This window comes from Lissotriton vulgaris, chromosome 5 (assembly GCF_964263255.1).
Source record: "Lissotriton vulgaris chromosome 5, aLisVul1.2, whole genome shotgun sequence".
Lineage (NCBI taxonomy): Eukaryota > Metazoa > Chordata > Amphibia > Caudata > Salamandridae > Lissotriton > Lissotriton vulgaris.
Genome location: NC_141693.1, coordinates 1845708264 through 1846859593, shown reverse-complemented (window position 1 = coordinate 1846859593; position 1151330 = coordinate 1845708264). Strand labels below are relative to the sequence as shown.

The 1151330-nt window shown below is 46.7% G+C and overlaps 2 protein-coding genes, 1 long non-coding RNA gene and 1 other non-coding gene across 8 annotated transcripts; all 4 read right to left on the bottom strand.

The window, feature by feature from the left end:
* Positions 1-81384: 81384 nt before the first annotated feature.
* CISD3 (CDGSH iron sulfur domain 3) lies at positions 81385-137058 on the bottom strand. Its single transcript, XM_086924321.1, has 3 exons — positions 136877-137058; positions 90821-90943; positions 81385-82372 (listed from the first exon to the last, which is right to left on the bottom strand). Exons 1-3 carry the CDS (start codon positions 136982-136984, stop codon positions 82211-82213), a joined length of 393 nt encoding a protein of 130 aa, XP_086780447.1. The 5' UTR covers positions 136985-137058; the 3' UTR covers positions 81385-82210.
* Positions 137059-263629: 126571 nt separating this feature from the next.
* MLLT6 (MLLT6, PHD finger containing) lies at positions 263630-996737 on the bottom strand. 5 transcript variants are annotated; one of them, XM_086924316.1, is made up of 20 exons: positions 996213-996734; positions 889429-889508; positions 853173-853227; positions 851531-851640; positions 841455-841558; positions 750906-750999; positions 749475-749582; positions 511683-511781; positions 503362-503533; positions 477048-477605; positions 411115-411290; positions 394907-395027; positions 378134-378200; positions 377272-377411; positions 376272-376460; positions 369826-369914; positions 336032-336414; positions 290525-290633; positions 267791-268111; positions 263630-266686 (listed from the first exon to the last, which is right to left on the bottom strand). In XM_086924316.1, the coding sequence occupies exons 1-20, from the start codon at positions 996319-996321 to the stop codon at positions 266642-266644; spliced, it is 3129 nt and encodes a 1042-aa protein (XP_086780442.1). In that variant the 5' UTR covers positions 996322-996734; the 3' UTR covers positions 263630-266641. The 5 variants fall into 5 exon arrangements, with proteins under 5 accessions (XP_086780442.1, XP_086780444.1, XP_086780445.1 ...); XM_086924318.1 differs by having other exon boundaries at positions 377272-377399; XM_086924317.1 differs by having other exon boundaries at positions 263978-266686; positions 267791-268105.
* LOC147717509 (small nucleolar RNA SNORD19) lies at positions 560123-560197 on the bottom strand. The gene has a single exon (XR_015296187.1). It is a non-coding gene; the product is annotated as a small nucleolar RNA SNORD19 (small nucleolar RNA).
* On the bottom strand, positions 560537-641072 carry LOC147717508 (uncharacterized). Its single transcript, XR_015296077.1, has 3 exons — positions 641059-641072; positions 561619-561699; positions 560537-560670 (listed from the first exon to the last, which is right to left on the bottom strand). It is a non-coding gene; the product is annotated as an uncharacterized LOC147717508 (long non-coding RNA).
* Positions 996738-1151330: the final 154593 nt, after the last annotated feature.

The window sequence follows — 1151330 nt, the reverse complement described above, 5'->3', positions numbered from 1 at the left end:
CCTATCCAAAGTAAGAAAGATCATCGTAAGATGGAACAGTGGAAGAATGCTCAATGCGCATACATGAAGAAAGTGAAATGTAAAGAAGGATCCTGTGTAAAATGATAGACTACTTGAAATGGTCTTGAATACCTGCATAACAAATGACTTTTTAGTTATTTCCTACACCCACGAATTGGTTACCAATCTGTATCGCGGAGTAATCAAATTGTTAAAGGTCCAGATACGACCTAAAGTGGACATGAGCCAGAAGTACTGCACCTGTAATAGGGCGCCGACATCAAGGATCACCATGAAAAGAAGCGTCTTTTCATGGTGATCCTTGATGCCGGTATTATTGCTGACCATACCGTCGCCTTATTGAAAGCGAGATTTTTTACGGAGGTCTATTAGCTAATTTTTATTCTCTTCAAATCAATTTTTAATATCGTGATAGCTTACATTTGAATTCAAGAAGTTGTTTAGGATCTTATCAAAGAATCCAACTCTTTCGCGGATTGCCTGTACTTGGGCTATACGCAACCTTATCTTACCGTGGAGCCCCTAGCAAACAAGGACGAGGTACCTCTAGGATTTCATTCAAGAATCTTTTAGCCAAGGACGTCCTTAACCAGATCATCCATTTCTGTCGGCTATTTTGATTATCTGCGTTCCTCGAATTTATATTCATGCCCTGACGAAGTTCCCATGGCACAAAGGGAACGAAACGCGTTGGCTGTGCTCTTGCTCACAGAAAAACAATATTCTGAATAAAGAAGAAGACATTCACAAAATATTCTTTGTTCCTTTGACTTCGTTAGAGTGCACCTTCCCTTTGATCTTTTATACTGTTGTAATTTACACATCCCTGAGCAGCGGATGTTGGAAGTGGCAGCACCACCTAATACTGAAAATATATGGAACCATTGTGCTTGACCTTGGTCTGCTGCTTTGTGCTTTTTGGATTCAGGTTCCCAAAGCTACCGAACCAAAAACCACCCCCGATCCGAAAAAAGTGGACCCGAAGACTGTTCCGGTACCGAAACATACTTCGGCTCCAAAGGTAGATGGGTCCAAATGTACCCCGGGAACAAAAGCTTCGGATCCAAAGAGCACGGATCCTAAGAAAAAGTCTTCGGAAGCAAAACCTGCTCCAAAGACAATAGACACTGTAAAAGCTAAGCATTTAGGTCCCAAACCAGATACATCGGCGCCGGAAAAGGATTTTCCAGTAGAAGAGCTTTTTAAACCTGACCCAAAGCAAAAGACTCTTCATATTAATCCAAAGACTGGACATCTCACTTCAGTGCCTACAAAGAGGAAAATGGACTATCCTAAACCTAAACCACCGCCAGTTCCTCTAAAAAAGCATGCTCAAACTTCCCCATAAGGATTCCTTCACCAGAAGTAGAAATACCAATAGATATTTCTCACCATCTAGTACACATAGTCTTATACTACAAGATGAGGATGATGATAGCTACTCACAAGAGGTAGAGAGTGAACATCACATAGACGATATTAATGACCCAGATGATATTCCTGGGCCATCAGGTGACTAGATTATAATGCACCAGATCTGCCACAAGATGATGCATACCTATCTAGGCCATCTCCTCCAGATGACACTATTGGGTTTACGCTGCTCATTCATAGAGCAGCCACTTTCCATGTACTAGACTTGCACATAGATCTAGTGGAAGAAGACTTCCTAATGGACACATTACTGTCATCACATAAGACCACAACCACACTTCCAATACTTAGTGGAGTGGTAAGACATGCACCCAAAATATTTAAAGACCCAGTCAGAGCCAGGGTAATTAACCCCAGACTAGAAAAAAAGTACAAGGCGGCTCCAACTGATCCAGCATACATTAAAGGACAGTTGCCATTGGACTCACTGGTAGTGTTAAATGCCAGAAAAAGAGCTAACTCGCAGACAACGGGATGCTCCACCCCCTGACAAAGAGTCTAAGCTTTTAGATGCTTCGGGAAAACGCACCATCTCACAAGCAGCCAATGTCTGGAGGATTGCTAACACTCAAGCTTTGTTAGCAAGATATGATAGAGCTCATTATGATGAGTTAGAGCAGGTGTCGCCAACCGGTCGATCACGAGCTACCGGTAGCTCGCCAATGCCCCTTAGGTAGCTCGCGCTGATAGCGTCGCAATTTAGTTGCCCATTGACATTGTTGGAACACTTAAGCCTTTTTCCATTGTAGATGTAGACGTCTGCCCTAGCCAAACAAGCAGCTCCGATTGGCTTAACTGAAGAGGGGTGGGCTAAAGAGTATTACGTCGATCCTCCAGTAGCCTCTGCGCTGCCGCCACCTTCCTTTCAAACCCTGGCACCGCACTTTTCATCCTGCGCGTTGAGTGCCAGTACAGAGTGCAGAGCAGCAGGCATGGAGGAGCAGAGCGGCCGGCGCGAGGAAAGCGTGCAGGTGGCGGTACCTTTGCCATCTGCTTTGTTCAGCCTGCCACCAGTTCGACCTGAGCGGCAGGTAAGCTTAAGGAGCCCTGCGCAGGCCTCATCAGCTCCACACCCGTAGCGAGCCCCTAATCTGGCCTGATAGTTAAATAGGTGTGCAGCTCATTGCAGTCCAGGGCACATGAAACCAAACAAAATAAAAACAGATGAGAACGCTGCCATGAAATATATCGTGTTTTTGAGATTCATGATCTCTGGTGTTTCAATTAGACTTCATGTTTGCACACTACAATGAAACGAAAAGTAATTTGTATTTCCGCTTCAAGAGGGTATCAATGTCAAATGCAAACCATTGACTAAAATCATACATATAGAATTCTTAATTTGCAGAGAAACACTTCAATTGCATAAAAGATAATACCTGCTAAAATACCCAGGTTTAGCTGAAATGTTAAAAACAGTGTTTCCAATAGTGTCACTTTCCAAAAACTAAGGCTCACTTGAATAAAACATGATTGGACATGCTTGCTGCCTGTTTGCATTCAGTCTCATGCCAGATCCTTTTTAGGGTGATGCAATGCTTGTCAGAAGTTAAAAAGTGGCCATCATGTGGAGGGAAGTTAACTGTTATATAATGATCCATTATGTCAAGTGTTCTTGATGACGGAGGGTGTTCGCCCCGCATCCATTATGTACCAAGTGTGCGTGCTGCCAGGGTGGTAGCAGAGAAGAGGGAAAGGCTGGGTCCTGTCTCTGACCGGCTTGGACCACTCTTATAAACCAAACAAAAGAAAGTGCCGGACAGTCTGAATGAATACAAACAAATGCACACCTAGTATAATTAATTGCTAGGCGGACAAACCATTTGTGATTGATCACTTGTATTTTTATGAAAAAGTTTTTTGAAACGTTTTTTTGGCATCAAGGGATGCACACCACATTCACAGAAGTACACAAATGCATTGAAACCAAAAACAATACATAAAATTACAATGTACACATATAACAATTGTGATTTACAAAAAACAACTGTGCTATGCCTCAAAATATAACGTTGTGCTGAGGCACCAATCCTGAATACAAAATGAACAAGTGGACAGAAAAATAAAATACTAGCCTACTTGTTTCCACCACCACTAGATACGTATTAATTTTGACATATGGTACAACGGAATAGGAACACACAAAACTAAGCGGAAGTGTAGAATTTGTGCGAATTATGTTCCTATTGTGCCCTGGTGTTTGCAGTATCTGGGTGGAGCAGGACGCCGACGCGTTTCGAACCCATTGAATAAGTTGAGGGTTCTCCTCAGGACAAGGATTGGGGGGTCGTTGTTGCTGTGAATTTAAAAAGATTGGTATCAATAGGATGTTGACTACCACCTCACTGAAACTGAAGCACTGTACATAAACATATGAGTACCTTGTACTTGAAATGTCAGGATACTCCCTGTGGGTATTCCCTGTGGGTAAGATGATATAAACCCTAATTAGTCACTTTGACATATACGACATGTGGGCCTCCAAATGATCAAGGAAAGGTAGGCACGTACCTTGATGTATACAACACTAAGAAGTGTATAGGGTGCCGATGTGCATAAAATCAAAGATTACGAGGATTATGCCTGGGGAGATAAACAACACTATGTATCAGTAACCAAACTCCAAGCGCCCTGGTTTAGTTTCGCACATGTAGCTATCACTGCCACAAAGGTAAAGGAGGCTCCTACCTTGTTGGGTAGACGTTCGTGACTATGCACGAACTCGAGCGGCAGCCGCCGCTGCAGTTCAGAAACTGTGGGGACAAAGGGAAGCGGTGATCAGTAAAGGGCCGGGAAGGCGTTCACTGGCTCTCTATTAGAAACACCGAGATAGAGCGGGACTTACATTTTAGACGATTCAATCGGTCTGCACGTCGGACACACAAGCTGCATGAAACTGGCAACGCGAGTGAGTTGGGGGCGTGTCCCGATCTTTTTAACGCGTAATGCGTTAGCATAGGTCTGATGGGACATGTAGTCCGCTGTAACGCGAGTGAGTAGCGGGCGTGTCCCAATGTTTTAACGCGTAATGCGTTAGTGATGGTCTGGTTGGACTGTGGTCCGCTAAAACCCTAGCACCCACAAGTGCAATTGTGAAACTAAGAAGGACATGATTCGGAAAGAGGGCAGCTGGAGCATTGTATGTGAACTAAAGTGTCACTCCAAGATGTCATGTATTTATGGCAATATTAGGGGAGGCGGGGGTAACGGGTACATCAATACGTTTAGGAGTGAGGATATTTATAGACACATGAGCGACAAGCAGCAAAAGCAGACAACGGCTGCAGGCAGGCTATCTAGAGATTACTCAGTTCATTAAGATCATTCAGTCCCACCATAGCAGTGTTGAACCTCAGGATGAGGTAGGCCTCTTTCTGAGCGAGGCGGACATCGGGGTCCCCTCCAGCTCCCGGAGTATTCTTGATGTTTGCTAGGATTGTCCACTTCAGGTCATTGGATGAGTGTTCTTTTCGCAGAAAGTGGGATACCAGGGGCGCAGTCAAAACTTTATTGTTTATCCTAGATCTGTGCTGGATGATGCGTTGGCGCACCTCCTGGGTTGTTTTGCCAATGTAGACCTTTCCACAGGGGCACGTTATAGCATATACTGCGTACTTGGTCTTGCAGTTCGTGAAATTATTATGGCGCCAGAATTTTTGACCGTCCGTGAAGAGGGTTCCTTCTGTCGTCAGGTTGCACACTGAGCATGTGCCACATTTGCGGTGACCCATGACCGGGCCCATGTTGAAGAGGGTACCTTGTGATTCTTTTTTTGTGACACCTCTTGTGGACGAGATCTGTTGGCCAATGCTTCTGTTTTTTTTTAGAGCAAACAGAGGTTTGCCGATGTGAGGTAGAATTTCTTCAATCAAGTGCCAGTTACTGCGAATTATTTTCTGTACCGGGTTGGTGTGGGGACCAAAGGTAGAGACGCAGACCATTCTCTCAACGGTAGATTTTTCTCTTTTTTGTAGGAGATGTTCCCGTGGGGTCCATCTTGCTCTCTTCATGGACTGTTTTAGAAGTTTTGCTGGATAGCCTCGTGCCCTCAGCTTGTTCGTCAGGGCCTCCCCGTGGGTGGTGAAGTCTTCTGTTCTCGAACAATTCCGTCTTACCCGAAGGTATTGGCCATATGGGAGGTTGTTCTTCAGGCTTTTAGGATGGAAACTTGCGTAGTGTAACGCATTATTCCTGTCTGTTTTCTTCTGAAAGAGTGTGGACTTCAGGCCCTCTGGTGTAGATTTTATTTCCACGTCCAGGAACGGCATGGATCTGCAGTCGTATGCCAGACTGAATTTTATGTCTGGACTGCGGTTGTTCAGCCACTGGTGGAACTCCTCGAGGGACTCAGGTGTGCCGTTCCAGATGCACCACACGTCATCTATGTACCTGAGCCACTGCCCAATGTGTGCTGCATACGGGTTGTTGTTATAGACAAATCTGTCCTCGTATTGTGCCATATACAGTATGGCCATTTCTGGGGCGAAGGGACACCCCATCGCCGATCCCTTTATCTGCAGGAACGAGGCAGGTATGGCACAATACGAGGACAGATTTGTCTATAACAACAACCCGTATGCAGCACACATTGGGCAGTGGCTCAGGTACATAGATGACGTGTGGTGCATCTGGAACGGCACACCTGAGTCCCTCGAGGAGTTCCACCAGTGGCTGAACAACCGCAGTCCAGACATAAAATTCAGTCTGGCATACGACTGCAGATCCATGCCGTTCCTGGACGTGGAAATAAAATCTACATCAGAGGGCCTGAAGTCCACACTCTTTCAGAAGAAAACAGACAGGAATAATGCGTTACACTACGCAAGTTTCCATCCTAAAAGCCTGAAGAACAACCTCCCATATGGCCAATACCTTCGGGTAAGACGGAATTGTTCGAGAACAGAAGACTTCACCACCCACGGGGAGGCCCTGACGAACAAGCTGAGGGCACGAGGCTATCCAGCAAAACTTCTAAAACAGTCCATGAAGAGAGCAAGATGGACCCCACGGGAACATCTCCTACAAAAAAGAGAAAAATCTACCGTTGAGAGAATGGTCTGCGTCTCTACCTTTGGTCCCCACACCAACCCGGTACAGAAAATAATTCGCAGTAACTGGCACTTGATTGAAGAAATTCTACCTCACATCGGCAAACCTCTGTTTGCTCTCAAAAAAAACAGAAGCATTGGCCAACAGATCTCGTCCACAAGAGGTGTCACAAAAAAAGAATCACAAGGTACCCTCTTCAACATGGGCCCGGTCATGGGTCACCGCAAATGTGGCACATGCTCAGTGTGCAACCTGACGACAGAAGGAACCCTCTTCACGGACGGTCAAAAATTCTGGCGCCATAATAATTTCACGAACTGCAAGACCAAGTACGCAGTATATGCTATAACGTGCCCCTGTGGAAAGGTCTACATTGGCAAAACAACCCAGGAGGTGCGCCAACGCATCATCCAGCACAGATCTAGGATAAACAATAAAGTTTTGACTGCGCCCCTGGTATCCCACTTTCTGCGAAAAGAACACTCATCCAATGACCTGAAGTGGACAATCCTAGCAAACATCAAGAATACTCCGGGAGCTGGAGGGGACCCCGATGTCCGCCTCGCTCAGAAAGAGGCCTACCTCATCCTGAGGTTCAACACTGCTATGGTGGGACTGAATGATCTTAATGAACTGAGTAATCTCTAGATAGCCTGCCTGCAGCCGTTGTCTGCTTTTGCTGCTTGTCGCTCATGTGTCTATAAATATCCTCACTCCTAAACGTATTGATGTACCCGTTACCCCCGCCTCCCCTAATATTGCCATAAATACATGACATCTTGGAGTGACACTTTAGTTCACATACAATGCTCCAGCTGCCCTCTTTCCGAATCATGTCCTTCTTAGTTTCACAATTGCACTTGTGGGTGCTAGGGTTTTAGCGGACCACAGTCCAACCAGACCATCACTAACGCATTACGCGTTAAAACATTGGGACACGCCCGCTACTCACTCGCGTTACAGCGGACTACATGTCCCATCAGACCTATGCTAACGCATTACGCGTTAAAAAGATCGGGACACGCCCCCAACTCACTCGCGTTGCCAGTTTCATGCAGCTTGTGTGTCCGACGTGCAGACCGATTGAATCGTCTAAAATGTAAGTCCCGCTCTATCTCGGTGTTTCTAATAGAGAGCCAGTGAACGCCTTCCCGGCCCTTTACTGATCACCGCTTCCCTTTGTCCCCACAGTTTCTGAACTGCAGCGGCGGCTGCCGCTCGAGTTCGTGCATAGTCACGAACGTCTACCCAACAAGGTAGGAGCCTCCTTTACCTTTGTGGCAGTGATAGCTACATGTGCGAAACTAAACCAGGGCGCTTGGAGTTTGGTTACTGATACATAGTGTTGTTTATCTCCCCAGGCATAATCCTCGTAATCTTTGATTTTATGCACATCGGCACCCTATACACTTCTTAGTGTTGTATACATCAAGGTACGTGCCTACCTTTCCTTGATCATTTGGAGGCCCACATGTCGTATATGTCAAAGTGACTAATTAGGGTTTATATCATCTTACCCACAGGGAATACCCACAGGGAGTATCCTGACATTTCAAGTACAAGGTACTCATATGTTTATGTACAGTGCTTCAGTTTCAGTGAGGTGGTAGTCAACATCCTATTGATACCAATCTTTTTAAATTCACAGCAACAACGACCCCCCGATCCTTGTCCTGAGGAGAACCCTCAACTTATTCAATGGGTTCGAAACGCGTCGGCGTCCTGCTCCACCCAGATACTGCAAACACCATGGCACAATAGGAACATAATTCGCACAAATTCTACACTTCCGCTTAGTTTTGTGTGTTCCTATTCCGTTGTACCATATGTCAAAATTAATACGTATCTAGTGGTGGTGGAAACAAGTAGGCTAGTATTTTATTTTTCTGTCCACTTGTTCATTTTGTATTCAGGATTGGTGCCTCAGCACAACGTTATATTTTGAGGCATAGCACAGTTGTTTTTTGTAAATCACAATTGTTATATGTGTACATTGTAATTTTATGTATTGTTTTTGGTTTCAATGCATTTGTGTACTTCTGTGAATGTGGTGTGCATCCCTTGATGCCAAAAAAACGTTTCAAAAAACTTTTTCATAAAAATACAAGTGATCAATCACAAATGGTTTGTCCGCCTAGCAATTAATTATACTAGGTGTGCATTTGTTTGTATTCATTCAGATTGCCAGGGTGGTAGCAGCAGAGGTAGGAGGCCCCAAGGTGCACTCTGTCCCACTATCATATTACACATAAAACATCTTGAATCAGCAGATAAATCGTATTCTCGCTGTCACAGCGCATGACTGTCAAGGTGGGTTACTCGTGGTGGTAGTTCATCCGGTCAAGTTCACAAAAACTCGCCCATTCTCTGCAGTGAGGGTAGCTTTCGAAGTGTGTGAATGCACAAATCACAAAATGCAGTTTTGAAGAGGGATACTATTTAAAAATTCTGGAAGTTTTGAATCAAAAATGTTGTAATTTAAGTTACACACTAACTAATACAAAGGAAGGCTGGAAGAGCAAGGTGTTAATGTGTCTTTATAAAAATATATGTCCATTTTCAATTTCCACGTTGCATTGTGGGCCTTGTGTATGTGCTTTTAGTATTGCAATTTTGGGCTCTAAATGTCGCCATGCAAAATTTAATCTAAAAGTCTGGAGTGGACTGTCTGAAAGTGTTACAACCCATATGAAGTCACTTGGCTTGCCAGGATATTATTAAATTCATTTCAGTAAAAAAATAACCCGCTTGCCCTCATCAATACACTAACTGCACTCAGTGGTTGTGCAGCCAACAGTAGTTCAAACATTGTAGTTCCCTTACAGGTGGGCGTGGGGGGTCTCTCAGAAAAATGCGCGAGTTGCTTGGCCTTTAGTAGCTCACGATGAACTTGACTGACCAGAAGTAGCTCTCGCTACAGAAAAGGTTGGAGACCCCTGAGTTAGTCACTCATGCATCACTTGCCAGAACAATATAAAACCAGGGCTTCTGACCTAATACAGGAAGGCAAGGTTATTACAAATACCTCCATATGCTGTGCACTAGACACGGCAGACACAGCCTCTAGAGCAATAAATACAGGGGTACTGTTGCGTAGACATGCATGGCTACGCATCTCTGGGTTCAAATCAGAAGTACAAGCCTGTATCTTAAACCAGCCATTTGACCAGCAACATCTTTTCGGTCCAACAGTCGATAGTGCACTAGAAAAGATGAAAAAAGATACAGACAAGGCAAAATCCATGGGAGCTTTACAAACACAAGCCCATAGACCTTCCTTTCATCGCTCCTCATGTAGGGGCGCCTCTAAGGGTTTCCAAGCTGACAGTACCTCGCCCAGTAAGGGATATTATAGAGGAGGGTAAAGAAGAAACAACAATAAGGTCAGAGGTAGAGGAAACAATAATCGCAATGCCTCTACTCCTAAACAGTGACTTCCCTTCCACCCCCCCAGACCATTCCACTCCTGTCGGGGGGAGGTTACAACAGTTCCTACCTGTCTGGAACTCCATCACCACAGACAAGTGGGTGAGACAAATAATTCAGTCAGGTTATTGCCTGGAGCTCACTTCAACTATACTACCCAGACAGCGTCCCATGTCACAGGAACACCTCATATTATTAGGACACGAGGTGGAATCTCTAAAGCAAAATAATGCAATAGAACCAGTCTCAAAACACAGGTATTTACTCTCTTTATTTTCTCATACCCAAAAACGACGGGTCCCTCAGACCTATTCTAGATCTAAGACCCTTACATACAATCAGACCACTTTCATATGGTCACACTACAACAGGTTCTACCGTTGCTAAAGAAAGGCGACTTCCTTGCCACATTAGACCTCCTGGATGGCCTACTTCCACATTCCCATTCATCAATCTCACAGAAAGTACATGCGGTTCGTACTAGAGGGTCAACCCTACCAATTCAAGGTACTCCCTTTCGGAGTAACTACAGCACCTCGAGTGTTCACAAAGTGTCTAGCAGTAGTAGCAGCATACTTAAGAAGGGACAACATTAATTTCTTCCCATATCTGGACGACTGGTTAATAAAATCCAAGTCATACAACCAATGTGTACAGCACATGCATCAAACGATATGCCTGCTACACAAACTGGGATTTACAGTAAATCAAAAGAAGTCACAACTCCAACCGTCCCTGTCTCAGTAGTATCTAGGTGCTACAATAGATACCTCCAAGACAATAGTGTACCCCAACCCAACAAGAATACAAAGTATGCAGGATCTTATCAAAAGATTGCAGTGACAACACTCACTACCAGCTCGAGTGTTCATGCAACTAATAGGAATGATGGCATCTTGCATTTTCATAGTACCATACGCAAGACTACAAATGCGCCCCATACAAGAGTGTTTGGCAAGTCAGTGGAATCCGGCTCAGCAACAAATAACAGATCTGGTGGTGGTAGACGACCGGGCATATCGCTCTCTGCAATGGTGGAACACCAAAAACCTTTATAGAACCTGTTCCACAAATGATACTAACCACAGGCGCATCTCTCACAGGATGGGGAGCGCATTTACAAAGACACACAGTACAGGGTACATGGACACTGCAACAAAAACTACTCCACATAAATCATCTGGAGTTACTGGCGATCTTTCTAGCTCTAAAATAGTTTCAGCATTACCTATCGAACAAAGCTGTATTAGTCCGGACAGACAATATGACAGCAATGTACTACATTCAAAAACAAGGAGGAACACACTCCCTACAGCTCTCCCAGCTGGCGCAGAGCATATGGAGGTGGGCCATTCCTCATAACATTTTTCTATTAGCAGAACATCTACTAGGAGTTCACAATCAAGTTGCAGATCTGTTAATTCGTCAGAGACAACAGATAAACGAATGGGAACTTCATCATAAAGTTCTTCAGCCATTTTTTCAAAAGGGGGGTCAACCAGAGATAGATCTGTTTGCTACAAACCACAACTCCAAATGCCCAAGCTTCGCCGCCCGATACCCACACCCATTATCCAAAGGCAATGTGGTATGGATGAACTGGTCAAACAAATTTGCGTACGCTTTTCCACCTCTCCCACTAATTCCATTAGTGGTACGCAAGCTACAGCAACATAATTAAGTTGATTCTCATAGCACCAACGTGGGCAAGACAACCCTGGTACACCACGCTACTAGAGCTCTCAGGAGTACCACATCACAAACTATAACTCTCCCCACATCTACTGACACAGAGCCATGGAGAGATAATGCATCTAGACCCAATGCAGCTCATTCTAGCGATTTGGCTCCTGAGGTCTTAGAATTTGGATATCTAAATTTACCACCTGATTGCATGAATGTCATAAAAGAAGCAAGGCGCCCCACCACTAGAGCATGTTATGCAGCACAGTGGAAAAGGTTTGTTGTATATTGCACAAATAACATCAACCCCTTAGATGTTTCCATAAAAAACATAATATGCTACCTGTTACATCTGCAAAGATCTAACTTGGCGTACTCCTCAATAAGGTTACATCTTGCTGCTATAGCAGCAGATCTTCAAAACAGACAACATTTGTCATTGTTTAGAGTACCTGCAATCAAAGCGTTTATGGAAGGACTCAAAAGAATAATTCCTCCCAGAATACCACCCTCTCCAGTATGGAATTTAAATATTGCTCTCACAAGTCTTATGGGTCCTTCTTTCGAACCATTACATAAGTGTGAATTACAGTTCCTTACATGGAAAGTTGCTTTTTTAGTAGCTGTTACCTCACTTAGAAGAGTAAGTGAGATCCAAGCATTAACAATTCAAGAACCATTTATATAACTTCATCAAAATAAAGTGGTTCTTAAAACAAATCCAAAGTTTCTGCCACCTTCCCACCTCAACCAATCTATTGAGTTGCCAGTATTTTTTCCCCAACTGCAAACAGTTGCAGGAAGAGCTCTACATACATTAGTTGTAAAAAGAGCGCTTCTCTACTACATTGATAGGACGAAACCATTTTGTAAAACTAAACAACTGTTTGTGTCCTTTTCTCCTCCACATAAGGGAAATCCTATTTCAAAATCAGGCATTGCAAGATGGATTGTTAAGTGCATTCAAATTTGTTACCAAAAAGCAAAACACACTCTATCCATTCCCCCTAGGGCTCATTCTACCCGTAAATTAGGGGCATCTATGGCATTCCTAGGAAATATACCATTAGATGACATCTGTAGAGCAGCTACATGGTCTACTCCGCACACATTTAAAAAACACTACTGTGTAGATGTGCAGGCAAAACAACAAGCAAGTGTGGGCCAGGCTGAACTCAAAACATTATTTCAGACTACTGCAACAGATGCGGGTGGTCGCCGCTAAGGGAGAAACTGCTGTGCAATCTATGCAATAGTGTGTGGTCTGTAGCCCATATGCCTCGAACGGAAAATGCTACTTACCAGTATGCATCTGTTCTTGGCATGTAGGGCTGCAGAACCACACACGCCCACCCGCCTACCTGTATCTGTTCCAGTATTATCTTATTTAGATACACAACACATGGTCATCTTTATCTGCACTCATACAACTCCATCATTTGCCCAATGGTGAAAACAATCTGAAGATGGAGTCGATGCCCATGCGCACTACGATCTAAGGGAGGAGTCATCCAACAGACAAAAACTCTTCCAAGACAACAACAAAGTGTAATCATCCGGGCCCACCACCAGATGGTGATCTATTGCAATAGTGTGTGGTTCTGCAGCCCTACATGCCTAGAAAACCACTTTCATGAGTTAGAAAAATCTTTCCATCTCATAAGCCTGTTTTAATGACCCATTCTGAATGTCAAAAAGGAGAGGGTGTGAAAGTGTCATCCCTTTCTCTTTGGAATGTGCAATGTAATGTACCAATGCTTTGCAACCGAAATTGTGATTGCAGACCTGGTTCGCAAACGTAAAGCCTACTGAGGAGCTCAAAGTGCTTGCCGACGAACCTCCAAATGGGCGACTGACGGGCACCAAAATTAAGGAAGAAGAGTGGTACATTTATTGAGCCAAATGCCCAAAGTGTCAATAAATGTGTAACTAAAACTGATCTAATTCAATTTTGTGCACAGAACACCTTATACTGAGGAGTATAGGGAAAATGTACCCGATCTCCAACACCTTATGCGCCCAAGATGCAGACATGAGTAAGTTGATTATCTGATAGAGACTAATCGCTGCAGATTCTTTACCTTAGAATAGTCACCAGGCATCATACTGTATCTGGGAACATTCAAGCAGTACCCCTGCATGCCGGTAGGTGGCATCATTCAGCTCTGTGTTGATCTTATCTGCATCAGGAGTGACGTGCACTGTGCTTATATAGGCACCACCACAGCGTGCTTATGTTGGTTCTTTCTGAACCAGTCATGGCAGAGTTAGATAGAGCAACCCCCAGTCATTTTGTGACTGACTTTTTTTCTCCGTGTTTGTCAAAACTTTTTGGGAGATTGCATCTCCTGGTGTATTAGGGATGTCCCCTAAAAAGCCAAAAGGCTTTAAGCCATGTGATGCCTGTCACAGACAGACATATGTGACAGAGCCTCATCTGGTTTGCCTTTGGTACTTGAAGCGGGACCATGGCTCCCTAGACCTGCAAGGACAGCTGTGCCTTGAATCGCAAGCTGCTGCTTGAGCATTCCCTGGAGCTCCTCTGTGCCCGACGACCCCACAACATTCAAGATATTGATCATGCAAAAGGTACCGGGACCAATCGCAAAGCCGATCCCGACGCTTGTCTTCACGCTCCCAAGTCATCGGGTAAGTCCGGCAAACACAAGAAATCAAAACAGTCTTCGACTTACCCTTGCAGGTCAAAGTCCTCGGAAATGGCGCAGGAACGTTGTTACTTTATGCCCTGTTCCACTATAGAGCTTGCAACAGGGTCCACTCCGCACCGCCCAGACTTTCCCAGACCGACATCCACCCAACGTAAAGAATTTTATGAGGCTATGCACCTCTACTTTTGGCAGCTCAACCCGTCTGGCGTGCCTTCAGGCCCGTGGGTGTGGGGGAATACTGGATTTCCATCGGCAGGTCTGTCAATGGTGCCAGTGGGGCCCCTTGAATCTGGAGCAGCTCTGCCCACAAGACCACAACCTTTCACAGAGCCGGCTCAAGTGGAATGGCTTCCGGTGCTGCCAATGCCCTGCGGTGACACAGGCCCCATCGTCATAACTGACGGACACAGAGCTGGATGGGTGTCGTCTGATGCCGATTCCGGTGCCGACCGTTACCATGGCCTCCAAAACGGAGTGAGTGCCTTTTTCATTTGATACGCCGAAGTTTGGGAGGGGTCCGAGGACCTGTAGGGTTACCATCACCCCCTGGAGGGGTCCGAGGACCTGTATGGTTACCATCACCCCCTTGATGGCCCAGAGGACAACAGTATGAGGAATTGGCAGACACAAGTGGTTTGGACACCTAACCAGACACTAACTAGTCTGATATCCATCCCTACAGCGGCTACAAAGGAGGCTACCTCCTTTGTAGCCGTGGTGCAGAAGATCTTCGAGGTCTTTGACCTTCAGTTGCCCTCAGTGACAGTCAAGACAAACGCCTCAACAGAGGTGCTACAGCTGGGGGTCACCTCCTCAGAACCTCTACTCCCATTTAATGTAGCCCTTACAGATGTCCTGCTTGGGGTCTGGTCCAAGCACTGCACAGGGGCTCCGGTGCACAGCACAATTGCTCCGCTCCTGGTCACCCCAGTGAGCTTGGTGGTCCAAGCCATTTCCTACCACTCCAAGGGATAGTGAATCAGAAACGCTGGAAACCTTTGGTAAGGGGATGTTTTCTTCTGCCAGCCTCGCACTGTGTTTGGTGAACACTGCATGCCTTTTGGGCCGATACAGCCCTACTGTATGTGACTTGGTTGCTCAAGTGCTGCCTATGGTCCCGGAGGAGGCCCGAGCCATACTCTCCCCAAAAATTGATGATAGGCGTTTCACAGAAAAGTGCACCATCAGGTGTGGACTGGGCATGACCAATTCGTTGGGCATAGTGATTGCATCGTCAGTGGTACTACGCAGACACTACGCATGGCCTAGAACCACTGACTTTTCTGGGAATGTCCATGCTTCACTATTGGACATGCCCTTTGATGGCTCTTGGCTTTTGGTAAGAAGGCAAAATCAGAGCGTAAGAGATTTTGAGGGCTACGGCCAGGTCCGGGGGTTCATCATTCCCCCCACCCCACCCAAATCAACCTTTGTCTGCTCCTTCCGTGACTATGGTAGAGGCTTTCAACTGTGTCCTTTTCTGCCTAGCAGGCTACCCATCCTTTTCATGGCTGTGGACACGATTCCCACAGACCACATGGGACCACCAGCCTGAGGTTGGTCCTTTCCTCCACTCACCTTGCAGCCGCAGCCTCCAAGCCCCTTTAGTTTGCCCTTATACCAACACAGGCACCCAGTTGGGGACAGGATTCGCCATCACCTGTCCCACTGGCAGTCAATAACATCAGACAGATGGGTTTCACAAATAATCCAGAGAGGCTACTCCTTCCCCTTCCTGGAACAGCCCCCACCCCTGCCACCCTCTTATGACTTGCCGACAGAAGACTATCAGGAAGTGTTGGCTCTTTTGGCTAAAAGAGCCACTAAGAGTGGGCCTGTATCAGAAGTAGGTTGTGGTTGTTATTTCAGCTACTATCTGGTGCCCAAAAAGGATGAAGGCCTCTGTCCTATTCTAGACCTGGGCCTTTTCCATGCTTTCCTGATGGTGAAAAAATTAAAGATGCTCACGTAGGCTCAGGTCCTGCCTGCCCTGAACTCTGGAGACTGGACAGTGTAATTAGACTAGCAGGTTGCCTATTTCCACTTCCCTGTCCTGCCTGTCAACAGAAATTACCTGCGGTTCACAGGGGCCAACAGCATATTCAGCTCACTGTGTTCCCGTTTGGCCATAGTATCATCCCTCTGATGTTTACCAAGGTGATGGCAGTGGTTGCAGTACATCTTCAGAGGTCAGGGGTTCCAGTCTTCTTCTTCCTTGACGACTAGCTATTGAAGACGGGCTTTCCTGAGGCAGTTGTCTTCCACGTCCAGACTAAGGTGGACCTTTTGCATTCGCTGGGGCTCACTATCAATGTGCCGAAGTCACACCTGTCCCCCTCTCAGGCGCTGCCTTTCATTAATCCTGTTGAGGACACAGTGTGGTTTCAGGCCTATCCTCCCTAGGGGTGGTGAGTCTAGAATATTCAGGCTGTGATTCAGATGTTTCAGCCTCCACCTGGATTTCGTTGAGACTGACTTTGAGAATGTTGGGCCTCATGGCCTCCTGCATCCTGCTAGTGACACATGCTTGTTGGCTTATGCAGACTCTGCTGTGGAACATTAAGTTCCAGTGGGTACAGCATCAGGGGAATCTCTCCGACCTGGTCCAGATCTTGTAGGGAGCTACAAAAGACCTGCAGTGGTGGCTGACTAACCACAATTGGGTCAGCAGCAGGTCCCTCTCCCTTCCCCAACCGAAATCGACAGTAATGACAGGTGTGTTGCTCCTGGGATGGGGCAGCCATATGGGAGGGTTGGAGATCAGAGGACTCTTGTCTCTGGCAGCATCCGGGTTCCACATCAATGTTTTGGAGCTTCAGGTGATCATATTGGCATTAAAAGCATTTTTTCCTTCAATCAAGGGAAGGCTTGTCCAGGTGTTCATGAACACCACCACCCCCACCCTTTGTCAAGAAGCCATGTATCTCTGGACCCGGCTCGAATATCAGGTCATTTACCTGGTGGTTCAAAACCTGGTGGGCTCACTAAAAGCCAGTGCAGACAAACTCAGCCATTGATGCATAGCGGATCACGATCTATTCGGAGGTGGTGCAAGGTCTTTCATGAGTATAGAGAGCCTTGGTTAGAATGTGCAATGTCAGTAGTTCTGTGCGCTGGAGTTTCCAAAGCGCCTTTCCCTCGGAGAGGCTTTTGGTTTTGAGTGGAGCTCCGGCATCCTGTAGCCTTTGTCTATATGACTCTTGCACAGAGTTTTCAAGATCAGAGACAACCAGGCCCAGGTCATTCTTGTCACTCTGGATTGGGCAAGAAGAGTCAAGTATCCTGAACTCCAGAGCGTGAGCATTGATCCTCCAACTCGGCTTCCCCTTTGGAAGGATCTTCTGTCACAGCAGCAGGACAGGGAACATCACCCAAACCTGCGCACACTACGCCTTCATGCTTGGAGATTAAGCAGCAACTGATGACATCCTATGACCTTCCTCCCAAAATCTGTGATGTTATTCTGGCAGTTAGGCATCCCTCCACCAAGACGGTTTATGCCTGCTGTTGGGAAAAATTGTGGTATGGTATGCATTCAAGGATATTGACCCTCTTTCGACACTCTTATCCCAGGTTCTGTTGTTTGTTCTGTCTTTGATCCAGCAGGGTTCGGCTTTGGGTACTGTTAAAGGTTACTTGTGGTTGCCAAACTAGCCTTCTTTGTTTAAATTACCTGTTGTGACTAGGTTCCTCAAAGGCCTATATCATGTTTCCTCACAGGGATCGCATCCTGGTCCTGACCTTGCTTATGTGTGCGCCTTTCAAGCCACTACACAACTGCCCACTTTGTTTTTTACCATCACGGCTTTTCTAGTGGCCATAACGTCAGCCAGGAACATTAGCAAACTGCAGGCACTATCTGTTCACTCTCCTGATAGTACACTTTACCCAGACAAGCTGGTTCTAGGAATCCATGCCTCCTTCGTTTAGAAGGTTTTGACACCTTTTCCTGTAGGCCAAAATATCACCTTGCTGACCTTTTTTGCTCTGCCTTACAATTCTTACAAAGAGGCTCACATAGGTTTTGTACAGGATGGGTACCCTTCCTGTACAAAATACCATGCCTAGACACAAGGGAAAGCTTTTCCCACTTTGCATGCGTGCTGCACAGTCTGAAAAGGAAGGAGAAATGAAAACATTTCTTCTTCGTTGTGCCTAGTTTAAAAGGGCGCAGTTTTCTCACGGTAAACCCAGTCTACTGTATTTAGTAAATTGGGTTTAACGAAAGAAACCTTGGGGTTTTGCATGGGAACGCCCATGCACCACCCTTGGTACACCCCCAGCGCAAAGAAGTTTAGCGTCTGTAAAGTAAATTAGGAAAAAAAGATTTAGCGACGTTTTGCGTAACTTTTGTGATGCAAACACGTGCAAAATCTTAGTAAGTCCCCCCCTTAGAGTCCAAGAGAGATTAGAGCTGATTTGAAGGATTGTGTAACAAGCAACAAATAAACTATACTAACTTGTACTCATACATTAACTGTGTCAGTGAAGCTTCCCCCAAATATCTTTTCTTTTGCTCCTAAAATATGCATAATAATTATACGTTATCTTATAGTTTTGTTTTTATTACTAGGTTTCATTTTCCGACTTTTTTAGCAGGTTCAGTGGTGCTTGATGGGTTCTCATATTGTTAAAGGAGCTGCCAGAAAATGGGGCATTAGGATTGTTGGCCCCAACATGTAACCTGTAAAAATTGCAACTAAACCACATCACACATCCAATAAGAGAGGGTGCTCTTCAGTACTGAAAATATCGACTGTTTTGATGGGTGATGCATCCGAATGCTACTAACAGGGAGATTACACATGTATTTGTACTACAGAATGCTATTACTCTATAAAAACCTATAAAACATGTATTTTTATTTTAAGGGAGCATTCGCAGCCATTCACAGGCTGGTCACAAATTACAATCTGCATGAGTAGTATTCATTAGACAGGTCGTTTTGTGAATCAATATGACTTACTGGTACATAGGTCCCATCGCAAGTTGCATACCCATTAGCAATCTAGTCGGTGTAAATTGGGCATGCTGGTTTTGCATGGATCTCTGTACATCTGCCTTAGAATCCCAGGAGAAAATGGGAGCTTGGCTACGCCTGAGCGTAATGGCCGCCTAAGCCGCTACTCCGCACTCGATCAGCCCGCTTTGTGAATCGGAAGGAGATGACTGGTTTCGCTGGATTAGAAGTAGCCAAGAGCCGGCTTCCGGCAACCAGCGGTGTTGGTCATCTGCGGGTTGCTCAGTGTTGCTGCCACCTGATCAACCCAAGTTGCAGTGGCGGCTCCAATATGGCGAAGGAGAGTCACCCCACTGCTTTTGAGCAGTGTAAAGGAAAAGAAATATATAATATGATAACTATTAGTTATTATCATTTAATGTTTCCTTTGCGGGTGGGCGGGGCTGCTCTGCTCACGGTGCAGGGCATGGGACGAGTGGTTTGCCCACTTCTAAGTGAGCAATCACAGTTTGGTTGGCCCTCTCAGGCTGACCAGTCATGTGCACTTTCCCCGTTCTCCATGCAGGCTGCATTACAGCCTGCGTGGAGAACAAGCCCAGGCCCCCGATCCCTGGGTGAGCATCAAACCAGAACTTTCAAAACCAATCACATTGCAGCGTTGTGATTGTGCAGGGGAGCCTGGCTGTTCTTCCTGGCTTCCTGTCCCATGAGGAGAGCAGAAGCAAGAAGCAGAGACGTGTTACCAGGCGGCATTTTAAGTGCATTATTTCCCCCCATAGCGCAATCCCCCGCACACCCATTACCCCCCCCCATCCACGCCTGCCCCGCCACCTGTAAGTCATGCCGGCTGCCACTGCCAAGTTGGCCACCATAGTCTGAGTTCCGGAGGTGCGTTGCGGTCGTCCTAGCTGCTGCCTTCTATGTCACTCTCATGAACACAAGACACCACCGTGTTCTGCGCATGTGGCAGTTAGATGACTGCTCTCCACATCTTCCTCATGGTCTTGGCTTCGCTCACCTCGGGAGATACTGCAGATGCTGTAACCCTTCTTTGTGTGCGTTGGGAAGGATGTGAGAGAGCAGCCTTTTTCCCCGTGGTCTCCTACTCCCCAGGCAATTTTATTCTCTGCTTTCTGATCTTCCATATCTCAGCATTTGTATGTGGGGCCCTGCACCACCTCAACAATATATGTGTTATCTCCTACAGCCTGTCTGCATTACTCTCAACTCTTGTGCTTACATACAAACTTGATCTACTGTTTTTGAAAAAAAAATTAATATATATTTTTATTGGATTTTTTTCTTTCCATACAACATAAAAACATGTAACATAAATTCAATCAGCGCTTTATCGGTTAATCAAAGATCGCTAACTACATCCCACTCCAGGGCCGGCACTAGGCATGGGCAGCGTGGGCGGCTGCACAGGGCCTCGCACTCAGCCCACCAGCATGGGGCCACGCACTGGTGATGTGTCCTGTTGTTTCCCTGGCGATCTATTAAAAAGAAAGGTGTCGCCTGCAATTAAGGTCCGTTGGAGGGGGCCCCCTCCATGGGCCTCTCATGGATGGTGTCAGGAGGCATAGGGGAGGGAGATGGAGACGCTCCCTCAATTACAAGGAGACCATTCACAGATACTGTGGTGGGCCCATTGTCCAGCATTTTGTTTCCCCCACAGTTTTAACTTTTAGACCACAATCAATTCTCACACCTATGAAGGTGTGAGAAATGCTTGTTAAGTAAAAGTTAAAACTGTGGGGGCGCCAAAATGCTGGAAAATAGGGCCCCCACAGTGTCTGTGAATGGTCTCCTTGAAAGGGGCGACTTATGTAAATTAGAGGGGGCCTCGCACGTTCCCTTTCAGCCCAGGGCCTCGCAAATCCTAGAACCGGCCCTGTCCCACTCCCTAATTCGAATAGGGTACATCACAACCGGCACATCAGTACAAGAATTGCAGAATTCTACTTCACCTCCGGCTGTGACCGGTACACAATAGCTGACTCTAGACAGGATCTCTGACCTGAGTCCTTGCTCTCTGCCCCTGCAGCTCCGCTGTTGTGCTGCTTCGCCTACTCCGCGCCGGTAGGGGTTTGAGCCTGGTGTAGGGTAATATTTTGTTGTCATTGTTTTCTATTGTGACTTATTCTGTTCCTTGTGTTTTTTGTGCCTGTACTCTTCGTTGGTATCATTCCTGTGTGCCTTTTTATTCATTTTCTTTTCGACTGTGCCCTTTGTTAGTATCATACCTGAGATTGTCTATTACTTATGCCTTATTTTTTAGGCCTGTGCCCTTCGTTGGTATCATTCCTGTGGTTGTCTATTACTTGTGCCTTATTTTTTTACTTTTGTGCCTGTGCCCTTCGTTCTGGTCTTCCGTGCCCGTCTTCCACTGCCCTTTTCCCGCCGCTGCTGCCCCAGCGGCCCCTCCCCCCCTGTCGGTCCCACCTCCCAGCTTCGCTTCCCTTACCCCTCCCCTATTTAATGTCTGCCGCTTCAGGAGTATCTGAGCAGGACCTCTGACCTGCTGGCCAGAGTCCTTGCTCTCTGACCCTGTTGCGCCACTTTCGTGCTGCTGCTGCCTACTCCGTGCTGGTAGGAGTTAGAGCCTGGTGTTGGGTATTATTTTTTGTCCTTGTTTTCTATTGTGACTTATTCTGTTACTTGTGTATTGTGTGCCTGTTCCCTTCGTTGGTATCATTCCTGTGATTGTCTATTACTTGTGCCTTATTTTTTGTTTTTTGTGCCTGTGCTCTTCGTTGGTATCATACCTATGGTTGTCTATTACTTGTGCCTTATTTTTCGACCTTTGTGCCATCGTTCTTGTCCTCCATGCCCGTTTTCCACTGCCCTTTTCCCGCTGCTGCTGCCCCAGCAGCCCCTTCCCCCTTCCCCCTTGTCGGTCCCGCCTCCCAGCTCCGCTTCCCTCCCTCCTCCCCTTCCCCCCTGGTCGCAGAGGCGCACCACTGGCGCCCCAAAGGCAAGCCCGTACGCGACCAGGACGCGACCAGCGCAAGGAACCCTGGATCTGTGACCTCCCACTGCTACAACTCCGTTGCCCTCCTCGCACACAACCCCGTAAGGAACATCCACTGCCAGCGGGTGACAGCGAACACCACCCACGGCCAGTTCTCCTTAAGACACTGCCGCCAAACCTTCACCCCCGACCACACCACCACGGCCCCTGCACCGAACACCAGCACCTCCGAAGCCCTGTGGTGCATCCTGCTCAACATGTACTCCCTGCACAGACACACCGTAGATATCTGGGACCTCCTCGACACCCTCTCATCAGATGTTGCCTTCTTTACAGAAACCAGGACTAACGCCTCCTCCGCCCTGACCTCGCGATCCCTCACGGATACTAGATCCAGAGGATGGACCGCCACATCCATCCAGGAGGTGGACTCGCCATTGTACGCAAGAGCTCCCTCCGACTCTCAACCTCCACCACAAATGACTCCTGCTCCACCACCGAACACCTTCACTTCGAGACCAGCCCTAGAACCACACTCTGTGGCACCCTCGCCCACAGACCCCAGGACCCCGCACTTCGTTCGTCACTACTGTCACTGACCTCATCGCACCTCATGCCATCGCCTCATTGAAATACATACTCGTCTGAGACCTGCACTTCCACCTCGACAACCCCAGCGACCCCAATTCTGTAACCTCCTGGACGACCTCGCCAGCATCTGACTGAAACAGCTCGACTCCACACCCACCCTCAAGACAGGACACACCTTCGACCCCATAACAACATCCACTTCAGCCACACCATGCAACCACCATGGACGGACCACCACTGCATACACTTCCACATCGACAAACACACGCCGTCTAAACCTGCACCCGCCCTCCATGAAGGAACTGGAGCAAAGTCACTGAGGAGCAGCTCAACTCCTCCCTCAACTGCAACACCCCCACCACCTCGACGCCGCCAACCTCGCAGCCAAAGAACTCCCCAGATGGACCTCCAACTGCGCAGACAAGCTTGCACCCCTTACCTAACCCAGACAGACAGCGCCCCAGGAATGCCACCTGGTTAACCGCCAACCTCCAAGAATTCAGACGTACCTGCAGACGTCTCGAAAAGAACTGGAGAAACAGCAAAACGTCAGAAGACGCACCACCTGCAAGAACGCCACAACAGAATACCACCAACGCATCAAATCCACAAAAAGGACCTTCATCTAAAACAAGATCCTCGCCAAATCCAGCAACTCTTCAGCGTCATCCAGGAATTCACCAAGCCCCGCCAGCGAAACCACAGACATCACCCCTTCCCAGGACCTCAGCAACAAGCTTGGATCCTACTTCCATCTGAAAATGAAGGGCCTCTACGACAACTTCAACGACCAGGCACCCGACTCCGAAACCACTTCCTTCTCCACCAAAGCCATCCAGACCACCATCTCCTCCTGGACCCCAGTCACCACCGAAGACACCACTTCGACCATGAAAGGCATCCACTCATGAGCCCCCACGGACTCCTGCCCTCCGCACATCTTCCACAGAGCCACCACCGCCATCGTCCCCAAACTACAAAGCACCATCAACACCACCTTCAAGACCGGCATCTTTCCCGATGACTGGAAACGTCAAAAAGTCAGACCCCTGCTCAAGAAGCCCTCAGCAGATCCCATGGACCTCAAGAACTGCAGCAAGCACAGCACCGAGACCGCTCCACTCGCCGCCACAGACGACATCCGCACCTGCCTCGACCAAGGACTTACCGCGGCTCTCATCCTACTTAACCTCGCTGCAGCGTTTAACACCGTCTCCCACTGCACACTCACCAGATTCCATGATGCCGGCATACAAGGAACCGGCCTCGACTGGATTCGCTTGGTCCTCACCGGCAGAACCAAAGAATCAGACTGCCACCCTTCCTCCGAACCCATGGAAATCAACTGTGGAGTACTCCAAGGATCGTCGCTCTACCCCACGCTTTTCAATATCTACATAGCTCCCCTCGCCGCCATCGTCAGACAGCAAGGACTCAGCATAGTATCCTACGCCGACGACACCCAGCTCATCTTCTCCCTCACCAAGGACCCTATCACCACCAGACTCCACTTCCAGGAAGGAATGAAGGACGTTGCATCCTGGATGAGCAGCAGCTGCCTAAAGCTCAACTTGGAGAAGACAAAGGTCCTCGTCTTTGGACCCTCCCCCTCGGCATAGGACAACACCTGCTGGCCCACTGCCCTCGGCAGCCCTCCCACCCCCATGGCCCAGACCCGAAACCTCGGCATCGTACTCGACTCCTCCCTCTCCATGACCCCACAGGTCAACGACGTCGCCTCCAGCTGCTTCAACACCCTCCGCATCTTCCAAAAAACCTTCAAATAGATCCCCCCGAATCAAGGAAGGCTGTCACCCATGCATTCATAACCAGCAGACTAGACTACGGAAACGCCCTCTACAGCGGGATCAACAAGTCTCTGCTCTGCAAGCTTCAGACCATACAAAACATCGTAGCTAGACTCGTCCTCGGCATTCCTCGACACAAACACATCACCCAACACCTGCAGAACCTACGCTGGCTCCCCGCTGAGAAAAGTCACTTTCAAGATACTCACGCCTACAAATGCCTTCGCAACACCGGGACCCAATACCTCAATGAGAGAATCTCATTCCACGTACCCTAGAAAACCCTTCGTATCCGTAGAGCCAGGAAGACGCTCAAGACCTGGCTCTTCGGCTGAACGGAGCTGCATATGCCCCTCGCCCCCCAGCGCCTTGGAAACCTCACGGGTGATTAGCGTGCTTACAATTCCACTGATTCATTGATTGAGAATCAAAGAGGGCAGAGACACCAGAGAGTCTAAAGACACCAAATCCAACTAGCTTTAGGTTACTTGGCCACCATAGGTTGTGGGGGGAGGTGGATTGTCTGACCATAAGGCGCAGACTTTCCGTGTACAATAATGTACCTCATATATCCCTTGACACATCAGTTCTCTGTTTTCAACTTTACCCCTATCCATGTTTTATTAAAACATACAGGGAGATATTCTCAAGAACATGTGATAATCATCGTAAAATTAGCTTAACGCAACTTTGCACATCGCAGTCTATCGCGGGAAAATAACGCTGTGTTAATGTTGTATTCTTAACACAGCGGTACCATGAGATAGTCTCACGCTAACGCGTCAAATGATCGTGATAAAATTACCTTGACGGCAAAAGAACACTAACGCAAAAAAAGTTGCGATGTGGGCAACCGCGATAAAAAAATCAGCGACAGGCCTTTAATTCCCACGCGTCATGCGGGAAAATGCACTATAAAAGCACAGAAGAACAGAAACAAAATAATTTAAACTGCAGAGCACCATGGAGGAAGCCGGAGCAAGTACAGAGGACGACGGAACCCCACAAGCCCCAAGGAGTACAAGCCTGGGACCTCAGGGTCACCGAAGGGCAAGGAGAAGAAGACGAGGGTCATTCCGCAGGAAAACGGGATCATCATCACGGAGGTGATAGAACACCAACTATTCATCACCTCCAACGTGTCATTGGCAAATAAAAATGCAATATGGCAGTCCATCCTGGACAAGGTGAATGCAGTTGGAGTGAGGAGGAGAACAATTGGAGAGGTCAGGAGGCGCTGGAATGATGCGAAGCGCAAAACCAAGAAGAAACTCTATGACAGAGGTCTTCAAACTTTTGTAGGTTGAGCCCCCCAAGCTGAATTTTTTTAGATGTTGGGCCCCCCCGCCACCTGACAGAAATTTCTGGAATCTGGTACACTACATAATTGACCGACGCATACATATCACGGGCCATATCCGGCAGACTCACAATACTAGGCTATGTGCGTCACTACCGATGGTCCTCCTGCTGCTGCCTGCATTTCTTAACTTAAAATGCACAGCTCCTGCTCCTCCTGATCTCGCCGCTCTGACCGCAGATGACCGTGGTATTTCCAACAGTAGCTAATGCCAGCTGCTGCTGATTTTCACCGTTGTCAATGCAGGACACCGTCAATCGTCTGCGGTAAAGATAGCTCATGGATGGTTCCAATGTGGTATCGGATCCCACCTGCACCAGTCATCGAAAGTCAGGGCTAGAGATGCTGGCTGGCTCACGAGTGAGGGTCACCGTGCAGAACCGGGGGAAAGGGTGGGCAGTCGCAGTGAGAGTGGGTGCAGCAAGCTGCTGTGCTCATTGGTTGCAGCATGACTGATGGCACATCGGTGGCGGTAATTTATCAGGCGACTGGGAGGGACCAAGCCTACCGGGCCGCAGCCGGGCTCAGCTACTGTTATAATGGTACAAAGAACGTAAAACACACATTCTGAAAAAATATAAAGAAATATAATTATCAAAATCATAAAGTAAATTAGGTTTTCGATCATTTAACAATATAAAAAACACTTAAAGGTACTTTTGAAGCATATAAAAAGGAAGCTAAAAGGAAGTTTTAATCTGCTTGTGCTTGGCTATTCCTGCTTTCACAATCAAGCTTTGTCATATATCAGACACTCGTTATTCTCACTCTTTGCATTGCCAGTCTAGGCCAGTTTTTCTGGTATTTGTAAAATTTTGAACGTGATTTTCTTTTTTTTGTCATCCCATGGCTGTGTTTTTGTAAAGCTTATGTGTGTTTTTTGCTGAAGGACTCAGAAAAGCTGCACTGTCCGTGATGTACACCAAACTAACTGCCACCCATTGTGCAATATGGATTGCGGTTGTCATCTGTAGTAGCAATGTAGGATAGAATTAACCCCCGTCCCCACCCACCCAAGATAGGGAGTCAAATATAGCAAAATTCGGGCAGCAAAGTGTCCTTTACGCCCAGGGCGCGATGCCACTACTCCTGCTAAACTAAAGGTAGGTAGGTAGCAAGTGGGAGCTGCAGTGTCTCGACAGGGGTTACTATCACCTAGATTAGATTTTTAGCAAACACCACTAAGCCATCCTTATAGTGGGAAAGGGAAACTGCAAGTGCGAGTATGCTTCGTGTTTTGGGATTCAAAATAGCCCTGGTGACAGGGGAGGGGGGCAGTACCCAGATATGCCGCAGATGCCTATAAAAACATCCTGCACACAAATGAGTGTTATTGTCCACGCTGCAGGGATGCCCCCAACCCAAGCTCTGTTTCTCCACTGATCCAACCCAACTATGTTGCATTATCTGCTCATCCTAGTCTTTCCGCCATGTGTGTGATGGGACTTGGACAGATTCCGTTGATGGTAACGTAAAACATGTCCTGCAATAGGAGGGAGTTCACAGAAAAAATAACCTGATGCAATCAGCAATATGACCCAACTCAACTGTAAGTGCTGTAAAATAAAAGTTGAAAAGAAAAATAGCCGATAAGTGGCCTCACACCAACAGGACTTTGCATGATGGGATGTTAAGTCCAACCGCAAAGTAACAAATGAAACTGCAGGTCCTAGAACTACACTTTTTCAAGGTACGATATAGCTGAATGAACGTGTCACACACGGTAGGGGACCACCAAGCAGGCAGGTCTAACTATCCGACGAGAAGCCAGTGCACTGACCACACAGAAAGGAGATCTGGGTACACTGAAATCGAACGCAAAGGAACAGGCCTGTCTATTCCTTTGCTTTCGGTTTCAGCAGAGGAGACACTGCCTCCCACTGCAGCTGAAGCATTTCAGCGCGAATTAACCCCCTCCTGGGACGGTAAACTGTTAGCACTTAGCTGACAAAAGCATGGGTGCGTCGTGCCCAATGATTTCCCCACCCCTCCAACACTCTGTCACCAGGAGTTCTCTAATTAAAGAAATTCCCATTTGAAATTCCCATTTGAAATGGGTGAAGACTTACGCTGCCTAGGACAACAAAGGTAAGATTTTAGGGATGAGTGCGCGCCCCCCCTGGGATGGTGTCGCGCCCCCCTGGGGAGGTGCGCCCCACAGATTGAAGAACTATGCTCTATGACAACCATCAGGCAGTAATGCAGACTGGAGGTGGCTGTCCAGTGGAACACCAGGAGCTGGATGAGATGGAGGAAATGGTGTCTACAGTCATTAGTGGGGAGACGGTGGCAGGAGTTGGGGGTCTTGCTCGACATGACCTGACCCAAACAGCACCAGGGTGAGTACCGAACAGGGACTGGGGGGCAGGGGGAGATGACCACAATGCCACACATGCACAATTAAGTAGAGCACACTGCACACCCACAATGACTCTGGATCATGTCCCTGATCCCCGTGGCACACTGCAGCACACATACAAACAGCAAGTAGGCCCCCATCCACTATGGGCACAAAGGGGTCCCTCCCCACTCTGCACCAATCACACAACCAACCCATGCACACGTGTTAAAACCAGCAAAGCTACGTGTCTGTGAGCCACACTGACAATGCAAGTGACACTGCATGAGAATAGCATGGCTGCAGTCCAATTATCATGACATGACACTGAGGCTGCTGAGTGTGGAACACATCCGGAAAGGAGCAGGTCACACTCTGACACATCCATGTGCACAAACAACCCCTGACGTCAATAACACATCTGCGGATAAACCATACCCAAGAATCCAAAATCCGAACAAGAGCCAAAAATAGCCAAGTCTGCAACATCTCAGCACTGTAGAAGCACAGAAGTCAAAGGCACACCACCTCAAAGGGATAAGGGGCAGCAAAATCACAGCTGCAGGGGCGACTCTCCCACAATGCAGCACACACACATAGCAATAACAGCACATCAACATTGACGACAATGTGGTACAAAGTGCAACACTTTCACTACAGAACAGAGTACACAACTGGTTCTGCATGTGCGTAGAAACTGGCCAATCACATCTGGCATTGCAGGAAACTGTGAGTTGATAATGTACATGTACAACCTCACATCCTTGATGTAGTTCAAATGTCCACTGTCCCGCATCAAATAGTCAGCTCCTCCCAAACAGTCCCAATGTACAGTATCATGCAGTCTAAATGTAAACTTGAACAATGCGTCAATATACATGTCAACACAATGTTAAAATGCATGTCCCCTTCACATTGCAGAGGGACAATCAACACCTCCTGCAGAGCACCAACGCCCTACAACCAAGAGCAGGGCAGCTCAGCTGCATCGAGGAGACCACACCCCCTGCACAGACCACGCAGCAGGAAGCACCCACCACCACCGATGGCTCCCAACATCTCACCGAAGAACACATTGCATTCCAAGACCAGGTGCCCGACATCGCTGGAGTCATGACTCTTAGAGGAGAAAAACTGTCTAGTCAGAGTGGCGTCAGCGATGTCAGCCAAGAGTTGGCACAGATGCCGATGATAATAGAGAACAAGGAATGGATGAATGCGGAAAGAATGGCTGCCACGGATGCACACCAGCGAAAAGTTGTTGGTATGTTCCATGCCCTGCAGATCCTCATCATCGCATTGCTGCCACTAAGGCAGTCGCTGATGAATACTGCTGGTACTTCTACACACATATCCGGCCCCTGATGTGTCAGTGGCATTCAGTGCTGCAGACCAAACATCAGCACACACATGTCAGACATATGACATAGAGGACGAAGATGCGGGTGATTCCACCTTTGTATTAAGAAGGAGCCAGTAGCAATCTTCTTCGCCATATGCCCTGTTTCAGCTTGGTTCTGCCCTCTGCATCATGCCCTGTAACAACACCTCCCACTGTCCCCTGAAATACTCTGCGACACTCACCTTGGACCTCAACATGGATTGCTATATTTTGTTTTGCTTACCAATGACACAGCAATTAGACTGCGGACTGTACTCTTCTTCTTCCGATGTACTTGTTAATCCCTAAATGACTCTGTCCGGCCCGCCACTGGGCTACAATGTAACGTGGGGTTTGCATGGCCATGTACAGCTCCAGCTCCGACACTCCACCGAATGTGAATAAATAATTTTAATTCACACAGATGTGTCGTGTCCATAATCATTCAAGTATGAAATTCTGGATGAATGTAAGGACATTGATTGCCCAAAAAGGTATACCCTGGTAAAGGAAAGCAATGTGCATGTTTGTCTGTGACACACATAGGCAATGAGATGACTGGGAATGTGTGCACTAGCTGTGGCCTCATTGCTCTGGAACAGCAATCACACAATTTCACAACTTTGCCCCATGCAATGTCAGAAATAGGGCTGTGTATGAAATGTAAACGTCGTTGGCAGGCCTAAAGTAGTGTCCCCCATCACATTTGACAACAGAATATCTCTTCGCATACCTACTCACACTCAACTGAGTGGACACAGCCTGTAGTGGTGGATCACATTGATCCACATGACAAGAAGTTGGACACCATACTCACATTGCTAAAGACACGTAAGAGCACAGGTCTATCAGCAACTATCCCAACCACAATGTCTGGCTCACAGAGGTGGAGCTGGCAATAGGGACTCACCCCAAAGTGAAATGTGTCAGACAGTTAGTCCGTCACTGTGTACGGACAATGCTCATTGAGGCTCACGATTTGTCATTCTAATCAATCAGTCATTTGTTAAGCGCACTACATACCCGCAAGGGTCACAAGGCGCTAGGGGGGAAGGTGGGGGCCGCTACTGATCGAACAGTCAGGTCTTCAGTATCCTCCTGAAGGTCAGCAGATCTTGGGTCTGTCATAAGCTTAGTGGGAGGGTGTTCCATGTCTTAGCGGCAAGGTGGGAGAAGGATCTCCCGCCGGTGGTTGTTCTTCGGATGCGCGGGACGGTGACGAGTGAGAGGTCGGCGGAGCGTAGCTGGCGGTTGGGGGTGTAGAAGGAGAGACGCCTGTTTAGGTAGGCTGGGCCGGTCTTGTGGACTGCCTTGTGTGCGTGGATGAGGAGCTTGAAGGATATCCTCTTGTTGACGGGGAGCCAGTGCAGGTTTCTCAGGTGGGGGGTGATGTGGCCGTGTCATGGTACATCGAGGATCAGTCGTGCCGAGGCGTTTTGGATGCGTTGTAGTCGATTGATGAGCTTGGTCGGGGCTCCCATGTAGAGGGTGTTCCATAGTCGAGTCTGCTGCTGACGAGGGCCTGGGTGACTGTCTTTCTTTTATCTGTCTGGATCCATCTGTAGATCTTGTGGAGCATGCAGAGGGTGTTGAAACAGGAGGAGGAGACGGCGTTGACTTGCTTGGTCATTGAGAGCGATGCGTCGAGGATGATTCCCAGGTTGCGTGCGTGGTCGTTGGTGGTCGGGTCTGACCCCAGTGCCGTTGGCCACCAGGAGTCGTCCCAGGCTGACGGGTTGGAGCAGAGGATGAGGACCTCCGTCTTGTCAGAGTTAAGCTTCAGACGGCTGATCTTCATCCAGTCGGCGACAGCTTTCATACCTTCATGGAGGTTGGCTTTGGCGGTGATGGGGTCCTTGGTGAGGGAGAGGATCAGTTGGGTGTCGTCGGCGTAGGAGATTATGTTGAGGTCGTGCTGTCGGGCGACTTATGCGAGCGGGGCCATGTAAATGTTGAACAGTGTCGGGCTGAGGGAGGATCCTTGGGGTACGCCGCAGATGATCTCGGAGGCTTCAGAACGGAACGGGGAAAGGCGGACGCTCTGGGTTCGGCATGAGAGGAAGGAGGTGGTCCATTCCAGTGCCTTGTCTCGGATCCCTGCGGCGTGGAGGCGTGCGCGTAGTGTGCAGTGGCAGACGGCGTCGAAGGCGGCGGAGAGGTCTAGGAGGATGAGTGCTGCAGTCTCCCCGGTGTCTAGCAGGGTCCTGATGTCGTCGGTGGCGGTGATGAGGGCGGTCTCGGTGCTGTGGTTGCTGCGGAACCCTGACTGGGAAGGGTCCAGGATTCTGTTCTCTTCGAGGTATCGGGTTAGCTGTCTGTTAACGGTTTTCTCAATGACCTTGGCTGGGAAGGGGAGCAGAGAGATGGGTCGGAAGTTCTTGAGGTCTCTTGGGTCTGCCTTGGGTTTTTTGAGTAGGGCGTTGATCTCTGCATGTATCCGGCTCTCTGGGAAGGTCGCGGTCTCAAGGGAGAGATTGATGACGTTGCGTAGGTGGGGTGCGATGGAGCTGCTTGCTTTGTTGAAGACGTGGTGCGGGAATGGGTCTGACGGGGAGCCGGAGTGGATTGTGTTCATGGTCTTGATGGTGTCATCGACGCTCACGCTGGTCCAGGCTAGCAAGGGGAAGTAGTTGATGGTGTGCGGAGGGTCTGTTGTGTTGCTGTCTGTTGGGGCTGTCTGGGTGTTGAAGCTGTCGTGGATGTCTGCTATCTTGCGGTGGAAGACGGTGGCGAGGAAGTCGCACAGGGCTTGCGACGGCGGGATGTAGTTGGAGCTGAGGTTGGAGAATTCTTCACGATGTTGAAGAGCTCCTTGCTGTTGTGTGCATTGTTGTCTAGGCGGTCTTTGAAGAAGGTCTTCTTGGCAGCCCTGATGAGGTGATGTGGTTGCGGACAGCGTCCTTGTGTGCTGAGTGGCTGCCGGCCATTTTTTCTCGTGTTTCCGGCATGGTTGCATGGAATCTAGGAGTTCTAGGGTGAACCAGATGGCCCTCTTGCTGGTGTCTCTGTGGGGGGGTTTCTTCAGCGGGGCGAGGGTGTTGGCGCAGTCCTCGATCCAGCGTCTGAGGCTGTGGGCAGCGTCGTCAGTGTTGGAGGGTTCGGTGGGTGGACTGAGAGTGAGGTTTGCGTGTAGTTGGTCTTCGGTGATTTTGCTCCAGCGGCGGCAGTGGATCTATTGGGTGCAGTGGTGTGTGGTGGGTTTCTGGAAGGTGAAGTGGATGCAGCGGTGGTCGATCCAGAGGAGTTAGGTGGTGTGACTGACGGAGACGTGCGGGCTTGAGGAGAAGAGGGGTCGAGCGTGTGGCCGGCGGAGTGGGTGGGCGTTGTGACAATTTGTCTCAGTCCGAGGTTGGTGAGGTTATCCATCAGGGTTGTGGAGTTGTTGTTGTTCTCAAGGTGAAAGTTCAGGTCTCTGAGGAGGATGTAGTCGGTGGAGGTCAGAGCGTGCGTGCTGATGAAGTCGGCGATGGAGTCGCTGAATTGGGGGCGGGGTCCGGGGGGGGTGGGGGGGTGGTAGATGAGGGTGCCTCTGAGGGTGGAGTTGGTGTCTGTGTGGATCTGGAAATGCATGTGTTCGGCGGTGCTGAGCGCGTCATCGGTGCTAGTCGAGATCCTGATGCTGTTCTTGTGGACGATGGCGATTCCTCCTCCGACTCCTTTGGTGAGGTCTCTGCGGGTGATCTTGTAGTCGTCTGGGATGGCTATGGCGATGTCGGGTGCGGAGGGGTTGTTCAACCAGGTCTCTGTCAGGAAGGCGACGTCTGGAGAGGTTGTGTTGAGCAGGTCCCATCACAGTTTAACACTAGTGAAGTTGCGTACACTTAATTAGCATGTGCGTGTCAGTACAGGCAAGACAAGGGCCACAACATGTAGACCAATGCATCAGACACAAACAGGCAGCATTCGGTCACGGTACAGTTCCACGTGACAGGCGTTGTGCATGTATTCCGTATGTTCTGCCATTGCGTTGGTGGCTCTCGTAGAACCTGCATTCTTCTGAGCTGTGGCAGTTATGGGGATGATATACCACAGCTCGGAGCAATGAGTCGTATGTGTGTGAAATGTTTGGACATATGGGTTGTTGTGTACGTAAGTCTCAAGGGCATTCCATGCAAGAGTACCTTGAGCAAGGACATCTGTGTGTGTATACGTTAGTCTTTCATTCACGCTGCATGCTGTGCACTGAGGTAGGGGCACCTTAAGTGCTGAGCGGGTATGCAGCTTGCGATGATGCGCCAGCAGATTTTTGTGAGCCCTGCTGGACCGCAGTGGCACCTAAAGAGCTGAGCGGGTGTGCTGCCTGCTATGATGCTGTGTGCACTGATATGATCTCTGCCAGTGCTAAATCAAGACCCAGAAACACGTGTGTGACCTGGTGGCACACGGTGCGGGGCTGCATGATGTGGAGGCTGCCAAAGTCGCGAGCCCCGGGCTTGGAGCTTGCATCTGCACGTGGTGTACCCTCTTGGAGACACGCTGGTGGTGGAAGGTGAGCAGAGAGGTCTGGGTGCGCTGGGGCGGGCAATCACCACTGGGCGGCGGGAGGGGCTGGGGTGCAGCAGCCTGTTTGCTCAGGGGCGGGCAAGCAATGATGGCGTGTGCAATGATTAAAACTCTGCCATTCATGAATCTGGACTCTGTTTCAGATAAGGGACCTGGTGGACTGCAGCGTATACCGGCACGTGGTTGGAGACACACCGGTGGCAGCAGGTGAGCAGTGAGGCCTGGGTCTGCAGTGTTGGCACTCTCTCTCCCTCTCTTCCTTTCACTGTCTCTCTCTCCCTCTTTTTCCTCTCTTTCTCTCTCCCTCTTTTTCCTCTCTTTCTCTGTCTTCCTTTCACTCACTCTACCTCTCTTCCTTTCACTGTCTCATCCTCTCCATCTCTTTCTCTTTCTTTCTCTCTCTTTCTCTCTCTCCCTCTTTTCCTTTCACACTCTCTCTCTCTCTGTCCTTCACCCTCTTATCTTGAATTTTGTCTTGCAGGCTGTGACTTACAGATTGTCCAGAGAAGATCGGCCATTACTCTTCCAAATAGGTGTTTTGAGTTTAATCTGAATAAAATAATGTTCGAGGCATATGGGCTGCAGACCACACACTATAGCATTAGATCACCATCTGGTAGTGGGCCCGGATGATTACACTTTGTTGTTGTCTTGGAAGAGTCTTTGTCTGTTGGGTGACTCCTCCCTCAGATCGGAGTGCGTATGGGCATCGACTCCATCCTCAGATTGTTTTTTTCCGCCATCGGGGTCGGATCGGTTTGTCATTCGGTCCCGTTACCGATCTCTTTTCGAACCCATAAATCAATCTACATCATCGACATTGTCTTCAACACTGTTTCCGGTTACCCGCGTCGAAGAGAGGATACACTTCTTGATTCCAGCGTTCGTCGGGCCGTCAGGCCCAACTGCACCATTGAGCCTTTCATTCATGGAAAGAACACCCTTCAAGAAGTGCCCTCAGTGTGGACACAAATTTCCCCACACTGACCTTCATGAAGTTTGCAACCTGTGCTTGTCTCCAGAGCACGAGAGTCGAGACTGTGAGGCCTGCGCTTCATTCCGGTCCAAGAAAACCATCAGGGACCGTCGAGTTCGAAGAGCTATGGAGAAGTCATTGTCGTCGACACCAGACATCATCGACGAGGCGCCGATCGAAGTAGACGTCGAAGAACAGCACGAAGACATCGCTTCCGAAGCAGAGGATTCAGCTTCCGGAGACGAGAATCGATCAGAAGATGACAATCTTCTTCCAGCTGGTCACAGGTCGTGAGTAAGAACGTCGACCCTGTTCACCCCCCCTATATCGGGACAGGCTTCGGTTCCACCTCCACCTTTGGGTCCAGGTGCACACCGACCAAAACCTTCCGACGCCCCGCCTTCAGGCTCAGCAGCGAAGAGTAGTAAAAAGCCTCCAGTCGACTCGGGCTTGAGTCAGTCTGTCAGTCCCGAAAAGCAGAAGGTACTAAAGCCAAAGTCAACACCGGCACAGAAACATCCATCTGTACCGAAGGTAGACGAGCCGAAACCAAGTTTGGCGCAGAGAGAAGTTCCCAGAGTTACCCAGTTGAAGACTACTCCGGTTCCTAAAAAAGTGGACCCGAAAACAGTTCAGATATCGAAACATGTTTTGGCTCCAAAAACAGATGAATCGAAACAAACGGGAACAAAGGCTTCGGATCCGAAAAGTACAGATCCAAAGAAAAGACCAGAAAAGCCTTCGGAACTGAAAACAAGACCCGTTCCAAAGACAATAGAGACTGTCAAGTCTAAGACTATTGGCCCCAAAACAGATAAGTCGGCGCCGAAAAAGGATTTACCAGTAGAAGAGCTTTTCCAGCCTGATGTAAGGCAAACAACTCTTAAAATTCATACAAAGACTGGACATATATACACAGTGCCTGAAAAGAGGAAGATGGACTATCCCAAACCACCACCTGTTCCTCTTAAAAAGAATGTTCAGACTTCCCCTATAAGAATTCCTTCTCCAGAAGTAGAAATGACAGTAGACATCTCCCCTGTACATTCTCCAGCCAGTACACATAGTTTCATACCACAACATGAAGACTATGGGGATACCTACTCACAGGAGGTAGAAAGTGAACATCGAATGGATGATATTAACGATCCAGATGATATGGCAGGGACATCAGGTGACCCATAGGAACACTATAATGCACCAGATCTATCACAAGACGAGGCGTACCTGCCTAGGCCATCTCCCCCTGATGACACCATTGGGTTCAAACAGCTCATTCACAGAGCAGTCACTTTTCATGGAGTGGACTTGCATACAGATCCAATAGAAGAAGACTTTCTAATGGACACACTGTTATCTTCACATAAAACCACTACCACTTTGCCAATACTTAACGGAGAGGTAAGACACGCACCAGAAATATTTAAAGATCCTGTTAGAGCCAGAGTAATTAACCCTAGGCTAGAGAAAAAGTATAAGGCGGCTCCAACTGACCCAGCATATATTAAAGGTCAGTTGCCACTAGACTCAATGGAAATATCAAATGGGAGAAAGAGAGCACCCCCGATAAAGAGTCTAAGCTTCTGGATGCTTCAGGAAAACGTATAATTTCACAAGCTGCCAATATATGGAGTATTGCTAATACTCAAGCTATGTTAGCAAGATATGACAGAGCTCATTATGATGAGTTCGAGTCACTCATGCAACACTTGCCAGAACAATATAAAACTAGGGCTTCTGAACTAATACAGGAAGGCAAGATTATAACGAATACCTCCATAAGATGCGCACTAGACACTGCAGACACAGCATCTAGATCAATAAATACAGGGGTATTAATACGCAGACATGCATGGTTATGCATCTCTTGTTTTAAACCAGAAGTACAAGCCAGTATATTAAACCAACCATTTGACCAACAGCATCTTTTCGGCCCAGCAGTGGACACTGCACTAGAAAAGATGAAAAAAGATACGGATACAGCAAAATCAATGGGAGCCTTACAAACGCAAACCCAAAGACCTTCCTTTCATCGCTCCTCATATAGGGGTGCCTATAAAAGTTTCCAAACTGATAACACCTCCTCTTCTTACAAAGCGCCCAACCAAACCTCACCCAATAAAGGATATTATAGAGGAGGGTATAGAGGAAACAACAATAAGCGCAGAGGTAGAGGCAACAACAATCGTGACGCCTCTACCACCAATAAGTGACTTACCTCCCATCCCCCCAGACCATTCCACTCCTGTCGGGGGAGATTACAACAGTTCCTGCCTGTCTGGAACTCCATCACCACAGACAGGGGGGTGAGACAAATAATTCAGTCAGGTTATTGCCTGGAGCTCACTTCCACTCCTCCAACAATGCCACCCAGACAGCGTCCTATGTCACAGGAACACCTCATACTATTAAGAGAGGAGGTGGAATCTCTACTGCAAAAGAATGCAATAGAACCAGTCCCAAAACAGCATCAAAACACAGGGGTTTACTCTTTATTTTTTCATCGCCAAAAAAGACGGGTCTCTCAGACCTATGCTAGACCTAAGACCTCTAAACCTGTACATACAATCAGACCACTTTCATATGGTCACACTACAACAGGTTCTACTGTTGCTAAAGAAAGGAGACTTCCTTGCCACACTAGATCTCAAGGACGCCTACTTCCATATTCCCATTCACCAATCTCACAGAAAGTGCTGACGGTTTGTACTAGAAGTCAAACACTACCAATTCAAAGTACTCCCCTTCGGAGTAACTACTGCACCTCGAGTGTTCACAAAGTGTCTAGCAGTGGTAGCTGCACACTTAAGAAGGGACAACATCCATGTCTTCCCATATCTGGACAACTGGTTAATAAGATCAACATCATACAACCAATGTGTGAGACACACGCATCAGAAAATCTGTCTGCTGCCCAAATTAGGGTTTACAGTAAATCAAAAGAAGTCCCATCTCCAACCGTCCCTCTCTCAACAGTATCCAGGTGCCACAATGGATACTTCCAAAGCAATAGCATATCCCAATTCAACAAGAATTCAAAATATGCACAAGCTCATCAAGAAATTCCAGCCACAACACTAACTACAAGCTTGAGTGTTCATGCAACTAATAGGAATGATGGCATCTTGCATTTTCATAGTACCATATGTAAGACTACAAATGCTCCCCATACAAGAATGCTTAACAAAGCAATGGAATCGGGCTTAACAACAAATAACAGATCTGGTGGTGGTAGACGACGGGACATTTCGCTCTCTGCAATGGTGGAACACCAAAAACCTTTCCAAGGGCCGGCCATTTATAGAGCCTGTTCCACAAATAATACTAAGTACAGACGCATCTCTCACAGGATGGGGAGTGCATTTACAGAAACACACAGTACAAGGTATATGGACAATGAAAAAAAACTACTCCACATAAATCATCTGGAGTTACTAGCGATTTTTCTAGCTCTAAAATCGTTTCAACATTACCTGTCAAACAAGGCTGTACTAGTCCGAACGGACAATATGACAGCAATGTACTACATTCAAAAGCAAGGAGGAACACACTCTCTACAGCTCTCCCAGCTGGCGCAGAGCATATGGAGATGGGCTATTCCTCAAAACATTTTCCTGCTAGCAGAACATCTACCAGGAGTTCACAATCAAGTGGCAGATCTGTTAAGTCGTCAGAGACAACAGATACACGAATGGGAACTTCATCATAAAGTTCTTCAGCCATTTTTTTCAAAAGGGGGGTCAACCAGAGATAGATCTGTTTGCTACAAACCACAACTCCAAATGCCCAAGCTTCGCCGCCAGATACCCACACCCTTTATCCAAAGGAAATGCGGTATGGTTGAACTGGTCGAACAAATTTGCGTACGCTTTTCCACCTCGCCCACTAATTCCATTAGTGGTACGCAAGCTGCAACAACATTCTCTCAGATTGATTCTCATAGCACCAACATGGGCAAGGCAACCGTGGTTCACCACACTGCTAGATGTCTCAGTAGTACCACATCACAACACCATATCTATTAACACAGAACCATGGAGAGATAATGCATCCAGAGCCAATGCAGCTCAATCTAGCGATCTGGCTCCTGAGGTCTTAGAATTCGGATATCTGAATTTACCCACTGATTGCATGCATGTAATTAAAGAAGCAAGACGCCCTACCACTAGAGCATGCTATGCAGCAAAGTGGAACAGGTTTATGGTGTATTGCGCAAATAACAACATCAACCCACTAGATGTTTCCATACAAAACATCATATGCTATCTATTACATCTGCAAAGATCTAATTTAGCATACTCTTCATTCAGGTTACATCTTGCTGCTATAGCAGCAGATCTCCAAAACAGACAACATTTGTCATTGTTTAGAGCACCTGCAATCAAAGCGTTTATGGAAGGACTCAAAAGAATAATTCCTCCCAGAATTCCACCTTCTCCAGTATGGAATTTAAATATTGTTCTCACCAGACTTATGGGTCCACGTTTTTGAACCATTACATAAGTGTGAATTACAGTTCCTTACATGGAAAGTGGCTTTTCTAGTAGCAATTACCTCACTGAGGAGGGTAAGTGAGATTCAGGCATTAACAATTCAAGAACCATTTATACACCTTCATCACAATAAACTGGTTCTTAAGACAAATCCAAAGTTTCTACCAAAGGTCATTTCACCGTTCCACCTCAACCAATCTATTGGGTTGCCAGTGTTTTTTCCCCAACCGCAAACGGTTGCAGTAAGAGCTCTACAAACATTAGATGTAAAGAGAGCACTTTTATACTACATTGATAGCACAAAACCATTTCGTAAAAGTAAACAACTGTTTGTGTCCTTTTCACCTCCACATAAAAGCAATCCTATTTCTAAATCAGGCATTGCAAGATGGATTGTTAAGTGCATACAAATGTGTTACCAAAAGGCAAAACGCACTCTATCCATTCCTCTTAGAGCTCATTCTACCCGAAAATTAGGAGCATCTATGGCATTTCTAGGAAATATACCATTAGATGACATCTGTAAAGCAGCTACATGGTCTACTCCACACACATTTACAAAGCACTACTGTGTAGATGTGCAAGCAAAACAACAAGCAAGTGTGGGCCAATCTGTACTGAAAACATTATTTCAAACTACTGCAACAGATACGGGTGGTCGCCGCTAAGGGAGATACTGCTGTGTAATCTATGCTATAGTGTGTGGTCTGCAGCCCATATGCCTCGAACGGAAAATACTACTTACCAGTATGCATCTGTTCTTGGCATGTAAGGCTGCAGAACCACACACGCCCACCCGCCTCCCCGGCTACCTGTATCTGTTTCCAGTATTATCTTATTTAGATACACAACACATGGACATCTTTACCTGTATTCATACAAACTCCATCATTTGCCCACTGGCGAAAACAATCTGAGGATGGAGTCGATGCCCATGCGCACTACGATGTAAGGGAGGAGTCACCCAACAGACACAGACTCTACCAAGACAACAACAAAGTGTAATCATCCGGGCCCACCACCAGATGGTGATCTAATGCTGTGTGGTTCTGCAGCCCTAAATGCCAAGAACAGATGCATACTGGTAAGTAGCATTTTCCTTTTTGGGAAATTCAAAGATAATTGAATTATTCTCCTTTTTCTGACCACAGATGAATGTTAATTGTTGTAATTGTGCTACATCAAGGGAATTGTTTTGTTCGTGATTTTGTAAAGTGATTGTAAAATATCTTTGTCAGGGGGGTTGCCCGGGGTAAGGCTCCGGGAGGGGGGCGGAGGGGTTGTGTTGTGGCCCTTTTGGGTGTCCGGGCTGCATGATCAGTAGCTCCATGGCATCTGTTGTTTTTCTGGTGTGGCTGTGGGCTGGGCTCCGATTTCTAGTACAGGTTTTCTATTGCATGTTTTATGATCTTATCGCCGATCTGGCTGGTCGTTGAGAATGTTGCGAAGTGGTGTAGTCGCGGCTTTTTGTACGGGAACGCCTACTCTGCATCTCATTAGCATTAGTTTCCTGTGTCATCTGTGGCAATGTTTTTTGCGGCTGCTATCGCAGGAAAATTGGCGATGTCAGCTGTTTGCACCAACCTATGAATAGGGCAATAAATCTATCGCCACTTTGGCTGCGATAAAGTGCTTCTAACTCGGCGATAAGTCCTTGAGAATATACCCCACAGTTTTGTGGTTAGGAGGTAATTTTGGATTGTATACTTTGGTTGACAAAATCTTGGTGTTTGGGTCGACAATCAACTGTCATTGAACTATCATACCCAACGGGTGGCAGGTGCCGGCTTTGGCATCATGCGTAATTTATGGAAAACCTTGGACATTCTGCCCACGGCCTCTAGAAGGATCATAGTACAGGCACTGGTAATTTCGCGTCTAGACTACTGCAATCTCCTATACTTAGGTACTAGCGACAGGTGTATGCGCAGATTGCAGGGTGTCCAGAATGCGGCAGCAAGGCTTGTTCTGATGCGGCCCAGAAGATCATCAGCAACGGCAGCCCTGTCTTGTCTGCACTGGCTCCCTATCAGGGAAAGAGTGAAATTTAAAGCCATGTGCGTGAGCCATCGTATCCTGCGAAAGAAGGGCCCTGTTTACTTGCATGATTTACTATGCATGTATGATCCAATTAGGAAACTTAGATCCAGCGGAAGTGGATTCGTGTGTGTCCCTAGAATCAAGAGGGCCAGGATGGGCGGCTGCTCCTTCCGCTACATGGCGGCTAAATTATGGAACACCCTTCCTCAAAGCCTCCATCTGGAGGAATCCGAATTTCGCTTCCGGAAGGGTCTGAACACCCACTTATTTCCAAGGGCATAATCAGTGCTGTGTTGTCTGCGGACTTAGCTTCTCTGGTTTCTGTTACCTAGCGCGGGGACAAACTGGGTCAGTGTAACCAGGCGCTCTACAAAGTCCCGTAACATAACATAACACATGGATCCCATGTCAACTTAAAAAAAGGGGAGACTGCCTCCTGGTGGACAATATAAGACCAGATGGTGATGCTATTGGCTATTAGTACGTCAATGGCAATCGAAAAGCATACTGTTGACCAAATATAGTTGGTGATGGTCCCAAAGGAATTTCTAATGAGATCCTTTTAAAGATTATTTTTTAGCCTATCCACTTTTAGATAAATGTAGTTATCTTAAAAATCTGGCATGGATACAGCCCTCTAGGACCGACTTTGGAGAACCCTGCTCTTAAGGAAGCCAAATTGTACTGATCATGGAGATTAAATGATCTTCGCCTATCTGTAAGAAAAATGGGTTAATCACATTCACGCAGTCCAGAATTACTGTAGTGTCACACTCCCATGATTGTCAAGGTAGATGGCTTGTAACCAGAGTCAAGAAAAGGGACCAGGAATTTTTCATTGTGAACAACTTCGCCCCTACTTCGGTATAGTTCTGGAGAGATCTTGACAAAACGATGTCTGATCTGCCGGACAACTTGGAGGTGATTTTCAGGGAGTGATTTCAATCTCCCTTTGGATGGGACCCTAGACAAGACAGTCAAAGAGTAAATTCTTCAGTAGTAAATCATTTTTACCAATGAAAATATACTGAGCAAACAATAATCGGATTGATGTTTGGAGATTATACAACTCTACATGTAGCAATTATACATTTTATTAAAACCCACACCATTCCTTCACTATAATTGATTAGAAGTTGAGGCTCCCATCGCAGATTCAGAGCTGTGTGCTACCCGGCCGTGCCCATCTGTCGCCTTGAGCCCTGAATGGGTCAGGCAAAGGTAGGCAAAAGACGGTGAGCAGTATATACACAGTGGCTTTAGACAGATAAAGGGACCATCTACCCGGTTCCTTGGGAACGTGGTTAAGCAATTTCACCACCAGTGTACAGCCTACACCTCCTATGTCACTGCAAACCCCCAATATTGACCTGCAACTTGGGGATGAGGTAGGAATCTGACTCTCAGTGCTCTGAATGTGTGGTCTTATATTTGATCACTTGCAAGCCCCCTTGTTGGACATTTTGGTGGGACATCATGCGTTGAGACTGGGGGCTGCTTGCCCCCTCCCTGACCGCCCCTACTTGTCTGTGTGGTTAAGGAGCAAAGCAGTGGCACTACCCTTTGAGTGAGCCCTGGGATCCTGAGGCACTGACGTGGTGCAATGATATGCTCATGCAAAGTTGCTCTGGTCATCTGCAAACTGCTCAGTGGTTTGGCTTGCCCTGATTGCCCTCCCTATACTCTGCCTGCTATCACCATTGTTTTGCGACTTGTGTGACCAAACGCAAGGGTCTGATATTTCAGCTACCTGCCCTTCCACCTCATGGAGAAGCTCCGTACGGGTAATGTAGGGTGTAGGTATATCATTCCCCATACCTACAACCTCAAGTATGACTCGTGACTTGGGTCATAATGCATTCAACACTGTCATGAACCTGGCCATGAAAAACACTGTTGCTACAGAATTTGGCCTCATACGTGACAATCAACAGAAACTGGCAGAACGAGGCAGGAAAGATGAAACCTCATTACAAGAACTACAACCCCAACCAGCTGACATTCAACGACAAGTGTCTGTCCTCCTGGAGAGGATCCTCTTATGGAAGGTAGGGCGGAGGATTCAGGAGGTGAATGCTCCTGCCACAATAATATCCGTATGACTGTTTTCCCACAGGGGTTTTAGGTAGGGGTGGATGGAATTTTTGTAGTCACGCTACGCAAAGCTCAGCGAAACGGTAAAGCATTTCCACGAGCACGCAGACTTCAGCGAACACGCGGAATTGCTTGTTCCGCTCGTTCGCGATGCTTTTTTCCTGTTCACGAATGCTGCTTGCGTGTTCGGGGGAAATATCTCGCAAACACGCATTTTGAAAGCGCAAACAAGCAAAACATTCCGCGAAGCGGCAGATCGCGTAATTTTGGGCAACTACGCATATTCTGCGGTACAAGAATATACCCCAATTCCGCAAATTTCGTGAGCGGAACGGAATTTACCGCCCAGGCCTATTTTTAGGGCCCCGACCCCACCCAAAGGTGTCCACCAGTTGTCCATCGCAGGCCAATTGTGGCCATTACCCTAAATTTCCATGAAACATCTGATTCTGAAAATGCCACATTAATCAGACCAACCCACCTATGTTGGGACCTGAATCCTCGTAGTCCCAGACTAAACGCTCGCAGTACAGCACAGCCATGCCTCATTCATGGAGGTCAAACAGAGACTACAGGAAGTGGGCATTCAATATTCTTTGTTGTTTAAAGCCAAGTTGAAAATCATTTCCAATCAAACAACATACTTTTTTACTATGCCGGAAGAGGCCTGAGACTGGACAGAACATTGGGGTTCTGATCCTCTGTGCTGCATTGCTGCAGAAAATCACTTCCTGGCAGGCATAGGCCTTCTCCTCTGTCCAACAGCGCAGTACCTCCAGTGAGCCCACCCCAGTCGGGCGCACATCAAGAGACTTTGGGCAATCTCCATGGCCTCCCAACTCCAAGAATCCCTTAATGAATTCTCAGGATACTCCAACTCTACTTTATCAGGCAAAGACTCACGGCGATCCTTGTTGAGGGCAATATCTACGATCTTACCCATCATCACGCCACAAACATCAAGTGATAAATCTATGTACTCATGTACCAGGGTTACTTTTGCAATGTACTACTCTGAGTCTCTACTACTTGTTTCTTATGGCCGCCTAATAATGCCTCAACGCTGGGTATACCACTAAACATTTGAGTTACCCACTGATGAATGTAAACTTCGTGCTGAAAATCTCTCACCGTGTTAGTGCACCGTAGTAATCCAAGTCTCCCCCACCTGCGCAGACTCCTCCACCCTTGCGAGTAATAGCAAGTCTCAAAACACAATACAGATACCCCATGACTGTTTTCCCCCCTAACTAACCTATTTGTTGCTGTAGGGCTTACAGTTGAACAAAATGGTTATGTTTACTATTTTCTTTGGGCAGCGTGACATTACTTTGCAGCCCTTGTGTGGGAAGTTGGTAATAGTTCACAATCAGACCTGGTTATACCTTATTCTACTGATCTGTGATGGACGGCCCTCAGTTGTAGAACTGGGCCGCCTATATCATTGCCCACAAAGTATCATCCAAGCATTACCACCCATACTCCTCCCACACTAGAGAATGGCTAAGCTAACGTTCTTAACGTGGAATGAGCGAGGCATGAGCCCTACCAAGAAACATTGCCACATTTACTCCTTTCTTAAAGGTAGGAGCACACGTATCACCTTCTTTAAAAAAAAAATGCATTTGTTACAACAGGAAGGGGCTAAATTACAGAAGAGGTGGAGAGGGCACTGCTACTACACAGATCAGTCCCTCTTTGCCCTAGGTGCTCTGATATGGATAAAACCCCTTGATCCTTTCAAACCTATTGACACACTCTTTGACAAAGAAGAGGCATATGTTCTCATTGAGGGGTTAATAGATGGTGTACTATACTCTCGAGTAGTGTCTACTCCCCAAATGTTGGTCAATCTTCATTTTTAGCTCGCCTCTCACACCTACTCCTGCAATGGTCTCGCTGACAATGGATCACTGGTGGCGACTTTAACAGTTTCTTAGATATGTCTTACCTTCCATCACACAAGTACTCTATACAACACTGAGCAGTTGGTGCAATGGGCTACAAATTGTGCATTAGTAGATATTTGGGGTACTTTACATACTGCTACATATGAATATTGTTTATGCTCTCCACCGCACGATCTCCGTGTATGCCTTAACCGCTTCCAGTGTCCATACAACTCCTGGCATGCAATGTGGAATACATCGGCAAAACTGTCTCAGACTGTAACCCTTTATTGTTGCAACTACATTGGGGTAGATACAGACCTCAAGTTCTTACCTGGAAGCTCCAACCCTCATTTCTACATGACAACGTCTTTTGTGGAGGGCTGAAAGACACCATCACACATTACTTCAAAGAAAACAGAGACACATCCTCCATGGGTCACATCGAATAGAATGCTTTAAGTCGGTATTAAGAGGTCACTGTGTGCAATCCCTTATTGGAGTTCTTCAAACTTTGACGAAGGAGTTAGACCGCGCTGAAGACCCATTACAATACGTGGAACGTGCTGCCCAGACTGATGTTAATGCCAAATCTAAGCTCCACTCTGCCCCGGAATCGCCAGACTAAAATAATGGAATCACTTCGCTGCATAGACTATAAACAACACATTGCAAGATCCCATGCAGAAGCAGACAAATCTGGCAAGATGTTAGCATGGCTGGTCAAATATGATACAGACGTTTCCCTAGTTATTGTCATTAAAATTCCCCCAGACAAGTTGGCTCACTCGCAAGAAGCTGTACATAAGGTTTTGTAGATTCATTATACAGCCTAGCATCTAACCAAAATGAAATGTCAGCCTTCCTGGAAGGGCTAGCTTTGCCACGTATTCCTGTTGATCAATTAGAGCCGTTAGAATCCCTGATCACTGAACATGAGGTTGATAGCACCATATGCAATTTTGTGAAATGTAAAACCTCCGAGCTTGATAGATGGTCGATGGAATTTTACAGGATCTACTCTGACCTGGTGCCTATGCCAGTGTAGTTACATAACATTGCAGTTGCCAATGGTAGTCTAACTCCTACTATACTTAAGGGTCTTCTGGTTTCCATAACAAAGCCGGTTCGAAACCCACTGGCGGTTTGCGAGAATTTGGCTTCACGTCTACTAGCTCTTCTCTCTATTATGATCCACCCGGATCATACTGGTATCATTCTAGGCAGTTTCACATCGCATTTTATACGCCACCTATATCAAGGTTTTGACTCTGCCTTACCACAAAGCCATAGGCCGCAGGTCTAGTCCTAGATTTGGAAACGGCATTTGACCTGCTGGATTGGGAATACACGTTCAGTGTATTGTGTAGTATGGGCCTAGCCCCACAAATGACCTGGATGATCGGGCTGCTATATACTTATCCAATGGCCAGAGTTAAAATAGGTCATCTTGTCTCTGATCATGTCCTTGTTAGGAGAAGCACCCGACAAGACTGCCCTCTCCCCCTCCTATTTGCTCAGGCAATGGAACCTTTATAAATCCATCTGCATCAGTTGGGAGAAGACTGGGCATTACGCATGATAGGGAGACACATATTGTATCCCTCTATGCTGATGATGTTCTGATGTACAGCAGAGATATCGGTCACAATATGACACAGCAACTGAGCTCATTTAATATAGCCTCAGGGCATGGAGTTAACTGGACCAAGCCTCTTTCCCCTAAGGCCAGATTGTCCCACGCAAGCCGTTGACATAGACAGTCAATGCATCAAACGGTTACCCAGCACTTTTCACTATCTAGGGGTGAACATCAATCTTTTTTCTAAAGATTTTATCAATGGACATTTGATGAGCACAGTATCCTCACTCAGGTCTCAGATCTGATTTTGGAGGACGCGCCACCTGTCGGTGCCAGGCAGAGCAGCCCTTGCTAACATGTTAATGCTACTCAGACTAACTTGCTAGTTCTCTAACTTGCCTGTTTATCTCCTGCAGTGTCTTTTCTGCACATTAGATAGCATACTTGGGAAAATGATATGGACTAATGGCAGACATCGGATCTCCTTAGCAAAATTAGAACTCCCTACTGAACACGTTGTCTACTGTCCCTGGATTTCGACCATTATCTGGCAGTGCAACATCAATGGCCCACCTGTTGGTTGGTTGGTCTGTACCAGACACACATGAGATTAAAAATAAAATACGTGAACTAATCATCCCATGCGTTAGTTTACCTAACCCATCTAATAGACTTGTAGGAATAGCTCACACCAGCTACCGCAGTGTACTGAATTTCTATCCTCAAAGAGTCCCATATGCTCATATGATACTGTTGTTGAGTCTCCGCTCCTTCTGTAAGGACATGTCTGTTGCAGCAGCTGAGGCATAGGAACATTCAGGGGTCACCTGCTTGGTTTTTCAAGATGGGACTCCTAGCCCATTTGTGACCTTTTCAGAGCAATGTGACCCTCCCCCAGGAAAAGTCCTACTTCACAAGTGCCTTACTTTGACACTCGCTCCACCTGGGCCATTACACCCACAGAACCTAACATTATTTACCATAGGCTCAGGACGCAAACTAATATCCTGGTTTCGACTGAAGACCCATTGGCATCCATGCAGCTCAAATGGGACGCAGATATATGCTGTGAATTTACAAAACAAAGGTGGGGGGAAATACTGGCTCACCCCCACAACATTTTGAGAAATGCCAAATTCCAATACATACAACATAACATTCTGTATCGCGCCTGACTCCAGACCAATTGAGCAAAATATATATGAATATTAGTTCAAATTGCCTCGCTGGGCTTCCACTAGACTAGAGCAGACTTGAAACGCATGCTCTGGGACCGCTCGCATGTGACCCCCCTAGTGGAATGACATCTGCAATGTATTAACCTTTACTGGTCGTCAAGGACTCTACAACCAGGAAAGTTGCATAGATGGACTTTAAAGGCTCCAAACTTGCCAAAGCAGCAAACACATTTCTCGACCTTGTCCTCCTATTGGCTCGGCGTTCTATCACAATATTGACTGCAAATCCCCGTCCATATCACCTGCCCCACTGGCAACGCTGATGTGTATTTTTGTAGTGTATTTTGTAAAGCGCACAGCTGCCCCAATGGGGCGTCCCGGCGCTGTATAACGCTGTGGAACCTTTCCTGGCTCTCCCTGTGAGATGCCCCTCCTGGGCACCCCCAAGGTGAAGCCAGGCATCCCAGTGTTGTAGGGGCCGTTGTAGAGATTAAGCAAGCTATTGCCCAGAGTTGCAGCGTGGGACCCATCATTAGAGTAGGCGCCGAGGTTATCGAGTCCGCAGACATTGAGCCCAAGACCCTGCCGCGTCGGGACTTGAACCCTGGTCCCGGGCCTGATCTCTGCTTCAGAGTCTGCCGCTCTAACCAGTGAGCCACACTTCTCCGATATGTATGCAGGACTACAGCAGAATCTACTCCTCTGGGGCATGAGGCTGCTAGAGGTTCATGGAAACGCCCTCTTCCATAATCATGGGAAGACTTACTTTACTCCTTCACAGGCAGTTTCAAGGATGACACCAGACCTCCTTGAAGGTACAATTAGCCCTCATGATTATACCACTCCCATCCATTATAATCCACACATTATATATAAATGCACCGCCAGCTGACAGCTGTCACTTGCTACCCCTTCTGTGCACTTTGGTCCCCTGCCCCCACACTAGCACATTCTCTCCTCTCTCATTATTATTTCAGGCTTTTTGGTTCACTGTTACAATGTTCAGTTCCCTTTTATTGCATAATTTATGGAACAATAAACCCTGCTACGTTTAACCCATGCGACCACTAAAGTGATTTAATTGTTTAATTATATGAACGTATATTGAACATTTATAAAGACATAAAAATAGGATGAATATGAATTCATACAGAGAAGCAATCCTAAGTCAGGAAGGGTGTAGCGCCAATCAATGGCTGTAATGCAGCCTGGCCCATGCTCTGATCTGCAAGGCTTCTGTAAGCATACATGTCAAGCAGTTCTCTTCAGTGAGGGTGAGGCCGGAAGTTTAAGAGGATGATTCACTTAGAGTGAATGAAGGTGGAAACGTTTTTGGAAGGGTGAGGAAGTTCTGTAGGGAATGTGACCTGATACAAATGTATGTTGCTTTTTTAGGAGGGTGTACATAACAGAAAAGAGGGAGACACCCTCCAAATGAGGGTAAGTTGACAGGTATGCATACGCTGGGGCCGCCTTTTGTGCGGTCTTGCAGTAGTAGGCATATTTATTCTGTAGAGTCAGGCATCATTCATCAACCTGCTTAAATTATTGCCTGTTCTGCCTCCTACAAAGATCCGTGTATTGCACTCCGGAGCCAGATGTTGGTGTTGTCCACTCCAACAAATGGAGGATGTAGCCTAGATCCTAGGCCTGTTTTATACCACAGTGTTCAAGTTTAAAGCACACACCTATGACGAATATCACAACTAGTGAAGGACTAGACATCCAATGGTCCAATTACTTACTATCAATTGCAATACTCAAAGTATATTTTCACTTAAATTAATTACTTATTGAGGCCGTTGGGCCTCACAGGGACACACCCGGAACTGAAAATGTTGTGTTCTAAAGCGCATCCAACCCGCAACACTTCCTGTTTTAGTTGACTCAACCCGTCTAATAATAGGGTTCACCTCATCAAAGCAGGGCGGGAGGGAGAGGTTAATTAATCTAGACAAAAATGCATTTGAAGTAATGCAATTACCAGTAAGTAATTGGAACATTACCTCCTCACCAGTTTTCACCGCGATTAATTATACAATTAAATGCAGCAGGCAATGACATAGACTAGGACAACTGAATTCCCATGCTCAGCTCAGTTTTATTTATTTTGAAATCAGACCCCGCTCTATTGGTACATTGACAAAAGTACCTTGACTGCTCTGACACTCGATACAACTTGAACATAGATTGCCTTCAAATCTAAGATCCTGTCCTGTGGGCACAAGAAGATCTGATCTGAGATCGTCAACAATGCTGGGGACCTCATGCTGTTTGTGGAGGTATGATTTGTATTGTTGGTTCCGACAAGAACAGTTTTGTCCTCCATAAAAGTATCAAATGCCAGAAATGCAGCTAAATCGCTTCCAATTCCCTCTAGTTGGAGAACCTCAACTATTGGACCTTTAACCAGTGGCCCTGAACCTGCCGAGACCCCACCCAGGTACCTTATCCTGTTACACTGGCACCAGTCATCAGTATGAGTGGCTGATGTGGTGACAATTGGACTCAACGGATGTTTTGATGAATGTATCCACCGTGAAAGTTACTCTCTTATGTCCGCTGTCATAGAAATTGTTATGGACAAATCCTGAGATGACTGAGACAAATGCCCCAGAATGTGATTTATAATCCTGTTCAGGTGCAATACGGCCATATTACTGGAAAGATGGTCACGGCTAGGTTGCCTTGTGCCCTTTAAGGTCTGGTTGTAAGCCAGCGTCGGGTGGGTTTTCTTCAGGTTCCTCAGAAATCGATGACTTCTGAGTACTGGGAGCACACTTGTAACTTGTGCCTCTGTGGTCTCCAGCGATGATTAAGTTACCAGACAGTTGTCTAGGTAAGGAAGAATGGCAATGGTCTCCAGACAGGTCACCTACCAAAGGTGGCAGGACCTTTGCAAACACTCTGGTTGCCGATTTTTAGCCAAAGGGCAACACCTCCATATGCAGCATCTTCGACCTTCAACCTTCCCTGTCACTTCTCAACCTCCCATCACAGCCGAAGAACAAACCCTAACTTTGCGGCCCACTGTCACCACTGTCAAAATTGCTGCTACCATGCAGACAATACACACGGGGCCCATCCGACCCTTGCCTCCACCACGGCTTCACCAAAGGACTCCTACCCATTAGCAAAGCACTAAAACCTCTTCCCAATTCCTCCATCTACTCAGCCACATTCCCAGATGCCTGTAAACATGCCTCTGCCATTCCACTCCTCAAGAAACCATCTCCTGACCCAGCCATGCTTTCCAACTACAGACCCATTTTCCTCCTACCATACCCGGCAAAGGTCTTGGAGAAAGCATTTAATTCATGCCTCACCTACCACCTCAGCAACATCTGCTCCTTAACACCAAGAAGTCTGGGTTCAAGCCCAACCACAGTACAGACCGCACTCATCGCTGCCACAGATGGCATCCGTATGATCTGTAGGAAACTGGCTTTTTTAAATGTAGTGCACCACTGTAAGGGCATGCAATGCAAAAAGTACATATGATCCTTTTTGGTTTACCAGGCTAGTTTTAATAATCCCAAGAGCTCTATTTGTGGTAGTGTGGTCGAGCAGCTTGGGCTTATCAGAAGGGAGTGTTAAGCATTTGTTGCACACAAATTCAATAAATGCGACCCACACTCAAGAAGAAATCTGAGACCAATTTATAAAAATAACACTGATTTCTATACATTTTAGACACCAAGATCATTAGAATCAGGTAAGTACTTTTGGAGTTATGAACTTTATAAAGAAACTGTAAAATGTTCAAATAACAGTTTTTGAGGTAGGAGCCTCAAACACAGTAATGGTATCCTATGGGGGGAAAGACACATAATGCAGACATATACTTGCAAGCGGTTGTAGAAGATGTACTTTAGGTCTTAAGTGCTTGGCTGCCAAGGTTCAAAGACCCACCAGCAGTCCGGGTTTATCTGCTCTGTGTGTCTGGGGGCAAATGTGCTGGTCGCGATGGTAGCCTTGAGCGCTACACAGTTCAGTCCAAAGTACCTGTGACAAAATGGCTGCAAGTGGGGAGTAGGGGACAAGTCTGGAAGAACCCAAAGGAGGGCTCAACTTGTGAGGGTCTCTGAATATAAGTTTATTGCATGATTAATTAAAATCTGTACAAATCCATCATAATGTGTACAGGATGTGGACAATAAATGCTTTAAAATCCACAGGTTAAAATCACATTATTAAATCGTTAGACTAAAATCAGAGCCATCACTAAAATGTAGAAATTGCAATTTTTTATGCCCCCGACAATCATTCAATGTTTAATGCTGTATATCATTGCCCATAAATCAAACAAACAACATATAGAAGGAGCGGTAAATGATTGCATCAGTACAGGCACTTGCGTGAGGCGATCTCCTAGTACTTGATGCGACATACAGTGCAAATAAATGCAATTGTGTAAGATATAGCTGACATAAAATGGACAGTGAAACTAAAAGAGGCAGAAGCAGGCCCTATGAGTCAAACAAAACAGCGTGTAGAGCAGTGGTCTTAAAATATTTTGATGCTGTGCCACCCACGCGCCATGAAAAAAAAATCATCTGGCCTCCCTCAAGAATTGTTCACAATTATTCTATTAAATTGTCAATGTTTAAATATGTCTACACTTAAATATTCCAGTTAAGTTCTGTTACCGTTTTAAAAATGCAATCAAATACACGATTGCCATATATACTATTCTGGTCAGACAGGCCTTACTAACGTGTAAATGTATCCACAATGTGATTACTATAAATGGGGGTGGGGTTTTTGAACAATATTTGGAGTCCCTTCCCTTTTGAAACTTATGATCTGCTAGGATATAAATGACAAAAGTTGATAGTTATGGCCAGGGCTCGAGTCAGGGTACCACGCGGGTGGACGGCATCCCCCCACTTATTTTACCGGGGGGACGCCATCCCCCCTGCCAAACAGCTGGACTTGAACTCTTTGGCCTGTCTGGGAAGAGGAGCTCGGCACCTTTCGTAACGTCACTTCCTGTTGTGACGTCACTTCCGGTGACAGCGTCCCCCCACTTCTATTTTTCAGGACTTGTGCCCTGGTTATGGCCCATTATAGAGCGGTTTACTGCCACTCATCTTTTTAATGCTTAAAACAAAGCACTCTTATCAGCATAATGCTTCTTTTGGCCAGAGCCTGCCCCCCCCCTCCCCCAGATCACTTGTGGCCCTGTAGGGGGACCACCCCTAGTTGGAGACCCCTGGTGTAGAGGGAGTGGTAAACGATTGAATCAGTATAGTACTGGCCCTGGCATTAAGGGATCTTCTAGTACTGGATGCAGCATGCAGTGCAAGTTTATTCTAAAGTGCGACATATATGTGCAGGCAAGTTTTTCAGAGTAGTAAATTAAATTATGACTAACATGGGAGGGACTTCAAAATTGGATGGGAATTATGCCCTGACATATTTCTCAAAGTGCAAAGTGCTGTCCAGCTACGTCTGGTCGGATGGTTCAAAGAAGCGGTTTAAGATACAGACAACAGAAAAAGGACAGTGAAACCAATATGAATGAATTGAGTTCATGCTAGGTCATAGTTGACGCAGTCTGATGGGCTGTGCTCAAGTGAGCTATAGCAAAAAACCTCCCGATTCGTGAAAACTCTATTGGGACATAGGTATGAAAAAATGTAAGACACTGCCTCTTTGCATGTTTTAATGCCATACTGCAGGAAAAATGTTTTTAAGAAAGATCACTTTTGGGAAAGCAATGCTGGGCAGCAGCATAGGAGGTGCTCTGATGATTCTAAAGTATCCTTGCCTTGGTGGTTTTAATTTCCAGTGAGCCCTATATTCCAATATGGGCAGTATCAGGAGTCTGGTCAGCATAATGTTCCTTATGGCTTGTCTACCCATGGTCGCACTCGGTATGGTTGACAAAGAACGTTGGCATGGGGTTGGGTGATCCCCAAGGAAACCAAAATGTGCCAAATTTTGTTTATATCCTGCTCCTTTGATAAGGGCTTGCCCTGCTACTTAAGGTGTTCCTCAGATTCTACATTGTTACGGCTGGCTAGGTGAGGCATTCTGTGGTCAAGTTTAGAGTAGTTGTAGCGCTGATGAAATACCTTGCCCACTCACTCTTCTCATCCTTAAATATCACTCGTAGGGCTCCTTTCATGAAGTCTGCTTCTGCTCTGGCCACTTTGTGATAGTACTTGACCTTTTTGCACTCAACGTCCATATTCACCAGCCCAAACTCCAGGAGAATCAGTGTGCGTCTTGTTGTTTTGGGGAGCCCGAATATTTTCCTGTAAGCAGCTACATGACTGTGCTCTAATTTCTCTGTAAGCATGCTGGGAAAAGCGAGATGGCCATAGCTTATGGTGGGTAGCAATTTGGCACATATTCCTATTTGGATCCCCTCGGCTGTGTGGCTGTGTAGTCTGTGGTAGAGTTTGGTCAAGGCAAACGATGTTGTGGCTGCTTTTTCTTTAACCCCTTCCATGCTGGTGACGAACCCCAGCCGTCACGCTCTGCGGCGTCGTGTGCTGATGATGGCTGGGGTTCGTCACGGCCCCGCCCTGTTCTTTTGTTTACCGCACAGCGGCGGAAACGGCCCAGCATGGAAGGGGTTAATGGCCTTTACCTGAAGGAAGGGTTTTCCTGTGAAAGACAGCCAGACACCGAGATCATTATATTTGCCAGTCATTATGGTTAAGGGGCCCAGGTGCTATACCAGCTGATGTTTTTTGGTCTTTTGTCCAATATTCAAAACTTTGGTTTTTGTGGCATTGGCGAGTGGGGAGTTGGTGGCGTTATAAGTATGTAACACATCCAGTGTCCTCTTCACGCCAATATGTGTAAGGTCCAGTATCACCAGGTCGTCCGCATATTGTATGATAGGTAATTGTATGAGATGTAGCTTTGGAGGGAAGAGATTTCCTTTCAGCAATTCTGAGTATAGGTCTGCTGCATACAAGTTAAACAAGATAGGGGCAATGACGCATCCCTATTTCAAGCCTCTGTTTCTTTGTATTTTTGAGGTGACATTGGTTTAGGTTATCTTAATTTGGACCCAGGTATCTATGTACCAGGCTGTGATTGGCTACCAAAAGTTGTTTTGGTATTCCACAAGTGGCGAGTTTTGCCTATAGTATATTTCGGTCGATTCCGTCAAACACCGTGCTGTTATCAATTGAACAATTCAGAAAAGGGGGTGGTGATGAACAGAGTGTCTGAATTAAGCAGACCACTCTTACCCAGTCCAAAGATCAGGGCTTGATCCATCACCGTTATTTAGCTCACTGCACCATCCCAGCTCAGAACCTGGCTATATGCAAATTAGTCTGTCCCTGGCCCAGTGCATCATGGGAACAGGGCAGACCAAACTACCAAGCCAATTCTTCACCAGAAAGGAGACAAGCTTCCGGGGACTGGTTTCTGGCATTTCAGCCGTCGTCGGCCCGGCTTGCTTGAATCCTGATGGTGCAGTGAGCAAGGGACTCATGTCTGAGTATACCCTGCCACACCTATAGTGGCCAAAAACGATTCAGAAAAGGGGGTGGTGATGAACAGAGTGTCTGAATTAAGCAGACCACTCTTACCCAGTCCAAAGATCAGGGCTTGATCCATCACCGTTATTTAGCTCACTGCACCATCCCAGCTCAGAACCTGGCTATATGCAAATTAGTCTGTCTCTGGCCCAGTGCATCATGGGAACAGGGCAGACCAAACTACCAAGCCAATTCTTCACCAGAAAGGAGACAAGCTTCCGGGGACCGGTTTCTGGCATTTCAGCCGTCGTCGGCCCGGCTTGCTTGAATCCTGATGGTGCAGTGAGCAAGGGACTCATGTCTGAAGCTTGTTTCCTTCCCAGTGTAAGAATTGGCTTGGTAGTTTGGTTTGCCCTGTTCCCATCATGCACTGGGACAGGAACAGACTAATTTGCATATAGCCAGGTTCTGAACTGGGATGGTGCAGTGAGCTAAAAAACGGTGTTGGATCTAGCCCTGATCTCTTGACTGGGTGAGAGTATTCTGCTTAATTCAGAAACTCTGTCCATCACCACCCCTTGTTGTTATCAATTGAACAGGCATAGAGTGGGCTTGTCGTTTTTAGGTCTCGGCTAGCTTAGGCTGCGCACATGCGCAGTCTCGCTGGCTAGATCTTATGTTTTTGGGTAGCTTTCACTAGCGAGGTTTAAGCCCCGCCCCTCTTTTCCATTGGCTGGCGTCCATTGGAAAAGAGCTTCCAGTGACGTACACTTCTCTGTCGGGCGGAGGTATTGTGGCTGCCTCCCCAAAACACGCCTCCGGGTTCCGAGCAGGCACGAAGGAAGTGCGACTCCTGGCTCGGAGCGAGGCACTGCGGAAAAGAGAAAGCTCACCACTGAGGAGGAGCGCGGAGGGCCAGGCCGGCCAGCAACAAGGTAAACTCCCCTGCACTTTAGGACTTTCTTGTAAAGCGGGCAACAACGCTTTGTTTACACCCTTACAACACCACAGAGAAGAAGCACCATGCTCTGAATCACCACCTTCTCCTGGTGTAGTTGCTAGTAAATTGGAGTTGCTGAAGTGGTTTAAGACATTGGAATGACAATTGATTTTTAGGAGGGGTTAGCCAGGTCAACTCTGGTTTGTTTGAGTCCTTTCAAATACTTAGGAGACCCTTACTTTCAATGAAGTCAGTCGGCCTACAAAGTGTGTGTGCCATTGACAGACCGTCTAGAGTTCTGTCAAGGTTGGCATTACAGTTCACATTTTAGAGCTCTCTCGGCCATATTTTTCTAGAATGCACAGACAAGTAATGATGGTGCAATTTTTGACCAAACATTTTGCCAAACCATGAGTGGTTATGCGGGGAGATAAACACCTCTTTGGTCTGGGCTTGATACACGAACACACATGCAATCGCCCTTTCCGCCAGATCCAGCAAGGGCCACCCCAGCGCCTTGTGCATGGTGCGGCGGCCGGTGGGCGCTAGCACTCTTTGGGTTTTAAGAGTTTCCCCTTCAGAAGCACCAAGCGCTGCCCCGCCTGCTGCAGACCCCCCCCAGTCCTCGTTTGCACCAACAGTACTGCAGCTGGCACCCTAGTACTGAAGTTCCCATCGGTGTGAACAGTACCCCGCAAAAGCATGCAAAAACCATCCCCATTCCCAAGGGGACCAGCCGCAGCAGTGCTCGGGGTAAAGCTCTCACACTAGCATGTACCAGCCGCAGGCACACCCGGCTGCATGTGGGAAGGAAGGGTGGCATCGAAACTAGGGGGGCTGAAGCCAGGGCTACATGCAGGGGAGAAGGCTAGGTGAAGGTGCCAGGGCCGGGGTGCAGGGCAGATGGCTGAGTGAAGTTGCCAGGGCTGCGGTGCACAGCAAAACACACAAGTTGATGGACGGAATGTTGCACAATGGCAAAACATTCACCCCAGTCACAGATCTGGGTTTAATCAATCGTTATTTTGCTCACCAAGCCACCCCAGTTCAGACATGGCCATATGCAAATCAGTCTTGACCCTGTGTCTCATGGGTACAGTCCAGCCCGAACTACCAAGCCATGTCTTCCCTGGACCGGAATCAAGCATCCTTGGACCGGTTCCTGGCTATCAGCCGTCTTCAGCCAGGATCCGTCTTCAGCCAGGATAGCTTGACTCCAGTGGCTTAGTGAGTACGGGACCCATGTCTGGGCATACCCTTCCCACATAGGGTGAACAGCAAAGCACACAAGATGATGGACGGAATGTTGCACAATAGCAAAACATTCACCCCCAGTCACAGATCTGGGTTTAATCCATCGTTATTTTGCTCACCAAGCCACCCCACTTCAGACATGGCCATATGCAAATCAGTCTTGACCCTGTGCCTCATGGGTACAGTCCAGTCCGAACTACCAAGCCATGTCTTCCCTGGACCGGAATCAAGCATCCCAGGACCGGTTTCTGCTATCATCCATCTTCAGCCAGGATAGCTTGACTCCAGTGGCTTAGTGAGCACGGGACCCACGTCTGGGCATACCCTTCCCACATAGGGTGAACAGCACAACACACAAGATGATGGACAGATTGTTGCACAATGGCAAAACATTCACCCCCAGTCACAGATCTGGGCTTAATCCATCGTTATTTTGCTCACCAAGCCACCCCAGTTCAGACATGGCCGTATGCAAATCAGTCTTGACCCTGTGCCTCACGGGTAAAGTCCAGCCCGATCTACCAAGCCATGTCATAGGGCAGCACTGTGCTAGTCCTATGCTTAAAGACTTTGCTGTAGAAATGGCAAAAAAAATTGTCCTTTTCTATCTCGGCATGGATGGCACTTTGCTAATCCTATGCTTAAAGACTTTGATAGAAAAACAGACATTTGAGGTGAGCAGATCTAGAGTGTCGCTGGTGTTGAGCGTGCTCTAACAGGAGCTGTTTCCACCTAAACTTGAGAACTACCCAGAGTTCTCTCCTTTTTTGTATAATTTATGCGTCACTCTATGCCTGAAAGGGTTGTGTTTTGATATATATGTATGTGTATATATATATATATATTTACATACATACATATAAACATATGTATATATACGTCTGCATATCTATATAAATACAAATATGAATGCATGTATACATATACATATATGTTATGTACATGAAAGTTTGAAAAACAATAATAAAAGCAAAGCTAAAAAGCCACCTAATTACAAACAGAATTGGTTTAACTTAAATGAAGACGAGACCTATTGCATTTTAATGCTTGTTTTAACTGCCTTGACACCAAATAGTAAAGGGCTATCACGTTGTCCATTGTTTCAGGTGTTTGGTTGGAATCCCATGTGATAACATGGAGCGGTTTTATTGTCCTTGATTCGATTCTACAAGTCACGCAGCAGCACCTTTGCAAAGGCTTTTCCATCTGCGTCTAAAAGCACGATTAGCCTGTAGTTTTCAGCCAATGTGTTTGCTTATTTTCTGTGGATTTGATGCAGGATGGAGCCTTTCCGTGACTCGGGGATGCAGACAACAGGATGCACTCATTGAAAAGTTTTTTCATGGAGGGTGCACATTGCTCGAAGTCCTCCTTAAAGATGCTACCAGGTAGGCCATTTGGTCCCATGGCTCCATCCTTGCAAATTGACTTCAGAATACTTATTTTCTCTTTTCCAGCAACTACGATTGGGTTTTGCTCTAGAGTAGACCCTCTAGGGCTCCAGGAAGTAATTTCTCCATTGTGGCCCTTGGTTTTGAGTTGTCTGCGTAGAGGTTTGACACGTGGTTAGTCCATTTTCCTGCGGAGGAAGCGCTGGCTTTACTGGTAGATTTGCTTGCCAGGCCATTGAAGTAGCCCCTGAGATCCCGTTGCTTGCTTGGGGCCAGCAGAGTGTGTATGTATATATATATATATATATATATATATATATATATATATTTCCACTCCTCTAAGTATTTGGTTTTAGAGATCGGACTGTCTTTTTGTGTTATATTCTTACTTCTTTTAGCGCACATCCAGAAATTGGTCCCTTCTCTTTTCTGTTAGTTCTGGTAAATAACACTTCCTTTTACTGTCCTTGAATTCTTTATTTGCTGCATATGAAAAGGACCTGCATCTCGTAGGCAAATGAGGTTTGGTTTGGGCCTTGTTGGAAGTTAAAGCTACATGTAACTCTTATAGTAGCCCTACAGTGTTTCTCTGCTAGGTACTTTTTAGGTCTCGCCCTGGCGAAAGCGCACAAAGCGTGTTCTCGCCGCGAGACCTATAGTCGTCAGCTCTGCTTACAACGAGCTAAGACGGACACAAGAGATGGGCACGTGCAGCCTGCCGGAATCGGATCAGGTCGCGCGCGTGAACACGCGCTCCGATTCCGGCATGCTGTTCATACACACACACAGATGTGCGCACACACACACACCGGCACGTACACACACAGACACACACACGCGCGTTTTATATGCTGCTCATCCGCCATTGCCCACTCTTAACAAATCCCCCTTCCATGCAGGTTACTACTGGGGCTGTAGACGCTACCCAATGTATCGCAATTCTCCTCCGACCTCCCCAGTAAATTACCAAGTGCCAACAATAGTGCTTTAAATTGAAAGTGTTTCCGAAGCCGCGTCTCACAAAGCAGACTCAGTTTGTCAAACATCTCTTCTTCCCTTCCCCCAAAATACCTCATCAATTACCAAAGACCTCTCATCCCACTCCCACTCACCGGGCTCTTTACGCTTGTCCCTCTCCGTCTGCAGCGGGTCATCTCGGCAGCAGGCTCCAATTCAGGCTCGGAGCTCGGCGTGTCTTCTTCGCGATCCTCAGCTTGCGCCGGGACAGCCGATGTGCACGCTCACGGCAAAGGCGTATCGTGCGCTCCCACCGCGCTTTTGGTTTCGCGCCCGGCGATCCTCAGCTTGTTCTATGTGTATGCGTTAAAAAGCCAAAGTAAGTAACTTGTACCGCCCCAGAATGTAGCACGTGCACTACCTTTAACCGCATAATATACCATGTCATTTTCGTTTTCTTGTCACAAAATGTACCTTCGGTGTGCCGCAAATATATGTCTTGTACGGCGCAGCCTCTGGTCAAAAACATGCACACAACACAGCTGTAAGCCATCCTGTGAATAAAACACTGGCACGCCGACCAATGCCATGCTCATGCAATTGCCATGTGCACTCCAGGGCTGCAGCCTTCTAGGCGCTATGTGTTAGTCACTGCAAAGGCATATATGGGTCACAGTGCACTCGCCGCACACTACACCGCAGCGTACATCGGACACAACCCTGACACCAACGCATGCACAACACCACTGCAAGCTGCAGGGTTAGATAAGGCCTGAACACCTGAGTGGCACATCTGTTCAACTGAAACAAACACACCTACATCTTCTTAGCAGCACATGTGCTAAACTTGCTGGTGATCTCACCTTTAACCTCCCACACCCACGTGCACACTCGGACAGCATCAGAGTCACATGAGGACAAGGTTTTGAGTTGTCTACGTAGAGGTTTGACACGTGGTTAGTCCATTTTCCTGCGGAGGTAGCGCTGGCTTTACTGGTAGATTTGCTTGCCAGGCCTTTGAAGTAGCCCCTGAAATCCTGTTGTTTGATTGGGGCCAGCAGAGTGTATATACATATATATATATATATATATATATATATATATATATATATATATATGTTTCCACTCCTCTATGTATTTTGCTTTAGAGATCGGACTGTCTTTTTGTGTTATATTCTTACTTCTTTTAGCGCACATCCAGAAATTGGTCCCTTCTCTTTTCTGATGCTTGTTCCACAACCATCTGACGCCAAGTGATGGCGGACGTGTCCTTCAGCACCGCATCCTTTCACATGACCATCCGACTGGCTGCATAAGCGCGTCCAGCTGGCCACCTCCAATGCTATGAATGACTGCGCTGCGTTTTATGAGCCAACCCGCCTGTAGGCCTGCGGTAAGCCTCACAGGATCAACAGACCACTCCGGCTCCTGTCAAACAAAGGACGCCACCTTCCAGAAGCGTTCCTTGGGACCACCCCAATGGTAGGAATGCATAATATTGCAGTTGCATTTTTAATAGCACTTGCTACCCCTGGGAAGGCTTTGACGCGCTTTATGTTGTGCACGCTGCCGTGTTGTGTAATTGTTTTGCCGTATAAATAATTCTTAGCCACGCCCAGAAGGAAATGACGACAATTTAACCTACCTCCTGACACAGACGCTGGCCTTATCAAGCAGCCATTGTAACAACAGAAGCCCAGATGGGGCCAGAATAGAAGTTTATACTGCAAGAGAGGGAAAACTAGCCTCTGGCTCTAGACATGCTGCCCAGCCAATCCAAGGCACGCCCTCCCTCTTGTTTACAGGGAGCAATCAAACCTTGTTTGCAATTTAAGTTGTAAGCAATGGTTAAATGCAAACAAAACTATCTGAAGGACGGCATATATTTCTGGCCAAAATCCTGCACTAGTTGTTCCAAGGGGACATTTTTTCAAGCATGCCCCGAATTCTGATGGTGAGAGAATTCATGCTATTGTGGGACATGCCGCCAATACCCCCACGAGCAAACCCTCCCTGCTGCCCCTCCCCCCCACCCCCAACCCCACCTGCCACAGAAAACGTCTGGGAGGTTGTCTGTCTGAGGAATTCCAATGAATGAATTACTTGTGTTTTTTTACCTGTCGCCTGCCCAAGATCAGGAAGCATGCATACCGAACTGGCACCTCCTCACCACTTCTTGTCAGCCAATAGCAACCCCCATGCCCAGCATACATAGAGAACTAAACTGCTATGGCACAGCACTACCTGCCTTCCTGCCCCTACACTGTTACCCCACGGTGCAGCCACAGGACAGTGGCTACATTGCCCGTGTCTGCCCCGCAACACGTTGTTCCTGCCATGGAGGTTTCCCACAGCCGGGTGCAGTTAATAAGTACAGGGACCCAAAGATATGTGGCATCTCAGAATAAGAATGGATGTGGTACATCTAGGCTTTTTGAAATTTATTTATTAGTTTTCACTTTTATGTAGCGCAAACTTTACCCGCAGGTATCAGAGCGCTTTAAATCAGCAGGCTTATAACAAGCAAGACTAGCACTCTATATTACTGCTAACTAACCATTCACAAACAATGTTTATAAACCAATTGCAAATTAAAAATAAATAAATAATGCAAAACATTGTCATTTACAATGCCAGTAACTCAAACTTTAATGCTGCGAGACCTACTGCATTGTAAATGCTTGTTTATGATTGGGGACGGGCATGTTGCTTTCCATCTTTAGTCTAAGAATTTACTACTTGGGTTCCATTTAATTCTTTTTAAAAATGGACCAACGTTAGTTGGAACCAGTTGGCCAGCCGAGTTGAAGCATCTGTGAATCTTTGAGCTCACATTGACCACGGTTGATAGTGGGATAATGGTCGCTTTCAGTTCTAGTTTGAACTTGGCATGCCTCACACTTGCTCAGCAGATGTTTGCTCAGAAAGATATAGTTCAATATTGAAATGATTCTAAATGTGGGTTTTGATTTATCCTCCAAGGTGCTTATCTGGTCACCCGAGCAGAGGTCAAATTCTCTAATACAGGAATCTAGTATGTTTCGAGATGTATCCGTGTGGTAAACCACCCCCCAGGTTAGCACACGTTACATGTGTTAAAATCACCAGCCACAATGAACTAGTGCCCTGAGTATTCATAAAGGAGAGTTTTTATCTGGTATGTGATAATCATGACAACCTTCCTTTTTTCGTCCGTGCGTGGATTGATGTATACGTTTATCACCATGATGGATGTGGCTTTCCCATTCATTACCAGGCTTTCAAGTTCATATATCGTGGCTAAGATTTCTTAGTTCCTTGACACATAGCTGCAGGTTAAGTTTCATTAAGGTGGAAAGGCCACAGGTGGGTTTACCAAACAGGTTCTTCTTCTGTGTTACTGTAAGGATTGCACGGTACCCTGTAATAGAAGTGGGCCAAGTAGTCCACGATTCTTGGAAGCATACGATGTCTCCTGTTTTTAAGTATTCAAGGATGCCTTTAATCACCATGGTGTTTAAGTCAGACACATTCCAACGTATTATTTTAATAGTTAATCAAGTTGCTTTTTTGGTATTTGCCCTGCTGCTAGAGATTCGTCTGGCCCTTAGTTGTAAGGGTGGCCGGGAGCCATTCCCAGTTAGATTGTATGTTGCAAGGGAGCTAGTGTTGGTGAGTCCAGTGACCATTGCAGGCCTGTCCTTCTTGTTGCTGGTCAGGTGTACTGTAATCCTTTTTTCTTATAAGTGGGTGGTTATTTGCTTTGCTCTTCTCAATAATGCTGTGAGCTACCTTTTGCTTCAGGGGGGAATCTTGCCTCTTTGTTAGGACATGGGGCTATTTTTCCATCACTGGATCACTGATGAGATTGCCCCATTCCTTGAATTGCTTATTCTCTGCTATGGTTTTTTTTAATGTCAGCGATGTCTGTTAATGTGGATTCTCTGCCACTGATCCAAGAATAGGTTTTAAACTTTAGTAGTTTAAGATCCTCCGATGTAAAGTATGATAATGAGTGTATGTTGCTTAGAAGGTGTAGGATATTCGACTTGTTTAGAATATCCCACGTTTGTGTGTAGTTGAATTCCAGGGTGTAAATCAGTGTTGCTACTGTTTATGCCCATAGATTTTCATCCTCTTCTTCGTCAGCATTGAGGAGGGACTTCCACCCTAATTGCAGTTCTTGGTCGTGGGTCGTTCGCCCAATTTGCGGGGGCTGCTTTTTTAGGTCTTCAGATTGGAGCGGGCTCAGTTGCTCAGGGGAGCTGCCTTGGATGTTAATGGCCACCACCTGTGAGAAGGGTATTGGCCGTGCCCCGTGCATACATCGGTTGTGGTTCTTCTTTTCTTGTACCTTTATGCGCAGAGTGCAAGGGCGCTCATGGAGGAGTTTATGCCTTGATCTTCTTGTGGGGGGCTGTTTATGAGTCTTCTTTTGTGCTGTCTTTGAGTGGACGATCGGATAAGTATCCAGTTCCTCCACTCTGTTATAATAGCCCTTCTTGCTCCCATTCATTATATTATTTGTTCTTTGTGGTTGCCTGAGCATTCCATTTTGGCTGTTGGGCATTTGCCTTTTATTCATTTTTGCTTTTTTTAATGGATTTTCGTAGTTTTTTCTTTTCTCTTCGTGCAAGTGCTTTTTGAGTGTTTTCCGCGACTAGGGGACGACTGACATTTGTGGACCTTGTGTTCTCCATTGTGTTATTACTTGTTGATGGCGTGCCTACTATGTTCACTGGAGGACCTGCTCTGTTCTGTTCACACACTTCATATTACAACTGCTTGCCACCCTCAATGTTTATGCAGAGGTGGCCATGAGCTGAAAATGCATACTGTTTTTTCTCGCTAGTGCTCCTTTGCTCATCTTTGCTTTTGGACTCTTTATTTGATGGGCTGCATTGCACACCCAATTCTATGTGGGAATATCTCTCAGAGGAGTCTTTCGCGGAGTCATTGTCTGCATGTTCTGCAGCCTCCTTCTGCGTAGGATTGTCTCAAGGATGGGTATCTCCACCATTTCTAGTGCTGAGCTATGTGGATTTTACATGGTTCACTAGTATGGCAAAGTAGCAAGCTTATCAATTATGACATCATCAACCGGTCCATCTTTTTCTTTGTTTACACAGGTCTATCTTCTGGTTGAGCGTATCCAATTTCTTGTCAATAGTCAGCATACTGCGGGTGAGCATTTGTAGGAGTTCCACTTGGAGATCTAGTTTGTGTGACTGCCAAGTGAGAGCCTTAACCAGCGCTAGTAAAGAGGAATTGATGGTATTTATGATGGAGTCAGGTACATCTTTGCTGCTTGATGTGCGTCGCTGAGAGTAGTCCACAAGGGGTGTAGCCCCGACGCTCCTCTAGGGTCACCTCCCTCTATATTTGCAGAGTTCTCATCACAGAGGAGTCCAGTGCATGTTTTTCCGGGATTCCCAAGTTTGAGAGCGGTGATACCCCCAGGGGACCAACTGAACCCAGCTCGTACGAGTTGTACACAGTTTAACGTGTCCCCTTAGAGTTGTCTAAGGGAGTGGAACCTTCCCGATTATATCTCTCAATATCCATGCACTGTGTGTTGTCCAATTGGTGTTTCATTGATTGGTGGAACTGGGACATTATTCCATGCCCATTCGTGGCCCAGCAGGGATTGCCCTGTTTAAGCCATCTGCTTGATCGATCTGTGTGTGGTCGTGATTGAAGGCTTTTAGGCTTATGTCTTCTGCGGTTATAGTAGAGGATATCTCTATGACCTCCAAAGGGACGCTTGGTTAAGGGAGTTTTTTGTAAACTTGCTCTTCTCTTACGCCATCCTCATTATTTCGGAAGTTTTAAGGGTAGGGTTGGCAATAGCAAAGGGTACTTACTCGGTCTGCTTTGGATGCCAAGTTTTATCCACCGAGGCGTTTGCCAAGCCTGCCCTTTCCTTTGTAAAATACTTGTGAATATTGTTGCTCAAGTGCTTATAATTCTTGATGCCAGTGGGTCTCTTCACTTGGCCAATGCTTGCCGTGGCCCCGCCAGCATCATATGTTGCCTGGGCTACCTGCCTCACTGGTAGCTGTGCTCTCAGTCTTTCCAGGCATACTGACCTGCTCAGGCTGGTCATGGTTTACGATGTAAGCTGGCAGCTGTTTCAAGTCACCTGCTTGGTCTTTCATTGCATTTTGCCTCAGTACTGCTCTCCTCCAGTCTCTTCTTATCTTGTCATTGAGCCGGCGTGACTCAAACGGTCTGTGGGAGGCTTTCAGCTGGTGCAGGACACTAACAACTTCCCTCACTGACGTGTCTTTCAATGCCGGGATTTCATCAGGTGTGCAAGGGACTCCTCTGTTGAGTGTCTTATCGTGGGTGTCATTTAGTCGGGGGTAAGACTGAAGCTACATCAGTCACGTCTTTAGAGGACGTGAGTGGATGTTTAGAGACTTTTTTTTTTTTTTGCCTTATGGCTTTGAAGCCGTTTGATTCAGTTTTCGCTGGAACGCAGTCCCAGCAGTAATCAGTGAGTTCAGGCTTATGCAGCGACCGGCAATGGCGAGCTGGCACGGCTGAGCCTGGGCCGCTTAACGCTGTCGTCTCACCGCAATCCTAGGCCCATCTAGGGTTCATGACTCAAACTGGTGGTGACTCCTTTGGTCTCTCCTATGACTTGCCCCTAGCAGGTTGCAGCTCGACAGCTCACTCGTTCCTCAGTATCAACGTGCAGTGTTTCTCGACCATGAGGGTCTCTGGAGCAAGGGGGGGCAGTGGGTTTTTGTGAACCTGGGCTGTGGAACTTGGGTGCGGAGGTGTTTTGGCCGGCTAGCCACTTGAGTCGGAGGCTCTCATGGTTCCTGAACTCTCTCGTCAGCAGGTCAGCTTTTGTGCTGGTGGTGTCGGGGTTGGACACTCAACAAGCCTTGGTTGGAGAAAATACTCGGGTAGGGTCTAGCATCTTGAAACTCACTGGAGAGACGGAGCTAACCTCTTGGAACCAAGGTGACCTCCTCCTGCCGAGATGCTCCCTCAGTGGGCTCGATGGCCAGCAAAATGAAGTAGAAAGACATATGCTGTTGGTGCTTGCCGATGCAGGGGCGTGGCTCCCCCACCCCAAGGGAGATGATATGTGGTTGTGGAAGCACTGGAAAGTCCTCAAAGGGTTTGGGAGGATGCACAGCTTTTGGACTAGTTGGCTCTTTGCAATTGTATAGGTGCCAGCAGCCAGGCGGGGTTTGGTGCCAAGTTCGGTGTTGGTCCTCTGTTCTTGCGATGATGGCTCTTCTTTGTCATTCTTCAGTTCCCAGGTAGACAAATCTGTCCTTCTGGTGTGAGTCCCGTAAATACTAAGGTGCAGATTTACAAAAAAGTGACATCTGTATAGATGTGTCACTTTCCTTGCGCCACCATGGATGAGCCGTATTTACAATGCGGCGCAGCATGGTGCAAGGATTAACAGATGCGTCTGACATCTGTTGGTGCAAAAGTCACGCATTGCTGGAGTTGTGTCGCAAGCACGACAAAACTCCAGCAATGTATTTTGAGGCCTATACTTACTGTACTGCGTCACTCCTTACGCCTGCTTCAAGCAGGCCTAAGGTTTTGATGCAGTGGCGTCCTAAAAGTGACGCAATTAAATCTTGTAGATTTCACTGCGTCACTTTTACGAGGCCTTCCTGCGTGGGAACGCCCACACTGCATACATTATACCTGGCGCAGGTATAATGTGATGCACAGCTTTACAACGTGACGCATCTCCCTAGAAGCGTCACGTTGTAAATAGGCCGCATTGTTTGCGCCGCCGTCGAGTCAAAAAAAGTGACGCAATCACGGCGCAAGGGGCTTGCATATCAGCCCCTAAGTTTATGGGCATTTAGGGGAGTGTAAGGTAGCAAATGGACTACCTACCCGTCTGGTGTCTACATCCCCTAGATACAAAGAAATTAACAGAGTCATTAGCTATGTTATTTTCTTGTGCATTCTGCAAGTTTGCTTGTTAGATTAATAACCCTGATTTTCTCGTCACTGGTCTTTACTTACTTATTTATTTAATTCGTGTAACTGCTAATCCTCGAATTCCCTTTGGTTTCGAGGAAGCCGCAGTCTAGATGACATCTGTGCATCCCCTATTTCTATACTGAATACTTATATTGCCGCTGATACGTGCAATTTGCTCGATCACTAATTAAGTGACATAGGCCTTTAAAAGTAGGAGGAGCCACGTCCCACTACCTATGGGACATCACTATATATAGACCAATTGTTTTTCACCTTTCACCTTCTTTGCTCGCCACGGACGGAATCGCCGCCATTAACCACGTTGGACTGTATTCTTGAAACAGGTACGCGCGCTATAAATACGATACTCTATGCCAGGAATGGACGTATTAGACAGTCCAATTGAGCCTGCGCCTTATACCTACCTGGGCATTATTATTTATTTCCAGATGGTCGTTAAAATTTTAGCGATGTCGGCTCCTATTTAAATATCATTTTGATGTCAGCCCTGAACAAGCGCAAGAAAGTATATCAGTTGAGGATGAATATATGCGATTTTTACGCTATATTCTTTTTGCAGGCTCCGCTTTTATATTGAAAGTTCGGCTTCGCTGTTCGACTACCCACCCTCAGCTTAACCAACACGCGTACCGCCTCTCAGCGTGATTCGGCAACACGAATGAGCAAGGCTTGTCAGTTTCAAGTACGTACCTTTACAGGCCTAATCGCAACACTTGCTAGCCCCCTCTGCCTACAATTGTCTTTCGAATAACTGCTCTCTTTTCTTCTAACTACCCACAGGAAAAAATACATGATATATTTAAAGGGCCCGTTACGTGTTGTACCATCCGCATTTAAATCTGGATTTTAATCTTTGGATGCAATCTCCACGACTATATTCCAGTGCTTCATCGCTTTAAGGTAGGTTCACGGAACTCTGAAGTGTTCCCTTTACGTACTGTCAAACTCGTAGGCACATGCTATATCTATGGATTATTATCTTGTTTTAACAGGATTGACATTGGGGCTTTGCCCTTTAATACGAGGACGTAATCAACCGAACAACATTATTCTCCGAACTACTGCTTAGCCTTCAGATTTACAGGTAATATTGAAGACAGGAAATAGCTTGATACGTTTTATGCGTAGTCTATCACCTCCAATATGAATAAGATCTGTGCAAATACCCATCATGATATCTTCTTTTTTAGACAGCGACGTAATAAGAATACAGCCCACTACACTGACATATCTGAAACCAGTCCAATTTGAAAATAATGAATTAAAAGCCATGATTGGTATGTTCTCAATTTGAATTTCGTTCTTTTTGAGTTTCATAGTTTGCTTTAATTTAAAAATAAATACAACTGATAAAAAGTTTAAACCACTCTGTCGCATAAAATAGAAGACAATCCTGCTTAGAGGTAGGTAGGATATAAAAACGAATTAGAGACATTTAATATCAATACCTATATAGGCAAAAATCTTGTATAGGACAATCAGGTTACTGTGAATAAATAAGAATGTGTAGCCATACCCGAAAAAGTTCCCGTATAGTTAGCAACAAAATAAACTCTGACTGTGTTATCTGAAATAGAATGCTAACTAAAATAATTTCTCATCTATTTCTGTCCTGCTCTGATTCTAAACTATCTGTATCTCTCCTAAGAAGTTTACAAATGAATTAGTTAGTAATAATTGTTTGTGGAAGATTGAAGTGTCACCTATGTTCTGTCGTTTGTTTGGGAGAAAAGGAGAAAAAAAGAAAACAAGGGGAGGGAGAGAGAAAAAGATATGTACTCCATTAAATGGCTCATGCAAACGTGTTCTATATCTCTAAAGAAACAACAAATAGGGTTGCATTATGTATGTATTAGTCTATGAGCTTCTTTATGTGTCCTTATCTTGCGGTATATTATGTTTTTGTTGTAAGAACTGTCTGGCTTTTATGTTACATTACAATTATCATAGTTTAATGAAAGATATATCCGTATGTACACAAGCAAAAGGATTTTAAATAATATAAATCTTTTGAATTATAGATAAACGCTGATGTTGTCCTGATGAAGACGCATTGTTTGCGTCGAAACGCATTGGCAGAAAAACATCTTTTCTAATCAACTGTGGGGATCATCAAAAGTTTTTTAACTTTTTCCTTCAACATTAGAGATTGCTATAACTGAACACTGTACTCTCTTTCTATTGTTTTTACATAATTTTGTATTTGATTGAACATGTCTATCAATTTTTATCAATGTGATTAAATTTCATGTATAACTAAATCTATTGTTTTAAAAAATCTTTCTTTTACTTGTGTCCATATTTGTTACATTAATTTGTTGCCAGCTATCTACATTGTTTTTGCCTGGATGTTTGATTTTTCTATCAATTGTTTAGCCCTGATCCAGGAATCTGATCTTATTCAGGGGGTCCCTGTTTAACGCCACTACATCCCCTAGATGACCACTTACTGCGAGGAGCGACCATTATCCTGACCCAGAGTTCCAAGTTTACAAACCCAAGATGGTGAAACCTTTCTTCCACTGTCCACTTTGAGTGGCCTACCTTAGACGTATGACACACCTTCTGAATATTTAATTTCCTTCCTGCTCTGGTGCCAAATGGGCCTCAGAGCAGGGGGGAGGTTTGATCATCTTCTGCCGGACAGGCATTGTTCCTGGCCTCAGAGAGCACTGGCTCCCACCTGCTGTGGGTCAGAAACTCATCTGTGGTGGCACGCTGGAAGATAACCGTCAACCAGCCCACTCAGACGTGCCCCATAAAGCCCCAATAGTCACTAAGGTGCCCTCTCAGTGCATGTCATAAGAAAGCCAGTACTGGCATCAGTACGGATTTATTGAGACAAGATGTTTGAGATCAAACATCAGTATTTCAAGTGAAGCCATTTTGTAGCAGGGTAACTCGTAATAACCAGTGCCCAGTACATATCTTAAGATGGTTTAATGATCACTTGCAATGCCTAGCAAGGGCACTGGGAATTACATGGACACATCTGCTCATGCAGAGTTTCCCTCAATGGTAATATAAGGAACCCTGCCTTAGGCTACTAGGCCTGCTGTAGTGGTGACTTACATGGTGTACATGCCGTGTACAGGGGCATGGCGCACAGAGAGTGTGCCATGTCGTGTTTTAAGAATGGGTTGCACCATTTCACACATCCTGCAATGGCAGTTTGTGTGTGGGTCCCTTAGAGTTGCATAATAAATGCTGCCACCCTTAGGGACCCACTTTAGTACCCTTGCCCTAGGCACCAGGTGTACCATTTACTATAGACTTACAGTGGTGCCAAAGTCCATGCCAATTGGGTTACAAATGAACTTTTGTCTGGTTTTAAAGAATTAGTACTGGCACTGGGGCCTGCTTAGCAGCGACCCAGTGCACTACCAATCAACATCATTACCAATGAGCAAAAAGTGGGGACAACCATGTCAAAAAAGTGTCACTTGTCTACATAATCCTTGACAGAGGAGACACTCCAGCCCTCATTCTCCTGGACCTCTCGGCAGCATTTGACACAGTCTCACACTCCTTCTTCATTAGGTGCCTGTATGAGCTTGGCATCCAAGGACCTACTCTAAGCTGAATCTGCTCCTTCTTAATGGATAGATCACAAGCTGTAAGCCTGGCACCTTACTCACCTGGAATCCTGCAAACTCATCTGTGGAGTGCCTCAAGGTTCATCGGTCAGCCTCACCCTCTTCAACACATAGATGATCCCCAAGGCCAACGTCCTCCCCGCACACATCCTCTCCTATGCTGACGACACGCAAGTCATACTCTCGTTCTGAGAAAAGATCCACAACACAAGAAACAAGTTCAACGCCTGCATGACTGAAGTTGCAAACTGGATGGAAGCCAACTGTGTCAAGCTCAACACCAACAAGACAGAAGTAGTGATCTTCAGCAAAAGCACCTCACAATGAGGCTCCAACTGGTGACAGCCGAAAACTCATCCAGCACCCATGCCATAAACCCTGTAATAAACAGCAAACTGGACATGACAGCACTAGTCAACACCATACTGCTTCCACACCCTAAAGAGGCTAAGGAAGATCTTCAAATGACTCCCAAGCAACACTAGAAAAACTGTCACCCATGTCCCAGTCACCAGAAAATGCAACAATAGGAACACCCTCTATGCCAGATTATCAATTTGATCGCTAGAAGACTACAAGCCATCTGCAGTCAGGCTCATCCTCAGTCCCCCAAACAGAACTCACTTCACACCACATCCCACGGAGCTTCACTGAGCTCCGGATAGACAAACACACTCTTTTCAAATTCCTCACACACACACATTTAATGCATACACAACTTTGGCCCCACCTACATAAACAGTTGCAACTCCTTTGAACAGCCACCCAGACTCCTACTCTCACACATCCTATGTATACACAGAACCAGATCAGGATGTTCTCTTAAATTGCTCCTAAAGCATGGAACAGACTACCACTCCCCATTAGAGCCTCCTCTTCTCTTCTTGAATTCCACAGTAGCTGAAGGCCTGGATTTTCAATTAACCCATCTACTATAGACAGGGCTAAACACAAACACTTGCTCAGTGCGAGGATAACCTCGCCGGTGATAAGTGCGCTTTACAAATACACATAACATAACTCCCTGAATTAGAACTGACCGGAACCAACTGCAAAATGCAGGAATGTGTGATGCTACTCGTATACAGGGGCATGGAGATAAGCCTCTTGGATGTCTATTGTGGAAAGATAGTCGTACTCCAACACCAAGGGAATAATTAGTTGCAAGGAAAGCATTTTGAAGTGACTGGCCTGTGTTTTCCAGTGACCTGGTGCACCAGAAAAAATGGAGTAGACTCCCTTCCACCTCTCTGCCAGAGGACCTGCCACAATTTCCCTTTTCTCCAAAAGAGCTCCAAATCCTGACCACAATGCATCTCTTTTTATAGAATCCTTTAGGAGAGATGTGGTGATGCCACCAGAGTCTGGAGGCTTCTTGAAGAATTCTATTACAAATCCTCTCTTGAACAAATGTATTTCTCAGCGATCGCTGATGGACTGTTTCTAAGTTTCTAAGTTTAGTAGTAGCCTTCCTCTTACTGGAACCCCCCCCCCCACATTAAAAAGTGAATCATACTGCTCTTCCCTGTGTGCGGCGACCAGAGACGCCATACCTGCGCCGCGCAGTTATCCCAGGTCACTGAGGGATTTAAATACTTGGGGGTATTTATTTCTCCATGACCCACGACTTCGTGGACACACAACATCATCCCAATTCTCCCTGCGGTTCGGGATAAAATCACAATATGGTCACAACTGCCTCTATCACTGTATGGGCGATCAGATATCTTTAAAATGGTTTCCCTGCCCCGCTTATTATATCGGCTAGAGAAATTTCCATACAGCATCTCCCACTCATGGTTCACCCAATTGAATGCAAATCTTAATAAATTCCTATGGCTGGGTTTGGGGGGGGGGGGAGGAGAGAGATTTAGGTGGCTCTTCATACTTGCACACAGTCGACGTACTGCAGAGGCATTGCGGTGGCAGATATCTATGCATACTACACCGCATCTCATCTCTTAGTTATTAACAAGTGGTGGAATGGCTCTCAGTCGGATCCAACCTATGCTGTAGAGTGGCTGGCAATGGAAGACACCCCCTTGCAGAAACTCCTATACAGTCAGGTGAATATGGATACCCTCCCTCCGGCCAGCAAACCTCTTATACAATTCTGGTGACATACGGTGAAAACCATAGGCTGCATGGGACGTTTGACACAAAAAAAAAACACTTTGGCAGGGCACATATTTAAGCTTCGTCTGTGCTCTAGTGGGCTTTCACAAATGGGATCTCATTGGAATTTCCACATTAGGCGACATTATGCATGGCTGTACCCTTAAATCCTTTCAGCAATTACAAACCGAGTTTCAACGACATAAATCACAGTTTTACAGGTATCTACAATTGCGACATGCTCTAAATCCCCATATCCGCCAACTGAAGCCTTTACCTGAGTTCCACCCCCTTGAAGGCCGTTTATTAATGGGGGCTCTGGAGGTACAAAAGATTAGACAAATGTATCAGACCTGGACTACCTACACATGTAACAATTACATAAGACCATAGCAACCTGGGAGGTTGATGTGCGGACATGACTGATGATGATTGAACTGAGGCCCTAGCTAGTCCTCAGCACGTGACGGTCTCCTTGCGATAACGTGTCATACAATTTAAGTATCTTCATCGTGCATACTATACTTGATCATGGTTGTGGAAAATGGGGCCATCCAGTCCCCCACTGCTGCGTGGATACCAAAGGCACTGTTCCGCATACAGTGTGGAGCTGTGAGGTGATACAACCATTCTGGTGGAAAATTACATCCTGCCTAGTTCGTGTCCTGGCTTGGACCACTCCACAAGATCCCAGACTGCTGTTACTCCAGAGTACGAGAAGATCAGAGGAAACCGCTATAAACAGCGCCTCCTGTTCCTGGGCCTAACTTTGGCCAAAAGGGACATAGCTCAGAGATGTAAGGCGGCCTCTCCGTCGAGTTTAGAGGTTGGAAAAAAGCAATGGGCAGGGGCATGGGTGCCGAGATTGTAGTCTTCCAAGCACGGGGTTGCCCACAGAAGCACAGAAAGATTTGGTCTCGCTGGGCGACATATCGAGGCATTGATCTACCCTTTGCCTCATCCAGACCCTCTATGACCCCCCTAGAAATATGTGCGCCATCAGTACGTCATAGTCAAGTAACTAAATACATGCAGTTGTGGGCAATTAGTGGGGTTTGGTGTAGTTCATTAGTTGATAGGCCTGATGTTTCAGAGGCTAAATTGTTATAGAACACAAATATATGGTACTCCATGTATGTAAGCCACGATAAGTGGCTTAACGCTGCCTTGTAAATAAGGCAAAGCCCCATCGCCCCCACAACGTCACATTTAGTGACGTTGTGGTGGTGATAGCTGGCTTGTAGATATGCCCCATAATGTGTTTGCTCACCTCCCAAGGTTAAGCCATATGTACATTGAAAAGAGAAACACACAATCTCAGTTCTCACTCCCTCTCTTGTTCTAAATCTGGATAGGCCTATATCCCAATGGTTTTAGACGGACTCTCTTCCACTAGTTATCTTAGTGGCATTCTTCATCGAGTCCTAAGCCACGCACTTAGTGTGTTTCTGTGAGCTCGAACTTTAACCTACAAGGGAGCTCTTTCTACAAGGAGGACGCTCATTCTGCGTATCGATGTGCTCTACAAATTCTTCTATCATTCGTATGCTCATATGAAAGTGCACATAGACATTTGTGGTGTCCACTGCCTGGGGACAGTCTTCTGCTACTCGGATGTGGGGGTGGACTCAAGGGGGTTATTGGACTGGCTGCTAGTGGAGGTATTGGTTCTCTGGTCACTGGAATGTCTTGATGCATTTTATGACAAAACTGAGGTTGTGTTGCCCTTCAAGCAAATGTTTAAGAGTGGTGGATGCGCCAGCACTGCTTCCAGCCACTCCCACCTGACTGCAAGACCCATGTCACAGTGAGCTCCCACATCTCAAGGGCTTTACGTGTCAGGGGTGGGGGTTCTCTAAAAAGGACATGGTATAAAAAGTATAATTAGGGATGCTGTTCACGAGGCAAAGCCTATGTAAAGAAGGGTGTGGTTTAAAACCCAAACTAAAATCCTGTACCTCCCAGAACGTGTCACACAACTAATATTTAGGGGCCTGTGTGTGAGCTTTTTGTTATTGCATTCAGAAAGGTCCCACAATACACGAGCTGCGCACCTTGAACGAGCCGGATATTGGATTTGTCAATGCTTATTAGCAGTATCAGATAAAGGAGTAGCAATGATTTTGTTGTAAATAATTGGAATTGAAAAGGTTTCCATTCTGAAAATATGAGACTGTGGATTAAATATTGCTAAAATCTGTGGCAGAGTTAGTGGCCTTTTGAGTGTCTTAATCACTCCCGGTCTTCCCTTTACACCACTTTCCTCTGCAGTCTCTCACTCAGTTACACTTGCACCCTTTTTCTCCCCATCTTTCTGAAGTCCTCCGTCTTCATATCTCACACCTCATCTCTTTCCTCTTCTGCATCCTCGTTTCACTCTCTGCTGCATGTACTGCTTTGCTTCTACTTCACTACTCTGCAGAGAGGCCAAGGTTTAGATGAGCAGGTGTTCCGAATACCTTTATGACCCACTAGGTATTATTTAGTATCTGTTATGTACATGTCGGACACTACCCATTTCATACCTTTAAAAACGAATACAATTTGTTGGGAAAAAACTAAAAGTGAAGCTTACTCAGGAATTGTTCTTGCTGGATCTAGCCTGATTCCCTAAATCCTGAGGTTTTTGCGATTTGTTTTAGGCTGAAATCTTCTCCTTCTCGAAGAATACCCTCTAGAATCCTTCTTTGGAGAGTTCCTAGAGTCTCTCTTCCAGGACTTATAAGTCTTTGAAGGTGACCCCAGGTATGGAAGGGCGTGCATCCTATCCTTGAAACACTTAGTAATGACTGCATCTAATTAATCGCCCACGTTTTTTAAGTTCAAAAGGTGGCCTGAGGAGAGAAGCCTTCTCAGAATAATCTTCCAATCCACATCTATACATTTCGGTGACTGGGAATGGAAGCTCCAGAGGACACCACAGAATATCTTATGACGTCAGATGACGCATCTGCTCCATCAGCAAAAGATCTGAGCAATCCACATTTCTTTTGGATCCCTGAGGAGAGACTCAAATCTTTAACCAAGGATTGCACTGTGAAGTCTCCTTTTACCTGCTATACATTACTCGAAGTGCAGAGTTTTGCAACATTTATAGCAAGAAAAAGCATGTGAACCGTGAACTCTTGAACATTCTGGTGAATCACTGGGGTGCGAAAGGCTGTATAGAATTCAGGAAGGCTGCCTTTTTTCAGAAAGTACATCTTTATCTACAGCGTTATGTATAAGAAATGCCCCAGCTTTCATGTGGAAACGTTTCTGAATTGTTATGGAATATTAGACCGGTATCGCTCCTCCGATTCTGTGCCTCCTTCTTCGGGTCTGTAGGTAGCTCAATCAATCAGGAGATTTGTAGAGCGCTTCTCGTCACCGGTGAGGTTATCCAGGCGCTACATATCCAGTATTTTCCTGTATCTGAGTCGAGGTCTTCTTGGCACCATGCCCTCATATCCAGTATTTTCCTGTATCTGAGTCGAGGTCTTCTTGGCACCATGCCCTCATATCTGTCACGTACTGCCCCAATATGTGTGTCCCTATATAGTGCTGTTCTGTAGAAATCTGAGCGTTTCACACCAATCATAAGGCCGCAAAGTACTCTGATTACCAATGATCAGTTGGTTAGCTAGGGGCCCTTTAGAACTACAAGGTAAGTAGCATGTGTAATTTGGCCTATCGCAAGATATTGGCTGAGGTGCATACCTTTCTGAGACATGCTCCAGTCATGGTGAGTCAAACTAGTATCTGCACAGACACATAAGTGAGCAGACGCTGTTGTACATACGGCTAACTGCCACCTTTTTTTCTAATGGAGTGCTGGTCTATATTATACAAATATGTGAGTGAAAACAGAGAAGTTTCTATCTGTGGTGAATCGAGGTCCACAGTTCTATGTGTTCCATGAAAAAGTCTCTGCGGCTCGAAGTCTTTTCGAAGGAAGGATTTTCGGGAGTTGGGCCAGCTTGAGCAGTAGGTGCAGAGTTTATATTGAAGGAGAGGGCCAGTGCTGTGAACGGCTTGATGGTTGGAGTTGAGAAAGGTAGAACCAATGTTGGAACTGATAGGGGGGCATATAAAAAATAAAAAGGTTAGTTTTATGATGGACAGGTTCTGGTGTATATTTGAAGCCGATTTTAAGAAAACAATGCAGAAGAGAGGACTTACAGGTAAGAATGAAATTAGTGCAGAAACATGAAGACGGTGAAAAATAGAAAATTGCAAAAACCACAGTTGATGGACAGAATGTAGAACAATGTCTTAGATTCACCCCAGTACGAAGATCTGGGCCTAAATCCATCGTTTTTTTGCACTCCACACCACCCTAGGTCAGACAATGGCTATATGCAAATCAGCCTTGACCCTGTGCCTCATGGGAACAGTCCAGCACGAACTACCAAGCCATGTCTTTCCTAGACCGGAATCAAGCATCCAAGGACCGGTTTCTGGCTATCAGCCTTTTTCAGCCTGGATAGCTTGACTCCAGTGATGTGGAGAGCCTGGGACTCACGTCTGAGCATACCCAGCCCACTCGGGGTGAAAAATGCAAAAACCACAGTTGAAAAATTGAAGGCAGTCGAGATACAGTATGGAGGCTAGTGAAGGCACTGGAGAAGAAGTAAGTAATTGAGAAAGTGTGGTGGTGGTAAATGCTAGAGGCGTATAGGTTTCAAAAGGAAAGGTGGCAGGTATATCTGGGAAAAGGCATAACAGGACTGGGAAAGTATGATGGAGATGTTGTTGAAGTAGAGGTGGTAGGCATGGATGGAGAGAAGAATGAAGGTTAGGTAGGAGAGGAAGAGGTGGAATATTAGATGGGAAATGATCTCATCGTATCATAAAAAGTGCTGAGATTTTTTAAAGATGTTTCTGTCTGGAAAATGAGATTGTTCTGGTACTTCTGTGTTACGTAAGGTATGTTCAGTTTATGGTGGTATAGCATTCTGTGGTGTTCAGGTGTATTATAGGAGCAGTAATCTGATCTCACTTTGAGTGCTGTTCAGGAATGTGTTATCAACTTTTGAGTGACAGGAGTTCAGTTTCAAAGATCCACTAGTGTTATTGATTATGGGTCCATCTGGTGGACTTTTATATCACTTGTGAATTGAATATGGTGTCAACTTTGGAGCAACAGGAGATCAGCCTCCAAAACCGCTTGTATTTTTGGTTACGCCCCTACCTGAGGGAACTTCCAATTATTTGTTTTCGTAGTGATGTGTCAATACTGAAGTTGTGGCAGTGTAGTTTTTTGATGTACAATTTTGAATGACAAAGTATTTGTGAAAATTGGTAAGTGTAATAATCATATGGTCGTAACTTATGAACGATGGTGACCTTGAAATGTCAATTATGTTGTTTAGAATTGTGATTAATAATGCAGTACAGTTATGTCACAAACTGTGTAAGACACCATTTAATAAAAATGAATGTAGTTTATGGTATTTTGCTCAACTATTCTGCCCATGTTGTTCCTGTCCATTGTCCCTTGCAATCAGTGACCCATTGCAAGTCGTCTCTTCACACACTTTCCGCAAAGCACAGTGTGTTATGGCATAGATGTCAACTGCCATTAGAAAACGTGTATTGTGCATGAAACTTTCCACCTTGTTCTCTATGCATCATTTTGAAGGACCGCCGCTGGAAGTTCGGATGTAGGCCTGCAGAAGAACATCATTTATAAGTCTTTATTTGAGAAATGTTTCATATTGTATTTTACATCTCCTGAGTACAGTTGCAGAGGATGCAATCATAATATTTCTTTTACCTTTAGAAATGGGTCAGTATTAAGAGTTTTAACTATTAAGGTTTTGCTTTCAATTTTCCCAGTGTGAGCTTACCATTATCATTTCATGCTGAATCTGCAGTTTTGCTACTTGGTGATGCATAAATTGTGTATAAAAACTCATAGTTTTTAAGGTCCCATTTTTTTCAATAAACTGTCCATTTTACTTGAGACTTTCTCTTTTCCCTCAGAATGCAGTAAGTACTCCAGGAGTTTTCCAGTTAGAATCTAGCGATTTAACTGCTTAAATAGGGATAATTGCTCTATTTTCTGATTTTGTGTACTATACCTGAGCCTTCATGGCAATCAATGCATTTTTCTGTATCACTTATACTAAGCATTCTGTAATACTCAGTATTGAGTGGTCCCAGTTTCTATTGAATTATTACTCTACTATTCAGTATGTTTCATGTTCGGTTCGGTTTAGGTAGTCTTACGTTTTAAATAGACTATAATCCTCCAAATCTCGTTGTAAGAGAGGCAGGACCAGAGTCACTGAATGTCACTTGATGAAGATGTGTGTGTTATCAGTATATGCGGATGCCTCGTTGTGTGGAATGGTCACTTTTGGGTCCTTCTAGAGGCAGGGGGCCTCATTGTGAGGTCTGTGTAATTTCAAATTCAGCAGGAATTGAACATGCAGGATTCCCATGGCTCCCCGCCTCAGGACATTTCAAAAGATCAAAGCTGCTATTTCTGATTCCATAAGTAATTCCCCATTTTTAAGGACACCCTCGGAGAACTATGAATATGGTAGTATGCCTGCATCTCCACATTACAGATCCCTAAGATATTTGCAATTGCTACAGCATCACCACCTATGTAGTGTCCTCATGCACCTTGTAATGGAACCCTCAAGTGGCCATACAGGGGCAATAAAATTATTTACACAAAACACTGCACAGTCAACTCTAATGCATCTGGAAAACCACCGGGCCTCTGTTGTCAAAAGTTGAGATGGAATTATTGTCCACGGGAATAGTGTTTGTTTAACTGTTCGGTCTGCAGTAGGCTGGCAAGGAACATGTTGCTTAGAATTGGAATCATACAACCAGTTGTGCAGCTGTTGAATATACCCCTTACATTTAACAATTCAAATTGAGGGTTCTTTCAAAATAACTACAAAAAACACTGCACTTTAACCCTTCACAAATTCTGGGAAAAACACCTTACGCCCTACAAACCACAAAGAAAACTCTGATCAACTCCAGTCATAATGATGAATCCTGAGAATACCGAAAAACACCTTAAATAGTTAGTCCCTAACTGCCAACCACTACCAAGGTATGTAGTGTACAGAAAATCTACAACTTCAAGGAAGAAAAAAAAACAAAACCCCTATTTTTTTTCCAAACCTTTATATACAAGCACTGCTGCTATATGGACACTGAATCACCAGGACAGAGCAACTGGGTTAACTGTGGGTTTTTAGCAAGTACCACATAACTAGATACAGACGCAAAATCATCGTCTCCATGCTTGATATCTTTTTATAAACATTTTATTTCCTGCATTTGTATTTTTCATTGAGGTAAACAGATACAATGCGGAGAGTCAACACCGAAACAGTAATTAACAATCAGCTAGAAAATAAATCCTCAAAAATGAACATTATAACAGTAAACAATCCAAAAGGTAACACCTAATTGATTAACAGCAAGATCAATACATTAAACAGTTAAAAGAGACAAGGAAAATAAACAAGCGAGGTTAGCAAAATAAAGTTGTCAATTGTGAAAGATACTCTAGTTTGGAAAAATTCATAAATTAATATCATAGTTTATTCAGGATTACGGTGAAATCAGAAAAAAACATTAAGATGTCAGCAAGTATACAATGCAGACAATTTATAGAGACATTCACTGATAATCACTCACATTTGATTAAAGTTTCTGAAAAATGACAGGTTTGCCAATTGCAAAATATTTGCAGCAATTCTTTTATTTTTCGATGTAGATGAAATCTAGTGACTGTGCTCATTACACACACTTTACAGCACTGAAATGTGTTAGACAGTAGTCCCAAAGTCACACAAATTAACACAGCATGTTCTGTGCTAGTGGCATTGCCCAGTAATACTGTTCTAGATTTTTTAAGCATTTAGTTTACAGGATCCCACCACCACAGTTCAATCAATGAGACTCTGGAAGCCCCTGAGGATACATTTATATAAAAACCTTTTGCACAAGTTAATTGGATGTATGGTACAACAAACTGTTTCCCGATATTGGCAATTAAAATAAGGTGCGTTTGCCACACTCAATACAGGAATACAGAGGCCTCATGAAGTGGCTTGGATGAATCCGCATTGGGCTAGGACTTCTGAACCATCTCACCTTTGTGAGTTCCATCACAGTAAGGTGGGTTCTTGGTCTGCTTGCACCCACACAGCCAAACTGTCTTGGACTCTTCCACGACAAACCTGAGCGGAGAGAATCTTGGGTTGGCTTTCTTATGAGATCCATCACAGAAAGGCTGTGGAATACAAAGCATACCGAGCTGCATTCTTAGAGATACAATCTAAAGACAAGAGTCATCATTTGAAAAACAACACCCAAACCAGTAAATGTACACCCAATCTTCTACATACTATGAAAACTAAGTATTACCATAGCTACAATGATTTGTCAAGGATAATGGTTCAGTGTAAATATTCTGCTTTAAAATCCCCCATTGCATTTTGTACATTTGTTTTATTTTGACTGCATATTTTACAATTAGAAACACGTTGCATTTAAATTCTCTTGCTTTGTGCAAATATGTTTTTTTAATGTTTCAAGTACGATTTGATAGTTCAGCAATTACTCGCTGTGTGCGGTTGAAATGTTCACATTGTTTAATGCTGATTCGTGCCACTGGTCATATCTGCATTTCTAAAGTCAACAATGTGTTGCAGAGCCATTAGGTAAAAAGTCATGTTGGTTGTTTTTCTCAGTATTATTCAACAAAAGGTAACACGTTGGTTGTTATCTTTAATAACATTGAATAAAAGAAACCTGAAGGTATATAAACTCCATGCAAACAAGACAACGAGAGAATGGAACTTTCAGGGAGCTAAGGATCAACACCTGTCACAGAAGCTGCAACCTTCTTCGAAGACGAGGGCAATGGCTGTCACCTTCAGAAAGTCATACATTCTTACCTACTTTTGCGGAACAGTATGTTGGTTATAGCATTAAGCTACGTTGGTGAGAAACAAGACCACCTAATAGTTCTTGCTGGCTACTTTGGTGCTAAAGCAGTTTAGTTAGATATAGGAAGGCATGGTTTGGAGGACAAATACGGTGACAGGCTGCATTACCGCAATGATATTGCAATTTTTCCTTCTATATTGCTGGATAGCCACTGTTATGGCCATTATCATGTTTGCTCGTAGATACTGCTATGTACATTTTATGCACTAGGATAGGCCTTGGGCTTATTTTAAATTAAAAAATAAAAATTATAAAGACATATCCTACGTGTGTTTTCTCAAGTAGGTCTAATATGATGAAAGAGGGTTTGTAACCTAAATACCAATAAGTACTCCTATGAGTCCCACAGGGTTGATCTTCACCCAGAACACACCCTCTCTATTTAGTGTGCAGGAGGTTTGTGGGGTTATAGCCTCATGATCTGCTGGCCCTCGTGTGGACTTGAAGAAGAGCTTTACGGCAGTGGTTCCCAAACCTTTGACTCCTGAGGACCCCCACTGAATAACTACTGGAAGCCGGGGACCCCCAAGCAATTTGTACAATTTATATTTCTTTTTAAAACGCCTTTTGAAGCAGAGGTAATTTCAAGAGGGAGACAGCCTGAATTGGGTCTATTGACAGGGACATGTATGCATGCAGCAGTGTATTATTTAGTGGTACAAGTCTCCTGCTTTCAGCCATAGTAGCACCTCTACATTCTCATTCCAGAGCCTTGGAGTGGTGACCCTTCCTTACAGCAACAGGTTGAATGATTGTGAATTATTAGCATTTTTACCTATTCACAGTTTAAGAAGGTCTAAAATATTATACAATTATGAAGCATTTTATAATAAAGACATGCCCCAAGGAGCAACGAATATTGTGAAAATTCTAACAAGATAGTGCACAAAGCGATGAGTCCAGTGTACAGAGCAAATTCAAGGTCTATATTAGGAGTTCATCATTGAAGTGCAAGAGATGGCAGGAAGGTATCTGCAAAGCAGGCATATTGTTTCAGCGAGATATGGAACAATGCTATGCCAATTACCATAAACCACTGTTGGACATAATCTTTAGTCACAGACAGCAGAACAACATTTTACCACCAAGGGGTGAGCAGTGCAGTTAAGGCATATTTCAGAGACTTCGCGTGGCACCTGACATGACCCTCTCTTGTTAGGATGCCCACTGCCCCGTTCCTTGCCAACAACAAACTGCAAAGGCTACACAGAATAAGAGCTTGATATGTCTGAATATGAAAGCTTGACAGCACACATAATTCACCCAAGGGCTTGTGGAAAGTGAGCAATAAGACAGCAGCACGAAAATCCTACTGCTGATCCTGGCTGCATCTATTTATACCTGCCTGCCAAGTAACAGTAACCTATACACGTGCCTTTCAAAGCTTTATTGCTTTTATTGTATTGCCTGTATGTTCATTGTTGTGTCTGTGACTGCTGTTGTCGGTCTTCCCCCGCTGCCTGTACGTGGTCCGTGCCCCTTTTTCTTCCCTCTGTTCCCCTCGCTGTCCCCGTGCTCTCTCTGCCCGGTCTTTCCTTCTGTACCCTTCGCTGCCCCGTGACTCTGCCCGGTTTTCCCTTCTGTTCCCCTCACCTCTCTGCCCGTTCTGCCTTCTGTTCTTAGCTGCTCCTACATTTCTGTATTCTGTATTTTGCCTCTGTGCCACTCGTTTTTTGTGCCCGTCTGCCCTCTGTGCCACTCGTTTTTCCCTCGTTTTTGTGCCCCTTTTGCCTTCTGTTCCACACGTTTTTCCCTTGTTTTTTGTGCCTTTCTGCCCAGTTCCCCTCGTTTTTTGTGCCTTTGTGCCCTCTGTTCCACTTGTTTTCCCCTCAATTTTTATGCCTTTCTGCCCTCTGTTCCACTCGTTTTTTGTGCCTTTCTGCCCCTTGTTCTACTTGTTTTCCCTCGTTTTTTGTGACCTTCTGCCCTCTGTTCCACTCAGTTTTCCCCTGTTTTTTGTACCTATCTGTCCTCTGTTCCACTCGTTTTTTCCTCGTTTTTTGTGCCTTTCTGCCCTCTGTTCCACTTGTTTTCCCTCGTTTTTTTGTGCCCTTCTGCCCTCAGTTCCACTCGTTTTTTTTGCCCTTCTGCGCCACTCGTTTTTTCCTTGTTTTTGTGCTCCTTTTGCCTTCTGTTCCACTTGTTTCCCCAGCCGCTGTGCCCCCTGTGGCCCGCCCCCTGACTGCCCACTGCCCATTCGCTGCCCCGCCTCCCGATTGTATTGTTGTGGTCTCGCCGCCCCTGCACCAACATTCACAGCTCTTGTGTGCTGTGAGGACGCAAGGGCGTTTCGTTTTTCACTACGACGACAGGCACTGGAGTCCTGCGGACCCCCTGGGAATGTCTCACGGACCACAGTTTGGGAAACTCTGCTTTAGGGGATAGCTCGAAACAGGGTGACGCAGTACTAGGGACACCATACTCCTAGTTAGGTATTTCCTTAGTATTAACCCCTGATTTTAAAACTTACCAACTAGGAGCAGGAAAAAAATTAGCTCACTAGCTAAGTATTTTTTACCTATTTTTCCCACTCCACATCACTGCACCACTAATATTTTCCTAAAACTAAGTGCTCCTATGTAGTTCACAAGTCGCAGCACGCCTCAATCCGCAGCAGATTGAGAGGACCCCAATGATAAAGCATGCCTCCTAGGGGTAACCCTGGTGCGTGAGGGGACTCTAGAAAATAATTTTTCTTTTGGAAAGAGGGTTTTTCAGACATGTTCAGTGGAATCCCTGCTCTTCCTATGGTTAGTTTTCTAATTCAAGCATTCCTCAGCCATGCAGGCAGCCTTGAGCTGTGATCTCTGTAATGCAACCACCCTCTGTTTCTGCAGTCTGCTATAGCCAATTTGAATAGCTCAAAGCTATAGACCAATAAATGACTTTGGGCCACCTCAAATAAAATGTTTCAAAAACTGAAATACCAGAGTTAAAAACGTATGCTCTTTTATATGCCTGGCCAGACAAACTGGAATCTGTGCCAAAAATATCTAAGGAGTTACAATAGCTTCTAATTACGATCGATTTCACCCCTCGCCAATCGTATGATGCCACATTATACTTCTGAGTTAAAATCGGCTTCACAGCATTCTAGGACAATCCAAAAAGGGGATTTCAAGTTTTCTCTAGGAAAATCTTCTGAGGACCACAGCTCTGCCCCTGGCTGACACCACTGCCTGATCCCTTTCCACCAAAACTTCAAAGGCAAGCTTCTACTATTGTGGCTGCAGAGATATTGGCTCCCTTCTTTTTTTTTTTTTTTTAAATTTTTAAAACCTTTATTTGAAAAAAGTGCACACAGCTATTCTGCCTAACATCCCGGAGGCAAGGCAGCATAACTAAACAGGAGAACAATAGTGCAAGTATCAATGTCACAGTACAATGAAGGTTGATTTTATTATTTTGTCATTTAATAGAGGAACATAAAGAAGGAAAAGAAAAAGGGCGCCAGAAAAGGCGCAAAGAGAGTGACAATGGAGTAGAAGAAACCAGCGAAGCATCGTTTGAGGGGCAGGGGGGGGGAGCATAGGGAACACAAGCATGGAACAGGAGAATAGACCAGGAGGAAGGAGGGGGGAGAGGAAAAAACAGGATAATATTTACAACGTGGTACAGTTGGTGTCACAGGCTATGGCGACAGATGTTCCTCCAATGAGACAGGTTCCGGGGGCACACAAATGTCTCCCCTGTACGCATTCCAGGCCCCCCACAATTTCAGCCACTTTTTGGGCTTACCCCTGGCAACATAGACCGTCTTCTCTCTGAACATGCACCAATCCATGTTGGCTTTCCATTGCACCACCATGGGAGCTACTGAAGCCCCCCATTTCTGAGTGATATCGCGTTTAGCCACCATGTTGCCAAGGGTCACCCACTGCATCTGAGCCACATTGTGGTCCGTCGGTCCCCATATGTTGAGGAGGCACCTCCTAGCCTCCGCATTCACCACTACCCCAGTCACCTCACCCATAATCAGGTGCACACGTCTCCAGTAGGAGGCTATGGCGGGGCATTCCCAGAGAATGTGCATAAAAGTGGCAAGGGCACCACAGCCGCGGCGACAAAGTCCATCGACCGAATAGCCCATATGCACAAGCCGGGGGCCAGTTACGTACACCCTATGCAGGATCTTAAGCTGCACCCGCCTTATACGGGAAGAGATGGCAATCTCCTTAGGAGAGGACACCGCACTCTGCCAGTCCTCATCATCGATTTCCAACCCATCACGCACCCACTGATCCCGTACACCCAGGAGGAGGTCAGTGCGAACATTAATAGGCTTTTTATAGGACAGTGAAATGGCGCTGTCCGGCATGTGGCCGTCCAGCACCCTATCTTCCAACGGGGAGCTTTCCGGGATCGCCCCCTCCTCCGGTTTAGCAGAAAGCAATGCGTGTCGCAACTGGGCATACCGGAAAAATTCCGAGGTACCCAGCTGATATTCATCCGGCTCCCTTCTTTTTTGTAGTTGGACTGGATTGTCCAAGCCCACGTGCATTCAGGTTTTCCCCAACTCCTTCCTTTGCCAGGAACTGAGTAGGTCACTGTTGATTGCCCTTTTGTGCAGGAAGGTCTTTTATCTCTCTGCTAGGGAGCACAGTAATTAACTTGGCCCAGTAGTGGAGATAAAGGCCTGGAACCTAATTATGAGCCAAGCCAGAGAAATATGACAAATCCTGGAGATGTGGATGTGGATGTGTTCTGGCAAACTGCAAATTCAAAATCGGCAAGCACGTTTAACCCCAGTTTGATACCTTGCTGGATCCTGTAGGCCCAAGTGAAGCTAACTCTAATTTAGAGCAGATTTTGCATATATGTATAATGCCATGAAAACACCACTGATTTCCCTAGAAGCCCTACAGACTTACACTACGAATGCCCACTAATAATATAAACTCTACCCGAGGTCAGCAACAATCCTTGCAGTGTCCTTACTCAGACAGGCTATCTGTGCAAAGATAATGGATGCGCAGCAGCATTATCCTAAAAGGCGGGCACTGGTGGTTAACACGCACAGTCCAATTACTTCATTCATTACGTTCCTGTAAAGTTCCTTCTGCCACTCCTGCAAAAGCTTCCACTCTTCTTCAGAGAATTAGCTAGAAGTATCGTGAAATGCAACCTTTACCTCATTTAAATCCTTCAAAGACATTGCTCTCAATTTATCTTTAATTGAGAGCAATGTCTTTGAAGGATTTAAGGAACTTTACGGGAACGTAATGAATGAAATCCACTATGCATTGATTTCGCTAGATTCCCCTGATGAAGTGCCATTGGCACGAAATGCATTGGGATCATGATATATTGAAACTAAAATGCATTTGATGTGATGAACAACATTAAAATGGATCTCATATACGTTTCAAATAAAAAACGTTTAAGGAACTATCATGGAACTGTTCAAGTTCATGAAAAAGGAGTGAAGTATACATTTTTGTGGATTTGGAAAATTTTGCTGTAGCGATTGACACAGCTGAGCCCAGAGGGTCGCCCCTTAAATCTTTAAGGGACGCATTTGTCATTGTTAAAAGAAAAATGAAAAACGAATCCTCATTACAGATGAGTCTCTCCGAGGCTAGGCACTCATCTGTAAGACCCAAAAGCCGAGGGTAACTGAACAAAACCTGAAAATACTTGCACAAAAATGAGTTGAAACTGTGAGCTGCTGACTCATGCCCAAGATGCAGCAAAATACAGGTAGGATTCTGATGGACAACAGGAGGCCCAAGTTCTAAATAAGAAAGCACGGTGACACAATATAGATACTATGGCAATGTATATCAGCAGAATACTACTGATACGAGTCAAATGAGCTTGCAAACACAATCATTAGGTAGAAACAAGCTTGCCATAAAGAAGAGACACTCGGTACCGAGGCACCAGACATAGGGGTGACCAATCCCAGGACAACAAACACACCAATGCATTGCCATCAGGTTATGATAGCTGGCTACCAAAGGAAGTTACTCTTGAAGCCTTTGCCCAGTGTTTTGCCTATATAGTTATTCATATTGCCCTGAATCTCTTGACTTCCAATGTCAGGAAAAGGCTGTGCATGATTTTAGACTGCTTTGTTTTTTAGAATTTCAAATAATGACAACCACCGACCCCCAGAGGTTCAGAGCTTGTTCAACCCTGGTGACAGTGGCAGACGACATGGTTCTCTATCCCGACCCGGGCTTAGTTAAACCCAAAAGCATGGCTCTTCAACAGTGAAACAATTGAGCTATCAATATCTATTGTGACTGCAGAAAATTCTTGCTAAAATGTTTTTAGTAGCAAAATCTACAAACTGAATAGGGGACAATGCTATCATATGAAATTCTACAATGAATGCTACATCTTGCCTAATCAGGTCTTAAATATTTTTATATTTTTGCTTATTCTGCAGCAATCTACTGTTGCTCTTGCAGAAAATCATTTAAAAATTCTTGATAAGTCTAATTCATATTCTTTCTCCAGGACATGGTAGAGCTTCCTCATCCAGCCTAACCTTTGCACAAAGCAGACATCAAATTTATAACATGAAAACAGCTTTTATTTTGCCAATTCAGTCAACAAGACAAGAGAGCAAATATAAGCTCTCTCATCTAATTAACTGTAGTCAAGCAAATCCTAATCTTATCCCTGAAGATTCATCTGTTTGTCCTATGCACGTAGTGCCTCGACAATGACTTCTTGAAGCCATTCCGTATCCTAGCAAAGACTTCATTGGGTGTATGCCATGCGCTTTGGTGTCTTTGATGCAGTTTGGAAGGAACTAAAGACTTCAGGACTCCTTTTCTTTCTGAACAAGGATTCACAAGATCGGTTTCGGCATGCATTTAGTTTCACCATAACAGAGCATACAGAATACAGTCATGCACCCTAGTGAGACAGTACCACCTTCTGTGAGGATGCCTCCAGAATGGCTACATTATGGATATGCCATATTTCTACCAAGCACTTCTGCTTGTACTTGAAAAACTTGGAAGTTATCCTTTGTTGGCCAGGTGCTTCTCCAGAATCATTAAGAAGAGCATCCTACCTCCCTTGTGGGTTTTGGTCATCTACTGCATAGTAGCACAATTCAAAAGTATGCTTATTTATGTGCGATCCAGCACTACGAAAGAAGATGTAACTTACCTATCGCCACAGTTTCCCAGCACTGTTACCTCTATGGATTCATACAGGACACTCCATCATGCTGCTTATGCTTAGTACCATAAAAAACTATATCTGATTGTATCAAACAGTAGGTCTCTGGGGGCACAGCGGAGCCTTTTCCCCTCATTAGCTTCCTTTTAGACACGCACAAAGAGGTATACTGGCTAGAGAGGCTGAAGTATTAAACCTATGTTTTACGCAAGTATGAACAAAGCACATGAACAACCACAATTAAGTAATGTGCACATGGTGAGCAACAGTCAGCGATAAGGGTGATTTAATGAGGTAACTATTACAATTCACTGATGTTAATGTGAACAGACATCTTCTAACCTGCATCTTCTGTCTAAACTTTCACCTACAGAGTCTTTGTGTGCTTTCCAGAGCCATGCTGGCATGCCATTCACTGGGTACCAGCTGGACATTCCTGCAATGCATAAATAACTCTACCATCTGTATTCCCCACAAAGTCTTCTATCTAGGATTTGAAAAGGAGGTGGCGTTCTACTACTGATAGAATAAAAAACAATAGGTAATTTTGGCTTTAAAGGGGCACGTATCACATCATTTTACGAGTTACCTGCTTCTTGCTGTGCCCGCAGGCACACCAGGCATACCGTTTCTCTGCCGTCAGGTCCACCTGGAATGGGTGCTTCGCAGCAATAACAGGAGTTGGGTTAGGTCCATCTGTAAACCATCGAACCTGCACAGAGAGAAAGTCTTCAGAGTTTGCTTCCTACTTGCACAACGCAATCTCTGATCGCTCTGATGCATTCTTGCACATCTAACCGTAAGTTGAGACGTAATGCTGAAAATACTTTGTTGCAAATCATCAGATACCTTTAAGCCATTTATCTGAAACCACTCTGCCTAAAATTTGCGCTTTACGCTCTTCCGCAGATCCCAGTCTCCATGAACGAGGACTTAGCCAGACCTATCTCCAGCAAGGAAGTACAAAGGGCAATAGACTCTCTTAAATTGCAGAAGGGCACCTGGGCCTGATGGCCTAAATGGCCACTTCTATCGTACCTTTGCCCCAGAGCTGATGCCTCGTCTTGTGTCCTTATTTAACGACATGCAGGAAGTGACTCCATCTAGGAGGGAAGCGCTAATATCGGTCATCCCCAAACCTGGTAAGGACTGCACACACTGCACCTCTTACAGGCCTATTGCGCTTTTGAACCTAGATGCCAAATTATACTCTAAAATTCTGGCACGCGCTTAGAGAATGTCATGCCATATCTCATTAAGCCAGATCAAGCAGGGTTCATTAAGGGGAGGCATTTACAAGACAACCTAAGGAGAGTGGTACACCTCATCGAAAAAGTGCAAAAAAGAACATCTCTGCGGCACTTCTCTCGCTTGACGCAGAGAAGGCCTTTGATTGCGTCAATTGGGACTTTCTGTCACGAACAATGAAGAAATTCGGCTTTGCCAAGACCTTCATAGGTACGGTGCGGGCAAACTACTCTGCTCTGGGTTCTAGTAAATGGTGTTGCATCGGAGCCCTTTACGGAACGAATCAGGGATAACCCAGACACAGGGAGTGCCTTTTAGGACAGACTAGCACAAAATCTCCCTCTTCGCGAATGACGTGTTGCTCCCAGTCACGAGACCGATGTCTTCTCTCCTGGCCATACAGAAGGAGCTCGTCCCCTTCGACAAGGTTTCGGGGTTTAAAGTTAATCTTTCAAAATCCTAGCTCCTTAAACCTGACTTTGTCCAGAGATTCTATGAGAGCCTTGGAGTGTCTATCCCCTTACTAAAATACGCACAAAGACATTACGTACCTAGGAGTCAAACTCACCCCCAAGATATCGAACCTCAACTGAGCCAACTATCCTCTCTTGCTTCGACACCTTAAGGCTGACATGACCAGGTGAAGAACCTCCTATACTTCCTGGATAGGACGTATTAATGCAGTTAAAATGAAAGTGCTCCCTAGGGTACTTTACCTCTTTCAGGGCCTTCTGAAACCGGTGGAGAGCACCCTGTTTGTTGACTTGAAGATGGTCACAAAATTCATTTGGCAGCGGCAAAGGGCTCGCTTATTCCTCCGGCTGCTTACCAAGGCAAGAATGGATGGGGGATTGGCACTCCCGGACTTCCTAGGCTACTATAGAGCAGCACAACTTCGGGTGATTACGGACTTGTCACTTCGCGAATCAGAAAAACTCTGGCTTCACATAGTCTGGCAAATTGTGGGTAGCACTATTTGGGACCTCCTTTGGAAGTCAAAACACAATCGACCACTGAATGCATACATTAGCATCCCCACAGCCTCTACCCTGGGGGTGTGGGATGACCTTAACAGATCCGTTCCCCTGACCACTTTCCCTTCCCCCTTCACCCCCATTCACTTTAATCTGGACTTCCCACCGGCTCACCGAGAGTGCCCATTCGAGGCTAAGCGGGAGGGGGTCTGTCTGATGATCTCGGATCTCTAAGAGGGGGAAGTTATTGACCTTTGAGGACTGCGCCAAAACTTTTAAGCTCCAGTCTTATGAAAAATTCCACTACACCCAACTTAAACATTGGGTACAACAACCTCGGTTCAGGCTAGCCGCAACCAGAGATCTACTCCTGATCAAAAAAATTGCACTGTCGGGAGCTTCCTCGAGAGGAGCCATGTCTTTTCTTTACTCTCTCATACGGGCCCGGGGCCCTCGCTCCACCCCTAGACATCAAGGGTTCTGGAATTCTCTTCTCTCTACTCCACTGGGGGATAAACAATGGGGCTCCTTGTATAAAGACATCCAAAAATACAATTGCTCCATGTATCTAAGAGAGGCTCACTATATAATTATGTATGAATGGTACTTGCACCCCCTAAAGTTGAGCAACATAGTCCCCAACACCTCAGATAGATGTTGGAGAGGTTGTGGTCTCCTGGGTGATTTTAAACACATATGGTGGGACTGCCTCTTCCTCCAGCCTTTCTTGAAGGAAATCCTATGCCAAATTAAGAAATTACTGGGCTATCCAATTCCTGCTACAATAGAGCATACTCTCTTGGGGGTCAGGGACCAGAGTTTGAAACGTCAAACACACGGGGACCGCTCTGTGATGTGGTTGTGCTTAGGGGCCGCCAAGATGGCAATAGCTGCAGCATGGAAGAAAATGTCAGGCTTTGGCGATGGGAAGAACGGCAGATATAGTGGAGGAAAAGAAAACCGGATTAGACTATACTTGGGCCCCCCTAGTGGAGTATTTATCTATAGGTCTGCCCCTCTTTGCTTGCGGCCCCAAGTTAAGGGTTCTTAATCTCTTTCAAATCTAACTCTACGGTCGATCGTGACTCTTAAGCAGAGAAACGGGAAGGAGCGGTCTCAGACGCTGCCCTCGTTGCCTCGTCCATACCACTGACCAACTTTGACTTTGTGATACCGTGATACTATTGTTTGTTTTGTCTTGTTTTTAAGTTATAGGGGTAGAATGGTTCTGGGCGGGAGGCACAAAAGTAAATCAGACAACAGGTTCCACACAGGGAATTCCAAAACAAGCTTTTTGTGGGTCCATTTCTCCTACATCCAGATGCGGGATGTAATGTTTGAAGGTATCTCAGATCAAGTCCTAGTACACAACATGAACATGTCAGTTAAGCCTCGGTGCCCTCTTGATCTGTAAGATATGCAGATACCTCTCACCATGGTTTGTTTTGTATGTGCTTTGCAAAACTGAAAATATTAAAAACATTTTGAAATTTGCACTTTACTGAAAGGCAATTTTAATTTGAATGAATATGTGTTAAATTGTTTTTTATTGACTAGAGAAGTGAACAACCCAACCGATGTATATGAATACAAGTTGACTGAAGTCTCAAAGCCACTGGCGCATTGATATACAGGCAAAAGGTCAGGACTGATTTGCATATGGCTGGGTCTAAAACTGGGGTGGCATGGTGAGCAAAAGAACAATGGATTTAACCCAGATCTCATGACTGGGGGTGAATGTATTTTTTATTTTGTCATTTTGCATAGAGAGTCATACAATAGACAGATATCACTGCACAAAAATGTTACCATTATAGGATGAAATATCAAGGAAGAGAAACACAAAAACGTTGTTGGTAAAAATAGAACAACAATTAAACTTGGTCAAAAAAAGTATATAGATAAGGTGGAGTCCAACTTTAACAGCACAGTAAGACATATCACAATCATTGATAATGACAGTAATTATGCAGTCACAGTTTCTGGATTATCTTGCAGAGCACTTGAACGCAAATAAGCTAACAGAGGTTCCCAAATATATTTGGACGGGAGGTCATCGGTAACTCCTCCGCATATAACACCAAGTTGTCTCTAAAATAGATCAGGTCTTTGAGCCATAATGCCACTGTAGTACTCCGTCTACAGCACCACATAATCGCAACTCGCCTCTTAGCAATAAGTAATGCAACTCTAGTTAGTCTACCCGTGACACCTTTTAGAAAGGGGAGCAGACCAAGTAGACACACCTGAGATGAGCAAGTCAATACAACCACTACAATTTGGGATAGCTTTGTAACCACTTTCGACTAAAGGTTCCTCACCTGCCCACAGAACCAAGCTAGGTGTAAGAAGTCCGCACCCAATCTAGGACATGCTTCCGTATCCCTTAGCCCATATTTAAAAAGCAGGTGTGGAGTATAATAGCTCTGGTGAAGGTATTTAAAATGAAAAATACGCAAGTTTCCGTTAGATGTGAGCGTACCGGTCAAAGCGCAGCAATTTTCCCATTCCTCCCGGGTGAGCTGTGGGTCTAGACTCTCATTCCACTTATGTAGGCTTTTGTCAACGGTGAGGACCAAAGTTTTCTGTTGGATGTAGTCAACATCAGCAGATGTCAAAAAAGTGCCACGAGGAAATAGATCCTGCATTTTACCAATTCCCGCCTGAGCCAAGATGCGCATTACCCCCTCCTCATGAGTTACTGAAATGTCGGCATGATAAGCAAGAGGAAGCAGTGGGGAGTATAAAGGTAGCTTCTCAGACAAGCGGCCTAGCGCCTGCCAGGCAGCAATCGTCGAGTTGACCGTGTTGATTGCATCACGGGGCAAAGGTCGACGACTATGCATGAGAATGGAGCTCAGTGGTATGGGGTGTGCATCCCAATGTTCCACCGCTACATGCAGGAGATAATCATGAGGTGCAAACCAGAAATGTGCGTAATGTGCCTGCGCACATAGATGATATAAATAAAAATCGGGTGCATTAAATCCCCCGTGTTTATAGTCAAGGACAAGTGTCTGCCAGCCCACCTAGCCTGCTTTCCCCCCCCAGACTAAACGAAGAAGCAACGTTCGCAATGTCTTAAAAAAATGTTGGGAGAGAGGGATAGGTATGTTATAAAAAAGATATAAAAATTTTGAAAGCACTATCATCTTCATAAGTGCGATGCGATCTGCAAGAGAGAGCGGGAGACAAATCCACCTTTCAATCTGAAGTTCTAGCCATGTTGTAGCAGTGCCATGTTTCTCACGAAGTACTTTGTCAGGATCCCGGTGAATCCAGATCCCCAGATACTTAACCGATTCCGTCGCCCACTCAAGAGGGAATTCTAATTCATGCGGAAGCGTGGATGCGGTCAAGGGTATCACCAAGGATTTAGACGAGTTAATGGATAACTCAGAGAAACAAGCAAACCGGATATATTCCCGCAGAACAGGCGCCAGATAGTCACGTGGATTCCGAATAACAGCAGCATATCATCTGCATATAACAAAATAATGAGAGGACGGTGATGCAAATTGACAGCAGCATGTTTGTGACATTGATGAATTAGACAGGCCAGGGGCACCAAAGTGAGAGCAAACAGCAGTGGTGAGAGGGGGCACCCCTGCCGAGTGCCACGAGTGATGGAAAACGAGTTGGAGGTATGACCTCCGACACGAACCCTCGCTGTAGGGAATGAATAAAGCAATTTGACCCAATTAACAAAAAAGGGAGAGAAGCACATTTACTGGAGTACAAAAAACAAATACTCCCATTCGATGGAGTCAAACGCCTTCGCAGCGTAGAGCATTACTGCTAGAGCAGGCAAGTCAAGAGAGAGGGTGTGGAACAAAGCAAACAGAGTGCGAATATTGTGGGAGGTAGACCGCGTGGGTACAAAACCAGATTGGTCAGGCAGGACCAGATTCTGCATCAGTGGTTGGAGGCGAGTGGCCAATATTTTCGCGAATATTTTGATATCGGTATTAATAAGCGAGAGTGACCTGTATGAGTCACAATATACAGGTGACTTATCCTTTTTTAATAGGGTAATGATTAATGCTTCACAGAGAGATGGGGGAAGGACACCAGAATCGTAAGCTTCTGCATACATTTCCAGCAAAAAGGGGGTGAGCTCCTCAACACAGGCCTTGTAAAATTCCGAAGTGAAGCCGTCCGGGCCAGGGGCCTTTTTGTTAGGGAGAGAGGCTATGGCCATACGGACATCCTCCTCCGTGATGGGTTGACCTAAATAGTCCCTCTGCCCCTCTGACAACTAGGCGACAAGTCACTGGGGGGGGAATGTATGATTTATTCAGCATTCCGTCCATCATTTGTTTGCATACCACTTCTCACAGTAAGTGGGATGGGTATGCCCAGACGTGGGTCCCTTGCTCACTGTGCCACTGGATTCAAGCAAGCCTGACTGATGAAGGGTAATACTCAGAAACCGGTCTCAGGATGCTTGTTTCCGGTCCAAGGAGGACCTAGCTTGGCAGTTCGGTCTGGACTGTTCCCATGAGGCACAGGCTCAAGACTGATTTGCATATGGCTGGGTCTAAACTGGGGTGGCATGGTGAGCAAAAGAACAGTGGATTTAACCCAGAGCTCATGAATGATGTATTCAGCATTCCGCCCATCATTTGTTTGCGTAGCACTATTGATATATCAAGCATCAGCATCGATGTAGGACTAGCGGTGGCAAGCCACTAATTACACGGGGAGGCATGTGTGATGGGTTTGGCCTAAAGTGCTAAAACATGAGTAGACACTGCTGATTTAATAGGTCTACTAGACATCTGTTTCACTTTCTTGTTCTACATTGAATTTAAACTGCAAGTTCTGTGGAAGAAGAAAAATTCACATTCCCATGGCTCAACAGTAGTTCACCCTTCAATGGAGCCACAAAGTGCACCATACCTACATAATTGATACAAAGGGGATTTGTTCCACTCTTGGTTCACCAACCTATATGTATTATAGAGAACTTTTGTATAAATACCTACAGGCAAATGTAAATATTTTTCTGGGTAATTGTTTTTCACAGTGAGTACTGTGGTAAGGATCATGTCTACTGTCGTAAGGATCATGTCTTCAAGCACAAAGATCACTTTTTTTATTTCAGTTTGAAGACGTGTTTTTTTACAATGTAACAAGTGATGAGTTGATATTTCATCAAATGCACAGTACAGTTATGGGCTTTTATTCTGTAAATGTATAATGAATGTCTTATAAGCAAGATCAATCAACAACGTATTCAGTGATAATTTAGTGACTATTTAGCTAGAAATAATTCCAGGAATGTTCCAAATATTATGAATGTTTCCCTCCATAATCCTATTATTTTTTAATCACTTGCTTTAAGGCTTCTTTCTTTTAGTTTTAGGTTCTTAAACAAATACAGGACAGGTTCCATTTTAGTTATAGTCTCCAAAGCTAGCCTGTTCAGCCGGTTTCCCTTTGGCCCCCGAATCCATCCTAGGTGACAAAGGGCACCATCTTAGACCATGAAGGCTACAGTTTTTGACAGTGGGGGCTACCATTTTACATCAAATTATGCAGACTCATCAACATGTCTGCCTTTGACACAGGTGTAATCTGTGCCCATCTCTCCAAGAAATGTGAAAGTGTCAAGTCATTCAGATATAGACATCAACAATACCCCAGTGCAACAACTGTCAGGTGCAAGTGCCTTTTTCTAGGTCATATAACCCAAATAATGTAGTCTATATTGAAGTATTTTTACCTTATTAGTACAGCCACTGATGCATACGATTATGTGAAAACATTCCTAAGGTTACACTGCAAATTCAATCTTAGATGAGTTACAATATACAAGGAGTACCACTTGACCACTTAGGAGAGAAAATTCACTCAGGTCACAGATGCAGATCCAGATGAGCACGCACCTGATTCCATCTCGGCCAAAGTAGCCTCCAGCAAGACTCCTAGAGGCTCTGCGAAGCATGCCATTTTGCCCTTACAAACTGGTGCCAGGATTGTGTTCTCTCAGACATAAGATCCTAGCTCTTGGCCTTGTGCTCAAAGTAGTTGACAGGCTACTCCGTACATACAACAAACCCGGTTGTCCAGGTATGCACACCACCTCTAAAACGAAGGGTTATTATTCATTCATCTGCGAATATTAGCATAGTGCTTAGAGATGGCACAGCGAGGGTGTAAGGTCTACACATAGTGAGGTTATGATTTTTCCTTGTTTGCACGGTCATTGAATAGCTTAGCTGCTTTTTATTATCATCTGTGTGGTTAGCAATATTTTGTGCACTAGGTCTCGGCATTTTAAAATAACTATTTTAAAGTAAATGCGTTAAAAAACATTCCGTTTCTAGTAATCTTCAGTGTGTAAACCATTAAAGAATGATGGTTTGGCTCTCGGTTAATAACTCAAAAGCACTGACACCACCTCATTTATAGATCTGGGTGAGTTCTGCTGGGCTACAATAACCTGTTTTTCACATTCAGCACTGGTGCGCTGGGCAAAGTTCACTCACGTCACCATTGGGTGTGTAAACAAACACTGTAGAGCCGAGCAACAGTAATGCGGGATGGGATACAGGGCACAGAAGCAGGTGGGTAGGTACAAGCAGGCCCGGCTCCAGAAATATTTATTTGGGTGGGCCAAAGGTACATTCGGATGGGCCACTGCTGGCCAGATTTATTGCTTATATATCTAGCCAAGCGATACCAAAGGGGATGATGGAAGGAGCGTTTGTGCAAATCAAACACTCTCCCCCAGTCAACTGATCTGGGTTTAATCCATCACCATTCTTTAGCTCACTCCGTCACTCCAGTTCAGACATGGCCATATGCAATTCAGTCTGACCCTGTGCCTCATGGGAACAGTCCAGCCCGAACTGCCAAGCCATGTCTTCCGTGGATCGGAAACAAGCATCCTGGGACCGGTTTCGGGTCCATAACCCTCATCAGCCAGACTATCTTGAATCCAGTGGCAAAGTGAACAAGGGACTCACGTCTGAGCATACCCTGCCAACTTAGGGCGTACAAAGCGATACAAAAGGAGATGATGGAAGGAGCGTTTGTGCAAATCAAACACTCTCCCCCAGTCAACTGAACTGGGTTTAATCCCTCTCTGTTCTTTAGCTCACTCCACCACCCCAGTTCAGACATGGCCTATGCAAATCAGTCTGACCCTGTGCCTTGTGGGAACAGTCCAGCCTAAACTGCCAAGCCATGTCTACCGTGGACTGGAAACAAGCATACTGGGACTGGTTTCGGGTTCATAACCCTCATCAGCCAGGCTATCTTGAATCCAGAGGCAAAGTGAACAAGGGACTCACGTCTGAGCATACCCTGCCAACTTAGGGCATTTAAAGCGATACAAAAGGGGATGATGGAAGGAGCGTTTGTGCAAATCAAACACTCTCCCCCAGTCAACTGATCTGGGTTTAATCCATCTCCATTCTTTATCTCACTCCACCACCCCAGTTCAGACATGGCCTATGCAAATCAGTCTGACCCTGTGCCTCATGGGAACAGTCCAGCCCGAACTGCCAAGCCATGTCTTCCCTGGACCGGAAACAAGCATCCTGGGACCGGTTTCTGGTTCATAACCCTCATCAGCCAGCCTATCTTGAATCCAGTGGCAAAGTGAGCAAGGGACTCACGTCTGAGCATACCCATATATATAGCGAGGCCTGCTTCTGTGCCCTCCTTTCTCTCCTTAGTCTTACAAGGCACAGTAAAACACACTCCTTTCAAAGTCTCTTTCTAAATGTTATCACTCTCAAAAAGTGTTTTTCTTCCATGCAATGTCCCTTTGATTAAAAAATGAGCTTTCTAAGGTGGGAGAGTATCAAGCAAGTGACACTAAACAGGCTTCCAATGTGCGAGCCTTCCGGGAGAAACCCTTTTCATTACTACCTCCACCTGACCTCTGACTCTGCGGCGCACTCCCTTACAGGCTTGATTATCCACTTTTCTACCACCCCTCTCCACTACACCTTATCTCACAGCTAACCTTGGGCCCCAGCCACATATCAGCCATCATTCAGTTCCACTTTCATTATTCCCAGTAAAAAACAATAATCAAATCACCTTCAAACTTAAAACATTGAATATAGCAGTAAATGTAATTAGCATGCATGTTAAAGTATGCTCCAGAGTTGTCCTAATCGGCCGGCTTTAGTGCTGGTGCAAAAGTTTTTTTGACCTCTTTTTTACCTCTTTCTCTGTAGATAACTGTGGAATTTGACTAAAAAGCTCCCTTTTTCTCTGGTGTCCCATCATGCACCCTATCCACCCTGCCATTGATCAGGCAAGCCGATACTCCTACTTCGAGCACAAATCCCGTTGTACCCCCTCTTGCCTGCTCTCTTTTCGTAAAGCTGGCACATGCCAAGAATAATGTCCAGCTACCATGCAACCTACGGGTTTCCGTCCTGTTCGATATTTTCCCTTAGACAAGAATGGAGTCAGTCGGATGGTTGACTCGGAGAACCCCCCCTTCCCTAACTCTGTCACCGAACGAGCAGCTCTCGCTCGTCAATGATTTCCTAGTTTGCAAGGACAGCCACGGGTTGGGTTAACAAACCAAGGGAAACCTAATCATACGCACGAGACAGCCACGAAGAAGAATAGTTTACTGCAGCCCTTTCTTCTTCTTCCCCGCTGCACACACATACCATTGTGAGACATCACCACCCTTGTGTACGAAGTAAAGAACGCACAATGCCTCGTCCTCTTTACCTTTCTGAGAGCAATGACCCTGTAACAATGCCTCGATTCTCTGTCCTCAGATACCAGCAACTCTGTAACTTGCCACCACAATCGCCCCGATGCAATATGTTTGTTTATATGCTATTCAGGTTATTCTTTAAACGAGAACAAGTATGCTATGATTACATCATGAAATGATTGAATCGAGTCTAAGGGAAACTCCTTCTTTTTGATTGTACTCGTATTGTATAAAAATGCTGATCTGTTTCAAGTAAAGTAGACTACTCCTGAACCCCCTTGGGTTTTATTTACCACATAACTCACCTACCACCTTCCAACAGTCCCCCTCATGCCCTCCTCCTCAGACACCCTAACTACCACACTCCATCTCTCTTTAGTTCCCCTACCCATGACCTCTACCTGAGATTTCCTCACTGGCACCCTCCACCAGTGCCCCTCATCTCTTTGAAGTCCCCCCACCCCATGACCTCCTCCTCTGCTTCCCTCACTGCCACCCTCCACTAGTGCCCCTCATTTCTCCATAGCCCCCCACCCCATGACCTCCCCCTCAGATTTCCTCACTGCCACCCTCCACTGGTGCCCCTCATCTCTCTATATTCCCCCCACGTCATGACATCCTCCTCAGATTTCCTCACTGCCACCCTCCACCAGCGCCCCTCATCTCTCCGTAGTTCCCCCAACCCGTGATCTCCTCCACTGACCCCCTCACTGCCACAGTACACTAGTGCCCGTCATCTCTCTATAGTTCCCTCACCCCATAACCTCCACCTCAGCTTCCCTCACTGCCACCCTCCACTAGTGCCCCTCATCTCTCTGTAGCTCCCCCACCCATGACCTCTTCCTTGGATTTCCTCACTGTCACCCTCCACCAGTGTCCCTCATCTCTTTGAAGGTCCCCCACCCATGACCTCTTCCTCTGCTTCCCTCACTGCCACCCTCCACTATTGCCCCTCATTTCTCCATAGCCCTACCCCATGGCCTCCTCCTCTGATTTCCTCACTGCCACCCTCCACCGGTGCCCCTCATCTCACTGTAGTTCCCCACACCCCATGACCTCCCCCTCAGATTCCCTCACTGCCACCCTCCACCAGCACCCCTCATCTCTCCATAGCTTCCCCCACCCCGTGACCTCCACCTCGGAGTCCCTCACTGCCACCCTCCACCAGTGCCCCTTATCTCTCTGTAGTTCTTGTCCACACTGTGACCTCCTCCTCGACTTCTCTCACTGCCACCCTCCACCAGTGCCCCTTATCTCTCTGTAGTTCTCCTCCACCCCATGTCCTCCTCCTCGGCTTCCCTCACTGCCACCCTGCACAGCACCCCACATCTGTCCGTAGCCCCCACCCTATGGCATCCTCCTTGGAATCCATCACTGCCACCCTCCACCAGTGCCCCTCATCTCTCTGTAGTTCCCCCACCCCATGACCCCCTCATTGGATTCCCTAACTGCCACCCTCCACCAGTGCCCCTCATTTCTCTGTAGCCCCCACCCCATGATCTCCTCCTCAGATTCTCTCACTGCTCCCTCCACCAGCGCCCCTCATCTCTCTGTAGTTCCCCCATCCTATGACCTCCTCCTTGGATTTCCTCACTGCCACCCTCCACCAGCGCCCCTCATCTCTCTGTAGTTCCCCCATCCTATGACCTCCTCCTTGGATTTCCTCACTGCCACCCTCCACCAGTGCCTCTCATCTCTCTGTAGTTCCCCCCCACCCAATGATCTGCTCCTCAGATTTCATCACTGGCACCTCCACCATTGGCCCTTATCTCTCCGAAGTTCCCCCCACCCCATGATCTCCTCCTTGGCTTCCCTCACTGCCACCCTCCACTAGTGCCCCTCTTTTCTCCATAGCCCCCCATGGCCTCCTCCTCAGATTTCCTCACTGCCACCCTCCACCAGTGCCCTTCATCTCTCTGTAGTTCCCCTACTCCATGACCTCCTCCTCAAATTCCCCCACTGCCACCCTCCTCCAGCACCACTCATCTCTCTGTAATTCCCTCTAACCCGTGACCTCCTTCTCAGACTCCCTCACGGCCACCGTCCACTAGTGCCCCTCATCGCTCTGTAGTTCCCATAACCTCCTCCTTGGCTTACCTCACTGCCACCCTCCACTAGTGCCCCTCATTTCTCCATATCCCCCCACCCCATGAACTCCTCCTCAGATTTCCTCACTGCCACCCTCCACCAGTGCCCCTCATTTCTCTGTAGTTCCCCACACCCCATGACCTCGTCCTCAGATTCCCTCACTGCCACCCTCCACCAGCGCCCCTCATCTCTCTGTAGCTCCCTCCACCCCATGAACTCCTCCTCGGATTCCCTCACTGCCACCCTCCACCAGTGCCCATTATCTCTCTGTAGTTCCCCACACCCCATGACCTCGTCCTCAGATTCCCTCACTGCCACCCTCCACCAGCGCCCCTCATCTCTCTGTAGCACCCCCCACCCCATGACCTCCTCCTCGGATTCCCTCACTGCCACACTCCACCAGTGCCCTTTATCTCTCTGCAGTTCTCCTCCACCTGTGACCTCCTCCTTGGCTTCCCTCTCTGCCACCCTCCACCAGTGTCCGTCATCTCTCTGTAGACAACACCCCATGACCTCCTCCTTGGATTCCCTCACTGCCACCCTCCACTAGTGCCCCTCATCTCTCACCGTTGCCCCTCTCTCATATCCACTCCATTTGTTGTATAGCGCTACTCATATGAGTGCAGAGTGTCACAGTACTTTACATAACTGCACACATTATACAGAGACAATAAATCAGTCTACGGGGAATGTCACATAAGCCAATGAGAATTGCAAGGTGTAGAAATCACATCATTCACACTTTCGGAGCAGTCTATTTTACGAGGGTTTGGTCTGGAGAAGCAGAAACTCAGGATTTAAAGAGTACTCCAGTGGTTGGGGAAAGGCTTTACTGATAAAAAGTTATAACTGCCCAAACAAACTCTTTTTAGTAACATTAGAATGTTGAAAGAATGGAGAAGTTCTAACTATTTCACAGCACAAAAAAGCGAAGTTTGTATGCAGCTCTTTGATGACAGTTCATAGGTCACTGTCCTATGTTAGGGTAGTAACTTCTGACCTGCAAGTAACACAAGGATATCTGAGACAGAGGTAGTAACCCACTGAGCAATTCCCATAAAACTCAGTTTATCTGCATTTAAAAACTGCCAAAAGACAAATGGTTGATCTGAAGCAGGATCGTAAATCACCAGTTATCTGAACAGTTTTTATTGTTGTTGTACATCAGTGGCAGATTCACTGCGAGGGCCAAGGCTCATGTTTGGGTGGGCCAGGCTCATGTTTGGGTGGGCCTGGCCCACCCGGCCCACCCTCTAGAACCGGGCCTGGGTACAAGTGCTGTTGTAGAAGGTGAAGATCATCCAGTGCAGGTGGCAAGGATACAAGTCATCTCTGGACAGTTCCGAAAGTATAACATTACAACAAGCGCAACGCCTAAAGGGCACAAAGGGCTTCAGTCCCCGTCGTGTGTGTCAGCCCGGGCTGAGACAGCTTCCCATGCACACACAAACAGTTTTTGAGCTGCTGTAGACTGGCTGGTCTTGCGTCTGTCTTATTGCAGCCACACCCGATCACTTCACAGGTCTTTGAAGGGCCATTTACTGGTTAACGAGGCTTTGTAGCTTTTTGTACCCCTTCTTAGATCTCCGGCATCTCCGCTCTGCCTATTGTAGGAAGAATTAGCCCTCCCCACGAAATTTCAATTCGCCCCCTCACCCCCGAAATGTGGCTCCAGAAGCACCTCTGCAGTACAACCACCCACCCTTCTAAATAAATCTTTCATGTATAATAAGATCAGTTACGAATTAAAGGAGCAACAAAACTATTACAAACCCCTAGTTATAATTACTTGTGCAACACCCCATATAAACCCTCATGACATCACATACCTAATCAAAGCATCAACAGCATTACAGAATCTTCCAATAACTCAATTTTTCATAGCGGTTTAAAGACTGGAAATGAATCCTTTCTTTGGTACGAGATATCTGTAAGGACACCACGATGTTGACAGTGGTGCTGCAGTCTTATAAGACATTTAATGTGTGCGAGGGTTTTCCTTGTTTGTGAGAGTAATTCCAGTAGCTTTTAGGCGCAGTGTGATTTATGTAAGGACATTAAGAGCCTAATTACGAGTGCAGCAGAGCACACCTGGTAACCCTGGGTTCATAATTAATAGGATGGAATACAGTCTACCTATTCTGACTTTTTTGGGAAAAATCTGCGGATTTTGGTGGTTAATGCAGCAAAATCCACATGTCTTGGCAAATACCTACCCTTTTGCCCCACAATAAATTCTGGCAGAATTGACCTTCTAAAATTGATCGGGACCATAGACACCCGGTATCACAATCTAAGAGTCTGATATACTCCACAAACCTCCGATTTCCAAAACACTTGTAATCAAGCCCTGAGTCGCTGACGCCAGTGTTGAATCTTGCATCTGCAAATAACATCTGTAAGAATATCTGTAACACAAGAGTGTAAACAGCGGAAGACTGATTCTCGATAATCTCGGAGGACAACTAGCAAGTACCAGCGTGACTGCAGCACTCATCTTCATGCACTGCCCGGGAGGATATCAATTACATGAGAGGTTAAGTGCTTCATGCTATCTTCTCTAGAAAACTTCTGCGAGAAAATCTAGGTGCTCACTGCAGGTTATAATCTCCATGAAATCTCTACAATCAGCTCATTGACAGGTCAACCTTTTCTTTCTAAATAATTTCTGCAAGGGCATCTAGTTACGGACAGTGGAGTTGTCAAATGAGAGGTAACATGAATCCCCAGTGATGCCATATGTCAGGTCAGATCCGTGCGCGTATAAAGAAGAAGAGTTATGACTGCTTAGCTAAACTTTACTGGGGACTTCCAATAGTTTAAATTCAGAGACTACGTCTATGTGCCTTGCTAGTGATAAACTTGGTTTAACAAAACAAATTATATGGCCGTCTGGACGCAGCGGGCCCCTCCCATTTAGTACCTGTTGGGAGGCGGGATGATTGTTTACACCAGTGCATCGCTTCTGGCGATCGGGCAGTCTCGCCCACGGTGCGCTCTTGCACCGATCCATCCCTTTTGTGGCCCCTATCATTGTGCCTGCAAGGGATGGTCGCTCGACCAGCCAGTGGGTATTAGGAACTATGACAACTCTGTGGATCCGTCGGAAGACATAAGCGTGCCTCAGCTGAGTAAGTGTCGTGCTCATGGTCTGCGAATATTCAATCTCAATACCAGATCTTTGGTGAAACATCACCTGTCTATCATGGACCTTATCACCGACGAGGAGCCAGATCTGTTTATCATCACTGAGACCTGGCTCCAGGACACAGACACAGCCGTAATTAATCTGGCTTGTCCTCCTGGATATTCACTTTTTACGTGGAATCGTCTGTCTAGAGGTGGAGGTATCGCCTTAGCTATAAAATCTACGTTTGCATGCATTTGGACGGGACTACATATCGCTGGGTGCGAAAGCGCCCTGTTTAAGATCACCATCAGCCCCCAGTTCACGCTGTCTGGGATGGTCGTGTACCGCCCCCCAGGCAGTGATGTAGCATTCAGAGGAGCTTTCCCTGAGGCGGTCAGTACGCTAGCAAGTGACTGCGCCAATTTCTGCATCTTAGGTGACCTCAACCTCCATTTTGACAATCTACAGACCTCGACTATCAGTGGTTTCCTGGCGGATTTGGAGGCCCTTCAGCTGACCCAACTTGTCACCCAATCTACACACGTGGCTGGTCATATCTTGGACCCATTTTTCACTAACTTACCTGATGTCCAAGTTCTGGCTCTCTCTCCATTGGGCTGGACCGATCATTTTTTGGTGTCCATCTGGCTTCCTCTCCCCGAAATCCCCATTATTCCATCTCCTAAGTGGATCCCTCGGCGGCACTGGAATAAGCTCAGGCTAGAGGACCTACATCACATCATGGCTGAAGAGCCACTTGGCCCTCTGCTCGATGCCACCTCAGGTTACGACCAATTCTGTAGCTGGATTACCAAGGCGCTCGATAAATTGGTGCCTGTCATCTCAAGTAAATCTAGCGCCAGGTGGTCGAGTCCCTGGTATGACAGTGCCCTCCGTGCCCTAAAGGGCTCATGTAGACGGGCAGAAAGGGAGTGGCGTAAGACGTATGATGCTGCCAAAAAAAACGCGTATTTGGCCTTCTTCAAGCTCTACCATCGAGCTATTTGTAGAGCCCGGGCGGCGTTTTATGCGACGGAATTTCGTAATAGTCACAATCCATCGAAGACCATCTTCAAAGCCCTCAAAGATCTGATGGCTAAGAGAGCGGTTCCGCAAGCAGAGGGTTCTACCTCCCATTGTGAGACTCTGGCCGCTTTCTTCTTGGAGAAAGTTAAGACCATCTATCAGTCGTTCCCCAGCATGACGCTGCCACTTATTTCTTTGAACAGCCTTCACAGCTGCCCGGCCTTATACTCTCTCCCTACTCTTTCTTGGGATGGGTTTGTTAAGTTGGCACAACGAGTCAAGTCTGGCTCTCCTGCGGATCCGCTCAGACCTGCCCTCTTTAGAGATTCTTCCTTTCAGGGGCGTACTGTAGTGTGTTAGCTGATCAATCTTTCCTTGACTTCAGGTACGGTTCCTGCTAAGTGGAAGCAGGCGGTGGTTTCCCCGATCCTGAAAAAACCAACATTGGATCCTTTAAAACCGGAAAACTACCGCCCGATTTCATTGCTTCCCTGGCCGGCCAAAGGCATGGAGGCCCACGTCAACCAGGCTCTATCTGAGCATATGGCCCGGGCCAACGTTCTCGACCTCACGCAGAATGGGTTCCGTGCTGGTCACAGCACGGAGACTGCCCTTCTGGCAATGGTAGAACATCTGCGGAGTGTGTTGGATGCAGGTCAAACGGCAGCGCTTATTTTATTAGACCTCAGCGCTGCCTTTGACACGGTGTCCCATCGCATCCTTCTACACCGTTTGGAGGACATTGGCATCTGTGGCCTTGCTCTGCAGTGGTTCCGCTTCTTCCTTAGCGATCGCTCCTTCTGCGTTGCCACCCCTCCTTTTCAGTCCAAATTCCATCAACTGGACCTGGGGGTCCCTCAGGGCTCCTCGCTGAGTCCCACGCTTTTTAACCTGTACGTGCGGCCGCTGGCTGATGTCGCCAGGCAGTGGGGCCTAACCATGGTCTCATATGCCGACGACACGCAGCTAGCGGTCACGATCAGCGGGGATGCCGAACAGGATGCCCCCAGGTTCCGAGATGGGCTGAGAGAGGTGGCCAGCTGGATGAATAACAACTGTCTCCAGCTGAACGCGAAAAAAACTGAGGTGATGATCGTTGGGAGGGGAGCGGATTGCTGGGGGGACGTCTGGTGGCCTCCGGAGTTAGGGCCGGCCCCTACACCAGTGATGGAACTAAGAAACCTGGGAGTGTGGCTAGATCACACCCTTTGCTTCACTACCCACACCAAGAAAGTGGCGGCTTGCTGTTTCGGTGTCCTGCGTGGGCTAAGGCCGGTGCTCAAATTTTTTGACGCCCCGACGAGGCAGTTGATCATCCAAGCGACGATTATCTCCCGGTTGGACTATGCCAGCTCGCTCCTGCTGGGAGTTAATCAGTCTGAGATCGTCCGCTTACAGCGAGTACAGAACGCGGCCGCGAGAGCAGTGGTGGGTCTGCCGAGGTCCTGTCCTACTTCCAACACCTTGCGGTCCCTGCACTGGTTACCGATTAAAAGTCGGATCCACTTTAAGGCCCTCAGCCTTGCTTTTAAAATTCTAAAAGGATCGGCACCTGAGATCCTCAATAACCTTTTATCCGCCTATGTCCCAACGCGCTCTCTTAGATCACTTGGGCAATCTCTTGCGGTTGTTCCGCGTTTTAGGCTTAGCCGGATGGGCGGTCGTTCCTTTCGTGTGAGAGCTGCGGCTCTCTGGAACTCCCTCCCTTTGGAAATCCGCCTGTTAGAGGATCTATTAGCATTCCGTAGGGCCGTGAAAACTCACTTGTTTTAATTTCCTTCACACTGATCTCTGCACTTCTTTGTTTCCTTTTGCATTGTCTTATGTTCACCTTTTCCATGCGCCAGGACGCTCCTTAGCTGGAGCATCTGTGCGCAAAATAAATGATAATAGCATAACATAACATAACAAATGTACTAATAAACAGAGGTATTGGTCTGAAAATCCAAAATTTTAATGAGGCACAGTTCTCTTCATATGCAGCTTCAAATTCGCCTGCGCTCTCCAACTTCTGGATCTTCTATAGAGCAATGGTCGCATGGGACTCTTTGTATAAAATTCAACTATACAAAAATTGCAGTTTAAACACGTATATATATCATTCAATGGGCGAATCAATTCTAGTTATAATCAATATACCAAGGCCTCGTCTGATAATTTGATCATATATATTCTCTTTGTACACCATTTACTTTCATCTTTACAACACCATAAACGTACCCGTGACAGTAGTGCAGCTGATGCAGGGTGTGACAAAGATGAATAAGTGACTTCTAAGCCTAGTTAAAATCACAACTCTGTAAAAAATGCTGGTACAGATGGCAGTAATTGTGAGCGCCTGTTAATGTTTCACGAATATTCTACAAAAGTCAAAAAGTCCTTATACACTAAGTGATATCATGTTAACTTGTTGACCCCTTTGTTATTTATAGGGTCTCATTAGGACAAGTCATCTAACTAGGATTAAAAGCTCAAGGTATCCTAATCACATAGCTGAACTAACTCCAGTTCATATCCTAACGAACCAGCAAATAAATCTTCTGTTCCATCAACTTGCTCGCTACAAAAACTTTAATAGCACAGGTGATCAAACTCCACCACTTAGTATCTCCTTTCTGAGCCAAGGCGCTCTTCCAACATTCTCCGCTGTGCCTCATTATGTGCTAGTTCGTTAGGATATGGAGTGAGTTCAGCTGTGTACTCAGGATACTTCATGGTGTTCTTTATAGTCAGATGTCCTGTCCTGATGAGACCCTATAAGTAAGACTGGGTTGAAACGTCCACAACATATAACCCTTAGTTAATAAGGGCATTATGGCCTAAGTAGACTACCAAGGAACCATCAATAGGCGCTCACAATTACTACTATATGTGCCAGGAATTTTCTACAGAACTGTGATTTTATATGTATAAATTATTCATGTTTGTCACACAGCGTCACCTGCACTACTGTCACAGATACGTTTATGGAGTTGTAAACCTGGAAGTAAATTGTATACAAACAGCATACATGTGATTAAATTCTACAACAGGATGCCTGGTTTTAATGATTACAACTAGAATTGATTCTCTCATTGCATGACATATACAAGTTTAAATTGCAAATCATTGATTTATATATAATGGTTACCCTTTCAAAAGAATACCATGGGACGACTGTTCTATGGAAATATGTATACCCAAGTTCTGTTGGGCTTAATGTGATAAATGTAGATCTCCAAATTCTGGAGGCATAATTTAGAGAGAACACTAGTTCAGTATCATGCTAGGGGTGTACTCTCCCACTGAGGAAACGTTCTGATTTCAGCTGCAGTGGGAGAAGTAAATCCAAGTCTAAAGTACAAACCTCCAGCGCAAGGCCTATTGTCCTTCAGATCACCTCTAGTACATGCCCAGTTTCCATATCACAGTCTTGGGAACAAGCCTTTCACCTGGCTCCCTGCTGCAGGTGCCTTGTTCATGTCACTTCTCAGCTCACAGTTTGTCACAGAAAGTATTGAGATAGCTCCTAGGCTACAGGTACTGTTTGTCCAATTATGACCTGATAGTTTGCCAATTTTCTCTCTCCGTCTCTAAAACAGTAGAGAGTAGGAGAGAAAATCTGCTGCTCAGTAGCGAATATGCAGAATCTATGTAGGTGCATACAAAGAAGGAATAACTTCACAGAAAAAATCGATCACAATATTTGGTATTTCAGTGACATTTAGTACCTATACACTTTATTGCAGCACTGGTTTGATTTAAGAGTTGGAGTTACATTTTTCAGGGTATTAATATTATTTCCTGTTTTATTTGACTGTAAGACAGATCTGTGTGAGTGCTATTGTGCATAAAACTATGGAATTGGCGCAAGCAGAAGGTCCTGTGATGTCAACAGAATGTTGGCGCTAAGCTGAAGAGTATGTGAGGCAACTGAAGGAATTTGGCGAGATAGGAGTCATGAGTTGAAGCAGAGAAAGGATGCAAGTCAGGATTACACATATTATGTAGTAACCCTGAGAAGGCTCTCTACGGATTTGCACTGGCCTACCTTATGTTTTGAGAGTTCCCTGGGGCTTCCCAAACTTGAAAGATTATATTGAGCTCCAATGTTCCTGAAACCACCCATGTGCTTCAGTGAACCAACCTCCTTGCTCAGAGAGAGTGCTATGGTTGATAGGGAGACAATATAAAGTAATTGTATTTCAAGTGCTGTGCCAAGGTTCCACCGATTTGAGCAGCATGTAACAGTTATTCCCTTGTTTGCCTGTAAAAGATATGGGGACTGCTCATGTTGAACTGAAACTGTTAGCGGTTAAGGGATAGGGGTAACTATCAAACGTCTCCTTTTTAGGTCTCGCCTGTCGATGCGCATGCGCATCGAGCAAGCGAGACTATAGGGGCTCATCCACTCTTTATCTAACTGCAAGGAATCGTGGCGATTCCTTGCAGTGCCCGTGACTTTTAAGGTCAATGCGCATGCGCATTAAGCTTATGCGCATGCGCATTGACCTTAAAAGTCACGGGCGCGTGCACGTCCGTGTTTGTTTACCCTTGCCTACTCTCTCTCTCCCCTCTCCGCCCCCGTTCCGCCCCCTCCCCTTCCCGCCGTGTCGCATTTCTCCTCCCCCCTCCCCTCTCTTCCCTCCGGCTTTTTTTTTTTTTGTTTTATTTTACCCGCCATGTCTCCGATCCTTTCGCTCTCCTCCCCCCTCCTCCTCTCCTCCCCTGCCTGCAGACAGTCACATTGACCAGGACACCAGAAGATTACGATGTGACTGTGGCAAACATTCAAACAGCAGCACAGGCGGTCCGCCAGCAATCTCCTCGTAGGCTGCACCGCATGGTCCACCGGCGTGTGAGTACTCTGTCAGAGACCGAGGATATGCACCCCAGTAGTTTCCGCGCCTCTCTCACGTGGCCACAGTGTTTGCCACTGTATCAACCGTTTGTGCAATTAGAGGCACGCAGCCCCAGACACTCTCACTCTCTCCGTATGCCGACAGAAGCCAGGCTGCAGCAGTACGCCAATCACCTCTAATGGGCCCTCAGGGCATGCAGCCTCTCGGTACTCTGCCTACCGGTGCCCAGGTAAGCGCTTGTTTTCAGCTCCGGTACCGGCGCCGAGGATATCTGCTCCGCTGTTGAATCCACTATACTCACACGATTTTGGTGCACTCGGCTGGATCGTCCGGCACTCTCCCACGCGGGTCACAGACCCTGACCTGCTCGCTGTCTTGTCTCGCCAGATGAGCACAGGCCGCCGTAACGCTCCACGTTGTTTCGCGCAGCCCAGCAATCTACACGGCTATCAGGGGTGTATAGTGGCTACTCTTTAAGACCGCCAAACCGATGCCAGCAGCGTCTACCCCGTATGCGCCGTTACAGCTCTCCGCAGCTTTGCCCTGGGTAATCCTCGGCTGCGCAGCAATCTAGCGCGGGGGTGTTAGGCGTTCCTCAGCGAGCAGGAAGAAATCATCTGGCAGCACGGGCGCGGAGCCTTCACCACAGCAGCGATCGCGGAGTCACCACAATTGCCCCGCTTCAATTCTCACTCCAGAGCCCTGCAGCCATGAGTCACCGCCATCATGTCAAAACTCACCCTTAAAAATCGAAGCTTGGTCCAAACCATGTACAAAACTGGCAGCACTAATGGTGACCAATGACACACTCCGCACCTTTTAAAAAAAGCCACTGACGTCATTTTTTTATTAGACCTAACTGCCATGTTAAACATCATTACCGGCCACCAAATTCTGCTTCCAAGGTCTCCTCCCCCCTCCTCCTCTCCTAGCACCCCCAGCCCGAGGCAGCTTCCCCTGCACAGACCCGCTCCGCCCCCTCCCCTTCCCGCCGTCTCGCATTTCCCCTGTCGCACTTCTCCTCCCCCCTCCCCTCTCTTCCCTCCAGCTTGTTTTTTTTGTTTATTTGACCCGCTCCGCCCCCTCCCCTTCCCGCCGTGTCGCATTTCTCCTCCCCCCTCCCCTCTCTTCCCTCCGGCTTTTTTTTTGTTTATTTTACCCGCCGTGTCTCCGATCCTTTCGCTCTCCTCCCCCCTCCCCTCTCTTCCCTCCGGCTGCTCTCCCCCGGCCAGTCCATGGACGAAGAGCCCTCTCACATGCCTCGTCTCTCCACCCCGGGCACGCCAACCATGATAACCTCCTTGTCCACCTTAACTGCTCCATGGCCTTCAGTGAGAGTCCTCTCCTACAGTCACCACCTCCAAATGCCGCTGCTGACCACTTCATAGATTCTCAAACATGCTCAGTCCCCACGCTGTGGTCCCCCATGTCTCCACCCCATGTAGCACTGGTTTCATAAATGCGACTGCTCAGATCCAGCAGCATCGACATACCCCGGTGAGGACTTCCTCTTATGCCGCTAGGGTTCCAACCTCACTCCATTTCAGCAAGAATCCATGTTCCATCCCTGGTCTTGGCTCTTAAAAACTACACGTATCATTTCAAGGCGTGCAGTGCAATTGGTTGAATATCTAAGTAAACCCAGACTACAACTCCCAGAGTGCAATAGGTTTACAGATAAACCACAGAACTGGACATGAAACAAGGTAGTAACTAAATTATCAAATCCCTCCAGCTAGTGCCAACGATCTTGCTCGAATTCTTCGTCCACTTGGTTAGCTCTCAGCAAATTTTCCTTTAAAAATGATGTCCCACCTACTAGCTTAAAACCACACAAGCAGAAGGGAATATCTTGTGGGATTTCACAAACGGAGGTCCCACTTCCTAATTTAGGAGAAAAAAAAAGCCCTGAAGAACCCCTCACCCTCACTCACCCTCAACCCCTCACCCTCACCCTCACTCAACCTCAACCCCTCACCCTCAATACCTCACCCTCACTCACCCTCACCCAACCCCTCACCCTCAACCCCTCACCCTCACTCACCCTCAACCCCTCACTCACTCACCCTCAACCCCTCACTCACTCACCCTCAACCCCTCACTCACTCACTCACTCTCACTCACCCTCACTCACCCTCAACCCCTCACTCACCCTCACTCACCCTCAACCCCTCACCTCACTCACCCTCACTCACCCGCACTCACCCTCACTCACCCTCAACCCCTCACCTCACTCACCCTCACTCACCCTCACTCACCCACCCTCACTCACCCTCACTCACCCACCCTCACCCACCCTCACTCACCCTCAACCCCTCACCTCACTCACCCTCACTCACCCTCACTCACCTCACTCACCCTCACTCACCCTCACTCACCCTCACTCACCCTCACTCACCCTCACTCACCCTCACTCACCCTCAACCCCTCACCCTCACTCACCCTCACTCACCCTCACCCTCACTCACCCTCAACCCCTCACCTCACTCACCCTCAACCCCTCACCCACCCTCACCCTCACTCACCCTCACTCACCCTCAACCCCTCACCCTCACTCTCACTCACCCTCAACCCCTCACCTCACTCACCCTCAACCCCTCACCCACCCTCAACCCCTCACCCACCCTCAACCCCTCACCCTCACTCACCCTCAACCCCTCACCCTCAACCCCTCACTCACCCTCACTCACCCTCACCACCTCAGCCTCACCCTCACTCACCCTCAACCCCTCACCCTCACTCACCCTCACTCACCCTCAACCCCTCACCCTCACTCACCCTCACTCACCCTCAACCTCATGCTAAAGATTTACAAAAAAACCCATAAACAATTCTAAAAGCACTAACTCTAATGCTGCGAGACCTATTGCATTTCTAATGCTTGTTAGCCTTTTCACCCAGAGAGCCACCAGTCATATGGATGTTATATTTTATTAAAAATAATGCCACTCATTCAGTCTCTTTTCTTAATCTATGTGGTCACTGGCCTCCGACTAGGTTCATCCACCAGCTTATATAATTATGCTTGGTTTTAGAAACACCCTCCATCTCATCTGCCTTTCTAGAAGACACATTCCCACATGCTTAGTCCGTGAATTCCTGTAGCCATGTCTCCATATCCATGTCTGACCCTCTTCACTTACGTAAGTAATGTTCATCTTTTTGTGATCTTGCACATTAAAAGACACATTCAGACTGCCCTAAATATTTTCAGGCAATTTATAATACGGTCAGATATTTTAGGAAACAGTTGTCATGGAGTTACTGGGTCTTCTAACCTACTAATGAAGAATGTACGATGTCCTAGCTATCAAAATGGAAAGTTTTGATTCCATTAAGTAAAGATAGGTAAGGATTATGCATCAACTTTCTCCACTTTTTTCTCAGTAGCTTTTATCAACTTCACGTATCCAACAGTAACAAAAACACATTATCCAAAACCAAATGAAATAGTTAATCACAGAGTAACAAAACAGTCCACCAATCATTTGAAACAATCCACTATAAGCATTTGTGCAGACTCCTACTCTTCCTATCTTAGCGTGAAGCATCGCTATCCAACTGACATATCACTGTTCATTCTTCTCATCTGCGCCTAGGTGAATGCAACTCTGATAACGTTACCCCATTCTTCCAAAATCAAATCTACAATGAGAACCAGTGACTGCGCTGATTTTATTAAACATTGAACAGAACACATTACTCATAACATCAAAGAATAAAAATTGTTTTCTTACACCCAAAGAATTACAGATGTTATGAGGGAATGACCTTCCCCAAATGATCACAGGGTGGGATAATCCTCACTTCGTTGTCCTTAACAGAATCAAAACGTTCCTTCTCAATTGCTGGGAAATTTTACATTTAATATCAGGACCGGATGTAAGGATTATGCATGTTCAAAGGATACTTACCATTGGCAATGCCACCTCTGAGACGGTCTTAAAATAAAATGTTTTGACTGTAAATTCTGAAAAGCAATGTGCCACATTCATTAAAACTTGCAGGCACTCTCATAATTAAAGTGTCTAGGAAGCCATAGCACCCTAGTTGAATGATCTACAAAACATATCACATCGATGCCTTCCTCCTGCATAATCCAGGTTAACCAATTGGCAATGGAAAGTGAGGTTACTCCCTTGAAAGCTTTCTTCAATGCAATCAGCAATTATCTCTCCCACGCCATCTCAAGCTCTGCGGTCATTTTTTCACAGGCACTGATACCCATGACAACAACCAATTTCAGTTTCTTCTCAAACACTGGGGACGAAATTGAACTAGAATTCAATTCGGTCGTTCTGGAAATAGTACATATCACCCCATCTGATGTAAACATTCTGCCGTACATAGAAAGGGTTCTAATGTCAGACATTATTCTGCATGACAAAATACTCCGAACATAATTTCTCTACCTGTAAGAATCAAAGTGTGCTATACATCACAGTTATTCCCTTGTTTGCCTGTAAAAGATATGGGGACTGCTCATGTTGAACTGAAACTGTTAGCAATTCATATTCGAGCTCGCAGGGGCAGAGAATGGTATAAATGATATTCGATGATTGGTAATTGGTCATTTCTTTGGGAAATACTTTGCGGTCATTAATGCAAACCTGGTAATTTACAATGGCGTTGGGGCAGGCATGGCAGTTTCCAAATTTGTGGTGGCCTTGACAGTTTGGTCCCCCGTAATGGACCTTTGAGTGGGGTCGTTTTTGTGAGGTCTTTTGGCCCTCACCAGGATGTTTCTCAAGTTTTTATTTCTTTTAAAGGCAAAGAGAGGCTTCTGTTTGAATTGTGTCTGTTGGCCCAGATTTAAGATATGCCATTGACAGTTGATTATTTGGCCTATCTTGTGATCGAAGTTGGAATGTTTGGTAACACAAACCACACGATCATTCTGTTCCTTGTGTCTGTGTCCAAACATGGCATCGCAATCGCAGTACTTCGCCCTTTTAAGGGCATCTTCAATAAGCGTATTGGGTTATCCTCTCAGAATAAGCTAGTTTTTCAAGGTATCAGCATGTACCATATAGTTTTTTATGGAGGTACAATTTTTGCGCAAGGACAGAAATTGGCTGAACGGTATGTCATCTTTCTGGGACCTAGGATGAAAACTGCTGTAGTGCAGGAGAGTGTTTCTTGCCATGGGATTAGTAAATAAGGAAACCGATAATTGGGAATTAGAGTGTTTGATCCAAACATCATGGAACTCCACTTTATTGTTACTCATGTGTGCAGTGAATTTTAAATTGGGGTCTGCCGCATTGATCCACAAGATGAATTCATCAAGGGTTTTCTGATCACCGTTCCAGACGAAGAAAATGTCTATGAAGCGTGACCAGTTGCACACATTCTCACCAAATGGGGCCAGTTTATTATAGATGTTAAGGTCTTGAAATGTCCTAAATATAGATATGCTGCCCCCTATGCTGACTCCCTTGACCTGTTGGTAAAAGCCTCCATCGAATTCGAAGAAGTTCTCACCAAGGACAATGTCAAGGCATTGGAGAATGAAGTTGGAGTTGTTCTAAATATCTACAGTTTCTAGAAGTTCCTTGATAACCCTAAGGGCTTCAGTTTGCGGGATGTCCGTTTATAAGGACTCTAGGTCCATAGTCGCCAATATCACTCTCTCCTGATCATATGGAAGGCCTTCAATTTTAGATATAAAATGGTCAGTATCTTTTACATATGAGGGCATTTTAGTTACAAGTGGTTGCAGAAATCGGTCCACGTATTTAGAAAGTGGTTCTGTGGCCGCCCCTATGGTAGAGACAATGGGTCTCAAGGGGGGATTTGTTTTGTGTGTCTTGAGTACCCCATAGATGATGGGTATACGTGTGTGAGGTGGTGTGAGACACTCCGCTTCTTTCTGACAAAGGTCGCCTCTCTCAACAGCTGCCTCAACAATTGTAAAAATCCAATGTTTTTAGTTAGGTTCTGGGGTTGACATGATCTTTTTGTAATTACTTTGTGAACTTAGAAGATGGTACAGCTTGTTTCCATAGTCACTGGTATCAAAGAGAACTATGCCGCCCCCTTTACCACAAGGTTTGATGGTTAACTCTTTGTTGTTCTTCAAGGAATGGAGGACGGTATTCTCCTCTCTGGTGGTATTAAAAGAGGGCTTGGGTACATATTTAGTGGCTCTTTGAATCTTTGCCATAGCAGCCTTTTCAAACACTTCCACCTCAGTTCCAACAGTATCCAATCCTGGAGTGAAACGAGAGGGAGGTTTGAGGCCAGATAAGTGGTTATTAGTGTTGATATTGGGGGTCCCCTGGAAGAACTTTTTAAGTTTGATTCTCCGAGAAAAGGAATGGAGATCTTTCAAGAGTTCAAACATATTAAGGCTCATAGATGGAACAAAGGAGAGTCCTTTCGATAGGAGAGTTTTTGAGGGTAGGGTGGTGGGGGTCAATGATGCAGGAAGAGAGATTGAACCCAGAGATCTGAAGCCAGCCAAGTTGCACAGACATCCCTTTATGAAGATTTGTTGTGAAGTAGTGTGGGACGTTTGTGGCAACCTGACAGCCTTTGGTAAGGCCCAAACTTTGAGACCGAAGATCTTTGGAGGGAAGGATTTTGCCGGTGTCCTTCTTCTTGTCCCTCCATACAACAAAGTCCCGAAGAGGGCAAGGCAAAAGGATCAATGGTTGGCAGGACAGAAGACCATTTTGGACTTTCTTCTCTTCAAGAGCCTATGCCAGTGGAAGAAGTGGTTTCTAAGAAATCACCCATGTCACAGGATTTTATTCCTGTAAGGGGTATCCTTTTTCCGTTTCAAGGTTAGAGGGAGTTTTAATACCTTTGGGTATTGGAGACTATTCAGGGAGTTTACATAGCTTTATGTTTCCTGTTTCCGGCTAATACCCTTTGGCACTACTCTACGGCATACCGCCACTCGTTTTCCTGACAACAGGCATTACCCGCCCTGTTCTAAGACGAGCCTGGTACCCTTCGACAAAACCTAATTAATAATCAGGAAATTATTTTGACTGGTCCTCCAAGAAAAGTCTATCCCCAACTTGAGATCTTTCATATATTTCACAAGGTAGGTCTACAACTTGGTAACAATATCTAGTGTCTGGGTAACCTTGCCATTTGAAGTATGGCGAGGACACTCCACCTTCAATCAAGCCAGGACTTCTTTCTCTACAGGATGCCAAACCTTTGCGCCATCTAATTTGCTACCTTAGCTCAAGAAGCCCATTCGGACGACCTCTGATTGTATAATTGCTGGAGCTTAAACATGTCTAAAGGAGTCCATCATTAATTGCCCTCCAGTCGGAGTACGTCCACGTTGTGAGGGTCTGTTGCATCTCTGTTCCTCATTAGACAAATCCTCATCATCCATCCTGTCCTCACCATCGATGGGGTTCCCATAAGGGTGAAGGTGTTTCGGACAACAGAGTTGTCATTTTCCACTGTATTTCCAGCTTCCCAGGGACAGGATACTGCTCTGAGTGTGAACATATTATTACAGAAGGTCTCTCTCAACTTCTGAAACCCTTCCAAGTTCCCGCGTCATGCTTTTTCGGGGTTTTCTTATGCCATGTAGTTCACTGCAAACATTACCTGGGATTTCCTAGTCATGGAACACTAGCTCCCTCCCCATGGGTCAGAGTGCCTAGTAACTAGCCCAAGGAGCTGGTCACAGATGGGCATAATTAACAGCTCTAGAAAGCTCAAATTACCCTGGCAGCGTTAGTTCAGCAGGTGACAAGCACCCCCTCCTACTATCATGATAACAAGAATATAAGTAGTCCCCTAAAGAGGCCATAATGGCAATTATGGTACATATATTTGAATGGGAATGGCAGGATGCCAAACCCTTGTGCCATATAATCTGCTACCTTAGCTCAAGAAGCCCATTTGGACGACCTCCGATTGTATAATTGCTGGAGCTCAAACATGTCTAAAGGAGTCCAGTCATTAATTGCTCTCCAGTCGGAGAAAGTCCAGGTTGTAAGGGTCTGTTGCATCCCTGTTACTCATTAGACGAATCCTCATCATCTATCCTGTCCTACCCATCAATGGGGTCCCCAAAAGGGTATAGGTATTTGGGACAACAGAGTTGTCATTTCCCACTGTATTTCCAGCTTCCCAGGGACAGAATACTGCTAGGAGTGTGAACATATTATTAGAGAAGGTCTCTCTAAACTTCTGAAACCCTTCCAGGTTCCCACGTCATGCTTTTTCGGGGTTTTCTTATACCATGTAGTTCCCTGCCAACATTCCCTGGGATTTCCTAGTCATGGAACACTAGCTCCCTCATCATGGGTTCAGGGTGCCTGGTAACTAGCACAAGGAGCTGGTCACTGATGGGCGTAATTAACAGCTCTAGAGAGCTCAAATTACCCTGGCAGCGTTAGTTCAGCAGGTGACAAGCACCCCCTCCTACTATCATGATAACGAGAATATAAGTGGTCCCCTAAAGAGGCCATAATGGCAATTATAGTACATATATTTGAGTGGGAATGGCACAAATAAATGAAAATATACACTACGTGATAGCCCTCCCAATACAATGGGTCAGTCTACTTCCTTCTGTGGCAAACAATCTGCCCACAGCAAAAAAGTAAACCTTATGCTCATGTGGTATCAATGGGCACAATGGATTATACTGAGAACAGAGTCAGGCAGCCTCAAACAGGAGTGCCCGGTGCCGTGTACCCTAGTAAGGCAAACTGCACTGCTCCAACCAGTAGAACCGCCTTAGTGGTGCCTTCTCACCACGCTGCTTGGCAGTAGTCATCATAAAAGGGGACAGCAAATGCTGATTGCGCAGCACTACCCAGTGATAGGACTGTGCAGAGACCTTAACTAGAAATGTGCTCAGGATTTACCACAGGTGAGTGTTGAATAAAGAGGAGGTGTAGTAGTCTCCACAGAGGCTTAGAGTGGACGGTGACATAGGATTGGTGGACTGTGTTACTTTGTTATTAACTTTTCTCCTTGGTGTTGAAATATTTTGTTTTGTTACAGTTAGATAAGTTTACTTGCTAACAACTGCTGAGAAATAAAGTGAAAAAGATGACAATCTTCACAACCGGTCCTGAAATAGAAGAAGTGTTTTTCCTTTAAGATTGCTATTGCCAAAAGGCTCCCTGGCTCAACACCCCTCATTTCCTGTCCACTTTTTCATAAACCAAACAAATTATAGTTAAAAGGACTGAGGCTGATACACCTGATTATTAGGTGTATAGCCATTGTGGTTCATTACATCTATTCCCAAAGTTTTGTGTCTGTCAGCCTATCTGTGGGATGATGCGTGAATGGAATGGCAAGTGTGGAATGTTGTCTGTGTGAGTTAGTTAGTTGGGGTATTAACGTTGAGCAAAAAAAAAAAGAATCTATGCTTCTGTTGAGATGTCCTACTTATATCATATATAATTCTTTCCTTTTAAGCTTACATGGAATTAAATCTGTTGGGACGGGGAGTCTTCTGAATAGCTCTGGAGAGCATGCCTACCTGCCATATGTTGATCTCCAGGCAAGTCACTTGAAATTACTGTAAGTTTACTTGAACTCTACCTCAATGACCATGACAATCACACATGTCCATTGGGAGTCTTCCTGGTTACATGGATTGAGACTGAAGAACTTGGCTCTGAGATCGAGGATGCATGTATAATAATGCACTCATCCTTTACAGAGAGTGACTACTGCAATCTCTACCCAGGCTGTAGTAGACTGACAGTGTTGGCAGCATTAATCCATACTCAGGGGTACCTGTACCCTTTAGAAAGGGCAGACTACCGGCTGACTCCTGGTAAAGTCTGTGTAGTCTCTCTTACTTGGGTTCTTTTTGCCTCTGTGGTATGTGTTTATTGAAGGCCAGTAAGTTCATTGGGTAAGGATGGCGAGCCCTTGTGTTTCATGCGAGCCAAGCTTGCATCTGTCCTGCTGGACATTCCAACTCCCCATGTCCATCTCTATTCTTGGTGGAAGTTTGGTGAGTTGGGGTGGGATGATTTCTTCCCTTTCATGGGTGAAAATCAGGGCCTACTGGCCTGGAGTTAATTAAAATTCCTCTCTGGGGGATAGGACAGACAGGTACCAAGAGACTGAGAGAGCCCTCTTCACATGGACTGATCAAGTGAACATGCACTAAATTTGCCCAAGTATTGGATGGGCACCCAGGAGGCAAACGTAGTACACCATCTGATTGGATTACCCTGTCACTCAGATAATGATAAAAGTCTGGCATCATCAGCTAGTGGGTTGTTCTCGGCTGTACTCTTTTCTAACCAGGGACCCACAAGGGGTCACCAGTGATGCAAAGATCCAGGACTTGAGTCCAAAGGTTGGATTCTCCTTTCAGACCGGGGATAGGGTTTGAACTGGAGATGGTGTCTCTGTGACAGATTATCGTGAAAGGAATTAGCCAGTCTGATAGAAGGAGCTGTATCTGCAGCTTGTCAAACGGGCATCGAAACACAGAAAAAGTCTGAGGCTTGTGGAGGCTATCTGTCCTATGGAACTCAAGATAAGGAATTTGATGCATATACAAATCAAAAGAGACTGGGGAAGCTCCATGTTTGTATTTGAAAGGGAGACTGCTTTGCCCCTGACCGCTCAGCTGTGCTGTGGGTGCTTCCAGTTACCACCTATAGCTGGGGGGAAAGTGCCCTATTGAAGAACTTACCATTTGAACCCTTGCTCTCTGGTCCAGGACTTGCTTAGTCTCCTGCTTTGTCCTTGCTTGTCCTGCACTGGTAGCAAGTAGCGCAGTCCCCATTGATGCCCTGACATTAGAAAGTCTAGACTGTGACCAGTATTCTCTGTGGTACAGGCCTCCACCTCTTGTGTCATCTAAGGAATCAGGGTGGACTGGCACCCTGGCCAGCAACTACCATCCTACTGCTAGCCCAGTGGCCACTGGACTAGTTGGACTTCAGTAACTGTGCCAAGACACCAAGCACACCTATCCAGACTCCTCACACCACCAAAGTGTGTCATCGCCAAGAAAGGGTGGGCACCTCTGTTTTGGGTGGTGGGACAGTGGGTGGAAAAGGCACATTTGACTTCTTATCAACTGCTAAAAAGCTAAAAGTGTTATTAGCATTGGTATCATTGCTCAAGCTTTGAAGAGTAACCCTGTGCAGTGTGATCTATGTAATGCAATGTTAACTGTATTTACAGTGCTTAGAGTCTAGGTGCTATATTACTGTTTGGGGTCAATACTCTGGCCCAGGGGGTTGTAGAGAATTTGATGGCGTATCTTAGTTTTATATGTAGTATATTTTTCTGTGTAATTATTAAAGTATTTTTCTTTTACAAAGTAAAGCACTGACTGGACCCTGATCTTATCAGTTGGTATAATGGTGTAAATTGTATTCTGAATGTCTAACCCGCTTGATCTCCTTGAGTAAGCCTTGGACTACTCGTTCTCTCTACCGTGAGAGAGAGAAGTGCTGTAGAGAAGTAGTTGATTATACAGTTTGTAGTCCAGCTGCACTGTGGCCCCAGGATGCCAGCAGTGAACAACTCCAATTGATGCAACAGGAGCCCAGTAACCCGACAGCACTGGTGCCCCAGAACACAGTCACCTCAAATGCTATAAAGAAGTATCCTATAGTTCCGTGACTATTCAAGATACAGCTCAATATAGCTCAACCCCAGCACTCCTTTTGGGTGTCTAATCTTGAAATATTACAAGTCACTATTCTCAGTGATTCTTCACTCCATTCTGATGTAACTGTTCAGCACATATGCCACACCACATTTTGCCATCCTTCACTGTACCATCACTCAGAAAGCTGGCGGGCCAGCACTGTAACATGGATGGTGCTCTCATTATTTTAGTATTCCAGTAGCTAAATATTAACCTCCCACATCAGAGTTTAGTCTGGTCTAGCCGTTTCTTCAACTGGATCTTCACTTGCCACACAGTTATATAAATAGTCAAAAGATAAGATTCTCTACACTACAACCCAAGACAGCATTAAAAGACTCAAGAATGTGGAAGACTTGAAATTCATGGTCCATAACAAATCGAAAGTGCTGAGGAATCATATGGTTTCCTATAATGATGGACCTCACCATGAAACAACAGGTCAACTCCGTCTCCGCCGCCTGCTTTCACAGCATGAGAAAGACAGTAACCAGGCTCTAATCTCCAGCCGACTCGACTATGGCAAAGCTCTCTACTCAGGAACCACCAAACAACTCCTCAACCGCCTCCAAACCATGCAGAAGTCGGCAGAAAGACTCGTCCTTGACCTTCTCAGAAGATCCAGGTTCACCCCTCACCTCTGGGCCCTTCATTAGTTCCCAGTTCAGAAAAGATGCCTCTTCAAGCTTTTCACTCGCCTACAAAGACCTCTGCAAAACCAGACCCACCTACATCAACAACCACTGACTTTCCACGGTTTGACCAACGGGGCTCCGATCCTCCTCCTCAGCCCAGGTCCCATGCAACTGTCGGAGCCGAAGCGGGGACTTCTTCTCCTTCCTTGCCACCAAACCTGGAATGACCTCCAACTACGCATTTCCCCCTACCTGAGGGAATCGAGGAAGCAGCTGAAGACTGGGCTTTTCAACCACTACCTCTACGACTGAGGAGACCCTGGAGACCACCCCAGGGTGACATGCCACGCTTTACAAGCCACAATGATTAATTAAACAGCTCCCAGATACCCCTAGAGGTGATAGCATTGCACTATACAAATTTTGATCGATTAGTTAAACAGTACACATCAGATCAGAGTGGGAACCAGCTGGATCCAGTTTTGACAGCTATTTCAGACCTAGAACTGGGATCCGGATTTGAGATTATTGCTTAAATACAACCCACAACTGCCATACTTTCCAACTCTGATAACCGGATGTTCCTATCGTAAATGCACTGGCACACTTGCCAACTGTGTGATTTTAAAAAGAAATGCTGTGTTTGCAGAAATCCAGTCATTGCTGTGTGAACATTTTTGAAGGATGTCTACTCTGTTTCACCAACTCACATAAGCTAACTCCTGTATTTGTTCACTAGAACATTGAAAACTATATACATGTAACCACTTCTAGAACCCTTGACAATGTGTACAACTGTCTGTGCTGCTTTTCACTGAGGAGAATGACTCCTTGGCCAATCCATGAGTACTCACTGCTACATTTTTTTGTGATCACATGTTTTCCTAAATGCATGGCAGACTCAATGCATGTTTTATCCAGGTGTGATTTGAAGAAAACAATATAACACAAACAGCTGTGCCCTACCTCTCTGTCCCTTACAACTCTATCCCTTAATGGTCCAACCTCCAATTTAAGTGTTATCAAACTTCAACAAAAAAAAAATATATCCATAATTTCATTAAATAATTCAAATACAGCTCAGGTAGGGCAGAAAGTGGACTATCAAAGCTTGCCAAGCATGACCCACCTTGACATGCACCAAGCATCCAGTGGAATACTTTAAATTGAACATTTCACATAAATTCAACTCAGCTCAGACATGCATATAGCAGATCATCATGATAACTTCAATAACACTAGCCAACAAAATACACCACACACAAACATCTAACAGAACTCACTCTACTGGCTAACATACACACCCACCACACTCTGATACACCTGCCACTTAGTTTCTTAGGGTGTAGCCTACCAGACAGCCCAGCTGTCTGGTTTTCTAAAGACATCTTGGGTAATTCAGAAAGTTGACCTATTAATGCATTCCGCCCGTTCCTTGCCATTAGCTATGTGGTTTGCTCACATTTTCTGGATTTCTATTTTCTGGCTTTGTTTTATTTGTTTTATCTAGATCAAGTTTGTCCCTGCCGTTGCCCAAACCTTGTTTACTGTATTCTTCCACAAACTCACTTTCTGTAATCAGGCCTTTAAATCTTGTTCTTATCTTGTAACATTTGCTGTGCATTTAAAGACAGAGGTCAAATGTCAGCGCCTGTGCCTTCCACAAAGCTTGATATTTATTTTTCTTCTGACTTCAAAGTGAGAGGATTATGTGAGAATCACACTAGCTAGAGGGGTTCTGCTTGAGGAAAGCTGTACAATGTTATTTTTTTTCTAGCACACAATAAAATGTAAATGGCTGTTAATGAAGTGTGCAGGCGATCAAATCAATAGATTGGGTGATGATATTTCCACACATTGTTTATGCTCTATACTTTTATCAGTAAAATCGTATGCAAGTAGAATGTAATGTTCATTTCAATTGAAGATGTGTTTTCTCTGTAATGGCAGTACTCTATCATACCATGCATATACCACGCTGTAGTGAATGAGCCACTTTTGTGGTTAAGCATCCTATGATGACAGTCAACTACCACCATCTTAAACTGACTTTAGTATGTTATTTTACCATAGCCTTACTGTAGAACGGCTCTGCATATGTCTGCTCAGTGGGAGGCACTACTAAATTGAACAGTACATATATATTATGAGTTCTTACTATTAGCTTTGACACGGCCTCATGTCATCTGGTTCTCTGACAACCTTGCTTCACGGCAGTGCTTACTATTTGCTTTGGCCTCATGTCATCTTGCTATCTAACTCCACCTTGCTCTAAGCTGCTCTATGTGCTTGACAGCGCTTGCATAACGGGCTCCATTTTCTCGACTGTTGCCATTTTCTGTGCTTTGCAAGGTGGGGAGGGCATATTTTGCTCCTCACTTGTTTTTCGCACCTCACTGACCAGAGTGAGATGGATATCAGGGGTCGTGAAATGTACTCGCCTGCTCGCAAATGCGAGTGAATTTCTTGAAGGTCGAGTCAGTTTCAAGGCCTACTTGACCGGCCTGGCGAGTACTATCTGGCACTGCAGTATCAGGCGAAGACTCTAGGGGGCAGCATTACAATGGCAGCAACTACGGCAAAAAAGAATCAAGTGTACGCGGTGAAGGTTCTAGGGGGCAGCATGCATGCACCACCTAACTTAGTGGTGGTGGTGTGGTGCGCTGCCTATTGTTTCTGTGGGTCCCAGGGCCGTCAATCTGGTAGCGCGCGAAAGCTCTACCAATGACGGCCCTGGCCTGCCCTCGCGCGCTATGCTGCTTAAAGTGAAACAGTGACGCAGCACGCCACCACGCGCTCTCTTCGGCGGAGTCGGGACGGACTGAAGGGCGATTTGGAGGTGAGTCGTTTTTTTATATATGGTTTAATGTAGGCCTTCTTAAATCATGACTGCTGGGTGTTGTCTAAAATCACACATCCGTGTTAGGCCTAATGCACAAGGTGTATGAGGAGTAAAAAGGAGATACCATTGGGAGCCTGACGTTCTGCCCTCACCAAATGTTTGCATTCTGCACGGAAACATTAAGGATTGCATTATTTATTATGTTGCGCTAGATTCGATTTTTAATACGAGGGAGTTGGGTCATATCAAAAAGTGGGTCACACAACACAGCTTACTGAGTCCTCCAACCTGAGCAGAGGAGGAAATTAATGAAAAGAGATGCAGGAAAAAAGAAATGTGAGAGAATTCAAACAACGGAAAACACATTGTTGTGAGAAAGTGGCGAAGTAAATGTCGAAAGGAACAACCACAAACACTGCGGATGTTTGTAGTGTCAGGTGCTCTCGAGTTGATCATGCACTTGCTTGGTGTTCAGCTGTGTTAAGATTAAAGGAGGTAAATGAGTAACATACTTGTTCGGAGTGTTATAATTGCTTGGGTTTGCTATGCATCATTTGGAGGAAGTTGGTTTCTGTGATTTTGAAGACGTTGTGATTCAATTGTGATTTTAGAAAACATGAGTTACATTACCTGTGATTGTCCAAAGTGTAGAATAGTTTTCCCATTTCACAGTGATCCCTTTGGAGGTAATCTCGTGGGAGCGTTTCTTCCATTTCATTTGCATGTGACCAACTTTTGCCCACCCCCCCCCCTCACTAATGTTTTTATTGAACCCGCTCTATGACAAGTATCAGACGAATTATGTCTATATCTGGTTCTTAGATACTTGTTGCGGCATCTTGAGGAAGGCTTTGTGAATGAGTATAAAGAGATACTGAAACAGCTTTACTGTTCATAAAATATTGTCGAACCTTTCATGTAAGTGGGTGCACCAGAAAATAGGATGTCAAAATAGGATGTCATGCATGCCACGTGAGTGGGTGAAGGAGAGCAACTGTAATTTTATTTTATTTTGTCTTTATTTCCACAATAATACTGGGTAGATTATGTTTTGCTATGGGATCTTGTGCTGAAACTAGGTTTTGATCTTAAACGTTTCCTAGAAAAACTTTAGGTTCTGTTTAAGTCTTGACCGAGCGTTACTAACTTTTGGCACGAAAACATCCAATTCGTGGATTACATACTAGATAAATATATTCTAATGCCTCCTATAGTGGAAATCCTGCAACGTTTATCACACATTTGTTTTAAAAACTGCATATAAGTGATTGCTCGAGCATTTATTTGTTTTATTTTTGTTTGTGTTTGTAAGGCCTGCATAAGATCTTTCAGTCTCCTTAGTGTGTTGGGATATATGCGCATATATGAAGAGAGTAGTTGTTGCATATTTCAGTGGGCAGTAAACATTATGAATATTATATACAGGTAAAAAGACGTGATACTTACTATAATATCTCGTCGTGATAGTCATGCTCTCTTTTTACCTGTTATGGGGTAGTAACTTCTATCTGCTATGTGTGGGGGTATGAAGTGGAAGTATACTTTGAAGGCATACCTCGATTGATCAGAGTCGGAGTGAAAAATAAATGTTGAAGCAACACAAACATATGTGGAGCACCTCACAAGGGCTTTTACATGTACAGGTGAATAAGCAGGGTGGAAGAGTCCTGCCCTCACACACAGAAACCACTAGACTGGTGGTGTAACGCAAATGAGGGAATGCCACTTCAAAATGTGATGAGAGCACCATATCCTTTCATATCTTACTCATATAAGTGTTGGTACTAAGGTGAGAAATATACTGGGTGGTCCCCTTACAGTCACCAACGTGACTAAACAAAACCAGGGAACCTATTAGTGGTATAACACAAAATTATGGGGTCCCTGCAGAACGTAATGCATGTCCCAGGCCAAAGAGTCCTGTGTCACAGTATTCAAAGGCTTTAGTTTAAATCAGGGACCACCTGTTGCGGTGATGCAACGTACTATAGCCTAGTGTGTTACGGCCAGAGTTTTAAGAGGGATGAATAAACTGGGGATCTCTCAAAGGGGCCTGGTCGATATTATTATTGGCATGGCTTAAAACACCTAAGCTAAAGATCTGTGCTGAGCACTGGTATTTTGCTGCTTCTGTTATTGCATCCTGAAATATAATACAACATGTAACATTACACCCACAATAATATAGGATTATTGGCTTTGTCAATCGTTATTTGCATAAGATAAATAAGCAACACCTTTGGCATAACTATATATAATATTGAAAATACTTCCGTTCCGACATGATGAGACTGTGAAAGTACTACATATAATGCGTTTCTTTGGAGTTACCTCAAAGTCAATGAAGGGTGATAATGCTGCCGAATTCAAATGTGTTTTTCCCCCTGGAGGGTGAGAGCAAAAATGGAGATCCTATCATGATAGGGAACCATCTCAGCACCTGCTTTTTAAAATTGCGGGTTTTAGCACTGGCAGGACCCGGCCCACTTAAAAGCCTGGTTACCCCTCTGTTGCGATCCGGAAGGAAAAGCTCAACTTTTGCAATATTAAAAGCGCGCCTTATGCCCCCATATGACAGAGATATGGTTCAAGACCTAGGAAAATGCATATGCGTTCAGTTTATGGGTCGAGTGCATTGCTGTTAGGTCGAGTAGAAAAGGCTACTCACTCGACCTGCAGGTCAAGTAAGATTTTTTAGATTTGTCGAGCCCTGGATATTATCTGAGGAAATACAGCTCTGTCTTTGAGTCAAAATACGGAACTTGGCCAGCCACGTCTTGGCCTTGACGCAGACTGCTAAGAGCCAGCTTGGTTTTCTCCATTGAGAAAGAGGCGAGGCTTTCTTGAAGCTTCGCTTCACATTAGTAATGGTATTAAAGCTGGGGTCCTTCGTGGGCCAGACGGAAGTTCACCACAGAATAGACGTATTGCTGTGGAAAGGTGACGGAACTTGAATCCTGACTGACCTCCTGCCTGGGCTGTTGAACGGACTTCCCCAGTTTGAGTTGGCGCGGATGTTGCAAAGCCAGTCGATGAGGTGTTCCTAACCAATTTGTTTTCTATTTCTACTCTATTCTTTGCTATTTGTGCATACTGCATTCTATTTTGACCGTTTATTTCAATTATTCATTTGATATTTGGGAGTCTGCCCTGACTGATTTATTTGGCCTGCCTTTTGAAGTATTGTATTGTATTAATAAGCTGATGTGTGTTATATTCCATATATTTAGATTGGTTTTTCTTACCTCGCCTTAAGGGAGTGTTGGGTCTTACCTCAGCTTAAGGGAGTGTTGAGGTTAGGGTGTGTCTTTTGCGAAAAGCACATTCATTACAAACGCTACCCCGCTCGTCTCTACACCACTCCACACTGCGTCACTGCACTATGCATTACTCTATTAAGCACCACTTCACTCTGCGCCACTACACTCTATGCCATCCTACTCTGCAACACTGCACTCTAAGCCCCTTTATTCAAAACCAATGCACTCTATGCCAATCTAGGCTACTATACTCTACGCCACAGCACTATTCTACTCTGTGCCACTGCTCTCTAAACCACTCTACTATAGACCACTGCACTCTACGCCACTCTACGCCACTCCACTGCACTCACTCTACTCTACACCACTACACTCTATGCCAATTCATTCTACTATAAAACAATCTAATCTGCCATTGCAGTCTACGCCACTCTATTGCACTTTGGACCACTCCACTTCACTCAAGACCAATAAACTCTACGCCACTACACTCTATACCAATCTACTCAGCACTATATGCCACTATACTGTACGCCACTACTCTACATCACTTTACTCTGAACCATTGTACTCTATCCCACTGCACTTTAAGCCACTGTACTCTACTGTGCGCCACTGTACTCTACCCCACTGCACTCCACCACTATACTCTACCCTCAATCCCTCCACTTTACTCTGAAATGCTCAACTTAAGCGCTGCACTCTTTGCCACTCTGCACCACTCCACTGTATGCTGTGACACTCTATTCCACTTCACTCTATGCCCCCCTTTACTCTAAACCACTGCACTCTAAGCCAATTCACTCTACACCACTTTTCTCAAAACCAACGCCACTGTACCTGTCACCTACTTTGCACCACTGCACTTTACGCCACTATACGTTACAACATTTTACTATATGCCACTGCAAGCTACGTCTCTACACCAATGAGCTGTATGTTGCAGCACTCTATGTCACTGCATTGTTCTCTGCACCACTGTACTATGTCACTGCACTCTGCACCACTCTACTCTGCATGGCTGCACTCTACATCACTGCACCCCTCTACTCTATGCCAATGCACTCTACACAACTCTACATCACTACACTCTTAGGCCACTCCACTCTAGGCATTCAACAATGCACCACTCCACTCTACGCCACAGCACTCTACCCTGCACCGCTATTCTCTACCCTGCACTGCACCACTTCACTCAAACGGTCGACTTTACGTCACTGTACTCTAAGCCGCACCACTCGGTGCTACTGCACTCTACACTACACCACTCTAAACCACAGCACTCTAAGCCAATTCACTCTACATCACTTTAGTCAAAACAAATGCACCCTACACCACTTTTCCATTGTCAACTACTTTGCAGCACTGCACTTTACACCACTATACTCTACAATATTCTACTATATGCCACCGTAAGTTACGTCACTCTACACCACTGCGCTCTATGTCACTACACTCTACATCACTGTATTGTACCCTGCTCCACTGTACTCTTCGTCAATGCTCTCTGCGCCACTCTACTCTGCATGACTGCACTTTACACCAATGCACTATTGCACTCTACACCACTGCAACCTTCTGCTCTATGCCAATGGAATCTACACAACTCTACTCAGACACTACACTCTTATGCCACTTTACTTTAGCTCACTCTACTCTGCAACACTGCTCTACCCGCCATTCTACTCTGCATTGCTCCACTCTACGACACTCTACTCTACGACACTCTGAAACAATCTGTTCTATGTCGCTGCAGTCTAAATTACTCTATTCCACTCTGCGCCAAACCACTCTACGCCACTCAAATTGGTGTCGCTGCACTCTAGGCCACTGCACACCACAGCTCTTTACATCACTTTACTGAAAACCAATACATTCAACGCCACTGCACTCTAAAACCAATCTTCTCTGCACCACTGCCCACCTCTATACTCTACACCATTGCACTATCACTTTACTCTACACCACTATGCCACTGCACATCACTGCACTCTCTGACACTGAACTCTATGCAACTCTACTCTGCACCATTTTACTCTGTGCCACTGCACTGTACTCTCCACCACTATACGCTAATGCACTTCACACCACTCTAATCTACTGTGCACCACTGCACTCTATTACACTGCACTACTCCAGTCTAGGTCACTTCACACAACTCCACACTGCAACGTTGCACTATACACCAGTGCACTCTATCCCACTACTCTATACCACTCCACTCTACACCACTTTGCTCAACTCTGAAACAATCTACTCTATGCCACTGCATTCTTCACCGCTCTACACCACTATACCCTGCCCTACATCACTCCACTCTACTCTGAAACAATCTACTCTATGCCACGGCAATCTACGCCACTACAATCTACGTTATGCCACTATACTCCAAACCGCTGCACTGACCACCAATGCACTTTACACCACTTAACTCAAAACCAATGCACACTATGCCAACTACTTTGCACCACTGCACCTTACATCACTATACTCTACGCCACTGCACTCTATGCCGCTGCAAGCTACGCCACTCTACACCACTGCTCTCTGCACTACTCTACACCTCCATATGACCCTGCACTCTGGCACTCGAACTATGCATGAATGCACTCTATGCCATTGTATGCTACTCTGCACCACTCCGCTCTACACCACTCTAAAACACTGCACTCTGCCCTGCACCACTCCAATCTGTGCCACTGCAGTCTACAAAGGTCTACTCTATGCCACTGCCCTCTACACTACTCTACGTCACTGCACTCCATCCCAGAGTTCTCCAAAGTCGGTCCAGGAGGACTGGATCCATGCCAGAGTTTTAAGATGACTACATTTATCTAAAAGGCGATATGCTAAAAATCTGTCATTCAGCTGGCCCTCAAGAACAAACTTTGGATAACCCTGCTCTACCCCAATATACTCTGCACCACTTTACTCAAAACGAATACACTCTATGCCAAAATAATCTGCACAAATGTAATTTATGTCACTTCACTCTAGGCCACTCCACTCTATGATGCTCTACTCAATTAAACTCAGCTCCACTGACAGTCTACTCCAGGGGTCTCCAACCTTTTCTGTAGTGAGAGCTAATTCTGCTGAAGGAAAGTCCTGCCGAGCTACCACCATATTTTTCACTGTAAAATGCTGATGATGTGTATTACCATTACACCGTGACCACCTTAAGCACGATTATCAGTAGTAACCACCCAAACATTCCAGGTGAAGTTATCAGCAGAATGCTAGGGAAATGTTTATTAATATTAAATGCTTGTAATCGAGTACAATTCAAATCATCCATGCTGTGTGCCACAAAGGGTATTACCACAGTAGTAAGTCTCTCCAACTCAAATTGAATTATCATTCAGCTAACAACTTTAAATGTGTTTCAGAATTGCAATATTTTGTCTTCATTAGTATATTAGTTTCTGAAAATACACATTTTTCTATCAAAATCACTTTTCACTTTGAGCAATCAAACTCAATTTTCCAGAAGAAAAACCTTTCTGAAAAAAAGAAATCCTTTAAAAATCAAATCAGTTTTCCTTGTCAGGAAATAAACAGTTGCTAAACATCAGCTTTTAGTTTTCATTGAGTACCGCCATGTAAAAATGCCTCTCATGCCCAAATTCTGCTTCAAATACCCAGGTATTGGAATCCCAGGTCATGCTTGCTCACCATAACACTTCGAATGCCTCTGTTATGCTAATAATGCCCATCATTAAACCAGAGTTACCACTGTGCCACAGCTGGATGCCCAACATATATTAGTTATGGCCATTATTATGAGAGAAGGTTTTCCACTCTGTCAGGAAGGGCTAAAAGCAGGCCAGTCAAGCTCTTTATATGTCCGTGATGGCAGCAGGTATGTAATTACTAGACTTGTATGCACAAAATAGTCAAGGATGAACATGTTATGGCTATGGCACAATTATACAATGAACAGGCTCAATTGCATCAGAGATCATACTCTTATGATGGGGACCAGCATACATATTTGGCAGTCCTTGACACTAAATAGCTTTAAGGAACCAACACTGTTTATTAGGGAAGGATACAATGTCACACACCCACACAAAATTGAATGTGAGGCTTCTAACTTTCTCTTCCCTGGATGCATACTCTCTCCTCCTCAGCTCTTTGGTTGATCATGCTCCTAACTAACAAATTTTCACTCTAGTTCTTGCAGTCACACACTTTGGTGGGTCAGCCCTGGTTACTGCTGCTACTATTCTTTGATGTCGCACACAGTGCGACTGATAGAGCAGGGCGTATAACATGGACAATCTACTTCTTAGGTAGATTTAAAAAAGTAGATAAAGATGGTTCATGTGACGGCGTAGCCTCCACATGCTTCAACACCCTCCGCAAAACCTTCAAATGGACCCCCCCTGGTATTCAGGAAGACTGTCACCCACACATTCATCACCAGCAAGCTGGACTATGAGAACGCCCTCTATGCTGGAATCAACAAATCTCTACTCCACAAACTCCAGACCGTCCAGAACACCGCAGCCAGACTCGTCCTCAGCTTCCCATGACAATACCACATCCCCAGCACTTATAGCTCCCGTCGAAAAAAGAGTGAACTTCAAGCTGCTCACACACACCTACAAAGCCCTCCACAACACCGGACCCCAAAACTTCAACAAAAGAATCTCCTTCAATGCCCCCAAAAGAAACCTCCGCTCCGCTGACCAGGCCTTGGCCGAAATCCCCCGCATCCACAGAGCCAGAACAAGAGGCAGATCCTTCTCCTACTTTGCAGCCAAGACCTGGAACAAACTCCCCCTCAGCATCAGATGAAGCCCCACACTGCAAGCATTTCGAATGACCGGAGCTGCCCAAATCCCCCACCCCCACACCCCCAGCACCTTGAGACCCCCACGGGTGAGTAGTGTGCGCTATAAATCCCCGATTGATTGATTGATAGGCCAACACAATGTGTGTTTGTGTTATCAAGAGGCCCTGCCATTGGTTAGGCAGTCTGTAACTCCTACGGGTAATGAAATGCGCAGTGCTGCCTTCTTTATAATATACACAGAATCTCTGAGATCGGCTTGGTTTGGCTTCACCTCTGAGAGCTACTTTGAGGGTGCTGGTGAGCTACCAGTAGCTCCTGAGCTACTGGTTGGAGACCCCTGGTCTACTCTATGCCAATCCACTGTATGCCATTTTAAGACACTACTTCACTCTACGACGTCCTGGGCAACTCCCTCTATGCCACTCTACTCTATTTTATGACACACTACTCCACTTCACTCTATGCCACTCCACTCTATGACAATCTATACCGCTGCACACCACTCTACGCAATATCCTCTACACTACTCCACTCTGCTCTACACCATGACACTCTACTCCCCTCTGACTCTGTTCTCTAATCTACGGCACTCAACTCTACGCTCTTCCACTCCACAATACTCGTACACCACTCCATAACACTCCAATTTACTCCACTTTCCAACACTCCACTCCCCTTTAACTACTAACTTTCAGCCACTCTGGTGTACAACATTATTAAAACATATTGGGAAAGCCAACACCTCTTGCATAGAGGAGATTTATTGACTTAGCCAATGCTTGTTCTCAAAAGCACCCGCTACCAAAATACACCACATAAACACCTGCACTAATCCAAAAATGACAGATTTGAAGGAAAACCCCAAGCTCAAGATAGGTCAGTGCACTAAAATGCTATACTAAAAGGCTCTTAAAAAATATTCCACTGGAGAAGATCGGTAAATCATAGACTAGACACGAGTAGAGAACAAGCACACCTGGGAAAGAGGGGTGTAATGTGGCCGCGGAGAACAGTATAAACATCACGGAAGAGGGGACATGAATCACACTGTGAGATGTGATCCGGTAGAGGGAGAAAGGGGTGAACCGCAGGGTGGGGGGTGGCCAGTACAAGTATTATGTGGGCATGAGAGTTAGTAAAGTAGGGTGGAGGGCGTCGATAGAAGACCACCTAATAAGAAAGCCGTTTTGGGGTGGTAGGCGCTTCGGAGAGTTGGAGTTAGAGTGATGCAAAACCTGAAGCAAAATAAAGTCCTGACCTTTAGCACCGCTGGAGTGCACGTGGAGGGCATGAGGGCAAAGCAGTCAGAAAGGAGATTTAAAATAAAACCGAGGTTAGTGATTTTCTATAGAGAAAGTAACAACTCCCCCGAAGCGAGCGGGCAGCAGCGGAGTGCCGGGACAATCACCAAAGCGTCTGGCTTGTCGTGGACATACTGTGTGCTCGAAGGGACGGCTTTGCGGCCAGCATGAAGGTACTGACCTGGCACCAGGTCAGAGCCAAGGGTGGCCGCCGGACAACACTGAGCGCCAACCGCAGCATCACGCGATCTATCCCTAACAGGATCAGGAAGAAAACTGAACTCTGCATGCTGTGAACATCGAAGAGGGACGAGCACGGACGGAGCTGCGGAAAGAGTAGAAGGACCACTGTCACCTTCCAATACACACAGGAGATCCAAGTCAGAGCTCCGCATTTTATTTATTTATTTTAATTTTATTTATTGCATTTTTATCAGTCAGTCAGTCAGAAAAGCTTTATTATCGGTTAAAAACCATAAAAGCACATGTGTACAATAATTTCTGATAAAAACATCCCATTATACAACACTACTGGACAACAAATTGCAACAACACTTCTTAATTTTAAACTAAAATGATAAAAACATAACATCCTATGCAGATTAAAATAGAATAAAAAAGGAGAGGATATTCAGTTCCTGCGCGTGATAATATTAAGTTACCTTCTGTATTAGAGAGATTGCGCTCGCGCAGTTAGGGTCAATTGGCTATTTTGGATTTTTTGCGCACCACAAAGACAGAAGGTATCTAGAGGTTGCAAACACAGTCAGGGGGTAGGTGTCATATTTCAATATTCTAAATACCTCACTATAGTCCCTGAGGCCCCTGGACTTACATAATTGGCCGATCCATTTAGCTCTGGCCATTGAGTAGGAAGAAGGTAAGGGGATGAGGCATCCTGTTGCCCCAAACCGATTTCACAGCTACACCGTGCCAATTAAATGGCAACTCATCTGTTTTTCACCAATGTAAATCCTTTCTTTTTCATATTTAACCATAATTTTTTTAACTTTTCCTTTTGTTAAACCTTTTCTGAAATCCACACGAAGGATATTGCGCCATTTTCAAATTTCTCTTGTTGAGACTGGGCCCATCCGGACCTCTAGGCAGAACATGACAGATGCAGAAGTTCCTCAAAAAGCAGCGTTTATTTAAAAAAAACAATGCATTTCGAGCAACACGTGCCCTTCGTCAGGGGTCACTATGAATAACAATAAAACAAAAAAAACATTACCATCAGAGCCATAAATCAACATGTTACAACATCACCATAAATTGCTTTAAAATTATACCAATATTACATCTCGATTCATCCATACTTGGTAAAATGAACCCTTTTAATACACAATGTAGATGATCTGATGGCAAACAAACATTCCTTTTAGGCGCTTTCTGAATGACACACAACCCTTCATTTCACCAAACACACATCTACCCTTGACATTTTATCACTTCTCCCTGTGCCCTTATGTTGCATTAACATTCATTACTCATACTCCCCCCCTTCATGTTGCGTCTCCACTCCTCGTGCATATAAATCAAACACTCACTCCGTAACTTCAACCGATCCGCTCTGTCTATTTAATACTCAACTCCCCCATGCTTACTCGTAACTTCCATGCATACACACATTCACAACGCTCGAAACAGAGGCTCCGCTCTCATCCCTCATTTGAAACAAAACTTTCCGATAATTTCACATACCTGCTTCCAACGTTCAAACTATTTTATCACCCTCTCCATTACAATAAATGTCTGCTAGCCCCTAGGTTCCACCCTTCTTAAACTTCAGCCACCCTTGCTCAAACCACCTGATTGGTTGAATAGTACGTTTTTTTTCCGCCATGTAAGCTTGAACAAATGCAGCATCATTTTCACGTTACGTCAGCTACATTGCCCATTATGCAATTTGCTAAAACATTAACGTTAAATTTATCAATTCCTTGTACTACATTATAAGACAACTGGTTTCATTTAATAAATTCAAAAAACATGCTGAATAATGAATATAAATTGTTTTAAAGTTATTTCTCTGTCATATAACACCGCTTCTTTCTCGAGCCCAGGTGTTAGTCCGTCCGTGTGGATAGCTTACATATTTTCGATTGCTTAGTTTCTCGTTGTTAGCCAGGCGGGTGCTCGCCCATGAGGGCTGTGTATATTGAATAATCAATTGAAGGATTGGGTTGCACACCCTTTTCTCTTGTCATTATACACAGCCCTCATGGGGGAGCACACGCCTGGCTAACAACGAGAAATGACTTTAAAACATTTTATATTCAAATTATACGCAACATGAAGAGGGGGAGTATGAGTAATGAATGTTAATGCAACATAAGGGCACAGGGAGAAGTGATAAAATGTCCAGGGTAGATGTGTGTTCGGTGAAATGAAGGGTTGTAAATCATTCGGAAAGCACCTAAAAGGAATGTTTGTTTGCCATGAGACCAGCGGGGGATCATCTACATTGTGTATTAAAAGGGTTCATTTTACCAAGTATGGATGAATCAAGATGTAATATTGGTATAAGTTTAAAGCAATGTATGGTGATGTTGTAACATGTTGATTTATGGCTCTGATGGTAATGGATTTTTTGTTTTATTGTTATTCATAGTGACCCCCTGACGAAGGGCACATGTTGCTCGAAATGCACTGGGTTTTTTAAATAAACGCGGCTTTTTGACGGACTTCTACATCTGTCATGTTTTGACAAGAGGTCCGGATAGGCACAGCCTCAACAAGGGAAATTTGAAAATGGCACAATATCCTTCGTGTGGATTTCAGAAAAGGTTTAACGAAAGGAAAAGTAAAAAAAATTATGGTTAAATATGAAAAAGAAAGGATTTACAATGGTGAAAAACAGATGAATTACCGCTTAATTGGTGCGGTGTAGCTGTGCAATCGGTTTGGAGCAACAGGATGCCTCATCCTCATACCTTCGTCATTATTCCAGGTGCCTTTTGGGCTGGGCACCTGACCGATATGCACGCATACTTAGAATATAACGGACAAGATTGGATTAACAAGAGAAAAAGGTGTGCACCCCAATCCTTCTATTGATTATCCTTGAGTAGGAAGGGCAGAAGAGCAGAACGTGCAGATCTGTCTCTTCAGCACAATCACACCCAGGTCAAGCACTCGATATATAGTGAGCGTTCGAGCCCTTGTTTGTCACAGCCCGCACTGGTAGTGTTCCATGTCTAAATCGGACATATAACTTTTTTGCCAGTGTAGGCTGAATGTCATCCAGAAATTTCTCGAACTGATAAATATCCTTAACCTCCAGAAAAGTATTGGTCAGTCTATCCAAGGATGGATTTGATAGTATAAGGTCCATTCGATATTGTTTAAGAGCAGCAGCCAACGACCTCTTAGAGGTCAAGGAGCAGGTTTCCTCAGGATGGAGCCACAAGTCTCCCCTGCCCAATGCGTGGCAGAGCTGCTTAACGTGTTCCAGCCAGGGGGGTTTTCTCACGCCCCTTGTTGACAGAAAGTCCCTTAGGTCCTCCCTATAGCTTAGGAGCTCTGGAGTAGACCAGCGTCGCCTCCAGTACAGTAAGGGGCGATTAGAGATAACCTCCTGAATGGGGACCAAACCCAGATCTAGCCGTAGAGGAGTCAGAGGTGAGCTCTTGGGAAGACTCAGTAAGCGCCTCATGAAACTATTCTCAGTGGTGTCAGGGAATTGGCACTGATGTGGCCCCATAGTTCTACTCCATAGAGCGCCCCACCTCTTGCCTGTGCTATATAAATTTCCACTGGGGACCCCAAAGATTTAGATGAGCACTCGTTAAAGACCTTGGGTATACCTCCAGAGGATTGGACCAGCTTCAAGTTTGCCTTAGCCATATGGGACCCCCATACTATCCTATTGTTTAGCGTTACCCCTATATACTCAAAGGTGGAGACTCTTTCCAACGCCGAACCCTCCATATGTGGGTGGGGCAATTTGATGTATTTGCATTAAAGACCATGTAGTTGTTTTTGGAAAGGTTTATCTCCAAGTTCCTAGATTTACAAAAGGAACAAAACGCCTCCAATGTTCGTTGTAACCCCATAGGCGATTTTGATAGCAAGAGGGTGTCATCAGCGAACATCAGTGCTGGTATCTTGCGGGCAGCTAGACTTGGAGAGTCTAGGTCCCTCGATCCCTTCAGATGTTCGATCAAACCATTGAGAAACAAGGAAAAGAGCATGGGGGCCAATACACATCCCTGCCTCACACCCTTTTCCACCGGAAAGGGAACCGAAAGCTCCCCATTCCTCCCATACCTCACCCTAGCGAATGTGCCTTGGTGGAGACATTTAAACAATTGGCACAAATAAACCGGAGCTCCCAGCTCTAACAATATCACCCAGAGCTTATCCCTCTGTACCAAGTCAAATGCGGATCGAAGATCCACAAAGATCAAGTAGAGACTTCCCGCCCCCATAGTCACAGTCTTCCAGTACACCAACTGGAGTCTGAACAGTTGATCGATTGTTGAGACCTTGGCGCGAAAGCCCGCTTGGAGGGAGGATAGGATATGATGGTCGTCCATCCAGCTATGCAGCCTCGCTAGTAGGAGGTGGGCAAACAGTTTCTGGAAGACGTCGATGAGGCTAATGGGGCGGTAATTAGATGGGTCGGGTGGGGATGCCTTTTTGTGAATGGGTATGATCTCAGCACCCAGCCAGTTTGGGAGGATCTCCATGCCATGTAAAATGCATTAAAGTATAGCAAAATGTAGGGAGCCCAAACCTTCTGTTTGCTCAAAAATAGATCTCCAGGGATCCTGTCCAAACCAGGAGCCTTCCTGGAGGACAAACTTTTGAGGGCCACCTGGATCTCGAACAGACTGAAGAGTATACAGTCGGTATCATTTGCAGCCACTAACACTGTAGCAAGTGGGCCCTCCACTGGAGTAACTAGATAGGCTAGGGGTGCAGTGTCAGTGTGGGAAAAGAGAGGCTTAAAGTGAGCTATCCAGACCTCTTCGCTCAGGTTGGGAATTATGGCGGGCAACCCCTCTGATGAGCCTGATCTTACTAGGTTCCAGAAGGCCCTGTAATCATGACCATCCAGGGCTTCTTTTATGCTTTCCCATCTCAAAGCCTCCCATTCCGACTTAGACTCCTTGATTATACTTTTATAGGTGAGTCTTGCCCCTCTAATACTCAGCAGAGAGCCAGATTTAACCTCCTTAACTAAGGCATGCTTAGCAGCCCTACAGTTTTTATTAAACCATTGGGCCTGGTTTTTTGCCTGAGCCTTCCTGTTGACTGTGATGTAAAAATAGTCTGCCAGGGTAGAAAAGAGGTTGGTGGGAATATGCTCAAACTCCCGGAAATAGTAAAGGTCATAATTATGAACTGGGAGTTCAAAGGCCTCTACTAGGGCGCTAACAACATGTTGATAAAGCTCTGCTATTTTGTCAGGGGCTACCATAAACTTGGCCCACCTAATACGTCTGCCCCCTGCCACTATGAATAAGTTTGGATCAGCAAGAATCTCCAGTGACCCCAAATCATGTTGTTGTCCTAGGGATGTTTTAGTTCTAGTGACAAAAGATTGTGGTCACTATCTACCCTATGGATTACTGTGAAGGCCCTCGTTTGATTCCAGAATTCCACATTGATCATAATGTAGTCAATAGTGGTGCTTTTCCCCACTCTGTTGTAGGTACTGTTTCCTGGGACATCAGGAGGAATTCTGCCGTTGCAGGCTCTAAGGGAATGGGTTACTAGGAGCTTGTTAATCTGGAGGGCCAAGGGGGTTAGACGCTTTGCCGGGTACATAGCGCACTCCTAGATGTGCCAGGTGGCATCCTCAACCAGGGTGACTGCAGGGATCCCTGCCAGGGGTTCATAGTGGCAATTAAAATCACCCCGATAATTCTATGTGTCGGTGCTGGAAATGTGGAGAGGAGTTTGTCAAGAGCCTCTAAGATAGATTGCGCCAACCGATTAGGAGTAGGGCGCAAATAGATGTTAAAAACCGCCACCGTTGGACCATCCAAATAATTGAGTGCGATACTGAGGATGTCCAGGGAATGGGAGTCTATCACTTTAACTGAGCATCCCAGGTGGGTGGCAACCCAGATACACAAACCCCCGATGGTCTTCCCCTAGGTCCCTCAACTGCCGGTGTATAAAATGTAGCATATCCCACCCTCGAAGGGGCGGTCAACAGCCATGTCTCCTGAAACAGGCACAAGTCATACTTGTCAATCAGCTCACCCCAATCTGGACTAGATAGCTTAGGGGCAAGCCCTGCTACGTTCCAGGAACCAATTAAGGATTTACGAGATTCGGCCTGTACAGGGCTAGCTAAGGTGGATACAGATACTTTATGAGGGGAAAGTCCTGAAAGGATGTCTAGCTCTATTTCCTCGCCTAAAGGGCGAGTGTTTGAATTTAAACTATGTGAGATCGTTAGTGATCGAGAGTTCTTAGTCATAGAAACCACGTAGGGAGGACCCTCATCGGCTTTCTCGCCCTCCACTAGCGTACACCCTGCTGTTTTTGGGACAATATCATTGGGCCCTGGTTGGTAAGATAGTCAGTCCACATTATTTAGGGCACTGAAGCCGTTGGCTACGGGTATGTTATATTCTGCTTTGAGTATACCTTGGTGGAAATAAGTTGATGCCAGCCCACCCGAAGCCAAAGCCCGTGGGTAGAAGTACCCCAAGGGGAGAGGATTGATTGGGCCCGGGCTGAGAGGCCCACGCCACTCAAGAATGTGATTGACCACTCCAGGATCCCTGAAATTGACGATCACGCAGTCCCCTCCGATATCTTTGCGTTTGGTACCCAACCAGCTAACTCTTCTCGCAAACAAAATTTCCCCCTGGCCCGATCCCATTAATGGTCTGTATCTATTCAGCCAGAAGATTATTTTGTTTTTCGAGTCGGGGAATGTTTCACCATTCACGGGGATGCCTCATGCCTCAGGTGGTAACTGGGGGCAGGGCGAAGGATTTTGGGGACCATTTCCGGGGCCTATCCTAGCGGGATTTTGGGGCGCTTGCTCCCTGTCTGGCCGCTGCTTGCTAGTTACTTTTGGTGTAGGAGGGTTGTCTCAGTGAGTCAAACTAGCTGCATTAGGGAGCACTCTAGGTGACACAATAGGTCCGGGAGCAATGATGTCTGGGGTACGTTTGGACGGATTTTTTAAAACCCGTCCCTGTAGCTGGATGTCTAGTAAAGGACCTTTACTTGAAGTGTGGCCTAGGGATACCTGCTTGGTGTTACTTGTTACCGGTGTAGTGTAGTTCCTATATTCCCAAAAGGCTCTGCACATTGGAATAATATAAACAGCAGTGTAGACGTAGGACAGAGGTCAACTAGGTCTCAACTGACTATATCAGACTTAATTAGTTTCGCCAGCTAGCTCAGAGGTCACTAGAAACTTTCTCGAATGTTCAGGAAAGAGTTAACTCTCCGGATTAGACAAGAAGGGATTAGCTTCTGACAACCATACAAACATGACAACTTTGCTCTCTCAGAATAGAGTGTATCTCTAGAGTCGTTTGAAACAATAGGCAGCTATTTCATTCAGTCAATCGTGCATACTTAGTTTCACCAGAGTGCAGAGAAATAGAGAGACAGGCGTTTTTCAATAAAAGGTGTAATTTTATTGAGCAGTCTTCTTTCTCATGCAAGAGAAATTAATTGCCACAATTGCAATACTTATTGTGAAGTAAAGTGCGTACAGTAAAAGTAGTATTATGAAATAATACTGTAAAAGCATAGATATGGTTTCTTAGCCATATGATACTTTAAAATAGATAAAATATATATACATACATAAAACCATTGAGTAACGTACACAACTGGTGCTTCTAACTACGCCTACCCCGATGTACCTGACCTAAGCCTAATACTTGGGAAGGAGTAAGTAAGTAGCAGTTTAAGTTAAGTTGGTTAAGATTGTTTTTTGCCAAGGATCTGAATCAAGAATTCTCTTTAAGGGTTTAGTCAGCTCAGTACCTTGGTAATAGAATGTGGGAGGTCTGGTATCTCTTTCTTCAGGACTCGATCTCCCAGCAACCCGCAAGGGTGACTCGGGAACACCAGAGCTGGATTTTCTCGGCGTGAGAAAAAGTAGCTTCTCCAGCGCGTCAAAGGGGATGGGCGGCTTCCGTGGGCTCTCGCATCAGCTGGGCTCTCGGGCAAGTAGATAGCTGCTCTGCTCCAAACCCCTGTGTATTTGCTTAAGGCAACTGTTGGTATTTTATACCTGAAAGGTGCCGGGTTTGACGTAAGGTTGGACATAAGACATCACTAAGAACTAACAGTTCTTTCTGGACTCCAGGAGTTCAAATTAAAACAAGAGCAGGGGGGAATTTCCCGGCTGCTGGAGGCTTGGTTTGTTTAAAGAACGCGTTGTGCTTTCTAGGAGTCGATGGGAGTAGCCCTGCTGTGCTTTGGACTGCATGGGCTATTACTGAATATGGATATGATTCTTATGCCTTTATAAGGATATTATTAATTATAACCGCACAAGGGCATGAATCGGGAATATCGAATTAGGGTCCTGGATAGAAATACAACACCCACTCCACGGATTAATGTCTATTATTACTAAAAAACTAAGCAATAATAAACATATAACAATGCATGTGTGTTTTCCAACCCACCCCAAAATACATATTTCGCATTTGAAATGGTATATGGTAAATACACGAAAATGAGTATTGGTACTGTATGCTTTTCAGGCAGTGTCATCATTCATTTAAATGCATATATATATATCAGCTGAATGATTTGCGAAATTTACACATGAAATGGCTCTAAATACAAAAAAGAAGGTCGAGACCATTCCATCACATATTTATACAAAATGCTGTATAAGTGCTAGAGGCTGAGGTAAAATATTGTCTCTAGTATCCTAAAAATAGAAGCTCTGTTCTCTTAGAATAGTTCTACTTTAAGCAGAGTATCATTTGCCAAAAAAAGGTAAATATTTTGGAAAGGGAAAAAATAATTTCTCTTTCAGGGGAAAAAATAGTTCCTAATGTTTTCAGTAGCTTGTTTATCAAAACTGAAGGCCGAATTCAGAGTTCAGGGAAGAAGGCCGAATTCAGAGTTCAGGGAACGCTGTGTGATCATTGTTTTTTAAGATTTATTCTCGTTGACTGGAGAGAACATCATATCAGACAGACTCGCAAAAGAGTGGTCTACAACATCAGGTGAAAGTTCGACCAAGTTCGAAAATGCTGCAACTGTGCAGTTTGGAGCGTGATTGCTATAATCGATGTTTGGATCAGCAATGCTCACAGAAGGTTGTACCTGTTTGGTGCTGCTTTCCTCTCGTACCTCACCGCCACCTACTCGTAGTGGTGAAGTCTCAACGAATGCCGTCATCAGAATAGGTAGCCGCTAGGGACAACACGATGCATGAGTCGTTACAGGACCTAGCAAAGTATTGATATCCTTTGGTACTGCTGATGGTAGTGTAAGACAGATGTCCAACACACATTCTTCTCCGCATAGCAGACTTCGAAGCAGAGGTAAGATGCAATCCTGCCAGATTGGTCTGAATGAAAGAAACCAGGTTGTACTTAGATCTCTTAGCCGGGCCAATCCGAGGAGCTTAGTGATACGGTCTCGGTATCGTATTGCTAGGATCGTTTCTTCCATCGTTGCTAGAGTCTTGTCTGTGGATTGGCTTGCCATATCGGAGCAGAAGGAACAAAAATAAAATTCCTGCCACGAGTCCCAAGAATAAGGGTAGGCCGCCAAAGACAGAATGGACAAAATTCGGGAAGATGCCCAGAACTGTTTCAAAGGGTGCTAACAGTCCCGAAAAAACTGTCTTAAATACATGTGCGATGCCATTGGTATCAGACATGTTTAAGATTTGGCTTAACATTTCTACGAAATGCACGGGGCAATTTGTCGATAAAAGAGAATGTATCTCTGCCGATGTCCTTGCAACTTGCAGATTATATGTTTCTTTGGATGACGTTAGAGGCACAGTTGTCTGTAAAAGAATAGACTTCATTCTGCTTAAAGTATCAATTCGAATAGAAGAGATATTCAACGAAGGCCATAACGCAGCCCCCACATCTGGATTGCTGTGTGGATACAATACTTGCATACAGCAAACGACCCTGGAAGTTACGGTCACGAGATAAGCTTTCCCTGGCACCATCCCACAACAGCTGTGGTTACTTATTAAAACGTAACTCCCGTTACTAAGTTGTCTAAAAAATGGCTCTATCTGTTTTGCAGGCGTGCCATGCAGGTGACATGAAAGGTTATTTGAAGACCCTTCGCAGGCTCCATGCAAGTTAATACCTTGACACAGAAGTGTACCGCTTAGTGATTTTTTACATTTGTTACCACTAAAGAATACATCCTTTTTCCCTTCACTATAACATCTGTGTGTATAGGGTAAACCCCATGTTGATTTGATGTATTCTTTACCCAACCTTTCATACTGGCCTGCAGGTATATACTCTTGGCAGTATTTAAACTGGAAAGTTGTTATCGGAATTGAAATTGTTCCGTGTATTATCCATTCAATGACAGGTCTCTCTGACATTGTCAATGGTAATCTTTGAAGTTTTTCAATGCTCAGAATCGTATAATCTGCTCCTTTTTGTGCCAAACCAATTTGTTTATCAGTAAGGTTAAAGATACCGAATAATGACGTTGTATTGATTAAACGCCATGGTACGTAGCCTGAACGCAGATTTTGCAACGTCCAACCAAGCTGTACAATAGAACGTAATTGAGACTGACCATGTTGTAACATTAGTAAGTCCTGCTCTATTATATCAATAGCAGATGATACAATGCTGTCCAATGAATATCTTCTGGAGGACAGAGTCGTTAACCCATTGTCCACCACAGAAAGTGATTTTTCCAAATTAATACGATCAATTTCTCGTATTTTTTCTGCTGTTTCCATTTGCATTACTTTCCAAGCTTCGTTGTACGCAGCGTATATACCGGCCGCTATGAAACGTTTTTGACGCTGTTTGCGTGGTCCCAAAATGAAATCACACAAGTCAGCACCCTCTTTAAGTAAAGTCAAGTGTTGCTTAATTTCAGCCAGTGTGGATTTCTGTAGCCACTCAAGGCATAGTTTCCCTACACTGTATGTTGTAACTATCCCTGGATGTTGTCTCTGGGAGTATCTTGGGTCTGGCCTGGTCATTTTGAACCCCTGTATTTTGTTCAGGAATCTATCTTGACAGTTATTGGTGTCTGTTGGCCAGATCAACCACTTTTTCCAATCAGGATGTGTTCTGTTTTGGTGAAAAATATGGGATATGTCTATCTCCACATCTGTAGTGCTATCACTATCAGTTATGGGTTTCGGAATAGACGGTGTATTTAAGTCTTTTATCTTAGCTAAGCCAAGACAAGTAGTTTGTTGAATTGTGTCATTCAAAAATATCATTTGTTCTGGGATCATGCAGGCCCTAAATAATGCTTCTAGGCCTTGTACTTGCCATTCTTTGGTACCCCAGATCGTTTTTGTTTCAATGTTGTTTTTCCAAAATTCAAAATCAAATGTAGACATTTTGTCATAACATTTTTCAGAATAAATCAATTTAGTATTTGTCAACATTGTTTTCATTCCTGTCCTAGTAAACATTTTAAAATAAAACGTTTTTGGATCACTGTTGTTAAACCCTGAGAAGTACTGGAATTTCTCATAAAATGTTTTCGAGCTGCCTTTTGGCGGCGTTGGACAGTGTTCCCATTGGTTATAAGATAAAACATTTCTAGGCTGTGCAGTTTTATGCAAATAGTGATCACCAAAGTGGTTATAACAGTATAACTCTATATAATTCGATGAACCCTGTAAGTAATCATGTTCAGTAAATTTGGATGACATTACTAGATCTGACATCATATTATTAATGTTTTCAAAGTCCCAATCATCAGAGAAAGTACTTGGAGTCACAAAGTCACTTAATGAAACCTTGAACTGATGTGGATATTTCAAGAGTTCAACCGGGCAAAAATGTCATAATCAGTTCTGTCCCATGCTACCCCACCGGGTATTGGATTGGCTGAGATGTTTACTGATGACAGTTCTCTTTCCTCGATGTGGGAGGATGTGTGAGGCTTTAGGACCAAGTTGATGTTCTGACTTGCTGTGTCCATTGTACTATATTTTCCATCAATGAATTTTCCCAAACATAGAACCATGATGAGCCAAAGCAGGAGAGTAAGTACACCTAACACAATCCAAAATTCAATCCATGGTGAAATCAGATATGTTTCTTTTAGTTGAAAAGAATGATGAATTATTTTGTCTTTGAAAGTTTTTGTTGCCGGCGTATCTTCATGCTCACTTGGATCATCTGAAAAGTCATCGAAGTTGATGAAGTAGCCAGATGCAGCTTTGTCAATTGTTGGAATCATTTCCGGATTTTCATTTGCTTTTGCATTTTTCTTTATTTCATTAGAATAGTCAGAGGCTACATCATTGTAGATTGGTGTTTCTTGACAAACTGTTGCAATTTGGGTTTCAAGAGGCACAAGTTCCATGGCATTATTGCAAAGTCCCTTTTTATTCACTGCAGGTTTATCAAATGTGATTAGTCTCTCAGTATGAGCCTCTTGGATTGTAGCAAATTTCGGTATTCTGCTATTTCTTGAGAGTCCACTGGGCCTACTACTTATTATTGGCCACATGATTGTGGTTTTACCAGGTCGATGGATACAACTCGGTTCTCCTTTTTACCAGCAAGGGGTGGTAGTCCAACTGATCTCGTTCCGCTGATAGCTAAGACAGGTACAGCTTTTCTGTAAGAAGGCCCAAATTCCTTCTTCACCGCGATCTTCTCTCTGACCAGATCCCCAATCTTTGGAATCCAGACAGGTCTTGCTGGGACAGGTGGTTTTTCTTCAGTGGTTGTCGGGTGTTGTTTCAACTTTATGTTACTCAGGCTTTTTCTTGTTTCATTTAAATCCTGTAAAACAGCCAAATGGTCTTTGACATCAAAGGCTTTTTCTTCTACCACTGAAGTGTGACAATCAAGATCCTGAATGTGCATTCTAGTACCGAACAATAGTTCGTATGGAGTGAGACCTTTTAGAGAATTTCTTGGCAGATTATTAAGACTACGTTGGACACTTGTTAAATGTTTGACCCACCCATCACCCGAACCTAATACCCTCGCCGTTATAGATTGCTTTATGTCCCGGTTTTTTCTTTCCACTACCGCATTTCCCTCAGGATGGAAGGGAGAAGAGTACCGCAATGCAATGCCCATGCTGTTCATGGCTTCTTTGTAAGCTCGAGAGCTAAACGCAGGACCCTGATCAGAATGTAGCATGCCAATTGCGTATATGTCGATAAAGACTCGCAAATCTTTTTATAACAGTTCTGGCGTCAGCCGAGTGCTGTTGGTCTACATTTTCAAGTTAATTTGTCTTAATAATTATTGGGACGCATTTCTCTGGTTGGATTTCTGTATTATAGATAGCCTGAAGCTTTCTAACAAAGATGTCCGGGCAATAGTCTGGTCCGGTTCACAGCTGCGATCTCTGTTGCAGTCTGGACAATCCATTGCAAATTTGTAAATTTGCACGCTCATTCCCGGCCACCAGTACTCTGATTGTAATTCTATTAAAGATTTCAAGATCTGTTGGTGCCCTTGACCCAGTCCCATGTGTGCGCTTTCAATCAAGAAAACTCTCTGGTTCGTGTTTGGAATTACTCTATCCCCCACTCCAGGGATTTGAGCAAAAGGAACGGAGTTTGCATCAATTATGTATGTATTACTGAGTGGATAGTTGAGAGGTAATGCTGAATAATTGCCTTTTAATGAGGCTTTTACCGCCAGCATGGTTTCCCCATCTATGTGTTTTCTGAACGCTTTTCAGTGGCTAGGGAAGCCGGTTGAACCGCTTCCGCTGTGGCTGTGTTAGCCAATGAATTCCCTGAAACGTGAATGCCATCACGTTGATGACTCAGTGTGTGTATCACGTGAGTCTTCTGTAGTTCTTTCTTTAAAAGAACTACTTGTTCCCAAAGCTTTTTATGCTTTATTGTGGCACCTGTGTCATCTTTGTAACCGTTTTTACTCCATGTCTGCATGTCACTGTTGTAAGACTTGACACAGAAATGCGAATCACTCACTATTAGTGTCGGGAATTCACGATCGCATTTTCAAGCGCCATCTTTAAAGATCTTATTTCAGCTCGCTGAGCTGAACAGTTTCTGAGTGATTCAGTTTTGGTAATCATTGGTTTGAATTTACCAGAGCGCCAGCGACCTTTAACAATCGCGCACGCTGCATTGTAGGATTTTTCCTCTACATCGTAGTGTTGTGCAAATCTGTCCATGTAGATTACACATGTGTACTGTTCGAGAGGCAGAATTTCGATTGGCAGAGGATATTCTTGTTCGTATTCTAGATCATCTAGTTTTTTCAGTTTCGGGTCAAAATAGTATTTCACGTCTTCTGTAAGAAGGGAAGTTTCCCATTGTACCCATTTTGGATCTAATGCCACTGTATTCAGATTGCGTGGACTTGTTAATGCTTCAAGGGCTGATTCTGCAGTATAAACAGTTATTCTCTTGCCTTGGGCCAGGGCTCTTTCCTTTACTACAGCAGTTTGAACCGCAATCAGAATTTTTTCTGTAGAACTGGATTTCATTTCAGCTTTAGTGTACAAATGTGATTTGTAAGCTATAGGTACCGTTTATCCCTCATTAGAAGTTAGGTATGTGAATCCGCATCTTCCTGGGATTACTTGGATTACAAGATTACGTGTGTTTTCGCGTGTTTGCAATTTTGTTTTGGTTAACATGTCTGTTTGTAGTGATCTTAAAATTTCTGTGTGTTTCTGAGTCCAATTTATTTGTTTGAAATCAGGTCTTATTAATTCATAGAGAGGTTTACCTCTCTCTGCATAATTTAGTATGTATGTTCTTCCGAAATTCAGGAAACCTAGTATTGATTGTAAATTCTTCAGCGTTTTTGGTGCTTGGAGTACAGCACATTTCTCTAAGAAATTGTCAGCTAGGCTCTTGCCTTCACTTGATAATTCATATCCTAAAAACAGGATGGTTAGATGGGCAATTCGTGACTTTTTAAAGTTGAATTTGTAACCCTCTGAAGCGAACCCAAGTATTATGGTGTTCACTCTTTTTAAGTGAGTCTCCAGGTCGTCATCTGTCAGATAGATGTCATCGACATAGGATAATGCCTCATCGTCGTATATTTGTAGTAACTCTGTTACCCTTGCTGAGAATAATCCTGGGCTATTATTGAATCCATGTGGGAGTCGACAGAAGTGTTTTTGTGACCCCATTATTGAGAAAGCGGTCAAATACCAGCTTTCAGGTGCAATGTTTTGACAAAAGAATCCATTAGAGATATCTAATGTTGTTTTATATTTTTTGCGCACAATGTTATTCATTAGTGCTGCACTGTGTGAGTTTTGTACTGCAAATGTTTTACAACAGGAGTTAAGGTGTCTGTAGTCCAAAACTAGACGATATGAATCGTCTGGCTTGGAGACAGGAAACAAAGGATTGTTCATTTGTGAGGTGCATGTTTCAATCACCCCTTGATATTCAAGTTGATCTAAAATCTCCTTGACTTGCTTTTTAGCTTCTTGTTTAACTGGGTACTGCCTTTGTGCAGTGGGTTGATTTTTTTAACTGGATTTTGTGGTGAGGCGAATCCTCATCCGATCCTACATTATTTTTATATAATGCAGGAGCTTGGGCTACTGCCCATTTTCTTGCAAGTGTATTTTTTTTATGAATTGGTATATGATTAGAGAAGGCAGGCATAATTATTTCTTCGCCATGAGGGCACTCCCTGACAAACTCTGGTGGCCAGTCTTTTTCAGCTAACAGGATGTCATAGCCTTTCGAAAGGTTATCCCAAAAGAGACCCCTTAATTTCCTTGTCTTGTCCCCCTCTGTACGTAATGTTATTTCGTATATTTTATAGGGTTTGCTAACCCTGGTATCTGCAGTTTCCACCTGAATGTATTCATTTGTGTCCACTGTCTCCAGATGATTCATCAGGATCTTGCGAGCTATGGTCACTTCTGCTGCGCTGTCTAGCATTGTCTGGGCCCACTCTCCGTTTTTCAGTTGTGTCCTCAGAATCCTCGGCATGTTTAATCTTAATACTTGCTACCTTCTTTCTGGGATATTGTGATTTATTACTTTGATGAGCAGGTTCTTTCTCTTTGGACTTGACGTGATTTCTGTGAGGAAGATCGAGAAAGATTGAGTGAGAGGGATCGAGAGAGACGTGTATCAATATCTTGATATCTATCAGGTTTTCTCAATTTATCCCTTTTCTCTAAGGTTGTATCTTTTTTCAGAGGGCTCCCTTTGGGGAGACTTGTTTCCTCGGTCTGGAGATTTTTCTCTCAGTTGAGGAGACCTTCCTCTGGACTGGAATCGTTTTTCCCTGGGAGTGGACTGTTTTTACCCTCCCAGCTCCTTTTTGGAGTATTCAGATTATTTTTAATAAAGGTTTTTTCAGGATTTTCAGTTAGTTGGGGTTTTACCGGTTTCCCACCCAAACTATCTCTTCCTAGTTCTTCATAGGATTTTTCTATGATTCTGGCAAGTTCAAATGGTTGGTCTGCTATATCTGGCTCCTTCAATTTCTGGCAGATCGCTATATCGTCCCTTGCCAATTGAACTAATTCTCTATATGCCTTTGTTAATTCTTTTAGTTTAACTAAGAGTTCTTCGCTTGACATTGTTTCAATGTCTGGGTGTGTTGCGTAGCTGGCTAAAACCAGCCCCGTTGCTCCTGGTCTACCTAGTGGACCGTGCCTGGTGATGTGATTTTGATGTTTTAGGGTGCCATTAAACCAGAGCAGATGCTCTTGGTAATTTAGTGGGATTTCAACATCCTCGAAAGGAGTGTATTCATCCGGAGGTTCCTCTATTTTGTAATAGTGGAATTCTTTTGTTATAGCGTTTGCTGCTGGAATGTGTATCCATGAATAGAATACCTCTGTCTGCCGATATTCATGGGCCTCTACCACGAATATGACTGTACCACCAGGTGATGGCAGTCCATTTTCTATAAGTTTAAGAGTTATAGTTCTCCTTACGTTGACCGGAATGAGTATAGCACTCGGGTCATTTTCTTGGATGGTTGTATCATCCTCTATGAGTTGAGCTGCTATTCTAGCTCTCTCTGCTTCATCTTCACTTTCTCCCATTTTTACTGACAGAAAGCTCTTTGTTGCAGATCAAGTTTCAAGGAAACAAAGATTAGGTGCACAATATTTTGGAACACTGTATCCTTCAACGTTGACTAAACCAAAAACTAATACATAGGAATCTCTTCCTACTAAGTTCTGGCGGATTTAACCTTTCACCCACTCCAGACGTCTTTTGGAGTTTTTACGGATAAAGGGTTCTGTGTGAAAAAGCACGACTGAGTTACTCTAGTGTCTTGCGTTAGATTATCGCCTAACCAAACGTTGGGCGCCATGTAGTGTACTTCCTATATTCCCAATAGGCTCTGTGCATTGGAATAATATAAACAGCAGTGTAGACGTAGGACTGAGGTCGACTAGGTCTCTACTGACTATATTAGACTTAATTAGTTTCGCCAGCTAGCTCAGAGGTCACTAGAAATTTTCTCGAATGTTCAGGAAAGAGTTAACTCTCCGGATTAGACAAGAAGGGATTAGCTTCTGACAACCATACAAACATGACAACTTTGCTCCCTCAGAATAGAGTGTATCTCTAGAGTCGTGTGAAAACGATAGGCAGCTATTTCACTCAGTCAATCGTGCATACTTAGTTTCACCAGAGTGCAGAGGAATAGAGAGGCGGGCGTTTTTCAATAAAAGGTGTTATTTTACTGAGCAGTCTTCTTTCTCATGCAAGAGAAATGAATTGCCACAATTGCAATACTTATTATGAAGTAAAGTGCGTACAGTAAAAGTAGTATTATGAAATAATACTGTAAAAGCATAGATATGGTTTCTTAGCCATATGATACTTTAAAATAGATAAAATATATATACATACTTAAAACCATTGACTAACGTACTCAACTGGTGCTTCTAACTACGCCTACCCCGATGTACCTGACCTAAGCCTAATACTTGGGAAGGAGTAAGTAAGTAGCAGTTTAAGTTAAGTTGGTTAAGATTGTTTTTTGCCAAGGATCTGAATCAAGAATTCTCTTTAAGGGTTTAGTCAGCTCCGTATCTTGGTAATAGAATGTGATAGGTCTGGTATCTCTTTCTTCAGGACTCGATCTCCCAGCAACCCGCAAGGGTGACTCGGGAACACCGGAGCTGGATTTTCTCGGCGTGAGAAAAAGTAGCTTCTCCAGCGTGTCAAAGGGGAGGGGCGGCTTCCGTGGGCTCTCGCATCCAATGGGCTCTCGGGCAAGTAGATAGCCGCTCTGCTCCAAACCACCGTGTGTTTGCTTAAGGCAACTGTTGGTATTTTATACCTGAAAGGTTCCGGGTTAACGTAAGTTTGGACATAAGACGTCACTAAGAACTAACAGTTCTTTCTGGACTCCAGGAGTTCTTGTTCAAATCAAAACAAAATCAGGGGGGAATTTCCCGGGCTGCTGGAGGCTTGGTTTGTTTAAAGAACGCGTTGTGCTTTCTAGGAGTCAATGGGAGTAGCCGTGCTGTGCTTTGGACTGCATGGGCTATTACTGAATATGGATATGATTCTTATGCCTTTATAATGATATTATTAATTATAACGCACAAGGGCATGAATCGGGAATATCGAATTAGGGTCCTAGATAGAAATACAACACTGGTTTCACAATGTTATTCCCTGTTGAAGAGGGTTGGTGTTCGCCTCCTCCCCTTTTGTTATTTATCAAAGAGATACTTTATCAATTCTACTCATCAAAGCTTTAAAATGGGAATTGATAAGCTGTTCCAATTGGGCTTGGAAATCTATTAATAAATGAGTCGCCCACACAGGGGGTGCTAAAGTAGAGAAGAGGGGGCCTTGCTCGTCCTCTGGGGGGTCTGGGGTAACTATGGTTTTCTTCGTTACTTTTTTGGGTTGTTTCTGCTTCTTGCTTCTAGAGCGTGGCTTTGGTGCCTTTTTGATCACATGGGGAACTAAAGGGGGAGGAAGGTTGATAGGAGAGCTAGCATCTTGCACATTCTGCGCACATGGAAGCTCAGCAAAAGAGGACTCTAACAAAGAGTCAGGTGAGTTAGCAATAGCTAGGGATACGTTCCCGATTGGTAATGGGGTGGGAATAGCAGGTGTAAGTGAGAGACGTATTTCGGTGTTCACTATGGCCGTGGCAACCACCCCTATAGTTTTTTGCAACATTTTGTCTATGGATGTTAAACTTGGCAATGGGGTTGATGAAGCTGATTTTTGCCTTGTGAGAGGACGTGATGTTGGGGGATTATTTTTGCCCATGGTACTTGACGTGGGAACCCGATAAATTTATGATTATAGTTACAAGGGCTCAAATTAGAAGATCCAAATAAAAGGAAAAAGACTAAATAATGGATAAATGTAAGGTGTTCGCTAAAAGATAATACTACCTCAGAGCACAATTTCAATAGTCAATGTGAAATGTCACTTTGGAGCCAGCTTTACTGACAACTGACGTGGCATACCACAGTACGAGGACTCCCGACCCATCAAGTTTGATCAGCCAAGAGGGGTGGCCAGGCCTGGCCCGGCCTCCTTCAGCCCCTGACGGCCACAGACAGCCCGCCCTTAGCGTCGCGGGTGAATAGACAAGGACTTTACCTCCCGGTAGCTTGGGGGAGGGGCGAGCTGTGTCCTGTAGCCCCGCTGTCCTCTGGAGTCTGGAGTCCGTGTGGTTGCAGCAACGAGTGTCTGCCTCTTTATATACTATATAGATCAATTCCCAGCAAACAATGGCAAAAAAAATCCAGTAATATCAGGATAGTGCCAAAAATAGTCCTTCTTTCAACAACTTTTTCCAAAAATAGGGAAAGGCGCTGTTAGACCATAATTTATGCTGTTATACTGTAGCACACAGGTTCATATACACTGGAATCTAACAACAGTGTTGCCGGCAATGTTGCCAAACAGTTCCACATCTGTGATGCCCAGGCTGCAGAGATTGCGTTTAGCAGACAGCACACATGTATTTTAACATTAGCTGCTTACCCCAAGCCTTACAGTATTCTACATACAGGTAAAGCACTCCGCCGGTGCCAGCTCCACATGGACCTGCAATACACTCAAAACAACCCGAAATAGCTGCAGGTGAGTTCAGCCGGCGTTCAGCAACCGCAGGACTGCGCCATGAAAATCTCCGTGGTCCACGTTCTCCAGGGGTCTGCAATTTGTTTTCCTGCGAGGTCGCCAACACCTCCCACACTCAGCTGCCGCCTACCAGGATTCAAAAAGCCGGAATGCGATTGATGGTCTTTGCTGAGACCCCGCTAAGGCACGCCACATTCATCCTCTGGGTGAGCCGAGCATTTTTATATAGCGCAGACTTTACCCAAATGTGTCAGGGCGCTTCACAATAGAACCACGTACATGAGGAGAATAATTTTACATATTTACACGTTACAGATGCAAACGAGAAAGAAGCAAAATTAAAATAAATCAATAGATGACAGTCACACAAAAAAAACAGGTTAGGATGAAGATCATACAGGCATAGATTACAGATTTACAATATTGAAAGAACTTCCTTGAGGGACATGAAAATGCCGGGCCCCGGGGAAAGCAGAGTCGCAGACTAGTCTTTCCCCGGGGTCTTTCGCGCAGGGGATAGTCCAGGCAGGGGAAGGGGAGGAGTTAGGGGGTGGGTACTTAAGCGCGGGGGAGGAAGGGATATTCCTCTTTTCTGCGCCTGGCACCATTGGGAGGGAGCTCGAAAGGAGTTGTAGTTAGTGCGTAGTTGAGGCCTAGTGCTACTTTTGGGATTGTGCTCGGAGCTGTTATACGACAGCTGGGGTTTTTTCTTCCCTTGTGTTCTTGCTTTTGGTTCGGGTAGGATGTCTGGTGTGTCTGCGGAGCAGGTCCGTGAGGCCTTGTTACTGCTTGCTAGGGCCGGCCGCGAGGACCTGATTAGGCCCGGGGTCATGGACCAGGCCTGGGTGGGGGCCACCAGGGGCACGAGGGCTGCCTCGGCCGGGGTGCATGCGGCGGTTTTCGCCTGCTTGGAGGATGACCAGGTTCTGGAGGGTGGGCCTGAGGTCAGGAGGGGGGGGGGTGTTCCCAAGGATACGGCGCGGGCGGGAAACGCAGGACAACCTCCGCGCGCCCCTTCCCCCCGTTGGACTTTTTGCCTGGGGCCTCGGGGGCGGCCGTGAGGGCCGCGCCTGCTGCGCTTCCGCTCCGCGGGCCCCTGTTGGCGCCGGCCGGCGCCCCGCGGGGGGAGGAGCTAGGAGACCCCCAGGCCGGGCCCGCTCCGGGCCTGGAGGGGTCAGTGGGTGGCGGCGGGGCCTCCGGGCCCGTGGCCCGCTTGGAGGAAGCCTCTTTTGGTGGGGAAGGGCCTGGGCTTGAGCTGCGGGAACAGGGGGAGGGGTCTGGGGGGGCTCCTATTGACTTGTCCCGGGGCTCCAGGGCGGGCACCCCGGCAGTAGTGCGGCCGTTGGTGCCTGGGTTTGCGGTGGGCCGGAGCGCTTCCCCCGCTCTGGTTCCTATTGGCGGCCCGGGTTGGGTGCAGGGTTTCCAACAGGTGGGTTTCTTTCCCCATGGGGGCGAATTCTTTGGCCACGGCCCGCCCCTTCCCCCCCTGATTTGGGGTTCCGTTTCCTGGGAGGAGAGGTCCCGGGGGGAGCGTATCCTGGAGCAGATTCAGGAGGTCAGGTGGGCTGAGGAGACGAGGGCCAGAGTGGGTGCAGTTTGGGGCCACGACATCGAGGGTCCTCCCACCCCCACCTCTGAGGAGGAGAGGGAGGCAGAGAGGCAGGAGGAGGAGATTAGGCAGGCGAGGTTGAGGAAGTCAGGCCCGGCCGCCCACCTTCACAAGGGCGCGGCCGGGGTAGGGACGGCCAGCACGGCTTTGAGGCCCGATGGTGCCGGGGCCCTGCCAGGTTCGAGCGACCTGGGGGGCGGGAGGGGATCCAAGTCGGCGGTTGCCGGCAGAGCGAAGGGGGGCCTTGCGGGGCGCAACACGGCTCCGAGACGCAGGCCGGAAGCAGTAGGGCAGTCCGCGGCGGCTGTCCCTCCTCCGCGGGATCGGGCAACGGCTACTGGTGGCGCCACTGGAACACGTGGCCGCGAGTGTGTGCAAAAGGGAGTGAAACGTGCCGTTAAGGATGTCGCATGCGACGGTGTGGATCAGGAACCGGTGCTTGAACTGGATTACAGCGAGGAGAGCGAGGAGTTGGAAGAGGGGGAGGTGCGGGATGACCTGGAAGGCGTAGGCCGCGCGGCGGGGGATGACGACCTTGGTGTGTTGCAGGTCGACCCCGAGACGAGGAAGAAGACTGGAACTGGGAAGGCCCGTGGAAAGGAGTCCAGAGGACGGCCCCGGGAGCGGACGGAGGCACTAACAGGTGAGAGTGCCTGGTGGGCGGTTTGGGATGACGCGCCACGGGGTGGGGAGGGGAGGAAGCGGACCTGTAGGTCGGTGGGTGTGGGGGATGGGTCTGTGAGGGAGGGGGGGGCGCCTTCGGGCGGTCCACCTGTGGATGGTAAGTCGGTGACATTGGGGGTGCAAACTGACAAAAGTGATGGGAAAGATGAAAAGGGGGTGAAGGTCCCAAAGAAAATGCCTTATATGGGACTAGCAATGCCTTTGGGGTCGCATTTGTCGGAGAAAATGAGGGACAAGATTTGGAAACATGAGTTTGTGGATGTGTTTAAGTTGCTGCACCGGGAGGTTCAGGCGAAGGAGGGTTCCAAGGAGGAGGAGTGGGAGCTGACGAGGCGGCCTAGGGTGCCGATCACTATGGAGAATTGGACTTCGGCCTTTTTGATCTATGCTAGCGTGTATTGTCAGAAGTATCTGGACCGGGCGATTGCGCTATTCAAATACATGGATATCATTCGTAAGGCCCAGATGCAGTTTGGTGGGTTTGCATGGCTGAGCTATGATGAGGAGTTTCGGGCCCGGGTCAGCGCCGATCCGGAAAAGAGCTGGGGGGAAGTGGATCAGGAGCTTTGGATGCAGTGGATGGCGTCTTCGCACTCGTCGGCCTCTACACATACGGCCAGCGGTTTACCGGTGTTGTATCGGTCTTTTCCGACGCGTCCCGCCCAGGGCGGGGCGGGGGGCGGAACTGTGCCCAACACCATGGTGTCCGGTCAGCCGCCCAAACCGGGAGGGGCCACTACTGGGGTGTGTTGGAGCTACAGTCGGGGTTTCTGCTCCAGGTACCCTTGCAAGTTCAAACATGAGTGCTCGAAGTGCGGCGGGAAGCACCCCATTACCCAATGCCTCTCGCTCGCCACCCCCTCTGAGCAGTGGAGGAACGCTAGGGGCCGGGGGCAGCCTGGCCCGAAGGGCGTCTACTCCGGTTAAGGTGGAGGCGATGGCCCCGTGGCTCGCGTGCTATCCTGATCGCGAGTCCGCGGCGCGGCTCTTTTGGGGTTTCACCGAAGGCTTTCGGGTGGGTTACCAGGGTCCCAGGGAGCGTCGGTGGGCGGATAATTTGAGGTCGGCGAAGGAACTGCCGGGAGTGGTGGCTGCGAAGTTGGAGAAGGAGGTGGCGGAGGGGAGAGTTGCAGGGCCGTTTGATGACTGGCCGCTGCCGGACCTGATAATTTCTCCGTTGGGGGTGGTGCCGAAGAAGGAGGAGGGGGAGTTCAGGATGATTCACCATTTTTCGTGGCCGGAGGGTCGATCGGTGAATGACTTCATTGCGGAAGCGGACTTGAGGGTGCTGTATGCGTCGGTGGACGATGCGGTTCGGATGGTGCGGTTGTGTGGTCCCGGCGCGGAGCTGGCGAAGTGTGACATTAAGTCGGCTTTCCGGCTCCTGCCTATTCACCCGGCTGATTTTGAGCTCTTGGGCATGCAGTTCGGGGGTGCCATCTATGTCGACAAAGTCCTTCCCATGGGTTGTGCCATCTCCTGTGCGTTGTTTGAGCTTTTTAGCACGTTTCTGCAGTGGGTCATGGTGCGGGTGAGTGGGTGCCGCGAGGTCACTCACTACCTGGACGACTTCCTTTTTCTGGGCCGGGCGGGGTCAGGGGATTGCGGCAGGGCCCTGTCGCGTTTCCAGGCCTTGGCTGTGCATTTTGGGGTGCCTCTAGCGCCTGAGAAGACGGCTGGTCCCAGCTGTTGCCTCACGTTTTTGGGGATTGAATTGGACTCGGTGGAGGGGTTGGCGCGCCTGCCGGCAGCTAAGGTGAAGGAGATTCTGGCGTGTCTGGAGTGGGCTGTGGGGGAACGGCGGATCCCTTTGCGGGCGGTTCAGAAGCTTCTGGGTTTCCTTAACTTTGCATGCAGGGTGGTGCGGGCAGGGCGCACGTTCTGTCGGCGGCTCGGCATGGCCATGTCGGGGGCGGTGCTTCCGCATCACAGGGTGAGGATCTCTCTGGGGGTGAGGACGGATTTGAGGACTTGGATTACTTTCCTGCAGGATTTCAATGGGGTGCCTTTGGAGTTTGATGAGGAGAGGGCAGTGTGGCAATGCCAGATTTTCTCTGACGCGGCTGGGTCAGCGGGGTTTGTGGTCTTTTGAGATGGTCGGTGGTGTGCGGAGAGCTGGCCGGCCTCCTGGATCAAGCAAGGCCGGAGCATTGCGTTCTTGGAGTTCTTCCCTTTGCTGGTGGCCCTGGTGGTGTGGGGGGATGACTTTCGGGACAGGACTGTGCTCTTTCACGTTGATAACATGACGGTGGTGGACCTTGTTAATAACCAAAGGGCGAGGGACCTGCGAGTGCTGCGGCTGTTGCCTAGATTCATGTTGGCGTGCCTGCAGTTGAATGTGGTGTTTCGGGCCAAGCATGTCCCTGGGGCGAATAATGACATTGCGGATGCGTTGTCTCGTTCGCAGTGGCAGCGGTTCCGACACCTGGCGCCGGGAGCGGACGCCTGCAAGACCGAGCTGCCGGCCGGCATCTGGGCCTTGGGGGAGTGAGGATGATTGGTCTGGTGGAGGGTTCGTTGGCTCCGTCCACGAGGAGGACATATCGACTGGCATGGTCTGAATTTAGTTCTTTTATGGGCTGGATGGTGGATGGTGTGGTGAGTGGGGAGTCGGAGGTGCTGGAGGGTTTAAGGGGCTATGTGCTGTCCTGTATGGACCGTGGCCTGACTGCTGCTACGATTTCTGGGAAATTGGCAGGCATTTCCTTTTATTGTGTCCTGTTTTTGGGTTTCCACCCCACCAAGGATGTGGTGCTGGCTCGCATGTTGCGGGGGTGGGGCCGGGAGAGGGGCGCCGGGAGGGGGCGCCTACGGGAGGCAGTGACGTTTGACTTGTTGGTCCGGCTTGTTGGGGTGTTGCCGGGGTGTTGCTATGACAGGGCCGAGGTGGGCCTGTTTCGTCTGTGCATGGTGTGGATGTTCTTTGGGGCGTTTCGGGTGTCTGAATTGCTGGGTACGAGGAGGGGAGCTGGCAGGTTGTTTGAGGATGTGAGGGTTGATGCGGGGCGTTTGGGGATATGGCTGGGCCGCTCGAAGACTGATCAAGTGGGACGTGGTACATGGGTGTGGTTGAATGAGTCTGGTGGGGCGGTCTGCCCAGTGCTGGAGTGGCGCTCGTTCTGCGGGTCGGGGGGGGCCCGGGGGGGGAGATTTTTTGCCATGCCTCTGGTGCGAGAGTGTCGGCTGGCCAGTTGTTGGCGGTGTTGCGTATGGCTTTGGGACGCCTGGGGTTTGATGGAGCTGGTTTCGGTACTCATTCTTTTCGCATCGGGGCTGCGACTGCGGCGGCCCGGCTGGGTTGGTCCTGGGACAGGATTAGGAGGATTGGGCGTTGGAAGTCGCGCTGTTGCGAGCGGTATGTGAGGAAATAGTTGGGGTCCCAGGCAGGTTTGTTGGTGTTGCACTATTTTTTGTTTGCCTGTTCTAACATCTTTTTCTTCGTAGGTTGCGTGGGTGGCCCGGGCGGTAACACGGTGACTTGGATCGTTGGGCACTCGTTTGTGCACTGGGCGTCCAAATACGCTGACCAGCAGGTTTACGGCCGTAACATGGGACTGAAAGGACAATTGCACGAGGTGAAATGGTGGGGAAAGAGCGGAATGCGATGGGGGGCACTACTGCCCTGGCTCGCGAAGATGGTCCCACAGAGGGGATGCCCGGATTTGTTGATCATTCATTTGGGCGAGAACGACCTGGTGCAATTGTCTGGACTGGCTCTGTTGCAACTCATGCAGAGGGACTTGGATGTGTTGAAGTCAAGGATGGCGGGGGCCTGCATTGCCTGGACGGAGCTGGTCCCCCGGAAAGTTTGGAGGGGGGCCTTGAAACACGGGGCCATCGAGAAGGCCCGGAGGAAACTGAATCGGGCTATGCGGCTGTACTGTGTGGACAGGGGTGTAAAGGTCATTTCACATCCTGGGATTTGACTGGAGGAGCCTTTAGCGTTTAGGGAGGACGGTGTGCATCTGTCTCGTCTGGGGAATGCGTGGTATATGATGGAGTTGCGGGATGTGGTGAGCAGGTTGTGGAACGAGTCGATTTGGTGCCGGAGGGAGTGACTTTGCAGTGACGGACGGACGGCCCCGTAGTGGGGGGGTGGGGCAGTGTACCGCCCTACAGGGGGTCCACTGGGTGGCAGGTTTCGAAGGGACAGGGGGTCAAGAGCGGGCATACCCATCCCTTGGGGGGGGACTTGGCACAGGACGGACCGAAGTTTGATTGGAAGTTTGCAATGACTGGGGGCTGGAAGACGGTGATTGACGGACAAGAGAAGGGTGTTTGGAGCCGCTAGGGCTTAGTGATGACGTGGATGAATGAAGCGAATGGGGAGGAAGTGTGAATGGGGGTTTGATGTTACTGTTATTGTTGATTTATTGTTATGCGCAGTTCTGGTCTAATAAAATGGCCTTTTACGCTGACACTGCGTGGTCTGTTTATTGCGCGATGCCGGGCCCCGGGGAAAGCAGAGTCGCAGACTAGTCTTTCCCCGGGGTCTTTCGCGCAGGGGATAGTCCAGGCAGGGGAAGGGGAGGAGTTAGGGGGTGGGTACTTAAGCGCGGGGGAGGAAGGGATCTTCCTCTTTTCTGCGCCTGGCACCATCGGGAGGGAGCTCGAAAGGCCGCCCACCCACCCGGCAACTGGAGGTGGTTCTTGGGCTGGCCTGTTGCGTTGCCAGTTTAGGCCAGAGCTGCGGTAGGCAGGTTTCGAAGGGACAGGGGGTCAAGAGCGGGCATACCCATCCCTTGGGGGGGGACTTGGCACAGGACGGACCGAAGTTTGATTGGAAGTTTGCAATGACTGGGGGCTGGAAGACGGTGATTGACGGACAAGAGAAGGGTGTTTGGAGCCGCTAGGGCTTAGTGATGACGTGGATGAATGAAACGAATGGGGGGGAAGTGTGAATGGGGGTTTGATGTTACTGTTATTGTTGATTTATTGTTATGCGCAGTTCTGGTCTAATAAAATGGCCTTTTACGCTGACACTGCGTGGTCTGTTTATTGCGCGAGGGATGTATTAATTCTGGAAGCGAGCCAGGAAACTACGGACAGAGTTCAGTGGAAAATACAGAAGACAAGAAGACAGGCGCGGACTGGGCTGTTTTGGAGCGGTTATACCTATCCTTTGTGTAGGACTGTGCGTAGCTCTCGATTATTTACCACAGTATTGCACCAGATACTTTAAATTTTAGATCATCGTTACACATAGGGTTTCCACCTTTCCACGTTAAAATACCGACCATTTGTTGTTGTTTTCAGAGTCTGCAAAAGTCTAGACGTGATAATAGGACTTTAAACACAATTTGTATGTATTCATTTGCAACATGACTTTTATGTCGTTTACTTCAATTATCAATTGTGAAGTGTGGAGCGCTGGGGCGCATGAGGCTCAGGGCCGGACTGGGAACCAAAACCGGCCCTGGCAAGGTGCCAGGCCGGACCCCCCTCCCCCCTCCGGAGGATTGGGGATGCCGCCGAGCTGTTTGTCAGGGCCGGTTTTCAGACGATTTTGTTACAGAGCCGATTTTGAAGCTATGCTGCTAAAACGGCCCTATAACAAAATAGGCCCCCCAGGGGCCCAAAACCGGCCCCCACCCTTGCGGCGCACCGGGGGATTGCCCAGTCCGGGCCTGGTGAGGCTTGGTGCGCAGTGCGGGCGCGCTGCAGCAATAAATGGACGCTCACACTTAGCCTTGAGTTAACGGCAGACTGCCTATTGAGGCCCCCCCCTTCTTTATTTAACTAGGGCCGATGTTTCTGGCGAGTGCACCAGCCCTCAGGAGCTGGTTTGCTGACTCATCACATCTCATCTCAACCCAATCCTTGACTGGATCACAAGTGTCTCATAGTTCACTGACTTGACAGGCAAAGTCCTTCAGGCGTGTGCTCAGCTGGGCGTTGCTCCTCAGATCATACCTGCGCTGGCCACGGCTGGACCTGGGTTCCCCTGCTGCGTCGCTGGGTCGGGGTGGTGTCTCTGGGGACCCTTGGGCTGTTTCTGGGGATCTTGGTGAGGAGGCAGGCTCTGGATTGTAGTTTTCTACCTCTTCTGGCTCTGCTTCGGTCTCCCTTGGCTCTCCAGGATCGCTCGGTGCTTCAGCACAGTGTTCGGGATTGGCCACCTGTTTGAACCATGAGATGTTGCAGGTTACAACTTCTCCTTCCTTGTCAACTGCCACCATGGTTCCTTTCACGTCGGTCACAGTCCAGTAGTCATGTTCATAGCGGGTCCGGAACTTCCCTCCCTGCCTCGGTCCCTCATAATGACGGTGTCTCCTCGTTGCAGCTGACGAGACACAGCTCTGGCTGGCAGTGATGTTGCATTGTTGCTTCCTCCTTAGGGCACCTTCTTCATCAAATGGAGGGGGTATCCACCCTGGGGTTTATAAGGAGGCCATTGCGGCGGGTCCCATTGAAGGGTGCCTGACACGTGGAGCTTTGAGGGGTGCTCCGATATCTCCGCAGGAATGTCCTTAGGTGCTGGTCCAGGTCGGCCTGCTCAGCCACGGCAATTCGTAGGTTTTGTTGATTGTCCTCATAAACCGTTCGATCTCACTGTTGGTTTGGGGCATTGCGGGGTGATGCGTCTGTGCCGGATGCCATGACTTTGCATGAACTCCTGGACCTCTTGCCCTTGGAACAGGGGTCCATTGTCACTTCAAAGTTCTTCTGGGCATCCAAACATGGCGAATATCTTTTCCAGTACTGGGCCAATGTGGGAGAAGGCCTTTGAGGGGACTACCTCCACGACTGGGTACTTCGAGTAGCTGTGGATCAGGGCCAGAGTAACTCTGCCATCTGGGAAGCACCCGAAGTCCACGCTTAGCTTTTCCCATGGAGTCCTCCCGTGTTCTTCGGTGTGGATGGGCGCTGGTCTTTCAGGGTCATGAAGTATTCCCAATAAATCCAGTAGAGAATATGATTCATAAAATGAAGTTTAATCCAGGAATAAAAGATCCCATCCACATACATTGACAGCAGACATCAAATGACATCAAATAGAACATTTCTATGACACGTGCATTGACATGACTAGTGATGTACTTGAGGTTCTATTAAAGCTGCAGTGCTAAATATCACACATCCTCCTCCCTCAAAACAAATCAGAATGGAAAAATAAATGAATAAATAAGATATACTAAATACACAATATTAACAAGATGTACATATCATACAAAATCAGTAAGATAACTAGGTCTTTTAGACACACGTGTAGAAGACCTAACGTTACCATTACCAGAAACATTTGCTCCATTTTTCTCCAAATCCTTTTCCTTGGAATCAAAAATCAGTCCATCTTGCAATTTCCTTCTAACAATAACAACTCTACTTAGGTTCCAAATGCGATGATCTTGCGTTTGCACTGCATTGTTGAAAATTTTAATTACTTTGATAGGCTTCATGAACTTTGTTTCAGAAGAACCCACCATGCCAGGTCGTCTCACCATGACCATATCTCCAACACAAACAACAGTTTTTTTGACATTTTTTTTAACATCAAAATACGCTTTTCTACGTTCCGCCTTATCCTTCTCATTTTCAAGAATTTTATCATTGTTGCACACACATTCTTTACCCTTGGACACTTCATACTTATTAACCCAGAAGGGTTCAACCTGCGTGTTCGGAATTCTCCCACGAAACAACAAAAATGGAGTCTTACCAGTTGTGGCATGAGGAGTATAACGGTATTCCTCTATTTTCTCCAAAACACATTTCTTCCAGTCAGTTGACAAGTTTTTGGCTAAACTAATAGTGTCCTTGATTACTTTATTAAATCTCTCAACCATACCGTTGGCCTCGGGGTGGTAAAGAGAACAGGTCTTGTGTGTAATACCCCTAGAAGATAAGTAATGTTCCATTTCTTTGGAAACGAATTGAACACCATTATCTGACAAAATGGTTGCCGGAAGACCTTCTCTACAGAATAACTCACTCAAACATTGAATAATTTTACTCGAATCGATTCCTGACAAAAAAAACACCTCTGGCCATCTTGAGTACATGTCTATAACCACTAGAATGAAAACTTGAGAATCTCTATGTTGTACAGGACCCACAAGATCTAGAGCTATATCCTGCCAAGGACCATTTGGTCTTCTTCTTAAGAACATAGGTTGTGTGTGTGTACTGTAAGACTTGTCACTGACATTACAATGAATGCAATCCCTAATTACCCTCTCAACCATCTTATCCATTCCCGGCCACCAATAAGACATGCGAAGCCTCTCCTTACTTTTGGATAAACCTGAATGAGCAACATGGACCAAATTTATCAAGTCCTTCCTGAGACTAGATGGAGGGATCAACCTCGTCCCACGAAACAGTAGATCATTATCAACGGCGAATTCACTGCGTACCGTCCAAAAAGGCTTAGTCAGAGCAGAACCAACTTTGCAGCTGACCCAACCAGTTCTCAATAAAGATATAACCTCACATAGAGTAACGTCTTTTGCTAACTCTTCAGACCATTTTTTCTCAGATAGAAATTCATAATCCAAAGCACACACCAATTCATCATCTAAATCCAAACAATCGTTTTCCAACTCTCCACTAGGAACCAAACGAGAGAGAACATCAGCTATTCCATTGTCAACACCTGGAATGTATTGAATACCAAAGCTATACTCCTGTAGGCCAATAACCCACTTTGATATTCTCCCAGATACCAGATCCAAACCTTTCTTGCTAAAAATTTCCACCAAGGGTTTATGATCAGTATAAACATCGAAGACCAAACCCCAAAGAAATTTCTTTAGCTTCCTTATTGCCCAAAACACAGCCAATGCTTCCCTCTCTACAACAGAATAACGAGTCTCAGCATCCCTCAGACTCCTAGACAGAAACATTATGGTTTGTATGCCTTCTGGACCATTCTGCTTCAATACCGCACCCAACCCTTTTTCACTCGCATCAGTGACTAAAATAGACTTGAACTTCGGGTTAAAGCTTTTTAACGCAGGGGCACTGTTTAATCTTTGTTTGATTTTGACAAACTCGTTCTCACATTCCTCAGACCACTCAAATTCCACACCTTTCCTCAACAAACCTCTCATGTTTACTGTTAATTCAGCAAAGCCTTTGACAAATTTTGCATAATATTCTATCATGCCTAACAGCTTCATGAGTTCAGATTTATTTTCCGGTGCCACCATTTTGTTTATGGTGTCTACCAATTCGGATTTAGGTTTTACACCATCACGTGAAATATTATGTCCTAAGTAATTAATAGAATCAGACCTAAATCTACATTTATTCGCTTTTACAGTGAGATTGTGTTTGCTGAATCTTTCTAATACCATATTCAATGTTGCATCATGATCAGAAATATTATCTGCAAAGATTAACACATCGTCTTGATATATACAAACACCAGTAACATCTTTTAACACTTTTTCCATAACCCGCTGAAATACAGAAGAAGCAGAGACTAAGCCAAATGGCATCCTTTTGAATCTATAGGTGCCAAAAGGCGTAATGAAAGAAGTAAGATCTCTGCAAGACTCTTCCAATTCAATTTGGTGATAGGCAGAGGTAAGATCTATTGTACTAAAGACTTTAGCATTTCCTAATAAAACTAATAACTCTGCAATATTAGGTAAAGGATATCTATCAACAATTACACATTTGTTTAATTGCCTGAGGTCAATGCATAGACGCAAATCTCCATTCGGTTAATTATCTTAGTAGTTGAATGAGGGTTGACATTAATTCTTGCCAAAAGAATAAAGATGATTCCTCTCCTCATGAAGATTTGTGTTAGGATCTGTTCTTGATGATTCCTGAATGGGTTCCAAGCCGACTACGCCAGTGAAGTATTCCCAATAAATCCAGTAGAGAATATGATTCATAAAATGAAGTTTAATCCAGGAATAAAAGATCCCATCCACATACATTGACAGCAGACATCAACTGACATCAAATAGAACATTTCTATGACACGTGCATTGACATGACTAGTGATGTACTTGAGGTTCTATTAAAGCTGCAGTGCTAAATATCACAGGTCACTTGTCATCTGACAGGAGGGACACCTCCGGACCGTCTCGTCAATTCATACCCGGGAACCAGACTTTCTCCCGCAAGCGGACCTTCATCTCATTTATCCCTTGGTGTCCTTGGGCGAGTCGCTCGCGACTGGAGTGACACTGGGATCATAATCAGAAAGCCTCTCAGCAGGATCCCCTGTTGGGTAACGCTCAGATCATTCCTGACCCTCCACATGTGTATCAGATTCTGCCACGCCCATCTCGTACTGCTGGAGTCCAATGGCCCAGCTTTTGATGCGTGGCGGGGTTGGGGCGCTGATCCTTTAAATAACGATACCAGGGGTTGATGGTCCGTAATGATCTTGAATAGGTGCCCACAAATGTACAGGTGAAAATGCCGGTACGCCCAGCGGATGGCTAGGGCTTCCGTCTCCATCTGGGCATATTGTTTCTCGGTCAGTGAGAGCGCCTTGCTGGCATAGGCTCGGGCAGCCCACCGACCTGGCTCTTGCTCCTGGGTAAGGACAGCTCCTAGGCCAGGACAGCTCCTAGGCCTACAGGGCTGGCGTCTCCTAGTATATTGGTCCGTTTGGCGGGGTATAAATACACCAGCCTGGTGTGGTCGAGGAGAGCACTCTTGACTGCTTGAAAGGCTGCTTCTTCAGCCGGGCCCCATTGCCACATTGCATCGGCTCATGTGAGATTTCGGAGTGGCTCAGCGATGGTGGCTAGGTCCGGGATGAAGCGGCCACAGTATGTGGCCATTCCGAGGAAGCTGCGAACTTCGGCTACTGTGAGGGGTGCTGCTGCATTTTGATGGCCTGGGATTTCCGGGGGTCGACCTGGATTTCCCCTGTGTGAACGTGTAGCCGAAGAATTCTATTCGTTGTTGGAACAGCAGACACTTCTCCCGATGTAAGGTGACCCCATGGGCCTGGAGTCTTACAGCATGGCTCTCAGGTACTGGTAGTGTTCCTCTGCGGTCTGTGAGTGGATGAGGATGTCGTCACTCACGTTTAGTACACCCGCCAACTTGACCAGGATCTCTTTGACTGCATTTTGGAAAATTTTGGCGGCAAAAGTTATGCAGAAATTCAGCTGTTTGTACCTTCGGAGTCCTAGGTGTGTGCTGAATGTGGTTATGTCCCGGGTTTATTTTGCAAGCTCCAGCTGGTGATAGCCTGCATTCAGGTCTAATTTCGAAAACCACCTGGATCCGTTCAGGTCAGCCACAATGTTGTCCATGGTCGGCGTAATGTGGCGTTCACGCTGAATGGCCTTGTTGGGAAGGCGCATGTCAATGAAGAGTATTATTTTCCCTGGTTGGTGATGCTTTTCAGCGATCACCATGGGGACACCCATGGTGTGGGCCAGGAGACCTTCTCTATAACACCTTGATCTTCTAGCTTCTGCAGCTCTTCTTCCACTAGCCGTCTGAGGTGGAAGGGAATCCTCCTGCATCTCAGTGCCGTCTACATGACGGTTGGTTCTATGTGCAGTTTGATTGGAGCCTTTTTTATCCATCCAAGCCCCTCAAACAGACCCTTAAATTGAGTGAGCAGTTCGTTGGTTTGGTCCTATTGTATTCTTCGGGCGAACTTCACTAGCCCTAGGTCTTCTGCTGCGTGGCTGCTCAGCAGTGTGTCTCCCTCTTGGTTGATGACATGGATGTCGACCGTGCTTTCGGTGTCTTCGGACCGCACAGGCATGGTAATTTTGATTCGGAGGGGTAATGGCAAATCAATACCATAGGCAAAGATCTTGGTCTTTGAGGGTCGCAGCTCTGGCTTGGGCTTCAACTAGTTGTATTGGTGGATTCCCATGACGGTGACAGATGCTCCCGTGTCAATCACTGCAGTGACTTCAGCAGCGTGCACCAGGGTTGGGGATGCATCTGTCTTTTCAGGGCTTGGGTGAAAGAGACTAGGTATATCTCTCCTTCCTCATCTGACGAGGTGTCGTCCGCTTGGTAGACTGTTGTGTCCCTCGTCTTTCTTCTTGGCGAGGATGACAGTGAGACACTTGATAGTTGACGGACCAGTCTCCGCATTGGCTTGGGTCGCTTGCCTTCTTTTCGTGGTGCTTTCTTTCTGCACACCGAGGCGCAATGGTTCGCAATCCCGCAGTTGGTGCATGTCTTCCCTTGTGCTGGGCATGACTTCGGGGAATGTTCCTCATAACCTCAGTACCCGCATTGGCCTTTCGGGGTTGGCGGTGGGAGATCTCATGGTTTGTGGGTCTGTGACCTGCATTCTGACGGCATTGGCGCATTCAGTCTTGACGGCGACGCCCTTTTCTGTGTTGCGCATGAGCACCAGGTCCATTTCCTCTGCACGCGCGGCTGAAAGATCATGGGACCATACCAGTATGTCGTTCATCGGCGTGTTCTGCTGTCTTAAGATGAGGCCTGGCAGAACTTTACTGCGGATCCCCAGAATCAGTTGTGCCCTGATTTTTTCTGCGGCTCTGTCCCCTATGAGGGGAGTGCTAGCGAGCTCCCTCAGACTTGTGTGAAAGGTGTCCACTGATTCTCCTTCCCTTTGCCTCACTTGCCTAAACTTCGAATGCTCGAAATCAGGATTCAGTTGCGGGTCAAGGTGTGCGTTTAATGCAGCCACTGCTGCTGTGTAGTCCTCGGGGGTCCGGTGGCGGGTAGCTGTGTAAAGAGTAGATATATTACCTCTCCCGTGTAGTAGAGAAGTAGTGAGCGTTTGACAGCACAATCTGTCTCCCTGGTGGCGACAAAATAAATCTCCAGGCGGCCGAGCCAGACTTGCCACCTCGGCGAGACTGTAGAAGGATCCACCGACTCACTAAACTGAGGCAGAATGCCTGAGGTAGGGTGTTGTGTTGCGGCTCGTACTGGGGGCTGTGACCCTTCTTCCTGATCTACCATGACGCCAGCTACTGAAGTGCTTGTATGTCCCAGCGAGGGTGCAGTGCTCAATGGAGTGGGTCTGATGTATCAGCCAGAAAACCGGGCCTCCTGAGGTCCTGCGCAGTCAGCGCCTGTGAGCGCGGCCTTGTGGCAGTTGGGTACTCTCTGCCGAATGTGGAAAATGCCTGGGCGCCTCCTCTGCGCTTCCTGCGCAACTCACCAGTGTTGGTGTGGGCGTGTCCTGCTATGCCACTGTCCAGTACTGGTGGGCGCAGTCTGCCCGATCATATAGCTGCCTGGTACTTCTGAGGACAGGCGAGAAGCCTTCTGCCTCGAGGTGCCGCTTGTGATAGTCGGCTGGCTGCACAGGTGGTCGTCTGTGGGGTCTGTACACTGTAGGGGGGTGTTGCAACTACCCCTTGCTGGATATCCTGGAGCACGGCCCGTTCCGCTCCTCGTCGCCAGTGTGAAGTGGGGAGCGCTGGGGTGTGTGAGGCTTGGCACACAGTGCTGGCGTGTTGCAGCAATACATGGACGTTCACACTTAGCCTTGAGTTTGCGGTGGACTGCCTAATGCGGTCCTGCCCTCCTTTATTTAACTACGCGGTCCGCCTTCCAGCGTGAGCGTTAGGGCAACATTTCTGGAGCGTGCACCAGCCCTCAGGAGCTGGTGCGCTGACTCATCACATCTATCAGTAACACAGCTCTAGTACACCTTTAAAAGTTTCAGTTTAAACTTTATTTCGGTTTAAGAAAAACCAAAAAAGTTAGACAACACGTAAAATTTGGTAGGTGACAATACCAGCATTATAAAAGAACACATAGACCTGATACGCTTTGAAAACCCTGGTTACAACAATTAATTAACTATTTAAATGCAAAGGCGTCATAATTTTCAAAACCATAAAAACAGTCCATATATAAAATCTTGCTATATATTGGCTGCATAGTTCTTGGAAAGATATAAAAAGATTAGATCACCTAAAAATAAATTCACAGAGTTGATAAAAAATTGCATATCAAAAGAAGATCTGAAGCATGAGTAGTTACATAGATCTCACGTTATTCCATCTTCTCACCCACACCCATCCCAAGAATTTAGCAGTTCCAACCACTATCGGGCCTTCTACAGAAGTTTTCAAAATTCTGAATGCCTCACGGCTGGATCTGGTACCCATATTGGCCCAAAACGGGTTTAAGCCATATACGTCTGGGTGTGGTGTATGCATGACAGACAAAAAAGACATGGGTCACTGTCTCATTACCATCGGGACAAAAGGGACAAACACTAGACTTTACTGTACACCATTTAGAGGTGAAAGAGTGTAGCAGCAGGGAACCTCCCCTAAACTGGTGGAATAATTTCCTGTCCCTGGTAGATGTAATAAGATCCCAGTAACACTCCAGCTTATTTTCGTGTTTTATCTCTAAAAAAGCCTTTGTCAAAGATCCATGTAAACATGATGAGAACCGCTTCATGCTGACTTGGTTCCAATAAGCTGCATTCAGCTCTGTCTTGCTGGGAAAAACACTACCCATTGGAGAAGCCCACAAGTGTTCCAAACCTATTTCCAGTAACAGATGTTTTAGTGCACCAAACCAGAATTTTATGATTAATGTCAAGATCCCTCACCTCTAGGACTGCCTGGGTATAGTGGGCAAGTTCGGGGGTAACCCAGATCCGCCTACAATAGGCTAGAAGCCTATATCTGGCCGCATCCCTGATTGATTGACAACCCAGATCCACAAGCAGAGGAACTGTGGGAGTGGATTGGGGGAGACCAATGAGGGACCTCAGGAATTTGTTCTGGCCCATCACTAGATTTTCCTTGTTGGCATAACCCCACAGCTCAACCCCATATAAAATTGATGCACCAATTTTGATGTTATATAACTGGAGAACTGGGGCTATTGGTTTGGTATATGAGCGTTTGTGTTCCCTAAGCAAAACTCCTGAGAGTTGGGCATGTTTTGCTGTAAGACAATCTAATTGGGCTTTCCAGTTTAGTTTCCTGTCAATAAGGACCCCCAAGTATAAAAATGTCTCAGTTTGTACGAGTGACCCATCTCTCATTTTAACTTATTCGATGACTTTTTTTGTGTTGTGCAGAACCATGTACTTAGTTTTATCAACATTTACAGTTAGATCGTGGTCTGCACAAAATTCTTCGAATCTAGTTAGGGCACGTTGAAGACCTTGCCTGGTTTTCGACAGTATGAGGGTGTCGTCAGCAAACATTAAAAGGGGGGTCCGGTTTCCAGCTAAACATGGAGCATCTGTGGGATAATCTTTATAGTAGTTTACAACCCCATTAATGTAGATGGACAAGAGAGTTGGTGCGAGGACGCATTCCCTGGCGCACTCCCTTCTCCACCGGGAACTTCCAAGTCGTCCGACCTGCCGGGTCTCACCTAACCTGGGCATAGTTACCAGTGTGTAGTTTGACCACGAGAGCCAAAAACTGTAGCGGTAAGCCCTGTTTCAAGAGTGTAGACCACAGCTTTGGGCGCAGAACCAAATCGAACGCTGACTTTAAGTCAACAAAGGCAGCATAAATGGTCCCTTTCCCCAGGGTGACTGTTCGCCAATATATTAAAATAAATTTTAAAACTTGGTCCACAGTACTAATTGATTGCCGGAACCCCGCTTGAAGGTTAGAAAGGATGTTTGAGTCCTCCATCTATTCCTGGATTCTGCCTATACCACCCGGGCAACAACTTTCTGGATACAATCAATCAGGCTTATAGGCCTGTAGTTGCCAGGGTTAGAACGATCTCCTTTTTTAAAGATGGGTATGATAACCGCACCTGCCCAGGTACTAGGCAGGGATGCACCTTGGGCAATAAAATTCAATAACAATTGAATATATTTGGCCCAAGAAGCAACATCTTGTAAAAAAACGTCGGCAGGTATACAATCGAGCCCTGGAGCTCTAACTCTTGGGACCTTTAGGAGAGCGATTTCTACTTCCTGTTTGGTGAATGATATTGCAGGGACAGAGGTAGGCATCTCAAAGATATCTGTCACTGCTGGACTGGCTGCAAACTGGGCACCAAAGTGATCTATCCATAAATCAGGCGCCATGTTATTATTGGGAATAATGCACTGTTCCCCCTCTTAACTAGGTGCCAGAATGCAGTCATGTCTCTATCTGTACAGGATTTTAGCAGGTCCCTCCAATGGGCTTCGTCCCAGTCCCTCTTAGCCTGAGATTGAGCGAGCTTGTAGGCCTTCCTTTTCTCACGTGTCATATTACTGTCCTTATTTTTTATAGCAGAAGCTAATGATTTGTAGGCTAGACAACAAGCAGAGTTGTACCAAACAGCAGCTTTCTGGGCAAATATAGTTGGGGTTAATTTGGTTCTAGCGTTAAAAAAACGTTTAAGACTATTAAAGAAGTTTTCGTGGACCTGTATGACAGTATTCACAGGAGAACTCTGAAGTTTATCATCCTGGAAAATGGCTATGGCTTCAGTTAACAAGTCGCTCACCTGGCTCAACTGGTCTGCCCTAGTTGACACTAAAGACCACTTGAGCCGACGAGTGTCATTTGCTAGTGATACCTCAGGAACATCTACATGTAGTTCCCTTATTAATCCAATATTGCAGTTTTTCACCTGCATAAGAAGGAGTAGTGGATTATGATCACTTTCGGGACGTATAGCACAAGTTACTACTTGTGTAACGATATATCTGTAAGAGACATTAGTTAGTGATAGATTCCTTACCTTAGAATATCCCCAGGCGTCAGACTGGATCCGGAAATTTTTTGCGTAGTAATACCCCTGCGCGTCGGTAGGCGTCGTCTGCGGCTCCACGTCCGTCGTCGGCGTCGTTAGCGCCGGAATGACGTCGTCGGAGTACTTAGACGCCGCCTATGCGCGCTGACGTCAGTTCTGATACACAGCTTTTCCGCGCCAGATACGCAGAGCCATGATAGAACCAACACTGGTGCCATGAAACTAGGGCCCTGAAAGGGGATGACCTTAACCCTAGATATCGGTTCGCAGAACGGGGAGGATGGGTGGGTCGGTAAGGAATCTATCACTAACTAATGTCTCTTACAGATATATCGTTACACAAGTAGTAACTTGTGCATCTGAAAGAGACAAGTTAGTGATAGATTCCTTACCTTAGAATAGATACCCCAACAATACCAACCCCGGTGGTGGGTCTGCGAACCAATATCACACCAGAAAGTCCTGGAGGACGGAACGGCCAAAGAAGCCATCCCTCCGGACTTGACTGTAAAGGCAGTAGTGTCTTGTGAATGTGTGCAGAGAGGCCCACGTCGCTGCTTGGCAAATGTCCTGTAAGGGGACTCCTCGGCCCAGGGCAGTTGTTGTTGCCGTGGCATGAGTGGAATGAGCCCGCAATCCAGCAGGGGGCTCCTTTTTTGCCATGGAGTAACATGCCTGGATACACAAGATGATCCACCGCAAAATGGTCCTCTTGTGTACTGCCTTTCCCTTCTTCGCGCCCATGTAACTAACAAAGAGTTGGTCATCCACCCGGAATTGGCGTGTGCGATCTAGGTAATAGGAGAGCGTACGTTTTGGATCCAGCCGGTGGAGCCTCTCTTCCTCTTTCGAGGGATGCGGAGGCGGAAAGAAGGTGGGCAAAGTAATGGACTGCCCGATGTGGAAGGCCGAGACAACCTTGGGCAGAAAGGAAGGTCGTGTACGCAACACCACCTTGTCTGGATGAACAGATAGGAAAGGTGGAGTAGAAGAAAGAGCCTGGAGCTCACTCACCCTCCTGGCAGAGGTGATGGCGACCAGGAAAGCAGGCTTCAATGTGAGAAGACGGAGAGGACAGTTATGGAGCGGCTCAAAGGGAGCACACATCAGATAAGTGAGAACAAGATTCAAGTCCCACTGGGGCATCACAAAGGGAACAGGAGGGAACATGTGTGTGATGCCCTTCAGAAATCTATTTACAATGGGGGACTTGAATAAAGAAGGCTGATCAGGTAGCCTTAAGAAGGCGGAAAGAGCAGAAAGGTACCCTTTAAGAGTGCCCAGAGCTGAGCCCTGCTGGGCAAGGGAAAGAAGAAAGAGCAGCACTTCCGAAAGGGGTGCAGAGAGAGGATCCACAGCCTTTGCTGTGCACCATGCCACAAATCTGTTCAACCTGCAGGCGTATACCGACTTTGTGGAGGGACGCCTGGCTGCCAGAATGATATCACAGACTTCAGGAGGCAAGTCAAATGGCCTCAACTGTCGCCGCTCAATCTCCAAGCTTGTAGGTGGAGACTGGACAGGTTTGGGTGCAGCACCGTCCCCTGCTGCTGCGACAGAAGGTCCTCCCGAAGAGGCAGACGAATCGGGGGATCGACTGACATGCTGAGTAGCTCGGGATACCAGTATCTTCGTGCCCAGTCCGGAGCCACAAGGATAACCTGGGCCCGGTCACGCCTGATCTTCTTCAGCACTCTGGGCAGAAGTGGTATAGGCGGAAAGGAGTACAATAGACCGCAACTCCACTCGCGACGAAAAGCGTCTCCGAGCGAGTGCCGCCTTGGAAATTCCAACTCGCAGAACTGATGACATTGCGTGTTCTTTTCTGTGGCGAATAGATCTAACCAAGGCTCTCCCCATTTCTGAACGAGACCTTGCGCCACGTCCGAGTTCAGACGCCATTCGTGATCCATCATGCACCGACGGCTGAGTTTGTCTGCCCTGGCATTCAGAGAGCCTGCCAGGTGTTGAACCACCAGGGTCACGCCCTGATGTTCCAGCCATTGCCATAGGCGCAGAGCCTCCTGGCATAGGGTCCACGACCCCACTCCGCCTTGTTTGTTGCAGTATCACATGGCGGTGGTGTTGTCGGTGAACACTTGCACTACACTCCCCCGAACAGAGGGGAGGAATGCTTTCAGTGCTAGACGAATCGCCCGCAGCTCCAACATGCTGATATGGAGCCGGGACTCCGCCGGAGACCAGAGGCCTCTGATCTCCGCCTCTCCCATATGGCCTCCCCAGCCTTGGAGGGACGCGTCCGTCACAACTACATGCTCCGGGTGGGGTAGGGAGAGGGATCTGCCACTGACCCAGTCGCGGTCCGTGAGCCACCATTGCAGTTGTTTCGCAGTGCCCTCCGAGATCAAGACATGATCGGACAGGTTGCCCTGATGCTGGGCCCACTGAAACTTCAGGTCCCACTGCAGAGCCCGCATCCGCCACCTGGCGTGATGCACCAGAAGGATGCAGGAGGCCATCAGCCCCAGAAGCCGCAGCGTCAACCTGACCGAGACTCGGGATAACGGCTGGAAGATGGGAATCAGAGCCTGAATATCCCGAACCCGCTGTTCGGGTGGGTAAACCCGAAACTGCGCCGAGTCGAGAACCGCTCCGATGAAGAGGAGCTTCTGAGAGGGACACAGGTGTGACTTCGGCACATTGATGGAGAACCCCAGCAAGTGCAGGAGGTCGGCCGTAGTCTGGAGGTGGGTGACGACTACCTGGGGCGAGCCCGTCTTCAACAACCAGTCGTCAAGGTAGGGGAAGACTGATACCCCCTGCCTGTGCAGATGAGCTGTGACCACCGCCATCACGTTTGTGAACACCCGTGGGGCGCTGGTAAGGCCGAAGGGGAGCACGGTAAACTGAAAGTGCTCTTGGCCTACCGTGAACCGCAGGTAACGCCGGTGGGCCGGCAGAACGGGGATGTGGAAATAAGCGTCCTGCAGGTCCAACGCTACCATCCATTCTCCCTTTGCAAGTGATCCCCCGACACACTGTGGCATTGCGGTGGCATGGATGGAGGGGATGCCTCGAAGGGGAGGGAGTAGCCCCTTCGGACAATCTGCAGCACCCACCTGTCCGAAATGACTGTGCGCCAGTGGGAGAAGTGATGGCGAACCCTGCCTCCCACAGGCGTCACATGGGCCTGAAAACTCGGACTAGGAAGGTTTTGAGGCAGGTGCTGCTGAGGGAGGTGTGGACTGGCCTCGCCGTGGTCCCCGACCGCCGCCACGGCGGTTTCCACATCCGCCACCGCGCTGTTGGGCATTCTGCGGCGCGTGGCTGGCAGTACGTGGGGGGGCGCCCCTTCCGTGGCCACGAAAGGAGCAAAAGGCATCCGATTGCTGGCGTGGGGCCGTGAGGCCCAAGGACTTGGTCGTAGCCCTGGAGTCCTTGAAACGTTCCAGCGCATGGTCTGCCTTGTCGCCGAAGAGGCGACGGCCATCAAACGGCATGTCCAGGAGTGTGGCCTGGACATCGGCCGAGAAGTTGGCGGACCTCAACCAGGCGTGGCGTCGAACCGCCACTGTCGTTGCCATTGCCATGCCCAGTGAGTATTTGTATCCAGCCCACACCGGATAGAAAAACGTGCTGCATCTCGGCCTTCCGCAAGGGCTTGGCCGAATTTAGCCTGGACCTCCTCCGGGCATTGTGGCAGCACCTCGGCAACCGTGTCCCACAGAGTGCGGGTGTAGCGGCCCAAGAGACAGGCGGTATTCACAGACCGCAGCACTAAGCTAACAGACGAGAAAACCTTCTTCCCGAACTGTTCGTATCTCTTGGATTCCCTGTCGGGCGGGGCCGACGGGAATGCGGTCTGGGAGTTTGAGGCCTGGATGACCAGACTCTCGGGGTGGGGTGGGTGGACAAAAAGCATGGGTCGCCCGGGGCCGGGCGGTAGCGTCTGGCCACGTTCCTATCCACAGGCGGACCTGTGGCGGGCTTGGACCAGGTGCCCACAAGAAAATACACAAGGCCTCATTGAACGGCAGCAGGGGCTCACTGGAGCTTGACTGCGGTTTGAGGACCTCTGTGAGGAGGTTAGTCCTCACGGCCGCGACGGGGAGCTTAAGGTTTAAGGCCTTAGCTGCCTTCGTCAACACTACACTATAGGTAGAGCCCGCCTCCGAAGCCACAGTCGGAGGTGAGCTAAATCTAGTGTCTGGCGAAGTGTCAAGACCAATGGCCTCCCCAGGCTCATATGTCCAGTCCTGTTGAGACTGGCAATCTGGTGCCAGAGGGTCCTCGGACCCCTCCCAATCTTCCTCGTTACCTGTGTCCTGTAAACCAGGATTAGTATACAGGGCCTCCTCGTGGAGATAAAAATCCCCAAAGGCCGACGGAACCTTCCGGTGCCTGAGTCGGACCGCAGGAATTATTGGGGGCGGCAACCACAGTGGGCGCCAGGGGCGACACCCGTTGGGACGGCGCCGGTGAGGTCGTAAGGTCGACCGGCGACGTCCCGAATCCGGAGCCGGATCCGGCGAGGTCCTGCGGCGCCGAGACCGAAGTCGCCGGCGGCGCCGGGGCCGAAGCACCCGACGGCGTCGGGCAGAAGCACCCGACCCGTTAGGACCTCCAGACAGAACCGTTGGGCCCAAAGGCGCCTCGTGAACCGACTGAGGAGGGAGGGCCCTCATGGCCATGAGGTACCTCTCGACCTCCTCCGGCGTCGCGCCGTGGCCAGGGACCCGAAGGTGTGGGGCAGGCGCGACGCTAGCGAGTCCCGCGGAGCCGCGTGGGCGGTGTCGCCCGAGCCCCCGGCCGCATCGTGCGAGCGTCGGGGTGGGTCGGAGGATCGATGACGTCGCTCCGACCTCTCATGCCTCTTACCTGAGGACTTGGAACCTGACGACCGGTGTCCACTTCCGGAGCTTCGATGACTCCGACCTCGCGACCTGTCCCTCGACCTCCCGTGGGACTGGGACCTGGAGCGGCGCGGGGCCGACTGCCTCAGCTGGAGTCGCTTGCGGGACTGCTCCCGCGTAGCCTTCGACGTCAGGGCCCGGCAGTCGGAGCAGGTTCGATCGTCATGGTCGAGGCCTAAGCACTTCAGGCACCGGCGATGGGGGTCCGTGACCGACATCAGTCGATCGCACTTCGAGCAGGGCTTGAACCCGGGCATCCCTACCGGCACCGATGAGGCCAAGACTCAACAAAAAAGAGTGATCAAAAGATCAAAAAGTTCAGTTAAAAATTGACTGGGGGTAGAGCTCGTTCCGGATCTGCGCTAGCTGGTGCGGAGAAAAGAAGAACTGACGTCAGCGCGCATAGGCGGCGTCTAAGTACTCCGACGATGTCAGTCCGGCGCTAACGACGCCGACGACGGACGCGGAGCCGCAGACGATGCCTACCGACGCGCAAGGTTATTGCTACGCAAAAAATTTCCGGATCAAGTCTGACGCCTGGGGATATTCTAAGGTAAGGAATCTATCACTAACGTGTCTCTTTCAGATAGTACCTTCATGTCTATCATGAATGCCCAGAGCTCCTTGGACAAGAGAAAATAGTCTATACGACTTTTGCGCGAATCAGAAACATAAGTGAGCAACCCCTTTTTGTCAGATATGGAACGGCCATTTGCCACTCTCAGCCCGTGTTCCAAACATAAAACTTTGAGTTGGAGAGCAGCGCCGTACCAACTCTTGATTGGCTCAAGGTCAACAGGGGGGATTGACCACTCATCGTCCTCCTCTGCCGTTAAGAACATGTCATGAAAGTCCAGGGGTTCAAAGGTGCAGTTCAGGTCACCGGTCATTAAAATGTGAGTTCCACCTCCGTGGTTGGTTAAAAAATCGTCAAGGGATGCTATAGTGTTAGTGGCTTTCCTACCTTGTAGGCCTCTGGATAAGACATTGATTAGGGGAAAGTCGGGAACATTTCCCTTGCTAACCCTAATAATAAGAATATCCAGGGAATCAATAAATATCTCATCCAACCTGCAATTTAAACTTTGCCTGACCCATGTTGTTAATCCTCCTTTGGGTCGGCCCCGTTCTCCCTGTACTGCTTATTTGTGAAAGTTAATGTAACCAGGGCGTGTAACTTGGTCAACCACCCATGTCTCTTGAAAAGACACAATATCAAACTCTTCGATAAAGGTGGACCATTCGCTTGAAACTGTCTTATTTATCAGTCCCGCAGTGTTCCATGAACCAATCCTTATACCTACTGGTTGTATCAACATTTTAGTGGTACTTTCGCCGGGGCATAGATTACTCCTAAACGGGGCGAGGTCCCCCATGTGTAAGGCATTGCTCTCAATGTGGGACGTACCACATTCTTTTACTTCATATACAATGGGCTTATCTTGTTTTCTACTCTGTGCTGGGCAATCAATACCAATAGTTCGGTATTGGTCATACAAGGGACATATCAATATCGGAGAGCCCTTGGTCACCAAAGCTGCAGATGAAGATATCACACCATTCCCTACTGGTATGCCCAGTCAATCTATGTTGTCCAAGCCAGAGAGTAGACTAAAAGAGTTGTGTGTGGGTACATTATAATCATAGGGACCCGGGCCGGTGGGTAGCCCATTGACCACCCAAAGCCAGGAGCAGTGGAGAATTTTTCCTATAGAAAAAGCCCAGAGGCAGGACACTTATGTCTGTCTTACTAAGGTGCCTAGACCCAGCTCTGTCAAGGATTGACTTCACTATGGGAGGAGAACCAAAGGTCAACACTACACAATCACCTCTGCATGCTTTAGGTGACCTGCCAATCCAAGGTACCCTGCGTACCATTTTAAACTCCCTAAATAAATGACCACCTAACCCAGTTTTGCTGTTGAGATGAAACAGTGTTTTATTTCTCAACAATGCCCAGTGTTCTTCCTTGTCTACTGATAGACGGGGAACATTTGTCAGTATCACAGTGTAGGGTGTGGCTTCAGGCAATAGTTTAAGATAGTCTATTGGAACAGCCATACCCCCCTGGCACTGCCATTAGATGTTTCCACTATTCTCGCTCCTGGGGGGGCTACACTGGGTATAATGAATGGAGGGAGAGAATGCTCTTTAGGAGGGGGTGGCACACTTGGTATTTGGCCAGAGGCAGGAACAGTACCTTGAGAGTTAGTTGCACATGAAACAGTGTTTCTGGAGGCGTTGGGGCCCTTAGTTGGATGTGTAAACGGGGTAGGTTTAGGAGTAAATAGGCCTTGCTCTATTTTATCCAGTCTCTGTTCAATTTTGGACAACTGCATCGGTATCGGAGTGAGTAAAGTTGATAGTTTGTCTTCAATTTGTGCCGATGTGGGAGCTACTATGTCACTTGGCAGCCCACAGGCCTTCCCAGTGTTCACGGGTTCGTTCACTGTGGATGCTCCTGTGTTGCCCTGTGGTTTTCCCCACCCCGCTCCCCTAGTTCTTGCCACCTTGCTGGCCTGGTGGGAAGTATGCGGCAACCCTCCCGCTTTCCTTTTTTTTTTACAAGGGGGTGGGAGCTGGAGCCTTACTCTTTCCTTTTACGTGGGATAGGTGCTGAATGCGAGTACGAATTTTAACAGGGGGAGACAGGGAGGGAGAGGACCCGCTATCTGGAGATGGAAGGATATCTAGCGACTCTGTGGGAGACATGACACTCGGATGTTGCAGGGGTTCTATGGCTGTGTTATTATTTGACAAGGTACCCGCTAGGAGTACTTCAGATGGTAGACGGCGTGGTTCCATAGACAGTCTCCTTTCTACAAGTGTTATTTCTTGATTTATAGCTGTTGTAGCCCTCGTCAGATAAGCGTCTAGTGTACCAACCACACTAAAACCTCCAACCCCCTTGCGGCTGTCTTTACTCATGATTGAAAAAAAACAGGGATAACAACTAATGACTTGACAGTGAAGCAATGAAGCAGTAGTTGTACTGGCACTTTAAAGTCACTAATCGTAGAGGGAGGCAGTGTTCGATGTTAATTCAAAGATTGGTGGCACAGCCCAGCCTCCTCTGAGCTTCGACGGGCGCGGGACGGGCCCGTCCTTGGCCCGGGCTTTGCCCGGGCACGCCTGCGCACGTCCCGCCGTGCGATAGCCCCCTTGCGTTTTTGAGCACCTCCTGGTGGACGTGACCCTGGGTGGACTTTGCGCGCGGGACTCTGCAAAATGTAGTCCCCACGCGCCAGCAACAACAATGGCGGCTCTCGGCGACGCTCACGGGTGGTCTCCAGCATGGCGGCCCCCTCAGGACTTCAGGGTCTCCTCCGGCTGGCAGCAAGTAAGTCCGGGCTGGCGCAATTACCAGGGTTGTGGCAGGTTAGTAACGAGGTATACACATTTATAAGCGTTTACAATTTATATTTGCTGTTTTAACAGATAAAGGCAAAAAAATACCTGCTTCAGGTAATTTTTCTTTTTTTTTGTACCGGCCAGCACATCAAAATACTGGTGATGCCGGTCGGTCAGGTGGCAATTTTAGGTTCACATGACATAAAACACCCAGGGGAGTATTTACAAGCCCCTTGCGCCGCTAGTGCGTCACTTTTTCCCACGTTAAAAGTGACGCACCGGCGGCGCAAGAGGCTTGTAAATAAGCCCCCCAATTTTTAACAGAGTGTGGACAGAAATGGCTTTAGAAATAAAAGATCCGAGTATGGCACATTTATACATCCCACTTACTTCAGTTAATGCAGTCTGATCGCATTAATGAAATGATGTCATATCACCTTAAATCATGCAAGATAAATCTTCCTGGTGCCATCAAACAAACTTGTGTTAAGTCCCCAAAACGTTTATGCAGAATACATGCAGTAAATATGATTGCTGAAGGTTATTCCACATTCATGCGCAGACACATGCCTCTTGATTAAAAAAAATGAGGGTGGACCCATTGAGGTGCAAGGAGACTGAACACTTTTAAGAGGGTGATATTTGTATGAAAAGCAGGTAACCCAATTAAAGAGATTAGAGGCATTTTGTTTGCCAGAAGGGTGAATAGAAGTATAAAGAGGGGGACACCCTCAATTGCGGGTGAGTTGTTAGCTACGAGATTCATACATGTCAACATTTTAAAACTGGAATGTTCGGAGATATTAGAAAAAAAATGGGGGGTATATCATTTTGCCCATGACTTATATTGAAGGAAATTCAGAAAAGGGGGTGGTGATGAACAGAGTGTCTGAATTAAGCAGACCACTCTTACCCAGTCCAAAGATCAGGGCTTGATCCAGGGCTTGAACGCTGCCACACCTATAGTGGCCAAAAACGATTCAGAAAAGGGGGTGGTGATGAACACCATGCATTGGGACAGGAACAGACTAATTTGCATATAGCCAGGTTCTGAGCTGGGATGGTGCAGTGAGCTAAAAAACGGTGTTGGATCTAGCCCTGATCTCTTGACTGGGTGAGAGTATTCTGCTTAATTCAGAAACTCTGTCCATCACCATCCCTTGTTGTTAAATATTTTGTCCACCCTAAGCGTGGAAGGGTATACTCAGATGTGAGTCCCTTGCTCATTTCACCATCAGGATTCAAGCAAGCCGGGCCGACGACGGCTGAAATGCCAGAAACCGGTCCCCAGTAGCTTGTTTCCTTCCCAGTGTAAGAATTGGCTTGGTAGTTTGGTTTGCCCTGTTCCCATCATGCACTGGGACAGGAACAGACTAATTTGCATATAGCCAGGTTCTGAGCTGGGATGGTGCAGTGAACTAAAAAATGGTGTTGGATCTAGCCCTGATCTCTTGACTGGGTGAGAGTATTCTGCTTAATTCAGAAACTCTGTCCATCACCACCCCTTGTTGTTAAATATATTGAAGGAGAGGCAATTTTAGACGTGAGACTGCTAAGGTTTTTACTTAAATAATCGGGAATCTCCTGCCCGAATCAGGTCTGTTGGCATATATGGAGAATAGGGATTACAATGGGTGATATTAATGATCTCCAATTAATTACATTAATTATCATATTGTGGTATTGCAAGCCAGTCACGTTGGCTTGTAGATTAGGTAAATTCTGATTTATAAAATGGTGATCCCAATAAAGTGAATAAAGGATAAACTATTTTAGAAGGGTGATGCAAATTTGCAAAGAGGAAGACGGTATTGACGCCTATCAAAGTTGACAAATATGGTTTCGTGAGGCCTTTTCTTGGAGTCTTTGGTGTGGCGACAAGGAAGGCGGCCAAGGAGGTAACAACATGTTACCTCCATGGCCGCCTTCCTTGTTGCAGTCCTTACCCAATGAGGTCCCTCCCCAGATGCAAACAATGTTTACAATTTCCAATAAGATTTACACCTTGACTGACAGTTCTTAATTTACTCAAAGTGCCCAATCGACCCCCATTCCCTAAAGCAGAAAGAAAAGGAAAACCATTCCTCAAAATGTCCAACTTTTTCTCTCTTATGCTGCGAAAGGTACCTTTTCCCAGTAAGTGATATTCCTTTATACTTTTCTCTCTGCGTAATATTGATTGTTTATGGACCTGTTTAAGTGGTCTATTTATAATTAGTATCTTCTCTCACACTACAGTAGTCGTGCTGTAGAGGTGTCCAATACAGTTCTCATGGCACTATAATTTTGATACCACCCCTAAATCTTGCCTCTCCATTTACATGTAAACAATTTTAATTATTGGGTACTGCTTTAGCTTTCCCATCTACTCACCATGTTTATGTTGGTTACTCACATGTGTAACAGGAGGGCTAATACTGAGTTTAAGAGCATTCATGTGTATTGGATATTGACTTTGTTTCTTTTTTTAATAACATATTATTATCTTAATTTCTTGTGCAGACTGAAGTTTGATTGCTTTAGGAACAGCTCCAAACCAGAAAGTTCTAGCAGAGTGTTTGTTTCCTATTGAGTGCCATTGCAGCAAAGAAGTGCGCTGCTATGCGCAATCACTATGAGGACCAAAGTTGAGGAGCTGGCTGTGGAGCAAACAGAATGGTCAGCTATGAGTTCTGCAGACCGCTCCTTCATTGGGGAAGTTGACTGCTGACTATCAATGTAGTTGCAGTGCACTTCAGGCTAAACAAGACCAACCTGTGTCCAAACTCCTCAGTTGCCAGGCACAACCTGATGGGGTTGATCCTAATGAGGAAAAGGATATGAGGGAAGGTGCTACATCCAGGCGTGTGAGTTAGAGGAAATCCTGGCTTATGTTAGGTCAAACTTAGCTTTTCCTCACTGATAGGTCTTGTTTTTGTGGAATGTGGAGTTGAATGAAGTGATGTAATATGTAGTGGCATGTCATGCAGTTAGGAATGCTTATGTTTAAATGTTCAAGGAGCAGTTGCCGTGATCCTGCTTCCTTACCAGTCGCATACAGATATGTTTAAGTAAAAGTAAATACTTACCTTATCTTGTCCCCGAATGAAGTGATGTGATATGCAGTGGCATGTCATGCAGTTAGGAATGCTTATGTTTAAATGTTCAAGGAGCAGTTGCAATGAACCTGCTTCTATACCAGTCGCATACAGATATGTTTAAGTAAAAGTAAATACTTACCTTATCTTGTCTCCTGGAATTTTTTCATTGGTGATGATTGACTGGCAGTGATGTCTCGAATTCCATGTGCTTCAGCATTAGACCTATTTTTGCAGTCTTCGCATGCGCAATTGCACCATCACGTGGAGAAATCAAACACTTGTCTTTGGCTGTGTTCCTTTGGCACAACTGTCACTGTTCTTCTCATGGCCTCCACCTGTAGGCTGTTCTACATTCCTGGTGGATCTCCCCCCACTGTCACCTGATGGGTAGCAGTAATAATAGGTACACTCCCCTTGGATCTCCGAAGCAAGATTAACGGTTTTCCATGTGACAATGCTCCAGTGACCTCCCTGACCTCATTATCAGGTCACGTCTCTTTTTTTAGTGTTTCCTTATGTAGCTACTACATAATGTCACTCTGCCCCCAGTGACATCATTGAACAGCTGCAACACAGCCCCACCCAGAACAGGAAATCTGCATTGTATTGAACTATTTTACAGTACAGCTAGTGCGTTTCAGCTTTTGGTGATATGCACACCTTACAAATTGTTTATTACTGGTCTGCAGTATGAGTTTATTGTACTTAGTGATGCACACACTTCTTAGTTGGCTCACAATTTAGGTGTCAGAAATCATCTGTTTTGTGTGCATTCAGTTGTGAATGAAAATGTGAACATCTGAATAATGTTTAGCACAAATTGTGTTTTTATTGTTCACCATAATATCCTTCAAACCACATGGTGATATGCACATCTTCCGAGCATAAACACACCAGTACAAAGACAATTCACAAAAGTATGAGCATTTTCTCTTTGCTAATACTTACATTTATGAGCTATACATTCTATTTGTGTTGTGTATCTCTATTGCGTAAATTGGTATTAAGTGATTACAGCAGGATTCACAGCATGTAGCCAATACCAGCATGCAACAAAGCATAGTGCCAGCGTATGGATTTTTGTACCAAGCACTGGTCATGCCAGTGTGGTTTGGAAGCAGCAGAAGGAAGGTTTCAAGGGTTACCTTGATGCCATTCATGGAGAAGCATTCACACACAAAAACAAATATGCCTCACTTACAATACTGTTCAGGTCCAGAGGGCAGAAAATTCTTAAATATGTACCTCGTCATAGAGAGGGAGATGTAGACGATGACTATGTTTCAGTAATAAAAATTTTAGATTTGGGATTCAACCACAGAAACATGTAATAGTGGAAATACATACATTTTATAGACAACATCAACTTCCAGGGGAACCTATAGTGGGTGTTGTGTATGCATTAAGAACGTTGGCTTCCACTTGTGAATTTAAGAATTTTGAAGATTAATTATGGTTGAACACATTAACAATAAGAAGTTTCAATAATATTTTTAACTACACCAAATCTAACATTGAATAAGGCTGTGGAATTAGCTGCAGGCATTGAAAGTGCAGCTTCATAGCATCGTCATCTTGTGAACTTAATTCCAATTCCAAGAAGTAGAAATCTCTTGTTGAAAGGAAATCTAAAGATAATATATGTTATGCATGTGGTATTTGAAAAGAGAGGCCATTTTGCAAAAGTGGGTAAGTCCAATAAGAAACAAAACCAAAGTTAGTGAATGTTATCAGTGAGCAAGATAATGGTCTAACATCTTCTGACTCGAGTAATGAGTGTTGTTTTATGTGGGAAACTGATTGCATGTGAAGACGAGAAATTTGAGGAATATGTTATGCAAATGGATGTCAATTATTTTGAACGAAATATGTGAACAAGATATCATAGAATCCATCAAGGGGTCTCCGTGGCTATCTCCTGTGGTACTAGCACGCAAACCAAATGGAAATTTGATGATTTGTGTAGACTTTAAAGACTTGGGGCCATATGTATGAAGCTATTTTCGAATCGCAAAGGCCGAAATTCGCCGAATTTCGGCCTTTGCGAATCGGAAAAGGCCATTTTTGCACATTTGCAATGTATGAAAAAGTAGCAAAATAAGGAATTGCAAAATTTTGCGATTCCTTATTTTGCCATAGCATTTAAGGAATCACAATTTTGCGATTTCTTAATTGCTATGTAAGAAGCTTTTTTTTCTTGCAAATTTGGTTTAAGGAATCGCAATTTACCACCAACTGAAAGTTGGTGGTAAATTGCAATTCCTTTTCAATAAGCACAAATTGGCATTTTTCATTGTGGCATGTGACGCACATGCATGCCCTTAGGGCATGTATGTGCGCCATATGCGCACACATGTTATTTTCAGGGGTGCAGCAGGGTGTTCTTGAGACACCCCCTGCACACTTGATAATTCGCACAATTTGCGATTAGCAAATTGCGATTAGCAAATTTCCCCTTCATTCCTATGGGCCTCCTGGCCCATAGAAATGAATGGGAAGTATTCCTTATTTGCGAATTCGCAATTTGCGAATTCGCAAATAAGGAATAGTAAGGAATCGCTAAAATTCCTAGATTACCTACATACATACCGTTTTGCAAATTCTAAATAGCGATTCCTTAAGATTCGCTATTTAAAATTCGCAAAACGGAAGTATGATACATATGGCCCCTTAACTCTAGAAATTGAGTAGATAAGCATTAGTTGCCTAACATCACACAAATGCTGACATTGATTAAATTAGTCAAAATATTTACCACTCTTGACACAGTCTCTGCGTACTATCACATTGTCCTACATGAAGATTCTCACCATTTATCTTCCTTTGTCACTCCTGAGGGAGCATTTTGTTTCAAAAGGATGCCTTCTGGTTTGGGCTTAGCAGATGCTATTTTTAGACTTTAATGGATATGCTGTTTAAGAATGTCAAAGGTGTTGAGACTGGCTTCACTGCAGGGCCCGACTGACTTGTCTCTACTCTGCCCGTTGGAAGCTGGACAACAATCCGATGTTACAGATGAGATAGACGAGTCCAGCGACAGCTGGGTGATTTTGGACTGATGGTGATGGGAGACTAATACCTTGCCGGCATGTTTATTAGTCTGCAAGATATTCAGGTTCGTACGAGCGTTACTCCACTCTATGTTTTTCTTTACCATTGCTTGCGCAGTGTCTGTAAAACAATACATAGCTCATTCCCTCAATAATCTGAGAGTTTTCAGGCCCAGGGCTGTGTGCTTGACTCCTCCTTCTCCAAGAGACTGATTAAGATATTATATGCAAATATGGAGCAAGGCAACTTTGGGAAATGTTTTGAATGAGGAGAGGTGGCGGTACTGCTGTGCCTAAACCAACAACCTCTCACCTAACTACCAAATGCAACTCATTCATATTAAATTCTTACAATGGTTATATTGCATTCCCATTGGCTTGCACAGGACAGGACTACTGACTGCGATTTGGCACAGCTGAAGCAGATTTCATACCTTTAGCTTGGGGGGAGGGAGTGTCAATTCGGCAGAGTTCTGGACCTGTCTTTTATTGTATACATACACAACATGCTCTGTGATACAATGTCAATGTTAATTGCAATTTATAAAGCGCTTAATACCAGCAGGTCTCTAAGCGCTGAGAGAGAGTAGTCACAGCCAGCCCCCAAGTGTGAATGTTATTCCCTAATCAGTCTGCGATATGCCCAGGCCTCAGTGAAGAGGGGTCTTCAGGTTTTTCCTAAAAGGGAGAAGGGTTTTTTTGTAACCGGAGGTGGCGCAGAAACTTATTCCAGAGTTGCGGGATGAGGACAGAGAAGGCTCACCCTCCTTTAGTCGTGTCGTTAAACCGTGGGCAGGCTAGTTGGCCTCCCATGGATGACCGGAGGGTGCGGCCGGGGATGCATTTCCCCAGCCGTTCTTAGATATATCTTGTGGCCTGTCCATGCAGACCCTTGAATTTAGCCCTCTGTTTGAGGGGGAGCCAGTGGAGTTTTTGCAGCAGGGGAGTGGCCTGTGCGAGTCTGGGTAGCTTGAAGATCAGCCTGGCTGCATCATTCATTGCAACTTGTAGTTTGCCTAGCAATTTTTCCGGTAGACCAATGTAAAGCGCATTGCCATAATCCAGTCGCAATAAGATCAATGCTGTCACCACCGTCCGCATAGCGGAGAATGACGGAAGGGGTGATAGTTTCGTTAACTGCCTCAGCAAGCCCACGCAGGTCCCGAACACGGTGGTCACTTGGTTGGTCAGTGCAAGTTTGGCACCCAGACGTTTTACAACTGGGACTGGAGAAGTTGTGTCTCCCAGCTCCTGAGGCCAAAAGTGGTCGGTCCACAGGTTGCTGCCAGTAGTGATGGCCAATACCTCAGTTTTATCTGGGTCATCCTCAAGTGAGTTGGCCGTCATCCAGTTGACCACGTATCTGAGTGTATCTCGCACACGTGTGTGGGGTAGTGGGGTGTTGTCAATTCGCAAAATAATTTTCCTATCGTTGGTGTAATTAAACACCTGGCAGTCCTTCCTGGCCAAGTCCCTTACCAGCGGTCTGAGATAGATGTTAAACAGAAGCAGAGACAGTGCTGACCCTTGAGGGACTCCACAGGTTATCAACCCTCTGTTGGACACATAGTCACTTATCGTAATTCTTTGGGTATGGTCTGTCAGGAAGGAGGTGATCCATTGGTGCATCGTCCCACAGATACCAATGTCCCTAATTCTTGTCAGAAGTTGATCGTGGTTGACAGTGTCGAACTCTGCCGAGAGGTCTAAGAGGACCAGAGCACACAGCTTCTTGCTGCCTGCTGTGAGCCTGATTTCGTCCAGTACCGACCGCATCACCAGCTCGTGCTGTGGTGGGCTCTAAAGCCTGCCTTCCTGTCCCCAAGTAGTTGATGTTCTTCTAAAAACCTCAATAAAGTTTTGAGGACATGCTGTTCCATTATTTTAGCCAAAAAAGGGAGTTGGGAAATGGGCATATAGTTTTTCATGTTAGTGGTGACTGCTCCTGCCTTTTTGAGTAGGGGTATTACTCTGGCTTCTTTGAAATTCCTGGGGACCTTCCCTGTTTCCAGCGAAAGATTGATCAAGGTGAGGACTTCTCCCTCAACCGCTGGGAGGGCTAGCTTGAATCCTTGGTGGGCAAGGGTCGGCGGGTGAGCCTGACTTAATTTTGGTCATAATGTGGAGAAGAGACTCATGGTCAAGCCTTGGGAAGGAGGTGATTGGTTCTTCCATGTTACAATGTGGCTCTGTCCTAGCTAAGGCGCGCTGGTTGATGAGGATATTATGAATGTCTGTTAGAATGTCTTTTACTTTGTCTTGGAAGAAGGACAGGAACCTGTTAGTGTTTCTGTCTGGCGGGAACTTCTTGCACCTGCTTTCGGCTAAGCTCCTTCAGGATTCTAAAGGTACCAAGAATGCCACTGGTCACCCTGTTGGACTACGTCAGGGATATCCCTGCAGGAACTCGTAAACTCACAACTTTGATGCTGCTTTTGGCCAAGAGGAGGGTGGTGATTCATTAGGAATAACCTACCTGTCCACCTAAAAGCTGCTGGTTGCGAGATATGTCTTACTGCCAAGAGAAACTGGAAGAGTATTGGGCACTTATGCTAGTTAAATACGGTCTTTGGGACATCTTGAGCCCTCCTACCCCCTACAGTAGCTTTACAAGCTGGGCAGGACCGTGAAATAGCTGAAACTGAGGGGCCGCAACTAGCGTCACAACTGTGTAGACATAAGAGTGCCGCAAGGCAAATGGTATCTATGGCTGCCGCACATGAGATGTTTCTGCTTTTGATCTAGGAGGTTGCAAGTATTCAATTCAGGTTAAATATGTATAAAAGGTGTTTGCACTGAATAATGCCGGGAACTGCACTGTTTTTTTTGCATGTAAAAAACAAAAAAACACAAAAAAAGATGTTTATCAAAGGTGTCACTTGTTTTCATGATGATTTGTGGATTTATGTTGAGTACAAGTCAAGTCATTTTGTAAAATCTTTTTATTGGCATTTCATTAATATACAAGGTCAATACATCGTGATAACATTGATACAGATGTTAGGTACAGCACTACAGGACTGAATGCTCTTGGGTGCAGTTATATTGGGTGGAAACATAAGTCTTAACACAAAAATCTACACTGCGCCTGGAGGCGGCGCGCAAATTCCGCCCGTGTGATCTTGTGCTGTTCCCTGTAAGGTGTGCTGTTGCTCTTGTGTTGACCTACTGTGTTGGTGTAGGGTATCCTCACCTATTGTGCATTCTTTGAATGTAAAATGTAACTCTTCAAGATGGTCTTTTGAACTGGGACTCACTGTGTATAAGTATGCGCGAGCAATTGAGGGCTAGTGGGTCATAGGGACGGTGATAGTTGCTGGGCTTTGTGGTGCAGGGAATCGGATGCGTTGGGCTACATAGGGGGTACTGACTGCCTTCCTTGTGCAGGTTGGTGGTCGCTCCTCTCTGAGCATCCGTTTTCTGGGGGTGTATGCTGTGCACCCTCGCGGCGTGCTTCCTCTGTGGGGGCCTGCGTGGGTTGCTCATCTATTGCTACCTGTTTGAAGGCACGAGGTAACGTGGCCCAGTGCATGGAACTGTGGTGTTTGTGGGTGCCCTGAATCTCTTCCAATCTAAGCACCTCCTCCACCAAGGCCCTGCCTCGCCACGCCCCAATCGATGGCCCACCCGCCACTCTCCAGTGCATGGCTATGCTCTTCTTTGATAAGAGGATGCAGAGGGAAGCAAAAGGTAACTCCACGTTTTGGTGTTTATGGAGCCTGGCTGTGCCCAACGCACAGACCTCCCATGTATTGAGATCACTGAGCACAGTTACCTCGAGCAGAGTGGCACGTATCGTGGTCCAGTATGCGTGGAGTGCCGGGCAAGTCCAGAACATATGGAGGAAAGAAGCACAGGGCTCCGGATATCTGGATCAGGTGAAGTGTGTGTTGGGGTGACAGCGCTGGAGCATTTCTGGCGTCATATATGCACAATGCCGCATGTGATACTGTATGTTTTTAAAACTATAGTTTTGAGACACCTTCTTTGGGAACTCAAAGGCGAGTTTTTATTCTTTATCGTGGAGGGGCCTTTGGAACTCATTTGTTCCGGAGTGGGTTTAAGGTGATCGCGCTGAGCATTCGCTCCATTTTGTACAACCATGTTACTAAGTGTCGGCCGGGGCCCATCTGCAGGATCACATTTAGTACTGGGTGTGTGGGCAGCTCCGGGTCGATTGTGCTCTACATTCTGCGACCCTCTATCAGTAGTTGCCTGTGCATGAGGAATTGCCTGTTTAGAAGGCCCGTGTCGCGACTAGTCTGGCAAAATCCTGCAGTTACCCATTGGTATACAAGGCGCCTGCTTCTGTAATCTGTGTTCAATCCAGATGTGCAGAGTGCGTTCTGTGTAATGAGTTCAGCCTCTCTGAAAGCCCACCAGTGGCTGTATGGGAGAGTAGAAAGGGGTTGAGTGGCTCATTTTGTGTATATGTTTCAGGCATGCTTGTGCTACTGCTATCTGGAGTGGGCAATCTTGTATAGGTTCGGCACCTGGTAGCAGCATGCGATGTATAACTGGGGTGGTAACTGGTCCCGCCATAGTGTGGGTTTCCGTAAATGCATGGCCTGCAGCCCAGCGTGACAACCATTGCAACTGAGCTGCCAGAAAGTACGCCTCGAAGGAGGGAGCACCCAGTCCTCCCTGATCCATAGACAGCTGCAATTTTGCGAGGGCTATCTGTCTACACCCCGATCACCAGATGAGGAAAATCAGGAGGGTATCCAGCTTGTGGAAGACGGAGCAGGGGGAGACCACCGGGAGACTGGTAAAATAGTATAGCAGGCGTGGGACTAGTATCATCTTGGCCACTGCTACTTTCCGTAGGGGCTAGTAGGAGATCTTTCCAGAAGTTCACTGAGGCTCAAACCCCGGCCAGGACCCCGTGGTAATTTCCCTCATACATGTTCTGCGGCGTGTGGTATAGTCTTATACCCAAGTACCTGACTGCCGGGGCCCTCCAAGAAATATGCTGCCTGCACGCTCGCAGCGGTTGGGGCGGGAGGTCACCTAAGAGTGGGTATACCGTGGACTTGGCCCAGTTGACTCAATCCTGCCACCTTCTAAAAGTCACTCAGGGTGTCTAGTATGGGGGCGATGTCTGATGTGATGACACGGATATAGATGAGTAAATCATCGGCGTATAGTGGCACCGCGTGGACTGTGCCCTTGATCGGTATGCCTCATGCCTCTCCCTCCTTGCGGAGGCCGATCGCAAGCAGCTCCATCGCAAAGAGTATGGGGGAGAGCAGGCACCCCTGCCTTGTGCCTCTAAGAATGGGGAATAATGAAAGTACAAGTCAAGTCATGATAGAAAACCTTCATGCGTGCCGACTATACTGAAATAAAAGGGTGTCACCTTGACATCAGAGAAGTGTAAATATGTGTTGTGTGTGGATTATTTAGAGCATAGGTTATCTGCACGTGGCATCTGACCCAAAGAGAATCTCGTGACGGTATGGAGGATGCACCAGTACCAGAAGCAAAGAATCAATTGTGTTCATTTATGGGTTTGATATAATTTTATTCCTTATTTATCACCAAAGTGTGGAGAAAACCCATTCTTTGAGTGCTTTGCTAAAAAAGGATGAAAAATGTGTTTGATATGAAGAATACCTGCAGGAATTCATCCAGATCAAGGAGAGTGTAGCAAAAGTAATTCTGCTCAAACCATTTAACACTAATGATTCAAGTATTGTGGTAACAGATGCATGTCAGCATAGGTTAGTAGCTGTTTTGTTGCATCAATCAATCAGGGAATTGTGAAGCACGCTATTCGCCCATGAGGGTCTTCAGGCCCTAGGGGTGAAGCTCCAGTCGAAGATCCAAGCCTTGAGGGTCTTCCTGAAGATGTGCACGTCTGATGTTGATAGGGAGCTCATTCCCGGTCTTTGCTGTGATGTAGGACAAGGCTTTTCTACCAGTTCTGGCACTGCACAGGGTTTTGGCGAGGGCAAGGTCGGCGGATCGGAGGTTTCTCTTTGGTACGTGGAAGGAGATTCTTTCGTTGAGATATTGAGGTCCGGTATTGTGGAGGCATTTGTAGGTGTGGGTGAGTATCTTGAAGGTTACTCTCTTCTTGACGGGGAGCCAGTAGAGGTCTCGTAGGTGTTGGGTGATGTGTATGTGTCGAGAATGCAGAGGACGAGTGTGGCTGCGTTGTTCTGTATGGTCTGGAGCTTGCAGACTAGCGATTTGTTGATCTTGGCGTAGAGGACGTTTCCGTAGTCTAGTCTGCTGGTTATGAGAGCATGGGCGGCGGTCTTTCTTTATTTGGTGTGGATCCATTTGAAGGTCTTGCGAAGGATGCGGAGGGTGTTGAAGCATTTGGAGGCGACAGATTTGATCTGTCGGGTCATGATGAGGGACGAGTCGAGTATGATGCAGATGTTCCAGGGGTGGTCCGTGAGGGTCGGGGGACTGCCAAGAGTGGTGGGCCAACAGGTGTTGTCCCATGCAGAGGAGGAGGGTACGAAAACAAGTACTTCTGTCTTCTACAAGTTAAGCTTCAGGCAGCTGCTGTTCATTCAGGATGCAACATCCTTCATTCGAGGATGGTTCCCTCAATGGCGGCGTCGTGGAGTCTGGTGGTGAGAGTACGATGGGAGACAGTGCAGAAGGCTGCAGAGAGGTCGAGTAGGATTAGAGCTGTGGTGTGGCATTGGTCAAGAAGGGTGCGGATGTCGTCTGTAGGGATGGCAAAGAAGAAGTAATTGCTTTCACCAGTCACAGTCTCCGAGGAGCACAAGCCTTGTATAGGTTTTGCCATGCTGTGGGGTATTCACTATTTTCACCAGTACTTTTACTTGTGGGGAACTGAGTTTGTAGTGGCTGTTTATCATAATCCATTGGTTGGTTTATTTACCACGAATTAGCAGGTAGAGCTAAGCATACAATTACTAAGTGGAAATTTTGGTTACCCGAGTGTAGTTAAAGGATTGAGTATATTCTTAAGAGTAAAAAATGTAATAGCTGATTGCTTAGCCAGATTACCATTGGGAGTTATTCAAGATGATAGGATCTTTAAAGAAGTCAAAGAAGTTGTTGTTAGCGATTTATCTTGTGCAGTGGCGTAGCTAGGCTTTGGGGCGCCCTTGGCGGCCCCTGCATTTGCCACCCGTGGAGGACTGATTGAAGAGCAGGGAGTGCTGCTGATTCATGCAGCCGCAACAGCTGCATCAACAGTGGGGATAGAGGGGGCTGGCCGCAGTCCCGAGAACGCATGCCGCCGGGGGCGGACCACCCCACCTAGCTATGCCACTGAATCTTGTGACCATGAACACCATTTCTGAGGGTTCACAGACACATCGATGTAAATAATATTGATGTAAAAAATATCGAGTAAAAAATATAGGCAACAAAAATATTGACTCCTATACTTAAACAGGTAAGTACAAAAAGTATTGACAAAAAAATATCAATGTAAAAAATATAGATTTATAAAATATCAACTTTTATATCAATATAAAATAAAATACTTTAAAACAATTATTAAACTATTATTTTTAATGTATGTTAAAAGTTTAAAATAATGTACAAAATAACAATATATATATAAATGATTTCAAATATTATAAAACAAAAATCTATAATAAATTAAAACAAACTATTAAAAAATATTTAAACTTAAATTCCACACTACAATCAGTGCAACAGTAGGCAACGTGTTGGATAGCAAAGGGGTAAAAATAACTATTCCCACTCCACTGAGTGCAAAAGTAGGGTAAGTGTTGGATAGCGGAGGAATAAAATTTACTATTCGAACTCCAGTGAGTGCAACAGTAGGGAAAGTGTTGGATAGCGGTGGGGTAAAAATTACTATTCCCACTCCAGTGAGAGCAACAGTAGGGAAAGTGTTGGATAGCAGAGAGAAAAAAATACAATTCCCACTCCAAAGAGAGCAACAGTAGGGAAAGTGTTGGATAGCGAAGGAGTAAAAATTAAAATACCCACTCCAGTGAGTGTAACAATAGGGAAAGTGTTGGATAGCAAAGCGGTAAAATGTACTATTCCCACTCCAGTGAGAGCAACAGTAGGTAAAGTGTTGGATAGCAGTGGGGAAAAAATTACTATTCCCACTCCAAAGAGTGCAACACTAGAGAAAGTGTCGGATAGCAGAGGCGTAAAAATTCCTACTCCCACTCCACTGAATGCAACGGTAGGATGTGTTGGATAGCAGAGTGGTAAAAATTTGTATTTCTACTCGGGTGAGTACAACAGTAGAGAAAGTGTTGCATAGCGGAGGGGTACAAATTACTATTCCCACTCCGGTGAGTGCAGCAGTAGGGAAAGTGTTGGATAGCGGAGTGGTAAAAATGACTATTCCCACTCCACCTAGTGTAACACAGGAGAGTTAGTGTTGGATAGCATAGGGGTAGAAATTACTATTCCAACTCCAGTGACTGCAACAGTAGGGAAAGTGCTGGATAGCGGAGAGGTAAAATTTAGTATTCACACTCCAGTGAGTGCAACATTAGGGAAAGTGAAGGATAGCGGAGAGACGAAAATTACTATTCACACTCAAACAGTTAACACAAAAATGAAAAATCATAAAAATCAATAAACAATATAAAAAAAATTAAACATAAAATATATTAAATATTTAACACGAAAACATATTATAATAATAAATACATATAACAAAAACCTACAAATAATATACAAAATAAAATAATAAATATATGTCTATAAAATAATTATTTTAAACTAGAAAATATATACAAACAAAAAAAGTATTCATACATAAACATATTTATTTCCTATCCTATAACACCACACCCATAACGAAACACTTCAACATTTCTATTAAATGTTCTTCCATATTAAACATAATTAATATTCAATAAAAAAATATTAGTAAAAAACAAATAAACATTAATTGAATACACACTTTAACACTATAATATCCACAACACACACCTAAATTAAAGTATAAAATAATAATGCACAATTAAAACGTATTTTTTAATGGCACACTATTACGATTATCAACTAATAATAAAGTAATTAAAATGAATTTAATATCCACCCTTTACCCCTTTAAAAGTAAAAACACACACAAAAATAAACAATTACCCAAATTAAATATCAAATAATTAACATTAATTAACAGCTGTATATTAATGAATTAAATACAAATTACTTCCCACCCTTTACTCCTATATACACCACCTGTTCTTCTCCGACGCCGAGAGCGGCGCCCCAGCCGCCGCAGGGCCGCTCGCTCAACCCGATCCCGTTTTCCCGCCGCTTCCTGCCTGCGGCCCGCCCCCTCGCCAGTCCATTGGTGGACGCGACCCCGCCTCCCAGCTGACCCGCCCTCCCGGCTCCCCTCTTCAGGGGACCACGCACGCACCTGGTTAGCGACCACTGCGCCTCTGGCCTGGTTGCCCCCTCGCTCCACCGCGCTCCTGCTCCTGGGCCCCTTGCTGTGCCTGTTCTTCTCCGACGCCGAGAGCGGCGCCCCAGCCGCCGCAGGGCCGCCCGCTCAACCCGATCCCGTTTTCCCGCCGCTTCCTGCCTGCGGCCCCGCCCCTTCGCCAGTCCATTGGTGGACGCGACCCCGCCTCCCAGCTGACCCGCCCTCCCGGCTCCCCTCTTAAGGGGACCACGCACGCACCTGGTTAGCGACCACTGCGCCTCTGGCCTGGTTGCCCCCTCGCTCCTCCGCGCTCCTGCTGCTGGGCCCCTTGCTGTGCCTGTTCTTCTCCGACGCCGAGAGCGGCGCCCCAGCCGCCGCAGGGCCGCCCGCTCAACCCGATCCCGTTTTCCCGCCGATTCCTGCCTGCGGCCCCGCCCCCTCACCAGTCCATTGGTGGACGCGACCCCGCCTCCCAGCTGACCCGCCCTCCCGGCTCCCCTCTTATGTCACCCCCTCAGCGACCGCGCAGCGGACGCGCGCAGCGGGAGCACCGACTGAGCGCCGAAGGTGCGCCAAAGGTAAGCCCGTCTGCGCCCGTCCGCGCCTGGACCGCGCCCAGCGCCAGGACCCCTGGCCCCCGCAGACCCCAGCCAACTCGCCGGACGTACGACGCCGCCACCCTCAACGCACTCAACGCCGGCAGAGTCCCGGGCTGCTACCGAGCCACCCCGAGACGCACCCACGGACCCTTCTGCTGCAACTCCTGCAAGTTCACCTGCCTCCGGACCGGCACTACACCTACACCAACCAAGACGAGCAACAGCAGCAGCCACCTGAAATGCATCCTGCTCAACACCCGCTCCGTCCACAGGCACGCCATCGAGATCTGGAACCTGCTCGACACCACTGCCCCAGACGTCGCCTTCTTCACTGAAACATGGATGAACGCCTCCTCAGCGCCTGACATCGCCATCGCCATCCCAGACGGCTACAAGATCATCCGAAGGGACCGCATCAACCACACCGGAGGAGGCATCGCCATCGTCCACAGGAACACCATCCGCATCACGACCAACCCCGATGACACCCTCGCAATCGCCGAGCACCTGCACTTCCAAGTCCACATCAACCCGAAGACCACCCTCATAGGCACCCTCATCTACAGACCCCCTGGACAACGCACACAATTCAGCGAAGACATCGCCGACTTCATCAGCCCACACGCCCTCTGCTCCGCTGACTACATCCTCCTAGGGGACCTCAACTTCCACCTGGAGAACAACAACGACCGCAACACCACCACCCTGCTGGCCAACCTCGCCAACCTAGGACTCAAGCAACTGGTGACCACCCCCACCCACTACGCCGAACACACACTCGACCCCGTCTTCTCATCCAGCAAGGACATCGCCTTCAGCCACGCCACCGGACTCCACTGGATGGACCACAGCTGCGTCCACTTCAGCTTCGCAAGGACCACAATCCACCACCACCAGCAACAGGCTGCACACAGGAACTGGAACAAGATCACAGCAGACCAGCTCGCGTCCTCCCTGAGCATGAACCCTCCCACCAGCACGACGAACCCTAGCCAGGCGGCCACCAACCTCACGAAGTGGATCAGCGACTGCGCAGACGAGCTCGCCCCCCTGAAGTCCCCGCCCAGCAGACCCGGTAGCAAGAAAGCCCCATGGTTCACCGACGAACTCAAGAGCTCCAAGAAGAACTGCCGAACCCTCGAGAGAACCTGGCGCAGAGACCCAACACGGGACAACATGACTGCCCTCAAGCTCGCCACCCGAAAACACCACCAACTCATCCGCGCCACCAAGAAAACTGCATTCAAGGAACGACTGGATAACAACGCCCACAACAGCAAGGAACTCTTCAACATCGTCAAAGAGCTCTCCAACCCCAACGCCGGAAACAACGACATCACCCCTTCGCAAGACCTCTGCAACTCCCTCGCCTCCTACTTCCACAACAAGATCGCGGACATACACAACAGCTTCAGCACTCAACCGACGATCACCACGACCGAACCACCGCCCCCCACCACCACCCTCCGCGCCTGGACTCCGATCAGCACCGAAGACACCGTCCGCACGATGAACTCCATCCACTCCGGATCTCCGACTGACCACTGCCCTCACCACGTCTTCAACAAGGCCGACGCTATCATCGCACCCCACCTGCGGGACATCATCAACACCTCCTTCGACACTGCTACATTCCCGGAGGGCTGGAAGCACGCCGAACTCAGCGCTCTACTCAAGAAGCCATCGGCTGACCCCACCGACCTCAAAAACTACCGCCCCATCTCGCTGCTCCCGTTTCCTGCAAAAGTCATCGAGAAGACCGTCAACAAGCAGCTGGCCGCCTTCCTCGAGACGAACGGATCCCTCGACCCCTCACAGTCTGGCTTCCGGGCCAACCACAGCACCGAGACCGCCCTGATCGCAGTCACCAATGACATCCGAGCGCTGCTCGACAACGGAGAAACAGCGGCCCTCATCCTCCTCGACCTCTCCGCGGCCTTCGACACTGTCTGCCATCGTACCCTAGTACAACGCCTCAGCAACGTCGGAGTCCAAGAGAAGGCACTGGAGTGGATCATCTCCTTCCTCGCCGGAAGGACACAGAGAGTCCGCCTCCCTCCGTTCAGATCAGAAGCCACCGAAGTCATCTGCGGCGTCCCTCAGGGCTCCTCGCTCAGTCCAACCCTCTTCAACATCTACATGAGCCCCCTCGCAGACATCGCACGCCAGCACAACCTCAACATCATCTCCTACGCCGACGACACCCAGCTGATCCTCTCCCTTACCAACGACCCCGCCACCGCCAGAGCCAACCTTCACGAAGGGATGAAAGAGGTAGCCAAATGGATGAAGAACAGCCGCCTGAAACTGAACTCAGATAAGACGGAAGTCCTCTTCCTGGGATCCTCACCCGCCGCTTGGGACGACTCCTGGTGGCCCCCCGCCCTAGGCAGCGCACCCAAACCAACAGACCACGCACGCAACCTGGGCTTCATCCTGGACTCCTCCCTCTCCATGACCAGACAAGTCAACGCCGCCTCCTCATCGTGCTTCAACATCCTGCGCATGCTTCGTAAGATCTTCCGGTGGATCCCCACCGAGACCAGGAAGACGGTCACCCAGGCCCTCGTCACCAGCCATCTGGACTACGGCAACACCCTCTATGCCGGAACCACCGCCAAACTCCAGAAGAGACTCCAGCGGATCCAGAACGCCTCAGCACGACTCATCCTGGACATCCCCCGTCGCAGCCACATCTCCGGACACCTGAGAGATCTGCACTGGCTCCCGGTCAACAAGAGAATCACCTTCCGTCTCCTCACCCACGCACACAAAGCCCTACACAGCCAAGGCCCAGGATACCTCAACAGCCGCCTCAACTTCTACGCTCCCAAACGCCAGCTTCGATCGACCAGCCTCGCCCTCGCCGCCGTCCCCCGCATCCGTAGAGCCACCACAGGGGGACGGTCCTTCTCCTACCTCGCCGCCAAGACATGGAACTCCCTCCCTACCCACCTCCGCCTGACCCAGGACCACCTCGCCTTCAGGAAGCAACTCAAGACCTGGTTGTTCGAGCAGTAGCAGATCCCCCCCCCCCCCCCCCCCCAGCGCCTTGAGACCCTCTGGGTAAGTAGTGCGCTATATAAATGTGCTGATTGATTGATTGATTGACAACACACACCTACAGTTAATTACACAATTACCATAGTTAATTACCAAATAATTAATTCAAATTAATTAACATCCAATTAATAATTAATCAACTAAAAATAAATTACTTCCCAACCTTTACACCCATAAACACCACAACCCACACCTAAAATTTACACAATTTCCATAATTAATTACTAATTAATTAATGAAAATATATTAACAACCAATTAATTCATAGATTAAAAATAAATTACTTCCCAGCCTTTACACCTACAATTAATTACACAATTACCATAATTAATTACCAATAATTCATTAAAATGAATTAACAACCAATAATTAATTAATAAATTACTTTACACATTTAACACCATAACATCTAAATTAAAGAAATATTAATACATAAAAAATAATCAATACATTTATTATAATAAAATTACTTTACACCCTATTCCCCTATAAACCCACAACCCATTACGGAACTAAAAACATAAAATTAAAATTAAAATTAAAGAATAACGACTAAAAATGTAACACATATATTAAAAATACAAACAATTCTTATACAAAAATACATCACATATATATAAAATATATACTAAAATACATAACACTAATAAAAAACAACATTTTTAACAACTATATTTTTGCAAACAATATTAAACACTTCGATATTTTGAAAATCAATATTACTTAGCTAAAGTCGATTTTCTTGACCACGATATTCTTGCTGTCGATATTTCTGAATCACGATATTAGGCTAGATATTTGTGCAACTCGATATTTTTTACTCAATATTCTGTCTCTGCACCAATTCTGAGGCTGAATGGTTCTTAACCATAGAACAGGAAGTGATTCTGAATGTTGTGAACGATGGCATTAATAAAGGTTAGCCACAAGCAAAGATTTCTGATGCTGCTGTGGCTGCTTACTTGCAGGTGGTGCCTGAATTGTCATTGGCCAAAGTGTTTTTGCAGTTGTTAAGAAAGTGTGAAGGAGAGAAATTAGGTAGGAATCAAAAAGCCTTTCGAGGGAAGGTTCAGGAATTAGCAGTTCTCTACAACAAAAAGAGTAGTTAAAGTGAGTGAACATACCAAGACTTTGGAAAACAGGAAATGCTGGAATAAGGATAGAGTGTCGCTTGTTCACAAAGAGATATCCGAGATGAAGATTTATCTGTAAGTGTGTCTAAAGAGGTTCCTAGGAGAAGTTCTCTGATAAGATTGAAAGATTATGTATTGGATGTATAACATACAATTTCCATTTTTAGTTCAAGTATGTTTGTAGTTAGGTAGGTATCCATTTATGATATAGATATTTTTATTGCTTGTTTATTCTAAAAGGGGAAAGATTTGTTGGGTCTTGTTCTTGTGGAAGGTAGTTATGTAATATGTAATGTCGTGGAATGTAGCCGGAAATGTACAATGAACAGTTGCTGTGATCCTGCTTTCCTGCCAGTCTGTATACCAAGATGCTTAAGTAAAAGTAATTGCTTATCTTATCATGTCTTCTGGCATCTTTTCACTGACCCTGTAACTGAGGATGTTAAAGATGAGTTCTTTCAACAATACCAGGGGAGAGGACCTGGTAACTAAAGATTCTTGGTGTTGTTTGCTAGATGCTAGCCAAAGACTAAAAGGAAGTAGGGAAACCATTCATTCTAAGTTTATTGTCAAAGAGATCCCCTTTGCAAGGGTTCCACGAAGAGTTCCAATCGGTGGTAAAGGTCAACTTTCTAATGGCTTGCTTACCATTTCAAGGGTCCATAATATCAGAAAAAGCCTCTCTCTGAGATATAGTGGATAGAAATGACGAAGTGACTATCAAAACATCTGATGCCGCTTCAAATTTCTCTATTCATTCTAATACATACAGCACTTAGGTAGTACAGTCACTGTTTTACCATAGTGGTTAGCGTATGTCGAGTAGTCACCCTAGCCCTTCTGTTTCTGGGCATAAATGTGGCACTTCTAAGCACCCACTTAAGAAAGCTTTCTTAAACTGCGGAAGATCAGAAGAGAACTGGGCCTGCTGTGTGTGACCTGAGAGGTGCCCTGGAGGACCGGACCTTCTTCCTTTTGTACTTTAGCTGTTAGAAGCTGGCCTGGTATATGATGTCCACTAATTAAAGTGGGCACCTTGCGCCAGTCCAGAAAACCCTTATGGTGATTTAAGACAACCTTAGAAAGCTTATCCAAGTGGTAGATGTGGAAAGCAGCCTTCAGGCTTAGTCCCTAAGGAGTGTAAAGCAGCTCATTTTACCAGAATGCAATCTTACAGTATAGATTTAATGAAAAGAGAACCACACAGTAGTTATAAAAAATATGTATTTATTATATCACACTATCTAGTACGTTCCAGTACCTCCCACATGGAGATAGACACATAGCACCCAGTACTTCAGCACAGAAATGACAGCAAATAGCACTAATACACAACGGGTCCGGGGGGGGGGGGGGGGCGACCAAACCGTGTAAGAACCACAACTCGAGTCAGGACAATGTATAGAGGATGTAGAATTGCTAGAACACAAGAAACCACCCAAGGTGAGTAGATGGGGAACGCACGGAGTGCGTGTGCAGTGTGTGAAATGGATTGCGTGCTCTGTACAAGTCTATGTGTACGTTGCAGTTGGAATTTTAAATATTAAGGACCCTTCCCATATGACTTCGAATAAACCCAGTGGAGGACAGAAGGTTGGAGAGCCACTCCACCTGTGGATCCTAAGTACCCAAGTTATCTATCCCAGGGGAGCCAGGCGCATAGATATGAAGTGGCATCAGAAACCGCAGTTGAACCACATGGAGGACTATGAGAAAGTGCGGTTGCTGGAAGGGGAGAAAGTGTCCGTTGGAATCCAAATGTGTATTCTTGTTGAGGAGTACCTGAAAGCAGAGAGGACAGAGTCTAGGTCACTTGAGAGTGACCAGGGGCTCGGTAGACAAATGCCTACTGATGACAGGTGCTTCAGGATAGTTGACGGTGACCTTGACTCTGCAGCTGCAGGGACCAGGGGATGCTGAGGACAACCAGGAGCTGGGTACGAGCTGTCTCATGAAAGATGTAGAGTACTGAGGGGTTGGTGTCCGGCGGGAGCACCAACAACCCTTGACAAAAATAACCCACACAGAAGGTCAAGAAAGTGTACGGTTTGGACCAGCAAGGTCCAGGAGAATCACCATAACCAGGGGAGTTAGGGCAAGCTTAGAGTAATCAGGGGAGCCCAAAAAAACAGAGAAGGCCCTCAATTGTACCCACAGGTCAGAGGCACAAGAGTCGCGAGAGGACCTCTAGCAGCTTCACAAAACAACAGACCACGGAGCATACAGTGTGAGGTGGTTGAAGATCTTAGTGGGAGAAGTTGCCAGAAGTTGGGCCTACTTGGTGCCCCATGCACTTGTCACAAAATTGCAAACAAGCACATGCATTTGCAAAAGTACGTGGTGCACAGGGGTTTGGGTAATGCAGGCCCCATGAGGGATACTGGCCTCAACTCGCTGAGAGGGCAGCTTGGGCCTCAAGGGACATAGGAACCCACCTCCTGTGTTGTTGAACCCTTTAGAGTCTGTAGGAGCTCATGATCAGCAGACCGGTCAGCAGTGTTGCTGTGCCTGCGAATACAGGGGAGGGACTTCTTCATTCCAAGGGAGATTATCTTCGGGTGTCTGGATACTCCACAGGTCCTGCATCTATCCTGTACGGTACACAGACGATTCAGCAGACAGATAGGGAGATGGAGTCAGGCCCAAACAAAGTCCAGATTGCCCAGACAGTTCAAGTGTAGTGGTTTCAGTTCTCAATCTTGTCCATGACTAATCTAATCTGAGAGGTTGGAAAAAGTGACAGAATATAGATATCTGGGGATGTGCTTCGCAAGCAGCCTCCAATGGTATACCCACCTGGATGCATTAAAAATGAGGGCTTCTGCAGCAGTGAAGGGATTAAAAAAATTTAACAGTGTACACGGCGAAATGTCTGCTAGACCGATGTTAAAGGCCTATCAAGCAATGGTCCCTCCTCAATTTTTGTATGGCGCAGAGGTACTTTATTTAAGTGGCAAAATAGATGGGATAAAGAGGAGGGTAATATACTTAAATGTATGTTCGCGCTGCCTAGATCGGCTATGGTACAGGCGGTAAGATTAGAATTGGGAATCACCGCATGGAGTATCATAGCCTGTATGTCTTTGCTACGTTTCTGGCAGCAGCTGGGTTTGGGTGAGGACCAAAAAATTTCACAGTGGTGCAAAAATGAAATTGCCAACAGTGAACTGACCTGGGCTAAAAGGACTAGAGCTACGATCAAGGAAGCGTATGGTGTGTTAAACCTAAAGTGGGGCCCTCAGTATTGTGAACCTAGGTTAGATAAGAAAGATCTTAAGAATCTGGGTTTAGAAATGTCTCAAACCCTTGATCAAGAATACTTATTACGGAAAAGCTCAGTCTCCCATATGGCTATAGCATGGAAAAATGATTTACATTATCCCTATATCGATAGGTTACCTAGTTTCCATTTAAGGCGCGAAGTGCTACGATTGATTATTGGGATAAACCTGTGTTATATGAATAAAGGAGTAATAAACTTTATGCTAAACAGCGATGGAAAATGGACTTGCACTTTAGGCGCTACTTGTGATATCTTACATATATTGCTGGACTGCTAGAGGACATTAGATATTCGAAGAGAGATTTTAGGCCCGATTTTAAAAAAATATGATATTAAAAATAGGATGCAAGCTGAAAATCTCCTAGTGGGAATGATGAATTTAGATATAGCCTGTGCCATTGGCAAATATCTAAATAAAGTTAAAGAGTTCCTTAAAAGTAAAGAGCACTGAGGAAATAGAGATCTTTTAAGCGATAGGGAGTATGAGGTATTTATGGATAAGAGTATGGTGTAAAACATACTTGAAGGGCGTTGTGACCTGAGAAAGGACAGCTTGTTTTAAAAGTAAAATTTTAAAGATATTTATTTTTTATTCTAAGGATATGTGAACAATAAGTTTAAGAAATGTATCATATATTCTATGGCTCTAATTGCTCATTTTATTGTTTGAGATGCTACTTTGTGTATACTTTTATGGTTGTATAAAAACGAATAAAGTTATTATTGACTTGACTAATCTAATGTCCTGCAGCCAGGTAAGCCCTTAAGTACCGTAAGGTATGGGTTGGGAAGATTCAGGGTCCCTCGTTGGGGGAGGGTCTAGACAGGGTGGTGGTTACATGTCATTTGTCCAGTTTTGCACCAGAGCGGGAGCCAACGGCTCCCAGGACTCCTTTGAACTATACTATGAACAGGGACACCAAATGTGCCCCTTATGCAGACTGTTAGTCGCTGGCAAGCGCACCCACCCAGCCCTAATACACTAAATCCTGTCTGGGTAGTGGTCACACGTCCCTGTGACAGGATGCCTATTGTTCTGCCTTCCCCTGCTCGAGCTTGGCTCAGCAGCAGGAGGGCAGAAATGTGTATCTGGTCGGCAGCAACCATTTTTTGATGTCTGGGACTAGAAGGCCGGTACCAAGAACACCAGTAGCCCCTAAAGGGCGCTTCTGAAGGGTGGAATCCTACCTCTAACAACGGTTACCATGTGGGGGTATGATTTCAACATGTTTGACACCAAACACGACAGGGTTTGTTGCAGCTGTTTTTGAGATGGTCATCACGTGGTTGCGTAATGCCACTCTATATTAGTATATGGCTGCGTCACCGACAACCCTGGAGAATGGACTCTGAAGTTCTGCATGGGTGTCCTACTTATGGAGCGGCACCCTCTCACTTAGAACTAAGCACCCGGCCCTCAGGATTGTAAAGGCCTGCTAGAGGGGTGACTTATAGGTTTAAAGTGCAGTGACCCTTAGATATAGTAAACCTATATCTTTAGTAAGTGGTGCATGCAGCACCTTACACAGGCTGCAATGGCTGGCCTGGAGTTCCTTTTTGAATGGTCTCTCATAGGTGGCATAATGCAGCCCATGGGAGACCTCTGGGGTACCTATGCCATGGGTGCCATATACTAGGGACTGATAAGGGTTCCCCAGTATCCAAGCTGGGATTGTACCTAGGTACAAACATAACAGTTTAGGGAGAAAGCAGATCCTGATTAGCAGGATCCCAGTCAGACTAGTCAAAAACCAGCTTAGAACCAGGCAAACAGTGGGGGTACACATGCAGAAGGATCCTACCATTCCTACAGTAGCTCACTGGATTATCTTGTTTTAGGAATTGTCAGCAGACTGACAAAATGGCTCTGGATCGTCATTGGAAGGCACAGAAAGGCACTGACATCAGAGTGCAAGGGTGGGCCTTTACGGTGGATCTGCTCCATTATTTCCGAGGTGGTACGAAACCAGCACAAAGCCACCCGCTGGCATGCAGAAACATTGGTGAAAAGTTTGTAGATCTAGTCTGACACCTATGGAATATTCTAAAGGTGAAGAATGGGCAGCCAGTTTGATCCATTAGAAGGATGGTTTCATATAACTGTTTCTGTTATCCGAATTCGAACATTCCTCTTCTAGAATGTTTTTTTTTCTGTAGCTCTGTTAGGAAGCATCTAGGTTCACTGCCAAATTGTATCTGTATATACTATGTCTAGACACAGCATTAATTCAGATCCTGAGGCTGATTCTGAAGTGCTTCAGTGTTTCACTGATCCACATTGTCTGCTCTAGGCCACCATACATAGTATTAAGGGGGTGTACAGAAATATGTTGAAAAGCATATGTTCATTTTAAATTCCATTAAAGAACAAGTTACTCACCTTCTGTAACACATTGTTTAATACAGGCTTTATCTAGCCATTGAGTCCTCACCTTTTTTTTTAAATTTATGTTTATTAATTCATTAACAGTGAAATCACAGCACAGTATTATAGAATTTCTCAAGTGTACAGTATCGAACCCCAGTACACAGTTGGCAGTTGGATACAGTTGTTACAGGCATAACAGCATCAGCGCTTGTTCCATTTACATAATCCAGTCCTTTTTTTATGTTCGGCATTACTCTCTTCCATATTATTCGTCTTCTGAGACCTCCCCATCTTGATCACCCGGTGGGTCAAATATATCCCCTTTGAATTTGTTCCATGCCCCCCAGACTTTACTGCACTTCCGGGGACATCCCCTATTGACGAACACCGTTCTTTCAGCAACGTCGTCCATGTCTTTACACCATTGGGCTAGCGTCAGTATTTCCGATGAGCCCCATTTTTGTGCAATATTATGTTTGGCAAACATAATCCCCAATGTGGCCCAATCCTGTGCCTGATGAGTAAGGTCGTTGGGCTCCCAAACATTCAGCAAACAACGTCTGGGTTCCGGTACTAGCGAGACATTCTCTGTTTGAGAAACTGTCCTCATCACTTTCACCCAGAATTCCATAATTTTAGGGTATTGCAATATGGTGTGAAAGAAGGTACCCTCGTCCCCACAGTGACGCAAGCAGTACGGGTGTGATGTTTTTCCTATCTTGTGTAGGGTATATCTGGTGTAGTATGATCGGTGTAGTATTATTAGCTGCACCAGTCTGAGTCGTGACGATATACCAATTAACCGCGGGGAAGCCAACGCGTCAAGGTCGCCCACGTCTTGGGTCCATTTCTCCCTAAGGGGTCCAGTGAGGTCCGGTAGATTATTGACCAATTTACGGTAAGTAAAAGATGTTGCTTTCTTAAACGTACAGTCTGTTAATAATCTGTCCTCCAGAGAAGATGCCACCGGGACATCCGTGCCTGGCGGCAGTGCCTTTGTCAGTGCGTGTTTTATCTGTAGATACCTAAACGTTTCGGATGCCAATTTATAGGTCCGCTGCAGACCCTCAAACAGGATAACATCCCCTTTACTCCACATATCCCCCACTGCAGATATGCCTATAGCATCTCACTTATTAAAGCCCCTACTATTCCTGAGTTTACCCCGTCTCTTTATGTCTCATATAGGTGTCATTTGAGTTAGAACTCCCTGCCATCCAAGTCTGGTCTGCGCTTTATGCCAAATGGAGATTGTGTGCTTCACAGGTCCCACCAGTGCTGTGGACCCCCCCGGTTTGTACAGGGCAGCCGGCATACCATTTATTCCAAGTGCTGTTCTGTCCGCCTTATAGGCCGGGTCTGTCTGCGGGGTGTTGGTCCACTGGTTGATGACTTTCAACTGTGCTGCCCAGTAGTATAACTGTATGTCAGGGAGCGCAATACCACCATCGTACCATCCCCGAATTAACTTGGATTGCGCTATGCGAGCCGGTTTAGTTCCCCACAATAAGCTTGAAACCTGGGCTGCGATCGCCCTAAAATAGCTCACCGGGACTATAAATGGTCTGTTTTCTAGCACGTATAAAAATCTAGGGAGGGCCATCATTTTGTAAAGTGCTGTCTTACCTAATAACGTTAACGATAGGGTTCCCCAGTGTGTTGCCTCTCTTTTCAGGCAGTCCAGTGGGGTTGGAGATTGCGTCTAAAAAATTCAACAGGGTCAGGTGATATCTATATATATACAAGTATTTAAAGACCGTGACAGAGATTTGAAGTGGGCAGTCTGAAGGGAGTTGCGGCGGTGGGCCATGCAAGACATATAGGACATACTTGGACCAATTTATGGTGTATCCTGATGCCCTCCCAAAGATTTCACAGATGTTAAGGAGAACTAGTATAGAGCGTTTAGGGGAGGTGAGATACAATAGGACATCGTCCGCATATAGGGAGATGCGGTCTTCCCACCCTTCGGTCCACCCGAGAACTCTTATCATGGGGTCCCATCTAATCCACGCTGCCAGTGGCTCCAGCACCAGGGCAAAGAGCAGTGGAGACAGGGGGCATCCCTGTCTCATACCACGCGTCAGGGGGAAGTCATCTGATATGTGTCCATTAGCCACAACATGAGCCATCGGCTTAGTGTAGAGGAGACGGACCCAGACACAGAAATTATGCCCAAAACCCAGATGTTGGAGTACAGCGAACAGAAAGGGCCATTCGACCATATCGAAGGCCATCTGGGCGTCAAGAGACAAAATGACTGCAGGTTCTTGCAGGCAGGGGGCGCTGGCTATTATCCTGTGCAGACGTCTCAAATTGAGAGCCGTACTTCTCCCGGGCATCAAACCGGATTGGTCCGGATGGATCAGGGTCGTTAATTGTGGTGTGAGCCTAGTCGCCAGTAGCTTAGCAAGAAGTTTTGCCTCTGCATTAATTAGAGATATACGGCGATGAGTTGATGTCGTCTGCTGGTTTGCCTGGCTTTGGTATTGCCACTATGGTAGCCATACGCTGATCTGGTGGAAGCTCTCCCCTTCGCAGGCTTTCAGAGAACATACACAGCAAATGCGGGGCAGTGGTCCCCGCCATCTTTTTGTAGAGTTCTATAGGTATCCCGTTGGGCCCTACTGCTTTGCCAGATTGCAGTGAACTAACTGCTCCCTGTATTTCTTCCACCGTAAGATCCGTTTCAAGATCAAGCGCCGCCTCGGGGGTAAGCTTGGGCATGTGAATGTCTTTTATGTAACTAAGAGCCTCTGCTTGTGTCATTTTAGAGGTGGACGTATATACCTTTTTGAAGTGGTGAGCTAGCGCGTGCATTATCCTCTGAGGGTCCGCAGTAAGCTCATTCCCCCCGTAGATATCTGCGCTATTGTTCTGACTGACTTTTTCGGCCCTTTCTTGAGGGAAGGTGATTGGAGGTGACTTTAGTCTACTATCATTCTAATAGAAGGATTAGAACCGCAAATAGAGCCTATTCACAAGGCGTTTTGACACCATCCTGTACCCTTTTGCTTAGATCAAGGCTTATAAATCTATGTTAAGGGATAGATTCATTAGTATTAGTGATAATCCGTCCTTTTGTAAGAGTGTTAGTATACTTTCCATGGAGTTATGCTTATTTCGGGCCTTGTAGGCCTCAAACGGGAGAGACTCCATCTTACTTTCTGCCCCGGCAGCTTGAGATGCTTCTAGGTCAAATGTAATGTTTTAGTTACGAGGTGTTGTTCGCTTGGAGAGAACCGGCTCAGGCTGGCCCTTATCGAAACACTGTATTTTTCTCTGTGTCGAAGACATAACATCAGGCCGGCCGGCTGAGAACGTGTCCTTGGTACGGGGAGGTACAAGAATTTGGTGGGCGGTAGGTTACTGGCCGTAACTTTCCATGAAGGGACAAGCTTCCATATTAGCGAAAGCATGAGGTAGTGAATCAGTCAGTCTGTAGGCGGCAGCTAGTCGTTAGCATCAATGCAATTAATTATTCCAAGGCAGACAGTCGCCATTTTGAAATCCGAGAAAGAACGAGATGCTGATACTGTCTTAGAAAGATTGAAGTTATTTTAGTTGGAGCAGCTGGCGAGCTTTGACATTAAGATCAGAGTATACAGAGTGAAGCAGTTAGTTGAGGGAAGGAGTACCAGAGTGGTAGAAACTGAGTTATAAAATCGAAGCTGAGAAGTGAAGACAGTCCGTGATTGAGAGGAGAGAGGAGTAGTGCAGAACAGCCAGAGAGAAAGCAGCTGATGAGAGAAAGGTTCCAGTGACTTGGAGGGAAGCGGAGGAGACAGAGCATAGCGAGGCAGATGTGTATCCGTGACTGCAGAGGTGTGACTCTAAGACGAGCCAAGGCACAGACGAGAAGGGAACCCAGATGACTGCTGAGTCCAGACTTCATATTAATAAGGTGACGTCGACCCTTTCTTATTAGCGTGTACACATTCTAACCTTTCATTTTCCTTTTCAGGCTATATGTTATAGTATAGTATTATATTGTTATTGTTATTGTGATAATAGAGATACCCCAGTTCTTAGTGAACCAGTGTGTATATATCCTGTTCTTATACAGTAAAGTTAACCTTTCTTCTAGTCAGGTGCTATTGTATGAACGGATGCTACCCCCGATCAGGTAAATGGCAACTGAATAATGAGGGAGAGAGGAGCCCTTGAAATAGAGAATAAGTTGTACACCGTGTAATTCGGCTATTCTTGTGTGATCCATAATATTGTAGTATTGTACTTTTAGTGAATAGTGAGAGATTCCCCAATATGAAGAGCTAACGGTATTCATAGGGAAGTGATCGTCGTTGTAAGGCGGCGTTAATGAGAGCACCAGGGGGGATACAGGTGTGTATACCCACAGGATTGTGGCTTGTAGGAAGGTGAGAGCACCAGGGGGGATACTTGTGTGTATACCCACAGGATTGTGGCTTGCGAGAGCACTGGTTGCAGCCAGTGTGTAATGGTAAGTAATCAGAACTGCCCTAGGGTAGATTAGTCTGGGCCCGCGTGGCCGTGAGACTATATTGTATGAGTGTGGTATTGTAGAAGATCCAAGCATGTATATTGCTAATTCCCTATTCTTGGGTAGGAAACATAGATACCTGTTGTAAATAGGTTCTAAGGAGGGAGGTGGTTACGTTTCGGCTGGGTTAGTGGTGCTCTGGTGAGCTGATTCCATCTGGTCCGAAAATCCGGTCGTTACATCTGGCGTCACGAACTGTTTACGAAGCCTGTGTGTGCTGTATTGTTTTTATCTTGTTGGTTTGCACTCGGCTCGTACAAAGTTTCTTTTGTATATTATTTGTTTATAGTTGTATATATCTTTTTGGTTTGTCACAATGTTTTTGAGAAAGTCGAAATCTACTTTCAAATTGCCTATTGAAATTCCCGGCTTGGAATCAACGCCTTACGAGGCTTTGGCCCGTGAGTGGGCCGACTCTACTGGTTTGAGTGAAAACTGGAGTTCTTGTTTGGAGCTGGCGGAGCCGGCTAATGTGATTACTTGTTTACAGAAAGCGCCAGTAGTGAAGGGTGAGGAACTTCCTATTTTGGGACGCAGAGGTTGGATTGTTTTAACTGCGTACAGGATTGTACATGCGAAATTTTTAAAATTGCAGAAACAATATGTGGATATGGAAGAGAAGTTTGTTGAAGTGCAAAATGCTCATTCTCTTTTGCGATGGCAAAATAAATTGCTTGCCGACAAACTTGAAACTTTTCAGACAATAGGCGAAAGGACTGCAGTTCGAATTGCAAAATACAAGTATAAGAATCGTCGTGGTCGTGTTTGTAAACGGAAGGTGCGTCTGGTCGTGGCGAAAGCCGGACTGGACTGGAACCCCGGTGAATGGGACGGTAATATCTGGGACTCGAATGATTCTGGCTCCTCGGCTGAGGAATCTGATAGGCGCGAGTTTTCTCGCTCCGGACGTGACTGTAAATCTACTTCTTGTGATAAACATGATGATTCCGGCGACCGTGGTCGCTCTTCCCATTCTAATGATGTTTCTCATTCTGATTGTTCCTCTAAATCTATGGATCGGGCTTCTTCTGATGCTCGTCCGGAGGTTTCTGCGCATCCGGTTTTTCGACGAAAATTACAAGCTCCTGGTAATCAAAATGGTATTCCTTTGGATAGTTTGGAAGATTTTACACAACAGGAAGTTAGTGACATTTTGCAACGATTTCGTCAACGGCCTGGTGAGGCCTTGCTTACGTGGATGGTGCGTCTTTATGAGTTAGGCGCTGCGGGTATCATGTTAGATGCAGGAGATGCCTTGAAATTTTGCTCTTTGAGTTCCGATTCTACTGTACAAGATCATTTCCGGAATTATAATGCTGTCGGACAGATTAGTCTGCTCCAGTTAGCGACTAATGGTTGTAATCACAAATACCCTACTGAATCTGATTGGCCTGTAAATGACAAGCCGTGGTATACCTTGCGCGATGCGGCGCAATGGCTGAAAGAGGAGGTGATGAAAACTGCAATTTTTCTGAGTACCGCTGACAGATTGTTGGACGGTTTGTTAACATCCTCTGTGCGTAATCGCATTATCCGTTCTTCCCCTGTTGCTTATAAGCAGGTTATGATGACTTTGTCAATCAATCAAACTGGCAATGCTTTGTCTATGGTGCTTGAATCTGTCCGTCAGCTTGGTGAGTTGGGTGACTGGTTTAAACCTGAGAGGCAGTCCAGACCTGAGGGTCGTACTGCTGGAGATTATAAGTTTTCTAGACGTGATATGTTTCTTGCACTGTTGGCTGATGGTGTGAAAAAAGAGGACATTGATGGTGAACCTAATAATCGCTTGTGGGACATGTTTCGCAAGCGCGGTCTGGATCGAAAGGAGGGTGCCCGACGTGTGCGAAAGAATGATTGTGATCGTGAATATTCTGATGACAGTGGTGATGATAAACGTCGTGATGATTCTGATCGTCGTGATGGACGACGGCATGAACGTGATGTGTCCCCTCGACGTGAAAAAGAGAGAGGGCGAGAGGGGGAAAGAGAAAGGGGGAGAGATGACCGTGTTAACAGCAGATATAGAGATGAAAGGGATCAGTCCCCTGAGATGAGGAGAAGAGAGGATCGACACAGACTTTCTGATCGAAATTCACAATACCATGCAGATGACAGGAATACATTTCGTAATGGAGATGGATATGAACATGACATTTTATCGTCCAAGAAATATGAGAGCATTTACCCTGATTTGTCCTGGTTATCAGAACGCAGTAAAAATGACTAGGAAATAGGTCAAGCTCCAGTACGCAGGTGGGCTCACAAAGATAATAGACCCTATGTAGATATTGAAATTTTTTGGAAACATCGTAATATCCAAAGGGCCCGAGCATTGGTAGATACAGGAGCGGAGGCCACTCTTATTCATGGAAAATCAAAGAAATTTAAAGGCCAATTTTTCACAATTACTGGTTTAGGTGGAAAGGAAACCCCCGCAGTGCAAACTACACTTGAAATGAGAATAGGTAGAATTCCCCAAAAAGAATATTCTGTTTTAGTTGTGCCACTTCTGGAATATATAATTGGAATTGATATTTTGAAAGGAATGACATTGCATTTAGATGACGGCTGTTATCAATTTGGAAGTAAAAGTTATATATCATCCAGACCTGTACGAGTTGGCCGCTTAAGAATACCCCCTATAAAAATTCCCCAGGCTACACAGGTTGTTTCCCAAAAGCAATATCGTATCCCAGGTGGCCATGAGGAAATTAGTGCTACAATTCAAGATTTGGTGGATGCAGGAGTTATAACTCCGGTTACTTCTGCTTGGAATAATCCCGTTTGGCCCGTGCGTAAGAGTGATAATTCTTGGCGCCTGACTGTTGAATACCGCGAATTGAATAAACATACACCCCCTTTGACTGTTGCAGTACCAGACATGATTACTTTAATTGAGAGAATTCAGAAGCATCCAGGAACATGGTATGTGTCTATTGATATTGCCAATGCTTTCTTTTCAATCCCGATTGCCCCTGAGTGTCAGGAACAATTCAGTTTTACATGGAATGGACATCAAATGACGTTTAGAAGTCTTCCCCAAGGCTATGTACACAGTCCTACGATTTGTCACCGGCTGGTGGCGGAACATTTATCTGAAGTACCTGTACATCCGCAAATTCAGATGTGTCACTATATTGACGATATTTTGATTCAAGGTGAGACACAAGATCAAGTTCAAACCCAGTTAGATCAAATTATTGATCACTTACGTGAGAAAGGTTGGGAAATCAATCCTGATAAATTGCAAGGTCCATCCCAAAATTTGAAATTTTTAGGCATTAATTGGCATGAAGGTCATAGAGAGGTGATTCCACAGGTAAAACAGAAAATTCTTGATTTTGCAGTTCCGAGAAATAGAAAAGAAGCTCAAAGCTTTATTGGCTTATTTGACTTTTGGCGTCAACATATCCCACATTTGAGTCAGATATTGGCCCCTTTATACAAAGTTACTCGTAAAAAGAATGTGATTGAATGGGGTAAACCACAGCAGGATGCGTTTCATTTGGCGAAAGAAGCGATTCAGTATGCTTTGGACTTGTGGCCTGTGCGTGATGGTGATCTGGATTTGAATGTGTCCGTGCAAGGTCTTTATGCAAATTGGAGTTTGTGGCAAAAACAAGGCAGAAATAAAGTACCACTTGGTTTTTGGACTAAAAAGTTACCTGATGCTGGTGAGCGTTATACACCTTTTGAGAAACAATTACTTGCATGTTATTGGGCTCTGGTGGATACCGAGCAATTGACTTTGGGGCATGATGTGATTTTAAGACCTGAGATTCCTATAATGCAGTGGATTCTGAGTTCGCCGAAAACTCATCGAATTGGACATGCTCAAGAGGCGAGTGTGATTAAGTGGAAATGGTACATACAAGACAGGGCACTTGTGGGACCGAAAGGTGTAGCATCATTACATGAGCAAGTGGCGCAGGCGCCATCGCTTGAGACTGGGAGTGATTGCTCTGTACCTGTAGTACAGGAATCCCCTGTTAAGTGGGGTAAGCCATTTGATGATCTGTCCGCGGAGGACAGAAACCATGTGTGGTTTACGGATGGTTCAGCGAGGTACATAGGAGAGAAAAGACATTGGAAGGCAGTGTCCTATAATCCCAACACATAAAAATTGCTGAGTACAACTGGTGAAGGAAAGAGGAGTCAATTTGCTGAATTATATGCTGTTTACCAAGTTTTAAAACAAGAGTTACCTGGTACATGTCATCTTTTTACTGATTCCTGGTCCACTGCTAATGGACTGGCGGTTTGGCTACCAACTTGGCATTCTCATAATTGGGAATTGCATTCTAAAGAACTGTGGGGAAAAGAATTATGGCAAGAAATTTGTGAAAGGCTCCCACAAAGTACTGTTACAATCTTTCATGTGGATGCTCATACACCAATAGACTCCCGTGACAAATTCTTTCATAACATTGCAGATGAGAAATCTAAAATTGCTGAGGCAGTGGTGGACATGCAGGATTCTGATTTGGCGGGATTGGCGAAATGGGCCCACCAGAAAGCAGGACATTTTGGAGAGAGAGCCACTAGCAGGTGGGCTGCTGATCGAGGAATTTATATTCCTTTAATTTTGATTAAAGACACAATATTGCATTGTCCTATCTGTCAACATTCCAGACAACGAAAAGTACCCCAAATTGTTAAAGGACATTTACATCGAGGAAAATTGCCCGCTCAAATTTGGCAGATTGATTATATTGGTCCACTCCCTATCAGTAAAAATTGCCAATATATTTGCACCATTGTTGATACATACAGTGGCCTTTTAGTGGCCTTTCCCTGTAAGCGAGCTACCCAAGTGAATACCATTAAAACATTGGAATTGATTATGCTCTATTATGGTGTTCCATTTCAAATTCAATCTGATAATGCATCCCATTTCAAGGGAAGATTGGTGCAGGAATTTTGTGTGGAGAATAACATCGAATGGGTGTTTCATATACCATATTATCCACAGGCATCAGGCCTTATTGAGAGAATGAATGGTTTGCTAAAAGATCAATTGCGAAAATTTACTGACAATAAATATAAAAATTGGAGAGATTATTTGTTTCAGGCACTGTTAATCTTGACTAATCGTCCCTTCTTGAATGCTGAATCTCCATTAATGCGTTTATTTCCTCCAGCTATTGATGCGAAGCCAAATACAATTGACAATACTGTAATGTATTGGGAAATTTCCCCTGGAGCATTAGCTCCATGTAGAGCAACCCCAGGTTCCGCAGGCTTGGACCTGCATGCCATGAATGAAATCATAATCAAAAGCAGAGATCGAGTTATCATTGAAACTGGTGTTGGTGTCTGTATACCAACTGGAAATTTTGGACTGATTGCCCCTAGATCGGGCCTGGCCTTAAAAGGCATTCAAGTACTCGGAGGAGTCATTGATAGTGATTATCAGGGAGAGATTAAGGTGCTCCTGCTGAATAGCAGTGAGGTTGATTTGCCAATTCACAAAACTGACCGAATTGCTCAGTTGCTAATCATGCCTGTTTTCAGTGGTGAGATTCAGAAAGGCACTGCCCCAACTTTGTTAACTGTACGAGGACAAAAAGGTTTTGGCTCCACAGATAATCCAGGAGCGAGAGTGTGGGTGCAATCGCCTAAAAATCCCCCTGAACAAGCTGAAGTTATCGCAACCGGTCATGATAATTCAATTCTTGTCATGAGACCAGGGAAAGATAGCTGGGAAGCTGTCCCGGCTGACAAATGTTACTTACGAGTGTGAATAATGCCTGTATTTGACTTTCTTTCAGATCATTCTCTGGACTGCTGTTGCAGGATGTGCCGGCGTTGGACTCCTTTTGGTCTGCTACATCAGGAGAGGAGGGAACCCACAGACTTTGGTTGATTCGATAACCCAAGTACCGCGTTCCTTTGCTGCGTGGGATTAATCATCTAACTTTTGGACTACCCTGGCACGAAGGGTAACGAACTCTCCGCATTTCTGTTTAACACCGATGCGTTCGGTGACTGACATATTAGCGACCTGTCTGGTTGCTGTCCCTGCTTAGTTGGAGACTTTAGCCCATATTTTTAATATATCAAATGCCCGTCCTAATGTTATTCTTGGAGACTTTGCCACGCACGAGTACTGTCCTTTGTGTACTGTGCTTTTAGATCCAACACCCCCGATTCATTCCCAAATAATTACGTATAATATCACACAGGGCGACCTATGCTTTTTCCTTACCTGTGATCCTAATGCAATTACTGAATGTGTGCTTTTAAAATTGAAAGCAGCAACTTCTTTTTCAGCTCATGAACGAACTTTGTGTTCCCGACGATCCCCGAAATCATGTACTTCTGTTAAGAATAATATGACCTGTAAGAGTTTAGTAGTTACCCCTAGTCATTATCGTACAATGCTTTTACCTTCTGGATGGCTTTTCTCTTGTGGTAATACATCCTGGCCCTACATTCCCGCCAATATTTCTGGAGGACCTTGTGCCATCACTAGACTGAGCTTATTGATGTTTTCTTCACATCCTAATACACATTCCCGTGTTGTTCGCGATGCTGTGATGTTACATGATGATTGTGATTCTACACTACATTTATATTCCAAATCGGAATATCTTAGTTTAGCTTTTTCAATTATAGGTGTCCCTGCCTTAGCTGTCTACAATGCGAAGTCCATTGGGAAGATGGCCAGCTGGATCGTTAAATCTATTAATCATACTTCTACAATTTTATCTGACATGTTACTAGACGCCCAGGGTGAACGCAGAGCTATTTTGCAGAACCGGGCTGCCATTGATTATCTTTTGCTCAAACATGGACATGACTGTTCTGACTTTGAGGGCCTTTGTTGCTTCAATCTATTGGATCATACCAGATCCATTCAGGCTCACATTGACAAACTTCATGACTTGACTGAAGAGGTTAGAAAACACATTGACCAGGGCTGGTTTGACTGGCTCTTCAAATGGTTACCTGACTTACATTCTTTACGACAGATATTAGGGGGTATCATGATTACTATTAGCATTTTAGTAGCTATTTGCTGCTTTATTCAGTGCATTCCTTCCTTATTCCAGATTTGTAGATGTGGTACGAGAAATAGATCAGTTAAGTTTGTCTCATATTATTCCTCTACGGATGTTAGTTCCATTTAGCGAATGATTAGTAGCCTAAATTCAAGGGTGAAATGTTCTGACCAACTTTTTCGGCCCTTTCTTGAGGGAAGGTGATTGGAGGTGACTTTAGTCTACTATCATTCTAATAGAAGGATTAGAACCGTAAATATAGCCTATTCACAAGGTGTTTTGACACCATCCTGTACCCTTTTCCTTAGATCAGGGCTTATAAATCTATGTTAAGGGATAGATTCATTAGTATTAGTGATAATCCGTCCTTTTGTAAGATTGTTAGTATACTTTCCATGGAGTTATGCTTATTTCGGGCCTTGTAGGCCTCAAACGGGAGAGACTCCATCTTACTTTCTGCCCCTGCAGCTTGAGATGCTTCTAGGTCAAATGTAATGTTTTAGTTACGAGGTGTTGTTCACTTGGAGAGAACCGGCTCAGGCTGGCCCTTATCGAAAGACTGTATTTTTTTCTGTGTCGAAGACATAATATCAGGCCAGCCGGCTGAGAACGTGTCCTTGGTACGGGGAGGTACAAGAATTTGGTGGGCGGTAGGTTACTGGCCGTAACTTTCCATGAAGGGACAAGCTTCCATATTAGCGAAAGCATGAGGTAGTGAATCAGTCAGTCTGTAGGTGGCAGCTAGTCGTTAGCATCAATGCAATTAATTATTCCAAGGCAGACAGTCGTCATTTTGAAGTCCGAGAAAGACCGAGATGCTGATACTCTCTTAGAAAGATTGAAGTTATTTTAGTTGGAGCAGCTGGCGAGCTTTGACATTAAGATCAGAGTATACAGAGTGAAGCAGTTAGTTGAGGGAACGAGTACCAGAGTTATAAAATCGAAGCTGAGAAGTGAAGACAGTCTCTGATTGAGAGGAGAGAGGAGTAGTGCAGAACAGCCAGAGAGAAAGCAGCTGATGAGAGAAAGGTTCCAGTGACTTGGAGGGAAGCGGAGGAGACAGAGCATAGCGGTGCAGACGTGTATCCGTGACTGCAGAGGTGTGACTCTAAGACGAGCCAAGGCACAGACGAGAAGGGAACCCTGATGACTGCTGAGTCCAGACTTCATATTAATAAGGTGACGTCGACCCTTTCTTATTAGCGTGCATACATTTTAACCTTTCATTTTCCTTTTCAGGCTATATGTTATAGTATAGTATTATATTGTTATTGTTATTGTGATAATAAAGATACCCCAGTTCTTAGTGAACCAGTGTGTATATATCTTGTTCTTATACAGTAAAGTTAACCTTTCTTCTAGTCAGGTGCTATTGTATGAACGGATGCTACCCCCGATCAGGTAAATGGTAACTGAATAATGAGGGAGAGAGGAGCCCTTCAAATAGAGAATAAGTTGTACACCGCGTAATTCGGCCATTCTTGTGTGATCCATAATATTGTAGTATTGTACCTTTAGTGAATAGTGAGAGATTCCCCAATATGAAGAGCTAACGGTATTCATAGGGAAGTGATCGTCGTTGTAAGGTGGCGTTAATGAGAGCACCAGGGGGGATACTGGTGTGTATACCCACAGGATTGTGGCTTGGGCGTTAAAGAGAGCACCAGGGGGGATACAGGTGTGTATACCCACAGGATTGTGGCTTGTAGGAAGGTGAGAGCACCAGGGGGGATACTTGTGTGTATACCCACAGGATTTTGGCTTGCGAGAGCACTGGTTGCAGCCAGTGTGTAATGGTAAGTAATCAGAATTGCCCTAGGGTAGATTAGTCTGGGCCCGCGTGGCCGTGAGACTATATTGTATGAGTGTGGTATTGTAGAAGATCCAAGCATTTATATTGCTAATTCCCTATTCTTGGGTAGGAAACATAGATACCTGTTGTAAATAGGTTCTAAGGAGGGAGGTGGTTACGTTTCGGCTGGGTTAGTGGTGCTCTGGTGAGCTGATTCCATCTGGTCCGAAAATCCGGTCGTTACAGCTATCCATCTAGTACCTCTCTCCCTTTTGTTGAGCCATGCCAGAAGTTTTCCCGCCTTATTGCCTGTCTCGTATATTTTGTGTTTCACTGCCGTTTACCACTGCAGGGCTAAAACCCGGTGATATTCCCTGTACTGTTGCTGCTTCAGGCGCAGGGCTTGGGACGTGGCGGGTGTTGAATTGGCAGTATGCTGTATCTCCACACTGCAATACCAGTTCTAGGTCCTGCAGCTCTCGCTGTTTTTCCCTCCTACGCCCTGTGATAGATGCGATGGCCTGTCCACGCAGTACCGTTTTGTATGCCTCCCATAGCGTACTAGGGGAGTCAACCGATGCAACATTCTCACAGAAATGTTTGGTCGCTCTAGTAAGGGCTTTTTGATTTTGGGGACCTGTAGGTACCCAGGATATATCGGGTATATACGCCTTCGCACTCTGTGGTGGTACCTGTAGTGCAAAAGTATTGGGGAATGATCGGAGATGCCTCTAGGTTTAATCTCTACACTTCCAACATTGCTCAGGCAGTCTACGGAAGCCAAAAAATAATCTATTCGCGTCAGGCTATTGTGTACCCAGGAGTGGAATGTATACTGCCATGCAGTCGGGTGGTGCCAGCACCATACATCTGTCAGTCCAAGTGCCTCCAGAAACACCCCAGGCGAGATGTGCCTGAGTCACCTGCCCTCACAGGGTATTGGTCAATATTCCCTTCTATAGTGGCGTTAAGGTCCCCCCCTATAGGTAATTCACCCACCGGAAGGTCGAGTAGGAACCTACTAAGAGCCAGAAGCGTAATCGAGTGCAATGCAGGTGGAGCATATACTGAGACTATGTTAATAGACCGCCCTTCCCACTGCCCGATCAGGGCTGCGAACCGACCCTGGTCATCTGTTTTCATACTTTGGATTATCAGCGGAGATTGCTTCCTCACCAGGATACCCACCCCCCTAGACCCTGAGAAGAATTCTGAGTGTACCTTCATTGCATAACCCCACCCTGTCAGTGCCCGACAGGTGGTGCCGGTGAGGTGAGTCTCTTGCAACAGCACCACTGCGGCAGAACTCCGTTTAATACACTGTACGGCCAAGCTTCTCTTAATTTGATCTCCCAGAACTCGCACATTCCAAGTGAGCAGGGAAAGAGGGGCCACCTGAGTCACCAAGCTCACTCCCTGTCTGGGGCTAGGCGGAATATGTTGTGCCATGGCTGAAGGAATATATGTGATGCCTTTCCGAATCACTGGGGTCATACCTATTTCTTACACTGCACTTGAGTGATGCACATCTGGATACCGCACTTGAAATCATAACAATCAAAAACCATAAACAAGATAAACTTCCTCTGCCCTCCACCCCCCACCCTGCCTCCCTGCCAGACGGACTCACAACTGCCCGCCACCCCAACTTAGCAGAGCGCTTAAGCCCATTCCCCATTAACAGTACTTGCGTGTAGGGGGAAAGAAGTCCGAAGGAATGTACATCTTCCCCTCCTCAAAGGCACTTTATACTTAAAGGTTCAGTGTCTTCTCCCAGCGGTAGGTAGCTCTATCATACACCACTGCAAAAGTCTTTAATCCGACGTCAAACTGCATTTCAGTCTTTTACTCTCCTGCCTCCTCCTGCTGTTGGCGGATTCCCTCCACATCTTGCTCTCGGTCGCCGTGGCCATCTTCTGTTCTGTGGACCCTCCGGCGTCTGTCAGGCCTTCCGGTTCCCTCCACTCGCCGCCACCCCTCCAACCAGTCATGGGCCTCCTCGGGCGTCTCAAAAAACACAAGTTTTCCCGTCCTCCACCACCCGTAGTTTCGCCGGGAATAGCATGGAATAAGGCAGTTCTCGGGCTCTCAGTTCCTTTTTAACCTCCAAGAAGCTCCTGCGACGCGCCAACACCGCTGCCGTATAGTCCGGAAAGAAGGACACAGTTGAGTTTTGTATTCGTAATGGCGGCGCCACCCGTGCCGTCTGCAATATAACATCCCGGTCCCGAAAGTTGAAGATTCGAGCCAGGATTGGTCTGGGGGGTAGGCGCCGGGTCTAGGCCTGCCTCCCGGCACCCTGTGTGCCCGTTCAACCGAGAAAAAAGTCGAGAGTCCTCTGGGTTGAAGTCTGGTTTTTATTATGTCTTCGACGTACAGATCCATTGCCGGGCCCCCTTCACTCTCCGGAACACCGTGATCCTTACATTGTTGCGACGAGCGTGCGCTTCCTGGTCTTCCAGCTTCGCCGCCATACGTTTGTTATCCATTTCTAGCTGCAACACTCTTTTTAACAATGTAGTAGTGTCCTTTGTCAAAGATTGGGTTACCTGCTCAACCTCTGTGACCCTGGCGGTCATCTTCTGGAAATCGGCCCTCAGGAGACTGACGTCCGTAGAAATAGATCCAACATTTGTTTGAACATTAGTAAATTTTAGTGTCACTTTAGGTGCCCCACCGCTGTCCGGGGCCTTGTCCGCTGAGGCTTTGCGCTGAGACAGTGGAGCGAAGTCTTTATCATATGCGTATTTTTCCAAACTACTCTGGCAGGTTGTACAAGGGCCCTGCCCCCAATCTTGTGCTTGGTAGTACACCCCCAGTCAGCAACTGTCGGCACCTACAACGAGGCCTGTGGGCGCGCTAGGTCCATTGTTAGCTTAACTGTCACACCGTCCGTTTATGGGGGTTACTTAGTTGGTATATGCGAAAGCAAACCGCAGGCTGCAGAATTTCCACCTTCCTATGCAGGCCTGTGCAATGATGGGCGACGGTCTAGAAGGCCATCCGGGCTACAGCCACATCTCAGGCCCACAACCAGAGGTTATCCTACTCAGCGCGCTGTATACAGACCCCCAGGGCTCACTAGCGGCCGCGCCCTTGAGGCGCCAAACAACAGGCAAAGTCTGCTGGCGCTGTCGGGTCCCTCGGGCCCCCACTCAATGCTCTTCCTCACCCCCCGGGTCTCAAGCTGGGATCAGGCCCCGGCGCTCTACACTTCCTGCGCCTTATGTGCAGCAGAGCCTCTTGTCAAATTCCTGGCGTTATTTCCTTAACAGCGCCACCTGCAAGGCACCCCAAAACATCTAGATCAGGGCTCCAGTAATGGCAGTGAGCTGCCCACGTTGTCAGGCCTGGTCTTTATCTCACTGCCAGCCCCGTGTAGCAATGCGGGCCTTCCCCCGCATTCGGCGGGCCGCGTTGCCCCAGGGGGGAGGAGAAGGGGGGCGTCCGAGTCTCACCGAGGGTCCAGGTGTCACAGGCCGTCACCGCCTCTGCAGCCGATGTAGCCCTCCCGGAGACGTCCAGGCCAATGAATGCTGCCGCGCACAGCCCCCTGAAGATAGGCGTGCGCCAAACTTTAGTCCCCGGCTGGAGCCGCCACAGCAGGCCGCGTGCGTCTTCACTCTCCCCACTCCGTCCTGGACCTCAGAGAAGCGCTGGAGTAGTATTATTATTATTATTATTCTGAGTTTTATATAGCGCCTGGTTACCAGAAAGGCATCCCAGCGCTCACCAGGGAATGAAACTACAGAGTAATGCGGGGGTTTAAGCAGAAAACAGAGTAATGCGGGGGTTTAAGCAGAAAACAGAAAAGTATTAAGGGGTTCCGCTAATCTTCCGCCACAAACAGGTGCCTTTGGGACATACTGGGATGACGGATAAGTATGCGGATTTATGGGGCAATATGCCTCTTCCCCGGAGCTCCTTTACGCTGCGGCCATCTCGTTTGGGAGCTAGCCACGCCCCCAGTCCTCACCTTTTTTAATATTACCAAAGTGTCAGACTGAATCTGGAAACTTTTCTGTAGTACCTCTGTGTGCAGGAAGGTGACGTCATCTGGCTCTACAATGATGCCATTCTGCTCCATATAGGAGTAACTCCTGCATGCCAACATCAGCTGCTTTTGAGACCATCCATGCCATCGAATGTGGTGCCTCATAAGCAAGCTGATCATATTCGTAGATTTGGGATCATATTGATGGGTACAGTCCAAACACAGAATGGGGTGGAAGGTAGAGTGGGTGAGGAATCTGCGGCTAGATGGGGTCTTTACCAGGAAGTGCTGTTTAGTGGCTTGAATGGAGTGCACATCAGATAAGTAAGGATGACATTGAAGTCCAACAGGAGCATCACAAAAGGAGAAGGGGGAACATATGCTGTAACCCTTTCAAAAATCACAGCAGGTGAATGAAACAATGAGGGCAGATCAGGCAACCATAAGACCAAAAAGGCAGAAAGATAATCCATACCTATAGGAAGACCTTTGCTGGCAAGAGATAAAACAAATATCAGGACCTCAGACAGTTTTGCCTGGAGGGGGTCAAGCTGGCATGTGCCACACCAAACCAAACATTTGTCCCAACAGGAATATAACGTTTTTGTCAAGGGACACCAGGCTGCCAAGATGACATCAACCAGTCCTGGAGGAAGGTCGAAGGTGTTCGACTGTCGCTGCTCAATCTCCAAACATGATGATGGAGATTGAGATTGCCCAGTGTCCAACCCAAACTGCTCCTGCAGCCTGATTGGAGGACAAATGATCAAGCCCAGGAATTCTGGATGCCATACTCTTCGCACCCAATCCAAAGCCACTAGGATGACTTGAGCTCGGTTGTTTGGATGTTCTTGAGAACTTGAGGCAGGAGTGCTATCGGCAGAAAACCATACAGGAGTCCAAAGTCCCAATCGAGGCAGAATGCCTTTCCGTGGAAGAGATGCCTTAGAAACTTCAATGCGCAGAAAGATCAAACCAAGTTTCTCCCCATTGGCAAAGAGGGCAATGAATGAATGAAGATGCATTTCTATAGCGCATGGCTACTCAAGAGCATCCCAGCGCTTGAAGGGAATAACCATCAGAACATCCAGAGAAAAGTTCAAGGAAAGAGGAAAGTCTTAAGTTGTTTCCTGAATATAACATAATCAGGTTGAGCCCGAAGCTGGAATGGAAGAGTATTCCACAGCTTAGAAGCATTAACCGAGAAGCGTCTGCCCCCAGCGCGAGATCTCTTTACCCTTGGGACTGCCAGCAGCATTTTGTCGGTGGGCCTTAAAATTCTAGTGGTAGTATAGGGTACAATCATAGATTTCGTCAGCAGCGGGCCTGTACCATCGAGAGATCTGAAAACCGTACACAAGGCCTTAAATTGCACTCTCTCTGAGACTGGCAACCAGTGAAGTTGGCTCAGAGCAGTCCTGGCAGACGATCGAGTGGGGAGGTTCAGAAGCAGACGTGCTACACAATTCTGCACCCTTTGCAGAATCTTTAGGCTTCCATGGGGTGCACCCAAGTAGATAGCATTGGAATAATCCAGTCTTGATAGAATAAGGGCCTGAACCATAAGACGTCGAGCCTCAAAGGATAAAAGGGGCAGGATAGGTCTCAGCATGCCGAAACAAATCGCGGCCACCTTGGATGCCTGTACTTTAACGTCCAAGTTAGGGTCTAACGATACTCCCAAACTTTTTATTTGTTTTTTGGGAGCAGGGGGGGACCCAGGCAGCTAGGCCAGAGATGGTCAATCTCCTCAGGGGCAGAGAAACCAAAAATCATAAGCTCAGTTTTTGATGCACTGAGCTTAAGAAAGGATTGCCCCATCCACTCCGAGATTTTCTGTAGACAGAGAGGAAGTGCGGCAGAACTCGATGATTCAGGTTGATTGAGAGAGATCACAAGCTGGGAATCATCAGCATAGGTCACAATGTGAATCCCCCAGGGATCAACCACCTACGCAAGTGGCTGCATATAGACATTGAACAATGTGGGGCTCAATGAAGAGCCCTGAGGGACTCCAAACTGCAATTGCATCTGCCCGAGGAAAATTCATCCTCAAAGACAGAAAAAGATCTGTCATGAAGAAAAGACTGCAGCCAGCAAAGTGCATTCCCTCTTACACCCAGCTCGCTAAGTCTCTGAATCAGAAGGAAGTGGTTGACAGTATCGAAGGCTGCACTGAGATCAAGTAAAATGACAGCAGCACAGCCTCTGCTATCTAGATTGCTCTAATATCCTCCATAACAGCCAATAGGGCGGTTTCTGTTCCATGCTTAGCCCTGAAGCAGGTCTGGGTAGGATGGAGAAGATTATTACCTTCAAGAAAAGCTGCAAGGGCAGTATTGGCATGTTTTTCTGCAAGTTTGCTTATAGCTGGGAGGAGGGATATCGGCCGGTAGTTACCCCAGTCATCGGGATCCAAATTGGGCTTTTTTAAGAGAGCCTTCACTCTCGCTTGTTTCCAGGCCCGCCGGACAACGCCAGTCGTAAAAGATGAATTGATCACTTCCTGAATCACGGGCGATACAATCGGCGAGACCAAATTCAAAACTGAAGGCGGGGCAGGATCGTCCAGAGAGCCGGATTTCAGCTGTTTAAGAAGGGCTTGTGTCAGAGGTAGGGTAAGAGGAGGGAAGGATTCCAAGAATGGCTGTTTTTTAGGTCGAGGACCGAGAAGGCTGCGCTTGCGCAGTCTCCGGGACGAGAATTAATGTCCTTTAGTAGGATGTTTGAACCCGCCTCTCTCTTCCGTCTCTCCTCCATTGGCTGGCTTTCTAAACGAAGGCCAGCCATTGGAGGAGAGAGGCGTCACTCTAATAAAGCCCCGTCTCTTTCGGATTTGGGGGCGTACGTTTTGCTGTTCTTTCGACAGTGCCAGCAAGGGATTTGTTTACTGATCAAAGTTTAACAGTATAGTGAAGTCTATATTATTTAGACTTATCAGCTGAGCAGAACAGCAACTGTTCAACGTATTTATAATCTGTTTCAGAACCCTATAGAAGCTACCACACTAGCCCCATATAAGTCAATTAAATTAAACAGATTCACAACACTTTTTTGTGATTTTGCTCAATTAATGAAATATTGGAAACAAGAACAAAGGTAAAGCAACACGGAAAGGTTTGTTCTTCAAAGAAAATTATTATTTATATTCTTTTAAATGCAGATTGTCAAATTTTCAAGGGTGTACAGTCAATGGTAATTGCATATGTAGCTTAAGTAAATGGAGATGACAAAACAATCCATTAATAAATAAGAAAACAGTCCAGTCTTAACGAAATATATAAAATTGACTTCTTTTAAAAATAATAAATAGAAAGTCAAGTGCAGAAGGTAGACTTGGACTGGTGTGTCGACGTTTCGGTCTCAGAGGTGAAATCCAGAGGCTCCTCTGCGTGGGATCAAAGGTAACCGTTACGTCTGTTACGCCATTTCTCCAAACTTACTTGTATCCTGAGATTGATTACACAAGGATTCTTCACCATAAGGATTTAACACTTATCGGCCTGAATATATGGACACAATCACAATGGAGACTTGACGTTCCCTTAAGGCAATGAACCTTGATTTTGAACTTCAGCTCTGATTACTCATAGCTTGTCCTTAATTTCACCATAAGGGTCATCTTCATTGCATTAATTTCACTGTCCTGATGATGGTCTCTGGATTTCACCTCTGAGACCGAAACGTCGACACACCAGTCCAAGTCTACCTTCTGCACTTGACTTTCTATTTATTATTTTTAAAAGAAGTCAATTTTATATATTTCGTTAAGACTGGACTGTTTTCTTATGTATTAATGGATTGTTGTGTCATCTCCATTTACTTAAGATACATATGCAATTACCATTGACTGTACACCCTTGAAAATTTGACAATGTGCATTTAAAAGAATATAAATAATAATTTTCTTTGAAGAATAAACCTTTCCGTGTTGCTTTACCTTTGTTCTTGTTTCCAATATTTCATTAATTGAGCAAAATCACAAAAAAGTGTTGTGAATCTGTTTAATTTAATTGACTTATATGGGGCTAGTGTGGTAGCTTCTATAGGGTTCTGAAACAGATTATAAATACGTTGAACAGTTGCTGTTCTGCTCAGCTGATAAGTCTAAATAATATAGACTTCACTATACTGTTAAACTTTGATCAGTAAACAAATCCCTTGCTGGCACGTTTATTTTAAACATATTGACTGCCCAAGCCCGCAAGGGTATATTGGGTTACCTACCCCTATAACCAGTTCTTTCGACAATGACATCATCCGTCACTCAGAACAACAAAACACGCCCCCGAATCCGAAAATTTTCGGACTTGCGACGGCCATTTTTATTCCGGTTTTCCTGCCTGCCGGCTGTTCTCTGGGCCCGGTGCGGCCCGTCCTCCTCTAGGCGCAGGCCCAGCTTCCAACTACATGGGCTTGGTGGCTAGGGGGTTCTCCCTGTAGCAGGCCACCATCCGCTCCTCTGTAGTGTGATCTGCCTTGGTGCCGGCGCAGTCTAGCAGGTATTTGGTGTGCCCGAAAGAACTCCCGGTAACAGGCGGCAGGCAGGCGCGGAGGGGAGTTGGAAAGCCCGATTTACCGCACCTGTTCCCCTCACTACCCTGTGGTAATGTGTCTCACCAGGCAGCACTCTACAGTGCACTACTGCGCTCTAATGTCTGTAATGGTCGCCTTTCTCCTCCGCGCCACCACCACACCGTGTCTCAATGTTTACAGTAGCCCCCAGGGGTCCGTCCTGCCTCAGGTCGGACCCCGTTATTCTGCAAGTACAGCGGCCTCATCAATCATCCGCTCAAGTGATCCCAGTGCAGTCTAGCATGCATCGGGTGTGCCTGAAATTGCTATCGGCAGTGTGTGGAGGAGGTGGGGGTTGTTGGGGGGGGGGAGCCCGCCCACGTCTTCCAACCTAGCGGTGCGCCATGTTGCTATTGGGGGGAGCCCGCTCACATCGCCCAGCCAGGCACCACCGTCAAGAGGTATTTCCCTAGTTGTGGTCTGCGCTCCAGATCCGTGCCTACACTCGGCTCCCCCACTGCTCGGCCCTACAGGACGTCAGTAGTCCGCGGCGGCGAGGCAAGAGGCAGAAGGGGCCGCCCGCTTCCAGCCCGATGCTCCGCATATTCGCCTCTCACCGCCCTGTGTTAATGCGTCATCTTTCAGCAGTCCAGGGTCTGCTGCCGATCTCCGGTGCTCGTTCTCTCAGACACCTTTATGCCAGTAAGCTGTAGCCTTCACCTTCCGCAGTTGCGTCCCTCACCAATCTCGACTGATCACAGGCAGCGAGGGCTGCAGTCAGTCCCGAGCTGTGTGGTCTGTGAGAGCTGTGTGGTCTGTGAGAGCTGTGTGGGCTGTGAGAGCTGTGTGAGCTGTGTGGGCTGTGAGAGCTGTATGGGCTGTGATAGCTGTGTGAGAGCTGTGAGGGCTGTGAGAGCTGTGTGGGCTGTGAGAGCTGTGTGAGAGCTGTGTGGGAGCTGGGTGGGCTGTGATCTGTGTGGGCTGTGAGAGCTGTGTGGGCTATGAAATGTGTGAAATGTGTGGGCTGTGAGAGCTGTGTGGGCTGCGAGAGCTGTGTGGGCTGCGAGTGCTGTGAGAGCTGTGTGAGAGCTGTGTGGGCTGTGTGGGCTGTGAGAGCTGAGTGGGCTGTGAGAGCTGTGTGGGCTGTGAGAGCTGTGTGAGAGCTGTGTGGGCTGTGAGAGCTGTGTGGGCTGTGAGAGCTGTGTGGGCTGTCAGATGTGTGGGCTGTGAGAGCTGTGTGGGCTGTGAGCTGTGTGGGCTGTGAGAGCTGTGTGGGCTGTGAGAGCTGTGTGGGCTGTGAGAGCTGTGTGGGCTGTGGGAGCTGTGTGGGCTGTGTGAGAGCTGTGTGGACTGTGAGAGCTGTGTGGGCTTTGTGAGAGCTGTGTGGGCTGTGAGAGCTGTGTGAGAGCTGTGTGGGCTGTGAGAGCTGTGTGGGCCGTGAGAGCTGTGTGGGCTGTGCGAGCTGTGTGGGCTGTGAGAGCTATGTGGGCTGTGAGAGATGTGTGAGAGCTGTGTGGGCGCTGAGAGCTGTGTGGGCTGTGAGAGCTGTGTGGGCTGTGAGAGCTGTGTAAGAGCTGTGTGGGCTGTGAGAGCTGTGTGGGCTGTGAGAGCTGTGTGGGCTGTGAGAGCTGTGTGAGCTGTGAGAGCTGTGTGGGCTGTGAGAGCTGTGTGGGCTGCGAGAGCTGTGTGGGCTGTGAGAGCTGTGTGGGCTGGGAGAGCTGTGTGGGCTGCGAGAGCTGTGTGGGCTGCGAGAGCTGTGTGGGCAGTGAGAGCTGTTGGCAATGTAAATAACAATGCGATTTATTTATAAATAAAAAAAAAAAAGAAATGTCATGAGCAATGCCAATAGCGCTACCTTTAATAATGCCAAGACCATTGCATTGTAAATGCTTGTTTAATATTGTAATGTGGGAGGGTTCGGCATTCTGGGGGAATCTATACTACTATTATAAAGAGAGAACACAAACCTTTTGGCAAGGTAAACTCGGGACCCACAGCGCCAATCCACACAATCAATACATTGTTTTTATCATCATGGTGTGCAGACGGACATAGGCTATAGAAAATAAAAAAAATACGTAAATTTAAAAATATAACTTTAAAAAAAAAGTAGTGCCCTGAAAGTAGCGCCGGCCGCGACGCTGACGGCCACGACGTAGCGCTGGCCGCAACGTACGTGATGACGAGGAGGAGCGGCGGTGAAGTGAGGAGCTCGGGGAGGAGCAGCGGCTCAGATAAGGCTCTGGGACACGGGACGGGAGGGAGCCGGTGTGGGAGGTTGGCCCGGAACAACTGCAGTAAGGCTCAGGGTCCGGGGGCAGCACTTCAGGCTTGCGAGGAGGAGCGGCGGTGAAGTGAGGAGCTCGGGGAGGAGCGGCGGCTCAGGTAAGGCTCTGGGACACGGGACGGGAGGGAGCCGGTGCGGGAGGTTGGGCCGGAACAATTGCAGTAAGGCTCAGGGTCTGGGGGCAGCATTTCAGGCTTGCGTGCACTCCTGCCCAGGCCCTTGCCCAAGGGGCGGCTGGTGACATTTGAAAGTGGTAGGGCGTAAACTAATTTGCATATTGCACCGCAGCGAGCGAAGCGAGCGAGCCTGAACCACCTTGCATCCATCCATACATCATTCATGCATCCACCCACCCACCCATCCTGCATTCATACATCATTCATTCATGCATCCACTCATCCATCATGCATCCATCCATACATCATTCATGCATCCACCCATCCATCCACCCACCCACCCATCCTTTATCCATACATCATTCATTCATGCATCCACCCATCCAACCTGCATCCATCATTCATGCATCCATCCACCCATCATGCCTGCATCCATCCATGCACCCACTCTCCATGTTCAATTTCCTTTGCTAGGGGTTCTTAGAAACTGGCCAATTACGTTTAAGCTGGGTCCCCCAACTCCACCATCTAATATATTCACATTCATTTTACCCTTACTGTAAACATCCGTGGTCTCTTTGGAGGAAAACTGACCTGACAGGAGTCTGCGAGAAACTGGCTATAAGTTTGTGATTTACATCCCCACTGAACTTTTTTCACACTGTCTACGGTTGATTAATAGCCACATTGCACACATCCGTACAGGGTGCACTCTTTACTTAAGACTGCGCGCTTTTCTTCTTTCAGCACTGCAGTGCTGTCGGGCATCTTAAACAAATAAAACACGTCAAAACACTTTTTTCCTCCTTACTTGAGTGTGGTCACTCTTTTGCACAGCTCGTGTCAACAGGCTGCCATGTCTGCACTAATTGTTTCCATATTTCAGACAATCCTGGCGCTGCAGCGGCACATGTTACTCTACGCCCACAGCACGCCCATTAGGAGACCGAAGAGCTCCTAATGGGCATGCGTAAAAAAGCACGAACACAAGTGCGCATGCGTGGGCACGGGTAAAAAATTCACCCTCCGTCCACATGCATGCACACTCGTGTTGCTGCCTGCCTGGTGACAATCATGTCAATCAACATGACGCCTCCCGACGTCATGCTGACTGGCATGCATTGTCAGTTCTCCCTCGGTGTCTCCTGCGGGCGGCTGGGCTACGCCCCCACGCCCCTATGAACGCACCGCGCCTGCCCCGCCCGCCACGACATTGTCTGGGACACAGACAATGTCGTGGCGGGCGGGGGCCGGGGCGGGAGTGCATGCAAGCCTGAAATGCTGCCCCCAGCCCCCTTCTGCCCCAGGCAACGCTGGGGCGGGCTGCTAGTAGCTTATAAATGTTGTCAATTTTATTGGCAAAGAAATTTGCAGTTTCATCACATCTGCGTTGAGCTTCGGATTTATTGATAGGCAGCCTGGGAGGAGTAATGAGTGCCTTAGCTATTTTGAAGATCTCACGAGGAGCATTCGCTGCAGATAGAATTCTGTCATGATAAAAATCTCTTTGAGTAGTTTTTAATTTCTCTTTATACCTTCTCAGAGCCTCTCTATAAGCAATTTTTTGGGCTCTAAATAATTCTTTCTCCATTTTCTCTTCAACTGTTTGCAGGCCTGCTTCATTGTCTTGAGTTTAGATGAGTACCAAGGCTTTTTGGCCGTGCCTGTATGATGGGAAATAGTGGTCTTTGGGAGGACCACGTCCAAAGATAACGACAGGCAGTTATTACAATTTTCATACGCCGTCATAGGATTTTCATTAGAGAGCGGGATGGTACTAGATAGCAGTTCTGCCCACTATTCGGTGGATAATTTGGACCAGATCCGTAGATTTTTGGTCAATGCGCCACCTCCAGGTGCAGCTGCCATTCATGATCATCTAGGCATCAACAGCATAGAGTTCTAAGAGCCTGCCAGGTGGTTCATTACTAGAAACATTCCCTGGTGGTCCTGCCATTTCTATAGGCACAAGGCCTCCCGGCACAGGATTAGTAACCCCACCCTGTTTGTTGCCATATGACATGGCGGTGATGTTGCCCGTAAGCATCTGTACAAGCCTCCCCCTGATGGATGGCAGGAAGGCTTTCAATGTCAATTAGATGGACCTCAGCTCCACACTCTGCCGTTGATCAGATGCTCTATTCCCACCTCTCCCTGGTGGCTGCCGCAGCTCAGAAGTGGCGTATCAGACACCACTGTCAGTTCTGGGTGGGGAAGGTAGAGGGGCCTGACGCTGAGCCAATTGCGGTCCAGTACACACCATTGCAGATCTTTCAGAGTCTCCACCGAAATCTGAACTTGGTCAGAGAGGTCTTCTTGATGTTGGGCCCTTTGCTACTTCAGATCCCATTGTATAGCCTGTATATGCCACCTAGTGTGCTCGATCAGCAGGATACAGGATGATATCAATCCCAGCAGCCTTAGAGTCAACCTCACTGAAATCCAGGATCTAGGCTGAAAATTGGGTTGATAAACTGAATGTCTTGGACTCTCTTTCCCTGGGGCAAATGCATGAAACCGGAATGTGTCCAGATTGGCTCCCGATGAAGGGGTCAGGTGTGACTTCGGCATGTTATAATGCCCCCCAAAGATGACAGAAGGTTCCTCGTAGTCTGGAAGTGGCTGACTACTGACTTGGGCGAGCCTGCCTTCAAAAGACAGTTCTTGAGGTAGGTGAACACTAGTACCCCTGACCTTCAAAGGTGCGCTGCCATCATTTTTGTGAACACTTGAGGTGCGCTGAAGAAACCCAAGGGAAGCACAGCAAACTGAAAATGATCTTTTCCCATCAGGAACCGCAGGCAGCGCTGATGGGCAGGCAGGACGGGAATATGGAAATAGGCGTCCTACAGGTCCAGTGCCACCGTACAGTCTCCAGAGTTGAAAGCAGACAAGACCTGGGGTACGGTGAGCATTTTGAATTTCTCCTTCCGGAGGAAAGCATTGAGAAGGCGTAGATCTTCTTGGGCACCAGAAAGTAGCGAGAATAACAACAACCGGATTTGGTCAGAAAAGTCACCTTTTAACTTTAAACATGTTTTTCATTATGCGATTAAAGAATGGGCATATCTGTTATTAGTGCAAAGACAACAATTGATGGACAGAATGAAGAACAATGTCATACATTCACCCCAGTACAGAGATCTGGGCCTAAATCCATCGTTTTTTTGCACTCCACACCACCCGAGTTCAGACATGGCCATATGCAAATCAGCCTTGACCCTGTGCCTCATGGGAACAGTCCAGCCCGAACTGCCAAGCCATGTCTTTCCTGGACCGGATTCAAGCATCCTAGGACCGGTTTCTGGCTATCAGCCGTCTTCAGCCAGGATAGCTTGACTCCAGTGATGTGGAGAGCATGGGACTCACTTCTGAGCATACCCATCCCACTTGGGGTGACAAATGCAAAAACAACAATTGATGGACAGAATGCAGAACAATGCCATACATTCACCCCAGTACAGAGATCTGGGCCTAAATCCCCAATCCTTTTGGGTTATGCAAGACTCAACATCAAATGACTTCTTTTGCATTAAGGCTCAGTTTATTGGTGGTTTAAAAAATGTTTTCTTTGTTTTGACAGCTCGGCCTGTATTTCTGGCAGCAAGCTTGAAAGAAGACCTGCAAAGGCTTTTCTGTGCCAGCATTTTCTTGGCTTTTGTTTAAAATCAATTATTTTATTATTATCTTTTTACTATCTGTGAAGTAAAGAAGCTCTTCCCTGTTTCTCCTCTTGTGTATGCTACTATTGCAGCTAGGGGTACTCTTAGCGAGGATGAACTTAGTTTTGCCTTCAGTAGGTGCGTGAGATATCTTAGCACCGTTGATTCCCTTGTCATCTTCTTGCGTAGTTTTTTCTTGCTGCACCATTGTGTAAACCTTTTCCATTGTGCCATATAGCACCTTCGTGTGCTAGGTCTCCTTGCCTCTCTTAGTACCCGCAGGGTGCTTTTGGGTAACTTCAGGAGTGCAAACTCTATGTATTCAGGAGCTATGCCGCTACGCTGAGGCTCTCTGGCTCTGGGTGTAGTACTTCTCCGTTTTGCATGGAGAGTAAGTCTTCCCCTTTCCCGAACTTGTGGGGTGCACCCTGTGCCATTTCCATTATCTGTGAGAACCAGGTCTGCCTGACCCACTGCTGTGCCACCAGGATCAGAGTCACGTTGCTGGTTCTGCACTTGTTGAGTACTCTGTGTATCAGAGGTATCGGGGGAAAAGCGTAAGCAAATGTTTTCGACCAGCTTATCCATAGGGCATTCCCCAGGGACCCTTCCCCTGGATGCAAAGTTTTGGCATTTTGCATTCTGGCGTGTTGCAAATAGGTCTATTGTCAGTGTTCCCCACCTTCCGAATAGCCTTTGCGTTTCCTGTGTATTGAGCTCCCACTCGTGGGAGGCCGATGTCTGTCGAGCCAGTCTGCTTCCAGTGTCCTTCCCTGGTAGGTGTATGGCTAGCAGGTCTATTTTTTGTGGAATGGCCCATCTCCATATCTCCTGTGCTAGGTTCGATAGCGGGGCTGATTGTGTTCCTCCCTGCTTGTTTATGTAGAACATCGTTGTTGTGTTGTCTGTCTGGATCAACACTCTCTGGTTGTACAGTTTTGTCTGGAAGGCCTTCAGTTCCAGGTAGTTGATGTGTTTGACTGCTTCTGCTGGAGTACACAGACCCCTCACCCTGAGCTTGCCCATGTGAGCTCCCCATCCCTTCTGGGATGCGTCTGTGGTGATGGTCACCGTTGGGGTCGGTGGTGTCAGAGGCTTCCCTTCCGTTATGTTCTCCTTGTTCCACCACAACATCTCCTCCTGCACTGTGTGTGTTACAACCACTAGATCTTCCCAACTTCCTCTTTAGCTTGTGACCATTTTTCTTGCAGCCGTTCCTGGAATGGTCTCATGTGGAGCCGTACATTTGGGACCAGATGTATGCAGGAGACCATCATGCCCATGATCTTGCTCGCTGTCCTCACTGTCAGAGCTCGCCCCTTCCGGTAGAGGCGCGTCTCCTTCAGCAGGGTCATTGTTCTCTTGTCGCTGGGGAACACCCTGCTCTGTATGGTGGTGATCTCTGCTCCTAGGAAGATTTTTACTTGCTCTGGTTCCATGGAGGATTTCCACCAGTGAATGGAGAATCCTAGGTCCGTCAGTGTACTTGTCACGCGCTGTGCGTGTTCCTTGCATGTCCTGTGTGAACTTGCCTTTATTAGCCAGTCGTCCAGGTAAGGGTATACATGGATCCCTTCCCTCCTTAGGTGCGCTGCCACTGCTGCGAGGCACTTTGTGAAGACCTTTAGTGCGGATTTTAGCCCAAATGCTGGGGCTGTGAACTGGTAGTGATCTTTGTTGATGGTAAATCTCAATAGATGCTTGTGTTGCCTGTTCATTGGGATGTGCAGGTAGGCATCTTTGAGGTCTATGGTGGCAATGAAGTCTCCTTCTGTGATCTGACGAATGACCTCTTGTAGGGATGTCATCTTGAACTTTTGTGTCTTTATGTACTTGTTTAGGAACCTTAGGTCCAGGATGGGTCTCAATGTTTCGTCCACCTTTGGTACCAGGAATTAGGTAGAGTACACTCCCTTGTTCGTTTCTCTGTATGGTACTGGTTCGATGGCATCCTTTTGGAGGTGCTCCTTCGCTTCCTTTTGAAGTAGCTCTAGCTCCTTTCCTGACAGCGCCCTTCTTTTTGGTTTCCTGTTTGGCGGTTTCTTTTCAATTTCTATGCAGTATCCAAACTGTATGATGTTGATCCATTTGTCTGGGGTTATCTTCTTCCACTCCCAGAAGAAATGACTTAGCCTGCCTCCTACTGCTGTTACATGTTCGTTGATGTTCTGGCCGTGAAACCCTGTATTGGTCTTGTTGTGCTCCACCCTGGCAGGAGTTTTGTGGGTGGGCACGTATTGCGTGACGGAGTCACTTAGAGGTGGGTTGTTGTTTATTTTGTCCACGTCCGTTCGCCCTCCCGCGAAAGGACTGGCCCCTTTGCTGGTAGTGCCAGGTTTGTTTTTGATGTCCTTGTTGTGTTTGGCTCTCTCCTTGGTGGGACTGCTGGAAGGTCTGGTGTGACGTTCCTGGCTGGTTTCCCCCCCTTCCGTTCAGTCTCTGCGACGGAGTACCCGTTTTCGTCCCCCTGAATTGTAAGGACCTAGCAGTTTCGTTTTCTTTTTTGAGCTGGGTGAGTTTTTCATCCACCGGTGCCCCAAACAGAGTCTCCCCATTGAACGGGATGTTCAGAATGTTGTGCTGCACCTCTGATTTGAAGGCTGCAATGCCAGAATTCAGTCCTGGGAAGAGGGAAGACATGGCTTTGCAGTTCGGGCTGGACTGTTCCCATGAGGCACAGGGTCAGACTGATTTGCATATGGCCATGTCTGAACTGGGGTGGCGGAGTGAGCTAAAGAACGGTGATGGATTAAACCCAGATCAGTTGACTGGGGGTGAGATGTTTGTATTGTCAACGCTCCGTCCATCACCCCCTTTGGTTTTTCTGTGATCCTGAGCCAGGCCTGCGTTCTCTCTGTGATTCCCAACATCATCAGCCTGCTGGACGTGTCAGCTCCGTCCAGGGCTGTTTTGAGGCAAGAATTTGCCAAATTTTTCCCCTCTTCCACAAGGTGTGAAGCTCTTTGTTGGTACTCGTCTGGGAGGTGCTTGAGCAGCTGTCCGATCTCTTCCAGAATTTAGTACTGGTGTCTGTTCAGCAGTGCGTTAGAGTTTGCCATGCGCCAGTGCATGGATGCATTTCTTTCTATCTTCCTCCCTGTTAGGTCCATCCTCCTGCTTTCCTTGTCTGGTGGTGGCCCTGATGTTGTTGGCACATTTGCCCTCTTCCTGGCGGTCGCCGCAATAATGGAGTCCGCCAAAACTGATCTTCGGATGTAGGGAGGGTCCTTAGAGGAGTGTTTATACTTCTTCTCCTTCCTCGGCGTCACTGACCTGCATGTTGCCGGTTCCTTAAACGCCTCTTTCCCCTGGGCCATGATACTCTCCAGCATGGCGAGGTACTGGCTCCTAGTTTGTGTAGGGAGCAGGGTCTCCAAGAGGAAGTCTGCTTTCGGTTTTTCTTCATCCAGCTTGACTCCAAAAGCTGTTGCCGCGTTCTTGATGACCATATTGTAGGCCCCAATGTCATCTGGCGGCGAAGGCCTCGAAGGGTACGTGTCCACGGCCTCTTCTGGGCTTTCGGTGTCGAGGTCCTGCCACTCCAGGTCCTGTGTCCCCGAGGATATTGAGCCGAGGATCGTCCGCTGATCGTCGTTGCCCTCCTCCTCGTAGTAGAAGGTTTCTTCCTCTGGATTTTCCAGAATCTCAGGGCTTTTTGACGGCGCTTGGGTGTCGAAGTCCTCCTCCTCATCTATTTCGACGACCAGTGCCTTTGGTTTCGACGGAATTGAGAATTTCTTCATTTTCTCGTCAAACTCCTTTTTCCTTTGCAGGATGTTATCCATCGCAGCCTCGAGCTGTCTTTTCTTTCTCTCCATTTCGGCGGCCTGCTCGGCGTCACATGGTTCAGCTGCTCTCTTCGACGTATACGTCGGCGCGAAACCGGCTTCGGGTCCTTTGTCGACTTTGAAGCGACCTTCGGGTCCTTCTCTCTCGAAGCCGAAAGTTCATTTTTGGGGACGTGCTTGGACGATCTTGGCTAGTCGCCGGTCTTCGCCGCCTGGGAGTCCTTCTCGAAAGATCCGCAGGGCTGTTTGTCATTGGATACAGCTGCAGCCGTTGAAATTTTCGGCGCCGGTGCTCCCTTCAAGGACTTAGACTCTGATTTTCGAGAGTCTGGCTCAGACTTTCGAGGGTCTGTCGAGCCTTTAGGGGCCGTCGAGTCTCCTACCTCTTAGAAGTCTTCTTATCGGTCTCTATGACCGTGTAGTCGTAATATTCTCCGGCGACGTTGTCTTCCTCGTCGGTCGAGAGCCCCAGGTCTCGAAGGGATAGCGGTTGGCCCTTGCCCTGCATGTTATAGTTGGGCCTTCTCTGTCGCTCTCTAACCCGGAGAGTCTTCGGTGTGAAGGCGGAGCAGGCGTTGCAGTCCTTGCTCTCGTGGTCGACGGGTAGGCAGAGGTTACAAACCGAGTGCTGGTCCTTCTGCGCGTATTTGTGGTGGCAGTTACGGCAGAATCTAAAGGGTGTCTTGTCCATTTCTTGCGCTCAGGGCCCCCCTCCTTTGTGCGCATTCTCCGTTGGGCGAAGTTCTACTTCTTCTTCGTCGTCCCGCTCGATCGTGTAGTTTCTTGTCATCTTCTCAATCCTTTTCGTGCAAAAATCGACTTTTTGGCGTCTTCTCCAAAACTCTGGAGCCCTTTCGGGAACGATCCAGACCTAACGGCGGAAAAAAGAATCTGAAGATGGCGCCCAAAGGTGGGCGTGCTGACGTAACAGGAAGTACACCAAAGGTGGGACGTGGACGCCCACCTGGGCGACGAAAAAAACAAAACAAAAAAGAAAGAAAACACTACGATTCCGGACCCAACCACTAGACCGCGGAATAATGCACAGCATAGTGAATCCAGAAACATTCACGCTGCAAAACTCTTTCTACTAATGCTCGGTGTCCACAGTGTTCAATTGATGTTAAAAAAAAATTATATTCCTCATCATCTAACTGTATGCATGTGTCCCATACCGATGGCAGAAAATATCATTTCAAAGGAGAGATGGAGGAGCATAATGGCCTTACAGTCAACATGTTTTTTCGGGATCCAAAATATTAGAAAGGTTGGTCAAATAATGCAGAGCATGAATATCCAGAATTAGGTTTATGCTGTAAAATATGCTAAATTATATTTTTATGACGGGTAAATGAAGCCACAGATTGATTCGGTGATGACCCAACACGCCTTCGAGTCAAAACTGGGACCATAGAAATGGGAGTAAAGCAGTTGAAGTGAAGACAGAATCCTTCCTAGAGATTGTGAGATGTGCCAAACAGACAGTGGTTTCAGTGGAAGTGCAAATAGAAAGGTCAGACCGGGGCGAGTACTGACGGAGGGCACCACAATTGGTAACGATTACAGGAGAAGCGTAAAAAAAGTATTTAAAAAATAGAGTGATGCTGGAGGTCTTGGAAAGCCCACGGGAAGGAGGGAGTGGGGCAGGAGTGGTTATCGCTGAACAGCTATGCAAGGAAATTTCTGACCACATTTTGAGTGGAGGGAGGGAAAATGGCAACCCCATTGTTGTTTCCAAGGACTACTGAATTCCTGCAAAGTTGTCCTGGTGTGTTCCGATGAGCTGCCACGGTGTTTTGAGCTGCAATACTGAAACAAGCATTTGCAATGCAATAGTTCTCGCATTCACACGATTTTGAGCTATTGGCTTTTTAAATGACAATGCCTTGTATTTATGTTTTGGGTTTTTAAACATAAATATAAGGCATTGTTATTTCCAATACTAATAGCTTAAAATCGTGTGACTTCAAGACCTATTGCGTTGCACATTGGTTTCACAATTGAGTTCAGCCACTAGATATACATGCTTCACTTCCCCCTCACCCACTTTACACCCCCTCACCTGGCTGGCATCAGTGCGGACTTCGATCACACCAAAGACCAAACTTTGCAGCCCCAGGGAAAATGTTTGTGAGTACCCATGCTCTAGTCGAATGCCAAATTGCATTGCTTTGTATCAGCATCAGAGAAAATGCAGCCCCTTGTTGTGTTGGTTTGGATCAGTTACTCTGTATTGTCACTGCTCTGATGACCTTTTTCATTTGTTGCTCTACCATGTTACCCCGACTGGGTCACAAGGTTGCATGCCTGGCTCTGCTGCACGGTGCAGCTTTTTCGCCTATGATTGTGTCACCAGATGTGTTAATCTTTATCTGGAAGGGTTGTGTGCCATTGGTTTGTAGTAGTATCGGATTTGTTCCTTCTTGTGTCGTCCTTTGGTTCATCAATATAGAGCCTGCTTGCAATAGGTCTGGTTGTTCACCCCATGGCAAGTGCCCCATTAACCCTGCCCTTCATCTACAGTGTCCCAGCTCAAGGGGCAGTATCGATTATAGAAACAAAGGCACTCTTAGACCCTTAAACCTAGGGTCCCGATCTTTCTCACTCAAATATACAGGCCGTTCAGGGATTCTGGAATGCTTAAAAACGCTTGAATAGAGTTTACAATAAAATGTATTTAGAAATGTGGACAATGGTAAATGTACCCCCTCTCCCCATAATGAAAGAGCTTTAATGTCCGTGGGTCTCTGTACTGCTGCCAGTCAGGTCTCAAAAGAGTGGCAGATAAGGGCCTGGAGACGGAGTACCCTGCTTCGTCAGCCATAATACCCCAGACTCGCTGTCGGTTATTTCCCCTCTGGCTGTGTACACGGAGGTTCAGTGCGAAATGAACACTTGCTTCAAACAAATAACTGTTACTGTAAAAAAAAAAAACACACATTATGATTGTGTGTGGATCGAGGAACCCTATTCCCTAAATGTGTCCCTCGCCTTGGCATATAGACAGAGACGTCAAGAAGTGGAAGCGCGGGGATGAGGCCGCAAAAGTGAAAGCGACCACGCGAAGGCCACGCTAATTAGAAACAGATGGCCACTTAAAGATAAAAATTGCTTCGCGACAGCCGTGAAGCAGACGATCCAGTCCGGATGGGCCGGACGAAAAGGAGAAAGGTCGGTAACGAAAAAGCATCCTTTTCAATGGGAATCCAGCGTTTAGAATAAACGCTGATGCGACCCAATGAAAAGGATGGGCGGAGCTTCAAGTCCCCTTCTAAAATCTCCTCATCCACAATATCTCTCGCAGAGCATCCCTGTCCTACATGTTCCTCTTCAGACTTCATCAATAGGTGTGCCAGAGGGAGGCAGGATGTGAAGAGTGCAGGTTTACTGAGCGGTGCAGTTTGGTTCATGAGGGACTTGTGTAAGGTGGTTGGGTGGGTGGCCTCTTATACCTGGGGTAGTTCTCCTGGGAGACAGCCGTGGCCCATGCAGGTGATAGCAGTATGGCTGGGTGGTGGGAGAGGGAGGGGGGGGAGGTACTTTCAACGTATGTCCACAAGGGAAAATTATTTATTAAATTTTCCCTTGTGGTTGTCTGTTTATTCCCCACCAAAAGGCTCTTACCTGCACTGGTCGCAGCAGCCCAGAGTACAACACCACGAGCGGACTCTCTTATGACAGCAGGAGGTTGATGTCCATTTTTTTTGTCACTTCTCCATTCCTTGCTCCTACTCGACCACTCAGTGATGCCCTACTGATATTTAAATTTGAACTGACAAATGTTTTAAAAATTTCTCCTGAACAACTACCTTTGCTATGATATGGCCTATGGCTGAATTAGTTTAGGGTGGGGTGGAGGCACAAGGAGGTGGATGGATGTACTATGGTTTATAGCTTGGATGTTCATATTTTCTGCATTATTCATTACTGTTTAATACTACCCACTTCTATACTTTCTGGGAGAAGTAAATTAGTAACTTACCTGTAACTGTAGTTCTCCAGCATTGGAGAACTACAGTCATGGAGTCACATGCTAGAATCAATCCGTCGTGGAAGTGGGAGTCCCACGGTACCATAGTAAAGCTGTATGTATTAGCATCATAGGCTATAATAGCAATGCAAATTCCATTTCATTGCCTATGTCCTTTTTGAAAAAGGACCAAACTTAAACTATAACCAATCTGACTCCCAACAGAGGCTGAGTCCCTAAGATATTCTAGCACTAGTGGGAATCAATAATATCGATGTATGAGGGGAGCCTCTCTAAGGGGAGGAGGGTGGGTCACATTTGAATCTAAGAAAGATAACAATACTGGAGAACTGCAGTTACAGGTAACTAATTTTCTTCTCCAGTATTGGATCTTTTATGGGTTTACATGCTTGAATCAGAATAGTAAGCAGTTTTTGTAGGTAAATATATAAGCAACAGAAGTACCCTTGAGGATGGTGGGTAACAGTCTAACACATATCTATAAACATATTAATATATAGTTCTATAAAAATGCATACATGCATAACTCAGTATGCCTTCGTTGACGTTAATAGTCTACATACCAGACCAGGGGCCACACTCCCTGCCCCTACACAGGTATACACATCTGCGCAATTACTCTCCTGCTCTGCTGATGTGCCCCTAGCTCACTCCCTCACGCAGCACCTCACTTCCTTAGGTATTTACGCCTCCCATCCTAGCCGGCCCACTTCTTTGAGGCCTACCCCTTCCCTGTCCTCTACCACTACACCTTCACCTTCTCACATTGCCTCTGCCTGCCTTCTCAATACTCGCTCCGCAGGCAAGCACCAATTGCAATTATTCAATCTCCTTACCTCAGATTCCCCTGATTTTCTGTTTTTAACAGAAACCTGGTTCTCAGAGGCCTCACTCCCTGATGTCCTGGCCATCCTCCCCGACTCCTACTATGCCCTCCGGGCTGATCGCCCTGACGGCAGGATCGGAGGATGTGTAGCCATGATTGTTCGGGCCAGTCTCCAATTCCAGCTTCTACCTCAACCTTCTATAGCTGGAGTGGATTTTTTGGTTGCCCGTTCCACTAATCTTCCTGCCCCCCTGACAGTTGTCCTTGTGTACCGCCCCCCCCTGAGCATGCCTTTGTTTGTGGCCTCCCTGCAGGAACTCCTTGCTACTTTAGTAGTTAACAACTCCTCGGTTCTCCTGCTGGGAGACTTCAATTATTGGCCTGGTGACCCCAGGGAGGACTTGGCGTCCAAGGACTTCACGGCTACCCTCCTGTGCCTTAATCTCCGGTCTCATGTTTCTGCTCCCACCCATATTCTTGGCCATACTCTGGACCAAGTCTGGTCATCTCAGGATATTGTTTCTCCCCCTAGCATTCTTCCCTGCACCTGGTCCGATCACTCTCTTATTAATTTCACAATTAATCTCGGTTCCCTTCACAAGCCCTCTCGCCCCAAGAACGTTTCTGCTCGTAGCTGGAACCGCGTGGACCTCCTCTCCCTCTCTCTTGCCCTCGCATCCTCCCCTCCTGATCTTAACGGTCTTCCTCTCGATCTCCAGGCCACCGCAGTCAGCAATTGGCTAGCTTCTGGATGCGATCAAGTTGCCCCTCTGAAAATAGTCAAGTCTATTCGCCCTCACAAGGCCCACAGATGGTTCAACTCTGAACTTAGGGCTTTAAAATTGGAACTCAGACGCTCTGAGCGTCTTTGGCGCCGCAGTTACTGCCCCGATCTTAAGGCCAAATACAAACGTCTCCTCAACAACTATAAAAAAGCCATTCTTGTGTCCAAGACGAAGTACTTCTCTGAGCAGGTAGCATTATCTGCCAATAAATCTAAAGAGATCTTTGCCTTGGTCTCTAATTTGGCTACCTCTGATCGTGCCTGCCCCAAGCTTATTCCCTCCCAGGCCCTCTGCTCTTCTCTAAACGACTTCTTTATCGAGAAGATCGTTAAAATTAAATCCAACATTCCAATCACTCCCTTCTCTCCTCCTCATCCTGCCCCTTTTGTGTCCAATTCCTCCTTTTCTTCCTTCCCACCTATCACCGTGGATTCCTTCTTAGCTTTGCTTATTAAAGTCAAGTCTGGCTCCCATTCCGACTGTGCCCCTGCTCGCGTTCTGAGAACCCTCTTTACCTCTTGCCCTACCACTCCTCTTTCCCTCCTTAATGCTTCTCTTTCAACTGGCTTGGTCCCTTCTTCATTTAAATCTGCAATTGTTTTTCCCATCCTTAAAAAACCTGGTCTTGACTCTTCTCTCCCTTCCAATTTCCGACCTATTTCTCTTCTTCCCTATCTTGCCAAAATTCTTGAAAGTTATGCCACTTCCTGTCTTTCTTCTTACATTGAGCAGAACCATCTCCTTGCTTCCCACCAAGCAGGCTTCCGCTCGGGCCACTCGACCGAGTCAGTGGTGCTTGCGGTTCTCGATGAGTTGAAAGCCAAGGCCGACACTAACTCTCCTCAAGCTTTGGTCCTCCTCGACCTGTCCGCTGCGTTTGACACGGTCGATCATACCATCCTTCTTGACCGTGTCAGCGCAGCGGGCATTCGGGGGCCTGCTCTCTCCTGGATTACGTCCTTTCTCACGGGACGCTCACAAGCTGTTCACCTCCCTGGTTTTTCTGCCCCCCCCCTTCCGGTGTCCTGTGGGGTTCCCCAAGGTTCCTCCCTTTCCCCTCTTCTTTTTAATCTTTATATTCGTCCCCTTATTGTCTCTCTTCTCGATCTGGGGGTCTCTGTGTATAATTACGCAGATGACCTCCAGCTCGTCTTCGATCTTTCCTCTTCTTCTCATTCTTTATCTTTTTTTCGTTCTACTCTGGTTTTTATTTCGGGGTGGATGGGCGCCAATCACCTCAAGCTCAATCCAGACAAGACTGAGCTTGTCTTGACCGGCGGCTCATCCAGCCCTTGGTCCTCTGCTTTCTGGCCCCCTATTTTTGGTCCCCCTCCTACCCCTGTCCCCTCTGTCAAAACGCTGGGCATTAAGGTCAGCCATGACCTGTCTATGCACGGCCAGGTCAGTTCTGTAGTGTCCTCTTGCTTTCTCTCCCTCCGTCTTATTCGAAAAATCTCCCGTTTCTTTTCCCTTGATTCTCTCAAAATTATTATTTCGGCCCTCATCACTTCCCGCCTTGATTATGGAAATAGCTTGTTCGTGGGTATCCCTGCCTACGAAACCCGTCGCCTTCAAGCAATCCAAAATCAGGCTGCCCGACTTATTTTTCACTTTCCCAAAACTCACCATATCACTCCTGTCCTCAAATCCCTCCACTGGCTACCTGTTTTGCAGAGATCCCTGTTTAAACTAGGTTGCCTAGTTTTCCGGGCTGTTGATCGCTCTGCTCCGGCGTTCATCACCTCCCTGATCTCCTCTCACACCCCTGCCCGTACCCTCCGTTCATCTTCCTCTGCCCTCCTCACTGTTCCCCGCTTCCTTAAATCCCGCACTGGTGGAACCAGATTCTCTGTCCTTGCCCCCCGCTTTTGGAATTCCCTCCCTCTCTCCATGCGTTCTATCCCCATTTTTTCACACTTCCGTAAAGCGCTCAAAACATTCTTGTTTGCCCAGGCCTACCCCGCTTAACTTCCTCGGCCCTGTCTGTTCTGTTCAGTAGAGCTCAGCGCCAGGAAGCCGTTTGGCCACCGTGCGCTCTATAAATACCTTATTCATTCATTCATTCATTCATTCACATATGAAGAGACAATTATGCAGTATACAACACTGCAATATACATTAGCAAAGACATATTCACATCATCCATATTTACAGAGGCTCACCTCATTGAAACAAATGACACAAAACGGCCTGTCCTACGGCTGCATCACTTCTCTGCGCAGACTCTAGGCAGTAGTGCTGCGTGAACGTGCGAGTGCTCTTCCAATTTGCAGCACGGCATATCTTCTACAGTGGGACCCCAGCAAACCGAGCCCTGAGGTAGATAGGGCCCTTGTGGAGTGCACCTTCACTCTTGTTGAGTAGTTTGCCAGCCTAGCTGTGACAAAATTGTATGGCGGCAGAACTCCATCTTGCGATGTTGGCTTTTGTGACTGCTGTAACATCACGAGAGAGACCATAAGAGACCAACAGCTGATCAGATTTTCAGAACTGTTTGGTACGAGGTTGGAGATAAAATTTGAGACAACGCTTAATGTCCAACATGTGGCGAGACCTTTCAGCGGAAGATTCCGGAATGGGAAAGAAAGTGCGAAGTATGATAGGTTATGTTGATTTTAAACTGCGATGGAACGTTGGGAATGAACCGTGGGTTTGTTCTGAGAAGCAAATAACTGTCAGTGAAGTGCACAAAAGGTTCCTTATTTGAACTTCACTGACTTCTAGTAGATGTGAGAGCCAATAAGAGTAACATTCCACGTGAGAAGTTTAAAATCTGCCCTGTGAATGGACTCAAGTGGAGGCTTCATTAGCTGCAAAAGAACCACGTTGAGATGCCATTCTGGCAGAGGGGCCCTAGCTGGAGAGAAGGTCCATGAACTGTTTTGACAATCCTAGTTGAACAGAGAGAGGGAGAATGAGAGGAACGTCGGTATCTTGAAATTGCAGTTAAGTGAACTTTTACAGGTGCATGTACCAATCATGATATAGTTAGTAAGAGTAGGAATGGAAGAATCTGGAGGTTATGGAGGATAGATTGCTGACACCATAAGCAAAATCGTTTCCATTTCAGTCTGCATGCTTTGTTAGCTGTTTCGGCCCTCACATTGGCCAGGATGTCTATAGTCCTGGGAAAGATTTACTTCTCAGAATTCGTTGAATTCTGGAGCCATGCATGTAACTGGAGAGAGGCTGGTTCCTGGTGTAGGATGTGGCCGTTGTTCCTAGTCAAGATTGTATTGTATTGTATTGTATTGTATGTTGGATTTATATAGCGCTTATAACCCAGGGGTCTCTAAGCGCTTGCCTTGGGAACTCGTCCTGGCTTTTCCCTGTAAGATAGCCCCTACAGGGCAGCCCCAAGGTGAAAGCCAGGCATCCCGCCGCGGGGGCCGTTGTGGAGATTAAGCAAGCTTAATGCGCAGAGTGTGAACCCATGATTAGGTCAGGCACCGAAGCGAGAATTATCGAGTCCATGGACATTTGAACTCAAGACCCTGCCGCGTCGGGAATTGAACCCTGGTCCCGGGTCTGACCTCTGCTTCAGGGTCTGCCTGCTCTAACCAGTGAGCCACACTTCTCCACTGATCATGTGAAGATGATGTGGACCTTGGGTAGGCTGATAGGATTAGTCTCTGAGAGCAGCAGGAGCACCGTAAACCATGAGCCTGGGCCATTTGGGAGCTATTAGATTGAGGCAATCTCTATCTTTATCATGGGGAGGATGATCAGTATGAGAGGGAAGGGGGAAAAGTGTATGCATAAATTCCGGACCATCTCATTGAAAGGGCATTTTCCCACAACCCTGGGAGAGGGTATCGATTGGCGGAAAACTGGAATTTGGCGGTCTTGTAAGTCGCAAAAAAGATCCAATGTTGGTTTGTCCCAGCATGATAAAATCCTGTTCAACACCAGCTGATTCAACTCCCACTCATGGCAACTATCTCTGGTTCTGCTGAGAGTATCTGCTATGGTGTTGTCTACTCCTGACACATGCTCAGCTTTTAGAACTATTTCCTAGGCTGCTAGCTAATTCCAAAGGTCTTGAGTCTCCTGAGAGACTTGCTTGTTGATGTAATTCATGCTAGTCATTTTATCTGTATGGACCAGTACGGAGGCTCCTGCTATTCGCGGAAGGAAGGCTTTCTAGACAATTGATGTGCATCGACTTCTGGAGTGCGGACCATTTTCCTTGGATTTGCAGGTACTGCAAATGGCCTCCCCAGCCTTCCACTGAGGCATCAGTAGTGATGGAAGTTATCTAGTATTATAGTCAGGAAAGGGAGTCCTTGTGAGAGATGAGACTCTTGAGACCACCATGCTACTGTTTCCCACATCTTTGAGGTAATGCATATCAAATCTTCGAAGGAGACTTCCCATTGTATCCATTGCTTCTGGAGCTCCTCCTGCAGTGGCCTCGTTTTTAGTCTTGCTAGATGGACCAGGTTTATCGCTGAAGAGACTACAGAGAGGGGGCCATTAACAGCAGCAATGAAACTGATTTTCTTTTGGAGATTCTTAGTGTCAGGGATGGCAATCTTTGTTGCCTATCTTTGTTTCTGATTGTATCGAAGTTGGCACCCAAATCTATTCTCGTTAGACTTGGAATGGTAGAGGATTTTGAGTAAATTACTGAGGCTTAGCCTGGGAAACAGTGGGAGGCAGGTCATGGTAGCTTGGTAAGCTTGCTCTGGTGTTGAGGCTTTGAGCAACTGCCGTCTAGGTAAGGAAATACCTGATGACCTTGTTTGCGGAGTGTGGCTGCTACCAGGGCGAGACATTTCATGAAAATTCGAGGAGTGGACTTGAGGCCAAAGGGATGGACCTTGAACTGGTAATGGGTATCGGCTGTGGTGAATAGGAGATACTTGCAATGCTTTGGATGTATGGGAATGTGGAAGTACGCATCTTGGAAATCCCAGGTGGTCATGTAATCTCTGCTGTTCAGCAAGTGAAGAAGTTTCGGAATGAGTAATCATACGGAAAGACTGATTGCGCAGAAATGTGTTTAGTTTCCTGAGGTCTAGGATGGGTCTCCACTCTCCGGATTTCTTTCGTACAAGGAAAAAATGTGAGTAGGATCCCATGCCTTCTTGTGAACAAGGAACTCATTTCTATTGCACCCTTGGCCAGCATTATTAGAGCTTATTTCCTCAGTAAGTTAAGATGAGGGGGGTGCGTCCCTTTTGGAGGATTGTTTGGTGGTCTCTGCATAAAATCTAGGTTATGTCCGTAGCTTACTAAGTCCAACTCCCATTTGTCCAATATTACCTCCTTCCATTAGGGAAGGCAGTTGGAGATATTTGAGTCCACACGGATGAAAGGGGCGGCTGTAGCTGGTACCTTGTCCAGGTCACTGTTTGCAGCCAGTATCACTTGGGAGTAAGGGTTTGGCTTCCAGGGGATACCTTGCTTGTTGTAGGCTGCTTAGGGTAGTTGACAATAGGTCTGTTGGTAGGCAGGCCTATATTGAAGTTGATATTGGTAATGCTGACACCATTGATAGCCCCCTCTGTAAGTAGAAAAACCTCTTCTTCTAGTCCCCCGAAAGGGCAACTTGTTGAACTGGAGAGTACAGAGAGATCTAGCGGTTTCAGTTTCTATAACCAATAAGGCGTCATCGATAGGTTTCCCGAACAGGGATTGGACCTCCGGTCTAAAAGAGGTAGCCTTGAGCTACCCTTGGTGTTTTAAGCGATGCTCCAACCAACTGGCGAAGGCCAGTGGAGGCAATGTTGAGAGTACAGTCTACAATTTCCAAGGAACTTCGTTCACCTTCCTGCCAGATATTTTTTTACTTCGCTTTCCTAACTTCTGGGATCAAATTGAGCAGACTGTTGACATCTGACCTCAACTGGCGGTCATAGTGCCCCATGATCGCTAGCGAGTTGGCTGCTTGAACAGTGATGGCAGACACAAGGGAGAATCTCTTCCCTATGTTGTCCAAGCACCTACCTTCTTTGTCTGGTGGCGCAGAGATGGGGCGGAAGGTTTTTTTGAGCACCATTACGCAACTTGTGAGATAACAGAGTCAAGATGACTGGCAAGGTAAGCAGGGGAATCTGTGGCTTTGCATTTTTTGCCCAGGTGAGGGGGGTACTGGCGCTACCGTAGCCAGATTTGTCATGATTTTTATCCCCTCTTCCCAGATATAGTCTATAATGGGGATGGCTCTGACAGACTATCAGGCTTGCTCTTTAAAGTCATGAAGAAAACAGTCGGACTGTTTGACAGAAGTTGGCAGATGGAATCGTGCTGCAGCTTGGTGCATCAGATTATTAGAACTCCTGATGTCCTCTGAGGGAGAATCGGCTTGAAGAAGCAGGCTGGGGTGACAAAGGTTGCTGCTCCTGTGGAGGTTTCCGGAAATCCCCTTTTATAATCGTGCAGCATGGCCTGTATGTCTTGAACTAGAGAAATGGGCATGTGCATTTAGTCTTGTCTAGGCTGAGGATGTGGATGGCATTCATAGCGTTCATAATGCCGCTAGAATCGCTCTTCGTCCTCATTGTCCGTTTCTTCCTCCTGGTATTTCACCTGGAGCTTTAATTTACTGTATGCAACCCCAAAAGGTTGTCATCATCCGACTTGTAAGTCCAATAATTGACTCGGTAGTAAAGGTGAGACCTTGCTTGGAGAGGTCACTTCAGGAGGTAAGGCAGTCTTAGTTATTTTTGTAATTTTAATCATCGTAGACGGTAAGAATTTCCTCGCCGACGGTGCCGCCGTCAATGATGCGGTCATAAACAGTGCCATTGTCGAAGGTGCTGACGTTTGTGGTGCAGCCGTCGTCGGTGCTACTGTCAATGGCACCACTGTTGACAGTGTTCCTGTCAAAGGTGTCTTTTTCGACTGTGACTTCTTTGACATTGGTGAACTCGAGGTCAACTTTGCCTTCGACAGTGACTTAGTGGAGGAGATCACCTGGGTCGACGGAATGAGAACATTAATAACTGCCATCGTTCTCGTGGTGACGGTCGCCGTTGATACCAGCGTCGACCGTGGGGATGTCGTCAACGGTATTCTGAGAGAATTTTTTGTCCTCAACATCGACAGGTCTGACGAGGGAGAACGCTTTTGCTCCTCTTTCTTCACACATGGAGTTAAAGGTTGGGAGGAGGCCACCCCTGTGGAGGTGATCTTAAGTTTCTCCTTTCTCAGGGGGTCTTTATGATTCATCTTTAAGGCCTTCCTACTTCCCTCAGAAGCCCCATGGTCAGAGGATTGTGACCTTTTGTGGGATCTTGCAGATGAATCCGTCCTCAGAAAAGCTGGATTTTTGGGATTTAGACTGCTGCAGCCAAAGAAGTAGCCTCCCCTCACCATAAAAGTAGCCTCCCCTCCCTGTATCTCAAGGTTTTAGATGAAAAAGAGCAACAAATCTTGCACTCCTTTGCTGGATGTTGAGGGTTGAGACAATCAATCAAATCAATCACAGGTTTGTTAAGCGCGACTACTCACCCGTACGGGTCTCAAGGCGCTGAGGAGGAGGGGAGGTGCAGGTTCCAGTCCATCAAGGAGGGGGTCTGCCAAAGATCCAGGTCTTGAGTTTTCTTGTGAAGATAGTGAGTGATGTCTGCCTGAGGTGGAGCAGTAGGGCATTCCATGCTCTGGCTGCGAGGAAAGAGAAGGAGCGGCCTCCAATTCTGGTCTTTCTGGCGTGGGGAACCACGGCGTAGGAGAGCTGGGCTGATCGTAGAGTTCTTTGGGGTGCCTGGAAGTTGATTCGGCTGTTGAGATATGCTGGTCTTGTGTTGTGGAGGGCTTTGTGTGCGTGGGTGAGGATCTTTAAGGTGATTCTAGCCTCGATGGGGAGCCAGTGGAGTGTGCACATGTGTTGGGAGATGTGGCAGTGTTGTGGTAGGTTGAGGACCAGTCTTGTGGCAGCGTCCTGGATGTTTTTGTAGCTTGCGGGTGAGGTTTTTGTTTATTCCGGCATAGAGTGCGTTGCCGTAGTAGAGTCTGCAGGTGAGGAGGGCGTGGGTGACTGTTTTTCTGTGCTCGAGGGGGATCCATTTGAAGGTCTTATGTAGGAGGCGGAGGATGGGAAAGCAGGAGGATGTGACGGAGTTGATCTGACGGTCCATTTTGAGCTCAGAGTCTAGGATAATTCCAAGGTTGCGGGCGTGGTCCGTGGGGGTGGGTGGCTACCGAGGGCGGGGGGCCACCAGGTGTCCTTCCCGGCATCGGGGTGTGGGCCCATGATGAGTACTTCTGTTTTGTTGGTGTTGAGTTGTAGGCAGCTGCTTTTCATCCATTTGGCGACAGCTTCAATGACTTCTTGGAAGTTGTGTTTGGTTGCTTTGGCTTTGTTGGATAGGGAGAGGATGAATTGGGTGTCGTCTGCGTATGAAACAATGTTGAGTCCGTAGGTTCTGATGATGGGGCGAGAGGAGCCATGTAGACGTTTAAGAGTGTTGGGCTGGGGATGACGCCTGGGGGGCTCCGTAGGTGGTTGAAGCAGGGTCCAGAGAGGAAAGGGGGGGGGGGGGAATCTGACTTGCTGCGTTCTGCTGGAGATGAAAGAGTAGATCCAGTCAAGGGCCTTGTCCCGGATACCTGCGTCGAGGAGTCCGTGTATTAGAGTGCAGTGGGATACCTTGTCGAAGGCCACTGAGAGGTCGATGAGGATGAGGGCTACTGTTTCTCCTTTGTCGAGTAGGGAGCAGATGTTGTCTGTTGCGACGAGGAGGGTGGTTTCTTCTGAAGCCGGATTGTGACGGGTCGAGTATGTTGGGCTCTTCGATGAAGGTGGCTGTTGATGGCTTTCTCAATGACTTTCACTGGGAACGGGAGCAGCAAGATCGGTCTGTAGTTTTTGAGGTCGGTGGGGTCCACAGAGGGCTTCTCCAGGAGGGGGTTGATATCTGGGTGTTTCCAGTCGTCGGGGGAAGGAGGCGTTCGCCAGGGAGCGCTTGATGGTGTAACGAAGCATGGGCGCGATGGTGTCGGCGGCTCTGTTGAAGCTGTGGTGGAGGCAAGGGTCTGTGGGGGCTCCAGAGTGGATTGACTTCATCGCCTTCAGTGTGTCTTCGGTGGTGAGGGCTGTCCAGCTGTCAATTGTTGGCTTCAGGGTGTCGGGGTGGCTGGTGGGGGTTCCGTGCGTTGGTTGTCTTTGTCGTAGATGTTCTTGATTTTGCGGTGGAAGAAGGTGCTGAGTTTATTGCAGAGGTCTTGTGAGGGGGGAATGTAAGTCGACTCGCTGGTGGGTTTTGCGAACTCCTTGATGATGTTGAAAAGTTCTTTGCTGTTGTGTGCATGTGTGGAGATTCTGTCTTCAATTGCAGTTTTCCTCATGTTTCTGATGAGCTGGTGGTGGGCGGTGGCGGTGGCTTTGAAGTTGTGGGCTTCTGTGGATTTGGGTGCGCCTGGACTCTCGGAGTGGAGGGGTAAACCATCCAGCCTTCTTGGCGTGTGCATTGTTATTTTTCTTGAGGGGGGCTATGGTGTTGACGCTGTCGGTGATCCATCTGTGTAGAGTTCGGGCGGCGGTGTTGGGGGCATCATCTTCCGCGGTAGTCGGGGTGGAGTTGCTGATTGAGGAGGTGAGCTGGTCGTCAGTGATTTTGGTCCAGTTTCTTCGTGGGAGCAGGTGCTGGTGTCTGTTGATGGTGGGTGTTCTGAAGGTGAAGTGGATGCATCAATGGTCTGTCCACGGGAGTTCGGTGGTGTGGCTGAAAGTGATGGAGTTTCCTGTCGTGAAGAGGGGGTCGAGGGTGTGTCCTGCTGAGTGCGTGGGTTCGGTCACTGTTGTGGAGGGATGTGGTTTTGGGGCCTAGTTGGTTGTCGAGGTGGAAGTTGAGGTCTCGCAGCAGAGTGTAGCTGGTGGATGCGATGGTATGCAGGAGATGGTGTCCGCAATGAATTCGCCGAATGGTCCGCAGGGTTCAGGATGTCGGTAGATGAGGGTTCTCCAGAGGGTGGTGGTAGGGCTGGCCAGTATTTTTAAGTGCAGGTGTTCCATCAGGTCTGTGGGCTCGTCGGGGAGAGTGCTCAGGCGGAAGGTGGATTTGTGGAAAATGGCGATTCCTACTCCCGGGCGGGTGGGGCAGACCTTCCTGGAGATCTTGTATCCTTGGGGAATGGCGATGGTGATGTCCGGTCCCGAGGCAGTGTTGGTCCAGGTTTCTGTGAAGAATGCTGCGTCTGGGGTGGTGCTGTCGAGGAGGTCCCAGATTTCGGTGGCGTGTTAGTGGAGTGATCTGACGCTGAGGAGGATGCATCGAAGGGTCTTCGGTTCGGGTGTTTTCTTGCAGGCGGGTTGTGCTAGGTTCGTGTTCCTGGTGTGCTGCAGGTGTGATGGCAGCAGTGACAGCTCAAGTTCAAGTTCAAAAATTTGTATAGCGCGCTACTCACCCAGAGGGTCTCAAGGCACTTGAGGGAGGGGGGGTGCTTTACTTATCGAATATCCAAGTTTTTAGTTGCTTTCTGAAGGAGAGGTGGTTCTGTGTAAGGCGGAGGTGAGTGGGGAGAGAGTTCCAGGTTTTGGCCGCTAAGTAGGAGAAGGATCTTCCCCCCATGGTGGATCTATGGATGCACGGAATTGCGGCGAGGGCTTGATTGGACGATCGTAGTTGGCGGGTGGGGGTGTAGAAGGACAGTCGCGTGTTGAGGCATTCGGGTCCTAGGTCGTAGAGGGCTTTGTGTGCGTGGGTGAGGAGATGGAACGTTATTCTCTTGTTGACGGGGAGCCAGTGAAGGTCTTTCAGGTGACCGGAAATGTGAGCTTGACGGGGGATGTCCAGTATGAGTCTGGCTGAGGCGCTTTGGATGCGTTGGAGTTTTTTCTGTCGTTTTGGCTGTGGTTCCGGCGAAAATGGGTGTTTCCGTAATCCAGTCGGCTTGTGACCAGTGCGTGGGTGACCGTCTTTCTTGTTTCGGTGGGGATCCAACGGAAGATTTTTTTGAGCATGCGTAGGATGTTGAAGCATGATGATGAGACGGCGTTGACTTGTCTGGTCATCGAGAGGGAGGAGTCCAGGATGAAGCCTAGGTTACGTGCGTGGTCCATAGGTATGGGTGCGGTTCCCAGGGCCGGTGGCCACCATGAGTCGTCCCAGGCAAAGGGGGATGAACCTAAGATGAGGACTTCCGTTTTGTCCGAGTTTAGTTTTAAACGGCTGTTCTTCATCCACTCGGCTACCTCTTTCATTCCTTCGTGTAAGTTGGTTTTGGCGGTGTTTGGGTCTTTGGTGAGGGAGAGGATCAGCTGGGTGTCGTCTGCGTAGGAGATTATGTTGAGGTTGTGTTGGCGCGCGATGGATGCGAGGGGACTCATGTATACGTTGAAGAGGGTGGAACTGAGTGATGATCCTTGTGGTACGTCGCAGATGACATGGTGGCCTCTGATCTAAAAGGGGGGAGGCGGACTCTCTGGGTTCTTCCGGCGAGGAACGAGATGATCCAGTCAAATGCTTTTCCTTGTATTCCGACGTTGTTGAGACGTTGTATGAGGGTGCTATGACAGACTGTGTCGAAGGCTGCGGAGAGGTCAAGTAGGATGAGGGCGGCTGTTTCTCCGTTGTCCAGTAGAGTTCGAATGTCGTCTGTTGCTGCGATGAGGGCGGTTTCGGTGCTGTCTTTGGCTCGGAAGCCGGACTGTGAGGGGTCGAGGGATTTGTTGGATTCAAGGAAGGCGGCGAGCTGACTGTTGACGGCTTTCTCAGTGACTTTGGCAGGGAATGGGAGGAGCGAGATGGGGCGGTAGTTCTTAAGTTCAGTGTGGTCTGCTGTGGGTTTCTTCAGAAGGGCGCTGAGTTCGGCATGTTTACAGCTTTCCGGGAACGTAGCGGAGTTGAAGGAGAAGTTGATGACGTCGCGGAGATGGGGTGCGATAATGGAGTTGAAAATGTGGTGGGGACATGGGTCGGTTGGCGATCCTGAGTGGATGGAGTTCATCAGGCGGATGGTGTCTTCAGTGGTGATTGGGTTCCAGGCGCAAAGGTTGTTAGAGTGCGGTTTTGGTTCGGAGGTGGGTGGAGTGGACTGGTCTTCGGACTGGTTTTCAAATCTGTTATGTATGTCGGCGATTTTGTTGTGGAAGAATGAGGATAGGGAGTCGCAGAGGTCTTGGGAGGGAGTGATGTCGTTGGTGCCGGCGGTGGGGTTGGTAAATTCTTTGACGATGTTGAATAGTTCCTTGCTGTTTTGTTGTCAAGTCGATCCTTGAATACTGATTTCTTGGTGGATCGGATCAGTTGGTGGTGTTTGCGGGTGGCGTTCTTGAAGGTGGCCAGGTTGTCAGTGGTTGGTTTTTTCTCCAGGCTTTCTCGAGGGTACAACAGAACTTCTTGGATTTCTTAAGGTCATCGTTGAACCAGGGGGCGTTTTTGCTACCTTGCTTGGTTTGATGGTTTTTCAAGGGTGCTAGTTTGTGTGAGGTTGGTGGCTGCTTGGTTTCGGTCCGATGATTTGGCAGGAGGGTTTTGGTGAAGCGATGTAAAGAGCTAGTGGGTGGTAATTTTGTTCCAATTTCTTCGGGGAATAGGTTGTGGGGGGTTGTGGGTCGTGGTCTTTTTGTAGTTGAAGTGAACACAGCTGTGGTCCGTCCAATGGAGAGCTGTGGTGTGATTGAAGGAGATGTGCTTGCTGGAGGTGAAGATTGGGTCGAGCGTGTGTCCGGCATAGTGGGTGGGGGTATTGACAAGTTGTTCGAGTCCGAGGTGTGCCAGTTTGTCCAGAAGGGTGGTGGTGTTGCTGTCGTTTTTCTTATCCAGGTGGAAGTTGAGGCCTCCCAGTAGAATGTAGTTCTCGGAGGGGAGGGCATGTGGGCTGATGAAGTCAGTGATGTCTTCGCTGAATTGTGTGCGGGGTCCTGGTGGTCTGTAGATGAGGGTGCCTCGGAGTGTGGTCTTGGGGTGGGTGTGGATCTGGAAGTGAAGGTGTTCGGCGGTAGCGAGGTTATCGCCGGAACTGGTCGTGATGCAGATGGTGTTCTTATGGACGATGGCGATGCCTCCTCCTGTTTGGTTGGTGCGGTCCTTTCGGATGATCTTGTAGGCGTCCGGGATGGCTATGGCGATGTCGGGTGCTGATGAGGCGTTCATCCAGGTTTCTGTAAGGAAGGCGACATCCGGCGATGTAGTGTCGAGTAGGTTCCAGAGTTCAATGGCGTGTCTGTGGACCGAGCGGGTGTTGAGCAGGATGCACTTTAGGTGGTTAGTGTCGGAGCTCTGTTTGGAGTTTGTGGATTTGGTGTGGGTCCTGATGCAGTCGAACTTGCAGGAGTGGCAGGTGAAGGGTCCATGGGTGTGCCCTGGGGCTGCTTGGTAGCATTTTGGTGGGCGGCCGGGGTTAAGGGCTGAGAGGGTTGCGGTGTCGTATGTTATGCGGGCGGAGTGAAATTTGCGGGGAACAGGGGGTCTGGCGCTGGGCGCGGTCCAGGCGCGGACGGGCGTAGACGGGCTTACCTTTGGCACACCTTCGGCGCGCATAGGGCGCGACCGCTGCGCGTGAACGCTGCGCGCAAATGCATCTGTCATAAGTGGATAGTGGAGGGGGGAGGGGCGAGGGAGGAGCAGCAGGGAGGCGGGAGCGGGGTGGAGAGCCGGGCAGGGAGGCACAACAACAAACAACAAAATGGCAGCAAGCCAAAAGCGAAACAGGATTGGGGCACAACCTTAATAAACAAGATGAAATTGGCAGTGGCACCGGCACAATCAATCAGGCACAAATGAATTAATTAGGCAAAGGCAGCACAGCACAATTGAATGATCGTGAATGCGCACTTTCGCAATATAGCGCTACGATATAAATATCATAAGCAATCAGGCACTAATAATTGTAGGAGCAATGCCAGCTATCAAAGGGCAATCTGGCAGTATAGCGCTACGATACCACAAGCAGCAAGCAGAGCAGGGAGCAGCGTGAGGAGCGACCGCTTCTGAAGAGATCAGGACAGTCACAGCGCTAGTACGGGAGAGTGGAGACTAAACTATCAGTGGGAGGGAGGAGCAGCTGGGAGGGGGGAGCGGGGTGGAGAGCCGGGCAGGGAGGCACAACAACAAACAACAAAATGGCAGCAAGCCAAAAGCGACAGGATTGGGGCACAACCTTAATAAACGCGATGAAATTGGCAGTGGCACCGGCACAATCAATCAGGCACAAATGAATTAATTAGGCAAAGGCAGCACAGCACAATTGAATGATCGTGAATGCGCACTTTTGCAATATAGCGCTACAATATAAATATCATAAGCAATCAGGCACTAATAATTGTAGGAGCAATGCGAGCTATCAAAGGGCAATCTGGCAGTATAGCGCTACGATACCACAAGCAGCAAGCAGAGCAGGGAGCAGCGTGAGGAGCGACCGCTTCTGAAGAGATCAGGACGGTCACAGCGCTAGTACGGGAGAGTGGAGCCTAAACTATCAGTGGGAGGGAGGAGCAGCTGGGAGGCGGGAGCGGGGTGGAGAGCCGGGCAGGGAGGCACAACAACAAACAACAAAATGGCAGCAAGCCAAAAGCGAAACAGGATTGGGGCACAACCTTAATAAACGCGATGAAATTGGCAGTGGCACCGGCACAATCAATCAGGCACAAATGAATTAATTAGGCAAAGGCAGCACAGCACAATTGAATGATCGTGAATGCGCACTTTCGCAATATAGCGCTACGATATAAATATCATAAGCAATCAGGCACTAATAATTGTAGGAGCAATGCGAGCTATCAAAGGGCAATCTGGCAGTATAGCGCTACGATACCACAAGCAGCAAGCAGAGCAGGGAGCAGCGTGAGGAGCGACTGCTTCTGAAGAGATCAGGACAGCTGAAGGGTCCCTGGGTGTCGGCTGGTGATGCAAGCTTGCAGTTGTTGATGCGGCCTAGGTTGAGTGCGTGGAGCACCGCTGGGTCGCCGCATTGGAGGTCCAGGGTTCCTGGTCGTGGAGGGTGGAGACGGGCTTGCCTTTGGTGTCTTCGCTGTGCGAGTCCACCATTAAATAGGGGTCAGGGAGTGCTGGACAGCTGTTAGGTGGGAGCGGGGAGGGGAACTGGATTGGGCCGGTCGCGCTGGGGGGGGGAGGCGGAGGAAATGGGTTGAAAAGGGAAAAGAGAGGAATCAAGGTGAAATAAAGCAGAAAAGTGGAAGAAAAGTGGAAGAAAGAGATAGAAGGAGAGTGAAAGGGAGAGATTGAAATGAGGGTAAATACGAGTGAAACTGAGAGGAAAAGTGGAGCCAGAGAAAGGAGACAGAGGTCCACTGGACCACCAGGGATGAGGCGCAGGTATAACCTGCTTGTGGAGGAGGGCCTCGAACACCAACACTCGAGAGTGCAGGGGTTCGGGGGAGGCCTCACTTAATGCTGGAGCTGCGAGAGTGGGAGAGCAATTTCACTGACAATGAGTCAGTGGTCTTGCTCGCCTGTCCCCGCAGCGGCCTCCATTAAGTAGGGGTCGGGAGGGCTGGATTGGGCCGCTCGAGCTGGGGGTGGGGGGGCCTCGGGGGCAGCAGCAGGGGGGAAAATGGGCGGAAAAGAGAGGAATAAAGGTGAAATAAAGCAGAAAAGTACAAAGAAAGGTGGAGGAAAGAGACAGAAGGAGAGCGACAGGGAGAGACTGAAATGAGGGTAAAACGAGTGAAACAGAGAGGAAAAGCGGAGTGAGAGAAAGGAGACAGAGGTCCACTGGAACACCAGGGATGAGGCGCAGGTATAACCTGCGGGAGGAGGAGGGCCTCGAACTCCAACACTCGAGAGTGCATGGGCTCAGTGGAGGCCTCACTTAATGGTGGAGCTGCGAGGGTGGGAGAGCAATTTCACTGACAATGAGTCAGTGGTCTTTGTGTGGATCATCCACATGTAGCCTTTTCTTCCCACAGGACTTGCAGGATCTGAAGAGGCCTTTCTTAGACCACGCAAACATTGTAATGTAGAAAGGTTGATATCCACAGGAAAAAACTGAGCAAAGCTCATGGAGACTTTATTCACGAGACGTGTAGTAGAAAATCTGAGGGACTCAGCCTCTGTTGGCAGTATTTTAGAGGGTGCTGTCACCGGATTGGTCATAGTTCAAGTTTGGTCCTTTTTGAAAAAGGACATAGGTAGGTTGTTAAACTGACTTTGTATTGCTATTACCGCCTATGATACCATTACATGCTGCTTTACTATGGTATTGTGGGACTTCCACTTCGACGGCGGGAAATATTCAAGCATGTGAATCTATCTAAGATCCAATACTGGTGAAACAACTTTGACCAACTGCCAGCTTTCATTTGTCCTAGGAAGACCAGAGGAAGAAAAGGGACGACTATCAGTCTTCTAGCAATACAAGAGATATAATGGTTCGCATTATACATTCAGGTCTACTGACAGAAATCATTGTTGAGTGGGAAGTTGGAAAAAGACCTGTTTGTAAATTGTACAAAACTGCAAGATAAGCATGAATAACACTGTGAAAGCAATGCCTTATTAATATTTTATAACACATTAGCCTCTAGACTTTCTCCATTGCACTTCCTCCTCCATTATAAACTCTGAGGATGAAGTTAAACAAACCTCTTACAAAATCAAGTTATTAAAAAAGGTACAAACACTTTTTAACAGTCATCAGACAGGTCGTTCCAGTGTTTCTATTAATTCTTCTGCAACTAGAGGTCTGACCAGCGACCCCCAAGTGCCTTTGCTCCCTTTCTTATCTACATCCCTCTTGTGTACAATAGTTAACCCCATCACTTTCCAGCTCCCAGCATGAAATTACAAACCAGGGATTCAAAATAAAAAAAAAAAACAATTACATTTTTACACATATATCTGAGAGGTCAAAGTTACTTGACGATGACATTGTATTTTTTCTTTTTTTATCCTCTTCAGTTAATTTAAAAGTTTACCATATTACAAAATTGTGATGACAATAAATCTAATTAAAAACAGGAGGAACAGTCAATCAAGCAGCAGTGGCAAAAATAGAGAACTATGCTACATTACCTCGATAGCCAAAATATACACATTTTCTTAATTTTTAAACAAAACGATCAAAGTAAAAAGATCACAGCTATCTGCACAACCCGAGAGAGACATCAGCATTGAAGACAGGTAAAGTGAGATTTACCCCAGTGCAAACTTTAACACACGCATGCTTGGGTTTCCATTTATGGGAGCTAAGATTCACACTTATTGTGCAAAGGTCTGTGGGACAATGATCCAGAAACCATGTCATCAATAACCGGGGGGGAGAAAGGAGCCATGAGAAGGAGATAAACAGAGATGGATCATATCATCAGAAGGATAGAGATCTAGGCATAGCGTCTAAAGACAAAATGAGCTCTGAAGTGACAGGCAACTTTAGCAACAGATCAACACAAAGCCACTTAGTCTGCAAGGCAACCCCAGAAAGAATGTTCTGCATTCAAGGACATTCCCCCAGAATTCTGTTTTTTCCATATGACCACAAATCCATTTCAACCCCCCCCCCCCCCACCCCCCCCATTTTCTTTCCTAAGCCCCACCAAGGTCTTTACACATTTACTGAGCTCTCTGCAGGATTAGATACCAAAATGAAATGAAGACCTGGGGTGTCTCCCCTACTCTGAAAGGACTTTGAGTACTGTACTAGAAGTTTATGTGGTTTGTGCTATATAAATAAAAATAAATTTATTTTATTTTAATACCTGTACAAGTAAACAAGGCCTCAGATTTCCACAGCCATGCTCCATGGGAATTTTGAGCATTTTCTTCATACCATCAAATGCATAATTTTAAGGATCAAAGTCTTGCTTGTCCATAGCCCCTACAAGACATGCCTTATGAGATCTTATTCGGTTATCATTAAAACGTGGCATCATCTGTTAGTACACATCACTTGTAATTTATAGATTTCCAGAAAGGATATGCTGTTGTTAGTTCATTTGTTTATAACCACGTGACCAACTACCTTCTTTCCTCCATGACTAGCTTTATGCCTCACAATAGTAAGTAGGGAACAGGATCACCATATGAGATACAACTGTTACATTCCCTTCATCTAGATCAGAGGAAGCTGGCACTGAGACATCTATATAGGATATAGCCTTGTTATTCGTTGCACCAGTCACAACCATAAGCAGGGTCTGGGGTCTCCATTAGGGATGACCCCTCACCGTCACTTTCATGAGCATGGCCTGGCAGCTGGCTTAGGTAACCAACTTTGGGTCTGAGGTCTATAGTTTAATCTCCAATGAAGATATTGGGGTTGGGAATATCCATAAGGAAAACTCCACAAATATGGCTCATCGGCCACGGAATAACCAAAGGAAACCAGGATTGAAACCACTAAGTGGTCTACTCCCTAAATAAAGAAGCCATGTAGCTCTGCCCCATCAATCAGGAAAAATCCCTCAGTATCTGACTTGGGCTACACTTTTGCATCTTTTGTGATGAACAGCCTGTAGTTTACTTAACGAGTGCATATCTCTCGCTCTCTCTCTCTCCACGGCTACAACATTTTGTTCATATTCATTTCCTGAGCTTGGATTTACACTTTTACAAACATCACTGTATCACACCTTGATCCTGATCCCTTTGAGGAATACCCAAACATGGGGTTTGTTTCCCAAAATGAAAGCTATGCTCGCCTTGGCTATCTGATCAATCAGTAAACCCAGGACGTTGAGAACGAGGATTCTGACTAGGACATAGTTCATCTTTAGATTGTGATGTGAATCCAGATCCAGGAAGGACGTGAAAGGCACACATCACTACCACTAAAACAAGCACCCAGTCGGACTTTAAACGAGCCTTACAGCACAGTGCCAGCTGATCCCTTCTTCTGTAAGACATCATGAAGTTTGTCCTTTCCAGTATGACAGATTTGTTTATCTGAAAAACTTTGGATAGTCACAGGTTGTAATAAGTAAATTAAATATTACAGACTATGGGCCGAGTTGGAATCTGAACTACAGTGGCCATCTCACACCACACATGTATTACCATTTCATCACCAAGATCCTAAAGTTCCCTAAATTACTCCCCTTCCAGACCCGACCCATTCCCAAGCTGTTGGATATGAACTGCTTCCTTCATGTCCAGCTCATCGCCTGTATCTTGTGAAGGTTCTAGTCCAAATCTTGAGCAAAAGGGGATGTCTAGCAGGCATTATGCTTGCACCCCAAAGTCGGGTTTTCTTTTCAAGTTCTTGCTTCCAAGTCCGCGGACCTTGAATCTGAAAGCTCCAGTTCTGTCATACAGAAGTGACTTTTGAGGCAGGCGACCTCTCTTCTTAGTGCCCCCCAGGGAGTCAGATTGATCCTTTGCCCCTAACCACACCCCAGCCCTGTCCATATCCACAGGGAAATGATTTTAGCAGTTAGTCACACAGCAGCCTTCTTGTGGTCCTTTTCCCTGAGTGCTACTGATTTCTTCAGGACCAAGAGTGTGGGTGGGACGGCCCTTCGGACAGCAGCTTTCTTGCCAAACACCAGCGCTGACTTCTGGTCAGGAATTAACCCTTGTCTTGGCTTACAAGACCACCCTTCTCGTTCCCTCTCTGAAAAACAAAGGTAAAATAACATTTTATCAGAATGTGGGAGTAAATGGACAAAAGAGGTTGAAAATCCAACACAGAAGATGCATATAATAGTCTTTGAAGGTGGGTTGGAGAGAACGAGAAAGGAGTAGAAACGAAAAGAAGTACTTTGCATGGAGTGAGAAGGGCAGGTCATGCAAGAGGGAAAGAGATACAATTTAACAAATCATCCACAAAGCCCACCACGAGAACGTAGCTACTGTGCCGCCCACACCATTGTGGCAGAAAAACACAATTTGAGGTAGCAGGTTTTGGGGGAGGTACCATTAACCCTGGGCATAGTTCGCGAAGTAGCGCTACGGGTAGCTACGCCTAGCACTACGCGAACTGCATAGTGCCCTGTTCCTGATGATTGCACAGTGCCGGATGCTTGTCCACACTGTGCAATCATTGAAAACGGCATCTTGTACAATGCGAGCTGATTTTTACTCGAGCGGCAGCTTTCTCAACGCGGACTGGTAGTTTCTCATTGCGAGCGATCGCGAGCATACGCGACCACTGGCAGTGAGAAACCTGACCTCCCCGTGTTGAGAATCTTGCCAGGAGGTTTATTTTCCACGCTCGCGATTGGCAACTTGATGTTGCTGATCGCGAACGAGGAAAAAGTCTCGCCGGGATGTCATTTGCTTGGTCGCGGTCGCCAACTTGACGTTGAGGACCGCAAGCAAGCAAAAAATGACCGCTGCACTACGCTACGCTAGTTTGCACTGTGCTACGTGCAATTCGCGTAGTGCGAAGTAGCGCAAACTTCGCGAGCGTAGCATAGTGCTTTGCCCAGGGTTAGGTACCATGAGTAACCCCGAACCCGAAAACATCTTTTCATAGCCAAACACATTTGGATGTTCCAAGCCCAACATTAGATGGCAGTAGAGTACACAGCATATGATTTACTGCAGCACTCACTACAAATGTTGATAATGTAATGGATCTAAATGCAACTCACGTACATGGAGAGTAGTTATCCTGACTATGGACACTCCTGATTTCACAGTGCATAAAGAACTCTACAAAACTCTGCCGTTTATATTCATGGAGAACAACAAAGACCTACTTTATAATACTCACCGCTACCTTCTGGGTACTGTTGTCCCCAGAAAGACTCAAGAATGGGTTGATCTGTGCTGTTAGAGCAGGCGGGCCGGCCGCGACTGATGTCATCAAACTGTTGCCAGTGTGGCCAGGTGATGTCAATAAGCTGCTGCCAGCGATCAGGGTCGGGGCTGTTGTAGATGTCATAAGGCTGCTGGCAGGATGAAGCAGAGGTGTGGTGGTGGAGGTCAAGAGGTTGGCGAGAGGCAGCTGGGCTGCTCCTGCCATATGGAGGCGATGAATCTCCCGGCGCTGCTGAATCTGCTGCATCATCTGATACACCAGGGCCTGCTGCTCCTGGAGAAAACAGAGGCTTCACAGTGAGAACAGGGCAGAAGGAAGATCTTTCATTTTCCTACTGACGGATGCATGATTTGAGCCATAAAGAACTGTGCCTTCCTCCCTTTTAAAACCCATCATACTTACAATATGCCCAAAGGGTGTGTAGCAGTCTCTATCTGAGCCAAAACCTCCCACATTCAAATTTGGCAATATTTGAAAGTGTGGAAGATCAGCAATTGTCTCCTCGTTTTTGACAATACATAAGACTTCATAAGATTCCTGCCACCAGTTTTGCACTAAACCATCAGATGAAACCAGGAAACAAAACCCACATAACGTTGTGAAAAAGAGCTCAGAAGAGGTTGTAACACAGCTGAGGTAATTACATATCTAATACGGCTAAAAGCTCTTTACACTGTGGGGGCTTTTGGTAGTGAGTTTCATGTTCCTTGAACATCATATGGATTGAAGCAGGCAGCGACAAAGGGACTTGAAATGTAATAGTTAAAAAGGATTGGTTTATTACCTGTAATGCTAGTTCACTCTCAAGGGAATCTCTATTGAAATTATAAGCACTAAATAGTCCGGGGATCTCGGAGCAGTTCTTTCAAAGTTGTATCTACTTCACCTTATTTCGGAAAGGCCAGGAAGCATATGTTCACATTTTACAGCCTTAAAAACAGGCTATATTGTCTATCTTTATTGAATTACTTTAATATTTAGAGGGAAAAGGGTCTTACTCTTAAAAATCACTTAATCAAAAAGAAAAGTGATTTTAAAACATCCTTCACAAACGCTTTTTGCTTCTTTTTAGAGTAAGATAAGGAGCATTACATATTAATGTAGCCTGCATTAGCTGCAGCATTGAAATTATGTAAATAGCACACTGCGCCTTTAAGGGCCTTCTGACCTCAAGTGTCCCATCATGCCGGTAGGTGCCAGTTTCCTTTGTTCTTTTTGATGATGAATCAGTAGTATAGTGGTATACATATATAATCTCTTCCGTCGGGGATGGAGGTAGGGTTGCTTATGATTTCGGAGGAAATTCTTCTGACAGAGAACTAGGATTACAGGTAATAAACCATTCCTTCACTCTCAGGGGATCTCCATTGATAATCAAAAGCACTTAATAGATTAGCAATCTTATCCATCAAGGAAGAGAAAAAAAAAAGAGAAAAGTAAAATTAGGCAAAATAATTCTTAAGAGAAGCTTGCCCCACTTGGGCATAAGACTTAGCATCTGAATCAAGACAATAGTGTCTAGTAAAGGTGAGTTCTGAGCTCCAAGTTGCAGCCTTGAAAATCTTAGCAATTAGGATGTTGCTAAGCAAAGCAGCAGTAGCTGATTTACCCCTGGTGGAAGGGGCTCTAGGTTTACCTTATAGATTTTGTCTGCTTTTTGATAGCAAAGGACAATCCATCTAGATAAGGATTGTTTGGAAGTGGCATGTCCTGTCAATAGAGGACTATAGTTGACAACGAGTTGTTCTCATTTTCTTAAAGATTTTATCCTATCTAGATAGAACTGCTAAACCTTCCTGACATCAATAGTGTGGAGAGATCTCTCTGCAGGAGAAGAGCGATTCTGTAAGAATGTAGGTATTGACATGGAAATCTGAGACTACCTTAGGAAGGAAATTAGAATGGGTACTCATCACTACCCTGTTCTATGAAACACTGGGCAAGATTCATGTGAACAGAAAGCCTTTATCTTGCTAACCCTGAGAGCTGAAGTAATGGCCTCCAAGACGGAGACCTCCCAAGAGGTGTTGGAGAGAAGGCTTATGAATGGTTTGAAGGGAGGACAATGTTTAATTGCCATGGAGGAGGTCTCCTGAGGGGAGGGTATATTTTCCAGGAAATCTTTGACGACAGGTATTCTGAAAAACGACTTCTGTGAATGATATTTTCAATAAGCTGTGCTTGCTGCGAGATGCACTCTAATAGAGGAGAAGTTCAATTTCACTTTAGCGAGATGCAGAAGATATGGAACATTAACCTCTTTTGACAAGTAAGAGGTATGACATTGCTTTGAGAATACCAGATGCAGAATCTCTTCCATTTGAAGGAATAGGAAGTTCTAGTAGATGGTCTCTTGGCTTCTCTGCACTCCTAAGGAAGGTTTAGGTGGCATATTGTATGAGTTCATAAGTCATGCAGCCAAGTTCAGAAAGGAAAGATAGGGATGTTGAATCTGGCCTCTGAACCTCCAAAAAAGATCTGGTCTGCACAGCAGCTTCTAGGATGGAAACTCGGAGAGGTGAAGGAGATCCATGTATCACCTCTTTTGAGGCCACTCCGGAGCGATGGAAATCATTATGGTTTTCGAGTGTGAGAACTTGGTTATCACTGTCGGTAGCAGGGGAACTGGAGGGAAGGCGTAAAGAAATATGACTGACCAGCTAAACCATAGGGCATTCCCGGTGAGCCCGGTTGGTAGAACCTCAAAGCAAAGCTTGGGCATTTTTTGTTTTCCTCATCTGTAAAAAGATTTATTTGGGTAAACCCCAATTAGAGAAGATGTCATGAAATACAGTATTTAGAACCCATGAGAGTGTCCGCTTGAGCATTCTGGGTCCCTGGAAGATGGTCCACTATAATCCTAAAATCTCTGGAGATTAGCCACTTCCAGACTGTTTGTGTACTTTAAAACGAAGTAAAACGAGTTTGTAAAAGTTGTATTTAAAATATCACTTTTCATTTTGATACAGTGTTTTTTAGGGCATGACCCTTTTTCATTCTGAAATGTTAAAGTAATTCAATAAAGATTGGCCTTTTTTTAAGGCAGCAAAAACTTAAGATGTCTGTGACATATGTTTCCTGGCCGTTCCGATGTAAGGTGAAGTAAATGTGAATAAAAGAACTGCTCTGGGATCCCTGCACGTGATGGGACAATTCAGTGCTTATGATTATCAATATCAGATCCCCTGATAGAGAAGAACACTTAACTTACCTTCAGTAGCACCTTATCTAGCTGCAGATGCTTTACCTTAGAATAATCCCTAGGTGTCAGACTGGAGCTGGAAGTTTTTTTTTTTAAACAGTACCAGTGCATGCCGGTGGGTGGTGTCTTTTGGCTCCGCATCGGCTGCGCCAAACGTGATGTGCATGGTACCTATATATGGGCCACCCCGGCGCGCTGACGTCAGTTACTTTTGTGACTTTCCACACCAGGAACGCAGACCTGTAATGAGAACTGACAACTGGTATGAAAATACTAAGGCCCTGAGAAGGGTGTCCTTCATAGTGCAATCAGCTCACAGAGCGGGAAGGGTTAATACAGAATCTTCCGCTGGACAGTGTCTACCAGGTAAGGTGTTATTGAAGGCAAGTAACTATTCATCTGCTAAGAGACTTCAAGCCACAGATTCCTTGCCTTATAATAGATATGCAAGCAATGCCTCCCAGGAGGTAGGTCTGCAAAGCAAATTTAAATTCAAAAGTTCCTGTAGGACTGGACAGGTGAAGTGTTGATCATGACGGACCCGATTGTCAAGACAGTAGTGTTTGGTAAATGTGTGCAAAGATGCTCACGTTGCTAGCCTGACAGATGTCAAGGACAGGAACTCCGTGGGCTAACGCAGTGGTCGCAGCTTTAGCTCTGGTAGAATGAGCATGCAAACCCTCATGGGGTTGCTTCTTGGCCAATCTGTAGCGGATCTTGATGCAGAGCACTATTCATCTGGACATGGTCCGTTTCTGCACGGCCATCCCTTTTTTACTCATACACACCCCACGAAAAGTTGGTCATCCACTGGGTACTCTTTTGTGCGGTCAAGGTAGAAGGGCCACTCTCCTTTGGGGTCCAGATGGTGGAGTCTTCTCCTTTTTGGATGGGTGAGGCGGAGCAAAGCAGGTAGTTAGGATAATGTTCTGGCCTACATGGAAGGGTGTCACAACCTTCGGGAGAAAGGAGGTACATGTCCGGTAGACCAGGTTGTCTGGGTAAAAGGTGTGCCTAGAGCGCCTGCAATTTGCTGATCCTCTTGGCTGATGTTATGATCACTAGAAGGCAGTTTTTAAGGTCAAAAGCCTAAAAGGGCAATTGTACAGAGGCTGAAAAGGTGCACACATCAAGAAAGTGAGAACAAAATTCAGATCCCACTTGGACATGCTAAATCGCATGGGAGAAACGTGCTGCAAGCCCTTAAATAACCTAGCCACAACCGGTGTCTTAAGTAAGGAAGGTAGGTCCGGCACTCGCACAAATGCTGAAATGGCGGAAAGAAAAAATTTAACTGTGCAAAGAGCAGAGCCCGAACCTTGGATAAAGATGAAGATGTTGTGGGAATTACAGTATGTCACAAACGTATCCCAATGGTAGATGTATACCCACTTGTCCAGCTCTCAAAACAGCTTACTTTGCTCGTTCCCGATGGTGGCGATCAGATATAACCAAGGCTCTCCCCACCGCTGAAAGAGTCCTTGCACCATCGCCGGATGGAGTTGCCATTTGTGTTCTGCTATGCATTTTTAGCTGAGTTTGCCGCCCAAGCTCGCTCAATGTTGAAGCACCAGGGCAATGCCCTGGCATTACAGCCATGTCCAGAGGTGTAGAGCATCTTATTCTTGACAAAGTGTCCACGACCCCACCCCCCTTGTTTTTGAAGGGCCATATAGTGGTGCTGTTGTCTGTGAACACCTGCAACAGCCTTTACCCTCACTGAAGGAAGAAAGCCTTTCAATGTCAAGCAAATTGCCCGAAGCTCCAACAGGTTGATGTTTTTTTCTTATCTTTCAGAGTTTTATATAGCGCGAACTTGACCCGAAGGTATTGGGTATCAGAGCGCTTTACATGAGCACCAGTTGCATTACACAAGAACACATTCATTTTTGTTAGGCACAGGGAGATTAAGTGATTTGCCCAGAATCACAGGATTTTGAGCATCGTTGCCGAGGCTCAAACCCTGTTCCCCAGATTGGACTCCGCCAGAGGCCAGAGTTCTCTGATCTCCACCTCTCCCACATGGCTGCCCCATTCTAGAAGTGATACATCTGTCAACACAGTCAGCAATGGTTGGGGAAGCAAGTTGATTCTGCCACTGACCTAATCGTGGTTCTCTTCCACCACTCCAGATCTTTCATAGGTCCCTCCGAGATCTGGACAATGCTGTAAAGAGTCCCCTGATGCTGTGCCCAGTGGGAATTTAGGGCCCACTGCAGCCCCGCATATGCCAATGGGCATGAGTAACAAACAGGATGCAGGAATTCATGAGGCCCAACAACCTCAGGGTCAGTCCCACTGAAATCCAAAACAGTGACTGAAACATTGGTATAATAGCCTGAATATCCTGGACTCACCGCTCGGGACGATAGTCCACAATAGCTCCAATGAAAGGGAGCATCTTAGAGGAAGTCAGGTATGACTTCAGCACGTTGATAGTGATCCCAAGTGTGTGCAAAAGGTATGTCATAGTCTGGAGGTGGGAGACAACTGGCTGAGCTTGAAAAGGCAATTGTCGAGGTAGGGAAAGTTGGGGTATCCGACCTTCGCAGATGAGTTCCAACCATTTCCATCAATTTTGTGAACACCTGAGGGGCGCTGAAAGGCTGAAGGGGAGCACAGCAAAATGAAAGGGCTCTTGGCCCACCGTGAACCGGAGGTAATGTCTGTGGGAAGGCAGGATGGGGATGTGGAAATATGCGTCCTGCAAGCCCAGCGCTACTATACAGTCTCCCAGCTCCAGGGCAGACAGAACTTGGGCGAGCATGAGCATCTTGAATTCCTCTTTTTCAGCAAGAGATTGAGAAGGCGCAGGACTAGGCTTTGACGAAGGCAGGAATAGTAACCACAACCTACTTCTGATTTCAGCACCCTCTCTATGGCTCCCTTGATGAAGAGAGCAAGAATCTCTTGACGGAGTAAGTGGGTAGTTTGGCTGGAGGGGTAGTCCCCAAGGGTAGGGAGTAGCTCCTTAGGCCGATTTGCAAAACCCAACTATCCAATGTAGTTGCCTGCCAGTGGGGCAGATGACGGCGTATGCATCCCCCCACTGGATACCCATGATGGTCTGAGGGCAAACTATAGGGGGCACCTATGACAAAATGCTAGCCCTGGCAAAACGAAACTACATTTTGACATATGGTGGCATCCATCTCACATTTTGGAAAAATGCAGTCAACTCCAGAGGTGCGTCAGTGCCTATGGCTTTTTAGAAAATGTATGTGAACATTTTGCTATAACATGCACTATTTGATCACATTCTTTCAAACCTTTTTTCGTCCTGCTTTCTTGCTTTGCTCACTCATTACAATTGAGGGCAAGTATTACGTTCCAGAACTTTGAAATATCAAGTCAGCACCAAAATGTAGTTGGTACCTAAAATACACCTTTGTCTTTGTTGTATTATCATATTAATCACAGAGTTATGGTAGAACGTCATCAATAGCAGCGATTATGATGTCATCATGGTTAAGGACATGTAACATAACTTCCTGGAACAAAATCAGGGTCAAGGGTCAGTTCCTGTGATGAAATTAAGGTCAAAGGGTATGTGATGTTACTTCCGCTACCCCTGGCAATTTGGTGAATTGTTGCCAATGTTGGATTTCCTATCCAGTTAAGTGGTAGGGAAAGCACCAGGGTTGATCCAGAGTTAGAGGCGGAACCACCAAGCACTCTGGAGTGGGGTGCTAGGTAAGGATGTGGGGGCAATGGCAGCTGGCAATCATGCTGTGCACAGTAGCCCCTGTGCAGGGCTTGGATCAGACCCAGAGTAGAACGTCGGTAAGGGCTTAATTTAAATGCAGTAAAGGTTCAGAAGGAGTGACTACCGGCTGAAATATCTATGTCATGATGTTCATCTTGACTTCCAAAAAGGCTTCCTGTTCTATAGCCAAAAAAGGAAGAGAAACAAAGCCAGTGTCAGGTGAGGTGTGCTACCCACTGGTCTCTGCCAGTTCCTCATACCAGATGTTCTTATTCTCATCTAAAGGATGCTGTATCCATATGGGTCCTCTGACCTCTCCTATTCGTCTTACTCTCTAGGGCTGTCAAAAGTAAAAGACACTGGCTCCTTTTTGGAGAGCATAGTCCCAGTTGGCGCCAGAACCAGAATCGGACAATGCCCATCTGGCTCTGTGTCGAAGTCTGGATTAACAATGGGGATGGCACCGCCGTGGGGTGTCGGTGACGCTTGGGACGTCAGCACTGGAGCGGGCACCGAGGAAGGTTTTGGTCTCGCCAGCGGCTCTGCTCTGGATCCAAAAATGGGATCCCAGGGGCTCAACTGGCGTCGAGGGCGAACCCATCATCTAGGATCCATTGGGTGCTTTTCCTGAAACATGGGTCCTGAAGGCGCTCCAGAGAGGCCCGACCACCCAAATATGAGGTGCATGGGCTCATAAAATTCTTAAGGCTGGGCAGGGATCACTCCGGCTCTGAAGAAAATCAGGGTAGCGTGGAGTGGACCCTGGCTCAGGCCCAGCCGAAGCGCTAGGCCTGGAGTGCATATGCTCCTGCGCCTCGCTGGATGACTTCGACAGGTGCAGTAAGTCGAAGACCTTTTCAACTTCTTTGATTTTTTATGCTTGTGGGACTTACCCGACACTTTGAATGTGATGACAATCGACAGTTGCAGCTCTATAAATGATCACAGGACCTTCTAAGCGATCCGGATCTTGAGCGTCATGGTGTCATCGGGCGGCAAGGAACCTGAGGGATCGTTCCTTCTCTGCCTACAGGTGCATGGCGTGGCATCCCACACAGGTCTTGGAGTTGTGGTTATGGTCCAAACACCACAAGAATCTGGCACGTCACTTGTTCCGTGGACCCGATGCAGAGCAGAATGAAGCCACCTACCAGCCACGCAGGAGTACTGCTCAAAAAACATCCAGATCCAGTCTGACATCTTGTAAGGTAAGGAATCTGCAGTTAGAACTTTCAGATGCCCGTTCTAGGTGGTGAGACTGACCAAAGGTAGTGAGATTTTAATAAGGAAAATGTTACTTACCCAGTAGGCATCTGTTCTTGGTATGTAGAACTGTATATTCACATGCTTTGCATATTCCTGCCATCTAATGTTGGGTCTGGATGTTTGCTAGTGGTTTTTCTTCGAAGAAGTCTTTCCAGTCACAAAGTAAGTGGACTCCTTTTTTCGGTGATAGTGCGCATGGGTATCGACTACATTGTTAGATTGTTTTCCCACAGAGAGTGAGAATAGAGTTAGTAAAAGTGTAGAATAAAAATGTCCATGCGTATGTATATGAGTAAGAAACTGCAACAGGTATAGGTACCCGGGGAGACAGGTGGGGGCATGGGATTCTACATGCCAAGAACAGATGCTTACTGGGTAAGTAACATTTTCCGTTCAAGGTATGTGAGCTGTAGATCACATACTATGCGTAGACTATACAGCAGTATTCTCCCAAAGCGGTGGTTAACTTGTAGCTGTTGCAGTTGTCTGAAAGAGTGTGTTAAGTACTGCCTGGCATACATTAGCTTGCTGCCTCGCTAACACATCTACACAATAGTGCTTGGTGAATGTGTGCGGTGTAGACCATGTTGCAGTTTCAAAGATGTCAGCTATGGGAATGTTTCCTAAGAAAGCCATAGAAGCCCCTATTTTGCGAGTTGAATGCTCTCTAGGGGGTATCGGTAAAGTTCTTTTTGCTTTCGCATAAAATGTCTGAATAACTTTGACTCTAGCAATACCGGATTTAGATATTGGATTGCCTTTGTGTGGTTGGAGAAAAAGCAACAAAGAGTTGTTTTGCGAAATGGTTTTGTTCTTTCTATGTAATGTAGTAAAGCTAAGGAGCTTGTTCTACCACTAAATCTGGTTGAGGGAAAAACACAGGTAACTCAACAGATTGATTGATGTGAAAGGCAGATATTAGTATGAAGAACCACTTTGTCTTTCTGGAGCTGGAAAAAAGGTTCTTCTATGGTTAGTGCCTGTAGTTTACCCACTCTCCTCAGTGAAGTGATTGCAAAGACGAAAGCGACTTTCCATGAAAGAAATTGCAGATTACATTTATGCATTGGTTCAACAGGTGGACCCATTAATTGTGTAAGGACCATGTTAAGATTCCACACTGGGGCAGGTGGAAGTCTTGGTGGCATTACCCTTTTTAATCCTTCTGTAAATGCTTTGATAACTGGTACGCTAAACAGAGACAAATGCTGCCTATTTTGTAGGTACGCAGCTACTGCAGCAAAATATAAGAGGATGGATGTGCAGGCTAATCCTGCACATCCAAGGAAGCACCCAAAGTATTGATATTTTTATTATTAGAAAATATAACAAATCGTTTCCATTAAGCTGCATAACAAGCTCTTGTAGTAGGCCTTCTGGCCACTTTTATGATGTTCATACAGTCTGGTGTAAGATTCAGATAACCAAACTCTGACTTCAGGAGCCAGATGGCTAAGTTGAGTTCTTTGGGATCTGGATGTCTTATTTTTCCATGGCTCTGAGTGAGGAGACTGGATGTGAGATGCTGCTTTTGATGTGGGACTACTGATAGCTCCAACAGGGTTGTGAACCAAGGTTGAGGGCCCATGTGGGAGCTACTAGGATTAGTGTGAGGGGTGTTTGCCTGTGCTTACGAACCACTAGTGGAATGAGTGGGAGAGGCGGAAAAGCGTAGGCAAATATCCCTGACCAGTTCATCCAGAGTGCATTGCCTTTGGAGAATAGGTGTGGATACTTGGAGTCGAAGTTTGGGCATTTTGCGCTTTCCTGTGTGGCGAATAGATCTATTTGGGGAAAACCCCAACGTTGAAAGTATGGGAGGAGAACTTGAGGGTGAAGTTCCCACTAGTGGATTTGTTGCTTCTGTCTGCTGAGAAGGTCGGCAAATTGATTGTTTAGTGACAGTTGGAGAGAGTCCCCCCCCCCCGTTTTTGTATATAGTACAGGCTGTCATGTTGTCGATATGGACTAGGAAAGCTTTGCCTACAAGGTGAATTTGAAAGGCTTTAAGCGCTAGAAACACTGCTAGCAGCTTTAGGGGATTTATGTGGAGATGTATATGCTTTTGACTCCACAAGCCTTGAATTGTGTGATCTTGGGAGATGAGTTCCCCAACCAGTGAGCGACCCATCTGCTGTTAGCACTGTCTGTGGAACAGGGTTGATGAAGGGCTGCCCTTTAGATAGATTTTGTGGGTTCCACCACTGCAGAGAGCGATGGGTGTGGCCGTTTACCAATACTAGATCGGTTAATTGACCCTGCAACTGGTTCCACTGACTCGCTAAGCATTGTTGAAGGGGATACATGTAAAGCCTTGCATGAGGAACATGATGCAAGACGCCATTATTCCCAACAGTTGCATGAACACTTGAGCTGGTAATGAGTGGTTGGGCTGAAACTGAGTGATTAGAGCCTGAATATTGCCATTCTGACTGCATTGGTACAAGCTAGAGCTTTTTGAGTATCTAAAGTGGCTCCCAGATAGGGGGATGTAGGAAGGTTGGAGATGAGACAAACACATTTACAGTAAACCCCAGTCAATGCAGTAACTGGAGTGTTATTTGAGTCTGCTGGAGACACTTTGGGTAAGTGCTGGTTTGGATGAGCAAGTCGTCCCAGTACAGGAAGACATGAATGTGTTGTCTTCGTAGGTGAGCAGCGACTACTGCTAGGCATTTGGTGAATACTCTGGGGAGTGAACTGGTAATGCTGCCCCGCGATCACAAATCTGATATTTGTGATGAGCGGGATGTATTGGAATATGGAAATATGCGTCCTTCAAGTCTAGAGTAGGCACAAAGTCGCCTAGTTGTAGAAGTGGGAGCACTTGTTGAAGTGTCACCATAGGAAAATGATCTGATTGCATGTAATGATGTAGGTCTCTGGGTTCTAGTATGGGTCTGAGAGAGTCGTCCTTTTTGGGTATTACAAAATATAGGAAGAACACGCCTGACCCTTAATATTGTAGTGGTACGGGCTCCATGGCTCGCTTTAGTAGGAGAGACTGAACCTCTTTTTTTGAGGAGGTGGAGTTGCTGTGGTGACATTTTGTGTGAACGTGGAGGAATGTTTGGAGGATCGTTGGTAAGCACCAGACAATAACTAGATTGGATAATTCCTAGCACCCATTTGTCTGTAGTTATTGATTGCCAGACCGGGAAGAATTAAGAAAGACATCTCCCAACAGGTGTTGAATGATTGGGGGGAAGCAGAGGCAAGTCAATGTTTGTTAGGTGAGGGGAGGTACATGTTGTGGAACCTTTACCCCTACCCTTACCTTTGTTGCCTCTGTACCCTCCTCTAAAAAAACGTCTTGAAGAGGTGGACTGATTGTTGCCTTTGTATGGTGTAGAGGCAGTGTCTGACGAGATACTTTTTAACCCCCATGATAGAAGGAGCGACAAAATGAACCCCATTGGACGAGGACTTTAGGGCTCCCATAGATTTTACAACTTCTGTGTCCTTTTTCAATTTCTCTAAGGAGGTGTCTACAACGGGACCAAAGAGATGTTGTTTGTTGAGTAGTGTGTTCAGAATTAAACTTTTAAACCGGGATATTCTTAACCAGTCGTGTCTTATTAATAAAACACTGGTATTAATTGCCTGAGCTGCAGTGTCGGCTGCATCTAAAGCACACCTAATTGACGAATTAGAGATGAGCTTCCCTTCTTGTATTAGGTCTTTAGCTTTGGATTTATGTTCATCTGGTAGAAATTGGACCAATTGCTCTATTTCATCTCAGTGCTCTTTATCATTCCTGGCTAGAAGGGCCTGGGTGTTAGCAATACGCCAGTAATGTGCTGCTTGGGCGGCTACTCTTTTCCCGGAGGTGTCTAATAGTTTAGATTCTTTGTCTGGAGGGAGGGGGAGCATCCTCTGACGTTTGCGAGTTTGCCCGTTTACGGGCATTAGAAACCACTAAAGAATCTAATGGTAATTTGCCTTTAATGAAAGCTGGATCTGATGGTGCAGGTTTATATTTCTTATCTATTCTAGGGGTTAGAATGTGTGCACGAACCGGATCTTTAAATATGTCATCTGCATGTCTCAACATACCTTTGAGCATGGGGAGTGTGTAGCTTGATCTTTTTGAAGTACTAAGTATCTCAAAGAGAAAGTCCTCCTCTAGGGATTCCTTATGAAATTGAACCCCATGATATTCAGCAGCCCTATTTAATTTCCACCAAGGGGAATCTGAGGAACGGTTTCGAACCAGAGCGCAGCAATAAACGTCCGAACCCCATGGGCGAAAAAAAACAATCTAACAATGGAGTTGATGCCCATGCGCACTATCACTGAATCGAGGAATCGCCTTACCTCATGACTGGAAAGACTTCTTTGAAGAAAAACAACCTGAAAATATCCGGACCCAACACTAAATGGCAGGAGTATGCAAAGCATGTGATCTACAGCTCACATGCCTCGAACACATGCTTTAATTAAAAGGTGAAATAACATTTCCACTTTGTCCATTTTCACCAGTTCCCTGCCCTCAGTACCTGCAGATTTGAGCTGATGATGGACTCTAAGGCTTGAGTAGATTTGAGAGTGTGCTGCAAAGCCCGTTTTCTTCAGCCATCTTCTCTCAATAATCTCTCTTCTATGGCCCCATATGCACTAGCCGTTCATGTGCATTTATACAGCTGGGCAGTCTCTTTGGTAAATTCTTTGTCTCATAAATGAATGGTTGTGTCTCCCTTCAGATCCATTATTTGCACTCTGTAGTGAGGAAGGACGACATACATCAACCGGTGAGTTGTAAGGAAAATGCTACTTACCAGTATGCATCTGTTCTCGGCATGTAGAGCTGTAGAATCATATGCTTTTGCAATGATCCCCATCTAGTGTTGGGTCCGGATGTTTGCACTTTGTTTTTCTTCGGGGAAGTTTTTCAAGTCACAAGGTAGGTGAATCCTCCCTTAGGTGATAGTGTGCATGGGCATCCACTCCATTGTTAGATTGTTTTCCCGCAGAGGGTGATAATGGAGCCAGTAAGAGTAGTTAGCAGGAGATTCCATGAATGTATGTATCTAATTACGATATAACTGGTATAGGTAGGCGGGTGGGCGCATATGATCCTACAGCTCTACATGCCGAGAACAAATGCATACTGGTAAGTAGCATTTTCCGTTCGAGGCATATGAGCTGTAGATTATATGCTTTTGAATAGACAATACAGCAGTTATCTCCCAAAGTCGTAGTTAATCTGTAGCTGTTGCAGTAGTCTGAAATAGTGTCCTTAAAACTGCCTGGCCCACTCTAGCTTGTTGTGTTGCTAACACATCCACTGAGTAATGTTTTGTGAATATGTGAAGAGTACCCTAGGCAAAGCACTACGCTACGCTCGCGTAGTTTGCGATGTTTGCGCTACTTCGCACTACGCGAACTGCACGTAGCACAGTGCAAACACGCGTAGCGTAGTGCAGCAGTCATTTTTTGCTTGCTCGCGGTCTTCAACGTCAAGTTGGCGACCGCGAGCAAGCAAAATGACATCCCGGAGAGACTTTTTCCTCGTTCGCGATCAGCAACATCAAGTTGCCGATCGCGAGCGTGGAAAATAAACCTACCGGCGAGATTCTTAACGAGGGGTGGTCAGGTATCTCATTGAGAGTGGTCACGTATGCTCGCGACCGCTCGCGATGAGAAACTACCAGTCCACGTTGAGAAAGTTGCCCCTCCAGTAAAAATCTACTCGAGCGGCAGAAAACTACAGTTCGCACTGTGCAAGATGCCGTTTTCAATGATTGCACAGTGCCAGATGCTTGTCCGCACTGTGCAATCAATGAAAATGCATCTTGCACAGTGCGAACAGGGTACTACACAGTTAGCGTAGTGCTACGTGTAGCTGGCGTATTGCGAAGTGCACTTTGCATAGCTTCGCGTAGCGCTACTTCGCAAACTACGCCCAGCCCGAGTTAAGAACAGACCATGTTGCAGCTTTGCATATGTTGTCTATGGGTATATTCCCTAGGAATGCCACAGAAGCCCTCAGTTTATGTGTAGAGTGTGCTCTAGGGGGAAACTGGTAGTAGGTATTTTAGCCTTTGCATAGCATATTTGAATACACTTAACAATCCACCTTGCAATACCTGATTTAGAAATGGCATTGCCCTTGTGTGGTGGAGCAAAGGCTAAAAAAAGTTGATTGGTGTTACAGAAAGGTTTTGTCCTTTAAATGTAATACATCAGTGCTCGTTTGAGATCTAGTGTGTGTAGAGCACTTTCTGACACTGAATCTTGTTGAGGGAAGAAAACAGGTAACTCAGTTGATTGATTAAAGTAAAAGAAATTACGTTGGGAAGGAATTTAGGGTTGGTTCGAAGAACCACTTTGTTTTGGTGCATTTGCATTAAAAGGTTATTCTATGGTTAATGCCTGGATCTCACTGACTCTTCTGAGTGATGCGATAGCAACTAGAAAAGCCACTTTCCATGTGAGAAATTCTAGTTCACATCTGTGCAATGGTTCAAAAGGTGGACCAAGTAGTCTGGTGAGAACAATATTGAGATTCCACAATGGGGCAGGTGGACGTCTTGATGGAATAACTCTTTTGAGTCCCTCCATAAATGCCTTAATGACAGGTACTCGAAAAAGAGACAGATGCCGCCGATTCTGGAGGTATGCAGCTATTGCAGCAAGATGTACGAGGATAGATGTGTATGTTAGGTTGGAAAGTTGTAGATGCATATGTTTTGTACCGAAGCATTAAACAGGTTGATGTGATTGTTGTTAGAGTAAATCACAAACTGCTTCCACTTGGCTGCATAGCAGGCCCTTGTGGTAGGAAGCCTAGCTTCCTTGATGATGTTCATACAGTCTGGCGGTAGATTTAGATAGCCAAACTTCAGGTGCCAAATCGGTAGATTGAGCTGGCTGGGATCTGGGTGTCTTATCTCGCCATGGATCTGGGTGAGGAGACTATGGGCCAGATGTAGGTGCCCATTTACCGACCGGTAACGGCCGATTTTGGCCGTTACCAACCGGTAAATGGTCATTCCTGATGTAGGGGGCCTATTTTACCAATTCGGTAAATTTACCGAATCAGTAAATTTACCGAATCGGTAAAATACCGAATCGGTATTTTTACCGATTCGGTAACTTCCATATGTAGGTGGGACTCTTCTGAGTCCCAAAGGCCAGTCAGATTCGGTATTTTACCACCCAAACCTATTGGGTGGTAAAATACCGAATACAGGAGTGCATGCACATCTGTGCATGCACACCTGTGCAATGTGACACACAGACATGCCCTTAGGGCATGTCTGTGTGCCACATGGCACACAAGTCCGGAATTGGGGTGCTAGAGGGTGTCAAAGTGACACCCTCTGCACCCTTGCAAAATTCGGAAATTACCGAATCGGTAAATACCGATTCGGTATTCCACATTGATTCCTATGGGCTTCAAGGCCCATAGGCATCAATGGGGGATACCGATTCGGTATTTACAGAATCGGTAAATACCGAATCTTACCGATTCGGTATTTACCGATTCTGAATTACCTACATTTCCCCCCCTCTAATTTACCACTTCTTAAATACCGAATCGGTATGATTCGGTATTTTAGAGGTGGTAAATTAGAATTACCTACATCGGGCCCTGGGTGACAGACGCAGTTTTTGATGAGGAACCACTGAGAGTTCCAATAGGGTTGTGAACCATGGTTAACGTGCCCATGTGGGAGGAACCAGGATTAGCGTCAGGGACATTTGCTTGAGTTTCCGAACCACTAATGTAATGAGTGGGAGAGGTGGAAAAGCGTAAGCAAATATCCCTGACCAATTCATCCATAGTGCATTGCCTTTGGACAATGGGTGTGGATACCTGGACGCGAAGTTTGGGCATTTTGCGTTTAGATGCGTGGCGAACAGGTCTATGTTGGGGGAGGAGGACTTGAGGATGTAGTTCCCATTCGTGGATCTGATGTGTCTGTCGACTTAACAGATCTGCCATTTTATTGTCCACTCCTGGGAGGTTTTCTGCCAGGAGCTAGATTTTGTGATGAATGGCCCAGCTCCAAATTTTCTGTGCCAGCAGGGACGGTTGGAGGGAGTATCCCCCCCACCCCCTGTTTTTGAATGTAGACATGGCTGTCATGTTGTTTGTACAATTTAGTACGGTTTTGCGTACTAACCGAACTTGAAACGCTTTGAGAGCCAGAAGATCGCTAGGTGATTGATGTGAAGCTGTTTCTGTTGGGGACTCCACATGCCTTGAATTGTGTGGTTTTGGAGATGTGCTCCCCAACCTGTTAGTGATGCGTCTGTCGTCAGTACTATTTGTGGGATCGGGTCGCTAAAGGGCCGCCCTTTTAACAGGTTTTGTGTGTTCCACAACTGCAGAGAGCAATGGGTGCGGCATTGGCCGTCTACCAACACTAGATCTGATAACTGACCCGGAGTCTGGTTCCACTGACTTGCTAAGCATTCCTGGAGAGGACGCATCTGAAGTCTTGCATAGGGAACTATGAGAATGCAAGACGCCATCATTCCAAGTAGTTGCATGAACACTTGAGCTGGCAGGGAGTGTTGAGGCTGGAACTGAAATAGTACATTCTGAAAGGTCTGGCTGGAGTTAGATATGCTATGGCTTTGTGTGTGTTTATGGTAGCTCCTTGATAGTCTTGAGACACTGAGGGTTGGAGATGGGATTTGGCCTGGTTTGGGTGAACCCTAGTTGGTGAAGGAGTTACATAGTTTTCTCTGTGTGTCGCAGGCAACAGTTGTGTGAACTGGCCTTTATAAGATATGAACCTGTTGTCTTCTCAGGTGGGCTGCGACTACTGCCAAGCATTTTGTCAAAACCCTGGGAGCAGTTGTGACTCTGAAGGGTAGGACCTTGAATTTATAATGTTGGCCTGCTACCACAAACCGAAGGTATTTACGGTGGCCAGGGTGTATTGGTATAATGAAATAAGCATCCTTTAGATCCAGAGTGGATAGAAAGTCGCCTTGTTGAAGGAAAGGAAGCACTTGCTGGAGTGTTACCAAGTGGAAACAGTCCGACTGAAAGTATAGATTGAGTTCTTTGAGTTCCAATATGGGTCTGAGAGAGCCGTCCTTTTTGGGAATCAGGAAGTATAGGGAGTACCCACCTGTTCCTTGATATTGTAAGGGGACTAGTTCTATTGCACCTTTTTGCAGCAATGAAAGAACTTCTTGCTTTAGAAGCGCTAGATGTTCTTATAACATGAGGTGTGACCTTGGAGGAATATTGGGTGGAGTGCTTGTAAGTTCCAGGCAATAACCAGATTGGATAATTTGTAGAACCAATTTGTCGGATGTAATCGTTTTCCAAATGGGTAGAAATTATGAGAGACGTCCCCCAACAGGAGTAGAATGATCGGGGTATGGGAAATAAGTCATTGTTTATTGTTGTTGGCTGGAGAGGTGGCTGCAGAATTACCTTTGCCTCTTCCCCTGCCGTTATTTCCTCTATATCCTCCTTGAAAATAACCTCTTGAAGAGGCCGACTGATTGTTGCCCTTGTAAGAGGAGGAGGCATTGTCTGCAGAGATGTTTTCGAAGCCACCCCTGTAGAATGAGCGACAAAAGGAACCTCTGCCAGAAGGTGCTTGCAAGGGACTTGGCAACCTCTGTGCCTTTTTTTCATCTTTTCTAAAGATGCATCAACAGGTGGGCCTGTGGTAAATAAAGTATTACCCTGTCATAATTTCTATACTTAAACAAAGGGTCATGCATATAATGAGAGGCAGAGTCCGTGGTGTCCGATTCAAAAGGGCTTTATTTCAGTAACTCGAGTTAAGGGAGAATCGGGTTCCATCACCACTAAGGTTCAGGAAGGGTCTTCTAAACTTTATTCACAGAGTACAATATTTATACATTCAATCTCGTACATAGGGAGGAGGAGCGCTCCAGGCAGAGCAAGAGAAAGAAAAAGATAAGAGCATGTGGGCGTGTACGAGGGCGTACATGTGGGCGTTCACTTGAGGAGTCATAGGTGAGTCATAGGTGGGTGGATACATGGAGGGGGTCTGCATGGCCAGCTGAAACCTTTGCCCTACTTGTGTGCGCAACTTGGTCATGACGTGCAATTGACGTGTAACTGGGGGAAGCTGGGGGGAGCTGACTTTCGGTCTAGTAGAGAGGCCTTCAGTGTCAGAACGACCTGCAGTCTGGTATTATCTGATATCTTAGGTCCGGGGATGTATTATCTGAAGCAAAGGTCGCTCATCACCAAGAGCCAGTGTGGGCATATATTTCTTCGTTCATTGCGTGGGGGCTTTGAGCTTTCTATGGATGCGAGCTCTGCAAATCACTTAAACGGAGACAGAAAGGCTAGGCCCTATCTCTGCAGACGGGTTCTGTTTACCTTCTTCACCAGGCAGGAATGTGATTCTATAGAGCAAGCAGATAGCTGTTGTGCAAAATACTGTCTTGGCACCCCGGGCTGGGCCCCTCTCGGCTGAGCCAAAAGTATGCGAGAGGTCAGGGATACGTAGCTGCAGCTTTCAGAGTGTCTGGAGGCATGAAAATTCAATTTCGGGTCCTGGCTCAGGCTGAGCCACAAAATGGGTTCATCTCGATTTTAAACGTGCACAGTGCAAAAACATGGACAACATGGGCCTCAATGCAATATTAACGTTTCTTTCATGGAAGACTTGGTAACTGACATCCTAATGTGGGACTGAAATGCAGAGGCATTATTATTGCAGGCCATAAAGGGAAAATGCATGGGCGACATGCACATACACTAAACGTGGGGTACACGCAGGGGACACATTGGCCATGTAAAATTTCATTTTCCTCAGGCCAAAGAGATGTTGTGCATCAAAAGATTGATTAAGGATAGAGGCTTGTACCTCAGGTTTAAACCCAGAAATCCTCAACCAAGCATGTCTGCAAAGCAGTACGCTAATGCTTATGACCCAAGCCGCATTATCTGCCTGATCTAAGGCACATCTGAAAGGTATTGGTTATCAATTTACCCTCTTGAATAAGGTCGCTGGCTTTGGCTTTATGCTCGTCAGAAAGAACTCAATGAGCTTCTGGAGTTTATCATAATGAGCCCTAACATATCTTGCCAGTAATGCCTGGGCATTGGCATTGCGCCAATTATTAGCCGCTTGTGATGCTATCCATTTACCAGAAGCATCTGATAATTTGGACTCTTTATCCGGAGGCAGGGCGTCCCCTGTGGTTTGGGAGTTGGCCCTTTTACGAGCATTAGAGACGACCAAAGAGTCTAAAGGTAACTGTTTCTTAATGTATACTGGGTCATTAGGTGCAGCCCAGTATTTTTTCTCTACCCTGGGAGTGATGATTCTGTATGTTTAAACAGGGCCTTTAACATTGGTAAGGTTTGTGTAGCCCTTTGAGATGAACTAAGGGTCTCTAAAATAAAATCCTTTTCTAGACTCTCTCTATGGCGCTCTACCCCATGATATTCAGCAGCTCTATTAATGAGCTCAATGTACCCAATATTATCATCTGGAGAGGAAGGTTTAGATGGATACAAATCAGTGTCATTATCAGTTTGAGTGACATTTATCATCATCTGCTGTATCTTGTAGGTCAGGTGATGGTGGTGTAGGGGAATGTGTAGGTATAAGAAGAGGGTCTTCAGAAATGTAAAGAACCACAGTTTTCTTTTTCAAAGGAATGTGGAAGTTCTGTGAGAAGGCCATTTTCCTCTTCTCTGGAGGTTTGGCATGAATGTGTCCAGTTTCCGGGTGGATGGGATTTCTTTTTGTTTCGGATCCGGTGGGATTTCGGTCCAAGACTCTTTAGTCGCTGTACCTTCTTTAGAAGTGGATCTCGGCATCTGAAGCTTTCGGCTCCAAAGGTTTAGCTTTCCGCAATGGTGGAACGGAGACCAGAAGGTGTTCCGGTTTCAACGCTGAACGTTTTGGGTCGGCACCGGTGTGGGAACGGGTCCAGCCCGAACCGGAAGGCTGTTGTGTATGCTTCAGCGTCGAGTCCGCAGGCGGGGTGCTCGAAACATTTTCTCTGTGCCGACCTTGGTCTGGAGGCAGAGGAGGGAACTGAGCCTTTTTCTTGTAAAGAAGATGATAGGGGAACGAAGGCTCTTTACTTACAGTCCGTTGTGCCGGGGTCAAGTCTTCCTGGTATATAGAACAATTGGTTCTGTCGGGTAATACAATTGCTGCGTACACTGTATAATACTACAAAGGAAAAGGAATCTCTCAATTCCTTATTTATACCAAACATAAGAACAATTAGGGAAAGAACACAATAAAAAAAAATTCACAAAGAAAGTTGATTCACTCATATATTTGAAAAAGTACTGAATAATAATGGCTGTCCAAATACAAATAAATCTTAACAAGGCAACAAGTGACTATGGTGAAAAAGTGACATATAGTGAATGACGAAATAAACGGTACACTATATACATATCATATGCAAGTGATAAAGTAGAAGGAATATTTTTAATTCTTGTCCTGTCTCCTAGTTTTTCACATGTAATACAAGACCCAATAACAAATCAATTTATGGTCAAGAAAATTGTGTGGACATATGTAATGAAAAATGTCGAGGTTTCGACCCTGGAAACAGCACAGAATGGTGTACGTCAGAGCGGGTCCTTCCTCAGGTCTGTGAAAGGAGGGGTGGACAGCTACAAAGGCAGAAGCTTCAGTCAATGAAATCAAAAAGGTCAAGATGTGATTTAGATCTAATGATGGGCTCCACTATGTGTTCAAGTGGTGGAGTCCCGTTATAATACAACAATCAGGAGATTTCTTCCTAAATGGAAATGCTGGAATGCGTAGAAGATCTCCCCCAGCCGGTTGGAGTCTTAAGCGTGAGCATACTTGACATTCACCAGTCAGTTGGAGTCTTGTGTTTAGAGCCTTCACTTAATTTACAATGTCGGTTTAAAACCTCCAAAAGCTGACAGATGGATGTGCACTGCTATTTTCAATTAACACAACCATTATTGTCGACAGTGAAAATTAAGGGAAGGCTCTACATACGAAACTTCAACCGGCTGGTGGATGTCAAGTGTGCACCAATCAATAGTAAATAAATGGAAGCCACGATACAATTTTCTCTGTCCTCATCATAACACAGAGTCTTGTCATCTTCACTCCCATCTGATGAGCGTGACAAAAAATCAGCACACCCTTTTTGGTGCCAGGAATATACTCAGTAGAAAAATACATTGTAACAATTTAGTGGAAAGACGTGCCAAGGTGAACCCTTTCGAGCTTTTTCCACTCAAAATGTAAATTAGAGGTTTTTGGTCTGTTTGGATAAATCGTGTTCCCCAAACATAATTCCTAAATTACATGACACCTGATCAGAAATTCCTTCTCAAAATCAGAATATAATTTTTCAGTGTCAGACAACACCTAGGATGCATAACTGAGCGTGTACACTTCAGAGTTCTTTACCTGGCTGAGTACAGCACCCAAACCCATGTTACTTGCATTCACTGTTAATACACAGTGGAGTTCTGGATCATAGTTTCTCAAAATGTTCAGTGAAGATAGCTGCTCTTTCACCCATTCAAGTACATACTGACACTCTTTGCTCTAGTCAAACACCACACTTCTTCTGAACATGGCAGAAAGAGGCAGCAACTTGGTAACATAATCCTTGATGAACCTGGAGTTGGAGTAAAACTTGTAGAATCCGAGAATGGACTTAAGACTAGGTTTGTTTACTGGCGCTTTAGCATTGGTAATTCTCTTCACTAAACTTGGCATAGGTTCAACACCCCATTCAGTGATAAGATGTCCCAGATATTCCACCTTGTTTGTGAGAAACCCACATTTGTCCCGCCTGAGCACCTCACCTTTACACTGGAATCTGCTCAAGACTTCATCAAGGATGAGATAATGGGTACGTCTGTCAGGGGCATGGATCAATACGTCAGCTGGAAAAATTGATACCCCTTTGATACCTTTGAGCATGTTCATCATAACCCTCTGGAACACAATTGCAGCTGACACTAAGCTAAAAGGCATCCTACAATATTAGTATGTGCCAAAAGGAGAAACAAATGCTGTGATGTGTTTGGATTTGACATTCGATTCTATTTGGTGATAGGCAGAGGCTAGGTCAAGCTTAGAGAAGACCTTGGCCTCTGTCACCCATGCCAGAAGTTCAGAGATATTGGGCAATGGGTGTCAGTCCACCCATATCTCTTTATTCAAGCAACCGAGATCAACACATACTCTCAATTCATTGTTTTGCTTACGTGCCACCACCAAAGGTAGACCTCTCTCCAACTGTCACCGTTCTGAGCATGGAAGCACCACACGTATTAGAATTCCATGCCCAGCATGAGGCGGCTTACACAGAGCACCACACACTCCAACCAGTATGCACATTTCTTTATAGATGTAAGTAGGACACTACAATCCATTTTAACAAGGCATAAATAGTTCAGCTGCCTCAAAGTGCATGTTTTTCCCATTCAGTTACTGAAGCCTTCTCTAGAGCTATGTCTATGTCAGACCAGATTAAAAGGGAGTAGTGCAGGCTATGCTTTTTGCAGGTTTTAGCCAAAAACAGTCTATCTTACCGTTGTCAATTGCGGAGACAGCAGTAGCTGCTGCAGCTGCTGAAGCTGCTGCTCATGCTGATGTAAGAGGTGACGTTGCTGCTCTGTCAGGGGGTTGAGGCCAGGCAAGCTGCATGGGAAACAAAGACATTTTTCAACTGCTTAATTTGATCCAGTGGTTTCCGGTGCTGAGCACCACTTAATTGTTAAAACTGGCACTTAGGCAAACAGCACCACCATGTGGTAGACTTCCCTGATTTAGAGATCAGCACAACATCATTTGTTTATTAATTCAATATACATTAAAAATGACCAATACCTGTAGAACAAGCTATTCTTATTGCTTTTGGGAGCCTAGAAGAGTCTGAATTGTCACACTTCTAGGTGTGTGGTAGTTCGTAGGTGTGCTGGTACTGTTAATGGCAGCGCTGGTAGAAGCAATGGGTGGTGAAAGCTGCAGTGGCCTTCAGACGAGAGCCCTGGCACTTATTGCACAAGTTACTACTTGTGTAACGATATATCTGTAAGAGACATTAGTTAGTGATAGATTCCTTACCTTAGAATATCCCCAGGCGTCAGACTGGATCCACAAAGTTTTGCTTAGCAGTACCCCTGCGCATCAGTAGGTGGTGTCCTGCGGTTCCGCGTCCATAACTGGCGTCGTCAGTGCCAAGACGACGTCACGGAGGGTACTTAGGTGCCACCCATGCGCTCGCTGACGTCAGTTCTGTACACGACTTTCCGCTCTGAAACGCAGAGCCATGCAAGATACTGACCATTGGTGCATAAAAATAGGGCCCTAAAAGGGGATGGCCTTAACCCTAGTAATCAGTTCGTAGAATGGAGAGGATGGGTGGGGCGGTAAGTAATCTATCACGAACTAATGTCTCTTACAGATATATCATTACGCAAGTAGTAACTTGTGCCTCTGAAAGAGACACGTTAGTGATGGATTCCTTACCTTAGAATAGATACCCCAGCTATACCAACCCCGCTGGTGGGTCTGCAAACAAAATTACACCAGAAAGTCACGGAGCTCGGAACGGCCAAAGAAGCCGTCTTACCGGACCTGATTGTCAAGGCAATAGTGCTTGGTAAATGTATGTCGCGAGGCCCACGTAGCTGCCTGACAAATGTCCTACAAGTTAACGCCGTGTCCCAAGGCAGTAGTGGCTGCAGTTGCCCTGGTCGAATGGGCATGTAGCCCCACAGGAGGCTCCTTCTTGGCCAAAGAGTAACACGCTTTGATGCACAGAACGACCCATCGGGAGATGGTCCGTTTGTCCACAGCCCAACCTTTTTTGGAGCCCACTTAGCCAACAAAAAGCTGATCATCCACCTGGAACTGCTGTGTACGCTGCAGATAAAATGCGAGCACACGTTTTGGGTCCAGACAGTGGAGCCTCTCCTCTTCCCTTGAAGGATGCGTAGGCGGAAAGAAGGTGGGCAAAGTGATGGTCTGCCTGATGTGGAAGGGCGGGACAACCTTTGGCAGAAAAGAAGGGCGGGTCCTTAAAACCACCTTGTCCATATGAACAGAAAGGAAAGGAGGTTTGGAAGAAAGGGCCTGGAGCTCACTTACTCTTCTGGCAGAGGTGACAGCAACCAGGAAAGCCATCTTTAGAGTGAGAAGACTTAAGGGACAGCTATGAAGGAGCTCAAAGGGAGCGCACATCAGAAAAGTCAAGACAAGATTCAAGTCCCACTAAGGCATTATGAAGGGCACGGGTGGAAACATATGCGTAATGCCTTTAATGAAATGGCTAACAACCGGGGACTTAAAAAGAGAAGGCTGATCTGGAAGCCATAGAAAGGAGGAGATGGCCGAAAGATAACCTTTGATAGTGCCCAGAGCAGAGCCCTGCTGGGCCAAAGAGAGAAGGAACAGAAGAACCTCAGAAAGAGGGTCAGAAAAGGGATCCACGACCTTTGCTGTGCACCATGCCACAAATCTGTTCCACCTGCAGGCGTATACCATTTTGGTGGAGGGATGCCTGGCTGCCAGAATGAAGTCATAGACTTCAGGAGGAAGATCGAAAGGTCTCAACTGTCACCGCTCAATCTCCATGCATGGAGGTGGAGGCTGGACAGATTCGGGTGGACGACTGTCCCCTGCTGCTACGACAGAAGACCCTTCCGAAGAGGCAGACGGATCGGGGAATCAATGCTCACACTGAGTAGCTCGGGATATCATACTCTTCGAGCCCAGTCCGGAGCCACAAGAATGACTTGGGCCCGGTCGTGCCTCATCTTCTTCAGCAATCTGGGCAGAAGTGGTATAGGCGGAAAGGCGTACAATAGACCGCAGCTCCACTCGCGACGAAAAGCATCTCAGAGCGAGTGCCGCCTTGGAAATTCCAACGCGCAGAACTGATGACATTGCGTGCTCTTTTCGGTGGCGAATAGATGTAACCAAGGCTCTCCCCACTGCAGAAAGAGACCGTGCGATACGTCCCAGTTCAGATGCCATTCGTGATCCACCATACACCGGCGGCGGAGTTCGTCCGCCCTGGTGTTCAGAGAACCTGCCAGGTGTTGAACCACCAAGGTAATGCCTTGATGTTCCAGTCATGACCAGAGGCGCAGAGCCTCCTGACATAGGGTCCACGACCTCACCTCGCCCTGTGTGTTGCAATACCACATGGTGGTGGTGTTGTCTGTGAACACCTGCACTACTCTTCCCCGGACAGAGGGAAGGAATGCCTTCAGTGCAAGTCGGATCGCCAGCAGCTCCAGAAGGTTGATATGGAGCCGGGTCTCCGCCGGAGACCAGAGGCCTCTGATCTCCGCTTCTCCCATGTGGCCTCCCAATCTCAGGAGGGACGCATCAGTCACCACTGTGTGCTCTGGTTGGGGAAGGGAGAGCCGGGGAGGCGGGTGGGCGTGTACAACTCTGCAGCTCTACATGCCAAGAGCAGATGTATACTGGTAAGTAGCATTTTCCGTTCTAGGCATATGAGCTGCAGATTGTACACTGTGCATAGATTATATAGCAGTACCCACTCCTAGCGGCGACCACCCCTATCTGTTGCAGTAGTTTGGAATAATGTTTTGAGAACAGCCTGGCCGACATTAGCTTGTTGTTTTGTTTGCACATCTACACAATAGTGTTTTGTGAATGTGTGCGGTGTAGACCATGTAGCTGCTCTGCAGATGTCATCTAGGGGAATGTTCCCTAAAAATGCCATTGAAGCCCCTATCTTTCTGGCAGAGTGGGCTTTAGGAGGAACAGATGACGTACGTTTAGCTTTGTGGTAGCAAATCTGTATGCATTTGACAATCCATCTAGCTAGCCCAGATTTTGAAATGGGATTATCCTTGTGTGGTGGTGAGAAAGACACAAAAAGTTGCTTTGTCTTACGAAAGGGTTGTGTTCTTTCTATGTAGTATAGCAAAGCTCTTTTGACATCTAATGTATGAAGAGCTCTTTCTGCTACTGACTGTGGTTGCGAGAAGAAAACGGGCAGTTCCACAGATTGATTGAGATGGAATGGAGAAATGACTTTAGATAGGAATTTTGGATTAGTACGCAGAACAACCTTATTTTGATGCATTTGCAAAAAGGGTTCTTGAATGGTTAGTGCTTGTAGTTCACTAACTCTGCGCAGAGAAGTAATAGCTACTAGGAACGCAACTTTCCATGTTAAAAATTGTAATTCACATTTGCGAAGGGGTTCGAAGTGAGGCCCCATTAGCCGTGTGAGAACAACGTTTAAATTCCATACAGGTGAAGGTGGTACTCTGGGAGGGATTATTCTTTTAAGGCCTTCCATAAAGGCTTTAATGGCAGGCACTCTGAACAGAGATAGATGTTGTCTGTTTTGCAGATATGCTTCTATTGCAGCAAGATGTAGTCTAATCGATGTATAGGCTAAATTACATCTTTGAAGATGCAGTAAGTAACCTATGATGTGTTGAATAGCCACATCTAAGGGATTAATATCGTTGTTATGACAATATATTACAAATTGTTTCCACTTGGCTGCATAACATGCCCTAGCTTCTTTAATGACATTCATGCAGTCTGGAGGAAGGTTCAAATATCCAAATTCTAGGACTTCAGGAACCAGATCGCAAGGTTGAGCTGAGCTGGGTCCGGATGTCTGATCTCTCCAAGGTTCTGTGTTAAGAGGTGTGGAGATAGGTGCAGACTTTGGTGTGGTACCACAGACAGTTGTAGCAGTGTGGTGTGCCACGGTTGTCTGGACCATGTTGGAGCAACTAGGATGAGGGTCAGAGAATGCTGCTGTAGTTTGCGTACTACTAGTGTCATGAGTGGTAGAGGTGGAAAAGCGTACGCAAATTTGTTTGACCAATGTATCCATATCGCATTGCCTTTGGACAGTGGGTGTGGATATCTGGCGGCGAAGCTTGGGCATTTTGCGTTATCGTGGGTGGCAAATAGGTCTATCTGAGGTTGTACCCACATCTGAAAGAATGGCTGAAGAACTTGCATATGAAGTTCTCACTCGTGGGTCTGTTCTGTTTGACGACTTAACAGATCCGCTATAGTATTTTGTACTCCTGTGACATGTTGGGCTAGAAGGAATATGTTCTGAGGTATGGCCCACCTCCATATATCCTGTGCTAGTTGAGATAGTTGCAGGGAGTGTGTGCCTCCTTGCTTCTGTATGTAATACATTGCTGTCTTGTTTTCTGTGCGGACTAACACAGCTTTGTTTGCTACTTGCTTCTGGAAAGCCTTTAGTGCCAGGAATACTGCTAGTAGCTCCAGATGATTGATGTGGAGTAACTTTTGTTGCGGTGTCCCCCTGCCTTGCATGGTGTGTTGCAGTAGGTGGGTTCCCCAGCCGGAGAGCGATGCGTCCGCAGACAAGATTATCTGAGGAACTGGCTCTAGGAGCGGTCGTCCCTTGGAAAGGTTTTTGGTGTTTCACCACTGCAGAGAGCGATGAGTCAGACCGTCTACCAACACTAGGTCTGTCAAGTGACCTTGAGCCTGGTTCCATTGACGTGATAAGCACTCTTGTAGCGGACACATTTGAAGTCTTGCATGGGGTACTATGAAGATACAAGAGGCCATCATCCCTATGAGTTGCATGAACACTCGTGCTGGGAGGGAGTGTTGTAGCTGAAACTTTGTTAGGAGATTTTGCATGCTGGATATCCTTGCTGGACTGGGATAAGCTAGCGCTGTTGAGGTGTTTTTTGTGGCACCAAGGTAGTGATGTACTTTGGATGGTTATAGAAGGGACTTGGTGTGGTTTATTGTGAACCCCAAGTTGTGGAGCAGCTGAATGGTGGCATGAGTGGGTTTTAGGCATTGATTGTGTGAGCTGGCTTTTATGAGCCAGTCGTCGAGGTACGTGAAGACATGGATTTTCTGTCTTCCTAGATGCGCTGCCACCACTGCTAAGCACTGGGTGAATACCCTTGGTGCTGTTGTGACTCCGAATGGGAGTATTTTGAATTGGTAGTGCTGCCCGTTCATTACAAACCTGAGATACTTCCTGTGAGCCTTGTGAATGGGAATGTGGAAGTATGCGTCCTTGAGGTCTAGAGTAGCCAGGAAGTCGTCTTGTGACAAGAGAGGAAGGACTTGCTGGAGTGTGGCCATGTGAAAGTGGTCTGACTGTATGTATATGTTTAGCGGTCTGAGGTCTAAAATAGGCCTTAGAGAGCCGTCCTTCTTTGGAATTAGAAAGTATAGAGAGTAAACCCTCTTATTTTGCTGGTGCAGAGGAACTAGTTCTATTGCACTTTTTTCTAGCAGAGATGCTACTTCTTGCTTTAACAGTGATAGATGTTCTTGTGTCATTGGACACAGTTTGGGTGGTATGTTTTGGGGGTAGATGTTAGTTCTAGACAGTAACCTGATTGAATAATTTGTTGCACCCACCTGTCTGATGTGATGTTGATCCAGGTAGGCAGGAATTGTTGGAGTCTTCCCCTCACAGGAGTGAAATGTTGGGGGGGGGAGGGGGGGGGGGGAGGGGAGGAAAGTCCTTTGGTAGTGGTAGAGGCAGTGTGGGAGGTGTTGTTTTTGCCTCTGCCTTTGTTGTTGTTACCCCTGTAACCCCCTCTCTGGTAGCCCTTTGTGAATGTGGATTGTCCACGGTTTTTGTAGGAAGAGGAGGGACTTTCTGCGGAGTAGCCTCTTGTGTTGCCTCTGTATGATAAGCGACGAAAAGAAGGTCTGGGAGCTTGCTGCTGCAAGGCTCCCATGGATTTTGCTGTCAGTGTCTTTTTTCATTTTTTCTAAAGACACGTCAACATTTGGGCCAAATAAGTGTGTCTCATCACATGGCTGATTAAGTATGGAGTTTTGTACCTCCGGTTTAAAACCTGAAATACGTAGCCAGGCATGTCTACATAGTAGGGTGCTGGTATTGATTGCCCTTGAGGCAGTATCTGCGGCATCCAGGGCACAAGGACTGGAGATATTGGTGATATTTTTACCTTCTTGTATGAGTTTGCTAGCTCTGTTTTTATATTTATCAGGTAGGTGCTGCATGATGGACTCTAGTTCGTCATAATGTGCCCTGTCATATCTTGTCAGCAACGCTTGGGTGTTGGCAATGCGCCAGATGTTAGCTGCTTGTACCGCAGTTCTTTTTCCAGAGGCGTGAAGGAGCTTAGATTCTTTGTCTGGTGGTGAGGCTTCACCAGTTGTTTGGGAATTAGCACGTTTACGTGCATTGGACACCACAAAAGAATCCAATTGTGCTGGGCCTTTAATATAAACTGGGTCTGCAGGGGCCGCTTTATATTTCTTCTCAATGCAAGGATTGAGGACCCTAGCTCTTACGGGGTCTTAAAAAACCCCTGTTGCGTGCTTGACGCCCTTGAGCATTGGTAAAATGGCAGTAGACCTTTGTGTGTTGTCAAAAGTGTCTAATAGGAAGCCTTCCTCTACTGCATCGGTGTGTAAGTCCACCCCATGATATTGTGCAGCCCTTTGGACTAATAGGTTAAAACCTATGGTGTCTTCTGGTGGGGAAGGTCTGGAAGGGTATACATCATCTTGTGGGACACGTTAGGCACATCAGGAGTGTTGTAATCATCCCATGGATTAGGTGACTGAGGGGGACTATTGGTCTGTGCTTGGTAATATGCACCCCCACCTTCATAATCAGAATCTGTGTGTACATCATCGTCTGGATTATGAGATGGCGTAGGAGAATGATGAGGTGGAGCTGGTGTAGGAGGAGGAACATTATGGGGAGGTGGGAGAGGTTGCATTGTCTCTCTTCTTTGCAGGGGGAGGAGGTGCTGGCGCCTCAAGTGTTCTCTTCTTGGAGCGGAGAGTCTATTGTCTAGTTTTAGGATCCTTTACAAGAGTTTTTTGCTGTGGATCCGGTGTAAAAAGTTCCTGTGAGCAGGGCAAATCCTTTGGCGTCGAAATTTTCGGCTCCGTAGGTTTTTTAGGCACCGAGTCGGTAGCTGGCTTAGGAGTGTGCCCCTTCGAAGTGTCTTTCACAGGAACTTGTTTTTTCGATTCTGAAAGTTTTTTCGGCTTCAATGCATGTGAATCTGGAGCTTTCGTTGATTTTTTACTCGGCCCGAGTGCTGTTTCGGCATCGATGAACCGCTGCCAGTCTTCAGCGCCGTGTGCTTGGGTGTCGAAGCAACGGTCGACGTGGAAGAGGAAGATGGCTTTTTCTTCGGTGTCGGTACTGGGTCGGCACCAGAAGTAGGCTGGCTCAAACCCGAGCGCCTGAAGGCTTAATGGGCTTCTTTGCCGGGACCGAAGGCAGGGTGCTGGAAGCAGTCTCTCGGTGTGCACCCGAGTCTGAAGTTGAGGGTGTGACCGAAGCCTTTTTTGAGGGTGTCGAGGAAGGGGTGGGGTCGACGGTCTTACTTACGACCCGTTGAGCTGGAGTGACTTCCTCGACGTCGGAGTCTTCGGCATCCGAGGATCCGATGCTCTCCTCGGCGTGCTGATGTTCTGGCACGTCGACACCCTCGTCGAAGATGTCATCGGGGATCGAAGCTGACGAGCGAGCCATAGTTCGTTGAGCTCGTCGGTCCCAAATGGTCTTCTTGGAGCAGAATGAGCCACACACCGAACAGTCTTTGGCCTCATGCTCCGGTGAGAGGTAAAGGTTGCATACCTCATGTAGGTCAGTGTGGGGAAACTTCGACTCACATCGAGGACACTTTTTGAATGGCATCCTTTCCATGAGCCAGAAAGTGAGGCCTAGGTAGGCCCAAAGGCCTTTGTCGACGACCGGAATTGAAGACTTCGAAGTGGTAGAGAATCACGTCGATGTAGCGCGATCGAAACAATACCGTTGAACTGGGTGAGGATTGCGCTCCGAAGGAAATTCGGTTCCAAACCAAAGCGCAGGAAACACATCCGAGCCCGCTTGCGGAAAAAAACAATCTGGAGATGGTGCCGATGCCCATGCGCATTGTGGTCCTGAGGAGGAGTCACCAAACTCGTGACTTCCAAAGAACTTTTCAGGACAACAACAAACTGCAAACATCCGGGTCCAACACTAGGTGGCGATGTATGCACAGTGTACAATCTGCAGCTCATATGCCTCGAACAAAGATGTTCCTGAGTTTGCCCAAAGCCAAATCTGCTGAGCTAACTTTGAAAGATGATAAAACTTTATTTATCACAGTTTGCTGATGGTTTTCCAATTTTAGGAAGCTTATGTGCTTGCAGGAATCTGTTCCCACCATTGCCTTCTGACTTTCAGACTGTGAAGATGTGCTCCCCACCTACTCTGGCACAACTGTTGTAATGATTGTGTCTGCGTCTGTTGTCTTGTACAATTTTCTCTTGAATCTGTCTCATGTGAAGTCCTGCATTTGGTATCAAATTAATGTACCATGCAATCATCCTTAACCTCATGCGTGAGAGCGGAATTCCGCTCGTACGCTGAGATTTTTTAAAACGCACTTTACGTGACGAGCTGGGCTCGTCATCAGCGTGCGAGGAGGCTATGCCATGACGAGCCCAGCTCGTCATCAGTGTTGAAGGGGTTAAAAGCTTAATTACTGTTCTCACTGTCAGAGACTGAGAAGTCTAGTATAGGCGAGATTGTTACTATACTGCAAACAGTCTGCTGTAAACAGGATATGCTAATGTCAGTTCTGTATCTGTTGCCACCTTAAGAAAGTTGAGCAGGCGCATTGTATACTGGAATAAGCATCTTTCAGGTCTACGTTTGCTCATTACTGACTCTTTTCCATTTGTTATAAGGCAACTTATAAGGTAGTCATATGAAATCTTTGACTCTTGAAGTACGAGTTACTTACCTTCGGTAATGATGTATCTGGTAGAGACAATTCTAGCTGCAGATTCCTTAACATAGAATTATTCCCAGGCGTGAGACTGGATCCGGCAAACTTTTTTTTTTGCCACAGCATCCCTGCACGCCGGGAGGGCGGCATCGCGCGACTCCGCCCAGGCGTCGTCCACGCACGTGACATTAGCGAGGTGACATAAGTCCCACCCCAGCGCGCCTACGTCAGTTTTGTTCGGAGAACTTTTCCACAACGCAGAGCCACCAGACAAACTGTGGGGAAATGGGAACAGTGTGCGAAATAGCAGAACATTTGGAAAAAGGGATGGTGAGGAACAACACCATAAGGAGCAGTGCCAGACACTGCAGTACCCAAAGGCAGGGAAAAGAATAAAGAATAAAGAACAGAGCCCAGCCCTGAACCGCCACCCTGCCAGAATGTAGACAGTATCCCCCTGAAACAAGACACACCTGCAAAATGTCATGACTAGGAGTATAACCCCAACTAAGAACAACGAAGGGGAACCAGTTCCAACACAAACAACCCTCCAAGGCAACCCTAGCACAGAGTTTGACAATCCCCCAATGAAAGAAAGGGCAAAGCACTGCCAGGTGACCCTAACCCAAAGGGGCGCAGAGGGGCCAGGACCCCAGAAACAAAAAGAGCTCAGTTCGCGCTATATGAAACTTTATAAATAAATGAATAAATAAAGAGGGAGGGCAGCCCCAATCCCGAAGCAACCAGGGGACAGATGTAGGTGGCCATTTACCGGCCGGTAACGGGATGTAGGGGGCTAATTTTACCGAATCGGTAAATTTACCGAATCTGTATTTTTACTGATTCAGTAACTTCTAGATGTAGGTGGGACTCTTCTGAGTCCCAAAGGCCTTTCAGATTCGGTATTTTACCACCCAATCCAATTGGGTGGTAAAATACCGAATCTAGGTGTGCATGCACACCTATGCCATGTGACAGACAGACATGCCCTTAGGGCATGTCTGTGTGCCACATGGCACACATGCCTGTATTTGGGGTGCTAGAGGGTGTCAAAGTGACACCCCCTGCACCCTTGCTGGAATCGGTATTTACCGAATCAGTAAATACCGATTTGGTAATGCCCATTGATTCCTATGGGCTTCAATGCCCATAGGAATCAATGGGCATTACCGAATCGGTATTTACAGAATCGGTAAATACCGAATCTTAACGATTCGGTATTTACCGATTCTGTAATACCTACATCTCCCCCCCTCTATTTTACCACTTCTTAAATACCGAATCGGTAAAATTCGGTATTTAAGAAGTGGTAAAATAAAATGACCTACATCTAGGCCCAGGACATATAGACCCATCCTCTAAATTGCCAAAGAGGAGGAAGGAACAATAAACAAGACAAAAACATCTCGTCAAAGAGCGAAGAATGCACTCACAGAAACATAGCCATCCACCGGAAGGCGAGTGCAGAAGGCCAAGCCAAAAGGGTCCTCGCAGGAAGGGCTGGCCGTGAAGGAATCTGCGGCTAGAATCATCTCTACCAGATACATCGTTACCGAAGGTAAGTAACTCGTACATCTGATAGACCAGTCCAATGGACTGGGCGAGGAGCCCCTCTCCCCTGGCAAGGGGAACCCTACAATCAGAACACCCCCGACTCCTAGAGGGGTATGGGAAGAAGAAAGAGCAGGAGAAGCGCGTTCACACTCAACAGAGGAAAAAGGGCAAGGCCAGGGCAGGCCGAAGCACCCGAACCGCCAGCCAATTCCAGGTAAGGAAGAGAAAGAAGAAGAAAAAGAACCTAGAGGGCTCAAGGAAACGAGGGAAAAGGCGGCAAGCCCACCATAGTCGGAAATCAACAGACCAGACAGAGCGGCGCCAGCATCAATAAGCAGCCGGAAAAGGAAGAATAGCCTGGGGCCCCCAAGAAGACCGGGCAGGCTACGCCTAAAAAGGGAAAAACATGAAACCATCTCAGCCTCCAGGACAGGAGCATGAAGGCGAGGAAATGCCCGGACACACCACCACAAGGGGTCCGCGCACACGACTTAAAGAAGCAGCTGCAACATACATAAACGCCATGGAGAGCAGAGGCCCGAAGGCGATCACAACCCCCTAGCACAGCACAGCACAAGCCATATAACAGCTACCACTACCCCACATAGGGTACGTTAAGTCCCAAGACAAGGGAACCCCCTATGGAAGAAACTTCCGCAGCAGAGGAAAAACTAAAGAGCCGCAGGGAAAAACCCCACCGCAGAAGGCTTGTCAAGCAGCCCAAGAGAAAAACAGAAGGCCTATTGTCAGGGCCAATCTGCGTAGATAACACAAGCAAAAAACACACACAGGCAACAAGGGCCGTCCACCAGCCAACAAGCCACAGTCTCAGCAAGGAGGACTAGAGTGGCCATAAAACACACACAGCACAACAAGGGCGACTCGCCCAAAGGGAGGTCCAAGAACCAGATCAACTCACCAGTCACTGAGGGGGAGGAGGAGGGTCGGGGCGTAAAGGGAGAGCCTCACTGAGCTATAACACCGCCTACACTGAGAGGATTAGAAAAACGCTTGCGACACTGGTGGTGGTGGTGATATCTTCCCGTTCACTCCCCGAGCTTCCCGCGCCACTCACTGAAGGGAGAAACCTTCCTTACCGTTCCTTTTTGTGTGTTCTTTGTTTTTCCGGTCCCTCGCACCCTTGAGCGAACTACCTTCTGGAACCAGCTACTGAAGGGGGAGAACCGACCGCCTTGAAATAAGAATCCGAAAGCGGACTACGCCTCCCACAATCCCTTGTCGGAAGGACAAGATTGACTGTGTTCATTGTCCCCTTTTTGTTCTAATTTGTTGAACTTAACAGTTTCCAGGACGATACAGGCTTCATAATTGTATACAATAAAGCCTTCACTTAGTCACCACTACTCCCTTGTCCGGGTCTGCTTCTCCACCACTCCACAAATCTATACAAAAAAACATGCCAAATAATCACTCCACTGTAAACAAAAAAACATAAGAAAAAACATTATAATTTACAACGCCAATAGCTTTAACTTTCACAAATGAGAGACCTATTGCATTGCAAATGCTTGTTAATATATGAATCCTTCCCTTTGGCAGGCCTAACAAGCCGAAAGCATTTTGCTGTATGTTAAATAGTAGAACCTGTACTTTTTACATATTCCAGCAGTAAAAACTCAAAATTGTCTTTTTTTACTGTGGAAAAGCTCGTAGCCCCATTGGCAAATACAGAGTTACATGCTGGCACCCCTGCCCGCTAACTTTTGAATAGGACTACGAAGGTTAGTACTATTTGGTATTAAACAAATCAGTGCATTGAATCAGATGTAATGCTTAAATCAAATGTATCTTCACTGATGGGCAAAACGCAACTTTAGAAGTTACCACATTAGTTGCTCAAGGTTTGCAGTGCCCATTAACTGATGTACATGGGGCTTGTCCTGGAGACAGCTTTCTGCCCTCCTGTGGAGATGTGCGAACGACTGCCAGGAAAGGGCACAATAGGGGTCTACGGGGGGGGGACACAGTTGTTACCTCCCTCCTGCAGGAAGCCACATGGGTGTTAGTCCTAAAGGTGAGGTGCTTCAAAGCAGAAGCCACCTTTATAGGGCAAATAGGTAACACTTGGAGAGGGGTACTCTATTTTTTAGGCAGACTAGCTGGCACCAATTTTTTCAGGGGCGTTGTAGCCCCCTGGTAGGCAAACTATTGGGGGTGGGCTAGGGAGCTCTAAGTGTCGGGCGAGGGGTCTCACAGTGTTGGGAGTGGGCAGAATGGTGCATCCTAGTGTAGCCAACTGCCACACTTCCCAAGAACTGGTCATCAGGCGGGAGGGTACCTGGTAGCCCATTGGCTACCCACCGCATTCTACCCGGAGGGCATTTTCTGAAGATAAGAACAATTGTTACTTACCTGTAAACAGGTGGTTCTCCAGTATTGGTGTCTTTCATAGATTCACATGCTTGAATATTCCCCGTCGTCGAAGTGGGAGTCCCACGGTAAATAAAATAGCAATAATGCTAATAAATATATATATATATAAATATATAAAGAATCATATAAGTAGTAAAACAGATAAAATATGTACTGAAAAACCTTTACAAAGGTTACTACATAGGAATGCATTAGAGAGAAAAAAACTCATTTGCAACATATCAGTGTCATTATGTTAGTCCAAACTGCAGCCAATCAGGCTCAAGCACCCTCTAGAACCTTCTCCTCAGAAGCTCAAGCCCTCAGATTTTCGTAGCACTAGTAATAATAGCGCATGAGGAGAAAAGAGCCTCTGAGGGGAGGATGGGTGGGTCGCATGTGAATCTATGAAAGACACCAATACTGGAGAACCACCTGTTTACAGGTAAGTAACAATTGTTCTTCTCCAGTATTAGGGGTGTCTTTCATAGATTCACATGCTTGAATAGAATAGATAGCAGTAACCTCCTAGAGCTGAGATTGCAATATTTCCAAACAATTGAAGAACAATATATAGCATAAAAGCAAGGCAATCTCAAGAATGGAGGAGGGAAAGAGGCTCACCTTATTTGAAAAGATGACGAAGCACTGCTTGCCCCACTGCGGTATCCGCTTCGTTGACAGCTTCCAAACAATAATGTCTGGTAAAGGTGTGCCTGCTGGACCATGTCGCTGCACGACAAATCTGGTGTAGAGGCACTCCGGCAAACAATGCGATGGACGACGCCATCGCTCTCGTAGAATGTGCTCTCACTGGAGTAGGTAAAGGCCTGCCAGCCTGCTGATGGCAAAATGATATGGCTGAAGAGAGCCATCGTGTTATTGTCTGTTTAGTCACTGAGTGTCCTTTGCGCAGTAGTCCATATGCTATAAATAGCTGATTGGATTTACGGAAAGGGGCTGTTCTAGAAATGTAGAATTTTAGACAACGTTTGATGTCCAAAGAATGTAGTCGCTGTTCCGCAGGGGATTTAGGATCCGGGGAAAAAAGTCTTTAAGAAAACTGGCTCGTTCAAATGGAAGTCAGTAGGTACTTTTGGAAGAAAAGAAGGATTGGTACGAAGTGACACTCCATCTGGCTTGAACTGCAAATATGGAGGTTTGATGGTGAAAGCGTGCAAGTCACTTACACGACAAGACGAAGTCAAAGCCAAAAGCAAAGCCACTTTCCAGGTTAGAAACTTGAGGTGTGAACGATGAATTGGCTCAAATGGAGGTTTCATAAGTTGTGATAACACCACGTTGAGGTGCCACGCTGGTGGAGGGCGCCTTAACGGAGGGAACTTCCTGAAAAGTCCTTTAAAGAACTGTCGGATGATTCTGGATGAACAGAGAGACGTAGAGCCATCATGACGGTAGCGTGAGATGGCCGCCAAAAAGACTCTCAATGTGGCATGTGAAAGACCCGACTGAGCAAGACTTAAAAAGAACGGTAACAGTTGGTCTGGAGTGGAACTGATAGGGTGTACGTTGGATGCTGCGCACCAATGACAGAAACGTTTCCACTTTAACCTATATGTTGTGATGGTTGATGGAGCTCTAGCTGACGCTAGAATGTCTCTACAGTCTTGAGGTATACTTAAAGAGGCAAATTCAATGAATTCAGGTTCCATGCCCACAATTGAAGCGTCGACGGGTCTGGGTGACAAACTTGTCCGCCGTCCATTGTCAGAAGGTCCGGACGTGGATGGAGACGAATGGGTTTGCATTGGGACATTAGAAGGAGTTCTGAAAACCACGCCTGTCTGGGCCAACGTGGGGCGATTAAAATCAAGCGGCAGGGTTGCCTGCGCATCTTCCACAACGTTCTTGGCACCAATGGGAGTGGTTGAAACGCATAGGCAAATAGGCCGGTCCAATCCATGAGTAGGGCATTGCCGCTGGATTCCGGATGTGGATGCCAACTGGCGAAAGTCTGGCACTTCCGATTCACTGGAGTTGCAAAGAGGTCCATCTTGGGATGACCCCATTGGTGGAACACGAGGTCCAGAGTCGGCTGGTGTAACTCCCATTCGTGAGTGGATGATGCAGACCTGCTTAGGGAATCTGCCAGTATGTTTGACGCTCCCGGCAGATGGACTGCTGTCAAAGAAATGTGGTGACGAAGTGCCCATTCCCAAATCTTTTGGGCAAGACAAGACAGGGGCTGAGATTTTGTGCCTCCCTGTTTGTTCATGTAGTGCATGCTGGTGGTGTTGTCTGTTTGAACCAGCACCGATTCTCCGTGCACCACTGGTAAGAAAGCCTTTAGCGCTAGGAAGATTGCCAGCAATTCTAGCCTGTTGATATGCCAGGTTTTCTGAGTCGCTGTCCACTTTCCTTTGATGGAAAGGTCCAGGAGATGGGCTCCCCATCCGTCCATGGACGCATCCGTGGTCAATGTCAGATCTGGAGGCTGGGTAAGGAAGGAGACCCCTTGGCTCAGATTGGTTCGTTGCTCCCACCAGAGCAGACTGGTCTTCATGCAAGCTGTGACTGTCACTTGGTCGTTGAACGACCCCGACACCTGTCGCCATTGTAGGTCCAATTCCTCCTGAATAGGACGGGTACGTAACCTGCAATTCGGGATCAGTGCGATACAAGATGATGCCATCCCCAGAAATGATTTTAACATTCGCACTGAAACTGACTTTTTTGATCTGATGGTGGAGACCAGATGAACTATCTTCTGTCTCCGCTCGGTGGAGATGAACGCTTTTGACACGTCCGTGTCTATAACAGCCCCGAGGAATGTCCTGCTTCGCAGAGGTGTGAAAAGTGACTTCTTTACATTGATGGTCAACCCTGGAGAATTGAATAGGGTTAGGCACAAACGTGTGTCGTGATGCAGCTGGCTTGCGGATTGGGATTTTAAAAGACAATCGTCCAGGTAAGGAAATATTTGGACTCCCTGAAGACGCAGATAAGCCATGACGGGCCAGAACCTTCGTGAACACACGAGGAGCTGATCTGAGGCCAAAAGGTAGGACTTTGAACTGATAGTGATTGTGTCCCACTTTGAACCTCAAGTACTTCCGATGTTGAGGAATGATTGGTACATGAAAATAGGCGTCTTGCAGGTCTATTGTCGTTAAAAAATCGCCGCTGCAGAGAAGCCGCAAGACTTCTGACAACGTTAACATGCGGAAGGACTGTTGTTTCAGGAAGAGATTGAGATACCTCAAATCCATAATGGGACGCCACTCCCCGTCTTCTTTAGAATGAGGAAGAACCTCGAATAGAAGCCTTTCCCCCGCTGAGATACAGGAACCACTTCGACTGCACCCTTTGTTAATAATAGTAGAACTTGATGTTGCAGTTCTTCTAGATGGGGAGGTGGCGGACCCGAAGGCGGAGATGGAGGAGGAAACTCTGTGAATTCCAAGGCGTGACCCTTGCGCACAATGTCCAACACCCATTGGTCTGATGTTATTTGAGACCACTGAGAGTAGAACTGCGAGATTCGACCTCCAACATCCTGCTGAACTGGCAAGTCATTGTCGTTTGTTGGCGTTGTTGGCACCTCTATAATTGGACTTTCCTCTATAGGGTCTGGATTGTTGTTGACGAGAAGATTGCTGATTTGAGTACCGTTGGTTTCCCTGATTGTACTGGCGGTACTGTGACTGTCCTCCTCGGGAAAAATTGGACGAGGTGCCTCGTCCCCGTGCTGCACGAAAGGGCTGTTTCTTAAATTGTAAGGATCCAAGCGACTTTGCCGTGTCGATATCCTTCTTTATGGTTTCCAAAGAAGCATCGATTTGGGAACCGAACAAAGATTCGCCATCATACGGCATGTCAATTATCATTGACTGGACCTCTTGCCTGAAAGATGTAGATTTTAACCATCCCTGGCGTCGGAGCGCCGCAGCACTGGCAAGGATACGGAATGCAGTATTCGCCACATCCACAGCACAGTCTATAATCTCCTCCGAAGCTCTTTGACCATCCTGAAGGACCTGGAGCGCCTCCGCTTTGGATGACTCTGGAAGCTGCGCAAGTAAGATGGACATGTCTGACCACATTTGTCGGTCGAAACGACCCAAAATTGCGAGAGCATTCGCAGCACGGGCTGAGGTTGAAGCCATGGACGAAAACTTCTTTCCGATTGCATCCAATCGTCGACCCTCTCTATCCGGGGGGGAAGTGACAGGCGCTGCAGGATTGCGTGCACGACGTTGTGCTGCCTGAGTCACCACAGAGTCTGCTTTGGATGAGAGAGCAGACAAGCAGGCGAGCCTGTTGGAGCCTTGTACTTTTTCTCCAATCTAGGTATTTGGGCCGGCAAGGAGTTAGGAGCCTTCATAATCTTTTGCCCTTCCTTCCAAATAAATTCTATAATTGGTATGGTATGCACCTGCTTATAAGGCTGATTTTTAAAATCATACAGAAAACATTCTTCGTCTCGCTGGACCCTTGACAACTTGAAGCGGTCCGCCGCTTTGTCCATAAGCTTATGAAAACTAGCGATGTCCACAGGAGGTGAATCACTTGAAGTGCCCTGTTGTGGCGAGGGTGTTTGAACTCGATAGTTATCGAATTCCGCCATATAAGGATCCTGCTCACCATCTGAATCCTGATAAACCTCTCCTTCCTCTCTCTCTGGCTCTGAGTCAGTGTCCATATGTGGATTAGGAGATAGAGGAGCACTCAAATGTACTGACGGAGCAGACTGTCTAGGAGGTGTTTGTAGAGGTTGATGCGAAACTGCTACATCAGCAGATTCATGAACCGGAGTACCCTGGGGGGTAGGTGGAAAGCGTCTATTGTAATCGTCCAACATGTGTTGGAGGTTAGAGAAAAGCGTCATTGGAATAGACGTCATTGGAATTTGCACGCATTGGTCTTCGTGCTGATCTACCTGCTCATCTTCTTCTTCTTCTTCAGAAGTAGTGTCCTGGCATTTAATTATCAAATCTGATGGACTCCGGGCATCCCCATAAACAGTGTCATCCGGAACTGACTCAGTCTCATGGTCTGACACGAACAACTGAAGTGGCGGTTGTAGAGCAGGGGATTGAAAGTGGAAAGCGGAATCTTCCTCCTTATTGAATGAGGACTGTACAGCAGAAACTGAAGTGTCCAAGGGCACTAAAGGCATGTTGGCGTAGGATGAAGAACTGGAAGTTGCTGTCAACGCAGAACCCTGCGTAGACGATGACGATTTGGAAGCAGTCGCCGTAGACGGTGAGTCTGTAGGCGTCTCCGTAGACCTAGAAGGCTTAGGCACTACTGTCGCTGATGTGCTCATCGACGAGCTCGTCGACGATGTTGTCGTCGACGATGTAGTAGACGTCGACTGGGCCGTCGACGGTGATTGTGTTGTAGGCGGCATCTTAGACATCGACGGCGCCTTCGTCGACGGCGGCTTCGTCGACGGCGCCGACGGAATCCTCGTCGTCGACGGGAGCTTCGTCGTCGGCGGGAGCTTCGTCGTCGACGGGAGCTTAGCCGTCGACGATGTCTTCGTCGACGATGGAAATGACGACGATGGTTTCTTCGTTGACGATGGCTTCTTCGTCGACGATATGATAGGGATCGTCGACGGGATTGAAGAAACAGAGGCTTTCGTCGACGTGAGAGTCGTCGTCGAGACTCTCGTCGACGATGACGACGCCGACGTCGTCGTGACTGTAGTCGTAGACGAAGCCACAGCAGCCAATCTCGTCGTCGGAGTGGTCGTCGACGAGCCCGTCGACGACCGCGCTGTTAAAAGTGTAACCACTTTAATAGAAGCTGGAAAAGACGCCTGAGAGCCAGGTCTCGTGGGCGTAGTTATAACAGGCACAGAAGTAGTAGGTGGCACTGCAGCCACAGTCAAAGCCAGCTTTCTTTTCTTTAGGAAAGGAGATGGTAACTCCTGAACACTGCCACGCTTAGAAGCCACAGAAGAAGGAGCTGACTGAAGGCTTTCTGCGTCAGAAACAACCGTGTCCTTATCTTGAAGGCGCTTAAGCCATAATAGAAGGCGACCCTCCCTGTCCTTAAGGGTTTTTGGATTGAAAGTTCTACAGAACCTACAATCAACCACTTTGTGTTCAGGATACAGGCAGTAAATACATTTGTCATGAGGGTCCTTCTCAAATAAACGCAATTTCCCACAGGAGGAACAAGGTCTAAATAAAGACTTCTTACTTGACATCTTGTGAAAACTGAGAAGAGTAGAAAAGTGAAAAGAACTGAGCAGAGCTCAGGGAGACTCCCTTCACACGACGTGCGGTAGAAAATCTGAGGGCTTGAGCTTCTGAGGAGAAGGTTCTAGAGGGTGCTTGAGCCTGATTGGCTGCAGTTTGGACTAACATAATGACACTGATATGTTGCAAATGAGTTTTTTTCTCTCTAATGCATTCCTATGTAGTAACCTTTGTAAAGGTTTTTCAGTACATATTTTATCTGTTTTACTACTTATATGATACTTTATATATTTATATATATATATATTTATTAGCATTATTGCTATTTTATTTACCGTGGGACTCCCACTTCGACGACGGGGAATATTCAAGCATGTGAATCTATGAAAGACACCCCTAATACTGGAGAAATAGGGCATCCCTGGCACTCATATCTCAGATTCTCGACCGAATGGGAAGCCCTGAAGAAGGACGACCATGCTGCACCGAGGGACCAGCAAAGAGAGGTTGCACTGACGAGGACAGCAACAGGTGGCTGGCGAGGAGAGAGACTGTGCCTGCAGTGTCCTGATCAAGTAGAAGCCGTCTTCAGAGCCCCAGTCAAGCCAAGAGAACTCTGAGAGACACACAGCTGAAGAAGCCTGCTAGGGCAAGTTGGTAGCCCAAAGTCTTCAAGTCGCTACCACCGCCATTGTGCAGGACTAAAACTAGACATACGGGGTTGCCACCGAGTTCGTTGAGCACAGGAGTGCTGTCGGAGAGTTGCTGGGACCCTCAGAAGATGAGTTATTGACACAGGAAGGATTAAGGCTGTCACCGCAACGGGCGACTGGTAGCCCAGTGTCAAATGGACTTATCATAGAGGACTTTATGGGACGTCGATCCAGCAACCAGAATCCCTTCGCCATCTTCGTGGGCCAGAAATCCCTACAGGAAGACCTCTGCCGACCACACTGCATCCACAGCATCCCTAGAACATCGTCAGCATCCCTTGCATCAGGACCCCTCTATACGAATCCATTGCAACGAGGACAAAGTGCCTGGAAATGCTGTAGGACTGCTTCCCCTGTGAAGGTAACTTTTTTTGAGGACCTTGATGGTCCCCCCAACTAGCTTCCTGCCGGAGTTGGATGCCACAAGTAATTGTAACCTACTGCACTGACACTTATCTAAGTGTTCTTTGAAAAGGTTTGTGTCCAATTAGTTGACTTTGCCAGGGCTTGTTAAGAGTTGAGTGAAATTGCTTTGATTTATTATTGCTTGTAAAATCTATGTCTCCAGAACTGTCTGGTGGATCTTTTTCGTTCTAGTGTCTAATTTCTTATAAAATAAAGTCTATATTTATAAATTGGTGTAGGATTTCTTGAATGTTGTATCAATTTCTTCTTTAATTGTTTTGTTGTTTAAATGTTCAACACGTATTCCTATGTGTAAGCCTTGCTGCTCAGTGTTTAGCTACCCAGGGGTGAGCGGAGGGTTTGACATACGAAACCCAAGTCTCCCAAAGTGGTCGGTAAGTGCATTACATAGTGAGGTTGCACAACGAACAAGTTACTTACCTTCAGTAACAATATATCTGTAAGAAACATTAGTTAGTGATAGATTCCTTACCTTAGAATAAGCCCCAGGCGTCAGACTGGATCAGGAAAGCTTTCGTCAGCCTGTGCATCGGTAGGCGTTGTCGTGCAGCTCCGCGTATGTCGTTGGCATAATAGTCGCCGAGATGACATCGGTGGAGCTTCTTAGACATGGCCATGCGCACTGATGTCAGTTCTGTACACGACTTTCAGCGCCTTAACGCAGAGCCATGCAAGATACTGACTACTGGTGCATTGAAACTAGGGCCCTGAAAGGGATGAGCTTAACCCTAGAAATCAGTTTTCAGAACTGGGAGGATGGGTGGGGCGGTAAGGAATATATCACTAACTAATGTTTCTTACAGATATATCGTTACCAAAGGTAAGTAACTTGTTCATCTGACAGAAACACGTTAGTGATAGATTCCTTACCTTAGAATAGATACGCCAGCAATACCAACCCCGGTGGTGGGTCTGCGAACAAAGATCACACCAGAAAGTCAGGGAGAACAGAACGGCCAAAGAAACCGCCTCTCCACACTTGACTGTCAAGGCAATAATGCTTAGTAAAAGTGTGCAGTGAGGCCCACGTGGCTACCTGACAGATGACTTGCAGGGGGACACCACGTCCCAATGCAGTAGTAGCTGCTGTCGCCCTGGTAGAATGGGGGCACAACCCCGTCGGAGGTTCCTTTTTTAGCCAGAGAATAACAGGCCTTGGTACACAAGACGACCCATCAGGAGATAGTCCTCTTATGTACAGCCTGGCCTTTCTTGGGCCCACGTAGCCAAGAAAGAGCTGGTCATCCACCCGGAACTGTTGTGTGCGATTCAGATAAAAGGAGAGCGCACGTTTTGGGTCCAGACGGTGGAGTCTCTCTTCCTCTCTGGAAGGGTACGGAGGTGGAAAGAAAGTTGCCACAGTGATAGTATGCCCGATGTGGTAGGCAGTGACAACCTTTGGCAAGAAGGAAGGACGAGTGTGAAGCACAACCTTGTCCGGATGGACCGACAGAAAAGGAGGGTTACAGGAAAGAGCCTGGAGCTCACTCACGCGCCTAGTGGAGGTGATGGCAACCAGGAAAGAAGTTTTCAAAGTCAATAAACGAAGAGGACAGTTGTGAAGCGGCTCAAAGGGAGTGTACATCAAATAGGTAAGAACCAGATTCAAGTCCCCCTGTGGCATTACAAACGGAATAGGAGGGAAAAGGTGAGTAATGCCTTTGAGAAGGAATATGCTACTTGCCAGTATGCATCTGTTCCTGGCATGTAGGGCTGCTGACATTCATATCTGTGCATAAATCGCCGCCTAGTGTTGGGTCCGGATGATTGCACCTTGTTGTCCTGGAGAGTCTTCGAAGTATCACGAGATAGGTGGCTCCTCCCTTGGACTACAGTGCGCATGGGCATCCTCTCCATCTTCAGATTGTTTTTCGCCATTGTGGCAGAGATGGAATATAGTACAGTAAGAAATGTCCGTGCAAAAGAGAGAATGCTACAGCTGTAACAGGTACCAGCGAGGAGGGTGGGCGGTATGAATGTCAGCACCCCTACATGCCAAGAACAGATGCATACTGGTAAGTAGCATATTCCGTTCGAGGCATGTGGGCTGCTGAATTCATATCTGTGCATAGACTGTATAGCAGTATCTCCTCTAGCGGTGGTCACCTGTGCCAGCTGCAGCAGTTTGAAAAAGAGTTTTAAGAACAGCCTGTCCTACAGCAGCTTGCTGTTTGAAATGTACGTCTACACAATAATGTTTTGTGAAAGTGTGTATGGTAGACCATGTGGCTGCTTTACAGATATCCTCAAGGGGAATATTCCCTAGGAAAGCCATGGATGCCCCCATTTTGCGCGTGGAGTGTGCTCTTGGGGGAACTGTTAAAGTGCGTTTAGCTTTTTGATAGCATATTTGAATGCATTTAACTATCCATCTGGCTATTCCTGGCTTTGATATGGGATTTTCTTTATGTTGTGGTGCGAAAGCAACAAACAACTGTTTTGTTTTTCTGAATGCCTTTGTCCTGTCAACATAATATAGCAGAGCTGTTTTGACATCTAGGGTGCGTAGGGCTCTTTCAGCTACTGACTGTGGATTTTGAAAGAACACTGTCAGTTCTATAGATTGGTTGATGTGGAAATTGGATATGACATTTGGCATAAACTTAGGGTTTGTTCTAAGTACTACCCTGTTTGCGTGTATTTGCATAAAGGGTTCTTGAATAGTTAGTGCTTGTAGCTCGCTAACTCTTCTAAGTGAGGTAATAGCAATAAGGAAAGCCACCTTCCATGTGAGAAATTGTAGTTTACATGAATGTAGGGGTTCAAAAGGAGGCCCCATAAGTCTGGTGAGTACAACGTTTAGATTCCAGACTGGTGAAGGTGAGTTTTTTGGAGGAATTACTCTTTTGAGGCCCTCCATGAACGCTTTTATTGCTGGTACTCTAAACAGTGAAAGGTGTTGTCTGTTTTGGAGTTATGCTGCTATAGCAGCTAAGTGTAGTCTTATACAAGAATAAGCTAGGTTGCACCTATGAAGGTGCAATAGGTAGCATATGATGATTTGTATAGTAGCATCTAATGGATTGATTTGGTTATTGTTACAGTAAATAACAAATCTTTTCCATTTAGCTGCATAACATGCCCTAGTAGTTGGCCTTCTTGCCTCCTTAATGATGTTCATGCAGTCTGGAGGCAAGTTAAGGTATCCAAACTCTATGACTTCAGGAGCCAGATCGCTAGGTTCAACTGATTGGGATCTGGGTGTTTGATTTCTCCATGGCTCTGAGTCAGAAGACTGGGTGTGAGTTTTAGTCTTTGATGAGGCACTACTGAGAGTTCTAGGAATGTTGTGTACCATGGCTGCATTGCCCATGTTGGAGCAACTGAGATCATTGTGACTGACTGTTGCCGGAGTTTGCGTGCCATTAGTGGAATTAGTGGAGCTGGGGGAAAAGCGTACGCAAATCTGCCTGACCAGTTAATCCATATCGCATTGCCCCGTGACAACGGATGTGGGAACCTAGCGGCAAAGTACTGGCATTTTGAGTTTTCTTTTGTGGCAAACAGGTCTATTTCTGGGTGCCCCCATTTTTGAAAGAATGGTTGGAGGACTTGAGGGTGAATCTCCCATTCGTGTAGTTGCTGGCTGTGTCTGCTGAGTAGATCCGCTATCTGATTGTCCTTCCCTGGGAGGTGCTCTGTCAGGAGAAAGATGTTTTTTGGAATTGCCCACTTCCATATGCTTTGCGCTAAGTGAGACAGTTGTAGAGAGTGCGTTCCTCCCTGTTTCTGTATGTTGTACATGGCTGTCATGTTGTCCGTCCGGATCAACACAGTCTTGTTGTACAGGTGTTTCTGGAATGCTTTTAGAGCTAGAAATATTGCTAGCGACTCCAAATGGTTGATATGTATTTTTTTCTGCTGGGTTGACAGGTGTTTCTGGAATGCTTTTAGAGCTAGAAATATTGCTAGCAACTCCAAATGGTTGATATGCATTTTTTTCTGCTGGGTTGTCCAAAGCCCTAGCACTGTGTATTGGAGTACGTGGGCTCCCCAACCTAACAGTGATGCGTCCGCTGTTATCACTATTTGTGGAACCTGCTCTTGGAACAGTCGTCCTTTGGAAAGGTTTTGTGGGTTCCACCACTGCAGAGAGTTGTATCCACGACTGTTTACCAACACTAGGTCCTTTAATAGGCCTTGAGCTTAGTTCAACTGTTTTGATAGGCATTCCTGCAGTGGACGCATGTGAAGTCGGGCATGAGGGACAATGAAAATGCAGGAGGCCATCTTGCCTATGAGCTGCATGAACACTCGAGCTGACAGGGAGTGTTGTGGTTGGAATTTGCGAATGAGTATTTACATACTGGCTATCCTCGCTGCGTTTGGCTATGCCTTTGCCAGCGAGGTGTTTATAGTAGCTCCCAGATATTGCTCTTTGTGGGATGGCTGTAGGTTGTATTTTGGGTAGTTTATGGAAAAGCCTAAGCTGTGTAGCAGCTGAAGTGTTTGAGACATATGGCTCTTGCACTGTTTGTACGATTTTGCTTGTATCAGCCAATCGTCCAGGTATGGATAAACGTGAATGTGTTGTCTCCTTAGATGTGCAGCTACTGTTGCTAGACATTTTGTGAACACTCTCGGTGCTGTGGTCACCCCAAAGGGGAGAACTTTGAATTGATAGTGCTGGTTTTGGATTGTGAACCTGAGATACTTCCTGTGGGAAGGGTGTATAGGTATGTGGAAGTATGCATCCTTGAGGTCTAAGCTTTGTAGGAAGTCTCCTTGCCTTAGCAACGGGAGGACTTGCTATAGAGTGATCATGTGGAAGTGCTCCGAAAGTATATACTGGTTTAGGGTCTGAGGTCCAGTATTGGTCTGAGGGACCCGTCCTTCTTGGGAATGAGGAAGTATAGTTAGTATACTCCTGTTCCTTGGTGCTGGAAAGGGACTGGCTCTATGGCCCCCTTTTCCAGCAAACTTTTCACCTCTTGTTGTAACAGAGCGATGTGTTCCGTGGACATTGGACGGTGTCTGGGTGGTATGTTGGGTGGAGTAGAAGTCAGTTCTAGACAGTAGCCATACTGGATAATTTGTCTTACCCACCTGTCTGTGGTAATGTTGTTCCAGACTGGTAGGAACTGTTGTATTGTTCCTCCGACCGGTGTTATGTGGTCTGGAGGTAGTGTATTGAAGTCACTGTTTTGTGATAGTGGAGGTTCTGTTGTTATTGCCTCCACGTCCTCTCCCCTTATTGCTATTTCCTCTGTATCCACCTCGATTGGGACCTTTATTGAAGGTGGACTGGGTATTGGCTTTATATGCCGAGGCACCTTGTGACGTGTTGGCTCGTGCAGCTCCTCTGTATGATGAGCGCCGAAAGGAGCTTTTATGCTGTTGGAACTGCAGCGCACCAATTGATTTTGCAGTCTCAGTTTCTTTTTTCATTTTATCCAGAATATTATCTACTGCTGGTCCAAAGAGGAAGTCTGGATTGACCGGCTGGTTTAGAATAGTAGATTGCACCTCGCTTTTAAAGCCTGAGATGCGTAGCCATGCGTGTCGTCTTAGCAAGACACTAGTGTTAACGGATCTTGCTGCGGTATCTGCTGCGTCTAATGCACATTTAATGGAAGCATTTGTGATGAGCTTCCCCTCCTGAATAAGAGCATCAGCTTGTTCTTTGAATGGCTCAGGTAGATGTTGCAGTATGCTCTCTAGTCTATCGTAGTGTGCCCTATCGTAGCGAGCTAGTAGAGCCTGCATGTTCGCTATTCTCCATGAATTGGCTACTCTTTTTCCTGAGGCTTCAAGGATTTTTGATTATTTATCGGGAGGTGGTGGTTCTCCAGTTGTTTGGGAGTTAGCCCTTTTACGCGCAGTAGCTACAACTAGTGAATTAAGTGGTAGTTGACCTCTAATGTATGTGGGGTCGGTAGGGGCAGGCCTATATTTTTTTTCAACCCTAGGGTTGATAACACGTGCTCTAGCTGTATCCTTAAAGATATCAGTGGTGTGTTTTAGTACACCCTTTAACATAGGGAGTGTTTTAACTGTTCTCTCTGAAGAGGCAAATGTGTCAAAAAGGAAATCCTCCTCTATGCATATCAACATTGTGGTATAGTGCGGCCCTGTCCACTAGTAGGTTAAACGCTACTGTATCATCTGTGGGTGATGGTTTAACTGGGTAGGAGGAGGTGTCAGGGATGGGATGTGTATCATATGGGTCTTGTTGATTGTCCCATGTGTTATCCTGTGTCTCTTGGTCCTGTGGATAGTTATAATCCTGCTCAGGATCCTCTTCTTCATAATCTACATTATACTCTGACTGTGTTGGAGAGTAAGGGGCATAAGGCGTGGTAGGCATAGTAGGAGAGACAGGTTCGAAAGGTGTAAGTGGAGAAGTGGCAGAGTCTTTCTTTTTCTTCAGAGGAATTGGTGAAGAAGGTTCAGTGTCCACTGGTCTCTTCTTTTTGCGGTAAACTGTTACCTTGCCAGTCTCAGGGTCTATGTACAGTTTTGATTGTTCCTCTTCTATAGGATCAGGGTGAAAGAGTTCTTCTTCCACTGTCCTTGGTTTTGGAGTCGAATCCTTGGGTTTTGTATTTTTTGGTTCGACGTTTGTTTTTGGATCGACAGGTTTTGTTGGTTTGATAGGCTTAGGTGGCTTTTCAGCCTTCTTCGGGTCGAGGCTTGGTTTCGGATCGACAGGACTTGTAGGTCGGACCGTTTTTTTAGGAGTTTAGACCTTCTTTGGTTGTTTGTCCTTTGTCGAATCGATTGGTTTCTTCGGTTCGACTAGGTTCTTCGGAGCAGTTGTGCTCGGCTCGATCTGCTTTGGCGCAACCTTCTTTGGTTGGACTGCTTTCGGTTCGTCGACTTTCGGTTTAGGTTCGACCGGCTTTTTCGGTGCGACGTTCGAGTCGACACCCCTTTTCGGGTAGACGACCTTTGGTTGTAAAGGCTTACGCGTTATGTCGAGTCGGCGGCCTTTGTGTCTGCGACTTTCGGTACGATGACCTTCGGTCCGACAGCCTCGACAACCTTTGCTTTTTTGAGAACGTGATTTGGGCCTGGAGTGTCAAAAGGCTTTTTCTTGGTATTCGTAGCCGAGCATGAATGCGGGGCTATGAATCAGTGTCTTGATCTTGGCTAAGGCCTGTTGGCGATGCCTTTGTTCTCGGTAGAGTGGGTTTCAGGGGCAATGTACTCACGGTTCGCCCCTGCGGGATCTGTTCGTCTTCGAATCGTCCTCGACGGCGACGATCTCTAGATCAGAGTCTTCTACGTCAATGAGCTCTTGGTCGTCGTCGAAAATGTTTACCGGGTCTGGTGCTGGTCTCTGCATCTCTTGCCTAGCGGCCCGTCGATTCCGGATCGTCTTTTTGGAACCAAATTGGGCACAAGCCAGGCAATCTTCTTCTTTATGGTCCGGTGACAAGCACTTGTTGCATACTGGATGTCTGTCAGTATGCGGGTACTTGGAATGGCATTGTGGGCAGAATTTAAATGGACTCCGTTCCATCGCCGATAGGCCCAAGTGGCGTCGAAAGGCCCAACGGGCCGCGTCGACGACCGGAGAGAAGAAGGAAGTTTATCCGAGGTAATAGGCACCGAACGGAAACAATACCGTCGATTCCGAAGGCCTTTAAAAAAGTTTTGTTTCGATTCCGAACTTTGAAATGAAATGAAATGAAATTAGATTTGTAGAGCGCATGGCTGCCCGAAAGCGTCCCAGCGCTTGCTTAGGGAACCCGTCCTGGTATTCCCCTGCGAGACAACCCATTACTGGGCATCCCCAAGGTGAAAGCCAGGCATCTCGCTGCGAGGGGCCGTTGTGGAGATTAAGCAAGCTATTGCCCAGAGTTACAGAGTGGGACTCCATGATTGGAATAGGCACCGAGGCGAGAATTGTCAGGTACGGGGGAAATTTGAGCCCAAGACCCGCCGAGGCGGGGAATTGAACCCTGGTCCGGGCCAGACCTCTGCATCAGGGTCTGCCGCTCCAACCACTTGAGCCACACTTCTCCACTTCTTTGAGTGTAGGAAAAACATCCAAACCCAATGGCGGAAAAAAACAATCTGAAGATGGAGAGGATGTCCATGCGCACTGTAGTCCAAGGGAGGAGCCACCTATCTCGTGATACCTCGAAGACTCTTCCAGGACAACAAGGTGCAATCATCCGGACCCAACACTAGGCGGCGATCTATGCACAGATATGAATTCAGCAGCCCACATGCCTTGAACATCTATGTACAACAGGGGACTTGAAAAGAGAGGGCTGATCAGGGAGCCTGAGAAAGGCCGAAATTGCAGAAAGATAGCCCTTAATAGGGCCCAGAGCAGAGCCCTGCTGGGCCAGAGAAAGAAGGAACAAAAGGACTTCTGAAAGAGGGGCAGAAAGGGGATCCACAGCCTTTGCTGTGCACCATGCCACAAATTTGTTTCACCTGCAGGCGTATCCAATTTAGTGGAGGGACGCCTGGCTGCCAGAATGATATCACAGACTTCAGGAGGAAAGTCAAAAGGAATCAACTGTCGCTGTTCAATCTCCACGCATGTAGGTGGAGGCTGGACAGGTTCGGGTGGGGGAACGGCCCCTGCTGCTGCAACAGAAGATCCTCTTGAAGAGGCAGTCGGATCGGGGAATCCATGCTCATACTGAGTACACTGGGATACCAAACTCTTCGAGCCCAGTCCGGAGCCACAAGAATGACTTAGGCCCGGTCACACCAGATCTTCTTCAGCACTCTGGGTAGAAGTGGTATAGGTAGAAAAGCACACAATAGACGGCAGCGCCACTCGTGACGAAAAGCACTGTCGAGCAAGTGCCGCCTTGGAAATTCCAACGCGGAGAAGTGATGACATTGTGCGTTCTCTTCGGTGGCGTATAGATCTAACCAAGGCTCTCCCCACTGTTAAAAGAGACCTTGAGCCACCTCTGAGTGTAGACGCTATTCGTGATCCAACATGCACCTGCGGCTGAGTTCGTCCGCCATGGCGTTCAAAAAACCTGCCAGGTGTTGAACGTTCCAGCCATGTCCAGAGGCGCAGAGCCTCCTGACATAAGGTCCACGACCCTACCCCGCTTGTTTGTTGCAATACCGCATGGCAGTGGTGTTGTCTGTGAACACCTGCACGCCTTTCCCTTTGACAGAGGGAAGGAATGCTTTCAGTGCAAGTAGAATCGCCCGGAGCTCCAGCAGGTTGATATGGAGCCTGGACTCCGCCGGAGACCAGAGGCCTCTGATCTCCGTCTCTCATTTGGCCGCTCCATCCCAGGAGGGACGCATCGTCACCACTGTGTGCTCTGGTTGCGGAAGAGAGAGGGATCTGCCGCTGACCCAAAGCTGGTTCGTGGGCCACCACTGCAACTGTTGTGCAGTGTCCTCCAAGATCTGGATGTACTCGGACAGGTGCCCTTGATGCTGCACCCACTGGAACTTCGGGTCCCACTGCAGAGCCCGCTTATGTCATCTGGCATGATCGGTCAGCAGGATGCAGGTTACCATGATGTCCAGCAGCCTCAAGGTCATCCTGACCGCAACCCATGATAAGGGCTGAAAGATCGGAATCATTGCCCGAACGTCCTGGACTAGCTGTTTGGGAGGATAAACCCAAAACTGCGCCGTGTCTAGAACCGTCCAGATAAAAAGGAACGTCTGAGAGGGAATCAGGTGCAACTTTGGCATGTTGATGAAGAACCCCAGCAAATGCAGGAGATCGGCCGTAGTCTGGAGGTGGGAGACAACTGCCTTGGGTGAGCCCGACTTTAATAGCCAGTCGTCGAGATAGGGGAAGACAGAAACCCCTGATCTGCGCAGATGAGCTGCGACCACCGCCATCACTTTCATGAACACCTGAGGGGCGCTGGTAAGGCCAAAAGGGAGCATGGTGAACTGTAAGTGCTCATGGCCTACCGTGAATCGCAGGTAACTCCGGTGGGTTGGCAGGACGGGGATATGAAAGGAAGCGTCCCGCAAGTACAATACTACCATCCAGTCTTGCGGGTCTAGGGCAACAAGACCTGAGCAAGTGTGAGCATCTTGAACTTCTCCTTTCAGAGGAAGCGACTGACGTTCCGGAGGTCTAAAATAGGACGCAGGCCCTTGTCCTTTTCCAGAACCAGGAAGTACTGGGAGTAGCAACCACGACCTACTTCTGTCGTCGGAACGCGCTTGAAGGCCCCTTTGGCCAAGAGGGCCGCAACTTCCTGCCGGAGAAGTGCCATCTCGGCAACTACGACGCCAACGACATACAAGGAGCCGTACAATGACGCCTACCAACGCGCAGGGGTACTGCTGACAAAAGCCTTCCGGATCCAGTCTGACGCCTGGGGGTTATTCTAATGCAAGGAATCTATCACTAACATGCTTCTTTCAGATATATAATGCACCCCATTTCCTCACAGTATTGTTTTGACTTTGCGGGGTAGAGGCAGTGTGGTGTCAAGGGCATAGGTATTCAAACTGTGGGGCGCGCCCCCCTGGGGGGCGCAGCATGCCCTCAGGGGGGGCGCGCATCCCACCACTTCACCTTCCATTGTTCTTCCAGGCGCACAATGCCCATCAGGCTGAAAGGGCTTCAGCCCCCGCTGGCGTGTGTCTGAGCCCGGGCTGCGGTGCAGCTCGATCTGCTGTGGACTCGGCTGGGCAGTGTCTGGAGTCTTATCTCCAGCACGCCCGAGTTTTTCACAGCTCTTTAACGACCATGTGCATTTTCACATACCTTTGTAAACTGATAACAGAGGCCGTTTGTTTTCTGGTTCCAGTACCCCCTGGGCCCCGACTCTGCCTATTCATTTCATTTGGATTATACTTTTAACTGCGTTAGTGTTAGAATGCATTTCGTGAAACAGAATATAAAGTAGGGTTACCAAAAAAAAAGTGACAGCTATGTGTTTTTTTAAGAGCCTGCAAAGGCCTTGTCTTTACACTAAATAGGGTTATAAATAAAATAGTCTGTATTCATTTGTAATGTGACTTTTCAAGCAGCCCTAGAACACACTTAAAAATGTTTTTTATTTATTTTTGCTGTTCTACGTATGCACAGATATTGCTGAAAATAGGCTTTAAGGGTCTTCTACTTATTTTTGTACCGTCTGGGACATCAATATAATTAGCTGGCAAACCAAATCACAAGACTGGAAGCTTGCTGCAGGATGAGCACAATATTTATTTCCTCCACCTGTAATACCTGGAACCTGAATAATGCCATAAAAGCAATAGTTTAACTTATATCTGAAACCCTATGTCAGCCCTCAATACCAAGTGTGTATGGGAATGCACCCTGCATTCAGACAACTCACTCCTCCTTCTCGCCCTTCACTTTCATGCTCACCCTGCACTCACAGGGATCACAATGTACTCACACCGATCACCATGCACTCACAGCATCTGCTCACCCTGCACTCACAGTGACCACACTGCACTTATGCCACTCGCCATGAACTCACACCGTTCTCACTCCACTTACCCTGCGGTCACATGAGCACACCGCTCACTCTTCACACAGTGTTCACTTTGCACTCACAATGCTCTTGCGCTGTTCACCCTGTACCTCACCCTGCAGTCACAAAAGCACACTACTCACCCTGCTCATGTGACACTTCAATCACCTGACCCCCTCACTGCTCACTCTGCAAACTCACTCAAACAAGCCCATCACTAACCATAAATTCATTCATCCCACTCTGCACTTACATCCGCACCCAAATTTATAGGATCACCTCACTCACCCTGCACAAACTCCTCTCACCCTACTCTCACACTGTTGCATTGCTCACTGTGCACTCACATGGGCACTCCTGTAACCCACACAGCGGAGAGGGCTAAATGTTTGTGCTTGCATTGCTCACTGTGCACTCACAATGGCACTCCTGTAACCCACACAACGCAAGGGCTAAATGTTCGCGCTCTATAAAACCTCAAATAAATGTACCTGCTACAAAGAACGTGTACCATCCAAATCACAGAACTGAGTGTGAGTAAACTACGGGTAGCCCTATACATTTTTTTTATGTTTGTCAGAAAGGGGCTATAGAGAGATGAAGTGCATTGTTGGCGAGTGGTAGTGAGGGAATTCATGGAGAAGGAGGAAATGGGGAGGGCCGCACAAAATGACTGTTGCACTGTGCGCGACCAGTGTTAGGGCTAGCCCTAGCGGGGAGTCTTAGCCCCCCTTAAGTTCGGGTCTAGTAGTGCCCCTGGTTGCGTCTCACGTCGTTAGTATGATTGCTGCCTTTTTTTCATACCTCCATCTCGAGTTAGGGCTCTCTGATTGGAGTAGTCCTTCAGAACCGCCAATCAGCATGTAGTTCCTGCAGCAGAGCACTGCTTTGACGTCAGCTCTGATGTTCCTCCAATGAACGGGACAGCAGGAAAGATGACCGGGAGTGCCACAAATTTTGTATACATAAAGCTGCAAGATACTTCAACTTTGCTGATGAAACAGCACTTCTTCACTGTTGCCTTTTGCCTCGTGGTTGCTGAATTTAACATCTGGTTGCTGCTGTTCGCCTCGCTCTTGAACCCTTCCCCCTCAAGGTTATCCTTGAGCTGATGATTGGAGATGGGGTACCAGGTTCAATTCTTGGTGCCTGTTCAACATCTTGTGATTCTGGGCAAATCACCTAATCTCCCTGTGCTTACAAAAATGAATGTGTGCTTGTATAATGTAAAAGCTGCTCATGTAAAGCTCTCCAATACCTTTGGGTCAGGTTTGCGCTATATAAAACTGCAACAAATATATTACATAACTTTGTGAGCACTCACATTTCCAGGGACTACTCAAGACTGGAAGGGGAACACAACCTAAGGATGGCTGAAGCAAGAATCCATCCACACTTGACTGTCCCTGTGGAGAAAAACAGGCACGCCCCTGAACTGTGGGTTGGGAGTGTTTTTACTAATCTATCCTAAATTTTGTGTTTTATGTGAAAAATAAAGCACCAATGTAATTTTTTGTGCTAATTGTTTCTTGGAGACTTTTCATTGGCACTTTATAATAAGCACATGCACTACAAAAACATCAGTTTACTAAACACTCTTACTTTATTTAATATTATTTGCCCTATACAACCTGGGCTCTGCCGGAGGGAATGTTATGTTATGTTATGCTATTCGGAATTTGTCAAGCGCACGGTCACCCAGGGGTTTCATGGCGCTAAAGTGAGACAGATGGTAACTGAAGAGACAGATGGTAACAATGCTCTAACCGTGCGCTTGTTTGAATAACCAGGTCTTCAGAGCTCCCCTGAACTCTGCCAGCTTAGTACAGTTCCGAATAGACAAGAGGAAGGAGTTCCAGGTTTTTGGGGCAAGGTAGGCGAAACGGGATCCACCAAGTCGTTTCTTTTTGAACGTAGGCAGCGTGAGGAGGGACAAGTGGGCAGAACGAAGGTCACGGGTCGGTTCGTATTTATTTATAAGTTGATTGACGAACCTGGGACTTTTGCCGTGGAGAGCTTTGAAAATTATGCAGCCTACCTTAAAGGTGATCCGTTGGGCTATAGGGAGCCAGTGAAGGGAGGCTAACAGAGGTTTGGCCGACTTCCTGCGATTGCTCTTGAATATTAATCTGGCCGCTTGATTTTGAACAATCTGCATGCGTTTAGCGAGGGCAAGGGGTAGGCCCAAGTAGATGGAGTTGGAAAAGTCTAGTCGTGAAAGGACCAAGGCGATTACCACCTGGATGAGAGCAGAGTGAGTCAGCAGATGGGCAATTTTCTTGATCTTTCTTAACTGAAAGAAGCAGGAAGAGATCACTGTTCCGACCTGGGTTTTCAGTGAGAGGTCGGAGCAGAGAGTGACCCCGAGGTTCTTCACTGACTGAGAGGGAGATGGAGGGGTGCCCATCGAGGCCGGCCAAAAGTGGGGGCCCCAACTTAATGCGCTGTTACCGGGGAGTACAAGCTCGGTCTTTCCTGGATTGAGCTTAAGATGGTTCTGATCCATCCAGCTCTGAATGTGCAGCATGGTAGTTTGGAATTCCTCAGTAGAGTCCGTGGAGTTGAGGGGAATACCAGCTGCAAGTCGTCCGCATAGTTGTAGATGGTGACTTTCCTGTTTTTCAGAGAATGCAGTAGCGGTTTAAGATATAAGTTAAAAAGGAGGGGAGATAATGAGGAGCCCTGTGGGACACCGCAAGTGGTGGAGAGTTTGGGTGCTATAAAGTTCTCCAGCTTTACTGCCTTTACTGCCCGGGATCTGTCCGTCAGAAAGGACTTAATCCAGTCAAGAGCCGCGCCGCTGAGGCCGGCTTGTTCGACACGGTGTAATAAGATGGTATGATCCACCGTGTCGAACGCGGCCGACAAGTCGAGGAGTACGAGGGCTTGGTGAATTCCATTATCGGCGTGGGTCCTTAGATTATTCTGGACAGCGAGGATCACCGCCTCGGTGGAGTGTGCCTGGCGGAACCCGGCTTGGTTAGACTCCAGGTAGTCGGATGTTTCTATGAAGTTGGATATGCAGCTGGTTACATGGGCTTCGAGCAGCTTGGCGCCATAAGGAAGAAGGGATATGGGGCGGTAATTGGAGAGATTGGAAAGATCGGCACCCGGTTTCTTAATTAGAGGGACTAGAGTGGCATTTTTAAATGAGTTGGGGACTATTCCTCGTAATAGGGAAGTGTTCAAAAGGTGGAGTATGCCTTGAGGGAGTGTAGCGTAAACTTCCTTCAATATATGCGGAGGGCAGGGATCATTGGGGAACCAGATTTTACACGGTTCATCAATTCCAGCAATTTGGGTGGATCGATGGGAGGGATATCCTGGAGTATGTATGGGTTTCTGCTAATGTCCGAGTTGGCTACCATGACATGGTTAGTTTGAATACTATCTTTTATGGTGTCGATCTTCTCCTTATAGAAATCATTGAGCCGTTTACACATCATTTGGGATGGTGGTTGAGAGGGAGAGGTTCTGGAATCGTTACACAGATCGTTTACGACTCTGAAGATTTCCCTCGATTTGTTTTGAGCGTTAGAGATTTTTTCTGAGAAAAAGGCTGCTTTGGCAGATAAGATAGCGCTCTTGTAATTTCTACGAGCTGTCGTATATGATGATCTATCTTTGTCGTGGTAGCCGTGCCTCCATTTCCTCTCTAGTTGGCGGAGTTCTAATTTTTGTTTTTTTAAGTCGGCAGAGAACCACCTGTGGGCGTCCATGCGGCGGGCGCGGGAAAATCTGGTTAAGGGAACATGTTCGTTACATGCAGAAAGAAGCCACTCAGTGTGTGCTTTATCCATCGAGTTGATATCAGGGGCCGGGGTAGGGATGGAGTTAGTCAGGGTGGATAGGAAATCTTGGAAGTTTAAAGATCTCCATTTCCTGGCTAACCCTCCCGAGGGCGCATGATTTTTAGGGTTGCCCTGAGAGGTGATGGAAAATTTCAATAGATGGTGGTCAGACCATATGCATGGTGAGGCCGTGGGGCTGGAGGTAGGAATATTATGAGACCAAATGTGGTCTAAGATATGTCCTTTTTCATGGGTGGGGATCAAGACGTGGGGAATGGCCATCAATGATGCAGAGTACCAGCTTCCAGAACTTTTTCGTCAGGTGGTGGTGGTGGGGGGGCTCAACGTGTAAAAAGGTTTAGACGGGGGGCTCGGCAACCAAAAGTTTGAAGACCTCTGGTCAAGGGGAACAGCGTTTACAACGCAACTTTTACCACGCAGTACCTTTACCACGCAACTTTTACAACGCAAGTCGTTACAACAACTTGTGCTGGGGGGCGCTGTAGGATAGGGAATAGTTAAATTTACTATCCAAAACCTTCCCAACTATCCACGGGGACTGGAGTTGGAATAGTAAATTAAACTATTCACTATCCAGCGCCCCCCAACGCAAGTAGTTGTAATGACTTGCGTTGTAAAACCTGTGTGGTAAAGGCATGTGTTGTAAAAGCATGCGTAGTAAGGAATATGCTACTTACCAGTATGCATCTGTTCTTGGCATAGAGGGCTGCAGAGTGGTACATTATGAATAGATCGACATCTGGTGTTGGGCTCGGATGATTGCACTTGTTTTTCTCTTGGAGAAGTCTTTTGTAGTCACGAGGCAGGTGACTCCTCCCTTGGGTAATAGTGCGCATGGGCATCGACTCCATCCTTAGATTGTTTTGCCATAGTAGGGTTAGATGGAGTTTAATGATAGAATACAGAAAGAGATGCCCATGTAAGTGTATCTAAATAACATAATGTTGGAACAGACACAGGTTTCCGGGGAGGCAGGGAGGGCATGTACCACTCTGCAGCCCTCTATGCCAAGAACAGATGCATACTGGTAAGAAGCGTATTACTTTCGAGGCATATGGGCTGCAGATGGTACATTATGAATAGATTACACAGCAGTTACCTCCCTAGCGGTGGTCACCAGTGTCTGTTGCAACAGTCTGAAATAAAGCTGTTAATACAGCCTGGCCCACATTTGCTTGTTGTCTTGACTGCACGTCAACACAGTAGTGTTTCGTGAAGGTATGCGGTGTAGACCAAGTTGCTGCTTTGCATATGTCATCTAGGGGAATGTTCCCTAAGAATGCCATAGATGCCCCTAGTTTGCGTGTAGAATGAGCTCTAGGGGGAACAGTTAGTGTTCTTTTTGCCTTTATGTAACATATCTGTATACATTTAACAATCCACCTGGCAATACCTGCTTTAGATATAGGGTTGCCTTTATGTGTTGGGGAAAACGCTACAAATAGTGGTTTAGTTTTTCTGAAAGTTTGTGTTCTTTCTATGTAATATAATATTGCCCTTTTGACATCTAGTGTATGTAGGGCCCTCTCTGCTACCGTCTGTGGCTTTGGAAAAAAGACTGGTTGTTCCACTGGCTGATTGATGTGGGATGCTGAAATTACTTTAGGCAAGAACTTTGGGTTTGTTCTAAGAACCACCTTATTCTGGTGTAACTGTAGAAATGGTTCTTGTATTTTTAATGCCTGTAACTCACTCACTCTCCTGAGGGAGGTAATGGCTATAAGGAAGGCTACCTTCCATATAAGAAATTGTATTTCACACCTATGCATAGGTTCAAAAGGTGGCCCCATTAGTCTGGTGAGTACTATGTTGAGGTTCCAGACTGGAGAAGGTGGTAGTCTTGGTGGAATAACTCTTTTGAGACCTGCCATGAAAGCCTTAATTGCGGGTACCCTAAACAGGGATAGATGTTGCCTGTTTTGCAGGTATGCTGCTATAGCTGCAAGATGTACTCTAATGGAGGTGTAAGCAAGGTTACATTGCTGTAAGTGTAGTAAGTAGCAAATAATATTTTGTGTTGATGCGTCCAGAGGGTTGATGTTGTTACTGTTACAGTATACAGCAAACCTTTTCCACTTTGCTGCATAGCAGGCTCTGGTGGTGGGACGTCTTTCCATACAGTTTGGAGGTAAATTTAAGTATCCAAATTCTAAGACCTCAGGAGCCAGATCGCTAGGTTCAGTTGTTTGGGATCTGGGTGCATTATTTCTCCATGGTTCTGTGTAAGGTGCATGGGTGAGATTCTTAATTTTTGGTGTGGCACCTGTGAGAGTTGTAGGAGCGTGGTGAACCACGGATGTCGTGCCCACATGGGTGCTACCAGTATCATGGTCATTGAATGTTGTTGCAGTTTTCGAACCACTAATGGAATTAGTGGGAGAGGGGGAAAAGCGTATGCAAATTTGTTGGACCAATTTATCCATAATGCATTGCCCTGCGACACATGGTGTAGGTACCTGGATGCGAAACTTTGGCATTTTGCGTTCTGATGAGTGGCAAAGAGATCTATCTCCGGTTGTCCCCATCTTTGGAAGAATGGCTGCAGTATTTGGTTGTGCAGTTCCCATTCGTGTATTTGTTCTGATTCTCTGCTTAAGATGTCTGCCATTTGATTTTGAACTCCTGGAAGGTGTTCGGCTAACAGATAGATGTTTTGAGGAATGGCCCATCTCCAAATTTCCTGCGCTAGTCTGGATAGTTGGAGAGAGTGTGTCCCCTCCTGTTTTTGAATATAATACATTGCTGTCATGTTGTCTGTTCTGACCAGGACTGCTTTGTTGAGAATATGCATTTGAAAAGCTTTTAATGCTAGAAACACTGCTAGTGGTTTTAGATGATTTATGTGCAATCGTTTGTGCTGTACACTCCATCTCCCTTGTACAGTCTATCTCTCCATATGAGCTCCCCATCCGGTGAGCGATGCATCCGCTGTTAGTACCACTTGTGGAATTGGTTCTAGGAACGACCGCCCTTTGGAAATGTTTGTTGTATTCCACCACTTCAGAGAGCGATGCGTGCAGGTGTCTACCAACACCAGATCTGTAATCTGACCTTGAGCCTGATTCCACTGTGTTGCTAGACATTCTTGAAGCAGACGCATTTGTAGTCTTGCATATGGGATTAACAGTATGCAAGAGGACATCATCCCTAATAACTGCATGAACACTCGAGCCGCTAATGAGTGTTGCGGTTGAAATCTTTGAATTAGGGTGAGCATTGTCTGAATCCTGACTGGATTGGGGTATACTATGGCTTTTTCTGTATTTATAGTAGCCCCTAGATATTGTTGAACATTGTTTGGTTGCAGGTGGGATTTTGTGTAGTTCACCGTAAACCCTAGCTGGTGCAGCAGTTGAATTGTCTTTTGCGTGTTTTGAAGACATTCTCTTGTGACGTGGCGTTTATTAGCCAGTCGTCCAAGGAAGGGAAGACATGTATTTGCTGTCTTCTTAGGTGTGCTGCAACCACTGCTAGGCATTTTGTGAACACCCTTGGTGCTGTTTTGACTAGAAAACGGAAGGACCTTGAATTGATAATGTCGTCCTTCTATTACAAATCTGAGGTATTTTCTGTGAGCTTTGTGAATTGGGATATGAAAGTAGGCGTCTTTTAGATCCAGTGTAGAAAGAAAGTCCCCTTTCTTCAGTAAAGGAAGTACCTGTTGGAGCGTGATCATGTGGAAATGTTCCAAATTTATGTATGCATTGAGAGGTCTGAGGTCTAGTATAGGCCTTAGAGATCCGTCTTTTTTGGGAATTAGAAAGTATAGAGAGTATACTCCTGTTCCTTGTTGATGTTGTGGAACCTCCTCTATCGCATGCTTTTGTAGCAGCGATAGTACCTCCTGTTTTAATAATGTCAGATGATCTTGACTCATTGGACGCTGTCTGGGGGGGATGTTTGGTGGGGTAGCAGTGAGTTCTAGGCAATAACCATGTTGGATAATTTGTCTCACCCACCTGTCTGATGTGATGTTTTCCCAGACAGGTAGGAACTGTGATAGGCGTCCCCCGACCGGTGTTGCACGGTCTGGGGGGAGCTGCATGAAGTCACTGTTTTGGGGTAGGAGAGTTGTGGTTGTTGTTGTTTCCGCGACCTCTACCCTTGTTGTTGTTACCTCTGTAGCTGCCTCTAGAATTACCTTTAGGTGATGTTGGTGTAAAAGAGGTTAATTGCTGGGTTGTGCCTGTATTTTTTGATCCGCCTCTATAGGTGGACCTACGAAAGGAACCTCTCTGAGATGGCTGTTGCAATGCTCCCATTGACTTAGCCGTTTGTGTCCTTTTTCATTTTCTCTAATGCCTCATCTGTGCTTGAGCCGAAGAGTGCTTTCCCATCAAAAGGCTGGTTCAATAAAGAAGTTTGTACCTCCTGTTTGAACCCTGAGACCCTAAGCCATGCATGTCTTCTTAACATGATACTGGTGTTTATAGATCTTGCTGCAGTGTCTGCTGCGTCTAAGGCGCACTTAATGGAAGTGTTGGTTATTATCTTCCCTTCTTGTATCAGCTGCTCTGCCCTTTTTTGATGTTCCTTAGGGAGATGTGTAATGAGTTTCTCTAACTCATCATAATGAGCTCTATCATAGCGTGCAAGTAGCGCTTGAGTATTTGCTATGCGCCAGCTGTTTGCTGCTTGAGATGCTAGTCTCTTGCCAAAGGCATCTATTAACTTAGACTCCTTGTCAGGAGGAGGAGCTTCTCCTGTTGTTAGTAAGTTCGCCCTCTTACGAGCATTTGAGACTCCTAACGAGTCCAGAGGTATTTGGCCCTTAATAAATACTGGGTCTTTTGGGGCTGCCTAATACTTTTTGTCAATTCTTGGGTTTAACACCCTAGCCCTCACCGGATCTTTAAATATATCTGATGTGTGAGTGAGGAGACCCTTAAGCATTGGTAGGGTCCTGAAGATTTTTGTGCAGCCGGTAGTGTTTCTAAAAGGAAATCTTCTATCTGAGGTTCAGTATGTAAATCTACCTTGTGGTATTTTACTGCCCTATTAATCAATTGTGCAAAACCTGAATTATCATCAGGGGGAGAGAGTTTTGAGGGATACAGGTCAGGGTCATTATCATTATCTGTCACTGCATCATAATCTTCCCATGGGTCTGTGTCTTCTGAGATAGTATTGTTATCATCCCCAGGAAGGTCCCCATTCCCTGTGTCACTTTCTACATCTGTTTGAGGTGTAGATGGGCGTGGTGTAAAAGGTCGAGGGATAGCTGGCAGAGTATGAGGAAGAGGAGAAGAGGGTGTGTCCATAGGCTGTGGAGAAAGCGGAGGACTTGTATTTGTCCCCATTGTTCTCTTCTTAGGAGGAGGAGCTTTCCCCTCCAATGGTTGAGTCTTCTTCTTATTAGGTGATTTTGTCACCAACATGCCAGTTTGTGGATCAATGAACAAAGTCCTTTATTTTGGATCTGTCTCTTGCTCCTGTGTCGGTACCAAAGCCTTTGGATCCGATAGGTGCTTTTACTTCTGAGTCTCGGTGTTATGTGTTTTCGGCACCGAGAGTTTGCTCGAGTCCGATTTTTCGGTGTCGAGGGAGACTTCGGCGTCGTTCCGTTTCGACATGGAATGTTTCGACTTCGAGCTCTCTTTGGTATGGAGCTTCGGTGTCGATGTCGACCGTTTCTCGGATCCGACATAGTGGGTTGTCTGACCGGGCTCGAAGGCGGGGGCGACACCAATCGAGGTCGGTTTTTTAGCAAAGGGACGTCGTCACTCACGGTTTGATGAACGCCGACTTCTTCGACATCAGACTCGTCCGCTTCTGACCCCGACCCATCCTCATCTTCTTCCTCCTCGGAGTGTTCGACCTCGAACAGTTCTGGGATTGCATCTGACTCCATCCTCGACATCTCGTGTCTTCGGGCTCGACGGTTTCTAATCGTCGACTTGGAGGAGAAAATCGCACAGGCTTCACAATCCCTGGATTCGTGGTCAGGTGACAAACAGAGGTTGCACACCTCGTGTAGGTCCTTGTGTGGGAATTTAGCACCACACGTTGGACATTTCTTGAATGGAGTCCTTTCCATGGACTCCGGGCTGGACTACGTTGAAATAGGCCTCTCGGTCCCGTCGACGTAGAGTTATCTTCAGTGTTGACGTCGAAGCGCGTCGAAATGGGAATGAACTCGCGCTCGATAAACAATACCGTCGAATTGGAAAGGGAATATGCGCCGAAATATAACTTTTTCTCGAAGTCGATCCGGAGCGCTTCGATCCTCATCCGAACCCTATGGCGGAAAAAAACAATTTAATTATGGAGCCGATGCCAATGCGCACTATCACCCAAGGGAGGAGTCACCAGCCTCGTGACTACAAAACACTTCTCCAAGGGAAAAACAAGTGCAATCATCCCAGCCCAACACCAGATGGCGATCTATTATACTGTACCATCTGCAGCCCATATGCCTCGAACCGACATACATCCGGTGTCACACTAGTAGCTGTTTTTATTGTGGAGACACAAGAGGTGACTGGATGCAACCCTTTTCTTATTGGGATTCTCCTCAAAGGAAGGGACAGGAAGGCACTTGTTGCCTTTGCTGCCTTCACCCTCTTCTTATACTGTTCTGGGAGGTGTTACCTCAACTTCTCTTTTTGACACAGACCTTCTTGGAATTGGATCCTTTCCCTTGTGCCACTTCTATTTTGTAGGGATCCTCTTTATTGTTGCTTGTGCTTTGACTGTGCTATGGCCTTATCTAACCACCTCTGCTTATCTCTGGTATTCAAGGTCTTGGGCATTAACTCAGCACATCCGTCGCACCGCCCTGAGCCTCAGACCTTGTGACTGTCCTTCTGGGTACTTGTGGTGGCAATTTGGGCATAAGCTGATGGGGGGGGGGGGGGGGGGGGGGTAATCCTGCATTCTCAATACCTCTGGTTCCTCATATACTCATTCTCTGACCACTGTAATCAACGTACTTGCAGACAAAAATGCTGTTTTTCTTGGTGTCTTTCAGCTCCCTTAACACCTATTGCAAATTCTGTGTTTTCCTTCTGGTCTTTGTAGTTCTTTCAAAGTGTTCCCTCAATGCACTTGACTTGTTGCTTCCGGCTCCTGAGTACTCAGAAATTCTTCCAGACCCAATGGAGGTGGTGGGGATGGAGATGGTGACCACAAAAAAGCAGAACAGAAGGTAAGTGTCTTGTTCTTCTGATAAGAGACTTCCAGCCGCAGATTCCTCACCATTTGAACAGATACCAAAGTAGCACCATCCAGGAGGAAGGTCTGTGAACTGGCTAAAACAACAAAGTCCTGAAGGACTGAGTGAGCAAGTAGCTCATCTCAATGGACCTGGCTGTTCAGACAGTAGTGTTTTGTGAATGTATGGAGTGATGCCTACATAGCAACTTGTCAAATATACAGAACAGGAACGCTGCGTGCCAACGCAGTGGCAACAGCTTTGGCTCTGGTGGAATGGGCATGCAATCCTTCCGGATTCTACTTTTTTGCAAGTGAGTAACAGATTTTGATCCAACAAGACACAGTCCTCTATAGTACTGTCTTGCCTTCTTCCACCTGGTGAATCCAATAAAGAGTTGAACGTCCACACGGTTTTCTCTGCATACGATTGATGTGAAAACTGAGGGTGCTTTTTAGATCCAGCCGATGGAGTCTCTATTCCTCCTTAGAAGGATGAAGTGAAACCAAGAACACTGGTAGGGTAATGGTTTGCCTGATAGGAAAAGGAGTCACAACTTAGGAAAGAAAGGAGGCCGGGTTCTCAAAACTAGTTTGACTGGGTAGAACATGGTTTATTGCAGGTTGATGGGGAGAGCTTGCAGCTCGCTCACCCGATGCGCTGATGTTAAGGCGATGAGGAAAGCTGCCTTGAGGGACAGAAGCCTTAGAGGACAGCTATGGATAGGTTCATAGGGAATAAACATACGAAACTTAAGAACTAAATTCAGGTCCCTATATGAATGGAGAAGGAGGAAACATATGTTGTAAACCTTTCAAAAAACACTTCACTAGAGGTGATTGACACAAAAAAGGCTTAACTTGCAACCACAAAAAAGTAAAACGAGCCAACAATAACCCTTTAACTGTTCCCAAAGCAAAGTCTTGCTGTTCTAGGGACAATGAAAAAAAAACATTGGAAAGTTGGGGTCGAAGAGGGTCAATCTAACAGGTGACGTGCCAAGCCACAAACGTCCCAACAACAGGCATAGACAAATTTAGTTGAAGGATGTCTGGCTACCAAGATGACATCAAAAACCTCAGGGGGAAGGTGACAAGCAATCAACTGCTCCCATTTAATCCTAAGCTTGGAGGTGGAGCGTGCGCAAGATTAGGTGCAGGACCCTGCCTGTCTATAGGACAGGAGATTCTCCTGAAGGGGCAGCTAATCCAAGGACAAATGCACATGAACATGAGTCCTGGATACTATACGCCCAATCATGGGGCCACTAGAATAAATTGGGCCTGGTAGTTCCTGGCCTTTGGATGCATCATGGCACATTCTCTTTATAAAATATAACACCCTAGGCAATTCAATACTTTAAGCTCATGGAAAAATGACAGAAGAAAAAAGGAAAATACCAATTCTATTAAAAAAGATCATCAGTGACATAAATTTTATTAACAAACAAGGGAGTTAAGAACCATTAAAAAAGAAATTGATACTCAAATATTTTCAACCAATTTCACAAATTAGTTAAACAATAAATGCATCAATTCACAATACAGTTAAAAAAATAAACGTGGCAACAACATTTTTTTCCCCTTGAATTGCCTAGGTTGTTATATTTTATAAATTGTATTTCCCTGACCTAGGAATTATTGTATTCAGACATTCAGGGGGTCCTTGTTACTTATAAATATCAAGGCACATTCTCTGCAGGCGTGGGAGTTGTATTTTGGCCACAAGCAAACCTGATGTGGATCTGCCACACCCATTTGTCTGCAAAAGTCCCTACATGGTTTAAACCCTGTAGTTTTAGGGGGTGACTAGGGGTAGCTCTGGAAAAGATTGGATAGAAGATGGAAAAGGGAATCCAACTTTCCATCCATCAGGAAAATGCAAGTGGCTATACTAGAATCAAGTAGTTGTGTGATGTACTGCTAAGGGTAGCAAGCCTGATTTGGCTTTGTAATAAGCTCCAAAACCTCAACTGAATGTAGAGCCTGAAAGATTTCTCAACTTTGTTCACTGTTACGTAGTGATATCAGAGTCAAAGGGTGTCAGACTGCTGTACAAGAAAATCTTGTGTACTTTACATTAAACAAGGTTGATTTGGGTATTAGGAGTGCCATCAACTACAGAATAATATTGTACAATTAGCAATGGGAAAACATCATTATATGCATCTTTAACTGGTATTTAAAGCTACAGAGAAGCAATTACAGAAGGTATTCATGACCAGATTTGTCCTGGCACCTAGTGGTTATTTGAGGTATAAGAATGGAGTTACAAGCAAAGGACAGAGCAGATCTAATTTTGGATACATGCTCACCCCTTACACAGTATACGGAAAGCGAGTATGATGGGGGACTTGCAGCAAAGCCAAAAGCACTATATTGTTAGGCAGGGCCTCATCATAGGGAAAGGTTTGGGTGTAAGCTCAAGGGTTTAACAGGTTTTAGAGATTATAACCAAAGCCTGTGAGTTGAGGGACATGCAAGAAAGAGTAGGAAATTAACTTGCCATCTTAGCAAAGAATCGAATCAGCACAAGGCAACATAGTTAATAGTGAGTACATTAACAAAAAAATGTGCTTCCCGCTGCGTTGTACTGATCATTCCAAACCATACAGTTCTTCTGTCGATAACTACCTTCCATTCCTATGGCTATATGTCTTAGTGTGCGTTTTAACCCTCAGTCAAGATCTTCATATGAATGTAATGACTTAAGACTTACGTGCTGAGAGAGGATGGTAGCTGAAGTGTCAATGGTGCGCTGGACTGCCCCAGAGGAGACTGGGACTGAGAGAGGGCAGCTCCTGCTTGCATATCTCCGTTCAGCGCCCCCAGAATGCCATTCATTGAGACCTGGTGCTGGTTTCCTGCCAGACTTCCAAGTATGCTTCCTACTATGGGAATGGAGGAAAGGGTGTGGCTGGAAGTGGCCACACCTCCAATTCCAGTTCCAGATACTCTTGCCAGTCCATTGACAAGTTGTTGCTGCTGCTGAATCCCCAGGGCATGAGAGCCAGGTGTCTGCTGAGAAAGCGACACAGGAGGAGGGGTGCTGTGGAATGAGAGAGAGGAGCTACTTCTACTTGGGCAGCCAGAGGGTGGATCCTGGAAAGCAAAAACAAACAACATTAGAATGCAACAAAGGAAGACAACAGTTAACCTTAAAACCAGGATCACAGGGTAACTGGGAACAAGAACAGTAACCATATGAATTTACATTTAATTGTCAAGTGTTCGCAGTCATGAGCTTCTTATCTATACATCCATTTGGAATCGTAGGACAGAACTAGAAATCCCCCCAGGGTTTTAAATGGTGAGTATGAAATCACAAGTATGAAATCAAGTATGAAATCGAATGTTTAGTATTAAATCTGTTCTTATCGACAGAATACGAAGCAGAGAAACAAAATTGAGTCGCCTACAACCTAGTGGGCCGGCTAGCTGTAATCTGGCTGTACAAGCAAGGCAATGATAAAAGTAGGGCCTCTCAATGTTAAACACAGCAAGCCGCCTACAACCCCCTCAGGGCCGTCCGCATCTTAAAGGGGGCATAGTAACAGATTAGTAGTGCTGTGGGCGGGGAGTCATGCCAGTTAAGAAAACAAGAGGCCAAAGCAGCAGTATGGCGACCCACCGAGGCGGCAGGCTTTGTGTAGTATTCCATATTTAAACACTGAACAGAACAAAAAATAATGTGGAAACGATAAATAAATCAAAACATAACCCCATCCCTCCCCACCCCCTCTCCTCAGTGAGCAAAACAAAGGAAGGATATATGTCAGCCCATGTGCCCTGGATGCTACAATAGGTCCACCACGTCAGGGGGAGGAAGGGGACTAGTGATACACATTCTTATGGGATGATAGTGGTGTCATCCGCAGGGACATCTTAAGGATTTTGGGGGTCCGGGGGCCAAGCACATTTTGGGGGCCCCCATTAACATCAGTTTTCAATTTATGATCAATTTATGATCATGCCCTCTTTGGCCGAGTCACTGACAGCACACAGATACACTCGTCCATATTCCAAATGTGTTTACATCTAATATTTAGGGATAGTGATGTGTGTTTGCACTATTGTAACACAACAGCAGCTCACTAATATTATTGCAAATAACCTCTGTGACACCCTCCCATTTCTCATGTGCGAGGTCATGGTTTGATTCAAAAGAAAGTATTTTTATGGATGCTGTATGTTACAAACACATTTCTCTGAAAAAAATGTCTCCAAGACATACTCGCACATCGTTCACATTTAACCTGTTCCGTGCATTGGCCGACGCGAGCACTACCTTCTGGGTGCTGCGCACAACCGTTGGCCGAAGCAGCCCCACCCTCTCAGTAGAATGCCTGCATTCCGCCGTGGTAAACGGGTTAATGTACAACAAAAGAAAACAGTATAAGGATTTCTTACGGTCATTGGAGCAAGACTCTAAGGGGCCACTTGAAAGGCTGGGGCCCAGGGCCAGAGCCCACTTTGCCCATGCCTTAAAACGACTCTGGCCATCCAGAACTAATTTTAGGATGCATAGGTATTGTGGGCAGGTCAATGTTCGGAATTCAGTGGAAAGAATAGCTAAGAAAGGGGCCCAGGTGGTGGCGCACTAGCAGATGGCCGCTCTGTAGCGAGCTCCTGCCGTCCGGCGTCATTAATCCTATAAATTATCCTTTCATTGGCCGAACTGGTGAACTCTGTTATGTTATTCGAAATTTATCAAGCGCACGGTCACCCAGGGGTTTCATGGCGCTGAATGTGAGTAAGATGGTAAACAGATCCCTAACCCTGCGCTTGTTTGAATAACCAGGTCTTCAATGCGCCCCTGAATTCCGGTAGCTTAGTGCAGCTCCGGAGTGGTAGGGGAAAAGAGTTCCAGATCTTAGGGGCCAGATGAGCGAATCGGCATCCGCCCAGTCGTTTCTTTTTGAAAAGGGGCACAGTGAGGAGATACAAGTGGGCAGAGCGGAGATTACGGGTCGGTTCATATTTATATATCATATAGAATAGAATAGAAGCCATTTATAAAGCGCCTGGTTACTCAAAAACAGAGTGTCCCCACGCTGAATACTGCAAAGGAGCCTGGAGGAATGAATACAGGGAAAAATGGACAGGGGCAAGGGGAAGAGAGGGGGATCAGATGCGGGGGAAGAGGAAAGTTTTCAATTTTCCTCGAAATCTTGTTTCAGTAGGTTCCATCCGTATCTCGATGGGGAGTTCGTACCAGCCTTTGGCAGCCAGGTATCTGAACGAGGAGCCGCCCATCTTGGCTCTGGTTATCTTAGGAATTTTAAACATCATCGTACCAGAAGATCTAAGATTCCGGGTAGGGCGATGTATAGTAAGTAAACTATGCAGATAACCTGGGCCAGTTCCGAGGGCTATGCGGTGGGCGAAGCAAAGGGCCTTGAATTTAATTCGCTCCCTGATGGGGAGCCAATGGAGTCTGGTCAAGGCCATTCTCCCTGAGGCTCTTCGAGGTAACTTGAGCACAAGGCGCGCAGCAGCGTTTTGAGCACATTGGAGCTGGTGAGTGCTCTTCTTGCTCAGACCCAATAACAAGGCGTTCCCATAGTCCAGATGGGGGGTGACTAGGGCATGGACAATTGTCTTTCTTGAGTCTATGGGAAGGAGATCAAGTACCTTCCGAAGAACCCTCAGTATGCTGAAACATCTTGCTGTGATTTTGTTCACATGGGGTTTGTATGACAGGTTAGAATCCAACGTTATGCCCAAGTTCCGTACCGAAGCCACAGGGCAGGTAAGCTGCCCAGTTCCGCTGGCCACCACATGTGGGACCATGCGGAGGAGGATTTTCCCACCACCAGCAGCTCGGTTTTGTCGCCATTAAGGCGAAGGCAGTTATTGTTCATCCAAGCTGCCACGGAGGAGAGGCAGTTGGAGAAATTGGTGGCATCCTCTCTGTGGTCGGGCGTAAGTTTGAACATCAGTTGGGTGTCATCAGCTCGCATTTCTCAGAGAAGACTTGAAGGGGGGGCAGTGCAGCTGAAAGTTTCTGTTGGCCAGGAAAGACTCCAGCCACGCAAGGGCTGACCCCTTTACTCCCATTCCAGATAGCCGAGACAGCAGCGTTGAGTGCAGCACGGTATCAAAGGCTGCACTAAGATCTAATAGTACCAACGCTGCTGTCTCTCCCTCATCCACTATGCCCCTAAGACTCTCTGTGGAGAAAAGTAGGGCTGACTCAGTAGAGTATCCGGCTCTAACCCCAGATTGAGTTGGATGTAAGAGCGAGTGATCCTTCAGATAACTCATGAGCTGCATATTCACTACTTTCTCCACAATCTTGGCACAAAAAGGGAGGAGGGATATGGGGCGGAGATTCTGGAGTTGGGAGATGTGAATGTTGGCCTTTTTTTCAGGGGGATGACTTGGGCGATTTTCCAGGCATCTAATACCTTACATTCCTCAAAGGACAGGGATACAATTTGGTTGATATAATCAATAACCGTAGACTCCATGACTCCTCTGCAGCGAGTCGGTGGGCATACATCACTCGGGGAGCCAGATTGTATGCTGTTAACAATGCTGAGAAGTTCTTGTTTCTCCGGGGTGATGAAGCACGTAAGATCAGAGGTCCTCGTGTTGCTGTTGTTAACTTCTGTCGATTCGCTAGAACTAGATTCATCTTTTATGAAGGTGGCATGAATTTTGTCAATCTTGTTGACAAAAAAATCGGCAATGGAGTCACATAGCTCCTTCGAATATATGTCCTGAGCTTCCAATCTAGTAGGAATAGTAAGTTCTCTATAGATTGAAAACAATTCTTTAGTAGGATTATCAGCTGAGGCAATTCTATTTTTGAGATGGCAGCTTTTTTCCGATCTCACTAATTTGTGATATTTATGGAGTTCAGTCTTATAAAGCGTTTTATCCTCAGGTTTGTAATGCTTTCTCCAATTGCGCTCTAGCGTTTTACATCTGGCTTTGGCTAGTTTTAGTTTTTCAGAAAACCATGGAGCGGTTTTAGACTGCCTGACAGGGGGCTTAAATGTCCAGGGGGCTATCTCATCTAAGGCATTGGACAGCCAGTTTTCATAATTTTCGTAGGCTTCTTGGAGAGAGTTACTTCGCAGGGGAGGATTTCTTAGGAGAGCAAGTCTAAAGGTTTCTTGATCAAACTTCTTCCAGTTTCTTCGTTTAAGGGAAGGGGGCTTAGGAATTTTGTTATTTATGAGAGTATTATGTATCAAAAATGGAATAACAAAATGATCGGACCAAATTATTTTTATCGGAGGGAAGGCAGTGATGCCTTCCCAATTGGCGAAGATGGGGTCCAGGAGATGGCCATGTTGGTGGGATGGAGCAGTCGATTGTAAGTTCAATCCCAACGATGCCAGTGCCGTGGCCACCTCTTGTGCATCTTTGCACTCCCTATCCTCAAAATAAAGATTTAAGTCCCCTAAAATTATGAACTTTTTATAGCGTAGAGCTGGTTGCGTAATATACTCAAAAAGATTGCTTTCGAATTGACCAGCTGCTCCAGGAGGGCGATATATTAACAGGCCGTTAATGATGTTTCTCGGTCCATATTTGATGGTAAATTGGCCACTTTCACTGTGCAATATGTTAGCTTTTGTAAGGGTGCATTGCAACTCAGTTTTATGAATAATGGCTATCCCTCCCCCTCTTTGTTTGTGTCTGTCTAGATGCAATAGGCAGTAGCCAGGGGGGATGGCTTCTAGCGCTTCTGGGGCAGACTCCTCATCCAACGATGTCTCAAACCGGGTTAGTCAAAACACCCCTACATAGAGATGCGTAGGGACCAGCACCAACAGGGCGTTCTAGGAAAGGTCCACAGTCGGAAAAGGAGTAATTATTTTAGGAAAAGATTCTGCATATCAAGGGAACCATGAAACTAAACCATCCTCCCTCTCCCATCTAAAGGGAAGTATACATCAAACCAGACAAATAGGATCAGAACAGCCAGCACATCTTTTCACAATACAGTTCAAGTCCAAAATCACTCCCAGCCTAAAGTTACAAAGTAGGTGGGTCTTACTACTGTTCCATATCCGCATCCGCCATCGGGGGGTCTCGTGAATCTTCTGCATCTGTACCTTGTCTAGCCGATCTCTTCAAGTGTTTCAAAAAGTCCTCTACTTGCTGTGGCTTCGTAAAGAATCGCTGCTTTCCTTGATGAGTAAACCGCAGCCTTGCCGGGTATAGCAGCGCATAGTCGACTTGGTCTTTCCGCAGTTTAGCCTTGACTTACGGCATTCCTCCTGCACCATTGGAGTGAAGTCAGGATATATGGAAAATGTGACCCCATTATAGGCCATCTCTCGCCCGCTGCGTGCCGCCCTCAATGCCACATCCCGGTCTCTGTAGTTTAGGAGACGTGCTATTATAGGACGAGGAGTGTCCCCGGGTTTGGGCCGGGGCGCCAGCGAGCGATGTGGCCAATCTAGTGGCTAAATGCTTGGCCACTAGATTGGCCACCCCTCCTGCTTGCTGTTTAAAGACGTCCAGAACTGGTGAGGAAAGTGACTGTGCCGCAAACAGTAGGTATCAGTTTGTCATATGTGGGTTTCTTGGATGAGGCATATTTCTCCCCCTGAATTTCCAATAGGGATAAGACCACCCTCTGCTAAACTGGGATGTTAAGACCCCGGACGTTGAGACTCACTATTTTAAGAACCAGAAGGAAGGAAGGGGTTGGGTGAGCTCTGTGGGAGCACGCGCTGCCCCGAGGTGGAAAGAAGGCAGAGAGAAAGTGGTGGATGAAAATGGGCAGGTGTGTGTGGTTGCTATGTATGGAGCTGATAAAAGGACTCACTGTGGAGAGAACCAACCCTATCCTCCCCCCCCCCAAAAAAAACAAGAACAAAACAACATGCGTAGGCATTGCAAGACCGATCCTGGACCGGCCAGCTTCAGTATCCTAAAGGGAAAAACCGCAAAAGTGCAAGGAATGACACATGTCCGTTAAGGTAACACAGTTCGGGGGTGTGGTGACGATTCAGGTCCGTGAAGACAAAAGGGTGACGGCCCTCCGGCCTGTCCGAGTTGAGAATTCCATGCATGAGCTATGTAAGAGTGTCAGGCGGGGTATGAAATTTGCAGGGCTGCCGGCCAGTGAGGCTAGGACGTTTTCCCTCTCTTTTGCTCGTGCTGCTGCGTCCGGACCATGGGGAGGTGAAGAGGGCTTGCCCACGGTCTGCCAATGGTCTGGCCTGTTGTTACTGGAGGTTGATGCCTTTTGTGGACGGGGCGGGGCCATAGGAGGAAGACCTAAAAGGTTGGAGGCTTCTTCCTAAGATCTCAATTGGCGTAGTTTCCCTTCGAATTTAAAAATGATGCGGAAGGGGTGGCCCCACGCATAGGAGATGGGCCGAAATTCTCATTGTTTGAGCAGTGTAACCGCAGAAAGGTCCTGAGAAAGCAGTGAAGTTAGGCCGCGGAATTGTAGAGGTTTTGTGTCTCTGGGTTTACGTAGGATAAGTCCTTTTTGTTGGAAATTGTGAACACAAGCTAGGATATCTGGTGGTGACACGTTGTTGGCGCAGGCCAACCTGATGTACCCTATCGATTGGATCTCAGTTGTGTGTTCCGGGCCTAGGATATGTCGAAAAAGGGCTTGGACAAATTCACCAAAATCGCCTTCCTCCGCTCCTTGTCTCACTCCTCGGATGCGCACGTTGTTACGGCGTGAGCGGTTCTCTAAGTCCTCCGCCTGCCTCTGTAGTTCAATATGCTGCTCTTTGAGAATAAGAATTTCCTGTTGCATCATTTCTATTTCTTCGTCGCGCCTGTTTTCGTGCTCCTACAATGTCGCAATCCGGTCTCCTATTTCGGAGACATCGCGGCGGACCTCATGGAGATCCACTGCCAGTTGGTCTTTGAGTTCCTGGAGGTCCTCCTTGAGTGTTGAGAAGAGCGAGGTCATGAAGCCCTTCGTGGCTGGTGCGTCTGCACTGTCTGTCGCTACCGCCGTCATCTCCGTTCCCTGACTTGCAGTCTTGGCCTGTAGCATGTCATTTACAGAGCGATCCGTCCTAGGCCACGCAGCGCCATGGGGGCCTATATTCCGGCAGTCCCTGTGTGATGGGCCTCCGCTGCCAAGGAACGCCTGAGGCCGCGTAGATACTTGCGAAGTGGGTGGGGCGGGCGCCCAGGGCATGAGGATATTAGGTGCTCCGCTGGCGGATATAGGGACGCTCTCTGTTCCTGTAGGGGAACACGTAGGCCCTGCTTGCAGGCCTGTGTGGTGTGCGTTAAGGCGGGGACCGCTGGGGGTTTAGATGCACAGCGCTAGGGCCTACCACTCCACAGTGGAGACAACAACGCAAGCTATGGCAGGCTTACAGTCTGGCAGTGCAGGAAGTTCATAGTAATCCTCAGAGACGCAGGGGCGTGCTTCACTGCAGGCCTGCTCTCCTGTCACAGGAGCAGCAACGATCTCACGCTGCAGTCCCCCTGCTGCACACTCCGTGTCGAAGGTTAGTAGCTCCCTTTCATGCGTCCCCTGGAGTCCGGGGGTCTCTCCTGTGGCTGGTGCAATGCTGCTCCCACAGCAATCTGGCCCTATATACTATGCCGCTCCCAGGGACCGATCTCGCGTGGAGGGAGAACAGGCCCTGTAGAAGAGAGCCATCAAGGGGGCAAAGCAAGCACGGCTGGTGAGGGGTGGGCCCAGGGAAAGGCCCCACTAAAGGCAAGGCCCAGCTGGAGTGTCCGGCGCCCTTGCCTCCCCCGTTGGCATTGGTCCGCAGGCGCTGACCCCCGCCTCGACATATGCTCTCAGGCATCTTCAGTTGACAGCAGGGGGTGCAGCGGTAACCACGATCGCTGCTCAGCCCTCCCCCCGGGCCGCCTCCGCACCGATAATCAGCCGGGATCAGGTGAGTCACTGCAGGGATGCTGTGCTGCAGTTGCCTGGGCTTTGCAGGGCATTGTCGCTGTCTCGGCCTCCTCCCCAGGGCCTCTCTGCAGGCTGGGCCCACGTCGAGAGAGATCCTCACCTCGCCGGGGAAAGCAGTGTGCAGGCGGGTGAAGGTCATCTCAAATAGGCCACAGGTAGGCCTCAGCATCCAGGGAGGGCTTGCTCTCTGGTCCTCTGCCACTCCGCGGTAGGCGACGGCAGCCAAACTCCCTCGTCGCTCCACGTGCTTGGCAACCACGCGGTCTCCCTCTGCACTTGCCGAGGTCGCAACGAACGTCCAGGAACTCGGTAGGCAGTCACTGGATGCCGGCTAGTCAGTGCGAGTGTCCCCCGCCTCCGAAGACGGCAGATGGAGTGTAATTTTAAGGCCATATTACATGGCAGGCCGGAGCGACCGAAAAACATGTCCTATGTGATCGCCATGTTGGACACGACCCACTAAGTCAAATGTTTAAACCCAGATGCAGTACACTATGCCCTTCCTGAACTTCCCTGGACCCGCTGCTTCTCTTCTCCTATCAGCTTATCTGTCTCTTCCTGAGGTGGAAAGCAATACACAAGGACTATTATTCCTTCATCATAGGATGTTCATCACAATTCAAAACTGTTAGCATATTATTGTGGATAACATTTTAACTTAATATTTTTGAAAATAAAACCGATCTCTTTTTTTCACTTCCCAAGCAGGTGAAGGAGGCCTAACAGGAGGATAGGCTTTCTTCAGACCCTTTAAGAAATCCTTTACAACCTGCAGTTGGAAAAAGGAAGGCTGAGAAGAGGAACGCCTATATGCCGTAATGGCAGAAAGGTGTACCTTAATGGAAGAGAATTTTAGGTCTGCCTTAGCTAGATGAAGCAGATAGGCTAAAATTTCTTCTTCCTACCCCTTGCTCCGGCTACAATTATTCAAGATACACCAAACATAAAATTACTTTTATTTACAAGCATAGGAGTGCCTTGTGGAAGGCCTCCTAGCCTCTTCCAGGATGGACATACCGTCCTGAGGACGTCCTAAATGACCATACTGGAGTACCTCAGGAGCCATGCTGCCAAGTTCAGTGACAGAAGGTTGGGGTGATAGATGCTCCCGTTCAACTTGGACAGTAGGTCCGGTCTGCACGGCAGCCTCCTGTGTGGACGTTCTGACAGGTGAAGAAGGTCTGGATACCACAATTGCCTTGGCCAGTCTGGAGCAATTAAGATCATTCTCGCCTCTGAGTGTCGATATAGGGTCGAATAGGTCGATAGTTGTACCACCCCATTCTTGGATGATGCTTTCGATGACCTCGTTGTTTAGGACCCAGTCCTGTTGGTCTTCAAATTGCCAGCTGAAAGCATCTGCTTGTGAATTCTGCTCCCCTGGTAGATGAATTGCCGTTATTGAGAGATTCCCCACCAGGAGCCAATACTAGATAGCTTGAGCTTCCAGAGACAGGGACCTCAACCGAGGTCCTCCCTGTTTGTTCAGATAGTACATGGAAGTTGTGTTGTCCGTCTCTACCAGGATGGAGTTGGTCTGAAACAAGGGAAGGAAGGTTTTGAGAGCAAGATGAACCGCTCTTAGCGCTAAGATGTTGATGTGGTACAACTGTTCTTTTGGTGACCAATATCCCTGAGTCTGAAGAGACCCCATGTGGGCTCCCCAAACTTGTCGGGAGGCGTCCTCAAAGTCCTTGCGGTCCTCCGTCAGGAGTTTTTCAGTGAACCTCTGAAGCGAGTCCCACAGGGATCTTTCATAGCACCCTAAAAGCGTTGAGGCGCTGGAGACTTACATCATGGAGGCTGACGTGCCACAGACTTTCCTGCCCCATGAACCCGGTGCACTGCTGTCTTTATCTAGAGGGACAGATGATGAAGTGGCCACCGCATGGGTCTTTTTTGCAGCCGCTGTAATCACTGAATCAGGTGAGGAACAAAGAATCCTCCAGCGGGGGTCTATATTTCTTCAAGATCCTCGCTGGCGCAGTTTTGAGAGTTGCAGGCGTCAGGAAGACATCCATAACTGGTTGGAGAAGGCCCGGCACCAAGGGCAACAGTGTTCTGGATGCTGATTTCTGCTGCAGCATTTCGAATATAGCAGAGGATGAAGACTGTTGAGTGAGCATAAAAATGTTCAACTTATTTGCCACTCTGGCCATAACGTCCTGAAAAGTACTGACGTCATCCACCAGAGAGATCCTCAACAGAGGGCTGTCAGTCAAAGTCGGTGAGTAATCCCTCTATGAAGAATGAGCGAAAGAGGGCGAAGTTGTCGGAGATCTGTGCCTTCTCTTGCTCTGCCTAGACTTGGATCTTCTTCTGGAGGAGAATGCAGGAGTATGAATCTGCTCTCGACCCCTTGGTGAAGCATTGGGGGAGAGATCTGCGGCTTCCACCAGCCAGGCTAGCAAAGACCTGTGTAAGGGACTAGAATAGACTGGATTGTCCCTTGCTTGACCCGTACCAGATTACTGCCAGTGATGCAGAGGTAGCCTCCATCTAGATGAGAGATGAATTGATGGAGACTTCTGCCTTTCCTCCTGTGCAGGAGATTCAGCTGCGCGGGATCGCACTGGGGAAGGAGCTGGACTGCTTGATATTGAAATAGCCACTGCTGGTGAGCCTTAGAACGAAGCCGACGAGTGCCTTGAGACAGTACTGTAGTATCCCTTTAATGTGTAGTATTGCTTTTAGATGACATCACCTGACATCAATCTAGAATTGTTATGTTTTCCTATGTGCATTCTACATTCTTTATCTGGTAGTTATTCCTGTCTCCTGAACCTTGCCAGCAAGTGGTTGTTTAAGCTGTGTCCTTGGTACTCAATAAAGTACTTCCTCTGCAACTTGTATATCAGTTTACTTCATAAACTGGCGACGACCGGGATGAAGAAGGACTCACCCTCTGCCTAATGGAAGAAGTACAATTTTTTTTTTATAATATAAAAAAAAGAAGAAACCAAGGATCAGCGTTCACACGTTTTCAAAGGTATTTCAGTTTTATTTTTTTTCTTTCCTGTTTGCGTGTAAGATGATGGCACCAGCGGCAGCAATTTAATCAAGTGCTTTGATCGCACCTGCGGCAGTGTACAGCAACGTGTTTCCTGTCATTGATTTTTTTTAATTGCTGTGTCTTACTCCGTTGTTTCCTTTGACTTTGACTATTTTGCTAGCCTGCGCTGTAACATTTTTATCGTGTTTGGTGTCATCGTAAAAGGAAGGAGTTAAGGCGCTGACCTGTTTATTTTCAAACGCGAGTTGACATTCTGCCGCGTGCGTCTCTGTGAGCCTCAGCCTTCGCGTGGAGCTTCAGGTTCGTGCTGACGACTCCAGCTCCGCGTCTGCTCAATGTCAACATTCTACATGACGCGCTGAACGTATTAACCCCACGCATTGATCACGCAAAGGTCAAAGCGTCGTGTAGCGACCATTTTATGCAATTGTTTTGATTCTACTTCACATCGTGTGTGTTCAGACTTGCACACGTTGGTTGGGAACACTAAACTATTTTTTTTCCTTGTTGTTTCTCTTCCTTGATTGGAAACTGTACAATGTACATCTACATTTATTGAACTGCTGGATTATTATTTTTCTTCATCTTGCTACCTGAAGGAATTTCTTTCAAGAAACACTATTGACTATGGTAATTACCTTTGTCGCAATTCTCAAGAAACGAAGTTGACCACGGTGACTACGTTTATTTTATTAATTTATTATTTTCAATATGCACTCAAATGTTTGACTAAGTTACCAACATTGCATTATTTTCTTTCTCTCCAGTTTTAACTGTTTTCTTTCGTGCAGGTTTCCTCGTTATTACTAGAAATGTCTAATAACATTGCTGCTCCTTCTCATTTTTTACCCACTGCTGGGGACCCTAAGGTAGAATGGGACCTGTGGTATCCCACATTCCTGGCCTATGTGGATGTAGTAGAGGAGGATGGTTGCTCAGCTAAAAGGAAATTAGCCCTGTTAAAGAATTGCTTAGGGGGCGCAGGTCTTAAGGAGTTGGAGAACTTGCCTCCCATCGATGGAGCAGGTGACTTTAACATTTTTGAGATCGTTGTAAAACAGTTAGCCACTAGATTTGGCAGGAGAATAAATGTAGTTATGGAAAGGTTCAAATTTTACTCCCGAGCGCAGAAAGACGATGAGTCAATTGAGAATTACGTAGCTGCATTCCGAACCTTAGCTGCTTCGTGCGCATTTGAAACAATTAATTTTGAGCAGGTACTAAGAGACCAGTTAATGATGAAGACCAAAAGCAAAAAGATACAGGAACGGCTGTGGATGGGTACCGAGTCTTCTCTAAATGCTGTCCTTAATATAGCTAAAGGGATTGAACAATCGGAACTCTTTGTAAGTGAGATCAGAGGTCATGATGTTAAGAGTAAAGTAATAATCCCAGAGGTTGCCTTAGTAAAGGAGGTCCATAACCAAAGGAAATTTCCTATTTCTCAAACTAGGAAAGAGTATTTCCCTAGAGACAATAGACCCTCTGGTAAGAAAAACCCTATTATTTGTTATAGGTGTGGTGCGAATGATCACGTTGGCAATTATAAGGGTTGTCCAGCGTGGAATAAAATCTGTGTTAAATGTAAAAAACCGGGGCATTTCAGTAAAATGTGCAGATCCCCACAGAAAGTGAACTTGTTAACCGAGTTTGACTATGAAGTTCCTGAAGAAATCCAAGAAATCAACACTCTGCTATGTGTTGGTGATTCTACATGTCAAGGTTTTCCCAAGGATAAGATTTTTATTAATGGTATAGAAATCACTATGCTTATAGATTCCTGTGCTTGGTATAGCATAATTGGTAGTGATATTTTTAACAGATACTGGAATTCCTCATGCCTACTACCATCAGATATTTGTCCAGGTGGATATACTGGTCGGAAGATTGATTTGCTAGGATACATGTGGGCGGATATAAGATTTAAAAGTAATAGTATCAAAGGGAAAGTTTATGTAGCATCCAAGGGTGCTTCTATTTTGAGTTGGCCACACCAACACGAGTTGAGAATTAAATTAGATCCCAATGCTTCTCCACCTGTATATATAGTATCTCCTGCTGAGGATGAATTTACAGTTTTGGTAAAGAACAAATTCCCTGAGATTTTCTCTGATGTCTTGGGTGAATTTGTAAATTTTAAACACAAAATTATCTTGAAAGAAAATGCAACACCTGTCCGACACAGAGTCAGGAACGTTCCTTTGGCCTATCGGGATAAATTAAAAACCATTCTTTCGGATTTGGTGACTCGTGGTATCATTGAACCAACCGAGTCTTCCCCCTGGGTTTCCCCAGTAGTTTTGTCAATTAAAAGTAATGGGGAACTTCGTCTGTGTGTAGACCTCTGCAGTTTGAACACTGAAATTTGGGTGGATAGACATCCTTTACCTAACATTCATGAACTAATCTCTACCCTTTCTGGTGCTTGCGTTTTCTCAACCTTAGATTTAGCTAGTGCGTATCACCAGGTCTTACTCCATGAGGACTCTAAATTCCTTACCACTTTCATAACCCCTGAGGGCATGTTCCAGTTCCGTCGCATGCCATTTGGCTTAGCCAGTGCGGCTTCGGTATTCCAACGTCTTATGAAAGAGGTTTTGGAGTGCTGTAATAGTGCCATTGCCTTCCAAGACGACATCTTGATATATGGAAAAGATCATGAGGACCATGACAGAAATCTGGACAAAGTACTGATGTCTGTCAAAGCTAAGGGTTTGACTTTGAAGCTTTCTAAATGCAAATTTAGACAGAGCACTGTGGAGTATTTGGGACACGAAATCTCCGCTCAGGGTATCAAACCAAAACTTAATCACATTTTAAGCATAACTAAGGCTCCTGCTCCTAGTAACAAAGAACAATTGGTGTCTTTTCTGGGCCTTACCGAGTTTTATAGCAAATTTGTCTCAGATTACTCTTCCAAAGTTCATGTTTTAAGACTGTTATTAAAAAAAGATGCAAAATTTGTTTGGAAAGGTGAACATCAAACTGCTTTTGAGTTACTTAAAAAGGAGATTATTAATGCCCCTTTCCTGAGGCCTTTTGACTTGGGTAGAGAATGCATTGTGTGTGTGGACGCGAGCAACGTGGGACTTGGTTCTGTGCTGATGCAAAAGAGTCAAGGTGAGGAATATGTTGTCTCCTATGCCTCTCGTACCCTTCGTGGGGCAGAATTCAACTATTCCACTATAGAGAAGGAACTTTTGGCGTGTACCTGGGCTGTCGAGCACTTCAGGCAATTTATTTGGGGAACAAGATTCCGTTTGCGAACCGACCACAAACCTTTGATAAGCATGTTGGCCGCAGGTGGCGGTCGTACTTTGACTGCACGTTTGGCACGTCTGGCTGCTAAGTTACAAGAGTTTCAATGCGTTGTGGAATATGTCCCTGGTCGCCTAAATGTCCACACTGACTGTATGTCCAGATTGCCTTGTGTTTCCTTAGTTGCTACAGACTCTCCTTGCGATGTTGATGTAGTTTTAACTATTGATGATGTAAATGATGCTAAATGCAATGCCACGTCCAGTGTTATTTCTGAGTCTGCTTGGCGGGATGCCATGTCTCAGGATGTTTCTTTGTCCAATGTGGTGGATTTTCTGAAGCAAGGTTGGCCTGAAGAAAGGAAACTTTCTGGCGATGTTCTATCTTTTAGCAAAATAAAAGAAGAACTCATGTTTGACCAGGGTTTTGTAACCAGGTGTGATAAAATAGTACCCCCTTCCGGTCTACGTGAAAAAATAATTTCTATGGCACATGAAGGTCATATGGGGATGTCTAACACTAAAAGACGTATCCGTGAATTCTACTGGTGGCCTGGTATCGACAGGATGGTAGACAAATGGGTTAGTTCATGTTCTCCTTGCTCCAGTAGTGATAAAACTGTTAAACCCTTGGCTGCCAAATCTGATGTTTCACCTATTGAGTACTCCATGTGCCCTTGGAAAAAGCTTGGAATTGATATTGTTGGTCCTTTGGATTTGTCCGACAATAAATCTGTTTTTATTTTAGTTTTAATTGATTATTTCTCCAAATGGCCGGAGATAAAGGTTGTGGACAAGACTGGTTCTTCTCAGATTGTTGAATTTCTTGATGAGGTCTTCTGCAGGGAAGGAATTCCAGCTGAGCTGGTATCAGACAATGGTCCACAATTCATTAGTAGTGAGTTTTTATCTTTCCTTGACAGGTGTGGAGTGGTTCATAAAAGGGTGTCTAATTACAACCCTCAAGCCAACGGTCAAACTGAGCGCTTTAACAGGGTCATTAAAGAGTCGATACAACTTGCCATTAAAAGTAAATTAGATTGGAGGAAGACCCTTCGTGCTTCTCTCCTCTCATATCGTACCTCCCCTAACTCTGTTACGGGTTTTTCCCCTTTCGAGCTGTTAAAGGGTCGCAAACCTGGTTCTAAATTATTACCTTGGTGGATGAAATTAAAAATTCCTCCTGTGCCTAGTGTTGATCCCTCCTCCTTGGTTAAAAATAAGGTGTTGAAATATCAGGAGAAGATGAGATGTAATCCTACTTGTCCTGTTGTTTCCAAACCTGGCATCAAGGTTGGCGATTTGGTGCGAGTTAAGTTCGGGAGATCTGGTGGTTCCAGGTGGAACAAATGGTCAGATCCTTGTAAGGTCATTGAAGTCTTCAGTAAAGCTGTCGGAGTGGATGGTGGTAAAGTGTGGAATTTTCGCAGAGTCTCTTTGTGCAGAACACCCAATGTGTTGTTGAATTCTCTACCTTCCTCAAATCCTCCTTTAATTTCTCCTGGCGATAATTGCCACCCCACTGATGACTGTCACCCCGCTCTGTTGGACACTTTTTGTAGTGATGTTCAAATTTCCTCAAGAAACAATGATGTTTCTGCCCCCAACAATGTTGTTTCTTCTACCAATATTTCAACTCATTCCGGTCAGTTTTCTTCTGACACTATTGTTCCCTCTCATGATGTACAGTTTTCTGATGTACCCCTAAGGAGGAGTTCTCGTGTCAGATCAACTCCTGTTAAGTTACGCGATTTTGTTCACTAGTTTTTTTTTCTGTTTTTGTTTTTTTTAAGGGGGGGAGGTGTGTAGTATCCCTTTAATGTGTAGTATTGCTTTTAGATGACATCACCTGACATCAATCTAGAATTGTTATGTTTTCCTATGTGCATTCTACATTCTTTATCTGGTAGTTATTCCTGTCTCCTGAACCTTGCCAGCAAGTGGTTGTTTAAGCTGTGTCCTTGGTACTCAATAAAGTACTTCCTCTGCAACTTGTATATCAGTTTACTTCATAAACGATGGGTCGACGTCGAATGGACAGAATGTCTCAACGTTGAGTGTCTCGACGTTGAACAAGGAGACTCTGCCTGACCCAGTGCTGGAGATTCTGTCCTCGGTGCTGGTGAAGGTGAGGACGAAATGGTCACCGACCGAGATCTGTGTCTCGATGTCGAACGAGGTCTATGTGTCGACGTCGATCGTCTTTTTGTCTGGAGGCGGTGAAAATCTCGACACAAACTCCTGTGAGGTGACACCGACGGAGTCCTGTGCCTCGACGCCGGATGATCACAAGAAGACGTCGGTGGGGACCTCTGCTTCGACACTGAGCGCCTCTTTGTCTGTGACCTATGTCTCGACATCCACTTATGGGAGGAAAATGGAGTTTTCTGCTTCATCGTCGATCTCCTGGGAGACGACAGTAAGGTCTTTTGTCTCGACATTGATTGTCTCTGTGAATGAGACAACGGCGACTTTTGTTTCAACAATTACCCCTGCTTCTACGTCTATTTCGGCGGAGTCTTTTGCCTCAACGCCAACGGCTTGAGTGAGGGGGCAGACGAAGACCTGTGCTTCGACATCGATCGACTGCGAGAGGCCGCCGACGCAGCAGCATATCTTGACGCCGAACGAACCTCCAACGTCGGTGGAGATCTGTTCCTCGATGTTGAACGGCGCTGGGTTGATGTTAACGGAGGGTCCGATACTTGACTCGATGCTGTGACGGTCCTCGGTCTTGAAGTAGAACGGTGCGCCCTCACCGTCGAAGACTTCAAAGTCGCCTTCTTCTTTGCCGCAGGTAGGTTCGACGCCGATCCCGAGGCCGAACAGAGTGGAATTTTGCTCCTGGACGTCGATCTAGCTCTCTTTCCTTTGTCCCACTTTAGACCTACCTCTTTCAGAGAGTCCATAAACTCTGATCCTCTCCCTGTCCTCGATGGTTCATCTGGACAGCTTCTCACAATGCTGACAGGTCTCTGGAGTGAGTCAGGGAGGCAGAGAATACACACAGAATGTGTGTCAGTCCTAGCCTTCTTTTTGCCACACAAAAGGCATGGGTCTAAAAAGAGAAGGAATTCTGACAGAAAATACAGCCTTTTCTGTCTTAAAAAAACAGTACTTCACTCTAAAGCCAAAAAGACATCGAATAAAGATTTTTTGACAAAAAAACCCAAACGTCAGAGCTGTGAATTCCAGGGTCCTGACTGAAGGATCCGGAAAGAACAACTGACCTAATTGTCACCTCTGAGGCATGATGGGAAGCTAGGGGTCATGGCTGCCTTAAAGGCATGGTGCCAGTTTTTTGTACAATTGCGTTCATTTTCGATGCTATTGGCTTACAATGCAGCTTGTAGGCTAACAATGCCATGAGTTTTCTTCGGAGAACTTTTCCGTGCCACAACACGGAGCCAGCACAAACAAAACTGTGAGAATATGGGAACAGTGTGCGAAAAAATCAGGGAAATAGACAGGGAAGAAGCAAATGGTGAGGAACAGCACCATTAGGACAGTGCCAGGCACTGTGACATTGAAAGAAAAGAGCAGAGCACCGCTACGAGGGGCAACCTTCCCTGGAGGCAGAAACACATGAAACATGACATGGCAGACGGCAGAAGCTTGCCCGCACAATCGCCCCAAACAATGAAAAAGGAAGAATATGAGCAGGCCCAACACTAGAAAAAATCCAGGGTGTATGGATGCGGAAGTACACATGAACCAACCGCCCAAGTACCAGAAGGGCAGGAGTGGAACCAATAGACAGAGTGAAGCATTCCACAAGGAAGGGAGCGGAAGTAGTACTCACAACAGACAAAACCACCCAGAGTGGGGCAAGCGCAGGAGATCAAACTGAAGGGCCTCGCAGAACGGGGAGGAAGGGCGGGTCGTGAAGGAATCTGCGGCTAGAATCGTCTCTACCAGATACATCATTACCAAAGGTAAGTAACTTGTACATATGATAGAGAATAGTAGCCGCAGATTCCTTAACATAGAATTAGATACCCTAGCCAATACCCAAGGGAAGGAAGGCCTGCGAGAGAAGGAGTAGTTTCTTACCTGTAACTCCAGTTCTGTAGTAGGGGTATCTCTGTTATAGTCATAATCTAGTGAATAGTCCCGCTCATGTGCGGGGACCCCGGAGCAATCAAAAATAATCTCTTAAGCTGTCTTTTAGTGCAGTCCTGCATAGACACTTAAGAGAGAATTTAAAGACAAATAATGCAGCCTATAGCTGCTAGGCTACACTGTCCAGTACTTCAACTAGATATTCCACCAATACCATATTCAGCACAGCCTGCCAAGTTTCCTTCATAGAGAAACTTCCCCTTTTACCAAGAAAGCCTCTGGAATGATAGAGAGGAAGGAGTGGACAGACAAGCCCCATAGGCTGCCATTATGTGGCTCAAAAAGGGATACCGTGCCTTTAAGAAAAATTTCTAGAACTCTCAGTATCCCAGAATGTACAGCAGGTCCCCTCCACTTTCAGTTCTTTTTGGAGGCGTATAAAGCTAGACCTGTAGCATTCAGTACACAAACATCTTTCTCCACCGGGGAGGAGGGCGGGCGCTTATGACTATAAAAGAGATACCCCTACTACAGAACCGGAGTTACAGGTAAGAAACTACTCCTTCTGTAGTAGGGGATCTCTGTGTATAGTCATAATCAAGTGAATAGAATGGCAAGCCCATCCCCAACACCAAAGCGGCGGTGGAGAAAAAGAACAAGCATTTACAATGCAATGGTTTCACCTTTGGAAAAGTTAGAGCAATTGGCATTGTAAATGACAAAATTTGTATTTATGTGTTTGTTTTGAAAACAGATAAATAAATGGCATTGCCATTAGCTTAATCTCTGCAGTCACTCTGCAGTCCCTAGCACTCTGCAGTCACTCTGCACTCCCTAGCACTCTGCAGGCACTCTGCACTCCCTAGCACTCTGCAGTCACTCTGCACTCCCTAGCACTCTGCAGTCACTCTGCAGTCACTTCGCACTCCCTAGTCACTCTGCACACCCTAGCACTTCGCACTCCCTAGCACTCCCTAGTCACTCTGCACTCCCTAGCACTCCCTAGTCACTCTGCTCTCCCTAGCACTCCCTAGTCACTCTGCACTCCCTAGCACTCTGCACTCCCTAGCAATCCCTAGCCACTCTACACTCCCTAGAACTCTGCAACCACTCTGCACTCCCTAGCACTCTGCACTCCCTAGCACTCTGCAGTCACTCTGCACTCCCTAGCACTCTGCAGTCACTCTGCACTCCCTAGCACTCTGCAGTCACTCTGCACTCCCTAGCACCCTGCAGTCACTCTGCACTCCCTAGTCACTCTGTACTCCCTAGCACTCCCTAGCACTCCCTAGTCACTCTGCACTCCCTAGTACTCCGCACTCCCTAGCACTCCCTAGTCACTCTGCACTCCCTAGTCACTCTGCACTCCCTAACACTCTGCAGTCACTCTGCACTCCCTAGTCACTCTGCACTCCCTAGCACTCTCTAGTCACTCTGCACTCCCTAGCACTCTCTAGTCACTCTGCACTCCCTAGCACTCCCTAGTCACTCTGCACTCCCTAGCACTCTGCAGTCACTCTGCACTCCCTAGCACTCCCTAGCCACTCTGCACTCCCTAGCACTCTTCAGTCACTCTGCACTCCCTAGCACTCCATAGCCACTCTGCACTCCCTAGTCACTCTGCACTCTGCACTCACTACTCTGCACTCACCACTCTGCAATCTCTACTCTGCACTCTCTACTCTGCACTCTCTACTCTGCACTCTCTACTCTGCACTCTCTAGCACTCTGCACTCCCTAGCACTCTGCAGTCACTCTGCACTCCCTAGCACTCTGCAGTCACTCTGCACTCCCTAGCACTCTGCAGTCACTCTGCACTCTCTAGCACTCCCTAGTCACTCTGCACTCCCTAGCACTCTGCAGTCACTCTGCACTCCCTAGCACTTCCTAGCACTCTGCAGTCACTCTGCAGTCCCTAGCTCTCCCTAGTCACTCTGCACTCCCTAGCACCCTCTAGCACTCCCTAGTCACTCTGCACTCCCTAGCACTCTGCACTCCCTAGCACTCTGCAGTCACTCTGCACTCCCTAGTACTCTGCACTCCCTAGTCACTCTGCACTCCCTAGCACTCTGCACTCCCTAGCCACTCTGCACTCACTACTCTGCACTCACCACTCTGCACTCACAACTCTGCACTCACTACTCTGCACTCCCTAGCACTCCCTAGTCACTCTGCACTCCCTAGCACTCCCTAGTCACTCTGCACTCCCTAGCACTCCCTCGTCACTCTGCACTCCCTAGTCACTCTGCACTCCCTAGCACTCCCTTGCACTCTGCACTCCTTTGCACACTGTACTCCTATGCACTCTGCACTCCCTTGCACTCTGCACTCCCTAGTCACTCTGCACTCCCTAGTCACCCTGCACTACCTAGCACTCTAGTCACTCTGCACTCCCTAGCACTCCCTAGTCACTCTGCACTCCCTAGTCAATCTGCTCTCCCTAGGACTCTGCAGTCACTCTGCCCTCCCTAGCCACTCTGCACTCCCTAGCACTCTCTAGTCACTCTGCACTCCCTAGCACTCCCTAGTAATCCCTAGTCACTCTGCACTCCCTAGCACTCTGCACTCCCTAGTCACTCTGTACTCCCTAGCACTCTCTAGTCACTCTGCACTCCCTAGTCACTCTGCACTCCCTGGCCACTCTGCACTCCCTAGCCACTCTACACTCCCTAGCACTCTGCACTCCCTAGCACTCTGCAGTCACTCTGCACTCCCTAGCACTCTGCAGGCACTCTGCACTCCCTAGCACTCTGCAGTCACTCTGCACTCCCTAGCACTCTGCAGTCACTCTGCAGTCACTTCGCACTCCCTAGTCACTCTGCACACCCTAGCACTTCGCACTCCCTAGCACTCCCTAGTCACTCTGCACTCCCTAGCACTCCCTAGTCACTCTGCTCTCCCTAGCACTCCCTAGTCACTCTGCACTCCCTAGCACTCTGCACTCCCTAGCAATCCCTAGCCACTCTACACTCCCTAGCACTCTGCAACCACTCTGCACTCCCTAGCACTCTGCACTCCCTAGCACTCTGCAGTCACTCTGCACTCCCTAGCACTCTGCAGTCACTCTGCACTCCCTAGCACTCTGCAGTCACTCTGCACTCCCTAGCACCCTGCAGTCACTCTGCACTCCCTAGTCACTCTGTACTCCCTAGCACTCCCTAGCACTCCCTAGTCACTCTGCACTCCCTAGTCCCTCTGCACTCCCTAGTACTCCGCACTCCCTAGCACTCCCTAGTCACTCTGCACTCCCTAGTCACTCTGCACTCCCTAACACTCTGCAGTCACTCTGCACTCCCTAGTCACTCTGCACTCCCTAGCACTCTCTAGTCACTCTGCACTCCCTAGCACTCTCTAGTCACTCTGCACTCCCTAGCACTCCCTAGTCACTCTGCACTCCCTAGCACTCTGCAGTCACTCTGCACTCCCTAGCACTCCCTAGCCACTCTGCACTCCCTAGCACTCTTCAGTCACTCTGCACTCCCTAGCACTCCATAGCCACTCTGCACTCCCTAGTCACTCTGCACTCACTACTCTGCACTCACCACTCTGCAATCTCTACTCTGCACTCTCTACTCTGCACTCTCTACTCTGCACTCTCTACTCTGCACTCTCTACTCTGCACTCTCTACTCTGCACTCACTACTCTGCACTCACTACTCTGCTCACTCACTCTGCGTTCACTCCTCTGCACACTCACTTTGCACTCTGCACTCACACTCTGCACTCACTAGTCTGTACACTCACTACTGTGGACTCACTACTCTGCACACTCACTACTCTGCACTCTGCACTCACTACTCTGCACTCTGCACTCACTACTCTGCACACTCACTCTACACACTCACTCTGCACTCTGCCTTGCATCGCCTTGTGCAACGTACAGACAACGCAACACCTTTTATAAATCCGGGCCTCGGTATTCAATTTTACACAGAAATCAACTCAGCAAACACATTCTGCAAAGTCTGCCTTCCATCCAACATAAACAGCTCCACGCCGACTGCAGCCCCACTGCATGCAAATTAAAAGGTCCACTGGATTGTGGAATAAGTGATTGACTCTGGACAGGTCACTGAGGGCAAAGGAACTCAGCCACGTTGTCTTGTGACCAGCACAACACCGGGGATGCGAAATTAGCAGAGCAATACTTCCGCGAAAAGAAAGCCGTTCAATTCCTGCCCGATTTTAGGAAGGTGCCCGATTTCATACGATATCCCTTTTCCCTGATGCGGCGGATATGTAAGAGTGCTATTTGCGTTATATTGAAAAACAAATATTAATAGCATGTTCTTCACTGAGGGGTCTGGAGCCTCTCTGTGCTCGACTCCAGAAGCCCCAAACTGATCCGCCGAATGCACACTCCTTATAATATTTCCACCACAGTCGAAAACGCTCTCTTAAACTCACGACCGAGATATTACAACCTCAATAAAAACAAGAAAAGTGAAATGGCGCAGCCCACCCCTGCTCGGAGTAGGGAGCGGGTCGGGTCTGCGACCTCACAGGGAGAGCGAGCAGGCTGGTGTGACGAAGGATGCCGGCCTGGAAAAAAATAAAAATGACATCCGCCCACCGCCGCTTGACGTGGCGGAAAGCCTAAAAATCACAGGAACGGCCACGAATCTGCTCGCAGAATGACGAGCAGATCTCTGTTCCAATGGCTAGCCTCCATTTATGGAGCTAGCCAATGGAACAAAGGGGCGGGATTACACACACATACTCTAGACAAAAGATTTTGCCAGCGCGAAATGCTGCTTGCGCAGCTTTCGACAGGCGAAACCTAAAAACAACACCACTACTGTGCGAACAGATTTCGCAACGAAGCCTGCCCAACCTGAGCATCTGCCCTGGCATCAGAGTCCAGACAGTAATGCTTAGCAAAGGTATGGACCGACTTCCAAGTGGCAGCCCTGCAGATCTCTGCAATGGGAACATTACGGAGCAAAGCTGTCGTAGCCGCTTTGCCCCTGGTGGAATGAGCCTTAGGCTTACCCCCTAAGGTTTTGTTAGCCTTTTGGTAACATAACTGGATACAGGACACAATCCACCTAGAGATGGACTATTTAGAGGTAGCAAGACCAGTCCTGACTGACCCATAGTTGATAAACAATTGGTCTGACCTACGAATATCCTTGGTTTTATCCAAATAGAATTTCAACACCCTTCGGACATCCAGGGAATGAAGAGCTCTTTCCGCTGGAGTGGAAGGATTCTGAAAAAACGTAGGCAAAGTTATAGTTTGGTTAACATGGAAATCAGAAATAACCTTAGGAAGAAATTTAGAGTGAGTACGCATCACAACCTCAGCAGCATGAAATACAGTTTAAGGTTCCTGGCAACACAATGCCTGAATTTCACTCACCCTGCGGGCCGATGTAATGGCCACAAGGAACAGCGCCTTCCAGGACAGGTGCTGTAGCGAAGCCTTATGATTAGGTTCAAAAGGTTCCTTCATCAGTCTGGACAGCACCACATTCAATTCCCATGAAGGCGAAGGAAGACGAACAGGAGGAAACACTTTCTTCAAGCCTTCCAAAAAATCCTTTTATCACTGGGATCTGGAAAAAGGAAGTCTGTGAAGGGCATTTCCTGTAGGCAGTCAGAGCAGCTAGATGGACCTTAATGGATTGAAAATTAAGGCCCGACAGCGCCAAATGCAAAAGGTATGGAAGGATGACATTTTCCTTACATGTCGTCGGATCATAGTTCTTGGACTTGCACCAGATGCAGAATCTCTTCCACTTGTAAGCATAGGAAGTCTTAGTGGAAGGTCTCTTAGCCTCCTTCAGTATGTCCATACAATCTGCGGGAAGATTCAAATGGCCATGCCGCCAAACTCAAAGACGAGAGGTTGGGGTGTACCATCTGCCCCCCGAACTTCGTGAGAAGGTCCGGCCGGCACGGCAGCCGTATGTGCGGAAGAAGAGACCGGTGAAGCAGGTCCGTGAACCACCACTGTCTGGGCCACTCCGGGGCAATTAGGATCATCCGCGCCCTGGACTGGGACAGCTTGATGAGCACCGCCGGAATCAGGGGAATGGGTGGAAAAGCGTACAGAAAGCTGTTCGACCAGTTGATCCATAGCGCATTCCCCAGCGTGCCCTGCTGATAATACCTGGATGCAAAGTCTCGGCATTTGCGGTTTTTGGTGGTGGCGAACAGATTCACGTCTGGAGTGCCCCACCTGGCGAAGACGTCTCAGAGTACTTCGTCGTTTATGACCCATTCGTGGTTTTCCTGAATCAGTCTGCTCAGTGCGTCCGCCTGAACATTCTGCACACCTGGCAGAGGCTAGCAGCCAGTGCCAGATCGCCTGCGCTTCCTGTGACAGTGTGCGCGATCTCGAACCCCCCTGCTTGTTGAGGTAATACATCGTGGTCGTATTGTCCGTCTGTACAAGCAGAGAGTTGGTCTGAAAAGACGGATGAAAGGCCTTCAGTGCCAAGTGAACAGCTCTGAGTTCCAGGAAATTGATATGATACGTGGACTCCGTCGGGGCCACTGTCCTTGTATCTGTAACTCTCCAGAATGCGCTCTCCAGCCCTGGAGAGATGCATCCGTCACGATGGTCTGAGTGGGAATGTCCTTGTGGAAGGGAACCCCTTTGAGGAGGTTCTCCGCTGAACACCACCATTTCAGAGACTGTAGAGCATGCAGAGACAGTTGTATCTATTCGTCCCAGTCCACTCGCCTCTGGTCCCACTGATCCGTCAGACACTCCTGCAGCGGTCTCATGTGTAGCCGTGCGTGTGGCGTTAGGAAGATACAAGAGGCCATTGACCCCAGTAGAGAAGACACCGTCCTCACTGTTGTAGATGGAACAGTCATAAGAGCCTGAGCCTTCCGAAGGAGTGATAACCGACTCTCCTCCGAAGGAGACACGCTTGCTGACAGCGTATTGATGGAGGCTCCCAAGTACTGTAGGCACTGGACCGGAGTCGGGACAAACTTGGACATGTTGATGTGCAACCCCAGCTTGTTCAAGAGAACGGACGTCTTCTGGAAGTGTGCTTGAGCTTCCGAGAAGGAGGATGCCTTGATCAACCAATCGTCCAGGTATGGGTAGACAAACACCTTGTTCTTTCTTAGGTGTGCCGCTACCACTGCCATGCATTTTGAAAAGGTCCTGGGTGCAGACTTCAGCCCGAACGGTAGTACTGTGTATTGGTAGTGATTGACGCCGACTTGGAATCGCAGGAACTTCCGATGTTTCTGTGCAATGGTCACATGGAAGTATGCATCCTGTAGGGCTATCGCGCATAGCCAGTCACCCCTTTGCAGTTGAGGGTAAATCTGGTGCAAAGACAGCATGCAAAACTTTTCCCTGCTAATCCATTTGTTTGCTTGTCGCAAATCCAGAAGGGGCCTGAACTCGTTCTTGTCTTTCTTGCGTACCAGAAAGAACCGCGAGTAAAGACCTCTTCCCCTTTGAGACAGAGGGACGTCTTCTATCGCCGTGGGCTGCCAGGAGCAATGAATCGCAGCTGCGCTGATCAGTTGATTAGAGACCAGCAGCCCTTCGTTTAGGATCTCCATGAAATCCTCCCTCTTCTCCTTGGGAAGGAGGTCAGCGAACTGTTGGAGGGACTCCCACAGAGCCCGATCGTACCGTCTCAACAACGCCGAGGCACTCGTGGCCTTCATGGAGGTGGCGGCCGTCCCTCAGATATTCCTGCCTGCTGAATCCATCCAGCGGCTCTCCTTGTCTGGAGGCACTGTAGATGACGGGGCGGTGGCATGTTGTTTCCGCTCCGCCGTCACTATCACCGAATCCGGTGCTGGGTCCACCCTGAGAAATGCTGGGTCCGAGTCAGGAGCCCTGTACTTCTTTTGTAACCTGGAGGGGGCTGATTTCGTAGTCGCCGGAGTGAGGAATAACTCCATGGCGGGCTCCACCAATCCCGGCACTAACGGCAACAAAGGTCGAGACAATTGCTTCTTATGATGGGTCTCAAAAATGACCGAGGTCGTCGGCGTGGGCACAGTAAGCGTGATGCCCAGCTTGCTCGCCCCTCTCAGCAGCACATCCTGGAATGAGATAATGTCGTCCACAGGCGACACCCTCGTCCGAGGGGATTCCGACAGGGTAGGTGAGTGGTCCCTGGCGCTGGACGAATCCGTACGAGACCCAGACCTGCCCCATCTGTGGCGCCGTCTAGATCTAGTAGACGAATGACGACGACTCCTGGATCTCCCTCTCTGTCCGGAGCGGGATCTAGACCTCCTCGGCCTTGGCCGTTCCGCAGGCCTGACCGGGAGCCTCGGAGGAAGAGGCCCTGTAGGCGGAGTCGGAAAGTGTGGCAACGAGGCCGACCTGGGTGGAGCAGGCGGCCGCCCATGAGGCGGCGGAGGAGGAGGATAATGAGGAGGAGGTGGCGTATCCTTTGGCAACGGAGGCGGTGGTGAAGGCGGCCTCGGTTTAGGGGGCGAGTATACCACAGAGTACACAGAGCCCGGAGACTTCTCCACTCTCCTCTTCTTCCTCGCCTGACCTGACTGGGGAGACCGAGAGGCCGGGCCCCCTGTCAGTGAACGCCGCCACCGCCGTGCCCCCGATGATCCGGAGAAGCTTCTGGCGTCAGAACGTCTCCTGGAGGACGATGCCTTCCTCTTAGGCTCCGAGCGCCTCTTCGGCGTCGATGAACGCCTTCTCGACGCCGACGATCGGCGTCTCGACGTCGACGATCTATGTCTCGACGTCGGAGTTCTCCTTCTCGACGTCGAAGATCGCCGTGACTTCGAAGCTCTACGTCTCGACGTCGATGATCTTCTCGACGCCGACGATCTCTTCTTCGACGTCGAACGCCGAATCGACGTCGACCGGCGGTGTCGCCTTGACGGCGAGCGCCGGCGCCGTCGTGACCTCTCGACGTCGATGAATCAACGACGACAATGAATCTGTACTCAACGTCGACGAAGGTCTCGACGTCAGTCCCCTCGACGTCGAACGTCGATGCCGCTTTGACCCAGAGCCCTGGGGAGACGGGAACAGACCGTGGTCATTCCTCTCGACGCCGACGTCGAGGCTATCGACGGAGACCGGTGGCGTTTTCTGGCCTTCTTCTCACTGGGGAGCCCCCCAGAGGCCTCAGCACGGGCAGATGAAGCAGTGCCAGCATGCCCAGACCCACATTGACCTTGCTGTCTTCTTTGCTCCAGTCCTTGGAGCCTTATATTCTGTCTTTCCTTCAGGGTCCTGGAGGAGAAAGTCTGGCAGATCTCACACTCCTCAGGAACATGTGCAAAGTCTGGCAGATCTCACACTCCTCAGGAACATGTGCAGAAGGGAGACACAGGATACACACCTCGTGTGGATCGGACTTGGCCTTCTTCCTAGAGCACTCAGGGCATTTATCAAATAAGGCAGGCATATTTGATAAATGAGGGCTCAGAATTACCAGAAAAACACCAGAATTTAAAGCAGGCACAAAAACACGTCGAGTGAACACACTCAACACTTTAAAAGTGCAAAAAAATTTAAATAAACCATAAAAAGGGAGAGCTCAATGCCCCAGGGTCCTGCTAGCAGGAGCCGGAAAAAAGAACTGAAAGTGGAGGGGACCTGCTGTGCATTCTGGGATACTAAGAGTTCTAGAAAGTTTTCTTAAAGGCACAGTATCCCTTTTTGCGCTACATAATGGCAGCCTATGGGGCTTGTCTGTCCACTCCTTCCTCTCTATCATTCCAGAGGCTTTCTTGGTAAAAGGGGAAGTTTCTCTATGAAGGAAACTTGGCAGGCTGTGCTGAATATGGTATTGGTGGAATATCTAGTTAAAGTACTGGACAGTGTAGCCTAGCAGGTATAGGCTGCATTATTTGTCTTTAAATTCTCTCTTAAGTGTCTATGCAGGACTGCACAAAAAGACAGCTTAAGAGATTATTTTTGATTGCTCCGGGGTCACCGCCCATGAGGGGAACTATTCACTAGATTATGGCTATACACAAGAATCCCCTACTACAGAACCTCACCAGCTTGGGATAAACACAGGGCCCAAACAGGGGATGTGTCCGGGGAACAGGAGGGTCGACTCAGCCCCCACCAAGCAGAAGTAAGCAAGAACAAGAGAAGGGAAGGCCAGGATACTGCAGCATACCAGAGGTACAAGGGGCATCCGCCAGAAAAAACCCCGGAGGGACAGCCGGTGCCAAAGGGCACCAAAATAAGAAGGAACCACCCAAATCCAAGGAGAGGAGGTGGGAAGACGAAAGCAGAGCCCACCGCAGGGAACACACACATCGCGAAGGGGATGGCTGAACAGGCATCAGCAAACAAGGCAATAATGGCCTACAGCCGAGAAGCACAAGTGTGAAAAAGGAAGACACATTGCGCCAAGCCCCAGCAGAGCAAGGGGCAGGAGCACGCAAGTACAAACAAAAGCCCACAAAGAGGGGACAACAACGACCAGGCGTGCGTAGCCGACAACTGGCACCACTAAGAAGTAGTGCACCCAGAACAAACCAAGCGCAAGACTAAGGCGGGGGCAAGGGAACTTCAGAACAAGCCCCAGAGAAGGACTGCACCAGTGGCACAACCCTACCTATGTAAGGAGGTGGGACCAGCCAGAAGATAAAGAAGCTAAGCCGACAACCAGAACACAGGAGAACATCATGGGTATCCCAGCCCGCCTGGAACACAAGGCAGAGGGCCATGCCGGAACGTCGGTTAACAAGGTGGAGACACCCCAACACGACGCCGTAGACGGCCTACCAGAGCCTGCCTGGCGATTTATTAGATACTGAGCAGGACAGTACCTGGAGCAGTGGAAACAGCGCCAAGAGAGAAGAAAAAAAGACTGCATCCCGCAGTATACAGGGACGCCAAGGAAAGCGAGGAACCCGAGAAGGTGTCCTCCTCGCCTTGCTTAAGACAGAGCTACACAATAGCTACAAGTACCCCACCTAGGGTATGACACATCCCAAAACAAAACATGGGAACATCTCTTAGGGAAAAATCCCGCAGCAGAGGTCAAGAAACAAAAGGAACCTGCGGAAGCACCACAGATGGCTTACCAATCAGCCAAATTACACAGGTGGTCCAATCTGAGGACCCGTATGGCTCTGCGAACAGCCAAAAACTCACCACTAAATCAAAAGGGGCTGTACCAGCAGCCAACAGCAGAGGGGTCAACTGAAGGACCCGGAAGATATCCACACAGAACACGTGGGCGGGCCACCGAAACAGAAAAATTTGAGAACTGCCTCCCAAAAGGCACCTGAGTACAAACAGGCAAAGCATACAGAGGAGAACGGAGCCCTGCAAGGAATCTTTGAATGGCGGAATCCGCGTGGGTGTTAAATAAAAGAACCCCAAGGGCAGGTCAACAAGACGCTCCCTAATATTCTCTGGAAAAACACCATCCCGCAACCAAGCATGGCGGCGAAGAGCCACAGAACTTGCCATAGTGCGATCGAGCGAATCAGAAACATCCAAGGCCGAACGAAGAATAAACGCAGCCAACTCCCGACCATCTAGCACATGGTGCCGCAGGTCCGCGGAGACAGCTTCCTGGGAGGAGCGAGACAGGAGGGACTCCACTGAATGCCATAGGCTGGAAGTAGCCCTGGCCAGAACACAAAATGTGTTGAGCGCTCGCAAAGCAGCACTCGTAGAGGCGAAGATGTTACGCTCCCAGGAGTCCAACCACCGGACCGCACGTGACGAAGGGAGTAACACCGAAGGCAAGGAAGGAAAGGCAGTCTGCAGAAGAGGGCCCTGGGTCAAGGGGTGGAAGGAAAGGCAGACTGGATCGTGCGGAGCAGGACGGTGGCGGTGGAGGAGTGGCTGAGGCACCGGATCACCCGTGGCAGTACGCCCCAAGGCATCCAGAAGGGAGTTGTGCAGCGAAGCCTTAAAAGGAAGAAGCACCCCCCCCCCCCCCCCTCCCCCCACCAGAGCCCTGGTGGACTTCCAACAAATGGTCAGTAGGAAATGGAGTGACCGGGTTGCCCATCTGTTAAATGCCGGCGGCCGTGGAAATGGCTCGGACAAAGGCCACACTCGCCCCTGTAGGACGACGCGTGGGAGAGAGCAATTCCTATGTAGGCAAAGACTGCAAACTCAGCTGCCCATCCCCGAGTCCAGCTGGAGGAAGGAACGGCCAGCCCCTGTAGGATGAGTGATCCATGGACGAGGGGGGGACTTGAGAGGGCTCCGGAGAAGGTGGAGAAGTCTGCGGGGCAACCAACTGCGAGTTGCGAAAGAGAGGGTCCGAGGGTGGAGGCCGCAGAGACGGAGAAGAGCCCTCCCTTGAAGACGCCGGGGAAAAAGCAACGACTCGGCGTCTAGTGTCTGGTGAAGAGGAGACGAGGAGATGACAACCCTCCGGAGAAGAAGGGATATCAGGCAACAATTTGACAACCCAACGCCGTGACAGCGCAGTGCAGTCCGTCGCAGGCACCGGTGTGTCCTCGATGGGCGCTGAAGTGGCCCCCAGGGGCGCCGAGTCGACCTCCACCACCCTTGGAGAATGGCGCAGGGTCGGAGCCGGGTTGGCTAAGAAACGACGAAGTAAAATCACAGTCTCGACCTCACACAAGGCAGCCACCTGCGTAGAGGACCGAGAGGGACTCCACCTGTGTAGAGGACCGAGAGGGACTCAGGAATGGGCCAGGGCTAGGAGGACAGCCGTCGGTGCCCGAAAGGCATCGGCCCAGCCTCTGGTAAGGCAGCTGCCTGCCTAGAGGACCGAGTTGGACTCCAGGACAAGACTTGAGTCCCGGCGACCTCCTGCGATGCCAAAGGGAACCCCACAGGGATTTGCGGCGAGGCAGGAACACCGTGGGTCGAAGAGGGGAACCCGGCATGGCCGCACCTCGACAAAACCACACCCCCACAACCTGAAGTCGAACTCGTCAGCGCTGGGGTCGAAGCCGCCGGCGACTTCGCGGAAAGCCACGCGCAAGGCAAGGGTTTGTTGGAAGTCTCAGGGAGAGGAGGGGGGGCCAAAAAAGCCTGCAGAGCCGTAGCGTAGGCTGTCATTTGGGCCCTAGTCGCCCTGACGCCAGGAAACGGCAGATAGGCTGGCGTCCTGAGGGGACCACGCGCTCTCTGCTGAACGAGGACAAGGCCTCGGAGACAAGATGCAGGACCTACCAGCGGACGAGCAATGCCCTTGGGGCCGCGACGAAGGGCGATGTCGGAATCGGCGGCTCCTGGTTTCCGAGTTGGGGGAAAGACACTGTCACGAGAGCGACCTGGACAAGTGGGCCGACAGAAATTTCATCTGGTGCTCCCGCCAGGACTTCAGTTTGAGGTGCTGACAAGCGTCGCAGTCCGTAGTCAGTGTGCTCGCCCAAATACCACATACAAATAGGGTGAGGGTTGGTCACCGACATCCGAAGCGCACAAGAAGTACATGTCTTGAAGCAGGAAGGCATTCGCACACTGTTCCTCCAATGCAAAGCATAAAAGAAGGCCTGAAAACAGGCAGGAACACAATCTGGATCCACGTTGCACGTGAAAAAGAAGGAAACTGATGTCGGCGCGCCGGGGTGGGGCTTATGTGACCTCGCTGATGTCACGTACAACATCAGGGCGGAGTCGTGTGGTGCCCCCCACCCCCCTGAGGCGATCCGCCCACCATCCTAATGGGCCCGAAGTGTCTCAAAGAGGAAATCCTCTTCTAAAGGCTCTTTATGCAACTCCACCCCGTGATATTGAGCAGTTCTGTTAAGGAGCTCAATGTACCCAATGTTATTGTCAGGTGGGGAGGGTCTAGACGGATACAAATCAGGGTCATTATCTGGGCTTGGGTTAGTATGATAATCATCCCAAGGGTCAATATCCTGTAGCCTATCCTGATCTTCATCCTCATCCCAGTCATCCTGTGGGTCAGGTGAAAGTGGTTGTGGTGGTGAATTTGATGGCGTAATAAGTAAATTGGGATCAGTGGGGGAAGGAGGAGGAATGTAAGGGGGGGAAGGGTTAGTGCCCACACTTGCTTTTGAGAGGAATGTGGTAGTCCTCTGGCTGGTCTAACTTCGGTTTTTTGGAAGAGCGGCATGGATATGTCCTGTATCATGGGTTGATCACAAGTTTTTTCTGCTTCGGATCCGAAGGCGGGGCATCGCCTCGAGCCTCTTTTGACAGAGTATCTTTATCTTTAGTTGCTTGTTTCGACGTCGAAGGTTTTGGCTCCGAGCCTTTCAGTGTCAAAGGTAGAATCTTCGGTAACGGTGGCATTGTGACCTACACATGTTTAGATTTAGGTTTTGTTGCTGAAGGTGTTGGTTCGGCACCGGAGTGGGGCCGGCTCGAGCCCGAGCCGGAAGGCTGTTCTTTATGTTTCGGAGCCGGGCCCTAGGGTTGGGCATTTGGTTGTTGAGGGGACAAAGGGGTATCTTTACTCACGGTAAATTGACCCGGAGTAATTTGCTCCTCTTTTTCCATGTTGGAGTCAACTTCGAACTGAGAAAAGTTCTTCCTCTTCGGCTCCTTGAGCTTGATGTTCTGTGTCAGAATCTTCGCCGAAGGTGTCCAGTGCTGAGCCGCTCTGGTGTTGCCTCTCGTGTCTTTTTTGATCGAAACGATTAACACTCATCGCAGTCTTTCTCGTTGTGTTCCGGGGAAAGGCAGAGGTTGCACACTTCGTCCAAGTCGATGCGTGGAAATTTAGCACGACACCCGGGACACAACTTGAAGGGAGTCCGTTTCATCGACTGCTAGTGCGGTCGGCGCGGGTAGGCCTGACGGCCCGCCACGAGTTTTCCGACCAAATTTTTTTCGAGGTGAGTCGATACGCAACAAATGGAAAACCGCAATCGATAACAATACCGTTGAGGGTAGTGGATTGCGAATCGAAGGGAACCGAGAAACGGTGCTGAACCGGAGCGCAGCAATACACATTCGAACCTGATGGCGGAAAAAAACAATCTAACAATGGAGTCGATGCCCATGCGTACTATCACCGAAAGGAGGAGTCACCTACCTCATTACCGGAAAGACTTCTTCGAAGAAAAACAAAGTGCAAACATCCGGACCCAACACTAGATGGCGATCTATGCACAGCATATGATCTACAGCTCATATGCCTCGAACATGTAAATTCTAGATAGGATTAATATCAGCAATTGTTAGAAAGCCTATGCGAACATATATTCATTTATTTTCTCCCACGGAGTACATTCCCAGCAGTGGCACCAAGTTTGTTTTCATTGATTTACTATACAATATAGCTCAATCTACAGCAATGGCAGTAGTTTCACCTAAAAACATAACACTTCTCGGTGGGGTGGTGAGCAGTAACACTTGCATGTAGTGTTCATGTAAAATAATTTGTGTAATCTGTTGTTGGCAAGCAAAGTACCTCAGAAGAAGCAGAGAGGGAGTTCTCCGTCCGGAAGCTGTTTTTACAGGAAGGGCTTTTGCTGATGCTCATGGAATCATGGTTGATAGCTGTAATCAGAGAATAAACGGGTTAGGACCTTCGTTATTTCGAATGCAATGGAAAGTCATTCACAATCTAGACCTGACTAAGACTGCTTTAATGCAGGAAAACATCTATTTTAAATCAACTATGGGAATTATCACAAGTTCTTAACTTTTCCTTTTAATATTAGAGACTACCAAAATTGAATATTGTACTCTCTTTTTATATTTTGTTATAATTCTGTATCTGATTGAACGTACTCATCAATTTTTATTAAATGTGATTAAATTTTATGTATGATTACATTTCTTGCTTTAGAAGATTTTTCTTTTTCCGGTGTTTATATTTATACCTGTCTAATTACTTTTTTGCCAGCCACTTACTTTGTTTTTTGCCTGGATAATTTATTTCTTTACCAAGAGATGGAGTGTGATACAGTAAGAGATGTCCATGCAAGAAAGTAAGAGTAAGAATGAATGCTACAGCTGCGACAGGCACCGGGGAGGAGGGTGGGCGATATGAATGTCAGCAGCCCTACATGCCAAGAACAGATGCATACTGGTAAGTAGCATATTCCGTTCGAGGCATGTGGGCTGCTGAATTCATATCTTTGCATAGAATGTATAGCAGTCTCTCCCCTAGCGGTGGTTGCCTGTGCCAGCTGCAGCAGTCTGAAAAAGAGTTTTGAGAACAGCCTGTCCTACAGCTGCTTGCTGCTTGGAGTGTACATCTACGAGTAGTGTTTGGTAAATGTATGTATGGTAGACCATGTGGCTGCTCTACATATTTCCTCTAGAGGAATGTTTCCTAGGAAAGCCATGGATGCTCCCATTTTGCGTGTGGAATGCGCTCTTGGGGGAACTGTTAAAGTGTGTTTAGCTTTAATGTAACATATTTGGATGCACTTAACTATCCATCTAGCTAAACCATTTTTTGAAATAGGGTTACCATTGTGCTGTGGTGAAAAGGCAACGAACAACTGTTTCGTCTTCCTGAAATCTTTTGTCCTGTCTATGTAATATAGGAGAGCTCTCTTAACAAGTGTGTGCAGGACTCTTTCAGGTACTGACTGTGGATTTGGGAAGAACACTGGCAGTTCTATTGGCTGATTGATGTGGAAGTGTGATACCACTTTGGGCATTAATTTAGGGTTTGTCCGAATCACGACCCTATTTGCGTGATTTTGAATGAATGGCTCTTGAATAGTTAGGACTTGCAGCTCGCTAACTCTTCTAAGCGAAGTAATGGCTACGAGAAAAGACACCTTCCATGTTAAAAATTGTATCTCACAGGAGTGTAATGGCTCAAAAGGTGGTCCCATTAGTCTGGTTAAAACAACGTTTAGGTTCCAGACAGGTGAAGGTGGGTGTCTTGGGGGGATTACTCGTTTGAGGCCCTCTATGAATGCCTTAATTGCAGGCACTTTGAACAGTGAAAGGTGCTGCCTGTTTTGAAGGTAAGCAGCTATGGCTGCTAAGTGTATCCGTATGGACGTATAGGCTAGATTGCAGCGGTGTAAGTGCAAAAGATAGCATATGATATTTTGAAAGGACGAGTCTAGTGGGTTTATGTCGTTGTTGTTACAATAAATGACAAAACGTTTCCACTTTGACGCATAGCAAGCTCTTGTTGTAGGCTTTCTTGCCTCCCTGATAATGTTCAGGCAGTCAGGAGGTAAGTTGAGGTAGCCGAACTCTAGGACCTCAGGAGCCAGATTGCAAGGTTTAGCTGCTGCGGATCTGGGTGCTGAATGTCTCCATGGCTCTGCGTTAAGAGGCTGGGTGTTAGTCGTAGTGTTTGATGAGGCACCACGGAAAGTTCTAGGAATGTGGTGTACCACGGTTGCCTCGCCCATGTTGGAGCAACTAGGATTAGCGTCATGGAGTGCTGGCGCAATTTGCGTGCCACCAGCGGTATCAACGGTGCTGGTGGAAATGCGTAGGCAAATTTGCCTGACCAGTTCATCCATATCGCATTGCCCTGAGACTGCGGGTGTGGGAACCTTGCGGCGAAGGACCGGCATTTTGCATTTTCTTTTGTGGCGAACAGGTCTATTTCTGGCTGTCCCCACTGATGGAAGTATGGTTGAAGCACTGAGGGGTGAATCTCCCCCTCGTGCACTTGCTGGCTGTGTCTGCTGAGCAAATCCGCTATCTGATTGTCTTTGCCTGGGAGGTGTTCCGCCATGAGAAAAATGTTTCTCTGGATGGCCCACTTCCACACTCTTTGTGCCAGATGCGACAGCTGTGGAGAGTGTGTTCCTCCCTGTTTCTGTAGGTAGTACATCGCAGTCATGTTGTCCGTCCGGATCAACACGGTCTTGTTGCAGAGATGTACTTTGAAAGATTTGATTGCAATAAAAATTGCCATCAGCTCTAGCAGGTTGATGTGCAGTTTCTTCTGCTGCTTGGTCCATAGGCCCTGTACTGTGTGGTGGAGGACATGGGCTCCCCACCCTATCAGGGATGCGTCCGTTGTTAGCACAATTTGTGGTACGGGCACCTGGAACAGTCGTCCCGTGCAAAGGTTTTGTGGTTTCCACCAATGCAGAGAGTTGTATGCACGACTGGTCACCAACACTAGGTCGTTTAATTGTCCCTGAGCCTGGTTCCACTGCCGTGCTAGGCACTCCTGCAGCGGACGCATGTGAAGTCTTGCGTGAGGGACTATGAAGATGCACGAGGCCATCATGCCTATCAGTTGCATAAACACTCGGGCTAGGAGTGAGTGTTGTGGCCTGAACTTCTGGATGAGCGTTTGAATGCTGTTTATTCTGGCAAGATTTGGTTGTGCCTTTGCTGCCAGAGTGTCTATTGTTGCTCCCAGATACTGCTGCACGTGGGCAGGCTGGAGATGGGATTTGTTGTAGTTCAGCGAGAAACCTAGATTGTGCAGGAGGTGAATAGTGCGCGACATGTGGCTGGCACATTGCTGGGCTGACTGTGCTTGTATTAGCCAGTAGTCCAGATATGGATAGACATGTATATGCTGTCTTCTGAGGTGTGCAGCTACTGTCGCTAGGCACTTGGTGAACACCCTTGGGGCTGTTGTTACCCCAAAAGGGAGGGGAGGACCTTGAATTGGTAGTGCTGGTTTAGAATTGTAAACCTGAGATATTTCCTGTGTGCCGGGTGTATAGGTATATGAAAATATGCGTCTTTGAGGTCCAGTGTTGCGAGGAAGTCTCCTTGACGCAACAGTGGCAACACTTGCTGCAGAGTGATCATGTGGAAATGCTCTGATAAGATGCATTGGTTTAGGGGCCCGAGGTCCAAAATTGGTCTGAGAGACCCGTCCTTTTTTGGGGATTAGAAAGTACAGAGAGTACACCCCTGTACCCTGGTGTTCTAAGGGTACTAGTTCTATGGCCCCCTTTTGTAGCATGCTGATGACTTCCTGCTGCAATAAGTGTAGGTGTTCTGCGGACATAGGACGTTGTCTTGGGGGTATGTTGGGCGGTGTGGAGATTAACTCTAGACAATAGCCATGCTGTATAATTTGCCTCTCGGTGTCCTTCTTCATCTTGTCCAATATTGTGTCCACATCAGGACCAAATAAACAGTCAGGGTTTACAGGTTGATTAAGTAAAGTGGTTTGAACTTCATTTTTAAACCCAGAGATGCGTAGCCACGCATGTCTTCTGAGCATGATACTGGTGTTGATAGCCCTGGCTGCTGTGTCTGCTGCTTTTAAGGCACATTTGATGGATGCGTTAGATATGAGCTTTCCCTCTTGTATCAGGAATTCTGCCTGTTCCTGATAAAGGTCTGGTAGATGTTGGAAGATTTTCTCCAGTGTGTCATAGTGCGCCCTGTCATACCTGGCTAACAGGGCTTGCGTGTTTGCAATTCTCCATATGTTAGCTGCTTGAGCAGCCACCCTTTTGCCTGAGGCCTCCAGAATTTTGGACTCTTTGTCTGGAGGTGGAGCTTCGCCAGAGGTTTGAGAATTAGCATGTTTACGTGCATTGGAGACGACTAAAGAGTCCAAAGACAGTTGTCCCTTAATGTATGTAGGGTCAACCGGGGCTGGCCTGTATTTTCTCTCTATCCTAGGGTTAATGACCCGTGCACTGGTTGTGTCTTTAAATATGTCCCTTGCATGTTTAAGCACCCCTTTTAGCATTGGCAGTGTTTTGACGTTTTTCTCAGAGTTGCTGAAAGTGTCAAAGAGGAAGTCTTCATCAATGGGATCTGCATGCATCTCCACATGGTGATTATATGCTGCCCTTTCTATTAGTGCGTTGAAGGCAGCAGTGTCCTCTGTAGGTGATGTTTTAACAGGGTATGCAGTACTGTCAGGAATTGTCTGAGAGTCTCCAGGATCTACAGGGTCAGTCCATGGCTGAGTTTGTATGTCCTGGTCATTATCCGTCGGATAATTGTACTGGTCATTGTCCTCATACTCCCCATAGTCAGCTGTGTGTGTGGGCGAGTACATATAGGTTTCCTGCACATATGGTGTGATAGTCTCAAAGAGAACTGGAGATGTTGAAGTGTCTCTTTTTCTTTTTAGAGGTATTTTGTAGGACTCAACGTTAGTGTCAGGTCTGACTTTTCTTTTTAATATGGTAACCTTCCCAGTATCGGGGTCGACATACAGTTTGGACTGTTCTTCAGCTGATGGTTCCTGTTCCTCAGGTACTTTAGCTCTTTCCCCCAATCTTGGCCTTTTTGGCTGGGTCGGTTCGAAACCGCTATCTTGTTCGACCATCCTCGGCTTGACGTGCGGAGGAAGTCCGAATTTTATCGGTCCGAGAGACTTTGGTTGTTGGACCGTCTTAGTAGACTGTAAGATCTTTTTCGGAGCCGTGGTTATCGATCCGACTGTTTTTGGTTGTTCGATAACCATCTTTTGGCCCGGTGTCGACTTCGGAGCTTGCTGCTTCGGAGCGATGTTTTGTTCCCTTGGTTCGACGGAGCCCTTCGGCTCGAGTCTTGATTTTGGCTTAAGTGTCTTTGTGTGCACTTGCCTCGGTTGTTCGACCCGTATTTGGGATCAACAACAGTTGTCCGTTCGAGTCCTTTCTTTGTGTTGCTTGGCGTCGACGTCGATGTCGTCGGCCTTCAGCTTAATCGCGGACATGGGAGTAGTGGCTCTGGCCTCGACAACCTTTGCATGCGACCTCGACGACCTGTTTTTGTTTGGTCGGCTTCGACGGATCCGCCATTTTCGGTCCGAAGAATGGGATGTCGATAAGTTTCGGTTTCTGTTCTATCACTTTCGGTTTCGATTTTCTCAAAGTTTGGTAATGTCGCACCGATAGCTCATGTATTATATTCTTAGCCGGGCTTAACCGCGGGGCTATAGAATCGACGTTCTGATCTTGGCTAAGGCCTTCCGGTGATGCCTCGACCCGAGCCTCTGGATCTGAACCTGCTAATACATTGGGCTCCGTACTCACGGTTGGCCCAGCGTCCTCGCCGGAGTCGTCCTCGACGGCTCCTATGCCTGGATCGTCGTCCCCTACCTCAACGATGTCTTCTTCGTCATCGATGTAGTAGTTGGAGTCATGTTCAGACCCCTGCTCCGACTGCTGATCAGAGTCTTCAGGCTCGACGACCTCTTCGTCGTCGTCAAAGATGTTCTCTGGCTCAGGCGCTGACTTCTGCATCTTCTGCCTCGCCGCACGTCGAACCCGAAGTGTCTTTTTTGACCGAAATTGAGCACAAACTAAGCAGTCGACTTTGTTGTGTTCTGGAGATAAACACTTGTTACAGACTGGGTGTTTATCAATGTGTGGGTATTTAGAGTTACAGTTGGGGCATCGCTTGAAAGGACTTCGTTCCATCGACGATTGGCCGTGGTGTCGAGAAGGCCACGCGGCCCGATTTGACGTCCTGAGTAGAAAGAACAGGAATAAGTTGTTGGTACCGATCGAAGAAAAAAAACCGACGCCCCGAAGGCCTTTTGGCCTTTAGAAAGTTATTAATCTATTTCCGAACTCCGAGTAACGAAAGTACATCCGAACCCAATGGTGGAAAAAAACAATCTGAGGATGGAGAGGATGCCCATGCGCACTGTAGTCCAGGGGAGGAGCCACCTATCTCGTGATACTTCGAAGACTCTTCCAGGACAACAATGTGCAATGATCCGGACCCAACACTAGGCGGCGATCTATGTACAGATATGAATTCAGCAGCCCACATGCCTCAAACATGTAATAAGGGAACTTGAGCCCCATTGCTTCACATGGTCTCAGGCCTTCTCAGTGGCTTGCAATAAAATTTGCATACAGAGAGGAGGGGGCCTTAATCCCATAAACAATAGGCCAACTGCTTGGTGGCTAGACATGTGCCACTCAGTTGCATCTGCCCATCATCAACATCATTTAAAATAAAAGGTGTGCCACTGGGAAGGCTAAGTGGCCGCAGGAGCCTTACCACTGGAAGGTAGAAGATTGTGCGTGTGAAGTGTAGGCCCATTGCTGGCGCTAACGACTGGGAAAGGCACGGACAGCTGGATGTTGAGATGTTGTAGACGCTCCTTCTTGGCGGTCAGACTCATAATCTGCTCCTGGAGGCTCTGGTTCTCCTTTTGCAGCGAATGAAGAGCTTTCAACATTTCTACAACTGAGAGAAGAAAGAGGGTGATCAGGGGGAAATGGGGAGAAGGATGGAAGAAAGGGCAATAAGGTGGAGTGACAGGAACGGGTGAAAAGTGAACGAAGACAGGGTGGACAGAGAGCAGAAGTAACACTAGTAAGAAGAATATATTGAGACAAGTGACATGAGGGGGGACACCAAAAGATAAGTGGACCGAATGAGAGCAAGGCATTAAGACAGAAGGCAGACAAAGAGGAGGAAGGTGAAAAGAGGGAGGAAGGTGGAAAGGATGAGCAGGAAAGGACTGAACAACGAGAAATAAAATTGAAAGCACTGCAGTAAGGCTGAATAAAGAGAGGCAAGTGAACATCAGAAGTGGAAGACGGTAAAGCAACAGCTCTGGCAAGCAGAGAAGATAGAAAAGGCAAAGAGAATTGATGGCTTAGAAGAAAAGGAGTGTAAACAGAGAACAGGGCACATCCCCTTCAGGTATAATTGAAAAGTGATTTACAATGAGCTTGAAGGTAAGTGAGTGAAAACCTACATTTAGAGTCTAAACAAGTATAGATAAGGGAAAGCTATCAGTTATAACAATGCAGTGAACAAGTAGAATACACTGAAAGTAGGTCTAATTCTATTTCATATCAAGTATAGATCACACAAACACAATTTAAAGAGTACGCAGACAGACGAGTCAGAGACGAGTGAACCCACCAGGCGGTTCAGAGTAAACTGGGAAAGTAAGCGAAGGCCAGGGATGATATGTAGAAACATGAGGCAGTGGCAGAAAAAGTGTGTGAGGGTTCAGAATGACACTTGGTGTCCATGGCACACTCACTGTTCACACCAGCCTCCCCGTTGCCGTGTTTCTCCAAGAGCTGCTCGATGCTGGGGGTTGAAGGTGGGGCATTCTCAGGCTGGCTGCTGCTGCAGGATATGGTCTGGTCAAACACCGTTGGGAGGCTGCTGATGGGAGACCTGTGCATTAAACAAACAATTACAAACAACCGGTAAAACCCCCCTCCTTTATACTACACAGACAGGGCGCTGTGTCTGTTCATCTCATCTCTAGAGGGCCAACCTTAACCCCCTGGACCGTCTCTCCTTAGAGAAGGAAGGAGTCCTTTCTGCTCCCCCACTCCAGAGTTTCCTCTCTCACTTCCTCACACACGAGAACTCCCTCTGTACGCAACTGTAAGGGACGGTTTCCAGCTCTGGCTCAGGACATGTTCTCCTCACTGAGGGTGTGCTCTCTCAGTGTCCCTTTTCACCTACAAAGTGGGGCGCACAAGAAGGGCCGCCTGTCCCCCCTCTCTCACCCCTTTGCCTACAGCTGGAGGGCGGCCTCCATTTCTTCCATCTTTAGGGTTACTTTAGTCCACAGTAAGACAGGGATGCCTCAGGTGAGGGTGTGACCAGGGCCAGCATCTCTCGCCCACTCTTTAAGGTGGGCCTTCGAGGGTGCTTGCTTTCCTCTCACTAGAAGAGCTCTCTTTACACACTCGCTGTAGGCAGGTTAGCCGTGTGATCCCAGACACATTGCCCCACGCTCCTGCCTGCGTTCTTCTCCCACCTCATGCATTACACCAACCTTTAATACCTGCTCCTTAATCTTGCGGCAACAATGACCTGTTCTACCTAACTTTTGATGTCTGACAGTGGTTTGTGAGACAAATACAGGAAATATAAAGAGAATTTACATTGAGGACAAGCTTTCTCTTGGGGAGCTCCCTCGGCACACAAAACTGCAGTTTTCCACGTCAGGATCTGAAAAGAACAAGAACAAAATATCCACTTAAAAATAATGCACATCAAAGATAGTGAGAGCCAATCTAGAGCACTGGTCACCGATTTATCAACTTTGTAGCTTGTGTTTCTTCGTGTATGGAAGTGAAAGTAAAGGGGATGTGAACAAGCATTTGCAATGCAATAGGTCTCGCATTATTAAAGTTAGAGCTATTGGCATTGTAAATGGCAATGCCTTTTATTTATGTTTTTGCTTTTAAAACATAAATAAAAGGCATTGTCATTTACAATGCTAATAGCTTAAACTTTCGCAAAAGTGAGACCTATTGCATTGCAAATGCTTGTTTAAAGGACGCCCCAGACACTTCTTCCCTAACCTACCAACCTTCAGCCTGGTCTCCCTTAAAATAAGATTGTCTCACCTAAAAGAAAAAATAAAGTGGATCTTGTGTAATGTTACTGGTGCTTATGCACACTGCCCTAGTGCCAATGGGCAGAGTTCATGCTACAGAAAACTACAAAACTAAAAACAAAAAATAGCCTGCCAGATTCAAATGAGACTAACTCTCTGTTTTTTTTGTGAGTGCCCGGGCTAAACATGTTCCAATCTGACCCTGCTTATAAATCTCACTGAGAGACTGGTATCTCGGTGGTCCCTCCCCACATTCTGCAGTGGGGCCCCAATTACTTTGCCTCAGGCCAGTAGTTAAACCGTGGCGTCAGTGTGATAGGGACTTCCCCGTTGAGTTTGCACTTCAGAGTAAGCTGCACAAGCATTCACCTGGGGATGCGAGCCTGGATGCTTACGGTTTCCTCTCCCCACCTCAGCCCATTTTAGGTGATTTCAAAGGCAGTTCTATGTGCCCAAAACAAAGGCTGACATCCATCTGAGCCCTGCCAGGCGTACCGTTCGTGTCTGGCTTTCCCCCTCCTTTGATTAGCGAAACGGGGCTCCAATATTATTATATTAACCAATATTCACAACCCCACTGTTGTCGGATATATCATCTTAAACTTCATTAACCATAATGCACTACTGGCGGCTGTGTTCTAACACGGGTTCACTGTTGCATGCTATTTCAGTAATTACTCTTGCCCTCACTTGATTCAAAAGCTCTCCCCGATCAAATCTATCAGAATACCCCGCCCTCCCTTGCGATGCCAATTAAAACGCTTGTGCTAGAATGTTACAACTTCTTGTCCCACACAAATGCAAATGCAAGTGAACTGCGCATGAAACGCAACGTTTGAGAACAGAAAGGGAAAAGCTTTAAAAGTCACTCAAAGTTAAAGTGTCCATGAACTTGAGAAAATCCAACATATTTCTTTAAAATCCGTTCCTAGGATGTGTCATCCTACGTGTGCATTCTTCATGAAATCTGTTTAACTTGTAATCCAATGGCTGCTACATGTGGGTAAGGGCAGACGTGTTACTTGAGTAAAAAGAAATGATACAGTGCACACAAATCTTTCGTCTTGACATAGTTCATCCGGTTTATGGGTTGAAACTTGCGTGCAAACCTGGGCCGCGTGATCCACCCTCGTGTCACGCATTCATGAATATTGTAGTTAGTGAAGTGGAGTAACACTCCTCAACCAGGTGCACAGCGAATGGTGAGATGCTCACACATACATATCTTCCGCTTTACCAATTTCAACAATGAATACTTGCTGGTTACCAGATGCTGCAGCACAACACACAGCTTCAAATAAAAGTGCTGAACTGCCTGTGCGTCAAGCGTGTGTCCTGATCATAAGGCGAGCGGCGGCGAGAACCCGCATCACCGCCGCAGCCCGGTACAAACCGAAGATCGCCGCCGGCCTGCGACCAGGAAGTCAGGCAGGCCGGGCGGGACAATCGGAAACAGGAAGTAGGAGGGCGGGAGCCTACCCCGCCTCCCACGGAAGAGCCGCAGCTGTTTTGAGCACCAGAGCAGGCAGGAGCCTACCCTGCGCCCCGGTGCCGAAGGAGGGAGGAAGAGTCCTGCTGCCGGGCCCTGCAGCTGCCGATGAGAGGAGAGCCGCCGCCGCACCAAGGAAGCCTTTGAGTGGGGCTTCGCCTTGTTGCTGAGCTGCGAGGGCGGGGGGCATGTGTGTGTGCGCGCGTGCGGCGGCTGGGGTCTGTGTATGTGTGTGAGCGTGCGTGCGTGTGTGTATGTGTCTTGGAGTCTGTGTGTATGCGTGTGTGTGTGACTGTGGGGGGGGATGGGGGGGTGTGTGTGAGCGAGTGTATGTCTGTTTGTGTATATGCGCACGCATGTGCACGGCGCGGGACGGAACGTGCGCGTCCGCGCACCCAAATCTGGCAGCAAAAGCTCGTATCACTTTCTTGTCCCTCATTCCCCCGAGTCAGCCAGCTATAAGTCTTCGCCTGGACGCATCCTTCGGATGCTTATTCCAGGCTCGACCTAATAAAAAGGAAAATGTTGCTGTGAAAGCAGGTTGAAGAGGGTTACAAATTAAACGTGAAGACATTTTGTGTGACAGATGAAGCTCTTCGAGATACAATGTTGCTTCGATGCTACTGCCGCTTTTCGCCAAAAGAAGAAGGTGCAGTTGTTCTCGTGACCTCAATGAACGGCTGGCACCAACCCAACTTTCACAAAACTTAATTTAATCACAAAGAGGTGTTAGCAAATTATTGTGGATAAATATTCACCACATCCTAATCTATACTGCGCTTGTAATGTGGGTGTTGGAATATTTCTTCAGACTACACTTCACCTCGACATTTTAAGAACGTCTATTCAGCTGTGATCGTTACTTATATCCTGTGACTGGACAGCAAAATGTGCTTTATATTAAGTGCAGCTGATACCGGGAAAGAAACTGTCGTCAAATAGGTTTAAGACGCCATTTTTATTTCATGTTTTAACAAATAATCAAAGATAATACTGAGTAATATGTATTTGTGAATAACTTGTCTGGACAATACAATAAAATGTCTTGGTTACTTTGAATTACAATTATGAAGATGCAGCAGCCTGAAGGAGTGCTGGTGGGGGAGGAAGAACATGTGAGCATTGCATACCGAGTGTGAATACGGATTTTCCACCGTTGGGAAGGTATGTCTGGAGCAGAGTGGGTAAGGGTAGTAAGGGAAGTGTTGCTTTTTTGACATTGTGTCGAAATAAAGCTTGTGATGATGATGATGGTAAGGGAAGTGTATGCAGTAGGGCGAGTAAGGGAGAGGAGGGAGTGTGTCCGGTAGGGTGGGAAAGCGTGTATGCAGCAGTGTTTATAAAGGGTGAGACACAAGGCATTTGTGACGCACAGCGCACAAGGATAGTGAAGATGTGTACATGCACAGCAGACTGTATAACAAGAGTGCGTGCACAAGGTGAGCGAGGATATGTACATGCGCAGCAGACTGTTTAACAGGAGTACGTACATGAGGAGAGAGGAAATGTACATGCGCAGTAGACTGTATAATAGGAGCGCGCGCATAAGGAGAACGAGGATATGTACACGCGCAGCAGACTGTATAACAGGAGTGCGTACATGAGGAGAAAGGATATCGAAAAGTTTCTTACCTGTCGGTGTAGTTTTGCAGCTTGAAGATCTTCCCGGATTCACTATGATGTGCATTATTCCGCAGTCTAGTGGTTGGGTCCGGAATCGTAGTCTTTTCTTTCTTTTTTTTTTCTTCCGTAGCCCAGGTGGGCGTCGACGTCACACCTTCTGGTGTAATTCCTGTGACGTTGGCACGCTTCCTGCGGAAGCTCCCACTTTTGGTCGCCATCTTTGGATTCTTTTTTTCTTGTTTTTGTGTTCTGTTCGTGAATCCTTGGCAATGTTTTCAAGTTCTTTCTTAAAGTAAATGAATTTTCACTTGTCTCTTAAAGTGTCTGTTTGTATTTTATTCCTTGTATTTCCACCTTCTTCTCCTGCCTCTTCTTTCTGGCAGAGGTGGGTGGGTGCGCTAGTGAATTCAGAAAGATCTTCAAGCTGCAAAACTACTATTTGTTTTGCAGCGTGAATCTTTCTGGATTCACTATGCTGTGCATAGACTTTGTAGCGGTTTGTTATGTTTTTGGCGGCTGGGTGGAAGATGAGCGTTGGTTGTTGAATATATGTTGAAGCACTTTCTGTCCTACTTGTGCTTCCTTGTTCATCTGTATATCCACGCAGTAGTGCTTAGTGAACGTGTGCACTGAAGCCCATGTTGCCGCCAGGCATATGTCTTGAATGGCTGTGTTAGCCAGGAAGGCTATTGTTGCTCCCTTTTTCCTGGTAGAGTGGGCTTGTGCCCGGTCTGTTAGTTCTTGACCTGCCTGCTTGTGGCAGAATTGTATTGTTTGTGCGATCCATCGTGCAATGGTGCCCTTTGTTACTGATCTACCCAGGAAACTGCTTGTGAAGGACACAAAGAACTGCTTTGTTTTCCTGTGCTCTTTAGTTCTTTCCATGTAATGCATTACAGCCCTTCTAGCGTCCAGAGTGTGCAGGGCCCTCTCTGCGTGGATGGTTTCTGAAAGAAGATTGGTATTTGTATTGTCTGGTTCATGTGAAACCTTGACACCACCTTTGGCATAAAGTGTGGGTCAGTTCTCATTACCACCCTATCATTGTGTATTTAAATGTAGAGTTCTTGCAGTGTTAGCGCTTGCAGTTCGCTTACCCTGCGTAGCGAGGTGATTGCCACTAGAAAGGCTGTCTTCATTGTGAGCATTTGTAGTGATGCCATATGAATGGATTCGAAAGGCGCCTTCATAAGCTCTGTTAGGACTAAATTAAGGTTCCATGCCGGTGGTGGCATCCTTTTGGGTGGTGCTATCCTTTTAGCCCCTTCCAGGAATCTTTTTACTACTTGTGATGTAAATTAGCTCTTTCCTGTCTCTCCTCTTGTGTAGGCTATAGCTGCTAGGTGTACCCTTAGCGAGGTGGAAGGAATATGCTACTTACCAGTATGCATCTATTCTTGGCAGGTAGGGCTGCTAACATTCATATCTGTGCATAGATCGCCGCCTAGTGTTGGGTCCGGATGATTGCATATTGTTGTCCTGGAAGAGTCTTAGAAGTGTCACGAGATAGGTGGCTCCTCCCCTGGACTACAGTGCGCATGGGCATCCTCTCCATCCTTAGATTGTTTTTCGCCATCGTGGCAGAGATGGAGTATGGTAAAGTAAGAGATGGCCTTGCAAGAAAGTAAGAAAGTAATAATGAATGCTACAGCTGCGACAGTCACCGGGGAGGAGGGTGGACGATATGAATGTCAACAGCCCTACATGCCAAGAACAGATGCATACTGGTAAGTAGCATATTCCGTTCGAGGCATGTGGGCTGCTGAATTCATATCTGTGCATAGAATGTATAGCAGTCTCTCCCTTAGCGGTGGCTACCTGTGCCAGCTGCAGCAGTCTGAAAAAGAGTTTTTAGAACAGCTTGTCCTACAGCTGCTTGCTGTTTTGAATGTACATCTACACAATAGTGTTTTATGAAAGTATGTATTGTGGACCATGTGGCTGCTCTACATATTTCCTCTAGAGGAATGTTTCCTAGGAAAGCCATGGATGCCCCCAGTTTGCGTGTAGAATGTGCTCTTGGGGGAATTGTTAAGGTGTGTTTTGCCTTAATGTAACATCTTTGGATGCACTTAACTATCCATCTGGCTAACCCAGATTTTGAAATGGGGTTGCCTTTGTGTTGTGGTGAGAAGGCAACAAACAATTGTTTATTCTTTCGAAAATCCTTAGTTCTATCAATGTAGTATAGAAGTGCTCTTTTGACATCTAGTGTGGGTAGAGCCCTTTCAGGTACTGACTGTGGATTTGGAAAGAACACTGGCAGTTCTATTGTTTGATTGATATGAAAATGGGATACCACCTTGGGCATGAATTTAGGGTTTGTTCTAAGAACTACCCTATTTGCATGTATTTGGATGAATGGCTCTTGAATAGTTAGGGCTTGTAGCTCGCTAACTCTTCTAAGTGAAGTAATTGCTACTAGAAATGCCACTTTCCATGTTAAAAATTGTAAATCACATGAATGCAATGGCTCAAATGGTGGTCGCATTAGTCTGGTTAAAACAACGTTTAGGTTCCAGACAGGTGAAGGTGGGTATTTTAGGGGAATTATTCTTTTGAGTCCCTCCATGAATGCCTTAATTGCAGGTACACTGAATAGCGAAAGATGCTGTCTGTTCTGAAGATAAGCTGCGATGGTACCTAAGTGTATTCTTATAGACGAATAGGCTAAATTGCAACGATGTAGGTGCAAAAGATAGCAAATTATATTTTGCGTTGAAGCATCTAGTGGGTTTATGTCATTGTTATTGCAGTAAATGACAAAACGCTTCCACTTCGCAGCGTAACAAGCTCTGGTTGTAGGTTTTCTTGCCTCTTTGAAAATGTTCATACAGTCAGGAGGTAAGTTTAGGTACCCAAACTCTAGGACTTCAGGAGCCAGATTGCAAGGTTCAGTTGTTGCGGATCTGGGTGCTGTATGTCTCCATGGCTCTGAGTGAGTAGAGTGGGTGTTAGCCGCAGCCTTTGATGAGGCACCACGGAAAGTTCTAGGAACGTTGTGTACCATGGTTGCCTCGCCCATGTTGGAGCAACCAGGATCAGGGTCAGTGAATGCTGGCGTAGTTTGCGTGCCACTAGCAGTATTAACAGTGCTGGGGGAAAAGCGTACGCAAATCTGCCTGACTAGTTCATCCATATTGCATTCCCCTGCGACTGCGAATGTGGGAACCTGGCGGCAAAGTACTGGCATTTTGCGTTTTCCTTTGTGGAGAACAGGTCTATCTCTGGTTGTCCCCACTGTTGGAAGTAAGGTTGGAGCACTGTGGGGTGAATCTCCTACTCGTGTAGCTGTTGGCTGTGTCTGCTGAGCAGATCGGCTATTTGGTTGTCCTTGCCTGGGCGGTGTTCCACCATGAGAAAAATGTTTCTTTGAATGGCCCGCTTCCACATGCTTTGTGCTAGATGTGATAGCTGTGGAGAGTGTGTTCCTCCCTGTTTCCGTATGTAGTACATTGCTGTCATGTTGTCCTTCCAGATCAACACAGCTTTGTTGCATAAATGTACTTTGAACACTTTCATTGACAGAAAAATTGCCATCATTTCTAGCAAGTTGATGTGCATTTTCTTCTGTTGTGCTGTCCATAGGCCTTGCACTGTGTATTGAAGGACATGGGCTCCCCATCCTATCAGGGATACGTTCGTTGTCAACACTATTTGTGGTACAGGCTCCTGGAACAGTCGTCCCTTGCAAAGGTTTTGTGGATTCCACCAATGCAGAGAGTTGTATGCACGACTGGTTACCAACACTAAGTCTTTTAATTGTCCTTGAGCCTGGTTCCACTGCCGTGCTAAGCACTCCTGTAACGGACGCATGTGTAGTCTGGCATGAGGGACTATGAAGATGCAGGAGGCCATTATGCCTATGAGTTGCATAAACACTCGAGCAGAGAGCGAGTGTTGGGGCTTGAATTTTTTGATTAGCAGCTGTATACTGTGTATCCTTGCAGCGTTTGGGTATGCCTTTGCTGTCAGAGTATTTATTGTTGCTCCCAGGTACTGCTGTACATGGGATGGCTGAAGGTGAGATTTCTGGTAGTTTAACGTGAAGCCTAGGCTGTGCAGTTGGTGAATTGTTCTGGACATGTGGCTGGCACACTGCTGGGCTGACTGTGCTTGTATTAGCCAGTCGTCTAGGTACGGGTAGACATGAATATGTTGTCTTCTTAAATGTGCAGCCACTGTCGCTAGGCATTTTGTGAACACCCTTGGAGCTGTTGTTACACCAAATGGAAGGACCTTGAACTGGTAATGTTGATTTAATAGCGTGAACCTGAGATACTTCCTTTGAGCTGGATGTATCGGGATATGAATATATGCGCCTTTGAGATCTAGGGTTGCGAGGAAGTCTCCCTGCTGCAACAGTGTTAACACTTGTTGTAGAGTGAGCATATGAAAATTTTCTGATAAGATGTAATGATTTAGTGGTCTGAGATCCAATATTGGTCTGAGAGACCCGTCCTTTTTGGGGATGAGGAAGTATAGTGGATATACTCCTGTACCTTGATGTTCTAATGGTACCAGTTCTATTGCCCCTTTTTTCAGCATGCTGATGACTTCTTGCTGCAATAAGTTGAGGTGTTCTACAGACATAGGACGGTTTTTTGGAGGTATGTTGGGTGGTGTGGAGGTTAGCTCTAGGCAATAGCCAGTTTGGATAATTTGCCTTACCCACTTGTCTGTAGTGATGTTTTCCCAGACTGGTAGGAACTGTTGTAATCGTCCCCCGACCGGTGTTATATGGTCCGGGGGTAGCACTAAGGAGTCACTGTTTAGTATTGGTAGAGGATCTGGTGGTGTTGTTCCCTCATCCTCTGCCTTTGTTGTTATTTCCCCGGTATCCACCTCTATTGTTCTTATTGTAGGTGGTTTGCGTATTCCCCTTGTAGCTTGTGGTTTGCTGTGATGAGTTGCCTATTGCAGCCCCCTTGTAACTTGAGCGACGAAAGGAGCCCCTATGTTGCTGTAACCGTAGGGCTCCCATAGACTTAGCCGTCTCAGTGTCTTTTTTCATTTTGTCCAGTATTGTATCCGCTTCTGGACCACATAAATAGTCTGGGTTAACTGGCTGGTTTAACAAAGTGGACTAGACATCGTTTTTAAAACCAGAGATGCGTAGTCACGCATGTCTTCTGATCATAACACTAGTGTTAATAGACCTGGCAGCTGCATCTGCCACATCTAAGGCACATTTGATGGAGGCGTTAGAGATTAGTTTTCCCTCCTGTACTAATTGTTCAGCTTGTTCTTTGTAAGCATCAGGTAACTGCTGGAGAAGTGTTTTTAAGTTATCATAGTGTGCCCTGTCATACCTGGCTAACAGGGCTTGCGTGTTAAGATATTCTCCATATGTTAGCTGCCTGTGCGGTTACCTTTTTCCCCAAAGCCTCAAAGATTTTTGATTCTTTGTCGGGAGGTGGAGCTTCCCCAGTAGTTTGAGAGTTTGCACGTTTACGTGCATTTGCCACCATTAAAAAATCCAAAGGTAGTTGTCCCGTAATGTATGTAGGGTCTAGTGGCGCTGGCCTGTATTTCCTCTCTATTCTGGGGTTAATAAACCTTGCCTTAGTAGTATCTTTAAATATGTCTCCTGCATGTTTAAGTACCCCTTTCAACATAGGTAGTGTTTTAACCGTTCTTTCTGATGTGGCAAAAGTGTCAAAGAGGAAATCTTCCTCCACAGGGTCAGCATGCATGTCCACATTGTGATGGAGGGCTGCCCTTTCAATTAATGAATTAAAAGCAGCTGTGTCCTCTGTAGGAGAAGGCCTAGCAGGGTATGCAGGTGAATCAGGAATGGGTTGAGGGTCACCAGGATGTACTGGGTCAGCCCATGCTTGAGTCTGACTGTCTTGGTCAGTGTCTAATGGGTAGCTGTATTCCTGATTATATTCCTCATCCACCTCTTCATCTGAGTGTGTGGGTGTATGAGTATTGGTTAGGCCTAGTTGGTTGAATAGTCTCAAACAGAATAGGTGAGGTAGAACAGTCCCTTTTCTTTTTGAGTGGTTTAGTGTAAGTCTCCTTCACAGTCTCTGGTCTGATTTTCCTCTTGTAGAGAGTGACTTTCCCAGAGTTTGGGTCGATGTAAAGTTTAGACTGTTCAACTGATTCAGGGTCTCGATGTAGGACTTCCTGTTCAGCAGTTTTTGTTGTTTTAGCCACTTTATTTTGTTTTGGTTCGATGCCGCTTTTGGGGTCGGCCGTCTTAGTTTTCGAGGAAGTTGGGAGTCCAAACTTAATCGGTCCGATGTTTTTCTGTGGCGCTACAGTTTGTTTCTGTAGTGGTTGTGTCTTCGGAGCCGAAGTTTTGCCTGTGTCGACCGTTTTCTTTGGTTCGATTATGGCCTTGTGCCGATTTAGGAACCGATGGCTTCGGATCGACGCCCTTTGGTGTTGGTTCGATTGCCTTTTTAGGCTCAATTTTCTTGTGCTCTATTGTTTTCTTTACTGGAGCCGATGGGTCGCCTTTCAGTTTGGGGTCGACAACCTTTTTTGGATCGAGTCTCTTTTTTGTGTTGTCGGCCCTCGACGCCGATGTTTTCGGTTCGACGTCCTTTTGTTTTGGTGTCGATATATGGCCGCTGGTTTTCGGCTCGACGACCCTTGTATTCGACGCCGATGGATCGATATAGTTCGGCCCAAAGACTGTATTGTTGACACGTTTCTTCTGTGTCGACTCCGATGGATCGACGTAGTGTGGTCCGAAGACCGTGCAGTCGATCAGTTTCGGTTTTGTTTTGTGTTCCACCATTTTTGGTTTCGATATCACCAATCTCGGAGTACGTAGATCCGATGGCTCTGTGTGAATATTCTTAGCCTGGCTGTATTGCGGGGCTATAGAATGTCTTTCGAGATCTTGGCTAAGGCCGTGTGGCGATGCCTCGACCTGAGCCTGTGGAACCGTGGAGGTAAAAGGTATAGGCCCCCGTACCCACGGTTGGGCCGTGTTCATCACTGGAGTCGTCCTCTACGGCTCCCATCCCTTGTTCGTCGTCCCCTACCTCGACGATGTCTTCTTCGTCTTCGATGTAGTAGTCGGAGTCATGCTCTGATTCTTGATCAGACAGTTGTTCGTATTCTTCGGCCTCGACAAGCTCTTCTTCATCGCCGAAGATGTTATCCGGCTCTGGCGCTTGTTTCTGCATGATGAGTCTAGCGGCCCGTCGAGTCTAAAGTGTCTTTTGGATCGAAATTGGGCACAGGCTAGGCAGTCGGGTTCATTATGTTCAGGAGATAAACACTTGCTACAAACTGGGTGTTTATCGATATGTGGGTATTTAGAGTTACAAAGAGGACATCTTTTAAATGGGCTCCTTTCCATCGACGAATGGTCGCGTGGCGCCGAGAAGGCCCGCGGCCCGATTCGACGTCCCAAAGTGATTAAAGTTTGTAAAGAAGCTGTCGGCACCGATTCGAGACAATACCGACCATACCGAAGGCCTTTTGGCCTCTTAGAGAGTGTAGTTTTTTGATTCCAAACTTCGAGTAAAGGAAAGTACATCCGAACCCAATGGCGGAAAAAAACAATCTAAGGATGGAGAGGATGCCCATGCGCACTGTAGTCCAGGGGAGGAGCCACCTATCTCGTGATACTTCGAAGACTCTTCCAGGACAACAATGTGCAATCATCCGGATCCAACACTAGGCGGCGATCTATGCACAGATATGAATTCAGCAGCCCACATGCCTCGAACCTTAGGTTTGATTTGAGTAGGTGTGTTAAATATTTTAGCACTGTTGATTCGCTTGTCATCTTCTTGTGCAGTTTCTCCTTGATACACCATTGTGTGAATCTTTTCCATTTTGCCACATAGCACCTCCGTGTGGTAGGTCTTCTTGCCTCTCGTAGCACCCGCAGTGTGCTCTCCGGCATTTTCAGATGTGCAAACTCTATGTCTTCAGGAGCCATGCCGCTAGGCAGAGGCTCTCTGGCTCTGGGTGGAGTACCTCTCCGTTTTGCATGTAGAGTAAGTCCTTTCTTTTTCCAAATTTGTGAGGCGGTCCCTGCGCCATCTCCACTATTTGTGAGAACCATGACGGCCTGGACCACTGTGGTGCCACCAGAATCAGTGTCATGTTGCTGGTTCTGCATTTGCTGAGTACCCTGTGTATCAGTGTGTGGACTGGGCTGGTTGACCTGAGGCACTAGAGATGGCTGCTTGTGGTGCAGAAACAGAAACGACTGGGACAGCGGTGCGTGGGGTTAACGAAGGCTTTATTGGGATGCCTCGATTAGTTTTTAGCATCAATGTTCTCCTGGTTCTAAAGGTGAGCCTCTCCTTTGCGAACTGGCTGGGATCCGTCTTGGCGGTTGGTGTTCTTCCGTTTCCTTTCCTGGACACAGTGCTGACTTCTAGGTCTGGTCAGGGTCCTGGGGTTAGGCAAGGTCTTGGCTCCGGTGCCCCATGTAAAGATAAGACCAACAGAGAGGGAGCCGTTAGTTCAGCCGTCCGCTGGGTAAATATGCACCGAAGGGACCAGGTGAGATGTGAGGGAATAGTTGTCACCAGTGAACTTGTCACTCAATCCTAGGTCCGTGCAGTGTGGGGGAGGGAAGGTACAAGACGGTGAGGGGTATACGCGGGGTAAAGTGAAACAAAAGGGGTGGGACCACGCAGGACACAAACAGTGGCTATTTACACTATCACATAAACTTGCTTTCCACCCAAGCCGCCATACGCTGCCGTACCTGGGAAAGCCACGCTCCTCCCCCGGGAGAGTGGCACGGCGGCTCGCAGGGTCGTTGGCCTCCTGGCTCTCCCTCGGACTCTCCTCCGCTTGCTTCTAGGAATTCCTCCGGTTTTCTCCTTCTCTCCTCGCTCTCTGGTTGTTCGTCTCCGTCTCCGCTCCTCGCCGCCACTCCTGGGGTGATGTCACACGCCAAGTAATACACTTCCTCCTTCATATCCAATCCGGGTCCGGTGACGTGCGTTGAAGGCCGGTCCTCCTCCTCCGAGTACGCCCACTTAAAGGAGCCATGTTCCTCCTCATCAGGTTCGTCATGGTCCGACCCCCATGTCTCAGTCTGCAACGAATGAGGGTGTACTAGGTCATTCCTGGGGGCCCACCACTCGTCACCCCTACGTAGCCTCCCCACCCCGCTACACAGTGGTATTGGGGCAAAAGCGTAGGCAAATGTTTTCGACCAGCTTATCCATAGGGCATTCCCTTGTGATTGTTCCCCTGGTTGTCTGGATGTGAAGTATCAGCATTTTGCATTCTGGTGTGTTGCAAATAGGTCTATTGTCGGAGTCCCCCACTTCTTCAATAGCCTTTGTGTTTCTTGTGCGTTGAGCACCCACTCGTGGGATGCTGATATTTGTCTGCTGAGCCAGTCTGCCTTCAGGTTGTCCTTCGTGGTAGGTATATAGCTAGGAGGTCTATTTTGAGTGGGATGGCCCATCTCCATATGTCCTTCGCTAGGTTGGAATGTGCGGCTGATTGTGTTCCTCCCTGTTTGTTGCTGTAGAACATCGTTGTGGTGTTGTCGGTCTGTATCAACACTCTTTGCCCGTACAGTTGTTTCTGGAAGGCTTTCAGGGCGAGGAACAAGGTCTTTAGTTCCAGGTAGTTGATGTGCCTGATCGCATCTGTTGGAGTCCACAGGCCCCGCACCATGAGTTAGTTCATGTGTGCTCCCCAACCCTTCTGGGATGCGTCTGTGGTGATGGTCACTGTTGGGTTTCGTGGTGTTAAAGGCTTCCCCTTTATGTTCTCCTTGTTCCACCACGCTATCTCCTCTTGCACTGCGTGCGTTACAACCACTAGATCTTCCCAACTCCCTGTAGCTTGTGACCATTGTTGTTGCAGCGATTCCTGGAATGGTCTCATGTGTAGCCGTATATTGGTGACTAGGTGTATGCAGGACACCACCATCCCCATGATCTTGCTTGCTGTCCTCACTGTCAGAGCTTGCCCCTTCTGGTACTGACGTGTCTCCTTCAGCAGGGCAAGTGTTCTCTTGTCGCTGGGGAACACTTTGTTCTGTATGGTGTTGATCTGTGCGCCTAGGAAGATCTTCATTTGCTCTGGTTCCATTGAGGATTTCCCCCAGTGTATTGAGAATCCCAGTTCCGTTAGCATTTTTGTGACCCGTTGTGCATGTTCCTTGCATTGTTTGTTGGAACTTGCTTTTATGAGCCAGTCGTCGAGGTAGGAGTATACATGGATCCCTTCCCTCCTTAGGTGCGCTGCCACAGGTGAAGACCCTTGGTGCGGATTTTAGTCCGAAGGCCAGGGCGGTGAACTGGAAGTGTGCTTTGTTGATGGCTAATCTCAGTAGAAGTTTGTGCTGTCTGTTCATGGGAATGTGTAGGTAGGCGTCCTTTAGGTCTATGGTGGACATAAAGTCTCCGTCCCTTATCTGAGGAATGACTTCTTGAAGAGATGTCATCTTTAATTTTGTTTGTGGTCTTATTTATTGGTTTAGGAACCGTAGGAAGTAGTTCAAGTACACTCCCTTGTTTCTTTCTTTGAATGGTACTGTTTCTATGGCTTCTTTGTGGAGGAGTTCTTGTGTTTCCTCTGTGAGTAGCGCTAGTTCTTTTGCTGAGTGCGTTTTTCTACTCGGTTTCCTGTTTGGTGGTTTCTTTTCCAGTTCTATGCAGTATCCGAACTGTATAATGTTCAGTATCCATTTGTCTGTTGTTCTTTTCTTCCATTCCTGGAGGAAGTGTTTTAGTCTGCCTCCTACTAGTGTTACATGTTTGTTGATCTTTTGTCCGTGTAACCCTTTTTTGCTGACTTTGTTGTGCCCCTCCCCTAGAGGTGTTGTGTGGGTGGGCACGGATGGTGGTGCGGAGTCACTTTGAAGTGGGTTGCTGGCCCCCTCTTCTTGTTTGCCCTCGTCCATTCGCCCTCCCGTGAAAGGACTGGCCAGAGGCTGGTATTGCCAGGTTTGTTTTTGCTGGCCCTGCTGTGCTTGGTTGTCACCCTGGTAGCCCTCCAGGAATGTCTGATGTGACGTTCCGGGCTGGTTTCCCCTCTTCCGTTTGGCCTCCATGTCGGTGTGCCTCTCCTCATTCCTCTGAATTGCAAGGCCCCAATGGACCTTGCAGTTTCATTTTCCTTTTTGAGTTGGGTGAGCTTCTCATCCACTGGTGCTCCGAACAGGGTTTCAACATTGAAGGGGTTGTTCAGGATGTTATTCTGTACTTCCGGCTTGAAGCCTGATATTCTCAGCCAGGCATGCCTTCTCTCTGTGACCCCGATCATCATGAGCCTGCTGGACGTGTATGCCACATCCAGGGCTGATTTCAGGCATGAGTTGGCTATATTCTTGCCTTCCTCCACCAGGTGTGATGCCCTCTGTTGGTATTGCTCAGGGAGGTGTTTGAGCAGTTGTCTGACCTCGTCCCAATGCTGGTACGTATGCCTTTTGGGTAGGGCATTAGAGTTGGCAATGCGCCAGTGTACTGCTCCATTCCTCTCTATTTTCCATCCAGTGAGGTCTACCAGAATCTATAGATGGCGCCCAAAGGTGGGAGCTTCCACAGGAAGCGTGCCGACGTCACAGGAAGTACACCAGAAGGTGGGACGTCGACGCCCACCTGAGCTACAAAACAAAAAGAAAGAAAAGACTACGATTCCGGACACAACCACTAGACCGCGGAATAATGCACAGCATAGTGAATCCAGAAAGATTCATGCTGCAAAAGTACATGCGCAGTAGACTGTATAACAAGAGTGCACGTACATGCGGAGCAAGGATATGTACATGCACAGCAGACTGTATAACAGGAGCGTGCGCATAAGGAGAGCGAGGATATGTACATGCGCAGGAAACTGTATAACAAGAGTGCGTGCACAAGGAGAGCGAGGATATGTACATGCGCAGCAGACTGAATAACAGGAGTGTGCGCAAAAGGAGAGCAATATACCAGTAGGCGCTCAAAACCAGATAGGGCAAAGACGTAGCCTGGTTTTGTGGGGAGGTGGTAGTAGGGTTGAGCTGCGGCTCATAACTGCAGCCACTGTTTATCCGTACAGAGCCTACAGCACTGCTGCAAGTGTGCATTCCTTCACTTTCTTCATCTGCTTTTCTACACAAATACTTCAGTCTACCCCTTTATCCTTCCTTTGGTTTTCTTGAACGCCCCTTAACTCCAAAGCCTTCCTTCACTCCCTTATCTGTTTTGCTGCATACCCGTCGTTGTCACTCCCCCAAAATGTTCTATTCCTCACACAAATTCCGCCACTTTCCTCATACAATGAATTACATACATGTCTCAGTCTGCTACACACATTCCTGTTTTCACTACTCTTATCCATTTTACTTATTTCTCCCATAATCCCCATTACGGCACACACGCATTTCCTCCTTACCCCAATACACTCCCTTTATCTTCTTTACAGCATATTGGTGCTTCAACTCATAGTACATATTCGGTCTACTGCACACACATTCCCTCACTCCCCTTATCTACTCTACTGCACAAATGCCTTCCCTCACTCACCCTACTGCACAGACACCTATCCTCATTTGTGCTCTCTTATATCTTCACTACACTTATCCACTGTACTGCATATGCACCCTCCCTCCCTCATTTCACTTGTTCTGTTGTGCATGCCCCTTTCCTTATCCACCCAGCTGCCCACGTGCCTCCTCACTCGCCTTAAACTATTCTGCAGTGCATGTCTTTCCTTACTCCCCTTATCACTCTGCTACCCACGTGCTTTCCCTCACTCGCCTTATTCACTCTGCAATGCATGTATCTTTCCTTACATCCCTTCTCCGCTGTGCATGTGTTTCCTTACTCGCTTTATCCACTCTGCCACCCACGTGCCTCCGCCACTTGCCTTATCTACGTTGCAGTGCATATGTATTTCCTTGGTCTCCTTTTCCACTCTGCAGTGCTGATTTGTTAAGTTCCCACAGGACGCGTCTTTACTGGGCATCCGACACACCTCAAAGCACGCACCCATTCTTTGCTAGGGCTGCCATCAGAGGAGGAGTCATATTTGGCCTCTTAACCACAAAACATGTCTCCACTGGCACCCAGACCTAGCCACCCTCTGAACAGCAGCTCAGTACCAAAGAGAACCGCCCTCGTTTAAACCTTATTGAAAAGTCTATAGACTGAGAAGTACGGGTTCCTGAAGCTTGACAACAGTCCCCTGCGAGGAAGCTGCTCTTCTGGGACAGACCCAAGCTGGGAACTTTTCAACATTCTAAGGAAGGATATAGTTTGGTTTACTTACTTGTCCGGCTGCTGCTATCCGACTGACTCAAGAGTGGAGGAATGGAAAGCCCGGAACTTAGGGGGCTACCAAAAATGTGTGGCGAGGGGAGGCTGAAGGTGGAGCCTGCCAGGGAGAAAACCTGTGAATTTAAAAAAAAAACATGGTTTGAGCCAGGAAATCAAGTGCGGTACACCCTGAATGATTATCATAGAGACAAATTATGATAATACCTTATTTTTTAATGGTGTTTCATGAAAAAAACAAGTGCAGGAAACAGCAGGTGTTACTAATACTCTATTTAAAGATATTCCATTTAATTACTTCAGGTCGATGAAAGGCTGAGGCAGCTCAACCGGGACTCGTGACCTTCAAATCACAGCAGGTGTCTGCAGTGAGCAACTCGTATCTCCGTCTTAAGGGAAGAAAAGAACAAGCTACCACTTCAGGTTCTGCATGAGACAGGTCACCATCTGGTAGTGTTTAAGCTGCCATTTCCAGCCCTAGGTTTTTATTAGTGCATTCTGGGACCTGCAGTCTTGGTGGAGTTCAATATGACTCACTTGACAATCACACCCAAAAGCAATGTTTGGTAAAAGATAAGCTAAGAACCGTAATTAAAGTCGGCATGTTTTATTCAGCCATCTGTTAATCACACATATGGGAATGGAAAGAGACCTCATTTGGGTGACATAGACTTGTGCAGATGTTCTCGAGCATCTGAGATGGGGTGAAATGTTTATTTCCACACCAGACGTGGGATCCATTGTGAAACAGAAAGAAAAATTCATAACACTTAATGCCCTGCCAGAGGTTTTTCTATGATCAGTAACAGTTGTTTTCATCTATACTTCCCGGCTCCTGCAGGTACTCTAACCCAACACTCAACATGTGGTATAGAATTACACCCAATCCTTTGCAGAAACGATTCAATCCTAAATCAAGTTGATGCCTCTGACCCTTCAGCTCCAAAACACAATCTCAAGAAGCGGATAGCTTTTTTATCAGTGCAGTTAAAATGATCAAAGTCCAAAACATCTTCAAAATCTAGAGCAGATACCTCAACTTTCAGCAAATCTACAAAACAATGAGCAACTGACCATAAATACTTCACACCGTTTTTGAAAGAGCTTCTCTTAATACAGGTCTTTTCTACTAAAATATGTATAAACGTGGCGTGATATTATAGCCTTAAAAGGAACGTTAACTTCTGTTTCCTGAAGCCACTGCATCAAGTATTGTCTCAACTGAACTTGCCTTGTGATGAATCAAATCTACAGACTTTCCTTAGGCTTTGTTCATGCATTTATTCGAACCTACCAGGGAACAACATAGTATCGTGAATGTTACAATGTAAGCTTTACCAAATCAAAAGCCATGCAAAGCATAAGCCCCACAGGATGCGCCCGGTGACGTATGGTGCATCAATTGACACTGTAACACTATATGATGGTAGGCAAATGTGGGGCTTAGTGCAGCGAATCGAGCAGCCTGACATAGGAGGGATAAACAGCCTTTCTAGCTTTTCTAAAGTCAGAAAAATTACTACTCACACAGACGTCACGTGTCTTCTATGCAATTGCCCATTGGGGGAGGGGGCAGTGAGCACTCAGGGGCTCTGACAACATTAATCACACCAGCTGTACACGCCCTGTCTTGGTAGAGCTTCACATGTTCCCAACAGTAACCAGCGTGCACAGCTCTTGAACTGCAAAGGTCTCCAGAATAATATCAGTGACAAAACACTGTAAACCTGCCCAAACTCTTCTAAAATACTGGCTACTCTGCCACATTAATACTAGTTGTAGCCTCCTCTCAATTACATATTAGTTGTGCACACCATGGCCACAGCATCAATTCACCACCATACCTTCTGACCACGTTTTAGGTTTGCTGAACATCAAAACACAAGTTGGCGTCATCGCCACTCTCCCTATTGGATCGTATTTTAGTCTTTGCTCACCATCAATTAAAACACAAGTCAGCAAATAGGACATATATACATTTAGGACACAGATGGGATCAGCGGATTGCACCCACCTGATTTACATCAATAACATCCAGTGGACACAGTTGATTAAGCAATATATTTTCAAATATCCTCCACAAAATTAAAGTGCATAGTGATGCATAGTCTACTCAAACTAACCATTCATTCATCCGACGTGAAATCACACATCTCTCCTCCAAATGCAGCAAAACAATGCCCATCCCTCTCTAGCCACCTTCTTCCACCGCAAGATCATAGACATCCATGACAGCTTCAACACTCAGACCCCACGACAGCCACCGACACCTCAGACTCACCTACCCACAGTCACACCGACCTCCTGCTCTCCTGGAACCACGTCAACGACGAAGACACCATCAGAACCATAAACACCATCCACTCCGGCTCACCGTCAGACCCCGCCCTCACCACATCTTCAACAAAGCGAGCTCCATCATTTCACCCCAACTCCGGAAGATCTTCAACAGCTCCTTCAAGACAGCCACCTTCCCAGAGAGCTGGAAACATGCAGAGATCAACGCCCTACTCAAGAAACCCAAGACTGACCCAAAGGACCTCAAGAACTTCCGGCCCATCTCCCTGCTCCTGGCAAAAGTAGTCGAGAAGATCGTCAACAGACCACTGACACGCTTCCTTGAAGAGAACACCACCCTGGACTCGTCCAAATCCGGATTCCGCAGCAACCACAGCACTGAAACCGCCCTCATCGGCACCACGGATGACATCAGGACCTTGCTGGACAACAGCAAAATCGCGGCCCTCATCTTCCTAGACCTCTCGGCCGCCTTCAACACCGTCTGCCACCACACCCTATGCACACGCCTCCACAACTCAGGGATCCGCGGCAAAGCCCTGAACTGGATCACCTCCTTCCTCACCAACAGAACCCAGAGAGTCCGCCTCCCTCTATTCCGATCCAAAGCCACCAAGATCACCTGCGGCGTACCCAAATGATCATCTCTCAGCCCAACCCTTCTCAACGTCTATATGACACCGCTCGCCAACATCGCCCGATCGCACGACCTCAACATCATCTCATACGCCGATGACACCCAGCTGATCCTCTCCCTCATTAAGGACGCCACCACCACCAAAACCAACTTTCACAAAGGAATAAAGCCTGTCGCCGAATGGATGAAAAACAGTTGCCTGAAACTAAACTCAGACAAGTTGGAGGTCCTCATCCTCGGCTCCATACCCTCTGCCTGGGACGACTCCTGTTGGCCGGCCTCGCTGGGTGCTGCACTGACACCCACTGACCACGCACGCAACCTGGGGCTCATCCTGGGCTCATCACTGTCAATGATGCAGCAAGTCAGCGCCATCTCCTCCTCCTTCTTCAACACCCTCCGCATGCTCCACAAGATCTACAGATGGATCCCCACTGGAACCAGAAGAACAGTCACCCCGGCCCTCGTCACCAGCAGGAGGGACTACGGCAACGCCCGCTACACAGGAACCACGGACCAACTCCAGAAAAGACTTCCATGCATACAGAATGCCTCCGCAGGTCTCGTCCTCGACATCCCCGGCAACAGACACATCAATGCCCACCTGACAGACCTGCACTGGCTCCCCGTCAACAAGAGGATCACCTTCAAGCTCCTCACCCAAGCTCACAAAGCACTACACAACGCCGGACCAACATACCTCAACAAACAACTCACCTTCTACACTTCCAACCGCCGGCTTCTCTCCGCTGAACTCGCCCTCGCCACCATTCCACGCATCCACCAAACAACCTCCGGCGGCAGATCTTTCTCCCACCTCACCGCCAAGACATGGTACACCCTCCCCATTCACCTGCGACAGACCCAGGACCTGCTGACCTTCAGGAGACTTCTCAAGACCTGTCTGTTCGAACAGTTGCAGCCCCCCCCCCCCCACCTGCCCTTAGCGCCTTGAGATCCTTGCGGGCGAGTAGTGCGCTCTACAAATGCTTGATTGATCTCTTCTTCTTTGTATCCTCCACAGTCTTTATCTTAGCTTGGAGTACCAATTGTCTCTATCTGAGCTTGGAGTACCAATTGCTTTATACACCCTGGTAAAATTATGCAAACCATTCATCGCCTATGCTTGCTGCCTCTTGCAGGATACTCTTTCGCAATGGATTGATGCCCCAGACACGAGCGGCACTTACATTCCACCATGTTCATCCGGCACCAAGATAGTTCTACTTTGATTTCCCACATTCGTGGGATCATAATTACCAGAGCCTTTATTTATTTATAAAGTTTTATATAGCGCGAACTTGACCCAAGAGGGTATCGGAGCGCTTTACATTTAGGATTGTTGCGTTAGAAGTTACATCAGGTACAAGTGCATAGTAAGGTACCGTACACATGAACAATCTTTCAAGAATTCGTAGGAGGGAGGGGAGGGGAGGAAGGAGTAATAGCGGGGAGACAAGGAGGAACTGTGCCCAATGTCGGTTGGGTAGGTGACGGTCAAGGGGGAAACCAAGGGCCAATCTCCTCATTAGCTGCCTAGCAGTTTCACCGGTCATCAGCCATGTTGCTCAGGTCTCAACGATCAGGAAAACTAGTTTTAGTCCATTTGATTTGAGAAGGCTATATAGCGCTGTCTAGACCCGGAGGTATCAGAGCGCTTAACCAGGGGATCGTTGCATTACAAGGTACATAAAAAAGGATTATGTAGCGCTGGCTAGACCCGGAGGTATCAGAGCCCTATAACAGAAGAACATTGCGTTACAAATTACATCAGTTACAATAGCATAGTAGGGAAAAGTGAACAAACAACAAGGTTGAGAGAATTTGTAGGAGAGGAGGGGAGGAAGGAGCCATAGCAAGGAGACGGGGAAGAACTGTGTCCAATGTCGGGCTGGGTAGGTGATGGTCAAGGGGGAAACCAGGGCCAATCTCATTAGTTGTCTAGCAACTCCACCAGGTGTCGGCCATGTTGACCAGGTCTCAACCCATGGGAAAAAACGTTTTGAATGGATACATAGGCAACAAGGATTGAGGTAAAAGAAGGAGGGGGTGGAGGAAGTAAAAAACCAGCCAGAGCTGGGGCTGCCACGTAGGCCGATGGGAGATGTGATAAAGGTCTGTTCGGAGTCCGGTGGTAGGGAAATCTGTGGCAGCTACCATGGGGTCAGGTAAGGGATTCTGACCGTGGAGACAGCCGGTAACTATTTTAAAACTTTCCCTCAAGGGGGGCCTCCGGCTAGGACACGCCGGCATCTGGATGAGTAGCGCTGGGATTAGGGTTGTGAAAGAGCTTCTGGCCACCATGTTAAGGTCAGGCACGCCAGGCAAGTCCCCGGAATGCCACCGATACCCAGGAGCAAACTGATCACTCAAAGTGCAGCCCCCGCCACCATTTGAATCCTCATGGTCTGGTTTAAAGATATAAGATTCAGCTCACCTGCATGGTTGCATGCTAATTCCTGCTGGGGTGGGGGAGAAGGCTTCAGGGACTCAAGACTGTTATGGGCGTTCAAGCCGCCCCGGCCACCATGTTAAGGTCAGGCGGGCCCGAGGCAAAGACAGTGACCCGGCACGGCCTCATCAGCACCAGTTCACGTGGGGTGCAGCAGCCTACCTCCTTACAGTGGGCAACGACCTCTAGTTCCGTGGCCACAGAGCTCTCCCCACCCCGCAACGGCCACAAAAGCCGGCGGGTGCCATCTTAGGGTGAGTTTTCTTCCACGGCTCCAGAAATCGTGGTGGGAGCGCGAAAACTAGAGAGCCCCCCGGCCCCCCGCTCGACGCCTCTGAGTATAAAACAACGGACCCCTCTTCACTGCGGTGGCGACATGCGGCGCGAGTCGCACACCCAGCTGCGTCAGGCTCCTACCAGCGGGACAAAAGGGCAGTCCCTTGCCACTGATCCAGCTCCCCAACGCCTCCCGCAGGTTATCTATACAATCTGCGCCTCCATCCACCAGATCTGTGCCCTCCAGTCGCCTCCCCGTGGGCGGTGCTGCGCTCTGTGGTCAGGTTGCAGGGGTTTTATGGCCAGACGCAGGCTCATCTGAGTGGGTAGGAGCCCCAGGGGGAGACGGTCGCCATCATCTTGCGCTCATGCCACCGGCGAGCGGCACTCGTTTTTCTGCCGATCTCTTGAGCCGGTTGCAATCTTTATTTAGAGGCGGCAGGATTACTTATTTTTCAGCCTGCCTCTCCCCGGTGAGTTGAGGGTCTCAAGAGATTTTTCAGTTGCGGGCGAAAACGGATCATTGTGACAGATATTGGGGGTTATTTAGCTCGATCTCTGGAGCTCTACGCTGGTGCAGCCATCTTGGGCTCTGCTCTTTCATTGTTTTTGCACATGATCATTCACATTCTAAATACATTTAAGTGACATTTGGAACCAAAAGACATTTGGAGACTATTCTTCTAACCATGGTTTTCTGCAGCTCACACCGTCTCCAGATTCTTGAGATGGATGGAGTGCATCAGCAATCGGCCCCACAAGTATTCTTCCTTCACATACATAAACTTGAAAGTAGTGATGAGCTGCCTGAAGGCTGCTATATAACTGTTCACTCTCTCACTAACCGCTTGCTGCTCTCGAACTAGATCCATGTTGCTGACCTCTGCCCATTACACATGTATCAAGCATCAACATGGAATAGCTAAAAGCCTATCACTCGCCTCACTCCAACCGTGTTCCTGAAAATGTCGGTATAGCCTCAAAGTTTTCGCACTGAGTGGCAAGCCGTCTCCTTGCACTCATTGGAAAACACATCAAACAAATCATATTTTATTTACAATTCCTGTTTGGAAAACATGAAACAGGTTAACCCCATATTTTAAAATGCTTTTGAAAATGTAAAACCTTCACTGAACCTGCAAAGAAGGCTAGTACACCCTTTCTGATTGGCTGATTCCTCTTTTAGGATCCTCATTTAGGTCTAAGTTTTGGAATGACATTTCTGGCCCTTCAAGCTAGTCTCATTTTTATGTCTCGCCTAGTGATACAGCGCATGCGCTGCTCGCCTTGGCGAGACCTATTGTCGTCGGTTTCTCTGCCGAAGGGGGACAGGAGATGTGCATGCGTACGGACACGAGATGTGCACTCCGTACGCATGCACATCTCCTGTCCCCGCGTAGGGCTGGTGTTTCAACACAGCGAGCGCATGGCGCGCTTTCACTTTCCCTCTCTCCCCCGTCCTCCTAGTTAGTTTCAGTGTTGTGCCCGTGCAATGCAATCGGACCTATTGCATTGCAAATGCTTGTTCTTATCATGCCCCCGTTGGAGGGCATTTTGGTCCCAAAGCTTGTCCCATTTGAACCGTCCTTAGACAGGCTTTCCACAGCCGCGCGCCTATGCCTCTTTGCATGTTTTCCTACCACTATCAGGCTGTTTTGTGCCAATCAATTTGCCTCTATCTGTTTCTGTCACTTTTCTTTACTTGTCCTCGTGTTATTCTTGTTAATGTGTGCATTTTTGCTCGGAGCTGAACTTGTATGTCACAGTGTGTGTGGGTGTCACAGTGTTTATTATTGATTTTGTTTGTCCCTTACTGTGCCTGCTACAAGGTGTACCTTTGTCACGGCCTGTATGCCTGATTCGATGTGTGTTTTTTTAATTTGCTGTGTGTGCATCAACGTCTCCCTGTGTCTCTCTCAAACCATACGTCTCTTTGGTTTTCCTCCTTCAGTGTGTACTTATCTCTGTATGTGCTCTATGCCTGTGTGGCTTTCAGTGTTTGCGCTTTTCCCTGTCACTGTACATGTGTGTCACGGTGTGTTCCTTAACATGGACGTGGAGATCCCTCACTGTCACTTTGTGTATGTGTCTCGGTCGCTGTGTGGGCCTGTCACTGCATGGGTGCTTGTATGTCAGCGAATGTCTTTACATGCCTGCCTCGTTGCCTGTGCATGTGTCACTGAATCAGTGCGCCCCCCTGTCGCTGCATGTCTGTGCCGGTCAGTGTGTGCATGTTAGGTGAGCACTCTGTCCCCCAATCACGGCCTGCACTGCTGGTGCTCCTTCGAAGTCACGTGGCCTCGCTGCTGACGTCAATGGCGGGGGATCGAGCCCTGCCCGCTTTCTTTGGAAGGAGGGTTTTGAGGATGGGTGGGCTCCAGGCTGAGCGTAGGGGAGAGGTAGGCAGGAGAGTTGTAGGGTAGCACTTGTGAAGGGCTTGTTACAACCCGGATGTGGAAGGAAGGAGGTTATCTCAGTCTGAGGGAGAGGGTTCCGCATAGAGCTGGGATAAGACCCTGGCACCCCTGTCACCCGAGAAGACAGTCACGCGGCATGCCTGTTGAGGTGTGGGGATACCACGGGCCCGGGAGAGAACATCACACTCGTAGTCCATGTGTGTGCAGCTGTACTGCGCATGACAGTCACCTAAGGATGTGATGCACAGACCCCAAGAGTTCAGCTGGACCAGAGACCTCGGGCCAGCGGTTGGAGCACCGGGCGCTAATAGAGCAGCGCACCACCAACATGGAAACTATGCAGCCTTGCCCAAGACTTGAGACTGCAATGTATCCATTAATCTGAGCGTGTGCCCATGGGCGCTGGCTCTCCGAAATGCCATGGGTAGCAGAAAGTGACATCATAGGACTTTTTAACCCGAATTTCAAGAAGTGACGCCACATGCCCTTAACCCTGATAACATCACACTCTTTTTTGTCACTGAAGCCTAGTGTATGTATCATTCAAAGATTACAATGTATTGATATATCACTAGAACATTCAGAACAAGCATTTGCAATGCAATACTTCTCGCATTTACGCGAGTTTGAGCTATTGACATTGCAAATAACAATGCCTTTTTTTTGTTTTTAAAACATAAATAAAAGGCAGTGTCATTTAAAATGCCAATAGCTTAAAGTTGCGTAAATGCGAGACCTATTGCATTGCAAATGCTGGTTATAAATGGGAATACAATCACTTGGAAGTTGAAATTTTGGACAAAGAACATTGTGATTCATAGATTACAAACACAAGAAGCTGTACTTAACAAAAAAGGAAATGAGGGCAATCTAAATGTAGGTAAGTACTATTAATCCTTTTGCTAATACTTGTGCTGCCCACCCACCAACAATGTAACAGTTCTCATCAGTGATCCCAAGCAAAGGACATTGCATCTGCTTCCACTGCAGTGGGATCAACAGTGAATACAAAAACCCTCCTCTGCAGACCCCACAACAAGCAGCGCACACCTTTACACAGTCAACAGGGATGGCACAAGACTATTTTCCATTACTCATGGCACACAAGCACCAGACGTTTCTCTAAATAGACACTAATGGTGATGTGCATAAGGTTACCCTACAACTGTTCAACACTCCTCCTAACTTTACAATTCTACCAGGGCAGGGTTCGACAGATCATCTCTGCAAGCCATCCATGCTTTCCGTACTGGTGCCAGCTCTGTGTGTCAGTGTCAGCGTCTAGTGCCTCTCCGTTGTGCTCACGTCCCAACCCTAAATCCCACTAAACCAATAACTGTAAAATTAATAGCACCATCTCTTCATTTGAAAGGACCACGTTCACCAAATACAGGAGGAAGATTTCTCTTTAATAAGGAAACGTGCTATTTGAACTCAAAAACAGAGCTATACCTTTGAATAATCGTGTTCCACATAGTACTTTCAGAGTGTCAAAGATTATGAATGTGGTAGCTAACGAGATCTAATTCAAAGACTAGTTTGGAAAATTGCCTCAACGTCAGTGTGTGATGTCAAGTTTTGAACTCCTAAAACTCATGCTTTCCTGCAGAGTTCTGTAGTGAAGATTCAAGTCTAAGAGAGATGATTCCTCTGCCAGCCACCTTCCAACTGACCAAATCAGAACATTTCCTGTAGTTGAGAACATGCACAGGCCATGGAAAAGGAACTGCATAATTTTCAATAGTTTACTGTACTCATTTCTTCTCCTTAATAATGTGAGCAACAGCAAAATGACAAACAACAATGGAAATAAGAACAAGTTACATACCTCATGTAATGCCTTTTCTGGTAGCGACTCTATCTACCCCTAGAAGTCTCACCTTGTGAATTTCCCCAGGCACCAGACTATCAGGAGAATTTTGACAGCAAGTGCCTCGCAGGAGGCATCATACAGCTCCACGTTGGGTCCACCCCCCCCCCCCCCACACCCCACCTGTGATTTCAGGCCACTAGATCTCCAATACCTCTGTGCGCTTTTAATCAATTTCTTTCTGATCTCTGTCTGTGCCGTCAGACGTAGAGCTCACAGAAATCATTATATGCCAGTGTACATACCTCTAGATTAGAATCTTTTTAAAAGGCTATGTGAGTCCATTTCACAGAACTGAGAGTCGTAAGTAGTCTGTGGTTAGAGTGTCTGTCAGATAAGGCATTACTGAAGGTAAGTAACTTGTCCTTTTGATCGAGACTTATAACAGATTCCTCACCTTAAGAGTAGATACCAAATCAGTACCTTCCCAGTGATGAGTCTATGGAATGGCTCAGACCAGGAAGTCCCTGCAGGACAACGCTAGCATCTACTATAACCACTGTGGTTTTCATAATATCAAATGGAGCAGGTCAGTGTTGATTATAAACTACCCCCTCTCCAATGATTTCCCTTTCATCAATACACTAAGCAAATCATTCATTTTGCCTGCATAGAGCTTGACAAATATCACCTAATATTAAACTAGCCTGGATGTGGGACCTCAACTGAGTTTTATTCACTGGTGTGGGGGCCTCTCTGATCGCCCACGCCAAGTTCTCCTAACCCATACTCCTTCAGGTAAAATGATGCATACTAAATATACAACCCTCTTCTGCAAAAAATATACATTTTCCACTAAGTCAACCCCACCTCTCTGAACTAATCCAATACTTTCTTAAAGTCCCAGTTGTGCTCTTCCACATTTTTCATGACAAAAAATATAGCTTTGTCAAATATGACTATCGTGTTCACTAAATCTCTCAGTCATCATTTGCTTGTACATGCTTGCTGTGCAAGCAGGGCACAAGGACTGACCAAAGACTAAAAATATATCCTCCATGGTAATAAAGACTGCACAGGCTTTGGTATCTTGATGTAATATGATATGATGATACACACTTTTAAAATCTAACTTTGAGGAGTACCAGTCATCCTTCAGCACCAATATCATTTTGTTAATATTGGGTAAAGGAACGTTAAACAAAACTATTTTGAGTGAGGCATCATAAATCCACACAAAACCTGAACTTCCCATATTTGTTCTTTTATAAATACGTGTGACAACCACTCAGAAACTTCAAACTGGTTCAATTATATCCTCCTAAACCACATCCTTTAATAAAAAATATTCTCTCCCAACAGGCACACGTATCACTTTCTTTCCTATTGGCTCAGCTCCCTCTTTGAACTTTATTTTGTGAAGTATCCTTTTAATACTATAAGTCTCTCCTTGTACATCCCTTAGGTATCACTCAGTATTTCTGCCACATTGGTGTCCTTTACCACAGTGACCTGATGTTATGCCTTTGAGTTTACTATGAAATTAGAGTCATATTAATGGACCATTGCTCAGTATGGGAAGCCCACTTCTGGCCAGAGAGACTTTACCTTTGATATGCCTTTCCTGGAATTCTAGATCTGCCCTACATGAACCCTACTACATTAATACTACCTCCCTGGTACTCCTCGGGATTTATATATTTAGGTTCCAATTGTTGTTGTGCCATCTCTCGCTGAGCATGTATTTGGGGGGTGATGGTACACTTGGAACATGAGTCCACTATCAAAGTTACTTCATACCCATTTATCCACATTACTGATATTGGCCTCTACTTCCTCTTTGGTCCTCCATTTGGTCTCTCATGCACAGCACTCTAGCCACTAGTCCTACCCTGTTTTTAATAACATTTATGTACATGCAGGCAAAGTGCCACTTCTTTCAACACTTATTACCCTACAAATATCTATTCGAACATCCCTTTCGAATGTAGGTCAGCCAGACTGAGGCAAAAACACATGGTGGTACAATAACTGCCAGACATCCATCTATCGTTGTTTATGGCAAACACTATTGTGTTGTTATGGGTGGAAACACTATTAAATCAGATTAATTCCAACAAAAACCTGCAACAGATTAATTGCATGAGCACTGTGTTGACAATGCAGGCTGCAGTGGTACCAGTGACCACTAGATGACATTTAATTTGAGTCCAGTTATCTCAATGTGCACACTTTTTGCTTCTTGCGAGAGGCAATGATGCTATTAACACACCTTCATCATGTGAAAGGTCTTGATGATGTGCTTCATTTGTCCATTCTTCCTTAAGAGACAGGTCAGAGTCAGAGTTTGAGCCTTGGAGACATGCTGCTTCAAATATCACCCGCCAGTGCTGCTCACTGCTTGAGTCGAAAGGGTGGCAATTCTACTGTCTCACTGTGAATGGCTAGAGTCTGTGCACACTGTGCAGCTAAATTTCACTTGGATGTAGGCATTCTGGAATATGAGGCACACCACATGCTGATTGTTAGACTCACGCAAGCTCACTCTGTTGACCGTATGCTCATGGGGTCCAAGTGAGATAAAGTCAGGTAACCTCAGTCAGCATCACATTTCAACTATCACCATCTGCTGTACTGCATAGTTCCTGGGTTGTTCTCACCACCTCATGGCCTGTGCCTTCTTCCTCAGCGTCTGGCTCCGCTCACCGCCAAATTGTGGTTAAGATACAATACCATTGATGATGATTCCTATGCCAGTCAGCTCCAAATCCAACAAATCAGAATCATCCTGTCAGTTTAGAACATAAGACTAAGCAACAAGGAACCATATGGGGTTCCATTGTTACCTGTAAGCATTACAGTCTTCTCGGGCAACGCAAAAGGATGGTCAAATCAGCCAGGTTCCATCTGAGCTACCGAAGGAAGCTGAAACCATTCATCGACGCGCCCGACCTAAAAATGGAAGTCCAGGCACTAGTTATCTCTAGGCTGGAATATAGCTGTTCCACCCTCTCCGGGTTACCCAAGCTCTCCCTGGCACCCTTAAAAGCCTGCCTCAACACGGCCGCTAGACTACTTACTGGCAACAGGAAATTCGACCACATCTCCCCACACCAAGAATTTGGAACTCTCTCCCACCCGCCATCAGAAGAATCCCTTCTTTGGCAAGCTTTAAAAAGGAGGCCAAAACTTTCCTCATGGGTAAATTCCTCATCTAAGCTCTGCCGTCAACCACTACAGTGTGCCTGACTAATCTAAGACTACCGCCTTTGCCGTAGTTCAACTATCAACTCCACCAAGATTCTGTGGGGTTTTTACGGTCTCTAACTGTTAACGTAACCATCCACTTTTGTTCCCTTTACTCCCCATGGGTCCAGCACCACTGCCCCTCTCCAATTTTAGGGCTCGCGTTTAGCTATGCAGTGCGCTGCACTGCTCGCGCAGTGAGAATCCTTTTGTCCAGGGTTCCGGAACAGACCCTGGAATTGTACATGCTCGTACGTGTGTTTTTACTTTTGTGGCCTGCTATTGGCCTTTGCCTGCGTGTTCTTTTTTAAGATAGCACACAATAGGCCAAGGCGAGCGCATTTTTCCGCCCATGGCATATTGGTGTCTGTTACGCGCACCAAAGCCCATGTGGTTTCAATTATCGTACCCAGACACTGGCTCGATAATTGAAATCATATGGCTGGCGGTGGCGCGCGCCCACCATTCGCAACTCTCTTTGCTTCCAAAAGCGATTGTTTTCGGTTTCGTACTGGTGTACCTGAGGGGGGGCGCGGGAGTACTGTATTTTAGAGGGCTACTTTGTTTTCAGAAATATTGCAGCTTCCTGGCAAGAGTTAATTTCCAAGGTAACATTTTCCATCGCCCCCATCTATCATTGCACAATGAAATCCCTTCTATTCACTGCTGATTTCCGCCAATTCGCATGTCGCAGCCTAAAAAGGTAACCCAGGCAACTGGCAATAACTTGGGAGTCACTGTACATAATCTGAAATAAACCCCTTGCATGCCTGGCTGCTAACTAAAGTTCTCAGCACAGCGCATTTCCTTGATAAGATGTTGTTTAGGGAGCTCTAGCCCAAAGGTTGTCGGCTATGCAACCTAAAGCATGGAGGCCCTACAGTGGGTAACAGGCGCTAAACTGGTGCTACGGTACGGGCAAATGACTGAGGGAGTCTGGAGGTCAGTGGCAGAGTCAGTCACAAGTCAAGCCGGCGCTTTTCAAGGACTGGTGGAGGTAGTACAGGTTCGTCTGAAACGTCAGAAGAGCTGGGGCAGAGATAAATAGGCACATGAGGCTTATGCTTTTGAAATGAAAGTAGAGCTGGGACCCAGTAAGTAGCTTAATAGCATCATAAGGCCTATGAGGCACATAATACATCTATTTGGAACTGATTATTTCATTTATACGAAGTGCATTGCTGGTACTTGGGAGTTTGAGTGAAATTTAGTGGCACAGGGTGTTTGATGTCATTGTAATCCTTTGCTTTTCAAAATTCTCTCCTTCAGGATGAATTTTATACGCCAAGGAAATTTGTCCATTGAAAATTTCTAGTGCTTGAATCTGGAAAAATACTTAACTTCCCTTTCCATTTTACAACAAAATAAACAAGCATTTACAATGCAATAGGTCTCGCATTATTAAAGTTTGAGCTTTTGGCATTGCTAAAGAATGCAACACCAATAGCTCAAACTTTAATAATGCGAGACCTATGGCATTGTAAATGTTTGTTTTGTATACTTCTGTACCTATAAGCCTTTTTGTTTGTTCTCTTCAGTAAACCTTGTAAAGCTCTCTGATACCCTCATGGGTCAAGTTTGCGCTCTATAAAAACTTAAATAAATAAATAACATGAGGATAGAACCCGGAACCTACATAAAGTTCCTTCAGAGCACATTAAAAATGAATGCCTCCAGGAAGTGCTGAAAATGGAATACATAATAACGAAAGGCATTTTTTAAAATATTTGAAATTGTGTAAAAACAAAAAAAGTATTTGGAAATCCTGGCTATTACCAAGAAAATAGACCAGAATGACTGAACACTAGAAGGATAGGCGTAACTATGTATGTAAGCTAAAGAAGGAAATCCGATAACGCTGCTGTAAAGGAGGGAGAAAAGTGTCCTTTGAGCAGAAGGCGAATGGGAGGCAGAGAGGGAAGGGGATCCTGGGTTAATAGAATGGGAACCACAGAAGGGGTATTACAAAGTGATCTGGAGTAACATTTTAGATATTTCTTTTTAAACCAGCCGCACAAAGTAGTACAGAAAATCCGAGATTTGCAGTTAAAAATCAAGATTACGAATACAAATCCTTATGATTTGGCTTGAAGTCTTAACCCGACACCCCTTTCAGAAAGGCACTGTAGCATCTGCAACCCATCTCAGCAGGATATAAAGCAAAGTCTTATCAGAAAGTTCTCCAAGATACTCCTGTGACCTCTGGAGTACTCCAAAGTGCAGAAAATCCAAAATCTGGGAACTGTTTTGTTAATGTATTCTGCTACATGTGTCATTACTTAACACTCCTGCAAAAATGATTCCGAGATCAGAAGTCACAAATGGAAGGACAAACTACAGCAGTCATACAATCCCTGACCCTGTGGCTTTAGGCAAAGAGCATGATGAAGGAAGCCTTCACAGACAGTGCTAATAGATGCTTCCCTGGAGGGAGGAAGAGCCCAAATAGATCCTGGCAGATCAATAAAACTGGTAACACTAAAGGCAGTCTATGTAGTGCCCAAATCCTTCCTGCCTTCCATAAAATCAGAAGTAGTGCAATATGATACTCACTCTTAATCAAGGGCCTCCATATCACAGCACACCATCTCCTAGCTCATTCTGACTAATTGGTTAACAACTACCAAGGTCTTGCAGGAATGATCCAATAAAGGGCTCTATATATACTAACATATACTGAGGGTAAATATGATATCTAGGATTACAAACTAGTTAATGTTACTTCCACACAAGGGGAGAAATCTTAAGATTGTGTGCACTGAGTGGAAGAATTGGCCTAGACTGTCAACAGCCATCGATAGATGACATAAGGCCTTCTTGGGGGACAAAGACAACTATTTCAGGCAACATGAGTGCAACAATGAGGGGCACAGGGTGGAGTTGATGATCTCCACAATGATCTCCCAAGACAGTTAAAGCTAATACCACCTTAAAAAAGGGGGATGGGGCGGGGTCAGAACGGGCAGTCATATAGAGGAAAACTAACATGTCGGAACCCTATAAAGAAAAGAGTGCAAAGATTGTTCAAGCTAAGAAGAGAGCAGGTAATGTTGTGGTAGCATCTTACCGTGCTGCTCGAAGATGAACTTGCTGGGAGGGACGTGGCAAAGGAAGCTCTGTTGAATGGTGGAAGAGACGAAGATCCCTGGTGAGACAAGATGCTGGCGGAGAGTGGGGTGCTACATGGAGCTCGGAGAACCCCTCCTCCATGGGAAATTGGATCTTTATTGCTGGTATATATTCCTGCAGAAGAAGTAAAGGAAATGAGGGAGCTACACAGAGAACATAAAAATCCAGAAAAGCAAAATAACAATCACAAATTAATTCAATAAGAAAAACATTACATAGTGTAGTAACTATCATAGGGAGCCCTAAGGCAGTAAGGATAAATTATACATTGGCAACTGTTCATACTGATGCGCAGGTGAACATACAGACATAGGTAATGGGTGTTAGTGCACCGTAAATGCAGAGGTGCACAAGGTATAATTCATCTGTAATAGCACTGTGGAATAGAGCTACCTCAGTCTGTATCATTTTTTAAAAACATATTTTATTGTTATTTTGCACAACAGTCATACATCTTATAATCAATCCCCAGAACCCAACCAGCCCCTTCGTGAAACAAAGGATCTCCATAGGAACTAAGTATTCCGCCATAGTCTGAGTTTGCGACAGCTAAGTCCAAATAATTTGCTCTCAGTTAGTTTATACTCCTATGTGATATCACAACCAACAGTCCCAGCCATCAATTACATTAACTCCTTATTTAACCCCCCTCCCTCCCCCTCCCCGATCTACCACTCCACTTTCCCCCGTATACCCCTTCCCTAACCCCCTGTTACCGGTGTGTTCTATATGTCTACGGATATGTTTCGCATGGAGTGTGTGGCCTATTCTTAGGATTCCCACGTTGGGTATTTCAGTGCTCTTCCTGCACTTGATCATTTCGTTCTTGGGCTTCTCGTGTCTGCTACTCTGCTAGGGAGTGGACTAGTTCTCCCCATGCTCTTGCTGTGTCTAATGCTTTCTCACTATTTATACGTCGCGCTTGCCTAAGCCGAATTGCGTCCTCTGCGCTAGCCCACTTGAACAACTCTGCCCCCCATCTCTTGCTACTGGGACCTTCACTGGACTTCCAGTGTATTGTTATTTCTCTTTTCGCTAGCACCAGACCCATGTCTACAAATTTACTCGTCACTTTTGTTTATGGGGGGGGGTGTGCAAACCAGTGTAGTATGCACGTAGCCATGTTAAATTCTAAATTACGCTCCGTAATCAAAATTCAGGAGATCTCCCACTTCGCTCCAGAAGTTCCTCAACCTAGGGCTTTCCCACAACATGTGTTCCAGCTCCACCCCTACTCCAGCAGACCTGGAACACACCGCATCCTCACTGTTTAAGTATCTCATAATCTAACCCGGCGTCAAATATGCCCTATGTATTATGCAAAAGTGTACTAGCTGAAAACGTGCGTTTCTAGTGCTTTTCCATGCCCTGCGCAACATTTGACCCGACGCCGTTTCTGGGATGGATTTTCAATCCCCTCTTCCCATTTTAGTTTTAGTGTATCTAGCGGAGCCAATCCCTCGTTCAGCATTCTTGCATACAGGCACGTAACAGCCTTAAATGTGCCCGCCGCCATTGCCACGAACTGACACGCCATCGTTGTCGCAGGCTCTGCCACCCCCTCTCCAGTGTTTTTGCAGCACTCGCACCAGGGCAGCATGTACCAAGAATCCACCCCTAGGGAGGTCACATCGCTCCTGTAACACCTGATAGGGGAGCAATGTGCCATCTTCATATAAATCTCCAAGCACCTGGATTCCCGCCTGTTCCCAGTCTTGCAAGGAGGACCATTCTCCCCCATGGGGCAATGCCGTAGCCATTCCCAACGGAATTTCAGGGCCATAAGGATGCAAGACACCTGCTCGCCGCTGACTCCGATTCCAGCACAGCCGTAGTGTTTTTTCCTCTAGGGAAAGACCCTCGAGGTCCAACCGCTGCTGTAGAATAATGAAGGGTAGGATATGCCTCTGTATGCCCCTGCCCCGCAGGTCCTCCGGTCCCCTAAACTCCTTTGCCACCGCTTGCGTGAGGAGCTGGAGCTGTGCTGCAAGATAGTAGAGTTCCATGTCTGGGACCGCCAGCCCGCCCTCTGCCTTTGGCCTCATCATTGTCTTCAGCGATACTCTACGTCTTCCCGATCCCCAGAGGAACCCCACCACCATGGCCTGCAATAACTTGAATATCGAACACGGTACCCACACTGGTAATGTTCTAAACAAGTACAACAGCCTAGGGAGTGCTACCATTTTCAACTGGGCTATTCTCCCTATCACGGACAACGGCAGAGTTCTCCAGAACGCCATACTTCCCTTCAGTGCTCGTATGCACCTCCCTATGTTTCCATCCAGAATAGCATCTGCTTCGTGAGAGACACGTACCCCAAGATATTCCAAGCAAGATGCCGTTCTCCCTAGTTGTACTGGAAACAAGCAAGTCTTGGACCAATTCACATTTGACCCGGAAAATGCAACCAAAATCAACAAGTAATCTCGTCGCTCCCGCCAGCACACTCTCCATGTCTGCTAGGAACTTCAGCAAATCATCCGCATATAGAGAAATGTGCTGCTGCTCCCCCCTGAACAAAAGGCCCTCATACCACTGTCCTAGCGGGGCGTGCGCTGCTAAAGGTTCTATCGCTAAGGCAAATAGCAGCGGGGACAGAGGACAGCCCTGCCGAGTCCCGCGAGCCACTGCATACTGGGGCGATATCATCGTCCCCACTTTCACTCTTGCCACTGCCGATGCATATAACACTGTTGTCCAACCCACGAAGGCGGCCCCCAACCCAAAACATCTCATTGTTTTGTAAAGAAATGGCCATTCCAAGGTATCAAAAGCCTTTTCTATATCTACCGACAGTATCGTTGCCATTGGTGAGGTAACGCGGGCTTCCCCCATAACTCTCACTAGCCTCCGTATATTCGTGGTGGTGTTTCTAGTTGGAATAAACCCGGCTTGGTCCTCGTGTACCAAGCTGGTCATATGTTGCAGCAAGCGCGAAGCTAGGACTTTTCCTGCGAATCTTATAATCCGTGGACTGCATTGACAGCGGCCGATATGCAGCCATATCCATGCCTTCCCGTCCCGGCTTCAGCAGTGGGATAATAAGTGCCTCTTGTATTGACAACGGCAATTGGCCTTGTTCTCGAGCTTCCCCGTAGACCTCCAGTAGTTTTGGCGCTAGCAGATTTATATAGTGCAAATAAAACTCTATTGGTAAGTCATCTACCCCTGGTGTCTTATTACGTGCCATGTTCTTGACTGCACTCCGAATCTCTTCAACTATGATATCCCTACCTAGATGCTTCGCCTGTTCCTCCTCCAACTGCAGGAACTGCAGATTCCCCAAAAAGGAATCAATATCCTCTTCCACTGCCTCCAATTTACTCACATACAATGTTTCGACTGCACCCCATCCCCTGTTGCCAGTGCCAGTATTGATGAACCCCGCGGAGTTGGGTTAGCTAGCCATGCTAGTAGGGTGCCCGCCTTTTCCCCCTCCGCATGAGTCTTTTCAACGTAACTCTTATAGTCAAAAGAGCGCAGTCTTTCAACTTCCGTGGCTACTGCTTCCTTAGCTCCTGCCACTTCCGGCCTCTCAAGTCTCGCTTGTTCTGCTAACCTCAATTTAAGTTCTGCTCTGTTTACATCCTGCATCAAAATCTCCTCACCCCAGCATATTTACCAATACAGAGTTCCCTTATCACCACCTTAAAGGCGTCCTACTCCACTGCTCTGGTAGCTGTACCCGCATTTTCAGCAAAGTAGTGCATAATCCCTTCCCCCACTTCTCTCCAGAATACTGGGTCTTCCAATGTTTCTGGGCGCAATCTCCAAGTTGGTATGTTAGACCTCTCTCTTGTCCAGTGCATGGTAACCAACAGTGGGTTGTGGTCAGATAATATCCTAGTAAGGTACTCTGAATTGGTTACAGTGGACACTACCGGGTGTGAGCATAATATCGCGTTCAGCCAAACATGAAGTTCGTGTAGCAACGAAAAATATGAATAGTCTCTATCCTGCAGATGATGCGCCCTCCACACATCCACCAAATTCCACCTGGTCTGCCAGTCCAACCTATACTTTGATAATTTGTGGACCGAGGAGTCCAGCAAGGGAGGGTGCGATCTATCTTGTGAGGGATTTGTTATTGAATTGAAGTCTCCTCCCAGCACTATCGGACCTGCCAAATATTGTGCTAACACCCCGGATAACCTATCCATGAAGCGTATCTGGTCCACATTTGGCGCATAAATGCTGCAAAACGCTACTTCTCTTCCATATAAACGCCCTTCAACTGCCACGAATCTACCCTCAGAGTCTATCGTTTGCCTTATCACCTGAAAGGGAACCCCCACCCAGATCCAGATCAGTGCCCCCCCTCGCATATGCTGAATATGATGTGCTGAAAACCTGCCCTCTCCACCTAGGCTGCAATGCCAGTCCCTCCGCCTTAGTAAGGTGTGTTTCCTGAAGCAACGCTACAAGTATACCTCTCCTAACTAAGTATACATGAATCTTGTACCTCCTTGACATCGTGTGTAGTCCTCGTACATTCCATGTGACGCAAAGCAAATCAGGTACTGCCTCCATTGTCATACTACAAACCGTCTTCCTCCCCTTGAAAAAAGCAGAACACACCGGTGAACATCACACCCCCCCCCTCCCCCAAACTCCCTACCCCCCCCCCCCCCGCCCCCCCCAAGAACAGGACCTAGAACAACATTGCTAGTCCCCATCCAAACCATTCCAACTCTTAACTCACATCTAAGCCTATCAGTAGTCACTGTAGGCATGCCTTATGGGCTATGGGGGACTCTGAGCCAACGGGTGACCCCTTGCGTACTACTACTACTCCCGTCTCCATCCCTCAAATGATCTCAGCTAGCCCCCAGGCCCTCCGCACCTTATTATAGGATTTCGGGCATAGGTCATAGAGAGGCTGTCCCGCCCCAGGCACAATTCTTAGAGGCATCCTCCGGCTCTCCACTCAGCAACCATTCACCTATGGCACAGTAAATATAAGCAAGTCTCCATCTTCGGCCCTCAGCTTCCCCCACCCTACGCTGTAAAGTGAACCGTCACTCATCCAAGAGTCCATCCGCCGTCGCCGGGGTGACCTGTGGTAGTTTAATACTCTCCGCCTCCGAAGCCTCTGCATCCGATTGGACCTCATCCTTTTCAGAGTCTGTACCCTCTGGCGATTGTAGCGCCGGTTCCCCCGACAATGCCAATACTGCATCTAGTGCCTCCAGTCTTTTCAGCTCAGTTTGTGCCTGAGAAGGCTTTCGGCTATCCTGTTGCTTGCGTCGGAGGCGTCGCGATTGTCGCTGAGGGAGGCCCCCACAGGATTCTCCGAAGCGCCGCTCTGTGTGATCAGTTCCGGCCCTGTAATTCTCCAGCCACGCCCACGCGTCCTCCGGAGTGTCAAGAAACTGAGAGGTACCGTCCAGCATTATTTTTAACTTTGCCGGAAATAACAATGCATACTGAATGCCTTCCAATCTCAGTTCTTTTTTAATTGTCAGGAAGGAGGCACGGCGGCGTTGGACTTCCCACGTGTAATCCGGGAATAACGTCACCTTACTTTTGTCAACTTGATAGGGCCCATCTGTTCTCGCTTTCCGAAGCAATAGATCCCTGTCCCTGTAATGCAGCAACTTAGCTACCACCGGGCGGGGGCGACGGCCGGGCAGCGGCGGCTTAGCCGGCACTCTGTGCTCCCCTTCCAGCGTGTACAAGGGTGAGAGCCCCTCTGCCACCACCACCGTGTGCAGCCATTCTTCTAGATATTGCACCATGTCCGTCCCTTCCACTTTTTCGGGCAGACCCACTACTCGGATGTTACTCCTCCTATTCCGGCTTTCGGCGTCCTCTGCCCTTTTTTCCAACGTCTGTAGGAGCTCCAGTGCGTCCGCTACTTTGTTATTTAACTCCTTATGGGCCGGCGCCAGTTCCAGCAATGTATCCTCCACTTGTTTCACCCTGTCAACCAGCTTAGAGTGGTCAGCTATGGGGAGTCCCAGCCCCGTCGCCTGTCCTGCTGTAGGGCAGTGCGTGAGTCTGCATCGCTGCAAGTATTTTATCAAATTGTTGCAGCATTCCAGGATCTTGAGAGGCGCACAGTTCCTCCAGTTCAGCTTGAGACCTCGACTCTCCATCTGGTGGCTGATTTCCCGCTCCTGGCTTTCCCCTTGGTTTCCCCATGTTCTGGGCCACTAAAGTGTGAACAGGTGCGATTGTGCTCGCCACGGTGCCCTGAGTCCTGGTTGTAATATCAATGGCCCAAATCGTCCAAGGCCAGGAAGAGATCCTGCTCTTCAGAAAGAACTCTCCTCGCCTTTACAGATGTCTCGACAAGAAAGCTAGCAGTTCCAGCACCGCAGGGCATCAACACTCTCCATCTTTGCAGTCCTCAATACTCTTTCCCGGTTACTCCACCATGCCTGCCCTGTTATGCGTTGCTACCTTTGCCCTGTGCCACTACTGCTGGCGGTACCACTGTGTCTGTCTTCTATTCGTTTCAGCAGCCTGAAGCCTCCTCTGGGCCTGTTCACCCAACACTGCTCTTTCACCCCTCTTGGGCCCTCACTACTCCCGGACTGGTCTTCACTTCTGCCCTCCTTTTCCACTCCAAGAGATCGGCTGGTCACAGGGGCATGGCACGAACCCCTCTCATGTAGGGGTGACTCCCCCTCCAAAATGCAGTTCAGGGCCGCTGCTCTGCGCTGCAGGGAATTCCTCCAGCTGCCGGCTTCTTCCCCCCGCCCCTACCACAGCTTGCAGGCCGCGACCGCCCCCACAACCCCACAGCTGCCTCCGCACCCCAGGGCCACTGGACAGGCCGCCCCCAATTCACCGCGGCAGGTTTGAGGTCGCCTCCGGTCCGCCATACAGCTCTCGGCAGCCACCCCGTGGTGCACTTTGCACCACGTCTATGGGCCCTACTCCTGGCGCTAGGACCGCAGTTCTCGCACTTTCTGTGCTCGCTTGCCACTGTCTGCAGCACCACGCCTGTCCCTCCTACCTAGGATCTCCGCACTCTTCCCCTCACTGGCCCGGCCTCAAAACATAAGTCCCAGCCACCTCTCTCCTTCTCTCGTCCCGCAGCAAGGCCTGCTTCCAATAGCGCCGCTCCCGAAGGCAGAGAGCGGGTCCCCACTCTCTCTCCGGTCGCCCACTGCTGTTATCGATCCGCCCTCACAGCCTGCGCACGGGACCTCGTGGTGTACAGGCCTCGATTTTCACAGGCTCCGCATTAGACAGTTGTCCCATTGGCCCTTCCATGCGCCAAAGTGCCGAGCACCCCTGCATCTCTTCGGAAGGCAGCTCCGCTCCGCCCTGCAGCAGTGTTAGTCGTCCTCTGGCGAGGCCGCCGCCATTTTGGTTTCCACCACTGCCCGCGGCCCGGGAACGAATTATGCTGAAATCGCGCAGTTCTCAGGTCGATTGTTGACAAACATGAGCCGGGGCAGGTCCGCACCCCTCTGTCACCCCTCAATGACCACGGGCAGTCTGGGGGGCCAAGTTTTTTCAGGATCGTGCGGGGATGGAAGCGGAGCTCGGCGCTCACACAGCCAGCTCCATCCGCTTCCAAGCCACGCCCCCCCTAAGTCTGTATAGTCCATAGTCAAAGATTAAGATACTCACTGTGAGAAAGTGGCTCTATATACACTGGACTAGAATGAAATTTAGTGTGTATAGAGTCCACCAACCCCAGAGGTATAATAGAGGCTAAAGTCAGAACTGACCTTACTCTCCAAAGTTGTAGCTTGGTCGAGCAGTAAGGCAGTACCAGAGGACAGTGTAAAGCATTTGTTGTACACACTCAATCAGCAAAAGGTTTCACACACTCAAGGACTGAACTCCAGGCCAATTGTTTTTATATCTTAACAACTGAGGAATGACTAAGTGAAGAAAAAAACAAAAAAATATAAAGGATAAAGCTAATTTTTTGTTGTATTTATGGTTTTGTAACCCTACCTAATCAGTGAACCAGAAAAGAGCAGATCTTTCTCTTTTCAAAAAGGACCCTCACTCACCACTAGTTGGTGACATGCTTCATCATTGGGTCCCCGCTGGGGTGGCCGAATGCCTCCCCACTGTGCTACAATGCCTGAATTACAGCGGAGCTGGATGGTGGTGTGTGCAACAGTGGACAAACTAAATAGGTGAGATCAACTGTGAGTGCAGGATTAAAAATACAAGTTAGAGCCTAAACAAAAATTCTTTAATAAAGGCCAACCTGTAATAGGTTAAAAACAATGTGGGCAGACAGACTAGGTTCTATATTAGGAAACCTGTGTCCTGTAAATAAAACAAGTGGTCAACATGTTTCTGCTGTTCAATTTGCAATTTTCGCTAAGCATTCGTCAGGACCTAAGTAAAACAGAAGATGGTCCTCCGGTGGTGTGCGCGCGCTAAGGCGCACCCTCCCATGAGGCTCTTAGTGTGAAAAATGCAATTATTGTATGTCACGGGCGGGGGGCTCTCCACCCAGGGGTCCAGCAACATGTCTGCTGTGTGGCAGCCTCTGCAGCCACTCAGCCCAGACCTGGATTGTAGGTTAGGATTTCAGAGGGCATCTCTAAGATGCCCTCTGGTGCATTTTACATTAAATCCCACACTGGCAGCAGTGCAGGTTTAATGTGCTGAGAAGTTTGGTACCAAACTTGTCAGTCTTCAGTATAGCCATTATGGTGCTGTGGAGTTCGCAATGACAACCTCCCAGCACCATATACTCTTAATGGCATCACTGCACTTACAGTGCCCAGGAATGGCCCTGGGTACTGTAGGGACACAGGGCTCATGCACCCGTGCCCGCACCTCTGGCATAGGGAACCCAGCTAGAGGGGTGACTGAAGTATGCTAGGGCAGTGGGTTCTGTGGGCATGGCACACAGGGATGTGTGCCATGTCGACTCTTGGTTTAGTTCTCTACTTAGGCACTCAGCCTGCAAAGGCAGTGTGTGGGTGCAGGGCCCCTGAGGGTGGCACAATAAGTGCTGCAGCCCTCAGGGGTCTTCTCTGGTCACCATGCCCTGGGTACCTAGGGTACCATTTACTAGGGGCTGACAGGTGGCCAGAGATGCCAATTGGGTTTTAGTTTCAGCACAGTTTTAGGGAAGGAACAAAGGCCCTGGGTACCTGGTTGACAGGAAACCCGGGCACACTCAATCAAAGCACTTCAGCAGTTCAGAAAAAAGTGGGAGCATATCAAGGCAAGAAAGATGGCACTTTCTCACACTCACAGAATTATAAAGCACCATAGTTCTAGTCTCTTTCGCCTACACCTCTAAAAATAACTACTTATTTACACGCATTGAACCCCCAACTTCAATCCCAGATAGTAAACCTACTATTGCCTCTTTGTATTTTACTCTCTTCCTACAACCCAATATTCCCCAACTGTGTCTATGCTGGACATATAGCACAGTTCAAAGCACCCCTCATGGATCTATTCAATTCTTCAACCTTTGTTCTGTCTTTCTGGTTGGCGGGTTAGTAAGTGAGAAACATGAGCACTACAAAAATGCCTACCACTTTATATTCAAATATGTCTGCCATAGGATGTGTTTACCTGGAATAAGAAAGAGTATGGTAAGCACCAACACAAGTGCCTAATTGTGCCTGTAGTGCAGGGAGGCCCACAAGTTTCAAAGGGGCCAATGCTGAGCTATGTCCCCTATAAAATCCAAAGCAGCACTTGTTTGTGGGTGGAGTGAGGATTGGTGCGGGAAGGAAGGGTTTTTTTGTGGTTTTTTTAGCTCTTGTGTAACAGGTTTGAATGCACTTGACAATCTACCTGGCAATTTTTTACTCAGAAAAGGCATTACCTTTATAAGGTTGTGAAAACGCTGCAAACAATTGTGTTTTGCGAAAGGATTTGGTTCTATCAATGTAACACATAGCAGGCTTTGGCTCAAGTATGAGAAGTGCCCTTTCAACTACAGAATCTGGGCAAGGGAAGAAGACTGACAGCCCGATGGTCTGGTTAAGGTGGGATGGAGAAACCAATTTGGGCAAGAATCTTGGATTGTTTTTAACAACCATTTTTTCCTCATGTACCTGGAAAAAAACTTCTTGCAATGTGAAAGCCTGCAATTCACTAATATGTTTGCTATGTAATGGCCACTATAAAATAATCAACCTCTCAAGAGGGAAACTGCAAGGGGCATGAATACAACTGATCTAAAGGGGGGAAGGAGAGAGCACATAAGTCTGGTGAGTACACCATTAAGATTCCAAACTGGAGCTTGGGGTCCCCGTGGTGGGTACCCACTTTTGAGGGCCTCCATAAAAGCTTTGATGATAGGAATCTTGAAAAGAGAAGAGTATTCTCTGTTTTGCATATAAGCAGAAATGGTGGCTAACTGTAGCCAAATTGACGTGTAGGCTTACCCCAACTTTCTTTAATGTAGGAGGTAGCAGGTGAAATCTAGCACTGTATGTGTAAGAGGGTTTATGTGATTTGGAGTACAATAGAGGACAAAATGCTTCCACAAGACCGTAGAAGCCAAATTGCCTGGTTGAGGTGTTTGACTTTGCTGTGGTTTTAAGTGAGTTGCAAATAAGGGTGAACCCAAAATACGTCACTGGGACCTGGGCATTGGACAGTACAATGCAAAAAGTGGCCCCAATAAACAACTTCTTAACAACAAAAATACAATAAAAGAGAATAACGTAATACAAGAAGCACGTTGTGTATTTGCAAGTCCAGTGTTATTTAATCACCCTGAACAAACATCATTATGTCACGTTATTTTATTTTATTTTAGTAGTTTTGTATAGCGCTAGCTAGACCAAAGGGTATCAGAGCGCTTCACAACATATACATCATATACAATAGTGAGCAGATATTCAACCATACAGAATCGGTCATCAAAATGTTTGTACCCAGAGGATATCTTGAGTTGCGACCGTGTTGTCAGACTCGAAATTTTAGTAAAGCTGGAGAGACAGTTGGGGGCAGTCCGGGGTATGTCAGTTCCCTCGAGTACCGTCGAGGAAGAGGTCTTTGAGTAGCCTCTTGAATTTTGAAAACGAGGGGATTGTTCTAATGTGGGGAGGAATGGAGTTCCAGATTTTAGGAGCGTTACTAGCAAAAGATTTGGCTGTGGTATTGTGATCTGAGTGAGGATTAGAGGGTAAAAATAGAAAAGATATCGTGCAAATCACGCAATTATCACATAGAAACAAGGCTCTTGGTTCAAGCCACACTATTCCAAATGTTATCCAGCGGATAAATAGCCATGATCGAAAACATTATCACAGTGAAAAATCGCTGTTGATCAAGCTGGCCAATGTTAAGATTGTCGAAAAGATTGTAACACTGGACATGCAAATAGACAATGTGCTTCTTGTATTACGTTATTCTCTGTTATTGTATTTTTGTTGTTAAGAAGTTGTTTATTGGGACCACTTTTTAAATTGTACTGTAGTTTTAAGTGAGACGGTCTGATCTGCTGGGGAGTTTCTCGTGGTGGGGAAGGATATTTCCAGAAGGGTTGAGAACCATGGTTGCCTGGCTCACGTTGGAGCCATTAGGATGTTTGGGATGTTTTCTTGAGTTTCCTGACCATGTAAGGAACTAGTAGGAGAAGTAGAAAACCATATACAAAGAGCCCTTACAGAGCATTGTCTATGGACGGGGTTGGCTACCTTTTGGCATTTTGCATCTTCATGTGTGCCGAAAACGTGTGTACACCATTATTGAAAGTTAGGTAGTATGACTTGAGGGTGGAGTTCTCACTCTTGGACAGCAGCTGCTTCGGAGACGGTCATGTCTTCTTCTTCAATGGATGAGTAAGTCTGTAAAGTCATTGTCCACTCCCGGAAGATACTCTGGCAGGAGATGAACATGGTGATGATGGCCCAAATCCAGATTCTCTACACTAGGGCCGATAGCTGAGGGGAGCGGGTGCCTCCTTGTTTCTATAGGTAGAACATGGGAGTCATATCTATCAATTGTTCGCACAAGGACTACCATGCCTAGTATCTGTTGAGAGCAAGATGAATGGATAACAGTTCCAAGTGGCTGATGTGGGGACCTCTTCAATGAGGTGCCACAGGTCCTGTGCTTTCATGTTATTGTGGTGTGTTGACTAGACATACGTCCGTGGTGATGGTCCCTTGCAGAACTAGGCTTGCAAAGGGCCTGTCCTGCAACAGATTGTTACTGTTCCACCACTGCAGAAAGTGATGGACCTTACCAACACTAGATACTCCAAATGACCCTCTGCTTCTGACCACTGACTTGAGCGAAATTCCCGAAGCAGGCACATATGTAATCTTGAGTGGAGCACTATGGAAATGCATGAGGCCATCATGCCCAGTAGACGCTTTATCATGCAATCTGGAAGTGGACAGAGTGGTTAAAAAAAGGGAGGATCTGCTGGAATGCTTGCACACTATGGGGGCTGGGAAGGCCAAGTTGAGTATGGACTTCAGGAGGATTGCGTCAGAAGTGGCTTTAAGTGTGACTTGGTGGCATTGACTGAACCGCAGGCTTTGTAGCAGGGAGGTTGTAGACTGGGTGTGGGCAAAGCACTCCTGTCTGCCTAATCGTTGAGGTAGGGAATGACGCGAGTTCCTCCACTTCCAAGATGAGCAGCTACAACTGCTAAACCCTTGGTAAAGACTCTTGGGGATACGGTGACATTGAAGGGAACTGTCTCTAATTGGTAATGTTGATCACTTACCATGATTAATAAGCTGGATAGGGTCAGGATGTAAAGGTAGGCGTCCTTTAAGTCTAGTGTGGCAATGAAGAGGCCTTGCTGAACTAGGGGGAAGATATCCTTTAGGATGACCATGTGGAAGTGTTCTGACAGAATGTATTGGTGGCAAGGACGGAGGTCGAGAATGGGTCTCAGGGACCCGTCCTTCTTGGGAATCAGGAAGCATGGGGAGTAGACACCTCTGCCCTTATGCTGATGAGGCACTGGCTCTATGGCTCCTTCGCGGAGGAGCGCCTGCACTTACTCTTGGAACAGAGTAAGATGTTCTGGTCTGCCTGGTGGAATGTTTGGTGGCAATGAGATAAGCTCTAGGCAGTAGCCGTGCTCAGTGATGGATAGGACCCACCGGTCTGTGGTGATCTCTTCCCAGTGAGCAGGGAACCATTAGAGTCTCCCCAGACAGGTGTGTGATTTGCGGTAGGGGTTGATGCATGTCAGTTTTTAGAGGTGGAGGTTCTCTTTCTAGGGCCGCCTCTGTCTACGCCCTTAAAGTTATATCCTCTAGAGTAGCCCCGCATGAAACACCTGCAACCCTGTTAGTAGCCCTGTTGCTATCTATGGTAGGACTAAATGGGTTTCGGGGAGGTAGCCTCTGAGCCCCCTTTTTAGGTTTCGCCTGGCGTCCACTGCGCAGCAGTGTTCGCGCAGGCAAAATCTTTTGAGCTTCAGTAGGGGGCTTTACCCCGCCTCTCTCTTCCATTGGCTAGCTCCATAAATGAAGGCTAGCCATTGGAAGAGATGGTTGTCAATCACTCTTTCCCCCGTCACGACGCGATACGTGGGCCTTTCTGTCTCTTTTTTTAAGTCCCGAAGCCCCCACACCCTCCCTCTCGTTTTTATTATGCACTGCAGTGGCTGGAATGTCGTAGCCGGCGACTTATTCTTAGTCAGGTATATGTTTGTGCAGGAGGTGACGTTTAAGGCACTTGGATATCCTACCGGGGGTGTATGCTGTGCCAGATATGTATGTGGGCAAGAGGCGACCCCAGGTACTCCGAGCATATCCAAGCGGTGGAAAGGTCACCACCTCTATCGTGCCGCTCTCTGTGCTGGGATTGGGCCTCATTTTTCTCCGGTTGGAGTCGGCCGACCCCGCGGCGTCCCCCATTGGTTACACAGGCGGCAGGAGGCGGGCCCAGTGACGTGTGCCTCGCTGCTAGGGCTGGGCTTCCCGGCGGCTGTAGTAGCGAAGGAGGCGCGGAAGGAGGCGGCGGCTGGCTGGGAGCGAGCCCGGCACCAGGTACACATCCCTGAAATGTCCTTGATGGTGGGTGGAGTGAGGCTGCATCCCTGACACGCGCAATGTTGGACTGGCAACATTTATGCGCCCTTGTAGAGGGCGCCATGTTGTGGGTGCTAGAGGTGGGCTGATATATAAAACTGGAGCAGGCCCCAGCGAGCATATCCAAGCGGTGGAAAGGTCACCACCTCTATCGTGCCGCTATCTGTGCTGGGATTGGGCATCATTTTCCTGCAGGTGGGGTCTGCCGACCCCTCGGCGTCCCTCATTGGTTACACCGGCGGAAGGAGGAGGGCCCAGTGACGTGTGCCCCGCTGCGAGGGCTGGGCTTCCCGGCGGCCGTAGTAGCGAAGGAGGCGCGGAAGGAGGCGGCGGCTGGCTGGGAGCGAGCCCGTCACCAGGTACACATCCCTGACATGTCCTTGATGGTGGGTGGGGTCAGGCTGCATCCGTGACACGCGCAATGTTGGACTGGCACCTCCCTGGCATTCTCATGCCAATCCCTCACCACCCTGCATGGGGCACGCGTGACTCCCGCATAACTGGCCACTCTGAGGCGAATGCACGCCCCTCACTGGGCAAGTGAGGTGTTCACACACTGGGTTGCCTGTGCTTTTTAATCCGGTAAAATTGGGGTACACACAGCGTCTAGCGCTGTCTGCTTTCCCTTGTTTCGATGACTTTAGTTTGGCACTGTAATCTCTTAGGTTTAAAGTCTGGCACCAGTCTCTCGATTTCTGGGGAACTTTCGGAGCCCGGAAGCCTCCCCCCCCCCTCTCCCCATGAAGAGGGCCATGGATGTTATCCCTTCTGCTTCTGTTCTAGAATGTTCCCAGTATCTGTGCTGAGCCTGCCCCCCCTATCCCCCCCCCAGTTCCCGGTCTGCACACTTCCCTGTCTGTGCATAAGTGCAGGTCTCTGTGCTATCAAGGTATTTCGCACTCAGCGACTCCTCCGTTCGGTCCTAGCTGTTGGGCCATGAGCTCATTGCATTCTGGGACTTGTAGTGTTTTTTCGCGTTGTACTGTAAGTCTTCAATTCCAGCATGACCCGTGTGGCTGCGATCTTTGAGGGGCTAAACTACTAGCTAAATCCAAAGAGCCCCCAGCTCTGTACTGCAGGGGCTGCAAGACTGTGTGTGTGTGTGTGTGTGTGGCTCTCTGTGGCTCTCTGTGTGTGTGTGTGTCTAGTGTGTGTCTGTCTCTGTGTGTGTGGCTGTGTGTGTCTGGCTGTGTGTGTGGCTCTCTGTATGTGTGGATGCAAATGCAATAGGTCTCGCATTTGCAAGAGATTAAGCTATTGGCATTGTAAATGACAATGCCATTTATTTATCTGTTTTCAAAACCAACACATAAATAAAAATGTTGTCATTTACAATGCCAATAGCTCTAACTTTTGCAAAGGCGAGACCGTTGCATTGTAAATGCTTGTTCATTCTGCCTCTAAAAACAGGGAATCTGTAAGGTGCACACTGCCTTAGCAGTCTCTGTGACTTTTTGATCTTTTCAAGTATCATGTCAACCTGAGATCCAAAGAGTTGTTTGTCACTGTACAGCAGGTTGATGAGGTACTGGTGCACCTCTGGCTTGAAACCAGACACTGGGAGCCAAAAGTGGCATTGCAGGATGACAGAAGAATTGACTGAACTACCTGCTGAATCCACCCCATCTAAAGCACACCAAATTGCTGCAATGGAAAGGACTGGCCTTCCTTCACAAGTGCCTCCTCCTGCTTGCGATATTGGTCTGGGAGGTGCTGCAGAAGCCCCTCCATCTCCTCTCAGTGGGTTCTATCATATCTAGAGCAGAGACCTACAGAGTTAGCGATTCAAGAATGCATGGCTGCACCTATAGCTGCTCTCTTTAGCAGCATCTATTCGCTTGCTTTCACCGTCGGGAGGCGGAGTGTCATCAATGCCCGGGCTGCTGCCCTCTATAGTGGTACTGACTATTAAGGAGTCAGAAGGGATGTGACCACTGATGTAGAGTGGATCAGAAGGCATAGGTTGTAATTTTTCTGAATGTGTGGCCTGGCCACACAAAATTTAACTAGATCCTTAAAATGTTCAGGGGCGGACTTAATCATATACTTGAGCATGAGCAGATATTGGATGGAGCGCTCTGTCTTTGAGAGCGTCTCCACCAGAAAGTCATCCTTTTCAGGGGTGGGAAACATCTCTACCTTATGATAGGCAGCAGCACCACAATCGATGATGCTGTGGTATGCCATGGTGTCCTCCGGTGTGAAGGCCCCGACTGAGATGTGCTCTGAATTTGGGTCTGTCTCAGGGTCAATGTTATAGGCCTCCAAAAGATCATTGAAGACCCAAGGTAGAATGGGGTAGTGACCTTCTGCAGGGAATTAAGGGCTAGCCCTGCCAGTATCGGAGTAAGACTCTGGGCACCCCTGAGTAGCAGGCACAGGGGGTGAAGGTGGATAGTCGAGATGGTGGTGGAGGCGCAAGAGAGTTGGCAGAAGAGGAGTTGGAGGAAGGGGAGAAGGAGAAGGATAAGAGGAGGAGGAAGAGAGGAAGGGGAAGGAGAAGGAGGAGGAAGAGGAGTCTGGTCTGTAGACCTTTTGGAAGGCAAAACGGGCACAAGTGCCCGGTGGCAGGACTTCCTCAAATGAAAGCCTATGTTTTTTGGTGAGAGAACTCCTGCTGTAGCCTTTCGAAGATTAGGTGCTCATCGACAGCAGAGTGCTACGGAGTCAACAATAGTTTTAGCGCAGATGGCAGCTGCTCAAAGCCGATGATTGCTTTGGCTTCAATGGTGGAGCAGACTTTTATGGTTCCACGCCGAATGTGGTACTTTGGCTTGGGGTTGATCGAGGGCTCTGGCAAGGTCTTTTTTCAGCTCAGAAGCCTTGATTAGTTGTCGACGTGGCTTTGACCCAGGGCTCCACGCCCATCACCCAGAGGGGCAGTTGTAAGATTCCAAGGAAAAAAACTTTAAATTCAGGTAAGAACATAAATCCAGAGCACAGTACTGCAACTCCAAGAGTTCAGGCAAGAATGCCAGTAACTTACATTCCAAAGGATGTAATGATAACTGTATAGCATGTGCCATAATTAAAAGTACACAGTACAATTAAAAGGGCAATAGGTAATTAAAAGGGCAATATAAAACAGATGTACTGGATTGTAACACAAGTGCTCAGCTCCATGTGCACCCATTTTGGGGATTCTGGAGGGGTTGGGGCGTCGTCAGTACTCATGCGAGGCGTGGTCTTCAAGTCTGGACCAGAGCCGACCAAGATGGATGGAGAATCCTCGGCTGCCTTTTCTTCCTCCACAATCTCCTCCTTAACTGAGTCTGAAAAGTTGGGAGTCGACGAACAAAGAATTGTGTGCTGGAAGATTAGGCAACTCACAGAATGCTTGCTCCTCTTTTTCGGACTGAGGTGGATTCTGCCATCCTGCTGTGGGCCCACTGTCAGTCTCGGCGCTGGCATAAAGTCTTTTTGCTGCAAAATGCTGAGCAACAGCCGCAACGGCTTATTTCGTGTTCTAAGGATAGGCAAAAATTGCAGACAGCGTAGAGCTCAAACAAGAAGTATTTAGATTAGGAGCATCTCTTGAATGGCGTCCATTCCATTACCTCGTTTTCATTCTCCAAATAATAGGCCTGAGTACGCTGCAACTCTAAGGGCACGAGGACCAAAAGGCCCAATCGGACGAGGACGATGTGCAGTAGGAATGGAATCGACAAAGATGAAGTAATGCGTAAGAAAAGACTTTTTGCTAAACAGGGGAATACAACGGCTCTGAGGCCATGACGGGAACCAACAAACTCACTGAGGCTGGGAGTGCGCTGGATCACATCTGAACCCGATGGCAGAGAAAAACAAACTATCAATGGAGTCGCTGCCCATCTGCATCCAAGACCAGAGGAGGAGTCTTCAAGATCTTGTGACTCAATTATGGAAGATAAACAAGCTGCAAACATCTGAGCCCAACACTAGACGGCAGGAGTATGCAAAGCATGTGCATCTACAACCACGTGTGCTATGAAAATGTTGTCCCAACTTAGCCTCTCTTTTTGATTGTACATTTATACAATAATGTTTAGTAAACATATGCACTGAATTGCATGCGCCTAAACTTCTATTAGAGAGGTATTCCATATAAAACCTATTGAAGCCTCTTTCTTCCTTGTGGAATGGGCTCCTGGTTTATGAATGTCAGCAGCCCTACATGCCAAGAACAGATGCATACTGGTAAGTAGCATATTCCGTTCGAGGCATGTGGGCTACTGAATTCATATCTGTGCATAGACTGTATAGCAGTATCTCCTCTGGCGGTGGTTACCTGTGCCAGCTGCAGCAGTTTGAAAGAGAGTTTTGAGGACAGCCTGGCCTACAGCAGCTTGCTGCTTTGCTTGTACATCTACACTAGTGTTTTGTGAAAGTGTGTATAGTAGTCCATGTGGCTGCTCTACATATGTCTTCAAGAGGAATATTCCCTAGGAAAGCCATGGATGCCGCCATTTTGCGCGTACAGTGTGCTCCTGGGGGGACAGTTAACGTGCGTTTAGCTTTTTGATAACATATTTGAATGCATTTAACTATCCATCTGGCTATTCCTGATTTTGATCATGGATTTACTTTATGTTGTGGTGAAAAGGCAACAAATAATTGTTTTGTTTTTCTGAATGATTTAGTTCTTTCCACTTAATAAAGCAGAGCTCTCTTTACATCTAGTGTGTGTAGGGCTCTTTCAGCTACCGATTGTGGATTTTGGAAGAACACTGGCAGTTCTATTGATTGATAAATATGGAAAGTGGATATGACCTTTGGTATGAACTTAGGGTTTGTTCTAAGTACTACCCTGTTAGCCTGTACCTGCATGAAGGGTTCTTGAATTGTTAGGGCTTGTAGTTCGCTAACTCGCCTGAGTGAAGTAATTGCAATCAAAAATGCCACCTTCCATGTTAAGAATTGCAATTCGCATGAGTGTAGAGATTCGAAAGGAGGTCCCATGAGTCTGGTGAGTACTACATTTAGATTCCAGACTGGTGAAGGTGGGTGTTTTGGAGGAATCACTCTTTTGAGACCCTCCATAAAAGCCTTGATTGCTGGTACCTGAAACAGTGAAAGGTGTTGTCTGTTTTGGAGATATGCTGCTATAGCAGCAAGGTGTAGCCTTATAGAAGAGTATGCTAGGTTGTATCTTTGAAGATGCAGTAGGTAACATATAATGTTTTGTATGGAAGTATCTAATGGGTTGATTTGGTTATTGTTGCAGTAGATAACACATCTCTTCCATTTAGCTGCATAGCATGCTCTAGTAGTTGGTCTTCTTGCCTCCTTAATGATATTCATGCAGTCTGGAGGTAAGTTAAGGTATCCAAATTCTAAGACTTCAGGAGCCAGATTGCTAGGTTCATCTGATTGGGATCTGGGTGTCTGATTTCTCCATGGTTCTTGAGTTAGAAGATGGGGTGCGAGGCGTAGCCTTTGATGAGGAACTACTGAAAGCTCCAGGAACGTTGTGTACCATGCATGGCTGTCTCCCCCATGTGGGAGCAACTAGGATCATTGTGAGTGACTGTTGCCGTAGTTTGCGTGCCACCAGCGGAATCAGTGGTGCTGGGGGAAAAGGGTACCCAAATCTGCCTGACCAGTTCATCCATATCGCATTGCCCTGTGACAACGGGTGTGGGAACCTGGCGGCAAAGTACTAGCATTTGGAGTTTTCTTTTGTGGCAAACAGGTCTATCTCTGGGTGAACCCACATTTTGAAGAATGGCTGGAGAACTTGGGGGTGAATCTTCCATTCGTGCAGTTGTTGACTGTGTCTGCTGAGCAGATCCGCTATTTGATTGTCTTTTCCTGGGAAGTGTTCTGACAGGAGAACGATGTTTTTTGGAATTGCCCACTTACATATGCTCTGTGCAAAGTGGGACAGCTGTGGAGAGTGTGTTCCTCCCTGTTTCTGGATATAGTACATGGCTGTCATCAACAGACTTTGTTGATCCGTCCGGATCAACAAAGTCTTGTTGTACAAGTATTTAGGGCTACAAATATTGCTAGCAACTCTAGTTGATTGATATGCAGTCTCTTTTGTTTGATTGTCCAGAGCCCTTGTACTGTGTATTGAAGTAGGTGGGCTCCCCAACCTGTCAGTGATGCGTCCGCTGTTAGCACTAGTTGTGGAACCGGCTCTTGGAACAGTTGGCCCTTGGAAAGGTTTTGTGGGTTCCACCACTGCATAGAGTTGTAAGCGCGACTGCCTACCAACACTAGGTATTTTAGTAGTCCTTGAGCTTGGTTCCACTGCCTTGCAAGGCACTCTTGCAGTGGACGCGTTTGAAGTCGGGCATGGGGGACAATGAATATGCAAGAGGCCATCATGCCTATGAGCTACATGAAGACTCGAGCTGGCAAAGACTGTTGTGGCAGAAATTTGCGAATGAGCATTTGAATGCTGGTTATCCTCGCCGAGTTTGGATATGCCTTTGCCACTGAGGTATCTATCGTAGCTCCCAGATATTGTTGTGTGTGGGATGGTTGTAGGTGGGATTTTGGGTAGTTTATTGAAAAACCTAGGCTGTGTAGCAGCTGAAGTGTCTGAGACGTGTCTTTTAGGCACTGTTTGTACGATTTTGCTTGAATTAGTCAATCGTCTAGGTATGGAAACACGTGAATGTGTTGCTTCCTGAGATGCGCAGCTACTGTCATTTTGTAAACACTCTTGGAGCCGTGGTTACCCCGAAGGGGAGAACCTTGAATTGGCAGTGTTGACCTACTATTGTGAACCTGAGATATTTTCTGTGAGCTGGATGGATGGGTATGTGAAAATACGCATCCTTGAGGTCCAATGTTGCTAGGAAGTCTCCTTGCTGGAGCAACTGGAGCACTTGCTGTAGTGTGATCATATGGAAGTGCTCCCACAGTATGTATTGATTTAGGGGTCTGAGGTCCAATATTGTTCTGAGGGAACCGTCCTTCTTGGGAATAAGGAAGTATAGTGAGTATACTCCTGTCCCTTGGTGTTGGAAAGGGACTGGCTCTATGGCCCCCTTTTCCTGCATGCATTTCACCTCTTGTTGTAGCAGGGTGATGTGTTCTTTGGACATAGGACGGTGTCTGGGTGGTATGTTGGGTGGAGTAGAAGTGAGTTCTAGGCAATAACCATACTTGATAATTTGTCTCACCACCTGTCTGTGGTAATTGCGTTCCAGACTGGTAGGAATTGTTGGATTCTGCCTCCGACTGGTGTTAAATGGTCTGGAGGTAGTGTGATGAAGTCACTGTTTTGCGGCAGTGGAGGCTCTGGTGTTATTGCCTCCAGGTCCTCTTCCCTTATTATTGTTGTCCCTATAACCTCCTCTGTTGGAGTTCTTGTTAAAGGAACCTTGGGTGTTGCTTTTGTATGTGGACGAGGATTGTGAAGTATTGCCCCGTGTAGCTGCTCTGTATGAGGAGCGTCAAAGGGAACCTCTGTGTTGTTGAAACTGCAATGCGCCCATTTATTTTGCAGTTTCTGTATCTTTTTTCATTTTGTCTAAAATGGTGTCAACTGCAGGCCCAAAAAGGAAGTCTTGATTGATTGGTTGGTTAAGAATGGTAGTTTGCACCTCGTTCTTAAAGCCAGAAATACGTAGCCATGCATGTCTTCGTAGTAAGACGCTAGTGTTAATGGACCTGGTTGCAGTGTCAGCTGGGTCAAGCGCACATTTAATGGAGGCGTTTGTAATAAATTTCCCCTCCTGTATGAGGTCATTAGCTTGGGCTTTGAAAGGCTCAGGCAGGTGTTGCATTAAATTTTCAAGCTGGTCATAGTGTGCTCTGTCGTAACGAGCTGGTAGAGCTTGTGTATTTGCTATTCTCCATGAATTGGATGCCTGTGATGCTACCCTGTTACCCGAGGCCTCTAGTATTTTGGACTCTTTATCAGGAGGGGGAGCTTCTACTGTTGTCTGTGAGTTGGTCCTTTTGCGTGCATTAGCCACTACTAGTGAGTCTAATGGTAACTGACCTCTGATATAAGTAGGGTCTGTAGGGGCTGCTCTATATTTCTTTTCAATCCTGGGATTGATTACCCAGGCCCTGGCTGTATCTTTAAAGATATCTGGCGCATGTTTTAATACCCCTTTTAACATAGGAAGTGTTCTGACATTCTTTTCTGAAGTAGGGAATGTATCAAATAAAAAATCTTCATCTATAGGGTCATTGTGCATGTCTAAGTTGTGGTACTGTGCTGCCCTATCTATTAGCTGGTTGAAGACAATGGTGTTGTCAGTAGGTGATGGCTTTGTTGGGTATGAGGAGGTGTCGGGGATGGGATGCGTGTCATATGGATCAGTAGGTTCACCCCATGGTTCATCATGAGGGTTAGGATCCTCTGGATAGTCATAATCATGTTGAGGATCTTCCCCTGTGTCACCCTCATTGTCCCCAGAGTGCGTCGGAGAGTAAGGAGCAAGAGGCGTAGTAGGCATAGTAGGATAGAAAGGAATGAAGGGTCTGGAGGGAGAAGTCCCAAAGTCCTTCTTCTTTAGAGGAATGGGGGAATGAGAGTCGGTGTCCAATGGCCTCTGTGTAGGACTGTGACTTTAACAGTCTCAGGGTTTATATAAATTTTTGCCTGATCTTCTGATGGATCTGGATGGAAGAGTTCTTCTTCCACTGTCCGTGGCTGTGTCTTTGACTTCTTTGGCTTAGTCTTTTTTGGATAGACTATTGCCTTCGGGTCGATAACCTTTCTTGGTTCGACGACTTTCGCCGCCTTATTGCTCTTTCTCGGCTCGGCCTCTTTATCCGGGTCGGCGAATGATTGCGGATCGACCGGATCTGTAGGTTAGATACGCTTTCTGTGCTCAACAGGTTTTTAGGTCTCGTCTATTATATTTCGCAAGGAATAAATAGACGAGAGTATAGTGGGCCATCCAAGCTCTGAAACCATCGCAGATTTTGGACAGTGCCTGTAGATTATTCGAGCGGAAAGCACGTCCACATCAAAGCCATCCGCCTCCCTCCCACAGGCATCCCTCCATCGTCGCCGGCCGTCAAGCATTTTCTGCCTGCAGTCAGAGCTTGTTTGTATCTTTTTTGTCCTCTATCCCTTTTCGTTGTTTTCTTCTTTGCAAATTCAGTACTCTCTTTTGTCAGTCCCAAAGTCCTTCTTCTTTAGAGGAATGAGAGTCCGTGTCCAATGGCCTCTTCTTCCTGTGTAGGATTGTGACTTTACCAGTCTCAGGGTTTATATACATTTTTGCCTGATCTTCTGATGGATCTGGATGGAAGAGTTCTTCTTCCACTGTCCGTGGCTGTGTCTTTGACTTCTTTGGCTTAGTCTTTTTTGGATCGACTATTGCCTTCGGGTCGATAACCTTTCTTGGTTCGACGACTTTTGGCGCCTTATTGCTCCTTCTCGGCTCGGCCTCTTTATTCGGGTCGACGAGTGATTGCGGATCGACCGGATCTTTAGGTTAGATACGCTTTCTGTGCTCGACAGGTTTTTAGGTCTCGCCTATTATATTCCGCAAGGAATAAATAGACAAGAGTATAGTGGGCGATCCAAGCTCTGAAACCATCGCAGATTTTGAACAGTGCCTGTGGATTTTTCGAGCGGAAAGCGCGTCCACATCAAAATTATCCGCCTCCCTCCCACAGGCATATGAAGCTTCCCCCAGCGTGCGCTCGGCCTCAGGCATTTCTCCTCCCCCCTAATTATTCACCCCTGCTGTTGTTCAGACCCGCCACAGCAATGCTGCCCTCCATCGCCGCCGGCCGTCAAGCATTTTCTGCCTGCAGTCAGAGCTTGTTTGTATCTTTCTTGTCTTCTATCCCTTTTCGTTGTTTCCTTCTTTGCAAATTCAGTAGCCTCTTTTGTCTTCACTTTTTCTTGCCCGCATTCTCTCGTCAGTCTCATCTCTCCTTAGTTTCCTGTTTTCACATACGCTTTTCATTCGCCATCTCCATGTGGAAGAGAAAGCCATATTTTCTCTTTACCGGGACAGGAACCCATTTGCCGAAGGGTTTTCCCTTTCCTCCGCCGGCCGTTAAGCATTTTCTGCCTGCAGTCAGAGCTTGTTTGTATCTTTCTTGTCCTCTATCTCTTTTCGTTGTTTCCTTCTTTGCAAATTCAGTACCCTCTTTTGTCTTTTTTCTTCACTCTTTCTTGTCCGCATTCTCTCGTCAGTCTCATCTCTCCTTAGTTTCCTGTTTTTAGATACGCTTTTCATTCGCCATCTCCATGTGGAAGAGAAAGCTATATTTTCTCTTTACCGGGACAGGAACCCAGATGCCGAAGGGTTTTTACGATCCCTTTCCTCTGTGGTACAAAGCAAGGATAATCAATGGTGGCCATAAAACTCACCGAGAAGGGAATGCAGTCAGAAAGCTGGTTTATTCATCCTTTTTTACACCAAGACTTCCATTTGCCTGTTACCATGCAAAACAAAGTCGAAGCATTCTCACCCCTTTGAAGCCCTCCAACCCCCAACAATAACACCATTGCTTACGTGTGAAAAGAACCTTATAATGCCCGCCTTACACCGATAAAGTAAATACATGTGCAACTACCCAACACTGCATTGCTGTGGGCAGACTCTACATGTTACATGTGTGTCACAGATAGTCTTCACATGCTCATGCATGAGCCCATTACTCATAATCTCAAGTTGTCAACGTAAGGGACACGTTGCTGAAAGCATGTTCTCACCAAATATTGTTAAAGCTCTAAGTTCAAAGGACATTTGAATCGTCAAGGGCCCCCTGCATATCACTCCATCACTAGATGTTGCACTTGCATACGGGACATATACATGCCCTGAAGCAATTTGTTTCACTGGCTCCAACGCAGGCCTTTCATGCTTATCTATCTCACCATCTCTTAGACAACAGGTATTAGCAGCTAAAAGCTAACCATTCCGGACTGACTTTCAGCCACATGCTGTGACTATTTACACTTTCCTATCAACTTGTCTCAGTTGTCACGGAGCAGTGTGTTATAAACATCAGCTGGGACCTTGTTTAAAATATTTTTGGGCTCCAAGAACATCCCTCTAGGCCCTTTCCTTCAATTTAAAATGTAAGATTGGCTGTGCTGTCAGCAGAAGATTGTGACATAAAAAGCATCAGAGCATCGTCTGAATATGTTCATTTTTGTACCACCAAAGGTTCCACAGAATCGCAGTGTTTGTCAAGTCCACTGACCCCCATTTCCCCTTCTATCTGTGTCAGTATTGCTGCTGCTTCTTTCTTTATTCCTGCTGCTTTTTTAGTGTTTTCCTTCTTTCCACACACCCTCCCATTATCTGTGTTAATTCTTCACCCCAGCTCTCACTCTGCCATTGTTTGTGTTACTCCCCAACCATAAATAAAACAAGCATTTGCTATGCATTACGTCTTGCATTTGCAAGATTTTGTGCTATTGGCATTGTAAATGACAATGCCTATTATTATTGTATGTTTTTTAAACATATAAATAAAAGGCATTGTCATTTACAATGCCAATAGCACAAAATCTCGTTTCAGGGAGGAAAGGGTATTCTATTTTCACCCAGCAAGCATTACCCCTCGAATTGGAGCTTGGATTTTTTATCTCGGATTGAAAAACGGAAAAAACGATTTACATGTAGTGTCTACTATTTTAGATCTCACTGAGCCACACACACAACCCCCCACACTCATACAACCCCACACACACACAACCCACCCACACACACATAACCCACCCACACACACACACAACCACACCCACAAACACACACAACCCCACACACATCACCACACACAAGCACAACCACACACACAACCACACACAAAACATCACACAACCACACACACACGACCACACATACAACCACACACACAACACAACCCCTACACAACCACACACAGCCACACACACACAACCACACACAGCCACACACACACAATCACACACCCACACAACCACACACACAAGCACACACACAACCACACGCACCACAAACACACACCCAACCACACACACACACACAACCACACACACACAACCACAAACACACAGCCACACATACTACCACACACACAACCATACACACACACACAACCACACCCAACCACAACCACACCCAACCACACACACAACCACACACAACCACACACAACACACACACACACAACCACACACACGCAACCACACACACACACACACACAACTACACACATCTATCTATCGGCCTAGCTCTATCTATCTATCTGTCACCCTCACTCTATCTATATATCTATCTATCTATCGCCCTCACTCTATCTATCTATCCATCACCCTCACGTTATATATCTATCGCCATCACTCTCTATCTAACTATCTATCTATCTATCTATCTATCTATCTATCTATCTATCTATCTATCTATCTAACTCTATCTATCTACCTATCGCCCTCACTCTATCTATCGCCCTCACTCTATCTATCTATCTATCTATCTATCTATCTATCTATCTATCTATCTATCTATCTATCTATCTATCTATCTATCTATCTATCTATCTATCTATCGCCCTTACTCTATCTATCTATCGGCCTCACTCTATCTATCTATCTATCTATCTATCTATCTATCTATCTATCTATCTATCTATCTATCTATCTATCTATCTATCTATCTATCGATCTATCGCCCTCACTCTATCTATCTATTGCCCTCACTCTATCTATCTATCGCCCTCACTCTATCTATCTATCGCCCTCACTCTATCTATCTATCGCCCTCTAGCTATCTATCGCCCTCTATCTATCGCCATCTATCTATCTATCGCCCTCACTCTATCTATCTATCTATCGATCTATCGCCCTCACTCTATCTATCTATTGCCCTCACTCTATCTATCTATCGCCCTCACTCTATCTATCGCCCTCTAGCTATCTATCGCCCTCTATCTATCGCCATCTATCTATCTATCGCCCTCACTCTATCTATCTATCTATCTATCTATCTATCTATCTATCTATCTATCTATCTATCTATCTATCTATCTATCTATCGCTATCTATCTATCTTTTTATCCATCTATCTATCACCCTCACTCTATCTATCGCCCTCACTCTATCTGTCTATCTATCTCCCTCACTCTATCCATCTATCGCCCCCACTCTATCTATCTGTCTATCGCCCTCACTCTATCTATCTATCGCACTCACTCTATCTATCTATCGCCCACACTCTGTCTATCTATCGCCATCTTTCTATCTATCTATCGATCGCCCTCACTCTGTCTATCTATCTATGGCCCTCACTCTATCTATCTATCGCCCTCACTCTATTCATCTATCTATCTATCTATCGCCCTCACTCTATCTATCTATCGCCCTCACTCTGTCTATCTATCGCCCTCACCCTGTCTATCTATCGCCCTCACTCTATCTGTCTATCTATCGCCCTCACTCTATCTGTCTATCGACTCACTCTATCTATCGCCATCATTCTATCTATATATCGATCGCCCTCACTCTATTTATCTATTTATCTATCGCCCTCACTCTATTTATCTATCTATCTATATCGCCCTCACTCTATCTATCTTTCGCCCTCCCTTTAGCTATCTATCGCCCTCACTCTATTTATCTATCGCACCACCACAGCATCACTCAGGGGCACCATAACATCACTATGTGCTACCACAGCATCACTGAAAGTGACAGCATCACTCGTCGCCACCACAACATAACTCAGCGCCACCACAGCATCAATCTGTGCAACCATTCAACAACAACTGGTTCAAATAAGTTCTCTCAATGTTTCAAGCTTTATTACAAATGTCACAAAAAGATGTTAATATTTCACTTCTGTTCTTGAATTTTCGTCACAATAAAATACACTGAACATAATCTTCACAAAAGTTATTTACAAAAGTTTAAGCTATTGCCATTATAAATTACAATAACTTTTATTTAAGTATTAATTATTCAAAAAAATGAAAAGCCATTGTTATTTGTAATATCAATACATCTAAGTCACGTAAATACAAAACATGTTGCATTACAAATGCTATAGGTGTCACATTTGCAAAAGTTAACAGTATTGGCATTGTAAATGACAAAGCTATTAATTTTGCTATTTTCAAAACCAACACATAAATAAAAAATGTGTCATTTACAAGACCAATAGGTCAAACCTTCCTAATGCGAGACCTATTGCATTGCAAATGCTTGTTTAGGTTGACTGTCTTTTGTCGAGTCGATGACTTTTTTCGGATCGACTGGTGTTTTAGGAGCACTTGTTTTTGGTTCAATGCCTTTCTTTGGTTCGATAACCTTCTCTGGCTGGACCACAGGCTTCGGCACGACGCCCTTTGTGTGGACGACCTTCTTCGGTTCGACGACCTTCGGCACAGCGGCCTTCTTTGGGTCGACGGCCTTCTTCGGTTCGGCGCCCTTCAGGTCGACGGCCTTCTTTGGCTCGACGGCCTTCTTTGGTTCGGCGCTTCTTGGCTCGACGGCCTTCTTTGGTTCGGCGCCCTTTGGCTCGACGGCCTCCTTCGGGTCGACGCCCTTCGGCTGTACGGCCTTCTTCGGTTCAACGCCCTTCGGGTCGACGACCTTCTTAGGTTCTAGAACCTTCTTTGGGATAACGTTACTTAGACCTGGGGTCTCTGAAGGCTTAATCTTTGTTTTCGGAGCCGAGCCGGACGGCGGGGCTGCTGAATGATGTTTTGGATCTTGGCTAAGGCCTTTAGGCGATGCCTCGACCGGAGCCTTCGGTAACGGCGTAATCGTTGTCGGGGGCAGTGTACTCACGATTTGCCCCGGTGGGATTTCGTCATTGGAGTACGACTAGTCCTCGACGGTGACGATCTCTAGATCCGAATCTTGCGCTTCTGGAAGATCTTGTTCATCCTCGAAGATGTTGTCTGATTCCGGTGCCTGTCGCTGCATCTCTTGCCTAGCGGCCCGTCGAATCCGGAGGGTTTTCTTCTAACGGAATTGGGCACAGGCAGGGCAGGTTTCTTCCTTGTGGTCTGGTGATAGGCACTTGTTGCATACTGTGTGTTTGTCAGTATGTGGGAACTTGGTGGCATTGTGGGCACCTTTTAACGGGCTCCTTTCCATCGACAGCAGGCCTACGTGGCGGCGAAAAGGCCCAACGGCCCGCGTCGAAGAACGAGTCGGGATGGAAAGCTTGATCGAGTCAAGAAGTACCGAGCGAGAACAATACCGTTGAAGTCGAAGGCCTTTTGACCTCTAGAAAAGTTTAGTTTCGATTCTGAAGTTGGAGTATAGGAATAACATCCGAACCCAATGGCGGAAAAAAACAATCTGAGGATGGAGAAGATGCCCATGCGCACTGTAGTCCAGAGGAGGAGTCCCCTATCTTGTGATACTTCGAAGACTCTTCCAGGACAACAAGGTGCAATCATCCGGACCCAACACTAGGCGGCAATCTATGCACAGATATGAATTCAACAGCCCACATGCCTCGAACATGGTGTTTCTGGCAGGTCTGCAGCCACCATCGCTAGGCATTTTGAAAATACCCTTTGGGCCTAGTGTCCCCAAAGGGAAGAACTCTCAACTGGTAGTGTTATCCACAAAACACATATAATGGTGTTGAGCTGAATGTATGGGGATGTGGTAGCAGGCCTCCTGGATGTCGATGGCCACCATGCATTTACCTTTTCAGAGAAGATTATCCTGCAGGGTAGTCATGTGGAAGTGTTCTGACAGGCTGTAGTCGTTTAGCGGTCAGAGTGTTATAATCGGCCCCAGAATCTTGTCATTTTGGATGATCAGCGAGTACAGAGAGTAGACTTCTCGGACCTGCTTGTACGGGGCACCAGCTGGATTGCTACTTTGGCTATTAGCACCTGCACTTTCTCCTTTAACTCTCAGATGGTCGAAAAGGAGGAAGTGGTGGGGAGATGGTATCCTTGGTGCATTTTGTTGGGGGAGGTAGTGAGTGAAATGGCAGGACAGTAACTGCTTTGAGACAGAGGCACTCCTTCTGGAGCCCCCCGCCCCCTTTGCCTCAACCATTGCAACGGTTACCACGCTTGCAGAAGAATTTCGGTGGTTGCCTGCCTTCAACAAGGTGCAATCATCCGGACCCAACACTAGGCGGCGATCTATGCACAGATATGAATTCAGCAGCCCACATGCCTCGAACAGGCTGTTCGCATAGTCAAGTTGGGAGGTGACCAATGCGTGCACCACAGTTTTTCTACAGTCCATAGTAAAATAGTGAAGGAAGCTCCGTAGAGCCTTCAACTTCCAAAACCAATGCCCAGAGACATGGGCAATTTGCAATTTGCTAGACAATTGTGTATCAAACTTGAAGCCCAGATTCCTGGCAGAAGTAGCTGGAAGAGGAGGTGGATTTAACTCAACCGGCCACAAGAGCTCTGGCCGTGGGGTAATGGGTTGCTTAAAAAGCAAGACCTCCGTTTTATCTGTGTTTAGTTTTAAGCAGTTCTCTGTCATCCAGGATGAGATGTTCAAAACACTGCTTAAAATTAGCAAGGGCCGTCTCGCTGTGTTCTTTGAAGGAGAACACTAATTGTGTATCATTTGCATACGAGACGACCTTCAACCCATATTGCTCAATAATTGCCACCAGAGGGGTGAGATACACATTAAAAAGCATGAGACTTAAGGCCAAGCCCTGTGGGATCCCACACACAAGGGGGCTGGAGGTGGAAGCATGAGGGTCACTTGCTGCGTGCGCCCCTCTAAGAAAGAGTGAAACCAGGCCCAAACCGTTCCTGACACCCCTAGACCCTTAAGTCGGTTTAGAAAAATCCTGTGCGATACCTTATCAAATGCTGCAGATAGGTCCAACAGCACCAGCATCGCAGAGCTTCCTTGATCTAAAGTTTCCCGGATAGTCTCTGCGACTTCCAGCAAAGCTGTTCTGTACTGTATCCGGATCTAAAACCAGACTGGGAGTCGTGAAGATGATAGTTAGACTCTAGGAAGTCACTAAGTTGTATCTGGACTTCTTTTTCTAGAATTTTAGCCGGAACGGGAAGGAGAGAGATTGGCCTGAAATTTTTGTTCTCTGTTGGATCTACATCTTCCTTTTTCAAAAAGGGCCGGACAAATGCATTTTCCCAGCTGGAGGAGTACACCCCAGTCACCAGCGAGGAGTTTCAGATGGCATTCAATACCGGGTGGAGCCAAAGGGCAAGTAGCTTAAAGAATCTGACAGGACAAGGGTCCACCGGGGAAGCCTGATTTTATCTTGGAAAATTCCCTCAAAGATGCTTCTAGACTAAGGGGGCGAAAAGCTGACCACACACTAGTTGCACACAGTATATGAAGCGGAAGATCTGGTGGTCCCAAGAGTGGAAAGGAGGAGAAGATATCCTGGATTTTTGTCTGTAAAAAGGTAGCTAACTTTTCACAAAGAGTTGTGGAAGAAGGGATAGTGCTTTTCAGTGAATGAACTGAATGTATGTGAAACAGAGGGACAACTTTGGGTATGAAGTTGGGGTTAGGTCTCATTGTAACCTTATCTTTATGGATTAATATTATAGTTCCTGGACAGGTAAGGCATGTATTTCAATAAAGAAAGGCTGTTTTTTATGTGAGATGTTTAAGCATAGCTTTGAGCTTTGTGCGTTGGTTCTAAATATGATCTCTTCAATCTTCTAAAATTAAAATTCCACTTTCAAAGTGGTACTGCCTTAGGTTAGGTGGGTAACCTTGCTCTTCCTTCTAGGAATTGTTTGCTTACTTGTACTTTGAATAAGTTTGGGTTCTTTTGTCAATTTGTGAACACTAAAATTGCAAATAGATACATTCTTCGTGATGCATATGATAGCTTGATTTTACTAGGTACATCAACCATCTTATTATAATTGCCTTTTTGAATGTCTTCTATAAAGTATCAGATGAGATTGGTCTTCATAAAACGTGCGTGTGGTTTGCTTTTCTGATAAACTCAATGCATTCTGTTGGCAGATTCAGGTGTACATACTCTACATATTCAAGAGCCACGGTGCTAGACTGAGACTGGAAGGATCTGGGTGATGGATTATTCTATTTTATAGTATCAGTAGATCTATCCCTTTTGGTATCTGAATTATTTCAATCCATGTTAGTCTGAAGTAGGTATGTGTACCATGTTTGTCGTGCACATTGTGAAGCTATGAGAGGCAGAGTCATCCCGGCTCGTTCTGTGTGATTTGTTGATCACACTCAGAATGTGTCAATGGTGGAAAAAGTGTAAAGAGCACGTCCCAAACCAATCGACCAACAGGGCATTACCCTTGGATTGTGGGTGTTGGTACCTGGATACAATGTATCTGCATTTTGGAGTTTCATTAATTGAAAAGAGATCTGCATTTGGGGTGCCCCAAGTATTGACAATCATGTCTACTGTTTGGTTCATTTGCATTTCATGAGACACCCCTTCTTGTATGCTTCATTTGTTGGCTTTTGAGTATTATTCCCCTGGTAGGTTGACTGCAACTAGAATTATTCTCTTGCTGATAGCCCAGTTCTACATGTCTTGGACTAATCTGTAACAAGCATTTGCAATGCAATAGGTCTCGCATTTGCAAAGGTTTGAGCTATTGGCATTGTAAATGACAAACCTTTTAATTATGCTGTTATTTGGAATAAGATCACATTATTTAAATGTCTGAACAAAAGGCACTGCTTTTAGCGGACACTGGGTTAAGGATATGGTTTTATATGCAGAACAGGCAGTTTAAACTGTTTATCACGTGACACTGATCAAACCTTTTAAAAAAACAAGGCATCCTTAAAATGGTATGATAAGTTTTATGGAGCAGAACCCAGTGTAATGGCAATAATTATGACTTTCCTGAACGAACGCAGAGTATATATTTTGGCCTCGTAATAGTCCTGGTTGTTGTGTTTTATTAACACAGCCATTGTGAAAAGGATTTAATGTTTGACTTTAATAAATGTCAGATGCCAGAATGCGCTATTTAAGCCAAAGAATATTTAAAATCGTATAATCTGTGGTTTGTCTGCAGCATACCAGCTTTGCATAATGTGTTCCTTGCCTTCTCGTGTTTTAACAGCTTTTGTATGCCCATGTAACAGTTGATGTTGTTGCACCAAGGATATTGTGATGCATAACTAAATACTTGTAAGGTCCCAAAGGCGAGACCTATTGGCTATGCCAATTCTTGTAGTTTCCTGTGGCCAGGCACTGCTTACCCAGGGGGTGGTCCGAGAAAATTGCCAGGGCTCCTTTGGATTCCCAGTCCAGCCCTGTCCTCACCCTTCAAGTGGAAAAAAAAGAATCTTCATTTCGCAGCAGTACTGCCCTTCATTGACTTTCATCTATCTTTAAAGAGACTCGTTACAGTTCTTTCACAGTGTCATGATTTCAAAATAATTTAAACAAAGATGCCATTTTTGTTGCTTATTTATCATATGCAACTAACAACCATTGACAAAGTCAATAGTCCTGGCTTGCTGTTAGTGTAATGTTGCTTGTAAATATTTATTATATATCTGGATGTAAAGACAAAAAGAAGCATCAAAATATCAGTCGGGCCACTGTAGACAGCAAACGTTTACGCTGACAAGTACATTTAAAACTTCGTATTATGCTTTTTCATCTAAATATGTGCGCATAGTAAGTTATGTGCATATTAAATGTGTACCAATTTACAGTGCTGCCAGACACAGGACTGTGGCAGGGAGGGTTACAGAAAAGCAAGTTCCCATTGTTGTTTTTGATACGCATAATTGAATGGCAAGAGAAAGTTAAGAATCCTCATAATCGCAGCCAGAGTACAGATTACTGAACTAAGAGCAGGGGAAACCATCGTAAAAGCCCTCGGATGTTTGTCATGACACACATATTTTTTTACCTGCGCCAACAGGACCGTATATGGCGCACTCAGCGCTATACAAATGCACGCAAAGCAAGAGAACATAGTAGCAAAATAGAGGCACCACTTACGGTCATGACAGGGCGGGTGCTCTTTGTCATAGGGGTCCTGGCTTTGGGGGCCTTGGAGATGGTGGTGTCCTTGGTGCGACATTGCTGCCTTAGTGGAGCGCGCCTGATAGAATTCCTCAGCAATGAAAAGCCAGCCTGAATGATTTGCTTGTCCCGCTGTGGCGTCTGACCTCCGGCGATGCTTGATAATCAAGCTGGGGGGCGGCACTAGAGCTCCCTGGGCCTCTGGAGGCTGTGCTCACCCAATCCGATTGCGGTACGGGAAAAATTTTCCCGTACCGCATTTTTTTACCGCATTTCCCGTACCAATTTTTGCGTACTCCGTCATTTGTTTATTTGTTTATTTTCGTGCTCCCCGTAATTTTTTTTTCTGTTTTGCATGTTCGTGGACCTTGCCTGAACGGAGGTTCTCAACACTATCCAGCAACTAACTAAACATTTAACAAAATGTGTCTAACCAACTACTCACTTGCAATCGGAAATAAATGTTACAAACCATTCCCTGTTTACAGTATAAAGTATTATATTTAAGACAGTTGCAGCCTTGCACTCGATGACGCGTGTCATGCAACTACCGACCTCTCACCAGCCTAGTTTTATTGTAGTTGTAAACGTAAAATGTGTACGACCATCTCTCTTTCTTTCAGAGGTAAAAGGTTTGCTATCTTTATGGGGCCGAGTGCTTGGCCCCATAAACATAACAAACCTTTTACGGCAGAAGGAAGTCAGACGAGCCCGTCCAAGTGGACTGTCTGACAAAGAGAAAAGTGTACGTCACAATAACCTCCTACCCAATGGCTGACCCCCGTTTAGCATAAACAGTGTAGCCGGCCAATGGGAAAGAGGGGCGGGGCTTAACACCTGCTAGTGAAAGCTCCTTAAGATCATAAGATCTCGCCAGCGAGACTGCGCATGCGTAGCATACGCAGGCTCGACCTAAAAAGGAAAATGCTACTTACCAGTATGCATCTGTTCTTGGCATGTAGAGCTGCAGATTCACACACTATGCATAGATCGCCATCTGGTATTGGGCTACGATGTTTGCAGTTGTTTTGTCTTGGTAAAGTCTTTGGAAGTCGCGAGCTACGGGACTCCTCCTGTAGACAATAGTGCGCCTGGGCATCGACTCCATCTTCAGATTGTTTTTTCGCCAAGAAGGGAAATGATGGTGTTTTGTGAGAACAGAAAGCTGTCCATGTATGTTGTATCTAAATAAGATAATACTGGAACAGATAAAGGTAGCCGAGGAGGTGGGTGGGCGTTGTGTGAATCTGCAGCTCTACATGCCAAGAACAAATGCATACTGGTAAGTAGCATTTTCCGTTCGAGGCATATGAGCTGCAGATCACACACTATGCATAGATTGTATAGCAGTATCCATTCTTTAGCGGCGACCACCAGTATCTGTTGCAGTTGTTTGAAATAGTGTTTGAGTACAGCCTGGCCCAAATCTACACAATAGTGTTTTGTGAATGTGTGCGGTGTAGACCATGTAGCTGCTTTGCAGATATCATCTAAGGGAATGTTCCCTAAAAAAGCCATTGAAGGCCCTACCTTTCTTGTAGAGTGGGCTTTAGGAGGAACCGATACGGTACGTTTGGCTTTGTGATAGCAAATTTGTATGCACTTAACTTGCTATCCCAGATTTTGATATGGGTTTGCCTTTATGTGGTGGTGAGAAAGATACAAAAAGTTGTTTGGTCTTACGAAAAGATTGTGTTCTCTCAATATAATAAAGCAATGCTCTTTTAACATCTAGAGTATGAAGAGCTCTTTCTGCGACTGTGGTTGCGAGAACTACACCGGCAACTCCACTGACTGATTGAGGTGGAATGGAGAAATAACTATCGGGAGGAACTTGGGATTGGTTCGGAGAACAACCTTATTATGATGCATTTGTAAGAAAGGTTCTTGACTAGCTAGTGCTTGTAGTTCACTAACGCTTCTGAGAGAAGTGAAGGCCACTAGGAACGCAACCTTCCATGTTAAAAATTGTAGCTCACATTTATGTAGAGGTTCAAAGGGACGACCCATTAGTCTTGTGAGAACTATGTTTAAATTCCACACAGGTGAGGGTGGTACTCTGGGAGGAATTATTCTTTTGAGGCCTTCCATAAATGCTTTGATGGCAGGTATTCTGAAAAGTGCTAAGTTTTGCCTATTTTGTAAATAGGCTGCTATGGCTGCGAGGTGCAACCTAATAGATGTATATGCTAAGTCACACTTTTGGAGATGTAGTATGTAACCTATGATGTGTTGGATAGACACATCTAGGGGATTGATGGTGTTGTTATGACAATATATGACAACTCTTTTCCATTTGGCTGCATAGCAGGCTCTAGTGGAGGGACATCTAGCCTCCTTAATAACGTTCATACAGTCAGGGAGAAGGTTAAGGTAACCGAATTCTAAGAACTCAGGAGCCAGATCGCAAGGTTGAGCTAGGCCGGGTCCGGGTGTTCTTATCTGTCCACGGTTCTGGGTTAATAGGTGAGGGGAGAGGTGTAGTTTTTGGGGTGGAACCTGTTAGGAATAAGTAATCAGGACAGAGAACCTTATTGTGTACTCCGCCTTATGTGACTCCATTACGGGGAAATACTTTATTAACATCCCCTAGCTTGTAAGGCTTCCGTGTGGGTGAATCTTTTGAGGCGGTCCCTACCAGCCTTAAGGGACGGCCTCCACGTAAGCCAGTGCTTAGCTTACTGAATACGTAGTGACCACGCCCCACTACTTGTTCCCAGCGTTTCTGGCGTCTTTCATCGATAGCCGTTTGGTTCCTGCTATCGTTCCCTTAGCTATCCAGCTCCTTTCCTCCCTTTGGAGCTTGGAGATAATTACCGACTCCATTCTGAGTAAGTTGCTGCCCCGATCTTACTCGGAGTCAGGTGGCATTTCCTTATTTAATCCTTTCGAGCCGTCAGCTGTCCCGCTCCTCTCTCCCCTTGGGAGCCGGACGGCGCTGCTCAGTCTCCGCACCTGGCAGCCAGCCGCTGTTCCGCTCCTCTCTCCCCCTGGGAGCCGGACGGCGCTGATCTGCCCCTGCACCTGAGAGCCAGCCGCCGTTCCGCTCCTCGCTCTTGTCGGAGTGAGACGGCACTGCTCTTTCTTGCTCTTGTGACAGTACTTGTTCCGCTCCTTGCCACCTGTTAGAGTCGGACTGCAATGTTATCCCTTGGCCCTCCACGTGTGTAGAGCTTATGCGCCTTGTCTCCCCCAGAGCTGGCAGGCATTTCCTTTTTGTATATTTGAACCCTGAGTTCCCTTTAGAGTGTGTTGTTGTTCCGCCTCTACCTTGTCAATGAGGCCGGACGACATTCCTCCGGAGTGAGTTTCTGCTCCGCTTCTCCAGTTTTTTACACAGTAGCCGGCCAGAGCTTCTCTGAGTCCTTTCCTTGTTATCTTCTCTTTCTATCTTCTTCCTGCCCCTTTTCCCTTGATGGCGCTTCTCTGGTAGAACTACATTCTGATGGTACCCTTTCAACCCCTGTCCTTTTGGTGAAACATTTCTCAGTCAAGTATTTACCATTGGTAAAGTTTCCCCTGGGGTTTCCTGTTTTAAGGACCTGGCACCTTATCTTTAGGGTAAGTGGAGTGCAGAAGCTGAGTATACGCTAAGGTTACTAGTCATTGTTTATAAGACATTCTTGTTCATCATATGTATTGTCTTGTTTACAGTATCTGTTATACTACTAGACCATGACCAGCAGCACAGTTTCCTACGTAGGGGGAGAGTGGTGGACACTCCTTGGAATATTCCCCCATACTTTTAGAGAACAGCCCTCTGTGAGTGCTTTCTGGCACCTCCTGAGCGTTGCTTTCTGGAAGTTCGGGGTGCTCTCATCTTCGCTCCCGTGGAATCTTGGCATAAAAGTAAACAATCCAACAGTGATCTGACAGGAACCACTGACAGTTTTAGTAATGTGGTGTACCACGGTTGTCTGGCCCAAGTTAGAGAAACTAGAACGAGAGTCAGTGAGTGTTGCTGTAGCTTGCGCGCCACTAGTGGAATGAGTGGGAGAGGCGGAAAAGCGTATGCAAATTTACCTGACCAATTCATCCATATTGCATTGCCTTTAGACAATGGGTGTGATATTTGGGGCGAAGCTGCAGCATTTGGAGTTTTCGTGTGTGGCGAAGAGATCTGTCTCTGGTTGTCCCCACATTTGAAAAAATGGTTGAAGAACTTGTGGATGAAGTTCCCACTCGTGAATCTGCTGTGTTTGACGGCTTAACAGATCGGCTATGTTGTTCTGGACTCCCAGGACATGTTGGGCTAAGAGAAAAATGCTGTGAGGTATAGCCCATCTCCATATGCTTTGTGCTAGTTGAGAGAGCTGCAGAGAATGTGTCCCGCCTTGTTTTTGTATATAGTTCATGGCTGTCATGTTGTCCGTGCAGACTAGGACAGCCTTGCCTGATATTTGCTTCTGGAATGCTTTTAGGGCTAGGAATATGGCTAGTAACTCCAGGTGGTTGATGTGGAGTAACTTTTGTTGAGGAGTCCACCTGCCCTGCATGGTGTGATGTAATAGATGAGCTCCCCAGCCGGAGAGCGATGCGTCCGCTGTCAAGACAATCTGTGGAACTGGCTCTAGGAACGGTCGCCCTTTGGAAAGATTTTTGGTGTTCCACCACTGCAGAGAGCGATGAGTGCGACCATCTACCAACACCAGATCTGTTAGCTGACCGTGAGCCTGGTTCCATTGGTGTGCTAAGCACTCTTGGAGAGGACGCATCTGGAGTTTTGCGCGAGGCACTATGAATATGCAAAAGGCCATCATCCCTATGAGCTGCATGAACTCTCGAGCTGGAAAAGAATGTTGAGGCTGAAATTTGGTTATAAGGATTTGCATGCTTGCTATCCTGGCTGGACTGGGATAAGCAAGCGCTTTTGAGGTGTTTATTGTGGCACCCAGGTATTGTATGTGGGTCGGTTGTAGATGAGACTTTGCGTGGTTTACTGTAAACCCCAAGTTGTTGAGTAGTTGAATAGTGGGGTAGGTGTGATGTACACACTGACTGTATGAGCTGGCTTTTATTATCCAGTCGTCCAAATATGGGAAGACGTGAATGTATTGTCTTCTTAGATGAGCTGCAACTACCGCCAGGCACTTGGTGAATACCCGGAGTGCTGTGGTCACTCCGAAAGGGAGTAGTTTGAGTTGGTAGCTTTGACCGTCCACTACGAACCTGAGATATTTCCTGTGAGATGTGTGAATGGAAATATGGAAGTAGGCGTCCTTGAGATCTAGAGTGGCAAGGAAGTTGCCTTGTGAAAGGAGAGGAAGGTGTGACCATGTGGAAATGGTCTGGTCTGAGTGTATATACAGGTTTAGGGATCTGAGGTCTAGAATAGATCTCAGAGAGCTGCCCTCTTTTGGTATGAGAAAATACAGAGAGTAAACTCCTGTGTTTTGATGGTGCAGGGGAACTGGTTCGATTGCTCTCTTTTGTAGGAGGGAGATGACTTCCTGCTTGAACAGTGATAAATGTTCAAACGGCATTGGGCACTGTTTGGGTGGTATGTTTGGGGGGGTAGAGGTAAGTTCCAGACAGTAACCTGATTGAACGATTTGTCTCACCCACCTGTCTGTGGTGATGTTGCTCCAGGTTGGAAGGAACTGTGGTATTCTTCTCCCGACCGGAATGGAATGGTCCGGGGGAGCGGAGGGAAGTCAATGGGTAGGGGTAGAGGCAGATGGGGTATTGTTGGTCTTGCCTCTACCTTTGCTATTGTCGCCTCTGTAGCCTCCTCTCTGGTAACCTCTGGTGACTGTGGACTGGGTGGGAGCCTTTTAAGAGGTGGAGGGGTTGTCAGAGGAGTAGCCTCTGGAGGTGCCTTTGTAGAAGCAGCGCCAAAAAGAATGTCTGGGAGCTTGCGCTTGCAAGGCTCCCATTGATTTAGCTGTATCTGTGTCTTTTTTCATCTTTTCAAGTGATGAATCTACATTAGGACCAAATAAGTGTTCCTGATGGAATGGCTGGTTTAAGATGGAACTTTGTACTTCAGCTTTAAAACCTGAAATGCGTAGCCAAGCATGTCTACGCAGGAGAACACTCGTATTGACAGCTCTGGAGGCGGTATCTGCTACGTCCAGAGCGCAACTAATGAAGGTGTTAGTAATGATTTTTCCCTCCTGTATGAGGTCATTGGCCCTGTTTTTATATTTGTCTGGGAGGTGCGCAATAGGGTCTCTAGTTCATCGTAATGTGGCTTATCGTACCTGGCTAACAGAACCTGAGTGTTGGTGATACGCCATATGTTAGCTGCTTGTGACGCTGTTCTTTTGCAGAGGCTTTTAAGAGTTTGTACTCTTTATCAGGGGGTGGAGTGTCCCCCGATGTCTGAAAGTTGGCCCTTTTCTCGCATTAGAGACTACTAGGGAATCTAAAGATACGGGGCCCTTAATGTAGGCTGGGTCCGGAGGGGCAGCTTTGTACTTTTTCTCGATCCTGGGGTTAATAGCTCTAGCCCTCACAAGATCATTAAACACTTCAGGTGCATGCTTGATGACCCCTTTTAGCATAGACAAAATAGATGTGGACCTTTGCGAGGTATCAAAAGTGTCCATTAGGAAATCCTCTTCCACAGGGTCTGTATGTAAGTTAATCCAGTGGTATTGGGCAGCTCTGTGGAGTAGCTGATTAAAACCCATTGTGTCCTCTGGGGAGGAAAGGCCTAGAGCGGTAGATGTCCTCCTGTGGAATATTAGTATATTAGTCACATCTGGCGTGTTGTCATCGCCCCAGGGATCAGGGGAAGAAGGTGGACTACGATCCCCTAGTGGCTCTTCATCCGCACCCCCACTTCATCAGAGGTGTCATCATCATCCCTTGGTGGAGGAGATGGTGTAGGAGAATGGTGTGGTGGGGGAGGTGGAGGAGAAGGTGGAAGAAGTGGTGCAGAAGGGACCCTGAGAGGAGATGTGGCAATGTCCCTCTTTTTAGGTGGTCGAGCCAGTGCAGGCGTATCCAATGGTCTCTTCTTTGAACTTAGGGTGAGCTGACCAGTTTTAGGGTCTTTTAGAAGAGTTTTTTGTCTAGGGTCTGGTGTAAAGAGCTCTTCTGGTGGAGGCTGGTTTTTTCGGCGCTGACTTTTTTGGTTCGATAGACTTACGCGGCATCGACTCTGGAACGGTTTTGTGGTCTTTTGGCTTTGAACCGTGATGTTTTACAGTCTCTGTGGCTGTCTGTGGAACCCTTTGTTTCTTCGGTTCCAAGCCATTTTCGGCGCCGAAGGGTGTGAATCCGAACTTTAAGGGAGCAGCTTTTTCCTCGGCTCCGAGTGTTTTTTCGGAGTCGATGGGTCGCAGCGTGTAGATTTTGGTGCAGAGTGCTTGGATGTGGAGGCAGCAATTGTCACGGAGGAGGAAGGAGGTTTCTTTTTTGGTGCCGGTGACTGGGTTTCGGTACCTAGGGCAGACTGACTCGAGCCTGAGTCTCCTGAAGGCTTAATAGGCTTCTTTGAATGGTTCTTTCATCAGCTGTGGCATCACCACGTTAAGATTCCACATGGGTATAGGCAAAATCCTTGGTGGGGTTATTCTTTTTGCTTCTTCCAGAAACCTTTTGATAACAGGAGCATTGTAGCTGCCTTCCTATGCTTCCCCTTCTGTAGGCCACCATCGCTGCTAGATGTACCTTTAGTGGCACAAGTTAGGTTTTCTCCTAACAGATGTGTAAGATATCTTGATGACTGTAGATTCACATGTCCTGTCCTGAAACCCACTAGATCTCTGGCACCAATGTGTGTATCTTTCCCTTTTGGCTGTGTGACATTTCCTAGTTGTAGGTCCCTGAGGACTACTATTGCTTTTTCGGGCAGTCCTAGATTGCCAAATTCTATGTTTTCAGGAGCCATACCGTTGGACTCAGTGTGTTTGTTTCTGGGTGAAGAACCTTACCTCCTTGTATAGAAAGCAGGTCTTGTGACACCGGCATTCTCTGCATGTTGTGTGCCATCTCCATGAGGTCTGAGAACCAAGTTTGTTTTGCCTGCTGGGGAGCTACGAGTATGAGCATCATCCATGACCACCTGCACTTGCTGATCATCATTGACAATAGTGGGATTGGGGGAAAAGCGTAAACAAATTTCCCTGACCAGTCTATCAACAGCACGTTCCCTTGGGAGTGGGGGTATGAGTATCTGGATGCAAAGAATTGGCATTTTGTTTTTTCTGGCATTGTGAACATGTCTATTACTTTTGTCCGCCACCTTTTGAACACCTTCTCTATCCCCGTCTGATTCAACTCCCACTCGTGTGAGGCGGATGCTTGCCTGCTCAGTTTGTCTGCTTCCACATTGTCACTCCCAGTCGATGTATTGATGTCATGGTTATCCATCTCTGGATGGCCCATCTGCATATCTCTTGTGCTAATCTTGAGAGGGCAAAGGAATTTGTGCCCCCTTGTTTGTTGAGGTAGAATATGGTTGTCAACTTGTCTGTTTGAACTTGTATTGAATTGTTCCACGATTGCTTCTGAACGGCTTTTAAGGCTAGGAACACTGTCTTTAGCTCCAGTAGATGTATATTTTGTACTGCTTCTTGTGGTTTCCATACCCCTCTGATGCTGAGCTTCCCCATATGAGCTCTCTAGCCCATATGTGAGGCCTCCGTCATGATGGTCACTGTTGGAGCAGGTTTTATCAAGGGCCTTCCTACTGTAACATTAGTCTTTTTCCACCAGATCATTTCCTCCAGCGCTCTTTGTGTGATAACAGTTAGATCCTCCCAGCTCACCGTGGCCTGTGACTATTGGCTTTAGACCAATTCCTAGATCGGTCTTATGTGTAGCCTTGAATGCAGCATTAAAGGTATACAGGAAGTCAAACTTCCTAGTAATTTCCGCACGATCCTCACTGTCGGAGATTGTCCCTTTTGGTAATGGAGAGTTTCGAATAGTTTCTTACCTGTCGGTGTAGTTTTGCAGCTTGAAGATCTTTCTGGATTCACTATGCTGTGCATTATTCCGCGATCTGGTGGTTGGGTCCGGATTCGTAGTCTTTTTTCTCTCTCTTTTTTTTTGTTTTTTTTTTGTAGCCCAGGTGGGCGTCGACGTCCCACCATTTGGTGCACCTTCGTGACGTCGGCACGCTTCCTGCGGAAGCTCCCACCCTTGGGCGCTATCTTCGGATTCTTTTTTAGGTTTTGCCTGGCAAAAAGATGCGCTCTGCGCATCTTTTTCGCGCAGGCGAAAACCTAATGAGAATAGTACGGGAGACAGGAACGCCCCCGTCTTTCATTGGCTAGCTCCATAAATGGAGGCTAGCCATTGGAAGACGGGTCTGTCCGTCAATGCCGGACCAGATTCGGGGGCGTTCCCGAGAATTTTTGGCTTTTGGCTACGTCAGCCGAAAGCCTGTTCTCGGGAACGCCCCCGAATCTGGGTCTGCATTGAGCCGACACCCACCTTCCTGCCGAAGGAAGCAGCCGTCCGTCTACAGCCAGGGCCGCGCTGGGATTGGCCCAGCCGGCCGAGCCTCCGCCGTGTCATCGGGAGGAGGAGGAGTGGAGAGCAGGAAGCAGCCTGCGTCGTCTGTCCCGAGGCTCCCGAGCGAACGAGGAGCCCCGGGGAAAGAGCAAGTCCCGCCTCGGCCCCGGAACGAAGTCCAGGTGAGTGCTTTGTTTGCTGGGGCTAGGGGAGCCTCCCTCCCGCTACCCGTGTGTCCGTTACCGCCCCCGCAACCCCCCCCGCCCCCTCTCCGTGTGTCCGTTCCATGAGTCAGTGTTGGTGTTTGCTCTCAAAAGCTCCTTCCTTGCCTTATGTCTTCCCGCCCCCCTCCCGCGCTCCGTGCCTGTCCGTGTGTCTGTTCCCGCTCCCCCCCCCTCCTCCCCCGATTGCCCTCAAGCTACTCAGCATGCGCCTGGGCACTTACACATTTCATTCAATATGTGTTCTTAAATCGGGGAGACGCAGGGAGGGGGGGAGGCGCCTTGGTTACTGGGGTTTATTTTGCGCACAGATTAGGGAAAACGTGTTTTTTCTTCCCCGTTTCCAGTCGCCACAAGCCGTTGGCTGGCAATGCTGCCTTTGATGCTAGTTACCTTAATCTGCAGCATCGCTCTGTGCTCACACTCCTCAGAGCTCTGTGTGGGTATTGTTCATCACAGTGCAGTTCGTTTGTTGCCAGGCAGGTGTGAATTGTCATTAACACTTCTGCACGAACTGCATTGTATTTCTGGATATTTTCAAGAGCAGTTATGTTGTCGCCAATTCTGTATAATTCTAGTCTGAAGTAAAAAGATTGTGTCGTGTTAATGCAAGAAAGAATTCTGCCCTTTTTAAAGAAAAGAACACCTCACATATGCCAAAAAACGAAATGCGGAGCGCAGGCGGTTTAAAGTAATGCTTAACTATGGAGTCAAGACATTTAACTGGACCTCACAGTTTATGCAATTCCCTAAGGAAATGTGCAGCGTAGGCGGTGTAAAGACACTTAACTGGGCCTCACAGTTTATGTACTGCCCTTTACTGACGCCTACTCAACTTGTCCAATTCTGCGCCTCTGGCATTTTACCCATATGATGTATTTACCACACTTGACAGTTTCAACAACAATAATTATATCTAGGTTAACCAGCTCAAAAGTTACTAAAAACACGAGCCTGGGCGTTTTGCTAAGGTTGGCTGGTCACCTTTTATTTTACATTTTCCGAGACAGTATTGTTGTGGTGCAAAATGACCAAATAGTGAAATATTTCAAGAGAATGAGCCACATAATTTGGTTTAGCCACGCAATTTAGTGAACACAGCCGCATCATTTTGTCCCCTATTGCCGCTTAAATGCAGTGGCCATGACTGTACTACAGTAGTACAAATACAAGGTATCTCGTCCTACAACATTCAGATTTATGTGTTGCACTGTGGCAGTGAAACAACTTTATTTTACTAGTGTTAAAACTTGCACAACGCCCCTGTAGTGCGGCATCACGGCCACCGCTGGGGGCCTGGGGCGGGGGCCTCCGAGACAGGTTCAACATGACAGGGGCAGTCACGTCTTCCTCTGCTGAGAGCGTGAGGTGTGCATTCCATCTGGGGTGAGGTAACGAGAACCCCTCAGGGAGGGGGCAGGGCGCGCAGGGGGCCAGTAGCGTCACTGTGCTGCGAGGGACAGGGGAGAGGCAGGCCCTCGCCCCACAACTTTTAAAGTTTCTTTTTGTTTTCTTTTCCTCCCCTGTGCCGCAGGAGCTGATCGAGGTGGACAGCGACGCCCTGGCCTTAATTTCTACAAGCCCCTAAATGCATCACAAAAGTGCCGAATTCAGACAGGCGAGATCCTCACACTTGGATCTGGGACACGCCAGGGTTCTCGGCATAAGCTTCTTCTTGGCATAACAGAATCTAGTTGTGTGATCAGACTGGCAGAGGGAGCAAGGTTGGAAGAGCGGGAGGGGGGCTTCAGGGAGGCATCAGAGCAGTCACTGAGGTACCCCTTCTGGACCTTGTCTGTACATATTGCTATCAGGCAAGCTATGTCCTCGTGACATGGAGTCATCCGGTCATCCTAGGCAGACTTTTGAATGTGTCAGTGAGGTCGAAGGCGACGATGCCAGCAGAGGGCGTGTCCAATGGAAACCTGAAATAGGTAGATGTATGCATGGTTGGATGTCATGTTGCAGGAGCCCTGGCACTTCTTTTTAGGTTTCGCCTGCCGCAGTGTCTGGGGCTCGCAGTGTGTGTGGGGGGTGGCTCGCAGTGTGTGGGGGGGGGGGCTCGCAGTGTGTGTGGGGGGGCTCGCAGTGTGTGTGGGGGGGGCTCGCAGTGTGTGGGGGGGGGAGGGCTCGCAGTGTGTGGGGGGGAGGGCTCGCAGTGTGTGGGGGGCTCGCAGTGTGTGGAGGGCTCGCAGTGTGTGGGGGGCTCGCAGTGTGTGTGGGGGGCTCTGTGTGGGGGTGCTTTGTGTGGCTGTGTGTGGGGGGCTCGGTGTGGGTGTGTGTGTGTGTGGGGGGCTCGGTGTGGGTGTGTGTGTGGGGGGGCTCTCTGTGGGTGTTTGTGTGTCATTCGCGAGAGATAAAGCTAGTGGCATTGTAAATGACAATGCCATTTATTTATGTTAAAAAAAAACATAAATAAAAATAATGTCAAGAGCAATGCCAATAGCTCAAACTTTAACAAAGGCAAAACCATTGCATTGTAAATGCTTGTTCTTTTCTTTTTTGTGGTGAATCCATGGCTATGTGCATTAAACTTTCCTTCAACGTAAACTTCTTCACGTATATTTGTCTTGTTAAACGTTCCTATCTTACTCTATGTCCTTCCACCTTCTCCAGCCTCATCTTTCTGGCGGAGGTGGGTGGGTTCGCTAGTGAATCCAGAAAGATCTTCAAGCTGCAAAACTACACCGACAGGTAAGAAACTATTCGTTTTGCAGCGTGAATCTTTCTGGATTCACTATGCTGTGCATAGATTTCGTAGCGGTTTTGTCACTCATGTGGCGGCTGGGTGGAAGATGAGCGTTGGTTGTTAAAGATATGTTGAAGCACTCTTTGGCCCACTTGTGCTTCCTTGTTCATCTGCACATCTACTCAATAGTGTTTAGTGAAAGTGTGCACTGAAGCCCATGTTGCCGCCAGGCATATGTCTTGGATGGGCGTGTTTGCCAGGAAGGCGATCGTTGCCCCTTTCTTTCTGGTTGAGTGGGCTCGTGGCCCCTCCGTGAGCTCTTCACCAGCTTGCATGTGGCAGAGCTGTATTGTTTTGGCAATCCATCTTGCTATGGTGTTCTTAGTCACTGGTCTATCCAGGAGACTCCTTGCGAAGGACACAAAGAATTGTTTCGTCTTCCTGTGTTCTTTCATCCTTTCAAAATAGTGCATTACTGCCCGCCTTGCGTCCAGAGTGTGGAGCGCCCTCTCCGCGTTGGACGTGGGCTTCTGGAAGAAGCTAGGTATCTGGATACTTTGGTTCATGATGAATTTAGATACTACCTTGGGCATGAAATGCGGGTCTGTCCTCATCACGACCCTGTCACTGTGTATTTGTATGTATGGTTCTTGCAGCGTCAAAGCTTGTAGCTCGCTCACTCTGCGTAGCGATGTTATTGCTACTAGAAAGGCTGTCTTCATTGTCAGCATTTGTAGTGACGCTTTATGGATGGGTTCAAACGGTGGCTTCATGAGTTCCGTCAGTACCACGTTCAAGTTCCATGCCGGCGGCGGCATCCTCTTGGGTGGCGCTATTCTCTTCGCTCCTTCCAAGAACCTTTTAACTACTCTGAAAGTGAAGAAACTTCTTCCTGTTTCTCCTCTTGTGTATGCCACAATCGCTGCCAGGTGAACCCTCAGCGAGGACGAGCTTAGTTTAGCTTTGATCAGGTGCGTGAGGTATCTAAGTACTGTAGACTCTCTAGTCAGTTTTCTCTCCAGGTTTTTCCTATGGCACCACTGCGTGAACCTCTTCCATTTCTCCCCATAGCACTTCCGCGTGCTGGGTCTCCTTGCTTCTCTCAGCACCCGAAGTGTGCTCTCTGGTAGTTTTAGATGTGCAAACTCTAAGTCCTCAGGAGCCCAGTGACAGGCTGAGGTTTCTGGTTCTGGGTGTAGAACTTGTCCCCCTTCCATGGAGAGAAGGTCTCTTCTTTTTGGGAACTTGTGTGCTCTGCCCTGCGACATCTCCATAATCTGAGAGTACCAAGTCTGCCTCGCCCATTGGGGAGCCACCAGGATGAGAGTCATGTTGCTCGACCTGCACTTGTTCAGGACTCTGGGGATCAGTGGCGTCGGTGGAAAAGCGTAGGCAAATTTCTTTGACCAGCTTATCCATAGGGCATTCCCATGGGACATCGGTTCCTGTTCCCTCGATGCAAAGTGTTGGCATTTTGCATTCTGGCGTGTTGCAAACAGGTCTATTGTTGGTGTGCCCCACCTCCTGAACAGATTCTCTGTCTCCTGGTTGTTCAGTTCCCATTCGTGGGACACCGATGCTTGCCTGCTGAGCCAATCCGCTTCCACATTGTCCTTCCCTGGCAGGTGTATGGCAAGCAGGTCTATCCTGAGTGGGATCGCCCATCTCCATATTTCTTGAGCCAAGCTCGACAGGGGGAATGACTGAGTCCCCCCTTGCTTGTTGATGTAAAACATTGTTGTGGTGTTGTCTGTCTGTATCATCACCCTTTTGTTGTAAAGGTGCTTTTGGAAGGCCTTGAGGGCCAGCAACACCGTTTTCAGTTCCAGGTAGTTGATGTGCTTGACTGCATCTCCTGGGTTCCACAGACCCCTCACTCTGAGCCTGTTCATGTGTGCACCCCATCCTTTCTGGGATGCGTCTGTGGTGATGGTCACAGTTGGGTCCGGTGGCGTTAGAGGTTTCCCCATCGTTATATTCTCCTTCGTCCACCATTTCATCTCCTCTTGCACATTGTGCGTAACAACCACTAGATCTTCCCAACTTCCTTCTGCTTGTGACCATTGCTGTTGCAGCCACTCCTGTAGTGGTCTCATCTTTAGCCGAACATTGGGGACCAGGTGGATGCATGACGCCATCATCCCCAAGATCTTGCTCACCGTCCTCACTGTCAGAACTTGCCCCTTCTGGTAGTGACGTTTCTCCCTCAGCAGGCTGAGTGTTCTCTTCTCGCTGGGTGTCACTCTGCATTCGACCGTGTTGATCAGGGCTCCCAGGAAGATTTTCACTTGTTCTGGGTCCATGGAGCACTTTCTCCAGTGGATGGAGAAGCCCAGGTTCGTGAGCGTTCTTGTGACCTGTTCTGCGTGAGCTTTGCACCTCGTGTAAGAGCTTGCTTTCACGAGCCAGTCGTCCAGGTAGGGGTACACATGTATACCCTTCCTTCGAAGGTGTGCGGCCACCGCCGCGAGGCATTTCGTAAAGACCCTTGGCGCCGACTTGAGTCCGAAAGCCAGGGTTGTGAACTGGTAGTGGTCTTCGTTCACCTTGAATCTTAACATGTGTTTGTGTTTCCTGTTCATGGGGATGTGCAGGTATGCGTCTTTTAGGTCTATGGTGGACAAGTAGTCCCCGGGCCTTATTTGTGGGATGACCTCTTGCAGGGAAGTCATCTTGAACTTTTGAGTTTTTACGTAGGTGTTCAGGAACCGTAGGTCCAGGATGGGTCTTAGGCTTTCGTCCGCCTTTGGTACTAGGAAGTAGTTTGAGTACACCCCCTTGTTCCGTTCTCTGTGCGGGACTTGTTCTATGGCCTCTTTGAGGAGCAGTTCTTGAGCTTCCTCTTGGAGCAACTGCAGTTCTTTGCCCTTGTGACCCCTTCTCTTTGGCTTTCTGCTTGGTGGATATCTTTCCAACTCTATGCAGTATCCGTGCTGTATAATGTTTAGTATCCACTTGTCTGTGGTTATTTTTCTCCACTCGTGTAGAAAAAATCTCAACCTTCCCCCTACTGGTGTTGTGTGTTCTCTCGAGCCGTGTCCGTGTGAGCCTCACCTTAGCTGTTGGTGCTCTCCCCCTGAGGCTTTGGGTGGGTGAGCGCCTCCTTCCTCGTGGAGTCACTTTTGGGGGGGTTGATCACCACCTCTCCGTCTCTGGCCCCGTCCGTTTCCTCTCCCTCGAAAGGACTGGCCCCTATTCTGGGAGTTCCAATTCTGCCTCTGTTGACCCTGGTGCCATTGGTTGTCACTCTGTTGACCATGGTGGTGCGACTGTTGCGAATGTGATTGCTGGTTTCCCCCTCTACCATTTGGTCTCCTTGTGGGGGTGCCTCTCCGCATCCCCCTGAATTGTAGGGCTCCCATCGATTTGGCTGTCTCATTGTCCTTCTTCAGCTGAACCAGTTTGTCATCTACTGATGCCCCGAACAGCGTCTCCCCGTTGAAGGGGGTGTTCAGGATGTTGTTTTGCACTTCTGCCTTGAAGCCTGATATTCTGAGCCAGGCTTGCCTTCTCTCAGTGATGCCTATGGCCATCAGCCTGCTAGATGTTTCTGCCCCATCTAGGGCTGTCTTCAGGCATGCGTTTGCTATGTCCTTTCCCCCCTCCACGAGGTGGGCTGCCCTCTGCCTGTACTCTTCAGGCATGTGTTTCAGCAACTGGCTCATCTCATCCCAGTGCTGATATTGGTGTCTATTCAGGAGTGCATTGGAGTTTGCCATCCTCCAATGCATAGCGGCATTTCTTTCAATTTTCCTTCCAGTGAGGTCCATCCTCCTGCTTTCCTTATCAGGTGGTGGCCCAGATGTGGTTGGCACGTTGGCCCTGCTTCTGGCCGTTGCTGCGATTATAGAGTCAGCTGCCACGGTGCCCTGGATGTAAGGGGGGTCCTCGGAGGAGAACTTGTATTTCTTCTCCGTCCTCGGGGTCACTGACCTGCATGTGGCCGGTTCCTTGAAGGCTTCAGTCCCTTGGGCCGTGACGCTCTTCAGCATGGGCAGGAAGCTGCTTTTCGTCTGCGAGGGGAGCAAAGTTTCTAGCAGGAAGTCAGCCTTTGTCTGCTCCTCCTCCAACTTCACATTGTAGACTGCTGCAGCCTTCTTAACGACCTCATAGTAAGCCCCGATGTCGTCTGGCGGCGAAGGCCTCGAAGGGTATGTCTCCACAGGTTCCTCGGGGTTATCGGCCTCGAGATCCTGCCATTCTTCCTCTAGCGACGCCGAGGATTCTGAGTAGTAGCTCTCGCGGAGGTAATCTCCTTCCGAGCGGTAGAAGTCCTCCTCTTCTCCCTCATCTGTGGGGTTTGGAGTTTTCGGCGGCTCCTCGGCCTCGAAGTCCTCCTGCACCTCTACCTCTTCGGCGGTCGCAGCGGTCTTCGAGGGAATCGAGTAGGTCTTCGAGGGAATCGAGTAGTTCTTCATTGTTTCCTCGAAGACTCTCTTCCTCTGGAGCATACTCTCCATTTCGGCCTCGAGCCTTCTTCTCTTTTTCTCCATCTCTGCCGCTTGCTCGGCGTCGAGCTTTTCGGCTGGTCTCTTCGACGGTACCTTCGACGTCGAGGCCATTCTGAGCGTCTTCTCGCTCGAGGGTCCCTTCTCGAGGACCTGCCTCGACGACCTTTGCTTTTCGCTGGTCTTTGCCATCTGGGAGTCCTTTTCGAAGGATCCGCTGGGCCTTTCGGAGGATGCGGCTTCGGACGTCGAAAGTCCTTTCGAGGACTTAGCCTCTGCTTTTTGGGGTTCTCCCTCGGGCTTTCTCGGCCCTGTCTGGGTTTTCGGGGTCGTAGACTCTCCTACCTTTTTTGAAGGTCTCACATCGGTCTCTACGACCGTGAAGTCATCTGGTCCCTCGGCGATGTTCTCCTCTTCGTCGGAGGAGGCACCCAGCTGGTAGAGGGTCGGCGTGGTCCATTTCCCTTGCATCATGTGGTGGGCCACCCTCTGTCTCTCTCGAACTCTCAAAGTCTTCGGCGTGAAGATTGAACAGGCGTTGCAATCCTCGCTGGAGTGGTCGATCGGCAGGCAGAGGTTGCAGACCGGATGCTGGTCCTTCTGCGCGTACTTGTGGTGGCAATTACGGCAGAACTTGAATGGGGTGTTGTCCATGTGCTCGCTCAGGGGGCCCCCTGCGCGCGCTTTCTCCTTGGCCGTCGAGTATCACGAGGTTTTCTCCTCTTTCTTCGTTCTGGCTCTAGGAGGTCTTCTTCTCCGACTTCCCTCGGTCCTTTTTTCTTAAAAACTTGGTGTATTTCCTTCTTTTCTCCTGAAACTTCTCCGGAGCTTCATGCGACGATCCAGACCCAACGGCGGAAAAAAGAATCTGAAGATGGCGCCCAAGGGTGGGAGCTTCCGCAGGAAGCGTGCCGACGTCACGAAGGTGCACCAAATGGTGGGACGTCGACGCCCACCTGGGCTACAAAAAAAAAAAAAGAGAGAAAAAAGACTACGAATCCGGACCCAACCACCAGATCGCGGAATAATGCACAGCATAGTGAATCCAGAAAGATTCACGCTGCAAAACTTGCATTACAGCTAGGACTCTTTTCTCTCATGAAAATGGCTTTGCTTGTACTGTGTATATTTTCGCTCACAAGAAGATCTTCTCCTGTTCCAGTGTGGGTTAAGACTTCTCCATGTTTATCATGAACCGCAGTCTGTGGAGTGTCGACTTTCACTGTTCTTATGCTGTCTCTGCACTGGTGTGCAGAACTGGCTCTCACCAGCCAGTCATCTAAGTTGGAGTACACATATATTCCCTTTCTTCTCAGGTGAGGGAATATGGCTGCCAAGCACTTTATAAAAACTCTATGAGCTGATTTATGTTCAATGGTAGCACTCCGAATTGGTACTTTGTCTAATATGAAGCATCAAAACTTCTTGTGCCTGTGATTCATTGAAATGTGCAGATAGGCATCTTTAAGATTATGGCTGCTATGTAATCCCCCTGTTGGGAGTTGAGGGATAACCTCAAGTAGAATTGTCATTTTGAACTTTTGTGTTCTTATGAACTTGTTTAGGAAGCGGAGGTCTAGTATGGGCCGTTGCGACTTGTCTGGTTTTGGTATCAGGATAGTATGTTGAGTCAATTCCCTGATTGATCGCTTTTAGGGAAACCTTTTCTATTATTTGTTTTTGTAGCAATTATTTCACTTCCTGTTGATTATACATGTTTTCTTCTTGTGTGAGTGGTATGCTTTGTGCCCCGAGTTGGTGGTGGTTTTCCAGTTCAATGCAATAGCCATGCTGAATAATGTTGCGAATCCATTTGTCAAATGTGACTTCTTTCCACTCCTGGAGGAAGGCTCCCATTCTTCCCCTCATTGGTGTTGTGTGGGAGGAAATCCTGATTTAGTGAGCCATTTGTTTGCTTCTGCCGCTCCTCTTGACAGATGCCTCATACCTTTCGCTCAACCATGAAAGAGCTGTCTCTGTGGAGCCTGAAATTGCCACTGCTATGCCGGTGCTTGACCCATGTGTTTCATGTGTTGATCCTGTTTGAAACCCTGCTCTTTCAGTCAGTCTTCTAGTGGGGGTGGCTACCCTTCACTGCTGCCCTATAAACTGTAGGGCCCCCATCTACCTTGCTGTGTCATTGTCCTTTTTCAGTTGCTGCAGTGTGTCATGTACTGCACTTCCAAACAGGTGTTCTCAATTGAAAGGGGTATTGATAATGTCCCCGAGATTCACCTCCACGCGTGTCTCCTTATGGTTGTTTCAGCCACTAATTGTCTAGCCGCTGTGTCTGCGCTGTCGAGTCCTGATTAAAAGCACGTGTTAGCTATGTACTTCCTTTCCTTTGTGAGAGTGCCTACTCTCTTCTGGTATTGATTAGGCAGGTGCTTCATCAACTTGGCCATCTCCTCCCAGTGCTGATGGGCGTACCTGTTGAGCAGAGTATTCGATATTATTATTATTATTATTATTGCATTTATTGAGCGCACAGCTACCCGGAGGTTTCCCGGCGCTTGCCTTGGGAACCCGTCCTGGCTTTTCCCTGTGAGATAGCCCCTACAGGGCATCCCCAAGGTGAAAGCCAGGCATCCCGCCGCAGGGGGCCGTTGTGGAGATTAAGCAAGCTTAATGCCCAGAGTTGCAGAGTGAGAACCCATGATTAGAGCAGGCACCGAAGCGAGAATTATCGAGTCCGTGGACATTTGAGCTCAAGACCCTGCCGCGTCGGGAATTGAACCCTGGTCCCGGGTCTGACCTCAGCTTCCGGGTCTGCCTGCTCTACACCGTGAGCCACACTTCTCCAATACGCCATTGTGTTGTAGCTCCCCTCTTAAATTTGCTTCTCACCATACCGTTCTGCCACCCTTTTCACCAGTTGGTTATACATGGCGTTGTCATCTGGGGGCTATGACCTTGACGGATAAGTGTCCACACCATTCTCGGGTGAATCTGCATCAAAGTCTTGCCATTGATCCTAAATGCTAATGGACCCTTCGACGTCCTGGAAGAGGCCAAGCGACTCTGTATCCTCCTTTTCATATATGAGTGCTTGTTCCTCTTCTGCTTGCGGCTCTGGCGTCATCGAGGGTTTACAGCTCACTCAAGTCCTTCTCCTCCTGTTCTCTTTCTGTCGAAGGCTTTAACGGTATTCAACATGGCTGTAGGGAGGCAGCGAAGTTCTTTTGGAGTATTGTGACCATTTCAGCCTTGAGCCTTATTTCCTTACGGTCAATGTCGAGTGTGCATTCTTTGAAATCGAATGCAGTTACCAATCTTTTCTCTTGCGTCGAAGTTTCGGCTGCCATTGGCTGAGCTGCCTCGTTGTTTTTTATAAGTACTTTAATTGTGTTTTGACAACAGTGTCTTTTCCGAAGCCTCGTCACCTGAGGTATCGTTTCTATGGCACCTGAAGGGCTCCTTTTGCCTCAACATGCCTTCAGCTGGCAAAACGTTCGGCGCAGAGGTAGTCTTTCGTGGTTTATAATCCAAAACTTTCGGCTCGACTGCTGCTATCTTTTTCAGTGTTACCCGAGTGCGCTTCTCCTTTGACTATCTGTGTTACCACTCGACGTTGATGCGCTCTTTCTTGGCGTCCAAGCCTTCACCTTCAGCAGCATTATCCTCCTCCCATGCTTGATACACGGGGTCTCTCAATAATGTTGTTTCTTTCTGCCCCTGCATGGCACAGTGTTCATGCCTTTGATTTTCTTGTGCCCTCAGCATCTTCAGTATGAATTCTGTGCAGACCTTGCATGTATAGGAGTTGTGGTCTCTTGGCAGGCAGAGATTGCACAGCTACTGATTGTCCCTCTGTGCAAACTTGTGGTGACACTCTGGGCAGAAACTGAAAAGGTGCATTCTCCGTTTCACGGTGCATTCTCCGTTTCACACAGAGTAGGAGGCCCCCTGTCTGTGCACGGTTATTCCTTCTCCGCCTTTCACTCGATGCACATTCTACTTACTTCAGTGTTTTTCAATGCAAGTCTTTGGAAAGGATTCCCTTCCTTCTGTTACTTTTTTTTAAAACTGGTTTCATTGCTTATCAAAGGGAAATATTGTACATTATACAGCGTCGTTCCATACAGTCTTTTTAAGTCTAATACAGTGATCTGTAACACTTATATTCAGAATGGCCGTGTTATAGTCTTGGAATTGCGCTGCCTGTGTGGACTACATTTTTTAAGCAGCCATGATTTATTAGGACAACTTCCCAAAACATACAAAGGGGGAGGGAGAAGGAGGGGAGGAAGGTTTGAAGGTCCCTAGTTTTCTTGGTATAAGAAAGTGAGGTTGGGGTTAGCATTCCGTACAGAGGAAAGTTAGACCAGGCAGTCACCATAGTAAGGCAGTCCTCAGTTGGAGGTTCTGGAGCTGCAGGTCAATGACAGGGCATCAGGGAAAAGCAGGGGCTTCGTCACGGTGGAAAGTTGTCATTGGCTATCATATCTACATGGCTGGGCAAGGGCTTTCCATATATCTGAGATGGGTATCCGCCGAAGCCCATGCTTCTCTTCTCTGCGAAATTCCATGCCTTCAGTGTGTGCCTGGTGTTGTAGATCAAGATGCCAGGAAAAGAAGGGCTTCCTCATCTTGGTTTTGAAGAGACTATGTACTCTGGGTCAAGATTATGCCCACTCCATTTAGAGATGTAGACACTTCAGGGGTAGGTAGCCCATTGGCTACTGCCCTACACTCCCCTTACCATCCCTAAAAGTAGTATTTTGACACCCCCGACACCAGGGCTTCTGATTTGTCTACCTAGGAACAGAAAAAGGACAAAGAAGAGCCATCACCACGAAAACAGAGGACCTGCTCCAAAATTGGTGCCAAACCCTGCCTGGCAGCTGGTACGTCGACCATCGGTTAGACCCGACCTGTCCTTCCTTAACCCTTGACGGACTGTCCAGGACTACAACAAAGACTTAGCCTTTCCTTGGAGTGGAGGAGCTATCCCCTGCATTTGCAGGCGCCGAACGCATCTGACCGGTACACTGTGTTGTAGGCCATCAGGCCCACCTAGGGAGAAGCACGAAGGAGGAGGTCTTTGTGGCTCTAGGGTGTCAGCATGTCTCTCCACCGCGTTTCGAGTCGCTAGACCCTCCAGGAGACTTCTATCACCAATATCCTGGTTGTACCGCAGTACCGCCATCAACCACGGGCTTTGTTGTATCCAGACCAAACACTACCGCCAAGGAAGACCGATCTGCACGTCGAGGGACTTTAAGGCCAGTGAGACCAGCGAGTCCCATGATGAGAGTAGCCCCACTGTCCTGTTTTCACCTTCTCTGCAAGACCGCCGACAGCCCTGAGAGCCTAAAAGCCAAGCGACCAGCCGGACAAAACACCTCTGCACCCGAGCTCCCCAGCCCAGGTCCACGGAAGCCAACTGTGTCCTCTTGCTTTAGAGACCCTCACGAGCTGAACCCCTCTTTGGGTTCCTCAGGACTTGTCCACAAGTATCCACTTCCAGCCTTTTTGTTACAGGTATCCTTAAATTGACTTTATTGTGTAGCTCTCGAGGCTACCGACGTGAACCGCCCTTCTGCAACCACACATCAGGCCAGGTTAAAAGGTCCTTGGCCACTAAGCACCATAAGCCCAAAAAGGCACCTTTAACCTTGTTCACAAGTATATGTATGCAATAATGCAAATGCTACTTACCAGTATGCATCTGTTCTTGGCATGTAGGGCTGCTGACATTCATATCTGTGCATAGATCGCCGCCTAGTGTTGGGTCCGGATGATTGCACATTGTTGTCCTGGAAGAGTCTTCGAAGTATCACGAGATAGGTGGCTCCTCCCCTGGACTACAGTGCGCATGGGCATCGCCTCCATCCCCAGATTGTTTTTAGCCATTGGCAGAGATGGAGTGAAGTATGTGAGTGATGACCATGCTATGAGCATATAAATATACATATGAATGAATACTGCAGCTGCTACAGGCGGCGGGGAGGAGGGTGGGCGATATGAATGTCAGCAGCCCTACATGCCAAGAACAGATGCATACTGGTAAGTAGCATTTGCAGTTCGAGGCATGTGGGCTGCTGAATTCATATCTGTGCATAGAATACATAGCAGTCCCTCCATTAGCGGCGGCCGCCCGTGCCAGCTGCAGCAGTCTGAAAAAGTGTTTTGAGAATAGCCTGACCAACAGCTGCTTGCTGTTTGGAATGCACGTCTACACAGTAGTGTTTAGTGAAAGTATGTGTGGTAGACCATGTGGCTGCTCTCCAGATATCTTCTAAGGGAATGTTACCTAGGAAAGCCATAGAGGCCCCCAACTTCCTGGTGGAATGGGCCCTTGGTGGGATAGTGAGAGTGCGCTTAGCTTTAGCGTAACAGATCTGAATGCATTTCACGATCCACCTAGCGATCCCAGCTTTGGAGATAGCGTTTCCCTTGTGGTGAGTGGCAAAAGCAACAAAAAGCTGCTTGGTTTTGCGGAAATCTTTGGTCCTGTCCACATAGTACATCAAGGCTCTCTTAACATCAAGGGTGTGGAGCATCCGCTCCGCCAGCGTCTCAGGGTTTTGGAAAAACACCGGCAACTCAATTGACTGATTCATATGGAATTGAGAGACAACCTTGGGTAAGAATTTAGGGTTAGTGCGGAGCACAACCCTGTTAGCATGTACCTGGAAGAATGGTTCTTGGATGGTGAGTGCCTGCAGCTCGCTAACCCTCCGTAGCGATGTAATTGCTACTAAGAAAGCAACCTTCCAAGTCAGAAACTGTAGCTCACAAGAGTGCAGTGGCTCGAAGGGAGGACCCATCAGTCTAGTAAGAACCACATTGAGGTTCCACTCTGGAGCTGGTGGGGTCCTTGGCGGAATGACTCTTTTGAGTCCTTCCAGAAAAGCCTTGATAGCAGGAACCCTAAAAAGTGACAGGTGTTGCCTGTTTTGAAGGTATGCTGCCATAGCAGACAGATGAATGCGGATGGAAGAGTACGCCAAATTGCATTGATACAGGTGGAACAGGTAACAAATGATGTTTTGAATGGAAGCATCTAGCGGGTCAATATTGTGGTTAACACAGTAAACGACAAACCTCTTCCATTTAGCCGCATAACAAGCTCTAGTAGTGGGCTTCCTTGCCTCCCGAATGATGTTCATGCAATCGGGGGGAAGATTGAGGTAGCCAAACTCTAGGACTTCAGGAGCCAGATCGCCAGGTTGAGCTGTTGCGGATCTGGGTGCTGAATGTCACCACGGCTCTGCGTCAGAAGGCTGGGAGTGAGATGAAGCCTTTGATGCGGTACCACGGACAGTTCTAGAAACGTGGTGTACCATGGTTGGCGAGCCCACGTCGGAGCAACCAGGATGAGAGTCATCGAGTGCTGCCTGAGCTTGCGTGCCACCAGCGGTATCAGAGGTGCTGGGGGAAAAGCGTACGCAAATCTGCCTGACCAGTTCATCCACATCGCATTGCCCTGTGATTGCGGGTGTGGGAATCTGGCGGCGAAGCTTTGGCATTTTGCGTTCTCCTTTGTGGCGAACAGGTCTATCTCTGGATGACCCCACCTTTGGAAGTACGGTTGGAGTACTGATGGATGTATCTCCCACTCGTGCATTTGATGGCTGTGCCTGCTGAGCAGGTCCGCCATCTGGTTGTCCTTGCCCGGGAGATGCTCCGCCATGAGGAAGATGTTCCTCTGAATGGCCCACTTCCACATGCTCTGAGCCAGATGAGACAGCTGCGGAGAGTGTGTGCCTCCCTGCTTCTGAATGTAGTACATGGCTGTCATGTTGTCCGTCCGGATCAACACGACCTTGTTGCACAGATGTACTTTGAACGCCTTTAAGGCCATGAAGATTGCCATCAGTTCCAACACATTGATGTGCATCTTCCTTTGCTGTAGTGTCCATAGTCCCTGCACTGTGTAGTGGAGTACATGCGCTCCCCATCCCTGGAGAGAAGCGTCCGTCGTCAGGATAATCTGTGGCACAGGCTCCTGGAATGGTCGGCCCTTGCAAAGGTTTTGTGGATTCCACCAATGCAGAGAGCTGTATGCCCGACCGCTCACCAACACTAGGTCTGTCAGTTGCCCATGAGCCTGAGTCCACTGACGTGCCAGGCACTCCTGAAGCGGACGCATATGTAGCCTCGTGTGCGGGACAATGGAGATGCAGGAGGCCATCATGCCTATCAACTGCATGAACACCTTCGCTGGAAGCGAGTGTTGAGGTCTGAATCGTTGGATCAGCGCTTGGATACTGGCGATTCTCACTGAATTTGGCTGCGCAGTGGCTGCCAGAGTGTTTATTGTCGCGCCCAGATACTGTCGTACATGGGCGGGCTGGAGATGGGATTTCGGGTAGTTCAGAGAGAATCCCAGATCGTGCAGGAGATGAATGGTGCGGGACACGTGGTCGGCGCACTGTTGTTCTGTTTTTGCTTGAATGAGCCAGTCGTCCAGGTAAGGGTAGACGTGGACGTTCTGGCGTCGCAGATGCGCCGCCACCGTCGCCAGGCACTTTGTAAAGACCCTTGGCGCGGTGGTGACTCCGAACGGCAGAACCCTGAACTGGTAGTGCTGATTCTGGATCGTGAATCTGAGATACTTCCTGTGGGAAGGATGCAGGGGGATGTGAAAGTAAGCGTCTTTCAGATCCAACGTAGCCAGGAAGTCCCCCTGTTGAAGCAGAGGGAGCACCTGCTGTAGCGTGAGCATATGGAAATGCTCCGAGAGAATGTACCAGTTGAGGGGCCTGAGGTCCAGAATGGGCCGCAGGGAACCGTCCTTTTTGGGGATCAGAAAATACAGAGAGTAAACTCCTGTACCCATTTCCTGCAGTGGGACGAGCTCTATTGCGCCTTTTTGCAGCATGACCTGAACTTCCTGCTGCAACAAGAGCAAGTGCTCGCCGGACATAGGACGGCTTCTTGGAGGTATGTTCGGTGGAGTGGAGGTAAGTTCCAGACAGTAGCCGTACTGGATAAGAGACTTGACCCACCTGTCCGTGGTGATGGATCTCCACGCGGGCAGGAACTGCTGGAGTCTCCCCCCGACCGGTGTAGTGTGGTCGGGGGGCAGTGACAAGGCGTCACTGCTTGTTGGCGGCGGTGGACCTGGAGCTGTTGTTTCCACGTCCCCTGCCTTTGATGTTATTGCCTCTGTAGCCACCTCGACCCTTGTTGGTGTATGAGGTTTGGGTATTGCCTTTGTAGTACTGAGTGGATTGCGATGCCTGACCCCTGGAGGTGCCTCTGGTATTGGAGCGGCGAAAGGAGCCACCCCGGAACTGCTGAGATTGAAGGGCCCCCATAGACTTAGCTGTGTCTGTGTCTTTTTTCATTTTCTCAAGCGTCGCATCCACCTCAGGGCCGAACAAATGGTCAGGATTAACCGTCTGGTTCAGGATGGTCGTTTGTATATCAGGTTTAAACCCTGAAATCCTAAGCCATGCATGCCTTCTGAGCAACACACTAGTGTTGATCGCCCTGGAGGCCGTATCAGCCACATCTAGCGCACATTTAATGGAAGCATTTGTGATGAGCTTTCCCTCTTGAATTAACATCTCCCCTGCCTCCTTGTACTGGTCAGGCAAGTGTTGCAGTAGTGCCTCTAGGGTGTCATAATGAGCCCTATCGTAGCGTGCGAGTAAGGCCTGAGTGTTCGAGATGCGCCAAATGTTAGCTGCCTGTGCAGCAATCCGCTTCCCTGAGGCCTCAAATATTTTCGACTCTTTGTCTGGGGGAGGAGCGTCACCAGTTGTCTGTGAGTTCGCCCTCTTGCGAGCGTTGGAAACGACCAAAGAGTCTAGTGGCAAGTGTCCCTTGATATATGTTGGATCCGAGGGCGCTGCCTTATATTTTTTATCAATGCGTGGATTGATAACACGTGCCCGAGTGGGCTCGTTGAAGACCTCCTGCGCGTGCTTGAGCACTCCCTTAAGCATTGGCAGAGTTTTGATTGACTTTTCGGCCACAGAGAAAGTGTCAAACAAAAAGTCTACATCCACAGGGTCGGAGTGCAGCTCTACATCGTGGTTGGCTGCAGCTCTCTCGATCAGCGCGTTGAAGGCAGCAGAGTCCTCCGTTGGCGAAGTTTTTGGCGCAAAGAGATGTGGTTCCTGACCCGACTGCGGGTCCTCGGGGTCGCCTCCGGCAGACCAAGGTACATGTTCCTCCTCCGGATCCGAGTACGCCGGATAGTTGTACTCGACCTCTTCCTCGTCGTCATCCCCCGCGGTAGAGCGAGATGGGGAACGCGGCAGGTCACTTGGGGATGTCGGCGCCGGAGGTGCTGAAGCACCCGCAGAGTCCCTTTTATTTTTTAGAGGAATGCGAAAGTGTTCTAGCACCGGCTCCGTGGTGATTTTCCTCTTGAGGAGGGACAGTTTCCCAGTATTGGCGTCGATGATGACTTCACGACGTTCTTCCTCCGCGAGTGGTTGGAGCCGAGGTTTAGCCACCACCGGAGACGCTTTTGGCGTCGACACCTCCTTCGAGGGCACCCCAGCCACCTGCTTTGGAGCGAAGGCCTTCGGCGTCGACTTCGGCGGCAGGGTGAAGCGGATAGGCTCTTGTGCCTTCGACGGCTTCTGCGCGGGCTTCGACCCGCCAGCTTCAGGGTCGGGAAGCTCCGCGACCTTCCGAATCCGCTGCAGGGACTCCTGGACCTTCTTCGAGAGGGCTGGAGAGGGAGCGACCGTATCGCTCGATTTCCTTGATTTTGGAGTTGTGTCGGCGAGAGGCAGTGTCTTTGGAGTCGACGCGGCACCCTCCTTGGCTCCGGCGGCCGGGGCCGGGGAAGCCTGAGCCTTGGGATCGCCTTGACGCTTCTTTGAAGCCTTCTTCGGGTCGTCGACCGCGACCATCTTCGGCGCCGACGCAGCCGCGTCGGACGACTTTGCTTTCGGCACCGACCCAGATGCCTTCGGGTCGGCCATCTTGGCTGGACTGTCCATGTCGGCCATTTTGGATTTCTTAGGTTTTGACGCCTCCAGAGCCTTCTGTACGGCTTTCACGTTCGGTTTCGAATCCGGAGCTGTTGAACCCAAAGGCTTCACTTTCGGTTTCGAAAAAGTGAGTGGCACCTCCAAAATGTCCGTGGCCGGGCTCGTAGGCGGGGCTGCTGGACTTGTGACAGGGTCTTGGGTAAGGCCCGAAGGCGATCCCTCGACCTGGGCCGTAGGCAGGGGTTCGACCCCTGAGTCAGTCCGGGGGTGCTCGTCCTCAGAGCTATCCCCCACAGTGGCAAAGGCCGTATCGTCGTCCCCTACCTCGTCGTCGGCTTCGTCAAACTCCTCGTCCCCTGCGTCGTAGGCCTCCCCCTCGGACGCAGGGCCAGAGTCCGAAACCTGCTGGACATCGTCGTCTCCGACGTCTTCTTCGAAGATGTCATCCGGCGGGGGCGCAGACAGTTTGGCCTGGAGTCTCGCAGCCCGACGAATCTTGAGGGTCTTTTTGCACCGGAACTTCGAGCAGGCCATGCACCTGGCCTCGTTGTGGTCCGGCGACAGACAGGTGTTGCACACTGGGTGCACGTCGAGGTGCGAGTACTTCGCGTTGCAGACCGGGCACCGTTTAAACGGAGTCCGTTCCATGGCTGTAGCGTCGAGTGGGCCCGTCCGCGCCGAGAGCACGCGGAAGGGCAGCGAGAGTTCGGGGCTGGAGAAAACAGTAAACCCGAACGAAAACGATACCGGCGCCAAGCCTAAAGACCTTTTGGTCTCGAGTTAAGTGAGTAACAACTATCGGTTCCGACAGAGGGAACCGACACACATCCGAACCCAATGGCGGAAAAAAACAATCTGGGGATGGAGGCGATGCCCATGCGCACTGTAGTCCAGGGGAGGAGCCACCTATCTCGTGATACTTCGAAGACTCTTCCAGGACAACAATGTGCAATCATCCGGACCCAACACTAGGCGGCGATCTATGCACAGATATGAATTCAGCAGCCCACATGCCTCGAACATGTTTCTCCCATGGGATAAAATTACCTCATTTGAGGCTCATACCTCAAAAAACGTTAATAGAGCATTTTATTATTTTACTGTAAACTATGTAACTCCGAAAGCACTTACCTGATTCTGGTGATCTTGGTGTCTAAAATTATATAGAAATCTGTATTGTTTTTCTACATTGGTCTTGAATTCTTTTTTGAGTGTATGTCTCATTTATTGACTCTGTATTCTTAACAAATGCTTAACACTCCCCTCTGATAAGCCTAAACTGCTTGATCACATTACCACAAATAGAGCACTTGGGATTCTCAAAGAAAGCCCTGTAAATTAATAATGGTCGTCTGGACTTTATGCATGGTGTGTCCCTACATTGGCCCACTACATAAAAAGTCAGCTTCCTAGACTGTTATACAAGCAGAGAGTTCCAGACCCAACCACGTAATGGCAGAATAATGCACTGCATGTGAATCTAGGAAAGATTTACACTGCAAAACCTTAAATCCAGAAGCAGTCTTAATGTAAGGTCCTGCGTTTAGATCAGGAAGTATACTGAAGATACTATTGTTGTATTCCTGTTTTGTTACTCCCATTGTATTTATGGACAACAGTTCTTAAATTTCTAGTAAGAGAATGTATTTTGTATGCATGTTTATTTGGTATACTCAGTTGTTTTGTCAACAACTCTATGCAATATCTGTGTTTTACTATATTTATTTCCCATGCGTTTGTGGTAATTCTCTGCCATTATGACAGAACATACATTTTCCTCTCTGACTAGGGTGTTGTGATTAAAGAGGCTCTGCAATGAGTCACTTGTTGTTTTAGACCATGTCTCTATTAGCCTGAGATTTCCTTCTTCCTCTGGCATAAAAATTGCTTCTCCCCCGGGTAGACAGATTGCAGCTACCTTTTATTTATGTTCTTGAAAAGATGATATTCCTTGCCCCTTCTGCCTGTGGTAGGCTCTTGCCTCAATGGGTTTTTGTTTGCAGTGCTGTGCTTGCTATTGTCATCCTTTCTAGTGACTCGCTACCAGCACTCCCAAACAGATTGTCCCTTGTGAAGAGTTTATTAATGATGATGGCTTGCACCTCTGGTTTGAAACCTGAGATTCTTAACTACCCTTCTCGTGAGTGTGGTGCTTGTCCACACATCTGCCACCTGTGTCTTCAGCATCTAAAATAGACTTCAAGCATTTGTTTGATATTATTTTTTGCCCTTGACTCATGTTTTCGCTCTCTTTTTGAAATCATCAGTGAGGTGCTGCATCAATTCCTCAATCGCACCCCACTGCTGATGGATGTACCCCCTTGCTTTTGAAATTGCAATTCTGCAGTATGTGGCAGCTGATCGTCCTGCTACAGCATCTAGATTCACACCGTCCCTAATTGAGGGAGCCAAGTAAATGGTGGCACATTTTCTCTATTTCTGACTGTAGCTACTGTAAGAGAATCAGCTGGAACTTTTCCTCTTATGGATATCTAGGAGAAGTTTTCTATTTGTTTTGACATTATGAGTCACAGCATTAGAAAATGCTTGCTCTTCAAAAGCTTTCCTACTTTGCTGTGTGATGCTTAACAACACAGGCATTTAAAGATTGTATCCATTGTGTAGGATTCAGTCTCTAGTAAGAAGCATGTCTCCTCCTATTCCTCCTCTAACTGAACTTCAAATGTACCGGCCACTCAGTCGGTATATAGTACACGGACATGTTGTCTGGAGGTGATAGTATTGAGGTGTAAAACTCAATTTCCTCTTGTGTAGAATCAGCATAGATGTTCTGCAATGGCATTAACATTGTCAGTCTCTGCCTGCAATGGTATTCGGGTGTCTTCATCAAAATCCCAATATTTGTATTCTCCTTCATATTTTATCTGTTGTTTGGTGAATTAGGTTGCATCTCTTTTCCCTTCTGTTCTACTTCCTTCACTGGTCTTTTATTGGCTGACTTAAGAGGAATCCTGTACAGACAATTTTTTGTATAAGAGTTTTGACCTTGTGCTCGAGACACTGCTTTTTCCTTCTCGGTGTTAAGCGCCTTTTATTTAATTTCAACATTATGGGTCAAGCCTGGTTTTCTCTTGTTAGGTGGGGGTTGCCTTTTTCCTTGTCCATCCTACGATCACCCTTTAGGTCCAGAGTCTAAAGGCTTGTCCACAATGTCTTTGTAGTTCGTTCCACTAGGCTCCTTTTTCTTTTTTCTTTCGACTGCTGATTAAGTAACCTTCGGCTTCACAGATATCTTGTTGCCTACTGAGTCTGGCGATTCTATTAGCTCCAAGCAGGTTTCTCTATGGGGCATTGTTGACCTATGCTTTTTTTGGTGTCGAAATAATCTTTTTTCAGCACTGATTCAGTGAATTTGATGTCTTACCGTGCTGAATGTTCGATGTCTGACTCATAGTGACAGTTAAGAGCTTCTTCGATCTCTTCTACTGCATTGGACTTCTCCCCTGATGCTAACCACAAGTCTTCAATGAGAGTCCTCTGCTTGATCCATGGTGTAGTGCATCCACCTCTGTGTTTCCTTATTTAGTAGGGTTACAAGCTGAAAGACCACGCAAACTTGCCACCCTCTGGACTTATGGTCTTTTGGTAAACACAAATCGCGGACTCTTTGGGAGTCCTTCCTTGACAACTTGTGGTGGTACTTGGAACACATAGGCCCAAGTACCTCAAGGATGTGTTTTCCACCATCCCTAATATTGCTATGAAGGAGAGAATCAGAAATGTGAAGCGATCCCCCAATAAACATGCTTACATCCTCTGTGGTTGAAGTTCCCCCAAGAAAAACCTGCTTCCTTCAAGAGGTTGTGACAGATTCTTTCAACAGTCTCCTCATGGTTATCTTGGTGGTCCTTCAATGGTCTGCGATACTGCATGTCCTAACTGTCAACCCTGGCTTTCTTCAGCATTCAGTATTCTCATACGAAAGTGAATTGATGAGGAACCCAGGATCCTGTCAATGTTGTGATGGCGGAATAAAAGATTCTAAAGATGGTAACTACTTCATGGGACATTGTGGGCTTGTACTCAATGCCATAGAAAGGCCCTTACAGCTTAGCCCGGAGACTACACTCACAAAGAAAGATTAACTAGATGTTGGAATAATGCACAGTACTGCAAACCTGCTATTTGATTGATAATGCAAGCTTCCTGTAAGCTGCACCTTTACACAATTATTCGTACAATGAATTTCTGCACTCTGAAATGACGCCTTAGCTTTATATGGCATTATATAAAACACAATAAATACATTAATAAGCATATGATTTATGGGCAATTATCAATAAAGTGGACCACCAGGGCAACAGAATAGGGATACAAGGAATAAATGTGTCATTGATCATTTCTTCCAGAAACATACCTGAGGAAAGTGTATTGGGCTCCATGCCGAGGCTGGGAAGGGGACCAGCATGGGTGAAGTTTCGTGAAGAGTTGCAGACACTAGAGCTGACAATGGAACCCCCAGAGAATGGGGAGGATGCTGTTGCTGTGGCTCCTGTCAATGACAAAGTTGGGGTCTCCTTGTTTTTGCTGCCTTTTGGCCTCCCTGGGCCATGCTTGCTTTTCTTGCCACCTCTCCGCTTTTTCTCCTTCACGTTCTCCAATCCATCTCCAGCAGCAAGTGGTGAGGTTCGTTTGTGACTCGCAGCCAAGGGGCCACTAGGTAGTGCGGTGGCTTTGTAGTCCATGGGACAAGAGTCTCTGCCTCGTGGCTGGCCCACCGATGTGGAAAACCTCATGATGGACCCAAAACTAGAGAAAGTCACCTTTTGCTCAAAGAGTTCTGCCTTTGGCCCTGGATATGGTGGGGAACAGCGCGGTGAACAGGTGGGTGTTGCCTTTTCTTCCTGCTGCTGTTCTAGCTTTGGGAATGTCACAAACTCTTGGGACAAAGGTGGAAGAGAGATGGATGGAGCACCTACAAAAAAAGACAAAAAGGGGTTACCCAAGTTGCACCAACAAAGGCCATATTTAGCTCTGTGCCACAACAGCGTAAAAAGTGATCCATCCCAGTTAATTTACCTATCAGGTACAATAACACCATTAGCATAAAGAAAGGCGAGAGGTCTTATCTTTTTGGTTAAAAAAGAGAGAAGACATATACTATTTACTTGTCCGGAGTGAAGAGGCACATTTACATCTCTGAGGAAAGTAAAGAATAGATGCAATCCCCTCTTGAGAGAAGGAAGGTGCTGCGTTGTTGAAGTAGTACAATTATCTCTTGATGGAGGGACTGAGTTCTATCTTTTTCTGAAGGGCAAGAAAAGGAAAGGGAAAAAAGAAAGAAAACAAGAGAGAAAGAGAAAACAAGATATAAATACGAAAGGAGAAAGAGGGAGAGAAAGTTGTGGAATGGTAACCTCAGAGCAGTGGGCAGGGTATGATTTTCTCTCTTAGAAGGAGAGATGTGGAATTATGTTTCTGGGTAGAAGAAAAACATGACTTGGGCATTCAGAGGGAAGGTGTGGGACAGTTACAAGCATCGGGACGATACAAATCAAATTACAAACCTGCAGTCATTTTGTGTCAAGAGATGGGAAGGACAAACAGGTTTCCTCTTGTGGCCAAGCCACCACCTTCCTAGTTAATATATGGCTGTAAGTGATGTAGAGAAACATAGATGTTTGTAAGGGACTCAGAAATGCCCTCTCAGACAGAAGCTCCATTATCCAATGGGAGCCATAGGTGTCGAGGTTACTCAATTATGAAACTGTGGATGGAGTATTCTTTTTTCCTATTAGCATGTCCACCCCAACCAACTTATGATTCTAACCTGCTGAGAACAGAAACAGCAAATGTACAAAAGAAAATACAAAAAAAAAGCCAAAGGATGTTAAACACTTCCATTTTCACGCCTATCCACCCTGCGTTGATGCTGCCTATAGACCCCAATACATTTGACTATACAAGTGCCTGGTAACAAATTCACAGTACGGCCGCTTCTCTGTGAGCACTTCAGTGCACACAATTTTTATTTACTTGACATCCCTTGCCTGGTTGCTTCAGCTCATGCTCCTGAGCTGGTTTCTTCTATTCTGAAGCATACTGCGTCCAGAAATGTAGCATATATCCTCAGAACGCCTACAGGCCACAGATCCCAGAAAGTAAAATATAGCCACTGTTTTAAGTGCCTATGGCCTACTCATCACAATCATGCTTGGAATACTGCAATTAACTTTCGTTGAGAGCTTTCAAAATATATTTGTCAAAAGGTACTAAGGTTAATTGGAGCTCTCTTCACCTTTGCATCCTTAAAGATTATTTCTAGGAAGCCCAGTAAGTATATATCAGTTATATAAATGTCTTACCACTAAGCTGGGGAAGGCCTCCCACAGAGACAGCTTAACCTGATGAAACTCAGAGGTGCTAGTATGACCCTAGACACTATACCCTTCACGATAATGGTATGGAAGAACAGAGCGTAATAACCCAATGTGCTGTCTGAGCACAAAGATAGATAGATAAGATTGTTATTGTTTACGTTATTTAAAACCATCACAATATAAAGACCAAAAACAAAATAAAACAATTCCAGTGTCACTAAAGTGCAAGGTGAAATGTTAATGACATAAAATCAAAAGGAAGACAACGATCAGATCCTCGGACTACATCTAAAAAGTTTGTCAGAAGTCAAAACCAACTCTATAGTCTTAAATTGTATGGCCTATCCTAAAGAAAAAGAAAAAGAAAAAAACCTATGGTATCCACTAATCCAATTATTATTGCTAAGTGCGACAAACAAGCCCTTCCAGCACCATCTATATAATTGTATCAAATAACCTGGTCATACTTCCTACAGATGTTTGGATTAAAAAAAACACCCTACTATAAAGTACTACATTTTGACTAGCGTCCACTAAACAAATTCAGTACATGGGGCGACAAATACTCTCCAGCCCATTGAATTATGTTACAAATCTATATCTATACTACTATTATAAAGAGAGAACAGACACCTTTTGGCAAGGTAAACTCGGGAACCACAGCGCTAATCCACACACCCAATATATTGTTGTAATCCTCAGGGTGTGTAGAAGGACATAGGCTGTATAAAATAAAAATAAAACGTAAATTAAAAAATGTAAGTTTTAAAACAAAGTAGTCCCCTAAAACAAGCGCCAGCCGGGACGTAGCGCTAACCGTGACCTACACCTGCGTGCTGACATCAGGAGCGGCGTCCAGGAACGTGAGTGACCTGCAGTTGGGTTTCCAGAAGCGGCAGGCCCGGCTCGCTGGTTAACCACTCGTTCGTGCCCCTGCCAGCATGTCCACAATTCCACCAGCAGCTGCCTAAAAGCCACCTCATGCTTTCATTAACCTGGTAGTATGCCTGAGCTGCGAGCGCGTCCATCTCCTCGCCGCACGCTCCATCCCCGAGTGCCGCCTCCCCTTCCCCACACATTGCTCTCAGCCCTGATCCCAGCTGGGATGCTCGCAGCTAATGATCCCTGATATGACTTCCCTCCAGAGCTGTAGTTCCCAAACTGTGCGCCATCAGAAGTCACCAGGGCGCCGCACACTTCTTGGGAACGTGGGAAAGGTTTTGTACTGTAGCTTTACCTCACACGTGATGCCGACTGCCTTGCATTTGTTTACTCTGTGATAAAGGTTTTGTACTGTAGCTTTAACTAACACGATGCTTTCTTAATTAGTGATGCCGACTGCCTTGCATTTGTTTACTCTGTGATTCTTTCGTTTTCATACTACGGCTCCGCTATAAAGACACGTACTTATCTTTCGTGTAATGTGCATTTGCAGGCCCCGTGTACCCCATGTGGGAATGCCATGTGGGGGAGTTACAGAAGCCACACCGGTCGGCGTCTGGAATGGTTTGAACGGTTTGAACCAGCGCATGACGTGTTACAAATAAAGAGCGTGTGGGCTTAGGTGTGGCCAGGCACAATCAGGACAGAGCGAGTGTTTTTGCTAAGGTCAGCCACTCTTATAATTGAAAAATCGGGTAAACATGATCATTTTAAGCGAAGGGGTCAAATTACGATCAGCTGAAGTGTTTCTGGAGTTGTGGGGGGGTGTTTGAGATTTCTGGCAAACTGTGCTATGCACATTGTAATCTTTCCTGCCACTGAAAATACCATGTTCTCAGCTTGCTTGCCATATTTTCCAAAGTTAAGGATCCAAACTGCTCATGCTCCATTCTTTCAAAACGTTCACCACTTTGTATGTACTGTAAAAGAAAGCATTGAAATGCAGTGGCACACGCATGTTTGAAAACACCCACACTTTTACTGAAATGGCCTTATCTATGATTTTTAAATGTATTTTCAGAGTAGTTGAAAAACTATTGAATGGTGGGCTGCAGCTTTAAAACTTGAATCTTGTTCGTTTCAGCCCAGTGACACTGTTATACATATACAGTGCTTTATTTTAATCGAACGCCAGGTGGATACAGTGATGTCTTGAGCGTCGCATGCAACTGGCTGCATGTTAAGTGAGAATGCAGACATCTCCCACTGCAGTCCAATTTACCCACTGAGCTACCTGCAGACGAAATGAATAGGAAAGTTCAAAGTAGCAATTATTATTATGAAATATGATGCCTATCTAACCACACACAGTTCTAACGTGCAGCACCAAATTACTGCAGCTCATGGTAGTGAAGGTTTTTATAGGTCAGTCAGGAGGTTTGCAGGGCTTCGTGAATGAGGACACGATAGGTAGGAGAACATATGAATTTACCCAACTGTGATGGTGCAGGCAAAATCTTTGGTAGCATTTACAGGAAGAGCCACCAGTGAAGACTAACCAAAATTGATGACATTAGCAATGTTTCAATTATTTGTGCTATATTCAATAAAAAGCTGCAGCCCTGTGCAGTACACTACATAGGATCTGAACTGCTTAGTAAAGGATACATAATTGGACGGCTTGCTTAGCAAGGAGCAGAATGAAATACAACGTTATCCCCAGATCTATTCAACTTGTATGTAGAACCTCTCACGGAGATTCTTCAACAATCACAGATATCCTATCACATGTATGCTGACGACACGCAATTATACATAAAGATCGCCTCCCTCGAGGACATTGACCTAATGAACAAGACACTAAAGAGAGCACTGCAATGGTTAACAATGAACCATCTGAAACTAAACGCCCAGAAAACAGAATTCCTGCTAATTGCACCGACAAGGAGCCAACCGGATGTTAAGGAATGGACTAAATTGGTGACGGCGCTAAATTGCGCCCCGACCCTAGTTAACTCAGCCAAATCACTAGGAATCACCTTAGACGAAAACCTTGATATGAAAAACCATATTAATTTAATGGCCAAGAGCGCCCGCTTCCACTTAAATTACTTAAGAAAACTGAAACCCTTTATCTCAGAGTCGGATCTAAAACTGGCTATCCAATCACTAGTTATCTCGAGGATCGAATACGGCTGCACCACACTAGCTGGCCTACCGAAAACATCCACAGCACCACTAAAAGCCTGCCTCAACGCAGCGGCAAGACTCATCACGGGAACGAAGAAATTCGATCATATATCTCCTCACCTGAAAGCACTAAACTGGCTACCCTACGAAGCCAGAATTCAAATGAAGATGGCCTGTATTACACATAAAGCGGTTCACTACAACACGCCTAGATACCTAGCCAAGAAACTTAAGATATCAGGAGGTAACAGAACAACTAGAAGCGCAAAAGAGCTGCTGCTGCGACCAGCCTTTTTCCACAAGAAAAAAACTTACAACAGAGCATTCTCTGGAGCTGCCCCCAGAATATGGAACTCACTCCCGCCAAGCATCAGGAAGATTCAAAATACATTATCATTCAAACGAGAACTTAAGAGCCACTTGATGAGTAAATACCCTACATAGAGATACCTACGGACTACTGAGACGATCAGTTACGCTACCAGAGGATTGTCCACTTCAGGAATGTTGGAAGATCAATACCTGACATCGGTCTGTGCCCATGTACAAGCCGAGGCTAGACACATACTGCTACCTCATTTACTTGTGATCCTATAACTATATCTCACTGACAAAACTATATAACCTCTACCTCACCTATCTATTTATCCACACCATCCTAATATGCACTGGAATACAATATAACTCTACCTCACCGAGCTTGGTTTGAGACCAATGCTAATTGCACAGACGTTAAGAACTTATATATCTATTCACGTCCATTCATTATATTGCCTTCTACCTCATATATATGTTATTATTATTATTGCTACTATAAATGTCTATTTGTTATTCTTTCCTGTTAAGCGCTCTGATACCCACGGGTCTTGTACGCGCTATATAAAACACTATAAATAAATAAATAAATAAATAAATGAATATTGATATTATGATTATATTTTGTTCATGCTGCTATACCGGTGTATTCCTATGTCTGTCACACTAATCTGCAGGAGTCAGTACGAAGGTGAGAGCACAGCACTGGTGATTTCACTGTCCCACTTTGGGAATGTTTGCTATGAACAAGAAATGTCCTGCCAGAATTACTTCAATCGTTAAACGGGACTGATTTCTTACATAGCACAGGCACAAATTCACAGCGACACATCTACCTTCCAAGAATTAGCCTTTTCATGACCATAACAAAGCTCTCTCTTGCACACGGTAAAATAGGAAAGGTGGTTTCTTTGATCATGAGATAATGATCTTGGTAGTAGTCACAGTGGGTTTACCATTTCAGTGCATTCAGTGTTTAAATAAAATGAGCGCAAAATATGCAGGGTGAAAGGGGGTAATCCTTGCCATCAGGTGGCACTACTACGCTTTTTAAACCTGTATTGACAACATATACGGGAAATGTCCCAAAAACAAATGTCAGGTTTTATCCAGTAACGTTTGTATAGATTCCTTGCTGCCGGTAATGAAACAGAAGCCACAGGTTCAAATAAATAATTTAGCAAATCTAGACACCACATTCCCTTGGTTGGACAGAACTGTGCTGTCTGAACGTAAATAGATTGCCATCTTGTAGTGGCAGAGCCTTGTGCTTTATTTAAAAAATTAACATTAAAAAAAAAAGTAGTCCCTTCGAAGTAGCGCCTGCCGCGACCTGCGTGCTGACATCAGGAGCGCGGGGAGGAGCGGCGTCCAGGAACGCGAGAAGGAGCGGCGGACATGGTGCGGGGGAGGAGCGGTGACGAACGGCGGAATGGTGGTGAGGACCGGCGGACAGGCGGGAGGAGCGGTAAGCGGCGAGGAGCAGCGGAGCGGTGAAATGAGGAGCGCGGGGGAGGAGCAGCGGCTGAGGTAAGGCTCCGGGCAGACGGGGGTCGGGGCAGGCGGGTGTCGGGATGGGCGGGGGCCCGGGCTGCTTGACAATGTCGGGGCGGGCGGCGGGGCGGGCTGCTGCACAATGTGCGGTGAAATGAGGAGTGCGGGGGAGGAGCGGTGGAGGAGAGTGGGTTAAGGCTCCGGGCAGGCGGGGGTCGGGGCAGGCGGGGGACGGGGCGGGCGGGGGCCCGGGCTGCTTGACAATGTCGGGGCGGGCGGGGGGCCGGGCTGCTGCACAATGTTGGGGCGGGCGGGGGTCGGGGAAGCCTGATTGCTCCCGGACAAGGTCGGGACGGGCTGCTAGTCCCCTATAATACGCTTTCAGCAATAATACTACATTCATTGAGACAGTTCCATAAGCACCTAAAATACTGTACTTTGGTTATTTAAAATGCCAATAAAATTACTGAACACTAAAATACAAAAATATTGCCTGCAAGGGTCGCTCTTAATCACAAGAGGGCGGCTATTAAAATCCTAAATAGATAGATAAATAAATATAGGAGAAGTCATAAAAGTCAGAGCATCCCATGTAGACCTGCAAATAAACAAAGAAAATGTCTTTGGTTGTGCTGATAATTAAGAAATCTCTAGGACTAAAATCAATATTTTTTTGCTTCTTTGAGGAATTTCACACATCTGGCCAATAACTGCAGGGTCACACCACTCAGACATGCCAAGTTACGGAACAGGGGTTTCAACCAGAAACATTTGAAATTTTTCTAAATTGGGCAGTCACATATTACGGGGCGAGACTCGCCTTCTTAAAGTTACATACGCAGCACTGCTGTCCTGTAGACTCTTTTAATCACCCAATTTCAACCTCAACAGCTCTTTTTTTAACAGTCAATTTCATTTGGGAGGCTAAGTACACGGCTCTCCCCGGCTCTTGCTTCAATAAGTTACATAAACTGGCATGAGCTTTTTGAGACAGTTCTTGAATGTCCTTGATCCTCGGTTGTATCCTCGTCATTTTTACCAGTAGTTTTGCAGTGAGCTCCGGGAATAAATCAGAGGCTAAGATAATGGGTGCCTCCAGGGCTTCCATTGCCTCCCTCAAGTAGGGTTCCCATGTTAGTGCTTTATCATGGATGACTCGCCTTATCATTTCCTTCAACGACCCTGGTGCTGCAGCGCTAAACTTCCCGTAATATCCCAAGAATCGAGTCTTTACTATTAACGGTTGCTTAAAAAGTCCGAATTCCAGCCGTAGCTGTGAGGATGGTGCAGCATCAGGGAGGTTAAAAAGTTGTCTGTAACACTTTAATTGCGCTTCATCTAGCCAGCCTGAAATATGGCCTTTAAAAATCAATCTGTCATAGGTAAGTGCTGGCATGCGTTTGACAATAATTACTTTACAGATGCCTGTTAGTTCAAACCCGCTCATCTTAGAGGCCAGTTTTTTAAAACTTGTTGTCATTAATAAGAGTCAAGACCTTAAGGTGCCCTAGATGTATGATATGACAGCCATGGTTGTTAAAATAAATACCCAGATATTTTAGACTAGTAACTTGTTCCAAGACCACATTATTCACAGAAAAATGAAATGTGGACGGATGTTTGTTTTCGACTTCACAAACGATGATTTTCGTCTTGATTTCAAGTTTTTTTCGGCACAATAGCATGCTTGGGCCGCCAGGGATTGCTGCAGCCCCACTGGAGTATGAACAAATTATGAAGCATTGTCCGCATACTGGTGGCATTGTATATGGAGGCCTGCAAACTTCGGAGGTATTGCACATGCTATGCTTTGTTAATGTCAGCGAAATAGAGATTAAAAAATGATGGAGCCAGAATGCAGCCTTTTTTTATTCCAGTGATGATCTTGATTCTGAGGGTAGTAACTCTATTGGATGTGACTTTCACTTTTACCACGTATAGGCTTCTGATGGCACTTAAAAGATCTTCTGCGATGCCCCAACTCAACAGCTTCTGCCACAGTGTCACTCTATCCACTCTGTCAAATGCGGTTTTGAAGTCTATCGAGGCGACGTATAGCGGTGGGGTCTTTTTACTATTTGCGGTTTTAATCAGCAAGGAGAGTATCATCAGATTGTCTTCTGTGCCATGTCCATGCCTAAAGCCTGATTGAGTGATAGGGATAAGGGCCTTAGTGCTAGACCACTCTTCTTGCTCCACGCTTAAAATTTTAGCCAAACATTTGCCTTCCACATCAGCATGCGCTGATCGGCGAGACATTTAGTAAGGGCTTCAAAAATGCTACCAAATGCTTTCTGTGTGGCCTCAAGCTTGCGAGCACGCGCGCAGCAGCCATCTGGCTTTTCCTGCGTCACCCTGGCTCTGACCCTTCCCCATCACAGAGCACGCGATTGCAATCGCTTTTACGACTGCGCCCTGCTTTTGGGCAGGGCGCAGGGTGGAGCTCGAAAATCCAGTTCATCAATTACGTGATGTGCACCTTGTGTTACAGAAGCAAGCACACACTGTCAGCTGCCTCTGCTCATTTTTACCCTTCAAGGGTTTTGTTTAGTTCCATAAACACCAATAACAGATTTCGGTGTCTTTGTTGAAGTGTGAGCTCGTAGTGGTCATTTTCACTAACCGGGTTGCACAGCATGGATGTAGTGACGCAGTAAGGATGGGGTTATGTTTGTAACCCGCTTTTTATAGCACCTCGTTAGGTGCATGTGTTTTGATTACTTTTTGGAACTCCTTACCGGCCTCCTTGTACCACCGTTCTCCACAATCGGAACGGTCTAAACCTTGCCCTAGTTCTAGATAAATCTCCTGCAGTGTTGGATGGTTCTTCTTGGTTTCTGTGCCACAAAAGCACACTCCAGATGCGTTCTGTAAACACTTTTAAATATCCATGCTGAAGTGTCTGGAGGGTCAAGCATATTGCCGCTCCTGAAATAATGTTATTTGCAAATGGGTAAATTATTTCCTAGCCCTGAGGCAGTATTGGGTAATTTGCATTGGGGCACCTCTGGAATTAATTTTAGAATGTCGCAGTCTCAGTGACATTTTTTGCACAGAATCGGAGTGTTAAAATAATGATGCATCAAGTACAGTAGTCTATTCCATGAACGTTTGTGGCTTTTTGATGGTAAAGTGCCCCAGGTTCCAACAAATAATTGTGCAGTGTTCCTCACTTTTCCCGTAATAGATTATTAAGGGCTCATTCTGTGAGATGTTCAATATTGGCTACATCAAACTGGAAAAAAAGTCAGTCTTTTACCTGAGCCAGAGGAAGGCTAACATTCAGTCTTGCTCATTATGGCTACATGCGAGTAGATAGACGGATTCTGCCATATCCAGGACCTACTGCCAAAGCTGCCATTTCCAGGACCTACTGCCATAGTTGACATTGATGACCCCTGCCTTGCAGTCCCTGATTAAAGTGCAGATTGCACTTTCTCTAAAGCAAACAAGTGAAACATAGTTTCAGGGCAAAGGACAGTTGTACATAGTAATTTTGAGAATTGTTACTTTTCTTAACTCCGAGCCTTAGCTGACATATTTTCTTGGAGGTGTGTGCGGGATGGATCGGCACGTGGAAATATGCGTCTTGTAGGTCTAATGTAGTCATATGATCTCCTGGGTTCAATAATGGAAGGATGTCCTGTAGAGACACCATCCTGAAAGATTGCTTTTTGAGATAGGTATTTAAGGATCTGAGATCCAGAATGGGACGCCATTGGAGCTTGTTTTTCTTGACAAGAAAAAAACGGGAGTAAAACCCCTTGTTTTCTTGGGCATTCGGTACCGGTTCTATTGCTGGAGTTGATGCAGATGGTTGGTTTCTGATGCCTCGGTGGCGTACAAGGGGGCGTTTGAAGAAATTCTAGGGTGTGACCGAATTGAACAATTTTGAGGACCCATTGGTCCATTGTTATTTTCCACCACTTTTGAAGATGGTGAGCAATCTTTCCACCCAGGGGAGCACGTGATCTCTGGAATGTTGACATAGCCGGAAGATGGAGGGTATCATTGCCGTTGGGTGTTGTCCTTCCCCTGACTGCCACCCCTTCCTCATGGGGCAGATTTAGTATATCCTCCTAATTGACGCTGATTGTACTGACGGTGGGGCTGTGATGAGGCAGAATAAGAGGAATAGCTCCCTTGTTGATATCCTCCTTTATACGAGGACTGCCCTCTACCTCTGGAGCCACGAAAAGTTGTTTTTCTGTACTGCAGTGTTCCTAAAGCCTTTGCAGTATCGGTATCCTTCTTGATACTCTGCAGAGTATCGTCAATATGCTTCCCAAATAGATCTTCTCCATTGAATGGGAGGTCTAGAATCTTGTTTTGATCTTCAGGCCTAAAAGCTGTTGCTCGTAGCCATCCTTGCCTGCGCAGGACTGCTGCTCCTCCCAAAGATCTAAATGCCGTCGTCGCTATATCCATAGCACAGTCTATGACTTCAGCCGAAGTCTTTCACCTTCAAGGAGAATCTTCCTGGCCTCCTGCTTCTCCGGTTCCGGCACCTGGTTAATGTATGGAGACAGGTCACACCACATTTGCCTGTCGTACCTTCCCAAGATAGCGAGGGCATTAGCGGCTTTAACCAGCAGCGCCGACATTAAGGAAAAACGTTTTTCTGCATTATCCAGTCTTCTGCCCTCTCTGTCTGGAGGTGTCGTGATTGGAGCAGATGGGTTTCTGGACTTCTGCTGTGCCGCCTGAGTAATTACAGAATCCGGCTTGGGATGACCCAAAAGACAAGCTGGTGCATCTATAGGTGCCTTATACTTTTTGTCTAGTCTGGCCAGAACCGGTGTCACCGTAGCTGGCGTCTCCATGACCTTCAATCCTTCCTCCCAAATATGACTCACGATAGGCAAGGATCGCACAGATTTGCGATACGAATCCTTGAAGTCGTATAAAAAACATTCCGCTTCATCCTCAGTCATGGTGAATGCAAACCTCTTAGTGGCTCTTTCCATTAAATTATGAAAACCACCAATATCCTCCGGTGGAGAATCTACTGGCTTTGGTGTAGGAGTTGAAGGTGAGGGGATGAGATAGTCATTCCACTCTGCACTTGGCTCCGCAATCTCTCCATCCTCGTGGTCATCATTCGAGGTATCGTGTTGTGACGTTGGTGGTGGAGACCTAGCAGTTGGCTCCGGCAAAATTTCTCTCCTACTCACTGGCGTCCCTGGTACAGACCGTGGACGCGGAGTAGGCTCTGGAACCACCTGAGTGGCTGGAGCCGTTGGATATCTCTTTCTATAATCCTCCAACATACCCTGGAAGTCTTTCAACAAAGAGGATGGTACACTTGTCATATCCTCACGCTGCTGTTGGTGATATTGGCGCTGTTCTTGGGGATGCTCTTGAAAACCCTCACATTCTTCCTCAGAATCGACCTCCTGGTACTTGACCTGTAATTGCAAAGGGCTACTCGCAAAACCATAAGGATCCTAGTCATCCCCTTCCTCCGAATCTTCCTCTTCCAACAGGTGAGATGGAACCAATGGAGACACTTTGCTTGGTGATGTAACCTCAGGTGTTATAGGCTTTTTCCAGGGTACCAATCTTTTCTCTGGTGTCTTTTCCGTCGTCGACAAGCCCGTCGACGAGATCCCCGTCGCCATCGTCGACCAAGTTATCATCGTCGACGTTGTAGTTACCGTCGACGCTGTCCTCGTCGACGCTGCCGTCGACGATGCAGATACAGCAACGCTCGTCGACGCCTTCGTCGCCGATGAAACAGTCGACGATTTCGCCGTCGACGGTGAAATCGTCGACGCTGCCTTCTCACCAGCTTTTACTTCTTTTCTGGTCGACGACATCGATGGTATTTTCGTCGACGATGACATCTTTTTCGTCGACGGTCCCATCGACGGCACTGAAACATTTCCTTTCTCCTCAGAAGGCGCAGAGGAAGTTCTCTTGATGGTAATCTTGACTCCATGAGGCGATTTTGGAGGTTCTGAGGCGGACTTCTCCTGCTTTACCTCAGAAGCAGAACCCTTCTTCCCCTTAGCTTTACCTGAAGGGGATTTTGAGGGACTACGCCCGGAAGACCCTGGAGCGGTCTTTTTTGGGGCCTTCTCAGGTCTTTCTCCTGAGGAATGTGTCTGGGGAGATCTACTTCTCTTTTGAGATCTCTTAGACAATACAGACTCCTCCTCACTCACTTGAGAGGATTTCTTTCCTTGCTTTCACCTTCTGGAGCCAAATCAGCAGCCTTCCCTCACGATCCCTCAAGGTTTTATTCGAAAAGGTTCGACATACCTTACAATCTGCTGTCTTATGGTCTGGATAGAGGCAGTATATGCAATCTTTGTGAGGGTCATCTGTATAAAAACTCTTCTTAGAGCAGGTGGAACAAGCTCTAAATAATCCCTTTTTCTCCTTCTCAGACATGGTAGATGAATAAGGAATTCCAATAAGAAGAAATTAGAAGATGAGAGACCTCAAATCTCAGTCAAAATACTGTAAAAGTAAAGAGTTTGAGCAGAGCACAAAGGAGACTCCCTAGCACAAAGTGCGGTAGAAAATCTGAGGGGCAGAAGGTTCTCTCAGGAGTGTTCTAGAGGGTGAGGAGCTCTGATTGGTTCAGGGAAAAGTTTGGGCCTTTTTTACATAACAAAGGCTATGGGTTGCAATAGGGAAATGGGCCTAGGCCTCTGTTCAGTTTGCTATACTACTAAGCATTGCTTTTTTATATACCGGAGACTCCTGTCTCGACGACGGGGAATGATTCAGGCATGTGAATCTATGAAAGTTTCAATACTGGAGTAAATTCAAGTTCCTGGTAAGTACGCTTATATTTACTTTTACGGTTCAGTGCTGGGCTAAAAGGTGCAGCACTGACTTCTCTCCTGATCACAGGTGAGTAACTCGGAATTCGTTATTCGGCTGATTTTAGATGAACATTTTAAAGTTTCAAAACTCCACACTATGGAAGGAAAATGAGTTATCCGCTTTTAGGTAAGTACTCGACTGGTAAAGTTAAGGTTCTGGGCATAGACTCAGGGGTCTCCTAGGGTCGGAAAGTTACAGTAGTTACAACCTCAGAGGCACAGAGGCAGCCGGGTGCAGAGCGAGTAGGCCCAATGAATCCCTATGGAGGGTAGGGGGCCTTTGGTTGGTGGCTGCAAGCAAGCAGGCCACACGGCTGTGGGAGCTGAGCTCCTGGTCACTTACTCAGGGCAAGTGGGGAAGTAGAGTAGGGTAGTAGTTGCACTTCCTGTGGCAATCAGGCGGCTGGGTGCAGGGTGCTTTTGAGCCGTCGGGCGCTCAATGTTATCCAATGGGAAAGTTAACAAGTGAACAAAGGCTGCAGGCTTGGAAGACGGAGATTCTTCAGGTACGACCACCACTTCGAGAGGTAAGTTGGGTTCTTGGAGAAGAGGTAGGTACCACAAAGGAAGGCACAGGGGGCCTTAGGGCGCTGGGTGCAGGGGTGTCTTTTGGCGTCAGGAACTCTTACCCTCAGCTGGTCGCGGGTCGAGGGATCCCTCCCTGGTTCTGAGACTGCAGGCGTCGTCTGGGTCGTCGAGGAGGGTCTTTGGGCACTGGACTTCGGATCACAGTCGCCGGGGGACGTCCTCGTGGTCTTGGGTCACTCTGGCACAGGCCGAGCTTGGCGGGTGCAGAGTGTGCTGGATTCGCGGTTCCTGGCTGGCACCAGGGGTATTGCTGTTTGAGCAGAACCACTGCTCGTGAGAATCCCAGTCTTTTGGAAGGTTCAAGGCAGGCAGGTTCTCCGGGGTTTTCGAGGTTGCTGTCCGCAGTAGCCGGAGTTTCGCAGGAGCAGGTTCAAGGATCAACAGGCCTGTAGGGTTCTGGGGCCAAGTCATTTGGTGTTGTCTTCTTGTTAGCAGCTGCACGGCAGGTCTTCTTGTTTCTTGTTCTTCTTCTTGTTGCAATCGGGATCTGCAGAAGGAAGATTCAGGGTGCCCCAAAATACAAAATCTAGGGGCGTTACAGGTAGGGTAAGAGCAGGGACCAATGGGTCCCTGTCCTGGGGTGAGTACACCCCCTAGCCTGCTCCTCTCCTGTGGGAGGGGGGCAGGAACCTAGCTGTGATTGGGCAGGGCTCCCAATCTTCAAGATGGCCAGAGCCCAGGGTCGTGCTTCACCTTGCCTCTCCCACCTGAGGGGTGGGGTTGGCAGAGGCTGGCACACCACCTTTGCTCATTTAGAGTTTCCCGCCATTCTTCCCGCCAGAGTGGGGGTCAGAACCGGTGGGGGCCAGTTGCTGAGTACAGCAAGTGGCCTGGAGAAGCTCACAAAGGCAGCATGCCTTTGAAGCTTCCCCTGCCCCTCCTGGGGGAGGAGGTGTGGCACCTCGTCCCAGGATCAGCATTGTTTCAGGCCCTCGAGAGAGGCAGGCTCTCGACCCAGGGGTCCAGAAACATATCTGGTGGTGGCAGCCTCGGGAGCAACGCAGTCAGGACACTGGGAGTTGGTTAGGTTTCAGGGGGCACCTCTAAGATGCCCTCTGTCGTGCATTTTACATTAAATTCCACACTGGCATCAGTGCAGGTTTAATGTGCTGAGAAGTTTGATATCAAACTTCCCAGTCTTCTGTGAAGCAATCATGGTGCTGTGGAGCTCGTAATGACAACCTCCCAGCACCATATACTCTTAATGGCAGCACTGCACTTACAGTGCCCAGGAAGGGCCCTGGGTACTGTAGGGGCACAGGGCTCATGCACCTGTGCCCACACCACTGGCAAAGGGCACTCAGCTAGAGGGGTGACTGACAAATGCCAGGGCAGTGAGCTTGTGGGCATGGCACACAGGGATGTGTGCCATGTCGACTCTTTGTTTGGTTCTGTACATAGATACTCAGCCTGCAAAGGCAGTGTGTGGGTGTCAGGGTACAGGGCCCCTAAGGGTGGCACAATAAGTGCTGCAGCCCTTAGGGGTCTTCTCTGGTCACCATGCCCTGGGTACCATTTACTAGGGGCTGACAGGTGGCCAGAGATGCCAATTGAGTTTTAGACTCAACACATGGAAGGAACACAGGCCCTGGGCACCTGGTTGACAGGAGCCCAGGGCACACTCAGTCAAAGCGCATTAGCAATTCAGCAAAAAGTGGGGGCATACCCATGCAAGAAAGATAGCACTTTCTCCAACCATTCGCTATAAAAATGCGAAAAGATTTTACTGACCGAGGTATACCGTTAGGGAACACATCGCACCTTTTCTCGGCATACGCCAATGACCTTATTCTGTACCTATATGACCTCTGCCTGCCCTTAGCCCCAATATATGAGACATTTCAGCATTTTGAAACTGTGTCCGGCTTAGCACTTAATGTTGTGAAATTGCATGCTTTCTTCTTCACGGAGCATGCAGGAATTGAAGACATAGCCTTTGGAGACACTAGACTACATGTGGCTTCTGACACATTCAAGTACCTAGGTATACAGATTTACAGAACACATATCGATATGCTAGACGGTAATTTACACAGAGCAATTCAAGCTTTGCATTCCAGTACTACTTTCTGGACTACACTGCTGCTATCTGTTATGGGGAGGGCAGCCCTAGCAAAAATGGTGGTCCTGCCGAGATTACTGTATTATTTCTCTAACCTACCACTAATAGTGCCACACGCCACGTTTAAGCTCATAGACCTTATTTGGGGCAATGGTAGGCGACGTATAAGCTTGAAAAAACTACAAGTGGGTACACGCATGGGAGGCCTGGGCGTTCCGGACTTGCGTGCGTATTATTATGCATGCCATTTACAGTGGTTGTCGTATTGGACGGCAGGGCGCAACCTACAAGAAATAGGGTACACGGAGAAGGACATAGACAGTGGTGCCTTACATGTCCTATTGCTGCCTGGTAGTAGACCCTCGAGCGACCTCCCCCCACTCCTAAGCACGGCGCTTTGGTGCTGGAAGGCAGGGCTGCAGTATGTACAAGAACCCCCTGCATACGCTGGTAATATTCCATTGTTAGGGAACCCACTGACGGATGGCAGGCTTACTAGGCGCAAATTGACACCCTGTTTGGATGCGGGGATTAGCACAGTGGCAGACCTATTCGGAGACGGGAGTATGGCTCCATGATTAGAGCGGCAGACCCTGATGCAGAGGTCTAGCCGGGACCAGGGTTCAATTCCCCGCCTCGGCGGGTCTTGGGCTCAAAATTCCACGGACCAGATAATTCTCGCCTCGGTGCCTATTCCAATCATGGAGTCCCACTCTGCAACTCTGGGCAATAGCTTGCTTAATCTCCTCAACGGCCCCCACAACGCTAAGGATGCCTGGCCTCCACCTTGGGGGTGCCCAGGAGTGGACGCCTCACAGGGAAAGCCAGGATGGGTTCCACAGCGGTATTCGTACAAGCGACTTGAGACCCTTGTGGGTGAGTAGTGCGCTATACAAGTATCAATTTACATTTACATTTTGCTTGACCATGATACCTTTGTTAATGAAATCGAGGCCCTGGCACACTTATATTTATTACATGCGGCGCTACTTCAATATATAAAAACACAAGAGGGGCCCCGCAAAGACAAGAACCCCCTACTAGCGAGCTGATCAAGATGGTACATTATATAGGCAGAAGCAGACACCTTATTAGATGGCTCTACACAGGCATCGCTCACATACAAGAATCCCTCTGGATGCACTGAGGACTACATGGACTGAGGACGTAGACAGGGTCCTAACAGATAAAGAATGGACGAAAGTGCTTGAACATCCAATGAAAACATCGAGAAATGAGAAATTCTAATTTATCCAGACTATGGTATTGCACTGAGCTTACCTCACGCAGCATAAATTGAATAGACTGTTCACTCAAATGCAACACTACTGTCCAAGATGCTTGCTCGAAGGGGCAAGCCTAATTCACATGTTATGGATTTGCCAGAAAGTGTGAGGGTACTGGGACACCGTCAGGCAAAGCACAGGAGAAGCGGTAAACCGTGAAATGCAGAACACAATAGAGGAATGTATTCTAGGGCTGCACAAACGTACGTCAAAACACAAAGTACAATACTGCTTTATAGACCTAGATCTCATTTTAGCCATACGGACCATCACTATGCGATGGAAATCGCGAAAACCCCCAGCTATACTAACCTGGTACACAGAGCTGCTGCGATGGGGCACTGCTGAAAGTGCTGCACTGCCCAGAGAAGAACTCAGAGGTTTACGCAAAACACCAATAGCATTGGAGTGGGACGTTATGCTAGAGGCCATGAAATCAATGGATATTGCTCAGGAACCTTTATAAGATTTATCGCTGTATGTACGAAGAGATAACCATACTCTGTAAACAGTACATAGATAGTAATTTAATATACGAATGCATAACCTTGTTACCAGTCTGCATCACTCAATGCGAGATACAAAAGATCACTTTGTATGCTGGAGACCGGGGGGTTATGGGAAGGGGGAGTTGGGGACAAGTTTATTGGACTAAGGGCATAAAATATGGCCAACACCAGAGATCGACATCGCAACAAAAGAAATATGGGCATTTCTAATGTTACAAAATTGTTGTCTATATCAAACTATCAGGTGGAATGCGCAGATATTATGTATATACTTATTGTGATAAAAATGGCTGTACAAGATGTGTACTTATAAGGTCCCAAAAGCGAGACCTATTGGCTATGCCAATGCTTGTTTGTGTACTGGAGTGAGTATAGTGCCCACCAACTGTTTGGCACTGTATTACCCATTAAACATTTTTCAAAAGGGGATTGAGAAGGGCATCCCATTCTTCTATGGCATTTTAAAATATTCTTGCAGGGATGCCATTCGGGACAGGATTTCCCGCAGCTCGAAAAGATGCCAAGGTACACTTGATCAATTCATGGGCTATTATGGCTTCGCTCCAGGACAATAGACTTTTAATAGAACTAGCACATCTACTAGTTCTTCCTAGCCTCCTGATCACCTTCCATTTATCCCGGGTTGTATAGGTTGAGAATATATTCCGACCACTTGGGAGCTGTCACAGCAGGAGACTCTTTTTGGATGTTTTGATTAGGCTTCTTCTTAACAAGGTTCCACAACTTTTCTGGTTCTTTTGTTTTTAGGGCCTCATGTAATTCGACCCATGCCTGGTTTTCGTTAGCACAGGTAATTTCTCAGGCTTTCGACCTAAAAGCCTTCCTCGCCTTCCTGATCTCAGCTACTTCTGCAGGAGCAGTACTTTTGTGCACCAACCTCCTAAGTTTATTTAATTTAGATTTCAAGGTCCTCAACACTGGATGGCTGGGTCCCGTCTGGGGTTAAACACTACCAGTATTTTGGGGCTTACTTGTGAATTTCTCCATTAGTTTGGATATTTACCAGCTTGTAGTGGAGGGCGACCCATTGGATGCCTCACGTTTCAGCAGTACTTTCAACTCCACCAGGGCCACAGGGGCAGGCGTTGTTGACCATTTTATTCTTTGTAGCCCACAGGTACCATCTTCTGTGCCATTTACTTGTAGTTGTGATTGTTTAGTGGTCTCCCTATTGCGGGAACATGACAACCATGCATGGTCACTTGTTGGAAAGTAGAGCACTTGAAAATGTCTTACCCGGGTAAAGTGCTGGGTAGAAATCCTCAGCGAGGCAGACAAGTTAGTTGTGTGTGTATTGATGGCAGGTTGTTCATCACTCTCTTCCACTTAGGGTTTGTAAATCCAAGGCCTTCAAAGAGGCGGCAAACCTCTGGCCAGCCTTGTCCCTCTTTACATGGCCTGGCATGATCTCAGGTATGCCTCATAAATTGTCCTCTCCTTGCTGCCCTGGTACTGTTTCGGGGGTCTCAAGCAAAAACATATTAAAGTCACCAGCCAAGACTGTGTGATGTACTGCTGGCATGGATCCTGGATTAACTATAAAATACCAATGTTATTTTTTTCTTCTTTGGCTGCTTAGGATTTATATATATGTATTTCCAATTATGAGCGGTGGGGTCCTTTTTCTATCACCCGGAGAAGTTGACCCTAACCTCAAGAAAATACAGGCACTGGAAATATATGCAAGGATTCTCCCATCTGTCACACTTTATGGACCAAAATTGACACCTCCAGAAGCATGTCTCCCTATGTTTGAGGGAATTGCCAGTGAGAAAAATTAACTATGATCCGGCCAGGTCACATGTGTCGTTTGCCAAGTTTCGTGAAGGTAAATGATATATTTACAGCTTATTTCTTCCTTTGTCAAGTTGTCGTGCAAGAGGGAGTTTAGACCTTGTATGTTCCATGAGCAGATTTTCAACAAGGTGTTGAATTTATGTTTATTTGAGCACAAACAACGCTCCCAGTCCTAGTAACAGTTCATTGTGGCTTAATCCCACTGGCAATCACCCTATGTTCTCCCCTCAGATTTTTCTTTCACATTCAACACTCAATCAAAGATGCCCAGGTACTGATGCCTCTTGTATTACATGTGTACAAGTTTCAGGCACAGTTTGGCACATTCTGAGAAAACCAAAAAAGTACCCAAAACATAAAGCAAGTTACACCCAGGATCTGGAACTCACTCCCTCCTGAAACCAGGCTCATCTCCTCCTTCACAATTTTTAAGAAAGAAGTAAAAGCTATTTTTATGGCCAAATACACTTAACCTATTAGCGTGGATCTGGAAAGACCCTACACCGACCTGTATTACTTTTTTCGAACTCTAGGACTATGTATCTCACCTGTATTATTGTCGCTACTGACTATCTATGCACACAGTTTAACTCTCTGTTCGAACTCTATGACTATGTATTGCACCTGTATTATTGACGCTACTGACTATATATGCACACATTTTACTGTTATATTTGTCTTATTGATGTGCTGTACTACTTTGCCCCCTCACGTACCTATCCTTCCCACTTATTATGTGTAACCCCACTCTCTTGCTGGAATTCCCGGCCCTTGTAAAGCGCTCTGATATCTGCAAAGATCTTGTTCGCGCTATATAAAACTTTCAAAATAAATAAATAAATAAATACTTACCTGTACACCGTGGTTCTCCAGTATTGAAATCTTTCATAGTTTAATATGCTTGCATCTTCCCCATCGTCCAGGTGGAAGTCCCACAGTAATTATAACTTGCAGTAAGAATCAATAGCACTAGACAGTAAAGTCCAATCTAGTGCGATTGTATACCAATCCACATAATTTTAAGTAAAACCAAACTTCAAACCGAGAGAAGCCCCTGCGTCATTCCTCTCCTCCAGAGCCACCACACCTCAGATTTCATAGCACAAGTGCACTAAATAACTATTATTATTATGTCCATCAATCAATGTGGAGAGTGACTGAAGGGGAGGTGGGAGGGATGCATGTGAATCCATGAAAGATATCATACTGGAGAACCACAGTGAACAGGTAAGTTTTTTCTAAAGTACTGAATCTTTCATAGATGTTTGAATTCGAATAGTGGGCAGTAACTCAATGATCTAATGTTCATAAAAAATTGCGGCGGCAGTAGAATAATATACATAAATATATAAATTGCAGTCAATAATAGCCATTTTACAATTTATACCACTAGCTCACCTCACTGAAATATGTTGCGAAGAACAGCTTGACCCACTGCTGTATCAGGACTACTAGTTGCATCTAGACAATTGTGCGTGGGAAATGCCTGTTTGTGTGTCCATGTAGCTATAGAGATCGCTAGGCTTTTTGCTGTTTAAGAAAGCACATTAGATGCAAGCAGTCTTCCTGCTTTTTCATGGCAGAAGTCTATGACTGCTGATACCCATCTCGCTATACCACCATGTGAAACAGCTTGACTAGAAGCTGGTCAGATTTTCTAAACATTTTAGTTCTTTCAATATAAAATTTGAAACATCTCTTGAAATACAATTAGTGCTCATTTGAAGGATTATAAACGTACGACTTAAAGAAAAATAGGTTAATCAAGGTGAAAATCTGTTGGAATCCTGGATATGAAATGAGGATTAGTATGTAAAATAACTCTGTCCTATTGAGCCAAGACTGTGTTCAGGTGCCAAAGAATCTGCGGTTTCATTATAAGGGAATAAGCTCTAAATAGTCCTTTCTGAAATTATTTTATTAGTCTGTTTGACCATAGAGACTTTTTGTTTCTAGATCTCCTGAATCTCAAAATTGCTGCAAGATGAACTCTGATTGAGATATGAGATAATCCAGAGTGAGCTAAGCGGAGTAGGTATGGCAATACCTGTGCTGACGTTGAAGAAAAAGAATGACAATTATTTGAAGAGCACCAATTGCAAAATCTAAACTTTTTTGACGTATATGATTTATTTGTGGATTCGGCTCTGATTTTTGCCAGTATGTTTGTACATTGTTGAGAACTATTTAGCTGGTGGAACTCGTTGTATTCAGGAGTCAGGCTGGTAAATTGAGTGATTCAAGATTTGGGTATTACCTGACCATTGTTCATGGAGAGCAATCCTGAGACTGGTTTGAGTGGAATGGGTTGCTGTAAGGACATCAGTATGAATTACATGTACCAAACTGTCTTGGTCAATCCGGGACTATGAAAATAATTTAACACTGCTCTCTTTTCAGTTTACTTAAGAGTTAGTGAAATTAGAGGCGGAGAGGCACACACGAATATACCCATCCATGAGAAGTGGAACGCATTGCCCTATGAACCCCTATGTGGAAATCTGCATGCATAATGTTGGCACTTCTCATTTATTGGGGTAGGTAATAGGTCCATGGTCAGTTTTCCCCATTTGCTGAATATTCTGCAGAGCTGATTTTGTGACATTTCCGATTCGTGGCATTCTCTTAGACCTCCGATTAATCGTTCGCCAGCTGGTTTTCCTTGCCTTGCACATTCTCGGCTCTCATGGAGACCTTATGTAGCAAACACCAATTCCAAATGCCCTGTGCTACCTGGCACAGTAGATGTGATCTTGTTCCTCATTGCTTGTTTAGATAAAACATTGAATTCATGTTGTCCATTGGAACCAATAACTCCAATCTTTTTTTTCTTGGCAAGAAAGCACAGAGCCGTAAAGCCACAGTTTTAAATTCTAGGAAATTCATGTGCGTTTTCTTTTCTTTGGTTGACCACTTGCCACTCACTTCCAAGTCTTTGAGGTGTGCTCCCTAGCGCTTCGGGGGCGCTTATGTTGTCATGATGTAACTTGTTGGTTTGTTGAGAAAAGTTAGACCCATGGAAATGTTATCCTGTGTCATTCACCATTTCATAGCCTTTACCATTTCTGTCATTTAACTGAGAACACTGTTGAATGAACCAGTCTACCGTATCTACTGTTTGTCCGTTTGCTCCTGTAGTGGTCTCATGAACAAGTGACAGTTGGAGATCAGCAGAATGGATAATGAAATCATTCTCAGAAAATAATTGTAGTGCATGACTGAAGTGGACTTTTTTCTTGAGAGGGTAGATGCTAGTCTCATTATCTTGATAAGACTCTCTTTTGGAGGAAAAGCCTTGCAAAGTGTTGCGTCTAGAATTGCCCCCAAAAAACATGATTCTTGTGTTTGGAATCAGGCATAATTTCTCCCTGTTTAGGTTGACCAATTCTTGAACATTTGAAGGCACGCTTTTGTGAAATTCATCGCAGCCTAGTGCGAAGTTGCTTTCATTAGCCAGTCATCCAGGTATGGGAATATTTGATGACCATTTCTTCTAAAGTAGCCTGCTACAGGTGCCACGCACTTGGTGAATATTCTTGGGACAGACTTTAAGGACTTTGATTTGGTAGTGACATCCGACCACCTCGAATAAGATTTACTGACAGACATCTAAGGAGAAACAACTCTGTCTCCAATAGAGGTGTCTCCATTCTGGTTGAACATTACCCTTAAAGCAAACGGTCTGTCTATTTGAAACAAGCATTTGCAATGCAATAAATCTAGCATTAGTTAAGTTTAGAGCTATTGACGTTGCAGATGAGAATGTTTCTTAGAATTATTTTTTTCTCAAACAACATCCTAGCAGTAGCATAAGTAATAAAAGAAAATCCTTGAAGCAAGGAAAGGGTGCAGTACCCTTGCCTGTTACTAAGTGTCTCTGTGGACCTCTATTAGCTTGATATGGTACTGCACCCTGCAATAATAAAGAATACAACTCATCCCCAATGACCCACTGTTCACCCATGACCGGCCAGGCCCGCTTCATTTATCCCCAAGCAACAGGGCTCGCTGACACACACAGCAAGCTGCGGCAGCTGTTTTGCTCAAACCTGCTTATCGAAGCCACCGCATTTCATGAAATCGGCACTGTGCTGAAAATTGAAGTGCGGAGCCCGTGTAAGTTTTACAACGTGCACAGGATGCTATTTTCATTTTTTCCTGACGTGTGCCAAAAAATGTGCTTGCAGGGGGCCGCAGAGAAAAGGCTGATTGTAGAAAAGAAGCCCTCAGCTGAAAAAGAAGGCAAGGTTGTTTTGGGAAGAGCCTTGTATTAAAAACTAAAACAGAATTTCAAATGCTGATTCCCCACGCCTTCTCCTGAAAATCAATGCCAACATAAAAATAAGATAAAGGCACGCACGCACATAGCCACTCTAAACATGGTCATAACCGATCGGAAAAGGAAACAAGTCATTAACAAAAAGAGTGCTGACGAACTGTAACTAAAACATACTGAGTAAATTTACCTGCAACATGGGCAGTCCTTATGGGAGGTTACAATAGTAGAAAGGGAGGGACTACTAAAAAAAAAAAACATTGGCAAAAGACAGTTAAAGTAGCCAATTAAATAAATGGGCGGAGCTTAATGCCTATATCCTGAATACAGCATGTCTTAAAGAGAGGGCAAAAAATGCCTAGGGGAGACCTACAAAGGGAAAATAGGTCGGTTTTCTGTTTCTGTATTTCTTCACCCATGTTTCAATTCGGAAAAACATCAATTCAAGGAGGAATCTGTCTTTCAACCATAAGAATTTATATTGTGCCTAAATATATTTAATGTTTTAAATACAAGAATTTGAAACAGAATTCATAAGAAAGTTAAACCATCTACAGACGTTGATTTTTTTTTAGTTCTTCTTTTCACATGAGAAAAATACATAACAATGTCATTAAAGAGGAATGTGACACTAGCACTTTAAACAAGTAGGCATCCTCGGGTGAACAATGAAGCTGTCCCCTTCAGAAGGAAGTCCCCTCACAGAAGAGGGTTAGAGTATTGCAATCCTGTCCTCAAATGACTGACTCTGTCTCTATCCCTGGTCTACGGTTTGCTCATTCTTTAGCACACTAATCTGACAAAAATCCACCTGTGTATAAAGTAATCTTTAGGGAGTATAATCACAATGTTTAAGGCTTGAACTCTGGTATGGAGAAAGATGTGGATACAGTATATTGTAACTTTTACCTTGTTATCTCGTTTGTGTCTTGTTTAGCCACTTCAGGCATGCCAATTGAATCATGCAAATCCCTTCTGGTTGCAACTGCCTTTGAAGAAATTCTGAGTATTTTGTTTTATTTCACAAAATGTATTAAAGACATTTTGCAAGGTGTAGTTGGAATATTTTAATATTTTAGCTTTTATACCTGTTGGGGAGGCAAGGAACCAAAGACTGCAGAAGAAATGTCCATGGTAGTTCCTAATTAGGTATTCCTTAAGACTTATACATCATTCCATCCAATGATCTTGTTGGATTTTCATAAGGACCGTGAAATATTTCCGTTAATTGTTTTTCAGAGTTCTTTATTAGAAACGAAAAACCTTGTCATAAACTCGATATTGTGAAAACACTGAGCTTCTACATTTACGGTCTAATTCACAAGGGGCCTACGCACTCCTAGCAGAGGCCCCGCAGTCGAGGAGACGTCTCCGCAATTGGGGTGCAATCTCTGCAATGAGAATTCTCATTATGGAGAATCCGCCCTGAGTTCGGAGACTCCCCCAAGACTGCGGGGCCTCTGCCAGGAGTGCGGAGGCCTTTTGTGAATCAGGCCAGAGACTATTATATTGGTTCACTCCACAAACATTGTATTACTATGCATTATATGTTAGCACAAGATCCAATGCTCAGGATAGCCACACAGAGCCAATTCTTTAGCTGAAGTCTCAAGGGTCTTCGTAGCTGCCACAGGCTAACTGTTGTGAAGGTGTGGAACTCGTTCCACACGTATAGAAAATGCAGTCTTCAAAACATAATTGGCTCAGCAAAGCATTTTAAGTCACCTCCTTCCTCAATGTTAGCCACCCTCAATCTTAACTCTGACAGTTCTGTTTGCAAGACATTTTGATAGACCGAAATATGTAACAAAGATAGGCTTATCTGAGCAGGCATATTAGGGTGTGTATAGCTGGCATGCATGTTTGAGAAAATAAGCTAAGTCACTCTTACCATGTGTTTTACTATCACTCTTTGTTGTGCACAATGTTGCCGTTGCCTTTCCTACAGGGGCCTATTTATTATGTGCGTAATAAAAGGAAGTCTGCTGTGTTAAGAGTACAAGAGTAACGTGCTGCTTTACAGTGTTTTCACTCACTTTCTTAAGGGAGTCAGTATGGTTCACATGTGACAGTAGTGAAGAGGGAACACCATTACCTGTCTGGAAGGTGCTACTTGCAGACGTCGAGGAGAAGTTGGAAGCACCCTTTCCACTTCCTGTCTTTCTGCCTCTGTATCCTGTGCCATGACCTGATAACTTCTTCCCTTTGACTTCTGCCCTCACAACCTCTGGGCTATCCTTCTCACTCTCAAGTGGGTCAGCTGTGTTCTGTGAGAGAAGGGAAAAAAATGGGGAATTAGTGTCTAATAGTATTAACAGGAAACAGTGTATTGCACTTGCATTTTAAATGAATGGCCAGTCAGGTGATTGTTTTTAAAGCCCCAGGGTTCTACTTCCTTATATTTCATCCTGAAGTCAATCTCGTCCCCATCCTTAGAACACTTCTCTGAGGGGAATGTAATGTTACCATTGCCTGCAATACATGCATAAAAGGAGGACAACATCTGTGATTTATTTCAAGACAACCGTGCTTTTTGAGCGGGAAACGCTGACATCATGCCTGAAAAAAAGGCTAGGGTACCTATCACAACTCTACTCTGCATGGACACCAAGTGTGAAGCCCTTCTATGAGCATCACATTGTTCAACAAGGTCTAAAAGTATATTATGCAAAAGCCCTGCAGTTCCAAAGTTATTCAACAAGATCTAAGGCTTCGAAGATGATGTACAGCTCCATTACCAGGCCTGCAGCTCTTATTCGTTGTGCAACAAAGTAATAAGGACCAGGACACCGCTTTTACAAATGACATCTCCCAACTCGCATTTTCTCCAAAGTGTGCAGTGCCTTGAGGACTCTGAAAATAATGTGACATCTTAATGTAATACGAGCAGTAGTAACAAATTGTCCAACACAGTGTTGCAAGACAGCTTACAGATGTACCAGACAGTTCTACAAGGCCTTAAGCTACTCCAACATACAGTGCAACAGGACCACTAAGTCTCCCACACTGGGTCTGCAGCTACACCAACCAGCACAGAAAGTCAGAACCACCAATGCCCAAGGTAACAGGGCCTGGAGTTCTATCAAAGGGTGTAATAAGGTCAGAGGTGCCCTCAAACTGTGTTGTGGGACCAGCAGATCATGATCTAGAGCTAAACTGCATGGTGACCTGCAGCTCTACCACATGGTGAAACAAGACCTGCTCGTCCGTTGTATGGTGCAACAAGAGTTGTAGCTCCATCACACTGTGCAACAAACCCTGCAGTCCATCACATGATGCAACAAGTCATTCATTTCCAACAAGCTAAGCTGTTTTACCTCTGACAAAAGAGCTGCTGCTTTTCCTCGTTTTGCTGTTCCTTTGCCTAAAAGGTAAAAAGTATGAAAGGTTGTCACATATAACTGAGGTCATAATTCCTAATCAGCACAGAGAATTGAGCAGCTGAGCTCAAGGAGGTGAAGATAGTGGAGCACAGCTCAAAGGAGCTGAACGTGGAAGTAAGTGTTTTACTGTCTTGGTGGTTAGGCGCCGCAAGATGTTTTTAGTGCGGGGGCTGAAATCCGGCACAATCTGGGCAGCCTTGAGTGGCATCTGACTGCAGGACCTGGCAGACTGCTGCTTGCTGACAGCACTAAGCCATGGGAGCCTAAAGAGTTCTGATTGGCGTGGCCCGGGAGCACAGCTGGTACAGGAAGAGCACATGCCGCGATTGCTGTGGCGGCCGTGCCTGAAGAGCCCCTTTCTCCTGGGGCTCGGGCAGGAGAGATTAGCAGTGATTGGAACCATTCCCGGTCCGCATTGCATGGCGGTAGGTGTGCACCGCAGCCTGCGGTGTAGAGGGAGAAGCAGGAAGGACTGTGGGGCCTGGCGATTGTGATGAGGCCAGGCTCACTACTCTTTCGACTCTCGTGCCTCCCCAGCTTTGCTGGGTCCTCAACTGACCTGCGGGATGGAGGACCTGGGTTGGCACTGGAGCCCCTCCCTTCCACCACACTGAGTGCACACACATTTCGAATTGCACTGAGGGTACTGAAGAAGCAACGGAGGTGGGGAAAAAACCTGGTAGGGCCCGCCCTCCCCAGCCGGGGTCCTTACTGGGGCAGAGATGGAGCCTTTTGACTCTAAGATGCAAGGAACATCTTCCTCGTCACTGACTGACCCCATTGCAACCAAGTTTGACAAGATCCTAAACACCATTGCTGTGATTAGACGATCTTGGGGACAAAGTGGATTCTATGGCAGTCAAGTTGGGGCTTCTATGTCGAGACTAGTGTAAGCTCTTAGAGTGCAGCAGAATGAATTGGTTAAACTGGACCTTCAGCCGCAAGCATTAGACTTAGACAAGTGAGTCTAGAAACTCACTAGTAAACTTCGTCTTCTAGAAGACAAGGTGGATGACACAGAGTGGTGGCCCTGATGTAATAATATATGCATCATTGGATTTCCGGACGATACCGACCCCAATAAATTTTTTAAACATTGGCTCTCCACCCAGGTCACGCCTGCGAGCCTCTCCTCCCAGTTCACTATAGAACAAACTCACCATGTTTCTGCCCATCGCCTCCCACCTGGCACGCCTCCAAGAGCAGTAGTGGCCAGACAAAGGTACAATCCTACAGGATGCTAAGGGTATGGGATGCATCAGCTACAAAAATACGAAGATGTTGCTCTTTCCGGATTTCACCATTGCGGTCAGGGCAAGCGCGCTACCTTAATGTGCGGTAAGTGAAAATTGAGAGACACAGGCTTCCAATACTCTCTGGTATTCTGCACACGGCTGAAGGTGCCTTACCTGAGAAATCCTACTTTTTCACAGACCCAGCTGATGCCCAGGACAGGGTTGAGCAGTGCTAGCATGAATCACCCGAAGTGAGAGGTACCACCCCACCCATAAACTGAAGACCTCCATGGGGCAGTGGGTCTACCTCCAGCCCCCCTCACCTGTGCATGTGCAGCATGGGAGAATCTCAACTCTTGCCATGGCAGCTAACTCTGGGAAATGGACTCAACTTGCTTAACAGAGTTCTGTTGTTGCATCTTTTGACAATGAATCAAACATCATAAACAAGCATGGCATCTATCATACCTCCTTCCATCACGCCCCAGACAGGTGAGGACATAATTTGATAAAACTTAATTACCATGCATTGGTCCACGACCAGGGATGTGTGTCAGGTTCCCTTTAACATTATGCTAGGACGGTTCCCTTTGCAACTTTGCTGGGTTATCTCTCACCCCGTGTCTCACCATGCATGATGGTGTTCCCGCTATCACTGGCGAAGCATTGCGGGCTGTGCGTCAGTGAATCTTCCCCCTCATGGGCCATGCTCCCACTTTTTCCCAATGCAATAAATGGGTAGGCTGACATTTGTAACCTGAAATATCAGAGGCATAAGTACTGCAAGGAATTGGTATCAGTATCTCGACAGACAGCGGACACGCACTACATTTTTGCAAGAGACCCATCTCGCTAAGAGGGAGATTTCCAAACCTCAGAAGTGCTGGTGGGCCAATGTTATGACTTCATGGGTTATGCTCTATTGCTGTCGAGGCGGTACTGGAGGGGTGTTATGTCCTTGTACAGGGGCTGTTGGGTGGCAATTCGGTATTGTTGGGGTGTTTTTAGCTTCCAAACACCAGTAAATTACCATTTTTAGATAACGTCTACCCGGCTTGTTGGTCTCACTTATCCTGGATAATTGGCGGGGATTTCGATTGTATCATTGATGCAGTGCGTGATCGATCACACCCACCCCTCCCCTGCATTGCAGCTTAACTATTGCAGTGCGTCACCCACTGGACCCTAGCTGACGGCTGGAGGGCTCTACGTCCTGGAGCTAGAGAATACTCCTCCTATTTCCCCGCACATTACCTCGGTGTCTAGTTGGATTGCTTCATATCTCACCCAGTCACGCAATTGTTAGTCACAGATGTGGAGTATCTGGGTAAGATCCTCACTGATCATAACCCCCTCCTATTAAGATTCACCTGGGGGGCTATACTCAGCAAGTACAAACTTAGCACCTACAGTCTACTGCGCTGGAGGATTAGGTGTTCCAAGAAAACGATCAGCGATGTTATCACAAACTACATCGCCAAAAACAGCAATTCCTCCTCTACTCGCTTAGTAGATGGCTTATCAATCAAGTTTTATAAAATGTATGCAGACTTTTTGACCCCAAAGTTGGTTGAGCTGTACACTTCAGCATTGGCCTCTGGAATTCTACCCTACTCTATGCGTCAGGCGAAATTACTTTTCCTTCCGAAACCAGAAAGATATCCTCTAGAGGTCACCTCCTATAGGACTCTAGTCATGACGGGAAGTGATGACAAAATTCTTAGCAAAATACTGGTGACACGTCTGCTAGAACAAATACCTACATTAGTCCAGAAAGACCAAAATCGATTCATACCTAGCAGAGCTTCATCTTTCAATTTGCATAGGCTGCACAGACTTCTTGAAGAAACTCCGTCAAAAATGGCCCCACTCTGCCTGCTTGGTCTTAGACCTTGAAAAGGCCTTCGATATTCTGCACTGGGACTATAGTTTGCGGTCCTTCGGCAAATAGGAATGGGTGTCAAGATGCTGCGCCTGCTTAAACTCCTGTACACGGAGCCAATGGCCAGGGTCAAAATTGGCCAGTTCATCTCCGCCACTTTCTCGAAGGGCCGGGGTACACGCCAAGGGTGTCCACTCTTGCTGCTGCTCTTTCACTTGGCAATGGAGCCACTGGGGCAGCATCTGCGCCATTTTGGAAAAAACCTGAGGTGTGCCTCTCAGAGGTGAAATGCATGCGGTATCCCTTTATGCGGCGATGCTCTAATTTAGGTCAGGGACATCCGAAACAGAGTAGATAAAATGACACACATGTGAATCGCTTTCAGGGCGGCCTAAGGCTTTGGGGTCCATTGGTCTAAGACCTGCCTGTTTCCGTTACGCCCAGGCTGATCGGCTCATGTCATAACTGCGGACAATCATCATATCAAACTGCCCACATGTTCTGCTACCTGGGTATCAATATATATCATGCTCCATGGGATCTCTTTGAAAATAATCTGTTGAAAGCAGTCACTTTCGCTCACTGTGCAAGGCCGTCTAGCTCTGACCATGGTACTGACACCGTTTTATCACTTTGAAATTAGCCAGTCCCTATGGCTTGCAGCATTTTCTGCTTATCAGATGGAATGCTAGGAGCCCTGATCTGGAATAAGGGGAGACGCAAAGTTCCCCTAGCCAAGCTGCAACGGTCCACAGACAGAGGACTCCTCGAAGCTTCGGTATTTGAGCATTACTATCTGCAGCACAGCTCCAATGGCCAGCTGGCTGGCTTGCAGGTCACAATTTGACAGAGGTGTCTACAGTGATAAGAAGTGAAATATTACACTGGACGTGGGAGCTCTTTCTCCAAAGGTCACTATTACCCACGACTCCCAATGCCTTTCTTTGCATAGCCTATAACCGCCACTGGCTGGCCTTCCGGAGTACTACACCGTACGTGCTGGAGTTTCCCTTGAATTCCATATGTGTTTTCCACGCAGCGGTGAGCCGGGAGGTAATAGAAACATGGGAAATACATGGGGATAGGCACATTTGGAGACCTGTTCAAGGAAGGGAACTTGATCACTTTTGAGCTACTGTTGGAGCAGATGGGGCTCCTGGCGGGGCAGTTCTAGGCGCACAGGTGCCTAGCCGTTGAATTGGATTGACTCTGGGGCATAACAGCCTCTGATTCTGCTACATACTCAGATTACTTACTCAGACTCTGGTCACCTTAGGTTTTGGGAGAAGGCTCATATCATAGATTGCAAAAACGATACCGGACAAGCCAGTAGATCTTTTAGCAACTCGATGGCACAAGTGGGAACGTAATCTGAGGCGCATTTTGACATCCAAGGAGTGGGATAGAGTGCTCATATATTCGTGCACCTGTCTTGCGTAATGCACACTTTCAATACAATCAACACAACACTCTACAGAGAGCTTATCTGACACAGGCCATACTCCATACACTCTTTCCAACAGCATCATCCAACTGCCCCTGCTACCACACCCCTCAAGCAGATTTCTTACATATATTTTGGAACTGTCCAATTTGGCGCACGTTTTGTGATGAGGTTTGCATAGTTCTCACAAGAACTACAGACCAATAGACTGCTGTCTACTGGCCCTTTACAAGCAACGAAGGGCAGGGGGTCAACCAACTGGTTTATTGATCTTGCTCTTTTACTGGTTTGGCGCTCAATCACAATGAGATGGAAAGCTTTGTCCCTCCTAGAGGTTTCACAATAGCAGAATACTATAGTCCACTGGGCCGAGGCAAAGTCTGTGTCATTGCGAAGAGAGGAGACTACGCAAATGTCACTTAATAGCAACGTGGGATGACCTAATCGTCACATTTCTGAGGGACCCTGACCACAACACTTGCCCACCATAGCCAGGTGTGTGATTATCGTCCCAACCTTAAGCTGCGCCACTCAAGGCCTGGTCACCGCCCTTGCATTTATCCCTCCCCTTGAACAAGGGTCACACTAGGGGATCAGATACATATTGCGCCTCCCGCAGAGATTACACCAGTACCCCTGAAACACCCACAAAAAAGGGCCAGGCCATTAGATGATGTTGGTTACCTTTATTCTTTTTCGAGTCATCTAGAGTTTGTATCCCAGTATGCTCCATACGAACACTTATCACTGCCTGTACACCTCATTGCTTTATCAATTATATATTGTGACATTACATATAATGCTGTTTGCATACCACTTTTAAAAAACTCTACTGTCTTTTTGTTTAAGGGTAAAGGTATGTTTTAATAGCAAGGCCAGAGAACAAAGATGTAGGAGAGAAGGGCGTCTAACAATCAGATTAGCATTAGCTCAGAGTCTGCAGAAAACTGTGCAGATTGTAGTCGATACCCAAACACTACCTGTGAGGAAAAAATTATAGGAAAGGCTCGGTCTCTACAGTTCGACAAGCAAATCAGCGCTAATGGGGATTTCTAACTTATCTTCTAACTACCCCTATGAGTGAATTAGACACCACTGGAGACCAGTGAGTGTTATTTAGCTACTTGCAAAGTTAGTAATACTGGACTACAACCAAGTGCATCAACCTGAAGTCTAGCACTTCCAGTTCACCAGAAGGTAAACATGCAGTAAAGAGCAACATAGGTAGTATTCCCCTGCTTTCCCCTTATTTCACCCAGTTCATGTGCCCCTCGATTCTCGACCAAAATACAGTGTTCTTCACTGACTCACACTTACCAACAACTCAGTAGCTTCCTCATCCTCATCCCCTTTCTCTTCTCTTTACCCCTCGCCTCTCTGCTTTGATACCAACATCCCAGCTATTATAAATTACTTCCCACACCTTTTTTATATAAACTATTTGTTTTCTCCGGCGTAACAAGGTAAGTATTTTCCAAAGGATAACAACTAATAAAGGTCCTCTTACATGTTTACAGGGGTAGAACCCTGTACAAAGACAACCAAACTCGAGACACATGCATACACAGGTTACACAAATGACATACACCCATTCATTGAAGTGACCATAAAGCGAGGTATAGAAAAATTAAATACAAACCAGCAAAAGACGTGCACAGATCGACACACACAGATGCACACAAAAATGTAGAGTCGATCTAAACATAAACTCAGAAATACACTTACAAACGAGTACAGAAATGTACATGAATTGATACAAATGAGCGCACGCAACCAAATCTGCAGGTGTGTAAACAAACTCACAAACCTGCACAAAACCAACATAACCTATGAAAGGCACAGACAAACTTCCAAGAGTGTACATGCCTTCAGAGAGACATACAAACCCTACAGAATTAGCACAAGCTGCAATGCGCCCACAGTTGCACAAACCGATACAAAGTGAACATTTTCAGTCACATAAACCTGTAAAGGGAACTCCGTGAAACACACACAAATGCATACAGAGTAAATAAAAACTGAGACATAAAAACCAGTACAGTGACTATAACTGAGACACGTACACACAATAATCCAATAAGAATGAACAAAATCCGAGAAATTGACACATTCATGCAGAGTGAACATAACAAGAGAACTCCATTTACAGCGAACATGACTGGACACCACATACATCACCCCACAATGTGTGAACATAACCATGTGACATGCAAATAACTTATAGAGTGAAGATGATGCAAAACGGACGTAGCCAGCTCCGGTGAACAAAAGCCGATAGACGGATTTAAATTCCCATACAGACTGCACATAATCTTAGATATGTGAGAAATTTATAAACATGAACGTAAACTGAGACACAAATAAAACACAGGAGAGAAGAGGACAAGATGATACACATAGCACAGGAGCTGGGAGTCTGTGGATGCTTGAATTAAAACCATACACAGATAAATAGAGAAAAAAAGTCCTCACCTCAGCTGTGGAAATGACAGCAGCAGGGGGGGTGAGGACACCTGGGGACTCTGGTCGCTTCTTGTGCCTTTGGTTTGGTTTCTCCCTGTCCTTTCGATTCTGTATGAAAGGAAAGAAATCTTATTGGCAGCTGATGGTAGAATCGCTGCTTATATATCCAATCTATCTGCAATAATTCCAGCCTGCCCTTTCCCACATGTGGGCTCCAACCTATAGCTAATAGCTTCCTAGACAGTAACTCTTCTTGACTGGCACTAATCTGATCTACTGTGTGACAGCTGCTCTCTCTTCAGCTCCCACCAAGGACTGTGGTACCATCGAACCTATGGGTACTTCCATATTTCTAGTCATTTTTTTATTAAATCACTATCTCAATGAGGAATGGTTTCGTGCTGCCCTTCTTCAGGACCTACAAAGAGAGGAAATATGGGAGTGTCCAGGTGTAAGGCGCGGGTGCTCGAGATATTGCAGCGGTGCTTTTGAACAGATGCTTTGTTTTATGAAGGGCAACTGTGCAGATCATAGTGAAATGAAATGCCAGTGTCCTGAACCAACATGAGTATGATGGAGGTCACCAATGAACCTACTATAACGTGACCAGAGAATGAGAGGCGCAATGGGTATTCAGAATGTTCCTTGCCTGTGCTTGTTCTTCTTTTGACCAGTGGTACATTACCCGATACACGTAACCCTATTCTGAGTGCCAAGTACATGGACCTGTGCACGCTGAAGGGGAAAGAAACGGCATGGAAAGCAGGCGACAGCCACAAACAGACTGGGCTGGCCAGTTCGAGATGTAGGATAAAGAAGTGGATGATGCATCAGCAGGAAATCCCTCAGAGCAGGTCGCCACCGCCTCTGCACCCCAACATAGCAAACAAGATCCCACAACTAGACATGGTCTATGCTGCTTCTTGAGACACTAAATTGAGGCCTTTCCTTGCATAGTGGTTGAAACATAAAAGCACCGCGAACCACTCCCCGCTATACATGGCTTCTTAATGACACATGAGGAAGCGTGTAATGCAAAATAATGCAATGAAGGGAAGTATGAAAAACAGGCATCACATCAACTCCTCCAGTCAAGTGTATGGTCATGCATATAGAATGCTAAGGCTGCATACATCCCTTCAGGCCCAAGGGGGAATGGCTACAGGGTCCAATCAAGGATACACTGACCTGGGTGTCCACATATATTGCAAACTAAAATGAATTCTTTGCCATCAAGGCTGTCCCTGGTGTGGCTTTCCTGAGGCTGCCTTCATGGCCTTAGCACTCCAGCACACAGATATGCTGACAATGAACTGCAAGTGGCTGCAAGCTTGCTGCACTGAGCAGCATGGCTCCCTCGGACACCATGTACGTAAAGCCAAGCATCCTGCCATGGTGTGCCTCAGCCTGCGATATCCACAAGCTCTGTTGGCTTCTCTCCTCTACATGCACAGGAAGCCCATTCGGGAAACTGGCTCAAACTGATGCTGCATTATATGGTGGAAGCCATGGATGCTACGAATGCCTCTCTCCCCCGCCTGCATCACAATCCAGAAGAACTACCTACTAACAGTGAAGAAGGTGCAACATGTGCTGGGAACCATCACAGCTTGCACCGTCAATAGTCCATTGACAGATTTCAGGCATGGAATGAAATGCCTAGTGGAAGGCACCCAAATAAAGTGGAAAATGTAAAGAACTCTTAGAGAAACTTCATGCTGACCAGGCCCACACAACTAAGTGTGTACACAGAGGAGCACTGCAGCTCACAGCTAAACTAATACTGTCTGCCCAAGATAGCAGTTTACACCAGAAATGGATGCATAGAAAAATCAGAGTAATGTAGTTTTCCACTGGGAGTTAGAGACTTTCTGGCATCTGTTTTGTGCATGTGAATAGCTCATTTCTGAGGGCAATTATACAAATTCATAAAATAATTTAATTTGTTGCATCTATTAAATATTCTGTAAAACTTTTAACACTGCAGTGGCCGGCACACAATGGGATCATGACTGAGACAGAATTACACAAAATAAAGGGTTTACATTAAAATTACACATTCCAGTCTTAAGCGATACGACTGTTGCCAAAAAAAAACTAGACATTGCAGTGATGCAAAAACTCAGATATGTGATGTCTGAGCTCAGAGGTTACTCAGCTCAGTACCCAAAAAAGCACAGAATTATTCAAAATCACACCATATCTTTTTATTTGTAGTTTTTGGTAAGGCATTGAGTGCCGCCTCTCAGCCACTACTTAGTTGATGTAATGAAGAGTTATTTTGGCTAAACAGTTTAGCACCAAGCAGGGACTCCAAAGATCGAGAGAAACTTTTCTCCAGTCTCACAGGTGGACCATAGTGCAGGATAAGGATGTTAATTAGGAAAAGGGTTCGTGTTGAGGAAGTTCTTCAGCCTTGCACTTTTCAAGCTATGACGACTGACTGCTCAGAAACCTGTGGGTTCCGACCAGCCACTTTTGTGTGTTTTCTATTGGTGTGCATCATTAGTAACATGCAGAATATATTTTTACACATATGTATACGCTGATAAAGTACTGCTGCTCTTGAATCAAAATCTCAATAATGTGTAAAAGTGCGTTTTTCTGATACTTGTTAACTAGGCCTCAATAGAGGTATAAACACCATCTTAGCCAAGAAGGAAGTCACCCTTGTCAATCACGTCTTTTCCCCCTGCCACATCTTCTTTCGAAATTTCTACAGCACCCAGTCATCCTGACATATACTTGTTCATTTTCACTGTCATTGTTTATGCTGCTCTCGAGGAACTTTTCCCCGCTCAGTCACAAAACTGCAGCTATAACCTCAAGTTCCTTATGTGGTTCACTGTACCTATTCATTCATACAACACTCTATTGTTCGTGTATTTAGTTGTCGTAGAATCTCCAGACGGTATTAGCAAAGAGGGGACAGAATAATTATTAATGTAGTGGGATAGTGCTTAAAGGTTAAGGCTATATGAAGTTTATTTTTCCTGTGCTGTGATTTGTTGATGAAATGCTACATTTGCTCAGACCACAGTGATTCTGCAGTTTCTGGTAATTTCATATGCAAAAATGATGTATAAACCCCTCGATTTTGGGGGTGAGCCAGAGGATTATCCTGTTCTAGTAGAGGTGCTGTCTGTTACTCTCTTAAATTTGCTGACCACTTGGGAATAATTTCTGATTTTGCATCTCTGCATTAGACTTTTCATTAAGGGTCTTCGTAGTCCTGATTCTGTATCGCTTTACTTTAAAACTTTGTAATAAAATACCTTAAATTTCGAATTATCTAGAACTCAATTACTAACTGGGCCCTATATTTAATTGATTGTATTCTGGTATTTTAATGCATTGGGAGGTGCCTAAGTGCGGGGACACTCTGCCTCATAAACTTGAGGTTTAACGCGGTCTCCAAGCCAGCAAAAGTGAGCATTCTGATCGAGGTGAATTTTGGGTTGTCTTAAATTTCGGGACCCCACACTATGAAGCGGTCGATAAAGAAGACTGGCAAGTGTTAGCTGTAAGTGCCAGGGAAAAGTCGGTCCTATATCACAAGATATTCACTGAAACACCAAAATGCTCAGCATCTTTCCTTAAGTGAAGGATCTCAAAACAATTCAACAGAATTCTCTTATTTCAGAGCTAAATAAAAATAAAAATCTCACTTTTATTACTCCATTAGCCAATAATGAGTACATTTTATTGTACCAACTGTGCTACTTTTATCTATTCCATAATCATGTTCAAAAAGAGGAAATAAAGGTTAAGAAGCAAATAGAAAGGCAATCTTGTGCACAGACAATGGACTTGGCTGGGTGTGGCCAGGTTAGAAACCCAACAAGATCTGTCCCAGCTAAGCACTGGTGTGGGGCCATGTTGGACCGCGGGGAAACGAGCAGCGAGTCTAGTCGGCCGACAGAGGACATTTCAATTGACCCCCTGCCCCGAGATGAGGTCACCGGTCCGTCTGTGACCACCTCAGATACTAAACCATGCAGGAGAGCCCCAAAGCAGACACAAACTTCCAGGAGCAGAAGGGCGGCCACACTTGGAGCCGGAAAGCAGCATGAAAGCGGGCATCGGGGGCACCATGGACTGAAGAGGGCAGAGTATGTGAGGGCTGCCCCCAGGCTTTCGTTGCTATTGGAGGAGCAGGAGAGACCAAAGCTAGGGGCAAAAGGAACAGACACTGGGTTCGAGTCTAGATGGTGGACAATTTCTAGCGTCCTCCAGCTTGGCGAGCTTGAAGACCCTAAGACTCTAGTGCATGGGTACTCACAAACTTTCTCTCGGGGGCCAAATTTACAGTGTGGTTTGTGTCCGAGGGCCGCACCAGTGGGGGCGGGGTCAGTGGGAAAGGGGCGGGGCTAGAGTAACAAAAAAACTGTGACCATAATGTTGATCATAGGTCCCTGCAGCGGACTCCTTCGTCCACTGAGCCACCAAACCCGGCATAGACACACATCTCTCTCCCTCTCCCTCTCTCCCCCTCCCTCTCTCACCCTCTCTCCCTCCCTCTCCCTCGCCCTCTCCCTCTCTCTGACTCTCTGTCTCCCTCTGACTCTCTCTCTCTCTCCATCTCTCTCTCTCTCCATCTCTCCCTCTGTCTCACTCACTCTGACTCTCTCACTCAGTCTTACTCACTCTCTGTCTCCCTCCCTCTCTCTCCCTCTCACTCTCCCCCCTCTCCCTCTCCCTCCCCCTTTCTCTCTCCCTCTCCCTCTCTCTGTCTCCCTCTGACTCTGTCTCCCTCTGACTCTGTCTCCCTCTGACTCTCTCTCTCTCCATCTCTCTCCATCTCTCCCTCTATCTCACTCACTCTGACTCTCTCACTTTCTCCCTCCCTCTCTGTCTCCCTTCCTCTCTCTGTCTCCCTCACTCCCTCTGTCTCCCTCACTCCCTCTGTCTCCCTCTCTCTGTCTCCCTCCCCCTCTCTGTCTCCCTCCCTCCCACCCTCCCTCTGTCTCCCTCCCTCCGTCTGCCTCCCTTTCCCTCCCTCCCTCGCTTTCCATCCCTCGCTCTCCCTCATTCTCCCTCCCTCCCTCCCCATCCCTTCCCCTCCCTCTCGCTCTCCCTCGCTCTCCCTCCCTCACTTTCCCTCTGTCTCTCTTTCCCTCCCTCTCTGTCTCCCTCCCTCTCTCTGTCTCCCTGCCTCCCTCTGTCTCCGTCTGCCTCCCTTTCCCTCCCTCCCTCTCCATCCCTCCCTCGCTCCCTTTCCCTCCCTCACTTTCCCTCTCCCTCTCTTTCCCTCTCTCTAGCTCTCCCTCCCTCTGTCTCCGTCTCCCGATTAAGAAGGGAGACTCCTGATTTTTAAAGCCAAAAAGTGCTTTATTTTGGCTGGCTCCCGCCCGAAATGTGGAAACGGTAATCCCAAATTACAATACACCAGATATTGATGCAGCCCACTGCTACTATAACATACTGCCATGGAACGCAAAGCATCAGTACATCAAAACTGCTCTGCTTACATGTACATTTTGCACGAGGCCAAATGCCAAAAGAAATTAACAGCAATTGAGGTACTGCTGCTATACATACTTACAAGTGCCAGTTCCAGTGTGTCCCTTATGCTGGTGGTTTAACGGTGTTTGGGAGTAGACAGCCAAGAAGACACTCTCTTTGAGCACTGCAGCACTGCTGTAAATCCGTCGTCCTGGACCCGGACCTTCGTATCATTTTCAAAAGACCTGGCCCGAGAAGGGAGGGGTCAATCTGCGTGACTCTCCGTGGGTCTGAGAGGAGCTATGCTGCTCTCCAGGTGCTGAAATTGCCTTCCTCAGTGCAATTGTGTGTCCCCTTGGCCCCCACATGGAAGGCAGGTGAATATTACAGCTCTATCTGGCGAGGCTGCCTGAGTCACGTAATCCGCCAGGGAGGGAAAGGCTGCTGAGAGGCAGGCGATCGGTGCAGGGCCTGCAGGAATTTCCAAAACTAAGTGAGAGTGAGTGTGACCTGTAGGGTCACAAACCATGGACCAAAATACGGGCCCACTTCTGTCTGTTTCCAGATGGAAGGTAGTCTGTAGTAGTGTAGATTGACACACACACACACACCAAGTTTCCTGCTAGCATTGCTCAAAGGGGCTCCTGCGTATAAAACTGTCAACCCGTGCTCAGGGGAAATGCCTTTCCAGGGCATGCGTATTGGAAGTCATGCAGCAGATCTTATAATTGCTACAAGCCACAATGAGCACCGAAGCGCACTTCCTACCTTTGTTCAGCCGGGAGTCTGTGCGCTATGCAGGAGCCGGATATTGCGCTAATCACAGGCACATGACTCGGGCGTGATCTGTAATTAAAAGGCGGCCGTAACTCCTTAAGTGACGTTTCGTGTGATGTTGTAGTGCCTGAACCAAGGGGGTATTGTATTCTTTGTTTCGTGCATGAATGTGCAAGCCTTTAAAACGCATTGCGCAAAATATGTTTTCCTGGAAGTGTTTTGATAAACGTGGGATATGGTTGGTTGGTTCGTTAGGACTATCTGTTACATTCTATCTGAGGATGGCCTGAAAGCATGAATAAAGCTGTAGTACCGGCCCTGAAAAATAAGTGCCGGTGCTCACGGAAAGCTCCGGCACAAATTAGGCCCATGTAGCACTATTCCCTCCCTCGCTTTCCCTCCCTCCCTCCCTCTGTCTCCTTCATTTTTTTTTTTTTTAAAAGGCTGTCTGCAACCAGAGCTGACTCAGGGACTCTGCTGCCTGTGGGGGCCGGGCGATTGCCGCCGTAGTCAGAGTGGGGCTGCAGGGGCGCTGTGAGGTGAAAATAGCCTCATTAACATGTTAATGGTGACCATTAACATGTTAATGAGGCTATTTTCACCTCTCAGCGCCCCTGCAGCCCCACTCGGACTACGGCGGCAATCGCCCGGCCCCCACAGGCAGCAGAGTCCCTGAGTCAGCTCTGGTTGCAGACAGCCTTTTAAAAAAAAAAAAAAAAAAAAACTCGGGTAGATGTCTGAAAGGTCCGCGGGCCGCCAGAGAAGGCTTGCCGGGCCGCCAGCGGCCCGCGGGCCGTACTATGAGTACCCCTGCTCTAGTGTCATGTAACGACACTGCTTGCCCTGGGAAGAGAGGGGGCATCACTGTGCTGCTTCTGAGCTCCAGAGCAGAGGACAGCCCCCACGAAGGGAGATTTTCTCTGCTCGTAGCCGGGACGCGGTGGACCGTGCACCAGGACTTCATGCCTGTTCATCTATACTACTATTATAAAGAGAGAACAGACACCTTTTGGCAAGGTAAACTCGGGAACCACAGCGCTAATCCACACACCCAATATATTGTTGTAATCCTCAGGGTGTGTAGAAGGACATAGGCTGTATAAAATAAAAATAAAACGTAAATTAAAAAATTTAAGTTTTAAAACAAAGTAGTCCCCTAAAACAAGCGCCAGCCGGGACGTAGCGCTAACCGTGACCTACACCTGCGTGCTGACATCAGGAGCGGCGTCCAGGAACGTGAGTGACCTGCAGTTGGGTTTCCAGAAGCGGCAGGCCCGGCTCGCTGGTTAACCACTGGTTCGTGCCCCTGCCAGCATGTCCACATTTCCACCAGCTGCTGCCTAAAAGCCACCTCATGCTTTCATTAACCTGGTAGTATGCCTGAGCTGCGAGCGCGTCCATCTCCTCGCCGCACGCTCCATCCCCGAGTGCCGCCTCCCCTTCCCCACACATTGCTCTCAGCCCTGATCCCAGCTGGGATGCTCGCAGCTAATGATCCCTGATATGACTTCCCTCCAGAGCTGTAGTTCCCAAACTGTGCGCCATCAGAAGTCACCAGGGCGCCGCACACTTCTTGGGAACGTGGGAAAGGTTTTGTACTGTAGCTTTACCTCACACGTGATGCCGACTGCCTTGCATTTGTTTACTCTGTGATAAAGGTTTTGTACTGTAGCTTTAACTAACACGATGCTTTCTTAATTAGTGATGCCGACTGCCTTGCATTTGTTTACTCTGTGATTCTTTCGTTTTCATACTACGGCTCCGCTATAAAGACACGTACTTATCTTTCGTGTAATGTGCATTTGCAGGCCCCGTGTACCCCATGTGGGAATGCCATGTGGGGGAGTTACAGAAGCCACACCGGTCGGCGTCTGGAATGGTTTGAACCAGCGCATGACGTGTTACAAATAAAGAGCGTGTGGGCTTAGGTGTGGCCAGGCACAATCAGGACAGAGCGAGTGTTTTTGCTAAGGTCAGCCACTCTTATAATTGAAAAATCGGGTAAACATGATCATTTTAAGCGAAGGGGTCAAATTACGATCAGCTGAAGTGTTTCTGGAGTTGTGGGGGGGTGTTTGAGATTTCTGGCAAACTGTGCTATGCACATTGTAATCTTTCCTGCCACTGAAAATACCATGTTCTCAGCTTGCTTGCCATATTTTCCAAAGTTAAGGATCCAAACTGCTCATGCTCCATTCTTTCAAAACGTTCACCACTCTGTATGTACTGTAAAAGAAAGCATTGAAATGCAGTGGCACACGCATGTTTGAAAACACCCACACTTTTACTGAAATGGCCTTATCTATGATTTTTAAATGTATTTTCAGAGTAGTTGAAAAACTATTGAATGGTGGGCTGCAGCTTTAAAACTTGAATCTTGTTCGTTTCAGCCCAGTGACACTGTTATACATATACAGTGCTTTATTTTAATCGAACGCCAGGTGGATACAGTGATGTCTTGAGCGTCGCATGCAACTGGCTGCATGTTAAGTGAGAATGCAGACATCTCCCACTGCAGTCCAATTTACCCACTGAGCTACCTGCAGACGAAATGAATAGGAAAGTTCAAAGTAGCAATTATTATTATGAAATATGATGCCTATCTAACCACACACAGTTCTAACGTGCAGCACCAAATTACTGCAGCTCATGGTAGTGAAGGTTTTTATAGGTCAGTCAGGAGGTTTGCAGGGCTTCGTGAATGAGGACACGATAGGTAGGAGAACATATGAATTTACCCAACTGTGATGGTGCAGGCAAAATCTTTGGTAGCATTTACAGGAAGAGCCACCAGTGAAGACTAACCAAAATTGATGACATTAGCAATGTTTCAATTATTTGTGCTATATTCAATAAAAAGCTGCAGCCCTGTGCAGTACACTACATAGGATCTGAACTGCTTAGTAAAGGATACATAATTGGACGGCTTGCTTAGCAAGGAGCAGAATGAAATACAATGAATATTGATATTATGATTATATTTTGTTCATGCTGCTATACCGGTGTATTCCTATGTCTGTCACACTAATCTGCAGGAGTCAGTACGAAGGTGAGAGCACAGCACTGGTGATTTCACTGTCCCACTTTGGGAATGTTTGCTATGAACAAGAAATGTCCTGCCAGAATTACTTCAATCGTTAAACGGGACTGATTTCTTACATAGCACAGGCACAAATTCACAGCGACACATCTACCTTCCAAGAATTAGCCTTTTCATGACCATAACAAAGCTCTCTCTTGCACACGGTAAAATAGGAAAGGTGGTTTCTTTGATCATGAGATAATGATCTTGGTAGTAGTCACAGTGGGTTTACCATTTCAGTGCATTCAGTGTTTAAATAAAATGAGCGCAAAATATGCAGGGTGAAAGGGGGTACTCCTTGCCATCAGGTGGCACTACTACGCTTTTTAAACCTGTATTGACAACATATACGGGAAATGTCCCAAAAACAAATGTCAGGTTTTATCCAGTAACGTTTGTATAGATTCCTTGCTGCCGGTAATGAAACAGAAGCCACAGGTTCAAATAAATAATTTAGCAAATCTAGACACCACATTCCCTTGGTTGGACAGAACTGTGCTGTCTGAACGTAAATAGATTAATTTTGACTGGGTAGGAGTATTCTGCATCATTCAGAAACTCTGTCCATCACCTTTTCCAAAATTGATTTTATCCACACTATGTGTGGGAGGGTATACTCAGACGTGAGTCCCTAGCTCATTGCACCATCAGGATTCAAGCAAGCCGGGCCGACGAGGCTGAAATGCCAGAAACCGGTCCCCGGTAGCTTGTTTCCTTCCCAGTATAAGAATTGGCTTGGTAGTTTGGTTTGCCCTGTTCCCATCATGCACTGGGACAGGAACAGACTAATTTGCATATAGCCAGGTTCTGAAACTGGGATGGTGCAGTGAGCTAAAAAACGGTTATGGATCAAGCCCTGATCTCTTGACTGGGTAGGAGTATTCTGCATCATTCAGAAACTCTGTCCATCACCTTTTCCAAAATTGATTTTATCCACACTATGTGTGGGAGGGTATACTCAGACGTGAGTCCCTAGCTCATTGCACCATCAGGATTCAAGCAAGCCGGGCCGACGAGGCTGAAATGCCAGAAACCGGTCCCCGGTAGCTTGTTTCCTTCCCAGTATAAGAATTGGCTTGGTAGTTTGGTTTGCCCTGTTCCCATCATGCACTGGGACAGGAACAGACTAATTTGCATATAGCCAGGTTCTGAAACTGGGATGGTGCAGTGAGCTAAAAAACGGTTATGGATCAAGCCCTGATCTCTTGACTGGGTAGGAGTATTCTGCATCATTCAGAAACTCTGTCCATCACCTTTTCCAAAATTGATTTTATCCACACTATGTGTGGGAGGGTATACTCAGACGTGAGTCCCTAGCTCATTGCACCATCAGGATTCAAGCAAGCCGGGCCGACGAGGCTGAAATGCCAGAAACCGGTCCCCGGTAGCTTGTTTCCTTCCCAGTATAAGAATTGGCTTGGTAGTTTGGTTTGCCCTGTTCCCATCATGCACTGGGACAGGAACAGACTAATTTGCATATAGCCAGGTTCTGAAACTGGGATGGTGCAGTGAGCTAAAAAACGGTTATGGATCAAGCCCTGATCTCTTGACTGGGTAGGAGTATTCTGCATCATTCAGAAACTCTGTCCATCACCTTTTCCAAAATTGATTTTATCCACACTATGTGTGGGAGGGTATACTCAGACGTGAGTCCCTAGCTCATTGCACCATCAGGATTCAAGCAAGCCGGGCCGACGAGGCTGAAATGCCAGAAACCGGTCCCCGGTAGCTTGTTTCCTTCCCAGTATAAGAATTGGCTTGGTAGTTTGGTTTGCCCTGTTCCCATCATGCACTGGGACAGGAACAGACTAATTTGCATATAGCCAGGTTCTGAAACTGGGATGGTGCAGTGAGCTAAAAAACGGTTATGGATCAAGCCCTGATCTCTTGACTGGGTAGGAGTATTCTGCATCATTCAGAAACTCTGTCCATCACCTTTTCCAAAATTGATTTTATCCACACTATGTGTGGGAGGGTATACTCAGACGTGAGTCCCTAGCTCATTGCACCATCAGGATTCAAGCAAGCCGGGCCGACGAGGCTGAAATGCCAGAAACCGGTCCCCGGTAGCTTGTTTCCTTCCCAGTATAAGAATTGGCTTGGTAGTTTGGTTTGCCCTGTTCCCATCATGCACTGGGACAGGAACAGACTAATTTGCATATAGCCAGGTTCTGAAACTGGGATGGTGCAGTGAGCTAAAAAACGGTTATGGATCAAGCCCTGATCTCTTGACTGGGTAGGAGTATTCTGCATCATTCAGAAACTCTGTCCATCACCTTTTCCAAAATTGATTTTATCCACACTATGTGTGGGAGGGTATACTCAGACGTGAGTCCCTAGCTCATTGCACCATCAGGATTCAAGCAAGCCGGGCCGACGAGGCTGAAATGCCAGAAACCGGTCCCCGGTAGCTTGTTTCCTTCCCAGTATAAGAATTGGCTTGGTAGTTTGGTTTGCCCTGTTCCCATCATGCACTGGGACAGGAACAGACTAATTTGCATATAGCCAGGTTCTGAAACTGGGATGGTGCAGTGAGCTAAAAAACGGTTATGGATCAAGCCCTGATCTCTTGACTGGGTAGGAGTATTCTGCATCATTCAGAAACTCTGTCCATCACCTTTTCCAAAATTGAACGTAAATAGATTGCCATCTTGTAGTGGCAGAGCCTTGTGCTTTATTTAAAAAATTAACATTAAAAAAAAAGTAGTCCCTTCGAAGTAGCGCCTGCCGCGACCTGCGTGCTGACATCAGGAGCGCGGGGAGGAGCGGCGTCCAGGAACGCGAGAAGGAGCGGCGGACATGGTGCGGGGGAGGAGCGGTGACGAACGGCGGAATGGTGGTGAGGACCGGCGGACAGGCGGGAGGAGCGGTAAGCGGCGAGGAGCAGCGGAGCGGTGAAATGAGGAGCGCGGGGGAGGAGCAGCGGCTGAGGTAAGGCTCCGGGCAGACGGGGGTCGGGGCAGGCGGGTGTCGGGATGGGCGGGGGCCCGGGCTGCTTGACAATGTCGGGGCGGGCGGCGGGGCGGGCTGCTGCACAATGTGCGGTGAAATGAGGAGTGCGGGGGAGGAGCGGTGGAGGAGAGTGGGTTAAGGCTCCGGGCAGGCGGGGGTCGGGGCAGGCGGGGGCCCGGGCTGCTTGACAATGTCGGGGCGGGCGGGGGGCCGGGCTGCTGCACAATGTCGGGGCGGGCGGGGGTCGGGGAAGCCTGATTGCTCCCGGACAAGGTCGGGACGGGCTGCTAGTAGTTAATAAATCGCATCGCCATGCCCGCCATGGCGTCTCAGAAGAATAAACAAGTCGAGATCCTCTCCATCTATGAGGTATTTCAGAGACAAATACATGACTTGAAAGATAGTGCGGATGCCTGAAGTCAAAGGCCCGGAGGCAGCTACTCAAACTCGACAGGGCCTGCCTTGAGGATCCATTTCTTGAAATTGAGAGAAAGGATAATGGCGACAGCAGATGCCAATGTCTTCAATACAGCTCCGTGGAGGCACAGTAAGATTTTTCCAGGACATTTCAGCCACAAAGTAAGCAAACCGGTAAGTTTCAGTGATTTCCTCCTAAAAAAAGATGGTACATAGGTGGGGATACCCGGTACATCCCTTGTTTTCCCTTGACAGAACCCTACACGGAATTCGCAACCAGGATGAAGCCTGCTCTCTAGTGGGCTGGCTGGCACTCTGAAGTAGGTGCAAGAAAGAATGGATGATTGGAGCCAACAAGACTGGGGCAGGGGATGGAGGAAAGCAAAGTCAGCAAGAGAGCACGGGAGACAGCGGAGACTGAGAGGGGAGAGCGAACAACGCCAAGCTACCTCGGATAAAGATGATGAAAATAACTTCATTTAGGGAGGGGAACAAGTTTGGGCCTACGGCCTGCACGGACATGTATGAGACTTTAAGGTTGCACATATGCGTAGGGACGGCAACTTCATGTTCGACCAGAATGAGGCGGGGTTGGCTAGCTGCCTACCACCTCACTACTAATCACTTTGTTGGTTTTTGCAGGCTGCCTCTGGGATGGCCCAGTTGTGCACGAGGAGTAAGGGGTTTAGGAGCAGATCACCATTTATGATCCTGCAGGGATCTGAGCTGAGAGAGTCTGGGAGATGGCAGGGAGGGTTATCCTCCAATGGGGAATGGAGAGACCTCAGCAACAGAACTGAATCTCCTAAGAGTACACTAACCTGGAATTATCACCACTGATTTACGCCTGATTACCATTAATGCTGAGGGCTGGAATTCGCCTGCCAAGCATTGAACAGCTAAAATGGCTTAATGTTAATATCCGTGCGACTGCTCCGTTCCAGTAACACCACTTGCTTCTCCAAGATGGAATAGGCTACACCCTACAGAGTGTCAGAATTTAGCTTGAAGCCTGAAGTCTTATGTACATTCTGCGATTACTACTCAAATCTTTATCGAGGTTAGGTGTTTGACGCAGAGAAGTAAGAAGCCTACTTGGCATCATGCAGACCCCTCTATATCCCCTAAGATATAATCCGAGAACTAGATCAGCCAAACTCTCCACTAAAGGTGAAGCTGGTGATACAGAACATTCCCCAGAGTAAAGTCCCCAGCCCTGATGGAGATTCAATGGCATTCTACATGGAATTTCAAGCACTGTCTTGTCCACTCCACTGGTGAAACTGTCAATCATGTGGGAGAGATGGAGAGAGTTAGGAGCACTAATGATGGAGTCAACCATTAAGATCCTCCTGAATCCTGACAAGAATACCAAAATATGCAGCTGTTATTACCCTATAGTTCGCCTCAACAATGATTACACTAGGTTTGATCCAAATTGATCTAATGCTTCCAGTAGGGATTTAAATAAGGTCATAAAGGGTGCGACAACACACAACTGGTCGTCAACCTCATCCCCTTGTTAACAGGGCTCAAAATGTCGATGGTCCTTCTCTTGCTTAAAGCGGAAAAGGCCTTCGATAGGGTAGGTTTGCGTTTTCTTTCAAAAACTTTAGCTAAGATGTCTTTGAATCCCTTTATGACTTCTTTTATCCTGGTCAATATTAAGCAATTAACTGTGCAAATTAAGATCAATGGCGAACTCGCACAACAGATTAGAGGGGGACAAGACAGGGGTGCTTATCGTTGCCCCATATCTTTTCCCTAATGATGGTGCCGCTGATTAACAGAATCAATGGGAATCAGGCAAGAAGGGGGTTTACGACTGCTTCAGGCTCATATAAGGATATTCGTTTTGCAGAATCAGCAATTTCGATACCAGCCCTAATTGTGGAGATGGAGCTTTTTTGGGGAAATGTCTGGGTTTTCAAAATTACTTATTCTACATCCCTAGGAAGAGGAGCGGCCGACTTTGGCCATATGTAACAAGCACATTTATTGTATGAAAACTTTCAATAATCAGAGGGTCCTGTACAGTATCTGGAGTTAGGATTCTTAGTCACTGCTCTTCTCTATATGCTTTCAATTTTCCAATTTTATTGGACAATCTGTTTAAAGACCTATATTGTTGTGAAAAATTGGAAATCTCTTGCCTTCGTTGCATCAACAGTGTTAAAATGAATTTCCTTCCTCACTTGCTTTATGTCGTCCAGACACTCTCACTACAGTTTCCCAGGGCAACACTTGAGAAGCCTTACTCTGGCCTGCTCATTTTTATATGGAGAAACAAAGCACCGAGGGTAGCAAAACACATGCTCTTGATACAAGCATTGGCAAAGTCAATAGGTGTTGCCTACAAAAGCTATCAGCTTTGCCAATGCTTTGTAGCCATGTTGTATACAGCGCCGGGACACCTCCTTGTGTAATTTGTATTATTATTATTATTATTATACCAGCACAGCTGCTGTTTTTAAAAAGTGCTATAACGTGACTACTGCTAATGCGCTTTAGTGCTGACCAGTTATAATGCTTTCTTTTTTTGAATTTTAATTTTAGCCGTGTGCCTCCCCGAGGCAAAAACGAGGGAGAAAGGTTAAGACACAGGGAAACGAGATGGCATGGGAGAACACATTGACAACTGAGGGAGGGAGTGTCAAAGAAGGGTAGGTAGGAAGGGCTGGGGCAATCACAGGGACAACAGAGAGAGAGGTGGGAGAGGCAGGAGCAACCACAGGGACAATGAAGGGAGGATGAGAGGAGCAAGGACAACCACTAGGATTGCTGAGGGTTATTGGGAGGGGCAGGGGGCATCCACATGGACAATTGAGGGTGGGGGCAAGCACATGGACTACGGAGGGTCAGGAGGGGCTGAGGGTAAGCACATGAACAGAGGTAGGCGGAAGGGGTGTGGGCCAAGCACATAGACAGCACTGGGTGAATATGCAACCACACGGACTACGGAGGGCTAGCGGGTGGGGCTGAGGGTGTTCACACAGATAATGGGGGGTAGGGCCAAACAAACAGACCACGGAGGGTCGGAAGGAGGGGCTGGTGCAATCCACAGGAACAGTGAGGGGGCGGGAAGGGCTGGGGGCAAGCAGACTAACAAGAGGGTCGGTGGAAGGGGCTAGTGGTAAGACACGGACAACATGCAGGAGCATGTACAAAGGAGAGTGGGAGGAAGTGGTCGAAGAAAAGCAGATAGACAATGGAGGTTCGTCGGGAGGGTCTGAGGGTAACCTGACAGACAACAAAGGGCTGGGGCAAGCACACGGACAACGGATGAGACAGGGAGAGGAACATGGAGAGGGAAGAAGTACACAGAGAGCTAGCTGGAAAAAATCACACACTCGTAGAGTGCTTAAACCAAAAAGTTGCGCCTAAAAAGCGAGCAGTGGCAGGACAAAATCATGCATCCATGCTCTAGAGGAGGGAGAAAAACACAAAGAGGAATTTGACTAAGCAAGAAAATGAGGGTGATAATGAAACCAACCAATGGTAGGCTAGAGGTGACCTCTACGTCCCTGTAAGGTAACAGATTGTCTTATAATACAGGCGCTGTCTTAATTGAGACCTAAGAAATTACTATAGTGTGGCCTAGGTTTTTAAGATGTGTTATAATATATTTTGATGGCACAAATTCATCTGGCACTGGAGGTGATGGAACATTCAAGGCTAAAGCTGCGGATGAAGGTGGAGGACAGGCACACTTCAATTCCGCTCCATTGTATTCTACGCCTATCTCCACCTACTAGACCTAGACACAATACCCTCCTGTGTATTGGAGGTACTCCACTGATATATGGGGATGATTTGGTTAGAAGGACGAAGCCAACTACACACTTACTGCGAAGCCCCTCTTACTTGCAACCTGGACTTTCAGTCGTCCTTAACTAGCCCCATATTCCTGATAGGGAGGAATAAGGTCCTCAGAAGTTAAGGGATTTTTTCAACAGACCAGTACACCGAACTGGAGCAGAATGTACACAACCTTATCACCTCTACCACAGACACAAATTCAAACTAATAAAGGCATTACAGTGGGCAGGAACTGGGGTGAGACGTAGAGGGAGGAAGCAGAGACATGACTCAAATAGAGACTATATTTTAGATGTTTTCTGCAAGAAAAGGCATCTCAAGCATACATTGTGTCATGAGCTTGAGCCCGAGTCACTCCGCTCCGTCATAACGTTTTGCATAAATTGGAGGAGGGCTCAGAGCACACGTCGTAAAAGGAAGACATTTGGCTAAGGGACATAAAAGGGTTTCAATCTGTACCAAATACAAAATAAAAAACATACAAGATCTTGATCTGTTGATGCCTGATGCCTGACTGGTTGAGGGAGATGCTGGGTAGCTGTAATGTGTGCAGCCGAGGATTGCCAGATGAGGGAGGTTTTGCTGAATGTGTGATAGGCATGCCCGTGGGTCAAGCCATATTGGGCAGAACAAAGGCTGTGATAGGGGTGACATTATCTTTGGACATTACGGTTGCCACACTGGGGCACTTTGGAGAGTATAGATCATATCCTTGGATTCCCACACACATTTTTATATTATCACATTTATTAGTATCACAAATCCTGTTGGCAGGAAGGGTAACACTAACGCATTACTGGATTACTAAATCTCCCCCTCCCCTAGGTCGATGATGGTTTAAGATCTGGCACATATACATAATGAAAAAGTTGTCAGCCACCCTAGCAGACAAGATGCACCGACTTGAGAAAATAAGGAATACCGTTAAAATGTATGTGAAGTGCCGGATTGGAAGGGTGAGGGGTTGGAGGATGACCCACCATGTACCTTAGGAGAGGGGGGCTACATGGGATCGCCGATTCATCCGGAGTGAAGGATTCAGAGAAGTAACCTTCCTCACTGCACCAAGCAGACTTGGGCTCTCCGACAAGTGAGCCACATGTATTAGCTGGGCAACTCGCGCAGGCAGCAGGAGATTCAACCTTGCTACTTAAGGTTGTTTCTCAGAATATATTTAAATAAGTAGCATACTTTTCCTACCCTTATAGGGAGTAGGTAGCCTAACATCTCTGTAGTACTTCCCCATTTACGGTTTCCTGGAGCGAAAATCAGTATTACACCCAAAACTGGGGGGTGACCGAATGTGATTTTGGGGAGCTTGATTCCCTCTCTCCTCCGAAGCAAACATGGCTATGTATGTTTTTTTGTGTTTTTCTTCTTTATTTTTGTTAATGGTCATACTATGTCTGATATATTTGCATAGGAATCATTCTGTGTTGCTTTTCAAAACCCAATAAAGATACTTTTAAAAGAGAGAAAATGGACCACCCACCTTAAGGCAGACTGACAGTTCTAGAGCCCCACAGAGATATGGGATAACGGTTATTGACAGTTAATTTTTCTGTGATGAGGAACGAGGATCTCTAAGTGCATATATATTTCTACAAGTATTATTTCATGTCTCTCAGCAACCTCAATTGCTTTGCTTTTAAACGCATTTTAATGTGAGTTTGTTTTACCCCTCTGAGCAGCAATCCTTCTCTGTACCTCAGTGGTCTTAGATCCGTGTTGAAGGGTGTCATACTTCAGAAAGTGTTGGGAGTGCCCCCGGTGCACTCTCCGAGACTCAAGAGTCCCAACTAAATCATCGAAAGAGTCAGGAAGAAGCACACCTCTATCAACGACCCACTCACAAAGCAGGGGGCACCAATAGCGCTATGCCAGTCATTGCAGTCAAAGCAGGTGGCACCAAATGCGTCACAACAGTCATTGTTCAAAGAGAATGATCTCATCGCCAGACTCACTAGCGATAAGTTCAACATCAAGGTGTCATCCAACATAAGACCTCACACTATCTCGAGAGAATGTTCAGAGCCGTGAAAATCACGGAACACATTGAAAAATGCACCAGGGATTCTACATTAGGTACATACCGTCAGTGTCACTAGAGAACCTATTATCCAACATCACCTTCTTGAGCTGAGAATCTGTCCAAAAAACACTGTCACTACTTTTAGGCATAGATGAGTCCTTCCTATTTCCACTGTACAGCAGGAAACATTTCACCCCCATCCTGAAGGAACTCCACTGGTTTCCCTTGCAGTCCTGCACCTTCTTCAAAACCAGCTAGATCAAATACAAAGCCATCACTGCCATACATTGATTTCTGGTTTCTCCAGTAAAATTCTTAATAAACAACATTTAAAAACCTCCAGCATCTATGGCTCCAGACAAACCTTTTCAGTGGTGGTTGTGTAAGAGCTATCCTGAACAGAACCCGTTGTATTTTGTATAAGAGCTATCCATCAGTAGTTCTTATACATTCAATCCATTGCTCAGCTAATAGCCAGAGATTGCCCTCCCTTGTAAGATCAGATGCAGCCAACATTTTTATAGTGCTTCTCCAGGAGTTGCAATTAAACAACAATTTAATTACGTATACATACATAGTTTGAGGTTGACGATCATACAGCTTTAGCCTCAAGGAACTACTTTCCCTCTGGGCTTAACAATCACTGGGATATTAACACCAAACAGAACCAATAGGTTGATGAAAATGTTAAACACGAGCTATGTAAAATCTGCACAACATAGACTGCGATATAGATTGTGTGTATTGTTTTTAAGGTCAGTGATGCCAGAAATACTGCTGGGAAGTCAGCCCAATCAATCAAACTCTTTAGCGTTTTTGTTAGTAATGTTAAGGCATGAACATGCTTCAGTGGGGCCAAAAATTGGAAAAAATCCATTCAGCCAATAGTGGTGCATACTTCCAAAACTGGATGCGAAGCACTCATGCACAAAGATGCTTTGTCGGAAAAAGAGTAGGCGGTTTACATCCACTTTCAAACTTAGTGGTGCTGCAGACAGACATGGTGCACATGTCGCAACCACCAGGTAGTACCTCACACAAACCAGGATGAATGATGTCCAGGACCCTTCTGAAAGGCACATGATCTGGCACCGAGCGTTAGCCAAAGTTTAAAAACGATAGCAATGTATTTCCTAAGTGATGACAAAGTAAAAGCAGACACACTGGGCAGATCTCGTTGGAAAGACACAAACGGGTCACTTCAACCACGTCATCTACGAAATCGCCACTTTGGGCAGGGTCTCGAAGTTGCACCTCTTTGCAACACTAAATGCTGAAACTCTGTGGACAGGTATGTGGATTATAAAATTAAGTGCAATGCTACTGATTATGATATAAATCAGAACGGTGCCAACTCTTATTATTCACTATCTTGATTAAATACTGACAATAAAATGCTAGTAAAATATACTGGCCACTCGTTTTCGCAAACTCCTGTCTAGAATGGTGCTATTAGACTAATTTTGATTCATCCCTAGTGCGTCAACCTCTCTTCTTCATGCTGTATTACCTCCACTCTTTAACTGAACCTAGATAGGAGTAAGTCAGGACTTCCGGAGCCTGGTCAAGCTACTATATATACACACATCCCACAGCATCAATGCCATGCTATCACTACCAACTAAGATATTTAGAGGGGAGAGTCAAGCTTGACAACTGTCGCCAATCCGATTTGTCTTGAGAGCAGAACCATTAGCTTGTGTGCTTCGCCAAAACACCCTTCAGATAGGGGCCTGAGCTTTGGGGCTCAGCATATCATTTTGTCCCAATATGCTGATGATGTGTTAATAGTCAGAAGGAATCCTTCCATGAACTGATCACCTATTACATGGGTGTTCGTGAAGGGTCAGCAGAATGTCAGGTGTGGCAATAAACGGGGATAAATCTCTATTATTCCCATTGACACCCAATTAATGAGATTGCTCTGTATTTTCCTGAATATTCGTAACCTGCTCTCCTGCATTTGTTTCCTTCAGTGAGATCACTCGTTGTAAGGTCTGTTTGACCTGGTAAGCAATTTTGAATCAAGGGAGAGATACTGAACTTTCCATACAAAGATGGAGGCCTGAAGGCTCCTGACCTGGAATCATATTAATTTGGGGTGAATAGCATTATAGGCATTATTGGTACGACCTCCCTTCCCAGACTACCACATATGGTGGTGCAGGCAGACTGCATCTTCACACCCACTCTCAGTGTTGCTGTGTACACAGATTGCTAGGCCGCCTAGTGATACTGATCCAGTGGCATGTACGACTGGCGCCTTGCAACATCTAGGTCAGATGCAACATAGAATTCTTTATTCTACCCACGTACTGATGCTGTGGAACAGGTTCCTTCCACTCACCTTAGAGTCCAAAGCACAGATGCAGCTGTTGAGAATGACTATACGAAAGATGGGGGATGTATTCTAGGAAGGGGACTTTCTTCAGTTGATACATTTCCAAGCCCAAGCAAAAAGAACCATGCTAGATATTTTTCGTTATTTTTGACTATGGGACACTCTGATGGTTGAGTACTGTACATCTCCAGAAGAGCCAAAGCTGCTATACTACTGCAAATAATGGCTGCTCCAATCCCTAGGCCCGTTGACACGTTTGTCTGACATGGCGCAAGGCAGAGACCAGAAGATCCTGAAAATAAGAGCACAATGGGATGCAGACAATGTTTTCCCTCTTAGTGATGTCCAGTGAGTTACTGAACGTCAGCAGTGGAAGGATACAACTCATTCACTCAGAACACAGTGAGGCTAAAATGATCTTGTCCAAGACCAACACAAGAACAGAGAGGCAAGCCGCTGAATCAGGAGCACGGAACTGATATATACAAGTGAGCCATCTAGTCATGAGTTAGGGGCTGACCAACAGTCCACTCTATTGGAAACAATAGTTCTGTTAACAGACAGCTAAAGCTGTTAGTAGCCAATACCTAAAAGCGAAACCGCTATTTGCAAATAACGAAGCTATTTGTACAAGCTTCCTTATGTCTATGCTGGCCACAGCCAGGAAGAAAAATCACAGGCGTATCCTCCTCGAGTCTCCAGTACTCCTCACCCATGATATGTATCTGTAGTAGTGTTTCCATTAGGGCCCAGCATTCTGAATGTACGCATCCCGCAATTCCGTAGAAAGGGGAACAGGGTACATGCCAGTAGGAGAAACAATGCAAATGTGACAAGAGTTATCACAAAACTCGGGTGGTCAGTCCTCCAAGTGCTCTCATCACATCACTGCCCATCCCCGTAACTCTGCGCTGTCTCCATACCGTCGTCCCCAGTACCCATGCAGGGTAGTTTCTTATTTATTGGTCTCCAAGCCACTCAGAAGCACCTAACTGTGTATCCCTGATCCAGCTTGTCTCACAGTGAGACGTAGCTACCTTGTCAGCGGACGTGCTTCTCATTCCACCTGCAGACATTCCCTGCACTCCCCAGGAATCACTGTATAGGAAGGTGGACCGCACATGGCCATAGGTGCAGACCAGGTCCGTCCACCATGCACGACCCGAAAAGTATCAGGTAGCCATCTTCCTCCACTCCATATTTGCCTCAACATGGCTCTGTAGCAGGTAACTAGCTTCAGACAATGTGCACCACCTCCACGCTGCAAGAAATATACAGCTCAGAAATGGGGGCCCAGTTCCTTTGCTTTTATACTCCTTCACACTCTCAGGCACACCCTGGACAAAGATAAGTCCTTCCACATGGTGAAATCATATGGTCTTCGAACTCCAGCTGGTATACCAGACATGCATCTGCTGTGTTGGACGCCCAGCCTCGCCCTCCCATAAGCTTCATATTCTATACTGTGCATATGATTGACAGACATCCTATGATGGGGGAGTAAAAAGTTCTTATTAGCGATGACAGTTGTCCATCACTCATATGTAGATCTTCATCAAACTCGTAACCGCCTCACTTGCTTCCAAAACTGAAACCAGTTTTTTGGCTACTTAAAAAGCAACAGCACATGCACCCTCTGAGTTTACTGAAAAAGAAGAACTGAGGGTATCTCTGCATTGCATCTGTGGATCTCCGGAGCAGCCCGAGTTGCCTAACAGCTTAATGTATTTAATGTGACCAAATGTAAATGTTTTTGGGAAAAAAAAGATAAAAGGCCCAGATTATGAAAATTAATTGTTCATACTGTTTACAAATACTTTGCTGTGCTGTGTTTGGCAATGCAAGATTTGAACTTTTAATTCATTTGTACGTGTTACGCCGTACTTACGTGGCACCTCCAAGCTCAGCAATATCTCTCAGCCGCTCGGATGGGTGTCGAGATGCAGAGGAGGGGGCTGGGTTCATATATATGGTCTGGGGCTCTGCTGCGCTCGCAGTGTTTGATGTGTTCAAGCAAACAGCCAGCATCAGCTTTTCAAAGTTGTCCTGTCCTTTATCTCGTAGCAAGCACTGGGATTAGAATGTGCTTTTATAAGCGTTATTTATCAACTAGTGAGATAAACCTGAACATAGTTAGGGAGTCAGGCGCCACTGCAATGGTTTGCTGCATTTGCATCCTCAAGTCGGGAATTCACTTGATTGGTTTCCATTATACACAACATGTCTGCACGTCTGTCTCTTAAGGCAGCCTTCTTGGTGGCCTCATACTAGCCTAAGGGTTTGGTTAACTGCAGGCCTTCTCCTTAAAATAAAATTTCACACTTTTGTTCATCCCAATCTCAATTTTCACCTGAACCAATAGATCTGTCTTTTTAGGTTTCGCCTACCAAACAACATTTAGCGAAAGCTTCTTGTGGACCATACCAATGACTGACAGTGATCTTAGAGCCCGCCCATTGCTTACTAATGGCTGGCTTTATTATCACTCTCATCTGTAACTGCTTCTTCAATGGCTCGCCTTCCTCTTCTTGCGTTTGTCTCTCTTACAGAGCATACCCTCGTTACCATCCTTTTGATTGGACGTATTCTTGAAATGCTCACATTTTGAGCGACTGCCATTTTGAATCAGTAAGTATAAAAACTGGCGCCTACGTTATTTCGTAGGCATGGGCAGTGATGCATATGCACGCACACATTATCATGCGTGCAGGCACCTATAAAATGAACTTGCTGCCAGCAGAGGCCGCGTCATTATGCCTTTCTAGTTTTCATTTTGGACGCTACTGCACAGCATTGGCAAAACCAATAGGTCCAAAAGGCAAGACTTACTGACTTTGCCAATGCTTGTTTAACTTGCTCAAAAACTTTTGGGAAGAATTTGCAAGGCATTAATAGATCATGAATAGTTCTTAGGTTTGATTTTTGAAACAATTCATTATATTAACTGATCTACTTCTGAAGCTCCAGCAGAAATCACTCCCTAGCTAGCCTGAATGCAGGCAAGGCCAACTAAACTTCCATACTTCCAAGGGTGGCAAACTGAGTACCATTAACATGAGCAACAGCAGCGCCTGATATCTGAAATGCTGGAAGGGCAGAAGGGTGATGTGGAGAAATATATAAAAATCTAATATTATTATTGCACAGCATGCAGGAGGGCATCATTACAGCAGAGCCACATACAGAATTCCGGCAGCTCAACCGTATGGGAAATGTGCAGCTGCCAACAAGTGACCATCTCCCAGTCTAACCGAACCAACAATATGAGAGTTTTTCACACTTGAAGAGGGTGGGTCACACAACCAGGAGCTATAAACATCCTGCAGAGATACAGCCAACCCCGGATTGGCCCCTCCCAGCAGGAGCAAACTGTCCTAATCACTCAGGACAGTGTCCTGACATGCATAATAATGATGAATTACCACTGAATGTGGGGGGAGGGGGTAAACACACCTCTCAGTGGGTACACGGTGGTAGCAACAGCACAGGTAACTAACTTGTCCATGTTGCTAGAAAGGAGATGATGGAACATTTTAGGGGGAGTTGAATAAACAAACGATAGAAAGAGCTTGTTCCCCATCAAATACGAAGCAATGTCTGTCATCGAAACGGAATGCACTCCAGTGTTTTAGTTCTAAATCTGTTTTCTAAAGTTTATCCGGAGCACTTATTTTGTAATAGATAACTAATACCGTGAACCCCAGTAGGCAACGAAAATGGCTGATATGACTACTGACACCACCATTAAAGACCATGCGCAAACACTGCAACCGCAGATGCAGGTTTGGGGCTTTCTGAGCGCTCAACCACTGAATCCACGTGTCCTTTCCTCCTGTGAATGTATAAATCAAGAAGAACTAAATCCATTAACTGCTGAATATAATGCAACGCATCCCCTTACCATAATGTTTTATTGTAAGGTGCTGTAATGGAACTACGATAATGTATGGACTAAAGGCAACACACCACATGCAATGCTTTATGACATTACAATACACAAATGTGAAACTACAACTACGGGTACATCAATCAATCAAGCAAGGATTTATAAAGCGCGGCAAATGTATGTATGTATGTATGTATGTATGTATAGGCATTTATATACCGCACTACTTACCCGTAGGGTCCCAAGGCGCTTCGACCGCTGCGAAACCCTTCCTGGCTTCCCTGAGAGATGGTCCCTTAATGGGTATCTCCAGGGTGAGACCAGGCATCCCCGGCGGTCTGGTGGGGCCGTTAGTGAAGATGAGGCAAGCTAATGCCCAGAGTTGCCCAAATCCCCCGCGTGCACGTCTCACAAACACAACGGCCCATTCCTGACTTCCCAGCACCCTTAGCTAGGCGCACTGCATAGCATCACTGCACCGTTGACAACGAGAAGTCGTTTCAGCAGCACGCGCCACTCCTACACCAAAGAAGAAAAACACGCGCGTCAATCATTTCACCACATACACACAAAGTGAAAGTTCAACGGCTCAGTCACGAACACCGCATGGGAGAAAGATCCCAAACAGGTTCGTTATTCCACTGGGCCGGCATGACGCGTCACTAATGATGGTGCGGCGCAGGGGCGAAGGTGTAACTCGCAGAGCCATGCACACACCCACAATCAGTTCACACAGCAGCCACCTAAAAATACTGCTGCCCCGTTTCCCCCACACCCGTAGTTATGGATCATGCACTGCCCATCGTGACTTGGGGATGGCAGGGCGGGTGCACCTATGAGTGGGCCGCTGAGAGGCACGATGGCTGAGGTCTCTTGGGCGGGGGAGGGTGGGAATGGGGGGGGGGGGGGGTGGACACTAACGCAGTGTCCTACGATGCAAAATATGTTAGTTTCTGTACAGGTCTTCCTTTATCCACAGTGGAGAGGAGTGTCCTTTGTTCTGGGACAGTCTCCGATACTGCCGCATTCTGGTGGGCTGGGAAGAGTCACCATCTCATCCCTCTAAGACTACATACCCTTCTTGGCACCCACCTTTCCCCATACCTTGTGTTCTGCAGCTCGTCGCCTGACAAGTCACTGTGACTCAAAATGTCTGCATGGCAGCAATAGAAACACCTAGTAAGTTCCAACCAGCCTGCCTTCAGCTGGAAACAAGATGGCAAAGACCAAGGGTTCGCATCCTCTTTACCGGAAGATGATCCGGAAATGTAAAGAAAGCGGGAACTACAAGCTGGCTCTGACTTCCTGCAGTGCCCCTGAAAGAATTACTGTATCGCTGAGCAAAGGATCTTGTCCATCGTCTGGACTTAGGGGAGCACACCAATGCAAAGAAAATGTGTACCAGGGAAAGGGCTTTTTCTGGTGGCAGTCAACCCTAAAGGCAAGCACCAAGCCTGGGTCTCTGGAGGACCTCTTACTGATGTGACTGAATAGAAGTGAAGGCTGAACTACCCACCAAGGAGAAAGCACGCCCATATCCTTAATGTGCGGTGTGAAGTCACTTGCCCTTGCCATTACAGGATATCAGTAGTATATGAAGCGTGAGGTGGCTTGCCCTAGCCATTACAGCATGTCAGTAGTACATAGGGCGTGAAGTGACTTGCCCTAGTCATTACAGGATGTCGATAGTATATGGGGCGTGCGGTGGCTTGCCCAAGTGATTGCAGGATGTCAGTAGTATATGTAGCGTGAGGTGGCTTGCCCTAGCCATTACAGCATGTCAGTAGTACATGGGGCGTGAAGTGACTTGCCCTAGTCATTACAGGATGTCGGTAGTATATGGGGCGTGCGGTGGCTTGCCCAAGTGATTGCAGGATGTCAGTAGTATATGTAGCGTGAGGTGGCTTGCCCTAGCCATTACAGCATGTCAGTAGTACATGGGGCGTGAAGTGACTTGCCCTAGTCATTACAGGATGTCGGTAGTATATGGGGCGTGCGGTGGCTTGCCCAAGTGATTGCAGGATGTCAGTAGTATATGTAGCGTGAGGTGGTTTGCCAAAGCCATTACAGCATGTCAGTAGTACATGGGGCGTGAAGTGACTTGCCCTAGTCTTTACAGGATGTCGGTAGTATATGGGGCGTGCGGTGGCTTGCCCAAGTGACTGCAGGATGTCAGTAGTATATGTAGCGTGAGGTGGCTTGCCCTAGCCATTACAGCATGTCAGTAGTACATGGGGCGTGAAGTGACTTGCCCTAGTCATTACAGGATGTCGGTAGTATATGGGGCGTGCGGTGGCTTGCCCAAGTGACTGCAGGATGTCAGTAGTATATGTAGCGTGAGGTGGCTTGCCCTAGCCATTACAGCATGTCAGTAGTACATGGGGCGTGAAGTGACTTGCCCTAGTCATTACAGGATGTCGGTAGTATATGGGGCGTGCGGTGGCTTGCCCAAGTGATTGCAGGATGTCAGTAGTATATGTAGCGTGTGGTGGCTTGCCCTAGCCATTACAGCATGTCAGTAGTACATGGGGCGTGAAGTGACTTGCCCTAGTCTTTACAGGATGTCGGTAGTATATGGGGCGTGCGGTGGCTTGCCCAAGTGACTGCAGGATGTCAGTAGTATATGTAGCGTGAGGTGGCTTGCCCTAGCCATTACAGCATGTCAGTAGTACATGGGGCGTGAAGTGACTTGCCCTAGTCTTTACAGGATGTCGGTAGTATATGGGGCGTGCGGTGGCTTGCCCAAGTGATTGCAGGATGTCAGTAGTATATGTAGCGTGAGGTGGCTTGCCCTAGCCATTACAGCATGTCAGTAGTACATGGGGCGTGAAGTGACTTGCCCTAGTCATTACAGGATGTTGGTAGTATATGGGGCGTGCAGCGGCTTGCCCAAGTGACTGCAGGATGTCAGTAGTATATGAAGCATGAGGTGGCTTGCCCTAGCCATTACAGGAAGTATATGGGGCGTCAAGTGACTTGCCCTAGTCACTACAGCATGGCGGTAGTATATGGGGCATGAAGTGACTTGCCCAAGACATTACACAATGTCAGTAGTATATGAAGCGTGAGGTGGCTTGCCCTAGTGATTGCAGGGTGTCAGTACTATATGGGGCATCAAGTGACTTGCCCTAGTGATTGCAGGATGTCAGTAATAATAATAATAATAAATACATCTTTATTCAGGAGCAGATGCAACCTTAAAAGATACAATCGTACAATAAGAAAATCATCATTACAAATCCAATTGAAAGTTAAGATAAAACATAACACATGTTCACGAATAATTAAAAGGTGAAAAAAAGACAGAGCAAAGACACAAAAATCCATTCAAATGGCAATCGTCTTGCTCTATAGGCGGCTCACAAGAAATATGTCTTTGCAAAAAGTGTGAGTACATTAGGTAACAGCTAAAAATACATTAGCACTACTATGGCTTGTTTGAATGCCATGGACTTTAAAAGGGGGCGAAGAAACTGCCTTCTTGGAAAGCTAAAATATCTACATAAAAGGACACAATGTAATGTGTCCTGTGGAGACCTAGAGTCCACAGGGTCTTCTCACATTTGGGGGAGCAAAACCAGACGTTGATGCCAAGAGGTAAAGAAGCAGGTTGAACCTAAAACGGGAAACGAAAAACCTGTCGGTTGCACTTGTAACGGTAGATAGTTTTCCCTACCCTGAACTGACTTTTAACAAGGCATGCACCCTCACTGTTGGTTTCAGAAGCTCAGTGTTTTCACGGTGGGCAGGGGCGTGTTTAAAGAACAATTCTTTCATATTAAGGTCCGGAGGCCTTACTGAATCAAGTGAAAGAAAAATATCTGCCCTACCTATTGCATAAAGGGACCCCTTGACATACCATAACCAGGAGAGTTTAAAAGCATGCTCTAGTGATAGGGAGTCTGATATGATCAGGCGATTTAGATCCTTATCTTCCCTAGACCATATCTTTACTCATCACAGTATTAGCTTAACTGCCACCTGTCAGCTAATAGGTTGACACCAAGCTCTTCGTGTACGGCAAAGGAGGGAGTGCTTTCGGGAACTTTCAGAATCCATAGCAAAAACTTTTTTTGGGCCACCTGTAGCTTATGTGTCGAAGTCTACCCCCAAACTTCACTACCATATAAAAGCTTTGAAGTGCATATAGACTGATACAATTTTAAAATCACATCAGGTGCCCAAGATCACGGTCTATGGGCATAATTGGCAATAGCCCCTATAGATTTTTTCAGGTCACTTAGCTTTCCCTCCATCAATTTTTTCCAATTTAGTTTTTCATCAAATAGAATTCCCAGACAGGGGAAGGTCGGGACTTTCGCAAGAGTGTGGGATCTCGCTTTAAACGTTTTAGACCGGAGAGCCAGATCGCCAACTTCCAAAACGTACGACTTTGTAAAGCGGACTGACAGGTCCAGTCTATCCATAAAGTCAACAAACCCATCAATTAAAACCTGCAGACCCAGAGCTGTGCGAGCCATAAGTACTGTGTCGTCGGCATATAATAACACTGGTAAAGAGTTCCTGCTGACTCTGGGGTAATCAGATTGTAATGGCAGGAGGACAGCATCTAGACAATTTATGTAAATTGTTAATAAAAAAGGGGCTAAAATGCAGCCTTGGCGAACCCCAATGGAGCAATTAAAATGTTCAGTAAGGCCCCTCCCCCAAAGAGACTCTTACTGCCGCTGTAGTATGGGCATGAAGATTCATAAATAGAGATACAGTGGTGGGTTTGATGCCCAAAGAGGTCAATAAGTCCCACAGTTTCTTACTGTTAATTTGGTCTAAGGCGGACGTTAGGTCCACAAAGGCTAAAAACAGGGCTCCTGGTTGAGCAAACGTATATTTGTTTATTAGAAAGTAAAGATTGAGGCATTGCTCGATGGTTAACTTACCCGGGCGAAAGCCAAACTGGGCCTCAGATATTATTTGATTGACGTCTGCCTATGAGGAAAGTCTAGTTAATAGGACCCAGCCCAGAACCTTAACTAAGGCATCAATAAGGGAAATAGGGCAATAGGGCAGTAGCATTGCAGGTTATTCTTATCCCCTTTTTAGGTTTCGCCTGGCGTAGCACTGCGCAGCAGTACTCTCGCAGGCGAAATCTTATGTTTACCGGTACGGGGCTTTGTCCCGCCTCTCTCTTCTATTGGCTAGCTCCATAAATGGAGGCTAGCCATTAGAAGAGAGATCTGTCCTTCATTGTCGGAGCAGATTCGCGGGCGTTCCGGCGATTTTTTCGCTCTCCGCCCCTTTGCGATCGTCATTGCGGCGGTGGGCGGTGTTTTTTTTTTTTTTTAAAGGTTTGTTTTGGCCATTTTGAAAGTGTCCTTTGCAATACTGCCATGTTTTGTTTCACCTTCAGTGCAGTGGGAAGTGCACGGTTACAAAGGCCTCGCCGAGTGACTGCATCTCAATCTTCTACTGAAACAACTCGAACTCCGGCCCAGGGCGCTGCACTTTATCATCCTGCGGTTTATGGAGCCAGCTCTTTACGAGCTGCCATTCTCGCTTTCATTGAGGCGGCGTATCTTCATCTCTCGAGAGCAGGCGGAAACAAAGGACAGCGCAGCACTGGAACAGACGCGCAAGTGTTATCTGTACTCCTCGGCGGCCAAGTCATAATGACTTCTCACGTGCACTGTATACCAGCCAAGGCTTCTTACCCCGCACCGCCTGAAAGGACGAGATAGCATTCAGTGCATGGCGCACCGGGAGGATTGATGGAATGTGCTGCGCACACAGAGACAGGCTAGGGCGCCTCTTGGGTAGCACGGCATTCCCGGGCATGCCCCCTGATCACCCTGTAGTGAGGGCGCGCTTTTCAAGGGGTCATTCTAGTGCGCAGACAGGAGCCGATACGCTATTTCGCCACTTTGGGGTCACTTCCGGGGTGGAGGCATAGGGGCTACGAGTAACCAGCTCCCACCTGTGACCTCCCTTTCTTTTGGCAGGTGCAGCGAGGAGCACAAGTATCCCCCCTCATCCCTTAATTCTTCGTCTATTGTGTCAGTCGCTCCCCAGGACAGATGTAGTTCACATATGTATGTGCCCCCAACATTGTATACTCCGTTACAGTGGGATCATGACAGTCAAGTTGGAGTTGTAGAAACAATATTTTAACCTGGGTTCTCTAGGTCGGGCATAGTTGTTTTGTAGTATTTCTCGAGGGACACGGGGTACACAGCTCCTGGTAGGCAAGGGGGGTCCCCACAGACGAGCAAAGGAATCCCTAGTGCGTTGTGGTGCACAGATACCCTGTAACACACGTTGTTCGCGTGTTCTTACTTATCTGGGGGAAGGGCGCTTCTTAACCCATATCACAAGCTTACATGGTGGGATCCTGTGTGTGAGCCTTCCAGGTGAAGGCGGCGGATTGTGTTAGGAGACGTTACATGTAGTACTTGATTCACTTGCAAATACTACGGTTTTGTGGCGGGGGCTTAAAGTTGATGTTCAGAAGTCGTGATTGGTATTTTCAGGGTAGCGTATTTGGCGTTTTTATTTTCTTTTTACCCCTTCACCCTTTCTCTATGCGCCTTGATTATGTTCTCTTCCCGAAGGAGCCATTTTAAGCCATGTACTCTGCGCGCCTGTGAACAAAAGCCGCCAGCAAAGCGCCTTCCAAACCGTGCGGATTTGAGCCGAAACCCCTCCCAAAAACAATCCATCCTACTGTTTGCTGTTAACGATGAACATGTATAAATCCCTAATTCGATCAAACTAATTAAAGCTTATTTTATTTGTTTTGAATCTTATGAGTCGTCCCAAAAAAATAAAACGAAATATCCTAAAACCCAATTGAATATTTTCCAATCCTCCTTCAGTGGTAAAGACGGCTCCTGGGGGCCCGTGCTCCCCGGGGGTTCTGAGCCGCTGTGGCTGGGAGCTGCAGTGGCAGCCAACATGGCCTCCTCCCTCGCTCTCCGCCTCTCTCCCTCTGTGCGGCTCCCCCCTCGGCTCCCTGTTTATATAGAGCCATTGCAGCTCTCTAATATAGAATCTGCAGGATGGGAAGGTGCTTTGCAGGCCCACGTCACCGCCTCTCCATTTATACAGCCGGGCCAAGGCTTTAAATAGGGAGACGGGCTTTGGCTACCAGCAAGGGAGGTGCTGCTGCGGAGGGAGGGTAGAGAGAATGATCTGCGGCGCTGGGAGGGAGCGAGGCAGGGGAATCGCTTATATATGGGTTGTGACAGTGCGAGGATGACTTCAAATGGAGGAAGGAAGCAGGGACTCTAATTTTGAGCGATTTGTTGTGTTTGAGGCAGGCTCGGCGAATGATCTGCTTCGAATACATTTCAATGTATTCGATTTGTGTGGTATTGCTGAGTTAGTGGGGTAGTTCGAGTGAGGGCAGGTCCATGAAATGAGCCCCTGGCTGGTGATGGCGACAAGAAGAAAGGCTTTAGGCTACTGCTTGCCAGGCATGTTTATCACAAAGGCGGCTCTCGAAATTAGTTGCTTTGCTAGCTCTCCCGAGAGTAGTTGTGCATCCCCAGTCAGATGAACACTGAGATGCAAGCTTGTGCCATTTCAAGATCGCTCTTGCCGTTTAGTTATAATTGTGCACTGTCAAATAAATATTATTCACTCTACGCTTGAAGTGGTAACATTCAGTTTCCGACTTCTCTTATTTTACCGGACTGCTGCTTTGCAATTTTAAAATAACCACCATCTTGCGCTTTATTCTATGCTTTATGTTTAGTAATTAAAAAAACGAAACTTTAGCATTATATTACAGTGCAGGGTATTTATGATAATTAATGCTGCTCTGTGTCGTGGCTTGCTCTTTAGCTTCATATTTAGTCATAACATATCTATAAATTGTCCAGGCACAGCATGTTAGTGGGGGTCGATATCATTTAAAAGCAGGGGGTCTGTGTGGTGGGTGGGTGCGTGTGGCTGTGTGTGTGTGTGGCTCTGTGTGGTTCTGTGTGTGTGTGGGTGCAAATGCAATAGGCCACGCATTTGCGAGAGATTAAGCTATTGGCATTGTAAATGACAATACCATTTATTTATCTGTTTTCAAAAATAACACATAAATAAAACGTTTGTCATTTACAATGCCAATAGCTCTAACTGTTGCAAAGGCGAAACCGTTGCATTGTAAATGCTTATTATAATTTGGTAGAGGGCAGCATCCCTTTCTTCGCTGCAGCGTTTAATACTAGTGTCAAAACCAGAGCCCAAACCTCAATGTTGTCCTGTAAAAGATTTGGCACCTTGTTCCGGGGCAGTGCCTCAATGCCCCTATAGACTTTCTCCAGTCAGAAGGTGACCGAAATGTCAACCAGAGTGGTAGCAATATGATTGCGAGAACATTTGAGATGGCCAAAATTATATATGCTGTCAAAATGGGTGACCCACTGTTCAGGGGTGATATGGTGACTTAAGACAGGCCCTGATGGATCGGAAAAACAGAACTATTAATGATTTGCCTAAAGAGTGAGGTATCCCTCAGTTCACTAGCTTTAATCAGATAAGCACATGCCTGTTTTTGTAACAGGTACCTCTGTTCTTTCAGCGCCCCCTTACAGGTTCGACAGCAAATTGCCACCCATTCCCTATCGCTAGGAGACTGCTTCAGGGCTTTCTTCAGGAGGCGGAGGGCCCGAGAGCACTCGGGGTCAAACAATGAGGGGTGATCCAGGTGATGACCAGCAGCACGAATCGTTAATAGACCAGAGCCCGACTGTGCGATGTAGGCAAAAGAACTTAAAACCTCCTCGCCATACGCTAAAGGGTCCAAGTGTTAAATCACAATTTACAAACGTGAACATCACCGGCGCCATCTTGCCTAACAAGAGCCATTGTCCGCAAGTAAACGGCATCCATTTTAGGTGCCGCGGCCATCTCGAGCTTTGCAAGTCACCCACGATTCACCCTGACCTCGCAACCATCCCCGGTGCCCTGATTCAGCATGACCAAATGCACTAAGGTCATAAAACCTTGTCCTCGTGACAAGACCCTGGAGCCACTTTCCTCCCTAAACACGTTTGTCCTTTCATCCTCCAGGCCCTTCTGATAACCCCCAACTGCACTTGGCCACTCGATCCAGTCCCAGGCTGTAAACCAAGCCCTGCGGACGTAGTTTATTGCCCCCACACAGCAGGACTTGTTGCACGAACAGAAATGCTTGATCTTATCACTTGCATAGCCCTTAGATATGACCGATCACACACATTTACAGATCCTGTCGGAATGTCCAGCTGCGAGATATCCATCACTAATTAAGACCCGGGTGGGGGACGACAAACTGTTGGCACTCTGTGAGAACCTGCTGGGGGCGGAAATTCCTAGGATGTTTGACCACCAATAAAGTTACTGTAAATTGTATAAAAAGGGGAGCAGCGAAGAAGTTGTTAGAACACCTCCTGAAGACATCCCTTGTGTCAGACCTGACATGTTCTCCTCTGGAGCAATAAACCTGTTCTTGCTTTCCAGTTCCCAGCGCCTGTCTCTTTATTTTGGTAACTATCAATATTGGGAATTAGAGGCGTCTTGCGCCAAACCGCCTGGGTATTCGTTAGAGATTGGCTGTTTTTCCACACAAGCAGGTGTGTAACTCTTGCTGGCAGTCTGCAAAAAGTATGAGTAAAAGCCTTAGCATCTATTTGTGACCAGTGTAAACTCCTCCCCTGATCAGTTGGGGATAAAGATCCTAGGGGCTTGCGAGAGCCCTATGAATGGTTCCCTACCCCCTCCAAAGACGGGGGTATTATATGTGGTGAGAAGTGACTTGCCGTAGTCATGCCAGGATGTCAGTAGTATATGGGGGGTGTAGTTACTGCCCTAGACATTACAGAATGTCAGTAGTACAACTCTTTTATAGTAATTTCTATTAAATAAATATCATCTAATTCTATCACAATAGGGCAGAGTGGAATTCAGAGCTGCAGACTGCACTGAATTCAGAGCTTGCAGATTTTGGTAGCATTGTGGTAAACACATCAGGTGGCAGTGTGTGGTGGGTTGTGGAAACTCTTATGGTTAGACACAATTGTTTTTACGAGGGGCGGATTTACGCAGTTGAATACACACAGTAGGTAGCACCATGCTGCTGGTTGATGAAAGGCCCATTATTCTAGAAGCATTTTCTGCACAACATCGATACACATATAACTGGTAATGAAAACACATTTTGAGGACAGAGAAACACACTGTGCGATTCGCTTGCCCAGAAAAGCTCAACATCACATGCTGCACAAGAGAGGCGGCTGGCACGAGGCGCTGGGTACATGTATGAATGGGTCCCCTCTCTTGAACCACTGCTCCTCGAGTGCAGTTCAGGGGGCAGGAAGGGACGAACAGAGACAAACATAAAACATACACTTATGAATGCTCTCCCCATCAATGTAATTTTCACCAAATGAAAGCCTGCACTAATGGTTAATGACACATTGCACATGTCTAGGGAAACCACACTGAACACTAATGGAGCCTGGCCGGACCTCTCAAAGTACTTTCAGAAGGCCTCTCGTTTGCCGCAGGTTTCAGAGCGCGAACTGATGGCCTCTGCCTCTGTGTACTGACCTCCATATGATGGAGATCACTCCCCTGCACCTCTCAGCAAAGATAGACCAGCACCTTCTTCCAGTGAGATCTTCACAGCTTTGAGCCGATTCCGTTGTAACAGATGTGTTCTAAACTTACTTTCAGTGATGTATTCCTTCCATACATTTTCCTGCCCTTTTAGGCCCCGCAGTGTCTGATCCTTTCCGCTCAGGTGTAGTCCAGACACCTGAACGATGTAGGCACCTAAACCAAAACAAACAATTCATTCCTTTCTGGAAGATGATCCATCAACAGCACTTTGTTTCTTGTTTGTTCAGACCTTGTTTCCACTTGCAGTTTTTGCATTATTTGATAGCTGTAGTTCTTTACTGGATGTGTTTCACGTGGTTTCATGCAGCACATCACCAGTTGTGAGGGTTTGGTTGGTCCTCTCCCCGATGGTGGGCAGGTGGCTTCAAAGTCAGCCTCTTTGGCTCAGTTCTCACTAGTAAAGCTGCCTAGAACTCTAGTGAAGAAGAGGAATGAATGTAGCATTTCAGAACTGTGCAAACCACAATACAGAAGCACTTGTTGTGCAAGTGTGACTGACTCCTTCCGAACTTCCTATTCCGCAGAGGACATTATAATTAAATGACAAAAACACAAACATGTTACTTACCTTCAGTAACGCTCTTTCTGATTGAAGAATCTCAGTCAATACAACTGGAAGTGTTTTTCACTAAAGTGGGCCACTTCAATGTAAGTGCCTCAACTGTCCTGTGAACCACCACTGCAAATGAAGCACTTTACATAGGTGGCACAGGTGGTGAGTCTAGATCAATTTCTTGCGCTGTGTCAAGCACACTAGATACAAGTTAATCCATAGTATAATGTATGGGGAGAATCCTAACATCATCAATGCCTTGAAGTACATGTAGTGCATCTTGCAATTGGTTTAAATAAGAATCAGAAATGGTGAACCCTCTGCTGGCTTCAGGGCAGAGGTTTTGGATTGGAATCAGGATCTATAATCATTGGATACGCTTTTGTGACTTTATAGCACAGTACAAGCCTGGATTGAGGTGACGTTGGCTCTGGGTCAGATATTGGCATCAGGATTGCACCGCCAAGCTGCACAGGTAGAGTCGATGTCAGCGCAGAAGAAACCACATGGCCCAGTAAAGACCCCATGGGAACAGTCAGGATAAGGGCGGGCCAACCAGAAGTACGACTGTAGCCCCTTACAGCTCTGTGGGGCCAGAAAATCTGCAGCATTGCCCACTCAAGAGTGTTGTCTCCTACAGGTTGCTGAATGCCCAGGAAATGTGGGGTGTACGGGGATGAACTGCAGGATTGGTTTGGATGCAAAAGACACTGGAGGGGTGTGAGCGATAGATTGACATCCTTGATTCTTCTTGCTAGACTACAGGTGGCAAGATAGGCTTGAGTCCCAATTGGCTTACTTGCGATTATACCTAGACTTTGATTAGGAAGTAGATTTTTCACGCGAGCAGCCTTGAGACCGTGACCATGACCAGGTACAAGACTTGTGTCTGGGACCAATGCTTCCACCACAACCTCTTCATCTGCTCGCCGACATAGCGTTTCAGCTCCCATATCACTTCGGGGCCTCTGAGGGTACACTTCTCGCATAACATGTTGTGCCCGGAGACCAAGCACCACAGATATACCGTGTGCCGTTCCGGACATACGCATCCTACAGTCTCAGCACAGTGTGAACCTTGTCGTTTTTTTGGTGGAGATATTGTTCCCTAGCACATTGTTTTGAAAGTTTTAGAGCTGTTTAAAAACGGACTAAATTGGGGGCAGAACTCCAGATCCACGTTGAAGGGGAAAAGAGTTACTGATTTCAGTGCACAGGGATGGTGTCTATATGCAGCTTCACTCCATCCCTCACACCGTGGAACAGAGTTACTGCTGAACCATACGGTGCAACGTACAGGAGAAACTGCTGGAAGATTTCTCTGGATCTAGTCTGGCACCTGAGCATTTTCTAAAGGCAAGGAATCTGTAGTTAGCAATATTCATTAGAAACACAGTAACAGAGGCCCAGGAACAGGCCAATGCAGAATGTCAACGTTTTAATGTTTGCGTCCTTTGACTGGGGCTGGTTATGGACCCCACCCTTCCTCTGCTTCTTCACTTTGGTTCCTCTAATATAGTTGTGCAACTTTGGTGTAATGTCACATTGTGTACTGTCATTTTCAATGGGATATCCTGTTTCACAATACCGTTTTCTTTGTGATTAGGTAATATTTTTTTTTCCTTAACCTGAGGCATCTTGAACTATGTTTACTGCTTATGCTTTCCTATGCATTGTAAACGTTTCCACAGTGCAAACATTAATTTAATCAAGCTGTAATCATACAACCATAAACCAAAGAGAAAAGACACGCGAGGAGCATATGAGCACAGGTAAGAAAGAGCAGAGAACAACATTGATCTAAAGGTTGCAGGTATGTGATGTGGGGGCACGCATGAAACAATATGTCAAACAGACAGAATGAAACTGAAAGGGGTGAAAATTTACACATGGCAGATCGAATTCTAAATGGACACCCGCCAGTCCTCTACTGTGCACTCCAGACCCTCATGGAACTTGAAGAAGCCTACCTTTAAATCCATGTTCGGAATGGGCGGCACTCTATTGCCTCCTAGTTGATCCTAGGATTAAATTCAAGTCTCTCAGCATCATTCATAAGATCCAACTGGCATGGGGGCCCATCATATTTATAAAAACTGGCTCTGCACTATATCCCGACTAGAAACCTTCTGTCAGCACTATCTCACCTGGTTCTAACACGCCCTTTCAACTGAAGGAAACATGGAAGTGATTCCTGGTAAAAGTCTTAAACACTCTGTACCCTCAACTCAGTACTGAACCAACCCAATGATCTATGATTCAAGAAACTGCTACAAAAAAACTATATATATTTTTTTCAAAACAAATTTTATTGAGCGATTGCACACATCGTGCAGCTCTCCACAATCAGGAGAAAACTGCAAACAAATCAACAGCATCAAATTATTGGCAATCTATACGCCTTTTGGCTTCCCACCCTCCCTGTCCCCAAACCCCCCCTCTACCAACTCCCCCCTCCCGGATCCCTCCTTAGCCCACTACACAATACCGTCTCATTCTCAAACAGTTTCACATACAGAACCATGTCTACAGTTCCTCCATTTCGGCCCCCTATTCTATCCCCAAGCTATTTTCACGTTCTGCCGGTGGTTCTAACCATAGACCTCTATATTCCGCCCACCTCCTCTATATTTTGTAGTGCTTGCTAGGGCAGCCCGAGCCTCAAAAATAGGACGCTCCAACCCCATACAAAAATCCAGCCCCTTCTTCCACACCACCACTGGAGGTGCCCGTATATCTTTTCAAGCTTGAGCCACATCTCTCTTGGCAATGGTGAGGCCCAACAGCAGCAGATGTATATATTACCCCCCACCCCCTCTAGTACATGTAAGAGGCCTAATCGTGGGGTACGTGGAAGTTCCCATCCCAACACCTCAGACAAACAGTCCCACACTCCTTTCCAGAACCTAACTAAGGCACTACAGCTCCACACCGTGTGAAGTAGGGTGCCCACCTCCTGCCCGCACCTCAAACAATCAGGGGACGCAATCAGACCCGCCCGCCACAGTCTCTCCCTAGTGTAATAAGTTCTATGAAGATATTTGAATTGGATGAGTCGTAGGCGCATTGCTATGGCTGCCCCACGAGGGGCTTCAAGGGCTTCCAGCCAATCTTCTTCTTCCAATGTTCCAACATCCCCTAACCAAGATTCCCTCAATGTGTGCAGGGCGGAGGAGCAATGTGTAACAAGAGTTTGGTAAATGCGGGATATTTTCTTATCCTCCAAATCCCCCATAAATACCTTCGCCTCTAGTGGACTAAATTCAGGTAAGGAGTAAAGTCCCTCCAAACTAGGTGCAATGGCATGGCGGAATTGTAAATATTTGAAAAATTGGGTACGAGGCATGCCATATTCCTCACTAAGGTCCTGAAATGATTTAAGGGCCGTGCCTGTCATAACATTACCCAGCGTCGAGATCCCTATGCAATTCCATCCTCGAAAGCCCTGTAGGGACGCTAGCACAGGCAATCGACCATTATGTCATATTGGGGTCTCCTCTGTTAATGTGCCCCACCATCCCTTGCGACGCAGCGCCTGCCTCCAGACCTGAAATACCACCTGTGTAGCCTGTGGCAACTGCTTCCTCAACCCCGCCGAATATAAAATAGTGTGAAGAGTGTCGGACCCCATAAGATAGCGTTCAAGAGCATAAGCAGGCTCCCCCCTATCCCCATACCACCATTCATTCAGGATCAAAAGATGGGAGGCCTGATAGTACGACAGGAGATAGGACGTTGCCAGCCCACCACAGTATGTTGATAAAAAGCAGGTGCGTAATGCAACCCCCACTGCACCCACCACCCAAAGAAAGTGCCCCAGCACCGAATTGACTTGCTTAAATCAATGAGGTGAAATGGGATAAGGGTGGTTCTGCAATTGGTATAGCAGGCGTGGGAGGGCAACCATCTTAAAAATTGCTGACCGGCCATAAATAGTAAGGGGCATAGGGGACCACGTCTTCATCTCTGTTCGAACCCGATCCCAGACCGGCACGATGTTGCGCTCCCAGGAGACCATGGGAGATTCAGAGAGGAACACTCCTAGATACTGAAGGCCACCCACCGCCACCTGCAACGTGGACACCCATGGTCCAATTCCCGCACGGTATCCCAGCGCCCACAGCGTGGATTTACACGGATTCAGGTAAAGACCAGATGTTTCACCAAAGATTTGCATAATCTCTAAAATACGCGGTCCCGACCTATTAATGTTAGTAGAAAAACAGGACATCATCCGCGTACAAAAAAAACCTTTTGTAACTTAGTCATTTATCATGACAGAAGTAACGACACACCTACCTGACTGGCGATCTGGTAATTATCCTATCAATGCATATGCTTTTGTTCCTTTCATTTAGGTACCAAGAAACTGCTAAAAAAAAACTTTTTTAATTTAGTCATTTATCATGACAGAAGTAACGACACACCTACCTGACTGGCGACTAATAATCTGGTAATTATCCTAACAATGCATTTGCTTTTGTTCCTTTTTATTTAGGTACCTGTTGGCACTCTGACGTTATGGTAAGATGGCAATCAGCATTCTGCAGAACACTAACACAAATAGATAAATAAGTAAGTAAATAAATAAATAAATAAGAAAATATGGGGTTGCTGGAGATTGCAGATTTACTACTCCATTGCTATTTTCAGTTTCTTCCCTCCAGGGTGCAAATCTGCACTAATGATCTTGGTATTCGGGAAGATATAAAACTGGAAAATTCCTACAAAAGATCTATCTTATGGCCATGTTCTTGAACTATCACTTAACTGCAGGACGAATGGATGTTTGTGGATCCTTTATCCTATTTTTATTTGGGTCCCTTTACAAAATACATTCTGGCACGAAAGATTTCAGATGCAATACAGTGGTAGCGGGCTTCTACTGACATGGCTACAGGCTTCCTGCTATATAATCTGGATCCTCTGATTCTGACCACAGAAGGCTGAGACTGTGGATGTGGGGCTACATTGGGGACTTTTAAGTCTGTGGTCCTTTAGATCCGCTATCTGGAAGAAACTATACACAACAGCATTAACGCAAGCACTGGTACACTCAGTCAAGGGTCATGTTGTAAGAAATGGCAAATGCCTACATAAAGTGGGAAAAACATGCGTGTTCCATGTTCTTAATAAAGGTCGTCTTTCAGGTGAGACTGTGAGAAGACCGGCTTTTTTATGACAGGGATGCCCTCTGTCCACTGCCCTCTTTCTTCTAGCACTCAAACCGCTGCTGGCCATGATCAGGGACAATGCAGAAATAAAAGGCATTCCGATTCGAGGGACCACGGTCAAACTAACGGCATATGCTGACGACATACTGATCACAACAGAGGATCCAGGCCCATCCATAACAGCCCTAATGTCCACCATCGAGGAATATGCGCAGGTCTCAGCATACAAGCTAAATAGGGACAAGTCGGAATGCAAACCAATGAATGTCCACACTGCCAAAACAATCCTAGGGGACTCAGGGCTGACTTGGCAAAATAAGTTCCTGAAGTATCTCTGCCTATACTTTGGCAGAGACCTTAAATCCACCCTGGATCATAATGAAACCACGCTACTGAAGAAAATAAAATGGAAACTAGACACATGGTCACCGAGATTCATCAGTTGGTGGGGAAGGGTTGAATCAATTACAATGATGATAACTCCCATGGTTAACTATACGCTCAGTGTGCTCCCGCTCATAGCAACAGATGACTTCCACAAACAGCTAGATAAGCTTATTAACATATTCATATGGAGGAATAAAAAGCCCAGGATAAGCCTGCAGAAACTCAGACTCAACAAGAATCTTGGGGGGCTCAACCTCACAAACTTTAAAACATTCCACTCCGCATGCCTAGCCAAACAAGGGATTTACTGGGTGGTTCCGGAGCAAGAGTACACGCCGCTGGAGCTGGAACAGTACAGCCTGGACAGCGCTTCACTCGTTCGTCTCTTCCACGAGGATAGATTGAGTCTCCCCACCCCACCGATCACGCTTGGATCGGTCTCAACTACCCCCGGACCACGCGGTACCGGGAGGTCCCCTTTGAATTTCTTCAATAACAAATCGGCGCTTTGTTCATGCTCTAATGCCCACGAAGTACCTATGAAGGTACTATCGACTCTCCAGCGATATTGACACGGGACGACCCACGAGGCACCCGTACTGTTCCAGCTCCAGCGGAGCAGCCCCACAGATCGGCTCACCATTACTGCCGACCAGTGGCATTACACGCACTGCTACCAACCCATACAGTCCTGAAGATGATCCCAATTCTAACGGATCGAAACGCCGTCGACTATTCAGCAAGACTTTAGGCGCCCCTCACACAGTGGTTTTCGCAAAGAATGAAAAACGAAAAATAACCATTCTGAATCGTTTAGAAACCACTTTGTTTTTACTCACTGTATATATCTATCCACAAAACACCTTGCGCCACCCACACTGATCACACTGTCACTTGTGTCGCCGTAGTGTCACTCACTTTTGCACTCGTGCACCTTGTACAACTTTGGGTTGCTACTATTTTTTATTTGTAAATTGCAGTGCTGATATAAATTGTAATTGTACTTTCCCAATTTTCAAAAATGTTGATAAAAATGATGCCTTGAGCACATGTGACAATTAAATAGAGTCTCCTTGTTCCTCCTTGGATAATGTTGTATTCATATCCTTACTAACTGTCTACAAATCATACCAGTTGGGATATTGTTCAGTATATATAGTTCTCTACCCCAATCCCAACAAGGTTGACGGGTTTCTACTCCTGTTATTTTGTACAAGGAGCTTGGCTGACAGCAGGGTATAAGATGCAACCCCCTCCACCTCCCTGCAATGTTTTACTCTTGATACAACCACATCCTTATTTTCTGCTGACCTGGCCCTCAGATTCTCAGAAAAAGGTTTGCAGCCAACACAGCGCTCTCCAAATTAACCTGTGAAATCTTCAAGTGGCATGCATTTTATGTACAACATATAAAGCAAACATGGGCATGATTTAGGACTGCTATCATCCCGGGCCAATCCCAAGCAGATATATAATCCTTATTCACTTTCTTGTAGCTCTCGTTTCCGATGACAACCTCAACCCAGGTCTGCTCCAACACATGCAGACTAAGAGAACCACTCAAACCACCAGGTTGGCCTGAAGTTTAAAGGTGAAGTCAATGGTATGTGTGGCTCTATCTTGGGCTTGTGTGGTTTCAGTAGCAGCAAGTCCAATCGCTTCATGCGGCACCATGGGTTTTGATTTGTCAACACTGGTATCTCGATACTGGCAGTAGTAACCCACACAATTGTTCTTCCAACAAGGATTTCATGAGGTTCCTTGGAAGATTTCACTAGTCAATCAGGAAATCTTTAGTCTGCAAATGACTGCTACCACTGGACAAGAAGTACACAGCATCAACTAGCTCCCAGACTGACTACTCATCCAAGATTAAGAAAAAACCTTTGTGAAAAATCCCAAACAAAACAGATGTTAAAACGAGTTGGCCAGTCTTTGCGATATGGCGGCAGGCCCTGCGTCGCATGGGTTGGTGGGGTAGACTGACCGCGGAAACACCGTTGTGGCACAACGGACTACTACCAGAACTATCTAAGTTATCAGGCTTTGATGGCTGGGACTCAATAGGCATTTCGCAGCTCGGCCATGTGATGTCCGGGACGACTCTTAAGTCCTTTCAGGCCCTTAGCGCCGAATTTGATATACACCAATCTCAATTTTTTCGCTATTTACAACTCCGACATGCATTGACGCCCAGTATAACCAATCTTGACTCACTCCCGGAATTCAGCCCGATCGAGGCGAAGGTCTTCATGGGCGACCTTGGGGACAAAAAAGTATCGCGCATTTACCAGACCATGGTCACACATTGCTCATCCACCCTTCTTCCGCTGAAGGCGAACTGGGAGGCAGACATAGGACCACTAGATGAGGATGATTGGCGAGAGGCATTAGAATCCCCGAGGGGGGCGGCTATAGCGATACGGTTTCGCCTTATACAGTTCAAGATTCTACACAGGGCCTACTACACCCGAGAGCGTCTGTGGAGGGCGGGCCTGATTGGGTCCCCGGAGTGTCTGAGATGTGGGGCGGAGGTGGGTACGTTGCTCCACACAGTGTGGTCGTGCTCCAAACTAGTTGGCTTCTGGAGGGGTGTATGGGGCTGTCTGTCGGAGGTGCTGGGCTGGACCCTTCCCCGTACCCACCGCCTGGGTCTATTGCACATCCTGGAAGGGGTTGGTGGTAATATCTATAAGCGACACCTGCTCCTCCTGGGGCTGATGGTAGCCAAAAGAGACATGGCCCGAGCATGGAAGGATGTGAGGCCCCCCCCCCCTTGACTGCATGGAAAGCTGGTTTAGACTTTTGTATGGGTCTGGAGAGGCCAATCTTTGAGGCACGAGGATGCCCTCGTAAACATTTCAAGATATGGAAGAGGTGGGCGGACTACAGAGGTTTGACACTGGACCCCCCGGCGGAACCAGAGGAGAACATATAGCCCTGTATGCTCCTGTGAAACCCATTCCCACACACACACTTGACACGCCAAGAGCTTCCGTCTATACGGTTCACACACACATGCATGGGGTTAGGGAGGGTTGAGGGAGGGCTCAGGGAGTTGGGTGGGTAGATTCTTGAAAAGATGAAGGTGAGGTTAATACGTTCGTGTATCCTTGATTCCGTTGGTTCATTGTTTCAACGCTCAGATTTATATTGTGATTGTAACTACATTGTCTGGTGGTATCGTCCTGAATGTGGGATGCCACTTTAATTCATATGCTCATCTTTATCAATAAAATTGTTGTGAAAAAAAAAAAAAACGAGTTGGCCAGATACACCCCTCAACTCACCAAGCCAAGGAGCAGGTAGAGGAACTTTGAGTCATGCCTACATTGGGCAAAAAAATGAAAACTTTAAACGAACAGGTGTCCCACTGGAGCATCTGCTGGTATTAGAGCAGTGGCAAGTTTCCATGCAATAATAAGCCCAAATTGAAGTCTTAAACTTGAAGCTTTTAACGCAAGACAATGTGATTGGTCAAACATTGGATAGAAAGAATCTGAGCCTATGTCTCCTCCACAGATGACGTTCTCCAGAAAACCAAGCCGGGATAGTGAACAAAAATTCACAAAGTGCTCAGGAGTCCAAAGATATTACAATTGCAATCCAAAGTTCCTGTACCATCCACAAAAGAGGCTGAGCCAACATTGAGACTCCCATGGCCAACACCAACTCCTACTGGACGCTGCCTTGATAAGCATGTAACACTGTTGTGTAAAAAGCTTTCGCTGCATGTACCCCAGTGATCCCCTTTCATAACAATCCCAGGGCTGATTCTGGTGTAAGCCCTTCATGAAATTAAGTATGGCCACCAAGCCAGAGGCAGTCTCTCTGACTCTGTCACAAGTTGATTTGTTGGTTTTGTGTCTTTAACATAGTGTGGTAGAGGCATACCCTCTGCAGCAGACCAGCCAAGGATAGCCCTTTTATTCAGTTGCTGTGGTCCAGGTAAATAAAACATGTAATTCTGCATCAGTGTCATGGAGCTGAAGGCGATTATGTCGCCTTTATAGGCCTTCCCATCAATACCAAAGAGATAAAATAATTATTTTGGTACTTACCTCACTACATTTTTTGAGAGCTGCTAATGGAACTTTGAGAAAGCGCCAATTACTCTCTGGCAACCTTCTTAGCTCGGAGACCTGCACTTTCTCGTCAAAGTTCTTACTAAATTCAGTGTGGCAGTACAGGTACCCAGCTGTCTATTAACCCCACACTTAAGTGTCCTTTTAGGGACCCCTTCCTACAACCTATAAGATCTCACAGGCTGTAAAAGCCAGCCTAGAAGAGAAGGCGAGTAGAGCCATGAGCACTTTTGCAAAAAAGAAAATAAGGCTGAGGGTAATGAAAATTACCAGTAAATTAATTGGGCTCTTGCCATCATTGTCCCTCTTCCTCATCACATTCCTTACTAAAAAGGAATCAGCATTCAGTAAAATTGAACAAAACGTATCATGGGAGGCCAAACATTCAGTGCACATTCAAAAATGTAATCTATCCAGAGAAACTGAGTGAGAGGCAGATTGCACAACGTCCACATCACTCACTTCATTTCACTGGGCTTGTCACATGGAAACAATAATATGCATCAGAAATTGAAGGACTAGGTGACAAAGCCATTTCCCAAATGTCTCTATGAGAAGCCTTTAAGCCTCCATCACAGATGGGAGAAACAACCATATGCGATCAAGGGGAAGATCATCCAAAGCCAGAGTTTTGGGCTGCAACCTGCCAGGTTTAAGCCACCCTTCTCAAATGTCCCATGTAAGGTTTTAATGGGGAACATCCTTTTCGACGCAGATTTTTCTCCGCAGTACTTTTACAACGCGTCCGTTACAACGCAAGTCGTAACCATGACTTGCGCTGGAGGGCGCTAGAGGATAAAGAATAGTATATTTACTATTCCAACACCTTCCCTAGTATCCACGGGGACTGGTGTTAGAATAGTAAATTATACTATTCACTATCAGCGCCCCCCAACGCAAGTCGTTGTAACGACTTGCGTTGTTAAAGACGCGTTGTAAAAGCACGCATGTGACGGTAGGCGTCGTACCGTCATACATCCGGTTTTAATTCCCTGCTGCTAGTCCAAAATGTGTATTCAAATGAGCTTACTTCAGCAACAACTCTGACCTCTGTACGTACAACTCAGTTGCTCTATAAAACTCTACTGAAGAGGGCAAGTATTACTCGGGAGAGGAAGGAAATTAATATAAACATTTCCCAAACCCTGGACGAAAGCACCTTTCGCAAAACACTGGCCTCTCTGAAACCATCCAACCATTTCAGCAATCCCTTACCATCGAACCTCTTCAAGGAAATCAGATTATCCTCGTCCAAAGAGGAAGTAAGGACAATTAACGCCCCTCTGCTCCAAGGTACGATTCCAGAATGCCTTAAATCGGTGCAGGTCGTCCCCATCCTTAAAAAACCGACTGCAGACCACACTAACCCCCGTAATTTCAACCCAATTTCCAATATCCCCATTCTGGCTAAGCTATTAGAGAAATTTGTACACACCCAGCTATGTAGCCACATCAAACAATTCCACTTGCTTGACCAATTCCAATCAGGCTTTGGTCAGAGGCAAAGCACAGAATCTGCTATTACTCACATTATAGACGATGCTCTATGAATGCTAGACGACTCTTGCTTCTGATCATCCTTGACCTATTATCTGCTTTTGATACGGTCAAACAGGATACACTTCTTAAGCTACTGGAACACCGGATGGTACAGTACTAAATTGGTTCTCCTCATTCCTTCACAACATAACAACAAGCATTTACAATGCAATAGGTCTTACAGCATTAAAGTTTGAGTTTTTGGCATTGTGTATGACAATGCCAATAGTTATAACTTTCGCAAATGTGACACCTATTGCATTTGTACTTCAATATGTGTTGAGAGTGAGTGAATGAGTCAGTTAGTGAGAATGAGTGGGCGAGTCAGTCAGTGAGTGAGAGAGTCAGTTAGTGAGTGAGAGTGGGTGAGTCGGTCAGTGAGAGTCTGGACAGTGAGTGAGTGAGTTAGTGAGTGGGAGTGTCAGTCAGTGAGAGTCTGGTAGTGACAGTCTGGTAGTGAGTGAGAAAGTGGGATAGTCTGTCAGTGATAGTGAGAGAACCAGTGGGAGTCAGAGTCAGTGTGAGTGAGAGTCAGTGTGAGTGAGAGAGTTAGTGTGAGTGAGTCAGTGAGTGTTAGTGTGAGTGAGAGTGTCAGTGAGAGAGTGAGAGTTTGTGAGAGTGTTAGTGAGAGTGTGAGAGAGGGAGAGTCTGTGAGAGTGTGATAGTTAGTGCGAGTAGTGTGCTGGGTGCAGGAAGGCTGACACATCCCACTCCTTCCCTCAGTAGGCCCCCAGAAAAAACTTCAACAGAAAATCAACGGGGTCACAGGAAAGGGCAGGAAACACACAAACCAAGGGTGTCCACGAGAGCCATGAAAACCTCTGCGAAGGCAGAGCCCTACGTAGAAATACAGCGGCACAGGGTGCTTTTAACACTCCTCACCTCTCCTTCTTTCACATCTACCCTTCTACTGGTTTACTGTTTTCTTCATTTTTTAAACATCCCAAAGCACCAACAAACTTGACCCTCGCCCCGTTCTGCTCTAGGAGTGCCGGCTGCCCTTTGTATCTGGAGTTCGGAGGGAGCCATCTGTGCCCCAGAGGACGGTCTCGTGAAGGAACAGTGACTGGGGAATTCCACGCAAACAGTGACCATGGGGAGCAGCAAATTAAGACGGGCAGAAAGGCAAAATCTTATATCCCATAAATACAGAAATAAATGTTTAAAGAGACGCTTTATTGTGATCATATCTATGAGAGAAAAATATGGAACACAGTCGGAGTGCAAGCGGACTAAATGTGAACTTTTAAGGATGAATCCTACCACACCACTTCTTTTGGGTTTGCTTCAAACCTATGACAAAATGCACACTTGGTGCTCAAAAGTAAACAGTGGACACTGCATTATGGAGATCTTGAGAGATCAGAGTTGGATCTGACGGTCTTCAGTGGATTTTCAGACCATTTTCAGTGTCATCATCTCTCTCATAAAGCTACATTTACACCTACAGTTCGATGCAATCGAGTGCAACACACATGAACCATCTCTATTTGGTAAATCAGACACGCAAACATGGACACTGACACCACACGAACACCGACATACCGTATCAGTGGGAAACGTGAGCAGCTAACACCCTATGGACGCAGGGCGTGTACAGGATCACTAAGAAACAGAAGCTGCTAACATCACACAGCTATGCACGACCACTGGAAAACGCGTGCATAGGATCATTGAGAAAACGCAAGCTGCTAACCACACGAACACATGCGTGTGCATATGATCACTCGGAAACACTACATGTTCAGGAATTCTACCCAACAATTTTATTTAAAATAAAGACCAGCTTCTTGCTTCCGGAAGCATGTAGAACTGCCTGCTCCACCTGAGGGCACCTGCAGCCAAGGGGATCTCTGGCATCCAGCACCTCCAGGACCACGTCAGCTTCTTTTAACACCTAAGAGAAAGGATGCGGTCAGATAGAACAACCCAGGCCATACTGTGTTCACCATGTACCCAAGCAACGACAAGGAAAGCTAGATGTCGGCCAAAGAACAAGCAGGACGAGTGGACACATCGGAATATATATGAAATTAAAGCAAGGTCCAAACTTGGTTCAACTTAGCCTCACCATCTCTCGCTCCAGTCATAGAATGAGACGGACCTGTCCACACCCTACATTTTGTGCCAGGAGCATGCATAATGGACCACTGGCACCATAAAAACGCCACACAACATGCACCCAAGATGTCACGCAAGATTTGGGGGGTAATCAAACAGACCTTTGCACAAGAATAGTCGGACTACATTCTCTTTTGCACTGAAGGGAAAAAGGCCTGGTCACATTAAAGTTTTACTGACATAGTAAAACAGCCAGGCTACACGCTAGAACAGCCCGGTGCTTGCCCCTGTACCACGTGGGGCATTCCAGTCCCAATAATAAAGAATATGAACAGTGCTGCAGCTCACTGGAGTTCACTACCCACACCTCCCCCATCTTATGGACGCAGGGCGTGTACAGGATCACTAAGAAACAGAAGCTGCTAACACCACACAGCTATGCACGACCACTGGAAAACGCAAGGTTTGGGGGGGAATCAAACAGACCTTTGCACAAGAATAGTCGGACTACATTCTCTTTTGCACTGAAGGGAAAAAGGCCTGGTCACATTAAAGTTTTACTAACATAGTAAAACAGCCAGGCTACACGCTAGGACAGCCCGGTGCTTGCCCCTGTACCACATGGGGCATTCCAGTCCCAAGAATAAAGAATATGAACAGTGCTGCAGCTCACTGGAGTTCACTACCCACACCTCCCCCATCTTTTCAGATATACCTTTCTAGGTTTCATTCCTGATCACTTCTGAAAAGTACTGACTGACCTGACACAGCTTCAATAGCTCACCTTGTTCAGTTCCCTACAAAAGAAAGCCGGAGTATGTTTATCATGAGCCTGGTCCGTCTTTGTCGGCTTCTTGCTGGAAGGCTACTAGAAGAACAAGCCGTGAGCGAAACCGTAACCTTCCGTGGGGCAGGACTTCCGTCTTCAGAAGCCCGCGCCCGCGCCCACGGAGAGAAGCAGTGCTGGTGACGCGGGGCTCCCATGCCCGAGGGAGAGCCCCGCGGTGGCGGCTGAAGTCCGGAGTGGCGGTAAGTGGGCCTTACTTGTGGAGGGGGTGGGGTGCGCTTGTGTGTGTGTATGCGTTCGTGTGTGTGGCGGGGGGGGCTCTGTATGTGTGTGTGCGTGTGTGTAGGTGCGCTCGTGTGTGTGTCTCTGTGTGTGTGCTGCGGGGGTGGGCGGGTGTCTCTGTATGTGTGTGTGCGTGTGTGGTGGAGTTGCGCTTGTGTGTGTGTCTCTGTGCGCATGCGTAAGCAAAGGGAGGTGTGGCTGTGTGGTACAGCTTTCCAGGAGAGGAGACAGGAGCTGGCCATAGCGAGCGCGTTCACGTGCGCGTGGCCCGCTCAATTCCGAGCACGCGGCCAGCTCCTGTCCCCTCTCCTGGAAAGAAGAATCCCTAACAATAGGTCTCTGGCGAGACCGCGCTTCGCGCGGTTCAACGCCACAAGACCTAAAAACACTCTGGCTCTGTCCAATACTGCTCGCCTCACTCTGGGGTCCCACAGGGGTCCACACTCTCATCCACCCTTTTCAACCTGTTCATGGATCCCCTAACTGAACTCTTAAAATTGTCCAACATTCATTACCACATGTAGGCTGATGACACCCAATTGTACCTGAAAGTCTCTTTCTAAGAGAACATAAGGTCTCACAAATCAACACTTAAGGAAACTCAAAGTTAATTGACTCTCAATCACTTGAAACTAAATGCACTCAAAACAGAATTTCTCCTTATCGCCCCAGCTAATCACTCCCCAGACATCGAAGAATGGATCCATCAACTTACAGCTCTTGACTGCACTCCAAGAATCTTTGATTCCGTGAGCTCTCTGGGAATAATACTCGACAAACATCTGAACATACAAAAGCACATCAGTGTTCTCCCCAAAGGTGCGAACCTCCAATAGAGTCTAGAGGGATATTAAACCGTTCCTGCCCCACAATGACTTCAATACTGTGGTGCAAACCCTAGTGATTTCTAAACTGGACTATGGTAGTGCCACCCTTTGCGGCCTTCGTAGAGCAAAGCCGGCGCCACTTAGGGTTTCTCTCAACTCTGCTGCAAGGCTCATTACAGGCTCCAAACACTATCATCACAACACACCAGAGTTGAAATCTCTTAAAGGGCTCCTGCATGTAGCAAGGATTCATCGGAAAATTCCCTGCATGATGCATAAAGCTTTACACTTCAACATCCCAATCTATCTTACACAAAAACTGAGCTTTCTGGGGGCTCTCGCTCCTCTTGAGGCTCTTGCACCTTACGGCTCAAGCCACCGAAATTCCTTAAAAAGAAAACTTACAAGCAAGCTTTTTTGGGTATTGCTCCAAGAATCTGGAACGCCACCTGAAATAAGACTTAATAATGGCTTCCTTCAAAAAGAAGTCAAAGAGTTACTAATGGAAGACATTTTTGGGCTAGCTTACAATCACCTTAAGATGCTTTGACTTTCTTTTTTTCCCAGTAGTTCTGTTTTTGATTTTCATGATCTGTTATGTTGTTTTTCTTTTTTGATTGTGTTACGATTACCTCAAGTTGCGCCCGATGTAAAGTGCTCTGTTACCCTTATGTGGTCTTGTTCGTTTTACATAAAACTCTTCCAATAAAATAAAATAAAATCAAAAAAGAATAATCTTATAAGAAAGAGAGGGAAGTTCTAAGATAAAGATGAGGTCACTTGCAAGGCACTGAAAGGAGCACAAGAAAAACCACCCAGTTAGCTAATTTTGTTAAATACAAATTCATAAATGAGCGTCAGATAAGGAACTGAGGTAGCATAGTTTAAAGAACGGATGGGACATTAAATGGAGCAGTGAAACCCGTTTCAAAGGGTTCTACTGCAGACAGAAACCCCTGAGCAACACATTGTGAATTGATGTACCCGTCGAAGCCTGTGGAAGGTGGTAGGATTCTTATGGTAGAAACACTAAATTCTTTTTAAATTCCTCCTGCATAAAGTTGAAAACCCGGAGTTGCAGCTCTAAACTTCAAAGACCCACAATCAGTCACTGCACATTTCCAATGAAGATAATAGCAAGACAGAGTGAAGGAACAAGGAGGGCCAAGAACTGACACTGCCTAGACATGAAATGCACACGAACTTAAAAGACACAACGTCTTCACCTTCCAATTGAAAACATAATCTGCATGTTTATTTGGCTGGAACTCAGGTGAGTCTCGGGATGGAAGTAAAGTAAAGAATCTACTTTTTGGCCTATGCCATATGCAGAGAATGGAGAGGGCCAGCGGACCCAAGAATAATGGGGAATCGTCATTGCCCCATGAAAATCCCCAGATTGGTAAGAACTAAGGCCCTGGGATTTGGAAGAGGAAAAGCATTTAACAGATTTTTTGGGCACTCTATCACAGGGTTTAAGTAATGCTCTGTAAACATATGTGGCGCTGATAAATTTGCTTATGTCTGCTTTCAGAATACTTCCTAAGAAAGCTCCCCTTTTTCAAATCAGAAGGTGTCCTTGGCACTACATATTGTACGCTTAGCTTTACCATATCACATGTATGCACCTAATAATCCACCTAGCAATCCCACATTGAGGATCACCCTATTGATCAAGTTACTTACCTTCGGTAACAATATATCTGTAAGAGACATAGTTTAGTTATAGTTCCTTACCTGCAGAATTACCCCCAGGCGTCAGACTGGATCCGGAGAATTTTTTCGTTAGCAGTACCCCTGCGTGTCGAAAGGTGGCGTCGGTCGATTCCGCGTTCGTCGTTGGCATTGTGGTCGCCGGAATGATGTTGCGGTATCTACTTAGACGCTGCCCTCGCGCACTGACGTCAAGTTCTTTTACAAGACATTCCACGCCAGAAGAGCAGAGCCATACAAGACACTGACCACTGGTGAACAAAACTAGGGCCCTGAAAGAAAGTCCTTAACCCTAGAAGTCAGTTCGCAGAACGAGGAGAATGGGTGGGGCGGTAAGGAATCTATAACTAATCAATGTTTCTTACAGATATATCATTACTGAAGGTAAGTAACTTGTTCATCTGAAAGAGACAATTCGTTATAGATTCCTTACATGTAGAATAGATACCACATCAATACCAACCCCGGAGGTGGGTCTGCGAACTAGGTACACACCAAAAAGTCCTGGAAAACAGAACGGCCAAAGAAGCTGGTTCTCCGGACTTGAGTGTCCAGGCAGTACTGTTTGGTGAAAGTGTGCAGAGATGCCCACGTAGCTGCTTGACAGTTGTCATTGAGGGGGACTCCACGTCCCAAAGCAGTGGTAGATGCCATCGACCTGGTGGAATGGGCACCCAGTCCCACTGGAGGCTCCTTCTTTGCCAAAGAATAGCAAGCTTTTATGCACAAAACAACCCACCTAGAGATGGTCCGTTTGTGCACGGCCCAACCTTTTTTGGCACCCACGTAGCCAACAAAGAGCTGGTCATCCACCCGGAATTGCTTTGTACAATCCAAATCAAAGGAAAGCGCACGTTTTGGATCCAGGCGGTGGAGCCTCGCTTCCTCCTTAGAAGGATGTGGAAAGAAGGTGGGCAAAGTGATGGTTTGACCAATGTGGAAAGAAGTAACCACTTTGGGAAGAAGACAAGTTCGAGGTCAAAGAACAACCTTGTACGGATGAACAGCCAGAAAAGGAAGTTTTAAAGACGGAGCTAGGAACTTAGAGCTTACTCAACCTGCGAGCAGAGGTGATAGCAACCATTAAGGCAGTCTTTAACGTCAAAAGTCTGAGAGGACAGTTATGTAGTGGCTCAAAGGGATGCACAGTAGTGTGGCTCACTGGTTAGAGGCGGCAGACCCGAGAGCAGAGGACGGCCCGGGACCAGGGTTCGATTCCCGGCGCGGCAGGTTTCTGGACCAGGGTCAGCGGACTCGATAATTCTCTCGCCTCGGTGCCCACTCTGATCAGCGATCACACTCGGCAACTCTGGGCATTAGCTTGCCTCATCTTCACTAACGGCCCCACCAGACCGCCGGGGATGCCTGGTCTCACCCTGGAGATACCCATTAAGGGACCATCTCTCAGGGAAGCCAGGAAGGGTTTCGCAGCGGTCGAAGCGCCTTGGGACCCTACGGGTAAGTAGTGCGCTATATAAATGCCTATACATACATACATACATACATACATACATACATAAGATAACTTAGAAGTCCCACTGGGGCGTTATGAAGGAAAAGGAGGAAAAAGATGAGTAATACCCTTAAGGAAGCGATTTACAACAGGTGACTTGAAAAGAGAAGGCTGATCAGGAAGCCAGCCTGAGAAAGGCTGAAATGGCGGAGAGGTAGCCCTTTACAGTGCCCAGAGCAGAGCCCTGCTTGGCCAAAGAAAGGAAGAACAAGAGAACCTCAGAAAGGGGGGCGTAAAGAGGATCCACAGCCTTTGCTGTGCACCACACCACAAATTTGTTCCATCTGCAGACGTATACCGTCCTAGTGGAGGGAAGCCTGGCTGCCACGATAACATCACAGATTTTGAGAGTACGGTTGAAAACTGTCAACTGTCGCAGCTCAATCACAACGCAAGGACGTGAAGACCGGTTCGGGTTGAGGACCGTCCCCGGCTGCTGCAACAGAATATCCTCCCGAAGAGGCAGTCTGATCGAAGGATCGATGGCTATGTGTAACATCTCGGGATACCAGACTCTTCGTGCCCAATACGGAGCCACAAGAATGACTTGGGCCCGGTCGCGCTTGATCTTCTTCAGCACTCTGGGCAGAAGTGTTATAGGCAGAAAGGCGTATAGAAGACCGAAACTCCACTTGCGAAAAAAATGTCGAGGACCCCACAAGTCTTGTTTGCTTGTAGAGAGTTCTTGCAGGGATGAAATGAATAACCGCCACAGTTTCCCACCTCTCCCCTATCTAGCAAATATACTGACCGGAGTGATGGTGAAGACAGGGGAAGGAATCATAATATGTGGTTATTTGTTCCTTTAGTGTGTAGACCAGGTGGAGTACGCCCAATGGAAATGAAGGAACCCTTCTAGGAACTACTGCCTTTAAGAATAAATCATAGGGTAATAAACCACTGCCCCTTGTACCACAAGCACACATACGTTTGCACACAGTCAAGGGAAACATCAATAGTCACCTGGAATATGGCACTTTGAGTATTTGCGGTGTATGACCTTACACATCAGAAGGAACATAGAACGGAATGTAGGCGCACCGGCGCGTAGAAAGGAAGTATTTACGGTGCGGATACTACTGTAGCCCAAATGAAACAATAAGCGCTCATGCGATGGAACCAAGAATAAGCAAGCGACCACACATCAGAAGGAACATAGAACTGAATATATAGGCGTCCTTGCAGATAGAAAGTATGTATCCAGAGTGCGGACACCACTGTAGCCCAAATGAAACAATAAGCGCTCCTGCGCAATGAGCGAAATGTGAAAAAGGCTACGTGCTCCTGCATGTGCCGCATATCACTAGTACAGAAAGTGGTGAACAAAAAAGGAAAGGCAACGAGCTCCTGCGTTTGTCTTTTCGATAGGGCTTGGAAATCCCTTAAGAAGCAAGGAGAAGTAACGCGCTCCTGCACGTGTCTCCACACAACAAGATCTGGAAATGCCTAAAGAAATAAAGAGTCAACGCGCTCCTGCGCATGTCTCTACATCAGGTCTGGAAATGCTGATAATCACAACAAGAGGCATCGCGCTCCAGCGCGTGCCTCCACACCGAAGGGTAGAAAGTGATACAGCGCTTTTGCCACAAGGGAGAAGTGGGTCTTGTGGCTAAGCGTTCCTGCGTGCACCACCTCAATGAATACAGCACAAGTGCTCCAGCACTTTGTGGAAGCAAGAAAATACCGGTCTTCCAGTCGAGCGGAACCTGGAGGAAGCAGATGATAGGTGACTCCGTCTCCACCAAAGTTGAATTCAGTATCGGAAGCAACCTGGGTTGAGCGCCGCTGGTCCTTATGTGGTCTCACCCGGAAGTGCTCTTGGTGGTGACCTCTAGGTCTACTGTCTGTAAAAGGAAGCTAGACAGTTATCCCCTTGGTTTGCCCACGAGGAAGTGGACAAACTACAACAGCAGTCACACAGACCGGAACCATGACAGAAAAGCGACGCCGAGCGAGTGCCGCCTTGGAAATTCCAACGCACAGAATTGCTGACATTGCACGTTCTCTTCGGTGGCGAATAGATCTAACCAAGGCTCTTCCCACTGCTTAAAGAGACCTTGCACCACCTCTGAGGAAGACACCATTTGTGATCCATCATGCACCTGCGGCTGAGTTCGTCCGCCCTGGCGTTCCGAGAACCTTCCAGGTGTTGAACCACCAGGGATATGCCCTGATGTTCTAGCCATGTCCAGAGACGGAGAGCCTCTTGAAATAGGGTCCACATCCCCACCCTTCCCTGTTTATTGCAGTACCACATGGCAGTGGTGTCCGTGAATACCTGCACTACTCTTCCCCGACAGAGAGAAGGAATGCTTTTAGTGCAAGATGGATTGCCAGAAGCTCCAAAAGATTGATGTGGAGCCCGGACTCCGCCGGAGACCAAAGGCATCTGATCTCCGCCTCTCCCAAGTGGCGGCCCCACCCCAAAAGTGATGCATCCATCACCAATGTGAACTCTGGTTGGGTAAGAGAGAGGGATCTGCCGTTGACTCAATCCTGGTTTGTTAGCCACCACTGCAATTGACGTGCAGTGCCCTCCAAGATCTGAACGCAATCGGACAGATTCCCCTGATGCTGTGCCTACTGGAACTTCAGGTTCCACTGCAAAGCCCGCAAACGCCACCTGGCATGAGGTCCAGCAGCCTCAGGGTCATTCTGAACGAAACCAAGGATAGAGGCTGATAAATCAGAATCATAGCCCGAATATCCCAGAGTCGATGCTCAGGAGGATAAGCCCGAAACTGCCTGGGACTAGCCCGCCTTCAACAGCCAGTCGTTAAGATAGAGGAAAACTGGAACACCTGATCTGCGCAGATGAGCTGCCACCACCGCCCTCACTTTCGTGAACACCCAAGGGGCGCTGGTAAGGCCAAAGGGGAGCACGATAGATAACCTGAAAGAGCTCGTGGGCTACCATGAACCACAGGTAATGCCAGTGCCGGCAGGACGGGGATGTGAAAATAAGCTTCATGCAAGTCCAACGCTACCATCCAGTCTCCAGGGCTGAGGGCAGATAGGACCTGAGCTAGTGTCAACATTTTGAACTTCTCCTTCCAGGGGAAGCGGTTGACGTTCCTGAGATCTAAGATAGGACGCAAGCCTTTGTCCTTCCTGGGCACCAGAAAGTAGTGGGAATAGCAACCACGACCTACTTCTGGGGCAGGAACTCACTTGATTGCTCCCTTGGCCAAGAGAGACGTAACTTTCTACAGGAGAAGGGCCCAGATGACCGTCTGAGATGCAATAGTGCTGAGGTGCCATGGATGGAGGGGTAGTCTCGAAGGGGAGGGAGTAGCCCCTTTGGACTATTGCAAAACACACCTGTCCAAAGTGATGATGCGCCAGTGAAGGAGGTGATGACGAATCCTGCCAGCCATTGGCAATTGGTGGTCCTGGCTTGAGAGGCTGTTGAGGCTTCGTGTGTTCCTGTAAATTTTAAAGACTGCTTTTAAAATTGTACTTTCTTGTTAGAGTGAGCGCTTTTCAGCGCTGTGCTTTCTCGTGTATTTTCTCTAATTTTAAATACGCTTACTCACTTGCTCTGATCGCCGCCTCTGGCGCAACGCCTGTTTTTGATCGCCACCTTGGCGCAACGTGTTGTACTAGCAACTGTTATTGCTCCTTGCTCCTGGCACCGATCCGCCACGGCTTGTGCCGTTTGTAGCGGCGGTGGCCACACGAGCGCACTCTGACCCCCGCCCTCCATCCTCACTTCCGCCCTGCTGCCCAATTCGCAGGTTAGCGGTGCAGTGACTGGAATAGACGGCATTATTTAAACCCAGCACTGACGTTAGTTCTGTGCTAACTGCTGGCTTGAGAGGCTGTTGAGGCTTCGTGTGTTCCTGTAAATTTTAAAGACTGCTTTTAAAATTGTACTTTCTTGTTAGAGTGAGCGCTTTTCAGCGCTGTGCTTTCTTGTGTATTTTCTCTAATTTTAAATACGCTTACTCACTTGCTCTGATCGCCGCCTCTGGCGCAACGCCTGTTTTTGATCGCCACCTTGGCGCAACGTGTTGTACTAGCAACTGTTATTGCTCCTTGCTCCTGGCACCGATCCGCCACGGCTTGTGCCGTTTGTAGCGGCGGTGGCCACACGAGCGCACTCTGACCCCCGCCCTCCATCCTCACTTCCGCCCTGCTGCCCAATTCGCAGGTTAGCGGTGCAGTGACTGGAATAGACGGCATTATTTAAACCCAGCACTGACGTTAGTTCTGTGCTAACTGCTGGCTTGAGAGGCTGTTGAGGCTTCGTGTGTTCCTGTAAATTTTAAAGACTGCTTTTAAAATTGTACTTTCTTGTTAGAGTGAGCGCTTTTCAGCGCTGTGCTTTCTTGTGTATTTTCTCTAATTTTAAATACGCTTACTCACTTGCTCTGATCGCCGCCTCTGGCGCAACGCCTGTTTTTGATCGCCACCTTGGCGCAACGTGTTGTACTAGCAACTGTTATTGCTCCTTGCTCCTGGCACCGATCCGCCACGGCTTGTGCCGTTTGTAGCGGCGGTGGCCACACGAGCGCACTCTGACCCCCGCCCTCCATCCTCACTTCCGCCCTGCTGCCCAATTCGCAGGTTAGCGGTGCAGTGACTGGAATAGACGGCATTATTTAAACCCAGCACTGACGTTAGTTCTGTGCTAACTGCTGGCTTGAGAGGCTGTTGAGGCTTCGTGTGTTCCTGTAAATTTTAAAGACTGCTTTTAAAATTGTACTTTCTTGTTAGAGTGAGCGCTTTTCAGCGCTGTGCTTTCTCGTGTATTTTCTCTAATTTTAAATACGCTTACTCACTTGCTCTGATCGCCGCCTCTGGCGCAACGCCTGTTTTTGATCGCCACCTTGGCGCAACGTGTTGTACTAGCAACTGTTATTGCTCCTTGCTCCTGGCACCGATCCGCCACGGCTTGTGCCGTTTGTAGCGGCGGTGGCCACACGAGCGCACTCTGACCCCCGCCCTCCATCCTCACTTCCGCCCTGCTGCCCAATTCGCAGGTTAGCGGTGCAGTGACTGGAATAGACGGCATTATTTAAACCCAGCACTGACGTTAGTTCTGTGCTAACTGCTGGCTTGAGAGGCTGTTGAGGCTTCGTGTGTTCCTGTAAATTTTAAAGACTGCTTTTAAAATTGTACTTTCTTGTTAGAGTGAGCGCTTTTCAGCGCTGTGCTTTCTCGTGTATTTTCTCTAATTTTAAATACGCTTACTCACTTGCTCTGATCGCCGCCTCTGGCGCAACGCCTGTTTTTGATCGCCACCTTGGCGCAACGTGTTGTACTAGCAACTGTTATTGCTCCTTGCTCCTGGCACCGATCCGCCACGGCTTGTGCCGTTTGTAGCGGCGGTGGCCACACGAGCGCACTCTGACCCCCGCCCTCCATCCTCACTTCCGCCCTGCTGCCCAATTCGCAGGTTAGCGGTGCAGTGACTGGAATAGACGGCATTATTTAAACCCAGCACTGACGTTAGTTCTGTGCTAACTGCTGGCTTGAGAGGCTGTTGAGGCTTCGTGTGTTCCTGTAAATTTTAAAGACTGCTTTTAAAATTGTACTTTCTTGTTAGAGTGAGCGCTTTTCAGCGCTGTGCTTTCTTGTGTATTTTCTCTAATTTTAAATACGCTTACTCACTTGCTCTGATCGCCGCCTCTGGCGCAACGCCTGTTTTTGATCGCCACCTTGGCGCAACGTGTTGTACTAGCAACTGTTATTGCTCCTTGCTCCTGGCACCGATCCGCCACGGCTTGTGCCGTTTGTAGCGGCGGTGGCCACACGAGCGCACTCTGACCCCCGCCCTCCATCCTCACTTCCGCCCTGCTGCCCAATTCGCAGGTTAGCGGTGCAGTGACTGGAATAGACGGCATTATTTAAACCCAGCACTGACGTTAGTTCTGTGCTAACTGCTGGCTTGAGAGGCTGTTGAGGCTTCGTGTGTTCCTGTAAATTTTAAAGACTGCTTTTAAAATTGTACTTTCTTGTTAGAGTGAGCGCTTTTCAGCGCTGTGCTTTCTCGTGTATTTTCTCTAATTTTAAATACGCTTACTCACTTGCTCTGATCGCCGCCTCTGGCGCAACGCCTGTTTTTGATCGCCACCTTGGCGCAACGTGTTGTACTAGCAACTGTTATTGCTCCTTGCTCCTGGCACCGATCCGCCACGGCTTGTGCCGTTTGTAGCGGCGGTGGCCACACGAGCGCACTCTGACCCCCGCCCTCCATCCTCACTTCTGCCCTGCTGCCCAATTCGCAGGTTAGCGGTGCAGTGACTGGAATAGACGGCATTATTTAAACCCAGCACTGACGTTAGTTCTGTGCTAACTGCTGGCTTGAGAGGCTGTTGAGGCTTCGTGTGTTCCTGTAAATTTTAAAGACTGCTTTTAAAATTGTACTTTCTTGTTAGAGTGAGCGCTTTTCAGCGCTGTGCTTTCTCGTGTATTTTCTCTAATTTTAAATACGCTTACTCACTTGCTCTGATCGCCGCCTCTGGCGCAACGCCTGTTTTTGATCGCCACCTTGGCGCAACGTGTTGTACTAGCAACTGTTATTGCTCCTTGCTCCTGGCACCGATCCGCCACGGCTTGTGCCGTTTGTAGCGGCGGTGGCCACACGAGCGCACTCTGACCCCCGCCCTCCATCCTCACTTCCGCCCTGCTGCCCAATTCGCAGGTTAGCGGTGCAGTGATTATCTCCCTGGTGTATTTAATGCCTCTATGGCGGAAGCGCAGCGGACGAGCGCAGCGGGAGCGCCGACTTCGCGCCGAAGTCGTGCCAAAGTCCTGCCCGTCTGCGCCCGTCCGCGCCAGTACGGGCCCAGGGCCTAGTCCCTCTGCACATATTCCTACCTCCTACTCACGCTCCACCCGACTGCAGCTGCGGGGACCTTTGTGCCCCTCGCATACCGTTCTAAACTGTCAAAATGCTCCCATATCCTGTTCCCATTGCTCCCTTGCCTTGGACTCCCTCGATTCATGTATAGACAGTATGTCATCCACGTTTTGGAATTTCCCCTCCCCTATGCGCACCTTCCCTCCCACTTTGCACAATTCCTCACCCGCTCTGAGCTTCATTAGCATTAACTGTCGATCGCTCTCAAAACACAAGAGAGATATTTTCGACCTTTTGGAGACAGTTAGTCCTGCTGCCATGTTTGTCACCGAAACTTGGCTAAATGATAGCTCTGGCCCTGATATCGCCATGGCTCTCCCCAATGATTACACCTATGTGGGGCGAAATCGAACGCTTAAAGACGGCGGGGGAATCGCTATCATCTTCAAGAGAGAATTCTCTTGTAAATGGGAAGACCTTGACTTTCCTAACTGTGAAGCGGGCTTGTTTAAATTAACTCTCTCTCCTCAGTTCACCTTAACCGGCACCCTGATTTACCGCCCGCCAGGCTCAGCTAGCCTCTGGGCTGCTTCATTTCCTGAACTTATCGCCCCTTTCTTAGCACTATCTACTAACTTCACTATTGTTGGGGATTTAAATATCCATTTCAATTCTGTCTCTTGTGCTACTGCTAAACACCTTATACAGGATCTTGAAGCCCTAGACTTACATCTCCTCAATTCCGACCCTACTCATAAGGCCGGTAATCTTCTAGATCCCATCATTTCCAACTTGACTGGCATCTCTTATCAATCCTCTACCCCTGTTCTCTGGTCAGATCATTTTATTGTTAATTTCTCTATTAAAACGTGCGTAGTTGATTTCTTCAGGCCAGACCCTCCTCACAAAGCTAGCAGGAACTGGAAACGTCTAGATCTAAACAAATTAAACTCTCTCCTTGCCAATTCTAAACCTTCGGTTTCCAACATGACTATCAAAGAGCTACCTGCTGTTAGATCATGGTTAACTACTGCTTTGGACTCTTGTCTCCCTACCCAAAAAAACAAATCTCAAATTCATCACCCCCCGGCACCCTGGTTTAACGACTCCCTCCGCCTTGAAAAATCTAACTGCAAAAAATTGGAACGGATTTGGCGTTCTAATTATAACCCTGAGCATAAAGCAAAATACAGGTCCGCTCTTAAAATCTACCATGCGGCATGTGACACCGCTAGAGCTAACTTTGCCAACAGCACCATACTTACAGCTCAAAATAGACCCAAGGCCCTGTTTAAAATAGTCAAGGAGCTCTCAGGTGCTTCCTCTGTTCCTAAGGATCCCTGTCTAGACACTGCCCAGTGTAACGCTCTAGCCAACTTCTTTCTTGAAAAAATTGACAAAATCTATGCCATTTTTAATTCTACTCCAGCCGCCCCAACTCATGCTGCTCAAGATCCTTGTAACTCTCCCCCGGTTACTACTCCCTGCTCTCTGCTGACCACCACCCCACTTCATGCTTGGGATCCTATCTCCCCCACGCTTCTAAAAAAGTATCTCCAGGACATCAAATCTGGCTCCCCCCTCGACCCTCTGCCCCCTCAAGTTCTGAGTTCCCTTGACCCTGCCCTACTTCACATTATTTTGGATGTCCTAAACGCTTCCCTAACAGAAGCGATTGTCCCAAATGAATGGAAGCACGCAATGGTGGTACCATTACTAAAAAAGGCCAACGCAGACCCCAATAATCCTTCCAATTTTCGCCCTATTTCTTTGCTTTCCTGCTTTTCCAAGATTTTGGAGAAACATGTTAATTGTTTGCTTAACTCCTTTGTTGAATCCACCAATTTTCTTCATGGCTCTCAATCCGGGTTCAGGGCTGGCTTCTCCACGGAAACAACTCTCCTTGGCGTGTCAGAAACCATCAGACGCCAAGTGGATAATGGTGAGACGGTGGCACTCATCCTGCTTGACTTGAGTGCCGCTTTTGACACCGTCTCCCATTCCATCTTATTGTCCACCTTGGAGGCAGTCGGTGTCGGTGGTACCGCCCTGGCCTGGATCGCTAATTTTCTTTCTGACCGCACGTTTCAAGTTTTTTCTTCCACATCTGCTTCATCTATTCTCCCTTCCTCTCACGGTGTTCCCCAGGGGTCTATCCTTAGTCCCCTTTTCTTTAACCTATATGTGAGGCCTCTTGCTTTCCTGGCGGAACAGGCTGGTCTCACAATTTATTCCTATGCTGATGACACTCAAGTCATCTACTCACTCTCCACCAATAAAAACCTCCCATTTTCCTCTCTTCAAATTGGGCTGAAACACATTTCGGGCTGGATGCTGAAGCACAAACTAAAACTAAACGGGGACAAAACTGAGCTGCTCCTGTTTGGCCCAGACACCTCTCTCTGGGGCCCACATCATTGGCCTCCGGAGATGGGTCCTCTACCCATTCCATCAGTGTCTGCTCGCAATCTTGGTGTGATCTTCGACAACCAACTCACTTTCAAACAACACGCTGTGAAAGTCTCAGCCACCTGTACTACCATCATCAGGTGGCTGAGAAAGATCACCTGGATGCTGCCTGCGGACACCTTGAGGACCGTAGTCCAGGCTCTTGTCATCTCCCGCCTGGACTATGGGAACATCCTTCTCCTAGGTGCCGCCAAAGAGGTAACCAGGAAGTACCAGGTGGTACAGAATATGGCAGTCCGCCTGATCTGTCACCTTCCTGCCAGATCCTCGGTTACTCATCATATGCGGAACCTACACTGGTTGCGGATTGAAAGCAGAGTCAATTTCAAAGCACTTTGCTACATGCACAAAATCATGATTGGTAGAGCCCCTCGCTATCTCTCTGCTCTGGTGCAGCAATATATCCCCCCCGTACACTCAGGTCCTCGACGCAGAACAAATTTAAGATCCCGCGCATCAACAGAGCCAAGATGGGAGGACGCTCGTTTTCCCTGTTGGCCCCATCCTTATGGAATTCTCTTCCTCAATCTTTGCGCACTGAATTGTGCTTTCTGAAATTCCGTAAGGGAATAAAAACTTGGCTTTTCAACAATTAATGTTGGATCTTATGTTCCTCCCTCCCTCTCATCATTCAGTTTGCCCTAGCGCCGGGAAACCTCCGGGTAGCTGCGCGCTCAATAAATGTAATTATAAATAAATAAATAAATAATAGGTCGGACTAGGAGGATTTGTAGGCTGCTGCAGAGGGGGCGCTGGTGGACTGGCACACTGGCTGGCCCTTGCGCCAGACTGTGGCTCTGGGTGGAACGTGGCGGGGCACCGCTTCCGTCGCTATGAAAGAAGCGAAAAGCAGTCTGCGCAGGGTGAGTGGTGGAGAGGCCCAAGGACCTGGCCCAGGAGTCCTTGAAGTGCTCTAGCGCGTTGTCTGCTATGTCGCCAAACAGGCAACGGCAATCAAAAGGCATGTCCAACAAAGTAGCCTGGAAATCCCCAGAAAAATCAATCGACCTCAGCCAGGCGTAGCGTCGAAGGGCTACCAATGTTGAAATCGTCCTGCCTAGCGAGTCGGCGGTGTTCAGTCCACATCTGATGTCAAACTTAGCTGTGTCTCTCCCCTTGGCGACTGCACGGAAGAGCACGGCCCGGGCCTCCTCCGGTCACTGTGGCAGCACCTGTGCTACAGTATCCCACACAGAGTAGGAGTAACGCCCTAACAGACACGCAGTGTTTACCGACCGCAGCCCCAAGCTGGAGGAAGAAAACATCTTCTTCCCAAGATGGTCCAGCTTAGTGGATTCCCTATCAGGTGGTGCACGAGGGAATGCGCCTTTGGGTGTAGAGGCTTAGACCACCAAGCTCTCAGGGGTGGGGTGTTGGGAGAGGAAAGAGGGGTCGCCTGGAGCCTGGCGGTGGCATCGGGCAATCAGCCTATCAACAGGAGCTCCTGTGTGGGCCTGGACCAGGTGCCCAAAAGGATGTCAGTAAGGGCTTCATTAAAAGGCAGCAGGGGCTCCGAAGAGGCCGCTGCTGGCTGAAGCACCTCCGTCAGGAGATTCGTCCTGACTGCTAATGTAGGTAGCTCGAGGTGGAGGGCCTTGGCTGTCCTAAGCAACACCAACTGCGTAAGAAGCACCCTCATCTGCAGTGACAGTAGGAGGAGACAGCATGCCAAGGTCTGGGGAGGAATCCAGAACACTGGCTTCCCCAAATCCTCTCTCCAGTCCAGTTCATCAAACTGGTCAGCTAAAGGGCCTACAGACTCCTCCAAGTAATCTTCACCCTTCTCTGGCTGCCAATCCGGCCTATAAAGAACACCAGGATACAACAGAGGTACAAAAGTACCACTTGGCGCCGGATCCGGCATCGGTCGATGTCAGTCCAGCTCCGTGTCCAAGTCAGGGTGGAGGCCAGGGTCAATACCGGCCAGGGTCAAAACCGACCAGGGACACAACCAGCGTCGGTTGCGGATGTGGTGCTGGTTGAATCAGCACCGGGGGACGAGTTACAAGGTCGACTGGCGCCGATCCGGATACAGGCCTGTATCCAAGGGGACGCTGCGGTGTCGAAGGCCAAGGGCCCCGAGCTGGGTCCACAGGCCCGAAGATGCCCTGGCCAAGTCGGACTGCCCAAAGATGGCATGCATCGCTTTGTAGAAACTCCGAAGCTGGGCAGGAGTCGCTCCGGGTCCCGGAAAGGGAGGGAAACTCTGAGTCGACCCTTCAGGTTCCGCACGCAGAGCCACGGGACGGGCACAGTCCACATCCCTCATCGGGTCAGCCGACGGAGGGGAAGAAGTTGAAGAGCGACTATGCTTCTTCGACTTCTTCTTGTGCTTCGACTTACCTGAGGAGTGCGAAGAATTTGATGACGAGTGGTGATTACTCTGTGTTCGGTCCCTCGACCTCCCACGAGACCGGGGCCTCAAACGGCGCAGAGCGGACTTCCGGGCCTCGAGAAGCTTTTGGGACCGCTCCTGCAAAGGCTTTGGATTCATGGTCCGGCCGTCAGAGCACGACTTGTGGTCATGGTCGCACTCCAGGCACCACAGGCACACACGGTGCAGGTCTGTAACCGACATCAGCTTTAACAGGTGTCGCAAGCCTTGAAGCCGGGCAGAGGACGACTGGACATCCCTGCGTGAACCAGGAGTCAATAGACTCAAAATCTGTGTTGACAAAAGTTGTAAAAAAGTCATTCAAAAAGTGACTGGAGGTACCGCTCTCGCCGGATCTGCTCTGGCTGGTGCAGAAAAAGGAAGTACTGACGTCAGCGCGCGAGGGCCGTGTCCAAGTGAGTACTGCAACATCATTCCGGTGCCCACGGCAAACACGGAGTCGACCGACACCACCTTTCGACGGGAAGGGGTACTGCTGACAAAAATCTATAACTAATTGTCTCTTTCAGATTGTGTCGACCCGGATGAAGGGTTCTGCCACTTTTAAAGCCCATAACTAACTAATTCATCTCAGGGCTGTTATGGCAAAATGAACCTTACAAGAAAAGAACTGTACTCAGAAGAATGAACAGATCTCATCAATAGTACATTCTTGGAGGTTTAACTCTTTTACGGCCCTTCATTAAAATTTTAACATTAGCTATTAAAGAGAGGGACAAGTATGACTTGCTTTGCTCGTAAATTGCTATTGCAGATAAATGCAACCATATCTTTATCTTGACTTTGGAAGATACAGCAAATAGCAGATGATAAATTGAACTGGCATGGCAAATGGGTCTCTGTACTTACCTAAGTAGCAATGGACAAAGGTTTTCCATTTGGCTGCACGCTTGGTGGGCTTGTGTGCCTCTTTCGAGATTTGCATAAACCCCAGTTGAAGTTTTAGATAACCAAACTCTAAGAACTCGGGTGCCAGCTCGCTAGGTTTAAGTCTCCAAAGTGCAGAGGTCCTGACCTGCATGCTGTGTCAGGAGGTCTAGTCTCCACAGCAGTTTCTTGTGTGGATGAAGTGACATTTCCAGAGGCATGGATTACCACTGCTTTTGCACACCGAAAGAGGGTCTTATATGCTTGCCTCATTTTCCTCACCACATTCAGAATTAGGGAAATTGGAGAATAAGCATAGGCAAAGACTCCTCAACAATGCATCCATATTGCATTGCCCACGGACTGTGGGTGTGTGGGTACGTGGAGGTGATGGTTTGGCACTTTGCATTTTTGACAGAGGCAAATAGATCGCCAGTGAGCATGCTGTGAAATACCTGGCGATTCTTCTCCGATTTGTGGACTTGCTGATGAGTCCAGATTAGCAGGTCCACGGAAACATTCTCTACTCCTGGCAGATGCTCCACTAGCAACTGAACACAGTTGTGAATTGCCAAATGTCAAATCTTCCACACTAGCGCTGACAGCTGCCCTGCCTCGTTTCTGGATGTAATACATGGCAGTTATGTTCTCTGTCTTTATAAGGACCCCCTCCCTTCCTTGTACTGACTGGGTGACAATAACATCCAGGAAATTAATATGACAATCCTGTTGTTGTGGTTGCATCACCATTACGTGGTTGAAGTGTGGCCCCCAACACTTAAGGGAGGCATCCGTACTGACGGTCACTGGTAGCTGAGGGTCAAGAAATGGCCTGCCTAGTTACTAACTGTTCTTGTTCCACCATTTTAGGTGTTGCTGGATCCTGTCATCACCAAATTAGAACCTCTCATTGAACCTCCACTTATGACCATTGTCTCGCTAGACACATCTGTGGTGGATGCATGTGCAGCACTGTTTGAGGCAAAATGACAATGCACGAGCCATCATCCGCAGAAGTTTTATGATCATTTATGATCATTGCTACAGTAATATGGCATGATATCTGAAGAAGAGAGAGCAGTTTTTGAAATTCCATCTCCTCTGTTGTTTGGGGTAGACTTTCCCTGATGCAGTGTTTAGCACAGGTCCCTGAAAGGGTTGAATATGAGGGGCTTCAAGATGTTACTTTTTCGTATTCACTGTGAACCCTATCTGTGCAAGAGAGACATGGCCAGTGAGTAGGTTTCTTGCTTCTCCTTATCAGGCAATAATCTAGCTATGGAAAGACATGAACTCTGTCCCACCACAACCACTAAGCGCTTTGTGAACACTCTGGGATGTTACGCCAAATGGGAGAACCAAAGTCTGGTACTGCTGTCCACTTATCACAAAGCGTAAAGAGTGGTGATGAGCACATGTATCTCTGGTTTGATACCAATGTGGTAGCAGAGAATGATAGTTGTATTAATCGCCCAAGTAGCGGTGTTGGCAGAGACAAGAAAGTCATAATTGTTCACATAGGAAATAATTTTCCCTTCTGCTTCTAGTCCTTGCCCGCTCTTGCAGTACGTCACTGGATGTGCTTAACTAACTGCTCAATTTCCTCCAATTGGTCTCGGTCATAAAGGGAGAGTAATCTTGCAAAATGTGATATCTTGCACTGAGTGGCTGTCCTAACCTTTTTTCCAGCTGCATCGATCTTTTTACTCTCTTAGTCACCAGGAAGGGTGTCCCCGGTTGCCTGAGCACTACCAAGCCTCCTGGCACTATGCACAACCAAGGAGTTGTGGAATTTTAGTTTGCAATCTAAACATCATCTGCGCCAGCTTGTCATCCACGTACGACATGCACAGCAGCCATTTTAGGTATCATGGTCTCCCTGTCCACGATCGATCGCCAGCGCGCCCCTCTGACCCAGCAAGCATCCTCCGCGCACCCTGGCTCCCCTCCCTCCTCCTCATGAGCATAACCCTTCTGCATGACCCTGTCCTTGGGAGTCACACCAGCGCCTGACCAGCACCTCCTCTCCTCCTATGAAAGCCCCTCTGTTGATAAACCTTCCCTCAGCCCGATTGTCCACGCGGCATGAATACCACTCCTTTGATGACCCCTTCCCCCGTGTCCAGCTGTCCACACAGGTCTGAGGCCATCGCCTAAGCCGGCAGATATCATTTACTGCCCCTTATTGCACGAGGTCGCTCTCCTTCAAAGGACCCTCTATTGATCCAGGCCTCCCCACCCCCTGTGATTTGATCAGGCGCACACATCCTAAGACTCGACGGAACACTCAGCTGCGTGATGACCCCCTCCTCTTATCAGCAGGTTGAGGACCTCTATTGTGGGGATACATGGGGGTGGGATTGACACGAGAATTACAGGGATGTCTTTCCTTTATGTCACAATGTTCTGATTGTAATAAAGAAAGGTCACATGCCATAAACCAGTGTATAAGAGGCCAGGCCTCCGAGAGGCTGTTAGAGCACCTCGAGACGATACCTTGTTGTCTGATCTGATGTGTTCTGCTCCGTCGGAATAAAACTTCTGTTTCCTGCCTTCTGGTCTCCGGCGCCTGCCTCATTGCTTGGTAAACTTGAATGGTACAAGGGCGGTTAGCGCCGGGCAAATCTTGAGAAAGGTCCTAGCCCTACCCTTTTTCCACAGTTGGCGTCCCAAAGCGTGGGGCCCATCAGCGACACGTGGATCCAGTGGGAGAGGTCCCGATGACAGAGTGAACGACTGCAACGATCGGGAAGAGCTCGTGTCCGATAGACCCTCGTCTGACAGCCGATCATCCGACCTTCACTAGTTCTGAACAGACCTCTCTCGAGTGATCTACGGTCCTGACTGGGAACCATCAGGAGTGCCACGGGCATCACGAAGGAGAGAGGACGATCGGGCGCTGGATCCAGAGGACAGGAAACCGTCCATGCGGTCCGGGTAAGGTTGTGTAAACACGACGAATTGAGAAAAGATTGTTTTGTTTGGATAATACTAGTATTACGCTTTGTTGAAACCTCTGGAGATTCACTGTCTGCAAACGGAGAAAACAACAGGCTCTCTCTTTGCAAACAGTGAAGGATAGGTAACGCAGACTTTTGTCCCCGTTGTAATCCGTCGTGCCTATCTTCCTCCCCCACTGTTTCCCGAACTGTCGTTCGTGGATTATTGTCTGGAGATTCTTTTTCTGCAAACAGGGAAGAACAAGGTCTCTCTTTGCAGGTAGAGAAAGAGTAGGTAACGATATCTTTTCGTGCCCACTTATTCTCCCCACTGATTGTTTTGATTGACCGATTGTTCGGTATTGGTTCGTTTTGAGGTATTCACCGCCGGCAAACAACGGAGAATAGAAATATTCTGTCTAGTCTTTGCCCGCCGTGATAAGATAGGTAGTGCAGACTTTTGTCCCCGTTGTAATCCGTCATGCCTATCTTCTCCCCACTGGTTGGTAGCCTGTTTAGCCCGGACCGCTTATTAGAGATGAACCATCCAGCTCCACTGGAGGGCACCCCTAATAAGGACATGTTCACTAAGTATGGACTAGTCGCTATAGCTTACACTAAACTATGGCATAAATATACAAGAAAGAACCCTGAAAGTCAGTGGCCACTGATAGGTTCCTTTAATGAAAATAAAATAAAAACATTAGAAATAGCGCTCCAGAAGAATAAGACCACGCCCACTATGCTCGACAGTATCGGCATGTGGCGCAAAGAAACGGAACAACGAAAGAAAAGAGAAGAAGCAAAAATAGGGAAAGAATTACGAAAGGCAGCTCACCTGGCCGCAAAGCAACTAGAAGAGGAAATAAAAGAAAGAAAGGAAGCTACACAAAACCAAGAATCAGGGTCGACAGGCCAATGTCCTGTTAGGACCCCCTCTGCCTACTACCCTGAATTGCCCTCCAAACAACGGGCAAGCGATGAGTTACTGCTAGGTCCCCCAATCATCTACATGCCCCCTCCATATGCTCCCAGCCAACAAAACCTGCAAGCCCCGAGTGTGAGTGAAAGTGACCCTAGCGCTAGTGCACCAGCCCTCACGGCCTCTGCGCCAACCACATTAACAACGTCGTCAGGCGATCCCGAGGCTAGCAAACAATCATCAGCCAGGCTAAATAGGTTGAGCAAAGATGAGCGGGATGGGATCGACAAAATAGCAAAGACTCTAGTAGAACGAAGGGAGAGCGAAGATTATACAATGAGTTTATATAATTCACATGCCGACAGCCACAGACGACATTTCATCTTGCGATTCAGCTACTACACCCTGAACGCATATGAAGATAGGTATCAAAGTAAGGGTCCCGCTAAACTAACAACGCTGTATAGGAAGATTGATGTTGGAGATGGGACTGAACGTGAGGCGACGGAGCTCTTCATGCAGATGCTTGAGGTCTCCCGCCACCTCACGGAACAAAAACCAGAAGCCAAGGTTACAGTCCCTGAAACAACCTCGGTAGAAGTAGCCAATACTATGATGCCTATCAGAGAAGCGGCCCCTTACTGGATCCCGCCACGGGGCCAGGGAACGAACGATGATATTAATAATGAAAATGCAAAAGGGAGGGTTGTGTACAATTGGGTTTACCAACCATGGGACCGACAGGATATCCTAACCTTCAAACAAACCCTGCCCGATTTACGAAAGAACCCGACGGCATTTTATACCGAATTAGGCACAGCCTTGGGTTCGACAATAATGACTTTAGCGGACATCGACTTGTTCTTTGGGTTATGCCTGCCAGCTGACGTGTGGAAGCAAATCCGGAAGGCTGACCACACGGATCTGTTTGGACATACCTGGGACCAACTCGGTAAACTAGATAGACAGCGAGAGCCAGGAAGGAAACCAGTAAAGGACATACTGGAACTCCCAGACAAACTAGTCCAGAAATTAAAGACACTGATCCCAGAAAGAAAGGTAGATTGGTCGATAGTCACGGCCTGTCGACAGAAACACAAGGAAGATGTGTCAGAATACTTCTCCCGATTCGAGACAGTGTTCTCCGACTACAGTGGCCAAGACATGACCACCGCAACCGGACAGCACCTGTTTGTACAAAATTACGTAAAGGGCCTAACACAAGAAGTCTCCCAAAAGCTACAGACGAGCGAGAGTAGTTGGGGGGCCTCCAAACCCGCAGCTATCCTTCAGATGGCTCAGTATTACGAGCACCAAAAGAATGAGAATGATAGGGCGTCCGAGAAAAAGAAGAAAGATTTAAAGGAAAAGGTAATGATAGCCCAGATACAGGGTATAGCGATAGGACGGGAACACCAAAGGGGGAACTACCAATCAACCGCCCCCAGAGATCTACCTCCTAAAGATCACACCCCAGCACCCCACACTGGACGTAGAGACATTAGCAATGACCAATGCGCCTTCTGCAAAGGGTTCGGCCATTGGAAATCCCAGTGTCCGGTTCTGCTAGAGATGAATAGAAATAGGGATTCCAGGGATGTAGCAGGTGGTCCGAGGAATAGAGTACAGGGACGAGGGAACCCCAACGACACCAACAATGATAGATCAGGGAGACTGAACGCATTTGACCGTCCCCGACAGAACCAATATCAGCTATCCGAAGGTGACAATGCCCCCGATTTTGCATAGGACTGCCAGGGGCAAGGGAGGGATCCAGTCGAGCTCTGTGTTGACCAGCAAGGTCCTTATGTCACCGCTAAGGTCCTGGGTACAGAGTCTCCATTCCTGGTAGACACTGGGGCGACACGTAGTGTGTTATCAAAACGACTGATTCCAAGGGCACCCTTGTCTGGCTCACACATAACGTCGATAGGTTTCGATGGAACGCCCTCCACTAACCCCCTGTCCGTACCTATTACCTTTGACCTAGAAAACAACACCACTGACGCGACATTTCTACTCTCCTCCAACTCCCCTGACGCCATTATGGGCATTGACTTACTGAAACATTTTCGAGCTACCATTAGGTGTTCCCCAGATGGAATACGAGTCATCCTGTACGACAACCCAGACATGCCCCGATCCCGTCCCCCACGACACATGTGCTCCATAACTGACGCTGACCTGCCCCTGCTTGACACCCTACCTCCGTACCTGTGGGCCAAAAATGACTCTGATGTGGGGCGAATGATGATTGATCCTATTCACATAACTGTACGACAGGACGCTATGCTCCCGAAACTCCCGCAATATCGGATATCGCCAGAGGGTGAGAAGGCACTGGTAGCGATCATTCAGTCCCTGGTAGATGCAGGAGTGGTTGAAGAGGTGGTTAGCAACGTCTGCAACAGCCCAATCCTACCTATTGTTAAGAAGCAAGGTGAAGGAGATGAGAAAGCGTACCGCTTCATCATCGACTTGCGAGAGATTAACAAAGTGGTTGTACCCCAATATCCTGTAGTCTCCGATATCACCACCATTCTGACCCTCATCCCGTCCACTGCCACCACCTTCACTGTTATCGACCTTAAGAACGCGTTTTTCTCTATCCCCATTCATCCAGACAGCCGTTATCTCTTCGGCTTCACTTTAAAATCCCGCTCGTACCGATTTTGTAGAGCTCCCCAGGGGTACACTGAGAGTCCCAGCATTTACAGCCAGGCCCTCAAAAGACAGCTGGATGCCTTCCAACTACCAGAGGGAGTGGTGTTGATCCAATATGTCGATGATATCCTTTTGGCGGCCGACACCACCCCGCTTGCAAAGACAGCCACCGTCCAACTCCTACACTTTCTTGCAGAAAATGGCCATAAAGTCTCCAAAAAGAAGTTGCAATTCTGCCAGCCACAAGTGACTTACCTAGGCCATCTCCTGTCCAAAGAAGGGAGGAAACTTACACCCGACCGAATCCAAACCATCCTAGACACCCCCATCCCAAAAACACAAAAGCAAGTCCGCTCTTTGGTTGGCCTAACCTCTTTCTGTAGACAGTGGTTACCTAACTTCAGTCTCATTGTAAAACCCCTACTTGCCCTATTAACCAAAGATGCCTCCTTCCCGCTCCCTTGGACCCCTGAGTGTCAAGCATCCTTTAAGGAATTACGATATGCCCTCTGTTCAGCGCCTGTCCTAGGAACCCCGGATTACTCCAAACCCTTCTCCCTCTTCACCCACGAAAGGGAGGGGTGTGCATTGTCTGTCCTAACCCAATCAATTGGTCCTAAGCAGCGCCCTTGTGCCTACTTCTCCGCCACTCTTGATCCTGTAGCCAGAGCTTTGCCTGCCTGCCTTCGAGCGGTAGCTGCCGCTGCTGTCTCTATCCGCCAGAGCGAAGGAATCGTACTTTCAAACTCCCTCACAGTATTAGTACCCCATGCAGTCGACACCCTTTTGAACCAGACAAAGACCCAACACCTGACTAGCGCACGACTGACAAGGTACGAGTTGACTCTGCTTGCACCCCACATCACACTAAAGAGATGCACGACTTTGAATCCTGCCACATTGTAACCCCTGCCTGAAAACGACCCCGACGTGCCTCCCATACACGACTGTGTGACCCTCACAGACGAACAGACTAGGAGTAGGGTTGACCTCCGAGACACTGCTTTTCCTGACCCCGATGGAGAGCTATGGGTAGACGGCTCATGCATCAAACTCCCAGATGGCACCACTTCAGCTGCCTATGCAGTAACGACAGCCCGAACAGTAGTTGAGACAGCCTGCATCACACAACGATCTGCCCAGGCAGCGGAGCTGATAGCCCTCACCCGAGCATGCATCATAGCCGCAGGGAACACCGCGAACGTATATACGGACAGCCAGTATGCCTTCGGAGTGGTCCACCATTTTGGACTCCTGTGGAGGGAGAGGGGATTCCTGACGTCCCACGGCACCCCAATCCTCCACGGAGATCTAGTTTCCGCTCTGATTGAAGCAGTTCTCCTCCCCAAACGATTAGCGGTGATCAAATGTCAGGCACACAAAAGGGTAACAGACTTAGTCGGACAAGGGAATGCATTGGCCGACATCACTGCACGAACCACAGCTGAGAATAGGACGGCAACACACATGTATGTGACCAGGTCACAAGCAGAGAGATGGACTGACGCAAGGGAAATGATCAGAGACATCCAGTCGGCCAGCACTCCTCACGAACTGACTAAGTGGGCAGGGGTGGGTTTGAAGGACGAAGAGGGCTGCTGGCGAACAAAAGATGCAAACAGATGGTTGCTACCCGACTCATACCTGATTCCCATACTGACAATGGCACACTCCCCCGCACACATAGGATCTGCACCCATGATCGAACTCATTTCCAAAGTCTGGCACAACGACAAAATCCCTGACTCAGCCAGACGCCTAGTTCAGCAGTGCCTCATCTGTCTGCAACACAACCCCGGGAAAGGAACTGTGGTACCCCGGGGAGGGTTTGGGACCCCCAATCATCCCTTCGAGGTCCTTCAGATGGACTACATCCAACTAGAGAGATGCCAAAACCTGAAGTATGCACTAGTCATCGTATGTGCCTTCAGCAAATGGGTAGAGGCCTATCCAACCCGTGACAACACTGCCATGACTACTGCCAAAGTACTACTGAAAGAATTCTTTCCTCGCTATGGCCTTTGTCGAATTTTATGGAGCGACAATGGCCCCCACTTCATAGCTGAGGTTATCCAACTAATCCTAAAGGGGTTGGGGGTGAAGCAAAGGTTTCATGCGGTCTTCCACCCCCAATCCGCCGGTCTAGTGGAACGCCATAATGCCACACTGAAGCTGAAATTGTCAAAAATAGTGGCCACCACTGGACTTAACTGGCCGGATGCCCTCCCATTGGCCTTGTTATCGATGCGCTCCACTCCCACCAAGCATCATTTGACCCCCTACGAGGTCGTGTTTGGGCGACCGATGAATCTCTGGACTGCTCCCAAACCGACCTCCATTCATGACGTCCCAGACGTCCTACTGTCTGATTATTTGTGCAAGTTAACTAAAACGTTGTCTGTCATTCATCAACAGGTGCAGCAAGCCATCCCCGATGCTTCCAGGGGCCCCGGCCATGACATCCAACCGGGAGATTTCGTGTTGATACGAAATTTCCAGCGGACCAAGAGCCTGGAACCGCGGTGGACGGGCCCCTGGCAAGTGCTGATTACCACCCGAACGGCGCTCCGAGTGGAGGGGAAGAAGCACTGGCTGCATGCACATCATTGCCGGAAGGTCTCTGCGAACCTGGCTACGACAGAAAACGTCAACACCCAAGAAGAGCTCCTGAGCAAAGACCGACCGATATTGGACTGTTATCCCGATACTGAGGCACTCGAACTTGCAAAATTCTCTGATCCCACTGTGCCATCCAGAGAAGGGTATTTCCTGCGTCGAAAGGAGGGAGTTTCGGCTAAGTAGGCCACGGACTAAGTTAAATCTCAGAACGGTGACCTAAACACAATCAAGGGTTACCGGGAGAGAAGCTAAACGAAGTCTGTGGTTCTGCCCACTACCGAGCCCCTTGAAGGTGATGGAAGCGCCAGATAAGAAGATGATGGAAGCGCCAGATAAGAAGATGATGGAAGCAACAGGAAATACCCAGTATAGAAATCCAAAAACTGACAACTTGCACAAATCAAAGACAATCGCACTCTTCATTGTCTTCCTCTTCTGCCTCCTTCTCATGACCTCCTTCTGGATTCTGGAGGAAAGCACACCGGCTCATGAGGCATTGCTACCTACTGTACAGCCAACACCCCTGAAAGAGCATCACCTAATCTCTCTGTCGCCCCAGCTCCAAGAAAGGCGCAGGGAATTCTGGAACAATTCCTTCGTGCAACTGTTGCACCAACACAACCTTGCTGCAAATGCTACGAACTGTTGGATCTGCGGGTTGCTCCCTCATGCCACAGGACACTCCATCCCCTTCATCCCTTCTCCTTTCTCAGTTCACGGCTCTTGCCTCGCCTGGTTGATCCTCATGCAAGAGAGCCACAAGGACAACGCCACCTCCAGCCGGACAGTGTCACACTTCTACTCTGGGTTCTGGCTGAACAAAACCGGAAAGACCCCTGCTGCCCTGTGTCCTGCGCTCGCAGGCGCCACCTTCCTCAAAGACATTCCAGCCAAAGAACGAGTCGAAGTGCAGGTGCTCCACAATCCAGCCAGAACCACCTTCTCTCATCTGCAAAAACAAACTACTGCCACCATGACTGTGGCTCTGTCTGTAATCAATGTCACTGGCCTTGTGTGCCTCGAAGGCCAGGGAACGCAGCTGGTGGGTCACAGTTCCTGCCGAATCACCAAAACACTGGACTCAGTTGACCCCCCTTCTTTCGTTGCTTCTCCGAATATGTACTTTGTGTGTGGCACCAAAGCTTACACCTGGCTCCCGAAAGGTTGGAAGGGTATCTGTTACATTGCCTTCGTTCTTCCACCCACATATGTAGCCCCTGCCAACCACCACCGGCAGAGGCGTGCAGACGACATTGGACAAGCCGACTCCACCGGAGCACAGTTCCTGGATGCAGCAAAGGGACTTGTTCCCCTGTGGGGCCCAATGGCAAACAGCCGTGCTATCCGACACCTGACCCAGGCCGTAGAAACAACGATCAACATCACGGCTGGCATCCTTGCCAACAACACTGCGGAGCTTCAGGCGGTCCGCCTTGTGACCCTTCAAAATCGTCTTGTCCTAGACGTGGTCCTAGCCGACCGAGGAGGGGCATGCCGCATCATCGGATCCAGCTGCTGCACCTACGTGCCAGACAACTCGCCTTCAGTCTACAAAGCCATTGAACACCTCCACAGACTTTCCTCAGAGGTTCACCAAGAACAGGAAGGATGGTCGCTTGGGAGCTGGTTTTGGGACGCTTTAAAGAACTGGGGTTGGAAGTTGTTTTCCTTCGCGCTGATACCTGTTGTAATATTATGTGGGTGTTGCTTAGGTATCCAATGTCTGCCCCCTTTGTGCGGCCTTGTTTCTAACTGTATGTGCCCAAAGACTTTGGACTTCCGAAATGAGCACATGAGCCCCCTCTATGAAGTAGAAATACGTGGCCTTATGGGGATAAATCCAAACTGACAAGTTGGCGAGACATGTTAAAAGGGAGGACTGTGGAATTTTAGTTTGCAATCTAAACATCATCTGCGCCAGCTTGTCATCCACGTACGACATGCACAGCAGCCATTTTAGGTATCATGGTCTCCCTGTCCACGATCGATCGCCAGCGCGCCCCTCTGACCCAGCAAGCATCCTCCGCGCACCCTGGCTCCCCTCCCTCCTCCTCATGAGCATAACCCTTCTGCATGACCCTGTCCTTGGGAGTCACACCAGCGCCTGACCAGCACTTCCTCTCCTCCTATGAATGCCCCTCTGTTGATAAACCTTCCCTCAGCCCGATTGTCCACGCGGCATGAATACCACTCCTTTGATGACCCCTTCCCCCGTGTCCAGCTGTCCACACAGGTCTGAGGCCATCGCCTAAGCCGGCAGATATCATTTACTGCCCCTTATTGCACGAGGTCGCTCTCCTTCAAAGGACCCTCTATTGATCCAGGCCTCCCCACCCCCTGTGATTTGATCAGGCGCACACATCCTAAGACTCGACGGAACACTCAGCTGCGTGATGACCCCCTCCTCTTATCAGCAGGTTGAGGACCTCTATTGTGGGGATACATGGGGGTGGGATTGACACGAGAATTACAGGGATGTCTTTCCTTTATGTCACAATGTTCTGATTGTAATAAAGAAAGGTCACATGCCATAAACCAGTGTATAAGAGGCCAGGCCTCCGAGAGGCTGTTAGAGCACCTCGAGACGATACCTTGTTGTCTGATCTGATGTGTTCTGCTCCGTCGGAATAAAACTTCTGTTTCCTGCCTTCTGGTCTCCGGCGCCTGCCTCATTGCTTGGTAAACTTGAATGGTACAAGGGCGGTTAGCGCCGGGCAAATCTTGAGAAAGGTCCTAGCCCTACCCTTTTTCCACAGTGTTGGGTGAAGCATGCCCCACGATGTAGACAGGGTTACCTGGGGTAGGTTTGTACTTCGGTTCCACCTTAGGTGTGACTACTCACACCTTCACATGGTCCTTAAAGTTCTCAGCGCTGCATTTAGTCATGCTCTTTGACATTCGTGGATACTGGATGCACATTAGGTTTTGGAACCCGGAGCGTCCGCCTCCCCCCATTCCGCACCGGAGCCTTATAGCGGTCTGAATGGATTTCATGAAAAGTCTGGATCGGAGAGTGAATGAATCAAAATCTTTTCTAATGGTGACAGGTGGATCCTCTTTTAAGAAACCCCCAGCCTTCAATATAGGGAATCGAAGGCTGGAAGTAATGGACACTTTCCTCTATTTAGGTATTTGTTAGACAAAATTGGCTAAATATGGTGGCCTATTGGGCTCTTGTAATGGAGGGAAGTGTGACAGCCATCTTTAATTTATCAAAAAGTTGGGGTCAAAACCCATAGAGACAATAAAAAAGGTCTATAGTGCGAAGACTATTTCTGCTGTTACGTATGGGGCAGGAGTCTGGGGTATGGTGACAAGACTCCATGCAAATGCTAGAGGACAGATTTCTTAAGAGGATATTGGTCCTTCCTCGCTACTGTTCGAATTACAATTGCCATATCGAACTAGGTTTATGTCAGATAATATTAGGCTAGCCTCCATCCTACTATGGCACTCGATCTGGAGGACAGATATTGTCAATTTAACCCCAACGATAATAAAAGATTGTTTATCGCTGGATAATGCACATAAGATTGTATGGTTGCACTATGTAAAGTCCATATTGACTTCTCTAGGTCTGGCTGAGTTTTAAAAAACCCTAGTAGCTGCTTAAAATTCCCTAAAATGAGATTAAAGGCAATGTTTGCATTAAAGGTAGAATACAAGAGGAAAGAAGAAAACTATTTGAAATCTTCTATAAGGTTATATCAAATGACCCCACCCACTATGGAGGGGGGCTACTCGTATTTAGACAGGGTGGGGAATTTACAACATAGAATAATCTTGGTGTGGTTCCAACTTAATCTAATCCCTCTGATGATGGGTTTCCCACCGAAGAGAAATTCGATTAGTGATTTAACAGCCTGTCCTTGTAATGGTAGTTCTGAGCAGTCAGATCTTCGTTTAAACTTCTGTTGTTGTTTTTATGAAGAACTAAGGCCTCTTTTGCGTCGATATAATTTTAGCCAATGTGGCGAAGCACTTTATTTCTTTAAAAAACGTAATGACCCACTCGTATGTTTTGCGTCTATTTCATTTCTTTGGTCTTGCATGAAATGGAAGAGAGCTTGCTTAACTTGGAAATCATGAGTCCACTTAAGATATGAATGTATTTATATTAGTGGCCATTTCTCACTTTATAACATCTTTCGTTCCAGGTTCCTAGGGGCGAAATATTATAAGATTTATTTTGAATTTTAACGGAACAAGTAATGATTTTAAATGCATTTTAAACTGATTGTAATATTGTTTTATTAATTTCATTAATTTTAGATTGATTTTAATGTCTTTCTTTTTATTATGTGCATTTTATATGCAAGTGAAATACTGCGAAATAAAGATAATTGACTGACTGAGTGGGGATCGCACCGGCTCCCGCAAACGCAGGGAGGCACGGAGCCAATCCAGGCCCTGGCTCAACTGTTGAGCCATGTCTCGAATGCTGACACTTTCTCGTTGTGTCAGCCGACAGACGAAGTGAAGTCAAAGACTTCTTCGACTTCTTGCTTTTCTTCTTGCAATAAGACTTACCTGTGTGGCCCAACGACTTTGAGTGTGACGAAGATTTCAGGCTCTGCAACCGCTCCTTTCTCTTGACCAGGATTGAGATAGACACAGCATCACACATCGAGTCGCCAAGAACTTGAAGGTTTGCTCCCTCAAGGATTACGGGTTCATGACAACGCAATCGGAGCACTGACTGGCGCGGAAAGAAAAGAACTGATGTCAGCGTGCTGGGGTGGTGTCTATATAGGCACAGCGCACATCACATCCAGCGTGAACAGCACCACACAAAGCCAATCGTCGCCACCTACTGGCACCCAGGAGAACTGCTCACAAAACTTTTCCGGAGCCAGTCTGATGCCCTGGGATAAGTCTAAGGCATGGGTACTCACAAACTTTCTCTCGGGGGCCAAATTTACAGTGTGGTTTGTGTCCGAGGGCCGCATCGGTGGGGGCGGGGTCAGTGGGGAAGGGGGCGGGGCTAGAGCAAAGAAAACCTGTGACCATGAGGTTGATCACAGGTCCCTGCAGTGGACGCCTTCGTCCACTGAGCCACCAGACCCAGCATACACACAACTCTCTCTCGCTCTCCCTCCCTCCCTCTCTCTCCCTCCCTCCCTCCCTCCCTCCCTCTCTCCCTCTGTCTCCCTCTGTCTCACTCACTCTGACTCTCTCACTCCCTCTCTCCCTCTGTCTCATTCACTCTGACTGTCTCCCTCCCTCTCTTCATCTGTCTCACTCACCCTGACTGTCTCACTCTCTCTCTCTCTCTCCCTGTCTGCCTCTCTCTGTTTCCCTCTCCCTCACTCTATTTCCCTCTCCCTCACTCTATTTCCTTTTCTCCCCTATCCCTCTCTCTCCTTCCCTCTGTCTCCCTCTCTCTCCTTCCCTCTGTCTCCCTCTCTCTCCTTCCCTCTCCCTCATTCCCTCTGTCTCCCTCTCTCTCTGTTACATTCTCCCTCACTCTATTTCCCTCTCCCTCCTTCCCTCTGTCTCCCTCTCTCTCCTTCCCTCTCCCTCATTCCCTCTGCCTCCCTCTCTCTCCTTCCCTCTGCCTCCCTCTCTCTCCTTCCCTCTCCCTCACGTTGAGGTCTCCCTCATTCTGAGGTCTCCCTCTCTCTCCTTCCCTCTCCCTCACTCTGAGTTCTCCCTCTCTCTCCTCTCCTTCTCTCCCCCTCACTCTGAGCTCTCCCTCTTTGAGGTCTCCCTCTCTCTCCTTCCCTCTCCCTCACTCTGAGGTCTCCTCCCTCTGTCTCCTTCCCTCTGAGGTCTCCCTCTCTCTGAGGTCTCCCTCTCCCTCCTTCTGTCTCCCTCCTTCTGTCTCCCTCGCTCTGTCTCCCTCGCTCTCTCTCTCTCCCTCCCTCACTCTCCCTCCTTTGCTCTCCCTCCCTCCCTCGCTCTCCCTCCCTCGCTCTTCCTTGCTCCTCGCTCTCCCTCGCTCCCTCTCTCGCTTTCCCTCCCTCCCTCGCTCTCCCTCGCTCCTCGCTCTCCCTCGCTCCCTCTCGCTCCTTCTCTCGCTCCCTCTCGCTCTCCTTTGCTCCCTCACTTGCTCTCCCTCCCTCGCTCTTCCTTGCTCCTCGCTCTCCCTCGCTCCCTCTCTCGCTCTCCCTCGCTTGCTCTCCCTCCCTCGCGCTCCCTCTCCCTCGCTCCCTCTCCTTTGCTCCCTCACTTGCTCTCCCTCCCTCGCTCTCCCTCCCTTGCTCTCCCTCCCTCGCGCTCCCTCTCCCTCCCTCGCTCCCTCTCGCTCCCTCACTTGCTCTCCCTCCCTCGCTCTCCCTCCCTCCCTTTTGCTCTCCTTCGCTCATTGCTCTCCCTCCCTCCCTCGCTCTCCCTCCCTTGCTCTCCCTCCCTTGCTCTCCCTCCCTTGCTTGCTCGCCCTCCCTCCCTCGCTCCCTCTCGCTCTCCTTCGCTCTCCCACCCTCCCTCGCTCTCCCTCTCTCGCGCTCTAGCGTCCCAAACCCCAGGCACTGCCCGACCCTATGTCGCTACCCCCAGACCTCTGGTGCAGACACCAGGACGCTCGGAGAGGCTCGGCATCGTGTCTGGAGGCCTTATGGCTCGTCCACCACCTGTCTTCACTACCGGGCCGTACCCCTGAGCTGACGGACTCTTTGAGAGCCACGGCTGCCCAAAACCGGGCGCTGCGTCCCTAAAACCAGTGAAACTCACGAAGAGGGCAGGGCGCGGCAAGAGCCTCGGCTCTGTCCCTGGAGCACGCAGAGGCGGGCAGCACAGGACACTCCGCAACGCCCCTGGTGTTCCCAGACATTGTTGGACCCCGTCACCTCTGTCACTGTGCACCAGCGATGAAGGGCTGGACCTCTAAAGAGAGTCTGCTCTGTCACTGGTGCTCCCAGCACAGGGTAGAGCCGATGAGGTTCTTGGCAGCGCACCTGGTGATCACAGCGTGCGATACAGGAGTCTCTGTACCTGTGCTGTAAGCATCAGCCTGTGCCACGGACCGCCGCCCCCTGTGCCCCTCGAGGCGGGAACCTCTGTGAGCCATCACCATTTGCTGCCATGACTGGCGGGCACCACTGCCACTCGTTCGCTCAGTGACCCCAGAGAGACTCCAAAACCTGCGCGTTGACACGGAATAAGGTGCATCAAATCAATAAGCAAGTCGCTGAGGCGTTCCGGCGCTTGCAAAGTAAACACCAACTACCCAAGCAGACGCAAATGAAAAAGCCTCGCTTCATTTAGTCCTAAAAACAGTCTTGGAAACGGCGTGTCTCCTATGCTGTTCAGCTTCAAAGTGCTGCTGCCCTCCTGCGAAGAAGTGCAGCGATTTGAGAACATTTCTTTACTGGGCACAATCTCCAAACACAGCCGCACCCAAAAGCACTTGACAGCTTTTTAAACGACCATTGGCATGTTAATGAGGTTTTGTTCACCTCTCAGCGCCCCTGCAGCTCCACCCTGACTATAGTGAGAATCGCCCGGCCCCCACAGAGCAGCAGAATCTGAGTCGCGCTCTGTTTGCAGACACTCTAAAAAAAATTAAAAAAAAGCTCGGGTACGATGTCTGGAAGGTCCGCGGGCCGCCAGGGAAGGCTTGCCGGGCCTCCACTGGCCCGCGGGCCGTACTATGAGTACCCCTGGTCTAAGGCAAGGAAGCTACAGCTAGACGTCTCTATCAGATAGTCACATGCACAAACTTTATGAACGGGATTTGTGCAATGGGCTGCTCGGCTGCTCCGCTATTATTTCCTGGACCTGTGCATAAACACTAGAACAGATAATTTATAAACATCCCCAAAGATGAAGCGGACTGCAATCGTATTTCAGGATGCATTTGTAAGGGTGTTACAAGCCCTGCCCCTTCTGCCTCTATCAGGAGGGTCCTCGAGATGGTCAAAAAACACCCTTGCACTTCCTGTTTCAAGTGGTTGCTTCAGTGCTTTTCAACACTGCTTCTTCTCTGACCTTCTCAATATGAGCCCCCAGTGGTTCTGACGCTGACTGCGCTTCAGATATTCATGACTTAGGAGTTGCTGGGATTTGTCATCCTTTCCCCTCTCCTCTAATATTCAATGTTTGAGGCAATACAGCTAGACCTTCATCTAAATCTATCAAAGCCAGATAAGAATTTCTGACCACTGCCACGAAACCTTTAACTGTTTACTTGAATCGCTCAGATGGCAATCTACAAACAGTGGGGTCTCTTTGCAAATCAAAGAGGGAGTCATCAGGAGTGCAGGAAGACGCACACAAAACTCCTTCGGCTGGAAGGTCCTTATTGAGTCCTTCTCGGTATCCTAAGAAATAGTAACATGCCAGCATTGTTGCCTCCTTCAAATGTTCCTAATGGTGCTCAAACCTCTGATTCTTTGGGTTCTTCATTTTGATAAGCCATTACCTCTGGCAGAAGATCAAGGGTACTACAGGCTCTGCCATATTCTAAGCCATAGACTAACTCCTGCTTCCCTTGCACTCGAGTTCCTGTTGGAGTATCACATGAATGAAAAAATATGTATAAGCATATGTTTATAGAGAAGACTTGCATAAAAGCTGGTGCAAAGTGCATTTTAGTTCTATCTTACCTGGGCACAGTTTTTTATGTCATCCCTTTCTAAATGCATGAGTTGGGCAGGAGATTGGAAGGTCAGTGTCTAAGGCTACCATTGCAAGGTGGATAGTCTACTCCACTTCGTATTACTATACATTACATGGCTCTTCTCTTCGGGAGAGGATACGAGTGCAATACACTAGGGTAACGCAGCATGGGTAGCCTTGTCCCAGCATGTCTCCATTATATGTAATAAACAATAGCTAGTCACATAAATCTAATCGAATTCAGCATGATCTATACAAGGATCCAGTACACATACTTAAATATCAGTAAGCCCTGAATGTATTAATACCCGTATAGGCCACAACAATGTAAGTTAAAAATGCAAATCTGTGACCTAAACCCAAACAATAATCCAATCAGCAACTCTAGTAAGGAAAACTGAATTGCTGTTACCGACAATGAACATGATGCCTCAGGGACCTTTGTTGTGCTGCTTGGCAACTGTTTATCACAAATATCTCTTGGACAGCAAGGAGGCCCATTTCACCAGCATCTAGACAAGATTATGTTCTTGATATATGTTCCCACATGGATCCTTGCATCAGCTGGAAAAGCCAAAATACCGCGAGCTGTTTTCATTCCAGCGTCGTCCCTTCAGCTTGGATTAGAATCTTTCCCATCAAAGTCACTTCCACTCCACTCCAGCGTCAGAGGGACACAGACTTTGGAGTGGGTTCTGAGTCTGCGCCCCCTGCTGATAACACCAACCTTCCTCTGACAAATCACCATCACCAAGTCTATCAGATTACTAACAGCCTTCCTGCAACACCTCTGTATCATCATCAGGGCCATATTACAAAATGATTTCTCAGACCCCTCACCATCACAGAGGATCTTAATAAAAGGAAACTGTCTAAAATGTGCTGCTGCCCATGTGAGGGCCATGCACCAAAGTACTTCGTAATTTGTGTAACCAAGAAATAATATAAATAATAAAAAATAAATCAGTTACAAAAAATATCCTACATATATGATGGCTTTTGGGGACCATTTCGCAATCCTTAATAGAGTGCTAATCAGCACCTTGAGCAACCAAACTGTGTAGGGTTTTCAACATTTTAAGCACAAGCATCTTGATAGGCTCAGAACCCTAGGCAGGAGAGTAGAACACCCAATTTGCAATAAAACCATATTAAGCAGAGAGAGGATCCTGTTAGGTTCACAGGAAGAAGAGTGCAGACCACCGTTAACACTCGGAGGAAGGATTTTGCAGACCATGCTGTTAAGGCCCAGATTGTAAATACTCTCTAACTGCAGACTGCGAGTACACTTGTTTTGAGATTCTGTACACATAATATCTTAGGCACCATTGATGCTTTCCTTAATATGAAAAGTTTTATAAATAACAGAAAGAAACCTTTAGCTTGCATGCATTCTACAGTTTAGCGATTGCGCAAGCATGGTCGCTGTACCTGTTCTTTGTGCACGTCCTCCTTTAACAGCTAGATACAGTGGTAACACGAATCTGTGAACACCCACTATGCATGCCCCCTTCAACCACTATACAGAGAAATCATGAGTCTATGAGCACTCAACATTACAGGGGCCTGCATGCCTTCTTTTACTTCTACACACCGTGGCAACATGAATCTATGAAAAAACCCAACATCAGACGCGTCTGCATGCCCCCTTGCCCCCCACGTAATGTAGCATGAACATATGAACACCCAACATCATAGACGCCTGGAGCAACGCCCCTACCGACTGCACACTTTTTGTGTATGTGAATTCTAATATCACAGGAGCCTCCACTTTGACGTGCACATGTATAATGGCCCCTATGGAAGGCTGACATATCTGGAGCCTCAGTGAAACGCAAGGGCAGGGTAGAACGACATCTGGAGACCATCACTGGAGCAGCACACAGACACACACACTCAGATGAAGCCACGCAGAATTAGTGAAACTTTCAGTCAGCAAATGCACGTGGTTATTTAGTTTTTGCTTTTTACATTTTAATAGGCTCACAAAACCCAGGATGCAAAGTTCAGTGGGGCAGAAAGTGACACGCATCACACGGGGCACTGAACAGCAATACAGGCACATGGGCAATAAACGTTCAATGTCACACTGTGAGAGTCACAATAGTTGTGCAGAAAACGCTACCTCACACACGCCACAAGCATTTGATCTTCACTATCACAAGTGCGTGTCTGAATGGACTTCAGTCCAGCTCAAGCACACACACAAAAGAAATATCTAAACCTTAACATGACGGCAGCATAAAAGAAAACACCCTCACACATGAGTAACATCGGCTCCAGAGCCAAAACCTCGCCGAAGGCGGCATCGCCTCCCCCCTTTCACCCCCACCCCCCAATACAGTAAGAACTTCAGTCCCCCCACCCACCCGTATCCCTCACCCCCGCGTGCGCATCGGCACTAGGTCTGGGGAAAGGCATTTAAAGAGCAGGGAAGTTCCCTTCTCTTCCTGCACAACAGCGCCTCTGTCTCAAAGACCCCTCATATTTGCAGACCAGCACCTCGCGACAGCCTCGCGGCTGAAGGGGTTACGTGAGGCCAGGGCTTTCCAACCTGCTTCCCTTGCACCTAAGCACCTTTAGGCAGGCGGGGTTGGGGGGATGGGAGGAAGAGAGACGTGCGCACAGGAAGAAAGGGGGAGGGGGCTGGGTGCACGAGGGCATGCCGAGGCACTCTGAGAATTAAAAAAAAACAAAAACATAAAAACAAGCTGACATGGCCCTTTTCAGAAAGTGAGCGACAGACCTACCTCTGCGAGCGGGCCGGGCACGCTGTCTTACTCCGGCAGACGATGGCTGCCGAGGAGGGCCGGCCCACGGTCCACACTTGCACCCGAGTTTCACGAAGCAGAGGCTTTCTTGCAGGGTTTGCAGCTGGCGGCTGGCATTCCGGCCCAGGCAGCCCAGAAACTTTATGGTAGAGAGCAGTGGGGGAGGAAGAGGAGTCTCCACCAGAGCAGGCGGGGCCGAGACGGTCTAACGTGCAGCTATTGCAAGGCAGGAGGGAGCGACACGGGAGTGAAACAAGATCCCTGCGCCTGCCAAAAGGGGAAGAAAACCCCTCCCTGGTCTCGCTCCTCCAGGGGGAGCGCGGAGCAGGCCTCCTTCCTCACTCAGCAGATTTTCAGAGGGATAGCAACAGCAGGCCGGAGCTGCGCGCTCCCTCCATGCCCCAACGAGGGCTTCTCACAGCGCTACCTTTGTCCGGCTGCGCTGCCAGCAGAGGCCTGCAGGCCCGGGGCTCCTCCTGCAGCCCGCCGTACCCACTGCAGTGCATACTCGGCGTGCTTTTCTCATGTCTTCTCTCCTCCGAGGGCACTGGCGGGAGGGCCTACAGGCCCAGAGATCCTGCGATGGCCGGTCAGTAACTCCAGAGTGCTCCTCACACCTCAGTTTCGAGCTGCAGAGGAGCCAGCAGGCCCAGGGCGCCTCCTCCCAGGGCCCACTGCAGTGGCTGATCTGATGAGGGCTACTCACAGCTCTTTCTGTGTTCGGCTTCAGAGGCAACTAAGCAGGCAGGTCCAGAACGGCCCCTGCCAGTACCCACTGCAGTGCATGATCTGCTGAGGTTTACTCACAGCTTTCCCTGTATCCACGTGCAGTGACAGTGGAGCCAGCAGGTCCAGAACGCCCCCTGCCAGTACCCACTGCAGTGCATGATCTGCTGAGGTCTACTCACTCACAGCTTTCCCTTCGTCCACCTGCAGTGACCGTGGAGCCATCGGACCCAGAGCTCCTTCTGCCAGTACCCACTGCAGCGCATGATCTGCTGTGGTCTACTCACAGCTTTCCCTTTGTCCACCTGCAGTGACCGTGGAGCCAGCAGGTCCAGAGCTCCTACTGCCAGTACCCACTGCATACATGATCCGCTGAGGTCTACTCACAGCTTTCCCTATGTCCACCTGCAGTGACCGTGGAGCCAGCAGGTCCAGAGCTCCTACTGCCAGTACCCACTGCAGTGCATGATCTGCTGAGGTCTACTCACTCACAGCTTTCCCTTCGTCCACCTGCAGTGACCGTGGAGACAGCAGGCCCAGAGCTCTTTCTGCCAGTACCCACTGCAGCGCATGATCTGCTATGGTCTCCTCACAGCTTTCCCTGTGTCCACCTGGAGTAGCAGTGGAGCCAGCAGGCCCACAGCTCCTATTGCCAGTACCCACTGCATACATGATCTGCTGAGGTCTACTCAAATCAAATCAGGTGTTTGTTAAGCGCAACTACTCACCCGTAAGGGTCTCAAGGCGCTGGGGTGTGTGGAGGGGGGTGGGGTTCGCAGGTTCCAGTACATCAAGCAGACCCCCAGGATATAGCGGCATGGATTAGCAAATTTAGCGGCACAAATATGGAGATTTTGCGACACTTTATTATTTATTTATTAATTTTTGGAGTTTTCGATAGCGCTGGTAAGACCCGAGGGTATCGGAGTGCTTCACAACAGGATATGTATAAGTCAGATAACGAGTACAATACACACAAAGATAAGCGTTCAGCAAGTCCACAGATAAAATATGCTTTAAAATAAGCGCTCAGATAGACCAGAGGCGATGAGGGCAAAGTAATATCCTGAGAGCTTCACTTTGCGGTGCCGGCCCCATGTGATGGGGAGGAAGGAGGGGGAGAGGTCGGTTGCAGGTGCGTGCGGTCTGAACGCTGACAAGTTAGAGCTTGAAAGTTATGTTACTGGTTTCGGGAAGGCACGGTTGAGGTAAAGGTCTTTTAGGTGGCATTTAAACTTTAGAAAGGAGGGAATAGTTCTGATGTCCACAGGGATGGCGTTCCAGATTTTTGGAGCATTCCCTGCAAAGGAGGGATTTGCCATTTTCTGTTTGCGTGTTTTTAGGGTGTTCTTCCTCTTCCGAATCCTCCCCTTACCCTACCTCCCCTTACCCTTTCCCAACACCGCGTCCTTCCGCTCCTCCCTTTTCAAGTCTCTCCCTCCTCAGCCTCAACCCACTGCCCTCCCTTGACCACTCACATGACTATCTGATTCTCCTCTCTCCTACATTTTACTTTGCCCAATATGCCTCCTCTCAATATCCCCTCCCAGGACTTCTCTTTATCTAAACATGGTCCCAACTCCTGGTCCATTCCGTACCCCCCAATCTTTCTAAAAAAGCTAGAAAAAAACTCAAACACAACCTCCTGAAACACTTATTGTTGACAACTACTACATGTGAGAAGGTGGCCTGATATGCAGTGCTCACTATTCTAGTGAACACTATGTATCAGTCCAGCAACCCTTATTGATGATTGGTTGTAAGTCAACCTTATAGACCAGCTATCCTAGTAGCGTGGATACGAGCAGTCTAAGGCTAAAGACTCGAGAGGGCGTGTTAAGCCAGCTGTTTACCACACATATACCCCTTGAATACCAAGTGAAAGGACACCACACAAGTGTTATGAAAATAAACAGTTATTTATTTAAAGATCACAACAGCCCTGTACTCTTTATGAGGACAGGGTACTAAGCACAAACCAAAACTCTTACAAAAATACTTAAGTTAGCACAGTATATACAAATGCCCGAGGGGCACGGGAAACCATATACTCTGAAAGTGGAATGCGAAATTCCTAGCAGGTAAGTACAGTACTAATAGCTTTTGGAATCGCTAGGACTTGACTAGGGAATCGTTAGATTACTTCTAGGAGGCCTAGGGGACTCGGGTGCAGTGTGTGCACTCTCACGCGAGATGCGGGACAAAAGTCTATGGTAGCTAGGAATTAGAAAGTTAGTGTTCTCGGGCGAACCCGACCTGGTAGGGAGAAAACGAAAGTAGATTCTGACCCTTGGATAGTGAGGCTATGCTGGGGCACCGAAATGCCGAAGTTACCTAGCCCAGGGGCTGCAGCTGCATAGGTCTGAAAAGACGTCGGGAATCCTCGTAGACGGACCAGGAGCCGGAAGAAAAGATGCTGGCCGGTGACCAGTGGAGAAAGTTCAGTTGGATCCAAGCCTGGATCTCGAAGATAGATGACACCTGAAAGCAGAGGGGACCAAGTTCGAGACTACTAGCCAGTAGTCAGTGGGCACCAGGAGGGCACCGGATGGTAGCCACCTCGACAAGGTGAGTGGGTGACGCTGTAGCTCGAAGATCTCGCGGACCAGGAGGCGTTGTCGGCGACCAGGATGGAGGATCGAGCTGTCCCACGAAGTTAGAAGCTGTCGGCGTCGCTGGACCCAGGATTGGGCAACAAAGCCTTGGCAAATTCAAGCCCACGCGGTGGACCTAAAATGGCGTCTGGAGTGGACCAGGAGGGTCCGGGGTGCCTCTCTTCAAGAAGGAAGCAAGGGCCAGTCTGGAGCAACCAGACCAGCAGTCGTGAAGTCGTTGGGCGTCGTTCAGAAGGCCACAAGCCAGCCGGCTAGTAGCCAAACAACGCGGTGCACAGCAAACAGCAGAAGGGCCCCACGCAGATCGTGGAGATGCAGGGAGGCTGATCTTGGGTGCTGGAGCTGCGCAGGGTCGGGGCTTCTCGGACCCCAAAGCACTCACCAGTGGAGGACACGGTGGGCTTGCAGTAAAGATGTCGTGCAGTCTTGGCGATCGTCGGTCCCTCGAGGTCTCGTCGCACTCACGGTTCTCAGCTTGGCTGTAGAGGTGAGTAGAGGTCAGAGGTGCCAGGGAAGCCGGGTCTCGTCGAGCTGGGTCGTCGGATTCGTGATGAAGGACTTGCAGCAGACCGCAGTGTTCTTTAGGATGGTGCCCGCTTGATGCAGGGTGACTACTCCTTAGCCACAAGGGAGAATCTTGAAGAAGAAATCGTGAAGTCCTTTCGAAGAAAGTGGTATCTTGATTCCAAAGATGATCTAATTTGAACAGGGGGCCCGCTCCCATCTTTATACTAAAAAAGGGGGCTGACCCGGTGACTAGGTCCTGCCTATGGGTGGGACTAGGTGGGGGGTGGTTACACCCCTCAGCCATGCCGGACTTCCCCAGGTCAGGGGCTGGTGTGCCCCTGGAACTGGTTCAGACCGGCCTATGCGTAGTGAGCACCGGGGTGCCACTCAGCAGTCACCTTCCTGAAAAGCCCTGCCTACCCAGGATACACAAAACCATGTCTGGGACGGTGCTAGCACCGCCCCTGACAGGAAACCCTTTGTCCAGGCTCCCCTCACTGGGAGGACTCCCAGCTGCAGGGGGTCAGACTTGTGTCTGTGGTGGCAGCATCCATTTTGTGGAGCTGAGGCTTCAGTTAACTTTAACCGGGGTTCACAGTTACATACATGTCGTGTCCCTCTAGAAGGGTGGAATGCTAACCCCGTCGCCAGAATTGGCGAGGGGTTAGTATTCCAATTCGTATGACACCTTACTCGACATGTTTTGATAAAGCAATACCAAAGTTAGCATTTAACCGCGAGGATTATAATGTACTTAAGAGTATATGGTATGCGATATCATGGAACAGCTATTAGGACTTGGTTCCGCAAGCTGCAGACAGGCTCAGCTCATGCCAGAGCACCATCTCACATGATTCCAAGCACTCTGCCTTCAGGATTGTCAAGGCCTGCCATAGGAGTGACTGATAGGAATCTGTGTGTCCATTTTAGGGTTAGGTATAGGTATACTACACCTACAGCAAAGGGTGATTACACGACTTTGCCCCAGCTGTCATGCAGCCAGTTGTGTCAAATTTAGGAGGTCAGCCAGGGGTGGCATAATACATGCTGCAGCCCCTGGCAGCCCTGGGTACACCCATGCCCTGAGTTACAGGGTCTGATAGGGTGGCCCAGTACCAATTGGAAATGTACCTAGGGTACATGGAATCCATTTTAAAGAGAGAGCAGTAGGCCTGGGGTCCTGATTGGCAGGGTCCCAGGTCGACTATGTCCAAAACCAGCTAAAACACAGGGCAAAAAGTTGGGGGCAACCATAGTCAGGATGTACCTTCCTACACAACCCCCCCCCAAACGAAAGGAGATAAGGCTATCCTTGTCCAGGTAAGCCTCTATTACCTAAGTGGCCATATAAGGAAGGACCAGCTCTGGCTTGGTTTCCCCCTGTGTCATGGTCCACTAGGCAACCCCTCACCCTAAGGGTATCTGAGGGTCTCCACCATAGGGAATCTCTGTCTCTGGTGTGCCTTGGGAAAGAATAAGGCTGATGCTGGGATGGAGTACTGAAGTGAGGCTCCTCTACCTTTGGGCTCAACTTCCTCCAATCACCATTCATCATGTGTGCCTTTCTTTCTTTAGCTGAGATGCACTGAGCTCTCAGGGTCAGCCTCTGGCTACCTAAAGCTGGAGGCTGAGTCCCTCTGTTTGGCTTACTGGAGGGACAGGTCAGGTTTGGGGTTTTTAGGCCCCAGGTTTGGCTGTGCCCAACAGTGTCCAGCTGGGGGAGTTCCCTAACTACTTTTAAGGGGGATCCCTCAGGAGTCTGTTCTATTTTCACTTGGCTAGGTTTACCAGCTTCAGTGATCCTAATCTGTTGATTAAGGGGTTCTTTTGGACAGGGGGCCCTTTGGGGTCCACCACTGGCCTCCCTGGTCTCTTCAGCCCTGGGCTGACTGAGGCAGGGTAGAGAGGTGCAGGTTACCTGCTCCAGACTGGGTCCCACCTGGGAAGGGTCCACTGCCATCAGGGGCTCTGCCAGGCTAGGCCTGACTACCTCTGGGGCAGTTTCTTCAACAGGGGTAGAGTCAGTTCCCTGAGGAGGCTGGCTCTCACCTAGTGTCTGGGAGGGGGAAGACTCTTCTTCCTCCTCAATGCTCCCTGTTTGAGTGGAGTGATCCATTGTTTCAGGCTTCACCACCTCACTATCTGTCTGAGTAGAGGCTGAGACCATTTCAACCTTGCCAACCTTTTCAGGAGGGCACTCAGTTTGTGTTTGGGCTGTGACTGTCACAGCCCTCCTATCCTGCTCTGGAAAGTCTGTCTGAGCCTGGGCAGTGGCTACCACTGCCCTTCCAACCTTTTCAGGGAGGAATGGTGCTTGGACTGGGGCTGTAGCTATTACTGCCCCACTAACCTGTCTGGATAGGCCTATCATTCTGGAATGAGTTTCTTGTTCCACCTCAGCCCATGCTGAGAGTTCCAGGTCATTCCCCAGTAAGCAATCTACAGGTAGGTTATCTGTCACTGCCACTCTCATGGGCCCTGTGACATTACCCCAGCTGAGCTTGACTACTGCCATGGGATGCCTTCTCTTCATTCCATGAATGTCTGTCACCTGATAAGTAAAACCAGGGGTCAGTTGAGCAGAGGGGACCAGATGGTCACTCACCATGGTGAGGCTGGCCCCTGTGTCTCTGAATGCCTCAACTTTCTGACCATTCACTAAAACTTCTTGTCTATACTTGCCCAAAATGTGGGGTCCAGTAGTGAAGTTGGCAAACCCCATGCCAGTCTCACAGACAAGAGTGTGGTCAGGGAACCTGGCTAAGCCATAGTCCTCCTGATTGCCCAAAGTAATGCCCACCACATTCTTGGGGGCACTCCCACCACCTGGGGGATTACCACTAGTGGTAACAGGAGGTTTAGGAGTATTACCTGGGGGCACATTTCCCTTATTGCCATTTTTAGGGCAACTGGCATCACTTTTGTAATGGCCCACCTGTTTACAGGTATGACAATACGGTTTCTTTTGCTCTGAAGGAGTGTTCTGGGACCCACCACCCTTGTTGGAGTTTTGGGGCCCTTGGGAAGTCTTCTCTGTGGATTTATCCCCACCCTTCTCTTGAAGCTTGGTTGATTCCTTTTTCTGGTCACCACCCTGGTTTTTAGGCCTAACCCTGGTTCTGACCCATTTGTCTGCCCTCTTACCCAATTCCTGTGGAGAGGTCAGATCAGAGTCTACCAGGTGCTGGTGTAATAACTGGTTCTGACAATTATTTAAGATTTGCTCCCTCATAATTAGATTGTACAATCCTTTAAAATCAGTAACCTTACTACCCAGTAGCCAGCCTTCAAAAGCCTTAGTGGCACAATCAACAAAGTCAGTCCAATCTTGAGACTGAGTTTTCTGGGTGTCTCTGAACAGCATCCTGTATTGTTCAGTGGTTAAACCAAACCCATCAACCAGTGTATTCTTCAAGATTTGGTAATTGTTAGCATCCTCCACCCTTGTGGTGAGGAGCTTATCTCTACCTTTACCATCAAAGGAGAGCCACAAGATAGCTGCCCACTGACTTTGGGGAACACCCTGCACAGTGCAGGCCCTCTCCAAAGCAGTAATCCATTTGTGGATGTCATCCCCTTCTTTAAAGGGGGGCACTATCTTATTCAGGTGCTTTGTATCAAAACTCCTTTCCCTATTGCTAGGTTTATTGCTGCCACCAGTGGGCTGTAGCCCACATAATTCTTGCTCTCTAGCAAGGGCAAGTCTCTCTTTGGCCAGGGCAAGTTCTTCCCTTTCAATCCTCAGTTTGACTGCCCTTTCTTCAGCTTCATACACTCTCCTCTTAGGGGAAGACATCCCTCTGTGAGAAGAGTTGAGAGAGCCATTGGTTCGAAAGGATCTGTTAGAGCCTCTTGATAGAGACCTAACTCGTCCATTCCCAATGTTAAGCTGACCTGAGAGTGGGCCCAGGAGTCCCCCAGTACCAAGCTCATGTCTGCTTAAGTTGGACCTGCTTAGTCTACTGACTTCTAGCTGTCCCTTATCTGCCTCATCCCCAGACAACTCATCCTCCTCCTCAGCATCATCTGCCTCATGGAGGGGGTGGATATCAAAGGGACCCTGTAAGGAGGGCATACTTCCTTCTGGATTAGAAGGGTCTGGGTTACCAGCCCTACTGGCATCATAGGCCTCTAAGAGACCAATCAGAAAGGAAGTGGTGGGGTTAGACCCCTGTTTTAGTTTCCTGAGAGTACACACTTGTCTCATCTCATGAAAGCTAAGCGCAGTATATCTTGAAGGGATGACCTGTGGAGGGTCAACTGACACAAGGGGAGACTCAGCGTTTCCTCCTGTGACCGACATACGGCTTCTAGTGTGGTGTAAGTGATGCACCTACCTACACTATGTGTTACCTACTGGTCCCTTGCTAGAGTTGCAGCCAAGGTGTGCTAAGCCTTGAGGAGCTACAACAGCTGGTTCAGTAGAACTCAGAGTATTCTAAGCTTTAGTTATATGTACCTAACAGTACTTATGTGATCTTTCAACAAGATATTCTTAGGATACGTGTGGTAAAACAACAGCAAGCTCAAATCCCAACCGCTGCTCACCAATGTGAGAAGGTGGCCTGATATGCAGTGCTCACTATTCTAGTGAACACTATGTATCAGTCCAGCAACCCTTATTGATGATTGGTTGTAAGTCAACCTTATAGACCAGCTATCCTAGTAGCGTGGATACGAGCAGTCTAAGGCTAAAGACTCGAGAGGGCGTGTTAAGCCAGCTGTTTACCACACATATACCCCTTGAATACCAAGTGAAAGGACACCACACAAGTGTTATGAAAATAAACAGTTATTTATTTAAAGATCACAACAGCCCTGTACTCTTTATGAGGACAGGGTACTAAGCACAAACCAAAACTCTTACAAAAATACTTAAGTTAGCACAGTATATACAAATGCCCGAGGGGCACGGGAAACCATATACTCTGAAAGTGGAATGCGAAATTCCTAGCAGGTAAGTACAGTACTAATAGCTTTTGGAATCGCTAGGACTTGACTAGGGAATCGTTAGATTACTTCTAGGAGGCCTAGGGGACTCGGGTGCAGTGTGTGCACTCTCACGCGAGATGCGGGACAAAAGTCTATGGTAGCTAGGAATTAGAAAGTTAGTGTTCTCGGGCGAACCCGACCTGGTAGGGAGAAAACGAAAGTAGATTCTGACCCTTGGATAGTGAGGCTATGCTGGGGCACCGAAATGCCGAAGTTACCTAGCCCAGGGGCTGCAGCTGCATAGGTCTGAAAAGACGTCGGGAATCCTCGTAGACGGACCAGGAGCCGGAAGAAAAGATGCTGGCCGGTGACCAGTGGAGAAAGTTCAGTTGGATCCAAGCCTGGATCTCGAAGATAGATGACACCTGAAAGCAGAGGGGACCAAGTTCGAGACTACTAGCCAGTAGTCAGTGGGCACCAGGAGGGCACCGGATGGTAGCCACCTCGACAAGGTGAGTGGGTGACGCTGTAGCTCGAAGATCTCGCGGACCAGGAGGCGTTGTCGGCGACCAGGATGGAGGATCGAGCTGTCCCACGAAGTTAGAAGCTGTCGGCGTCGCTGGACCCAGGATTGGGCAACAAAGCCTTGGCAAATTCAAGCCCACGCGGTGGACCTAAAATGGCGTCTGGAGTGGACCAGGAGGGTCCGGGGTGCCTCTCTTCAAGAAGGAAGCAAGGGCCAGTCTGGAGCAACCAGACCAGCAGTCGTGAAGTCGTTGGGCGTCGTTCAGAAGGCCACAAGCCAGCCGGCTAGTAGCCAAACAACGCGGTGCACAGCAAACAGCAGAAGGGCCCCACGCAGATCGTGGAGATGCAGGGAGGCTGATCTTGGGTGCTGGAGCTGCGCAGGGTCGGGGCTTCTCGGACCCCAAAGCACTCACCAGTGGAGGACACGGTGGGCTTGCAGTAAAGATGTCGTGCAGTCTTGGCGATCGTCGGTCCCTCGAGGTCTCGTCGCACTCACGGTTCTCAGCTTGGCTGTAGAGGTGAGTAGAGGTCAGAGGTGCCAGGGAAGCCGGGTCTCGTCGAGCTGGGTCGTCGGATTCGTGATGAAGGACTTGCAGCAGACCGCAGTGTTCTTTAGGATGGTGCCCGCTTGATGCAGGGTGACTACTCCTTAGCCACAAGGGAGAATCTTGAAGAAGAAATCGTGAAGTCCTTTCGAAGAAAGTGGTATCTTGATTCCAAAGATGATCTAATTTGAACAGGGGGCCCGCTCCCATCTTTATACTAAAAAAGGGGGCTGACCCGGTGACTAGGTCCTGCCTATGGGTGGGACTAGGTGGGGGGTGGTTACACCCCTCAGCCATGCCGGACTTCCCCAGGTCAGGGGCTGGTGTGCCCCTGGAACTGGTTCAGACCGGCCTATGCGTAGTGAGCACCGGGGTGCCACTCAGCAGTCACCTTCCTGAAAAGCCCTGCCTACCCAGGATACACAAAACCATGTCTGGGACGGTGCTAGCACCGCCCCTGACAGGAAACCCTTTGTCCAGGCTCCCCTCACTGGGAGGACTCCCAGCTGCAGGGGGTCAGACTTGTGTCTGTGGTGGCAGCATCCATTTTGTGGAGCTGAGGCTTCAGTTAACTTTAACCGGGGTTCACAGTTACATACATGTCGTGTCCCTCTAGAAGGGTGGAATGCTAACCCCGTCGCCAGAATTGGCGAGGGGTTAGTATTCCAATTCGTATGACACCTTACTCGACATGTTTTGATAAAGCAATACCAAAGTTAGCATTTAACCGCGAGGATTATAATGCACTTAAGAGTATATGGTATGCGATATCATGGAACAGCTATTAGGACTTGGTTCCGCAAGCTGCAGACAGGCTCAGCTCATGCCAGAGCACCATCTCACATGATTCCAAGCACTCTGCCTTCAGGATTGTCAAGGCCTGCCATAGGAGTGACTGATAGGAATCTGTGTGTCCATTTTAGGGTTAGGTATAGGTATACTACACCTACAGCAAAGGGTGATTACACGACTTTGCCCCAGCTGTCATGCAGCCAGTTGTGTCAAATTTAGGAGGTCAGCCAGGGGTGGCATAATACATGCTGCAGCCCCTGGCAGCCCTGGGTACACCCATGCCCTGAGTTACAGGGTCTGATAGGGTGGCCCAGTACCAATTGGAAATGTACCTAGGGTACATGGAATCCATTTTAAAGAGAGAGCAGTAGGCCTGGGGTCCTGATTGGCAGGGTCCCAGGTCGACTATGTCCAAAACCAGCTAAAACACAGGGCAAAAAGTTGGGGGCAACCATAGTCAGGATGTACCTTCCTACACTACAGCCCTACCGACCCCATTCAAACGAATTACATCTTCTACTCCAAACGCCCCTCTAAATGGAAAAGCATTTTCACACAACATCTCCCAGTCACTAAAACCTCCAAAATACCCCATGGCGACAAACTTTCCACCACTCCCTCTCCAACCTTTTGTGGGGAAATCAACATCTCCATATTTAAAACTGGTAACATCCTCATCCAAGTGGCCGTACCCCATCTTAATACATTCAAACTCCATTTCAGATCCTTGGCCATCCAACTTTCCAATTCCACCAACAGCCTCCCATACTCTCCACCTCCTCTCTCCCCACCAACTCTGCCCCACTAGCCCACTTCTCCCGCCCCTGACCTTTCAACATCCAATGACACCATGCAAACATTGTCACCCATCCCCTCTTTTCTCACTATGACCCACCCTCTCCCCTTGATCCTCTCCTCACCCCCTCACTCCCAATCCCCCTTACACCTAATCAGCCCACCCATTCCCCTCCCTATGACCCCTCCCTCCGTGCTCTCTTTCAGTCTCCCCTTCCATTCTTCCTCCAACCCCCCCTCACTCCTCCTCTCCCAACTCATCCTCTCTCACGCCGAATCACAATACTCCTCACCCAGATTCCCCTTCCATTCCTCCTCCAACCCTCCCACTCCTCTTCTCACAACTCATCCTCACACCCACCGAATCACAATACTCCTCACCCAGATTCCCCTTCCTTTCCTCCTCCACCCCCTCATTTCTCCCTTCTCAATTCAGCCTCACACCTTCTGAATCACACTTCCCCCCCACCCTTCTTCTCCCAACTTATCCTCTCCCTCGCTGAACTTTACTCTTCCCATTATCCCCCTTCTCACTCCTACACCAAACCACAACTGTACCTCCACAGAGGTCCCATCTCCCCCCTACCCCGACATGCCATTCCTTCTCCCATACAACTATAGCCCTCCCTGCTCTCCTGCCTGCATCGGCTCTTCTCCTCCTCAGATCAGGCCTCCTGCCTGCATTTGCTCACTGCCTCTTCAGAGCAGACCCTCGTCCGCTGCTAACTCTGAACACCATTTGTCCTCCTCCCCCCACACCCTATTTACCCCCTCACTCTTATCTCAAACTCCCTTCGCAACATCGAACTTAACCTCACCACCCTTACCAGAGATCTCTCTGGTCTCAGGAATGATGTCCTCAACCTCAAATCCAGCAACCTCCCTCCCTGAAGAAACACCGCCAGCCCTAGTCTAATAAACCCCACCACATCCAAACCGTGGAAAACAACTTCCTTGCTTTGCTGGGCTCAAAGACCACTCCGCACCACTTGCACCCTCTCTCACCAGGAGATTTCCGACCTCCAAAATTCCTACCCTCCTTTCTCATCAACCACAAACACACCTCCCCCTTCTCAAGCATCCCCGTCATATTGGGAACTAGTCGTATTCCCCCTTCACCTGTCTCACCTAGACCCCCTCCTCATCTCACCTCCATTTATGCCCTCCCATCTCCCAAACCCCTCACCTGCATGCTTGTTAACTGCCGCTCTGCTGCCCGACATGCCACAGAAATCTCTGAAACCATCCTTAGCAAATCCATCGACATTGCGTTCCTTACATAATCCTGGCTTAATGACCACTCTACAAGCATTCTTGACCTACTCTCACCTCTGGGCTACTCCATCATTAGGGAAGATAGACCCATCCGAAAAGGCGGTGGTGTAGCTATCCTCTTCAAAGACGAACTACAGCTCTCCCTTATCAATAACGCCGAATATGCCTCCTTTGAATACCTTGTAGCCGAACTCAAAATACAGGGTTCCCCCCCATCCGCCTTCACAATATATATAATCCGCCTGGAAATCACTACCCATTCATTGACGAGCTATCTAACCTTCTTACCCAATCCTGCATTTCCAAATCTAAAAACATCTTCCTGGGAGACTTTAACCTCCATTGGAATGATACTAAAGATCCCTCAATCTCCCTCCTCTCTGACCTTCTCGAAATTAATTACCTCAAACAAATCTGTCAGTCGCCAACCCATTCCAAAGGAGCTACCCTTGACGCTATCATTACCAGCAAAGATCTAGCCCTCCTATCTAACATCATTCCCATTGACTGGTCCGACCATCCTGTTCTCCATAACCAACTCTGCCTCCACCCCTCCGTCCAAAACTATTAAACCCATGAAACTGATCAGAAATCTCAGTCATATCCCTCCTGACTTACTTGAATCCAAACTTCATGCCCAGCTTCTCGCTATCCCTCCCTCCCTTAACATGAATGAACTAACCGAACAATATAACAAAGCTGTCACTGCTACCCTTGACCTTCTTGCCCCTCTCAAACTCAAAAAACAAAGAAATATGCCCTCCAAATCATGGTTTAACACAGACCTAAACATTGAAAGACGTAGACTCAGACTGACTGAAAGATTATGGAGACAGCACCCCTCTCCTTCTAACCTGGCCCGCCTCAGACTTGCTAGATCGTCCTACAAAAAACACATCTTTAGACAAAAAACTTCCTTCTTCAGGTCACAACTAGATCGAGCTCAGAATAGGCCAAGAGAACTATTCAACATTGTGTGCAATCAAACTGCTTCCGCTCCCCCTGTCCCACTGTCCTCGAAGACTAGATGTGAAGAAATAGCTCTCTTTTTTTCAGACAAAATTAAACTAATTGAGTAATCCTTCCTCTCTACTGCGATCCCTACCACCAATCCGAACATCTCTCTTAATATCCCACCCTCCATCATAACTCCCCCTACACCCTCTACTGCCCATCATAACTCTGATCTCCTTCACCCCTCCTTGCCCCTCAATTTCCTGGACTCCAAACATCCTAACTCTCTTACTAAAAATAATGCCAAACTCAAGCCTTCCTCCCACACCAAAGACCCTCTCCCCTCCAAACTTGTCCAAAACCTCAAACATATCACCACCCCTTCCTGGACCTCTATTATCAACAGTTCCCTTGCCACTGGCTGTATCCCCACTTCATTGCAACTAGGCCAAATCCCCCCATTATCAAAAATCCTTTGGCAGACTCAAACGACCTCAATAACCTTCGTCCCATCTCCAACCTTCCCCTTCTTTCTAAAGCCCTGGAAAAATGTGTTCTTCTCCAATTAGATAGACACATTGAACACTTTAACTTACTAGACCCCTTCCAATCTGGCTTTAGGAAAGGATGCAGCACTGAAACCGCCATGCTTAACATTGCTGATGACATCCACCACTCACTTGACAATGGTGAATCTAGCCTTCTGACCCTCCTTGATCTCTATGCAGCGTTTGATACTGTTAACCACTCTGCTCTACTCATTGTTCTTAGAGATCGATTCGGCCTGAATGGTACGACACACAAATGGTTCGTCTCATACCTACAACACCGTTCTCAACAAGTCAAAATCCAAAATTGCCTATCTAACCCTTCCCTCCATCTCCTTAGGAGTTCCGCAAGGATCCATCTTCTCTCCCTCTCTCTTTAACCTTTTCATGGAACCCCTCACACTCATTCTTAACCCCTTCCCTGCTCATGACGAGCTCAGCTCGTCATGAGGCACAGTGGAGCTGTGCTTATGACGAGCTGAGCTCGTCATGAACAATGGGGTTCGATAAGGATCAGCACCGGAGGGGAAAACCATTAGCAGCCAAGGTGTTAAACAAGCCGGGATCAACTGCTATCTCTATGCCGACGACACCCAACTCTACTATAAGATTAAAACTCATGCTGACATCATTCACCTCAACACCACCCTGTCATCAAGATTCAAGTCTGGTTCCACATTAACCACCTCAAACTCAACCCTAAAAAAATGAAATAATAATTTTTTCCCCTAAAAACAACAAGCTCCCCATTCAGAATTGGATCTCTGACCTTAATGCCCTCAACTGCTCCTTATCTTTGTCCTCCTCAGTTAAATCACTAGGTATCTCACTTGAGGACCTCCTAACCCTCAAGACACACATCAATAATTCTGCCAATTCTGCCAATTCTAGCAGTCCAATCCCTTGATCTTTCTCGCATTGACTATGGCAATGCCATTCTCACCGGAATTCCCAAGATCCACCTAGCACCGCTTGAATCTGTGCTTTACCTTGCAGCTAGGCTTACCTCAGACTGCAAGCGATTCGACCACATCTCCCCTACCCTTAAAACCCTTAAATGGCTCACCATTGAAGGTAGATCCACTTACAAAACTGCCTGCATTACACACAAAATTCTCCATCAGAATACACCGACCTACCTCGCTAACAAACTCACTAAAGCCGGTTGCTCCCGTTCCTTGAGAAGCACAAACACCCTCCTTCTTATCCCCCTCTTCTAAAAAAGAAAACCACCCAGTCTCAATCCTTTTCCGGCAACGCTCCATGCATTTGGAATGCCCTTCCAACTGACCTTCGTTGCAACCCTTCCTACTCTTGCTTCAAAAAGGAACTCAAACTACATCTCCTCAATAAATATTGGGGACCGTAATCCATATCTGTTCTCTTCCACTGGCCACATCTGTCCGAACCTAGATGCATCCACCCTCCCTTCTTTTCAGCCTTACTTAGCCCTTCCTCCTCGTCAATTCCGCCTCCCTGTTTACCACCTTCACTCTTCCCTGCACCCTCCCTTCCCATGTCCACCCTCAGCCCTCATTTCTGCCCCTCCTGCTCTCTACCTTACTAACCCAACGGACCACCAACCTCCCTATCCTCCTCTGCAATTTTCCGTCTCTCTTTTCAATTTATGCCTTGTTATTTTTGATTATCACATCTCCCACATTTTGGTGTGCTTATTTCCCATATTTATCATTTTGAAATCTGTCAGGCTGAGACTTACATGTTGTTTATATACATTGATGCTATGTATGACCCATGTTTTACTGACCTTCTTGTCTCAAAATGTAAAGCGCTCTGATACCCCTGGGTCTAGCCAGCGCTATATAAAACCTCTAAAATAAATAAATAAATTGATTGACCGGTTTCTTGAGTTTTGAGGCTAGGTATTCTGGTATCCCTGTGTGCAAGGTTTTGTGTGTCAGGAATGCCGTTCTGAAGCTGGCCCGCATTTACACTGGGAGCCATTTTAGATCTCTGAGTGCAGGAGAAATGTGGTCAAATTTGTTTACTCCTGAGACCATTCTGGCTGCTGCATTGAGGGTGGTTTTTAGGGGTACTAGGTGGGAGAGAGGGGTACCAGAGAGGATTGTGTTCCCGTAGTCCAGTCTGGATAATACAAGAGATTGGGTGGCTTGTTTGAAATCCGCAGGTGGTATGTAGGGTTTGACTTTGTTGAGTAGCTTCAGATTGAAGAAGGCGCTCTTAGCAGAGTTTTTGATATGGTTCGTCATGGATAATTTGTGGTCCAGGGTGATTCCCAGTGATTTTTCAGATTTAGTCAGAGTGGGATTCGCGTTGAGAGTATCTTTTTTTTTTAATTTCAGTAATTTTTTATTGAAAATTAAGAGCATATTTACATGGTACTGGGTGAAACACATGGGGAAAAGAAAGAGAAGAAAAAAGCACCGGAGGGGGGGGGGTTGTCAAGCATTATCTACATTGGCTTAGATTAGTTTGGCTCTTGACAGTCCATTCTACAATTTGTTACATCTTCTTATCTTCGTTCTTGCACGTTCCATTTTCCCCCCGTGTCCCCTTGCATCCAGTATGGTTATCTCTCTGCCCCCCTGGTGGTGAGAGTAGATATAAGATCCAAAGAAGAAGAAGTCTGAGTAGAGAGAGTTGTAGGCGCTATATGTTGTTGAGTAGGGTGCCTGTGTAATTTTGTAGTATTGTCTTGTCTGGGTAGTTAGGGTGGCTTGTGGGAGGACAAATAGTTGTCTAGTGACAGCCATATCTCGCTCTTCTTCCCTGAGTCCCTTTCGTTGTTGGTTGTTATGGTGTCGGCTCCCCTTAGGAAAATGACCCAGTTGAGCCAGGCTTTAAAGGTAGCCTTTGCTGTGTCCTTCCAGTTAATCAAAACCGTTTTGACCGCTGCTGTAAGCAGGAGGTCAATCAGGTCTTGGTCACTTGCGGATGTTATCGAGGGGTCAGTGTACCCCAGAATTAGGTGGTGGAAGTTCATTGTTAGTGTGGCCCCCGTCACGTCATTGATTAGGGTGATTATGGAGTGCCAGAACTTCTTTATCTTGGCACAGTGGAAGAGGAGGTGTGCTAGGTCTCCCTTCTCCCTTTTACAGTTCCAGCAGGAGTCAGTCTCCCTGATGCCCATGTTGGCTAGTCGTGCTGGGGTCCAGTAGGCCCTGTGTACTAGCCAGAATTTTGTTTGATCAAGGGTCGTTGTCACCTTCCTCCTTGATGTGGAGGACCATAAGTCTGCCCTTTCCTTCTAGTTTAGCTCTCTCCCTGCTGCTTCTTCCCATTGGCTTAAAGTTCTGTTATTCAATTTGGACGTTTTGGGGGACATGGCTCTGTATATGTGCGCTACCTGGTGTCCTGTGATGTTCAGGCTGTTAGCATATTGTGTTATTGATGGGGTAAGCGTGTTTAAGTTGGCTTTGGCTATTGCTACTCTTATTTTAAGGAAATTATAGAGCTCTATGTTGTCGGAATTGTATTGTTGTCTAAGTTTGTCGAACGTTGCCTGAATCCCTTCCTCCTGAAGCTGGCTCACCGTTGTTATGCCTTGCCTGTACCAAGTGTTCATATCCAGTGTTTTATTCCTGTACCTAATCCTAGGGTTGTGCCATAGCGACTCAAGCTGAGTTTGTCTGACGCTGATGTCTAGTAGTTTGTCTAATTTTAGTAGTGCTAGTCGTGTGTTCCTGAGGATTGCGTTCTGTTTAATCGCGGGGTGTTTTGTCGCTGTGAGTAGGGCTACGGGTTCCATTCCTCCTAGTAGTCTCCGCTCTAGGGAGAGCCATGCCGGGGTGTAGTCGTTCTTTGGTGATATCCAGTGTAGGCCCTGTGCTGCCAAACACGCTGTTTGGAAGGTTCTAAAGTTTGTTATGTTCAGACCTCCTAGAGCCTTGGGGAGTCTGAGTTTCTGAAGGCTGATTCTAGGTTTCTTCCCTCTCCATAGGAATGTGTTTAGTAGTTTGTCCAGTTTCTTGTGGAAGTCAGGTGTGTTGGTTAGTGGTAGCATGTTGAGCGTGTAGTTGATCATAGGGGTGACCATCATTTTGATGGTCTCAACCCTCCCCCACCATGTAGTAAATCTTGGCGACCATCCCTCTAGTTTCTCCCTTATTTTGTGTAATATTGCTTGTTCGTTCCGGTCTACTGTGGTCCGCAAGTCTCTCTCAAACAGGAGGCCCAGGTACTTAATGGCTTCCTTCAGCCACGTTAGACCCGAGGTCCCCAACACCGTCTTGTTGGTGTGTATATTCAGCGGTTTGCATTCAGATTTATCTCTGTTAAGTTTGTATCCTGACACTTGCGCGAACTGATCTATGGTCTCTATTAGTGCTTTGATGGAGCTATCGGGGTCCTCTGTTACAATGAGGACATCGTCCGCATACGCTGCTAATTTGAAGGATTCGCCCTCTATTGGTATGCCTCTGATGTCAGGGTTTGAGCGGATCATGCTCAGTAAAGGTTCAATCGCTAGTAGGAAAAGGCCCGGGGATAATGGGCATCCCTGCCTCGTTCCTCTTTTGAGATCTAGTACCTCCGATGTGCCTCCGTTCACCACCAAGCGGGCTTTGGGTTCATTGTATAATGCCATTACCATCTTCCTATAGTGTTGCCCCAGTCCGAAATTTTGCATACATTGGTCTAAGTAGGGCCATGACACCCTGTCGAAAGCTTTTTCTGCATCAAGGGCGATCATGACCGCCGCATTGTTGCTTTTGGCCGCGTGGCTGATTACATGGCATAGCAGTCTTGTATTATCCTGGGACATCCTATTCTTCAGGTATCCTACTTGTGCGCAGTGTATGAGGGAAGGAAGGTATGTGTTAAGCCTGGTAGCAACGATCTTGGCATATATTTTGCAGTCTACATTGATAAGCGAGATTGGTCTGTAATTTTTCGGTTGTTGTGCGTCCTTGCCTTCTTTGGGAATCACTATAATGTTGGCTTCCGCCATAGACGGTGTCATGCGGCCATTATGTATGCAGCTCGCAAAGACTGCCGTCATTGTTGGCCTTAGTGCTGTGATGTAATGTTTGTAGAACTTGGCTGTGAAGCCGTCGGGCCCCGGGGCTTTTTTATCTTTCAGGCTTTTGACTGCTCTCTCTATCTCATCTCCAGTTATTTCTGAGTCTAGTATGTCCTTCTGTGCTTCTGACAGGGTTGGAGTTGTGATGCTTCCCAGTAGCTCCTTCCCCCCATCTCCCTTTAGCAATTCGTCTTCTTTATATAGCTGTGCGTAAAAGTCTCTGAAAGTGTCCAGTATTCCCTTGTTTGATGTGTGTGATTTGTTCGTGCTGTCTTTGACTGCTGCTATCGTATGCTGCCTCCGCTTGCCTTTGAGGTATGCCGCAAGTGTCTTCCCTGCTCTGTTGGCCGAGCATAGGTTAATAGCTCTATACTTGTTAACCCAGGTTCCCGCCCTCTCACTAAGTATCCTGTTTAATTCGTACTTTTTCTTTGTTAGTGTTGTGAGGGTGTTTCTGTCCTCTAGATTGATTATGTGGCCTGCTTCTAATCTTTTGATTTCGCCTTCTAAGTCTACTATCCTTTTGTTCCTTTCTCTGTTCTGTCTTCCTTTAATGTTCATTATGGTCCTCTTACAGTAGCTTTCATTGCGTCCCATAGTGTCTCTCTTCCTATGTCTGCTGTGTCATTGTTTGATAGGTAGTCCTTGAGCGCGAGTTCTATTTCTGTACTGCTGCTGGTGTTTTTGAGGAGGTCATCGTCGAACCTCCATCTTCGTGTAGGGTGCTCGTTGTGTCTGCCCGTTAGAGTCAGGCAGATGTGAGAGTGGTCTGAGATCGCTGGTGCAGAGGTCTTGTAGTGAGTTGCCCCTCTGCGTATTCAGGCTGTGTCTTTGTGGGTGTCTGTCTATGGCTGGGTCCAGTACCTGGTTCATGTCGCCCGCTACTATAAGCAGTTCCCCCAAAGGAAGTGCTTCTAGTTCTTTGCCTGTCTGTTCCCAGAATGCCTTATCCTCCGTATTTGGACCGTAAATGTTTGCCACATGTATAGGTTCTTCTCCCCTGAGTAAGCTAGTGATTAGTACCCCTCCCCTCTTCGTCTCTCTTTGTTTTGACTGGTGATAGTTTTGACTTTTTGCTAAGTATAGTAATGACTCCGTTTTTTTTGTTCTTTGCAGGAGTCCCCATTACGTGACCTATCCATCCTGCCTTTAGGCGGTCTATGTCTTCTTCAGCTAGCCTGGTCTCCTGCAGGACATAAATATCACTTTTTAGTTTGAATAAGTGATCTAGGACTTTCCTTCTCTTAACTGGGTGGTTGAGACCCTTCACATTCATTGATACTACTCTTAAGTCCGTTTTGAGATTAAGGTTCGTGTTGTGTGTCATTTTCGTTCCTGCCTGGCTGGCTTCCCTGTTGGCCTCCTACTTGTCTTTGTTCTGTGCTTGGTTCCTCTACCTGCTCTCTCTTGCGTTGAGAGTATCAATGGCTTTCAGCCACTCCGTCAATTGTGGGTTTTCTTCCTTGTTGGAGATGAGGAGGATTTCTGTTTTACCTTGATTGAGTTTCAGGAGGTTCGATGATAACCACTCTTGGACTTCTTTGAGAGTATTATTGAGTCTTAGAATGTCGTTGAGCGAGGAGGATTCCAGGTATATGTGGGTGTCATCTGCGTATAGATGGAAGGGGATGTTGGCTTTATTCAGAATGGAAGCAAGGGGTAGCATGTAAATGTTGAACAGTTGCGGGTAGAGAACGGAACCTTGGGGGACACCTCTGTTCACGGGGAGAAGGTCAGAAGTGAATTATTTGATTTTGACACTCTGGGAGCGATTCTGGAAGAAGGATGAGAACCATTGCAGAACCTGTTCTTCTGCACCAACTCTCTCTTTGAGAGCCTTGATGAGAAGACTATGATCGACCGTGTCGAATGCTGCTGACAGGTCAAGGAGGACGAGTAGACATCAATGGTCTGAGTCAAGGAAGTGACAGATATCATCGACAATGTTAAGGATTGCAGTTTCGGTGCTATAGCCTTTCCTAAAACCTTATTGATGCTGATCTAGCAGGTTGATAGTGTCAATATGTTTGTTCAGTTGGCAGAGCACGCATTTTTACAGAATTTTGGCCAAAAAGGGAAGATTGGAGGCCGGTCTGAAGTTATTTAGGTCGTTTGAGTCAAGACCTGTTTTTTTTCAAAAGAGGAGTTACTTGTCCGACTTTGAGGCAGTCGGGTATGGATCCCGTTTTTAGGGAGCTGTTTATGATTTCTCACCAGAGTGGAGCAAGGGCGAATTTCAGATCTTTGGCCAATAGGGAGTGTAGAGGGTCCAAGTTATGGGATGAGGGTTTCGATGTGGCGATTAAGATAAGAATCTCAGTTTCCGTGACGGGGTCGAAGGCGGACCAGGTAAGTGCGGGTCGCCTGCTCAAGGTGGATTCAATTGTTGTGAGGTTGTTGCCTGGAGGATGTGGGTTAATGTCAAGGGAAAGTTCGATCTTGTCTATTTTGTCGTTAAAAAAGTTTACGAAGTTATCGCATAAGGCTTTAGAGGGCTCGACAAGAGAATTCGATGGTTTGGAGGTTTGTTTTTTAATGATGTCAAATAGTTCTATTGGTCTGTTTTTTGCCTTATATAGCGCAGTACAGAAGAAGTTGTTTTTTTCTTTAATGATATGGTTTTTGTACTTTCTTCTTGCTGATTTGAGCTTTTCGCAGTGGCTGGAGGAGTTCTTACTCCAGAGCCGTTCTGAGGCTCTGAGTTGCCTTCTTTCCTCGTTGATGTCCTTGTTAAACCATGTTCTTGGTTTTTTACAGTTTCACGGGGACGAGTTGGTCTAAGATGGAGGACATCGTTGTGTTGTAGTGTGCTGTGAGTTCTGCAGTAGAGAGGTCATCCGGGGAAATGAGAAGGAGGGAGGATATTTTTTTCTTCTAGGACAGCAGTGCTGATCTGCAATTTATGCCTCCGGAGCCCGCCGCACACTGGGCACGCGGCGTGCTCCTCCTGGCATTTAAAAAAAAATGGTTGTTGGGCCAGCTGCGTGTCCAGTGTGCGGCGGGCCTCGGGGGCATTATGTTTTTCGGGCCCACCGCACACTGGGCATGTCCTGAGAGCTGAGTGTACCTGAGGAAGGTGTGCTTGTGGTTAGATGTGGTTGATGCTGGGTGCCCTCTGAGATGTGTGCTTTTTTGTCTGGGTGCACTTGGGGTTTGGTGCGCTTGAGTTTGTATGCACTTTTCGGTTGGGGGAACTTGGGTTCGGTGCTCTTGGGTTTGACTGTGGTTGGATGCACTTGGGTCTGTGATAGTTGGATGCACTTGGGATTGAATGTACTTGAGCTTAAGGGTTCTCGGCACTAGATGCTTGTGTGTTGGGTTCACTCTGAGTATGCAATTGAGAGTGCTTGTGGTTGGGTACACTTGGAAGTTGGATGTGCTTGGGTTGGTATCACTTGTGGTTCAGGGTACTCTGGACTGGATGCACTTGGAGAAGAGTTCACTGGGAAGATGTGCTTGGCTAAGCTTGCCGTCAGGTAAACTTGAGGCTGGGTGTGCTTGAGGATGGTGCCAGCTGGGGTTGGGTGCACTTGGGGTTGGGTGCATGGGTAAGTTGCCTTTAACCCGTTGGCTGCATCGAACGTTCAGCTCCAGTGCTGAATGTTCGAAAAACGGGTGGGGCATCGTCAGCTAACGGACGTGCGCAGCACTACCAAGGTAGTGCATGCGACGACCTTTGGCCGACGGCAGCAGCCAACGGGTTAAGGAAAGAGATGGAGACAGGTAAAGCAACAAAACATAAAAAGCCAGGCCCGTCACACATAGCGCCCTCGTGCTGAACACTGATACGCACACCTTTCAGTGACCACAACTACCACTAGAGAGTCAAGTGCCCTAAAAAGTCCCAAATAACTGTTGCAGACCTATAACGTACAACCCCTAGCAGCAATGTAGACACGCAGTATCGCCTTTGGGACTTCTCGGAACTCCGTACAACCAAATGCACCATGAGAGAAATTCTTGGTATTGTCAAGGGGATGAGAATAAAAGGTTGTAAAGTCCAGACTGCTACCCTAATACTTTCCCTAATTTATGTCTTACTTATGGATAGTAACAAACAAGGGGTGGCTGCATAAAACATCAGCAATCCAAGCTTTTAGAGCTGACGTAGGTGCTTTGTGGAGACAAGCGCTTCACCTATTGTGTGTATGTGTTGTACTGCAGAGCCAGGCTGCTTCAGTGTACATTCCATTCTTAAAACACTTTTTAAATGCAAGGAAATACAGGTAGAGAACAAGTGGACTGAGACGGCCGATGGACACACCAGGTGTTGTTGAGAAATAAACTGTAAATGTACATAGGGCTGATAGTTCCCTAGCTTTCAGGCTGTCAGCAGCACCTGGTGCTGCATGTTGGCGCTATGTGTAAAGCACTTGAACCCAAGTGAGGCTCACACATGTGCTAACAAACAAACAGTGGGGATGGTGCTTCTGAGGGGGAAGAGTACATGGGTTTAAAAATAGCAGGTGCAGGAAGGGTCATCTGTAAGTACCCGTTAGAAGACAGAGATAGAAACGAGCCAGCTATTTCAGCGTGACTTTTTTTATGTGTTGTGTGCTGAGGATGCAGGTCAGTGGCAATTGTCCCTGCTGCCCCAGTGATGCGCGGGGACGATTGCGAGGTCCAGCCCTTCCCCCTAACCCCGGCTCTGTGCAGGGGGCCCTGGCCTGACACAGCTACTGACTGGGTCCAAAGCGTGGGCCTCTCCATGTTGTGACCTGCAGGTGCACCTGAGTGTTTGATTTTGCGCGCGCCTCTGACCACCTGTAGTGTTACAGGTGTTCTCAACTGTTTTTACTTTTAAAAGAGAAAACAAAGGAAAGTAGGTTGTTTTTTACCAACTCTACAAACTTTGCATCTTTGCTGCTTGACAAGTAATTGCTCAGATTTACAGTGAATGGATGCTGTGGCTTCTTACAGAGAAAAATCTAAATGAAGTACACCAGCCATCCTAACTGCCATATTGTTGTGAAACAAATTTTTTGTGAATTTCCAAAATGAGGAACACGCTTTTCCTTGAGAAAGCGAAGACATTTAAGTGCCGATTTCGCGGAAAGTTTTGTAAAAATCGCGCATTTTTACAACAGTGCCGATTTCGCTGCACTTTTGTAAAAATCGTGGAATTTTATCAAAAGTGCCGATTTCGCGGCAAATCACGAAATCCTGGCGGGTCTGATCAAGGAGGGAGTCTGTCGAAGAGCCAGGTTTTGAGGTTTCTTGCGAAGATGGGGAGCGATGTTTATCTGTCTGAGGTGGACCGGAAGGTCGTTCCAGGCTCTGGCCGCGCAGAAGGAGAAGGAGCGGCCTCCCGATCTGGTCTTTCTGGTGCGGGGGACCACGGCGTAGGAGAGCTGGGCTGATCGTAGTGTCCTTTGGGGTGCGTGGAATTTGAGTCGGCTGTTCAGGTATGTTGGTCCGGTGTCGTGGAGGGCTTTGTGAGCATGGGTTAGCATCTTGAAGGTGAGTCTAGCTTCGATAGGGAGCCAGTGGAGCGAGCGCAGGTGTTGGGAGATATGGCATTGTCTTGGCAGGTTGAGGACCAGTCTTGTGGCAGCGTTTTGGATATTCTGTAGCTTGCGGTGAGGTTTTTGTTTATTCTGGCATAGACTGCGTTGCCATAGTCGAGCCTGCTGGTGACCAGGGCGTGAGTGACGGTCTTTCTGTGTTCGAGGGGGATCCATTTGAAGGTCTTCCGTAGGAGGCAGAGGGTGTTGAAGCAGGATGACGAGACAGAGTTGATCTGGCGGTCCATTTTGAGCTCTGAGTCCAGGATGATTTCCAGATGAGTGCCTGGTCCGTTGGGGTGGGCGGGCTTCCGAGGGCGGGGGGCCACCAGGTCTCGTTCCAGGCATCTGGGCCGATGAGGAGTACTTCTGTTTTGTTGGTGTGGTTTTTCACACCTCTTTCTTTGTCCGGCTGCAGAGGCAACAGAGCCAGCAGGTCCAGAACGCCCCCTGCCAGTGCCCACTGCAGAGCATGATCTTCTGAGGTTTTTTCACAGCTCTTCCTTTGTCTACCTGCAGTGACTGTAGAGCCAACAAGCATCGAGCTCCTCCTGCCAGTACTCACTGCAGTGCATGATCTGCTGAGGTCTACTCACAGCTCTTCCTTTGTCCGGTTGCAGTGGCAACGGAGCCAGCAAGACCAGAGCTCCTCCTCCTAGTACCCACTGCAGTACATGATCTGCTGAGGTCTACTCACAGCTCTTCTTTTGTCCACCTGCAGTGGCAATAGAGCCAGCAGGCCCAGATCATTTCCTGCCAGTACCCAGGGCAGTGCATGATCTGCTAAGGTCTACTTACAGGTCTTCCTTTGTCTAGCTGCAGTGGCAGCAGCAGAATCAGCAGGCCCAGAGCTCCCACTGCAGTGCATGATCTGCTGCAGTCTACTCACAGCTCTTCCTTTGTCCATCTGCAGTGAAAGCGGAGCCAGAAGGCCCAGAGCTCCTCGTACCAGTACCATTTACAGTGCATGCTCTTCCAGCCCTGCTAAGATGTACTCACAGCTCTTATTTTGTACGGCTGCAGTGGCTAGAGAGCCAGCAGGCCTAGAGCTCCTCCTGCCAGTGCCCACTGCAGTGCATGATCTGCTGAGGTCTACTTACAGCTCCTCCTTTGTCCGGCAGCAGTGGCAACTGAGCCTGCAAGTCCAGAGCTCCTCCTGCCAGTACCAACTGCAGTGCATGATCTGCTAAAGTCTACTCACAGCTCTCCCTTTGTCCCCCTGTAGTGGCAGTGGAGCCAGCAGGCCCAGAGCTCCTCCTGACAGTCTCCACTGCAGTGCATGCTCTTCCGGCCCTGCTAAGATCTACTAACAGCTCTTCCTTTTTCCGGCTGCCGTGGCAGCAGCAGAATAAGCAGGCCCAGAGCTCCTTCTGCCAGTACGCACTGCAGTGCATGATCTGCTGTGGTCTAGGGGGGGCGTGGCCAAGAGCGCTATGTAAGAGGACGTGCCCGGGTAGAGCTCCGAGCGAGGCTCCCCTTCCACGGGCGATTTCTCCTTCAATTCCGGAGCATTCGGGCCCAAACTCGGACCGAGTGCACCCGGGGACCTGCACTGCCATCCCTGAAAGTTTCAGGAGGATCGGAGCACCGGACCCCCCGACCGTCGGCTGCTGCTGCACCTGCCCGCCCAGGGCTCACTTCCGGTCGGCGGCCCCATCTACCCAAGACCGGGGATCCGGCCCAACGAGGTAGGCCGCAACACGTGTGCACTCCCCGGCGCGATCCGGAGGGGAAGGAGACCGCACCACAACGCCGGCCGCCCACCAGCGCTCCAGCCGTGCAGGAGCCCCAGATTCAGCTGCAAGGCATCCAACCCTGGCCCACGGCAGGCGGTGAAATCGGCCCGCCCTGCCGACCGACCCTGGAGGCATCCTGCCAGGCCCTGCGAGCACCGGAGAGGGGGACCACTCGGACACCTGGGGGTCCATTTGATCAGCGTTGCCCCTGGCTCCCGGCAGACCACAGCGAAAACTGACCCGCTCTGCCCCCCTGGACCCTCACACTCGCCAGCCGCCTTGTCACTGGCCCAGCGAGGGGGACGAGACAGTACCACAGCGCCAGGTACCCCCGGTGAACCCACGGCGCGGGGATCCCAGAGACTACAAGCAGGCACACCACACTGACCCGCGGCGCCCTGCACTGCTGACCCGCCCTGCCTGCCGGTGCTGGGGACTTCCCGCCAAAACTAGCGGGAGCCGGAGGACTATCGCACTCCACTACTTGGTGACCCGCACTATCGACGTCGCCCCTGGGCCTGAATGATCGGCGACGGTAGCTGGGCGGCCCCACCTCCTAGACACCGGAACCCACCCGCTGTACAGATACAGCCGCTGGTCAACGTCGGACCCATCCAGTGCTGAAGAGCCCGGCCCACGCGACACACGGACCGCGACCACGTCGAGACAGCCCATCTAACAATCGGCCTTACACCAGGGGACCTGCCCAGGCCCACGCGGGTGAGAACCCAGAACAGCTCCGCATTCTCCACCTCAGCTAATCCGGCACCGAGCTCCACGGTGCCCCACGCAACGTCAGGTGGCATCCAGGATCCCGCACACCGCCCGGCACGGGCTGAGCGGACGGCCTGACCAGGAGAGGCTAGTACGCACGGGCCCCAACAGCGTTCACCGTGAAAGCTTGCCTGACCGGCTGCCTACCCGTGACGACCACCCACATGTCAGGGGGGACCAGAGCGAAGACCGGCACCGGTGGGACACTGAGCAAAGGAAAGATGGTGAAGAACACAGAGGCTGACCAAACCGCCTCCAAACTGGACACTATGCTGGCGGCCATGGAACGCCTGGAGGAATCCATGCAGCTCACCCGTACGTCACTGGAGAACAGGATCGATAAAGTGGCTGTGGACTTAACACTCCTTCGAGCGGACCACAAGAAACTGTCTGACCGCACCACGGCCTTGGAGCAAACGATGGCGGAGACCACACCCAAACTGATGCAGACAGATAAGCACGTCCGTGACCTACTCAACCGGGTGGAATTCCTCGAGGATAGAGCGGAGGATGCTGAAGGTCGGGCCAGAAGAAACAATGTACGCATAGTGGGCCTGCCGGAACGATGGGAACGGAGGGAGACTGCGGAACATATGGAGATCTGGCTCAGAGAGCTCCTACCAGAAGGCACCCTGTCACCGCATTTTGTGGTGGAAAGAGCGCACAGAGTACCGTCCCGTCCACCCCCGGAGGGCTCCAGCCCGAGGCCAATGCTCATGCGGGTGCTGAACTACCGTGACCGGGACGCCATTCTCCGCGAAACGCGGAAACTGTCGGACATACAGGTGGACAACGCCAAGGTGATGTTCTTCCCTGATTACACCATTCAGGTCCAGCGCCGGCGTCAATCGTTCCTCGAGGTGAAACAACGGCTCAGGCGCCTGGCTCTCAAGTACTCCTTGCTGTTCCCAGCACGTCTCAGAGTGGTGGCGCAGGACAAAACCCACTTCTTCGATACTCCAGAGGCGGCGGCGGCCTGGCTGGATTCAGGAGTGGATGCGAACTACGTACCTGCGCCGAAAGAGCAGCGCCGAAATCGAGGTACCCGCAGGCGGAGACAACGACACGTCTCGAGGCCCGGGTCGCCGACCACAGACGCAGAAATCGGACCCACCCCAGAGCAAATACTGATTGAACATCGAGAGGCCATCCGGAGAACGGCTGAGATCAGTGGTTCACAATCGCCCATCCTGATCTCCAACGCAAGCCCAAGATCACGCGGGAGCGAGGACGACGATTTCATGTACGGACTGCCAGATGACTCAAACACTGAGGGCTTGCCGGATGTCACACCCCAAACATCGGATCTGATAGCATAAACGACCCTCCTCAACCTAGCCCAGGCCTGGGCGTTGCGATTGGCATCCTGGGTCAGTTTGGTCACTTTTAAGGCTGCCCTGTCCGGGAGTCCACAACAGCACTTCTGAGACCCACGGCAGCTACATACAGCCCCATCTCCGTGATCTGAGCTCCACTCCTGATCCCCCCACCTACCGGCCCGGCACGGCCCGCCGTGACACCGAGAGAGGGGCTGGAGCGGTCCCATTGACACGTCACTGGGAGCAAGCATCTGGTGGGGTGGACGGACCCCTAGAGGTGAGTGGCCCCCCCTGTGGAAGTAGCAGATGGGATCCCCCCCCCCCAGGGGTGGACTATCCGAGACCAGCGACATTGGGAACCATGACTTGTCTGCGGACACTGCCACTGACATTTGGTGCCCCTAGACATACTGCCCGTGGAGGAGAGCTGCCACAGCTCTCTTGGCGACTTGAACTCACTTGCTTTACTCACGTGCTGAACTTCGTCATCCCCCCATTGAACTCACTGATTGATTAAGCTCGATAGAGCGTTTGGGCGGCGACTCGTTCTGTCGTTGCCCTTTTGATATTATGTTTCTGTTAAAGTTCTTCCTTTTGAGACTAGTGTGGACATTACAATGCTACAACGTGCATCCCTGGGACTGTGGGAGTGGGCAAGGGGTAACAATAGCCACTGTCCGCGGCCGCTGTGTGTGTGTGGGTGGGGTGGGCTGGGGGTTGGGGGGGGGGGCTGGGTGCTTGAGCGCGATGCATACTGTGATGGCTACGGTTAAATTTTGTACCTGGAATGTCAGGGGCATGCACACACCCTCACGTAGATACCAGGTGTATTCATACCTTAGGCGACATCAGGTCCAGATTGCACTACTGCAGGAGACACACCTAGTCGCCGCTGAGGTGGCCGCACTTCGCCGTAGGTGGAGGGGGCAGATATATGCCACGACCTTTTCAGCGTTCGCGCGGGGGACCCTGATCTGGGTCAGACCTGGGGTTCCATTCGCACTAACACACAGCAATATCGACACCGAGGGACGCTACGTCTTCATACAGGGTAGACTAGACGGACAGCAAATTGTCATAGCCTCCATATACGCACCCAATGTGGAACAGGGGAAATTCTTCACGCGCTTGTCGGCAGTAATTGCGCCCTGGCCAGACGTACCCTTGATGGTGGGCGGGGATTACAACTGCGTACTAGATGTTTCCCTTGACCGCTCGTCCCCCCCAGCGGCGATCGCCCCAGCGCAAGCGACTTCCAGGGCCCTAACCGATTGGGCGACGCAATGGAACCTGCACGACGCCTGGCGAGTCAGGAATCCCACCGCCCGGTGTATTCCTATTACTCGGGAGCCCATTCTCTGCATGTTAGGTTGGACCGATACATGCTGTCCCACGACCTGATTTCCTCCGTGACTGACGCTGACTATCTGGGACGGACGCACTCGGACCATAACCCGCACACACTGGTCTATGGATGGCGGCGCCCACGTCCGCCCGTACCCACATGGCGCTTACAGCCGGACCTCCTACTCGACCCGCCATTCCGGGAGGAGATGTCCAGGAGAATCATTCAATATTTTGAAGACAACACCGACTCGACCTCCTCCCCGAGACTTGAGTGGGACGCCTTCAAGGCGGTCACCCGGGGAGGCTGCCTCAGTGTTCAGGCGGGCCTACGAGGCCAGGTGGAGAGGGACCTGATAAGGGTGGAGGAGGCGCTACTGGATAAAGAACGGGAGGCGACGGGAGGCGATGATTCCCAGCTGATCTCGACCAGGGCAGATCACGCTGCGTTGATGGAGCGCCTGAAGAACATTAACTTCGCTGCCCACTCCGCGCGCACTCACAACGCGGGGGACAAACCTGGCAGACTGCTATCGTGGCTGATACGGCAGGACACGCAGTCTGCGCCGGTCCTGTCGATCCGTACGCCCCAAGGCGTTGAGGTCTACACCCAGACACAGATCCACGAGGCGTTCACGTCACATTACAAGTCCCTGTATAACACACGGCTGCAGGCCACCGTGGCGGAGATCGTGGACTATCTGACGACCTTACAGCTCCCAACAGCTACTGCTGCCCACCAGGCGGAGCTGGGTGCTGCAATTACCGGTGAGGAACTACGGGACGTGATTTTCTCCCTTTCCAATAGCAAAGCGCCGGGCCCTGACGGGCTCCCGGCAGAGTTCTACAAAGCCTACTCACTGGTGCTAATACCAGAACTGCTGAGAATGTATAAGGCGGCATTGGAAGATGCTGAGCTCCCAGCGTCCCTAAACGAAGCTAACGTGGTCTCTCTGCTGAAACCAGGTAGGGAGGCGACCGAACTTGGCTCATACAGACCATTGGCACTCCTCAACACCGATTATAAAATATTAGCCGCGACGCTCGCCCGGAGACTTGCACCGCTGGTCCCCACGCTGGTGCACGCTGATCAAAATGGCTTTGTGCCCACCCGGAGCACGTCCTACAACCTACGCCGGTTTTTTAAGATCCAACGGTATGCAACCCCTACCTGGCCGCGTTCAGGGTGCATCGTGCTCGATCTGGAAAAAGCGTTCGACTCGGTGGAATGGCCGTATCTCCTCCGAGTCCTTGAGAAATACGAACTAGGCGAAGCCTATATCCAGATGGTGGGGCTCCTCTATCAGGCGCCCGAAGTGCGTGTCCGGACTGGGCGGTTGTTTTCCGACAGGATCCGCATTGGGCGGGGTACCAGACAGGGCTGCCCCCTCTCCCCTATGATATTCGCCCTGGCGATGGAGCCATTGGCGGAACTGCTCCGCACCTCCGGCGCCACATGGGGCATCCCACTAGCGGACGGCATACACTCGGTGTCTCTATATGCCGATGATCTACTACTGTATGTCAGAGATCTCACATGCATACCTGAGGCAATCGCGGACATCTTCCGTACATTCGGAGATATGTCGGGGCTCCGCGTTAACTGGGCCAAATCGGGAACCTACGCATTCAGTAGCGAGATGCCGCAATGTGAGGTGCGCATGATGGGGGAGACGCTCCGATGGCACCCGACGGTATTCAGGTACCTAGGGATCTTGATATATCGAGACCCCGTGGATCTCCTGGAGGGTAACCTGGTAAGGGCTATATCCTCACTCACGGCCCAGGTCACGTTCTGGAACTCCCTCCCGCTGAATGTGCCGGCCAGAGTGGCACTGACCAAAATGATAATGCTCCCCCGGCTCCTCTATTATTATGCTAACCTGCCAGTGTATGTGCCAGCGCGCATATTCAGAGGGCTGGAAACTCTCACCAGGCGCCTTATTTGGAACAAAGGGAGACCACGGGTAGCGTTAAAGACTCTATATGCGGCCACGGACGCTGGAGGCTTAGCCGTCCCCAACCAGGAGCTATATTACTTAGCAGCCCAGCTACAATGGGTCACTTACTGGCTGAGCGGCAAGAACCTGATAGACACGGCCACGGCTGATACCACTCTGTCCCCCGTGCAGGTGCTCACACTCTTCCACCCCCTAACGCAGGGGCGACGCCCCACACAAGTCCATGTGGCGATCGCGAAGCGGTGCTTTGCGTGGGCCCTCAGACTTACCAAAGGTACAGTGCCCTACGCTCCGAACCTGCCACTACTGGGAACTCCCTTGGGCACTAGCATACTTTCCTCGACTGCGCTACGCAGCTGGACGGCGGCAGACCTGGATGACCTGAGCGGCCTCTATAGCGACGGAGTGCTGCTGCCCTTCGAGACCCTGACCGCAGACACCGAGCTGCCAGTGGGTCAATTCCTGGCACACGCCGGACTCCTACATGAACTGACGAAGGCATGGGGTGACATGAGCCAAGAACCGCCCACTCATCTTCTCATCCAGTACCTGCACGTGATGGGCAATGGGTCTCATATAGTGCACTGGCTGGCACAGGCACTACACACCCATACCCAATTCTCCTCCCAAAGGCTGAGGGGGAAGTGGACGACCGACCGAGGCTCCGACTGGACGGACAAACAATGGACCGCAATATTAGCGGGCCCTAGAAATGTTCCCCGAAACGCGCGATTTAAAACCATCCAATATTATATCATTCATCGAGCATATTTGTCTCCTGACAAACTGAATCGCTACTTCGGACTCACTTCGTCGGCATGTCCCAGATGCGGCCTCCTAGACTCAGACTTCCTGCACGCACTCTGGAACTGTGCCCACCTCGCCTCGTACTGGTCAGCGGTCACTGACACGCTGACGGCGGCCTCGGGCGAAACTCTCCCCAAGACGTGGGAAGTATGCCTACTGGGGCTCTACAGGAGAACCAAGCAGACCAAGCTGCGGGCACGCTTTTGGGATTTAGGCCTCATAACGGCTAAACGCCTCATTACGAAACGGTGGAAAAACGCCAACCCACCGCGCCCTGCAGACTGGCGTCGCTCTTTTGGCAACTGGGCCAGTGCGGAGAGTGTGTCACTACACAGAGAGGAGACCACTGGCCTACGGAAATACCCGATCGCCCAAGACTGGGACGCTACCCTGATCGCGTACCACAGGGCATGCGCCCGGGCCGGTATAGAATGCCAACCTGACGCGGAATAGAAGGGGCCCTGTTGCTTGCTGTCCATATAGGTCACGGAATTTGCCCCCCCCCACTGCCACGTCCCCCCCCCCCTCACTCCCCCCCCCGCCGCCGGCCCCGACTACCGGGCTTTTGCACACCGAGCGATGTCCCCTGCCGCCCCCCCCCCCGCTGCCTCCTCCCCCCCCGCCTCCACCCCCGCGGCCGCAGCGACACCACATCCTCGATCACCCCCGCCCCTGCGCAGCCCGTACAGGGTGCACCACACATGGCTAGGATTCAAGACACACTACCATACGCACATGCACTAGTCCAGCAGTTGTTGAAATGTTTCTCCCTCCCCCTCCTCTTTTAATTCCCAGTTATACCTTTTGGTTGACACAGAGACTGTTGATTTTGTACACGCGCTAATGCTCGACACCCCCCTCCCTGTTTCCGTATCATACAATGGCAACTGGGTGTTTTCATGTACAGGCAGCGGAAGCCCAGCGATCCATGTGACAACGGGGGATATGATCCTGCTCCAGCTCGCTACTGTACTGAACAGGGAACATAACTCAATGCAATGACTGTCGGATTTCTTACAGCACCCTGGTCCTAGCGCAGTGCCATGAGCCGCAGGCACCGCGGCACGAGACATTTCCTAGCACCGCTGCTTGTGAACTAATGCATTACTACTGGCTACTGTTTATTTTCACTCGTATTTAATTGCCATGTCATTCTGTACTGACAGCCGAGTACCGCTTGTAGTAGTGGTTTATTGTTATGACACTGTGTGACTGCTGTTTAACTCATCTGTGAAACTAAATAAAGTTTGGGACCATTGGTCTTCAAAAAAAAAAAATGATCTGCTGTGGTCTACTCACAGCGTTCCCTTTGTCCACCTGCAGTGACCGTGGAGCCAGCAGGCCCAGAGCTCCTACTGCCAGTACCCACTGCATACATGATCCGCTGAGCTCTACTCACAGCTTTCCCTTTGCCCACCTGCAGTGACAGTGGAGCCAGCAGGTCCAGAACGGCCCCTGCCAGTACCCACTGCAGTGCATGATCTGCTGAGGTCTACTCACTCACAGCTTTCCCTTTGTCCACCTGCAGTGACAGTGGAGCCAGCAGGCCCAGAGCTCCTCCTACCAGTACCATTTACAGTGCATGCTCTTCCAGCCCTGCTAAGATGTACTCACAGCTCTTATTTTGTCCGGCTGCAGTGGCTAGAGAGCCAGCAGGCCTAGAGCTCCTCCTGCCAGTGCCCACTGCAGTACATGATCTGCTGAGGTCTACTTACAGCTCCTCCTTTGTCCGGCTGCAGAGGCAACTGAGCCTGCAAGTCCAGAGCTCCTCCTGCCAGTACCAACTGCAGTGCATAATCTGCTAAAGTCTACTCACAGCTCTCCCTTTGTCCCCCTGTAGTGGAAGCGGAGCCAGCAGGCTCAGAGCTCCTCTTCACAGTCTCCACTGCAGTGCATGCTCTTCCGGCCCTGGTAAGATCTACTAACAGCTCTTCCTTTTTCCGGCTGCCGTGGCAGCAGCAGAATAAGCAGGCCCAGAGCTCCTTCTGCCAGTACGCACTGCAGTGCATGATCTGCTGTGGTCTACTCACAGCATTCCCTTTGTCCACCTGCAGTGACAGCGGAGCCAGCATGCCAGAGCTCCTACTGCCAGTACCCACTGCAGTGCATGATCTGCTGAGCTCTACTCACATCGCTTTCTTTGTTCAGCTGCAGAGACAACAGAACCAGCAGGTCCACAGCGCTCCCTGCCAGTACCCACTGCAGTGCATGATCTGCTGAGGTCTTTTCACAGTTCTTCCTTTGTCTACCTGTAATGACAGCGGAGCCAGCAAGCCCAGAACTCCTCCTGCCAGTACCCACTGCAGTGCATGATCTGCTGAGGTCTTTTCACAGCTCTTCCTTTGTCTACCTGCAGTGACAGCGGAGCCAGCAAGCCCAGAACTCCTCCTGCCAGTAGTCACTGCAGTGCATGATCTGCTGAGGTTTACTCACAGCTCTTTCTTTGTCTGGCTGCAGTGGCACTGGAACCAGCAGACCCAGAGCTCCTCATGCTAGTACCCATTGCAGTGCATGATCTGCTGAGGTCTACTCACAGCTTTCCCTGTGTCCACCTGAAGTGGCAACAGAGCCAACAGGACCAGATATCCTCCTGTCAATACCCACTGCAGTGCATGCTCTTCCAGCCCTGCAAAGATCTACTCAAAGCTCTTACTTTATCTGGCGACAGTAGCGCAAGCAGCAGAATCAGCAGGTCTAGAGCTCCTGCTGCAGTACCCACCACAGTGCGTATTCTGCTAGCTGTTCAAGTTTTCTCTCCACCGAGTGTACTGGCAGAAGAGACAGCAGGCCCAGAGCTCTTCCTGGCAGTACCCACTGCAGTGCATGCCCAACCTGCATTGCCAAGAGCTTTGTCAGGGCACAAGTCCTAAAAAAAAAGTGGGGGGACTAACCAAGTTAAGCAGTATGGAAGTGACATGGCACGCAACATCACATTGTGTGATATTGCACGTGGCATCACAGGAAGTGGCATCACAACCCATGACCTCACAGAAAGTAACATCACAAGAAGTGACATCAGATCTTACGCCCTCACACATAGGTTTAGTTTAGCAGGTCTATCATGAGTACATTTGAGCGCATTACAATATTTAACAAATGAGATTTTGCATCAGGGTTGTGCCAAAAAAGTGATCCAACGCGGATGCAAACTCTGGGCCTAAACATATACGTTTATTTTCCAAAACCCTGCCAAAGAAATTGACAAGGAGAAACGTGGCAATAAATCTGCAAAGACTACATTTTAAAATATCTTATGGGGTTAAGCCACCTGCTGCTAAGATCTTTGAGTGCCAACTAAATCTCGGGATAATAATAATGGAAAGATAACTCAGGAGAGATCTGTTTTGTCTAGTCACAGTTTTGAATCTAAGTAGCACAGAGGGTGAATATGTCTCCTGCAGAGCACATCATAGAACATGCAGATGACAGTGAGCTATGAAGGACATGTAACTCCTACACCTTGTAACCCTCATTGTCTTCTGATTCACACACATATTGTCAATGTATAGTGTGTACATGTGATATACAGTGCTCTGACACCCTGCCTTGGAATGAGTAGGTCTATAAAAGAAATTATACAAAATAGTGGTATTTAAATTGATATATGTGTAAATTCTGAGACAGACCAATACATGCCATTCTTCTCTTAAGTACCTGTGAAGTGATAAGTTATGAGCCTTTGTTTCTCCTCCCCTGCATTTAGGTGTGAGCCCCTCAATTGTTCCCAGACAGGAAATTCCAACAAAAGAAGGCCTGATGGCCCCTTAACGTCGGCCTCTGTTATAGGTCCTGCTGGAATCTGATAAGCCCACTCCCTGCCGGCACATTGCTCCTCGGAACAAAAGCAGACAACGTGCAGGCGCTGCTGAATGTGTCTGAAAATTACACTGGGACAAGTTTATCATATTTCGGTAGGTGCCAAGGTAGAGGACATCCATCCTGTGAAAAGAGTAGGTAGACAGCGTCCACCCTGTGGACACGCCATCTACTCGGGTGTACCCTCGACTTGTGCCCAGGGATTCTCAAAGCTCTGTGTCCAGTTCCAATTCAATGTACATTATTGCAATGAATAGTGTGGCAAGTGCTGCTAAAGCAAACATGCAAAAATACACTCATAGTTACATTGGCTCCAGTAGCAATTGTTTCCGGTATTTTGAAGTTCATGTAGGTTCATTGCTTTTTTGGGTAAAATTTATATAGCTATCGTGTTGCCGTCTCCACTGTTGCTGGTCTGTCCCCTACAAGAATGCACAGACGTATCTCACGTTCTACCTATAACAAGCATTTGCAATGCAATAGGTCTCGCATTTACGCAAGTTTAAGCTATTGGCATTGTAAATGACAATGCGTTTTATTTAGGTTTCAAAAACCAAAACAAATAAAAGGCATTGTCATTTACAATGCCAATCGCTCAAACTCGGGTGAATGCGAGACCTGTTGCATTGAAAATCCTTTTTTTTATTTATATTCTGTAAGCGTGCCAGGCTTTTGGTAAGAAGATATATAGGGAAATTGTCTGGTTGGGGCTGGTGGGATATAAATTAAACTAATTAAGGGAATGTCAAACATAATTAATAAAACGGGTTTAAGTTGCAAAAACTCTGTCAGCTTAATGCATGGAGGCGCAGCTTTCCCTCCTATTGTTTTAAGTTGTGTCCGCCCGTAATTCTCCTCTCTCCTGGTCTTCATTTAGCGCCTTTCAGTTAGGGATCTGAAAAGGGAGCTCAGGAAGAGGGACGCACTCCAACCATCTCCTCTTGGTTTGGTCCCACAGAGAGGGAAGCGAATAAATTTGCCTGTTGATCTGCCGCCTGGGAAAAAATATTAATTGCCAGCTCGCCATCTTTTTGAAGTACAGTTGGACATTTACATAGGCACTGGAGCCAAGGCTCGCCACTGGCTGCCTAATAGACCATGTGATAACATTTAAAAAAGAGAGTGCAGTACCCACTTAAGGGACACCAGGCTTATTATTAAAGTTAAAAAAATGCAACCGAGGGCATTGTCCCTTAAGCAGGTGCCGCGCTCCATATTATAGTAAAAAAAAGAAATGCAACTGAGCGCGGTGTCCCTGAAGCGGGTTCCGCGCTCCGTAATAAAGTTAGCAAAACAAAAAAAACTGAGCGCGGTGCCGCTAAAGCTGGTGCCACACTCAGCATGCAGATACAAAAAAAAAAGCAGCCGCCATTGTCACCAGTGTCAGAAATTAAAAAATAGTGCTCACCCACTTATATGGTAGACCGGGTTACAAGCCAAGTAAAAGGTCCAGTCGTTGTGGGTGGTAACTAAAGGAGGCAAGGCGGTACCAAGGAGGGACTGACAAGTCTTTCCACGAATCAGAAGCCAGCATTTAAGAAATACAATGACACAAGCCAATGACAAATATGGGTGGAGAGTGCGCAAGGCTTCCACAGCATACTCTACAACAGCATGCCTCGCAGAGCATGCTCGCTGCCGCAAGGCTTGACCTAAAAACAAATGCCCCTCTCAATTGCGATCCTTTCTTGATGTTGCATAGTGTCAAATTATGTGTACTTAATATCTGTTCTTTTCATTTATCTCTCTCCCTCCTCCCTTCCAAAGCTGTCCCGGGATCGTGGGATGTTGCATTCAATATGCTCATGAGTTAACCCAAATCAAATATTTATCAACATGATAACTACACACCCAAGGGAGCACGTTTGCCCACCGACCTCTTGGTATTTCGCATGTTTGCGATGTTCATTGGCTACCTGTTTTATTGGCCATGTTACCTACCCGTTTTCCCCCTTCACAAGACTGCAATGGCGTGCGGACCAATCACTATTCCTTACGAACTGCGGGCGGGCGGGGGGGGGGACGGGGTGGACACCCTGGGGAGACCGTCAATACAAAGCAATGTCCGTGATCACTATATGCACATGGAACGTGAGAGGGATGCACACGCCGTCTAGACGGTATCAAATATTCTCATACCTCAAACGCCATAATGTACATGTTGCTCTCTTACAAGAGACGCATCTCTGTGCGAAGGAAGTCGCCACCCTACGCCGCAGATGGCGTGGCCACCTATACGCCACGCACCACTCTTCTTACGCTAAGGGGGCGCTGGTATGGATACGACCGGGCACCCCGTGGATAATGCAGGACGCCCTGGTGGACCCCGGGGGGAGGCATGCAGCAGTCAGGGGCAGGATAGATGGGAACCCGATAGTGCTAGCCTCGATATATGCACCCAACACAGGGATACAGGACTTCTTAACACACCTGTCCAACACCCTGGCGCCGTGGCACGGCACACAATGGATACTGGGCGGGGACTATAACTGCACGCTAGACCCTTCTCTGGACCGTTCCCGTCCCCCGCGCCCTAACTCCCCAGCTCTTCACGCAGCGCGAGCCCTCCTAGATTGGTCCGCGCAATGGGACCTGCTAGATGCATGGCGCAGCCACAACCCAGACACCAGGGCCTACTCCTTCCACTCAGGGGCGCATAATCTGCATGTACGCCTAGACAGATACATGGTGTCCAGAGACTTACTACCGGCGATACGAGACACGCAATACATGGGCCGCACGCACTCGGACCACAACCCTCATTTCATGACACTCGCCTGGGAGCAGCCGCGACCACCAATCCCCACCTGGCGACTGCAACCAGACCTCCTGCTTGACGGCACATTCAGATCCTCGATAGGGGCGCAAACAGCACAACACTTCGAGGAGAACAATAACACTGCCTCCACACCCCAGATAGAGTGGGACGCGTTCAAAGTGGTCTTGAGGGGGCTATGCCTAGGAACCCAGGCACACACCCGCCGACAGCTGGAAGCAGACCTGAAAAAGATAGAGAGGGATTTATTGCGCAAGGAACAAGAGGCGACGGGAGGGGATGATACAGAACTGCTCGAGGCTAGGGCAGAACACGACAGGCTAATAGGCAGGCTAAAACAAGTCAACTACACAGCGCACTCAGCACGCACACACCGCTACGGCGACAAGCCGGGCAAACTCCTAGCCTGGCTGATAAGACGAGAAGACCGCTCCGCCCCGGTAACGGCCATAAGCCCAACCGCGGATACCGTGGTGTACACCCAGGCGGGCATACACGCAGCCTTCGTAGCGCACTACAAGACACTATACCAGTCGCAAATGGCTAATCCGCAGCCGGACATCCAGGCATACCTGGAGGAACTCACACTTCCCGCCCCGACTGATGACCAACGAGATGAGCTCGGAGCCCCGTTGGTAGCGGAGGAATTACGTGAGGCCATATTCGCCCTCTCTAACGGGAAGACCCCAGGTCCGGACGGACTGCCTGCAGAATACTACAAAGCATATCATGACATCCTGATTCCCGAGCTGCTTAGAACATACTCGGCAGCTCTAGACGACTCATCCTTACCAACATCCATGAATGACGCCTTACTGGTATCGCTTCTCAAACCAAATAGGGACGGGATGCTCCTCGGGTCATATAGGCCGTTAGCCCTGCTCAATACGGACTACAAAATCCTGGCATCAGCACTGGCCCGTAGACTAGCGACCCTGGTACCGGCCCTGGTACACAAGGACCAGAATGGGTTTGTCCCAACAAGATGCACCTCCCAGAACATCCGGAGGCTGTTCCGGGTGCAGGAATACGCAGCCCAGACATGGCCAAGATCGGGTTGCCTGGTGTTGGACCTAGAGAAAGCGTTCGACTCTGTCGAATGGCCCTACTTATCGGCAGTGCTACGCAAGTTTGACCTGGGTGATGACTTTCTGGAGTTGGTCGGCCTGCTATATGGGAAACCTGAGGTGAGGGTACGCACTGGCAAGTTGGTCTCGGAGCCCATAAAGGTTAGAAGAGGCACCAGACAAGGCTGCCCACTTTCCCCACTACTATTCTCCTTGGCGATTGAACCACTGGCTGAACGGCTGCGCACCAGCGGAGCACTGTGGGGTATCCCGCTAGCAGATGGCACACATGCAGTGTCGCTATACGCAGACGATTTACTCTTATATATCAAAGACCTTGCGAATGTGCCGCAGGAACTGTCAGACATCTTCCGCACATTCGAACTGATGTCAGGCCTCAAAGTTAACTGGGCCAAGTCAGGGGCATATTCGTTCACCCCCGACGCTCCGGACCCGGCACTTCACATTAATAACGAACGACTGACGTGGTACCAGACCACGTTCAAGTACCTGGGCATCCATGTATACAGGACGCCCCCAGACATCTTAGACGGCAACCTGACACGGGCCATAACATCTGTTCGCACACAGGTCGCCTTCTGGAAAACTCTCCCCATCAACGTACCTAGCAGGGTAACCCTAACGAAAATGATAATACTCCCCAGGCTCCTATACTACTTTGCCAATCTCCCACTCTACATCCCGGTCCGCATATTTAGAGAACTAGAATCTATGCTCAGAGACCTGATCTGGAACACAGGCAGGCCGAGAGTAGCACTGACGAAACTCTACAACCCGGTCACTGAGGGCGGCGCAGCAGTCCCGAACCTAGAGCTCTATTACCTAGCAGCACAAGTGCAATGGGCAGTGGCCTGGATTTCGGGCAGGAATCTCGAGGACACGGCTACGGCCACAGACGTCCTTTCCCAACTGCAGGTACTCACCCTATTTCATCCGCTAACAAGCCCCAGGAAGCACCCGCAGCTACACGTGGCTGTAGCCACGAAATGTTATGACAGATGCTTGCGTCTCACCAGACCCACCATACCGTATGCGCCAGCGCTACCGCTTCTGGGCACCCCCAAAGCCACGTCAGTCGTGACAGAGGCGACACTGACACAGTGGACCCAAGCAGGCATAGAGACCATGGCAGATTTGTACGCAGATGGCGCTTTGCTCTCCTTCGAGGCACTGACTGCTGACACGGGACTACCCGCGGGACAATTCCTGCAACATGCTGCAATACTGCGGACGCTTACACGGAAATGGGGGAGCATCACTGACGAACCGCCCACGCACCAGCTAGTGCAGTGCATGCACATGATGGGCAACGGGACGCACGTGGTACGCTGGCTGACACAGGCGCTACTCTCGCACACCCAACACACATTGCAGCCTCTCCGGGACAAATGGGCGGAGGACAGAGGGAAGGCATGGACGGACAAGGAATGGGCGGCGATACTCTCAGGCCCCCGCAACATTCCCCGCAATGCACGTTTCAAGCAGATCCAATTTTACGTTCTACACCGCGCATATCTATCCCCGGACAAGATAAACTTGTACTTCCCGGGCACGGGAGCCAAATGCCCGAGGTGTGACACGGAGGGAGCAGATCTCCTCCACATGCTGTGGCAATGTCCCCAACTTCGGGCATATTGGCACTCGATACTCACGACACTGAAACGATGCACGGCAGTGTCGATCCCGCTCTCGTGGGAGGCGTGCCTCCTCGGCCTCTTTCATAGGACCAAACTGAACAGAGTGACTTCCCGCTTCTGGGACCTTGGCCTCATCACAGCCAAAAGACTCATTACGAAGCACTGGAAGCGGGCGGCGCCACCAGCGGCGGAGCACTGGCGCGCATCGCTAGATAACTGGGCGAAAGCGGAAAGTATATCATTACATAATGAGGAGACAGCGGGACTGCGTAAATACCCCATAGCGGCGCCTTGGGACGATATGATCCGCTCTTTTCATAATGGACCCCAGGCACAGGGTACTCCTGAGAGACAAACACCCCCAGATGGGGAGCGCAGCGATGACCACCACACCCCAGGTGCCACAGACAGCGGACACAACGCTAGCACACCTGACCCCTAGGCACCTCCCCCTCTGCTCCCCCCTCCCGGCTCAGCTGCCACGCCAGGAATGCCGTCACCCTTCTGCATCGCCAACGTATTTCCCACACATGCAAGATCAGACACGAGACTGCTGCAGCATTGTCCTTAGGTCCTCCCCCCCTCATTTTCATCGCCCCCCCCCCACCGTAGGCCCCACCAGCTGCTGCACCGCACGCCCCACGACTCCAAGTTTGACACCCCCACCCCGTTACGTTTTAATTGAAGTAGCTTGATTGACAGGGTACAACAACTAAGACAGCATGATCACGCACTATTTGAACGCTGAAATTCTCGGCGAACTGTTGCGATATACTCTGCAGACTGCTCCATGATCCATGTATGCATTACCTTGATACTGAATCTTCATATATTGAGACTCTGTATGGAAAATGTTTGTATCCTTCTTTTCTCCTCTGCATTGAATAAAGGACATATTTGAGAAAAAAAAAAAAAAAATGATAACTACACACCCAAGGAACATCAAATAGGCTATAAAATAACAAACCGGAAACTAAAAATGTGAAAAAATATGGAGCATGTAAGTACTAATTCTAGTTTACTAAGAAGTAATATAATAGACCTTGATCTCACAATGTAATCTGATATAATTAATCTAGTTTTTCTACTAATCAATACCTATCTCACCCAAGTTTGTATGTTTAATCAAAATTGTGCTTGATCTATAAAAATAAATTTGATACTTATTTAATGTTTAACAACACCCTCTCAATCTAACAGAAAATATCAATAAAAAATACTGACAATAATATCAACTGATAGTTAAAATTATCATAACCTATCTTAGGTTTAATGTTCTGTGCACTCCAATGCATATCTCACCCACGTTTGTATGTTTAATCAAAATTGTGCTTGATCTATAAAAATACATTTGATACTTATTTAATGTTTAACAACACCCTCTCAATCTAACAGAAAATATCAATAAAAAATACTGACAATAATATCAACTGATAGTTAAAATTATCATAACCTATCTTAGGTTTAATGTTCTGTGCACTCCAATGCATATCATTATCCCCGAAAGTATTGCATTCAATTGACAATCATGATTTGTTTGACGTTGAAAAATGTCTTGAGATACAAAAAAAAGTATGTATTTTGCTGCTATATCACTCTAAAGCCATTTTGTCATTTGGCAGCAGGGCTACATTCATTTTCTTAAAGTAAGTTTTCAGCATGCCAGAAAATGAAACCATTCCACTTTTGCTAATTATGTTTTTACTGGAAATATCAAGAAGAGCTCTTTCATCAATCCAACATTTACCTATTTATTCTCTTGGTGAAGTACTTGGTTTAAAGGATTCATTTGGTACTCTGGGAGTCATGTGAAAGTCTTAATTTAGTGTTTTGAATAGGGTTAGATTAATTGAAGTGGATTAATCAAGGGAATTTATTAGATGTTATTGGGAGATTTTGTAAAACTAACACAATTTTCCTGGATCTACCCACTTTCAGAGCTCAGTGCAGCAGTCCAAGTACTTGTGATTGTTTTACACTACTGAACTTCCAGTAGAACATTGTTTTTTCTTATTTCTACCCTTCTCCATTCATTGTTTTTTACAAGAGCCCACAAATGCAGCTTATTTGTAGGTGGGATTCGAGCCGTGCTAAGTTCATGCACAGTTTTTAAGTCAAAGCCATAAAGAATCTGTAGTCTTTTATTTATGGTAAAATGGCTCAGTGAATAAAAGCTCTTGTTGCTAACATATACTGATTTACAGGCCACAAGTTAACATCGTGGCAAGGCCAAGTCAGCAATTTTCAAGATCAGCGTATGGAGTATCGTTAAACTGGATATTAGTTTTACTGCATTTTGAAGTGCAACATGGAAAATGACATAAAAAGTTATTATTTTTGTTGCTGCACTGTCATTTATAAATTAAATTACAAACATAAATGCATTTTTATTTCCACCAGTCAAAAACTTATATGACTGACCTAATCCAATTCCTGGTTCAGCCACTTGTCCTTAGACACCAACAGTTCAATTGAAAATACTACTGTTTGTTGGCACAGTGACTGTGAAAGTCAGCATTAAGCATATCGAAAAATTTAGTAGGAAGGATTTCTTGGTAAACAATGGGAGTCTCCTGCTGTTTGAAGGATTAGTATTTTAGATTTTGGATGCTACGAGGCTAGCATCATCTTTTTATCAGTCCCAGACACTTAACTAATGTATGTAGCTGTTCTTTATTACACCAGCAGGGAGACTTTGATATTCTTATGCATCACGTGGATAAGAGCATGCATGAATGAAGGAAGTGTGGTTGCTTAACAGTTAACTATGAAAGGAAAATGCTACTTACCAGTATGGCATGTACTTGGCATGTAGAGCTGCAGATTTCTACACTTTGCATTAGATCGCCACCTGGTGTTGGGCTCGGATGATTGTATGTTGTTGTCGTCTTGGAAGAAGTCTTTGTAGTCACGAGATAGGTGACTCCTCTCTTGGACGATAGTGCGCATGGGCATCGGCTCCATCCTTAGATTGTTTTTCCCATCATGGGAAATGATGGAGTTAGTAGAAAGAAAGAAAGGATGTCCATGCGTGTATATCTAATTAATATAAAACTGGAACAGATACAGGTCCTGGGGAGGCGGGAGGGCGTGTAGAAATCTGCAGTTCTACATGCCAAGAACAGATGCATACTGGTAAGTAGCATTTTCCGTTCGAGGCATATGAGCTGCAGATACTACACTTAGCATCGATTGTGCAGCAGTGTCTCCCCTAGCGGTGGTGACCTGTATCCGTTGCAGTAGTTTGAAAGAGAGTTTTGAGGACAGCTTGGCCTACTGCAGCTTGCTGCTTGGCTTGCACATCAACACAATAGTGTTTAGTGAAGGTATGTGTTGTAGACCATGTTGCTGCCTTGCAGATGTCTTCTAGGGGAATGTTCCCTAAGAAAGCCATGGAGGCTCCTAGTTTGCGTGTGGAGTGCGCTCTAGGAGGAACTGTTAATGTGCGTTTGTCCTTGTGATAGCATATTTGTATACATTTAACAATCCACCTTGAAATTCCTGATTTCGAAATGGGGTTGACTTTATGTGGTGGAGAGAAAGCTACAAATAGTTGCTTTCAATGTAATAGAGAAGAGCTCTTTTGACATCTAGTGTGTGTAGATCTCTCTCTGCTATAGAGTCTGGGTTTTGAAAAAACACTGGTAACTCTACAGATTGGTTTAGATGAAAAGGAGTAATTCCTTGAGGAAGGAATTTAGGAGTAGTCCTTAGAACCACTTTGTTACGGTGTAATTGTAAGAATGGTTCTTGTATAGTGAAAGCTTGAATCTCACTTACTCTTTTAGGAGAGGTAATAGCAATGAGGAAAGCTGTTTTCCATGTGAGAAATTGCAGTTCACATTTGTGTAAAGGTTCAAAAGGGGGTCCCATGAGCCTGGTAAGAACAATGTTTAGGTTTCACACTGGAGAGGGTGGTAAATTAGGAGGGATAATTCTTTTTAGTCCTTCCATAAAAGCTTTTATTGCTGGTACTCTAAACAACTACATATGTTGTCTATTTTGTAGATATGCCGCAATGGCTGCAAGATGTAAGCGTATAGATGAGTATGCTCGATTACTTCTCTGTAAATGGAGAAGGTAACAGATAATATTTTGGATGGAAGCATCCAAAGGATCAATTTGATTATTAGTGCAGTAAATGGCAAATCGTTTCCATTTTGCAGCATAGCAAGCTCTAGTAGTAGGTATTCTGACTTCTTTAATGATATTCATACAGTCTGTTGGCAGGTTAAGGTAACCAAACTCTAAGACTTCAGGAGCCAGATTGCTAGATTCAGTTGACTTAGATCTGGATGCCTGATGTCTCCATGGTTTTGCGTTAGCATGGATGGTGTGAGAGACAGTTTTTAGTGTGGAACTAGAGCGAGTTCTAGCAGTGTGGTGAACCACGGTTGGCGTGCCCATGTGGGAGCTACCAGGATAAGTTTGAGAGACTGTTGTCTGAGCTTGCGTCCCACTAGTGGTATTAGTGGGATTGGCGGAAAAGCGTACGTAAATCTGCCTGACCAGTTCATCCATATTGCATTGCCCTTGGACAACGGGTGTGGAAACCTGGCGGCAAAGGTGGGGCATTTTGCGTTTTCGTGTGTGGCAAACAGGTCTATGTCTGGATGACCCCACTTGTGAAAGAATGGTTGAAAACCTTGCAGATGTAGTTCCCATTTGTGAATCTGTTGTGTCTGTCCACTTAACAGATTGTCTATCTGATTGTGAACTCCTGGAAGGTGTTCTGCAAGCAGATATATCTTTTGTGGAATGGCCCTTCTCCAAATGTTTTGTGCGAGGTGGGACAGCTGCAGGGAATGTGTGCCTCCTTGTTTTTGTATGTAGTACATGGCTGTCATGTTGTCTGTCCGGATTAAGACAGGTTTGTTCTGTATGTGCATTTGGAAGGACTTTAGTGCTAGGAAAATTGCCAGCAACTCTAGGTGATTTATGTGAAGCACCTTTTGTTGAGAGGTCCATCTTCCCTGAGTTGTGTGCTGGAGCAGACGTGCTCCCCGTCCTATCAGGGATGCGTCTGTTGTCAGTACTATCTGTGGAACTGGCTCTAGGAACGGCCGCCATTTGGACAAGTTTTTGGTGTTCCACCACTGCAGAGAGCGATGTGTACGGCTGTCCACCAACACCAGGTCTGTTAGTTGTCCTTGTGCCTGATTCCACTGATGTGATATACATTCCTGCAATGGGCGCATTTGCAGTCTTGCATATGGTACCATAAAAATGCAAGATGCCATCATGCCTATTAGTTGCATGAACACTATGGCTGGGAGAGAGTGTTGGTTTTGAAACCTTGCAACTAAGGTTGAATGCTCTGTATCCTGGATGGACTGGGATAAACTAGAGCTGTATTGGTGTTTATGGTAGCCCCTAGGTATTGATGTACATGAGAGGGCTGGAGATGTGACTTGGTGTAGATGATTGTAAACCCCAAGTCGTGTAGTGTTTGAATTGTTTGAGATGTGTGTTGGGCACGCTGATTGAATGACTTGGCTTTTATGAGCCAATCGTTTAAGTATGGGAAGACGTGGATATGTTGTCTTCTGAGATGTGCTGCTACTACTGCTGGGCACTTTGTAAACACTTGTGGTGCAGTTGTGACCCCGAATGGAAGGACTTTGAACTGATAGTGTTGTCCTTCTAGTACAAATCTGAGATACTTCCTGTGAGAAGGATGTATGGGAATGTGGAAGTAGGCATCCTTGAAGTCTAGTGTGGTTAGGAAATCGCCTTGTTGCAACAATGGGAGGACTTGTTGTAAAGTGAGCATGTGAAAATGATCTGATTGTATATACAGATTGGGAGGCATTGGGTCTAGAATTGGTCTTAGTGTTCCTTCCTTTTTGGGTATTGGGAAATAGAGTGAGTAAACCCCTGTTCCTTGATGTTTTAACTGAACTAGCTCTAATGCATCTTTTTGCAGAAATGAGAGAACTTCTTGTTGGAGCAGCGTTAGATGTTCTGTGGACATTAGACGCTGTCTGGGTGGTATATGTGGAGGGGTAGCTGTAAGCTCTAGGCAGTAAACATACTGGATAATTTGTCTTACCCACTTGTCTGTTCTGTTTGAATTCCAGACAGGTAGGAACTGTGTTAATCTCCCCCCTACAGGAGTGGTACGCTGTTGGGGAAGCTGAAGAAGTCACTGTTTAGTGGTGGAAGAGGATCGATTGTTGTTATTACCTCGACCTCTTCCCTATTGTTATTCCCTGTGTAACCTCTAAAATATCCTGTATTGGAGGATGTTCGCGTATTGTTTTTAAAGGAAGTTGAATTGTCTGCTCCAGTTTGTTTGGAGCCTCCTCTATAAAAGGAGCAACGAAAGGAGCCTCTTGGTTGAGTGGACTGCAAAGGTTCCATAGATTTTGCAGTATCAGTGTCTTTTTTCATTTTTTCAAGTGCTACGTCTACCTCTGGACCAAACAATTGTTGTTGGTTGAATGGTTGATTTAAGATGGTTGTTTGCACCTCTTGCTTAAACCCTGAAATGCGTAGCCACGGATGTCTTCTAAGGAGGAGGCTAGTGTTTATTTCTCTAGATGCAGTGTCTGCTACATCAAGAGCGCACTTGATTGAGGCATTTGAAATAAGCTGGGTCTTGTATAAGGTCATTTGCCTGTGCCTTATATTAGTCAGGTAGATGTTGTAAAAGGGTTTCTAATTAGTCATAATGAGCCCTGTCGTATCTTGCGAGGAGGGCTTGTGTGTTAGCTATACGCCATGTATTACTTGCTTGTGCAGCTATCCTTTTTCCTGAAGCATTTAATATTTTAATTCCTTATCAGGGGGTGGTGCTTCAAAGGATGTCTGTGAATTTGCTCTTTTTCTAGCGTTTGAAACGACTAGGGAATCTAAGGGTAGCTGACCTTTAATGTAAGCAGGATCCCCAGGACCGGGCCTGTACTTTTTTTCTATTTTTGGGTTTATGATCCTAGCTGGTACAGGATCTTTAAACACTTCTGGGGCATGCTTATTGAGCTCTTTAATCATGGGTAATATTTTAACAGATTTTTGTGAGTGTTCAAAAGTGTCTAACAAAAAATCTTCCTCTGCCTCATCTGAGTGCATTGTTACATTATGATAGATGGCAGCCCTATTAAGTATATGTCCAAACCCGATATTATCTTCAGGAGGAGATGGTTTGGATGGATATGTATGTGGGTCAGGGATATCTGGTACATCTTGTGAGTTTGGATATTAGCAGTCTGGTACATCAGTAGGGTATGGAAAGGGCTCATCTGGGCCACCCCCATCCCCTATGTTATACTCATCTTCATTCTGAGGAGGTGTCTGTGGAGGTGAAGATTGAGGTGAAGAATTTTGTGGTGAATGAGCAGGTGAACTTTGAGGTGAAATGTTAAAAGGAATAGAAGGTGAAAGAGGAAGTACAGGAGAAGAAGGGTGCATAGGTGATGTGGATATCAAGTTAATGTTGGCAAAAAGTATCATTCAGTGGCTGTGTGCCTTGGTGTGGTACAATACTGAGGTAGACTAAAAAGATGGGCAAATAGCTACCACATTAGGAGACCACCTGGAGAAATTTTACATTCATTCCAGATTGAAAACTCATACATGGATAATATTACTTACCAAATATTACTTACCAAGTAAGCATCTGTTCTTGGCATGTACAGCTGTAGATTCACATGCTTTGCATACTCCTGCCATCTAGTGTTGGGTCCGGATGTTTGCTAATTGTTTTTCTTCTAAGAAGTCTTTCCAGTCACGAGGTAAGGTGACTCCTCCTTTCGGTGATAGTGTGCATGGGCATCGACTCCATTGCTAGATTGTTTTCCCACGGAGGGTGAGAATGGAGTTAGTAAGTGCAGAATAGAGAAGTCCATGCTTATGTATGTAAAGTAAGAAACAACCATAGGTACCCGGGGAGGCGGGTGGGCACATGTGAATCTACAGCTGTAAATGCCAAGAACAGGTGCTTACTGGGTAAGTAATATTATCCGTTCGAGGCATGTGAGCTGTAGATCACATGCTTTGCATAGAATATACAGCATTATACTCCCAAAGCGGTGGCTTTGAAAAAGTGTTTTTAGTACTGCCTGGCCTACATTACCTTGTTGCCTCTCTAACACATCTACACAATAGTGCTTGGTGAATGTGTGTGGTGTAGACCATGTTGCTTCCTTACAGATATCAGTTAGCGGAATATTCCCTAAGAAGGCCATAGTAGCCCCTATTTTGCAAGTGGAATGTGCTCTAGGGGGTATTATCAAAGTTCTTTTTGCTTTCATATAACATGTCTGGATACATTTCACGGTCCATCTTGCAATGCCTGATTTAGCTACGGGATTGCCTTTGTGAGGTGGCGAAAAGGCAACAAAAAGCTGTTTTGTCTTGCAAAATTCTTTTGTTCTTTCCACATAATATAGCATAGCTCTTCTAACATCTAGTGTGTGTAAAGCTCGTTCTGCTACAGATTCAGGTTGAGGAAAGAACACAGGTAACTCAATAATGGATTGATATGCAAAGCAGAAACTACTTTAGGAAGAAAATTGGAATTGGTTTGAAGAACCACTTTGTCTTTGTGAAGCTGAAAGAAAGGCTCTTGAATAGTTATTGCCTGAAGCTCACCAACTCTCCTTAGTGAAGTGATTCCAATGAAAAAAGCAACCTTCCATGAGAAAAACTGTAATTGACACCTGTGCATTGGTTCAAAAGACGGACCCATTAGCCTTTTAAGGAATATGTTTACGTTCCATACTGGTGCAGGTGAGACTCTTGGTGGTATTACTCTTTTTAATCCCTCAATAAAGGCTTTAATCACAGATACTCTGAATAGAGATAAGTGTTGTCTGTTTGGTAAGTATGCAGCTACTGCTGCTAGATGCAATCGAATAGATGTATAGGCTAGTCCAGATTGCTGTAAAATGTAAGAGATAACAGGTGCTGTTTTGCACGGAATCAAGAGGATTGATATGGTTATTGTTACAATAGACAACAAACCGTTTCCATTTTGCTTCATAACGTGACCTAGTAGTAGGCTTTCTAGCCTCTTTAACGATATTCATACAGTCTGGTGGTAATTGTAACTAACCAAACTCTATGACTTCAGGAGCAAAATCACTAGGTTGAGTTCTTTGTGATTTGGATGCCTGATTTCTCCATGGCTCCCAGTGAGGAGACTGGAGTTGAGATGCAGCTTTTGGCGTGGAACTACTGAGAGCTCGAGCAGAGTGGTGAACCAAGGCTGACGTGCCCATGTGGAAGCTATAAGAATCAGTTTGAGGGATGTTTGTCTGAGCTTCCGAACTACCAATGGAATGAGTGGGAAAAGCAGAAAATATCCCTGACCAGTTCCTCCATAGGGCATTGCCTTTGGAGAGAGGGTGTGGGAACCTGGAGGTGAAGGTTGGGCATTTTGCATTTTGAGCCGTGGCGAACAGGTATATGTGAGGAAATCCCCATTCCTGAAGGTAGGGGAGGAAAATCTGGGGATGAAGTTCCCACTTGTGGATTTGCTGTCTCTGTCAGCTGAGAAGGTCTGCAATCTGATTCTTTACTCCTGGAACATGTTCTGCTAGGAGATACATTTGTGGTGTATAGTCCATTTCCAAATGGCTTGTGCTAAGCGTGACAGTTGGAGAGAGTGTGCCCGCCTTGTTTCTGTATATAGTACATCGCTGTCATGTTGTCTGTGCGGACTAGGACTGCTTTGCCTAGGAGGTGAGTTGAAAAGCTCTGAGCGCTAGAAACACTGCTAGTAGCTCTAGGTGATCTATATGGAGACTCTTGTACTTTAGACTCCATTACCCTTGGATTGTGTGATTTTGTAGGTGAGCGCCCCAACCAATGAGTGATGCGTCTGCTGTTAGCACTGTCTGTGGAACAGGGTTGAGAAAGAGCTGCCCTTTGGATACATTTTGTGGGTTCAACCACTGCAGTATGCAATGGGTGCGGCCATCTACCAACACTAGATTGGTCAACTGACCCTGGGACTAGTTCCACTAACTTGCTAAGCATGCTAAGCATTCTTGAAGAAGACGAATGTGAAGTCTTGCATGGGGAACAATTACAATGCATGACGCCATCAACCCTAGCAATTGCATGAATACTCTTGCTGGTAATGAATGGTTGGGTTGAAACTGAGTGAGAAGGGACTGAATGCTGTCAATTCCGGCTGTACTGGGAGAGGCCAGAGCTTTTTGAGCATTTATTGTGGCTCCCAGATAGGTCTGTGAGTTGGAAGGCTGTAGGTGAGACTTCAACTCATCCACTGTAAATCCTCGTTGGTGAAGTGAGTGAATAGTAGTTTGAGTGTGTTGGAGACACATTTGGTAAGTGCTGGCTTTGATGAGCCAGTCTTCCAGGTATGGGAGGATGTGGATGTTCTGTATTCTCAGATAGGCTGTGATTACTGCCAGGCATTTGGTAAATACCCTGGGAGCAGTGGTGACTCCAAATGATAGTACTTTGAATTGGTAATGGTGACCCGCTATCATGAATCTGAGGTGATTTCGATGAGCGGGATAAATTAGAATGTGGAAATGTGCGTCCTTTAAGTCTAGAGTAGACATAAAGTCGCCCTGCTGTAGAAGTGGGAGCACTTGTTGGTGTCACCATGTGGAAATGCTCTGACAGTATGTAGTGGTTTATAAGGTTATGGCTTTCAAGAAACTGAGGTCGCGAACCATTTTTATGAAACGAATGGGAACTGAAGAGGCAATCAGGAAGTCCTCCAATAAAGCGGTGAAAAGTGGACGGATAACAAGGACTCCTGCAATAACTAATTATTTTTCCACACTTACCACCAAAGACCAAACAGAAAGGCAACCGCAAAATAAAGGAACTAAACCCAAATTCAACGAGGGTGGAAAAGACATATCGGGAGTTTTACACGACCAATCAAGTGAACAAAACCTAACAAACCCTGAATTTGACCCAGAACAAAATTCTAGCCCATCAGTTATATAGGAATCCCCTCTGGAATCAGACTTATTCGGTCTAATTACTCCGAGTCTATTAAACATCCAACGCAGTACTGATTGTAACAACTTATGTCCAGAAACAATTGTCAAGGAGGACGATAAGAAGCTCGAAACGCAAATAAAGCCAGAGGAGATACTTACTAGTACACTACAAAAATCCCCGGATCGAGTAGTTGATCTCGAATACTCACCAGACCTTAACATGCTTAAATCTTCCAGCCTAACTTATCACAACACTCCCGTGTCCAAATCACTCCTTACCTTGCAAGAAATTTTAGAATCAGTCCTCTCATTCTTAGGCCATATTCTGGAGAATTCAGACCAAACTCTTGACGTTCAAATAGGAATACTAAAATTCCTAGTAGAAGAAAAAAGAAAAAAAGATCACACCGAGTCAACAAAAACACAAGAAAAGCCAGTAAACTCTCAAGAGGCAACAGGTAACAATAATATCACCAACATGCTGCTAGCCCAGGGAAAAAGCGACACCGGTACTCAAACGAAAGGTACTCAAACGAAAGGAAGACCAAATAAGGGAACTCAGAATAACCACCAGGAACCAACTATATATTCTCTAAAGAAACTCTTCAGAGAAGATACAATTGACGCCCACAACCTATATCCTATTTTCACAAACACCAAAAATAAATCAACAACGTCCAATTCGGTGACCGACCAAGGAAAGAAGGCAAACATTATCCTCGACGGCGAACAAGCGAGGGACACACAAGAAATCAAGAAGAACCAAGAAGGAGCTGGGAAAAAAAGAAGAAAGCCGCAACGTAGAATCAAAAAGAAGAAAGCGCGTAGACTCAAATTCCAGAAAGCAATAACCCCCCCCCGCATCTCAGTACGAGCACGAAGAAAGCACGAAAACACCGACTCCCACAAAGGAAACTTACCGAAACGCGGCAGAGAACACAGACAAAAAAATTCCTAGACAATATACCACTTTAAATCCAAGAGCTGAAGAATTTCACCTCAAACTAACTACTACAGGGTCAAGGGAGCGCTTCAAAGGGCCAGATGATCACGACAAAAAAGCCCCTCTAGGGGAAGAAACATCGTCAAAACTTTTACAAATAACAGAGCTTTTTCCCACAGACAGTATCCCACTAAATCGAGGGAGAATAGTCAACCTTCTTCAACGCATAACTCCGTTACAAACCTTAACAAGAAAAGACATCGATTTAGTAATATTTCCAGACAAAGAAAATACCAAAACAGCAGTGGTTGCATTTCGGTCACCGGTGTTACCAGGGATCATTCTAAGAGAACAGGAGACCTTACAAAAATGTGGCTATGATCTGGTCCCTACACAGGAAACCACAGTCAACCACCCGAAAAAAATTGTTCAAAGGTCCCTTATGGGAAAACCCCCAAATTCAATACAAATCTTCCTACAGCATTGAAGACTCAGAAACAAACCCAAACTCAGACCAAAATCTAAGGATCTCAGTAAAGAACGGAGAAAGAGAAGTTTGGAGTCATGACGCAGAAGCAAAGGAAGTAGCAAAAACGCTCCAGTCATGGTCATGGATTTCAGAGTCACTTAACGGTAGGAAAAATGTGAAGTACCCGACTCAACCCGTTTAGCAACGGCCTTTCGATAACATCCTGGAACATGGAAGGGAAAACCACAGAAAAAATGACGGAAGTCACAAAAAATCGACCGGACATATTGAAACTACAGGAAACTTGGTCAATAAAAACCTTTAACCAGGACGGATACTTTGTTTATGACATCCCTGCGCAGGAAGCTAAACGGGGACACGCTAAGGGAGGGATAGCTATCCTATTAAGGGAAGAGTATCTCTGGGCTCAAGAGATTGTTGACACCAATTCTAAGCAATTCCAGTGTATAAAAATCAGGTTGGAGATTCACTCCTCAGACCCCCAAAAAGGTCTATTACTCTTCAACGTATATGTCCCTCCCGGACCAAAGAACGATGTCCAATTTGAGGAAACCTTTGAAACCATTCAACAAATAATCGAAGCTCAATCTTATCCGCCATTCCTGATAATGGGTCATCTCAACAGAAAAATATCAAACAATGAAATCTCTAACTGGGCGAACTGGTGCAAAGATGAAGCTCTAGAAATACCGGTGCCGACATTCCCGACTAGAAGCAGGGCTGATAAAAGGGGGAAAATGCTATTAGCGTCACTTCCAATACTAAATGGAATTATTTTGAACAGGAACGTGGAAGGTGACATCCCAGCATCGCATACCAGACGGGGAAATAGTACCCTCTCAATCCTAGATTATATGATCAGCAGCATGGAGTCGTTTGAGTCCGCTTCACATCTCCGCATCTACTTCACTGGATAGAGTGACCACGCAATCCTGCTATTACATACGCAATAGAAGAAAAGCACCTGCTCTCCTAGTCAAATCATGTATCAACATAGTACAGTGGAGGCAAAAATAAACCAAAGGAGGCTTTACTGGAATTCATCTATGTTAGATAAAATAACTACCTTAATTGATACAAATCATCTTCTAACTACAGAATTCTCAGCTGATGTAATAACAAACTTTGAATCCATTATCGAGAACTTAAAGCAAGTCTTTCAAAATAAATTGCAACAAGTCGCACCAGTAACGAATAAAAACAAAAATAAAACCTCAAATTCTGCAACTGCAAAAAGCTTAAACAAACATATTAGAGCACAATATGTGGATCGCTCAATCATAAGACAGGCAGAAATTAACAAACTGAAAAATAAACTCAAGCGAGAAAAGCGTCGCTTAAAAAGAATAACGCAGGACAAAAACTGGGTCGATTTACAAATTGCGGCAAAACAGCGCAACCAACGATTATACTGGTCCCTAATCGCAAAGGAAACTGGAACAAAAAAGGCCCTGCACCCCATCCCAGTTCCACCTCAAGAATGGGAAATCTACCTGACAGCTTTGTACAGAGCAAACACAAGTAACGAAGAGGCAGTAAAGACTGGGAATAACAGCGAAGGAAACAACGTTCCGATCGGAACCGCCTCCCCGTTCTCAATAGAAATGCACATCCGAAAGGCGAGATCTACAGGAGCCTCCGGCCCAGACCAAATACCAATCAAGGTCCTACAGGCAGATCCCAAGGGTTGGAGTAAGATGCTCTCTCCCCTTTTTAACTTCATCTTTAAAACAGGATCAGTGCCAAAATCCTGGAAGGGGAGTATCATAATACCGATTTTTAAAAAAGGGTCAAGACATCAGGCTGGCAACTATTGCCAAATAGCATTACTAGATTCCACAGGGAAAATCTTCGCCGCCGAACTTTGGACCAACTTTGGACCAACTTAAAAATTGGGCATTTTCTCAGGATCTAATCCCCTTATATCGGTTATCGATAACATCGCGATATTACAAACAATCCTCGACAAATACGTTGTAGGAAAATCCCAACCGGTATACGCAGCATTCATCGATTTTTCTACCGCATTTGATCGAGTAGACAGACCATCACTTTGGAACAAACTGAGGAAGTTAAGAATTCCTGAGCAATTATTACAAATTATAATTACACTGCATTCGCACACGTGATGTCAAGTGTAAATGGGGAGTGAAAAGGGCCTGACCAACATAATTCCAACAGCAAATGGTCTCAAGCAGGGGTGTCTCTTAGCCCCTTTGTTATTCTCGCTATATCTTAGTGATTTGCCTCAGCACTTGCAACAAGCGTCAAGTCTGCCTCCAAAGATCGCAGCCCACAATGTTCACGCCCTCTTATATGCAGACGATATCGTAATGTTAGATCTTACGCCCTTTGGCCTGCAAAGACTTCTAGACACACTGAACAAATACAGTCAGGAAAATGTCTTAATCCCGAATCTCACCAAGACAAAAATAGTCTCCTTCTCAGGAAGAAAAAGAAGCTACAAATTCTGTTGGAGACTCGGCTCTGGAACAATAGAAGAGACAGAGGAATACACATACCTGGGCAGGATCTTCACTAAGACATTAAAAAACAATTTACAGGTTAATAACCCGATTAAGAAATCCGAGGTGCATGCCGGAGCCCTTCAAAGACTATACGCGGCCTCAGGCAACAGACATTTTTCATCCCTTCTCAAAGTATATAGTACAAAGATACCTCCAGTTTTATCATTTGCTCTGGAATATATTCCAATAAAACAGTGGTCATTCCTGGACCAAAAAGAAGGGAAGATACTGAGGAAAATGCTGAAGGTATCACAATCCAACCCGGTGCAAGCACTTCGCCTCGAATTCTCTATCACGAGCTCCTACCCAAGAGCTATCGCAAACGTCATCAGGTGGGCATATAACCTGCTGCACGCAAAGGCTGGAACTCTCCGTTCACTACTTAAAACCGAGACCTTTGACTGTGACGCTTCAAAACAAGTATTCTTCAGCAACATGTCCACTGCACTTAAACTAGCTGAGATCAATGTTAACCTGTTGCTCACGTGGTCTCCGTCACAACTGAAACTCTTTTTAAAATATTTCACCCCCAGACTCAGTTATGATCTGGATTTTTCACACTGTGCCAAATTGACGCTGTATAAAAGTTTCACGGAAACTATCGCACCTAAGCAAGTGCAACAATACATACACTTTAATCTCTCGCACGGAGCTAGGAGAACAATCATCCTGTTACGGCTCGGCATTTTACCAGTGCTAACCACAACATCAAGATGGCACCCAAATGGATCTCCATTATGTAACCTCTGCCACAGAGGGGAGCAGGATGTAGAACATTTTATGCCCTAACCCAAAAGTAGTGGCAGCTAGGACAAAACATCTGTATCCTATATACATTAACTGCCGTATCACCACCGTAAAGGACTTGATCACAGTATCCAAATTTCCTCCTAATGAACTAGTTTGTTATAACTTTTATACATTTTTAAAACCTTTTTTAGCTTTGTATTAATATGAAATTCTAAAAGTATATGTAACTGAATTTTATCGTATAAAATTTGTGGTCCTCAGTAGAGTACCAAAACAAATAAAATAAAACTTGAAACTATGTAGTGGTTTAACTCTCTGAGGTCTAGAATAGGATCTCAAGGAGCCGTCCTTTTTAGGAATTAGAAAATATAGGGAGTACACACCTGACCCTTGATATTGTAACGGTACAGGCTCTATGGCTCCTTTTAGCAATAGAGACTGGACCTCCTGTTTGAGTAAGTGTAACTGTTCTGGTGACATTTTGTGACAGCGTCTTGGAATGTTTGGAGGATTGTTAGTAAGCTGAAGGCAATAACCATATTGGATAAATCCTAACATCCATTTGTCTGTGGTGATAGATTGCAAATTGAGGAGAAATTGTAGAAGTTGTCCCCCGAGAGGAGTTAAATGATCGGGGGACGTGTAGGCAAGTAACTGCTTGTTAGGGGAGGGGGAATTATGTGGTGTGGAACCTTTGCCCCTACCTCTACCATTGCTACATCTGTATCCTCCACTAAAGAAACCTCTAGTAGAGGAAGATTGATTGTTGCCTTTGTACAAGATGAGGGTATTATCTGAGGACATGTTTTTGACCCTCCACGATAAAAGGAGCGACGTAAGGAGCCACGATTAGAAGGGGACTGCAGAGCGCCCATGGACTAGGCTTCTTCTGTATATTATTTTGTTTCTAATGATTTATCTACTTCTGGCCCGAAGAGATACTATTTGTTGAAATGAGTGTTTAAAATGGACTGTTACTTCAAGTTTGACACCAGAAATCCTTAACCATGCATGCCTCCTTAATAATACACTAGTGTTGATCTCTCTAGCTGTAGTGTCCACATATCTAATTGATGAATTTGAGATGAGCATCCCTTCCTGCACTAAATCTTAAGCTTTTGTTTTCTGCTAATCTGGAAGATATTGGAGCGGTTGCTCCATTTCGTCCCAGTGTGCCCTATCATACCTGGCTAGTAGGGCTGGGTGTTAGCAATGCTCCAATGATTTACTGCTTGGGCGGCTACTCTTTTACCAGAGGCGTCTAACAGGTTTGACTCTTTGTCTGGAGGGGGAGCGTTCCCTGTAGTTTGTGAATTGGCCCGTTTACAGGCATTAGAAACAACCAAATAGTCTAGCGGTAACTGCCCTTTAAGAAAATTTGGATCTGATGGAGCAGGCTTATATTTTTTATCTATTCTGGGTGTGAGAATACAAGCACGCACGGGGTCTTTAGAAATATAATTGGCATGTCTCATTATACCTTTGAACATGGGTAGAGTCTGGATAGTCCTTTCTGTGTTATGGGGTGTTTCAAATAAGAAATCTCCCTCCAGAGTTTCCTTGTGTAACTGTACTCCGTGATATTCTGCTGCTCTAGCTAGTAATTCTAGATATCCCGCATTATCTTTAGGAGCGGAAGGCTTTGCAGGGTAAAGATCTGGGTCGTTATCTATGGGTGAATCAGTGTTGTAATCCTTCCTGGGGTCTATTGGTAAAATGTTGTCCCCCCATCTCAGTTATCATCATCATCAGGTGGTGGTGGTATTGGAGAGTTAGTAGGTGTAGTAAGTGTAAATGCTCCAATGGTGGAGATGATGGTGCATGGGAAGGTGGTGAAGGAGGAGGAGGAGAGGGGTTAGTATTCTTCCTCTTCAAAGGAATATGGTAAAGTGTGTCTTCTGATTCAGGTTTGCGTTTCTGAGGCAGTTTAGAAAGGACATGTCCTGTATGTGGATTTATATAAAGTTCCTTTTGTTTCAGTGGTGGGATGTCAAAGATCGAATCCTCCGTCTTCGGAAGAACAATTTTCGGTTTCGGCGCGGTGGATTTCAGCGCCAGGATGGAGAGACTTTTTTCGGCGTGAAGATTTGGGTTCCGAAGCGGTCTTTGATTTCGGTGTCAATGATTTCGGCTCCGAAGCGTTTTTTCGGCTTTGAGGCTGAAGGTTTCGGCTTGGTGCCTGCCTTTGGCTGACTTGATCCCAAGCCGGAAGGCTTAGTGACGTGTTTCGGTACCGAACCAGAAAGCGGCTCGTCAGAAAAATCTTCTTGGTGTGAAGGCGTGAGAGGAACCAAAGCCTTTTGCTTGGGCTGGTGTGGAGTTTGGGGCAAGGGGTGTTCGGTAGTCACTGGACGTTGACCTTGTGGCAAGTCTTCTTCCATCTCGGAGTCCGATTCCGGAATAGACACAAGTTCTTCCTCGGCCCCTTGTATGGCTAATTAGCGCTCGGGTCCTTCACTGAAGATGTCCAGCATATATTCGATGTTGTGAGTCTGCATTTCGCGACATCGAGCCCAACGATCACCGAGCGTTTTCTTCGATTGGAAAGATTTACGCGGGTCACAGTCCTGTTCGTTGTGCTCTGGAGACAAGCACCAGTTGTACACTTCGTGTGAGTCGGTGCGCGGATACTTCGCGTGGCACCGAGGACAGAATTTGAATGGAGTCTGTTCCATCTACTGGAGGTGGACCGAAGCAGTTAGGCCGGACAGCCTTCCCGAAGGTTTCCGATCGAAATTGAGGTTTACATTGACGGATACAATATGCAGAGAAGTGGGAACATGCTTGAAAACAACACTGATGCGGGTAGAATGGATTGTGCACCAAAGGAAACCCAAAGAACGGTTTTGAACCGAAGCGCAGCAATACACGTCTGAACTCGATAGCGGAAAAAAACTATCTAACAATGGAGACGATGTCCATGCGTATCATCACCGAAAGGAGGAGTCCCCTTATCGCATGACTGGAAAGGCTTCTTCAAAGAAAAACAACTTGCAAACATCCAGACCAAAAACTAGATGGATGGAGTATACAAAGCATGTAATCTACAGCTCACATGCCACGAACATATATTTTGGAGCGATAGCATGAGAGATTGCAAACGCGCTATATTGGGTAAATCTGCATATGCCCTAACATCAGTTGACAGAGGGCAGATGACGATAGGAAGTATAAGTGAATGCAAAGTTGAGGGGTTGAAGGCCGGTAGAACCTTTCTCAGTATGAGTCCTGGCATATTTAGACGGAGTACCGCAACAGAAAATCACTGACTAATGTATCCAGAAAAGACTGATCTGGGGGCTAGCAATAAATCTTTATGAGATATATGTGTATATCAGTTTGCCCATTGACTGCCCAAACAAGCCATAGCCCCCTTCACCTCAATTCTTCCCTTAGCTCTTGCTTTTTCTGCAACACATAACTTGCCACTTGCATTGCTGCTCTTAATACAGTTCATGTCAAATGTTATTCTGGCAGCCTGAACCAGGAAACTGTGTTAACTAATGCTGTTTTTTGAAGCAGGCTGTGTATTTGTGGAAGAGTAGAAAGCCTTGGCCTTGGGATGATCAGTAAAGCACTTTTTGATAGACTCGCAATGTGATGATTGGAAAGGCAAAAACAGTTATTCTCAAATGTGGACTGGTGTAAAGATTTTTCATTAGGAAGTCATATCTAATTCATATGTACAATGCTGCTGTGGCATTGGACATTTAGAAATTAATTACACTGAAATGTTTCGAACCTGAATGCAAAAGAGGCATTTTCTGTAAGAACCTTTGGCTGCACTGTAACTCTCCTGCAGCTGGAGAGATGAGATAAAGAGGAAGCTTTATGTGCATGGACTGAAGCCTCTACATGACAATGCTCTTTTTCAAGACACTGGGAATGTTTTGCATGCTCCTGCGATGGAGCGATAACAGACTGCACCCAGTACTGCCTTGTGCAATTTTTTGCCTAAAAGCTGCAGAATTGTTAGCAATAGCTTCAGGCTTACCAGCATAACATCTGACTTAAAGAGGTTTTCCTACTCTTATGATTACGTTCTGCCTTATCATTCATGACCTGAGGCTTCATTTTAACTACAATCAACTAATGTGGGTTTTGGGTGGAGGCCCCAACAACCCCTCAATCACCTTTGCATAGTGGAGGGTGTAGCCTGGGCTGGCCCCGCCAGCCAGTCCAAGATGTTCTGTAATAAAGACTATGTGGACACATTTTATTCTGCATTTATAGGATACAGCAAGTCCAGTTCCCGCTGCGTATGGACAGGCGGACAGCATAATAGTACAATCAGGAGGAAGTTCTACATTGAACAGGTAATGTTCAAAACCAATACATTGTAGGTCACTGCACTCTACGCCCATTTCAAGGAAGCGACATTGGTCTAGATATTAATAGATAATGATTTCAAGGATGTCAGCATGTTGAGCTTTGGCGACACAGCAGTTGTGCTGAATGAAGAGATGGGTGGTGGAGCACTGGTTTGTGGTACAACAGAATGTTACAGAATCCATGCTTTGAATAACAAGTTTATGGTGGCGGTGTTTTGAGTGGTGGGGGTTACTTACAGATGCATATGATATTAATGTGTTACAGCATTGTGGGTAGTTTGAAAAGTTTGTGAGTGTGGGAGTGGAGATGGTATCTTGACTGTTAGTTTGGTTCGCAGCGGAAGGCAAAGATTACTTTCACAAAAAGCAGTTATTGCCAATGGAACCGGATTTTGCGAACCAACCTATGTACAAATAGGTAATTCACAAAAAGAGTTGTATGGGGGTCGCATAAAAACCTACTTAATATTCATGAGCCTGGTCGCAATTTTTAACCCCCTGAGATAGGCTACAATCAAAGGGGATGGTGGTTTGTAGGGAATCCAGACCACACCCCCCTGACTCCTTTCCAAACTAAGCTGCTTAAAAAAAAACTTTCCATGTTGGAAAATTTCAGTGAGCGCAGGCAGTGGTCCCTGAAGCTGCCAACCCAATTCCAAAAGGGGTAGGGGTCCAAAAGGAACGTGCAGCATCTGTGATTATAAGCACCCCCAAACTCACAGTTGCATTTAAATTCAGGGAAGGGGTAAAACGCAGGATCAGTGCTTATATGTAGATCCCCATACAAGGACTAGAGCGCTGTTAGAGCTTCCCATTGATGGCGGAGTGAAGAAAAAGGGAAAACATAATGCTTCTCCAAGTTATGACTCGGGGAAAAAAATACAAGGCTGTTCAATTCAGGGAAAAGAAAGAGACAAAGAAGCACTTTGACACTAAAGTGCAAATGCAATAAGTAGAAATAGTCCGAGCTATAATAATAAAGATTATTTCATTAATCAGTTCCCAGCAGGCAAAAAAATGGTAAACAGGATAAAATATTTTGCACAGGTCACGTATAATAAATACCACACAGATTAATTCAGATACAATCCCCGAGATCCCATGTACGACGTGTACATGTCAGTACGTTATCTTCTGAGAATACAGAACATCCCCATTAGATAACCTGAGCTGGGCCTTCTGTGAATAAAATCAATGGTGGCGGGTTCCTGAGAACATTACTTGAGGTTACTTTAACCCAAAGGCCGGCCTCTTCCTTTCTCTTCCTCAGCTGCAATCAGAGTAGTCGGGGGTATTTCGTAGTTCAGATTGATCAATGAAAATGGTCGAGAAGACTATAGTGGGAAGTACCTGGCTGTCAGCTTTCAAGGGACAGAGAATTTTTTTCCAGGACCAGTTCCTGAATGTGTTAATGAATCCCCCAAAACAGAAAACTTCGATTTTTTGAAGCAAATTTGTATTTGAGTTCCTCACTTTTATTTCATTAAACTTGTGAAAATAGCTGCTCTGACAGAGGGTCCATCCAAGGAGCTTCCTGTGATGGACAACTAGGACCTTCTTCCTAGGCCGTTCCTAGTGTCTCGGCCTTGCGCATTCCGGTTGCCCCCTCTCTGTCCATCATACTGATGAGGTGCGCTGCCAGGAGTAAACTGTCTTCAGGCGCCGAGTCCTTTTCAGGGGGTGAGTAATTTTCTATTTGTGCTTCTTTGCTTTACTCGCGTTATTTACGCTACCTGTGTGTGTGTGTCCCTCGCTAGTTTATTCAATCTCTTCACATGCCATTGTTGCCTCTTCTTTGGCTTCTGACAATTCCCGCCTAACTCCACTTATTATTGCTACCCCTTTATTTTCTGGCACCACAGGAATCCCCTTCCAATCGTTACCAATTTCTTTCCTTTTTTCTGACTCTTTCATACTGCTAGCCTCCCGTTCATGTCTCTTTCAATTTGCAGAGCTTAACTTGCATGACAAGTTAATAGTTATACAAACATTGCAACACAGCTTCAACTCCGCGAGCCTATCAGAACCAGACTCGCAATCTAGTTTAGCAGGTTTCTGCTCAGGCGGCCTGCACAGGTCTATGACACATGCTGCCGCAATCTGTTCTACTGTGCACTCCCTAAAGTGCCTGGCATCTTAAACACGCTCTTCAGAGCATGAGATTTTACACCATCGCCTGACCCTGGGCCCTTTTACAATGTTTTAGAACCTGGCTTCTTTCACGCTGTGTTCGGGGCATGGCTTTGTTTACACTGTCACCAAAGCCTGGCTTCGTTTACACTGTTTTCAGAGCACAGTATGTTTTACACTGTCAGGAGAGCCTGCCTTTCTTTACACTGCGTTTAGAGCCTGGCCTTGTTTATACTGCAGTCAGAGCTTGCCCTTGTTTACACTCTGTTCGGAGCCTGGCCTGGTTTACACTATGTTCAGACCCTGGTCTCATTTATACGGTGTTCAGAACCCGGCCTGGTTTACACTGTGTTTAGAGCCTGACCTTGTTTATACTGCAGTCAGAGCTTGCCCTGGTTTACACTGTGTTCGGAGCCTTGCCTGGTTTACACTGTGTTCGGAGCCTTGCCTGGCTTACACTGTGTTCAGGCCCTGGTCTAATTAATACGGTGTTCAGAACCTGGCCTGGTTCACACTGTGTTTAGAGCGTGGCCTTGTTTATATTGTGTTTGGAGCCTACCCTGGTTTACACTGTGTTCAGACCCTGGTCTCATGTATACGGTGTTCAGAACCCGGCCTCGTTTACACTGTGTTTAGAGCATGGCCTTGTTTATATTGTGTTCAGAGCCCAGCCTGGTTTACACTGTGTTTAGAGCCTGGCCTTGTTTATACTGCAGTCAGAGCTTGCCCTGGTTTACACTGTGTTCGGAGCCTTGACTGGTTTACACTGTGTTCAGGCCCTGGTCTCATTAATACGGTGTTCAGAACCTGGCCTGGTTCACACTGTGTTTAGAGCGTGGCCTTGTTTATATTGTGATCGGAGCCTAGCCTGGTTTACACTGTGTTCAGAGCCTTTCCTGGTTTACACTGTGTTCAGACCCTGGTCTCATTTATACGGTGTTCAGAACCCAGCCTGGTTTACACTGTGTTTAGAGCATGGCCTTGTTTATATTGTGTTCAGAGCCCGGCCTGGTTTACACTGTGTTTAGAGCCTGGCCTTGTTTATACTGCAGTCAGAGCTTGCCCTTGTTTACACTGTGTTCGGAGCCTGGCCTGGTTTACACTATGTTCAGACCCTGGTCTCATTTATTCGGTGTTCAGAACCCGGCCTGGTTTACACTGTGTTTAGAGCCTGGCCTTGTTTATACTGCAGTCAGAGCTTCCCCTTGTTTACACTGTGTTCGGAGCCTAGCCTGGTTTACACTGTGTTCAGACCCTGGTCTCATTTATATGGTGTTCAGTACCCGGCCTGGTTCACACTGTGTTTAGAGCGTGGCCTTTTTTATATTGTGTTTGGAGCCTGGCCTGGTTTGCACTGGGTTCAGAGCCTTTACTCGTTAACACTATTTAGAGCCTGACCTTGTTTACTCTGAGCCTGGTCCCGGTTTAGTGCCTGGCCCTGTTTACCTTGAGCCTGGCCCAGTTTGCATTGCGTTTAGAGCATGGCTTTATTTACCCCCCTCTCCCCAAATTAGAGCCTGCTCTCATTTAAACAGTGTTCAGAACCCGGCCTAGTTTACACTGTGTTTAGAGGGTGGCCTAGTTTACGCTGCAGTCAGAGCTTGCCCTTGTTTATACTGTGTTCAGAAACTGGCCTGGTTTGCACTGGGTTTAGACCCTGGTCTGGTTCATACAGTGTTCAGAACCCGGCCTGGTTTACACTCTGTTTAGAGCCTGGCCTCGTATATACTGCAGTCAGAGCTTGCCCTTGTTTATACTGTGTTCCAAGCCTGGCCTCGTTTAACGGTGTTCAGAACCCTGCCTGGTTTACACTGTGTTTAGAGCCTGGACTTGTTTACACTGTGTTCAGAGCCTGGCCTCGTTTATACTGTGTTCAGAACCCGGCCTGGTTTACACTGTATTTAGAGCCTGGCCTTGTTTATACTGCTGTCAGAGCTTGCCCTTCTTTACACTGTGTTCAGAAACTGGCCTGGTTTGCACTGGGTTCAGGTTCATACAGTGTTCAGAACCCGGCCTGGTTTACACTGTGTTTAGAGCCTGGCCTCGTATATACTGCAGTCAGAGCTTGCCCTTGTTTATACTGTGTTCCGAGCCTGGTGTCGTTTAACGGTGTTCAGAACCCTGCCTGGTTTACACTGTGTTTAGAGCCTGGCCTAGTTTACATTGTGTTCAGACCCTGGTCTCATTTATACGGTGTTCAGAACCCGGCCTGGTTCACACTGTGTTTAGAGCGTGGCCTTGTTTATATTGTGTTCGGAGCCTGGCCTGGTTTACACTGTGTTCAGAGCCTTTACTCGGTAACACTATTTAGAGCCTGACCTTGTTTACTCTGAGCCTGGTCTCGGTTTAGTGCCTGGCCCTGTTTACCTCGAGCCTGGCCCCGTTTGCATTGCGTTTAAAGCATAGCTATATTTACCCCCCTCTCCCCAAATTAGAGCCTGCTCTCATTTAAACAGTGTTCAGAACCCGGCCTAGTTTACACTGTGTTTAGAGGCTGGCCTAGTTTACGCTGCAGTCAGAGCTTGCCCTTGTTTACACTGTGTTCAGAAATTGGCCTGGTTTGCACTGGGTTTAGACCCTGGTCTGGTTCATACAGTGTTCAGAACCCGGCCTGGTTTACACTGTGTTCAGAGCCTGGCCTCGTATATACTGCAGTCAGAGCTTGCCCTTGTTTATACTGTGTTCCGAGCCTGGCCTCGTTTAACGGTGTTCAGAACCCTGCCTGGTTTACACTGTGTTTAGAGCCTGGCCTAGTTTACATTGTGTTCAGACCCTGGTCTCATTTATACGGTGTTCAGAACCCGGCCTGGTTCACACTGTGTTTAGAGCGTGGCCTTGTTTATATTGTGTTCGGAGCATGGCCTTATTTACACTGTGTTTAGAGCCTTTCCTGGTTTACACTGTGTTCAGACCCTGGTCTCATTTACACGGTGTTCAGAACCCGGCCTGGTTCACACTGTGTTTAGAGCGTGGTCTTGTTTATATTGTGTTCGGAGCCTGGTCTGGTTTACACTGTGTTCAGAGCCTTTCCTAGTTCACACTGTGTTCAGACCCTGGTCTCATTTATACTGTGTTCAGAACCCGTCCTGGTTTACACTGTGTTTAGAGCGTGGCCTTGTTTATATTGTGTTCAGAACTCGGCATGGTTTACACTGTGTTCAGAGCCTGGCCTGGTTTACACTGTGTTTAGAGCCTTGCCTTGTTTATACTGCAGTCAGAGCTTGCCCTTGTTTACACTGTGTTCGGAGCCTGGCCTGGTTTACACTGTGTTCAGACCCTGGTCTCATTTATACGGTGTTCAGTACCCGGCCTGGTTCACACTGTGTTTAGAGCGTGGCCTTGTTTGTATTGTGTTCGGAGCCTGGCCTGGTTTACACTGTGTTCAGAGCCTTTCCTCGTTAACACTGTTTACAGCCTGACCTTGTTTACTCTGAGCCTGGTCCCGGTTTAGTGCCTGGCCCTGTTTACCTTGAGTCTGTCCCCATTTGCATTGCATTTAGAGCATGGCTTAATTTACCCACCTCCCCCCAAATTAGAGCCTGCTCTCATTTAAACAGTGTTCAGAACCCGGCCTAGTTTACACTGTGATTAGAGGCTGGCCTAGTTTACGCTGCAGTCAGAGCTTGCCCTTGTTTACACTGTGTTCAGAAACTAGCCTGGTTTGCACTGGGTTCAGAGCCTTTACTCGTTAACACTATTTAGAGCCTGACCTTGTTTACTCTGAGTCTGGTCTCGGTTTAGTGCCTGGCCCTGTTTACCTTGAGCCTGGCCCTGTTTGCTTGCGTTTAGAGCATGGCTTTATTTACCCCCCTCTCCACAAATTAGAGCCTGCTCTCATTTAAACAGTGTTCAGAACCCGGCCTAGTTTACTCTGTGTTTAGAGGCTGGCCTAGTTTACGCTGCAGTCAGAGCTTGCCCTTGTTTACACTGTGTTCAGAAACTGGCCTGGTTTTCACTGGGTTTAGACCCTGGTCTGGTTCATACAGTGTTCAGAACCCGGCCTGGTTTACACTGTGTTTGGAGCCTGGCCTCGTATATACTGCAGTCAGAGCTTGCCCTTGTTTACACTGTGTTCAGAAACTGGCCTGGTTTGCACTGGGTTCAGGTTCATACAGTGTTCAGAACCCGGCCTGGTTTACACTGTGTTTAGAGCCTGGCCTCGTATATACTGCAGTCAGAGCTTGCCCTTGTTTACGTTGTGTTCCGAGCGTGACCTCGTTTAACGGTGTTCAGAACCCTGCCTGGTTTACACTGTGTTTAGAGCCTGGCCTCGTTTATACTGTGTTCAGAACCCGGCCTGGTTTACACTGTATTTAGAGCCTGGCATTGTTTATTCTGTAGTTGCCCTTCTTTACACTGTGTTCGGAGCCTGGCCTGGTTTACACTGTGTTCAGACCCTGGTCTCATTTATACGGTGTTCAGAACCCTGCCTGGTTTACACTGTGTTTAGAGCCTGGCCTCGTTTATACTGTGTTCAGAACCCGGCCTGGTTTACACTGTATTTAGAGCCTGGCCTTGTTTATTCTGTAGTTGCCCTTCTTTACACTGTGTTCGGAGCCTGGCCTGGTTTACACTATGTTCAGACCCTGGTCTCATTTATACGGTGTTCAGAACCCGGCCTGGTTTACACTGTGTTTAGAGCCTGGCCTTGTTTATACTGCAGTCAGAGCTTGCCCTGGTTTACACTGTGTTCGGAGCCTGGCCTGGTTTACACTGTGTTCAGAGCCTTTCGTCGTTAACACTGTGTTTAGAGCTTGACCTTGTTCACTCTGAGCTTGGTCTCTGTTCAGTTCCTGGCCCGTTTACCCTGAGCCTGGCCCCGTTTACCCTGAGGCTGGTGCCTTTACATTGCATTTAGAGCATGCGTCTACACTGTGTTAGAGCCTGGTCTCATTTTTACAGTATTCAGAATCCGGCCTAGTTTACACTGTGTTCGGAGCCTGGCCTGGTTTACACAGTGTTTAAAGCCTTTCCTCGTTAACACAGTGTTTAGAGCCTTGTCTCGTTTACTCCTCGTTTAGAGCCTAGCCTTATTTACCTTGAGCCTAGCCCCGTTTACACTGTGTTCAGAGCCTTGCCCCATTTACCGTGAGCCTGGCCCTGTTTACACTATGTGTACAGCCTGGTCTCGTTCATGCGGTGTTCAGGACAGGTTTACAATGTGTTCAGAGCCTGGCTCTGTTACACTGTCTTCAGGACCGAGCCTCAGACACACTGCTGATGGCTGGTGGACCGGACTGGGAACGAAAACCGGCCCTGGCAAAGTGCTCGGCCGCCCCCCGAGCTCTTTGCCGGGGCCGGTTTTCAGCCGATTTTGCTGCAGGGCCGATTTTGCAGCTATGCTGCAAAAACGGTCCTGTAACAAAAACGGCCCCCAGGGGCCCAAAACCGGACCCACCCTTGCGGCGCACCGGGGGATTGCCTGGTGTCCGCAACCGCCAGTCCGGTCCTAGGGGAGCCTGCTCTCTTCTTCATACTACGTGCATGCCTGGTCCCTTACACTGCTTCATTCATGGTCTGCTGAACATTTAGAGTCACTGCACAGCAAGTTGTATGTAACACTTGATGCTGAATGTTCCTTATTGTACTGTCTGCAGAGGTAGGACACCGTCGAAAGACCACTGCCCCTTTTGTACTGTATGCAGGCACGACCGTATTTACAATATGTTCAGAGCATGGGTTCTTTTACGCTATCTGCAGAGCATGGCCTTCTTTACACTATCTGCAGAGAATGGACATTTTCACACTATCTGCAGAGAGCAGAGTCTTTCACCCTATCTGCAGAGAGGGGGCTCTTTTACACCATCTGCAGAGACAGGGCTCTTGTACACAGGCTATGAAGCACTGGTTCTTTTACACTATCTGCAGAGCATGGCCACATCTATCTGCAGGGAGCAGGGTCTAGCACCCTATCTGCAGAGATGGGGCTATTTCACACTACCTGCTGAGACTGGGCTCTTCTACACAGGCTGTGAAGCACGGCTCTTTTACACTATCTGCAGTGCATGGCCACATTTACACTACCTGCAGAAAGCGGGGCCTTTCACACTATCTGCAAAGACGGGGTACACTACCTGCAGAAAGCGGGGCCTTTCACACTATCTGCAAAGACGGGGCTCTTTCACACTATCTGCAGAGACAGGGCTCTTTTACACAGGCTGTAAAGCACAGGCTCTTTTACACCATGTGCAGAGCATGGCTTCATTTACACTACCTGCAGAAAGCAGGGACTTTCACACTATCTGCAGAGACGGGGCTCTTTTATACAGGCTGTGAAGCACGGCTCTTTTACACTATCTGCAGTGCATGGCCACATTTACACTACCTGCAGAAAGCGGGGCCTTTCACACTATCTGCAGAGACGGGGCTCTTTCACACTATCTGCAGAGACAGGGCTCTTTTACACAGGCTGTGAAGCACAGGCTCTTTTACACTATCTGCAGAGCATGGCCACATTTACACTGCCTGCAGAAAGTGGGACCTTTTACACTATCTGCAGAGAGCAGGGTCTTTCACACTAGCTGCAGAGACAGGCTCTTTTGCACAGGCTGTGCAGCACAGGCTGTTTTACGCTATCTGCAGAGCATGAGCTCTTCCACACTACCTGCAGAAAGAAGGGCCTTTCACACTATCTGCAGAGACGGGCTCTTTCCCACTATCTGCAGAGACGGGGCTCTTTTATACTGCCTGCGAAGAACAGGCTCTATTACCCTATCTGCAGAGCATGGCCTTGACAGACGCAATGCTTTCAATGGCAATTGAATGGCGCGGAGCTCCAACAAATTGATGTGGAGCCCCGACTCCGCCGGAGACCAGTGTCCGCTGATTGCCACCTCTCCCAGATGGCCGCCCCATCCCAGAAGTGACGCATTTGTCACAACTGTAATCAGGTTGGGGAAGGGAGAGGGGTCTGCAATTGACCCAATCAATGTTCGCCAACCACCACTGCAGATCTTTCGCAGTTCCTTCCGAGATCTGAACCATATCAGTGAGATTTCCTCGATGTTGTGCCCACTGGAACTTCATGTCCCACTGCAGAGCCTGCATACGCCACCTGGCATGCTTTATCACCAGGATGCAGGAGGCCCAATAACCTCAGAGTCAGTCTCACCTAAATCCATGATAGAGGCTGAAACATCAGAATCATAACCTGAATATGCTGGACTCGCTGCTCAGGAAGATTGGCCAGAAACTGCACTGTGTCCAGAACAGCTCCGATAAAAGTGAGCGTCTGAGAATTAGTTAGGTGTGACTTCGGCACGTTTATAGAGGACCCCAGCAAATGCATGAGGTCAACCATAATCTGAAGATGGGAAACGACAGCCTGGGGCGAAGACAACTTTAACAGCCAGTCGTCGAGGTAGGGAATGACTGACACCCCTAACCTGCGCGGATGAGCTGCGACCACCGGCATCACCTGGGTGAAAACCCCCAAGCGCACTGCCAAGGCCGAAGGGTAGCACGGTGAACTGAAAGTGCTTGTGGACTATCTTAAACCGCAGAATGCCTGTGGCCCGGCAGGATGACGATATGAAAATAGGTAGGTCCAACAATACCATCCAGCCTTCTTGGTCTAGGGCAGAAAAGACCAGAGCTTGAATAAGCATCTTTAATTTCTCCTTGAGGAAGAGATTGACGGTCCGAAGATCTAAAATTGGCCGTCGCCTCTTGTTCTTCTTTGGAATCAGAAAGTAGCAGGAATAACAGCCACTGCCTACTTCTAAAACCAGTTTCCTTTTTATAGCTCCCTTGGCCAAGAAACCTATAACTTCCTTCTGGATCATTTTAAATGATCCTCAGACAGCCGTTCCTGATTTGGCAGAACAGGAGGAGGAAAAGAAAGGAAAGGCAGAGAATAGTCTTCCTGAATGATCTGAAAGACCCACTTGTGCGATGTTATTGACCTCTAGTGTAGGTGATGGATTCTTCCGCCAAATGGAGGTATTGTGGTCTTGCAGAGTCAGACTAGGAGTGCTTGGAGGCTGCGGCTGAGAGGGCAGTGTGGCCGACAACTTCTGCCTTCCATTCCTAGACCGGAATGAACCGCGTCCACGTCCCCGCACAACTTGGGAAGCATGTTCAGGACAGTGACTAGGATAGGGCTGACGTGGCTGGAAACCCCTTCCGTTTCTACGAAAGGGGCATATGGTAGACTGGCCACGAGGAGTAGAAGAGAGGCCCAAGAATCTGGCCGTAGCTGGAGAGCCCTTGAATCTCACTAGGGCCGAATCTGCCTTTTTCCCAAGAAGACAGATTCCATCATAAGGCATGTCCATCGAATGTGCCTGGACAACACCCAAGAAGCCATCTGTCCTAAGCCAGGCATGGGGCCTCAAGGTACTGTCTTGGAAATCGATCTGCCCAGCAAATCCGTCTTATCAAGGCCACACCTTCTAGTGAATTTTGCTGCATCGCTCTCTGTCCTTAACTGCCTGGGAGGTCACAGCCCGGGCCTCCTCTGGGACTTGTGGCAGCACTTGAGCAACCGTCTCCCAATGGAGTGGTAGAAACTGCCCAAAAAGCATGCAGTGTCAACCGACCGCAATGTCAGGCTGGATGAAGAAAACATTTACTTACCAAATGAATTCAGCCTCTTGGATTGCCTATCCAGAGGGGTGGAAGGGAACGCGCCCGGTGATATAGAGGCCTGCGCCTCTAAACTTTCTGGTGTGGGGTGTTGGCTGAGGAACTTTGAGTCACCCGAAGCTGGGCTATAGCGGCGTGCAATTGTCCTATTCACAGGAGTCCCAGTGCAAGGTTTGGACCACGTGCCTAGAAGGACATCAGTTAGTGCTTCATTAAAAGGCAAAAGGGGTCCTGAGGTGAAAGTCCCAGGCTGAAGCACTTCAGTCAGGAGATTACGCCTGACCTCTATAAAGGGCATCTCCAGTAAGGGACCTAGCCTGCTCTCTTGACCACCATAGCATAAGATGCCCCCTCCTCCGTAGCCACAGTTGGCAAAGAGCATGCCAGTACCTGGAGAAGTATCCAGTCCACTGGCTTCCCCAAGTTCCCCATACCAGTTCAACTGGTCTGCAGAGTCATCCTGGTATTCCAAAGGGTCCATAGACCCCTCCCATTTCTCTCCCGAGCCGAACACATTTATAAAGTGTTCAGGCGACAACATAGAACTCCTGGGTTCAAATGACGCTGGAATCGAGCGATGTTGTTCCAACTCTGTGTCGTTGGGGATAAAGATGGGGCTCGTACCTCCGATGGGCACCGGCGGCATCGGAGGCACTGACTTTGGGTTCGACGCTGGGAGAGGTTGCGGTGGCACGACCAGCGTCGACTCAGATCCGTGATCAGATTTTTGAGGCCCCACCGCCACCGTGGCCGGAGCCTACGGCGTTGAATCCAACAGTGCCCCTTCTGACCCCACGGGGCATAAGGGTTCACCAGAGGGGTTGGCTCGCTAAAAAAACGCAGCGCATAACCATGTAGAATTATTTGATTTGAGCACAGGTCGCTCCGGCTCCCGGAAAGGGAGGGAGGCGCGAAGTCGAGCCATGCCTAGAACGTCGGTGCTCCTTACCTCCTTCGTCGAAGGACGACATTCAAGGTGAAGATGAAGTCCATTTAGACTTCTTGTTGTGCCTCTTCCCCAAGTGTCCAAAAAGCCTAAAGTGGGACGAAGAGGACTTAGGGCTCAGGTAGTGGTCCCGCAACCACCTCTGCCTCGATCGGGACCAGGACCTCCATGGAGTCTTGCTGGACGGATTCAACTGCCAGGCCTGCTTCTGCAAGGACTTTTGAGCCACAGCCCGAAAGTCCAAGCATTCTACGTCACTTCACTTAATGCCTCTCTACTCTATGTCAATGCACCCTACCCTACCCTACACAACTCTACTATACACCGCTGCACTCTTCACCACTGCACTCAACGCCAAGTCACTCTAATCTATCTCTGCACCACTGCACTCTTCACTCTACTCAAACAATCTGCTCTATGCCACTGCACTCTATGCCAGTCTACACCACTGGAATCCACCCACCGCCACTCCTCTCCGCTCTGCCCCACTGCACTCTACGCCACTCTATTCTATGCCGCTGCACTCTAAACCAATCAAATGTACACAACTTTATTCACAACCAATACATTGTCTGCCACTGCACTCTATGTCAATCTACTCTGCACCACTGCATTGTATGTGACTATACTCTACAACATTCAACACCACTCTACTCTTCACCATTGCACTCAACATCATCTTACTATGCACCACTATGCCACTGCACTCTACACTAAGGCACTCTTCGGCACTCTACTCTACATCAATGCACTCTAGGACAGACAACTCTGTGCCCCTCTACTCTGTACCCCTCTTTAATGCACTCTACGCCACTGCACTACGTGCCACTACACTGCACCACTTTAATCTACTGTGCACCACTGCCCTCTGTGACATTGCACTCTATGCCACAGCACTTCATGCTAGTTCACACTGCTATGCACCACTGCACTCTATGACAATGAACTCTACGCCACAGCACTCTCCGCCACTGAACTCAATGCCACTCTATCCTATGCCACTGAACTCTACTCTGCACCACTCAACTCTACGCCACTCTACTGCACTCTAATCTATTCTACACCACTGCACACTACACCGCCCTACTCTATGCCACTGCACTTTATGACATACAACTTTATACCTCGGCCCTGCACCACTCCACTCTAGGCCACTTCACAGTACTCTGAAATAATCTACTCTATGCCACTGCTCTCTACGCCATTGCACTCTACACCACCGCAAATTACTCTGCACCACTCTACATCGCTGCACTCAATGCCAATGGATTCTACCACCAATTACTCTTAAATGATGCACTCTACGCCAGTCTACTCTACACCACTGTACTTTACACAACTACACTCTAGACCACTCTACTCCACGCAACTCCACATTATTCCAGCTCTGTGAAACCCTACTCCATTAAACTTTAGTCCATTTTGACACTCTACTCCACGCCGCTTCACTGTACAACAATCCACTCCATCCTGTTCCACTTTCCTACACTACTCTGATCTATGCCACTCCACTCTTTGACAACCTACTCCACTCTACCTCACCCTACTCAACACTCTACTCCACTCTACGCAACACACTCTACATCACTCCACAAAACTTTATACCACTCCACTCTACAGCACTCTACTCCATTCTACTCCCTTCATAACACTCGATTCAACTCTACGCCCCTCCACGACTCTCTTCACCACTCCATAACACTCCATTCTACTCTACTGTACTACACTGTACGACACTCCACTCCACTCTGCTTTACCCCATTAATTTGCAGCCAAGCTTGTGTATAGCATGGTTAAAACATATTTGCAAAGCCAATAGCTCTTGCATTGGTGAGATCTATTGGCTTCTCCAATGCTTTTTTTTTACATGTTGCACAGAAGAATGGCTGAAAGTAATGAAAAACAAATGCTATGACACGTCCAGCGTTGACTACGTCATATAGCTTATAGTTTTTACTTTCAGCCAAACTGCACAGGAGCATCCTACTGAACAAGCGTGGAAGGACATTCATCCTTCCACGCTTGACATGAGAGAACCACTTTTTTCTTTCAGCTCTACATGCAGTGCATATCTTTTCTTACTCTGTCCCTGTGTTCTGCTTCCTGTCACATCCCTGCTCCCCCACTCCATGGCAGTGCATATCTTTTCTGACTCTGTCCCTGTGTTCTGCTTCCTGTCACATCCCTGCTCCCCCACTCCATGGCAGTGCATATCTTTTCTTACTCTGTCCCTGTGTTCTGCTTCCTGTCACATCCCTGCTCCCCCACTCCATGGCATGGCAGTGCATATCTTTTCTGACTCTGTCCCTGTGTTCTGCTTCCTGTCACATCCCTGCTCCCCCACTCCATGGCATGGCAGTGCATATCTTTTCTGACTCTGTCCCTGTGTTCTGCTTCCTGTCACATCCCTGCTCCCCCACTCCATGGCAATGCATATCTTTTCTTACTCTGTCCCTGTGTTCTGCTTCCTGTCACATCCCTGCTACCCCACTCCATGGCATGGCAGTGCATATCTTTTCTGACTCTGCTCCTGTGTTCTGCTTCCTGTTACGTCCCTGCTCCCCCACTCCATGGCATGGCAGTGCATATCTTTTCTGACTCTGTCCCTGTGTTCTGCTTTCTGTCACATCCCTGCTCCCCCACTCTATGGCAGTGCATATCTTTTCTGACCCTGTCCCTGTGTTCTGCTTCCTGTCACATCCCTGCTCCCCCACTCCATGGCAGTGCATATCTTTTCTGACTCTGTCCCTGTGTTCGGGGGAAACTCAAAACTTTCCTATTCCCTCGCAATTAATTATTATTTCCTCCCTTGCCATGTTTGGATCTACCTGTGTTCTTTCCTCTGAGCTCTTATTGCAGTTTTCAGCGCGGGGACACTCTGTTTTTGAGTAACCAGGCGCTTTACAAATGGCTTCTATTCTATTCTATTCTATGTTCTGCTTCCTGTCACATCCCTGCTCCCCCACTCCATGGCAGTGCATATCTTTTCTTACTCTGTCCCTGTGTTCTGCTTCCTGTCACATCCCTGCTCCCCCACTCCATGGCATGGCAGTGCATATCTTTTCTTACTCTGTCCCTGTGTTCTGTTTTTCCGTGACATCCCTGCTCCCCGTGGTGCTACATTTGTCTTTGTTATTCCCCCGTGTCGCACTTAGATGATCCTGTTTACTTAAAAACATTTGTTTTACATTTTTGTTTCTTTTGTGGAGTGCTCTGTTGTGGCAATCTGCTACCAGGCCATTCTTTTCTCTATAACGCCCTTTCACACACTTTTTCATTTTTTAATTTACAGCTTTTAAGCAAAGCAATTCAGCATTAACAACAATCACCAAAAAAACCAATATCCGCTGCAATATGATGACACATACGTGTGTCATGCCAGCGTATACATCATCAATCAGGGCCCAGCCTTTTTGACTTTTTTCTTGGTAAATATTTTACCGATGATGTTTGCATTGCCAACATAATTTATTTGAGCTATTTGACGATACCAAACAACATAGGCAAAAGCAATGGTAAAGCCAAAAATCTGGCTAAACAAATGTGAATTACTTGCTTCACCAATGCTTGCTTATAAATTGGCTCATGGCTCTTTAGCACTATTTGCAGACAGTGGATTCGTTTACACTATATGCAAAATCTATACTCCCGCCCCCAATGTGAACCTCTGGTTCCGGAAGGTGTTTTCTACACATTCCTTCCGGCTGGTGTGTGAGAGGCCATTCAGAGACGGGCTTGCTGCGAGGGCGGCTTCTCGTCCTGCCCTCAGTGGTGAGTGGAGAGTGGTGCTTGCTGGGGCCTCGGGAAGGGCATGACGCCTTGCAGGAATTATGCATTTGTGCCTGATTCGGGGTGCAGCCACGGTGCTTCGGGGCGGAAGACCCCCACCTGTCCGACAGAGGAAGATTGTGACTAACGCACATGCTTACACAGCGAGGGAGTTTAGCCGGAGGACTAGGGAACAGCCAGTGGCCTTCCCGGTCACGAGTATGCTGGCGTTGTGACCGCTGCCCCTGGCCACTCAAGGGGCCCTGTGGGTGGGTGGGAGGCAAGTGGACACTGTCTGATTCCTGCGCTGGGAGGGTTAGCTGCGGTAACAGCAGCGGGAGATGTGGCCTCGAGAGAGAGCTGGTAGCAGTAGTGGTGGCGGCCCTCCTGTGCAACTATAACAGGCCAACACGATCGTTCATTACATGCCGATCCGAGTTGGCGCTCCCAGACAGACTCGTGAGGGCCCTTGCTTGGACCCAAACTCTGAGACTGAGATGGGGAGTCTTCCAGCGTTGGATTGATGGCGGCCATTCACAGCTCTAGGGTAGCTCCAGAGGAAAAAATTGAAAGTGTCCATTCAGGTCACTCTCCTCTGGACAGATTTTCGTAAAGTCTCCAAAACGGTGCATGCAGCAGAGAAGAATATTGACAATCTCAAGATGGAAGTGAGCTCCCTTAAGAAACAAATGGCAGGATCATCTCCAAGAACGGGGCGGTGTTGGCGAACCGAGCAAAGGATGTGGAGGGACGCTCCATATGCAATAATGTCAGGTTCCTGGGCTTCCGTTAGCATGCAGAGGGGAGAACAACAGAGGCAGAGCAATTAATACAGCAATGGGTGTGGGATGTGGTAAAAACCAGGGAACATGTCAAACATTTTTTGTCATTGAACAGGCGGCCGCCTGGGGTGGGAGACAGGTTTGTTGGTTTGTGTTTTTCCTATTGATTTATTTATGGGAGGTTTCTCTTTGGTTGTGTTGCTGAGAAAAATTCACTGATGCAACAAGATCTAGAGGGGGACATCCTCTACTGCAGCATCGGGAGAGCAGGGGCATGGGAGAATGGGTATGGAAACCAGTAATGTTCTTTCCTGGAATGTCAGGGTTAGGTACCTATACCAAACACTATAGGGTTCACTCGTTTTTAAAACATACCAAGGTCCATATTACATGTCTGGTAGAGAGACAACTAATGCAAGATGACGTCCAGAAATTGGCAAAGAAATGGAGGGAGCAAATGTAATCAGCAACATATTCCTCCTGCGCTAGAGGAGAATGTATATGGGTAGCACCTGGGGTGCTATTTTATCACACATACTCGGAGGCAGACCTGGAGGGACGGGAAAAACATTCCTATGATGAACACTTATGCACCAAACCCTGATTATCGCAGCTTCTTCTTGCAGATTTAGGATATGCTTCAGGACAGCATTGACTCCCCAAACCATTGATGATTGGTTTACTCTCAGAGGTTATGTGTAATGTCGACCTCCTTGATAGCTGGAGAGTTCTTCACCCAAAAAATAAAGAATACACCCGTCCTTCATTGACACACCACACCTATAGTCACCTGGATCGTATACTGGTGTCGGGGCACCCCACTGAACAGTTGAGGAGGTGGCATAGGTCCGAAGATGTTTACCGGACCATGCTCCAGTACTATGCTTGTGCTTGTGGCGATGGGGTAGCAGGCATCCCTACCTGGATGTCCTCACGGATGTCATATGTAGAGAGCCCTTAGCTGACACACCGACAACATACATGGAACATAATTGGGGCACAATGATTAGCAGGGCAAACAAGTGGGAGGCAATGAAGGTGGTCATGAGGGGCGCTTGTATAGGGACTGTGTACATACACAGGATACGAATGCAGTTAGAGGTAGACGTGGCACGATGTGAGGAGCAACTAGCAGAACAACGGCGAGGTGAGACTGGTACGTTGGCAGCAGTAAGGGGGACAAGTCAGGTAAACATCTGCCGTGGCTACTAAAACAGGAGCAGGAAGTACCGCCTGTGTTGCACATTCGGGACTGGGGGGCACTTAGTCACAGCCCCTCGGAACATCCTGGCAACGTTCCAGATGCACCTCCAAAGGGTATACAGAGCTAGATCGTAAGATGATGAGGTGGAAGTAGACTAGTTCCTGCACCGGATGGCACTTTCTAAACTTGAGATCGCAAGTGTGCAGAAGCTAAGCGAACACTAGAGGAGTTGAGGGGAATCTTTCGGGATCTCAAAAAAGGTCAAGCGCTGGAATGCAATGGCTTCCCGGGGGAATTTTACAAGACAAACTCAGAACTTTTGACGGCGAGGATGCTAGAAGTGTTCCTATTACTTAAACCTGTAAGGGGAGGGGTGAATGCAGCTGACTTCGCATCGTACCGACCACTCACCTTGATCAATTCTGATGTCAAGGTACTCTATAAGTTCTTCTTAGCGACCCGGCTCAGCGAGACGATTCGGGAACTAGTGCATTATGATCAGTGCGGCTTTATCCTGGGACGCAGCACAGCTCTTAATATACATAGGCTGATGCATGCGCAGCCCAAATTTGCCAACTAGGAATAGGAAATGGCACTTCTAGCGCATTGACTTAGAGAAACCCTTCAACATGGTGGACTTGTCTTATCTGATGGCAGTGGTGGAGGCAATGTGGTTTGGGCCCTTGTTTAGCCAGTGGGTGCCCATACTGTATACAACACCAATAGTTCAGGTTCGGGTGGGTGGTACGATATCAGATGCCAGGGGGTGGGGGGTTAAAGACAAAAAAATCAAAAAACAGAACCTCTAACAGCTTGGATTGCAAAGAGTCAATCTTTCAGTTACCGCATCGAGGCAAAATCCTGTCCCTATGTCTGGCATGAAGTGAAATCATCCATCGATGAGAAGAAAATGCAAGTAAAGATCTGTTTGATAATGTATGTAACTAGCATGTTTTTGAAATGATGAAACGACAACTGACTGTATAAATACATATACAAATAGTAATCTATTAGTTCTGAACATGACGGTCGACACTGTGTTAGCGTATAAATATTGGCCAAAACATGTTGACTCGAATAGAGGGATTATAAGGTGATAAGGAACCTAAGACCATCCAAATAGAATACTTTTAATCCTGTTAGGAGAACCTGCTAATTAAAATCTAATAGATTTGGGATATATCTAGACAGTTTTAACTTCCTATGAACAGGATCCTTTTTTAGGGTGAGCCTGGGCAGCGCATGTGCTGCTCTGCAAGGCATGCTGTATTTGAGTATGGACTTGAAGCTCCGCCCACTCTGCGCCCATATTTTTCATTGGCTTGTGGCATTGTCTTTGTAAATGTTGGCTTCTAATTCGTTAGTAGGCTTGTTAGTCTCTCCTTAGTACTGGTATGTTTTATTTAGTCTGCAAGCACTATTTTCTTTAATGAGTTTCTCCTACTGCAGGCATGACATACTTGTCTACAACTTTCAGCGCGCCATGCACACTTTCACTTTCCAAGCAGCCCAGGACAATGGCGGCTGAGGTCTTGCATTTACAAGAGTTTGAGCTATTGGCATTGAAATTGACAATGCTTTTTATTTATGTGTTCATTATCAAAACAGATAAATAAAAGGCATTGTCATTTACAATGCCATTAGCTTAAATTCTCGCAAATGCGAGACTATTTGCATTGCAAATGCATGTTTATCATCTAGAGTTGTTGGTATAAGCAAGCTCCACTATTGGACATCACAGTACTAGGGCTGTAGAAGCAGGCTTTATGATGAAGCGTGCCACGGTAAGTGTGTAAGGGCAATGCTTCCAAAATTGCACATGGGATCACAAGAGAAGGCAGGTTATTTTGAAGTTCATAAATCTCTGTGTTCGTTAGGTGAAAACATTTAGCCAGGGTTCTCCCTTTCTGCTGGAAAATGCCCAACACCACTTCAGTATGCAGTCACCAGTTGTAGTTTGCCAGGCACAGTCTGCTGAGCTGGCCCACTCTGGTATTCAAAGATCGTGCCGGGGGTTCATAATCACTGAATGTTTCAACCAACTCCGGAGGTGGAGAGCCTCTTGGCACAGGGCTCAGGACTCCACTTTATCCTGCCTTTTGCAATACCACATGGAGGTGGCGTTGTCTGTAACAACCTGTACCAGCCTCCCTTTGAGGGACAGTAGGAAGGCCTTCAAAGCCAAGCGAATGACTCTTAAATACAGCCAGCTGATATGGAGTCAGGCTTCCATCAGAGACCAGAGTCCTCTGATCTACACCTATCCCAAATGACCTCCCCATCACAGCAGTGACACCGGTCTTCAACGTCAGCTTTGGGTGGGAAGAGAGATGGGCCTGCTGCTGGTCCAATTGTGGTCTAGCAACCACCATTGTAGATTGTGCAAAGTCTCCTTTAAGATCTGAATAACATCCAATAGGTTTCATTAGTGCTGGGCCCACTGGAACTTTAGATTCCATTGGAGAGCCTACATTTGCCAACTGTTGTAGTTGACAAGGAAGATGCAGGAGGCTAAAAGGCCAAGAAGCCTCAGGGCTACTCTTCCTGAGACCCAGGCTTAAAAATTGAGACAAATGTCGTGAACGTGTTGCAACGGAGGGAAGACCCTGGACTGCATCGTATCCAGAACAGATTTAATGAAAGGAAGCCTTTGCAAAGGAGTAACATGCGACTTCGGCTCCTTTATCATGAACCCCAATGAGGTCAGGAGGTTCGCCAGCATCTGAAGGTGGTTTACAAGACACTGGCAAGCCTGTTTGTCAACAGCCAGTCATCAAGGTAGGTGAAAACTAGTATCCCTAGGCTCCAAAGAAGGGCAAAGAAGGGCAGCAACCACCACCATCAATTTCATGAACACTTGAGGGGGCAGTTTTGAGACCGAAGAGAAGGGAAGGACGGCATATAGAAAATGCTCCTGGCCTACCATGAACTGCAGGCAAGGTCTGTGCAGAACGGTTATATGCAAATACGTGTCCTGCAGGTCCAAGTATACCATCCAGTAGATCTTGTCCAAGGCAGATAGGATCTGGGCCAGCGTGGGAATTTTTAATTTATTCTTCCGCAGGCTGCAATTCATAAGTCAAAGATGGGCCAAATGCCCACATCCTTTTTCAGCACAAAGAAATAGTGACATTAGCAACCCATTAGCAACCCTTCCTTTGTCGAGAACCCTCTCAATTCCCCCATGGGAAAATAAAAGTCAAACTTCTTACAACAGAATGTAAAGGTGTTCCCCTGAGATTTGCTTTAATGTTTGGAGGTTGGGGGATTTCCAGAGCAGAAAGACAAGTAAAGGCATTGCCATGCTGAACAAATTGAAGTGCAAATCTGTCGGAAATCATGGTTCGCCACTTTGGGAGAAAATGCTGGATCCGGCCTCCCATAGGCTGGTTGTGTGCCACTAATAAGCTAAAGCGACTTGATGGCTGCTGCAGTGGGTGAAGAGAACTGAGAGGACAGATGCACTTATAGGCAGGCACATTGCCTGCCAGATGCAAGTTCCTGGCCTCAAAAGCACTGGGGTGATTGCAGCAATGGCTGGTGAGACTGCAGTTGCCTATACATCAGACTCTTAGAGTACACCTAGAATGTCCTAAATTGGTGAGAAAACTGTTTAGACGGGGTCAAAAGTTCCAGGGAACTTGCTGTGGCTCTACTTTCTCTGAAATATTTCAAGGCAGAATCAGCTTTTTCGACAAACGTGTGTAAACCATCGAAACTCATATCCATGAAAGAGGTCTGTAAGTCTGCAGAAAATTCTGTTTAACTGGTGCTAACCACCCTTCACAGACAATCAGTAGTATCGAAGCCAGCATGAATCACTTTTTTGGCCACATTTGAACATCCTAAATGGGTTGCACCAGTGAGGCCCTAAGGCCTGCCGTAAAGATCTCACTGACTATGTCCCAGTGGGCATACACATATCAGTTCAATATGCAGACTGCATTTACTGATCTCAATGCTATACTAGCCAAAGAGAACATCCGATTTTTAAATGCCTCAATCCTCTTTGTGGGAAATGAATTGGGGTTTTCCTTACTGGTTGAAGACTGTAAAACCAGACTTTCTGGAATAGGATATTCAGTAAGTGTTAGAAGGTGGTTCTGACACTATGGGCCGCCGGGATTTGTTTTGTTTTTTGAGCTCCTAATTGTTGAGCTTTTACTGTGGGGGAGCCTCATAAGTTGGGACTCACCCACAGTGAACTCCGGATGTAAGAGACTGCATGGGGATTTTACTGGCAAGCCCTGGCTTGACCAGGCCACTGCGTACCAGCTGGAGTAAGGGACACTGGGCTGATTACATGCAGACACATGTGTTCATGCGTGTGCACACGTGCAGGGGCTGCGCAGGGGAGATTCCTAGCGTGTGCAGTCCGGGAGCAGCTACAAGATGATGGGTGTGGCAGGACTTGTGCAGAAGTGGGTGGTGACATGGAATGGGCTTTATACACTGGGAAGGAACATGCCAGGGAAAGTCAGTGTGTTTTACTGTTTTTCACTTCGTTATTTCCCTATGGGGATGTGGAGCCCATGTGCTAGATTAACTTTCATAAGCCCTACAGATTCCAGACCCACACTAAAGTCCACTATAGCAGATGTGAAAGGGGGTATTCTGCAGAGTCCAAAGTCATATTTGTACTGATTTTGGGTCATCCAGAAATGTCACATTTCTCTGAGTCAGTCGTAACCAGGGCCAGGCGGAGGGCTGACCTCAGCTGGTTAGATTGATAACCTTTCTTCCACAAGCTAAGGCCTCCTCTCCACGAAGAGAAGATGGGTGGGGCTACATGCTCATTCATCAGCAACCATCACTGGGTGCCAGGCACCAGGCTCCACCAAGGAGGGAAGGCAGCGAGGGAGGAAGGGGTTTTGTTTCAGAGACCATGTGGCCAGAGACCCTGGACGATGCCATTTTCATCAAACCCAGAGGCTGGACAAGAAGGAGGGAGCAGGGGCAGGGAAGTGGTGTGTCGCTGTTTGATAGGACCAACAGGGACTCCCTGCCAGTCCCCTACTCAACTTTTAAAAAGTGCTTGCACAGGAAGAGAAGCTCTCTCTGGGGTGTGGTCAGCTGAGGCGGAAGGTGATGGAGCCTGGCGATGGGCAGTTGGAAGGAGGAACCCCCTGACTGCCCCCCAGGGCCCTAACAGTGCCAGAGGAAGAGCAAGGACCGGTGCGCAGAATCAAGGACCTCTGCGCAGGGAGAAGAGAGGCCCAGGAGGAGAGCCAGGCGAAAGGCTGGCGCAGGGAGCCAGTGAAGACCACTCGCTGCGGATTGCACCCTCTTGGAGACCAGGAGGGCAAAGGAGTGCTCCTAGTGGCTGGGGAGGTGCCACCAGGAGCAAGAAGACGTGAAAATGGGGCAGATCAGACCCTAGGGGCTGAGATATGTCCCCCAGAAGATACACAACTTTTGACCCATAAGAAAACTGACGACGAAGCACGAGGGGCCCCGCCGCCGGTCTCAGAGATACCCCCAGGGTGGGTCAGGTCCCGGGGGCTGCCCCCAGGAGAAGTAAAGTCGGGGTGTACTGTTGCGCACCCCGTGAAGGTTCCCCTGCGGGGTGCCAGGAACCCACCCTGGCCCCTGCCGAACAAGAGGTTGGGGGGAGCTCTGTCGCACCCCTGACAAAGATGTGATCAAGGGTCCCAGGACCCCATCCCCGGGCCCTGAGGAGGAGAGGGGCGCAGAGCACCGTCAGCCCCCGCGAAGAGGTCTCGAGGGGCCTGGAACCCCATTCCTGGGCCCTGAAGCAAAGTCGGGGAGCGCTGTTGCGCTCCCCGTGAAGATGCCCCAAGCTGGGCGCCAGGAGCCCACCTTGGCGCCCACCGAACCCGCTAAGGACGGGGAGCGCCGGCGTGCTCCCCGCGAGAAGGAGGGGGCCCAGGATCCCATCCATGGGGCCTGCAGTGAGGTGATGAAAGTGGGGGTGCCGTCACGCCCCCCGAAGATGTCCGGGGGCCCTGGACCCCATCTCCCGGCCCCGAAGAATGAGAGGAGGTCGGGGGAGTACCGCCACACTCCCCCGCAGTGCAGCTGGACTGGAGACGGCTCCCGCGGCAGCACGCGAGGGTGCTGGCCACGCGGGGAGTTGGCGGGGGCAGCCGAGGGTGGACTCCTCAGGTTGCCCTCCAACAGGAAGGCCAGTGGCGGTCCCGGGTGGGGCCGGGACCCCGCCCCGGTGACGAGGCGCTGCATGGGGCCCGGGTGGGACCAGGCCCCCGAAAACAGGCCGAGCAGCCAGGGGTGGGCTCACCAAGCCGCATTCCCTCACCTGGGGGTCCCGGTGGGACCGGGTTCCCCAATGAGGCCTGACAAAGCGGCGAAGCGCCAGTACCACCAGCGCGGCTCTCCCTGGCACAGCGGGAGAGCCGCTCATCTATTATTCATCAAGAGGAGCCTGAAGTGCCCTATAATGCCTTGCAAGACAAGGGGAAATTATCATTTTGGTGCTTCACGGCCCCCCAGAGGAGGGGGATCACCCTCAGTTGTGAAAAGGTGCTAGAGGAGCTGCTGGAGAAGCGCAGTCTCCCCAGCACGAAGACATATCCCTCCCTATGTTTCCTGGGGAGTTGAAAGGAATAACCCCTCAAGGGCTCAATCAGCATTTAACACCTTTTGTGCTACAGCTGAGGGTGTATTGCTAAGTGCATCATGGAGTGAAGGGCTGAGTTGGGAATGTCTGGAGAAGGGCATCCCCTGGAGGTGAAGAGGTGTAATTGCACCGAAATGCATTTACTAATGGTTATTTCTTTTAGGGGTACTGATGTTCACGTGTTTAATGTGAAGTACAGGATAAAAGTGATGTCATAAGCAAAGTGGGGTTATGTTGTCAGACATTCCTGCTAGGTTGTCTGGCTGTATATGCATAAACCCTTAATTTCAACTGTGATGCCTTTAGGGGCTGTAATTGCAATGCATTCTAATGATACACAAAGGTGATTAGTATCCTCATTCTAAAGTGATGTTTAAACATGTATTCTTGCTGTTGCGCTTAGGTGAAGAACCTGGACTGCTAGCCCTTAAGATGTAGAGGTGCATGCTTCATAGTCAGTAGGAAATGAAATGCGAAGTCAGGGTTGTAAGACACCAAGACAGTGTTACCTAATTTAAAACCGTGCTGACATACTGGGGGGAAGGGGGATCGCCACTGGGATATTGCCAGTTCGCAGGGCCCTCGCTCCAAGCTCTGTTCAACTAACTGCATTGGGGGCAAGATGATGTGCATACATGGGAGTGGTGATACTAGACCCCACCACCCTGCGGGAGAGGTGGTGATGGTATGCAATGTCACAAAGTAATTCCAACAGCTTATGTATATTTGTAAATTGGTGCATAGTATTGAGTAGTGTGTGTGTTTAATAAATGTACTCTTACTTTTATAAAACAAAGTACAGACTGGCCAATCAATTATTGAGTGTTATTTTTGCGCACCTGCAAATGGCGATTACAAGCCCACACCAACTCCCTTGAGTAAGCCTCAGACTGCTCTGCAACGCTACCCTTCGAGAGTCAGGCGCTACAATTGGGGGTTTGGTTCCCAGTGTAGGACAAATGAAGTCATGTTATTTGTGCAGACCTCACAGATGCTGCCTCGTTTTCCAACGGTAAGAAAACCAGGGTCACCCGGCACCAGCCTGTGATGCTTGCCCACTTGCCTATGCACTGGTGTGCAAGAACTGGACTTTGACCAGTTGACCATTAAGGTGTCAGAGGAATCCTCATTGAAAGGAAGCAAGGGCTCAGATACATCCGGCTAAGGATGCAATATTTCCATAAGGACATTCATCTTAACCTCAAGAAAGGGCAGTGGCATGTTTAAGGACCACAACTGAGTGTCAGATTACCACTGCAAATAATACATTCTCAACCCTGTATCTAGGAAAGTATCACGTCCATTGGCCTGTAAGTCCATGTAAAAACTGTCATCATTATGAGGGGTAAATCACCCCCAAGTCCACCATCATCATCTTTGGGTGGTGTTAAGCTTTGGTCACAATAGGAACCAAAAAGATAATGGAGCCTCCACCTTAATAGAGGCATATGATCACAGTCAGGCTGCGTATGGTGGCTGGTTGCTCTTTAGTAATTTCGTAGAGACACATTGGTCAGGATCGGGTTGAAGTAAGTTAGGGGCCTGACAATGGAACGAATACTGGATCCTTCTGCAGCACCACAGATGAGGTAGGGTTCCACAGACGTCGTGAATCCAATGTGGAAGTCTGCACCAGGATCAGTCTAAATTAAAAAGGTCCATGGGAGTCAGAAGGCGCCAAGGACGGATCTGTCAGCGGATATCCGACTTAGGGCCCTTGCGAAACCTTGGGGCCAGAAGAACACCAAATATCTGCAGCATGGCCATCATCATTGGCCTAGGGAATTCGGAACACAGGGACCAACTGCCGAATCAGCTCTGCAACTGAAATACCAGGAAGAAAAGCGACTAACATTGTGATGCCTTTTGAACCTTCCCTTTGGGTTGAAGTGGCAAGATGGGGTTGAGTACAGCTTCAGCTTCGTGTATATTGATTTTAACTTGCTGTGCAACCACAAAGTTGACCTCTCTCTGGAGCAAGCTGGAGAGAGGGAGCAAGTCTATTACCTGAACTTGGAGCGGGACTTAGACAAGGCCTTAAAACTCTTTGTTTGATAAAATACAGCCTCACATCACAGTCCAGGTTTGCCTTCAGGTGCATGAGGGAACACTTATTGCATGACTAGGTGTGGTGTCCCTAGCCACGCACTAGAGGCACACCTTGTGTGAGTTCATAATTGACATCTGTTTCCTACCGTCACAGCATGGTTGGAAACCTGTAGTCTAAGGAGGAGACAACGTTCCCTAACACAATGGATTTTGTTCGGTTTCTAGGAGTTGTCAGAATGACTGACAAAATTAGGAGCAGAGCTCCGGATGTATGTCGGAAGCAGAAAAAGAAAGAAATGGGTGTCAGAGTACAGGGATGGCACTTTTATGCTGCTGCCATAATTTTATGGATAGTATGGAGTCAACACGGAGCCACCGCACAGCAGCATTGTTTATGAACGCTTTCCATATCCGGTCTGGCACATGGGAAATATTCTAAGGTAAGCTATCTGCAGTTAGAAGCATCCAGCAAAAATCCCCATTTGGACATGCCAATCTGGTCAAGATCATCTCCATCACTTTAGGATGTAGCTCTCACTTTTGTTCCTCCAAAGAAATACAACAGTGTGTCCTATCTCACATCGAGGGACCCTGCAAGGTAGCTGATAATGGAAAAACTGTCTGTTGCTGTGCCTACTAACACAGGGGAATCCCTACCCAGCACACATTCCATAAACCCACACTGCCTTATTGGACGGTGGTGGTGTTGTCTGACAGAATCTGAATGAGATAAAAGGAAGAAATGTCTTCCTAGCAAGAGGAACTGCCCACAGTTTCTGCATGTGTATGTGCAGAAGCTGCTCAAACACTGACCAGAGACTGTGTGGAACCAGGTTGACTAGTTTGGCAACCCAGCCCAATGAGGTGGTATTTGTGACCATGTAGCCAGGGCCAGCAACGGTTTAAAGGGGACAACCCGTCGACCAGTACAGATCAAGAAGCACCAATTACAAGATGTACTTGTGCTGAGATGTTACCTTACTACTGATGCCTTGTATTTTCAGGCCTCACAGTAGGGCTTTCATCTGCCATCTAGGAAGAGTTCCAATAAGGTGCAAATGGCCATAAAACCAAGCAACAATAACACGTGGAGATCTGTTCATAAGTCAGAAACATCAGATACATCTTCGGAATATCCACAATTATCTGCGAAAGAGGAGAAACCTTCATGTTAACCACTGTGTTGAAGTGAGGTGAGTTTTTTGGGCACTGATAGTAAAGCCCAAGTCATGAAATAAAGTCTTCATGCACTGATGGTGTTCTTTGGCTAGCACCTGAGAATATACCTTTACTAGACAGTCATCCACGTATGTAAATGATTGGACTTTTGACCATTGCAGTTAAGCCGCTACAAATCCCAGTATGTTTGTAGTACGGAAAGGCCATCACTGTAAACTGTTGGACCATGAACTAATAAAGCTGGAACCCCACGTGAACTTTATGTAAGTAGGGTGGATATGGAGATAGAAGTAGACCCCTGGGGGTCCAGAGATGCTAGGCAATACTCCACACTGAGTGAAAGCATGACCAGGCTACACAACAGCATTTTGAACTTTCCATTATGACCAGGCTATAAGACAGCATTTTGACCTTTCCAGCCACATTAATAAGTACAAAAGGTAAAGGAAGACGATGGGTCTCAACGCTACTCCTTCTCTGGACCAAGAAGTAAAGGAAGAACTCTCTGCCCGTTTCAACTAAAGGCACCACCATTATGGACCTTTTGTTTGCAGAGCAAAACCCTTGCAAATTAGCTAGGTAACTCAGTGATCCATCATGAGCGTTTCCTAACTAGTGTAAAATTGGAGACCCTCCCGGGGTAGAAGATGGTAGTATAATGGTATGTAGTCAGAGTGGTTTTGAGGCAGAACAGTCAAGAGGGGGTGGGGAAACTGGAACTGCTGCTGCTGGGGTAGCCCTAGATCCAGCCTTGCCCTGAAAGGTGAGGTACATTTGCTGGAGCGCCTGGATCAGTTGAGAAGGTGGGCTCTCTGGGGACTGAAGTGCTCAGGAATAGCCTTGATACTTTCTGTACAGTAGGTGGAACTATCTCGCTGTAGTTCTGCTGTTCTTGAAGCATTCAGGGGAGTCCGTCTTTTCTCTGAACAACCATTCACCATCAAAGGCTAGATTCTGGTCAGCACCTGGACTTTTCCTGGCTACATCTTATGAGGAGGTGCATAATTAGTTTATCCAGTCCCTCTGTGCACCCCCCCCCCCCCCCACCCCCCAGTTGCCTGCTGTAGTCTTTGAATCATGCCTCCCATGGTACTTGAATATCAAATTATTTTCTATTAAATGTTCTGGCCTTATTTTAGACTGTTGCTCCCTGGATTAATATGGAGTCCTTCATTCTGACAGGTCTAGGATTCACCTACCCGTGCCTTACTTTAGACTAACGGTCCCTACATTAATAAACCTTATATTCCGTGGCCCATTTCACGGCCAAACGCAAGATGTTTTGTCTTGTGGATTAGCAGCGTCCCCAATTGAATGACCTAATGGGAAGGGGGATCTTCTATATTTGCCCCCAACTCGAATGATTTCAAGGGACTTGCAAAATTACAATGACTTTCTCAACAGCCAAACATCCTCATAGAACCACATGGTACATCTGCATTACTGATCCCTCTCAGACAGCACCCACTGAAGAGGCATAGAGAATGAACGTATCCCTCACTGCAGTCACTCAGTTTAACCACACAGTGCCTCAGGAAATTACATTCACCCCCATGGGCCTTTGTCGGGCGGTGGGTGAATGGATTACGTTCAAACGTAATGAGCCAATTTCAGAAAGAAACCTATACTTAGGTATATTTGATCAAAATATAGGATAATTATTTAGTCAAAAGAGGTGACTGATGTATTGGGGGAGAGGAGTTGCCCTAACGGTTCGACCTCGAAAATGAGGAATTGAGTTCGAGTCTCGGCAACGACGCTGAATATCTTGTGATTCTGGGCAAATCACTTAATCTCCCCGTGGCTAACAAAATGAATGTGTCCTCGTGTAACGCAACTAGTGCTATGTAATGAGCTCTGATACCCGATACCTTCGGGTCAAGTTCGCGCTAAATAGAACTCCTTAAAAAAACAAAAGAGATGTTTTATTTTGGTCAAATTGTATTCACAAAGGATGGACGAGAGAATTTAAGGCAAAAACAATAACAATTCCTTACAAGTTTCAAAATAATTCTAACAGGAAGGAAATAACTTTTCCTATGTCATGACCACGTTTTGTTTGTTTTCAAGCAAACTCATCTTTGAATCACGGACACTGTTTTTCAAGCAGTCGTCGTCGTATGTTCCGTTGCTATTCAAGTTCTGATGTTTTGGATCTTACAGCGCCTCCTAGTGGGCACACATATAACAAGTATATGACGTACAACACAGCTTTTTTTCTTAATAAAGAGACGTTTATACTTTTCTTTCTTTTAAGAAAGGTGTGTATTATGGAGAGCTTTGGAGTCCCTTTTGCCTCAATGTGTGACAAATGCCAAAGAATGTCCTGCCTAATTTGCATTTTCTGCCTCACAGCATGTAATCAAACATTCGAGTCTCTATAATGCTAGTAGCTCTGACCTTTTTGCATTTCAGTGACACCTGACAGGGGCACGTTTAAAAACACAGACTAGTTGAATCAATTGAGGTCTCTAAATAAAAAGTGTCCCTCTGTTCTGATCTATATTTAACACTGTACTTGACTGCTTTGGTCTAGAGAGGTAATGAATTTGTGTCACACCTCAGTGTAGACATTTTGAAAATATCTATACAGCGGGTGCTAAATGACGTCTACTTACTTATTTATGCGATATGTTCTTCGCGCACCATTTACTTACAAGTGAAACGTAAAGATTGTTGTGATGGCGCACACGGCGAAGGTGGAATGCGCCTCGGGACATTTTTCAACCTTAAGTGAAACTGTCTGTGCGTGTTTTCTCTGTCCTACTCGACCACGAATAAGTGTCACCAACGCTGCCGTTAAGCCTGGCTCTTTTGACGGGCTCCTCTCCGCTTATGAATATTCATGACTCACTGAGACAGGCCGTGATGTTAACGTTGACCCAAGTGTAGAGAGCCATCCGGGCCTCTCTATACAATGTAGCTGGTTACATACACGCATCCCCACACCCCCGGGGTGGGCTCGCGCCGGGGTATAAAATAAAGAGGCGGAAGACCGCTCGAGGTCTTTCCAGCACTATGCAAGTAGTGGTGTCTGTGTAATTACTTGTAGTCCACTTACCACGTGCAAGGCCCTGTCCTTGCCCACCACATTGGCGACGAGGCCGGTTCCGAACTCGCGTGTGCCCGCCTCGCCTCCTGCCCGGAGCATCGGCACACCATCAGCGCCTGTGCATCGGCGCTCTGCAAACGCCTGAAGAGGGACGCCGCGGAGCCCACCCGCTCTAGCCCGAAGCCTGACTGCTCCATCACATGGCTCGCACTCCGGCTTGAGGCCCGTCCAAAGATCCCCTCCAGGGAGCGCCTTCGGCTGGCGGGACTCGCCGAGCGTGTCATCAAGGGTGAGTGAGTGGCCTTCCTGCTGCCCCGCCCTCGCTGACGACCTGCGGCCTGCATGGCCTCGCGTGCTCCCTCGTGGCGCACCCCCCACCCCTAGCATGTGCGATACACACCGGCAGCCTAAGGGGGAGGGGTGAAAAAGAGCGACGCTGCACGTCGGCTCCCGTCAATCCAGCCAGAAGCCCCCATCACGCCCCAGCCAGCGAGGGGCACCTCATCTCGGCGGAATCAAGCTGGGAGGTCAGGCTCAGTCCCCTTCTTCACCAATCAAGCACTGGCAAGCGCAAGAGGCCTAGAAGGTGGCGTCAAACAAGGGCTGCTCCCTGGGACACAGTGAATGCGATTCAAAAGCGAGTGTCAGAGCCACATCACACACCTCTGCCTCGCTCCACCTGCCGTCCATTACTGAAGCCCACCCAGCCACCGAGACGTGGTGTGGAAGAAAGGCCAGAGCTGCCTGGGGCAACAACTCGAAAGCGCGCCCGCAGCCACGTGAGAAGAGGGTGACAGTGCACAGCCCACATATCGCCCCAGAGAACCGCGAAAGGGCTTGTGGAAGGACTTCACAATAACAGACCCTGCAACGGGGTCAAGCCAACCAAGCAATGGCCAGAACCAGGGTGCAGCGATCGCACCTCAACCACCAGGCCCTGCCCAAAACCAGGCTGTGGTACTAGCCCCCCAGTTGTCCAGCCATGCTCACACAGGCATTGCGCCCCTTCCACCGTTCAGCGAGTCAGCTGATCCCGCGACCTACTTATAATAGATTTGAGTCATTTACAAATCTGGAGGACATAGATTGATTGGGTTCACCAGCTTTACCTGAAAAGACTGTATCCTCCATGGTTAACCAAGTCGGAGGTAATTTAGTATTGGACACCACCAAAAGCGGCGGGGCATGACCGAATGAAACACATGAGGGTGCAAAGATATTGAGTTGGAGCATTGCAGGGCTGAAAAATAAGTCAGACGATGTTAGGTGGAGGGATTTTTTAAGTGAGTTTGACATCATTGGGATTCAGGAAACCTGGGATATGAATAATCTTTATTGGTTGGATGGCTATACCACTTATTCGTTACCAGCGACAGCCTCTGCAATGGGGAGGGCAAAGTGCGGGTTATTGACCCTGATATCTTTGAAAAACGCAGGCACCCGCACCAAATTGGAAACTGGCTCACCTAATTGTTTGGCTGTACAGATTGCCCTCACTAATGCGCGATCCCTGCTCATTGTTAATTTTTATAATTCCTTTGATAGGGCTTTTATAAATGAACACTTGGTCAGTTTGTATCATTTTCTCAAATTATATAACAAGAAACAAATGACTTCTTATTCGGTTAATGTTTTAGGTGATTTTAATGTACATTTTTGCAATCAAAACTGTCATGTTTGGGACAGCCTTGGCCCAGCAGATCAAGAAGAGACAGCCTTGGCCCAGCAGATCAAGCAGAGACACACTTTGAACACTCAACGTAGGGAGTTTTCTTCGAGGAACTGGTGGTAGACAATGACCTAACTTATCCCAACAAATTTAATAATGGCATAGTTGTTCCAACTTTTAAGGGTAAGGGTATGCACTCAATTTTTGATAATATGTATATTAGTTCAGCCCTGATCACTGGGGTTAGTGGCTACACCGCTATTTGGTCCCCATTTAGTGACCTTAATCTGGTCCTTTTGACTCTGGCGGATGGACTTAAGAAACTCGACAAATCCAATAGATCCGCCGGTTCTTTAGATATACTGCCTACAGACCAGGCCCGTAGAATCAAATGGTGCTCGGTTGTGCCGCAGGATTTTCAGGTTAATCTATTGGTTGAGGCAGGATGTGAGAAGCACGACTGTTTAAACGAAAGCTCAGCGGATGTTGATGTCCTTACAGCCTATACCAACATTTGCACCCAGATAGCCTCTGATCTTATGCGGCCCTGTAAGGAGCAGCCAATAAAAGGGGAGAGATGGTTTGATCGAAACTGTTCAGTAAGTCATCGTGAGCTTCTGGCAGCCCTGAAAACAAATCCATCGGATAAATGCGCCATAGCAGCACTAAGGAAAAGCCTATAAAGTGGCTCTACTAAAACAGAAAAAGGAGATTAGAAATTAGGCTTGGAGGGGCGCTAGAGGCCGCCAGGCAAGATGGCCGCACTTATGTGAGGCTCCGCCAGATCGGGCTACAATCTTTCTAATATCCTACACGTCCTGCCTTCGTAACTCACCAGCGTTGTGGTAGTACATGAAGAAAATGAGGCGGCATAGTTTGGCGTTGTTTCTGGCTGTTTGACCCATCTCCGGAGGCGAATAATGCCGGTTGGCTTACTAGCTGGGACCAGACATCGTGGTGCTCCGGGATGATCGCCGCGTCTGAGACCTGCCTGCCGCGGAGGACTACCGAGACGCCTGGCATTGCTGTCGGGAGCGGCTCGAGCGGCTGGAAAAGAACATCGAGGCCGGCGGGGAGGCTCTACACAGCGGCGGAGGCGAGCGGTCGTCGCCTGAGCCGGTCCCGATTTCTGCTGGTGGCGGTGAGTGGGGTAGCGGCCTAGGAAAGTCCGGGGCTGCGGTGGTGGCGCTAGGCCGCACTGGGCCGCACCGCGCAAACTGCGGCCGGCGGGGGACGCTCGGGGGCGACAGCGAGGGACAAGCGGAATAGTGGCGAATCCGTGGTGTCTGGAGAATCGCTAATGGCTAAAGCCTGGGACTGCAAATGAGCTTACCAGTGCACTAAACGCGGGAGTGTGGCTTGGGCCTAGTCGCCATACAGTTTGCTACCTGGCGGTGGGGCCTGAGGGGCGCCTGAAGCTTTCTCTTCCTGGACATCGGGGCTGATTGTGACATTGCATAGGACCGTAGATCTGGTCTATTACCACTGCTGAATTGCCACGTAATTGCATACTGATGCCAGTGATACCTGATACAGCGACCTGGAAGTTCTGTGGCGCCTAGGGCTGTATAAGTGACTGTGTCTTGATCTGGATGGAGGGTTTGATAGAGGCCTGAGGGGGTGAGATCGGCGTCCCAGGGGGCACAGGCTGAGCCTCGCTTGACCGCGACCCTGGACCCGGAGGTGCTGCCTCTTTAGCTCCCGGAGATCCCTCTCCTTGGGTGTTGGAACTGTTTGCCCTTGCTGCTTGCGGATCCTGGTCTGAACCCATGGCATTACCTAATCTCTGTGAATTTACATGCTGCGGACGGTGCTGTTGGGTGTGACGGACTGCTGGCAGCATGGGCAGGCCTGAGAGAAATCAGCCCAAATTAAATTTTGACACTAGAAAAACCACGATGTCGGCCTCACAGGCGCCACCGGACACGGAGTCTGCTGGGGCGTCTGGGGGGACGCCGAATTTAGAGGCCGTGCTCGTGGCTATGCAAAAGACATTACAGTCCATTGAAGGCGCCATGGAAGCAGTGAATCACAGACTTGATCATATGGCTACACAATTTGACAGACAGAATGAACGGATGGGAGAGGTAGAGCAGAGGGTGTCTGCCACGGAGGATGGTCTGGCCACCGTGTCCACCAAGGTTTTCAACATGGAGCGGGTTTTGGCGGTTATCCAGGCTAAGAATTAGGAGTTGGAAGGGCGGTCCCGACGCAACAACATCCGCGTCAGAGGGCTGCCGGAATCTACAAATATGGGCCGAATGGAAGACTTCATGGAACGATTGTTGATTGAAATTTTTGGGGCGGATCAGTTATCCTGAGTGTTCATTGTGGAGCGGGCGCATCGCTCATTAGCGAAACGGCCAGTGCCTGGAGCACCGCCCGTCCCATCATTGCCCGTATACTTAATTATAAAGACAGGGATGTGATCCTGCGCCTAGCACGGGAGAAGGGCACCATGGACTATCAGGGCAGCAAACTTGAATTTTACCCTGATTTTACGGTGGCGGTGCAAACAGCGAGGAAAGAATTTAATGTGGTAAAGCAACTTCTCAGAGCGGAGGATATTCCATATGCCATGCTGTACCCGGTCCGCCTCCGGATTGGGGCGCCGTCAGATAAAAAATCTTTACCTCTCCTAAGGCAGCCATGGACTATGCAAAGAAGCAGAAAAAAAGAAAGCGAGACTCAAATGCAGCGCAGGACAGGGAGGAGAACTTACATGATGAGGTGGCATGAGCCTGCGTACTTCTCCAGCACAATCATCACTCTTGATCATCCATGCTGGGGTGCCGCTACACGTTAACGCTCCGCTCTTATAATTGACAATTTAGTTGTAAATCACTACTGCTGGTGGGAGGTGGGCCTGTGCGACTTTACAAATTCAACGGTAATGCCAGTGCCCTGACTAAGGATTCATGGCTTTTGCGCTGATTGATTTAATAACTGTTGGGGTTCGGCGCCTAGACTCCTAGGACTACTTTATGCAGAAAGGGATGAGCCTGACATGAATATATGGCCTAGGGGCTGGCTATTTGCTGGGAATGTTCTTTGTTGCACTGTTTACTGGAATGTTACTAATTGCATGCTGGCACGGCGCAAGACGGTAGTTGAAATATTGCCTCTTCAATTGCGCACTGGAGGAACATTATGCTGTGGGCCGCAGAGCTGGGGAGGTTGGGGATGGACGTTCAGATAAATAGCTCGATCCTCTCCTGCTTAGTTCACTAGCGGGAGTTGGGCACCTCTACGCCCTCACATATGGGAGTTCCCCACAAACTGTTTGGAGCAGAGTTCAGGGTTGGGAAGTTGGGGGGTTGGGGAAGGCTTTGGCAGGTTGGGGGTGCTGAAGTGGGTGGGGGGATGGCGACTGGTTACCAGGGGTTTCAGGTCTGGGTATTTTACTTTGATTTCATGGGTGGGAGGTTGGGGGACGTGGACACTGGGATTCAGATCTATTGGTTGTCATATTGCATTGCATTGCATTTCGGATGACTTCTGCAGAAGGTTGTTTGGTTTGCTGCCTTGTATTCGGCAGTTGGTGCTGGGCGGCTTGTTTCCTCTCTATGCTTCAGGAGTCCGGGAAGGGTGGGTCTTATGGCTGAAGGGGGAAAGATTAGTTGGATAACATGGAATGTGAGAGGCCTGAACCGACCACAGAAAACCAGACAGATGTTGGCCTTTCTTAACAAGCATGGGGCACAGGTGGTCTTTCTTCAAGAGACACATCTTAGGGGTAGGGAGGTGGAGGCAGTGGCTAGGCAGTGGACGGGCACTCGATTAGCATCAAATTACTCCTCATATGCTCGCGGGGTTATGATTTTGATTAAGAAAAATGTACAGTTTGTCTCACTGCATGAAGAAATTGACAAAGAAGGTAGATATATTATATTGCATGGGAAACTATGTGGCACGCTGATCACGATGGTAAATGTCTATGGACCAAATGTTGATGATCCTGACATTTATGTCAATCTATGGAACAAGGTATATGCTCTCTTACCCTCGGCGATTGTCTGTGGAGGGGACTTGAATGTGACACTGGATGGGATGCTTGATAGGAAGGATGAGAGGCCCTGTGTGCATAGGAGAGCGGCTGATGCGGTACGTGACGGTATGAATGGACTTGGATTGGTGGATGTGTGGCGGCTGGGGCAGCCGGGAGTGAGAGAAGGTACTTGCTATACATCGGCGCATGACACGTGGTCGAGGCTGGACTATTGGTTGGTGACACGAGATATCAGCGGGTGGGTCAGGAAGATGAGCCATTTGCACAGGACACTCTCTGATCATGCTCCTGTGCTCATGGAGGTAGGGTTGCCGTCGCACACTCCGGCCCCTTTCTCATGGCGTTTATCCCCAGGTACCTTGACCGATCTGATGCTGCGTGAAAAACTAAGGACAATTATTGAAGAATTTTATGACAAAAACGTCGGGTCTGTGGAGAACATGGGTACAGTGTGGGAGGCCTTTAAGGTGACAATGCGGGGAGCGTGTATAGGTTTACAATCTGGGGTCCTTAATTCACTGAGGGACTCCATGGACAAACTTGAGGGTGAACTATACTATTGCAGGAGCTACTACCGGAGGAGTCTCGGTTGGCTGAAATCCGGAAGAAAGTAACTGAATATAACGAGCTCGCAGATCAGGAGGTTACATTTTTGTCCAAACGCACCAGGGCGCGGTATTATAGTGAGGGGGGGCGCGCAGGACGTGGACTGGCAGACAGAATTAGGGAACCCTGGGCTAGGCACTGTGGCGTACAGGAGATAGTGGAGGGGGACACAACCGTGACAAGCGCGACTGGCATCTTAAATTGTTTTGTACAATACTATGAGCAGATGTATGGACATAGGGAGACGGCAGGTGAGGACGAGTTAGCGCAATATTTGGACGATATAGCATTGGTCTGGCTGTCGAGGGGACAGCAGGATTTCTTAATGCATCACATTACTGAGGGGGAGTTTCGGGATGCAATTGCGGCTCTGCCGAATGGCAAGGCGGCCGGCACAGACGGTTTGCCATCCGAATTTTATAAAGAGTATGTGGATCTGCTATTGCCGCACTTGGCGATGGTCCTGGAGGAAGTGCTAGAGCAGGGACAGTTTCCGGCAACGATGAGAGAGGCATTGTTGGTTGCTCTGCCGAAACCAGGCAAACCCCTGAATCACTGTGAGTCGTATCGTCCTCTGTCCCTGATTAATACGGACGTTAAGATTATTGCCAAAGTGCTGGCGACGCGCTTGCGACTGATATTGCCGGTTATGGTTTTGCCGGACCAGTCCGGTTTCATACCCCTCCGCTCCACGACCCATAATTTGAGAGCTCTCTTCGCAGTTCTGCATCTTCTCAAGCCAGATCTTGCTGCAGTGGCAGTGCTTTTGGATGCTGCAAAAGCATTCGACTCCGTGGCCTGGTGATACATGATAGCAGTGCTACATCGCATGGGTGTGCCATATTTCTTCACGTCCTTGATCACTCTGCTATACACAAACTCGATAGCGCGAGTGCGGGTAAACGGACACGTGTCGGCACCGTTCCCTATACAGCGGGGGACTAGACAAGGTTGTCCCCTTTCGCCCTTACTGTTCGCTGTCATCTTAGAGCCTCTGGCATGCATTCTGCGGCAAAGATATGCAGACACGGCGTTGCGATTCCCTCTCAGGTCTCTGGCGGTGTCCATGTACGCCGATGATATGGTCTTGTACATAAGAGAACCTGCTCAAAATTTGGAAAAAGTACTTCGGGAATTCATTAGATTTGGGCATTTTTCTGGACTGTCCATCAACTGGGATAAATCCATATTGTTACCTCTCATGGATGCCACACTGCCATTCCCATTGGAATTTCCGTTGGAGTGGGCGATGGAGCCGGTGCGCTATCTGGGGATTTGGGTGCACAGGGATTGCAATAAAATAATACAGGCCAACTACGGAGTGGCTATTTCGAAGTTGGAAGATCAGGTCGCGCGTTGGATTCGGCTACCACTTTCGTTTGCTGATAGGGTCTCCCTCATCAAAATGGTGGTTCTTCCTAAATTCTTGTACTATTTCGTTAATGTGCCAATCGCCCTGACATCCCATTTTTTTGCACAACTGCAATCATTATTAATTACTTTGGCATGGGCTGGGAAAAATCCGCGAGTGAGATGGGATGTATTAACAAAACCATATGAGTTGGGAGGTTTCGCTGTACCGGACATGAGACTGTACTATCTTTGTGCACAGGCTCATTTTGCTACTTACTGGCTATCAGCTCCACCATACACGCCGCATGTGGCACTTGAGGCTAGTGCAGTCCTTCCGCTGCCACTCAAGGCGATGATAGTGAATCCTCACTCAATATTTGAGAAAGGTGAAGTGGATACGGTACACAGTACGTACAGCGCGTGGCGGGAGTTAGGCAAACAATCAAATAGGTTGCCACTGTATGCCCCAGGTATGCCACTACTATATCATGCTGAGATCTCGGTTTTGAGCGAATTGGGAGCTTTACAGTTGCTACAGGGTGCAGGGATTACCACTATGGGAGATGTGTTTCCGATTGCCAGTTTCCTTCCGTTGCAGACCTTGTTGGGTCAGACGACTAATTCCACTATGGCTACGTTTATTTATGTTAGGCTCCGTGCTGTGATACGTGCCTTGTATCCTTCATTTCCGGACGAACCGCCGGTGTTGGGTGCCTTGCAACTACTATATACAACGACAAATCGAGTAAAATTGATCTCACGATTATACCGGGCTTCACAGGAGGATGAAGGAGGAGGTGGTGTGACAGCCAAAGCTAGGTGGGATGCATGTTTGCCGGACCCGCTGACTGATGATGAATGGTCTGAGTGCTGTTCCATGACCGGATATTTGCGGCTAATGGGAATTTTCGTCTCATTCACTATAAATTCCTACAACAGTGGTATTATACGCCTGCACAGTTGGCGCGGTATGGCCTAAGAGACACATCCAGTTGTGTGTGTAGTGGCGTGGAAGATGCTGACTTTATTCATTTGGTATGGGGGTGTGATAGAGTGTATGCGTTTTAGGTAGCTGTGACTGCAGCGCTTTCCGAAATGACAACAATCGACATTGCTACAGACCCGCGCCTATGCTTGCTGGGCATAGCCTCTGGAGTGCCTGCCGGGGTGAGGCGCTTAGTGGTACTAGCGCTGCAGATTGCTAAGCGCAGAGTGGCCGTTTCATGGGGGGGGGGGACGAGTGCCGGATGTCAAAATCTGGTTACAGGACATGGCATATTGTCGGGATCAATTGACTTGTTATTATGAAGAACTGCCTGTTACCTCCAGGCCACGAGATGTATGGGGCCCATACACAGAATACATGTTGTCGAAGCTTGATGATGATGGGAGTCCCTAGTTAGTTTTCAATGTGTAGATGTTTGCGACTGAGAAGTGGTTATGCTGTGAATGTTCTTCCTTCCTATCCGAATCTCTAATGAAGACATTAGGGTGGCCCCTTGTTCTACCAGCCATCTGTCAGTGGCACAGGTTTTTTTTTCTCCTCCTGAGACATTCTTCTGCGATACACATAGTCTAACCAGTCATCAACCAAAGATGCGTTGCAGTACTTGTTACGTATACTTCACTTACCATACACATACTCCTTGATGCCATGATCTGAACCCTGGGGTGTTTGGGTGGGGGGATGTTGAAGTATTAATTTATTGTTGTGGTATATCTAAAAATGAGACTGCTTATCATCTGCATAAGAATTGTTGCAAGACTCAGGTTTCGCACTTTATCATGCTGAACACATTGCCTTTGGTCTTCACTATAGTGATTCTTTACAACGATTGTGAGGTATGTGCGAACTAATTTGCGGCCGGCCCTCCTTTCGGGTTGTAGGCCATCAGCTGTGTTCTTGTAATAAGTGCAATAAAGGTCTTCAAAAAAAAAAAGAAATGAGGCTTGGAACAAGTTATTATCTACTGTCGTTATCAAAAATAGTGCCAAATTTTAGACTGACCGCGGAAACGCCACTGTGGCGTAACGGTATCCTACCCGAACTGTCTAACTTGTCAGGCTTCGATGGCTGGGACGCGATAGGTATCTCGCAGCTGGGTCATGTGATGTCCGGGACGACGCTCAAGTCCTTTCAGGCCCTCAGTACCGAATTCGATATGCCCCAATCTCAATTCTTTCGATACCTACAATTCCGGCATGCATTGACGCCCAGTATTACCAACCTTGACTCACTCCCTGAATTTAGCCCGATTGAGGCGAAGGTCTTCATGGGTGATCTTGGGGATAAAAAAGTATCACGTATTTACCAGACGATGGTCACCCACTGCTCCTCCACCCTTCTTCCACTAAAGACGACCTGGGAGACGGATATCGGTCCATTAGATGAGGATGATTGGCGGGAAGCCTTAGAATCCCCGAGGGGAGCGGCTATCGCAATACGGTTCCGACTCATACAATTCAAGATTCTTCATAGAGCCTACTATACCCGTGAGCGTCTGTTGAAGGCGGGCCTGATTGGGTCCCCAGAGTGTCTGCGATGTGGGGCTGAGGTGGGTACGTTGCTCCACACGGTATGGTCGTGCTCCAAACTGGTTGGCTTCTGGAGGGGTGTATGGGGCTGCCTGTCGGAGGTGCTGGGCTGGACCCTCCCCCGTACTCACCGTCTGGGTCTATTGCACATTTTGGAAGGGGTTGGTGGTAATATCTATAAGCGTCACCTGCTCCTCCTGGGGCTAGTGGTAGCCAAAAGAGACCTGGCCCGAGCATGGAAGGACGTGAGGCCCCCCCCCCTGAGTGCATGGAAGGCTGGTATGAACTTCTGTATGGGTCTGGAGAGACCAATATTTGAAGCGCGGGGATGCCCCCGCAAACATTTTAAAGTATGGAAGAGATGGGCGGACTACAGGGGCTTGACGCTGGACCCCCCGGCGGAACAAGATGAAGACCTTTAGCCCCATATGGTCCGGCGAAACCCATTCCCACGCACACGATAGCCACGTCAAGAGCTTACATCAGCGCAGTTCGTACACACATGCATGGGGTTAGGGCGGGTTCCAGGGAGGGTTCTGGGAGTTGGGTGGGTGGTTAACTGAAAAGATGAAGGTGGGGTAAATGTTTCCGTGTATCCTTGATTACATTGGTTCCTTGCTTGGACACTCAGTCCTATGTTACGATTGTAAATGTCTGGTGGTATCATCCTGATTGTGGGGTGCCACTTTATTTCATATGCTCATCTTTATCAATAAAATTGTTGTGAAAAAAAAAAATAGTGCCAAATTTTGGGAAGTTGTCAATAAACCCTTTTTCCAAGACTCCATTAATAATCCCCTTGTTTGTAATATTCAGGAGCAGGCCTGGTACAATCATTTTAAATCTGTGTATGATGATGAGGATACCCAAGGTCGCACTGGCACCGTATTTGAGATTGAGGCTTATACCCTGACCTTCACAGGGCCAGTTGTAGCAGAGGCCATAAGCCAAATGACGAGCAATAAGGCCCCCGGACCAGACGGTATTCCAGCCAATCTTTTTAAATCTGACATAAAGACATGGCCCAAAATACTGGTTAATGTTTTTAATAAGGCTTGTAAATCAGGTTTAACTAGTTCGTGGTCTGAGTCGGTAATAGTGCCTATTTTCAAAAAGGGTAACAGAGGGGACCCTAGTTGTTACCGACCCATTTCACTTATTGATTCCGCCGTAAAGGTGCTTGGTAGGGTGGTACTCCGTAAACAACACTGGTTGGCTATCTGAAACTAAAACCTTGTCAGATCTGCAATATGGATTTAGGAAAGACAGAGGCACAACTGATCAATGCCTCAATTTACACCTTTTAATTGGGAAGTATGCAGTTGCCAAGAAGGGTACACTCTATCTGGCATTTATGGACCTTTCCCCGGCCTTTGACCAAGTGAATAGGTCCAAATTATGGGTTATGCTTCTCAAACAAGGAGTAGATAGAAACGTGCATTTCCTTGCCGATCTGCATAGGGATTTAACTGCCACTGTGAGGTATGATCAAAGGGGCAATTGCACCGGGGGAATACGTATTGCCAATGGTGTTAGGCAGGGGTGCATTTTGGCCCCTTTACTCTTCACCCTTTATATCAATAACCTGCATTAAGTGTTAGGTTAAGCATGCAAAGACATTCCGCGTGTAGGGGAACGCCTGATCCTGGCACTCCTCTATGCGGACGATGCCGCCCTTCTAGCACGAACGGCGGTAGGGTTACAACTTCTTTTAAATTCCTTTGCTGCTTTCATGAAATCCTTGGACCTAAGTGTCAACTTTTTTAAATCCGATATCATGATAACTGGATGTAAACCGAAGAGGGCTAAAACTTTCCAATGCGAGGGCAATGTACTTACCAGGGTCTCTACCTTTCCTTATCTAGGTATTACTTTTGACTATCAAGGTACTTGGATCCCGCAAATACATGCCAAACGAAATGTTCTGGCCAGATCTACATCAGCTGTCCTGGGCTTTGCACGTAGGCTAGGGTCAGACCAATGCAAGCCCTTTTAAAAATATATGGAGCGAAATGCATCTCTCTTGCGATGTATGGCGCAAATATCTGGGGTATTAGGAACGCAAAGGAAATTCAAGTTGTTGAGAACAAGTTCTTTAAAAATCTTTTATCTGCCTCACAATCCACGTCTGGCTACATTGTCCATCAGGAGATTGGAGCTGGTTTTCTGGAGAATTTAATTGCTATGGCACCTCTCCTGAAGTGGATCTCAACTTGGTTAAACCCTGAATTAGAGTTGAACCATGAAGTATTAAGAGATTGCCTGGCTCTTGATCAAGCAAATCGTATCCCCTGGCTGAGTTATGTCCATAGACTGACAGGGAAATTGGGACTCCCAGAGATATTTAACTTGCCTGATAAGTTGGTGAAAGGGGATATGAAATGGGCGAAGGATTCATATTTGTTAATGGCTGCCATGGATAGAGAAGAAAGGGAGTTGGTAAAACCAACCGTAAGAGCTCACCAATTGTTAAAAACATCTTGTGCAATTGAACCATACCTGAATGCTGTTACAAACCCAAACCACCGTTTTCTTCTCGTTAGATTCAGGTTGAATCAACTTCATTTCCTCCTCACTGACCCTCCCAGGTGGAAAAGAGCGGAGGATCTGGGGTTATGTTCCTGTGACGATTTTTCTATACAGGACACAATGCACTTTATCTTTTTTGTGAGCATTTTTTGCACATTCGGAAGCATTTTATTCTCCCAAGTTTAAAAGATAAAGGTTTCTTGCAAGTCAAGCCAGCCCTTCTCTATTAGCAGCTGCTATCTAATGTGTGGGAGACCTTTAGTATAGCTAGCTTTCTTACTGCAGCAGTTAGATTGAGGAGGAAAATTAAGAAAAAGGCAACTGATTTTCATGATAGTTTGAATTAATTAAATTTAGTTATGTCTTTAATTGAACCAGTGGTTTTTAAGAAAACATCCAAAATAGAATTAATTAACTGTTTGGTATGCATCTAATGTCTGAAACTTTTTTTGTGATCTATGGTTTTATCATTTAATTCTATGTATTGTATAGTATGCTTTTATGGTTTCTAAACTAACCGAATAAAGTACTTTTGACTGACTGACTGGGTTGTGCACTTAATTATGTTTGCAGTATTTTCCCCAAGTCCCAAATAAGTTGCCGCAAATATCCGCCCACAATACTATTGTAAGTTACCAGAGCTTCGGAGTATAGTCTTTCAGATATGGGTCTGGACCATCCTATACACCTGCTTTTTCATTGTTTTATCCAATTGTAAATGTTGTCGTTTAATATTATGTCATCATTTGGCATGTGTGCTCGTCGCCTAATGTGGTGCCTTTTTTCTATTTCTTTTTTAAAATTAGAAGAAAAAAAAATAGGCAGAAGCAAAAGTGTTCCAAATGGTCCACTTTATGTAACGTGGTTGCAAGCAATTTGTCTGTGGCAGCTGCTCGGCAGCGAATGGTCTGCTGGAGGTTTATATGCACATTAGAGTCGCCTGACGGGAAACATTCAGATGCACTTCCATTACTTAACAGGGATTAACAAACCTGCTCTAATGGCTGGAGGCTTGGTGGGTTATGTATGTGAAAGCATCTGCTCTCCTAGCTGTTCCTTTTAAGAAAGTGGGTGATTAGATGGGAAGGGTGTGAGTCCTTCATAAGTAATAGGTCTGCAACCGACTGTCCACTGGGAACCAAGTACCCTGGTGTAGCACTTGACAGTCTCAGGGTAGCAAGAAATCGCAGTCAAAGGCCTACTCGGGGAGATGGTGTAGGCTAGTACTCCAGTCTGCAGGCTTGCAAACAAACAACATCCAATACATCAGATCAAGACAGTGCTTTTACTTATAAAAAAGGAAAATAACTCTTTCATGTACACACTACTCATCTAGCATCAAGAAACTCGAACCCACTCATATTATAAGGCCTACACAGATCACCACCAATCCAGGAAGGGTCCCTTCTGTAACAGATAACCAGTGTGTGTGCTGATACCGGACTGAGGTGGACGGGAGTCTCATGCTCAGATACATGTGTTTACCTGTTCATATGTAAGCAGAAGTCCATATCTTAAAAAGAGAGCACTAGTGATCAGCACTCTCAACACATTTCAACAAGAGCCACAGCAAGTGAGACTCGTGTAAATACTCACTCAGTACAGAAGTCCACAAATCAGGTAGTCCAGAAAGCAAGAAATCCAGGGAAATTAAATGGGATGAATCAATTTATCACATTCCCTTTGACTGATTATGACATCATAGCATTAACCACTTGTCTTCTAAGCTCTAGCTTATCACCAGCAACCATACTAAATGCAGAGGGATTCGGTTTGCAAACTATAGAAAATAAAAACACTCAAGTCCAATTCACTTTCTCTTTTTGTGTCTGCTTTCATCACCACTGCAACCAGTGGTAGTAAGGGCAGAGCAAGCGGACAAAAGGCAAGGCAGGGATCAATTGTTATCCCCTAAACCATGTCCAAGCCCACAGTCTTCTTCCCAACCCCTGTATTGGGTACTTCAGTACCCACCACATTGGCAATTCCAGAATTTCCAAGTCCACTTTTAACCACCCTCACAACCCGAGTTTAAGCCCAATCACACAGACACCTTTCCAGGTATCAAAAAAGAACTTCCCTCTGGACTCTTTCAGATATTCCTTCTTCTGTCCCCACATCTGCCTGGTAGCCCTATATCACGGGAGACCCGCAATGGGAAAGGGTAGACAGCCCACTTAGACATTTAGTACAGATTCGACGCCTTATTTAATATTCCACCGTGCTCTTTACAGAATTCCTCTCAGGAGCCCACGTGGGGATAGCTCAAGAAGGAAGCTAAGATCTTCTAATGGGTAAATTCCTTCCATAACTCACTACAGATGAATCACCTAATCATCTGACTATTGATCATCATCCGTTTCCTTCGGATACATAATCCGCTAGCCCCTCAAGAGTTCCTTTATGAAGCGCATTGGGATTCATACAACCACATCCAGGGTCTCCTATCACGTTAATCTACGGAGGTGGACCCTCAGCTAAACTTTGAATTCTGAGTCCTTTGATCGTAAAAAAAAAAAAAATGAAATTCGACACAGTCTTTAAGACTCAGATGTTATTGCAAGTGCTTATATCTTTTCCTGTCCACTTTTTTGTATTGTTCTTCACTAGTAAGTTTGTTATGGTGCTTGCTATTGCCGCAATCTGGATCACTATATCTTAGTTAAGCACTCTGACACCCTAACGGGCTACGTTCACGCTATATAAAACACTAAATGAATAAAAAAATAAAGAAATGGGACTGACATCCCATCCTCCACCCTTTCCCATTCCTCCAGTCACAAACAGCACTGTCCCTTCGATGCATGTGCTAGACCATGGGTACTCAAACATTTTCTCGAAGAACATAAATACAGTTAGGGTTGTGCCCGAGGGCCGCATCAATGCTTTGACATTCCCCATTTCAGTCACCTTTTTCTTTTTTTTAAACGGTCCATTAGCACTGTATCAAAAAAGTGCATCAGCATTTTTCAGGTATGAGCAGTCTGGAAGAAAGTACACGCTAGAATGGCTGTAGAAACAAAGCCTATTAGCACACAAACATAGCTTAACAACATTGTTGTTTTGTTTTTGGGCTTTGTTTCTACAGTCATTTTAACTTGGTCTTTGAGCAGGCCCGTCCTTCTCATAAAACAAGCTACACTGACTACAGAAAGCAAACCCACAATCACAAAACGTTGTTGCTTGGCTAACACAAGCAACAAAAATAAAGCACTCGAGAAACTTTCTCTGCTGCACTCTCGGCTTACCAGGGTGTACCAAAGGGAAGATCTGTGGGCCTCAAGGGAAGGTGTGCTGGGCCAGCGTCGGATTGGTAACGGGGGCATTCGGGCAATGCCCGAGGGGCCGGGGTCCGAGTTCCAGCTGAGGGCTGCTTTTGAGCAGCCTGGGGGACGATTGGGGCGGGCTGCCCAGTGGATATCTAAGTGGCCTTTCTGGAGGGAGATGGGCACTCGTTACCTCCCGTATAGCAGCAACTGGTAGAGGTGTCACTCCCTTTCTCTCGCTGGGCCTCCCATTAATGTAGACATACTGAGCGGGACAGGGGGCCTGAGCAGAAGTGGCCTCACTTGTTTTCAGGCGTTTCACTAGTGTAAACTGATGCGTGCATATTTTTTTTACCCCCCCCTGCCCCTTTTTATGTAAAATTACGCTGAAGCAGTGATTTGAGGGAAGGCATTATGCAAATGTGGGCCGATTTTTATATGCGTGCCCGGGCCGATTTTTAATCCCAATCCAACCCTGTGCTGGGCCGCCAGAGGCCCACACATCGTACTTTGAGAACCATTGTTATAAACTAAACAGCAACAGCTCCTACCAAACTTGCTCATTCACTATCCTGGTCTTCCATACACCTACACAAATGCCAATGAACCCAGCAGATTGTCATAAAGATCCTAACACCCTCAGTCAAATATTCACAACAATCAACCTCCTATAAGCATTAGCCTACTCAACTCAGACAAGAACGGCACTGAGATCATGCTCACTGAATAAATTGATATTGCACAACACAAGATTAAAACTCAGCAACACATCTTACTTAACTATACAAAAATTCGTGGTAGACCATTCTTTCAACAATTCTATTTCGACCTCTCCACAGTCTTCGATACTGTCTCCCACCATACTGTCATCAGCCGACTTAACCAGATCGGAATCAAAGACGACACTCTTAGATGGATGGCTTCTTTCCTTACTGGAAGTACCCAGAGAATCCATCTCCCACCCTTCACCTTACAGTCCAAGAGCACCCTCTGCGGCGTCCGGCAGGGTTCATCCCTCAGTCTCACCCTCTTCAACATCTACATCACCACTAGCAGACATTGTCAGAACCCACAACATCAACATAATTTCCTATGCAGGCGACATCCAGCTCGTCCTCTCACTCAGCAGACCCCACAACAACAACAAAACAACTTCCACAACTGCATGAAGAACGTCGAAGCCTGGATGAAAGACGACTGCCTGAAGCTCAACACGAACAAGACCTAAGTGCTGATTTTCAGCAGCCACACCTCCCTCTGGAATGACTCCTGGTGGCCAGCGTAACTCGGACCTATCCCCTACTCCAAAACACCATGCACATAACCTTGGCATCATCCTGGACAGCAAACTCTCCATGAAAAGGCAAGTCTACACCATCTCCTCAGCTTGCTTCCACACTCAGCATGCTCTGCCGAATCTTCAAATGGCTTCCCATCACCACCAGGAAAACAATGATACAGGTGCTCATCACCAACCATCTGGACTACAGCAACGTACTGTATGCAGGCACTCACCAGCGAGCTCTTCAGAAGACTCCAGACGATCCAGAAAGCAGCAGCCAGACTAATCCGCAACCTGCCCAAGAGGATCCACATCACCCAACACTTGAGAGACAATCCACTGCCTCCACATCAAGGAACATATGCCAATTCAAGCTTCTGACCCACGCCCACAAAGCACTCCACAACCTGGACTGGCACACATGAACCACCGCCTGAACTTCAACCAATAGTGGAGTGGTGTGGCTCACTGGTTAGAGGCGGCAGACCCGAGAGCAGAGGACGGCCCGGGACCAGGGTTCAATTCCCGACGCGGCAGGGTCGTGGACCAGGGAAAGCGGACTCGATAATTCTCTTCTTGGTGCCTACTCTAACCAGGGATCACACTCGGCAACTCTGGGCATTAGCTTGCCTCATCTCCACAACGGCCCCCCACATACACCGGGGATGCCATCTCACAGGGAAAGCCAGGACGGGTTCCCCAGCGGTATACTGCGCAGAGATACTCCTTCGGGAGTCGATTCTATCGCATTACAAACCCACGATTAATTAATTAATTAATCATACAGAAACCTCCGCTCACCTTCCCCTCGCATACAAACATTGCATCCACACTGGAGGACGATCCTTTTCCCACTTAGCCTGGAACGCCCCCACCATCGAACATCACCCTCGTTGACCGAATTCAGGAAGGGACTCAAGACCTGGCTCTTTGACGGAGACCCACAGCCCAGCTCCTGGATACCCTCACAAGTGATATGCAGCAGTAAAGAATTAGTGATTGATTAACTGAGAAGACAATGGAAACTAAAAACTGGCCTCCTCTACACTTAATATGTCCTGGCAAGGAGAAAATAGTGGTGAAACTCCTACAACAACATGTTGATCCAAGCAAGCACAACCCCCTGAGAGGTACTAACATATAATTCAGCATCTAAAACCAGAAAAGTTCACCCCACTCTCCCCTTTCCTTGCTGGTCTGTGATATCAGTCTATCTTATATGGACTGGAAAGTATGTGATCTTACTAGGTTAGTTGCCCCATGTTGGTCTAGGATCTCCCCTATCCTCCCACCTAATGCCTCAGGGCAGAAACTCATCCGCACCACTTTAGTACCCACAGTTGGCCTTTAACAGAGCTCATTCACAGCCAGGCCTTATCTGGTTATTCCCTGTACAACAAGGCTGTTGTTCTGGAGGACATTATAAATTACATTAACCATTTTTACCATCCATAGAATAAAAACTGAAACAGAGGTGGATGCGTCTTCTGGTCCCGGTAAGGGCTTTGACAATTTCTCATCCCCTTTTTTTGTGCCAAATCGTTCTTTTGTTGCATCGAGCATCAAGGTAAAGACTGCTGTCATCGTGCTAGTTAAAATCAGGCTTGTCTAGACCCTTCTCGTACTAGTAAATGACCCTGCACTAGAGAGAAAGTTTCTTGCCCTACTGGCACCAGAGGTGTCAGTTCTGGCCAGCAGTTTAGATACCAACCCTCCCCCTAATCATTGGCACCAGCACCAGTTCCACAGTTTACTTTTAACCTCCAATTCTACACAAATGATCCAGCTTTAAAGCATAATTTGAACAAGTAACCATTGTTAGCTGATACGGATACTGACCTGAACACTGAATATGCAGGTACCAAGGAGTAGACATGCTTGCATCCAACAATGTGACGTATCCCACTCTGGTGATGGTTCTTGTGCTACTATTCATTAAGTCGGTTCTTCCACCAAAAAGCCTGTGATCCTTATCTACAGCCCAGGTTCTAAAACAAGCACAAGAACCACAAAAGAAGACTCCTTCTTTGGGGTTCTTGCATTAATATTAATAACCTAGACCAGTGCTTCTTAATCATTTTGACTTCTGTGGTGGTGGAACCCCACTTAATCATTACTGAAATCCGGAGACCCCCACTGAATCATTATTGGAACCCAGACCACAGGTAAATAACCGCCAACATAGATACATTATTTTAAAGAGCTTGCTTAAAGTGAGCATTAGCTCTGGCACTCACATCCACAAACGTTTGCACAGCATGTAATGGAACCCACGTGGTTGCCCTCAGGATACTCTCTAAGGACACTGAATCGACAGCTCCATCCTTTGACCACCCAACTCTCCATCTATATACGTATGACCAACCGTCCAAACCCATCCTTGATCGTCAAAATATAATTAGGTATTATATGTAACTAGGCTGCAGCATGTGCAATGTGCTTAGATATCACTGTCTTTGTAACCAGAACCTTCAAGTTAAGCGGTAAGCATTTCTCAATTCATGTTTAGCCACAAATCTTTGTCAAATTACTTACATATCTACATGTCTTTCTATAACAGCTTATTGCTATGCACAACACTGGTGTTCGACTGGCTCCCAAATCTCAATAGACACAAATAAACAATCCAGGTAACAACTGTGTGTACTATATTGTAGCTGTTGGTGTGTCTGTGTGTACATTAGCAGAGTCGTTGTGTCTGTCAGCCCTGCACAAAGATAAAGCTGTAATGAAAATGCTCTAGCTACTAGTGTCTCTGTCCAGGACTGAAGCGGTTGGGGTGTGTATTGCTGCTGTTAACGTAGCGGTATGTATTACAATATAGTTGTTAGTATTTGAAGGTGTGGCTCTGTGTATGTGGATAAGTGAGCTTCACTGGAGATGTTCTTGTGCAGCGGTGTAGTGGCCGGTGGGGGGTGTGTGTGTGCATCTATCTGTGTGCACCACTATGTATTGTCAATGTATCTGAGTGAATACAGCCTCACAGTGCCACAGTGAGTCTGTGTCGTCAAGAGTAACTGTTGATGTGGCCTGCATCGCAGAGATACTTGCTTAGTAATTTGGTTGAAGGTGTAGGTATTTGTAAAGCTCTTGTTGATGTTGCTGTGTTATGCATTGTATATGTGACTAGCTGCAGCCTATGTTGACTTGCTGCACTGTATGTAGTTGTTGATGTAGGTTACTGTGCTTCAGTGGACTTTTTGGCATGTCTGTGTTTCACTGTTGCTGCTGCAGTGGCTATGGTTGCCCCTTTGTATGCACATCTGTGTGCAGCACTTTATTTGTCGATATGTGGCACCATATCCAGTTCTTACTCTGATTTCACGTGCAACATTGTAGTTATTGATATGTCTGTATTTTCGGGATTGTGCTTCATGGTGCAGCCAAGCATGTCATTTTTAGGTCTCGCCTATTATATCCCGAAGGGATGATAGGCGAGATTTATAGTAATCAGACCTAAAAAGTCTACCCACTGCGGATCGCGTACAGTTCATGTGCGCCAAGCGCGTGCACAGCAATTCGCTCCCCCTATGCCTCCCACGAAGCAAGACAAGACAAGAACATCAAAGCACACACCATCTGTCCGCCTGCAGGCTGTGGGAGCATTTTCGCGGCCGCTTTGATGTTCGCAGTGAGCCACGCGGCCACTGAGAGCATCAAAGCGGACGCAAAATTGCTCACCATTTGCCACCCACTTCCTTCATTGGCACTTGCGGGATAGTCACGGTTAATTAACTTGTTTAACTTTTATTTTGTTTTGAGAAAATTGCATTCGACCTATATTTTTGTCCCCGAAACAATTTTGTTACTTGAAGAGTGGGACTACAAATTGATCTTGCCTTGTGTTAGTCACTAATGGTTGGCCTTTTCCTTTTGTTTCTTGCTAGCATCTTTTGCTTTCACGTTCTTTGCATATCATAGAGGACGCAAAACTGAATTGACGTGCTCGCTGCACCAGCGTGCACTGCCGGCCTGCAGACCCTCGGCCAGGGATGTCTCCGAAGCATCGCTCCACATGTAGATAGCCAATTAGACAATGCATGTGTAGCTTTAAGTGATTGCTTGTCAGGGGTTGCTTATCTTCATTCCGCTGATGGCTGCTCAGGGAGAACTGAAGTGCTATTAGCTGGCTGGACCCAAAACATACCGAGAAATACCTCTGACTCTAATCGGATTACACTGACAGATACTACAGGCAGGACCTCATCGTTATTCACAATGTTTACGCCGCCGAAGAACTGGTAGCGGGGAACGTATTTCACATATGGTTTCAATACTTTGTGATCAATAAAACTTATTGAAAAACATGACTGAAGGAGCAGCTGCAAAAGGGCAGAACCCCTAACCACCTTTAACGATCTCAGAACAAATAAATTAGAGGCCTTGGTTATTAGAGATTGAATAAAAAATAAATGGTGCAGAAAATGCTATTTATTTTTGCGATTGTATATAGTGCGAACTTGGTCCAAGGACTTCAGAGCCCATAACAAAAAGAATAATATGTCTAGCAATTAAAATAACAAGCATTTGCAATGTAATAGGTCTGGTTTCCTTTCTTTTTTCCTCTTCAAGTTCCCTTCCTTTCTTACATGTTCTTTGTTTCCACTCCCTTTTGTTTCTCCTCAATCCGCTCTCTTACCTGTTTTCCTTACCTTCTAACAGTCTTCCCATCTTTCTCCCATTACCTCCACTCCTCCCTTTCCTCCATTTCTCTCTCCCTTTTTCTTTCTTCGTGAATCCCATCTACTGATCTTTTTTCTTACTTTTTTTCTCTCTCGGTTCCTCTTCTTCACAGTTCCCCCTTCTTTTCACACCTTTTCTTTCCCCCATCTTGCACTGCCTTGTTTATTACTTTTCAAACCTGGAAATCCCATAACTCGAAGCATATTTTCTAGGCGGTACTTTTGGTTCTTCTCCTCTGTACAGAGCGGGGTAAACACGTTACGTATTGTTCTGAGCTGGATTCTGCATCCAGGACACCACATTTTAACCTTGAACCCTCCCAGCCTCCATAATCCGCTTCTTTTCCATCAGCCAAAGTGGGAGGCAGATGTATGGCCGTCAAGGCCTGGCGAGGAGAGTAATTTCGTGCCTCTCGTCCCTGGATGTCATATGAGGGCACCGCTCCCTTGGAGGATGGATTTCACGTAGCGCTGGCAGGAGATTTCATGCCACGGGACATGATCCAGGTATTTCAGCCCAGGAAATTCCCGTCCAAACAATAGAGCCCCAAATACATTTCCTGCAAAGATTTTCAGCTCTGCTATTTTTTCACTCTAGACATGGTTAACTTGGCGTTAGGCTACGGCCACTGATCCACGGAACAGCAAAGCAACCAAGCAAGGGATGTCACAGGAAGCCTAAAATAGGAGGGTTCTCTTATGAACTTCGTGTTGTTCAGTTTCAAAGTTCCATTGAGCTTTCATGTTCAAAACAATATGTTAGTGAATATTTACAAAAATGCTTGTGAGTTGTCAGTACAACATGGTTTCTGGGTGCTCGGGAGAAAAGGCTAATCAGGGCAGGGTTTTAAGTGGGCCGGGTCTCACCGGTGCTGAGCACCAGCAGTTTGTTAAAGGGGGTCTCGAAACGGGTCTCTATCGTGCTCTGTTTTGTGCCCTGGCACAGGTGGTCTGTTTTTTTTCCGAACTGCAGTGACACAGGCACATCAATGTGCGCCTGCTCACACTGCTCACTTCTCACTGGTGGAGAAGTTACGCATGACGTCATGCCAGGTGAACTTTGTAGGGGAAGGGAAATCCTTTAAAGAGTAATTTTCTCTCTGGATGTCCCTTCTCTTTTTGAGACTCAGGAGCAGCAACATTGTTGTGGTGTCACCAGGGCTTTAAGTGGAAGCTTTTTCAATAATATATACAAGCCATAGTTGCTACCTATTTATCTTATGCAACTAACAATCCTTGACAAAGCCATTAGTCCTGACTTGTATGTATGATGTTACTCAACCACTCTACTGCCCTCACTCTACTTCTCTACCGCCCTCACTCTACCGCCATCACTCTACCACTCTACCGCCATCACGCCCTCACTCTACCGCACTCACTCTACCACTTTACCGCCCTCACTCTATCACCCTCAGTCTACCACTCTACCGCCCGCACTCTACCACTCTACCGCCCTGTATCGACAGGATAATTTGCCCTATTTGGATTAGTGATGACTAGTAGTCCACTGCCATCTCAGTATATTGCTATGAGTCACTTTGTAGGGTTTGCCTATTGGCTTGGCATGATTCTGTGCCTTCTTTGCCTCTTTTCGGGCCTAGAGGCCTAAACTAGAGAGCAGCCATCTTTGTCTTGCCTCTGCTGACTGAGGCGCTTGCAGGGTAAAGGTGATGTTTAGAGTTCAGTTGTTTTTCACTAGTTAGAAACCGGTGAGGACCGGCCCCTTATCGAAGGAATGTGTTTGTCTCTTGGGTCTAGACGCAACATGCAAGTGGCCACTGCAGTTGCGCAGAGAGCCTTGGAGCTGGCACAGGAATTCGGTGGGAGGCCGGGTGCTTGCTGGAAATTTCCATGAGCAGAGAGCCTCCCATATTATCAGAGAACAGAAGAGCAGAGTTGTCAGATGGATCTTGGAATGGTAGAAGTCAGATGGTTTTTGGAGTTGAAGAGAACGGTCAGTTGGTCTTTGGAGTTGAAGCAGTCATAGATGATCTTTGGAGTTGGAACTGTCAGCTGGAGCTGCCAGTTTGTCAGAATGTACTGAAGCAGTTGCCAGTCAGATGGAAGAGTTGGAGCTGCCAGTTGGAGCTTTTGGAGCAGTTGAACCAGTGGAGTGAAGTTAGCATGTTGGTGATGGTGCAGGAGAGAGAGAGTCCTGATTCCACCAGAGAGAGAGGAACAGACAGCAGATGTTGGTCCGTTGGTGGTGGTGCCATGGTGATGGAGAGAGTCCTAATTATACCAGAGAGGGACAGAGAGTTGGACCCTTCTTAATAGGGTGAGGTGTTCTTAAAATGTTTTTATTACATCTGTTCACAATTAATCACTTTTCTTTCAGCTATCTATTTGTATGCCATGATTAACCATCTTTACTTTTCAGTTCTTTATATAAATGTATGTGTTGATGATTGAATTCTATCATTGCGCTATATAAAGCATTAGTCATTTAGATCCTTGTCATTTTGTCATTGTAATAAAGAGACCCCAGTCATATTCTGTTTGTTTATTGTCTCTGAGAGAGAGTAAAGGGTTCCTTTTTAACCAGATGCTGATGTATAGAGGGCTGGGAGACACCCCCCACTTGCGGGTAACTGTTGATAACTAGGTACACTACTCAATCAATCAATCAATCAATGACACTTATAGAGCGCGCTACATACCCGTAGGGTCTCAAGGCGCTGGGGGGGGGGGTGCCGCTACTGCTCGAACAGCCAGGTCTTCAGCTTCTTCCTGAAGGAGAGGTGGTCTTGGGTCAGGCGCAGGTCGTCGGGAGGGAGTTCCAGGTCTTGGCGGCCAGGTAGGAGAAGGACCTTACTCCTGTAGTCGCTCTTCGGATGCAGGGGACGGCGGCGAGGGCGTGGTTGGCTGATCGGAGGTGGCGTTTGGGAGCGTAGAAGTTGATCCGGCTGTTGAGGTAGCTCGGGCCTTGGTCGTGTAGGGCTTTGTGTGCGTGGGTGAGGAGGCGGAAGGTGATTCTTTTGTTGACGGGGAGCCAGTGAAGGTCTCTCAGATGTCCGGAGATGTGGCTGGTTCGTGGGATGTCGAGGATGAGTCTGGCTGAGGCGTTCTGGATCCGCTGGAGTCTCTTCTGGAGCTTGGCGGTGGTACCGGCGTAGAGGGCGTTGCCGTAGTCCAGTCGGCTGGTGACGAGGGCCTGGGTGACGGTCTTCCTGGTCTCGGTGGGGATCCACCAGAAGATCTTCCGTAGCATGCGTAGGATGTTGAAGCACGCCGAGGAGACGTTGTTGACTTGCCTGGTCATGGAGAGGGAGGAGTCCAGGATGAAGCCCAGGTTGCGTGCATGGTCTGTCGGTTTGGGTGCGGTGCCCAGGGCGGGAGGCCACCAGGAGTCGTCCCAGGCGGAGGGTGAAGAGCCCAGGATGAGGACCTCCGTCTTGTCAGAGTTCAGTTTCAGGCGGCTGGTCGTCATCCACTCGGCTACCTCTTTCATCCCTTCGTGCAGGTTGGCTCTGGCGGAGGCGGGGTCGTTGGTCAGGGAGAGGATCAGCTGGGTGTCGTCGGCGTAAGAGATTATGCTGAGGTTGTGTTTGCGTGCGATGGCCGCGAGGGGGCTCATGTAGACGTTGAAGAGGGTGGGGCTCAGAGATGATCCTTGAGGGACGCCGCAGATGACTTCGGAGGCCTCTGACTTGTACGGTGGTAGGCGGACTCTCTGTGTTCTTCCGTCGAGGAAGGAGATGATCCATTCCAGCGCCTTGTCCTGGATTCCGATGTTGCTGAGGCGCTGTACTAGGGTGCGGTGGCAGACAGTGTCGAATGCCGCGGAGAGGTCTAGGAGGATGAGGATCAAGGATAGTTGCAAGACAGAACATATAATTTGCCCTTAGTTTCTGTGGAGGAAGGTCGGGCCCCTTTTTGCTGACAGAGAGATGGGTGATTCCTGTCTGGTGAAGGGAAATCGGCTCCTAAGCAGGAATGCCCAAATTGTTGATAGAGCTACCCCACATAGCATAGACAGTCTGGCGACTATAAAGAGAAAAGTCTGGCGACTATAAAGAGAAAAGTCTGGCGAATACAAAGAGAAAAGTCTGGCGACTATAAAGAGAAAAGTCTGGCGACTATAAAGAGAAAAAGTCTGGCACTATAAAGAGAAAAGTCTGGCGACTATAAAGAGAAAAGTCTGGCGACTATAAAGAGAAAAGTCAGGCGACTATAAAGAATATAAGATGAGGTAACTATAGGATAAGATATGGAATTCCTTAGATGTTAGTAGTATGTTTGACTACATAGGCTTGTAAATAGCTTCTTTTCACTTTCTCAGGTGAGTATTCTAGATATCTTGTAAATAGTGGCCTGAAAAGAGTGTCGTTACGTGACAGCTGGTTTAGCCACGGTTGGTGAGCTGCCTGTCCTGAGAATCCGGTCATTACACGCCCTCACTCTACCACTCTACCGCCCTCACTCTACCGCCCTCACTCTAACGCTCTCACTCTAACGCTCTCACTCTAACGCTCTCACTCTACCGCCCTCACTCTACCGCCCTCACTCTATCGCTCTACCGCCCTCACTCTACCGCCCTCACTCTACCACTCTAGCGCCCTCACTCTACCACCTTCACTCTACCACCCTCACTCTACCGCCCTCACTCTACCGCCCTCACTCTATCACTCTACCACCCTCACTCTACCACTATACTGCCCTCACTCTACTGCCCTCACTCTACCGCCCTCACTCTACCACTCTACTGCCCTCATTCTACCGACCTCACTCTACCACTCTACCGCCCTCACTCTACCACTCGACCGCCCTCACTCTACCGCCCTCACTCTACTGCTCTACCGCCCTCACTCTACCACTCAACCGCCCTCACTCTACCACTCTACTGCTCTCACTCTACCGCCCTCCCTCTACCACCCTCACTCTACCACTCTACCGCCCTCACTCTACCACTCTACCGCCCTCACTCTACCACCCTCAGTCTACCACTCGACCGCCCTCACTCTACCACTCAACAGCCCTCACTCTACCACTCTACTGCCCTCACTCTACCGCCCTCACTCTACCACTCTACCGCCCTCACTCTACTGCCCTCACTCTACCACTCAACCGCCCTCACTCTACCACTCTACTGCCCTCACTCTACCGCCCTCACTCTACCGCCCTCACTCTACCACTCTACCGCCCTCACTCTACCACTCGACCGCCCTCACTCTACCACTCGACCGCCCTCACTCTACCACTCGACCGCCCTCACTCTACCACTGGACAGCCCTCACTCTACCACTCTACCGCCCTCACTCTACCGCCCTCACTCTACCACTCTACCGCCCTCACTCTACTGCCCTCACTCTACCGCCCTCACTCTACCACTCGACCGCCCTCACTCTACCGCCCTCACTCTACCGGCCTCACTCTACCGCCCTCACTCGACCACCCTCACTCTGCCACTCTACTGCCCTCACTCTACCACTCTACCCTCCTCACTCTACCGCCCTAACTCTACCACTCTACCGCCCTCACTCTACCACTCTACCGCCCTCACTCTACTGCCCTCACTCACTCTATCTATCGCCCTCTATCACTATCTATCGCCCTCCCTCACTCAATCTATCGCCCTCCCTCACTCGATCTATTGCCCTCCCTCTATCTATCACCCTCCCTCTATCTATCGCCCTCCCTCTATCGCCCTCCCTCCCTATATCTATCTCCCTCCCTCCCTCTCTCTATCTATCGCCCTCCCTCCCTCTATCTATCGCCCTCCCGCTATCTATCTATCGCCCTCCCTCTATCTATCGCCCTCCCTCCCTCTATCTATCGCCCTCCCTCCCTCTATCTATCTATCACACTCACTCTATCTATCGCATCACCACAGCATCACTCAATACCACCACAGCATCACTCAAGGGCACAACAACATCACTACGCGCTACCACTGCATCACTCGTCGCCACCACATCACTCAGCGCCACCGCAGCATCAATCTGTGCAACTATTCAACAACTGGTTCGAATATGTTCTCTCAATGTTTCAAGCTTTATTACAAATGTCACAAAAAGATGTTAATATTTCACTTCTGTTCTTCGATTTTCGTCATAATAAAATACACTGAACATAATCTTCACAAAAGTTATTTACAAAACTTTAAGCTATTGCCATTATAAATGACAATAACTTTTATTTAAGTATTAATTATTTAAAAAAATTAAAATCCATTGTTATTTGTAATGTCAATACATCTAAGCCACGTAAATACAACACATATTGCATTACAAATGCTATGGGTGTCACATTTGTGAAAGTTATAACTATTGGAATTGTAAATGACAAAGCTATTAATTTAGCTATTTTCAAAACCAACACATAAATACAAAATTTCTCATTTACAATACCAATAGCTCAAACTTTCCTAATGCGAGACCTATTGCATTGCAAATGCTTGTTGGTGAGGCTGCCTGTGCAGCATTGTAGCTGCTGTTGAGGCAGTGTGCCACTCAGTTGTTACTGTGTTTACAGCCCATCGTTGATATGGCTAAGTGTGCGACTCTTCGTGTTGTTTTGCTGTGGCTGCAAATGCCACAATGTTAGTGCTTTTAAGGAGTTTGCAGCAAACTATAAATTTGCATAGTGCCTTTTTACCTTTCATGCACCAGTGCCCCGATACTGTGCACCCTAGCGCCAACAAGTAGAATGTAGAACACACAATGATATTAACAACTGGATGTGTTATGTGTATGTTGTGAGATTTGCGAGCTATTCCACACCTCTATGTACAGAACTGAATTTGTGGATGTCTCTGCGGGTGTGGCACCGAATGGCAGCTTGTGCGAGGCGTAGTTGTTGGCGTGACTGTGTATGACCCTCGCACGCCACTGACAAGGGTCCCGCGCGATCTGTGTGTGGTATCACTGCATGTACTGCTTGTGTATTTCTTTCTGTGTCCGAGACTGCTGCAGCTTTACTGCTGGTGTGCGGGTGTGCCACGCCACCGCTGGTGTTGCTGTGTTGGTAGCACATTGTACGCACGCCTGTGTGCAGGACTCTGTGGCTATGTCAGCGGGTGCTGTTCTGTCTTCATTGTCGGTGTGAGTGACTGGCCGTGCAGGAGCGTGTCTGTGTGCCTCACCACCGTCGATGGTGCTGTGGACTCTGTGCCTATGTCAGCGCGTGCTGTTCGGTATTTATTCTCGCTGTGAATGACTGGCCGTGCAGGGTCGATGGTGCTGTGTCTGCAGAACAGTATACAAACGCCTGTGTGCGGCACTGTAACTTGGGCGTGCCTGCGGTCTGTAGTAGCTCTCAGCGAGGTTGTTTTGCCTGCAGACGGATGTTGTTGCACAGGAGGGAGAAAACCTAGATACGGCAGGAAGTTTGGTTGCACCCTCCCCCTTGGCAAGCCCTTGTAGTGCCCAGCTTGTGACCTTAGCTCTTGTGTATCGGATTTCAGACGCTGCCTTGAAGTCACGCGACTTCAGCTTCCAATCAGAGTCGCCACGAGAGAGTAAATATAGATAGGGCCCACCCCATGGCCCGGAGGTGTCCTTTCCAAACGCTACTAGTCTAAGCTGCACGAGCCTGATTATTCTTCCCTCCTCCACGTTCAACCTACTCCTCCCTCTCTGCTGTTCACTAAAAATAGCACACTCGGCTTCCCCTCTGTGCTGCCCAACACTCGACTCAAAGACACAACGGTGGAATGCGATGCCTGCCCTCAGGGGAACGAGGCAACAGATGAATTATGAGGCCTGTCACGGGCTCGCCCTCACCTGAGCGAGGCGACAAGTGTATCCTACAGCCTGGGAGGCTGAGACCTACTCCGAGGAGAGAGGCAGCGCCTGCTCTCACCTGAGAGAGCGAGGGTAGCACCGCGCCAGGCACACACCTATTCTCACCAGAGAGACAGCCAGGGTAGCACCGCGCCAGGCACACACCTATTATCACCAGAGAGACAGCGAGTCTCTCTGGTAGCACCGCGCCTGGCACACACCTATTCTCACCAGAGAGACAGCCAGGGTAGCACGGCGCCTGGCACACACCTATTCTCACCAGAGACAGCGAGGGTAGCACCGCGCCTGGCACACACCTATTCTCACCAGAGAGACAGCCAGGGTAGCACCGCGCCTGGCACACACCTATTCTCACCCGAGAGACAGCGAGGGTAGCATAGCGCCTGGCACACACCTATTCTCTCCCGAGAGACAGCGAAGGTAGCATAGCGCCTGGCACACACCTATAATGACCAGAGAGACAGCGAGGGTAGCACCGCGCCTGGCACACACCTATTCTCACATGAGACAGCGTGGGTAGCACCGCGCCTTGCACACACCTATTCTCACCAGAGAGACAGCGAGGGTAGCACAGCGCCTGGCACACACCTATTCTCACATGAGACAGCGTGGGTAGCACCGCGCCTTGCACACACCTATTCTCACCAGAGAGACAGCGAGGGTAGCACAGCGCCTGGCACACACCTATTCTCACCAGAGACAGCGAGGGTAGCACAGCGCCTGGCACACACCTACTCTCACCCGAGAGACAGCGAGGGTAGCACAGCGCCTGGCACACCTATAATCACCAGAGAGACAGCGAAGGTAGCATAGCGCCTGGCACACACCTATTCTCACCCGAGAGACAGCGAAGGTAGCATAGCGCCTGGCATACACCTATAATCACCAGAGAGACAGCGAGGGTAGCACCGCGCCTGGCACACACGTATTCTCACATGAGACAGCATGGGTAGCACCGCGCCTGGCACACACCTATTCTCACCCGAGAGACAGCGAGGGTAGCATAGCGCCTGGCACACACCTATTCTCACCAGAGAGACAACAGGTTAGCACCGTGCCTGGCACACACCTATTCTCACCAGAGACACAGCAAGTTTAGCACAGCGCCTGGCACACACCTATAATCGCCAGAGAGCGTAGCATAGCGCCGGGCACAACCTAGTCTCACCAGAGAGACAGCGAGTGTAGAATAGCGCCTGGCAAAGATTAATTATTATGTATGCCCCCAAATATGTGTGTATATTTAAATTCATATAGAAAAATATCCTATTTTCAGGGTGCAGTGGAAGCTCTTCCCTCATGCACAGAGATTATTTCTGAATAAGATCCTTCTGGCTCAAGAACCACAAGGATTTTCTCTCTTGCACGTTGGATGAGAAGTTCATGTCCCCAGCACTAGAAGCACGGGCCGGCAGAGGACGTGAACATCTCGTCCTCCGCAGTAAGGATTTTAAACGAAGGGACTGGGGTAAGGAGTTACATTTCAGTTGCAAAAGAAAAGGCATTTACAAACATTAGGAAGGGCAAAAAGCCCCCTAACTGGGGTTGCCACCTGGCCGGTTTTCTTACAGCACCACCGGGATATTTAATGTCTCACAGGTACAAGTAGGCAAACTGTCATAGAGCCGGTATTTTCAGTCCTCATCTGAACATACTTAAAACAGCAAAGGTAAACAAAAGGCACTGTTAAATGTGTTTCTACACATTCCTTACCGATCTCTGACAATTAAAGCAAACAAAGAGAAAAGGCATGTCACAAATGAATACATGCAATTTTGTTTTTAGTTGTTAGTATCATGTGCGGGCCTTTGCAGACTCTTAAAACCACAAACGGCTGGTATGTTTCGCCTGGAAAGATGACAAGCCTACCGTTAACCGAAGAAGGCAAGGCTAGGGAAAGGCGACATGCAGAGATAATTCTATGCATGAAAGCGGGGTTGCTCTGATACCATAACCCGCTAGTGACACATATTATAAGCATTTGAATCTTACTCGCTTTTTAATCAGCAGTCACCGAAGACGCTCAAGAGCCTGTCATGGGGTCCATGACGATTATTTGATTAGAGCAGTTCAACTGCTCATCAAAAACAAACCCAAGGTTAGGCACCTTCTCCACCGTGGCAGGACAACTGTCCACCTGTCCAACATAGTGTGCAGAAAAGGAACCTTTTAATGATAGAGGCGAGTCTCGAAAGAGTTCAGCTTTAAGAAGTTGTTCTATATTCAGCTGGTGACAACAGTCATACAAGATCTGAACATGGCATGGCTATCAGCATTTTCTCCATCCAGTTTTAATATTATTTGGGTGTCGTCTGCATAGGACATCACCTCTAGATCGAAGGGACAAATCAGTTTAATAAGTAGCTACACAAATATTAAATAAAGTTGGGTTCAGCGACGAACCGTGTATGATTCCACAGGTGATGTTCTTGAACTGTGAAATAAAAGGAAGCAAAATAACTGCCTGACTACGACCATGAAGAAATTACATTACCCAGACATGCAATTGACCCATTATTTAGATCTCGTGAAGGCAAGGAAACCGGCTTGGCACATACCCATTCATACCCGAGAGATTCAACATATGCATGATCGGGCCTGTCACAGAGCTGATCTCATCTGAAACAACACACACATTATTGCGCCTGGCACAGACATACCCTCACCTGGGAGACGACATCTGTAATATAGGACTTGGTACAGAGCTCAATTCACCTGAAACAACAAACACACTATACAGTGTGACACAGCCACGCACCAGAGGCAGCATGTGTATATGAAAGCCTGGCATAGTCCTTCTCTTCCCTGAGACAACCTGCAGATCATACAGTATTTCACGGTTTTATGTTAGAATATAATGGGTAGAAATATCATTCAGCCTAAATATTGCTCACAAAAATATTGTACCATTGAGAGCTCTATTGTTAACACCCACTGGGCGATATTTTTATAAAAAGTATCTTACGACATTCTATTTAGGTCAGATGACATTCTGACCATGGTATTAACGTACCATACATCTGAAAGTAAGCATGTTCTAGAGTCTGACACAAACCACTAATGCCCCATAGGAGATGTAGTGTGTCTTTCCACTTAAGAGACACCACCAATGAAGCACACAGCTTGACAGTCCTAGTTCCACATACTTTATCTTATATGAAACCTCTATTTCCGCTTCTCATTTGTTTTTTGGGGGGCCTGCCTGTGTTCCTCTAAGAGATAGTGGCTTCACTGCCTGGCTAGACTGCCCGTTTCTTAGTCGCTCTAACAAGTCTATTCACTCTGTCATTGTCATCATCACCCCAATACTTGTTTCTTGTTTCCCCGCGCCCTGTCTTTTCCGATGCAGCTGGTGGCTTGGCTTCAACACAACATTTATTCCCCCTGGGAGCATCAGTGACCCTAATGCAGAGATCCTCTATTTTCTTGCTACTTCCTACCTCGACCAGTAGGTGGCTACAGCACTGAGGTTTTGAACAGGAATTGATGGCTGTCCTTTCTGTGTGACTTTACTGTATCTGCTCTCTTCTGCTATTCCTTGTTTACACTTGTCACTGTCTTCTAAGCCAAAAGTAGACTCAAAGGAAGCTCAATGAGCACTGAAGGATGGCATTCTATATACACATACACATGTCACCCTAGTTATCAAAATTTGAAAAAAATACGTAGAAGGGAAATATTGACATTAAATTCTTAAATTGAATGTTTTAAAGCTCTGAAAGGATGATACTGTCGCCTTTGTTGTATACCACTTACAAACTCTTTATGGAAAACAACGTTTAAAAAAGTGCTTCTAATGTTGATGGCTGAAAGTAATATCCTTACTTTGTGCCTTTAGACTTTAAATACAGTTGTTAAAGCAAAAGAAGAAAGGGGGCAGAAGCCTACTCCACATCACACAGATATAATTTCGACAGTTTGCTTCCTAAAGTCCTCCACGACTGACTTGGTAGAGAGCCTCATAGCTATAGTCCCGGAGGCTACAGGAGTGGTTAATTTGTAAAAAAAAAATACAAGTGCTGGGGCTCTCGTCAGGAGGCAGCTTGCACCAGCACATTTCTCCTGTTAGCGCCATATAAAATAGAACCAACCACTAACCACGAAAGTGTAAAGAGGATTTGGCATAATGGCCAGAGCTGCCGAATTCAGAGCTGGGGAGCCAGCTTCGAGTCTCGGCGTCAGCTCATCATGTGATTCTGGGCAAATCACTCAATCTCCCTGTGCCTACAATAAATTAATGTGTTCTTAACGGGTGCTCATGACAAGTGCCGGTGTAGACGATTAAGTGCCGGTGCTGAGCTCCGGAAACCACCGGCTCATATTAAGCACTGGACTAGAGAAAAGTTCATTTTGAGAACTCACCCTTGTTCCTACTGGCAGTGGTTTTAGAGTTTCAATGAACGATGATCATAAATAAACTTACATACAGACTAATGCAACTACACAAACTGGGTAATCCTACATTTTCTGAAGGATACAAAAGTATTATGATGTAAGGACACAACATTTTAGAGTTTCGCTACAGCTAGGTGTCAGTATGCAATGGACACCAAATGTCAAGCAGTATTAAACCATTTTCACGTGGAACACAGCATCCATAACATTTATAACGTCAGAAAGCATACATATCCCTCCACAGCGACTATGCGGATGGGTGAAGACAGCTACTGCTACTTGGCAGAAATGTGCCAGCAGCAACATGGGCGTCCAGTTGTACCTTATGTAGTCGGTCCTGTCTAGATTCAGAATCAAGAAGTAATACACTGATGAGACAGATTATCTCTCTAGAATAACTACTCATTGGCTCTCCATTCATATCACCTTTGCAGCATGTCAAAATACTCTTTCGAAATATATTCTTGAGCTTCAAAAAGAGGCTTAGACACTTCTGTATTTTTCCAACCAAGCTTTCTGAAGAGGCTTGGAACACTTCTGTATTTTTCCAACCAAGCTTTCTGAAGAGGCTTGGAACACTTCTGTATTTTTACAACCAAGCTTTCTGAAGAGGTCTGGGACACTTCTGTATTTTTACAAGCTAGCAGGAAGGGGAAAGACAACCAATGAGACAAAGGGGAACCCAAGGAGGATCAGGAATAACATCTTGGCTGTCAAAACCAAGAAGAAATGAACTATAGGTAGATCGCAGATAACACACGGAGGACCTAGTTGGTCGTTTCAATGTTCACTAGCCTGGGAAAGTGACAAAGAGCATGGGCATGATGAGTCTGTAAGGAGGCGAGAGGGCTGCAAGGCAGTGGGGAGAACGAGGAGGCCCAGCAAGGAAATTATAAAGCTTTTCAGTGGGGGCCCATAGATATGACAAGTAGAAAGAAGAGGGAGTATTCAACTTTCACAACTGAAGAACAGGTAGGCAATGGGTCACTGAGGATGGACCGAAACATTTCCTGATGCATTAGCAGAAGGAAGGACCGTCAGGAGACAGGGGATAGCAGATGGTCCGGTGAGGACATTATTTGCTAGCCCATAGATCAAGAGCGAGCGAAGAAGTGACAAAACAGTGAAGCATGGGAGTGGGTGGACTCATAGGGTTGTTGGGTATTTAAGGGTGGCGTGAGGCAGGGCGAGGACATTGTGTATGAAGGGGTGCACAACTGGGGCGTTGGGGCACTCCACTACACGTGATTGTAACAGTGGCTGCCTCTGATGGTAAATGGGAGGTTAGCTTGATGGGCTCTATCCCAGTGCTTGCTCATGCTGAGACTTTTCTGATTGCTATTTATTTATTTAGAGGTTTTATACAGCGCTGGCTGGACCCAGGAGTATCAGAGCGATTTACAAGGTGTTTCAATACAGGTACAGTGTGTATAAGCACAGACAAAAGGATTAATAAAAGAGCAAGTCCACATAGGATACATGTCAAGTAGATAAAAAAGTCAAAACAATTGCTAGACACTATGAGATATACAATATAGCGGTCACAGTTTGGTGGGAAGCTTCACATAAGTATACCAAGGAGCAGGAGGGACAAAAACATGCAAGAAAACTGAGAGTCATAAGGAGGGGAGGTAAAGTGATCAGATTGAAGTAGAAGGGGGGCAGGCGGGGGGTCACTAGCCATAGGCGGAGCAGCTAGGTGGGGTGATGCAGAGGGGTGAGGCCACTAGGGAGGTATTAGAAGCCCCAGTATTTATTAAGGAGAAGAAGTTTGAGTTCTTTTTTGAAGCTGGGGTAGGACTGGTTACAACGGAGGGCATTACAGATAAGTGGGGCATTGCCTGAAAAGGAGCGTGACTGAGTGGAATTCTTTTTCTGAAGGGGGGGATAAGTAGGAGGGTGTTGGAGCTTCTCAGGGATCGCGTGCAGCCTGCTTTGGTCAGTTTGTTTGAGATGTATGTCGAAACTAGAAAAACGGTCACCCACGCACTGATCACGAGCCGCCTGGACTACGGAAACACCCTATACGCCGGTACCACCGCAAAACTTCAGAAAAAACTCCAACGCATCCAGAACGCATCAGCCAGACTCATACTAGACATCCCGCATAAAGACCATATTTCTAGTCACCTGAAAAACCTCCACTGGCTTCCCGTTAATAAGAGGATTACATTCCGCCTCCTAGCCCACGCTCACAAAGCACTTTACGAACTTGGACCCGAATGCCTCAACACACGACTTTCCTTCTACACCCTGTGAGAAGTTGGCCTGATATGTAGTGTTTCCAATTCTGGAACCACTGGGTATCAGTCCAAACAAACCCCAAAGATGTCTGGTTGTAAGTCAACCTTGTTAGACAAGCTATCCTAGTGGTAGCATGGACTAAGAAGCCTTAAAGGCTTAACTTAAGAGGTCGTGTTAAGCGAGCTGTTTTACCACATACAATCCTGTAATCAAATGAAAGGACACCACACAAGTATATATTGTAAAAATATATGTATTTATTTCTAAATTACTCCCCAGTACTCTTTATGAGGAAAGGGGCACAAGCGTTAAATCAAAAGCACAGTAAAACATATAAAGTTGCACAATTATGGATGAGGGCGGGTGGCCACTCAGACCATATACTAAAAAAAGTGGTATAAGTAACACTTCTCGAACAGTGGTTAGGCCTAGGGCCTAGAGATTCGCTGGGAGCAGTCAGGACTAGCAATGCTGAAGTCGGGAGTAGCCCACAGGAGACGGGTGCAGCACGGAAAGTGCGGCGCGCACCAATGCAATGTCAATGGTGCGTAAAAGTTAGTTAAAGTGAATTAAAAGATACTTCCGCTGAACCTAGAGGCACAAAACTTTAGACACAGACCCTAGAGGTGTGTACCAGTGTATGTACACCGGCGTTGCAATGTTACCTCACCCACAGGCCGTGGGTGCACAGGGTCGAAGTGGCGTCGGGTTCTGACACGCAGGCTCTTGGTGCTTGAAGCTGTTGCAGCTGCAGGCGATGTGAAGCAGAAGTGTCCGGTGCGATCCAAGGGTGGATCGAAGTAGAAAAGTACCTGAAAGCAGAGGGGACAGAGTCTGGGTCACTCAGCAGTGACCAGGGTGGAACCAGGACGGAACCAGGCAATGTCGGGCGCAATCAGGTGGTTGTCGATAGGCTTCTCTCCGCTGTCACGTGGGCTCTGGGGCATCTGCGACGTCCAGGAGCGGGTCACGATCTGTCCCACGTAGGCTCTCGCCGTCAGCACCGTCGGCTTCAAGATTGCAGCAAACAGCACTTGGCAAAAGCAATCCACGCGGAACCGGGAGATTGCTTATCACTCGAACCAGGAGGGTCAGAGTGGGGGCTCCTTTTCACAGGAGCTGGTGCAGATCTGGAGCAACCAGAAAAGCGAGTCGTATTTCAAGTTTCGTCGGCTCAGGGGCCACAAGCCAGCTGGCAAGTGACCGGGCCAACGCGTCGAGCCCACACAAGCAGAAGGGCCCCACGCAGCACTCGTCGAGTGTGGAGGGGTGAGCTTTGGTGCAAGTGGAGCTCGGGGCTGGGGCTTCTCAAACCCCGGTGTACAGCTTCGAGGGTCACTCGTGGGCTGCACGGTCAGCGTCTCGTGGCCTTTTCAAGATGGCGTGCCCCACGCTTCCGGTCGCCTCCACGGGTCTCAGCTCTGCAGGGACTGTGGATCGGGCAGGTAGAAGGCAGGCAAGCTTGATCTCGTCGATCTCTGTCGCTCGAGTTCCGGCGGGAACTGCAACAAAGCAAGGGTCGAGGGCTGGTTGGTACCTGTTTGCACAGGGTGGTCACTCCTTGACCACAAGGGAGATTCTTCAGTCTTCTAACGTCGTGTAGAAAGTCGAAGGGTCCAGAATTCGTTTCTTATGTTTCTTCAGGATGATCTGAGTTGCATTGGCACTGCTCCCACTCTTATTCCAATCTGAGGGGTGGATCTCCTGCTAGGTCCCTCCCCTATGGGTGGGACCAGGAAGGGGGGTGGTTACACCCCCTTTCCTTTGTCCAGGTCTCACTGGAGCTGGGGCTGGGCTGCCCCAGAACCGGTTTGACCGGATTATGCAAGGGGAAGCCTTGTGCTCCCCAGGCACTGTCTGGTTTCATTCAAACCTCCCTGCTACAATCCACTATCTCCTGTCTGGGGTGGTGTCACACCTCCCTGTGACAGGAAATCCTTTGTCCAGGCCTCCTCTGCTGAGTTTCGGTCAGCAGCAGGAGGTCAGACATGTGTCTGTGGCAGAAGCATCCATTTTGTGGATCTGAGGCTCTTTTAAAAATCAACCGCGTTTTAGCAAAAGTAACATGTCGTCCCCTCTAGAGGGGTGGAATGCTACCCCCGTCGCCAGGACTGGCGAGGGGGTAGTATTCCAAATCGTATGACACCTTACACGACATGTTTTGCTAAAGCTAAACCAAAGTTGACATATAACCGCGAGGATTATAATGCACTTAATAGTATATGGTTTGGCATTATCCCGGAACAGCTAAGGGAATTGGTCCCGACAGCTGCAGACAGGCTCAGCTCATGCTAGAGCACCATCTCACATTAAACCACGCACTCTGCCTTCAGGATTGTTAAGGCCTGCCATAGGAGTGGCTCACAGGTTTATATGTGTCCAGATAGGTTTAGATATAGGCATACTATATCTAAGCAAGGGGTGATTACACCACCTTGCCCCAGCTGAGTGATCAGCCAGTTGTGTCAATTTTAGATAGCCAGCCAGGGGTGGCAAAAGATATGCTGCAGCCCCTGGTAGGCCTTGGATGCACCTATGCCCTGGGCACCTATAGTGCTCTGTACAGGGGCTGATAAGGTGACCCAAGCCAATCTAGTTATGCACCTAGGGTACATGGAATCCATTTTACAGAGAGAGCAGATAGCCTGGGGCCCTGATTAGCAGGGAACCAGGCCAACTAAGTCGAAAACCAGCTAAACACAAGGCAAAAAATCTGGGGTAACCATAGTCAGGTAGCCACCTTCCTACACAACCCCCCCCAAACGAAAGGAGATAAGGCTATCCTTGTCCAGGTAAGCCTTTATTGCCTGAGTGGCCATATAAGGAAGTACCTGCACTAGCATGGGTACCCCCTGTCTCATGGTCCACTAAGCAGTCCCTCACCCTAGGGGTATTAGAGGGTCTCCACCATAGGGAATCACTACCTTGGGTGTGTTTATGCAAAGTTAAAGGCTGGTTTGGATATGGAGTATTGAAGTGAGACTCCACTAATTTTGGGCTCAACTTCCTCCAATTATCTTCCACCATGTGGGCCTTTCTTTCTTCAACTGAGTTGCACTGAGCTCTCAGGGTCAACCTCTGGCTACCTAAAGCTGGAGGCTGGGTCCCTCTGTTTGGTTTGCTGGAGGGACAGTTCAGGTTTGGGCCCTTGGGGTCCCAGGTTTGGCTGTGCCCAACAGAATCCATCTGGGGGAGGTCCCTAACTACTTTTAAGGGGGCTCCCTCAGGAGTTTTTAAAGTTTTCACCTTACTAGGGCTACTAGTTTTGGTGCCCCTAATCTGTTGATGGGGGTGCTTTATTTGACAGGGGGCCCTCTGGGTCTCACTGTCCTTCTTGTCCTCTGCAGCCCTGGGCTGACTGAGGCAAGGTAGAGAGGGGCAGGTTACCTGCTCCAGACTGGGTCCCACCTGAGAAGGGTCCACTGCCATCAGAGGCTCTGTCAGGCCAGGCCTAACAACCTCTGGGGCAGTTCCTTCATCAGGGGTAAGATCAGTTCCCTGAGGAGGCTGATCCTGTCCTAATGTCTGGTGAGGGGGAGATTTCTCTTCCTCCTCCATGCTCTCAGTTTGGGTGGAGTGATCCATCATTTCAGGCTTCACAACACACATATCTGTTTGAGTTTGGGCTGTGGCCATCACAGCCCCACCAACCTTTTCAGGAGGAGACTCAGTTTGGGTTTCTGCTGTTATCATAACAGCTTTGCTATTCTGTTTTGGAAGAGCTTCTGGTAAAGATGGGGCAGAGAGTTGCTCAGCCCTACCAACCCTTTCAGGAAGGACATCTTGAATTGGGGCTATAGCCAGTACAGCCCCACTAACCTTTCCATTGGAGTTTACCATTCTAGAATGGATTTCCTGTTCAACCTCAGCCCAGGCTGAGATTTCCAAATCATTACCCAGTAGACAGTCTACAGGCAAGTTTGGTGACACTGCCACTCTCTTCGGGCCAATGACACCTCCCCAGCTGAGACTTACTACTGCCATGGGATGATTTGTTTGGATGCCATCAATGTTTGTTACCTGGTATGTGGCACCTGGTAAAAGTTGCTTAGAGGGGACTATACAGTCAGCCACCATGGTGATGCTAGCCCCTGTGTCTCTAAAAGCTTCAACTTTCAAACCATTGATGATGGGTTCTTGTCTATATTTGCTCAAGGTATTTGGGCAAACAGAGAAGTTGGCAAACCCCATGCCAGTCTCATAGACAAGATCATTTGGGGATGGGGACCTGGATAGGCCAGGGTCCTCCTGGGCTCCAAAAGTAAACCCACCCAGATTCCTGGGTGTGCTCCCACTTCCTGGGGTATTACTGCTGACAGTAACAGGAGGTGTTGGAGCTGGCTTTGGAGGTATGTTTTCTTTATTGCCATTCTTGGGACAACAGCTGTTTGTTTTGTAATGCCCAACCTGTTTACAGGCATGACAATAAGGCTTTTTCTCTGTTGATGAAGTGTCTTGGGACCCACCCCCATTCTTGGAGTTTTGGGGCCCTGGGGAAGTCTTTTCTTTACTTTTATCCCCACCCTTATCTTGAGGCTTGGTAGACTCCTTCTTCTGGTTATTGTCCTGATTCTTAGGCCTAATCCTGGTTCTGACCCACTTATCTGCCCTCTTTCCCAATTCTTGGGGAGAGGTCAAATCTGAGTCCACCAGGTGCTGGTGTAAGAGCTGGTTCTGACAATTACTTAGGATCTGCTCCCTCATAATCAAATTATACAATCCTGTGAAGTCATGTACTTTGCTGCCATTTAGCCAACCCTCCAGAGCCTTAGTTGCACAATCAACAAAATCAGTCCAGTCCTGAGTCTGTGTCTTCTGGGTATCTCTGAACTTTAACCTGTACTGTTCAGTGGTTAAGCCAAACCCATCTATTAGGACACTCTTCAGGACTTTGTAATTGCTGGCATCCTCATGTCTGACAGTGAGGAGCCTATCTCTCCCTTTCTCTGAAAAGGAGTACCATAAGATTGCTGCCCACTGTTCCTCAGGAACCTGCTGTACCATGCAGGCTCTCTCCAGAGCAGTCATCCATTTGTGGATGTCATCCCCTTCCTGATAGGGGGGCACAATCTTTGTCAGGTTTCTACTATCATAGGACCTGGGTTTCTCTTTAGGAACTTTGCTGCCACCAGTGGCATCTAAGCCACTTAATTTCTGTTCCCTTGCCAAGGTAAGTTTAGCTTGAGCCAAGGTAAGTTTAGCTTGAGCCAGAGCTACCTCCTCCCTCTCTATCTGGAGTTGGACAGCCCTCATTCTGGCCCTATGCTCTTTCCTCTGGGAGGGAGTCATCCCTCTTTGAGATTCTCTTGAGGCACTAGAAAGATGAGAGTCCCTTGATTGAGATCTCACCCTCCTGTTACCTGGGAGAATTTGGTTATGAGATCTGGAGTGGTGCTGGCCCTCTCCATTCTCATGTAGGTCCAGGTTGGCCTGGTTAAGCCTGGCAACCTGTACCTGGTTTCCCCTCTGATCCTGATCTTCAGGCTCTTCTAAATCAGAGCCTTCCTCTTCCTCTTCCTCCTCCTCTTCTTCATCTTCTGGAAGATTCTCATTCTCATTCTCAGGGGAGTGTATCCCTTCACCTGATTCTAAGGGAGCCTGACTCACCTTATCTAAGTCATCCTTTTCCAGGATAGCTATTAGGGAAGGAATGGTAGGGCCTCTGCCCTTTTTTAGCCCCCTGGCTGTGCACAAGGCACTCAGGTCTTTGTGGCTAAGGTTGTCATATCTGGATGTTGTCCCTATAGGATCAACTATTACAGGAGCAGAGCCTGAGGCTCTACCTGTATCAGACATGACTGCTAGTGAGGTGTAAGTGGTGCACTTATCTACACTAAGTGTTTTCCTACTGTACCTTGCTAGTGAGTTGTAGTCAGGGTGTGCTACTCCCTTTAATCTACAACTACTAAGTTCAGTAGAACTTAATATGCTAAGCTTTTGATTTATATGTACCTAAGGTACTTGATGTGATCTTTCAATTTGATAAAGATTGCAATGGTAAAACAAACAGCAAGCTCAAATCCGCACCGCTGCACACCAATGTGAGAAGTTGCCCTGATATGTAGTGTTTCCAATTCTGGAACCACTGGGTATCAGTCCAAACAAACCCCAAAGATGTCTGGTTGTAAGTCAACCTTGTTAGACAAGCTATCCTAGTGGTAGCATGGACTAAGCAGCCTTAAAGGCTTAACTTAAGAGGTCGTGTTAAGCGAGCTGTTTTACCACATACAATCCTGTAATCAAATGAAAGGACACCACACAAGTATATATTGTAAAAATATATGTATTTATTTCTAAATTACTCCCCAGTACTCTTTATGAGGAAAGGGGCACAAGCGTTAAATCAAAAGCACAGTAAAACATATAAAGTTGCACAATTATGGATGAGGGCGGGTGGCCACTCAGACCATTATACTAAAAAAAGTGGTATAAGTAACACTTCTCGAACAGTGGTTAGGCCTAGGGCCTAGAGATTCGCTGGGAGCAGTCAGGACTAGCAATGCTGAAGTCGGGAGTAGCCCACAGGAGACGGGTGCAGCACGGAAAGTGCGGCGCGCACCAATGCAATGTCAATGGTGCGTAACAGTTAGTTAAAGTGAATTAAAAGATACTTCCGCTGAACCTAGAGGCACAAAACTTTAGACACAGACCCTAGAGGTGTGTACCAGTGTATGTACACCGGCGTTGCAATGTTACCTCACCCACAGGCCGTGGGTGCACAGGGTCGAAGTGGCGTCGGGTTCTGACACGCAGGCTCTTGGTGCTTGAAGCTGTTGCAGCTGCAGGCGATGTGAAGCAGAAGTGTCCGGTGCGATCCAAGGGTGGATCGAAGTAGAAAAGTACCTGAAAGCAGAGGGGACAGAGTCTGGGTCACTCAGCAGTGACCAGGGTGGAACCAGGACGGAACCAGGCAATGTCGGGCGCAATCAGGTGGTTGTCGATAGGCTTCTCTCCGCTGTCACGTGGGCTCTGGGGCATCTGCGACGTCCAGGAGCGGGTCACGATCTGTCCCACGTAGGCTCTCGCCGTCAGCACCGTCGGCTTCAAGATTGCAGCAAACAGCACTTGGCAAAAGCAATCCACGCGGAACCGGGAGATTGCTTATCACTCGAACCAGGAGGGTCAGAGTGGGGGCTCCTTTTCACAGGAGCTGGTGCAGATCTGGAGCAACCAGAAAAGCGAGTCGTATTTCAAGTTTCGTCGGCTCAGGGGCCACAAGCCAGCTGGCAAGTGACCGGGCCAACGCGTCGAGCCCACACAAGCAGAAGGGCCCCACGCAGCACTCGTCGAGTGTGGAGGGGTGAGCTTTGGTGCAAGTGGAGCTCGGGGCTGGGGCTTCTCAAACCCCGGTGTACAGCTTCGAGGGTCACTCGTGGGCTGCACGGTCAGCGTCTCGTGGCCTTTTCAAGATGGCGTGCCCCACGCTTCTGGTCGCCTCCACGGGTCTCAGCTCTGCAGGGACTGTGGATCGGGCAGGTAGAAGGTAGGCAAGCTTGATCTCGTCGATCTCTGTCGCTCGAGTTCCGGCGGGAACTGCAACAAAGCAAGGGTCGAGGGCTGGTTGGTACCTGTTTGCACAGGGTGGTCACTCCTTGACCACAAGGGAGATTCTTCAGTCTTCTAACGTTGTGTAGAAAGTCGAAGGGTCCAGAATTCGTTTCTTATGTTTCTTCAGGATGATCTGAGTTGCATTGGCACTGCTCCCACTCTTATTCCAATCTGAGGGGTGGATCTCCTGCTAGGTCCCTCCCCTATGGGTGGGACCAGGAAGGGGGGTGGTTACACCCCCTTTCCTTTGTCCAGGTCTCACTGGAGCTGGGGCTGGGCTGCCCCAGAACCGGTTTGACCGGATTATGCAAGGGGAAGCCTTGTGCTCCCCAGGCACTGTCTGGTTTCATTCAAACCTCCCTGCTACAATCCACTATCTCCTGTCTGGGGTGGTGTCACACCTCCCTGTGACAGGAAATCCTTTGTCCAGGCCTCCTCTGCTGAGTTTCGGTCAGCAGCAGGAGGTCAGACATGTGTCTGTGGCAGAAGCATCCATTTTGTGGATCTGAGGCTCTTTTAAAAATCAACCGCGTTTTAGCAAAAGTAACATGTCGTCCCCTCTAGAGGGGTGGAATGCTACCCCCGTCGCCAGGACTGGCGAGGGGGTAGTATTCCAAATCGTATGACACCTTACACGACATGTTTTGATAAAGCTAAACCAAAGTTGACATATAACCGCGAGGATTATAATGCACTTAATAGTATATGGTTTGGCATTATCCCGGAACAGCTAAGGGAATTGGTCCCGACAGCTGCAGACAGGCTCAGCTCATGCTAGAGCACCATCTCACATTAAACCACGCACTCTGCCTTCAGGATTGTTAAGGCCTGCCATAGGAGTGGCTCACAGGTTTATATGTGTCCAGATAGGTTTAGATATAGGCATACTATATCTAAGCAAGGGGTGATTACACCACCTTGCCCCAGCTGAGTGATCAGCCAGTTGTGTCAATTTTAGATAGCCAGCCAGGGGTGGCAAAAGATATGCTGCAGCCCCTGGTAGGCCTTGGATGCACCTATGCCCTGGGCACCTATAGTGCTCTGTACAGGGGCTGATAAGGTGACCCAAGCCAATCTAGTTATGCACCTAGGGTACATGGAATCCATTTTACAGAGAGAGCAGATAGCCTGGGGCCCTGATTAGCAGGGAACCCGGCCAACTAAGTCGAAAACCAGCTAAACACAAGGCAAAAAATCTGGGGTAACCATAGTCAGGTAGCCACCTTCCTACACACCCCCTACCGCCAGCTACGATCCTCCAACCAAGCCCTTGCTGCGGTACCTCGCATCAACAAAACCACCATGGGAGGAAGATCCTTCTCCTACCTGGCAGCTAAAACCTGGAACTCACTTCCCACTCACCTTCGCCTCACTCAGAACCACCTAGCATTCAGAAAGCAACTTAAAACTTGGATATTCGACAAATAATTCCCCACCCTTCTTTAAGCGCCTTGAGACCCTCTGGGTATGTAGCGCGCTATATAAATTATTTGACTTGACTTGATGTGTTTTGGTGGAGGATTTTGTGCGAAATGCAGGCGGTTTTATATGTGGATCTACCTTCAATGGGGAGCCATTTGAGGGTTTTGAGGGTGGGCGAGATGTGGTCAAATCGTTTGCAGTCCGTGATAAGCCTAGCCGCGAGGTTGAACACTGATTTTAGAGGTGCCAGGTGGGTTTTAGGAATTTCGGTGAGGATGGCATTGCCGTAATCAATGCGCGATAGAACAAGAGATTGGACTGCCAGTTTAAAGTCATCAATTGGGATGAAGGGCTTAATTTTCTTAAGGTTACGGAGGGTGAAGAGGGCTCCTTTGGCAGAGTTTTTGATGTGTACGTTGAGAGTTAGGCGGTTGTCAAGGGAGATGCCCAAGGATTTGACTGAGGTGGCTAGGGACAAGGGGCAGTTGAAGGCATTAAGGTCTGTGATCCACTTTTGAATGGGGAGCTGGTTGTTTTTTGGGGAGAAAATAATAATTTCAGGTTTTTTTTGGGTTAAGTTTAAGATGGTTCGAGCAGAACCAGGCTTGAATTTTGATGAGGGTGTTGTTGAGGTGGAGGATGTCAGCATGGGTTTTTATCTTATGGTAGAGTTGTGTATCGTCAGCGTAGAGGTGATAGTTAATCCGATCTTGTTTGAGAATGAGGGTGAGGGGTTCCATGAAGAGGTTAAAGAGAGATGGAGATAGTATGGATCCTTGCGGAACTCCTAGAGAGATGGGGGACGGGTTCGAAAGGCAGTTGTGGATTTTAATTTGTTGAGCACAGTGTTGCAGGTATGAGACAAAACAATTATGAGTCATACCATTAAGGCTGAATCGTTCTTTAAGGACTTAGAGTAGAACAGAATGGTTAACGGTATCGAACGCTGCGGAGAGATCGAGGAGGATCAGTAGGATAGATTTGCCATTGTCGAGGGAGTGGTGAATGTCATCTATAATGTTAAGCATGGCGGTTTCGGTGCTGCAGCCTTTCCTGAAGCCTGATTGAAGGGGGTCAAGTAAGTTAAAAAGTTCAATGTGTCGGTCAAGCTGAAGAAGGACTCATTTTTCAAGGGCTTTCGAGAGGAGGGGCAAGTTGGAAATAGGACAGAGGATGTTGAGGTCATTAGGGTCAGCAGTAGGGTTTTTAAGAATGGGGGTAATTTGGCCCAGTTGTAGGGAGGTGGGGACACAGCCGGTGGCTAGGGAAGTGTTAATGATCGAGGTCCAGGCAGGGGTAATGATATGTTTGAGGTTTTGGACCAGTTTAGAAGGGAGGGAGTCTTTAGTGTGGGAGGAGGGTTTAAGTTTTGCAATGATGTCAAAGGCATCTCTTTCAGTGAATGGCTGGAAATTATGCCAAGCGGCGTTATTTTTAGGGCGAGTGTTAGGGGGGTTAGAAACATGGAGGGTGGAGGGAAAGGAGGGGGGTGTGAGATCAGTGGTATGGAGGGTCATGGAGGGGGCGGGGGGATATGGACGGGAAGCAGGTGCGATGGGGGAGATGTACAACATGGAGGTAGGGGTCAGAGTCGGCAGGAAGGATTGCTCTATTTTAGCAATTTATTCAGAGAAAAAGAGGGCTATTTCTTCGCATCAGGTCGTCGAGGCAATAAGTACAGGAGGAGCGGATGAGGTTTGATTGCGAACAATGTTGAACAGTTCTCTGGGTCTGTTTTTGGCTCGGTCCAGTTGTGCTCGGAAAAAGGATGCTTTTTGTTTGAAGATGTGTTTTTTGTAAGAAGATCTTGCAAGTCTGAGGCGAGCTAGGTGCAAGGGGGTAGGGTTTAGTCTCCATGTTCTTTCTGTCCGTCTAAGTGAGCGTCTTTCATTGTTTAGCTCAGTATTAAACCATGATTTGGAAGGAATGGTTCTTTGGTTTTTGAGCTTAAGCGGGGCCGGGAGGTCCAGGGTGTCCACAACTGCTTTGTTGTAGTGTTCTGTAAGCTCATTCGCGTTAAGTGAGGGCGGGATGGAGAGAAGTTGGGCATGGAGTTTGGATTCCAGTAAATCCGGGGGGATATTATTCAAATTTCTGGACAGTTTCATGGGTTTAGTGATTTTCGTGGGAGGGGGAGTGGCAGAGACCGCTATAGAGAACAGTATGAGATGGTGGTCGGACCAGTCGATGGGAACAATGTTGGATAGGAGGGCTAGATCTTTTCTTGTAATTATGGCATCTAGGATAGCTCCTTTGGATTGGGTCGGGGAGTGACAGAGTTGCTCGAGGTCATTGATCTCGAGAAGGTTGGAAAGGAGGGGCTCATTCCAGTGGAGGTTGAGGTCTCCCAGGAAAATGTTTTGGGAGTTGGAAAGTGACGATTGTGTAAGAAGGTTGGATAGCTCATCAATGAAGGGATGAGTATTGCCAGGAGGGTTATATATGTTGTGAAGGCGAATGGGTTGGGAGCCGTGAATTTTGAGTTCAGCTTCAAGGTATTCAAGGGCGGATTAATTAGTATTATTGACAAGGGAAATTTGTAGTTCCTCTTTAGAAGATGATGGCAACACCACCTCCTATTCGGATGGGCCGGTCTTTCCTGAGAATAGAGTAGCCCGGAGGTGCGAGGTGGTCCAGGATGCTTGTCGAGTGGTCTTTGAGCCAGGTTTCCGTTAGGAACGTAATGTTGATGGATTCACTAAGGATAGTTTCAGAGATTTCAGTGGCATGTCGCACAGCAAACCGACAATTAACAAGCATTCAGGAAAGAGGTTTTGGGGGAGTTTTGGGGAGTGGAAGGGAGTGGATGGCGGTGAGTTGGGGAGGTGGCCTAGGTGAGCAAGGTGAGAGGGGGGTTCGGCTAGGCCCCAATATGACAGGAATGCTGGAGGCCGGGGGAGGCTGGATATTAGTGGGTGAGCGGTGAGGGTAGGATTTGCAGAGGTCAAGGATCTCCATAGGGGAGAGGGGGCAGGCAGCCCATGTTTTTGTTAGTAAAATAAAGACTGGTCAGGGATGAACATAGATTATTTGTCGGAAACTGAAGTTTCCAGGGTGGCTCGAAGAGTTCCTAACCACACTTGATCTGCTTCGTATATGGCCCACCCACAAACGAACGGTAAACCTTCAACAATAGAGCATACCACACGCTGTGCTAAAAATAACACAATCCTTGTACAATGAATGATACCTCACACTGACCTAAAACGAGAACTCGTGCAAACAAATCAAACCGCTCAAGAGGTTATACAAAGCTTGTACAAGAATGTCATGTAGGGTGATAGAAATGACACAATCATTTGAAACAAAGCATACTTAGCTTAGTATGGCAAAACTGCTATACATTGCATAACATACATAGCTAGAAATGACACAGGTTTAATAAAATAAAACATAACGCTCACTGTGCCGATGTGGTACAGAGAACTTACTAGTAGCTGAGATTAATTCAGGAATTCCATCCATCACTTTCTTATTTTTTCCACAAAATGGATTAAACTTAATGGCAAACAAACAGAACAGCGGTATAATTGTTCAGTTAATCACAAAATATGCCGTCAAATTCCTTGTTATCTACAATCTCCTGATCCTCCAGAAGAAGCATTTTCGCTCTTGCACCTTACTCGCATTAACTGACCGGTCTGCCGCCTGCCTGCTGTGTTCCTCCAGAGTAGTTCCTCAACTTGAGGAATATCCCCATCTCCACTACACCCCAATTGGGCACTTTTTTGCACTTAAGGTATCACTATAACTCCCACATCTCTGAAGAATAATTGCGGACTGCGACTTGTATTGTCTCTTCACCAGCATATCTTCCAGCGCTGGTTAACGGTCAACCTTCACCTGTGCAAAATACATATTTACGATGCTCAGCAGAAACACACAATACACATGTGCTGAGCAAAAAATGAAATAAATGAGACTATGCTCGTGTAGGAATTTACATTCCTCCTTGCGTTATATAGCAATTATATTGTTTTTTAGTGTTGGAAATTATGCCACACCTTGTGTAACATAACAGTGTTCTTTGTCCCTCTGTGGAGGAAATCTGAAATAACAGCGCCCGTTATTTAACCCCTTCTGGGCCCTATGGCACATTCGCCATATGACCCAAGGGAATAATGAGATCGATTTCCATGATGCGGGTCCCAAGTATCAGTGGCCTCTGGAGAAGTTTTCAGAAACGTTCCAGTAGCGAAGGAGTAAAGAAAGCATAAGACATTACATGGTATTTAACATTTTTACAATGCTTCATAACAGAAGTAAATGATACATTGCTTCTAACACACATGGCAGCACCTCTGGTATGTTATCACACAGTCCTAAGTGCTGAATAGCATACCCATCATAAGTGCAGTTGTTATTAATCAAATTTTACCTTGGCAGTGATCCAATCTCACTCCTTTTGTGTGGAACCATAGCATCTCCCATGCATGAAATTAGATGGTCTTTGTGCATGAAATATACAATCTTTGCACAAGCAGGTATTGCTGGTCCCTTGTGGGACAAATTAGAACTGCTTCTTGAGGAAAAATAAGCAAATACTGCTACTTGTTCAAAAATGCATATCTGCAAGGAATCACAGAATTCCTGGTGAACAAATAAGCAAATACATATTGTGTAAGTGTATTGCAAGTAAGTATACATTATCAGAAAACATACACTTCACTCACTGCCAGCTTTTATTTATTACCTATGTCTATCTAGGTTACTGCTTAACTTCCCATAGGTACAGCTGCTTTTGGAATTCCAATGTAAAGATCAAAATAACTTATGATGCAATGAAAGACATTTTCTATTGTAATCATAAAATTACAACAAAGACATTTTCTATACCGGACGATTGGATGGGGCATTTTTTGTGATCCCTGAGACGTAGCCTCGATTGCCTCCTATATGATTTGATGGACTTTCTAACAATTGAAATATATAGTGGAGTGCTTCGCATGAATTGTGTTATTAAGCATATAATGCCCTGGTGGAATAAATCATACATGTCTCGCTCACTGAAGTATACAATAACCTTTGTACACAATCATGGAATACTTTAAAGACAAATAAATAAAAAGATATCTTTTAAACATTGCTAGTCAAAAGAAAACATTTATTTTTATTTTTCAATGACTCGAAATAGAATTAAAAATAGGCATACACAAGAAGCTGGGCTCACAAACCCTTAATAACTCTTAAAAGTAAAGAGCAGGAAATGGAGATAGGCATTAACTTCATTAAAGAGGAATTTGGAACTATCACTTAAAGGCAGCATCTTGGAATTATCACTTAAAGGAAGTATCCTGCAATGGAATCCGAAAGTGCAGTGTAGAGCCTACATATAACGATGCATGAACAACAGCTGTGCCTTTTGGCTCTGCATGGATTTAAAATCTCAAATCTGGAGCCGTTTATGGCATCATGGACTTTTTAAGGCGGCTGTAAAATTTGCAGAATTAATCTGTTAATTTCCATCTCCAAGAATGTATTTCAACAGTACTTACTTTTGTCACAAACAAAAGAGTGCCCAAAAGATTGCCCTCTTTACAGAATGTCAATCTAGTGTTAAAAAGTATCATCTGACAACAGGAATTATGAGTAGATCTACTGCTTTCAAATTCACCACATAGAGGAGCAAAGCGATGTATGGGGTTTTTCTCCAAGACCCATATACAGAAGCAAAGAAGACTCGTTCTCTTTTTTGGCCAGACTCTTGTCCAGTGTCAGCTCCTCTGCTAAGACGGAGGAGCATCGCCCCACTGCTTTTTCAGAGTGAAATAAAGAGAAAGTAAAATGATAATAACTTGCCTAAGAAGATGATGAACAAGATTTTCACCACAGTCGCAGGGTAAGGGTGACATCATTGAGATATTTTCAACATCTCTTCAGGTATCGCTACTGTTTCAGGTTCAAGAGGTGGAATGTCTCACCTCTCAGGAAATGGATGAAAATGAAGGACAGATTGACTTCATGGTAACGAATGATGGTCATCAGACCACACAAGTGCCTTAAACTATCCACAATAATTAAGAAGGCATTAGTGGTTCGAAATGGAGGTGTAGAAAATGAAAAGAAGATATTTATGCATGAATTAATGTATAAATCTTGCAAGACAATTCTCTGTTTTTCCCTCTCTTTGAAAACATTTAGGAGCCTCTCCAGTGACTGAGATATTGTAAAAAACTGTATAAGCTAGTGGATTCTGAAAATGCCTGATGGGTCAACTTAAACAAATTCTTCAATTTCTGAATCAGCCCATAAGTGCTCTACAAATTCAACCCCTACTTATTCAGTGTCATCGGGTAGAAAAGGTCGAAACTAGATGCATCAGAAATTAAGTCAATACTACAGTCGTAGCTCTAATGAAGGCTTCCAATGCTCCAGCTATCACAGCTTGTAATAACAGTAAAATGTAACATGAGATATCACAACATTTACAACACTTGTCACTGGACAAGTAAAAGGAAGTGCCTGTCCTTCTGCTAGCACAGGTAACTGACCACATGATCAAGATAGCTGCTCGTAATGCTAACACAGGTTTCCACCAGTGAGGAAACAGGGCAGTTGTTGTTTATGAGGGAAGGTTCAACGCCACAAACTGGATGACTGGTGATTGAGAGGTACTTTCCGGCCTACAGACCTCCTGCCGATGTGGAAAATGTCAAAGAAGACAAGCTAAATATACCTCTTTTGAAACAGTACACACAAATCCTCATTCTGAAAATGTAGACCACCCGGCAAATAGATATTCCAAGGCCTGCAAGTGACACAGCTTCCATATTTGTATAAACCTCCGAGCCATTACAATGACTAGAAGGATTAATGAGACATAAGCCCTCTATTCCCATCAGCCCTTCTACACTTTATTTCATAATAATCGGGTGTCTCATAAAATCAATCCTTCTGAAAGTGATTTTAGATGTTCATATAGAGAAAACAATGTCCCTTCCATCTTTTCCCTATTATTTCCGTACAAGTAAAAAGAGGTCTCCAAAACCTACAAGTAAAAGTCCCTTTTTGGTAATACCGTGAAAAAATAAAATAAAGAGATTACTAAAATCAAACACTTCTTTATTAACAATACTGAAATTCACACAGGCTTGGCTACTTCTTAATAGTACAGAGGCAGATGGACAGTGTTATACTTTACCTCATGCTTTTGGAAGGCCGGGTTGGCCTAGAACTCACTTCACAATATTTGAGGCTATTAGTGATTTAGTGATGCTCTCACGTGGTACATTCTTTATAGACAGTTGAAAATAGACTACTTTTAAACCAGTTCATACCTTTTACAAACACTGTTGTCTCCTAAGCAGACATGTGAGCGAGTCAGGTGTCTCTGTTGACATCTTTTTTTACAGACTTTCCTCCATTGCCTTGCTTTACACACAGCCCTATATGAGGGGGAAGCTTGCCATACAGTTCAAGAGAAAGGATACTGTCTTAGTGATGAAAAACTTTTCTTTAATTTGACCAACACTACACTTATTTCTGGGAACTACGGAGTGGCTTGCTGCCTTAGATTCACATGGTTAAGTTCTTCTCTTAAGAGACTGCTGCTGATCAAACTCCATCTCCTGTGCTTTCTCTTCCAAAAGGAAGAGTTAACAAGCATTTGCAATGCAATAGGTCTCGCAGCATTAAAGTTTGAGTTACTGGCATTGGAAATGACAATGCTTTGCATTATTTTATTTTTTTAATTTACAATTGGTATATAAACATTGTTTGTGCTTGCCACTCTCGCCTCGCACATCTCCCTATAGTGACAGGTTGAGGATCAGAGAGGATCGAGCCTTCTCCTTAGTCCCGTGCAGGATGTCAACACAATTGCTTGCCATCCGTTTCCCAGGAGTATTCAATTAGAGTCCTAACTGTGCGGCCATTTTAATTTGAGGCGTTGTGTAGCTCTGGAGCAGCTCGCGCTCCGGTTTCCTAATGGTATTCCATTTGCTGGCCAATGTGAGGGGTGCGATCTGTGTCTGGGGCTGTCTGGACTCTCATGGGTCTGAGAGGTGACCTTAAGGAGTGGGCCTTTAGATTCGGGGTTCTGGCAATCGGATGCTGTGTCGGCGGGGCAGCCATTTTAAGGGCAGGCAGTGCAAAGCTCTGCAGTGGCTACAATACAGCTGCCTGCAGAACCCCTTGTGCCAGCTTGTAGATCAGGGAGGGTCGAGGCTCTCTCTGGCCCACTGCAGGATGTCCTTGAGTTGCCTGCAGCCCGTTAACCGCGAGTTACTTTTAGCGCTGTCTTGATTGGGCGACCATTTTAGGGTCAGGCGTTATGGAGCTCCGCTTTTGGGTGGCAGCCTTCGCGGTGTCCAGGTGCAGGGAGCGGTCCATGTCCGGGGCTGGAGGCACTCTCGAGGGTCCCCTTTTGCATCCCACAAATTCTTTCTGAATTTGGGTGCTGCCTGCGGCGGTCCTCAAACTACGAAGATGGATGCAGCCTGTGCCGGTCGTCCAATTGCGATCACCCTCGAGGGTCCGATTTCTGGAGTTTGCGTGTGCCGGTTTCCTTCTCCGAGTGTGCTCTCTGGCTGTGATCGGTGCACAGTGCCCTGTGTACATGTGTGTGCCGGTTTCCTTGTCCGAGTGTCCTCTCTGGCTGTGATCTGTGCACAGTGCCCTGTGTACTTGCATGTGCTGGTTTCCTTCTTCGAGTGTGCTCTGTGCACAGTGCATGGTCCTCGCTCACATGTCCGCTCCTCTGTGTGTCGTGCGTGCACGCTGTGACCCCAGTCTGCGGCGCAAGTAGCACCGTGCACGAGGCAGGCACATAGTGCCCGAGCTGCGCACAAGAGAGACCCAGCGAGCACAACCTGCAGCGTGGAGCGCGCCGAGCAAGAGTGGACAGGGCACCATCATGGCAGAGGAAGATTCCGATGCGCGCCTTGGGATTGGGTCGCGCGCGTGAGCTGTCTACGTTACAAGCTCACGAGCGCGACCCAATCCGAAGGCGCGCGTCTGAATCTGCCTCTGCCATTGACAATGCTGCGCGCGTGGCCAGCTCTTGTCTCCACTCGTTGTCGGCTGAGCCGACAGCTACTGTCCTCGCGGCGAGAGCGTGCTTTCGCCAGGGCGAGACCTAAAAAGGATTCTTCTTTATACTTATTTTTAATTTTAACTGGAGTTCTTTAAAAAAAACAAAGAAACAGAAAATATTGGCTTTAGCTATGCAATGTTTAAAAAATCTTTTTGACAGAAAAGGATGTTCTAAAATTCTGCACATTGATGGAGATATATTAAATAGGTTAAACTTAGAGGATTATTATTGCAAAATTGTGACTTTCGCTTATTCCGTGAACCGACTTCTGCATAGGTATTCTCTCAGCTTTTCCTTCTTGTATACTTTTGCTTATCTGCCCACAGGGAGGAAACTGGCGCATTTCTGCACAAAGCACAGGCTCCATATTATTTAAGAGAGAAACTCACCAGCTTGGTTCTGCCAAGACACAGTAACAGTTATCAACCAGCTGAGGCACAGATAGACATAGCAGGGAGTTTGCAGGTAGGTCAAATGAGAAAAGCGGAGCTGATGACTATCAGAACAATGTTTACTACTTTTAATAACCTCCACTGACTGGCAGACCCTCTCAGTTTTACTTCATACACATGAGAAAATTAAAAACAGCCTGGAGAAGAGGGGGAGGGAACTTCTAAGCCAGGAGTAAAGTCCTCACCCAATATGTTGACTAAATCAGGCATCTGAACATTAGTCTTAGAGAAAAAGGTCTGAAAACAGTATTGGTTCTAACCATATGCAGGCAAATTACCTTAGCTGGAGGAAGAACTTTTACTAAATACCATTTTATGCCGCAAAAAATGAACCATTTGTGCCATGGACGCTCTAGACGCCTGCTTCCCCGAATGAGCTGAAAAGTTTATGACACTTGCACCGTTTGCTATACAAAACTGGTCTATAAAAAGTGGCCGATACTGTACGCTACATGCAAGACTGGAGGACTACACAAGGCTGTTGAAGGTCCACTGAACTCATAAATCGATCACAAAAGAAATAAAGAAAGACAGCTTTCACCATAAGGAAGAACGAATTACCACCTTATCATTGAGAGGAATGTGTAGGTCTCTGAAGAGTGGAGAACCAGAATCCTAACATTAGCTTGACCAAAGTGACCACAATAAAACACACAGGTTCCAATTCCAACGGTATCAGGCCCCTGGAAGCCACAGCATTTTATTTGTTTGTTTACAGAAACAGCAAAATCAAGAATCAGATGTCGGACTGGATGGTGGTTGTACACTAGGGGCATAGGCTAATATTTAACTGACATACAATGCTTAGGACATAACATGATCAGACTCGAGTTTCATTTAAGACTTGCTACACCGGATGCCTCCCTAAGTCAGGTGGGGGCCTGTCCAAAAATCAGGACAGAGGATTCACTTCATTTTGCATGGGCTCAATAAGAAGAAACTATTCCGTTCTCAGATATTGGTTCTAAGGATTTCCTGGCTGTGTGCAGAGTAAGCACATTGCTCTGACGCAGACCAGGGTGCCCAAAGGTTAATCTTAAGCCTCAGACGGCCCATTTGAGTGAAGCATGGTTGGAGTGGCGCCTCAATCCCCTTCAAAACCTGTTGAGCCATTGAGGTGGCACTAGGCCCACTTAGTGTGATCTGCCTCTCTACAATGTGAACCAATTTGGGAACAAAAGACAGAGAAGAGAGGTCCATAATGCTAACAGAAAGGCTCCGCCCACATATGGGGACATTCTGCCCATCCATGAACATACCACCAGAATAGTGCGTTCTGCGCAGATGTAAACAAGTATAAAGACGGGGTGCTCAATATCTGAGAAAGAAAAGAGCTCACTCCTCCTGGCTTCTTCACCTCCCACGAGAGGTATTCAATGCTGCTTCTTACGCTCTTTTACGAATGTTTTAGAGAAGAAGTCATTGGAGAACTTATCAGGTCTCTTCCTTGATCTGTTGGGGATTGATCATGGCAGGACCATCGATCAGAAAAGCAACTAAAATTCTGTGACTAACGAGTCTGAATGGAAACACTATGGGAGAGAAAGGGCTTGGGTCCCAGGGCTAAGCGGCATGGCAGAGAGCCTGTGTCCGTTCCTATATTGCAGAACAGGGTGACGAATGTTACTTGAGGGTTCTGCCAGTTTAAGGCCAATGAAGTCTAAGGCATATTTCACAAGAGGACTGAACTGGTAAAGGAAATCATCTTGTTCTGCCTTCTATCACTCACTCATCATATCAGCTCGATAAATAATCCCCTAAATTTCTGAGCTACAGTTGTGAAGGTGGTCTTGGACAGACAGTGTATGCCTAAAACTTTTGTTATTATGGTATTGGAAGAGGAGGCATAGCCTCACGCTCGTGTCCTTAGGCATTAATTGGAGATTCCAGGTTCTGTGTGGGATTGATGGTACCATCAGCTAAAGTCAGTTATAAAAGATTTAGCGTGGGAAACAGAATGTAAACTGGCACACCGGGAACCAAGTAGGCCTGTGCCATTGGGTTCAACTTCACCAACAGCTCCTTAAAATAAACCTCCGATGAGGACTCATTAAATATAGTAGAGTCTGGTCTTACCTTCTGCTTGCCAGGCTATATGGAGAACCCGCTCTCAGCGTGGTATGAGTAGGGTGGTTTCAAACGTAGAGCGTCAGGGGTCCAATGGCTGCCCAGCCTGCCTGGACCCTACTTGTAAGGGCTTGGCCCAAATGCACCCAGGGTTAATCTCCAAAGGGAAGAACTCAGATGATCGAACCCGATGAACTAGCTCCCGCTTGAGTTTTCTCACTGTAGTTCTGATCCCTTTTCTCTTTAGACCCACCAGACCCTTTTGCTTCATTAGGCATCCTCTCAAGTAGAAGGATGGCTAACTGGTTTGCAGTAACTGGCAAAGGCTTCACCATCGGAAAGCACCTGAGAAGTTTCAGAAGTCAGGCTTTTTACACCTCCCATCATCCCCTGGAGGTCTGAGGCCTTTCGCCCTGGGGTTCAAGTGACTCTACCTGTGCCAGTGCTGAGGACCAACGGTATTAAGGGCCATCCTTCTTTGACTGCATTTTCTTAAAATCAGAGCACGTTCGCCAGGAAAGAGAGCAAGAATCAGAAGAAAGCACCTCAGAAAGGTACCCGGTAAAAGAATATAAGGTCCCTTCTAAAGACCGTCTAGTAGAAGACATGGCTTGAAGTGTGCTCCGCTGTCAGATCACTGAATTAGTACTTTGTAGCGAAAGTGGGCACGGGTCTGTGCCTCCTGCACTCTGCAGCCTGCCCTGCTGCAGCACCAATCGCTTGGTTCCGGTGGCAAGTCACAGAGGAGTGATCTGTGGTACACGGTAACACCAATAACAACAGCACACCTGATGGGCGCACTTACTCTGCTCTTTTACTTTTTTAAATCCCAGAACACATGAGGATGAAAAGGTCTAAAGTATTTGGTACTTAATCGGACAGCTCTTGGGAGGGTGCGGTGAAGCAGTCGCAGGGAAAACAAGAGTATATGGAGTGACAGTCCACCAAACACTTGCCAGTTGAGAAGGAATCACATTTCTCAAGCCCTGTGGGGGCAAGGTCTGAGCAGTGTTGGAGCCATGCTGTGCAAAGGATTCCCAGGTTTATGTTGTGTCCCAGTGCTGCAGTTCCCTGGCCGGCAGTGGGATATTCGCTGTATAGAATAGAGGGGACTGAATATACTTGAAAACAAACCTCCCACTCGAGCAAGAAATAATGCTACCGCTTGACGCTGCTTGCCAGAAAATCTTTGATTGTCCCACGCATTACACAGTTAAGGCCTCCTTATGCATGAAATATTACTTGGTATACTGCTTCTGCAATAAGCACCCCTCACCCCTTTGATAAGGAGCCATGTATCTAGAAGCAAGGGTTATACCGCTGTTTGATCAAGGAACCATACCGTACACGAGTTAAAATTCTCTCCACTCTGACCACATAATAATATACATCATCTAACCATGGAAGAGAACAAAAAATCACCTTCTTCTGGCGATCCTGATGGATCACAAGCTTCTCTTGTGCAGGGGAAACAGACCGGCTCCTTCGCCCTGGAATATAGGGGCAGCCTCCGGGATGACGGAAGGTCTTCTATATAGAAGTTATGGAAGGAAGAAGGGCAGAGTATTAATATGACATGTCCTCTGGGAAAAGAAAGAGTTTCTGGAATCAGGCAGCACAGATGACAAAGAGCAGCATTCACGGGACATAAACTTTATTAGTAAGGCGCATGATTCTATGCTTCTCCAATGGGGAGTGATTCCAGGCACCAGATAAATCTTGCATGGCTCTGTCAGGCATTGTGCTCGTCTACAGTAGGCAGTGTTTATATACATTATTCACAAAGGGGGAAAGGTTCTGGATGCATCAGGTGCTGACAACATGTAGGACATGCAGTATTTACATGTATTATTCCAATCTCACTGGATGACAAGCTCTACGTTTGCTAGGCACTTTCATATGTAGGATACACAGTGGTTGCTGACATGTGCCCAATGAAGGTTTAAGCTCTGGGACTGCTCAACACTGACTAGATATAAAATCAATAGTGTTTGCAATCATTATTTATGGGCCTGTGGCAGTCACGGCTCCTGACGTTTCCAGGCACTGTGTTCAGATTTAGAATAGGCCGATCACCAGGGAGACTCTGATTCAGCTAGGCACTATATGTGTACATGATGATCAGTGTTTGAAAGCGAGACTCTCAAAGTGTTAGGCCCTGTGTAGATGTACTGTGCTTGCAAGATGACTGCCAAGGATCTGATTATGCTGGGTTTTGTGTGTGCGTGAATGCATGTAAGCACTATGAACAGACAGTTGAAGGGGTTATTGCTGCCAGCCCCTTAATCTCTAAAGGAATGATTGTGGTTGTTATATTCACTTTGTAGAGATTATGTGGACAGTGTCTCAGAGTCTCACCTCTACTAAGAACCCCTTGGGTGTGGAAATATACTTTACTGGAAGAACTTGCAAGCATTCGTCCCCATACAATGAGAATTTGAGATGTCAGTTCTTTGCCTTCTCTTCATAGGTTGATTGAAAGTACCTAAGGAGACACTCTCCATGTTCGACTGCAGGAGCTCAGAGGTTGCTCACCCAGTTCATTTGTCTCAATGGCGAGGTCAAACAAGGCTGAGACTGGTCTGAGGTTGCTTGTGCACTCACTGAAGCGGCAGTTGGGTCTCTACTGTCTCTTCTGGGGCAGGACTGAGTCTGACCTGTGTGTGGGTTGTCCCCGTCTGTAATGGAACAGACGAGATTTGTGCTGCACCTTGAGACATGAGGGTCTAAATTACGGGTTTCTGCCCAGCTCATCTGCAATGACTAAAAATCATCTTTGGAGGTTTATGGTCATTGCCAAGTTACACCACTACAAACAATGTGCGGTGACTGAGCGAACAAATCTATGCTCACCATTTTTGTAAAGTGGTACTTGCAGTAGCCAATGTACTTCACATTGTCCGCTTCCATGGCCTCTTCCTCACACAGGAGCCCAGCCGATTGGGCACTGGAGAAAAGAAAAAACATGTAGGGTTAGAATAAAATGAAGAACGTTTTTGAGGAAAGAGGACACATTTTCATTGTGATGTAACACAACGAGGTGCTTAGGAAACAAAAGATCATTAGATTTTTAGCTAACTTCTATTTTCCCTCATGTAGGCAAAACCTTGTTTTGGAACAACACTTTAATGTTATGTGGTGTCTTACATGGATTTTGCACAGTAAGCAGAGTTATTTGAATCACACCATATTACCAGGGGTGAGTTGAACTTGCGGAGTTACATAAAAACTCCGCACATGTTGATGCTGGGGTATGGAAATACAATTTTTTAGTGCAGTAACAATTATTGGTGATACCTGGAAGTTCATATGCCCTCTTTCTAGAAGAAGCTCACAATTCTATCCTATTACCCCTTGGCTGCAGTGGTGCTTAGCGCCACTAGGCTGAAAACACTTTATTGAAATTTCACTTCGCTGAGGACCATGTAGAGTCATTTGAGGTCCCAATGATTAAGCCCTTTGTGGAAAAATATCCATTTAGCAGGAAAGCACCAAGGCAGCAGAGGACAAAAGAAAAAGGAAAGGGAAAGGGAAGATTTAGGATGAAGGAAAGGATCAGAGGTGGAATGAGGAGAGCTGTGCTTGATAAATGGCAAGAGGAGAGGAGGAAACCTTAGGAGGACAGCAAATGGAAAGGCCATAGAAGTGGCTTTGGTAAGACAGTGGGCCTAGCTACAATATACGACGTTAGAACAATAAAGCCAGCCAAAAAGGCATAGGTATTGGGAAAGGAACAGCGGGGAAGAGAATTGGAAGTGAGGTCGAAAAGTTGGCAGGGAAAAAAAGTGGATTGATGGCACGGTGAGGGGAAGCGATGAGAGGACCAATAATGGGTGGCAGGTAGACGCAAATGCAGGAGAAAGAAAGGGCAAGAGGCGGAACTGATGCAGAGGGTAAAGAGCAAGCCTGAGAAGACACGCCGCAGAAATCCTAATAGAGCAAGATGCCATGAGAAAAGGCACACCAACGGCACAATATCTGGAGCCTGATAATGCTCAGAAAGCAGTGAGTGACGATCACAAATGACAGCAGGCCCGGCTCCAGGAATATTTATTTGGGTGGGCCAAAGGTACTTTCGGGTGGGCCACTGCTGGCCCGATTTATCGCTTATATATCTAGCCAGGCCTGCTTCTGGGCCCTCCTTTCTCTCCTTAGTCTTACAAGGCACAGTAAAACGCACTCTTTTCCAAGTCTCTTTCTAAATGTTATCACTTTCAAAAAGTGCTTTTCTTCCATGTAATGTCCCTTTGATGGGAAGTGGAGGTTTCTAAGGTGGGAGTATCAAGCAAGTGACACTACTCGGGCTCCCTATGTGCGAGCCTTCAGGGAGAAACCCTCTTCATTACTACCTCCACTTTACCCCTGACTCTGCAGTGCACTCATTTACAGGCTTGATTATCCACTTTTCTACCATCCCCCTCCATTACACCTTATCTCACAGCTGACCTTGGGCCCCAGCCCCATATCAGCCATCATACAGTTCCACTTTCATTATTCCCAGTAAAAAATAATAGCAAAATCACCTTCAAACTTGAAACATTAAATATAGCAGTAAATGTAATTAGCATGCATGTTAAAGTATGCTCCACAGTTGTCCTAATCGGTCGGCTTTAGTGCTGGTGCAAAAGTCTTTTTGACCTCTTTTTTTACCTCTTTGTCTGTAGATAACTCAACTTCCACCCTCCAAAAGTGCCCTTCATCTCTCCGTAGCCACTCCCCTTCTTGGCCTCCTCCTCAGACTCCCTATCTTCCACCCTCCACCAGTGCCCCTCATCTCTCCGTAGCTCCCTCACACCCCAAGACCTCCTCCTCAGATTCCTTTACTGACACCCTCCACCAGCTCCCCTCATCGCTCTGTAGTTCTCCCACCCCGTGACCTCCTCCTCGGATTCCCTCACTGCCACCCTCCACCTGTGCCCCTCATCTCTCTGTAGTTCCCCCACCCCATGACAATCTCCTCGGCTTCCCTCACTGCACCCTACACAAGTGCCCCTCAACTCTCTGTAGTTCTCCTCCCCCCGTGACCTCCTCCTCTGCTTTCCTCACTGCTACCCTCCACTAGCGCCCCACATCTCTCCATAGCCACCCACCCCATGACCTCCTCCTCGGATTCCCTCACTACCACCCTCCACCAGTGCTCCTCATCTTGCCGTTGCCCCTCTCTCATATCCATTCCATTTGTTGCATAGCGCTACTCATATGAGTGTAGAGTGTCACAGTACTTTACATAACAGCACACTTTAAAGTGAGACAATAAATCGGTCTACTGGGAATGTCACATAAGCCAATGAGGATTACAAGGTGTAGAAATCACGTCATCCACACAGGTGGGCAGTATATTTTACGAGGGTTTGGTCTGGAGAAGCACACACTCAGGATTTAAAGAGTACTCCAGTGGTTGGCTTTACTGATAAAAAGGTATAACTGCCCAAACAAACTCTTTTTAGTAAAATTAGAATGTTGAAAGAATGGAGAAGTTCTAACTATATCACAACACAAAATAGTGACGTTTGTATGCAGCTCTTTGATGACAGGTCATTGGTCACTGTCCTATGTTAGGATGGTAACTTCTGAACTGCAAGTAACACAAGGATATCTGTGACAGAGGTAGTAACCCACTGAGCTATTCCCATAAAATTCAGTTTATCTACATTTAAAAACTACCAACAGACAAATGGTTGCTCTGCAGCAGGATCGTAAATCACCAGTTATCTGAACAGTTTTTATTGATGTTGTAGATCGGTGGCAGATTTACTGCTCGGGCCAAGGATCATGTTTGGGTGGGCCAGGCTCATGTTTGGGTGGGCCTGGCCCACCCGGCCCACCCTCTAGAACCGGGCCTGAATGACATCCGGAGAGTTTATTCTAGGGCACCGCAGAAAGAGTTCTGCTTATGCAGCGGCTTACTAGAGCCAGGCTAGCAGGGCAGTCAACAGGAAGTGAATCTAGGAGCAGGTCCAATTCTGGGTTATCACCTCGTGGTCAACTCTCAGTAAGCACGGAGGCACATGTGAAAGAGGAATGGAGAGGATGTGTGTAAAGCGACATAGAGAGGTAGATTTGATGGACTAAGCAGAAGTGATGGGGGCAAGCAGGCAGGAGTTCTGTAGTTGGAAAATAGTCCCACATAAACTTGCACAAATTCCCTACTAGCCAAAAGCATCAGCTGAGAGAAGGCGAAGTTTCTGGGCAAATTAAACATGTGACTGAAGAAATGTCAAATCAATGACTGAAAAAGGTTGGTAAAAAAACAAAAGCCTGCGGTTTAAAGGGGAAATTCCAAATCCTACTCATGCTATATTACAGACAGTAGGCATTTTTGACAGCTGTAATGCCAAAACCCAGTTCAACAAAAGCAATGGCAAAGCCAATAAGTCTATTCATATATCAAGAGCTATTGGCTTTTCCAGTGTGTTCTAGCCATGTACACCAACCTGACTTTTTCAGCATGGCTAAAAGTTAGTGGAGTAAAGGGGAGTGATGTGGAGACGAGTGTCATACAGTGGAGTGGCATGTAATGAAGTGTTGTAGAGTCTTGTGGAGTGCCAGAGAGTCTGGTGGAACAGAGTAGAGTGGAAGGGCATCAAGTGGAGTAGAGTGTTGTAGACTGGAGTGGTGTAGAGTTAAGTGTCATGAAGTGTGGTAGAGTGGAATGCATAGAGTGCAAAAGAGGGGAGAGGCCTAGAGTGGACAAGTGTGCCGTAGAGTGGATAAAATCACGTGGAGTGGCACATTGGGAGTTGCGTAGAGTTAAGTAGAGTGGAGTGGCACAAAGCAGCGTAGGGTGGGGTAAAGTGCAAGGGATTCAAATGTCAAAATGGAATGGCGTAGATGGGAGTGTCGAAGCATGGAGTAGACGTCGTAGAGTTAAGGGGCGTAGAGTGTTGTGGCGTAGAGCGGAGTGGCATGTCATTAGACTAGAGTGGAGTGTCGTTTTGTAGAGTGGAGTGTCACAGAGTGTCGTGAATGGGAGCAGAGTGGAGGGGCATAGAGCAAAGTGGAGTGGTGTGTCAGAGTGTAGTGGCATGTCGTAGAGTGGGATGGCATGTCAAAGCTTAGAGACAGAGTGGAATAGAGTGGTAGAGTTGTATAGTGGAGTGAAGTGGAGTAGTGTGGAGTAGCATAGTTTGGAGTGGCACAGTGTGGAGTATGCATGGTGAGGTGTCGCACTGCCATTACAGAAAACACATTTTCAATTGAAATGAGCATTACATTTGCACAGACGTACAGTTTCACTTATAAAAGTATACAGTTCCCAAACAATAATTTGTCAAAATGCCATCATGGATTTGTTTTGACTGTATTAAAATATTTGTTTCCACCACACTTCAGAATTACAAAAAATGTGCTTCATTTGTGCTTTCCTAAATCTGATATATTCTGAAATATCTGACCAGTTAATTTACAGACATGTACATTTTTTTGTGTGCTCGAAAAAAGTCTTTCCTTTTACAGCAAGATTGTCACATAAATCTTCTCACTTTGAAGTCAGAGAAAGAAAAGCAAACACTAAGCTAATTCGGAAGACTGAGCCTGGCGTTTGACCTCTGTCTTTAAATGAACAGCAAATGTGACAAGATAAGCACAAGATTTAAAGACCTGTTTACAGAAAGTGAGCATGCTAAACAGGAGGGACGAACTCAAGCAGGAGAGCCTAAAACAAATAAAGCTAGGAAATAGAAACCAAGCAACTGTGAGTCACAAAACACAAAGCCAATGGTAAACACTGGGCAGAATGCATTCCCAGGGAAGCTTTCAGAATGTCCCCAAGTTGTTAGCAAACCAGTCAGCTCTGCTGTCTGGTCGACTTCGACCCAAAATGGGCCACATGGAAACAAAAAAATGGAACAGGTACACAAGAGAGGGGGCACACACACACATACTCTGTGCTTTCTATACCTAAAGTGCAGCCCCATCTGCTGTTCCAGAGTACGTACATAGGTACACACAAACACACACAAATCCCCAGACTTCAGCTCCATGACAAGCCCCTACTGTTCTAGTATAGGACTTTTATTTTAGAAAACTCGGCCAATTTTCCCCTCATTCTCTATCTATTATTCTAGCACTAGCGTCCATACACAGTTTTGCCTACGTACATTCCAATCTACAGAAGACCTGTCCACTAATATTGTAGTACTGAGACCTACGTGTACCTCTGTCAGTGCACTTTGATATTGTACTGCATAATTTCCTGCTACGCCAGTATTCGAATTCACTTACAGCTTTGCCAGTGCACCTCAGTTATGTCCTGCAAAACCCTGCTCTTCCAGTGCTGGGCCAATCACACAGCTCTACCAGTGCGCATCTATCAAGTTACAGCACCTGTTCCTTTTCAAGAACAGGGACCCGCACATACTCAGCAAAGCATTTCATCATGACCTGCAGACCCCCTTCCAGCTACTCTCCAGTACAGACAAGGCAATTAAATTCTGCAAAATATGTATATATATATATATCAAGCGTAACTCTTCCGCTTCGTAGTTCCTTTCGCAGGTTACCAATGAAGAGCACGGACCACAGAAATTGCAATACCTTCAGTTTATTCAGTTACATGTACAAAACAGACAGGGCAGCCATGACGCGTTTCGTTCCTAGCTTGGGACTTGATCATATATATGTGACCTACTGGCGGTCACCGGTAGGTAGTTATAGTTAGGATGCAGTTTCCATAGGAGGAGCGTTTTTTCATTTGCCAATAACTTTGGCGTAGTTTGACGAATGTTCGTGAAATTTGCAAACCTAATTTGCAGCTCTTTTCAGCTGCTAGCTTGAAGATTTCAGGGTGATCCGTCAACCAGGGGCCGAAAAAAGGTGGGGTCCCGAAATGCTTTTTCTCCATGTTAATTTTCATAGGATACTTTAAACTCGGCTACAGCTCGAACAGCTGAACGGAATAACACATAGATTAGCAAAAGATGTAGTGTTTGCCCAGAAAGCGACCTTTTTGTTAAATGGTGTAAATCCGTACAGTAGTTGCTAAGAAATGTAAAGATTTCTCAGCTATACAACTGTGGCCGCGATGGATCCGCAGTCCCTCCCGATCTCCTGCCTGAGATCTGATTGGGTGCCAAAACTTCAAACCAGGAAGTGTGGGCAGCCATCTTGTGACTCCGTTGAAGTGAGTCACAAGAAAAAAACGATTTTAAAAAAAAGAAAAGGGGGCAGGGTAGAAATACCCTGACCCCCTAGGCCTCTTCAGGGCATTCCACAGGGACCACCGAAGCCAAATGAAGCATTTAAAACCAAAGGTTTTCGGTAGGAATCACGGTGGATCTGCGAATCCTGCTGAAAATATACATTATTTTTAAATGAAAGGCGGGTTTCCGTGTTTGTTTAATTAGGACCCCGGGTGGGCCAGGTCCCGGGACCAAATAAAATGATGGGGGCCAGTTCGGAGAACACCACCTCCCCAAGGCTAAACACAAAGGGGATGCAGGGGCACACACCTCCCCTGGGATAATTCACATAAATGTGGGGGGCACACATCCCCCGCTGCCCTGGGGACCGCCAGTTCCCCTCGGCTATATTAAATATTAATTTGTGGGGGGCTCCAGCCTCCCCATGCAGCCCAAGGGGCCTGCCACCTACTCGAGGCTCAATTTTTGTTGGAGGAGGGCTGCAAGGCCCCGCCCTTGTGCAGCCATAGATGGGGACCGCCACCCTCCCCCAGGGCTAGCTCCAGCAATGTCCCGGGGTGCCCACCACCACGACATTGTAGTTTGCTATGGATTGGCAGGAGCACTGCTCCTGCCAAGCCATAGCAAACTCTGCTCCGGTATATGTAACCGAGAGCAGTAAAAATGCTTTCGCTTCCAAGAAGCGGAGCGGAATTGCTTGTAGACAGAAGGAGCTGCATGCTTGTAGGTCCCTCTGTCCAATAGCCATGCCGGCTCCCGCAGGAGGCGGGAAGTCGGCAGGGACCGCGGGAGCCTTGAGGCTCCCCCCGCGGTCCCCAACAAGGTGGCCATGCCCCGGGGGAGGGGGTCAACGGGCCAAAGTTGGCCCATTGAGGGGGCCGCGCTAGCCCCCCTCCCCATTTAAAAAGAAAAAAAATAGGGGTCTGGGGTCCCCCCTCCTGTGCCCAAAATGTCCCAGGGAAGGCAGCCCCCCTTCCTAAAAAATAGGAAAAAAAGGAAAAAGCTCTATAATCGCTGAGGCCCCACCGCCTTTCTACACCACACTGCAAATACGCCTTCTGGTGCACTGCTGGGTGGTGGATGAAGTCCTCTTGTTTGCTGAGGGTCCTTAGGAGCCAACAAGACCTCCTGTTACCTCCAGTAAGCCCCACATAGTGGGACTGCTGAGAGGTGGTCCGAGGCCACGCCACCTTTCTACACCACTTTGCAAATGTGTCTCTCAAAGCATTGCTGGTGGAAGGATGAGGTCCCCTTGCCTCCTGAGCACCTCAGGACTATAGTGGACTTCATCTCCCAAACAGCAGTGAGCCAGGAGGTGCATTTGCAAAGTGGTGGATAAAGGGAGCGTGGCCTCTGACGACCTCTCAGCAGTCCAGCTGTGTGGGTCTTACTGGAGGTAACAGGAGGGCTAGTTGGCAACCAAGGACCGCCAAGAGCCAAGGGAACTCCATCCCTCAACTAGTCGTGTGCGAGGAGGCGCGTTTACAGAGTGGTGGAGAAAGGGGGTATTGTCACCAAAAACCTCTCAGCAAACCCACTGTAGGGGATTTGCTGTAGGTAACAGGAGGGGTAGTTGCCCTCAAGGACCTTTAATAGCCAAGGGGACTTCATCCCCCTACTAGCAGTGTGCCAGGAGGCACGTTTGCAGAGTGGTGGAGAAAGGGTGCGTGGCTTCCTATGATGTGTCAGCAATCCCGCTTTGTTGGACTCACTTGAAGTAGCAGCAGGGTTAGTTGGGCCCCAAGGACGTCCTCGGGGGCAAACTACCCCTCCGGTTACCTCCAGTAACTCCCACACAGAGGGATTGCTAAGTGGTGCTCGGAGGCCACACACCCTTTCTCCACCACTCTGCAAATGCGGCTGATGGTGGATAACTGATTGGGGAATGAAGTCCACTTTACTCCTGAGGGACCAAGAAGCCCTCTTGGTACCTCCTGTAAGTCATACACAGCGGGTTTCCTGAGAGCTTGTTGGAGGTCCAGCTCCCATTCACTACCACTCTGCAAATGCAATTACTAGTTAAAAAACCATTGAAATTCACAGAAAACACAAAGGTTACAGGGACGTTATAGTAGGGGAATTGAATTTTTGACAAAATCAAAGGTTACAGGGACGTTAAAGTTACGGTCATATTTTACTTGTACAAAACCAGTGAAATTCAGCAGTTATAGTTAGCTGAGCTAACTATAAATCAATCATAACATTTGTAAAGCACACTACTTATCCGTGAGGGTCTCAAGGCGCTGGGGGGTGGGGAATGCTGCTACTGCTCGAAAAGCCAGGTCTTGAGGAGTTTTCTGAAGGTCAGCAGGTCTTGGGTCTGCCGCAGAAGGGTGGGGAGGGTGTTCCAGGTCTTGGCGGCGAGGTGGGAGAATGATCTGCCGCCGGAGGACGCTCTTCGGATGCAGGGGACTGTGGCGAGGGTGAGGTCGGCGGAGCGGAGCTGGCGGGTGGGGGAGTAGAAGCTGAGTCGTCTGTTGAGGTAAGCTGATCCGGTGTTATGGAGTGCCTAGTGTGCGTGGGTGAGAAGTTTGAAGGTTATCCTCTTGTTGAAGGTTATCCTCTTGTTGATGGACCTGCTTCAGAACGGTCGCTCCACCACGCTCCTCCTGTTCATCAGCTGAAACGCTCCCTGATATCGTTATAGCGCGCTTTACACAGGACTGCTGTTACCTTGCATTATAGCGCCTCACACGCATAGCGCCACTGTTAATATCTGCCTCATTCAGCGCGACCTCGCTCAGGCTGTTGGAATCATTCTAGGCTTGTCTGTGCATTTGATTTTAGAGCACTGCTCACGCGATCGTTTGTAATTGTGTTTCATTTAAACTGCGCATTTGCTCTGATTGTGCTGCTCACTCGTCGTATTTCTGTTTTTGCTGCCCTTGACTGCCTTTCCCTCTGACCCTCCATTTTGTTGTTGTTGATATCCCCTGGCCCGCCCCTCAGCCACACTACCGCCTCCCTGCTGCCCCTCCCACCCACGTTCATCGAGCCTTCCTCTCTCCCAGCCTAACTGTGACCACCTGGACCTGCTTCAGAACGGTCGCTCCACCACGCTCCTCCTGTTCATCAGCTGAAACGCTCCCTGGTATCGTTATAGAGCGCTTTACACAGGACTGCTGTTACCTTGTATTACAGCGCCTCACACGCATAGCGCCACTGTTAATATCTGCCTCATTCAGCGCGACCTCGCTCAGGCTGTTGGAATCATTCTAGGCTTGTCTGTGCATTTGATTTTAGAGCACTGCTCACGCGATCGTTTGTAATTGTGTTTCATTTAAACTGCGCATTTGCTCTGATTGCGCTCTCAGCTCTCGAGCCGAGTGGTCGCTCCCCTGCTGTTGGTATCGTTGTGCTCTCATTGCCTGCATTCTGCCTCGCCTGCCGCTTTTCATTTTAGCTGATTTTAAAAGCGCCACTTTTGCTCTGTTTAGATAGCACTATATTGTACCTGTGTAACTTTGTCAGTGGTAGCGCGTTAGCCCCCAGCGCTCCGCTGCCATTTTGTTTGTTGTTGTGCTGCTCTTTGTAAACGCGCCCCGCCTCCCAGCTGAGCCGCCCTCCCACAGACTACTTCCAGCGCTCCAATCCCACTTAGCGCTGTGACTCGCTCTCAGCTCTCGAGCCGAGTGGTCGCTCCCCTGCTGTTGGTATCGTTGTGCTCTCATTGCCTGCATTCTGCCTCGCCTGCCGCTTTTCATTTTTGCTGATTTTAAAAGCGCCGCTTTTGCTCTGTTAAGATAGCACTATATTGTACCTGTGTAACTTTGTCAGTGGTAGCGCGTTAGCCCCCAGCGCTCCGCTGCCATTTTGTTTGTTGTTGTGCTGCTCTTTGTAAACGCGCCCCGCCTCCCAGCTGAGCCGCCCTCCCACAGACTACTTCCAGCGCTCCAATCCCACTTAGCGCTGTGACTCGCTCTCAGCTCTCGAGCCGAGTGGTCGCTCCCCTGCTGTTGGTATCGTTGTGCTCTCATTGCCTGCATTCTGCCTCGCCTGCCGCTTTTCATTTTTGCTGATTTTAAAAGCGCCGCTTTTGCTCTGTTTAGATAGCACTATATTGTACCTGTGTAACTTTGTCAGTGGTAGCGCGTTAGCCCCCAGCGCTCCGCTGCCATTTTGTTTGTTGTTGTGCTGCTCTTTGTAAACGCGCCCCGCCTCCCAGCTGAGCCGCCCTCCCACAGACTACTTCCAGCGCTCCAATCCCACTTAGTGCTGTGACTCGCTCTCAGCTCTCGAGCCGAGTGGTCGCTCCCCTGCTGTTGGTATCGTTGTGCTCTCATTGCCTGCATTCTGCCTCGCCTGCCGCTTTTTATTTTTGCTGATTTTAAAAGCGCCGCTTTTGCTCTGTTTAGATAGCACTATATTGTACCTGTGTAACTTTGTCAGTGGTAGCGCGTTAGCCCCCAGCGCTCCGCTGCCATTTTGTTTGTTGTTGTGCTGCTCTTTGTAAACGCGCCCCGCCTCCCAGCTGAGCCGCCCTCGCCCCTCCCCCTCCACCTTCCATATATGACAGTTACTCCCGCGCGCAGTGTCCACGCGCAGCGACCGCGCCCAACCCGCGCCGAAGGTGCGCCAAAGGTAAGCCCGTCTACGCCCGTCCGCGCCTGGACCGCGCCCAGCGCCAGACCCCCTGCCCCTCGCGCTGCGATTCCCTCCCGCATCACCTACGATGCCGCCACCCTCCTAGCCCTCAACCCCGGTCACGCCCCCAACTGCGTCCAAGCCGCTCCCGGACACACCCATGGACCTTTCTCTTGCTACTCCTGCAAATTCAGCGGCACCGACAACATCTCCGCTACGACCAGACCACAGATTCCCGAACCCAACCACCTACAATGCATCCTCCTCAACACCCGCTCGGTGCACAGGCACGCCATTGACCTATGGAACCTACTTGACACCATCTCTCCAGACGTCGCCTTCCTAACGGAAACATGGATGAACGCTTCCTCCGCCCCAGACATCACCATTGCCATCCCTGAAGACTATAAGATCACACGCAAGGACCGTACCGGCCACACAGGAGGAGGCATCGCTATCGTCCATAAGAAATCAATCCGCATCTCAACCAGCTCTGACACCAACCTCGCCAACTCCGAACACCTTCACTTCCAAATACACATCGACCCCAAGACCACACTCAGAGGCACCCTCCTCTACAGACCACCAGGACCCCGCGCAAAATTCAGTGAAGACATCACGGACTTCATCACTCCACACGCGCTCCCCTCCAAAGACTACATCCTGCTGGGAGACCTCAACTTTCACCTCGAAAAGATCAACGACCGCAACACCACCACCCTCTTGGACAACCTCGCCAACCTCGGACTTAAACAACTAGTCACTTCCCCCACCCACATCGCAGGTCACACACTCGACCCCATCTTCACCTCCAGCAATCATGTCTCCTTCAGCCACACTACGGATCTCCTCTGGACTGACCACAGCTGCGTTCACTTCACCTACAACAAGCCAAAACCCACTAACCACCTCCAACCATCTCTGCAAAGAAACTGGAACAAGATCACCACAGACCAGATCTCCGCATCGCTCCTTCTAAACACCCCAGCCCATTCTTCTAACCCAAACCAAGCCGCCGCCAACCTCTCCCTATGGCTATCCAACACCGCCGACACCTTAGCACCACTGAAAATACGTCAAAGCAAACCTGGCAGCAAGAAGGCCTCATGGTTCAACGACGATCTTAAGAAGTCCAAGAAACTCTGCCGCTCCCTTGAAAAGGCCTGGAAAAAAGACCCAACCACTAGCACCAAGGACGCCTTCAAAAACGCCACCCGCACTCACCACCAACTAATCCGAAAGGCCAAGAAAACAGCACTCAAGGATCGACTTGACAACAACGCCCACAACAGCAAGGAACTTTTCAACATCGTCAAGGAATTTTTCAATCCCTCAGCCAACTCCAACGACATCACCCCCTCTCAAGCCCTCTGCGACTCCCTAGCCTCATTCTTCCACAACAAAATTGCAGACATCCACAACAGCTTCGACAACCAACCCGGAGACCAACCCACCCAACCATTTGCTGAACACTCTCCCCCCGTGAACACCCTCAACGACTGGAACCCAATCTCCACTGAGGACACAATCCGCCTGATGAATTCCATCCACTCAGGCTCCCCCACAGACCCATGCCCTCACCACATCTTCAACAAAGCAGACTCCGTCATAGCACCGCACCTCCGAGACGTCATCAACTGCTCCTTCAACTCCGCCACCTTCCCGGAAAACTGGAAACACGCTGAACTCACCGCCCTTCTGAAAAAACCCACAGCGGACCCCACCGAACTCAAAAATTACCGCCCCATCTCACTCCTCCCATTCCCGGCCAAAGTCATCGAGAAAGCCGTCAACAACCAGCTCGCCGCTTTCCTCGAAGCCAACAAATCCCTCGACTCCTCACAGTCCGGCTTCCGAGCAAAACACAGCACTGAGACCGCCCTCATCGCAGCAACAGACGACATTCGAACTCTATTGGACAATGGAGACACAGTCGCCCTCATCCTCCTCGACCTCTCGGCAGCATTCGACACAGTTTGCCACAGCACCCTGTTACAACGCCTCAATAACATCGGAATACAAGGAAAAGCACTTGAATGGATCACCTCGTTCCTCACCGGAAGAACACAGAGAGTCCGCCTCCCACCATTCAAGTCCGAGGCCACTGAAGTCATCTGTGGCGTACCTCAAGGATCCTCACTCAGCCCCACCCTCTTCAACGTCTACATGAGCCCCCTCGCGGCCATCGCCCGCCAACACAACCTCAACATCATCTCTTACGCGGATGACACTCAACTTATCCTTTCTCTCACCAATGACCCCAGCACCGCCAAAACTAACCTACACGAAGGAATGAAAGAAGTTGCCGAATGGATGAAACAAAGCCGTCTGAAACTGAACTCAGACAAAACAGAAGTCCTCATCTTAGGTACATCCCCCTCTGCATGGGACGACTCTTGGTGGCCGGTAGCCCTTGGAAAAGCACCCATCCCGACAGACCACGCACGGAACCTAGGCGTCATCCTGGATTCTTCACTCTCAATGAACAGACAAGTCAACGCCGTTTCCTCATCCTGCTTCAACATTCTTCGCATGCTCAGAAAAACATTTCGCTGGATCCCCACCGAAACAAGAAAAACAGTCACCCATGCTCTAGTCACGAGCCGACTGGACTACGGAAATACCCTCTACGCAGGTACATCCGCTAAACTCCAGAAGAAACTCCAACGAATCCAAAACGCCTCAGCCAGGATCATATTAGACATCCCGCGCAACGAACACATCTCTGGTCACCTAAAAGACCTCCACTGGCTACCCGTCAATAAGAGAATCACCTTCCGTCTGCTAACCCACGCACACAAATCACTCTACGACATCAGACCAGAATGCCTCAACTCACGACTATCCTTCTACACCCCCTCCCGCAAACTTCGCTCTTCCAACCAAGCCCTCGCCACTGTACCTCGCATCAACAAGACCACCATGGGAGGCAGATCCTTCTCATACCTGGCTGCTAAAACATGGAACTCACTCCCCGCTTACCTTCGCCTCACCCAGAACCACCTAGCATTCAGAAAGCAACTTAAAACGTGGATATTTGACAAGTAATCCTCCTCCCATTTCTAAGCGCCTTGAGACCCTCTGGGTATGTAGTGCGCTATATAAATTATCTGACTTGACTTGACTTGACTCACTCGTCGTATTTCTGTTTTTGCTGCCCCTGTCTGCCTTTCCCTCTGACCCTCCATTTTGTTGTTGTTGATATCCCCTGGCCCGCCCCTCAGCCACACTACCGCCTCCCTGCTGCCCCTCCCACCCACGTTCATCGAGCCTTCCTCTCTCCCAGCCTAACTGTGACCACCTGGACCTGCTTCAGAACGGTCGCTCCACCACGCTCCTCCTGTTCATCAGCTGAAACGCTCCCTGGTATCGTTATAGCGCGCTTTACACAGGACTGCTGTTACCTTGCATTATAGCGCCTCACACGCATAGCGCCACTGTTAATATCTGTCTCATTCAGCGCGACCTCGCTCAGGCTGTTGGAATCATTCTAGGCTTGTCTGTGCATTTGATTTTAGAGCACTGCTCACGCGATCGTTTGTAATTGTGTTTCATTTAAACTGCGCATTTGCTCTGATTGTGCTGCTCACTCGTCGTATTTCTGTTTTTGCTGCCCCTGACTGCCTTTCCCTCTGACCCTCCATTTTGTTGTTGTTGATATCCCCTGGCCCGCCCCTCAGCCACACTACCGCCTCCCTGCTGCCCCTCCCACGCTCCGCCCCCTCCACTCTCCATATATGCCACATGTCCCAACGCGCAGCGTCCACGCGCTACGGCCGCGCCGAAGGTGCGCCAAAGGTAAGCCCGTCTACGCCCGTCCGCGCCTGGCCCGCGCCCAGTGCCAGACCCCCTGGTCTTCGCAACGCCCAGCCCTCCCGCATTACCTATGACGCCTCCACACTCCTAGCCCTTAACCCCGGACGACTCCCCAACTGCGCCCAAGCCGCCCCTGGACACACCCATGGACCCTTCTCCTGCAATTCCTGCAAGTTCGACGGCACCAAGACCAACTCCTCATCCTCGAACACCAAACAGAGCTCCGACACTAACCACCTTAAATGCATCCTGCTCGATCGGTCCACAGACACGCCATCGACCTTTGGAATCTACTAGACACCATCTCTCCGGACGTCGCCTTCCTTACAGAAACATGGATGAACGCCTCCTCAGCCCCAGACATCACCATTGCCATCCAGGAAGGATACAAGATCATTCGTAAGGACCGCACCGACCAAACTGGAGGTGGCATCGCGATCGTTCATAAGAACTCCATCCGTATCTCTACCAGCTCAGACGTCAACCTTAACAGCGCCGAACACCTTCACTTCCAGATCCACATCGACCCCAAGACCACACTCAGAGGCACCCTCCTCTACCGACCTCCAGGATCCCGCTCAAAATTCAGTGACGACATCACCGACTTTATCACCCCTCACGCTCTCCCCTCCGAGGATTACATTCTACTTGGAGACCTCAACTTCCACCTGGAAAAGAGCTTCGACTGCAACACCACCGCCCTCCTGGACAATCTCGCCAACCTTGGACTCAAACAAATTGTTAATACCCCCACCCACATCGCAGGTCACACACTCGACCCCATCTTCACCGCCAGCAAACATATCTCCTTCAGTCACACCACAACTCTACATTGGACAGACCACAGCTGCGTTCACTTTACCTACAATAAGACCACATCTCACAACCTCCCTCAACCCACTCTACGAAGAAACTGGAACAAAATCACCATCGACCAGATCTCCTCATCGCTTCTCCAAAACCCCCCTGCCCACTCCTCAAACCCCGACCAAGCAGCCACTAACCTCTCCCAATGGCTATCCAACAGAGGCGACACCCTAGCACCGTTGAAAAAACGTCAAACCAAACTAGGCAGCAAAAACGCCTCCTGGTTCAACGATGATCTTAAGAAATCCAAGAAACTCTGTCGCTCCCTTGAGAAGGCCTGGAAAAAAAACCCAAACACCAGCACCAGGGACGCCTTCAAAAACGCCACCCGCATACACCACCAACTGATCCGGACTGCCAAGAAAGCCGCATTCAAAGACCGACTGGATAACAACGCCCACAACAGCAAGGAATTATTCAACATCGTCAAAGAATTTACCAACCCCTCCGCCAACTCCAACGCAAACCCTTTGCGATTCCCTAGCTTCGTTCTTCCACGACAAAATCGCAGACATCCACAACAGCTTCGACAACCAACCCGGAGACCAACCCACCCAACCTTCTGCCACACCCTCACCCCCCTTGAACATCCTCAATGACTGGAACGCCATCTCCACTTAGGACACCATCCGTCTGATGAACTCCATTCACTCAGGATCCCCAACAGACCCATGCCCTCACCACATCTTCAACAAAGCAGACTCCATCATAGCACCACACTTCCGAGACGTCATCAACTGCTCCCTCAACTCCGGCACCTTCCCAGAAATCTGGAAACACGCCGAACTCAGCGCCCTTCTGAAAAAACCCACAGCTGACCCCACCGAACTCAAAAACTACCGCCCCATCTCGCTTCTGCCATTCCCGGCCAAAGTAATCGAGAAAGCTGTCAACAACCAGCTCGCCGCCTTCCTCGAAACCAACAAATCCCTCGACCCTTCACAGTCCGGCTTCCGAGCCAAACACAGCACGGAGACCGCCCTCATCGCCGCAACAGACGACATTCGAACTCTACTGGACAATGGAGACACAGTCGCCCTCATCCTCCTCGACCTCTCTGCAGCCTTCGACACAGTCTGCCATAGCATCCTTCTACAGCGCCTCAGAAACATCGGAATCCAAGGAAAAGCACTGGAATGGATCACTTCGTTCCTCACCGGAAGAACCCAGAGAGTCCGCCTCCCACCATTCAAGTCAGAGGCCACTGAAGTCATCTGCGGCGTGCCACAAGGATCTTCACTCAGCCCCACCCTCTTCAACGTATACATGAGCCCCCTCGCAGCCATCGCACGCCAACACAACCTCAACATCATCTCCTACGCAGATGACACCCAACTGATCCTCTCACTCACCAAAGACCCTAATACCGCCAAAACCAACCTTCATGAAGGAATGAAAGAAGTAGCCGAATGGATGAAGCATAGCCGTCTAAAACTTAACTCAGATAAAACAGAAGTCCTTATCTTAGGAACCTCCCCCTCCGCCTGGGATGACTCCTGGTGGCCAGAGGCTCTTGGAAAAGCACCCATCCCGACGGATCACGCACGGAACCTGGGCGTCATTTTAGACTCCTCACTCTCGATGTCCAGACAGGTCAACGCCGTCTCATCATCGTGCTTCAACATTCATCGCATGCTCAAAAAGACATTTCGCTGGATCCCCACCGAAACCAGAAAAACGGTCACCCATGCGCTGGTTACAAGCCGCCTGGACTACGGAAACACCCTATACGCCGGCACCACCGCAAAACTCCAGAAAAAACTCCAACGCATCCAGAACGCATCAGCCAGACTAATACTCGACATCCCACGTAAAGACCACATCTCCAGTCAACTGAAAAAACTCCACTGGCTCCCCGTCAATAAGAGGATTACTTTCCGCCTCCTTACCCACGCACACAAATCACTTTACGAACTCGGACCCGATTGCCTCCACACTCGACTTTCCTTCTACACCCCCCCTCGCCAGCTACGTTCCTCCAGCCAAGCCTTTGCTACCGTACTTCGTATCAATAAAACCACCATGGGAGGTAGATCCTTCTCCTACCTGGCCGCTAAGACCTGGAACTCACTCCCCACTCACCTTCGTCTCACTCAGAACCATCTAGCATTCAGAAAGCAACTGAAAACTTGGATATTCAACAAGTAATCCCTCCACCCTTCCTCAAGCGCCTTGAGACCCTCTGGGTATGTAGCGCGCTATACAAATTCTTTTGACTTGACTTGACTTGAGTGCAGGCCTCTCAGGTGGGGTTTGATGTGGCTGCGGTGAGGGATGTCGAGGATCAGACGTGCAGAGGCCTTCTGGATGCGTTGCAGCCGTCTCAGGAGTTTGGCCGAGGCTCCTGCGTAGAGGGCCTTTCCGTAGTCCAGTCTGCTGCTGACGAGGGTCTGGGTGACCGTTCTTCTCGTTTCGGTGGGGATCCACTTGTAGATCCTGGGAAGCATGCGGAGGGTGTTAAAGCAGGAGGATGAGACGGCGTTGACCTGCTTAGTCATGGAGAGGGTGGAGTCGAGGATGACCCCTAGGTTGCATGTGGTCGGCCACCAGGAGTCGTCCCAGGCAGAGGTGGTGGAACCGAGGATGAGGACCTCCGTCTTGTCCGAGTTCAGCTTCAGTCGGCTGTTCCTCATTCATTCGGCGACGGCCTTCATTCCTTCGTGGAGGTTGGTTTTAGCCGTGTGAGGGTCTTTGGTGAGGGAGAGGATTAGCTGGGTGTCGTCAGCATAGGAGATGATGTTGAGGTTGTACTTTCGGGCGACGTGAGCGAGTAGTGCCATGTAGATGTTGAACAGCGTTGGGCTGAGGGATGAGCCCTGGGGTACGCCGCAGATGATCCGGGTGGCTTCGGAGCGGAAGGGAGAAAAAGCGGACGCTCTGTGTTCTGCCGGCGAGGAAGGAGGTGGTCAAGTCCAGGGCCTTCTCTTGGACCCCGGCGTCGTGGTGGCGTGTTCGTAGTGTGCGGTGGCAGACTGTGTCGAAGGCGGCTGACAGGTCCAGAAGGATGAGGGCCGCTGTGTTTTCCATTGTCTAGCAGGGTCCTGATGTCATCGGTGGTGGCGATGAGGGCAGTTTCGGTGCTGTGGTTGCTGTGGAGCCCGGATTGGGAGGGGTCCAGGATGCTGATCTCCTCGGGTCAGTTGTTTGTTGACAGTCTTCTAGATGACCTTCGCCAGGAACGGGAGCAGGGAGATGGGCCGGTAATTCTTGAGATCCTTGGGGTCCGCCTTGGGTTTCTTGAGCAAGGCGTTGAGCAAGGCGTTGATCTCGGCGTGCTTTCAGCTCTCCAGGAAGGTTGCTGTCTCGAAGGAGATGTTGATGACTTTCCGGAGATGGGGCTTGATGGCTGTGCTGGCTTTGTTGAAGATGTGGTGTGGGCATGGGTCTGACGGAGATCCGGAGTGGAAGGTGTTCATGGTCTTGATGGTGTCGTCGTCGGTGATGTTGGTCCAGGCAAGCAGGTGGTTGGTGCGGATAGGGGTCGTGAGGGTGGAGGAATCAGTGGTTGTCGGGGCGGTCGTGGCGTTGAAGCTGTTGTGGATGTCTGCGAAGGTGGGTTCTTCTGAGGGTGTTGTTGGGATCGGTGTGGATGTGGAAGTGCAGGTGTTCGGCGGTGCTGAGGGTGTCGTCGGTGTTGGTCGAGACTCAGAGTGTTCCTGTGGACGATGGCGATTCCTCCTCCTACTCTGTTGGCACGTTCCCTGCGGGCGATCTTGTAGCCGTCTGGGACGGCTATGGCGATGTCGGGTGCCAAGGCGGGGTTCAGCCAGGTCTCCGTCAGGAAGGCGACGTCTGGGGAGGCTGAGTCGAGTAGGTCCCAGAGTTTGACGGCGTGTTTGCGGGCGGAGCGGGTGTTGATGAGGATGCATCTGAGGTAGTTGGGTCCTTTCCTGGTTGGTGGTTTGGCGGGGCGGACATTGGTGAAGCTGCAATTCCGGCAGGTGAAAGGTCCGTGGACTCCGTCAGGAAGGGGACATCTGGGGAGGTTGAGTCGAGTAGGTCCCAGAGTTCTACGGTGTGTTTGGGGGCGGAGCGGGTGTTGAGGAGGATGCATCAGAGGCAGTTGGGTTCTTTCCTGGTCGGCGGTTTGGCAGGGTGGATGCTGGTGAAGCTGTAGTTCCGGCAGGAGAAAGGTCCGTGGGTGTGCTTTGGTGCGGCCAGGAAGCAGGTGTGTGGTCAACTGGTGTTGAGAGCGTGGAGGGTGCTGGCATCGTAGCGGTGACAGGAGTCGTGGCGGTAGGGGGGCAAGGGGTTCTGGCACTGGGCGCGGTCTAGGCGCAGATGGGCTGCGCGGCCTCCATATAAGGGGAGTTGAGAGGGAGGAGCAGCTGGGAGGCAGGAGCGCCCCCGCAATGAACTGCTTATGACTTCACATATTACATCGCTCACATGGTTTATGCCACAACTGTATTTGCTCCCAATTTGTACAATATTCAAAGCACTCCAGTGGGCTACAGGGTTGTATTCCTGGTTCCGCCTTAAATCACCCGTGCTAGCAGGCTGTGAAGATTCCCAGCCTCGCAGTCCTGTTTCGATTCGCAGGCGGTGCATGTGGTGGTGGTGGTGCATGTGGTGGTGGTGGTGCATTTGGAGGTGCATGTGGTTGTGGTGGTGCATGTGGTGGGTGGTGGTGGTGGTGGGTGTGTGTCCATTCAGTAGTTGCGGAGTTATTAAAAAACATTTCTAATTATATCTATTGGAGACGTGGAGGATTCACAACCCCTCCCGATTTCAGGCTGAGATCTGATTGGCTGCAAACACTTCAAACCAGGAAGTGCTGGCAGCCATCTTGGGTTTCGGCTTGAGCGGAGTCCCAGAAACAAAAAAAAAAAAAGAAAAGAGGCAGGTTAGAAATACCCAGACCCCCTAGGCCATTCCCAGAACAGGCCTGTTTATGGGCCTCTAAGGGATCCATTAACTGGTTAAAATCCGGGACTGTACATGACGTATTGGAGAGGCATACATCCAAAGCCCAAAAGAAGGGGCCCCGCCGACAGTACAACCCTGGTTGCACGCAAGTGAAGTAGGCAAAGCAAAAAGTTAATCCATAACTCACGCTTGCTAATGGCAAGCATCCATAAAGTTGTTGCATTCTATCACGGTGCAGTTGCAATTGGCCTGGTCTGTGCATTACCACACGTTTTATCATGGATGGGAGAACGGTTATTGAGGGGGTGCCGAAACACATCAAATACACCACTGCAAACACTTTAACCCAAGAGTTACAATCAGCTAATTCAGGAACCAGGTTCTTTGGTAGACTTATTGTCATAATCCTGTCTTTCTCCACAGGTGTGTTACTTGGAAAAACAGCTTCGAGTTGCCCAAATTTCTCTGGAAGCCAATAAGGAAGTTCATCCTTGTTTTGGGGACGCTTGCCCATCACAGAATTAACCATCAACGGACTGATGGTCACACCACCAGGTACAAGTGGTTGCGCAGCAGCGCCAGGTGGTCCCACCTGTAAGTTGCGCGATATGAACTGAATAACAGCACGATGTATACGTATTAATGAAATGTGCCATATGCGTAGCTCTGCGACTGAAGCAGTGACATAGGTTGGGTGCGGGGTGTATCCAGTCAGAACGGGCCAAATGGCCCATCTATAAATAAGGGGCCTAAACGGACCAGTGTTATTGGGTGAGGAAGGGCACCATTAAACCATATTTGGTGTTGCCAAGCTGTTAGCGGAACCTCTGTAGTGAAGGCAGGCCCCTGCTTGCGCACATTGCTAAGTTAGCATAAGCTTATAAGAAGTTAAACACAATGTTGCCCCATTTGCCGCTTTTGTACACAACACTGCATGTAACTGATGTTATAAGTTTAACTGCGTGAATATCTTCACATGAGAATGGCTTGTTTTCAACAAACCTAGACTTACATTGCGACCTTAGTCTGCACAGTGAGTGCTAAAGCCTCCAAGGTTATCATAACAATTTTAGCTGTTTTTCGGGCTGATCGTCTCACGCTTAGACACAACATACATGCAGCTGCAGCTAACTGAAATTCTTGCGCCTTTAATATGGCCCTGCATGCATGATTTGAGGCACTTGGAAAAATTCAGTTTCCAGAGAGCGAGAGAGCTTTTGCAGACCCTGATGTGCTTCACCTCTGCTGATCTTGGAGGTATGGGGTCCCCTATTCAAGCCTAATAGACCTTCTATATTTTATAAAGGAAAACGCTACTTACCAGTATACAGCTGTTTTTAGCATGTAGAGCTGCAGAGTTACACACTGTTGCATAGATCGCCATCTAGTGTTGGGCCCGGATGTTTGCACTTGTTTTTGTCCTGAAAAGTTCTTTGGCAGTCACAAGATAGGTGACTCCTCCTTTGGATCACATTGCGCATGGGCATCGGCTCCATCCTCACATTGTTTTTCGCCATTAGGGAAATGATGGAGCTTTGCAAGAAAAAAGGATGGATGTCCATGTAAGCTGTATCTAATTAAGATAATCCTGGAACAGATAAAGGTAGCCGGGGAGGCGGGTGGGCATGTGTAACTCTGCAGCTCTACATGCCAAGAACAGATGCATACTGGTAAGTAGCATTTTCCGTTCGAGGCATATGAGCTGCACATCACACACTGTTGTATAGATTATTTAGTAGTACCCTCCATTAGCAGCGACCACCAGTATCTGTTGCAGTAGTTTGAAATAGTGTTTTGAGTACAACCTGGCCCACAGTAGCTTGTTGTTTAGTCTGCACATCTACACAATAGTGTTTTGTGTATGTGTGTGGTGAAGAACATATAGCTGCTTTGCAGATGTCATCTAAGGGAATTTTACCTAAAAATGCCATTGAAGCCCCTATCTTTCTTATAGAGTGGGCTTTAGGAGGAACAGATAACGTACGTTTAGCTTTGTGGTAGCAAATGTGTATACATTTGACAACCCACCTGGCTATCCCAGATTTTGATATAGGGTTGCCTTTGTGTGGTGGTGAGAAAGACACGAAAAGTTGTTTTGTCATACGAAAGGGTTGTGTTCTCTCAAAGTAATATAGCAATGCTCTTTTGACTTCTAAAGTATGAGGAGCTCTTTCTGAGACTGTTTGTGGCTGCGAGAAAAATACGGGCAGTTCCACAGATTGATTGAGGTGGAAGGGAGAAATGACTTTAGGAAGGAATTTAGGATTAGTTCGGATAACAACCTTATTATGATGAATCTGCAGGAAAGGTTCCTGAATGGTTAGTGCTTGTAGTTCACTAACACTTCATAGAGAAGTAATAGCTACTAGGAAAGCAACTTTCCATGTAAAAAATTGTAACTCACATTTATGTAGCGGTTCAAAGGGAGGTCCCATTAGCCGTGTGAGAACAATATTTAAATTCCATACAGGTGAAGGTGGTGCTCAGGTAGGAATTCTTCTTTTAAGGCCTTCCATAAAGGCTTTTATAGCAGGTACTCTGAAAAGTGATAGATGTTGTCTATTTTGTAGATATGCTGCCATGGTAGCAAGATGCAGTCTAACAGACGTGTAGGCTAAGTTACATGTTTGGACGTGTAGTAAGTAGCCTATGATGTGTTGAATAAACACATGTAGGGGATTGATATTGTTGTTGTGACAATATATTACAAAGCGTTTGCACTTGGCTGCATAGCACGCTCTAGTAGTTGGACGTCTAGCTTCTTTAATGACGTTCATGCAGTCAGGAGGAAGGTTAAGGTAACCAAATTCTAGGACCTCAGGAGCCAGATCGAAAGGTTGAGCTGAGCTGGGTCCGGGTGTCTGATCTCTCCATGGTTCTGGGTTAAGAGGCGTGGAGATGGGTAAAGTTTTTGGTGCGGTACTAAGGAAAGTTCTAGCAATGTGGTGTACCATGATTGTCTGGCCCAAGTTGGAGCAACCAGAATGAGGGTTAGGGAATGTTGCTGTAGTTTGCGCACTACTGGTGGAATGAGTGGGAGAGGCGGAAAAGCGTACGCAAATCTGCCTGACCAGTTCATCCAAATCGCATTGCCTTTGGACAGTGGGTGTGGATATCTGGCAGAGAAGCTTGGACATTTGGCGTTTTCGAGGATGGCAAATAGGTCTATCTGAGGTTGTCCCCACATCTGAAAGAACGGTTGAAGAACTTGTGGATGAAGTTCCCACTTGTGGATCTGTTGTGTCTGGCGGCTTAACAGATCTGCCATGGTATTTTGTACACCTGGAACATGTTGGGCTAAGAGGAAAATGTTCTGAGGTATCGCCCACCGACATATGCTCTGTGCTAGCTGAGAGAGTTCCAGAGTGTGTGTCCCGCCTTGTTTCTGTATGTAGTATTTGGCCGTCATGTTGTCCGTGCGGACTAATACAGTGTTGCCTGATATTTGCTTTTGGAATGCTTTCAAGGCTAGGAATATGGCTAATAACTCCAGGTGGTTGATGTGGAGTAACTTTTGTTGTGGTGTCCACCTGCCCTGCATGGTGTGTTGCAGTAGGTGAGATCCCCAGCAGGAGAGTGATGCGACCGATGTCAAGACTATCTGAGGAACTGGCTCTAGGAACGGTCGCCATTTGGAAAGTTTTTTCAGTGTTCCACCACTGCAGAGAGCCGTGAGTACGACCGTCCACCAACACTAGATCTCTTAACTCACCTTGAGCCTGGTTCCATTGTCGTGCTAAGCATTCTTGAAGGGGACGCATCTGGAGTCTTTCATGAGGCACTATGAATATGCAAGAGGCCATCATCCCAATGAGTTGCATGAACACTCGAGCTGGAAGGGAGTGTTCTGGTTGAAATTTTGTGAGAAGAGCTTGCATGTTTGCTATTCTGACAGGAGAGGGATAAGCCAGCGCTTTTGAGGTGTTTATTGTGGCACTGAGGTATATATGTTGGATGGTTGCAGATGGGACTTGGTGTGGTTTACTGTGAACCCCAAGTCGTGTAGAAGTTTGATAGTGGCATGAGTGTGTTGTACACACTGGCAGTATGAGCTGGCTTTTATGAGCCAGTCGACGAGATATGGAAAGACATGAATGGGCTGTGTTCTTAAGTGTGCTGCCACTACTGCTAGGCATTTGGTAAACACTAGTGGTGCTGTTGTGACTCCGAATGGGAGTACTTTGAATTGATAGTGCTGACCGTCTATTACGAACCCTAGATACTTCCTGTGAGCGGAGTGAAAGAGTATGTGGAAGTATGCCTCCTTGAAATCTAGGGTAGCAAGGAAGTCGTTCTGTGAAAGGAGAGGAAGGACTTGTTGAGTGTGTGACCATGTGGAAATGGTCCGACTGTATGTATATGTTTAGGGGTCTGAGGTCTAGAATAGGCCTTAGAGAGCCATCCTTCTTTGGGATAAGAAAGTACAGGGAGTAAACTCCCTGTTTTGTTGGTGCAGGGGAACTGGTTCTATTGCATTTATATATAAGATGTATATTACCGCCTGCTTTAGCAGTAAGAACAATTGTTACTTACCTGTAAACAGGTGGTTCTCCAGTATTGGTGTCTTTCATAGATTCACATGCTTGAATATTCCCCGTCGTCGGAGTGGGAGTCCCACGGTAAATAAAATAGCAATAAATACTAAATATATAATAATATATAATAAATATATATATATACATAATAGGAAAACCCCAAAAAAAAAATGCATACAAGAAGCATTTGGTGCCTAACCAAAAAGTTCCACATAGGAATGCATGGGGATAAAGAAATTCCAATGCAGCCTATCCTTGTCATTATGTTAGTCCAAACTGCAGCCAATCAGGCGCCAGCAGCCCTCTAGAACCTTCTCCTCAGAGCTCAAGCCCTCAGATTTTCGTAGCACAAGAGTGACCACAGAGTCTATGAGGAGAAGAGAGCCTCTGAGGGGAGGATGGGAGGGTCGCATGTGAATCTATGAAAGACACCAATACTGGAGAACCACCTGTTTACAGGTAAGTAACAATTGTTCTTCTCCAGTATTGGGGTGTCTTTCATAGATTCACATGCTTGAATATAGAATAGTAAGCAGTCCGTATCCGAACACAAAGTTTCCAGGCTGCATTGTATACACAAAAGGTTGGAATCAGCAGGTGTAAACCCATGCCATAGAAGTTATACAACTATATGTATACATAGAGAAGACATGCATAAGACTGGAAACCATAGGAGGAGGGTAGAACAGAGGCTCACCTTATTGAAAAAGATTACGGAGCACAGCTTGTCCCACTGCGGTATCTCCTTCAGCCATGGCACCCAGATTGTAGTGCTTTGTGAACGTGTGCCTGCTGGACCACGTGGCTGCTCTGCAAATCTGATGCAATGGAACTCCGGCAAAGAGTGCAGTCGAAGAGGCTACAGACCTGGTAGAGTGGGCTCTTACTGTAGACTGTAAAGGCTTTCCCGCTTTCTGATGGCAGAAAGCAATCGCCGAAGCCACCCAGCGGGCTACTGTAGGTTTGGTGACTGGTCGCCCTTTTTGAAAACGGCCATAGGCCACGAAGAGCTGATCCGATTTCCGGAACTGGGCTGTCCTGCTGATGTAGAACTTTAAACATCTTCTAATGTCCAAAGAGTGCAAGCGTTGTTCCGCAGGAGATTGCGGGTTGGCAAAGAAAGACTTCAGTATAACAGGCTCATTAATATGGAAGTCTGACGGCACTTTTGGAAGGAAAGTAGGGTTAGTGCGTAAAAGCACCGAGTCTGGTTTAAACTGCAGAAATGGTTGTTTGATCGTGAAAGCATGTATATCACTCACTCGACGTGAAGACGTCAAAGCAAGTAAAAGCGCAACCTTCCAGGTGACATACTTGAGGTCTGCCTTATGGATTGGTTCAAACGGTGCAGTCATTAATTGTGATAGGACAATGTTGAGGCGCCACTCGGGAGGGGGACGCCGAACTGGAGGAAAAGTCCGAAGAAGTCCTTTGAAGAATTGACGTATCAACCTGGATGAGCATAAGGAGGCGGAGCCATCATGGCGGAAGCGTGATATCGCCGCCAGAAAGACCCTTAAAGTAGCATGCGACAAACCCGACTGAGCCAGATGGAGAAAGAAAGGGAGGAGCTCAGCGGGCGTGGCACGCAACGGATGTACTCCAGCGTCTGCACACCAGTGGCAAAAGCGTTTCCATTTCAACTTATAAGTCTTTATAGTTGATGGAGCCCTGGCCTGAGCGAGGATGTTACGACACTCCTGAGGGATGATCAGATGTGCAAATTCACAGTGCTCAGGTTCCAGGCTGACAAGCTCAGGGAAGAGGGGTCCGGATGGTAGATTTGACCCCTGTTCATGGAGAGAAGATCCATTCGAGGATGAAGAAGAATGGGTTTGCATTGAGACAGGAGTAGCAGCTCCGAGAACCACGCCTGTCGTGGCCACCTGGGAGCAATCAGAAGGATGTGGCAGGGTTCTCTCCGCATCTTCCAAAGTACTCGAGGCACTAGAGGGATCGGAGGAAAAGCGTAGGCGAAGAGATTCGACCAATCCATCAAAAGGGCATGGCCTTGGGATCCTTTGTGGGGATGCCAGCTTGCGTAAGCGGGGCATTTGCGGTTCTCTGGAGTCGCAAAGAGGTCGATTTCCGGAAATCCCCAACGGTGAAAGACCATATCGAGTGTTGGCTGGTGGAGTTCCCACTCGTGGTTGGATGAACGGGACCTGCTTAGGGAATCCGCCAGGAGGTTGGACAACCCCGGAAGATGAACTGCGGTGATTTGGATTTGATGATTGATGGACCAGTCCCAAATCGCCTCTGCCAGGCGGGATAACACCGGAGACCTTGTTCCGCCCTGCTTGTTTATATAATGCATGCAGGTCGTGTTGTCCGTCTGTATGAGAACTGACTCTCCCTGCAGCACTGGTTGAAATGATTTCAGGGCCAAAAAGATAGCCATAAGCTCCAACTTGTTTATGTGCCAGGTCTTTTGATGCAAGGTCCATTTCCCTTTGACGGACAGGTCTTGGAGGTGAGCTCCCCAGCCCTCCAGGGAGGCATCTGTCGTTAGTGTCAGATCTGGGGTGTTGGACAGAAAGGACGTGCCTGCCGCTAGCTGGTGTGGTTGTGCCCACCATTTGAGCGCCTTCTTCATGGGAATGGTGATGGAAACCTGATCGTTGAAGGAACCGGTGACTTGACGCCACTGCTTGTCCAGAGCCTGTTGGATAGGTCGTGCTCGTAGTCGGCAATGAGGGACAAGAGCGATGCACGACGAAGCCATCCCTAGAAAGGACTTCAACAAACGGACTGAAACGCACTTCTTTGTTAGAAGTAGCGAAACTAGTCGGAGAATCCTTTGCTGACGTTCCCGGGAGACAAATGCCTTGGCTAGTTTGGTGTCCAGCGTTGCTCCTAGGAAATCCTTGCAAGTTGTTGGCTGCAATTGAGATTTCTCCAGATTGATGGACAGACCCAAGGAACGGAATACTGTCTGACACACTGCAGTGTGGTGTAGAAGTTGTGAGCGGGATTGTGATTTCAGGAGGCAGTCGTCGAGATATGGGAATATCTGTATGCCTTGGAGACGAAGAAAAGCCATGACCGGAGCCAACATTTTTGTAAAGACTCGGGGGGCCGAACGGAGGCCAAATGGAAGGACCCTGAATTGGAAATGAAGGTGCCCCACCTTGAAGCGCAGGAACTTGCGATGACCAGCCAGAATTGGGACATGGAAGTAAGCGTCTCGGAGATCGATGGTAGTCATGAAATCTCCGACTGAGAGCAAACGCAAGATCTCTGCAAGCGTTAGCATACGGAAGGTCTGATCCTTGAGATAATGATTGAGTGCTCTCAAGTCCAGTATTGGTCTCCATTCTCCGTTCTTTTTGATGACAAGGAAAAAACTGGAATAAAACCCCTTCCCTCTCTGAGACTTTGGCACTACTTCCACCGCACCTTTTTGAATGAGAAGGCGAACTTGATGAAATAGTTCTTTGAGGTGCGGAGGTGGTGGTCCGGAAGGTGGTGTTGGAGGAGGTACCTCGACAAATTCCAATGCATGGCCTCTCTTTACAATGTCGAGTGCCCAACGGTCCGTAGTAATGGAGGACCATTGAGAACCAAACAGAGAGATTTGACCTCCAATTCTCCGTTCGATAGACAAGTCATTGACGTTTGTTGGATTGTCCTCTGAAATTAGACTTCCCTCTGTAAGTTCTGGCAGGTTGCTGGCGGGAAGACTGCTGGCGGTTACCGGTGAAACGTTGGTTACCTTGGTTGAAGGACCGATATTGACTGTTTCCTCCACGAAAAGTGGATGTAGTGCCACGTCCTCGAGCACCCCGAAAGGGCTGCTTCTTAAACTGAAGGGTACCCAAAGCACGTGCAGTGTCCGTGTCCTTCTTAATGGATTGTAGCGCTTCATCAATATGCGCTCCAAATAATGACTCGCCGTCATATGGCATATCTAGGATTCTTGCCTGAACTTCCTGTCGAAACGAAGTTGAGCGTAACCAACCCTGACGACGCAGGACGGCCGCTCCAGCGAGTTGGCGAAAACCAGTGCAGGCTACATCCACTGCACAATCAATAAGTTCTTCTGCCGTTCTTTCTCCTTCTTGCAGAATTTTCTGTGCTTCTGCCTTGGAAGAATCCGGGAGTAACGCCACATAGGCGGACATGTCAGCCCAAGCCTGACGGTCATAACGACCTAATATGGCCATTGCGTTAGCCACTCGAACCGTTGTAGAGGACATGGAGGAAAATTTTCGCCCAATAGCATCTAGGCGGCGGCCCTCACGGTCCGGAGGAGCAGTGATTGTAGACGCTGGATTCTTTGAACCTCGTTGAGCTGCCTGCGTGACGACCGAGTCGGGCTTAGGTTGACCTGTAAGGCATGCTGGAGATCCTACAGGAGCTTTGTATTTCTTCTCTAACCTGGGCAGTTGTGCTGGTAGAGAGTTTGGCGTCTTCATTATTTTCTCACCTTCAGACCAGATGAAGTCTATAATCGGGACTGTGTGGATCTGTTTCAAGGGCTGGTTCTTGAAATCATATAGGAAGCAATCTTCCTCTCTGTGTGCTCGTGGCAATTTGAATCGCTGCGCCGCCCTGTCCATTAACTGGTGGAAGCCTGCGATATCTACTGGAGGAGAATCCCCTGTTGGCACCTGAGAAGGAGATGGTGTTTGAGCACGATAGTCATCCCACTTCCCTAAATGTTCTTCACCATCCTCATCTACTTCAGATACTTCACCATCCTCACGCTCTGGAGGATTCTCGTCATCATCATCCTCTGGATAAATGGTAGTGTGAACACGAACTGATGTAGTTCTGTGAACAGTTACAGGCGACGCCGGTTGAGGAGGAGCCAGAACCGGGTCAGAAACTGGATTCAGCACCGATGGAATAGCTGTAACCTGTGGCGTTGGTGGGAAACGCCGATTGTAATCTTCCAACATACTTTGGAGGTTCGATATCATTGATATAAGCAACATCGCAGTTGGAACTTGAGGGTGAGTTGTTTGATCATGTTGGCCATACTGATCTTCCTCGTCGTTACTGAATTCTTGGCACTTAATATTGAGATCTGAAAGACTCTGCGCTTGGTCATCAGACTCTTGATCAGAATCAGTAGCAAACAGCGGAGATGGAGGATTAATCATCTCTCTTTCTGTAAAAGTCTCGAACTGTGTTTTGCTGGACTGTAAAGGCAATAAAGGCATTGTAGCAAATGAAGAGGCCGGCGTTGAAATTGTGTCTTGCGTACGCGTCGACGGCATGACATCAGTCGACTTCTGCGGTGGAATTGACTTGGGAGCCATCGTCGACGAGGAGACCGTCGACGGAGCAATCTTCATTGGCATCGTCGGAGCCATCGTCGACGGAACCTTCACTTTCAATGTCTTCGTCGACGGAGTCATCGTCGACGGAGTCATCGTCGACGGAGCGGTCGTCGACGGAGCGGTCGTCGACGGAGCGGTCGTCGACGGAGCAGATGGGGCAGGCCCTCTCGTCGACGGGACAGACGTCGGCGGTGCGCCCATCGTCGAGGGCGTCGACGGAGTCAGAGTCTTCGAACTTCTAGTCGACGACGACCGGGTCGTCGACGAGTGAACTTTCTTCGTCGACGAAGATGAAATAGGAATCAAAGAAGACACGGTCTTAGAACTGAGAACCACTCTCATCGACGACGAAGACGTCGACGCTAAAGCTGACGACGATCCAGAGGCCAGCGTCGTCGTGACCGTCGTCGTCGATTTGGAACCAGAGACAGCCATTCTCGTCAACGGAGCAGGGACTACCGTCGTCGACGAAAATTCCGTTTTCTTCACAGAAAAACTGGACATTGAAGCAGAAGGAGCCTGAGAGCTTTGTCTCGTGGGCCCAGACGTGGTAGGTAAAGGTGAAGACACCGCAGGGGTCAAAGCGAGGGAAAGTTTCCTCTTTTTAAGAAATGGTGAAGGCACCTCCTGCACACTACCACGTTTAGAAGCTGCTTTAGAACGGCCTGACACAAGACTTTCAGCATCAGAAAGTATATTGTCCTTGTCCTTTAGCCTTTGAAGCCAAACAAGTAAACGGCCTTCTCTGTCCTTAAGAGTTTTCTCTGAGAATTTTCTACAGAGTTTACAGGTGCCCACTTCATGGTCCGGGTAAAGGCAGTAAATACACTTACTGTGTGGGTCATCATGAAATAATCTCAGCTTTCCACAGGAGGAACAAGCTCTGAAGAGAGACTTCTTACTTGAAGACATTGTAGAGAAACTGGAACACTTGAAGAAAGAAAACTGAGCAGAGCTCAGGGAGACTCCCTTACACACGACGTGCGGTAGAAAATCTGAGGGCTTGAGCTCTGAGGAGAAGGTTCTAGAGGGCTGCTGGCGCCTGATTGGCTGCAGTTTGGACTAACATAATGACAAGGATAGGCTGCATGGGAATTTCTTTATCCCCATGCATTCCTATGTGGAACTTTTTGGTTAGGCACCAAATGCTTCTTGTATGCATTTTTTTTTTGGGGTTTTCCTATTATGTATATATATATATTTATTATATATTATTATATATTTAGTATTTATTGCTATTTTATTTACCGTGGGACTCCCACTCCGACGACGGGGAATATTCAAGCATGTGAATCTATGAAAGACACCCCAATACTGGAGAACAGATGTTCTTGTGACATTGGACGCTGCTTGGGTGGTATATTTGGGGGGGTAGATATTAGTTTGAGACAGTAACCTGTTTGAATTATTTGTCGTACCCACCTGTCTGATGTGATGTTGGTCCAGACAGGAAGGAATTGTTGCAGTCTTCCCCCGACTGGAATGATGTAGGGGAAGTGGAGGGAAGTCATTGGGTGGGGGCGGAGGCAGATCGGGAGTTGTTAGTTTTACATCTGCCTTTGTTATTGATACCCCTGTAACCACCTCTTTGATAGCCCCTAGTGAAGGTGGATTGGCTAGGGGTTTTGTAAGAAGTGGAGGGGCTATCTGAGGAGTAGCCTCTGGTGATGAAAAAGAGCGTCTGGGAGCTTGCGACTGCAAGGCTCCCATAGATTTAGCTGTGTCGGTATCCTTTTTCATTTTCTCAAGGTATACGTCAACATTAGGGCCAAAAGGTGTTGCTCATCAAATGGTTGATTGAGGATGGAATTCTGAACTTCAGGTTTAAAACCTGAAACACGTAGCCAGGCATGTCTACGCAAAAGGACACTGGTGTTCATTGTCCTCGAAGCAGTATCTGCTGCATCTAGGGAACAAGGTATGGAGGTATTGGTAATAGTCTTACCTTCCTGTATTAGTTTGTAGTGTAGTTCCTATTTTCCCTATAGGCCCTGCGCATTGGAATAACATAAACAGCAGTGTAGACGTAGAAGTGCGGTCTTCCAGGTCTCTACTGACTATGCTAAACTTAATTGGGTTTGTACCAACTAGCTCAGAGGTCACTGGAAACTTTCTTGACTGAATAGGAAGTGATCAGCTTCCCAGGCACAGACAAGAAGGGATTCAGTTTTCCAACAACCGCATAAACATGACAACTTTGCTCCTTAGAATAAGAGTCAATCTCTAGAGTCGTGTGAAACACTAGACAACTATTTCACTCAGTCAGTTGTGAAGATTACTTTCACCATTATGCAGAGAATAGAGAGACGGGCGTTTTCAATAAAAGGTATTATTTATTGAACAGTCTTTCTTCTCATGCAAGAGAAATGAATTGCCACAATTGCAAGACTTGTTATTATAAAAAGTGCGTACAGTAAAAGGAGGATTGCGAAATAATACTGTAAAAGCATTGATATGGTTTCTTAGCCATACAATAGTTAAAATGAATAAAATATATACATTCATATATACATAAGGCTAACGTCCTCAACTGGTGCTTCTAACTACGCCTACCCCAGTGTACCTGACCTAAGCCTAATACTTGGGAGGGAGTAAGTAAGTAGCAGTTTAAGTTAAGTTGGTTTTGCCAAGGATTTGCTTCAAGAATTCTCTCTAAGGGTTTAATCAACACCATACCTCTGGAATAGAATGTCGGAGGTCTTGTATCTCCTTCCAGGACTCGATATCCCAGTTTACCCGCAAGGGTTGGTTGGAAACGCCGGAGCTGGATTTTCTCGGCAAGAGAAAAGACAGCGTCTCTCTCAGCGCGTCAAGGAAAAGGAGGGGCAGCGTCCGTTGGCTGCCCGCATCTGCTGGGCTCTGCAAGGGACAGGTGTTCGGCTCCTGTATTCACCACACCATCGCTCTTGCTTAAGGCAACGTTGGTAATATTTATACCTGAAAGGTGCCTTGTTTGACCTAAGTTTTTGGACATAAGACGTCAATAAAGATGTCACAAGAACCGGTCGTTCTTACAGTGCTCATTAGAGTTCTATTACTAATCAAAACATAGCAAGCGGGGCTTTCCCAGGTTGCTGGGGGTTTTATCTTGTTGAAGAACTCGGAGTGTAATCTAGGAATCTAAGATAGTGGCTTCTGCTGTGTCATGTACTGTAATGAGCTGCACAGGCGAGTTTCTGAAATATGGCTGAAATATGGCTCTGATTGTTTATGCCATTATAGGGGTATGAATTGATTATAGCCGTATAGGGGCATAAGGTCACAATATTGATCGGGGTCCTAGATAGAACACGACACCCACTCCAGGAATTTATGTCCATCAAATTACTAAAAACTAAAGCAATAAGATGCGTGTGTAACATTACCCACCCCAAAATACATATTGCATTTGAAATGGCGTATTTGAAATACATGAAAGTATAGTTACTGTACGTTATTAAGCATAGAAATCATTCAAAAATTGTAGCATATGTAATCAGTTGAACGATTTTGCGAAAAAAAAAGAATATACACATGAAATATCTCTTTATACAGAAAAGAAGGGCGAGATTATTTCATCACATATAAATGCATTTGCTGTAAAATGTTGCTAGAGGCGGAGGTAAAGTTATTTTGTCTCTAGATTTACTAAAAATAGAAGTTCTGTTCTTTATGAATAGTTCTACTTTAAGCAAAGAATTTGTGCCTGAAAAAAGGTAAATATTTTGAATAAGGTTCAATAAAAAAAAAATAACTTTTCAAGGTGAACGGGGAAATAGAGTTCCAACGCTTTTCAGTAGTTTTTGTTGATCAAAACTGAAGGCCGAATTCAGAGTTCATGCGAACGCTGCGTGTCGGAATGCTTTTCAAAAATTATTGTTTCTGTTCAGGGGAGAACATCATATCATACAGGCTCTCAAAGAATTGGTCTACAAAATCAGGTGACAGTTCGACCAAGTTCGATAATGTTGTAACTTGGCAGGTGTGAGAATGATTGCTATCATCAATGTCTGGATCAGCAATGCTCACAGAAGGTCGTACCTGGGTGATGTTGCTTTTATTTCTTGCTCCACTGTCACCACCTAGTCGTAGCACAGAAGTCTCAACGAATGCCGTCATCAGGATTGGTAGCCGCTGGGGACAACACAATGCCTGAGCCGTTACAAGACTTAGCAAGGTATCGATATCCATTGGTATTGCTGATGGAAGTGCAAGACAGGTGTCCAACACACATTCATCTCCGCATAGCATACATCGAAGCACAGGTAAGATGAAGGTCTGCCAAATAGGTCTAAATGAAAGAAACCAGGTCATGTTCAGATCTCTCAGCCTGGCCAATCCAAGGACTCTAGTTATGCGGTCCCGGTAGCGTACTGCTAGGATTGTTTCTTCCATCCTTGCCGGAGTCATGTCTGTGTTTTGGCTTGCCATATCGGAGCAGGAGGGTCAAAAATAAAATGCCTGCTACAAGTCCCAAAATCAGGGGTATGCCGCCAAAGACTGAATGGACAAAATTGGGAATGATGCCCAGAATTGCTTTGAATGGTGTTAATAGTCCCGAAAAAATCGTCTTAAATACGCCTGAGATACCTACGGCATCTGACATATTTAGAATTTGGCTAAGCATTTCTGTGAAATGCACGGGGCAATTTGTTGATAAAAGGTCATGTATCTCCGAAGCCGTCCTTGCAACTTGGAGATCATACATCTCTTTTGATGACGTGATGGGCACTGTTGTCTGTAAAAGCACAGACTTCATTCTGCTTAAAGTATCAATTCGTATAGAAGAGACATTCAAACAAGGCCAAATGGGAGTCTCAGAGTCTCCAGGGCCGTTTGGAAACAATGCTTGCATACAGCAAGTGACCATGGAAGTTACGCTTACGAGATATGCTTTCCCTGGCAGCAAGCCACAACAGCTGTGATCCGTTATTAGAATGTAACTCCATTTAGAGAGTTGCTTAAAGAAAGGCTCTATCTGCGTTGCAGGTGTGACATGTTGGTTGCATGAACGGTTGTTTGAAGTTCCTTCACAGGCCCCGTGTAAATTAATACCCTGGCACAAAAGTATACCGCTTAGTGAATGTTTGCAGTTTTCACCACTAAGAAATACATTTTTGTTGCTGTCACTATAGCATGTGTGTGTATATGGTAATTTCCATGCTGACTTAATGTACCCTTTACCCAATCGTTCATACTGGCCAGTCGGTATATACTCAAGGCAATTTCTAAATCGGAAAGCTGTTATCGGAATTGTGATAATCCTGTGTATTATCCATTTAATGACAGGAATTTCTGACATTGTCAATGGTAATCTCTCAAGTTTTTCGATGCTCAGGATTGTATAGTCTGCTCCTTTCTGTGCCAAGCTGATTTGTTTATCAGTAAGGTTAAAGATGGAAAACAATGACGTTGTGTTGATTAAACGCCATGGCACATAGCCTGAACGAAGATTTTGCAGCGTCCAGCCTAGCTGTACAATAGAACGCAATTGCGACTGGCCATGTTGTAACATTAGCAAGTCTTTATCTATTATATCGATGGCAGATGATACAATGCTGTCCAGTGAATATATTCTGGAGGACAGAGTCATTAACCCATTGTCCACTACTGAAAGTGATTTTTCCAAATTAATACAATCAATTTCTCGTATTTTTTCAGCAGTTTCAATTTGCATTACTTTCCATGCCTCGTTGTAAGCCGCATATACACTTGCCGCTATGAAACGTTTTTGACGCTGTTTGCGTGGACCCCGAATGAAATCACGCAAGTCAGCACCGTCTTTAAGTAAAGATGAGTGTTGTTTAATTTCTGCCAGTGTGGATGATTCTAGCCAGTCAAGGCACAGCTTCCCTACACTGTATGTTGTTACTATCCCTGGATGTTGTCTCTGGGAGTATCTAGGGTCTGGTCTGGTCATTTTTAACCCCTGTGTTTTATTCAGGAATCTATCTTGACAGTTATTCATGTCAGTAGGCCAGATTAACCACTTTTTCCAATCTGGATGTGTTCTGTTTAGATGTCAAATTTTAGATACGTCTATTTCAATATCTGTGGTTGCATTATCAGGTATTGGCTTTGGAATAGACGGTTTGTTAAGGTCTTTAATCTTAGCTAGGCCAAGACAGTTTGTGAAGTAGTGTGGCTCACTGGTTAGAGGCGGCAGACCCGAGAGCAGAGGACGGCCCGGGACCAGGGTTCGATTCCCGGCGCGGCAGGTTTCTGGACCAGGGTCAGCGGACTCGATAATTCTCTCGCCTCGGTGCCCACTCTGATCAGCGATCACACTCGGCAACTCTGGGCATTAGCTTGCCTCATCTTCACTAACGGCCCCACCAGACCGCCGGGGATGCCTGGTCTCACCCTGGAGATACCCATTAAGGGACCATGTCTCAGGGAAGCCAGGAAGGGTTTCGCAGCGGTCGAAGCGCCTTGGGACCCTACGGGTAAGTAGTGCGCTATATAAATGCCTATACATTTACATTTACATTACATTTACATTTGGTGAATTGTGTCATTTAAGAACATTATTTGTTCTGGGATCATGCAGGCTCGAAATAATGCTTCTAGGCCTTGTACCTGCCAGTCTTTTGTACCCCAGATGGTTTTTGTTTCAATGTTATTTTTCCAAAAATCAAAACCAAATGTCATCATTTTTTCATAAAATGCTTCTGAATATATCAATTTAGTATTTGTCAACATGGTTTTCGTCCCTGTTTTATCCAATAGTTTATAATAAAACGTTTCTGCATCACTTGTGTTAAACCCTGAGAAGTACTGGAATTTCTCATAGAATGTTTTTGAACTACTTTTAGGTGGAGTAGCACAATGGTCCCATTGGTTATATTTAAAAACATTTCTAAGTTGTGCAGATTTATGTAAGTAATGGTCTCCGTAATGTGAGAAGCAGTACATCTGTTCATAATTAGACGAACCTTGTAAATAATCATGTTCTGTAAATCTAGCTGACAGCACTAAATCTGACATCATATTATTTATACTTTCAAAATCCCAAACATCAGAAAATGTACTCGGTTTTACAAAGTCACTTAATGACACCTTGAACTGGTGAGGATATTTCAAGATCTCGACCGGGCCATATACTTCATAGTCAGTCTTGTCCCATACTACCCCCCCCCCCCCCGGGTATTGGAATGGCTGTGACATTTACTGATGATAGTCCTCTTTTCTTCACATGAGATGATCTGTGTGGTTTTTAGGACTAAGTTGATGTTCTGACTTGCTGTGTCCATTGAACTGTATTTTCCCTCAATGAATTTTCCCAAACAAAGTATCATGATGAGCCAAAGTAGGAGGAAAAATATACCTAGACCAAACCAAAACTCTAACCATGGAGAAATAAGGTAAATTTCCTTGAGCTGATGAAAGAGTTCTGTTGCTTTTTCTTTAAAAGTCTTTGTTTCTGGCGTCACTTCAGGGTCGTTTTGTTCTTCAGAAAAGGTATCGAAGTTGATGAAGTAGCCAGAGGCAGTTCTGTCAATTGTTGGAATTGTCTTTTCCATTTGTCTTTCGGTAGCACATTCTGCTGCCACATCATTGTAGACTGGTGTTTCATGACGAACTGTTTCAATCTGTGTTTCAAGAGGCACGAGTTCCATGGCATTATTGCATAGTCCCTCTCTGTGCACTGCAGGTTTATCAAATGTGATTAATCTTTCAGTTTGAACCTCTTGGATTGTTGCAAATTTGGGTATTCTGTTGTTTCTCGGGAGTCCACTGGGCCTACTGTTGATTATAGGCCACATGCTTGTGGTTTTACCAGGTCGATTGATACAACTCGGTTCTCCTTTTTACCAGCAAGAGGCGGTAGTACTACTGATCTTGTTCCGTTGATTGCCAAGACAGGTACTGCTTTTCTGTAAGAAGGCCCAAATTCCTTCTTCACCGCTATTTTCTCTCTGACTAGATCCCCAACCTTTGGAATCCAGACAGGTCTTGCTGGGGCTGGTGGTGCCTCTTCAGTGGTAGTTGGCTGTTGCTTTATTTTTATGTTGCTTAAGGATTTTCTTGTTTCATTCAAGTCCTGTAAAACAGCCAAACGATCTTTGATGTCAAAGTCTTTATTCTTATCTTTTACCACTGATGCCTGACTATCAAGGTCCTGAACATGCATTCTAGTTCCAAACAATAGTTCGTACGGGCTGAAACCTTTTAGAGAATTTCTTGGCAAATTATTTAGACTAAGTTGGACACTTATTAAATGTTTGACCCACCCATCACCCGAACCTAATACCTTCGCTGTTATAGATTGCTTTATGTCTCTGTTTTTTCTTTCCACTACACTGTTCCCCTCAGGGTGTGATGGACAAGAGTATCGCAACCCAACACCCATACTGGCCATGGCCTCCTTATAAGCTCGAGAGCTGAAAGTAGGACCCTGGTCAGAATGGAACATGGCAATTGCGTATGTGCCGATAAAGACTCGCAGATCTTTTATAACAGTTTTGGCGTCAGCCGAGCGCTGGGGCCACATTTTCTAAGTGAATATAGTCTAAAACAATTAATAGGATGCTGGATTGCATATAGACAGCATTACACTGTCTATAAACGGTAACTGGGTAACAGGCTGGATCGGTTCATTACTGCGATCCCTGTCACAGTCAAGCAGTTCTTTACATATATTTGATGTTGCACGCTCATCCCCGGCCACCAGTATACTGATTGTAATTCAGTCAGAGATTCCTTCATCTGCTTGTGCCTTGGACCTTCACCCATGTGTGCGTCTGCTATTAATAACTTTCTCCAGTTCGTGTTTGGAATTACCCTATCCCCCACTCCAGGGATTTGAGCAAAAGGAACGATATTCGCATCAATTACGTATGCATAATTGAGTGGATAGTTCGCGGGTAGTGCTGCACAGTCGCCTTTTAAGGATGTTTTTACTGCCAGCATGGTTTCTCCGTCTATGTATTTTTCTGAACGCTTTTTTGTGGCTAATGAAGCCGGTTTAGATGCTTCCGCTGCGGCTGTATTAGCCAATGAATTCCCTGCAACATGAATGCCATTACGTTGATGACTCCGAGTGTGTATTACGTGAGTCTTTTGTAGTTCTTTCTGTAAAAGAACTACCTGTTTCCAAAGCATTTTATGCTTGATTGTGGTACCTGTGTCATCTTTGTAATCATTTTGAACCCAGCTCTGTAACTTATTATTGCAAGAGTTGACGCAAAAATGCGAATCGCACACGATTAGTGTCGGGAATTCACGTTCTGCATTTTCAAGCGCCATCTTTAAGGATCTGATTTCAGCTCTCTGAGCCGAACAGTTTCTCACTGATTCAGTTTTTGTTATTTTCGGTCTGAATTTACCGCACAGCCAGCGACCTTTAACAATCGCGCAGGCTGCATCGTAGGATTTGTTTTCTATATTGTAGTGCTGTACAAATCTGTCTGTATAGATTATACAGGAGTACTGTTGGAGAGGCAGAATTTCGAATTGCAGAGGATATTCTTGTTCATAAGTTAAATCAATCAGTTTTTTCATGTGCGGGGCGAAACAGTATTTCACGTCATCCGCAGCAAGAGAATTTTCCCACTGTATCCATTTCGGATCCAGTGACACTGTAGGCAGGTTTACTGGGCTAAATAGCGCCTCGAAGGCAAGTTTGCTGTGAGGAAAATTATCCTTTTGCCGTGTGCTAGTTCTCGTTCATTCGCTATTGCAGTTTGTACTGCTTTCACAGTATTTTTTGTGAGACTGAATGTTTTTTCCGCTTGTGTGTACAAGTGAGATTTGTAAGCTATTGGTACCGTTTCTCCCTCATTAGAGGTCAGGTACGTGAATCCGCATCTTCCTGGGATGACTCGGATTACAAGGTTGATTGTATTGTCACGTGTATCTAATTTTGTTTTTGCTAACATGTCTGTTTGCAATGATCTCAACATTTCTGTGTGTTTTTGAGTCCAGTTGATTTATTTAAAATCACGTTTAATTAGTTCGTAGAGAGGTTTAACCCTCTCCGCAAAATTTAGAATGTAAGTTCTTCCGAAATTCAGGAAGCCTAGAATTGATTGTAAGTTCTTCAGCGTTTTTGGTGCTTGGAGTACAGCGCACTTCTCTAAGAAGTTGTTCGCTAGGCTCTTGCCTTCACTTGATAATTCGTAACCTAACAATAGTACTGTAAGATGGGCAATTCGAGACTTTTTAAAGTTGAATTTGTAACCCTCTGCTGCGAAACCAAGTATTATGGTGTTCACCCTTTTTAAGTGAGTCTCCAAGTCGTCGTCTGTTAAATAGATGTCATCGACATAAGATAATGCCTCATCATCATATATTTGTAGTAACTCTGTTACTCTGGCTGAGAATAGTCCTGGGCTGTTCTTGAATCCCTGTGGGAGCCTGCAGAAATTTTTCTGTGACCCCATTATTGAGAAAGCGGTCAAGTACCTGCTTTCAGGTGCAATTTTTTTGACAAAAGAACCCATTAGATATGTCTAATGTCGTTTTATATTTTTTTCGAACTATGTTATTCATTAGTGCAGCACTGTGCGAATTTTGTACTGCAAATGTTTTGCAACATGAGTTAAGGTGTCTGTAGACCAAAACTAGACGATATGAATTGTCTGGTTTGGAGACAGGAAACAAAGGATTGTTCATTTGAGAGGTGCATGTTTCAATCACCCCCTGGTATTCAAGTTGATCTAAAATCTCCCTGACTTGTTTTTTAGCTTCTTGCTTAACTTGGTACTGCCTTTGTGCAGTAGGTTGACATTTTAACTGGATTTTGTCAGGAGGAGATTCCTCGTCCCATCCTACATGATTTTTATATAATGCTGGTGCCTGAGCTACTGCCCATTTCCTTGCATATATATATTTAGTGTGAATCTGAATGTGATTCGAGAAGGCAGGCATAATCATTTCTTCGCCACGAGGGCACTCCCTGACAAACTCCGGGGGCCAGTCTTTCTCAGCTAACAGGATGTCATATCCTTTTGAGAGGTTATCCCAAAATAGACCCCTTATTTTTCTAGTCTTATCTCCCTCTATATGCAGTGTTATTTCGTATATCTTATGAGGTTCGCTAACTCTGGTGTCGGCAGTTTCTACTTGAATGTATTCATTTGTGTCCACTGTCTCCAGATGACTCATCAGTATCTTGCGAGCTATGGTGATTTCTGCTGCACTGTCTAGCATTGTCTGTGCCCACTCCCCGTTTTTCAGCTGTGTCCTCAGTATTCTCTGCATGTTCGATTACTCTAATACTGGCTACCTTCTTTCTTGGAAATTGTGATTTTTTATTTTGAGCAGGTTCCTTGTCTTTGGACTTGGTGTGCTCTCCTGGGTCTGACCGTCCTCTTCTTTCCGATTTCTACGAAAAAGATCGAGAGGGACGTGTATCAATACTTTGATATCTATCAGGCTTCTTCAAGTTATCCCTATTTCTAAAGTTATATCTTTTCTCAGAGGGCTCCCTCTGGGGAGACTGGTGTTCCCGAGTCGGAGTTCTTTCCCTCCGTCGAGGAGACCTTCCTCTGGACTGGAAAACTTTTTCCTTGGGAGTGGATTGTTTATTTCCATCCCAGCTCTTTTTAGGAGTGTTTGAATTATTTTTAATAAATAATTTTTCAGGATTTTCGAGTAGTTGGGGTTTTACTGGTTTCCCACCCAAGCTGTCTCTACCTAATTCTTCATAACATTTTTCTATAATTCTGGCAAGCTCAATTGGTTGATCTGTTATATCTGTTTCTTTCAATTTCTGGCGGATCGCCACAGATGCTGCTTCTCCTTTTATGTTGGCTAGTAATATAGCCGAGACCTGCTTGAAGTCTTTCAGTAATTTCATACCAAGAGTTAAAGCAGGTTCTGGACCGTATTCATTCTGAATCTGTTTTAGCACATCTGGTATTACCGCCATTGACGGAACACCATGTGTTTTCGTGTAAATGGAAGCAAAGACTGTACCCCAAGTGTCACAGTCCTCCACGTGTGGTGCGACCCCCATTGGAAGGCAGATGGTCAGAATTCTGTGTTTCTCAATAGAGGTAGTATTCGGAAATACTGCCTCTATTTGAGTAATTTTCTGCGCTAACCAGAAAGGAATTTGTTCCTGTTTTATGGGTGTTTTACCAAGACATGATTGTATGTTCTGTGGTGTAATTTTATTTGTGTTCCCCTGATGAGGGGTCAGCTGTGGAACATTAACAGCTGTTTGGACTGTTGCCGTCCGCATTACATATTGGACTAACTGTCTATGTATTTTAATTAATGTTTTTAGCTGTGCTAAAAGCTCATCTTTCGACATTTTTTCAATGTCCGGATGTGGTGTGTAGCTAGCTAAAACCGGCCACGTTGCTCCTGGTCTACCTAGTGGACCGAGCCTGGTAATATGATCATTATGTTTTAGGGCGCCTTTAAACCAGAGCAGGTGCTCTTGGTATTTTAATGGGATTTCAATTTCCTCGAAAGGAGCGTACTCTTCCGGTGGATCCTCTATTTTGTAATAGTGGAACTCGTGTGTTGCAGCGTTTGCCGCTGGAAATTTTATCCAAGAATAGAATACCTCTGTCTGCCGATATTCGTGTGCCTCTATCACGAAGACGACTGTGCCACCTTGTGTGGTCAGTCCGTTTTCTATAAGTTTTAACGTTATAGTTTTTCTTATGTTGACCGGGATGTTTATCGCACCCGGTTCAGTAATCCCTGTACCATCGGGACCCTGCTGAGTCGCATTTACTGCGGCATCATGAGTTCCGTTGTTCCCGCCTTCTCCTCGCATTTTACTGTCAGGAAGGTCTTTTGTTGCAGATCAGGTTTCAAGGAAACAAAGATTAGGTGCACAATATTTTGGAACACTGCATCCTTCAACGTTGAATAAACCAGAGCTTTACATAGGAATCTCTTCCTACTAAGTTCGGGCTGATTTTAACCTTTCACCCACTCCAGACGTCTATTGGAGTATTTACGGTAGAAAGGGTCTGTGTGAAAAAGCACGACTGAGTTACTCTAACGTCTTGCGTTAGTTTTATCGCCTTACCAAACGTTGGGCGCCATGTAGTGTAGTTCCTATTTTCCCTATAGGCCCTGTGCATTGGAATAACATAAACAGCAGTGTAGACGTAGAAGTGCGGTCTTCCAGGTCTCTACTGACTATGCTAAACTTAATTGGGTTTGTACCAACTAGCTCAGAGGTCACTGGAAACTTTCTTGACTGAATAGGAAGTGATCAGCTTCCCAGGCACAGACAAGAAGGGATTCAGTTTTCCAACCGCATAAACATGACAACTTTGCTCCTTAGAATAAGAGTCAATCTCTAGAGTCGTGTGAAACAATAGACAGCTATTTTACTCAGTCAGTTGTGCAGATTACTTTCACCATTATGCAGAGAACAGAGAGACGAGCGTTTTCAATAACAGGTATTATTTATTGAACAGTCTTTCTTCTCATGCAAGAGAAATTAATTGCCACAATTGCAAGACTTGTTATTATAAAAAGTGCGTACAGTAAAAGGAGGATTGCGAAATAATACTGTAAAAGCATTGATATGGTTTCTTAGCCATACAATAGTTAAAATGAATAAAATATATACATTCATATATACATTAGGCTAACGTCCTCAACTGGTGCTTCTAACTACGCCTACCCCAGTGTACCTGACCTAAGCCTAATACTTGGGAGGGAGTAAGTAAGTAGCAGTTTAAGTTAAGTTGGTTTTGCCAAGGATTTGCTTCAAGAATTCTCTCTAAGGGTTTAGTCAACACCATACCTCTGGAATAGAATGTCGGAGGTCTTGTATCTCCTTCCAGGACTCGATATCCCAGTTTACCCGCAGGGTAGGCTGGAAACGCCGGAGCTGGATTTTCTCGGCAAGAGAAAAGACAGTGTCTCTCTCAGCGCGTCAAGGAGGAGGAGGGGCAGCGTCCGTGGGCTGCTCGCATCTGCTGGGCTCTGCAAGGCACAGCTGTTCGGCTCCTGTATTCACCACACATCTTGCTTAAGGCAACGTTGGTAATATTTATACCTGAAAGGTGCCTTGTTTGACGTAAGTTTTTGGACATAAGACGTCAATAAAGATGTCACAAGAACCGGTCATCTTACAGTGCTCATTAGAGTTCTATTACTAATCAAAACATAGCAAGCGGGGCTTTCCCAGGTTGCTGGGGGTTTTATCTTGTTGAAGAACTCGGAGAGTAATCTAGGAATCTAAGATAGTGGCTTCTGCTTTGTCATGTACTGTAATGATTCAGAAAAGGGGGTGGTGATGGACAGAGTATCTGAATTAAACAGAACACTCATACCCAGTCAACAGATCAGGGCTTGATCCATCACCGTTTTTTAGCTCACTGCACCATCCCAGCTCAGAACCTGGCTATATGCAAATGAGTCTGTCCCTGGCCCAGTGCATCATGGGAACAGGGCAGACCAAACTACCAAGCCAATTCTTATACTGGGAAGGAAACAAGCTTCCGGGGACCGGTTTCTGGCATTACAGCCATCTTCGGCCCGGCTTGCTTGAATCCTGATGGTGCAATGAGCAAGGGACTCACATCTGAGTATACCCTTCCACGCTTATGGTGGACAAAACGATTCAGAAAAGGGGGTGGTGATGGACAGAGTATCTGAATTAAACAGAACACTCATACCCTGTCAACAGATCAGGGCTTGATCCATCACCGTTTTTTAGCTCACTGCACCATCCCAGCTCAGAACCTGGCTATATGCAAATTAGTCTGTCCCTGGCCCAGTGCATCATGGGAACAGGGCAGACCAAACTACCAAGCCAATTCTTATACTGGGAAGGAAACAAGCTTCCGGGGACCGGTTTCTGGCATTCAGCCGTCTTCGGCCCGGCTTGCTTGAATCCTGATGGTGCAATGAGCAAGGGACTCACATCTGAGTATACCCTTCCACGCTTATGGTGGACAAAACGATTCAGAAAAGGGGGTGGTGATGGACAGAGTATCTGAATTAAACAGAACACTCATACCCAGTCAACAGATCAGGGCTTGATCCATCACCGTTTTTTAGCTCACTGCACCATCCCAGCTCAGAACCTGGCTATATGCAAATTAGTCTGTCCCTGGCCCAGTGCATCATGGGAACAGGGCAGACCAAACTACCAAGCCAATTCTTATACTGGGAAGGAAACAAGCTTCCGGGGACCGGTTTCTGGCATTACAGCCGTCTTCGGCCCGGCTTGCTTGAATCCTGATGGTGCAATGAGCAAGGGACTCACATCCGAGTATACCCTTCCACGCTTATGGTGGACAAAACGATTAAGAAAAGGGGGTGGTGATGGACAGAGTATCTGAATTAAACAGAACACTCATACCCAGTCAACAGATCAGGGCTTGATCCATCACCGTTTTTTAGCTCACTGCACCATCCCAGCTCAGAACCTGGCTATATGCAAATTAGTCTGTCCCTGGCCCAGTGCATCATGGGAACAGGGCAGACCAAACTACCAAGCCAATTCTTATACTGGGAAGGAAACAAGCTTCCGGGGACGGGTTTCTGGCATTACAGCCGTCTTCGGCCCGGCTTGCTTGAATCCTGATGGTGCAATGAGCAAGGGACGGTGCAGTGAGCTAAATAACGGTGATGGATCAAGCCCTGATCTTTGGACTGGGTAAGAGTGGTCTGCTTAATTCAGACACTCTGTTCATCACCACCCCCTTTTCTGAATCATGTACTGTAATGAGCTGCAGAGGCGAGTTTCTGAAATATGGCTGAAATATGGCTCTGATCGGTTATGCCATTATAGGGGTATGAATTGATTATAGCCGTATAGGGGCATAAGGTCACAATATTGATTGGGGTCCTAGATAGAACACGACAAGTTTTTTGGCCCTATTTTTATATTTGTCTGGAAGATGTTGCATTAAGGATTCATCATAATGCGCCCTGTCATACTTTGCTAACATAGCTTGAGTATTGGCGATGCGCCATATGTTTGCTGCCTGTGACGCCGTTCTTTTGCCAGAGGCGTCAAGGAGTTTAGACTCCTTATCTGGTAGGGGGCCTCACCTGATGTTTGCGAATTGGCCCTTTTTCGTGCATTGGAAACTACAAGGGAGTCTAGTGGTGCGGGGCCTCTAATGTAGACTGGATCTGTAGGGGCAGCCTTATACTTTTTCTCGATCCGGGGGTTGAGGACTCGAGCCCTGACTGGATCTTTAAATACTTCTGGTGCATGCTTAATGACCCCCTTAAGCATGGGTAGAATTGAAGTGGACCTTTGTATGGTGTCGAAAGTGTCCATGAGAAAATCTTCCTCCACTGGGTCTGTGTGTAGGTCAACCCCATGGTATTGGGCAGCCCTATGGACAAGTTGGTTAAAATCCATGGTGTCCACTGGGTGGGGAGGCCTGGAGGGGTATAAATCATCCTGAGGAACATTAGGGACGTCTGGGGTGTTATAATCATCCCAGGAGTTAGGGGAGTCAGGAGGACTAGGGTTCCCTAATGGTTCATCAGCCCCTCCCCCTGTATCATCAGAGGTGTTATCCACATCATCATTATCATCTTCTACTGGAGTAGGGGATGGTGTAGGAGAGTGATGTGGTGGGGGAGGAGGACGAGGACGAGGAAGAGGAGGAGGAGAAGGGATCCTTAATGGAGAGGTTGCAATGTCTCTCTTTTTAGGATAAAGAGCCGGTGCAGGTGAATCTAGTGGCTGCTACTTGGAGCTAAGAGTCAATTGACCAGTTGTAGGATCTTTCACAAGAGTCTTTTGGGTAGGATCTGGCCGAAATAGTTCTTCTGTATAAGGCAGATCCTTCGGTGTCGAGGTCTTTGGCTCCGGAGGTTTTTTCGGCACCGACTCGGTAGCTGTTTTAGGCTTCGAACCGTGACCTTTTGCAGTGTCTTTGGCCGGCGGAATGTGTTTTTTCGGTTCAGAGGCTTTTTTCGGCTCAGAGGTATGGGAGTCGGTGCCCTTTGGTGGCAGTTTTTTGCTTGGCTCCGAATGTGTCTTCGGTGTCGAGGAGCCTGTGCCAGTCTTCGGCGATGAGTGCTTGGATATCTAAGCAGCGGTCGGCATGGATGAGGAAGAGGACGGCTTCTTTTTCGATGCTGGTAGATGTGTGTTGGCACCGGGGGTCGAGCCAGAGTCACCTGAAGGCTTAGTAGGCTTCTTTACCGAAGGCGGGGCATGGGAAGCAGTCTCTCGGTGTGCACCCGGGCCCAAAGGCGAGGGTGTGACCGAAGCCTTTTTCGAGGGTGTCGAGGAAGGGTCGGGTCGATGTGTGTACGCCCACTCTGGGAAGTCGACGCCCTCTTGAAAGATGTCGTCGGGGATCGAAGATAACGAGGGAGCCATGGTCTGTCTAGCTCGTCGGTCCCGAATTGTCTTTTTGGAGTGGAAGGAGGCGCAAGCTGAACAGTCTCTGGCCTCGTGCTCCAGTGAGAGGCAAAGGTTGCAGACCTCATGGAGATCAGTGTTGAAAAAACTTCGACCCACATTGAGGACACTTCTTAAATGGCGTCCTTTCCATGAGCTAGAAGATGAGGCCTAAGTAGGCCCGAAGGCCTTCGACGACGCCCGGAGTCGAAGACGTCTAAGTTTGTTGAGACTCGCGTCGATAGGGGAACGCGTTCGAGACAATACCGTCAGAAACGGGTGAAGGATTGCGCGCCGAAAGTAGAATCGGTTCCACACCGAAGCGCAGGAAACACTTCCGAGCCCAATGGCGGAAAAAAACAATGTGAGGATGGAGTTAATGCTCATGCGCAATGTGATCCAAAGGAGGAGTCACCTATCTCGTGACTTCCAAAGAACTTTTCAGGACAAAAACAAGTGCAAACATCCGGGCCCAACACTAGATGTCGATCTATGCAACAGTGTGTAATCTGCAGTTCATATGCCTTGAACACATAGTTCCTAGCTAGGGAGGGTGGCATACCAGGCCCTATAGGACCTGTGTCCACTATCATTATAATATGATTTCTCCTTTTGTGTTTTATGGAATTGTAACAATGCTGCTTGTATTATTTGTAATCATATGTCTGCTTATGTTGCATCTTAGAGCACGTCGTTGAAATAAACAATTGAAATTTTATTGTGTCTCTTTTTACCCATGTTGTGAACTGGTATGAGAATAACAAACAAAAGAGTGTTCTTGATTCCCACCATTCCTGAGAGTAACCTAAGTTGCATGCTCTGGGTTGTCTAATCATTGGTTCCTTTGCTATAGGACGAAGAGCTAATGTGACACTGGTGCTAGTCGGTTAGGGGTTCTAGGTACTGAGGGGAGTTTTTTGGTCCACCACAATTCACTGAGGTCCTGGGTCTCTGTGCACAGTTCTGTGTATGAGCAGAATCCCTGCAACACCTCAAGAGTTCTATAAGGTCCCGCTGAGTCAAGGTGGCAGTATACTCGCGAAACAAATAATCTGTTCCATCGACTGCCGGAAAGGTGACCCAAGAATAAAATACCTTGAAGCGGAAAGCTGGATCCGCCTCTACAACAAAGGTAAGCGCAACACCTGCATCAGGTACTCCATATTGTATTGTATTGTATTGTAATTGCATTTATATAGCGCTTACTAACCCTGACGAGGCGTCAAAGCGCTTTTTCGGCGAGTAGCACGCTACTCCGGGACTCATAGAGGATTAGTGTTGAATTAGTATAGTGAAACATGCAAGTCCACTTTAAGTGGTGGATAGGTTAGTCAGTTATTTGGATTTAGAATGATAGCAGAAGGATAGAGGAGGACAAAGGTTTGTATTTATATAGCGCTTGTTGACGTACGCTATTCAGGAAGCCTACAAAGGATTAGTGGTGAATTAATATGGTGAAATATGAAGTAATTTCAGTGGTGGATATTAGTCAGTTACTTGAAGTGAGAAGGATAGCGGAGGGATGAAAGGGGAAGAAAGATTTGCATTCATATAGCACTTGTTACCCCTGATGGGTGTTGAATCGCTTTTCTGGTGAGTAGCCCGCCACTCCGGAACCCATAAAGGATTACTGTTGAAAATTAGTATAGTAAAAAAATATGAAATACTTTGAGTAGTGGATATTTTATTCAGTTATTTGGGTAGTATATTAGTATAGTTTAACATGGAATTTGAGAAGTGAACATGTTAGTCTGTTAATTTCGATTGAAAAGGATAATGGAGGGATAAAAGAGTGAAAGATATATATATATATTTTTTTTTTTAGGTCGAGGACCGTAGTCTGCGCTTGCGCAGTCTCCGGGAGGAGATTTAATGTTTTGGATTTTCGGGGCTTCTCCTCCATTGGCTGGCTTCCTAAACGGAGGCCAGCCATTTGAGGAGAAGGGTGTCACTCCAATAAAGCCCCGTCTCTTTCGGATTCGGGGGCGTGTTTTTTTACATTCTTTCGACTGTGACGTCATCCGTCACTCAGAACGCCAAAACACGCCCCCGATTCCGAAAATTTCGGAAGCTTGCAGCCGCCATTTTTTTTTTGAGTTGTTGGCAGGAACAGCCTTGCTGGCCCTGACTATATACACGGATTTTCTGCCTGCGGCAGTGGGGCGAGTCTCGAGAGCTTGTCCCAGGGTTGAGCGCTGGGGTGTCCCCATCTCCGGGGTTCGCCGTCCCGCCATGAAGAAGTGGCAGTCTCTGTTCCAGAGGACGGGCTCGCGCTCCAGCCTCCGGCTGTCCCAGGTGAGTGAGAGTGAGGGCGAGGGACGCGAGAGACTGCAGTGTGTCCGAGAGACAGACGCAGCATGCGAGATGTCTGTCTCAGTAAGTATAGGTTTATCCCGGTTTTGTAATGGTGTCCGTGAAGTACTCATTCAACTTGCTGAGACGACACTCACATTTCGGGTACCGACTGGCACTCTGTGAAGCACGCACTCCTACCTCACTGAAGAATGCTGTCCCTGAGGCACTGTCACCCCCCTGAGGCACACTCACTCTCGTACCCCCCTGAGACACCCTCCTGGCTGAGCCCCATCCCCCCGGCACGCTCTCGCACCCCCTTGAGGCACACTCACTCTCACATCCCCCTGAGACACCCTCCTGAGACACCCTCCTGAGCCCCCTTCCCCCGGCACGCTGTCTCATCCCGTGAGGCACACTCTCGCCCCTCGCCCCTCTCTGAGGCACACCACACTCCCACCTAAAGGTACTCCACATTCCTGAGACACTCACGACCGTCCTGAGACAGCCACATTAACTCGTCGCGAAACAAAGACACAGGGTGGGCGCACTCCTACCCACTGGGGCAGAGCAGTACATACAAACGGACACCCCGCAGCACTCTTAGCTGTGCAGGGATCTGACCCGTCCCACGACATTCACCAAAAGAGACCGAAACAGACCCAGTGTGAGAGAGAGACGCCCATACTTAGTGAGTGAGTGAGGGAAGCCGGCGGTGTGGAGAACGCCCGTGCCCTGCAGCGTGTGTGCTCTTTCGTCGGGCTGCAGGCTCCGGACACGTCTCCGCTGTTCTTTGTGTACTTTGGAACCCGGCCAAGCGGTCGTGGCCTCCCTCACTCGGGGGATGTGACTGACGTCCCCTCACCCTGGCACTCCTTCACCCCAGCCACTCTCTCGCTGCCTGGCCCTTTACATGCGTGGAGCAGCCAGGAGAACAGGGGGTAAGGGGCAGGGAGATGGAGTAAAGGATAGAGTGGGGGATAGGGGACAGGGTGAGATGCAGGAGGGGGAGCGGACAATGAGGCAGAGAGGGGGCTTTGGAGTGGAGAGACACGTCCAAGAGCAAGATGCTAGCTGGAGAAAAGCGAGAGTGCGAAAGAGAGCGGAGGGAGGTGGGGGTCTATAGTGAGTTAAGAAGAACCCAAAAACGACAAGGAAATGGACAGTACAGATTGTGAGAACGTTGCACAGAAGGGGGGAGCGAGTCCCTGAGAAACCGAGTGAAGGGTGGGGCAGCGATCAGTCATGCAGCAAGTGCAGTGGCACCGGGCCAGAGGGTCTGAGGCCCCTCTGCACCCCAGCAATGAATGTATTTCAGAACCTAGACTTGAGGTTAAGAAAGGATAGCGCTCGCACCAGGACCCCTGCAAGCGAGGAACTCCGCCTACCAATCCCATGGTTTGACAAAGATAATACAATAATGGGGCACATTGGGCCCTCAACCTCCTCGGTCGCGGTGTCACTGCTCCTGCTGCATGTTCATAGCTTGGACCGTGACAGGGCGACAAACTGAAAAGGCCATGGTACACTAGACTAGGGGTAAGGGATGGTAAGGGGTAGGGTGACAGACGTCCCCGTTTTCAGAGTACTCTCCCGGTGCCTGAAGCTTTTTAAAATGTTCAACACATGTTCCGGATTTTAAACATAGGTCAAGTCAGCCTGCAAAACGAAGCACGGTTGAAAGTTATACTTATATTTCCAAATGCGCCACTAACTTTTGAAATAATATAAATCATTTATCTGTGGGAGGAGGAGAGGAAATGGAAAGAAGCAGCAGAAACAGGGAGACGGAGAGGAGGAAGAAAACGTGATACAGAGAAGAGAGAACGGAGTGAGAAGAAAGGAAAATGAAACAATAAGGAAAGGTGCGGATAGAGCCCTCCCCTACACCCCCCATTCAAGTTTCAGTTGAATACCTACATTTGAATTTTACAATGAGAGGGGCTGCCGCACGACACCCCCGCTCCCACTGAATAGCGGATATCTTATTTTAATTATATCATGGGTTTCATACAAGTTTTACATTCGGTAAATGCGTCCGCCCGTAAGCGTGTTCCTAAAGTGGGCAGTTTCCTTTGGAAATTCAACGAGGGAAAGTGTCACGTGATAATCCCCACAGGCAGCTGTGCCGTGAACATCTGCAGTGACAGTAAACAAACCTTCTCTCCACTTGAAGCGACGTAGGAGGGGTGCATTTCCAATTCTTTGTTTTAATCCTACGACACTGTTTGGGGCAAATCAACAACCCTCTTCCTCTGTAATGGAAAGAGCGGGTCGTTGCCCCTGGCCAACCTGTCTTGTGCACTGGCCGGACTCTGTCATTCTGCCACATACATGGATTTTCTGCCTGTGGCAGTGGGGGGGAGGGGGAGTCCTGCCTTCGTTCCCCGACACCATGATTGGCAAAGGGGTGCCTCCATTGAAACAGACCGAACAGGACTCCTGCAGCGCCAATCCCCACTGCGCCGATGCACGCCCTCCTCAGAGTTATCCTCCCGCCACCCTCAGTTCCCAGACCTGGGAAGATACCCCTTCCCCACCAGCACGGCTCCGCGCCCTACTCTCCTCTCCCGGTCCTTTGCCCCCCCTCCGCCCCCACTCCCTCCGTGGAGCTTCCGTTGCCCCCTCCGTAGCAGCCCCCATGTCTGCTCCATTTACCGGCTGCAGGTCTCGTCTTCTTTTTGCCTTGTGGGCACTTCGGAGCACCGATATGCCTCCCGCAAGGTCACAGAGGTGCAGGCTCACTCTCCCCTTGGAGCACTGAGTTGGGCACACAATAAATTCACATTAGCAGCGCCGATGCACGCCCTCCCCAGAGTTATCCTCTGGCCGCCCTCAGTTCCCAGACCTGAGAATCCCTTCGCCCTGCCCTCGGGAGAGGCTGCTGGGGACACTGCCTCCCTGCTGGACGTGGCCTGGTAGACCTGAACCAGCACAGCCCCGGCCCGGCGGGGGGAGGGGAGCCCGGCGGACAGATGCGACCTCCCCGTGACCAGCGCAGGGCACCCAGAAGGACTCAACACCAAGCATAGAAGGGACCAGAGCGACCCGGAGATGCCCCAGAAGAAGCACACGTGCCCCAACCCAGGCTGCGGCAAGGTGTACGACAAGTCCTCACACCTGAAGGCTCATCTGAGGACGCACACAGGTCAGTCCGGGCACAGCCCCCTGGATGTGCTTGCTTCCCTGCCCCCTCGCTGTGCTTGCTTCCCTGCCCCCTCTCTGTGCTTGCTTCCCTGCCCCATCGCTGTGCTTGCTCTCCTGTGTGTGCATAGATCGCCACCTAGTGTTGGGCCCGGATGTTTGCAGTTTGTTGTTGCCTTGAAAAGTTCTTTGGAAGTCACAAGATAGGTGACTACTCCTTGAAACACATTGCGCATGGGCATCAGCTCCATCCCCAGATTGTTTTTCGCCGTAGGGAAATGATGGAGCTTTGCAAGAAAAAGGAAGGATGCGCTTATAATTTGTATCTAATTAAGATAATACTGGAACGGACAAGGGTAGCCAGGGAGGTGGGTGGGTGTGTGCAACTCTGCAGCTCTACATGCCAAGAACAGATGCATACTGGTAAGTAGCATTTTCCATTCGAGGCATATGACTGCAGATTGCAAACTGTGCATAGATAGTTTAGCAGTATCCACTCTTAGCGGCGACCACCCCTATCTGTTGCAGTAGTTTGGAATAATGTTTTGAGAACAGCCTGGCCCACATTAGCTTGTTGTTTGATTTGCACATCTACACAATAGTGTTTTGTGAATGTGTGCGGTGTAGACCATGTAGCTGCTTTGCACATGTCATCTAGGGGAATGTTCCCTAAAAATGCCAGTGAAGCCCCTATTTTTCTTGTAGAGTGGGCTTTAGGAGGAACAGATAACGTACGTTTAGCTTTGTGGTAACAAATCTGTATGCATTTGACAATCCATCTAGCTATCCCAGATATTGAAATTAGATTACCTTTGTGTGGTGGTGAGAAAGACACAAAAAGTTGTTTTGTCTTACGAAAGGGTTGTGTCCTCTCCATGTAGTATAGCAGTGCTCTTTTGACATCTAGGGTATGAAGAGCTCTTTCTGCTACTGTCTGTGGCTGCGAGAAGAAAACGGGCAGTTGTACAGATTGATTGAGATAGAAGGGAGAAATGACTTTGGGCAGGAATTTTGGATTAGTACGCAGAACTACCTTATTGTGATGCATTTGCAAGAAGGGTTCTTAAATGGTTAGTACTTGTAGGTCACTAACTCTCCGCAGAGAAGTAATAGCTACTAGGAACACAACCTTCCACGTTAAAAATTGTGGTTCACATTTGTGTAAGGGTTCGAAGGGATGTCCCATTAACCGTGTAAGAACAACATTGAAATTCCACACAGGTGAAGGTGGTACTCTGGGAGGCCTTCCATAAAGGCTTTAATGGCAGGCACTCTGAATAGAGATAGATGTCTGTTTTGTAGGTATGCTGCTATTGCAGCAAGATGTAGTCTAATAGAGGTATAGGCTAAGGTACATCTTTGGAGATGCAGTAAGTATCCTTTGATGTGTTGAATAGACACATCCAGAGGATCAATATTGTTGTTGTGATAATATATTACAAATTGTTAACATGCCCTAGCGGTTGGACGTCTAGCTTATTTTATGACATTCATGCAGTCTGGAGGAAGGTTCAGATATCCAAATTCTAGGATTTCAGGAGCCAGATCGCAAGGTTGAGCTGAGTTGGGTCCGGGTGTCTGATCTCTCCACGGTTCTGTGTTAGGAGGTGTGGAGATAGGTGCAATTTTTGCTGCGGTACTACAGACAGTTGTAGCAGTGTGGTGTACCACTGCTGTCTGGCCCACGTTGGAGCAACTAGGATGAGGGTGAGAGAATGCTGCTGTAGTTTGCGTACTACTAGTGGCATGAGTGGGTGAGGTGGAAAAGCGTACGCAAATCTGTTTGACCAGTTCATCCATATCGCATTGCCTTTGGACAGTGGGTGTGGATATCTGGCGGCGAAGCTTGGGCATTTGGCGTTTTCGTGGGTGGCAAATAGGTCTATGTGAGGTTGTCCCCACATCTGAAAGAATGGTTGAAGAACTTGTATATGAAGTTCCCACTCGTGGGTCTGTTGTGTTTGACGACTTAACAGATCCGCTATGGTATTTTGTACTCCTGGAACATGCTGGCTAGAAGAAATATGTTTTGAGGAATAGCCCACCGCCATATGTCCTGTGCTAGTTGAGAGAGCTGCAGGGAGTGTGTGCCTCCCTGCTTTTGTATGTAATACATGGCTGTCATCTTGTCTGTGCGGACTAACACCGCTTTGTTTGATACTTGCTTATGGAAAGTTTTTAGTGCTAGGAATATTGCTAGTAACTCCAGATGATTGATGTGGAGTAACTTTTGTTGCGGTGTCCACCTGCCTTGCATGGTGTGTTGCAGTAGGTGGGCTCCCCAGCCGGAGAGCGATGCATCCACAGTCAAGATTATCTGAGGAACTTGCTCTAGGAACGGTTGTCCCTTGGAAAGGTTATTGGTGTTCCACCACCTCAGAGAGTGATGAGTCCGACCGTCTACCAACACTAGGTCTGTTAGTTGACCTTGAGCCTGGTTCCATTGACGTGATAAGCATTCTTGTAGCAGACGCATTGGAAGTCTTGCATGGGGCACTATGAAAATGCAAGAGGCCATCATCTCTATGAGTTGCATGAACACTCGTGCTGGAAGTGAGTGTTGTAGCTGAAACTTTGCTAGAAGAGTTTGCATGCTGGCTATCCTTGCTGGAGTGGAGTAAGCTAGCGCTGTTGAGGTGTTTATTGTGGCACCGAGGTACTGTTGTACTTTGGATGGTTGTAGATGGGACTTGGCGTGGTTTATTGTGTACCCCAATTTATGGAGCAGCTGTATTGTGGCATGAGTGTGTTCCACGCATCAGTTGTATCAGCTGGCTTTTATGAGCCAGTCGTCGAGGTACGGGAAGACATGGATGTGCTGTCTTCGTAAATGCGCTGCCACTACTGCTAAGCACTTGGTGAATACTCTAGGTGCTGTGGTGATTCTGAATGGGAGTACTTTGAATTGATAGTGTTGTCCGTCTATCACAAATCTGAGATACTTCCTGTGAGCCTTGTGAATGGGAATGTGGAAGTACGCTCCTTGAGATCTAAAGTAGCAAGGAAGTCGTTTTGTGACAGGAGCGGAAGGACTTGTTGGAGTGTGACCATGTGAAAATGGTCTGACTGTATGTATATGTTTAGCGGTCTGAGGTCTAGAATAGGCTTAGAGAGGCGTCCTTTTTTGGGATTAGAAAATATAGAAAGCAAACCCCCTTGTTCTGTTGGTGCAGAGGAACTGTGTAAGGATCCACAAGCTGTTTCCGCAGGAGTGCCAGGAACTGATGATAGACCCAACCCCTCCCTCTCACACCACCGCGTCTATCAGACCATAGCACGCGATGGTGACAAAGAGGGAAAGGAGGGAACAAAACAAGGGAAGGAGGGAAGAAGACACCTTAGACAAGAAGCTCCATCAGGGTGGACACAGGCACTATAAGAAAGAGGACAATTAACAGTGTACAGGTTTAGACCCCAACGGCCCTTTCTCCCCTGGTTACACCTCTCTTGTTACCTAAGGATAATCCTGATATCTTCTCCTGATCACTTCACGTACCCCCAGGTAACTGCCACAACTAATCTCTCATCACTAGTTTCTCCGGGTTGACCTAGAAGGGAAGAGGCAAACAATGAGGCAATGAGGTGTGCTCCTATTCTGTGGGAATATACCTAATAATAGAGAACTTACCCTAGTGTGAGGTGTAAGGGCAGGGAAGGAGTTTTATATCTTAGGAGGCGTTGGTTCGCTGATAAAATCTGCACAAAGAAAACCCACTGATAACATATGTATGTAGGAACACCATAGAAGATAATAAAATATAGGGCCAGGCGCCTGTGCCAGCTCTTCAGTGATTCCAAGGCTGTAACCCCTGCCAATTCTGACACACCTACTGGAAGTCCGATGGTGCCGCAAAGCAAGAGAAGATAATAATGGCCAAGGGTAAAATAAAAGGGAAACACAGGCGGACCACTAGTCCCACAATGCCCCAGGAGGTCTCCACGCCCGTCCTGCCCAAGTCCGGCCGGCCGACGGGAACTAAGTCCAGCCGATGGGCGGAACCAGGAGCAACAAGCGGGAATCCCTACCCCGGGAGCAAAGGAGAGGTTTAGCCGGCGCTGTGGGGGAAGAAGGGAATAAGAGACGCTACAACCACTTGGAAGGGTAACTGTGGGAGCGTCTTTCCAGAGTATCCAAAGTACGCGGGAGGCGTATGGATGCTCACTCAACCACTGAGTAAATACCAAGGAGCTCAGTTTCTGGAGAATCCGGTGGCTGTCTTAAAAGAGAGGAGCACCGGCACGAAGAGTACACAAACAGGATCGATCGTAGGACGGGCTTGGGCGGAAGTGACGTGATGCAAAGGATGTACAAACACTAGAGAGCTAAGCGTCGTTCCCTAGGGAAGTCAGGCTTTTGACATCGGCCTGACTTCCTCGCTCATGCGCAGAGCGGAGCGGAGCGGCCATCTTTATTGGTGCACACGAACTGGCAGGCGTGACAAACTGGTTCTATTGCACTTTTTTGTAGCAGAGATACTACTTCTTGCTTTAACAGTGATAGATCTTCTTGTGACATTGGACGCTGTTTGGGTGGTATGTTTGGGGAGATAGATGTTAGTTCTAGACAGTAACCTGACTAAATAATTTGTCGCACCCACCTGTCTGATGTGATCTTGGTCCAGGCAGGAAAGAATTGTTGCAGTCTTCCCCCACAGGAGTGGAATGTTGGGGTAAGGGGAGGAAAGTCATTGGGTAGGGGTAGAGGCAGAGCGGGAATTGTTGGTTTTGCCTCTGCCTTTGTTGTTGTTACCCCTGTAACCCCCTCTCTGGTGGCCCATAGTGAATATGGATTGGCTAGGTGTTTTATAAGAAGTGGAGGGACTTTCCGAGGAGTAGCCTCTAGTGCTGCCTCTGTATGATGAGCGACGAAAAATACGTGTGGGAGCTTGCTGCTGCAAGGCTCCCATAGATTTTGCTGTATCAGTGTCTTTTTTCATTTTGTCTAAAGACACGTCAACATTTGGGCCAAATAAATGTGTCTCATAAAATGGCTGATTAAGGATGGAGTTTTGTACCTCAGGTTTAAAACCTGACATACGTAGCCAAGCATGTCTACGTAGTAGGGTGCTGGTATTGATTGCCCTTGAGGCGGTATCTGCAGCATCTAGGGCACAACGAATGGTAGTATTAGTGATATTTTGCCTTCCTGGATAAGTTCATTGGTCCTATTTTTGTATTTGTCTGGAAGATGCTGCATTATGGACTCTAGTTCATCATAATGTGCCCTGTCATATCTGGCCACCAACGCTTGGGTGTTGGCAATGCGCCAGATATTAGCTGCTTGTGACGCTGTTCTTTTGCCAGAGGCGTCAAGTAGCTTCGATTCTTTGTCTGGTGGTGAGGCCTCACCTGATGTCTGAGAATTAGCACGTTTACGTGCATTATACACTACTAAAGATTCTAATGGTGCTGGGCATTTAAAATAGACTGGATCTGTAGGGGCAGCTTTATATTTTTTCTCAATGCGAGGATTGAGGACCCTAGCCCTGACAGGATCATTAAAAACCTCTGTTGCGTGCTTGATGACACCCTTAAGCATTGGCAAAATGGCAGTAGACCTTTGTGTTATCAAAAGTGTCTAGTAGGAAACCTTCCTCCACCGCATCGGTGTGTAAGTCCACCCCATGATATTGGGCAACTCTTTGGACTAGTAGGTTAAAACCTATAGTGTCCTCTGGTGGGGAAGTTCTAGAAGGGTATATATCGTCTTGTGGGACATAAGGCACATCAGGGGTGTTGTAATCATCCCATGGATTAGGTGACTGAGGGAGACTATTGGTCCCTGCTGGGTCATGTGCACCCCCACCTGTGTCATCAGAGTCTATGTCTGCATCATCGTCTGGATTAGGGGATGGTGTAGGTGAATGGTGAGGTGGGGGAGGTGTAGTAGGAGGAACAGTATGGGCGCCTCAAGTGGTTTCTTCTTGGAGCTGAGTGTCAATTGACCAGTCTTAGGATCCTTTACAAGAGTTTTTTTTTGGTTAAGATCAGGTGTGAAAAGTTCCTCTGAATAGGGCAAATCCTTCGGCGTCGAGGATTTTGGCTCCGCAGTTTTTTTCGGCACCGTATCGGTAACTGGTTTTGGATCTTTTGGTTTAGAAATGTGCTCTAGGGAGCTCCGAGATGACGAGTGGCGCTCTTAAACGAAGGGCGGTTTTTCGGCAGCGGTTCCCGGCTTGAACTGCTAATTCCGATGTCGGAACCTTCCTGCCTTCTCTGGGAGTCTTTTCGCCTTCCTAAGCGGCCATTTGAGTGAGTTAAATACTATTTCTTGCTCCCCTCAAATTGCGGCCGCCATTTTGTTTTTTTTTCTTAATATCTCCTACGCAGCGTTTTTTCTTTTTTCTACTGCTGTGCTGCTGCAAAATTTTCCCGGCTTGAACTGCTAATTCCGATGTCGGAACCTTCCTGCCTTCTCTGGGAGTCTTTTCGCCTTCCTAAGCGGCCATTTGAGTGAGTTAAATACTATTTCTTGCTCCCCTCAAATTGCGGCCGCCATTTTGTTTTTTTTTCTTAATATCTCCTACGCAGCGTTTTTTCTTTTTTCTACTGCTGTGCTGCTGCAAAATTCATTCTGAATGTCATTTTTTGGATACAACCTGGATTTGAACTTCCATCTGGACCTCATTGTGTTGGACCTTTTATGCTGAATATTTTTCTACCAGAATGCTGGTTTACCTATTTTAAGGACACTTTCTGACTGGAATTTGGACATTCCTTTCTTCAAGTCATGCTTGCCTTCTCATCCTCTCATTTATCAGGGTGATGACACTTTTTTAATCTCTTTTTCTCACTGTTTGGCATAACTTTTATATTTCCTCCTCTCTGTGATCCTTCATTCAATAGCAGCTGCTTTTACCTATCCTATGCTGTAATTGCTGATTCCTTGGCAATATTTTCATATTTGTCAACTCTGACTGTTGTTGATAATATTGGACTCCTATTGCGTATTTCTTGCCATTACTCTGGGCTTATTTATTCACAATGGAGTCCTCTCACACCACTAAAGCGCATGGTAATGCTTCTAGCATACGTAAAGACCCTGCAACTGGTAAGCGTCTCAAAAAAGATCCTCCATCTCCATCAAAATCTCCGCTCCCTGTCACACTGGAAGACATAATGGAAGAACTACGTCTTATTCGCCCTTTTATGACAGATACAGCCACGACTCTTCAGAGGTTAGACAACAAATGGTCTAGTCTAGATATGAGGCTGACAGATGTGGAGCAAAGGGTCAGTGATGCTCAGGATGTTGTCGCCAAGGTTACCAGTTTAACCAAGGAGGTGGAACAACTCAAGAAAACTTCGGAAGATTTGGAAAATCGTAATCGACGCAATAATCTCCGAATTTATGGTATTCCAGAAGACTATGAAGGATCAGACATCATCCAATTTTTGAAGTCTCGAGTCCTTCCCATTACTGGTATCCCTAAACACTTAGAAGTTAACATTCAAAGAGCTCACCGTCTAGGTCCAAAGAATTCATCTACTACTTCAAAGCCCAGAGGGATCATTGCATATTTCTTCTATATTCAGACCTCATGACGATTCTTCAGAATGCTAAACAACATAAGCAATTACTATGGTCTGGACATAAGGTGTTTTTCACTCAGGATTTTCCAAAGCAACTGCTGCTCGACAGAAAGAATTCCTGGATTTGAGACCTACGCTTCGCTCGATGAATGCCTGATACAGTCTCATACACCCGTGTTTCTTCAAAGTGACCTATAAGGAACGCACTTTCAGCTTCGATGACCCGGCTGACCTTCGGAAAATTTATCCACACCCATAAAGAGGAACTCAGTAAACCTTAGTTTTTCTGTATTTTTATCTGTTGTTTGGTATTGTTAATTTATTGCCTTTTTTTTTCTTCTTATGTAGTAATGTCTTTCTACTATCTCTTTTTGTTATAGGTTCCCTTTGTCCAATTGTAATGCGTATTTCCCTTCTTCGTGCTACCCTGATGTTTGTATTGTTCAATCCAGCCCGTTGACATTCCTTCCTAATTATTGGTAAGTCTCCTTCATTTGTTCTTCTTTGGTTGCAATTCTCTTCTTTTGACTACTTTTTTTTTTTCTCTCATCATGACAAATAAGCTCCCCCCTCTCTTGGCCTCCTCTAGATCTGACAGCGCGGGGATGCCTCCGGGTCACCAGGCGCTTTATAAATCGTTAAATAAATAAAAATAAATATTGTAACTTTGTTAGTGTTGTCTCCTGCTTGTGCGGTAGTCTGGTCTCCGCCGCCCGCCTCTCAGTCCATTGTTTTTCACTAGCATGTCTTTTATGACTGAAGCCATTTGGCTTTTTGTCATCTTTTTTTTTGCTTTCATTTTTTGGGGGACTTTTTCCCTCTCCTTTTTTTCCCTTCTATTTATCTCCCCGTCCTCGTTTTCTATTTTCCTTTCTCTTTCTTCTTTCTAGTCATAGTTTCTCTTCTTTCCCACTTTATTACTTCTTTCTCTTTCTTTTTGGTAACTCTTTTCCTATTTATTTACCTTTTGTCTTTATGGTGCATATATGGACTGATTTTTATTTTCTCACTACACTTCTTCCGATCCTCTACTTTCTTTTATCCTTCTTTCCTGCTTCTTTGCTCCTTCTCTATATTTCTTTGATGCTTTTATACTCCTTTGTCTACTCTCTTCCTCGGTATTTAAATGACTGGTCTTAGAATCATTTCCTGGAACGTCAAAGGCCTTCGAAATCCTATAAAAAAACAACGTGTTCTTTCTCATTTAGCGAGACTGAAATGTCAAGTTGCTTTATTGCAAGAAACACATTTATCTCTACAGGATTTGTCTGCATTGCGTAAACAATGGGTTGGAGCAGCTTTGTGCTCTCCAGCTGTTACTCACAAAAACGGTGTTATTATTTTATTTCATAAATCACTGAATGTTCAGTTACTGAATGAGTTACATGATACTGAAGGTAGATGGCTGTTTTTGGATTGTACTGTTAACAATGTTAAGTTTTCTTTTTGTAATGTTTATGGCCCTAATGGTATTGACCCCACCTTTTGGAATGATTTTTCATCGCTTCTCTCCTCGCATGCCACTGAAAATTTAATTTTGGGGGGCGGTTGCAATCAGCTGATGGATCCCTTTTTGGAAAGGAAATCACAAACCAAGTATGTTCCCAACAAGATGCAAAAATCCTTTCATAAAGCAATTTCTTCCAGAGGCCTTATTGACTCTTGGAGACTATCCCACCCTGACTCTCTTGAGATTTCTTTTTTTTCTCCAGTTCATGCCTCACATTACAGTTTATGACTAATTCAGAAATAGGTTCCATTCTCATTTCCGACCAAGCCCCTGTTATTTTGGACATGGATTACCCCTCTCCTACTCCCACTTCTAGACGCTGGCGCTTTAACAATTCTCTCCTTCTATATTCTCAGTTCGTTGAGCACTTTTCGTTGTTCATGGAAGACTTTTTTCACACTAACCTTCACTCCACCTCTGAGTTTAATTTTGTTTGGGACGCCTTTAAAGCTGCCGCTAGAGGTTGTATTATCGATTTTGTATCCCGTAAAAAGAAAAAAGCCATTGCTCATTCTACCCAAATTCGTGAACAAATTAAACATCTGGAACATCTCCTAATACATTGTCTTCTCTTATTGAAGCCAAGATGCAATTTAACAAACACTCTTGGGATTCTGCTTCCAATAACCTTCTTAAATGTAATGCTAAAATGTACGGTGGGAGTAATAAGGCAGGTAAATCACTTGCAAATTATCTTAAAATTAAACAACAAAAAGCTAAAATCGTATCCATTACCGACTCACGCGGTACGCTGCAGTCCTCCGATGCTAAAATCCTTGATTGTTTTGTTCAATATTATTCTACCCTTTACAGCCCAAAATCCAACCCCTCTTCTGCACAAATTGATTCTTTCTTTCACTCCATCCCTAAATCTCCTGATAATCCTGTTGATCTTTCCTTCCTAGATACTCCTATTTCAGAGAAAGAAATACTTAACGCCATTACTCTCTTGCCCAAAGATAAAACGCCCGGCCCAGATGGCTTTACAATTCGTTTCAATCTTCATTTTTAAAATGTTTTAATACCTCATCTACATTCCTCGATTAACTCTTTTCTAGTCAAGGGAGAGTCACAGGGATCTTTTACTCAAGCCATGCTCTGTCTCATTCCCAAAAAGGACAAAGAAACCTACCTTTGCAAAAATTATCGGCCCATATCCCTTATTAATACTGATTGTAAAATATATGCAAAAATTTTAGCCTTGCGGATTAATCATATTATTCCAGATCTCATAAACATATACCAGTCTGGATTTGTTAAAGGTAGATCTATTACAGATAATTTGAGAACTTTTCTTAATATCATACACCTTGCCTCTAAAATGGATTCCCCTATTGCCGCTATTACATTGGACGCTGAGAAGGCTTTTGATCGGGTAAATGGGGATTTTATGTTTGGAGCATTAAGATGGCATGGTTTTGGGTGGGGGACAATATTTACACTATCAAGGCATTCAGGAGGTGGCGAGGGAGTTATGGCCCCAATTCCCGGAGACGCCGCAGACGTCCCATACATTGAACATCATTCTCTCCTGTGGTAGGGGTAGTAGACCGATTTCCTTGCTTTATTCCGCACTGCGTCAGGACTCGGATCCACCGGTCCAGCCTGCTTGGAGCGCCTGGGAAACAGATCTGGGGCAGCCCTGGAGGCGGGGTAGCGCAACCGCATAGGGAGTCTCACACGTAAAGTATCATGTAATGCATGGTTTAGGCTCACACACTTTAATTTTATGCACCGCACCTATATGACCCCGGTTTCCTTGCAGCGCTTCTCACCAGATAGGGAGGACACCTGTCCCAGATGCGGGGCGGAAAGGGCAGGGTTCTTACACTTGGCCTGGGATTGCGCCTTGGTGAGAAGTTTCTGGGCGAATGTGGTGTGACGTATAGCCGCCGCTACCGGCCTTAGAATAGACTTGACGCCGCTCCACTATCTGCTGGCTCTGGTTCCTAGTCGGTATATATAGAAGTGGTCCCAGACCAAACACAAAAGATTTAAGACGATTACAATGTTTAAGTTAAATTAATCCACAAGAATAAATCAGAGTGCATGGTGTTTTTATTTTCACCGCACCACTAAAGTCAATCAATGATCAAAGAATTAATGGAAAATATATACACAATATACACAAGTTCAATGCGCCCACAGGGAAAAGGGGGAAAGTGCTGGGGAAGGGGTACACATTTTATGATAGTTATACATCACTAATCAAAGTTTTTCATGTGTATGAATCTACAGATTACCATCACAAAAAGTCATAGATCCCCATACGAGGGGTCAAAGAGCAATGTGCAAGCATCAAAAAGACATTTCAAATAGAAGCTCCTAATCAGCTGTATACATCAGGCTATCCTTAGGAGTTCAAAATTGTAGAAGAAAGTCTACGTTTCGACCCATAAATTGTAGGACAGTAGATCCTTACTACGCGGGTCTTCGTCAGGACGTGAAGGGAGGGAGGGAGGTAAGGTGGGGCTGTTTCCTAGACAAAATAGAAGTATAACACGAGTGTTAAAACCGGTCTCATAAAGAGTCCCAAGATACTATATAACGGGAAAACCCGTTATGTTCAAGGTATCTAAATTTAAATTAAACTAACTAAAAAGGAGGAAAAGGTTATACTGAGGATAAAACCATGGGTTACATGAAATTGCCTGGCGAAAAATCAAAAGGCGGCCTGAAAAAGCGTGGTCCTTATCGTTGTTGTAACGTATTTGTAGCAGTTGTTGTCCATACCTAAAGGACCATGATAAAAATAATGATAAAGGCGCCAATCAATTAGTATGATCGCCACAGAATTATCACTCACCAATACTTATAAAGGTTACTTTATTATAAACCTACCCTTGTATTAAGGCATGGTTGGATCATAAGATTCAATCGTATTGATCTTAGTTATCACCTCCGTCGTTGCGGGGTAAGATTATAGAAGTCAGATTGTCACCTTGTATATCTGAAAATACAAGCGGTAAAAAAATCGGAGTCAGGAGATGCACACGCTGGGGACTAAATCAAATGGCAGTGAAAAAAGCGCTAGCAAACGCCCACAGGTACCGCCTATAGAACACTCACCCTGAAGGGATTATGTGGGTTTGAAGAGCTGATCAGACGAGTCAATCGTGTTGATCTTTGTTAACACCTCCGTCGTTGCGGGGTAAAAATATAGATGTCAGATTGTCACTTTGTAAATCTGAAAATGCAAAGCGGTAAAACCGGAGTCAGGAGATGCACACGCTAGCGGCTACATCAAAAGCGGTGAGAGAGCGTGAGCGAAGGCCCACAGGTACCGCCTATAAAGACTCACCCTGAAGGGATTATGTAGGTTTGAAGAGCATTAAAGTCAGCGTCTTACTCCGTCAGGCTAGAACCAGGAAGTGCTGCCCTGGTAACAAGGTCGATTAACAAAGCTAACGTGAAGAAAGACTCACGTTGCTATGGAAACACGTAACGCGGTAGAGAAAAGACTTCCGTGATAGTGAATAGAAATGCAGCTACGTGAGGTCTGAAAACATATCATATGGGTGGGGAAGTTGTGTTATTCGTGACCCAATAGAACCAGCAAAACCTCCAAATGATTAAAGGACATGGTGTACTATTATTAGAAAGATCATGGGTTGCGCGGACCTACCGAATTACAGGGCGGTCAAGGCGCACATTTAATCACGGGATACCTCTCTGGGTTTCCTGAGACTAGACAACAACGCCCACAACAGCAAAGAACTTTTCAACATCGTCAAGGAATTTACCAATCCCTCGGCCAACTCCAACGACATCACCCCCTCCCAAGCCCTCTGCGACTCCCTAGCCTCATTCTTCCACAACAAAATTGCAGACATCCACAACAGCTTCGACAACCAACCCGGAGACCAACCCACCCAACCATATGATGAACATTCTTCCCCCTTGAACATCCTTAACGACTGGAACCCAATCTCCACTGAGGACACCATCCGCCTGATGAACTCCATCCACTCAGGATCCCCCACAGACCCATGTCCTCACCACATCTTCAACAAAGCAGACTCCGTCATAGCACCGCACCTCCGAGACGTCATCAACTGCTCCTTCAACTCCGCCACCTTCCCGGAAAGCTGGAAACACGCTGAACTCACCGCCCTTCTGAAAAAACCCACAGCGGACCCCACCGAACTCAAAAATTACCGCCCTATATCACTCCTTCCTTTCCCAGCCAAAGTCATCGAGAAAGCTGTCAACAACCAGCTCGCCGCTTTCCTCGAAGCCAACAAATCCCTCGACCCCTCACAATCTGGCTTCCGAGCAAAACACAGCACTGAGACCGCCCTCATCGCAGCAACAGACGACATTCGAACTCTACTGAACAATGGAGACACAGTCGCCCTCATCCTCCTCGACCTCTCTGCAGCCTTCGACACAGTCTGCCACAGCACCCTCTTACAACGCCTCAGAAACATCGGAATCCAAGGAAAAGCACTTGAATGGATCACCTCGTTCCTCACCGGAAGAACCCAGAGAGTCCGCCTTCCACCATTCAAGTCCGAGGCCTCTGAAGTCATCTGTGGCGTACCACAAGGATCCTCACTCAGTCCCACCCTCTTCAACGTATACATGAGCCCCCTCGCGGCCATCGCACGCCAACACAACCTCAACATCATCTCTTACGCGGATGACACTCAACTTATCCTATCTCTCACCAATGACCCCAGCACCGCCAAAACTAACCTACACGAAGGAATGAAAGAAGTTGCCGAATGGATGAAACACAGCCGTCTGAAACTGAACTCAGATAAAACAGAAGTCCTCATCTTAGGTTCATCCCCATCTGCATGGGACGACTCTTGGTGGCCGGAAGCCCTTGGAAAAGCACCCATCCCGACAGACCACGCACGGAACCTAGGCGTTATCCTGGATTCTTCACTTTCAATGAACAGACAAGTCAGCGCCGTATCCTCATCCTGCTTCAACATTCTTCGCATGCTCAAAAAAACATTTCGCTGGATCCCCACCGAAACCAGAAAAACAGTCACCCATGCTCTGGTCACGAGCCGACTGGACTACGGAAACACCCTCTACGCAGGTACTACCGCTAAACTCCAGAAGAAACTCCAACGAATCCAAAACGCCTCAGCCAGAATCATAATAGACATCCCGCGTAACGAACACATCTCTGGTCACCTGAAAGACCTCCACTGGCTACCCGTCAACAAGAGGATCACGTTCCGACTGCTAACCCACGCACACAAATCACTCTACGACATCGGACCAGAATGCCTCAACTCACGACTGTCTTTCTACACCCCCTCCCGCCAACTACGTTCTTCCAGCCAAGCCCTCGCCACTGTACCTCGCATCAACAAGTCAACCATGGGAGGCAGATCCTTCTCATACCTGGCTGCTAAAACGTGGAACTCACTCCCCACCTACCTTCGCCTTACCCAGAACCACCTAGCATTCAGAAAACAACTTAAAACGTGGATATTTGACAAATAATCCTCCTCCCCTCCCTAAGCGCCTTGAAACCCTCTGGGTATGTAGTGCGCTATATAAATTCTTTGACTTGACTTGAATACTACGAGGCTCGTACAGCAAGAAATAAGGCACATCATTAAAAAACTGCGCGAACCTACCAAGCATGGTGGTCAAAAGCGCAATACGGTTGCACAATATATTATTATTCAAAAATGCCTCTATAAAATGATGTTCAAGTTTACCACTACTGTATAGGGAAATTTTGCATAGGATTAGTTCTTACATAACATATAGTCGTAATGAATCACAAAGAGTCACAAGCAAGCCAAGTGTAGTGGTCCTGTGCAGGGTACATCAGAAAAAAGTTGCAAATGATTTTTAACAACGGTCTGAGTAGGATAACACACTGAAAGTATTGCAAAATCTGCGTGAACCTACCACATGGTGGTTAAACGCACAATCAATTCAGAGGTTAGCCATTTGGGCAAAACTACTCTCAGATTCATTCAGCCCCCTGCGTACAGAATCAAAGAAACGGATCCATTTAATCTCCCTGACGTTAAGGATGGGTTCTATACTACCCCCCCTGGGACCTAATCTCACCTGTTCCAGAATGGTCCACTTAAGGCTTTCCGGGGAGTGATTAAGGTCATTGCAGTGATCTACTAAAGGGGCTCCTTCAACCTTACACCTTATGCGGCTGCAGTGTTGTAGGAAGCGTACTTTGGCTCGTTGCTGTGTCTGTCCTACGTATATTAAATCACACGGGCATATTATGCAGTATATCACGTTTGTGGAGTTACAGTTTGTGTGTGATTTTAAAGGAACTTGTTGTTGTCCGTGGGAAAAGACTTTTGTTTGAAGTGTTGCTGGACAGGCTTTACATGAGCCACAGCGGTAGTGTCCCACAACGGGAGGTAAGTTCCACATGGATGTTACAGGCTCTGGTTCCTAGGCCTAAGACAAGGAACCTTCCCTACAAATTATTGCAGCTTATGTTAGTCCTGGCGCGGCATAGGGTGGCCATTACATGGATGGGTCGGAGGGCCCCGGAGATTGCCACATGGCTGAGGGATGTACGGGAGTGGTCTCCGGCGGATGAGACTCATATGCAATACGCGCGCAGGGATGAGAGACTGCAGGAAGACTTACTGGCATGGAGAATCATGTGTGCTGCCGGTCTGACCTTGAGTGATTCTGAGGGGACTAGTGAAGAAATGTTCACGTCTGAGGGGTCGGGACCTGAAGGGGAGGGGGGTAATGGGGACTGTTAGATCTGCGTTGTCGGTGGCACTCGGCTGCTACCTCATGTTCACTGTCACTATCTCCTGATTGTAATATATGGGTTTTTATTATATTCCTCATGACCGTTTCTTGACCAGTGATACCTGTGTCCCTACAGTGCCTTAATGAGGTTATTGTTCTGTAAGCAACAGTTTTTGTATGATGCCGCATTTGGGGGGGGGGGACTGTTTGTTTTTATTCCATAACAAAAAAGAAAGTTAAAAAAAAAAAAAGATGGCATGGTTTCAGTCCCACAATTCTTCGTTACATTCAATTGCTTTATTCTGCTCCTTCTACTTCTATTTGGGTAAATGGTTCACAGTCTGATTACTTTTCCCTCCGTAGGGGTACTAGGCAGGGTTGCCCCCTCTCACCCCTTCTTTTTGTTCTTGCTTTAGAACCGTTTTTGGAAAAAATACAGCGTTCTTCCTCTTATACTGGTTTTATCTATAAAAACGTTGAGGTCAAATACACAGCTTATGCAGATGACATCTTACTTTATATCTCTAATCCGCTCACTTCTTTACCTTCTCTCTTTTCTTTATTGCAGGATTACTCTTTAGTCTCTGGCTATAAATTGAACATAGATAAATCCCAAGTTTTACCTCTTAATACATTTTGTCTCTCTTATCTTTTCCAGGGATCTGGTTTTGAATGGAACCCTAATAATATTAAATGTCTTGGTATTCTATATGCTAATACCATCAGAGAAACCATTAAAATAAATCATAAAGACGTGCTTAAAAAAGTTTCTTCCCTCAAAGATGGTTGGTCTCCTCTCTTTTTATCTTGGTGGGGGAGACTTGCAACTATTAAGATGATGTTATTTCACTAATATTAATTTCTACCTTTCTATGCTTCCTATTTCTCTACCGCTTTATTTTTTTAAATCCATTAATACTCTAACTAAATGTTTATGGAATAATCGTAAAGCTCGATTGTCTCTCTCTCGTCTTCAACAACCCAAAAGCTTAGGTGGAATGAATTTCCCCAACTTCACTCTTAAACAAATATGGTCTTTTTTGGCTGATACTGTCTTTACCCCCACAACCGCCTGGAGTTCTCTAGAACTCGAGCAACTTGCTCCTTTTTCATTCCTCACAGCTACCCGTCTATCTCACCCTCCAACACGATTTCTTGCTCCCACTCTCAAATGCTCTAAAGTACTTGCTCTATCTTTGGTTCGCTCTTTTCTCTCACAAGCTGACTTTCATTCTCTTACTCCCATCTGGTATAATAAGTCTCTTAAAATTAATAATAGGGCGCTTTTTTGGAAGGAATGGATTGATAAAGGTATTATGACTTATAATCAATTACTTATTGATAACTCCCTGACAACTTTCTCTCACATTCGTGACACCTTTCATCTCTCTAACACACATTCTTCTCAATATCCTTTGCTCAAACATATTCTCACTGACATTATTTCCCAAAATACTTTGTTACCCTCCTCTCCCCCAACTCCCTCCCCTCCACCAGATTTTTCTCTCCCTTTCAAAGGTACTACGATCTATAAAATACTCTCTCAACCTGCCATTACTAGGGCTAAATCAAAACTTGAATTACTTTGGGAACAAGATCTAGCTCAAGAATTTTCCCTGCAGTTATGGGATAATATTTGGTCCAAAATACACACAGTCTCCCGATCTGCTAGTACCACACAGACTTTTTTTTACTCCTTCTGATTTATATAAATTTAAGTTACTTGATTCTAAAAAATGTTGGTCTTGCCCTCATGAAAATAGCGATTTTTTTTACATATGTTTTTCTATTGTCCTTTAGTTAAGCCCTTTTGGTCTCGCATTGGGTTACAATTAAATAGCATTTTAGCTACTGATTTTCCTTTTGAAATTATACATATTTTCTTGGGTGGCTCTTCACCTATTAGAAATGTTCACTATAATGTTCGTACGTTTATAGATCTTTTTATAGCAATTTCTTTTCAGATTATAACCACCAACTGGAAGGATACATCCAAGATATCTTATAATGCTTGGTGGAATTTATAAAGTCATCATCATAGACTTGATCGTGCCTTTGCCACCACGACTCCTTTATTAATTAAGAGAGATTTGGTATGGATGCCATTAACTGACTTTCTTTCCAGAGGTGTCACATAATGTCTTTCTCTCAACTTCTTATTTTATATTGTACCTTGCCGTTTTTACATTTATAGAGTTTACATTACACCTGTAGTTTTGTTCTGTTGTGATAGAATTATTTGTATTTATATTACCTTTAAGTATTGAGTTTTCTTTCTAGGCTGTTCCCTTTTTCTTCTCTTCTTTTCTCTTCTTCTTCTTTTCTTTTGTTTTTCTTCTCCTCTCTCTTTCTCCCCCATCTTTCCTTCTTCTCCCTTTACACAAAATCTCCTTAAAAAGCTTTTTCCCTTGGTAAAGCTCATTTACCCCTTTTGGTTTTTTTTCCAGTTGTTCTATTCTTCTAATTCTTATTTCTTTTTGATGCCTTCTTCTCATGTACTGATGTTTTACATTGTTTATCTTCTTTAATAAAGCTTTTTAAACTTAAAAAAAAGAAGTGTGCCCTTTTGAAATGTCCTTTACCGGAACCTTTTTCTTCGGTTCCGGGTGTTTTTTCGCTTCCGAATCGTGTTCTTGAGCTTTAGGCGGGTTTTTAGTCGGCACAGAGTGTGGTTTCGGCATCGATGAGCTGCTGCCAATGTTCGGCGCCGTGTGCTTAGGTGTCGGACCAAAGGTCGGCATGGTTGAGGAAGATGGCTTTTTCTTCGGTGTCGATATAGGATCTGCACCGGGGATTGGCTGGCTCGAGCCCGAGCTGCCTGAAGGCTTAGTAGGCTTCTTTGCCGGGCCCGAAGGTGGGGCGTGGGAAGCAGTCTCTCGTGTGCACCGCGGCCCGAAGGTGAGGGTGTGCCCGAGGCCTTTTTTCAAGGTGTCGAGGAAGGGTTGGGGTCGACGATCTTACTTACGACCCGTAGCTAATTTCCATGATGACTTAATGTATCCTTTACCCAACCTTTCATACTGGCCTGCTGGTATATACTCAAGGCAATTTTTAAACTAGAAAGTTGTTATCGGAATTGTGATAATCCCGTGTATTATCCATTCAATGACAGGTCTTTCTGACATTTTCAATGGTAATCTCCCAAGTTTTTCGATGCTCAGGATTGTATAGTCTGCTCCTTTTTGTGCCAAACTGATTTGTTTATCAGTAAGATTAAAGATAGAAAACAATGACGTTGTGTTGATTAAACGCCATGGCACATAGCCTGAACGGAGGTTTTGCAACGTCCAGCCTAGCTGTACAATAGAACGTAATTGGGACTGGCAATGTTGTAACATTAGCAGGTCCTGGTCTATTATATCTATAGCAGATGATACAATACTGTTCAGTGAATATATTCTGGAGGACAGAGTCATTAACCCATTGTCCACAACAGAAAGTGATTTTTCCAAATTAATACGATCAATTTCTCGTATTTTCTCTGCTGTTTCAATTTGAGTCTCTTTCCATGCCTCGTTGTAAGAAGCATATATACTGGCCGCTATGAAACGTTTTTGACGCTGTTTGCGTGGTCCCATTATGAAATCTCGCAAGTCAGCACCATCTTTAAGTAAAGACAAGTGTTGCTTAATTTGTGCCAGTGTGGATGTTTGTAGCCATTCAAGGCATAGTTTCCCTACACTGTATGTTGTTACTATCCCTGGATGTTGTCTCTGGGAGTATCTAGGGTCTGGTCTGGTCATTTTTAACCCCTGTATTTTGTTCAGGAATCTGTCTTGACAGTTATTCGTGTCTGTAGGCCAGATTAACCACTTTTTCCAATCAGGATGTGTTCTGTTTTCATTTAAAATTTGGGATACGTCTACCTCAATATCTGTGGTTGCATTATCAGGTATTGGCTTTGGAATAGACAGTTTGTTAAGGTCTTTAATCTTGGCTAGGCCAAGACAGGTTGTTTGTTGAATTGTGTCATTCAAGAACATTATTTGTTCTGGGATCATGCAGGCTCGAAATAATGCTTCTAGGCGTTGTACCTGCCAATCTTTTGTACCCCAGATGGTTTTTGTTTCAATGTTATTCTTCCAGAAATCAAAACCAAATGTAATCATTTTTTCATAAAATGCTTCTGAATATATCAATTTAGTATTTGTCAGCATGTTTTTTTTCCCTGTTTTATCTAACAGTTTATAATAAAATGTTTCTGCATCACTTGTGTTAAACCCTGAGAAGTATTGGAATTTCTCATAGAATGTTTTTGAACTGCTTTTAGGTGGGGTAGCACAATGTTCCCATTGGTTATATTTAAAAACATTTCTAGGTTGAGCACATTTATGTATATAGTGGTCTGCATAATGAGTAAAACAGTACATCTGTTCATAATTCGATGAAGCTTGCAAATAATCTTGTTCTGTAAATTTTGCTGACAAAACTAAATCCGACATCATATTATTTATACTTTCAAAGTCCCAATCATCAGAGAATGTACTTGGTTTTACGAAGTCACTTAATGAAACCTTAAATTGATGAGGATATTTCAAGAGTTCGACCGGGCCATATATTTCGTAGTCTGTCTTGTCCCACACTACCCCGCCGGGTATTGGAATGGCTGTGACATTCACTGATGATAGTTCTCTTTTCTCGATGTGAGATGATTTGTGAGGCTTCAGAACTAAGTTGATGTTCTGACTTGCTGTGTCCATTGTACTGTAATACATTTTCCTAAAATTAGAACTAAAATTAGGCATAGTAGGAGTATAAGTACCCCTGATACAATCCAATGCTCAATCAATGGTGCATTTAGATATGCTTCTTTGATTTGATGAAAGAGTTCTGTTGCTTTTTCTTTAAAAGTCTTTGTTTCTGGCGTCACTTCAGGGCCGCTTTGATGTTCAGAAAAGTTATCGAAATTGATGAAGTAGCCAGATGCAGTTCTGTCAATTGTTGCAATTGTTTTTTCAATTTGCCTTTCATTAGCACATTCTGATGCTACATCATTGTAGACTGGTGTTTCATGACGAACTGTTTCAATTTGGGTTTCAAGAGGCACAAATTCCATGACATTTCTGCATAGACCTTTTTTATTCACTGCAGGCTTATCAAATGTGATTAGTCTTTCAGTTTGAACCTCTTGGATACTTGCAAATTTGGGTATTCTGTTACTTCTTGGGAGTCCACTGGGCCTACTATTTTTTATAGGCCACATGATTGTGGTTTTACCAGGTCGATGGATACAACTCTGTTTTCCTTTTTACCAGCAAGGGGCGGTAGTACGACTGATCTTGTTCCGTTGATTGCTAAGACAGGTACTGCTTTTCTGTAAGAAGGCCCAAATTCCTTCTTCACCGCTATTTTCTCTCTGACCAGATCCCCAATCTTTGGAATCCAGACAGGTCTTGCTGGGACAGGTGGTGTGTCTTCAGAGGTTGTTGGCTGTTGCTTTAATTTTATGTTGCTCAGGGCTTTTCTTGTTTCATTTAAGTCCTGTAAAACAGCCAAACGATCTTTGATGTCAAAGTCTTTTTTCTTATCTTTCACTACTGAAGCATGACTATCCAAGTCCTGAACATACATTCTAGTTCCGAACAATAGTTCGTACGGGCTGAAACCTTTTAGAGAATTTCTTGGCAAATGTTAAGACTACGTTGGACACTTGTTAAATGTTGGACCCACCCATCACCCGAAGCTAATACCTTTGCCGTTATAGATTGCTTTATGTCTCGGTTTTTTCTTTCCACTACCCCGTTTCCCTCAGGATGGAAGGAACAAGAGAACCGCAATCCAATGCCCATGCTGGTCATGGCCTCCTTATAAGCTCGAGAGCTAAAAGCAGGACCCTGGTCAGAATGAAGCATGGCAATTGCGTATGTGCCGATAAAGACTCGCAAATCTCTGCGGTCTCTGTCGCAGTCTGGACAGCTCTTTGCAAATTTATAATGTTGCAGGCTCATCCCTGGCCACCAGTATTCTGATGTAGTTCTGTCAGAGATTCCGTCATCTGTTTGTGTCTCGGACCTTCACCCATATGTGCGTCTGCTATTAATAAGAATCTCCGGTTCGTGTTTGGAATTACCCTATCCCCCACTCCAGGGATTTGAGCAAAAGGAACGGAGTTTGCATCAATTACGTATGTATAATTGAGTGGATAGTTCACAGGTAGTGCTGCACAGTTGCCTTTTGAAGACGTTTTTACCACCAGCATGGTTTCCCCGTCTATGTATTTTTCTGAACGCTTTTTTGTGGCTACGGAAGCCGGTTTAGTTGCTTCCGCTGTGGCTGTATTAGCCAATGAATTCCCTGCAACGTGAACGCCATCACGTTGATGACTCAGAGTGTGTATCACGTGAGTCTTTTGTAGTTCTTTCTGTAAAAGAACTACTTGATTTTATGCTTGATTGTGGCACCTGTGTCATCTTTGTAATCATTTTAAACCCAGTTCTGCAACTCATTATTGTAAGAATTGACGCAAAAATGCGAATCGCACACGATTAGTGTCGGGAATTCACGTTCGGCATTTTCAAGCGCCATTTTTAAAGATCTGATTTCAGCTCGCTGAGCCGAACATTTTCTCAGCGATTCAGTTTTTGTTATTTTCGGTCAATTTACCGCAGAGCCAGCGACCTTTCACAATCGCGCAGGCTGCATCGTATGATTTATCATCTACATTGTAATGCTGTACAAATCTGTCTGTATATATTATACAAGAGTACTGTTCTAGGGGCAGAATTTCGATTGGCAGAGGATATTCTTTTTCATATTTTAAATCATTCGTTTTTTTCATGTTCGGGACAAAATAGTATGTCACGTCTTCTGCAGCAAGAGAATTTTCCCACTGTATCCATTTTGGATCTAGTGCCACTGTTTTTAGATTTACTGGGCTGAATAGTGCCTCGAAGGCTGATTCTGCTGTGAAAACAGTGATTCTTTTGCCTTGCGCTAGTGCTCGTTCTCTTGCTATAGCAGTTTGAACTGCCTTTACAGTATTTTTTGTGAGACTGAATGTTTTTTCTGCTTGTGTGTACAAATGTGATTTGTAAGCTATTGGTACCGTTTCTCCCTCATCAGAGGTCAGGTACGTGAATCCGTGTCTTCCTGGGATGATCTGGATTACAAGGTTGCGTGTATTGTCACGTGTTTCTAATCTTGTTTTAGCTAACATGTCTGTTTGCAGTGATCTCAAAATTTCTGTGTGTTTTTGAGTCCAGTTGATTGGTTTAAAATCAGGTTTTATTAATTCGTAAAGAGGTTTAATCCTCTCTGCATAGTTTAGAATGTAAGTTCTTCCGAAATTCAGGAAGCCTAGAATCGATTGTAAGTTCTTCAGCGTTTTTGGTGCTTGGATTACAGCGCACTTCTCTAAGAAGTTGTCCGCTAGGCTTTTTCCTTCACTTGATAATTCGTATCCTAAAAATAAGACTGTTAGATGGGCAATTCGTGACTTTTTAAAGTTGAATTTGTAACCCTCTGCTGCGAATCCAAGTATTATGGTGTTCACTCTTTTCAAGTGAGTATCCAAGTCGTCGTCTGTGAGATAGATGTCATTGACATAAGATAATGCCTCATCATCATACATTTGTAGTAACTCTGTTACTCTGGCTGAGAATAGTCCTGGGCTGTTCTTGAATCCCTGTGGGAGCCTACAGAAATTTTCTGTGACCCCATTATTGAGAACGCGGTCAAATACCTGCTTTCTGGTGCAATATTTTGACAAAAGAATCCATTAGATATGTCTAATGTTGTTTTGTATTTTTTGCGAACTATGTTATTCATTAGTGCAGCACTGTGCGAATTTTGTACCGGAAATGTTTTGCAACATGAGTTAAGGTGTCTGTAGTCCAAGACTAGACGATACGAATTGTCTGGTTTGGAGACAGGAAACAAAGGATTGTTCATTTGAGAGGTGCATGTTTCAATCACCCCTTGGTATTCAAGTTGATCTAAAATCGCCCTGACCTGTTTTTTAGCTTCTTGCTTAATTGGGTACTGCCTTTGTGCAGTTGGTTGACATTTTAACTGGATTTTGTGAGGAGGAGAGTCCTCGTCCCATCCTACATGATTCTTATATAGTGCAGGTGCTTGAGCTACTGCCCATTTCCTTGCATATATATATTTAGTGTGAATTGGAATATGATTTGAGAAGGCAGGCATAATCATTTCTTTGCCATGAGGGCACTCCCTGACAAACTCTGGGGGCCAATCTTTCTCGGCTAACAGGATGTCATAGCCTTTTGAGAGGTTATCCCAAAATAGACCCCTTATTTTCCTAGTCTTATCTCCCTCAATACGCAGTGTTATTTCGTATATCTTATGAGGTTCGCTAACTCTGGTGTCTGCAGTTTCTACTTGAATGTATTCATTCGTGTCCACTGTCTCCAGATGACTCATAAGGATCTTGCGAGCTATGCTGATTTCTGCTGCGCTGTCTAGCATTGTCTGTGCCCACTCTCTGTTTTTCAGCTGTGTCCTCAGTATTCTCGGCATGTTCGATTACTCTAATACTAGCTACCTTCTTTCATGGAAATTGTAATTTTTTACTTTGAGCAGGTTCCTTGTCTTTGGACTTGGTGTGCTCTTCCCTTGGTTCTGACAGTCCTCTTCTTTCCGATTTCTGCGAAAAAGATCGAGAGGGACGTGTATCAATACTTTGATATCTATCAGGCTTTTTCAAATTATCCCTATTTCTAAGGTTGTATCTTTTTTCAGAGTGCTCCCTCTGGGGAGACTGGTGTTCTCGATTCGGAGTTCTTTCTCTCCGTCGAGGAGACCTTCCTCTGGACTGGAAAACTTTTTCTTTGGGAGTGGATTGTTTGTTTCCATCCCAGCTCTTTTTAGGAGTGTTTAGATTATTTTTAATAAATATTTTTTCAGGATTTTCAAGTAGTTGGGGTTTTACTGGTTTTCCACCCAAACTATCTCTACCTAATTCTTCATAGCATTTTTCTATGATTCTGGCAAGTTCAATTGGTTGATCTGTTATATCTGTTTCTTTCAATTTCTGGCGGATCGCCACAGATGATGCTTCTCCTTTTATGTTGGCTAGTAATATAGCCGAGACCTGCTTGAAGTCTTTCAGTAATTTCATACCAAGAGTTAAAGCAAGTTCTGGACCGTATTCATTCTGAATTTGCTTTAGCACATCTGGTATTACCGCCATGGACGGCGGCACATGTTTTTGTGTAAATGGAAGCAAAGACTGTACCCCAAGTGTCACAGTCCTCCACATGTGGTGCGACCCCCATTGGAAGGCAGGTAGTCAGAATTATGTGTTTCTCAATAGGGGTAGTATTCGGGAATACTGCCTCTATTTGAGTAATTTTCTGTGCTAACAAGAAAGGAATTTGTGCCCGTTTTGCGGGAGTTTTCCCAAGACATGATTGTATGTTCTGTGGTGTGATTTTATTTGTGTTCCCCTGATTTTTTTTTTTTTTTTTTTTGAAGACGTTTATTATTGTTCAAAAGTGCAGTACATATAGCAAAGCCTACAACCCTGTGGGCCGGCTGCAACAAGTCGGTGGATCGTTGGGGCAAAGGTTTACAGGGGAAGGCGTTCTGCAGTATTTTACTCGCCTTCTGGTGTGCTAAACCACGGGTATTTCATTCATATCAGTCTTGTTCAGCACACAATCATCTCTATAAGTGACGTCTCATTTTACATTTTTACTATAAACAAACCTTTAACTCTGCAAACAAAAACAAAGCAGTTCGCATCGGCGTGTCCCAGTGTTTCTGTTGTGGCAGCGCTGCGCCGTGTCCCTTCGGCATGCATAGCACCAATGACCCTTGAACGGTGCAATGTGCACTGAGAGTGTGTTAGTGAAGCGGGGGGTCAATGGTGTGCATGTGCAGATAGCTGTAGAGCTGGTGGGGGATAGACTTGGTGAGCGGTAGTGCCTCACCGACTGTCGGCTCAGTGTGCGGTGTGTGCGTCAGACAGATGAAATGCCCTAGTTGTAGTTGCGGCGGACGCTGCCCGCGCCAGGGCTCGCTGCCGAGTGCTCGGCTAGTGGCATCCTTCTATCGTTGTGTGATAGTGGGTATAGTTGCAGCTGGGAAGAACAGGAGTCCAAAACCGTAAACGTGGGAGTATGGAAGGGGTAAAAAAGAGGGGGGGGGAGTGTACTCGTGGGGGCGGTGTCAGGGGTGTGGTGCTGAGGGCAAGAGTCGGGTCAGTGTACGTTAGAGAGCCCTCGTGTGGGTGGCTGGCTGTGTCCGTGACCTGCGCGTCTAAGGGCCGGTGTTACTCTCTGGGGGGGTGCGTTGCGCGGCCCTGCCTATGGTGCCGTCACCCCTGGGGCGCCCGCCCGTCTCAGCTGTCTCTGCGTGAGCCCCCTGGCCTCGCCCTCCTCCTGTAGGGACCCCAGGATGTCATCCCAGAGGTGCGCGATCGGGAACTGCCTCAAACCCACTATCTCCTCCCCGCGCAGCGCCATGCCCTCTGCTCTGGCCCAATTAGTAAAGGATGCATACCAGTGTGCGGGGGTTGGTGGTTCCCTTCTCTTCCAGTGCCTAGTGAGCAGTCGCTTGGCCGTGATGAGGCCCAGATCCCAGAACCGGGCTTGCGTTTTATTTTGTTTAGTCCTTTTGTATAACCCAAGAACGCATGCCTCCCATGTGTCAGGTAGCCCCGGGCCTGTGCTGTGTGTCAGGAGTGACGTCACCTCCCCCCAGTATGTGGACAGAGATGGGCAGTTCCAGAGCATGTGCAGGATGTCCGCACCTAGCAGGTCGCATCTGGGACAGGCGGCAGTGTCGGTCGCGAAGTATTTGTTTATTCTATCTGGTGATAAGTACGCCTTGTGCAGTATATACAACTGAATGGTTCGGAAACGGGAGTTGCGTGGGATGTTCACAGGGCTGGCCAGGACCAGGTTCCATTCCTTATCCGTCCAATCCCTCCCACGGTGGGCTGCCCATTTGTCCCTGATCGGCTGTGTGGGCCTCTGAGTGTGTATGAGTAGTGCCTGCGCCAGCCAGTGTATAATGTGTGAGCCTCTGCCCATAACATGCAGGTACTGAATTAGGTGATGGATCGGTGGCTCCTCCTGGATATCCCCCCAGGATTCCGTATACGCCCTTACCACTGACGCATGGAGCAGGAATTGCCCTGCCGGCAGACCCGTGCCCTCCGATAGCTCCGCAAAGGGAAGCAGGGCCCCGTCCGCGTACAGGTCGCCCATTGTCTCCACTCCGGCAGTAGTCCAGAGCTCCATGTTGCGTGGTGTCACCATCCCACTCCTCCGGGGGGTGCCCACCAGGGGGAGGGCAGGGGCATACGGCCTGACAGTCTGTGTCAGCTTCAGGCTACGGATGAAGCATTTACGGGCTACGGCCATGTGCAGGGGCAGAGGGCGGGGTCCCTTGGTCAGCGGATGAAACAGGGCGCACACCTGTGGGTGTGTCCACTGGTAATCTGCGTTGGCGGTGTCTTCGAGGTGTGAGTCGCTGAGCCAATACGTCACCCATTGCAGTTGCGCAGCCAGGTAGTACAGCTCCATGTTGGGGACTGCCAGCCCTCCCTCCGCTGTCGGGGAGTACAACTTCGCCAGGGCCACTCGTGAGCGCCCCGTGTTCCAGATTAAGCCGCGGAGCATCGATTCCAGTTCGCGGAAGATCCTCATGGGGACATACAGTGGGATATTCGCAAAGTGGTAGAGTAGCCTGGGTAGCGCTATCATTTTAGACAGTGCAATCCGGCTGGGCACGTTCAATGGCAAGGTCTTCCAGAAGGTCATCTGGGCCCGCAACGATGAGATAGCGCGCACTAGATTGCCCTCCAGTATGTTCTGCGGGTCTCTATAGATGTGTAGCCCGAGGTACTTGAACGTAGTCGGGTACCAGGCAAGCCGAGCGCCTCCAAGGTGCACGTCGCACTCCTCCAGGTCCGGGCTGAATGCGTATACCCCGGAATTGGTCCAATTGACCCTGAGGCCCGACACTTCCTCGAAGGTCCGGAAAATGTCCGACAGCGTGGCGGGCATTGCGGTGAGGTCTCGCACATAGAGCAGTAGGTCGTCCGCGTAGAGCGAGACCGTGTGTATCCCATCAGCCAGCGGGATCCCCCATTCCGCTCCCTTGTCCCGCAGTAGAGCTGCCAGGGGCTCGATGGCCAGAGAGAAAAGGAGGGGTGACAGGGGGCAACCTTGTCTGGTGCCTCTGCGTACCCGCACCGTCTCCGACAGCAGCCTGCCTGTCCGCACTCGGACGCTAGGCCTCTGGTAAAGTAGCCCGACCATTTCCGCAAAGGCATCCCCTACGCCAAATTTGTCCAGCACTGCTCCTAAGAACGGCCACTCCACCGAGTCAAAGGCCTTCTCTAGGTCCAAGACGAGGCACCCCGATCTCGGCCAGTGTAGTGTGGCCGCTTCCTGAACCCGGAAGAGGCGACGCAGGTTACGAGAAGTGCTCCTCGCCGGCATGAACCCGTTTTGGTCTGTGTGTACCAGGGCCGGGACTTCCAAGGCCATTATTTGTGTTCCCCTGATGAGGGGTTAGTTGTGGAATATTAACAGCTGTTTGGACTGTTGCAGTCCGCATTACATATTGGACTAACTGTCTGTGTATTTTAATTAATAATTTTAGCTGTGCTAAAAGTTCTTCTCTTGACATTTTTTCAATGTCTGGATGTGGTGTGTAGCTGGCTAGAACCGGCCACGTTGCTCCTGGTCTACCTAGTGGACCGAGCCTGGTGATGTGATCATTATGTTTTAGGGCGCCTTTAAACCAGAGCAGGTGCTCTTGGTATTTTAATGGGATTTCAATCCCCTCGAAAGGAGCGTACTCTTCCGGTGGTTCCTCTATTTTGTAATAGTGGAACTCGTGTGTTGTAACGTTTGCCGCTGGAAAGTTTATCCAAGAATAGAATACCTCTGTCTGCCGATATTCGTGTGCCTCTATCACGAAAATGACTGTACCACCTCTTGATGTCAGTCCGTTTTCTATAAGTTTTAACGTTATAGTTTTTCTTATGTTTGCCGGAATGAGGATAGCATTCGGGTCGTTATGTAGGAGACTTGTGTCATCCTCTCTTTGTTGGGCTGCTAATCTAGCTGCATCCCTTTCCTCATCACTATCTGGCATTTTACTGTCAGAGAGGTTTTTTGCTGCAGATCAGGTTTTCAATGAAACAAAGATTAGGTGCACAATATTTTGGAGCACTGTATCCTTCAACGTTGACTAAACCAGAAACTCTACATAGGAATCTCTTCCTACTAAGTCCTGGCGGATTTTAGCCTTTCACCCACTCCAGACGTCTATTGGAGTATTTACGGGAGAAAGGGTCTGTGTGAAAAAGCACGACTGAGTTACTCTTAACGTCTTGCGTTAGTTTTATCGCCTTACCAAACATTGGGCGCCATGTAGTGTAGTTCCTATTTTCCCTATAGGCCCTGCGCATTGGAATAACATAAACAGCAGTGTAGACGTAGGACTGCGGTCTTCTAGGTCTCTACTGACTATGTTAGACTTAATTTAGGTTTGCGCCAGCTAGCTCAGAGGTCACTGGAAACTTTCTTGACTGAATAGGAAGTGATCAGCTTCCCTGGCTCAGACAAGAATGGATTCAGCTTCCGACAACCGCATAAACATGACAACTTTGCTCCCCAGAATAAGAGTCAATCTCTAGAGTCGTGTGAAACAATAGACAGCTATTTCACTCAGTCAGTTGTGCAGATTTAATTTCACCAGGGTGCAGAGAATAGAGAGACGGGTGTTTTCAATAAAAGATATTATTTATTGAGCAGTCTTCTTTCTCATGCAAGAGAAATGAATTGCCACAATTGCAAGACTTGTTATTATGAAAAGTACGTACAGTAAAAGGAGTATTACGAAATAATACTGTAAAAGCATTGATATGGTTTCTTAGCCATAAGATAGTTAAAATGAATAAAATATATACATTCAATATACATTGGCTAACGACCTCAACTGGTGCTTCTAACTACGCCTACCCCGGTGTACCTGACCAAAGCCTAATACGTGGGAGGGAGTAAGTAAGTAGCAGTTTAAGTTAAGTTGGGTTTGCCAAGAGTTTGATTCAGGAATTCTCTCTAAGGGTTTAGTCAGCACCGTACCTCTGGAATAGAATGTAGGAGGTTCTGGTATCCCCTCTCAGGACCCGATATCCCAGTCACCCGCAAGGGTAGGCTGGAAAGGCCAGAGCTGGATTTTCTCGGCAGGAGAAAAGACAGCGTCTTTCTCAGCGCGTCAAAGAGGAGGGGCAGCGTCCGTGGGCTTCTCGCATCTGCTGGGCTCTCTGCAAGGGGACAGCTGTTCTGCTCCAGTATTCACCACCACCGCGTGTTTGCTTAAGGCAAAGTTGGTATATTTATACCTGAAAGGTGCCGAGTTTGACATAAGTTTTTGGACATAAGACGTCAATAAAGAGGTCACTAAGAACTGGTCGTTCTTACAGTGCTCGCAGGAGTTCTATTACTAATCAAAACAAAGCAAGCGGGGCTTTCCCAGGTTGCTGGGGGTTTGGTATGTCGAAAGAACTCGGTGTGCTCTCTAGGAATCTAAGGAAGTGGCTTCTGCTGTGTCATGGACTGCAGAGGCGAGTTACTGAAATATGGCTCTGATTATTATGCCATTATAGGGATATGTATTGATTATAGCCGTATAGGGGCATGAGGTCACAATATTGATCGGGTTCCTAGATAAAACACATCAATATTGATAGATGACATGAGTCAGAAGGTTGGGCTAGAAGATATATTGAGCGAAGTATAGGCTGAGAAATAGGGTAGTGCATTGGAAATGCTAAATTAGAAGAAAGTGATAAATATGTAGATCCATAATTACATTGAAAGTATATGTGTTGCAAGAGTTACAAAGTAGGGTGGTGTGCAGTGTGTGTGTTGTGCGTTAGTGTTATTATGGTAGAAGGGAGAGGAGGGTGTTTGTTGGACAACTGATGAAAGGTCTGTTAGGTGTAATTACAGCAGGGAGAGTGTGTCTGAATGGGATGTAGTTATGTATGGTGTTGATTGGTGTTGTGTTAGTGATGAGTGTATTGGGTAGTGGTATAGGATAGAGTTGTGTACTCTTTGTAGGTGATGGTGGATATGTGTGGTAGTTGGAATAGTAGGGTGTGTAGATGTGGTTTGGTTGGGTTTGTAGTGCATGCTGGTTTATTAATCTGTGCACTGTGTTGTGCGTGGTGTACATTTGGAGTGAGTGTGTTGCTCTGTTTGTGGATGTGGATGGCGTGGGCTGGGTATTGCTAAATGATAAAAAGGGCAGCATTTCTGGCCCTAGTCCCGACCAGCCTCGAACAGGCTCAAACAGGAAACTGGCCTTGTCCTCCCTGCCCTTTACAGGCTCAAACAGGAAACTGCCCTTGTCCTCTGTGCCCTTAGCCTCGACGCCCGGGCTGAGACGCCCTAAGCCTGACCTTTTTTTATAGCACTAGTAATCAGGTGACCCCTTCAGCCAATTGGAACCGTAGCCCTAACACTATCCAATCACAACACTAGCCCTAAAATCTAGGAACCAATAGGAGACCATGACCTTACAGCCAATCTTAGCCCTAGTCCAAGCACCCAATCAGTTCAAAAACCCTGATCTCTATGTCCAATTAAGGCCCTCGCCCTACCAGTAGTCCCAAAACAAGTCCATGCAACCAATGGCACAGGTAGCCCTAGTCCCTACTTCCAATAGAAAGCCTAACCCTACTCTCAGTCCCACACCTAGTCCAGCAACCAATCGCACCAGAAGCCAATTAAAGGTCTAACCCTAGCCCTATTCTCACCCTACTCCCAACAACCAATAACATAGGAAGCCCTACTCCCTACTTCCAATAGAAATCCTAACCCTAGCCCTAGTCCCAAACCTACAATGATTGAATCACAGGCCCAGAAACCAATCAGAACCCTCAAATGCCCAACCAATGAGGACATTAACCCCAATCCAATAGAAACCCCAGATACAACCACCATTCAGTGTAGACATGTACCAACCACTAGCAGACCATATAAGGTCCCAGGGACCTCAGACAAGGTTTGCTGGCCAGGGAGTTGGAAGCTGCTTCTCCTGTTCAGAATTTCCTAGGAGATAGACAGGCTCAATCCACACTTTGGACTTCAGCAAGTAAGGGCCTCACTAGCTTGAAATCTAACAATACTGTTTGAATAAAACTTTACTCCCCCTGCTGGCCCTAGTAAAACACAGTTTAAACAGCTCACAGAAGCACCCTCTGATGTAGAAAAAAATCCCTGTTGCTGGGAGGGGGGGGGGCAGGGGGATGGTTTCACTGGCTTGTGAACACAAAATGGTGGCTGGGAGTGCACTGTTTTAACATACAGGTCTTAGCACAGAGCAAAGGAGAAATTTGGAAAGAAAACAGAATTGTCACCAAGGAATGAGAGGGACAAACTACAGAGGTGGACAGCAGTAGTCTGTCTCCTTACCACTTCCTGGACTCTGCTCACTGCAATATGGGGCACAGGTAGGCTGCAACTAACATGATGGAGGAGAATGATTTGGGGTGAACCCAGCCAGGCCTTTAGGGGCCTGGGCAGGTGTGAGAGGAGGGCTCACACTTGCCTGGTAGCTGAATAGCCAATGGTCTGCTGGCCTGGGGGTGGGGGCTGGGCAAGTAAATGGGGGCAATCATGGGCAGGGAAAACCACAAATTTAAAACACAACACAGGTGATAAAATATGCAATTACATGCAGGCTAAAACTACAAAGCTTGAAAAACCAATAAAAAAAAGCATTTGCAATGCAATAGGTCTCGCATTTATGAGAGTTTACGCTTTTGGCATTGTAAATGACAATGCCTTTTATTTATCTGTTTTGATCATTAACACATAAATAAAATGCATTGTCATTTACAATGCCAATAGCTCAAACTCTTGTAAATGCGAGACCTATTTCACTTCAAAGAAGCGGCCACCATTTTCCAGTGATGCTTGGAAAGTGAAAGGGTACATGGCGCGCTGAATGTTGCAGGAAATCATGGCATGCCTGCAGTAGAAGAAACTCTTTTTTTTTTTTAAATCTGTTTTTATTGGCATTTAATAAGAAAATACATGAGCAGTTGTGTAATTTTTTTCTGTAGTTTGTAATGACATTATATGGTGTGCGTCACTGGACATCAATATACATTAATACAACAGTGTGAATTCTATAGCTGTATTCAACACAGTATTTTAACTTATGGTTGCTTATAGTACATAATTTCCACAATCAATACATCTGGTGTATTTGTACATGTTGCGGAGCAGGTTATGTTTAATAGTCAATTTGGTGCAGATAGACTGGTTAAAGTACAAGAAACTCATTAAAGAAAATAGTGCTCTGTCCTAAAGAAGCCAGTTAGCTGATAACAGTGCTCTGTTTTAAGCATAAAAAATTTGCAGCAGTAAGCCGCGCTGAAATTGCCATCACTAACGTCTGTGTTACAGCAAACAAATGTTGGACGGAATGCTGACAAAGCAAACATTCTCCCCCAGACACTAACATCTGTGTCATTTATATCCTATCTGGGAGAAGGTGTTAAAAGGGAAGGGACTCCAAATATTCTTTAGAACCCCACCCTCATTTCCAATAATCACACTTTGGATGCTTAACTGCAATGTTTAGATAAGTCTAAAATACATAAACATAACCAATTTAATAGAATAATTGTGAAAAATTCTGAGGGGGGCCCCGATAATTATTTTTTCCATGGGGGGGGCAGGGGCGGCGCAACATTAACGTTTGAAGACCACTGCTCTAAGGGTACAGCTCTGACTGGGTGAAATATACAACTTGTGCTGCTAAACTCACACGCCTTTGCTTTCCAGCATAAATGCGTAAAACGTGATCAAACTCCACTGCGTCAAACTTGGAGCATTCCCTGGGCATCCCATCTGCGTCACCATCAAGTCTTGATGGCATGGCTACCATGGCCTCTCTCTTATCCGGGCACCTCAGAAATAGAACCCCAATCCCTCTTCTGCAAGGCTCTTCAGGGGCCCGACAAGAGGTATGGCATGCTATAGAAACGATACAACACAGTGCAATGCTGCAGTTGGAAAGTCTGCATCCCAGCAAAGCATTACTTATCACAACATTATGACACAGTGCCAAACCGAAACCTGCAGTGTGAGGCTTATCCCTCCTGGAACCTCAAGGACAGCCAATAAGTGCATAGCGTCAAGAGGCTGCTCGCTTCACAGTGGGCGCTAACTGAACGCTCTCATTTTCTGGGAAGGCAAGAGTAGCAACTGCGCTTGCCCATACCCAAAGCCCCTATAAAAAAAAAAAAGCAGCGTGATACGAATGAATTGCATTTGATAATCAGCGGGGTACTGGCTGAATGAGGTGGTTGGAGTAACACCGTAGCTGACGGGTATTTACTGTCGATTACAATGACAGAAGCAAAAGAGAGGCTCCGGCAACTGTGGGGGCTGCGGTGCTTTCTGCTTTTCTTTCTCTGGGATTCTGTTCTGGGTCAGATCAGATACTCAGTCCCTGAGAAGCTCGAGCAAGGGGCCGCTATCGGAAACAGCTCCAAGGATTTGGGGATCAGCATGGATCGTTTGAAAGCCCGTGGACCCCGAGTGGTGTCCAAGGACAAGAAGCAGTTCTTCCTGGTGGATACAAGCAGCGGTGATCTAGTGATCGCCAAATGGATCGATAGAGAGGGGCCGTGGCACCTCATTAACGGAGAGTCGAGAGGACAGCTAATGCAATTTACAACCAGTGATGCACGTGCACCACAGAGGAGCGGGGGGAGGGAGGGCGGCAGCGAGGTGAACGCACGCTGCTGCGCGTGCTAGCCACCGTCAGGAATGGGCGCTGCAAAGGCGGGACATGTGCCCGCCTTTGCCCAATCTTTTGCCTTTTTAAAAAAAAACATGTGAAAGCCAATGCCTGATGGCGAAAGCCTGATCACACGCACAAGCATGTGGTCAGCTTTCAAAACCCCATACAAAAGGGCTCACACTGCACGAGCACTGCTGCGTACTGCAATGCAAGCACGATCCGTAATCACCATCACAACTGTCTCCGGAAATAGAAGTGAGGCGATTGTGGACAAGCTCAAGCACTACTCAGGAGTCTTGCAGATAAGAACCAGACCAAACGTTGGCGGCGCCATGTTGCAGGGATTCTGCACATACACAGAACTATACGCAGGAAAACAGGACCTCTGTATTTAGGGGTTGTACCTTCCTACCACCTTAGTGCCCAATATCCCAAAACCGACTAGTTATAGTGTCTCTTTAGTTCTCCTACATAATCACAAAGCTACAAATGATTAGACAACGCCGGAACTCAACACTCCTGAATCTCTCAGGAATTGCGGGTAGCAAGACATACCCTTTCACTGGCACACTCATACTTGTCCACAATAAAGTTCGTCAGAGTCACTGTATAGTTAAAAATGTTTCTTTTAACTATCGTGCTCTATAATGCAGAATACGAGCTATAAAATGCGTAAACCTAAAACAGATAGCATTGTTACAATACCATAGAATATAAATGGGGATGTCATTATATACAGACAGTGGAAAAAGGACTATAAGGCCTAACCACCACCCCATTGGTAAGTTGAAGTTTATTATACAGAGGAAGATCTCTGGGATTCGTCAGCAGACCCCATACCTTACAGTCTAGATGGTAGGTTTACATCGTAGGAACAGCATAGCTCTTCTCCAAGGAAAGGTCTCTCTCCAAGTGTGTGTGAACAACATGCGTCCCCGTAATATCAAAGCAGGAGTTTTCCAGCAGTGCAGCTGTGTTTAGCATGTTTTGTCTAGGTGCTAGGGGCTGACCAGAATAGAATAACTAGGGTCATGTTTATCGACCTTGCGCATTGTGTTCAGACTAAACTCCAGGAATAAACAGAGAATGCAGAAAGCAGATAGTTCTCATGTGAAATGCACAAAAAGAGTCTTGGAAAATAAAGCCATGTAGTAACGTGCGAAAAAGCAGCATCATGGCAGCAGAGCTCATGCTAACTTAGCAATGTCGAGAATGACCCTAGCAGCCATATAACATTGCCAGTTGACTTGGATTATTTGCATGTGCAGTTCACAACAGGAATGCAGTTTATTTGTCCCTGTTGGTCTGGGTCTTTGGGATGTTGTTTAAGGTCCATCATAATGGAAACCTAAGAACTGGAGTGTTGGGTATAGGTTTTTAAGGGAGGACATGGATTCCGGAGGCATCTATATGCACAGTGATTTTGTTGCCACATTCTTGATACCTGAACTGATAGAAAGCAAGGTTATGTACTGCTTTCAATGATGGAGATGAAATCATGGAGGAGCTCCTTGCCTTGGAATGAGACACTGCAGACAGCTTGGATGTGAACCTGCTGACCACTACACAGCAACATGCTCAACAGTTGAAGCCATATGATTTGAGCCATGCACCCAACCCAGAATGGAAATAGGTCCTATGACCCTGGGACCTTGCAGATTACCACAATGGCATATTAAGAGCCTTAGCATGGCCCAAGCGGTTCATAATGGGAGCAATCATCACAGAAGAGAGCTAAGAGGAAGGGGCTGCATTTATAATGTGCATCAGAGGGCACCAAAGCAGTAAACGTGCAGCAGAATCCGGTTTCCAGTTCTACAGAAAAACAAACTTTACCATTGGTGTTGTTTTATGGGTTATAATCAGTTTTAAATGAAAACGGAAAACCCTAAATACCTTTCAGACACACAAAAGCATATCACAACTATTTACCTAGCTAGCAATGCGCTTCAGAAAACAATATGCATAGGCTGAGCTGACACCCACAAATTAAGAGCTGTATAGTCCTTTGCTCATCCATCCGCACATAAAACACACTATGAACATTTTTAGAACAATACAAAACATTTCACTTTCACAAATGTTGATAAAAGAACAACATGACAATGTAAATGGAAGGAAGTTCTCGTAATAAACGCTGAATATATGATTATACCACGATTTCAATTACCACGCATGGCTTTACCACGCGAATTTTACATCGCAAGTGGCTTTACCACGCTGGTATTTACAACGTAGGATTTTACTACGCGTAGAAACGTCTTACCTGCACGTCTTTCTCTACGAGCCCTTACTTCCATCCTCCATGGAAACAAGCGTCAAAACACGTATACCAAAATAAAAAAAGGACTGCTTTTTTGACGTACACGGCACGTCTTTGGGGGAGGCTCTTTCCTTTTTCTTCTAAAATTATGTTCGTTTTTTTTAAAGTAACCTGCTTGTTATTTTTGGGGGGGAGACCCCCCCAGCCCCCCAAATCCCCCCCCCCCCAAACCCCCCAACCCCACGCAGAACGACTGGAAGGAATACCACGTCTTCCCCCAACCCACGCAGAACGTGGTAAAGACGGTCGTGGAAGGCACCCGAGTTGAAAAAACGTTTGCGTGGTAAGTGTACCGTGGTAAACGTTATGCGTCGTGATGCCTTCCTAGTAAATGATGTTTCCCATAAACGCTTGGAAAAAGGCAAAATACGAGTGTCGAGAGCTTTATATGCTGCAGTAACATTGCACTTCTCTGCCCAAATACTCTTTCCGTCTCACTACCTGCCCACGTCTTTGCATATCCCCAAGCTGCCTATGAATGTTTGTGTGGCAAATCTGAAAATCGAAAAGTATGTGCTTTGGACCTGGGGAAAGTTGCTTTGAAAATTAACTATTTGCTTTACTTTTTTGGGAGAAATGCTTTATTAATCATTCTTCCACCAACAAACAATTGTTTTCAATGCACTTTTAGAACATATACTTTTAATGGTGGTGCAAATACACTCTTTTCCTATGTGCTCCAAAATCACTAAAAAATGTTTCCTTTTCCAAGATATCGCTTCCCTTTAAGAGTAGTCTCACGGAAGCCAGACTGTTGATACTCACCAGGTGACGTGAAAGGCTTGGCGGCAGCCATGTCGGTTGCAGGTCATACAGGCCCCCGATGCGGCCTTACTCTCTCGCCCCTGCTCTTCGCAGATGTAGCAGGTCTGTGAAATGGGGAAGAAGATAATAATAGTTCTGTATAAAAGTTTCACGCTTTATCCCCTCACTCAAAACACAACCCACTAGAACGTTCCCTAAAATGCCTGCTAGTTTACACTCACATGCAATGGTCTCTATTTATGGGCTACCATAGACCTTAAAGAACAAGCATTGGCATAGCCAATAGGTCTCGCTTTTGGGACCTTATAAGTATTTAGTTATGCAGCACAATATCCTTGGTGCAACAACATGAACTGTTGCATGGTTAAACACTTATAAGGTTCCCAAAGGCGAGACCTATTGGCTATGCCAATGCTTGTTGTTGTTTTGCTAAATGCAGTTCCAGCTGTCTGTCGAACACAGCACTGTATACAATACACCATAAATCTAATTGTTGCTCTTATTATTTTGCGTTTTCCTCGTCCTCTGTTTGATTCACAAACAGGACATTTTTGTTTTTGCCCTGGGAGGATTATTATTTATCCTGCTCCAAACTCCACTGCATCTAAGAAAACTGAGCCACATTGAAACAACTTCAGTTTGCTGCGTTTCAGTGCCACCTATTAATCACTAGAAAAACTGTTGCGGAAATGTAGAAGATACAACATCTATCTTGACAGGCATTAAAAGACTACCATGAACAAGCATTGGCAATACCAAATAGGCTTGATTGAATGTAAAGGTCAGCAAGCCCAACTGGCATTACCAATGCTTGTCTATTCAACTAATCGAATAAATGACAAATATCAGAGCAGAAGGCTGGAAAGAGCCAAGCTCTGGTATGTACTGTTCGGCTGGAGTGTGATGGTGTGCGATGGCTGGATAGGGCAAAGGGTAGTCAACAAGAGAAATTGGGGTAGAATATTGAATTAAATTGCTGTTAAATTCCCAAAATTTGGGAGTGAGGATGGTTGGGACACTGTTTAATTGGTATGAGGGTTCAGGAACACTTGTTGGATTTTAGGAGTGTTATGAGTGATATATTTAAAAACTTTTAAGCTGTAGTAAGTGGTCCTAATGATGTACAAGGCAGTTTATTGAAGAGGTGGTTAAGGGAAGTGAGGAATGATGCAGAGTGGAGGAGTGCTACATGTAGTTTTTAAGTGGTCCAAGGGATGACGGTACATTTCTTTGCAGATGTTTTGGAATGGGAGGCGGGGCCAAATAAACCTCAGTAGTCTCTGTATGTACGGTTTAAGGATGGAAAAGATGAATTTGTCAGTGGCAGTATTCACTATTTTTTCACTTTGACACATAACTACGAGCATAGCACTTGTCAGGGATCAAGTCATTGGGCAACGCGGCCTAGTCACGCATGCCAACCACTGCGCGCCCATACCACTGAATTTAGACCCACAAGTGCTCCCCGCTCCGTCGGCTTCCGAAACGCCCCCTAGGACCAACATCTAGAACCAATCCAGACCCACTATCACACATCCAGCACCAGCTATCAGAAGCACCCTCAAACCCCTATCCTCCTGCGCACGTAATCCGGGCTGTTGAAACTCCTACTAGGGCTCACAGCACTACTTTGGACACGTCCAATAGGGCCCAGAACTACGGTCTAGTTAACCTCACCACTTAGCGGCCAACCCAGTCCGACAGAATCGCTCCCACCCTTTCGGCCCCCTGCATGCAAGGTCTTCCCTCTCTTAGGGACGATCAACCTAGCCCCCAACACTATCTGACTGAACCGCTCACCTGAAACCGGCCCTTGGCCCGCCACGTCTCACCCCCAAGTCGACCTAGCCCCCAACACTCTGACTGAACCGCTCACCTGAAACCGGCCCTTGGCCCGCTTCGTCTCGCCCCCAAGTCACCAGTACACCCTATCAGAATAGCTCCCTTGAAACTGGCTCCCTGTCTGCCTGAACCCACCTCTCTTAGAGATATTGATAATCTCCACCGCAGAGCCACTGAATTAACCCTAAGAATCCATAAATCCATCCTGGACCTAAAGCACCTCCTTCACATTACCGAACTTTCCTTCTCGAATCTCCGTCTCTTGCAGACCACGACCCTCATCGAACACGACCCTCATCCCCCCGCCAAGCCACTCCTTCACCCACTTCCACTATCCCTAAGACACTTGCGCCCCGCAAGCAACCCTGCCACCTCTCGGAGGAAGAAATCATTGCACTCCTTTAGATCTACAAACCCACCCCTGGCACGCTTATCCCGCCAGACCTCACGGAAAAAGAAGGGGCTGACCTCCTCATTAGCCATGAGTCAGCCTTGACAACCCCATGCCCCTCAATCCGGAGGGAAGAACACCCTATCGGCTCGGTGGCAACCAACCCCAACAGATCTGCCACCCTCCGGGTCAGAGGGGTGGTCAATAGCAACCTAGCTAGAGTTCCCATCGCTGCATCTACCCCTGACACTCACTCCTACCCTTCCTTAACCGGCCTCCTAATAAACTGCCGATCAGCAGTAAAGCATGCATCTGATGTCGCCAACCTCATCCTGAGACATAAATCGGACTTAGCGATCCTGATCTCTTAGTCCCATCCCATTACAACATCATAAGGATGGACAGGCACTCAAAGAAATAAGGGGGTGGCATTGCCTGCATCTACCGCTCTAACCTCCTGGTTACGGAACTGCCGGTAGTCCCTACAGACTCCTGCGAATACCTTTCACTCTCCGTCTCCAACAACACCTCTCAACTGTGCAAACTTCACATATTTTACCACCCACCAGGCAAGAATGACACCTTCATGGACCTCCTCATGGAAATCATCACAGCCAAGGTCTCTCCAAACTCTAATGTCATTTTCCTTGACGACTTCAACTTACACTGGAACGATCCCAAGGACCCTCAGGTCAATGCCATCAGTGACTTCTTGGCTGACCTAGCCCTTACCCAAGCCTGTTCTCTCCCTACTCACTTGAAGGGCGCCACCCTTGACTGAATTATTGCTAAGGAAGCTGCGGTCAAAATTATCTCTATTGACCCGTGTGATTGGTCAGACCACCATCACCTTCCTCCTGCCCAGCTCTCACAAGGCATGGACACTTCAACCCCCGATTCCCAAACGATGGGTTAGAGACACCAAGAACCTCAATCACGGGAAACTAGCAGCGCGTTGTGAGACCGACCTTCCCCCTCCCCCTCAGTGCACCTCGGTCGACAACCTAGTGGATCACTATTCCTCAACCATAGCCGACATTGTCGATGACTTGACACCACTGAAATTTAAAAGAACCCAGATCAAGGACAGGAATCCCTGGTTCAGTGGATCCCTCAACAAGGAGAGGAGATCTCTTCGACAGACTGAACAAAACTGGAAACAACACCCATCAGCAACCCATTTAAAACTCCTCCGCCAGACCAGAAATGCTTATAATAAGAAAATACTCAACTCTAAAAAAGAATTCTTCAAAACCGAACTCGAGAGTGCCAAAAACCGACCTTGCAAGCTGTTTGACTTGGTCAAACACTAATCCAACAAACTAGCGGAAACTTCCAAGGAAACACCCAAACCCCTAATATCAAGAGAGGAATGTTCTTCTTTCTTCTGCGACAAAATCTCTGCCCTAGGAAATGAACTTAAATCCGCAACTCACCGCCAAAATCAAAATCTACCAGCTCCACCTCCTCTCCAAGCACTATCTTCCTAAACCTCACCCAAAAATCTAGCACACTGGTCCAACTTTAATTTCTATGACGAACACTCTATCTCGAAAATTCTCACCTCCTTAAACCCGAACTACCACTCTAATGATCCTCTCCCCTCTAACTGCCTAGCAGCCGCCTCGCAGGTTATCATTCCCTCCTGGACCTCAATAATCAACGCCTCCCTCCCTCCAACAGGGCTCAAATCCTAACTCACTTAAGGCTGACCAAGTTGTCCCTATCCTAAAAAAACCTACCTTGGACCCTGCTTCCACTGAGACAGACCCATATCCAACATCCCACTCCTTTCCAAAGTTCTAGAAAAATGTGTACAACAGCAGCTGAACCTACACCTTAATAACTTCTACCTGCCAGGTGACTTCCAATCCGGTTTCAGACCTGGACACAGCACGGAACCACCCTCCTCCACATTGTGAATGACGCCCTCCAAGCCCTCCATCAAGGCAAAACCTGTCTCCTAATCCTCCTAGACCTATCTTCTGCCTTTGATACGGTTAACCACGAAATCCTCCTTGAACGACTCAAACTCAGGATGGGGTTAGATGGCACCATTCTTGAATGGTTTAGATCCTTCCTCAAAAACTGCTCTCAGAGAGTCCTCATCAACGGTAATCTTTCCGCCCCCTCTCCGGTCACAGTTGGAGTCCCCCAAGGATCAACCCTCTCCCCTACCCTCTTCAATCTTTACCTCGAACAACTCACCGAGGTATTACAAGCCGCCAATATCTTCTACCTCATGTACGCAGACAATACACAGATCTATATCAAAATCTCCTCCCCTGAGGACATTCGCTCCTTGAATGAGGCACTAAAGCGGACAGTCCATTGGCTCACCGCCAACCAGCTTAAACTCAACGCAAATAAAACTGAATTTCTCCTAATCTCCCCACTCAAAACTAACCCTGACATCCAGGAATGGATCAAGAGCATCGCAGCACTAAATTGCCCTCCCACCATTTTTGACTCTGCGAAATCCCTTGGAATAACCCATGACAGCAGCCTGAACATGCGCAGCCATATAAACTCGATGGCCAAGATGGCCAGGTTCCACCTGAGCTACCTAAGAAACCTAAAACCCTTCTTTGAGGTTTCCGACCTCAAAACGACAATCCAGTCTATAGTCATTTCCAGACTAGAATATGGATGCTCCACTCTCTTAGGGCTACCCAAGAACTCCCTGGCCCCACTGAAAGCCTGCCTCAACACCGCCGCCAGACTCTAAACTGGCTCAAAGAAATTTGACCACATTTCTCCCCACCTCAAAACTCTGAACTGGCTTCCCCTAGAGGCCAGAATCCAATTTAAACTGGCCTACATTACCCACAAAGCTCTCTACTCCAATTTCCCTGCTTTTTTCGCCCATAAACTTGTGATATCAGGAGGAGTCAGAAACTCACGATCTGCCAAGGACCTATTGCTGCAACCAGCCCGCTTCTGCAAGAAAAAACCTACAATTGGGCCTTCTCTGGGGCCGCTCCAAGAATCTGGAACTCCCTCCCACCCGCCCCCACTTCCGTCCTTGGCACACTTTAGAAGGGAAACCAAAACCTTCTTAATGGGCAAATACCTTGTCTTATGATTACATGGCATTCACCGTAGCGACTTGTTTCCACCCTCCACATTGACATCATCCACTGCTCTACTGAAGATACCCAATACTGCGCTCCTGGGCATCCCTCCCAGGAGTGGAGACTGCTGGCCTTCTTTTATAAATTTCTACCTATTGTTAACCTTTTATCCTTCTTGTAGACGGGACCTTAGACCCAGTGCTTTTTCTTGTATAATGTATCCCCCATCTTACCCAATTGTTCCCTCGCTTTGTATACCACCCTCAAACCTGCAAAGCGCTCTGATACCCTCACTGGTCTGGTTTGCGCTCTATAAAACTTTAAAATAAATAAATAAATTGAAGACAGCATCTGAGTTCACTAGTTAAACTTCGCACAGCGCCTGCCACTCTATTACCTCTCGTGGAGCTTTAATTTAGTAGCTTTGAGCCGTTTGAACTAGAAACACATCCTTTGTTGAAATGTACAAATTGGGCTGTACAAATGGTGGATTGTGCGACAAGTGTGGTTTAGGCATAACCACGCTGGAAGCACAGCAGCTGTAAACCCCAGTATTACAGTGATTCAGAAAAGGGGGTGGTGATGGACAGAGTATCTGAATTAAACAGAACACTCATACCCAGTCAACAGATCAGGGCTTGATCCATCACCGTTTTTTAGCTCACTGCACCATCCCAGCTCAGAACCTGGCTATATGCAAATTCGTCTGTCCCTGGCCCAGTGCATCATGGGAACAGGGCAGACCAAACTACCAAGCCAATTCTTATACTGGGAAGGAAACAAGCTTCCGGGGACCGGTTTCTGGCATTACAGCCGTCTTCGGCCCGGCTTGCTTGAATCCTGATGGTGCAATGAGCAAGGGACTCACATCTGAGTATACCCTTCCACGCTTATGGTGGACAAAACGATTCAGAAAAGGGGGTGGTGATGGACAGAGTATCTGAATTAAACAGAACACTCATACCCAGTCAACAGATCAGGGCTTGATCCATCACCGTTTTTTAGCTCACTGCACCATCCCAGCTCAGAACCTGGCTATATGCAAATTAGTCTGTCCCTGGCCTAGTGCATCATGGCAACAGGGCAGACCAAACTACCAAGCCAATTCTTATACTGGGAAGGAAACAAGCTTCCGGGGACCGGTTTCTGGCATTACTGCCGTCTTCGGCCCGGCTTGCTTGAATCCTGATGGTGCAATGAGCAAGGGACTCACATCTGAGTATACCCTTCCACGCTTGTGGTGGACAAAACGATTCAGAAAAGGGAGTGGTGATGGACAGAGTATATGAATTAAACAGAACACTCATACCCAGTCAACAGATCAGGGCTTGATCCATCACCGTTTTTTAGCTCACTGCACCATCCCAGCTCAGAACCTGGCTATATGCAAATTAGTCTGTCCCTGGCCCAGTGCATCATGGGAACAGGGCAGACCAAACTACCAAGCCAATTCTTATACTGGGAAGGAAACAAGCTTCCGGGGACCGGTTTCTGGCATTACAGCCGTCTTCGGCCCGGCTCACTGCACCATCAGGATTCAAGCAAGCCGGGCCGAAGAAGGCTGAAATGCCAGAAACCGGTCCCCGGTAGCTTGTCTCCTTTCTGGTGAAGAATTGGCTTGGTAGTTTAGTCTGCCCTGTTCCCATGATGCACTGGGCCAGGGACAGACTGATTTGCATATAGCCAGGTTCTGAGCTGGGATGGTGCAGTGAGATAAATAACGGTGATGGATCAAGCCCTGATCTTTGGACTGGGTAAGAGTGGTCTGCTTAATTCAGACACTCTGTTCATCACCACCCCCTTTTCTTAATCGTTTTTGGCCTCTATAGGTGTGGCAGGGTATACTCAGACATGAGTCCCTTTCTCACTGCACCATCAGGATTCAAGCAAGCCGGGCCGAAGAAGGCTGAAATGCCAGAAACCGGTCCCCGGTAGCTTGTCTCCTTTCTGGTGAAGAATTGGCTTGGTAGTTTAGTCTGCCCTGTTCCCATGATGCACTGGGCCAGGGACAGACTGATTTGCATATAGCCAGGTTCTGAGCTGGGATGGTGCAGTGAGATAAATAACGGTGATGGATCAAGCCCTGATCTTTGGACTGGGTAAGAGTGGTCTGCTTAATTCAGACACTCTGTTCATCACCACCCCCTTTTCTTAATCGTTTTTGGCCACTATAGGTGTGGCAGGGTATACTCAGACATGAGTCCCTTTCTCACTGCACCATCAGGATTCAAGCAAGCCGGGCCGAAGAAGGCTGAAATGCCAGAAACCGGTCCCCGGTAGCTTGTCTCCTTTCTGGTGAAGAATTGGCTTGGTAGTTTAGTCTGCCCTGTTCCCATGATGCACTGGGCCAGGGACAGACTGATTTGCATATAGCCAGGTTCTGAGCTGGGATGGTGCAGTGAGATAAATAACGGTGATGGATCAAGCCCTGATCTTTGGACTGGGTAAGAGTGGTCTGCTTAATTCAGACACTCTGTTCATCACCACCCCCTTTTCTTAATCGTTTTTGGCCACTATAGGTGTGGCAGGGTATACTCAGACATGAGTCCCTTTCTCACTGCACCATCAGGATTCAAGCAAGCCGGGCCGAAGAAGGCTGAAATGCCAGAAACCGGTCCCCGGTAGCTTGTCTCCTTTCTGGTGAAGAATTGGCTTGGTTGTTTAGTCTGCCCTGTTCCCATGATGCACTGGGCCAGGGACAGACTGATTTGCATATAGCCAGGTTCTGAGCTGGGATGGTGCAGTGAGATAAATAACGGTGATGGATCAAGCCCTGATCTTTGGACTGGATAAGAGTGGTCTGCTTAATTCAGACACTCTGTTCATCACCACCCCCTTTTCTTAATCGTTTTTGGCCACTATAGGTGTGGCAGGGTATACTCAGACATGAGTCCCTTTCTCACTGCACCATCAGGATTCAAGCAAGCCGGGCCGAAGAAGGCTGAAATGCCAGAAACCGGTCCCCGGTAGCTTGTCTCCTTTCTGGTGAAGAATTGGCTTGGTAGTTTAGTCTGCCCTGTTCCCATGATGCACTGGGCCAGGGACAGACTGATTTGCATATAGCCAGGTTCTGAGCTGGGATGGTGCAGTGAGATAAATAACGGTGATGGATCAAGCCCTGATCTTTGGACTGGGTAAGAGTGGTCTGCTTAATTCAGACACTCTGTTCATCACCACCCCCTTTTCTTAACCAGTATTACAGTGGCCTTGTTTAAGGGATACTGGAGTTACTAAAAGTAAAGAAATAGATGTTTTTTTCTATTTCTTTACTTTTGCTATAATCGCGGCACCGCGCTTTACTTTTAACATTAAAAGTAAAGCGCGGTTGCGCGATTATAGCAAAAGTAAAGAAATAGAAAAAAACATCTATTTCTTTACTTTTGCTATAATCGCAGCACCCGCGCTTCACTTTTAATGTTAAAAGTAAAGCGTGGATGCCGCGTATATAGCAAAATTAAAGAAATAGAAAAACATCTATTTCTTTACTTTTGCTACAATCGCGGCACCGGTGCTTTACTTAAAGGTAAAGCGCTGGTGCCGCAAATGAGGCAAAAGTAAAGAACAAGCAAATGGTGCGATAGACGGCGGCTGCGCGCGTGCACGCAAACTTGAGTCCACCAAAAGCCTGGCACTTTCAAAAGCCGCTTACAAAATGCCTCTACGAGCAGCGCATGCGCTGGCTCAGGCGAGACCTAAAAACCACATGGCATACATCCTCCTCTGGCTACGTCTGCTATTCTCTGTGCTGCTAACTGCAGTCAGCACCTAAGACACGAGTCCTATAAATAATAAAGATATCTATTGCTTGACACAAACCTCCAAACTACCAAAAAGCACTACAATCTAAAACTACAGACAGACAGTGTGCTATACAAATGTCAAATGATAATAACAAAAGAACTACACAAGGCGATGCCACGACACCTCGCAAATGACATAAAGCCCTCTTCTACACAAACCATGCTATAATTAGCCACACATTTCCCTTCCTTAAAGCATAGATTGTACATGTTCTGTGCTTTCCCACAACTTTCGTTTGCTAATGGTTCTTCCACAGCTTTTTAAACTATATTGTCATTTCTCACTCACGATCTCTTTTTGGGAGCTACCCCGGCTCAAACAGTGTGCAGAGAGACCACGTCACTAGCTCCCAAAGAAGAGTCACTGTGTGCTAACGTAAAAATCCTTGCAATATAGCTTCATGGCATAGTTAGGTCAGAAACTCAAAGTACCAGGAGAAGGTAGATATTCTAGAAACAATGAAAAGTCAATGTCAGAAATTAAAACACTTTTTTAAAAATACCAATCCTATCTAGGGCAGTGTTAGGGTATGGCACACCTCTGAACAATAGACTTGTATGCTATTTTTCAAGAGAAAAGTGAAGTAATTGTCAATCGAACAACAGCATGATTGATTTAGGGTTCCCCCGTAAGGATAAGATCCTTAGTATAACTCTCTGATCATATATAGTCCATCCACACTTTAAAATAAATTCTATTAAGCTTTCTAGCTCAAACTATAAAGTTAATTTTGTACTTATGGAAGAAATTTGTAAGTTATGTAATAATGTAGTTTGTATAGGTTAGCTAATCAAATATTTTTATTGTATATGCAATACATGACATGCTCAGACGTCAACTATGACTTTAAGCACGCTGCAAAAAAGCATACATGAAATCAGGATCACCTAGGGATGATTTGGTTTGCAGTGTAGCATTAGATAGTGGCCACCGCCATTCAGGGTATGGCATACTGCCATTCTGCTTACCTTGTGGAAGCGGTCGTGTGGAACATATTGAAGTACAATTGGCTCCATGGTCAGAACATTAGCAAACTGGACTTCTGGAATATAGAGCGCACAGACAACGTGCGCCCACCCTTGACCAAGAGAAAAAACAGGTTAGCCAAACAGAGACAAAACATTATACACCATACTACAGAGACAGGAACAAAGCCTCACATTTTTGTTAAAATCTGACAATCAATCATTAAAACAGACAGTGGACATGCAGTTGCTGCATGGTCATGGTATTAAGTTGTAAAAAACCATAGAATATGCGGTTTAAATATTATCAGCTAGCAAAATGTACAGTATCCTTCTTGGGCCCAGGTTTCTTAATGTAAATTCCTGTCGGTACTGGAGACATTTGTATGCAGAATAAAACAGTTCCAAATGCAGTTAGCACTCGACTCAATATCTGAAATCGGAAACACACACACCATTTTTACCCAAATTCATAACTGCTGCTGTAGCACTACAGCACCTGTGGTGCATATGAGAAAGATCAAACTATCAACCCTTTGCAGCCTGTACTCGGGTGTGGAGATTTGGAGCTTACGTTGTAAAGCGACTGATAAGTGGATAGGTGGACAGGCGGCGGTGTGGATAAGGGATTTAATATGCCGATAATGAAGAATGGCAGATAGTGGGACAGTGAAGAGATCGAGTGAAGTTAAGATATGGCAGACTCATATTACTTGCGTACCACACCTTAGAGATACACATAGGAGATTTAGACGGATACCATATATTCCTTATACTAGGAAGATCTGGATTTACTCAACGGTCTGAGTGGAGATACATGTTCTGAGAGGAACCGAACTTAGCAGTTTTGAGCCCTGAGGAAACCGATTGGTTACCTAACCACGGCAAAACGCGTTGGCAAAGGGGATTGGAGTGGATGAAATAAACAGAAACATAAGATCTTCAAGAGCCTATTGGATTATTATAATGTCCTTATGTTGAATAATTTTGGGATTGTACTATGATAATTGGTGTGCTCCAAATTGTGTATTAATATCAACCCTTTGCCACCATCATCACCTCCAACCTCACCACCAACACCATCACCTGCTTTTTACCCAGACAGCACATTTATAGTTCTCTTACATCCTGTAGAGCAGTGGCTGTTAAACCTTTGAATTTCGTAGGCCCCCACTATATCATTACTGGAAACCAGGGACCCCACCACAGAATCATTATTGTAATTTGGAGACCCCCACTAAGTCATTTCTGGAAGCCAGAGACTCTGGCCTGTGCATTTTAGATGATCTGAACAGCAAAAAAAAACACGAAAATACACAAACAAGCTAATTAAACAAATATACAAAGATTCAATATTTTATCTCAACTCATCGTCCATACTATATTCTGTTTGATGCACTTGCACTGCTCCCACTAATCTATCCAAGGATACTAACTTAATTTGCAGCCTCCAATTTCAAATTCCTTAACATTAACAGAACGTTTGAGTAGGCTTTGTCGACCTCTGGGGGTTCCCGCACCACAGGTTAAGAACCCACCCCTGCTTTAGAAGGAAGCAGGCAGGCAAACAGCCCATTCCTATGCACAGGACACAAAATGGAAGCTTACACAGTGTTCACTGATATACCTTAGACTGAACCCTTACCTCCATTGTCTGTCCTCTTCAATGCTCCTTCTTTATGGGGACACAGCTCACACCTCTGTAAAAGAGATGCACGACGCCTGTTTGTTATAAGCCTCCGAATTAAGCAATGAGTATTTATGCTCTGATCATTAGCATGCGCAGATAGACCAAAGATACACATTTAAATCAAGCATAAGACATAACTGATTATCTCTAATATGAGGGAGAAGAAGTCGAGTTAAAGTGCTCGCCAAGCAATTGACATAATCGCACAGCTGTGCCATATATGTTTGAGAATTCTCAAACATCTGAATTACAGCAGAGTAAACAGACTATCACGTTCCCGATGGCACAAACTTTAATAGTAAAGGCGGAAACTTACTAAGCAATCAAAGTAAATTGTACTTAAAAATTTTATTATGAAGTTTTCCCAATGTTATTGTATAGAATATACAAAGCTACTATCCCAGTCTTACGTTTGTACGCAACAAGGCATCACAGACAAAAGGAAACCTTAAATATCAATGAACACATCACAGTTCTGCAGCCATACCGTCGTCAGGTGTTCCTTCTAGTCTGACACATAAATGTACTTTAATGTCTCTCCATTCATACAGTTCCTCTTGGCTGCTGTCCTAAAGGTGTCAACAAAGCAAATGCTGACTAGGAGCCCAGAATCACAAACCAAACAGGTAAAGTTCATGAATATCTATCCAGCAAGAGGGTGGTGGAGGTCAAATTCAGAGGGAATATCTTAGAAATCACCACTTTGGAATGAACTCCAAGAAATCCTACTACAGTTTACAGGTCCTGAGAATCTTGGAAATACTTTGCGAGACCATACATTAAATGTTCCCCAGCGGTGAATTTTCAGCTATGTTGAACATGCATACAGTTTCCACAATGATGTATTGTACTCTACCACTTGTATAGCGCTTACTATCCCTATGAGGGGCACTGAAATGCTTGCCTACATGGGTAGCACGTTACACCTACACTGTGTAGGGTGTTTGGTTGGAAGTGTGTTGTCTTTGTTTTGAACCTGTGTGGGAAATGTTTCCATGTTGTACTTGAGGACAATCGAGGTAAGGGACGCATCGCTTAGCAGTGTGAGGGATGAAGACGTGTGAGAGATAGGCATGTAGTTTATAGTTTCCAGTAAACTGGCAGCTTTGAGCAGCTCTACAGGTCCCTGTTTGGTATTTTTTATGTTCATAGTCCAGCTAGTTGGTTAATGAACTGGGTTGTTTCTTCTGAGATATTTCTTGTATAAATTGTATGGTCCTGAGCAGGCATACGTTAAAGAAAGAAGTGGTGGAGAGATCTGCTGGGATGGACATTATTAATAATATCCTAAATCGGATTGTAAATGTAAGATGCCAAGAAGTGGCTGTGGTATGTTGCTAGTAAGGACCTGCAGTGTTGGACTAATTATAGTCCTCTGTTAGCCAGAAGCACATGGCAGATCTCTTCAATTATTCTATGCATGTTCAGTTGGTGATGGGTGGTTAATTGCAGTGGACTGGGATACTACTTGGTGATGGATATGGCCCGTCCGAGTTTTGTGTTCCATAAGTGTAAGAGTGTCAAGCAGTAGAAGGGAATAATTAAGCAGATGTATTAAATACAATCAACTGTCTGACTGCAGAGTGTTCTGGTATTAGTTTTCGTAGGGGGTTATATATTGGATTGTTTTGAAAAACCACTACCAATGTAGGGTTAGCCCGATCACGATATCCAACTGTGAGAGTATGCACTTTTCCTTGGATCTTGAACCCACCGCCACCTTCTCAGGTATTCTTATTTACCGCCCCCCTAACCAAATAGGAGACTTTCTTGACTCACTCCACTCAAAAGTCTCTGAATTAGTGATTACTTGTCCCTATTTTTCACTATTAGGAGATGTGAACATCCATCTGGATGACCCCAGCAACACGACGGCCAGATCCCTGGTAGATGATCTAGCAGCCCTCCAAATTACACAGAAGGGCTTTCAACCCACGCATGAAAAAGGTCATCTCCTAGACTGGGTATTCAGCAATGACTCGACTAGAGGTAGGCGCACCTCTGCCCCTTGCCTGGACAGACCATTACCTGGTCCCGATACAATGGACACCAGTTATCTCAGCACCCACTGTTCCTCGCTCTGTTCTGCAGGGGAGAGAATGGTCAAAAATTTCCATGGACCAGTGGACCGAATCCCTGTCACTTGCTCCCCCCCTATTGGGAACAGACCCCACATCTCTCTATGATAGTTACACCAACTGGTTGCGCACAACCTTGGATCAGGTCGCACCCCTGAGAGAGCTCAAAGAAAAAACCAAATCTAAAGACTCACCTTGGTACACCCCCCAACTCAAAGAACTGAAAAGAGGTTGTAGGAAATTGGAACGAACGTGGAGGGTTTCCCGTACAAATTTAGATAAACTCAACCACCAAGAGGCAATTAAAAAATATAAAGCAGAAATTAGAACTTCAAAAGCTGCTTATTTCGAAAGCAAAATTATTAGCGCCTCGAACTCAGCAAGTGAAATCTTCAAAATTGCAAAATTCCTCATGGATACCCCGACAATTCCCCCTGATCCTAGTAAAACCCAACTAAGATGTGACAGCCAGGCAGAATATTTTTACAACAAAATACAGAACATTATCTCTAACTTTGAACCAGTTACCGGGGCCATTGATAATGGAACTAACCCATCATATTCTACGCCTCAGACACTGGATGAATTCCCCTTACTTGATGAGGACTCACTTGACATCTTAATGCGGAAGGTCAAATCTGGGTCACCTAGTGATCCTGCCCCCCCTTACTATCTAACTAAGATCACAGACATCATTAGGCCGGTTATTCTTAATGTCCTTAATTCCTCCATCACTTCAGGAATAGTTCCAACGGCGTGGAAATGTGCCCAAGTTAGAGCACTCCTAAAAAAAAACACCCTGGACCCAGATAACATGGCCAATTATCGTCCAATATCACTCCTCCCATGGGTCAGCAAATTGCTGGAGAAACATATTAATGCCTCCATCACTCAATACCTGGAAGATAATCTCCTGCTTCATGAGTCCCAAGCAGGTTTCCGCCCTAAATTAGGGACGGAAGCGGCTCTTCTGACAGTGACTGAGATGGCAAGGAAACAGATGGATCAAGGCGGCACTGTAGCAATTATGTTGCTTGATCTCAGTGCCGCCTTCGACACCATCAACACCAGCATCCTTCTCCACCGCCTACGCCAAATAGGAATCTCAGGGAAGGCCATACTTTGGCTCCAGTCTTTTATGAAGAATCGCTCGTTTGAAGTAGTTGAGAGCAATGCCCATTCAAAAATCTGGCCCCTTGATCAAGGCGTTCCACAGGGTTCGTCTTTGAGCCCTACCCTATTTAATGTGTATCTACAACCCCTTGCTGAAATTGTGCAGTCGTTTGGCCTAGACATCGTAACCTACGCCGACGATACACAACTGGTCGTTTCTATGAACCAGCCTAATACTTCCCCCCCTAACCTCACCAATTGTTTAGTAGCAGTAAACCAGTGGATGACCTCTTCTCATTTAAAGCTCAATGGTGAGAAGACTGAGCTTATGATCCTGAGCAACTCTCTCACCCCTGGTCCCATGTTAGAATGGCCTCCTAGCTTGGGAAACCCGCCTCAACCTAAAACCCAAATTAAGAGTCTGGTCTGGGTATGTGGCTGGATACTAAGCTAAATTTTATGCAACAAGCTACTGTCCTGTCCGCCACCTGCTTTGGCCTGATGCGGACGCTCAGGAAAGTGCTACCACTATTACCCTTCCAGGCACGTAGAATCATGGTGCAAGCCATTATTCTATCTCGATTAGACTATGGAAACTCCCTGTACTTGGGAGCTCCCACTTCCACCACAAGAAAACTCCAGGTCACCCAAAATGCGGCTGCTCGCCTCCTCTTAGGCCTGAGCCGGCGAGAGTCTGCTACAGCAGCTCTTAAGGAACTGCACTGGCTGCCCATCAAGGCTAGAATTCTGTTTAAATCCATGTGCATTATGCACAAGGCCATGTGGAAGACTGCCCCATCTATGATCTGCTCTCTGGCAACCCCTTATCTTCCTCATAGACCTTTGAGATCTAGTTCAGCTTTCCTGGCCACGGTAAACAGAACCAAACGGGCCAGATGGGGCGGGCGATCCTTCTCTTGGAATGCCGCCAAGGCTTGGAACTCCCTGCCTGATTCCCTTCGCGGCGAACCTAACCTGCTGAAGTTCCGGAAAAACCTAAAAACGCTCCTCTTCATCTAACTTGGCTCTCTGGCCCTCTCTTGAATCAGACAATACAGCGCTACGAGGCCTCCGGGTTGTTTGCGCTCAACAAAACTCTATTAATAATAATAATAATAATTGCATTATCTATCACTTACTACCCCTGATGAGGCACTGTTGTGCTTTTACACTGGGCAGCACGCTGCTCTAGGTCATAGTTATTGTTGGTTATTGGTAGGAGTCTTGTACTCTGTAGGGACCATTCAATGCCTTTACTCCAGTTTCTATGTGATAGATGTCATTATTAGAAATTAGGTGTGATCTTTAGTGGGAGTGGGGACATGGGAATTGCATGCATTGGTTGGTGGTAATAATAGATGAGCTACATGTAGTCTTGGTGAGAATTCTGTGTGAAATTCTGCAGAACACCAAAGCTCCAACAACGAGTGAACACACTTTTCTCTTTATGAATAGATTTTCCCCACACTCCTTTGCTCTTGTGACATTTAGAAACGTCTTATTCTTGAGCAGAGATCTTACATTATGTACCACTAAAGTGCTATCTTCTCATAATACCCGGGTATCACAGCCATAAATAGTAGAGCTGGAGGAGACCCCAGGGATCATCATCTTCAATGCCCTTTTAGGAGGCGGGTAGTCATTACTGCTTAAAAGCTTTGTGGTGTTGAGTTTTTAACCACCTCAAAAGCGGAGTGATTCAAGGACTCAAGTTATCTAACATACCTGGTTTCTGGATTTTTAATGATTTGTAAAACATTTATCACCTCTTGTATAAGCTTGTGTCATGTGAAAAAGGTTTTTTGTATTGTAATTGAATTTATATAGTGCTTCTTACCCCTGATGAGGCGTTGAAGTGCTTTTCGGTGACTAGCACTCTACTCTGGAACCCAAAAAAGATTAGTGGTGGAATAGCAAGGGAATTATAAGTTGTTAATTTGAGCGGTGGGCATGTGAGTATGTTAGTTTTATTGAATAGGATAATGGAGGGATAGAGGAAGGAGGAGTCTATAAAGTATTATTGGGGAAATCATAGTAGTAATTTGAGGTTTGGGGTGAGTCAAAAGAAGGGATAGAAGAGGGAAGAGTCTGGAAAGGGATTAGAGCGATCATACTAGTGAAATGAGGTTTAGAATGAGCCAAAGAAGGGATATATGAGGGGGGAAACTAGAAAGGGTTATTTGGGAAATCATAGTAGTAAGAGAAGGTTTGGGGTGAGCCAAGGAGGGATAGAGGATGGTAGAACTAGAAAGGGGGAGATTCAAGTAGTATAAAGAGGTTTGGGATGAGCCAGGGAGTGGAGGTAGAGGGTATTTTGAGAGAGGTATAGGATGTGACAGAGTAGTGCATTGGGAAGAGTGGAAGGTTTTGTTTTCTTCTACAGTAGGAGTACAGATATATATATATATATATATATATATATATATATACATATACATAACATAGAAAGGGTATATATGTATAAGATAATATATTAAGATACAAAGCTGTATTGTATAAAGACTCATATGTGAATGTGAAGATAGCTAGTTAGAAACTCCTACTTTCAAATGTTGCTGTACGTGAAGCAGATTTATTTGTGTATTTTTATAATTGTTTTGCGCTTATTTTATTTTTATATTTTCCTCAATATTGCAATAGTGAAACACTGGTATATACATTTGTTATGATCATATTACATACTGTGATATTTGTACCTCTTATCCCGTTCAATCTATCATCCTGCTTCCAACCTGTACCTGCAGACAGGACCTGCAACAGTTTTTCCATTAAAAAACTGTCTTTTTAAAGTTTAAATGGTGCAGGCTTAATTTATGTGCCTGTTCCAACAGCCAAACATGAGTGTCACCAACTATCCTCTCAACCCTGCTTTCTTCTACAGAGATTTGTACGTTACTCTTTTGTCACTTCTCTATCCTGGAAGGTGCATTTGTTTTATCTTTCTTATTTCAACTTAGCTACAAAAGCTACCCAATGCCACAGACTACAGATTCCAAACAATTTATTGATGTGGTATATGGTGCTTAGTGGGCTTCGCACATAGCTTGCATCTAATGTCGTGGAAATGACTATTTTCGTCAAGTATGATGAAGATGCCAGTACCAAAGAAGACTTTTCAATTCACCGTTGAATGGAATCAGTTTGAATTAAGAAGTCACCTCTCGTATTATAAGGCCTTTTATTGCTCATTAAGGAAGATCACATTCTAGGCATGCTTTTGTGACTACCTGAAGAAAGGAAAATACTAAGTGGCATGTCTTGAAGTTTTCCTGATACTGGGAATATTGTGGAAGTCTGAATGGGCTTAAAACACTGGATTCGATTAGACATCAATAGTCAAATCCACCAAGATGGTTAACACACATTTGCCAACTCCCATCACTTGGCAGTTTACGTATATATATATATACGTACTTATCTACATGGTAGCTCAATAGCACAGACCTAGCCAAAAGGCAGCACAGTGCTGTACATTTTCAAAGACAAGCATAACGTCAACGAGTGATATGAGAGTTATCTGGATTGTGGACGATTAATGCATTGTGATAGAGTGTTCTCTAAACTGGAACAACATTAGAATGGTCCTGATGGACACAGGTGCTTTTCCAGATCCTAGGAGCATACGTGGAAAAAGCCTGCTGCCTTCTTTTATATACTTCTTAGTTTGAAGTTTGATGGCGGCCTGGCTGCAAATGTGCCAAAAACCACCAGAGATGGTGCGCTTTTCTGCAAGATAAGCAGTGGTAGACAATGGAGTTCTATGAGGAAAGAAATGATGTGATAATATTTCTTCAGGCCATGGATGAGACATGCTTCAGTGTGTAGAATGCCCTTATTGGGCACCTGTGTGGTGTCAGGGAGGCCAGGGAGTTGCTACCATCCAGATGTGACCTAAGGAGAGCTTGAACAGTTATTCTGAAGTTGCTCTCTGCAAGAAACTGTTTCACTTTCTTTAAAAGAGAGATGGTGTCTTGATGATTATTGGCAATGTGTTCCCTAAGGGTGTGTTTGGTGTCCATGGTGTATCCAAGTGACTTGGCATTTGGTGTAAGTTGGGGTTGAAAACCGATAATGCTCATGTCATTGAACCAAGTTTGTACTGTTTGTTTGCTATTCTTGGCAAATAACAAGAATTCTGGTTTGCTTGATACCTGTATAAACAATTAGTAACTGTTACTAGTACTAGGCAGCCATGCCAAAGCACCGAAAAAAGTCTGTGCCATCTTCCGACACTCATAGTGTAGCATGTAGAAGAGAAGGGCAAGGTTTCTAGAAATAAATTGGCACATAAAGCAGCACCTTAGTTATTGAGAAGTCATATTTGGGGCATTCATATAAAAAGCACAATTAGAAAAATAAGGAAGATTAGAAAAAAAGTTTGACAAATCAGTACCAGAATCAGAAGGTGAATCTTCACCAATGATCATGCCTCACAATTTCAATTCTGTCATCTCCACTATTGGTGGTTACGTTTATCAGAATACACGCACGTCACTGTATTTTGGTACTCTGAAAAGGGAAGCTGAAAAGTAAACAAACACTTCAGTTTTCACCACATATCTGGGTTTTCCTCAACATTTTGGTTTCGATTTTGGACGTCATGTGCAGATGCCCAAATCAAAGGCACATAACATCCGCCACACTACTATGGAAAAAATCTTCCCTAGAGCCTTGACTTTCTGCTCCTAATCTATATCTAAACCTTGCAGAAAGGAGAAGGAGACATCTCCAATACAGTTAAAGGAAACATTGGCTCCAGCGTCTGTGGGCCAAGCTATGATATAGCTAAAAAAATAATTGGTGCTCTTTGTTCCTTATTATTCAAAAGCTGTGTTAACAGGACAATAACAATGTAAGATAGAACTGTCAAACTCAGATGCTCAACAGCACCTGCTTCACTTAAAGCAAGACTTTCCGTGACTACTGCAGAGCAAATTCCGTAAAATATCAGAAGGATCCTATTACCCCAGAACATACCAACTCCTGGAGGCATAAGGATAAAACATTCACTGCATCTACTGAGAGAGATTATAAGAGAGTGCATTTGAAGCACAGTGTTGACCTTGTGACACCAACTAAGCCACAATCATTATGGCTTTTTCTCAGTGCCAACAAAAAACACTACGGTGGGGGAGGACCTCGGGGGAATTTATAGACCTGGCTCTGGATACGATCCCCAAAGAACCTACAAACAGTGCCTACAAAGATAGGTAAAAAAATTGACTTTGTTCATTAACACTATCACTGCTGCAGCAATTCCCCCTCTACGCTGAGGATCTATGAATCCTATTGTTCATGACGAGCTCAGCTCGTCATAAGCACACGACCAGTGTACTGCATGACGAGCTGAGCTCGTCATGAGCATCGAACTTCAATTTTTCAACTATTTACAAATAAATGTTTGAATTGCTTGGGCTCTTGTGAGCTTGACAGTCCACAGTTATTTGTACCTGTTGTCACATCTGGACTAATCTAGGGCACCAACTTCAGTACTCTACTGCAAAGCTCTATTGCTAAACAAATTGGCGCCTCAAATAAACAAGACAGTCGTTGAAAACAAATTTTGGAACTGGCGTGATTCTGAGAAGATCCAAACTTATTTGCTTGGGAAAAGATCCAAACTTATTTGTTTGAGACTATCTCTACCAACTAGACCCTTGAAATTGCGGTTAGCCATGAAAAGTGAAATTCTGAAGCTGATGAGGCAAGTCAACACCCTTTAAGTAGCTAGATTTTACCATGTAACAGAAAAACTGAACTTCCCAGGAAAAGGCTGATAGTCTCTCGAAGAAGTTCAACAGACCCGATGAACGAGACATTTTCTGTGGATAGAAACTTCAGTTCATTTCTACTTTTGGAGAGGAAAACTACAAGGGCAAAATCCATAGTTGCACATATTGCATGCCCCTCCCAACATTATCTGTTACCTGCTCCCATTTAGTTTTTCCACTGTCCAGTGGTCCCTAACCTATGGGACCACCAAAACAACCACTCAAGTACTCCATGAAGAGGGGCAAGCTGCTGCTCATAATATGAAGGCCTACAAAAGTCCACTATGGAATTGTTTCCCATGACTAATATATGAAGCTCAAATTTCATAACAGAAATAAAAGTGAGTTTACTGGAGCATATCTACTGAATCTTCTTCTATTAGACTGTGCTCTGCTCCTAACTCAACCTGCCCCGATCTGTAAGGAGAGTAGGAAAAACTAGTTTGCATGTAACAGATAAACTGGTTCCAAAGGTCAAAGACAAAATACAGTTCTATGATAGTACCCGACACGTTAGACCATAAATCATGTTTTAAAATAGTGCTAATCAGATTGTATTTAACAAAATAAATAATAGGTCGGCCTCTTCCCTACAACTTTTGTCTTTCTAAACCCTACCACCCTTGCAGCTTTCCTCAATAGAAACCTTTGAAATCTACAAGTCACAAATACCTTTGGCAGTCAAAAGAGAATGTTGATAGCAGAGAAAACAAGCATTTGCAATGCAATAGGTCCCACATTCACACGAATTTGAGCTATTGGCTTTGTAAATGACAATGCCTTTTATTTATGGTTTGGGTTTTGAAACAAATAAAAGGCATTGTCTTTTACAATACTAATAGCTTAAACTCTCTCAAATGTGAGAACTTTTGCATTGCAATAAAGGGCCTTCTCGACTGCTTGTTAGATTGTAAATATCAGAGGAAGAGACCGGCCTGCAACGTCGTCAATGTAGTGATAAATTGTGCAGTGAAGTAGAAGTCTAAGTGTTGTAAATTACACAGACACATAGTGTGAAGTGAGAGTTACATATCATCTGAGCTATAAACACTAACAAAGCACACCAACACCTTTCTCTCTGTGATTACACTGTCGCGGCTCAGGATGAAGAGTGGGTGGGGGGCTATTTCCTGTCCTCTCAGTGATTTGAGTGAGCAGTGTGGCACAGCGTAATGACATTGCTGTCTTTGGCCTAATAAAAAACACTCCATCTGTAGTAGGGCTCTAACTTCACCTCCTGGTGCAGGACAGGCCGTGCTTTATTTCAGGCATGGACGGAGGAAGGGATAGTCTCGGCTGCATCTCCGGCCTCGTACAGTGGCCCTGCTATTACTAGTGAGCGAGAGGCTCTGAGGTGGTGGTGGTATTGGTATTGGTAGTGGCGGTATTGGTGGTAGTATTGGTGGTGGTGGCGGTATTGGTGGTGGTGGTATTGGTGATGGTGGTGGTATAGGATGTGGAATTTGTATCGTTGGTGGTATTTGTATTGGTGGTGGTATTGGTGTTGGTGGTATTAGGGGTGGTGGTATTGGTGGTGGTGTAGTGGGGGCGGTAGTACTGGTATTGGCGGTATTGGTGGTGGTACTGGTATTGGTGGTGGTGGTGAGGTGGTGGTAATGGTGGTGGTGGTATTGGTGGTGATACTGGTGGTGATATTGGTGGAGATGGTGGTACTGGGGATGGTATTGGTGGCGGTATTGGTGGTGTTGGTATCGATGGTGGTGGTGGCGATATTGGTAGTGTTGGTATTGGTAGTGGTGGTGGTAGTGGCTGTTGTGGTATTGGTGGTGGTGGTAGTCATGGTGGTGGTATTGGTATTAGTGGTGGTGGTAGTGGTGGTAGTGGTGGTATTGGTGGTGATGGTTTGTATTAGTGGTGGCATTGGTGGTGGTGGTGTTGCTGGTAGTGTTGGTGGTGGTGATGGTAGTTGTGGTGATGGTATAGGTAGTGGTGGTGATGGTGTTATTGGTGGAGGTGGTTGTATTAATCGCGGTATTGATGGTGATAGTGGTGGTGGTATTGGTGGTGTTGATGGTGGTAGTGTTGGTGGTGGTTTTGGTGGTATTGGCGGTGGTGGTGGTATCAGCCCTGGTGGTGGTATTGGTGGAGGTGGTGGTATTGATTGTGGTGGTGTTGTTAATAAAACAGGCTTTTGAAAACAAGCTGTCAGGTGGCTTTAGTACAGACGACATGTAACACAGATGTGCTATTGTCAGCTTCAGCCCATCTGCACAGGATTATGTGCTACCTGGAATTCACATGACTTAATTCGCTGATTATTTCTAAATCCATTTTACTTGGGGGCTTGAAACAGACAGGAGATAATGCCGGCTTAAAGTTATTGAAAGCAGGTGCCCGTGTTACAGGGCAGCCGTGCTGCTTAAAAAAACACATATGATACTTAATATTTAATAATTATATAAACTGCGAAAATCACATGTATATACAGGGAACAGGTGGGATGTCAGATAGGAAAGGACTCAAATACACTAATTTAGGTTGTACAATGATTGTATTGAAGACAGAAAATTATTCCAAACAATTTCTACAACAAATATTTACAGTTGTGTGTTGTGTCCCAAGTGAAATTATGAACCAAGGCATATGAATACATTTGTGAAACAATATGTGCAAGGTTTCAAATTAGACTTTGTTATATACAAAAAACGACCAATTTCTTTTTCCAGATACATAACATCTATAAAATAATAGAATGGCAGTTATATTGGTTCGCTTTTCTTAATTGTCGACGGCGTTTCGACCCTAACATGGGTAAAGGGTCTCTTCAGGACTTTATGATGTGAGGGACATCTAGGGAGACAGAGATATGTATTTAGAATCTAAGACCAATGTATAGTTTAAGACGTTGTCTTAGAGAACTGCGGGCTGGAGAAATTACCTGGTGTTGGAATTGCTTAATGTAAGTGAAGTGCATGAGAACCGTGTGCAAGTGTAAATAAAATTAAAGATACTCACTAAGGAACCCAGCCGGGTTCTATAAGAGAGAGAAATTCAAATAGTCCATTATTAAAAGAAGAAATAGATGAAAAAAGGTTTAGAGAAACATACACTGGTGGTATCTTTGAGTGGGCGGATCCGGGTTTACTTACCCCTAGTAAGTATGTGGCCTTAACAATTCCTGTATGGTGCACAATGGCTGTCCCATTGGCTACAGGGTGTTATTTCCATTGAAGTCGCTTGTCCTTGTTCCTGCGGGCACTGTTTAGTAGTCACCGCAGTCTGTGTGTGATTCTGTATTAAGAATACAATAATTCATCAATAGTAGACTAAAGATAGCTTCACTGTGCCTAGATCTATTATTAATTTATTACCTAATTTGGGGTGCATTTGCAATACCAAACATATCCCTATATAACGCCAAAACTAAAACGGTGCCATAATTTATGATGTTTTGTCCTCGCTGAGGTCAAGATACTAAATGCGCAGGGCTATTTCAGGGCTAACTCAGGTAAAAAGTGTTTAAAATAGAACCCTTTATATAGTTAGAGGGCTCGGGTTGTCACATGAATGGGTCATTCCAAAAGGGTCTGCATAGAATAATAACTATTCCATTGCCTTTGCTCTGGCGTGCTATTGTTATAGACCGGATAGTGAATTAATCAGGGCTGTTTCACTCCAATTCTTTAAAATGTCTCAAGTTGTTAAAAAGCGCTATTTAATATGGGTTGATGCCAGGGTCCCCTGAATTCCGCTAGAACTTACCTTTTCTTATGTATTTAAGGCTCTGTGTGGAGGAGCTGCTTCCGTCCGTCCTCCGTGGTAGAAATGACGGCGACCGAGTGCACTCGGTAAAGCCGTCTGGTTAATTCCGGCTACGGTCTACGTATTGTATGTAGACTTTACTCATCTTAGAATACGTTGCCTCTTTCTAAGATCCTAGAGTTTTTGTTTCCCACACTTGTACTTGGTGTGGTCATGCACTTTCTGGAATCAATCACTTCTCGCGCACTTTCTGGAATCATTCACTTCTCTATCTGTAGCTTCAATTGTGACCCCTTACACATGTTTCCTGCCTCACAGAAGCTGTAGCACACTTCCCCTCCCCTCTCCCTCGTTCCCTCTCTCTCGGCACAGATCCTCTGCTGAGCTATACACATCCCATACCAGGCGGGACTGGCGCAGCAGCGGACTGGCGCAGCAGCGCGGTCACCTGAAGAGAGCTGCTCTGCTGGGACTGTCGCTCTTCGCACCACTCTCACAGAAGTGCGAGCCCGACAGCATTCCCTATCGGTGTGATGTCAGCAGTGACCCCTCTGTGTCACTTTGCCATCAGGATTCCCTCTTCCTCCCACTCGGCCAGCACTGCCCCCCCTTTCTCACCCCCATGTCTGTGGCCCTCCTTCCCTTCCACAGCAGTGCCCCCCTTTCGGCTCCCCTCCACGGAGAGCTGCTGTTCATGGATCCGGACAATGCCCACATTTCTGGTGAGCTTGTCTCTCTTGACTGAAGCTATTGTTGTGGCAGGTAAAGAGGATGTGTATGGGGGTGAATATGGAACCTGAGAGGCCAAGGGGCCAGAGGCCCGTGGGAGGACTTGGGGGGCGGGTGTCTCAGGAGTGAGGGCTGAGTTCCTATGGGGCTCATAAGGTGCCAGTGTGTAATGTGGGCGGGTGAGGGGCTACCGGGGATGACGGAGTAGAGTTGAGGGGGTGTGTGGATATTGTTGTAGGTCCAGCGCTTTCGTGCGCTTAGGGATCTAAGGGATGTCCTATGTCAGCAGGAGGCTGGCGTGTTGAGGGGCTTCCAGAGGACAAGAAGGGGGTGATCAACTGCTGTGAATTCCCAAGTTCTGGGGCTTGTAGAATAGCGTCAAAGGAGTGTTAAAAAGCGTAGAGGCGTTGCAGGGATCCGCGAGAGGGTGGATGCAGTTGGGGTCTTTAAGAGTCCAGGGGCAGCGCCCGCCATTTCTCAAGTGCTAGGAATGATTTAGTAATTTTCCTTTCAAAGTCACACTGCGGACTGGAGGTACGGGAAGGGAGTTTGGGAGGGTGGGACTTGTAGTGGTATAAGAATCGGGAGGCAGTATGCTCTGCCTCTGGAGCCAGAGTTTTTTTGTCAGGTTTTGAAACACTGCAACAAGTGTTCCCTCTGCCCTTTATTTTCCTCCCCGTGCCCCCTCCCCTTACTGTGCAGCTCGGATCGATGTCTGCCAGCTATGTCTGCTTCTCTCTCTGCTGCTACGAACCTGCCCTGGGTTTCCAAGTGATAAAGTTGCCTTTGTCTTACTTTTTGACGAGTCTTAAGGTAGATAACATCAGCGAAAATTATATTTTTTTTACTCTGCCGAAGACAGGATGCATAGCAGCAACATTTTAGAAGAGTGAAAGGGAGTGTTTAATTAAAAAAACAAGAAAACAGCAACAAGAGCAACGTTGGACTGTGACGAGCTCCGAAGTATGCCCAGACCGTCCTTTCCCCTTTTCGTAAAGTGACAGTTGGGGAGCGTTGTGCCTGCCTGCAGCCCGGCCTCCTTTTGGGACGACCATCCATACTGGATCACAGCTTGTTTAGATAACACGCCTACTTAGATAAGAAAGTGCTTCACAACAGCCGTGAAGAAAACGATCCAGTCCGGAGGGGCCTTCCCAAAAGGCAAAAGGGCAGCGGCTACAAAACCCCATTTCCAATGGCAGGCCACCGTTTAGCATAAACGGTGAGGCAAGCCAATGGAAATGATGGGCGGGGCTTCAATCCCTCTTCTGAAATATGCTCTCTCACAAAATCTCTCACCGGGCGAGCAGCGCTTTGCACTGCAACGCCAGGCAAGACCTAAAAAGGTGAAGGGGCCCAACAAACTGAGAATCGACAATCATTTCTAAATTAATTTAGCTGTTCTGAAAAACTTTTCAAAATCACTAAATGGGCTGATTAAATTAGAAAAAGCCTTTTACTGGTCACTAATCCTGTGGTACAGCTAATCTGATGGTGTGTCACTGGTAAAAAGCTTTGTACATCCGGTCCTATTTTTTTCTACAACATCTGTTGTATGGCGTTTTAGGATCCGAACAAAATTTCCTGATTCATTCCCTTATGTAGGTACAATTCACATTGCCCTAATATAGGCATAGAAATCATAACCCTATTTAGACATAGCCCATGCAGTCCAAATACAGGCATGGCTAATTCCACCCGTTCCAAAAAGCCTCAATGATTTCTTGGAAAACTCGGCTTAAGCAGTCAGGGACATCCCCTTGCCTGATTATTGATTTGTTCAAGAACTCATGGAGTTTTCAAAGAACTACCATTCCCTTGGGGTTCTTTGATGACGTTATTATGCCCGACTTTACGTCAAACTAGGCACCTTGAAGGTATAAATATGCCTACACTTGCTCTAGCAAACACACGGTGGTTCGGAGCAGCTCGTTTATCTACTTGCCCGACGCAGCTCGCTACAGCAAGTGCCGAAGGAAGCCAACTCTCCAGCTGACGCACTGATCGAGAAGCTATCCTTTCTCTTGCTGAGCATCCAGCTCCAGTGTGGGGTGTTGTGAAATCGAGTCCCGAGACAGAGATACCAAACCTCCTTCATTCTAAAACCAAGGTACGGAGCTGATTAGACACTAAGAGAAATCTTGGTTAGATTCTTGGCAAAGAAAAACTAAACCTAAGCTGCACCACACTTACTTCTTCCCTCGTACTAGACTTAGGTTAGGTACATTGGGGTAGGCGTATTTTAGAAGCACCAGTTGACTACTTCTAGCCTTTGTTATTTATGTATTTATCTATGGCTTAGAAACCATACAATGCTTTTACAGTATTATTTTATAATACTCTTCTTACTGTACGCATTATACTTTGCAACCAGTATTACGACTATAGCAGTTCACTTTACTTGCATGAGAAGGAAGACTGTTCAATAAATCCTTTCATTGAAAACGCCCGTCTCTCTATTTCTCGGCACCTCTGATGAAACGAAGCATGCACGATTGAGTAAAATATCTAACTATTGTTTCCACGACTCTGAAGATAGGTTTATTCTTGGGGAAACAAAGTAGTCATGTTTATGCAGTTGACAGAAACTAATCCCTTCTTATTCATTCGAGAAAGTTTCTAGTGACCTTTGAGCTAGTTGGCACTCACAATTAAGTCTAATATATTCGATAGAGACCTAGTAGACATAAGTCCTACGTCAAAACTATAGGATATATTATTCCAATGCGCAGAGCCTATTGGGAATATAGGAACTACACTACAAATTCTTCACTTATTCACATATGAGAGGATGTAGCCTTACTGCTAGAGATGTCGACGTCAAAGCTGTGGAACCGGGTTAGAGTTTCGGCAATGACGCACAACATCCTGTGATTCTGGGCAAATTACTTAATCTCCCCGTGCCTAACAAAAATTAATGTGTCATCATGTAACGAAACTGGTGCGATGTAAAGCGCTCTGATACCCGATATCTTCGGGTCTAGTTTGCGCTATATTAAACTCCATTTCAAAAATGCTTACATCAGAAGAGCAAGCAGTACATAGCATTTGAATAAAGTGGTAAGCAGACTCACCTTATTTAAACAGGTTGGCCAGATCTTCTTGCCCTTCCGCTGTGTCGATGGCTGCATTCACATCCAGGGGATAAAACAGGGCTGGCCAGAAAATGTCCTGTAAAGATACTCCAGCGCACCGTGCTAATATTGTGGGCATGTTTCTGGTGGAGTGTGTCCTCGCTCTTCCCTCAAAACATTTTTGAAGGGGTCTCATGTGAAAATGGGCATTTGGTGTCAGAAATATGCAAGCTGTGCCATCGATTTAGGAGAGATGACACTCTTCTCACTGAGAGATGGGGAGCTTTCATGAGGGAGTGTCATTTCAGATGGATGGATAACAGTCTCTCCTCCGAAGGAAAAACTTTTGCTTATATGGACTTCATGGTGGCACCTAGATAAAGCAGCGACTGGAGAGAAGGTAAATTTGTTATGACTGACCTACAAGCCTAATTGGCGGAAAGTACTAATTGTCATCTGATAATGAAGTTGTGCCTCCTGCTGTGTTGATGTCTTACTTAGCCAGTTGTCTAGGTATGGATAGACCAATATGCAGATATTCCCGAGATGTGCTGCGACCATTGCCATGCACTTCAAAAATGTTCTGAGGCTGATTTGAGGCCAAAGGGAAGTACTTTGTATTGGTAGTGATCGTGACCTACTACACATCTCTGGAATATGCAATGTTTCCTGTCTATGTGACCGTGAAAATACGCATCCAGAAGAAATATTGAGCAAAGCCAGTCTCCCTTATGGATTTGGGGTTAAATTTGATATAACGCTATCATTCAGAATTTTTATCTTTGTATCTATTTTTTGGGCCGAGTTTTAGATCTAATATGGGTCTCAGTTCATCTCTGGGGTCTTTCTTCTTCACCAAAAACTAACAGGAATAAATCCCATTCCTCGTTGATTGGGAGGAATGATCTTCACAGCTTGCTTCTGCAGAAGGATGTAGTACACTTCCAACCTGATCATTTCTAGATGTTGACAGGAAGGTTTTAGTGGGATATTTGGTGGAGGGCTGGTGAATCTGAGCCAATAACCATTTTGTAAACTATTCAGAACCCAGGCGTCTTTTGTGATGGATTGCCACTCTTTCAGATGTTGTTTATGGTGTTCCACCTAGGGGCTGAGGTGCAGGGGTTTTAGTACTCACAGCTTCGACCTCCGATGTGAATTTAGTGATTTTGAAGTCCTGTTCATGCTCGGATTCCGAACTGTCTCCAATGGAAAATGCTTCCTCCTCCATACGAGAGCCTGTGGGTGTTTTACTCCGAAGTCTTTATTGATGTGGGTGGCCCTTTGCTGCATTTTGAGCCAGCATGCACTTCAATCCCTGAGAGTCCCTTTGGAGCACAACGTTCGACAGGCCTCGCAATTGTTTCCTTGTGTTCCGGTGACAAACACAGGTTACAGACTTGATGGTAGTGAGTGTGTGGGTATTTTATGTGGCAGCAGGGTCTGAAGCAGAAAGGCGTCCGTTTTTTGAGGACCTGGTGGAGAGTAATGGTGAAGGCCTCGAAGGGCGAGGCCCTAGAGGGGCCGCAGTGGAAGATAGTCAATGTGGTGGGAGATTGTTACTCGATACGCAGAGTGAAAACGTGATTAAAACAATACTGGTGCGGGTTAGAGTGGTTTGGGACCAGAAAAGAGATCTGTACGGTCTCGAACTGGAGCGCAAGTACAATCGTCCAAACCCAACGGTGGAAAGAAAACAATCTACTAATAGAGTCAATGCAAATCAGCATTATCACCAAGAGGTAGGCTGCACTGTACATGAGAGCAAAAACTGGCATTGTGACTTTAAGGGCCTCGCCCTTCCTCCTGTATCCCATCCAGCCCTACATGTGACAGTTAGGTCTCAACAGAATCCCGGGTGTATGAAAAAAGCGCTGTACTCCGTTTTGTTTGGTGAGGTGGGGGGATGCTTAAGACTTTAATGAGGATTTCTTGGGAAAAGAGCTAGGATTACAGGAAGGTAACTCATTCTTTTCCAGGAGTTTCTCATCAGGGGACATCTACACTGAACAGTATAGCAACCCCATCCGATTAGAAATTGCAGACAAGAAAAACAAGCATTGGAAAAGCCAATAGGTCTCTCATATGGGAGATCTATTGTCAATGTATTTTAGCCATGCTGTACACCAGCTGGCTGCTGTTCGCCATGGCTAAAAGTTAGTGTTATAGAGGAGAGTGGAGTGTCAGAGTGAAACGGCAAAGAGTAGAGTAGAGTGTTGTAGAGTGAAGTGGCATTGTGCAGGGGCGGCTAGTGACATTTGAAAGTGGTGGGCGTAAACTAATTTACATATTGCACCGCAGCGAGCGAGCGCAGCAAGCGAGCCGGAACCACCTTGCATCCATCCATACATCATTCATGCATCCACCCATCCATCCACCCACCCACCCACCCATCCTGCATCCACCCATCCACCCATCCATCATCCATCCTGCATCCATTCATGCATCCACCCATCCATCCATCCTTCCATCCATCCTGCATCCATCTTTCATTCATGCATCCACCCATCCATCCACCCACCCATCCATCCTGCATCCATCATTCATTCATGCATCCACCCACCCATCCATCCTGCATCCATCATTCATTCATGCATCCACCCATCCATCCACCCACCCATCCATCCTGCATCCATTCATGCATCCACCCATCCATCCATCCTGCATCCATCATTCATTCATGCATCCACCCATCCATCCACCCACCCATCCATCCTGCATCCATCCTGCATTCATCATTCATTCATGCATCCACCCACCCATCCTGCATCCATCTTTCATTCATGCATCCACCCACCCATCCATCCTGCATCCATCATTCATTCATGCATTCACCCATCCATCCACCCATCCATCCTGCATCCATCCTGCATCCATCATTCATTCATGCATCCACCCATCCATCCACCCACCCATCCATCCATCCATCCACCCATCCATCCTGCATCCATCCTGCATCCATCATTCATTCATGCATCCACCCATCCATCCATCCATCCACTCATCTATCCTGCATCCATCTTGCATCCATCATTCATAAAGGGGTGGGGATCGTGGGGGATAAACATTGCATGTAACACTGACAAACACAAATGTTGCAGAAAGGCAGCAAAACGAGTGTAAATGAGGGCAGCAAAACGAGTCTAAATAAGGGCAGCAAAACGAGTCATTAGCAGTTACACTCATTTGTAGCAGCGCGCCAAAAACCGCCATTCCAAGCGCGTGCATAACGACGTTACTTCCTATAGTGTTTCTTTAATGAGTTAATCAGGTATTTACTTTTCTATCACCACATTTCATAAGCAAACCTGTGCTGCCTAACTGGCGATTGCTACTGCGGCATAATTTAATAAATAAAAATCACTCGGCATCTATATTTCTCAAGGTCGGATTTCACTTTCCGTGTACACTACACTACTACAGTCACAGTGAACCCGTTTAGTAAACAATGTTCCTTCATAGCACTCTGATCATACCTGAGCTGGTGTGAACGCCGGGTCTCCCTGGCCGAGCGGTTCCTTCGGGACTTGACTGTCGCAGTGTCGCCCTCTCAAGTATTCCTTCCTGGGTCCGGTCAGGTCAGGTCTGAGGTCAAGTCTTCCATCAAACGAACCCCATAAACAAACAGAGGCCGCAGTACGAGGGAGGGAGAGAGCTCTGGCCCCCCAGACAGGGGGTTATGTACGCGGGCTAGGTATTGACCAGCCAATCCTAGCGCTGTATGGTGCCCCCCCAGCCAGGATTGGCTGGGGGGGCACCATAACTGCTCGCCCAGTCGCCCTGTACAACCCCGGGGGCTGCCGCCCGCCCCCATGTCCTCTCTCTAAAGGGAAAATCAGGGGGAAACAATCTGCGCATGCGCGACATGTTTGTGCCCAAAAGTCGACATGCGCAGCTTTAGCAGGCCCATCAGGCCCCCACCCCCCCTGCGCACTCCGGGAAAGTCGGGTGTCTCCCGAATTCCCGGCCGGCAGGTAGCGCGATTTTTAAAACAAATTGTATGTGGTTTAGTGGCGACGCGGTGGGTCCATGGGGCTTAGTGGGGCTACGCCCCTACGCCCCAATGGACGCACTGCGCCTGGCATTGTGTCGTGAATTGTAGTGGCGTACAGTGGAGCACAGTAGAGTGCACTGGTGTAAAGTGCATTGGTGTAGAGTGTTGCAGAGAATAGTGTCGTAGAGTGCAGCTACGTACAAAGCAGTGATGTAGATTAGAGTGTTGCATAGTAGAGTGCAGAGGCATAGAGTGCAGTGGAGCAGAGTGGGATAGAGTAGAGAGGCATAGAGTGATATAGAGTAGAATACAGTGCCATTGAGTGCTGTGGTGCAGAGTAGAGTGTAGCAGAGTGCAGTGGCATAGAGTGGTGCAGGGTGGAAGGGAATAGAGGGCAATGGGGTAGTGCAGTGATGCAGAGTAGAGTGGTTTAGAGTGCACTGGCATACAATTCAGCGGTGGAAAGTGCAGTCTTGTAGAGTAGTGTGTCGTCGAAAGCAGTGTGTAGAGTTAATTGGCGTAGAGTACAGTGGTGCAGAATAGAGTGCAGTGGCGTAGAGAGCAGTGGCAGAGTGGAGTGGCACGGAGTAGGCACGGAGTAGAGTGGCGTAGTGTGTAGAGTTAATTGGCGTAGAGTACAGTGGTGCAGAATAGAGTGCAGTGGCGTAGAGAGCAGTGGCAGAGTGGAGTGGCACGGAGTAGAGTGGTGTAGAGTACGGTGGCACAGAGTAGATTGAGTATGAAGTGGCGCAGAATGGTGTTGTGCAGGGTAGAGTGCAGTTGCATAGGGTGTAATTGCATATAATACAGTAATGCAGAGCAGATTAGAGTGGCGTACAGTTGACTGGTGTAGAGTAAAGGGGCGTAGAGTTGAGTGATACAGACTAAAGTGCATTGGCGTAGAGTGGAATCAACACATAGTGTAGTGTGCAGAGTAGACTTGAGTGGGTAGACTGGAGTAGTTAGACTGAAGTGATGTAGATTAGAGTGGCATAGAGTGCATTGGCATAGAGTAGAGATGCGTAGAGTGAAGTGGCATAGAGTGGGTTGGTGCAGAGTGGGCTAAAGTGTAGTGGCGTGGAGTAAAGTGGAGTGGTGTAGAGTATGGATTCAACTCAGATGGGTTCTCATTACCCCTCTGTTTGCTAAAACAATGGTTCTTATAAACAGTCTGTATTTTGCTTACTCTTCAAAAAGAAGTGATCGCTACCAATGAAGCAGCCTTCCATATTCAATGATGTAGTGCAGTCTTGTATATTGGTTCAAATGGTGAATCCAATAATTTTGAAAGAAAATATTTAACTACCTGGGTGGATATGGAATTCTAGTGGAAGTAAATACCTTCCAAATACCCTCCCAGAAATCTTTCACTACGGCAATCTTAAAGAAAGAGAATTGTGAAAAAGATTTCCTATATACAGTGAGCATTGCCAAGTGTCCCTTTATTAATGTAAATTGAAGCCTATACTGTGCAAGATGCAGAAGGCAACAAATTACCAAGTATATCGATCTAGAGGCATCAAATAGGTTTTGAATGCAGAATCTCTTCCAATTTAATGCGTATGATGTTCTTGCGGAAGGACGATTCACTTAACATTTCCATACAGTGCTAAGGAAAGTTTAGATGTTCATATGGTAGGAATTCAGGAGCCAGGATGGTAAGCCCAACAGCAGCAGTGCAAAATCTGGCCCCCAAACTTGTACAGAGGATCCAGTTTGCACATCAGTTTCCAGTGTGACCTCTTGAACTGGTATAGTTTATCTATGAATCAACACTGGCAGGGTCATTACAAGGCTACCAGTATAATTCGGTCCTTACAATGGCACAGTCTGATCATCACAGCTGGTATCAATGGAAAAGAGGAAAAGGGCAGAGAAACTGTCCAGAAGTAATATGAACAAAATTGCACAAATATAAATTTCCATTGAGAGTGATCCTAAATATTAAGGCTTATTTGGGAGCTTTTGAACCATTACCTGAAATCCAGATAGTACAGCTGATGAAGGAAGTTAAATATGGCTTGCTGTTTGACCCCTACCCTCATTTTATCTACTCTCAATTAGCTACGACTTTAGGTCTCTATTTTACTCAAATTTGCAATCAATCTTTGGCAGAAGGGATACTTCCAGAGATTTGGAAGGAAGCCGTACTATACCCCTGGCAAACAAATCTGCCATTGATGTGTCAATCCTTTTCAAGGAGACCAACAATCTGTTGGATCCTTCCCAGACGGGTTTCCGAGATGTTTATGTTTATGCGATTTTTATAGCGCGCAACCACCCGGGGGTGTCTCGGCGCTCAGAATACAGAACCATCGCTGTGGCAAAAATTATAATGAAAAAAAAACAGGTTTTTAGTTATTTCTGAAGCTGATGAGCGTTGGGGCGGTTTTAATGTGGAGTGGTAGTGTGTTCCAGAGTTTGGCTGTGGAGATCGAGAAACATCTGTCACCCCAATTAGCCCTTTTTGTACGTTGGACTTTAAGCAGATGAGCTGAAGACGAACGTAGTGTTCGTGAGTGTTCAAGCGGGCGGAGGGCATTTTTAAGAAACTGTGGGCCTGAGTTATTGATGGCTTTGTATGCAATGCACAGTGCCTTAAACTTTATCCGGCTCCTGACTGGGAGCCAGTGCAGCTGTCGAATGTAAGGGGAAATGGATGTGAACTTGGGAATGCCTAGTAAGATTCTGGCGGAGGCATTTTGGACTAGCTGCAATCTGTTGAGGACTCTTTCCTGGGAATTCAGAAGAAGGGCATTGCAGTAATCTGTTCTAGAAAAGACCAAAGTGCTGATTAGGGTTTTGCCAGCTGACGAAGGGAGGTACGGTATCAGTTTTTTGATTTTTTTCTGGATGAAAAAGGACGAGGAGACCACGGAGTTGATATGTTGATGGAAAGTCATTTCATTGTCGAATACGACTCCAAGGTTACGAACCTTAGTGACAGGTTCAGGTGGAGCTCCAATCTCGGGTGGCCACCACCATTGGGGGGACCAGCTTGGTTCCAGTTTCCCGAATGTCATCACCTCTGTTTTGTCAGAGTTTAATTTGAGACAGTTTGATGACATCCAGGAACTTATTGCCCGCATTCCCTCTTGAAAATTTGCCGCGACTGATGTACCATCGTTGTGTACAGATAGCACCAATTGTGTGTCGTCAGCATAGGTTGTGAGGGCAATTCCATAGGATTTTATTACCCTCGCTAAGTCCGAAACATAAACAGTGTCGGACTTAGCGAGGAGCCCTGTGGTACTCCGCAAGGAAGGGTAAAGGTGTGGGAGGTGAAGTGTCCCATTTTTACTGTCTGTGGACGGTCGGCCAGGAATGAGGCGAGAAGATCTTAACTTTATTCTGAATTCCTAATGCTGAGACACGGTCGATCAAGATGACGTGATCGACCGTGTCGAAGGCTGCAGAGAGATCTAGCAGTATTAATACTGCCGCTCCTCCCTTGTCCAATGTCATCCTTATTTCATCTGCTGCTTTTAATAGCGCGGTCTTGGTTCCATGACCCTGTCCTAACCCAAATTGGGTATCATCCAGTAGGTTGTTACTGTCTATGAATTTCGATAGTTGTATGTTCATTATTTTCTCGAAAATTTTAGCAGGAAATGGAAGACATGCAATGGGTCGGTAACTGGCGGGAAGGAGGGGATCAAGAATAGGTTTTTTTAAAAGTGGTTTGATGATAGCCTCCTTCCAAACTGAAGGGTAGATGCCAGTTGTAAACATAGCATTGCAGATGGTGGTTAGAGCGGGGGAAATAGCTTCAGGAATGAGGTTCAGGATGGCGGGAGGACAAGGGTCTAGAGGTGATCCTGATTTTGTGCCAGAAACAAGTCGTCGGACTTGTTCCTCCGTGGCAGCTTCGAAGACCGAGAAGCTAGGTGCACTACTGGGAGGTGATAGAATGGTGGTGGTAGCAAGGGGAGAGTGGGTGAAGACTGAGAAAATAGCGGTAACTTTGTCTTCGAAGAACTTGGCGAGAGAATTGCAGAGGGCCTGTGATCCGTCAGAACGGGGGGCAGGAGGGTTAGAAAGATGAGTGACCACCTGAAACAGTTCTCTCGCGCAATTTTTTGCCTGATTGATTTTGGAGGTGTAATAGAGTGTCTTTTCCGAGGTGATAAGTTTTTTATATTTAGAAAGAGCAATTTTGTAAGCAATTTTTTCCGTGGGATTGTAGTAGCGGCGCCAGTGTCTTTCCAAATTCCTGCAATGTTGTCTCTGCAGTCGTAAGGATTCTGTGAACCACGGGGCCGGGGGGAGCTTTCTACTGCGATGGGAGGTTTTAAGGGGGGCTAGGTTGTGGCAAGCTATGTTTAGGCTGTTAAGATATGTAATGGAAGCTAGAGTGGGATCCTGTTCATTAGTGGTAATAATGTCGAACAGCATAGCCGCAAGGTGAGGGGGATTGACATTTTTCCAGTCTCTGAAGGAAATGGGAGAAGATGATGTGGAGGGGGATGGAAGGGGGTTATGTTTTATGGAGAAACAGACGGCTGAATGATCAGTTAAGTAAGAGGGATTACATTAGAAACCAAAATTTGTGGGTTACTGGTAAATAAGCCATCTAGTGTATGTCCCGCTTCATGGGTAGGCTGTTTGACAATTTGCTGGAGAACGGCTGCTGCTAGGTCGTTAATTAGCGTCGAGGTATCAGGGTCGTGTATCGCTTCGAGATGGAAATTGAAGTCTCCCAGTATGGTGAAATGTGGAGTACCTGCTGAGACCTCGATAAGATTGTTAAGGTTATTGAGAAATTTCAGTCTAGAACCAGGGGGGCGATAGAGTAGTATACCTGTAAATGATTGATTACCGGAGAGGCTGATGGTGAAGGAGAAAGCCTCACACTCACTGTAATTAGAGTCCATGATTTTAACTTTGAGATGGTTCTTATAAATGATGGCTATCCCTCCACCCTTTTTTAAAATTCTGTCTAGTCTGCAAACGCAGTAGTTTGCCGGGGTGGCTGCACCAATTTCATGTTGCTTACTGGGTTGGATGACATCAGGGCAGTAGTCGATGAGGGTGGGGCTGCAGTCCTGATCCTAATTGACCTGTCTGCAGCTTTTGACATTGTCTCACATAGACTGCTGATTGGCAGGCTTCACGAGATTGGCTTACATTCCTTTACACTCACGTGGCTGAGCTCCTTTTTACTAATCAGAACACAAACAGTGCAGCTGGGTGCTTGCAGACCCAGCTATTTTACATCTAATTGTGGAGTCCCACAAAGTTCCTTTTTTAACGGTTGTGTAGTTCCACTGGCAAAAAAACATCAGGAATTGGGGCTGTGGGGACACATCTTACGCAGATGATACTCAGTTGATTATATCACTGGGGGAGAATCACAATGAGACCCGATACAACCTCACTGAAGTTGCGGAATGGGTGACGAAGAATTGCTTAAAACTTAATTCAGAGAAAACAAAGATATTGTTGTTTGGATATGCATATCTGATTTGGGATGCTTCCTGGTGGCCTGAGACATTAAGGGAGATGCCCATAACCATGAAAATGGCGACAAGCTTATGGGCATTATTGATGACCAACTTTTCATACAAGGTTGGCAAATGCTGTGGCATTTTTAAGCTACTGAGAAGGATGTTTAAATGGATTCCAACAGCTTGGCGCAAAACAATAGTCCAGGCCCTCATAATAAGTAGACTGGACTACGGAAATGCCTTATTCGTAGGCATGGCTGATTATCTTTTCACAAGACTACAGGTAATCCAAAACGCAGCTGCCAAATTAATCTGTAATATGGACAGGTTTGGACCTGCTTCAGCATGTTTAGCTTCTCTACATTGACTGTCTATGCCCAAGTGAGCCAATTTCAAACTCTTTTGCTATGCTCATAAAGCTTTACATAATGAGGGTCCAGAGACCCTACAAGTCAAGGTGGAATTTTATAAACCCACTTGTGAACTGAGATCTCGTAATCTGGCCCTAGCTAAAATCAAGCAGCTAAGGAAAGTCATACCCTACATTTGGAGATTCATCTTATTGATAATCATACCAAGTTTACCTGGCTTTTCCAGGCTAATGGGTGGCACAATGTCTCTTCTTCAGTGTGATATCTCAGTAGTCAGTTTGGGCAATTGGTCAGCGCTGTGACATCCCCTGGGGGATAAGTGTTGTGTTTTAAAAATAAATAAAATAAATTACCAGTCTATTAAAAGCGCTCTGGTTGGTCGTACGTTGAGGTGACGCGTATGTATTTTTAGTTGCTTGCATTTGCAAACCGGTCTATTTGTGGATAGCCCCAATTTTCGAAATCGCTGTGAAGCATCTATTTTTGATAAACCACTTGCTGTTTTCTTGATATGACTGACTGAGTCTGCCTGTGCATTCTGAATTCCTGGCAGATGGACTGCCATAATGGTTTTATCTCTTGCAAACAGCCATTTCCATAAGTTTGAGCTTCTAGGGACAGAGGGCTGGCGTGAGTCCCCCCTCCCTGCTTTTTAAACAATACAATGTTGTTATGTTGTCTCTCTGAACAAGAAGAGGCTTTGATCAGAATGTTCTAAGGAGTGATTTACGAGCCACCTGGACAATTCTCAACTCCAACAGGTTGATATGTTATATTCGTTACTTCTCTGACCATGTGTCATGGTCTTGCAATTGGTCAATGTGTGCACACCAACCCTGAAGGAAAACATCTGTTACTACATTCTGAATTGGAATGTCCTGTTGACTGGATAAAAAACACCACTAGAGGAAGAATTGGATCTCTTTTCCAGTCAATTTCACCTTGTTTTTTCAACTGCGAGTCTTCTAGACTCTATAGTAATGGGCTTATGTGACATCCGATATGTGGAACAAAAATAATGCATGATGCTATCAACCCTTTTAAAGAGAAACTCTGATGAGTGGTGTGTGAATGGTTTCTAACAATTCAGATAGATGAGAGTCTCTCCTCTGAAGGATCCAATTTTGTGACCATGGTGTCTAAAGTTCTGGTGCAACATTTGAACCAGAACTGTTGACATCTACATGTTATGAATTCCTAGATGTTGTAAGGTGTCTGCAGCCTGACCGAATACACTGCTTTTATTAGCCAGTATAGAGATCGACAAGGATTTTCTTATTTCTTGGATGAGCCACCACTAATGCCATGCACTGTGACAACGTGTGGAGCAGAATTAAGGTTGAAACAGCAACCCTTGAATTGAAAATTATCCTTTTCTATTACAAATAGCAGAAACGTTATGAATGTAATGTGTATATAAACGTCTTGCAAGTGTACGGAACACATCCCCTACCTCTGATGTAATTGGGGCTAAATCTGATGCAATACCAGCACCCAAAATAATTTTCCTAATACATTTGTTTGCTTATCTTTACCCTGGACCTCCACCATTGCCTGCTTCGGGAGTAAGGTTTTCCTTTTCTGGGTGGCGGTGACTTGAATTTGAGAGAAGTTTTTCTCCTTTGTTACATGCAGCCATTCCTGTCGATAGTTTACAATACTTCTCCCCACTGGCATGAACAACGGAGCAGGGGGAAGGAAGAAGTCACTGTTTTGGTGGAGGCTTTCCTCTGGCCACATATGGTTGCTGGCCTCCTTTTCATCTGGCAGATCTATGCTTGCAAAACTGCCACTGTTGAGAAACTGAGGGGTCTGAACCCTTTGTTGAAAAGAAGGCCTTTTATACAGGAATTAAAACGTCTTCAATATTATTTCTTGTTTTCAAGTCGCACTGCCTTCAATTTATTTATTTATTTGATTTGTAAAGCGCCAAAATCACCCCCGAAGGGGTATCTCCGCTCTAAAGTAGGAATTACAGACTAGCACAATCCAAGAGGATTAATTTGAGAAGAGTTCAGTTTTGAGGAGTTTCCTAAAAGGAAGAGAATCTGGGCAGTTGTGGTGGTATAGAGGAAGTTGATTTTAAAAGAAGGGAGCAAGATAGAAAAAGGCTTTACCTCCAGTACAAACTTTCCTAACGTGGAAAATCACAAGCAGGGATTTCTTTCCTGATTGTAGCGATCTTCTTGGCAGGGAGAAAGTAAGTTTTTTCCATAAAATAACTGGGTCCTCTACCATTCAGAACTTTGTGTACGATACAGCAGATCTTGAACTTGACTCTCTTGCATATAAGGAGCCAACGCAATTGTCGCAGAAGGGGAAGAGAAGCCATTCTTGCTGGTAAGTTCTTAACAAGTCGGGCAGCTGTATTCTGAACCACCTGGAGTCTGTTTAATAAGGAATCACTTGCTACAATCAGAAGAGCATTACAGTAATCCAAGCGACTGATCACCAGCGCCTGAACAACCGTTTTTCGCACAGGGAGTGGAAGAAAAGGAAAGACTCTGCGCAAAAGGCTCAATATATGGAAACAGGAACTGTATGTGGCCATTACCAAATCTTTCATGATGTGATTCTGATCTAACTGAACACCCAGATTCTTGACCACAGGCATAGGAACGGGAGCTCTATCAAGCTCAGGGGGCCCCCTTCCTGGGGACCATAGCAATTGGGCATTACCAAAGAGCATGATCTCTGTCTTTCCAGCATTCATCTGGAGGAAGTTCTCCATCATCCAAGATGAGATTGCTATCATACTCTCCGAGAACTCTTATCAATATTAAATGATAGGAGAAGTTGCTTATCATCTGCATACGAGATTGGAGTTAAGCCAAACTCTCTGAATACGTTAGGGGGAACAAGTTGTTTGTAAAGCAGGGAGGAAACCCTAGCAGGAATTAAATCCACAGGTGATCCTGATTTGGCTGCTTTCAGCATTGCCTCTACTGTATCCACTTCGAGAGGGGGTAAACAATCCAGGAAGTTGATTTCAGGAGTAGATAGTGAAACTTATCGTTGCTACCCTGGGATCACTAGATCCAGGAAATTTATCATAGATCAAATTGATTTTTTGTACAAAGTAATTTGCAACCTCCTCGCAGAGTACTTGAGATGGGGGGAGGTCCTTGGTGCAGGCATGTGGATTAATAAAAGAACTTTATGAAGTTCTTTAGACGGGTCCCCTGCCTGGTTAAGTTGTGAGGCAATGTGGGCTCTTCTAGCATTTTTTATATTCTTGTGGTAGAGTGCTAACAAAGTCTTATAGGTCTTCTTTATCATTTGGATTGGTTGAGTGACGCCAACGTCTCTCCACATTTCTACAAAGGCCCTTCTGCTTACACAATTCGGCAGAGTACCAGACTGCATCTGGTCTCTGTGTAACATTAAATTGGCGTTTCAGAGGGGCAATACTGTCTATAGCCAGTTTTTACGCAATATGATAGTCTAAACTAACACATCAAGGTTCCTCGGTTCTTGAATCATAGGCACCGTAAATTCTTTCACAAAAGCGTCATGATTAATTTTGCACGATTTTCTCCTAAGACTAGAGGAGGCACTGGTGGGGGAATAGACACCTTAGTCCCAAAAATTTGGAACTCAATCAAGGAATATTCAGACCAAACTACAGTGGGGGAGTCCTTAGTATGAATATGTGTCCTGCCAAATGTGTATTTATTGTTTTTCAGACCGAGTATAGACAAGTCTGAAAGGAGCTGAGCAGCTTCCGTGTTAGAGGTAGTTTCGCTATGTACATTAAAATCTCCTAATAAAACAAAATGCTTAGAGGAGACTGTATGGGTGGCAATCTGTTCTTGGGAAGTGCCAAGGTAATGGACGGAGTGAAGAAAGGTTTAAGCCAAGTTTCTGTAAGAAACCCCAGCTCAGGGGTTTCTGAGGTAAGCAAGTCCCATATTTCTACAGTATGCTTGGGCAGAGATCTAATATTGCCTAGGAAGAATTCCCAGATTTAACAGGTGAGGTGTCATAGGAGAAAAAAGATGCATGAGTGGTATAATTTCTAACCGTCTGGTCAGGGATAGGCTGTATTGCTACCTTCTGTTTCCACTTGGAGCTCTGATAGTGACAGAATTTACAGGAGAAAGGGCCCTCCATATTAAAAGAGGGCCCAGACATGCCACAAGAGTTTTGTGAGCAGTAAGCCCTACCAGAAGGTCCGAAACTTAATTGTTCTAATGCCGAGTCCGAGCATCTCAGCCGCAAGACAATATCTGTCCGAAAAATGCAGGGGGCCCTGGCTACTGGCGACGTCCAGGCGCAGACAGGCTTGCCTTTAGCGTGCCAGCAGCGCGTCCACTGAACGTTGGCGGTGCTATGTGATTTTTATAGGATCCAGGGAGCAGCTAGGCCGCAGACTCCTGATGCCCTTCACAAACTGGAACTGAGGGTTTGATCGTGCTTGCTCGCTCTCTCTACTCAAACGGGAAATCCTGCGGTGGAACGGAGAGCTGGTGGGAAAGGAAATAGGAGAGGGCTATCGGAAAAAGGCAAGATGCTAAGAAGAGAATGGCATAGGGGCCATGCACAAGTGGCTTGAAAGGTAAGAAGGGGTCTGTCCAAACATAGTCTTTAAAATACAGCAAAGAGAATAAGACTCAGAGTTAAGCGCAATTTAAAAGTGAAAACATAAGAGGTCTGGGGTCCATTTCTATTTTCTCCTGAACCATCTCATCATCAGAGTGTGAACCGAAACAGAAAGGGCTTGAAAAGGGAAGAATTAAAAGCCTCCACTATGCTTCTGGCTCTAGGCCCATCAGTCTCAGTCAAATACCATGGCAATAACCAGGAGCAGAAACATCAGCTAAGACAGCTGCAGCACTTATTACTCGGTTCAAGACTACCATCCCTTCCTGCAGGGCCTCTTGAAAGGCTCAATCTTCCTTTGGTAATTTGTCAGCAAATCTCTGCAAAGTGCCCCAGAGAGACATGTCATACCCACCTAAGAGTCTTTTGCAACTTTCTGTCTTCAGACCAGTTGTCAATGTTCCACACATTTTGACAGGAAATTTAATAGGTCTGCATGGTTACATGTACGTTACAATACTACATCTTCCCCAAACTGAACGTAATAATTAGATAATATCAATAAATATATTTTAAATAAGTCTCTATAATTAGACTTTGTGTTCATCTAGTCACTGGTTATATTTTTTCAATAGGATGCTACAAGCGACAAATATTCCTGACTGGACTTGTCCAAAATGATCTTAAGCATAATCGGTCACATGGTGAGCTGTGGCTATAATAAGCAAGCTAGGTTTTCTGATTTTGCTAGAAAAAATATTAACCACAACTTAGATGGCTATTTTTTTGCTCTCAACATCATCATCCAACTTCAATGATTACTATAAGTGATCATTTCGGATTGTGGATCACAGTTTCAGTCAGATCATCAACAGGTTTCAATTCACTGGCAAATTATTTTGGGTCAACATATCACTCTTAAAGAGATCTGTAACCAGAGAGGCTGAACCAAAGGTTACAGCAGTACTCACTACTTTTGTGATTCACATAAATATGAATGGCCAAAACCAATCTGGCCCATTCTGAATTCTCTTAGAACAATTGCTGGCAGCTACTAAGAAGTAGCCAATGTTGTCTGCAACTATGGTACACACCATAAAATGCTACTCGTAATCATACCTTGTTTTTAGTCTGCTTCGCTTTTCCACTTTTGAGCCACACCTTTTTGTCATATTCCTCAAGTTCAGTTCTGATTCCGTGCTGTCAATGCAGCTATGCAATACTTTGCTAACTGCCATAGGCAGCATGATTCTATGTAGGCTGAGAAGAATTATATTTGGCTATCTAAATAAGCCATTAACATCAAAGCTGTGTATAGCTTTAGCTGGCACTTTCTCATTCCGCCAACAATTTTGTGTAAGCTTTTTTAGATGTCTGGAGAAAACCTGAAGGAACTCACATTTCTTCGTTGCGATCTACTTCATATTTGGTAAAACCGCCTCAAATTACATTCTAACATTTTTTCAGTACATTATACCAGTTACTGGTAAGGAAGCAGGTAACAGTTTGTAACATCAGACACAGTAGGCAACACTTTTTCAACCAAATTGCAGTTTTGCATTTCAGTTGTTGTATTGTACTACAGATATTCTGCAGCTCGCAAGAAACTGTAATAAACTACAAATAACATTTCACAGTTCATGAAATCCTGAAAAAGGCATCCACTCTTAACCTTTGATTCACATTTTACTCCCTTAATAAGCATGTATTAACAAATTCTATGCCTATTAAAGATTAAAAATAGTTTGGGGCTACAGGACTAGCTCTACGGCATAGAAGCTTGCCTTAGTATACAAAAAAAGATATCAATTTTTTCTGTGTGGGCACCCCGGAATTTTCGACTTTTGCTGAACTCTATATTTTTGCTGGATTTAGAACCGTACCACTGTTAACCAGTAATGAAGTGCCTGAGGCACCACCTTTAACAACTATTATCTCAGGCACTGGCATTCTTCATATTAGCATATTTAACCTGCCTTTAAGTCCCTAGAATAGAATAAAATATCACAAAGTGCACCCAGGACCTAGTGTATAGCACACAGTGTACCCAGGGCCTGGAAGTTAAATGCCACTAGTGGACTGCAGCACCTATTGTGTCATCCACTACAGCAGTAGTGCCAACATGGCTTCAGACATACCATTACAGCCTGACTGTAGCAGTGTAAAAACTTGACCAGCCAAAATAAATGCTTTTTGACAGGTCAAAACCTCTCTTTTATAAATGAATGAGTCATCTCTATGTAGACTTTGTAGCCCACAAAGCAGGATGCATAGTATTTAAAAATAGGGCATGTAGATATTTAATGTTAACATGTCCTTCCAGTGACTAGCACTTAAAAGTTAGTTTCACTGCCTGTTTGTCCTGTGAAGAAAACCAAAGTACGTACAGATTAAAACACTAAAACTGTATCTCAGGAATGGATCCAGCTAGAAAAATAATTAACCAACTATTTTTATAGATATTAAAATCAAATTCAGTGGTGAAGTCAGATTTTATTACATATTAAGGATAAATTATTTTTAGAAAGTTACCATTTCCCTGCTTGAAGTTCCTGGAGGTTAATATGCAATGACGCTTTAGCTACCCCCAGCTAATAATTTGCCTTGAATATGTGAAAATACCTTGCAGTGAAAAACAATAGGCTGAGCTAATGGGCAGAGATGACTCCTCTTAACTCCACAGATTATGCAGGGTGGGGGCTGTGGGCATCTTTGTTGATGCTAGATAGTCAAATCCTGTTTGAGTATCAAATACGGGTTGAAGGTCTGCTGGGTTCACATTAAACACCTGGGGCACACTTGAAAGGGAGAAAACAAGATGCCAGGGCAATTCTTATGTGTCCACTGTCTGGTTACTGAAGGACTCTGCTTCTGTCCAACAGATGCCTGTCTCAGGGTTTGTTGTGGGTACAGTGGCTGTCTCAAACTGGAGTTTAGTGTTAGATGTAGGAGGACACCAGGATTGGCCCGAGGAACTTTTACCCAATTTGTCAATGCGTCCCAAGAAGCCTTCCTACCTACTAGATCAAGGCAGAAGAGGACTGGACTTGCCCTGAAAAGCCTATGCATTTTCCTATGACTTGAAAAGAGCCCTGTATGACTGTACTTGCTCCCTCATGTACCCAGAACAAAAAAGTGGACGCCAAGAGTCTGCTAGGTGACGAGGTTGTGTGGAGCATTATAAGTGTACATCTGTGGTGGACTGGGACTTAAAAGACTAAGTCAGAAGGAATATTCCTAAAGCAGGAAGGCCCAGGTTAGTGTTTGCGCCCCTCTCTCGATCGCAGTCAGCCTCAAATTGGGCGTAGGTCCAAGTCTTCCACGACCAATGACTGTCATTGGCATTGTGGCTTTCTGGCACTATTTCTATGTCAAACTTTAGCAATTCATATCTCTGGTTCCCCTTATTGGATTATTATAATTTTGTTGGAAGTTTTGTGAATTAAATTGTACTCTATTTGTCTAATTTGGTTTGGTATTTTTATTGTTTTGTATTTTGACTTTATTAGTGTTTTGGTGCTGCATAACTACTTTACACATTGCCCTAAGTTAGGCCTATCTGCTCTGTGCCATAGTTTTTGGGGGTTGAGCTCAGGTTAATTTCGTGACTTTTAGAGGGTTTATCCTGACAAGGGTCGAGATTATTTCTTGAGGTGGGTAGACAACCACCCACCCAAAATATGTGATGGACATTTAGTTTATTTTAGAAAGAGCAGAGGGTGTGAGTCATGGGGAAATATACAATATACTTTGCCCAGATTAACCATGTTTCAACATCAGTCTGGTTCCAAATGTCACGTCCTTGAAAGTAAAACATCACAAAACTATGGAGGACTTTCTTTAAAAATATCAACAATGGGAAATCAGTTACCTCTTAGGAGAAAGCAGTAACCTTGGCGCTGAGATCCTGGTTTAATGATGACAACAAATGAGATCCTGATCATGATGGCCCTGGCACACAATGAAAACTATTTGTAGAGCCTCACAACCTCTTTGAGCCATTAAATGGGCTGCAGTCTGTAAGCTCATGCTTAGAACTGAAGGAATGAAATAGGCTCAAAGGGGGAATTCACAAAGACAATAAATAGTGAAATGTGCAAGACCACCTCCTCACAAACATTGAAACAAACAATTCGACACAAACTCTGTAAACAGACAATCCAAAGCCATTTGAACAGCCAGTCCTAACACACTTATCAACCTCACAAAGGTATGTATGAAAGTGGCACAAGTATACAAACATAAGCAAAAGTAATTACAACGTTTTCATCCTACTTCAACCACATGAACTATTGTGAAATAACAAGGTACAGCCAAGACGTGGAAAATGATAATGATGGCCACTTAAGTCACACTTGCTCTCACAGTCACAATCCTCGAGTGACTCATCCCCCGAGGAGCATAAAAAGAGTCCAATGAATTGGAATTAAAGATTGAATGTTTTGTTTTAAAAGGCAAGGGTAATTGCTCAAAACCTAATGGTCCTTCCATCCTTCCTTGTGCCTGGTGCATTTAATGTGACTGTGCTTTAATTCGATAAAATGTTGTCTTTATTTGCTTGCACACAATATCATGCCGTTGAAAGCGCTTACCAAAACACATAAATCTGGATAAGTGGGAGAATTATGTCTCCCTTTGTGTCACGACCTCACAGGAGGCAGTCAGCAGGCTTCTTGTGTTTTAACGGAGCAATATTCCCAGATATTGGCTTCTAAGTTTATGGTCTACAGGTGTAGATGGTGCTCTGAACAAATACACAAGAGGTGATCATTAGTGTCATGTGGACTACAGCAGATAATATTTCCAAGGATGTGACAGAAGTTGCACGACACTAATGACCTGTTACCTCAGTCTGCAAGTAGGCACTGAGATCTCCTCAATTTGGGAGAGAAACAAAGGTCTTCAAAGTCAGTGTAATGGGCCTACATTTTGGCCACAGTCTCATGTTAATAATCTGATATGCCTTAACATTACCAAGTCCCACAGTTCGGTCGCAGAGAAGATAAAGGCACTGGAACATTAAGGTAGAGAAGGGGATTGATATCTACACAAGAGGGCTGCAGAGAAGGTTAAACGCCGAAGACGGCGCAGGTCAGTTGCAGATGCAGCTCTAGAATGTGTTGCATGTGAGATACAATACATATGCATTTGATATCTCCCTAATTAATACAGATCTGTAGACTCATTCCACCTTCATTCGTTTACACTGTAGTGCATATGTTTGGTTGGTCACACTCGTCTCCAAAGTCAAAGCTATTCTTTAAGCCACATCTAGGGTTTACTTCTGGTGAAAACTTGATACATTCCCTCTTCCCCATGCATCTGTTGTAATGTTTGTATCCAAAGGAAAGGTAAGAGTTTCTACTTACCACCCTGGCGGCTCTCTCTTGAGATTCACATTTCCGACAGAACCAAGGTCCTGTTGGAACTTGGACGATTCCGTAGCAAGCTGAAAAAAAAAATAGATTTCTTAATCATAACTATGAATTCAATGACTGACTAATCTATCCACATCCAAATGTAGTGGTGTAAATCTTGACAATATTTTTGGGATGGAGTAAAGAAATAAATATCAACATCATATTGCTCACATTATTAGGCATTTTAATGTACTATGCGTACAATTACACCATCTATTTGCAAACTTTGAATGATTGCTTTATATGAAACAGCGCAGATATAGTACATAAATGTATACACAAATACATACACACGCTAACAAAATATAATTGTAATATCTCTATGATTGCAGAAAGAGTCACACTAGGTGAAACCTATTCACACGGACTCTTACTTCAGTAGAGCCCACCTACACTCAAATTACATCCTTTTAAATCAATGTACCTACAATATCTTTCAGCTGTGCACTTTTCAGATTTACAAAAATCCATATTTGGGTATTCATAAAGGTTAGGTAAGGAAGGTTATGAACGTGTTAAAGAGGTGAAAAGCCAAATCTTGCACCTTAAATTTGTATGCAGAACAGATTTGAGAAAAGTGCTTGTTACTGAACTGTTGTGGCAGGTGAAACATTGATACAGTTACTTTTCTTCGCCTCTGTAGCCTATCAACACGTACTAAAGTTCCATTCCATCCAGCCAGGAGCCCTGAATGCAGTTTCTCACCACCTTGCCTGCCTTGGGCGGTATCGCTTGCCTACGTTCGTTTCTTCGGTCTGATAGTGCTATACCGCATACAACCTAAATGGAGTGGAAGTGTACCAAAACTGCTTGTGTGAAGTAACGTAAGTGCAGCAGGTTTCTAGAATACATATCTACACATCCATGGATGACATGCTACTCGAACAAAAAAATAACAATTTGCCATCCCTCATATTACATGTTCATAGTGCTAGGCAGCAATGGATGTTTGGGAATCAAAGTTCGTTAATTATTCAAATTATTGATGGGCTAAGTAGTTTCCTGTGTACAACTTTCTTAAAAGCAAGGGTCTTCTATCAAACTGACAGTACTATGTCTGACTAATGTATTTACTGCTTCAAAAAGATACACAATAAAGGAAATCCAGGGGGCTCAGGAGGATTATTATAAAGGTAAGGCTTACAAACACAGCCATGTTTGGATGGTGCCTCCTTAAACAGTGACACGAGGGAAGCAATGGAAATGGACAAACCATCTTATTAGACTCTGGGTAAGTGACTTCAGGTTATTGTAAAGACGACACACATTACAAAACCAAAACCAGAAAAAGGCAGAAACAGAAAAAAAAGAGATAAACATTGATATGGAGTTATAATGAGATCATAAGTGACCGTGACGTTCTACACAAAAACAAATGAAGGACTGATAAGCATCAACATGTATCACTTGGGACAGTGTTTATAGTAACACACAGATAATTATTGGTTACACACAATCGTGCCACAAAGAAACAGTATTTCTCTACTAACTTAAGAACTGCAATTAAAGGGTTTTATTTGCACCTCCTTCTATTATATGTTTATAGAATTCACTCTTCTGGCGTCGCTATAGGCAGGTTGTACCTTTCTGATCCTAGCCTCTAAAGCGGCATTTTGGGGGTACAGACCTTACCTTAGTGGAGAAGTGTGGCTCAATGGTTAGAAGAGGCAGACCATGAAGCAAAGGTCAGACCCGGGACCAGGGTTCAATTCCTGACACGGCAGGGTCTTGAGCCCAAAATGTCCAAGGACTCGATAATTCTCGCTTCGGTGCCTGCTCGAATCACGGGTTCACACTCTGCAACTCTGGGCAATAGCTTGCTTAATCTCCACTATGGCCCCCTGCGGCGGGATGCCTGGCTTTCACCTTGGGGGTGCCCAGTACGGGTTATCTCACAGGGAAAAACCAGGACGGGTTCCCAAAGCAAGCGCTTAGAGACCGTTGGTGATAATGCGCTATATAAATAAATATAAATTACAATTACCTGGCTTAATGGCAAGGGAATTGATGGTGTACTTAATGACCGATTCCCAGAAAGGGTAATCGTGCAAGGGATCAGTTTCATTAAGGCTCTGGGAAGAAGCAACAGAGATACACTCAGCATTACTGGACACATAAGCATCTGTACCAACAGCATGACTACGCAATGCTGGTCGAGATATATAGTACGCTTAGTTTGAGCAGGTGTTGTAGGTGGGAACTACCGGCACTCATTTATGGGCACAAGCAGTTATATTTCCTTAGCTGATAATGATCCAGAGCACAATAGGAAACACAAAAGGGGGAAATGGAGAAAGATGGAGAAAACAGTGACAAAGAGGGAATGCAAGGATGTAAAATAACCTGTAAAAGTAAGATAACGAGTTGGGGAGTGTCTGGTGGTGGACTAAAGAGGCATGAGGTGGAATCAAGACTATGCAGCTTTGGTATTCAGTATTCAGGCCTACAAAATCGCCGGCTCCAGGCTTCCAAAAAAAAAAAAAAAAAAGGGGGGACAGGCACTTATTCCACTGAGGATATCTGTACAAGTGCAGATGCAACTGGAGTTCCGAGGCACCATCATGGCCAATGGAGCGCAGAACCTCAATGACCAGCCGCCGTATTGCTCTTTCACCCATGTAACAGCCTACATTAAGATACTGTTCAACAGTGCACCTCCAGTGTGCTTTGGAGGTTCCACTTTACTTGCATCTCAAGTGTTCCTTTGGTTTGTACAACCTTCTGAATCTATCTTGCAGTGCCCACTGGACCTCCAGCTCAATTCAGGTACTGCAAATTCTGAGCTTCAGATAATCAGCTGTTCCTAGAGTTCCTCTGAAACCTTCCATATGGTATTACATTCAGTTAGTAACATACTACTGATTCGATCTTGCAACCGTGTTTGTATCTTGGATCCATGGAACTCTTCCAACAGCCTGCACACAACCTTCTCTTTTCACAGGATTCGTACCTTACTCCTCATTTAGTATTTATGTAAGGACATTAGAGACAACACACCTATAACCTTCATTGGGGAGAGGAGTTGGCCTTACGGCTAGAGCGGTCAATATCGAATCTGGGTAACTGGGTTCGAGTCTCGGCAAGGACGCTTGACATCCTGTGATTCTGGGCAAATCACTTAATCTCCCTGTGCCTAACAAAGATGAATGTGTCCTCATGTAATGCAACTGGTGCTATATAAAGCGCTCTGATAGCCGATTTGGGTCAAGTTCGCACTATTTAAAACTCTGTAAAAAAAAAAAATATCCCAGTTGCTAAAAAGCAAGTAAAAATCAAGTATCGTCACTCGTTCGATAGGAAGTGGATCACGGGGATGCACCAATCCAAGGGGAAGCTTATCCAAATCTAAATTTTCTTCAGCCCTAACCCTAAAGCTTCAACTGTAGTTCAAAATCAAGGCACAATTTATTAAATGAGGACGTTTAGTCCTGCAAATTAATTTATATAATGATTTAATCTAACTCACTTCCCATAACTTTTCAATACAAGCACTAGCAATGCCAATAGGTCTTGTTTATGACTGAAAGTGCTGTTTGGCCATCGATGGGTTTAGGCACTCAATAAGTCATCCTTTATGCATTAAGTCAGTCATGTTTCCACTCAAGCATCCATTTATACACTGATTCATTCTTGCATTCACCCTCCGACACAACCATAATAATACACACACATGCCCTGTAAGATATGCATGATATATTAAGCAACTAAAAGTAGAAAAAAACGTTCTGCCGTCTAAACATGATGCGAATATGCTTGCAGTAATGAAACTAAATATTAATTGAGTGCCTGTCTTGCAGTAGTACTGTACATAGTCTATCATTGTTTTAAAGTTCCAGCAAGCCGCATACTTGAAACCAAAGTTCGTCATCTTAGAATAATGAAACAATGATACACTACGGACAATATACCATAATTCTCATCTGTTTTAGAGGAAGTAGTCATTGAGAATGCAGTGCACTGCAGATAAAATGGGTGTCAAGCAAGCAGCCTGAGAGCACTGCCTGGATTGCTATAGTATGCAATTAAGTTTTAAAAAAAAATGAGCTGAAGCAAAGAACTGAAACTGGAACTTTAAAACGAGCACATTAAAAACTAAAGACCTGACCAACCAGCCCTGAAACTGAGATGCATGCATTTTCAGGTGGATGTGTAGCTGTGATGAAAATGCTCTCGTTCACAGAGTAAGCGAGCCAATGACTGATGTGGACTGATCCTCACCCCATGCATTATACTGTTATGGATGGAAGAGAGCGTAAATGACCAACAGCAGAAGAGAGCTGTCCCAAAAGCTATCTAGATAGATATATATTTATATATCTCAATTTATGTCACATTTAATAATTCACTGCAAGATCCAAAAAGACAGCTAATCCTGTCAGAGATTCTAGGAAGAATTATTACAAATGCAAATCTACCCCTAGGCTTTGTAAAAGGGGGTGAACTATCCCAAAATCCGACCATACAAAGGCAATTTGTTGTATTTCCTATAACAAAACATCTGACAGCAGGCTTTAACATTGTGCTAAAACAACAAACCCATAAAGGACTATTGACTTTAACATATGCGTTACATAGTAATTTGATCAGGCCTTTTTGTAACTCTTCATAATAAAGAGATCCAACCTATGGCATCTGAAATATGTTTTCCTAGCAAAGCAATCAGGCCTATAGCAGTCATTATTGTCTTGTCACCATAGCCAACTCAGACCTACTGCACTGACAGTAAGCTTTCCAAAAAGGCATCCATAAGCTATATAGTCATAAAACTGCACCGGTATACAAAATTACAATTGGCAAAGCAAAATACGATATCTTCTAAGAGAGTCTAAAGGATTATCACAGTGCCAGTCTTATATACCCATGGTTGTCAAAAGAGGCATACCCTTTCCTTGCTTACTACAGGGAATCTATGAGAGTCAAGGGATCGAAATACCTATTTGTAGGGTTTAATATAGAATAATAACAATCCATCCTTAAATGGCTATTGAATTTAAATTATAATTTTCACAATAGATATGTCATGCCTACTGCATTTATCATTACATTTCTTAACACACTATCAGGCCAATAACCTTTAATAATGGCTTGTCACCATAAGTAAGTCAGGCCTACTAAATGTACATGTATTTATATAGCGCAAATCGCCCACATCTATGCGCTTGCTTAGGGAACCCGTCCTGGTATTCCCCTGTGAGATAGCCCCGGCAGGGTATCCACAAGGTGAAAGCCAGGCATCCCGCCGCGAGGGGCCGTTGTGGAGATTAAGCAAGCTATTGCCCAGAGTCGCAGAGTGTGAACCCATGAGTCGAGTAGGCACCGGAGCGAGAATTATCGAGTCTGTGGAATTATTGAGCCCATTCCCTGTCGAGGCGGGGAATTGAACCCTGGTCCAGGGCCGATCTCAGCTTCCGGGTCTGCCGCCTCTAACCCCTGAGCCACACTTCTCCACTATGTTGGGCATAAGCTTTCCCGGAAGATAACCATCAGGGATTCTGTATAAAAATTGCAAATATGTACAAAGAGAGCCTAAAAAGGATTACCATAATACAAATCTTCTATTCGCCTAGTTTGTTCAGATGGTCATCAACACCAAACCAGGGCCTACTACAGAAATCTGTGAGATTCCATGTAACATAATACCCTTCTCCAGGCTTTGGCCCAGAAAAATAGCAATCTACCCATAAAGGTCTATTACCATTAACACAATATTTTAACTATAAGTCAGGCCTACTGGCTTTGATTTGATTTGAAATATTATTTATAAAGCGCAGCGAATGCCGCTTTATAAAGCGTCTGTAGCGTCTTGTAGCGTCTTGTAGCATCTTGGCGCTAACTGTGATACGTAGATGACTGGAACTATCTGACTCAACGGTGTTTAGGTTCTAGCAAACAACCAGGTTTTTTGTTCTTTCCTAAACCTCATCCGGTTTGGTTGGAGATGTGAAGCTGAAGGCATCTGGTTCCAGAGTTTTGCCACACAGAGAGACAGTGTACGGTCCCCCCAAATGGTCTTACGAGTTTTTGGAACATATACCAAGCCCTCAGTGGAGGCTCTTAGAGTTCTTGCTGGAGAGTATCTAGGAAAAAGTTTCTGTTCTTCCCCAGAGATTCCTCCGAAGAGGGCCTTATGTACTACACACAGAGACTTAAAATTGGCTTTATGATGAACAGGGAGCCAATGCAGTACTCTAATGGCCTCTGAGGTGGGGCGACCCTTCAGGATGCAGTCTAGCAGCGGCATTTTGTAATGATTGCAACTTCTCCTGTGCCTTATCAATTCCCATAAAAAGAGCGTTGCAGTAATCCAATTTAGATAAAAAGAGGGCAACTACAACTGTCTTTTGAAGTTCATACGTAATGAACGGGAAGATTTTCCTCAAGGTTTTCAAAAGGAAGAAATAGGAGTTCGTTGATTGACATGGGTCAATAGATTGAGCTGTTCATCAAGAATCACCCCCAGGTTTTTGACGTTAGTAACCGGGGTAGGACTAACTCCCGCCTCTATAGGCCACCAGTTAGTATTCCATAATAATGGTCCTTTACAAAATTCTAGTACCTCGGTTTTATCTGTATTTATTTTCAAAAAATTTGCGCTCATCCAACTCATGATGTTTTTCAGACAGGCATGAAATCTGATAGCTACTGGCAGCTACTGGCTCTAGTGGTTCGGAAACTGAAATGGTGAGCTGCGAGTCGTCGGCATACATTATTAGAGAGAAACCATGGTTTTTGCTACACTAAGTTAGCTAGGGAGGACACATAGATATTGAAAAGGGTTGGTGATAGAGCAGATCCTTGCGGGACACAACAGGGGAGTTGAAAGGTTCCAGATTGTACATTCTCCCAGTGTATATTTTGTTCTCTATTTTCAAGAAAGGAGACAAGGAGAGTTAATGCTACATCCTCCACCCCCACATCTCTCAGCCGCCGCACCAGCACCTTATGATTTACGGTGTCAAATGCCACTGAGAGATCTAATCGAACCAGGATCGCTCTGCTACCCCCATCCACTATCTTCCGAATCCCCTTCGTAGCCAACATTAACGCTGTTTCTGTTGGGTGATAGGGCCTAAAGCCATGTTGTGTTGAATCCAACAACAGGTTGTCTTCTAGATATTGTATTAGCTTCCTATTTACGGCTCTTTCCAGTATTTTAGCTGGTAGAGGTAGTCGCAAAATATGCCAATCATTTTTTGGTTCTAGTGGGTCCAAGGCTGGCTTTTTAAGAATTGGCCTTATGCAGGCCTTTTTCCAGACCTTGGGATATATACCAGTTTCAAGTACTTGGTTCAGCAGAGGATTGAGGTATGTACACACGGTCTTAGATACCAGATGGGTAACTGCTGGGGGGCATGGATCATTTGGTGAGCCAGATTTTGTGAACATCAAGAGGTCCTGGACCTCCTCCACATTAAGGGGGTCATTAGGATGACGGGCGGTCTTAGTCCGCCCGCCATCCTATCGGATTATGGGACCGCCCGCCATAAGGGCGGGGGTCCCATGGGGGGATATTAGAATGCGCCCGCCACAGTGGCAGGCGCATACTGCATATTTAACATTGTGGCGGGCGGTGCTCTCAGCACCGCCCGCCACAATGCTAAAAATGCATGTGATGCATTTGCATACACAAAGCTGCAGGTACCGCGCGGTGCCTGCCGCATTGTGTATGCAAATGCAGGGGGGGTACCACAGGTACCACCCATGTGCACCCCCCACCTCGCCTGCGGGCATTGCCGCCACGGAAAGGCATTCCCCAAAGCCCATACTAATATGGCTCGCGGTGTCTGATAGACACCGCCACCATATTAAGCCTTTTCCGCCCCGGTCGCAATGCGACCGGGGCGGAAAAGTGGCTGACGGTCTTTCCGTCCGCCCCGGTCCTCCCCACCATAGTAATATGGCGGGGGAAATGGGTGGCGGGCAAACAAGGATGTCGGGTGGATCGCCACCGCCCGCATGGCGGTGGCGATCCACCCAACATCCTAATGGGCCCCTAAGTGTCCTGAAGCGTGCAAGTCTGCTAGTTACTGCCCCAACATTTATATTTGATGGAGTATTGTCTGGTATGCTGGTGACTAGATTTAGAAGGGCATCATAGATCACTTGTACGTTGCTTTGAAAGAATTTGGCCATTACATCGCAAAAAGCATGATCTGGTCTGAATTTTGCTGTGTTTTGGGGTTTAGCAAGTGTATACACAGTTTTAAAAAGTTCCTTTGAGGAGTGGGTTGCGTCTCCTATCTTCGTAGTAAAATGCGCTTTTTAGCTTTAATAATAGCTTGCTTATATTCCTCAAGACATTGGTTATAAGCGAGCTTGTGCTCCATACTGTAGTCGGTTCTCCATGTCCGTTCTGACCTTCTACATTTCATTTTTATTGTCTTTAGCTCCGGGCTGTACTAAGGTGCTGTTAAAGTTGTTCTTGTAGCAGTTTTGGTAATTTCAGGGACAGTATCATGTGCGGCTATTCTAATCCAATTATCAAATTGGTTGGCTGCTATATCATTATCACTGTCTAACGCAGGCGGGCCTGACATCAACGCCTGTTCTATATCCTTCTTTTTCACCCTATTCCATTTCTGAACCCTGTGTTTTGTGGCAGGAGGGGGTCGAAATGGAGTAGACATTGTATTAGTCACATTGAAGTAGATGGCTCTATGATCAGTCCAGGGTAAAGGTAAAGTCTTTATTATGGTTGTATCTGGTTGGTTTTTGAAGATTCCATCTAAGGTATGACCTGCTAAATGTGTTGGTTCCAATATTATCTGGGAAAGCCCATATGCTGCTAAATTGTCCATAAGTCTTAGTGTATCTGGATTAGACTCTAATGCGAGGTGATAATTAAAATCGCCCAGCATAGTAAAAAAGTCTGAGTCTACACTTGATTCTAAAAAATTTTAAATGGCCTGCGAGAACACCGTTCTGGGTCCCGTGGGATTATAAACAAGTAGCCTCCGAAATGTACAGGCATCATTGATTTTAAATGAAAATAATAGTGCCTCTGCTGGAAGCAACCTCAAAGCCTCATGGCGCAGCTTTAAATTCTCGCGATAAATCAAGGCTATACCCCCCACCCCTGCCTTCTACCCTATCGTGTTGCACCATCGCATATCCTGGAGGAAGAGCCACATTCCAGTCCGGATCGGAACTGGCATCCGTCCAGGTCTCAGTTAGAAAAACAATATCTGGGCTATCTAATTGAAGGAGGCATTCTAAGTTAGGTTTCACAAGTGAGTGTGTGTTCAATAATATACAAGACAAATTTTGTGTTGATTTCACTACTTTCTGTTACTTTCTCTGACCGCTATTATCAACTTGTCTGTGTGGGGGATCTTGTAGAGAATCCTGACCTTTATTATCTTTACAGGAGTCTTCGCCTCCTACGCTTAAAGTGATGGACTCATTCCCCTTTATCCCGGGTACTAGAACAAAGCAAAACCCACAATCCCGAAATTTATAGGAGTTCGTTCTTATCCACCCCCTGCCAGCTATTACATGCCGAGCACTCACCAATATGCATTCCAAAGAGTTGCTGTTGGCTATATTTATAAATGGGAATTTGGCCAGGGGTCCTGGCGCTGGGCGCTTTCGGGGCGCAGACGGGCTTGCCTTTGGCGCGCCCGCTACGCGGTCGACCCAGCGTGATCCTTATAGTCATAGAGGGAGAAGAACTAGACCGCTGACCCTCAAGATGGCTTTGAAAACGTTTTTTAATAAACAGATTATTTCTAAGGAATCTGACGCAACTTTCCCAGGAGACCTGATGAGTACTTTAGTCTTTACCAATGGCTTGACAATATAACCAAAATAGGACTATTGAAGAATGCATACACTGGCAATCATTGTGCAGTCATAAAATGACAAATATGTACACAATTACAGTGGCCAAAACAATATAGACACCCTCTCAACAAGGCATTACCAGAATTACTACAGTGAAAATCTTCAACTCTGAAGGTATATCAGAGTGGGTGACCAACACCAAAACTCTTGACTACTTTGGCAATCTGTGAGAATACATGAAATAAAATACCTGTCTACAACCTGTAACATATTGTATTTACAATAGGAGGCCTCCTGGCTTTAACAAATGCTATTCAGAATAACTAAGCCAGGCCTACTTTCTTTGTTATAATTTGTCATATTAAATAGACCAGATATAAACATCTGGCATAACTTTTAACAGTGCATGATCAGGCATATAGCGGTTACTATTGGCTTGTCACCACAACTAACTTTCCCACAAGGCAACAATCTGGTATACCCTAATACAATTACAAAGATGTAGTCAAGTCAAGTCAAGTCATAGAATTTATATAGCGCACTACATACCCAGAGGGTTTCAAGGCGCTTAGGAAGGGGAGGAGGATTACTTGTCAAATATCCACGTTTTAAGTTGCTTTCTGAATGCTGGGTGGTTCTGGGTAAGGCGAAGGTAAGCGGGGAGTGAGTTCCATGTTTTAGCAGCCAGGTATGAGAAGGATCTGCCTCCCATGGTGGTCTTGTTGATGCGAGGTACAGTGGCGAGGGCTTGGCTGGAAGAGCGTAGTTGGCGGGAGGGGGTGTAGAAGGACAGTCGTGAGTTGAGGCACACAATTACAGTTGTCAAAACAATATAAAATCCCTCCGTAGACAGCCTAATAAGGATTTTAGAGGGGCATATCTTGTATACCCATGGTTTGATCAGGTGAGACACCATCACTAAAACCCTTGTCTACTAAATGTGAGATGCCATGTAACAAAATATGTGCCTACAGTATTTAGCATAGTGTAGTAACAATCCATCTTTAAATGACTATCCTACTGCCTTTAACACAAGCTGTTGGGCCTACCAGATTCGTCATAAAGTTTCATAATAAACACATCAGATCTATGGAATCTGTCATAGCTTTTCCTAATAAGCCGATAACGCATATAGCTTTAACCATTGCCTTGACATCATAACCAAAATAGGCTTATTTAAGTGCACATAAACTGGTAACAAATTGTGCATACAATTATAATATAAAAATTACAACTATGTAGAAAACCACAGTTTGCCACACAGCCCCACCCAATAGGGCTTAAAAAGAACTATCACAGTGAACATCCCTGGTGTTCATCAGAGTGAGTGGCCAATACTAAAACCCTTGCTTACTATGGCAATCTGTAAGATTACTTGTAACGAAATACTTTTCTTTAGCCTGAAATATAACATGATAACAACCTGCATTTAAACGCCTACTGGAACAACTATAACTGAGACTACTGAAATCCGTGAGACTCCATGTAACAAAATCATTCTCAGCAGGCTTTCATACAGAGCAATAACCATCCACCTTTTGATTAATTGATGTCAACATATGCCTTTCACGATATGTCATAGTGCCTTTATTGTAATGTTTCATAATAAACAGATCAGTTTTATAACCATTCCAGTGACTTGCCCTCATAACTACTCGAGCCTGCCGTATTGAGTATAAGCTTTGCCAAAAGTGCCATACAAGCTCTCTTTCCAGTGGAAGCACTTAACGTCAGCTCAATCAAATCCTGCACTCAGGGAAACAAACATGCAGGAGGAGCCTAAGCCCCACTCTCGGTACTACTCTAAAGGTTTTTTGTTGTTGATCACGTAAGGCTTTCCAGGCAGACCTAACTGGAGAAGGGCAATGATATTGCTAATGGACAGAAATAACTAAGAATCAAAACACAAAGAAGGCCAGAGGAGGTTGAAAGATTGCAGGAGTGACTCCACTACTCAAACCAACATCACAAAAGAAAATCCTGGGTCTAATACGTATGGATAACTGCTAACGGAGTGTCCCTTTTAAAGAGCTGTTTCCCTCACCCTCCCGAAGGTGGCATACTTCACCCTAGGGTAGGTATTATGAACCTAGTTATAATGCGGGCTACAACCTCCTCTCTGAGAGACCGAGGAGTTTCTGGTGTCGTTGGCTCAGAAATAACTAAGCTCATCAAAGGCAAGAGGCATAACATTAAGAAGCAAACGTAAGAAAGCTGGAAAGAGATGACCCACTGCCCCATGCTACACATTGTCATCATAGATGGAAAAAATGTAAACAACCAATGGCTTAAGATGGCTGACCTAGATAAAGGCTACGCATAAAATTACAAATCTGAAAAAAATTACAGTTGACAAAACAATGGAAAACACTTCCTAAGATAACCAAGCAAGTACTATCATAGTACAAATCTTGTTAACACTAAAGTTTGTCAGTGGGGATCACCAACACCCAAACCCTTGCCTAATACAGTAATATGTGATATTCCACCTAACAAAATACCAGACTACAAGATTTAACATAGTAAAATAACATTCTGCGCACAAAGCTCCATTGGCTTTAACATACGCTTTTGACAATAAATAGGTCCTACTGCCACTGGCATACCTTTTTGTAATGAGCTGATCAGACCGATGGCATCTTACACACAGCTTTGTGGGCTTGCTACCACAACCAAATCATTCCTACAGTACTAGCATAAGCTTGTCAACAAGGAATAAAGAGTAATGCAAACCCAAACACTCTCTTTAGCAGAAGCACATAAATTCTGCCCAATCAAATGCTACAGGAATGAAGATCAATATGTAGGCTGAGTCAAAGGCTGCCTTTCAGTAGCGTTTCTGGAAACTGTTTTCCTACTAAATAAATATGTTTTGGTGACAGCTGCAATGTCAAGCCTGACCTAATTAGCAAAGCTACTTGGATATGTTTTCTGAAAACTTCTCCATAAACTTCTGCAAGAACTCCAAAACCTGTGTAATATTTTTCTTGTGGCATACCACACTACAAAGCTTTCATCGGAACAATCTATAAACCTGAATCCAAAGCTAGGAGGGTCAAGCTTTTCTCATAATGCTTACGTTTTCGATGAGATTGCCACCTTCACGATTTTTGCCAGGTGAATACCAACAACACAGCTAAGTGATCTCCATGCCTGCCTGACGTTTGGAAATGAAAGGCTGCCAAGAAGATGATGTTCGTCTTCTCTGTTACCTGACGGTACGTTCCCACCAAGGCTGAAGCCTGTTGCACACACTGTGCTCTGTGGTGGTTTACTATCTCATACAGAATCTTCTTTGGGGTCCTTAAATCTCTTTTGGTAATTTAAGCTTGGCCTGCTAATCCCAGGCATAATTATTTCTACTGGCTGACAAGTCTCTAATACGGGTTTCTGCTATATTTTTTACATTGCCCTCCAGCATCGGTTCTTCCCCAGAATCATATACTGTAAAGACCTTCATGGCTTTATGCAGAAGTACTTTAGAAACGCACTGGAAAATCCTCTTCCTCTTCAATTATTTAGAGTTTTCTCACTTCACGGGGCTCTGCCATCTTCACTCAAATTACTTTCATATTTCACTATACTAATTTTCAACACTGATCCTTTATGGGTTCCGGAGTAGTGTGCTACTCGCCAAAAAAAGCGCTTCAACACCCCATCAGGTGTAATAAGAGTAAGAGCTATATAAATACAAACCTTTTTCCCTCTGCTATCCTTCTTACTCCAAATAACTGACTAATATCCACCACTCAAATTACTTTCATATTTCACTATACTGATTCACCACTAATCCTTTATGGGTTTCCGGAGCAGCGTGCTACTCGCCAAAAAAGAGCTTCAAGGCCCCATCAGGGGTAACAAGCGCTATATAAATACAAACCTTTTTTTCCCTCTTCTATCCTTCAGCATCCAAAGAACTGACTAACCTATCCACCACTCAAATTACTTTCATATTTCACTACACTAATTCAACACTAATACGTTATGGGTTCCGGAGAAGCGTGCTACTCGCTGAAAAAGCGCTTTGACGTCTCGCCAGGGGTAGTAAAGCGCTATATATATCCAAATACAATACAATACAATACCTGAGCCTATGCCTCATTTAGTCAGCTCGGATCAGACAAGCAATTTTCAGATGGGGCAGGCAATAGCCTAAGTTGATAAACCTTCAACAACATCATAAAGAGAATGCAAGATTTTTTGATGGGCCAACGACCATTACCAAGGGGGATGCCAAATGGACTATGGCCGAGTCAAGTGGAGTTTCCCGACTAGAATACAGTGTGGATTTTGGACCCAACTTCCACAATGAAATTCTTACTAATCATAAACAAACCTTTCCTATGACATTTATGACTGGCAAGCTTTCATACTCCATTTCACTACGGAGTAGAACATGCCAGGAATGATTATTGTTGTACTTCCTCTTTATCATCAACACAAAGTAATTTGCTTTCCGAATCAGTCAGAACACTCTGATAAAAGTAGAACTGTTGGAGATCACACATGTAATTTCTCAAGGCTCACATATTATTTCCTGGAATTCGGGGAAGAGTCCTTTATTTCTCAAGGCCGCAATATATGCTATGAAAAATCTTTCACCTTTCATTGTTCATTAACTTACTATGCAGTGGAAACTAAAGGGTTGTTTGTTTCTTCACTTCTCTGCCCAGTGCTCTGCTGAAGGAGAAAGCTAATGTTTTGTTCTGTAGCCCAGGTTTCGAGGCAGATGAAACTAAAATTACCTTATAGCTTGAAATGAAATGCATGTAGTAAACTGGGTCCTTAGAACTGAGTAATAGCCACATTCTTAAGCTAATTGACTTGCAACCACGAGAGAGGGAATTAGAAGACCAAAGGCTCTCTAGAATATTCAGTATGGGGTACAATATTAATGCAGGACAGTCTATAGTACAGCCTGAATATATGATAATTCCACGATTTCAAATACAACGCATGGCTTTACCACGCGAATTTTACAACGCTAGTGTCTTTACCACGCAGAATAATTGAACGCAGCATTTTACCTCGCATAAAAACGTTAGTAAGCTTCCAACGTCCATTATGCCCAAAAATACACTTAAATAAACATAACGAAACGGATAGGCAAAAAAAATATGTCTTCAGAAGTGACATTGTTTGTCTTTTTTCACTTTCACTGACCCTCTAAAATCGTGTCCCCAAGGAAGATGGCTGAATATTTCGTCAAAAAAGGTCATTTGTTAATTGTTATTATACATTTTATATTACACATTCAGTTTGCTTTTTTAATTGTTTTTAATGTATATTCCAATTTTTATTTTTTTTTGGGGGGGGGGAGACCCCCCAAGCCCACCACAGCCCCCCTTTTTAATTTTTTTCCATTTCCACCCATGCCTTTACTACTTATCACGTACTTAATGTATTGTGAAAGCACTTCTATCAAAATAAAAAAAGGACTTCTTTTTTTAAGTACGTGCTGAACGTAGGATCGTTGACCGGAATGTTTCTTTCGTGGTAAAGACGATCGTGGAAGGCATATGCGTGGAAAAGACGTTTATGTGGTAAGTGCCCCGTTGTAAACGTAACGCGTAGTAATGCCTTCGTTGTAAATGATGTTTCCCTTACAGCCTAAGTAAGCTGATGCCACTGCTGGGCGTGATCTCCTTTCTTGTGTATCATAACAATAACTGTGTCCTCTAGTGACGTGATATAGTTAAGTAGCCATGGTTAAAGTTTATATCATCACTTTGATATGAAGATGCATAATCTTTTTATCAAGGAGGCAGAGCTGGTTTTCAAATAATCACAAGTATAACGAACAATTTTCTGAAAGGCCTTTGTATCAATGATTATTGCAACCCTCATCAAGGTATTCACAAGAGCTGCTACTTTTATTTTTCCCGAAATAAGATATGTGTATGCTATACTACCTCAGCAGTTAGACCAGCTGAGAAGGATTACATGGTTGGTAATAGCGCTCTCCCCATGTCCTGGGTTTGAGCCACAAGGCAAGGGCCTATAAAACAGAAAATGGCTTTTGAGACCAGTTTAAGTCTGAGACTCAAGGGCTATGATGCTATTAGAAAATTCCTTCAATACAGGTCACACTGTTCAGAATTAAACGGAGAATCAGAAAAGCAGCCCAATTTGCTTGAATTTCCCTCTGTTGGCTTTATGGTCCATTGAGTGTATCTAAAGAGCTACGTATTATGGGAAGCTTAACTAACTGAGAAGCCTTGTAGAATTCTTAATGCCCGACTAAGAGGACATATTGTTTGGGGTCACGGACGACAAGTTTTAATGTTTAATTTGTCTTTTTGACAAGTAGGCCAAACTCCCTGCAACACAAACCCTTTGGCTGCCAGTTTACAGTACCACATTAGGGAATTTGGAAGGGCATTGTCTGCAGTTGAAGTAATATTTGTGTTGATATGTTAATGCTGTTCGAACTTGCATTTATGGTTCATTAATACAAAGCCTTTCTTATGAGGGTGAGTGCTCTAAGGAAATGTAAGCTCGGACTGCACTACTGACAGTGGTTCCAGTTTAAAAATGTGCACACGCGATTGCAAAATTTAATATAAGGCTACATACAATGCTCCCAGAATGCTTTCTAATTAGATGCAAATATCTGCAGAAGATCGAAAGATTGATGATCCTTTGCTTTCAAAATAAAAAGTTGAAAAAAGAAGCAACTAGGAAAAAAATGTTTTGGTAAACTACTGTGAAATTGTAGGTAACATCACTATCTCCGACATTATTTAACCTGTTCCTGGAACCCCTCACAGTAGTGCTACATGCGTCTAATGTGCAATATCATATGTACGCCGAGGATACACAACTTTATCTTAAGATTCACACCCTAGAAGACATTAAAGTGCTTACCACAATGCTCAGGAACACACAGACTTGGCTGGCAAAAAGCCATCTCAAATTGAACGCTCTAAAAACTGTATTCCTCCTTATAGCTCCACCCGCCAAAGTCCCCTCTGTGCAAGCCTTGATCAAACATATTACTGCTTTTAACATTCTACCAAACATTGTAGACTCAGCGAAATCCTTGGGTATAACTCTTGACAGCAACCTCACTATGCAGAAACACATTAGCAACGCAACTGAGGGAGCAAACTTCCAGATAAACACATTGAGGAAACTGAAACCCTTCCTGCCAGCCAATGACTTCAAGCTGGCAGTACAAACGCTAGTTATACCTCGGGTAGAGTACGGTAGTGTCTCTCTATGTGGCCTTCCTAAAGCTACAACAGCAACCCTAAGAGCCTTAATAAATGCTGCAGCGAGACTCGTCACTGGCTTGAAAAGAACTGCCCATATTTCCCCAGACCTAAAAGCCTTGAATTGGCTACCGCTTGAAGCCAGAATTCACCTAAAAATAGCGTGCATGACGCATAAGGCTATACATCACAAGACACCCAGTTACCTCACACAGAAGTTGATGATCTCTGGTGGGACAAGATCGTCTAGAAGTGCGGAAAACTTGCTACTGAAACCGCAAAGGTCCAACAGGAAGAAAACATACAAACGAACCTTCTCTGGGATGGCGCCCAGGGTATGGAATACACTTTCCCCTGAAACCAGACTGAATGCCGCTACTGCATCTTTCAAAAAGGAAATTAAAGCGATGCTCATGGTAAAATTCACCTGATCATAGACTAAAGAAAATCAGAGATCAATCGTACCCTTTCTAGTAATCCTTTCTACTACAAGGATTCATCCAGTCACTCTAGTCACTTTACCTGACCACGACATGATTCAATGGATATGTTTTGCTTTTTGCACCCTATTGCTTTCCCTTTGCACAAACTGTTTTGTATATGTGATCTACTTGCATTCATCAGTTTTGTATGATTATCTTGACATAATGTAAAGCGCTCTGACCGCAAGGATCTTGTTCGCGCTATATAAGACCTTCAAAATAAAATAAACATTTCTTTGACGCATCATTTAGTAAAACGTGTTAATGCATGCTAGTAATTCCCAAAAATATTCATAATAGAAAATCAGTGCAACCAGTATCAACAAGATAATAAGTAAAATGAGAATAAACAAGCATATGCAAAGCCAATAGGTCTGACATTGGTGGTGAGCATTTTGGTTGTGTCAATGCGTGTCTTGTTTTAATATGGTATTTGTGTAACTTTGTGAGAGCTGCCAGGCCCTCACCATTATAACAAACATTAACAAAAAGCAATAATATTCTTTTTGTCTCAAAAAGCACACATTGCTACAGTAGTCTTAGTCACTGAGCAAATCTACTTTGTGTGCCAATATGCTCCTTGTGAAAGAGCGATGTAAAGATAGATAGAGAGATAGAATAGAGATAGATAGAGAGATAGAATTTTAATTAAAGTGAAAGGTATTGGTTAACTCCAGACCTAATTAGGGGCCCAAAATTGCACTCATGGTATATGTCCATGCTTTAGTGCAGATCTATGGCGTTCATGAATTCACAAGCAGGGTAGAAAATCGTACTCCTACAAAATGTTTTTGAACTGCTTTTTAGCATAGGCAAAATATGCAGGGGTAGATTTGCTCATGCAAAAATCAGTTGAGTATTTACAAGGTCACTCCAACCACCTTTTTCCCCAACCCAGGAAGATATTTTACTTCCACCATTGCCAGGAGTACATTTCCAACCTTTTTCAGTATGGGAAAAGATTAGAGAAGAGCTGGTGAAAACATGCAATGTAGAAACTTTGCACAAGCTCAAAATGGGATTCAAACCCTGGAACTATTGTTTAACCTCCTCCGCTGCGCTGAACGTTCCGCGCTGGTGTGGAACGTTCTATTGCGCGGGCGGGGCCGCGACGTTCAGCGGACGTGCGCAGCACTACCGCGGTAGTGCACGCGACGTCCGCTGAACGTGCGCCGCACTTAACGGGTTAATGCTACTTCCAGCCCCAGTATATAAATCTGCAGGAAGGTGGCAAAATAAGGAAATTGCTAAAATTCAAACCCTACTATAGAATATGCCCTGGCATAATTACAAAGGCAAATATCAGAGCTTTTATTTAATGAGACTGGTGCCATAATTTGTCGCTGCACTAAGTGGTGCTAAAGGGACCAGTGAATCTGAGGCTTGGTACTGATGGAAAAGAAAGCAGCAACAAAATGTTCATATGCCTCGATAAATATGGAATTAAAAACGCATGTAGATCTGATAAGATATAAGGGAACAGGGTCTATATCCTGGGTATCTCAACTGATAGTGCTACCTTAATGGGGCAAGTTTGTGGAATGGGATGTGACCATTTCCTTCAGTGGGGATGTTGAGCTTCACAAAGGTTCCTACATGGAATCCTGCAATCCACCTATAAAAATGTGTATATAGTTTTCTTTTGAAAATCTTGAGTGTAGAATAACAACCATCACAAGTCTGCTAATTTTTTATTGGAAGGTGAGGTGGAAATCCATGTCTCCAATACTGGTGTGTAACTGATTCCATCGTGTTGTGGTCAGGACCATTAATTATCAGCGGACTAAGTATGAAGATCAGAGAAGGAGCATAGGAGTGTTGCTGGAGAGTAGTGTGAGTTTTAGTGACAGCAAGGGGGTTTTGATGCATCAGGTGTGACAGTGTTTTGCCTGCATGTGTCTGGTAACCAGCAGCCAGCTAAACAAGCATTTACAATGCAATGGTTTCGCCTTTGGAAAAGTTAGAGTTATTGGCATTGTATATGCCAAAATTTGTATTTATGTTTTTGTTTCGAAAACAGATAAGTAAATGGCATTGTCATTTACATTGCCATTACCTTTTTTTTGCAGTCACTTGGCACTCTCTAGCACTCCCTAGCACTCTTTATGCACTCTGCATTTCATATGCACTCCCTATGCAGCACTCTGTATGCACTCTGTACTCTCTATGCACCCTGCACGCTCCACTTCCTATGCACTCCCTATGTACTCTGCACTTTTTATGCAGCACTCTGTATGCACTGTGCACTTTGTATGCACTCTGCACTTCCTATGCACTCTGCACTCCCTATGCACTCTGCACTCCCTATGCACTCTGCACTCCCTATGCACTCTGCACTCCCTATGCAGCACTTTGCATAGAGAGTGCAGAGTGCATAGGGAGTGCATAGAGAGTGCAGAGTGCCTAAAGAGTGCAGAGTGCACTCCCTATGCACTCTGCACTTCCTATGCACTCTGCACTCCCTATGCACTCTGCACTCCCTATGCACTCTGCACTCCCTATGCACTCTGCACTCCCTATGCACTCTGCACTCCCTATGCACTGCGCACTCTGCACTTCTTATGCACTCTGCACTCCAGTTATCTGCGCAAGTGCCGCGCACCTGCGTCATTGCACAACTTCAAACAACACAGAGGAAACGAGTGAATTACGGCAGTGAAGGGTCGATAATTTGGGGTGGGGGGTGGCATTACTCCAGTGGAGTTTGTTCAGTTCTACAGATCTAGCCCTGTGAAAATGGCAGAAAAGCGCCGGATGGGAGGCCTGGTATTGGACTCGTCTGAGTCATTCTTCACTGAGGGGCATTTCCTATGGGGGTCACGGACCCACGGGGCTGTTTGTTTGTCAGTTGAGGCTCTTTTCTGTGGCTAATAATCAGTGGTGGGTGACCACTGTTCAGCGTTCGCATTCGAGAGGGGGGGGGGGGGAGGGCAGGAAGTAATAAACAGTGGGGTTAAAGCGCTTTAAAGGCAGGGAGCGCTACATAATATATTAAGGCGAAGCACTGTAGAGAAGCCCTTCTACACAGTACTATCTACCAAAAGGAAGAGCTGACAGCGGAAGGTGCACTAACCATGGAAGGCGGTTAGGGGGAGGGGGGGGGTGGGGCGGCGAGGAGGGTTTCACATTGGGTGGAGGTCTCAAATGGAGTGGGGGATTATGCTGGGTGTCATTTAAGTATGGGGGGTTACCGCATGGATGCCAATGTACTGTGAAGCAGGGGACATTCGATACAGAAACGCGTTTTGCACAACAAGCGAAACATGCATGACAACTGTGTACAGAAAGCGCGGGGACATGGCTCGTGCAGCGAGACTAGTCACTATAGCTAATCACGAGGGGCTCCTCTCCGAGAGGGCGCTATGCTCCACAGGGGTCCCTCCTGTTAGGCTAATGACGCGAGGCTATTCTTTCTTCACTCTCTCCTCCCAGGGGGGTTTTCACTCTCAGAGTCTGTTCTCTGTGGGAGGTTGAGTGGCTGACGGGACGCTTTGAGTAGTGCTCGGGCACGGACCCTACACATGGGTGCCAACCCTCACCCCGTTCACCCACCCCACAATACTTCCCATTCTCAGCCCCCGGCACTGACCTGCCCTCCTGGATCCACTCTTCTCTGCCGCCGGCACTCTGGGCCCCTCCCTCTGCACGGCGCATGCGCGAGGGGCGGGGCTCAGACCGGAACTCAACGCCGGCTCTGACAGTCCCGCCTGGGACAGAGGGGGCGACCCGCAGACGCTGCCTGGAGGCTGCCTGACCTGAGGCGAGGGGGCATGGCTCTGCATCAGCTTGGAAATTGTTCTATTAAATGATCGTTTTAGATGCTCGCAGAATAGGACTGTGTTTGTACTAGAAAGAAAATCCGAACTGTCATACGAGCGCCAGTAAGTCGGGCGATGTTTTCCTTACGCTCTTTTCCGCATTCAACTGTAGGAAAACCGAGCCCAAGTGTAACGGCGGGAGGGGGGCGGGAGAGGACGAGGGAGGCGGGAGAGGGGCAGCTAGGAACAAATAAGGAGACCCGAGCAGCAAGGGAGGTGCCGGCAATGCCGGAACAGACTCGGGGGCGTTCCCGGCGTCGCGTGACGTCGGCAAAAGCCAAAGAATCTCGGGAACGCCCCCGTGTCTGGTCCGGCATTGACGGACGCCTCTCTGTTCCAATGGCTAGCCTCCATTTATGGAGCTAGCCAATGAAGCAGAGAGGCGTGTTCAAGTCACCCATACTAGAAACTACAGATTTCTCTGGAGGAGGAGCCTAACGGCTCCGCCCCCCAGCGAAACCTAAAAAGGAGGTCAAGATAAGGGCGTTGTTTTTCTGCAGTTGAGCCACTGTTAGCTTTCTTCAATGATAAATTGAGTTAACCCAATGACAAACGCAGTTGCCATAGACAAGCCAGGGTGAAAACATGGTGTTTTCCATACTTAATGCGTTTAAGGGTCTGGTATTATAGGATTTGCCTTGTTAACCAAGTGAGTCAACAAAAACTCTAAATCTGACCAGACACTAAGGTTCTTGACTGGAAGAGTTACTGTTGGGATGCTTATGTGAGGTTCCTTTCGGCCAGGAGATCCTTTGCAATTTGTGTGCATGAACATCAATTCAGTATATTTTAGTTATTTATATTTGTTTTAGTAAGGAGGGAGCAAGTGTCAGGGTACACATGCTGACTTAGAACTACAAATAACGGGCACATAATTTCCATGCATTGAAGTGGCATTGTCTTATTTATTGATGTGGTAATACCACTTTCCTCCAAATAGAAACCATATTGAGAAAATGCACTGAAATTGAGTTGCAAGGCAACGTTAATGACAATCGCTAAATGAGGGTCCATTAGTACAGCACTTGTATTACTGTTATTGATTGATTTTATTCTTTCTACCCATACAATTTATTCCTCCACAGGTTCCATGTTTCACAACTATTGGGGATACGTAATCATGCTTATACACGAGTAGCACTGTTTTTATCAGGAAAAATGTTGAAAGGCTGTGGTGGGGCATTTTCTTCTAGCGGGGATTTAGATTTTTACAGTAAATGCAGGAATAATTTATGAGTGGGAAAACCGTTTTCAATCAACTCAGGTCACACCCTGCTGTCTACTCGACAAACATGTACGGTGTTGATAAGCGTCAACGCATTCTGATCTGCCCGGGGCGAAATACTGCAGACCTAACATCTCGCAAATGTAAAATGTGTCAGTTCCATCCCTTTCCTTCCTGTGACTATGTGAATCGACACATAATGTGAGTCCTGTATCGAGAGGGCTGCAACATATTGAATGGCTTCTTCTTTTAGCCATGATCTTTAGTAAGCTTTCAGATACAAATAAAATAAAATCATTTTATTTATGTAATATACTGGGGTTTGAATGGAATTATGGATTGAAAAACTCGGCGTGATCAGCATAAACTATATGCTAGGATGGATTTCTTTGGATGTCTACTCTTCGACAATATATGGTGCCTTTCGATTTCCAAATCGACCTGCACAAATGCTGCAGGAAAAATTAAAGTTAAAATTTGAAATGCAACTACCAAGACAGTCATTTTGGCATTTTCCTATAACATGAGTTATGTAAGGACATTAATCTGAGATACGTATTTTATCAGGAGTGTTGAAATGTTGAATGTCACTAACAGTAAATTGCAGTAGATTTTTATATCTCAATATGAGGAATCATATTTGTGTGTTTATGAGCAACACCACAAAGCTTACAGAGTATTATGAACAGGAAAATGTTTCCCAACTGCAAATCATGTCTCCCTATTTTCCGATCTATATTTAATTCTGTACCAGGTCACTAGACTTTCCGTGATTCCCAATAATCTCTGAGACTAGAGCTGCAGATATATTACTTTGATTATTCTGGTTAGTAATGTGGGCGGCAAAAGCGCTAAATATGGCTGGAAAGTTTAACTTTCCTCTATCCTGTGAACTAGATCAGTCTACATATAAAGTGTTTTCTCTTTCAAATAAACATGAGATCATAAGATGCTATAACGTTTGCAAAAGAAGTTTCAAACCAACAACTGGATTATACCAATAAAATATAAATATCAAAAGCATTTTAGACCACACTGCAGCACTGACTGCTACCCTTCAGGTAACGGACAATTTACTCATCCTCATCTGCAAATATGACCCACACGTGCTGATCCTACTCAATCTCTCTGCAGCCTTCTACTACAGTGAACCATCAAGCAATGATCCAGCACTACTGGAATATTTCCAGAGGAACTCAAAAAGTCATACATACGCCCTTTACTGAACAAAACAAACTTGGACCCCCTGAACCCTGACAACTACAGACCTATTACAAATGGACCTTTCCTGGGCAAACTGATAGAAAGAGAAGCGTTCGCTCAGATGTCAAAATTCATTGAAGAGAATGACATACTTTCAGATTTCCAAACAGGATTCCGTCCGGGAAGATGCACTGAATCTGCCCTCCTTGCCATCTGGGATGACCTAAAGAATACAGTTGACCGCAACTGGGTTGCTGCGCTACTCCTCTTGGACCTCTCAGCTGCCTTTGACACGGTTGACCATAACACTCTGAAACAAAGACTTTATGAAGCCGGGATAGAGGAAACTGCTCTAGACTGGATCGCGTCCTACCTTCGAAACAGTACTAAAGTCATCCATACTCCACCTTTCTCGTCCAAACCGTACTCAACAAAAGCAGGGGTCCCTCAAGCTTCTATCATTTCGCCCATGCTTTTCAACATCTACATGAATTCTTTACCAGTACTGATCAATAAATTTCACCTCACGTGCTACAACTATGCAGATGACACGCAAATACTCCTTCAGCTGAAATGCCCCAAAGACATTGGAAAATCACCAATTTTCAGCTGTCTCAGAGCCGTGGATCAGTGGATGACTTGGAGCCATCTCAAATTGAATGCTTCAAAAACTGAAATACTCATGTGTGGCGAATGGAAAAATCACAACCCGCTTGCCGCATGGCCTGATGAACTGGGATCACTGCCTAAAGTATCGAAGGAAGTAAGAAACCTCGGATTGACCATGGACTCCAAGCTGCTCAAATCACTTCATATTTATACTATACTAATTTTCAACACTTATCCTTTATGGGTTCCAGAGTGGCGTGCTACTCGCCTAAAAAGCGCTTCAACACCCATCAGGGGTAACAAGTGCTATATGAATGCAAATCTTTCTTCCCCTTTTATCCCTCCGCTATCCTTCTCACTCCAAGTAACAGACTTATACCCACCACTGAAATTACCTCATATTTCACCTTATTAATTCACCACTAATCCTTTATAGGCTTCCTGATTGTGTCAACAAGTCATAAATAAATACAAACCTTTGTGCTCCTCTAACCTTCTGCTATCATTCCAAATCCAAATAACTGACTACCCTATCCACCACTTAAAATGTACTTGCATGTTTCACTATACTAATTCAACACTAATCCTCTATGGATCCCGGAGTAGCGTGCTACCTGCCGAAAAAGCGCTTCGACGCCTCGTCTGGGGTAGTAAGCCCTAAATAAATGCAATTACAATACAATACAATGATCAACCTTCGCATGGAATCCCTGGGATCCGTAATCACTAGCAACAACATTAAGATCCCTTAATACACAGAAAAGACTTAACTCAGCCTCACAAGCTCAGCACTTAATGACATTCAATGCTTACAAAGAGATTTGAGCGAATATAAACTTGGTCATTAAGCACACCTTAAGCTAAGACGGACAGAGAATTCCTCCTGATTTTAACACTAGCAAACAACCACAGATTCGGGCTTGATTCTCCAACATGAGCTTAGAAAGATTCACCACCAGCTGAAATACGACGCAAAATACAGTGGATTCATAGACAACACTTCTCGTTACAGGAACACATTGCCAGCTTTCTCCTGAAAAATAACAGCCCAAAACAAATCAGAGCAACTGTATGTATATTGTGTATGTACAGTAAGATCAGGCAGCAGTGGGCTGTATAGGGTCAAAGGCAAGACTACAGTTCACAAGTGATAGGAAAGGCAAGTGGCAATTGGATTATTACTGTTCTTCAAAGCTGTGTGTCCACATCTTTTGTGTTGGGTCTGTTCTTACGGGTACAGGGATGTTGTTTCAAATCCTGGGTGAACAGATGGAAGAGTCCAACGGTACACATTCCAGTCCTTTCCCACCGGAATGGAGAAAGTGCCAGGCTCAACAGCCTTCTCCCCTGCTTATTTGAACCTCTCAAAGGCATCGTACATGCTGCGGTTCGTCTTGCCAATGTTTTGAAATAGCTGGACCACATCACCCCAACTGAAAGATTCATGCTGATTCCCCTCCGGATTAGCATCATCTTCAAGACAATCTGCCTTACCTGCTCTCTGAAACAAGACCTCAGTATAAATTGCCAAGAATAAAAGACTAAATGACTAACCGCCTCAGGGGACAGCACCACATTTATTTATTTATTTATTTATATTCTTCTATAGTGCAGGAATCGACCCCGAAGGGTTTCTCCGCGCTTATGATCTTGCAAGATGCCAGATCAGAATCATAGTCATAGAGAGCCCTAGATCTTATACAGCCGGAAACAGATGAGTCTTCAGGGATTTCTTGAAGACATGTATGTTAGTAGTTTGTCTTATAATAAGGGGCAAAGTGTTCCACAGAGTGGGGCCCTTATAGGACAGGGCACAACCCCCTTGTCTTGCCTTCTTAATCCGAGGGACCTGCAGCAATAATAAGTTGCTAGAACGCAATAAACGGGTCGGGATATACAGCCGAAATAATTCAGCCAGATATTTAGGGCCAACTCCATGAAGACATCTGAGAATTACACAACACACTTTAAACTCAATTCGCTGGCGGATAGGCAGCCAATGGAGTTTGTGCAGAAGAGGGCGTGAAGAGGACCTGGGAGGAGCATCAAGGATTAATCTGGCCGCAGTATTCTGGACCACCTGCAGACGACTCAGTTGCTCCTCGTTGGCAGATAGGAGTAGTCCATTGCAGTAGTCTAATCTACTGACGACCAGTGTCTGAACCAGTGTTTTCCTGTAACAGTCATCCAGGAACGGGAACACACGCCTCAGGAGACCAATGGTCCTGAAACAAGTTCCCGCCACCAGACTCACATGTTCCTTTAGTAATAACGACTGGTCAAGCCGCATCCCCAGATTTTTTACTATCTGCTTAGGGCAGGGAGCAGATCCTAAATCCAGGGGCCACCACTCAGGCGACCACAAGAGGGGGGCTTCTCCAAAAAGCACGACCTCCGTCTTGCTCACATTGCATTGTAGGCAATTGGAGGCCATCCAATCAGATACTGCTCTCATACCGGTGGCAAATGCATGTTTAATTGCCGGGTGTCAGGGTATGGAAGGGAAACAAAAGCTGAGTATCGTCAGCATATGATACTGGAGTGAACCAATATTCTCTCACAATATCCGCCAAGGGGGCCACATACACCTTGAAAAGTGTAGGGCTTAAGCATGAGCCCTGTGGGACCCCCTTAGTGAGCTCCCTAAAGATCTATTGATGGGAGCCCAACTTGACGGTTTGTGATCAGCCCGAGAGAAAGCTTTTAAGCCAGGCCAGAGCCGAACCGCCTATTCCCACCTTCCGCAGACGACCGAGAAGAATATCATGTGAAACCGTGCCAAAGGCAGTGGACAAATCCAACAGCACCAAGATCATAGAGCCTCCTCTATCCTGTGCCATCCTGATGGTATTGGTCACGGAGAGGAAGGCCGACTCGGTGCTGTGGTTAGGTCTGAACCCAGATTGAGAATGGTCCAGACTACCCACTGCCTCGATAAACTTAGATAGATGGGTATTCACATGTTTCTCGGTCATCTTGCCGATATGAGGAAGTAGGGAAATAGGACGGAGATTGAAAAGATCTGACCATGGCAGGGCTGCGTTCTTTCAAATAGGGTTCACTACGGCTCTCTTCCATTCACCTGGCACATATTCGTCTCTAAGGGAGAGATTGATCACTGTTTGAATTCCAGGTAGGAGCAGATTCCCTAGAGAGCCCACCATCTTTGCTGGCAAGAGATCTGAAGGAGATCCTGTTTTAATTTAACTGTCCAGGGAAGTAGCATCAGGAAGATTAATCTCTGGAAATGTGGTAAGTGAGATACTATCACACACAAATGGCGGAGTTGAAATAGGTGATGTCAGGGAGGAGCTGATGGTATTACTCCTAACAATCCCTGACTGCTTGATTTTCTCATAGATAAGCTCTATTTTATTCTCGAAGAATAACGATATTTCATCACACAGGGTTTGAGAGAAGTCATCTGGACTCTCACAGGCCACAGGTTTTATAAAGGACTGTAGGATCTTATAGAGTTCTCTGGAAGAGTTGCCTGCTTCAGCCAATTGTGACGCAAGACAGCTCCGCCTGGCCATTTTTAAGTTTTTATGATAGGAGGCCAGGGCATCAGTATACTCTTTCTTACTAATATCCATGTGTGATTTCCTCCAAGCTTTTTCGAGCTTTCTACACCTCTGCTTCTCCCCTCTAAGTTCTTCAGTGTACCATATCTCTTGTTTGGATACTGAATGCTGTTTATGAAGCTTCAGTGGCACCAATAGATCCACTGCTTCTAAAAGAGCTTTATTGTACTTGACTAAGCCGGACTCAACATCATCTATCTCTGTGAAGATGGGTTCCTTCCAGACCCTCTGTAGTTCATCCAGTGTTACTTTGTGCCATGATCTACGCAAAATAGCAGGGAGAAACTTTTGATGTGGAATAGCAAGACCACAAAAGAAGAATTCAACCATATAATGCTCAGACCAGCTTACTTGAGACGTTGACCAATATTTAATTTTAGAGCAATTGGTGAAAATTAGGTCCAAAGTATGTCCACCAATATGTGTAGGACCCTTATTTTGGATCTCTAGCCCTAATATTTTAAGATCTGAAAGTGCAGTATCGGGGTGAATAGGAAGGTCTGCATGAACATTAAAATCTCCAAGGAGAATAAAATCTTCTTTGGCTTTTAAATATGGAGCCAGGAATTCCACTAGGGAAAATGAGAAGCCCGCACTTGACCCTGGGGGACGGTACACTATTGCCCCCTTCCAGTGAGTTCTGGGGGTGGAATTGATCTTGAAGACCATAATTTCCATCATGGGACAACTTCTTTGTTCTAGCAGAGAGATCTTCAAACCCTCTTCTCTATACACTATAACAGTACCTCCACCGGTTTTAACAGGACGATCTAATTTAAGGACCTTATATCCCTTCGGTACCCCTAACGTAATGGCAGGAACTGTGTGGGGCTTTAACCAAGTTTCTGTGAGGAAACAAATGTCTGGTTTTACAGTATTCACCAGATCCCAAAATTCAAGATGATGCTTTGATAAGGAGCGAATGTTTAAAAGAAAGCTGTTTTAGACTGTTCGCTGGCGCCGTTTCCTCAATATTAGGGCTGAAGGAAGAATTAGGTGGATATGTTTGCGAACAGGGCCTAATAGGTAGCTTGTTTTCCTCGGCAATACCACCAGTATCCAGATTAGTAAAAGATGCCTGAAAGCAACAATGTAGACATGAAAATGGCCCTTCAGGGCATAATAGAGAACGCACAACACAACCTACCAGAGGTTCTGGCTGCAGATCTTTAAGCGCCTGGGAGGAGTACCGAAAGCTATGACTCATAATTGCATCTGAGTCCTTTGAAACAGAGCCCATGGCCCCTGGTCCCGTCCAGTCGCGGGCTTGTCTTAGGCGCGTCCCTGCGCGCGATCGCTGCGCGCTCAAAGTAGAGGGAGGGCTGAATAGCCCTTCCGAGGATAAGCCTAGAGCGCTAACCGCTGCTCCGACCGGAAGTAGGTCTGGCTCTTGCCTGTCCGCCCTCCACTCAACGACACTAATTGCCGAGTCGGAACGGGGCAGGCAGGCTGGAGTATCGAGCTCAGACTTCCCTGTATTGAAATGGGCCCCTGTTGCCCCTATGAGTACAGCGTTAGGACCGTGAAGGGAACTAAACAGTGAGTGAAAGCAAATATTAAATGTAAAATACACAATTTAAAACGTATTTTAAAAACATCAAGAGGCAGAACACAGAAAAATTGTACACCAAAAACTGCAGGAAGGAAAAGTATGTGTGTGGTGCGTGTATGTGTTTTTTTAAGAACATCCGGTGTTAAACTTCCATGAATGCTGAGGGTATTATGGTGGGCGAAAATCTGGACACATAACATACCAGGTGAAGCTGTAGAGCTCAGGTCCATTCCAAGGGATCCCTAATACTACTGACAGATAATAGATATTCATTATTTCCTAACGGAGTGAAACTCTTCCTGGCAGTATGTAATAATTAAAAGTCCTTGAGCCAGGTGTATTTAACACACTGGATTTAATGAAGCTTAGTTCCAAGTTAAGTTTCGAGTAGATAAGTAAAAGATAACAAAGCCCCACCAGGAGCAGCCTCCCTGCTGCTCAGCCTGCATCCACCAACTGCCACTCATCAGATGTCCAGACCCCAAGCATTCCGTGACATCACACACATCCAACATTCCAAACATCATCAAGCACGCCAGCACTCATTCTGGCTGAGTGGTAGGGAAGAGACATCTAGGGAAGAGGAATGGCAACAGGTAAGTATTGGGAGAATGAAAGGTTAGGTGACCTGCTAGGATTCAATCCTATGAACACTAGGCCAAATCCAGATCCCTGCAGTGAGCGCTTTAGATCACTATGCCAACATCACATATAAAATGTAAATATGTACCATGAGCTGTAAATGCAAGTATCATACATATATTTTACTGCACTGTGAGCTGTGCAACTCTACTCACTGTAAAGTACACTAACATAGTGAAGAATGTGTTTGGATGGGATGACATTGGGTGACAGGAATGTATTCCAATAGATTATAGCTGTAAATTTGTGAGTAGATTGTGTATTTGTATACCATATGGTGGTTTGGGATTCTTTGGGATGTATAATTTTAAATGCTACGGCCTTACACCTTCAATTGGTATTAAAATGCTCAGCATGCATATCGATCTTTTTCTACCGCTTGAGCCATTTTTAGCACTACAAAAATGCAGCGTGGAAGAGCATAACTCATTAGAACAATATTTTCCATGAAACTACAAACAAATGCATTGCATTTGTGGGCAATGGTTTCTGGGATATATGTAAGTTAATACACATAAACTGATATTTTTCTCTAGTTTCCACAAATAAAATAAACTGCATCAGTAACATATATGAGTGATATTTGTATATGTCAAATGAGAACTAGTGGGTTTGCAAATAAAACCAAATGTGAGCCCTCGTCTGGCTGTAGTACATGTTCGCAGTATGTAAATTTGGCATTGTGATAAGCAAGTGGTACAGAACAGTGTGATGGTGCTTACTTTCATACATATTTTGTTCAAAACTGTTTAAACCAATAGGATAATATAACAGGCGAAAATATTTTCCATAATGTTTTTGAGATTAATGGATTTTTAAATATTTTTCAAAGTTTTAGAAAGATAATGCTCACTAATAATAATGAAAATACTCGCATCAACAAGAATAATTACGCTGACTATAAGCAAGCATGTACACAACCTTAAAAAGTAAAAGAATGACCATTTATTGAATAAAGGATAATACCATGGTACCATATCTCGTCCTGTTTTGAAATTCGCCACATGTAATCCCTTTTTAGCCAGTAATTAAAACACACAAAACAGTACTACCTTTATCTGAAAAGAAAAAAGCATTAGATACTTTTTTTTTTAAATGGACAACAATGACTGCACATTCTGTGTACCATTACAATCCTTATCTTGTAAAAAAACAAAAAAATAATGCTTTGCTATCTTTCATAATCAAATTATATCACATCCTAAACTGTAACAGGACCAAATGTCATGTTGCCATTCACATCGCAACTTTGTCAATTCACTGCAGGAGGGGTTTTCCAACAATGTCACTAAAATCACTAGTAAATGAACGAAGTTTAATGCATGACTAGTACGTCTTTTATCTATACCATGGACAAAAGGATTGGGAGGAAGAAATTAGTATTTCATAACTAGAAAATATTCTTAAACTTGCTGCTTCCAAATTACAGGATGCGCTACTGGATGTTTGTATACGTCAAAATGCCAATAAATAAAATATTTTAAAAAACATGCTGCTTCCAAGTTGATGGCCAGGTCATATCAGAGTCAAAAGTTACCTACCCGAAGACAGCTTGCGTTCATACCCTCTATTAACAAACATAAAAGAAATGTCAGACAACCATAAAATGAATCCAGGATTAAAGATGCCTAACTACATGGAACGAATAGTATGATTTTTAGCCTCAAAGATAGTTTAGCCTTTTCAGCTGAATGTGAAGTCTGACTCAGGTTATTAGTAAATAGGACTACTAGATAAGTGTACTGCTTTACAACCTCCAATCTACATCCACCCAATGAACAACCAAATTGAGTTTGTTTCATTCCATAATCCATTATCTGAGTTTTACTAGTATTAATGATCAAACATGTACTTTCACAATAAGATGCTACCACATTTAACCTGGCTCTGTAAATCTAATGAAGTATGATGACGCAGCATAAGATCCTCTGCATAGAGTAAGATACTAATGTGAGGAGTCTTCAGAGTCGAAGAAAAATACCTTGCTTTAGTATGAGTCTGAGGTAACTCTGCCAGGAATAATGCTAAGAAAAGAGAGGAAAGAACACGTCTCATGAGTGTATCTACAATACCCATTATTGCTTAATTGAACCCATGACCAAGTATACTTTTAAGAAGGTATTCCCATTATGCAGAGTTTTACCCACAGTAAATGCCTGTTCACCCTGTTGAACGCCCTCAGAAGTCAACAAAGTAAAGACATAAAGGCTCCTTTTCATTGTAGACATGTGTGAGACCCCACAGGGAAAACAACTGGTGGAGGGTACTAAGGTCTTGAAACATTCTTTTTCCTTCCCCTCCAAGCACCGAAGCAGAAGCCTTGCAAAAATGTGACGGTCCAGAAGAGAGATTAGCGATCTCAATCCTAGATTACCAACTGTGCATTTTTTTTAAGTGTATTAGCTTCGTATGCAACCCCAGCCTGTTAAAACAGTATACTTAAATGTAAGTAAAATTGGATGCCCGGTATTCATAAGCACTTCAAATTACTGTCAAAGGGACTGCTCTGGGACTCAATGAATTAATCAATCAATCAGGGGCTTGTAAATCGTGGCTACTGACCCGTCAAGGGGTTTATGGCGCTGAGGGGGGGCGAAGGATGGGACTGCTAGTCCCTTTTGAGAGGTGATCATTCGAAGAGCCAGATCTTGAGGTCCTTCTCGAATAGGATTAGCAAAGCTGATTGCCTGAAGTTGAGGGGCAGGGTGTTCTAGCTCTTGGTGGCGAGGTAGGAGAAAGAATTCCTCTGCTTCTGGTCTTGTGGATCCTGGGGACAGAGGCTAGGGCGAGTTGGGCAGGACGAAGTTGTCTGGGGGATACTTAGAATGCGAGGATGTGGTTCAGGTATGCTTACCCTTTGTGGTGTAGAGCTTTGAAGGCATGTGTGAGGAGCTTGACGGTGATTCTCTAGTTGACTGGGAGCCAGTGGAGTTGTTGGAGGTGTTGCGTGATGTGGCTGTAGCGGGGGATCTCGAGGACCAGTCGGGCTGCAGCACTTTGAATGTTCTGTAGTTTCTTGAGCAGTTTCTGGGTGACGCCGGCTTAGAGTGTTTTGCCATAGCCTAGTGTGCTAGTGATGAGTGCGTGGGTGACCATCTTTCTGGATTCTGTGGGGATCCATCTGAATGTCTTTCGGAGCAGGCAGAGGTTGTGGGAGCAGACTGAGGAAACTGTGTTGATTTGGCAGTTCATTGTGAGCGATGAGTCCAGTATGATGCCCAGGTTGGGTGCGTGTTTTGTTGGGGTGGGAGGGGATCCTAGAGCAGCTGGCCATCAAGAGTCGGCCAAGGCTGAACAGGTGGGTACCAGGATGAGTACGTTGGTCTTGTTCGAGTTGAGCTTCAGCTGGAGATCTGATAGATTTCAAAGATCAAATTTATATACCAAGTTACTGCTTGCAATTTTTGTAGCAGTAGATTATTGTCTGGTATGTAACACAAATATGTGAGAGAGTCTGGCCTCTATAAAATAATAAATAAGTGCAAGTCTAGGTGTGTTTTATTGGGTCCTGTTGAATGAAGGGAAGCACTGGTTATGTTATGTCAACTGTGGCTTGTAAAGCACTATGTACACCAACAAGCTGCCTGATTCACGAATAATAAGGAAGTCCATTAATGTGTAGGCGTATGTCTACAATTTGTGAAGTATTCCAATTTTTGGTGACTTACAAAACAGATCAGTGTATACTTAGGACAAAAACGAACATTGTTGGGGGAAATGACTATATTTATCTTGGCCGCTATTTTTCCAGCATGCATCCCAATCCATCATAGGCCACAGGAACATTGTAATTTTGAGGACTGCAACCTGCAATGTAGACGCTAGATATTGTAAAGGGTATCATTCATAATACACACATACAATAAAACATCTTCAACAGTTTACTTAGTAGAAATTACAAGTATCTGAAATTATTTCTAGCCCAATAAAGGCCAAATCAGGCGCCACCCATTGGAAGAACTCAAATGTTACGTTGCAGATGTGTTACTCCATAACTGAATAAATTTAGTGTAAACATCCCTTGGATTTGTGTCTGAAAACAGTTGTAGTCAATAGTAGACAGTAGCAGCTGGTCAGGACTTTCAAGTCTTCGCAGAATGCTGCAACTCAAGAGCAGACTATCATTTCTAATACTTTGATTTTCTAATCAAGAATCAAGTTGATTGTTGTTCAAATGTGCTCTAATATCAGGTTTACCAAAAACACTACTAGGGTTTTTGATGCAAAACTATCTCTTTGCCTAAATGTCAGAGAGTCTGTAATTGCTTACTAAAGGCAACACCATCCTGCTCAGTACTGGGACACAATGTGAGGAGAAATCCTAAAATGAATGAACTTGAGAAAAATTAAAATCAAGACATAAAACAGACTGTGGTCCTTTCCAGTAGACTGACAGTGTATAAAGATCTAGGTCTTCTAGGATGTCCATTTGTTGCTAGACATTAATAACGTCTTTGGAATCACCTGATTTTGAGCGGTGAAACTATTTTTCAATTTCCAGTCTGTTAAAAGGATGTCACTAGTCAGGATGTCAGTCTTTTAATAGGCCCCTTCATATAGATCAGGTGGAAATAAATAAAGACACTAGGTAAGTCTAAAAATTATTCTGATGGAAGGAAGTCTTGGATAAAAATCTTGGAGGAGTTCTGCATATTAGGTAAAACTGAAATGTTTTACGCCCTGGAGAGCTAAAAAGATATCTGCTGCAGTATAAATGAATCAACCATAGCTCCCTTTTGATTAAGTGAATTATCGTGTAATACTAATTGGAAATATATCACCAATTCAATTCAATTTCACTTTGCCTCAGTTACAAGAAATAGCCACAGAAGCACATAAAAACAAAAAGCAATACAATTTCAAATCCATGTAATAAAAACAAACAGTTGCATGTACTAAAAACAAACAGTTGACTAAGACATGTACATCATGGTCAAAGTTGACAAGACTAAATTGCATTGAGATAACACCATTGTTCTGCCATATATAAAAAAAACAGGCATATAATTTTCCCGGCTTTCTAACATAGGCACTAATTACAGTAAAACGACTTACAATCAGAGGGATTAACAGTATAGTAAAAGGGCCCATGAATCAAACCACACGCTTAATCAAGTCCCAATTCATTGGAAGTTATCGGCAGCCACAAATCATTTAATCCCTATACCAAAAATAACAACCCCCTTACATTGTTACATCCTGTTAAAATAATAATTTCCTTCTATTGAGGGCACAATTCAGGAAGGAACAAAATGTTGATACAGTTGGATGGGGAGTTTGATTGCTGCAGGTAAACCACAGCTAGTTTGGAACTTCTAATGCCTTGCGACTTGATGATAGGTATTAAAAACCTTTTGGTAAAAACAAGATAAAAGTGGCAGAAGAAGGCAATGTACAGCAGGCATTGTGGGGAGGAGTCATCACAGGGGCAAATTAATACTTTGTATGTGTCAAACTGTCCAGGGGGAAATCCAAGATGCCACCTTACAAATCCTAACCTGAACCTGGTTAGTAATAGTCTGTCACAGGTACCACCAGTCCATACTAGATATGGTTCCAGGAGTAACAAACTGTCCAAGACCAAATACTTCCTGACAGTTGGCTTGCTTGATTCTAATTCCTCACTACTGGCTTTTAAGGTGGATTTTACACCAAATCAAACCAGATTTGGTTACAAAACATGGGTTAGAAAAAAGGGTTGACCATCCCAACTTCACCAGTTGTGCCCTAACATGGCTGAGCCAAGGGATTTTCAGAGCTCTCTCACACAGAAGGCAATCCTCAATGATCTCCCTATTAAGCAAGACATGAGAATTTACCCAAATCGACCACCAAAGAAGCAGGGGGCCAACCTGATAATATCCCCCGCACATTCCATCCCCAGCTGCTGATGTATGATAAAAGTAGAGCAGGTGGGGGAATACACCGAAAATTCGAGCACCCTAAAGGGTACTTGCATTGGACTATCCCCAGATACCCAAACCATATGTAAGAACGGGGAGACATTTCTTTTGTAGATCTCTATAAGGGCTGGGGGTGTGCAAAAGGATTTTTCCCGAAGCGATGACCAAGTTAAAGATATGCCCTACTGAGCTTAAAAATATCCAACGCCTACTTGCAAAGCAGGAGTCCCCAATTGCCTTTAACGTCCAGGACTATCCCCAAGTAGGAAAAATCCTGGTTGTGCCCCACCGGTTGGCCTTTTTGGAGACTATAGCCCTCATTTTATACTGTTTAGGCTGCAGGCCATTATATAGGTTGATGTTTGGTTTGTAACCAAAACCCAAAGACCCCATAAAAGAAACTAATTCCTGAAATAGTGGGTGCTTAGACCATTGGGGGTTCTTGAAAGAAGAGCAGACTGTGGGCCACACCAGTACACCGAGTGTGAAGAGTTATGTCTTACAGGTTGTCCATTAGTTGCTATACTTTAATAACATCTTTGGAACAGTAACAACTATTTTTCAATTTCCAATCTGTGAAATGGATGTCACTAGTCAGGATGTCAGTCTCCTAATAAGTCCCTTCAGATAGATGAGGCGGAAATAAATAAATAAAACATGAGACACTAGGAAGGTCTCATCATAATTCTGATGAACGTCTTGGATAAAGGTCTTGGAGGAATTCTGCTTAATAGGTAAAACCTAAATGTCTTACGCCCTGGAGAGCAAAAAAGTTACCTGCTGCAGTACATATGAATCAACCACAACCTCCTATTGATTAAGTGAATTATCGTGTAATGCTAATTGGAAATATATCATTAGTGATTAGTGCCTGTTACACGTGGCATCTCGCTAGTTCAACTGTAGCTGACTCACCAACAGGTTAGTGTGTGCACTGTTGAACAAGGCACTGCTGTAAATTTTAGTCATGGGATTCTAAAAAACATAAACCTACTGTATGGTCTTTACAATTAATATAACTATGTGTTATCTAATATTTAACCAAAACATAATCTCTTTGCAACGGACAACTTTTATTTTTATCTAATCTATAGCCTAAGCCTCACCACTTAAGTATGCTAGTATCACAATGGGGAGACGTTTTGAGACTCTATAATTGTAAAAAACTAAAATTACAAAGAATATTTTCCAAAAAAATAATATGTGGGGGAGTATAATTGGGGTGTTTGGTCCATTGAAATGCACATAAATAAAGCAACCTTTCTCAATGTATTTATAAATGTGTGTCCAGATTTATACCTTGGGCTTATACAATCATGTTTTTTAATATTTCTTTTTGAACACGAACTATGTAAAGTGTGTTTTAATTCTGCAATTTAATGACCTATGATTTAAATGAAGTACTAATTATTTGTAAATAAGGTGATATTGCAGGGACTAATGTAATAACTAGTAATACAAGCATTTGCAATGCAATAGGTCTCGCATTTATGCGAGTTTGAGCTATTGACATAGTAAATGATAATGACTTTAATTTATGTTTTGGTTTTTAAAACATAAATAAAAGGCATTGTTATTTACAATGCCAATAGCTTAAACTCGTGTAAATGCGAGACCTATTGCATTGCAAATGCTTGTTTTTGTGGGTTTTCGTTTTCACTTTTCCGCAAGAGTTCTCCAAGTTTTCTTTCTCTCGCTCACCAGGCCTTTCGCCCTCTCTTCTATCCACCTACCCTCCCTCCCTCATTCACATCTTCTCGCGTTCAATGTCTGTCGCCTCCATCTCTTCCGTTCTCTCCCACTGCCTCCCACCCCGCGCACATTCTCCTCTTGTACTCTTCTCACTCGCTGTCCTTTCTCCTTCTCCATCCTTCTCTGGTAGCTCCTGTGCTCCCTCTCTCACGTGCCATTTCTACCCACACAGATTGATTCGAAACACTGAGAGGTGCGGGTGGAAGGAGGACCAATGAGGAGAAAGAATGGTGTAAGCACCAGCGAGGTCCATGTCACAGAAATCGATTGATGCTGTATGGGCCACTTCTGGAGCGCCCCTATGCTTCAAGGGCATTCTGTCATCCCTAAATAACAGTAACCGGCCCATCAAAACGTGTTGTTCATTAATGTATGTGTTTCTGTCTGTGACGCCGCCATCTGACTGTACTTGCCTGGCTGCGACTATCTGCCCAGAAGCATATACCCAGCCTACCTTTCTGCTCGTGTGCCATGTTTCTTGAGGTTCCTGAGTCCCCCCCCTCCTTGAAATCAGAGTAGATAGAATCAACCCATTACCAGCTCGATGGCAAGCTAAAACACACACACACGAATACTCATGCCCTCTAATCCTCTGCTGCAACCATGTACATGTAGCAATCCCCTCCATGGTCTCGCCCCTCCCCTTAACACCCCCAACTTCCCTTTGCTTCGTGCTCAGCAGGGGCCTTACACATCAGTTTGGAGCGCTCTTTAATACATGTTTGGGTGTGTGATTACCTAGCTCAGGTTTAAACGCTGCAGAATTAAACCGAAGCACAGCGCCAATAATTGATGTTTTAAGAAGACACGTCGGTCACTGTGACCCTTACCTCCTGAAAACTTGCGGCTAAACCCTATGAATTCCCAGAAATGTCAATGGAAGGCTTAAGGGGAGAGGTGGTGGCTTAACGGCTAGAGCGGCTGACTTTGAAGCTGAGGAACTAGGCTCGAGTCTGGGCAGGGACGCTTAACATCCTGTGGTTGTGGGCAAATCGCTTAATCCCCCCCTGCCAAAAATGAATGTGCCCGTCTGTAATGTACCCGCGGTGCACGTGTAAAGCATTCTGATACCTTCAGGTCGAGTTTGCGCGATATAAAACTACAATAATAATAATGGAGCAATCAGGCTCGCAGATCACTGTTGTGGAAGATGGGAAGAAAGTAAAAGTGCATAAAAGAGCTGTCCATCACCATGTTCGCGCCAGAAGACGATATGCTATATATATAGCTCCCTTTTATTTAAACCACATTATCACAAAGGCACTGTAGGTTAGCTTTCAAGCAGGGGCCTCTATGGTCAGAAAACGTTTGTACTGCGCCATAGTCGTGCTGCTTCTGAACTTTATCTCCTTGTTGTCACGCTAATAACATATACCATTAATGAAAACTGAAGCGGCTACATAAAGAGCAGGAGAAGGTATTCCAGCGTTCCTGGGGGATTATCGACGGGTTCAGCTAGCTTGGCTGTCCGCGCCGGCCGGAGGAAGCACGTAGGAATGGTACACAGTCTATTGACAGTGAGACTGTGCACGCTGTGGAGTCCCTGTCAAAATATGGGGGAGAATAAGTTTGTTTTTAGAAGCTCCTCTGGTTCAGCCTTTGGAATAATAAAGTACCCACCAAATAAGTTGGCAAGGTCAAAGAATTCCCGAAACAACATAAAGGAAAAAATGTCTGTTTAAATTAGTTTGCTGGCTCTGTTGAACGAGAGAGAGGCTGGGTGAACGTTGGGGAAGCAGAGGGAGGGAGGATCACCGGGCGCGAAACTGAAACCGCGGTGGGAGCGCACGAGACGCTGTCGCCGTGAGCGTGCACATCGGCTGTAGCGACGCAAGCTGGGGATCGCCGGAGAAGACACGCCGAGCTCCGAGTCTGAATTGGAGCCTGCTGCCGAGACTGACCCGCTGCGGATGGAGAGGGACACGCGGAAAGAGCCTGGTGAGTGGGGGGGGAGAGGGAGGGGATGTGTGTGTGTGTGCGTGTGTGTGTGTGTGTGTGCAAGCGTCTGTGAACAGCATGCCGTAATCGGAGCGCGCAACCTGATCCAATTCCAGCACGCTGCGCGTGCCCATCTCTTGTCTCTCTTTTGGCTCCTTGTAAGCAGAGCCGACAGCAATAGGTCTCGCGCTGTGACAGGGCTTTCGCCCTGTATTGCAGGTGCGAGACCTAAAAAAGAAAAGATTATATAGCAGGTACATTTCAGAAAACAGGTTAGACAAAGTAACAAAAAAGGAAAATGCTACTTACCAGTATGCATCTGTTCTTGGCATGTAGAGCTGCAGAGTTGCACACTGTGCATAGATCGCCACCTAGTGTTGGGCCCGGATGTTTGCAGTTTGTTGTTGTCCTGAAAAGTTCTTTGGAAGTCACGAGATAGGTGACTCCTCCTTAGGACCACATTGCGCATGGGCATCGGCTCCATCCCCCCATTGTTTTTCGCCATTAGGGAAATGATGGAGCTTTGCAAGAAAAGGAAGGATGCCCATGTAATTTGTATCTAATTAAGATAATACTGGAACAGACAAGGGTAGCCTGGGAGGCGGGTGGGCATGTGCAATTCTGCAGTTCTACATGCCAAGAACAGATACATACTAGTAAGTAGCATTTTCCGTTCGAGGCATATGAGCTGCAGATTGCACACTGTGCATAGATTGTATAGCAGTACCCACTCTTAGCGGCAACCAACCCTATCTGTTGCAGTAGTTTGGAATAATGTTTTGAGAACAGCCTGGCCCACATTAGCTTGTTGTTTTGTTTGCAAATCTACACAATAGTGTTTTGCGAATGTGCGATGTAGCCCATGTAGCTGCTCTGCAGATGTCATCTAGGGGAATGTTCCCTAAAAATGCCATTGAAGCCCCTATTTTTCTTGTAGAGTGGGTTTTAGGAGGAACAGATAACGTACGTTTAGCTTTGTGGTAACAAATCTGTATGCATTTGACAATCCATCTAGCTATCCCAGATTTTGAAATGGGATTACGTTTGTGTGGTGGTAAGAAAGACAAAAAGTTGTTTTGTCTTGCGAAAAGGTTGAGTTCTTTCTATGTAGTATAGCAATGCTCTTTTGACATCTAATTTGTGAAGAGCTTTCTGCTACTGACTGTGGTTGCGAGAAGAAAATGGGCAGTTCCACAGATTGATTGAGATGGAATGGAGAAATGACTTTGGGCAGGAATTTTGGATTAGTACGTAGAACTACCTTATTTTGATGCATTTGCAAGAAGGGTTCTTGGATGGTTAGTGCTTGTAGTTCACTAACTCTCCGCAGAGAAGTAATAGCTACTAGGAAAGCAACTTTCCATGTTAAAAATTGTAATCCACATCTGTGTAAAGGTTCAAAGGGAGGTCCCATTAACCGTGTGAGAACAACGTTTAAATTCCACACAGGCGAAGGTGGTACTCTGGGAGGGATTATTCTTTTAAGGCCTTCCATAAGGCTTTAATGGCAGGCACTCTGAACAGAAATAGATGTTGTCTGTTTTGCAGATATGCTGCTATTGCAGCAAGATGTAGTCTAATAGACCTATAGGCTAAGTTACATCTTTGGAGATGCAGTAAGTATCCTATGATGTGTTGAATAGACACATTTAGGGGATCAATATTGTTGTTGTGACAATATATCACAAATCGTTTCCACTTGGCAGCGTAACATGCCCTAGTGGCTGGACGTCTAGCTTCTTTAATGACGTTCATGCAGTCTGGAGGAAGGTTCAGATATCCAAATTCTAGGACTTCAGGAGCCAGATCGCAAGGTTGAGCTGAGCTGGGTCCAGGTGTCTGATCTCTCCACAGTTCTGTGTTAAGAGGTGTGGAGACAGGTGCAGTTTTTGGTGTGGTACTACAGACAGTAGTAGCAGTGTGGTGTATCACGGTTGTCTGGCCCACGTTGGAGCAACTAGGATGAGGGTCAGAGAATGCTGCTGTCGTTTGCGTACTACTAGTGGCATGAGTGGTAGAGGTGGAAAAGCGTACGCAAATCTGTTTGACTAATTCATCCATATCGCATTGCCTATTGACAGTGGGTGTGGATATCTGGCGGCGAAGCTTGGGCATTTTGCGTTTTCGTGGGTGGCAAATAAGTCTATTTGAGGTTGTCCCAACATCTGAAAGAATGGTTGAAGAACTTGCATATGAAGTTCCCACTCGTGGGTCTGTTGCGTATGACGACTTAACAGATCGGCTACAGTATTTTGTACGCCCCGGAACATGCTGGGCTAGGAGGAATATGTTTTGAGGTATAGCCCACCTCCATATGTCCTGTGCTAGTTGAGAGAGTTGCAGGGAGTGTGTGCCTCCCTGCTTCTGTATGTAGTACATTGCTGTCATGTTGTCTGTGCGGACTAACACAGCTTTGTTTGCTACTTGCTTCTGGAAAGCTTTTAGTGCTAGGAATATTGCTAGTAACTCCAGATGATTGATGTGGAGTAATTTTTGTTGCGGTGTCCACCTGCCTTGCATGGTGTGTTGCAGTATGTGGGCTCCCCAGCCGGAGAGCGATGTGTCCCCAGTCAAGATTATCTGAGGAACTGGCTCTAGGAACAGTCATCCCTTGGAAAGGGTTTTGGTGTTCCACCACTGCAGAGAGCGATGAGTCAGACCGTCTCCCAACACTAGGTCTGTTAAGTGACCGTGAACCTGGTTCCATTGACGTGATAAGCACTCTTGGAGAGGACACATCTGAAGTCTTGCATGGGGTACTATGAAGATGCAAGAGGCCATCATCCCTATGAGTTGCATGAACGCTCCTGCTGGGAGGGAGTGTTGTAGTTGAAACTTTGTTAGAAGAGTTTGCATGCTGACTATCCTAGCTGGAGTGGGATAAGCTAGCGCTGTTGAGGTGTTTATTGTGGCACCGAGGTACTGTTGTACTTTGGATGGCTGTAGATGAGACTTGGTGTGGTTTATTGTGAACCCCAAGTTGTGGAGCAGTTGGATGGTGGTATGAGTGTGTTCCACGCACTGATTGTATGAGCCAGTCGTCGAGGTACGGGAAGACATGGATGTGTTGTCTTCGTAAATGCGCTGCCACTACTGCTAAGCACTTGGTGAATACTCTTGGTGCTGTTGTAACTCCGAATGGGAGTACTTTGAATTGATAGTGCTACCCGTCTATTACAAATCTGAGATACTTCCTGTGAGCCTTGTGAATGGGAATGTGGAAGTATGCTTCCTTGAGATCTAGAGTAGTCAGGAAGTCGTTTTGCAGCAGGAGCGGAAGTACTTGTTGGAGTGTGACCATGTGAAAATGGTCTCACTGTATGTATATGTTTAGAGGTCTGAGGTCTAAAATAGGCCTTAGAGAGCCGTCCTTCTTTGGAATCAGAAAATATAGAGAGTAAACCCCCTTGTTTTGTTGGTGCAGAGGAACTGGTTCTATTGCACTTTTTTCAAGCAGGGATACTACTTTTTGATTTAACAGTGATGGATGTTCTTGTGACTTTGGATGCTGTTTGGGTGGTATGTTTGGGGGGTAGATGCAAGTTCTAGACAGTAACCTGACTAAATAATTTGTCGCACCCACCTGTCTGATGTGATGTTGATCCAGGCAGGCAGGAATTGTTGAAGTCTTCCCCCCCACAGGAGTGGAATGTTGAGGGGGAAGGGGAGGAAAGTCATTGGGTAGGGGTAGGGGCAGAGAGTGAGTTGTTTTTGCCTCTGACTTTGTTGTTGTTACCCTTGTAACTCCCTCTCTGGTAGCCCTTAGTGAATGTGGATTGACCAGGGGTTTTGTAGAAAGTGGAGGGACTTTCTGAGTTGTAGCCTCTTGTGTTGCCTCTGTATGATGAGCGACGAAAGGTACGTCTGGGTGCTTGCTGCTGCAAGGCTCCCATAGATTTTGCTGTATTAGTTTTTTTTTAATTTTCTCTAAAGACACGTCAACATTTGGGCCAAATAAATGTGTCTCATCAAATGGCTGATTAAGGATGGAGTTTTGTACCTCAGGTTTAAAACCTGAAATTCGTAGCCAGGCATGTCTACGTAGTAGGGTGCTGGTATTGATTGCCCTTGAGGCGGTATCTGCAGTGTCCAGGGCACAACGGATGGAAGTATTAGTGATATTTTTACCTTCCTGTATAAGTTCATTAGCCCTATTTCTGTATTTGTCTGGTAGGTGCTGCATTATGGACTCATGTTTGTCGTAATGTGCCCTGTCATATCTTACCAGCAAAGCTTGGGTGTTGGCAATGCGCCAGATGTTAGCTGCTTGTGCCGCTGTTCGCTTGCCGGAGGCGTCAAGGAGCTTAGATTCTTTGTCTGGTGGTGAGGCCTCACCTGATGTCTGGGAATTAGCACGTTTACGTGCATTAGACACTACTAGAGAATCTAATTATGTTGGACCTTTAATATAAACTGGATCTGTAGGGGCAGCTTTATATTTTTTTACCAATGCGAGGATTGAGAACCCTATCCCTGAAAAACCTCTATTGAGTGCTTGATGACACCCTTAAGCATTGGTAAAATGGCAGTAGACCTTTGTGTGTTATCAAAAGTGTCTAATAGGAAATCTTCCTCCACTGCATCGGTGTGTAAGTCCACCCCATGATATTGTGCAGCTCTTTGGACTAATAGGTTAAGCCCTATAGTGTCCTCTGGTGGGGAAGGTCTGGAAGGGTATACATCATCTTGTGGGACGTAAGGCACATCAGGGGTGTTGTAATCATCCCATGGATTAGGTGACTGAGGGGGACTATTGGGCGCCTGCTGGGCCGTGTGCGCCCCCACCTATGTCGTCAGAATCTGTGTCTACATCATCATCTGGATTAGATGGTGTAGGTGAATGATGTGGTGGAGGAGGAACAATATGGGGAGGTGGTGGAGAAGGAACTCTTAATGGAGTGGTTGCAATGACCTTCTTCTTTGGAGAGGGAGGAGATGCTGGTGCCTCAAGTGGTCTCTTCTTGGAGCTGAGAGTCAATTGTCCAGTAGTTTTAGGACCCTTTACAAGAGTTTTCTGATTGGGATCCGGTGTAAAAAGTTCTTCTGAGTGGGACAAATCCTGCGGCGTCAAAGTTTTCGGCTCCGTAGGTTTTTTTGGCACCAAGTCGGTAGCTGGTGTTGAGTCTTTTGGTTTAGGAGTGTGTCCTTTTGCAATGTCTTTTACTGGTTCCGGGTGTTTTTTCGGCTCCGACGCGTGTGAATTTGGCGCTTTCTGCGTTTTTTTACTCGCCTCCGAATGTGGTTTCGGCATTGATGAGCCGCTGCCAGTCTCTGCGCCGTGTGCTTAGGTTTTGAGCAACGGTTGGCGTAGTAGAGGAAGAGGACTTCTTCTTCGGTGCCGGTATAGGATTGGCACCGGGAATAGGCTGGCTCGAGCCCGAGCCACCTGAAGGCTTATTGGGCTTCTTTGCCGGGCCTGAAGGCGGGGCGTGAGAAGCAGTGTTTCGGTGTGCACCCGGGCCCGGAGGTGAGGGTGTGACCGAAGCCTTTTTTGAGGGTGTCGAGGAAGGGTTGGGGTCGATGGTCTTACTTACGACACGTTGAGCTGGAGTGATGTCCTCGACGTCAGAGTCTTCGGCATCGGAGGATCCGATACTCTCTTCGGTGTGCTGGTGTTCTGGCACGTTGACGACCTCTTCGAAGAGGTCGTCGGGGATCGAAGCTGACGAGCAAGCCATAGTTCTCCGAGCTCGTCGGTCTCGAATGCCGAACAGTCTTTGGCCTTGTGCTCCGGTGAAAGGCAAAGGTTGCACACCTCATGTTGGTCGGTGTGGGAAAACTTCTTACCCACATTGAGGACACTTCTTGAATGGCGTTCTTTCCATGAGCCAGAAAGCAAGGCCTAGGTAGGCCTGAAGGCCTTCGTCGACGACCGGAATCGAAGACTTCGAAATGGTAGAGAATCGTGTTGATGTAGCGCGATTGAAACAATACCATCGAACTGGGTGAGGATTGCGCGCCGAAGGAAAATCTGTTCCAAACTGGAGCACTGGAAACACATCCGAGCCCGATGGCAGAAAAAAACAATCTGGGGATGGAGCCGATGCCCATGCGCAATGTGTTCCTAAGGAGGAGTCACCTATCTCGTGACTTCCAAAGAACTTTTCAGGACAACAACAAACTGCAAACATCCGGGCCCAACACTAGGTGGCGATCTATACACAGTGTGCAATCTGCAGCTCATATGCCTCGAACATTGCATTACCAAATACATATTAGGAAACATAAAACATAAGTAAAAATCACACACCATTGTATCATATCCACTTCCTACTGTAATTTCATAGAAAATTGATTCTTACCACTAATCTGAACATAATCATTCATACACAGCCCACATGCATGAGAACTATATCATACACAACAGCTTATAAACAAAACAAATTCAGTACATCTAATTCAGTTAGGCCTCACATCTCTCTAAAACTAGATATAAAAATAACTCTCCAGGATGGGTCACATGAAAACATGTCAACAATGTTATTTCAGCTCCACAGTCAAATCGACACTCTATTGCCTCAGGATGTCAGGACTGAGATATAGTGTATACGCTTTGGTCTGTTTTTTAACTACACTGTGAATGGAGGTGGAACGTAGCAGGCAAAGTCAAACAGGAGGGACTAAGAAAGAGATAAAGAACATGATTAACATTTTAATTCATAACTAGTCTGTTAAGTGCTCAAAGTAATTTCAACTGAAATCCATCACCAAAACTATTAGTTAAAAAATAGACAATGCACCTCACCAAGAATGAAAATTAAAAACAAGAGTGACATCACCTGCCAAATATTTATTTATTTATTTTATTTATTTATAAAGTTTTATATAGCGCAAACTTGACCCAAGAGGGTATCAGAGCGCTTTACATTTAGGATTGTTGCGTTAGAAGTTACATCAGATACAAGTGCATAGTAAGGTACCGTACACATGAACAATCTTTCAAGAATTCGTAGGAGGGAGGGCAGGGGAGGGGAGGGGAGGAAGGAGTAATAGCGGGGAGAGGAGGAGGAACTGTGCCCAATGTCCGGCTGGGTAGGTGACGGTCAAGGGGGAAACCAAGGGCCAATCTCCTCATTAGCTGTCTAGCAGCTCCACCGGTCATCAGCCATGTTGCTCAGGTCTCAGCGATCAGAAAAACTAGTTTTTAGTCCATCTGATTTGAGAAGGCTATATAGCACTGTCTAGACCCAGAGGTATCAGAGCGCTTAACCAGGGGATTGTTGCATTACAAGGTACATCAAAAAGGATTATGTAGCGCTGGCTAGACCAGGAGGTATCAGAGCCCTACAACAGAAGAACATTGCGTTACAAATTACATCAGTTACAATAGCATAGTAGGGAAAAGTGAACAAACAACAAGGTTGAGAGAATTTGTAGGAGAGGAGGGGAGGAGGGGAGGAAGGAGCCATAGCAAGGAGACGGGGAAGAACTGTGTCCAATGTTGGGCTGGGTAGGTGATGGTCAAGGGGGAAACCAGGGCCAATCTCCTCATTAGTGACACACCCTAACACCCATAGAATGAAAAATGGGAAAAAGTGAATATAAGACCAAGAAGTCACTCAACATACACACTTACCAACAAGTAAAAGTGTCATCCTAAAACCTACCTCGACGGCTACCATACCTTTTCAAGAATGATTACAAATCAGATCAATCTGAGGAATCAGTAAATAGCAAATACCTAAAGAATAGGAAGCAGTCAAAGCAAAAATAAATCAATGCAAGGACCAGCTAATCTCGTCTAAGCGTCTCTAGCCAGAAGTCACAGAAAGTTTGCAATCAAACATCTTTTCTAAAAGCACATGGACCGCGGATTGCTATCAGGTAAGAACTATTATGAAAACAGGGAAGCCCAAAATTGGGTAGCTATAGTATTTTGTGGGCAGAAACGAGTATATATCAAAGGTATTACTAAAATCACCTCACAGAATTGTGAGAGCTATGTAAACTCGTACATCTCTAAAAAATACTAAATGTTTGTGTCTCTCCACTTTTACTCTATGGGTCTGTGGGTCCCTCATGAACTTTTTGATGCCATAGCTGGAAGCCATCCGACCTGCCCTAGACCAGTCTCGGGGAGACTGCAACGCCACGCCGCACTCACTGCATACCTGCTGCCGCACTGCCACTCTGTTGCCTGGTGACAAGGACTACTGCTCCCAGCGTCCCTTGGTGGCGCCTACGATCTGCGTTAGCATAAAGCGCCAGTTGGTGCTTTAAAAACGCTTGAGGGATCCCGCAGCGGGGGTCCCTCATGAACTCTTTGATGCCAAAGATGGAAGCCATCCGACCTGCCCTAGACCAGTCTCTGGGAGACTGCAACGCCACGCCGCACTCGCTCCATATCTGCTGCCACACTGCCACGCTGTTGCCTGGTGACGGGAACTACTGCTCCCAGCGTCCTTTGGTGGCGCCTACCATCTGCGTCAGCGTAAAGCGCCCGGTGGCGCTTTAAAAACGCTCGAGGGCTCCCGCAGCGCGGGTCCCTCATGAACTCTTTGATGCCATAGCTGGAAGCCATCCAACCAGCCCTAGACCAGTCTCGGGGAGACTGCAACGCCACGCCGCACTCACTCCATACCTGCTGCCACACTGCCACGCTGTTGCCTGGTGACGGGGACTACTGCTCCCAGCGTCCTTTGGTGGCGCCTACGATCTGCGTCAGCATAAAGCGCCAGGTGGCGCTTTAAAAACGCTCAAGGGCTCCCGCAGCGGGGGACACGCGCTGGCGTGCCCGGGCCAAGGGCGTGCCCGTCCACGCGCGTCAGAGACAGTCTGAGGCAGGGATGGCCACCCCTCTAAGACGCTGGACTTAGTACGGTATTCCATTTTGTATTGTATTCTATATTTTTGCAATATCTTCTGAATTTGTACTGGTCTACTCATGAGTAAGGGCAATTCTTTTAAAGGGAGGTCTGTGGCAGGGACCTTAGATGCCTTCTTGCTGAGGGCAGAATATGTCTTCATTCATTAAATTCAGCTTACTGAGCGTAGATTGTCACTTGAACCCCCTCCTGCTCAGAGTAGACTTTCCCTGACCCCTACACTTATGGTACCAAGTATGGTAGCTAATAATGAGATTCCTTCATCATCAATCAGTACTCCGGTACAAGCTGTGCTAGATTCTTCCACAAATATTGTTTCCTTAACATCGTACGGACACAACACTACTGGGCCACATGTTACCACTAGAGGGCAAAAGGCTAAATGTAAACGTGAGCACATACATAATATTGAATCTCCACCAAATATTGTTAAAGGAAAGGGTAAAAATACTACAAAGCAGGGTAAAGTCGCTACAAAACCATTGGGGAGGAAAGGGAAACGGGCTGTGAGTACATGTGAAACAACTAGGCAACTAGCGAGTGCCACCGAGCAGAATGAAACAGGCAAACCTGAGGATGTAACGGAGGATGAGAACTTCTGGGATAGACTTGAGACTTAGATGACGACTCTCTTAGAACCCATTCATTTAAAAATTACTCATATAGAAGCCCGATTAATGAAAGTGGAGGAGCTGGTGCATAGTACACATCAATTACTAATATAGAAGCCCGATTAATGAAAGTGGAGGAGCTGGTGCATAGTACACATCAATTAGTACAGACAGCTACTAATTATTCAATAGCACGCTCTCCACTTCCTAAAATGAAAGATCACGCTGTTGGTCTGCATTCCAACCCTGTTACCGCTGGGGAATTGAAGCGTAAGGAGGTTAATACTGTATCTAATAGCCCCGCTTGCATAGTAAGCGGAGTTAGCGGAGTACACTCAGGATGGAAGGTGGACGTAATTATGATGTAGCTGCAAATTGTATAAATAATCAGGGTCATAGAGAGAATCCTTACAATCCATTACAAAACTTAAACTTACCCCCGGAAGCCACAACGTACACGGTTGTTTTGGCAAACGTTCCATTATTAGCACCCAATGTATCTGAACATTGGTCAACGCTAAGGAATAAGTAACTTCATTTCCTTACTACCAGGACTGGTCTGAAAACTTGCCTTTTCTCGGATTTTAAAATGGTTCGAAGGATCGGGTGGGTTGATATGTCCCCCAAGTCTCTAAGTGGTTTTTGGTACGTAATATTATCGAGAGGGGCTTCAATGGCCTGTTAATCCCCATGATATAAATATAATACCCTTAGGATACTTTTACCGCCCCTTGGAACCTGTAATGAATTTAGATCCCCAGCGTTTAGTAGAAAATCACCCGGGAACCAGGCAGTTAAGGTACTACACACCAACATATAATCGTTTCGAAGCTTTGAGTGGTCTGGAAAATATCGATTGACTTCACTCTGAGACTTGTATAAAATCAACATGTGATATGGGCTGGCATAATACCGGCTATAAACAGAGCTTATCCCCGGGGGAAAAAGTATGCTATACTGCTAAATGCACTGTGGGAAGCACAGGAGCCTTGACTTATGGGAATAGAGTCTTAAGGACGGATACTCAGGGCGAATCTTGGGGCTTCGTACTTGAGCACTCTTTAGACAGTCATTCAAATAATGTCTCGGGGAACTTGGGAGTGAGAGGAATGAAGGGTTTAGTGACCCCAGTAATAAGAATTTAACTGGAGTTCAGGGCGTCTCGAATGATTTTTCTCAACTAGTACATGCTAACACAGCCCTATCAGAGGGCGTTATTCCCCCCTATACTTGTTCGACTACTGTGGACCCTCCATCCTGCCACGTAGTCTCTTGGAACACTGCTGGAATACGTTTGAAGTTAAATAACCCATTATGGTGGGATTTTGACCTACAATTTGAGGTCCTTTGCTTCCAGGAGACTTGGACCAAGGAAGCGGTCCATCTAAATGGGTATAGGACTTATCACATCCCAGCAGTTGGAGGTCGGAGTGGGAGAGCAAAAGGGGGTTTGTGTGTGTATCTTTCTAATAGCATGAACATAAAGCAGATAACTGAGTCTGCCAATGATGATTACTATCAACAACTCGTGTTGGATCTGGATTCAATCTTCTCTATAGCCTTGTTCAATTTTTATAACAATATTCCACAGGGATCAGTATGTAGCATCTTAAAGAATATGTTCCAATCACTGATCCGCCTAGGCAAAAGTAAAAGGAGAGACATGATGCTTCTCTTGTTGGGGGACTTTAATTGTACGCTATGTGAAAATGCTGAAGATAATTTATGTGGAGCATTGTGGAAACAGGGTGCATGCTCCTCACATTTTAGTCATACTGCCTTGGGTGAACAGTTAAATGAATTAATCAATAGTTTTGACCTTGGCTTTGCCAATGAATGGTGTCCATCACCAGCTCCCCTGCCCCCCACATTTAACGGTAGGGGTTGCCTTTCCACCATTGATTACGTTTTAGTTACTAGCAATCACGCACATAGCCTCCGTTCTTTTTATGTCTCTGACAATTCATTAAGCGATCATTTTCCCCTCTGCCTAACTGTCACATTGCCATCGAAAAAAATCTTAGTGCCCAATAATAGTGATCGACTATTAGAGAACTTATCAATTGGAAGTACTAATGGTTACTCCCTACGATGGGCCATGGTAGATCAAACAGAGATGCTTAAATCAGTAATTTGCAAATGTAACTTAGAACTAGCGATATGCCTGAGTGAAGACACCACCCCCGCTATTCTATTAGCCTCATTTTTATCAATAACAAATGTAATAAGGGAGTCCCTTATTAGACAACACAAGAGTAATAGAACTCAAAGTGGGTGGTTTGACTCAAGGTGTACTCAAGCTTACGCACTTTAAAAAAAAGAATTGCATAAAAAACCAAGAAGTATCTTAGATGTTAGAAGAGCTAGGACTGAATATAAACAGGCGGTTAGAGACAGGAAAAACATGTTAAAGAAGGAGGCTTGGGAGGCTCTGCATTTAGCCTCAGTAACCAAAGACAGTGTTGGATTTTGGAAGGTAATTAGGACACCATTCTCATCTAAGGAAAAGGGACCCACAATTGAGATCGTCATCCCGGAGACTGAACGGATTAAACATTTTGCCCAGGTATATGAAGGGGCTGAATCACCAGTCGATGCCCGTGATGTAAGATACCCTCCTCATTCTAAGGATTTATTGTTTACCTTGGAGGAAGTTGAGAGGGCCTTGCATGCCAATCAGGGCAGTAAGGCTCCTGGCCCAGATGGAGTCCCCATGGATATATTTAAGTCGATCATACCTCTATGGAGGCCTCTTCTTGTGCAGCTGCTTAATGCAAGTTGTAACACTGGTTTACTACCCACTTGGGTGGAGTCTACCATCGTGCCTATCTTCAAAAAGGGGGATAGGCATGACCCGGGATGTTACAGACCGATTTCCTTGTTAGATTCCATTACGAAGGTAGCGCTGCCGGGTCATATTGGAACGCCTCCTGGACTGGGCCGATGAAAACTCTATTTTATCAGATTTGCAATATGGCTTTCGGGCCGGTCTGGGGACAGTAGAACAGGGTTTAAACCTTTTATTGATGGTGGGGAAATATACGAGGGCCAAGAGAGGAAACTTGGTTTTAGCCTTTGTGGACCTCTCGGCCGCTTTTGACTGCGTGGTCCACTCTAAACTATAGAAAGTGCTGGGAGATTTGGGGGTTGACGTGAATATTATTTATTTTCTTAAGCGTTTTTATTGTGACGCTAAGGCTCGTGTTCGATACGACCTGCAGGGCGAACGCTCGGCTGCATTCCCGATCAGGAGTGGAGTCAGGCAGGGTTGTGTCCTGGCTCCATTCCTTTTTAATCTGTATATAAATGGGCTTGAGGAAGTCTTGTGCAAAGATAATCTTGATTTTCCTCATGTAGCTGGCCGTCCAATCCCAGCCCTCTTGTATGCGGACGATGCTGTGCTGATGTCACGCACTCAGGTGGGTCTACAGCGCGTTGTGGACAGTTTTACCCTTTTCATGAAAGATCTGGGATTAAGGGTTAACTCTTCAAAAACTTTCATTATGCGCTGTGGCAGAGGTTTTAGATAAATAGAGATATCTTCATTGCAGGACAAAAGCTCGAGGCCACTAAAAATGTTTCCTATTTGGGCAAACTATTTTCGCAGAACGATTCCTGGGTACAAGCTGTAGCAGCAAAATAACTGGCTTTTTCACGCACTACATCTGCCCTCACCGGCTTTGCAAAAAAAATTGGGTAAGAGACCTCCCGAGGAACAAATAAAAATATATAAGGCAAAGTGTGTTTCCGCAGACCTTTACGGGAGTGGGGTGTGGGGGTTTGCCGACCCAACCTCTATCCAGACGGTGGAAAACTCCTTTTTAAAATACATCTTAGCTGTTCCAAGTGGCACTTCAGGATGTATTTACCATGCAGAGTTAGGTCTTCCGTATGTCTCTGACTTAATTAGACTTGAGCCCGTGCTATTGTGGCACAGGCTATGGACGAAAGAGGAAACTAAACTGAACAGATATATTCTCTTAGACATATTGAAACTGGAAGGAGTAATGAGGATTCCTTGGCTGAGATATGTTTTTAAATTCTTTAAGGATCTCGGAAAACCAGAGTATTTTTTAAATCCTCTTAACATCATAGTAGTGACCAGAAAGGATTTGGGGAAAGGGTTTTATGCTACTGGATACCCTGAGAATGACTTCTGAGATTGTAAAGCCTACAGTCCTGCACAATCAACTGATTTTAACCACTTTTAACATTCAGCCCTATTTAATTTTTATTCCCGGTGCTTACGATAGATTTTTATTAACCCATTTCAGGCTGGGGATCTTTCATAGATTAGTCAGTTTTCCTGTTACTAATGATTGGTCACGAGACCTCCAGCCTTGTCCCTGTGACAATATTTCCCCCAAACTACGTTTCATGTTATTTTATTTTGTAAATTCTACTCTACTGTTAGACGGCTGTTGTTGGTACTTATTTTAAAACAGCTCGGACTACGCCAATGTCGCCCAGCTTTATTGTCTTTACAATTTTTAGATAATGAAAATGGTGTTCTAAGAATTACAGCCTTCCTGAAAAAAGTTCTTTATCGGAGGAAATGCATGTTCACTTAAATGCTTTTTTGCACAGTAATGATGCTCCTCTCCTTTTCAAATATGTAACACTGTAATATTCAATATGATTTTATGCTACGCTCACTATGAGATTTTATTATATGAAATTGTTTATGTATTTTACAATTGTGTGCTTTTATGATTGCTCTTTATCAATCAAATAAAGCCTTTCTGAATTGCATTGATACTCTGTGGTATTCTAAATTCAAATACATTATGAAAGTTTCATTTAAAATGATGTTACTTAGTACATAATCTATTCGCTATGTCTTTACATAAAATTAAAATAGTTTGCTGCTGCTTGGTCACATTTTACTGATATTCACATGTTATATTTACATTTACCAATCAGGTATGGCGCAACCACACTCCAAGTTAAATGAGCGAAAATTTCTTTACTATTATGCATGGTCAGTCATTTTCTTTTTATTGTTGTGGACATTGAATCATGTATAAAAACATGCAAGACACATTTCTGAGGTGGATTGCATTAACTTCTTATTTGCATTGATGTACTATTGTGAGAAGCACGTTAGTTTTACCAATAAACATAATAATGACTAGTGTGGAATTTGCAATGTGTCAGATCTCCCTATACAATCCGAAAAAGGATAACTCAATTGATATTTAAAAATTAAAACCTCTAAACGCAGTACAATGCTGTACTGAATGACAGTGAATGAAATTCAAATTAATAATTCATGATCATGGTTCAGAATGTATACTTAATAGCAATTCATTGTCCTGATTTATAGTTACCATTTAGAATGATTTCTCTTTGAATGTACCACAAAGACAATATTATCTAAAGGTATTTAACTAGACAAGTCTGGCTTAAATGTTTCTTCTTTTTGGAACCACTGAGCAACAATACGAAACTACAATAAGGGATCTTTCATAGATTAGTCAGTTTTCCTGTTACTAATGATTGGTCACGAGACCTCCAGCCTTGTCCCTGTGACAATATTTCCCCCAAACTACGTTTCATGTTATTTTATTTTGTAAATTCTACTCTACTGTTAGACGGCTGTTGTTGGTACTTATTTTAAAACAGCTCGGACTACGCCAATGTCGCCCAGCTTTATTGTCTTTACAATTTTTAGATAATGAAAATGGTGTTCTAAGAATTACAGCCTTCCTGAAAAAAGTTCTTTATCGGAGGAAATGCATGTTCACTTAAATGCTTTTTTGCACAGTAATGATGCTCCTCTCCTTTTCAAATATGTAACACTGTAATATTCAATATGATTTTATGCTACGCTCACTATGAGATTTTATTATATGAAATTGTTTATGTATTTTACAATTGTGTGCTTTTATGATTGCTCTTTATCAATCAAATAAAGCCTTTCTGAATTGCATTGATACTCTGTGGTATTCTAAATTCAAATACATTATGAAAGTTTCATTTAAAATGATGTTACTTAGTACATAATCTATTCGCTATGTCTTTACATAAAATTAAAATAGTTTGCTGCTGCTTGGTCACATTTTACTGATATTCACATGTTATATTTACATTTACCAATCAGGTATGGCGCAACCACACTCCAAGTTAAATGAGCGAAAATTTCTTTACTATTATGCATGGTCAGTCATTTTCTTTTTATTGTTGTGGACATTGAATCATGTATAAAAACATGCAAGACACATTTCTGAGGTGGATTGCATTAACTTCTTATTTGCATTGATGTACTATTGTGAGAAGCACGTTAGTTTTACCAATAAACATAATAATGACTAGTGTGGAATTTGCAATGTGTCAGATCTCCCTATACAATCCGAAAAAGGATAACTCAATTGATATTTAAAAATTAAAACCTCTAAACGCAGTACAATGCTGTACTGAATGACAGTGAATGAAATTCAAATTAATAATTCATGATCATGGTTCAGAATGTATACTTAATAGCAATTCATTGTCCTGATTTATAGTTACCATTTAGAATGATTTCTCTTTGAATGTACCACAAAGACAATATTATCTAAAGGTATTTAACTAGACAAGTCTGGCTTAAATGTTTCTTCTTTTTGGAACCACTGAGCAACAATACGAAACTACAATAAATGTTATCAAAATATCAGTGAAAAAAAGATTTGTAGAGGGACTTTCTAAAGGGCATTCCACTACTAAGGGTAAAATGTGCCTTTCCAAAAGTGTTGGTTTACTTTTTGAGGAAATGCATGAAGACAAATTACATGATCATTCATTTAAAGTGATTTCTTAGCTCTTCTTATATTGATAATAGTTAGCCACATACATGCTGTGCATTCTCAGTATAGTGCGTCTGATAAATCCTTCGCTTTTTAATATTATAGTGGAATTTTTTCCACATTTCACAGTAATTCCTACCTTCAAAGAGATCCTTACACAACCTTGATCTGAAAGAAGTATCTAAGATATCATCCCAAATAATTTCGAAAATGTAAACAAAGCTTTTCTTATATGGTGCCATACAAAGATACTTTGTGAGGTCTCAACAATCCATTGCCAATATAATTGTTTCATGAATCACTATTCAGGAAGAGGTGAAGCAACTTCAATGCTAGAGTTTTGTTTAGTCAAAGTTACATCTTCCCCTAACACAATAGTAGCTATGTGCAGGAACCTTTCTCTAAACTCCATTTAAACAAGGGTATTAAATACTATTACAGGCTGCCCTTAACTCAGATCATCTTTGATGCTCGGGCCCTACTGATAAAATTAAACGAGATCATGATCTAATCAGAGTGATCCCCCAGAACTTTAATCCTAAAATGCAGTTCAATGGATTTGCTTAAGTGATGTGTAAATAACAGGCTTTGGGAAGGTACATGAAATAACATTTGGGCTTCTACACCACTGTTACTTCAAATGAAAAAATCCTGATCAGATTCTCAAAAAAGGTCAGGCATCTCTTTGCAGAATTATCCATTCTGACAACATCCCTTCATCCTGTCCAGATGCTGAACTGCAGACACTTGCCATAGGGCTGAAACCTCAACGGGAAATCCCAGAGATGTGCTCATGATGGATTCTAATATTACTGACAAAGGACATTCTGTACGCAGATATATTATACTTTAGTCATCCGGGTGTAAGAACCACAACGTCCGGAACATGAGTCGTAAGTCTTTATTAGAGAGCAAGCTGGTGACAACCCGCTTGCTACCGGTAACACTTCTCAACTGACAATTCTCCACTCCCTTCACCCACATTCCAGAACTTGTGGCATCCCGTTACCTGGGCACTAGGATACCACATCTCCCTTCTTTACACAACACAAAGCTTACAACTTGAAACAGACTATGTTCTATATATAGTGCATTAAATACAATTAGTTCAAATACACACAGTAATGGTAAAGTTTAAAACAATACTCAAAAAATAACAAAGAGTTAATGACATGCAAAGGAGTAACATGCCAAAGACCCATAACATGAAGAGTTAATGACATGCAAAGGTATAACATGTCAAAGACCCATATCCCCTTTACCCAACTATTTACATTATGAACTCTTCAAATTTCTTAGGAGTTTCCACTGGTCTTCCCATACGTGTTGCCTTAGCACCATTACCCGGAACTAGCAATTCTGATACAGAGTCAAAGGGATCACTTCCATAACTTCTCCTCGCTTTTTCAAATGCAGATTCAGACACTACCCTCTTCCATCTGTCACTTCTTCACACATCCAATCCATGGATGACGGAACATTCTTCTCTCCAGAAGCTTGCCCTTCCAGAATTTTGTTACATCTAGCCATCCTATTAAAATGCCACACTTTTTCATCACTCAACCGAGCGAGCTACCTTTGCATATAATACCTTTATATCCAATGGTTGTGAAAATTTACGGTCCCCCTTCCTTGTATTTTGGCCCCAGTTTCACCCTCACCCAATCATCTGGTGCCAAGTACACCTCCCTCATACCATGTTTCTTATCATAATAGTACTTGTACAGATCTTGCATTCTCCTCAAATTGGATCTCACAACTGCAGGAGACCACTTACTGCAAATTCTCATATTCTTCCAAGCCACATTATCTTTTGGGAGATGGGTCCCTACTCCTCAAAATTCTAAATGGACTGCATCCTGTACCCATAGGTGTTACTCTGAATGCCAAATAGTAATGTACAATTCTTTCATCCAATCCTTGCCAGCATTAATAGATGTCTGAACACTCCCCTTCATCACCCTGTTGAAGCATTCCACAACGCCATTCCCAGCAGGATGCATTCCACAATGTCATTCCCAGCAGGATGATACACTGGAGTCTTCTTCCCAAGAATTCCATTCCTCTTCAAAAGAATTTCGTATTTCTCCAAGCTAAATTGTGGACAATTATCACACAATATGGTTTTTGGAATGCCCGCTTTTAAAAACAATTTTTCTAGAAAAGAAATTATGGTTTTAGTATCAACCACCCCACAACTTAAAACTCCGGCCATTTTGAATAATGGTCTATTCAAACAATGGCACACTTGCTTTCTCCCCACTCATGCAAAATGGGGCCCAAAATGTCTATACTCAAATCCTCCCATGGACATTCCGGACATCTCCTATTACCAAGAGGCTGTCTAAACACAGATTGAGCTTTGTCTGACTTAGCATAAGTTTAACAATTCTGCACACATTTTTCTATATCTCTCTGCTAAAAAGCTGGAGCGATGCTGGACGCTGTATTTCCAAGATAGTGGCGACGTAGTAATTCGGTGAAGTCACTCCATTGTATGTTCCCTTTCCATCCAATGTCAAAACGTGCTGACACTCACTGGTTGCTGGACATCCACAAACTCACAAAATGCTCCGGAATCCCACGCGCTGGCTGGCATGCAGCTTGCTCGCGCCAACCAGGCAACGGTCAGTGGCTAACTTCCGCGATTTTGCCTAAGAAGAATTTTTTTTTTTTTTTTACTAACCGTGCTCCTGCACATGGTAGCCCTCCGGAATGCAGCTTCTAGTACACCCTTCACAAAGACTTCTCCACCTGCTCTCCTACACAGGGTGTCATCCAGCTTCCACAATAGCTGAGATTTCAAGTAGTTTTTGTGGGTAGATACGTCACAAACACACTTGTCCCCAAATTGTAAGAGCCCTGGCGCCCAGAAGATGAGTGGTGAATCTTTATTAGAGAGCAAGCTGGTGACAACAAGCTTGCCACAGGTAACACTTCTCAACAGAAAAATGTTACGCTTCCTCAACCCACATTCCAGAACTTGTGGTATCCTGTTACCTGGACACAGGTAATTAGGATACCACACGGGGAAGGTCCACAGCATAACACTCACTATCAAAGTACGTTGACTGGAACTACTGTACACTTTATCAAGGACTCCTTTATGAGTTCATCAGCGCACTGTAAACACATTAGGTTTGAAGCTCTGTCACGTACTTGGTTTGGCACGTTCAGTTACTTTTTGAGAAATATTACTTTGCATACAGGCTTTTTATGAATTCCATAGTGCTGAATACAATTCCGTGACATTGTCAAAGGCTTTGCTGTTATAATTTGAAACATTTTCAAACTGTTCTCAGGAAATCATTACTGCCAGAAATAATCATGCAGGGTGAACTTGGTGGAATAGCAGATAGCCCTACTTTCTTCGAACAAGACAAGATGCAACACGTTATGGATTCTGAACTAGGAGTGCCCTCTTTAAGGAGCTACTGATTTAAGAATAGTTTCTGTGAAATAATTGCAACTGTGAGGATAGTGCCCCAGATGAAAACAAATTGGCATTAACAGTAAGACAAAACATGTCGCTGTGAAATCATAGATTTATGGCATGCAAGGTGGGGCAAGATGTGGCTGTTTTAGTGGCCATGTGAACATTGCAAATGACCGTTCTCCGAAACCCCCAGAACTGCGGACTATATACGGTTGAAGACTTACTAAAATCCTGAGTTTATACTTCCTAAACGTTGCTTGTTAAGAACAGCTTACAGTAGCATATCATTTTCGCAACCAGGAAATGCTCTGGAACATACTCACGAGACGATTAAATCCCTTACCCGGCTCTCGGACATCGTTTTTGCGTCTGGAGTGGTGCACATATCGGGTAGCTTGTCGAGTCGCACTCAGGACTTTGCGTGAGGTGGTGAGGGTAAAGATGACACCCAAGAGCACCCGAGGAGCCAAGCAACGCAGCGCAGTTCAGACGGGGCTCGTGCCGTCAAAGCAGACAGGAAACACCCAGGAGACACAACGACAGGGAGAGGTTGCTGAAGATACAGGCAGTAAGTCGCACACTGGGAGCTGTCGGACTGTGGGGAGAGGGAAGAAAACTCCTGCCATTTGTTTTTGCTGCTAGAAAAGGGAAGAGCTGTAAACCGGATGGCCTTCGCATGGAGGACGCTGTGTGTCTATGCAACGCGGTGAGGTGAGTTCTGGAAACACAGGGGCTAAGGATACTAGCTTGAAAACAGTAGTGAAAGAGGGGAATCATGGAGAGCAGGGGGATATGGACTCTGCATTACCTATTCCTGGGGCCAGTGAAGGGTCAAGGGAAAAGCGTACTGCAACCTACACTACAGGGGGGCCAGAACCTGGTGTAAAAACAGCAGAATTGATTTGTGGGGGCTCAGAAAAGGATAAAAGTGCTGGTGCCAAGCACAAGAGCTGATTGAAGTCGACGTGGGTGAAGATTTTTTCTCATTGTCCGATCATTCTAAATCATCAGGAGATGAGTCTGTACAGCTATCTGATGGGCCCTCTGGCTCGCCAAGTGCTCAGTGGAGCGAGACTAGTAGCACATATCAAGACGAGACCCCTGGGAATTGGTCCAGGATTTCTGGCCCAGACACTATATGGGAAAAAAATCCAGTAATAGCACCACCTAGAGAGGTGTCTAACCCAGCGGCCTCAACTAATCAAGTAATGTCTTCCATGTTTAAGCCAGGTCCAGCTGAGCCCTTTGAGGCAATGCGACAAGGGCAGCATAACTCACTGGATTATACTGAAGAGATTTCTTTCGCTGTCATTTATGAGACAATAATGTCACATAGAGAGGATACCTGGACAGTGAGCCAGAAAACGCAGGGAGCATATTGTAAATTACAAAATTCACTTCGGCGAGTGGCCAAATCCTGTTCTGAATTTGCCGAGCGGATAACAAGAGGCAGAGAATCGGATTTCTAATCTTGAGGATGCAATGACCGTTCAAAAGGCGGTGACAGATGATCTGGCAACGCAACGTAGTGATATGGCATGGAAGCTTGAAGACATGGAATATCTGCTTTGCCGTAATAACTTAAGAATCTTGAGAGTTCCTGAAGGCATTGAAGGGAATGATCCACGGAAATTTATGGTAGGACTGTTTACAGAAGCCTTGCCCGAATTGATGCAGTGGGCGTGGGACAATGAGGAACAAGGAGCCTATTGGTTTCCCTTTCAACAGAACTATAAGCAGGGGGCGAGTAACTCTGTGCAACCTAGAGCAATCCTTATATGTTTGTCTAACTTTCTATCTAGGCAAGCTTTGTCGATCTGGCTAGGCCGGATAGGAAGTGAAAGGGTAACGGATTTGATTTTTTTGTTCGCCCTGACTATTGTCATCAAACGGTGGAAAAAATGTGGCAACTTAGGCAGTTAATTTCTTCGTTTCAGGTCAAAGGGGCCCAAGCATTCCTCGTGAACAGAGCTAAGCTTATGATCATATATAAGGACAACACCCGGTTCTCTACATCTGCGATCAAGGCCAAAGAATATCTCCATGATATTAAATCCTAATTTATTGAGCCGATTAAGGTTGTATTTACATTAAGAGCAACGCTATGCTGAACACACTTTACTCTGTGAGACCTCTATCCTCCAATGATGTTTACATTTCCTCACTTTGATTTGGTTTAACTGTATCTAATGTATATTGGAATAAGTCTGAGTATTTATATTTAGTAGTGCACAGGTGTGGGAAAATCTGTGCTGGGGCAGTGCTCTCCATTATCCAAGTCCCATGGGTCTTGAAGCCTCTATGGTTGGGTGGGTAGGGGGAGGGGAGACTTTGCTAGCAGAAGAGACAAAGGGGTGGGAAGGGGTGGGACGCAAGGAGGGGATGGCTGCTATTGGGGCACAGGGATTGAAAAATGGAGTACAAAAGCTAATAAATGTTTGTATGCAAACGAGAAGAAGTAAGTTGATATGTTGTGAGAGAAGGAGCTGTTTTTTTCTCAGTATGAAGAAGGTCAATGATGAACATATTCTCAGTATGTTCATTTAATGTTCGGGGATTGAACAAAAGAGCTAAGCGGCAAAGGGTAGCGCAGGAAATCAAAATCATGTCCCCTGATGTAATTTGTCTTCACGAGACTCATAACCCCTGGTTTAAGCACAATGTGATATCAGAACTAGGGTATAAACTACTGGCTTGCACTTCACAAGGGACTACAACTATATTGGCAAAAATACGCAATTTAATGGTAGAGAAAAGTCTTGCAGACAAATATGGTCGCTGGGTCACTGTTGAATGCAGTATTGCTTATAAAAAGTTTACAATTTGTTTGGTGTATGGATCAAACCAAGATGAAGCTCAGATATTAGATTATTTAAGTACCAAACTAGCTTGTTGGGTATCTCCTTTGATTCTGTGTGGGGACTTGAATATTCAGCTTGAAGAAATCACTACGGGTGCTTCTGGGGATAAATATTTATGATCAGAAACCCAAGGTTTATAAGGCCTTACAGCAACGTATATATGAACATGGGTTGGATGATGCTTGGTCTATACTAAAGGAGCCAGATCTCGGATATATGCATTACTCCTGTCCACATCAGAAGTTAGCAAGACTTGATCATTTTTAGGTTACTTAAAATATACTCTTAGCCGAAGCCCAGATACAGACCTTTCCAAGAATAACCTCAGATCACAACCCATTATTATTAAAAATCAAAATGCAAAGAGTGGTTCGAGCCCAGGAGGCCTTTTCTTTTGATCAGAAGTTATTGTTAAATGATCAGTATGTTAGCCATATAAAACAGTGGTTGAAACAATTTCTTGACATAAACCAGAACACCACTAAAAATGCCATTCTCTGAGATGCTTTAACCCCTTCCATGCTCATGACGAGCTCAGCTCGTCATGAGGCACACTGGAGCTGTGCTCATGACGAGCTGAGCTCGTCATAAATAAAGCCAAATAGCAATTTCCAGCACAGGAGGGGAATTGCCTTAGCAGCCATAGTGTTAAAGGCTGCACTTAGAAGGGAAACTGAGTTTTGGATTACACGTTCAAAAGCAGCAGAGGCAGCTTACTCAGGAATTGTATGATAGTCTCAAACAAGGTGAATATGCGTTAACTCATGCTGTGAGAGAGAAGATGGATAGCTCTCCAGTACAAGCCGAGGTAGCACGCTGTAAGACCAAGATAAATGAGGAATGGGCAAAAGACAATGCCAAAAAATATCCAATATACCAAAGAGAATGTTATGAGTATGGGGAGACTACAGGAAGGTACCTGGCCAAGAAAATTAGGAGGAGACAAGTATAAGATGCAATTACAGCTATTAAAGATGCTAACTGTAAAACTGTAGAAACACTGGCAGAGATCTTAGAACTTTTTAGAGTCTTTTATGAGGGATTATATACAGAAGAGTATGAAAATCAGGATAGTTCTTGAGCATTTTATAAAGATTCATATAGTGAAACATTAAGCGTGGAAGACTCAGCATATTTGGAAGAACTTATAACCTTGGAAGAATTAGTGGAGGCGGTTGGATCTTTAGCAACAGAGAAAGCCGCTGGGTCTGATAAGCTCCTGATTGAAGTTTATAAGATCTTTCTAACTGAAATACAACTAGATATGCTTACGGTTTTTCGGGAGGCGCAGAAAGGGGAAGCCCCGGCATCATGGGTAGTGGCAAGTTAGCTATCTTTTTTTTAAAAAGATAAACCATCTATGCTACTGGGATCCTATCAACCTATTTCCCTTTTAAATTGCGATGGAAAGATATATACAAGCATTCCGGCAACAGGTCTCTCCCGTGTGTAAACTCCCATAGTTTCTGCCCATCAGCACGGTTTTATCCCAGGAAGAGGCACGGTTAATCACGTCAGCAGGGTAGTCGCTATGTTGGATCTGGCTGATGTGCATAAAACAACTTGTGGAGTAGTGCTACTTAATGCTGAGAAAGTGTTTGACCGTGTCTCCTGGGAGTTTTTGTGGGCTACTATGCGGTGGCAAGGTTTTGGACCTGGGTAAATTCAAGCTTTGCGGACTATGTATATACCACCCAAGGCCAATGGGACTCGAGTCTGATTCGGTTGTAATATCAAGGGTCACCCCGCAAGGGTGTCCCTGCTCTCCTTTATTATTTGCCCTGTATATCAACATCTTTTTGAATCTACTCGAAACTTGGTTAAACGCTTTAGAATGGAAGTTGCTATACTAGCATATGCAGATGACATTGCTGTAATCTCACCAGATCCAGACAAAACTGTGATAGAGATCGAAAAATTAGCAGCTATATATTGGGAAAGATTTGGACTTAAATTAAGTATATCAAAAACGCAAATAATTTGTACAGAGCAAGTACGTATTAATGATGCCAGGGTTACAGAAGAGGTTACATATTTGGGGATTTGAATTAACGCATGTCTGGATAAGATGGTAATATAACATTGGGAACCTCTGTTATGCAAAATAGGGAAGGATCTGGATAGAATAGAAGGTCTGCATTGATCCATAGTAGGCAGATGTAACGTTTTAAAAATGGATGTTTTTCCCAAAGCGCTGTACTATTTTAGATGTGTCCCCCTGGCACTTACTCGGAAGCAACTTCAGCAATTATAATCCATTTGTAGCAGCTTCTTGTGGGCACACGGTAAGCCCCAGCGTGCAATGAGGTTGATGACTCTACCACGACTTCGAGGGGGTGGGCTGTTCCAAATTTTTTGTTTTATTATTGTGTGTGTTTATTACAACAAATTGGTATTTTGTTGGTTGGGGAAGCTGAGGGAAAGGTAGAAGAGCTCCCGAATATTTTTCAGATGTTGTTGGGTTCAAAAACAGAGAGTAAAAAAACAATTTAAGGTGTTCCAAGCTGCCCATAAAGCATGGTTACAAATTCGTAAATATTTAAAGATTGGCAAACTTAATTTTTATACACCTAATTGTTCCCTAGCACTACCTCCCTTAATTTTTTCTGATGCTGTCATGGTTAGATGGCGAAGAAAGGGCCTTATGACTTTGGGGAATTTAATTAATAATGGTGCTATTAAGGCCTACGTCTCGTTGTTATCCAAATACGATCTCCCTCAAGCTGATTTTTAAAAAATATTTACAAATACGAGATTACCTAACAAGAAGAGTAGATGTAGAAAAAGTAATTTGTTAGAGATAGACAGGAAGCACGGTAGGATTGGGAACTTATATCAAAGCCTTATTGAATTACATAACGATGATCTCAAAATACAAAATCTTAAATGAAAGAATAAACTAGAACAGGAAGGGAATATCCTTTAGGAATCAATTGTGCTGGCAGATAGGCTCCTGGTCTCCTCCAGTCTTATATCACAATATTATAAAACCGTATTCAATTTGTATTATACGCCCGCCAAAATAGAACGGTGGTGGGGGGGCGGGGGGGTGGGAATGAGGGTAGATGCACGTGATGTGGGAAAGATCAAGCAGATAGTATTCACGTTTTATGAATGTCCAGATTTGAAGCAAGTAAATAAAAAGGAAGAGAGGTGACAGGGGAACAGATTGTGATTACCTCTAAAGGGATGATGCTGGGAGTAGTGTATGAGTCATTGGTGGAACAGGGGATACCTCAATTCAGGCATCTTATATTTATTGCTGTAGCTGTGGCCAGACTATGTATTGCGTCATTATGGAGGGAGAAAGAACCACCATCTTTTGAAATGTGAAGGGGTAGACTCTATGCTATTTATAATCTAGAATATAGACTTTATTCCCTTAAGGGACTTCATAATCGCAGGTTAGGCATAAAGATATGGGGGTATTTAAAATAATCTTGACTTAGTCTAATTTTTGTGTTTTGTATACTTTGGTTTTAAGATTTGGCTGTCTCCACGGATTGGTGCTTCGTTATGAATTTCATATTGTTTTTCCCTCTCCTCGATTGATTTTGATTCGATGTTTAGTAGATTTGGATTAGAAACGTTTTCTTTTTCTTGTGTATTGTGAAAAAATGCACTGCAATGACATGTATATCGTGATCCCTCTCGATTTGTTTTTTTGTGTACACACATTTTTTGTAAATGTTTATTGATTGCTTTTGGCGAACAAAAAAAAAGAGAAAACATGTCGATGACAAAGAAAATAATTTTCACAGCTTGTTTTGATTAGGTTTGAGTGGAAGGTGGAAGTTTTCTGTTGCACATTCAAGGCATTCTATCAGGCTCTCAGGTGAGGATGTTAAAATCATCTTTGCAAATAACTGCCTCATCGTCTAACTTTTTCAAAAAGACTGAAGTAGTGTTGTGCCCCATGTGCACGCTTTTCAAAATCTTTTGATCTTCTTGAGATTAATTTTGTAAAAATGTTGTTTAAATTGTGAGCAGATGGTGAGTTATGCAGCAAATGTACAAAACCATATTTAAATGGGGAAAGCCACAGAATTCCAAAAGCTCAGGTTGTTACCGATAAACATAAGGATGTTTGCTTGGGCAGCGAGATGATTCTAACATTGTCCAGTCGGCAGACAATTAAACACGTCAACTGGCTATGTGATCGGAACTGTACTTCAATCTCGCAGGGTGCTTTCCTTTTAGGGGCTGCAGAAGAGAAACCGCACTAGGGCCCACTAGAAGGGACCACAGCATCAGCAAATGTTTCCATGATGAAATGAAAGGAACACGAAAACTGTTCAGTTATAGCATTAAAGCAAGTAATACTTCACATGAAGAGTGTATGATCTGTCACTCATGTAAAACGTGCTGCCATTGGTTCTGAATATGCTCTGAAGTCAGACACACTGAGGCACACTCCGGATGTGTACAATTTGCCTTTACTTTTGAGCTCTTCTCACAGTTGCTGCTGCTCTTTCTGAGGCTCTTTGTACATCAGTCCTGCACAGGCTCGTACCCAACACTTGCCTCAAGTGGTGCGCTCGACCTCTCTCTTTTCTGGGAGACACTTCCACATATGAAGAAACCCTCACATTCTCACACTGAGCCAACATTTTAAATACCGGGTATGCGTCTTGCATGTCAGTCTCTCTGCTTATTGACAGGTGTCACAACACGTTCTCCTGCAGGGCCGCTATATGTAACCCTATGTTCTGTTTCATGTTGCATATTAAGCACCTTAACTAAGTGCTGTAGAAATAATTTTGGATCAGTATCCTGAGTTATGCTACTGAAAGGAGACAACACAAAGAAAAGTCAAGGTCAATTTGGTTACAAAATGTTAAGTACTCATCAATTAAAAGGGTTTTGGCCAGCAAGTTGAAGTCAACAAACAACTTTCCGCCTTCCTCGAGACAAACGGATCCCTCGACCCCTCACAGTCCGGCTTCCGAGCAAACCACAGCACCGAGACCGCCCTCATTGCAGCTACCGACAACATCAGGTCCCTGCTCGACAACGGGGAAACAGCGGCCCTCATCCTTCTGGACCTCTCAGCAGCCTTCGACACCGTATGCCACCGCACCCTGATACAGCGCCTCAGCAACACTGGAATCCAAGGAATGGCCGTGGAGTGGATCATCTCGTTCCTCGCCGGAAGAACCCAGAGAGTCCGCCTCCCCCCGTTCCAATCCGCGGCCACCAAAGTCATCTGCGGCGTCCCGCTAGGATCCTCGCTCAGCCCCACCCTCTTCAACGTCTACATGAGCCCCCTCGCAGCCATCGCACGCCAACACAACCTAAACATCATCTCCTATGCTGACGACACCCAGTTGATCCTCTCCCTCACCAACGACCCCGCCACCGCCAGAGCCAGCCTACAGGAAGGAATGAAAGACGTTGCGGAATGGATGAAGCTCAGCCGCCTGAAACTGAACTCAGACAAGACGGAAGTCCTCATACTGGGACCACCCCCCTCTGCCTGGGACGACTCCTGGTGGCCCCCTGCCCTGGGCACCGCCCCGAAGCCAACGGACCACGCTCGCAACCTGGGCTTCATCCTGGACTCCTCCCTCACGATGACCACGCAAGTCAACGCCGTCTCGTCAACCTGTTTCAACACCCTACGCATGCTCCGAAAGAGCTTCCAGTGGATCCCCACCGAAACCAAGAAGACGGTCACCCAGGCCCTCGTCACCAGCCGACTGGATTACGGGAACACCCTCTACGCTGGAACCACAGCCAAACTCCAGAAAAGACTCCAGCGCACGCAGAACGCTTCGGCAAGACTCATCCTGGACATCCCCCGTCACAACCACATCTCTGCCCATCTGAAAGACCTGCACTGGCTCCCCGTCAGCAAGAGGATCACGTTCAGACTCCTCACCCACGCACACAAGGCTCTCCACCACATGGGCCCCAAATACCTCAACAGCCGCCTCACATTCTACACACCCACCCGCCAGCTCCGATCCGCCAGCCTCGCCCTCGCCACCGTCCCACGAATCCGCAGAGCCACCGCCGGAGGAAGATCCTTCTCCTACCTGGCAGCCAAGACATGGAACTCCCTCTCCACCCACCTACGGCTGATCCAGGACCATCTCTCCTTCAGGAAACAACTCAAGACCTGGCTGTTCGAGCAGTAGAGACTCCCCCTCCTCCCAGCGCCTTGAGACCCTAACGGGTGAGTCGCGCTATACAAATTTGTTTGTTTGATTGATTGATTGAAACACAAACCGATTCTACACCCACTGTGGAAAGTTGATGTTTTGGGATGATACATTCAGGGACATAACAAGTGCAAAGAGGGCAACTGGTCTGGTAGCATTTTTTTTTGCCTAGGAACATGGTAACACAATGGGAAATGTTATGTTAGTTAAACCTTATCTGCTTTATGAAAGTCTCCCAATTCAATAACTTTAGTACAGGAGTAAAATTATATTTTAAATGGTTGCCTAAACATCTGTTACAGTGTTCTTGGCGTGCTGGAAACAGATTATTCCCTGCTCGAGCTCTCAGGGCAATAGTTTGTAGAACCTAATGAAACTCTGCCTCAAAGAACCTTCACAGTAAAAACACTTTGACCTCAGTAGTCCCTCTAATGGTTGCTGGACCTAGTGTTTCTTCAAAAAGGTCTCCTTCCACGCTGTAAGGGCCCTTAGGCAAAAGACACCAGGCTTTAGGGTACAGGAGACACTCATCATTTTCAAACCCATCCAGGACAGAGGACTGCAGTTAATCAGAACACCACCTACCCTACAGACTCAGCCTTGGGCTTCAATGCAGGCACTTTCCTAGACCCTTTCGCCATGCGGTAAAGTGTATACTAAAGCAAACTGGAAACAATCACACCTCTTCAGAGATGCCTCCCTGACACTCTTTAGGCACTTTCCTTTCTCTCTATGCTCTAGACAAGATGCTGTTAAAGTAGTGTTAATACCTAGGGAGTACAGCTATTTCTTTCATGATCTACTACTCTGGGCCTTTTTATGATGTCGGGCGGACACAATCGGTATGGGAACGGCCTGATCATTGGTCGGCGGTTCCGCATACCCAATTACAATTTACCTATGGGAGCTTGTGCTGCGGCCGTAAACCGGCTGTAGCCCAAGCTCCCATAGGGAAATGGGAGTTTGTGTGAATCCCTGCACCATGTGGCAGGTACTGTGAAAGTGCAGGGATTCACCCTCTGCCCCCGACCCCCTGCTAGGGGCCCCCAATGTCGCTTTCCGACAGGCTTTCTATGTCGGAAAGCTCGACATGGAAAGCCGTCAGAAACCAACATCGTAATCCCAACGGCGGAAACGCCGTCCAATGGGATTACGTGACGGCCCCTGACTGGCCAACGGGCTCCTTGAACCCGTCGGAATCCAGCTGGAATGACCAGCCGGTTTCAGTTTCAATCGCCTGCATTGTAATATGGCGGTCAAAACTGAAAGGCTCGGAAAGTCTCCAACCTGCGGGCGGAGGCTTTCCGGCCCTCATCATAATCGGGCCCTCTGTCTCCATGACACTAAAAATCAAAGCACTTGTATTGTTTCAAACAGGCAACTACTATGCAATAAGGGGCAGAATAGTAATGTATTTACACTGCAGTTTCCTGTGCCGTTTTTACTAAGCTCCTGTGACAAGAATTAAAGGTACTCATTTCCACTTACACACACTTGACTACTTCACATTTTATGATCATCTTTTATAGCTTGATGAAGCCAGCAACATAACCTTACTTCACAAGGCAAACGTTTTTATATTTTTCCAGCTTGTGGGTTTTTGAATTTCAAGAGACATGGTCCTATATTTGCCTAATGGTAGCTAGTTCAGCTTTTGGAATCAACTCTACAGAGTAATGTAGGCTCAGACAGCTGTGAGGTCAACTTCTGAAAACAGTACCACACACTCCTAGCTTTACAGCAAAACAGTTGGCCTTGAAGTAAAATCCTCTTCTACTGCAACAACTGTGGTAACAGATTATTCACAAATAGCGAGACCCTCTTTAGCATATTTTTAAGTAGAGAAGACTCCACCTGTAGGAACACATTTTGGTCTAATTGACACTCGCGCCATTTGTTGCTATTTTCAATACAGAAATGTTTTAGACCAGAGGATGGCGAGCAAAGTGTAAACAAAGAGTTAAGAATGCAGGCAACCTGGTTTTCAAGGAAACTGGATGCACGTGGTAGACTTGCAAGGCAGAATCTAACCGACTGAGCTGATAAACAGGAAGTGCCTTTGCTTAAAAAGAAATTGTAATTCAGACTGGCCCACAATCATTTCTCGAAGGCTTGGCAATGTTGGCGACTTTCCGAAGGTAACAGAAAATATTTGTGTATCCATAATTACACGAGTGGCTCTTGAACGGGCACCAGGACAGAGAATGAAGTAGCTGGTCGCAGTGCAAGAAACATGGGTTGCAAAAGTGTTTCCTTCAAAGGACAGACTGTCCTCTATACAAATCCGTTGACCCATGTTCTTGCCTCACTACATCACATACATTCAGCATTCTCAAAGTAAGTTTACACGTAGAATGAACCCGTGGTGCTGAAAGTTTAGTAACTGGGAGGGCAAACTGCCTCTTTTTCAGTCCTACGGTTGCATTAGAGGGGAAACTTGGGAAAAAAGCAATCAAACATATAAATAAGTTACAACAGAGAAAGGTCTAGCAGATTCCACTACAAGCCGCTTTTCCAATTGTTCACACTGACGACCACTTTGCCCAGGCAGAAATTAGTATGATGCACTAGTCGAATAACCAGAAAAGCACGAAATCTACTGAAATTCCCTGGTTTTAGCAGTAACATGTGCATCAACATCTATCACTTTTTGGGGTGTTACACTTATCGTAGCGCATTCATATGCAAAATCTCATTGCATATACCTTGATATTCCTACTCGAATATCAATATTCTAGGAAAAGAGTCTTAAAAATGTATTGCCAGGAACTGGGAAAGTCTCCAAGCAAATAAAACCCCGTTACATTACAAATTTTGCAGAGTGTCACTTATACCCCAAACAGGCCTCTTGCACTAAAAATCTATACACATGTATTAATCCCTTGCCTCCCAAGGTTTATTAGGATTGCAGTCAAAAGGGTATTTAAAGGTCTATGGAAAGTCAGATAGTGATCAATTGATCAAATCTCCAATTTAAATATCGTGTGGTACTGTAAATTTGGACCCTGCTGTTCCACAGATATCGAGGTCCAACACTCGTGTTATAAAATACCGTCGTACCATGACGAATTTGGTATCTACAAACCGGTAATGATTAGGACATCATCCCTATGCATTTGCGTCATGATTAAATGATGCTAACACCCTCAAATCTTGATTTCCGTCTCGAACCCGCAGACTCCATTTTGTAAACGGCATCCATCTTATGACTTGCCCTCATATAGTCAATTGATTAAAACCGAGTTTGATCTGAAAGGACACGTCCACCGTAGCTGACTTCCCCATGACCTGGCCGAGCTGACTCCACTGCCTCCAGCCAAGCCTGTTTGGGCAGCTCCTCGCCCAGTGGCCGAGCCAGATATCATCAAGGCACAACATGTCATAAACCCTTCACTACATACAGACCCTGTTTTCCGTACACACACACCTGTCCATGATTCTTGTTTATGACCCGTTTTATGATGGGAGGGTGCTCGACCTTATTGGCATTTCATCGATATCTGATGGGAGTTCTGGATCTGGCGGGGTAATCCATCACCAACTGGACATCTGAAATATGTGCTGACCAGCACGACTTCGCTCTTTGTATTATTGTGGAAATATTTGTATTGCCATATCATAAACTTAAGAATTCTTGCCTGCAGCTGTTATTTATGTATATAAGGAGAAGTCTGGTTCTGTAAAAACGAACAGTCTCCTGAGAACTTACGGCCCGTGTTGTCGTACTTCTAGGACGCATGTTACTTGGTTGCAGCCAATAAAACTCGATCTCTGACTTCAACTAGAAGACTCTGTATTTCTGTAAGTCCAGAACAGGGAGAACCTAGAGGTCTTCGGGTGTGGTCCCCTGGCACCACCGGGTCTCTAAAAACCCGGCACCTCAGTTGGCGCCCAACTCGAGGCGATATCAAGCGGTGACGGTCCAAGCCAGATGTTCGTGAGGAGCTTCGTGTGAAAATTCCGGAGGACGGCCAGCCACTTCAGCGACCCCTGCATGTCGACGTGGTTCCGAAGGTCTTTGCTGCGAGGTTCCCCGCGTCCCGACGGCTACGAAGGACTGCTGCCCTGACTATCGCCCTGTTTTGGACCCAGTGATCCTTGGTAGAGCGAAACGATAGACGAGTCTTCTAGTGACGTCACCGATCTTCAATATTCAGTTAAGTATAAGTGGAGCGTCTCCCAGTTCTTAGTTTGGTTCTTAGTCTTGGTATCCCAGAGATACGGTTTGTATTGGTACTTGCAAGCACCAAAACCGAGGGATTTGTGTATTCACGAAAATATCGTAATTAGATAATCCCTTGAAGTTTGAAGCTAGACTAGTTAGCGAAGATGCCTGGTCTCAGCAGACTTGGAAACTTGTTTTGTCTTGGTTGTAGTAAGGACTCCCGATTAGAGGATTCGTGTCCGGTTCCTCCGATTGGAACTCCAACATATGAGTTATATATAAAGCACGGAGTAGGTCCTATCGCGTATAATGAGGTATGGATAAAATACACCCGCAAGGATGGTGTTTTAAAATGGCCCCAACATGGTAGTTTTGACTCAGAAATATTAGACAACCTCGAGGTCAAATTGTTCAAGAAGAAAGCCCGGCCGGCGATGTTTGACTCTTTTCGCTTATGGCGCAAAGAAGCCAAACAGAAAGAAATAAAATTAGCAAAGAAAAACAAAAGAGGAATGTCAATGGTACAAGCTGCCATCGCATACAGGGATAACGAGGAAGAGCAGGAAAGTGAACAAATGCTCAGAAGCAAGAAACTAGCAATAGATAAATGCTACCTGATGTTTCCACATGGGGGACAAGACTCAAAGGGTACATCCGAGAAAGATCCACTAATGTCCCATTTATTGAACTCACCACCCCCATATACATCAAGTGTTGTGTGACCCCCGAGACGTATTGTTATACCGCGCCCTGGCGCACGAAAAGCAGCTCTTGCACAAACACCAGCTCCTCTTCAGCTGGTTCCTACTTCTCCGGCGCAGCCTTCTCAAGGGCCGCCGCCTTTGCTACATACTCCATCTACTTCTACAACTTTGTCTACCGCTCCAACTATTAACTATGATACTACGTCTGCTACTGCCTCGACTTCCTCTGCTGTTGCTTCAACTTCCTCTTTACATCAGCCTGTCTTTTCTGGCGCATCTGCCTCGCCGCAAGCTTCTCCTTCTGTCAGACAGAGAGTGACAAGTACTGTCACTGGTCTATTCTCGCCTTTCTTCGGGTCGCCTAAAACGACCCCTAAAACAGAACGTAGACAGTTGCGTAGTCAACTACCCGACTACGAGGAGAGAGAAGTGCTGAACGAGTTAGCACGCAAATGGGTTACTGATACTGTAAGGTATGATGTTCAGTCTGTCATGAAAGTCTTCAGTCATTGGGATTCGTCCACTCAGAGATATGTATTTGAGGAGATGTGCGTGTACCTCTGGGAAGATTTACGAGACAACGACCCAAAACGCAGAATGCAGGAACTAGCCCGCATGCTATTCAAATTTTACGAAGGCATGATCGAAGGTGCCGATGTTGAAAAAGCAATGGATCTGTTGTTATCTTATAGGAGTAAGGGAAACAGCTCTAGATCGTTTGATGAGGATGATGTGTCTGGTAGGAAAAAGGCGCGACAGTACCCCATGAGAGAGGTTCCTCCAGTATGGAGGGAAGGTGATGCGAATGCACAACCACCTGTTCCACCGCATTTCCAGCGAGTATGGGTACATGTCCCCTGGAAAAGATCCGAAGTTTTAGCACTCAAACAGACATTACCTGATCCACGTAAAAACCCAGCAGGATATTACAAGGAGTTGTCACAGACTGCCAGCTCATGTATAATGAATTTAGCAGATATAGATATGTTGTTTGGGAATGTTGTTCCGCATCCTTTATGGAGTAAAATTCGCCATGCAGATCACGATCAAGAACTAGGTGACTCATGGGCTAATATTACTGCTACTGATGCTAGACAAATTGGTGGTTCTAAACCCGAGCCCTTAATAGCAGACCTTCCCGGTAGGATTATCGCGTACATGAAAATGTTAATGCCTGAATTACGTGTAAATTGAGACAAGCTATCTGCGTGCAAGCAGAAGAAAGATGAGAACGTGTCTGACTTTTTCACGAGATTTGAGGAGACTTTCACCGATCACAGTGGTCAGGACATGGCTACCGAGGGTGGCCAAAGATTGTTTGTAGACAAATTTGTACATAATCTGCTTCCTGAACTGTGCAATAAATTGAAAGATTCAGAGAGTGCTTGGGCTGTTTCCACGTCAGCACAGATTTTAGCCACAGCCCAGTACTACGAAAATAGGCGCAAAGACGAGCTAGATAAGACAGAGAAGAAGACTAAAGAACTAAAGACTAAAGTTCTTCTCCAGCAAGCGTATCCGCCTCGCACTCCTAGTCAGCCCAATTATCAGCAACCACAGCAGTATTCGAGAAACGCGCAAGGGAACGAGTTTTCCCACCAGCGTCCTCCGTATGGCCCGAATCAATGTGCATATTGCAAGGAAGAGGGTCATTTCAAAAGTAATTGTCAAGCTCTTGCGCGACGCTTAAGCGGTGTTTCCGGCGCAAGAGGTAGAGGTGTTCAACAGGCTCCTAGAGGTAGGGGCCGTGGAAATTTCTCCCAGAACACCACTTCTTTTCCGCCTCAGAATTCTATGAATAGCTTTGACCAACAGAATAATGCGTCTTCCAGGTCAGCTCGGTACTATGCAGATGACTATTACGCAGAAAACGAGAATGAGGGTAATAGTTGCTAGGACAGCCATGGACAAAGAGAGGGAGTTGTTTCAGTTCCAGTAGATCAGAATGGACCTTATGTCGAGGTGATTACATCCGGAGTGTCGGAGCCATTTCTGCTGGATACTGGTGCTACAAAAAGTTCAATTATGCACTCAAAACTTCCTGGCGCACCTTTGTCTGGCGAAATGAATGTTTCAGTAGGTTTTTCTGGCGCCCCTGTTAGAAACCCGATCTCCAATCCCATGCCCCTTTCTGTTGGCCCATGCGAATTAGAAGCACCCCTCATTCTTACAACAGGTTGTGGCGAAAATTTGTTAGGTTTGGATTTACTGAAGAGATTATATGTGACCTTGTACTGTTCTCCTTCGGGAGTACAACTTACGCTTGGTAAGAGAGTGATTTCCCCGATGTATTTGTCAAAAGAAAGAATTCCGACTGAGTTGTCATCTCTTCCAGATGTACTTTGGGCGAATGGTTCTAATGATGTGGGTCATTTGGAGATAGCACCGTACGTCATAACATTAAAAGCTAATGTTAGGTTGCCACGTATTCCCCAATATAGAATATCAAACGAATGTGAAAAGGCTTTGTTAGCGATCGTCTACGATCTGATTGCGAAAGATGTCATCGAAGAGACTACAGGCAACATTTGTAACAGTCCTGTTTTGCCTTTCTTAAAGCGTACCGATCCTTCACAGCCCCCTGTGTACCGATTTGTGATTGATCTCAGGGAAGTGAATAAGATCGTTGTACCGCAGTTTCCAGTCGTTCCCGACATTACTGCCTTATTGACAATGGTTCCAGCTTCAGCCAATTGGTTTTCGGTGATTGACCTGAAGAACGCTTTCTTCAGCATCCCGATTGCCGAGGAGAGCAGAGATATCTTCGGCTTCAATTTAGGAGGACGAAGCTTCCGCTTTAAACGCGCTCCTCAGGGCTACTGTGAGAGTCCATCAATATTCAGTCAGGCTCTGAAAACACAACTAGATACGATTGTTCTACCTAGTGGCGCGACTCTGATCCAGTATGTAGACGATCTGCTGATCCCTGCAGATACTGAAGAAATTTGCAAGCAAGCCACATTGTCATTGTTGCGTCATTTATGTGACATGAAGCACAAAGTCTCGCTTTCCAAACTACAATTTTGCCGACAAGAAGTAACCTACTTAGGTCACATCTTATCGAAGGAGGGAAGGAGACTGACCCCAGAAAGAATACAGGCAATTGCAGAATTGAGTATCCCAAGGACACAAAGAGAAGTGCGTGCCTTCTTGGGCATTACATCGTACTGTAGACAATGGATACCGAACTTCTCACTGTTGGCCAAACCTTTGCTGACATTGATGCGTAAAGACACACCCAATCCTTTGCCTTGGTCTGAAGATTGTCAGGCGAGTTTCCATGAGTTGCATGAGGCATTATGTTCGGCTCCTGTGTTGGGCAACCCCGACTACAGCAAGCCGTTTACATTATATGTCCATGAGAAGGAAGGTTGCGCATTATCAGTCTTGACGCAGCACTTTGGGGACAAACAACGCCCATGTGCATATTTCTCCGCGACTCTAGATCCCGTAGCTAAGGCATTACCGAGTTGCTTGAGGGCCACTGCCGCAGCGGCTGTCTGTATTCGATAGTCCGCTGGGTTAGTCATGAATAATACCCTGACCGTAATGGTCCCACATGCAGTAGATATTTTACTAAACAGAACGAAGACACAACATCTGACTAGTGCTCGCCTGTCCAGCTATGAATTGACCCTGTTAGCGAGTCACATTCACATAAAAAGGTGTGATACACTCAACCCCGCTACGTTATTACCTATTCCAGCAAAGACAGATGAGGTCGATAAACATGATTGCTGTTTTAGGACAGAGGAAGAGACAAAAGGGAGAGTAGACTTACAGGACACTCCTCTCTCTGAATGTAATGATAATTTATGGGTTGATGGTTCATGTTTCAAGTTGCCGAATGGTGATACGACTGCAGCATATGCCGTGACAACATTACACACGATTGTAGAGACAGCTCGCATCCCCCAGAATTCTGCACAAGCAGCAGAGTTAGTCGCACTCACAAGAGCATGTGTGTTGGCAAAAGGAAAACGAGTGAACGTGTACACTGATAGTCAGTACGCCTTTGGCGTAGCCCACAGTTTTGGAAGATTGTGGCGTGAACGTGGGTTCCTGACGTCGCATGGTGCAAAGATTCAACACGGCCAGCTAGTACACGACCTTCTCGAGTCACTGACCTTGCCCCTACAGGTTGCGATCGTGAAGTGCAGCGCGCATCGAAAGATCCGAGATGATGTTGGTCGAGGGAATGCATTTGCCGATGAGGTTGCGAAAGAGACTGCAAGGAACACAATGAGTCGGATGTATGTTGTAGGTCCTGCTAGATGGACCCCTGATGTGGGTATGTGTGAGGACACCATCGAGAGTGTGAAGTCTATACAAGCTGACGCGACTGAGAAAGAGGTGAATGAATGGAGAGAAAGCAAGGGTAGATTAGATGCGAATGGTTGTTGGGTCGAACTGTCAGAACATCAGCGATGGTTGTTACCTAACGCATATGTGCTCGCAGTGGTAACGATGGCCCATGGAATGGCACACGTCAGTGTGAAAGAAATATGTAAGTCGTTGGCCCCAGTATGGCAGAATAGTGGTATCCCAAAATGTGCAGAGAATCTGGTCAGAAATTGTATGGTGTGTTTGAAGCACAATCCCGGTAGAGGAACCCCAACCCCAGCTGGTCATTTTGCACCTCCAACGTATCCGTTCGAGGTCTTGCAACTCGACTTCATTCACATGGAGAGGTGTAATAACCTGAAATAATAGAGTGTGTGAGTGTCTAGGCATCCGCCAGAAGTTCCATGCTGCAAACCACCCCCAATCGGCAGGCCTGGTAGAGTGCTATAATGGCACGTTAAAATTGAAACTGGCCAAAATCCAAGCCAGCACAGGTCTCAAGTGGCCAGACGCCCTGCCTTTAGCACTCCTGTCCACCAGGATGATTGTCCATTCTAGACTGGGACTTAGCCCACACGAGATCGTGTTCGGGCGCCCAGCAAATATATGGGGAGTACCGAGGCCAAGAAAGCTCAGTGAGATCGAGTACCCTGCACTGTTTGACTATTTGCACGAATTGACAACTAAACTGCATGCTTTACATCAACAGGTCCACAGCTCCTCTCCACCGGCATCTGATGATCCAGGCCACGCTATCGAACCTGGCTCCTGGATCCTGATTCGCAACTTCAGGAGAACTAAGAACGAGGAGCCTCGCTGGATCGGACCTTTCCAGGTTTTGCTGTCGACCCGCTCTGCAGTACATGTCCACGGAAAGAAACATTGGGTGCACGGCGCCCATTGCAAAAGGGTCCCGTTGCCCCTTCCATACGACCGATGGGTCCAGCAAGGAGTCGCTGACTCCGAGACTGAGTTTATACCACGTTTTGTCCCCTTCAGCGATGCACGACTAAAAGGAACTGGTACCGACAAAGAGAGCGATTGTATTTTGCAAGAATCTGTGCCACCGTCGCTGCAGTTGGACACTACAGAACCCGAAACACTGTTTGAAGATCACACCGTGCCTGGAAAAGAACAATATAATCTGAGGCCAAGACCAAGGAACTGACACACTCGAACTAGTGCGATCTTCCCTTTTCCCATGAACTATTTTTTGATTACACAGCTCTCTCGCCCGGGGAACTAGCGCATTTTTGATTTTCGAACCGCCATCCGGTTCTGCTGCTAAGGCCGCGGTTGAAGTCTGAGGAGTGCAGCCGGGGACGCCTAGGTCAACGGTTCTAGTCAGTCTGAGGGAATCACACCGGACTGGACAGAGCGCACATCTTGGCAGAAGCAACCTCCCACCGCGGGCAGCAACCAGAGGATGGAGTTTCCGAGGGTAGAGAGACCTGCTAGACACATGAACTTTGAAAAGAAAATATGTATTGTAATGGCAAAGAGACGATTTCTAGTATTGAGCATCTCAATGTTGTGTAGTATAATAATGTTTTTAACTGGCTATGCTCTGTCCATCTTTCGAGTTCCATTCATACACAACACCCAGCTCACACCTCCTCCTACTGTTCCCACACACTCCTTTCACCCACTACCTGAACACGAGTCTGCCAGAAGACTAGAATTCGTAAACAACTCATTTGTCCAACTCCTCCACCAGCACCAATCTGTGATGAACACTACGAACTGTTGGATATGCGGACTCATGCCACACACTATGGATAAGGGCATCCCTTACTTTGTCTTGCCATTTAGTTACTTCGGTTCTCTGTGGGCTTTCCAGACCATGTTCCTGTTTTCCCTTGAACCATACGTTCGAGGGGAGAACTTAAACAATAAGGCACTAGTGGCAGGAATCCGAAATATGAGTAGAGATATCGACACAGTTAGAGCCACTCCCAAAGATGAGTTTACACCATACAGTAGATGGAACATCACCAAGTATGGGATTTCCCTAAGTGAGAACGGGAAATCAAAGAAATTCTCCCCAGTCTGGGTAGCACCCCACCGTGGTCACTTATGTCTGCAAGGTATTGGCAGGGATCCCAAAGCACAGTTGGGGAAGAGCATATGCACGGAAACATATGTGTTTGCCTCCCGAACTTCCCCTCCATTCTTGGCGGCTAAAGGCACCTATTTTGTCTGCCACGACAAAGCCTACACATGGTTGCCCTCTGACTTCTCGGGCACATGTTTTATCTCGTTTCTGCTGCCACCCACCTACACGGCCGGGGCAGATTACCACCGGACAAGGACAGTTAGGGGTGTCGTGAGTCAAGACGACACTGCGGGTCAAGAATTTGGAGACTTCGCAAAGGGTTTTCTGCCATTTTGGGGGCCTATGGTGAACAGCAGGAACATTCGACAATTAACGAGAATAGTTGAGTCCGCCGTGACTGAAACTGCCGGTGCCCTTAGCAACTTGACAGCTGAGCTTCAGTCGGATCGACTTATGACCCTTCAAAACCGGGTTGCCCTGGATGTCATACTTGCAGACCGTGGTGGTGTATGTAGAGTGATCCAATCTAGTTGCTGCATTTTCATCCCCGATAATGCTCCGACAGTGTACCAGGCCATCTCCAAGTTACACAAAATCTCTGATTCTCTTCACATAGAAAAAGGGGATTGGTCTCTGCTAGGGTGGTTCTGGGAACTGATCTCTGCCTGGGGATGGAAAACTCTGATCTTCATTGGGATGATCTTAGCCGTTCTGTTTATGTTCTGCCTGTTTGTACAGTGCGCTCCTGCAATATGTGGCCTCTGCGCCACTTCATGTGTAAGGAAGCCTGTGTCAAGGGACGAACTGAGCAACAGAATGATGCTACAGCAGCATCTCCGTGAATTCATCAATACAGATTTGGACTCTGACTAGCGTGAGTTATTGCCTAATATGAGGGCAAAAGGAGGGTCTGTGGTACTGTAAATTTGGACCCTGCTGTTCCACAGATATCGAGGTCCAACACTCGTGTTATAAAATACCGTCGTACCATGACGAATTTGGTATCTACGAACCGGTAATGATTAGGACATCATCCCTATGCATTTGCGTCATGATTAAATGATGCTAACACCCTCAAATCTTGATTTCCGTCTCGAACCCGCAGACTCCATTTTGTAAACGGCATCCATCTTATGACTTGCCCTCATATAGTCAATTGATTAAAACCGAGTTTGATCTGAAAGGACACGTCCACCGTAGCTGACTTCCCCATGACCTGGCCGAGCTGACTCCACTGCCTCCAGCCAAGCCTGTTTGGGCAGCTCCTCGCCCAGTGGCCGAGCCAGATATCATCAAGGCACAACATGTCATAAACCCTTCACTACATACAGACCCCGTTTTCCGTACACACACACCTGTCCATGATTCTTGTTTATGACCCGTTTTATGATGGGAGGGTGCTCGACCTTATTGGCATTTCATCGATATCTGATGGGAGTTCTGGATCTGGCGGGGTAATCCATCACCAACTGGACATCTGAAATATGTGCTGACCAGCATGACTTCGCTCTTTGTATTATTGTGGAAATATTTGTATTGCCATATCATAAACTTAAGAATTCTTGCCTGCAGCTGTTATTTATGTATATAAGGAGAAGTCTGGTTCTGTAAAAACGAACAGTCTCCTGAGAACTTACGGCCCGTGTTGTCGTACTTCTAGGACGCATGTTACTTGGTTGCAGCCAATAAAACTCGATCTCTGACTTCAACTAGAAGACTCTGTGTTTCTGTAAGTCCAGAACAGGGAGAACCTAGAGGTCTTCGGGTGTGGTCCCCTGGCACCACCGGGTCTCTAAAAACCCGGCACCTCAATCGCCTGGATCCCACGACTCACAAAACTAGATCAAGAACCAGGCACAGCTTCTATTATCATTGCACTCTTCTGAAACAGGGCCTTTCTCCACAATTTTGACATGATCTAGTTATCATCCTGTCTATGGCGCCCATTCAGTTTATTTATTTCAAAGTTTTATATAGCGCGAACAAGATCTTTGCAGATATACATTCTACTATTTTCGCTTGGCAAACCACAGTGGAACCAGTATGCTAGTTTAATAAACTTAGTAAGCAATCATGGGGACTAGTGTCACCCAACAAAGCTTATGGCGAATTCCGTTTGAGGTACAGATGCCAACATTCTAGCCCGTAAAAGTTGATCATCATGGTATAACATGCTGTTTATTATGCAGACATCTTATAATATAGCCTATCAAAAAATGGATGTGTTTTCTTGATAGAAAGCCAAAACTGTTTTTCCCATAAACACCCATTAAAACTTCTAGTGCACAGGAGCCTCATTATTACATTGATCTATAAGAATTGTGCAATCAGTGTAAAATAGGGTAACAATGACATCTTTGATCTAACACTGGAGATAGCAGCCTGCATGCCCTATCCCAATGTGCAGTGAAAGGAGCCAGTTTCCCTTTTCTGCTACCACAGCACACGCTATCTGCTCTGATACCAACAGAGACCTATACATCAAGACACAGGCCTCAGAAGCCAGGCCTAGAAAAATGCTCTGTGCCATGGACATTTAAAGAGAGTTGAGTAGATACCTGGGCTTCAGCTGAGTGTGGCTTCATTCAAAACGAGTACTGGCAAAGCCATTAAATCCGGCTTTATATCTGAGTTATAAATCGGCCCCACTTGGACACGACTCAGCTGCATCCTAAGCCCAGAAGCAGCGTTAAAAGCCCTGCTAGACACTGGACCGCCTGCCCCCATGATGCACGTCCAAAGTCTTGCAACACTGCATATTTTGTTGCTGTTCTCGTGGCAGTTCAGCCATCTCTAGGTCAGGCTGTCTCATTGTAAACTAACATGCTAGTGAGGAAGCATTCTTTAGATCAAGGTCATACTCAAACATTGACAAATGCGTACAACAGTGAAAAAGAAAACAAAAAAGGATAATTTTAAGAATAAAACGCATTGGTTAAGTAAAAGAATGTAACAAAGTTTGATTGTATATGTATGTGTGTGTGTATATATATATATATATATATATATATATATATATATATATATATATATATATATATCATCACGCCGGTTCCATTGCACCGGGACTTGCAGCGCTCAATACGGGTGCGGCTCCCTGCGGCAGAACCACGCCGCTTACTTATCTCACCACAATTCCTCCACTTGGAAGAAAAAAACGGGACGCACTCCTGTAGTCTTTTCAGCATGGAAAATAATTATTTATTCTTTTCCACTCCTTCATTTACAGGGAAAGCGAGATGATCGGTCATCTCGCTTTCCCTGTAAATGAAGGAGTGGAAAAGAATAAAATAATCTATGCTGAAAAGACTATGGGAGTGCGTCCCGTTTTATCTTCCAACTGGAGGAATTGTGGTGATATATATATATATGTGTATATATACATATATCTGTGCGTGTGTGTGGATATATATATACACACACACACACATATATATATATATATATATATATATATATATATATATATATATACACACATTCATATACACATACACACTTTTCAGATGTAAAATAGCCCGTCGTTCATCCCAAATACATCCCAATGGAGGCGGAAGAATACACACAAATCAGGCAACAGATAGACGGTTATAATAAAATAATTCTATCCAAGATGTGACTGACATTGTCCTAAGCTAATTGCTGAACAGTCCCCAGCCCAAATTATCCAATGGATGATGAAACCTTAACCAAATTCTACTAGATATATGTTTTTTTTTTTAATGGTCTTGGTACGTACCAGACAGAAGGAGGAGGTGGGCAAGCATCTTTAGCTGTAAAGCTGGCTAAAAGTATATCAAGGGGCAGGTACTTTGGGGAAATAGTGGGAGGTTTATGCAAACAAACTATATATTATTTTATATAGTGCTTCATGCTGTACTTTTTCCGTTTCAGTTGTAAACAACAAGAGATTGTAATACAAAATGCAATGCTTTAATGCCACAGAATGTTCCCACATCAGCAGGACAAAAGGCTGAATTGGCCTTGCAGCAATCAGAACTTGTGACCTGCAGATACCCTATGTTTCAGCTGAGTATTCAACTCACTGAGCTATCCTGTTGGAAACAGCAGCTGAGCCATCGGTGTATCCAGGGCTCGAGTCGGGGGTCCACGCAGGTGGACGGCGTCCCCCCACTCTTTTCACAGGGTGGACGCCGTACCCTCCTGCTAAGAAGCTGGGCCCCACAGAAATATGCTGAACGTGTCCCGGTGTAAATTTCAGACACCGGGAGACATTTAGCATGTGACGTCACAAGGTCATTTGCATACTATCAGTCCCCCCACTTCTTTTTATAGGACTTGTGCCCTGAGTGTACCATGACTTCTAACTGTCATGACGAGGTCCATCGCACTCTCTAAATGTATACTTTGATATCCTTCTGCATTCTCTCCTATTCCCTATTTAATTCCCTGTCCACCAGCCAAATGCCAATGGCTGGATACCCACAAAGCATCATCACTTTGTCTCCTAAGATAAAGTATTTTAGGGAAGACCATTCAAAGGTTTATTCCTTGGTCTCTCATCTGGGTTCTCTTTTCAGTCCTCTTCCTTTTATCATTGGTCAATAATCCCCAGTAAAGTTCTTCCATACTAGATTTTGTTCACTCTGCCAAAAGCAGGGTGAAATCCTATACACAACAGAGCAAACGTGAAAGACTTTGGCTTTGTTTGCCAAAGTACCCAAGGCCATTTGGGTTACGTGCAGTGTAGTTTTTCTTCCTCGCCCATGTTTATGAGGTTGGAAGTATTTTATTGGTGTCACGTAGTAGACGTATCAGCAATGTTTTGCCCACAGGATCCAAATATTGGCCGAAATAATTTGCTTGCCCAGGTTACCGTTCACCCAAAATTACTATGGAGACTAAAATGGTTGTCTTCCACGTCTGCAGCATTTGTTGTAGCATCCCAAAGCCATGAAAACAGGGCGGAGTGTAATAACTGCCCACCACTTTGCATATGCGTTGCTTATAAAGTTGCAAGCGCAGTTAGCCTGAACTATTGAACACTCACACCACTAAATGCAACATGGTAATACTGAAGTCAGCAGCAAGCTCATAGGGAAGATTGAGCACAGTTACCAAGTAATGCTGACTCCTGTATAGTTCTTTAACCTACAAAAAACACAGTTTATGGACAGAATGCAGAACGATGTCTTACATGCACCCCAGTACAAAGATCTGGGCCTAAATCCATCGTTTTTTTGCACTCCACACCACCCTAGGTCAGACAATGGCTATATGCAAATCAGCCTTGACCCTGTGCCTCATGGGAACAGTCCAGCCCGAACTACCAAGCCATGTCTTTCCTAGACCCGAATTAAGCATCCAAGGACCGGTTTCTGGCTATCAGCCTTCTTCAGCCTGGATAGCTTGACTCCAGTGATGTGGAGAGCCTGGGACTCACGTCTGAGCATACCCAGCCCACTCGGGGTGAAAATTGCAAAAAACACAGTTGATGGACAGAATGCAGAACAATGTCTTACCTTCACCCTAGTACAAAGATCTGGGCCTAAATCCGTCGTTTTTTTGCACTCCACACCACCCTAGGTCAGACAATGGCTATATGCATATCAGCCTTGACCCTGTGCCTCATGGGAACAGTCCAGCCCGAACTAACAAGCCATGTCTTTCCTAGACCGGAATCAAGCATCCAAGGACCGGTTTCTGGCTATCAGCCTTCTTCAGCCTGGATAGCTTGACTCCAGTGATGTGGAGAGTCTGGGACTGGGATGGGTATGCTCAGACGTGAGTCCCATGCTCTCCACACCACTGGATTCAAGCAAGCCGGGCTGAAGACGGCTGGAATGCCAGAAACCGGTCCTCGGAAGCTTGTTTACGGTCCAGGGAAGGCATGGCTTGGCAGTTCGGGCTGGACTGTTCCCATGAGGCACAGAGTCAGACTGATTTGCATATGGCCATGTCTGAACTGGGGTGGTGTGGAGTGCAAAAAAACGATGGATTTAGGCCCAGATCTCTGTACTGGGGTGAATGTATGACATTGTTCTGCATTCTGTCCATCTTCTGTGGTTTTTGCATTGGTCACCCCGAGTCGGATGGGTGTGCTCAGACATGAGTCCCATGCTCTCCACACCACTGGATTCAAGCAAGCCGGGCTGAAGACGGCTGGAATGCCAGAAACCGGTCCTCGGAAGCTTGTTTCCGATCCAGAGAAGGCATGGCTTGGCAGTTCGGGCTGGACTGTTCCCATGAGGCACAGGGTCAGACTGATTTGCATATGGCCATGTCTGAACTGGGGTGGTGTGTAGTGCAAAAGAATGATGGATTTAGGCCCAGATCTCTGTACTGGGATGAATGTATGACATTGTTCTGCATTCTGTCCATCAACTGTGGTTTTTGCATTAGTTCTTTAACCTACTCATCTCACTGGACAGACTCAATAAGTATCACAAAGCTTCTTTCTTTATACTGTTTGACCCAACTAGAACAAGCTGCCATTAAATTACAAAGTCCTTTTTGGGAACAACTCCTTCCAGTTACCATGTATTTATTTTTTTGGTGAATATGTCAATTCCTTAATGTCCACTGTACCAATCTCCTAGCTTCACCCTCTTCATCCCAACTGCACATTCACCCCCTTCAACCACCACACCACCCAAAAGAAGGTGGTGAGGCTTATTAAATAAAAATTACAAGGTCTTTACATTTTTAACACGGCTAAAATGCTGGGAAACGTAGTGTCCAGGACCTGAAAGGAGTGCGTGAGTGTGTGACCACTGCATCCCACCACAGGGCTAGGCATTGTGATGGAAGTTTAGAGTTACATCGTTTTCATCTCAGCAGAAATTAATGGCTCCCAAGGAACATCATCCTTTGCATGCTCTTTATGGGAGGAATGGCCACTTACACTCTGAGTGAGTCGGCCACAGACTCTCTAGAAGCAGATAACCATTCACCTTCAACTCATAACAAAGTCCACTTCACCCTGGTTTTCCAGAAGCCAGTCCAGCTTCTCGGTCTGCTCCACTGTGTATGGAATCCACTCATTTTATTAATCCATTTGTGTTTTTTTTTTAAAGGGCTCTACTACCTGTTTTAGTTGTCTTATTCGTGTCATTAGGACCGGTGGTCTTTATTCAACTAATTTCTAGAGGACATGAGAACCTTTGTGGCATTCTTTGTAGACATCACTGTAACTACTACTCATCATATTTCCCGCCCCCATAATCCTCATAGGGCAAAAAAAGGGCATAACTGGAAGAACATAGACCCTAATCTACTGCAATCTGCTCTGGCAGCCTCAAAACCTGACCTAACATCTGAGACAAACAGGGCGACAGGCAATTTTACCAATTGGATAAAAACAGCAGTAAATATTGTAGCACTGGAAAAAAGCTTTACCACCAAGTGAAAGAAAAAATCCGAACCGTGGTACTGTGACGAGCGGCGAGTACAAAAACAAATTTGCAGACAGTCTGAAAGACGGTGGAGAAGGCAGTATAATGCGGCTGATAAAATCACATATGCTCACACACTAAATAACTATAAGAAAATGATACTTGGAAAAAAAAGTAATTACTTTTCAGAGAAAATTCTGCAGGCAGGTAATTCTAGCAAAGTACTCTTTGCAACTCTAAAGAGGCTAGTTAAATTACCTGAAACATCAAAAGGAGATAACAGTGTGGAATTCTGCAACCAACTCGCTAAGTTTTTCGAGGATAAAGTGCAGATAGTCTTCAGATCCCTTCCAGATAAGGGCATAGATAGCATTGGCAACACTCTCACTAAATCACCGCCCTGCCCCGATAAAGTTTTGGCATCTTTTGATCCGCCTAATGTAGGTGAGATATCCCAGGTAATTTGATCATTGAAGTCTGGACTCCCCACAGACCCCTGCCCCCAAAAAATATTTCAGATGGTACCCGATAGCATCAGTGAGCAACACTGCATACTTTTTAAAGAAATTATTAGCTTGGGTATCTTCCCTGATGCATGGAACACGATCTCAAATCCTGCCTCTTTTAAAGACACCCAATCTGGACCCCAGCGATACCAGCAATCACAGACCTATTGTAAGGATTCCATTCCCTGCTAAAGTTTTAGAAAAAATCCTTAACAACCAACTAACAGCCTTTATTTCCTCGGCGGACCTGTTAGATCCCACGCAATTTGGTTTCCGATAGGGGCACAGCAAGGAAACCGCAGTGGTTAAGGGAGCAGAGGCGCTCCGAGCAATACTGGACTCAGGTGCGAAGGCCGCCCTGATACTTTTGGATCTATTGGCAGCTTTTGACATTGTCAACCATGAGATCCTAATCGGAAGGCTACTAGAGGCAGGAGTCAAGGACACTGCCCTTAATTTAATCAAATCATATCTGAAAAACAGGTTTCAATATTTTCAGATTGTTGATTTATGTTCAGACCAGTTCTCGCTTCCTTGTGGGGTACGGCAGGGCTCCTGGCTGAGCCCTACATTGGTCAACTTGTACGTGACACCCCTGGCTAATATTATCAAGCAGTTTGGCTTTTCGTTGCTCTGCTACGCGGACAACACTCAAATCGTGGTGTCCATTTCAAGCAGTGTGAAGGAAACTGCAGATCACTTCAGCCAATGCATGACCCGGGTAGACCAATGGATGAGTGCGAACTGCCAAAGCTCAACGGAGGAAAAACAGAGGTCCTCCTGTTGGGCTCCGACACATCATATTGGTCACGGAATTGGTGGCCTCCCGGTATGGGAGTTCTTCCAGTCCAAGGCAATAAGGTGAGGAATCTGGGCATAATTTTTGATGATAGATTAACATTTCATCATCAGATTAATAAGGTCTCATTGGTGTTCTTCCTGACAATTAAGACAATCAGGAAAATTCGCACTTTTATCCCTCCAGATGCATTAAAAATACTGGTAACCGTTCTAGCCTTGGCCAGACTAGATTATGGAAATGCACTGTAAGCAGGCCTCCAAAAACATCATCTGCTCAAACTACAGCGGGCGCAGAACGCAGACGCTAGACTGCTGTTGGACATCCCCATGTTCCAGTCTATCTCCCAAGGTCTTAAAAAACTACACTTGCTTCCAGTGAAAAAGAGGATAGATTTCAAATCCTTATGCCTGGCATATAAGGCTATGCATGGGACCGGTCCCTTGTTCCTGAAACAACATTTCACCTGGTACCAGCCATTCAGAAACTTGGGATCATCACAATGTAAACTACTCAAACCCCCAAATATAATAAAGCGCGATGGGGTGGCAGAAGTTTTATTCTGAGCACAGTGTAAATGTGGATACTCTCTCCGAATGGACATCAAAATTAGTCCCACATTACTCTCTTTTAGAAAATCTCTAAAAACCTGGCTGTTTTCCAAATAAAGTCTTGGCCTCTGTTATTGTTTTCGGCAAACCCCTCTGCAAAGCGCCTAGACGCCTTTGGGCATTTGTGCGCTATATACATTTTAAAATCAATAAATAAATCAATTTCTCATGAACAGTGACAGTCAAAAACATGACGAGATCCACCTGCAAAGTAAATTAGCGATTCTGCTCCTACATGGGACGCATTATATAAAAAACACTTGAGCTCAATCAACTTCTGTGAGCTGGATCTTATTCGTTTTAAGGCTGTGTTCCTGGCAACGTCCGAATCAAACGTACATTTGGTTTCGTCACAAAAGCTTTGCTGTAATTTGTGCAGGACACTGATTTAGCCTCAAATCTCAATCATCTACTGCTAAGCAGATCTGCACTGTTTCAATCTAGCTACAAGTATTACATTTTATCTTCCCAGGACATAAACTATTTAAGACGTGTGAGAACACAGTTGTAACTCGTGGTGGCTCCCTGTAAGAAAAAGTCTTGAAGTTACTAGTCCTAAGTAGCTATACAAATATTTCAATATGAAGACCACTGTGCACCTCAATTATGGAGGCACTTTGAGCTCAGTAATCAGAGCTATCCAAGTCAGCATAAGTTTAAGTACAATGCGTTTCTTCAGCTCCTACCTAACAACTAATTGTTTTTTTAATAGATCATACAGGCTAACAGATCGTAGAGATTCGTCGTAGCTTGTTTCTCAACAACTTATAAAATCTTAGAACACCTGAAATAACTTCTGTCCTGATTCATCTAACAGATGTAGAATCTGTTATATATGGTAGCAGGTGTGATGCAACGTACATTGACCCCAGGTGTGATGCAATGAACGTATGCTTCAGCAAGAGGGTTTCCCGACAATGCAGCTGCATCTGCAATCCCCTTTCAAGGCACAGGTGTAGAATCGACACATGATTTGCTCTAGAGTTTCTGCACATGCCGTCACTGCATCTCAATATGTTAAGCTGCGAAGTCTTTCCCAACTTGGTTAGGAAAAAAAGTACAGGTCCACAAGAAACAAACTTCCGAGATATTTGGGAACTCTTACTCCTTGCCTTCATTCCGTTTTAGAAGGGTAAAGTACAAAGAGTACCTAACCCCCTATTTGGGTAATAAATGAAGGGTCCTGTTTAGTAACAAGCATGGAAGGGAGAAAGCCAGAATCAGGGCCCAACTCAAAGAAACGTCCACTGGCTACCTTTAGAGGCAAGAATCGAGATCAACCTCATCAGCTTAACAAACAAATTCCCCAAACTCCAGCAACTTCCCACCTTCGTGCAGCTATAAGGATATCTGGTAGAGGTAAGATTTCTCAGGAGCTAAAGACACAATGCCTGGAATAGAAAACATTCAACTCTTGCATTGTTGCATCAAAGTCCTTTAAAGGTACTGCTCCATCACCAAGGAACGCACTTCCATTTAAGCTCACACCCTAGAACAGCCTCCTCTAATTATAGTATATATATATATATATATATATATATATATATATATATATATATATATATATATTCCCCTCAGTATCTTGGAAAAGCCGCCACGCTCCTGAACAACGGGTGCGTCGTGGTAGAAGGACCGCCCAAGATCTGTCCACAACAATAACCTGCTCCCCACTCGCAAAGTAAGGGTCCACGATGCTGTGTGCTGGCCAGAAAACTTTTAATGGTGCAGCTGAAAAGGACGCGTTTCGCCGGCGCAGCTGGCTTGTTCACCAATAGTTTTACCATTTGCAATACTGCCATTTTAAACACCGTGATTCTTCCAAGTTGTCACATGACGTGACTACAACTTCAGTGTACAAGAAAAAAAGACTAGTAGTTCAATGCGCAAACCACATCATCATCTGATCATTTTGCCAAGTTAAAACAATCATAAGCAATTAATTATAGCCCGCAAATGTTTATACAATCAAATTGAGAACGTACCTAAGTACAATAAAACTCTGTTTAATTTCATTATGGGGAGTGTACTTGTTTCAAAAGAGCATTTATTACACATCTACCCAAGTGGGTATTTACTCGTTCGTTCTACGTAGTCTAAACATTTGCTTAGCCATGGGTTTATTCAGCCCAAGTGGGTGAAGTAAAAAATTACTGCCTTTTTTAATTCAAAATAACATGGAAAACGTGTAACCACCAATCCCAAAAAGATAAAAAAATAAAAATAGTTAAAACTAATTTTTTGAGAGGTGCTCTAAAACTCTGTTAATCTATTCCAATTTTTTTCATTTTTAATACAACAGTCTACCTATACATCATTTCATAAATGTGTAATCAGATCTTCATCCATATTCAGACCCATTGGGCCCTGGTGTTCAATTCTATGATGTAGCAGGACTCTAATCTCCTAAGCTTTTTTTCGTGATTACCTCCCGGATGTTGAAAGGGATGCAATCGATCACGAAATAGCTTAGCCCATGTGTGCTCTTTTCGTGGTGGGTTTCGAAATGGCGTGCCACTGGGTAAGTCTTGTCACCGTTTCGTATGGCCCTCAAATGTTTGAGCACTATCTTATGTACAGGAAGAATAGTGATGCCCACATACCGCAGGCCACAGTGGGCCCTGCAGCAGGTAGACAGCATACTCTGTCCTGCACAAAAAGAACCCTTTAATTTTCTTCACTCTCTTTGAAAGACCAGGTGAATAGGTATGCATGTTTTTCCCATGACTACATGCTTTGCACTTTGTGCATTTGATAAACCCTTCTTTCTTTTTTAGCCAAGTTTTTGACTGAATGTTCTGTTGCTGCGGGATCATATTACTGACTAGCATTTGTTTGAAAGAACGTGCCCTCCAGAACGTTATTGCTGGTCTTCTTTGCACAATTTTACCTAGTATCCGATCATTCCGGATAAGGTGCCAGTGCTTATTCAAGATATTACTGATATGCCCATGTTTCCTATTGCATGCTGTAATCATTCTCACTTGATTGCCCTGTGTACTTTCTTTTCTGATTTTACTCTGGCTCTTGGTGAATAGGATGTCTTCCCTGCTTCTTTTCTTAGCTTTTTTTTATAGAGGCTTGGATATTATCGCCTCCATAGCGTCTAGCTGTAAACCGTGATTCTAGATTTGCAAATTCTGTCTCTAGGATTTCTTGGTCGCTACAGTTGCAGATCACCCTTAAACTTTCACCATACGGTATACTCTTGATTACATTTTGCGGGTGAAAGCTTGTAGCGTGAAGCAATGTGTTTCCCGCTGTCAGTTTTCTCGAAAAGTTTGGTGTGTAATTATTATAGTCTTTAAAATACACTGTGAGGTCTAAGAAATTGACTTCATTCCTGCTAACAGTGCTGGTAAATTTCAAATTCAGTGAATTCTGTTGTAGCTTTTTAAGGAAGTTCTTAACAGCCTCCTCTGACCCTCTCCACCTGACGAAAAAGTAGTCGATGAAGCGGCTCCAGTGCAGTATATTTTCTTCCCATTTTTTGTGGAACTCGACCCGGACCACCTGCTCCTCCCACCAGCCCATATGCAAATTAGCATAGCTGGGGGCGAAGCAGGTGCCCATCACGGTTCCACAAACCTGATGGTACATGTCATTATTAAAGAGAAAAAAGTTGTTCTTTAAACACACAGAAACCATCATGAGTAACATCTGGGTATGAGACCAAAGGCCAATCAGGCATTGACTCAGAAAATGTTTCACTGCTCGTAGGCCATCATCATGCCTAATGCTAGTATATAACGTGGTCACGTCAATAGTGACCAATCGCATATCTTCTTCCCAGGGGAGATCATAATTTTTTCTGAGAAAGTCACTAGAATCCTGGATATAGGAAGGTAATAACTTAACCAAGGGACAAATGAAAGAGTCAACATACTTGGAGGTGTTTTCTAACGCCCCGCCAATAGCTGATATAATTGGACGTCCTGGCGGTTTTTCCAAATTCTTATGCACCTTGGGAATTAGATAAAATACAGGTGTTATAGGATTGGAGATCTTTAAAAATTGCCATTCTTCCCTGGTGATCAAAGATTGATTATACCACTCATCAAGTTGTCCACTGTAGGACCTGAGACTACTCTGCATTATCACCTCAGTTACTTTCACATAGTTGGTTCGATTGTTAAGTTGTTTATAGGCTTCACTCAGGTATTTCACTTTATCGCACAGGACCACATTCCCACCCTTATCTGCGTCTCTCACAACACAATTACCCTTAGATTTCAATTTTGTAATTAACGCAGAATAGTTTTTTTATGTTTTACACTGGTGCATTTTTCAAGCTTTGTAAGGTCATTCACAACTAGTTCATTAAAAATGTCCACTGAATCCTTGGTGTTCATAGGGGTAAATCTTGATGCCGGTCAAAAGCCAGATGGAGCACTGATGTCAATCTCCACTTCTTGTTCTCTTGCTACTTTAAAAGCCTGGCTAGTGGACAACGGTCTGGATTCATCCTGATTGTCCATGGCTATAGAGCCTCCGGTCTCAGAACTGGTTCCGGGTTGTTCATCTATTGTTCTCAAGTCAAGTAACAAATCCATATTAGCCACTGAAAGCTTGTTGGTTTGTGCAGGGGCATTCATCATCTGCTCTCCTTCTCTTTGACTTTTTGGATGCAAAGTACTTTTTTAATTGGAGAGACCTTACAAATTTAAAAGTATCTACCCTTGTTGCAACATAGTTGAAATCCGTCGGCGGGCAATATGAAAGACCTAGTTGTAAGATTTTCTCTTCTTTGTTAGAAAGGTTTATATTTGTTATATTGATTACTGTCCCTTTTTCCTCCTTGGTTGCAGATTCCATATGATGTGGTTTGCGCATTGAACTGCTAGTCTTTTTTCTTGTACACTGAAGTTGTAGTCACGTCATGTGACAACGTGGTAGAATCACAGGGCTTAAAATGGCAGTATTGCAAATGGTAAAACTATTGGTGAACAAGCCGGCTGCGCCGGCAAAATGTGTCCTTTTCAGCTGCACCATTAAAGGTTTTCTGGCCAGCACACAACATCGTGGACCCTTACGTTGCGAGTGGGAAGCAGGTTAATATATATATATATATATATATATATATATATATATATATATATATATATATATTTTTTTTTTTTTTTTTTTTTTTTTTAAATATTTTTTTCAGCAGTCAACTCTCTTACCCTCTGCCATTTGCTACGAATCCTCATGCCATGGTTCACTCATACAAACTGAGGTGTCTATGTATACAAGTTTACTGTCTATCAGAGCAACAACCTATGAGTATTTTTGGAGTATTATTATTCCTATCTCTTCTACCCTTGTTATTATATTGCTTATTTGTGTTGTTAATTGTAAAGAGCACAGACAAAGTACTCAGTAAAAGCCACACTAGCAAAAAACCTTAATGCATTAGTTATACTTGCCTAGACGCAGCACGGAGGTACATATTATGAGAAGTATGGGCCTGGCATGTTGTGCACTAAGTGAAGGTGTTATACTCTCTAACACACACACACGTACATATACACACACGTACGTACACACGTACACACACACACACACCCCCACACGGCCCCCCCACCACTCCCCCTCTAGTATTCCACTCCCCTTCGATGCCCAATCCAATCAAATATGGGTTGGAGATTAAAGAAGCTGGCTGACCAACTCCTGGAAAAATATATGCGTGGCGCCTCGCCACCAGCATGGTTTATTTACTACAAAATGCACAAGACCCTGAAGGCATTATACAAGTCACTTCCAAATCCGGTTCCGGAACACAGGGTACTATAGAAGGGCACAGAAATGCAAAACGCAGGACGGTACTGCTTCTTTAGAGGTTCGGACATACGTCTTATTAAGCATGGAATCTATTCAAAGCAGAAAGTAATGTTTGTCTTTTTTTTTACTTCTTTAGCGCTAATTCTGGTGCTACACTGCTGATTATTAGGAGTTTGGAAACATCAACATACGGTGTCCAACGTATGTCATAGTGTTGATGTGAATTATGATGCCACTGATATACTATAATATTGATAAAAATCAATATAATTTTTTTTCAACCACCTACCCCCCAAAAAGTACTTGGACATAAGACGTACCGAGGGTTAAAGTCACTGAGAAGAAGTCCTCGGTACACTAAATTAGATTTCTCTACTAGCAGACAAAAGCTCCCCATCATTTTTTTTTTAAGTATACTGTGCTTCAGTACTGCGGAAAAGTCTGATCCTGCCACTGAGAAAGTATGCCCTTGCAAGAAGGTTGAATTTATACATCTGGCAAAGTCCATGAATTATGTGGTACAGGGAGGAAATATTTACACTGATTATGTAACTGACAGGGATGAGGCTACAGACAGTCCCATAGTTAGCCTTATTGTGTTATGTTCATAAAGTCCCCAAGTAAAGTAGGCAGTTCATTGCAGTGATCCACCAACTGACAAAATGTAGAGTGCAATCTGATGAATGTGCGTTACTCCTCAACTACCACCGTTATGATATGAGGTAAGGTACTTGGAAGGGTGGTGCTGAGTCAACTCACGGGATGGCTTGTGGAAACTAAAACACTTTCAGATCTGCAATATGGCTTCCGGAAGTGTAGGGGCACGTCAGATCAATGCCTCAACTTACATCTACTGATTGGGAAATACACGGTTGCCAAGAAGGGTGCACTCTTTCTGGCATTCATGGACCTTTCCTCGGCCTTTGACCGAGTGAATAGGTCCAAATTATGGGTTATGCTCCAGAAATTTGGAGTCGATAAAAACATCGTTTATTTCCTTGCAGACCTGCATAGGGACCTATCTGCCACCGTGAGGTATGACCAGATGGGCAATTGTACTGGAGGAATACGTATTGCCAATGATGTCAGGCAGGGGTGCATTTTGGCCCCCTTACTTTTTACCCTTTATATCAATAATTTGGATTCTGTTTTATGTGAAGCTTGTAAAGATATCCCGCGTGTGGGGAAATGCCTGATGCCGGCACTCCTCTATGCGGATGATGCCGCTCTTTTAGCACGAACTGCGGTGGGTTTACAACTACTTTTAAATTCCTTTGCGGCCTTCATGAAATCCCTAGACCTTAGCATCAACTTCTCCAAGTCCCATATAATGACAATTGGATGGAAAATCAAAAGGGCTAAAACCTTTTATTGCGAGGAGAACGTATTGTCTGGGGTATCCACCTTCCTGTATTTAGGAATCATATTTGACAATCAAGGCTCTTGGACACCACAAATTCAAGCTAAAAGAAATGTCCTGGCCAGATCAACATCTGCTGTTTTGGGTTTTGCACGTAAATTGGGGGCCAGACCAATGCAAGCCCTTTTGAAAATATACGGAGCTAAATGAGTCTCACTCGCTTTGTATGGTGCTGACATTTGGGCAATTCGGAATGTGAAGGCTATTCAGGAAGTTGAAGATACGTTTTTTAGAAACACTTTATCGGTTCCACAATCAACAGCTGGCTATATTGTTCATCAGGAGTGTGGAGCTGGTTTTGTGGAGGACTTAATAGCCATGGCACCTCTTTTAAAATGAATCCTGACCTGGTTGAACCCGGAACTAGAGCTAAATCGGGAAATCCTAAAAGACTGTTTAGCTCTCGACCATGGACATCTTATCCCCTGGCTCAGTTATGTTTGTAACTTGTGTGTGAAATTGGGCCGACCCGAGATATATAATTCGCCTGATAAACTGTTGAAGGGGGACGTCAAGTGGGTTAAGGACTCATATTTATTAATGGCTGCCATGGCTAGAGAAGAAAGGGAGCTGGCAAAGCCGACGGTAAGGGCTCACCAATTGCGGAAGACCACGCTGACTATTGAATATCGTCACAAACCCCAATCATCGATTCTTACTGACTAGATTCAGACTGAGCCAATTTCATTTCATTCTTGCAAAGTCACCTGGTTGGAAGAGGGCGGAAGATCTGGGGGTATGTTCATGTGATGATTTCTCTGTACAGGACACAAAGCATTTTATTTTACTTTGTGAGTACCTTATCGAAATCCGGAAGCGTTTTATCCTCCCAATTCTAGCTAACAAAGGCTTTTTGCAAGTTAAGCCAGCTCTTCTTTATTTGCAGCTATTATCAAATGTGTGGGAAATTTTTAATGTTGCTAGTTTCCTTACGGCGGCCGTTAGAATTAAGAGGAAAAATAAGTTACGTATAACCTGTCCTAACGCACCAATCTGAATTAATTAAATGTTTGGATGCCTCAGTCCCGAAATGTGGTCTTATGTAATCTACCCAAAATGAATTGATTATATGTATCGTGTATTTAAAGTTCTGTATTTTGTGAATATATTTTTAATTTAATTCATGGTTTTATAACTCCTTGGTATAAAATGTTTTAGCATGCTTTTATGGTTTTAACATAAACCGAATAAAGTACTTTGACTGACTGACTGACTGATATGAGGTATGGTACGTAGTAGTGATATGGGAACCCCACTGGTCACTGCTTCACACAATTTCTCGACCGCATGACATCTGGCTTACACCATGTAACTGTCTCCAAACGCGTGATTTAGACACCAGTTGTAATTTGTTTTTTTCTATTTAAAAAAAGGTCTACTTGCATCAGTATTAATGGCAATAGCAGGCCTAAGATCGGATTTTTATGGAACTGATGCAGTTATGTAGTCATATTTGGAGCTGCTGCGCTGCACATGTATATTATTCCACTGGTGCTACCTTAAGACTATGTATTGATGCAAAGTTACTCTTGTCAATCAACCTACTGAAAAATAAAGTTTGAAAACAAAAATAAACAAATTCATAAATTAACTGTGATATAGGCTGCCTCATTTGAGTTTACTTGCACCAACACTTGTGGTTTCTTCCCAGGTTCTTTCCAACACAAATTATTGTTAAATAACGGATTGGAAAGCTATTAAGATAAAAACCCATTGATTACACCTTAAAGATACCCCCTTTCAAACAGTGAATTAACTCTTTAAGCTTAGAGTGAATCTTCTTTTCGTATAATATAATTCTGAGATGTTTAAATAAGCATGATGTTTTAAGTCTACAAGACTTCATTAGAAAGCACTACATATAAAGTCTACATAAATCCAAGAGCGATGTTGACTTTTCACAAAAACAATGTTGAAGGGGCAGATGAAAGGAACACACCATGCCTTTTCGGCCATATGCACCCATTTCCACCTAAAGCCTGTTTCTGTAATAATTACTTGTTTGGTACATGGCACTTTTTTATACCGCTGGAAATAACAGGTGCTACCACTAACCACTTTAATAGTACTCAGTTTTAAGGGTTGCAAAAGAATAATGGCCTTGCTATGATCCGAACTTGGGAACTTAGAGCATTAAGTTCCTAATCAGGAGTGTTCATCTCACTATGCCATTTTCCTGGATGCGCCACCTCCTTCTTATAGCTCGCGTCATTCTGGATATATTGTTGCTAGAAAGAGCTCAGGCATAATCACATGATCTAAGCTCAGGATTTCAATATGGAAATGGATTGATGTTGACTTCCGCGTCATGTTAATACAACTGCAGATATAGCAGGTCAAGGGGAGGAGATGTGAATTACTGGTGGACAATAAATATTGTTCAGGTGTTAAATGTATATACGTAAGACCTTATGTTGACTTCCTTCCAAATTGATCTGCATAAATCTACCGTAGGAAAACTGTGATACCCTGTACCACTGAAATATTTTTATGGACTCCGATGGATGTTGGAATGTTTTAATGTTTTAATGTTTAATAATTTTATGAAATGTTCTTCAATATCTTTTATGGTGATAAATTACCGAAATAAAGATTTATGAAAATGAAGAAAAAAAAAAAAAAAAAGGGCCTCGCTGCTGAAAAGGCGCCTGACTTAGACAAGCTCCCTGGTGACCTCTACAGGCATGAAGTTAAGATCTGGGCCCCGTATCTTAGGGTGCTGTTCAATGCGATCTTGAATGGCATGTCGATCCCCCCAACTTGGCTGGGGGCAGAGATAGTCCCCATATTTAAGAAGGGCTCGCCTCTGCTCCCAGCCAACTACAGGCCAATAAGCCTGATAGAAGTTTCTCCGAAACTTTTTACTAAGCTAATTCTGGATCGTCTATCGGAATGGATGACGGAATATGACATTCTGAGCCCATTCCAAGCAGGGTTCAGAAGGAAGGTCTCCACCATAGACCAGGTCTTTCGGCTCGCCCTTATTTTTTGGAAAACGGTACAGTTGGAGGGTGGCAGCCTCTATACTGTATTCGTGGACCTAAGGGCGGCCTTCGACCTGGTGCCCCGTAGAAAACTTTGGGAGGTGTTGGCCAGACTGGGGGTCCCTAAGGGTTTGCTGGAGATGATTATTTGTCTCCATACTGCCAACTTTGCACAGGTAAGGTGTGGCAAGGAGGGGGCCCTGTCGAACAGGTTCCCCATTGACAGGGGGGTAAGGCAGGGCTGCGTGCTTGCACCGACCCTGTTTTGCCTCTACGTCAACGGGGTAATCTCCCACCTGAATGGGGTTGACAACTCTGACGCTCCTAAGCTGGCAGGCAGCAGGGTGCCGGCAATTATGTTCGCTGACGACACCCTGTTGCTTTCAAAGTCTCCGAAGGGAATCCAGCGCGTTCTTAACAGCTTTGTGGATTTTTGTGGGGAACATGGTTTAGAAATTAACACTCTAAAGACCAAATTTATGGTCTTCAATCCCCCACCAAAATTCCGCTCTAGCCCCAACATTGGGCAAAGTAGACTCGAAAGGGTGCGAACCTTTGAGTACCTTGGAGTTATGTTAAATGAGAAAATGTCCTGGTGCACACACCAAGAGAAAGCACTGCTCAAATTGGTTCAGTACTCGGTGGGATTATGAAGCTCGTGGGAAAAAACAGGTCAACCATCCAACCCGTTGGTCCACCTCTCCAGATCTACAGGGCACAGGCAAGGGGGGCTGCCATGTATGGTTCTGAGCTCTGGGGCCACGCAGTTTCTCCAGACCTGGTGAAAGAGGAGAACAAGTTCATCAGGCGGGTGGTAGCGCTTCCCTCAAGTACGCCTCTTGTTCCACTAAGGCTAGATCTGGGGATGCGACCTCTTGATGAAGAACTGGCATTGCGTCCCTTGGCTTATTGGCGTAGGCTGTGGGCAGTTCCAGAATTGATTAGTTATAGGCAGGGGCTGCGCTTGCTATGCCTAAAGCAGGGAAAATCAAATGGCTTAAATTCATTAAAACTGAGTTGGAGGGCCTAGGCCTATCGACCCTCTGGTCTGACCCCTTATCCACCTGCCCATTAATTCCCAAAAAGAGACTGACAAAGATTTATCACGACAGCAAAATAGCGGCACTCTGTCGTCGACAAAATCTTGGGACATTCACGGAATCATTTTTACGTACCAAGGACACCTACAGCTTTGAACCAGCCTTGGACAAATTATATCCTGCCTCACTCAGGAAACTCTATCTGCAATGGAGGCACGGGACTCTCCCACTTCGAGCCCTTACTAGCAAGTGGAGCGAACCAGCCGTCAACTTATGCCCGGCTTGCAGAGTGGCCAATGAATCTGAGCTGCACATCATTTTTTTCTGCCCGGCTTATACCGTATCTCGTAAGAAATGGATTGTTCCAATATGCAGGAATTTGGGGTTTGCAGAGTGCCTGGCCGCATTCAGAGCGCTGAAAACTGACCTGTCGGAACACATTGTTTTTGCCGTGGCTAAATACCTAGGTTCAATGTGGTCTCTGAGAAGACAGTGCCTTAAGGCCGGTCCCTGAACTCTACCGTAGGAAAACTGTGATACCCTGTACCACTGAAATATTTTTATGGACTCCGATGGATGTTTTAATGTTTTAATGCTTAATAATTTTATGAAATGTTCTTCAATATCTTTCATGGTGATAAATTACCGAAATAAAGATTTATGAAAAATGAATTGTGCATCTCTCTTTCTGTTTTCGTTCTAAATAAGGGTTCTGGTAATTAATATTACACTAATGAGATTGAGACTGTAGTCTGTATTCTTGTATCCTTTGGAACTCATTATTCAAACATTCCTGGTGCTTCTTCCTTCTAGCTTCTCTGTATCCACAGGGGTGTTATCTGAAGACCTTTAAACTGAACGTTATCACTGTCCCATTGCCATTGGGCCTCTGGAAGGTTCTGGGCGCTGACCTGCATGGTGGTTGAATGTGGGTAAATGAACGGTGGAGGCCTTCAATCCAGAATTGGTGGCTTTAGTGGGGTGCGTGGGCTGCCCCTCCCCTACACTCCCAGCCCCACCTGGAAGGCTCCACTGTCTTGTGATCACCCAATACAAAAACTGCGTCAGCTATGATATACGTCACCCCTTCTGCAAACGGTTTCCTTATTGTTTCAGTTGTGTTATTTCGTTTGCTTCCTTTTTAGTTTTTCCATGAGAATTACCTCTAATAAACAAAGTAGCATGTTGATAACCATAAATATTATACTGTATTCAGGATTGTTGATGGAAACTCTAACATGTCATTTATAATGCACAAACTTAGTGGAACGTGTACTAAGAATCATGGCCATTGCTTGAAAGTGGCATTTAACTGATAGACAATTGCTAGAATGCGTTTTATTACATGTATAGACGGAGCATTGTGCAGCAAGACTCCGCTTTGGTCTAGCTTCTGGACACTAAGCAGCGTTCCTCTTGAATGTGTTCTATTGCCACTAGATAACATATTTCTGATGTTGATATCTCGGAGATTTTATTCTGTATGTTAATTAATACAAAATACTAATAAAAATACTTTGGAAAACAAATCACTGTCCCATTGCGTCCAGCCTGCTATCTCCGGATACTCCTCGTTGTGAGACCCTAATTCCAAACCAGGTATTCACACCAATAAGAAGCCAAGCATTAAGAGGTCAAAGTAAACAGTGCCCTCTATCTTATCATAGGTTCTCCAGGTTGATCCACCCTCAGCCCAGCACACCTGAAGCCCAGATCTACTTTTGTACATCTGAAATCAGAAGAGGAAATCTGTCTGGTGTGTAATTTTTATTTTTTTATTTTATATTGGATTTATTTTTCATGCATTTGCTTTGCTCAGGTGTGTCAGTGCACTGAATAGAATGAAAACAGAGGCAAAAGGAAAGCACATAAGGAGTACATAAAATATATAACAGCATACCATATCATCACTGAAGATAAATCTATATAGAAAAAGATATGGGTGGCATATAGGAACACAATTAGAACACAAATAAACATTGCATACCAAATTTAAGTTATGGGGAGGGGTTTATATTAGGCGATGGTAGGCGTCTTAGTGTTTAAATGGTACATGTTACCATGTCTCAGAGAGCACTCGGCTGAGCCAGCGGCTTCGGGAATTGTAAATTTGTGTGCAAGAAAGTCTGAGTGCCAAATTTGACATCAACATCTAGTGTTTCCAAAAGCAGAAGTTGCTAGTGTCACCCAATGGCGTGAACGATTAGAATCTGCCTGCATTGAATGATTTGGAAATTAGACAATTACAGCTGAGCTTTCTTTACAACTGGTTAACTCTTCTGAACAGATGAAAGGACTCCCACTCCTCTTTAACTGCAAACAGAATTTGTCATCAGATAACGACCACGAGGTCTATCCAGACTGCTAATTTTCCTGAACATGCCTCACGCACTCTGGGCCTGCACGGCTATCAGGTAGCAGGAAGGTAGTGCAGGAGGCAAGCATTTGATCCTGATATCTGGTACGATCAGGGGACAACAGTTTAAGTCCTGGCAAGGACACATCTGCTCAAGCTTTCTAGGGTCGATAAACTGGAAGCTGTTAAATTCGTTATTAATTTTAACCTTTCCACTACAGTGCTTAAAATGGCAACTATTGTAGTATGAAAACTACACAAAACCATCAAATTAGTAATAATGCTCTCCTGTGTGTATCTCAGGTCTTTAATATCTTGTTGTGAATCAATCACTGTAGCTAGTAGAATCCCTGCATGAAATGATGTTGATTAAGGAATTGGTAGCACTATTTTAGGACCGGTTCAGTCGTTCAGTGCAAGGTCAGAAACAATGTTTCAGTTACACAAATGTTCCAATTGGGAGCTCGTTGTAACAACATTGTCATTGCTTTAAGACTGATCCAACGAGACTAAGGTGTGTGGGTGCAGAAGTGTAGCATGGAAGTGGGGCTATGATGAAAGAGCTGGCAAATTGGAGTATATAGGAAGACAGTGTCAATGAAAGACTAAAGAGTAATGTTCATATATGCCCATGTGTATAGCACACCATCTGAGGCTTTTGCAGCATTGCCACACTTTTCTTAGTCAATTCCTTGAACAGTGCCAGCAAACAGAAAGCGAGTCAGTCAGGGAGGAAAACGTGAGTGAAGGAAGAGAGAGATCATGTCTGAGGGAAAACGTCTATAGATTATATCGTGATTAAAATAGGACTTTTAAGCTCGTGAGGCACAGAAGTATCCTAAACTGGTTGACATCCAAGTTCAGATCCCTTTGAGGACTCCTTCAGCAGAAGTGTTCTGATGGGCTACACACCGCCTAAGATGTGGCTTCCATTATATTTGTTGTGGAAGTCAGTCACTTCCAAAATGGGATGCTTAACCCTATCTAAACTCTCAAAAACACTGAAATGACTTTTAAAATTATATGCTCTTTCGGAAAGGTTTTGAATCGCTAGTCTGCGTCTACCCTCCTTCCACTCCAGCCCATGATCCAACACTGCACTATAAGGGAGAGGAGTCATTCTAATCAGAGAAAGCACTCATTCAGTACGAGGCCAGAGTGGATGCATTGATGTCCCTTTATGGGAGCAAAGAGTTGCCAAGAGGACCTCTCAAAAAGCTGGACTTCTTTCTTTCAGCTACAAATGATACAATTAAACTTCACTTGCTCCACCTTAAAGGCTGCATTGAATAGCCCAAATAGCTAGGGCGGTCGACCTTGAATCTGGGGAACTTGGTTCGAGTCTCGGCAATGACACTGAACATCCTGTGATTCGAGTCTCGGCAATGGCGCTGAACATCCTGTGATTATGGGCAAATCACTTAATATCCCCGTGCCTAACAAAAAAATGAATGTGTCCTCATATAATGCAACTAGTGCTATGTAAAACGCTCTGATACCCGATTCGGGTCAAGTTCACGCTATATAAAACTCTGTAAAATAAAAAAAATACATTAGAAACTCTGGACTGCCTAGGGCTAAACTGAGAATTTACCACAGGAGCATGGGTCTGCCAATCAAGCTTCGCTATTCGTCTTTGACTTGCATCAATGAGTGTACTTTTTTCTGAAAGGTAAATCCTTAGGAAAACAGGGACCCAAACCATGGACTTTCTTTACATGTAGATCACTAGACGAAGAACAATCGAAGTTAACTGAAGGGAGCTGGAGTGTTCACATCTTTCTTTGGGGACCACGACTGTCTTTGGTGGTGAGCATTTAATATATAAATGTACCGTTCTGAAACCAAAAGTAAAAGTTTATGAGGAATCTGTTGGAAGTACAGCAAAGGTTCCCCTTCCCCTTTACAATATTCACCCTTTTTTCTTCTTAAGCCCTTAGCAAGCTCGTGTGACCATAAAATTAGTGTCACTGGCATGTCAGACGGTCTTGTCGGATTGTGACCTGCCAATTGTCAGCCTGACTTCTCTCCATGCCCACCTGAAATTTGTGTCAACAGCACTGCTAGCTTGTCGCATCTCACTGTGCTCTGCCATTGGCCAATCTGGCTCCTCCTCCAGTGACCTGGCTCTTGGCACTGTCCGCTAGGGTCCTCTTCCTGCAACCACCTGGCAATTCTGTTGCTCAAAATAGGACACCCGTCTGCATCCCTAGTTCCATTTGGTGGTCCTACCATTGGAGTTAGTCTGTCTGCTACCTCCTGGACTTCACTACCATTCATGTCCCTTTCATCGGTTACCCATCTCCTTGTGCCTTTGGTGTGTCAGTGACAACTGGTATCAGTTAGTCTGGTTCCTCTTCTTGGTCCCTGTGAGTTTGTCACCATTAGCCTGTCTACTCGTCTTGTACCTGTTGCTGGTATCACTGATAACATGTTCCTATCACTTATTTCTATCACAGGGACACGAGTAACCTGTTCTGCCACTATAGTATTAATTTTACTGATAACATGTCCCACTCACTTGCTTCTGGCATTTGAGTCACTGACAGCTTGTCCCTCGCCCTTCTCTGGCATTGGGGACTCCGATAGCCTTTCTCTTAATAACTCTGCCACTGGGATAACATAACATAACATAACATAACATAACATAACATAACATGTGTATTTGTAAGGCGCACGTTCACCCAGAGGTCTCTTGGCGCTGAATAACAGATGTTCATTGTTACCCAACTCTATGGTACTCATTTTATCCACCTCAGATTGATGAAAGGCTGAGTGGACCTGTCGGGATTTGAACCTGTGACCATGAGGTCGAACACAGGGCCCTGCAATGGATGCATTAGTCCACTGAGCTACCAGATCCTCTCCCTCTCCTCTTCTTGATTCTGGCATCATTGTCACGGAATGTCTTCTCTCCCTGGTCTCTGGCACTGAGGTCACTTACAGTCTGCCCCATCTTTGCTCTACCACTGAGGTCACTAACAGCCCGTTTCCTCTATGTGGTCTCTGGCATTGTGGTAATGGAAAACCAGTCTCATCTCTGGAAGACAGCAGGGATCACAGAAAGCGTATCTCTGCCTCTTTTTCTGGCACTGACTGTTACTGTTAGCCAGTTTCCTTTCCTGGGTCTCTGGCACAGGGGTCCGCTATAATCTGTCCCTCTTATCTCCAAAACTTGGGCTCAATAACATCCCGCCTCCTCTTTCTAATATTTGCACAGAGGTCACCAACAGCTTTTCTCATCTCTTCCACTGGTGTCAGATGCTCTTGCATTGTGATCAATGATAGCCTCTCTCCTATTCCTTCAGTGTCACTGACAAGCTGTCTACCCTCCCTTGCCCCTCTTGTTACTGATGGCCTGTATCATCCTCTTGGCTCTGGTATTAGGGTCAGTGCTACCATGTCTCCCCTCCTTTATCTCTATCACTTGTGTCAGTGATGGCCAGTCTCCTCTTCTCATCTCTGTAAGGGTGAGAGGCACTGAAAGGTTATAGGTAACCATAGTGCTAGAGACTAGTTTTTAAAAGACAAAGTATGTCTATTCCTCATTGTCTCTTGCATTGGTCAATGATATAATGTCTTGGTTCTGCCCCTGGTATTCACCGATAGGCTGTTTCATCCCCCTGGTCTCTGGCACTGGAGTCCCTGATAACATTTCTACTATTCTTGTCTACGGCACGGCTAACCTGGTGTCCTAGTCCTGTTTCCCTACACTGATCACCCTGGTAGCCCCGGTGTGTCCCTAATACTAGCGTCCCAGCCACCTATCTCGCATTTCTTTCCCATGGCACTTGCCGCTCCCTCATCTTCCTTGATACTGTTTTTGGAGCACCTTTCCCCTTCAATGTCCCTTCCCGTGCCCTTGGCACGGGTGCCACAGCCACCGTAACTCATCTCTCTTGTGCCCCTTGTTGGTCCACCTGCTCTTATTCCTTGCTCCTCTGTCAGCCAGGACCCTCTTCCTGCGCTCCTAGTATCTGTGTCAAGACGAAATAATGATTCGACGGATCAAAAGACTTGGCATTTTCAGGACGAACGCCTCCGCCTCTCTTTCTTTTCCCCTCGCATCTTCTCCATCCTCCTTTCATCTCACCGTCTTTCCCATGTGTTGATCCCCTTCTCTGTTTGTCTCTCGGGCTCGCTTTCTTCCGTCCTCCATTCTTCGCGCACACACACACACACACACAAACACCATAGTCCCGCCGCCCTCCTTCCCGCCGCCCCAGCAGTGCCCCAGGCTCGGTACCTTGGTGAACGGCCACATTGCAGCCGTGGCCGTCGCAGTAGACCAGTGGGTTCTCAGCCCATCCCCTCTCATCGGAGCACACGCAGCAACCTCCCACCATCTCCTTCATCCTTCCATCGGGCTGCTCGGTGCCTTCCTGCTTCAGCCGGGCCCCGGGGCCCCAGGGCTGACCCTCATCGGCGTGGGGGCGGACAATGCAGATGCGGAGCCGGGCGGCCCCCTCCTCAAGGAGCTGGGGGCTCAGGCGGGCTCTGCCTGTGTTCAGTAATCATGGCTGCCCCTCCTGCCGGCCTGCATGCTGCTGTCGCCGAGCGGTAAACTCTTAGGTTCTGGGGCGAGGCGCTGCTCGGGAGGGAGCAGATTTTTCACCCTCCGTTTTCCTTCCTCTGGAGGGCTGCGCACTCGTCCGGGGGTGGCAGAGAGCGAGCCGGGGGCTTCAGGGTATGAACCCCGCCACAAAGAGTGAGATCTCAGCAAGGAAAGGGCCGCCAGCAGTGCCTCAAGCCTGGGATCTCATTGTACTCCGGGTACAGAGGGGCCGCATGCCCGCCACCGCCTGGCCTGGCCGGGAATGACGGCTCCTTCTCTTCACGTGCCACCTGCCTAAGAGAGGGCTCCCAGGGGTACCCCCTTCGTCATTTACTAACTGTATGCTTAGAGATGGAGATAATTATAAAAAATAAAGCACTAAGCTATAACAAACGCATTCGATTACAAAAGTGCACGTCACAAATAAACCATTCTTTGGAGCCTCAGATCTGCAGCCTCCTGCAGAGGTTGCACATGTACGTACCTCTGGAGCAGATGCGAATCTGTACCTCTGGAGCAGATGCGAATCCACTTGGCTATCTCTATCAGCTCTCGCCTGTGCACATTTGAGAGACATACTTTCAGCTGATGAAATCGAAATACACTTGAACTAAATAAAACGAGAAAATGCGATAAACAACCACCTTTCTTCAAATCCTGAGTCACGTCCATTCATCTCATCTTAAGTGTATTTGTATAACAGACAACTCACCTGGGTGAGTATCCTGGCGCTGAAACAGGAGATGTATGGGCCATGCTGGGGTCAGGCTAGGGTAAGACGCAGCTCTGGCAGAGGCTCATGTGTCCAAGGGCATGAAGTTCCAAGGTTTAGGAGCGGGGTTGTAGAAGTCATGGCCACCAGATCTGGTTCTCTGTATGTGAGTGGTGTGTGCGAGTGGAGTCCGGCTGAGTGCTTGTTATGCTACTAACTGGCTGTGGGAAGAACACTGGGAGTTCTATAGTTTGATTAAGGTGGAAACTAGAGACCATCTTTGGAAGGGACTTGGAGTTTGTTCCAAGGACTACCCTTTTGAGGTGAACTTAGGGAAAAAGTTCTTCCAGGGTAAGAACATGAAACCCACTGACACGCCTGAGGGAAGAAGTAGCTAATACAATCCTACCTTCCAAGGAGGGAACTGTAAGGTGCATGAGTGGAGTGGCTCAAAAGGAGGGCCCATAAGCCTTGTTAGAATAATATTGAGTTTCCACGCCGGTCACACTCTTGGTGGATTAACCCGTTTGAGTTCCCCCATAAACGCTTTAATAACAGGAACCCTGAATAGGGAAATAACTCTGTATTGAAAGTAAGCAGCGGCAGCCGCCAAATGAAGCCTGATGGTAGTGTATTTAAGATCTGACTTTTGCAAGTGAAACAGACAGACAATATCCTGGACTGCTACTTGAAGAGGGACACTATGTTTCGGCAGGCGGTAGTGTAGGAACCTTTTCCATTTAGCTAGGCTCTGGTTGCGGGCTGGGAAGGTTGAGATACCCAAACTCTAGGACTTCAGGAGCCAAATCGCAAGATTGAAATGTTTGGGGTTGGGATGTGTGAGTGTGCCTTGTTTCTGTGAGAGAACATCCGGACGATTGGGCAGCTTCCCGTGAGGCACTAGAGACAGTTCTAAAAGTGAGGTGAAGCAAGGCTGCCTCACCCAGGTTGGAGCTATTAAGATGAGACTGAGGGATGTCCACTGAAGCCTACAAACCACAAGTGGGAGAGTCGGAAAGGCATAGGCAAATATCCCTGAACAGTTCATCTACAGTGCATTGCCCATGGACTCCGGAAACTATGGGCCATATGTATCAAAAACAAATTTTGCAAATCTCTAATTGTGATTTTTTTGCGAATCGCAATTAGAGAATCGCAAAATGCAATGTATGTAGGATTTGCTAAAAAATGTGCGAATGCTACATATTCCGCTAGGCGGCCCATAGGAATGAATGGGAAGACATTCTCAATTTGCGATTAACAATTAGAGAATCGCAAATTGAGAATGCAATTTCAAGGTTGCAAGGGTGCCAAGAGGACACCCTGTTGCACTCCCGAAATATGCATGTGTGCACATTTTGCGCACATACATGCCCTAGGGGCCTGTGTATGTGACATTTGACACTTTAAAAAAATCCAAAAAGTGCTTTTTTAAAGAAAACTGCAAATTACCACCAACTTGAAGTTGGTGGTAATTTGCGATTCCTTAAGGCCAGATCGCACTTTTTTGTGTTGCTTACATTGCATTTAAGGAATCGCAAGTTGCGATTCCTTAAATGGATTTGCAAAATAGGGAATCGCAAATTTTGCTATTCCTTATTTGGCAAGTGGTTTTCGTGTGATACATTGCACACTACTAAATAGCGATCGCAAACGCTGAAATTCTGCAAATTTTAGCGTTTGCGATCGCAATTTAGCTTGATACATATGGCTCCTGGAGGCAAAGTTTGTTCAGAGGCGAACAGGTCTCTCTGACGGAACCCCCAACCAGACCACTGTGCTGCTAGGCACTCCTGCAAAGGACGCATGTGCAACCTGACATGTGGGTCTATAGCACTGCAAGAGGCCATCATGCCTGGAGGCACATGACCTTTCTCACCGTTATCTAGTGACCAGGCTGAAAAAGAGGAAGCAGTGTTTGGAATGCTTGTACCCTTGTAGAGCTGTGGGATTTTTTCCCTATGTGAGAGTCGAGTATGGCCCAGAGGAAGGGCTGCACTTTCAAGAGCTGGAGATGGAACTTGGTGGCATTGAAGGTGAAGCCTAGGCTGTGCAAGAGATGTCTGGTGACTTGGGTGTGCACTAGGCATTGCTGTTCCGTGGCGCTCTTGAACAACCAATAATCCACTTACAGAAGGAAGACTTGGACACTGCTCTATCTAAAGTGAGTGCAAGACTGTAAGGAAGTAGTTCTCTGTTGCAGTAACCCCCCCCCCACCTTTTGCCTGATACCTGATGCACTTTTCCTTGGTGTGCCCTGGTCCCTGCCAATCAGGTACCCAGGGCCTGTGTTCCTTCCCTAAAAACTGTTCTAAAGCCTAAACCCAATTGGCATCTCTGGTCACATGTCAGCCCCTAGTAAATGGTACCCTAGGTACCCAGGGCATTGTGACCAGAGAAGACCATTAAGGGCTGCAGCACTTATTGTGCCACCCTTAGGGGCCCTGTACCCTGACACACACACACACGCTCCTTTGCAGGCTGAGTGTCCTGATGTAGAACTAAACAGAGTCAACATGGCACACATCCCTGTGTGCCATGCCCACAAACCCACTGCCTTGGCATACATCAGTCACCCCTCTAGCTGGGTGCCCTATGCCAGTGGTGTGGGCACATGTGCATGAGCCCTGTGCCCCTACAGTACCCAGGGCCATTCCTGGGCACTGTAAGTGCAGTGATGCCATTAAGAGTATATTAATCAATCAATCATTTGTAAAGCGCACTACATACCCGCGAGGGTCTCAAGGCGGTGGGGGGAGGGGGAGCTACTGATCGAACAGCCAGTTCTTGAGTATCCTCCTGAAGGTCAGCAGGTCTTGGGTCTGTCGTAGGCTCAGTGGGAGGGTGTTCCATGTCTTGGCGGCGAGGTGGGAGAAGGATCTCCCACCAGTGGTTGTTCTTCAGATGCGCGGGACGGTGGCGAGTGAGAGGTCGGCGGAGCGTAGCTGGCGGTTGGGGATGTAGAAGGAGGTAGGCTGGGCCGGTCTTGTGGAGTGCCTTGTGTGCGTGGGTGAGGAGTTTGAAGGATATCCTCTTGTTGACGGGGAGCCAGTGCAGGTTTCCCAGGTGGGGGGTGATGTGGCTGTGGCGTGGTACGTCGAGGATTAGTCGTGCCGAATTGTTTTGAATCCATTGTAATCGTTTGATGAGCTTGTTCGGGGCTCCTACGTAGAGGGCATTTCGCTAGTCGAGTTTGCTGCTGACGAGGGCCTGGGTGACTGTCTTACTAGACATAACATATATGCAGCTGTGGCCACCTCTGAATTTGGAGTGTTTAATAATGCACTGCGCAGGCATGCAAACACACTTTGGAGAACATGCGCATGCAGAGAGCTGGTGTAGAAAATTATGTGATCCATTTTTACTAGGACCAGAGGTATGGGGCAGCCCTTGTAAACCCAAGAGACCTTCTGTAGATATAATATAAACTACTAGCAAGGTAGTGTGAAATCTAGGTGTAATCTAGCCTATTTCCATTTAGAATTTTAACATGCTTTCTCCTTTTGTATTTTATGGAATAGTAACTATGCTGATAATCTTGTTGCTTATAATATGTCTGCTTGTATTAGCTAAGATACTGCGCCTGAGAACACGGCATTAGAAATAAATATTTCAAACTTGCACGTGTTTTCATTTACTCCCAGTTTTGGACTGGTATGAGAGTATCACGAAAGAGTGTTCATGTGTTCCACATTGCCTGAGGTATTCTAAGTTCCATGTTCTGGATTGTCTAATCATTGGTGGTATGGAAGAACCAATGAGACACTGATTGCTAGTCTGGTAGGGGATTTTGGCTACTAAGGTGAGTTTTGGTACACCCTAATTCACTGAGGTTCCAAGTCTCTATGCACAGTTCTGTGTATGAACAGAATCCCTGCTACATGGCGCCCTTACGTTGGTGGTCTTATTACATGACGCTTGAGTAGTACTTCATTCAGTCCTTAACGCCTTCGCTATTGTTTACGGATAACAGTAGTGTCAGACAAACCTACCTATAGTTACATAGGTCTTTTCAAACTTGAATCTTTTTAAACGGTTTCCATTTGGATTACTACCGTTGTGCTACTAAGTTTTACATTGTCGCTTTTTCTGGTGTCACTATGGTTGACATTGTTATACTGGTTTCAAAAGGAGAGGGTACCCCACTTACACCAGGGAACAGGGTAGGAAGACAGTAAGTCAAAAGGGGGGGATCCCTGGAGTCTACTAGTTAACCAATGACTCCTAACCTGTCTTATTAGGGAAGAAGGTCATTCAGTGCACTATGGATTAAAAAATATAAAAAAGGGTTTCCACAAAGAAATAGAATCGTTAACAATCTATTTTTATTAAAAACCAATATATCAAGCAATAAAAAAGCAAGGCAAATTCATACAAATTATTACAATACAGTTTAAAATCCAAGGAAAAATACCTTGAAAAGGTAAAACACAAATGAGAACAGTGTTACACAGACACAATGATAGAATACACGATAAATAGAGACATATCTAAAACATATTGACAATGGATGGACGAGAAACGAAACTACATATAATCACAAAACCCCTTGTATCGCTGTGGCTCCCAGATATCTCTGCCACTGAATGTTACCAGATCCAACGGCCTAAACCACTTTAACTCATGTAAACCTTTAGTGAAAAAGTTGGATATCCATCTAAAGTTTACCCGGCCCTGACTGGATTCTTTCTGACAAAAAACAATGCGTCGACGCGTTTCGGTGCAGTACAATCGATTCTGTGGCACCTTCCTCAGGACTTCTCTTGCTGGGGTTTCAAGAAGCGATTAGTTACACCGTATCTGTAGGTATATAGGGAGAAATGTACGGAGTCATTTGTCGTACATAGTACCAGTTTCTCTTGATTCAGTATGTCTTGGCTTCTCTTATCTTAGATAGCTGTTACTTCTTTACCCACTATGGATTAGATTCTAGTATTGCCTAACAGTCCCTATCTTCTAATTGTTAGATGGTTACTCAATGACTACACATTCGGTTACTGGTGATATGACAATCGGGTACATCAGATGACTCAATTTTGTTTGCATTGTACACTACTTCTAGTACAAGGCCCAACCACATTTACAGTAAAATTATTAAGCAACTGGCATGTCATTCCCTCCGAGTCGTTTTCAGTGTGGAAAACCTATTTATCTTTACTTTAAACTAGGGAGGAGTTCTACTGCAAGGGTCCTATATGAAGTGGATAAAGCATAATCTTACCCCCAAATAATGTAGGAGACGTTCCAGTATAGGATCTGCTTTGCATTACACTTTGATTCTGCAAGCTTTACTTTGGATATTTCCTGTCAAATAATATCCTACTGTTAAAAAAAAGTTTTCTTGCATTTTATCAACTATATAGATGATCACGTTGTTATAATTACCTCTCTCCTGACCTAGGAGCTCCTTATCTTGGGGTGTCTTCCTTAAGTATTGTCAGGCTATTTCACTGTTTTTTCGTATATCTATAGGGGTAATGAACATAGTATCTTTACTGTATCTTGCCTATATTCCTGTTTCTAATCTAAAACTTGATATGCCTATATCTTACCTCTTAGTGTATTAAAACGTTCCTCGAACGGGCATAAAATGTCGCCGGTATTCCCATGAACTGGATGTGTTCTGTTAGTCAAAAATAATAAGTAATAAGGAGCCGTTACTACTTATGTTCTAGTCATGTCTAGTTTTTCTTACTACTAAGCTTATTACTGTAAAAGGGACACTCCCTTCACTACTCTTGTGCTACTCTCATGCATTTACTGCTGTTATCCACCCTTCTTAGTTAGCTCATCCATTTCAATCTAAGGAGCAGGGCTTACATTTCTATATGTGCTATTGTAGTGATAGTCTTACATGGCCTTAGTGGGGTGCTTGACTGCTTGGGGTTATCCCATTACCCACAGGTTTTAGTGGGGGTTTACATCTAGGTTCTAATTACCGCCAGGAGAATTCAGGTATAGAGGCTGAACCTACTCCCTCCCAAATAACGTTTAAATGTAAGGGGGTTACAGAAGAATTCACTTCCCTAGTTAAACCCTAGACCCTTCATTCCTATAGTTTCAAAGATCACCTTGGAGTCACCCATGGAGATAGAACCCCCTCGTGTGGAGACGTGGACTAGGGAGTCACTCACCTGGATTGCGCCGGAATCGCGTTTCTGCCTCGTTCCCTCACTCATTCCGGTGTATGTTTGTGGTGACTGTATTTATATGCGATCGTGGTTTTCAGATTGAAAACACCTGGCTAAGCGCGCGATGGTTAAGCGCTTCGATTTTCGGAACTAGCGTGGGCGCCATCTTTAAGTGGTGATGTGATGCAAGATTTGCGGTGTATAGCCTCCCTATTTATTATTCATGCATCGAAACAACGCCTTTCATGTGCAGTCGTTTAGTTTTCAGACGCTGTAAGGGTGTACCCGGGGAATATTTGTTTTATTTGCGGAATCGGGCCGCCCTGGTATACAAGTTAACTATGGGCGCCATATTGGAATGGTGATTCTGGTGCCTAGTTGAATCACTCTTGAACTGTTGCTCAATGCGATTGAACTGTACCCTACCCGTAGTTATAACCTATTTAGTGGTTCATGGGTACATGTGTAAAAATAAATGTTTTGTTTACGGAATCAGGCCGCCCTGATGTACAAGTTAACTGTGGGCGCCATATTGGAATGGTGATTCTCGTGCATAGTTGAATCACTTTTGGATTATTGCTCGATGCGATTGAACTATAAACTAACCGTAGGTAATACCTATTTAGTGGTTCATGGGTAAGGGTAAGTGGATACACCTCATTTGGTAACCTACGTATCCACAGTCATCGTTCGCGGGGCTGTGATCTTTTGCGATGGATGAGCGTTTAGGTGTAAGGCTGAATGCATGCAACTCATTTCACATACTCAGAGCCCCGTCTTATGGGGGCGAATGTATGCGCCGCATCGCTATGTTGTCTATCAACCTAGAATTACATCCAATAGTATCCAGACTCCAACTCATTATGGTACCCCTGTACCTTGTGTGTTATGCTACCTTGTGTTATATGGCAGGCGGCGCCACGGGTGCAGTCGGAGTCTGTCTATCTATCTCAGTAAGAGTCTTGGTTGTAGTAATATTTCCCAATATACCTCCATTCTCTACTTTCAAGAGGGCATGGTTCTAATATGGGCTCCTAGGTGTTAGATTAAAAGAGTGCCATATGATCCATATGTAATAGGTTATGTCGCTCCGAGTTTAACTAACTAGATAAGAGCCTCCCACTCTTCCCTGGAGTTCAATCCTTTCCTGATGGTGTTGAACTTGACCATATACCATTGTTCTTGTTGTTTACGTCTCCTTGTGCTGTCGCCTGATCTAGTAAGTTCCCTTACTCTTTCTAGGATGACCCATCTAAGGTCTTTTACTGTGTGTCCATTTTCCTTCCAATGAGACACTAGAGGGGCATTTTCTTTGTTATTCTTGATAGCGGATTTATGTTCCCCTATCCTGAGCCTGACTTCTCTGCCAGTTTCACCTATATATGCCTGGTCACATGGACACAGGATCATATATATAGCATTCTTTGTTCTGCAGTTGTTGAGGGTGGTGATTGCGTGTGTGGTTCCATTGTGTACCACTGTCTTAGTTACTATGCATAGTTCGCAAACACAGCAATTTCCGCACTTGTTGTTCCCAACTGCCTTGTGTCCACTCAGGGTAGTTTGGGTCTCTATTCTGTCCTCCCTATATGTATGTACAAGATTGGACCTCAGATTCTTGTTCTTCCTATATGCGTACAGGGGACGCTCCAGGGGAGTTACATCTGGACCGTTGTTTAGGATTTTCCAGTTGTGATTGATGATATTCTTAACTTGATTAGCTATGACTGAGTGTTGGCTCACCATCACTATTTTGTCCTGTGTCTTCTTATTGTCGGCTTTTTTAATCAGACAATCCCTGTTGTAGTATCGTGCTCTTTTAAGCGAATGGTCAATGAGTTTTTTCGGATATCCTCGGTCTTTGAATTTCTTTTTCATGTCTTGGGCATGTTTGTGGAAATCTGCTAGATCCGTGCAGTTTCTCCTGAGCCGTAGGAACTCTCCGAATGGTATCGAGTCTTTCTGGCTCTTTGGATGGTAGCTGGAGTAATGTAAAATTGTGTTCCGGTCAGACTCTTTCTTATACAGTTCTACTTTCAATTGTTGATCTTGGCTCTTGATGCAGATGTCCAAGAAATTAACCCTGGACCTGCTGTATGCTGCTGTGAATCTGAGGTTAGGATCCCCTAGATTGAGCCAGATGAGAAATTCTTCCAATAGCTCTTCAGTTCCTAGCCATATAAAGAATATGTCATCAATAAAGCGAGCCCAATTTCGAATATTTTCGAAGAATGGGCTCACTTCATTGTATATGTGCCTATTCTCAAATAGGCTCACATATATGCAGGCCAGGCTGGGCGCACATGTTGCGCCCATGCTGGTCCCCTTCTTTTGGATATAAAGGTCTTTTTTAAAGAGGAAAATATTATTGAGGAGTACCATCGAGACACACTGGACAATGAACTCTTTGTTGCCCCCTACTATATCGGTCTCTTCCAGGAGGTTCCTGACTGCCACAATGGTGTCTTTTTGTGGTATGTTTGTGTAGAGTGACTCTACGTCGAGAGTCACCATCAGTTCATTTTCCTCATCGAACGGGATCCCTTCCACTTTAGCTATCATATCCGCAGTATCTCGGATATATGATTTTTGCTCAGCTACTAATGGCTTAAGAAATCTGTCCGCATACTGGCTTAAAGGTTCCAGCAATGAGTCGATGGATGCCACTATTGGTCTTAGAGGGGGATCGTTGAGACTTTTGTGGACTTTTGGTAGTCCATAAAACGCAGGGGTTTTTGGGTTAGTGTTATTAAGAAATTTCCACTCGTCTTCAGTTATTTTGTTCTCCTCTAGGGCTGTGAGGAGTAGTGTTTCCACATCTTTTTTTAGTTTGTTTAGTCTCGATTGCGGAACTTTCGAGTAGTGCAATTCATTAGTTAGGAGGGTGAGTGCTCTCTGGTCATAGTCGTTTGTGTCAAATACTACTACTCCTCCCCCTTTATCCGCAGGTTTTATTGTTATACTGCTGTCATTGGACAAAGATTTGATGGCCTCTCTCTGCCGCCTCGTTTGCCGGTTGCCGGCTGCCTCCGGCTGCCTCCGCTGCGGGGATTGTTTTGCCTGGTTTTGACGATCATTTGTGCCTGTTTTTGTTTTACTTCGTTTAACCTCTTTTTTTCCTTGCTTTGTCGTTTATTTGTGCCTGTTTAGCATCTTTCTTCTTGCCCGTGTTTTAGGCTCTCCTTCCTTGTTGTCCGCCTACCTCGCCGCCCTCCGCCCTCCCTTCCCGCCACCGCCGCTTGTCCCCGCCCCTTTTTCTCTTCTGTAACCCTCCCCGCTCCCGCCTCCCAGCTGCTCCGCCCACCCGCGCACTTGGCCTTAAATGGCGACCGTGCGACGCAGGAGAGTGTGACCCACTTGTGGGACACCCCCGCGCCGCACGGCCACCAGCTGCTGCGTGTGCCCCCTGCCTGCCCTCTGCCTCGCTGCCGCCTCGTTTGCCGGTTGCCTCCGCTGCGGGGATTGTTTTGCCTGGTTTTGACGATCATTTGTGCCTGTTTTTGTTTTACTTCGTTTAACCTCTTTTTTTCCTTGCTTTGTCGTTTATTTGTGCCTGTTTAGCATTTTTCTTCTTGCCCGTGTTTTAGGCTCTCCTTCCTTGTTGTCCGCCTACCTCGCCGCCCTCCGCCCTCCCTTCCCGCCACCGCCGCTTGTCCCCGCCCCTTTTTCTCTTCTGTAACCCTCCCCGCTCCCGCCTCCCAGCTGCTCCGCCCACCCGCGCACTTGGCCTTAAATGGCGACCGTGCGACGCAGGTGAGTGTGACCCACTTGTGGGACACCCCCGCGCCGCACGGCCACCAGCTGCTGCGTGTGCCCCCTGCCTGCCCTCTGCCTCGCTGCCGCCTCGTTTGCCGGTTGCCGGCTGCCTCCGCTGCGGGGATTGTTTTGCCTGGTTTTGACGATCATTTGTGCCTGTTTTTGTTTTACTTCGTTTAACCTCTTTTTTTCCTTGCTTTGTCGTTTATTTGTGCCTGTTTAGCATTTTTCTTCTTGCCCGTGTTTTAGGCTCTCCTTCCTTGTTGTCCGCCTACCTCGCCGCCCTCCGCCCTCCCTTCCCGCCACCGCCGCTTGTCCCCGCCCCTTTTTCTCTTCTGTAACCCTCCCCGCTCCCGCCTCCCAGCTGCTCCGCCCACCCGCGCACTTCGCCTTAAATGGCGACCGTGCGAACGCGCAGCGGTCACGCGCAGCGGGCGCGCCGATTGTGCGCCGAAGGCGCGCCAAAGGTAAGCCCGTCTGCGCCCGTCCGCGACCGGATCGCGACCAGCGCCAGGACCCCTGGTCCTCGAAGACCCCGACCGACCCGCAGGACGTACTCAGCCGCCACCCTCAACGCACTCAACACCGGCCGACGCCCAGAGTGCCACCAAGCCACACCACGTCACACCCACGGACCCTTCAGCTGCCACGCCTGCAAGTTCTCCTGCATCCGGACCTGCCTCGCACCAACACCCGCCAAGTCCAACACCAGCAGCCCCCACCTCAAGTGCATCCTGCTCAACACCCGCTCCGTCCACAGACACGCCATCGAACTCTGGAACCTCCTAGACGCCACAGCCCCAGACGTTGCCTTCCTCACAGAGACCTGGATGAACGCCTCTTCAGCTCCCGACATCGCCATCGCTATCCCAGAGGGCTACAAGATCGTCCGGAGGGACCGAAACGCCAACCAGATGGGAGGAGGCATCGCCATCGTCCACAGGAGCACCATCCGTCTCACGACCAGCACCGACAACACCCTGACCAGCGCCGAACACCTGCATTTCCAGATCCACACCAACCCGAAGACCACCCTCAGAGGCACCCTGATCTACCGACCCCCTGGACCACGCACACAATTCAGCGAGGACATCGCCGACTTCATCAGCCCGCATGCCCTCCCCTCCGCTGACTACATCCTCCTGGGGGACCTCAACTTCCACCTGGAGAACAACAACGACCGCAACACCAGCACCCTGCTCGACAACCTCGCCAACCTGGGACTCAAGCAACTGGTGTCCACCCCCACCCACCTCGCCGGACACACACTCGACGCAGTCTTCTCTTCCAGCACAGACATCGACTTCAGCCACGCCACTGAGCTTCAATGGACGGACCACAGCTGCGTCCACTTCACCTTCAAGAGAACGACGACCCACCAGCAACAGGCCGCCCGCAGAAGCTGGAACAAGATCACAGCAGACCAGCTCGCCACTTCCCTGAGCCAGCACCCTCCTGCCAGCTCAGCAAACCCCAGCCAGGCCGCCGACAACCTCACGAAGTGGATCAGCAACTGCGCGGACGAACTCGCCCCACTGAGGACCCCGCCTAGCAGACCCGGCAGCAAGAAGGCCCCATGGTTCACCGACGAACTCAAGAGCTCCAAGAAGAACTGCCGAGCCCTCGAGAAAGTCTGGAGAAGGGAACCGACACCGGACAACAGGACCTCCTTCAAACTCGCCACCCGGAAACACCACCAGCTGATCCGCGCCGCCAAGAAAACAGCATTCAAGGACCGGTTGGACAACAACGCACACAACTGCAAGGAACTCTTCAACATCGTGAAAGAGCTTTCCAACCCCAGCGCAGGAAACAACGACATCACCCCATCGCAAGACCTCTGCAACTCCCTCGCTTCATACTTCCACAACAAGATCGCGGACATACACAGCAGCTTCAACAACCAACCAACGCACACCATGACCGAACAACCGCCCCCCAACACCACCCTCCACGCCTGGACCCCGATCAGCACCGAAGACACCATCCGCACGATGAACTCCATCCACTCCGGATCACCGACCGACCCCTGCCCTCACCACGTCTTCAACAAGGCCGACGCTGTCATCGCACCCCACCTGCGAGACATCATCAACACATCCTTCGACACCGCCACCTTCCCTGAGAGCTGGAAGCACGCCGAACTCAGCGCTCTACTCAAGAAACCCACAGCGGACCCCACCGAACTCAAGAACTACCGCCCCATCTCGCTCCTCCCGTTTCCAGCTAAAGTCATCGAGAAGACCGTCAACAAGCAGATGGCCGCCTTCCTCGAGACGAACAGATCCCTCGACCCCTCACAGTCCGGCTTCCGAGCCAACCACAGCACCGAGACCGCCCTCATCGCCGCCACCGATGACATCCGAGCCCTGATGGACAAGGGAGAAACAGCGGCCCTCATCCTCCTAGACCTCTCCGCGGCATTCGACACGGTCTGCCACCGCACCCTAGTACGGCGCCTCAGCAACATCGGCATCCAGGACAAGGCGCTGGAATGGATCATCTCCTTCCTCGACGGAAGAACACAGAGAGTCCGCCTTCCACCGTACAAGTCAGAGGCCTCCGAAGTCATCTGCGGCGTCCCCCAAGGATCATCTCTGAGCCCCACCCTCTTCAACGTCTACATGAGCCCCCTCGCGGCCATCGTACGCAAACACAACCTCAGCATAATCTCCTACGCCGACGACACCCAGCTGATCCTCTCCCTGACCAACGACCCCGCCGCCGCCAGAGCCAACCTGCACGAAGGGATGAAAGAGGTAGCCGAGTGGATGACAACCAGCCGCCTGAAACTGAACTCGGACAAGACGGAGGTCCTCATCCTGGGCTCCTCACCCTCCGCCTGGGACGACTCCTGGTGGCCTCCCGCCCTGGGCACCGCACCCAAACCGACAGACCATGCACGAAACCTGGGCTTCATCCTGGACTCCTCCCTCTCCATGACCAGGCAAGTCAACAACGTCTCCTCGGCGTGCTTCAACATCCTACGCATGCTACGGAAGATCTTCTGGTGGATCCCCACCGAGACCAGGAAGACCGTCACCCAGGCCCTCGTCACCAGCCGACTGGACTACGGCAACGCCCTCTACGCCGGTACCACCGCCAAGCTCCAGAAGAGACTCCAGCGGATCCAGAACGCCTCAGCCAGACTCATCCTCGACATCCCACGAACCAGCCACATCTCCGGACATCTGAGAGACCTTCACTGGCTCCCCGTCAACAAAAGAATCACTTTCCGCCTCCTCACCCACGCACACAAGGCCCTACACGACCAAGGCCTGAGCTACCTCAACAGCCGAGTCAACTTCTACGCTCCCAAACGCCACCTCCGATCAGCCAACCACGCCCTCGCCGCCGTCCCCCGCATCCGAAGAGCGACTACAGGAGGAAGGTCCTTCTCCTACCTGGCCGCCAAGACCTGGAACTCCCTCCCGACCGACCTGCGCCTGACCCAAGACCACCTCTCCTTCAGGAAGAAGCTGAAGACCTGGCTGTTCGAGCAGTAGCGGCACCCCCCCCCCCCCCCCCCCCCAGCGCCTTGAGACCCTACGGGTATGTAGCGCGCTTTACAAGTGTCACTGATTGATTGATTGATTGATCCTTGGTAATGTTATGCTCTTGGAAGTGCTTTTTCTCTAATAGAAGACCTATCTCTATTTTTACAATCGATTCAAAGATCTCCAAGTTTTTATCGACCATGCCTAGGCTAGGGGTGAAGGTCGACTTAGTTCTCAGACCCGAATCTTGGGGTTGTTCTCTGATAGGTCTGTTCTCAAAGAACCGGCGTAGACGGATTTTGCGAAAAAAGGCTCTTAGGTCCTTCTCAAGTTGGAATTTGTTAATGCCTGTCGTGGGAACAAAGTTAAAGCCCATCCCTAAGACTTGCTTTTCTGTGTGTGTAAGTGTTCTGTTGGAAAGGTTTATGATTGGTGTTCTTTCTAATGCCAATAAACTTTGTTCCTGGTTCTTTTGTACTCCTGAGGGGCCGGGGTTTGTTGGTACTCTTGGTCCTGCTCTCTGGGGGCTGGTCTCCTCGGGTATGGGCCTCTCCCCCTGCCCCGAAAGTTCCCTCTCCTTTTCTGTGGGCGCTGATCTAAAAAAGGGGTTTCATATTCCCTGTTCTGTCCAGCATACTCAGCATCTTCTCTGCACAGTTCCTCCTCCTCTATGCTACTCTCTGATGTACCCGAGAAGTGTACATGTCTAGGTCTTCTAGGCTGGAACCTTGTTTGGAATCTAGGTTTAGGGCCCTCATTCCTGTTATACTCTGCCTTCTCTGTATAGTAATCTTTTCTCAAAAATGGGTATACGACCTCCTGACTAAATTTATTTATGTCCTTTCTGAGTTTTCCTGTTGGTTAGATACTCACAATATCCCTTCATGTCTTGATTTATCTCCTCTAGTCTCTTTTTCGCATCCTCTACTACATTACTGTCTAGTAGGACCTTCTCTAATTCCTCCATCTCTTTTATTTCTATCAGAACAGTAGTTTGTGCAGTTTCAATTATGAGCAGCATAAGATCTCTGCTACATCTATTACAAATGAAAGTCCATGTTTCCAGGAACTTTTGGTTATCAACAAACAACCCTGGTTCGTTGCGAATTTGGAGACCTATTGGTATCTTCCCTGCCCTCACATACTGCGTCATAAAGTCGGCATGCAGTTCTGTTCTGATAATTTTCTTTTTTAGATTGATGAGTTGGTTCCATTTCTCTCCCCCATTGGGGATGACTGTAATGCTATTGCTCCCTCTATTGGAGCTCAATATTTTATTAAGTTGTTCTTCACTAAAGCCGAAGGTCTTTAGTGTGTCCATTGGATGATTGGAGGGAGACTATTTGGTTTTATTGGGGTAGGAAAAACTGTAATAGTCAACACAAAAAACCTAGTCTCTCCAGCACGAGGCTGTACTTAACTGGTTTCAAAAGGAGAGGGTACCCCACTTACACCAGGGAACAGGGTAGGAAGACAGTAAGTCAAAAGGGGGGATCCCTGGAGTCTACTAGTTAACCAATGACTCCTAACCTGTCTTATTAGGGAAGAAGGTCATTCAGTGCACTATGGATTAAAAAATATAAAAAAGGGTTTCCACAAAGAAATAGAATCGTTAACAATCTATTTTTTATTAAAAACCAATATATCAAGCAATAAAAAAGCAAGGCAAATTCATACAAATTATTACAATACAGTTTAAAATCCAAGGAAAAATACCTTGAAAAGGTAAAACACAAATGAGAACAGTGTTACACAGACACAATGATAGAATACACGATAAATAGAGACATATCTAAAACATATTGACAATGGATGGACGAGAAACGAAACTACATATAATCACAAAACCCCTTGTATCGCTGTGGCTCCCAGATATCTCTGCCACTGAATGTTACCAGATCCAACGGCCTAAACCACTTTAACTCATGTAAACCTTTAGTGAAAAAGTTGGATATCCATCTAAAGTTTACCCGGCCCTGACTGGATTCTTTCTGACAAAAAACAATGCGTCGACGTGTTTCGGTGAAGTACAATCGATTCTGTGGCACCTTCCTCAGGACTTCTCTTGCTGGGGTTTCAAGAAGCGATTAGTTACACCGTATCTGTAGGTATATAGGGAGAAATGTACGGAGTCATTTGTCGTACATAGTACCAGTTTCTCTTGATTCAGTATGTCTTGGCTTCTCTTATCTTAGATAGCTGTTACTTCTTTACCCACTATGGATTAGATTCTAGTATTGCCTAACAGTCCCTATCTTCTAATTGTTAGATGGTTACTCAATGACTACACATTCGGTTACTGGTGATATGACGATCGGGTACATCAGATGACTCAATTTTGTTTGCATTGTACACTACTTCTAGTACAAGGCCCAACCACATTTACAGTAAAATTATTAAGCAACTGGCATGTCATTCCCTCCGAGTCGTTTTCAGTGTGGAAAACCTATTTATCTTTACTTTAAACTAGGGAGGAGTTCTACTGCAAGGGTCCTATATGAAGTGGATAAAGCATAATCTTACCCCCAAATAATGTAGGAGACGTTCCAGTATAAGATGTGCTTTGCATTACACTTTGATTCTGCAAGCTTTACTTTGGATATTTCCTGTCAAATAATATCCTACTGTTAAAAAAAAGTTTTCTTGCATTTTATCAACTATATAGATGATCACGTTGTTATAATTACCTCTCTCCTGACCTAGGAGCTCCTTATCTTGGGGTGTCTTCCTTAAGTATTGTCAGGCTATTTCACTGTTTTTTCGTATATCTATAGGGGTAATGAACATAGTATCTTTACTGTATCTTGCCTATATTCCTGTTTCTCATCTAAAACTTGATATGCCTATATCTTACCTCTTAGTGTATTAAAACGTTCCTCGAACGGGCATAAAATGTCGCCGGTATTCCCATGAACTGGATGTGTTCTGTTAGTCAAAAATAATAAGTAATAAGGAGCCGTTACTACTTATGTTCTAGTCATGTCTAGTTTTTCTTACTACTAAGCTTATTACTGTAAAAGGGACACTCCCTTCACTACTCTTGTGCTACTCTCATGCATTTACTGCTGTTATCCACCCTTCTTAGTTAGCTCATCCATTTCAATCTAAGGAGCAGGGCTTACATTTCTATATGTGCCTACTATTGTAGTGATAGTCTTACATGGCCTTAGTGGGGTGCTTGACTGCTTGGGGTTATCCCATTACCCACAGGTTTTAGTGGGGGTTTACATCTAGGTTCTAATTACCGCCAGGAGAATTCAGGTATAGAGGCTGAACCTACTCCCTCCCAAATAACGTTTAAATGTAAGGGGGTTACAGAAGAATTCACTTCCCTAGTTAAACCCTAGACCCTTCATTCCTATAGTTTCAAAGATCACCTTGGAGTCACCCATGGAGATAGAACCCCCTCGTGTGGAGACGTGGACTAGGGAGTCACTCACCTGGATTGCGCCGGAATCGCGTTTCTGCCTCGTTCCCTCACTCATTCCGGTGTATGTTTGTGGTGACTGTATTTATATGCGATCGTGGTTTTCAGATTGAAAACACCTGGCTAAGCGCGCGATGGTTAGGCGCTTCGATTTTCGGAACTAGCGTGGGCGCCATCTTTAAGTGGTGATGTGATGCAAGATTTGCGGTGTATAGCCTCCCTATTTATTATTCATGCATCGAAACAACGCCTGTCATGTGCTGTCGTTTAGTTTTCAGACGCTGTAAGGGTAAAGTGGTTTAGGCCGTTGGATCTGGTAACATTCAGTGGCAGAGATATCTGGGAGCCACAGCGATACAAGGGGTTTTGTGATTATATGTAGTTTCGTTTCTCGTCCATCCATTGTCAATATGTTTTAGATATGTCTCTATTTATCGTGTATTCTATCATTGTGTCTGTGTAACACTGTTCTCATTTGTGTTTTACCTTTTCAAGGTATTTTTCCTTGGATTTTAAACTGTATTGTAATAATTTGTATGAATTTGCCTTGCTTTTTTATTGCTTGATATATTGGTTTTTAATAAAAATAGATTGTTAACGATTCTATTTCTTTGTGGAAACCCTTTATATTTTTTAATCCATAGTGCACTGAATGACCTTCTTCCCTAATAAGACAGGTTAGGAGTCATTGGTTAACTAGTAGACTCCAGGGATCCCCCCTTTTGACTTACTGTCTTCCTACCCTGTTCCCTGGTGTAAGTGGGGTACCCTCTCCTTTTGAAACCAGTTAAGTACAGCCTCGTGCTGGAGAGACTAGGTTTTTTGTGTTGACTATTACAGTTTTTCCTACCCCAATAAAACCAAATAGTCTCCCTCCAATTATCCAATGGACACACTAAAGACCTTCGGCTTTAGTGAAGAACAACTTAATAAAATATTGAGCTCCAATAGAGGGAGCAATAGCATTACAGTCATCCCCAATGGGGGAGAGAAATGGAACCAACTCATCAATCTAAAAAAGAAAATTATCAGAACAGAACTGCATGCCGACTTTATGACGCAGTATGTGAGGGCAGGGAAGATACCAATAGGTCTCCAAATTCGCAACGAACCAGGGTTGTTTGTTGATAACCAAAAGTTCCTGGAAACATGGACTTTCATTTGTAATAGATGTAGCAGAGATCTTATGCTGCTCATAATTGAAACTGCACAAACTACTGTTCTGATAGAAATAAAAGAGATGGAGGAATTAGAGAAGGTCCTACTAGACAGTAATGTAGTAGAGGATGCGAAAAAGAGACTTGAGGAGATAAATCAAGACATGAAGGGATATTGTGAGTATCTAACCAACAGGAAAACTCAGAAAGGACATAAATAAATTTAGTCAGGAGGTCGTATACCCATTTTTGAGAAAAGATTACTATACAGAGAAGGCAGAGTATAACAGGAATGAGGGCCCTAAACCTAGATTCCAAACAAGGTTCCAGCCTAGAAGACCTAGACATGTACACTTCTCGGGTACATCAGAGAGTAGCATAGAGGAGGAGGAACTGTGCAGAGAAGATGCTGAGTATGCTGGACAGAACAGGGAATATGAAACCCCTTTTTTAGATCAGCGCCCACAGAAAAGCAGAGGGAACTTTCGGGGCAGGGGGAGAGGCCAATACCCGAGGAGACCAGCCCCCAGAGAGCAGGATCAAGAGTACCAACAAACCCCGGCCCCTCAGGAATACAAAAGAACCAGGAACAAAGTTTATTGGCATTAGAAAGAACACCAATCATAAACCTTTCCAACAGAACACTTACACACACAGAAAAGCAAGTCTTAGGGATGGGCTTTAACTTTGTTCCCACGACAGGCATTAACAAATTCCAACTTGAGAAGGACCTAAGAGCCTTTTTTAGCAAAATCCGTCTACGCCGGTTCTTTGAGAACAGACCTATCAGAGAACAACCCCAAGATTCGGGTCTGAGAACTAAGTCGACCTTCACCCCTAGCCTAGGCATGGTCGATAAAAACTTGGAGATCTTTGAATCGATTGTAAAAATAGAGATAGGTCTTCTATTAGAGAAAAAGCACTTCCAAGAGCATAACATTACCAAGGATCAGAGAGAGGCCATCAAATCTTTGTCCAATGACAGCAGTATAACAATAAAACCTGCGGATAAAGGGGGAGGAGTAGTAGTATTTGACACAAACGACTATGACCAGAGAGCACTCACCCTCCTAACTAATGAATTGCACTACTCGAAAGTTCCGCAATCGAGACTAAACAAACTAAAAAAAGATGTGGAAACACTACTCCTCACAGCCCTAGAGGAGAACAAAATAACTGAAGACGAGTGGAAATTTCTTAATAACACTAACCCAAAAACCCCTGCGTTTTATGGACTACCAAAAGTCCACAAAAGTCTCAACGATCCCCCTCTAAGACCAATAGTGGCATCCATCGACTCATTGCTGGAACCTTTAAGCCAGTATGCGGACAGATTTCTTAAGCCATTAGTAGCTGAGCAAAAATCATATATCCGAGATACTGCGGATATGATAGCTAAAGTGGAAGGGATCCCGTTCGATGAGGAAAATGAACTGATGGTGACTCTCGACGTAGAGTTACTCTACACAAACATACCACAAAAAGACACCATTGTGGCAGTCAGGAACCTCCTGGAAGAGACCGATATAGTAGGGGGCAACAAAGAGTTCATTGTCCAGTGTGTCTCGATGGTACTCCTCAATAATATTTTCCTCTTTAAAAAAGACCTTTATATCCAAAAGAAGGGGACCAGCATGGGCACAACATGTGCGCCCAGCCTGGCCTGCATATATGTGAGCCTATTTGAGAATAGGCACATATACAATGAAGTGAGCCCATTCTTCGAAAATATTCGAAATTGGGCTCGCTTTATTGATGACATATTCTTTATATGGCTAGGAACTGAAGAGCTATTGGAAGAATTTCTCATCTGGCTCAATCTAGGGGATCCTAACCTCAGATTCACAGCAGCATACAGCAGGTCCAGGGTTAATTTCTTGGACATCTGCATCAAGAGCCAAGATCAACAATTGAAAGTAGAACTGTATAAGAAAGAGTCTGACCGGAACACAATTTTACATTACTCCAGCTACCATCCAAAGAGCCAGAAAGACTCGATACCATTCGGAGAGTTCCTACGGCTCAGGAGAAACTGCACGGATCTAGCAGATTTCCACAAACATGCCCAAGACATGAAAAAGAAATTCAAAGACCGAGGATATCCGAAAAAACTCATTGACCATTCGCTTAAAAGAGCACGATACTACAACAGGGATTGTCTGATTAAAAAAGACGACAATAAGAAGACACAGGACAAAATAGTGATGGTGAGCCAACACTCAGTCATAGCTAATCAAGTTAAGAATATCATCAATCACAACTGGAAAATCCTAAACAACGGTCCAGATGTAACTCCCCTGGAGCGTCCCCTGTACGCATATAGGAAGAACAAGAATCTGAGGTCCAATCTTGTACATACATATAGGGAGGACAGAATAGAGACCCAAACTACCCTGAGTGGACACAAGGCAGTTGGGAACAACAAGTGCGGAAATTGCTGTGTTTGCGAACTATGCATAGTAACTAAGACAGTGGTACACAATGGAACCACACACGCAATCACCACCCTCAACAACTGCAGAACAAAGAATGCTATATATATATGATCCTGTGTCCATGTGACCAGGCATATATAGGTGAAACTGGCAGAGAAGTCAGGCTCAGGATAGGGGAACATAAATCCGCTATCAAGAATAACAAAGAAAATGCCCCTCTAGTGTCTCATTGGAAGGAAAATGGACACACAGTAAAAGACCTTAGATGGGTCATCCTAGAAAGAGTAAGGGAACTTACTAGATCAGGCGACAGCACAAGGAGACGTAAACAACAAGAACAATGGTATATGGTCAAGTTCAACACCATCAGGAAAGGATTGAACTCCAGGGAAGAGTGGGAGGCTCTTATCTAGTTAGTTAAACTCGGAGCGACATAACCTATTACATATGGATCATATGGCACTCTTTTAATCTAACACCTAGGAGCCCATATTAGAACCATGCCCTCTTGAAAGTAGAGAATGGAGGTATATTGGGAAATATTACTACAACCAAGACTCTTACTGAGATAGATAGACAGACTCCGACTGCACCCGTGGCGCCGCCTGCCATATAACACAAGGTAGCATAACACACAAGGTACAGGGGTACCATAATGAGTTGGAGTCTGGATACTATTGGATGTAATTCTAGGTTGATAGACAACATAGCGATGCGGCGCATACATTCGCCCCCATAAGACGGGGCTCTGAGTATGTGAAATGAGTTGCATGCATTCAGCCTTACACCTAAACGCTCATCCATCGCAAAAGATCACAGCCCCGCGAACGATGACTGTGGATACGTAGGTTACCAAATGAGGTGTATCCACTTACCCTTACCCATGAACCACTAAATAGGTATTACCTACGGTTAGTTTATAGTTCAATCGCATCGAGCAATAATCCAAAAGTGATTCAACTATGCACGAGAATCACCATTCCAATATGGCGCCCACAGTTAACTTGTACATCAGGGCGGCCTGATTCCGTAAACAAAACATTTATTTTTACACATGTACCCATGAACCACTAAATAGGTTATAACTAAGGGTAGGGTACAGTTCAATCGCATTGAGCAACAGTTCAAGAGTGATTCAACTAGGCACCAGAATCACCATTCCAATATGGCGCCCATAGTTAACTTGTATACCAGGGCGGCCCGATTCCGCAAATAAAACAAATATTCCCCGGGTACACCCTTACAGCGTCTGAAAACTAAACGACAGCACATGAAAGGCGTTGTTTCGATGCATGAATAATAAATAGGGAGGCTATACACCGCAAATCTTGCATCACATCACCACTTAAAGATGGCGCCCACGCTAGTTCCGAAAATCGAAGCGCTTAACCATCGCGCGCTTAGCCAGGTGTTTTCAATCTGAAAACCACGATCGCATATAAATACAGTCACCACAAACATACACCGGAATGAGTGAGGGAACGAGGCAGAAACGCGATTCCGGCGCAATCCAGGTGAGTGACTCCCTAGTCCACGTCTCCACACGAGGGGGTTCTATCTCCATGGGTGACTCCAAGGTGATCTTTGAAACTATAGGAATGAAGGGTCTAGGGTTTAACTAGGGAAGTGAATTCTTCTGTAACCCCCTTACATTTAAACGTTATTTGGGAGGGAGTAGGTTCAGCCTCTATACCTGAATTCTCCTGGCGGTAATTAGAACCTAGATGTAAACCCCCACTAAAACCTGTGGGTAATGGGATAACCCCAAGCAGTCAAGCACCCCACTAAGGCCATGTAAGACTATCACTACAATAGCACATATAGAAATGTAAGCCCTGCTCCTTAGATTGAAATGGATGAGCTAACTAAGAAGGGTGGATAACAGCAGTAAATGCATGAGAGTAGCACAAGAGTAGTGAAGGGAGTGTCCCTTTTACAGTAATAAGCTTAGTAGTAAGAAAAACTAGACATGACTAGAACATAAGTAGTAACGGCTCCTTATTACTTATTATTTTTGACTAACAGAACACATCCAGTTCATGGGAATACCGGCGACATTTTATGCCCGTTCGAGGAACGTTTTAATACACTAAGAGGTAAGATATAGGCATATCAAGTTTTAGATTAGAAACAGGAATATAGGCAAGATACAGTAAAGATACTATGTTCATTACCCCTATAGATATACGAAAAAACAGTGAAATAGCCTGACAATACTTAAGGAAGACACCCCAAGATAAGGAGCTCCTAGGTCAGGAGAGAGGTAATTATAACAACGTGATCATCTATATAGTTGATAAAATGCAAGAAAACTTTTTTTTAACAGTAGGATATTATTTGACAGGAAATATCCAAAGTAAAGCTTGCAGAATCAAAGTGTAATGCAAAGCAGATCCTATACTGGAACGTCTCCTACATTATTTGGGGGTAAGATTATGCTTTATCCACTTCATATAGGACCCTTGCAGTAGAACTCCTCCCTAGTTTAAAGTAAAGATAAATAGGTTTTCCACACTGAAAACGACTCGGAGGGAATGACATGCCAGTTGCTTAATAATTTTACTGTAAATGTGGTTGGGCCTTGTACTAGAAGTAGTGTACAATGCAAACAAAATTGAGTCATCTGATGTACCCGATTGTCATATCACCAGTAACCGAATGTGTAGTCATTGAGTAACCATCTAACAATTAGAAGATAGGGACTGTTAGGCAATACTAGAATCTAATCCATAGTGGGTAAAGAAGTAACAGCTATCTAAGATAAGAGAAGCCAAGACATACTGAATCAAGAGAAACTGGTACTATGTACGACAAATGACTCCGTACATTTCTCCCTATATACCTACAGATACGGTGTAACTAATCGCTTCTTGAAACCCCAGCAAGAGAAGTCCTGAGGAAGGTGCCACAGAATCGATTGTACTGCACCGAAACGCGTCGACGCATTGTTTTTTGTCAGAAAGAATCCAGTCAGGGCCGGGTAAACTTTAGATGGATATCCAACTTTTTCACTAAAGGTTTACATGAGTTAAAGTGGTTTAGGCCGTTGGATCTGGTAACATTCAGTGGCAGAGATATCTGGGAGCCACAGCGATACAAGGGGTTTTGTGATTATATGTAGTTTCGTTTCTCGTCCATCCATTGTCAATATGTTTTAGATATGTCTCTATTTATCGTGTATTCTATCATTGTGTCTGTGTAACACTGTTCTCATTTGTGTTTTACCTTTTCAAGGTATTTTTCCTTGGATTTTAAACTGTATTGTAATAATTTGTATGAATTTGCCTTGCTTTTTTATTGCTTGATATATTGGTTTTTAATAAAAATAGATTGTTAACGATTCTATTTCTTTGTGGAAACCCTTTTTTATATTTTTTAATCCATAGTGCACTGAATGACCTTCTTCCCTAATAAGACAGGTTAGGAGTCATTGGTTAACTAGTAGACTCCAGGGATCCCCCCTTTTGACTTACTGACATTGTTATACCACAACATAGTTGCGTTGCGGTTCGCAATTCATTTGCAAGCATACAATGTTGGTTTGGAGGGCATGGCAGTGATTTTGGTCGTAAGTGCTGAGGTTGCTTACCCGTTTGAGATATTCTACTCTTGAGTGACGTTTCCTGCAGTAGAAGCGGCTACGCAGGTTTTTCACACTTACACTCACACAGCCGTGCCCAGGGAATACGTCCCTTATAGGACACAGGAGATTCCAATTTCTGCATGGCAACACCATGTTTGGTTTGGTGGCACCCTTCCCCACTGTGTAACGGCGGCTAGATTGGGTCCTTTGTCAATTCCAGGTGCTTCCTGGTCGGTTTTGGCTGGTTTCACCCCGCATTCTCGTGCGGGGCAAGTCCCTGTTGCTGAGTTACGGACCCTATATGACTCTTCTATTAGTGTAATTCGGGCCCTAGTTCAATATATTACCTGCAATTTCCAGGGCGGGGCCCCTGGTGTTGCGGCCCTTCCAGCTGGACCGAGCGGTATGAAGCTTAGTCCCGTGATGGTCAATGCAGTGATGGGCAAGCGTCCCCAAGATAAGGATTATATGCCTTTTTGGCTTGCTGAGAAATTTGACCAGCTGGAGGCAGTTTTTCCTAATTCGAGTCCCGTAGAAAAACACAGGATTCTTACAATTAGTTTACCCAAAGCCTTGATACCAGAAGCCGGTGACTGTGAGTCATGGGGGAGAATTTTTGCGGCAGTGTACACGAGGTGCTTCGGCACTCCGTCAATGGCTGTCCTTCCAACGGTCATTAAGCGTGTTCAGGACGAACACGGACCTGTGGCTGCGGTTGAATTGGGAATGAGACTCGTTGGCACGTTTGATGTAGTAGACAATCTCGTCCTTTCTAATGTAAAGGGAGATGTAGTGAACTTTCAAGTTGGCTAATGCCTTACGCAATGTCCCCGATGCCGACAAACCCCGACAGTTACCGAGAATCATTACGGCTGCGTAGAAAACCATTGGCCGCAATAGTTTAGGTGTCAAGCCCTTTACTGCTAAAGATAAGAAGCAGATCCAGGGTGCGAAGTCTGAAACAGAAGTTCAACCCACAGCTCCAAAGAAAAATTGGAACAGAAATAAAAAACAGGGGAAACAGCAACAGAAACAGGAGTCCAATCCCCCATCACCAGTGCCTGCGTCTACTGAGCGTGTTTATGATTTGCGAGACCGCACTACGATTAAGTCGCCTGATAGATTTCAGGTTCCTAATCAACGCTCTCCTCGTTCTTTACAGGACACATCGGCCTCATTGTCCGGTGGTGGAGGCGGCGGCAGAGGCCGGGGTGGCCAGCAGAGTCGCGACCAGCCCCGCCCGAAAGTCGGAAAAGGAAAGCAGGACGATTCATCATAGAAAAGACCCCAGTTTCAGAAAAAGAAAGTTACCGCTTTAACAGCGAGATATGCCACAGATAGTGAGAACGCAGCTTCCGAATCAGACATGGGCACTGACGTTGTTGGACAGCGCAGCGGAGATTGCCATAGTGCGAGAGGCCCTGCGTCCACTACTGAAGGTGACAGCGACTGACAGATATGTTGTTGTAGAGACAGCTGATACCAGAGTAGCTCCCCTGATAGACTTTATGAAATAGTCCTTTTAATTGAAGGTGACAAACAACGTACCATAAAAGGGGTATTTTGGGAAAATCTTACAACTACCTATGACATTTTGTTAGCGGAAGCTGACTGGCCCCCGCCTTTTGTTCTCGCAGCTCCGAGAGAGAAGGAGGTGATCCTCCCTATTTTCGCATACACAGTCTCGAAGGAACATGCGCTGAATTTTGCAGAAGAGTAAGGTAAAGCCCTTGCACCGGCTCTGTACCGTACGCACTGTTATATCCCATCCGACCTGAAGCTAAGGCTTCCGTTGCGGAAATCCTTGAACAATTGGAATATCAAGGTATAACTAAAACTTGTGTGTCGCCGATGAATAACCCACTTTTTACTGTGACCAAGCCAGACGGTGCCTACCGTTTGGCATTGGATTACCGGCATTTGAACTCGCATTGCCGTACCTGTGCAGTACAGAATACCCACAGCTCTGCTCTAGTGGATGGTCTTGTACGAAAACGGTTTAAAACCACACTTGACATATCCAACGGTTTTTTTGCACACAATTTGGGTGGTCTAAGTTCCATAGACCAGTTTCACTTGTGGCGACAAACATCGCCAATTTAAATGCCTGGCTATGGGCTACAAGAATAGTCCAGGTGTGTTTGCTGCCCGTATCGTCTCTCTCTTAGAGAGAGTTGACCCTGATGCGTGTTCGTATGTGGATGACATCGATCTCACAGACGACAAAATTTGGGCGCATCTGTGTCGAGTGGACCGTATAATTTGTAACTTTGCGGTCTTCGGTTACAAATTCAACTTGGCGAAGTCTCACATTGCAGAATACACAGTGTTGTTCCTGGGCTACGAGCTCAACAATGAAAGTAGAGTAGAGGATTGGCGCCTCACTTCTTGGAGAAATGCGCACAGCTGCACGCTCCTACAACTCTGAAAAAATTACCGTCCTTGTTGGGATTTCTGAATTTCGGGCGTACTTACATTCCCGAATATGCCAAGCGTATCAAGCCTTATTATGCTTTGATACAACCTACTTTCACCAAATCATGCTGGCTGCCTGAACATTCAGCCATTTTGCAATCTTTGCAGGCTGATCTTATAGAATCTAAATTCTTACTGACTCCTGATAACCACACCAACCTGGTGATAAGAATCATCCCTGGGGCGGTGGGTTTCACTTACCTTACTTTTAACCAAGGAGACACAGTACCTATTGCTTACAAGTCACACTTGTACACTTCGGCAGAAATGCGGTTTTCCACTGTGGACATTTTTTTGACAGCAGTGCAAATGGCGATTCTTAAGGAACGTGCACTGTCGCAGGGAAAACGCATGTTGGTTGTTACCCCGTATCCTGCACTAGAGGCAGTGACGAAGGCCAGTGTACCAAATTCTAAAGCTTTGCACCCACGGTGGATACAATGGGCAGCATCTTTGACGTCTCCGGATGTCACGTTTATTTTTGATGCCTTCTTACAGTCACAAAAGTTTTTGCAGTATGAATTTGTTCATCCTGCGCCATTGACTATGCGACCTTTGGAGGATTTCCATTGTATCATATACACTGATGGTTCAGCGCAAGTTGCGCATGGGCCTAAGCACGCATACATCTCAGCTTGCGCCATTGTGGTAGGTACCATGGTGAATGATGAATTCAAGTCCAAAGTCGTGCACACGCAGACTTTAGGGGACTGTACCGCACAATTGGCAGAGCTTTGTGCTCTGATGCTTGCATTGGAGTAAGCTGATCCCAGTGTGACGACTCTTATTGTGAGTGATTCTTACTACTGTATCCAGTCTTACAATGAGAACCTGTTCTTTTGGAATCAGAATGATTTTCGTGACTCCAAAGGTAGCACAATAAAACATAAAATGATCTGGGTCGGAGTGGCTGAGCTTAAAGAGCAGTTGCCACTCATGTATGTAATTCACACTCTCGGTCATAAGCGCGTGGGAGTTCACGCTGTTAGCAATTCTTTGGCCAATGAGGCCTCAAAATCAGCAGTATCAACTTATTTGGTTGCAGCAGTTACACGTTCCAAGAGTAAGATTGATGATGAGATCTTGGCGGCTGTAGCCGCAACTGAGAAGGGAAGTAAATATCCTAGGGGGTTCCCTTCAAAGTATTCATACCACTTAAGTCCTGATAAAGTTCCTTATGTTAAAATACCGGACGTTGGTGAGAGATTAATTCCCAACGCGGACCGCAGGTCGAGACTGATTACAGCTGCCCATGAAGGTGTTGCGTCTGCGCATGCGGGCGTTTCGGCTACTGTATCTCAGTTACAACAACGTTTCTGGTGGCGGGGAATGTACAAACAGACGCGTGATTATGTCCGTTAATGTGACATTTGCCAGATTAAACCTTCAACTGCTGCGCGTCCACCCCAGACACAGTTGTACATTTCTAATAAACCACTTGGTTGTGTTTACTTAGATCACTGCGGTCCTTTTTCTTACGATACTGCGTATAAGTACATATTAGTAGCAGTTGATTCATGCGCACGCTTTGTGTGGGTGTGGCCACACCGCAGGGCTGATTCATGAACTGTCATAATAGACTTGCGTGTCTTTGTAGGGATTTTAGCCTGTGGCACCTTCCATTCGGATCAGGGTCCTGCTTTCGTCTCTAAGGCGTACAGGGATGCCATGACTTCGTTGGGGGTCCAAGTCAAGTTTTCATCTCCATACAGACCTGAGGGTAATAGTGTTGTGGAACGAATTAACCGAGATTTAAAGCAGTCTTTGACATCTAGGGTTATAGGCACTGGCAGGAACTGGCTGGCCCACCTCAATAGCGTGCAGCGTGCCCTTAATAATCTCCCTAGAAGGTCCTTGGGTGGGCGGACCCGATACGAGATGCTCTTTGGTATCAAGATGTTTGTCCCGGACCTTGACGGTCTAGACCAGGCAACAGTTGCTGCCTCCTTTGACGTAGATGAACATTGCAATGTTTTACAGGATCTACAAAAGAAGAGAGACAGTCTTGCAAAGGAACACTTGCCCTCCACATCTGAAGCTGAGTTGCAGATTCCGGTAGTTGGCTGGCTACCCCAAGTTGGAGAACTGGTTCGAGAGAAGATCGAAAACAAGAAGGAGTTTGGTCCCTAATATCGAGCTCCGGTTCCAGTGCTTGGCGTGAAGGGCACAAGAAGAGTCATTTTACCACCACTTCCAGGTCGTAAAGATAAAAGGTATATCTCCATTGACCATGTCAAACTACACAGAGTGGCCGATTCTTCTTAGTATGACTCAAGCAGTCTCATGTCCATCGATTTTGAGAAATTCTGTTTTGGCCCCGGCTCCTAACCCCAGGCCTGATGTTGCCCTCGAGATGCCTGCAGTTTCAAGTCCTTTATTGAGTTCACTACCTGGTGCTCACCTTGATGAGACTGAATATACTTACCCCACTGACTTATCGATGCCTGATTTGCAAACCTGTATGGCTACAGTATCCAGATTTTCATTTGACACTGACTCTCACACATCGAAGAACCCTTCCAAGATTTCTGTTCATGCAACACTGTTTAAAAAACATTTTTTGATTCCTCCTTGGACCTACAATTGGTTGGTGCTTTTTTCAAATTACCTGTTCATGTCTATTGGATTTGTGGTGTATTTTTTCCGCCTTGTCAACGCACACTAGGTTGAAGAAAGAACATGCATTCGACATATTATATTGTAATTGCATTAATAATAATAAAGAGCTTATAAAGCGCACAGTAACGCCATCCCGGCGTGTCCCCGCGCTGAGAAGCTACTAACAACCACCATTATAGAGCCCCTAGCCCTACATAGTGTAGAGTAAAGTTTTGAGCCTGGCCCTAAACACTGTTTCACTACTCTCCAATCTCAGAGCAAGAGGAAGTTTGTTCCAGTGCTGAGCTGCTTGGAGCGAAAAAGATCGTCCGCCCATTCTGGCCTTCCTTACCCTTGGGACTGTCAACAGCCCAGTGCCCTCCGACCGGAGGGCCCTTGGCGGTTCGTACCGGCTGACTAAATCCCTAAGATAGGCGGACGACCTGCCCCAGACGATACGGTGACAGAAGAGGAGGCATTTGAACAGCACGCGTTTCTTCACTGGCAACCAGTGAAGCGCATCCAATGCCTGCTGGGAATTAGCTCTCCTGGGTCTCCTTAGCACCAGTCTAGCGGCGGAATTTTGGATGACTTGCAGGCGGCCGAGACTGCTCTCGTTGGACCCAAGGAACAGAATGTTTCCATAGTCCAACCGAGAGGTCACCAATGCCTGCGTCGGCGTCCTTCTGGCCGCTAGAGGTAGCAGGTCTAAAGTTTTGTTTAGGGTCTTCAGTACCCTAAAACACTTGCCCACAAGACGCCTTATATGGCCTTCGCAGGAGAGGGTGGGGTTAATCCATATTCCCAGATTCTTAGCCTCCTCACAAGGTGTGGGAGTAGGGCCAAGGCACGAAGGCCACCACTCGGCTGACCAACTTGTACTCTTACCCCCCACTACCAGAACCTCAGTCTTGGAGCCGTTGAGCTTTAGGCAGTGGGAGTCCATCCACTCAGCTAGTGCCTGCATACAGGATTTAAAGTTGGTGGAGGCAATGGTGGTGTTCTGCGATAGAGAGATCAGCAGCTGGGTGTCGTCGGCATAAGATACCAATTCCACCCCGAAAGCCTGAACCACCTTCGCCAGGGAGGCCATGTACAGATTAAAAAGAGTTGGGCTCAAAGCTGAGCCCTGAGGCACTCCCTGGTCTAGTGGCATCTCTACCGATCGACAAGCCCCTTGTTGTACCTGGAAGCATCTTCCTGTGAGAAACGACTGCAGCCAGTACAGCGCGGGACCAGCGACCCCAGCCTCACTAAGACACTGTAGCAGGATGGAATGAGCTACAGTGTCAAAAGCTGCGCTGAGGTCGAGCATGATCAGGGCCATTGTGTGTCCTGCATCCGCTCCTGCTCTTAAGGTCTCAGTGGCACGAAGGAGAGCTGTCTCCGTCGAGAAGCCCGCTCTAAATCCTGATTGGGAGGGATGAAATAGGTTCCCTCTCTCCAAGTGCTCAGTGAGCTGAGCATTGACCACCTTCTCAGCCACTTTCGCCACATACGGCAATAATGAAATGGGTCTGAGGTTTTCCAACACCTCGATGCTTATAGCGCTTACGACCCCGACGAGGCGTCTAAGCGCTTTTTCGGCGGGTAGCACGCTACTCCGGGACCCATAGAGGATTAGTGTTGAATTGGTATAGTGAAACATGCAAGTACATTTTGAGTGGTGGATAGGTTAGTCAGTTATTTGGATTTGGAATGATAGCAGAAGGATAGAGGAGGACAAAGGTTTGTATTTATTTATCGCTTGTTGACGCACGCTATTCAGGAAGCCTATAAAGGATTAGTGGTGAATTAATATGGTGAAATATGAAGTCATTTCAGTGGTGGATATTAGTCTGTTACTTGGAGTGAGAAGGATAGCGGAGGGATAAAAGGGGAAGAAAGATTTGCATTCATATAGCACTTGTTACCCCTTATGGGTGTTGAAGCGCATTTCTGGCGAGTAGCATGCCACTCCGGAACCCATAAAGGATTAGTGTTGAAAATTAGTATAGTATAAATATGAAGTAATTTGAGTAGTAGATCTGTTATTCAGTTATTTGGGCAGTATATTAGTATAGTTGAATATGGAATTTGAGAAGTGAACATGTTAGTCTGTTAATTTTTATTGATAAGGATAGTGGAGGGATAAAAGAGTGAAGGATTTCTTTTTATTAAGGTCTTAGCAGTAGGAAGAGGCTTTTGGATGAGTATAAAGGAGTTTTGGAGGGGAGGAGCCAGAGGGGAGAGTTTATAAAGGTCTGTTTTAGGGGATCAGTGTAGTAAAAAGAGGTGTCCGATGATGCAAGGAGGGGTAGAGCAGGAGAGAGTCTAGAAAGGGTTATTTTAGCGATCATAGTAGTGGTATGGGGTTTAGGATAATTGAGACAGTGGATGTAGAGGATATATTGATAGATGTATAGGATGAGAGATAGGGTAGTGCATAGGAAGGAGTAGTAGAAAGAAGTTTGAGATGAGTCAGAAGGTTGGGCTAGAAGATATATTGAGCGAAGTATAGGCTGAGAAATAGGCTAGTGCATTGGAAATGCTAAATTAGAAGAAAGCAATAAATATATAGATCCGTAAGTACATTGAAAGTATATAGATACATAAAGGAAGGAAGTATATTTAGATTAAATATATTGATAGAGGCACAGGATGAGAAATAGGGTAGTTCATTGGGTATGCTTTTTCCGGAGAAAAGTAACAGACATACATATCCAAGTACATGGAAGGTACATAGATGCACAATGGAAGTATGTACATGTAGACCAAATATGATTTTTATTTATTGATTAATATTATTTTTTTTTTCTCTTAACAACATAATTATTTTACATGTTTTATAAAGTAATACACAAAGATAGGTACATATCTATAGTGAAAACAAATGCTTATATACAGAGGGATATGCTGTAAATTTCTGTTTCCGTATGGTGCTTATGTGGGGAAGAGCCAAATCTTGAGTAGTTTTCTGAAGATAAGGTGGTTGTCGGTGGATCTTATGGTGGGGGGTAAAGAGTTCCATAGTTGGGCTGCTTGAACAGAGAAGGTTGTGCCACCCATGGTTTTTTCTTGTATAGTGGGATTTTGAGGTGAGATGCTACTTTGGAGCGGAGGTTCCTCTGTTGAATGTGTTTGGTGATTTTATTCCTGATGAAGAGTGGTCCTATTCCATGTATTGCTTTGTGGGTAATACAAAGCAGCTTGAACGTGGATCTTCTGGCAACCGGTAACTAATGCAGGGCTTTCAAGGCAGGGGAGCTGTGGTCTCATGGTTTGATATGCAAGAGTAGTCTGGCAGCCGAGTTCTGAATCCGTTGTAGTCTTTTCATGGTTGTTAAAGGTGATCCGTGGTAGAGGCTATTGGCGTAATCGAGTTTGGATAGAACAAGGGAGATGGTAGCTTGGACCTTGTGTGGAAATCCCAAATGAGGGAAAATTCGTCGCAGCGTTTTTATAGTAGCAAAGCTTGATCTTGCTAGTTTATCCACTTGAGCATTCATCGACAGCTTGGAGTCCATGGTCATTCCGAGGTTTCTTACTTCCTTCAATACTTTAGGCAGTGATCCCAGTTCATCAGTCGATGCGGCAAGCGGGTTGTAATTTTTCCAATCGCCACACGTTAGTATTTCAGTTTTTGAAGCATTGAATTTGAGATGGCTCCAAGTCATCCACTGATCCACAGCTCTGAAAATTGGTGATTTTCCAATGTCTTTGGGGCATTCCAGTTGAAGGAGTATTTGCGGGTCATCTGCATAGTTGTAGCACATGAGGTGAAATTTATTGAGCAGTACTGGTAAAGACTGTAGATGTTGAAAAGCATGGGCGAGATGATAGAACCTGGAGGGACCCCTGCTTTTGTGGAGTACGGTTTGGACGATAGAGGGAACTGCTCTAGACTGGACTGCGTCCTACCTTTGAAACAGAACTAATGTTATCCATACCCAACTTCCTCGGCCGGCTTCATAAAGTCTTTGTTTCAGAGTGTCATGGTCAACCGTGTCAAAGGCAGCTGAGAGGTCCAAGAGAATTAGCGCAGCAACCCCGTTGCGGTCAACTGTATTCTTTAGGTCATCCCAGATGGCAAGGAGGGCAGATTCAGTGCCTCTTGCCGGACGGAATCCTGTTTGGAAATCTGAAAGTATGTCATTCTCTTCAATGAATTGCGACATCTGGGCGGACGCTGCTCTTTCGATCAGTTTGCCCAGGATAGGTCCATTTATAATGGGTCTGTAGTTGTCAGGGTTCAGCGGGTCCAAGTTTGTTTTCTTCAGTAAAGGGCGTATGTATGACTTTTGAGTTCTTCTGGAAATATTCCAGTAGTGCTGGATCATTGCTTGATGGTTCACTGTAGTAGAAGGCTGCAGAGAGATTGAGTAGGATCAGCACGTGTGGGTCATATTTGCAGATGAGGATGAGTAAATTGTCCGTTACCTGAAGGGTAGCAGTCAGTAGTTAAGGAATCGTTGAGGATTCTTCTTACTGGAATGGCAGCAGAGGTTGTTAAAAGAATTGTCTTGAAAGTTTGTGGCGGACAGGGGTCAGAAGGGCTGCCGGCAGGCCTGCTTGCTTTGGCCAGGTCCATAAATTCATCGTGTGAGATGTATTGGAAGGAACGGAGAGGCTTGATTAGAGCATTCTTGGATAGTTGTTTTGTACAAGGGTTAGTGCTGGTGCTTTGTTTCTGTTTTAAGTACGAGTCCAACGTGTCTGCTTTGTCCGTGTAATGATTTGCCAGTTTGTCTGTGAAATCTTGAGTAACAGGATGAGTTCCTTCTAAGCAATTTGGTTTTCGAAATTCATTGAGTATTTTATGGAATTCTTTATTAGCACATTTAGCGTTTTGAATTCTGTCTGAATAGTACCTTTTCTTAGCTTTTTTGACAGCCGACTTATATAATCTGTTAATTTTCTGTAGGTGAAGTTTGTCTTGTTTGGCGTTTGTTTTGAGCCAGGTACGTTGCAGCTTTCTAATTTGTTGTTTTATGTCTTTTATTTCTATGTTTCTCCAAGTAGCTTTTTTTCTTTTGTTCTGTTGTGTGGTGTGGTTTTGAGTGGTATCAGGATGTCAAAAGCTTCCTGTAGCCACTCATATAGATTCTGAACAGAATTGATGGTTTCCGATTTATACTGGATGTTAGTTGTGTTTGCAAGTGTTCCAAATTGAGTTTGTTCCACGGCCGATAGGTGGATGGATGTAAGGTCGTTTTAGGTGAGTCGATTAGTGTTGTTTTATGTTGGAAAGCAAGCAAGTGGTGGTCTGACCATGTGACTGGAGTTATAGTTCGAAAGGTAACTAGTTCAGTGTTAGCAAAAATGACATCTAGGATATGTCCAGCGGTGTGTGTCGGATTGTGGACAATCTGATGCAGGTTCAATGCGTCTATGCCAGTGATTATTATTTTTGGATGGGTCATATTGGTTTTATCAAACCAAATGTTAAGGTCACCCAGAACGCATAGGAGTGTATTGTTATCAGGTTTGAAACTGTCTAGAAATGCGTCTGGGAATGTTGCCTTGCTAGGTGGAGGTCTGTAAAGGAGCAAGAAGTTACAGTTGTTAGACGGTGTAGGATTGCATCTTGTTAGAAGAGCCTCACAATTCTTTATGGAGATGTTGTCAACTTTAGTGATATGTATTGTTTGCCTGGTACTACAGCTAGACCACCTCCTTTTTTGGCTATACGATTTTGGGTGATTATTTGATAGCCTAGAGGAATGGCTTCATGCAGGACTGGAGCCATATCCTCTCCCACCATGATTCGGTTATGAATAGTATGTCTGGTTTTGCATCAGTGAGAAGATCGTAGAAGTGATGCTTGTTTTCAGAGAGGGATCGAGCATTTATTAGTAGACAGTGTAGAGAGTAGCCTTTGGTGATAGTGGGACTTTGTTTTGTAGAAGAGTGATCAGTATTGTGTGGGTGTGTAGCAGGTGTGTTTTTAGTGCTGGTATTAGCTGTATTAGGATAGGAATCGTGTAGCTGTTGTGTATCGTGTTTCTCATCCAGCATGCTAAGAAGACATTTTGATGTGGGGGGGGGGCGTGACTTGAGCGCCGATGGCGGTGGTCGCCTGAACGCTCGGCTCAGAGACTGAGCCCGCATATATCCTGAATATTGGGGGACACAGACTCCCCGACCCCCCAAACAGAGGAGCGCCGACGGGGCTGACTTGGGGCGGCCTTTAGAGACCAGGGGGCAGCTGGCTGAGGGAGAACGCGGAACTGCGAGGAGAGCGGAGCGGGGCTCAAGATGGCGCCCGCTCCGTCTCCGTAGACCCAGGGCATACTGCGGACCTGGGGAGGCCGCCATCTCCGGACCCACCCTCCCCCCTGCTTTCCCCACTGGAGGAGCAACACTGTAGCCGACTGCCTGGACGGCCGCAGACACCGGGGAACCTTCCGGACGGCACCCGCCGGGACCGCTGCTCGCTCCGCCGGCACCGCGGAGGCCCTGAGTGACGGAGGGCGTGACTGGATGCGCCGGGCTGCTAGGAGCGGTGCGGACTTTCCCCGGTTTGGTCCCGAGACTGGCAGCGGGCGTGCTTATTGCCCTTGTGGTAGGAGGAACACGGACCCCCTCCGGATCGGAGGGGCACCGTGAGCGGCTGATTGGTGCTTGGACAGCCTGCCTGGGGATCGGCGGGATCGGGGGTTGGTGACGGGGTCGACGGTGTTTGGGGAGCTTGGCCGACCCCGGCGAGGCACTACTGCCCGGCGGCGACCGCTCTCCCCCTCCCCCCCTTCTGGTTGCTCCCGGGGACAAGGCCGCTGCAGTACACTGGATGGCCGATTAGTGCGGGACCCTCGCACCATCGTTTTGGGATCCGGCTGGCGGCCCACGGCGGCACAGACCCACAGCCATTAATTGGAGGCACTGTGCTGGACCCCCTTCCCGGCTGGGCACCTGCTGGGCCCCCCACTGGAGAACACGGCCGACATGGGGAAGCCAAAGGGTGCTAAAGGTGGAACTCAGACCGTCTCAGACACGGAGGCTCCTGACAAAGACGACCGGCTGGACCCGGAGAAGTCGGGGGGCCCGCACCTACAGCAGCAATTCGCTAGAATCTTAGAGGCGATCGCGGACACACAATCGGCCCTGCAACAGGACATTGCTCAGGTAGCGACGAGTCTGGGCCTGCTCAGAGCGGATCACGGTAAGCTCTCGGACAGAGTCAAAGAAGTGGAGAGCTCGGTGGGAATCTTGGAACCCGCGCAAAAGACTCTGGCCGCTGCCATGAAGGATGCTTTATCCCGCATTGGGGACCTGGAGAGACGAGCGGAGGACGCGGAAGGGCGTAATAGGAGGAATAACATCCGCGTAGTGGGCCTACAAGAGAAAATTGAAAATGGCGACATGGTGGCCTACCTAGAGGACTGGCTCCGGACTGTGGTGGCGCCCGAGGGGCTCTCCTCCTTCTACACTTTGGAGCGAGCACACAGGGTGCCGGCCAGACCACCGCAACAAGGCCGATCCCCACGTCCGGTGGTGGCGCGGCTGCTACATTTCCGTGACAGGGATCTCCTTCTTAACGCCGCCAGGCAAAATGGACCGTACCAGGTGGTGAACAGTCGAGTGAACATTTTCCCGGACTACACCTACGAAACCCAGTGGAAGCGGGCCTCCTTCCTGGCGATCAAACGGGAATTGCGGAGCGAGAGCATTCAGTACTCCTTGCTGTTTCCGGCGAAACTTCGCATCATCCTGGACGGCACGACCAAATTGTTCGAAAACGCGGAGGACGTATGCAGTTGGCTTGAGCTATACAGAGCTGGCAAAGACGGCTTTGGATCCTCCTTCCAATCCACATCGGAGACTGGCCATCAGCGGAGATCAAAGAGGATGCGGAGTCGCCGTGGTAGATCGGGCAGACCCTCGACGGTGGAGACTGCGGCGGAGCGGCGAGGGGTGCTGGAGATGGTCTCCAACGTATCTGGCTCCCAAGGCGGACCCATCACGGAAGACTCGGAGCCTGGCGGAGGTGGGGGCCAATCGGACACGGAGGACTCCGAAACTGACAGTGTGAACCTACCTGTGATTACCCCAGATTCGGCGGAGGGCCTGCTGGATGGACAGGGATGAACTTGGGTGAGCTGATTCCGGTTGGGGAGGGGAGATGGCGGAAGCGGGGGGACCCTGGAGGGAGTTGTTGAGTAACTGATCATTGGGTGGGTTGGGGGTCGCACCTTCTTCCTGACCTCCATGATTTGGGGCTCGGTCACGTCTCGGTAGCATTGAGGCGCGGAGACCCCCTATTGACGCTCGGCCCCCACTCAGCCCTTAAGGCACACCTGCGGTGGCTACCGTCAGGTTAGTTGGGGGGGTGGTTTTTCTAAGGGTAAGGTTTGGATGGGAACTGGATGGTACTATTTGGGACCTGTTCTGGGGAGGGTGGAAGGGAGTAATGGGTTGGAGGGAGTTCTGTTGTAGTTGGGGGGGAAGACTGCCATTGGTGTGGGACTAACAGTGAGTTTGATCATGCTCGAGCATTGTCGGGGGAAACTGGATGTGAAACTATGGGACAATGGCTGATTTATCCAACTTGAAATGCATCACCTGGAATGTGCGGGGCCTTCACACCATGTCCAGGCGCCATAAGATCCATGCTTACCTAGTGCGTAGGGGGGTACAGATTGCGCTACTACAGGAGACACACCTCACTAAGTCAGAAGGATTGGCGCTGCAGCGTAGGTGGAGAGGGCAGGTATATTGCACCTCATATTCAGCTTATGCGAGAGGCGCGTTGATCTGGGTGCGGGCCGGGGTACCCTTACAGGTTACTAAATCCGTGGTCGATCCGGAGGGGCGGTTCGTGGCAATCACCGGCAAACTGGGGGGCAGAGCTCTGAACATTTGCTGCATTTATGCGCCTAACATGGACCAACTCGCTTTCCTGACTGCGCTGTCGGGCTCCTTGGCCCACTGTCTATCGGGACCCCTCTTAGTAAGGGGAGACTTTAATTCGGTGGTGGACGTTGATCTCGACCGATCCCATCCCCCCCTTCCGGACTCGCCAGTTCGTCGGGTAGCCAAAGATAGGAGGGAGTGACAGGCTCAGTGGGGACTGACAGACATTTGGCGAGCACAACACCCGCGTACCCAGGACTATTCTCACTTCTCTGGCATGCATGAGCTGCATGTGCGGCTGGATGGGCTGCTGGGATCGGCGGAACTAGTATCCGCGGCCGTGAGGTCTGAGTACCTGACAAGGACCATCTCTGACCACAATCCTCTATTAGCAGACTTCCAATGGTTTCCGGGTACCCCCAGTGTGCCCACTTGGAAGCTGCGCCCCGAGATATTGGAAGATCTGGTGTTTAAGACGGACCTGGAAGATAAAATCGCTGAGTACTTTGCAGAGAACGAGGGTACGGCTGGGACGAGGGCCACGGAATGGGATGCATTTAAAGTGGTGGTTAGGGGATATTGCATAACAAAGAAGGTGGGAATGCGAAGAGTCATTCTGGATGACCTGGCTAACGCTGACCGGAAACTCCGCGAGATGGAGCTTCTTCGCCCCGGCCGCCCGGAACTTCAGGGGCAGGCCTCGACAGCGAGGGAAGCGGTAGCTGTGGAGGTTGAACAACTACGTAGCTTCGACTATAAGGCTTACTTGACCAGGTCACTAGCGGAAAGGGATAAATCAGGAGCTCTCCTGGCTTGGCTGGCCAACCTCATGAGACGTACTACCCCTACGATGACCATGCGCACTGCGGAGGGCAACGAGGTATGCACCCAACCCGAGATCCTTGATTGCTATCTGCGTTACTATGAAGAGTTGTACCGCAGTAGACTGACGCAGGACACTGCCCCGATCGACGAATACTTGCAGGGTCTGCCAATCCCCGCTCTAGAGCCTGAACAGGCGAAAGACTTGGGGAGAGACGTGGAGCTAGGGGAAATCCGCAGCGCCATAAAAGGGATGGCGAGAAACAAGACTCCGGGCCTGGACAGACTTCCGGTGGAGTTTTACTCCACCTACGCGGACCTCCTGGCCCCCAGGTTATTGGTGGTGTATAAGGAGGTGAAGCGCCTGGGGCGCCTCCCCAGTTCGATGTGCGAGGCCTTGGTGGTCCCCCTACTCAAACCTGACAGGGAGGGCAACGACCCGGCATCCTACCGACCGCTTTCTATGCTTACGGTTGACTACAAGATTTTGAGCAGCATACTAGCCTCGAGATTGTTGGGCCACATGAGCTCCCTGGTCCATGACGATCAGGTGGGATTCATCCCCAAACGTAACACGACGATGAATATCCGTCGCCTGCTCCACCTATTGAAGGAAACCCACGCTGAGGCCCCCTGTCCCTTAATCCTCTCGATCGACCTAGAAAAGGCTTTCGACAGCTTAGAGTGGGAATACCTCCATAGAGTGCTTGTACACTTCGGTCTGGGGGAGGGGTTTCTGCGGTGGACCGCGATACTGTATGCTTCGGCAATGGCCAGTGTGCGATCAGGCCCATTGATTTCCCAACAATACCCAGTGGACCGGGGTACGAGGCAGGGATGCTCGTTGTCCCCCCTGCTCTTTGCACTCGCGGTAGAACCCCTGGCGCTGTCGATTCGAACTGGGGTCTACTTCAAGGGGTTGCGGACCTCGACGGGGCAGCAGTACATCTCCCTTTATGCCGACGACCTGTTGCTCATTCTTGTGGATGCAGGCGATGCCTTGGCCGGGGCTGACACAGCACTTACGACCTTTGGGGAGCTTTCGGGCCTGAGAGTGAACTGGGCAAAAACTTGCCTGTTCCCGGTTCGAAGGGGGGAACCCCGACCTGACACTGCCAGGGTGATTAGATGGGAGCCCAGCTGCCTCAAATACCTAGGGGTGTACGTGTATCATGACCCTGCGGATATCCTTGACGGCAATATCGCCCGCTGTATTCGAGAACTGAGGGGTAGTATGGGCTTTTGGGCCACCCTGCCGCTATCAGTGGCAGGACGTATTGCACTGCTGAAAATGGTGGCGCTCCCTCGGCTACTATATTACTATAGGACGCTCCCGGTCTGGGTCCCGCCGGCCACCTTCCGGACCTTGAATTCCATGCTAGTTACGTTCCTCTGGGGATCGGGCCGCCGCAGAGTGGCGCTCAGGACCCTGATGAGACCGAAATCGGAGGGGGGGGCTGGCGGTGCCCGACTTTGAGAAATACTATTTGGCTGCCCAGTTGCAGACTTACACCCAGGAGGTGGCGCGGGAGTTTCGAGGCCCGGAGGAGGGGAGGGGGCGCGGTATGCCCAGGCACGTTATATCCTACATTGCACTACAACAAAGGTTAGCCATTGAGGGACCTCACACATGAAGAACGCACCATACGGTCGTGCTGGAACCGAGTGCATGGCCGGGCGGAGCTGAAACGCCCATATGCTCCGGAGATCCCATTGGGGATGCTCACTGCTTTGCCGCACGGTGGCGACTGGTCACGATTAAGGCATTGGGAAGACGCGGGGTTACAACTGGTGGGCGACCTCTACGAGGATGGAGTGTTGCTACCTTTTCAGGCGATTCTGGACCGCTTTGACATTCCCCGAGGTGATTTTCTGCTTCACGCGGCGGTCACGAGGGCGATCCAGACGCACTGGCAGAAGGGTCTGGAGAAACCACCGACGTCAGCGGCGTGCCAATTTGTCATGATGTCGTCGGGGACGGTCAAGGTAGTAACGTGCTTGTATTCCAGAATGGTCAACGAGGGGCTACCCCCGCTTGATACACTCAGAAATCGGTGGGAGGCTGACATAGGGAAAGACATACCGGAGACTACATGGGCGCAGCTGATGCGCCATGCCTGGAAGGGTACGCGTCACGCCTGATTTCAGTTGGTTCACTTTTATATACTACATCGGGCCTACTTGACCCTGGAGAAAATACAGAAATACTTTGCCTCGGACACGGCGGCTTGCCCCAGATGCCGGACGCCCGCGGCTGACCTCATACACATGTTGTGGTCCTGCCCTGCGCTGTCCTTATACTGGTCGCTGATAGGAGACACCCTCAACGGGGTTACTGGGAGAGCCCTGGTATTTGACGCCGCGGTTGGGATCCTGCATTGGTTCCCTCACACTTCCAAAAACAAACTCTCCAGTAAATTTATCGATCTGGTGCTAATACTGGCAAAACGGGAGATAACTAGGCATTGGAAAGCACGGGTTGGTCCAACAGGCACTAAATGGCTCAATGAACTTCTAAAATGGGCTACGGGAGAGAGCACCCTGAGGTATCAACTGGCGAGGCGGCAGCAGAACGAGAAGGCGTTAGAGACAGCACAGGAGTGGGAGACATTGGTGCAGGCCCTGCGCGATTACAGCACTTCCAGTGAATCCGATAGTGATGAAGGTGAACAGCCTCCATCCCAGTAGATACTTCGAAACGATCTTCCTTGATGATGGAATAGGTTTCCTACCACAAGCTCTTGGCACACACACTAGCGCACCGATGGCGGGGTGGGAGGGAGGGATGTGGATAGAGGCAGAGGGAAGCGGAGTAAGCTTCCACCGACATTGAAGATTTTTCATACCGTATGTTTGGCTCTTGGTCCTCTGGGGGGGTTGGGTCAGGTGGGAGGAGTGGGGGGTTTTCCAGTTGTTTAGAAAAGCAGAAGAGGATTTTTCATTTATTTTGGTCGACACCAGGAGACCGCAAGACCCTCATACATTGGTTTAACGTAAACGCCGCCCAGCCTCCGGGATGTGGGCTGAATGGCTGTGTGGTAGGGGTATTTCCTACTGGGGTTTCTTTCATTTAATTGATACTGATAATGTATCCTGGGGCCGGCATGTAACTTTGGCTAATTCCTGCAATAAAAATATATTTCAACAAAAAAAAAAGAAGAAATTTTGATGGGTCTGCATGTGTATGTGTTGGAGATGGTGTTTGAGAGTGAGTTGGAGTGCTGGGTTGCTTTTGTGGTGTAACATTGTTGTGAGGTAGACTTGGGGAAGCAAAGTTGTGAGGTGTGGCATGTTGCTTATATTTTGTGCGTGTGTTTAAGGTGGAAGGTGTATGAGTCAGGGGAGGTGGTGCAGCATGTGGGTCATGTAGTAATGTTCTAAATTGTCCAATGGATGAGAGGCGGTTAGAAGAGATGTGCTGTATTGCTGTATCTATGTTAGGTGTGGTGGAAGAGTGAAAGCTTGGCATTGGAGTTTGTTCCTTTGTGCGGTTTGAAAGGTGGGTATATGTATGTATTTTGTGATGGTAAGTATTATGAGGTGTTGTTCTCTGAAGATCTTGTTGTGCTGGTGTGTGTGATATGTTTAGCTTTTGAGGTGTAGTGAAAAGGGGTGCTGATGTATATGTTTCATGCACTGGATATGGTAGTGTATTGTTTGTGAGAGGAGGTTGTGACAGAGGGGGTGGTGATGTGTTTATGAGTAGAGTGTATGTTGTGTGTAGCAGGGAATGAAGTAGAGGTGAGAGTGTTTATCTTAGACTGGTTTGTTTCAAGAGTTACAAAGTGTGGTGGTGTGCAGTGTGTGTGTTGTGTTGTGTTTTAGTGTTATTACGGTAGAAGGGAGAGGAGGGTGTTTGTTGGACAACTGATGGAAGGATCATTATATGTTTGTTAGTGATAAAAGGTGGTCTGTTAGGTGTAATTACAGCAGGGATAGTGTGTCTGAATGGGATGTAGTTATGTAAGGTGTTGATTGGCGTTGTGTTAGTGATGAGTGTTTTGGTTAGTGGTATGCGATAGAGTTGTGTACGGTTTGTGAGTGATGGTGGATATGTGTGGTAGTTGGGATAGTAGGATGTGTAGATGTGGTTTGGTTAGGTTGGTGGTGCATGCTGGTACATTAATCTGTGCATAATGTTGTGCGTGGTGTACATTTGGTGTGAGTGTGTTGCTCTGTTTGTGGATGTGGATGGTGTGGGATGGGTATTGCTAAATGAGAAAAAGGGCAGCATTTATGGCCCTGGTCCTGGTCCTGGTCAGTCTTGAACAGGTTCAAACAGGCAACTACCCTTGTCCTCTTCGCCCTTAACAGGCTCAAACAGGCAACTGCCCTTGTCCTCTCTGCCCTTAACAGGCTCAAACAGGCAACTGCCCTTGTCCTCTCTGCCCTTAACAGGCTCAAACAGGCAACTGCCCTTGTCCTCTCTGCCCTTAACAGGCTCAACCAGGCAACTACCCTTGTCCTCTCCGCCCTTAGCCTCGACGCCCCGGCTGAGACGCCGTAAGCCTGGCCTTTTATAGCCCCAGTAATCAGGTGACTCTTTCAGCCAATGGGAACCCTAGCCCTAACCTATCAAATTACAACACTAGCCCTAAAATCTAGAACCAATAGGAGACCAGTACCTTACAGCCAATCTTATCCCTAGTCCAAGCACCCAATCAGTTCAAAAACTCTGATCTCTATGTCCAATAAAGGCCTTAGCCCTACCAGTAGTCCCAACCCAAGTCCAAGCAGCCAATGGTACAGGTAGCCCTAGTCCCTACTTCCAATAGAAAGCCTAACCCTACTCTTAGTCCCACAACTAGTCCAACAACCAATCACACCAGAAGCCCTAAATAGCTACTTCCAATTAAAGGTCTAACCCTAGCCCTAGTCCCACCCTACTCCCAACAACCAATAACATAGGTAGCCCTAGTCCCTACTTCCAATAGAAAGCCTATCCATACTCTTAGTCCCACAACTAGTCCAACAACCAATCACACCAGAAGCCCTAAATAGCTACTTCCAATGAAAGGTCTAACCCTAGCCCTAGTCCCAACCTACTCCCAACAACCAATAACATAGGAAGCCCTAGTCCCTACTTCCAATAGAAATCCTAACCCTAGCCCTAGTCCCAACCCTACAATGATTGAATAACAGACCCAGAAACCAATAAGAACCCTCAAATACCCAACCAATGAGGACATTAACCCTAACCCAATAGAAACACCAGATACTACAACCAATCAGTGTACACATGTGCCAACCACTAGCAGACCATATAAGGTCCCAGCGACCTCAGACAAGGATTGCTGGCCAGGGATTTGGAAGCTGCTTCTCCTGTTCAGAATCTCCTAGGAGACAGACAGGCTCAATCCACACTTTGGACTTCTGCAGGTAAAGGCTTCACTAACTCGAAATCTAACAATACTGTTTGAATAAAACGTTACTCCCCCTGCTGGCCAAAAGACAAAGTGCACAGGCCCCAGTAAATACAGTTTAAACAGCTCACAGAAGCACCCTCTGATGTAGGATAGCCCTGTTGTCGGAGGGGGCTGGGGGGGCGGAGGCAGGGGGGCTGGCCTCACTGGCTTGTGAACACAAAATGGTGGCTGGGGATGCACTGTTTTAACACACAGGTCTTAGCACAGAGCAAAGGAGAAATTTGGAGGGAAACAGATTTGTCACCAAGGAATAAGAGGGACAAACTACAGAGGTTGGACTGCAAATCACACAATTCAGTACGCTAAATGGAGGCTTCATGGGCAGGGAAAACCACAATTTTAAAACACAACACAGGTGATAAAATATGCAATCACAGGCAGGTCAAAACTGCAATTTTAAACCGTAACAACCACATGCAAAGACAGTAATCACAGAAAGGGAAAATCGTTTTTTGAAAACTTTTGTTTTGGGAAGAGACAGCACTAGTCTGTCTCCTTACCACTTCCTGGACTCTGCTCACTGCAATCTGGGGCAGAGGTAGGCTGCAATTCACAAGATGGAGGAGAATGATTTGGGGTGCACCCAGCAAGGCCTTAAGGGGCCTCGGCAGGTGTGAGAGGAGGGCTCAGACTTTGCTGGTAGCTGAATATCCAATGGTCTGCTCGCCTGAGGGTGGGCGCTGGGGAGCTGCTTCTCCTGTTCAGAATCTCCTAAGAGACAGACAGGCTCAATCCACACTTTGGACTTCTGCAGGTAAAGGCTTCTCTAACTCGAAATCTAACAATACTGTTTGAATAAAACTTTACTCCCCATGCTGGCCAAAAAACGAAGTGCACAGGCCCCTGTAAATACAGTTTAAACAGCTCACAGAAGCACCCTCTGATGTAGAATATCCCTGTTGTTGGGGGGAAGGCAGGGGGGCTGGCCTCACTGGCTTGTGAACACAAAATGGTGGCTGGGGGTGCACTGTTTTAACACACAGGTCTCAGCACAGAGCAAAGGAGAAATTTGGAGGGAAACAGATTTGTCACCAAGGAATGAGAGGGACAAACTACAGAGGTTGGACTGCAAATCCCACAATTCAACACATTAAATGCAAGCAATCATGGGCAGGGAAAACCACAAGTTTAAAACACAAAAACAGGTGATAAAATATGCAATCACAGGCAGGTCAAAAATGCAATTTTAAACTGTAACAACCACATGCAAAGACAGTAATCACAGAAAGGGAAAAACGTTTTTTAAACAACTATTGTTTTGGGAAGAGACAGCACTAGTCTGTCACCTTACCACTTCCTGGACTCTGCTCGCTGCAATCTGGGGCACAGGTAGGCTGCAATTCACAAGATGGCTCCCCATTTCTCATCACACAGGTTGAAGAGGGACCTGGCTTTTGTTAATATCACTGCTTGGCCCGTCTTAGATGGGATTGTGTGGGATCCTATTAGATTTCAAATCCATGGGCCCACTGAGGTTATAAATGTCCCGAATGTCCTAAGAGTTTCTATGGGGGATGGAATTAAACAAAATATACGTTCTGATGATTGGGATGTTAAGGCCGTAGAAGCTTTGTTCTCTGATTTGAAATATTATGCTGCCTTTGATGCTGAAGATTTGTATCTAGATTCCGCAAATTATGGTGATTTGTTTTGTTATCAACATTTTGACAATCACTACCTGCATAAAGCAAATACCAGGAGGAATACTGTTAATTATACCCAGTGGGAACATTGTCCTGCTCCTGTACAAGGCAGTTCCACTTCTTTGTTGAAAAGCTTTTCTTATTTTACTGATTTTAATCAGTCAAATCCCAATGCATTTTATTTCAAAATGACGGAGAAGTCCACTTCCAAGGTTAGACTTACCCACACAAAATTATTGTATTCAAAGTCCTTTTTAGACCAATTGGCCGTTGAAGGCTACGAGTTGTGGAAAGATACTATTGATCTTAAATCTGTTTGGGGTTCTAAAAGTTGGCAAGTGCAAGGCACTGAGGCTTTGCATTGTGCATACCTCATCCAGAACCATATGTTGTTTTTGAATTCTACAATTACACAAACGACTTGCTTTGGATTGGCTACTACAAAAAAAATTAAATGCTCCTTCCTTTCCTGAATTAGAAGAATATTCTGGTTGGAATAATAATACCAAGTTTTCCATCAGAGAATTTCAGACTCTGTTACTGAATTCTTCCTTTAACATATCCAGGTTGGATCCAAAGGGTTGGTTACTGTGGCACAGAAGTGCTGATTCATGCCAGCATCGTTTTCTGGATTTAGCTCCAGGCTACACACAGGTCAGGGTTGATCCCCGTTTTGAAAGTGGCCATTCGGTGACTACCTATTCTGTAGGCAAATTATGTCAGAGTTGGCTCAAACATTCCACTTTGGTGTCAGTTAAGCTGCATTTATCTAAATTGACTGACAATGTTGATCTGAATGAATTTGTGAAAGGCCCGGCTTCCGGAAGATCTAAAAGATGGATATATGCTATCTACAACGAAGTTTGGAAACTGTCCCAAATTGAGACGGCTTCCCGCATCAGAGCTATAGATCAAGCAAATTTAGAAAAAGTGCTAGCAGTTCTAGATAACAGCATTAACACGCTTTCTTCCCGCATTTACACGTTAGATAACATTGTGTTGTCTGTTGTTGATATTGTGCAATATGAAGTTTCTGTATTGTACCATGGTCAAAATCAATTGCGGTCTATTAAGCAGTTTGCATGGACCTTACAAACCTTGAAAGCAGGAAAAGTGCCATGGTACTGCATGAATACGTCATCATTATTTGCCCCGTTTAATTTGACTGAAAAGCAACGTTTTATGTCAATGAAAGTTGCAACTTTTTCTATGTTACACATTGAAAAGTTAGAACCGTTACCATTTTCTGTGGCTGAGACCAATTAGGCAACGTGGCTTATCCACGAGTTAATAACTCTACCTTATCCCCTTTTCAAATTCGAAGCCTGTGTAGGAGAGTAGGGTCTGCAATCCTATGATCACCCCAGATTTTTGCTTTTTGCTTCACTGGTTTACGACTTCCCTGGCTGTGGGCCTGCTAATCAGACCCACAGCCTAGCTGTTCTCTCACTAAATTGACACGTGTACCTTAGGTGCATTTACCAATTGGTACTGGGCCACCTTATCAGACCCTGTAACTCAGGGCATAGGTGTACCCAGGGCCTACCAGGGGCTGCAGCATGTATTATGCCACCCCTGGCTGGCCATCTAAATCTGACACAACTGGCTGCACGACAGCTGGGGCAAGGTGGTGTAATCACCCTTTGCTTTAGATATAGTATACCTATATCTAACCCTAAAATGGACACATAGATTCCTATCAGTCACTCCTATGGCAGGCCTTAACAATCCTGAAGGCAGAGTGCTTGGAATTATGTGAGATGGTGCTCTGGCATGAGCTGAGCCCATTTGCAGCTTGCGGAACCAAGTCCTAATAGCTGTTCCATGATAACGCATACCATATACTCTTAAGTGCATTATAATCCTCGCGGTTATATGCCAACTCTGGTATCGCTTTATCAAAACATGTCGAGTAAGGTGTCATACGAATTGGAATACTAACCCCTCGCCAATTCTGGAGGGACACGACATGTATGTAACTGTGAACCCCGGTTAAAGTTAACTCGAGCCTCAGCATCACAAAATGGATGCTGCCACCACAGACACAAGTCTGACCTCCTGCTGCTGGGAGTCCTTCCAGCGAGGAGAGCTTGGACAAAGGGTTTCCTGTCAGGGGCGGTGCTAGCACCATCCCAGACAGGGTTTTGTGTATCCTGGGTAGGCAGGGCTGAATAGGAAAGTGACTGCAAGTGGCACCCGGGTGCTCACTGTGCATCTGCTGGCTAGAACCAGTTCCAGGGGCACACCAGCCCATGAGCTGGGGAAAGTCCGGCATGGGAGAGGGGTGTAACCACCCCCCTTCCTGGTCCCACCCATGGGCAGGACCTAGTCCCGTACCAGCCCCTTTCTTTAGTATAAAGGTGGGAGCGGGGGCCCTTCCAAAAAAGATAATAATAATAATAATAATAATAATGCGATTTATTGAGCGCGAACAGCTACCTCACAAGGAGGTGTCCCGGCGCTGTGAAAGCAGAGGATCCCCAAAGCGCAAGCTACATACAGGAAGTTAGTGTATTTTGTGGAAGAGCCAGGTCTTAAGTCTTTGTTTGAAGACGGCTTCAGAGGGAGCCTGTTGTAGCTCTGGGGGAAGAGAGTTCCATAACACGGCTACGTTAGCCGTGAAGGTTCTTCCCCCTAGGCGTACTCTTTTTACCCGAGGGACCACAAGCTGCACCCGCCCGTTGGAACGGAGAGTTCTAGATTGGTGGTATCGGGTTAGCCTAGATCTCAGGTAATAAGGGCAAGTACCATATAGGGCTCTATATGCCAGAGTCAAGGTTTTGAACTTTATCCTGCTGGCCACTGGGAGCCAGTGCAGGGCTCGCAGGTGCGGAGAGACTGAGTGTTTGAAGGGAATTTGCCTTAGCAGTCTCGCAGCCGCATTCTGAACCATCTGAAGCCGTTGGATCAGATAGGCAGGAAGGCCCAGGTATAAGCCATTGGCGTAGTCCAGCCTAGAAGTTACAGTTGCATGAACAACCGTCTTGCGACACTCCTCCGGCAGTAGCCGCAATATCTTGTTCAGGTTCCTCAGTTTAGAGAATGAAACAAAAATGATTCCCTTGTGTCGTGTGCAGGAGAAGCTTAGATTTAGCTGTAACCACAATCAAAAATACATATAAATACACTAACTAAAGACATTAATCAAAAAGTTGCATTACATACCAATTTATTGTAACAATACAAAGACAATTTAAAAATTACACTGGAGAAGAATTGTAAAAAACAGTTGAAGTTAAAACAATACTGTATAATTTTGTGACCAGCACAAAATAGAGGACAGACAAAACTAATTTGTAAAACATAAAAATTAGGATTTACAAAGCGTACATTCACAATTGAAATTTCACTGGTCCCTGGTGTTATAACCTTACAATCTTATATACATCAAGGGAGAACAGGAGGGTGAATTGTACTAAGACTTGCGTCGACGCGTTTCGGTGGTTTGAGTATTATTGTGTGCCACCTTTATCAAGACAATTATTTTTTGTTGTCTGTCGTATTGCTGGATCCTTATGGGTGTCCTACAATAAATATACATATAATTAATTTACTAAATTCCAGGAACACTCTACATTACTGTAATTCAAAGAGAAAACCTCTACGCTATTGAGAGACATAATTCTATTGTATATATCAATTATGCGTGAATTCTAAGTACAATGACTGTACAGTTGTTTCTACATATAAACTCTCTAGAGCACAGAATGACTCGATTATAGGAGCTTGATTCGGTTATAGAATTGTAGAATTTCTCTAAAACAGAAGGACCAAATGTCAACATAATGAGCATGACTAAGCAGGGGTAAATGTTAACCTGGCATTATTTCCCTATGTCAGAGACAAAGATGTTATTTGCATGTAGGGTACTGAACTAGTGGCTCTGCACGCTCTAACTGATTAGTTATTAATTGTAGCGAGAGCCGTAGAGTTCCCATATAGAAATTGAGCTACCGCCTGTATTTTTGCTATTGAGCTCCGGGAATATCTCAACAAAACCATTCAAACATTAAAGTGCCTTGCGGTTGAGAGTCCTTATTAAGGTACTACATTTACCTGTTTTATCAGGTGGGATTCCTTGTTGTTTAAAAAAGATAAAATTCTTACGGGATGCAGGAAGATGTTCTTATTGGATGGATACTGTCTGGGGAAGTAAGCATCAGGCAATACTGGATTAGATAGGGGATGGAAAACATCCTATGTCCTTATTGTTGATTTAAGCTTATTACTTAGCATACCTTTAAAATATTAATTGATATCCTATTCGAATTGGATTATATGACTTTGTCAATCTTCAGACACTTCTATTTCTACAGTTCATCCGATTGTTCTTGAATTGTTGCTAGGATGACGCTTACTCGCGTTCAGCTTTGGGCACCAAGGCGGATCTCCCTTCACGGAAAGATAAAAGAAATGCAAGCACTTAAGACCTTCAATTATGTGCGGAGAATGGCTCTGATGGTGCGTCAGATTTGCTAATTTGCCAATGGCATCGTCTTACCTATGTTTGTTAAAGATGATCTCGCTGTGGGATGTGGAAGTAGGGCGCGGTGAGCTGCCTGTACTCAGAAGAGCGCTGGGGTAGTGTCTTTAAAATGGTTTGCATAAATCCCCTGGGAGGACGAGAGTAAAGGAATATTTCTATTAGGACTCGATAGCTAAACCGTCCTATTTCGGTGCTCCCTCCCGTAATGAATCTTACCTGCTCTAACGAACGCGTCTGTTCATGTCGGGTCTTCGTTTAAAAATTGGATTTCGTAATGCCTCACGGGCTTGTTTAAAATACACCCCTTTAAGTTCCGATTGGATGTAACTGAAGGGTTAGGGAATCTAATCACATGCGTGTAATTTCGAAGCTCCCTTTCTGCATATTAAGGCTTACTAGGCACTCTATTTTATTGGCTATTAGAGGGTTAGTGGGCGTGTCTCTTTGCAAGTTTTAAAGCCCGGTTCCCACTTAGGTCCTCTAGGCGATGGGAAATGTTTACGTTCATTGAAGGCTCACAGGAGCTCTTTTCTATTAGCTAGTAGGTTGCTACAGGGCGTGTCAGTTTAATACGCCCTATTGGCATAAAGGCGACGTGGGAAAGTGCATGTTCTTATGACGATAATTAATGCGAGAAGATTAATTAGAATAGACTTAACTCTCCTACTACCTCTGTACTTCGCTCGGTAACATTGGCTTTATTTATGCCATCATGGGCAATGGAGACTCGCTCGAGTTATGAGTGCCTCAGTTTGTTTAGTTTGTGTTGAATGTACACGGACATGAGGCTCTCTTTGGTAACTTCGGAAAATTAGGACTGTACCGGATGAAACTCGTGGGAGGATTGTATTTTATTATATTATCAGTCCTTCGTTCTGGGGAGAAATAAACCTTCTTAGGGCAACTCTAGATAAAATACGTTGAAATGTGTATTATCTCTTCCTACTACTAGCAAGAATTTAAGTAGAGAGAGTCCTGGTGTTGGAATTTAAAGTCAGGGAGGTAGATGGACCAGCATACTGCTGTTGCCCAGAACTTCCTGGGGAGAACATCATATTCAAATTAGAAAAGGGGGTAGGTGGATTATTAGGCGTGAGCTCTTATGCGATAACGGGCCTGTTCACAGGTCCCGGGGTGCTACTCTGTTACAGTGTGGTAAATTCTTAGTCTCAGGTTAATCAACATTGGGGGTTTATATAGATTTTTTCACAGGCATTTGACCCAATCCTCTCTAGTGTTGAGGCCCTTATCTATTGTGTTTAGATAGCAGAAGTACCATTGTTCTCTTCTTTTCCTAAGTGTATCGACATCTCCCCCTCTTCTATTTTGTCTCACTTTTTCTAGGATGAACCATTTAATGTCATCACATGAGTGTTTCTTTTCTTTGTAGTGTTCTGTAAGGGGCGCATTTATTTTGGAAGTGCGTATCGCTGACTTATGCTCTAAGACTCTGATACGTAATTCTCTACTTGTTTCGCCTACGTAACCTAGATTGCATGGGCAAAGCAGTAGGTAAATTACATTCTGGCTACGACAGTTGTTAAAGGTAGTAGGTCTAAGGTTCTTATCATTGTATTTTAAGTTACTACCTACAATACATTGTGGACATATGGAACATGTTCCACATTTGTAGTTACCTGTAGCAAGGTTACCTGATAGGGTTAATTGCTGTTCTTTTGCAGTGGGATAGGTATGAACTAGACTATTTTTGATAGTTTTATTGCGACGGAAAGAGAATAGGGGTTTATTTAATTGGGTCTCTCTATTTTGGTTCAATATTTTCCAGTTTTTATTGACTATATTTTTAATCTGGTTACTCAGATGTGAGTATTGAGTAACGAAAACTATCCTGTCTAGTGTTGCGTTCTTATTAGTTTTTCTATCTGGGTCCAAAAGACTGTCTCGGTCATAAAACCGCGCACGTTTAAGTGCATTTTTGATCAGTTTCTTTGGATAACCTCTTTTTTCCAGTTTGTGTTTGGTGTTTTCTGCGTGTTTGTAGAAGTCATCCAAGTTTGTACAATTCCTACGAAGACGTAGGAATTCCCCAAATGGTACGTTGTCCTTATGGGATTTGGGATGATTACTGGAATATAACAAGAGGGTGTTTTTGTCCGTAGGTTTGGTAAAAAGTTCCACCTTAAGAGTCCCTTCCTCTTCTTTGATGATGATATCTAGGAAGGTAACTTGTTGGTTACTGTGGTGGCCTGTAAATTTGAGGTTGGGATCCCCCAAATTAAGCCACTCCAAAAAGTTCGAGAGGGTCTCACTGGCACCGCTCCAGATGAAGATGATATCATCTATGTAGCGGTGCCAGCATGAGATGTTCTCGAAAAATGGGGCCATCTCATTATATATGTGTTTCTCCTCGAAATGGCTCACGTACAAACAGACCAGGCTGGGGGCACATGTGGCCCCCATACTGGTCCCCTTGACCTGTAGATAGAGGTCATCCTTGAAAAGAAAATAATTTTTCTTAAGGATCAGATATATGCATGTCATTATAAAGAATTGATTCCCTCCCTTGAGGTCTTCATGTTCTAAGATTGATGCTATTACTTGTATCGTATCATTCTGGGAAATATTAGTGTAGAGGGCTTCAATATCCAAGGCGACCAGAAGCTGGGTCGCCTTGTTGAACCCTCTACCTTCAAACGTGGTAATCGCGTGGGTGGTATCTTTCAAGTAGGATCTCAAAAATCCTCAGTTTAGAGAAACAGCAGCCTGCAGTTTGCTGAATATGCGAGGCAAAGGATAGGCTGCTATCCCATCTGATCCCCAAGTTTTTGGCACTATGGCTAGGCGAGGGGGGGAACCCATTTCCACCGGCCACCACAGCTCTGCAGGAGGAGGCGAGCCTTTGCCGAAGAAGATCACCTCTGTCTTCCCGGCATTTAATTTTAATTTATTTGTGTTCATCCATCTAGCGACATCTTGGAGGCAACCCTTAAAACTCGCAAAGGCACTTTCAGATACCTCCAAGTAGGGGAACACCAACTGGGTATCGTCGGCGTAAGAGATCGCTTTGATCCCCCAGTTGGCGATAAGCGTAAAAAGGGGGGCCAGGTAAACATTAAATAGAAGCGGGCTCAAAGCCGAGCCCTGGGGGACGCCGTATTTTATCTTGGTGGATTTAGAAACAAACTCCCCCAGAGCCACCTTCTGTGTTCTCTGCGATAAGTACGAGCGAACCCAGCCCAGTGCCTGATCTTTTAGCCCTATCTCCGCCAGCCGTTGTAGCAAGTTAAGATGGTCCACCGTATCAAAAGCGGCCGATAGATCCAGGAGAACCAGCATAGCTGACTCCCCTGAATCCAACGACCACCTTACGGAGTCAGCTACCTCAATAAGAGCCGTCTCCGTGCTGAAGCCCGGTCTAAAGCCTGATTGGGTCTCATGTAATATATCATGCATCTCAATATATTTGTTGAGTTGCCTTTGTATAATTTTCTCAAGCATTTTCCCAGGGGCTGCCAGCAATGATATGAGGCGCAGGTTATTGAGGTCCATTGGGTCACCATTAGCTTTTTTCTTTAGTGGGAGTAGTGTAGCATGCTTCCAGGCATCAGGGAAGACTCCTTCAACAATGGACCTGTTCCAAATTGCCTGTAAGGTAGGTGCAACAAACTCACTAAAGGATTTCCAGAGCCTGGGTGGGCAAGGGTCCATAGGAGACACAGATTTACATTTTAGAAGTTCTTTGATGACAGTGATATCATCTACTTGGTCAAACTGCTCAAGTATCGCGGTTGGCTTTCTTATTATGTCAGGGGCATCAAGTTTTGTCGTCTCTACCTCCGGGGCAAAAGAGTCATAGACTTTTTGGATCTTGCCTTCGAAGTATTCCGATATCTTATTGCAGAGTGACAACGAAGGAGTAACCTCCCTCTCCAAACAGCCAGGCTTGAAGAAAGATTGAACCACCTTAAAAACGTCCTTACTAGAGCACTCCGCATTTTGTATGGAGGTCGCAAGAAAGGATTTTTTTGCCCTCTGTACTGCCTTCTGAAATGTTTTTAGCGCTGTTCTATACCGATTTTTTTCCGTATCACCGTAACTGACCCTCCAGGCTCTCTCAAGTTTTTTGCACTCCTTCTTGCCCTCTTTAAGGTCACTCGAGAACCAGATCATCTTTGAATCCTGAAACTACTTTCTACGAAAGGAACTCAAGACTTCTTCCTAAGATTTCTCCCTTGTGACTAAGGAGTAGTCACCCTACATCTGCGGGCACCAACTAAGAACACTGCGGTTTGCTGCACGTCCTTCCTCCGGATCCAGACCGACCAGCACGACGAGACCCGGCTTCCCTGGCACCTCTGACCTCTACCTACATCATCAGCCCAGCTGAGATCCGTGGGTGTGACGAGACCTCGAGGGACCGGCCATCTTCAGAACTGCACGATGCTTATCCAGCACGACCGCCGAGGGATCCTCGAGTGAGTGCTTTGGGGTTTGAGAAGCCCTAACTCTGAGCAGCTCCAGCACCGAAGTCCAGCCCCCCAGCATCCACGAGATCTGCGTGGGGCCCTTCTGTTCTTTGCTGCTCACCGCGTTGTCCGACCACTTGCCTGCTGGCTTGTAGCCCTCTTGACGACGAACGACGACACTTTCATCATTGATCTGGTTGCTCCAGACTGGCCCTTGCTCCCCTCCAACAGAGGAGCACCCCGGACCCTCCTGGTCCACTCCAGACGCCATTTTAATAGGCCTGGGCGGAGTTCGCGGAGTGGGGCTTCGCGGAGCTACGCGAAGTGGGCGAGAAACTACGCCCACCTCCGCACTCCGCGTAGCCCCACTCCGCAAAACCACTGGCCGGCAGCCCCGCAACCCGCCTCCCTCCCGCCCTCCCTAAATACTTTAAAATAAAAGAACGCAATAATTTTAAAAGCACTTACCTTGCCGCCGCTGGCCGCCGCGTTCCCCGGGGCTCGTTCCCTTCCGTCTTCCGTATTTTGCAGTAATGCGCATGCGCGGGCGGCCGCGCATGCGCATTTTCTCGTGAAAATGCGCATGCGCGGCCGTCCGCGCATGCGCATTACTGCAAAATACGGAAGGCGGAAGAGAACGAGCCCCGGGGAACGCGGCGGCCAGCGGCGGCAAGGTAAGTGCTTTTAAAATTATTGCGTTCTTTTATTTTAAAGTATTTAGGGAGGGCGGGAGGGAGGCGGGTGGCGGCCAGCTACGCTCCGTCTGCGGAGCGTGCGTAGTGCCGCCTGGCTCCGCCAGCTCCGCAAAATGCGGAGTAGGCGGAACTACGCACACTCCGCAGACGGAGCGTAGCTGGCCGCCCACGGTTACATTTTAAGTCCACCACGTGGGCTTGCATTTGCCAAGAGTTGTTGCCCCAATCCTGGGTCCAGCGACGTCGACAGCAGATACCCTCGTGGGACAGCTCGCACCTCCATCCTAGTCGCCGACAACGCCTCCTGGTCCGAGAGACTGCAGAGCCCAGCGTCGCCCACTCACCTGGTCGAGGTGACTTCGTCCGGTGCCATTCTGGTGCCCATCTAATCCCTGGCTAGTGATTCAGAACTTGGTCCCCTCTGCTTACAGGTATCCTTCTGTTGCGTGCTTATCTAGGTTCCTGATCGATACTGTGACCTTATGCCCCTATTCGGCTATAAATCCATTTATTCCCTATATTGGCATAACCGTTCAAGTGCGATTTTCTGAAAAGTCATCTCTGGCCTCACACGAACAGAGCCACATTCCAGCATGACTCTCTGCTACTTCCTTTGCGACCAATTAGTGCAATGACAGAGCAGCAGTCACTATCTGATATTCCTAGATAACACTCCGAGTTCTTCAACAAGATAAAAACTTAGCAAACCTGGAAATCCCCGCTTGCTATGTTTTGATTAGTAATGGAACTCTAATGAGCAACTGATAACTGTCACTTCCTAGTGACATCTTTAATTGACGTCTTATGTCCAGCAAACTTGCGTCAAACCCGGCACCTGTCAGGTATAAATATTACCAACGTTGCCTTAAGCAATGTGAGCTGCAAGCTACTGTTGCTGATGCCAGCTGCCTGCATGACCCTGTGTTGGTAAAAACTAGCACTCTGTCGCTGCAGCCTGCTATCCTGTGGTGGTGAAGCTGCTGATTACCATTATCGCCGACAAAGCGCGAACTATGGTGCAGTACGCTTAAGGAGCCGAACAGCCGTCCTCTGCGAAGACATCCAGCAGATTCCAGCTGCCCGCGGACGCTGTCCCCCCTCCTTCCTCGACGCGCTGAAGAGAAGCCGCTGCCTTTCTCGTGCAGAGAAATCCAGTCCCGGCGCTTCCGGTTTACCCTCGCAGGTGACTGGGATATCGAGAGAGACCCCTGAAGGAGATACCAATCCTCCATCATTCTATTCAGAGGTATGGTGTTGACTAAACCCTTAGACGAGAATTCTTGAAACAAACCTTGGCAAAACCAACTTAACTTAAAGCTACTTACTTACTCCCCTTCTCACGTGTTAGGCTTAGGTCAGGCACACTGGGGTAGGCTTAGTTAGAAGCACCAGTTGAGTACGTTAGCCAAATGTATATATGACTGTATATATGTTTTATTACTTTTAAACCATTGTATGGCTAAGAAACCATATCAATGCTTTTACAGTTCTATTTCGCAATACTTATCTTACTGTACGTACTTTTTATAATAACAATTATTGCAATTGTGGCAATACATTTCTCTTGTACGAGAAGAAAGACTGTTCAATAAATGTTAACCCTTTATTGACTAACGCCCGTCTCTCTATTCTCTACATCTTGTGAAAGTAAACTGCACTAGACTGACTGAGTGAAATACATGTCTATTGTTTCACACGACCCTAGAGATCGACTCTTGATCTGAGGAGCAAAGTTGTCATGTTGCACGGTTGTTGGAAAACTGAATCCCTTCTTGTCTGTGCCAAGGAAGCTGATCACTTCCTATGCAGAGAAGAAAGTTTCCAGTGACCTCTGAGCTAGTTGGTAACACAACCCAATTAAGTTTAGCATAGTCAGTGGAGGCCTGGAATATAAGCAGTTCCACGTCGATACTACTGTTTATGTTATTCCAATGCGCAGGGCCTAGTGGGAAACTAGGAACTACACTACATGGCGCCCAAACGTTTGGTAAGGCGATAAACTAACGCAAGACTTATAGAGTAACTCAGTCGTGCATATTTCACAGACCCCTTTCTCCCGTAAATACTCCAATAGACGTCTGGAGTGGGTGAAAGGTTAAAATCCGCCCGACCTTAGTAGGAAGAGATTCCTATGTAAAGCTCTGGTTTATTCAACGTTGAAGGATACAGTGTTCCAAAATATTGTGCACCTAATCTTTGTCTCCTTGGAGACCTACTCTGCAAAACCTGCATTTATACAATGTCAGTAGAGAATAACGGAACCACTGGGGCCGCAGCAGATGCGACTCAGCAAGGTCCTGAATACACAGACCCGGATGCTATAATCATCCCGGCACATTTAAGAAGATCTATAACTTTAAAACTTATAGAAAACGGACTGACACCACAAGGTGGTACAGTAATCTTCGTGATAGAGGCTCACGAGTATCGGCAGACAGAGGTATTCTATTCATGGATAAACTTTCCAGCGGTAAACGCAATAACAAAAGAGTTTCACTATTACAAAATAGAGGAACCTCCGGGAGAGTACGCTCCTTTCGAGGAGATTGAAATCCCACTTAAATTTCAAGAGCACCTGCTCTGGTTTAATGGCGCCCTAAAACACACTGATCAAATAACTAGGCTCGGTCCACTAGGTAGACCAGGAGCCACGTGGCCGGTTTTAGCCAGCTACACACCACATCCTGACATTGCAAGAATGTCTAGAGAAGAGCTGTTAGCACAGCTAAACACATTAATAAAAATACATAGGCAATTAGTCCAATATGTAATGCGGACTGCAACAGTCCAGCCAGCTGTTAATTCACACCAGCTGACCCCTCACCAGGGGAACACAAATAAAATTACACCACAGAACATACAGTCATGTCTTGGTAAAACACCCGCAAAACGGGAACAAATTCCTTTCTGGTTAGCCCAGAAAATCACTCAAATAGAGGCAGTATTTCCTGATACTACCCCTATTGAGAAACACAGAATCTTGACCATCTGCCTTCCTATGGGAATCGCACCACACGTGGAGGACTGCGACACTTGGGGTACAGTCTTTGCTTCCATTTACACAAAAACACACGGTGTTCCGTCTATGGCGGTAATACCAGAAGTGCTAAAACAGATTCAAAATGAATTCAGTCCAGAGCCCGCTTTAAATCTAGGTATGAAATTACTGAAAGACTTCAAGCAGGTCACGGCTATATTATTAGCCAACATAAAGGGAGAAGCAGCATCTGTGGCGATCCGCCAGAAGTTGAGGGAAACAGATATAAAAGATCCTGTTGAGCTTGCAAAAATCATAGAAAAGTGCTATGAAGAATTAGGTAGAGACAGCTTGGGTGGGAAACCAGTTAAGCCCCAACTGCTCGAAAATCCTGAAAAATTATTTATTAAAAATAATTTAAACACTCCTAAAAAGAGCTGGGATGGAAATAAACAATCCACTCCCAAGGAAAAAGTTTTCCAGTCCAGAGGAAGGTCTCCTCGACGGAGGGAGAGAACTCCGACTCGAGAACGCCAGTCTCCCCAACGGGAGCCCTCTGAGAAAAGATATAACCTTAGAAATAGGGATAATATAAAAAAACCTGATAGATATCAAAGTATTGATACACGTCCCTCTCGATCTTTTCCACAGAATTCGGAAAGAAGAGGACGGTCAGACCCAGGAGAGCACACCAAGTCCAAAGACAAGGAAGCTGCTCAAAATAAGACATCTCAATTTCAGAAAAAGAAGGTAGCCAGTATTAGAGTAATCAACCATGCCGAGAATACTGAGGACACAGTTGAAAAACGGGGAGTGGGCATTGACAATGTTGGACAGTGCAGCAGAGATCAGTATAGCGCGCAAGATCTTGATGAGTCATCTGGAGACAGTGGACACGAATGAATTCATTCAGGTTGAAACTGCCGACGCCAGACTTAGCGAGCCCCATAAAATATACGAAATAACATTGCGTATAGAGGGTGATAAGACTAGGAAAATTAAGGGTCTATTTTGGGATAAGCTCTCAAAAGGCTATGATATTCTGTTAGCTGAAAAAGATTGGCCCCCAGAGTTTGTCAGGGAGTGCCCTCGTGGCGAAGAAGTGATTATGCCTGCCTTCTCGAATCACATACCGATTCATAAAAAATATACATATGCAAGGAAATGGGCAGTAGCCCAGGCACCTGCATTATATAAAAATCATGTAGGATGGGATGAGGATTCTCCTCCTCACAAAATCCAACTAAAAAGTGAACCAACTGCCCAACGGCAGTATCCCATAAAGCAAGAAGCTAAAAAACAAGTCAGGGAGATCTTAGATCAACTTGAGTACCAGGGGGTGATTGAAACATGCACCTCTCAAATGAACAATCCTTTGTTTCCTGTCTCCAAGCCAGACAATTCATATCGTCTAGTTTTGGACTACAGACATCTTAATACGTGTTGCAAAACTTTTGCAGTACAAAACTCGCATAGTGCAGCCCTAATGAATAACATAGTTAGGAAAAAATATAAAACGACATTAGACATTTCTAATGGTTTCTTTTGTCAAAACATTGCACCAGAAAGCAGATATTTGACCGCTTTCTCCGCATTTGGGTCACAGAAAAAATTCTGTCGACTCCCACAGGGGTTCAAGAACAGCCCAGGACTATTCTCAGCTAGGGTAACAGAGTTACTACAAATCTATGATGATGAAGCATTATCTTACGTAGATGATATTTATCTCACAGACGACGACTTGGATACTCACTTGAAAAGAGTGAACACCATTATACTTGGGTTCGCAGCAGAGGGTTACAAATTCAACTTTAAAAAGTCCCGAATTGCCCATCTGACAGTACTGTTCTTAGGGTACGAATTATCAAGTGAAGGGAAAAGCCTAGCGGACAACTTCTTAGAGAAGTGCGCTGTACTCCAAGCTCCAAAAACGCTGAAGAATTTACAATCAATACTAGGTTTTCTGAATTTCGGAAGAACTTACATACTAAATTACGCAGAAAGGGTTAAACCTCTCTACGAACTAATAAAACCTGATTTAAAACAAATCAATTGGACTCAAAAACACACAGAAATTTTGAGATCACTGCAAACAGACATGTTAGCAAAAACAAAATTAGATACACGTGACAACACACGTGATCTTGTAATCCGAGTCATCCCAGGAAGATGCGGATTCACATACCTAACCTCTAATGAGGGTGAAAAGGTACCAATAGCTTACAAATCACATTTGTATACACAAAGGCTGAAATAAAATTCAGTTCAACGGAGAAAATTCTAACTGCGGTTCAGACTGCTGTAGCGAAAGAAAGGCCCCTAGCACAAGGTAAACGAATAATAATCGTAACACCCATACCGGCTTTAGAAGCGGTAACTAAAGCAAGCATTCCTAATGCTAAAGCTTTGCATCCGAGATGGATTCAGTGGGTTAATTCTCTTGCTGCAACAGACGTAGTTTACGAATTTGATCCTAACTTAAAAACACAGGAATTTTTACAATATGAATACGAATGTCCTCTGCCAATTGAAATCCTGCCTCTCGAAGAATACGGAAGTATTATATATACTGACGGATCAGCACAACCCGCAGTTGGGGGTAAGCAAGCTTACAGTGCTGCGTGCGCGATTGTCAAAGGTCGTTGGCACAAAGGAAAATTTAGACCAATGGTCACTAAAACACAATCTCTAGGAGATTGCTCGGCTCAACGAGCTGAATTAGTAGCATTTAAGATGGCGCTAGAAAATACCGATCGCGAATTCCCCACACTAATAGTGTGCGATTCTTTTTATTGCGTACAATCTTATAATGAATACTTGCAGAATTGGGTGGAAAATGGTTTCAAAGATGCAAAAGGTGGCACAATAAAGCATAAAATGCTTTGGGAACAGGTAGTTCTTTTACAGAAAGAACTACAAAAGACTCACGTGATACATACACTGAGTCATCAACGTGATGGCGTTCACGTTGCAGGGAATTCATTGGCTGATGAAGCCGCGAAGGCAGCTGTGCAAACGGCTTCCGTAGCTGCGATAACTCGGTCACAAACAAAAATAGACAGCGATATTCTACAAGCTGTCAGTACGTCAGTAAAAAATGATAAGAAAACACTCCCAAAAGGCTTTCCTGAAAAGTACTTGTACTTAACGGATAAAAATAATGTTCCTTTTGCTCGAATCCCTGGAGTGGGGGATAGAGTAATTCCAAACAGGGAACACAGACTAGGACTAATCAAAGCGGCACACGAAGGGCTTGCTTCTGCACACGCTGGCGTTTCCGCAACAATATCACTATTAAAGCAGAGATATTGGTGGCCTCGCTTGAGAATACAAACTAAAAAGTATGTATTAGAATGCGACATATGCCAAAGGATAAAAGTATCAACAGTGAAACGACCAACGCAGACACCCCTTCTCATCTCGGATAAACCATTTGCATGCGTTTACCTGGACCACTGTGGTCCCCTACAAAGGGACGGCAACTATAGATATATCATGGTAGCAGTGGATTCCTGTACGAGGTTCATATGGATGTGGCCCCAGCGCTCGCTGACGCTAGAACGGTTATAAAAGATTTGCGAGTCTTTATCGGCACATACGCAATTACCACGTTCCATTCTGACCAGGGTCCTGCTTTCAGCTCTCGAGCCTATAAGGAGGCCATGGCCAGCATGGGAATTGGGTTGCGGTATTCTTGTCCGTCGCACCCCGAAGGGAATAGTGTGGTAGAAAGAAAAAACCGTGACATAAAGCAATCTATAACAGTGAAGGTATTAGGTTCAGGCGCTGGGTGGGTCAAACATTTAATAAGTGTCCAGACTAGTCTTACCAACATGCCAAGAAATTCTCTAAAAGGTTTCAGCCCATACGAACTATTGTTCGGAATTAGAATGAACGTTCAGGACCTCGATAGTCAGATGTCAGTGGTACAAGAAGAAAAAACGCAGTTTGATGTAAAAGACCGTTTGGCTGTTTTACAGGAACTGAATGAAACAAGAAAATCATTAAGCAACATAAAGTTAAAGCAACAGCCAAGTACCACTGACGAGGCACCACCCGCAACAGCCCCAGCAAGGCCTGTCTGGATTCCAAAGATTGGGGATCTAGTCAGAGAAAAGATCGCGGTTAAGAAGGAATTTGGGCCTTCTTACAGAAAAGCAGTACCTGTCTTAGCAGTCACCGGAACAAGATCAGTTGTGCTACCGCCCCTTGCTGGTAAAAAGGAGAACAGAGTCGTGTCTATCGATCTGGTAAAACCACAAGCATGTGGCCTATAATCAACAGTAGGCCCAGTGGACTCCCAAGAAACAACAGAATACCCAAACTTGCAACAATCCAAGAGGTTCAAACTGAAAGACTCATCACATTCGATCAGCCTGCAGTGCACAATGAAGGACTATGCAATAATGCCATGGAACTCGTGCCTCTTGAAACACAGATTGAAACAGTTCGTCAAGAAACAACACCAGTCTACACTAATGTGGCATCAGAAAGTGCTACCGAGAGACAGATTGAAAAAACAATCCCATCAGTTGACAGAACTGCCTCTGGTTATTTCATCAACTTCGACAACTTCTCTGAAGATTTTAACGACCCCGAAGTGATGCCGGAAACAAAAAAGTATTTTAAAGAAAAAGCAACGGAACTCTTTCATCAACTGAAGGAAATCTACTTAATTTCCCCTTGGCTAGAGTTCTGGTTTGGTCTAGGTGTATTTTTCCTCCTGCTTTGGCTCATCATGGTACTGTGTTTGGGAAAATTCATTGAAGGTAAATATATTACAATGGACACAGCAAGTCAGAACATCAACCTAGTCTTGAAACCACACAGATCATCCCACGTGAAGAAAAGAGAACTGTCAACAGTAAATGTCACAGCAATTCCAATACCTGGTGGGGTAGTATGGGAGAAAACAGACTATGAGATATATGGTCCGGTCGAAATCCTGAAGTATCCTCATCAACTAAAGGTTTCCTTAAGTGACTTTGTGACACCTAGTACATTCTCTGATGATTGGGACTTTAACAGTATTAATGACATGATGTCTGATTTAGTAATGTCAGCTAGATTCACAGATCATGATTATTTACAAGGTTCATCTGGTTATGAACAGTTATTCTGTTACACCCACTATGGGGATCATTACTTGCATAAATCTGCACAGCCTAGAAATGTTTTTATGTATAATCAATGGGAACATTGTGCTACACCACCTAAAAGCAGTTCTAAAGCATTTTTTGAGAAATTCAAATACTTCTCAGGGTTTAACACCAGTGATGCAGAAACGTTATATTATAAACTGTTAGATAAAACAGAAACGAAAACAATTTGGGGTACAAAAGATTGGCAGGTGCAAGGCATAGAAGCACTATTTAGAACCTGCATGATACCAGAACAAATGTTATTTTTAAATGACACAATACACCAAACATCTTGTCTTGGCCTAGCTAAGATCAAAGACCTTAAAACACCGTCTATTCCGAAGCCAATACCAAAAAATGCAACAGCTGATATTGAGTTAGACGTGTCACAAATTTTACATTTCAACAGAACAAATCCTGATTGGAAAAAGTGGTTAATCTGGCCTACAGACACAAATAGCTGTCAGGATAGATTCCTGAATAAAACACAGGGGTTAAAAATGACCAGATTAGACCCTAGATACTCCCAGAGACAACATCCAGGGATTATAACAACATACAGTGTAGGGAAACTCTGCCTAGAATGGCTAACTACATCCACACTGGCTGAAATTAAGCAACACTTGTCTTTACTAAAAGATGGTGCTGATTTGCGCGATTTCATTCTTGGACCACGCAAACAGCGTCAAAAGCGTTTCATAGCGACCAGTATCTATGCTGCTTACAACGAGGCTTGGAAAGTAAAGCAAATTGAAACTGCTGAAAAAATACGAGAAATTGATCGTATTAATTTGGAGAAATCACTTTCTGTGGTAGACAATGGGTTAATGACTCTGTCTTCCAGAATATATTCTTTGGACAATATTGTATCCTCTGCCTTTGATGTGATAGACAGAGATTTGCTAATGTTACAACATGGCCAATCTCAATTACGCTCTATTATAGAATTAGGCTGGACGCTGCAAAATCTTCGTTCAGGCTATGTGCCTTGGCGTTTAATCAACACAACGTCATTATTTTCCAGTTTTAACCTTACTGATAAACAGATCAGTTTGGCACAGAAAGGAGCAGACTATACAATCCTGAGCATCGAAAAACTCGAGAGATTATCATTGACAATGTCAGAGAGTCCTGTCATTGAATGGATAATACACGGAATTATCACAATTCCGATAACAACTTTCCGATTTAAAAAGTGCCTTGAGTACATACCTGCTGGCCAATATGAACAATTGGGTAAGGGATATGTAAAATCCGAATGGAAATTACCATACACTCATTCTTGCTATAGTGACAGTGACAAAAATGTATTTCTTAGTGGTAACAACTGTAAACACTCACTAAGCGGTATACTTTTGTGTCAGGGTATTAATTTACACGGAGCATGTGATGGAAATTCAAACAACCTTTCATGCCACCAGCTAGTCACACCTGCAACTCAGATAGAGCCCTTCTTTATGCAACTCGCAAACGGGAGTTACATTCTTAGAACGGATCACAGATGTTGTGGCCTGACGCCAGGGAAAAGTTATCTAATACAAGTAACGTCCATGGTCAAATGTTGTATGCAAGCATTGTTTCCGAGCGGGCCTCCAGACATAGTGACTCCCCTCTGGCCTCGTCTGAATCTCTATTCTATACGAATTGATACATTAAGCAAAATGAAATCTGTACTTTTACAGACAACAGTGCCTATAACGTCATCTAAAGAGACGTATGATCTTCTAGTCGCAAGGACGGCTACTGAAGTTCATGACCTTTTATCAACAAATTGCCCCGTGCATTTCGTAGAAATGTTCAGCCAACTCCTTAACATGTCTAGTGCAACAAGCATCCCAGGCATATTTAAGACAGTCTTTACGGGACTGCTAACACCCTTCCAGGCAATTTTGGGAATCTTTCCTAATTTTGTGCACTCCATTTTTGGCGGCATTCCACTATTTTTGGGACTCGTTGCAGGGATTCTATTTTTGACCCTTCTGCTACGTTATGGCAAGCCTCGGCTCAGACATAGCTCCCATGGGAATGGAAGAGACAATCCTAGCAATGCGCTACAGGGACAGGATAACTAACGTCCTCGGATTGGCCAGGCTGAGAGATCTAAACATGACCTGGTTCCTTTCATTCAGACCGATATGGCAAAATTGCATTTTACCTGTGCTACGGTGTATGCTTTGCGGCGATGAATGCGTGTTGGACATCTGTCTTTCACTTCCATCAGCAGAACCAATGGACGTCGATACTTTGCTCAGTCCAATAACGGCTCACGCATTGTGTTGTCCCCAGCGGCTACCAATCCTGATGACGGCATTTGTGGAGACTCCTGTACTACAGCCAAGTGGTATCAGTGGAGCGAGTGACAAAAGCAACATCATCCAGTTACAACGTTCTGTGAGCATTGCTGGTCCTGCCTTCGATGACAGCAATCATTCTCACACCTGCCAAGTTACAGCGCTATCTAATTTGGTTGAACTATCACCTGAATTTGTAGACCAATTCTTTGAGAGCCTGTCTGATACGATGTTCTCACCCACAGAGAAACAATAACTTTTGAGAAGCTTTCCGACACACAGCGTTCCCATGAACTCTGAATTCGGCCTTCAGTTTTGATCAACAAAAACTGCCAGGAGCTTTGGAAATCTATTTTCTTTGAATTGGACAATTTTTTTAATATTGACCCTCTTTTGGCACGAACAATTCTTTGCTTAACGTAAAAACTATTCTTAGAGAACAGAAGCTTCACACTTCTATTTCTAAACACATCTAGAGACATAACAACATAACACCAGCCTCTAGCACACATGTTATTACAATGCATTTTTATGTGATGATTTATCTCGCCTTTCTTCTGTCAGAGATACTTCGTGTGTAATTCCTTTTGCATAATCGTTCATTGACTTCATATGCAATAATTTTTTGAATGATTAATATGCTTTAAAAAACGTACAGTACCTAAATTCCATGTATTACAAGTACGCCTATTTCGAATGCATTTATGTATTTTGGGGTGGGCAATGTTACACATGCATCTTATTGCTTAGTTTTAGTAATTTTGATGGACATGAAAACGTGGAGTGGGTGTTGCGTGCTTATCTAGGTTCCTGATCGATACTGTGACCTTATGCCCCTATTCGGCTATAAATCCATTTATTCCCTATATTGGCATAACCGTTCAAGTGCGATTTTCTGAAAAGTCATCTCTGGCCTCACACGAACAGAGCCACATTCCAGCATGACTCTCTGCTACTTCCTTTGCGACCAATTAGTGCAATGACAGAGCAGCAGTCACTATCTGATATTCCTAGATAACACTCCGAGTTCTTCAACAAGATAAAAACTTAGCAAACCTGGAAATCCCCGCTTGCTATGTTTTGATTAGTAATGGAACTCTAATGAGCAACTGATAACTGTCACTTCCTAGTGACATCTTTAATTGACGTCTTATGTCCAGCAAACTTGCGTCAAACCCGGCACCTGTCAGGTATAAATATTACCAACGTTGCCTTAAGCAATGTGAGCTGCAAGCTACTGTTGCTGATGCCAGCTGCCTGCATGACCCTGTGTTGGTAAAAACTAGCACTCTGTCGCTGCAGCCTGCTATCCTGTGGTGGTGAAGCTGCTGATTACCATTATCGCCGCCAAAGCGCGAACTATGGTGCAGTACGCTTAAGGAGCCGAACAGCCGTCCTCTGCGAAGACATCCAGCAGATTCCAGCTGCCCGCGGACGCTGTCCCCCCTCCTTCCTCGACGCGCTGAAGAGAAGACGCTGCCTTTCTCGTGCAGAGAAATCCAGTCCCGGCGCTTCCGGTTTACCCTCGCAGGTGACTGGGATATCGAGAGAGACCCCTGAAGGAGATACCAATCCTCCATCATTCTATTCAGAGGTATGGTGTTGACTAAACCCTTAGACGAGAATTCTTGAAACAAACCTTGGCAAAACCAACTTAACTTAAAGCTACTTACTTACTCCCCTTCTCACGTGTTAGGCTTAGGTCAGGCACACTGGGGTAGGCTTAGTTAGAAGCACCAGTTGAGTACGTTAGCCAAATGTATATATGACTGTATATATGTTTTATTACTTTTAAACCATTGTATGGCTAAGAAACCATATCAATGCTTTTACAGTTCTATTTCGCAATACTTATCTTACTGTACGTACTTTTTATAATAACAATTATTGCAATTGTGGCAATACATTTCTCTTGTACGAGAAGAAAGACTGTTCAATAAATGTTAACCCTTTATTGACTAACGCCCGTCTCTCTATTCTCTACATCTTGTGAAAGTAAACTGCACTAGACTGACTGAGTGAAATACATGTCTATTGTTTCACACGACCCTAGAGATCGACTCTTGATCTGAGGAGCAAAGTTGTCATGTTGCACGGTTGTTGGAAAACTGAATCCCTTCTTGTCTGTGCCAAGGAAGCTGATCACTTCCTATGCAGAGAAGAAAGTTTCCAGTGACCTCTGAGCTAGTTGGTAACACAACCCAATTAAGTTTAGCATAGTCAGTGGAGGCCTGGAATATAAGCAGTTCCACGTCGATACTACTGTTTATGTTATTCCAATGCGCAGGGCCTAGTGGGAAACTAGGAACTACACTACACTTCATCATCGATCCAGGCTTGGATCACCTCGAACTTCATCACTGGTCGCCTGCCAGCAACTTCTTCTTTCAGGCTCCATAGACTGCAACGAGGATTCCCGACGTCTTTTCAGCCCTATGCAGCCGCAGCCCCTGGGCTAGGTAACCTGAGCATTTCGGTGCTCCAGCATAGCTTAACTATCTAAGTGTCCAGATCCTTTTTCGTTTCAGCTCTACCTAGTCGGATTCGTCCGATAACACTAACTTTACGAAATCTAGCATCCATAGACTTTGTCCCGCATCCCGCGTGAGAGTGCACACTCTGCACCCGATCTCCCTAGGCCTCCTGCTCGTAATCTGAAGGTTCAGTAGTCCAGTCCTAGCGATCCTAAAGCCTTTAAGACTAGTTACTTACCTACTAGTATTTCGCATTCCACTTTTGTAGTATATGATTTTCTGTGCCCCTCGGGCATTTGTGTAAATTGTGCGACTTTCAGAAATTCTTTAAGAGCTTTGTATTGTGCTTAGCGCCCTGTCCTCATAAAGAGTCCAGGGCTGTTGTGTTCTAAATAAATATCCTTTTATTTTCATAACAACTTGTGTGGTGTCCTTTCACTTGGTGTTCAAGGGTTATATGTGATGGTATAACAGCTGGCTTAACACGCCCTCTAGAGTTTAGCCTAAAGACTGCTCTTGTCCATGCTACTAGGATAGCTGGTCTATCAGGTTGACTTACAACCAATCATCAATAAGGGTTGTTTGGACTGATACATAGTGATCACTAGAATAGTGAGCACTGCATATCAGGCCAACTTCTCACAGCCTGTATGAAGTACTATGCAATTGGCAGGTAAGAACCTCTGGGCACCGCTTATCTCCATGAAGCTTGGTCGCTACCATTTACCTATAGATGCCTTAGGGAGGGAAGAGAGGTTTACTTGAATGGTGAGGATTGCACTAAAACACCTGATCACTCATTGATGTGTAGGAATAGCCAATTGCATGGCTCTTGTAACCAGAACGAGACAAATTTGGCCTGTATTTTGAAAGGTACACCAGCACCTGCTATCATACCAACATTCACATTACCGACAAACAGTAGTTATTTACTTTTAAATAATGAAGATTGTTGTGGGATGGTGACAGGAATTCCTTACGTGGTTACCGTCAGTGAGCGTGTGGTTTGCTGTGAAAATGTGATGTTTCCTCCTCCGCATGGGAAGCTTGATGTTTTCATCTGGCCGACGATTACGACCTTGAAAGCAGAGTTCAACAAGATAAGTCGTATAAGAGCTCTAATGTCCCAGAAAGAAGTCGCCCTCACCTCTGCTCGTGAAACATTTCTCCTTCACGTGGTAAACACCTGCACAGAAGTGCATGCTTTATTAAATACAGATTTGCCCTTGCATTTCGGTGAATTAATTCACACTATCTTTTTTTTTTTTTAAACCTTTATTGTACAGTTCAATAAATTACAAGAACGGGCCAACAACCGCATGGGCCGGCCGTAACACAAGAATAAGATCCAATGTAATATCTAACGACACAGCTCTTCAGCCGACAACCCTGAGGTCCGGCAGCAAATCAGGATAAACATTGTATTGAACTTACAACACGTTGCAGAATAAAACAAAGGTTTCATTTTATGTTTAACCACCCCCCCCAACCAAAAAAAGGAAAGGAAAAAGGAAACAGACATATCTGGTGCCATACCTTCAAACACTATGATAAAGTGAGCGGGTGAAAATTGAATAGTCACAGATCAGTTGAAAGGGAACAACCGAGACGCCTGCGCTAGCAAACACAAAACAGGATATACGACAAAGCGAACTATAACCCAACGCAGCCGCCCGCACACAGACCCCGCCCACCCTTTGACACCAGGATAGAAAAGGAAGTACGGTTACCAGATACTGGAATAAATATGTTCAGGATAATTCGCCCACGTTATGCATATAGAAGAGACCAAAAGAACTAAAAGGACAGAGGACACGTAAAAGAGGAACACGGACAAAATAAAAAACCCATCCCCCCACCCTGCACCCCTGCATATGGCTCTCGCCTAACCCCAACTAGCAGTGTGCCTGTCGCCCCAGCTAACTAAGTTCTAAAAGAAGAAAAGAGAAAGAGTGGAGGAGGATAGTTTCAAACAGGCTCCCGGTTATCTTCCCCCCTGCCAGAAACAGTGATCCCTGGGATAAAGCAATAGTCTAACCAATGGTATAAGAAAACAGATCAGGGGAGCACTTGAAAACACCGCCCGGCCTCCCGTGTGCCCAACAGTGTAAATCCCACTTCCAGGAGGACCCTAATACTAACCCTAGGCCATACGTCTCAACCCTGACCCTTCCGCACCTTCATAGGAACCCTCCTGGTAGAACCACTGAGTCAACACAAGCAGCCACATGCCAAGAAAGTTCAAAAAGTGATTGTCCGAGACAAATGCAAAACCTAGGATCCTGAACCACGCCAACAGCAGCGAAACTCTCCCTCAACGACAGGCAGTCTCGATGTTGCTTCCTCCACAGCCACGCCGCAGCCATGGGGGAACAGGATGAAGAGAAGGCACCAATACAATAAGCGACAGGAAACTCAAGGAAAGAAACGTCAATCAAGTCTCGAACCCGGAATAGAGACGATGCACACTGCAGAACGTTCAAAGCATTAGGGTCACAATCTTCCGATACACTGACCAAGGGCTCCAAACACTCTTGTCGCGCAGGGTCCTCATTGGGAAACAACATGCGGTCTCGGGTGTCGTAGCCGGGCGCAGGTCATGTAGCGAAGCAGGGTCCGGTCCCGCAAATCCTTTATCCGCTAAGCCCGCAATCATTCCACACATCAGGGCTTCCATACGAGCGTGAAGCTCCCCGATGGCTGCCATTACTGTTGCAAGCGATGGCTCACGCTCCGTCCGGTTCATCACTCCAGTCACAGATACAAACAGTTACGTACCCTCCAGAGACCCCGGGCTCTCCGGGGGGAGCGGGCAATGGCAGCGCGGACGGCTTTAGAGGGTGGCAGCACACTTCCTACGATTGCAAACAATACCCCGCTACCGCAGGCGGAGACCCCGACCACCGAGCCCCGGCGGGGGCCAAACCGGGTCCACGGGACGAGGACCTCCGCCCACAGCCTCAGTATTGCCGCTGCACTCCTCTCACCAAAGTTGAACACTCCAAAGTGATTGCCGTCGAAATTGGGCTTACAATACTACCACCGCTGTAGACCGGACCCTGGTCGCGGCTGGCGGCCGATGTTGTTCAACTGCAGCCCGGCCAGATCAAAACTCGAGACTCCGGCTCTCCAGCTGAACTAGGCCTCAAACTTCAACTCGACATAACTTCGTCAAATCAGCGAATTAAGTTTCCGGGATAGCACCATCGGAGCATACACAGATTCATACACCTTGAGGTCGGGCGCAAAATCAGGATTTTCATCAGGATCATCTGGCGGGGGACGGAGGTCGACGGAGCCGGGAGCCTAAGCAGCCATCTTGTTTGCAAGCGTAGCTCCTCCCCCCCAATTCACACTATCTTTAATGCATCCTCCCCAACAGGGCTGGCTCACTTTTTGAAAGTTGTTAGCAGTGGCCTTGTGTCTTCTTTTCAAACTATATTTGGTGTGTTCCCGACATTTTTTCATTCGATTTTTTCCAGCCTGTTTGGTGGATTTCCCTTAATGGGTTGCAGGCGTATTTCTGCTGTTTTGTACATCCTGTGTTGCGAGAAGATCTGTCACGACTGCTGCTTCTCCGCGGCCGAATGCTTCAATTTTATGGAGAGCTGCCTCTTGCTACATTGAGTGCGGCTTATGGATTGTCATTTCGATTTTCCTACTTTACATGCGTTCAGCCTGTCTTTCATTGCCTGAGTTGCGATTTCGACTGGGCCCTGGATTTGTGTCTCTGCAATACGGTGTCTCCCGATGCGGATTATAATCAGTTTATGAGCCCCTTAGTTGCTCATGAATTGTTTTGTTCTGACGGAGGAATTATGGCCTTTGCAGCGATGCATGGAGTCCTGAGACGTTGGGATGTTTTCGCAGCGGCGCAAGATTTCTTGGCACGCAGCTACATTGAGGATACACCGAGTTGCCCTCTGATGGTGCTAGAGGCTCCAGTAATTGAAGAACTTGTATGTTCTTTCCCTTTGCTAAATTGGATGGCTGACATGTTTTCGGATGAGAACAGTGACTTCCTATTGGAGGCTTTTGCTACATATTTAGCATATACAATATTGGATTGAGTTATGTCATCGCTTCTCTCTCTTCCATGACCGAGGTCACGAGTTGGACATAATATATTATTTTTCTCAGATTCATTTTTTGCTGCCCCGACCTATTGACTTCACTATGTCTATGGCTAGAATTACTTGATTTGAAGTACATTCAAATGATGGAGTTTTTTGTTCCCGTTTTTTCCCTGTGGCAATTTTAACTTGGTTCTGACAGTTGTTCTTGAACTCTGCTTTCCAAATTTGCCCTTTGTCTTTGATCAGTGCTCGGATCAAGGGAGGGTATCATGGGGATGAGCCTTGCATTTACACTGTGTTAAGTTAGCATGAGCTTATTAGAAGTTTAAACACCATTTTTCCTTTCTGCTGCCTTTGCATACGGCACACATTATTACAAATGCAGACTGTTTTGCTTCACTCAAGAATAATATGTTTTCCTATAGTAGCAGCTTTGCTTGGTAAGCTTTGTCTGAACAGTGAGTGCCGAGGCCTTCAAGGCCTTCAGTCTGATCAGTTCATGTTCTAGACATAAGATATATGCAGCTGTGGATACCTCTAATTTTGACGCGTTTAATAATGCACTACTCAGGCATGCAAACACACTTTGGAGAACATTCGCATGCAGAGAGCTGGTGTAGAAAATGATGTGATCCATTTCTACTAGGACCAGAGGTTTGGGGCCGCCCTTGTAAACCCAAGAGACCTTCTGTAGATATAAACTAACCTACTAGCAAGGGAGGGTGAAATCTAGGTGTAATCTAGCCTATTTCCATTTAGAATTTTAACATGCTTTCGCCCTTTGTATTTTATGGATTAGTAACTATGCTGATAATCTTGTTGCTTATAATATGTCTGCTTGTATTAGCTAAGATACTGCGCCTGAGAACACGGCATTAGAAATAAATATTTCAAACTTGCACGTGTCTTCATTTACTCCCCGTTTTGGACTGGTATGAGAGTATCACGAAAGAGTGTTCATGTGTTCCACATTGCCTGAGGTATTCTAAGTTCCATGTTCTGGGTTGTCTAATCATTAGGGGTATGGAAGAGCCAATGAGACACTGATTGCTAGTCTGGTAGGGGATTTTCGGCTACTAAGGTGAGTTTTGGTACACCCTAATTCACAGAGGTTCCAAGTCTCTATGCACAGTTCTGTGTATGAGCAGAATCCCTGCTACAAGGTTATATCTAACTTTAACCTCTGCCATACCTCTGGAGACTGGTTACTCTATAGACACTGTACCCTAATTTGGTCCAGTATATATAGAGCCACTTTCTTACAAAGACCCTCTGTAAACACCCTGGGAGCCGTGGTTACTCTCAAGGGCAGACCTTTGAACTGAAAATGTTGGTCACTTACCACAAACCGTAGGAACTATTGATGTGCAGGGTGGATGGGGATGTGGAATTAGGCGGTATAGGGTGGTCATGAAGTCGCTATAGTAGAGGAATGAGATCCTGGAGTGTCCCCATGTTAAAGTACTCTGACAAGATGTTCTTGTTAAGTGGCCTGAGGTCTAGGATGGGCATTTGGAATCCATTTATGATAAAAAGGAAGTATAGGGAGGATACCCATTTGCCGCAGTGTTGTGGCGGCATGGGTTCTATGGCTCCTTTGCTAAGTAGTGCATGCATCTCCTCTTGAAGCAGAAGTTCTGGGGTAAAGTTGTATCTGTTGGCAGGAGTAGTTGGGATATTTGGAGGGGTTTGTGTGAGTTCTAGAAAGTTCCCCTCCGCTATGATATCTAGAACCCACCAGTCTGAGGGGATCTCTGTCTAGCAGGACAGAAATCCTTGAAATCTTCTTCTGACAGGTGTCAGATGGTCGGGAGGGAAGAGTAACGTAGTCACTGTTTGGGAGATGCAGTCCCTTTGGGTGCTACATCTTTTCTTCTGCCATTGTTATTTATATATTCTCCCCTGTAGTAACCCAGATAGGGTATTTGCTGCAGCTGTTGACTGGGGAAAGACATGAATGCCTCAGGGGTTGTTGTTTTAGCCCCTCCACAATATTGTGTACAGCAAATGGAGCCATTGGCTTTAGCCATCTTAGTATCCTCCTTTATTTTTTCCAGCATCTAGTCCACTAGCGGGTCTAGATACTCGCCATCGAAGGGCAAGTTGCCCAGGTGCTGCTGCACATCTGGTTTAAAATCAGAAACATGCAGCCATGTGTGTGTGAAGAAGGATACTGGTATTTATCCCACAAGCAGCGGTGTCTGCGGCGTCCAGGGCGCATAGAATGTTCGTGTTGGAAATATTTTTTTCCTTCGCTACTAACTCCTGGCCCCTTTTTCTGTACTGATCTGGGGGGTGTGGCAGCAACTTCTCCATCTCATCCAAAAGGGTGCAGTCATACCGGGAGAGTAAATCCACAGAATTGGCTTTACACCAGTGCACACCAGACTGGCCTAATAAACACTGCCCGGCTGTGTCAATCTTCTTACTTTTCCAGTTGGGAGGATGGCATGCCCTGTGCCATGGGAATTTAAGCCTTTCCAGGACGTGTGCAGAACTAAGGAGTCAGGCGGCAGTAGTCCCCTGATGTAAGGAGGGTTAGAAGGAGAAGCTTCATAATTCTAGTCAACCCTTGCATGATGACTCACTCGTGAATATGTCAGAGGCTGGTTTGTGCACACCCCTAAGCATTGGTTACTACTGCATGGACCGTTTGGTGTTGGAGATTGGCTCCTTGAGGAAGTCCTCTACTTCAGATTGTTTATGCGTTTCCACCTCATGGCATTCAGTAGGGTCATCTTGTGGGGACGGTTTGGCCATATAGAGGCCTGTGTGCACCACATTTTTTTTTTGTGTTTATTCATACATTTTCAGAAACAAAAAAAAGGAATAACAGCATACAATTGTCCAGATTAAGGCATTGGTACAGCTTGGACGATACATATAACACATTACATAGTCTATAGCAGTATGGAAAAATTTCTTCCAACAGTACACATACATACATACATGGCATTATTAAAAAAAAACACACACTGTACAGAAGTAATTGACAAGGCGGACTTACAAATATCGTTCAGGATTTAGATATTGGTTATGGACAGCAGATAAGACGTGAGCGGGCCCCATATATCCAGTTGTTTGGATACAGCTGGCAGAGCCTCCGCATAGCATGTGAGCTGATCCCGGCAGTAAGCCAGGTTTTGTAACCATAATTTAGTAGTGGGCACAATCCTCCCCCCCCCCCCCCCCCCCCCCCAGCAGATGGCGATCCTACGCTTAGCCATCAACAATGCTATGGTCACGAACTTCTTGTTTGATGCTTTAACCTTGGAGCCGACCTGCAGCAGGCATACCCGCGGGTCACACTCATAAAACTCCTCGACCATGAGGCGCAAAACTCGGGTGACTGAGCTCCAGTATTCATATATTTTAGGACACTCCCAAGCCAAATGATAGAAATTAGATACGGGTGCGCCACAGCGCTTGCAGGTGTCAGCGTCTCGCAGCCCATAATGATGAAGTTGAGCAGGAGTGTATTACAGTTGATGTAGATATTTGAAGTGTACTAATCGTAGATTGCCATTCGCCGTCAGTTGTCCTGTTAGGCAGCAACTATCCAACCAGTCATCATCAGATAGCTGCTCAGGCAGCACAGCCTTCCACTTAGCCAACGCGGAAGTGCCCCCAGGTGGTGTATCCCTTTGTGATGCCTGGTAAAGTCTAGTGACTAGCTTGGCTTTAGATGTAGCGGAATACTGGAGTTGTAGCGCTTCTAGTGCTGGTGGCTCTTTAGGGAAGTGTGGTTAGAGCGCACGCATAGCGGACCGTAGCCTAGAGTTTACAAAAAGGTGCATGGCGGAGACAGTACCCCGGGAGCCTAACCTTTCTGAGGTTACAAATTGGCCTCCGTAGAACATATCAGACATTGTTGTGAGCTCCATATCTTTGAGGGTCCTCAACGGGCCAGCCTCCCTAGTGACGGAGAGCTCTGAGTGATGCAGCAGCGGCATGTTAGATGCGTATAATGGCAATTTTTGTGCTCGCTTACAGAGAGCATGTCAAGCCCTGGATTTGGTTTGTACAGTATCGAATTCCCCTTTTTCAAACACCGTGTGCTTATTTACAATCATAGCTTTGAGCGTGATGGGGTGCATGGCACCTGCCTCCCCGCCCACATGCAGAATATATGCCGGATCGTGGTGCCAGTAGAAGGCGTACTGCGCCTGCACACAGAGATAATAAAGATGGAAGTTCGGGCTGCAAAGCCTCCTTGATCGTAAGGAAGGGTAACTACATCCCACTGCAGTCGAGCTTTTTTACATCCCCAGGCCAGTGTAATCGGAAGGGAGCGAAGCCTATAGAAAAAACGTTGTGTTAAGAGTATAGGGATGTTCGATAAAAGATACAAAAATCGCGGAAGAACTACCATCTTCATCAGCACTATACGATCCGTAAATGGCAGTGGCATTTTAATCCAACGAATTACTTGTTCCTCGAGTCGTGTGATGGCAGTGCCAAAGTTGGACTGTATGACAACCTGCGCATCCCTGTGCAGCCACACTCCTAAGTATTTTACGGTGTCTGTACACCATGCTATGGGGTATTCCATGGCAAACTGATGCGTATAATCTGCGAGGGGCAACATGACCGATTTATACCAGTTAATACCCAGGCCTGAGAAAATTTCAAACCGGACATATTCCTGTATAAGCTGTGCAAGAAATCGTGCAGGCTCACGAACATAAAGCACCATGTCATATGCATACATGGAAACTGCAAGGGGACGTTGCAAAAATTGTAGGGCCGTTTGGGCATGGCGCTGTCTTAGGATGCAAGCTAAAGGGTCAAGCACAAAAGCAAATAATAGTGGCGACAGCGGACAACCTTGTCGCGTGCCATGCTGGATAGGAATCTTCTCTGACAGCTGCCCATTGACTCTAACCCGTGCTACAGGATTGGTATATAACAATTGTATCCAGTTAGTAAAAACAAAGGGGACTCCCATGCGATGTAGGACCGTGATCATATACGACCAGGATATGGAATAGAACGCTTTCGCAGCATCAAGTAACCCTGCCACTGCCGGTAGGGTGGGCTACAGCACATGCATGGTTGCAAACACTGTACGCAGATTATGTGATGTAGATCGGGCGTGTAAGAATCCTGACTGGTCAGGGAGCAACATAACGGGAATAAGTAGCTGCAGCCTGGTTGCTAAGATTTTCGCTAATATTTTAACGTCCGTATTTATTTGAGACAACGGACGATAAGAATCGCATCTATCTGGCGGCTTCTCAGGTTTTAAGAGTGCGACTACAAGAGCCTCGCGTAGGGTGGGCCACAGAGATTGGGTCTCGTACGCCTCTTCATATAATTGAAGGAGGCATGGAGCCAGTTGGTCGATATATTCTTTGTTCAACTCGGTTGGCAATCCATCGGTGCCCGCAGCATTCCCATTAGGCAATGCGGCAATAGAATCCCACACTTCACCCAATGTGAGCGGATGCATCAAAAAGTCTTGTAGCCCCCGTGACAACCATACCAAGGCAATATCATCAAGATATTGCTCGAGCTCAGCAATATCCGCGGTGGGCCGTTGTGCGTACATCTGCGTGTAATACTCTGTAAATGCATTCAGGATAGTCGATGTGTCGTAATGGACGCCATCATCAGTAGCAATCGCCTGTCCTGTGTACGCCCTGGCATGAGGCTCCAGTATCACACAAGTTGGGCTCGCACACCGCTCACTCATCAGCGGGATCGCCCCACAGGATCATGGTAATTGTAGTTACCTTTGTTCAGAACGTGGTATCTTCTTATTAAATTAAATATCATATCTTCGCCATCCCTGGACACGTGTTTCGTGGTATTTGCCACTCGTCAGCAGGGAGCAGGTCAGTTTCAGGGGTTGCCGATGGCTGCCGCATATCACCAGGTATAATACCAAAAGGCGCGCGGGTGCAGAGTCCCATGCTCGTCAGCCAGGAACAAAATATCACACAGGTTGGGCTCGCACACCGCTCACTTATCAGCGGAATCGCCCCACAGGATCATGGTAATTGTAGTTACCTTTGTTCAGAACGTCGTATCTTCTTATTAAATTAAATATCATATCTTCGCCATCCCTGGACACGTGTTTTGTGGTATTTGCCACTCGTCAGCAGGGAGCAGGTCAGTTTCAGGGGTTGCCGATGGCTGCCGCATATCACCAGGTATAATACCAAAAGGCGCGTGGGTGCAGAGTCCCATGCTGGTCAGCCAGGAACAAAATATCACACAGGTTGGGCTCGCACACCGCTCACTCATCAGCGGGATCGCCCCACAGGATCATGGTAATTGTAGTTACCTTTGTTCAGAACGTCGTATCTTCTTATTAAATTAAATATCATATCTTCGCCATCCCTGCACACGTGTTTCGTGGTATTTGCCAGCAGGGAGCAGGTCAGTTTCAGGGGTTGCCGATGGCTGCCACATATCACCAGGTATAATATCAAAAGGCGCGCGGGTGCAGAGTCCCATGCATACGACGTTCTGAACAAAGGTAACTACAAGATACGACGTTCTGAACAAAGGTAACTACAATTACCATGATCCTGTGGGGCGATCCCGCTGATGAGTGAGTGGTGTGCGAGCCCAACCTGTGTGATATGAGGCTCCAGTAGGCCACTAGCTGATGTTCTGCCCGGTCGGCCAAACTCCCCATAATAATGCGCCCTACGCGATAGATGCTTTATCGCCTTATCTGCCACTTCATTGTATTCTGTGACTTTCTATTTAATAAGCACCAGCATAGTGGGATCTGCTCGCTCACAATATCTGCGCTCATGGAGCGACACAGAGATTTAAAAACCCCGGCTTGAAGACCTATGCATGCCCCTCGGATTGTCACCTTGAAGGCTTCCCACAGTGTCTCTTATAGTTTGGACAGACCCAGTGTTTAGCGAGAAGTAGTCAGATATAGACTCTCGAATCCCCTCTCTAAAGACCTGGTCCAGCAGCGAGGATGATTGCAGTCGCCATTGAAAGGGAGGAGGGATATACAATGTTAGAATCTTGTCAAGAGTGAAAAAACGCGGCGAGCTGCTTATATTTTAAAATTGCTGATTTCAATAGCACTTTTGAAACTTTACTTTTGAAATCCTCATTTTTGCATTTATGTTGTGCATACTGTAGCGCTCATACTTACTTGTATTTGACTCGCTCGTGGCCCCGTTCCGCCCCGGCATTGTGCCGTTTGTGCGGAGGGTCATCTAGAGGAGCGTCACTTCCTGCTCGTGACATTACTTCCGCCCTGCACCTACTCATCGCAGGTTAGCGGTCTAGTGTTGCCGAGCCTGTCTCTATTTATCTCACAAATCCTGCACCCGCCCAGTGACAAACGCGGCGAGCTAGGCTGCGGTTGTGTGTATGCCCTTGATGCTGCTTATATTTTAAAATTGCTGATTTTAATAGCACTTTTGAAACTTTACTTTTGAAATCCTCATTTTTGCATTTATGTTGTGCATACTGTAGCGCTCATACTTACTTGTATTTGACTCGCTCGTGGCCCCGTTCCGCCCCGGCATTGTGCCGTTTGTGCGGAGGGTCATCTAGAGGAGCGTCACTTCCTGCTCGTGACATTACTTCCGCCCTGCACCTACTCATCGCAGGTTAGCGGTCTAGTGTTCCCTCACCTCTAGAATAAAATGGCGGTCTGGCGGAAGCGCAGCGGACGAGCGCAGCGGGAGCGCCGAAGTCGCGCATAAGTCAAGCCCGTCTGCGCCCGTCCGCGACCGACCGGGCCCAGGGCTCAGTCGTAATGCCCACATCTATACATTTTCGTCCGCCGACCTCCTAAGACTCAAATGCCCAGGGCCTCTTTCTGCGCGTGCTGCCAGGGCAGCCCAGGATTGCGGTATCTTTGTTCCTTCTGATATTCCTGTCCTGGAAACCCCTTCCAACCATGATGAACCCTCGCCATCCCCCCCCTCCTCCACGTCCCTGAAACCTGCTCCTTTGATGGTGTCATATCTTAATACCCGCTCCCTAGTGAGCCATCAGTTAGAAATATTCCAATTATTGCATGAGAGTGCCATTGATATTCTCCTCTTAACCGAAACGTGGCTAACCGAGGACTCAGCCCCTGACATCCTTGCAGCAATCCCTGTTGGTTATTATATCATGCAAGTTAACCGACCTGCTGGGAAGATCGGTGGCGGGGTGGCGGCCATCATTCGTTCCGAACATAAATTTACAGAGTTGACTATGACCCCTATTCCCAAAATTGACTGTCTTACTCTTAAATTCTCTTCACCCAAGTCCGCCTTTGTTTGTGTCCTTGTTTACAGGCCCCCTGACTACATGCCCCTCTTCTCTCAACTCTTCGGTGAGTTCATTTCCCAACTCACTATCAATCATGCTAATATCATGATCATTGGAGATTTCAATTACTGGCCATCTGACGCCCGCGAAAGTCATCTCTCTGCGGAGTTCACTGACCTTTAGCAGGTATGAATTTCCACCAGCACCACAATATTCCAACTCATTGTAAGGGTCACATTTTAGACCAAGTCTGGACGGCCAACCTTGATATCTCCCCCCCCTCCGTACTTCCCTGTCCTTGGTCCGACCATTGCTTTATATCTTTCTCTCTTTATCTTTCTATATCCCGTCCCCCCTCTTATCAACAACCTCTCCGCTCGTAATTGGAAGAAAGCCAACATGACTGATTTTCATGCCTTATTGGCCTCCACCGTCCCCACACCTTCGACCTCGGTGGCCGACCAGGCTGTCCATCTCGAAGAATGGCTGTTATCCGCCTGTGACAAAGTTGCCCCTTACAAAACTATTAAAGCTAAGCGTCCTCATGACGCTCAGCGGTGGTTCTCCGACCAGCTTAAGGTGGACAAACTTGCTCTCCGGCAGGCAGAGCGCCGTTGGAGGCGCAATTATGACCCCCAGCTTAGGCTTGTTTATGTACAATCTCTGAACACCTACAAAAAATCCATCTTATCAGCTAAAACAGCCTACTTCTCCCAAAAAATACTGGACTCCAACACTAAAGCAAAAGATATTTTCTCCATTGTCAACAAGCTTTCCCTCCCTGATAGGGTCACGCCTCAACCCCAACCGACCCAAATCCTGTGCGATTCCCTTAACTCTTACTTTGTGGACAAAATCACTACCATCAAAAATAACATCCCTTCCCCTTCATCCCCTTTTCCTCCCTCTCTTCCCTCTATGAACCCTAGCCGATTTGTAGAGTTCCCTCCAATCTCTCCAAAAGAATTCTCTTCGCTACTCCACAAAGTTCGATCAGGTTCCCCTAATGATTGCTGCCCCCCTCAGATTCTGAGGGAGGCCTTTCGGGCATGCCCTGGCCCCCCTTTAGCTCTGCTCAATAACTCTCTAGCCACTGGGGAGGTCCCGTGCTCCTTCAAACAGGCAGCTGTAATACCTATCCTAAAAAAAACTAATGTTGATCCCACTACCTTAAGCAATTACCGACCTATCTCCCTTCTTCCCTATCTGGGAAAAATCTTGGAGACATATGTCACCCGCTGTCTGAGCATCTTTATTGAGGATTCCTCCTTCCTGGATGCCCAACAAGCGGGCTTCAGACCCCTCCACTCCACCGAGGCGGTCATTGTGGCCGTGATGGATGCCCTTAGGAAAGGTGCCAATAATAACATCTCACAGGCCCTTGTCCTTCTGGACCTGTCGGCGGCCTTTGACACGGTCGATCATACAATTTTGATCGACCGTGTCAACAATGCCGGCATCCAGGGGGTGGCCCTCGATTGGCTCAGATCCTTTCTGGACCACCGGACTCAGGCGGTGCACCTGTCTACTTTCTCTGCACCCTACTCGTCTTTATCCTGCGGGGTCCCTCAGGGCTCCGCGCTATCACCCTTATTGTTTAATTTGTATCTACAGCCCCTTTTAGCCTCTCTCCGCAACACCCCGGTCACTATTTTCAACTATGCGGACGATCTTCAGTTAATTTTTCCCATTGATCCTCTTCCCTCCTCCCGTTCCAACTTTCAGTCTACCATGCTTGGCATCGCAGAGTGGATGTTCCATAGCCAATTGAAACTGAACCCCACAAAAACAGAGCTTGTACTAGTGGGGGGTCCTACTAACCCATTGAATTCCACTTTCTGGCCTTCATCACTGGGGGCGCCACCTAGTCCTGCTAGCTCTGTGAAGAGTCTGGGGGTAGTCATCTCTGGCGACCTCTCCATGAGGCCACAAATCAACGCAGTCACCGCATCCTGTTTTTTCCATCTAAGGAGGATCCGTAAAATCAGCAGGTTCCTCACCAGAGATGCCCTGATTCTTGTCATCCTAGCTCTCATTACCTCCAGACTCGACTATGCTAACACTCTGTATGTCGGGATTCCAGCATTCCATCTTCACAGGCTACAACTGGTGCAGAATCAGGCAGCTCGCCTGATCTTCCACCAGCCAAAACATCAGCACGTCACTCCCCTTCTGCGTAGCCTCCATTGGCTCCCTGTTACCAAACGCTGCACCTTCAAGCTTGGATGTACTATCTTCAAAGCCTTATCAGATCTAGCCCCTGCCTTTATCTCCTCTTGCCTGACACGTTATGTTCCCCACAGAGATCTTCGCTCAGCATCTCTTAATTTACTTGTCGTCCTCAAAACCAGACGGAAAAAGCATGGAGGTCTGAGTTTCTCTGTTATGGCCCCCACCACTTGGAACTCCCTCCCAACGGCACTTCGTCACTGTCCCAGCTATGATTGTTTTCGCAGACTGTTAAAAACCCTCCTGTTTCATTCAGCATTTGAGTAAAACCTCCGCCCAAGTTTCCGCATTTGTCAGGAGCGCCATGAAACCGCTAGGTGAACGTGCGCGGTAAAAAATGCTTTTAACATAACATAACATAACAAGAGCAACTGGAGAGTGGTCCGATAACGTTCGAGGTAAGTGTCTTATCTGGGTAGTCCATGTACAGATTTCCTGCATGCCCAGCCAGTAATTAATGCGGGACCAGGACTGTCGTGCATATGAGTGAAATGTACCCTCTTTGATGTGTGGGTGCCTTAATCTCCGAATATCTGTGAGACCCAACAACCACATCCCATCACGCACTTATAAGGCGGCTCTCTGGGGCAGGGGGTCAGCCGCAGTCACACGATCCATAGCAGGGTCAAAAACTACATTAAAATCACCTGCGGGAGATAGCATGTAAAGTTTACACCACAATGTTTAAAAAAATATGGGGTAATCTACGTTAGGACCATATAAGTTTACAATAGTCAGACTCTTGTTATAGAGCGTTCCCTGCACTATTATGTATTGCCCCTCTTAATCTTCAACTACCTAAGTTAGTACAAATGGAACTCTCCCCTTTACAAGAATCATAACTCACCGCGCATATGAGGAGTAGAAGGCAGCCAATCGTCCCCCGGTCCATCTAGTGGCAATGTGCGAAACTGCCCGCTTAGTAAGATGCGTCTCCTGAACATGGTGCCGGTCGAGATAGGATAGCACCTGCCTCACTTTTTTGGCATTACTAAGCCCCCTCACATTCCAGCTGATCCAGGAGATGGTAGCACGCATGGAATCAGCCATGCCTATAAGTTCTAGATATAAAGTCTGCAGTACTGTCTAAGAGATATAAGTCATATAGTCCAAGTCTTGTCAACATTTCATAACCAATGCAATTACAATAGAAAAGCATTCCCCAACCACCCCTCCCATTCACTTCGGCATTGGAACTATGCCGTGAGCAGACCCCCCAGTGAACATAACAAAACATAAGCAGTAGTAACCACACGTTGCATAACATGAGAAGGATTCGAAGAAACAATAGTCCCTTAAGGGCATCAAAAGGGGCCCAACCGAAAAACAGAACAGTTTGGGGAATTCCCATATTGTGGGTTGCCAGTAGCCCCCGGCCCCCTGTATAAAACAGGGTGGGTATAGATAGGTAGAGATAGGCAACCAGCCCATGGCCTACGGTCAATCAGCAGAGATATACAGCAACAACCCCTCATTAATTCAATACCTTTCGTTAAGTGCCCCCACGATGGAAATGTAACGGAAACTACAGTTAGCCCACAAACAAACTTTACCAAACTAGAGAGGCATGGAAATAGCTATCATAATGCAGGGACTACCCCCAGATCTGGGAAAAACCAAACATTGTACACGCAATAGCCCTGAAAAACACGACGAACATGTGGTACATTTATCAGCAAAGTTTCACGTGTTCATCCCTCAGAGTCGGAGTCCACACCCCTCTCAAGTAGCGTCTCCTGTCGTTCAATTCCCCCGGCATAATGCAGCGCTTCCTTCTGTGTCGTGAAAATACGCGCCTTCCCATCGTGTTGAATCCGCAGACGAGCAGGATAAAGCATTGCATATTGAATAAGGAGAGCCTGCAGCTTATGCTTGACTGCTTGAAATTCTCGGCGAGCCTGCTGCACCGTGACGGTGAAGCCAGGAGAGATTTCCACCTTCATCCCCTGATATTCGCGCTTTCCTTTTTCTCTAGCCAGACGAAGCGCTGTATCTCTATCCCGATAGTTCAGAAGTCTGGCAATTATGGGACGCGGCGGGGCCATAGGGACTGTCCGAACAGTTAAGGAACGATGGGCCCACTCCACGATGAGTACCTTAGAGAAGTGCTCTGCACCCAGCAGCGTTGTGAGCAGCATTTCAACGTACGCCTCCATGGGCCCGATGTTAGTGGTTTCCGATATACCAGTAATACAGAGGTTGTTTCTGCGGGAGCAGGCTTCTATATCTTCATTCTTTGCTTTGATTACCTCCAGCAGCTTCTCCATGTTAGCACATGATGTGCTAACGACCTCCATGCGATCATCCGTAGTTGAGATACACTGTTCCGCCTCAGCAATTTGCGAGCCATGTTTGTCAATCTTAGAGGCCATATTGTCCATACGCAGATTAAGATAATCAATTTTGGCGTCAATAGGTTGCAAGCTTTGTTGTACAGTTAGCATCATACGTTCCAACTTTGTAGTCGCACCAGACTCAGGATCAGGATCTGTATCCGAAGCATTCGGTGTCTGCGACTTAGTGTGCTTCTTAGCCTCGAAGTGCAACTTCGAGGCTAAGGCTCTGTTGTTTGTCCATTCTCCCCATGTTTAAACATTTGCAGCCCCCAGAGTAGCAAGTAGAAGTGTTACAGGGATCAGGACACAGTGAACAGACCTGCTTCAAGGCGCTACAATAACAGTACATGCAATTGCAGTCTTGCGTTATGTGTCCACCGCACATAAGCGAATAGGCGAAAAGTTGATCCGAAGAGCCAGCTCCGCATTGATATGGGTGTGTCAGTAGATCACAGTGACGCTGTACTCTGGTGCTAAGGGGTAAGCTTCACAGTTTGCGCATGGAGTAGGTCAAGCCTGCAAAATTCAATGTAGGGCCCAGGCCCTTCAGTCACAAAAGTTCAGCCAGAAGCAATCCAGGGCAGTCAGCGAGCGCGGTGGGAGGACTATGCCTTGCAGTGCAGAGAACTGGCAAGACGTGCAGCTTGCGCAGAGAACCGCGCTACCGGAGTGACCAAAGCAGGTATTGCGCAAAGCAGCACTCACCAAATCACGCCATCAATCTGGTCGACCCACATATGCTTCAACCGTAGACGCCGCTGTACGCCACCGAAATGCGGTCTGCATGAGGGTAGACCTGCCGCCAATACCTCCGAAAAGGCCGCGCCGCGAGCACGGTGCGACAGCAGCTGGTGCCGAGGCCCTAGAGCGGGAGCCACTAGCGGAAGGTACACAGGAGTCTCAGGCCGCATTGCTGGGCTCACCGAGTCCCCGGAGTTCTGCAGATTTCACCGCCCCGCCAGGGTACGCCGCCCACCAGGATGTCGCCCATTCTTCTTTCGTACTCCAACAAACACTTCTCTACACACAAACTTTCATTCTGCGGAAAAAAGGGGTAGAAAACAGAAGTTGACATAGTTTTAGTTCATTTTTTTAGGAAGAAACAAAATCCCTTTGGCAATATCTAAGTTTAACATCTGACGTTCGTCTGAAAGAGACAAGGCACAGTAAAATAGTGAGTTTATAGGACAGTTTCTTTAGCGAGAGAGTAGAATTTTCACCCAAATAGGTAATTACTCCAAGAACATCCCTCACGTCCTATAAGGCACATATTTGGGCAAAGGTGGATTTAAAACATGCATACTTCTCATGAGCTTTTTAGTTAATAAGTTTTAGCCTACCGAGGTATCATCTACCAAGCAGTGCCCTGCTGCAATGGCCGATCTGTAGACAATAACAGTTTGATAAGCCAGGCCTGAAGCAACGATTTCAGCTAGGAAATTGATCATTTGAACTAGGTCAGCTGAAATAGGATCCTAATTCCGTCAAAGGCACCAACAAAGCCATTTACGACAAGCCAATCTATAAGCTTTCCTTGAGCCAGGTGCCCATTACACTGAAATGAGCCTGAAAGCGCTCTCCGAAAGTCCTGGGAGCTGACACCGTCTCCTGAAATCCTCCATGCCATCAGTGACAGGAGGCACTGAAATACAAGGGGGTGACATTCTTCCTGAGGGCCTGTGATTATTTTCTCAAAGGTAGGTGTTAAAAATGGGGATCTCTAGTTGGCAGCGACTGGCACCGAGGTCCCAATAGGGATCCTTCTTCATAGGAACTAAGTTCCAAGCCTCACTATGGCACAGCGGTCCGGCGATTGGCCCTGACCCACGTGACCCGCCTCACCACGCCCCATCCAGGAAGCTAGGCGCTTGAGTATATCTTCAATGCCACAAGGGGTTCCAGGGATTCCCACGGGGCGAACCGTCTATGGAACCAAGTAGGTTACCAGTTTGAGGAGCAGAAGCCGCAAGTAAGTCGCATTACACACGATCCCTTTGGATTTTGTCAGTACGCTCGAGTTGACGCTCCGTCACTCACCGCGTTTTTGCGCCTGCTTTTGCTTTCCCTCTTCAGGTAACGTGAGCATCGCCCTTGGAACCCGGACGCCCATGAAGCGGATTTATACCGCTCTTTGAGTAGGCCGAATAATTTACAGTTATCCAGGTGTCATTGGGCTACATTTACAGAACTGTGAAATCCTTAGTCTGGGATGATTAGATGTAGCTTTTCCTGGGTGATTATGAGACATATTCACTTCCCGTAGTGTCATTTCCACCGCGGTATGTACAATTCTCACCGCCCATGCAATCTCCCGTTTTTCCATAAAACCCCTCAGTTTTTAAAGCCAGGCCTCTTTTTCAATATCTGAGGGCGATAATCACAATCACACAGTCTGTTGAGAGCAGCACCGGCACTGGGGCCACGCATTAACCTCCGTGGCCGGGTACACCCAAAGTGTGGCAGCTAGCACTGATGACATTGACTTAGTATGTCTGCCAACTACCCCCAGGGGCATTCTCGATCTATATGTTATATGTACAACATTGTTTATCTTTTGTAATGTAATCCCAACCACCCTTTTCCTCGAATTTTTCTTTACAGGTTTTTCTTCCAGACTGGGGAGAAGACAACATTTTGTAAAGGAACACAAGTTTGTGTTTCCATCTTTTTAGTGATCTAGGGTAGGGCGCGCCTTAGCGTGTGCGTACCACCCAGGTAATTTTCACTGGTCCTGACGAAAACCAACAATCGCAAGATGGTTGAAACATGTAGACCTGTATTTTAAATCACATAGCACACATCGCTATTTTATAACACTACACGTCTTGAACACCGGAGTCTACCTAACTAGACATAGGTGTCACAGTTCCTTTATTAGGGTGTCCAGTCACTCAGGAATAAAGTCTTGTAGTGAGTAGTATTGGCCCCTTTTTAAACCACGTATCACTTTTAATATCACTGCACATATAAAAAAGAAAAAATACCCGCTCCAGTGTAATCAGGTGTCGAAGCACACCCTGTTGGCACTCGGCCTTCGGGGTGGGACCCCAATGATGAAGCATGTCACCAACTAGGTTGGTGAGTGAGCGGTCTTCTAAAAGGACATGCTTTGTCCTGCGTAAAGGTTGGGCACATAGTGCTAGATTAAGCCTTAAGCTTTAGGCACAGAGACTCTCTCTGTCACGCCTTCAGGGGGTACTCCTCTATCTGTTGTGTTAATTCCTTCTTCCTAAGACAGAGTAAGGGGGCTACACCCTTTGATAACCCCTGCTCAACCCTGTGGTAACGTAGCAAGAGCAGACAGGCCTATCTCAAAGAGGCAGTGTGTGAAGCATTTATGACCATACAAAATAACGCAGGACATACGCTACAAACGGACACCACAAGTAGGTATAGAAAAATAGTTATCTTTATATAGACTGAACACGAGGAAACAAAGCGCTTGAGGAGCCACAATGCACGTAATTACAAATTCACTTCAAAAGCAATAAAGGCACTCAAAAAGGGTGTGGAACAAACTTAGTTTGAGGCCGGGGTCCACGCGACCCGGTGATGCACAATGTCCCTGAGATTTAAAGGGGCACGGCACGCAGCCTCACAAGGAAGCCGTAGTGATGACAGGTGGACTCGCAGCGGCCACAGCTCCCAGCTGTAGCGGTCCGCGGCATGCACTCACGATAATCCTGCCCGCCTAAAGGCGGGCACCCAGCGGCACACACAAGTGATAACAAGATCCTCGAAGTGGGGACTAGTGCGGGCACTCAGCGGCACAGCTCCTCAGCTGCAGCGTCCCACAATAGCGATAGCGATGATTCTCGTAGGATGGCAAATGCGGGTACTCAGCGGCATAGCTCCTCAGCTGCAGCGGCCCACAATAGCGATAGCGATGATTCTCTTGGGATGGCAAATGCGGGTACTCAGCGGCACAGCTCCTCAGCTGTAGTGGCCCACAATAGCAATAGCGATGGATTTCGTAGCACAGCAAATGCGAGCACTCAGCGGCACAGCTCCTCAGCTGCAGTGGCCCACAATAGGGATAACGATGACTTTGGTAACACAGGCAAATGCAGGCTCTCAGCGGCAACAGCTCCTCAGCTGCGGCGGCCCACAATAGCGATAACGATTACTTTGGTAACACAGGCAAATGCGGGCTCTCACCGGCAACAGCTCCTCAGCTGCGGTGGCCCACAATAGCAATAACGATTACTTTCAGCCGGCGTTTCCCGCAGTAGAACCAGAGGCTCTGGAATTCTCAACAGAGTCCTCACCAGCGAGTAGAATCCCCCTCAAATAGGAATCCAGGTGGCTAATAGGTGAAGTCTAATGTCCCTGAGACTTCAGCAGGAGGCAAGCTCAAATCAGGCCCTTGGGTAGTTGCTTTAGCAAGATGACTTTGTTCTCAAAAAGTCACAAATCACTGAACCTAGACAGAACCAGTTTGGGGCACTTTGTTTACAAGGCTGCATCCTGCTTTACGGGAAGAGGGGGTCTGCCATCAGACGCACAGTGGGAGGTGGAGCCATCATTCACCTTGTCAGGCACAGCCCTGCTTAGATCAAAGGGTCACCCCTCCCCATACTCCAACTGCAGATCGCTCTATTCAATCCAGGTCAGGCTCAGCCTGCTCTGTCCCTCCAAAACCAGACATCCAATACACATAACAGCAGAGCATACAGGAAGGCTTAGGCAAGAAAACACCCACTTTCTTAAAGTGGTATTTTCTGCCACAGAATATAAAAATAAACTTGACTACCAGATGCACTTTAATATTGTGAGCTCAGGCATACTAAATGTGGCTTTTCTATTAGGTTCCTTGGGGCAATTAGGATTATAGAATGTAATGCAGTCAGTTTACAATAGGGAGCTTTCATGCTGTGGCACTGAATGGCAGTGGCACAGTGCCCAGAGCATCTAACACCAGCAAACACAGAGGAGACAAAGGCGAAAAATGGAAGGGAGACCCAAACCAATGGTGCCAGGTCTAACCGTAGGTATGAGAATTGGAAAATCTACACTCATCTCGATCAGGATGGGAAACCATCCTTGGGATCTTCAGAGGGGAGTTATTACTACCACTATTTCTTGGTTTCTCCGAACTTGTAGAAGAAGTCGTGAGAGCATCGCAAAAGGAGGGAAGGCATAAGGTCTCAAACCAAGCCAATTCTAAAGGAACGCATCTACTCCCAAGGCCTGAGGGTCCAGCTTCCAACTGAAACATTTGGGAAATTGAGTTTTGACTGTCTGCAAACAGATCTATACCAAAGGGTCCCCATATTGATTGGATGGTTAGAAAAACCTCTATGTCCAGTTTCCAGTTGCTCGAATCTTTGAAATTCCTGGAGAACCAGTCTGCTACCCCATTGTTCAAGCCCAGAATATGTTCGGCAATCACAGAGATGCCCTTGCAGAGGCAATATGCCCAGAAATTCTTGGCTAGGAATGAGAGACCGTTGGAATGAGAGCCTACCATCTTGTTCACATATCTCACAGCAGATACGTTGTCCATGCAAAGCATGACTGAACACTTCATCAAACCCTTGGTAAAGCTCCGGATTACAAAGGATCCTTCAAGTGGTTCTAGGCAGTTGATATGTAGTTCCCATACTCTTGGGCTGTCCACAGTCCCCCTGTCGATGAGTCGCCGCATGTGGCACCCCATCCCTCTAGGCTTACATCTGAATCTATTATAAAGTCTGGCTCTTCCCCAAAGATGGCCCTGCCGTTCCAAGCCTCTGCATTCCTCAACCACCAGAGTATCCCATTCCTGGAGTCTGGGCCCAGGTAAACTATCTCAGAATTTATGGATTCGCTCTCAGGGCTTTGGCTTCAAGTCTCTGAATGGCTCGATAATATAGGGGTCCCGGATATAGGGCTTGGATAGTCGAGGACAACAGGCCAGTACCATTGCTAAAGTCGTTAGCGGGAAAAACTGGTTCTTTAGAATTTTCCTTAACTCCTTCCTGAGCTTTCTGAGGTTTTCCCCTGGCAATTTCAATTCTGCTTGGACTGTATTTACCGTAAAACCCAGGAACTGTGTGTCAAGGCTTGGAGTAGTTAGCAATTTTTTCATGTATATAAAGAAATCCAGGTGTTCTAAAAGTTTTATGGTGAGGTCTGTGTATTGCGAAGCCACCTCTTTGGATTTAGCCATTATTAAAATGTTGTTATGTTATGTTATGTTAGTGCTATTTGTATTGCGCACGGCTACTCCAGCGAAGGAGCGTCCCGGCGCACCAGATATACTATTAGTCTTACTCTTTTGCTTCTTAGCCAGCCTGCCACTGGCCGCAGTACCTTGGTGAAGCACCAAGGGGCTGATGACAGACCGAAGGGGAGGCTGCAAAACTGCCATAGCTTACCCTCCCAAAAGAACTGGAGAAACTTCTGACGCGGGGGCAGATACGGATGGTCAAATATGCATCCTTCACATCTAGCCGAGTAAGCTAATCCCCTTTCCTTAAAACATCTCTGAGGAGGTGAATTCCTTCCATTTTGAAATGGCGGTAAACCACCCATTGGTTTAGGTCCTTTAGATTTATAACAGGTCTTATCTTTTTGTCCTTCTTCTCTACTAGAAAGACATTGCTGACAAAGGCAATTTTGTTTCCCTCTCGGATTGCACCTTTGGCAAACAGGTGTTTTTTACCTCTTTGTCACCAAGGCGGAATCTTTTTGCGAGAACCATATTTCAAGGGAAAGTCTCTCTTGCATGGGTAAATCTATGAATTATATCTTGTAACCTTTGATGGTATCTAGTACCCAGGGGTCTTGGCTCACCATGTTCCAGTTCCCACAGAAAAGGCCTAGCCTCCCTTCCACCTTTATAGGGTTATCAGAAAGGTCTTTGGTTACTCTTACCTGCTGAAAAGCCTCTTTGTCTTCTTTCACCCCTGAAACCTCTTCCTCTGAATCTTTGTCTTTGAGGATAGAAGGATGACTAACCTCCATAGCCAGATTGGGAGGATCTTCCTCCTCGTCACATGAAGGGTCTTAATGAAAAATTTCCGTGGCCGGGAACAGACCCTGCATTCTCCTGGCCCTTCTAAAAATTGTGTTGTTGAAGACTTTTTTAATATCTTTTTATGGGTTTTGAATGGAGTTTTAAACTCCTATGTATTTGGCAATCTCCTTAATAAATTTCTCCTCAAAAAGGAGGCCTTGAGAGGAGGCTCCCCCTTCTTTGTTAGCTAGCTCGACTACTTTGGATCTATTTTTAAAAGTACACTCTTTCTACTCTCATTAGAGAGTGCAGTATTTGCTTTGCCTAGTATGCAAATTGCCCTTTGCGGCCATTGGCGCAGCTCTTTCGGGTCTATGGGAGTATTGTTAAGGTAGGCTCCTTCAGCTGGCTCAAACAATTTCGTTAGAGGGCCTGTGATGTCCAAGAATCTGTCTTGGCAAGACTTAAGGCCCTTGTTGAGTCCTTTTCTTGGGTTTCTCCCGGTTTTGGCAATGAATGCCACCACTTTGCTATCCAGATCGGGGGTTAGGGCTATCTTATCAGGGAGAGAGGGGCGAGAACATTCAGATCTCAGTCGAGATCTGACCTCTTTGGGGATCTCTTTACGGAGCCAAAAGAAGAGGTATTCACAAGTGTTGGGAGGGGACCCACTCAGGAGAGAGGGTGTGTTTTATGAGGAGGGGTCAAACATACTCTCCGAAGGGGTCAATGATTCCCATTTTCGACCCTGAGGCCCTTGGTGCCTCACCTGATGTATCCACAATTTCACCTTCTTCCTCAGACTGAAAGTCAGAGGAGTAGGAGAGATCAATTTCATCCTCTTGCCCATCGTCACTATCAATAGGGATTGCTATAGTCGGGCCTTTATCTTGCCCATCAATTGTGCCTGAGGCACTATCATTGTCACCGCTAGAGCGTGAAGTGAAAATGGTAGGGATGAAGCTCTTAGGTTTTTAAGTACCTTTAGAAGGGTTGTAGGAGGGTTGTCATTAATTGGCCTTTTTCTTTGCCATGATGTAGGCTCTTTAAACTCCTCCTGAGGTATTGCTGATGCCCAACCTTTTTTTGATAGGATTTCCAGTTTTGTATTAATTGTGTCATCAAGTGACACCATTACCCTGTCTAGGGCCTTGTTAATTAGTCCCTCTAATTTATCTTCCATTGTGCTGGTTGAGGGATCAAAGGATATAGCTAGAGATACGGTTAGACGTTAGGCTATCAAAGGATTAGTGAGACATCAACTGTCAAAACAGGTCGAGATGTTAGGCATATAAAATGGCTGCCTTAGTTGTTATATTAACTTAGCTTGGTTCCAGGGTGTTCAGGGTTACTACTAGGAGCCCTCGCTTTATTTTCATGGCCCTTGCCAAGGGCTTTTCCTTAAATTCAGGCCACTGAGAACTTGTTCTGGAAGCCCTTTCTCTATTTCCATGGTGTAGCCCCCTCAACACTTTTTTGTTGTTGGTGTAGACAGTGGAGCCCTGTCTGTAGCCTTTGGCTAAGGTGAAGGGTAAAATGCGGGCTTTGGCAGAGTAGGAGCGTGAGGTGAGATTGAGCATTTATGTTGAATTTATTTTGAAAATTATTCAATTAGTGCGCAGGACCTCAGTGAGGGCGTTTCCTGTTTGCGCTCACACGGAAGGTCTCCAGTGTCTCCCGTTACCTAGGCAACCCTGTTCGGCCTCTGCGTGTTACAGTTGAGGTCGCAGGGTTACCAAGGGGACAGAGGCAGCGCGTCTCTGAGCACGGGATCGGTGTTCGAAAGACGCCGATCCTGTGGGAGGGAAGCTCTCCACGGCCTGAAGGAGCAGAAGAAAGCTTGCGAAAAGTGAGTCGGACAGGGGCAAGGGGTGTCTCAGTTCGACTCCGGTTGTTTGAAGCAGTACAGAATTTTACGAGGAGGCGGCGGCAGATCTCTTCCTCAAAGGGGGCATTCTCGCATGGAAGAAACTTTTAAGGCAAGGTCAGGGGAAATTTTATGAACGATAAAAAGGGGGTTATGATTAACTTAGTCCTAGGCTAAAGGGAAAGGAGTCCACAACAGATATATTAATCATAGTAGTAGTACTGCTTGATGGATAGGGTGGGGGAGGGGGTCCAGCCGCCCAATCAATCAGCCACCCATTCTAGTCATAAAACATGCTCAAACAGGCACACATCAGAGAAACAAAAGAAAAGAGTACTTACCTTGTGAGCAGCAGCAACAAAGAAGGGAGAAGACTTCATGCACATAGACTATATACTATGTTGGAATGTTTTGAAGTTTTAGATCTCTTCATTGTTGCGGCTGTGAGCTGCGCAATAAAGGAGATTTGCATAATATTGGCCTCCGTGTCATGCCATAAAATTCTTGGGCACCAGCTTAGAGGGTCGATTCAGGGACTCCTTGAAATCAGTTTCCATTTTGGAGAAATCAGGTCTTTTGCTACAAGAGTGGGCTTAGCTAGAATTTGTCCAGTCTCTGGATGAGTATTGTAGGAAAGTAGGATCTGCTTTCATGTTCACCCCCACTTTTTGCTGGTGTCATTATGTTTTACTGACTAGTCTGACTGGGATCCTGCTTCTTCCCTAAATTGAACATTGTGAGTACTTAGGTACCCTCCAGATTGGCTACTGATGTATCCTTGTAAGTCCTTAGTATATGGTTCTAAGGTACCCAGGGCATAGGTACACAAGGGGTTCCCCATAGGCTGAAGTATGTATTATGCCAGCCATGGAAGACTACTCAAATTGGGACTACAGGCGTGCCACTGCAGCCTGTGTAAGCTGGTGCTAGCACCACTTATGACAGACGCAAGTTTCCTTATATCACTGCACTTAAAACCTGTAAGTCACTCCTAAGACAGGCCTTTTAATCCTGAAAGCAGGGTGCTCAGTTATAAGTGTGAGGGTGCCTCTTCATGAGCATTCTCCCAGGTTGTAAATGAATCAGCCATTACAATATATAGAGTGTCCATGCGTCATTACGCAATGGCTAACTCTAAACTAGCTGTTACAAACCCCGCCGTGTTCGGTATCAAGCTCCTCCGAGAGGCCTTCAGTGCTCCCGGAATCAGTCTTCTAGAGCCGAACAGCAAACTATGGCTGCTGCCGACCAGACACACGATTCTGCCCTCAAGCCGGGGAAGGCAGGACAATACATTTTCTGTCACAGGGAGGTGTCATCCTTGCATACTCCAGTTGAAACCAGTTCAGGGAGCCATTGATGCCCATTCTGGCACAAAACTGGACAAAAGACATGGGAGTATCCTTCCCACTGTTCAGGCCCTCCTCTGGGAGGGACCACTGAATCGTCCCAACCCTTTCTTTAGGTTACTTAAGGGCTTACCTGTGGGTGGGTCCCTAGATTAGTCATTGTTAAAAATGGGGGTCTCTAGTTGGCAGAGGTAGGTACCTTTGTCCAGGATGGCACCAAATGTGCCCTTCAAAGCAGTCTGGTGGCACTGGCAAGTGTCCCACCCTGTCCCAAGGTCTGAGTTACCTTTACTGGGCTACTTTTGTAGGTGGCACAACCAGTGCTGCAAGCCCACTAGTAGCATTTGATTTACAGGCCCTGGCACGGTCAGTGCACTGTACTAGGGACTTACCAGTAAATCAAATATGCCAATAATGGAAACACCAATCCATAAAACAATTTACACAGAGAGCATATGCACTTTAGCACTGATCAGCAGTGGTAAAGTGCCCAGAGTCCTAAAACCAACAAAGACAGGTCAGGAAAAAATAGGAGGTAGAAGCAAAAGGTTTGGGGATAACCCTGCAAAAAGGGCCATTTCCAACAGACTACCATATGGGTAGTCTGGATTAGTACAGGGAGCTACACTTACACTTACATAAGTGTGAACAATATACTAAGCCAGCCTCCTACAAGTACGTATTCGCTGTTGTCTGGCATCGAGCTCCTCCTGAAGGCGGTAGAGGATTGGTTGATCTTGATCCTTGGCAGCGGTAGATGATGCTGGGCTGGACACTGGTTATCTCAGAGCTGATGCTGTCTGTTGACCTACCAGAACGGAGCTGGATTTCAGCTCCAAAAGCTTAGACTTCAAGGGCGGCTTCAAGGGTGTCTGTGGAGCCGGAGAGCTGGCTGAAGACAAAGGGCGTGGCTTGCTGGCGGGCTTTGACCCTGAGAGCTGTGTGTGTGTTATCTCCGACTCGACAGATCAGTGCTGACCATGGCCTTGCAGTTGTGGCAGACTGGAACCGTCATGACTGGCCTGTGAGCGCGATGCTCGACCCCCCTCCCTTCAACTGCGATGCTTGGCTTCCAAGTGATATCAAGGGGAAGGGGGCAAGAGGTCAGTACTCATTACATCCTTTTTTAGGTCTGGGGCCTACCGTACACTGAGCAGCAGTGTCGCGCAGCCAGAGTCCTTTTCCGGGGGTTTTGAAAATGGACCTGGAAATTCCACGTAGCTCATGCGTGTTATTTCCTAGGTCCATTTTCATTGGCCTTTGCGTGCCTCTCCTTTTAAAACAGAACACGCAATAGGCCATGGGCGGTCGCGTAGCTCCGCCCATGGCCTATTGGTGTCTGTTACGCACACCAGAGGCCATATGTCTTCAATTATCGCGGCCATCACGGCCGGGATAACTGAAGACATATGCTCGTAGTGGCGCGCACGCACGCACCACTCAAGGGCTTTTTTTTTTTTTTACAATTGGATCGCTTTCGCGATCGGTTGAAGTGCCGCTTGTTGTTTTTATTGGGTACCCCTTGACTGCAGTCCGCGTGCTTCCCTGTCAGTTGGTCCTAAAACGAGCTTGCTGGCTTTTTCTGTTGTGACGAGCCTGTCGGCATCGTTTTGTGGGCCGGGCTTCGTGCAGCCTTGGGGCTTCTTTCCCAGCAGGACTCGGCAGCAGCAGTGGCAGTGACTCCCGTACAGGAATGGCTGCAGCTTCGAGTTGCCTGCCCCCGAGCTATCCCCGACACAGCCTGGCGGAGAAGGTCACCGGGGAGCAGTAGCTGCCACCGAGGAGCGAACCTGGAGGAGGGCGGGAGAGAAGGAGCCCAGCCTTCTGCTGTTGGAGACGAGCGGAGGCGCCGGTGCTCTGCTGAACAGGGAGGCGAGGCGGCTGCTGGGCAGAGGGGGTCCGGCTGCGGGAGAGACCTTCTGCCCGGAGTGTGACCTGCCGCAAGTACATCCCTGAGGGTTCAGGGAGGAAGCGGGCAGACAAGACCACAGGCTCAAGAGGGGGCGTGGCTTGAGCGCCGAGGGAGATGGCGGCGTGAGCCCGGAGCTCCGTGCCTCTTCCCCACGATACTCCTGAAAACGGGGCCGGAGAGCCCATGTGTGCCCCGGCGCCGTTTCGGACCTGATGGTGACTGGCTGGGCAGGGTCTGAGCTACTGGCGATACTGCAGCGTCGAGATCGACCGCCGATCGCAGCGGCCGCCGGAGCGGAGGGAGAGACAGCGGCGCGCAAGATGGCGGCCGCGACGGAGCCTTGATTGACCGAGGGCTGCACAGCGGTCCACACACCCGGAGCACACGGAAGGGGCGCGGTCGCCAGCTCGGACGTCTCCGGCGGCGATACCCCCCACAGCGGGAGAAGCTCCTTGACCCTCTGCTGCGGTGCGCGGCGGCCGCGACCGCTAGAAGGGAAGGCCACCGGGTGCGCCACTGCAGGCGGAGCTACCAGGCAGCCTCCATTGCCGGGAGAGCGGGGAGACGGACTGCGACCCAGCCCTGGGCACCGGACTTGTCGGCGGGTGAGCGGGGGCAGCCCTGAGTAGTGGACCACGGGGGACGGGACGCAGTGCAACACATCCCGGGCCCCCCCCCTTCTTCGCCCCCCGCCGCGAAGGCTTGAGTTGTGTATGGGGACATAGCGGAGACGCCCGCAGACCAGCGGAGGACCTCTGGCAGCGCCAAACTCCCGGTAGCGCGACCAACCTGAATCGCTAGCCCAGGAGAGGGAGGACAGTCTACCACAGACCCCAGGAGGCGAGCTGCACGGCGGGCGCTGCTTCTGGAGAGCGGTAACTGCGCAGCGAGATCCCGTAGCGCACAGGAGCCGGCCACGTGGCTGAGGCCCGAGGGAAGCAAGCACTCGAGAAGGACGTGGGAGGCGAGACCGGCTACAATGGGGAAGCCAAGAGCCAAGGCGGAGGAGGCGGCGACGTCTGATGTGGCGGAGGGGGGCCCCGCTGAGCAGACGGACCTGCAGCGATTGCAGGATCGGATATTGGACGCCATAACGGCCACTCGAGACGCGCTCCACAACGACATAGCGCAGGTGGCGTCGGGGCTGGGCTTGCTCCGGGCGGACCATGACAAACTAAAGGACAGGGTCACGGAGGCTGAAACGGCGATCAAAGACCTGGCGCCAGCTCACAAGGTGATGGAGATCAAGCTGACGGAGGCCCTAGACCGCATACGCACCCTGGAAAGGCGAGCGGAGGACGCAGAAAACAGAAGCCGGCGCAGCAATGTGCGGGTCGTCGGCGTACCGGAGACGGAGGAGACGAGGGACATGGTTGCCTACATGGAGGAATGGCTAAAAACAGTGGTGGCGCCGGAGGGGCTCTCGCCATTCTTCACTCTAGAGCGTGCACATAGGGTCCCCTCAGGACCTCCCAAGCCCGGACTCCCGCCCAGGCCGATCATAGCCAAGGTGCTCCACCACAAGGACAGAGATCTGCTCCTACGGAAAGCTCGAGAGGATGGCCCTTTCCAGATTGCGAATAGTAGGGTCACACTTTTCCCAGATTTCACCTTCGAAACGCAGAAGCAGCGGGCCTCCTTCCTTACAATCAAAAGGGAGATGCGGACTGAAGGAATTGCCTACTCCTTGCTTTTCCCGGCCAGACTACGAGTGGTGGTTGACGACAAGGCGATCTTCTTTAACACGTCAGCGGAAGCCTGGGACTGGTGGGAGACATACAAGGCTGGGACTGACGGCGCCAAAGTACGAGAGGAGCGGGAGAAGGAGCGGGAGCGCTCGCCGGCACGGCTGCGGAAATCGAAGAGGCTGTGGAAACGAGGACGGGGGAAGCTGGGACCGACGGCCTCCCAGACTGAGGCAGAGCGGCAGGCAGCGCTGTTGGAAGTGGGGAAGCTGGGACGAGCGGAGGCCCCTGGATCTAGGGGGGCCACGGACTCGGACACTCATGTCTCGGCCTCAGGCTCGGAGTCGGACCTCTCCGGGATTCATCGGACAGAAGGGCCGCTGGTGACACCGCAAACGTCGGATGAGATCCTGAATATTTGAACTGCTGGCGGAGGACAATGGGTAATGTTTAGATGGCTAGGAGGGGGACCCGTGCCTCAGCACGTAGCGGGGGTCGGGGCGCACCGGGGTGCTCAGTACAGGGAGACCATGGGTACTTGGGGAGGGAGCGAGGAGCTGGGCAGCGCAGCCCCCCACTGGCCGTGGCCACACTCCGTAGGCCCTTAAGGCACCCACAGCTACGGCTGTGTAGTAGAGACCTGGGTCAATCAGGTATGGGAGTTTGGATGGGGACTGATATCTCGATATTGGGGCCTGTTCTGGGGGAGGGGGGGGGCTCCACAGTTGGGGATTGTTTACTCTTTTTGAAGTTATTGACCCTGGGTTTACCATGGGTAGGACTGTTAAGTAGCTATGTTTTGTTCAGGGGGGGCACCACCACCGTCGAAGGGCAGGAACTGGAGGGAGTGTTTCGACCGGATCACTGGGACAATGGCTAATGTGAACAGACTGAACTGTATTACCTGGAATGTGCGGGGCCTACACTCTATGCAGCGCAGACATAAAGTACATGCCTATTTAGTGCGGAGGGGGTACACATTGCAATGTTACAGGAGACGCATCTTACACGACAGGAGGGGGCCGCACTACAGAGGAGATGGCGGGGACAGGTTTTTCACACCAGCTACTCGGCCTATGCGAGGGGAGTACTCATATGGATTAGGGCAGGCACACCTTTCCATCTCACGCGCCAATGGGTGGACCAGGAAGGGAGGTATGTGGTGGTAGAGGGGAAGCTAGAAGGTAAAGATGTTGTGTTAGCTAGTATATATGCCCCGAACACGGACCAGTTGGCTTTCCTCGCGACACTATCAGGGACGCTGGCTCACTCCCTGGCGGGCCCGGTCCTGCTGGGGGGCGACTTTAATTCTATTGCAGACCCCTCGTTGGATAGGTCCCACCCCCCCTTACACGATTCCCCAGTACATAGGCTGTCTAGGGGTAGGAGGGAATGGCAGGAGAGCTGGGAACTTACGGATGTATGGAGAGGACAACACCCGACAGACCGGGATTACTCATTTTTCTCCGGACTGCATGATTTGCATGTCCGATTAGACGCGATACTCTGCTCCCGGGGGGTGCTGCCGTACGTCACTGGATCGGAGTACCTGTCGAGAACGATCTCAGACCACAATCCACTCCTAATCCGGCTAGCGTGGGTAGCGGAAAAACCCAGGGTCCCGATCTGGAAACTACGGCCTGAGACCCTAGAAGACCCCCTATTCGGGGCGGCCCTGGCGGAGGGGGTGGCCTTATACTTCGCGGAGAATGAAGGGACGGCGACCTCTAGGGCGACGGAATGGGACGCCTTTAAGGTAGTGGTGAGGGGTATCTGTATCAAGGATTATGTAGGCGTAAGGAAGGTGTTGCTGGGCGATTTGGCTAGGGCGGATGCCAAGCTGAGGGAAGCGGAGAGGGAGAGGCCCGGACACCCAGAACTCCAGGAGACACTAGGCTCGGCTAGGGAGGCGGTAGCCATTGAAGTGGAGAGGCTCAGAGCCTTTGACTACAAGCGATATATGCTGCGTTCCCATGTGGACGGTGACAAGGCGGGCACCCTCCTGGCGTGGCTTTCGAACCCCACTAGACGATGCGCTCCCATACTCCAACTGAGGGATGCATCGGGCGTGGTGCAACACACCCAGCTGGGAATAGTCGACGGCTTCCAGAAATACTACGAGGGTCTGTACAGGAGTACCCCGGGAGACCGGACGGGGCTGGCGGAACCTTTCTTGACTGGTCTACCCCTCCAACGGCTGGAGGCAGAGCAGGCGAAGGACCTGGGATCGGACATTGAACTGGGGGAGATCAAGTCGGCAGTACGGCGCATGGCACGGAACAAATCGCCGGGAATAGACGGGCTCCCCATAGAGTTCTATGGTAAATATTTGGATGTTCTGGCGCTGCGACTCCTGACCGTTTACAAAGAGGCCAAGGCGGCGGGCCGACTACCGCAATCAATGCGGGAGGCATTAGTGGTTCCGCTACTGAAGCCCGGTAGGGAGAGTAGTGATCCCGCGTCCTATCGACCACTCTCTATGCTCACCGCAGATTATAAGATCCTGAGCTCCATTCTAGCGGCGAGGCTCCTTCCTCACATGAAGGGGCTTGTGCACGAAGACCAGAACGGTTTTATACCGACGCGCAACACCACAATGAACATCAGAAGGCTTGTCCGCCTCATGGACGGGCTGGACAGCGGGGCTGGGACGGAACTGGTCCTCTCGGTCGACATTGAAAAGGCTTTCGACAGTCTAGAGTGGGACTACCTCTATGCGGTAATGGAGCGATTTGGGCTGGGTGCTGGCTATATTCATTGGACGAAGGTCCTCTATGCGGAGGCGATAGAAAGGGTGAGGGTGGGATCAACGGTGTCCCTCCGCTACCCGGTTGAACGAGGCACTCGACAGGGCTGCTCCCTGTCGCCGCTTCTATTTGCATTGGCTATAGAACCACTGGCGGCTGAGGCCCGGACAGGGCGGCACTTCCATGGAGTGCGGGCCCGGGACGGGCAACATTTCATCTCGCTCTATGCCGATGATTTACTGCTCTTCCTCCACGATGGTGTTGAGGACTTGCAAGGAGCGGAAGCACTGCTGGAGAGCTTCGGAGAGATATCGGGCCTGAGTGTTAACTGGCCCAAGACGAGCTTGTTCCCACTCCTGGAGGGCGCCGCCCAGCCACAACACCAGTCGGAAGCGACCTGGGAACCTACCTGTATTAAGTACCTGGGGGTCCATATCTACCATAAGACGGATGACTTGCTTGAGGGCAACCTGGGGCGATGTGTACGAGGACTGAAGGGCTGCATGGCCTTCTGGGCCACGTTGCCGCTCTCGGTGGCAGGCCGGATCTCCCTGCTGAAGATGGTTGCCCTGCCGAGATTACTGTATTACTTCCGGACGCTCCCAATCTGGCTGCCTGGCTCCTTCTTCAGGCTGCTTAAATCGCTGATTACGTCGTTCATATGGGGAGCGGGACGGTGCAGAGTGGCGCTGGCCACGCTTTCTCGCCCGAAAGATGAGGGGGGTCTGGCGGTGCCGGACTTTGAACTTTATTATCTAGCGGCCCAACTGCAGGTTTTCACGCAAGAGGTAGCGAGAGTGTTTCGAGGCCCGGAGGACGAACGCTTGCGGGGGACGCCCAGACACGTCCTGGCGTATATTACCCTTCAACAGCGGCTGGACGGTCGGGATTTGTCGCTGGAACAACGCACGTACCGCCAATGCTGGAACCGGGCACAGAGGAGGGCGGGAATCCGGCGCCCGTATGCACCAGAGATTCCCCTGGGCATGCTAACAGCCTTGCCGCATGGCGGCGACTGGTCGCATCTACAAGAGTGGGAAGAAGCGGGAGTACAGGTGGTAGGGGACCTCTATGAAAATGGAGTGCTGCTCCCGTTCCAAGAGTTAATGGAGCGCTTCGATATCCCGAGAGGGGGATTTTTGCTTCATGCGGCAGTATCCAGAGCAGTGCAGGCCCACTGGGCTATGGGACTTGAGGAACCTAAGACGGCGGCGGCGTGCCAATACGCTATGATGGCGGCGGGCACGGTCAAGGCGGTAACGTGCCTTTACAACCGGATGATTAGAGAGAATATCCCTCCTCTTCTATCCCTGAAAGCCAAGTGGGAGGTGGACCTGGGTAAGGATATACCTGACACAACGTGGGCACAGCTTATCCGTAGGGCTCGCAACAGCACGAGAAACGCTAGATTTCAACTAATCCACTATTATGTATTGCACAGGGCGTACATGACCCCGGGAAGGATCAGGCGGTATTTTGGCGAGGTAACAGCGACCTGTCCCCGGTGCCCGGAAGAGGGGGCCGAATTAGTGCACATGCTCTGGGCATGTCCGGCTTTACGGGGTTACTGGCAGGACATTGGGGAGGTTTTGAACGAGGTGACTGAAAGGACCATAGAATACGGACCAGCGGAATGTCTCTTGCACTGGTTTCCCCACACCCCCAAAAACAAACTCACGAGCAAGTTTATTGACATGGGATTAATGGTAGCTAAGAGGGAGATCACTAGGAACTGGAAGGCGAGGGTGGGGCCAACTCCACGGAGGTGGCGGCAGGAATTTCTAAAATGGGCGACGGCTGACAGCACACACAGATACCAGCTTGCGCACAGGACCCCTAGCCAGACAGCGGCTGACACTGCGACCTCATGGGAAGTAATGGTACAGGCACTCAGGGACAGCGAGGCTGATGAGGAGGGGGAGGCCCCCGAGGCAGATAGGGCGGAAGAAGCGAGCTGAGGCTCTAGGACCAGCAGATATGCAGGGGGACTGACACCAGATCACCAGGAATGTCCGCTACAAGAGCAGTAGACGGGTGGTGGTGAGTGGGGTGGGATAAGGGGGGGAGTTCTAGGTTTTGCGCAGGGGGTGGGAGTTGGGGCTTGCGCGTAGTTGAGTAGGACTGGAAAAGTAGTCATGCACATAATCCGGACACTAACCAATCCTCGATATTGAACGTCAGGCATGGAAGAGCAGAGACATCATTGCCGCCCGACCCCCGGGTTGTGGGCATGACGGCTGTGTACTGGCCAACAAATCACACTGTATACCTGCTCATTTTTTCTGAAGCTGCTTATGTGTAAGAGCCTGTACAGGTATGACTACAATAAAAATTATTTAAAAAAAAAAAAAAAAGACCACAGGCTCGGGAGCAACTATGTCTGAGGTGAGTCGCCATGGGCTTGTGCCGCGGCCAGTATATTGCTAATGTATGCCCCTTGTACTAGGAGGGATGGGGTTTTGTTATTAGCGTAAACTGGCTATATGTTGTGTCCGATACCGCCAGCCTAGCCATGCCCGTTCTTCACCTGTTATATCACTCACCCTCAACACCTCAATCCTTCACAGATGCTCCTTCGGGCGTTAGTGGCAATTCTGACACCCGAAATATACATTTTGTGGTATTTTTCATTTTTCTATGTGTAGTATGTTATCGTGTACGTTCCGGTGGGGAGGGGGGGCATCCTTTTGACCCAGACGATATGGAACATTCTGGCAGGCTTGTTCTGTTGCCCGCAGCGAGTAGAGGCTGCATTGGGCTGTATGTAGGAGGTTGCATGTAACATACAGCAATATATCATGTAGAAGGAAGGACTTTCGTTTGAGTCCAGTTTCCAAGATGAGCTACTGGTGTGTGTACACTATTGCACTCTTCGTTTGAGTGTAGGAAGTATTATGCCTCTTGTTTCCTTCTCGAGGTTTGTGGTGCATTTTACACTTTCGACTGTGCTTATTCCCAACCGTCTTCAAATCAAGATGTCCTGAGCCATACCTGCAGAGCCTATAAATTTAAGGGGCACCTGCTATAATCAGGGTTCAGTGGGTCAGTACAAACCTGTCCGACTCATTTAGAGCCCAGCTGTAAATCCAGGGGTAGACAATTGTCCGAATAGTAATTACTGCAGTGAGGAGTTTCAGTAATATCGCACAGTTCTGTTAACCTGATATTCCAAATCATATATAAGAAGGAAAAGGGAAATTGATTAAAAAAAAGACCATGGAAGGAAATGTTGATGCGTTTCCCACCTCCACTGCCTGGAACTCGTATTTTATATTTGTTTGGGACTACTAATAGCCCCAGGTAGATGGAGATATGTCTAGCCCTAGAGGCACTGCTAAACCTTGGAGAAAAGGGACGATGTTGAATTGTCGTTTACATGCATAGATATGTGCTAGTTTGCCTTTTGTGGAACCGGTGGATCTGAGTTATCTAGTTTTCTGACTTCGACAAGCTGTGTTACCTTAGTCAAACTCTCGTATCTGTCAACATCTATCACTTAGGCTAAATGCCAACATTCAGTACTAACTATATTTACACATTACTACCTAGAAGACACTTGCAGCTGACCAACCGTTCAACCGTTTGTGTTATCTTCTCAATGACAATAATTGTAATCGATACGATTACAGCATTTAAAAAAAAAATGCCATTAACCCCAAGTGTATCGAAAACGTATAATGTCTTTTAATGGAAAGCTGATTACAAACTTAGTGTAGAATTAAGCCTGTTTTCTTTTAAAGCAAAGATCTTTAGCTTTTACTAAAGTGTGTGTGTGTGTATATCTATCTATCTATTTCATAGGGGCTGTCAGGAAGCCCTCTCCATCTATTGGTCTGTTATTGAATCATTCCAAATTATCTTCTGACTACTACAACATACAGCATTGGGTCAGCTTAATTCACATATTGGTTGACTTAACTGTGAGTGACAATATTCTGCTTTTTCACATGGAGCTTATCTGCCCACCAAGTAGTTCCCTTTAGTGCCTGGAACTATAATGGCAAGGTGTGCTGGTTGAGACCAAAACATTTTTGCTTTTAGCCAAAATTTTGTATTGGCAAGGGCCATGCAGCTCGTTCAACAACCAAAGTTTACAAACACCGTAACAAAACCAGCATGTCAAAAGTCTGGCAGTCAACATCAGACCTGTTTACTTTCTCATCCTTTTTAGGTCTTGGGCCTAGCGTACACTGCGCAGCCTTTTCTCGGGGTTTTGAAAATGGACCTGGAAATTCCACGCAGCTCGTGAGTGTTATTTCCTGGGTCCATTTTCATTGGACTTTGCGTGCATGTATTTTTAAAACAGAACACACAATAGGCCATGGGCGGTCGTGTAGCTCCGCCCATGGCCTATTGGTGTCTGTTACGCGCACCAGAGGCCATATGTCTTCAATTATCGCGGCCATGATAATTGAAGACATATGCTCGCAGTGGCGCACGCGCACCACCCAGAGCTTCTTTTTTTTAAATTCACAGCGTACAGAGCCGGTTTAGGAGTCGCTCCTTTTTGTGGGCGTTGTTAATTAAATCATTTGTGAGGGCCCATCGGAATACTGGGTATTAGCATGTCTGATAGTTCATAAGGTTAGCAGTGTACGCTGGTGGTCCGAAAATGTGGCTGAGACTTGGTAGCCCCCCTTTGTTTGCATGAAGCGTGCTTTATAGCCTCTGGGCTTTGTGGTGACCTCTGTTGATCTGCATTGGTTTTTGCAGGCAATTTGAAGCCGGACAGATCACAAATGCAGCCTCGTGGGGCTATCGGTTTCTGGAGCTTCTATGGGCTGTTGCGTCATGTTTGTATATGGGACTGACATTGAGGGGCGTGTGGGTACTTGATGTCCGAGGATACTGGCATTGACAGGCCTTTCTGAGCTTCTTTTTATATTTGTACCGCCTTCATCATACTCTTTATTCCTCCTTTCTTCTATCGGCCCTTCTTATATAACGTCTTACACTCTAACCTCTCTTACACTGCCACCCCTGATTTCACTGGCCTCTTTATAGGTCTCTTTTCGACTTGTCGTTGCCCCACCCCCTTCTTCCCCTGGTCATTCCCTCGTTTTGCCTTTTATGTTATCCTTGGTTCCAGAGCTAACTCGAACGAAGCTTTCCTCTTTCTTTACCCGCTACGTTTCATGATATTCCTTGTTCCCTTCATTGAGAATGTAATTCACCTCCGCAGTGTTGTGCGTAAAGCACGCTAGACACCTGTTTTCATTGAACTGCATTCCACGAAAAATGTTAGGTAATTCCACGAGAGCTGTGGCTGTGTTGTTACCCGCTGGCGTCAGAGTCCTCCTCCTCCGGTCAGCTCGTTCCGGGCATGGACGGTGCCGGCGGCGCTAGGACCTTGGTGCCCGAGAGAAGAGGGCTTGTGCGTGGTGACTAGGGCGCGTGGAAGGTGGCACTTGCTTGCCCAGGAGGCACCGTGTGATGCTCAGGAGTGATTGATATGAAACACACGGACCACGGAGATGTTAAAAGGTGATCTGTACTGGCCGCGTCCCTCCCTTCCCCATTCTTTTTTTATCACTTACATCCCTCAGCAAGAAGGAGTAATGGAAAGGGGAAAAGGATTGCTGACACTAGGCGGCCTCCTGTCAGCATAAGGGCTGTCATCCCCAACTGCTAGCCCCAAAATGGATGATAAATGGGTGTGATGTAGGCCACCTGCTCCTCCCTACCACCCCCAGCACTCCCTCACTGCTGCGCGCAAAAGGCTGAATTACTCGCATTTGCTGGTCCGCCCCACAGCCTCGTTGTGATTTATGCGTGGCCGCTTTGACTGCACAAACCTGTGTGAGCATGAATCTACTATGGTTTGGTTTTCACGTGGGTATTTTGCGTTTTAACTTTAGTTTTTCTTCTTATGTTAATTGTTAATACACCCGATTTAAATGGAATTTAAGGTACACGCCTTGCATTTTATTCACAAACCTTAGTTACCGATGCCTTCGTCCTCCTGTCAGATCTCTGTATGATCAGCTCGTTGTTTTACATTTTAGGGCAGGGCGTCGGAAGTACACAAGAAGGCAACGCTGCTCGTGTCATCCTGTGTTGCAGATTTCACCCCCTTGCTTTCTGTCTCTTCAGACACTAATTTGATTTCCTCTTGCATTGTTTCGCCAACAAGTCTCTTTCCCTAAAACTGTGTCCGAGATTTGGAAGACCCATGTGTGCACTCTGAAGTGGCCTCAGTCATCACCCGAGTCAATCAATAATAAACTAGTAGGTCAGGGTGAGATCTGTCTCCTGCCTGGCCCGTGCGTGCCTGTTCTTTTTTCCATAACTTGCAAAATACAGATCTGCAGGGCAGATGGCCCCATCTGGCCGCCACGCACTCTGGTAGGTTTCCACTTGTTAAAACCAAAAGCCATCTTCCACATGGGGGTCGTGCAGAGAATAGATACCAGTGTTCACTTTTCAAACCCGCTGGCCCAGCTATCGCTGCATGGGATTTAATATTTTTATAGTGTGCAACAGGGGGTCGCTTTTGGTACTGGAGTATTCATTTCAGGCTGGAGGCAGTGCTCCTGATAATCATATTACAGGATAGGTAATATTTAGCTCAGTGCTTAATTTGTAAATAAATAAGTGCCAGAGACCTAGTCATGAGGCCACTGCAGCTTGCACCACCCATGCCCTCTGCCAGCGCTGCCAAGTGTGACAATTCAGACTGTTCCCAGCCCCTGAAGCTATAAGAATGGCTTGGGTGAGGTGTAGTCTTTTTCAATGCACATTCAATTAATAAACAACTGTTTACCACACACACATAAATACACACAACCACACCTAACCAAATACACACAACCACACGCACAACCACACGCACAACCACATGCACAACCACACACACAACCACACACACACAACCACATGCATACACACAACCATACGCACAAACACTCCACATAATTTGACATCAATCCACATAATTCAACTCAACAACCCAATAACACCACACCACATACATCTAATCCACACTACAGAATTCCACATCATGCCACAAAATTCTACAGCACACCACATAATTAAACTCCACCACATACCATTCCACAACACAAAATACCATTACACATAATTACACTCAATAACACACAATACCACTCGACATAATTCCAGTAAACTCAATACCACATAATTACTACCCACAACATTCTACCAGGTCACATCATTTCACTACACAAATACAATGCACACCACACAATTTCACGCCACACAATTCCACAACTAACAATTCCAATCCAACCCACATAATTCCACTACACACCACATGCATATACTCCATAACACATGGCTAAAAGACATTGCCATTTACAATGCCATTAGCTCTAACTCAAATAAATCAGAGACCTATTGCATTTCTAATGCTTGTTGGAGGTGGATGCTGTGCAGGTGGAAGCTTGTCCGCTTCATCGTCAGAGTTGGAGTCCTCCTCTATCTTCAACACCTAAGCCTTTGTGCCAGAGGTTTCTGGCTGCTGCCCGGCCTTGGTCTATTGTCCCCTAAACAGGTCTAGAGTATCCTCCGTTCGGTGGTGCACAATAGACGTCAAAGTGATGCAATGATCCCGACAGTATTGGTGAGTTTTCTTGTTACTGAAGGAGAGTCACACCAAGCAGGACTCCTCCTCATTGTCCAGGGACAGAGGTTTCACACGTGCTAGAGGACTGTCCTCAGGCACTTCGCTCAACACTTCAGACAGTATTGAAATGAAATCCACTCACTACACCCCACCACATTGACATAGACGGAGGACTAACAGACAAAGCATCAAAGGACCAAGCCTGATCTACCCTCAAAGAAACAGAAAGAGGACTCAATCAAGAGAGGACTTGGCCTCGATAGTTCAGAAGCATGGAAAGAGTAATAGGACTAATCACCAGATCTATTTCTTCACCAGACAAACAAGCCGGCCATCGTGGAACGGCCAATCCTTTAGGCAATCACCCAGGAACATAATCACTGATCAGTCAGTCCCCAGAACCACTAGACCCCTAATGCGGTGATGTAACAAATAGTGAGGCCTATTATTTCACATACGCTCCATTTAGATTCCCTCCCACTCTAACCCTCTAACTATCTGACATTCTCACCCCCTAGCAATCTGAACATATACTATGGACCCCAAGGGCCAACACACCTACTCCATGAAATACCCTCCTACCCTCTCAAAAAAGTCAGCAAAAGGCTTCAAACATAACCTCCTAAAAGCACACCCAGAAACCCCAATCGCTGACACCTATTTCTCAAATAACACAGGACACGTAACGAATGACATTATATTCTACACCAAAAGGAGAGCACAATGGCGGAAAGCCTTTCTCACCCTATTCTCAACTGCAGCCACTAAGAAAACTGCACACGGTATTACACTATCCATAATTTCCTCTCTGTTCTACAACACAACTGCCACAAATACCATTCATCAGAATGTGATCATCCTCATGCAGCCATCAGACCATAACCTTAATCTACTGGATAATATTTTCCCAATCATCAAAGCGAAGATTACAAGACCCTATCCCACCTCTCCTAATCCTCTGAGGGTCTCTCAACCTGATCCCCCTTCTAGACATTCTCCCTTGTTATCCCATAGCACAAATACACCCACCACAAGTCCAACAGTCACCCCACTGAATAATACTCATCTGCATTATACATGCTCCCCCCCCAGCAACACCACTATTCCTACTACACCCACTTCGCCTCACACTTGCGTCACCTCATCCGTGGCCTTCCCACACACTCCTTCGCCCCCCACTACCACTCCCCATCTCCACACCCACTTCTTCGCCACCTCTTTGGATAGTTCACCCCCACCCCTCCCATTAACTCTATTACAGATTCTACCCGAATCTCTCCGTACACAACTAATCCCGTCATGGCTGCAGTCCCACCACTTCCTGCAATCTCAATCTCAACATCATTCCTCTCACAGCACACAACAATACACCCTCACACCCACGCTTCACTCTCCCCCTGCCCAGTGACTTCCATTCCACAACAATACCACACAAAAATTCAGATACTCCTAAAGCACTCTCCACCCCTCCCGTCCCCATGGGACTCGTCACTGTAAACCCACCACCCGTCGATCCAACACACGTCTTACCCCAGGACACCACACAAGCCACACCACCTCCCCACTTAACCACAGTACAGACCATCAATCAATCAATCATGACATTTGTATAATGCGCTACTCACCCGGAAGGGTCCCAAGGCGCTGGGGGAGAGGGGTCCGTTACTGCTCGAAAAGCCAGGTCTTGAGTTGCTTCCTGAAGGAGAGATGGTTCTGGGTTAGCTGAAGGTGGATGGGGAGGGAGTTCCATGTCTTGGCTAGCAGGTAGGAGAAGGATCTTCCACCGGCGGTGGCTCTGCGGATGCGTGGAACGGCGGCGAGGGCGAGGCTGGTCGACCGTAGCTGGCGGGTGGGCGTGTAGAAGGTCAAGCGGTTGTTGAGGTACTTGGGGCCCAGGTCGTGGAGAGCCTTGTGTGCGTGGGTGAGGAGTCTGAACGTGATCCTCTTGCTGACGGGGAGCCAGTGCAGGTCTCTCAGGTGGCCGGAGATGTGGCTGTGACAGGGGATGTCCAGGACGAGTCTTTTCTGAAGTTTGGCAGTGGTTACGGCGTAGAGGGGGTTTCCGTAGTCCAGTCTGCTGGTGACGAGTGCCTGGGTGACCGTTTTCCTGGTTTCGGTGGGGATCCATCGGAAGATCTTTCGGAGCATGCGCAGGGTGTTGAAGCACGATGATGAGACGGCGTTGACTTGGTCTGGTCATCGAGAGGGAGGAGTCCAGGATGAAGCCCAGGTTATGTGCGTGGTCCGTTGGCTTGGGAGTGGTGCCCTGGGCAGGGGGACACCAGGAGTCGTCCCAGGCAGAGGGAGATGATCCCAGGATGAGGACTTCCGTCTTGTCTGAGTTCAGTTTCAGGTGGCTGTTCTTCATCCACTCGGTGACGTCTTTCATCCCATCGTGTAGGCTGGTTCTGGCGGTGGCGGGGTCGTTGGTGAGGTAGAGGATCAGCTGGGTGTCGTCGGCGTAGGAGATGATGGGGCTGAGTAATGATCCCTGTGGTACGCCGCAGATGACTTCGGTGGCCTTGGATCTGAACGGGGGGAGGCGGTCTCTCTGGGTTCTTCCGGCGAGGAACGAGATGATCCACTCCAGTGCCTTCTCTTGGATTCCGATGTTGCTGAGGCGCTGCACTAGGGTGCGGTGGCAGACAGAGTCGAACGCTGCGGAGAGCTCCAGGAGGATGAGGACCGCTGTTTCCCCGTTGTCGAGCAGGGATCTGATGTTGTCAGTGGCTGCGATGAGGGCGGTCTCGGTGCTGTGGTTGGCTCGGAAGCCGGACTGCGAGGAGTCGAGGGATCCGTTCGTCTCGAGGAAGGCGGCAAGCTGTCTGTTGACGGTCTTCTCAATGACTTTGGCAGGAAAAGGGAGGAGCGAGAAGGGGCAGAAGTTCTTGAGGTCGGTGGGGTCCGCTGTTGGTTTCTTCAGGAGGGTGCTGAGCTCGGCGTGCTTCCAGCTTTCCGGGAAGGTGGCGGTGTTGAAGGAGGCGTTGATGATGTCCCGGAGTTAGAGTGCGATGATGGAGTCGGCCTTGTTGAAGACGTGGTGGGGGCAGGGGTCGGTTGGGGATCCGGAGTGGATGGTGTTCATCGTGCGGGTGGCGTCTTCGGTGCTGACCGGGGTCCAGGGGCAGAGGGTGGTGGTGGGGGGCGCTGGTTCAGTGGTTGGGTGCGTGGTTGGTGCGCCGAAGCTGTTGTGTATTTCGGCGATCTTGCGGTGGAAGAACGAGGCGAGTGTGTCGCAGAGGTCTTGCGAGGGAGTGATTGTTGTTTCCGGCGCTGGGGTTGGAGAGCTCTTTGACTATGCTGAAGAGTTCCTTGCTGTTGTGGGCGCTGTTGTCCAGTCGTTCCATGAATGCAGTCTTTTTGGTGGTGCGGATCAGCTGGTTGTGTTTGCGGGTGGCGTGCTTGAGGGTAGTCATGTTGTCTGTGGTCTGGTCGTTGTGCCAAGCTTTCTCGAGGGTGCGGCAGTTCTTCTTGGAGTTCTTAAGTACGTCGGTGAACCAAGAGGCTTTCTTGCTGCTGTGTCTGCTGGGATGGGTCTTCAGTGGTGCGAGGTCGTCTGCGCAGTTGGTGATCCACTGTGTGAGGTTGCTGGCTGCTTCGTTGGGGTCCGTTGTGCTGGCGGGAGGGTTCTGGCTGAGGGAGGAGGTGAGCTGGTCGGCGGTGATCTTGTTCCAGTTCCTGCGAGGAACCTGTTGCGGGTGGTGGTGGACCGTGGTTTTTCTGAAGCTGAAGTGGACGCAGCTGTGGTCAGTCCAATGAAGTCCGGTGGAGTGGCTGAAGGAGATGTACTTGCTGGAGGAGAAGACTGGGTCAAGCGTGTGGCCGGCGTAGTGGGTGGGGGTGTTTACCAGTTGCTTGAGATCGAGGTTGGCGAGGTTGTCCAGCAGGGTGCTGGTGTTGCTGTCCTTGTTGTTCTCCAGGTGGAGGTTGAGGTCCCCTAGGAGGATGTAGTCAGCGGAGGGGAGGGCGTGCGGGCTGATGAAGTCTGTGATGTCTTCGCTGAATTGTGTGCGTGGTCCCGGGGGTCTGTAGATGAGGGTGCCTCTGAGTGTGGTCTTGGGGTCGGTGTGTATCTGGAAGTGGAGGTGTTCGGCGGCATTGAAGGTGTCATCGGAGCTGGTCGTGATGCGGATGGTGTTCTTGAGTATGATGGCGATGCCTCCTCCAGTCTGGTTGACGCGGTCCCTCCGGGTGATCTTGTATCCGTCCGGGATGGCGATGGCGATGTCGGGCGCTGAGGAGTTGTTCATCCAGGTTTCCGTGAAGAAGGCGACGTCTGGAGATGTTGTGTCGAGCAGGTTCCAGAGTTAGACGGCGTGTCTGTGGACGGAGCGGGTGTTGAGCATGATGCACTTTTGGCGGGTGCGGTGCAGGTCCAGAGGCAGGTGTATTTGCAGGCTTGGGAGGTGAAGGGTCCGTGGGTGCACCTCGGGGTGGCTCTGTAGCACGCGGGAGTTCGGCTGGCATTGAGTGCGTTGAGGCGTCGTAGGTCCATCGTGTGGTCTGGCGTCGGCGGGGGCCAGGGGTGCTGGCGCTGGGCGCGGTCCAAGCGCGGACTAGCGCAGACGGGCTTGCCTTTGGTGTGCCACCGGCGCACAATCGGCGCGCCCGCTGCGCGTGAACGCTGCGCGTACATGCGGACTCTGCCATAAATGGAGAGTTGGGGGGGAGGAGGGAGGGAGGAGCAGCTGGGAGGCGGGAGCGGGGTGGCGAATAGGAGGGGAGAGGGTACAGAATGCAAAAGGGGGCGGGGCCACGGGGGAGCAGCGGCAGGGAGCGGGGAAAATACAGCGGGAAACAGGCGGCAGTCGGAAAGTACAGGGCAAACAAAATTAGGCACAGAGCACAATAGAGCACAGTAAACACAACCAAGAGTCACCTAAGCCCTAGGAGCAGGCGGCAAGAGCAGGGGCACCGGCGCACTCAGGAGGAGCCACGCGGCGGGAGGAGCGACCGGCTCTGACAAGGTCAGGTCTGGTCACAGCTCCCCGTCGCGTGTCCACAACCTAAGTAGTCAGTGGGAGGAAGGAGCAGCTGGGAGGCGGGAGTGGGGTGGAGAATAGGAGAGGAGAGGGTACAGAATGCAAAAGGGGGCGGGCCGCGGGGGAGCAGCGGCAGGGAGCGGGGAAAATACAGCGGGAAACAGGCAGCAGAAAAGTACGGGGCAAACAAAATTAGGCACAGAGCACAATAGAGCACAGTACACAACCAAGAGTCACCTAAGCCCTGGGGGCAGCGGTGAGCAGGCGGCAAGAGCAGGGGGACTGGCGCACTCAGGAGGAGCCACGCGGCGGGAGGAGCGACCGGCTCTGACAAGGTCAGGTCTGGTCACAGCTCCCCGTCGCGTGTCCACAACCTAAGTAGTCAGTGGGAGGGAGGAGAAGCTGGGAGGCGGGAGTGGGGTGGCGAATAGGAGGGGAGAGGGTACAGAATGCAAAAGGGGGCGGGCCGCAGGGGAGCAGCGGCAGGGAGCGGGGAAAATACAGCGGGAAACAGGCGGCAGTCAGAAAGTACAGGGCAATCAAAATTAGGCACAGAGCACAATAGAGCACAGTAAACATAACCAAGAGTCACCTAAGCCCTGGGGGCAGCGGCGAGCAGGCGGCAAGAGCAGGGGGAGCCACGCGGCGGGAGGAGCGACCGGCTCTGACAAGGTCAGGTCAATATGACAACCTCTACACCTGACCCCAGACTAGATGAGATAATCCTATCCTTACGACAAGTAAAAGAAGACATACAAACTCTTCCCGATCTGATCCGGCAACAACCCAAGCCCAAAGCCAAAGCCATTCAGCAGCCTTGCTCTAGCCCCTCGCTTCAGGAGCCCCCCCAAATGGAAAACAGTACCTTACCCCAATGCTTCACCCCGGCCGACCAGGGAAAGGAGAACACTATCACCAAAGGATCTTACTTGGAGAATACACACAAATGACCGTTAATCCAACCCATCCATCCCAATGCCTCTAGATGGGCAAGAAATATTCCCTGAGGTATTGTTGAAAGCAACCTCACAGGAGTACCCATCCCCCATGACCAGGACACCACCTCGACCAAGGCCCAGTCAAAATGCATCCTATTCAATTGTAGATCGGCAGCACGTCATGCCACTGACATAGCTGACCTTATTATAACCAATAAACCCGACTTTATAATTTTAACGGAAACCTGGCTAACTCAGTCAGCCACGCCCATTCTAGACATATTAGTTCCCCCAAATTACTACATCACTAGACTAGATAGACCCGATAGGATAGGCTTTGGTATTGCCTGCATTCATAGGATCTCTGTGAGCCGCACAAACACCCGATGCTCTCTTCCTGTGAATACCTTTGCCTACACATTACTAGCAATAGCAAGCCAATATGCTCACTACACTCTTTCTACCATCTGCCTGGAAATAAACCTCACCTTCATCGAACACATGATGGATATTTTAGCGACAAATGTAGAACAACAGAATACACAGATCTTCCTGGGGGACTTCAACCTCCACTGGAACGATCTTGACGACCCAGAGGTCAATAGCCTCAAAGCTTTCCTATCCGACCTCAATTTGACCCAAATTTGTGACAGCCCTACTCACAAAAAAGGCTTAATACTTGATCTAATAATTTCCAAATCAGACTCTACCCTGCTGGAATCGATTCTCCTGTGCGACTGGTCCGACCATCACATTATCACTTTCCAGATCAAGGAAGTAGTTAAACTACTCTCTGTCCAACTCACAAGAACAAAAATCTGGAAGAGAAACCTAGAAATCATCAATCCGGTTGATCTCACATCCGCTAGTCACACCCTTGCGCCCCCACCTGATGGATCTAATAATGTTTAGGATTTGACAAATCATAACTTCCACTCTATGAACAGGGTACTTGACACCTTAGCCCCCCCTACAATTAAAAAGAGTCACCACAAAGAACTCAAACCCCTGGTGTGATGGTAGACTAAATGAAAACAGAATATCACTGAGAGCAATTGAAAGACAATGGAGAGCCGCCCCATCCACTGCCCACCTCAAATTACTAAGAAGCACCAGAAATGCCTACTACAGAAGGAGTAGACGATCAAAAGCGGATTACACACATATTCAACTAGACCCAGCTAAGAATCGCCCCAAAAATTGTTCGAAATAATCAAAGCTTAGTCTAAGGGTGTCAACCTCTTCCCCATAGCCAACCCAAATACACTCCCCAAGTGTGAGGATCTTGCCTCCTTTTTCACAACAAAGACTGAAAAACAAAAGACAGAGCTACTTAACGATCTATTATCACTTCCCGATACACAAAAAATCTCCTCACGGACCACAGCGGGGTCCCCATCCAACTGCTCCATAACACTCAACCTCAAGAACAATGCCTCCTGGACCACCTTCAACCTCTACAGCGAAGAAACTATTCTTAACAAGCTCAGTACTCTGAATCCATCTAATCAATTCACAGACCCAGCATCCCACCTAAAGACCTTCATGCCACTGCTAGTGCCCCTATGGACTAGGATCATAAATTCCTCCCTCATGCAAGGAACCATCCCTGACATCCTCATAGCTGGTCAGGTATCCCCCATCCTTAAGGAAGTATGAGCGAACCCATCTGACCTGAATAACTATCGTCCAATATCCAACATCTCGACCCTTGCCAAACTATTTGAAAAATGTGCCCACACGCAGCTTAGTATCCACATAGACCACTTCAACCTACTCAACCAATTCCAATCAGGCTTTCGATCAGGACACAGTACCAAATCAGCCATGACACACTACAAGTACTGGATCAAAACAAAGCCTGCTTGCTAATCCTCCTTGACCTTTCCTCAGCCTTCGATACAGTCAAACACGACAACCTACTGGACCTCCTGAAGCATAGAATGGGTATATCTGGAACAGTATTAAACTGGTTTACCTCTTTCCTCCAAAATAGAACACAAAGATTCAAGATCAACCAATCAGTATCTAATTCCGCCCCTGTCACTTTGGGAGTACCTCAGAGATCCTCCCTCTCCCCAACACTCTTCAATCTGTTTATGGAACCACTCACAGAGCTTCTCAACCCCGCAAATATCCAATATCACATGTACGCAGACGATACACAACTCTACATTAAGGTCCAATCTCTTGAAGACATCAAGTCCCTTACCTCAACGCTCCAAGATACACAGATATGGCTAGCTAAAAATAAACACATTAAAAACAGAATACCTCTTAATCGCCCCTCCCAACCAAACAACGATCATACGCGAGTGGATGGAACACCTAACGGCATTCGACGGTCAACCCCTCATCATGGATTCCGTTAAATCTCTGGGAATAACCCTAGATAATAAACTAAACATGTTGAAACATCAGCGCTACAACAAAAGGAGCACATTTTCAGATAAGCACACTAAGAAAACTGAAACCCTTCATACCCGCGAATGACTCCAAACAGGCAGTTCAAACTCTAGAAATTCCCAGAGTTGACTATGGGAGTGTCGCACTCTGTGGTCTACCTAAATCAACGACCGCTCCTCTCAGATCCTCAATCAATACAGCCGCCAGGCTTGTCACAGGCACCAAACGCAACTGCCACATTTCCCCTGACCTTCAAGCCCTCAACTGGCTACCTTTTAAGGCCAGAATCCAGTTAAAATTCGCCTGTATGACACATAAGGCATTACATCACAAAACCCTGAGGTACCTAGCGGAGAAACTAGTCCTATCAGGCGGTAACAGGTCTACCAGAAGCTCTAACAACCTTCAACTGAAACCATAACCTTTCTCCAAGAAAAAAACATACAATCACACCTTTTCAGGAATGGCCCCCAGGATAGGGAACACTTTAGCCCCAGAAACGAGACTTAATCCATCGGCGGCCTTTTTCAAAAAAGAAGTAAAATCGATTCTCATGTCCAAATTCACTTGAACTTGTCCTAGACACTCCTGAAGTTATGCGCTAATCTCTAATTGTTCCCAGTATTGTATTCACATAATCCACTCTATTTATATGTATATGTGTGTATATGCCATTACCTACATTTGATCTGTAAAACGCTCTGATACCCGCAAGGGTCTTGTTCGCACTATACAAAACCGCTAAAATAAAATAAATAAATGCAGGTACATTCTCTCGTGCCGCAAAATGAATGGGGCGCCCTTAGGGCTCAGCCCCATACGGGGAATCAAAGTTGTTTGACCGCGGAACGAAGTAAAGGCAACGCAAAGCTTGGAACCAAAGCTGAGATTTCCTTTTAAGGCAGACAATGAGTAAGAAGGATCCAAGCGGGCCCAGTAAAAAAACCAAATCGGAGCTCATAGGAACACGTCTGAGCCCGCCGATGGTGAAAAAACAATTTAACAGTGGAGCTGACGCCCATGCCTATTAACCAATAATGGGTGGGTTTGTTATACCTCGGGACACATCCGAGCCCAAAACCACTTACGCAAGCCGACGTGACCAGAACGCAAAAGAAAATACTGAAGAGGAGAAATGGAAATCTATATTTTTTTTAAGACAGCAGCGTGGCAGAAGGCTGTGGGTCCATTCGCGGAGACTGGTTCTGTAGCTTTAGGCCCACTCTTATGTCATGTAGCTTTAGGCCCACTCTTATGTCAAACATCCTGACAGACATATTGAGCAGACAAAATAATTAATTCTATAGGCGACTTGATAAGAGCATATAGTCAGCAAACGCCCCTCTGACTTGGTTTACTACTGACAATGAAAATAAAACCCTCTTATTTGCTTGTAGGCTCTTACATCTGAGAACTCAGTGTGAAATAGGAGAGGTAATATGGGTAGCCATTTTCTGTGAAGTGGTCCAGAATACTTGGCTTATGCAATTTCCAGATGGAGTTAAGACGAGAGAGAATTGTGAAATAATATTTGTTAACCAATGTTTCATAATGAGCATACCAGACCTCACAAGTTCACAAAGCACTGTAGGCTCATGGCTAAGGGGGAGCAGCAGGTTTTTCTTTAAAAATGAATCTTGCTGTACCGGTCACTGTGGCAATTGAGCAATATTAATTCAACAGGCAGGACATTCCATAGGATTCTAAAGATATTATATATGCTGCTCAGGCAACCTACCCAAGTAAAACCTAATTCTTACATGGAAAAGGTTTATTGGCAATTACATCACCTCTAGACAAATGTAGCATCATTGACAATAAGAAGCTTTTCACAGAATGATTTAAAGGTCTTCTTATTGGCAATCCCACCCAGCAGAGACATGTGAGAAATTCAGTATTCCTCTAAAGAGGAGCCTTTCGGAAAAATGTTCAAGCATAATGCTGTGCTCTGTACTAAAACAAGCTTTGTCCTTACAGTTTCATCTAACTTTCGTTTAACTCAAGCAGTGGTATTAACTACTTTCTTCCCAAATGTGCCCTCTTGTATGGAATGTTGTCTTCATTCATTTGATGTCAAAGCATCCTTATAATAATATTTAACAAGAACTAGAAAGGTTCAAATGTCACAGCAGCTATTAGTTGGGTCCTGGGAATGGTGTTTTCCTTTTATGTGCGGGCGAGTGTGGATTAATATTGGTGGTGTGTAAAGACAGTGTGGAGGGGGTTTGTTTCCTTATAATTTCAGTTTTGTATTATGTTTATGTCAATGCACCATGTTATGTGTGATACGTGGCTGTTTGTCTCTGGGTTACAGAGCTCTGCACTGCTTGTGACAATTGACAAAATAAAATTTGTTGTTAAAAAAAAAAATGTCACAGCAGCTGGCTCTCTGAAGTAATGAAAAGTTGACATGCAGTGCAATAGTAAAACCCAGAACAAATAAATATGTGTTTCCTTTGGGCAAGTCAACAAAGGATAGTTTATTTCCTCATATGGACAGCTAGATGGATTAGTACTTGCATCACTTTCATGCACAATGAGGTGGACAGGACTTTTTTGGGTGGCGTCATGTGGCTGGGTTAGACCTGGGAAGAAAAGCTTCCATTTTATGTACACACGTTTCTTAAGTTGCCTTCTTTTCTACACATTGACTTTTGACACATATTTGCTTGTGTGACTTGGCAGAATATGGCTCTTAGAAACCACACTTGCTTACATTTTAACTTCCTCAAAACTTTATCACAACACCTTGAACATAGAGTACCATTTATAAAGTTCCCTGCGCAAATGCTCTTTGTTGATCATCCATTAGGCGAAATAGCTATCATATGAGGATAAACAACGACAGCCTGGCTAAGGTCTCAGCACAGTAGCATGGACCTGTTAATTATATATACACGAGCACTTCTGTGTTCAATCAAAGAAGCCCTCTGCTGTCACCATGAGGTCACTGCTTGTTGCAAATCCAGCTCAGCTGTTGTTGTTTCCCTCTGCGAGGTTTGTCCAACTTGTGACCAAGACGGGCCCCTGAAGAAACTTACGCTCAGGTAATGGGGAGTCAGATCATCCAGCTGAGGATTTTTGTCAGATCACCACGCCCTAGACAACTAGGTCGTTATGTTATGTTAGTTACATTTTTATAGCTCACAACTCACCCGGGGGCATCTTGGCGCTGTTAAAGAAACGTAACTGAGAAACCAATCATAAGAAATTAAAACAGGTAAGCTTTTAGTTGTTTCCTAAATGTGGTGTAGGTGGAGATCTCACGACGAGCAATTGGTAATTTATTCCAGTGTCTTGGAGCAAGGTAAGAGAAAGCTTTGCCCCCTGTATGATTGAGATGTATTCGGGGCACCTGTAGAAGGGCTAGTGTACTAGATCTGAGATTTCGGCAAGGTACATTTTTTAAAACTTTATTTTGAAGGTTTTATATAGCGCTAGCTCCACCCAAGGGTATCAGAGCGTTTTACATAACAGTGGTAATCCTCAGGGAAGCAGCAATATCAGTGCACGAAAAACAAATAAAAAAATTGGTTAGATAAAGATTAGAGGAACCTTTTAGAGTACATAGTGTGAGAGTACAAATCATATATGCAGAAGGCCATTTAAAAGAAACAATAATGCCGTAGTAGACAGCTATTTTACATTGTGCAAGGAGGACTCAGGAAAGCAGCAAAAGCGATGCAGGAAAGAAATTGAGCAGTTGATTAGACACAAATAAAAAGTAAATATTTAGAGTACAAATTGTGAGGAGAGTAAGTAAAGTAAACAGAACATCAATTGAAAGAACAAGAAAGGTTGCTTACGGCAGGAGTGTATTTTAAGGTTTCTTTTAAAGTTGGCAAAGGAGGGGTTGCAGCGAAGGTCTTTGGAGAGGTTGTTCCAGATGGTAGGGGCCTTGCAAGAGAAAGAGCGGGATTGTGAGGAGCTTTTTTTGAGTAGAGGGGGTATGAGGAGAAGAGAGTTGGTGCTTCTCAGTATTCGGGTGCAGCCAGCTTTTTTGAGTTTAGTTGATAGGTAGGTTGGAGTCTTCTGATAGAGGGCTTTGTGCGTAATGCAGGCAATTTTATGGGAGGATCTAACTTCAATGGGGAGCCATTTGAGGGCCTTGAGGGCAGGTGAGATGTGGTCGAAACGTTTACAGTTTGTTGTAAGTCTGGCTGCGAGGTGGAGGACGGATTTGATGGGGGCAAGGTGGATTTTGGGAGTACCAGAGAGAAGGGGATTTTCCTAGTCGATTTTGGAAAGGACAAGTGATTGGGTAATAACTTTGAGGTCTTCAGCTGGAATATAGGGTTTGATTTTTTTGAGATGCCGGAGTGTGAAAAGAGCACTTTTTGCTGAATGTTTAATATGGGAGTTAAGAGTAAGATTATTGTTGATGGTGATGCCCAGTGATTTTATACAAAAAACAGAAGAGGGACCCTGAACCGAAACCAATGGAAAAGGATACGGGAGGGGAACTACTCACCAGGGAAGTAAATATAGGTAACAACATGAAAGGGAGGTTCCCAATAATCTAAAGGACCAATAGGTTCCAATATTAACAATTGCCCACAGAACAGCTGATTGTATTTAAATCATTTTATTGTCGTTTATCTTTATAAAAATTCATTACTTCAATCAATAAAGCAGCAAATATAATTAATAAAGCGTTGGCCCAGAATTGCAAGGAACAATAAAAACATTTCTCATAACTCATTCATCCAAAAAATAAATCACAGTCACACTCATGAAGCAGAACTGCCATCTAAATACAAACAACTAAGGACAAACCACACACACTCTCATCAGTCAGACAGAAAGAAGCGCCGACGTGCGTTTCGGAAAATGCCACAGTGGGGAATTCCTTCATCAGGGCACCAGTCAGTAAATTTTATACGGCCATCCAGGTCCTTCAAAAATTTCAAGATGAAAGAATATTTTCAGTTTCAGAATTTCTGGGCAACCAGCAATGTATATCAGCGTATCATAACGGAAAGACTCATCGGAGACTAGCACAGACAGAAGGTGAACAGCAATCCTCGTGGAACATAGCAAGGAAGGTGATATGTCGGCATGAGAGGACCAGTCTCTGAATAAATAAAGGGGCAACGTTTAAGCGGAGCAAGATGAGCCCCGTAATCCTGGTTCCAGTGACACGGAAATAGAAAGTATATATTTTTTGGGAAACGTCCTTTCGATTCTCAGTCGGACAGAGTAAAATGGAACATACACAAGGAAGCTTCAGTCAGTATATCCAGAAAAGCACTGCGGTCACGTACTTCGCCGATGTGGAAGACCTCTTCCACATCGGCGAAGTACGTGAACGCGGTGGTTGATACTCCGAGATCCTCGTCATTCTCTATTGAGAGGACTGTTGAACTTTGTATTAGCACTAATTTTCTGGAGATACTGACTGAAGCTTCCTTGTGTATGTTCCATTTTACTCTGTCCGACTGAGAATCGAAAGGACGTTTCCCAAAAAAATATATACTTTCTATTTCCGTGTCACTGGAACCAGGATTACGGGGCTCATCTTGCTTCGCTTAAACGTTGCCCCTTTATTTATTCAGAGACTGGTCCTCTCATGCCGACATATCACCTTCCTTGCTATGTTCCACGAGGATTGCTGTTCACCTTCTGTCTGTGCTAGACTCCGATGAGTCTTTCCGTTATGATACGCTGATATACATTGCTGGTTGCCCAGAAATTCAGAAACTGAAAATATTCTTTCAGCTTGAAATTTTTGAAGGACCTGGATGGCCGTATAAAATTTACTGACTGGCGCCCTGATGAAAGAATTCCCCACTGTGGCATTTTCCGAAACGCGCGTCGGAGCTTCTTTCTGTCTGACTGATGAGAGTGTGTGTGGTTTGTCCTTAGTTGTTTGTATTTAGATGGATGTTCTGCTTCATGAGTGTGACTGTGATTTATTTTTTGGATGAATGAGTTATGAGAAATGTTTTTATTGTTCCTTGCAGTTCTGGGCCAAGGCTTTATTAATTATATTTGCTGCTTTATTGATTGAAGTAATGAATTTTTATAAAGATAAACGACAATAAAATAATTTAAATACAATCAGCTGTTCTGTGGGCAATTGTTAATATTGGAACCTATTGGTTCTTTAGATTATTGGGAACCTTCCTTTCATGTTGATGCCCAGTGATTTGACAGATTCAGCAAGGGAGAGAGGGCAGTTTAGGGTATTAAGGCCCGCGATCCATGTTTGAATGGGGAGAGGGTTGTTTTTGGGCGAGAAGAGGATGATCTCAGTTTTGCTAGGGTTGAGTTTAAGATGGTTGTTGTGGAACCAAGGGGCCGATTAGGATGGCGGACGGACTTGCGTCCGTCCGCCACCCCTGAGTAGGAGGGACCGTCCGCATGGGCAGCGGCGGTCCCTCCATGGCAATTAGGATGTGACCGCCACCCTGGCGGTCACATCCTGTATGTTTTACATTGCGGCGGGTGCTGCTTGAAGCAGCACCTGCCGCAATGTAAAAAATGAAAGCAGTGCATTTGCATGCACAAAGCGGCAGGCACCGCGCGGTGCCTGCCGCTTCGTGCACGCAAAGGCAGGGGGGTACCTATGGTACCCCCCATGTGCACCCCCCACGCAACCTTCACCAAGGGGGCCCGCAACGGGCCCCCAAAGTGAATGTCCGTATGCTTTTCCACGGCGGAAAAGCCGCCGCGGAAAACCATTACTTTCCCAACATCCTAATATGGCTGGCGGTGTCTGATTGACACCGCCAGCCATGTTAGTGCTTTTCCGCCGTGGTCGCCTGCCGACCGCGGCGGAAAAGCGGAGGACAGATTGTGAGACCCACCAGCCATCCTAATTTGGCGGTGGGTCTTTCAAGCCTCCTCGGCGGATTTCCCGCATCCTCCGGGCCGGTGGTGGCTTCCGCCGGCCCGGAGTATGCGGGAAATCCGCCATCATAATGACCCTCCAAGTTTGGATCTTGGTTAGTGCTGTGTTGAGGTGTAGGATATCAGAATGGGATTTTATTTTATAGTACAGTTGAGTGTCATCAGCGTACAGGTGATAATTGATTTTGGCTTGTTTAAGTATCAAGGTAAGGGGTTCCATAAAGAGGTTGAAAAGTGCAGGAGAGAGGATGGATCCTTGTGATACACCAAGGGAGACAGGAGTTGGGCTAGAGAGGCAGTTTTGAATTTTAATTTGTTGTTCTATGTTGGAAGTAGGAGGTGAACCAGTTAAGGGCAATGCCATTAAGGCCAAAGCGATTCTTGAGTGTATTGAGTAAGGTATGGTGGTAAACTGTGTCAAATGCAGCGGTGAGGTCAAGAAGGATGAGTAGGTAAGTCTCACCCATGTCCAGGGCAAGGTGTATGTCTTATACTATATTGAGCAGTGCAGTTTCCGTGCTACAACCTTTGCGGAAGCCAGATTGCAGGGGGTCTAGTAGGTTGAAGGTGTTAAAGTGTTCGTCCAGTTGAATTAGGGCAAACTTTTCGAGGGCTTTAGAGAGGAGGGGAAGGTTGGAGATAGGGCAGAGATTGTTGGGATCATTTGGGTTGGCTTTAGGATTTTTGGGAATGGGAGTGATTTGTCCGAGTTGAAGGGAGGGGGGAACATTCCCTGTTGAGAGGGAGTCGTTAATGATGTTGGTCAAATAGGGGACAATGATGTGTTTGAGATCTTGGACAAGCGAGGAAGGTAGAGGGTCTTTAGTGTGTGAGGACGGTTAGAGTTTTGATAGTATGTTGAAGACTTCCCATTCAGAAACGGAGTGGGAAGTAAGCCATGAGGTGTTGTTTTTAAGCGGAGTGAAAGTAGGGGGGGGTTCTGGGGAGGATGAGTGAGGGCGTCAGGGGAGTTTTTAAGGGGGCGGGGGATTAGGTGTAGTATTCTGGGGGTGTTGAGGGTTGAGCGAGGGTTGGGTATCAAGGAAAGCACGGTCAATTTTTGCAATTTCTTCTGAGAAAAAGTTGGCAATTTCTTCACACTTGAATTTGAATTTGAATTTAAAATTTCTTATAGAGCGCACGTATACCTGCGGTTTCTTGGCGCTATTACTAACAGGATCCAGGGTTAAAGAGCTGGGAGAACAGGAGGGTTGTTATTCGAAAGATTTCGTGAATAAATAGGTCTTGAGTTGTTTACGGAATTGTGGGTAGAGGGTGATGGTGCGGAGTTCAAGGGGAAGGGAGTTCCAGAGGGTAGGGGCAAGGGTGGCAAATTTAGAGCCTCCCCACTTCTTTCTCCGATAGCGTGGGATGGTGAGGAGGGACTGGGAAGACGAACGAAGTTCCCTGGTGGGAACATAAGAGACGATCTCAGAGGAGATGAACGCTGGTCCCAGTCCAAGTCGAGCCCGGAAGGTGATGGATGCAAGCTTGAATTGGATTCTGGCTCGCACGGGGAGCCAGTGTAGAGATTTCAGAAGTGGGGTAGAGTGGTGGAATTTTGGGAGTTTGAAGGCCAGGCGGGCCGCCTGGTTTTGAATCTGTTGTAGGCGACGCAGACTGTATGCAGGGATACCGGCATACAGGGCGTTGCCATAGTCCAGGCGGGATACCACCATGGCCAGGATGATGAGCTTAAGAGCAGAGAAAGTGAAGAAACGAGACACCCTGCCACATATTGCTCTTTAAAGATGGGTGTGAGTTGAATGTAATTCACGCAGTACATATTCAACGTTCTTACAGTACTTAAATGTTGATGTTAATTTGTTAATGGTAAGTGGAACTATTGCCTGATTTTTTAGGTAGCATTGCAGGTTTGTTTACTTGTTGAAAATATGGGGAAGTGGTCAACATTATAAATTGTCATTTAAAAAACCTTAGAAATTCACTGAAAAAACCATAGGTTTCAGGCATGTTGTAGTTAGGAATTAGCATTTAAAAAACCTTAGAAATTCTATGAAAAAAACCATAGGTTTCAGGGGAGGTATAGTTAATTGGACATTTCGCTCGTACAAAACCATTGAAATTCCCCAGTTATAGTTAGTTCAGCTAACTATAACTCGCGCGCCCGCAATGCACTGCTGATGACGTCACATATTACAAAACTCATGACATGGTCAGTGATATCACTCATGACATCACTGATGACATCATCCTTGTGATAGAGTGGCAGACCTCCTCTCACCCTAATATAACGTTTGATACACACACTCCAAAATAGAAACTAACATTTTCAAAACAATGGACATACCAATACCACTTACAACACACCTATTCAGTAATTCAAAAATCTACACACACATCCACTCATTTACCAACAGTCCTATACAGTCAGTCATACATGTACTCACTTATCATATATACTCATAAACCTATAAATTCTGTTACACAGTGACACTCATACATAGAGTTCTCACACACAGTCGCACATGCAAACAAAGTATCGAACATCCATTAAATTGTATATACAGTTATACACACACCACCACACTTAGAGCTCCAGAAACTTACATATACTTACTCTCTTAAGCAATCACTTATAGAAACACATACTAATTTATACAGGAACTCTTCCAATCTCTCACTCTCACATATACTCACTTATATACACCAATACTCACATATACTAGTTTAAAACATAAGTAGTTACTCATTAAGACACTATTGAGACAGTCATTCACTCACTAACACACCCATACAGTCCTGCACACATGCTGTCTTCAACACATACAAACAGTGAGTCGTTCATTCATGCATCTATGCAATACATAATACCACCCACCAAACCATACACTCAGTTACTCATACTGATACTCAAAAAAACAATTAATAACCTATATATAGACACTCATGTAGCTACTCAGCAATCTATGCAGCCACTTATACACAAAGTGAGAGACTGATACAGATATTTACATATTAAAACATTACTTACTAACCCATGTATTCACTGAGATACACTTAGTCAGTTATACAATCAATTTTTGAACAAAAAAAACATCCATTTAGACACTTATAAACCCATTTATTCTTCCGTCGACCTTGAGATATACATAAATAAAACATATTTAATTTTCAGGAAAACACACATTCACTGGATGATGTCACCAGTGATGTAATTTGAGATGTCATCAGTGATGTCATGAGTGATGTCACTGTACATGTCATGAGTATAGTAATATGTGACGTCATCAGCAGTGCGGGCACACGAGTTATAGTTAGCTGAACTAACTATAATGGGGGAATTTCAATGGTTTTGTACGAGTGAAATGTCCAACTAACTATAATGCCCCTGAAACCTATGTTTTTTTCAGTGAATTTCTAAGGTTTTTTAAATACTATAACATGCCTGAAACCTATGTTTTTTTCAGTGAATGAAGTATATATATATATATATATATATGTATATATATATATATATATATATATCAAGAGCAAATGTCCCAAAATGAGAGGAGCATCAAAAGCTGGTGCCGGCGGCAAGGTTCAGGACACCCTTGCAGCAATACCTTTCAGCAAAGACGTTTCAATGAAGAAACACGCCGCACACTACTCCGTTTGTTAAATGCTTAGGTTTATTTTCTGTAGGTTCCCCACCAAACCTACAGAAAATAAACCTAAGCATTTAACAAACGGAGTAGTGTGCGGCGTGTTTCTTCATTGAAACGTCTTTGCTGAAAGATATATATATATATATATATATATATATATATTCCTCCAACCGGTCACTGTGCAACGAACGCCTTGTGCACGTTACCCAGTACGCAGACAACAAATTATAAAGTCCAAAGCCAGTCTTCAAGTTGTTCTTCTCTTATTTTATTTTTTCAAGCATAAAGTGCAGGGGTGCAAAAAACGCCAAACAGACGCGTTTCGGGCGTGAACGCCCTTGCTCACTGTTAGCGGTTAGTGGAACTGAATCACATTTAAGTGGTACTGTGCAGATTCAGATAGCGCGCCAAATGCATTACATTGACATAGCAGAAGGACTCAGAACATAAATGAACTTAGTGCATCAGCATGTATGGGGGCCATATTTGACTAGTTAAAAATGTTCACGAACACATTAAAAACAAATATGGGTTGTATACAAATTAACATAGTAGTGGTACAATCCTATTTAACAAGAAAATATAACAATGCATAAATGATCCTTTGTTTTTATCTATCCACATTATAAAGTGCAAATGCATATTCAAATATTTGTTTATAGTGCAAATTTTGCTCATGTTAAATAAAGTGCAAAAGTGCAATGTTGAGCATGCTGTGCAAATACGCAGTTCGACATATGTATCTTATCTGTGCAAATACGCAGTGTTAGCGGATATTATCATAATGTATCTAAAGCAAAGAATATTGCTAAATTGGAAAATGATGCATTTCTCAACAGTTATTTTAACCCCCCTATTGTGACCATACGTGTTTAAACAGATCATGCTGGGATAAATCCCAAATGCTGACAGTTTATATAATTTTGCTTCTGCAATGGTGCACGCGCGCCTATCCTAAGAATTTATAGAATTTCCAAATCACTCTGCATTGTATTTCTTTACGTAAATGTAACAGTCCATTGTTGCTAATAAAACAAATTCTAATAACGGTGAAGGAGTGAATAAGTGCCTAAAACCCATAATACTAGACAACTTAAGTAGTGAAGGAATAAAACAAAAAATAAATCAATGTTGACCAGAAATTAATCTTTCTACACATTTTTAAACATTACTGTTAAAAACTCTTATTCAAGATGTTAAATCACATCTTAATTTGCCTTACAGCATGACAGGGTGGCTTGGATATGTGCTGGACAAAGACGAGGTCTTTATCAAAACCCATGTTTGCCTGAAATATAATACGATGCTCTGGTAGCTGGTAAGATATAGAAGATGACTAAACATCTGTATGTCAGGACTTGATCCTTAATGCCCTATATGAAGTTCTAAGACAGATTACACGAAAGGTTAAAGAAAGTTGCTCAGATTCTCCCCCATGTTCAAACCTCCGGGAATTTTACTGTTTAGTCGAACAATGTACATTGACTCTAACTGTCTTAATTTCTTTTCATAGTCGCCACCCTTCTTGGAAGTTCTAACGGCATCTATCACAAAGTATTTGAGATGGGACAGGTTTCTATTGTGATGCTGATCGAAGTGCCGAGCCACCGGGTAGCTTTGTTCACAATTCACTATGGCCCTAAGATGTTGAAGGATGCGTTGGTGCACCGGAAGTTTGGTGCTTCCAACGTATCTTAAGTTGCAAGTGCAAGTTAACACATATACCGCTAGTTCTGTTCTGCAGGTATAGTGGGCCTTAATAGTGATAGGTTTAGAGTCAAAGGGGGTCAGGTAAGATCTGGTATTAATACCAAAATTGCATGCACGGCATGAAATACACCGGTAGAAACCCTTACGGGGTGATAACCAGTCATCATTTTTTGGTGTCTCCGGAGAGCTTGAAACCAATTCATTACGCATGCTAAATGCCCTTCTGTAGGTCACTGTGGGTTTGTTCGGTAAAATGTCTTTTAATACAGGGTCAGTTAGAATCACAGGCCACTGATTTCTCACCAGACTGGAAATTTGGCGTGCTTGGCGGCTATACCCTGTGATAAGTCTAATGACATTGCTGTTCTCTTGTGGATTGGTCAAATGGGAATCTGATATCGGGGCTTCCAACAGTTTGTGCCGATCTAAGCTATTGGCTCTAATTATTGCTTTGTTTAAGGTACTGATATCGTAGCCTCTGGCTTCTAACCTCTTCTTGGCTTCATTTTGGTGGTGGTCCCGGAGTTCCACTGTACTACAGGTCCTGTGAATTCTAAGGAATTCCCCATAGGGGATTGCCCTGATGGTATGCTTAGGGTGGAAACTCTGAGCATACAGGATGGTGTTGCCTGCCGTGCTTTTTCTGAAAAGGCTTGTAGTAAGTGTGTCATTTACTACCTCCACCAACACATCCAAGAAGCTAATCTTATTTCTACGGATTTCAGCAGTGAATACCAGGTTAGAGTCATTTGTAATAATCGTTTCCACAAATTGCTGTGCCTCCTCCATGCTACCTCTCCAAATGATAAATATATCATCAATATATCTCATATATTTCACAATGTTGTTATTCCAAGCTTCCGAGTGCTTTACCCTGAGGACACGTTCCTCCCACCAGCCCACGTGGAGCCCCGCGTAACTGGGGGAGAAACATGCCCCCATGGCAACACCCCTTAACTGCTTGTAGACCTTGTTGTCAAATAAAAACACATTGTTGTTAAGACAACGTTCCACCATAGTTGTTAACATGGAATTGTGCTTGTATAGTTCCACCGGTCTTTTGTCCAAATAGAACTTTACAGCCCTCAGTCCAACTGCATGTGAAATACTAGTATAGAGACTAGCAATGTCCATACTCATGAGTAAATAGTCAGCTGACCATACACAGTGGTTAATATTCCTTAAAAATTCAGTTGAATCTTTGATGTAGGCAGAAAGAGTGGTGACAAAATCTTGCAAATGATGGTCTATATATTTGGAGGTGTTCTCAAACAGGCTGTTGATGGCAGAGACTATCGGTCTGCCTGGAACTGGAGTCATTCCCTTATGGACTTTGGGGATGAAATAGATGTTGGGTAACATTGGATGGGCCTTGTTGAGGAATTTCATCTCATCCCTAGACAGAAGGCCTTCTCGTTTCCACCCATTCAGTTCTTTTTGGTATGCTTGTTGGATGGATTTTGCAGTCCTAAAGTCTATTTGGGCATAACAAACTGTGTCATTTAAATGCCTATAGGCTTCTTCCAAATATTGCTTCCTATCCCAAAGTACAATATTACCACCCTTGTCAGATTGTTTGACGATTACTGCTTGATTATCCTTAAGCTTTTTCATCAAATCATTATAGGGTCTCATCTTGATGTTAGTGGAACCTTGTTGTTTTCTGACGTGGGTATGTAATTTCTTTAGGCCGTTGGTTACAAGCTCCGCATATGTATCTATGGAGTCCTTGGGCATTATTGGGATAAACGTTGATGGTAATTTGAAAGAGCTAGCCACAGTTTGCCCAATATCAATTTCTTCGTCTCGGGCAATGTCTTGGGTGTTGGTAGCGGATGTGTCGTCATTGCGTAGTGAATGCATCGTTTTCATCAGATGCATATCTTTTGCTTGCAACCCACTCCTTTTTGCAGTGGAGGTCATAGTAATGGATTTTTTTGTAGTTGCTGGGTCCCCTTTGATGGCGTAATATTTGCGCAATTTTATTTTTCTAATGAATTTAAACACATCCACTCTGGTGTTGCCATAGTTAAAATTGCTCTCCGGGCAATAGGAGAGCCCCAAAGTCAGCAGTTGTTTTTCAGCCTGATCGAGTTCAACACTAGTGAGGTTGATAATAGTGTTGTCATTTATTGTTTGTTGTTCCCCCAGTTTTTCTTTTTCTGTTGCCGTCCTCTTCCTCTTGGCGCATTTTCTGCGTTCCCGCCGCCTTGCATTCCTGCGTTGTTTGTTTGCGCGTTTCTGGAGCGTAGAGTACTTTTCCGTTGTACTCTCATGAACTCCAATTCTTCCCTCAAAGTTAGTTGGCCCATATCCCCTTTCTCTGCACCTGGGGCTCCACCATCAGAGTCTTCGCTACTTGGGACCAAACTTTAATTGGAAACTGAGGTAATGTATATATATATATATCCACAACAAATTTTGCCACAAACAGAGAAAAGCCAACAGGTACGTGAATATCTTCGAATTTTAAATCGGACAGCTTGCTGCAAATGAAGGGAACAATAAAGTTCATCCAATTGTTCCAGTTGCACCAGACGCATTTTCGGAATGAAATTCCCTTTCTCAATGGTTTCACTGCCGCTTACACCAAACAGTCTTTGTTGCACCATTTATATATACACGCACCTGTTGGCTTCTCTCTGTTTGGGGCAAAACTCACGCTCAATCAAACAGACTCACATGAAAATTAATCAAAGTATGCACTACGAGGACCATGAGGAATGACCAGTGAATGTGCGTCTTACTGAAAAATAAATATTTTTTATATATGTATATCTAAAGGTCGATGGAAGAATAAATGGGTAAATAAGTGTCTAAATGGATGTTTTTTTTTGTAAAATTGATTGTATAACTGACTTAAGTATATCTTAGTGAATAGATGTATTAGCGAGTAATCTTTAAATATTTAAATATCTGTATCAGTGTCTTACTTTGTATATAAGTAGCTGCATGTGTTGGTGAGTAGCTACATGAGAGCGTATATGGGTTAATAGTTGGTTTTTTGAGTATCAGAATGAGTGTCTGTATGGTTCGATGGGGAGTATTATTTAGCGCACAGATGCATGAATGACTGACTCACTGTATGTGTTTTGAAGACAGCATGTGTGCAGGACTGTATGAGTGGATGAGTGTGTGTATGGGTGTGTTAGTGAGTGAATGACTATCTAAATAGTAATTTTATGAGTAACTACATATGTTTTAAACTAGTATATGTGAGTATTGATGTATATAAGTGAATATATGTGAGAGCGAGAGATTGTAAGAGTTCCTGTATAAATAAGTATGTGTTTCTATAAGTGATTGTTTAAGAGAGTAAGTATGTGTACGATTCTGTAGAAGGTAGTGTAGTGGTGGGTGTATAGCTGTTTATGCAAGCATTTGCATGTGTGAGTATGATTGTGAGTAACTCTATAGATGAGTGTCGGCATGTAATACGATGTATAGGTGTATGAGTACATATGATGAGTGAATACATGTATGAGTGCCTATATAGAACTGTTAGTGAATGACTGGATGTGTATGTAGATTTTGGAATTACTGAATAGGTTGTTCTAACTGGAATTGGTATCTCCATTTTTTTTTGTGAAAAGTTTAGTTTCTATCAAAGGTTATATTACGGTGAGAGGAGGTCTGCCACAAGGATGATGTCATCAGTGATGTCATCAGGGATGTCATTTGAGATGTCATCTGTGATGTCATGAGTGATGTCACTGACCATGTCATGAGTGATGTAATATGTGACGTCATCAGTAGTGCATTGCGGGCGCGCGAGTTATAGTTAGCTGAACTAACTATAACGGGGGAATTTCAATGGTTTTGTATGAGTGAAATCTCCAGCTAACTATAACATGTGTGAAACCTATGGTTTTTTCAGTGAATTTGCAAGGTTTTTTTAATGCTAATTCCTAACTATAACGTGGCTGAAACCTATGTTTATTTCAGTGAATATATATATATATATATATATATATATATATATATACACACACACACACACACACACACATATATATATATATATATATATATTCACTGAAAAAACCATAGGTTTTAGGGGTGTTCTAGTTAGCTGGACATTTCACTCGTACAAAACCATCGAAATTCCTCCCTTATAGTTAGTTGTACTAACTATAACTCGCGCGCCCGCAATCCACTGCTGATGATGTCACATATTACATCATTCATGACCTGGTCAGTGACATCACTGATGACATCTCAAATGACATCACTGATGACATCATCCACGTGACAATCTGATATATCTCATGATACACTCATTATAAAATATTGAGTTCTATATTTGAAACCATTGACACACCAATACAAGTTTCTAAAAACCCACTCAGTGATTCCTACATCTACACACACATCTAAACACTTACCTATAGATTCACTCATACATGCTGACAAAGATCAATAGAACACTATTAAATATACTCATACACCTACATCTTGGGGTATGCACAAGTGACTGAGCACAAGTCTTTTAGATTGGTTACCACAATTCCTTGGGGAGTCAGGGTTGTCATGTTCTGAGGTTGCACATTCCATTTGTTACCTTTCTAGGTTTAGGGGTACTTATGGTTACACTGTGAGCTAGAAGGACTACAGGCCAACACAACCTGAGGGCGTGCATGCAATCAGTCTGGCACCATCCCAACGTTTATGTTGTCCAACAAATGCACAGTTCCTACTGAGAGGTAGAATCCGTACAACATGGCGCTGAAACATTAATAGTTTGGGTTCATATTTAATGGATCGCCTTAGTAGTTCTCTTTCATATAACCAAGGACCCCTACTCACTTTTTTACCGAAGACGTCAATGGTGATAGAATACCCTTCTTAGCTGAGTAAGTAACCCCTATGTATAGGCTATAGGTTGTTCAAGCTCAAACTCTTCAAAGGAATGTCCCATTGCGATACCCTCTCTGAATTCCATACACTCTCATAGCTGAAGACACAGCAATAAACATAGTTGAGAGTTTCAGATATGCCGTTACTCCGAAGCTGCTACAATATCAAACTCACAGGTGGAGATGTTAGCTTCATGGTTGAGGCTCATGAAGTATAAAAGACAGAAGTATTCTATTCATGGGTTAAATTCCCAGCAAAAGACAACACACCTAGGCTGTTTAAGAAATACAATGCTGCTGAAGTTCGCAAACTACACACCATACAAAGAAATAGTAATACCAATAACAATACCAATAATAGAAATTGGTTTGAAGGTTCCCTACCACACACACAATAAATGACGTTTGGCTAGGTCCCCTTAGCAACGAAGAAGCAACATGGCCAGTCTTAGCCGGTTACACACCACATCCTAATGTAGCAAATATGACATCACAGGTACGCAGCTTGTACAACAGTTTAGTAACTTTGTATAGGTGTTTGATACAGTTTGTTATGAGGACATTAAGATTAAATACTGGGAGGCCTGCTCAAGCTGCACAACCATAATTGACTACACGGGGCAAACGCCCCCAAACAATAAATGCAGTCATGGGTAAATTTCCCATCAGACAGGAGGGGATTCTGTTCTGGATTGCACAAAAAAACAAGTCAACTTGAGGCAGTATTTCCCCATATGGAACCCCACGAAAAACACTGAATGTTTACAATATTTTGATGACTGCACCACTTGGGGTACGGTCTATGTTGCAGTTTATACCAGAACTCATGGTACCTCTTCATTAGTTGCTTTACCAGAAGTGCTGAAACAGGTTCAGAATGAATATGGAGAAGCATCCGCCCTGGATTTAGAGAGGAAACTGATGGGAAACTTTTCCACAATATCAGCCATTAGATTAAGTAACATTAAAGGGGAAGCAACAGCTTTGCTTATATGCCAGTGCCTAAGAGATTTGGATACCGGACAACAGGAGCGTGAACGACCTAAAATTCCTCATCTTGCCTTGCTGCCCAGGAGTAGGTTGCTGTGTTATTTTTGTTGTTTTTTTTAATGCAGATTTATATAGCGTGACCTCGACCCGAAGGTATTGGAGCACTTTACATGAGCACGGGTTACGTTACACAAGGACACATTCAGGCACGGAGAGATTGAGTGATTTGCCCAGAATCACAGGATGTGGACGCAACCCCGAGGCTCGAACCTTGGTTTCCAGCACCAATGTCGGAAGTCTAGCTGATGGACCACATCTTCTCCCCTCTTTTGTACGCTAACCTTCAGCCGTTTGGTCGTGAGCGGCATGGGAGGAGACGGCACGCGTTTGACGGTGGACATCGGGGGTGAAGAGGTCGAGCCGCGGGTCGTGTGAATCGCTCATTAGAGTGGTGAGCGAAGGGTAACACGGTTCGGGTGTACAAAGCTCCTGCTCTGCACCCCGTGTTGTCCACGCATCCCGGGTCCGGGAATGGCTCGATGCATGCTTTGTCCCTTGGGGAGGCCTTGTGCGTTTCTATTTACAGTGCATGGATGTGACAGTGAAAAATCCTCTAATTGGAACATAGAGCTGTAGAATAAATGGTTTGGTTCCAATTTGTTCCGATAAGTAAATGCTTTGAAAAATCCGCCGGGGATGGATTTATTATTGAGGTCGGGCGTCGAGGCATTGTGCTGTGAAGCGTCTCTCCGGTTATCAACACTGAGGGGAAGGAGCTGCGCGCTGGGCCAAAATTGGGCCGCTTTTTATAGGGCGCTTCGGGGTGTCATTGTGGGGCAGGAGACCACTGCCGTAGCAGATTACGCTATGAGCCGGAGTTAGACAATCACAGAGTGATGGGTTTGTGTTGGTTATCGAAGGGGTGTCTTTTGGGGGATGGGGTTTGTGCCTATGTCAGCATTTCATATTGTGAAATAGGGTAGGGCTATGACCTTTCTCAAGATTTGCCCGGCGCTAACCGCCTTTGTACCATTCAAATTACCAAGCAATGAGGCAGGCGCCGGAGACCAGAAGGCAGGAAACAGAAGTTTTATTCCGACGGAGCAGAACACATCAGATCGGACAACAAGGTATCGTCTCGAGGTGCTCCAACAGCCTCTCTGAGGCCTGGCCTCTTATACACTGGTTTATGGCATGTGACCTTTCTTTATTACAATCAGAACATTGTGAAGCAAGGAAAAAGACATCCCCATAATCCTCGTGCCAATCCCACCCCCATATACCTTCACAATAGAGGTCCTCAACCTGCTGATAAGAGGAGGGGGTCATCACACAGCTGAGTGTTTCGCCAAGTCTTAGGATGCGTGCGCCTGATCATATCCCAGGGGGTGGGGAGGCCCTGGTCAACAGTGTGTCCTTTGAAGAGGGGCGACTCCATACAATGAGGGGCAGTAAATGGTATCTCCCGGCTTAGGCGATGGCCTCGGACCTGTGTGGACAGTCGGACACGGGGTAAGGGGTCATCAAAGGAGTGGTATTCATGCCGCGTGGACAATTTGAGCGCGGAGGGAAGGTTTATCAACAGAAGGGCATTCATGGGAGGAGAGGAGGTGCTGGTCAGGCGCAGGCGTGACTCCCAAGGACAGGGTCATGCAGAAGGGTTATGCTCATGAGGGGGAGGGAGGGGGAGCCAGGGTGCGCGGAGGGTGCTTGCAGGGTCAGAGGAGCGCGCTGGCGAGCGATCGTGGACAGGGAGACCATGATACTTAAAATGGCTGTCGTGCGCGTTGTACGTGGGTGACAAGCTGGCGTAGATGATGTTCAGCCCGTAAACTAAAATTCCACAGTGCTCCCTTTTAACATGTCTCGCCAACTTGTCAGTTCGGATTTATCCCCATAAGGCCACGTATTTCTACTTCATAGAGGGGACTCATGTGCTCATTTCGGAAGTCCAAAGTCTTTGGGCACATACAGTTAGAAACAAGGCCGCACAAAGATGGCAGACATTGGATACCTAAGCAACACCCACATAATATCACAACAGGTATCAGTATGAAGGAAAACAACCTCCAACCCCAGTTCCTTAAAGTGTCCCAAAACCAGCTCCCAAGCGACCATCCTTCCTGCTCTTGGTGAACCTCTGAGGAAAGTCTGTGGAGGTGTTCAATGGCTTTGTAGACTGAAGGCGAGTCATCTGGCACGTAGGTGCAGCAGCTAGATCCGATGATGCGGCATGCTCCTCCTCGGTCGGCTAGGACCACGTCTAGGACAAGGCGGTTTTGAAGGGTCACAAGGCGGACCGCCTGAAGCTCCGCCGTGTTGTTGGCGAGGATGCCAGCCGTGATGTTGATCGTTGTTTCTACTGCCTGGGTCAGGTGTCGGATAGCGCGGCTGTTTGCCATTGGGCCCCACAGAGGAACAAGTCCCTTTGCTGCATCTAGGAACTGAGCTCCAGTGGAGTCGGCTTGTTCAATGTCATCTGCACGCCTCTGCCGGTGATGGTTAGCAGGGGCCACATACGTGGGGGGGGAGAATGAAGGCAATGTAGCAGGTACCCTTCCAACCTTTCGGGAGCCAGGTGTAAGCTTTGGTGGCACACACAAAGTACATATTTGGAGAAGCAACAAAGGAAGGGGGATCAACTGAGTCCAATGTTCTGGTAATTCGGCAGGAACTGTGACCCACCAGCAGTGTTCCATGGCCTTCGAGACACACAAGACCTGTGACATTGATAACAGACAGAGCCACAGTCAGAGTGGCGGTAGTTTGTTTCTGCAGATGAGAGAACGTGGGTCTAGCTGGATTGTGGAGTATCTGTACTTCGACTCGTTCTTTGGCTGGAATGTCTTTAAGGAAGGTGGCGCCCGTGAGCGCAGGACACAGGGCAGCAGAGGTCTTTCCCGTTTTGTTCAGCCAGAACCCAGAGTAGAAGTGCGACACTGTCTGGCTGGAAGTGGCGCTGTCCTTGTGGCTCTCTTGCATGAGGATCAACCAGGCGAGGCAGGAGCCGTGAATTGAGAAAGGAGAAGGGATGAAGGGGATGGAGTGTCCAGTGGCATGCGGGAGCAACCCGCAGATCCAGCAGTTCGTAGCATTTGCAGCAAGGTTGTGTTGGTGCAACAGCTGCACGAAGGAATTGTTCCAGAATTCCCTGCGCCTTTCTCGGAGCTGAGGCGACAGGGAGATCAGGTGATGCTCTTTCATGGGGGTCGGTTGTGCAGTAGGTAGCAATGCCTCATGAGCCGGTGTGCTTTCCTCCAAAATCCAGAAGGAGGTCATGAGGAGGAGGCAGAAGAGGAAGACAATAAAGAGGGCGATTGTCTTTGATTTGTGCAAATTGTCAGTCTTTGGGTTTCTATAGTGGGTATTTCCGTGTGGTAATCAGCACTTGCCAGGGGCCCGTCCACCGGGGTTCCAGACTCTTGGTCCGTTGGAAATTTCGTATTAGAACGAAATCTCCCGGTTGGATGTCGTGGCCGGGGCCCCTGGAAGCATCGGGGATGGCCTGCTGCACCTGTTGATGAATGACAGACAACGTCTTAGTTAATTTGCACAAATAATCAGACAGTAGGACGTCCGGGACGTCATGAATGGAGGTTGGTTTGGGAGCAGTCCAGAGGTTCATCGGTCGCCCGAATACAACCTCGTAGGGGGTAAAATGGTGTTTGGTGGGAGTAGAGCGCATTGATAGCAAGGCCAAAGGGAGAGCGTCCAGCCATTTAAGTCCGGTGGTTGCCACTATTTTCGACAATTTCAACTTCAGTGTGGCATTATGGCGTTCCACCAGACCGGCGGATTGGGGGTGGAAGACCGCATGAAACCTTTGCTTCACCCCCAACCCCTTTAAGATTAATTGGATAACCTCAGCTATGAAGTGGGGGCCATTGTCGCTCCATAAAATTCGACAAAGGCCATAGCGAGGAAAGAATTCTTTCAGTAGTACTTTGGCAGTAGTCATGACAGTGTTGTCACGGGTTGGATAGGCCTCTACCCATTTGCTGAAGGCACATACAATGACTAGTACATACTTCAAGCCCTGGCATCTCTCTAGTTGGATGTAGTCCATCTGAAGGACCTCAAAGGGGTGCTTGGGGGTCCCAAACCCTCCCCGGGGTACCACAGTTCCCTTCCCGGGGTTGTGTTGCAGACAGATAAGGCACTGCTGGACTAGGCGTCTGGCTGAGTCGGGGATTTTGTCGTTGTGCCAGACTTTGGAAATGAGTTCGATCATGGGTGCAGATCCTATGTGTGCCGGGGAATGTGCCATCGTCAGTATGGGGATCAGATATGAGTCAGGCAGCAACCATCTGTTGGCATCCTTCGTTCGCCAGCAGCCCTCATCATCCTTCAAACCCACCCCTGCCCATTTAATCAGTTCGTGAGGGGTGCTGGCCGACTGGATGTCTCTGATCATTTCCCTAGTGTCAGTCCATTTCTCTGCTTGTGACCTGGTCACATACATGCGTGTCACCGTCCTATTCTCAGCTGTGGTTCGTGCAGTGATGTCGGCCAGTGCATTCCCTTGTCCAACTAAGTCTGTCACCCTTTTGTGTGCCTGACATTTGATCACCGCTAATCGTCTGGGGAGGAGAACTGCTTCAATCAGGGCGGAGACTAGATCTCCGTGGTGGATAGGGGTGCCGTGGGACGTCAGGAATCCTCTCTCCCTCCACAGGAGCCCAAAATGGTGAACCACCCCGAAGGCATACTGGCTGTCTGTATATACGTTCGCGGTGGTCCCTGCGGCTATGATGCATGCTCGTGTGAGGGCTATCAGCTCTGCTGCCTGGGCAGATCGTTGTGTGATGCAGGCTGTTTCAACTACTGTTCGGGCTGTTGTTACTGCATAGGCAGCTGAAGTGGTGCCATCTGGGAGTTTGATGCATGAGCCGTCTACCCATAGCTCTCCATCGGGGTCAGTGAAAGCAGTGTCTCGGAGGTCAACTCTACTCCTAGTTTGTTCGTCAGTGAGGGTCACACAGTCGTGTATGGGAGGCGCGTCGGGGTCATTTTCAGGCAAGGGCAACAGGGTGGCAGGATTCAAAGTCGTGCATCTCTTCAGTGTAATGTGGGGTGCAAGTAGAGTCAACTCGTACCCTGTCAGTCGTGCGCTAGTCAGGTGTTGGGTCTTTGTCTGGTTCAAAAGGGTGTCGACTGCATGGGGTACTAACACAGTGAGGGAGTTTGAAAGTACGATTCCTTCGCTCTGGCGGATAGAGACAGCAGCGGCAGCTACTGCTCGAAGGCAGGCAGGCAAAGCTCTGGCTACAGGATCAAGAGTGGCAGAGAAGTAGGCACAAGGGTGCTGCTTAGGACCAATTGATTGAGTTAGGACAGACAATGCACACCCCTCCCTTTCTTGGGTGAAGAGGGAGAAGGGTTTGGAGTAATCCGGGGTTCCTAGGACGGGTGCTGAACAGAGTGCATCCCGTAATTCCCTAAAGGATGCTTGACACTCAGTGGTCCAAGAAAGCGGGGAGGGGACATCTTTGGTCAACAGGGCAAGTAGTGGTTTCACAATGAGGCTGTAATTAGGTAACCACTGTCTGCAAAAAGAGGTTAGGCCAACCAAAGAGCGGACTTGCTTTTGTGTTTTTGGGATGGGGGTGTCTAGGATGGCTTGGATTCGGTCGGGTGTAAGTTTCCTCCCTTCTTTGGACAGGAGATGGCCTAGGTATATCACTTGTGGCTGGCAGAACTGTAACTTCTTTTTGGAAACTTTATGGCCATTTTCTGCAAGAAAGTGTAGGAGTTGGACAGTGGCTGTTATTGCAAGTGAGGTGGTGTCGGCCGCCAAAAGGATATCATCGACATATTGGATCAACACCACTCCATCTGGTAGCTGGAAGGCATCCAGCTGTCTTTTGAGGGCCTGGCTGTAAATGCTGGGACTTTCAGTGTACCCCTGGGGAGCTCTACAAAATCGGTACGAGCGGGATTTTAAAGTGAAGCCGAAGAGATAACGGCTGTCTGGATGGATGGGGATAGAGAAAAACGCATTCTTAAGGTCGATAACAGTGAAGGTGGTGGCAGTGGACGGGATGAGGGTCAGAATGGTGGTGATATCTGAGACTACGGGGTATTGGGGTACAACCACTTTGTTAATCTCTCGTAGGTCGATGATGAAGCGGTACGCCTTCTCATCTCCTTCACTTTGCTTCTTAACAATAGGTAGGATTGAGCTGTTGCAGACATTGCTAACCATTTCTTCAACCACTCCTGAATCCACCAGAGATTGAATGATTGCTACCAGTGCCTTCTCGCCCTCGGGAGATATCCGATATTGTGGGAGTTTCGGAAGCATAGCGTCCTGTCTTACTGTTATATGAATGGGGTCAATCATCATTCGTCCCACATCAGAGTCATTTTTGGCCCATAGGTACGGAGGCAGGGTATCAAGCAAGGACAGGTCAGCATCAGTTATGGGGCACATGTGTCGCGCAGGGCAAGGTTTAGGCATGTCTGGGTTGTCGTACAGGATGACTCGGATCCCATCTGGGGAACACCTAATGGTAGCTCGAAAATGTTTCAGTAAGTCAATGCCCATGATGGCGTCAGGGGAGTTGGAGGAGAGCAGAAATGTCGCGTCAGTAGTGTTGTTTTCTAGGTCAAAGGTGATAGGTACGGACAGGGGGTTAGTGGAGGGCGTTCCATCGAAACCTATCGATGTAATGTGTGAGCCAGACAAGGGTGCCCTTGGAATCAGTCGTTTCGATAACACACTACGTGTCGCCCCAGTGTCTACCAAAAATGGAGACTCTGTACCCAGGACCTTAGCGGTGACATAAGGACCTTGCTGGTCAACACAGAGCTCGACTGGATCCCTCCCTTGCCCCTGGCAGTCCTATGCAAAATCGGGGGCATTCTCACCGTCGGATAGTTGATATTGGTTCTGTCGGGGGCGGTCAAAGGTGTTCAATCTCCCTGATCTGTCATTGTTGGTGTCGTTTGTGTGCCCTCGTCCTTGTCCTCTATTTCTCGGACCACCCGCCACATCCCTGGGGTCCCTATTTCTGTTCATCTCTAGCAGAACCGGACACTGGGATTTCCAGTGGCCGAATCCTTTGCAAAAGGCACACTGGTCATTGCTAATGTCTCTACGTCCAGTGTGGGGTGTCGGGGTGCGGTCTTTGGGAGGTGGATCTTTAGGGGCGGTCGATTGGTAGTCCCCCCTGTGGGGTTCCCGTCCGACAGCTATACCTTGTATCTGGGCTATCATTACCCTTTCTTTCAAATCTTTCTTCTTTTTCTCGGACGCCCTATCATTCTCATTTTTCTGGTGCTCGTAATACTGAGCCATCTGAAGGATAGCTGCGGGTTTGGAGGCCCCCCAACTACTCTCACTCGTCTGCAGTTTTTGGGAGACCTCTTGTGATAGGCCCTTCACATAATTCTGTACAAACAGGTGTTGTCCGGTTGCGGTGGTCATGTCTTGGCCACTGTAGTCGGAGAACACTGTCTCGAATCGGGAGAAGTATTCTGACACATCTTCCTGGGGTTTCTGACGACAGGCCGTGACTATCGACCAATCTACCTTTTTCTCTGGGATCAGTGTCTTTAACTTCTGAACTATTTTGTCTGGGAGTTCTAATATGTCTTTTACTGGCTTCCTTCCGGGCTCCCGCTGTCTGTCTAGGTCACTGAGTTGCTTCCAGGTATGTCCGAACAGATCCGTGTGGTCAGCCTTCCGGATTTGCTTCCACACGTCAGCTGGCAGGCACAGCCCGAAAAACAAATCAATGTCCGCTAAAGTCATTATCGTCGAACCCAAGGCTGTGGCTATTTCGGTATAAAATGCTGTCGGGTTTTTTCTTAAATCTGGCAGAGTTTGTCTAAACGTTAAGATATCTTGTCGGTCCCATGGTTGGTAAACTCAATTGTACACAACCCTTCCTTTTGCATCTGCGTGATTAATATCATCGCTTGTTCCCTGGCCACGTGGCAGGATCCAGTAAGGGGCCGCTTCTCTGATAGGCATCATAGTATTGGCTACTTCTACTGAGGTCGTTTCAGGGACTGTAACCTTGGCTTCTGGTTTTTGTTCCGTGAGGTGGCGGAAGACCTCAAGCGTCTGCATGAAGAGCTCCGTCGCCTCACGTTCAGTCCCATCTCCAACATCAATCTTCCTATATAGCATTGTCAGTTTAGCGGGCCCCTTACTCTGATACCTATCTTCATAGGCGTTCAGGGTGTGGTAGCTGAATCGCAAAATGAAATGCCGTCTGTGGCTGTCGGCATGCGAGTTATACATGCTCATTGGGTATTCTTTGCTTTCCCTTCGTTCTACTAGTGTCTTTGCTATTTTGTCGATCCCATCCCGCTCATCTTTGCTCAACCTATTTGATCTGGCTGGTGGTTGTTTGCTAGCCTCGGGGTCATCTGATGATGTTGTTAACGTGGCTGGTGCGGAGACCGTGAGGGCTGGTGCACTAGCGCTGAGGTCACTTTCGGTCGCACTCGGGGCTTGCAAGCTTTGCTGGCAGGGGACATATGGAGGGGGCATATAGATGATTGGGGGACCTAGTAGTAACTCATCGTTCGTCCGTTGTTTGGAGGGCAATTCAGGGTAGAGCGCAGAAGGGATCCTAATAGGGCATTGACCTATCGACCCTGATTCTTGGTTTTGTGCAGCTTCTTTTCTTTCCTTTATTTCTTCTTCTAGTTGCTTAGCGGCTAGGTGGGCTGCCTTTCGTAATTCTTTCCCTATTTTTGTTTCTTCTCTTTTCTTCCGTTGTTCCGTTTCTTTGCGCCACATGCCAAGACTATCAAGCATAGTGGGCGTGGTCTTATTTTTCTGGAGCGCTATTTCCAATGTTTTTATTTTATTTTCATCAAAGGAACCTATCAGTGGCCACTGACTTTCAGGGTTCTTCTTTGTATATTTATGCCATAGCTTAGTATAAGCTATAGCGACTAGTCCATGCTTAGTGAACATGTCCTTATTAGGGGTGCCCTCCAGTGGAGCTGGATGGTTCATCTCTAATAAGCGGTCCGGGCTGTACAGGCTACCAATCAGTGGGGAGAAGATAGGCATGACGGGTTACAACGGGGACAAAGGTCTGCACTACCTATCTTATCACGGCGGACAAAGACTAGACAGAATATTTCTATTCTACGTTGTTTGTCGGCGGTGAATACCTCAAAAGAACCAATACCGAACACTTAATGTACGGTCAATCAAACAATCAATGGGGAGAATAAGTGGGTACGACGTGTTAAAGTTTTGCGTTACCCACTCTTTCTCTACCTGCAAAGAGAGACCTTGTTCTTCCCTTGTTTGCAGACAAAGAATCTCCAGACAACAATCCACGAACGACAGTTCGGGAAAACAGTGGGGGAGGAAGATAGGCACGACGGATTACAATGGGGACAAAAGTCTGCGTTACCTATCCTTCACTGCTTGCAAAGAGAGAGCCTGTTGTTTTCTCAGTTAGCAGACGGTGAATCTCCAGAGGTATCAACAAAGCGTAATACTAGTATTATCCAAACCAAACAATCATTTCTCAGTTTGTCGTGTTTACACGACCTTACCCGGACCGCATGGACGGTTTCCTGTCTTCTGAATCCAGCGCCCGATCGTCCTCTCTTCTTCGTGATGTTCGTGGCACTCCTGATGGTTCCCAGTCAGGACCGTAGATCACTCGAGAGAGGTCTGTTCGGAACTAGTGAAGGTCGGATGATCGGTTGTCAGACGAGGGTCTATCGGACACGAGCTCTCCCGATCGTTGCAGTCGTTCACTCTGTCGTCGGGACCTCTCCCACTGGATCCACGTGTCGCTGATGGGCCCCACGCTTTGGGACGCCAATTGTGAAATAGGGTAGGGCTATGACCTTTCTCAAGATTTGCCCGGCGCTAACCGCCTTTGTACCATTCAAATTACCAAGCAATGAGGCAGGCGCCGGAGACCAGAAGGCAGGAAACAGAAGTTTTATTCCGACGGAGCAGAACACATCAGATCGGACAACAAGGTATCGTCTCGAGGTGCTCTAACAGCCTCTCTGAGGCCTGGCCTCTTATACACTGGTTTATGGCATGTGACCTTTCTTTATTACAATCAGAACATTGTGAAGCAAGGAAAAAGACATCCCCATAATCCTCGTGCCAATCCCACCCCCATATACCTTCACAATAGAGGTCCTCAACCTGCTGATAAGAGGAGGGGGTCATCACGCAGCTGAGTGTTTCGCCAAGTCTTAGGATGCGTGCGCCTGATCATATCCCAGGGGGTGGGGAGGCCCTGGTCAACAGTGTGTCCTTTGAAGAGGGGCGACTCCATACAATGAGGGGCAGTAAATGGTATCTCCCGGCTTAGGCGATGGCCTCGGACCTGTGTGGACAGTCGGACACGGGGTAAGGGGTCATCAAAGGAGTGGTATTCATGCCGCGTGGACAATTTGAGCGCGGAGGGAAGGTTTATCAACAGAAGGGCATTCATGGGAGGAGAGGAGGTGCTGGTCAGGCGCAGGCGTGACTCCCAAGGACAGGGTCATGCAGAAGGGTTATGCTCATGAGGGGGAGCGAGGGGGAGCCAGGGTGCGCGGAGGGTGCTTGCAGGGTCAGAGGAGCGCGCTGGTGAGCGATCGTGGACAGGGAGACCATGATACCTAAAATGGCTGTCGTGCGCGTTGTATGTGGGTGACAAGCTGGCGTAGATGATGTTCAGCCCGTAAACTAAAATTCCACAGTATGCGCCCTGTGTAGTTCTAGCAGGACAAAGCCGTCTACTCTCCTTGCGGGGTGAGAGGTGCCCCACCCCCTTGGAGCAGCTGACGGGTGTCTCCCTCTTGCCTACCAACACATGGCACGGCAGATCGCCTTGCGAGAGACCAGGAATGGGTGGCAGATTTGTGGAGTTGCACGTGGCAGGGGACGGCTTCCCCGTTGCATTTTCTCCTCGCAGTCAGCAATAATTTGCCTAGCCTGCCTGTGTCGTTGTCGGCAGACAACCTCCTGCCCAGGGAACCCAGGTTACCCAGGGGAGGGGATGCTTTCTTCGTTGCCGGGCGCTGCTGGGTTCGGTGCACGGGAAATTTTTGACTGAGGCTAGAATAAGTCAGAATGAAACTGTGATTTCGGTCTCATAAAACGGGAATTTTTGTTTCTGCGGCGCGTTGGACCCCTACCTCTATGTGATGGGGACAACCCACAAATATATTTTTCAGCAACTGCATGATGTGCTGCTTTGTCGGGTGGCGGGAAAATGAGGAACAGCGCAGGCGGAGGGCTTGCGGCGTGGCGCACCAGGGCCCGACAAGAGAAGGTGACCATTGTGGAGACAACAATGCTGCGGGGTCAATGCCTCCACTCTCCTTCTGACGTGGGACAGTTACAGTTCCTGTGAGGTGATTAGGGAGGTGCCGTACATCAGTGTTCAACCGCCAGGGAGCACTTACCAGTGGGTCCCGGTAAGTTGTGGTGGGGCAGCAGTTCATGGGACGCCCAGGAGTGTACGCCGTCCCGCACAGATAAGCCTGTTGAATTTGGGCCTTGGATGATGGCCACCATACTGGTTTGGAGCCTGGCTCCCTGCGGTGGCAGTGGGATGCAGACCGGGTAGGCACGGCGGCCCTCTGGGAGTACCTTAGTGTCGAGGGTCTATTGCTTTGCCTCCTCGCAGTTGGCCTGTGGGCGCCTTCCTTGGCAGTAGAACAGCTGCATCCTGCTTTCTGCGTGTGTGACGGGAGGTGACCTATGCACTTTGAACCTCTTACCATCATGAGTGTTTCATATCGAGATCAGAAATAATTTTTTTGTCGGCTGATACAATCTGGCAAGCCCTCTCTTCATTCTTGCTTTTTGAATATACATTACATTCAAATCACAGTTTTCGGTAGTGTTGATGAACTCCACAACTCATTTCATCAATGAATACCTATTGAAAGTGATCTTTCTGACACCCTAGATTCTGATGGTGAAGAGGGTATTTGGCATGGGTAGGTCGGAGGTGTAGATCTAAACGCGTGCTGTGTTGGTGCAAGGAAGGGCAGATCGGTTGGGCTCTTCATAGTACTGAGCACCGGGTGGTGCCATGTGGTGGCTGGACGGGATGCCAAAGTCATGGCCTGTTGCTGTTAAGATCAGCGGGGATGTGGCGCAGGGCAGGGGTGGTCTTCTCCCTTTCAAGAGCTTGCGTATCCTTTTCAGGCTGCCTGCCTCCTACCATTATAGCGTGTGCAATGGCTTTGAAGGGAAGTTGTAAACTGGTCCGGTGGTAAGATCTATCTACAAGGGTCACAGCTCAGAGCCAGCGCTCGGGACTTCTTAGCAAATGAAATATTTCACCATTGTGACAAGACTGGTGTTCAAGTTAAGGGGTATCAAATCGCTAGAGCTTCCCATTCACATGGATGTCCCTACAAATGGTGTAGTGAAGAACTAGGATGGACTCAAAAATCAGAGGATTATAAGGTATAAAATATCCCCTTGGTTGCCTGTCCCTTATTTAGATTACGTTGTGATGTACAAGGATGACTATAATATTCATTAATCTACAGATCATTTAGTTGATATACGATTGGGAATTGAATGCTGCAGGGGGAGGGACACAAACATATTTCACCCCGGCAACAAAAAGTCACAGTGTAACACACTTAACATATTCGACCCAGGCTTTAAATTTACAGCATGGGGGTTGGGAGCACACTGCCTCAGAGTCACAGCACAGTTCGCCCCTTTGCATCCTGGGAAATGCAGTGCACAGTTCAAACTTACTTCCGAATTAGCTGGAATTTTTCACCAAAGTTGGTGCTGACATTGCTGTATATCTCTAGACACGTGTTTCTGGGTTGAACCCGTTTTCAGTACAGAGCAGCAGTATTAGAGAGCAAAGAAAAATCATCTCGGGTTGCTGGGAGTGCTGCTAAGTTTCTCTCAGGTCACAGTACCACTCACAGGCACACAGGCGGATCTCCAAAGCTCATCAGCTTGCTGGCTAAAGGGAGCCTTTTAAACAGAATGGGGGTTGGGAGCACACTGCCTCACAGTCCCAGCACAGTTCGCCCTTTTGCATCCTGGTAAATGCAGTACACAGTTGAAACTTACTTCCAAATTAGCTGGAGTTTTTCACCAAAGTTGGTGCTGACATTGCTGTATATCTCTAGACACGTGTTTCTGGGTTGAGCCCGTTTTCAGCAGAGAGCAGCAGTATTAGAGAGCAAAGAAAAATCATCTCGGGTTTCTGGGAGTGCTGCCAAGTTTCTCTCAGGTCACAGTACCACTCACAGGCACACAGGTGCATCTCCAAAGCTCGTCAGCTTGCTGGCTCAAGGGAGCCTTTTAAACAGAATGGGGGTTGGGAGCACACTGCCTCACAGTCCCAGCACAGTTCGCCCTTTTGCATCCTGGTAAATGCAGTACACAGTTCAAACTTACTTCCAAATTAGCTGGAGTTTTTCACCAAACTTGGTGCTTACATTGCTGTATATCTCTAGACACATGTTTATGGGTTAATCCCTTTTTCAGTAGAGAGCAGCAGTATTAGAGAGCAAAGAAAAATCATCTCGGGTTGCTGGGAGTGCTGCCAAGTTTCTCTCAGGTCACAGTACCACTCACAGGCACACAGGTGCATCTCCAAAGCTCGTCAGCTTGCTGGCTCAATGGAGCCTTTTAGACAGAATGGTGGTTGGGAGCACACTGCCTCACAGTCCCAGCACAGTACGCCCCTTTGCATAGAGATACACAGCATTGGCTGCACCAATAAGGGTGAAAAACTAAAGCCTGACACAGAAGAAAGTGTTATCATGCACTGCATTTATTATGATGCATCGGGGCAAACTGAGTGCTGGAGTGTGAGGCAGTGTGCGCCCAACCCCCTCCTATTTAAATGTACAGTCTCTTTTGTTTAATGCAACACTGTGAGAAAGTTACCCATGGACTTTAATATAGTGCAGCAATGGCCTACTAATACTAAATTACAGCATCTAGTTTACCGTTGCTATATTGGACCGGGTGGTTAATTTAAAATCAATCAATCAATCTACTTATAAAGCGTACTACTTACCCGTGAGGGTCTCAAGGCGCTGCTCGAAGAGCCAGGTCTTGAGGAGTCTTCTGAAGGTGAGCAGGTCTTGGGTCTGCGGCAGGTGGGTGGGGAGGGTGTTCCAGGTCTTGGCGGCGAGAAAGGAGCTTGCTCATTGGATGCAGAGAACAGCGGCGAGGGCGAGGCTGGCAGAGCGGAGCTGGCGGTTAGGGATGTAGAAGTTGAGTCTGCTGTTAAGGTAGGCTGGTCCGGTGTTGTGGAGTGCTCTGTGAGCGTGGGTGAGGAGCTTTAAGGTGATCCTCTTGTTGACAGGGAGCCAGTGTAGCTCTATCAGGTGAGGGGTGATGTGGCTGCAGCAGGGGATGTTGAGGATCAGCCGGGCGGAGGCGTTTTGGATACATTGTAGTCGTCGCAGGTGTTTGGCCGGGATTCCTGCATAGAGGGCTTTGCTGTAGTCCAGCCTGCTGCTGACGAGGGCCTGGGTCACCGTTCTTCTTGTTTCGGTGGGGATCCACTTGAAGATCCTGCGGAGCATGCGGAGGGTGTTGTAGCAGGAGGAGGAGACGGCGTTGACCTGTTTTGACAAGGAGAGGGAGGAGTCTAGGATGAATCCTAGGTGGCGTGCGTGGTCGGTGGGTGTAGGTGCAGGTCCCAGCGTGGTCGGCCACCATGAGTCGTCCCAGGCGGAGGGGGTGGGTCCGAGGAGGAGAACCTCCGTATTGTCCGAGTTCAGCTTTAGGCGGCTGCTCCTTATCCAATCTGCAACGGCCTTCATTTCCTCGTGGAGGTTGGTTTTGGCAGTGAGTGGGTCCTTGGTGAGGGAGAGGATAAGCTGGGTGTCGTCAGCGTAGGAGATGATGTTGAGGTTGTGTTGGCGGGCCACATGTGCGAGGGGGGCCATGTAGATGTTGAACAGTGTTGGCCTGAGGGATGAGCCCTGCGGTACTACGCAGATGTCAGTGGCTTCGAAACGGAAGGGTGGGAGGCGGACGATCTGGGTTCTGCCGGAGAGGAAGGACGTGGTCCAGTCGAGGGCCTTCTCTTGGATTCTGGCTTCAAGGAGGCGAGTCTTTAGTGTGAGGTTGCAGACCGTGTCAAAGGCGGCTGACAGGTCCAGGAGGATAAGGGCTGATGTTTCGCCGTTGTCTAGTTGGCACCTGATGTTTTCTGTGGCGGCGATGAGTGCTGACTCAGTGCTGTGGTTTCGTCTGAATCCAGACTGGTATGGGTCTAAGATGTTGTTGTCCTCGAGGTGGCGGGCCAGTTGCATGTTGACGATTTTTTCGATGACCTTTGCCGGGAACGGGAGCAGGGAGATGGGCCGGAAGTTCTTGAGATCCTTGGGGTCCTCTTTGGGCTTCTTGAGGAGGGCGCTGATGTCGGCGTGCTTCCAGCTTTCCGGGAATGTAGCTGTCTCGAAGGAGATGTTGATGACCTTCTGTAGTTGGGGTGCGATGGCTGCGTCTGCTTTGTTGAATACATGGTGTGGGCAGGAGTCTGATGGTAAACCTGAGTGGATGGAGTTCATGACCTTGCGTGTCTCGTCGTCGTTGACGTTGGTCCAGGAGGTCAGGCGGTTGGTGCGGGGGATGTTCGCAGGAGGGGTGGAGTCTGGCGTGGTCGGGGTAGACTTGTTGTTGAAGCGGTCGTGGATGTCAGCGATCTTGCGGTGGAAGAAGGTGACCAGTGAGTCACACAGTTCTTGTGATGGTGGGATGTCGTTGGCGTTGGTGCTGGGGTTGCAGAGTTTCTTCACGATGCTGAAGAGCTCTTTGCTGTCGTGTGCGTTGTTATCTAGGCGTGTTTTGAAGGAAGATCTCTTGGCTAGTCTAATGAGGTGGTGATGTCTGCGGGTGGCGTCCTTGTGTGCTGCGTGGCTGTCCGGTGTATGGTCGTGGAGCCATATCTTTTTTCTAGATTCAAGCATGCACGTTTGGAGGTCTGAAGCTCTTCTGTGAACCAGGTGGCTTTCTTGCTGGTCACTTAATTGTCAACACCAGAGCTTGTGACAGTCTGCCACCAGCCAGCGCTGTCTTTCTATTTTAGAGATGACCACACCAGCAGTCATTGATTAATTCAATATACATTCAAAATTACTAAGGCCTCCTGTCCAAGCCATTCTTGAAGCCTTGGGGGCCTGGAATAGACTTATTTGTCACACTTGCACAAGTGTCAGGGTTAGTAGTGGTGATGTTACTACATTTGGACGCACTGCAGGAGCGATGTGCGGTGCAACCTGAAGTGGCAGTCTGTTGTGAGCCCGGGAATACAGTTGCTCAAGTTTCAGGGTTAGTAGTTGGGATGTTACTATGATCGGCAGCAAGGCAGAAGCAATGTGTGGTGCAAACTTGAGTGGCCGCCTGATGTTGTCCTGGCATCTAGTTCTCCACAAGTTAAGCTCTTATCGTTTGCTATCTGTGAGGCCTGTGGGCACAGCTGGGCCGCTGTTAGGTCAACGATATTTGGGGTGTCGCGTGTCCTTTCCTGCCCAGGTCCCAAAAGGTGCGGGTAGTTACTGGGCAGAGCTCCCTGCTATAATTGGCGTGCAATCCTAATGCATGTTTTATAAAGGCACAGGATAAAACAAGACCTGCAAAATTACATGCAGACTTCAATATACCTGATTCAGAAAAGGGGGTGGTGATGAACAGAGTGTCTGAATTAAGCAGACGACTCTTACCCAGTCCAAAGATCAGGGCTTGATCCATCACCGTTATTTATCTCACTGCACCATCCCAGCTCAGAACCTGGCTATATGCAAATCAGTCTGTCCCTGGCCCAGTGCATCATGGGAACAGGGCAGACTAAACTACCAAGCCAATTCTTCACCAGAAAGGAGACAAGCTACCGGGGACCGGTTTCTGGCATTTCAGCCGTCTTCGGCCCGGCTTGCTTGAATCCTGATGGTGCAGTGAGAAAGGGACTCATGTCTGAGTATACCCTGCCACACCTATAGTGGCCAAAAACAATTCAGAAAAGGGGGTGGTGATGAACAGAGTGTCTGAATTAAGCAGACCACTCTTACCCAGTCCAAAGATCAGGGCTTGATCCATCACCGTTATTTATCTCACTGCACCATCCCAGCTCAGAACCTGGCTATATGCAAATCAGTCTGTCCCTGGCCCAGTGCATCATGGGAACAGGGCAGACTAAACTACCAAGCCAATTCTTCACCAGAAAGCTTGTTTCCTTCCCAGTGAAAGAATTGGCTTTGTAGTTTGGTTTGCCCTGTTCCCATCATGCACTGGGACAGGAACAGACTAATTTGCATATAGCCAGGTTCTGAGCTGGGATGGTGCAGTGAGCTAAAAAACGGTGTTGGATCTAGCCCTGATCTCTTGACTGGGTGAGAGTATTCTGCTTAATTCAGAAACTCTGTCCATCACCACCCCTTGTTGTTTAATTATTTTGTCCACCATAAGCGTGGAAGGGTATACTCAGATGCGAGTCCCTTGCTCATTGCACCATCAGGATTCAAGCAAGCCGGGCCGAAGACGGCTGTAATGCCAGAAACCGGTCCCCGGAAGCTTGTTTCCTTCCCAGTGAAAGAATTGGCTTTGTAGTTTGGTTTGCCCTGTTCCCATCATGCACTGGGACAGGAACAGACTAATTTGCATATAGCCAGGTTCTGAGCTGGGATGGTGCAGTGAGCTAAAAAACGGTGTTGGATCTAGCCCTGATCTCTTGACTGGGTGAGAGTATTCTGCTTAATTCAGAAACTCTGTCCATCACCACCCCTTGTTGTTTAATTATTTTGTCCACCATAAGCGTGGAAGGGTATACTCAGATGTGAGTCCCTTGCTCATTGCACCATCAGGATTCAAGCAAGCCGGGCCGAAGACGGCTGTAATGCCAGAAACCGGTCCCCGGAAGCTTGTTTCCTTCCCAGTGAAAGAATTGGCTATGTAGTTTGGTTTGCCCTGTTCCCATCATGCACTGGGACAGGAACAGACTAATTTGCATATAGCCAGGTTCTGAGCTGGGATGGTGCAGTGAGCTAAAAAACGGTGTTGGATCTAGCCCTGATCTCTTGACTGGGTGAGAGTATTCTGCTTAATTCAGAAACTCTGTCCATCACCACCCCTTGTTGTTTAATTATTTTGTCCACCATAAGCGTGGAAGGGTATACTCAGATGTGAGTCCCTTGCTCATTGCACCATCAGGATTCAAGCAAGCCGGGCCGAAGACGGCTGTAATGCCAGAAACCGGTCCCCGGAAGCTTGTTTCCTTCCCAGTGAAAGAATTGGCTTTGTAGTTTGGTTTGCCCTGTTCCCATCATGCACTGGGACAGGAACAGACTAATTTGCATATAGCCAGGTTCTGAGCTGGGATGGTGCAGTGAGCTAAAAAACGGTGTTGGATCTAGCCCTGATCTCTTGACTGGGTGAGAGTATTCTGCTTAATTCAGAAACTCTGTCCATCACCACCCCTTGTTCAATATACCTGAGCACCCATTTTGCACACTTCCAACACCCCCTAGATGCTGCATCACAAGATGAATGCTATCTTTTCTTAGGGTTTGGGTCCTCT

What these genes read in the sequence shown, in the direction of transcription:
- CISD3 (XM_086924321.1), bottom strand. Translation starts at nt 136,984, where the DNA reads ATGCAGAGTTCAGTTTTCTTCCTGATCCTGTTAGGGATAGATCGCGTG. An exon ending in TGGCTCTGACCTGGTGCCAG is followed by an intron (nt 90,944 to 136,876) that starts GTCAGTACCTTC and finishes CTCTCTGTGCAG; the next exon opens with GTTCGATGGTTTACAGATGG. An exon ending in GCGGGCACAGCAAGAAGCAG is followed by an intron (nt 82,373 to 90,820) that starts GTAACTCGTAAA and finishes TGTATTCCACAG; the next exon opens with CCTTTCTGTGATGGATCTCA.
- MLLT6 (XM_086924316.1), bottom strand. Translation starts at nt 996,321, where the DNA reads ATGAAGGAGATGGTGGGAGGTTGCTGCGTGTGCTCCGATGAGAGGGGA. An exon ending in CAATGTGGCCGTTCACCAAG is followed by an intron (nt 889,509 to 996,212) that starts GTACCGAGCCTG and finishes TTTTTTTTTCAG; the next exon opens with CTTGCTACGGAATCGTCCAA. An exon ending in CAATCTTCTACCTTCCAGTG is followed by an intron (nt 369,915 to 376,271) that starts GTAAGGCTCCTG and finishes CTCTGATTACAG; the next exon opens with CTATCAACCATGATTCCATG.